At 38.7% G+C, this 1,153,433-nt stretch overlaps 1 protein-coding gene across 8 annotated transcripts; it reads right to left on the bottom strand.

Annotated features, from left to right (window-relative positions):
• NAV3 (neuron navigator 3) lies at positions 465,287-1,084,309 on the bottom strand. Of its 8 annotated transcripts, XM_013963652.2 has the most exons (40): positions 853,598-853,872; positions 739,326-739,443; positions 738,626-738,678; positions 722,112-722,184; positions 718,873-719,056; positions 688,022-688,090; positions 684,624-684,763; positions 672,401-673,430; positions 658,914-659,029; positions 637,694-637,802; positions 636,646-637,029; positions 624,118-624,237; positions 567,634-567,766; positions 566,707-566,977; positions 564,863-565,571; positions 562,363-562,851; positions 558,420-558,461; positions 556,790-556,950; positions 550,956-551,144; positions 548,457-548,509; positions 543,425-543,448; positions 540,629-540,706; positions 529,078-529,161; positions 517,524-517,635; positions 506,377-506,498; positions 505,317-505,337; positions 504,455-504,627; positions 504,119-504,184; positions 502,743-502,896; positions 501,161-501,335; positions 495,060-495,157; positions 492,573-492,668; positions 492,138-492,306; positions 490,532-490,767; positions 481,534-481,688; positions 479,962-480,033; positions 479,204-479,400; positions 477,918-478,036; positions 473,684-473,887; positions 465,287-467,918 (listed from the first exon to the last, which is right to left on the bottom strand). In XM_013963652.2, the coding sequence occupies exons 1-40, from the start codon at positions 853,838-853,840 to the stop codon at positions 467,799-467,801; spliced, it is 7,161 nt and encodes a 2,386-aa protein (XP_013819106.2). In that variant the 5' UTR covers positions 853,841-853,872; the 3' UTR covers positions 465,287-467,798. The 8 variants fall into 8 exon arrangements, with proteins under 8 accessions (XP_013819106.2, XP_013819107.2, XP_005679802.2 ...); XM_013963653.2 differs by lacking the exons at positions 504,119-504,184; positions 853,598-853,872 and adding an exon at positions 1,083,922-1,084,309; XM_005679745.3 differs by lacking the exon at positions 504,119-504,184.

The following is a 1,153,433-nucleotide window of genomic DNA, read 5'->3' as shown; positions in this document are numbered from 1 at the left end:
CATTCCAATCCCAAAGAAAGGCAATGCCAAAGAATGCTCAAACTACTACACAATTGCACTCATCTCACATGCTAGTAAAGTAATGCTCGAAATTCTCCAAGCCAAGCTTCAGCAATACGTGAACCATGAACTTCCTGATTCAAGCTGGTTTTAGAAAAGGCAGAGGAACCATAGATCAAATTGCCAATATCTGCTGGATAAATGGAAAAAGCAAGTGAGTTCCAGAAAAACATCTATTTCTGCTTTATTGACTATACCAAAGCCTTTGACTGTGTGGATCACAATAAACTGTGGAAAATCCTGAAAGAGATGGGAATACCAGACCACCTGACCTGCCTCTTGAGAAATCTGTATGCAGGCCAGGAAGCAACAGTTAGAACTGGACATGGAAAAACAGACTGGTTCCAAACAGGAAAAGGTGTACATCAAGGCTGTGTATTGTCACCCTGCTTATTTAACTTCTATGCAGAGTATATCATGAGAAACGCTGGACTGGAAGAAACACAAGCTGGAATCCAGATTGCCGGGAGACATATCAATAACCTCAGATATGCAGATGACACCACCCTTATGGCAGAAAGTGAAGAGTAACTAAAAAGCCTCTTGATGAAAGTAAAAGAGGAGTGAAAAAGTTGGCTTAAAACTCAACATTCAGAAAACGAAGATCATGGCATCCAGTCCCATCACTCCAAGGGAAATAGATGGGGAAACAGTGTAAACAGTGTTAGACTTTATTTTTGGGGGCTCCAGAATCACTGAAGATGTTGATTGCAGCCATGAAATTAAAAGACGCTTACTCCTTGGAAAGTTATGACCAACCTAGATAGTATATTCAAAAGCAGAGACATTACTATGCCAACAAAGGTCCATCTAGTCAAGGCTATGGTTTTTCCAGTGGTCATGTATGGATGTGAGAATTGGACTGTGAAGAAGGCTGAGCGCCGAAAAATTGATGCTTTTGAACTGTGGTGTTGGAGAAGACCCTTGAGAGTCCCTTGAACTGCAGGGAGATCCAACCAGTCCATTCTGAAGGAGATCAACCCTGGGATTTCTTTGGAAGGAATGATGCTAAAGCTGAAACTCCAGTAATTTGGCCACCTCATGCGAAGAGTTGACTCATTGGAGAAGACTTTGATCTGGGAGGGATTGGGGGCAGGAGGAGAAGGGGACGACCGAGGATGAGATGGCTGGATGGCATCACTGACTCGATGGACACGATTCTGAGTGTACTCAGGGAGTTGGTGATGGACAGGGAGGCGTGGCGTGCTGCGATTCATGGGGTCGCAAAGAGTTGGACACGACTGAGTGACTGAACTGAACTGAACTGATGAATACTTATGTAAATCTCAAATAGTTTCAATAACTGTTTAGACTGAAATTCCAGTTTTTTTCTTTTCTCCTTTTTTATAGTAATGGCTAGAATGGGCTTCTCATTTCCTTCATTAAATATTTCATCCTTTATTCAGTATCTTTATAGTGGATTTTAATTTTGGGTACAAAATAGAGAAATCATAGTCTAAGTTTGCTAATCATAGAGGATGGTCTTCCTTTTAACACCATCCGTTCATTCCTGGTTCAAATTACAGATGCAGGAAAATCAGTTCTCTTCTCAGATATTAGGGACTTGAAGATTCCTTTTGATCAAAAAGATACAATTGAAATACACAAGCCAGACTAAAGAAAGCCAAGGAGGTCATCACTATCCCTTCTGCCAGCAGTAGACAACTGAATATAGCTGAGCAGAGGTATTTGACATTTCATTTCTACCTTAACTATGTGAAACACAGCATTCACATGAACAATGTGCTATCTTCAGTAATGGCTATTCATCTCTTAGTTTTTATGCAAATTTCTATGCTAACTAAAATGTTACCATCTATTTTGTTTCCCCGTAAATCCAGACTTATGTGAGCCTCAGGTCCCAAACAAAGACCAGCAACATCTCAGGCCTGTCAACAGTCACACAAGCCAAAGTAGGTCCACATAACAACACAAGAGAAACAGCTTGATTCGTGTAGAACATCAGGGAAATGGATCCTCAAATAATTCAATTCAGAGATGCCAAGCAAGTAGATTAAAAATAATAATAATAATAATAATAAGCAGGGGTTTCCATGACTAAACAGAGATAAATATCTCTCAACAGTAGGTGGTGCAATGCACAAAACATGCAAAATAAAATTGCTTCCAAAGTATATTTCTTGTACCTTGATGATCATGTTTTGGAATTTCTTAAGATCACTTTTAAAGAATGCAGAAAATGTATAAAGAATAATTCATGATACTTGCCTTAAGGGAAATCATAGTCCAAAACCTGAGTCAGATATGCAAACCTTAATCATTAATGTGATAATTGAGGTTTTGTAACAGAATTACATACAGGATTTACTGAAGGCTGTAGAGGGAGTTGATTACCTAAATGCTTCTAGGCAGGAAAGACTGCAGGGAGGGCTTCAGAGAAAAAGGAGATGTTAGTTGTTTGATGGATGAATAATGACTTTTCAAGTGATAAGGGGGAAAAGTATTTTAGACAGTAAAAGCAAGCTACACAAAGGTATAAGGGTTTATATACCTCAAGAAGCATCTGCTGAGTTCCAAGTAGGTTCATGGGCTAAGCTGTGAAGTGAGCCAACAGAGGAGAGAACATGAACTTTGATGCAAGACAAGCTCACAGCACTGACCCACCACTCAGTAGCTGGTTGTTTCAGAACATATTAAAGAACTTAGCTGAGTTTTATTTGTTAGAAGAAAGGAATAGTAATTTCTGTGTGATCTTCTGGGGAAGATGAAACAAAAGAGCCATCTAAACTATTTTCACAGGAGGTAAATTAGATGTTCCATCTGGGATAGTTGTCACTATCATCTTCAGCACTGTCGTCACCTTCAGACTGGGGAAGTAGGCTCTTGGAAGGCCTGTGTCTACATTGACTATATATGTAGGACACATTTAAGGACTTATAACTGAGAAAAACAAACACATAATTGCTTTAGGAAAATCAGTTTGACGGCATCCCAGAAAATGGGAAGGACTAGGTCTGGAATCAGGAGAAACAGGGTGAACACAGGAGCAGTAACCCTGTAAACATGAGCACAAAACTGAGGCGCTAAGTACAGAACTGAGAGGCTAGGTGTTGAGATGAGGAGAGGAGGTGTTACCATGCTTGCTTTTTCCCTTCTCTCTTCCCCCTTGCAGGGCTTTAGTGGTTTATGAAAGGCTTCTGACACAAAGTCACCATGGAAGTTGCTGTGGTTACAGTGAGAAAGAAGAAAACACGGTGGATCTTTTCTTCCTGTGCCATTCTGAAAACAGTAATTTTATCACACTATATTTCAGAATGTTGTGTTAGAGCTAATCTTCCGCCAGGAAAGTTTTCTGTTCCGGCTTTCCAAGAAAATAGAAGGAATAACAGGAAGCCTGTCACTCAATCTTTACCTCTTGCACTCATCCAAGATATTGAAGTCAGTACATAGTGTGTGAAAAGAGCTTCAACTGATGCAACAGTGAATAAGAAACAGTCAACAATATATGAACATGTTTGCGGGCACCGCCATTGTCACTCAGAGCAATACAACTATAAAAATTCTGTCATAACCAGCACGGTTTCCTTATCAAAAAGGTTTAGTATTCAGAAAACAGCAATATAACACAGACTCTTAGAAGGTCACCTATTTCTCCCTCTAAGCCTGCTCTAAGTTTTAGCTGATTATACTTTGTTTAAATTCACAGCATTTCTAGTTATTATATTTGACTCATACTGTTCATATGGTTCCTGGGGTTCTGAAGGCAAGAATACTGAAGCAGTTTATCATTCCCTTCTCCAGTGGACCACGTTTTGTCAGAACTCTCCACCATGACCTGTCCATCTTGGGTGGCCCTACACGACATGGCTCATAGTTTCACTGAGTTAATCAAGGCTGTGGTCCATGTGATCAGATTGGTTAGTTTTCTGTGATTGTGGTTTTCAGTCTGTCTGCGCTTTGATGGAGAAGGATAAGAGGTTTATGGAAGCTCCCTGATGGAAGAGATTGAATGAGAGGGAACTGGGTCTTGTTCTGATGGGAAGGGCCACGCTCAGTAAATCTTTAATCCAATTTTCTCTTCAAGGGTGGAGCTGTGTTCCCTCCCCGTTATTTACCTGGGCCAAACTATGGTGGCCAAAGTACTGTAGTTTTAGCTTCAGCATCATTCCCTCCAAAGAAATCCCAGGGTTGATTTCCTTCAGAATGGACTGGTTGGATCTCCTTGCAGTCCAAGGGACTCTCAAGAGTCTTCTCCAACACCACAGTTCAAAAGTCAATTCTTCAGCGCTCAACTTTCTTCACAGTGCAACTCTCACACCATACATGACCACTGGACAAACCATAGCCTTGACTAGACGGACTTTTGTTGGCAAAGTAATGTCTCTGCTTTTGAATATGCTATCTAGGTTGGTCATAACTTTTCTTCCCAGGAGTAAGCGTCTTTTAATTTCATGGCTACAATCACCATCTGCAGTGATTTTGGAGCCCCCCCTGCCCCCCGCCAAATAAAGTCTGACACTGTTTCTGCTGTTTCCCCATCTATTTCCCAAGAAGTGATGGGACTGGATGCCATAATCTTCGTTTTCTGAATGTTGAGTTTTAAGCCAACTTTTTCACTCTCCTCTTTCAGTTTCATCAAGAGGCTTTTTAGTTCCTCTTCACTTTCTACCTTAAGGGTGGTGTCATCTGTATATCTGAGGCGAGGGATTGGGCGCAGGAGGAGAAGGGGATGACAGAGGATGAGATGGCTGGATGGCATCACTGACTTGATGGACGTGAGTCTGAATGAACTCCAAGAGTTGGTGATGGACAGGGAGGCCTGGCGTGCTGCGATTCATGGGGTCGCAAAGAGTCGGACACGACTGAACTGAACTGAACTGAACTGAAACTGTGGTGGAGGTAATGAAGATAATGGTGACCTCCTTCAATAGGTCCCATGCAAGTACTGCTACACTCAGTGCCCCCACCCCTGCAGGAGCTCACTGCCGACCCACACCTCTGCTAGAGACTCCTGAACATCCCTGGGCAAGTCTGGGTCAGTCTCTTATGGCACCACTGCTCCTTTCTCCTGGGTCCTGGTGCACAAGGTTCTGTTTGCACCCTCCAAAGTCTGTTTCCCAGTCCTGCGTAAGTTCAGGCAGCTCTATGGTGGGGTTAATGGCGAGCTCCTCCAAGAGGGCTTATGCCATACCCAGGTCTGCTGCACCCAGAGCCCCAGCCCCTGTGGCAGTCCACTGCTGACCCGTACCTCCTCAGGAGACACCCAAGCACAGTTCTGTCTCAGTCTCTGGGGTCTCTGGGTCCTGGTGCACACAAGGTTTGTCTGAGCACACTGAGCATCTCTGGTGGGAATGGGGTTTGATTCTAAACGTGAACTTGCCCCTGCTACAGTCTTGTTCAGGCTTCTCCTTTGCCCTTGGATGTGGGGTATCTCCTCACAGCCACTCCAGTGCCAGGTAGCCGTGCATGAACTCTGCAGGTTGGTAGGTGCCCAATATACTATGGGAGATCAGTGGAGAAATAACCTCAGAAAGAATAAAGAGGCAGAACCAAAGCAAAAACAACACCCAGTTGTGGATGTGACTGGTGATAGAAGCAAACTCTGATGCCTTAAAGGGCAATATTGCATAGGAATCTGGAATTTTAGGTCCATTCAGTTCAGTTCAGTCGCTCAGTCGTGTCTGACTCTCTGCGACCCCATGGACCACAGCACGCAGGGCCTCCCTGCCCATCACCAACTCCCAGAGTTTACCCAAACTCATCTCCATTGAGTTGGTTATGCCATCCAACCATCTCATCCTCTGTCGTACCCTCCTCCTCTTGCCTTCAATCTTTCCCAACATCAGGGTTTCTTCAAATGAGTCAGCTCTTCATTAAGGTGGCCAAAGTATTGGAGTTTCAGCTTCAACATCGGTCCTTCCAATGAACACTCAAGATTTATCTGCTTTACGATGGACTGGTTGGATCTCCCTGCAGTCCAAGGGACTCTCAAGGGTCTTCTCCAACACCACAGTTCAAAAGCATCAATTCTTTGGCGCTCAGCTTTCTTTATAGTCCAGCTCTCACATCCATACATGACCCCTGGAAAAACCATAGCCTTGGTGAGACAACAGGAGATGACAAGAGTGACCATTGACATTTTAGGAATCAGCGAACTAAAATGGACTAGAAAGGGTGGATTTAACTCAGACGACCATTACATCTACTACTGTGGGTAAGAATCCCTTAGAAGAAATGGAGTAGCCCACATAGTCAACAAAAGAGTCTGAAATGCAGTACTTGGATGCAATCTCAAAAACGACAGAATGATCTCTGTTTCCAAGGCAAACCATTCAATGTCACTGTAATCCAAGTCTATGCTCCGACCAGTACCTCTGAAGAAGCTGAAGTTGAATGGTTCTATGAAGAACTACAAGACCTTCTAGAACTAACACCCAAGAAAGATGTCCTTTTCATTACAGGGCACTGAAATGCAAAAGTAGAAAGTCAAGAAACAACTAGAGTAAGAGGCAAATTTGGCCTTGGAGTATGGAATGAAGCAGGGCAAAGGCTAATAGAGTTTTGCCAAGAGAACGCACTGGTTATAGCAAACACCCTCTTCCAACAAACACAAGAGAAGACTCTACATAAGAACATCATCAAATAGTCAATACTGAAATCAGACTGCTTATATTCTTTAAAGACAAAGATGAAGAAGCTCTATACAGTCAGCAAAAACAAGACCAGTAGCTGACTGTGGCTCAGATTATGAACTCCTTATTTCCAAATTCAGACTTAAATTGAAGAAAGTAGGGAAAACCCCTAGACCATTCAGGTCTGATCAAAATCAAATCCCTTACAATCACACAGTGGAAGTGAGAAATACATTCAAGGGATTAGATCTGATAGACAGAGTGCCTGAAGAACTATAGACAGAGGTTTGTTACATTGTACAGGAGACAGGGATCAAGACAATACCCAAGAAAAAGAAAGGCAAAAAAAAAAAAAAAAAAAAGGCTGTCTGAGGAAGCCTACAAACAGCTGTGAAAAAGAAAAGAAGTGAAAAGCAATGGAGAAAAGGAAAGATATACCCATTTGAATGCAGAGTTTCAAAGAATAGCAAGGAGAGATAAGAAAGCCTTCCTCAGTGATCAATGCAAAGAAATAGAGGAATAAAACAGAATGGGAAAGACTAGAGATCTCTTCAAGAAAATTAGAGATACCAAGAGAACATTTCATGCAGAAATGGGCTCAATAAAAGACAGAAATAGTATGGACCTAACAGAAGCAGAAGATATTAAGAAGAGGTAGCAAGAATACACAGAAGAACAGTACAAAAAAGATCTTCATGACCCAGATAATCACGATGGTGTGATCACTCACCTAGAGCCCGACATCCTGGAATGCGAAGTCAAGTGGGCCTTGGGAAGCGTCACTATGAACAAAGCTAGACAATGTATATTGTCACCATGCTTATTTAACTTATATGCAGAGTACATCATGAGAAATGCTGGGCTGGATGAAGTCATCACACAAGGTGAAATCAAGATTGCCAGGAGAAATATCAATAATCTCAGATATATATACAGTTGACACCACCCTTACAGCAGAAAGTGAACAAGAACTAAAGCGCCTCTTGACGCAAGTGAAAGAGGAAAGTGAAAAAGTTGGCTTAAAACTCAACATTCAGAAAACTAAATTCATGGCATCTGGTCCCATAATTCATGGCAAATAGATAGGGAAACAGTGGAAATAGTGTCAGATTTTATTTTGAGGGGCTCCAAAATCACTGCAGATGGTAACTGCAGCCATGAAATTAAAAGATGCTTACTCCTTGGAAGGAAAGTTGTGACCAACCTAGACAACATATTAAAAAGCAGAGACATTACTTTGCCAACAAAAGTCCACCTAGTCAAATCTATGGTTTTTCTAGTAGTCTTGTATGGATGTGAGAGTTGGACTGTGAAGAAAGCTGAGCACTGAAGAACTGATGCTCTTGAACTGTGGTGTTGGAGAAGACTCTTCAGAGTCCCTTGGACTGCAAGGAGATACAACCAGTCCATTCTAAATGAGATCAGTCCTGAATATTCATTGCAAAGACTGATGTTGAAGTTGAAACTCCAATACTTTGGCCACCTGATGTGAAGAACTAACTCATATGAATAGACCATAATGCTGGGAAAAATTGAAGGCAGGAGGAGAAGGGGATGACAGAGGATGAGATGGTTGGATGGCATCACCGATTCAGTGGACATGAGTCTGAGTAAACTTGGGGAGTTGGTGATAGACAGGGAGGCCTGGCGTGCTGCAGTCCATGGGGTTGAAAAGAGTCAGACACAACTGAGCAAGTGAACTGACTGACTGACTGATATTTCTACTCAATGGGACACAGTTGCCATAAGCAGTAAACATTTTTTTTGGAAAAAAGCTATGACAAACCTAGACAGTGTATTAAAAAGCAGAGACATCACTTTGTCACCAAAGGTCCTTACAGTCAAAGCTATGGTTTTTCCAGTAGTCATGTTATGGATGTGAGAGTTGGACCAATAAGAACACTGAGGGCTAAAAAACTGATGCTTTCAAACTGTGGTGCTGGAAAAGATTCTTGGGAGTCCCTTTGACAGCAAGGAGATCAAACCAGTCAATCCTAAAGGAAATCAACCCTGAATATTCATTGGAAGGACTTATGTTGAAGTTGATGCTCCAATACTTTGGATACCTGTCGAGAAGAGCCAGTTCATTGGAAAAGACCTGATGCTAGGAAAAGTTGAGGGCAGGAGGAGAAATGGATGACAGAGGATCAGATGTTTGGATCTCATACCGACTCATGCGTATGAGTTTGAGCAAATTCCAGGAGACAGTGAAGGACAAGGAAGCCTGGGATGCTGTAGTCCATGGGGTCAAAAGAGCTGGACATGACTGAGTGACTGCAAAGTAGCAACAATACATTATCACTTAAGACTGACTTTGCCTATTTTATTTTTACTGTCTTTGCTCTCAAAATGCTTATAATCTAATAGCAGGGCAGACTGTCAGTAACTAAGTGCAAATATTGGAGAAAATATATATATATTGCATATATATTATATTGTATAAATATAGAATATAGTTTGTATTTTTTCATTCTCCCTATAGATATTTGAAGTTTATTTGTTCCTCTCTAATTTAAACATTTTGTTACTGTATTTATCCAAAACTAATTAATTCAGCTTTTTTCCACCACCATCATTGAATTAGGCAATCCTGCTGATGGGGAGTGTAACATACCATAAGAAAATAATTTTAAAATGGTTTAAATTCATACTTGTGAAAATTAATGACTGTGTAAGGAGAAAAACATGCTTCCAGTAAAGAAGCAAACACAGAGATAATTAGAGAGCTTTCAATAATATAAAACTAATATTTTATGACTTACATTCATATTCTTCCATTTGATGATTGTTTCAAAGCTTAGTAAAGGATATGTTACCAATCAGTTGCTTTCTAAATTACATTCAACTGAAAAAGAAACTGTCAAACAACTGAAAAAATTGTAGGTGATATAGAATATTTTCATGTAATAAGAGGTATTCCTTATGACATAAGTAAGAATTCTCTTGGATTCAAAAATCTTATTATACCAAAATATCACCAGTCTCAAATTTATTTCCCCTAGGTATGAAAAAAATGCTTAGAAAAAATAATTATGTCCAGCTGCTCTTTGGACTCTATGAATGAGGTTGGTATGGATACAAAAATTTATTTAAATTTCTTGACTTAAGCAATACATATGAAATTATATAAAGGCAAAGGTAAATATCATCTGACACGCTGCTGCTACTGCTGCTAAGTCACTTCAGTCGTCTCCGACTCTGTGCAACCCCATAGACGGCAGCCCACCAGGCTCCCCCGTCACTGGGATTCTCCAGGCAAGAAGGTCTCCTTTAGTATGGACTAGTTGGATCTCCTTGCAGTCCAAGGGACTCTCAAGAGTCTTCCCCAACATCACAGCTCAAAAGTGTTAATTCTTCAGTGCTCAGCTTTCTTTAGAGTCCAACTCTCACACCATACATGACCACTGGAAAAACCATAGCCTTGACTAGACGGACCTTTGTTGGCAAAGTAATGTCTCTGCCTTTTAATATGTTGTCTAGGTTGGTCATAACTTTCCTTCCAAGGAGTAAACGTCTTTTAATTTCATGGCTGCAATCACCGTCTGCAGTGACTTTGGAGCCCCCCAAAATAAAGTCTGACACTGTTTCCACTGTTTCCCCTTCTATTTCCTATTAAGTGTTGGGACCAGATACCATGATCTTCATTTTCTGAGCGTTAAGATTTAAGCCAAAAATATTTTCACTCTGCTCTTTCACTTTCATCAAGAGGCTTCTTAGTTCCTCTTCACTTTCTGCCATAAGGATGGTGTCATCTGCATATCTGAGGTTATTGATATTTCTCCAGGCAATCTGGATTCCAGCTTGTGCTTCTTCCAGCCCAGCATTTCTCATGATGTACTCTGCATAGAAGTTAAATAAGCAGGGTGACAATATACAGCCTTGACGTACTCCTTTTCCTATTTGGAACCAGTCTGTTGTTCCATGTCCAGTTCTAACTGATGCTTCCTGACCTGCACACAGACTTCCCAAGGGGAAGGTCAGGTGGTCTGGTATTCCCATCTCTCTCAGAATTTTCCACAGTTTATTGTGATCCACACAGTAAAAGTCTTTGGCATAGTCAATAAAGGAGAAATAGATGTTTTTCTGGAGCTCTCTTGCTTTTTACATGATTCAACAGATGTTGGCAGCTTGATCTCTGGTTCCTCTGACTGGTCTAAACCCAGCTTGAACATCTGGAAGTTCATCATTCACGTATTGCTGAAGCTTGGCTTGGAGAATTTTGAGCATTACTTTACTAGCATGTGAGATGAGTGCAATTGTGCAGCAGTTTGAGCATTCTTTGGCATGCCTTTCTTTGGGATTGGAATGAAAACTGACCTTTTCCAGTCCTGTGGCCACTGCTGAGTTTTCCAAGTTTGCTGGCATAGTGAGTGCAGCACTTTCACAGCATCATCTTTCAGGATTTGAAATAGTTCTACTGGAATTCCATCACCTCCACTAGCTTTGTTCATAGTGATGCTTTCTAAGGCCCACTTGACTTCACATTCTAGGATGTCTGGCTCTAGGTGAGTGTTCACACCATCATGATTAACTGGGTTGTGAAGTTCTTTTTTGTACAGTTCTTCTGTGTATTCTTGCCACCTCTTCTTAATATCTTTGCTTCTATTAGGTCCATACCATTTCTGTCCTTTATTGAGCCCATCTTTGCATGAAATGTTCCCTTGGTATATCTAATTTTCTTGCAGTGATCTCTAATTTTTCCCATTCTGTTGTTTTCCTCTATTTCTTTGCACTGATTGCTGAGTAAGGCTTTCTTATCTCTCCTTGCTATTCTTTGGAACTCTGCGTTCAAATGGGAATATCTTTCTTTTTCTCCATGCTTTTTGCTTCTCTTCTTTTCACAGCTGTTTGTAAAGCCTCCTCAGACAGCCATTTTGCTTTTTTGCATTTCTTTTCCATGGGGATGGTCTTCATCCCTTCTCCTGTACAATGTCATGAACCTCCATCCATCATTCATCAGGTACTCTGTCTATCAGATCTAGTCCCTTAAATCTATTTCTCACTTCCACTGTATAATCATAAGGGATTTGATTTAAGTCATACCTGAATGGTCTAGTGGTTTTCCATACTTTCTTCAATTTAAGTCTGAATTTGGTAATAAGGAGTTCATGATCTGAGCCACAGTCAGCTCCTGGTCTTGTTTTTGTTGACTGCATAGAGCTTCTCCATCTTTGGCTGCAAAGAATACAATCAATCTGATTTTGGTGTTGACCATCTGGTGATGCCCATGTGTAGAGTCTTCTCTTGTGTTGTTGGAAGAAGGTGTTTGCTACGACTAGTGAATTTTCTTGGCAAAACTCTTTGCCCTGCTTCATTCCATATTCCAAGGCCAAATTTGCCTGTTTCTCCAGGTGTTTCTTGACTTTCCACTTTTGCATTCCAGTCCCCTATAACGAAAAGGACATCTTTTCTGGGTGTTAGTTCTAAAAGGTCTTGTAGGTCTTCATAGAACCATTCAACTTCAGCTTCTTCAGCATTACTGGTTGGGGCATAGGCTTGGATTACCATGATATTCAATGGTTTGCCTTGGAAATGAACAGAGATCATTCTGTTGCTTTTGAGATTGCATCCAAGTACTGCATTGCAGACTCTTTTGTTGACGATGATGGCTACTCCATCTTCTAAGGGATTCCTGCCCACAGTAGTAGATATAATAGTCATCTCAGTTAAATTCACCCATTCCCATCCAGTTTAGTTTGCTTATTCCTAGAATGTCGACATTTACCCTTGCCATCTCTTGTTTGACCACTTCTAATTTGCCTTGATTCATGGACCTGACATTCCAGATTCCTATGCAATATTGCTCTTTCAGCATTGAACCTTGCTTCTATCACCAGTCACATCCACAACTGGCTATTGTTCTTGCTTTGGCTCCATCCCTTCATTCTTTTGGAGTTATTTCTCCTCTGATCTCCTGTAGCATTTTGGGCCCGTACCAACCTGGGGAGTTCCTCTTTCAGTATCCTATCATTTTGCCTCCTCATACTGTTCATGGGGTTCTCAAGGCAAGAATACTGAAGTGGTTTGCCATTCCTTCTCCAGTGGACCACGTTCTGTTAGACCTCTCCACCATGACCTGCCTGTCCTTCGTGGCCCCACACGGGATGGCTTAGATTCATTGACTTAGACAGGACTGTGGTCCATGTGAGCAGATTGGCTAGTTTTCTGTGATTGTGGTTTCAGTGTGTCTGCCCTCTGATGCCCTCTCACAACACCTCCCGTCTTACTTTGGTTTCTCTTACCTTGGACGTGGAGTATCTCTTCACGGCTGCTCCAGCAAAGTGCAGCTGCTGCTTCTTACCTTGGACGAGGTCTCCCCTCCTGACCTTGAATGTGCAGTAGCTTCTCTCGGGCCTCCTGCGCCTGTTCAGCCGCCGCTCCTTGGTTGTGGGGTTGCTCTCTGGGCCGCTGCCCCTGACCTCTGGCGTGGGGTAGCTCCTCTCAGCCATGCTTCTGCGTGGACACTACTAAATGAAACACACATAAAATTTTATATAAATTGTGATCATTTACACAATGTTTATGCTATTTTATTTTATATAGTTGCCTCATATTCTTTATTGCTTCTGTTTCCTCCCTCTATATCTCACCTTCACCACAGTCCTAACCAAAGTTCTAGGTAATGTGTTGAAATCATCCAAGTACAAAAAATCTCTATTTTCCATGCTGTTAGAGACATATCCTCGTAGGTAAACTTGCATGGGATATTTTACATTATTTAGAAGGGTATATTCAGAGTAACTGTCACGCCTCTCTGTGCACCTTTTTCACTCATCAATAACTTCTGAAAACTGCAAATCACTCCAGGTTGTCTGAGTTAAATGGCTCCTTAACATTCTGTTATAAATGTACTTTTATCTATTTCACCCAAATTGCATGATTCTAACTTTATGAAATCATAATAGCATTTTAACTTTTAAAAGATTTTGAGATATTGATTTAGTAAAGCATTTGCTCAGGTTCTCATGTTTCAACTCTTCTTTCCCTTGTACTGATCTCTAAGAAAACCCTTTTGTAACCAGGCCTGGACTCAGCCTGGGAGTGAAACTAAAGGGAAAGTACACAACTTTAAAAGTAAATAAAACATTCACAGATAAGCTTGAGTTGACTGCAGTCAAATTTCATATCAAAAACTTTATTGTGAAATGAAAAAATAAAGGTTATGTACTTAGCATACATTTCAAAAAGTTCTGGGAGCAATTTAAATGTTTGAAGTCTGGCATCAAAAGGTGCCGGGAAGTCCTTTCTGAAATTCCTCTCCTCTTCATGTTAGATTCTTGGCTCATTTACATTTAACTTTAAACTCACCATAACATTAATGGAGGAAGTTGAGTTAATAGGATTCTAATTGTTTTATTAATTGCTAAAGTCACAATTTTGATGTAAAATTATATATCCATGATTTACTAAAATTTCAAAAGAAATTGTTCATGGTGTACAGAATTAAAAGTACGCATGTCAGGCATTACAAAGGAGTTACCTGGTTCTATAATTCTGTCTCTGCCACTGACTATTTGAATAAATTTAAGCAGGGTATCTGTCCTCCATCTATAAGCTGAATCAACTCTCAGTTGTGAGAGTAAAATGAAGTAAGGTATATGAGTCTGCTTCACATATCTACAAATAGTAAATAGAGAATAACATTTGCATGAAGTAATCATTGCAGAATAGACATAAGAATACTATTAACCTTCCACTCATTCATTTAACAAATATATTCTGAATATTTCTAGATACCATAAGTGGAGCTAGAACTAAAAAGAGAGTGGGCCAAACAATAGTGAATAAAGAAAAGTATTTCCCTTCAAGAAGAACTTCTGTATCATATGTGTATATACAATGTTATAAAAATTTAAATCCCTTTAAGGGATTATAAGGAGCTACCCCCAAAGAGATGTGTGTTTATGCAAAATAGAGAAGCAAAGTTTCATTCAGTCAGATGGAATAAAATCAAAGCTCGAAACACTGACAAGGATAATTTACTTAAGCTCTTTTGAACCTTTCTTCAAATGTAAAAATAGGGAAATTAACACCTTTCTTACGGTATTATTTTAATAACAAAATTAAAAGATAATATCTACCCATCCATGCATCTACTTATCTATTCATCCATCTATCCATGCCATATACTGGAAAATAAATGGATCATTCTTCCTTTCTATATATATATTTTTTAATTCTTAGATTAACATTTCTCAAATGTGATTATTTCAAAAGTGTCAAAATTCTTTCTTGTGTATGGAGATGAAAAAGACCTTAGATGGATTTCCTGACACACATTTTTTTATTTGTTCACAAACCTTTATTGATAACTTTGCTGGTTCTGTGGGAGGGAATCAATTAACAAAAATAAAGGGACATCATTGTCAACAAGTGGAACAAATGGACACACACATGCACACACACACATATATAAATCATTCAGTGCACAATTATATTTTAACACAGCTATCTCTCAAAGGAACCCAACTGCAACCTCAAAGTCAATGTTACTTCCACCTTACTTTCAGCTGTGTTAAGTTGCCATATCAAATTTTATATTTTGCTCACTTATTTGTTTATTTATTTATGACCACTCTATTCATGTTAAGATGTTAGCAGTGGCTTGTGGGGCCTCACATAGTATGTGATCACACTTTAAGTATGTTGCAATGTCCTTTCTATGTTACGCAGCTTCTGCCATGTTTTCCTCTATTTTTGTTCCTGGTCTGACACACATTTTCATGATTTGGTAGCACTGAGCACAATGAATGTGTTAGTTGCTCAGTAGTGTCTGATTCTTTGTGACCCGATGGACCGTTAGCCTGCCAGGCTCCTCTATCCATGGGATTTTCCAGGCAAGAATACAGGAGTGAGTTGCCATGCCTTTATCCAAAGGATTTTCCTGACCCAGGAATCAAACCCAGGTCTCCTGAATTGTAGGCAGATTCTTTACCATGTAAGCTACCAGGGTCACAGTAGTTTCAGTGTAGGTTTTCTAAGTGACTTAATTGCGTCCTACGTAAAGACTTTTCTTTTATGTTACAGAAAAAAAAGTTATTTTAATTGCTAGGTAGATATATCAATGGAAATATTTTACAAGCTTAAATTTTGTCAAAAGCTTTGATGTCTATGTTGAACCACTGTCCCTCTAAAGTTCATCTAAGAGGGATAAAAAAGGCTCCACAGCTGCATGAAGGGATCTTGGATATAAGTAGAAAGAATCGGAGATACCGAGGGAGAAGTCAGTAAGCCTTTAATGTTTTGGGGAAAGGGGATGAACATGATCAGATTTCCTCTAAAGTTCAGCTAAGAGGGATAAAAAAGGCTCCACAGATGCATAAAGGGATCTTGGATATAAGTAGAAAGAATTGGAGATACCGAGGGAGATACCAATAAGTCTTTAATGTTTTGGGGAAAGGGGATGAACATGATCAGATTTCTGAAAAGATAGGGTCTGTGGTCCATTTGCCTTTGATTCTGCAGTATCTAAGTACAGTCCTGCAAAACCAGTTGCTTACTGTTTTCATTTTTAGACAGCTTTTATCAATGGATAAGATGAAGTGAATGGGGAAAAAAAACAGGTATCCAGAAAAATTATTTAAAGGAGTTGTAAGAGACTGATGGTGAACATAAATGGGCCTTGACTAGGGCAGTGATGTTGGCAATGGGAAGACACTATGACTAGTATTTCAAAGGTAGTACTGATAGGATTTGAAAACTACTTGGCTATTAGATAAAAGAAGAGAAAAAAGAGAATTCCTAGTTTTGAACCTGGGCTTCAAAAAATATTTTAGATTGAGTGAATTAGAACACAAATATCAATATGCATTTAATTCAGCTAAGATAGCACCTACAAAAAACTTATATAAGCATTTATATCAGAAAATAGGAAAGGTCTAAGATTTCTAACTTCTCATATTTACAATCTAGAAAAAGAAAAGCAAATTAAATTCAAAGCAAGAAGAAGTAATAAAACAAAACATAAAAAAATAATCCAGAACATGTTTCTTTGAAAGAGCTATAAAATTAATATATCTCTAGCCACACTAATTTTTAAAAAGGAAAAGTTATAAACTACAATACTAGAAATGAAAGGGGGGGCTATCCTTACAAATCTTACAGTCATTAGAAGCTTATAATAGGAAAATACTTTCATCAACTCTATACCAATAACTTTGACAATTTAAGGTGGAAAGGACAGACAAGCACCAAGAGCCCTGACGTTGGCCTCTGTCAGCTCCCAGAGGGAATCCTATTTCTTCCACTTGCTTGCAGTTTGTCCTTGGATGAGCTACTTAATTTTCCTAAGCCTCATCTAAAACTTAAGGAGTCAAACCACAGGTCTCACAGGTTTATTCTGAGAATTAAATGAGATCTTGAGATCATTCAAATAAAGTACAGAGGAAGGTATATAGTAAATGCTAAATGAATGATATCAATATATGATTATTATTTGACTGTTTTTACTGCTACTAAAATAGGAAATAGCAACCCACTCCAGTATGCTTACCTGGGAAATCCCATGGACAGAGGAGCCTGGTGGGCTACAATCCATGGGGTCGCAAAGAGTCAGACACGACTGAGCACAAAGCACAATAGAAAACACCCAAATCCCAATAGGCTGTCAAGATACAATAACATCCATATCCAGGTTTGCCCATGCATGCGTGTGTGCGTGCATGCTAAGTCACTTCAGTCATATCCAACTCTTTGCAACTCTATGGACTGTAGCCCGCCAAGCTCCTCTGTCCATGGGATTCTCCAGGCAAGAAATACAGGAGTGGGTTGCCATGCCCTTCTCCCGGGGATCTTCCTGACTCAGGGATTGAACTCATCTCTTATATCTACTGCATTGGCAAGCAAGTTCTTTATCACTAGGGCCACCTTGGAAGCCCCTGTCTATTCTATTCTTACCTCCAGCTTGAGGAGAAGCACCCTGCTATCACCAGTGCTCACCAAGTAAACCCTAACAAGACCCAGTGGTATTTATGCACAAATTTCAAAAAGGGACTACCTCTTGGATGACGAACCCTAAGAGAGCATTCATGTTGACCAAGCAAATCACACACCAGAATTCTTCATATGTTCACCTAATGGCCAAGTGTCTTTGAATAAGGCAAGAATTTCAGAAACATACAGATGTTCAGAAGATGTCATGTGTCTTTCGTGGCACCATGAGACAAAGTGGGCCACAGCAAAACCTTTGCGTTAGTCACTGCCTCTCCAGTTATATGCCCATGTGCAAACAAAAGGATTGCTATTCTTTGTCATTTGAGCCCAGGACTTTGGGCCAAAGGAGGACAAGTTGCTCATGGGGGAAGGTGTTTGGGGAAGTGCAAACTGGCCCAGAAAATACTACATTCTCTAACATCAGAAGGCGGGAGGAGACTAGGGGTTCTCGAAGAAGCACAAGTCCCTCAAGCTCATTCTGGTACAAGGAGCAGGGCTGGGTGAGGGAGGTGAGGAAGGAAGTGAAGGACAAGAGGGAATAGCCATGGGGGCAGGATTCTGAAAGGGAGCAGAGTGGTAAGATCTCCATTTGGATGACAATTTGTGGAATCTGAAGAGCAAAAGAAAAACATACTATGTGACATTTATTGATGCTAATCCAGATTGCAGTTTATATTTTACATTAGATGGTATTACACATATGTATAGTAGTCGTAACATAAAATCAATCCTAGATTTTTCACATTTTGTTGTTTCTTAAAGTTGAGTGTACAACGTACTAAAAGTAAAATATTTTTTCTCAAAAAAGGTATTACTTTGATGTATCTTTCATCCACTGGTGTCCTAAAATTTCAGAGCATAACTACTTTAGAAAAAAAATTAAAGATACACAAACATATATATATAAAATTCATCCATGAAACCATTTCATCTGTATTAAATCCAAAGGCACAGTGAACCTGAGACCCAGCAGTTCAGCCCTGTCTTTCCCTCCCCTCTGTGCAGTGGCTCTGCAGTGGCCCATTCCTAGTAATTTGATGTACGAGTCTCTCACCCAAACCTGGCCCTCAACCGACTACTCTGGACTTGTTTCAGTTGTGTTATGATCTGTCCCAACCAACCTCACTCTTCTCTCCCCTTTTCTCTTTCTTCCATATTAGAAGGAAAATAAAACTCTCTCTTGCTACTCTGATCCTATCTGATACCACTACATGGTATTTTGCTTTCCATTAGAATCTACATTTATTATACTTCTTGCTACCATGGCAACCATCCACTTATAGTAAAATCCTAGATACCACGTTTCTCATTTTCAACAGATAATCTGCATTGTGCACTTTTCCTCCCTCTGCATTTTAGGCCCAAAAACCTCAGAATAATCTAACCTGTACTTCTCTAACAGAATCTCTCTCTCCCTCTCTCTCTCACTTTTTTTTTTTTTACCTTTTTTGAGCAACAGTAAATTTATTTATAAAATAGCATCGTTGTTTTTTTTTTTCAGTTTTTTATTTTTTTAATTTTAAAATCTTTAATTCTTACATGTGTTCCCAAACATGAACCCCCCTCCCACCTCCCTCCCCATAACATCTCTGTGGGTCATCCCCATGCACCAGCCCCAAGCATGCTGTATCCTGCATCAGACATAGACTGGCGATTCAATTCTTACATGATAGTATACATGTTAGCATCAAGTTTTTAAGCAAACAGGAGAAAAGATATTCCTAAACACTTTCACTTTTTGATTCCAGGAAAGGCAGTGCAGGAGTCCCTTTGATTACTAGAAACAAATAACTTATGACTTCGGGAAATTATACAACTGTCTTTATATTACAATAACATGAGGACTTTTAAAACTAGCACTGTGACTTATTTTTGGGTTTTAGTTTGATAAATAACCTTATGCAATCTGCCATGGTGACATAAGCACAGGCCACTTAGAGATAGAATTTAATTTGTTTCGTATAAGACAACTTATACAACTTTCTCCAAAATTTTACTGAAATTCAACCAGCTTATTTTGTAGCATTTTATTTCATTTATTCCGATAATACATATCCTATCTAGTCAGCTATGACGAAATGACTTTTCCCATTGCAGAGTCTTTGTGTCCTACTATTTGACTTATAGCTAGGATTTCAGTAGTTTTGTTTTCCAAGAAGTACAACAGTTTATCTTTACCCACAAAGGAGAGACAAGCAGAATTCTTCAAGAATGATGTGAGCTCTCAGAGCAAATAGCCTCTTCTAAGGAAATGGTTTATATGGACAAGAGAGATGATTGGATTTTTACAAAGAACTATGAAGCCATTTACCATAAAAGAGAAAAAAATAGGAGCACAAGGAAACTGTAATTTAGGCTTATATAATAAAATATAAAGGACAGTGAAGTAATAAACTAAACTTATATACAAAACCATGCCAAGAGTATGCCTAGTATAACTAGACTATGTAGCTTTATGGTTTGAGTGTTTTCTAAACTTTCAAACACCTTTTTAAAGAAGGAAATGTATTGTGAATTTATAAATATCTATGTCATCAGAAAAACACAATTTCTGTCAACTTTGAGTAGATATTTATACTGCATACTATCTAAATAACTAGCTTTTATTCAAATCAATATTCTTGATGTTTTTAGGCACAATGCCAAGCAATCTGAAGTTTCTAATTATCTTCAGGTACAAAGTATCTGTGTGTGGAAATTTCCTACCTTTTAAGGTCAGGGGTCACGACAGAAATCAGTGTAGTTTGGCACATTTAGTGTTTATTTTTGTCTAGTCTAAGACATGACCTTCCTTACCTGTCAAATCCTCAAATATTAATCAGCAAGGATGTTGGAGAAATCAATGCATTTTCATACCTTCTTTCATTCTACTGTATAATGAAAAATCCTTGCAATAATTACCTTACCCTCTTCCTAATAAAATTTTCATTTCAACTATAGGTTATTTTTATTTTGGAGATTTTTGTATATACTTATGTCAAACCAAGATTTTCTATAGCAATACCAGAGATGGTTGTGCTGGTAGAAGGATAAGTGGGTTTGAAGGCATAATGCACAAAGACAGACACGGTTTAGCACAACTCATTTTCCACTTGCCTATCAAGTGCAAAAGTGCGAAGATGGCAGAGGAATAAGACAGGGAGACCACTTTCTCACCCACAAATTCATCAAAAGAACATTTAAACGCTGAGTAAATTCCACAAAACAACTTCTGAATGCCGGCAGAGGACATCGGGCTCCCAGAAAAGCAGCCCATTGTCTTTGCAAGGAGGTAGGAAAAATTTTAAAAGACAAAAAAAGAGACAAAAGAGGTAGGGACAGAGCTCCAACCCGGGAAGGGAGTCTTAAAAAGAGAGAAGTTTCCAAACACCAGGAAACACTCTCACTGCTGAGTCTATGGCAAGCCTTGGAAGTACAGAGGGCAACATAACAGGGAGGAAAAGTAAATAAATAATCAAAACCCACAGATTACGAGCCCAACAGTAACTTCCCGAGTGGAGAAGCAGCGCAAGGTCCTGCACCTGCCACTAGCAAGCAGGGGCTGGGCAGGGAGGCGTGGGCTGTATTTCTTACAGTAAGGATCTGGCCTGAATGCCCCGAGCCCAATCTGAGCGAACTAACGGGTTAGCAAACCAGACTGTGGGATAACTACCACGCGAAAAGCCAGCCCTAACCTAAGACACCGCCAGGCCTGCACCCAGAACAAAGGACTGAATGGAGATAGCTGGCTGCAGACCATCCCCCTCCAGTGACAGGCAGCCAGAGCCGGAAGGGGGCAATCACAGCCCTAGAGAGACATTATCTACAAAGCTGTAAGCAGGCTTCTTTGTTAACTAAGACTTCTCAGGGTCCTGGACGGTCAACATCTGCCTGAGAAGGTGCACCGGTTTTACACCCAGAAAACCAAGTGGCAGGGACAGGGGAGGCGATAAGTAGCAGCGATCGCACTGGCCAAACACCCCATCACCTGTGCTGCTCGGACCTGGGAAGGGCACAAAACGCAGGCCCAACCGAGTCTGCACCTCTGAGGACTACCCAAGTGCCTGAACCTGAGTGGCTTAGACCTGGGAGGTGCATGCAGCCCAGGGCCAGCCTCAGATGGTTCCCGGAGGAGCAACCTAGAGCCTGAGCAGTGTGGGCAGGGAGGGTACACGCGCCATGAGCAGGGACAGGCCCAGTGTGGCTGAGGCACTGCGAGCACACGCCAGTGCTATTTGTTTGCAGCGTCCCTCCTCCCCCACAGCACGACTGAATAAGTGAGCCTAAAAAAAGTGTCCACCACCACCCCCTTTGTGTCAGGGAAGAAATCAGACACTGAAGAGACTAGCAAACAGAAGATAAAACAGAGGGAACCGCCTTGGAAGTGACAGGTGCAATAGATTAAAGCCCTGTCATTAGTACCAACTATATAGGAAGGGGCCTATAGATCTTGAGAAATATAAGCTGGACCAAGGAACTATCTGAAAATGAACTGACCCCACAATACCCAAAACACCAGAGAAAATCCAAGATATATTTTTTACTATTTTTATGATCATTCTTTTTTTAAATTTTTTTAATTTTTAAGTCCTCTATTACTCCTTTAATTTTCACTTTTATAACCAACTATTACTTTGCAAAAAAAAAGACCCTATTTTTTAAAAGCAAACTTCATATATATATATATTTATAATTTTATGACTCTTTTTTTCTCTCTTTTTTCTGCTTTTCTTTAATATTGTATTTTTGAAATTCCAAACTCTAAATTTTTAATCTTTGCTTTTTGGTATTTGTTATCAATTTTGTACCTTTAAGAACCCAATTTTCAGTACCCATTTTTACTTGGGAGTGAGATTACTGGCTTGACTGCTCTCTCCCCCTTTTGACTCTCCTTTTCCTCCACCAGATCACCTGTGTCTCCTCACTAACCCCTCTCTTCACTACTCAACTCTGAATTTCTGTGTGTTCCAGATGGTGGAGAACACTTAGGGAACTGATTACTGGCTGGATCTGTCTCTCTCCTTTTCATTCCCCCCTTTTATCCTCCTGGCCACCTCTGTCTCCTTCTTCCCTCTTCTCTTATCTGTATAACTCCATGAACATCTCTGAGTGGTCCAGTTGTGGAGCGCACATAAGGAAGTGATTACTGGCTAGCTTACTCTCTCCTCTATTGATTCCACCTCATCTCATTCGGGTCACCTCTAGCTCCCTCCTCCCTCTTCTCTTCTCCATGTAACTCTGTGAACCTCTCTGGGTGTCCCTCACTGAGGAGAAACTTTTCATCTTTAACCTAGATGTTTTATCAACAGTGCTGTATAGAAGGAGAAGTTTTGGGACTACTGTAAAAATAAGACTGAAAACCAGAAGCAGGAGGCTTAAGTTCAAAACCTGAGAACACCAGAGAGCTCCTGACTCCAGGGTACATTAATTGACAGGAGTTCATCAAACGCCTCCATACCTACACTGAAACCAAGCACCACCCAAGGGCCAACAAGTTCCAGAGCAAGACATACCACACAAATTCTCCAGCAACACAGGAACACAGCCCTGAGCTCCAATATACAGGCTGCTCAAAGTTACCCCCAAACCATAGACATCTCATAACTCATTACTGGACACTTCATTGCACTTCAGAGAGAAGAAATCCAGCTCCACCCACCAGAACACTGACACAAGCTTCCCTAACCAAGAAACCTTGACAAGCCACTGATACAACCCCACCCACAGTGAGGAAACACCACAATAAAGAGAACTCCACAAACTGCCAGAATACAGAAAGGATACCCCAAATGCAGCAATATAAACAGGATGAAGAGACAGAGGAATACTCAACAGGTAAAGGAACAGGAGAAATGCCCACCAAACCAAACAAAAGAGGAAGAGATTGGGAATCTACCTGAGAAAGAATTCCAAATAATGATAGTGAAAATGATCCAAAATCTTGAAAACAAAATGGAATCACAGACAAATAGCCTGGAGACAAGGATTGAGAAGATGCAAGAAATGTTTAACAAGGACCTAGAAGGAATAACAAAGAGTCAATATATAATGAATAATGCAATAAATGAGGCCAGAAACACTCCGGAGGCAACAAATAGTAGAATAACAGAGGCAGAAGACAGGATTAGTGGATTAGAAGATAGCATGGTAGAAATAAATGAGTCAAAGAGGAAAAAAGAAAAACAAATTAAAAGAAATGAGGACAGTCTCAGAGACCTCCAGGACAGTGTTAAATGCCCCAACATTCAAATCATAGGAGTACCAGAAGAAGAAGACAATAAGAAAGACCATGAGAAAATACTTGAGGAGATAATAGTTGAAAACTTCCCTAAAATGGGGAAGGAAATAATCACCCAAGTCCAAGAAACCCAGAGAGTCCCAAATGGGATAAACTCAAGGCAAAACACCCGAAGACGCACATTAATCAAATTAACAAAGATCAAACACAAAGAACAAATATTAAAAGCAGCAAGGGAAAAATAACAAATAACACACAAGGGGATTCCCATTAGGATAACAGCTGATCTTTCAATAGAAACTCTTCAGGCCAGGAGGGAAAGGCAAGACATACTTAAAGTGATGAAAGGAAATAACCTACAGCCCAGATTACTGTACCCAGCAAGGATCTCATTCAAATATGAAGGAGAAATCAAAAGCTTTACAGATAAGCAAAAGCTTAGAGAATTCAGCACCACCAAACCAGCTCTCCAACAAATGCTAAAGGATATTCTCTAGACAGGAAACACAAAAAGGGTGTATAAACTCAAATCCAAAACAATCAAGTAAATGGCAACAGAATCATACTTATCAATAATTACCTTAAACAAAAATGGGTTGAATGCCCCAACCAAAAGATAAAGCCTGCCTGAATGGATACAAAAACAAGACCCCTATATATGTTGTCTATAAGAAACCCACCTCAAAACAGGGGACACATACAGACTGAAAGTGAAGGGCTGGAAAAAGATATTCCATGCAAACAGAAACTAAAAGAAAGCAGGAGTAGCAATACTCATATCAGATAAAAGAGACTTTGAAATAAAGGCTGTGAAAAGAGACAAAGAAGGACACTACATAATGATCAAAGGATCAATCCAAGAAGTAGATATAACAATTATAAATATATATGCGCCCAACATAGGAGCACCACAATATGTAAGACAAATACTAACAAGTATGAAAGGGGAAATTAACACAATAATAGCAGGAGACTTTAACACTCCACTCACATCTATGGATAGATCAACTAAACAGAAAATTAACAAGGAAATGCAAACTTTAAATGATACAATAGACCAGTTAGACCTAATTGATATCTATAGGACATTTCACCCCAAAACAATGAATTTCACCTTTTTCTCAAGTGAACACAGAACCTTCTCCAGGATAGATCACATCCTGGGCCATAAATCTAGCCTTGGAAAATTAAAAAAAAAAAATTGAAATCATTCCAAGCATCTTTTCAGACCACAATGCAGTAAAATTAGATTTCAATTACAGGAGAAAAACTATTAAAAATTCCAACATATGGAGGCTGAACAACACGCTTCTGAATGACCAACAAATCACAGAGAAAATCAAAAAAGAAATCAAAATATGCATAGAAATGAATGAAAATGAAAACAAAACAACCCAAACCTGTGGGACACAATAAAAGCAGTGCTAAGGGGAAAGTTCATAGCAATACACACATACCTCAAGAAATAAGAAAAAGTCAAATAAATAACCTAACTCTACACCTAAAGCAACTAGAAAAGGAAGAAATGAAGAACCCCAGGGTGAGCAGAAGGAAAGAAATCTTAAAAATTAGGGCAGAAATAAATGCAAAAGAAACAAAAGAGACCATAGCAAAACTCAACAAAGCCAAAAGCTGGTTCTTTGAAAGGATAAATAAAATTGACACACCATTAGCCAGACTCATCAAGAAACAAAGGGAGAAAAATCAAATCAATAAAATTAGAATGAAAATGGAGAGATCACAACAGACAACACAGAAATACAAAGGATCATAAGAGACTACTATCAGCAATTATGTGCCAATAAAATGGGCAACATGGAAGAATTGGACAAATTCTTAGAAAAATACAACTTTCCAAAACTGAACCAGAAAGAACTAGAAAATCTTAACAGACCCATCGCAAGCATGGAAATTGAAACTGTAATCAGAAATCTTCCAGCAAACAAAAGCCCAGGTCCGGACGGCTTCACAGCTGAATTCTACCAAAAATTTAGAGAGGAGCTAACACCTATCCTACTCAAATTCTTCCAGAAAATTGCAGAGGAAGGTAAAGTTCCAGACTCATTCTATGGGGCCACCATCACCCTAATACCAAAACCTGACAAAGATGCCACAAAAAAGAAAACTACAGGCCAATATCACTGATGAACATAGGTGCAAAAATCCTCAACAAAATTCTAGCAGTCAGAATCCAACAACACATTAAAAAGATCATACACCATGACCAAGTGGGCTTTATCCCAGGGATGCAAGGATTCTTCAATATCCACAAATCAATCAATGTAATTCACCGCATTAACAAATTGAAAAATAAAAGCCATATAATTATCTCAATAGATTCAGAGAAGGCCTTTGACAAAATTCAACATCCATTTATGATAAAAACTCTCCAGAAAGCAGGAATAGAAGGAACATACCTCAACATAATAAAAGCTATATATAATAAACCCACAGCAAACATTATCCTCAATGGTGAAAAACTGAAAGCTTTTCCCCTAAAGTCAGGAACAAGACAAAGGTGCCCACTTTCACCATTACTATTCAACATAGTTTTGGAAGTTTTTGACACAGCAATCAGAGCAGAAAAAGAAATAAAAGGAATCCAAATTGGAAAAGAAGAAGTAAAATTCTCACTGTTTGCAGATGACATGATCCTCTACATAGAAAACTCTAAAGACTCCACCAGAAAATTACTTGAGCTAATGTATGAATCTAGTAAAATTGCAGGATATAAAATCAACACACAGAAATCCCTTGCATTCCTATACACTAATAATGAAAAAATAGAAAGAGAAATTAAGGAAACAATTCCACTCACCATTGCAATGAAAAGAATAAAATACTTAGGAATATATCTACCTAAAGAAACTGAAGACTTATATATAGAAAACTATAAAACACTGGTGAAAGAAATCAAAGAGGACACTAATAGATGGAGAAATACACCATGTTCATGGATCGGAAGAATCAATATAGTGAAAATGAGTATAGTATCCAAAGCAATTTATAGATTCAATGAAATTCCTATCAGGCTACCAATGGTATTTTTCACAGAGCTAGAAAAAATAATTTCACAATTTGTATGGAAATACAAAAAAACCTCGAATAACCAAAACAATCTTGAGAAAGAAGAATGGAACTGGAGGAATCAACCTGCCTGACTTCAGGCTCTACTACAAAGCCACAGTCATCAAGACAGTATGATACTAGCACAAAGATAGAAATATAGATCAATGGAACAAAATACAAAGCCCAGAGATAAATCCATGCAGCTATGGACACCTTATCTTTGACAAAGGAGGCAACAATATACAATGGATTAAATACAATCTCTTTAACAAGTGGTGCTGGGAAAACTGGTCAACCACTTGTAAAAGAATGAAACTAGAACACTTTCTAATACCATACACAAAAATAAACTCAAAATTAATTAAAGATCTAAATGTAGGACCAGAAACTATAACACTCCTAGAAGAGAACATAGGCAAAACACTCTCCGACATACATCATAGCAGGATCCTTTATGACCCACCACCCAGAATATTGGAAATAAAAGCAAAAATACAAAAATGGGATCTAGTTAAAATTAAAAGCTTCTGCACAACAAAGGAAACTATAAGCAAGGTGAAAAGACAGCCTTCAGAATGGGAGAAAATAATAGCAAATGAAGCAACTGACAAACAACTAATCTCAAAAATATGCAAGCAACCCCTGCAGATCAATTCCAGAAAATTAAACGACCCAATCAAAATGTGGGCCAAAGAACTAAACAGACATTTCTCCAAAGTAGACATACAGATGGCTAAAAAACACATGAAAAGATGCTTAACATCACTCATTATCAGAGAAATGCAAATCAAAGTCACAATGAGGTACCATTTCACATCAGTCAGAATGGCTGTGATCCAAAAGTCTGCAAGCAATAAATGCTGGAGAGGGTGTGGAGAAAAGGGAACCCTCTTACACTGTTGGTGGGAATGCAAACTAGTACAGCCACTATGCAGAACAGTGTGCAGATTCCTTAAAACACTGCAAATAGAACTGCCTTATGACCCAGCAATCCCACTTCTGGGCATACACACTGAGGAAACCAAAATTGAAAGAGACACCTGTACACTCCAATGTTCATCGCAGCACTGTTTATAATAGCCAGAACATGGAAGCAGCCTAGATGTCCATCAGCAGGTGAATGGATAAGAAAGCTGTGGTACATATATACAATGGAGTATTACTCAGCCATTAAAAAGAATACATTTAAATCTGTTCTAATAGGTGGATGATACTGGAGACTATTATACAGAGTGAAGTAATCCAAAAGAAAAACACCCATACAGTATACTAATGCATATATATGGTATTTAGAAAGATAGTAACGATAACCCTGTATGTGAGACAGCAAAAGAGACACAGATGTTATAACAGTCTTTTGGACTCTGTGGGAAAGGGTGACATCTGAATGCAGAGTTCGAAAGAATAGCAAGAAGAGATAAGAAAGTCTTCTACAGTGATCAATGCAAAGAAATAGAGGAAAACAACAGAATGGGAAAGACTAGAGATCTCTTCAAGAAAATTAGAGATACTGAGGGAACATTTCATGCAAAGATGGGCTCGATAAAGGACAGAAATTGTATGGACTTAACAGAAGCAGAAGATATTAAGAGGTAGCAAGAATACACAGAAGAATTATACAAAAAAGATCTTCATGACCCAGATAATCACGATGGTGTGGTCACTCATCTAGAGCCAGACATCCTGGAATGTGAAGTCAAGTGGGCCTTAGGAAGCATCACTATGAACAAAGCTAGCGGAGGTGATGGAATTCCAGCTGAGCTATCTCAAATCCTGAAAGAGGATGCTGTGAAAGTGCTGCACTCAATATGCCAGCACATTTGGAAAACTCAGCAGTGGCCACAGGACTGGAAAAGGTCAGTTTTCATTCCAATCCCAAAGAAAGGCAATGCCAAAGAATGCTCACACTACCACACAATTGCACTCATCTCACATGCTAGTAAAGTAATGCTCAAAATTCTCCAAGCCAGGCTTCAGCAATACATGAACCGTGAACTTCCTGATGTTAAAGCTGGTTTTAGAAAAGGCAGAGGAACCAGAGATCAAATTGCCAACATCTGCTGGATCATCGAAAAAGCAAGGGAGTTCCAGAAAAACATCTATTTCTGCTTTATTGACTATGCCAAAGCCTTTGACTGTGTGGGTCACAATAAACTGTGGAAAATTCTGAGAGAGATGGGAATACCAGACCACCTGACCTGCCTCTTGAGAAACCTATATGCAGGTCAGGAAGCATCAGTTAGAACTGGACATGGAACAACAGACTGGTTCCAAATAGGAAAAGGAGTACATCAAGGCTGTATATTGTCACTCTGCTTATTTAACTTCTATGCAGAGTACATCATGAGAAATGCTGGGCTGGAAGAAGCACAAGCTGGAATCCAGATTGCCTGGAGAAATATCAGTAACCTCAGATATGCAGATGACACCACCCTTATTGCAGAAAGGGAATAGGAACTAAAAAGCCTCTTGATGAAAATGAAAGAGTAGAGTGAAAAAGTTGGCTTAAAGCTCAACATTCAGAAAAGGAAGCTCATGGCCTCTGGTTCCATCACTTCATGGGAAATAGGTGGGGAAACAGTGGGAACTGTCAGACTTTATTTTTTGGGGCTCCAGAATCACTGCAGATGTTGATTGCAGGCATGAAATTAAAAGACACTTACTCCTTGGAGAAAAGTTTTGACCAACCTAGATAACATATTCCAAAGCAGAGACATTACTTTGCCGACTAAGGTCCGTCTAGTCAAGGCTATGGTTTTTCCTGTGGTCATGTATGGATGTGAGAGTTGGACTGTGAAGAAAGCTGAGTGCCAAAGAGTTGATGCTTTTAAACTGTGGTGTTGGTGAAAATTCTTGAGAGTCCCTTGGACTGCAAGGAGATCCAACCAGTCCATTCTGAAGGAGATCAGCCCTGGGATTTCTTTGGAAGTAATGATGCTAAAGCTGAAACTCCAGTACTTTGGGCACCTCATGCGAAGAGTTGACTCATTGGAAAAGACTCTGATGCTGGGAGGGATTGGGGGCAGGAGAAGGGGATGACAGAGGATGAGATGGCTGGATGGCATCACCAACTCGATGGACATGAGTTTGAGTGAACTCCGGGAGTTGGTGATGGACAGAGGCCTGGCGTGCTGTGATTCATGGGGTCGCAAAGAGTCGGACACGACTGAGTGACTGAACTGAACTGAACTGAAGGAACACAGTTAAAAAAGTTTGTCCTTTCCCCTTGCTTGAGAATTCCAGACCCCTATCTCCTCCTTGAGAGCCCCAGACCCCTTTCTCCTCCTCTGGAACCCTGGACTTCTTATCATCCTGCCGAGGAATTGACTTTCTCACTAGAAGAAATGCTTTTAGCTTTTCTCTACTGAATACAGTGTAAGTTATGGGCTTTCCATATATAGCCTTTATTCAGTAGAGATATGTTCTTTCTATACCAACTTTTTGAGAGTTATTTATTTATTTATTTTAATCATAAGTGGATGTTGAATTTTGTTCAAAGCTTTTTCTGCATCTGCTGAAATGATCCTGTGATTTTATTCTTCAGTTTGTTAATGTGATATATCACATTGTTTGAGTTTTGGATAATAAACCATCCTGGCACTCCTGACATGAATCCCATTTGATCATGGCATATGATTCCTTTTAATGCATTATTGAATTCGGTTTGCTAATATTTTTTTGAGAATTTTTGCCTCTATGTTTATCAGTGATATTGACCTGTAACCCTCTTATCACTTCCTTTTTTCACAGGTAGTCTTAAACTATTTATTGAACCCCTACTACATTCTAGAACTTTTATTATAGTGGTTCTCAACAAGCTTACTATTTAGAATGGGAAAAAGATCATATTTATATATAAGTAAATAAGTACATGATTATAAATAGTGCTAATGAAGCGAGAAAAAAGAAAAAAAAGAGTAGAAGCTGAGAAGGGAGCTTGCTTAGATAAGATGTCAGAGTAAACCACACTGTGGCTTCAGCATTTACACCAAGCCTGAAGGCTGAGAGGAGAAAGCCATGTAGACAGCATGACAAGAGTAGCCCAGGGAGGGAGAGGAGCCTAGATAAGAGTCTGAGTGAAGAAAAGTCTTGAAATGATCAAGAACCTAAAAAACCCAAGCAATTGGAGCAAAGCAATGAGTAAGAAAAGTATTGGAAGTGATTTGTGAGATAAAGACCATGTTAACCAGTGCACTAAGCAGGGCCGAGAGGAGCTACCCACGTCCGAGGTCAGGGGCAGAAGCCGGGAGGACCCCATGCCCATAGGGCGGCAGCCAAGAGGAGTTCCCCCACATCTGAGGTCAGGGGCAGCAGCGAGAGTGCCAGGCTGTGATGGCGCAGAAACAGCCAAGAGGAGCTACCCTACGTCTGAGGTCAGGGGCAGCGGCCAGGAGGAGCCACCCAGCGTCCGAGGCCAGGGGCGGTGCCGAGGCCAGGAGTGGTGCCCAAGGCCAGGGGTGGTGGCCGGGAGGAACAACCCCATGCCCAAGGAGTGGTGACTGCATGGGCGCAGGAGGACCTAGAGGAGCTATCCCATGCTGAAGGTCAGGAAGGGTGGTGGTGAGGAGATACCCCTCATCCAAGGTAAGGAACAGTGTCTGTGCTTTGCTAGAGCAGCCGTGACGAGATACTCCATGTCCAAGGTAAGAAAAACCCAAGTAAGGTGGTAGGTGTTGCAAGAGGGCATCAAAGGGCAGATACACTGAAACCATACTCACAGAAATCTAGTCATTCTAATCACACTAGGACCACAGCCTTGTCTATGTTAATGAAACTAAGCCATGCCCGCATGGCAACCCAAGATGGGCGGGTCATGGTGGAGAGTTCTGACAGAATGTGGTCCACTGGAGAAGGGAATGGCAAACCACTTCACTATTCTTGCCTTGAGAATCCCATGAACAGTACAAAAAGGCAAAATGATAGGATACTGGAAGGGGAACTCCCAGGTCAGTAGGTGCCCAATATGCTACTGGATATCAGTGGAGAAATAACTCTAGAAAGAATGAAGGGATGGAGCCAAAGCAAAAACAATACCCAGCTGTGGATGTGACTGATGATAGAAGCAAGGTTCAATGCTGTAAAGAGCAATATCGCATAGGAACCTGGAATGTCAGGTCCATGAATCAAGGCAAACTGGAAGTGGTCAAACAAGAGATGGCAAGAGTGAACGTCAACATTCTAGGAATCAGCGAACTAAAATGGACGGTAAGGGGTGAATTTAACTCAGATGACCATTATATCTATTACTGTGGGAAAGAATCCCTCAGAAGAAATGGAGTAGCCATCATGGTCAACAAAAGAGTCTGCAGTGCAGTACTTGGATGCAATCTCAAAAATGACAGAATGATCTGTTCGTCTCCAAGGTAAACCATTCAATATCACCGTAATCCAAGTCTATGCCCCAAACAGAAACGCTGAAGAAGCTAAAGTCGAACAGTTCTATGAAGACCTACAAGACCTTTTAGAACTAACACCCAGAAAAGATGTCCTTTTCATTATAGGGGACTGGAATGCAAAAGTAGGAACTCAAGAAACACCTTGAGTAACAGGCAAATTTGGCCTTGGAATACGGAATGAAGCAGTACAAAGACTAATGGAGTTTTGCCAAGAAAATTCACTAGTCATAGCAAACACCTTCTCCCAACAACACAAGAGAAGACTCTACACATGGACATCACCAGATGGTCAGCATAAAAATCAGACTGACTATATTCTTTGCAGCCAAACATGGAGAAGCTCTACACAGTCAACAAAAACAAGACCAGGAGCTGACTGTGGCTCAGATCATGAACTCCTTATTACCAAATTCAGACTTAAATTGAAGAAAGTAAGGAAAACCGCTAGACCATTCAGGTATGACCTCAATCAAATCCCTTATAATTATACAGTGGAAGTGAGAAATAGATTTAAGGGCCTAGATCTGATAGACAGAGTGCCTGATGAACTATGGAATGAGGTTTGTGACATTGTACAGGAGATAGGGATCAGGACCATCCCCATGGAAAGAAAGGCAAAAAAGCAAAATGGCTGTCTGGGGAGGCCTTACAAATAGCTGTGAAAAGAAGAGAGGTGAAAAGTGAAGGAGAAAAAGAAAGATGTAAGCATCTGAATGCAGAGTGCCAAAGAATAGCAAGAAGAGATAAGAAAGCCTTCCTCAGCGATCAATGCAAAGAAATAGAGTAAAACAACAGAATGGGAAAGACTAGAGATCTCTTCAAGAAAATCAGAGATACCAAGGGAATATTTCATGCAAAGATGGGCTCGATAAAGGACAGAAATGGTATGGACTTAATAGAAGCAAAGATATTAAGAAGAGGTGGCAAGAATACACAGAAGAACTGTACAAAAAAGATCTTCATGACCAAAATAATTACAATGCTGTGATCACTCATCTAGAGCCAGACATCCTGGAATGTGAAGTCAAGTGGGCCTTAGGAAGCATCACTACGAACAAAGCTAGTGGAGGTGAAGGAATTCCAGTTGAGCTATTTCAAATCCTGAAAGATGATGCTGTGAAAGTGTTGCACTCAATATGCTAGCAAATTTGGAAAACTCAGCAGTGGCCACAGGACTGGAAAAGGTCAGTTTTCATTCCAATCCCAAAGAAAGGCATGCCAAAGAATGCTCAAATTATCGCACAATTGCACTCATCTCACATGCTAGTAAAGTAATGCTCAAAATTCTCCAAGCCAGGCTTCAGCAGTACGTGAACCATGAAATTTCAGATGTTCAAGCTGGTTTTAGAAAAGGCTTAGGAACCAGAGATCAGATTGCCAACATCCGCTGGATCATGGAAAAAGTAAGAGAGTTCCATGCTTTATTGACTATGCCAAAGCCTTTGACTGTGTGTATCACAATAAACTCTGGAAAATTCTGAGAGATGGGAATACCAGACCACCTGACCTGCCTCTTGAGAAATCTGTATGCAGGTCAGGAAGTAACAGTTAGAACTGGACATGGAACAACAGACTGGTTCCAAATAGGAAAAGGAGTACATCAAGCCTGTATATTGTCACCCTGCTTATTTAACTTATATGTAGAGTACATCATGAGAAACGCTGGGCTGGAAGAAGCACAAGCTGGAATCCAGATTGCCGGGAGAAATATCAATAACCTCAGATATGCAGATGACACCATCCTTATGGCAGAAAGTGAAGAGGAACTAAAAAGCCTCTTGATGAAAGTGAAAGAAGAGAGTGAAAAAGTTGGCTTAAAGGTCAGCATTCAGAAAAGGAAGATCATGGCATTTGGTCCCATCACTTCATGGGAAATAGATGTGGAAACAGTGGAAACAGTGTCAGACTTTATTTTTCTGGGCTCCAAAATCACTGCAGATGATGATAGCAGCCATGAAAAGACACTTACTCCTTGGAAGAAAAGTTATGGCCAACCTAGATAGCATATTCAAAAGCAGAGACATTAGTTTGCCGACTAAGGTCCGGCTAGTGAAGGCTATGGTTTTTCCAGTAGTCATGCATGGATGTGAGAGTTGGACTGTGAAGAAGGCTGAGCTCTGAAGAGTTGATGCTTTTGAACTGTGGTGTTGGAGAAGACTCTTGAGAGTCCCTTGGACTACAATGAGATCCAACCAGTCCATTCTGAAGGAGATCAGCCCTGGGATTTCTTTGGAATTAATGATGCTACAGCTGAAACTCCAGTACTTTGGGCACCTCATGCGAAGAGTTGACTCATTGGAAAAGACTCTGATGCTGGGAGGGATTGGGGGCAGGAGGAGAAGGGGACGACCGAGGATGAGATGGCTGGATGGCATCACTGACTCAATGGACGTGAGTCCGAGTGAACTCCGGGAGTTGTTGATGAACAGGGAGGCCTGGCGTGCTGCGATTCATGGGGTCGCAAAGAGTCCAACACAACTGAGCGACTGAACTGAACTGAATGAATTTCAGCTTTGTTAAATGCAACAGAAAGCCCTTCAACATTTTTGAGTGAGTTCTAATATCTCTGGCCACATTGTTTACTTACTTTAGTACAAATAACATAGTTTTATAACTTCCAGAACATATCCATCCCACTTTCCTTAAGTGGGATGAACTTCTTTAAGCTGTCTTAGGTGACTAACAGAGATTGAATGAACCAAAAGAAAAAGTACTGTTATCTCTACCATTCCCTGGTCTATTATGGAGAAAAACTAGTCTTCAGTAGAGAATTTAGCAGACTTCATTTTCTGCCCCATTATACTCTTTCAGTGTATAACACAGAGATATCAATATATTTAGGTATGATATGTGCTGTGGAAGTATTTAAAGTATTGACCATATTTTTATCTCCCAGATATGTGGTCCTAAGATACATATACATACTAGTCTCTCTCCATAACCCCACTCCTAGCTCAAGGCACTTTAGTAATTTCCAAAATGCTAACCAGGGCCACACATCATATTCTAAGCCTGATTACCACATTTTCCTGAGGAGCACAAATTAGAATAATACTTATTAAATAGCAGTTATCACAGTTATCACTGTTCAATTCAATTCCTCCTAACAGTAATTGCAATGAAAGAGACATTTTAAACTTTTAAGCAAGACATATTTTCTGGGAAATTTTGTGTTTATCCAAATCTTCAATCAAACCACAAATTTCCCATAATTTTTCCCTAGACTGAAAACTAGAAAAGACATCTAAATAGTTTACTTGAAATGTCAGAAGAAATTCTCCTAGGAAAGGACAGATGGAACATGTATCAGCAGGTTATAGACTGTACCTAATTTTGAATATGTAATAATAAGTGCTAAATATAATTAAAAGCTAAAGTGAGACAAGAAAAATAAGATCTTGGAGTGAGGATCAGGAATCCCATTTTCTATTGCTGCTATGTGATCACATTTCCTATAGAGCATGAAAACATGAAATTCTTAAACATCTCACTGTAACATTAATAAATGATGCTCCAAACCTTGTCCCTGGAGAGGTCATTCAATCTAACACTGAATAGTTTGGCTTTTGTCAAATGAAAACAGATCATTAGATGATTAAATGCAAGCGTGTGCATGCACCCAAGTGGGCGGTTTATTTGTATTTTGTTTCCAACCTTCCCCGGATCCTTTTACATAATAGAGGCAGAATAAAACACATTGTAGTCCCACTGGACCACCCATAACACTCAATATACTACACTTTTCTAAGAAATCAGGATACTATGAGACTGATTTGAACTGCTGTATTTGACCCCTTTGCAGAACACATCCCCTCTGTCTTCTCTTCATGTAACCTGTACTTGGCTTGTATTTAGCATTTAGCTAGGGCAAGCTGGCTGAGAACATTGCTTTTTAGAGCTCTTTGGCTGAAGACTGCCTTAAGAATCTCCATTCAGCTTTGACATTCAGACCTTGGAAAAAGAGTAAATTCTACATCTTTAGTCTTATCATTCGATATGTATCCCTTTGGAGCTGGTCCTTAAGAAGCCCTGAATGAAAGTCAAAGACAGATGCTTCCCTCACATCTCACTTGACTGTTAAAAAAAGAGAATTATTTCACACAAGAAGTTGTTCAGTTGAAAGAGATCGATAAAATAGAAGCATAAAATCTATCTTCCTGTTCAACCAAATGGCTAACAATAATTAACATGGGGGACATAAGAATACTTTAGATGCCTACAGTTTTGGTTTAGAGGTCAAAAGAGAAGTTGTAAAAGATTTGATATTTCAGGGTCAAGGACAGACTTGTTTTGTGGTCAGTTGACACATAATTCATCAAAGTTAGCTGGCAAAAGTTTCCACGTGAAGCTCTGCAGAACAACTTTCTGCCCCTAGATTGAAAATATATAAGCGAAGGGAATAAGATCTGCTGGCAAATGAGGACAATGGAAAATTCAACAAGTTCAACGGTAATTTCAATAGGACAGTTCACCAGCTGTACGAAAGTGTTGGTTAGGAGATTAGAATTGGAAAAAGCCAGAGTTAGAGGGGTCATTCAAACAAAAGGGAACTGCATCTCTATATTACATATTTATTGGCTATTTCCTGTGAGATTTGACTGGATTTTCCCACAAAAGAGGCACTGTATTTTGGCCTGTGCATAAAGAAGTAACAAATAAATGGAACTTGAAATCTAAATGTATTTTTCCTTGTTAGTAAGTATAGAGGTTTATTGAGTTGCCTTAAGTCTGATTTCTAGCAACCAGAAATTGGTGGGGGCCTCAGTTAACAGCTGTAACTCCCAGAGAACTTGATTTATTTTTGCTGGTATTTGAAGTTACTATTACTACCCCAAGGCAGGACAATTAAATAACTCTCTTTCTTAACTATATAGAATACATTTTGGTCATAATCTTCTCAAAAACATAAGACCTACATATGAGGATAGTAGAAGAGGAAGATATTGATATATTTATATTTTTACTTAAAAATTGCTCAGTGAATGCTTGATACAAAGTAGGTACAATGCCAGGCACCTCAGATTCAAAGATGTGGTCTTGTATAAGAGATCACACTAATGGAGAATTCTAATTGGTCTCATTTAGTATCTAGGATCAGTGATTCAGAAAATTCACTCAACTAAATTTAAGAAGAAACACATGTATTGTAAGGATATATTTATTGTTATATGCTAATCATATATGACATATATCCTTATTATTCATCCTCTCTCTATAAATATATGCACTATACATATGCAATTTGATACTTTCTAATAGTGTACACACACATACACACACATCATGCACAAAGGGATGCAAACACAGCTGTAGCCTGCCCAGTTCCTCAGTCTATGGGATTTTCCAGGTAAGAATACTGGAGTGGGTTACCATTACCTTTATACACATGTACATAAAGCTATATATTAATATATGCAAACCAGGCATTGAAGAGGCAGCCTACAGCTCATCTCTACTTGGCTGTTTCCCTCTCCCCTTCCTTCCTTCTCTCCTCCCTTTCCTTCTCTCTGTCTACTCTCTAAACATATACTCTTCCATTCTTCCTTGGTCTACTGAAGTCTTTATCTTCTGTGCTTCTTCCATATCCTTTCAAATTTTTAGCTTCTATGAAGCTTTGAATCCATTAACCCACACAATAGACATTTCCTAAACACATAATATGTGCAGGCACAGTGCATGAAACATTGAAAATAAATTACAGGACTACAAAACAGAAATTGCACTGGATTCATTAAAAAAATGACAAGACAAGTATTGTTTGAGCTGCTGAAGTAGGGGAAGGAATTCAGCACAGAACTGAATTCAACTCCATTACCAAAAGGCAGGAGAGTTTTTAAGCACTGGGGTGAGCTAGTTGAAAATACTAGATGAAGTTAAGGGGAAGTTGGTCAGCGTGATTAGGCTGTCTGTGTTTGCTTGTTGAAAGAAGTTAGGCTCCTAGCCTCCCACAGAAGAAGAGATAACAGTTCTAGTTTTCTTGGTGACTACATTTCAAAGGGGTGGCTCCCAGGTCCTTGAGAAAATTACCCCTCCATCGTAAAACTGCTAAATAGACTGAGAGAAAATTTACATCTCAAAGAATTTACAGTTTCAAGTTTTCTAAAGTAAAAGTTCTAAGAGAAAAAGGGAGGTTAGTGTCCTATAGTCAGGAGTAAGTTCAGTTCAGTCGCTCAGTCGTGTCCGACTCTTTGCAACCCCATGAATCACAGCACGCCAGGCCTCCCTGTCCATCACCATCTCCCGGAGTTCACTCGGACTCACGTCCATCAAGTCCGTGATGCCATCCAGCCATCTCATCCTCTGTCATCCCCTTCTCCTCCTGCCCCCAATCCCTCCCAGCATCAGAGTCTTTTCCAATGAGTCAACTCTTCGCATGAGGTGGCCAAAGTACTGGAGCTTCAGCTTTAGCATCATTCCTTCCAAAGAAATCCCAGGGCTGATCTCCTTCAGAATGGACTGGTTGGATCTCCTTGCAGTCCAAGGGACTCTCAAGAGTCTTCTTGAACTGTGGTGTTGGAGAAGACTCTTGAGTCAGGAATAAGTTTGCCTAAAATTTAGCCTCACTGAGAGGAACATTTAAGACTGTATTAGTCAGAGATACAGCAGGCAAAAACATTAGGCAAAATTCCAGCCCTTGTGAAGCTTAAATTTTAGGAGCCTATAATAACAACAAATAAATAAAGTTTAAGTAAATCAATAAAAATGTACGTGTCATTATGTTCTATGATTCTAAAGCAGGGAGAAAGGCATGGATCACACTGGGTAAGGGGTAGTTCCATCTCAAGTAGGGATTCACAGACTTTGTCACTAATAAAGGAACGTTCATTTTGAGCAAAGTTCTGAAGGGAATATGATTAACCTAGGAAATATTTAATGGAAGAGAATTCCAGGCAGAGGTGAGAACAAGCATAAAAATCCCTGAGTCAGAAGCATACCTGATGGGAGTCCTGAGACTCAGGAGGAAGGTAGAAGAGATGAAATCTGGCAGATGAAAGACAGGAAAAACAACTGACCCTGGAAGGACCTTGAGATCCCAGCAGGGACTTTAATTTTCATTTTGTGTGAGAGGGCTACAAAGGAAGGGTAATAATAGCCTTGGACTGACTTTATAAAATGACTGCTCTGGCTACTGCATTAACAAAAGCTTCGTTGTGACAGAGAAATGCAGAGGCTGGGAGACATTCTGTTAAATTTATCGAGGAGACATTTGGAATTTGGAGTTGAGGCCAGTGGTATGAATCAGAGATGAAAATGTGTGCCTCGTCGGTGTATAGATGTATTCTAGGATCACCTGAGTGGATGAGTATACTAACAGAGCCAGTATAGACAAAGGAAAGAATTGCCTGATGGATGATAATGAGGAGAAAACAGAAGCTCCCAAGGAGGATGAGAGAGGTAGAGGGCAACCTGGTGACTGCGATTTTCTAAAGGACAGGGGAAGAAAGTATTTGGAGGTAGAATATTTGACCACCTTTATACTCAGAGGTATAACACCTCTGAATTGTCAAGAAAAAAGGTAACAACAATTTGACTTCTACAGTGGTGGAGTAAAAGCTTGATTACAGCAGTTCAGGAAAGTAGAGAACTCTATGAAAGTAGAGTCTCTGTCTGTTAGAGACTATTTTATTCTGGAGATTTTTTCCATAAATGGAAGATGAGAAATAGGACAACAGCTAAAAGGCGATGTAGATTCAGATATATATTTGTATGTTCAAGAAAATGATTTATCAAAAGGGGAAAAAGATAATGTAGGAGAAAAAGGAGAGAACTGCTAGACTAGTGTTCTTGAATAAATGAGAGGCTGGGATTGAGTGTACCAGTGAAGGGCGGGCCTTCAGTAAGGACGGTCAGTTAGCACACCTGTGGTAAAGGTAGGGAGGCAGGGTTTATGGGCACAGATGGAAGCGGATGAGTAGACAGGGAGATAGGGACTTTTTGTAAAATACTCCCAGAAATCCTTTCAACTTCAGGGTATGATTCAGGTCTTTCCAATTCAGTTTGGCCAGAGAATCTCATCAGCCTCGCTCAAATGTTCCTACTTGGTTATGCTGCTCGTCCTAAGCCATAGATCACAGAGTATATTTTGGATCAGCTGCCTCCCTGTCAGCTGAACATTCTTGGTCTGAAGACCTAGCCAGAAGAACAGAATTAGTGGTCCAAGTCACAGATTTTTAGACAGCAGGGATTCAGGGGGAATAGTTTCTCTTGGAAGAATATATGACTGGCAGGTTCTGTGACTATATCTTACCTTGTGAAAAAAGGACATATAAACACAAAGAGAGGTATCAAAGTGCTGTGTGGGCTATGACACAGGATACAGAGCCTAAATAACCTTAGGAGAAGAGCAAGTCATAGCAGGATAACATCACAGAAGAGAGCTGAGTCTGGAAGGATTATTGGTAACTTTCAAAAAGATGGCCCAGAAATAGGAAAAATGGAGCCATTAAATATAGATATATTATATTCTAGGAACTAACTGCAAGCTGCTCAACACAGCAGGTGCATAATGGGTGGGGTGAGGCTGAGAGAATGAATGAGAAGTCAATTTAGCAAGTAATAAAGAGGTGAGGGCATAAAGAGCCTTAATATCCACTCCAAAGACTTAGGACTTCATATTGCGTGTCACACACAGCAAGTCATATTAGCATCTAATGAAGAATTTGCACCCTTCTGAATCAGAATGGAGGTTAACCTGTAGGTGAGAGAGACCGGAGACTATCTGGAAAAACCCAGAAGAGAAAGGATAAGGATTGACCCTGAAATGGTAACAGAAAGGGTGAGAGCTGAGGAATAACGTGAGAGATTGCTTGGTCAGGGACAGGACAGGGTCTGCAGTGATTGCATCCGTGTGAGCCTGAACCACAAATATGTGCTTAAAACATGGAGCTTCACAGAATAAACACAGTGACCAAAGCATCTTACCTGAAAATGTCTGCTTACCTAAAATAATTCACAGTAGATAAAAAATTACCCAAATATATTATTGTTTAGAATTTACGCTCTAAATAAAAAAATACAAGAAACTCTTATAAACTCAGACAATGTTGTAGACTCAATTTTATCTAATTATTCTGATATTAAAATAGAAAATATCAGTGGGGTAACCTCGTAAGACTATTTAGTAATAATGATCATATTTAATAGTAATTTGAGATGGCATCTGCATTTTCTTTCAATCCTCACAATATTTCTCTGGAGCAAGTAATGGTACTCCATTTTACAGATGAGAAATCAGACCCAGAGTGGTTAAAAAAAAAAAAAAACTTGTTCAAGCTAATAATTGGTATATATAGTAATTTTGTTCTGATATAGATACTAATAAGCCTGAGTCCCAGTGTTTGAGTAACTAACTTTCTAAAAGGAAGAGATTAGTATATAAATAAATGAAATTATGTTAGGTCAATGCTAAAAGTAAGTACAAAGCAGACATGGTAAAATCTCAAGGAGGAAGGGATTATCTTAATAATATTTTAATAATAAAAAATAAAAATATAGAATAAAATCAGGGAACATTCCACAAATCTTGGCCAAACAATGAGCAAAGCTGATGCAAGTTATGGTAAGGTCAGAGCAGATTGGAGGCATGGTAGGGTAGGAAGGTAGGCTGCAACTCATAAGGGGCTTTATTAAAAGTCAAGACAGCAGTTCTCAAAGTATGGTCTATGGACCTCTGGAGTCCCCAAGACTTTTCCAGGGTGTTTCATAATGTCAAAACAAGTTTTGTTTGGAAGATATTTTCTTGAAAATGAACAAAGTGAATCTGTCATTGTGAGGTAACAACTACTAGTATTTGTTGCCAACGACAAAATTCAAATTTTAGAGAAAATTAAGATTTTAGGAAACTTGTATCTGCCAGCTTCCTAGTATATAACATTTTAAAGTGAGATTCAGGATGGTATCAATGAGTGTGATTTCTTGATATTCTACAGGGAACTGCATCAGCCTTTGGAATAACTATACTTAGTGAACCAATATTTTTCATATAACCAAAACATGGTACTATCAGATCACACTTGGGTAAAAGTTCCTTTTAAAGTGCTGAGACACCAGGGAAGCCCTTTTAAAGTGCAAGTTAGACCAACAGACTATAATTTAAGAGTCAAAAAAAGAGTCATGGATATCATCTAAGATGACACATTTCAAATACTCATAAGAAACTACCATTTGTTGAGATCTGATATAATATCAAAGAAGAATATTCACAGTTTTCCGAAAGAGACTACTGAAATAATCCTTTATTTCCAACTACATATTTCTGTGAGGTATAATTTTTCTCACATATTTCAACCAAAACAACACATCACAATAGGCTGAATGCAGAAGCAGACAGTTGACTTTTACTAAGCTAAACATTAAACACTGATTTACAAAAATACACAGTGCCACTCTGCTCACCATTTCCTTTTTGTCTGAGAAAATGTATCATTTTTTCATAAAAATGCATTGCTTGTGTTAACATATAATAGATATATAGTATTTTAAATGAATTAATAAATAATTGCCTCAGTTTCCGTTTCTATCACAGTACATACACATAGGTTTGACCTACACAGACAAAAGCTTTCGGAGTTCATCAATAAATCGTGAGGGCATAAAGAGGTCAGGAGATCAAAAAGTTTGGAAGCAGTGTACTAAGTAAGCTGGGAAGTTTTATTTACGGCAATGAGTAGAAAAATAGATTTGTATTTAGGGCATGACTCAGTAAGCAGGCTGGAAATAAACTAGGAGACTACTGCCTTGGTGAAAGTTTGTGAGGTTTATCTTCTAAGTAAAATTTGGAAGAGGTTATTTTCTGATTTCAATTACTAAACAGATTTAAATCCGGCACAAAATGTTCTATCTGATACCAATTCTCACTCTAGCGTAAATGGTTTTGAAGGTTTTAATATATTCATTACACTTAAGAAAAAAATAGTTAAGTAACAATAAAATTCACTGCAGATGCACAACAGTGAAAAAATGAAGAAGGTGGAAACTGTTCCGCTCTCTTAAGGGTGTTCATGTGGAAGAAGAATTAAAGTTATCTGCTCCAGTGAGCATAATGAGTTCCAGTGGTCGGAATTTGCAGGGAGGCAGATTTCAGAACTTTGTGACAATTAGAACTGTTGAAAAACAGAATGAACTGTCTAATTTGGCTGTTAACTCCTTGAAAATTACTACTGTTCATGATGCTGAATTCATATAAGCCACTTTGTAAGGTACTTGATGTGGTATCAGTCCGTTTAATTCTTATAGTAACCCTAAGTGGTAGGTATTATTACATCCCTGGGCCCTGTTTTAGAAATTAGGAAACAATTGTTTCACTCTTCACTGACTTTCCCAAGGTTACTCAGCAAGCAAAAGACAAAGCCAGGGTTCAAATTCAGGACCTCTGATTCTCCCCATCAGGACTCTTGCCACCAGCCTTTCCATGAAATGTGTGACAGCATCTATGAAGGATATTGTGAAAGAATGGATTAAAAGCTCTATAAGATTCATTTTAAACACTAAGATTTTTTAACAACTTGGGGAAGGGACTTTGCTATTTGTATTCTCAAAACTTTTCACAACGCCTGGAGCATAGTTTATTTTTAATAAGTATGTATTAAATTAATAAATGAAAACTTCATGATTGTAAAATTAAAAGCACTATTTAGAAAAGTTATGTTATTTTTAATCATCCCAATGATTAAGAGTTGTAATTGGTGCATTTCAATATTACTTGGTCTAAGTTAAAAACAACTGAAAACGAATAGCAGTGTTGAAAAACCTTCAGTTCCTCAATTCCACATAGATATGACCTTGGCCCCGGGGAAAATAAGTCTTTTGGTGTTTTATTATATTGTTTTTGCATGTGGGACTGGTTTTATGGAGTTTGCATGCTGGAAAATCCAGAGCACATCTTTTCCTAACATATTTTTCTCAGAAATGGAGTTGTATGATTAACAAAGTATTGGCTATTTTCTGTATCCACAAACATCTCTCAGGTAGTTTTTATGGAGTCAGAAAAGGAGAAGTTTCCTAAGTACTTGTAAAATGAATATGGATTGTTTCCAAATTCTTTGCTTTATTGTATTTATGGTTTACCATATTAAGACACCATGATAGAAAAGTGTCAGTCACTCAGTCATGTCCAACTCTTTGCGACCCCCTGGACTGTAGCCCACAAGGCTCCTCTGTCCATGGAACTCTCCAGGCAAGAATACTGGAGTGGGTGGTCAGTCCCTTCTACAGGGGATCTTTCTGAGCCAGAGATCAGAAACAGTTCTCCTACACTGCAGGCTTTTTTTTTTTTTTTTTAACCATCTGAGCCCCCGGAGAATAGAAGTATCAAAACAGTAAAACTCAGAAAGATCTGTCCAATTATAGCTCTACCATTAGTTAGTGTTGAACTGTGTCTCCCAGATTAATTAAAATATAAAATAAATTGCTAGCTTCATGTACTTGTGGAAAAGGAGACAAACAGAATAGCAGAGACCTTTTCTGTCCATTTGTGCTTCTGTGTATTATCTGAAGCTTGGTCTCTTGTTAATTATTAAGATATGCTCACTTTTACCTGACTCTTCCCAAGTATCATGACACAACCAATTGTAAATTTCAGATGTCCAACATGACCACTGAGATCAAACATAAAGGCTTATTAAATTCATAAAGGGAGAACTTCTTTAATTTATATGCAAATTTATATATCAGCATGCAGATTTTATGGTCTCTAGCTACTCTGACAATATCTGTAGCCTTATTGACCACTGTTGCTGTGGGGTTTCACTGAAAAGATCTCAACAATAAAATCTGTAGTCAACATGTTGGCTGCCTGTCTGAAGTAATACTAGGATATCTAGCCATTTAGTGACTGGTTTCTGAAGTTAGATCTGTCTCCATGATGCATAAAAAGAATTAATTAAATTATTTTAGGGGATGTGTTTTGGTGAAAGATAATTTGGCAAATATATATGTATATTTTTAATTTCTAAGAAAGGAAAAATATTTGAAAGAGCTCAGCTGTACAGAGAAAGACATTATCTGCAATTTAGAAAAAATTGAATACAAACAAGCAAAAAGTCAGTAAAGACATGCGTTGTTCTTAAAATCCAATTTGGCAGATATTTTTAACTTTGGTGATAAGGCTTTCTGAAAAGTCCCAAGAGACAGTTATGCAGAGAACAATGGAAGTTGGAAGTATAAACTAAAGAAAGGGGGTTCAGGGAAATTTCTTTCCCTCTGTTGAAAGCTTTAGTGGCAACTATTTTAATTTCTATTAAAAATTACGCATGCTGAGTGGTGTCTCACAGCTTACTGAACAGTGCTATCAGACTGAAAACACTTTAGACCTGTGTGTATCAACAGAAGTCATTCATAGGAAATTCCATGTTGCTTAGTGGAAAATGATGATAACAGTTGCGTGAGAATTCAGAGGCTGGATCCCGCTGGTTACAGATCACTTGAGTTAGAAAAGGTCCCTGGATAGTTCTTCCTAAGTTACTCCGCCAGTCCCTGATTTCCTTCTCATGTGGCAACAAATCTCAGGGACTCACTATGAGAAACAAACTCGACCCCCTTTGACGCTCTTCACCTTCAAGGCCACCTTGGTTATTCCCCTGCTGCTACGACGTCTACTTGCTTTCCAGGCGATACGTGCTCTCAGGGAGGTCTCTGATGCCTCCCAGCCACGTGCGCACTACAAGTCAGATGAGCACTGACCAAGAGACAATATGGTAGCAAGGCCTGAATGGTTACAACACAGATGTGTAGTGTGAATTTTTTTTCTCTTTCATCCCTTTTACCCTTTTACCTTTTACTGAAGTTAATTCATAATGCTGTATTAGTTTCAAATGTATAGGAATTCACACAATACATATATACATACATATATATGAGTGTGTGCCTCTGTAGATGCATGCGTGCGTGTATGCTCAGTTGCTTAGCTGTGTCCAACTATTTGCAACCCGAAGACTGTAGCCTGAGAGGCTCCTCTGTCCATGGGAATTCTCCAGGGGATCTCCCCAACCCAGGGGTCATAACTGCATCTCCTGTGCCTCCTGCATTGGAGGTAGATTCTTTACCACTGAGCCACCTGGGGAACACACACACACACACACGTATTGTGTGAATTTTAAGTTCAGCTTATATTATTTCCTTTTTGCAAGTACAGAATTTCATTTTTCCAACTTTTATTGCTCTAGGGCAAATCTTCTTTCAAACCAGGAATTCAATTTATGTCCAAAATCTCACTGCCTAGCCACACATAGCCTAATGACATTTTATGTCATTTAGGGAATCAAGAATTCTACGGGGATGTCCATGAACTCACTTTGATCCCTTTATTGTCCTCTTTCTTTCCCTCATATATCTCCAATGCATTGATGTTCCAATCTATATAACTTTCATTTTTAAAAAGTCTGACAGCTTGAATACATCTAGAAGCTGATACCCTGTGGTTGGCCTGAATTCAAGTACTGAAAAAGAACTGAAATCTAGACATTTCCCCATCTTGTCACTAAAACTCCCATGGAACTGATAGGCTTATTTCAGCATCTGTTGAAATAAAACTTGATATAATATAAAAGTGTCAAAAATGAATTTTTAAATACGTAGTTAATGATGCTGGAGATTTGGTTACTCCAACTGAGTAGGTTTATGATGCAAACATATTTAAAAGTGGCAGAGACGTTTTTATATTTTTAGGATATTTTCCTATCCTAGTTACCAACAACATTCGCATTTACATTTATCTTGAACTATCAAATCAGGAGGCATTAGAAAGACAAGAGGCAGCAGGATTAGAAAATTGTCCTACATTAAGGTTAACGCTGAAGAAGCTGAAGTCAAAAGGTTCTATGAAGACCTACAAGATCTTTTAGAACTAGCACCCAAAAAAGATGTCCTTTTCATTATAGGGGACTAGAATGCAGAAGTGGGAAGTCAAGAAACACCTGGAGTAACAGGCAAATTTGGCCTTGGAATATGGAATGAAGCAGGGCAAAGACTAATAGAGTTTTGCCAAGAAAATGCACTGGTCATAGCAAACACCCTCTTCCAACAACATGAGAGAAGACTCTGCACATGGACATCACCAGATGGGTCAACACCAAAATCAGATTGACGATATTCTTTGCAGCCAAACATGGAGAAGCTCTATACAGTCAACAAAAACAAGACCGGGAGCTGACTGTGGCTCAGATCATGAACACCTTATTGCCAAATTCAGACTTAAATTGAAGAAATAGGGGAAACCACTAGACCATTTAGGCATGACCTAAATCAAATCCCTTATGATTATACAGTGGAAGTGAGAAATAGATTTAAGGGCCTAGATCTGATAGATAGAGTGCCTGATGAACTATGGAATGAGGTTTATGACATTGTACAGGAGACAGGGATCAAGACCATCCCCATGGAAAAGAAATGCAAAAAAGCAAAATGGCTGTCTGAGGAAGCCTTACAAATACCTGAGAAAAGAAGAGAAGCAAAAAGCAAACGAGAAAAGGAAAGATACAAGCATCTGAATGCAGAGTTCCAAAGAATAGCATGGAGCAATAAGAAAGTCGTCTTCAGCGATCAATACAAAGAAATAGAGGAAAAGAACAGAATGGGAAAGACTAGAGATCTCTTCAAAAAAATTAGAGATACCAAGGGAACATTTCATGCAAAGATGGACTCGATAAAGGACAGAAATGGTATGGACCTAACAGAAGCAGAAGATATTAAGAAGAGGTAGCAAGAATAAACAGAAGAACTGTACAAAAAAGATCTTCATGACCAAGATAATGTGATGTGATGGTATGATCACTCACCTAGAGCCAGACATCCTGGAATGTGAAGTCAAGTGGGCCTTAGGAAACATCACTATGAACAAAGCTAGTGGAGGTGATGGAATTCCAGTAGAGCTATTTCAAATCCTGAAAGATGATGCTGTGAAAGTGCTGCACTCAATATGCCAGCAAATTTGGAAAACTCAGCAGTGGCCACAGGACTGGAAAAGGTCAGTTTTCATTCCAATCCCAAAGAAAGGCAATGCCAAAGAATGCTCAAACTACCACACAATTGCACTCATCTCACACGCTAGCAAAGTAGTGCTTAAAATTCTCAAAGCCAGGCTTCAACAGTACGTGAACCGTGAACTTCCAGATGTTCAAGCTGGTTTTAGAAAAGGCTGAGGAACTGGAGATCAAATTGCCAACATCTGCTGGATCATCGAAAAAGCAAGAGAGTTCCAGAAAAACATCTATTTCTGCTTTGTTGACTATGCCAAAGTCTTTGACTGTGTGGATCACAATAAACCACGGGAAATTCTGAAAGAGATGGGAATACCAGACCACCCGACCTGCCTCTTGAGAAACCTATATGCAGGTCAGGAAGCAACAGTCAGAACTGGTCATGGAACAACAGACTGGTTCTAAATAGGAAAAGGAGTACGTCGAGACTGTATATTGTCACCCTGCTTATTTATCTTCTATGCAGAGTTCATCATGAGAAACACTGGGCTGGTAGAAACAGAAGATGGAATCAAGATTGCTGGGAGAAATATCAATAACCTCAGATAAGCAGATGACACCACCCTTAAGGCAGAAAGTGAAGAGGAACTAAAAAGCCTCTTGATGAAAGTGAAAGTGGACAGTAAAAAAGTTGGCTTAAAGCTCAACATTCAGAAAACAAAGATCATGGCATCTGGTCCCATCACTTCATGGCAAATAGATGGGGAAACAGTGGAAACAGTGTCAGACTTTATTTTGGGGGGCTCCAAAATCACTGCAGGTGGTGACTTCAGTCATGAAATTAAAAGACATTTACTCCTTGGAAGAAAAGTTATGACCAACCTAGAGAGCATATTCAAAAGCAGAGACATGACTTTGCCGACTAAGGTCCATCTAGTCAAGGCTATGGTTTTTCCTGTGGTCATGTATGGATGTGAGAGTTGGACTGTGAAGAAGGCTGAACGCCAAAGAATTGATGCTGTTGAACTGTGGTGTTGGAGAAAACTCTTGAGAGTCCCTTGGACTGCAAGGCGATCCAACCAGTCCATTCTGAAGGAGATCAGCCCTGGGTTTTCTTTGGAAGGAATGATGCTGAAGCTGAAACTCCAGTACTTTGGCCACCTCATGCGAAGAGTTGACTCACTGGAAAAGACTGTGATGCTGGGAGGGATTGGGGGCAGGAGGAGAAGGGGACGACAGAGGATGAGATGGCTGGATGGCATCACTGACTTGATGGACGCGAGTCTAAGTGAACTCTGGGTGATGGTGATGGACAGGTAGGCCTGGTGTGCTGCGATTCATGGGGTCACAAGGAGTCAGACAGGACTGAGCGACTGAACTGAACTGAACTGAACTGAAGGCTTAACAATGTAGAAATTAAAATTTCTTCTTAAGTTCAGGATATTTTCATCACAGTACAAATGTCAATAGAATCTACCTGTTGCAGGAGACCTGGGTCAATCCGTGGGTTGGGAAGATCCCCTGGAGGAGGGCATGACAACCCACTCTGGTATTCTTGCCTGGAGAATCCCCATGGACAGAGGAGCCTGGCAGGCTACAGTCTATAGGGTTGCAAAGAATCAGACACAACTGAGCAACTAAGCACAAGAATGTGAATGGAGTTAAAAATTACCATTTCCTTTTAGAAGACCTGGCTTGTGAAGCTGGGCAAAACTGACAGCAGACAATTTGATTCCAGCATCTCATGTTAGATCTTTCGCTCATTCCCTCCTCCTCTCATCTTCTCCCAAACTGTCTCTCTAAAAGCCCATGCTTTGGTGAGTGTGCTTGGTTGGCACTAAAGGCTCTCGTCGTCATCCTGGTACATGTTCTGCCATTCCTGCCACCCAGGTATACCTCTTAAAACTTCTAGTTGATACCTTGAGGAAAATCCCAAATAAGATGACATCTGGTAAGTTCCAAGTCCATACTGCAACATGCCTTTACCTGAAATCTGTTCAGTTTCAACAGTGACTATTTCAGTCTTCTCAGTTCTTTGAAATAGAATACATTCTCACTAGAACCCCATCTGAATGTGTATGTTCTTAAAATGTGTGTACTTAATTCCCAGATGCTAAAACATATTAAAGATATCTTACCACTTCCTGTTTCCACCTAAACTAAAAGACTTAACATGGTATAATATGAATGTATATATTTTTTTTAAGACCAGTGTTCAAAATGCCCTTAGTAATTTCAAACGTAGAAAATGAGTTTATCTCAAAGTGTTTTCAGATGTGAAAAATGAGATTTATCTCAAAACTGCTAGCAGATTCATGGAGTGATTTGGCACCTGACTTCCTTTCATTCACAAATAGTACTTTTGTCATCATAAAAGAAATACTGACTTATTTTCAGTAAATGATCCTGTTGTGTATGAATAGGCTTCCTTAGCCCTTTACAAGGAGTGCAATGTGCTTTACATTGAGCCAAAAAGACTATTCAGAAATGATTAATGGTGACCAAATCATATGAGCGTTTACAGTCTTCCAGAATAATGTTTGTTCCAGAAAATATTTATTTCTGGCATTTATTTATTTATTCTTTCCTCATATTCTTTTTGAGCACCTAGCAGGCACAATGACTTGCCAAATGAATCTACTAACTATGAAATAATAATCACCACTATTTACTGAAAATTCTAAAAAATCTGCCTCATTCAATCTCAACTTCAATCAAGCAAGGTAGGTTTATCAGTCAGGGTTCTCCCAAGAGAAAGAACCAATATAGGTGTGTATGTATGTATATAAGCACAGTCATATGGAGAGAGGATATATATGAATTAGACAGAGAGAATGAGAATATATGAGATTTTAAAGAACTGGTAAGTCTAAAATCTTTAAAGCAGACCATCAGGCTGGAAACCCTGGCAGGGTTTCTATGCTACAGTCTTGAGGGAAAAGTGTTTCTCCTTTTGGAAACCTCAGTTATTCCTCTTAAGACCTTTGACTGATTGAATGAGGCCCATCCACATCATGGAAAGTAATCTGTTTTACTCAAAGTCTCCTTGTTTAAGAATTAACCACATCTAAAACATGTGTTCGCAGCAGCATCTTGACTAGTATTTGACCAAATAACTAGACACTAGGCCCTGGGAAAGTTGACATAAAATTAATCATCATGGTGATATTATTATATTTTATGCATAAGGTGCTGAGGTTCAGAGAAATACTTACAGGGTTTTACTCAGAAAATAATTGAGAAATTGGAAAACTGAGTCCGTTTTGGCCTAAAACCAGCATGCTTTTGTCAGCATCACAATAAACAGTGAGTGGTATGTTATAAAACCAGACATACTGTCCTTGTATTTTAAGCACTTAGAACTACTTTTGGTGGGGAACTGGCAGGTGGATCTTTACCACTGATCCTCCTGGGGAGCCATGGTGGGGGATGTCAGGTTACAATTCATTCATTCATTCAACCAGTACACAATAATTGCGTCTCCTATATAAAGGGTCCTGTACCAGAAGCTGGGGCTGGAACAGAGAACGAAACAAGACAATGGCTCTGCCTGTCCTGAGGAGAAATGACAATAGATCAGTGTCAGATCTCCCAATATCAAATGCTGCAGAGAAAAATGAAACCGAGTAGGGATGATGGGGTGACTCTCAGTGGTGCTGATATTTGAGGAGAGACCTGAATGAAGTAAGACAATAAACAATGCATATGTCAGGACAGAAACACTATCTTCAGTTAAAGGGAAAAGCAAGTGTAATGGCCATTCGATGGGATGAACACTTGGTATGTTTCAGGGATAGCAAGAGACTAATATGACCAGAGCAGAAAGATTTTTAAAGGCTTACGGGATAAGAGATTCAGCATAGCAAAAACAGAGCAAAATTGTTCTAAAGGCAGAGGGAAAACAAGAAGTGTTAAGTTCAGGAGCACTCAGCAAGGGAAATAGTCTTTTTTCTACATTTGTAAAGCATTTTAAAATAATTTTTAATTGGGTGGTAATTGCTTTACAATGTTGTATAGGTTTCAGCCATATGACAACATGAATCAGCTATAAGTATACAAACATTCCCTCCCTCTTGAACCGCCCTACCACCATACCCCCCATCCTATCCCTCTAGATTGTTGCACAGCACTGGTTTGAGCTCCCTGTGTTATAAGCAACAGTTCTATGTAGAGTGCTTGAAATTAGCAAAAAGTAAACAATGGAAAAGCAGGAATGACTTGGATAAACGCATTGAATCTGGAAGTAGAACAGATAAAAATGAAGAAACCTGAATAAGTACAATGGCTTGACTAAGACAGAGAACCCATACTGTAGAGAAATTCTGTTGGTGACTGGAAGTCTAGGGATGATGGCCAAGAGGAATCAGTGGGTGTGTATGCAAGCTGAAGTCCTGTGTCTAGGCAGATGTCAAAGAATTTGTTGAGAATTGATTAAAAGGAAGTTAATGAAAAACAAAAACAGAGGCTACAGTTTTACTTATGTTGAAGAAGTGATCATCATTAGTATTCAAAATGGGTGGTTGATGCTGAAAGAAATATTTGAAGATAATTAAGAACAGATTGCTGGGAGAAATACCAACCACCTCAGATATGAAGATGACACCACCCTAATGGCAGAAAGAAAAGTGAAACTGAAGTCACTCAGTTGTGTTCAACTCTTTCAAACCTGTGGACTGCAGCCCCCTAGGCTCCTCTATCCATGGGATTTTTCAGGCAAGAATACTGGAGTGGGTTGCCATTTCCTTCTCCAGTGGAGCTTCCTGACCCAAGGATCAAACTCAGGTCTCCCACAATACAGGCAGACTCTACCATCTGAGCCACCAGGGAATCCCAATGGCAGAAAGTGAAGAGGAACTAAAGAGCCTCTGGATGAGGGTGAAAGAGGCTTAAAACTCAGCATTCAAAAAACTAACATCACGGCAAATAGATGGGGAAAAAGTGGAAATAATGACACATTTTATTTTTTTGGTTTCCAAGATAACTGCTGACAGTGACTGCAGCCACAAAATTAAAAGATGCTCACTCCTTGGAAGGAAATCTGTGACAAACTTAGCATATTAAAAAGTAGAGACATCACTCTGCCAATAAAGGTACATATAGTCAAACCTGCAGTTTTTCCAGTAGTCAGGTACAGATGTGAGAATTTGACCATAGAGAAGGCTGAGTACCGAAGAACTGATGCTTTCAAATTGTGGTGTTGGAGAAGACTCTTGAGAGACCCTTGGACGGCAAGGAGATCCAACCAGTCCATTCTAAAGGAAATCAGTCCTGGGTGTTCATTGGAAGGACTGTTGCTGAAGCTGAAACTCCAATACTTTGGCCACCTGATGCAAAGAGTTGACTCATTGGAAAAGACCCTGATGCTGGGAGGGATTGGGGGCAGGAGGAGAAGGGGAGAGCAGAGGATGATATGGTTGGATGACATCACTGACCCAATGGACATGAAATTTGAGCAAACTCTGGGAGATACTGAAGGACAGGGAAGCTTGGCATGCTGCAGTTCATGTGGTTGCAAAGAGTTGACATGAACAACAACTTAGAAACTGAACAACAACAGGGAAGTTAACAATTATGAGTGCTTTCTGCATAGTAGGTGTGTTTATATGCACCATCTCCTCTGTTTCTTATGATAATCATTATGACATGTGGTATTATTATTACCTATCCTTGTTAGAGACAGGGAAGCTGAAAAGAAGAAATATTAACTAACTTATCTGTAGTTACATAGCTAATAAATTGTTGAGCTGGTACTTTAACCCAAACAATCTGGCTCCAAAGCCCAAATTTAACTAATAATGTTTTCCAAGGTATCTATCAGTGCAATTTATGATATGGGCTAGCAACCTTTATGGCACATAGTAGGTTCAAAATCATCTTGCTAAAGTGAAAGAAAATTCAGTTATATTAAATGGGATACAAAAAAATGGCAAAGAAACTTGGATATAAAATACAGTAGTATTTCTGGTTTGCAATGATGATCTGAACCAATAAGAAATATAGCCATGGACACAGAGAAGGGGGGGGAAGCCTAATTAATAGAACACAGTGATGAATTTGATTTAGAAGATACAAGAGTGAAAATTAAATATGATTTCATTGTTGTAAGTTTACAATGATTAGGAGATTAGCAATTATCAATGAGAAGAATACAATTGGTTATCATTTACTATATCAAACAGAAAGATTAAATTTCATGTAATCCTCCTAACCCTGTGAGGTTTCTAATGAATGATTATTTCCATTTTATAAATAGCATAGGTCAAATATCAGACAAGGTGATGGCACCCCACTCCAGTACTCTTGCCTGGAAAATCCCATGGATGGAGGAGCCTGGTAGGCTGCCGTCCATGGGGTTGCGAAGAGTCAGACACGACTGAGCGACTTCACTTTCACTTTTCACTTTCATGCACTGGAGAAGGAAATGGCACCCCACTCCAGTGTTCTTGCCTGGGGAATCCCAGGGATGGGGGAGCCTGGTGGGCTGCTGTCTATGGGGTCGCACAGAGCCAGACACGACTGAAGCGACTTAGCAGCAGCAGCAGCAGCAGCAGCAGCAGGTCAAATACACGCTCGAAAGCTACAGTGATAGCAAGTGGCACAGCCAGGTTCAAACCTGGTCTGTCTAAATCCAAGAGCCATCCTCTTTTCACTCTTCATGCTACTTCCACTGTTTGACAGGTCGGTTCTCAGCATTTAGAGGGTTCTCCAACTAGTGCTACAAGATTGCCCAAATATTTAAGCCAGAAAAGCACTGAGATTCAGGGCTGCAAAAGCATATTCAGGAATTATCAACAAATCATATAAGTCAAGATGCTTAACAGAAAGAAAAAGGTTCAGAAAATAAAGGCAGAGTTGTAGTCCAGAAATGATGCTGGGGAGTAGATGGTCTGGAGGAATTAAGGAGAAAGGTGGACACCAGCTGCTGATGGGGAAAGATGAAGACCAAGAAGCTGCTACTCTTTGACATACAGATTTTTCAGAGCAACAAAATCCAAAATCTTAGCAGTGATTCCACCACACAGTTTCAGCTATGCCCCCTGCATAAGCGAGCACCATCTGCCACGGAGGCGGAACAGTGGTGAATTGGAATAGCAGTCCAGACTCATTTTTGAAAACTTGGCAATGACTTTGCATGGCAATATGACTGAAGTTTGCAAGGATGTAAGTGCTTCCTTGTACTAGCCAACTTATTGTACATTCTCAAACAGAAAACAAACAAACAGAAATTCTGCCTAATTCACTAACGATTTTCTGTGGCTTTATCCCAAGCAACAGACCTTCAGAATAATAGCCTAGGCTCCAAACAACATATCCTTAATACTGACTTGGTGTGACTCCATCACGCATTACTCAACAGGCTGCATGGGTGTAGGGATGATGGGGCATTTGGAGGGGAAGGCCTGACTCAGAATGCTGGTAGCCACAATCTGTTATACAGTACATCCATATCTTTTAAACGGGATAATTTATTCTTTAGCATTTAATTCTAGCTTTGGACTATTCTACAACAGAATAAACCAAAATAAGTCAGGCACTGAAAATGTGAGTGGAATTTCATGAAAACTGTTTGATTTCACTTCTCAAACCCCAAAGGAGCCTAAGTCGTTGATTTACAACAGCCACACAGTTGTAAAAGAGTGAATATTTATTTTCCTGCTTTTTCCGCTTTTTAGCAGGACAGCCAGGATGTATATGGGAGACCAAAATGCAGGCTTGAGTAAGGCACACACCCCAGGCAGCCAACATGGGCTGGCTTAAACCCCTAAAGTTCCATTTGAACAGATGGAAAATTCTACTCACCTTAGGAAACTACTCATCCATCCCTGGGGCTTAATTGTCCCAGGTGTTGTGGCCATCTGCCAGACTTATTTACAACAAATGCTTGCTAAAAAAATGGGAGACTGAAATCTCGCAGCTTCTTTAGAACACAGTCAAAGAGCATACGGAATTGGAAATTAAAGCTCAAACCTTATATCTACCACTTCTACCATGGCAGTTTCTGCAGTGAAAGAGACAAGAGAGACTGATTAGGCAGGGTGAGCTGTTGACATAAATCAAAAGTGAGAGAATGTTCCAAGGGTAGAGGGTGAAGAATGCAGGGATACACTGGAATTTGAAGGCTTAGGAAGCAATGACAATTTTCAGAGAGAACTATTTATTCAATACTTTTGGTGAGAACAAGTGGACATTTAGGTTTACACGAGCAAAGATTCCAGAGAAGCAAGCAAAGGAAGAGGAGGGGATGGATAGTTAATAAAAAACAACCACCACAACATATTTTTATACTAGCTTAAGTCCTTATAATATGCAACTTTCAGTAGAACATTCTTGAAGCTTCTCATATGAGCAATCTGTGTTATGGGGCCCTGCCCACAGAAGTAGAGTAAATGCCTACAACACAATTAACCAAAGCTGTCATTTGAGCAAAGAAAGCAATTTCTGGTTGTTCATGAATGAACAACTTAATAATCCATTTTCAATCTTATTTTAACAGAGCTAAGAAAACAAATACAAGCCCAACTATTTCTGTTTTCTTTAAAAAGAAAATTTTGGTGGCTTTGAAAATTAAAGAGAGCTTGAAATTAAAATGAAGGAAAATCAGAAATAAGTACAATTAAAATGCAAAGAGTGAAACCCACAGAGTACTCTACTTCCATTAAGGAACTAGGTGGCTAACTGTAAAGACAAAACTTGAAGAACTTCACTAGCAACTATTTCTAAGAGAGCTACATTTCTGTTTTTTCTTTACTCCAAATATTTTCCTCGAGCTCCCTCTTCTTCTCCCTCGGAAACCAAAGACCTGGTCATATTCCAGTCTCAATGCCACTTGATCGTTTCCAGCGTTTCTATTTCTTCCTCTGCATCAACACTTAAAATAGCCTCAGCTTTCTACTTGAAGATGCTTAAGACATAAGTAATACATGTTCTCTCCTCCCCCTGAGCACAATTTTCATTTAAAATGTGACTTTTTTCATGTGAGTGGAATTTGTGCTGTCACCTCCATCTTGCTGCAGCCTTCACGGCATGAAAATCTCTAACCTGATGCAGCACTGTCCTTGTAATAATAGCTCCTAACTTCCGCCAGCTGAGTTTACATCAGCAGCTCCTCTGTCCTGTTCATCCGGCACATACTTTCTCAGCTCATCAACTTCTATTGGTCACTGGTCTTCGATTTAACAGTAATTCAATTTGGTGGTAGCCCAGTTTACTACCGGTCTTACCCTCCTCAGCTATAGCAAACTGACCTTATAAGGTAGCTTTTTGCTTTTTCACTGCAATAATTTTAGAGCATCTTCTAAGAGCTCCCTCTCCATGATAAACTCAAAGTAGCAGCTATAAGTAGCATAGCTGTCTTGGGAAAATGACTGTTGCTTATGTGGGTTGCCTAGGAAAGCAGCCTGTGTGGAACTATAATGTATGACCCAAACTGCCCACGTTTCTCTCTGTCTCTCCTTTTTTTTTTTTTTTTTTTTTTTTGGTACTTTTCCCTTATATTCATATGAATTCTTAAATGCCCTAAAGATTTTGACAATAAAAATCATAAAATGACAAACATTGCCCTAGACTATATGGAGGATATAAGTTTCCATGAGATATGGTCCATACCCTTAAAGGAGCTTAAAATCAGTTGTGAAGGCAGATATGCACACAGTTAATAGAAGTAAAGGAAATCAGTCCTGAATATTCATTGGGAAGACTGATGCAAAAGCTGAAACTCCAATACTTTGGCCACCTGATGTGAAGAACTGACTCATTTGAAAAGACCCTGATACTGGGAAAAATTGAAGGTGGGAGAAGAAGGGGATGACAGAGAATGAGATGGTTGAATGGCATCACCAACTGGATGGACATGAGTTTGAGTAAGCTCCAGGAGTTGGTGATAGACAGGGAAGCCTGGTGTGCTGAAGTCCATGAGGTCACAAAGAGTCGGACACGACTGAGCAACTGAACTGAACTGAATAGGAATAAGTAAAGGATGTAAAGAAGACATTGTGGGATGTTGAATTAATCTCGGTTGGCCTATTGAAACATTATGAGGGGAGAATATTTTTAACATAATACATAAAACCTTGTTGTCGCAAACATTAGAAATCTTTACTGCGAAGGAAACAGAGTAGATGGAAGGGATGCTCTTACAGTAGAAGAAAGCCTGAAAAGCCAAGATGGACCTGGGGGTCACAGTACACCTATCATTCTGTGAGCAAATTTCAAACTTGAATCCACAGAGAATTTAGAATCCAGACAGCAGAAGCAGAAAAGCATGCACATTGTGACCTTTAAAAAGGGGCAGTATTATTTAGTACAATTTAAACAACACGCTGGAAGTTGCAGACCTAGATAGATAACAAGGCACTTCAAAGTAGCAATCTTACAAATCTAAAGACTGATTTCAACTCAAATAATTCTGTTTGAATTCTATCATCATAGCTATCTTTCAAAGTTATCCCTACATTCTAAAGCATGTTATTTTAAACTGTTACAAGGCCTGTTTTCCTCCCCTCTGTGTGTCCCTGTCTGCACCAGCTTTGTCTACCTACAGGTGATAATAATGGAATCTGTTCTTAGTCTGTGAATATCGAGGACCCAAACTAATAGTGTAAGAAGAGCTCCATCCCATTCCCCTCTAAGGACCGGAACCATGTTCTTGCCAATACTTTCACTGCTTCCAGCTCCTCTGGCATCACGGCAGGTAGACCTCCAGAGGGGTTCCAGTTCTGCAGATGGAATTTGAGACAGTCTGCCATACAGAAGTCCTGCTCCTGTGCATCCCACTGACTTATATTAGACTACTTGAAAATTAACAATGATTCTGATCTGCCTGAGTTAAGTTTGACTTATCTGGCCTTCATACTTTGGAGTTTAGTTTAGTTTGGTTTTTTTTTTTTTTTTTTTTGAGTATAGCCAATTAACAACGTTGTGATAGTTTCAGGTGGATGGCAAAGGAACTCAGTCATACATATACATGTATCCGTTCCTCCCCCCCGCAGACTCTCCTTCTATCTAGGTTATCACACAACATTGAGCAGCATTCCCTGTGCCATTCAGTAGGCCCTTGATGGTTATCCATTTTTAAATACAGCAGAGTGTACATGTTGATGTCAAACTCCCTAACTATCTCTTTGCCTCATCCTTCCCAGCTCTGGCAACCATAAGCTCATTGTCTAAGTCTGTGAGTCTGTTTCTGTAGGGCAGGGACACAAGGGTCTTTTGTATTATACATTTAGACCATATTAGACATGGCACTTTGGGAGTATGATAGATTTGGTTAAATCAATGAAAAGTATTTGGGCAAATTTTACAAATAACATATGTGACATCTTGGTAATACCGTTTAGGGTCCCAAATATATTGCTATAAAATAAAACCTGCAATCCATGCGTGGGTCTGATTCTGAAGGCATTCTCAAAAAGGAATTCACCAAATGTCTGTAATTCCCAAAATGATTACTTTAAAGATCATTTTCAATTTAGAAATATATTTTCTTCACTCCCCAAAGCATATAATTTTATTGGCATATGTATCCCAAAGTAAATAAGTATGCTAAACTACATTGACAATGCCATCTTAGGTTTATATCCATTATCATCACTTTTTAAAAAATGTTTATGGATCATAGGGTGTTCCAAGCCATACTTAAAACATTTTTTCCTAAATTCATTTAGGAAATTCACCCTTAATAGTATAAGGATAACAGAGATACGAAACTAGTTTTATTCTCTTTTCTGAAGCTCAAAGAGATTTGCAGAACTAATGCGAGTATTAATTAATATACATATTAATAATTTATTTCTCTAATTTTACCCTCAATAGCTAATTTTTATTTTAAGAAACTATCAAGGAGATGCAAAGCATTATAGAAACTTCATTTTCCCTTCAAAAAGCAAGGTAAAGCTTCTAAATTCTTCCCCAAAATATGCCTGCCCTAATTATGTCCTACCTCTTACAGTAGGAGGACAATTTGGTCTTCCCAGCTATTAATTATCAGACTTATTTGTAGAGACTGTTGGTGAGAATGCAATCAGGACTTCTTTGAGTAAAAGTGGAATGATTGCATATGATGGTTTTACAACTGAGAAACTTAAAAGTGTGAGACAAATGTGCCATGAAAAAGCAATCTAATGTCTTTCTACATTTTAATCAATACTCTGACTAGTATGTGTAACCTGTACAAACTCAAAAATTCTCTTTAGCTTGGAAAAATTCAACTGTTAAAAAACCTTCTTTAAGAAATTCATCTCTGGCTCTATAGACTGAGGCAGACTTCTTGGGAAATATGGTTCCAATGAGCATAAATATAGCCACCATCAACTTTGAGTGTGATCTATTTCACATGGGCAAATGATTTAGTTAATCCTTTAGCAGGTGTTTGGAAAGTAAATTAAATTTACAACATTAGGAACCAAATAAGTTCTTCCTCAGGCCCCATGGTATGCCCACAATAATTGAAGTCCTGTAAATAATTCAGGCTCTATGTGCCATGATGGCAGCCAGGACCCAATTTAGTAATATTCCAGGAAGCTAAGAGGAGTTGATGCTCCCTGACAGCAATGTGGGAACAAAGCCCTTTGCTGGCATCAAAATATGACTTAATTCTCATCCAATGGGCACGCCTGATAGATACCAAGGCAAAGATTATTGCTCTTCAGAGAGTTTTTGTTAGCAACTCATTGCCTGGAGTCTCCTGACATGCTGTTAGCCCTTCGATACGGACTTTATTCATCTCTGAATCAGTTTCTCCAGTTGCAGACACAGAGCATTTGGTGATGAGTTTGTTTTGAACATGGCCCCAGTCCTCCTTCAGGTTCAATGCAACAGTGAAGAATAAAACCTAACATGAAATAACAATGTTTTAGGACTCTCATAAAAAGAAACGTATATACAGCATGTAAATAGGTGCTTAAAACAATCCAGGGTAGCAGTGGGTCATCACTGATTCTCCCTTTAGCTTATTATCCCCCAATCTAGCACCAAGTCATAAAAGTCACTGCTTCTTCTACATGTAAATCCCTTTATTTCCCTCTAATCCCACTGTCCTCATCTTAATCCAGGCCACTACTATCATTTTTAACTTAGATCACAGCAAGCAACTCCTTAACAGATATGCATTCTGACCCTCTATGTCTTCTTTATGTTCTTCAATGTAATAGAAGCTTGGGAAATGATTATTATCATTTAGACATACAGAAGTAAGCTATTTTGATTGTGACTGAAGAACTACCCTAAGACATTTCTGTCATCTGACTGAAGAACAGTTGCGTGTACCCCAAATGGCCAGCTGTTGACAGAAAGCTTGAGAAAGCAACTGTCACGCATGTTCACAAATCACAGCACAACCTTCTTGGCTGCACAAGCAAAAAGGAAAAAACACTTAGCTGGCAGGAAGACAACTTCACATACCCACAGTGTTGTCACCTCTCTGAGTTTAATTAAAAACTTAAGTCCAGAATAGTATGAAACAAATTAGACTTTTGCATCTAAAGATGTCACAGTTGTCTTGTATTTTAATAACAGCAGCACAGAAGTTCATTGCGAGATGGATCCAGATAGAGGGAACATCTACAGCTTGATATATAAAGCAATGCATGGAAGGAGCAGCTTCTCCTGCCTGTACTCAAAATGCTTCCATTAAAGCCAAGGTCACTCTTGAATGTTGCTGGTGGTACCCAGCAACTCAGAAGCCACGTAGGCAGTAGGGTGCCTTAAGGAGGATCACCAGTTTGCATGTGGGACTTACCCTTGCCTGCTCAATGCACATCACGAAAGAATTCACCATGCCGCACCTGGTGTTGATAGATGAAGGGGTGTCTCAAGGAAGCAGCTCTGATATTAATGATTAGAAATAATAAGCACTACTAAAAACAAAGTGGCTGGAGGTGACGGAATTCCAACTGAGCTATTTCAGCTCCTAGAAGATGATGCTGTTAAAGTGCGGCACTCATTATGTCAGCAAATTTGGAAAACCCAGCAGTGGCCACAGGACTGGAAAAGGTGAGTTTTCATTCCAGTCCTAAAGAAGGGCAATGTCAAAGAATGCTCAAATTACCAAACAACTGTGCTCATTTCAGATGCTGGTAAGGTAATGCTCAAAAATCCTTCAAGCTAGGCTTCAACAGCATGTGAACTGAGCACTTACAGATGTACAAGCTGGGTTTAGAAAAGACAGAGGAACTAGGTATCAAATTGCCAACATCTGTTGAATGATAGAGAAAGCAAGGGAATTCCAGAGAAACATCTATTTCTCCTTTATTGACTTCTCTAAAGCCATTGACCATGGGGATCACAACAAACAAAAATTCTTAAAGGGATGGGAGTACCAGATCACCTAACCTGTCTCCTGAAAACACTTGTATGTGAGTCAAGGAACAACAATGAGAACCAGCCATGGAACAACAGACTGGTTCAAGATTGGGAAAGGAGTACAACAAAACTGTATATTGTCACTCTGTTTATTCATCTTCTATGCAGAGTACTTATTTAAGATAAATAAGGGCTTCCCTAGTGGCTCAGAGGTTAAAGCATGTGCCTGTAATGCAGGAGACCCGGGTTCAATCTCTGGGTTGGGAAGATCCCCTGAGAAGGAAATGACAACCCACTCCAGTTTTCTTGCCTGGAGAATCCCATGGACAGAGGAGCCTGGTGGGCTACAGTCCATGGGGTCACAAAGAGTCGGGCATGACTGAGCGACTTCACATTCACTTTTCATGCAGAGTACATCATGCAAAATGCTGGACTGGATGAATCACAAGCTGGAATCAAGATTGCCAGGAGAAATATCAACAACCTCAGATAGGCACATGACACCACTCTAATGCAGAAATTGATGAGGAGTTAAAAAGGCTCTTGATGGGGGTAAAAGAGGAGAGTGAAAAAGCTGGCTTGAAATTCAACATTCAAAATACTATGATCATGGCATCCAGTCCCATTGCTTCATGCAATTAGAAGGGGAAAAAATGGAAGCAGTGACAGATTTTATTTTATTGGACTCCAAAATCACAGTGGACAGTGACTGCAGCCATAAAATTAAAAGACATTTGCTCCCTAGAAGGAAAGCTATGACAAACCTAGAATCATATTAGAAAGCAGGGATGCCAATTTGCCAACAAAGGTGCATACAGTCAAAACTATGGTTTTTCCAATATCCACGTAAAGATGTCAGAGTTGTACCAAAAAGAAGGCTGAGCACCAAAGAACTGATGCTTCAAACTGGGGTGCTGGAGAAGACTCTTGTGAGTCCTTTGGACTATGAAATCATATGAGTCATCCTAAAGGAAATCAACCCTGAATATTCTTTGGAAGAGCTGATGCTGAAGTTGAAGTTCCAATACTTTGGCCATGTGATGTGAAGAGCCAACTCACTGGAAAAGACCCTGATGCTGGGAAAGACTGAAGGCAGGAGGAGAAAGGGATGGCAGAGGATGAGATGGTTCATATCACCAACTCAATGGACATGAATCTGAGCAAACTTCAGGAGATAGTGGAGGGTAGAGGAGCCTGGCGTGCTACAGTCCATAGGTTCACAAAGAGTCAGAGATGACTTAGGGACTGAATATCGACAATAACAAAAGCTTTCCTGTTTTCTTTCCCACCTCAACCATAAAATCACTTATCAATTCTCCACATATTTGGCTGTTTAGATGTCCATGTCCTTTCCTTTCCATTCATATGGCCTTTCTTGTGTTTTAAACTTTCTTTCTTCTCCCCCTGAATGATTGTGATGCCTTCCTTGGGTCTGAGCCTCCAACTAATCCTTGTCCTGTCTCCAAATAATCATGTATTGTGCTGAATAATCTTCTCAAAATATTGATCTGGTCATGTCACACTTCTGTGGGGTCCCCACTCGATAAACAGAATCCTGATTTCCTTTCAGTCTGTCAACCTCTTTAAAAGCTAACATCTGCCTGCCTCCTCACTCATTGCCTACCGCTCCTTTATTTCAATCTCTCTGCAGTACGTCTCTTTCCCCACATGTATTCTATCTCTTCCTACCTCTGTACACACATACACTTAGCCCTCACTGCATAGAGGCAATCTGCTCAAACTTTTTCAAATTAGCACTGGTTGTTTTTCAAAATTCAGCTTAAGGATCAACTCCAGGAAATTTCCTTTTCATTTCAATTCCAAATATTATTGTGTATCATCCCTTCTGGGTCTTTTATATATATAAAGAGTTCTATAATAACAGTGGAAATGTACCTGTCTTCAGTGTTAAACTATTTCCTGACATCCAGTTTAATCAATTTGATTTTGAGTCTTGCAAAAGAACAAAGTAGGATGCTCTTCAAAGGAGAATGTCATCTGAAGTCAGAACACCTATTTTCAAACCCATGTTCTTCCCTTTAATGGCTATGACCTCAATCATCATTTAATCTTTTGTTTCATTTCCTCACCTGTTATAAAGTAAATGATCACGATAAGAAATCAGTTGAAGGAAAAAAGTGAAATTAGACTTAATAAAAGAAAGTATTTTTTATCTACAAAATATGAAAACATATTATTATCCTATGACCTTGAGAGCTCCTTGGAAGCAGAGACGATGTTTTGACATCTCTGTATCATTCTTCCCCCTTCACAGTCAGGCTTAGCTTAACACTGATCTGGTACAAAATTCGGGTTTCATAAAAATATATTGCTATTTAACTAGTAGTGAGAAAAGTAAGCTTTTTACTTTAAAATTTGTAAAGACTTTTTCTTGCAAAATTTCACCCAAAAGGGAAAAAGCACTGTAAGAAGCATGAATACTTAAAACTTGAACTTTACACATTAATTAGACTCCTGGAGAGTAAAAAGAATAAAAGAGACAAAAATAATAAAATTCAATAACATCTACTATAATGTGTTCTTGACTTTTTTGGGAAAGAGTATAATTTAAGGAATAGCAATTTAAATTTGAGAACCTTCTTCTCAGAGCTTTCCCTGGGCAGTTGAGGAGCATACATTTTGTTTTGTAATTTTGTCTAAAAGTTTGCAGCTATTTCCAACACCTGAAAACCCTTCCTCTCACGTAGAGGTTATCGGAGTCTTGCTTCCAGATGTCTTCCTAGAGTTGACATTCCTAGATATTTGTCATTACATCCTCAGCTATGATTCTGTTTCTATGATATTTTTGGCAAGTTATGATACAGAAACTATTATAGCCATCAACTCAAGCAAAAACATCTGTTAGAAACACAGTACTTGTATATTGGAGGGGAAATCCAACATAGGTAAGACACTATCCTTGTTTTGGGGTATAATTCAATATTGTTTTAAATATTGCAGACAAATCATGATATATGGACTGCTAAATACCTTACAGGACAGCAAAGTGTTGTGAGAATTGCACAGAAAGGACAGCTCACAACACTGGGGGATTTAAGGAGGCACCATAGAGGAATTAAATTTTCTTAACTGAAATCTAACTGACTTACAATATTACATTACCTTAAGATACACAACACAGTCATTTAATATTTTATAGTTTATACTCCATTTTAAGTTGCTACAAAATAATGGCTATATTTTCCTCTGCTGTATAATATATCCTTGTTGTTTATTCATTTTACACATACTAGTTAGTATCTCTTAATTTCCTATGCCTAACACATCTCTCCCCCCTTCCCTCTTCCCACTGGTAACCACTAGTTGGTTCTCTACATCTATTAGTCTGTTTCTGCCTTGTTACAATTATTTGTTCAGTTTTTTTAGATTCCACATATATGTTTAAATGGTAACATACAGTATTTGTATTTCTCTACCTGACTTATTCCACTAAGCAAGAATACAGTCTAGGTCAATCTACATTGCTCCAAATGGCAGAATTTCATCGTTGATGGCTGAGTAATATTCCACTGAAGCTTATTCCTTGGAAGGAAAGTTATGACCAACCTAGACGGCATATTAAAAAGAAGAGACATTACTCTGCCAACAAAGGTCGATCTAGTCAAGGCTATGGTTTTTCCAGTGGTCATGTATGGATGTGAGACTTGGACTTTGAAGAAAGCTGAGCTCCAAAGAATTGATGCTTTTGAACTGTGGTGTTGGAGAAGACTCTTGAGAATCCTTGGACTGCAAGGAGTTTCAACCAGTCCATTCTGAAGGAGACCAGTCCTGGATGTTCAGTGGAAGGAATGAGGCTAAAGCTGAAACTCCAATATTTGGCAAGCTCATGTGAAGAGCTGACTCATTGGAAAAGACCTTGATGCTGGGAGGGATTGGGGGCAGGAGGAGAAGGGGATGACAGAGGATGAGATGGCTGGATACTACCACCGACTCGATGGACATGAGTTTGAGTAAATTCTGGAGTTGATGATGGACAGGGAGGCCTGGCATGCTGCAATTCATGGGGTTGCAAAGAGTCGGACACGACTGAGAAACTGAACTGAACTGAATATTCCACTGTATGTATATACAACTTTTTCTTTGTCCAATCAACTGCTGATGGACACTTAAGTTGCTTCTATATCTTGTCTATTGCAAACAAAGCCACTATAAACATCAGGGCACGTGTTTCTTTTTGAATTAGTGTTGTTACTTCCTTGGGATATATATTTAGGAGTGGAAATGTTCAGTCATATGGAAGTCTCAGTTTTAGTTTTCTGAGAAACCTCCATAGTGTTTTCCACGGTGGCTACATTTTCTACCAATAGCTTAGGAAAGAAGCCACCAGGACTTCTCTGGTGGCTCAAAGAGTAAAGAATATACCTGAAATGCAGGAGACATAGGTTCAATCCCTGGATCGGGAAGATACCCTGGAAAAGAAGGGAAATCCACTCCACTACTCTTGCCTGGAAAATTCCATGGACAGAGGTGCCTGATAGACTACAGCCCATGGGGTCGCAAAGAGTCGGACACGACTGAGCAACTTCACTTTCACTTTCTTTCAACAGGCTAAGAGGGTTCCCTTCTCTCTAAATCCTTGCCAAAATTTGTCATTTGAGAATTTTAGATCATAGCCATTTTGACAGGAATGCAAGGTCAAGTGGGCCTTTGGAAGCATCATTACAAACGAAGCTAGTGGAAGTGATGGAATTCCAGTTGAGCTATTTCAAATCCTAAAAGATGTGGCTGTGAAAGTGCTGCACTCAGTATGCCAGCAAATTTGGAAACTCAACAGTGGCCACAGGACTGGAAAAGGTTAGTTTTCATTTCAATCCCAAAGAAAGGCAATGTCAAAGAATGCTCAAACTACTGCACAATTGCACTCATCTCACACAATAGCAGTGATGTACAAAATTCTCTAAGCCAGGCTTCAACATTACGTGAACCATGAACTTTCAGATATTCAAGCAGGATTTAGAAAATGCAGAGGAACCAGAGATCAAATTGCCAACATCCGCTGAATCATCAAAAAAGCAAGAGAGTTCCAGAAAAACATCTATTTCTGCTCTATTGACTCTGTGGATCACAACAAACTGGAAAATTCTTCAAAAGATGGGAATACCAGACCACCTGACCTGCCTCTTGAGAGCTGTATGAAGGTCAAGAAGCAACAGTTAGAACTGGACATGGAACAACAGACTGGTTCCAAATTGGGAAAGGAGTACATCAAGGTTGTATATTGTCAGCCTGATTGTTTAACTTATATGCAGAGTACATCATGACAAATGTTGGAATGGGTTAAGCACAAGCTGGAATCAAGATTGCCGGGAGAAATATCAATAACCTCAGATATGCAGATGACACCACCCTTATGGCAGAAAGTAAAGAAGAACTAAAGAGCCTCTTGATGAAAGTGAAAGAGTAGAGTCAAAAAGTTGTCTTAAAACTCAACATTCAGAAAACTAAGATCATGGCATCTGGACCCATAATTCTAATTTATGACAAATAGATGGGGAAACAGTGGAAACAGTGGCAGACTTTATTTTGGGGGAGCTCCAAAATCACTGCATATTGTGAAAGAAACTTTCTCCTTGGAAGGAAAGTTATGACCAAATTAGACAGCATATTAAAAACCAGAGATATTCTTTTGCCAACAAAATTTCATCTAGTCAGCTCACTTTAGTTCATATCAGTTGCTCACTTGTGTCTAACTCTTTGGAACCCCATGGGCTGCACTACGCCAGGCTTCCCTGTCCATCACCAACTCCCAGAGCTTACTCAAACTCATGTCCATTAAGTTGATGATGCCTTTAAACCATCTCATCCTCTGTCATTCCCTTCTCCTCCTACCTTCAACGTTTCCCAGCATCAGGGTATTTCCAAATGAGTCAGTTCTTTGTATTAGGTGGCCAAAGTATAGGAGTTTCAACATTAGTCCTTGCAATGGATATTCAGGGCTTATTTCCTTTAGGATGGACTGCTTGGATCTCCTTGCTGTCCAAGGGATTCTCAAGAGTCTTCTCCAACACCACAGTTCAAAGGCATCAATTCTTTGGTGTTTAGCTTTCTTTATAGTCCAACACTCGCATATATATGACTACTGGAAAAACCAAATTTTGACTAGACAGGCATTTGTTGGCAAAGTAATGTATCTGCTTTGTAATATGCTATCAAGGTTGGTCATAACTTTTATTCCAATGAGTAAGCATCTTTTAATTTCCTGGCTGCAGTCACCATCTGGAGTGATTTTGGAGCCCCCCCAAATAAAGTCTCTCACTGTTTCCATTGTTTCCCCATCTATTTGCCATAATTTATGGGACCAGATGCCATGATCTTCGTTTTCTGAATGTTGACTTTTAAGCCAATTTTTTCACTCTCCTATTTCACTTTCACCAAGGGGCACTTTAGTTCTTCTTCACTTTCTGCCATATGGGTGGTGTCATCTGTGTATCAGAGGTTATTGATATTTCTCCCGGCAATCTTGATTCCAGCTTGTGCTTAATCCAGTCCAGAATTTCAAAGGATGTACTCTACATAGAAGATAAATAAGCAGGGTGACAATATACATCCTTGACGATCTCCTTTCCCAATTTGGAACCAATCTGTTGTTCCAAGTGCAGTTCTAACGGTTGCTTCTTGACCTGCATACAGATGTCTCAGGAGGCAGGTCAGGTGGTCTGGAATTCTCATCTCTTTTAGAATTTTCCACAGTTTGTTGTGATCTACACAGTCAAAGGCTTTGGCATAGTCAGCAAAGAAGAAGTAGATGTTTTTCTGGAACTCTTTCACTTTTTTGATGATCCACGGATGTTGGCAATTTGATTTCTGGTTCCTCTGCCTTTTCTAAAACCAGCCTGGACATCAGGGAGTTCACGGTTGAAGCCTGGCTTGGAGAATTTTGAGCATTACTTTACTAGTGTGTGAGATGAGTTCAATTGTGTGGTAGTTTGAGCATTCTTTGGCATGGCCTTTCCTTGGGATGGAAATGAAAAGTGAAATTTTCCAGTCCTGTGGCCACTGTTGAGTTTTCCAAATTTGCTGGCATACTGAATGTAGCACTTTCACAGCATCATCTTTCAGAATTTGAAATAGCTAAACTGGAATTCCATTACCTCCACTAGCTTTGTTCATAAGGATGTTTCCTAAGGCCCACTTGACTTCGTATTCCAGGATTTCTGGCTCTAGGTGAGTTATCACACCATTGTGATTATCTGGGTCATGAAGATCTTTTTGTATAGTTCTTCTGTATATGCTTGCCATGTCTTCTTAATATCTTCTATTTCTGTTAGGGCCATACCATTTCTGTCCTTTATTGTGCCCAACTTTGCATGAAATATTCCCTTGGTATCTCTAAGTTCCTTCTAGAAAGACTCTAGTCTTTCCCATTCTATTGTGTTCCTCTATTTCTTTGCACAGATCACTGACAGAGGCTTTCTTACCGCTCCTTGCTATCCTTTGGAACTCTGCACTTAAATGGGTATAGCTTTCCTTTTTCTTTGCCTTTCTCTTCTTTTCTTTTCTCAGCTATTTGTAAGGCTTCCTCAGACAGCCATTTTGCCTTTCTGCATTCCTTTTTCCTGGGAATGGTCTTGATTACTGCCTCCTGTACAATGTCATAAACCTCTGTCCATAATTCTTCAGGCACTCTGTCTATCAGATCTAGTCCCTTAAATCTATTTCTCACTTCCACTGTATAATCACAAGGGATTTGATTTAGATCATACCTTAATTATCTAGCGGTTTTCCATACTTTCTCAATTTAAGTCTGAATTTGGAAATAAGTAGATCATGATCTGAACCAAAGTCAGCTCCCTGTCTTGTTTTTGCTGACTGTACAGAACTTCTCCATCTTTGGCTGCAAAGAATATAATCAATCTGATTTCGGTATTGACCATCCGGTGATATCGATGTGTAGAGTCTTCTCTCATGCTTTTGGAAGAGGGTGTTTGCTATGACCAGTGCGTTCTAATGGCAAAACTCAATTAGCCTTTGTCCTGCTTCATTCTGTACTCCAAGGCCAAATTCATCTCTTAATACAGGTCTTTCCTGACTTCCTACTTTTGCATTCCAGTCCCCTATAATGAAAAGGACATCTTTCTGAGGTGTTAGTTCTAGAATGTCTTGTAGGTCTTCATAACCATTCAACTTCAGCTTCCTCAGCATTACTGGTCAGAGAAAAGACTTGGATTACCATGATATTGAATGGTTTGCCTTGGAAATGAACAGAGATCATTCTGTCATTTTTGGGACTGCATACAAGTACTGCACTGCTGTGAACGTGCTGCACTCAACACACAAGCAAATTTGGAAAACTCAGCACTGGCCACAGGACTGGAAAAGGTCAGTTTTCATTCCAATCCCAAAGAAAGGCAATGCCAAAGAATGCTCAAACTACCACACAATTGCACTCGTCTCATATGCTAGTAGAGTAATGTTCAAAATTCTCCAAGCCAGGCTTCAGCAATACGTGAACCGTGAACTTCCAGATGTTCAAGCTGGTTTTAGAAAAGGCTGAGGAACTGGAGATCAAATTGCCAACATTCGCTGGATCATGGAAAAAGCAAGAGAGTTCCAGAAAAACATCTACTTCTGCTTTTATTGACTATGCCAAAGCCTTTGACTGTGTGGATCACAATAAACTGTGGAAAATTCTGAGAGAGATGGGAATACCAGACCACCTGACCTGCCTCTTGAGAAACCTGTATGCAGGTCAGGAGGCAACAGTTAGAGCTGGACATGGAACAACAGACTGGTTTCAAATAGGAAAAGGAGTACATCAAGGCTGTATACTGTCACCCTGCTTATTTAACTTATATGCAGTGTACATCATGAGAAATGCTGGGCTGGAAGAAGCACAAGCTGGAATCAAGATTGCCGGGAGAAATATCAATAACCTCAGATATGCAGATGACACCACCCTTATGGCAGAAAGAGGAACTAAAAAGCCTCTTGATGAAGGTGAAAGAGGAGAGTGAAGAAGTTGGTGTAAAGCTCAACATTCAGAAAATGAAGATCATGGCATACATATTTGAGAAAGGGTTGGAAAATTAATGTGTTTTAAATGATTCTCAACCTGACCAAGGATGTTTCTAGTGGTAGAGTATTAGGCTACTTAAGAACGTACAAAGGGGAAGTCTGGATTATGTGTATATGGAATTGTCGGCAAGCATTTAACAAGAGGCCTCCTGTGTGCTGTTTTGGATCTAGAGAAGAGGCAAGCCTCTCCCAGGGGCTGAGGAATCCAGGCGTTTCCTTCATTAGTTTTTCTATACGGTGATAAGTATCCTTTTCCTTTTTATGAACCATATGGTAAAAGTGATTATTTACAACTCTCTCTCTCTTTAATATGGATCATCTATGTTTTGTAAGTCTGGAATTGTAATCTTTATCTTTGCTGAGAATAACTACAGTATATATGCCCACACCATGTTGATTAAAACACCTTTGCTCCATCAGAGCTTTGGTTCCCGTGTCTTGCTTTCTTTCTCTCTCTCTCTTTCTCTCTATCTCTCAGGATATTTCTTTGGAGTGCAGAGGTCCTCTGTGTTCACTTTCCTGCCGAGGCTTCTAAGACCCTCTCAAGAAGGCGCTCTGTGCCTTCACCCCATCGAGAGGGCGCCTGAGGCCTTCATGAACAGAGCAAGCCCTGTGCAGGGGCGTTATTGGCTTTCTGCATAAACCAAAGAATATTAGCCTCTTTCTCTCTCCTTTACTTTCTTATTGGTTGACTCAGGACCACCAGGTTCCAGTCGATTAAAGGACACCAACAGTGTATATGGAATGTTTTTGGTCTAGGGAAACCTACAGCAGGGATAACTGCTTAAACCTGTCCCCTTGGTTCTTTTTCCTCAACCATGCCTCCAAGTCTAGGCTGGAACATTATCATCAGGGTCCATTTTACATTATTACTGGTTAACCTCATGTCTGTCTCTTCTATGGGTAAAATCTCTTCCACCCTGTCCTCTCTACTGTGCCTAGTACAAGTTTATAAACATACATCAAACTGAAAACATATGTATTTCACTTAATTAAACTCCAAGGAACAATAATAAATATATGCTTTGCATTTCACATAGCACTTGTTCTTTATCCTTATTAATCTGTTCAATACCCAATAAAGTGGGCAATACCATCATCCTCATTTGAACAGTTGAGTAAACTGAGAAACAAACAAAAAAATCTTCCTCTTGTTCCTTAGAAAATAATCATCTTAAAAAACTATTTCTGTCATTTTTAACCTACATTTCTATGCTAATTTATTTGAAAATAAGGATGCTCTTCCTGAAAAATATAAAACCACTTTGCATTTGTGATTTGCATTATCTTTTACAATAAAAGTTATCTTTAGTAGTCACATTATACAAAATGGTTCCTCCAAATGAGAAATGCAAAATTTTTGAAATAATGATCATGCATTACAAATTCCTCTGTGTTTCTTAGGACCTGTAAACCATCTGTACCTTGTAAGTAGATTAAGTTGCATCTGCAGACACAGCCAAAAAGAAGGTACCAAAACATGTCATTTGCTGTGATCCTCTTACAAAGATTCTTGTAGTCAGGGATATAGGAATTTCATGACTGAGCCTCTCCTGAGGATCATGTTAAAAGCCACAGACTCTTGCCTCTTCTGTGATGCACATTTCTAAGGCATTCTCTTTGCTTTAAAGGACATGTATCAGTGTATTACAATTCCATCAATGTTAACCACCTACTTAAAGTTTTTCAGTATATAGGGTTCAGACTAATGTTTTGGTTATCACATTACAAAGATTAATAGCATATTAATATGTTACAGTCTCATCAATATTTTTCAGACTATGAGGGATATCAAAATTTTTAATCTTAACTGCAGTATCTATATTAAATATAATACCTATACTAATTATAATTTACACTCGTCTTTTTGTTGAATCAACTTATTTTATAGAAGAAATGTACTTTTTCTCCTATAAGACTACATATTATTAAAATTTTCATTGCCTCAAATTTTTATTTAAGCTATCTTATAATTCAGAATTGAAGTTTTTCCTCAGTTAGCTAAGTAGATAAAACATAATTCTTTTTTAAATGAAACTTAAGTATGGTTTTATGGATTTTCATCATTATTCTCCTTAAAGTCAGGTAACATCTATCTCCTCTTTCAGTACTGACACAAAGCCCCTGTTGGGACTATCTGTTGGGTAAATCCAGTTAATTATTTTATTTAACTTCTAAAACTACCCATGGAAACTTCTAAATAGGCATGGACGAGTAAGGATAGACATTAAACTTGATTAGAATTTATGCAAATTTAACCATTCAAATAGAATTAATTAAACAATTGATTTGTTCTGTGGTATAGAAGCTAACCAAAAGTTAACCTAAATACTCCTATCCTCTAAGCCCTACACTGTGAAATACATATATTCATGACTAGATTAAAGACACATGGAATCTTAAAAGCTGAAATGGAACTTGGAGTTCTCCAGTATAAGACAAGGAAGAGTCTTTATGAAAATCTTTCATTTGTTAAAAGCTAGAGCTCTTATTTAATTATCTTCTTTAACTACAGTCAGCAATCGGAACTCATTGCTTCCTGAAGTGGTCAATTATATTTGAAAAGCTCTAGTTGTCGGAGAGATTTTCTTTAAAATACAGCTAATCCAATTTAATTGTAATTTTAAAGTTAAGTTATTTTGTTGCTTTCATGGCTCAGCCATGAAATTCCTATATACCCGAGTCCAAGAAACTTAGTAAATTAAGTTATTGGAAGGGGACAACAGAGGATGAAATGGTTGGACAGCATCACCAACTCAATGGACATGAGTTGAGTCAACTCCGGGAGTTGGTGATGGACAGGGAGGTCTGGCGTGCTGCAGTCCGTGGGGTCGCAAAGAGTTGGACAGAAGTGAGTGACTGAACTGAACTGAACTGATCCCTTTTTCATTTGGCAGTGGTTAATGAATGAGAAAACCTATCCTTCAGCACAAATGTACATAGTTGATAATCTAGAAATCTGTCTATTGTGAATTTGTAAATTAATTAAGACTCCCTTCCTATCTCAAACTACAATGTAACTATTATAAGGGTAATCCAGAGATTATAAACATGCTATCCTGCACTGAAGAAAAAGAAATCACATTTAAAATCTTATTACAGCTAATAACTGAATAAACATAAAAGTGAAAGTGAAGTTGCTCAGTCGTGTCTGACTCTTTGTGACCCATGGACTGTAGCCCACTAAGTTCCTCCATCCATGGGATTCTCCAGGCAAGAATACTGGAGTGGGTTGCCATTTCCTTCTCCAGGATAAACATAAAAGGAGCATCCCAAACAATGGAGAGATAATTATTTAATAAATGGATTGAAAGTTAGCATTCTAAAGAAGATTTAGTTTGATTTTCTATACAGTATCATATACCAAAAAAAAAAAAAAAAACCAAATAGCTAAATGTAAACTATAAACTTAACCCAGACAAGAAATACATTGTCCATATCTTTGAGGTTTCCTGACTGTTCAGTGGTAAGGAATCCACCTGCCATTGCAGGAGACACGGGTATTATCCCTGGGTCAGGAAGATCTCCTGGAGGAGGGCATGGCAACCCATACCAGTATTCTTGCCAGGAAAATCCCATGCACAGAGAAGCCTGATGGGCTACAGTCCATAGGGTCAAAAAACGGTTGGACACGACTTAACAATCATACAACAAAAATTAAATATCTTTAAATAAAAAATTTCTAATCTGGAATCAAGAGGAGAAATTCCAAAGGAAAGTGTGTATGAATTCAAATATATTCAAAGTATAGTTGTAGATTAAAGTATAAAAAAGAAAAACTAGAATTAAAAGCCAAAACAACATAGGAAACATAGTGGCAACAAATACAGCAGACCAAAGCTTAATCTCTTCATCATCTAAAAAAGCTTATAAAATAAATAAGAAGAAAAACTTAAAGACAAAGAGACAAATAGATACTTTTCAAAAGTAGAAAAATAACTAACAAATATTTGGGAAATTTTTCGTTCATATAAGTAATCAAATACAAATTAAAATAATAATAAAAAATTGACTGTTAGTAATAATTAAACAATATAAAACTTAAGCTTGGCAAAGCTCTTATTGCACATTAGTGCAATCTTTTTGAATTTGTATTTGGTATTATGTACAATAACTATAAGGAGAAGGCATATGCATGGAGCAGCAAAATAACTCTCTTGTGAGATTTTCCCAAGGAAATAATTTAAATATGAATAAAAGTGATATCCAACGATGCACATCAGACTATTACTTACATTAAACCAGTTTAAAATAATCCTGAATAAATAAGCAAAATATAGTTATATGATGTGATACTACATAAAGAAACCCCTAAAGATGCCACACGGAGAAGGCGATGGCACCCCACTCCAGTACTCTTGCCTGGAAAATCCCAGGGATGGGGGAGCCTGGTGGACTGCCGTCTCTGGGGTCGCACAGAGTCGGACACAACTGAAGCGACCTAGCAGCAGCAGCAGCAGCAGCAAAGATGCCACACGAAAACTGTTAGAACTGACAAATAAATTTAACAAGGTAGCAGAATACAACATGAACTTACAGAAAGTTGTTACATTTCTGTACATTGACAATGAAATATGAGGAAAGGAATTTTAAAACCAATCCCTTTTAAAATTGAATCAAAAGCATAAAATACTTAGGAATAAACCTGACCAAGGAGGTAAAAAATTTATATGTGAAAAGCATAAAACCTTAATAAGGGAAGCTGAAGATGATTCATAGAAATGGAAAGATATACTATGCACGTAGATTGAAAGAATTAATATTGTTAAAATGGCCATAATACCCAAAGCAATCTACAAATTTAATATGATCCCTATCAACTTACCCATGACATTTTTCAAGGAACTAGTACAAGTAATTCTAAAATTTATATGGAACCATAAAAGACATTAATAAAACTGAAATCTTGGCATCTGGTCCCATCACTTTATGGCAAATAAAAGGGGAAAAAGTGGAAGCAGTGATAGATTTTCTTTTCTTGGGCTCCACAATCACTGTGGATTGTTACTGTATCTATGCAATTAAAAGACACTTGCTCTTTGGAAGGAAAACTATGACAATCCTAGACATCATATTAAAAAACAGAGACATCACTTTGCCAACAAAGATCTGTATAATCAAAGTGATCACTTTTCCAGTAGTCATGTACAGATGTGAGAAATGGGCCATAAAGAAGGCTGAGTGCTGAGGAACTGATGCTTTTATATTGTGGTGTTGGAGAAGACTCTTGAGAGTCCCTTGGACTGCAAGCGTATTAAACACGTCAATCCTAAAAGAAATCAACCCTGGATATTCATTGGAAGGACTGATGCTGAAGGTGAAGCTCCAATACTTTGGCCACCTGATGGGAAGAGCTGACTCATTGGAAAGACTCTGATTTTGGGAAAAACTGAGGGCCAGAGGAGGAGGGGGCAGCAGAGGATGAGATGGTTAGGTAGCATCACCAAATCAGTGGATATTAATTTGAGCAAATCCAGGAGACAGTGAGGACTGAGGAGTCTGGCTTGCTACAGAGCATGGGGTTGTAAAGAGGTGGACATGACTTAGTAACAGAACAACGAAACACAGTATAAGAGATCTAGAATTGCCAAAACAATCCTGAGGGAAAAGAACAAAGCTAGAGGCATAACCCTCCTAGACTTCAGATAATACTACAAAGCCACAGTAATCAAGATGGCATGATACTGGCACAGACATATGGATCAGTGGAAGATAATAGAGAGCCTAGGAATAAACCTACACACCTACTGTCAATCTTCAAGAAAGGAGGCAAAAATATACTGGGGAGAAAAGACAATTTCTTCAGCAAGTGGTATTGGGAAAGTACAATACCTGTATGTAAATCAATGAAGTTAGAGCACACCCTTACAAAGCACAAAAATAAATTCAAAATGGCTTAAAGACTTACATATAAGACATGCTTATATATAAAGCTCCTAGAGGGGAATCAAAATGCTCTTTGAAATAAACCATACTAATGTTTTCTTAGGTCAGTATTCCAAGGCAATACAAATCAAAACAAAAATAAATGGGACCTAATCAAACATATACTCAGAGTACATCATGAGAAACGCTGGGCTGGAAGAAGCACAAGCTGGAATCAAGACTGCCGAGAGAAATATCAATAACCTCAAATTGACACCACCCTTATGGCAGAAAGTGAAGAGGAGCTAAAAAGCCTCTTGATGAAAGTGAAAGAGGAGAGAGAAAAAGTTGGCTTAAAGCTCAACATTCAGAAAATGAATATCATGGCATCTGGTTCCATTACTTCATGGGAAATAGATGAGGAAACAGTGAAAACAGTGTCAGACTTTACTTTTTTGGGCTCCAAAATCACTGCAGATGGTGACTGCAGCCATGAAATTAAAAGACGCTTACTCCTTGGAAAGTTATGACCAACCTAGATAGTATATTCAAAAGCAGAGACATTACTTTGCCAACAAAGGTCCATCTAGTCAAGGCTATGGTTTTTCCAGTGGTCATGTATGGATGTGAGAGTTGGACTGTGAAGAAGGCTGAGTGCCAAAGAATTGATGCTTTTGAACTGTGGTGTTGGAGAAGACTTCTGAGGGTCCCTTGGACTGCAAGGAGATCCAACCAGTCCATCCTAAAGGAGATCAGCCCTGGGTGTTCATTGGAAGGACTGATGCTGTAGCTGAAACTCCAAAACTTTGGCCACCTCATGCGAAGAGTTGACTCATTGGAAAAGACTCTGATGCTGGGAGGGATTGGTGGCAGGAGGAGAAGGGGACGACAGAGGATGAGATGGATGGATGGCATCACTGACTCAATGGACATGAGTTTGAGTGAACTCTGGGAGTTGGTGATGGACAGGGAGGCCTGGCGTGCTGTGATTCATGGGGTCGCAAAGAGTCAGACACAACTGAGCAACTGAAGTGAACTGAGTCAAACATATAAGCTTTTTACAGCAAAGAAAGCATAAACAAAAAGGTAACTCAAAGACAGGGAGAAAATGTTTGCAAATGATGTAACCAACAAGGGCTTAATTTCCAAAATGGACAAATAGCACATACAGCCCACTAAAAAAATAACAATAAACAACCCAATTTAAAAATGGGCAGAGTATCAAAATAGACATTTCTCCCAAGAAGACATACAGGTGACCAACAGATACAGGAAGATGCTCAACATCACTATATATTAGAGAAATGCAAATCAAAACTATGAGGAGCACTGCCCCACACTGGTCAGAATGGCCATCATTTAAAGATCTATGAATAACAATGCTGGAGTGGGTGTGGAGAAATGGGAACCTTCTCTACTATTGGTGGGAATATAAACTGGAGCACTCACTATAGAAAACAGTGTAGAGAGTCCTCAAAAAATTAAAAAGAAGCATTGCCATATGATCCAGCAATTCCATTCCTAGGCATATATTCAGACAAAACTATAACTTAAAAAGATCACATGCATCCCTATATTCATAACAGCACTATTTGCAATAGGCAAGATATGGAGACAACCTAAATGTCCATCAACAGATGAATGAATAAAGAAGTGGTATATAAACACAGTGGAATACTACTCAGCCATCAAAAGAGTGAAATAATGCCATTTGCAGCAACATGGATGGGCCTAGTAATTATCATACTAGGTGAAATAAGTCAAAAAAGAAGGACAAATACATGATATCACATATAAGTAACTCTAAAATATGACATAAATGAATCCATCTACGAAACAGAAACAGACTCATAGACATAGAACAGACTTTGGTTGCCAAATGTGGAGGAGAGGAAGGGATAGATGGGGAGTTTGAGACTAATAGATGCAAACTCTCATAAACAGAATGGATAAACAACAAGGTCCTACTGTATACCAAAGGGAACTATAGTCAGCATCTTGTGACAAACCATAATGCAAAAGAATTTGGCAAATAATGTATATTTTGGTCTAACTAAATCACTTTCCTGAACAGCAGAAATTAACACAACACTGTAAATCAATAAAGCCTCAGTAAAATAAAAAGATAATTAAATATAGCTATTAAAATATATGATTACACAAGTAAACATTACTAAGGTGATACTGTGTGACAAAAATATTGTTCCTAGGTATGTAAATGTCTCACTCATCCCACTTAATTCCTTCACAGAAACTCTGGAAGCATAACTAAATTTGAGAAGAGAAAACTGAGAAACAGGATTTAAATGGTTTCCTCTAGATCACAGTAAAAGTGGAAAAGTAAAAACAAATAATCTGATTCCAGGCTTTGAGTTCTTAATTGATACTATAAAACAAAAACTATTTATTCAGGCTGCCACAAGATTTGCTACCTCTGATAAGATATTAAATGATTAAAATAATGCAAAATCATACATAAAGCTCAACAACCATATTTTAACCTATGAAATAAAATTACATAACATGAATCAAAATGCCAGTACAATTTAGTATGGTACATTGTTAGGTGATTCGTCTAAATCTTTTATAATATTTTTATGCTATTTTTATAAAATGGTTAAAAACAAGTATGTAAATCCTATTTCCAATAACATGATAAGCTAAGCTATCTGGACTACCCCTTCTGCTGAAAATAATTAGAGCTTTCAACACTGTTTTGAAAATCATTTTTAAAGTTTCAAATATGTGACAAGATAGTAAATCAAAGAGAAGGCAAGCATATCAGTGAAACTGCACATGCTTTGAGAGCATTCACTGAACTAGCAAAATTGAGTTTTCCTTATGATGGCCAGCTGGAGAATGAGAACCAAAATCAAACACAATACTGGCCAAGCCTGGAAGTTCATTGGAACTTTAAATGTCTACGTTAGTAGACATGTCTTACACAGGACTGGGAAATAAGACTCTTGGAGGGCGCAAACAGAACCTTGTGTACACCAGGATCCAGGAGAAAGGAGCAGTGACCCCATAAGAGACTGACCCAGACTTGCCTGTGAGTGTCCAGGAGACTCCAGTGGAGGTGTGGGTCGGCGGTGGCCTTCTGCAGGGTTGGGGGCACTGAGTGTAGCACTACATGCATAGAACCTTCTGAAAGAGGTCACCATTATCTTCATTATCTCCACCATAGTTTGGCCCCAAGTAAATAGCAGGGAGAGAACATACCCCCACCTATCAACAGAAAATTTGATTAAAGATTTACTGAGCATGGCCTCACCCATCAGAACAAGACCCAATTTTCCCCTCCATCAGTCTCTCCCATCAGGAAGCTTCCATAAGTCTTTTATCATTCTCCATCAGGGGGCAGACAGACTGGAAACCACAATCACAGAAATCTAAGCAATCTGATCACATGGACCACAGCCTTGACTAACTCAAGTGAAACTATGAGCCATGCCCTGTGGGGCCACCCAAGATGGACAGGTTATGGTGGAGAGTTCTGACAAAATGTGGTCCACTGGAGAAGGGAAAGGTAAACCACTTCAGTATTCCTGCCTTGAGAACCCCATGAACAGTATGAAAAGGCAAAAAAACAGGACATGGAAAGATGAACTCCCCAGATAGGTAGGTGCCCAATATGCTACAGGAGATCAACGGAGAAATAATTCCAGAAATAATGAAGAGATGGAATCAAAGCAGAAACAACATCCAGTTGTGGATGTGACGGGTGATGGAAATAAGTCTGATGCTGTAAGGAGCAATATTGCCTAGGAACCTGGAATGTTATCTCCATGAATCAAGGCAAATTGAAGGTGGTCAAAAAAGAGATGGCCAGAGTGAACATGGACATTTTAGGAATCAGCAAACTAAAATGGCCTGGAATGGGTGAATTTAACCCGCATGACCATTGTATCTACTCCTGAGGGCAAGAATCTCTTAGAAGAAATGGAGTAGCCCAGATAGTCAACAAAATGGAGTAGCCCACATTTCAGCCCAAGTACTGAAATGCAGTACTTGGATGCAGTCTCAAGAATGACAGAATGATCTCTGTTCATTTCCAAGGCAAACCATTCAATATCATGGTAATCCAAGTCTACGCTCCAACCAGTAATGCTGAGGAAGCTGAAGTTGAATGGTTCTATGAAGACCTACAAGGCCTTCTAGAACAAACATCAAAGAAAGATGTCCTTTTCATTATATGGGACTGGAATACAAAACTAGGAAGTCAAGACACACCTGGAGTAAGAGGCAAATTTGGCCTTGGAGTACAGAATGAAGCAGGGCAAAGGCTAATTGAGTTTTGCCAAGAGAATGCACTGGTCATAGCAAATACCCTCTTCCAATAGCACAAGAGAAGATTCTACACTTCGATATCACTAGATGGTCAATACCGAAATCAGATTGATTATATTCTTTGCAGCCAAAGATGGAGGAGTTCTATGTAGTCAGCCAAAACAAGACCAGGAGCTGACTGTGGCTCAGATCATGAACTCCTTATTGCCAAATTCAGACTTAAATTGAAGAAAGTGGCGGAAAACCACTAGACTATTCAGGTATGACCTAAATCAAATCCCTGATGATTATACAGTGGGAGTGAGAAATAGATTTAAAGGACTAGATCTGATAGAGTGCCTGAAGAATTACGGACAAGGGTTTGTGACATTGTACAGGAGGCAGTGAGAGTTGGACTGTGAAGAAGGCTGAGCACTGAAGAATTGACGCTTTTGAACTGTGGTGTTGGAGAAGACTCTTGAGAGTCCCTTGGACTGCAAGGAGATCCAACCAGTCCATTCTGAAGGAGATCAGCCCTGGGTGTTCTTTGGAAGGAATGATGCTAACGCTGAAACTCCAGTACTTTGGCCACCTCATGCAAAGAGTTGACTCATTGGAAAAGACTCTGATGCTGGGAGGGATTGGGGGCAGGAGGAGAATGGGACGACAGAGGATGAGATGGCTGGATGGCATCACTGACTTGATGGACATGAGTCTGAGTGAACTCCGGGAATTGGTGATGGACAGGGAGGCCTGGCATGCTGCAATTCATGGGGTCACAAAGAGTCAGACACGATTGAGTGACTGAACTGAACTGAACTGAACAGGACCCAGTAATCAAGACCATCCCCAGGAAAAAGGAATGCAAAACGGCAAAATGGCTGTCTGAGGAAGCCTTACAAATAGCTGAGAAAAGAGGAGAAGAGGAAGGCAAAGGAGAAAAGGAAAGTTATACCCATTTGAATGCAGAGTTCCAAAGGATAGCAAGGAGCGATAAGAAAGCCTTCCTCAGTGATCAGTGCAAAGAAATAGAGGAACACAATAGAATGGGAAAGACCAGAGTCTTTCTAAAAGGAAATTAGGGATACCAAGGGAATATTTCATGCAAAGATGGGCACAATAAAGGACAGAAATGGTATGGCTCCAACAGAAACAGAAGATATTAAGAAGACATGGCAAGAATATACAGAGGAACCATACAAAAAGATCTTCATGACCCAGATAATCACAATGGTGTGATCACTCACCTAGAGCCAGACATCCTGGAATACGAAGTCAAGTGGGCCTTAGGAAACATCCTTATGAACAAAGCTGGTGGAGGTGATGGAATTCCAGTTGAGCTATTTCAAATCCTGAAAGATGATGCTGTGAAAGTGCTGCACCCAGTATGCCAGCACATTTGGAATACTCAGCAGTGGCCACAGGACTGGAAATGGTCAGTTTTCATTCAATCCCAAATAAAGACAATACCAAAGAATGCTCAAACTACTGCACAATTTCACTCATCTCACACACTAGTAAAATAATGCTGAAAATTATTCAAGCTAGGCTTCAACAATACATGAACTGTGAAATTCCAAATGTTCAAGCTGGATTTAGAAAAGGCAGAGGAACCAGAGATCAAATTGCCAACATCCGCTAGATCATGGAAATACCAAGAGCATTCCAGAAAAACATCTACCTCTGCTTTATCGACTATGCCAAAACCTTGAACTGTGTGGATCACAACAAACTGGAATATTCTTAAAGAGATTGGAATACCAGACCGTGTGACCTGTCTCTTGAGAAATTTGTATGCAGGTCAAGAAACCACAGTTAGAACTGAACATGGAATAGCAGACTGGTTTCAAATAGGAAAAGGATTGTGTCAAGGCTGTATATTGTCATCCTGCTTATTTAACTCATATGCAAAGTACATCATGAGAAATGATGGGCTGGATGAAGCACAAGCTGGAATCAAGATTGCCAGGAGAAATACCAATAATCTCATGGCAGAAAGTGAAGAAGACTCTTGATGGAAGTAAAAGAGGGGAATGAAAAAGTTGGCTTAAAGCTCAACATTCAGAAGACGAAGATCATGGCATCTGGTCCCATCACTTCATGGCAAATAGATGGGGAAATAGTGTAAACAGTGACAGACTTTATTTTTTTAGGCTCCAAAATCACTGTAGATGGTAACTGCAGCCATGAAATTAAAAGATGCTTACTCCTTGGAAAGGTTATGAGCATATTAAAAAGCAAAGACATTGCTTTGCCAAAAAAGGTCCATCTAGTCAAGGCTATGGTTTTACCAGTGGTCATGTATGGTTGTGAGAGCTGGACTATAAAGAAAATTGAGTGCCAAATTATTGTTGCTTTTGAACTGTGGTGTTGGAGAAGACTCTTGAGAATCCCTTGGACTACAAGGAGATCCAACCAGTCAATCCTAAAGGAAATCTTTCCTGAATATTGATTGGAAGGACTGGATTTTGAAGCTGAAACTCCAATATTTGGCCACCTAATGCGAAGAACTGACTCATTTGAAAAGACCCTGATGCTGGGAAAGATTGAAGGCAGGAGAAGAAGGAGATGACAGAGGATGAGATGGTTGGATGGCATCACTGATTCAATCGACATGAATTATTTGAGAAAACTACGGGAGTGGTGATGGACAGGGAGGTGTGGAGTACTGCAGTCCATCGGGTTGCAAAGAGTCAGACATGACTGAGCGACTCAATCGAACTGAACACATTAGCAAAAGAAACAATCCATAAATAAATGTTCCTCAATCTCTACCCCCAACAGGCTGCATGAAAAACCACCTTGGCTTCACGTAAAACAGGAAAAAATAAAATCCTCCTATAGTGCTCCATGAATCTTTATGATAAAATTAGACCGCCTATGTACTCAAACAAACAACAGCAACGAAAACCTTAACATTATGCACTGAGTTTAATGAAGTCTAGAGAAACAGAGTTCTTGTTAGAAGAAACAGCAAATACACTTTGGGGTAACTCCCAGTCAAAAAGCACACAAAAATGCCACTTCCTTCGAGAACCAATGGAAACAAAAGAGCCAAAAGTCTGAAAAATATTTCAGATACTGGGATTATCCTACATAGATTGAAATATAAACACTTACTAGATTTAAAGAAGTAAAACACACTGTGAGAGTATGTGCAGGGAATACACAACTATACAAAATGATTTTCATATTTTTAAAGCAGAATTTCAGAAATCTTTGAAAATACAATAAGTAGTTAATTCATTTTACGATAGTACATCCTAGGCATTCGTCTATGCTCAATGCTTTGAAAACATAGCATTGGGTAAAACAGATGAGAAGGCTTACCCTTGTGAAGACTCCATTCAAGTTTGTAGAGGAAGGTAAAAAATATGCCACATTTATGATATGATACATGTTGATAAGTGCTAAGGGAAAAAATAAGGGGAGAGGGTATGAATGGACCACATGTATAATTTTAAGTTATAGTGATTAGAAAAGTCATCAAAGAACATGTAACATGTGAATTCAAACTTCAAGGAAAATGGGGACATCAGCCATGAAAATAGATTAAAGAGCCCTCTGAGTAGTAGACCAACGAGTGCAAAGTGCTGACAAAACAAAAACCCCGGAATACCTGTGGAATCCATCGTGCTGGAGGCTAGAGAACTAGGGAAGAGGACAGAGAGTGAACTATGAGGGATCATACATGGGGCAGGGGTGAGAGAGATCTGAAGAGCACCGACAGTCCTAGCTAGGACGCTGGCTCTTACCCCGAGTGAGCAGAACGGCAATTGGAAGGCTTTGAGTCAAAGTCATGTGGTCTGATTCATTCATCTATTAAACGTTTTACCCTGACTGCACAGGGATAGAGGCAAAGAGTATAGTTAGGATAGAGACTTTTAAAATAACCAGATGGTAGATGATAATGGTTTCAACAGAGGTAGTCACTCAACAGAGGTAGAGATGATAAGTAGTCAAATTCTGGACATTTGAAGGTAGAGACCAACAGATTGTAGAAATCAGAGAAAAAGCAGGGAGGATGATACAAAGATGTGTGTGTGTGTATGTGTGTGTGTGTGTGTAATTATGAACCAAAAATCTGTTAACAAATGTTTATAATCATGACTTTTAAAATAATGCTCTTAGCGAACTTGAAGGAAAAGGGCATCCCTTAACCTGTTAAAAAGCATCTCCATTATAATTAGAGCAAATATTATAATTAACAGTGAAATATTGAGAGCTTTCCCTTCATATGTGGACTAGAAATTAATTCCACCAGCAACATTTTTATTCAGCATTTACCTGAGAGGTCCTCACTACTTTGTAGGGCAGAAAGGATAAACAAATAAACTCAAGGTTGGAAAGGAAAAAACAAAATTCTCATTGTTTAGTGATGGTATCTGTATTTTGTGATTGCAATCTATATTACCAAAAGAATTTATAAATTGTTAGAATTAATAAAAATTAGCTTGATAGCAAGAAAGTAACAATATAAATACATATTGCTTTTCTATAAACCATCCAGTAGTTAAAATATGAAACTTTTCAAGATACCACTTGTAATCAGAAATGCAAAATATCTGTGAATATATATATACATACAGCTGTATATCAGAGAAGGCAATGGCAACCCACTCCAGTACTCTTGCCTGGAAAATCCCATGGACAGAGGAGCCTGGCAGGCTGCAGTCCATGGGGTCACAAAGAGTCGGACACGACTGAGCGACTTCACTTTCACTTTTCACTTTCACGCATTGGAGAAGGAAATGGCAACCCACTCCAGTATTCTTGCCTGGAGAATCCCAGGGACAGGGGAGCCTGGTGGGCTGCCGACTATGGGGTCACACAAAGTCGAACACGACTGAAGCGACTTAGCAGCAGCAGCAGCACAGATGTATATAATACATTGGTAAATAAAATTATAAAATTTAATTGAGAGATATTAACAAAAGACCTAGATACCATATTCATGACAGGAATACCCAATGCTAAACAAAAAAATGTCACTTCTCTCATGTTATTTTATGGATTAAATGTCTTACCAAACAAATGACATTTTTGTATGGATTTTTCTCAAGGAACTTGTGATTTGTAAGGATTATTCTTTACTATATAAAATAATGAAATAGATTTAAATAGCCAAGGCATTCACAAAGGAGAACCAATTGAGATGAACTGCACTAACAGATATCAAGACTTATTATAAATATATAATATTTAGAACAGTGTGTTGATAATCCTATGCTAGACAAATAGACAAAAGGAATGTGATGGGAAGTCAAGAAACTGACCCACACATACAGAGACACACTATAAGAAGAAATGGTGTTGATCATGCAAAAAGGCAGATTTTTCTATAAATGTCCTAGGAAATTATGCATACATATGGAGGAATGAAATTAAATATTTATTTCACACATTACAGAAAAACCAGTTCCTTGTGAATTAAGACCTAAATATGAATAGCCCATGAGAATTGCAACAGTCTTTGAGTGGTGCCCATACATAAAGAAATCAGTCAACAGACTGTCTATCACCCATCAAGAGCTCTATAAACTGTTCAGATCAAAAGAGAGAGAACTAAACAGGTTAGTTACGAGAACAATTGAACGTTGTCCTTATAAGGTTTTGAAAACCTGACCCAAGGCAACTTGTGCCCAAGGGAATCCTGAAGAGCCTTTCAGAATCTGAGGACAGGCTTATTTCGCTTATACCCATATTCTCCCTACGGGCTTCCCTGGTGGCTCAGATGGAAAAGAATCCACCTGCAATGTGGGAGAACTGGGTTCAGTCCCTGGCTTGGGAAGATCCCCTGAAGAGAAGAACAACTACCCACAGATTCTTGCTTGGAGAATTCCATGGGCAAAGGCTGGCAGGCTATATAGTCTATGGAGCAGCAAAGCATCAGACACAACTGAGCGACTTTCACTCATGTTTTCCCTATAGTATGTTTCTTACAGATTTACAATCTAAACTGGAAAGGACAGACAAACAGTAGTGTTTACAGTTACAAAATAAGTTTCTACCAAAAGAAAGAGATTTCATATCTGATCAGGAAATTAAAAGCCTCCCCTCAAAGATCCTCCTTTCTGAGATGCAAAATAAACCTAACATTTGAAGCTCAAAGAAAAGAAGTGAATGCTAAAATACTCTGAGATTAATTCCACAGATTTCTGAGTGGGAGGCTCAAAGTTCCTCTGAGGAGCACACTATTTCTGAGTCAAGCCTCTTGGACCAAGGCAAGGAAGAAATCTTGAACTGATCTCAACGGGACTCCCCTAAAGTTCCCGAAATTTGCTGATCTCCCTAAACAGCATCAGACAACCTGTTCATAAAGAAAAGCTAAATTTACCAGAGCTACTAAAGTAAAGGAAAACATTATCTCAGCAATGGTTTAGCAGTGATTCAGAAGGTGGAAGTCAGAAAGGGATATTTATAGGATCTGGTGGTCTTGGCACAAGTAGTTTAAAGTGAGACTCTCCTGGCAGGAAACTGACTGGATTTTGCAAAATCTGTGACATCAAACTTCCAGACTTGGTAGTAAACATAGCAAAGTGATCATCTTGAGTCGTCTTGAAGCAGTTGTCTCATATTCTTATACACATTTTCTTTAGCAAGTAGTGGTGGTATTCACTGGTTCATAATTTTATCTTCCCTGAGCAAAGATTTCTTGGAACAAATAACTGAGTCAGGTTGACAACACTTAGTTCTTAGCCCTAATGGTTATGTTTGATGCAGTTGGTTGCAGTTCCCAATCCAAAATACTAAAAAGAGTATGACACTGTTTATATAATGTTCAGAAGTAAGCAAGATAACTACATAGTTTAAGGGTTCATGTGTAGGTCACAGAATTACTTAGAAGAACAAAGAATTAGTTAGAACTGTCAAGAACCAGGGTGATGGTTACCTCTGAGATGAGTAGCAAGGTGTTGACCTGGAACTGAGCATTTGAAAACTTCCTAGAATTCTGACAACATTCAGTTTCATGCCTTTTGTAGTGGCTATATTAATATCCATTTTATAACCATTCTTTAAATTGTACTTATATTCAACACTCTGCTGAATGTATGCTATCCTAACAATTGTAAATTAAAATGCATGTTCTAAGTTTAAAGTTATAACCCTTTTACTTTTTGAATTTCAGTTGTAACTCCTATCTCTTCTTGAGTCCTTTGCACCTAAAACACCTTGACAATGTTACTTGCTTTTTTCACCTTCATTTTCCATTAAAAAGTGTCAATGATTACTGTACATTTTTGTGAAGATTAAATAAAGTATATAACTTAAATGGCATTTGTTTGGTCATTTTCACTGTCAATAATAATGATGATGTTGATATTTCATCATGCTTCTAACTATTCCTCTCTATATTCTGAATATTGATACACAGAGCTCTGAAAAGATTTCTTTCCATCTTTATTTTCTACTTATATATTGACACATAGAATTCTGAAAACATTATTTTCACTTTTAAATTACTGGAGGTTTCTTCTGTATGTGACTGGGAGTAATTTATCACTGAGACTATTACTTGGATTCCTTGTTCTTCTGTCTTACTAACAGCTCCTCTCCTAGGTTTCTTTGCTGGTTCCTGCTCATTTCCCCAACCTGGTGACACTGAAGCCCCACAGAACTCAGAATTTGAGTTCTTCCTTTTTATATCACGATTATTTTTATCTAGTCTCCTGGCTTTAAACTCTGTCTCTGTAAGCTAATGACCTCTGACTTTGTATCTCCATCCTGGCCTTCCATTTTGTAAGTCTCCAAATCTTAACTCCTTGCATTTTTTTCATGTCCTACATCAGATCCATCACAAATATTTCCATTTCTTCCTTCAAAATATATCCAAAATCCACCTGCTTCTCAGTATCTCCTCTGCTATCCCCTTAGTTTAACTCACAGTTTCCTCTTACCTAAATTTTTAAAAATAGTCTGCTCTCTATTTCTACAATCATTCCATTTCAATTTATTCATAACACAATGATCAAATTGATTCTGTGATAATATGAGGTCATGTCTTTCCTCTGCTCAAAACCCTTCCAGTTATCCCCACTGTACTCAAATTTAAAGCCAAAACATCTTAAATCCCATAGGGTCACCACCTGATTTATAACTGCACCGTCATAGACACACATGCATAAAGCACTTCCCATACCCCCTCTCTGATTGTCTTTCCTGCAGGATCTGCTGCCCACTGTCTAACCTCTCTGACCTCATCTCCCCTTCTTTTAGATCACTGTGCCACAGCCACACTGCCCTTACTGCTACACTACAGGCACGTTCACTCATCATAAACCTGCACAGTTTCCCGTCCCTGGACAGCTGGTCTTGGATTGACGTGTGTCTCACTGCCTCGCCTTCTTCAGTGACACCTTCTCAACCAGACCTTCTCCGACTCCTCCATTTATAAGCACAACTCTCCCCAGCCCACATTCCCAGCACTCCTCATCCTCCTTTTCTGATTATATTTTCTTAATAAATTACATTCTCTGTATATAATCACTATATATATATCCACTGTATATATATTCACTATAATACACTACAACTTACTTATTTTTATAAATTTCTAGTTATACACACAAACACAGAATGCAAGGATTTTCACTTTTATTTACTGCTATTCCCTCAGGATATAGAATACCGCTTGATAACCAGTAGGTAGTCAATAAACATTTGTTGAATGAATAGACGGATGCATGAATGGATGTATATAACTAATCTAACATCTCCCATGATATATGACATTTCAGTTTTATCTGGAAACAGTTTCATCGCCCATCATATCCAGAATATGTAATCATGCTATCTGCACCATGTGTGTTATTTGGTGCCCATGCTTTATTTCCCATGCCCTTTTCCTACTAGAGTTCATAATTTAACCGGAAGAAAATGAGGAAACAATCTTTGTGCATTCTTGCCATTCAAGCTGAGTTTACAGTTTTTAAACCCCTAAAATATCTCCTAGATTTGTTCTAATGGTATCAGTCATCTTGTGTCACAGATAGAAGGGGACTATCTGACTATTGTCAACTTAATTGATACTTGAAACATGTTTTCCTCCTTAATGAATATACAACCTCCTGGAAATAGGTCAATTCAGTGACTGGTAAAGATTAACTCAAAGGCCATCAGAGCTTTAATAGTAGCTAGTGTCTGTTTGGCCTGTTATAACAACACCATCAACTTCGTGACTTTTTATACACAAGAAATTGGTTCCTCACAGTTTTAGAGGCTAGGAAGTTCAAGAGCAGAATTGCCTACATGGCCAAGCTCTGTTGAGATCCTGCTTCTGGTTGCAAATCCCAGCCTCTCACATGGCAGAAGGGGTCAGGGATTCACCAGTGGTCTCTTTTGTAAGGGCACTAATTCTGTTCATGAAAACTCTGCCTTCATGACCTAACCACCTACCCAAGGTCTAATCTCCTTTGACCATCACATAACTGGTTAGGATTTAAGCATATGAATTTTGGGAGAGTAAACACATCTGTTGAAATAGGTTGTTAATTTTCTGGACAAGGGAACGTTTCAGGGGGAGTTAAGTGTGAGAAAGAGTGAGTTCATGGTGGTCATGATAATTAAAAGCTATACTTCAGTCATGTCTCAAATGAGCTCATAGGTTTGAACACAATTAATTCAGGCGAGAATGGATAAATGTATATGTATGACTGAGTCCCTTTACTGTTCACCTGAAACTATCACAACATTGTTAACTGGCTATACCCCAATACAAAATGCTTTTGGTGCTAAAAAATATTAATTAAAAAAAAAGATTCCATTGTTCATTGCTCAGGCAAGTCTTCATTTAATTCAAGTAAAATCTGGTATCTCAGAGTCTCTCAAAATTCACTGCCCTTTATCAGATCCAGGTGATCTGAGCCTGTAATGATAAAACACAACATTCAGTTTGGACAGCCCTAGACAAATGCTTGGAGAAGGCGATGGCACCCCACTCCAGTACTCTTGCCTGGAAAATCCCATGGATGGAGGAGCCTGATAGGCTGCAGTCCATGGGGTCGCTAAGAGTCGGACACGACTAAGCGACTTCACTTTCACTTTTCACTTTCATGCATTGGAAAAGGAAATGGCAACCCACTCCAATGTTCTTGCCTGGAGAATCCCAGGGACAGGGGAGCATGGTGGGCTGCTGACTATGGGGTTGCACAGGGTCGGACATGACTGAAGCAACTTAGCAGCAGCAGCAGCAGACAAATGTTACTGTAAATGAAAGTTTCCCTTTTAAGCTACCTGTGGCTGTATAATTTCTAATTTTCAGCAAAGATACAGATATGACACCACATACATTATTTCCAGAGTCAAAATTTTTTGCTTTTTCTACTGTAGGAAAAAAAAAAGTGTTTCTTCCCTAAAAACTTGCATTCAATTTAGGGGCAGAGGGAAAACTTTTAACTGTTTTTTTCATTCATTCACTCTTTAATACATTCCATGTATGACTGGTGCTAGATATAATGCTTTTATCTATTTTTCTAATTAGCTGGAATTTTTTTTAATTGCCTCATTCTGTATGTTACCTTTTCCCATTTGATTACTTCTTATTACTAGTTGAGCTATTCTATCTTCAGTTTGATGAATTCTTCTTGACATTTCTAATATGTTTGGTTAGTAAGAGTCTTTCAACAAGCACACAGAGGAAAATACACCTACCAGGAAGATTAACCTATTGAAACCTATGTAAGACACCGGTTATCAACATCTCTTAAAAATTAGAGATTCTTTCATTCTTCTACTCATTCAACATTTGCTGATAAATAAATAAGTGGCACACATTCTGTTATATGCCAGGAATGTTTTTAGAGCCACATTTCTCTGAGGCTCTGCAATAAGACAACTATGAAATAAATTATTATGCCAAATTTCTTACTTGCTCCATTCATTCTCTGGAATTTAAGAGCAAGGCTCCTCAGGCTAGATTCCCAGGACTGCTGGCTTTTCCCAGTAGAATTTCACTCAGTTGTGTCCGACTCTTTGTGACTCCATGAATCACAGCATGCCAGGCCTCCCTGTCCATCACCGACTCCCGGAGTTCACTCAAACTCACATCCATCGAGTCAATGATGCCATCCAGCCATCTCATCCTCTGTCATCCCCTTTTGCTCCTGCCCCCAATCCCTCCCAGCATCAGGGTTTTTTCCAATGAGTCAACTCTTCACATGAGGTGGCCAAAGTACTGGAGTTTCAGCGTTAGCATCATTCCTTCTAAAGAACACCCAGGGCTGACCTCCTTCACAATGGACTGGTTGGATCTCCTTGCAATCAAAGGGACTCTCAAGAGTCTTCTCCAACACCACAGTTCAAAAGCATCAATTCTTTGGCACTCAGCTTTCTTCATAGTTCAACTCTTGCATCCATACATGACCACTGGAAAAACCATAGCCTTGTCTAAATGGACCTTTATTAGCAAAGTAATGTCTCTGCTTTTCAATATGTTGTCTAGGTTGGTCATAACTTTTCTTCCAAGGAGTAAGCGTCTTTTAATTTCATGGCTGCAGTCAAGAGTTAAGGTTGAGCAATTAGGGGTGGTTACTAGTGAACACAGAGATATCTAACAACATTTATATTTTAAACAATACATTAGACATCATTCTGCTAATCAGAAAATGAGAGACCTAAATTTGTAGATCTGTCTTAGCCTGTGGCTAACCTTTATTCTTGCAGACCACTGATACAATTTCTTGTCACTTCTATTTTGATCCATAGATCTGCAACATGAACATTACCTGGGAATATATTAGAAATGTAGACTCCAAGGTGATTCCCAGACCTATTGAACCATCATGTACATTTTTACAAAATCCCCAGGTGATTTGTATGTACATGAAAATTTGAGAAGCTGCCGTAAATCACTTTGACTTTTTGAGCCCTTCCTTGTAAATGATTAAAGTTCTTTCCTCCACTTGGTTGTATTACTCATTTCAGCAAAAATTGAAACAGAGGGAAAAGAAAGGAGTGAAATTTTGACTCCACAGAGGCCAGTAGCAGGCTTTATTAGATATTGTAGATCAATCTAGGGCTCTAATGGAATGGTGGCAAAGATAAGTGGCAAAATCCTTTAAAAGTTTTGCCACCTGTTGACATTATTGAAAATGCCTATAAAGCAATCTGAAATCCTCATATAAGAATAATGTAACCTGCCAGTCAGAAACCTTTTGAACACTTGTAACTAATTGATGTTCACCCCTCCAGGCATTAAATGCAATTACTGTGCTACTTGGTTGTACAATTTAACTTGCAGTTGACATACTGAAGGCAGAGAAGCACAAACAGTAAAGGTATAAGGAAGTCCACTTAGAGGGACAGCATCTTTCATTTCATTTCTGGATCTCACAGGACCCTGGTACACATGTGAACCCTCACTCGTACTGCTGATCTACTGTGAAGACGAAACAAACAAAGATGAAATTCTATAATACCATGCTTAAGTATATACGATGTGTGGAGAAGTACCTTACAATAAAATTAACGCTGAGGTCATGTTCAGAGAAGGCAATGGCACCCCACTCCAGTACTCTTGCCTGGAAAATCGCACGGATGAAGGAGCCTGGTAGGCTGCAGTCCATGGGGTCGCTAAGAGTCGGACACGACTGAGCGATTTCACTTTCACTTTTCACTTTCATGCATTGGAGAAGGAAATGGCAACCCACTCCAATATTCTTGCTTAGAGAATCCCAGGGATGGGGGAGCCTGGTGGGCTGCCATCTATGGGGTCGCACAGAGTCGGACACAACTGAAGTGACTTAGCAGCAGCAGCAGAGGTCATGTTAAAAAAATTTTGTTTTTAAATCTAAAGTGGCATTTGTCACTATTTAATCCGAAGAAAAATAATTTGGGGCCTGTGTTTCATCATCTGCAAACTTGGACGCTGATTCATCCAACCACAGTTTATTAATTGCCCTGGGCTGAGGTTTAGCAATTATGAGGCATTTAATTGGCAGTGGTGCTTCCCCAGTGACTCAGTGGTAAAGAATTCACCTGCAATCCAAGAGATGCAGATTCTATCCATGGGATGGGAATATGCCCTGGAGAAGGAAACGGCAACCCACACCAGTATTCTTGCCTGGAAAATCCCATGGTCAGAGAAGCCTGGCACACTCATGTGCTCTCTCACTCCTCCTCTCACTTGTCCAGTCTGGCTAGCTGTTCATCAAACCCATTTCCTCCACCACATAGCTACTGGACCACCTCCCTAAGTTCAGCTTGCACTCCAAAGGGCTGTTGCTTCACTCTCCATACCCCATTAATGACACCTGTCTTAATTATAGTAATATTTCCATGAAAAAATTCAAGTTCAACAGCTTTTAACCCTTTTGGGTCTGTTTCTCCACTCTTCCTTTGAGACGATTGTTTCTTCTACACCTCTCAATATAATGAAATAGTGACTCAAACAATGACTGAGAACCTACTGATTTCTGAAGCTGTACTTGGCATTGAGGATTAGGGGAATAAGGCACATCTACCTTGCATGAAGCAGCTTCCCTGGTGGCTCAGATGGTAAAGAATTTGCTGGCAATGCAGGAGACCTGGGTTCAACCCTTGAATCAGGAAGATCCCTGAAGAAGGGATTGGCTACCCACTCCAGTATTCTTGCTTAGAGAATTCCATGGACAGTAGAGCCTGGTGGGCTATAGTCCATAGGGTTCAAAGAGCTGGACACAACTGAGGGACCAAGCCTTCATTTTTTCACTCATCTGCCTAACACTCTTGGTATTCTATAATCAGCCAGATATGAAAACTAACCCCCTGCAATACAACATGCTGAATTCCATAACGGAGATTCACACATAGGTCTATGGAAACTCAGATGAAGAGAAAAAGTTATTCTGACAGAAGAATCAAAGAAAACTAGAAGAGGTGATATTTGTGCTAAATGGGTAAGGAATCATAAAGCTGAGAAGGGAGTGAGAGTATGCCTTAGGGATATGGAAGAGCATCAGAAAAGGAATCGAGACAAGAGACCCAAGTTACACTCTCTTCAATCAAGAGTAATACTGATAGGCAGGGAGAGGATTTGAGTCTGCTGAGAAAACAGCTTGTGGCAAGTGTGTTCAGAGGCTACATGCTAAAGCTATTATGTCTTTAATTCTTCTGCAGAGCAAGGTAGATGATGAGAGACAGAGTAACAGGGTCAATTAGGAGCTGACTTCAACAATCCATAGAGTGGTGGTGACAGCACAGTCCATAAGAGCAGCAGCAATGGGGTCAGTGAGGAGTGCACAGAGAGTATTTATGATATAGGGTGGACAGAATATGTCAATATAAAAGAGTCAGAGATAGCTACGTACTTTCTATAAAACATAGAAAATTAGGGAGTCACTGTCAAAGAGTGGATGAAGCCATGGGAATTGATCTACTTTCTCTGAGTGCTATGCAAAGTGAAGAGGTCAACCAGATGTTCGCCAGCTTGTTTGGCATGATATGCACAAAACTATCAGTATTCAGTGTCACTGAACTTAAGTGAAAAAAAAAAGTCTATAAAAAAAGGGAAAGGATAACCAGCATTATTACAAATAATGTCAAAACAGTATAATCTATGATAAATTTTACATTTGCACACATGATACAGATAGGCATCTATATTATGACCAAAGGAAAGTGAATTATTAACATATTTTGAAGGGATTAGGTTTCCTTTATAAATAGGTATGTTTTATGGTTAATTTCCAGATAAAATTTCCACATTTCTTTTCTAATGCAGAAAAATACTTATACCATAAAACTACATGTAGAGTAGGAGGAACCTGGTATACTAAAGATTTAAAAGATTTATTTATGCCTAAGATCAGATGTAAACAAAAAGAACATTCTCAAAATAATACTTCAGTTTTTCCTAAGTAATCTTTAATTTCTGCCTTCAGATGATTGAGATTACAAAGAAGTTAAAAGAAATGTTCTCTGTTCTGTCATTAATATCTTCACTAAATTTCTGAAACATCAGCTTATTTCAAACAGACATCAAGGTAAAGCCAAGTTGAAGTATACTATAAATACAATGAAACAGAGAAATATTTAAATCTTTGAAATGTGTCAAGGAATAATGGGAAATTCCTGGCCATACTTCTCAGTAAATTCAAATTTAAGAGTAAAATATAAATATGAAGCTGATTAATGCAAAAATGGGTATAGAATCATAGAAAGTAATGAAAAGATTTGAATAAAAGGTGGAATTTAACAATAGAAAATTTCTCTAAAAATAAGTGTAAACAGTCTTAAATTACAACAGATGAGATTCCGATTATACGAGTTATAATGGTCACTTCCTGACCATTCCAATTTTAAGCATGAATTGAAATTCTCTCCCAAGAAATATTTATGAGAGTAGATGTCTCTGACATAGGAATAGAAAACACACACTGTAAACATCTCTAAAGTATTTTCAAATGGAATCTATCAGCTAGCTAATAATTTCACAACTATTCTGTTCCTTCTCTTTCCTAAAAACATTGGCTTATGTTGAACTGCAACTGCAGGCTTATCTAAAAATAAGTTTTTAAACTAAACAGAATATTCTTCTTTCTTCCCCAAAGAAATTTATAGTCCAGACTATATTTCCAAATTTCCTTAGATTTTTTTTTTTACACTTGGATATCCTACTTAAGCCTCAGATTCAGTATATACCAAGCTCAATTCCCTTTCCCCAGTTCTGTTTATCTGGCTTTCTTAATGCTGATATTGATTCTAGAATTCAGCCACCTCTGACTCCTTTCTCTCTTTACCTTCAGTTTATAATTAGTGACCAAGTCCTACTTGATCTGATTCTGAGACTCATTTCCTTCTCATACCTTGCACTTATTTAGATTCTCTTTACCATTCCCCCAAAATGCTCTCCTGGTTTCCCAACTTGCTTCATTTGGAATCTCCCCATTCCAATCTATGCTAGATTTTATTGTCAGTGTAATATCACTGAAGCTCAATTCTGACCATATGTCTTTCATTCAAAATTTCCAGCAGCTCTCTGTTGAATACTAAACAAACCTAAATGCATTTGCTTGGTATTCAACGTCTCCCAAATTATGTTTTTCCAATTTTATTCCCATTACTTCCTTTTATGCACCTCAGTTCTCAGTTACAGCAAAATATTGCTCCTGATCCTTTGATGTATTGCTTCTATGATCTGTTTCTGTCTTGCGCTAGTAATGGCTTTCCTGAAGATCTACCATTATTAATTCAAAACCCATGGAACCAGCTGAAACACTATCTCCTTCTGAGAAGGCTTTCCTACTCTCCATCACATTGCTCCCTTTTAGAAGTCAGCAATCTCTTCTCTGTATTCCAATAACACTTTTTAAAATTTCTAAATTATACTCATTAGCATTACTTTATCAATATACAAAAATTAATTTTACCATTATTTTGTGCACCTATCTCACCTACAGTAATGATAACTCCTTTATGAGAGGGGAATCATTTCATCCTTACACAGTGGACTCTTAATATTTCTTTATTAAATATAAATTTTACATGCAGGTAAAATTAATTTTCTTCCCCTCCTTCCTATTTAAATTGGGACTTCATATCACCTCAAGCCGCAAAAGTATAGTCATGAAGCAAGAAGATGTCCATATTAGCTCTTTTAGGATCTTAGTAGCATCAAGATATATGAAAAAAAGAAGTATAATTGACATCCCACTTTTGAGGGGAGAGATTCTTGAGAAATGAAATAATACCTCATACTGTCAGAGAATGAGTCTTGGAAAACACTGGTAGGTCAGGAATAATCTGTGTTCACGTGTGAGTTGTTTGACTTTAAATCCTTTCCACTTTACCTACAATGAAATTATCTATTTCTGTCTACAAGAGAAAATAAATACTGATTTGCGGAGGCTCAAAACAGAGGTAAACAAATAAAGGCCAGAAGCTTTATAATAGTTTGATAAACTGAAATTAGTGAATGGAATCATCTTTCAATACTTGAGCAGCACGAGTGAAACAAGAACCTTGAAGATGGTGTCAAGAACAGAGAAGAGGGAAGAAGCAGAAACAGAAGAGGGTACCAAGAGCTTCCAAGGGGGTTTTAGGAGTTAAAGGATAAGAATTGGAGTTAGGCACAAAGGTGCAAATTGCAGTTGAAGAGAAACTTTGAAAACTAAAGAATACAGATTAAATTCATAGCTTTACCACTTACTGGCTTTGGCTGAAACCAAATGAGATAAGTACCTACTGTACTTAAATGGGAGGAATGATTCCTATTCCAAAGGTCATTCTGAAGATCAGATTAGATAATTATCATAATTACACTGTATTGTTTACTCCTTCAGTCATGTTCAACTCTTTTGCGACCCCATGGACTGTGGCTCGCCAGGATCTTCTGTCCATCGGCTTTCTCCCAGGCAAGGATACTGGAGTTGGTTGATCCAGGCAGATTCTTCACTGCTGAGTCACTAGGGAAGTCCCTAACAATTATATCAGTTCAGGTCAGTCGCTCAGTTGTGTCCAACTCTTTGCGACCCCATGAATCACAGCACCTGTCCATCACCATCTCCCAGAGTTCACTCAGACTCGCGTCCATCGAGTCCGTGATGCCATCCAGCCATCTCATCCTCTGTCGTCCCCTTCTCCTCCTGCCCTCAATCCCTCCCAGCATCAGAGTCTTTTCCAATGACTCAACTCTTCGCATGAGATGGCCAAAGTACTGGAGTTTCAGCTTTAGCATCATTAATTCCAAAGAAATCCCAGGGCCGATCTTCTTCAGAATGGACTGGTTGGATCTCCTTGCAGTCCAAGGGACTCTCAAGAGTCTTCTCCAACACCACACTTCAAAAGCATCAATTCTTCAGCGCCAGCCTTCTTCACAGTCCAACTCTCACATCCATACATGACCACAGGAAAAACCATAGCCATGACTAGACGGACCTTAGTTGGCAAAGTAATGTCTCTACTTTTGAATATACTGTCTAGGTTGGTCATAACTTTTCTTCCAAGGAGTAAGCGTCTTTTAATTTCATGGCTGCAGTCACCATCTGCAGTGATTTTGGAGCCCCCCAAAATAAAGTCTGACACTGTTTCCACTGTTTCCCCATCTATTTCCCATGAAATGATGGGACCGGATGCCATGATCTTCATTTTCTGAATGTTGAGCTTTAAGCCAATTTTTTCACTCTCCGCTTTCACTTTCATCAAGAGGCTTTTTAGTTCCTCTTCACTTTCTGCCATAATGGTGGTGTCATCTGCATATCTGACGTTATTGATAATTCTCCTGGAAATCTTGATTCTAGCTTGTGTTTCCTCCAGCCCAGCATTTCTCATGATGTACTCTGCATATAAGTTAAAGAAGCAGGGTGACAATATACAGCCTTGACGTACTACTTTTCCTATTTGAAACCGGTCTGTTGTTCCATGTCCAGTTCTAACTGTTGCTTCCTGACCTGCATACAGATTACACATGGACATCACCAGATGGTCAACACCAAAATCAGATTGACTATATTCTTTGCAGCCAAAGATGGAGAAGCTCTATACAGTCAACAAAAACAAGACCAGGAGCTGACTGTGGTTCAGATCATGACCTAAATCAAATCCCTTATGATTATACAGTGGAAGTGAGAAATAGATTTAAGGGCCTAGATCTGATAGATAGAGTGCCTGATGAACTATGGAATGAGGTTCGTGACACTGCAGAGGAGACAGGGATCAAGACCATCCTCGTGGAAAAGAAATGCAAAAAAGCAAAATGGCTGTCTGGGGAGGCCTTACAAATAGCTGTGAGAGGAAGAGAGGTAAAAAGCAAAGGAGAAATGGAAAGATATAAGCATCTGAATGCAGAGTTCCAAAGAATAGCAAGAAGAGATAAGAGAGTCTTCTTCAGCAATCAATGCAAAGACATAGAGTAAAACAACAGAATGGGAAGGACTAGAGATCTCTTCAAGAAAATTAGAGATACCAAGGGAACATTTCATGCAAAGATAGGCTCGATAAAGGACAGAAATGGTATGGACCTAACAGAAGCAGAAGATATTAAGAAGAGGTGGCAAGAATACACAGAAGAACTGTACAAAAAAGATCTTCATGACCCAGATAATCATGATGGTGTGATCACTCATCTAGAGCCAGACATCCTGGAATGTGAAGTCAAGTGGGCCTTAGAAAGCATCACTACAAACAAAGCTAGTGGAGGTGATGGAATTCCAGTGGAGCTGTTTCAAATCCTGAAAGATGATGCTGTGAAAGTGCTGCATTGAATATACCAGCAAATTTGGAAAACTCAGCAGTGGCCACAGGACTGGAAAAGGTCAGTTTTCATTCCAATCCCAAAGAAAGGCAATGCCATAGAATGCTCAAACTACCGCACAATTGCACTCATCTCACATGCTAGTAAAGTAATGCTCAAAATTCTCCAAGCCAGGCTTCAGCAATACGTGAACCATGAACTTCCTGATTCAAGCTGGTTTTAGAAAAGGCAGAGGAACCAGAGATCAAATTGCCAACTCTGCTGGATCATGGAAAAAGCAAGTGAGTTCCAGAAAAACATCTGTTTCTGCTTTATTCACTATGCCAAAGCCTTTGACTGTGTGGATCACAAGAAACTGTGGAAAATTCTTCAAGAGATGGGAATACCAGACCACCTGACCTACCTCTTGAGAAATCTGTATGCAGGTCAGGAAGCAACAGTTAGAACTGGACATGGAACAACAATTATATAGTCAGTGCTTAATTCATGAGAAGCTTTATTGTAGGCATCATTATAACATTAATATGGATGTAGAGCTGGATTGAGATCTTAGTTCTGCACTCACTGACTTGTGATTTTAGAGATACATTCAAACCTCACTTTCATTATCTGTACAAGACTCACTTTCATTATCTATACAAGGCCTTAAAAAGATTAAGCAAAAGTTACTCATAAACTTATCAATTGCCCATTGAAAGTTAGATAAAATTTTCTAGAGTCCCCAAGCTAGGTACTATGAACAATACAAGACCTTCATCAATACTTGTAGCAAATTTGGGGGAAAGGAAGAAGGAAAAGGGATATGAGAGTAATAGTTAATGTCACTAGAGAAGATAGTTATTGAAGTCATGTTTTTTATTATCTAATATTCCCCTAAAAAGGGTGAAGCAAGTTTAACCCAAAGCATGTAAAATTTTTTTGCAGGTGACTTTTCCCCCTTTAGAATAAGTAAATGGCATGTTAATATGCTTTACTATTTGTAGCAAATATTTTATAAATTAACTAAATTATACTTATGATCAGATACATATTTTACTGTGTACAATATATTTAAACTGGACATATTTTATTTCAGTAAGTTTATTCCCTTATGTAAAAAGTAAAAAAATGTTGAATTAATAGGTGTCAGGCCGCCTCTCCTCTGTGTGAACCAAGGAGAATATAAACCGATGGGAGAAAGTCATCTTTTGTTTTCACAGAAACAGCCTAAGAGAAACTCATTTTCTTCTGATGGAAGGAGGGAGAGGAGGTTTGCAGTTGAAGGTGGGAAGGGGAATCAATGAAAATTCTGTGAACAATCAGACAGGAGTACCTTGGGTTGACCATATACTCATTCCACTCTTACGATCCACGAGGGTCTACTGCCTCCCGAGGAGAAAGAACGGAAACATCCAAGGCTGAGCCATGATCTAGAAGCTTCATCCATTGCTGGGAGAAGCATATCAGATTCATGAGAGTCTTCTACCCTTAGATGAAAGATGGAGGAATAGAGTCTGGGTGTATAATGCCACTCATCTCTCATCCAATAAAAAAAACTTTTTAACAGTTTCTGATAACGATACCACAGGATGTTAGTGGCTAACATTGAAATTAACTTTGACTATATCAGAGTTAGGCTACAGATGATATTCTACGGCATTTTTCTCTGGCCCCTATTTCTGACTACCATTTATGTTCCTTTAACCTCTGCTCTGGCACTGTCCTCCACTCCATTCTTTGACTTTAAAAAATGACTGCAACCATAAAATAAAAATCAAAGGCAAACACTGAAACAATGAAAGGTTATTTACTAAGGTGTCTATAGAACTGTAAGTCTGGAGGAGATGACTAAGGTTTCTACATCAGAAGGACAAAAACATCCTTAAATTTATTATTACTGCTTGTCCTTGGGTCACTATGAGATTTAGTGATTCCATGTAACCCATTCCTTTTATCTCTTTCAAGACAAGAGCAAAAACATACAGTCATAAACCCATAAATAATGACACTAAGTTCTATTTTCTAATGCACAGCAATTGAGCTCTCCATTGCCCCTGCTGTCAATGCAGGTCAGGGCTTCCCTTTACATGTCCAAAAATTCAGCAGAGGCTTTGAAATGACTGCTCTGAAGAGCCTGGTTAACTTCTTAAGCCTTACAAAATGGTTCATCTTTTTTTTTATCTCTAAGCATCTGAAATAATGGGTGATTGAAGGCAAAGAAGAGATTTTACTTTGTACTTTGTACTGACACTGTAAGTATATTAACTAGTTTAATCCCACAATTCTATAAGATTAGCATTAGCATTATCTCCTTTCTGCAGACAAGGATACTGATATATAGAAAAATAAAAGGACTTTCCCATTGTTACCTGGCAAGAGAGAGGCAGAATTGTGAAGAAGCCATTTTTTTTTTTAAGTCTGGATAGGCTAGATTTTGTTACAGTAAATTAATCAATAAATAAATCAATTCTGAATTTCAGCAACTTGATTCAATAGTTCTTGGCACCAACTTGTGCCCTATGCATAGAGATTAAATTGAAATAATTTGGAAAAAGCAAATCATATTGAAATGTAAGTCTGTGTGAGTGACCTTGATTTTAAGAAACACATTATATGGAGCCACAGTTCCCAACGATCTGTCTACTTACCCTTTGAAATTACTCTTGAAATTAATCCTCCTATGTAAAAATAGAATGATCCTTTGCTTTCTCATCCACAGAGTCACTAGAGTATGGCACAGGATTACCATACTGAAGCTAATCTGGTAGAAAATAAAGACTGTACACAGGATTAAAAAACAAACAAAAAACCTGCTGGGTTCAAATCTGAGCTCCACCCTGACTGGGGATACAGCTTTATGTTAGTTATTGAACCCTTCTGTTTCCATTTTAGGGCTTCCCTCAAGGCTCAGACAGTAAAGAATCTGCCTGCAACGCAGGAGACCCGGGTCAATCCTGGGTCTCCTGTGGGTCAGGAAGATCCCCTAGAGAAGGGCATGGCAACCCATTCCAGTATTCTAGCCTCTAGAATCCCATGGACAGAGGAGCCTGGCGGGCTACAGTTCATGGGGTCACAAAAAGTCGGACACAATTGAGTGACTCTCTCTCACACACACACACACTCACACACACACACACACACAGAGGTTCCAAATATATCTACAAAATGAGGATAATGACACTGCCTCAACAAGATTTTTGCCAAGAATAAACGAATAATATGTCTAAGTGGGCAGGAAATTCCCTGGGGGTGTACAGTTGTCCTAGGTTCAAATTCTAGCTCGGACATCTAATGTGTATATGGCATGAGGGCAGTTACTAATTTCCTAATATTTGAAAATGGTAATAATAACACCAACATGAATCTCATAGAGTTATGGGAAGTTTGGAGACAAAATATTGAAAGGTTATTGCTGAACAACAGACATATAGCAGGAACTTAATATGTGGTTGATCTGAATGTTTAATATTATCATTTCTTGTATCTATAGGAGACAAAATCATGATATTTCTAAATCTTTTCTTGAGGTATTATTAGTCACCCCAACTTCAATCAGCTTAAACCACACATGAAATGATTACACATTATTCATCACTTTTAAATCCCTTCCCTGACTCACCACTGCATTCTGCATATCATTTTAATTTCTATCCCTAACATTTTCATGTATCTGCACAGCAAGCTTACCAAGCAGCTCTTATTCCTTCCTATCTAGGTTTCTGGGCACAAGAAGACTCAGATCATTAAAGCATAGACTGTGCTATATGCCGTATAGAAAATCAAGAAAACCAGTTCCTGCAATCCGACATCTCAAAATGACTTTGTTATATAATATAGAATTGATTGTTCAGTTCCCCCATTAGTGGTTTTTTTTTTTTTTTTCTTGCTCAGACACTCAAATGCCCTACTTCCATTTTTCTCTCCTTTCACATCTTTCCACAGCTGTCTTAACTGGAAGAGCTCTTGAGCTTAATTAAAACAAGTGTCCAGTTTATACAATTTGTCCAGGTGAATAATATAACCTTGCAGTGATTATTTATTGATGCAAGCATTAAACTAGGGCACTCTCAACTGCAGAGAGCTAAACAACATTTTCCCTTTCGAATACCTTGATAACCTTGTTGAAGGATTTAATTGATAGAAGGAGACAGAACAAAGCAACAAACCTCAGGGTCTTAACTGTTACAACCTAATGAGAAGGAAGAGAGAAACAAAATACTGTCTGCATAAATCTGTAAGGAATCTTCAGAATATTAGACCTTTTTATTAAAGCATAGAGCTATACTGAATATTGAGAAAAAAACTGATTTAAGAAAAACATGACATACTTACATCTTATTTGTGTTGGCCATTATGATTAGCTGTGTGATTAATGACAGATCATTTTTGCAATGAATACTTTAGGAATTAAGTAGTTACAGGGTTAACAGAAGAGGCTCTGAGAGAGGACTGAAAGATGAGAAGGAATTTTCACGGAAGGTAGAAGAACTTTTCAACCTGAAGGAATATTATTGCCAAAGACTCTAAGGCTGGAATGAGACTGGAACAGCAAAGAGTCATTTGATCCCCTGAAACCTCTTGTTCCACATTTAAGAATCTTAGGTTTTATCGTAAATGAAATGACACTCAAAGTCATCGGCAGAATGGGATTTAAAGGACTGGAAATCTCATAGTCTACAATAAACTATGGCTATGGGGCTTCCCTGGTGGCTTAACGGTAAAGAATTTGCTTGTACTGCAGGAGATGCAGGTTCAGTCTCTAGATCGAGAAGATCCCATGAAGAAGGGGACGGAAACGCATTCTGGTATGCTTGCTTGGGAAGTCCTATGGACAGAGGAGCCTAGCAGGCTACAGTCCATGGGGTTGAAAGAATCGGACAAGACTTCGCGACTAAACAACAACGTGGTTATGAAAGCAAAGAGAGCTCGGTGTGTAAAAAGAACACAAAAACTCACCTGATCTCAACCTGGTGCATCAGGAAAGGATCATCTGAGACTGTGATGTCAATCCCAAGACCAAAAGGCTGAAGAAGCTAGGAGAAGAGGTTTGAGAGACATTTCTTATAGAAGGGAAATACATCACGGACTGGCAAAGGGGGAGTGGGATATGTCATGTCTGTGGTTACAAGGTGGGCAGTATGTGGGGTAAAGAGTGAAAGCCTGGAGAGAGGCAAGAGATGAAGTGGGTTAGGTGAGCAAGGTGGGAACCAAGATGGCCATTCACCGCCAGACGTACTGTTAAGTTTATTACAGCATTGATGAGAGCAATGAAGAGAACATCTTCTCTCCTGTCCTCACAGTTTTCTTCCTTTCGCGGCCAACACAGGTAAGAAAGACCACTAAAAGCACACTGGATTTGCTTCTTCAACATAGATTCCTTATTAAGCACCTGCTTCATACCAGGCAGCGTATCACATGAGAAAACAAGCAATACTCTCATCCGTGTATTCTATCTGTCCAATTACTTTTTTTTTAAGTTTATTGGTTTCCTGACTGATATTGAAGCTAAAAGTCCAATACTTTGGCCACCTGATGCGAAGAGCTGATTCATTTGAAAAGACCCTGATGCTGGGAAAGATTGAGGGCAGGAGGAGAACGGGACGACAGAGGATGAGATGGTTGGATGGCATCATCAACTCATTGGACATGAGTTTGGGTAAACTCTGAGAGTTGGTGATGGACAGGGAGGTCTTGCGTGCTACAGTTCACGGGGTCACAAAGAGTTCAATTACTTTTTATTAAGGGTCTATCAAGTGATGTGGGCCAGGGATACACAATGCAGAAAATGAAGATACAGCCTCTGCTCATAAGGAGTTTTGATGAAGCTGTGGGTCTCTCTAGAGAGAGGCTTCCAGTGCAGGAACAGAGAGCAGGGGCGCCTGAGGGGACTTCTGTCTCTGCACGGTCTGTGAGGGCTTCCCTGGTACTTAGCGGTGAAGAACCCACCCACAGTGCAGGAGATGAAGGCACGATCCCCGGGTCAGGAAGATCCCCTGGAGGAGGGCATGGCAACCCACTCCAGTATTCTTGCCAGGAGAATCCAGTGGACAGAGGAGCCTGGTGGGCTGCTGTCCGTGGGGTCACAAAGAGTCAGACACAATGGAAGTGACTGAGCACCTACACAGGTACTATCTATGGCAGGGGGCAGTGGAGAGAAAGTATCGTCAAGGGATTTTTCCAATGATGGACAGGAGAACGAGAGAAGCTTTATAAGGACAAAAAGAAAGAAAAAACATCTGGGAGTGTTCAGGAAATGCCACAAAAGACATCAACTCTACAATCAACTCTAAGACAAACCTGTGAACAAGGGAGAAGAAGCTTCTTGTTCAAAAGTTTCCCCCCTGCTTCACAGAAAGAATCAGATTTATTCCTTTGTTAAATATGAAAGTTACATTTTTTAATTTAAAAAATTATTGAATTGCAGTTAGTATGCAATGTTTTAGTGTTTGTTTCTTGTGTATAGCAAAGTGATTCATATATATACATCCATATAATTTTTCAGATTATTTTTCATTATAAATTATTGCAAGATATTGAGTATATCAAACCAGCCACATTAATTGACATTAGATTTAACTTGACAGGATCGAGGGACTGGAATAAGAGGCATTACTATTTTCATCTTAAATAGCTCTATTTCTATACCACTAATAGAGAGTAAATCAAAGGCTTATGAGAATTCTGCAGCTGGTACCGGGAAGCGTGAGGCAGATAACTATTTTTATTTAAATCAGTGTGTTGTATTCATAGAGAATAGGGCAGGATGCTGCAGCTGCAAGAGGGAATTTAAAATTAGAGCTGCTTCAATAGTGTTGTTCACAATTTCACCCAGATTCCCGAGCCTTGCTCTACTGTAAGCATTTTTTTTTTCACTTGTGATGCATGTGCACATATTTGCTACATCGTGGGAAATTGAGACTAAACTGCTCCAGAGTCTGAAAATAAAATTATTCTCTGTTGGATAATAATCTCTCTCTCCTTAGGTCCATAGCTTCACAGTCATGTCAAAACTGCTACCTCATAGCTGCTGCTTCTACAAATAAGCAGCATCATTCAATTTCCAGTCCCTGAACAGGTACTGTTTATTTCACAAATAATAGAATTACAAAAACTTTTCTCCATTGTTATCTGACCAAAAATAATTGCTGCATTTCAAAGAGTTGCTTACATAACCTACATGTCCTAGATTTCTCCAGATTTCAAAGGTCATCTTTTCCTTTAAAGCCCAAATAAGAATAGTCCAAATCCTCGCCCTGTTTAACTGGAGAGGTCTGGGTTTTGACTGGGTTTCTTTCTTCATACATATCTGGGTATCTTCATGGATGCAAGTCAGATACATGGTTTGCAGCTTGCTTAAAAGCTTTGCTTAACTTCAACGATAATATCATTTCCTTGTATCTACAGACCATTTACAAAGCACTGGCTCACTCATCTCATTTATCCTTATATTTCCTTGGACACAATGCCACTCAGATGCTAACACACAGGTTTAATGGTAGCATGACTCCACATTTTGTGATTCCCAATCCTGGGCCCAGCCACATTGTTTCAAGTCAAGTCATGTGAGGTTGTTACAGTTCAATGAGAAAGCTACTGAATAGGATAAAGTATGTTCCGAAGAGACTGTGGTTGTTTTACTTTGTTGTTGTGTTTGACATAGTTAAAGGTGTGCCAGACCAGGCTCTCCCTTCTGTTCTCTTCTCTGGATAACAATCAGATTAATTGCTCTGTATGATGCATCTGCTATACTGCCAAGCATACAAAGATATTTTATGCTGACAATTTCTTTGCTTATATTCCAGGGCATTGCATCATGATAGTGTCTGAGGTTTTTTAGCAGAAAGGAGAACTCATGCAGCTCGACAGCTCTGGTTGTTGTGCATATTTCTGCGGATTGCCCAGCCTCCTTGGCCAGGCTCTCAGAATTTCTGAGGGTAGTAGGCCAGCTATTGGGAAACAGCAAAATAGCACAGCCACTGATTGATTTGGGAAGTGGCAAATGTATCATGATTCCTCTGAGGAAAGCTGTGGAAAGCTGGCTTGTTCAAACATCCTCAGCAACTGTTACAAAGTCTTTTCAATTGTGGCTAAATTGTAGTCTGGTTGACTAACTCAAGAGGAACTCATGCGTGGCCCAATCTTCTGCCAGCCCTACACAGAAACACCACGTAGCAAGCCCATGGAAGCAAGCACCCTTTGCTTTACAGTCTCACAGAGACCACGATTTCCAGTCCCTCTCCCATCAGAGTCAGATGAGTGGACTGAATCATCCCAAGAGTAAACGGGTGCCTCTATGGGAATATTAGCAGCATCTAGATGGCTTGGGTCTGGAAATGATTCAAAGGAAGAATTCATCTCCAATACATACACACTAAATCCTTCAGTGTATTTGCTTTATACCAATTCGTTTTTCTTTGCTGACCTTCCTCCCTCCATTACAATTTACCTATAGTTCTTCAACACGTTCACACAAAGCACTCTTCTAATTCTAACGTATGATTTTGGCCTCAATGTCTGCCTTTCATTGATGATGACCTAAATGATGAAAACTGTCTTCTGAAAATCTTTCTTCAGGAAAGATATTTCATGACAGTTTTTAGTTTACCTCCATTTTACTTAAATGAGGCTAAAAAATAAATATGAAACAACCCATTATTTATGTGCACTTGACTTCTTTATAAATATATGTAAAGTATTTAAATGAATAATGTATGTATTTAAGAGCTCTTGGTAAATACTTTATAGAGGAGAGTTATTAAGATTAAAGTTAATGAAAGGAGGGAAAATGGCTAGGAAGAAAAATATTATCACCCATAAATGAAAATACATAGTTCATAAATCTTAAATAAAGTGCCTACATTGATGTTCATAGTACATAATTCTGCCACTGTGATTTTCCACAATAGTTGTATATACTTTAAAGATAGTGTTTCACTCTATCATTCTCTAACCTTACCTGGTGTGAAGGAGAGGGGGAATATATTTTTTGATGTTTCTAGGAAAGAATAAGTATAGTAAGAGACAGTGCTAAATTAGAGTACTTACTTCCCATAGCGTATCAAAATCTAGAGCTTTGTATTTAAATGTACAACTGGCTTGTAATCTTTAAGGAAAATTTTCCCACTTTTTACTAAATATTTGAATATAATCACCATGAAAAGTATTATCATTATCAGAATCAACCAATTTACTGTCTTTATGCTATGTGAAAGGAAATCACTTGAAATACTAAAATGTTCCAAAACCCTGCTAACTGGAAGACACAGAGCTACCCTCTCATGACTCCATTTAGGAGAAAAAAATCAATAATTAAAAATTTAAAAATAAAAAATAATCTTAAAATCATCATCCATGGGTCTTCCTCTCACAATATTTGAATCCTCTCTTACCTGTCCTTTTTTTGAAGGAGGAAACAGACAGAACAGTCTCCCTCTTGAAATCAGGACTCTATCTTGGGCTGGACTGTGGACTTTGAGCTATATGCCTAGTATGAATGGAAACAACATAACAGTGGAAAACCAGACCCCCGGAGGGAAGAGCCCCAGGGCTCGTACCTAGACTCTCCCATCGCCTAAAAGAATACCCTAATTGTCTGTGTAACAGAATAGAATCATAAATTCCATTATGCTTCTTGGGGTATGACCACAGGCCTATTGATAATTGTCCATTTTAACTACCTAGGCTTAAGGCATATGAATCACGGGTTAACTTTGTCTCTTTCTTTTCCTTTGTTTAGACTAGTTTCAGGGAATTTGGGAAGTAAGTTTGGGCATGTACACTTAAGGCACATAAGGTTTTCACAAAAACTGGTCGAGATCCTTGGCTAAGAGGAGACTCTGCCTTGGGCCCGCCGGTGTAATAAACTGCACTCCACCATCTGCACTGCCCTTCTGAGTGAGTTTGTTTCCCAGAAGGCGTGACTACAACACTTTCTTCCTCAAAGTACTGTAAGCATCTTAAAGCACTTTAAGCAAAGTATATATTTATTATGTTTAATACGTTTCACTTGTCTAATCAAATCTTCCTCTAAAATCTAAGTTCCATACAGTCTCGGGGGTTGTAGTCTGTTTGGGATATTGATATATCGCAAAAGAGTCATGGTGGGCACTCAGTAAATGGAGGGGACTTAGTAAATGCTTTTGAATGAATGAATTAACAGAATACATTTGTCTCTGTGCTTCTAGAGATTCTATGAAGACTGGTCCTAATTGCATTTTAAATAAAAGTATGCTGGTTTCCTCATTTTTTTTTCCAGATTCCTTGACCTTCAGGTGAGCCCAGGAAATTAGATCAAGTGAATCTTAAGTATAAACGAAGACAATTCCCCTCCCTTCCATTAATTTGCCCTAATCAGAGGAAAATTCTCATCATTAACCTGATTTTCCTCTAACGAAATACTTTGCTATTATTATACAGATGCTCCCCTGAATGTCCCAATGCCTACCTACCAATGATCTATAGAAAAGGCACGGTAGTAAAGTATCCACCTGCCAATGTAGCTGACACAAGAGTTGCAAGTTCAATCCCTGGGTTGGGAAGATCCCCTGGAGAAATAAACGGCAATCCACTCCAGTATTCTTGCCTGGGAAATCCCATGGACAGAGGAGCCTGACAGGCTATAGTACATGGGGTTGCAAAGAGTAGATACAACTAAGCATGCACACAGCATTAAAACAGCATTATCAAACACTTACTGTTGCAAATAAGCACATTATTCAGACAAGTCCACTATTAGATCAAAATAAGTGGCAGGAAAGATTTTGAACTGAGTTCAAATTTAAAACAACTAGAAACTATTTACTCAATAAAACTGAAATGGAAAGCTATTAAGTATTCAGAAATAAAACAAGTGCATTTTAAAGGAAGTTTGTGAATTTATTCTCACCCATATGAACATGAAATAATTTTCCTTCAATACAGTTCACAACTGGATCAGGTTTCTTTTCTTTTTAATACAGAATGAGAAGTACTTTCCAAGGAGTTAGAGAAGACATCTACTAAGTTTTCTGCCAAGTATAGAGTATTGACAACTACTAATGTTGTCAATAAACACAATTTATTTTATTAGTTTGAGAGAGAAAGAGAAGGAAATAGAAAAAAGGAAGAATAGAAACATGTTTATTGATATCATTATGAGTCAGAAATTGTGCTGGGTACTTTATATATGTCATTTTTCATCTCCCTCAGAGCTTCAAGAGAAAAATATTAATATTGCTGATTGAGAAAAGTATTTGAGCATTCTCTAAGTCCATGCAGTTAGTAAATGGGATACTTACAAAAATCTGGCTTTTGTTGTTTGAATAGCACTGCACTGACAGGCAAAAGATAAAGCTAATAAAATATTGCCATTAGGTCCTCGTTTCCCTTTTATTGATGATAAGAGAAATAATTGCTTACATAGACTTGAAAGCTCACAAAGAACTTGAAGAAAACTACTGTCATGATAACTGCCATGGCACAAGAGAACTGTAATTTTAAAAAAGCAATGATGATTATTCAAATACTTAGCAAATAAGATGGAGCAAAAGTTTAAATTTAAAAACATGTTTTTGTCCCTGGAAATCTAATTTATTGTTGGATTGATCTTTTTAATAATATAAATAGAAAAATTAGATAACACAACAAAGAAGAAAAATTAAAGAATGAGAGAAAGTACACAACTTTGTTTATTTCATAAACATAAAGTAGCTCCTAAAATTTCATTTCTTGGTAAACAACTCCTTTTAGTTTGATGAAGCACCATTTATAGACAAAGTCTTTACTTGAATAATAAGTTCATCTTTATGAAATTTCACATGTAAGTTAAACTAATTTTCTCCCCAGAGAGACTTCCTGTCCCAGCACAACTTAGCCCAAAACACGTATTCTTGCGGTCCCAAAGAGACTAATCAAACTGCATCAGTTTGTGACACTCAAAATTTGACTTTCATGAGAAAAATTTATAAATTTGTATTTGCACATGCAATTTACATTATGGTTCATTTCCACTCATTAAGAAAGTTGTTATTGAAGATGTTATTTTAAAATATTCTTACATCATAACACATTTTCCATATCTATATATTCCAAGAAATAAATCAACAAGAGGAGAAATATACTCTACTATACAAATCTATGATTTTTAAGGATATTTTGTGTATCAGTTCAATACATTTTTATCTATAAAAAAAAGCAAACAAAAAGGTACTCAAAAATATTCAAGGGTCGCTGATTTTTCTTCCAACTAACTGAATGAGAGATCAAAATGTGTCACCTATATTTCAAGACCAAAGCATGACCTAGATATTGAGCTTATTACCAAAGCCTAATGAACTCAATCTAAGCTAATTTTTGACTCATTGTAACTGGGAAGAGTTAATTTTGAAATTACACTGGCTCTACTTCTGTGACTCATCTTGTCACGTTTGTTAGGCATGCATAATGGCCTGCCTCAGCGAGGTAACCTGACCCTGCCCAGCTACCAAGGACTGTGACATTCTCGAACTCTGTGTGCAGACGGTCCAGTGGCAGGGGCACTTCCTCTGTTGCTCAGCTCTCAGAAATTCACGTTTGGGGAGGCCAGGATCACAGACAGATATGACATCTTTGTTTGTTGATATGACAGGAAATGTTACATTATAAACCACCCAAGAAATGACTGTTCAGTTCAGTCCAGTTCAGCCGCTCAGTCGTGTCTGACTCTCTGCGACTCCATGAATCATAGAACGCCAGGCCTCCCTGTCCAACACCATCTCCCAGAGTTCACTCAAACTCAAGTCTATCGAGTCCGTGATGCCATCCAGCCATTTCATCCTCGGTCGTCCCCTTCTCCTCCTGCCCCCAATCCCTCCCAGCATCAGAGGCTTTTCCAATGAGTCAACTCTTTGCATGAGGTGGCCAAAGTACTGGAGCTTCAGCTTTAGCATCAGTCCTTCCAAAGAAATCCCAGGGCTGATCTCCTTCAGAATGGACTGGTTGGATCTCCTTGTAGTCCAAGGGTCTCTCAAGAGTCTTCTCCAACACCACAGTTCAAAAGCATCAATTCTTCGGTGCTCAGCCTTCTTCACAGTCCAACTCTCACATCCATACATGACCACAGGAAAAACCATAGCCTTGACTAGATGGACCTTAGTCGGCAAAGTTATGTCTCTGCTTTTGAATATGCTATCTAGGTTGGTCATAACTTTTCTTCCAAGGAGTATGTGTCTTTTAATTTCATGGCTGCAGTCACCATCTGCAGTGATTTTGGAGCCCCAAAAAATAAAGTCTGACACTGTTTCTACTGTTTCCCCATCTATTTGCCATGAACTGATGGGACCAGATGCCACGATCTTCGTTTTCTGAATGTTGAGCTTTAAGCCAACTTTTTCACTCTCCTCCTTCACTTTCATCAAGAGGCTTTTTAGTTCCTCTTCACTTTCTGCCATAAGGGTGGTGTCATCTGCATATCTGAGGTTATTGATATTTCTCCCGGCAATCTGGATTCCAGCTTGTGTTTCTTCTAGTCCAGAGTTTCTCATGATGTACTCTGTGTAGAAGTTAAATACACAGCCTTGACGTACTCCTTTTCCTATTTGGAAGCAGTCTGTTGCTCCATGTGCAGTTCTAACTGTTGCTTCCTGACCTGCATACAGATTTCTCAAGACGCAGGCTAGGTGGTCTGGTATACCCTTCTCTTTCAGAATTTTCCACAGTTTCTTGTGATCCACACAGTCAAAGGCTTTGGCATAGTCAATAAAGCAGAAATAGATGTTTTTCTGGAACTCTCTTGCCTTTTCCATGATCCAGCAGATGTTGGCAATTTGATCTCTGGTTCCTCTGCCTTTTCTAAAACCAGCTTGAACATCAGGAAGTTCACGGTTCATGTATTGCTGAAGCCTGGCTTGGAGAATTTTGAGCATTACTTTACTAGCATGTGAGATGAGTGCAATTGTGTGGTAGTTTGAGCATTCTTTGGCATGGCCTTTCTTTGAGATTGGAATGAAAACTGACCTTTTCCAGTCCTGTGGCCACTGCTGAGTTTTCCAAATGTGCTGGCATAGTGAGTGCAGCACTTTCACAGCATCATCTTTCAGGATTTGAAACAGCTCAACTGGAATTCCATCACCTCCACTAGCTTTGTTCATAGTGATGCTTTCTAAGGCCCACTTGACTTCACATTCCAAGATGTCTGGCTCTAGATTAGTGATCACATCATCATGATTATCTGGGTCGTGAAGATCTTTTTTGTACAGTTCTTCTGTGTATTCTTGCCACCTCTTAATATCTTCTGCTTCTGTTAGGTCCATACCATTTCTGTCCTTTATCAAGCCCATTTTTGCATGAAATATTCCCTTGATATCTCTAATTTTCTTGAAGAGATCTCTAGTCTTGCCCATTCTGTTGTTTTCCTCTATTTCTTTGCGTTGATCGCTGAGGAAGGATTTCTTATCTCTTCTTGCTATTCTTTGGAACTCTGTATTCAGATGCTTATATATTTTCTTTTCTCCTTGGCTTTTCTCCTCTCTTCTTTTCACAGCTATTTCTAAGGCCTCCCCAGACAGCCATTTTGCTTTTTTTGCATTTCTTTTCCATGAGGATGGTCTTGATCCCTATCTCCTGTACAATGTCACGAACCTCATTCCATAGTTCATCAGGCACTCTATCTATCAGATCTAGGCCCTTAAATCTATTTCTCACTTCCACTGTATAATCATAAGGGATTTGATTTAGGTCATACCTGAATGGTCTAGTGGTTTTCCCTACTTTCTTCCATTTGAGTCTGAATTTTGGTAATAAGAAATGACTGTAAGGAAGTGAAAATAACACATCCCCCCACTACCTGATGCTTGCCATTCTAGGAGATATTTGTAGTAATTGAATGGTCTTTTGTAATCTCCCCCCATACCTGACCCATAAAAGAATCTGACATCCAGGCCCCAATAAGATGGTTATTATGAGGCGCTAGCCTGGCATCTTCTCAATCAGCTAGCTCCCAAATAAAGTCCCTTCCTGATCCAAATAATCAGATTAATTGACTTAACATGTGGCAAGCAGAGCAAGCTTGGACTCAGTAACAAAATCATGCACAAAAAAATAAAAATATTAATTATCTCACAAATTAGCAATATATTTTTTCTGTCATTAAAAATCAGCTATAAAACAGATGAACAACTATTTGAGTCTTTTTTACCTTAACTTGAAAGAAATAAAATTAAACTCATAAGAAACAAGATATCAGTTTTCCTGAAGCTGGAGGAGACTCATGAGAGTCCCTTGAATAGCAAGGAGATCAAACCAGTCATTCCTAAAGGAAATCAACCCTGCATTTTCATTGGAAGGACTGATGGTGAAGGTGAAGGCCCAATACTTTGGCTACCTGATGTGAAGAAAAGACTCTCGAAAAGACTCTGATGCTGGGAAAGATGAGGGCAGGAGGAGAGGGGGCGACAGAAGATGAGGTGGTTGGACAGCATCATGGACTCAGTGGACACGAGTTTAAGCAAGCTCCGGGAGGAGTGAGGGACAGGAAAGCTCAGCATGCTGCAGTCCATAGGGTTGCAAAGACTAGGACACAACTGAGCCACCGAACAACAATTTTATAATGCTTCATACCATCCTCAGTCCCAACCATCTCTGTGAACTATAAATATCTTTTGCCACCACCCAGTTCATTCTAGTGAAACTGCTTTTAACACATAATAAATAAATGAGTTTCAAAAATCTACTTGAATAAATAGTTTGAACATTTGGGAGCTATTCATGTATAAATATGTTAGCATCACTGGAAACACGGAATGGCTCTGCATCTGCTCAGATACTCCTATACTCTGTCAAAATCAAGTTCCTTAAAGTGATTTTTTTTTAAATTCCTTCTTAACTCCTCGACATTCAATACATTTTGTGGAATAGTAGTATCTTCATTATCAAAGAGCTTGTTAGAAACACAGGCTCTTCAGCACATCCCCAAACTATTGAACCCAAATCTATAGTTTAACAAAAGCCCCAGGTTACCAATTTACACATGAAAGAACAAAGAGTGTAGATTGCTGTGTAAAGTGAAAATGGCTCAGTCAAGACTGACTCTTTGTGACCACATGGACAACACAGTCCATGAGAACCCCATGAAGAGCTGAGTTCAGTTCAGTCGCAAAATAATGTCTGACTCTTTATGACCCCATGGACTGCAGCACGCCAGGCTTCCCAGCCATCACGAACTCCCGAAGCTTGCTCAAACATGTCCATTGAATAAGTGATGCCATCCAACCATCTCATCCTCTGTCATCCTCTTCTCTTCCTGCCTTCATTCTTTCCCAGCATCAGGGTCTTTTCTCAATGAGTCAGTTCTTTGCATCAGGTGGCCAAAGTATTGGAGTTTCAGCTTCAGCATCAGTCCATCCAATGAATATTCAGGACTGATTGCCTTTAGAATTGACAGGTTTGATCTCCTTGCAGTCCAAGGGATTCTCAAGTGTCTTCTCCAACACCACAGCACAAAAGCATCAATTCTTCGGTGCTCAGATTTCTTTATAGTCCAACTATATAATCTTTCTTTATATCAGCTTTCTTTATAATCCAACTGTACATAAGTCCATGAACAGTATGAAAAGGCAAAAAGATAAGACACTGAAGCATGAACTCCCAAGGTTGTAGGTGTCCCATATGCTAGAGGAGAAAAAACTCCAGAAAGAATGAAGAGATGGAGCCAAAGTGAAAACAACACCCAGTTGTGGAAGTGACTAGTGATGGACATGAAATCCGATGCTGTAAAGAACAACATTGCATCGGAACCTGGAATCAAGATAAATTGGAAGTGGTCAAACAAGGAGATGGCAAACATGAGCATCGACATTTTAGGAACCAGTGAACTAAAATGGACTGGAATGGGCTAATTTAATTCATATGACCATTATATCTACTACTGTGGGCAAGAATCTCTTAGGAGAAATGGAGTAGCCCTCATAATTAACAAAAGAGTCTGAAATGCAGTACTTGGATGCACTCTCAAAAGTGACAGAATAATCTCTGTTTGTTCCAAGGCAAATCATTAAATATCACAGTAATCCAAGTCTACACCCAGACAAGTAATGCTGGAGAAGCTGAAGTTGAACGGTTCTCTGAAGACCTACAAGACCTTCTAGAACTAACACCCCTAAGTTGTCCTTTTCATTATAGAGGACTGGAATGCAAAATTAGGAAGTTAAGAGATGCCTAGAATAACAGGCAAATTTGGCCTTGGAGTACAGAATGAAGCAGGGCAAAGGCTAATACAGTTTTGCCAAGATAACGCACTGGTCATAGCAAATACCCTCTTCCAACAACACAAGAGAGGACTCTACACATGGACATCACCAGATGGTCAATATCAAAATCAGACAGATTATATTCTTTACAGCCAAAGACAGAGAAGCTCTATACATTCAGCAAAAATGACTGGAAGCTGACTGTGGCACAGATCATAAACTCTTTAATGCCAAATAAGACTTAAATTGAAGAAAGTAGTGAAAACCACTAGACAATTCAGGTATGACCTGAACCAAATCCCTTATGACTATACAGTGGAAGTGACAAATAGACCAGGGATTACGTCTGATAGACAGAATGCCAGAAGAACTATGGACAGAGGTTTGTGACATTGTACAGGAGGCAGTGATCAAGACCATCCGCAAGAAAAAGAAATGCAAAAAGGCAAAATGGTTGTCTGAGGAGGCCTTACAAATAGCTGTGAAAAGAAGAGAAGCTAAAGGCAAAGGAGAAAAGGAAAGATATACCCATTTGAAAGCATAGTTCCAAAGAATACCAAGGAGAGATAGGAAAGCCTTCCTCACTGATCAATGCAAAAAATAAAGGAAAACAATAGAATGAAAAAGACTAGATATCTTTTCAAGAAAATTAGACATACTAAGGGAACGCTTCATGGAAAAATGGGCACAATAAAGGACAGAAATTGTATGGACTCATTGGAAAAAAACCCTGATGCTAGAAATGATTGAAGGTGGGAGGAGAAGGGGATGGCAGAGTATGAGATGGTTGGATGGCATCACTGACTCAATGGACATGAGTTTGCATAAGCTCTGGGAGTTGGTAATGAACAGGAAAGCCTAGCATGCTGCAGTCCATGGAGTTGCAAAGATTCAGACACAACTGAGTGGCTGAACTGAATTGAACTGAATAGAAGCAGATATATTTAAAAAAAAAAGTGGCAAGAATACACAGAAGAACTATACAAAATTATCTTCATGGCCCAGATAACCATGATGGTGTGATCACTCAATTACAGCCAGACTTCCTGGAGTATGAAGTCAGTGGCCCTTAGGAAGCATCACTATGAACAAAGCTAATGGAGGTGATGAAATTCCACTTGAGCTATTTCAAATCCTAAAAGGTGATGCTGTGAAAGTGTTGTGCTCAATATGCCAGCACATTTGGAAAACTCAACAGTGGCCACAGGACAGGAAAAAGTCAGTTTCCATTCCAATTTCAAAGAAAGGCGATGCTAAAGAATGTTCACTACTGCACAGTTCCACTCATCTCACAAGCTAGCAAAGTAATGCTCAAAATTCTCCAAGCCAGGTTTCAACAGTATATGAACCAGAGATCAAATTGCCAACATCCACTGGATCATCAAAAAGGCAAGAGAGTTCCAGAAAAATATCTATTTCTGCTTTATTGATTATGCCAAAGCCTTTCCACAACAAACTGTGGAAATTCTTCAAGAGAGGGGAATACCAGACCACCTGAGGTCCCCTCAGGGGACCACCTGTCCCCTGAGAAATCTGTATGCAGCTCAAGAAACAACAGTTTGAACTGGATATGGAACAACAGACTGGTTCCAAATCGAGAGAGGAGTATGTCAAGGCTGTATATTGCCACCCTGCTTATTTAACTTACATGCAGAGTATATCTTGCAAAATTCCAGGCTGGATGAACCACAAGCTGGAATCAAGATTGCTGGGAGAAATATCAATAACCTCAGATACGCAGATGACACCACCCTTATGGCAGAAAGTGAAGAGGAACTAAAGAGCCTTTTGATGGAAGTGAAAGAGGAGAGTGAAAATGTTGGCTTAAAAGTCAACATTCAGAAAACTAAGATCATGGCATCTGGTCCCATCACTTTATGGCAAATAGATGGGGAAACAATGAAACAGTTTGAGACTTTATTTTGGAGGGCTGCAAAATCACTGCAGATGGTGACTGCAGCCATGAAATTAAAAGAAGCTTGCTCATTGGAAGAAAAGCTATGACAAACCTAGATATCATATTAAAAAGTAGAGACATTACTTTGCCAACAAAGGTCTGTCTAGTCAAAGCCTTGGTTTTTCCAGTAGTCATGTATGGGTGTAAGAGTTGGACCATAAAGAAAGCTGAGCACAGAAGACTTGATGGTTCTGAACTGTGGTGTTAGAGAGGACTCTTGAGAGTCCCTTGGATTGCCTGGAGATCCAACCAGTCCATCCTAAAGGAAATCAGTCATGAATATTCATTGGAAAGACTGATGCTGAAACTGAAACTCCAATACTTTGGCCATCTGATGTGAAGAACTGACACATTTGAAAAGCCCCTGATGCTGGGAAAGATTGAAGGTAAAAGGAGAAAGGGATGACATAGGATGAGATAGTTAAATGGCATCACTGACTTGATGGACATGAGTTTGAGCAAGCTCCAGTAGTTGGAAATGGACAGGGAACCCTGGCGTGCTGCAGTCCAGCGGGTTGCAAAGAGTCAGACACAGGTGAGCAACTGAACTGATGACTATACGGTCCATGGAATTCTCCAGACCAGAAAACTGGAGTAGGTAGCCTTTCCCTTCTTCAGGGGATCTTCCCAACCCAGGGATTGAACCCAGGTCTCCTGCATTGCAGGTAGATTCTTTACCAGCTGAACCACAAGGGAACTAGCCTCAAATGTTTTTGTTATTCCTTTCTGACAGGAAACTCTGAACCAGTGAAAAAGTGTGTAGCATCAGATGGTGGTGGTAATGTGGGGAGTTGAAATTTGGAAAACAAAGTGTCCCTAGACTTTTCATATTCCCTTTTTCTTTATACCCATACTAGTTTAGTGTTCTGCTACACTGTGTGATAGTCTGATCTAATAATTTAGGAATTTTTACACCTTGATTGTTGCATTTTATACCATCAGAGTTCAAAACTTAAACATTTGGAAGTCAATGTGGCAAAATGGAAAGGGATTCTATTTAGAGTCAGAGTAAAGAATTTTGAATTCTGAATCAGTGTTTTTAATAGTTCCATGCCAATTAAATTTTTTGGAGTTTCAGTTTCTCTATTTGAAAGGTAGAAAGAAGCTAATAGTCTCTGCTCCTATAGACCAATCTCCAGTTCTTGTCTTATAGTCCTCTCCAACTCAGCAAAGGAGAATCTGCCTCAGATCATATCCCTCATACACCCATGAATATTCTTGTCTTCCTCATCTTCCACCAGAGAAAACTCTCTGCTTTTAAGGAGCTCATGTGATCAGGTTAGTCCCAATGGATAATTTCTCCATTTTCAAGTCAACTGTATCATAACAATAGGAGCAAAGCACAACAAATTTACAGATCCAAGGATTCTGCAGGGTGTAGACCCGAGGGATGCAAAAGCTTGGGGGACACCTTAAAATCCTATCACACCAGAGAGAATATATAAAATTCTGCACAAAATATTTCAGATTTCAGATATAAAATCTAAAACTATGAACTTCCTGAAGAAAACATAGTGGAAAACCCTCCTGATGTCAGAGTAAGTAAAGACTGCTAAGGCAGGACACTAATCAATTTTAAATTAAAAAAATTAAAAAGTTAAATTTCAAAAACATATTAAAATTCTTCTTTTTAAGAGACATTTAGAAAATTGAAAAGGTAAGTTACAGGTTAGAAAATAATATTAAATATTATGGCTGACAATGTTCTTATATTTGGACTATTTAAAGAATTCATGAGCTAATAATAAAAGAACAATAAATGTCTAATAGGTATGTGAAAAGATACTCAGAATAATGGCGTATAGTAATGGTTTCATGATTATCCTACCACACAACCCAGAAAAAGTCTAAAATTAAAAAAACACATGGACAATACACCATATTGTCAAAGATGTGGGACAATTGGAACTCTCCCACATTCCGGCTGGGGATATAAAATAGTTCAACCCCTTTTGAAAACAGTTGGCAGTTTTTTTACTAAAAATTTGCATACATGATTACATAAAGCAAAGACATTGAGATGGACTATTGTCCCGGATTATCCAGATGGGTCCAGTGTAATTACCAGAGTCCTTAAAAATCAGAGAAGCTATAATGATGAAAGCAAGTGTCAGAGTGATGCCATGCAGATTTGAAGATGTTACTTTGAAATGACTGGCTCTAAAAATGAAGAAGGGGCCACGAGCCAAAGAATGCAGAAAAATTCAAGCAGTGGAGAAGATAAGGAAATAAATCCTCTCCTAGAATCTCCAGAAAGAACCCAGTGGTCCAATATCTTGATTTCAGTCTGGCAAAACTAACACTTCTAGACTAGTAAAGTAATAAATCTGTGTTTTTTTAAGCCACTATGTGGTAATTTGTTACAGCAGCAATAGAAAACTAACACAGACCTTTACAGACAATGCAATGCTCCCTTTTACATTTGTGGTACACATGTTTCCATTATATATATTTATTATATATCTTAATATCTGGCAACATAAGCTCTACAGCCATATTTTCCTTTGAAATATTTTCTTAGCCATTTTTCTTCCTAATTTTCACTCATGAGCTTTATATTCTTCAAGGTTAAAATTAACATTGCTATTCTTAAATAGCATCAATTAATTAAGGGGAGAAAGTCTATTTTCATTACTGAATCTTCAATGCAAAGTCATAGTATGTCTCAATGTATTTGTCTTCTTTTACATTAATCTGTGAAGTTTTATAAGATTGTTTACTTGCTTTTTTCCTCATTAATTTCTAATGCTGATTTATGAATAGCATGTCCCCAGAAATAGGCTTTATTAATATAATTAAGCCATTTTTTCTGTGTATTAAAATACTGAAGTTGTCATAGAAAGCTCATAGTACTGTTTGCTGAGTTTCTTCTTTAAGATAATTTAAGCATTTTTATGACCTGCTTTTCACAATTGCACTCATCTCACACACTAGTAAAGTAATGCTCAAAATTCTCCAAGCCAGGCTTCAGCAATATGTGAACGCTGAACTTCCAGATGTTCAAGCTGGTTTTAGAAAAGGCAGAGGAACCAGAGATCAAATTGCCAACATCCGATGGAGCATCGAAGAGAGAGTTCCAGAAAAACATCTATTTTTGCTTTATTGACTATAACAAAGCCTCTGACTGTGTGGATCACAATAAACTGTGGAAAATTCTGAAACAGATGGGAATACCAGACCACCTGACCTGCCTCTTGAGAAACCTATATGCAGGTCAGGAAGCAACAGTTAGAACTGGACATGGAACAACAGACTGGTTCCAAATAGGAAAAGGAGTATGTCAAGGCTGTATATTGTCACCCTGCTTATTTAACTTCTATGCAGAGTACAACATGAGAAACGCTGGGCTGGAAGAAGCACAAGCTGGAATCCAGATTGCCTGGAGAAATATCAATAACCTCAGATATGCAGATGACACCACCCTTATGGCAGAAAGTGAAGAGGAGCTAAAAAGCCTCTTGATGAAAGTGAAAGAGGAGAGTGAAAAAGTTGGCTTAAAGCTCAACATTCAGAAAAGGAAGGTAATAATGACATCTGGTCCCATCACTTCATGAGAAATAGATGGGGAAACAGTTGAAACAGTGTCAGACTTTATTTTGGGGGGCTCCAAAATCACTGCAGATGGTGATTGCAGCTATGAAATTAAAAGACGCTTACTGCTTGGAAGAAAAGTTATGACCAACTTAGATAGCATATTGAAAAGCAGATATTACTTTGCCAACTAAGGTCTGTCTAGTCAAGGCTATGGTTTTTCCTGTGGTCATGTATGGATGTGAGAGTTGGACTGTGAAGAAACCTGAGCACTGAAGAATTGATGCTTTTGAACTGTGGTGTTGGAGAAGACTCTTGAGAGTCCCTTGGACTGCAAGGAGATCCAACCAGTCCATTCTGAAGGAGATCAGCCCTGGGATTTCTTTGGAAGGAATGATGCTGAAGCTGAAACTCCAGTACTTTGGCCACCTCATGTGAAGAGTTGACTCACTGGAAAAGACTCTGATGCTGGGAGGGATTGGGGGCAGGAGAAGGGGATGACAGAGAATGAGATGGCTGGATGGCATCACTGACTCAATGGACGTGAGTTTGAGTGAACTCCGGGAATTGGTGATGGACAGGGAGGCCTAGGATGCTGCAATTCATGGGGTCAAAAAGAGTTGGACACGACTGAGTGACTGAACTGAACTGAACAGAACTTTCCTAAAGTATATTTTATATATATATATATAAAATACTTTTTCCTTTATTCTTTTTTTAAACCCTGCACAGTATCATGGTTGTACCATTTTATATTTTGTCACTTGACAATTAAGCCATTTTCACTCTTTTAGTTTGTAAAGTTATGAGTATCTTTGCACTTTTTATTTTTTTTTACTGAGTGAATATTTCCTTTAGATATTAAGATTTTGTGTTATTTTAAATTTATATAGAAACTTCAAATGTTGCTTCTAAATTACTATTTTACTTTGAGTAATCATTCATTTTAAATCTTTTGTCGGTCTGATGGATTTTTGCCTTGAGTTTTTCTTATTACCAGTTGAAGTCAAGTAACTTTTCATATTTTTATTAGATACTCATATGATCTTTTCTAACAGGTGATTTTTCATATTCTTAGTGGATTATCCATCATTTTACTAGCTATTAATTTATTTAACAAACCTACATATTAGTACTATCTGCAAGATAATATTCTCATAACTTTACAAATATGAATTTAGTAAATTGTTATACCAGGTCTATGGGGTGGGTACTATTTTTATTTCCATTTTATAAAATGAGGAGACTGAGCCTAGAAAGGTTGCAGGACTTTTCCAAAGTCACACAGCTGGTAAGTAGTTGAACTGGGTGGCTCCAGAGTTTGTGCCCTCACCTGCTCTATTGTATGCAAAGTTCTTCACATGTTCAGAATACCAATACTTTGTGATGTATACTACAAAAATTTTCTCCTAGTATGTTTGTGTCTGAACATCATTTGATTTATTTAATCATATATATCAATCTACTTAATTTTACAAATGTGTGTCTAATTTAGTCATATAGTCTGAAATGAACATATATATATAATTAGATTGAAACATATGATTAAAATATATGATCAAATAGAAACATATAAAGGTTCAAAGAAAAATATTAATAGCTTCATTTCAAGATTTATCTACTAAAACTCATAAAGATTTTTTTCTCCAGTGGTGTCACCTAATTTTTTTAGCTTCGCTATTTATATTTAAGTCTTTAATCATGTTCCCTTGAATAGTATGATATATATTGATCTTTCTATGTATACTTTGTAACAAGCCAGCTTGGGGACTGATTTACAATTTCTAAAAGATTTTCAGTTAATTATTTTTGGTTTTCTAAGAGACAATTGCTTTATCTGCAGATATAAGGGGAGGAGGTCTTTTTTTAATGGCATTTTATAGAACTTCCAGAATAGTATTGAATAATTTTAATGATAGCAGTTATTCTTGTCTTATTGATGAATATAGTGAAGAATGTTTTTTAGTGTTTCACTATCCAGTATGATGATGTTTGTTATTCATTAACAATTTTAGCACAGTGGCTCAATTAGTTGAGCAAAAAATCAAATATAATGCATCTTTTTAAAACATAACTCTTGAATTCCTCTCTATATAACTCTTGAAGTACACAGTACAGAATACTATGGAAGAGTTAATTTTGCTAAATAAAGGCAACTTACGAGCTTGATGTGGATCATGGTTAGGGGAGAAATCTGGCCCAAATGCTGGCATCTGCATTTCCTAGTTTCCATTAAAGCACACACCATCTCTTTTGGTCAATATCATTATGAGACACCTCCTATCATTATTGTGCTGTTTCAACATGGCCTAGTCACAATGTCCCTTTGTCTTGATCTGGAACAATCTGCTGTATAATTTTAAAGACCACACCGCGGTGAAATCGAGAGTATGTTACTTTTCCATCAGCAGGGATAGCCCTACTTTCAGGCCTAAGTCTGTCTAGTGTTTCCTTCAATGTGTGTTGTCTTTTGGGCTACTCCCTTGGAGCACCGTAAAGTCTGTTTTATTCTGTGAACTCCCTACACATCGCTGGGATTTCTAGCACTTTGACTTGGGGTCTCAACAAGGAGAAGAGGAAGGATGCTGGATAATTTTACAGAAAATTTTATGTTGAAAATCTAATTTTACCTTCTCCCAATTTCCTTTCCTTTCTGATAACTGATGAAATTCAACTTTCTTTTCCACCCTCCATCCCTCCCCTCTTCTTTTTCTTTTTTTCTTTCTTCCTTGAATGAGAAAAATGGCTTTTACTTTAATACATATTCTTCCCTCCTATACGGTTGTATGATTTTTCAGCATACTATGCATATTCGGTTTTCTGTGGTTTCCCAGTGCCTAGCACAAGGTTGGGGGTTGATATTAAGTAACTATTTCTTGAATGAATTGAGAAAAGGACAATTACTTTTAATAATAAATCCTGTTATTTTTGTCCTGGTTCTACTATGTATTCCCAGCATGACTTTGGAAACGTTCAGTTCAGTTCACTTCAGTTCAGTTCAGTCACTCAGTCGTGTCCAACTCTTTGTAACCCCATGAATCGCAGCACGCCAGGCCTCCCTGTCTATGACCAAATCCTGGAGTTCACTCAGACTCACATCCATTGAGCTGGTGATGGCATCCAGCCACCTCATCCTCTGTCATCCTCTTTTCCTCCTGCCCCCAATCCCTCTCAGCATCAGAGTCTTTTCCAATGAGTCAACTCTTCGCATGAGGTGGCCAAAGTACTGTAGTTTCAGCTTCAGCATCATTCCTTCCAAAACACACCCAGGGCTGATCTCCTTTAGAATGGACTGGTTGTATCTCCCTGCAGTCCAAGGGGCTCCCAGAAGTCTTTTCCAACACCACAGTTCAAAAACATCAATTCTTTGGTGCTCAGGTTTCTTCACAGTCCAACTCTCACATCCATACCTGACCACTGGAAAAACCATAGCCTTGACTAGATGGACCTTTGTTGGCAAAGCAATGTCTCTGCTTTTCAATATGCTATCTTTCCTTCCAAGAAGTAAGCGTCTTTTAATTTCATAGCTGCGATCACCATCTGCAGTGATTTTGGAGCCCTAAAAAATAAAGTCTGACACTGTTTCTACTGTTTCACCATCTATTTCCCATGAAGTGATGGGACCAGATGTCATGATCTTCGTTTTCTGAATGTTGAGCTTTAAGCCAACTTCTTCACTCTCCTCTTTCACTTGCATCAAGAGGCTCTTTAGTTCTTTGCATTCTGCCATAAGGGTGGTGTCATCTGCATATCTGAGGTTATTGATATTTCTCCTGGCAATCTTGATTCTAGCTTGTGCTTCTTCCAGCCCAGCGTTTCTCATGATGTACTCTGCATAGAAGTTAAATAAGCAGGGTGACAATATATAGCCTTGACGTACTCCTTTCCCTATTTGGAACCAGTCTGTTGTTCCATGTCCAGTTCTAACTGTTGCTTCCTGACCTATATATAGGTTTCTCAAGAGGCAGGTCAAGTAGTCTAGTATTCCCATGTGTTTCAGAATTTTCCACAGTTTATTGTGATCCACACAGTCAAAGGCTTTGCTATAGTCAATAAAGCAGAAATAGATGTTTTTCTGGAACTCTCTCTTCGATGCTCCATCAGATGTTGGCAATTTGATCTCTGGTTCCTCTGCTTTTTCTAGAACCAGCTTGAACATCTGGAAGTTCATGGTTCACGTATTGCTGAAGCCTGGCTTGGAGAATTTTGAGCATTACTTTACTAGCATGTGAGACGAGAGGAGCTACCCCACATCTGAGGTCAGGCAATGGCTGAGAGGAGCTACCCTACTTCCTTGGAGACATTATTTACCCCTTATCTCTTGCCTCATCTACAAAGTTAAAATAATGAGCCAGAACTGTTGAATTAAATAATTTGAAAAAGAGAAAGCACATTTTGTAAACTGGAAAACTACACAAATCCAAGTCTACCATTATTATTATTACATGTTCTTCCCAACACTATTGCATGTTAAAGGAGTTTACTCAATAACCCAAAGAATTGGACCTCTGAAGACAGAACTATAGCAGGAGGATTCTGAGTCAGAGGAGCTTTTCTAGCTGTCCTTCTTGTTTGTATGTACTGTGGAGCATTTGATTTGTGCTTACCTTGATCACAAGGGTAAGCAAGTCCTGGACAGCAGGTGGCGTAAGGTCGAGTGGGGAAGACAAATAATGATCAGCTCCAGGAATCACGTTTGACTTTGATGAGTGTTTTTAATTCTAGATGTTCTTGTGCACTTTACAAAAAAAGCCCCCTCCTCCTTGTGCCCCCACTCTACTCTGGATGGAGTCAGCCTTTCACACAAATATGAAATGGATTAATTGAATTAAGATGAGATTTAGCAGTCACATCTTAACTGTAGGAACATATCATGTACTGACTACCATGTCAAAAGTGAAAGTGAAATTCACTCAGTCCCATCCAGTTCTTTGCAACCTCATGCATATACAGTCCATGGAATTCTCCAGGTCAGAATACTGGAGTGGGTAGCTTTTCCCTTCTCCAGGGGCTCTTCCCAATCCAGGTCTTCCACATGGCAGGTGGATTCTTTACCAGCTGAGCCACAAGGGAAGCCCAAGAATACTGGAGTGGGTAGCCTATCCCTTCTCCCGTGGATCTTCTTGACCCAGGAATCAAACCGGGTCTCCTGCATTGCAGGCGGATTCTTTACCAACTGAGCCCTCAGGGAGGCCAACTACAGTGCCCTGTTCGCTCTCACCTTGTATAAGAGTCATGTTCTTAATACTACTCCACAATCTCTCTTTCCCTAAAACCTTATTGACATATCCTGATTATTATAAATGTCTAATTTTCCCTAGAAAACGTACTCCTTAATTTTATTCCTTAGTTTTCTCCTACTTATGTACTCTCTGACTTAGACCATCAACAGTGATTTCAAGTAGGAAATGTCACACTTTCCTAGAAAATGGGTAGATACCTCTACTTCGCTTTCTTCAAATATTTGAATTGTTCTGTACAGCTTAAATAATGCATCCTTCCACATCTATTGCGTATTTTCTGCCATTCCAAGATTGATTTCAAGTAGCCTTGTTCACATGTGCTCAATATTTTTTTATTGAAGTATAGTGATTTACAATGCTGTATTAGTTTTAAGTGTACAGCAAGTTGATTATATATATATGTATGTTCTTTTTCAGATTTTCTCTAAGTTACTATAAAATATTGTGCATAGTTCCCTGTGCTACACAGTAGCTCCTTATAGATTATCTATTTGATATATAGCAGTGTGCATATATTAATCTCAAACTCCTAATTTATCCTCCCCCCGCATCCCCTTTGTTAACCATAAATTTCTATGTCCATGGGTCTATTTCTGCTGTGTAAAATAATTTCATTAGTGTCATATTTCAGATGCCACATGTAAGTGATATCATATGATATCTGTCTCTATCAGGCTTACTTCACATAATATGACAACCTCTAGATTCACCCACATTGCTGCAAATGGCATTATTTCATTTTTAATTGCTGAGTAATAGTCCATCATAAATATGTATATGTATGTTTGTATGTATGTATGTGCCACATGTGGCAATATTTTCTTTCTCACAACAACCTTGGGTGTCTGATTTCACTTTATCCATTACAGAGATTGAGCATGCATTTGTGCTAAGTTGCTTCAGTCATGTCCAACTCTTTGAGACCCCATGGACTATAGCCCACCAGGCCCCTCTGCCCAAGGGATTCTACTGGCAAGAATACTGCAATGGGTTGCCATGCCATGCCCTTCTCCAGGGGATCTTCCCAACCAAGGATCAAACCCACAACTCCTGTGTCTCCAGAACTGCAGGCAGATTCTTTATGGCTGAGCCACTGGGGAAGCCTCATTATTAATTGGTAATTAGATAATTAGAAAAAAAAAATCACTCAGCTGCTCTGTTATCCAGTCAAGATTTTAACCTTTGAATCTCTCACCCTTGAAATCCATCCATTAGTGGGCATTCAATAAACATTTGTTAATAAGTAAGTAAGTAAGTGAAGTCGCTCAGTCGTGTCTGACTCTTTGCGACCCCGTGGACTGTAGCCTGCCAGGCTCCTCCGTCCATGGGATTCTCCAGGCAAGAATACTGGAGTGGGTTGCCATTTCCTTCTGTATAAATGTCACTACCCTCTAGAACATTTGAGAAAGCAACAGAATTATGAAAAAGGAGATCAAACCAGTCAATCCTAAAGGAAATCAACCCTGAATATTCATTGGAAGGACTGATGCTGAAGCTGAAACTCCAACACTTCAGCCATCTGATGTGAAGAACTGACTCACTGGAAAAGACCCTGATGCTGGGAAAGATTGAGGGCAGGAAGAGAAGAGGGTGACAGAGAATGAGATGGTTGGATGGCATCGCCGACTCAATGGAAACGAGTTTGAGCAAACTCTGGGAGATAGTGAAGGACAAGGAAGTCTGGTGTGCTGCAGTCCATGGTGTTGCAAAGAGGGACACAACTTAGCAATTGAACAACAACAAGGAGTGATGGGAGGAAAGGGGATAACAAAGAGAAATTTCACACTTGAATGAGACTGTGAATGAGGTGGAAAAAGTAAAAAGAAAGGCAAAAACTCAGGTGCTTCTGAAGTCACTTACGAGTTTCAGTACTGTGCCACCACACTGATCTCTTTCAGAGGCCCCAGACCTTTTTCATTGATTTTGCTCTAAATACACAAATTGATAAGACCGTCACTGCTTTACAATATTGTCAGTAATATATGATACTATACAATAGTTACAATACTGCAAGTGTTTGACATTTGTATTTCTAGATGTTAAATGTTAAACTACCAACATATCAGTTTTAAAAATCTATTCCATCAACTGACAGTACCTTCCCTTTAAATTAAAATACTCTCAGGAAGTTCATTACTGCTATTTAGCTTCAAGAGGATAAAACAAATCTTACTTTGAAACCACTGTGAAATAAACATCTAGGGTTTATATTTGTGAGAGCTCCTACACATTGTACTCTTAGGAGGCCTATTACATTGATAGGAACCATCACCAGAACATTGTTATATACTCTTCAATAATTAGCATTTATCCATTTAATGAACCAAATTTACCATTTTTACCGCTAATTAAAGGACATACAGTATATTTCATCTTAAGAAATTATACTGCTGCTACTGCTAAGTCACTTCAGTCGTGTCCAACTCTGTACAACCCCGTAGATGGCAGCCTACCAGGCTCCCCCATCCCTGGGATTCTCCAGGCAAGAACACCGGAGTGGGTAAGAAATTATAAGGAGCCTCAAATTCTTTCATTCCATAAGACTTCGTAATATGTATGTAAAGTATAAACAATTTTGAAACTATCTTTCAAAATACATGACACTGGCTAATTTGTACATTTCTAAATGGTTCATTTAACATGTGTTAACTAGCTGCTATATTTTACATATTGGACTATGTACCTTGAGCACAAAAATGAATACCAAATTCTATCCTGTATCTGTATCCACTCCAGTACACTTGCCTGGAAAATCCCATGGACAGAGGAGCCTGGTAGGCTACAGTCCATGGGGTCGCTAAGAGTCGGACATGACTGAGCGACTTCACTTCACTAAGCCTAATATATAATTATATAAATACAATAACATAAGTAAATTAAACATATAATAAGTGCTTTGTGTCAGGCACCATTAACTAAGTTAATTAGTTAATAAGTTATCTAATTTAATCCTGATGATTCTGAAAGTTAGGAAATACTGTACACGCGTGTGTGTGCATGCTCAGTCATGCCCAACTCTTTGCGAATCCATGGATGGTAGCCCGCCAGGCTCCTCTGTCCGTGGGATTCTCCAGGCAAGAATACCGGAGTAGGTTGCCATGCCCTCTACAGGGGATTTTCCTGACCCAGGGATCGAACCCGAGTCTCTTGTGTCTCCTGCATTGGCAGGCAGTTCTTACCACTAGCACCAGTTGGAAAGCCCAGGAAATACTGTACACATATCACCAATAACAGAAATGAGACAGGTGAAGTTTATGTAGATTGTACAGTAACAATGAAGGGTTTAAGCATTTGGCCTCCGAAGCCAGAGTGCCCAGGATCAAACTCCTGCTCCACAATCAGTTTATGCCTCAGGCTCTCCATCTGTACATGGCACCCCACTCCAGTCCTCTTGCCTGGAAAATCCCATGGACGGAGGAGCCTGGTGGGCTGCAGTCCATGGGGTCACTAAGAGTTGGACACGACTGAACGACTTCACTTTCACTTTTCACTATCATGCATTGGCGAAGGAAATGGCAACCCACTCCAGTGTTCTTGCCTGGAGAATCCCAGGGACAGAGGAGCCTGGTGGACTGCCATCTATGGAGTTGCACAGAGTCAGACACGACTGAAGCGACTTAGCAGCAGCAGCAGCTTCATCTGTAAAATGGATGACAAAAGAACACGGCCCTTATAGGGTTAAGCACGAGGAACAAGGCAACTACCTGTGTAAGGTACTTGAAGCAGGGCCTCACATGTAATTAGGAGCTGAACAAGTGCTAGCAGATATTATCTCTCTAACAAAAGCAGTGGAAGTAATTGGGGTAGGTGAATGATGCAAGAATGAAAATTACTGCATAGAACAAAAGAACCGAGAAAAGCTTAGCTGTTTTTCCTTTTCCTTAATAAACTCTCAGGTAGTTAGGAGTAGTGATACATAGACAGGGACAAAGAAGATGAGGGAGGCACTGATTATACAGAAAATTCACTGAGCAGGGTACCATGGTTAAAGTTCAGCATGTGATTTCTCTGTGATTTTTCTGTTCACATCTTCCTCTATTCAGATAACAACGGAATTAGAAGTAAGAAAATGGATAGAAGAGTCATAAAGAGAAGAGGACCCATTCGATTTTGTTTACTTTTTTATTTTCTACCAGACCCTTGCTTTTACTTTTTATTATCAGAAAAACTGCCTGTAGTTTATTTTCTCTGCTAACTACAAACAGGGATGATGAGCATCACAGGGGTGATTGCTTCTGATAAATAAATAAGACTCTAATCAGTTGCTGTGGGCTTTTTTTCCCCCATTGAAACAATTTAGAAGTAACTATTTTATGGTCCACAACTAGATTATTTCAAACAGATTAATGAAATTCTAATCTCATAGCTATTGAACCTTATGATGGTAGTTTTTTTTTTTTTTTTTTCCTGAGCAAAAAGCTGGCCAGGGAAGTGAACAAGGGTTTTGGAGCCAGACAGATCTGGGTTCAAGTCCAGCCTCTGACAGATACCTGCAAAGTACTCTTGGGTAAACTGACTAACTTCTTTGATTTTTTTATATTCTTATCTGTATGACAGAGATAATTTTTTTCTTACTGCAGCTGATTAGAAGATTAAATGAATGTGTGCATGTGAGATACCAGATCAGTGATTATCAAGTAATTTCTACTTCACACATATTCATTTCCTTACACCTTTTTCCAATAATTGCATGCTTAGTTGCCTCAGTCATGTCTGATTCTTTCCAACCCTATGGACTATAGCCCATGAGGCTCCTCTGTCTATGGGATTCTCCAGGTCAGAATACTGGAGTGGGTTGCCAGGACCTCCTTCAGGAGATTCTCCTCTGTTTCCTGCATTGGCAGGCAGGTTCTTTACCCAAAGCCACCTGGGAAGCCCCGTCCAATAATTAGAGTGGGATTTTTTTGTTCTATTATTCAGGGCAAAAATTATAGTATCATAGAAAAATAAAAGAAACACAGTGAAAGTGACTGATTTTCTTTTATATTTAGTCAAGTTTAATTGATTGCTATATATGTGTATGCATATGCATTTGTGTGTGGAGAGAGAAATAAACAGAGAGAGACAAATAGGAGAGGATGGCAAGCAGTAAGAAAAAGAGAAGGTAAAGAAGTTGGTTTGACGTATTTTAAGTGATCAGAAAAGGAACTCAAATTTTAGAACAGTATCAAAGTATAGTCATCATGAAATACACCAATATATCCTTAACATAACTTTTGAAGAAATGCAAAATCATCATAATCTTCTTACATTTGATTCTATGCTTTGCTGCAACAGGAATGTATAAACAACCCAGGTAATCCACCGTGCCTAAACTTTGGTTTTCCAAGATGCATACTCCTAATTCATTTCACTGATGATTCCTCATGTTCACTAATCAACAATATGTACTTTTTATGTAAATAGTTCTACAAAGGAGCTAGATTCTTCTCGAACTCTATTTCCTCAAACATTTCATCCCCCAACCTGAAATGTCTTCTGATCCTTCCTCTGTCCACCAAAATCCAATTTGCTTGAGAAATCCAGCTCACTGTGTCTAGAGAGTCTTACTGAACTACTTCCAATACCAGCTTCTCAAACACTGATTCATGATAAAGTTTTCACAACACAGGACAAATGACAAAAACATCTTTTATGATGGCCTACGAATATAAAACCTGAATAGTCAGGTTCTGATTTTCATTATTCTTTGTTATATTTGAACATCCATAGTATGTTTATATATCAGGTTTTTAGGGAAAAAACTAATTGCAAATATCTGCTATCCCCATAAGTCATTAAAATATTCTGAAAATTCCATTATTGAGCACTTACACTACCTTTCTCAGACAGTTTCTACCACCCAATAACAAACCAAAAATAATTTATCGGTATGTGGGCCCTGATTTTGATTTTGTAACATATGGTCATACATTTATATCCTATTAATACAGTACTTAAAAATAGAACTTGCATAATGTGAATAGACTATCTTACATTTTTGCCAACTGCTTCAGGATCTTTTTTATTGTCTCCCCTATATATTAAAATGGTATTATTTGGGATTCATACCTAGAGTTCATCTGGTGTAGAAAAGACATGTAGTACTTGCTTGCTGATTAGCTGCAATGATGGCTCATCTAAGGGAATAGAAAAACAAAGTGACATTTCTATTAGAGGACAGCTTCTTAAGGGCAATGATTTGATGAATAGAGAGTTAATAACATGAGCCATTCTGAAAATATCCAACTCAAGTAACATAATAGAAGACAAAAACATCCATTTCTGATTCAAATATCGCCTGAAGATTCATGAATTATTGATGATCTCTATAAGTGTTGAAAACAGTGTTTATTCGTGCAGACTTAGAACTTTCTCCCCTCTGCACGAAGAAGTGACCACTTCAGTTTCCCCAAGCCTTATAGCAAATTGATAATACAGTATGCTTGTGGCAAGAAAAACGATTCTCCTGCTTTCAGAGCTACAACAGAAATCTTTCTTTTCCATTTCAGAAACAATAAAACATAGCCTAGGAAACTGCTATAGAGGTGAAAGAGCAAGACCTTTGTTTATGAGGGAAAAAGTCCATGTGGATAATTCTCTTGCCTTGCCTTGGGCCAAACACATTTACGTGTTGAAAAAGGAGGAATCCTCTCTTTCTTCTTACATAAAATGTAAACTCTGTACATGTGCCATATTTTAATCTCCCTTTCACTTAGAGCTGCCAGTATACAATTCGACTGTTTTCATTCAACTGACTCTCATTATTTGTATCTTTTTAAAAGCAAAACTAGTTTGTGCATAATGATAAGGTCCAAACCAACATTCATTTTCTATATATCAAGTCACTTATATTTTCCTCTACACAATTAGTATATTTATCTTAATAACGATTCCTCAAATGTCCTAGAAATCCTTGGCTTTATTTCAAAATAAGTATGTTGGTTTGACTTAAGGCTAGTATGAGAAAGACACTTCTGTGGGAAATATTTAAGGGAACAATTTAGAAAGTTTTATATCAGGGATGATCTGTAAAGACTTTTATTCTTTAAGATCTATAGAAGTGCTTGTCATTTATTTACATTAAGAAAATGATTACTTGAATACAGCAAAGCTGAAATCTTGTTCATTAAGTTCATGTCTCATATAAATATTAAAATTTATATGGTTCCCTTGTGGAGTTTAATAAGAGCTTTATGATTAATACAACAAGGATAGAAGTTAACTTGTAAACAATATTAATCAATTAAATTGAACCAACTTGTTATGAACATTTTAATGACCTCTTTCTTTCCTGTTGGAGGAAGAAAACACTTTGTGTAGTTCTGGACTAAGAAAAACAATTTGTTCAGTGTGAAGTATAATTGACCCCTGAACAACACAAGGGTTAGGGGGTCCCAATTCCCTTGCAAAAATAGTCCTATACCTTGACACTAAAAAAAAAAAGTGTCTCCTTTGAAATTAAGAAACTATGAGATAAACCAAGAGAGTAACATAGACATATATATACACTGTCGTGTGTAAAATAGCTGGCAGGAAGCTGATGTATACCTCAGGGAGCTCAGCTCAGTGCTCTGTGATGCCCTAGAGGGGCAAAATGGGGTGGGTGGGAAGGAGACAAAACAGGGAGGGAATATATGTATACATACGGCTGATTCACTGGGTTGTATGCCAGAAACTAACAACATTGGAAAGCAGTTTTATTCCAATTTAAAAAAAAGAAATCATGAATAGTTAGGTAGTCCCAAATTTAACCAGGAAGCAAGTAATGATGAAATGTAGGTTTTGCTTCTACTGGCCTCAACCATTTATCTGATGGTAAGGAAGTCAAAGTGGTGAGCTTCAAGATGTTGTCCCAAGACTCACAGGAGATAAATTCCTTCAGGAAGCAAAAGAAGAAAATTTCAAATTTTCTTCTCAAAAGAATTTAAGAGTAAATAGAGAATATAATAAAGTTCAACTCTCTCAAAAATCAAATACCTATTTACTTAATATCTATAATATGTACATAATATCTAAAACAAATCTAAGCAAAATAGTTAGTTGAAAAACAGAAAAACGTTTTATTAGTATTTTGGATCCTTTTATTTTCACCCTAAAATTGAGGAGGTTGAGTTTTGATTAGATTTCCCCAAACAGATAATAATTGGAGTAAGGTGTTTCAAAGTGTTATAGGAGGTAACATGGAAGCCAGAAGCCTCATTTCCCCTTTTCTTTTGCCTTTTGTAACTTATGGGGACTTACAGGGCTTTAGGATTTACCCAAAGGTTCTCATTGCCCCCAACTAATTAACAATTGACAGTGAAATAAAGATATAAAAGTATTGTGAAATAAATGTATTGTCAATATGTTTTTTACTAGTGTGAGATTGACAGTCTCATTGATACAGACATTTTCCAGCTACTTGAGTAATAAAATATTTATGTTTTTGTATTGGATTTGAGTAATTCTGCAATAAACAAATGTATTACTAATATAGCAGAGTACATAACTGTATTTTAAAATATTGGAATTGGAATCCTCTCATAAAGCTTTAAATGTATGGAAGTAGGATTATAAAGAAATCTCCAACAAATGATACACAAACATAATGAAAATCAACAATGAACTTAAATTAAAAATGTATCTTTGAAGGAAGAAAAACAACATTTTATGACCATCTTTTTATTGCTTTCCCTATATAGCAGACCATGTTTCATTTTATCATCAGACACATGCAAAGTATTTCTATGCATTCTTTTGGGATGCAAGGGACATCTCCTAATGACTCCTACTAAAAACAAGTTCAGGCAAAAACATATTCCAATATATTCTTTGTGCTACTTTTCCACAAAGTCACTGAATATTTTTCAGAACACTTCAGGAACAGGAATTCAAACAAAAGCTGTGGGATGCCAAGAAAGATCATGAGTCATTCATACAATTGATAGGTAGGTTTGTTACATGCAAAAAATTAAATAAAAGTAGTGATATACAAAATTCCCAACCATTTGCCTTATTTCATAACTGCAAAGAGTTAAAAGTAGCCAAATTTATGAACTCTATATTTTGATTTGTCTGATTCTTAGAACCCAGATTTGTACATGCAGATTAAGTCATTCCATGATGTAACTTGTGAGATTGTATTCAAAGTTGATCAACAAATTTTATTTTCCCTATATACCTGAGTAGATAATATCCTTAATAAAGATATATAAATGTATCAAATATTTTGTATGCATACTTTAACCTGTCAAATGTTGACAATAAAAATAATTTTAAGAATAAATAAATCATATTCCTGTTACACTACCTACACATAGGAAAATGTTGTAGATACTTTGTATTCTCAGAAAAGGACCTCAAGATAACTATTAGAGTAAAATAAAAGGCAATGGAATTTAGTACGTTTCAAATGATAAAAATCTCAAACCGCACATGGTCCTTAGCACCAGGCCCACCCACTCACGGACTTCTCCAGTTGGCCTGCGCAAAGTCTTAGGCTGGGCTAACTGATGAAGAAATTTACCTTCCGAACTCAGTGGTAAGATCAAAAGCGATGAATACTTCCTCAAATGTACAAACGACAGTGCAAGCTGCAAAGATCATGAAAAGGGAGAGAAACGTGCCACCACCAAAGAAACAAAATAAAACTCTAGTGACTGAACTTAAAGCAAAAAAGAACAAATTATATGATAAAAATTCAACTAGTCATCTTAATGAAGCTTAGTGAACACAAAAATACCCAAACAAACAGCAAATGAAACCATAAAATCAATATATTAAAAAATGAGTACTTCAAAAGGTAGCAGACATACAAAAAAGAAACAAAGATTCTGAATCTGAAGAATACAGTGACTGCACTGAAATATTCAATAGGGATCATTAGAGCAAAGTCTATCAACCAGAAGAAAGAAATAGCAAACTCAAAGACAAGTTGTTTTAAATTGTCTAGTTAGGGAGACATAAAGAGAAAGAGAGAAAAATAATAAAGCCCACAGAACATATAGAATACCATCAGACAGAATCACATCATGGGAGTTCCAGAAGGAGAAAAGAAAGATAAAGGGATAAGAAACTTATTTAAAGAAAAAAATGGCAAAAAATTTCCCAAATCTAAGGAGGAAAAAATGGACATCCAGATACATGAAATCCCAAAATTTCCCAAAATATTGGATCTAAAGAGTTCTACACCAAAACAAAATATGATTAAATTGTCAAAATTTATTTACCAACTAATCCATGTGATACACATCACATGAACAGAATGAAGAATAAAAATCACTTGCCATATCAATAAATGTGGAAAACTCAACTAACGAAATTCAACACACTTTCATGATAAAAACTCTCGATTATGTATAGAAGGAACTTACTTCAACACAATAGTCTATATATGAAAACCCCACAGTTGTTGTAATACCCAGTAGTCAAAAACAAAGGCTTTCCTCTGTGATCTGTAACAGGCAAAATGCCCATTCTTGCCATTTCTTTTGACAGAATAATATTGGAAGCCCTATCTAGAGCAATTAGGCAAGAAAAAGCAATAAGCCCCCAAATCAGAAAGGACGAAGTGAACTTATATCTGTTTTAAGATGAAATAACTTTACATGTAGAAAAAGTCAAATACTCCAACAAAAAACTACTAGAACTAATAAATATTCAGAAAAGTTGCAGGATATAAAATCAGCACACAAAAATAAGCTATATTTTTATACACTAACAATGAACTATCCAGAAAAGAAGATTATCTAAAAAATTCCATTTAAAATAGGATCAAAAGATAGACTCCTGGGGCATAAGTTTAAATAACGAGGTGAAAGATTTGTACATTGAAAACTGTAAAACACATATGAAAGCAGGCACAAATAAACAGACATTCCATGTTCGTGGGTTAGGAGAAACATTGTTAAAATGTTGACACTACACAAAGAAATCTACAGATTCAATACAATCTATATTAGGATCCCATGGCACATTTTTAGAGAAACAGATAAAAGAATCCTAAAATTTACATGGAACCACAAATAGCGTAAAGAGCCAAAGTAACTTTGAGTAAGAAGAAGACAGTTGGAGGCATCATTTTTCCCCACTTCAAACTACACTAACAAGTTAAAGTAATCAAAACAGTATGGCACTGGCCATTTACAGAAAGACATAGACTGATGGAACAGATAAGAGCCCAGAAACAAGCCCATGCATATATGATCAACTGAATTCAGAGAAGGGTATCAAGAACACACACAATGGGCAAAATAGAGCTTCCCCAATAAATGGTGTTGAACAAACTGGATATCTACATCCAAAAAATTAAACCAAACCCTTATATTATAGCATACATAAAAATCAATTCAAAATGGGTTGAAGACTTAAATGTATGATCTGAAACTGTAAGACTCCTAAAAGAAAATATAGAATAAAATCTCTTGACAATGATCTAGGCAATGATTTCTTAAATATGACACTAAAACCACAGACCATCTTCTCACCTCTCTGTATGACTCCACAGAAGATACAGAAAACAACTTATAGTTTGTAGGGAAAAAAATTCAAACAGATCACTAGTAATTATAAGCCTTTATTCAGAAGGCCACAGATTATCTTTGAGGGAAAAAAAAGGTAGACTTTTACAGCTTTTTAGCAATGGAGTCATCTGAAGTTCAGCTAGTTTCAGGAATAGTGGGTTAAAATTTGTTTTAAAGAGGGAGAAATTGTTCCTGTACTTTAACAGTCATGCTTTTGGCAATTTAATTTATCAAGTAGCTGAAAGAAACAATTAGTAAGCTCAAGTTCAGTAGGGGATTGAAAGAAACAGCTGCAGGTAACAAGAGCTTGCAAGGGACTCAGTGGAAAATTTTTAAGCCTCTCAGGTTCTTTTGCAATTTATGTATTACAACTCTGCTATGTACCAATATTCCTTCTTTTCATTAGATTTGCTTTCAGTTATTTGTATTTATAATTGTTTATTATGATAATAGACCTACAATTTAGGCAGAAATTTTTATTTCTTATTGGATGTTATTTTACAATATGTTGTAATTAAGTTAATCAAGTAATAATCTTATTCTCAACACATTTTTAAAATTCCTTGACACTGTCATTTTTTTCTAAAACTAAATTCTTATAAAATTTATACACAATGGAGTATTACTCAGCTATTAAAAAGAATATATTTGAATCAGTTCTAATGAGGTGGATGAAACTGGAGTCGATTATACAGAGTGAAGTAAGCCAGAAAGAAAAACACCAATACAGTATACTAACACATATATATGGAATTTAGAAAGATGGTAACAATAACCCTGTATGCGAGACAGCAAAAGAGACACAGATGTATAGAACAGACTTTTGGACTCTGTGGGAGAGGGAGAGGAAGAGGGTGGGATGATTTGGGAGAATGGCATTGAAACATGTATAATATCATGTAAGAAATGAATCGCCAGTCTAGGTTCGATACGGGATACAGGACGTTTGGGGCTGATGCACTGGGATGACCCAGAGAGATGATATGGGGAGGGAGGTGGGAGGGGCGTTCAGGATTGGGAACTCATGTACACCCGTGGTGGATTCATGTTGATGTATGGCAAAACCAATACAGTATTGTTAAGTAAAATAAAGTAAAATTTTGAAAAATAAATTTAAAAAAAGAACATAGCTCAGCTTTTCAAAAGCAAAAAAAAAAAAAAAATTTAGAAGCACCTTATATATGTACTGCTGCTGCTGCTGCTAAGTCTCTTCAGTCGTGTCCAACTCTGTGACCCCATAGATGGAAGCTCACCAGGCTCCCAGGTCCCTGGGATTCTCCAGGCAAGAACACTGGAGTGGGTTGCCATTTCCTTCTCCAATGCATGAAAGTAAAAAGTGAAAGGGCAGTCACTCAGTCACGTCTGACTCTTAGCGACCCCATGGACTGCAACCTACCAGGCTCCTCCATCCATGGGATTTTCCAGGCAAGAGTACTTGAGTGGGGTGCCATTGTCTTCTCTGTATATATGTATTAAGCACTGGAAAATTATGATAGTAGTTAGTTACCTGGTTAAAAAAATTTTTAAGTAACGTGTGTAAAAGTTGGATTATAAGGGCTCAATTAAAATGCAGGTAGTGAGGAAGTAGGGGCAGTTAAGTGAAGATATTTACACTAGAACATCTGATGAAGAAGGGAAGGGGTAAGGTAGAGCAGCAACTTAAGAGATCAGATGGGAACATCTTATTTATATATTTACTTACTTCCAGTCTTATTGAGAGATACCTGACACATAGCATTGTATAAGTTACTGTATATTGTTACAGGTACACAGCATAACAATCTGATTTACAGATGTAGTGATTGTCACAGTCAATTAGTGAATAGCCATCATCTCATACAGGTACAAAATTAAAGGAACTGAAAAGTAAGTAATATTTTTTTTTTCTTGTGATGAGAACTCTCAAGAGCTTCCCTGGTAGCTCAGTAGTAAAGAATTTGCTTGTGATGCAGGAAAAGAGGTTTAATTCCTGGATCAGGAAGATCCTCTGGAGAAGGAAATGGCAACCCACTCCAGTATTCTTGCCTGGGAAATCCCATGGCAGAGGAGCCTGGAAGGTTGCAGTCCATGGGGTCACAAGTTTCACATGAGACTCAGTGACTAAACCACCACCAGAATTCAGGATTTACTCTCTTGACATTCATAGGTAACATACAGCAGTGCTAATTATATTTCTCATGTTACACATTATATCCCTAGTACTTACTTATCTTACAACTGGAAGTTTGTATCTTTTGACTGCCTTCATTCAATCACCCAGTTTCTCCTCCCTTGATAGCCCCTCCACCCCATCCCTGCTTCTGGTATCACAGACCTGATCTCTTTTTCCAGGAGTTTGCTTGAAGTATAGTTGACCTACAATACTACATTAGTTCCTACTAGACAACATAGTGATTTGATATTTCTATACATTTTAAATTGATCACCACAGTAAGTCAAGATATGTCACCATTAGGGAGTATCTTTTATAACAGGTAAAATCTTTTCATGTTATTCAACAAAAGGGAAAAAGAGAGTAAGTTTAGAATATTTGATGGCATGAAGTCTCAGCAGATACAGGAAGTAATGAGAGAGAGAACACAGACTAAATATGGTGCAATCATGCTAGGTAAGTTTCATCTCCTCAGGGAAGCTGTGAATAAAATCATTTGCTAAGAAAGAGTGGGGGAAGGGGACTGAATCTTTGGGAAACTGAGGGAATGGAGATTAGCAACAGATGTCCTTGAAAGTCCTTTCAGGAGTCTCACTAGCTCAAGCTGCATGTAGATTGCCAGCTCCTGTTAAACAGAGATCTGACTAAAGGAGATAGTAGGAACATTTTCATAGTCTAGGAAACTAATGTGCCAAGCAAATTATAACAATAGAACTCTAGGGAAATGGCAACTCTCTGCAGTATTCTTGCCTGGAGAATCCCAAGGACAGATCAGTCCATAGGGTCACAAAGAGTTGGACATGACTAAAGCAACTTAGTACACACACAGAGTCATGAAAACTTCAAACTTCTATAACTGTCCTCAAATACACATTGTAATAGATGATTATATTCATTTCAGTTGATTCTCATGTTTTAAAACCTATGCAGAATCTGCAAGATCCTAAGAGATGTGGGTACCCCCTAAAGACAAACACACACACACACACACACACACACACACACACACACAATGATTTTTATTATGTCTTGGCTTTAGTTTGATAAGTTTAAATGGTACCACCTGTTGAGTTATAGCTCTAGTATATGTATATCTGTTCAGAACAATAAGTAATATTCTAAAAGCTGAATCAATGATAGTATCTATGAGTCTTGTAGATATCGGAATAAATAGTACCTTACTAAAATCAAGAATAGCAACATATTCAGGATTAAATCCCAGGGACGGGGGAGCCTGGTGGGCTGCCGTCTATGGGGTCACACAGAGTCGGACACGACTGATGGACTTAGCAGCAGCAGCAGGATTAAACATATTACCAACAGAATGCAGACATATGATTCAAAGTAATCACAGGTAATTCTGGAAGAGATCACGAACAAGTAACTATGATAAAAGATTAGGACACAAATACAGTGAAGAAAATGGGTTTCAGAGGAGTCAGAGTAAATATGAAATTAATACTGTACCTCTTATAAGGTCTGAAACACAGAGTTCTTTTTGACACACTGGAAAGTGATGAAGAGTATGTAACTCCCACCATAGTATCAGCCTAACTCATTGTGATCCTTTAATTCAACTCCTAAAATCAGGAAAGGGAAGCAACTAGAGAATCCTGTTTATGTTCTAAAACTTTAGCTCTGTGTTCAAGTTTTGTTAAACTCTAATTATGTATTTGACCCAAACCTCTCTCTCTGAGTTTCTGTCTCCTGAGATTACAGATGTGAAAACTAAGTTCATGCGAATTAGCAGATGTAAACCAACTGTCATCCACAAACAATAGAAGCCAAGAACTTACAACAGGTATTCATAAATAAACTACAGGATTTCTAAAGGTCAGCCAGTGAACTGTAATTCTTTTCAAAGCTTGACCACTTTCCTACCTTCAGGTTCATAAAAAATCTCTATCCTAACTTTCTTATCATAACTTTCTTCTATTCTTAATCTTTTTGAAGTTGATCTCCCATAATTGTCATCAAAAATTCTGAACAATGTAGAAAGAGTTGAAAATCTAGAATAGTAGAACATTTATCCAATTATAGATATACTTTTCTGATATGCAGCTTGGGTTTCATTCCTAACTCAACCACTTACTAGCTATGTGTCCTTTTAAAAAAATGGTAAATTTAAAAAACTTGAAATCATTTTAAGCATCTTTTCTGATCATGATGCAGTAAGATTAGATGTCAACTACAGGCAAAAAAATATTAAAAATACAAACGTATGGAGGCTAAACAACATGCTTCTGAATAAGCAACAACTCACAGAAGAAATCAAAAAAGAAATTAAAATATGCATAGAAACAAATGAAAATGAAAACACAACAACCCAAAACCTATGGGATTCAGTAAAAGCAGTGATAAGGGGAAGATTCATAGCAATACAAGCTTACCTCAAGAAATAGGAGAAAAATCAAATAAATAACATAGCTTTACACCTAAAGCAACTAGAAAAAGAAGAAATGAAGAACCCCAGGGTTAGTAGAAGGAAAGAAATATTTTAAAATTAGACAAAAATAAATGAAAAAGAAACAAAGGAGACTATAGCAAAAATCAACAAAACTAAAAGCTGGTTTTTTGAGAAGATAAATAAAATAGACAAACCATTAGCTAGACTCATCAAGAAAAAAAAGGGAGAAGAATCAAATCAACAAAATTAGAAATGAAAATGGGGAAATCACAACAGACAATACAGAAATACAAAGGATCATAAAAGACTACTATCAGCAACTATATGCCAATAAAATGGACAACTTGGAAGAAATGGACAAATTCGTAGAAAAGCATAACTTTCCAAAACTGAACCAGGAAGAAATAGCAAATCTTAACAGACCCATCACAATCACAGAAATCAAAACTGTAATCAAAAATCTTCCAACAAGCAAAAGCCCAGGACCAGATGGCTTCACACGTGAATTCTACCAAAAGTTTAGAGAAGAACTAACACCTAACCTACTCAAACTATTTCAGAAAATTGCAGAGGAAGGTAAACTGCCAAACTCATTCTATGAGGCCACCATCACCTTAATATAAAAACTAAAGACGCCACAAAAAAAGAAAACTACAGGCTAATATCACTGATGAACACAGATGCAAAAATCCTCAATAAAATTCTAGCAATCAGAATGCAGGAACATATTAAAAAGATCATACATCATGACCAAGTGGGCTTTATCCCAGGGATGCAAGGATTCTTCAATATTTGCAAATCAATCAATGTGATACACCACATTAACAAATTGAACGATAAAAAGAATATGATTATCTCAATAGATGTAGAGAAAGCCTTTGACAAAATTCAACATCCATTTATGATAAAAACCCTCCAGAAAGCAGGCACAGAAGGAACATATCTCAACATAATAAAAGCCATATATAATAAACCCACAGCAAACATTATCCTCAATGGTGAAAAATTGAAAGCATTTTCCCAAAGTCAGGAACAAAACAAGGGTGCCCACTCACACCACTACTATTCAACATAGTTTTGGAAGTTTTAGCCACAGCAATCAGAGAAGAAAAAGAAATAAAAGGAATCCAGATTGGAAAAGAAGAAGTGAAACTCTCATTGTTTGCAGATGTCATGATCCTCTACATAGAAAACCCTAAAGACTCCACCAGAAAATTACTAGAGCTAATCAATGAATATAGTAAAGTTGCAGGATATAAAATCAACACACAGAAATCCCTTGCATTCCTATACACTAATAATGAGAAAACAAAAAAAGAAATTGAGGAAACAATTCCATCCACCATTGCAATGAAAAGAATATAATACTTAGGAATAAATCTACCTGAAGAAACAAAAGACCTATATATAGAAAACTATAAAACACTGATAAAAGAAATCAAAGAGGACACTAATAGATGGAGAAATACACCATGGTCATGGATCAGAAGAATCAATATAGTGAAAATGAGTATACTATCAAAAGCAATCTATAGATTCAACGCAATCCCTATCAAGTTACCAATGGTATTTTCCACAGAACTAGAACAAATAATTTCACCATTTGTATAGAAATACAAAAAATCTCGACTAGCCAAAGCAATCTTGAGAAAGAAGAATGGAACTGGCGCAATCAACCTGCGTGACTTCAGACTATACTACAAAGAAACAGTCATCAAGACGGTATAGTACTGGCACAAGAACAGAACTATAGATCAATGGAACAAAATAGAAAGCCCAGAGATAAATCCACGCACCTATGGACACCTTATCTTTGACAAAGGAGGCAAGAATACACAATGGAGAAAAGACAATCTCTTAAACAAGTGGTGCTGGGAAAACTGGTCAACGACTTGTAAAAGAATGAAACTCGAACACTGTCTAACACCATACACAAAAATACTTGAAAAAAAAAAGAATAAAATAATGCCATTCACAGCAACATGGGTGAACCTGGAGAATATCCTAAGTGAACCAAGTCAGACAGAGAAAGACAAAAATCGTATCATATCACTTACATGTGGGATCTAAAAGAATGATACAAATGAACTCATGTACAAAACAGAAATAGAACCACAGACATAGAAAGCAAGCTTATGGTTACCAAAGGGGAAAGTGGGGAAGGGATAAATTAGGAGTTGGGGATTAACAGACACACACTATTGTATATAAAATAGAAAACCAGCAAGGACCTACTGTGTAGCACAGGAACTATAGTCAATATCTTGTAATAACTTATAGTGGAAAAAATCTGAAAAAGCATACATATATTCTATTTCTCTCTATTATCTATTTATAGGAATCACTTTGCTGTACACCAGAAACTATCACAACATTGTAAACAAACTATACTTCAATAAAAAGATTAATAGAGTGAAAAAAATGGAATTAAAGATCTAAATATAAGACCAGAAACCATAAAACTTCTAGAGAATAACATAGGCAAATCACACTCTGATATAAATCATAGCAGGATCCTCTATGACCCACCTCCCAGAGTAATGGAAATAAAAGCAAAAATAAACAAATGGGACCTAATTAAACTTAAAAGCTTTTGCACAACAAAGGAAACTATAAGCAAAGTGAAAGACATTCTTCAGAATGGGAGAAAATAATAGCAAAAGAAGCAACTGACAAAGAATTAGTCTCAAAAATATATAAGCAGCTCCTACAGCTCAATACTAGAAAAATGACACAACAAAAAAATAGGCCAAAGAACTAAACAGACATTTCTCCAAAGAAGATATACAAATGGCTAACAAACACATGAGAAGATCCTCAACATCACTCATTATCAGAGACATGTAAATCAAACCCACAATGAGGTACCATTTCACACCAGTCAGAATGGCTGCCATCAAAGAGTCTACAAACAATAAATGCTGGAGAGGGAACTCTCTTACACTGTTGATGGGAATGCAAACTAGTACAGCCGCTATGGAGAATAGTGTGGAGATTCCTTAAAAAACTGGTAATAGAACTGCCATACAACTCAGTAATCCTACTTGCTGGGCATACAAACCAAGGAAAGCAGAATTGAAAGAGACTTGTGTACCCCAATGTTCATCACAGCACTGTTTACACTAGCTAAGACATGGAAGCAACCTAGATGTCCATCGGCAGATGATTAGATAAGAAAGCTGTGGTACATACACACAATGAAATATTACTCAGCTATTAAAAAGAATGCATTTGAATCAGTTCTAATGAGGTGGATGAAACTGGAGCCTATTATACAGAGTGAAGTAAATCAGAAAGAAAAATACCAATACTGTATATTAATGCATATATATATATAATTTACAAAGATGGTAACAATGACCCTATATGTGAGACAGCAAAAGAAACACAGAAATAAAGAACAGACTTTTGGACTCTGTGGGAGAAGGAGAGGGTGGGATGATTCGAGAGAACAGCATTGAAACATGTATATTACCATATGTGAAACAGATCCCCAGTCCAGGTTCAATGCATGAGACAGGGTGCTCAGGGCTGGTACACTGGAATGACCCTGAGGGATTGGATGGGGAGGGAGGTGGGTGGGGGGTTCAGGATGGGGGACACATGTATACCCATGGCTGATTCATGTCAATATATGGCAAAAATCACTACAGTATTGTAAAGTAACTAGTCTCCAATTAAAATAAATTAATTAATTTTAAAAAATTGAAGTAGAGTTGATTTGTAATGTTTTGTTGGCTTCAGGTGCTCAGCAAAGAGATTCTGATGCAAACAGCCAATTTATTGGAAAAGACCCTGATGCTGGGAAAGACTGGGAGCAGGAGGAGAAGGTGATGACAGAGATGAGAGGGTTGGATGCCATCACTGACTCAATAGACATGAGTTTGAGCAAACTCCAGGAGACAGTGAAGGACAGGGAGGCCTGGCATGCTGCAGTCCATGGGGTCGCAAAGAGCTGGACACAACTTAGTGACTGAGAACAACATGTTTGCAGATTATACTCCACTGTGGGTTATTAAAAGTTGGTATCTATGGTTCAGTGTGCTAATCACTATATCCTCACTGCCTATCTATTTTACACATCTAGCGATGTGTTTTTGGGGAGAAGAAACTTGCAACCCACTCCAGTCTTCCTGCCTAAAGAATCCTGTGAAGAGGAGCCTGGTTGGCTGCTGTCCATAGGGTCGCACAGAGTCAGACACAACTGAAGCAACTTAGCATGCATGCATGCATTGGAGAGGGAAATGGCAACCCACTGCAGTGTTCTTGCCTGGAGAATCCCAGGGACGGCGGAGCGTGGTGGGCTGCTGTCTATGCAGTCGCACAGAGTTGGACATGACTGAAGCAACTTAGCAGCAGCAGCAGCATGTGTCTTTGGGTAAATGGCTTTACCTTTCTGTGCCAAAATTTTCTCCTCTGTAGGACAGCAATTTGTATTTAAATCACGCACCTGTGACAGGAATTAATTAAATGAGCTAGCATACCTAAAGCACCTAGAAGACTGCCTAGTATTTAGCAAGTGTCTTTTTTATCCTAGTTTGTAAATACACATACATACTTTAATGGATACAGATGAAGATACATAAAAGACTAAGTAGCAAGTTCAACAAATAAGTTGTATAATAATATATTCTCAAAAAAAATAATATATTCTAACAAATAAAAAGCTTTCAAAAAAAGAGATATGTCCTTCAGGTAAGTCTCTCCATATTCATGTGCAACCAAATAAGGCAAAGTACTGCACATGTTGGATGAGGTAGGACATAGATAAAATGCATTATGTTACTTGACTAAATAGTAAGGCTAGTACAATTCTACAAACACTTGGCTACTCCATGAGATGATTGCACTTCAGACCACTAAAAGATTCAAACTTGGCATTCTAAAAAGTGAAAGTGTTGGTCGCTCAGTCGTGTCCTACTCTTTGCAATCCCATGGACTGTAGCCTACCAGGCTCCTCTGTCCATGGAATTCACCAGGCAAGAATGCTAGAATGGGTTTCCACTCCCTTCTCCAGGGGATTTTTCCAACCCAGGGATCGAACTTGGGGTCTCGGCATCCTAAATATACATGCATATATACACACACATGGAAAAACATATACACACAACCATTCTAAGTATATAAATCTCCTCACAGGAATAAGAAAGGAATGGGTCACTGAAATGTCTTGAGGAACGGATCTGATTTCTTGATGATATGATCATCATTTATTGCTTCCACTGAATGTCAAATTGTAGAGACATGGGCTCAGCATGTTTAAACACCAAAATAGGCTTCAGATGAATTTTTTGACATCTTTCTCCTTGGAGACCATTAGGAGGACTGACAAGTACTTACTTTCAGAAGAAGTGCTCAAATCTTATGAATAATCATGGAAGAGGATACAGCAGAGTTGAGAAAATAGAAAAATGTTATAAAATAATTTTTCCACAGCTTCTTCAAGTTTATGGGAACTTTCATCCATAAGGTTACAACTAGCATTAATGTACTATAAAACTTTGGAAAAGTTTAAAATAACAATTTGGCCATTGCTTGTATGATAATCTTTTGTGGGATAATAATACTAAATAAAAATAATAAGTAGCACTTACTGAGGACTCAATATACGGATGCCAGGCACTGGGTTTTCATTTTGCTTAATTTTGATAATGATTTATTTACTTCTCATTATCTATATAATAAACAATTACCCTATGACAGACAAATGTGGGAAATAAGATTCAGATTAGGTCACCTGCCCACACTTAACTAGTAAATGACAGAGATGGGATGAGAAGCTCACACTCTTCTAACCCCTCTGCTGCTCTGCCATCATTCACCCTCAGAGCTTTGAACAATCAGTATACAGTTTCACAAAAACACATACCACTTTTGCCTCTATGTACATCAAAGTCCTACAAACTTCTGCAACTTCAGTGTAACTTAATGGAGTGGAACAAATCAGTTTATCCGTGTTGCGTTCTATTCAGGCTTCACGGCATTCACATTTGATGTGTTATCTCTGCTTACTCCCTGCTTTTCTTACTGAAACTGACTCTCATCTTCAGACAGTTTTCAGTAGCAGTAAAATTAATCTTTCACAGGGAATTCTATGAAGAAATGGTTAGACGTTAAGACACAAAAAGATGTAATTAAGTCACATGCCATTTTCCAATCTCTTCTGCCTTTAAAGATAAAACCCAGCAAACAGGGATCTTCACCAATTGAAAAAAAATGCATTCTGACATAGTGCATACCAAAAGAAATAGTATTCCAAAATACTCATTTTCCTCTTTTAAAATGTAACTTTGAAATGTCAGCCCATAATTTCCAGGCAGCATAAACTACTGTAAAAATCAAAGGGAAGTTATTGGTTTTTGTCTGAACAACACGTTCAATGCGCAACTTTAGTGCTTCAGTTTGGGATGTAGGGGGTTGGATACTCTGCATATTTCTTCCCTGTAATTCAACATGGCATGTCTAATAGCACAAATCATCTTCTTTGGATGTAGAGACACAATGAGGGGGTAGGTGACAATGGTTCCAGTAACAGAGACTACCTGCGTGCAATTAAGAACACAGTGCTTAATTCAGGCAATTCCGTTTTTGCTTTGCAAATGTGCCACAAAATTTCAATTGGGCGCTCAACAGGGAAGAAATGCCTCAAGAAGTATTTTAAAATCCTCAAGAATTCTATTTCAAATCTCTTGTCTACACTTACTTTATTTATTGACACATGTTCTATAAAGTGCTACCATTTAATCAACTGCTTTAATTGACCTTGACACTGATTTTGTGTCAGGCCTAAATTCCATTCCTTCTTCTTGATGTTCATGATAAAATTCTCAAGCATTTGCCCTACTCAGAGAACTGGCAGGTCATTTTTCAGTACTATTTCATGCAGCTTAGTGTTAAAGAAACCTTTTTCTCTGAGAATGGTTCTGTTTATTTAAACCACTGATGAAAACTTAAAGACTCAAATGTCTCAGATGAAAATAATACAAATGGCAAACATCATGGAAACAAAAAAAAATGATTTTGATTATAGAAATTATTGAGTAATCCCCTTCTTTCTCCTCCCCAAACAACTCAGTAAACAAACAAAGGCAAGCAATTAAAACATATGAGGTGATGGAAAAATCTGACTGCAAAGGTGAAAATCATAGGTCGTCTGGGGAAGAAAAAGGAACTGCTCAATGCATGATAAAATCTAGTCTGGGTAATAGGAAGAAAATGACTGCTTAGTTTAGATGAAGGCTTCGGTTAAAGAGAAGTAACACAAAGGGCTTCCCAGGTGGTGCCAGTGGAAGGAAGAACCTGCCTGCCAAAGCAGGAGATGTGAGATGCAGGTTCAGTCCCTGGCTTGGGAAGATCCCCTGGAGGAGGAAATGGCAACTCCAGTACTCTTGCCTGAAGAATCCCATGGACTGAGGAGCCTGGTGGGCTACAGCGTATGGGTTTGCAAAGAGTCAGATACAACTGAAGCCACTTAGCATGGACACACGCGCGTGTGTGCGCGCGCGCACACACACACACACACACACACACACACACACACAAACACATATACATGCAACATATAGGGAACCCAGGAAACAGATGGACGCTTCACCAAGAAATGTAAAGCTAGTGTCTTTGGTGCAGTGAGGGGAGGAAGAAAGATATGTAAGACACTGTGATTGGCCAGCAATGAGGGATGCTGAAGAAATGTCTTGCTAGGACAGTGTGACTGATGATCAGAACTACCACTTACATGAGAGAAAATGAGGTTAATGGTAGCAGTAGGAAGCAGATTATTACTAAACAACATAAGTGAAGTGAAAGTGAAGTCACTCAGTCATGTCCGACTCTTTGCGACCCCTTGGACTGTAGCCTACCAGGCTCCTCTGTCCATGGGATATTCCAGGCAATAGTACTGGAGTGGATTGCCATTTCCTTCTCCAGGGGATCTTCCCAAACCAGGGATTGAACCCAGGTCTCCGCATTGTAGACAGACACTTTACTGTCTGAGCCACCAGGGAAGTCCTGAACAACATAAAGGTTAGAGACTCCCTGCTAGCTAGCTCCCCTTGCAAGGAGGAGAGGCTTCCCTGGGAAGAAAGTGTTACTCTAGACCTACCTGTAGTTGCAGTGGTAATAACAACACCGACTATTTCAGGTACTAAGTAAATTCCTTGGAAATGAAACGAACTTTGTGAATAGCATGCGAGTTATTGAGAAAACAATCTAAGCATCAATGTAACCCCTTTAGAATTAGAGAAGATCAAGGACAGACAGAAACAAGAAGTTATGAGATGCCCCAAGTCATCTCCAGGTATGCCTCCCCTTTAGACATGCTGTTTTAAGGACAATGGGAGGAATTCTGAGGGGTCTAGGTACAAAATAATTTTGCCATTAATTTGGGTGTATATGCTTTTACCCACTTTGGAAGTCATGAGAAATTGCACCATTACTGTGTTCTCTGATACTGAATGTAACACGCCCTAATGATTCAAAAAACAAATGCCTAAGTTGTTGATATACTGCACACAGAGAAGTCAAATCAACTCCCTTTTATGATTCTCAAATCTCACTATTACATATCTGGTTCTTTCAAATGGCTCCAGCCTGATTTTAGTCTAGGTTGGCCCTGTGTTGATGCAGTTGGTGAACCACACTCTAAATAAAAAAGATGGACTATTTTCCAGGCTCCTCCTAGTAGCAAAAGGTCACTGCACTTTTGTGCCTAATTGACAAATTTTCAGAGGGATGCCCACCCCAAATATAATGGCCAATGGAGAGACTACACCTGAACAGTGCTGAGCTTTCTGATCTAAATATTTCAGCTCTCTCACTGTTAATGAAGGGTGGTGCTGGTGGCAATATGTAAAGCTGAAAGTGTAAAGCTGAAGGCCTACTAATAAAACTCTCCAGTACTCTTGGGGTTAATTCACTTTTAAATCCACGCAAATGCGGTAACAGTGACTTCTCTATTACAGAGAATTGGGCATGAGTTGCAGCTTCTTGAGTACAGGATGCCCAAGGGACCTGATGGTTAATTTTCTCTGTCAATCTCTAGATAAATCAAAGAAACAAGTAGACTGAAGCAACATGAAGTGCTACATGGCTCTGAATGAAAATAACTGTTAAACTAGAATTCGGTACGAATGTATACCTTCACCTGAAAATGAAATAAAAACATTTCAGAAAAGCAAAACCTGGGCATTAAACATCAACAGACCTTCAATAAAGGAAATTCTAGAAAGGAAACAAACAAAAATAAAAAGTGATAAGCAAGAAGTAATAGTGATCAAAGAAAATCATAAATGTGTGAGTGAATCTAACTAAATGATAACCACACAATGTGACAGCATTAATAATAATTTGGAAGACAAAAATAAAAATTCCTCTTGTGAAATCAGAACACTGGAAAACAGTTCTATGGAAATTGAAAGAAAGTAATGGAAGTCAAAGCATGCTATATTATTCAGAAGGAGCACAAGGATACTGATTAACTTTGTTTTGTTAAACATGAATGTTAAATGTTTAAGGGTGGTGATTAAAGAATTAAAGTATAACTTCCAAATCAGTATGCTGCTGCTGCTGCTGCTGCTAAGTTCCTTCAGTCTTGTCCGAATCTGTGCGACCCCATAGATGGCAGCCCACCAGGCTCCCCTGTCCCTGGGATTCTCCAGGCAAGAACACTGGAGCAGGTTGCCATTTCCTTCTCCATTGTGAAACTTAGGTATAGCTATATTATTATCAAACAAACAAAGTTAAAAAAAAACACACATTGCTAAAGATAAAATGGGACAATGCGATGTAACCTTTAAACAGTTTTAGTCAGGAAGACATAATTTAGTAATTCTAAATCACTTAGTACTTAATAATACAAACTAAAAAGAACATGAAGCAAAAAGTGAAATAGTTACAAAAAGACATTAACAAAGCTAAGTCAAAATGAGAAAATTGTATTGCACTGGAGGCAGAAAAAAAATAAATATATTTCTTAGGAGCTAACAGATCAGCAGACAAAATAAGAGCATGAGCTTATGGAAGACTGGACCAATAGGAGGAAAACATGCGCATGTATTAGACACACAGAGAAGTATTCAAAAATCAGAGGACAGACAGATTTCAGGAACAAATGGAACATTTATGATAATCACATATTAAGCTACAAATTAAGCCTTAATCGGTACAAAGACTCCCACATCAGGAAGATACTAGTTTGCTACTCACCCCAAATATTTTTTTATCATGTAGCCTTGCAAACATTAAGACAGAACTGATAAGCACATGACTGAGGAAAGAAATGGGAGTACAGATGGACACATGCAGAGTCATATCATTCACAAAAAAATACTAACAGTAAAAATATAAAAACCTGTATGTGAAGTTTTGAAATTCAAGTCATCACCTCTTAAAGGTAGTAGATGAGGAGTAGGAGGGGACTAGGAAACTCAGTGTTATTGTATATTTTTTTTTCTTAAAGCTAGTATTTATGCAGGTACTCATATCATTTTTATGCCTTTTTATATGCCTGGGAATTTTATTATCAAAAATAAGCTAACTACTGCTCTGCATATTTCTTACTGTGAGAAAATACAATTTGCAATAACTTATCTTTTTTGTGAAAAGATATATTGGTTCAGTAACTCAAAAATAACAAGAAAGTGGAGGAGGATCAAGATGGCGGAGTAGGAGGATGTGGAGTTCACATTCCAGACAAATACATCAAAAATACATCTACATGCAGAGAAATTCACATAGAAAGCTGGCAGAAGACCTCTTACACAACCAAAGCTGCAAAAAAGATCTCCATATAACTGGATAGGATGGCAGAGAGGAGGCATCAGGACAGGACTGACGCCCCTGGGAGGCATCTGAAGGAGAGAGGGTCCACTCAGGCAGGCCTTCTCCTTGGGGAGCCCCCTTGCCTGCTGGAAGGTCTGCTGGGACAGAGAGAGGGGTGGAGGAGTCTGGACTCTGCCCCTCAGGGTGCGTACATGCTGCCTTCCTAGCAATAAACACAGAACCTGTTAACCATCAGGCCTTTACTCTTTAAACTATTTACTGAACATCAGCTATTCTTCATTCAAAAGGTTTGTGATTCATTTCTGTTTCTCACTGATTGCGAAAGCAAGACAGAAAACAAACTAAATACAAAGACAAAAAGAAAAAAAATAAAAATATCTGAAATAGAGATATAACCACGATTATGGTCATAGAGATATGATAGACCTGTTTATATATATTTTTTCTTAGTTACATACGTGTATTTTTTTCTTAATGTACTTTTCTAAAGGACTTTTCTCAACGGAAGTGCTCTCTCCCTCTTTATTCTTTTGCTCTCTCTTTTCTCTCAGTCTCTCCTTCTCAAATAACTTTATTTCTATCCCCAAAATAATTTATAATATTCTCTGAAGGCCCGTGTTTTCATGATTTAACATACACCATCCTATATCCAATCAATAAATTCATCATGTGGACCAAACAGACTTGGTATCAAAGACAGAGTCCAAGGAAAATACCTTTAGTTAGGCTTTCAGCACCAGGGTTAAATTTCCCTTTACCAAAAAAGCAGTTTAAGAGCTCTATTGATCAACACTCTAGCCCTTTCACTGACTGTCATAAAAGGGCAACCACTGATATTTCCATCATATTGTGCAGCCTTCATTCATTCATGCATTTATGCACTCATTTATTCATCCATTTAACTAGAAACACCCACCCCTTTAACTAGAAAATAAGGGTTTATATTCCCTCTTCAAACTAAACTGCGCTATACAGGCCTGGGTACAGCATGGTAAATATATAGGAAAAACAGAAAACTCACTATTTCAATTTTGCACTGACTCCCAAGTAAAACTTACAACAACTAGATCCAAACACTATTTCAGTAATACTATATTTAGGCTGAAGCCTTTGCAAGTAGCTGAGGAAAGCATAGAAGAAAAAGACAAGGGGAAAAAGGAAAGATACACCCAAATAAATGCAGAATTTGAGAGGATAGGAAGTAAGGATAAGAAGGCCTTTCTTAAATGAACAGTGTAAAGATACAGAGGAAAACAATAAAACGGGAAAGACCAGAGATCTCTTCAAAAAAAATTGGAGATACCAAGGGAACATGTTTCATCAAGAATGGGCACAATAAAGGACAGAAATGGTAAGGACCTAACAGAAGCAGAAGATATTAAGAAGAGGTGGCAAGAATACATGGAAGAGCTATACAAAAAAGGTCTTAATGATCCAGATAACAACAATGGTGTGGTCACTCACCTAGAGCAAGACATCTTGGAGTGCAAAGTCAAGTGGGCCTTAGGAAGCATCACTATGAACGAAGCTAGCGGAGGTGACAGAATTCCAGCGGAACTATTTAAAATCCTGGAAAATGATGTTGTTAAAGTGCAGCATTCAACACGTCAACAAATTTGGAAAATCCAGCAGTGGCCACAGGATTGGAAATGGCCAGCTTTCATTTCAAATCCCAAAGAAAGGCAATGCTAAAGAATATTCAAACTACCATATAACTACGCTCATTTCACATACTAGCAAGGTCATGCTCAAAATCCTTCAAACTAGGCTTCAGCAGTACATGAACTGAAAACTTAGACCTACAAGCTGGGTTTTGAAGAGGTAGAGGAGTCAGAGATCAGATTTTCAACATTTGTTGGATGATGGAGAAAGCAAGGGAAATTCCAGAGAAACATCTACTTCTGCTTAAAAGCCTTTGACTGTGTGGATCACAGCAAACTGGAAAATTCTTAAAGAGATGGGAGTATCAGACCAACTTACCTGTCTCCTGAGAAACCCGTATGCAGGTCAAGAACCAACAGTTACAGCTGGACATGGAACAACAGACTGGTTCAAAATTGGGAAAGCAGTACAACAAGGCTGTATGTTGTCATCCTACTTATTTAACTTCTATTCAGAGTACATCATGCAAAATGCCAGCTGGATGAATCAACAAGCTGGAATCAAGATTGCTGGGAGAAATATAAATAACCTCAAATATGCAGATGATACCACTCTAACGGCAGGAAGTGAAGAGCAACTAAAGAGCCTCTTGATGAGGGTGAAAGAGGAGAGTGGAAAAAAAATAAAATAAAACTGGCTTGACACTCAACATTAAAAACTAGTATCATAGCATCCAGTCCCATCACTTCATAGCAAGGGGAAGGGGAAAAAATGGAAGCAGTGGCAGATTTTATTTTCTTGGGCTCCAAAATCACTGTGGACAGTCACAGCAGCTGTGAAATTAAAAGACACTTGCTCCGTGGAAGGAAAGCTATGACAAACCTAGACTTCATATTCAAAAGCAGAGACATCACTTTGGCAACAAAGGTGCATATATGCAAAGCTAGTTACCCTAGTAACTTTCATAGGAAAGCAGAACATGATAAATTGTTGTTGGTGTTCAGTTGCTAAGTCTTGTCTAACTATTTGGGACCCCATGGCCTGCAGGCTCCTCTGTCTTCCACTCTCTCCTGAAGTTTACTCAAATTCATGTCCATTAAGTCAGTGATGCTGTCTAACCATCTCATCCTCTGCTGCCCTCTTCTTTTGCCTTCGATCTTTCCCAGCATCAGTGTCTTTAACAATGAGTCAGCTCTTCGAATCAAGTGGCCAAAGGATTGAAGCTACACGTTTAGCATCAGTTCTTGATAGCTTATGGTGAAGGATGTCAGATTCACGATCTCCAAAGAAGATTTAGCTTCCATACCAGGGACCAGGCTTGATCACTCAAGAGCTTTTGTGTAGCAGAGTTTTATTAAAGTATAAAAGGAGACAGAGAAAGCTTCTGACACAGACATCAGAAGGGGGACAGAGAGTGCCCCACTTGCTAGTCTCAGCAAGGGAGTTACATACTTTTTCAGTTGGTTATTACAGTTAATCAAAAGAATGTCTCAAGGTTGTAAAGGTCTTAACAGACCTACTCCTACAATTTACATTTTAAGATAACAGGATTAATCAGAAGGCTCTTAAAAAGAAGAAACCTGTCCTCAAGCAGGATACATTGTTGTTATAAAACCATTGGTATAGAATTTAAGGGAAAACGTATCCTTGAGCAGGATGAGTTGTTCTGTTGTGCAGTTATCAGCTCTGTGCTTAAAGAACAAAAACATTTGTCGTTTTCTCCTCCTTGAGAGCTCCAGACCCCTCTCTCCTCCTTGGGGACCCTGGACTTATCAACCTACCTAGGAATTGACTTTGTCATTCTTCCAGTGAATATTCATGGTTGATTTCCTTAGGACTGACTGGTTGGAACTCCTTCTTTCCAAGGGACTCTCAAGAGTCTTCTCCAGCACCACAACTCAAAACCATCAGTTCTTCGGTGCTCAGCCTTCTTTACAGTCCAACTCTAACATGACTACTGGAAAAACCATAGATTTTATAATACGGACCTTTGTTGGCAAAGTGATGCCTCTGCTTTTTAATACACTTTCTAGCTTTGTCATAGTTTTCCTTCCAAGAGGCAAGCATCTTTAATTTCATGGCTGCAGCCACCATCTACAGTGGTTTTGGAGCCCAATAAAATAACATCTGTCACTGCTTCCCCTTGCGATGGCCATGAAGTTATGGGACTGGATGCCATGGTATTAGTCTTTTATGTAAAGTTTCAAACCAGCTTTTTCACTCTCTTCTTTCACTATTTTTAGCAACTGGGCATTATTTCTTAATCATCTGCAGAACTAATGAGATTAAAAATTAATCCCTTAGTTTTTCCCAAATGTTAGGACATTTAACCTTATTCACAAAATATTCTCAGGTCTGAAGCTATCAACAGAATATCAGGGAAACTTGGTGACTTTTCTTCTTCCTATTCTGACAGCATTGCTATAACCTCCAGGGTCTTTTACAGTACAGAGATTTCAGTTTACAGATGCAATAAAAAAGAAAAAAAAAAAGACAAATTAAAAACTAACCTCAAGTGTTCCAAATCAGCTTAGTTTATAATATATATGATGTAATGGTAAGCGAGTTAAGTAAAATTATAAGTGGCTTCTCTAAACTCAACCACAGATTAGTGATTTTATATTTCAAAAATACATGAAAAGGACTATTTTTTTGCAAAATCGAAAATGATTTAAGGGGGGGGGCAATGAGAAGTAAACGTCTTTGACACCAGTTCCATCTGGTTTTTCTCTTCCTGCCCCTCATTATTGTTCATTTTCCTCTAAGCGCCAAGTGCCGGCTCCCTGCAACCCTCCCCTACTCCAAGACAATTTACCTCTCAAGATTTTCTTGATCCTCTGACTCCATCAACTAAGGTTCTCGATGTAAAGTGCCATTTCCTAAATGTGTCAGTGGGATATGTCATCAACATGTCTGAGAATCAGAATCATCTAGGTATTTTTTAAAGTATGCATAGATCTGCCCCACTCTAGATGTGCTGAATCCCAATGTCTGGCAGTAAGTAAGGCCCCGTGTTTGAATCAGCTTCCCTGGTGATTCTGACACAATAAATTTGGGGAAGACTAGGGCTCAATCAGCTAAAAAATAAATCCAAAAGGCTATGAACTGCTAAATGGACATTCTTCAAAATCTCACTTGCATTTTAACAAAGCATTCGATGGCAAAATACCAAAGGTAAGATGGTAATTTTGAGCATTTTGGACATTTTTGGCAAACTTATTCAGCCACCTTTAGAGCACCAGACTGAGCTGTCCCAGTTACTATACTAGACAGCAGAGACACGAAAATAGACAAGGTGTTACTTTTGCAATGACGGGGCTATAAGTAGAAGAGAATAACAAGAAACAGACAAATTTTCAGCACAATAAAAGAAATTTGATCCCAAGCTTTGAGAATCAAAAAAGAGAGTAATTTCTCCTTGGGGAGTTTGGGGAAATACTGTTGGAAAAGGTGATATTTGAGCTGATCAGAAGATGAAGAGTTTACCAAGTATACAAAGACACATATTAACAAATTAAAAACTGATAGGTTTAGCCTTCCTGGGAATAAACTGTGTATCTGTTGGGCACAGAAAGATGATATTGAAAGAATGATTAACGTCTCATTGTGAAGGGACTTGAATGTCCTACTAAATGGTTTATTCTTAGTTTAAAGAGGGAACAGTTATGGAATATTTGGTTGCAAGGGATAGAAATCGCAAAGAAAACTGTTCTCAAGGGAGTAGCTTCCATTAGCTGCTTGAACCGGGAGGTGATAATGTGCCCCCAAGACTGTTCTCCGGTCTCTGCTTTCCTCCCTGCTGCTTTTATCTCAGGCGCCACCTGGTGGCGAGAAAACGGCCCGCGAGTTGGAGTGATGCTCTTTGCCGGTACTCATCCCAAAGGAAACCCTGTCCATTTCCCCCAGCTCTCTTCTAAATCTCAAGGTTCCTTCAAGTGGCGAGACCACTACCAACTGCTCCGGAGTCTCATCCTCCTCCTGCTTCTCCGGAGCAGAATGGGTGCATTTCTTCTGTAGCTTATACGTGTTCCAGGGGTCAATGTGATTATACTGCCCCAGCTAACAGCCGAACAAATTAGTGTGCTGGGACTTGAGAGGGAACAGCAGACAGGGGATGACTGATCCGGACTGGCCAAAATGCCCATCAAAACAATTCAGTGGTTAGAAGAACTTGCTGCCCTCGTCGCAAAGACCAAAATAAATGAATAAATAAATAGGGGAATCGAATGCCTAGTATCGAAGACAAACAAAACATGCCCCCCAAAAGTAACTCTGGTAGTAGACCAAAGTGAGGAGAGACATAATAGAGTCAAAAGATAATCACCACGTTGATGTATGGCAGAAACCGACATAATATTGTAATTGTCCTTCAATTAACTATAAATAAACTTAAAAAGAAGATAGCTTGAATTAAACTGACAGAGTTCATGAAAAAAAGAACACGCAAAATCATGTATTTAGTAGAAATCTCCTGGGCATCTAAATGATTGAGTGTGCAAGGGGAGAAAGACAGAGGGTTTGATGCTGGAATTCCTACTTTCCACTGCCCCTAAGATTAGCATTTATATGCATAACTGGGCCTGATGTTAGAGATATATTCAGGCTATAACTCACACTTTCTTCAGATAGACTCCAGGCTCATTAGATCCAAATGAGTAGATGTTAAATCTCTCTGAAATAATTAAAACTATGAAAATACTGAGAAACCTGCACTAATACCCCCTCACATAAGCACACAGACATACATTTTCTTGGATTTTAATCTATAAAAATGTATTGCTAATTAATGTAATCTTAATTAGAATTGTGAGTTTATGACACTGTTATTACCATTACAGTTCATCTTCTAGCAGAAACTTTTAAAAAAGTTATTCCTATGAGTCCTTGAAGAGACTATTTATCTAAAGGATTTTTGTTATTTGATTTTAATTGTTAAAAAATGTCCTTAATTACAGCTTGAAAGAAGTTTCAACAAAAGGCACTTTAAACAAGTTGGAGTTTTTAGTATGAAACTAATTCAAAACTCTGCTTGACTAAATATAAAATGTAAATTTTAGATGAAGCTTATCAAAGGATTCTTTGGAAATGGTTTTTTTCAGCCCTACCTACTCCATTAAGTCTTTCAACTTACTGCTCATTATTAAAGAAGATAGAATGTTTTATACACAATATGCAAGCAATTTAAATTACCTAAATGAATCCCTTTAAGTAGCTGTCATATGTGTCTGAACATTTGTTGTCAGAGTAATTCCAGACCCCATTTAACTATGCTACTCAGTATTTTTCAGGCACATCACTTCCATGATTGTCTACACGCTAGGCTTCACTCAAAGAGCACAGAGAGCAAGCGTCTGCTTTGCAGTTACTTTTGTTTCATAAGATTTATTCTGTTTTGTAAGAAACTGTGCTTAAAATGGGTTTTGTGTTGGTGTCAGGGCAACCACAAGGAGGCAGAATAGAGCAGAGCAAAGGAAGTGAGTTTTAGTTACTTTCTTTAGATTCAGTGACTTGATAAAGTAAGAAGGTGAACCAACCAGGATGAAGGCAGACTCCAAAAGTCAACGCAGACATAAGCAACTCCACGTTATTTCATGAGAATTTCCAGCTAGAAACAACCACTAGGTACATCTTCATCCAGGAGGCAAGCGGGACAGAGACCACCGTCCACGTAGACAGAGTTCTGGACCCTCAGAACCTGGTTTCTTCCTTGCCATGGAGGATGGAAGACAAAGGGAGCTGGAACCTCCAGGAAAGAAGCTGAGGGAAGCTTTCAATTGGATAAATGTCCAGCAGATTCTCGCATCTTGGCTGAAATACAAAAATTCTAAATACTGTGACCTTGGACTTACAGTCCCTGAGCCTCAATTTTCTCTTTCCTGAAATCTGACTGACAATGCCTACCTTCAAGGATAATAGTCAAAAAAGTTAGTAATTAGTGAAGTTCAAGTACCAATCAATCATCTCAGGAGTGTGGCTGACGATAACAGACACCAATGGTAAATGTTTTTTTTTTTAATATCTGCCCTCCTTCCCCCTACAGTGTTGATATGGTGATTAAATGATTTGCTGCGAAAGCTAAAACAGCACAATATCAGCAGGAACTCCACGTGTGCATCTTGTTCTGCTTCTTCCTATTCTTTGCGCTTCATTCATGGCACAAGACTGACTCCAAAACTCTGTTCTATACATCTGTGTCTCTTCTGCTGTCTCGCATACAGGGTTATTGTTACCATCTTTCTAAATTCCATATATATGCGTTAGTATACTGTACCAGTGTTTTTCTTTCTGGCTCACTTCACTCTGTATAATCAGCTCTAGTTTCATCCACCTCATTAGAACTGATTCAACTGTATTCTTTTTAATGGCTGAGTAATACTCTGTTGTATATATGTACCACAGCTTTCTTATCCATTCATCTACTGATAGACATCTAGGTTGCTTCCATGTCCTGGCTATTATAAACAGTGCTGCAATGAGGGGGAGTGGGGTGGGAGGGGGTTCAGGATTGGGAACACATGTACACCAGTGGTGGATTCATATTGATGTATGGCAAAACCAATACAATATTATAAAGTAAAAAATAATAATAATAATTAAAAAAATAATAAACTGAAAAAAAAAGCTGACGCAGCCAAATAAATAAATAAATTTTTTTAAAAAAGACCGACTCCAAGCACATTTTCTTACTCTCAATGGCACCGTTTCCAGAAAGTCCTACATTTGGATGAAGGCCTAAATGGTGTCTACCCAACTCTAGGGACTACAGAGATATCATCTGTTGCCTATAAGTAAACATAGCTTAGTTTAAAAGATTGTCATTCACTTTTATAATTTCTGTCTGTTCTCATTCTTTTTAAAATTCCATGAATTACCACCTAAGTACTGACGATCCCCAAATCTATGTCTCCAACCCAAATCTCTCCAACTCTATCTTTAACAGTTCCATTATGCCATTCATTCATCCACTGGACAAATATTTATGTAGCAACTGCTAAGTGCCAGGTCTCTGCTAAGCACTGGTAATTGAGTAGGGAACAAAACAAATACCCCAACCAGACCGTGTCCAAAAGAAAGCCTCATCTTTCACCAGAATCCATTCATTTTCCTGTCTTGCCTCATTCAGTGAATGGCATCACCCATTAACCAGCTGCCCAAGTCACAGTCTTGCCTGACATATTTAATTTCTCCTCCTGACTCTTCAATGCTCCACATGAAATCCACCTCATCAGTCATGGCCAAGCCCAAATGAGTATGGCTAGGATCATAGTACTCGATGAGACAAGAGATATTTGTATTTCTATACCCTTTTTAGGAATTTTTGTTAAAAAGTGTTTTTGCAACTGTGTATGTGGTGCTTTATATTTCACGATAAACTTTAAAAAAAATAAAAGCACATTTATGGGGCAGACAGAAAGCTTTTCCTCTCTTACTTTCCTCTCTTTTCCTCTCTTTCAGAATCCTGAACATTATTGCTCTGGCCCTCTGCGCTCTCCATGGTACCTTTAATGATCATTTTGATATTGAGTCCACCTTGAAATGTGTTCCACAGCAAATGTGACCTCTGGCTTCCCGTTTTCGCATTGAAATGTGTATGTTTCACTCCTGCTAAGAAGTAACCCATATGTCTTTTGTCTTTTGAAGGTGAAGTCTCAGCCTAAAGTTTTCTTGGCTGTTTTACACTTTATATTTTATCAGCAAGAGGCAAGGTTCAGGAAGACAACACTGTTCTTTTGGTGGTAGTATATTCTATCCAAGTTTGCACAACATCTGAAATTGAAGGCTGAAACACTGGGTGGAATACATAGTAGTAGCTGCTGGGCTTTGAAAAGCCGTTTTTCACTTCACTAAAACGTTCTGCAAGGCCCATGCCGTCCGATCGCAGTCACATTCTTTCTTTGAAGAGTTATATTCATTATTTCTTAGAATAAGTTATATTCAAACTTTTATGTTATAGCTCTGAGAACTTCACACATCAGAGGAGGTTTAGGCAGGTCAAAAGAAGTCCCCGAATATCTAATCCCTCAGATTGTTACCACAAGGTAAAGAACAATATAAAAACCAGCATATGCCCTATGATAACAGCTGTATTTATTTTAACCTGTTATATCATTACAGCTTTTATACTTTTCAGAGTTTTAAATCAGTACATAATCCTATCAGGGTGTATTTATTCATTCAACTTATGTTTACTAAGAATATCCTGGGAGACTTGAACCAAGCCCTCTTTTAGGAAAGGGGAATAGGAAATGAAGAAGTCAAGCTTATGGTGCTAAACAATTAATATGCATAAGTGAAAGTGAAGTCGCTCAGTCGTGTCTGACTCTTTGTGACGCCATGGCCTGTAGCCTACCAGCCTTCTCGGTCCATGGGATTTTCCAGGCAAGAATACTGGAGTGGGTTACCATTTCCTTCTCCATAAAGGACTTACTAAATTTGTTTCTATAAACACTATCATTCACAATCACCGAATTAAAATTTACTCTTTGTTTTCTTCTGGTTAGGGCCTTGACTCTCACAGCAGAATACTGGAAAGGGAGTCACACACGGTCTTCTGCCATAAACAAAGACAACCCCAGAGAAAGGCAGAGTCAGGACGCTCCATGAAACCTAAGTGAGCTTGCCAAAGTCTTTTATTTTCTCACTAGTTCATTCAATGAACACTGCGTAAGTGCTCAAAATATATCAGGCACTATGTTGCAAGGGGGGGTTATAGTTGTGGTTGAAGCAAAAAAGTCTGTCCTGAGACAAGTTCATTTATGATGGATGATGCAGAAATAATCAAGTAATATCACAAATATCCAATTATTAAATGGGCAGACACTCATGAAGAGATAAAGACCTAATCAGAAGCCCTATAATCTGTGTTGTGCTCTACGTCTTTTTTTTTTTTTTTTTGGTCTTCACTAATTATTGCTCTCTTCTTAAGAGTAAAGCACCATTAAGAAGCTGGAAGTACTGACTTCAGTCAAGGCAAATATGCATAGGAAAACTCCAAGAATAACCCATCTTTACTCCATGGGCCCCTGCACAGGTTAATGTGTGTGTGAAGTCACTCAGTCGCTTCCGACTCTTTGTGACCCCGTGGACTGAAGCCCTCCAGGCTCCTCTGTCCATGGGATTCTCCAGGCAAGAATACTGGAGTGGGTTGCCATTTCCTTCTCTAGGGGATCTTCCCAACCCAGGGATTGAACCCATGTCTCCTGCCCTGGCAGGCGGATTCTTCACCATCAGCACCACCATAGTCCCACGAGAATGGGTGTCTCCAAACTTTGTAACTTGTTTGTTCATTTTGATTGTCGCTTTTCACTTTACCCTCAGCTATCTACCATAACTGCTTATTCCTTCACTGTTGAGAAGGCAATCAGGGGTCATGACAGCAGCAAAGGATGACAAATCCACCACTTGTTAATCATAACCTCCCTGCCGCCTAGTTTCCCTGTCTGTAACAGGAGGATACTACTTTCTCTTATAGGGTTATTACGGGGATTAAATAATACAATTTAAGTAAAAGTCCGTTCTGGTACCTAAGAGACTTAAAATACCTTATCTCCCTGCTGTGTGAGTGCATGTCTGTCTGTGGGTGTTCCTTTCCCATAACATTCTCTAACTGAATTCCCCTGCCTATAGCTTCATCTCCAGTGCAAATCACATACAACTGCCCAGGTGACATCTCTCCTGGGCTGTCTAAAACGCGCTGCAAACTTAATTTCCCATGACCCCATTGCCACCAAGTTGCCCATACTCCACGACTCCATCCACTTTCCTTTCAACCTGGACATTCACCTAACAGCTCAAAGCTTTGATGCTATATTCACCTTCTCTTTTTCTTGTAGATTCCACACTTAATCATTAATAAATACTGTCAGGTTTATTTTCAACGTATATTTATAATCTTACTATTTATCAACAATGTTCTGTGATGAAAATCTTGATAACAAACCATTATTGTCTCTAACCATCTCACCAACTTCTCTGCTACGACCTTTGAGTCTATGTGGAACAGTCAAACTGGTTCTTCTTAAATAGAAAACAGATAACGCCATTCAACCATTCAAAATACTCCAATGGTTTCCCATTGCAATTAGAACAAAAATCAAAGTCCCAACCACAACATACAAGCTCTTCTGTGATCTGGTTCCTCTGGACTCCCTACGTGATTTTTATATTTTACAAATTTTTATATTTTATTTTTACAGATCTCCCCTTTGATCACTCCATTTCAGCCACTTTACCTATGCTGTGGTTTCCTAGCTGTACTTATCGCTCCCTCTGTTTGAAATGCTATTCCCCAAATATCCACTTGGCTCACTTAAAACTCACTCAGCTCTATAACTGTACTCTCTCTCTCTGCCTTTCTGCTAACATAATCACTTAATTCAACTATTAAAACCCCTCTGCTAACTCCTTCCCTGATTTCAGAATACAAGTAAATATTTCAGTAACACTATATAAGAGGCTATACAGTCTATCACCACAGCTCTTCAGACTCATCTTCCGTCATCCATCCCTCTCCACCTTTCACCCCATTTTGTTTCACTTTGCTTCTTTCTTCCTAGGATACTTTTCTCATGGGTAGTAAATACAGTGTCTGAATTCAGGACAACTTGATGATGCCTGTGGTTCTACCTCTCCATCCATTGTTGGATACTTTGATCGAAGAAAAGAGAAGAAAACAAAGAAAGAACTGTTCTTGTTCTGATGGTGCGTATTGACCTACTGTGCACCCTGCTATTCTAGGCCATCACGTTTCACAGCTCTCTCTTGACTAAAGTTATCTCCAGGAGGCCCTCAGGACATTTTTTAATTTAAAAAAATTGTTCCCTTCTTGCGTATTAATAACTTCCTGGGTGTCTTGCTGTTATCTGCCCTTTGCCCTCATCAGGTTCAGTGGTATTCAAGGGCAGCAGGACCAGCTTCACGGCTGAGAAGCCCTGCCATCCAGGATTCTGCCACTGCTGTTCCAAGTCTGCCATCTGATGACTGGGAGGTAACTGAAGGAGCTTCTCAGAATCCTGTTTGAAGTCTCAGGCATTGAACTAAGATGTAGATGAAAGATAACTGATAAAATCATCATGGATAAATACATTTTTTTTTACCTTAGGTTTATCCTTCCCACTTAAGCCCATGATGATTAGGTTTTATTCAGCTACATTTATGACTCCTGTTTATTTCATCCATTTGGTCTCCTACAAAATATTCATTTATAATTGACTTCTGTTCATACACTGCTGTGCCAGGGGATAAAAAAAATATCAATGAAGCCCAGTGGCTAGTATGTAGTAGGCACTCAACAGCCTTTTGAATGAATAAATAAATTGACAACTGCAAAACACAGTATTTATCCACAGGGACACTATATTTAGCAGGAATAATAAAAAGTCAAACACAACAGAAGGACATGGTCACTCAGAAAGCTATAAAATGCAAGCAGAACAGCACTTGGCACATAGTAGGTACCACAAATTCATAGAATGAATGAATATGAATGAGTAAGAAAGTACTGGTTATTGTGAGTTCAGAAAATGAAACATGTAATTTTGCCAAATAGTGAAAAAAATTACTGAGGCAATATCATCTGGGATAGATCTTAAGTTTGCCTGTTTGTCAGGTAGGGTAGGGGAGGCTGGCTTGCTGACTATATGAATATTATGTGTTAAGCAAAGCTTTGTAATTTGTGGGACCTGGTGATAAATGAAAATATGGCATTGGGCCCTTTATTCACAAAGCAGGGAGGAAAATGTTGTTACAGTTACTAAAATAGAAAGCTTTTCCTTTCTTTCACAGTCTTTCTCTCACTGTCTTTCCCATCATGTTTATTATTTACTATTTAATGTCATTCTAAGCAAAATTAAAATTTTATAATACAAACATTAGTTGTGCCATTCATCTTTATTTTTTGCAATATAAGTTTTAATTGAAAATGTAAGAACATTTAACTCCTGTGCTGAGTCACTGAATTACGCAATTTGTATTTTGCAGCTTGTTACGTGCATACATATTTTGTTCTTACAGTGCAGGTGCTGCAAAAACCTAACTCAACCATTTTTATTTCATTCTTTGATATGCACACAGTCTACCAACGCCCTCTACTTTCAGACTTACCGAAGGAAAGAGGATTGAAAGAAAAAGGAACTATGGCTTGCCCCATCTTTCTCTTTCTTTGGATGTAATCATTTTCAGAATAAATAGTTGGCTAATACAGGGAAGAAATCCAAGTAACAAAGGACATGCTAGGATCCACTGGTATTTTGAGTTTCTCACGACGCCACTGTCTTCCTTTTGTGTTTAAAGCAAATTCTGATTACAGTAGCACACCAGGTTCCTCTGTCCACGGGATCTCCCAGGCAAGAATACTGGAGTGGGTTGCCATGCCCTTCTCCAGGCAACCTTCTTAACCCAAAGATTGAACCCACGTCTCTTATGTCCCCTGCATTGGCAGGCAATTCTTTACCACTAGTGCCACCTGCAAAGTCCCTCAAAGGGCAGGAGATCTTCCCAATTCAGGGCTTTGGAGACAAAGAACAGAGGACCCAGCTCTTTGGAGTCTACTGGGTCAGGGTGCCAGTCTCATTTACTAGTTGGGAGAACTTGGGAAAGCTATTTACATTTTCTGTTCCTCAGTTTCCTCATCTACTAGGAGCAGGAAAGAAGAGTTGCAAAAGCATTTAGGACAGTCCTGGACTTTTAATAAGCACAGAATACATGCCAGCTGTTATTACATATCCTCTGGTATCACTCATCCCCACACTTCCTGATGACCTGTTATGCACCAGGCACTTAGCCAGTAGATGCTGTAAGACCAGGCCTTAATGAAGAACCTATAACTGTGGCAATAAAGGGCTGTCAAAACAACTTTAACTGCGGCCAGCGAAGGATCTTGAGAGAATGCACGAAAGTGACACTATTCAGAGCAAAAGATATTACTGGAAATGGGGCATTAATTAGAGCTGGCCAACTGAAATGTTTGGTTTATCAAGAAGGGAACTGGCAGACTTGCAAGTAACACAGACAAGAGCACCACACTCATAAAGACAGGAATTTCATAGCAGGTAGTTTCATATTCTCGTTGGCCCAAACTAAGCATTTTGTCCAAATAAGACGTTTTGACTAGAATCTTGGTATTTGGCTTCCGTAAGCATCTTAGTGAGGTTTCAGTTAGGATAGATGTAGGCCCGTCTTCTTATAAATATTAATACCCCATGTGTAATTGGTACATTTTCCAATAGGCAAATTTATTCACAAATTGGCCAATTCTCTTTACCCCCAAATTCAAGAAAATATTTCATTTGGTTCAGAAACATAAAAATTACTGCATTACTTCAGATAGTTGTCACAAAGTATTCCCATCCATAGTGTGAATTAATAGTCATTTACAGTTGACTTCTGCATTTACTTAACTACATTTCATTTTTCCATTCAATAGAAAAGTTAATAAATTATAAATCAGATACCACATGACTGCATGAAACCCTTCAATAATTTCCTAGTGCAATTAAAATAAAGTCAAAAGCAACTATCCTTCAATAAAAAATAAACTTTAAAAACTCTTCAAAAAAAAATCTAAACATAACATTAAAGATTAACATCACCTTCTAGCTTAGTTCATTACCATCTCCCTTGCTTGTAAAAAGCATATTCAACTAAGCAGGCCTTCTTCTGATTCTGAAAGATACCACCAAGCTCCTTCCCTATATTTGACAAAACTTTGGCCCAGGTTTCCTATACTTGAGTTCTTAAGTCCACTGACATCCCTGCTGAAGTATCATTTCTCAGAACAGCCTTTTCGGGTTATCCTATCAGAAGTGCTCCTCTCCTTCTAGTTCACTGTCTTATTACCATAGCTTATTTATTTTTAAATTTTCAGAGCTTTCTATTCTTTAAATCTTATTTCATGTCTTATGGGCGGTTATTTAGCTTATGCTAGAATGTAAAGCAGAGAAGGCGATGGCACCCCACTCCAGTACTCTTGCCTGGAAAATCCCATGGATGGAGGAGCCTGGTAGGCTGCAGCCCATGGGGTCACAAAGAGTCAGACACGACCGAGCGACTTCACTTTCACTTTCCACTTTCATGCCTTGGAGAAGGAAATGGCAACCCACTCCAGAGTTCTTGCCTGGAGAATCCCAGGGACGGGGGAGCCTGGTGGGCTGCCGTCTATGGGGTCGCCCAGAGTCGGACACTTCTGACGCGACTCAGCAGCAGCAGCAGTAGCAGCGTGTAAAGTCATATAATCAGGGAATTTTTATTTTACCACTACATCTCCATCTCCCAAAATTGTCATGAGCAGTTAATAAGAACTTATGATAAGTATTTGGCTGAATAAAAGATCGAATGGATGAAAAAAATACCACTGGACTTTACTGTTAGCCTTCTTCTTCTTTCCACTAGTTTAGGGTGCTTTTCAGAAGTATAAGTACTCATTTGATGTTCTAACTGATAACAGCATCCGCCTGCTATCCAGGACACGCAGGTTCCATCTCTGGGTCAGGAAGATCCCCTGAAGGAGGAGATGGCGACACATTTCAGTATTCTTGCTGGGAAATTTCCATGGACAGAGGAGTCTGGCGGGGTTCAGTCCATAGGGTCACAAAGAGTTGGACACAACTGAGCAACTGAATAGAGAGACCACAGAAAGAGAATTAATAATTGACCTGGTTTGGAAAGCTTTTGGTATTTTATCTTATTTGGATAGAAAAAAATTAGCTTCTTCTCTAAAATCCACACCTAGAAAACAATTCTTACAGAAGAATGGGAACAAATATTACAGTTCCAAGTGCTGCCTTAACTATGGTAAGCAGAAACTATAGCTAGAAACAAATCAAGTCTAGTGGGCAGAAACCATTCATTCATGTTCCATTCTTACAAGATTGTGCTCACTTATGAACTCCGTGAAGCATCCCCACAACCCTCCATTCTTCTCAGCTAATCACTCACGAATCTACGTTTCTATGTCTACTTTCTATGCCTACATTTGCTGGAGCAGAAAACTATACTTCTTAATCTCCTGGCTTAGAATGATCAGTCCTTTGGGACAGGGATCACATTCATTTATCTGATCAGCCCTAGTGTCGATTACATAGTAAAATCAAAATTTTAAATTGATATATTAATCATTTTTAAATGAAATATGTCTTTAGATTGTCACAATCTAAGGAACTTAAGGGTCCTTAGACAGCTATAGAGATGCTAATATTGTGCTGATATCTGTAGGGAAAAAACATCATAAATTGGGTTTTGGAAGTAGAAAGTCATATTTTATAATCCAGAGCCACGCTGTGCTAGCACTGTGGTTTGAGCACTTTATGCAACCCATATAAGACTCAGTTTCATCACTTCTAGAGCAAGAATTACAAACGTTCAGAAAGTGTTGGGAGGATTAAATATGACATCTCTGAAGTTTTTACTATGGTGCCTAGCACATAGTAATCACTAAATAATAATAAAAACTGCTGCTATAGAGGTGGAGAAAGAGATTATATTTGAAACAAGGGGTATGAATACAGGACACTATATGACTCTGTTTACCTCCTATAAGAGGGATGTGTAACTAAAATTTCCAAGAACTACTCCTCTTTATATTAAAAGGTGAATTCATGGTCATTGGGGCTTAAAGTAATCCACAAAAGGCAAGACTTCTGTTTACTAATATTTTTGGACCACTGAAATTTTTAACTTTTGCCAGATTGACTAGCAGTAACATAGAGTGCCCATCCTGAACTTGATTTTTTAGGAAAACTCAACCTATGTTCAGTTGGATTTAAAAATGTACCAATATTGATTGTTGCCTCAGAACAGGGGTCAGCAACCCAGGGTTCAGCTGCTGGTCTAAATCTTGGGTTTTACACAACCAGGGAGCTAAGAATAGTTGGTATATTTTTGAATGGCTGAAAAAAATTCAGAGGGAGGATATTATGAGATTTGAAGAATTACAAGTTTCAATGTCCATAAACAATGTTCGACTGGAACTCAGCCTCTGTCGTATAGTTTGATAGAGTGGAATAAATGTGAGAGACCCTATGGCCAGCAAAGCCTAAAATATTTCCTATCTGGCCCTCTATGGAAAAGATTCACCCATCCTTCCTTAAAAACAAAGGATCATCTTTATTTTCATGCACAATGGGAAAGGATCGCTCTCTTCAAAACTTCTCCACCTGCTCCACCCCCCACTCCCACCTCCCAAGGGTGGGGTCACTTTGTATGGCACATCCAGGCATCACACAGGAAGATGTTAGCTCAGCCCATCAGTGTGATGCTCCAAAATAATGCCATGTCTCCAAGGCCAGATCCAGCACTCTCCTAATTTACCACACTTCTAAAAATGCTTCAGAATCACTACAATTGACTTTAAAACTGCAGACATCCTCCTTATTGTGATTTAACTAATTTAAACTGACTTTTCAAGAAAATAAGCTATGTTGAGAAATAGCCTGAAAGAGCATCTACTGCTTGAGCCTCACAGTGTACTGTTCCTCCAGTTGATATGCATCTTGAAATAAAGTCAATTTTCTTTTTAGCGTGGCTAAAAAAAAAAAATGAGAGAGGAGAGAGATTTGTTCTCAGGCTTCATGAAACACTGGAATGAGTAAGTTGCCCTTATCATTTATTTGATGGTAAACTTCAGGGAGACAAAAATGTAATACTCAGAGAGAAAATCAGCATATCATTTACTGGACAAGATAGTCCTCCTGAGACATACCTATTGTTTGTGCTTGTGGGTGTGTGTGTGTGTGTGTGTGATCTTTGACTTCCACCTCCATTTTCAGTGACCAACACATATCTGAAAAAGTGCAAGTGCTTATCCACAAACACACCTTTCCATTTCTCATTTTCCAAGTAAATCAACAAATTTGAACAGATGACAGGACCAGTGAATTGCTACACAACACCACTGCCCTCAATTAACATCTCCTCTGGGCAATCCAGCTGAAATAAGCTCCCTTATTCCCCTTTGTCTCCGGGCGACATCTTAAGGAAAAGAAGCTGTAAATTGATGAAAGGGAAAGGAATCCTTTGGATGGGGCTTGTTAGGATGACATCGAAGTGGCTGTCTTTTTTCTCCTATGTATCTCTTAAAAGAAGAGTCCTTTAAAATTTTCCCATTTGTTTTAAGTAATCACTGTTTAGGCTGATTGGAAGAGCTTCTGTGGTAGTGAGGTTGCATTCTGCATGAGAAGTGAAGCTCACCTCTCTAAAGAGATGGCACTCTTATAGGACGAAAATTATTAAAATGCTCTTCCAGGCACTGAAACAAATACTAGAGTTCTAAATGACAAATTCACCAAATACGCACACACACGCACAAAGACAAAGACAGTTACACATACAGGTCTAACTGGAGAAGGCTGGCTCTTTGCAAACTAGTCTCATGAATTTAGACAATGCTTTGAGTTAGTGAAAAGTGTTAAAAGTAGAATGCAGCAAGTCTCTCCATAGTTTACTCCATCTTAAGGGAAATAGCATTTAGACACTGTTTTCTTCAAACTTAGAATCAGGGGAAAAGAAGCATTTTACAATTTCCAAGCAGAAAAGAGCTACAGTAGAGATATGTCAGCCGATAAAAGTAATGCTGACCAGGAAGCTTTTAAATTATTTTCCAAATCTTTTATCAAGCTATATTCTATTATAGAATATGGCGCCTTTTTAAATTGGATTTCCCTCAAGCTGCAAAAGTAAGCCTGTTGTCCCTCCACTATCTTCTCTGAGAGAGCCTCCGGGTAATTAACCATGTACCTTAGGAAACACAGGCTGTATCCCAAAAATGCATTCTAAAGGGAGCTGGTATCTGCAAACCCACAGATAACCTGGCAGAGAATACGTTTATTAATTCAGTCTACATTTACTGAGCCGTACTAGGTGCTGTGGATCTGGTGGGCTCCCATGATAAAGAATCTGTCTACAGTTCAGCAGACCCAGGTTCGATCTCTGGGTTGGGAAGATCCCCTTAAGAAGGGAATGGCAACCCACTCCAGTACTCTTGCCTGGAGAATTCCATGGACAGAGGAGCCTGGCAAGCTACAGTCCATGGGGTTGCAAACAGTTGTACAAGACTGAGCAAGTAACACACACAAACACACACACACAACAGGTGCTGTGGATACATCAGCAACCAAACAAACAAAAAAGCCCAACCACAGAGGAGTTTAACTTCTGGTTGAGGGAAATAGATCACAGACAATAAATCCATCAAATAAGTAAATAACACAGTATATTCAAGATGATCAGTGCAATGGAAAAAATAAAGCAAGGTGAGAACTGAAGTGAGGGAAGGGATGGTAATTTTAAAAGAAGTGAACAACAATGTAGGACTCATTAAGAAGGAAACATTTACTTATCTGAGAGGTTTATATCCCAGAGAAGAATGATTCAGGCAGAGGGAACAGTGAGTACAATAGCCCTGAGGTTGAAATGTGCCCTGTATGTTTGAAAACTATCAAAGTGGAGAGAGGTATGCATACACAGACGGAGGGTAAAAGTAGTAGGCAGTGTACAAATCCAGGGAGGATGGAGCAGATCATGTAAGGGTTTAGCAAAATAATCTGAAAAATATTAGGACCCACTGACAGATTTTAAGTAGAGGCACACTTGTGATGGAACTGTAGAACATCTTAGGTTGATAAGTCACGAGTGTTTCATACGCTGAAATTTACTCTCATACATGAAGCATGATTTGTCTCATATGAGACGGGGCACTAGAAGATATTACAGTTCAAACTCCTTTTTCAAACACAGGAGAACTGACTAGCTCCAGGTTTGCGGTGTAATGAGTGAGTCATTTAATTTCTCTATGCCTCCAAGTGATTGGAAAGAATAATGCTACCTGCCTTGTACCGCTCTGAAGAATGGTTTGTGAAACTCAGGAGATAATGGAAGAAAGGAAAAGCGTCAGATCGATACGGGGTGTCTTATAGCTAAAGAGTTGATGAGGATCTTGTGTGCCTTCTGGTTGTCACGAAAATTACAGTCTTTCCTATCAGGAACCAGAGTGTCTACGCAGAGGCTGGAAAGTCAAATTTTCAGATCATTATATTTGTGAGAACGATAGGATAGAATGTATGTATAAGAGCTTTACAGGGATAATGTACTGGAGGTGCTGACAGGAGGCCACTATGATAGATGTCAGATCGGTCTGTGAGATGCAGAACTTGGAAGTGGTATGTAAAATGTGGAAGAGCCTCAATCCTAAATCAAGCATGTCACCAATCAAACAGTGACATCAGCTCTTGGGAAAGCCAAGAAAGAGAACAAGAACTGCCATGTGAAAATGTCTGATATGTCTCTTTCCATCCCCTACCCAGGCAGGAAAACGGATTTCTGTTAGCTGAAAAATTAAATGGAATCAGGCTTGTTTAATGTCAAAAATAAGAGTGAAAAGTTTTCTAAGATGAAAGCTACATGGAAAAAAACAGATCAATATGTATAAATAAAAGTGGTAGAATAATGTAGATGGCCTACAATCAGCCTCTCTTATATAATAAGACTTTCTTTCATAGCCAAAGTTCTACAGGTCATATTTTATAGAAGACAATTATGGAAGAAAAAACGGTTCCATTACAATATTTTCTCTGGGAAGTCTATGATTTTAAAAAAGAAAATAAGTTAACTGCATGTAAAAATACTACCCAACCTCCCATATTGGAATAGAATGAATATATTTATAAGATATATTCTCCTGGTGGGATAGTTTCATAAAACAGAAATGTTCTGAAGAGAAAGGCTGAGGAAGTGTTTCCCAAAGTGGCTTGGTGATGACTTTTGGTTAAAGGAGTAAAGAGGTCTGCAGTCAAGTATTATTCGGGACATATCATGCTTCAAAAACAAAGGTCAACTAGATAATAGGATACAATGGCGGGACATTTAAAGGAGGGATGTAAGAATAGCAAAAAATGAATTGTTCAAGACAAGAGAATATAGCCAACACTTTGTAACAAGTGGAATACAACCTTTAAAAACTGTGAATTTCTATGTTGTACATCTGAAACTTATATAATATTGTATACCAACTAAACCCAACAAAAGAGAAAAGAAAAAAGTTCAGTAAAAGCACCAATTCAAAGAGGTGCAATGAGAAGGGATATGGAACCCCAAAGAGAACTTTTCTTACTTTTTGATTTTACTGAAATACACCTGGTGTAGCTTATGGAAAACAACAACAACAAAAAAAAAAAACTTCTGTGTTCATACTATTTTTAAAGCACGTCAATTCAGTTCAGTTGCTCAAGCATGTCTGACTCTTTGTGACTCCATGAACCACAGCACGCCAGGCCTCCCTGTCCACCACCAACTCCCGGAGTTCACTCAAACTTATGTTCATCGAGTCGGGGATGCTATCCAATCAACTCATCCTGTGTTGTCCCCTTCTCCTCCTGCCCTCAATCTTTCCCAGCATCAGGGTCTTCTCCAATGAGTCAGCTCTTCGCATCAGGTGGCCAAAGTATTGGAGTTTCAGCTTCAACATCAGTCCTTCCAATGAATATTCAGGACTGATTTCCTTTACGATTGACTGGTTGAATTTCCTTGCAGTCCAAGGAACTCTCAAGAGTCTTCTCCAATACCACAGTTGAAAAGCATCAATTCTTCAGTGCTCAGCCTTCTTCACAGTCCAACTCTCACATCCATACATGACTACTGGAAAAACCATAGCCTTGACTAAATGGACCTTTGTTGGCAAAGTAATGTCTCTGCTCTTGAATATGCTGTCCAGGTTGGTCATAACTTTCCTTCCAAGGAGTATGTGTCTTTTAATTTCATGGCTGCAGTCACCATCTGCAGTGATTTTGGAGCCCAAAAAAATAAAGTCAGCCACTGTTTCCACTGTTTCCCCATCCATTTGCCATGAATAGATGGGACCGGATGCCATGATCTTCGTTTTCTGAATGTTGAGCTTTAGGCCAACTTTTTCACTCTCCTCTTTCATTTTCATCAAGAGGCTCTTCGGTTCTTCTTCACTTTCTGCCATAAGGGTGATGTCATCTGCACACCTGAGGTTATTGATATTTCTCCCAGCAATCTTGATTCCACCTTGTGCTTCATCCAGGACAGCACTTCTCATAATGTACTCTGCATATAAGTTAAATAAGCAGGGTGACAATATACAGCCTTGACATACTCCTTTCCCGATTTGGAACCAGTCTGTTGTTCCATGTCCAGGTCTAACTGTTGCTTCCTGACCTGCATACAGATTTCTCAAGAGGCAGGTCAGGTGGTCTGGTTATTCCCATTTCTTTCAGAATTTTCCACAGTTTATTGTGATCTACACAGTCAAAGGCTTTGAAGCAGGTTCCTCCTTTACAGCTGCTTAAGCTGAGACTCTAAGAAGTTAAATGAGTTACCTCAGGCCACAGAGCCAAAACTGGGTCTTAAATTCAAGTGTTCAATCAAAGTAATATTCCTTGAATTGTAAACTTTTAAATAACCTGAAAATAATAAAAGATTCTTACAATAAACTTAATATTCTCCTCTCCATTTTCGCAAATTATTTCTAATAGCTCTATCATGGGCATTGAATTTTTTCTATGAAAGATAATCTCCTAGTTTCTAAGCAAATTTTTTTTGTACCTCCTAAGTGTTCCATATATATGGGAGGGTTGAATATATGATCTATGGTTTACATTTTCATTTTCTCTTATCATTTTGTCATCAACAAACTTTTATCAGCATTTACAGATCTGAGACAATTATACAGATGTTAGCAAGATATTATTTTCTGGAAGCAAGAGAGTTCCAGAAAAACATCTATTTCTGCTTTATTGGCTATGTCAAAGCTTTTAACTGTGTGGATCACAAGAAACTGTGGAAAATTCTGAAAGAGATGGGAATACCAAACCACCTGACCTGCCTCTTGAGAAATCTGTATGCAGGTCAGGAAGCAACAGTTACAACTGGACATGGAACAACAGACTGATTCCAAATAGGAAAAGGAGTACGTCAAGGCTGTATATTGTTACCCTGCTTATTTAACTTATATGCAGAGTCAGTTCAGTTCAGTCGCTCAGTCGTGTCCGACTCTTTGTGACCCAGTGAATCACAGCACGCCAGGCCTCCCTGTCCATCACCAACTCCCGGAGTTCACTCAGACTCACATCCATCGAGTCCGTGATGCCATCCAGCCATCTCATCCTCGGTCATCCCCTTCTCCTCCTGCCCCTAATCCCTCCCAGCATCAGAGTCTTTTCCAATGAGTTAACTCTTCTCATGAGGTGGCCAAAGTACTGGAGCTTCAGCTTTAGCATCATTCCTTCCAAAGAAATCCCAGGGTTGATCTCCTTCAGAATGGACTATTTGGATCTCCTTGCAGTCCAAGGGACTCTCAAGAGACCTCCAACACCACAGTTCAAAAGCATCAATTCTTCGGTGCTCAGCTTTCTTCACAGTCCAACTCTCACATCCATACATGACCACAGGAAAAACCACAGCCTTGACTAGACGGACCTTAGTCGGCAAAGTAATGTCTCTGCTTTTGAATATACTTTCGAGGTTGGTCATAACTTTTCTTCCAAGGAGTAAGCGTCTTTTAATTTCATGACTGCAGTCAATACATTATGTGAAATGTCAGGCTGGATGAAGTACAAGCTGGAATCAAAATTGCTGGGAGAAATATCAATAACCTCAGATACACAGATGATATATGTGTGGCAGAAAGTGAAGACAAACTGAAAGCCTCCTGATGAAAGCGAAAGAGGAGAGTGAAAAAGTTGGCTTAAAACTCAACATTCAGAAAACTAAGATCGTGGCATCCGGTCCCATCACTTCATGGCAAATAGATGGTGAAACAATGGAAACAGTGAAAGACTTTATGTTTTGGGGCTCCAAAAGCACTGCAGATAGTGACTGCAGCCATGAAGCTAAAAAATGTTTCCTTCTTGGAAGAAATGGTATGACCAACCTAGAGAGCATATTAAAAAGCAGAGACATTACTTTGCCAATAAAGGTCTGTCTAGTCGAGGCTATGGTTTTTCCAGTGGTCACGTATGGATGTGAGAGTTGGACTGTGAAGAAAGCTGAGCACCAAAGAACTGATGTTTTTGAACTGTGGTGTTGGAGAAGACTCTTGAGAGTCCGTCGGACTGCAAGGAGATTCAACCAGTCAATCCTAAAGGAAATCAGTCCTGAATATTCATTGGAAGGACTGATGTTGAAACTGAAACTCCAGTATTTTAAAACTGAAACACCATCTGATGGGAAGAACTATCTCGTTTGAAAAGACCCTGATGCTGGGAAAGATTGAAGGCCGGAGAAGGGGATGACGGAGGATAGGATGGTTAGATGGCATTACCAACTTGATGGACATAGATTTGAGCAAGCTCCAGGAGTTGGTGCTGGAGAGCAAGGCCTGGTGTGCTGCAATCCATGGGGTCCCAAAGAGTCAGACACGACTGAGCATCTGAACTGACTGAAGATATTATGACAATATAGAGCAAAAGGTGTAACTGGGTGATAAATTTGGATCTGATAAGAGAAATGAAGTAGGAGACAATAATTCCAAGTCAACAACCTCAGCAATGACGGACAAAAAAATGTGATACACAGATAGATACATATACAGACATACGGATGACTGCAAGTAAAACCTACGACAATCAAGAAAGCTCTGCACTCTGGCTAATAGTACTACTGACATAAATTTCCTGGTTTTGTGCTGCAGTTACCTATGATCTCACCACTGAAGGAAAGAAGGATGAAGAATTAACAGACTGTATTATTTTTGCAACTTCCTGTGTGTCTACAATTGTTTTCAATAAAAAGGAAAAATAGAAAAGCATAATTTAGAGAAGGGATCCATAGGCCTCCTCAGACTGAAAAGGGGTACCTGGTACAAAAAGCATTAAGAACCTCAGGCCCAATCCTTCTTGTTAAACCTAAGAAGAGCACAGGCCCAAGGACTTGACTGAGCATCCTCCCTGGAGCTCCTCTGAGTTGACAAGATTCAAACAGATCCCTTCTCAGAACTCTAATCTTTGGGCTTCCCTGGTGGCTCAGCTGGTAAAGAATCCACCTGCAGTGTGGGAGACCTGGGTTCGATCCCTGGGTTGGGAAGATAGATCCCCTGGAGAAGAGAAAGGCTACCCACTCCCGTATTCTGGCCTGGAGAATTCCATGGAATGTATAGTCCATGGGATCGCAAAGAGTCAGACACAACTGAAAGACTTTCATAATAGTCTTTGAGAACCTTTCTATATCTGTACAATGATTCATTCACAAAACCCCCTCTGATCCAGAAAAACAGCCGGGAACTTTGGTAGTATTTTTGCTGAACGTCTACACAAACCTCTCCCACCTTGCTCCTTCCTAATTTCGTACAGAGCTAAAAATAAATGAAACTGGGTCAGCAAGGGCTGTTTACACAAGTTAAAAAGAAAACAAATCCAATAAATGTGATTAGTAAAACAGCTGATCCCATTTTACTTTTCCCACCTAATTAATTAATTTTTTTCCAAGAGTAAAGACAGAATCAGGAGCATGGCTTATTACAGAAGGTGTAGAAGGCATTAGAAAAATGAAGAAACCTTCACCTTATGATAAAATATACCTACTATATTAAGAAATGTAAACAGGTCACATATTTTATTAACATGTATTATTTCAAAAATTAAGTTAACTCTAACAAATAACATTTAATAATTAAGTCTATTAGTAAGGTAATGCGATCTGAAAAACGTGATTTTAAGAATTATTTTGCAAATAACACTGAGAACATAAAATAGTGTCTGGAATATCTATGAATACCGTAAATGAAACAATGGGCTGTTTACTTTAGAAGGGGTTGTAAAAGGAACCTAAATTTCTTCAAATTATTTCAAACATGAAATGTGCTTTTTGAATTACACATGATTCTTGAAAGAAAGAACAAATTTCAGAATCTCCAAGGTGAAATCGGGGCTTCACAGGTGGTATAGTGGTAAAGAATCCTCCTGCCAATGCAGGAGACACGAGATGTGTTCTATCCCTGGGTCACGAAGATCTCCAGGAGGAGGAAATGCAATCCTCTCCACTATTCTTGCCTGGAGAATCCATGGACAGGCGGGCTACAGTCCACGGGGTCGCAAAGAGTCAGACGCCACAGAGTGACTGAGCATACACAGTGAAATCATTCTACCCAAAGAGATGCGTATCCTTTGGTGTAAAATGTAATGTACTTTGAAAAGCATCTTGGAGTCTGTTTTTTCCTCTAATTAACTTTGAGAGACTTCCCTGGTGATCCAGTGGTTAAGAATCAGCTTCCAGTGCAGGGGACACAGGTTCAGTCTCTGGCTGGGGAACTAAAATCCCCATGCCACAGGGCAACTAAGCCTGCGTGCTGCAACTACTGAGCCCACGTGCCTCAAATAGAGAGCCCATGTGCTGCATTCTGCATGCCCCAACTAAGGATCCCCTCCCCTGATGCAGCCAAAAACAAATAAAAAATAAATTTTAAAAATAAATGAAATTAACTTTGAATCCAGAGTACATCCCTTGAGCTCTGAAATAGTCCAGGATGGTTACTCTAACAATAACAGCATGGAAATTGCATTAGTTTGCTAGAGCTGCTGTGGAGCAAATCATCGCAAACTGGGTGGCTTAAAACAGCAGAAAGTTACTCTCTCACGATGCTGGAAGCCTGAAGTTTGAGATCAAGGTGTCTGCAGAGTAGGTTCCTTCTGAGGCTCTGAGGGAAAATTCATCCCTTGCCTCTCTTCTAGCTTCTGGTGGCTGTCAGGAACACTTGGCCCTTCTCAGTTTAGGGTGATGTAACTCCACTCTCTGCCTCCGTATTTCACTTTCTCATAGCCACTTTGTGGCTATGTGTCTGCTGCTGCTGCTGTTGCTAAGTTGCTTCAGTCGTGTTCGACTATGTGCGACCCCACAGATGGCAGCCCACCAGGCTCCCCCGTCCCTGAGATTCTCCCCAGGCAGGAACACTGGAGTGGGTTGCCATTTTCTAGCTTTCTCTTAAGAGGACACTTGTCGTTGTACAGCCTAACCCAAATCCAGGATGGCGTCACCTTAAGACCCTTAATTACATCTATAAAGATGCTTTTCCATAGAAGGCCTCATTCACAATTCAAGGATTGTGATTTGGATGCATACTGTCTTGGTGATCCTGGTCAGCTCACTACAGCGATGACTGAGAGTAAACAGGTGGAAAACACACAATCGCATGTAACATAGATTTAACGCTTGGCATATGGTGGTGCCAGTAATCCCCTACACACATGAGGTCTTTGTAATGGTTTAAAAGGGTTTCATATTCACTCTCGTTTCAACATTTATAGCCACTATTAAAGACAATTTTATCCTTATCCTCATTTTGCAGAAGGCAAAGCTGATGATAAGAACAACAAATGATTTATCAAAGTGAAACCAAAGGAGGGTGGTAGGACACGTCAGAATTTAACTCAGCCTTGGAATTCAGGTTGTCTAATTCTAAGATAAATGCTCTAACCTATGAGAACTTGTCTACTTGGCATCTGATACAGTGACAGGACATAAAAGCTGGTGTCTTAATAAATCCAATAAGGTCAGGTAAGTATTGCCAGTAATAGAGTTCAGGCAAAATACAGATGAAAATCATTCAGACCATTTCTTTCAATAACTGGATTGTATTATGAAAAAAAAACACACACCACTGTGATTCATATCAACAAAATTGCTGATAAAAAGGCTCATTTTGTTCCTTTCTTGTTTTTTCCTGTTATATTTTCTTTTCATTGTTACTGTATACATAATAGAGAAAATAACAAATGTCTGGATAATTTAGCTGAAGAAGGCTGAATGATACTTTGCTGGGAAAAGCAGTTCTGTTCACCTCTATATTTCTGCCTCTTCTTATGCTTTGCTGCAGGATTCCTTCCTTATCTTCTGGACAAAGCTGATGCTATATTTATCATGTGAGATTCTGAAAAGAACCACAGTTAACATGTTTTTGACACCTTACAAGACTGTGTGAGATGTCGGGAGGATAAGCTTTCAGTGCTTTGATGTTTTCGGAATCCTACATTTTCCATTCCGACTGAAATAATGGCCCAGGTCTCTTGCTTTATGTAAGAAATTTTAACGGTCAGAGACCTAGAACACCTGATTTCATGAAGTACGCCTCTTATCTCTCTAGAAATGGTGCCTTGCCATCTCTGAAAGTCATAGGAACCTGAATTGTTCAAATCTTAAATTTGGACCTCGTTGGGGCAGAACATCCCAAGTGATAGAATGAACCTATGATAGAATGAACCTAGCTAAACCTGCGTTCATTCTGTACACAGCAGAATGACTGGGTGAAAACACTGAAAGTATCTATTAAGCGCTGGTCTAGAAGCATTCTACGAGCAAGTAAGTTCACTGGAGCTGATTTCCTCAGCCAGCTGCATTAATCACTAGGTTCTTGGCTGGTTTGCTCTGCATGCTTGCTGCCTGATATGTAAAAAAGTCGAGGGAAATCTCACCAGTTGCTTGACAAGCGGCTATAGTTTTTCATTCTTTATTACAGACTAAAAATCCCACTGAGCAATGGATTTTTTTTTTTTTGATCACTCAATGTCAAGCAAGTCAGAAATATTATTTCTTAATGCACCTTTCCCTGCTTAACCATTAAGAGTGGTGGGGTGCACAGCAATATGGAACATAGTGTATGCAAAGGGCAAAATGAGAAACTTACAAGCAGAAGTGAGGACCTTGCCTTCTTCTCTCCTTTCTTCCTCGATGGAGGAGGAAAAATCGTTTTCCCTCTACCCTTCTAGATTTTGGCTGAGCTCCCTCGTAATAAACCATCATATCAATAGGAGAAAAATGAATAGAGATTTAATTACATGTACACCTCTTGTTTATAAGAGAGTGACAAAGTACAGCTGACTAACTCCTAAAATGGCCCAAGCCACAATGTTAAATACCATCTGTAGCTAATGACAAAAGATATATAGGAGGTGGGGGGGGTGGTTATGAGATGGGAGAAGGTCTGTTAATGGGAAATTATCAGGCAAAGCACAAGAGTCTGATTGCTGTGTAAACTGAAGCCCAAGACTTCTCTGCAGAAGAGGTTTCATAGAGCTTTGGTTGCCCTTCTCTCCCTGGTACTGAGAGGGTCATACCCTTGCAAAAGGAGATCTCCCTTATAAATATAACTGTCTGATATAAAAAGGTAACTTGTACTTGCTTTCCAGAGTGTCTCTCAAGCCAACTGTCTTTAAAAAACACCCAGCTTAAAATAATCCTTATGCCAAAGAGGCGTATTTTGAGGTGGCAAAGTCTGCTTCCCTTCACCTCCCTCCAGCTGTCACTGTTTCTCTCCCTTCCATCCCTCTCCCTTCTCCTTCCTTCCCTCCTTTCCTTCTTTTTCTCTTCTTTCCTTCCTGTTCCTTACGTATTTTTTCTTTCATTCATTCTTTTTTATATTCTTTCAAAGCTACATAAAATGTCATAATTTACTCTAAAAGTCTGCCTTTAGCCATAAGACATATGGAAATAAACTTGGATGATTCACATTCAATTGGAGGATCCTTTCTGGTCATAAAGAATGTTATGATAATGTGACACTATTTTCATTCTTTTGTGTATTCATTCAACAATGTCTAGGATTACTTAACTATGTGTCAAACAGCAAATTAGATACTAAGGAGTCAACAATGAACAAGATACTTAGGAAGCTTGGGCCTTAGAGGGAAATCAGAAATTTAATACAGTAACACACACTTTTTTTAAAGTGAGATCCCATTCTGATTTGAGACCTGAAAGAACCATTTGCTATTCTAAAGAATATAGGATAGTCAAATCTACAAAAAAATGCAATTTTATGCTATTTGGCATAAGAAAATGAGGCCAGGATAATCAGATATTCTAGTTGATGAAAAATTCTCTGAATGCCAAACAACATCAGCATCCTTCACCTAAACCAATATAAAGCCATAGTCTGACAAATGCAGGCTGAGCATTATTTATACACAAAGTACTGACTATTCACTACACATGATACAAAGCTGAGTAAGCCCTAGACTCTTTCATCTGTGCACTTGTCATTTAAAAGAGGAAACATACACAAATAACCACATTGCAAAAAATCAGCTCTGGTAAATGCAGTATGACCAGTATAGAAGGCTACAGAGGATGAAAGGAATAATTCTCTTAGGTCGTGAGCCAGAGAGTATGTCCCTCCCCTGCTTAGCTCTTTTTTGCCTCTCTCAATAGAAACATCAGAGTCCTTGCAATGAGCTTCAAGGTTCTGCACATTTTGACTGCTAGTACATCTTTGACCTCGTCTCCTCCCCCTCCTCCTCCTCCTAGCTCACACTAGCTCACCCTGTTCAGCTTGTCGGGGTTCAGAGTAAGCCTTCCCAAAAGGTGTCACTTTTGCATGAGGATTATTTTGAGCTAAAGCCAACTGAGACCATTTGGGTTCAAGAAGAATTATTGCCTTACTCATTAACTACATAGAATAATTTAAATCGGGGATTTTTCCCAGGAAAGAGTTACTACCTGAGAAAAACTGTACCTAAATGGCAGGGAAAACTTCTCATTACAAACATCTGCTCTTCTTGTTCTCTTGTGAACGTTGCCCCTTGGAAGCCCTAGACCCCTATCCTATTCCTTAGCTCAGGATGGCATGTATAGCTCATTTTACCTCTCTGTCTCTTATGCATGGAATCCCCATACATACAACATTTTATTTTCTCTTGTTGCTCTGTCTCATGTCAACTCAATTCTTGGACTGGACAAAAGAATCTAGAGGAATAAGGTTTTCTTCCTCTCCAACAAGCCACCTGAGACTGCTTGCTGTTTCAGATAACCAAATGCAATCCCACACTGAGGCTCCAGAACTCTCTTTCCTCCAAATGCCATCATGGTTAACTCTCTCATCTTCTTCAAGACTTGACTTAAATCTCATCTTCAAAAGAAGGCCTACTGACGCAAATGAAACAACTGACAAACAACTAATCTCAAAAATATACAAGCAACTTCTGCAGCTCAATTCCAGAAAAATAAACGACCCAATCAAAAAATGGGCCAAAGAACTAAATAGACATTTCTCCAAAGAAGACATACGGATGGCTAACAAACACATGAAAAGATGCTCAACATCACTCATTATTAGAGAAATGCAAATCAAAACCACAATGAGGTACCACTTCACACCAGTCAGAATGGCTGCGATCCAAAAATCTGCAAGCAATAAATGCTGGAGAGGGTGTGGAGAAAAGGGAACCCTCCTACACTGTTGGTGGGAATGCAAACTAGTACAGCCACTATGGAGAACAGTGTGGAGATTCCTTAAAAAATTGCAAATAGAACTACCTTATGACCCAGCAATCCCACTTCTGGGCATACACACGGAGGAAACCAGAATTGAAAGAGACACATGTACCCCAATGTTCATCGCAGCACTGTTTATAATAGCCAGGACATGGAAACAACCTAGATGTCCATCAGCAGATGAATGGATAAGAAAGCTGTGGTACATATACACAATGGAGTATTACTCAGCCGTTAAAAAGAATTCATTTGAATCAGTTCTGATGAGATGGATGAAACTGGAGCCAATTATACAGAGTGAAGCAAGCCAGAAAGAAAAACACCAATACAGTATACTAACACATATATATGGAATTTAGAAAGATGGCAATGACGACCCTGTATGCAAGACAGGAAAAAAGACACAGATGTGTATAACGGACTTTTGGACTCAGAGGGAGAGGGAGAGGGTGGGACGATTTGGGAGAATGGGAATTCTAACATGTATACTGTCATGTAAGAATTGAATCGCCAGTCCATGTCTGACGTAGGGTGCAGCTTGCTTGGGGCAGGTGCATGGGGATGACCCAGAGAGATGTTGTGGGGAGGGAGGTGGGAGGGGGGTTCATGTTTGGGAACGCATGTAAGAATTTAAGATTTTAAAATTTAAAAAAAATAAATAAATAAATAAAATAAATAAATAAAGTGAAAATTCTATCTCCAATCCATCCTTTCCAAATGACTCTGCCTTACTCACATCGCTTTGCTCAATGTTTTCTTTATTCTATCGCATTTATCATCTTCTGGTATACTGCAGAAGTTATAGGGCATCATGGGTCTTATTTCTCATCCGTTTCTATCAACTAGAATGTAAACCTCCTATGGATGGAGATTTTTATGTTTCATTCTTTGATGCATGCCAAGCATCAGATCAATATCAGAAACATTGTATGCACCTAATTAATATCTACTGATCACTGAGTTAATGAGTGATCAACTTTGGACAGTAAAAGCAGTGGAAGAAAATCAGTAGTGACGTAACATCTGAGGTGGTATCTTGATGATACAGAGGACTTAGACAGGAAAAGATGATCTTCCTGAGTCATCTTTCCCACTTCAGATTATTATTCTTTCAGCCTGTGGCGAATAGTTCTCAAATACAGGCAAGTTCTTAAAACTTCTTTATGTAACCAGTACACTGGATAAGGATGACTCATAAGATGTGATCATGAAACAATTTTAGCCTCCCATTGTTCAGGGAATGTATTTAGTTGTTTCTTTTCTACTGAATGAAAACTCAGACAATCTTATGATTCTTTTGGTCATTCAAAGGAGATAATCATCTTGAATCAAAATTACTATCTCAGTTTTATACGTAAAATATCATGTCCAACTTGATGTAATTCTGGCATGGATCCTTTCCTCCCATGAAAAGATGCACTGTGGGGTGGTGAGGCAGGGAGGAAGTGGAAACTGACAGTATGTTAGTTTCTTTTTTAAAAATATAAATTTATTTATTTTAATTGGAGGTTAATTACTTTACAATATTGTATTGGTTTTGCCATACATCAACATGAATCCACCACAGGTGTACACGTGTTCCCCATCCTGAACCCCCCTCCCTCCTCCCTCCCCGTACCATCCCTCTGGGTCATCTCAGTGCACCAGACCCAAGCATCCAGTATCGTGCATCGAACCTGGACTGGCGATTCGTTTCATATATGATATTATACATGTTTCAATGCCATTCTCCCAAATCATCCCACCCTTTCCCTCTCCCACAGAGTCCAAAAGACTGTTCTATACATCTGTGTCTCTTTTGCTGTCTTGCCTACAGGGTTATCGTTACCATCTTTCTAAATTCCATATATATGAGTTAGTATAAGGTATTGGTGCTTTTCTTTCTGGCTTACTTCACTCTGTATAATAGGCTCTAGTTTCTGATCACAGCAGAGTTAAACCCAGGAAGGATGGAGCAGAAGGGAAGAGAAGACAGGCCTTACTGTCCTGAGCTGCACCCACTGGGTTTGGCAAGTGTCTACAGCAGACCCTTTTTCTCACTAGAGTGTTCATGGGCTTTCAGGAATTTGCTCAATCCTGACAATCTCTCACCTGTGGTTCCCTAAACCCGTTCAAAAGAATCTCTATTCTGGGTCCTTAGTGACTCTCTCTACAACCCACACCATCCAGATTGCAGAAACTGACAGCTGCAGGCAGCACTTCACACAAGATGACCCCCAAAGACTGCCTTTAGCGCCTAACCTACCTGTGGTTCCTGGACATTCAAGCATTCATCCTCCTTGCCACAACCAAAACAGGTTCCTTGCCCTAGCTATTAGATTTGTTATCAAGTCATTTCTCCCCCCCCCCCCCCGCTTTTAAAATTCTGAAAGAAGGAGTCAACTATCTGCCCACTCTGTCTGCCCCCCAAAACCACCCACAGAAGATGCCCATTCAAACTTCGGGGTGGTCTCGGGGCTCCTCCTTCCCCAACTTTACTTTAGGTGAAGAAAAAACATCCCCAGCGTCCCCCATGAGAGGCGGAGCTGAGATTCACATCACAGCGTTCCTCTCTGCTCTCTCTCACCCTCCACTTAGTGAGCCTTGTGTACTCCTGATAATTTTTTGACCAGCTTAGGAGCTGAAAACCTGGCTTACGGCCAGTCCTGTTTGCTCTGCAGGGTGGTCTGTCTCACTGCTTGTTTCAGTTCCTGAAAGTTTCCGAAGAACGTATTATTAGAGTTGAGCATTAAGAACAACCTTCTAAGACCAAGGGGATATTAAAATATTAAACATGTAACATGACATGGAGTGGCCCACATGTAAGGAAACGGCACATGGGGCCCTGTGGAACGGAGAATGCTGCCTTTTAAAAAGGGTAAAAAGTAGAGTGAAAGATACTCTGATTAATCTTGGATGACTGGCAGGATGATAACATAATTGCTATGGGACTTCGGAAGAAGATGATAACACTTAGTCTAGTTTGGACATGTTAATTTAATGTGAAAAGTGAGACAGTCTATTAAGATTTTTAGGAGGAAGATTGAGGGCAACTTGAGGGGATCCTGTATGATAGATTTGAATGGAGAATTCTGACGATTTGTGACAAAACCCAGAGCAACATATAATTGTAATACTGTAATTTACAATGATTGCAAAACTATATGAAATGTACATTTATTTTTTTAAAGATAACTTCACACACAAAAAAACAGTAAGAGACATATGAGAAAGCATTTCACTACAAGAGCAGAGTCTGACTCGGTAAGTTCATATTATCCCTAAAAAAAACGGAAGAAAGAAAAACAAATTGGTGAAACATTGCCCCTATGAAATAGAAACAGATGATAAAGATGAGGAAAAACTGTTGATAAATAGCACATTTATTGAATTTAAAAAATAAACACTTTAGTCTGAGTCAATAATTAGCAGACCTGACATTGCAGAAAATTGAGTTAGTGATGCACAGGGCAGGACTGAGAATAAACTGAGGAACTGAGCATGAAAGGGCAGAGAGGGTGCACAGAGAGAAAATGAGAAAGATGGCAGGGCAAATGCAAACGCAGGCTCTGTGAGGAAGATTTCCAAAGAGAAAGCAGAGTACGTAGACTAAACAATAACCAAAAACAAATTCCAAAACAATCATCCAGGCTCTACAAATCTGTGTTTTGAGACTGAAAGCCTAGTCATGTTCCAACCAAATGAATAACAAAAACAACACACACATATACAATAATCTGATGATGCTGGCAAACTCTAAGCATAAAGAATGCTTCAATAAAAGCAAACAACAAGATGGCCCAGTGCTCCTTTCAAAAACCAAATACCAAATCATGCTGCTGCTGCTGCTGAGTCGCTTCAGTCGTGTCCAACTCCGTGCGACCCCATAGACGGCAGCCCACCAGCCTCCCCCATCCCTGGGATTCTGCAGGCAATAACACTGGAGTGGGTTGCCATTTCCTTCTCCAATGCATGAAAACGAAAAGTGAAAGTGAAGTCGCTCAGTCGTGTCCGACTCTTAGCGACCCCATGGACTGCAGCCCACCAGGCTCCTCCGTCCATGGGATTTTCCAGGCAAGAGCACTGGAGTGGGGTGCCATATGAGGAGACAATATTCCTAGAGGTTGAAGGGAAAGACTAAGACCCATGATTTCCACATTCTGTCTAGCTGCTCTTCAAATGTGAAGATAATACCTGTATAGAATGTCATAAAATAGACAACAATTTTTAAAAAGTTTCTCTTAAAAGATTCATAGGTGATTGATGAATGTAACAAGTTCAAGGATGGCAAACTGGAAGAAAAGTCTGGTGATGGATACTGGACAGAATTAAACATGCAGAAAAAATGTAGAAATAGTTAAAAATGTGGCAAATGTGTTTGTAAAATATTAGGCATGCACAGTTTGTATTTAAAGAGATTTTTAACATTTTTAAAGATGAATATGTCACCTAAAACCAGGCACAGTTTGATGATAACAGAAGTTGAAATATTTAAATATTCCAAGACACTAAAGGGTCTTCATTCAACATGGAAAATAAGACGGGGGGGGCAAATTATTTTAAAATTTTGATTAAAAATAAGATACCAATTTCAAAAATAGGTACATAATATAAAAAAACAATGGAGTCTTCACCAAACAAAAATATATATTTTTGAAGCAAAAGTACAAAATGTAAAACATGGAGCGCATACAAATTTTAAATAACAACTATAACAGACAGAGTATTTTATTACATGCTCTGCTTTCTGTTTGTGTGGCTTATCTCATTTAGCCCTTAAGATTACCATATGAAATACACACTACTGTTACTTCATCATAACAGGTGGAAAAGTAAAGTTTGAGGAAGTGAGGCAACGTGCCTGAGGTCAAGCAGCTAGTAGACGGTGAGGCCAGGATTAGAAGCAGATGGTCCTTGTCAGAGTTTACCCTTAACCTTCAAACTATGCTGCCTGCAACCTACACACTTGCACATATGTAAACAAAATGGGTACATTTATACCAAACACATTCATACACAATCATGCATACATTTATGAACACACACATTCATAAATATACATGTTCACACAGATACATGTACTCATATGCATTTAAGCACATACATATATATGTGTACATGCATATCAAAATTAAATTAATTAAACATCATAGGTTTAAAACAGTGAAATATATTTAAATTTCTCTATAAAAAGGCAGAATTCTAAGATAAAACAGAAGAGTAAAACTTAATCCTAAACTTCGCCCAATCCAGAAACCTATATATAACTTAATCATTCTTCCTTGCCTCCAGTTTCAACAGAAAAGGTGTTACAACTTTTGTCTGAAGACAATGCTCACATGCCTTTTCTTCTTTTGCAATGACTTGTTTTCTAGATCATACTTTATTTCCCTCTCCTGAATCCTTTTCACTAGTTACACATTTTCTAGTTTTCCATTTTAAGAACAAACCTCCCTGATTCAATCCTGCTTCCCCTTTTAATTTGCTCAATACCACTCTCCTCTCTTCACAGCCAACCTTTGCCTTCAAATATTTAATCTCCTATCAACCATTCAATCCTAGACCTTTTACTCCAAACTCCTCTGGCCAAGGTCGCTATGCTGCTGCTGCTGCTGCTGCTAAGTCACTTCAGTCGTGTCCGCCTCTGTGCGACCCCATAGATGGCAGCCCACCAGGCTCCCCCGTCCCTGGGATTCTCCAGGCAAGAACATTGGAGTGGGTTGCCATTTCCCTCTCCAGTGCATGAAAGTGAAAAGTGAAAGTGAAGTCGCTCAGTCGTGTCCGACTCTTCGCGACCCCATGGACTGCAACCTACCAGGCCCCTCCATCCATGGGATTTTCCAGGCAAGAGTACCGGAGTGGGGTGCCATTGCCTTCTCCGTCAGTGAATGTTTATGACTCTCAAATTTTGGTCTCTTGCTTAGGTCTCTTGCTTAAGCTCCAGACACATATATTCAACCACTAATAAAACCTTCATTTAGATAAAAATTCTCCCTCCTAAATATCCCTCAAATGTTTCAATTTTCTCCACTCCCAAAGCTACTACCTAGCTAAGGGCTTAATTACTTCTAGGTAATCTGAATAACCTCTTACAGTTTTCCTAGCATCTGAACTTGTATTTCCCCAAGCCTTCTCCACCATGTAACCAGAATTATCTTTTCTAAAGTGTCCCTTTCATCTTTTCATTCCGTTGAATAAAGACTTTGATTCATGGGTTTTTTTCTCTTTGTCCTTAGAATAAAACTCAACTTTCTTCACACAATTGAGAGGGTAATCAAGAATTGTGTGGTATTTACTTTTCTATTCCTTACCTGTTGTTCTGAGTTCTTCCTCTTGTCCCCATGCTAGAAAGTTTTTCCTACTCTTCCAATGCTAATTCAGAGACACAGTATATATGTTCAAAATACACATAATTTCCCCATTACTATGCTTATCAATTGTACTATAATCATCTTATTTATGTCATCCACTAGACTATAAAACCCTCTGAAGGCACGCACTGGGCCTATCTTATACACCAGTATATCATTAGTGTAATATACAACATTGACACAGAAAATATTACTTGAGGGAATTAATGAATGAGTGGATGAAAGGAAATAATAGAAAATGGTATGCAAACAATTAAAATTGCGGGCAAATCTATATCAGCAAATGGAATTTTAAAACAACAGGAGTACCAGTATTAATAATAGACAATGCAAAATTTAAGATTCAAATGCACAAAGTCACATTTTATAAATGAAGGCAATAATATAAATGAAGGCCATAGGGATGAATATTTTTCCCATAATAAATGGCAACAAGGCATAAAATAGCATCTGTAGTAATTCAAGGGTAACTGATGGATACAGCACACCACTGGCAGATTTAATATACATTATTATTTATAATATTAAATAAAAATGAGCAAAGTGTCAACACGTACTTGGTAGAATTGAGCTTATATATTTTTATCCTTAAGAAACAGTAAAAATATTTATAACCATGGAAACATCTTTTAAAATAGATCAGATGAGAGATTACAAAGAAAACCAAAACAATTTGCAATAACCTTATCTGGTTATATTTTTACATTATGTATCACATTAATGACTTTATGTATATTGCAAATTTTTTATAGAAAGTAGATACTATCTCTATCAACAAAGAAATTAAATTTTAAAAAATTTGGACAAAAAGGCTAAAAGAAAGAAGCGTGCAGAATGGCTAAGTCAGATAATGACATAAAGCTGATTAGGAGATCACTGTGAATTTTGAGACAGAACGCTAGGCAAGACGTCAGATCACATGGTACTCTGGCATGGTGAGAGGAAAAGGAAGCTCCAAGCCAAAGTTCTTCTTACAACAAGTTTGGTAACTAAAGAAAGGACCGGAAAGCTGTCTGAAAGCAGCTGAGGTTGAGGGACGAATCTTACTGAGGGTGACGAGACACGAATTTGTTACTACAGGCAAAGAGAAGGTGGTCATTATAGAAGGAATGCCTGGGGATGGAGAAATGGATAGCAGTTGCTGAAAGTTTTAAGGACGTGGCCTAAGACATATCATGTGTATGGTTGCAGACTGCAGCACAAACAAGGGAGGGAGGCTTCTTCGAAGCAAGGAAACAACACTGAGATTAAACATATGAGAAATAAAATATTGCCGGCCATACCAGGAAACAAAAGATGCCCCAGTCATCAGCGATCCCAGTCTCCTGATGGTGAGCCCTAAGGGAACTCAAGAAGGAAACAAAAGATACCTGCCATCTAGCAGTCATTAGACTGCAGCCAGACCCAAGGGAGCAGCCTGAGAAAACTCAGGATGTGAAATGCAGGATACACAGACCCCAAGTAGCTGAAGTGCATATCAAAGGAATTATTTCATTGAGCCCCCGACTCTTCCATCTTCCCATACAAAGAAAAGCATGAAATTCCTTAACTTGAGATATCTAGCTTTCTTCAATTAACAATAACCTATACCTTCCAACCACCTGTCCTTTATTGCAAAACTATATCCTAGCTCCCCCCTCACCTCCTTGGAGCAGTTTTCTGTGGCTTACTGGAGATGCTGCCTTCCAGACTTGACGTTGTAAGAATGTCCACCAAATAAACCATAACTCTGAACTCTTACATAGTGCATGTTTTCCAGTCCACTCGTACATGGAGACTGTTTTGAACTGAAGGAAGGAAGTAGAATCTGATCAGTCACACCATTTCAATCTTCTGAATAACCTGGGAGACAAGGCATAGGGTAAAAATAAGTGCTGGGGGAAGAAAAAGTGGAGTTAAAGAGTAAGTCTCTTTTTAAAATGTGATACAGAGTAAGATTAATTAAATTTTGCTTGCTTTTCCCTTATATTTATAGAATTCTAGAATTAATAACATCATCTGTGTCTACTTATTTCTCAAAGTAATCCAACTGCTTAACTCACCACATTTCTGAACTTTCTACATCCAGTTACAACCTTTGTCTGATAGGTTTCATTTTATCTGACTTCTCAGCAGCATGTGATATTGGTAAATACCTTCCCCTCTTTTTTCAAACAGATGCTTAGTTTTTCTGTGTTGACTATTCTGTCTCTTGATACTCCTAAACAGGCATCCAGGCAGATAAAGGAGACCAGAAGTCTAGAATTATGGTGCTAAGAAGAGAGTTAAAGTATGTAACAATTAAGGACCATAAGTCACAACTCAAGAGGGGATTTTGAAATTACGCTTCTTGGTATACAGATGTTATTAAAATATATGGGCATGGCTGAGGTGGAAAAAAGATATGGTCATCTTTGAATAGAAGGAAGATATTCTCAAGGATTTTAGAAGTGTTTATCAAGATGCTTTGTCAGTTAAGTTGGTGCTGGCTAAGCTATTTTTACAACAACCCCCCCGCCCAATTCAAATATGTATTCTGCTTCCTAAAGTTACAGGTGAGTATTGGTGGGAACTTAACCCTACAAAATAATACAGAAATTCAGATTCTCTCTATTTTATTCCTCTACCATCCCTGAGGCTGTTTTCCTTTTCCAAGTAGTCCAAGCTCTCTCTCCATCGGGTTCATGAATCAGTTTGCAAGAAGCAAAAGAGAAGCTTACAGCAGCTGATCTGAACTGGTGCAGCTCCTATTCTCACAGCCTGCTGCCCAGATGCAAGAACGGTTGAAATATATCTCTCTGGCTGGCTGACTCTGTTCCAGTAAACCTAATGGGGCTCTTTATTAAAACAAAGAAATAAAGACTGCATATTGGGAGTCTGCATAATGGGGAGACAATTAGCAGTCTCATACAAAGTCAGAAACAGGATAGAATAAAGGACTGTGAAACAAACGTTGAAATTAGTGTGGAAAGAAGAATTAAAACGTTCTCTGGGAAGTAGGTAAGTAACTTCAAAGTAGCAAAGAAAGTGATATATAGAGAGAGGGCATAAATTTTAGGTTCTCCCCTGAGAATATTGAACTATTTTATTGAAAATGTGAGGTTTAGTGATTCTGAGAAGAGAGAAACTTGAGCCAGTAATATCTGCAGAGAGTAATGACACGTAATTACACATGCATGGAAGAATGTGGACCCCAAGTTGGGAAGGAAGGAGTTAGCACAGAGGAAATCAGATGTCAACAGGAAAAACCAAGTACAAAGAAATGCTAGTTCCGGAGATAAAAAATTGAGAAAATGAGAAGAAAAACATATCGACTTGTAGCACTTTTGTTAATATCCAGCGTCAAGTATAAATTGGCACTTGGCGTCTACCTCTACAAGGATTAAACCTTGTGCTGCCGCAACTGCTGACTCTTCCAACACCCTCTGAAAAGGTATCAGGGTGGAGAGCAAAAATGAGGCACTCTGTGCTCTGGGAAAGCTGGCAGAACAGGTCTTCAGGTAGTTAGGCATTTTTAGGAGCCGATTTTATGAACCTAATTCTTGTATTTCCTCATATATAGAAAAGCACTAAAATCCATCCTGGTGATGACTACTCCGTGTGACTAGCAGAAACTTTCTGAAAAAAAAAATATATATATATACATATAGATATATATGTTTTTGATTGCATGTACTGTCCCTCCACTAAAGTCATGTGTATACTGACCATCCCCCCTACCTCTTTGGGGCAGTCTCTCAGAGCTGATTGAGATGATGTCTCCTGACTTATAGTCCTCCTTTTGCCATAAATAAAATGTAACTCGCAACTTTCACCTTGTGCACATTTTTTTAAGCCCACACCAAGACAGGAGAAACGTGGAGAGATCAGAGTATGTTAACAGAAAGGTAACTGAAGAAATATCTTCTGTCTTATACATGGTTTCTCATCTTTCTTTTTATCGCCTTTTTAACAGTTCTTTGTAAAGTATTATAGTAAGGAAACAACTCCTATTGAATTAAAGTATAACTTATATTTCAATTATATGAGATATAAAAATAACAAACTGAGCAAAATATTATTTATGGGCAGAATCTGCTTAATCTGGACTCTTGGTATTCAAAATGCACCTTTGAGACTGTCATCTCCCAATTGCTATTTCACTTTGATGGTTGCAGCACCCCTTCTGTGTTCAGGGTCCAGTATGGAGGCCAGCTGGGGTACATACACTGACTGCTGGTCCAAGTAATTTGCCCCAGTCATGTCATTGCTTCTGGCGTTGGCTTTTATCCTGCTGGTAACAATGATGATCAGAGAAGGCAATGGCAACCCACTCCAGTACTCTTGCCTGGAAAATCCCACGGATGGAGGAGCCTGGTGGGCTGCAGTCCATGGGGTTGTGAAGAATCCGACACGACTGAGTGACTTCACTTTCACTTTTCACTTTCATGCATTGGAGAAGGAAATGGCAACCCACTCCACTGTTCTTGCCTGGAGAATCCCAGGGACGGCGGAGCCTGGTGGGCTGCCGTCTATGGGGTCGCACAGAGTCAGACACGACTGAGGTGACTTAGTAGTAGCAGCAGCAACAATGATGATGGAAAGATTTGAAGCAACTGGTGACACGATTTCGTTCGGGTTTTAAAGAGTTTATCACGATGGCAGAGTGAAAAACTGACGGAAAGGGAGTCAAACTGAAAAACAGGGATGACACTTCAGAAATTAACAGTATTAAATCAAATGAAAGAAGATACAAAAGGCATTATTCCGTCTTGTGGGCTGGTAAAGCATCATTCTGAACACAGCTTATACGTGTACAAAATACAACTTAGCTGACAGATAATAAAGTATATACTTTGTTCCATAATGGATTTGGAAGAAGCCCCAGAATCATCAAAGATTATGGCCAATGCCACGAAAATATTTCCTAGTTGGTAATATTTTTTATAAGTTCCCAGATTTTTTTAAGTATCTGCAAGTTTGGTTAACTTTTACTACAACTCAAAGGAAGCATGGCGACAGCAACATACTTATGAGATGTATTCTGTTAGTCTTATTTCTGTTAGAAGAGCTTCAGTGCTGTGCTTTTACAAATGCAGTACTTTGGTATGTCTCAACAAATTTTGCCTCAGAACTCTTGAAAAATCTTATTTCTGCTATTCAGGACCTCTTGGCTATATACTAATAGATTTTCAGTCCACTGAGAAGCAAACCCTTACAGACACTTTTCAGACTTTCAAAGGTCTGATTAAATGTGCCTTTACATCAAAAATCAATCTTTTTTAAGGCAAGCAAGGGATTTGCTCTGCAGAGCACAGACTTAACATGTTAGACAGGCTCTCCTAGACTTTTAAAATATCCATCCTTTGCCCTTGTAGGAAGTCACTCTTCTGTGGCTATTTATAAAGGCAGACTTTCAAAGGTCCCAAACCTCAATTCATATCACATTGGCTTAATCATACACTCTCATTTATAAAGGCTATTTGTGAATTACACAAAAGTTACATGCTAGAAATGTCACAATCGGTAATTAGTAGATGTACCTTTTTGATACATTGGTTGGTTAGCTAAACAATGCATAATCTTTCCTCTTTACAAACTTCTGAGCAACATATAGGAAATATATTTTCAAGGAGTTATACCATTTCCATAGAGTAAATAATATTTTGCTCTCTAGAATTGTCATAATAATAAAACAAAATGCTAGAGCTGAATTTAGCTAGCATTTATTGAATTACTTATATATGAAACATAGATAATTGATTTCATTTGGTCTTTTAAAATAACTTTCATGGTTTCTTATACTTGTTAATCTAGCATCTCCTAAGAGATGTATGTAAGCTCCTTGGGGATAGAGATCCCATATTATATTTTCCTTACCTTCCCCATCACATTCAGACATTAATAGATAATCCTCAATAAATATAAACAAGCCTTTAATACTAGAACAAGTCCAATAGCAATTTATTTTTACTTTGTGAGGTGTACCATTCAGCTCAATAAACAGAACAGTGGACTGAGATTAACAGCTTCCATTGTCATTTATTTGACATTATTATGTCATTCACAGATCTTTGTTATGGCTGAAGCAAAATATTGAAGCAGTCAAGAAAGCCTTTTCACCAATTGTCTCAAATGTTATATTGACCTCTTACAGGTCTTGTCATGTCGTTGTCTATTTTACTGGCTTCAGCTGTATCAGTTTGTTGTTTCTTAAGCTTTCACGGTACCACTACTTCTTTATTAAATATCAAGTCTCTATGTGGTTTCCCACTATGCCTTTCTGATGTTCCAAAGTTCAATTATTTTGTTAATTTGCAAGCAAGTCACACAAAAGGGAACTTAAAGTAATGAAAGATGTCTCTGCACGTGATCACAGATTTCTTGCAGAGGCTGGGACAACACATGCCAAAGGAAGACTTATCATTTACCAACTTGCCAGAACTAGGTCCTAAAAACTCAACAGGATACTCAACAGGAGCACTGAGTAAAAATCCAGGAGAAAATGATAGTGATTCACATTTCTAGCATCATGAACCAGAGCAACTCAAACTCAACCAAAACCAAGCATGACATCTTATCTCAAATCTATATTCTCCAGATTGGTGATCATACTTACATCTTGTTGTCAATGCCATCAACATAATTTATTTTGCATTCTCACAGTCCACATTTAGTCAGCAGGTACTACTGATTCTGTCTTGATATCATTCAAATCTCTACATCTTTCTACCCCCAGGGCCAGCACCATACGTTGTAACTGCTGTTATCCTTTTCCTAGGGCACCAAAAGACCTCTTGATTCATTTCCCTATCTCTAGACTTGCAACATCAGAGAAGGCGATGGCACCCCACTCCAGTACTCTTGCCTGGAAAATCTCAAGGATGGAGGAGCCTGGTAGGCTTGGAGAAAGAAATGGCAACCTGCTCCAGTGTTCTTGCCTGGAGAGTCCCAGGGACGGGGGAGCCTGGTGGGCTGCCGTCTATGGGGTCGCAGAGTCGGACACGACTGAAGCGACTCAGCAGCAGCAGCAGACTTGCACCATAATCCCATTCACTGCCCTGCCTCCACCATTCACTTTCCAAACTGAACTATGATCAAGTTCATAGTTGAATTTTTTGAATAAATGTTCCCCTAAATACCCCATAACCTCTAAGATAAAATCCAAATTCCCTAGAAGGATATTCACACCCCTTTCAATCTAGGGGTTATGATCCTATCCGATCTCATCTCTCACTTCCTGTACTATTTACATTGTCTGTTCCAGTAATCTTCCAATTTCAGCATCTGCTTTTTCAACCATGTTGCTGCACGTGGCTGCCTTCACTATACTCCCACTCCATGTCCTTTACCTAGAAAGTGTCCACCTAAAAAAAACTCCCAGTTTTTGTGTTTCATTGTGTTTCACCTCCTCCAGGCTTCATGCTATCTAAAGAACATTTTGTTGCTATACTTTATCTTTGACTGAAATAGATTATGGAAGCCTAAATTCCAAAGATGACTAGTTGTTGTCTTTAAATGATAAACAAAATGGATGTTGAAATTTGTACCTCTCAAGAAGAAACAAAAATATAAGTTCTGCTACTTGGAAGTGTCAAGGGGAAGGAAAACTTAAAAGGTGTCAATGTCCTGTGTCAACTGATGCATCAATCAAGCATAATTTTCAAACTGGGAACAGTGGAATAGGATAATAAAAAGTTAAACCAGATGTGTTAGTTTCCTATCGCTGTTGTAACAAATTACCACAAATTTAATAGCTTAAAGCAATACAAATGAATTGTCTTATATTTCTGGAAATCAGAAGTGCAAAAGTGTGTCATACAGGGCTAAGTAAAGGTGTTGGCAGGGTGATCTTCCTTTCTGGGGGCTTTAGAAAGATTCTGTTTTCTCACCTTTTCCACTTTCTTGAGGCCATCTGTACTCCTTGGCTCAAGTCCTCCTCCCACCTGCAAAGCCAATAATGGCCAGTCAAGTCTTGTTTACACGGAAACATCTTGACGCTGACTCTTCTCTCTCCCTCTGCCACATTTAGAAGACCCTTGTAATGACACTGGCCCATGGAATAATCGAGGATCATCTCCCTATTTTTAGGTCAGTTAATTAGCGACTGCAACTCTGTCTATGATCTTAATTTCCCTTTGTCATGTGATCTAACTCACTTATAGGTTCCTGGAATTAGGAGGTAGATACCTGGGTGAGGGGGTGGGGACATTATTCTAGCTATCACAACAGATAATATCATAAGAGTGCACATCTTTCTTCAAAAGAATTTTCTCTATCTTTGTATATTAATATGTGATTAATGGGAGATTCTGTAGCTAGAAATACCCGATTCTCCCATTTAGCTGGAAAGTTTTCAAATTCTATATATGGGGTCTCCCTACTTTTGAAATCTTGGGATATTAGAGCTTTCATCTGGTAGATTTGTGGGGATATACATGATATTAAAAACACAGCCTCCCATCCTAGTACTAACCAGGCCCGACCCTGCTTAGCTTCCCAGATGGTAATGATAACCCTGTATGCGAGACAGCAAAAGAGACACAGATGTATAGAACAGTCTTTTGGACTCTGTGGGAGAGGGAGAGGGTGGGATGATTTGGGAGAATGGCACTGAAACATGTTTAATATCATGTATGAAATGCATCGCCAGTCCAGGTTCGATGCAGGATACAGGATGCTCAGTGCTGGTGCACTGGGATGACCCAGAGGGATGGTACGGGGAGGGAGGTGGGAGAGGGGTTCAGGATGGGGAACACGTGTACACCCGTGACAGATTCATGTTGATGTATGGCAAAACCAATACAATATTGTAAAGTAATTAGCCTCCAATTAAAATAAATAAATTTAAATTTAAAATTAAATAAATAAATAAAAATTAAAAAAAATAAAAGCACAGCCTCTTCTCACAATCACTATTTTGTAAAATGGAATAATAATGGAGTTATTTTGAGAAGTAAATGATTCAAACTATGTAAATTGTAAAATACATACGATGGCCAAGGTTCACAGCATGATGGAAAAGCTCAATAAATTATGAGTATTTTATGTCTTAGTGAATGGTAATGGTTATTATTATGAAACTAAATGAAAAGTTGTTCTTTTTAAACCTACCAAGAGTTTGAGTTAGATGCCTTGGGAAGATACCAGAATTATTTCTAATCAGCAAACTACTCTTACTCAGCTAGCTAGCCAGTTTCTTTCAGAATTATGAAAGCCAAGGCATTATGCATGTGACGTAGGAGGACAGTAGAGTGCTCTGCAGAATAAAAGAACACATCTGGAAGTTTCCTCCAGGCAGCTGGAACAGGAGATGCAGAGGTCAGCGTGGAGGCTGAGCATCACACAAAGAGCAGAGGTCACATAAGAATATTGGCCAAAGATACATTCTTCAACTCAGAGAAAGCTAAAAAAAAAAGAAAGAAAAGAAAACTTTTAACAACCCGTACTGTCACAATCATAAGTTGTTCTTTCTTCAGTAATGTGCAATAAATGGCCTTATTACTTCCCAAATTTTAGCGGAGGGCAGTTCCCATCAGCAGTCTTGGTTAGTGGTGCCATGAGGGTTGATACAAAAGGGGCCCGTTTCCAGTCTGCAGCAAAGCAGCCTGAGCCTCAGCGTGCACCAGACAACACAGGGAAGCAAGGGCCATATGGGGAATGACTCATCGGGGATATAAGAGAAACCTCTTTCTTTCCAAATATGCCAGAGGGAGGAGAACATTTTTTATCCTCTTTTTTGAGGAGAGGGAAAGCAGAGAGAGTTCATTTCTGATTGGACATATTTGTTGTTGTTGTTGTTGCAGAGATTAGAGCTACCCTGGTATCAGGTATTTCTGAATTAGTCATGTGACAGTGATGATGATAGTTTTGTCATCATTATGATTTCCAGATGATCTACATTATTTTGGCATTAAGAAATATTGGCAAGTTATTTTCAGAAGTACCATAAGGAATATTTAAGAAACCTTGGAGGCACGAAAGAAATACAAGAAGAATGAAAGTGTCATACCGTAATTTCCTAAAAAGAAAATACTTTAATATTTCTAATAAATATTCTAGTATATAAAGAGGTCAGCAATGTAAATTTTTGCAAAAAAAAAAAAAATCCAAAGTGTGCTTCTTAAATGATGATTTGTACTTTGAGTATACATCCTAGGTCACTGGGAACTTGAATGGATTCACTGTACAAAAGATGTCACATGGAGTATTTTTTTTTTTCTATTTTAAAAGTATTTCTAAGGTTTTCAAGGCAACTCAGAAGCTGCCAGAAAAGACAATTTTTGCCTCAAAGATGTAGATAAAGTTTCTTCCAGAACGTAAATAATGATGTTGTCTTTGGTGATATTACATTACCTTCTTTAGGGTACTAAGTTACAAACACAGCAATATAACACATTCTCTAGAAGTTAAAAAGATTTAACATATAATTTAAAAATGTCTAATGTAAATAAGATGTCATATTTCCCAGCCTGTGTGAATATGTCTCAATTGTTATGGTAAAAATGTTTCAGCCTCTGTAAGGTCCATTTCTACTATAAATGTAGAATGTAACGGATAACATTTTAAATCATATTATACAGCTGCCAAATATTTAAGAAGGTAGTTTGCACACTCCTAGTTAAACCAAAACAGTGATTGTGGAAGGAATGTGTGCCCGCAGATGTTCAGGAGAGACTCAGAGCCCAATCACTCCTGCTTTCCGGTCCCCATGACCACCTGCAGCTCCTCCCCCTGAGTGTGATGGGCTTGTCCAATAGCGTATGGTAATGGGATGAGATGTCACTGCCATGATGACTGTATCACTATATAAGAGTATGATATTTGTTCAGCTAAGCGTCTCTCTCCTCTGCTGGTTTTGATGTTGCCAATGGCCATGTTGGGGAAATGCACGTCAGGTTACTAATGGTAGTCTCAAAGTGACAGCCAGCAAAGACGGAAGCCATTAGTCTAACAATTCCCCAAAAGCAGATGCTGCCAATAACACCTGAGTTTGAAGCAGATGTGTGCCAAGCCAAGCTTTTAGATGAGAGCCCAGTTTTGCCTGACGTTTTGACTGCAGCCCCACAGAGGACCAAGTCAACTATGGCTGGACCTCTAACCCACAGAAAATGTGAGCTAAGACATAGAAGCTGCCTAAATGTCCACTATGTGGAGGAATGCATAAGGGAGATGCGGGAAATATTTACAATGGACTGTTAGTCAGCCATTAAAAAGGATGGGATAATGCCATTTGTAGCAACTTGAATGGACCTAGAGATTGTCATACTGAGTGAAGTCAGACAGAGAAGGAGAAAAAGTATATGATATCCCTTATAAGGGGAATCTAAAAAGAAACAATACAAATAAACTTACTTACAAAATAGGAACAAACTCACAGACTTAGAAAATGAACTTATGCTTTCCCAGGGGGAAGGATGAGGGGGAAGGACAGAGTTTGGAATGGACATGTGCATACTGCTATATATAAAAAGGATAACCAACAAGATCCTAACGCATAGCACATGGAACTCAATGTTACGTAGTAGCCTAGATAGGAGGGGAGTCTGGGCAAGAATGAATACATGTATATGTGTGGCTGAGTCCCTTTGCTCTTCACCTGAAACCATCACAACATTTTTAATCAGCTTTACCCCAATATAAAATAAAAAAGTTTATAAAAGAAGAAAAAATAAGTGAGCTAATAAATGTGAATATTTAAACTTGTTATGTTGAGATGGAAGAAAAGTTATGACCAACCTAGATAGTATATTCAAAAGCAGAGACATTACTTTGCCGACTAAGGTCCGTGTAATCAGGGCTATGGTTTCTCCAGTGGTCATGTATGGATGTGAGAGTTGGACTGTGAAGAAGGCTGAGAGCCGAAGAATTGATGCTTTTCAACTGTGGTGTTGGAGAAGACTCTTGAGAGTCCCTTGGACTGCAAGGAGATCCAACCAGTCCATTCTGAAGGAGATCAACCCTGGGATTTCTTTGGAAGGAATGATGCTGAAGCTGAAACTCCGGTACTTTGGCCACTTCATGCGAAGAGTTGACTCACTGGAAAAGACTCTGATGCTGGGAGGGATTAGGGGCAGGAGGAGAAGGGGATGACCGAGGATGAGATGGCTGGATGGCATCACGGACTCGATGGATGTGAGTCTGAGTGAACTCCGGGAGATGGTGATGGACAGGGAGGCCTGGCGTGCTGTGATTCATGGGGTCACAAAGAGTCGGACATGACTGAGCGACTGAACTGAACTGAACTGAAGTATAGTTTCCCTTATAGTTGTATGAAGTTCTGTTGAGAGATACTCTGTATTCTTTGCCCAGCAGTTCCTGGAAACATTTCTGCAAAGCTCTACTATAGTATCTCAATCAGAAAATTGAAATGGCATAGTAAAGGTACCCAAACTGTCCATAACCAGAGAAACCTCATGCTTCCCTATTGTAGCCATAGTCATTTCCCTTTCACTTGCACTCCCTACTATACTCTTGACAACCATTCATATGTTTTCCATTTGTATAATTTTATCATTTAAAAATATTATATAACTGGAATCACACATTATGTAAACATTTAGGACTGTATTTTTACACTCAGCATAATTCCTGACAGCTTCACTCAGGTTGTGTTATGTCTTGACTTCATGGCATGAAAGTACCACAATTTGCTTAACCACTCTTCCTTTTTTTTTGTTTTTTTAACCACCCTTCTTGAAGGACATCTAGATTTTTTCCAGTTTGGGGCTGTAAGTATTCTGCACATCCTTCACTGGACATAAGTTTTCATTTTTCTGGGATAGATGCCCAGAAGTGCAATCGCTAGATTATATCATAGTTGCATATTTAGTGTTTTCTTTAAAAATTAAACATACCAAATATTTTCCAGGGTTAGTAAACTATTTTACACTCCCACCAGCAATGTATACGCAGTCCAGTTTTTCTGCATCCCTACCGGCATTTAAGTCTGAATGCAGCGGTATTCCTTTTGCTTTTATTTCCCTAATGTCTAATTACGTTGAACATTCTGTAATGTGCTTTCTTGTCATTTGTGTTACCCACTTAAGTGAAATGTCTCTTTATTTCCATTTAACAACTGAAAGTGAAGTGTTAATCACTCAGTCATGTTGACCTTTTGTGACCTCAGGAGCTATAGCTCTCCAGGCTCCTCTGTCCATGAGATTTCCCAGGCAAGAAGAGTGGAGTGGGTTGCCATTCCCTTCTCCAGGGGATCTGAATCCCAAACCAGGGATCAAACCTCCATCTCCCACATTGCAGGCAGATTCTTTACCACATGAGCCACCAGGAAAGCCCATTTAACAATTGCCCATTGTCAATTATCTATGGATTGCTTGCTTGTTCGAATGCTGATTGTTCTTAAATATTTCAGATGCTAATCCTTTGTCAGATACATGGTTTCCTAATATTTCCTCCCAGTTTGGATTGTCATCCTCTTAACAGTGTTATTCAGGGTAATACCTTTAATTTTGAGGAAGCACAAATTATTTATTTTTCATTTTATAGATTGTGCTTGCGGTGCCTAGTCGAAAAACTATCTGCCTAACCCTATATTATGAAGATCCCTTCCTACATTTTTTTCTCAAAGTGTTATAGTTTTATATTTAAACCCATGATCCACTTTTAGTTAATCTTTTATATCGTGTAAGAATAGGTCAAGGTTCATTTCTGTTAACACTCTTTTAGAACAGTTTGAGATTCACAGAAAAACCGAGGGAAAGATACAGAGATTTCCCATATCATTCCCGTCCCCACACATGCACAACCTCGACCCCTGTCAACATTCCCCACCAGCTGTTACAATTGCTGAACTTACGATGATATGCTATAATCACTCAAAATTCATAGTTTACAGTACTGTTCATTCTTGGTGTTGAGCATTCTATGAAAAAAAAATTTAGAAAGTGAGAGTCGCTCAGTCGTGTTTAACTCTTTGCGACCCATGGACTGACTATACAGTCCATGGAATTCTCTAGGCCAGAATACTAAAGCGGGTAACCTTTCCCTTCTCCAGGGGATCTTCCCAACCCAGGGATCAAACCCAGGTCTCCTGCACTGCAGGCAGATTCTTTACCAGCTGAGCTACAAGGGAAGCCCCAAAATACTGGAGTGGGTAGCCTATCCCTTTCCCAGTGGATCTTCCTGACTCAGGAATTGAACTGGGGTCTCCAGCATTGCAGGTGGATTCTTTGCCAACTGAGCTATCATGTGTCTCAACAAATGTCTAATAACATGCTTCTATCAATATGGTATAGTATAAAGTATTTTCACTGCCCTAAAAATTTTTACTGTCCTACCTGCTAACTCACCCCATCCTCCACAACTCTTGGCAACTACTGACTTTTTTTTTTACTGTCTATCATCATCATGTTGCTGTTCAGTCGCTCAGTCGTGAGACCCCAGGGACTGCAGCACAGCAGGCCTCCCTGTCCTTCACTGTCTCCCAGAGCTTGCTCAAACTCATGTCCAGTGAGTCAGTGTTGCCATCCAACCATCTCATCCTCTGTCGTCCCCTTCTCCTCCTGCCTTCAGTCTTTCCCAGCATCAGGATCTTTTCCAAAGAGTTGACTCTTCGCATCAGGTGGCCAAAGTACTGGAGCTCTAGCTTCACCATCACTCCTTCCAATGTATATTCAGGGTTGATTTCCTTTAGGGTTGATTGGCTGGATCTCCTTGATGTTCAAGGGACTCTTAAGAGTCTTCTCAAGCACCACAATTTGAAGGCATCGATTATTCCACACTCAGTCTTTTTAATTGTCCAGCTCTCACATCCGTACAAGACTACTGGAAAAACCATAGCTTTAATTATACGGACCTTTGTAGGCAAAGTAATGTGTCTGCTTTTTAATACGCTGTCTAGGTTTGTCATTGCTTTTCTTCCAAGGAGCAAGCGTCTTTTAATTTCACTGCTACAGTCATTGTCCACAGTGATTTTTGGAGCCCAAGAAAATAAAAGTCTGTCACTGTTTCCATTGTTTCCCCATCTATCTGTCATGAATTTCCCCATCTATTTGGCTATCATCATAGTTTTCCAGAATGTCATATCATTGGAGTTAGACTGTATACAACCTTTTCATAATGGCTTTTTGCACTTAGTAATATGCATTTAAGGTTCCTTCATGTCTCGTTAAGGCTTGATAGCTCATTTCTTTTTAGTGCTCAATATTCCATTGTCTGGATGTACCAAATTTATCCATTCACCTTCTCAGGGACATCTTGGTTGCTTTCACATTTTGGCAATTGTAAAAAATTGTAAAGAAAGTTGCTATAAACATCTATATACAGGTTTTTGTGTGGTCTTAAATTTTCAGCTTCTTTAGATACATGCCAAGGAACACAATTGCTAGATCATATGGTAAGCTATGGTTTTTCCAGTAGAAAAACTGTATATGGTTTTTCTATGTACAGATATGAGAATTGGCCCATGAAGAAGGTTGAGCACTAAAGAACGGAAGCTTTTAAACTGTGGTGCTGGAGAAGACTCTTGAGAGTCCCTTGGACAGCAAGGAGATCAAAGCAGTCAATCCTAAAGGAAATCAACTTTGAATATTCATTGGAAGGATTTATGCTGAAGTTCCAATACTTTGGCCACTTGATGCAAAGAACCAGCTCACTGGAAAAGAACTCTGATGCTAGGAAAGATTGAGGGCAGGAGAAGGGGACGATAGAGGATGAGATGGCTGGATGGCTTCACTGACTCAATGGACATGAGTTTGAGCAAGCTCTGGGAGTTGCTGATGGACAGGGAAGCCTGGCGAGCTGCAGTCCATGGTGTTGCAAAGAGTTGGACATGACTGAGTGACTGAATAAGAAGAATAATATGTTTAAATTTATAAGAAACTGTCAAACTATCTTTCAAAATGTCTGTAACATGTTGCTTTCCCACCAGCATTGAACAAGGATTCATGCTGCTTTACATCCTTGCTATGACTAGCATTTGGTATTACCAGTGTTCTGAATTTTGGCCATTCTAATAGGTGTATGGTCAAGCGTTCACAGTGGCTCAGCAGTGAAGAATCCGCCTGCGGTGCAGGAGATGCAGCAGAATCGGGTTCAATCCCTGGGTCAGGAAGATCCTCTGCAGGAAATGTCAACCCACTTCTTTATTCATGCTGGGAAAATACCTTAAACAGAGGAACCTGGCAGGCTACAGCACATGGGGCCCCAAAGAGTCAGAACAACCGAGCACGCATGCGTGCACAATAGGTACATGGTAGTATCTCAGTAACACTTTTGTTCATATTTCCATGATAACAACTGATCTTGGGCGTCTTTTTATGTGCTTATTTGCAATCTGTATATCTTCTTTGATAAGCTGTCTCAAGGTCTTTGGCTCATTTTTAATTGGACTGTTGGTTTTCTTATTGCTGAGTTTTAAGAGTTCTTTGCATAATTGGGTAACAGATCTTTATTGGATGAGTCCTGTGCAAATCGTGGACTCTCCCACTGTGTGGCTTGTCTTCTGACTCACTTGATATTGACTTTCACAGAGCAGAAGTCTATAATTTTAATGAGCTTGCATTATCAGTTATTTCTTTCATGGATCATGCCTTCAGTGTTGTATCTAAAAAGTCGTCACCATATCCAAGGTCATGTAGGTTTTCTTCTACAGAACTTTGTTGTCTTCTGTCAAACCTCAACATGAATCAAGCATAGGTATTTTGTATTTTACCAAAGTTCATTTTTGCCTATGGATCCTCAACCGCTCTAGTACGATTTGTCAGAAAAGCTATTTTTTCCTCCAATGAAGTGCTTTTTCATCTTTGTGAAATATTTGGCTATTTGTGTGAGCCTATTTCGGGGCCTCTATTCTTTTTAATCCATTGATATATATCTACCAATACTATATAATCTTTATTACTCTAGCTATATGATATCTTAAATATCTGCTAGGCTGATTCCTCCTCTTTACCTTTTACAAAATTCTTCCACCTGTTTGAGATCCTATTCCTTTTTTTATATATAAATTTTAGAACATCCTATTTCTACAAAATGTCTGTATTATTTCCTTTTATTCTCACACTGGCTAAAATTTCTAGTACTATGCTAAATAAGAGTGGTAAGAACAGACATCCTTGCTTTGTGCTTAAAATGAAGAAGGAAGCATTCTGTCTTTCTTTATTAAGCCTAATTCTAGCTGTAGGATTTCTGTAGAGACTCTAAATCAAGGTGAGGAACTTCCCCTATATAACTAGTTTTCTGAAAGATCTTATCACTGGTGAGTCCTGGATTTTCTCAAATTCTTTGTCTGAACTGGATTATGTCATCATGTGGCTTTTCCTTTAGGTGGTTTATATTGATTTATTTTCAAATACTGAAACAGCCTTGCATCTTGGAATAATGCTTATTTGATCATATAATTATTTGTGACTAAATTCTAAAACTCATTTTCTTAAGGAATTATATATATTTTCTATGAAAGACATCAGTCTACAGTTTCCTTCTTTTGTACTGTCTTTTTCTAGTTTTTGCTATAGAGGCAATACCAGCTAAAAAATGAATTAGAAGTGATCGTTCTTTTTCTATTCTCTGGAAGAGACTATTTCAATTGGAATTAATTCTTTCAAAGTTTGGTATAATTCTCCAGTGAAACTATCTGGGACTAGATTTGCTTTTTTAAGAAATTTAAATTATTAATTCAATTATCTTACTATTTATAAGTCTATTCTAGTTATCTATTTTATATCTAATATGTTGTGGTTGTTTGTATATTAAAGGAATTCATCTTTTTGTCAAGTTTTATGTGTGGAGTTGTTTACACTATTTTCTCATTTGTCTTTTTAAGGTCTTTGGGATCTGTAGTCATATACTCTATTCATTTCTCATATCAGTAATTTGTGTCCTTTTTGGTTTTTTTGGTCAGTTTTGCTGGATATTTAACAAATTTATTGATCTTTTTAAAGTGCTAGCTCTATATGTCATTGATTTCTATTACTTTTCTGTTTTCAATAAATTTCACTGATTTTTGTTCTCATCTCTATTTCCTTCCTTACATTTACTTTGGGGTTTATTTTGTTCTTATACTAGGTTCCTTGGTGTGGAGGGGTTAGATTACAAATTTGAGACTTTTAATCTTTTCTAACACATATATTTAGTACTACAAATTTCTGTCTCCTCACTGATTTGGCTGTATTGCACAAATCAGTATGTAATACTTTCATTTCTTTCAGCTCAAAGTATATTTCAAAATTTCTCTTAAAATGATCTCCTTTAGACAAAAGACCTGTATATGGAAAACTGCAAGACAATGATGAAAGAAATCAAAGGTGACATAAACAGATGGAGAGATATTCCATGCTCCTGGGTAGGAAGAATCAATATTGTGAAAATAACTATACTACCAAATGCAGTCTACAGATTCAATGCGATCCCTATCAAATTATTAATGATGTTTTTCACAGAACTAGAACAAAAAATTTCACAATTCATATGGAAACACTAAAGACCCCATATAGCCAAAGCAGTCTTAAGAAAGAAGAATGGAGATGGAGGAATCAACCTTCCTGACTTCAAACAATACTACAAACCTATAATTATCAAGACAGTATGGTACAAAAGCAGAAATATAGACCACTGGAACAAGATAGAGACCCTAGAGATAACCCCACACACTGATGGGTACCTTGTTTTTGACAAATGAGGCAAGAATATACAATGGGGCAAAGACAGCCTCTTCAATAAGTGGTGCTGGGAAAATTGGACAGCTATGTGCAAAAGGATGAAATTACAACACTACCTAATGCCATACACAAAGATAAACTCAAAATGGATTAAAGGCCTAAATTTAAGGCCAGTAACTATAAAACTCATAGAGGAGAACACAGGTAGAACACTCAATTACATAAATCAAAGCAAGATCTTCTATGACCTACCTCCTAGAGTAATGGAAATAAAAACAAAAATAAACAAGTGGGACCTAATTAAACTTAAAAGATTTTGCACAACAAAGGAAATTACAAACACAGAGAAAAGACAACCCTCAGAATGGGAGAAAATAATAGCAAAGGAAAAATTAATTTCCAAAATATACAAGCAGCTCATATAACTCAATACTAGAAAAGCAGACAACCCAATCAAAAAGTGGGAAAGGGACCTGAAGAGACATTTCTTCAAAGAGGACATACAGGTGGCTGACAAGCACATGAAAAGATGCTCAGCATCGCTCATTATTAGAGAAATGCAAATCAAAACCACAATGAAATACCACCTCACACCAGTCAGAATGGCCATCATCATAAAAGTCTACAAACAATAAATGATGTAGAGGGTGTGGAGAAAAGGGAACACTTTTGCATTGCTGGTGGGAACATAAACTGATAACAGTCACTATGGAAGACTGTATGAAGATTCCCTAGAAAGCTGTGAATAAAACCACCATATGAGCCAACAATCCCACTCCTAGGCATGTACCCTGAGGAAACCAAAACTGAAAAAGACACATGTTCCCCACTGTTCACTGCAGCACTATTTGCAATATCTAGAACATGGAAGCACCCTAGATGTCCATCAACAGATGAATGGATAAAGAAGGTGCACATAAATACAATAGAATATTACTCAGCCATAAAAAGGAACACTTTTCAGTTCGTTCCAATGGGATGGAAGAACCTAGAGCTTATTATACAGAGTGAAGTAAGTCAGAAAGAGAAATACAAATATCGTATATTGACACATACTTATGGCATCTAAAAAGATGGCACTGACAAATTTATTTTCAGGGTGGCAATGGAGAAACAGACATGGAGAATAAACCTATCACCATGAGGAAGGAAGGGAGGGAAAAGGGGAGATTTATGGAGAAAGTGACGTAGAAGTTTACAGTACCATATGTTAAATAGATAACCAATGGGAACTTGCTGTGTGGCTTAGGGAACTCAAACAGGAGCTCTGTGACAGGCTGAAGGGTGAGGTGGGGAGGGAGACAGGAGGGAGGCGGGGAGGGAGGTGACATGGGTATACCTATGGCTGATTCTTGTTGATATACAACAGAAAACCACAACATTATGTAAAGCAATTATCCTTAAATTATAAAACTTAAAAAAGATGTTCTCCTTTATCTATAAATTACTTAGAAATACACTGTTAGCTTTTCAAGTATTTGGAAAGTTTCTTATTTCTATGTTATCAATTTCTATTATGATGCCAAACTATATATCTCATAAGATATTGTCAGTATTCAAAATACATGAAGGACCCAACAACAAAAGACACCTAAGCCAACTTAAAAATGGGAAAAAGACTTGGGTAAACAGTTTTCCAAAGATATTAAAATGGCTATATACAGTCAACAAAAACAAGACCAGGAGCTGACTGTGGCTCAGATCATGAACTCCTTATTACCAAATTCAGACTTAAATTGAAGAAAGTAGGGAAAACCGCTAGACCATGCAGGTATGGCCTAAATCAAATCCCTTGTGATTACACAGTGGAAGTGAGACATAGATTTAAGGGCCTAGATCTGATAGACAGAGTGCCTGATGAACTATGGAATGAGGTTCGTGACATTGTACGGGAGACAGGGATCAAGACCATCCCCATGGAAAAGAAATGCAAAAAAGCAAAATGGCTGTCTGCGGAGGCCTTACAAATAGCTGTGAAGAGAAGAGAGGTGAAAAGCAAAGGAGAAAAGGAAAGATATAAGCATCTGAATACAGAGTTCCAAAGAATAGCAAGAAGAGATAAGAAAGCCTTCTTCAGTGATCAATGCAAAGAAATAGAGGAAAACAACAGAATGGGAAAGACTAGAGATCTCTTCAAGAAAATTAGAGATACCAAGGGAAAATTTCATGCAAAGATGGGCTCGATAAAGGACAGAAATGGTATGGACCTAAGAGAGGCAGAAGACATTAAGAAGAGATGGCAAGAATACATGGAAGAACTGTACAAAAAAGGTCTTCACGACCCAGATAATCATGATGATGTGATCACTAATCTACAGCCAGACATCTTGGAAAGTGAAGTCAAATGGGCCTTAGAAAGCATCACTACAAAGCTAGTGGAGGTGATGGAATTCCAGTGGAGCTATTTCAAATCCTGAAAGATGATGCTGTGAAAGTGTTGCACTCAATATGCCAGCAAATTTGGAAAACTCAGCAGTGGCCACAGGACTGGAAAAGGTCAGTTTTCATTCCAATCCCAAAGAAAGTCAATGCCAAAGAATGCTCAAACTACTGCACGATTGCACTCATCTCACACGTTAGTAAAGTAATGTTCAAAATTCTCCAATCCAGGCTTCAGCAATATGTGAACCGTGAACTTCCTGATGTTCAAGCTGGTTTTAGAAAAGGCAGAGGAACCAGAGGTCAAATTTCCAATATCTGCTGGATCATGGAAAAAGCAAGAGAGTTCCAGAAAAACATCTATTTCTGCTTTATTGACTAGGCCAAAGCCTTTGACTGTGTAGATCAAAATAAAGTGTGGAAAATTCTCAAAGAGGTGGGAATACTAGACCACCTGACCTGCCTCTTGAGAAACTTATATGCAGGTCAGAAAGCAACAGTTAGAACTGGACATGGAACAACAGACTGGTTCCAAATAGGAAAAGGAGTACGTCAAGGCTGTATATTGTCACCCTGCTTATTTAACTTCTATGCAGAGTACATCATGAGAAACGCTGGACTGGAAGAAACACAAGCTGGAATCAAGATTGCCGGGAGAAATATCAGTAACCTCAGATATGCAGATGACACCACCCTTATGGCAGAAAGTGAAGAGGAACTAAAAAGCCTCTTGATGAAAGTGAAAGAGGAGAGTGAAAAAGTTGACTTAAAGCTCAACATTCAGAAAACGAAGACCATGGCATCCGGTCCCATCACTTCATGGGAAATAGATGGGGAAACAGTGGAAACAGTGTAAGACTTTATTTTTTGGGGCTCCAAAATCACTGAAGATGGTGACTGCAGCCATGAAATTAAAAGAAGCTTACTCCTTGGGAGAAAAGTTATGACCAACCTAGATAGCATATTAAAAAGCAGAGACATTACATTGCCAACTAAGGTCCGTCTAGTCAAGGCTATGGTTTTTTCCAGTGGTCATGTATGGATGTGAGAGTTGGACTGTGCAGAAGGCTGACCGCCGAAGAATTGATCTTTTAAACTGTGGTGTTGGAGAAGACTCTTGAGAATCCCTTGGACTGCAAGGAGATCCAACCAGTCCATTCTGAAGGAGATCAACCGTGGGATTTCTTTCGAAGGACTGATGCTAAAGCTGAAACTCCAGTACTTTGGCCACCTCGTGCAAAGAGTTGACTCATTGGAAAAGACTCTGATGCTGGGAGGGATTGGGGGCAGGAGGAGAAGGGGAAGACTGAGGATGAGATGGCTGGATGGCATCACAGACTCGATGGACGTGAGTCTGAGTGAATTCCAGGAGTTGGTGATGGACAGGGAGGCCTGGCGTGCTGCAATTCATGGGGTCGCAAAGAGTTGGACGTGACTGAGCGACTGAACTGAACTGAACAAAGCACGTGAAACAATGCTCAACATCGTTAATCATAAGAGAGCTAATCAAAACCACAATGAGATACCACTTCACACTAACTAGGATAGCAGCAGGACCAGTAGTGGCAGTGGTGGTGGAAGAAATAGTAGGAGGAGCAGACAAAACAAGTGTTGGTGAGCACACGGGAAAATAGAAGTGTTACATATTGCTTGTAAGAATGTCAAGTGGTGTGGTTGACATGGAAAGCATTTGGTTGTTCCTCAAAGAATTAAAAATAAAATTACCAGATGACCCAGCCATTCCAATCCTAAGTATACACGCTCTTAAGAATTAAAATCAGAATTGTGTTCAAACAACAACTTGCACATGAATTTTCCTAGCAGCATTGTTCACACAAACTAAACATTAATCAAGAAATGAATGGATAAACAAAATGTTATATACAAAGGTAAAAAAATAAAAAACTAAAAAAAAAAGGCAAAAAAAAAAACCACAAAGGTATACATTTCAACCATTTTTTAAGAAGAGAGAAGTACTGACACCTGCCACACTATGAATGAACCTTGACAATATTAGGCTAAGTGATAGAAGCCAGTCACGAAAAAACTATTAATATATTATTTCATTTATATGAACTATCCAGAACAGGCAAATCTATGGAGAAGGGACGTAAAATAGTGGCTTTCTAGGGTTCAGGGAATAATGAAACAAGGAAGAATAGCTAAATGATACGGGGTTTCTCTTGGCAGCAATGAAAGCATTCTAAAATTGACTGCAGAAATAGTTGCACATATCTGTGAGTATACTATAAACTAGTGAATTGCACATTTTAAGCTGGTGAATTGTATGGCAAATGAATTATATCTTCATATATCTGTTTTTTTAAGTGCATATGATTAAACTATAAAATATCATGTTGAGAAATAAATAATGATCTTTAAAAAGTACACAAAGAAACAGAAGGAAACCTAGAAAACACACAACCATGTCATTCTTTAGGACCTGCGTTCTCAAGCTGGTCTGTCTTCTCTCCACCTTTTAGTCTGGATGCTTGCTTCATATATAAATGTCCAGGTATTTTACTTTTACTTGGCAGAAGGAATAGGAAAAGAACTACTCTATCTTCCTGAAAGTAGTAAGCTCCCATGTGTGCTATTTTAAGCTGATAATAAGTTTGCAGTAAAAATATTGTGCAACAACAAATAATACAACACATATGCTGCTGCTAAGTCGCTTCAGTCGTGTCCAACTCTGTGCGACCCCATAGACGGCAGCCCACCAGGCTCCCCCATCCCTGGGATTCTCCAGGCAAGAACACTGGAGTGGGGTGCCATTTCCTTCTCCAATGCATGAAAGTGAAAAGTGAAAGTGAAGTCGCTCAGTCGTGTCTGACTTTTAGTGACCCCATACAACACATATGTGTGACCATTAAGCACCAGGAGATAAATATTTACCATCGAGCATTCAGTTCAGTTAAGTTGTGTCCGATTCTGCGACTCCATGAACCTCAGCACGCCAGGCCTCCCTGTCCATCACCAACAACTCCTGGAGTTTACCCAAACTCATGTCCAATGAGTCGGTGATGCCATCCAACCATCTCATCCTCTGTCGTCCCCTTCTCCTGCCTTCAATCTTTCCCAGCATCAGGGTCTTTTCAAATGAGTCACTTCTTCGCATCAGGTGGCCAAAGTATTGGAATTTCAGCTTCAACATCAGTCCTTCCATTGAACACCCAGGACAGATCTCATTTAGGATGGACTGGTTGGATCTCCTTGCAGTCCAAGGGACTCTCAGGAGTCTTCTCCAACACCACAGTTCAAAAGCACCAATTCTTTGGCGGTCAGCTTTCTTTATAGTCCAATTCTCACATCCATACATGACCAATGGAAAAGCCATAGGCTTGACTAGATGGACCTTTGTTGACAAAGTAACGTCTCTGCTTTTTAATATGCTGTCTAGGTTGAGCATTACTGTAAGCATTATAAATTAGATAGTGTCAATACACTGATGGCAACATACAAAACTAACCTAGGTACCAGCTTCGCATAGTGGTAGAAAATAGATGTGAGTTCAAGTCCCTGCTCTTCCAATTATTTAAAGTGTCTACTGATCAGTATTTTTGAACTCTAACTGTAGGTTAAAGTTACCTGAAGAGTTATACAAAAGGAAAAATCCTGAACTTTAGTAAAGATTGATTATAATAAAATAGGCATAGATTCCTTGAATCAAGATTTTTAAAAACTTTCTATGTGATTCTCATGGTCAGTGAAGTTTTTTTAAAATTATTTTTTATTGAAGGAAAATTGCTTTACAAAATTTTGCCGTTTTCTCTCAAACCTCAATATGAATCAGCCATAGGTATACATATATCCCTTCCCTTTTGAAACGCCCTCCCATCACCCTCTCCATCCCAACCCTCTAGGTCAGTGAGTTTTGAGAAGCACTCCTTTAAACCTATGACATAAATAACTTAATCTAAACCAAGTTCTGAGCATACCATAGCATTCTGAGGAAGGAAGAGTACCCATTTTCTGACCTGGGCCATGATTAGCTGCACTGTTTTTTAAGTCTGTCAGTAGTCAATTCACATGATTCTGAGCCTCGTATTCCTCATGTCTAACCTGGAGGAAACTGTTCCTAATGCAGGGAGTTAATTAATCTAATGATGAAATTAGGTAACATATGTAAAAGCACATCAGGTATTATAGGGGCATTGGTTCCCATACTTTGTTCCTTAAATGTCTCCACAAAATGTAAGTAAAATATCCTTATTATCACAACCCAATGTTTAAGAGAGTTCCAGAAAAACATCTATTTCTGCTTTATTGCTATGCCAAAGCCTTTGACTGTGTGCATAACAATAAATTGTGGAAAATTCTGAAAGAGATGGGTGTACCAGACCACCTGACCTGCCTCTTGAAAAACCTGTATACAGGTCAGGAAGCAACAGTTAGAACCGGACATGGAACAACAGACTGGTTCCAAATAGGAAAAGGAGTACGTCAAGGCTGTATATTGTCACCCTGCTTATTTAACTTATATGCAAAGTACATCATGAAAAATGCTGGACTGGAAGAAACACAAGCTGGAATCAAGATTTGCCAGGAGAAATAGCAATAACCTCAGATATGCAGATGATACCACCCTTATGGCAGAGAGTGAAGAACTAAAGAGCCTCTTGATGAAAGTGAAAGAGGAGAGTGAAAAGCTGGTTTAAAGCTCAACATTCAAAAAACTAAGATCATGGCATCTGGTCCTATCACTTCATGGGAAATAGATGGGGAAACAGTGGAAACAGTGTCAGACTTTATTTTTGGGGGCTCCAAAATCACTGCAGATGGTGACTGCAGCCATGAAATAAAAGGACACTTATTCCTTGGAAGAAAAGTTATGACCAACCTAGACAGCATGTTAAAAAGCAGAGACATTACCTTGTCAACAATGGTCTGTCTAGTCAAGGCTATGGTTTTTCCTGTGGTCATGTATGGATGTGAGAGTTGGACTATTAAGAAAGCTGAGTGCTGAAGAATTGATGCTTTTGAACTGTGGTGTTGGAGAAGACTCTCGAGAGTCCCTTGGTCTACAAGGAGATCCAACCAGTCCATCCTAAAGGAGATCAGTCCTGGGTGTTCACTGGAAAGACTGATGTTGAAGCTGAAACTCCAATACTTTGGCCACCTGATGTGAAGAACGGACTAACTGGAAAAGACCCTGATGCTGGGAAAGGTTGAAGGCGGGAGGAGAAGGGGATGACAGAGGATGAGATGGATGGATGGCATTGCCTACTCAATGGACATGTTTTTGAGTGAACTCCGGGAGTTGGTGATAGACAGGGAGGCCTGGTGTGCTGCCGTCCATGGGGTCGCAAAGAGTCAGACACACTGAACTGAACTAAACTGCAAGTTTTATATAGTGATTTAAATGCTAGGAAGGAAAAAGATATACTAGTCCAACCATCTGAATGCTACGTATAGTTTTTTGGCTCTTCTAGGGCCAGCTATTGGTATAGTTGGGTTTTAACATAAATACTGCAGAAGTTTGCCTCTTAAGTAAAAAAGTAGCCTTATTTTTTCCATCATCAATTACTGGACTTTGCTTAATACTTCTACACTCTCCATCTCCCTTTCCCTAGATTGCTGCATTAATACCCTTGTCCCAGGAGTTACTGAATTCAAAGGACCAACATGTTATTCCCAAGATGTCTCTTCTTACAATCTAGAATCATTTTGTATTTTAAAGAGATCTTACTGTATCTGTGAGATTGAGAATGTTTTTCCCCCAAGACAGCAGCCTTTTAACGTTTGTGGATCCCCAGTGAAGGCATCCTGAGAGATATCGCTGCATTGTCTATCCTTTTTTCAACCTCCTGAAATTTTTTTCAAATCCATTCAAGTGGGTTACACTATAGAACACGTGGGACAGATCTGAATGACGTAATGCAAACCCCTAAACTTCCCTGTTCCATATAGATACTTCAATACTCACAGATTCGACATTTTGACTTAGTAAACACAATGGTTACTAACATTCCCACTGATTTGATGGTTTGGTTGATTGCAGAAAAGCCATCATTTCAGAATTTTAGAAAGTATTCTCCTCCTAGTGTAGTTAAACTATAAAATACCACTTGACATGTCACATGAATTCATATCACATGAACTGTCTCATCTTGAGACAATTAGACCAGTTGAAGCATGACTAGATTCTAAAGTGTAACATTTGGGATTACACTGTACATTAAATCAGAAGTTGAAGTAATTCGTTAAACCCATTACAGGAGCTTCAAAGACAAAACCCTGCAGTCTGCAATAAACAGACATAATATAAAATGACAAAAGAAAATATCATGCCTGAAGGAAAACAATTACATTTTCTATTTATAAGAACCATTAGAATAACTAAGTCATATTGTGAAAGTAAGATAGCAAAATGGTTTAACATGCTACTGCCATGGTATTTTAGGAAAAGAATATTTTGCAACAGCAGAGATGAATCATCCTTAAACGCAGATTATATTTTCTAAACAGATACTTTTGGTTAGGGTCTGGGCTTAATGTTTGGCCAGCTTTTAAATGCTTTCTTACAGAACTATTTTTAACTGAGTCCTGATATTCCTTTAATTCTCAGAAGTAGTTTTGTGTGATTCGGGGTTTGGGGAGGCTGAAAATAGATGAATCAGACAGTAACAAAGGCATGGGGCAGGAGAACAAAGCCATGTGCATTTAGAGCAGTGATTTAGGGTTTCTGTTGATTTCTTTACCTGAAAAGTCTAAGCCTTTTCATTTTCTTGAATCTAAACAGAAGCCAAATGGACTCTCAACTATGCCAATCTAAACTAACTTCCTATTTTCCTCCTAGAAAGTACTATTAACTTTCCCCGAGAAAGATAGGTTACAGAAGAGCCAAATAAATAAGACTCCATTTAGAGGACCCTAAGAGTACACACAGCGAGCCCAAAAATCAATGTGAGCCCCTTTGACAGCTGAAATTAGATGTCTCATAATGTTTTGCCAGCTTCATAGAGCATTGTATATTTGCAAAGTACCCTGTCTGCTTTTGTGCTCCTTTATCTTGCTTAGCCTTTCTCGTTAAAAATACAATTCTGCCCTTTTGCTAACATTTCCTAGGCTTAGGTGCTTTCTTTTAACACCCAGCCACAAAAACTTTAGTTGGTAGCACCAGCATTGCTGAAAGCAAATTAACCTGGATGAATATGTACCTTGGGATTATTCGATAGCATAGTATCACTGATAATTTTTATTTTGATGTTTGGCTTTCTTTTCATGTCCCATGGCATCTAGACAGACTACAGAAAGTTGCCTGGAAGGGAAAAGAAATGCCCTGTTTTATTTTGCAGTATCTGATATTCTCATGCCTAAGGATGGAGAATTGAACTGTGAGGCACAGGTTTAAAGTTTGGAGAGAGAGAGAGAAACAGGAAACTAGCTGCTAGAACAAATCATGTTTCCCAGACAGGGACAAAGGAAAACTACAGTAGTAAAGTATCATCATTTATTAAACACATAACAAATTTGCTACAGAAACAAATAGCTGAAATGCTAAATGTGTTTTGCTAAACTTTTCATACTTGATCCTGAAAACTGGTTTTATTTTTAAGAAAGAAGAATTAAGAAGAAAATGGTTCATTTTAGGCATTATTTATTCTATTATTACAATGGTCTGGCCTACAATTGCCTTTGAGGCCCTATCTGACCACTCATTTAAAATTCAACTCTGAATGCCCAGTTCATTAACTTGCTCAGTGCCCAATTAATGCCCAATTTACTTTAACTTGCTCTACTCTTTCCTTGTTGTCATCTAACATAACGATATCAATTATGTATTTATGATTATTATTAGTTGTAGATTTCCTTGTATTTAAGTATAAGATCTACGAGGACAGAAGTCTTTGTTCTATTCATTGGTGTATCCTATATCCCAAGAGTGCAGAATAACGCCTCACAAAACATATTTGGTGAATGGATGAATGAATAGTGCTATGACACGTTAATCAGGATCTTTGACCTGCTAGTTAGAAATCAGCCCATGGGAAGCTGAGTTAGCTTTTAGCATTGGCTCTAACATTTAATCTCTTCATTAGCTATTGACTATAATTTACTCTACTTGCCTCCATTTTATAAACATAAACTCTACCGTTTGAAAAATACTGCATTTTTTCCCAGTCTCACAGGAATGTGCAATAAAACCTGGAAGAGACTCAGGACATAGAGCATTAAATGTATACTTTCTGTGGCAACACAGTGAATAAATACTTCCAGTATTTTTTCTCCACAAACCTCAATTCTTTAAACAAACAACAGATAAGAAAAAGGAGAAAAAAATGGCAAGCTGCATCATTTGCCTTGGCTTAATGGACCAGCAGAATCAAATATTAAAATGCTAAGAAAAATGCTGAAATGAAATAATAACCCCGCAGAACTCGAGAGAGCTTGTGCTTCATTGCTGAAGTTCTGAACTTCAATACAGAGGAATACTAGACTCTTATTTAGAAAACGATTCTTCGTGACATTTCAGTGAGTTGTTAAATCTATAACCTCTGGTTTTGATTGTGCCAGAGGATGGTGCCTTTCCTGGGAGGTGGGTTACACCTCTGCGAGTGGTTAAAAAGGAAGGGCGAGCTTTCTGCACACGGCACCACTATTCACTGAAGAAGGTTATTTTCATGCTAAATCATCTGCACAAAACCATATGGTTAGAAGAAAATAGATTGCTAGCCAATATAGAGCATCTCCAGAGGGCACTAGCTTGGCATTAGATGCCTGCTGATTTGTTTGCTATTTGAATAGATGCCTTCTTTTCTCTTGGCTCATGGAAAGAAATTGTGATTTGGGGCAATAATTCCACTTGAAAAGATAGAACAGAATGTCTCAAGTTAGAAATATTTCCCAGTATTTCACATGTATTTCTGTATAGACCTGAATCTTGACCTTAAGGAACCTGCACCTCAGCAGAGGATAGCACATTCACATACAAAACCACAGTATAATTATAAAGCAACAAACGCCATAGAAAAATTTCAATGTTTTGGTAAAAATTTAAAAAAAAATAGTGAAAGCATATATTTTAGATTTACAGCCTTCAGAACTGAAGAAGATAAAACTGGTTTTTTTAAGCCCTATAGTCTGTGGCACTGTTATGACATACCTAAAAATGTGATAAAATACATTAGAACCCAAAACACTTTCTCTTCTGGAATCAGTTAATAAAGATAAAGCAGACTGATGGACAGGTGATTTTCCCTCCTGTAAAGATAGTAGTCAGAGGGCATTACCTCTATGGGAGAAAGCCTTCATTTTGGTACAAAGAAAAAGATTAAATGTACAAGAATTTCAGGACAGAAACAAGTATAAATACAAAACAACTAATGTTTGTGATTTACTTTAACCAACATCCTTGTGTTTAATGTTATGAACCCTGTGACGCAGATTTGGAACAACAGACTTCGGTCTGTAGGTTGGCATGCCCAGCGCACACAGCTGGGATTTGAACCCAGGCCCCCCAGCTTGAAATCCTATTCTCCCACAAGGTCACCTCTATGTGCCAGTTCCATTTGGGCTGAATTTCTCTTGTGTTAATAGCCTTTAGTCAAGGAAACTCAGTTTCTTTTAACCTTGGTAAAGACCTTGTTCCTTGTAAACAATGGAAATACTAGCAATCTGTGGTGTGACAGGTAAATTCTTTTTTATTTCTAATAATTTTAAATTAATAAGGTTGTTCTTATAATGACAGTTCAGTTCCTCAATATATTTAAGATCACTCAGCCTTGTGGGTTATTATGTGTGTCTTAAAATCAAATGGCAAGCATATTATTCATTATTTTAGAATGCTTGACATATAATACAGAAATAACTCCATTATCTAAGCAAAACCCAGGTACTCTCAGCATGATTATTGCTACATTTATTGCTATGAGGGTACAATGGACTACATTCAATTATTTCTATTTTCTATATTATTGTATAATAAGAATTGATATTTATGGTGAGAGGATTGCAGACTTTCTAACTTCAAATACCCATTAGATATTGCAAGCTTTATTTACACATCTAAAAAGATAGAGATATGAGCTTTCCTTAAATTTTTGACCAAAAACATTGAAATTAACAGCACTTTGTATTGTTTTATGTCATTTATCACTCTCTAATTTCACTATAGCTTTATATATACATGTTTCACTCTCCACTGATTTGTAAGTTCTTAGATCGGGATTCACGTCTAATTCACCACTGCCATCTCACTTTGTCGTCTTTGTCGGTTTTCAGTAAATATTTCATTCATGAATGAACTCATTACAAGCAAAATTGTTTCTTTGTATCACTCAGTTATTAAAAATGTGAATCAAAATGATCCACTAGATGAACTTAGAACCTATTACTCAGCGTGAAGTGAGTCAGAAAGAGAAAGATAAATATCGTATTCTAACACATATATACAGAATCTAGAAGGATGGTACTGAAGAACTTATTTACAGGGCAGGAATAGAGAAACAGACATAGAGAAGAGACTTATGGACGTGGGGAGAGGGGAGGAGAGGGTGAGATGTATGGAGAGAGTAACATGGAAACTTACATTACCATATGTAAAATAGACAGCCAATGGGAATTTGCTGTATGGCTCAGGAAACTCAAACAGGGGCTCTGTATCAACCTAGAGGGGTGGGATGGGGAGGGACATGGGAGGGAGGTTCAAAAGGGAGGGGATATATGTATACCTATGGCTGATTCATGTTGAGGTTTGACAGAAAACAACAAAATTCTATAAAGCAATTATCCTTCACTAAAAAAATAAATTTAAAAAAATGATCCACTAAGTAATGATTTTATATCAAAGAAAATACATACATCAAAATAAGAGTATTTATACCTCAGACAGATTCTAAACAAATGAAGTACTATCATATAGAAGAGTCCTTTCATCTGTGTTAAACAGATTTTATATATTAATTTATAAATGGTGTTGATCAAATTTTAATGGCACAAAAAAGTTTTCTTTCTTAAAATTTCTACATTTGGTCTGTGGCTTAAGGAATCAAAGTCCATTAGTCTAGCTTATTTATACCATCACCTTGGCACATGGAACTCCCCTGGGATATCTGGAAAATAATCATTCTCTCCTGCTGTTTCAATTAGCACTCTAGAACACTCATGATCTTTACTAGAAACTATCTTTGAAACCGTAACACTCATCAGCTTGAAGTATATTTTTTGACAGTTCTGAGGCAAAGGGTTAGGATTTTTTATTAAGGGACTCACATGGGGATGAAAATTACAAGTTGAGGAAGACGTGGGCCAAGATGCCCAGAGAAAGTGATCACCAGTCCCTCCTGCTGTTTTAGCAAAATAACAGAGTCTATACATCAGGGCAGAGCTGACCTTAAAATGCTAGGAATGCACATGGCCAGCTCTCCAAATGGGAGAGACTTTGATTCCTAAGCCTCATCAGCTAGGGTTACAGGACCTACTTTCTCACGCTGCCTCCCCTTGAGTTGAGACAGCATGAGTATTTCTTTAATCTTTCCCCACTTGATTATGGGACTTCAGTCCCCTGTTAACAAGGTGTATTGAGCCTCTTCTCTATGGAGAGCCTGTGCTGTTGTGCTGTGTGTCGGCACAAAGGAAAGGGGGGAATTATCTCTGCCTTTGAAGATCTCCAAGTATGGAGAGGCTGGGTAAGAAGTTAATGCCTACATCATTCATTCTTTCCTTGGACCATAAGAAGAAAGATAGAAATTAATAGGAATAGGTGCTGCCAAAGCCATTTCTTCTGATTTGGGCATACTGTAATGAGAAAGACACAAGGGATAAAATCAGAATCCGCAGCTCACATAAACTGGCCCAATTTTTAGGCAAGAACCCCACATGAATTTGAAAATACAAGCCATTTACTGAAAGGTGACCTTATTAAGAAAATTAGCAACTACATGCTGTAAAGGCATGAAATGTGTGATAAAACGGTTCTAAAAATAACTTAGCACAGCCTTCACATTCTCAGGCAGAGGCAACTTGATTAACGAAGGTGAAATCAAGCTTTATTAAGGTCTATTAAAATCTCATTTCTTTTAAATACACCATTGTCTTAAAGTAAAGATTTAGAGGAAGTCTCATCAAAAGATTTTATTTCCCACGAAAAGGTTGTTGGGAATTGTGTATATGTGTTGTGTGTGTGTGTGTTTGCTTTTTCTGTTTCCTGTGGTTTCACCTATTGTTGCAAGTATAGTGTTTTGATAAACAGATAAAAACAATGTATGACAACTCACTGAGAGAAGGAAGCCAATTCCTAGTCCTTTTGTGATAACTTTAACCTCTCCTCATATCTTTTCCCTTGCAATGCTCTTTATGATCGATAAGTAAGTTTCTCAGGGTTCCTGAGATTGATTGTTTTCATCACAGGCAAGAAATTTATTCCACCGAAGTTCATTGAGTGCTATCCTAACACAATTTTGCCCTATCTCTGTCTCTCTCTCTTCCTCAGGAAGCATTTTAGGTAAAAGGAGAAAAAAACTACACTAAAGGTAATTAGGAACAGTGATAGGTAATACTTTGCCAAATATTGACCTCTGGAAAGTAGGCATGTACTTAAATTTGAGTTTCCAGCTACATGGAGCAAAGACCCTTTATATAAGTGAAAGGTCAACACTTGCATTGCTGCATCTATAGAGTATCCAATCATTAACCAATGCATGCTGTTAACACTGATTATTAACAGGCTATACTTTCACAGACCTCTGTATTACTGAGGAAAAAGAAATCTTGAACTTTATTTCTTTCTCTGTGGAATAATGAGAGGGTAGAAGAGCAAAGACTCCCACTGACAAGATATTTCTTAATCTTCTACAATAGTGCTCCCTGGACACTTTATTCTGAAATATTCAGCTACTACAAACAGAGTTGAGAATCAAAGAGGATCAGGGAGCTGTACTTTGTGAGGAAGGGAATGGGTGGTAATTGGATTAGGCAGTCTGGACAACCAGTTCTGAAACAGAAGTAATTTCAGAAAAGAATCACCAAAAGTAAAAAAGAGGAAAACATTATAGGTTCTACAGTTGATATAAATGAAAGTTTCATTACTTTGAAGCCAAAGTTAACTACGTTTATGAAACATAATATAATTACTTTTAAGAAAAGTACACACAAATTCATTTTAAGACACTTTATGCATGTGTTGGGGGATTCATATAATCAAAACTATGACTTTTCCAGGAGTCAGGTACAGATGTGAGAGCTGGACCATAAAGAAGGTTGAGCACTGAAGAACTAGTGTTTTCAAATTGTGGTGATGGAGAAGACTCTTGAAAGTCCCCTGGACAACAAGGAGATCAAACCAGACAGTCCTAAGGAAATCAACCTTGAATATTCATTGGAAGGACTGAAGCTGAAACTCCAATACTTTGGCCACCAGATGAGAGGAGTCAACTCATTGATAGAGATCGAAAGATTGAAAGCAGGAGGAGAAGGGGACCACAGAGGATGAGATGGCTAGATGGCATCACTGACTGAATGGACATGATTTTGTCTATTCACAAAATCTGGGAGATAGTGAAAGACAGGGAAGTCTGGCATGCTGCAGTCAATGGGATCGCAAAGAGTTGGACATGACGTAGCGACTGAGTGACATATAAATGGTGGCTCAGATGGTAAACAATCTGCCTGCAATGGGGGAGACCTGGGTTTGACCCTGCGTTGGGATGATCCCTTGGAAAAGGGAAAGGCTACCCACTCTAGTATTCTTGCCTGGAGAATGCCATGGACAGAGGAGACTGGTGGGCTAGTCCATGGGGTAGCAAAGAGTTGGACACGATTGATCGACTAACACTTTTTAATGCATACATAGGCTCAGATACTGACAGAGGTGCTATACAAGGTACATTGGATATTCTTCTGAAAGGAAGGAATATATTTTATTTCTTGAATTTGAATATCCATATCATTCATGCAAGCTAGCTTATTGTAAGTTCGTATTCTGGGTTTTAGGCGCATAGAGACTTGAGGAAAATGTGGTCTTTGATCCAAGGAGTATATAGGGCAAGAGCGAAGTTACAGGGTATACACATATCCCTTTTTGTTAAATAAAATATATTAAAATCATTAGAGGTTACAAAGTGCTATTAATTGAGAGGGGTGTCTTTAAAAGCTCTTTCTAGAGAGAATAGAAAAGGTTCCATTGAGCCAGTAGCTCTTGAAATGTGTCTTGCTGTTGTCTAGTTGCTAAGTCATGTCCCCCCGTATCGCTAAGTCTTGTGACCCCATGGACTGTAGCACACTGGGCTCCTCTGCTTATGGGGTTTCCCAGGCTAGAATACTAGTTGGTTGCCATTGCCTCCTCCAGAAATGAGCCTTGGCGATTGGGCAAAATTTAGAAGAGATGAATTGGCAGGAAGGGCTTTGGACAGAGTGAACAGCATTAACAAGAACCCAGAGGAGTGAGAATGTGGGTATCCTGTGAGAGTGAATAACACAGTCTGGCTGGAGAACAGAATATGGGGAAAAAAGATGGAAAAGGCAGCTTGATAAAATTCATCCACATTGTTAAATGCCAAACTGAAAATCTGGACTTTAATCTTCAAGCAATAGATGAGGATGAGAACTATACTATATATTGCAAGAATTTTTATAGCTTCCAAAACCTGTTCTTCTGCTGTATCATTAAATTCCCCATCAGCCCCATAAGGTAAGCAATTTATATACAGGAGTCTATAAATGGGATTCAAATTAATTCTTGTTCCACAGCTCTTTCCTCTACATGGTCATGAACAACTTTGAAAATTTCATCAAAGCTATAAAATTCTTCCCAGAAAAATGCATATGCAAAATTTACATATATAAAATTTTTCCTAAACTTTCAGGGTCTTCACTGATTCTCATTTCTCTGTTAGAAACTCTTGCACTGTCCAAAGACATCACCCAGCATAAGAATGCATTTTCTTCTGTGATCCAATAATATTTCACATTGAGAAGCAATCAGAGAATTCTAAGGAAGTTACTGAAAAGATCATTATTTTTTTATAACAGAAATATGAAGGGAGTATGTATATTACATGATTAACTAAAACAATATAATAATTCTACCCAAAAGTTTGAAATGTTCTTTTTATAAAATAAAAACAATATCTTGATCTAAATCCATACCAAACCACAATCATTTCAGACCCTTGAATATTTTACTTAAATTTTGTTTATTTGTCTTCATATTTTATCTAAAGCTCTACTGTGTCACATTTTCCTATATCTTTCAATTTAAATATCAACATTTGCATCAATGAGAATTCTCATGTTTCAGCTACTTAGAGGACAAAGCTTTAGGGACAAAAATACGTAAATCTTGAGTTTCAAATCTATACTTACTAACTGTCTGAAACAGGACAAACCACACCTCCAATAAGTCCATAAAAATATCTAAGTTTCCTCTTTAAAATGGGAATAATAATTACCCTCTACCTTAAAAAGTTACTATATCTAGAAAATTTCTAAATGATAGAAACAGTATCTACTACATGATTCAATAACCATTTTAAAAAACCTAATTGTCTTAAGAGCACTAAATTTAGGAAGCAGAGAAATTATTTTAAGAAGGAAAGAGTCAAAAATAAGAAGAAGCTCCATGTATTGTGAAAGAGAAAGACAAACAGTACAAGTCATTTAATAAAGACACATAAACTGCTATATATTTAAAACAAGGTATAAAGACACATAAACAGTACAAGTTATATAATAAAGACATGTATAAAATACTAGAAGAACACAGACACTGATGCAGAATTGACAACGGAGAGGCCTGAAGTGGTCCAGTGAAGAGGTAATGTTTGAGTGGAATCTCTGGGAGTTTTCTATTACTAGCTAATAATAGCAAGGCTTACCATTAAAGTGATTCTTAATATAAAACAGAAACATCCCATTCTCATATAACATATTAGCCCATGGCACAGTGCTTAAGCTTCAGAATCAAAATCTTAGGTAAGCAAAATAGAAATACTGTATTTTATATGCTATTAATACTTACGAGTCCATACATATGGTTGTACATATACAATACCTTTTCAGTTAAATGGAGAAAACTTGCACTTGTTTGAAATTCAGGTGTCAGAAAAAATAGACCATATAAGTGATGCTTAAAAACAACAAATGTGAATTTTCAAGAGTTTAAAATTCCATTATTCCTAATACAAGAGAATAGTCAACAGCTCTTGGCAGTCATTAACTCATATTAATTTCTTTTCACTAAAAACAATTATTTCAGATTTTTTATTATTTTGGCAATATGTTTCTATTTTATTTATCATGAAGTGATTGTACTATTTTAGCACGCTAAATAAAATATGTATATACTCTATTAGTGATATAAAAGTAAATACATGTATTCTCATATCTTGTTATTTCTATAGAGTAGAAAGCACTTGAATCCTCATAAGCTAACACCTTTGCTATATTTTCCTGAATCAAAATATTTGTCAGTTTCTGCAGATAAGGTATGTTGGCAGCTATCACACTGGTGGGAGGTGAGACTACAGATGGAGTGACTGGAGGCAGACCCAGGTGTGAGCTGGGGCTTCTCCTGTGCCAGTGGCTGTCACTGTTCTATCAGCGGCAGGGTCAGGTGCCAAGATGCTGGAGCTGAAGCCCTGAGGGTCAGGCTTTAGGCCAGGCTGACCAAGAAAAAAAGAGAGAGAACCTAAATAAACAAAAGAAGAAAGAGGAGAAAATACAACCAATATCACAGAGACACAAAAACACCATAATAGAATACTATAGTTCTATGCCAAAAAATTGCACAACCTAGTAGAAACAGATAAATGTCTAGAAACACACAATTTCCTAAGACTGAATCAGGAAGAAAGAGACAATCGGAACAGATTGATCACTAGCAGTGAAATTGAATTAGTAATCAAAAATCTCCCAGCAAACAGAAGTCCAGGATGGGACAGCTTCAGAGGAGGAATTCTACCAAACATGTATAAAAAAGAACTAGTACCTATCCCTTCCAAACTATTCCAAAAAACTGATGAGGACGGTAGACTCTCAAATTTATTCTGAGACCACCATTACTGTGATACCAAAACCTAACAAAGACACTACAAAAAAATAAAATTATAGACCAGTATCTTTGATGAAGATAGATGCAAAAAACCCTCAATAAAATATTAGTAAACCAAATTCAACATTATATTAAAAGGATTATACATCTTGATCAAGTGGGATTTATTCCAGGGATGCAAGGATGGTTAAATATCCACAAACCAATCAATATTATATATCACATTAACAAAACAAAGATAAAAATCACATGATCATCTCAAAAGATGTAGAGAAAGTATCCAACAAAATGTAACATCTGTTCATAATAAAAACTCACATCAAAGCTGGTATATAGGCAGTAAATCTCAACACAGTTCAGTTCAGCTCATTTTGGTCATTCAGTTGTGTCTGAGTCTTTGAAACTCCATGGACTGCAGCATGCCAGACTTTCTTGTCCATCACCAACTCCTGGAGCTTGCTCAATCTCATGTCCAGGGAATTGGTGATGCCATCCAACCATTTCATCCTCTGTCGTCCCCTTCTCCTCTTGCCTTCAATCTTTCCCAGAATCAGGGTCTTTCCCAATGAGTCAGTTCTTTGCATCAGGTGGCCAAAGTATTGGAGCTTCAGTGAATATTCAGGACTGATTTCCTTTAGGACTGACTGGTTTGATCTCCTTGCAGTCCAAAGGACTCTCCTCCAGCACCACAGTTCAAAAGCATCAATTCTTCAGTACTCAATGTTCTTTATGGTCCAACACATTTGTACGTGATTACTGGAAAAACCATAGTTTTAACTAGACAGACCTCTGTCAGCAAAGTAAAGTCTCTGCTTTTTTTTTTTTTAATTTTTATTTTTACTTTATTTTACTTTACAATACTGTATTGGTTTTGCCATACATTGACATGAATCCACCACGGGTGTACATGCGTTCCCAAACATGAACCCTCCTCCCACCTCCCTCCCCATAACATCCCTCTGGGTCATCTCCGTGCACCAGCCCCAAGCATGCTGTATCCTGCATCGGACATAGACTGGCGATTCGATTCTTACATGATAGTATACATGTTTCAATGCCATTCTCCCAAATCATCCCACCCTCTCCCTCTCCCTCCAAGTCCAAAAGTCCGCTTTTTAATATGCTGTCTAGGTTGGTCATAGCTTTCTTCCAAGGAGCAAGCTTCTTTTAATTTCATGGCTGCAGTAAAGGCCACTTATGACAAGCCCACAGCTTACATCACACTCAGTGATGAAAAGCTGAAAAATTATCCTCTAAAACCAGGAACAAGCCAAGGATGCCCATTCTCACAACTTCTATTTAGCACCATAATGGACAGCCTAGCCACAGTAATCAGACAAGAAAAAAAAAAAAATAAAAGAATCAACATTGGAAGGAAAGAAGTAAAACTGTTACTGTTTACAGATGACATGATACTAAATACAGAAAACTCAAAAGTTTTCATCAAAAAACTACCAGAACTAAGAAATAAATTCAAAAAAGTTTGTAGATACAAGGCTAATATGCAAAAATATATTGACTATCTAATAATAAATCATCAGAAAAAAGCAAGAAAATAATCCCATTTAAAATCAAATCAAAAAGAATAAAATATCTAGGAATAAATTTAACCAAGGAGTTGCAAGACCTAAACTGTGTTACCTATACTGTAAAACACTGATGAAGTAAATTAAAGATGATAGGAAGAAATGGAAAGATACTTCATGTTCATGGATTGGAACCCATATTTTTTTACTGGCCAGGCTTCCCTGGCTCAGATGGTAAAGAATCTGCCTGCAATGCTGGAGACCTGGGTTCAACCCCTGGGTTGGTAAGATCCCCTGGAGAAAGGAATGGGTACCCACTCCAGTATTCTTGCCAGAGAATTTCATGGACAGAGGAGCCTGGTGGGCAACAGTCCATGGGTTTGCAAGGGATTGGACACAACTGAGTGACTAACACCTTTACCCAAAGAAACCTACAGATTTAATGCAACTCTCATCAAAATAACCATGATCTTTTTCACAAAATTAGAACAACTAATCCTAAAATTTACAGAGAACCACAAAAACCCTGAATTCCAAAAGCAAGGCTGGAGGCATATCCCTCCCAGACTTCAGGCCATTTCACAAAGCTATATTAATCAAGACAGTATGGTACTGATACAAAAAGAGACACACAGATCAATGGAACAGAAGAGAGAACCCAAAATTAAACTCATAACAAATCTTCAAATAATAAATATCTGAACACTTATTTTTAATAACAATTTATTATAAAATGAAATTTATCCCTGGAAACCATAAAACTCCTAGAAGAAAACATAGGCAGAACATACTTGATGTAAACTCTAGCAATATTTTCTTAGATATGTCTCCCAAGGCAAAGGAAACAAAAGCTAAAATAAACAAATAGGAATATTTAAACTTAAAACTTTTTCATAGCAAAGGCAACTGTGGATAAAATGAAAATACAGCCTACTGAGTGGGAGAAATGTTTGCAGGTGATACGACTGATAAGGGGTTAATATCCAACATATACATACAGCTCATACAACTCAATATCAAAAAAACAAACAACCCAATTAAAAAATGAGCAGGACAACTGAATAAACGTTTTTCCAAAGGAGACATACAGGTGGCTAACAGGTATATGAAAAGATGCTCAACGCCACTAATCATTAGAGAAATGCAACTCAAAACTACAACAGAATATCTAAACCCACGTGTGTCAGAATGGCTATCATCAAAAAGACCACAAATAACTGATGTTGTGGAGGATGTCGAGGAAAAGGGAACTCTTGTACACTGTTGGTGAGAATGTAAGTGGGGGCAGCCACTGCGGAAAGCAGTATGAAGGTGCTGCAAAAAAGAACTAAAATCAGAACTATTATATGATCCCGTGATTCTACTCCTGGGTACCTATCTGAAGAAAATCAAAACCCTTATTGGAAAAGATATATGCATCCTAAAGTTCACAGCACAATTCTTTACAATAGCCAAGATATGAAGTAAACTGAATTTCCTTTAACAGATGATTGGATAAAGAAGAAACATGGTCTATAAATACACAACAGATTACTACTCAGCTATTAAAAAAATGAAATTTTACTATTTGCAACAACATGGATGGACCTGGAGGATGTCATCCTTAGAGAAGTTAGTCAAAGACAAATAGTATAGGTGGCATCTAAAAATGAAACAAATCAATTAATATAAAAAACAGAAACAGAATCACAGATACAGAAAGCAAATTAGTGGTTGCCACTGAGGAGAGGGAAGAAGGGAGAAGCAAGACAGGTGAACAGGATTGAGAGCTGTAGATTATGCTGTATAAAGTAAATAAGGATATATCATACAGCACCGGGAAACAGTCAATGTAGTAACTTTAAATGAAGTATTATCTATAAAAATGTGCAGATCACTATGCCTACTCCTTAACTATACAGTATCATAAACTGCACTTAAAAAAATTATACAGGGTCCACACCACATTATGCTTCTCATTCTTACTCAGTGATATTTACTTTAATTTCCTGAATGTGATATTAAATTTTGGTTTCAAACAGATAAGCAACATAGTAATATCCATGAGATAGTAAGTCTCTCTTGTATTGTTCTTCAGCCACTAAGTGGTGTCCGACTCTTTGAGACCTCATGGACTGCAGCACACCAGGCTTCCCTGTCCTTCATTTTATTTAGAGTTTGCTCAGATTCATGTCCATGGAGTCAGTGATGCTATCTAACCATCTCATCCTCTGCCACCCCCTTCCCCTTTTGCCTTCAGTCTTTGCCAGCATCAGGGGTTTTCTCATTAGTCGACTCTTGTCTATTTAGAGCAATAGCCACAATACTTGTGGACTCTGTAACCTGAAATCCACATCATTCTCCACTGTGAAGTCTCCCTCTTCAAATAACCTATTTTGATTATTTAAATCTAAACGTCAACTGTGATATCTCATCTGATTTTATGTTTGTAAATAAATAACATAATTTGAACCAAAACATTTAAGATTATAAAACATTCACTCATTACATGAAAGACAGATTAGCCACTGCAGATCATATGCTGCGAACTGGTCTCATGGTTTAAAAATTAGTTTTAGCTCATGCAAGCTAAGAATTAACTGTCTAATGAGAGTCAACTTCTAACTCTAAAATTAAGGATAGTAAGACAAGGCCCTGTTTTGATGACCTTGGACATTGTAGAGAAAGGAAATAGTTACGTGTTTCCACAACCATACAGTTAAGATAAGCCAGAAATAGAGCATGACAGTGAATATTTTGCACAGAGATGATTTAATAGAGATTTGAAAAATTAAATGTAAATAGAAAGAGGCACACTTTCCCTCATACTGCATAGTTTATTTGCAGGTCTGTTCTTTTTATTTATTTATTTTTAGTTTCTGAGGTCTTGAGAGTAGAGATTCATGTTTCGTATGTTGTTATAAATCATCAACCAGCTTGGCCATGCTCCATAAATATAAGAGGAACACAAACATCCAAGCAATAAAATGAAGTCTGCAATGATTCAACTTCTCAATTCCCAATTACTCTTCAATTTCTTTTGGCTATGATTCAAATTCTTAAGGCCTCTGAGATTTTCCCCAATAGCGAGCTCTTTCCATGTACCTAAGGACTGACTGACTTTCAAGTCCAGTACTTACAAACACTAATTTTTACCAGGCACTATATTATAAAATAGCAGCCATTGGTAGTATTGAATTTTTGAAATACTACAAAGCTCCCTACTCCATCGAATGGCTTTATATATATATATATACACATATATATATACACATATAGCTCTAATTATATATATATATATATATGCTGCTAACTCACTTCAGTCGTGTCCGACTCTGTGTGACCCTATAGACGGCAGCCCACCAGGCTCCCCCGTCCCTGGGATTCTCCAGGCAAGAACACTGGAGTGGGTTGCCATTTCCTTCTCCAGTGCATGAAAGTGAAAATTGAAAGGGAAGTCGCTCAGTCGTGTCCGTCTCTTTGCGACCCCATGGACTGCAGCCTACCAGGCTCCTCCATCCATGGGACTTTCCAGGCAAGAGTATTGGAGTGGGTTGCCATTGCCTTCTCCAATATATAATTAGAGCTAAATTTATCAACTTTAACATTATGCCCAATCCCATGAAGTTAAGGAAGACTCATGAATCCAGAACTGGATAGACAGTTTTCCCAGAAAGCAGTCACAGAGATAACTTGGGACTAGAATATTAATGCCAAATTACATGATGTGATTTCCAGATGAAGAAACAGAAAAGTATGAGAATATGTTCCTCCAAATGTGAATAAATTTCTCCCAAATATTCCAAATGTTAAGCACAGCTGAACAAAATTGCATTGGTGATTAAGAAATGTCTATAAAAGTGTGTATGTAAATTCTTCATAGCCCCTTTCATATTTACTATACCAAATATTTATGGCAAAGTAACAGAAATTTATGTGAAATTGTTTCCATACTTAAACTTATCTTCAAAATAAATGTTATTAAATAAACAATCTATTTTAACCCCAAAATATACTGGACTATAGTGAAAGTGAAAGTGAAGTAGCTCAGTCGGGTCTGACTCTTTGCGACCCCATGGACTGTAGCCTATCAGGCTCCTCCGTCCATGGGATTTTCCAGGCAAGAATGCTGGAGTGGATTGCCATTTCCTTCTCCAGGGGATCTTCCTGACCCAGGGATCGAACCCTGGTCTCCCGCATTGCGGGCAGCCGCTTTACCATGGGAGCCACCAGGGAAGTAAATTCTGTTATAATAAATAATTGTGCCTGGCTGATCAGAGAAGGCAATGGCACCCCACTCCAGCACTCTTGCCTGGAAAATCCCATGGATGGAGGAGCCTGGTAGGCTGCAGTCTATGGGGTCGCGAAGAGTTGGACACGACTGAGCGACTTCACTTTCACTTTTCACTTTCATGCATTGGAGAAAGGAATGGCAACCCACTCCAGTGTTCTTGCCTGGAAAATCCCAGGGACGGGGGAGCCTGGTGGGCTGCCGTCTATGGGGTCGCACAGAGTCGGACACGACTGAAGCGACTTAGCAGCAGCAGCAGCAGCTGATCTGGAACAGAAATGGGCCAAGATTTTATTTGGTATATCGGCCAATAACAACTTGATCCTAATTTTAATCTTAATAGAGGGACACCCTCCACACTTCAACTTGCCTTTTTCCTTACTCTAAACATTTGGATATAATTTTATTCTGGTTTAGGTTTTAGTAACATGCATATGCTGATTTCCTTCCGTTATATGTATAGCTGAGGCAATTAGGTATCTAAGGTAAAACATAGGAAAAGAAATTGGTTTGGAAAACTATAAAGGCATTAACTCTTTTTTAGTTCTGATCTCACATGAGCAAGATGTGTAATCTCTAAAAAGATTTTATTATTGTTCACACATATATGGTGCCTCCTTTCAGAGCTCTTCCTTATGGAAGGATGCTATATCTCTAATGAATTTGACCATGTGACTTGCTTGGACCAACGAAATATTGTGGGGTGACAGGTACCACTTTTGAACAATGAGTGCATGATTTGCCTTTTCTTCATTGCCTTTGTCAATTTAATTAATTGGCTGTGTTCCAGAAAATGGCTACTTGCTCAGAGAACCTAGAATAAAGATTTGTTATTGGTGGTCAGTCTCTAAGTCATGTCTGACTGTGTGATCCCATGAACTGCAGCATGCCAGGCTTCCCTGTCCTTCACTACTTTCTGAATTTTGCTCAATCTCATGTGCAGAGTCGGTGATGCTATCTAACCATCTCATCTTCTGTAGTCCCCTTCTCCTTTGGCCTTCAGTCTTTCTCAGCATCAGGGTCTTTTCTAGTGAGTCAGCTCTTTGCATCAGGTGGCTACGTTATTGGGGTTTCAGCTTCAGCATCAGTCCTTCCAATGAATATTCAGGGTAAATTTCCTTTACTATTGACTGGTTTGATCTTGCAGACCAAGGGACTCTCAAGAGTCTTCTGCAGCACCACAGTCCAAAAGCAGCAATTCTTCAACCTTCATTCTTATTTATGATCCAACACATCTGTACCTGACTACTGGAGAAACCATAGCTTTGACTATACAGACCTTTGTCGGCAAAGTGATATCTCTGCATTTTACTATTGTGCCTAGATTTGTCATAAGATAAAGTGAAGTAAAATCACAGCTGCCTTGAAATGGACATGTAGCATAAAAAAAGAAATGAATCTTTTTTTCTCAGTAAGCCACTATAATTTTATAGTTGTTGCCACAGAATTACCTAGTCTATTCTATCTGATATACCTTCTTCAATATGCTTTGAAAATAGATGATGGTTTATTTTGATGGAGTCACTCATTATTCACATATCAGAACCTTTTAAAAAATCTACTCAATAGGATAATTTGTCATAAAGAGTTAATTTAAGATGAACAAATCACCAGTACTGGGTAACAGGACATAGAAATAGTATTGCTGTAAAAATTCCCTTTGACAACTTGATTTTATTCAACTCTGTTAAACAAAATTATTCACACACAAGTTTAATCCATGACTTTATAATGTGAGCTTTTTCCTTTTAGAAAGTTTTCACATAGAAAAGCAAAAGTGAGGAATATAATTAGCGAAACCACATATAATTATCTCCCTTTCTGTAAGAAGCATGTACTTTTTTTTTCCTAACAACAACAAAAAAGCACTGCTTCCTGGTCCAATGAGAAAAACCAAACACAGGGAAAATGTTCTTTGGTTCAAAGCCCAAATTTCCCACTTCACTTCTCATTTTGTTCCTGAAATGCTGGCACTAACAGTGATTTTACAGTGTAAACAGCTCAGTATTCGCTTCATTTCTGGTAGCTGCTAATGGCCTTTTATCATAACTTATGAGAATTCTTTGTTCTATTCACTGCCGTATAACATGTCTGATAGATCACATCAAAACTAAATGGAGGTGACAAGGTGTATGGCATCAGTGGTGTTAAAATTACATGCTTTCATGCACCCAATCAAGCAGTGTGGACAAGAAGTGATATTAGCATCAGAAACCTTGACAAAGAGAGAGGAAGGGAGGGGCAAAAGAGAGGGAGAGGGGAAGAGAGGAAAGGAGAGAGCACAGCCATACCAGTAAGCTTCTCCGTAGCCTTAGAAGGAATTGACAGGCTTTATTTTATCACATTTCCTGGTAAAGATATTCCTAAGAACTTCAGAATACACTTTCTGAGAATGGTTTGCAACTAGAGAAGTCTTTTTTATCACTAAAATATGGACAGATTTTTCCCAGCTCAATAGGTTTTACAAAAGGCCAGGCAACAGAAGAGCAATGGGGTAAGAAAATGAAACACTGAGATACCTTCTCTAACTGTGCCGCACAGTCACACGATAATTGAACAGTGGGGCTGGGCTTCTGCCACTGTGATCTTCAAGAAGATCTTCAAGGCCTTCATGGTATGCTACGTTTAAAAAGGTGGTTTGTGGTCTGGGCCACCTGTAATCCTCACATCCCATCTTTAGAAGGCAGACGATCAGTCTTCAAGCAGACAGTGGTAGATGCCCCCTACGCCGGGCAACTACTCGGTGGCAATGGATATGCTTTGTTTTCATATCTGTATCAACACAATATCTTTATTTGCAAGGCCTGTAATTCTGAGTTCCCTGTGAGAAATGATTCCCCCTTGAAGAGATAGTCTGTTCTCACCTCCCTTGGACGCAAGTCCTCAGCCAGCACAGCAAACAAAGGAAAGTCATAATGCCAGGAAAACACAAACAGCTTTTCCTGGAAAGTCATAACACTAGGGAAAAAACAAATATCTGGTCCTGGAAAAAGATATTTTCAGTGATTATTATTCTAAGAAATGGGAGAAAAAGGAATTTGAAAACACTCTCAGTTCAATGAATCACTTCTACCTTTTTTCTTCCAAAATATTTTAAATATACATAAATGAAAAATATAAAAGCATTCACTTAGAGTAATGTTTTACTCTAGAGTGATAAGCCTTTAGAAGCTCTTCAAAAGCAGTAAGGGTGAAGGATATTTCTTGATCTTCAAGGAAATTAGTTGAAATTGCAATGATTAGAAACAAGAAAATTGTTTGCAGAAAAGCAGCTAGGTTTCTCTCAAAATCCAGACAAAAGAGAACTTTGAATGATGCTGATTAGATATGGTTCAGGGTGGCCACAAAAAGTTAAAGTCCCAGTTTTTGTAAACATGGAAAAAATACCAGAGAAAACAAAAAAAGTCATCTCAACCCTCAAAAACATAGTATACTATTCTGAGCTAAAGGGGACAAGCTCCCCATTTGGATGATCAAATATAAGACGTCTACAGTAAAGATGTTTTCCTAAGGCAAACTACTGCGTAGCCAAGGAAGTATTTTCATATGACAATAATATCTGAATTAGTAAGCACAGCCATTTGGCAAGCATACCTGATCTCAGCTTGGGTATCAATCTCACTTGTTCAGGAAAGATACAGCCCACATAAAACCATCTAAGTGCATTTTCCTCTGTACTATCTTTCTGGAAATTATGACCTGCTGATCTTAAATCCCTAGCCACGAATACGGCATTGGGGAGAAGCTGGCATATGCAACCTTGAACTGGCAGTTTCAACCTCTGAGATGGGCTTGATTGCCCTGGCCTTTAAATGTCAGGGGCTGTGCAAGAAAGGTCGAGACACTGCTCTTAAAGATCTAGTGGCACCAAGATCCTTCCTGCGGATGGAGAAAAAGCAAACAGCTCAATTCTTTCAAAATCCAGAAAATATATGTTTCTCAAATGACACCAAGTTGGCAAACATCTATTACTTTTGTTCTTCAACTAAGAAAGAACTATTGTTAGTAACTTTCTTAAAGGTAGTCTTTAATAGTTAAAAGATGCATCTTAAGCAGTTTCTTAAAAAGAGGAAAGTGAAATTGAAGATAAATGCCTTTACCTCGAGTTGCAGAGCAGACACTAATAAAGACTAACTATGAAGTGCTTACAGTCCTAAGGGAAGTGATATTTTGACCCCTGTTCATCTAGAACATATATTCCCTCTTATAAAAACTGCTTTCAAGTTTAAAATAGGAAAAACAATAAATTATAGAAAGGAGAACAAATATAAACTCATTAATATTTCTACTGAATATTTATGGTCATTTTTATAGGTGTTCATAGAAGCAGGATTTTGAACACAACTTATTTCCCTAGGATAGCACTGTCCACAAGAAATACAATGAGAATCACATATGCAACTGTAAATTTTCTAGTAGCCATGTTGAAGCAAAAACAAACAAGATAAATGAACTTTGTGTATGTGTTTTCTTACAGATATTTATATGTTTGTGTACATTTTAAAAATTTTCTATCACAGTATACTTGATTTACAATGTTGTGTTAGTTTTCGGTATACAGCAAAGTGATTCGGTTATACATATACATATATTCATTCTTGTTCAGATTCTTTATCCATATAGGTTATTACAGAATATTGAGTAGAGATCCCTGTGCTATACAAGACATTAAGTCCTTTTGGTTATCTATTTTATAAATATATACACATACACATATATGTGTATATATATATAAAAAAAATATAAAGTGTATTTATTTTAATCCCAAGTTCCTAATGTAACCCTCCTTCTCCAGGGAAGTGAATTTCAATATGGCATTTGAACTAATTTTATTTCAGCAACTAATCAATATCAAATTTGTACTGCTTTTGTTTGAAATTTGAATTTAAATGAATTAATTATATTTAAAAGTAAGTCTCAGTTGCCAAAGTTACACTGCAAGAGCTCAATAGCCACCCATGACTAGTGGCTCCCATACTGGACTATTCAGCCTTAAACTCATCATGTTCAACGAATATTCACATAAAAATTTAGGAAAGAAAAGCCCAGATGAGACTAATAAACTTCTCAAGGCTTCCTAGCTATAGAGCAATGCAATGTCAACTAGAAGCTTTTTTCTAGGCTTCCAACATTGCTGCTCTCTTTAGTTTTGTTGAACTCACATGAGGTACGTTTACATTCTACTTACTGAAGTAGAAAACTTAGAGGGATATCCTTTGTTCAGTTCAGTTACTCAGACGTGTCCAACTCTTTGTGACCCCATGGACTGCAGCATGCCAAGCTTCCCTGTCCATCACCAACTCCTGGAGCCTACTCAAACTCATGTCAATTGCATCGGTGATGCCATTCAAACATCTCATCCTCTGTCATCCCCTTCTCCTCCCACCTTCAATCTTTCCCAGCATCAGGGCCTTTTCAAATGAGTTGGTTTTTCGCATCAGGTGGCCAGTATTGGAGTTTCAGCTTCAGTACCAGTCCTTCCAATGAATATTCAGGACTGATTTTCTTTAGGATGGACTGGTTGGATCTCCTTGCTGTCCAAGGGACTCTCAAGAGTCTTCTCCAACACCACAGTTCAAAAGCAGCAATTCATCAGCACTCATCTTTCTTTACAGTCCAACTCTCACACCCATACATGACTAGTGGAAAAATCAAAGCTATGACTAGATGGACCTTTGTTGATAAAGTAATGTCTCTGCTTTTTAATATGCTGTATACGTTGGTCATAGCTTTTCTTCAAAGAAGCAAACATCTTTTAACTTTATGGCTGCAGTCACCATCTGCAGTAATTTTAGAGCCCAAAAAATGGTCTTTCAACATTTCCATTTTTTCCCCATCTATTTGCCATGAAGTGATGGGACCAAATCCAATGATCTTAGTTTTCTGAATGTTGATTTTTAAGCAAGTTTTCCCCTCTCCTCTTTCACTTTCTTCAAGAGGCTCTTTAGCTCTTCTTTGCATTCTGCCATAAGGGTGGTATCATCTGCATAGCTGAGGTTATTGATATTTCTCCCAGCAATCTTGATTCCAGCTTGTGCTTCATCCAGCCTGGCATTTCTCACGATGTACTCTGCATATAAATTAAATAAGCAGGGTGACACAGCCTTGATATATTCCTTTCCCAATTTGGAACCAGTCTGTGCTGTCATGTCCGGTTCTAAATGTTGCTTCTTGAGTTGCATACAGACTTCTCAGGAGGCAGATCAGGTGGTCTGGTATTCCCATCTCTTTCAGAATTTTTCACAGTTTATTGTGATCCACAGAGATATAGGCTTTGGTGTAGTCAATAAAGCAGAAGTAGATGTTATTCTGGAACTCTCTTGCTTTTTTGATGATCCAGCGGATGTTGGCAATTTGATCTCTGGTTCCTCTGCCTTTTCTAAAACCAGCTTGAACATCAGGAAGTTCATTGTCCACGTACTACTGAAGCCTGGCTTGGAGAATTTTGAGTATTTCTTTGCTAGTGTGTGAGATGAGTGCCATTGTATGGCACTTTGAACATTCTTTGGCATTGCCTTTCTTTAGGATTGGAATGAAAACTGACCTTTTCCAGTCCTGTGGCCACTGCTGAGTTTTCCAGATTTGCTGGCATATTGAGTGCAGCACTTTCATAGCATCATCTTTTAGGATGTGAAATAGCTCAACTGGAATTCCATCACCTCCACTAGCTTTGTTCATGATGCTTCTTAAAGCCCACTTGACTTCACATTCCAGGATGTCTGGCTCTAGATTAGTGATCACACCATCATGGTTATCTGGGTCATGAAAATCTTTTTTGTTTAGGTCTTCTGTGTATTCTTGCCACCTCTTCTTAATGTCTTCTGCTTCTGTTAGGTCCATACCATTTCTGTCCTTTATAGTGCCCATCTTTGCATGAAAAGTTCCCTTGGTATCTCTAATTTTCTTGAAGAGATCTCTAGTCTTTCCCATTCTATTGTTTTTCTCTATATCTTTGCACTTATCACTGAGGAAGGCTTTCTTATCCCTCCTTGATATTCTTTGGAACTCTGCATTAACATGGGTATATCTTTCTTTTTCTCCTTTGCCTTTCATGTCTTTTCTCTTCTCAACTATTTGTAAGGCCTCCTTGGACAACCATTTTGTCTTTTTTGTATTTATTTTTCTTGGGGATGGTGTTGATCACTGACTCCTGTATAAGGTCAGGAACCTCTGTCCATAGTTCTTTAGGCACTCTATCAGATTTAATCCACTGAATCTATTTCTCAATTCCACTCTATAATTGTAAGGGATTTGATTTAGGTCATACCCGAATGGTCTAGTGGTTTCCCCTACTTTCTCAATTTGAGTCTGAATTTGGCAATAAGGAGTTCATGATCTGAGCCACAGTCAGCCCCTGGTCTTGTTTTCGCTGACTGTATAGAGCTTCTCCATCTTTGGCTGCGAAGAATATAATCAATCTGATTTCGGTGTTGACCATCTGGTGATGTCCATGTGTACAGTCTTCTCTTGTGTTGTTGGAAGAGGGTGTTTGCTATGATCAGTGCGTTCTCTTGGCAAAACTCTGTTAGCCTTTGACCTACTTCGTTTTGTACTCCAAGGCCAAGTTTGCCTGTTACTCCAGGTAGCTCTTGAATTCCTACTTTTGCATTCCAATCCCCTATACTGAAGAAGACATCTTTTTGGGGTGTTGGTTCTAGAAGGTCTTTTGGGTCTTCATATAACCATTCAACTTCAGCTTCTTCAGCATTACTGGTCTGATTGTAGACTTGGATTACTGTGATATTGAATGGTTTGCTTTGGAAACGAACAGAGATCATTCTGTCATTTTTGAGATGGCATCCAAGTACTTCATTTCAGACTCTTTTGTTGACTATGATGGCTACCCCATTTCTTCTAAGGGATTCTTGTCCACAGTAGTAAATATAATGGTTATCTGAGTTATCTAATAACTCAGATCTATGAAAAAAAAAATCATTGGTCTCTTGGACAGCAAGGAGGTCAAATCAGTCAGTCCTAAAGGAAATCAACCCTGAATATTCATTGGAAGGACTGATGCTGAAGCTGAAACTCCAATACTTTGGCCTGATCCTGGGAAAGGACCCTGATCCTGGGAAAGATTGAGGGTAGGAGGAGAAGTGGGTGACAGAGGATGAGATGGTTGGATGGCATCACTGACTCAATGGACATGAGTTTGAGCAAACTTGGAGATGGTGAAGGACAGGGAGGCCTGGCGTGCTGCAGTTGATGGGGAAGCAAAGAGTCAGACACAACTTAGCAACTGAACCACAACCATGCTATAATCTCAGAAATTTCCAAATGGGGCTTTTATGGCACATTCAGCGGCTCTGCAGCCTGGTTAGATGAAATGAGCACTCTTTAAATTCACATTTTACTCTTTCCTTGAAGTGAGTCAAAGGTCCAAACTGACACAGGTCACCTTCTCATAATTTTGCTTCTCATTTTAGTTGACCACTTGGTTAGTTGTTTTTACTAAGGCTCTTATGGCAGGGTCAGCCACAGTCCAGAAATAATGCGCCTGTCCTGCCACATCCAGATTCTTTTTTACAGGGTACTTTCAGGCAACCGGCCACAGGCAGAGTCATTTCAACTAACTCAACTGGAACTGATGATGAAGCTCCCTCACTGTGGGTGCTCCATCCATCATAAAGCACACCCTGCCGTCTGTAGAGATGATACATCATTACAGGGCTCAGGGCCCTAAGAGCGAAGAATCACAAAGAATGACACACAAAGGGATGTGTTTTGTCAGCACAGGATAGGGCCACACTGAACAAACACTAAAACTTAGAGCCCTCTTCAGGTGTGAGTGATTTTCCTCAGGAAAATCCTCTCGTTTGAGGCTCACTGTTGACTGCTGCAAACATGCTTTGTTGCTTCATAAAATTAGGAGTCCTCCTTTGCCTTCTCAGACCATATATCCTTCTCATTGAATTACCCTCTAATGCCCTGCACTGAACTGGGAAGTGTCCCAGCACGCTGTCAAATCCTTTTATTTTTGTTATGAAGCAGGTTCTACCTGAAGGAGATGCCCATTTGTTGCCAAACTTAATTAAGGAAACTTGGATCTTTTAAAGCAGGAGAAGCATATGAGTTGCTAAATAGCAAAGGGCATTTTCTGGCTTTTCTACAGCATTAAAACAACACTGTGTTCTCTCCGTCTAAGCAAACAGACAAAACGGAACACTTTCAACTCCAGGTCACATCATACCCATTCTTCAGTCATCATTATCCCCATTTAACAGCTGGGGAAATTGAGAGAGTGGAAGATAATTAGAGCTACCTAGTGCTTGGAAATAAGAGCCAGAGCTAGAAGTCATTAACTCTGTCAATTTCCACAGCACAGCTGAGGCACTGTGATTTGAAAAAGAACAGATGGTAAGTGAAGGCAAGGACGAAGATGGAGGTCTTCCTTTAGTAACTTGGAAGGCTGTCAGGTGCTATTCTGCATGTTAAGTATGAAAGAAATTCCAAACTTTGAAAGCCAGTCATACTGCCTTACATGAGGTTGTAAAAATAGTTCTCTTTGGAAAGGGTGGCCCATATTAAAAATATCCTCAGTGACCTGTTATCAAGGAGTCCAACTCAAACAAGTTATTTTTAATAATGGGTGGTCGTCCCAGTGGTCTGTTTAAAATGGATTATCCTGAGTAATTAGAGACAATTGTGCTTTTTGTTAGATGAAGTTCCCCTGGGTCTTTTTTTTTTTCCCTGTCATTCATTGCTATAGAACTTTCAGAAAAATTGAATCCACAAATTAAGTCCATCCTTTTCCCTTGACAAAATTCCATTCTATCAAGGTTCTGCTGCCCTCTCCAGAAACCTAAGAAAAAAAGGCTTTTCTGCAATGCAAACTTGAGGACCAAGAAGTTTAGGCACTTGGCTGTTCATGGTGCTACTTCCCATGTGCCCACGATTCTTTGCCTCTTTGATACATCAGAAAGGGGGTGCTTTATGAGGAATAATTTCCTTCTGCCTTATACTTATCATGGATATTATTGAATTTTAGTAATAAATTTATATGCATACTTACCATTAAGATAAATTATTCAGCTCTTAGCTGCATCCTCTACCAGAGTGGTAACCCTAGCCATTCGTGCCGATGAGCACTTGAAATGCAGCAGTTTTGAATGGAGGTGTGCTGTAAAGGCAAACTGTGCGATGGACTCTGAAGCTCATACCAAATATTGATAATTTTTAAGACTTTTTAAGTATTGAAATAATTATTTGGATATATTAGGCTCAATAAAATCTTTTCAAAATTAATTTCACCTAGCCCTTTTTGTTCTTTTACTTTTTTTTTTTTATTGTGGCTGTCATAAAATTTAAAACTACACATGAGCTTATATCTCTACTGAACTATGTTAAGTAGGGTAGGAGTTGGCAAACTTTACTTTAGAGGGTCCAGAGAATAAATATGCTAGATTCTGCGGCCATATGGTTTCTGTTTCAACTTCTCAACACTGCCACTATAGCATGAAATCAGGCAGCGACAAGAGCCGATGAATGGTCGCGGTTCTATTCCAATAAAACTTTACTTAAGAATGTTGAAGTCTGAATTTTATATCATGTTCACGTGTCATGAAACATTTTTCTCTTGATTTTTTTTCAACCATCTAAAACATAAAAAAAATCTTTCTTCATGAGTCAGTCAAAAATAGATGGGAGATCATCAGCCAGATTTGGGGCATGAGACAGAGTTTGCTAACTCCTGCTACATATGGGCCACAGAAGGTGCCGTGTAGAGCCAGTCCCATCATTCACTGAAGCCAACTGTCCATGCTGGGCTTCCCAGGGGGCTCAGTGGTGAAGAGTCTACTTGACAGTGCAGGAGACTCAGGAGACATGGGTTGGACCCTAGATTGGGAAGATCCCCCTGGAGAAGGAAATGGCAACACACTCCAGGATTCTTGCCTGGTGAATCCCATGGGCCGAGGAGCCTGGTGGACCACATTCCACGGGGTCACTACACTCCATGGGGGTCCCAGGACTGAGCGACTGAGCACTCACATATTGTCCATGTTAAAGAGGACTAGATTATGTTATAAAACTAGAATAGAAAGGAAAATCTTCAGTGAGGACTGCAGGGATAAAGGTAGAGGCAGGGTTATCACAAACCACAGGGATTTTTTTTTTTTTTTTTTTTTTTTTTGCGCCACAGGAATGAGTGCCAACAAATTTTATTACAAATATCCTTATGCTAGTAAATTTTTTTACGGGGGTTTTTAAAAATGTGAGAGATGATGACGCTGAGACAGAAGGTGGAAGAGAATTCACAGATGTTAGCTAATTCCCCTGCAGAGGTTTCCATTGCCCAGGCTGCTGAGCCGTAGGTGAATCAGCTCTGGAGACTGAAAAGAGAATGTTTCTGACTGTGCCTTGGCAGAGCTGAGTAACAGATGAGGTTTGTTACTGACATTTTCTCATCTCTTCCATCTTTGCCCACTAATCCTTGACCTCAAACAGCTTTCAACTTCATGGGCAAACAGGTTTTAAGCAAGTAAACAGACAGAGAAGTCATTTGAAAACATGAAAATACTCCAAAATAAAAGACAGGTGCACTAGAAAAGTGTGTCTCAAACTTAAACATGCATAAGATTAACCTGAGGAGCTGGTTCAAAGGCCAAAGGTGAGTCAGTAGGTCTGGATGACACATTCCATATTTCTCACAAACTTTTAGGTGATGCTGGAATTCTCGGTCCTTGGACCACACTTCACTACCATGCAAGGCAAGGTTCATACCAGCAGGTATTTTTCTGTTTCTGTCTTTTGGGTTCACTAAAATATCTAAGGGCTTCCTTGGTGGCTCAGACGGTAAAGCGTCTGCCTACAATGAGGGACACCTGGCCTCGATCCCTGGGTCGGAAAGATCCCCTGGAGAAGGAAATGGCAACCCACTCCAGTAGTCATGCCTGAAAAATCCCATGGACCAAGGAGCCTGGTGGGCTACAGTCCATGGGGTCACAAAGGGTCGGACACAACTGAGCGACTTCACTTCTTCAATGTATCTAAAGCACCTAGAACAGTGCTTAGTACATAGTAAGCACTCGATAAATATATTCCAAATGAAGAATATGGGAAAGAATCACATGAAGGGATATATCATTTAGACTGAGGTATCAGAAAGCAGTCTCTGATGGAAAGCTATGTTAGCTGAAGTACTCTCATGTTCTAAATGCTACTATTCTCTCCATATCTCCTCCATCACTTACTCTCAATTCTAAAACTAGATTCTCATAAAATACATCAAATAAAGATAATGATCATTAGGGGCTTCCCTGGTGTCTCAGATGGTAAAGAACCTGCCTATGATGCAGGAGACCTGCATTCGATCCCTAGGTTGGGAAGATCCCCTGGAGAAGGGAGTTGCTGCCCACTCCAGGATTCTTGCCTGGAGACTTCCAAGGACACAGGAGCCTGGTGGGCTACAGTCTATGGGGTCGCAAAGAGTCAGACACGGCTGAGCAACTAACACTTTAGACACTAGGTTCTCATAAAAGACATCAAATAAACATGGTGATTATTGCTACCTGTCAAGTATGTTGCCTCTCCTGTGACATCTGCATTCCTAATATTGGTGCCTGGAAAAGGAACATCTTCCAGTGAATGACCCTCTAACAGTGGAGTGTAAGGAGCAGTTACAAGAGAAGAGGCAAATATTTGGTGTCAGCATCCTTTCGCTCATACCAAATAATTGAGCAACTAACTACCAGGGTCTACATAAAACTAGTGATACAATCATTAACAATTATGTGACATTTTTAAAAATTAAGGTTAGCATTTATGATTAAAATAAGGCTAACTTATAATTAACACCGGTTCCCCTTACAGAGGAACTGATTAAACAATGGGTTTTTAGAGTTGCAAAGGATGTAAGAACTCATCTACTTCAACCACTTCATTAAGTTAAGAAGGTTTATAGTCCATGGGCTGCTGTTAAATGGCCATACACTCCGCAATCCCTCACAAAACAATCAGTTTCATTTTTTAGCATCTGATAAATGATACTAAATTGTTTAATAATTTCTCTCTTTCCCTAAAATTTTTATATATTATTTCTGGTTCACTTTTTCAGCAGATTCTTCAATGCCAACAGTGTGCTAAGATATGGTAGTATAGTTGTCTGCGGGCCCTGCTTGTATCATCCTGCCCTCTGGAACCCACTGGAGTAAGTCTGATCCATCTCCCCTGTGACAGGGCATCATAATTTTGGAAGACAGTTCTTCTTAAAGATGTGGAAAATGGCCCATTCATCTTCATGAGAAGTTAGTTCATTTGGCCACTCTTTCACAATTGCCATGTGCCAGCTGCTGTGCTAAGCACAGGGCTACTGTTTTGCCCAATAAAGACACAGTCTTTGTCTTAATGGAAATTAAGGTTTATTTGGAAACACATTCATCGAAGAAGTTAATATAACATTGAGTATGATGACAAGGCAAGAAATGATATGATGAGATCTAGGGGGTCAGAGGACAGGGTCCTAACAACAGCACAGGTTTGGGAAGGGCAAGTGTTAAGAGCTGAACTTAGGGAGGTAGTCAGGAACCAGTTTGGGAATGTATTTTGAAGCTTTTGCTCTTCAGCCAAAAGTCAAGAAGAAATTACAGAGTTTCAGAGTGACATGACCAGATTTGAATTCTATAATGATTACTCTGGTTTCAGTGTTCAGAGTGGAATGGGGGTGAACAAAACTGGAGGCAGGGAGATACATCAGTGTTTCTCAAAACCATCAGGGATCTTCTAGAGCTTATTTCTAGGTGTGAGTGGGGCCTGAGATTCCATATTTCTAACAAGCTCCCAAGTGATGCTAAAGCTGATGAACTGAGGTCCTCCCTCTGAGTAGCAAATTGTAGGATCTGGGGTCAGAAACGATGGAGACTGGAGGAGGCAGCAGCAGTGAGACTGAAGGGAAGCAGGTGGATCCAGGTGTAGGAAACAGACTCGGAAGTAGGTCTTTATAACCATATCAGGCGTGGGCGATGAGGAAAGAATGCCTCTCAAATTTCTGGCATAGCTAGTGGGATGGGGGAGGTGGTAGTGTCTTTAAACGTTATTTACGATTCAAAACAAAACACTCTATTATTTTCAGCTTCTCATATATATAAGAAATTTTCTCCAGTCAGTTGCCTCTGGTCCATGAAATCCAACGTATTTATTCTCAAATGTTTTAAATGGTTTAGAAAATGCATACGTTTAAGCATATTGCCTTGACATGGTATTTGGGTTCTTTCCAAACAAACAATCTAGGGATTAGCTTCCTGGCTACATAGTGATGTGCGCATTCAGAATCTTCAGTCTTGCAAGCATGCAGACCTGCACTCCTACAATGCACTGTGGAACTTCAATGGCAAGCATACCAAAGGGGATTTTTTTTTTTTTACTTTAGCAGCAGAAGTGGGTAACTTCTGCTCATTTCCCAAAAAGGCTCATTTCCCCAATTTTTAATATGGGCAGATGATGATAGTAGAAATTGCATTTCTGTGATGGGCTGACATGGTTTTTAACAGCTAGGATTCCTTCCACACTACCACAGCACATCCCCTGGCAGATTTCTGTTAAACAGAGGAGGTAATTTTAAGGTTTGATTAGTATAGATTTCTGGAAGTTCAGCACACAGAGCGATTGCAGTCAGCCTTGCTAGGATAGTTGGAGTGAGGGAGGCTGGGAATTTGATGTACTGAAACAATGAAACCTCATTTTGAGAGACAGCTCTGTTCTCTTCTGTCTGAAATATCACATCCACTTTGTATTTTATGAACAAAGTGTTTATTTGTTGAACTATTCAGAAAGAGAATTGATGAGCAGGTCCTAGGCTCACCAGCTGACTTGGAGAGCTGACATCTTCCTGGTCGTAAAGCTTAAAAAAGATTGTTGTTTATAGTATATATTCCATAGTTTTCCATCTACTTAAATTGAAGCTGACAGAAATTCAAAGTCAATGCCTTCCTTATGAAGTGATTCTTTGTGATGTAATTACAGAATGAAATCTCTTGGCTGAAATAGGATTTTCTCCCCTGGAGATGACATTAAAAAGAAATAGAGATTACCAATAAACAGCCTGAGAACCTAGATGAGTAGTACTGAAAAGGAGTAAAGTCTTTGCTTTAATTCTCTTGAACGCTGTCAGAAAATAACATCACCCCATAGAAACAAGTAATTCAAACTAGGCTTCAGGATCTGAGCCAGCCGACCAGGCCTTGCTGGAGCCCCAGGGAAAGCCACATGGCTGTCTCCTAATAGACGATAGCTTAGGTGTACTTGCCCAGTGCCCAACACTATTCTTCAAAAACTCCTCTGCTGACCAACAAGGATGGTCCCTGAGGCACAGATATTAATAATTCCATTTCCTTCACTCCTGAGTTCATGGGTAGAATTCCCTGGTCCCCCTTGCATGCAGATGAGTCCAGTGACTGAGCCCTGACATGGAAAATGGGAGGAAGTGAGGAATGCCTCTTCAGGACTGGCCTGAAACTCCTTCCACGGGTTCCTCCTATTGCTATCTCTCTTCACCTTCTAGCTTCCCTCTGCAGAAGATCCAGAAGAGAACTCTGACAAGATGGGAGAACCAAAGTCTGGAAACCCACTGATTTTTTTTTTTTTAATTACAGCAGCATCACACGATAACCAATACAGTCCCCATGAGCCAAGTCTTGTGGCTCCAGAGGCCGAGTTAATTGGACCAAGATTGAGTAGCTCAGTCTTGCTGGGCCAGCTTCTTGCTCTCTGCACGGACCTCTGGAACTGAGGACATGTGAATTTAGGAACTGGGAGCACCCTCCTTTGGTCCTATGGAGGTAAAAGTAAATAAAACCGAAGTGCTGAAGTGAGTAACCAAGGCATGGTACCCGGGAGAGAGACCATGAGACCCCAGAGATGTAATACGAGATGTGATGGAACGGCTTGGCTTCCTGAAAGTTTTGATTTCCTGGTTTTCTTTTCTCACTAATTAAAACTTCTAAGCCTTTCTTTCAGTTGTCTTCTTCTGATCGCAGCTGAGAGTTGGGAAAGTTCCTACAGCAAACCTCATATCAAGGCCATTTACTGTGCTTCCTCCAGAGACTAATCATTGAACTTGTTCTCTAGTGAAGACTCGAAAGTTCAGATCTCACTGTTCCAATTTAGTAATTCAGGTACTTCTTCCCCACCAGCAGCAGGGAGCAAGAATCACTATCCCATCTGGACCAGCCTGTTGCTTTATTTCAGATCACATTGTTTGTTTAGAAGAGCAAGGCCCATTAGCTAAATGAAGATCCTCTGGCTTCAGTGGTGGGGAGAAAGAAGGAAAGCGCTAAAACATTTTAATTACATTTGGGAAGCAGGGAAAACAGAAGTGGATGGTGTCTCCATGCATCTGTAAGGAACGTATCAGAGGCAGATAGAAAGGGAAAATTAGGCAGACAAAAAGAAATAAGAGGAAGAGAAAATGAGGAAGGCAAACCCTGTAATCTCTCCATTTAAAAGGTTTCTTGCTGGCAGGTCAAGTTTCTCACTGATGGGACTTCAAAAAGGAACTAAGTGGCCAAAAAATAAGATTGTTCTTAGCAGCCGTGACCAGTTCAATCTTCTTCAAAACAAACTTCGGTTTGAAGCAAAGATGAGGTTAATTTTGTATTTGGGTTTGGAGTGTTCAGGGAGCAGGGGAGAAGGCCTGTGGATAAATGTAGTTATTTGTGAGCAGAATTTTTAAACTCTGCATCTAAAATGCTACGTGTATGGGAAAAGGAATAGAATTCTGCATCCTGATAGGAAAGGAGAGAAAAAATGTGTAGACTCCTGAAAAGGCCTTTAGGTAGCTAACGCAATTTTTAAATCAGTGGCAATCAAACCAGTCACGATTCTTAAGCCAGGACAGTGGCCGCTCTATCTTCCTGCATGATGTTGCCTTTCTCATCTCTGATATCCCCATCTCTAGTTCATCCTAGGGTCAATTTCCCACAGTGCTACCAGAATGATATGGATACAGCATCAATCTGACTATCCATTTCTTGTGTAAAAGATCTTCAGTGCTATCCCTTATTTTGTCAGTAAGAAGTATCTCCAGATTGTGTGTGCACGCTCAGTTGCTCAGTCATGTCCGACTCTTGAGAACCCAGGGACTGTAACCCACCAGGTTCCTCAGTCCATGGAATTTTTCAGGCAAGAATATTGGAGGAGGTTGCCACGTCCCACACCAGGGGATCTTCCCAACCCAGGGATCTCGCCTAGTGCAATCACCCTTTACCTGTAGGTTTGAGCCCACATTTCCCTTCTTCCTACTCCACATGCTGTCAGGCCAAGCTCCTGTCTCTTCCTCTAACATTTGGAACATTGTTGTCTTAGGCCACAGTGCCCTTTCCATTCCCCACACTTTAACAAATCACTGACAGCCCTGAAAGCGTATTTTTAAAGTCTAATTTCCACTGTTAGTTCTTTACTGGTCTTTCCCTCCTCTTAACCCGATGGAACTTTTTTTTCTAAACTGTTAATGAATTTGTCAGGTGCCAAAGAGATATACTTGACATATTTCATTTGTTTCAGGTGCATAACATTCTGATTTAATATTTATATATTACAAAATAATCACCATACTAAGTCAATCACCATAATTTTTTTTTCCTTGCCATGGGAACTAGATCTACTCTTGCAGCAGCTTTCAAGGGTGCAATACAGTATTATTAACTACAGTCACCATGCTGTACATTATATCTTCATGCCTTATTTTATAACTGGAAGTTTTTACCTTTTGACCACCTTCACCTGTTTTGCCCACCTTCTGCCCCACTCATAGCCCCTGGTAACCATCAATCTTAGTACCTTTGAGTTCCTTTTGCTTGAGTTCCTTCTTTTTTTTTTTTTTTTTTAGATTTAACATTAAAGTGAGATTATATGGTATTTTTCTTTTTCTGTCTGACTTATTTCACTTAACATAATGCCCTCGAGGTCCATCCACATTATCACACGTGGTAAGATTTCCTTAAGTCTGAATGATACTCCCCTGTATATGTGTGTGTGTGTCTCTGTAACCTTTTCTTTATCTGTTCATCCATCATCAGTGGATCTTGGATATTGTAAATAATGCTGCATGAGCATGAGGGTGCAGATATCTTTTTGAGCTGGTGTTTTCATTTCCTTCAGATAAATATCCAATCATCTTCTTTATCAGGAATCAGAAAAATAATCTTTCCAAAGCTACAGAGACATCAGGAGGAAGAGCCAAGATTTTAATCCAAGCACGCTGGCTCCAGAGCCTGCTATTCCTACCACTTACCTCTTTTACAATTTCTGCTCTGTTCATTGTTATTTGAAATTTGCGTATCATTCTACTAGAGTACAAGCTCACCGAAGGCAGAGATATATTTTTCTCTGCATTCCCATCAGTGATTAGAATATTACAGTGCATATATGAATTTTTCCTCAATTGAACTGAATAAAGTAGTTTGGAAAACTACATATGGAAGTATATAAGAGTTTATACTGTGATTGATTATTCCTTTGGGATGCTTTTGGTAAAGTTAGACAGTCAATTCATAAGCAGTAAATCCAATAAAATAACCCAACTCTGTGGATAAAAAAATAACTTATTTTTATCACTCATAATCTCTATGGCATTTTCTTACTAGGAAATATAAAACCAGAGAGAAGACTTCACTGAATTTAAAGGTAAAGGAATCTCAAGAAAAAAATGTGACCACATTCCACAGCCTTGAAAATAAAATATTTTCAAGATGATCTTTCATAGCCTTTTTACTTTCCTATCTTACACCACTTTCATGGAATTACCAATGAATACTGCCTTAGTACTATAAATCTAGAAAATTTAATTTCTCCAATGAACAGTAGAAACTTAAAGGATTCACTCTAATCTCTTTGACCATCATACAAATGACCAGATACAGTTTTGATCCAAATGGTTCTGTGGGATTTTTACTATAAAACTGAAATGTATCTCTTTTCCTTCCCTGATTTCTTTTCATGCTTTCCATGTGATGCTATTTTGCTTATTTTTATAGGTCTCGTTAGCAGGTCTCAGCAACCACAGTAGAACAAAAAGCGTATGGTCCTTTGAATGATGGTTACAGTGGATGCTACCACTTCATTTGTAGCTTTTAAAAGGAACTGCTGATAAAAGTTACTTAATCCTATTACATTTAGTAAATGTTTCCTAATTCTGATAAAAAATATGTAAAATAAAAATTTAAATATAGGGGATTTCTTTGACTTACACATTTTAAACTCCTAGCATTTCATTATACTGTTTGGTGGGACTGTTTCACTTCCTATTTACTTGACATGGGGCTACACAAGCATCGGAGTAGATGGCTGCTGTGCTCACTTTGAAATGATTGATTACTCAAGTCTTGCTGCATCAGAATTACGGCATGTGCAGGTGAGCTAAGGCACTTCAGTCGTGTCTGACTCTGTGTGACCCCACGGACTGAAGCCTGCCAGGCTCCTCTGTCCACGGGGATTCTCCAGGCAGGAGTACTGGAATGGCTTGCCATGCCTTCCTCCAGGGATCACATCTGAGTCTCTAATGCTTCCTGTATTGGCAGGTGGGTTCTTTACCACTAGCTCCCCCTGGGAAGCCCGAATTATAGCGCATTTCCTCCAGAAGGAAGAAACATGGCACGTCAATGTGCCAGGGACAGTTTGCATTGCCTTTTTCCAGAGCGCTGGACCAGACCATTCTAAACTTGGAATACTGCACTGCCATCTGGGGGTATAATTTTAACAGTCATTTGCTGTTGAGCTGAGAGGAAGAGGTGAGATTCCGTAACAATCTGAAAAAATTGAGAGCGATGAGAGTGCTTCTCAGATAAGTGTGGAGTTCTGTTCCTACCCTTTTTTTCCCCCTAAAGCAAAATACATACACATCTAAATACATCCGTTTCTTTCAAAATAGGATTCAGTCCTTATGCTGTATCACTTTTTTTTTTTTTTTTACTTTATTTTACTGCCTGTAAGTCAAAATTTGAATCCAAAGGAGTTTGGGGGCTCACCTAGCATAAGCCCCTCCTTGCAAGGATGAGAACATGGGGGTCCAATATTGCTACAAGTTGCCCTGCCTTATAACTTACTAATGGCAGATCCAAAAGACACAAGTCTCCTGTCTCCAAATTAAATGTCCTCACTTCTGCAAGATCTTGTTCCTAGTAATACCAGGCCATAGAAGCTTCCCAATCTTGTAAAGAATCACTTGGCCAGTCTCCAAGCAGAAAAACACATGTTACAAACGAGTCAACAAAAGTGTTGATGTTAAGGTACATACAGACCTTTGGTAGAAGACAAGATATTAAGGTGGAAGAGTGAGGGGCAATGATTGATTTGTGTGCTTATTTTATAGACTGGCCTACTTATCCTTTATGAGCCTTTGATATTTATTTCCCATAAGGTTCAGAGCTGTTGCTGCATTTTAAAAGGAAAAAGAAAAAAGCTTTGGTCCTTGCATAGTGAATATTATAATAAAAAAAAACAAAATTAAACCACATTAGTTTGATCTCTGCTTAGTAAGACAGCCAATCAATGGGTTATATAGAAAGTATAAATAAATCATAAATTAGCAGGAAGTAGAGCTTCACATAGTCAAGTATTTTTTTCTGTTAATTTTTTTTAACTTATTTGCTATATATATTTAAGCATCACTCAGTTCAGTTCAGTTGCTCAGTCATGTCCGACTCTTTGTGACCCCATGAATCGCAGCACGCCAGGCCTCCCTGTCCATCACCAAATCCCGGAGTTCACTCACACTCACGTCTATTGAGTCCGTGATGCAATCCAGCCATCTCATCCTCGGTCGTCCCCTTCTCCTCCTGCCCCCAATCCCTCCCAGCATCAGAGTCTTTTCCAATGAGTCAACTCTTCGTATGAGGTGGCCAAAGTACTGGAGTTTCAGTTTAGCATCATTCCTTCCAAAAAAATCCCAGGGTTGATCTCCTTCAGAATGTACTGGTTGGATCTCCTTGCAGTCCAAAGGACTCTCAAGAATCTTCTCTAACACCACAGTTCAAAAGATCAATTCTTTGGCGCTCAACTTTCTTCACAGTCCAACTCTCACATCCATACATGACCACTGGAAAAACCATAGCCTTGACTAGATGGACCTTAGTCGGCAAAGTAATGTCTCTGCTTTTGAATGTGCTATCTAGGTTGGTCATAACTTTTCTTCCGAGGAGTAAGCGTCTTTTAACAACTCATTTATTAATTTATTCATCAATATTTACTTATTCCTATTCAAAAGGGCTGGGTAATTTATTGATATAAGCTAAGATTAAGTCAACTTTATTTGCATTAGAATTCAGAAGTCCTAAATTTTACTCACCAATGAATGGGATTTCCAAAAGTCTTACCCTTACATACAGGGAACATCTGGGGAGATTCCTCTGAATATCCCCATAGCTTACTATACTTGCCCAATCCTTTAGACATAATAGATAGAAACCTTTCTCCATAGCCAAGCCTTTGGAATAACTGTTGAAGGGAAGCAGGGTTTGCCACCCCTAAATATGCCCCTGGGTATAAGGTTTTTATCCTGGGCTATTTTTAATAAATGGCAGATAAGAGAGAAGCTTTGAAAACCAAGCTAAAGTTACCTTTTTCTTGCATAAGGGAAAATCTCCATTTACAAAGATCTCTCCCTCTCTGTACCAAGAAGAAGAGGATGATCAAACCCTGAGAAACTCTTATCAATGAAGAAGGCACATACCTAAACCTGCACAATCACCACATCCTGACTTCCTATGCTTTCCCTGGTAACCTCCCATAACTGCCTTCCCTCAACATCCAACATCCTTTGTCTTTAGCTGGAGGTGATAGTATTGAAGGTGGTGATTTGGGCCACCACAATTTCACCTTCAAGGAGTTACTCAGTTTTCTTAGGTAGGTCCCAAGTATACAGAAGGTATATATGTTATTAAAGTCCTGGTGGTTTTTCTCTTGTTAATGTCTTTTATTACAGGGGGAGAGGTCTCAGCAAAGAATTTAGAAGGGCAAAGGGAAGATTATCTTTCCTTCCATACATTTACTAAAGATCATTTTTAGGGGAGGAGGAGCATAATTGCCATGGAGACAGAATTCATGAGTCATTGATCTACTGACGTGGCATAACGAAGCGAATGCTCAGGAGGAATGAATGGACATCAGAGTAAAAGGATATTAACAGAATTAATACAATGCAATGGCCTCTTCAAACATTTTAAAACTATAACCCAAAGCACATATACATTGTATTGTCAATCATACATATGTACATGCATTAGAAAAGCTATCTGTTCATATGCTATAACAGACACATGTTATATAATGATGGTTTAAACAAGAAAGTTCATTTCTATCATGTAAAATTCCAAATAAGAGGTCCAGGCCTGAAATGTTGACCTAGGATCCTTCTATCTTGATGTCCCTCCTTCCTAATCAGACCACTTTTTGTCTAAGATGGGTGCTTTACTTCCTATCATCATCCCCACACTCAGTGTGAAAAAAGGCAAGAGAAAGACACACCTACGTTCTTAAAAGGGCTTCCCTGGTGGCTCAGAGGTTACAGCATTTGCCTCCAATGCAGGAGACCCAGGTTTGATCCCTGGGTCAGGAAGATCCCCTGGAGAAGGAAATGGCAATCCACTCCAGTATTCTTGCCTGGAGAATCCCATGGACAGAGAAGCCTAGTAGGTTACAGTCCATGGGGTCACAAACAGTCGGACACGACTGAGCGACTTCACCTTATGTTCTTAAAAGGCATGCCACAGAAGTTACAGTTATACACATTTATCACTTCATACCCCACAGGCAGGACTTGGCCAAGTGCCACAGCTTGATGCAAAAGGGACTGGAAAAAGCAGGCCTCAGTTGGGTAGACACGTGCCAAAATAATATTCTATTGTATGTAAAAAGGTGTGCTAGGTAGGGTAACACTAGCTTCTGTTTTAAAAAGAGGGAGAGAAAGAGATGCCCCTCCAAATGCAAAATAGGTCAAAGACAATAAAAATGCACTTCCCATTTATGTTTGGCCCATATTTAGAAACTAGTTGAAAGATGGCTCTGCCATCTTCAATATATAGATTTTACTGCTGGGGGTACAGGAAGGATTCTATCTCCTTTCCAGCCATGGGATAGTGAGGAAAGAGGATGAAAAAGGTATTTGTGTTTCTTGGCCAAGAAATGACAGACTCCATGTGTCACAGAGGCTTGCATTCATTAGGAAGTCATTAAATGATCTCATTTAGGTACAAGAGGACTAGAAAGTGTAGCCCCTGGATAAGCATCCTCTTCCCAAGATCAACACTCTACTATACATGGGAGCATGGATTTCAGTGGAAAGGGAGTTTTCTTCATAACAGAAAGTAGATGTCTTTGTCCTCATGACCCATTCAGGTCACAGTTTCCCTTACTTTCATAGTTAGACTAGGTTCCTGTCCTCCCACTCTGCACGAGAGACAACCCTAAAGTCCCATCTGGGTCATGCATCCTGTTCCAAGTCTAGCATCTCTGGGTAACGTGCAAGTCTATCAAAACTGGCAGTGGTTTTTCATGACGTCTCGAAGCCAAAATGGAGTTATCTGTCCCCATCTCCAACCTAATATAAAGTGCTGATAAGAAAAGAACATATTAAAAAAAAAAAGAAAAAACTCAGCTCTGAAAAGAGAGGAACAAGAATAGCTCATAGTAACTGGGCTTAGCACCATGGAATAATTTCCTATGTTAATATGCTACCCGGCAGCTCTTGACTCCACTCTTTGGGCCATACCTCCTTGGTCACTGTCCTGCCAGTGTCTGATTTTGTCTTCAGACAGGTTTTTATATGGCCACATACCAAGTAGGCATTGGAGAATGTTCCCAGCTTAGGGACTGCAGAATGTTGGTACTCTGATTCCTGCTGGCAAGACAGACAGGTTTTGGAAGACAAAGTTTGTTTTAAGGGGTGAAAAGTAAAAGAAGTCTCTAAGTCTGGCTCATGATTTCTTTGGTAACATATTGTAGAGAAAAATTTAGAGGGTCCCTGGACTCTTATTTCCATTAATTCTAACTGCAAACGAATAAAGACAAAATTATCATCTGTATGTTAGCTCTCTAGCCAAAATTCTGGCCTTTTGTTTACTTGCCTCTGCACCCTGTCATTCACTCTCTTGCTCAATTTAATAGTGGCCACCTTGAGGCCAAATAAAACAATTGGCTTCAGTAGGAAGCAAAGGTCCTTAATCTAATGTTCCCCCTGGGCTGGCTCCTATTGTCTGGTAGTCCTAATCGTTTGTCCAGTCTTATCTCCTGCTAAGACTGTTTCTGGAGTTGAGACTCATTTGATCACTGCCTCAGTTTGGGCACAAACACCTTTGTTTCTTGTCAGGACTGATTCATAAAACCCTGTATTTTAAGACTCTCAGTCCATTTAATTTGCAGGCCAAAGAAACAGAAAGCCTACCTTCCCAGAGCCTCACTCTTTTTTTTTTTTTTTTACTCCTTGCTTGTTCTAAGTTCAAGTCACCTCTCTGATAAGCCTTGTCAATGGCAAACTTATATATATATATATATATATATGAAAAAAATAGCCAATAGGCAACAAGAATATGTATCAAAGGCTTGACTGGCACATGGTTTTATATATAAGATTTGTCCACATGAAATGTGGTCGATGTTTCACCGCAACACACGTATTATCAAGAGCTTTCCAGTCCGATATTTGTGTCTTCATTCCATTCCATCCAATAACGAAGCCGTGTGCTATCTTTAGGCGCTGCTCCGATAGTCCCATTCCTGCCTACCATGTGTGTGTGTTGGTTACTCAGCTGTGCTTGACTCTGCAACCTCATGGACTGTGGCCCATCAGCCTCCTCTGTCCATGGATTTTCCAGACAAGACTACTAGGGTGGGTAGCCATTTCCCTCCCCAGGGGATCTTCCCAACCCAGGGATCGAACTGGCATCTCCTGCACTCCAGACAGATCCTCTACCATCTGAGCCAGCAGTTGGAATACCAATTCGATCACGGTCAGAAAGAATCTGAAATAATAAAAGTTGAAGCAGGAGATGTGCTTATTTATCTCCTCTTAATCAGGAGACAATGAGGAAGTCCAGGGCTGATATGAAAGTCCTGTAACCATTAGGGGTGCAGGCTCATTTAACTTCCTCGTCTGCTGCTGCTGCTGCTGCTAAGTCGCTTCAGTCGTGTCCAGCTCTGTGCGACCCCGTAGACGGCAGCCCACCGGGCTCCCCCGTCCCTGGAACTCTGCAGGCAAGACCACTGGAGTGGGTTGCCATTTCCTTCTCCAATGCATGAGAGTGAAAAGTGAAAGGGAAGTCGCTCAGTCGTGTCTGACTCTCAGCGACCCCATGGACTGCAGCCCCCCGGGCTCCCCCGTCCCTGGGACTCTGCAGGCAAGAACACTGGAGTGGGTGCCATTGCCCTCTCTGAGCTTCCTTGTCTAGTCTTTCGCAACATGTGATTTCTGTTTAGTGCTCTGGCTGCTCCAGCTGTCACCAGTGTTTGTTTTCTAGCTAAGGGAGGAGTCAGAGGAAGGAAGACGTCCCAATTCATTCCCTCAAAGACTCAATCCCAAAGCAGGGCACTGCACTTATCCCTTTAGCCAGAATCAGATTGTAAAACAGGAAAAGAAATCTTATCCTCAACTTACCTTAGGTTCACCTACTGGGACCATGTAAATTACACTGACTAAAGACAAATTACCAAGAGAAGAAAACAACAACCCAGGAGTTTACTAATGTGTGTGTTGTGCATATACATGTAGGATTTCCCATTGAGGCACAGCCCCAGACGACTGGTTAGGCCCTGGCATATACACCATCTTAGGCTAAAAAAGCGGAAGTCGCTCAGTCATGTCCAACTCCTTGCAACCCCATAGACTATACAGTCCACGGAATTCTCCAGGCCAGAATACTGGAGTGGGTAGCCTTTCCCTTCTCCAGGGGATCTTCCCAACCCAGGAATGGAACCCAGGTCTCCTGCAATGCAGGTGGATTCTTTACCAGCTGAAACAGAAGAGAAGCCCAAAGGCTAAACAAAGGGAAAGGAGCTTCTGCTTTGAGTTAGGGCAGGTGGATTAAGAGACGGTGACCAGACAAGTAGAGAAACGGGGTTGTTTTTAAGCCCTGTTGTGCAGATGTAAGTGGGTGCCTCCGCACTGGATGGGTTGTTAAGAGTTCTCTTCTTCCTTATATGTGAGAGGGAGGCATCTTTCACAAATGGAAATTTCCTTTACAAAGGGAAAAGCAGGCACCCTGTCTTTAGAGCTTTTACTGCCTCTCCTGGTTTTCAGTGGCCTTCAGCTCAGAATAAAACTGGCATATTTTGTGGAGGCATATTCTGTTACCCTTCAAAGTTATATGACCACGTTGCTAGAGGATAACTGTGAAAAATAGTTAAAATGCAGTTGCTTATCATTTGAGAAAAGAATAGGTATCTGGAGAAAATGCAGTAGTCTTTTCCATTCATTTGTATGTATAACTGAAAGAAAAATATAACAAGAAACCTACTCTGTAATACCTTGTGATATTTTCTATTAGTCTATTCCAATAAAAGTGATATTCAAGCCCACAAATTAATTTCTCCATTCATTAACGCATCAAAACCAGTTTTAAGTCCCTGGGTCTAGAAGGCAAATTTAAGTTCTACATCCATCAGTCTACTTCTGCATCCTAGATTTCTAAAGGAGGGTTATATTTGATGATAATCTTAGGGATAGGATACTGTCAGGAACAAAAAAACAAACCAACTCCTAGATATACGACAAAATAACAAGGACAAAGGAGAAGAAAGGGGAAATTAAACTCCCAACAGCCTTTAACTGGAGACTTCAGTCTTTCACAATCAGAGATAAAAAGCTCAGAGATCCAAGCACCTGCAGGTTTTAACAGATGACTCTGAATACTTTCAGCGGGATTCATACCCTGCAGGGTTAACTACAGTCTACTACTTTGCTATTCAAAATAAATAATAATAGCCCATTACCATACCTCAAATTCTAAGGATCTCTCTGAGCTCACAGATCACACCCTTTTCAGACTGCATTTATCCCCAGCACATGACTAGGTTAGGAAAAAGCAGCTGCCTTTTTCTTAGCACAGGTCTGAGGGTGTACTCCATATGGCTTCGCAGTAGGAAAAAAATAAATGTACAGCTTTAAAAAATGAATTACTTTCCTTTTATAAAGTTGGGTTTGTTTTTTTTCCTAAATTTCCATTTTGGAATTACATGAAATCTGGAGGAAAATAAACACTGATTCTCAGTGGATAAAAATTTTAACAGTGAACAAGGTTTTGCAAGTGTTCAAACAAAAATGAATCTGAGACAAAGCTTTACTTTAAAAATGTGGTTTGAGGCAATACACTGACTCTTCAGAGAAGGTGGTAGTGCTAAACTTTGATGCCTCCGGGTTTTTCATTAATTATTATTATTTAAATAAAATTGCTTGTAAAATAGCAATATGCCATTAAGAGTTTTCATTACAGAAATAACAAACCCAACCTCCCATTAGTATTTCCAAAGCAAATATAAAATAGTGAATTCATTTCAGAGTAATCAGGAGTTATTCAGCCTAATGCTACAACCTAACAAAGATTCCATGTTCCTCCTCCAACTACATCAAACCCTGTAATGAGGACTATACCACATCTGCCACGTTCTACTTTCTGCTCAATCACATTCCATAATTGATTACCACTAATCTGGTATCTCCAGTATTTTGGCATAAAACAGTATAATATCTGAAACAAATTTACCAGTGTTGTCATTACAAGATGGTATCTCATAAAGTGCACGCTAAGTTGCTCAACCCCATAGACTGTATGTAGTCTGCCAGGCTCCTCTGTTCATGAGATTCTCCAGGCAAGAACACTGAAGTGGGTTGTCATACCCTCCTCCAGGGGATCTTGCCGATCCAGGGATCAAACCCTTGTCTTCTATGGCTCTCGCACTGCAGGCAAATTCTCTACTGCTGAGCTACCGAGAGAATTCTACTAACATTTACTGAAAGGCAAAGTGAAGAAGAGAAGTGAAGTGAAGTGAAGTTGCTCGGTTGTGTCCAACTCGTTGTGACCCCATGGACGGTAGCCCACCAGGCTCCTCCGTCCATGGGATTTTCCAGGCAAGGGTACTGGAGTGGGTTGCCATTTCCTTCTCCAGGGATCTTCCCGACCCAGGGATCGAACCCGGGTCTCCCGGATTGCAGACAGACGCTTTACCATCTGAGCCACCAGGGAAGCCGAAAGGCGGGTTATTTCAAACAGATGGCATTTAAATGATCATATTTTAGACGCACGCTTCTCTTTTATGTTCACCTTCTCCTTTAAACCTGCCTTTGCCTCCCTTTGGTGTTCCAGGTGGCTCAGTTGTACAGAATTCTCCTGTCAATGGAGAAGGAACAGGAGACACGAGTTCGATCTCTGTGTTGGGAAGATCTCCTGGAGAAGGAAATGGCAACCCCCTCCAGTGTTCTTGCCTGGGAAATCCCATGGACAGAGGAGCCTGCTGGGTTATAGTCCAGGGGAGTCACAAAGAGTCAGACATACCTGAGCTACTGAGCACACACGCACACATATATGATGCTTCCCTCTGATCACCACAGAGAGGAGTTGGGCTGACTTAGCTGTGTGATTTGGCTCATATGATCTGCACAGTAATCCACACGAGTTCAAACTACGCAAGTTGGTGTGGGGTTTGAAGCTATGTCCAAATCCCTTTCCTCTTTTCGTTGTACTTGAACTTTGAGTGATGCTCAATCAACCTAAACATGAGAGCTTAGCCCAAATTTGGTCATGGTATCTGCTTTATCTGGAATCAGTTTCCCTTCTAGTAATCCCACTGCTACCTCACTCCTGCGTGGTTCCTGAAATCTCATGCTCACCTAGAGTTTGTCCTTAATGCAGGCACTGTAATCGTTTGCATTCATAGCTGGCCTTTCAGATCATGAGTACCTTAAGAATATTACCTCTCCCAAGTTCATCCTAATTATATCAGCATCAGAACAGTGCCATACATAACACCACCACAATAAAAGCTTCCTAAATGAACTCATAAACTCAAGAACATGAAGGTGCTCATAACAGCCAGAGTGCATGGTGCCGCGGGAGTGTGAACTGAAGCAGGGGGCGGGGGTGTGGGTCAGGAGAAGAACGAAGGGGGACTTCAGCAAACACAGCGCTGTCGGAAAGTCACCGCTAAACTTTCACCTCCTATGTTCTGGCTCACTGGCCTTTTCCATGCTTCCAGTTGACTTGGATGCAGTTACAAGCATGCTTATAAAATACAGAAATACTGAATTGGGTAAACATTTTCATTCGATCAATTTGTAAAGATTGTGATTGTGCTCAAGCCGAGCAACAGGCTCTTTAAGTATCCGATTCTGATGCTAAACCAGGTTCTATTTCCTAATTTTTTATGGGCTGGGAGCTAGAGCATCTCTAATCACTCACAGTGAAGACTTCCTGGTGATGGGCGTCTATTTTCCAAGCCATCCAAAAACGTTTCATAAGAGCCCAGAATTGATCATTATAAAGCAGTGTGGAGAAGTCACAGCATGGCCCTTTGAGTTCTGACAAAACTGTAACAAAATAATATTTGGTTGAGCACTGAGTTTATTAGTAAGATATAATATATAATAGAAGAAAGCAATAAATAAATTACTTTTTTGCCCCTCAAACTCTTTCAACTGAAAAAAAATTTTTTCTGATTCCTAAAGCCTCTTCAGTTACAGCTATCATTTATGTCCTTTTGTCTCTAAGATAGGATTTAATTCATAAGAACTAAGACTTTTAGCATTTGCACTGAAATGACATGAGCCATAGCACATAGCAAAAGGCACTCAGACAGTTATATATTATATACAAGAAAAAAAGGAAAAACAATGGAAAGGCATACTTTGGTCTCATTTTCTCTGGAGGCTTAAAGGCAATTATAACTGTTTTCTTCTTGGGAAGATTTGCCTGGAAGCTTTTTCTAAGTTAGACTTGAAAGAAGTGACATTCTTCACTTTTGCTCTTTGTAATATATCTGATATTTTTTTTTCTTAATATCATACAGAGAGTATTTGGGGAAAAAAATAAACCACAATAACTCGAGAGAGAAATCTTAAACTTATTCCACAGGAGTCCACAAGAACCAACCCAGCTACAAAGTCATTGCCGATTCTATATAGCACAAGAAACCCTAAGGAATTCAACTCCACTTATAACCAGTTGCTTTTGCCCAATCTTGCACTACCCTATACCATCCTACAAGGTGGACTCAAATCAAGAGAAAAGGAACAGTCTGGAACATACTACCTTAGAATTAACCAGGCAGCAAGATAGACTTCAATGGCTGATTTATTCACTTGCTCAAATAATATTTACTGAGTGGCGTATGACACAAGGTCTAAGCCCCTGCAACTCCAGTCAGTGGAGACAGGTTGCTTGTATCCACTAGGGGGAGACAAACACGTAAGGCAATACACATGATCCATTTTTTAACACTCAGCAGTCCCTCAGCGTGGGTTCCAAAATCACTGCAGATGGTAACTGCAGCCATGAAATTAAAACATGTTTGTTCCTTGGAAGAAAAGCTATGACAAACCTAGACAGCATATTAGAAATCAGATACATACTTTGACAAAGGTCCATCTAGTCAAAGCTATGGTTTTTCCAGTAGTCATGTACAGATGTGAGAGTTGGACCATAAAGAAAGCTGAGTACCAAGAATGAATGCTTTTGGACTGTGGTGTTGGAGAAGACTCTTGAGAGTCCTTGGACTTCAAGGAGATCAAACCAGTTCAACCTAAAGGAAATCAATCCTGAATATTCATTGGAAGGACTGATGTTGAAGCTGAAACTCCAATACTTTGGCCACCTGATGCAAAGAGCTGACTCATTAGAAAAGACCCTCATGCTGGGAAAGATTGAAGGCAGGAGGAGATGGTTGGATGGCATCACCGGCTCAATGGACATTGAGTAAGCTCCAGGAGTTGGTGATGGACAGCAAAGCCTGGCCTGCTGTAGTCCATGGGGTCGCAAAGAGCTGGACACAACTGAGCGACTGAACTGAATTGAGTCCCTCAGCATATAATGGGGGCACAAGGATTTCTATCAGCTTGTCAAGAAAACGCTTCATAGAACAAATGAAATATAGAGAACTGTAAAAGCAGCAGAGAAAAGAAAGAGTTGGCCTTAGGAAAGAGAAACTTGAGGAAATACAATTTTGTTGATATGGTTGGAAGATGTAACGGAGGGATGATATGGAGTTAGGGTAGGAAAGCTGGTTAAGGCTGATATCACACATGCCTTTAGAAATCACATTAGTTTTAAATCTCATCTTTAAGTCAATAAAGAGCATGAACATAAATTAAAAATAGATATAACAGGAAAACCCATTCCAATCGTCCAGGAGAAAGATAATAAATACTTGAATGAATCAGTAACAGTAAGACGGATAGGAAGTGGTTAAACTAAGAGACTTTACTGAGAAAATACATATAAGCACTAGCTTGGTGCCTGGTAAAGAGAGATGCTTAGATCTGTGCTGTGCTCAGTCACTCATTCATGTCTCTTTGCAAATCCCATGGACTCCTGTCAGGCTCCTCTGTCCATAGAATATTCCAGCCGAGAATACTGGAGTAGGTTGCCATTCCCTACTCCAGGGGATCTTTCCAACCCAGGGATCGAACCTGCATCTCTCGCATCTCCTGCACTGGCAGGTGGGTTCTTTACCACTAGTGCCCCCTGGGAAGCACACGATTCGATACATGTCTGCTAAAGTACACGATTCGATACATGTCTGCTAAAGCACACGATTCGATACATGTCTGCTGTACTCATTGGTGTAGTTTTTCATCCACAAGCAGATTACTTTGAGTAGAATCGGAGGCTAAGGAAAAGTCAGTGATTGTCAGAGCAATAATGACCACAGATCTAAGCACTAGAGGCTTATGTCCAAGTCCTGCACTTTGGCAGCAGGAAATGATCCTGTTCTGGCCAAGCCCATCTTCAAAGTGTAAGCAGGACGGATTAAAGGAGACCTACCCAGCCAGAGTCTCAGCCTTCCTTTTCTACATCATGCTCCCAGTAAATAGGAAACCAAATTCCATGCCCATGTAAGCTTCACTTATCTTGTGTCTCTTTGTTGGGTTGATTCTCCTAAGAACAGACTGACCCGCTGGCACGCACACCCCCAGGCTGGAGGGGTGACTAAGGGAGAGCTGTTTAAATGGAGCATGGATCTGTGGATGTTACGTCTACATGCAAGTGGGGGAACTCCCTAAGAGGGGGACGCAATGGTGAATGGAGAAGGGGAGTAGGCAGCAGGCTACCGAACAGGGACCCTGGGGCTAGGAGATGGCTTTCTCTGTACCACCACATTCTCGCAAAGATATATGATGAGTCCCAAAAGTCTAAATTCAAACTTGGCTTTTCACATCATTATAAAAGTTTACTTGTCAAGACTGGATGGCAACGTTTTGTTTAATGGCTTAACTTATGATATTTAAATATGTACATATATGACATATAGACCTCTATTTTATACTTGTCCTGAGCCCTGGAAAGATTAGAAATGAAACTTGAATTTTCTTTAAAAACCTTATCAAACAAAATTCCTACTTCGGATATAATTCAAACACTTACAAATACAGAAATGCTTTCACAAGAAGGTTAGGAATATTTCCAGAGTCATTGTAGAACAGAGATAGGAAATATAAAGGAAAGATAAAAAGATATGAGAGACATAATGAGAAATGTCTTCCAGTTCAAACAGGAGAAATGAAAAGAGAACCAAAATTTTCAAAGAAATAATGTCTGAAAACTTCTAGAATTTATAGAGATGCATTTCTTTAGGTTCAGGGAGCTTAACAAATCCAAAGCTAGATACATAAAAATCAAAACAAATGTTTTACAGTAAAAATGCATAAAGGGGGGGATTTCAAAGCAATTACAGGCAAAAGATGTAATATGCACATAGAAATAAAAATGGCATCAACATGAATCTTCTCAAAGCAACAGAGGAAGCCAAGACTTCTGAAAAAGGTAACTGTCATCCCAGAATCAGGCACACAGATAAATTATCATTCAACACCCAAGGCTAAATAAAGACATTCCCAGATAAAAGTATGTAGTTTATTACAAATAAAGCCTCCTTAAAATAACTTATTTTGAGGAAGTAAGGAGTCATATTGAAAAATATTTCAGAATCTAACATTTCATTTTAGAACAAAGAAAATTATAAACATGGATAAAGTCAATCTTGACAGTAAAAAGTTAATAATCATGATAATATGTCAAATTTGAGTAGTGTTATGGGTTGAATTGTATCTCTGTTCTGGCCAAGCCCATCTTCAAAGTGTAAGCAGGACGGATTAAAGGAGACCTACCCAGCCAGAGTCTCAGCCTTCCTTTTCTACATCATGCTCCCAGTAAATAGGAAACCAAATTCCATGCCCATGTAAGCTTCACTTATCTTGTGTCTCTTTGTTGGGTTGATTCTCCTAAGAACAGACTGACCCGCTGGCACGCACACCCCCAGGCTGCCACTACTTGGCATTTATATATTGAAGTCCTTAACCCCTAGTAGCTCAGAATGTGACCATATTTTGGGATGGGTCTTTACAGAGATTATCAAGTTAAAATGAGGTGGGCCCTAATCAATTTAAAAAATTGGGGTGGGCTCTAATCTAACAGGACTGGAGTCTTTATGAAAAGGGGAAAATTGGACACAGAGACATGCAAAGAGGGAAGAAGATGCAAAGAACACAGGGAGAAGATGAGTATCTGCAAAACAAGGAGAGTGGCCTGACACAGACTCTTGTCTCCCAGCCAGCAGACAGAACCAACCCTGCTGACACCTTGACTCTGGACAGCTACAGCTGCCGCTAAGTCGCTCCCGTCGTGTCCGACTCTGCGCGACCCCATGGGCTGCAGCCCATCAGGCTCCCCCGTCCCTGGGACTCTCCAGGCAAGAGAATTGGAGTGGGGTGCCATTTCCTGGACACCAAGACACAAAACTGTGAGGCAATGAACTACTGTTATTTAAGCCAGCCAGGCTTTGGTAAAAAAATTTCAGAATCACAGTTTTGTAATGAATTACATAAGACTGATGTGGATGGTTTTAAAACTTTCCAAGGTTTAAGAATATTACAGAGACAGTAACATCAGATTTTACGTACGCATGTGAAAACTCTGATGAACAAATAATGGGTATTGAGAGTGTGCTTCCAAAATTAATTGAAGGGAGAAAACAGACAGTAAAAACTCAATTTTTAAAAAAGGCAATAAATAACGAGGAAATACCTAAAGGAAGCTAAAACATAATAAGTACAAGTGAGATGGCAGAAGTAATTGCAAATATTAATATACCATTTATTTTTAAAAAATCAAATGAACTAAAGTCAACTGTTGAGTGGAAAAGATAGATGAGATTAAATAACTAAAATCTAGCAATAACTTTTACAAAATATATACCTACAAGTACAGCTGAAAAGTAGTTTGGAAAAAGAATTGCAAGAAAATTAAGAGTAAAATATTTTTAGGCATATCTTTAAAATGCCACAGCATATTTTTATAAATCATTTTTAGAATCAGCTTAAGTAATAGCATTTCCCATGTGGCATGCATTATTTATATAATAATAGGTAATCAGGGAGAAAACATTCATTCTTTTCCTTTTGTTTTAATATCTAAAAAACATATTTGGTTTTAAATAAAACAACGAGGCTCCACAAAGACAAGATACAGCTTTACTAGTACATTTTCTATATTATGTATAAATATTATACTCATTACAATAATAACTTTGCTAGCAACTTCGATATTCATTAAGTTATTCACTTCACTTCAGTTGCTCAGTCGTGTCCGACTCTTTGCGACCCCATGAATCACAGCACACCAGACCTCCCTGTCCATCACCAACTCCCGGAGTTCACTCAGACTCACATCCATCGAGTCCGTGATGCCATCCAGCCATCTCATCCTCTGTTGTCCCCTTCTCCTCCTGCCCCCAATCCCTCCCAGCATCAGAGTCTTTTCCAACGAGTCAACTCTTCACATGAGGTGGCCAAAGTACTGGAGCTTCAGCTTTAGCATCATTCCTTCCAAAGAAATCCCAGGGCTGATCTCCTTCATTAAGTTATTAGTATAGTGTTTATCTAGAGACTGCAAAATCTAATAAAATTTCAACTAGGAACATCTAAAATCCATATTTTTACTTTTTTGATAAATTATGTTCTAGGTCACCTGAAAATTAATACAGAAATTAACCATAGATATATACAAATTACAGATATGACAGATACCAACATTACCATATATAGGTCATTGAGCTAGCAGAAAATTAGTGACTTCAAATGAGTGAAAAGATAAAATTTTAAAGATAGAAAATAACATTTTTTGATTTGCTAGAAAGAAACCTTAAATGATCAATTTTTTCAGATTATTTTTGTATCTGTTTACCAAATTAAATAAAAGACAAAAAAATTTTTCTGTATTTTCAGGTATGAAGTACATATGGAAATAGTGCTAAATTGTGATTAAATAGTACTAAATTAAGAGTGCTAAAATAAAAAAGGAATTCTAAGAGTATCTGACTGTCCCACGTGTGAAGTGATGGTTTCATTACAAAGGTTTGAATAAATTAGGGTAATCCCCAGCTGTATACAGGAGGAAGGTGGGAGCCTGTTCTGTGCATCACAGGATGCCCTGGTTCCTCTCATCCCCTCCTCAAAGTCACGACAATAATCAAAACTGTCTACAGACATGGCAATATGTCTCTCATGAGGCAAGATTATTCCTGGTTGAGAATTGCCGGGAGCCAGTGTGAGGAATCCCGCCCGTGACAAGGTCATGAGGAAGGAAGCTGACATACGCAAGGCGTGCTCAGACTTCAGGGACCCCTCTGGAAATTCCTAAGCATGTACCCCAACAAAAATCTGCCGGCTTTTGTCCTCTGCTTTTCCACTCTTCTGACATTTTCTGGTAAAAGTCAATTCAGGGCTTTAGTCTTCTGCATTTGAAAGAGTGTTTCGATCCAAAAACCCCTCTGATGGCTTTCTAGCCTGCCTGCAGGACTCGTACAGCTGCCCGTGTGATTGTTTGAGGCCTCCTGACCGCAGGAGGCACAGGAAGCTTAAAACATCCTAGGAATGTAGGGGCTTCCGAAGAGTCAAAATCTTTAGAATAGGACTGATTAAAAGTTTCATTTGTTGGGTCAATGCTTGCTGCCAAATTTTCATATCCTTTATTTTTAGATATAGTTGGTATATAGAAAAACAAGCAGTAGACCTGGTATTAGCAACATTAGATCTTTGAGTTAAGTACCTTCTTTGTTATATCCCACTGCACCTTTGTTCTATAGAGATGTAACTTTAATGCTTTAAGGAGATGCAGATTAAAGAAAAACACTTCAGGGGAAACAAAATTAACATTCATTAAGGAAGAGAGCCAAAAAGTGTTAACATGCCTCTTGGCCAGAAGATAATGTAAATCACCTGAGACCTTTTGTATACAAAATGATGTATAGAAAGAGTCTGGGCTGCGAACGCTACATAATTTTGTGTTACCCATTGATCTCCGTGTTTTATCAAAAGTATAAAAGGCCTTCTGAACAATAAAGGAGGGGGCCAGTTTCTCGGGCCAGCTTCTCGGACCAGTTTCTCGAACTAGTCTCTCGGCCTGGTTTCTTGGGACTCTGGCTCCCCCCATGTCTTTTTCTCTCTTTCTTCTTCTCTCCCTTTCCTTCTCTCTGCTCTTTACTTTAACTTCAGGCTGAATCTCCACCTGGGGCGCGGAGGCTCGCCAGGTCTACTTACTTGCCCTGGCTGTTAAGACTCGCACGAAAGGGAGCTTAAGGCGAGGCACCCTTAGATATTCAAGCGGGCGCCGGTGGCCCAACGTAGATGGTGCAAATTCCTTGTCTGGAATTTTATTGGCCTTCCGCGTAAACCAAGCTATTCAGCCCTCTTCCTCCACTTAATCTTCTTACTACACTATAGTTTCTTAATCTAATCTTACATTAATAAATAAACAAGTCTTTCCACGCCAACGCCGTCCACCCTTCGAATTCCCTGGATCCACCGGGGCTGGACCCCGGCAGAGAATCACTGATTTGAGTATTTCAATGGCACCCCACTCCAGTGCTCTTGCCTGGAAAATCCCATGGACGGAGGAGCCTGGTAGGCTGCAGTCCATGGGGTCGCTAAGAGTCGGACACGACTGAGCGACTTCACTTTCACTTTTCACTTTTATGCATTGGAGAAGGAAATGGCAACCCATTCCAGTGTTATTGCTTGGAGAATCCCAGGGATCGGGGAGCCTGGTGGGCTGGGGTCTATGGGGTCACACAGAGTTGGACACGACTGAAGCCACTTAGCAGCAGCAGCAGCTTATTTTTATTATTATATTTTCTTAGTGTTACTTCAATAGTTCCAATTGTATTTCATTTTACTAAAGGTTATAAATATGCTCAGTATACAGGCCAGGAAACTTTAGCTGAGAAAATGACTGACACTTGAATGGAAGCAGTGATATCTATATAAAGCACTTCTTTTCAGGGTATTTTTAAAGTAGCCTGAAATATTTTTAGTTCTCTAATATGATCACTAAGGAGGCTCATTAGCATTCTTTTTGGCTGGTTTGATGTATTAGGGATCTCAGTTGCAAATAGAATCTTAGTACAAATTTAATTTAAAGAAAGACAAATCTGAGGATATCTCGAGTAACCGGATGGCAGCATAGCAGCTGGTCTGTCTTCTGTAAGCTGGGGTAACGCACAGCCCAGAAATAATCTCACTCCTCTTCTTTCTCTTCATGTGTCTACTGTATGCTTTTATCTTAAACTTTTTACTATGAACATTTTCAATTATACACAAAATTAAAGGAAAGGATATAGATAGCTAACAGCAGTTCACCTACAACTCAGCTTCATCAATTAAAATATTCTGTCCTTCCCATTTCATCTCTTACTTTCTTCTTTCACTCCACATTATTAGAACATATTAAGGCAAATTCTGGACTTGTTATAACATTTCTGTAGCTAATATTTCTGTACACACCACTAAAAGATACATTCTTTTTAGTAATATAATCATAAAACCATTATCACATGTAAATTTAAAGTAAATTTATTAGTGTCATCAAATATGCTGTCAGTGTTTAACTGTCCTTTGATTGTGTCATAAATGCCTTTTAATAGTTGATTTGTTTAAACTGGAGTCCAAACAAGTTCAACATTTAGCACTTGGTTGATCTGTCACTCAAATATGTTTCAATCTATAATAATTCCCAAATCCTCTTTCTTTCCATAATCTCTTCAATCGGTCAAAGAAACTGAGTTACTAATCGTATAGAAATTTCTAAATTACATAGTTTTGCTAACTATGTCACCTTACCATAAAATGTCTCTCTCCTGTCTATATCATTTAATTTCGTATTTAGATGCTCATAAGACTTAGATTCACATTTTTTGGCAAAAACAGTTCACAAGTGGTACTGTATACTTAATTCTTAGTTCTTCTGATTCTATCAAACCAGAAGCAAAAAATGTTGACTAGTCTCTCCTATGTGAAGTTCCCCACCTCTTCCACTTCTTTATTAAATATCTAATAGTCCAAAATTATGTATTTTCTTAGCATTATATAGTTTTAGTGTGTGCGATTATGCCACATGAACTACTAGTCTTCTTTAAAATCAAAGTGAGCCCATAATCAATGAGTCTGTTTTTGAATGGATTCTAAATCATGTCTGAGCACTACAGCCACACCATTGTGATAAGTGGATAACTTCCCGAATGTTATTTGAAGAGGCTAAAACTCATTCAGAGGTATAACTCATAGTAAATTTGCTTAAAACAAAAGTGTCACGGCCTTATAATCTCACTATAAAGCTGGTGACAAAGCTCATAATAGTGATCTGCTAGATGTGACTACTGTGTTAGACCTTACTAAGCAGTTTCACATCCTCAAGTTCATTCAGCCCCCTCGACAGATGAGAGCAATGCTGGCAAGCTGGCTGGTGCCCGGGGATGGATGTGCTCCTACCTGACAGCCATCTGTTCTTCTCCTGTAGAAGGGGACTGATGGTGGTGATGTGACTGTCCCTCTAATAAATGCAGTCCTGCTACCAGAGACAGCCCACTCAATTTTAATAATCAGCTTTAAAGTATGAAAATCAGGGTGGAAAAGTTGGACTGGGTTTTGATGAACAACACTATATAAGCAGGATACACAGGTAATGTAGGAAATCGTTTTAATGATGGTAGGGACCATCCACATCATATTACAAAAGAGGAAACTGAGACCAAACCCAGGAAACTTAAAGATGAAGCCATCACCCATGAGGATTGTGTTTCTATTTATTCATACGTCACTAATTACTAAGATACTTATGATCTGTGCACTGGTGGTGGTGGTTTGGTCGATAAGTCATGTCTGATCTCGCAACCCCGTGGACTGTAGCCCACCAGGCTCCTCTGTCCATGAGATTCTCCAGGCAAGAATACTGGAGTGGGTTGCCATTTCCTTCTCCAGGGGATCTTCCCAAACCAGGAATTGAACCTGGGTCTCCTGCATTGCAGGCAGATTCTTTCCCAACTGAGCTGTCAGGGAAGCCTGGATCTGTGCATTAAGATTAAGTATTACTCAGTGCAACAGTAGGCTGAGACCTTAAACATTCAAAATTGGATCTCTGTGAGAAAATCCTGACAGAAGGCCTGTCAGGGAGATGTATGTACTTATTCCTAGCCAGGCTGTTCCAAGACAGGAAAAAATTAAAAAAAATAAACTCAAACATATGGAAAATCACGAACAAAGGGAAGATAATTTAACTTCATTATATTACATATAACTAGCCTTCCCTGATAGCTCAATTGGTAAAGAATCCGCCTGCAATGTAGGAGACCCCAGTTCGATTCCTGGGTCAGGAAGATCCACTGGAGAAGGGATAGGCTAACCACTCCAGTATTCCTGGGCTTCCCTTGTGGTTCAGCTGGTAAAGAATCCACCCACAATGTGGGAGATCTGGGTTCGATCCCTGGGTTGGGAAAGATTCCCTGGAGAAGGGAAAGGCTACCCACTCCAGTATTTTGGCCTGGAGAATTTCATGGACAGTCCAAGGGGTGGCAAAGAGTCGGACACGACTAAGCAACTTCACTGTATGTAAGTCAAGGTGAAATGTGATAAACCATTGACACAAACATTTAAGATAATGAATGTTATAAATGCTATTAAAATGTTCTATGCAAAAACTCTAGCAAGCTAGTTCCAATCAGAGGTAGTTAGAAAGACTTACTTCATCCTTCATTTTAAAAGATGAAAAGGATTCAGGCCTTCTAAGCAAAGAAAACAGCTTGAGCAAAACAAAGAGTTTAAAAAAAGAAAAACCTCACGTCCTCTAGAGGGGACAATGAATATCACGGTTTAAGGAAAACATCTATTTCTGCCTTATTGACTATGCCAAAGCCTTTGACTGTGTGGATCACAATAAACTGTGGAAAATTCTGAAGGAGATGGGAATACCAGACCACCTGACCTGCCTCTTGAGAAAACTGTATGCAGGTCAGGAAGCAACAGTTAGAACTGGACATGGAACAACAAACTGGTACCAAATAGGAAAAGGAGTACATCAAGGCTGTATATTGTCAGCCTGCTTATTTAACTTATATGCAGAGTACATCATGAGAAACGCTGGGCTGGAGGAAGCACAAGCTGGAATCAAGATTGCCAGGAGAAATACCAATAACCTCAGATATGCAGATGACACCACCCTTATGGCAGAAAGTGAAGATGAACTAAAAAGCCTCTTGATAAAAGTGAAAGAGGAGAGTGAAAACGTTGGCTTAAAGCTCAACATTCAGAAAACAAAGATCATGGCATCTGGTCCCATCACTTCATGGGAAATAGATGGGGAAACAGTGGAGACAGTGGCTGACTTTATTTTGGGGGGCTTGAAAGCCACTGCAGATGGTGATTATACCTATGAAATTAAAAGATGCTTACTCCTTAGAAGGAAAGGTATGACCAACCTGACAGCATATTCAACAGCAGAGACATTACTTTGCCAACAAACATCCGGCTAGTCAAGGCTATGGTTTTTCTAGTAGTTATGTATGGATGTAAATGTTGGACTATAAAGAAAGCTGAGCGCTGAAGAATTGATGCTTTTGAACTGTGGTGTTGGAGAAGACTCTTGAGAGTCCCTTGGACTGCAAGGAAATCCAACCAGTCCATCCTAAAGGAGATCAGTCCTGGGTGTTCTTTGGAGGGACTGATGTTGAGGCTGAAACTCCAATACTTTGGCCACCTCATGCGAAGAGCTGACTCATTTGAAAAGACCCTGATGCTGGGAAAGATTGAGGGCAGGAGGAGAAGGGGACGAGAGAGGATGAGATGGTTGGATGGCATCACCAAATCGAGGGACATGGGTTTGGGTGGACTCTGGGAGTTGGTGATGGACAGGGAGGCCTGGCATGCTGCAGTTAGGGGGCCACAAAGAGTCGGACACGACTGAGCGACTGAACTGAACTGAACTGAACAGAGAGGAAGGATAAAGTCAAGGGATCAAAATTTAGTTGGACGGGGCTTCCCTGGTCGTCCAGCAGTTAAGAATCCACCTGTTAATGCAGGGGACACAGGTTCGATCCCTGATCTGGGAATGTCCCACATGCTGCAGCTCACCTAAGCCTGTGTACTTCAACTACTAAAGCCCACGTGTCTAGAATCCCCACAAGAGAAGCCACCACGATGAGAAACCCGTACACTGCAAATAGAGTAGCGCTCGTTCACTGCAACTAGAGAAAGTCCATGTCCAGCAATGAGGATCCAGCACAGCCAAAATAAAATAAATCTTAGGAAAAAACATTCAGTGGGATGAAGTTGGGGCTTTGAATTCTGTGCTCGGAAATGGGGCTCCATTTGATTGACAATAGTATATCTTTAAAGGGTTTTTAGAAGGGACTTACATACTAATACACTAATGCAGAGAGATCCTTCTATAGCTGTAGAAAAGGTTAAAATTGAAAGGGAAAAAGAGTGGGCATGGGAAGAAAAGCAACCAACCTCTGAAGAGGGAAATTAAAGTATGGAGGGCACAATGAACAAGAGAGGTGAAGAAAGAAACAAACTAAGCCATGACTACATACTGCTTAAAACCACCTCCCACATCAGTTTGATGTTTCCACCTTTCAGTCAATCAGTATTTTGCGCTTCAACTTCTGTGTGAGTTTCTGTGTTATGTAATTTGAAACCACCAAAAATACATCCACTGGATAACAGCACAGATGAACACTGACTGTTTCACTCTTGCTGCCATAAAATAGTATGTAACATTGCTTGGCACAACACAATCATTCAGTGGGTTTTTCTTAAAGGTCAAGTGTGGAAAAAATTGTAGGCTGCAAACACTGTGTTAACTAACAAGAAATGGGATTTACTTGTCTTAGTTTGAGGTTTTTGTGACCCTGCTGGGGAACACTGAAGACCACAGCCACGAAAAGACCTAACTCCATAGGCATTTACAGAATCATTCAGGGCTCACATATAAAATACATAGGTAGAAATAATAGGTGTAAATGTGTATCTTTGGGGTCAACATAAGTTCTTAAAAGCTGAAAAGGTTTGCTTGTTTGTTTTGCACATAAACATTCAGGAAAATTAATCCAAAAATTATATTTTATATATGGGTGAATAACTGAAGAAATCATATGATAACCAACATGCTACCATCTAGAAAGCAGCAGCAGAAAGAGTAAAGAGTACCTTGCATGCAAATCAGGGTATAAATATTTGAAAGAAAGTATCATAGCAGTTCATATTTCTCTTTGTCAGAGAGTCCAGCATCTCTGACACATCCCTGATGAGAGGAAGACCTCCACAAACTGGGTAGAGTCAAGACTTCCATTAGACTTCTGTTTTCATCACATGTAATCATTCTGAACACAGGTCAATTCAATATCCTGTTGTAAGACACTGGGACAGATAAAATTCAAGTCACCCTCTAGTGTCTTCATGTCACCTGGGCCCCATGGGGCTCACTGGATGCTTCTGCTCCTGCATCAGACAGCTCAGAGCAGCCCCACACGGACTGCTGGTCTCCCTTTCCAGGTTCTGCTTTGTTGCTTTTAGTTATTTGTTCGTAATGGGAACAACACATCTTCCTGTGGTCATGGACCAGCCAATCCCCTCTCCAGTTAGACTGCAGCACGTATGTATCTATGGCGACTGGGGCAAGGTGGGGTCATTATGACAGAAAGACAAGCAGAGAAGTGTTAAAATTTAATTTCTGATGTCCCTGTCCACAGCCTCATGGACTAACCTGGGGGTGGCCATATCCATTCACTCCTTCATTCCTCCAAGCAATAAATATTTCCTGAATGGCTACTTGACTCCAAATACTGTCCTAGGCCCTGCACATTGTGAACACACTTCTTTTCTTCATGGAGATTATATCCTAGTTATGTTTCTAGAAAAACAAATAGGTCATATTTTCAGCGATGATTCATTCTCTGGCAAAACAAAATAAAAACGATTAAGGGGAACAGTGTCCATTTAGGGTGAGGGAAGGTGAGAGGTAAACACAATCTTTGAAAAGGACTCAGCGAAGGCCTTGCTGATAAGATGACTTCTTTGAGCGAGTCCTGAAGCAAAGGAAGTATCGAACCCCGCGAACAACTGTGGGATGAGAACTGCAGGCAAATGGCAGAGCAAAGCAAAATCCCTGAGGCTGGGGCACGCTTGGTTCATGGGAGGAACATTAAGGGGACTTACCAGTGAGGGTGGAAGGGAATAAACGAGGGGAACCGTGTGATATGTGTCCAGGTCTGGCTTCAGAAGGATAACTGAGTGACAAGGGTTGGCTAATGTCACTGAAAGAAGAATTTACTGCTGACAGTTCCAGAGGAAAGACAACCTGCCACATCACACAGAGCCCCAGAGGCAGGCACTGCGTTTGGCCAGGAGGCAGAGCCTGAGTGAAGGGGAAGCACAGCATGCAGCCGTTACCGGGGTTTCTGGGGAAAGACGAAGGAAGCAGGGTCCACAGCTTAGGATCGGCTGAGAAATCCCAGTGGACTTTGGAACACTAGGGTTGAATCTAGTTATCTCGTATCTGGCCCTGGTCTGGGCAGGAGAAATCCTGAAGTGGTGTGTGAGAATTAGATAAAACAGGTGGTTGGAAGCATCGACTCAGTATAGATTAGACGGTTAGTAATACAGTTTTTAAGTGCCTACAAAAACTGGATCACAGGGAGATATAAGCAAGTTTGATCATTAGACTGGCCCTGTGATTAATGGATGCGAAATGGACAAAGAGAAAATTTATGAAAACACAGTTCAAATACCGTGGTAGGAGACAAGGCCAGAAAAGGAAAAGGTGCAGATGATTGAAACAGGTGCCTATAAGCCCTTGTAAGTATTTTGCATGTTATTCTCCGTGAGATAAGTGGTGAAAGCATTGAACAGGGGAGTGACATGACCTGACTCACATGTTAAAGGGGCCTCTGTGGCCGCTAGGCGGCTGTGGTGAAAACATGCTGGGGAAAGGGAAAAGAGCATTAGTGGTCTGGTCTTGGACTTACTAAGTTTGAGGTAGTCTGTTAGACCCCCAGGTACACCTGTCCAAAGACTGGCCCGTTACATAAATCTGCTTCTATATATCTGGAAATCTTTGGGGTCTTTCAGATGATTTTTTAAGGCCACGAGACTCCATGAGCTCCCTCCAGTGAGTGGGCATGGACAGCAAGGTGCAATGACCGAGCTCTGTAGTGCAGCAACATCGGGAGGTGAGGGTAATGAGACGGAACTAATAAAACAGGCTCAGAAGGAACCATGAGTCAGAGAGGAGAACCCTAATGCTTTGGAAGTTGTTTGAAAATTTTCCTCTGAGAAGCAAAAGGGAATCGAGTGCTGGATTCTCTTCAAGGTTTTTATACGATGAGGTTGACTGGATTTAGCAATTTGGAGGTCTTTGGTAACATTGATAAAATGCGTTTTAGTGGAGTACTGTGGGTAAAAGAGTAGTTGGATAGAATTCAAGAGAAAATGGGAGGACAGAAATGTCAGACAGAGTATAGTGTGTATGGGACGGTTGGATGGCATCACTGACTCGATGGGCATGAGTTTGAGGAAAATTAGGGAGATAATGATGAACAGAGAAGCTTGGTCTGCTGCAGTTCATGGGGTCAGAAAGAGTTGGACACAACTTAGCCACTGAACAACAGCAAAAACATAGTGTATAGGTGGCTCAGATAGTAAAGAATCTGTCAGCAATGCCAGAGACCCAGGTTCAATCCCCAGGTCAGGAAGAACCCCTGGCCAAGGGAATGGCTACCCACTCAAGAATTCTTGCCTAGAGAATTCCATGACATAGGAGTGTGATGGGCTACAGTCCATGGGGTCACATGACTTTTGCAAAGAGTTGTATAAATGAGCAGAGAATTGGGCGGACAGCTGGAGACAGATACTGGGTCAAGGGAGTTGCCATTTTATTTTTAACATGGTTAGTATCACAGTATGTGTTCATGTTTGTGGGATTAAACCAATCAGGAAAAATAAAGATACTGGGTAGAGTGAGGGAAGTAAGTGTGGAAATGTTCTTCAGTAAGAGTGAGTGAGATCAAGTGAGCAAACAGGAGAAATTAGTCTTAGGAGCAGGAGCATGTTATCCACAGTAACAGCAGGAAACGTATATCCCAGGGATACAGGAATAGGTATGTCATGGTAGATGCGGTGGACTTTATTTCCTGATTGCTTTCTATTTTCTCCAGGGTAATAAGAAGCCAAGACTGCAGAATGGGGATTAGGTACTGAATCTTTTCCACTTCAGAGTCCTAAAGTTTACACCATCTTCGCACCATTGACAAACAATAATTCTCTACAGTATTTGCATCCACTGGACCATATCTCTGGAGAAGGGTATGCCAGAATACGCAACAACCAAAGATCGTCCCCCACCATGTAGTTCAGAGGTGCCTCTTCAGAGAAACGATGCCTTACCCCAACTCCATTGGGAATCCATTATTTAGAATGAGTTTTTCTCTAAGGATACTCTCTGCCCCATGAAAGTAAGTTCCTACCAGATCCGTCTTCACTGCTTGCTGGACATGTCTAGGCTTTTATGATATCCGGAAATAGGCTCATTGTTGGTTGTGAGACAGATAATACACAAATGCATAGTTACCAATACTGATAAGTGCTGTGAAAAAAGGAGGCAAATTTGAGCTGAAGTCTGAGGAAGAAGGGTGATAGGCAAAACAGAAGAAAGAGTGTGCACAATGACCTTGATGCAGTTGCTGGAGAAAGCAAAAAGAGGCCAGTGGAGCAGAAGACAGAAGGGGAAGGAGAAAAGGGTGATGGAGCCGGGCAGTGAGTTAGGTCATGCGGAATTTTGTAGGTCATTTTCTGTATTTTGCTCTTTATCAGAGGACCAATGGAAAGTCAGTGAAGTCATTTATGCAAAGATGTAACAGATTTGCATTGTGAAAGCACTTCAGAACTCAGGCAGGCAGAGGTGAGAGATAGCTTTCCCTTTTTATGCAATGAGCTCCAAGAATAGGGAGGGGAGTTTAAAGCAGCCAGGACATCAGCTACACAGGAGCAAAGTGCAACAGGTGCTTGAAGACAAACGGATGAACACATGAAGTGCAGGTGGGAAGCAAGATTGACTTAGTCCATCATTTGAGTCTTCCACTTCTCAATTTTATATCCCACAGACAGCATTTGTCATAACAAGTAAGGTCACTTTCTGAATCGCCTATTATTTTTCTTTACCAAATCCGCTACTGGTCTCTCCCACTTTCTCACTGAATCTTAACAACTCTCATCCCTTCAGCTTCCACAAAGATTTCAAAGGCTCAGAACGTCAAGCCCTCTCCTACAGCACACTCCTCCCTCCCCTGGAGTTTCTGGTCCTCCATCTCTATCACAGCTGCTGCGTTCAGATGGCTGTACTTTCTCACTTTCAGTGAGCCAGTCACAGCCTCTTGACTAGAGCTGTCTGACCCTCTAGTTCTCTGTCAGAAACCCTCAATCTTAGCGCAGCATCCAGGGATTAATTAAAAGTGTTGCCTCAATGCTAAGCAATCATTTGCTTGAAAGCAACCAGGTAGGATTTGGTTGATAACTTGATCAAAATGAGAAATTTATTTTTTAAAAAGGTGTGCTAAAGAATCCCTATTATGCTATATATTGATTTGCAGGTATATCTCATTGGTAACCTTATACAGCTGAGAGCCCCAACTACAGAGAAGAGAAAGTCACAGAGTTTCTCTTTTACTATGAGCAAAATTACTGCTGAGTATAATGAACCTTAATTTAGTTGCCAGGGGTACTGTAACACTAATGAAGAATAAAAATGATTAAAATATTTTAACATGGTAACTGAACAAATATTTTATATGACCTACTTAAAAAGTATGAATCGTTATCTACAGCACAACAGTGTTATAAATTTTACAATATTTTCAGGTTATTGTGTTCAATGATGACAAAGCTACCTAGAGTTTATTTTTCACATAATGTGTGTAAGCTTACATACATTATATCAGCATGATTTTTAAATTATAGACCTTTTCACAGTGGTGAATACTAATAGGGACAATATAATACCCAATTCTAAAAATCCGCCCCCCCTGCCACCTTTTGGACTTGCTTTTTATCTGTTCTTAGAAATCCATTCAATTTAAGGATCTCCTGAGTTAAATCCAAACGTGAGTCCTTGGGTGTAGCCCTCCATGTTTCCAGTCAGTTGCAGTTTTAAATAAAATTTCATCTAAGTTCAGTACAGCAAATTAGCCCTGGGCTTGGAAACCTTGTGCAAAATTATAGAAAAGACACTAGTTTTGCTCTTTATATTTTTTGCTAGAAATGCAATGTATAGGGTAGGAGGAGGACCCTTTCAGTCGCTTATACAACAGTCATTCTTTCCTCTCTCCTATTCTTCGCTAGTATATTCTACTTTCTGCTGTAGACACAGAAAATGCCACATAGTCGCTCAATCCTTTTCAGGCAGAGCGTGAACACGTGACCAAACCTTCATCAGTGGGACACAAGCTTAAGTTTGCTGATAGGTTCCTGGGAAACATTTTTGCTTTTCATAAAAAGAGGATGTCCTGCCTGGAGCTGGGGCAGCCTTCTGCTGACAATGAGGAAACGAACTTATGGATAGATGTCAACACTGAAATTGCGGATCAGAAAAAAAGAACTTGGGTCCCCAGTGTTATAAGAAAGTATCTAAACTGAGCCTGGAGTCACTCTACGTTTATACTTTATATTACATGGTCTATTACGTTTTTTCCTTGCATAATTTATCTGTACTTGGGAATAATGAGCTGATTAAATCTCTAAGTAAACATGTTCATTAAACATTTTACTACATTTTAGTAGTAGTTACAAGCACAAAGGTAATGGAGAATTCTTATCTCATGTTTTTAACAGATTCTATCTTGATTGTGCAGATTGTTAACGGTAAACAAACCTGGAATTTATCATTTATGAGACTTGGCCAAATACAAAATGCCATCTCAGTTATACAATTAACAGTATAAAATGAAGAGTTTTATAACCATCACATCTCCCTTTGTGTAAGCAAGGCCCCATATATATCACTTAAAGACTTTATATATTAAATCTGGGCTAGGGTAAATATCAATGCTATAAGAAAAGATATACTAATAGAATACTGTGTTATTAGTCCCAGAGTTTACCATATTTCACCTCTATTTCCTCTAAACTATTGGAAAAATTTGACATAGGGTCAGCTCTCCAGATTTTGTAAATGTGATTTGACAACTGAACTCTTCAGTGTCTCACTGCCGCTGCTTATAACTTTCACTCTCTAATGAGAAACATCAAAGGCACCTCAAGCAGGACAATACTATTTTCAGAAGTCTGAGCAGCAACACTTGATGTGTTCTCCCTTCTAATTAACTCTGTATGGGTTCTTGCTAACAATAAGCCAGACCCTGAAACTGGCCACAGATAAAATCTTTATTTTAAACTGTGGCTTGAGATCTAAAGAGAAGGTGTAGAGCTTTTAGAAAGCCTTGATTTTGAGCTGAGTTCAGTACGTAGATCTCTTATTTGAGGAGGAGGCTGGGGACAGCCTACTTAAGGAGGAGGGAGAAGTACCTGTGTGTTTGTATGACTTACTGCACAGATTAACATTTCCCTCTCGAAACCACTTTTTCCTTCTTACATAGTAATAGGATTTTTGTTTAATCACAAAGCCGCCAATGTTCCCCAACTTCCCTCACAGCGAGGCAGGATCTTGTGACTGAGTTCTGGCCAATGAAATATGAATGGTGCTACCATGGACAATTTGTAAATCACATCCATAAAGGAAGAAAATGTAGCCTCTGTTTTCCATTTTTATTCTCCCTTCTTCTGACTAGCAAATACAATGAGATGGAAGTTGTTTGTTAAAGATGAAAGGGCAACAAAACATATTGCATATTTATAGAATTACCATGCTAGCCTGGACCAATTTCCTAAGCATTCACATGAAAGAGAAAAAATTTCATTTTGATCAAAACACTGTTACCTTTGCTCTCTACTACTGAGATGAACCAATATTCAAACTAATGTATTCACTCATCCTCATAAAGAATCAGCATTTGCCCCCTCCTCTCTCTCTCTCTCTCTACACACACACACACACACACACACACACACACACACACACACACACACACACACATATAGTATTTGGTCCTTTAAATAAATAAAACTTTAATGTGATTTTTTGTTCTCTCTTGAAAGATTAATACAGTCATCTAAAAGCGTTATCACCAGGCAAAAAAGGAAGGCTAGATATTGGGGAACAATTAGCAGTTTCCGTCATACTAGATTATTTTGGTAAATGAACAAAATACAATTTCAGTGGCACATCAGCCTAAAATATAATTTAACAAGTTTAGTTCTCAATTATCACCATCCACAGATTTTCCTCACCTGTTATTTTAAGAAAGTGTTAGCATTTGCCCAAAGTTCTCAATATAAACTTTTCTTTGCATCATGAGTCTTCCCAAAATAATCAGGTAGCTTAAAACTTGTTCCTAGAAAATCATTTTGGTTGGAAGGATATCAATACAGATGCTCCTACATTTCTAAATTTTTTAATTAAGAAGGTTTGTGCATGTACAAAAGCTCCTTCTAGGGCAAAGCACCTTAATTCTGGTTTTATAGGCATTTGGAAGGAGGGTGGTATAAGGTCATATTATTTTCTTCATTCTATTTTTGGTTTTTGCATTTTTTCCCTGTTTAGGGTTGGTGTTATATATTTTGTGAACTTAAGTTCACCAGCACTTCAAAAACACAAAAGCAGTGAGAATGTGAAAAGTTCCAAGTAAAGAAGACTTCTGATTTAGAATGAAAATAGTAATAGTAAATTGAGTAATTTGTGAAAAAATAATGCGTGTACATAAAGAATGGCAGGGAGCATTACTTTAAAGTAAAACAGCCCATGTAACGTGTGGAAAGAGCTGTGTACCTTTGCAATACGACACAATCACCAGTGAAAAGAAAAATGAGTTACAAAAGGGAAACCCAGATCTGTGTCACTGGATCCACAGTCACAGACTTTGCCAGATGCTGGACTCACTGAGAGGCCATTAAAAATCCTGATGTCTGCTTGCCCCTCCCCAGAGGTTTTAATGTAATTGGTCTGTGATGTAGCATGTGGCCTGGAGATCTCGATTTTTTTCAATCTCTCCAAGTGTGCAGCTAAGACTGAGGATCACTGAATTAAGGTAACAGCATCCTTGCCAGATGCCAGCTGTATATGTTAATGCAGGAAGTCGGGAATTCATTCAAAACCTTAAATTTAAGATATGAGAAGGATCTGATTATAAAAACATCTCAAGCCATAGAGGGTCAGAGTCTATTACTCCATCTATAATGGAGTAGATCCTAAGATTCTATAACACTGGCCATGGTACCTGTAATATTCTACATCTGTGGTGAATAAAATAACCACTTGCCACATGTGACTGGAGAGAATTAGAAATGGAGCCAGTACGACTAAGGTCATTTCTGATTATAATAAATTTCTAATATTACTTAGCTAATAAATAACATTTTAAAATCAATATTATCCTTAAATGTTAATAAATTAAATAGCTATAAGTGGTAACTAGCTATCTTCCTCGGAGAAGGCAATGGCACCCCACTCCAGTACTCTTGCCTGGAAAATCCATGGACGGAGGAGCCTGGTGGGCTGCAGTCCATGGGGTCGCTAAGAGTCAGACACGACTGAGCGACTTCACTTTGACTTTTCTCTTTCATGTATTGGAGAAGGAAATGGCAACCCACTCCAGTGTTCTTGCCTGGAGAATCCCAGGGATGGAGGAGCCTGGTGGGCTGCCATCTATGGGGTTGCACCGAGTTGGAAACGACTGAAGCGACTTAGGAGCAGCAGCAGCTATCCCTGGATAGCACTGACTTAAGATAAAGTGAAAGAACGTCATGTTGGTACATTACCTGATTCCACAGATTTTCAATGTTGATAAAGTGGGTAGCCTATTTTAGATAAAGTCGCCATGTAAAACGTGTATTTGCAAGAAAGACCATGAATTATTTTTAAAGCTACAGAGAATACAGTCACATTCATACTTGCAGAAAGAACTATAACCTTTAATCATCCTTTGTAAATCTTGAATCCCTGAACAAACAGACTTAAAAGGAGACTTTCAGAACCAAAAACTGGCTGTAAATATGAATTTATATGTGGTTTTAATTTTGACAATGGTTATTCAATCAACCACCTAATCTATAAGTAAAAGTATGTCAATAAGCTTCATGTCTGAAATAAACCCACGTGAAGGCACACAGAGGTATAAGGTAAGAATCTGTGCCCATAATATAAGCAAGCATTCTTTTTTATCTCTTTACACAAATAACTAGAATTGTATGCTTGCTATAGACAAGACCCTGTGCTTACAGCTTTAGATGCATATTCTCATTTTATTCTCACAATGATCTAAGGAGACAGGTACTGTTAGCCACATTGAACACATGGAGGCTCACAACAGTTATTTTCTTTTTTTCAAATTCACTCAGTTCATGAATGTTAAAGCTGAATGCTGTGTTGTCTTTATTAATAGTAATAATTGGCAAACCTTCTTATAATTACACAGCGGCTTTAAGAGTATTTTCTTATTGCTATTCAACATTTCAGTACCATGCTGAAGTAAATGCTTGATCAACAGAGGATCACTGTCTGCACAAGGTGTAATCTGTGTCTATGCACTTTTGCTCTGTTACTGTACCCTTTCTATTTCTATAGCTCGAGCTCTCCAACAGTAGCTTGAACAAAGCCAAATTCTAGAAGCCACAGTAACAAACATCCATTACTATTCATGCATTAGAATAACTGATTGCTTCCAATTGTCTTCTGTAGTTTTGCCAAGGCAGCAAGAACAAAAGTAAGATAATGAGTATCACCCAAGCCTTTTGTTTTGGAACTATTCATTAAATAAAGATAATTTATCCAAAATACACTTCAAAAAGTCTTGCTGATTTACACATTTCTTACAAATGCATTCAGCAAGTGACAATGGCACTTAGAATCTAAATTTACGGTAAAGAGATGTCATAGGATTTTCAAGTAGTGAGGGCATTTCTAACTGCTGACATTTAAGAATGAAGAGACAAAATAATGAGACTTTGGGAACATGTCTAGAAACGTGACACCAACATACTGAACATCCATCTTGAGTTGCCTCCAGGAAGCTTGATGCACAATGCCACCATACCAGAGCCTCTTTCAAAATTTACCACCTGGTTTTGTATATTTTACTCAAGATTCCACTAGAAAGATGCGGAACCAACTGAACTGTCACCAGCAAGTGAGTTCTTGCCAGGATAGTCTCCAGATACCTTGGAAATATCCCCAAGGCCTCATCCAATAGACCAGTGCTGCCACTTTCAATCAGGAAATGAGACAGTCCAAAGATGCATGTTCCCATATTTTCCAATGCTGCCTCTACTTTTGGCTAACATAAATGTGTATATTCATACTAATATTTCAACATCTTTTTAAAAAATATGGAGTCATCTAAAATAAAATCTAATTTCAAAATCCAATGAATGCTTATTATATGTATGTGTATATATATATACACACACACAGTATATATGTTCCAGGCACTGTGCTTATTTCATCTCATTTAATCCTCTCAGTGCTAGGAAAAAGACATTATTTTCTATAGCTCACCTCTGAGAAACTGAAGCTGAGGGGTAAATGGCTTTCCCAAAGTAACATAACCAGTAGGGAGGCCTGCCTGGTGTGCCCTACTCTCAACCATTCTCTTTATGCCTAGCTAGGAATATACGTGGAGGTGGTTAAAAGTGTTCTAGTCTTTTCTTGTCTGAAAATAGACTCCATTTTCTTTCACAGAAAACAGCTATTTTGAAAAGAACAGTGTGTGTAGTTTTATAATAGACTTCAAAGATACACTTACTTTTCTACTAGTTATCCAGAAATAATCAACAAGAAATAATTTCTTTCATTTTTTACAGCATGTTGGAGCCTTTTCTTACTTTTCCAATGTTAAATGGATTTAAAGCATATTTATTAACTGAAGTCCATTTTATGTTTGTTTTTTTTAACACTATGAATTGACTTCTTTCTTAATAAGAACCCAAATTGACTCAGAGTATAAATTGCCACAATGTTACAGAGCAATGGAACAGATGGTAACCTAAGTCTAGAAGGAAAAACAAGACCATGTAAATACCAGAAGAAAACATGAGCATAGTTCTCTAAACTCTTGAAGCAGAGAAAGCTTCCAAATTAGATAAGTACAACACTGCACACTGATTGTACCCCTGGAGCTCTAAAAACTTTCCAAATTATGACCTTAGTTCCACGAGCCATTGAAAGTTCTGTAAATTCAACTTCTGCAAGATTAAAATCACTCTATGAAAAGCAAATTACAAACAAACCTAATAAACATCACAGAAAGAATATACAAGAAACTCTAAAAATTAAGTAAAAAAAAACAAGATTCAATAGAAAAATGGACAAATAATATGAACCAAGTGTTTATAGGTTAAAAGAAATAAAAGTATCTTAGACATATGAAAGCATAATCAATCTCTGTCAGAATAAAAGAACAGCAAACTATACAATGATATAATTTTAACCTATTTAGATATGGCAAAAATCTAAAATTATAAAAAGCACTGTTAGATTATTTGAAAGAAAATAATTCCTCTTGTACACTACTAGTAGAATAAAAAATTATGCAATGTCTATGGGGCCACTGGACAATGAGTATTAAAATGAAAATGCATTTACTGTGTAATGCATCTATCTCTAGTTCCAATAATTTGTTTTGCAAATTAACAAGCGAATGTATAATATGACAAATCTATAGGGCTAATCATTGCAATCATTGCAAGATAATCCCAATGGTGTGATCACTCACCTAGAGCCAGATATCTTGGAATGTGAAGTCAAGTGGGCCTTAGAAAGCATCACTATGAAATAAGCTAGTGGAGGTGATGGAATTCCAGTGGAGCTGTTTCAAATCCTGAAACATGATGCTGTGAAAGTGCTGTACTCAAATATGCCAGCAAATTTGGAAGACTCAGCAGTGGCCACAGGACTGGAAAAGGTCAGTTTTCATTCCAATCCCAAAGAAAGGCAATGCCAAAGAATGCTCAAACTACCACACAATTGCACTCATCTCACACGCTAGTAAAGTAATGCTCAAAATTCTCCAAGCCACGCTTCAGCAATACATCAACTGTGAACTTCCAGATGTTCAAGCTGGTTTTAGACAAGGCAAAGGAACCAGAGATTAAATTACCAACATCCTCTGGATCATGGAAAAAGCAAGAGAGTTCCAGAAAAACATCTATTTTTGCTTTATTGACTATACCAAAGCCTTTGACTGTGTGGATCACAATAAACTGTGGAAAATTCTTCAAGAGATGGGAATACCAGACCACCTGACCTGCCTCTTGAGAAACTTATATGCAGGTCAGGAAGCAACAGTTAGAACTGGACATGGAACAACAGACTGGTAACAAATAGGAAAAGGAGTACATCAATGCTGTATATTGTCACCCTGCTTATTTAACTAATATGCAGTGTACATCATGAGAAACGCTGGACTGGAAGAAGCACAAGCTGGAATCAAGATTGCCGGGAGAAATATCAATAACCTCAGATATGCAGATGACACCACCCTTATAGCAGAAAGTAAAAAGGGACTAAAAAGTCTCTTGATGAAAGTGAAAGAGGAGAGTGAAAAAGTTGGCTTAAAGCTCAACATTCAGAAAACGAAGATCATGGCATCTGGTCCCATCACTTCATGGCAAATAGATGGGGAAACAGTGGAAACAGTGTCAGACTAATTTGGGGGGCTCCAAAACCACTGCAGATGGTGATTACAGCTATGAAATCAAAAGACACTTCCTCCTTGGAAGGAAAGTTATGAGCAACCTAGACAGCATATTAAAAAGCAGAGACATTACTTTGCCAACAATGGTCCATCTAGTCAAGGCTATGGTTTTTCCAGTGGTCATGTGAGAGTTGGACTGTGAAGAAAGCTGAGTGCCAAAGAATTGATGCTTTTGAACTGTGGTGTTGGAGAAGACTCTTGAGAGTTCCTTGGACTGCAAGGAGATCCAACCAGTCCATTCTAAAGAAAATCAGTCCTGGGTGTTCATTGGAAGGACTGATGCTAAAACTGAAAATCCAATCCTTTGGCCACCTCATGGGAAGAGTTGACTCATTGGAAAAGACCCTGATGCTGGGAGGGATTGGGGGCAGGAGGAGAAGGGGATGACAGAGGATGAGATGGCTGGATGGCATCACCGACTCGATGGACGTGAGTTTGAGTGAACTCCAGGAATTGGTGATGGACAGGGAGGCCTGGGCGTGCTGCAATCATGGGGTCGCAGAGAGTCGGGCACGACTGAGCGACTGAACTGAACGGAATCACTGCAATATTTTTCTGTAATTGCAAAAAGCTGAGAAAGTAAAACAACAGAAAACATCTGTCAGTTGGGGGAATTCGTTGTTAATTCAGTCTCTCAGTCATGGCTCACTCTTTGCGACCCCCTGGGCTGCAGCATGCCTGGCTTCCATGTCCTTCACTATCTCCTAGAGTTCACTCAAACTCATATCCATTGAGTTAATGATGCCATCCAACCATCTCATCCTCTGTCACCCCCTTCTTCTCCTGCCCTCAATCTTCACAGCAAGCGGCCAAAGTACTAGAGCGTCAGCCTCAGCATCAGTCCTTCCAAAGAATATTTAGTGCTCATATTTCAGGGAATACAGTAATACATATAATTGACTTAAACACAACCCTACAGTTGCAATGTTTGTGTGGTTTTTTTTCCCCTGTTTTCACCTTTTTTCCCTGTAATTTTACATGTCCCAAGCCTGTCCTAGAAAAGAATTAACACAGACTGGGCTGTAATCACATGGAATTCTTGGAGCATATGAGACCTGGATTGAACATGAGAACAGAACTCACATGATCCCCCTGCTCCAGAGAGAATCCAGCATAGCATAGTCGCCAAGCCAGAGGGAGGGAAAAAAACGTGAGCCACATCCAGGCAGTAATTAGTAAAGAAGAGGACTGAGATCATGGCATTAGGAGAGGAAAGAGATGAAAGAATCATTTGAACCGTATCCAGGTCCTCAGATGATAAGGAAGAAGAGAGAAAAGGTTACATCAGATAATTTTGCTGAAAAGTTTACTTCAGTAAAAGACTGGGAGTATTTTCAGAGACCTGGGGAGATAAGAAATATCCCATGCAAAAGGTGGTAAAAAAGTAAACAAGCAAATACAACCTTCATTTTTATCCTCAACCATGCCAAAACAGATTCACTGGTTGCTGCCAGACTGGACTGCCAGGCCTCACGGTTCTCTCCAGACATCTTTATAGTTGGTCTCAACACTGTATAGGGACATATTTCAATTATCTACAATACCATAAATGCAAGAAACTAGTTAGTGACAATATTTACTCTCAGCAGTGAACCCCAGCATGAAACACTTACTCTTATTCCAATCACTTTGGCATTAATCTAGGCAATAGTCAAAAAATCAAAAAGACGGGGAAACAATTGGGCAGCAATCATATTCTGGATATTGTAGTGACAGATCTGAATTATTAAGAATTTTGTTGCAGTTGTTTTAAAAATTACCAAACAAATTTGAAAAGAACCACTTCAACTGTGCATAAAAGGCAGGTTGAATTTTCCAGTGTGTGTACTTCCAGCTATACCCAGAACGTGAAGTCTTTGTCTCCTCTGTGGTTATTTAAAATAGTCTCGCAAGGGCTAAGGCTATAATTTCTGAATATATAAAGTTTCAGGGGACCATATTTTAGCCACAGAAATCTGATTGACTAAGTCACTTGGTAATACATAATTTGAATCTCAATTCCTTAAGACTTTATGTACATAGATGTATACTTCATATACATCTAGTGACTGCACTAGATGGGAATTAGTAAAATTGGAACTTCAAGATATAAAGGCTTTATCTGTACACACCATAAATATGAAATCTTGACTCAGATGACTAATCAATTAGCCAATCTGTACAGAAAAAAAATCAAACTAATTTTGTTTGTGTTTACTAGAACCTTTGTTTTAGAAAAATGATTAAATTAATACTTCATTCAAGACTATTATGTGAATACAATAGTTAAAAAAAATCATTGTGTTTTAGAAATACTCAACTGAGATTTAATAATTTAATCTAATGTTAAGCATTTATTTAATCTGATAATTAGTGTTTTCTTTGAAAGAATTCCTATTTCCAATTATTATTGTAAGATGGAGTCACAGGGTATACATGTCATTCTGCAAAAAAAAATACAACACATGATGATGCAGAATGTGATTTATTCTGTTTGAAATAATATCTTCTTAAGGATAAATTACAAGTAATTTTATTAGAAGGGTTTTTGAAAGCCTGATTTTTAGACTGATTATTTTAAAAGTCTTGCCATGTTTTATAAAGTTGTTTGTTACAATGCTTATGGAATTTGAACTGTAAGAAGTGAACTAAATAAATCTGAGATTGACAATGTTATTAGATCATATGAGACCTTCCCAATGTACTACATATGATGTCAGGATTATTAGATAGGATTTTATAGAAAATAACCATTTAAACTTCTCCTTAAATTTAAGAAAAAGTTAAATACACACAAGATAAAGAGGATCCACTGTAGGGAGACTTCAATAAAGCTCTGTGCCTGAGCTTTACTAGATGTTAAGAGAACATGATGACCCAAATGCTTCGCCAACATAAACAGGCGAGCAGAACATAACTGGATTTTAATATTCTACGATGGTTAGGGGAAGAGTTTCCCCAGGATGAGAAACCTCATAGCAAGAAGACAAACACAGAAACTCAAGACCAAATTCCCTCTTTGATCCTATTTTTCACTTACAGAATTTAAGGACTTTTAGGTATTCTCTCAACTACTATAGAGAGCAATCCTCAGAGACCCAAAAGACTAAAAACCAAGTTGTCAAAATGACTAAAAATAATTCCAACTCTGTAACACATTTTATAGACAAAGTCAACTCACCCTTTGGACTTTAGGCAAAGTATAACTTAACTTCCCAGCAGCATTGCAGGCTACTTGCTACATAATTCTTTAGACTGGAAATACTGGTATGCTAATATTTCTTATCTGTGGAAAACTACTAGCTGTTTCCTAACATCTTTCTCTCCTTCCTCCATAATAATACGCCTGCAACTGACTATACATCTGCCCAGCTAGACAGAATATTTCTCACTCACCTGGCAACTAGATAGGTGATTAAATTCATAATAAGGGCAGTGAACTTAACAGCAAACTTCTCCTCACTTTCCTAATAAACTAATACCCTCCATTTGGGGTTATCATCTTCCATGGGTGGGTGATGACTCAGCTTCAATCACATAGATAAACGTACTACCTCTGAGGGCAGGAGACATGGGGGAAGGACCATTTCCCTGACAACCCTTGAAGCAGGTCAGCTACAGCAGCTGTGTCTGGATAATTGCTTTCTATAGTATTTGAATAACTGTATTTGAGGACCTTATTGATAGGGCAACTTAGCCTTTACCCTAAGACGTACAAGGATCCTCATCCTGTACAATGACATTCTCAAAGAACAATGACTTATTTACTTAGTCCAGGGGCTGACTCATACTGACATTCAAGAAATGTATACTGAATAGATGCTGAAGAATTCCAAGAGTGACTACTGTTTTTTTAGTCTACCACAGCGTCAAACCAAAAAAACTTCATCTGTTTGAGCGCAGTAATCAACTTACTCCCCTCCGGGCTAAATGCCAGTTCTTTTAACCTTTCTTTGAAAGACTTACTTTTCAGCTCTTCTGTCACTCTCTTCTGGATTCCGTTCAGTTTCTCCGAATGGCTTTAAAATATAATGATTACATATGCACATAAGCGGTACAGTGAAGGAGTCTGGAGCATGTCATCGCAGACTATCCCACATGGGCAGACTGACAATTTTGAGTTAAAGACACTTGAAAAATAGCAACTACAAGAACAATACTTGGATCTTCTTTCCAGATGATATTTCAACATGAAAAATACTGTCTTTTTACCAGAACATTAGTATTATTAAGGATGAGGGGTTGAGACTTAGAGAATTCTGTACAGACTTGGCTAAAATCATTCTCATATTTCTTTAGGCTCCCCATATAGTTTATCACTTTTCCACAATTTCCTCTCTTTGTTCAAGCTGAGATAAAAGTTAGGTTCCACAATGTCTTCGGGTCTTCAATCCTTATGAAGTTTTCCATGTCATGTACAACAATATAAATCTGTGTGCTGTTTGCCTGCTCATTTGTTTTACATCAGGCCCAGTTGAAAAACCCTAAGAGGGCTGAAGTAGTCCAGGAAGAGTCTGAGAAATGCAGATTAGAATAGAAAGAGTATCTTCCAATCCCTCCCTGTGACATTCAGACATATGTTAGTATATTAGTAAGAAGTAGGAAGTACTTAGTAAGTAGATTAGTTGTTCACCTCAGAATCATAACAACAATTTATATTTACTTCATGATGCAAAAAAAAAAAAAAAGCTCTACTGTTTCTCTAAGCTATGTATTTGCTACTAAAAATCACTGTCCTTACTATTAGTACCTACTTGATATGTCTTTTCTTTTTGAATTCTACTATGTTTTTATGGAATTACATCATTTTTATTATCCACATATACCATAGATTTTTATTTATTTTACCAGGTTCTCATAAAACCATCAAATAAGTTCAGAAAAAGCTCTGTGAATTACCGTCTTAAATGTTACTGTGGTTGATCCAGAGCCACTGGTAATTATCAATATTGTGATTTTGCTGGATAGCAAGTGAATTACTTAAGGGACTGCATTCAACTCCAAATAATACAATTTGCTTTAATCAGATAGGTTTATTTCTCTCACCTAAAAATAAGCCTAGGAAGGGAATAAGGGAATCAATTGATTGGCATAGCTATTCCACATACCAGACTTCTATTCATTTTTGTTTGGTTTTGTTTTGCTTTGCCTTGCCATTCTTTGAGTGGGTCCATTACCCTAATTATTGAAAGAAAGCTGCCACACACACAGAACAGGACAAGGGGACATACGAGTGTGTCTACCCCCTTTTACTCAGGATAACAAGGTTTTCCCATGAGCCCCATCCAGTAGATGCCTGCCAGAACTTCATCATATAGCTACCCATAGCTAAATGGAAACTGCCGGAGGCAAAGATCTGAACTGAGCATATTGTTTCCTGGAACAAATTTGGGACATATTAATAAAGAAAAGGGAGAAATTAGCTATGGGTGGTGAACTTGCCACATCTGCCATATCTGCGGAGAAGGCAATGGCACCCCACTCCAGTACTCCTGCCTGGAAAATCCCATGGATGGAGGAGCCCGGTAGGCTGTAGTCCATGGGGTCACTAAGAGTTGGACACGACTGAGCAACTTCCCTTTCACTTTTCACTTTCATGCATTGAAGAAGGAAATGGCAACCCACTCCAGTGTTCTTGCCTGGAGAATCCCAGGGACAGGAGAGCCTGGTGGGCTTCCATCTATGGGGTCTCATAGAGTTGGACACAACTGAAGCAATTTGGCAGCAGCAGCAGCAGCAGCCACATCTTATTCTGTGAGAGTCCAGATTATAATTTCTAGGTTATGAATGAGATTTTATCATTGGGCAGATCAATAATTATCCCTTCTTTCCCATTAATAAGCATAACACTGTCCTCAGTAACCATATTCTATATAGCACATTTTAGAGCAAAATTAATGTTTGATTAATTACTTTGATATTTATGCAAGGCTGTAATTTCTGAAATTTCTGGTTTTAATTCTTAAAAACTTCAATCATCCCCTTTAAACAGCCTTTCAGCAATACAAGGCCCATGTGGTCAAGGAACATTGAGAAAAAATTAAAATCAAAGTTTTAAATTGTTTAGGACCTCACTTCTGAAGTCCCCGCTCTGAATGTCCTCCTCCTTCCCCAATGTAGGGAAGTCATGTGAAGATGACTGAGATGGATTGATGTGTCTCCACAGGTGTGTCTACTTAATGGACTAAGACTGCTTCTTTGGATACAGGACACATTCAGTACGCAAGAATCTTCAGAGACAGGTTCCTTTTATTTGCTTTTCTGCAGGTGGTTTACACAGTCATCATTCAAGCCAGGAAGATAAGTTCTCATGGTGAATATCTTCTATGTTTTGGTGTGGCTGTTTACTGTTCCCAAATCTAGTGAATTAGAGGTGAATTTTAACACTTGCTGCATATTTTCCATTCAGGAAAGAAAGAAAAGTGAAGTGGCTCAGTCGTGTCTGACTCTTTGCGACCCCACGGACTGTAGCCCACCAGGCTTCTCTGTCTATGGAATTTTCCAGGCAAGAGTACTGGAGTGGGGTGTCATTTCCTTCTTCAGAGGATCTTCCTGACCCAGGGATCAAACCTAGGTCTCCTGCATTGCAGGCAGATGCTTTACCATCTGAGCCGCCAGGGAAGCACCAGGAAAGCACTCACTTCAGGGGTTCCTTGGACAATTTGATACCCTCCTAAGTACCATCAAAAAGCAGAGAGATCACTTTGCTGACAAAGACCCATATAGTCAAACCTATGGTTTTTCCAGTAGTCATGCACAGATGTGAGAGTTGGACCACAAGGAAGGCTGAGCACTGAAGAACTGATGCTTTCAAATTGTGGTGCTGGAGAAGACTCTTGAGAGTCCCTCGGACAACAAGGAGATCAAACCAGTCAGTCCTAAAGGAAATCAACCCTGAAGAGTCACTGGAAGGACTGATGCTGAAGCTCCAATACTTTGGCCACCTGAGGCGAAGAGATGACTCATTGGAAAAGACCCTGATGCTGGAAAAGGGTGAAGGGAACAGGAGAAAGGGACAACAGAGGATGAGATGGTTGAATGGCATCACCAACTCAATGGACATTGGTTTGAGCAAACTCTGGGAGATGGAGAAGGATAGGGAAGCCTGGCATGCTGCAGTCAATGGGGTCACAAAGAGTCAGACACTACTTAGTGACTGAACAAACACAATAATTAACATCAGAACTTTCTGGCCATATGGCAGATAAGAGTAGGAAAATGCCCTGACTTTTAGATAAGATATGCTTGAGACTGAATTCTCTCTTTCCTATCATTGGGTGGTCCTCATCAAGTCATTTGAACTCTCAGACCCTGTATCCTTAGCTAGGAATTGGGTTCATGACATCTCCTTGCAAGAGAGGAATTCAAATGGTCTCTTTTTGTTATTGTCAAACTGCCTGCTCTACACAATGACTCACCAGAAGTAGGATTTCACAGCAATTATTTCCAACTTTAGCAAAACTTTACTTCAAGGAACCTAGGAAAAGACATCTTTACCATGCATTGAATCTTTGAAAGCTGACAACCTTTAGGAATGGTACCCAAGGGCTATTATTTTTCATCCTGCTAGAATTATAGATCTATACGGAAAGAGCGGCTTTTGTCATTTTGAAATTTGTATTGAATGTTTTGCTAAAAATAACGCGCTAAAAGTCAAAACACTGACAGCTAAAAAGATACAAGCACAGCACCTACTCATCATCATTCCGAGTGGATCTCTGCCTCAGTGGTGCGATGCTATTTCGCCTCTTGTTTAGCACATACCTCAGATTCTTACTGTCTCTGCATTTATTACATAAGCTGGTACACTTTGGGTGTTTACTAAGTTGAACCATTTAGAGAAAGGATTCTTTTAAAATTGTGTAAGGCTTCTATTATAAAGATGGTTGACTTCATTTGCATTACCTTGGGGCTATTTTTTTAAAGTTTTTAATTCACTTTGTACTACAAAAAGTGTGATGCAATTATTAAAAATGAAACTCTTTCTCAGGTAGTATAGATTATATGCAATTGAAAGTTATCCCAGGATGCACATTAGATAGTTATTTGTTAATGAAAAACATTTTAAATAATTCAGTTCAGTATAGTTCAGTCACTCAGTCATGTTCAACTCTTTGCAACCCCATGGACTGCAGCACGCCAGGCCTCCCTGTCCATCACCAAGTCCCGGAGTTTACTCAAATTCATGTCCACTGAGTCGGTGATGCCATCCAACCATCTCATCCTCAGTCATCCCCTTTTCCTCCCACCTTCAATCTTTTCTAGCATCAGGGTCTTTTCCAGTGAGTCAGCTCCTCGCATCAGTTGGCCAAAGTACTGAAATTTCAGCTTCAACATCAGTCCTTCCAATGAATATTCAGGACTGATTTCCTTTAGGTTGGACTGGTTGGATCTCCTTGCAGTCCAAGGGACTCTCAAGAGTCTTTACAAACACTATAGTTCAAAAGCATCAATTATACGAAGCTCAGCTTTCTCTATAGTCCAATTCTAACATCCATATGACTACTGGAAAAACCATAGCCTTGACTAGACGGACCTTTGTTGGCAAAGTAATGTCTGCTTTTTAATATGCTGTATAGGTTGTTCATAACTTTTCTCCCAAGGAATAAGTGTCTTTTAATTTCATGGCTGTAGTCAGCGTCTGCAGTGATTTTGGAGCCCCAAAAAATAAGGTCTGCCACTGTTTGCACTGTTTGCCATGAAGAAGTGGGACTGGATGCCAGGATCTTTGTTTTCTGAATGTTGAGCTTTAAGCCAACTTTTTCACTTTCATCAAGAATCTCTTTGGTTCTTCTTCACTTTCTGCCATAATGATGGTATCATCTGCATATCTGAGGTTATTGATATTTCTCCCGGCAATCTTGATTCCAGCTTGTGCTTCCTCCAGCCCAGCGTTTCTCATGATGTACTCTGCATATAAGTTAAATAAGCAGGGTGACAATATACAACATTGATGTACTCCTTTTCCTATTTGGAACCAGTCTGTTGTTCCATGTCCATTTCTAACTGTTGCTTCCTGACCTGCATATAGATTTCTCAAGAGGCAGGTCAGGTGGTCTGGTATTCCCATCTCTTGAAGAATTTTCCACAGTTTCTTGTGATCCACACAGTCAAAGGCTTTGGCATAGTCAAGAAAGCAGAAACAGATGTTTTTCTGGAACTCCCTTCCTTTTTCGATGATCCAGGAGATGTTGGCAATTTGAGCTCTGGTTCCTCTGCCTTTTCAAAATCCAGCTTGAATATCCGGAAGTTCACGGTTCATGTATTGCTGAAGCTTGGCTTGGAGAATTTTGAGCATTACTTTACTAGCATGTTAGATGAATGCAATTGTGCGGTAGTTTGAGCATTCTTTGGCATTGCCTTTCTTTGGGATTAGAATGAAAACTGACCTTTTCCAGTCCTATGGCCATTGCTGAGTTTTCCAAATTTGCTGGCATATTCAATGCAGCACTTTCACAGCATTATCTTTTAGGATTTGAAATAGCTCAACTGGAATTCCATCACCCCCACTAGTTTTGTTTGTAGTGATGCTTCCTAAGGCCCACTGGACTTCACATTCCAGGACATCTGGGTCTAGGCGAGTGATCACACCGTCCTGTTTGTCGAGGTCATGAAGATCTTTTTTGTATAGTTCTATATATTCTGCCACCTCTTCTTAACATCTTCTGCTTCTGTTAGTTCCATACCATTTCTGTCCTTTATTGAGGCCATTTTTGTATGAAATGTTCCCTTGGTATCTCCAATTCTCTTGAAGAGATCTCTAGTCTTTTTTTGTTTTCCTCTATTTCATTGCACTGATCACTGAGGAAGGTTTTCTTATCTCTCTTCGCTATCTTTGGAACTCTGCATTCACATGGGTATATCTTTCCTTTTCTCCTTTGCTTTTTGCTTCTCTTCTTTTCACAGCTATCTGCAAGGCCTCCCAGGACAGCCATCTTGCTTTCTTGCATTTCTTTTTCTTGGGGATGTTCTTACTCCCTGTCTCCTGTACAATGTCATGGCCCTCCATCATTGGGCACTCTGTCTATCAGATCATGTTCCTTAAATCTATTTCTCACTTCCACTGTATAATCTTTAGGGATTTGATTTAGGTCATACTTGAATGGTCTAGTTTTTTCCCTACTTTCTTCAATTTAAGTCTGAATTTGTCAATAAGGAGTTCATGATCTGAGCCACATTCAGTTCCTGGTCTTGTTTTTGTTGACTGTATAGAGCTTCTCCATCTTTGGCTGCAAAGAATATAATCAATCTGATTTTGGTGTTGACCATGTGGTGATGTCCATGTGTAGAGTCTTCTCTCATGTTGTTGGGAGAGGGTGTTTGCTATGACCAGTGTGTTCTTTGGCAAAACTCTATTAGCCTTTGCCCTGCTTCATTCTGTATTCCAAGGCCAAATTTGCCTCTTACTCCAGGTGTTTCTTGACTCCCTACTTTTGCATTCCAGTCCCCTATAATGAAAAGGACATCTTTTGGGGGTGTTAGTTCTAAAAGGTCTTGTAGGTTCTCATAGAGACCTTCAACGTCAGCTTCTTCAGCATTACTAGTGGGGCATAGACTTGGAATACTGTGATATTACATGTTTTACCTTGGAAACAAACAGAGATCATTCTGTCGTTTTTGAGATTGCATCCGAGTTCTGCATTTCAGACTCTTTTGTTGACCATGATGGCTACTCCATTTCTTCTAAGGGATTCCTGTCCACAGTAGTAGATATAATGGCCATCTGAGTTAAATTCACCTGTTCCATTCCATTTTAATTTGCTGATTCCTGAAATGATGTCACTCTTGCCATCTCCTGTTTGACCACTTCCAATTTGCCTGTTTCCTGGACCTAACATTCCAGGTTCCTGTGCAATATTGCTCTTTACAGCATCAGACCTTGATTCCATCACCAGTCACATCCATAACCGGGATTTGTTTTTGCTTTGATTCCATCCCTTCACTCTTTCTGGAGTTATTTCTCCACTGTTCTCCAGTAGCATATTGGGCACCTACCGACCTGGGGAGTTCATCTTTCAGTGTCCTATCATTTTGCCTTTTCATGCTCTTCATGGGGTTCTCTCAAAGGCAAGAATACTGAAGTGATTTGCCATTCCATTCTCCAGTGGACCACAGTCTGTCAGAACTGTCCACCATGACTTAAATTTCCCTCTTAACTCACGTGCAATAATAGAGCAGCAAAACGGGAAACCTATGATCTTGTCGGTGACATAAGAGTTCCTTTAGTCTCTGTTTTCAGGATAGAGGCTGCATCGTGGATATCTCCTGCCACATGGAGGAGCCACTGTGGTTCACAGTCAGTGCCTCACATGGCCTTTCCTCTATGCATTGGCATCCTTGGCGTCTCTTTCTCCTTGTGTAAGGACACCAGTCATGTTGGATTAGGGTCCCACCCTTATGACAATGTTTAACCTTAATTATCTCTTTAAAAGACTCACCTTCAATAACAGTCACATTGAGGGTTAGCACTTTAGCATATGAATATGAGAGTTAGGGGGAGTGAGGCAGACACACAATTTAGTCCCTAACATCTGTGCTGGCTGCAGTGCAGGAAGCTCTGTCTCCTTTGCAGTTTCCAACCTGTTTTTTTTTTTTTTTTTTTCCCCTGCACTGGGTCTTCCTTGCTTCATGTGGGCTTTCTCTAATAGTTGCAGCAAGCTGGAGCTACTCTTGGTTGTAGTGCATGGGATTCTTATTGCAGGGGCTTCTCTTGTTGTGCACCATAGGTTCTAGGCACGTGGGCTTTGGTAGTTGCAATGCACAGGCTTAGCTGCTCTGCAGCATGTGGGATTTTCCTGAGCAGGAATTGAACCCATGTCGCCTGCATTGGCAGACTCACTCTTATCCACTGAACCACCAAGGAAATGCCCAACAAAGATCTATTGGTGGCAGAACAAGAAAATTTTAGACCTGGGGTAACTATTGATGCATGTTACCCATGGGGAAGGGAAATGAGGGTATCATTTGCACTTTTGCACATTCTATAGGAGACAAACCCTTTATAATTAGGGTTTCAGCAGATGCTTTCATTTGGGGGAATTGTAAACACTGCTTATTTTCCATAGTAAGGAAGATTGATCACAGGACACAGACATGCAGACCACAAATGCATGCTATGTGCTAGCTCTGCTGGACACAGCTCTAATTAAAGCTAATTTTTCTATCACTGTTTCACTTTCTTCCTTAGAATTCTCTGCAATCCCATCTGGAAATCTTCCTCATTCTCCGTCCCTTTATTTAAGCTTCATTTGCAGCTTTAGGGCTAGTGAAGTTGTTGCTCAATCATGTCCAACTCTTTGCAACCCCATGGACTGTAGCCTACCAAGCTCCTCTGTCCATGGGATTTTTCAGGCGATAGTACTGGAGTGGATTGCCATTTCCTTCTCCAGGGGATCTTCTCGACCCAGGGATCGAACCTGGGTCTCCCGCATTGTAGACAGACGCTTTACCGCCTGAGCCACCAGGGAAGTCCAGTGGTTCACAAACATTAATGAATCACCTGGAAAGTTTGTTAATGTACAGAATGCTGGGCCCCACCCCCAGAGATTTTTGATTCTAGAGACATGCCCATGGATCTGCATGTCTAACAAGTTCCCAAGAGATTCTGATGCTGCTGTTCTGGGGATCACAGTTTAAGGATTCCATGGCTTATATCAAGAACCAAGTCTAAAATTATCTTCTCACTTATAAGTATATTTTTAATGACTACATGTTTTATGGCCTCTAAAATATGGCAACTTTTACTAAGAGCATAAATTTCAGAAGCTTGGAATTTCCTGCTTCCAGTGAAAACTAGACCTGTTAGCTTACGTGCCTAAGTTATCCAAAGTAACAGGATATCTGAACTGACATCAGAGATGAGCCTTAATGAGGTAATATGCCATCCATATTGAATTGTTTCCCTAGGAATTTTAATCCAAGGGAGAGAAAACAGCTCCTCTGCAACCTCTTTCTCTCCTTGTAGAGTAGATTTTCTGTTTTCTCCCCCATGACACCATCCAGAACGCAAATAAATGCACTAAGACAACTAAACTCAAGGATCCAAAGGAGAGAAAAAAACAGTTTTACCAGATTTCTTATTGATTGATTATTATAAATTCAAGCTTAAACTCCAATAAAGTGGTCAGCACTTTTTTTAACCACTTATAGTCTGAAATACTGGACAAGTTTTTTTAACTTCTCTGAGCTTCCATTACTTTGATGGGGTCTAGGCAGGCTGCTTCAGATTGTGCCACTTTGGAATATGGATTTCTTTGAGCTAAGGATACTCAAGGATCTACAGACTCAAAGAGCTTTTTACCTCCCCCTTAACTGCCCACAGAACGCATCACTGTTTACAACAGCTTAGACATGGAAGTAACCTAAATGCCCATCAGCCGGAATGGATAAAGAAGATGTACGTATATACAATGGAATATTACTCACCCATTTGAAAGAATGGAGTAATGCCATCTGCAGCAACATGGACAGATCTAGAGACTGACATACTGAGTGAAGCAAGTCAGACAGAGAAGAAGTAATATCATATGACACTCCTTATATGTGAAATCTAAAAAGAAATGATACAAATGAACTTAGAAGACAGAGGCAGACTCACAAGCACAGAGCATGAACTTATGGTTGCTGAGGGGAAGAGACAGTTAAGGAGTCTGGGATAGACATGTGTGCGTCGAGTGCTCAGCCGCCCAGTTGAGTCCAATTCTTCATGCCCCTGTGGACTGTAGCTTGCCAGGCTCCTCTGTTCATTGGATTTCCTAGGCAAGAATACTGGAGTGGGTTGCCATTTACTCCTCCAGGGGATCTCCCCAGTACAGGAATCGAACCTATGCTTTTTGCCTGTCCTGCAAACATTCTCATTTCCCATCGTCCTGTGAATTATCTTCCTTTCCTTTGAGGCCCTGATTCCTACCTTCTTAGCTCAGGAGGGCATATAAGCCTCATTTGCCAGACCATCTGGGAGATTCTCAGGTATACGGGGCTCCTGTATATATGAAATTAAATTTGTTTTCTCCTATAAACCAGTCTTGTGTGCTTAATCACTTAGTACTGTCTGACAGACTCTTTGCGACCCCATGGACTGCAGCCTGCCAGGCTCCTCCGTCCATGGGATTTTATAGTCAAGAATACTGGACTAGATTGCCATTTCCTTCTCCAGTGGATCTTCCTGACCCAGGGATCAAACCCAGACCTCCTGCACTGCAGGCAGACTCTATAGTCTGAGCCTCCAAGGAAGCCCAAATCAGTCTTATGTGAATTTAGTTAGATCAGCCAAATGAACTCAGAAGAGTTAAGGAAAAATTTTCCTCCCCTACACCTTCACTTATAAATTGAGAATAATGGCACTCATCTCTGGTATTTTTAGAACTAAATCACTAGTGTTTCCCATCACCAAGCCACAAAATATTGCTAATGGCTCTTAATCCTCCCTTCTATCTCTGATTAATACTTCATAAAAACAATTTATGGGGAAGCATTGTTTTGCTTTATCACATAGCACCACTGACTCAACGGACATGAATTTGAGCAAACTCTGGAGTATAGTGAAGGACAGAGAAACCTGGCAAGCTGCAGTCCATGAGGTCACAAGGAGTCAAACATGACTAAGTGACTGAACAACAACTTTTATCCTGGAGAACAGTATAATTGTAAATTCAGGACCTCTGTTGATGAAAATTCTTTAATGTTATTAGCTTTCTAAGTTGACTTTTATTTGGTCCTTATTTTTATTGATTAGATTTTAAATTAAAATTGTCACTTCATGTAAAAATCCACTCTTCCTTTGCATCTTAATCAATTCCTTTTTTCCAGATTTCATTGCTTCCCTAGATTACTGTCAAGACCTTGAGAGCAGGGCAGGAAATGCTTAACTCATACCAACTTACTACATGTTCCTCTTCATCTTCTCTGGGTTTATACTAAAAAATATAATAAAGATTTCCAAGGTTTGATACAGAGAAGTAGCAATAAAACACATACTGTGAGCACTTAGTACATGATATCCACTGTTTTAAGTGTTTGCTATGCATGGCCTCCTTTAATTTTCATAACTCTTTCAGGTAGCTATTATAACTATTCCAATAATAATGTGGAAAATGAGATGTGGATAAATTAAGCCTGATAACACACAAGTCTGGGAATATGTTTCAGAGCCAGAATTTTAAGCTGTCTATCTAATTCCAAAAATCACAAGTTTAATTATTAGGCAGAGTCCTGTTGAAATGTGTAATAGTGCTGGATTAGTAAAATAATTTTCAACTATTATGTAAGACAGCAGTTCCACAATTACCACATCATTGCTAAATGGGATTTTTACCCAGTGCCACCAAAGAAAACATCACATTTTTCATCAAAATTTTGTCCATTGTTAGCCATTAGGCTCTACGCTCTACACACACACAATCAAAACATGTCTTAGAAAAAAGTCAACTGTATCAGCCACCACATATTAAAGTCTAACCTGTGCCATTAGACTTCTACTTATTAGATGGTGGCATAGGATAACATCATGAGAGTTTCTAGCCTTGTCCATCCTTCAAAGCATTGCCATTAGAGTAATATCTCTGTCTCCCAGACATGAAAAGAAATGTGAGTAAACAATCCACCTCCTCTAAGTCAATTATTTCATGTAATGTTTGAGAAATTATATTTGTTGCTATTATGACAAGCTAAGATCTCTTATTATTCTATGATCAGAATCTCTCAACAGCTTTGACCTAAAATTGCTAGAAAGGAAAAAACTCACTAGTTACTGTTCATCCAGACTGCTATGATTTTTAGGAGGATGGCAGGGCCTAGCCATAAAGGATACTGATAATTACAAGGGGAAAAAAACCACATGGATCACTAAAATCAGAAGCAAAAGAAGAGACTGCCTTTGGCAGCCAGCCCTTTTCTGTGTATTCCATTTGGTTGATACTCCTCTGTGATCAGTTCTTAGTTAAACCCAGAATATTTGTTTTTAGAGAAAAAGCCAGAAGTTGCAAAAGCTGTGATTCGGGAAACAACCTCAACGATTTTAAGACACACAAACAATATTCTATTGGAAGAAACTATGATTTATTGACATAAAACCTAGGATATTGAGGTTAAAGAAGGGAAGGCAGAAGGGAGAATATAAATTAGAAGCAAAAACCAAAGATGCTGAAGTTGGTGCTTTAGAGCTGATGATGCGTAAGAGCCAAAGAAGAATGTTTGCAGAAGGAAACAGGCATAACTCAGAGCCAAAGCCAAAATTATGGCTTCCTCAGTTTCTAGCTGGCTGCTCCTCTCTAGGACTCTGCACTGCCTGAGACAGTGAGGTAGAGAGGAAGGCTGCTGCCAGAGCAGCGACCATCACAGGTGAGTCAGGCCCCATAGTCCTCTGTGCATTAGTTTCCTGTGGCTGCTGTAACAAATTGCCATAAACGTGTCATCATCAAACCAGACAGACAGCTATTCTTTCACAGCTCATGGAGGCTGGAAGTCTAAAATCAAGGGATCAGCAGGATCAGCTTCGCTCCAGAGGCTCTAGGGAAGACGCAGCTCCTTGCCTCTTCCAGCTCCTGGTGGCATCCGGCATTCCTACACTTGAGACTGCACCACTCCAGTCTCCACTGATGATGCTCACATCGTCTTTTCTGCTGCCTGTCTCAAACCTCCCTCTGTCTTTCTCCAATACAGAGCCTTGTCAGTGGATTTAGGGTTCCCCCAATAATTGAGGATGATCTCATCTCCAGATTCTTAATCACATCTGCCAAAATCATTTTCTTCAAATAAGGTAACATCAAATGGTTCCAAGCATTTAATGTGGAGGCTTATCTTTTGTGGGGAAGGGGAGAGGTACATGACTACCAACTATACCTTGAACGAATATTCTTCACAAACAGAGTCACTGAAGAGCTGAAACAGTCTGTTTTCCTACTGATAATTGTCTCTCCTTCAGATGACGGTGAGCCCAGGCTTCTTTTCGTACGAGCAGAGGGCAAGGGTAGAGAACGGAATAGAGAGGTACACTTTGCCCAGACGGGCCTTTTCTCCAGCTGACTTTGCTCACAGCCAGTCCCGGCTCTGTGAAAAAAATTCTAAGGATGCATACCTAATATTATTAAGATATTCCCAACAGAAAAAAATATTTTTCAAAAAACTTTTCCATTACCAACAGCAATCTTCTTAGGACAAGTTGAAGTTTACACCAAGGCTCTACACTTTCACGCCACCAGAGATCAACTGAGGGTCTCTGATAGTCATAAATAATCCTAGGCTTGAGCAAACAAAAAGAAAAATGTCCAACACACAGCTAGAGTAAATCATGCCCTTGAACATCTGGCTTGATGGGATTTGTCTATCTTTCTGCAATAGGCATATTTTATAATCACCAGGGATGTTAGAAACTCAATTTCCCAACAATAGAAATGAAGGACTAATTTTTGCTGACCAAACAAAGGATTGCTTTTTTATTCAATACTCCTCATTTTCTTTCTTAAAGCATATGACCCAGGGCTCCAGAAGGAGTTATGAATACTAAAGAATTACAATTAGACCCACAAATTGAGTTTTCTAAAATCAAATTATAAATAATTGAACTGACTTTATAAAAGTCATCATGTTTCTTGGCAAACTGAAAGTAGATACACAGGCATAAAAACTGCAAGATTTTCACTCTTGTAATCTTTGCAACCTCCAGGAAGAAGTAAAAAAAAGAAAAAAATCAAACAACAAAAATAGGAACAAAACGAACATCTGAGGTCCACTTGAAAAGCCTACAGAATGTCTTTCATCTCGTCTTTTTAATCACCCAAACATGAAGACACTGAGACAAATAATTGGCAACAGGAAAAAAATACCAAACCAGAACCCACTTGAGTTTAGTTCCTAGTTTGTTTGTTTTTTTTTTTCTTCTGCAGATGCTTTTCCTCTCAATTCGGTATTAGCACCATCACAGAATGCCTTTTCTGTTTCACATTCACTTCATAACCTTCATCTGTATGCCTCTTTAAAAATAAAGCTAACTTACAAAAACAATTTGCTTCACTGGAGGCAATAATACAGGGGAATACATGCTGATGTGGGGAATTTCCATCTCTAACTCTAAGGGGTTAACAGGTACAAAGACAGTAACAACAACAGCTCTCTCTCTGTCCCTCTTGCTGTTTGTCTCTCTCCCTTCCCTCCGCCCTCCTGTGCTGTCTCCTTCTCACCCTTTGTGATTCCTGCTCCCCTGATTCTCTGTTCCCGGCTTCCAAATGAGAACCCAGCTGTCAGCCTTGTGCTGCAATGCGAGGGGTGTCAAGGGCATTCTGCTAAGCAATGAACAGGACCATTGATCATTGCTTTTCTTCAGTGTTTACGGAGACTCTGGGCAAGAGACATGCCTTTGCCGTGCAGAAAGCAGTGAGAGCGTTGAAAGATTTGGCTTTTTGGAGCAACACAATAAGCTTATTAAGTTTGGAATATTTAGGAGGTTAAAATAGCTGTCTGTTTTATCATTATTGCCTCAGTGAAAGCATATACATGTTTACATCCAAAAGCCTAAATCCAGAGTCTCTGTATGGCAAAGATACAGAAGAAAATCTACCCGCACATTTCTATATTGAATCCGCACAAGTGACAAAACAGAAGACTCAGGCATAACCATTTTAGTCTGATAACTGCACACTTTAGAGACAAAGAGAACAAAAGTAAAGAACACTCAAATTACCATTTGCAAAATAGCCATGAATTTTTAGCATAAGCATGAACCATGGAAGCAATACAAGTTGTTCTTTAAAAGCTTTGGATAAGCTTTTAAAGTTATGGATCTGCAACACAAACAAATTTAAACCTAAGACGACATCCCGTTGCCATGACAATATGATACACCAGCTCCCTGTCTTGATGGATCGTGGGCTTCAGGAACATGATCACACCATAGTACTATCAGGTTTCTCTGATAACAATATGCCGCTTTTAAATCTTATTAATGTACTACTCAGGCATTTGGTTTTGGTCTTAAACATAGATATAATGTCACAAATAACCTAGCATTAATTAAAAAAAATACTATGTATATTTCTTTCAGAGTATCTTTTTATCTGATATTTGTAGTAACTGTGAATTTGCTCACAAGATCTTTAAATTAGAGGGAGAAAGGAAATCTATTGTTCAAAAATGAGAAGCAGTGTTTGTCAGAATCACTAGCTTTTAATGTTTGCATGAAAAAAAACTATTTACTAATCTGAAGCCTCAGAAAAACTTAGAAAAACTTATTTTATTCATTACACAATGGTGTCTACAAATATACTTTAAAGAAAAAACAGAGGAACAGAGGACAGGCTGTAACTTGTCACAAACAACATGAGTCATAAAGAATCTCTTTTGAAGCACACAGCAAACAGCAAAAGAGGTTTCTTCCTGTCAAGGCTGATGGCAGCTTATCACCAGGCCTTGCCTTCTTCCCTTTTCCTGAGTTTCTTTGCCTTCTCCTTGCCTTTTTTCCTGAGTTTCCTTGCCTTCTCCTTGCCTTATTATTTTGGAAGTGATAAGAAATGAACACCAAATCAGCATTACCATTCATTCATTCTCTCATAAACATTTTCAACAAGCATTTTTATTAGGAAAAACAGACCAGAAGTTCAGCCTACTGAGGAACACAAATCTGAAAAACAAATAATAATTTTAAAGGAATCTTCTTAAAGGCTGTAATCCTGACTATGAAGGAGTTCATAAAATCACAAAGGAATGTAGTGATTTTGCACAGGAAAATTCAAGAGAGAAAGTTATGTTTGAGATGAACATTTTCCCAGGCAATGAGGGATGAAAATGAGAAGGGCCATTTCAAGGAAAGGATGTGTACAAAGGCACAGAATTTTGAAATTCATATTCTATTCCAGAATGTTGGAATTTTGGGAAATCCTATCAGATCTGTTTACCTGGAGTAAGGTGCATATGGGAACACGGTATGAAAAATGTTTGCCATAATATGGAGTTTGTAATTTGTCCTGACACGGAACCTATTAAAAACCATGTGTAATTACAAACCATGTGAAAACAAGGTCCACGAAGTACTCGAGAAAACTCATCCAAACAGAGTGATGGAGTATTCGTCTGGGTTGAGACTGAAGACAGAAAAACTAACTGGCTCTTTAAACAATCCAAATGAGAGAGACTTGAACAAAGATAGCATCTATAGAGAGATCTGGGAAACATATGAGTGGTGAATTTAACAAACCTTGGTAATCTGCTGAATATAGAAGTTAAAGATGAAATATATCTGGGATCAGTGATTGGATGAGTGCTATTACAGTTTCCCACAATGAGAAATATGATTCAGGAGACAGCCATGCCCTAGATGGATTAGTGAATTACAGAAAAATTCCAACCAGTGGACTATAAGGAGTGAAGAGGGCAGATCAAACACCAAAGGATACTAACATCTACACCGGAAGAGACACACCGAAGAGGAAGAGACAATAGAAAGAAACCAAAAAGATAGAAATTGGTAGCCTTTCTTTAACAAAGGCATTTCAAGAAGAAAAGAGCCTGCAACACTGAAATGTATTTAAATGATGTTTTAGTGTGATGAAGATATTTGCTAGTATTAAAAAGTATGTAATATTTTATGCTTTATAGTACATCCTTACATAATATATAAGCATCATTTGATTTCAACCCCAAATATGTACAACTAGATATTATCATTTATGTCAGTATTTCATGGAAGAGAAACTGAGGGTTAGAGAGATTAACTCCCTCAAGGTTACACAGCTGGTAACCCAAGGCTGCTGAGTCCATTTTCTCCATGTAGTTCATTAAATAATCTAGCTATATCTGAACCACATGGAGAGGTTTTTTTTCATTAAAATATTTAGAAAACTATGTCATTAGCTAAAACCAATCCACATATTCTCAATTATAGAAATTATTTAAATAACTAAACAGATAATATTTGAAGATAACTGCCTTCAGTACAAATATAAACTCATTTTTTTGGTGGAACTTAGATATGACAGTTACAGAATTTTTTTAAAAAAGTCTAGAACAAAGTGTCATGAACATTTTCAGTAGAAAGTATTTTTACTCAAGTCAGAGAATCAATGTAATTTTTACTTTCAAGTGAACACTACCAGCCTCAAAATGACAATAATTACCCATTACCTGTTTCAGATATACAAACAGGATATTCAATTTTAGACTCACTAAGTAATGCGGCAACCTATTAACTGAGCCAAAAAAATAATAATAATCAATAGAAAGAATAAACCTATTCCAAATAGTTCCTTTAAAAACATTCAAAAATAGCACACATAAATCTCTTGCATAGATGCATAGAAGCTAAATTGTAAACTGCTTGGGAAACTTGGCCCTCAAGAAGTGACATAAAAAATAATGATCGTGCTAGAAGAAGAACTGAAACTAAAGGCATATGTGCACAAACATCTTTCAGAACTGTGAAAGATTGTGCAAGAGCCATAGAGAAGTTAGCAAGTGCCCTAAGATCCATCCCCAGCTCACTGTGGTCATTAAGAATGTCCCACTCCTATCAATCCTTTGCAATACAGGAAATTATTACCTTTGAAGCTTAACTAGCATTTTATGTAATTTTATATATTTTTTAAAACATTATTTGTTGATAGGAGAGTGGATACTGCTTTCCCAGTCATTACTGAAGATGAAGAATCACTGGCTGAAGGAGGTTGATATTGGCCGAGTTTTATTAAAAGGAGAAGGAAGCAAGCCAGAATGTGAATTCCTATGTTCTGACTCAAATCATCAGGTCACCACTCTCTGCTCCCTTTAATAAATTTCTAGTTTAACACTCCCATGATAAAGCCCATGATCTTTCACTAGACAGGAGAAAGTCAAACCATACTGAGATGTCAGCTGTTTTATTACGAGGTTACTTATCTTGTCCATAGATGGCTAATTCCTTTTTCTTCTCTAAACAAAAAGTATGGTCACAAATAACCAAGTGTGTGTGTCCTAGGTTGTATTCAGCCACTAGTGTGTTACCACAGGACTCAGACACTTTGCATTTTAATTACACGCACTGATTTCATAACTCAGTCCCATGGCAAATCACTATAATAAACACTTCAAAAGAAGTCTCATTTCTTTATGCATAATGCGAGCATCAAATACAATGACCTTTCCCATATTTGCACATTAGTCATTTTATTTTACTAAGGGTAATGAATTCCTTTGCTTCTTGATTTGATCCTTGTTTTTGTAAAAAATATGAATCATCTGTTATTCAGAAGTCTTTCTTTATAAGTCAAATTTTAAAGTCTCTCTGCTATAATCAAAGATATAAACATGAAATTCACAGATAATAACCGTGGATTCGCTAAGCTTCATAACAGTATTTCAAGTAGGCCAGTAAAAACATGCCTGCAAACAGAAAAAAAAAAAAAAAGTCAACTAAGGCTTTATTCCTAGGACATTTTTAGGGAGTAAAGCAGTTCTGAAAAGGATCACTGGGCTTCTTTAGAAAGTCACATAGATTAATGCATAGCATCATAGCCTATGCATAAGCTCATAAGCATCCAGAGTGAAGCAAATATTTAATTTATTGATTAAATCAGATTTTGGCTGTGTTTTTGCAGTGTGTGTTTCCGTACGTAAGTCTCCCAGAATCAATGAGACCTGAACTGAAACACTGTCAAAGGGCATATTGTCCAAAAAAGGAGTACAGGTTCACACACCATAATTATTACTATAATTATACTTATACTTCATGGGAAATAGATGGGGAAACAGTGGAAACAGTGTCAGACTTTATTTTGGGGGGCTCAAAAATCACTGCAGATGGTGATTGCAGCCATGAAATTCAAAGACACTTACTCCTTGGAAGGAAAGTTATGATCAACCTAGATAGCATATTAAAAAATAGAGACATTACTTTGCCAACAAAGGTCTGTCTAGTCAAGGCTATGGTTTTTCCAGTGGTCATGTATGGATGTGAGAGTTAGACTGTGAAGGAAGCTGAGCACCAAAGAATTGATGATTTTGAACTGTGGTGTTGGAGAAGACTCTTGAGGTCCCTTGGACTGCAAGGAGATCCATTCTAAAGGAGATCAGTCCTGAGTGTTCATTGGAAGGACTGATGCTAAAGCTGAAACTCCAATACTCTGGCCACCTCATGCGAAAAGTTGACTCATTGGAAAAGACTTTGATGCTGGGAGGGACTGGGGGCAGGAGGAGAAGGTGATGGCAGAGGATGAGATGGCTAGATGGCATCATTGACTCGATGGACATGAGTTTAAGTGAATTCCAGGAGTTGGTGATGGACAGGGACGCCTGGCATTCTGCGGTTCCTGGGGTCGCAAAGAGTTGGACACGACTGAGCGACTGAACTGAACTGAACAACTAGTTATTGTTAATTATGTCCCTATTCTTTCAATAATTTTAAGCACCTACTATGTGCAGTCTGCTAGGCACTGGAAACACAAGGACAAGAGCTGGAGCCCACTCTCAGGAAGTGACATCATAAAATATATCTACTAGCAAAATATGTCATTGTCATTATGAAACATATCTTTACATAAACATAATTTTGAGAAAATTGACTCCACAGTGAAAAACAATTTCCCCACAAGTAGATTAAAATTTTCATCCTGAATTCTCATGATTTTGAATGCAGGAGAGTGTTCCTACATATTTTCATCTTAGCCTGTTAAATACAGTATTGTTCAATTAACATTCTGGTGGGAGAGGTCAATCCCTAGGACCTATATGAGAAAAACAACTCTCAGGCAGGCTCCTAAGTGCAATATTATAGCCAATTCTTAACAGCCTGGTAGGTAAATGACATAGAAAAACATAAAGGAAAATTGCTGGACCATTTGAAGAAGTATGGAGCAAGATATGAGAGGGACGTGGTAAGGAGGATCACAGAGTATATGAAGAAAAGTAAGAGATAACAAAAGTTATTTGAAAGTAGAGAGACAGTCAAGGGATATTCCCATCAGTGTTACCATAGTCTGTCCCATAGCTAGTCACTGGTAAGATGCCACTTGTGATGTCTCAGTGCTGTTTACACCACATTATTTATATTCAAATAAAACCTTTGTACATCTATTATTCCAAATATAGTTACCTCTAACTCATTTCATGAAAATTTTAATAAGAATAATAATTAGCATTTGTTGGGGATTCCCTGGTGGCTCAGAGGATAAAGCAACTGCCTGTAACCAGGAGACCTGGGTTTGATCCCTGAGTTGGATAGATCATCTGGAGAAGGGGATGGCTACCCACTCCAGTATTCTTGTCTGGGAAATCCCATGGACAGAAGAGCATTTATTGCTTTTTGTAGGTGTACTCAACATGTTAAATGCTTTAGGTGCATTACTTATTCTTAATACGCAAAACTCTATGACATACATACCACTATTATGCCAGTTTGGAGATAAAACGTACAACACAGGGCTTACTTTATCATACTCCTTTCCATTTGTCCCTACTCTGTCCCCCAAAACCTGACATATGTGCCAGAGTCTCAGGTAAAACTCAAACAATTAACTGTGTAATTCTAGATAAGTTTTATACCTCTCTAAGGTTTAATTTGGGCATTACTTTACTAGTGTGTGAGATGAGTGCAATTGTGCAGTAGTTTGAACATTCTTTGGCATTGCCTTTCTTTGGGATTGGAATGAAAACTGACCTTTTCCAGTCCTGTGGCCACTGCTGAGTTTTCCAAATTTGCTGGCATATTGAGTGCAGCACTTTCACAGCATCATCTTTCAGGATTTGAGATAGCTCAACTGGAATTCCATCACCTCCACTAGCTTTGTTCATAGTGATGCTTTCTAAGGCCCACTTGACTTCGCATTCTAGGATGTCTGGCTCTAGGTGAGTGATCACACCATCGTGATTATCTTGGTCGTGAAGATCTTTTTTGTATAGTTCTGTGTATTCTTGCCACCTCTTCTTAATATCTTCTCCTTCTGTTAGGTCCATACCATTTCTGTCCTTTATCGAGCCCATCTTTGCATGAAATGTTCCCTTGGTGTCTCTAATTTTCTTGAAGAGATCTCTAGTCTTTCCCATTCTGTTGTTTTCTTCTATTTCTTTGGCCACCTCATGTGAAGAGTTGACTCATTCGAAAAGACTCTGATGCTGGGAGGGATTGAAGGCAGGAGGAGAAGGGAACGACAGAGGGTGAGATGGCTGGATGGCATCACTGACTTGATGGACGTGAGTCTGAGTGAACTCCAGGAGTTGGTTATGGACAGGGAGGCCTGGCATGCTGCAATTCAGGGGGTCGCAAAGAGTCGGACATGACTGAGCGGCTGAACTGAACTGAAGGTTTAACTTTTCATTTACAAAAGGGATATATTAAAATCAAGTATATCATATTATAGGGCTTCCCAGGTGGTGCAGTGGTAAAGAATCTGCCTGCTAATTCAAGAGACACAGGTTTGATCCCTCGGTCAGGAGGATTCTGTAGAGAAGGGAATGACAACCCACTCTAGTATTTTTGCCTGGGAAATTCCATGGACAAAGGAGCCTGGAGAGCTACAGGCCACAAGTTCACAAAGAGTTGGACACAACTAAGCATGCATGTCATGTTATACTTGTGGAGGACTGAGTAAGATAATTCATATTAAAAATCTCATTTATAACTGCAACAAAATAAACACTCAATAAGTAAAAGAATTATCAATTACTACCATTATCTATTTTAGATAGGTGATTAGACAGCAACATAGGGCATCAAAATCTTAGAGTTCTGCTCCTATTTAACTGGCAAGTCTATTATAATATACCAGAGTGGATATTGATTTTAAAGTGAAATGCTAGATTTCCATATCAGATTATAGTTTTCTGAAAAACATTTTTATTTTTTTCTCTTTTTATTTTATTTTTTATTTTTTTTAATTTTTATTTTTACTTTATTTTGCTTTACTGTCTAGAATATCAGCCCCAAACAAATAGCATGCGTTCAATGTAATTAGATGAAAATACCTAAATACTGTTAATGTTTGCCATTATTGTAAATCCTGAGGGTCTCCCTGCATTTCTGCACATGCTACTCATGCCCATGGGATCCGAAAAGTGGTATAACCAACATAAGTGTGTTATGATTCCTGTTGCAGCACAGGTGCTAAGTCAAGTCAATTGTCTCTGATTCTCTACGATGCCATGAACTGTAGCCGCCAGGCTCCTCTGTCCACGGGATTCTCCAGGCGAGAATCCTGGAGTGGGGTGCCATGGCCTCCCCCAGGGATCTTCCCAATCCAGGGATAGAGCCAGTGTCTCTGTGTCTCCTACACTGGCAGACAGGCTCTTTACCACTGCCACACCAGGGTCAGCATATAGTTACATCTCTAACGTCTATCATGCGTGTCATAAGGGGTAGAATATTTTGAAACAGTAAATGTTCCCCCTTGTGAGTCCCCTCTGTTGCCCCCTGCTTGGCCCTGTTTCTGTCCTCATGCACTGCCGCCCCTTCTATGAACAGTGACTGGGCCGTTCAGTGTTCACTGCGGATGTGGAGAGCAAGGTAAAAAAGGAACCAATTAGTGTTGACTTATGAACACTTAGCAGTCATGTTAGGGGGGAAAAAATTAAACATAAGCAAAACACTTAAGAAAGACGGTTTGAAGAGGTTCCAGAATTTGAAGTAACAAGCAGAAAATGGAGGAAGGCAGAACCACACTCGAAATGGCCAAGTAGATGTGAACAAGGCATGTTTTATCAGAGATGGGAGGGGACCAGACAGGATGAAGGTCACCTCAATGACTGCCTGCACACTCAGGCAACATGCAAAACCATGTATCCTCCTTCACAGGGCCTGTCTCAGTACCTCAGGCTGCTGTAGCAAGAACAGCATAAACTGGGTGACCAGTAAGCGGAGAAAAAAAAAACGAAAGGAAAGAAAAGATTTCCTCACATTTCCAAAGGCCAAGAAGTCCATCTAAGAACAAGGAATGAGGAGATTCAGCGTCTGGAGAGAGCAGGTTCCTGGTTCAACAACTGGCCGTCTTCTCAGTGTGTCCTCACATGATAGAAGGTACACGGGAGCTCTCAGAATCTTTCTCTCTCGCTTTTTAAAAGACATATGGACCCTGGCAGCCGAGTGTGGCTTACAGAGCCCACCTCACTCTCTTGCCGGTGGCGGGTCCTCTTCCTACACCACTGGGAATCTGGACGGACCCCGAGGGCCGGAACGCTGTCAGCCGCAGCACATGCGCAGTCTGCACCCGACAAGGGCCTTAGGACCACAGGCCCAGCTGGCCTGATGGAGAGAGAGGGCGTGCTCTACCCTCTGCGCTTTTAAGGACATTTGAATCTTTATTGGCCACAGGACTGCAAAAGGTCAGTTTTCATTCCAATCCCAAAGAAAGGCAATGCCAAAGAATGCTCAGACTACCACACAATTGAACTCATCTCACACGCTAGTAAAGTAATGCTCAAAATTCTCCAAGCCACGCTTCAGCAATACATGAACCGTGAACTTCCAGATGTTCAAGCTGGTTTTAGAAAAGGCAGAGGAACCAGAGATCAAATTGCCAACATCTGTTGGATCATTGAAAAACCAAGAGAGTTCCAGAAAAACATCTATTTCTGCTTTATTGACTATGCCAAAGCCTTTGACTGTGTGGATCACAAGAAACTGTGGAAAATCCTGAAAGAGATGGAAATACCAGAACACCTGACCTGCCTCTTGAGAAACCTCTATGGTCAGGAAGCAAGAGTTAGAACTGGACATGGAACAACAGATTGGCTCCAAATAGGGAAAGGAGTACATCAAGGCTGTATATTGTCACCCTGCTTATTTAACTTATATGCAGAGTACATCATAAGAAATCTTGGCTGGAGGAAGCACAAGCTGGAATCAAGACTGCTGGGAGAAATATCAATAGCCTCAGATATGCAGATGACACCACCCTTATGGCAGAAAGTGAAGAAGAACTAAAGAGTTTCTTCATGCAAGTGAAAGAGGAGAGTGAAAAAGTTGACTTAAAGCTCAACATTCAGAAAACGAAGATCATGGCATCTGGTCCTATCGCTTCATGGCAAATAGATGGGGAAACAGTGGAAACAATGGCTGACTTTATTTTTCTGGGCTCCAAAATCACTGCAGATGGTGATTACAGCCATGAAATTAAAAGACGCTTACTCCTTGGTAGGAAAGTTATGACCAACCTAGACAGCATATTAAAAAGCAGAGACATTACTTTGCCCACTAAGGTCCATCTAGTCAGGCTACTGTTTTTCCTGTGGTTATGTATGGATGTGAGAGTTGGACTATAATGAAAGCTGAGAGCCAAAGAATTGATGCTTTTGAACCGTGGTGTTGGGGAAGACTCTTGAGAGTCCCTTGGTCTGCAAAGAGATCCAACCAGTCCATCCTAAAGGAGATCAGTCCTGTATGTTCATTGGAAGGACTGATGTTGAAGCTGAAACTCCAATACTTTCGCCACCTGATGCGAAGTGCTGACTCATTTGAAAAGACCCTGATGCTGGGAAATATTGAGGACAGGAGCAGAAGGGGACAACAGAGGATGAGATGGTTGGATGGCATCACCAACTCAATGGACATAGGTTTGGGTGAATTCCAGGAGTTGGTAATGGACAGGGAGGCCTGGCATGCTGCGGTTCATGGGGTTGCAAAGAGTCAGACTGAGTGACTGAACTGAACAGAACTGAATGTTTGTTATCCTCAGATCCTTCATGGCCCAGGTGTCCTTAAGGGTCTTAGTACCAGTTTGGAAATCATGATTCACAGGTGCTTCCCCTGAGTCCCATTTATAAAAGCACTAATTCTACTCATGAGAGCTCCATCCTCATGTCTTAATCACATCCCAGTGATGCCACGTCCAAACATCACACTGGGATTCAAATTTCAATACAGAAATTCTGGGGAGACACATAGAGTCAATGGCAGAGATGAACATTAACTTCCAGGATTTATCCAGGGTTGCCTAGTGAGGACGGATCTGATCCAAACACACTACATCTCTACCATGTGAGTAGTATAAAGGCTCAGATTGGAAACTGAATTTTTCTATAAAATAGAATGTTATTTTTTGCATACCAGAATCAATGGACTTGTGTTTATACCCACTCTACATATCCTATGGCAGAAAGTGAAGAAGAAGTAAAGAGCCTCTTGATGAAAGTGAAAGAGGAGAGTGAAAAAGTTGGCTTAAAGCTCAACATTCAGAAAACTAAGATCATAGCATCCGGTCCCATCACTTGATGGCAAATAGATGGGGAAACAGTGGAAACAGTGGCAGACTTTATTTTGGGGGCCTCCAAAATCACTGCAGATGGTGACTGCAGCCGTGAAATTAAAAGACGCCTGCTCCTTGGAAGAAAAGCTATGACCAAACTAGACAGCTTATTGAAAAGCAGACATTACTTTGCCAACAAAGGTCCATCTAGTCAAAGCTACGGTTTTCCCAGTAGTCATGTATGGATGTGAGAGTCAGATTATAAAGAAAGCTGAACACTGAAGAATTTATGCTTTTGAACTGTGGTGTTGGAGAAGACTCTTGAGAGTCCCTTGGACTGCAGGGAGATCCGACCAGTCCTAAAGGAAATCAACCCTAAAGGAAATCAGTCCTGAATACGCATTGGAAGAACTGATGTTGAAGCTGAAACTCCAATATGTTGGACACCTGATGCAAAGAACTGACTCATTTGAAAAGGCCCTGATGATGGGAAAGATTGAAGGTGAGAGGAGAAGGGGACGACAGAGGATGAGATGGTTGGATGGCATCACCGACTCAATGGACATGAGTTTGAGTGAACTCCAGGAGTTGGTGATGGACAGGGAGGCCTGGCGTGCTGCAGTCCATGCGGTCACAAAGAGTCAGACATGACTGAGTGACTGAACTGGCTGAACTGACATATCCGAAACCTATCTGTGTGATTCTACAACACATGTGTGTTTAAATATGTATATTGAGATGTCAATAGGGCTATAAATTTATGCACTTAATTTCTGGTAAATTCCACTTAGTAAATAATATATATAATTTTTCCCTAGAAATCTATAAATATGTATAGGCAAGAATGCTGTTTTATTCATCTTTGTATTAGCAGGGCTCTGCCCAATTCCTGAACTTAGTAAATACTTATATCTTTTAAACCATTAAGTAGTCATTGAATTTAATTAAATTACTACATGAATAAAATGACTACTGTTTAGTAGTCATTTTAATTTCACATATATGAAATTGACATGATCAGAAAATGTGTTTTGAACAACATTAATTTGGCAGCCACGAGTAAGACAGCATGCACAGTTCAGCCAGAAGGCTACTGAAACTCCAAGGAAAAAGACTGTAAAGACCTGAATTAGGCTGGTCCACTGAAACAGAAAGAAAGACGCAAATGTAATCACCAAGAGGGAATCGGTCCAACTTGGCAGCAGTTTCCTAAACCAGAACTTGTGTGAAGTTAAGCCTAGAATGGTTTCTACCCTTGGTTAAGTGCTTGGGGATACAAAGTAACTATTAGCTGTCAGAGATTAAAAAGGTACTAGCAGAAAGAGCTTTAGAAGGAATATAGTTTTAGAAAGGAAAGTATTCAAACAGCTCATCCATTTAAATTGTCTGCATTTAATTGTTCTGTCTAGCTAAAACATGAAACACATCCATCAAGATTTTGAAAAATACCCTTATGTTCAATATGAGGTTGTTAATAGGGCTTTAAGCGCTCAACTTTAACAATAACAGTGAAAGCAATTATCATCAACTTTCAGTTAACAATCACAAGTAAATTCATACGTGAAACACTTGCTGGATTTGATATGTGTATATAAATATGTGTATGTATATTCATCTCAAACTAGAATTGGAACTGCTACCAATTCCACACTTACAGGTTAGTAAGTACTGCAGCGCCTGGGGTCTTTATTATCTTTGAGCAGTGGTGAAATGGAATATAAAGAGAAACAAAAAGAAGAGAATCATGTCTCCATCGTAATATCATTATAAGGCATAATTTACAAGTATACCTTTTTTACATTACAAAAATATGAAACTATATTCTTAGCATTAGAATTTTACCTATGAAAAATAATAAAAAGTTATGCAAAGTACCTTGAATATCTACAGAATATTTTTTTGTATCTCTCTCTTACTTATTTTTACTTAGTATTTTTTTAAGATACATGTCTATCGAATGTTAGAATATCTCATTTGTCTTTAAATTTTATGCACTATTTTACAAAGTATAATTTAGAAAGTTTTGGCAGGAAACTACAGCTTTTGACTTTTGGTGAGTTTTTTCAGTTTCAGATTTGACATAAATTCTGTGAGAAACCAATCTCTATTACAAGGAACTTCTTTTGAAGGCATGTTTGTACAACACAGTTTAATCTAATACCAATATTTATTGTATATAATAGTGGATGAAAATTATTTGCATGGTTTTTAATTAAAACATTAAGAAAAATTCTCTCAGTGCACACCAAACAGTATTAGTCACATATGCAAACAGGGGCAATCAAACTCTTATTCAAAGAAGGACATAAAATTCTAAAATTGCAATTACAAAAAAGTAATATACTAATTATTGAAATTAAATGATAGAAATAAACCACAGTGCTCTGTTTAGAGTCTTTAACAATTTGTAGGGAAACTATCTCAGAGGTAAGGGAGACCACTGATAAACTGCTAGTGCCAAAAAAAGAATGTGAATGAAAGGAAAGCAATTTGACTATAGGAAAAAGAAGTCCCAATAAAGAAGAAAGGCGAAAACCACTTGCCTCTCACTGGGTACCTCTTCCCAGCGATACTAGCCTCACTAGTCAAGAGGGTCCTGAGGCTGTTAACTTTTATTTCCATGGTGTACGTGGTCATTTTGCCGACAAAGATCCGTCTAGTCAAAGCTATGGCTTTTCCAGTAGTCATGTATAGATGGACTATAGTCTCTCAAGTGGACTGAATGAAAGCTGAGCGCTGAAGAATGGATGCTTTTGAACTGAGGTGTTGGAGAAGACTCTTGAGAGTCCCTTGGACTGCAAGGAGACCCAACCAGTCCATCCTAAAGGAAATCAGTCCTGAATATTCATTGGAAGGACTGATGCTGAAGCTGAAACTCCAATACTTTGGCCACCTGCTTTGAAGAACTGACTCATTTGAAAAGACCTTGATGCTGGGAAAGATTGAAGGTGGGAGGAGAAGGGGATGACAGAGGATGAGATGGTTTGATGGCATCACCGACTCAATGGACATGAGTTTGAGTAAGCTCCAGGAGGTGGTGATGGACAGGGAAGCCTGGCATGCTGCAGCCCATGGAGTCGCAAAGAGTCAGACACGACTGAGTGACTGAACTGAACTGAACTGAAGCTTGTTTGTACATGTACCACAAAATCCTGTTGTAAGCACAGTTTGGTCCTTATTCTTAGCAAACTTTTAAACATTTCATTATTGCATTCTTGAATTATTTCTAGTCTAGGAAGAAATGGAAGAAGAAAGAAAGAAAAAAGAACCCAAGTGCCAGCTATGTGCACAGGCCATCTTGAGGAAAATATACATGTCTTCTGCCTGGGACAGTGGCATCCAGGACCATGGACAGTTGTGCCCTCCCCTTACACCAAAGTTGACTGCACCTAACAGGCTCCTTCATTTTCTGATGCAATGAGCATCTTTAAGTATTCTCTGAGGGACAGGCATCAATCTGGGATTTCTTCAGCTGAATTATACTGAATGGCTAGTGCTCACTGTCCAGTGTTCCACAAGCATGTTGTCTATGCCCCTTGACTTTACCAAAGTATAGGACGGTCACCAGTCTCCTGCGACAAAAAGCCCTGCCCAGTGGGCATTCCTTGAGCCAGATGGTGAATTTCCAAATGAACCAGATTCTCCTGTAACTCTAAGGCATGCAGAGAGACTCAGATAATGGTTGCAAAAACCTTGAGAAAGCAGATGCTATGAAAAAAGGCTAGTGTGATGAATTGGAGAAGGCAATGGCACCCCACTCTAGTACTCTTGCCTGGCAGATCCCATGGATGGAGGAGCCTGGTAGGCTGCAGTCCATGGGGTCGCTAGGAGTCAGACACGACTGAGTGACTTCACTTTCACTTTTCATTTTCATGCATTGGAGAAGGAAATGGCAACCCATTCCAGTGTTCTTGCCTGGAGAATCCAAGGGACAGGGGAGTCTGGTGAGCTGCTATCTCTGGGGTCGCACAGAGTCGGACATGACTGAAGCAACTTGGCAGCAGTTAGCAGCAGTGTGATGAATAGTGAAAAAGTAATCATAGACCCCAAAATATTAGAGGCAGAGAGATAGAACAGAAGAAAGTCACTAAAATAATAGAGCACTAGTATACTTTGGAAAAAAAAAAAAAAACCCTGTTTCTGAGGAACCAATGAGTTCCTCTGAACAATCTTCCAGCTTCCAAATGTCAAACCAGTCTCTGTAAGGCCTGCTTTAAAGGCAATTGCTGCCTTTCACAAGTTCTAGCTGCTATTTCCTCCTGCATATTCATATAATAAACCTCCTTTATGTATCCCTGTTCTTTGTAAACTAAAAGAATCAAACAAAAAGGGACAAAAAGGGCACCCACGTTTCTGAGTGAGAGAGGAAACTCAACACATTATGTAAAACTTGAACGTCTATATTTCTTTCCCAGCTGCCACATACAAGCCAAATCCTGCTGCCTGACTGCTGGGCTGGAGAGCTGACTCAGCCCCATGCCATTCTGATGGTGACTGCTTGCACCTCCAAGGGTTTCTGTGTCCTTGGGGATGTAGAAGGGTTGTGGGTGTGCCCTGCTTTCTTTCTATTCAGCTCAATTTTACCTTCAGGGTGATAACTACATGATGCCATTTAAATAACCAAGGACCTACTTGAACTATTAATAAAGGACAAAGTATTATTTAAGTATTCCTGTTTTTTTTTTTTCCTTCTGAGAGGAAATTGTCTGAGAAGTTATTTTCTGACTCACAAAGTGTCCCTAAGCATCCTTGGAGGATGAGCAGTCAAACTTGCAACACCTTAAATTGCATCATCTTGAACAGAGGCAAGTCATGAGCAACCAGCAGCCTGTGATGTCCATTACGTAAACAGTTTTTAGTGGGCAAGTTTATCACTTCAAGGGTCATTGCTACCTGACTGAACACACACAGGACTCCAATGAAGGTTTATGCTTTTTTTTAACTCAAAGACATAAGCAATTTACCTAAGCTGTAGAGGTTTAGCAAGAGGAGGGGTGTAGGATGTTACTCCATACCCCAAGCTAGACCCCACTGCCTCCCTCCCTCCTTTATCCTGGAGTGTAATTTGGGGGTGTTGCTTATTCTGTCTCTGCCCTTTACTTTCAAAAGATCTCTCTAACCCTCATCTTCTCCTGAGACGTTATGATACATTTCTATAGAAAATTAATCAGGCCCTACTTGCTATTGCCTTAAATTTTTCAATTTCAAGTGTTAGGTAAATATCCACATGTAATTTCTGCCATCTCTTATTGACTACTTACTGACCAGAGATGTATGAATATATCTTTTGTTACCCAAATAATATTGACCAGAGATGTTTCAGTATTCACTTACATAACAAATCACCAGCAACAGGCCTCAGCTTCTGCAAAAATCCCCCAGCAAATTATATGTGAAGATGGAAACGGGCATTCGTTTCTCAGTCTTGCTTTGTTCTGTAAGAGAAAGAGAGAAAGCAGTGAATGAATTCCGGCCTAGATTTTAGGGATGAGAATTGTTGACTTTAGTCCTAGCTTTCATTGGATTTTCTCATTTTATTGTGAAGAACTCTGTTATATCCCCATGAGGAAGATATATTCCTATTAATATGATTTTAAAATAAATTTTAATTTTAGGGTAGTTTTGGATGACAGAAAAATCGCAAAGATGGTACAAAGCATTTCCATATACCTCACCCTCAGTTTCCCCACTAGGAACATTAGTATGATACATTTCTTATAATTAATGAATAAATAATGATAGGTTCTTAATAGCTAAAGTCTCCTTTTTATTCAGATTTCCTTAGTTGTTCCAAAATGGCTTCTTGTAGCTTCAGAGTTCCATCCAGGACGCACATCACATGTAGTTAAGATGTCTCCTTAACCTCTTCTTGATTGTCACAGTTTCTCGGACTTCCCTTATTTTTGATGGCCTTGGTAATTTTGAAGAGTACTGCCAGGCTTTTTCATAAAATGTGCCTTCATTGAGATTTGTCTGACCTTGGCTATGGGTTTTGGGGAGAAAGAGAAGAGAGGTAATATTGTTTTAAAAGACCATTGTCGTCAGAGTTCATCAAGGGTATATACTATCAAGACATCACTGTTGTTAGTCTTGACCACCTGACTGAGGTATAGTTTGTCATTGTCTTTAAGGTGAAATGACTCTTTTCCCCTCTTTCCACACTAACTCTTTAGGGTGAAGCCCTTGTGTACAGCTCACATTTAGGGAATGGGGAGCTATACTCCACTTCCTTCAGGACAAGATAACTACATAGATTATTCAGGTTTTCCTATGTGAGAGATTTGTCTATTCCCCATTTACTTATTCATTCATTTATTTACATAAGTATGAACTCATATATATTAATTAATTATTTGGATGAAAATCCAGAACAGGCTGATCAAATAGCTCCAGCTCTGGCTATTGAGAGCTCTTTAGCTGGCTCCTGTATCATTGCATTTGTACTGCTTCTGAAATTAAAGATGCTCCAGGCTCATCTTGTATGTTTACTGACCAAGTTCTAGATTTGACCATTTCTTCAAGAATCCTTGGTAACCAACATCTAGAACCAGTGTGCTCATTATTGTGAAAGTGAAAGTGTTAGTCACCCAGTCTTGTCTGACTCTTTGCAACCCCATGGACTGTAGCCCACCAGGCTCCTCTGTCCATGGGATTTTCCAGGCAAGAACACTGGAGTGGGTTGCCATTTCCTCCTCCAGGGCATCTTTCCAACCCAAGCACTGAACCCAGGTCTCCTGCATTGCAGGCAGATTCTTTACCATCTAAGCCACCAGGTTTACTGAGATGATATTAATGTAACTTTGACCGCAAGCCTCAAGGAGTAACATAGCTGGTCTAATGGTAAAAGACCATTTGCCACCCTTGCTATGTCAGTAAAACCCACTATATCACTAAACTTTTAATCCATTAGAACTAGATTATCCACTAGAATTTATCTATTAGGACTTAACTCAGTTTATTCACTTTCAACTAGATACAATGTATAGCAAAGTACTTGACTCAGAGTAAAACCTCGGAAAATGCCCTCATAACAACATTTTGAGGAAAGACAAGCACAATCCCCATTTACCAGCGAAGAAATAGTAATACAGAGAATTATAATAACTTGTGCAAGTCAGACAGATTAAAAGTACCTAGGGTAGAGTCTTCTCTTACCACAGCAAATTGCCTCTTGTTTTCTTCCTAAAATAAAAATTCTCACTAGTATCTTCATTCCTAAGGATTTCTCTTATACACCAGCCAGAGAAGCCTGGTTGGTGTAACTTTCCAGAAACTAGAGTGCCAGTTGGCAACTTCAACAGAGGGCAAATGTGGGCTATTTTTGCAGATGGCAGATACCACTGATGGAGTTTAGCATTCTGCCAATGAGCTTGTGCTAGACCTCAGTGTCTTCCTCTTCATAGCTCCGGTAGCCAATAAAATGTTAGTAATGTCATTCTAATACGATAATTACATGGCTCTGCTCAAAGCAAAGAATGATTGCTGGTTCCCGTCTAAAGCACGCATAATGAATGGAGAAGTCAGCCACAAAACACAGACCTTTGGGACCAAGTCAAAACTGCAAAGTGTGTGTCACTCCCTGGATGAGGAGTCGGCAATTCAGATCACACATTTATTTCCCCTCAATGTATCGTGACTCTTCAACACAGAGAGTAAACAGTTCACTGTCCAGAGTCCTGAGGGTGGGAGTCTGAAGTTATGACTTCTCTAATTTTATTTACACCTCCCCCCCTTTCCCAGTCCCTGGCATAGATATAGCAGATAATCTTTGGTGATGTATTGTACCATGTCAGTAAGAGAATATGTTCATTTATATAAAGAATGATGCAGGCTTCACCTTTCACAATCTAGACACAATACACAAGAATTTACAGAAGCCTCTCCTGAATAGAAGTTTGGAACTACTTTTCCAAACCCAAAGGCTCCCAAAGGGGGAATAAAATATTCAGGAAATCTTTTTTAATATAAATTTATTTTAATTGGAGGTTAATTACTTTACAATATTGTATTGGTTTTGCCATACATCAACATGAATCCACCACAGGTATACATGTGTTCCCCATCCTGAACCCCCCTCCCTCCCTTCTCCCTGTACCATCCCTCTGGGTTGTCCCAGTGCACCAGCCCCAAGCATTCAGTATCATGCATCAAACCTGGACTGGTGATTCATTTCATATATGATATTATACATGTTTCAATGCCATTCTCCCAAATCATCCCACCCCCTCTCTCTCCCACAGAGTCCAAAAGACTGTTCTATACATCTGTGTCTCTTTTGCTGTCTTGCATACAGGGTTATCGTTACCATCTTTCTAAATTCCATTCAAATGTATTCTTTTTAATGGCTGAGTAATACTCCATTGTGTATATGTTCCACAGCTTTCTTATCCATTTGAATCAGTTCTAATGAGGTGGATGAAACGAGCCTATTATACAGAGTGAAGTAAGCCAGAAAGAAAAACACCAGTACAGTATACTAACACATATATATGGAATTTAGAAAGATGGTAATGATAATAGCCAGGAAATCTGAATCATATAAATCAAAGTATTAAATAAACAGGTTATATTTTTTTCTGCATTCATCTCAGGTAAGACAAAACTGGCATTTTTTATTGTGTAAGTTAAGATCAGGTTTTAGAAACTGTAAGAAACTTAGATGGTTTTAAGGAAGAATAACTGCTTGCCTATGGGAAAATTCTATCTGAAAAGAAATATAAACTAAACACTCAATCAACATTCTTCACATGGGTTTTTCCATGGTTCTGAGAGTGGTTGACAAAGAAGCTGTACTTTTTATTGCTTTCAGCAAATTTTCATAGCAAGAAACTGACCATAAGAAGAGACTGTTTTGAAGTTGAAGGAATTACCAAGTTTTTGTTTCTCTGATTTTGAGTTATATGTTATGTGTATGTTTTAAATATTTTCTTATTAGATACATCATTTGCAAATATCTTCTCCCATTCAGCAGGCGAACTTTTTGTTTTGTTGATAGTTCCCTTCACTATGAAAAAGTTTTTTAAATTTGATGTAGTCCCATTTGTTTATTTTTGCTTTTATTTCCCTTGCCTGAGGAGACAAAGCCAAAAAATCTTACTGAGAGCAATGTCAAAGAGCATATTGCCTAGATTTTCTCCAGGAGTTCTTCCCTGGTGGCTCAGCAGTGGAGAATCTGCCTGCAATGTGGGAGACCCAGGTTCCATCTCTGGGTCGGGAAGATTCCTTGGAGCAGGAAATGGCAGCCCACTCCAGTACTGCCTGGAGAGTCCCATGAACAGAGGAGCCTGGTGGGCTACAATCCGTGGAGTCTCAAAGGGCTGGATATTTAACTTTCACTTTTCTGTGGTTTCAGGTCTTCCGTTTAAGTCCTTAATTCAGTTTGGGTTTGTCTTTGCATATGGCATAAGGAACTAGCCCAGTGTGATTCTTTTGCTTTTAGCTATCCAGTTTTCCCAGCGCTAACTGCCAGTATTCATTGTATCTTAGAGAAAGCAAGCAAATTCCAGAAAAGCATCTACTTCTGCTTCATTGACTACACTAAACATTTGACGGTGTAGGTCACAAAAAGCTGTAGAACGGTTTAAAGGGACCGTCTGACCTGTCTCCTGAGAACCCATATGCAGGTCAAGAAGCAGCAGTTAGAACCGGACATGGAACAACAGACTGGTTCCAAATTGGGAAAGGGGTATGACAAGGCTGTATATTGTCACCCTGCTTATTTAACTTATACTCAGAGTACATCATGCAAAATGCTGGGCTGGACAAATCACAGGCTGAAATCAACATTGCTGGGAGAAATATCAACAACCTCAGATACGCAGATGATACCACTCTAATGGCAGAAAATGAAGAGGAACTGAAGAGCCTCTTGATGCGGGTGAAAGAGGAGAATGAAAAAGCTGACTTTAAACTCAACATTCAAAAAACTGATTAGGGGGTCCAGTCCCATCACTGCATGGCAAATAGAAGGGGGAAAGCTTGAAACAGTGACAAACTTTATTTTCTTGGGTTCCAAAATCACTGTAGACCATGACTTCAGCCATTAAATTAAGATACATTTGCTCTTTGGAAGTAAAGTTATGACAAACTGGGAAAGCTGTGACTTCCCTGGTGGCTCAGACAGTGAAGAATTCACCTGCAGTGCAGGAGACCCAGGTCTGGAAGATCAGGAAGATCTCCTGGAGAAGTAAATGGCATCCCACTCCAGTATTATTGCCTGGAACATTCTAGGGACAGAGGAGCCTGGGAGGCTACAGTCCATGGATTGCAAAGAGTCTGATATGACCGAGTGACTGCCAAACCTAGACAGAGTTTAAAAAGCAGAGACATTACTTTGCTGACAAAGCTCCATATAGTCAAAGCTATGGTTTTTCCAGTAGTCAAGTACGTACTAGAGAGAAGGACCATAGAGAAGGCTGAGCACCAAAGAACTGATGCTTTTGAACTCGTGCTGGAGAAGACTTTTGAGAGTCCCTTGGTCTGTAAGGCAAGGTTAAACCAGTCAATCCTAAAGGAAATTAGCCCTAAATATTCATTGGAATTACTGATGGTGAAGCTGAAGCTCCAGTACTTTGGTCACTTGTGAAAAGCTGGTCCTTTGAAAAAGACCCTGATGCTGGGAAAGACTGAGGCCAGGAGGAGAAGGGGATGACAGAGGACGAGATTGCTGGATAGCATCTCTGATTCAATGGACATGAGTTTGAGCAAACTTTTAGAAACTGGTGTGTTCATATTATATATTTCTTTCTGATGCAGTCATGGGAGACTGTGCATTTCCAGGAATTTATCCATTGAATTATATATTGAATCCATCTTGGCCATACTTCAAAATATATATTCTTTTGTAAAGTGGCAAAAATCTTGGCTGAATTATTTTCTGCTGTTGAGTAGAAAGTGGAACTTTAGACAATACGCTTGGATAATTAGCTGAGGAGATTTCCTAGCAAAATGTTGAAGATGTAACCTGGTTTCTCATTGCTGCTTATAGCAAATGTGAGAGAAATAGATAAATTTTAAAAGGAACTGTTAAGCAAAAAGGAACTTCATAATTTGGAAAAATTTCAGTCTGTTCAGATAGTATGAGCTGAGATAGGGCCAAGGTCTGACTGAACAAGTTTTTGCTGGAGAGATTAGACATGCAACCCATGGATCCAATCAGTCACTTAAGCAGAAATGCTGCCAACTTGGACAGAAAGGAGCAGAAATGAGATGGAATAAAGGTGATTGTTGGAATTCTGAAACTCTCTATGCAGGACACAGGCTAATAGATCCATGTATATATATAATCCTTCACAAAAAAATAAAATAACTCTAAATGTCACTCAGAGGACTCACCCACAATTATGACTATCCTCCCATTTGTGGGTTGCCTACTTGAGAGTGTAGGTCTTGACTATATCACATCCCTGCCCCTCCTGCCTATCTAATTATAGTTCCTTCTTTACATTTCTAGTTATGGAAAATCTTTTCTTCTAGTCCTTAGATCATTATCATACAGCTGTTCTGTAAATAGTTGTAATTATGGTGTGCTCATGGGAGGAAGTGAGTTCAGATTCCTCCTATACCAACACCTTGGCCACACAATAAATTCTTAAAAGTAGAATTGCTGTGTCAAATATTATTTATTTTAAATTTGAATGTACAATGTCAAATTACTTAACAGGAAAACTGGATATAAGTGGTAAAAAAAAAAAAAAAAACCACTTCACCATAATTTGTTACTCTGTGCGTATGTGAGTGGAAGTTGCTCAGTCACGTCCGACTCTTTGCGATCCTGTGGACCATAGCGCCCCTAGCTCCTCTGTCCATTTAATCCTCCAGGCAAGGATACTGGCATGGGTTGCCATTCTCTACCTCAGGGAATCTTCCCAACCCAGAGATCGAACCCAGGTCTCCTGCATTGCAGTCAGATTTTTTACTGTCTGAGCCACCAGGGAAATGTAAATTTCTCAAACTCAGGGACTGCTATTGTCTTGGATTTTACCCTATTCTCAGCATCGTAACTACATCTAGCATGCAGTCAGCACACAGTAAATATTACTTGACTAAATTAATAAAAATTATGTGGGATTTATTTTTTTTTTAATTTTTTATTTTTTTTATTATTATTTATTTTTTTTTTTTTAAATTTTAAAATCTTAAATTCTTACATGCTTTCCCAAACATGAACCCCCCTCCCACCTCCCTCCCCTCAACATCTCTCTGGGATTTAAAGAACTTAATTTGCATCTAATTACTTTTATATTTGAAACTGAACCCGTTCTCTTCAGTATACTCACAGGGAACATTTTGGCTATGAAGTAAGAACAAATTCTCTCTCTTGACACTCTACATGAATTATGTACCCATTGTGCTTTACCATTTACCAGTTTGCATGACCTTAGGCTAATTGTTTAATATCTTAGAATTTCCAATTTTCCATCTGTGAGATGAGTATAATAAAACCTCACTCTGTCTACCTGTCAGAACTGTTGTGAGATTTAAAGGATATAATGTGAGGTAAAGGTAGTTTGTACAAAATAAAATGGTCTACAAATAAAAGAGATTAACAATTAAAAACAGGTTTAATGTTCTGGAATGCATTACACTTGACTCATATTAACCTGAAAAGATTCCTGCAAACATCCTAAAGCTCCAGGCTCAAAAGCTACCTTTTCTGATGCTTACCTGAGGATGCCTCGTGATGGTGATTTCTTTTAAGATTGGGAAACGGCATTTTTTTTTCTCCACGTTTATCTGTCATACTTAGCCGAACAATGCCTCTTATTGATCTGTGGCATCAAAGTAACTTCCCTTCTCCAAGCATGACCACTGCTATTTTCTCTTTGAAAGCACAGAAATCTAAAAGCAACATAAATAAATAAATAAATAAATAAATAAAACCCCTGCAGCTTAAGTATTGATTAAAAACAAGCTTGGTTCATTAAAAACACTGCTGGGATTTGAAGCACTTAGAGGTAATTTTATTTTCCTTAGCATTAAAAAATATAGTGATTTATAGATCTTAGTGGCTCTGAGAAGGAGTTAGTTGTTATTTAAATGTTTCGGATTTAAAAAAAAAAAAGATTGTAAGGTAGAGTCCAAATAGCCCCTTATTCCATTTGGTACCTACATATGGGGAAGATAATTTTCTCCTCAAAATAATATTATGCCTCAGCAATATCTGTATAGCACTTTTCTACATAAGGGTCTTTCATATAGTGTATCTATCTCTTTGTCTCATCCCAGAATTTCTTGGTCCTCCTCCAACAAAGACAAGGTCAGGAATGTGATGGAGGTGAGCTGAGTAGCCACTAGCTACTGTCTTTAGGGATTCTCCCAGAAAGGGAAAAAAATCTGTGCTCCTGTCAAAAGGAAATATGTGTTCCTATCTCAACCGACCGCATCATGCTCCTTCTTCCACTCAGGTGTCGTCTCGGTTGGAAGGAAGAATGGTGAGTCACAGGTGACCCAGACCCTTTGTCCTCCTGGCAGGACATTCAGCTAACACCACGCTCCAGACAAAGGGAAATAAAAGCCATTGTGAATTGACATCATTTTTAGACTTGCTTAAAACTCTTTGATAATAAACTCTGTCATGGATTTATATGCTTAGATTTTTTCTAAATATTTTAACACTGTTTTTCCTGAACATCTGTAATCTTCAGTATTGACACACATCCATCAGAGTGTTTGCCATATCCATGTATCAATTATATTATTACTGTCTTAATTACTTTGTTTAAAATAGATTTTTACTTAACTTTTATTTTAAAGGAAATTTCAAACTCATCATTCTTTAAAACTATAAATTTAAAATGATTATAAATAAAAATGGAACAAAACCAAAACAGTTATAAAAATTCCACTTTATTATTATTGCGTGCCCCAAAGCTAGTTTTCTATCTTTTTAAAAGGGACAGTGGTAGAAAGATGTTATAATAAATAGAGTGTCAACAATTCTTGATCTGAGTTGATCAAAGGATTGAGAGAGAATTGAAAGTGGAGTTATGTTCCTCAATCATTGTTGTGTAACATCATGTCCATGAACCACCTAAAAAGATCTGTCTGACATCCAGCGATATTTAACATATCCTTTGGGAAGTACAATAGTGCTACATTTTTTTCATGATGTATCTTTTGAGCCTGTTTTACCTCCAAATCTGGTGCTCCTACTTAAGCAGATAAGGCAGATATGACAGCCATTTTTACTGTGCAGTCAAATATCCAAAGTGAGTTTTCCAATTTTCATCTGGATTCCTTGATATTTATTACTTAGTTGTAATCTCTGGCTATGACTGAAAAACTGGAACAAAGTCCATAAGAATAAAAGGCTTTTTAGGCCTATTATTCCAGAATGATCTTCAAAAAGAGCTTGGGGTGCAGAAGCAGTGAGCCGTGTCTCTCAGACTTTCATGTTCATGTACATTGTCTGCAGATGTCTTTAAAATGCAAGTCTAGGCAGGGCCTGAAATTTTATATTTCCCACAACTTTCAAAAATGTCAGTGAATGTGTCAGAAGTGATACAGCTAGTGAACTTCCATGGAGTAGCAAGTGTCCAGGCTTGGGAATTCAAGCTTTGGAGTTATAATGTCTACTGAATGCCAGATTCAACATTTTCAAATTATGTGAATATGGACAACTTATATAATTTCCTGCGGCCTGTCCTCATCTGTTAAGTGGGATAAGAAAGAATGGGGGCTACCCCACGGGATTGTTATGGCAAACAGATGAGTTTATACGTGTAAAACACTTTGAACTATGCCTGGCACTTATGAAGCCCTTAATTGATGCTAGCTCTTATAACAAAGCCAAAGATGATAAGAGGTCACAGTTTCAGAAGTATTCTCCCTTGAATAGAAGACTGCTGCCACATGGGCCAAATTCTACTATCAGCACATCTTGGAAAACACCTGCCATATCCCAGCATATATGTGGTCACCTCTTGCTACTCTTCAACAGACTCACTAAGCCTATGCGGTAAATTCTCAATCCCTTGTCTTAAAACTGAAGCTGGCTTGTGATAATCCCTCTAATGCTAACTTCTAGTTCTCACTCTCAGACATTCTAATCTTTTAGCCAGATCAAACAATTTCATACTGAATAGGCAATGCTTTCTCATATCTCTTTGCCGTCAAGAGATTAGAACTCTGGAAATCTAACATGTTTGCCCAGTGAATTTTACCTCCCAGTGGAGAACTAGAGTATCTTCTATGGAATTATACCTTTACCATCTTGGTTTGTTTGTTTATTTTTCTTTTTTGCTGTAATACTCTTTAATATATGATTTTCTAAACAGATATTAACACCTTGATTGTTCCATGTGTTACATACTTGGGAGCAAAAACTATACCACCAGCACAAGATAATAAAGTGAGAATTGTTATTTCAGCATTCGTTATATTGGTTGGTGCACTGGTACTAAACATGTGCTGAATTAATGAAAATTAAAAACTAAAATTATGTATATATATATATAGTGTGTGTGTGTATATATATATATGTTTATAGTATCCTCACTCATTCAGACAAATTTTCATTCATTGGGGGATATAATAATGTTTGACTAGCCACCGCTTGATACATATTAAAGGATCATAATTTTGGGAGAATGAGATTCTAACATGTATACTATCATGTAAGAATTGAATCGCCAGTCTATGTCTGATGCAGGATACAGCATGCTTGGAGCTGGTGCATGGGGATGACCCAGAGAGATGTTATGGGGAGGGAGGTGGGAGGGGGGTTCATGTTTGGGAACGCATGTAAGAATTAAAGATTTTAAAATTTAAAAAATAAATAAATAAAAAAAAAATAAATAAATAAATAAAAAAGAATTTCTAAAAAGATTCAAAGTTGATCCATTACACATAATCAGTATTTCTCATATCCTTCACAAAAGAACTTTCAGTATGTAGTATTTAAAAAATCTTGGCCCCTATTCCATAATATATGTTTGTGTATATATTTTAAAACACAAAGATTTTACATTAATTATCATTAAATAATTTTTTAAAAGTTCATGTCTATTTCATTAGCTAATAATGCTTTTTAGTTTATCATCGACTGTAAAAAATGTGACTGAATTAATAAAAACCTACACTATGTATCAGATTTTTATGACAGGCAATTTTTTTTCTTTGTTTTCCAATATTTTGATATCCCAAGTTTAATTAAAAAAAAACATTTTCCTATTTTATGAAATTAAATGTAGTTTTATATTTCCTATAGTTTCATATTATTAACATATTGGCATTTTTTAAATCAGGAGGCATTTTCATACCTTTGATACAATAATTATAACTCATAGTATTTTTTCAGAAAATTATGATATATAAAATTTTATTCTTTAAAATTGATGTTATTTTAAACACAATAAAATTCAGTATGTGAGGGGAAATGTGGCTAGAGATTTATATGATCACATAGAAGGGATGCCTAGAGTGCGACTGAAAGCATGATATACTGACAACACAGATCACCAATAGTTGACATTTTGATGCACATCTTCTTGGAAGGAGATGTTACATATTATTGCTATGAGTATCCAGGAACCATTGATTAGTCATGGAGACTGTCTCACATAAATATTCCTTGAAATCTGAAATGAAGAGCTAAAAGCACCACTTTTAATTCTGGCTATAATGAACTAGTTTGCATCAGAACAATCCTCTCACCAGTAGCAATAGGAAAAGATGGATAATACACATTAAAAACACCTTTTTGAAAAAATGAGAGAGCGAATAGAGCACCCTAGTTTATACTTAAGATGCTGATGAGAAGTGCAGAGGGGCAGTCTGGCACTTAACACATTTTCATCAGTGATGGATGAGCCACTAGGTAGGTTGAGCAGTTTCAAAAGCCTGGAAAGAAAAGAAAAACTAGAGTCTATCAATGAGGAGGGAACCTGGTGAAATTCTCAAATTTTCAGCTGGGTTCTTAAATGGCTACACCAAAGAATTAATGGAGAATCAGATACAATCTTCACAAGGACAGAAAGGCAATTTAACCTATGATAGACTTCAATGATTTTTCCAAATCTAACTCCTGCTACAGGCCAGAGGAAATCCTCAATGAAGAAACATAAGATCTTCAAAAGATTCAAATTGTATCTATAATTTTTCATATATAATTTTCAGCATGCTATCACAAATAATTTGATACAGCAATAGACTGCACTACATTTGACACATGAATTATTACAGTCAAGACTTTTAAAAGTCGAGATTCTGAGCTTAAAGATATCAGACTTTGACTTTGAGATAGCTAAAATTAAAATATTTAATAAAATTGGGGTGGTGGTGGTGATAATATGGTTAATGTCATCACATAACCAGGATCTATGAAGAATTACTATGGAAACCATGGAAAACCAAGAGCTAAAATGCCAGGGTCCAGCCCCGGTGGATCCAGGGTAATTCGAAGCGGGGATGGAGTCGGCAAGGAAACACTTATTTATTAGAAACATAAAGAAAGATTAGGAAAGAATAGTGTAGTAGGAAAATTAGTGGAGAAAGAGGCTGAATAGAAAAGAGGCTAAACTTGGTTTACATGGAGAACCAATAAAACTCTGAGACAAGGAGTTTGCACCGTCTACGTAGGCCACCGGCGCCCACTTGAATAGCGGAAGGTGCCCTGCCTTGGGCTCCCTCTCGCGTGGGTCTTAGAAATCAGGGCAAATAAGTAGACACGGTGAGCCTCCACACTCCAGATGGGAATTCAGCCAGAAAAGGGAGAAAAGAATGACATGGGGGAGCCAAGCATCGGTGCCAGACCCACAACTTTATTTTCAAAAGCAGCTTATATAACCCAAGTTGTCCATAAAGAAATAATGGAATATGCAGAGTTATGCAGGGGCAGCAGTCCTGACCCTTATTGAGACCAGGCTTTCCTTTTGCATACCTTCCCGTATACAAAAGGTCTTAGGTGGTTTTACATCATCTTCTGGCCAGGGGGCCTGTTAACATTTTTATGGCTCTTTCCCCAGATAAATGTCTATCAACCAGAAAACTCTTTTTCCCTTGAAGTGTTTTTCCTTTAATCTGCATCACCCTCAAAGTATAAATAAAGTTACATTCCTGTAGAACAAAGGTGCAGTGGGTTATAACAAAGAAAGTACTTAACTCAAAGATTTAATGTTGCTAATGCCAGGGCTACTACCTGTTTTTTCTACATACCAACTATATCAACAAATAAAAGCTATGAAAACATGGCAGCAAGTATTGGCTCAACAAATGAAACCCTTAATCAGTCCTATTCTAATGATTTTGACTCCTCAGAAGCCCCTACATTCCTAGGATGTTTTAAGCTTCCTGTGCCTCTCACAGTTGGGAGGCCACAAACAATCACATGCACAGCTGTACGAGTCCTGCAGGCAGGCTAGAAAGCCATCAGAGGGGTTTTTGGATTGAAACACCCTTATTATGCCCAGGAGACTTATTATCTAAAAGGTCTAAATTAACTTTTTCCAGAAAAAGGTGGTGGGGGGACAGCCCCCTGTTAACGTCAGAAGAGTAGGTGGAAAGCATAACACAGTAAAGCAGGCAGACTCTGGTTTTGGGGGTAGATGCACGAGCAGATCCAGTGAGGCTCCCTAAAGGCCTGACTCGCCTTTGCCTATTGGGCCCCTTAACCTCATGACCTTTGCAAAGGGCGGGACTCCTCGTGCTGGCTCCAGGCACAAAAGAACACAATAAATATCAAAAATAACTTAGTAGGTACAATTAACAGCAGATTAGACAAACTAAATAGAAGACTAGTTGGAGATAGACAAGTTAATAGAATATAATAAGATTAAGTAAGGAGAGTAAAAGAAAGAAAATACAGAAAACCAGTTCATACACAAAACTGCAAAATATTATTGAGAGATACTATAGAATGCAAAAAGAGTTGGAGGGATTTTCATAGATTGGAAAAATCAATAATGCAAAAATGTCAATTTCCTTCAAATTTATATATAATTTCAATGAAATCTCAATTAAAATTCTAGACTTTTTTTGTGACATATGACAAATTGATTTTTAAAACAAAGAGAAGATGCAGAGAGACAGGAATAGTCAGACAATTTTGAAGAAGAAAAGTAAAGAAGATACACAATGATCTTATCTATATGCAGGTCAGGAAGCAACAGTTAGAAATGGACATGGAACAACAGACTGGTTCCAAATAGGAAAAGGTGTACCTCAAGGCTGTATATTGTCACCCTGCTTATTTAACTTCTATGCAGAGTACATCATGAGGAACGCTGATCTAGATGAAGCACAAACTTGAATCAAGACTGCCGGGAGAAATATCAATAACCTCAGATATGCAGATGACACCACCCTTATGGCAGAAAGTAAAGAGGAACTCAAAAGCCTCTTGATGAAAGTGAAAGAGGAGAGTGAAAAAGTTGGCTTAAAGCTCAACATTCAGTAAACGAAGATCATGACATCTGGTCCCATCACTTCATGGAAAATAGATGGAGAAACAGTGGAAACAGTGGCAGACTTTATTTTTAGGGGCTCCAAAATCACTGTAGATGGTGACTGCAGCCATGAAATTAAAAGACGCTTACTCCTTAGAAGAAAAGTTATGACCAAACTAGACAGCATATTAAAAAGCAAAGACGTTACTTTGCACACAAAGGTCCATGTAGCCAAGGCTATGGTTTTTCCAGTAGTCATGTATAGATGTGAGAACTGGACTATAAAGAAAGCTGAGCACTGAAGAATTGATGCTTTTGAACTGTGGTGTTGGAAAAAACTCTTGAGAGTCCTTGATATGCAAGGAGATCCAACCAGTCCATCCTAAAGGAAATCAGTCCTGAATATTCACTGAAAGGATTGATGCTGAAGCTGAAACTCTAATACTTTGGCCACCTAATGCAAAGAGCTAACTCATTTGAAAAGGCCCTGATACTGGGAAAGAGTGATGGCAGGAGGAGAAGGGGATGACAGAGGATGAGATGGTTGGATGGCCTCACCAACTCAATGGACATGAGTTTGAGCAAGCTCAGGGAGCTGATGATGGACAGGGAGGCCTGGCGTGCTGCAGTCCATGGGGTCACAAAGAGAAAGACAGGACTGAGTGCCTGAACTGAACTGAACTGAATGACCTTAATGTTAGTTACCATTCCAATCTTTTTATGAAAATTCGGTCTTTTTTTTCAGTAAATAAATTTTTTAAAGAATCAATGTCATCTTTACATGACCTATCTTTTTTCATCACATAATTTATCATCCATCATTCTTTAAATTTTCATGTTTTCACATATATCATTATAGAAATATAAATATATGAAATGGATAAGTAATTTATATTAATAGTGCAACCCAACTGTAAATAAAGATTCAGAATCACATTTGTAACTATGTTTTTTACTACATTTAAATTGTAATTAGATAGCATTGTTTAACAAGCACTCGATATTTTTAGTTTTGCGGCTTCTTTTTGACCCAAATATTTTTGTCCATTTCTTTAAAGGGTTAATGATAATTACAGTAATCACTACCTGCAAAGGTAATCTCATAGACTAGTCTAGAACTTAACCTTCTTGTGCTGTGCTTAGTTGTGAAGTCCCGTCCGACTCTGTGACCCCATGGACTGTAGATCGCCAGGCTTTTCTGTCCATGAATTCTCCAGGCAACCTGGAATGGGTTGCCATGCCCTTCTCCAGGGGATCTTCCCAACCCAGGGATCACATCCAGGTATCCCTGCATTGCAGGTGGATTCTTTACTGTCTGAGCCACCAGGGAAGCTCTAACCTCTTCTTAGGTAGTTCTAAAACTGACCCTGAAATAAGATTCAAACAAGTTTTATTTGTTGGTTTGATCAAGTTATTATTTTATTGTATCTTACACACACAGCACTTTTCTCATTTACTTTGTAAAATCTTTTAGTGATATTCATTTCAATTCATGATCATGTACAAACTATAAAAAAGAGGTGAATTTACACAATTTTTGCTCAGGGGGATAACATTTCATTTTTTTGTGTTCATTGTTTAAATAAGTATTAAATATATCCTACTACTTCTTGCCTATTTATCACCACCTACCATCAAGTCACATGTTACAATTAGAATGATGACAGTAACTTCTTTGCTGTTATCTTAATAATTTAATGTTCCTTTGAATCTTTTGATAAATTAGTTTTAGAAAATCTATTCTCATACTTCTAACATTGTTTAGTTTCCTCATTCCTTAATTACCATTGCAAATTAACACATATTTTCAAAATAAGGTATAGTAAAATGGTAAACTATGGGTGCAACTAAATCACAACCTTGGACTAATTGGTATTCTCACTGAGAAAGTGGAACTAAGCAATACAACAGTAAACAAATGATCTGATCTAAAGTAATTGCAACAAAAAGATGAGTAGATACTTGAGAATCAAGTTTTTCTGTAAGTAATTGAAAAAAAAATAAAAATTAGACTGGTTTAAAAGGTGATAAAATATTAAAATAGTCTTGCAATATGATAGCTTCAATAAGCAGTTATTATAGCTATTCCATCCCATTTGTTGTTGTTGTTCAGTTGCTCAGTCGTGTCCTACCCTTTGTGACCCCGTGGACTGCAGCATGCCAGGCTTCCCTGTCCATCACCAACTCCCAGAGTTTGCTCAAACTCATGTCCATGGAGTCAGTGATGCCATCCAACCATCTTATCCTCTGTCACCACCTTCTCCTCCTGCCTACAGTCCATCCCAGCATCAGGGTCTCTCCCAGTGAGTTGGCTCTTTGCATCAGGTGGCCTAAGTATTGGAGCTTCAGCTCCAGCATCAGTCCTTCCAATTAATATTCGGGTTGATTTATTTAAGGATTGACTAGTTTGATCTCCATGCAGTGCAAGGGACTCTTTAAGAGTCTTCTCCAGCATCACAATCCAAAAGCATCAATTCAGCATCAATTCAATTCAAATAATGCCATAATTATTATGTGTTGCTTATTCTAAAACAGTACACTCTATTCACACTGATACAACTGTCCCATGGAATTCCTAGTATTATAAAAGAACCCACTGTCAAATCATATCTATGAAATTGGCTGACATAGTAAAGTGGGATTCTACTGACTTTGCATATTGGTTGGCATCACTGACTCGATGGACGTGAGTCTGAGTGAACTCCGGGAGTTGGTGATGGACAGGGAGGCCTGGCGTGCTGCGATTCATGGGGTCACAAAGAATCGGACACGACTGAGCGACTGAACTGAACTTGCATGCATTAAAATACCTTTCAAAAGTGTACATACTCAAAACTATTTGCCTCTTAATATTCAGGAAAAGTTGGCAATGAACTGAAATGTGCTTTGGTTGTCCTACAGCTGTGAAAACTCATCGACATGCTTATATGATTTGTCATCTGGAAGTACTCTAGTTTGAAATGCAAGATTGCAGGTACTCTGAAGTCTGTTTTTAGATGAATCCAGGTTACTGCAGCTGCATGGAATATGTTCCCTTGTTCTGTTTGGTCTCTACTCAAGCTGAGTTTTGTTTTCTTTCTGTGTGTGTGTTTAAGACTTTTATTTGATGTGAACCATTTCAAAATTCTTTTGAATTTGTTACAATATTGCTTCTTCTTCTTTTCTTTAATGTTTTTTGTTCACAAGGCATATGGAATCTTAGCTCCCTGACCAGGGATCAAACCGACACCCTCTGCATTGGAAAGCAAATTCTTAACCAGTGGACTGTGAGGAAATCCCTCAGACTGAGCTTTGGTATGATGCTTTCCCTGAATGAACAGGGAGGGTTTGAGTATACTTTGTGGATGTGTTCTAGCTACTACTTTTTGTTGTCAGTTAGTACTCTTGCCTGGAGAATCCCAGGGATGGCAGAGCCTGGTGGGCTGCCGTCTGTGGGGTTGCACAGAGTTGGACACGACTGAAGCGACTTAGCGGCAGTAGCAGCAGTAGTCACTAAGTAACGTTCAACTCTTTCGCAATCCCATGGACTGCAGCCCACCCAGGCTCTTCTGTCTGTGGGATTTCCCAGGCAAGAATACTGGAGTGGGTTGTCATTCCTTCTCCAGGGGATCTTCCTGACCCAGGGGATCTTCTCAACTTAGGGATCTCCAATGCAGGCAGATTCTTTACCACTGAGCTACTGTGATATAAAACTTATACTGCTTTATAAAAGTTTGTTGCAAGATATGCTGCTGGAACCTACCAGGCTCCTCCGTCCATGAGATTTTCCAGGCAAGAGTACTGGAGTGGGGGTGCCATTGCCTTCTCTGGTTGGAATATATACCTGGAGCAATAAGAGAGATGAAATACCAGGGAATCCAAGAATAGTAACTGGGAAGTTTTGATGACCAAGAGTGACTTCATTTCTCTATCATTACTCTGTAATCTACCTTACTCTAACCTTAGGCATACAATAAGAAATTAGTAGCTCAGATATACATAAAATTAATTCAAAATGTTTAACTTTATAGTTCAGTATAATGACTTTAAAAGCTGGGACTCTAAGGCACAGGTATATCAATAAAAAATATTTAAAATTCAGTAAGATACTGTTTGGGCTTCCTTGGCGGCTCAGACAGTAAAGAATCCGCCTGCAGTGTGGGAGACCTGGGTTCCATCCCTGGGCTGGGCAGATCCACTGGAGAAGGGAATGGCTACCCACTCCAGTATTCCTGCCTGGAGAATTGCATAGACAGAGGAGCCTGGTGAGCTGCAATCCATGGGGTCTCAAAGAGCTGGACAGGATTGAGCGACTAAGCACACACACAAGGTACTGTTTACTTCCTTGATGGCTCAGCAGTGAAGAGTCCTCCTGCAGTGCAAGAGACAAAAGAGACACGGGTTCAGTCCCCGGGTGGGGAAGATCCTCTGGAGAAGGGAATGGCAACCCACTCCAGTGTTCCTCCCTGGGGAATCCCACGGACAGAGGAGCCTGGCGGGCTATAGTCCAGAGGATCGCAAAAGAGTTGAATGTGACTGAGACACTGAGCACATAAGATACTGTTTTATTATCTTGGGAAAGATTCTAACAGATAAAAAAGAAAATAAAGCATTCAGAGCTGAATACTTTAGAAAATTCACTAGTTATATGAAACCAGTGGCATTTTGGCAACAATAAGGCACAAACGTTCCTTTTTGTGCTACCTAACTAGTATTCTCTGTAAATTTCGAAGTCTGTGGGCTGTAAGAAGGGTTTCATTAGAGCTGTCAAAAGGATATTACAAACAAATAAACAAACAAGCCCCTCTGGTTCTGAACATCTTCAAGTTGTCTTCCTGGTTTAAATCTCTGGTCAATAAGTAATATTCATTATCTAAGAAAGTTACCCTATAAAAATGGTCCATGTGGAGACTCTCTTAAATTAATTGTAATCGACTAGAAGACTTATCTATAGGGAACTAAAGTACATAAACAAGAAACTTAATATTATACAAGTTTATAATTATAATTTTTATAATAATTTTTAATTTTTCAAGTTTAGGAAGGAGACTACGTATTAATAACAAATCTTACAAGTGATTGCTCACATTTGCTAGACTTCAAACAGAATAGAAATAGCTGTAAAGTAAGCTTAAATTTTTAAGATTTAGCTTCTTTAAGATGAAATATATATTTTAAAAATTAAATATGACCTCTGAATAATCTTTTGTGTCTGCAAAAGTCATTTTGAATCCATCAAAAATTCACTCTACCAATAAGAAACTTCAAAGTTGATAAAATATTTTTTCATTATTATAAGCTGCATCTTAGGTAATTTATGATAGCTATTGTCCATCACAGTGTGGGTTTTATTGTGCCTCTGTAGAGAAACAAGTTTTCATACTCAGTTGATCAATCAGACATCTTCACTGGATATGGTATGACCTATGAAAACTCATAATGCTAATGAAAAAGGAAACACTTTCATTAGTATGAAGTAAAGTTACCCAATTTGCCTTATAATTAGATGTCAAGTATTTTCAATGGCATCTTTGTTACCATAATTAAATTTGAAATTTTATATAATACAAACTCAAATTTTTTATTTTACTCTTTGTTGAGTTTTATACATGAACATACTGGTTAGGATCAAATGTTTGTGAACTGCACAAGCCCAGGAAATATTTTTCACATTGCAGTTTATACAAGCTGTGGCACCTCAGATTTTCAGCTTGATCCATAGTCAACGGTAACTTTTTAAAATGGCATATTCTTCAAGAAAAACTTAATAAAGTTACTGATTTAAAAGTTATTTGCCTCATCTAGTTCATCTGAAATGTTAATTTGCCCATCTAGCACATTTTACTTACAAGCACAATATTTTTGATCTCCACATAGCATGCTGTTGTAACTAGATAAATTTTTCTCAGCAAAGTGAATTTAGGATTATCTAATATTGCTTGGTAATGTTGTGAAAGGCATTACAGGCATTGAAATAATTCACATTACTCCCAAATCTTTCACCTCACTGTGCAGTCAGCCAAATTATATATTTATTAATTTTGTTAAGCTGGCCTCGTGAGTCAATAGAGTCCCTGTTAATTAAGTTTGCTGATGAAATGACTAGAAGCTTGGAGAATAGCTTTGGAATTAAAAATGAGTTTAACCAGCTGGAGGGGATTTATGCATTGGATGAGGATTGTACCAGATGACCTCTGTGGTCTTTTTCAACTCTGAGATTCTATTAAAAAAAAACTGAGAAATCAATATAACAAAATATATATGAGATGAATTCAATTTAACAAAGGTTAGATGGTATCAATTCATTATATATATGTATATATATATATACACACACATATACACATATATATACACAGTATCAAAATCAGAAATAAATGGTAAGCCCAGACATGGCTTTGGATTTTATTAGAGAGACAGTCAAGATAAGCTGATTTAATAATGATACCGAGATGCCTTGCTTGCTAAAACCTTTCTATAGATCACTTTTTAGTATGAGAGACTACCTAGGTGTTCAAATCTGTGGTCTCTATCTAATCAACAAAATTATAACATCTTACAGTTAATGGAACTCCTGTAGCCAAATTAAATTTTGACCAATACAATACATGGAGAAGTAACATCAGTTCCAGGTCTTCCCAATAAATGCATCTTCATGCAATCCTACTTTCTCTCTCTCTCTCTTTTTTCATCTTTAATTAACTGTCATGGAATGACTTCCAGGGCATTAGTAACCAAGAAAGTGCAAGTTGGAACTTCAATGAGATATCTTTATACACTGCCAGAATGGCTATGATTTTAAAATAACGGGTAAAACCAATAGTGGTGCGATTGTAGAAGAACAGAAATTCTTATACACCGATAATTATGGTATAAATTGAAAAAGAGTTTGATGCTACTGAAGCTAATCATGTGTGTGTGATTATATATATATACTGTGATCTAACAATCCCTCTCCTATGTATTTCCCCAAAAGAAATGCACACATAGCTTGAGCAAACAATTACATAAGGATGCTCAAAATAACTTTGTTCATAATAAAATGGAAAAAAATTTATCTACAGTAGAATGGCTAAATTATACTATTTTCATACAATGGAATATGATAGAACCAAAAATTTCTTTAGTCAAAATGGAATTATGTAATATTGAAAAAAAACACCCCAAAACAAAGACCAATATATGTAATTAAGTTTGTATTAAGTTCAACCATAGGAAAACAAATTAATATGTATATAAATAAGGTATATAATGGTATGTATATAAATAATTATAAAAACTAATAGGTATATAAAGACACATTTAGTGTATTTGTGGGGTGGTGGGGAAATACGGAATTGTAAGGGATTGATAAAAGCCTCTGTAATGCAGATAATGTGGTATTTTATTTGATTTCGGTTGTAATCCCACTGGTGCATTTATCTGTAAAAATTCATGGAGCTTTAAACCTAAACCTTGTTCAATGTAACTTTTTTTAATGTTTACAAAAAAGTTTTAGTCTAATGATTTTAGGTTCTGTGTGTCAGTGGCTCAGTCATGTCAGACTCTGCGATCCTAATGTCTGCAGCCCGCAAGAAGACTGGAGAGGGTTGCCACACCTTTCTCCAGGGGAATCTTCCCAACCCAGGAATCAAACCCCGGTCTCCTGGATTGTAGGTGGATTCTTTACTGTCTGGGCCACCAGGTAAGCCCAAGAATACTGAATTGGGCAGCCTATTCTTTCCCCCAGGGAACTTCCTGACCCAGGAATCAAACTGGGGTTTCCTGCATTGCAGGCAGATGCTTTACCATCTGAGCTACTAGGGAAGCCCGATTTTAGGTTAATTAAGCCAAATATACATCTGAAATATACAGTTTACTTTCTCAAAGGAGATTCAGTGGTTTAAACACAATCACACCCAGAGGCAAGCTGGGAGATTAAATGACCTTTCTAGGTCCCTGTCAGCCCTAGGATCTTAAGATATTTCATGCAATGCGTTGCGTTGTGTGTGTATGTGTTTAAACCTTTGGTCTGTTTCTCTAATACGGAGTTGTCCAGGGCTGAATTTAAAACCCGAGGGGGTTTCTCACGAGGGCAGCATAAGGAGAAAGTCTGTCACCTCCCTAATAGATAACATGATGGGAGTTGTGTCCAGTGGGAAAACTCAATGGCATTCTGTGCAGTCCTGCGTCAGTTGGATGGATAATGCAAGGTCACATACAATTTTCTCTCTGCTCTCACCTCTGGATATTTTAACATTATTTCTTCACAAGTTTTCCTTCTTGTTGTATGCTTTGCACTAGATTTATTTTTCCGCTCAGAGGTACTAAATTGACTTTCCTTTTGTCAACTTTGGAACAGTTTTTCTGAACATTCTAAGTCTGTGAATACCATATGGGATGGAGACTACTAGTGATTTCAGAAATTCTGTGGAAAAAAAAACAATCAGTGGAATATTTTATCATTATGTAAACAAGGAGACTAATTGATCAAATAATTTATTTTGCTTTTAAACACATATTAGTGTCATGAGGATGCAATAATCAAAGAGAGAAAGCCTTAAAAAGAGATGGGAGAAAAAAACTTATGCAAAATCCACTTATCATGACTACACAGATTTGATGTTTCACTTATTAAATTTCCTCTTATGGTAATTATAACATTTCCTATCAATGCTACTTGTAAAACCCTTGAATGACTCAACTTCAAATATTTTAAAATTAATTTACACTAAAGAACATGGCAAAGTGAATAAAATATTCATGTTAAAATACTGAAACTTGCAAATAAAGTTTAATACTAATTTCCTTCTAGTTTATGAAATGCAGTACATATATTTTGCTTTGGCATTGTTGAATATCCACCCCCCCCAAAAAAAAAAAAACAATGAAGAATTAGTTAACTTCCTCTCAACATAGACATTTTAGGAATATTTTTAGTTGGAGAATTCAGTGGGTACTAGAAGCCTAGTATTTCTGCACGTTTCCCAAGTAAAACATTTACTCTAGAGAGTAAAATCCCAGATTTGAAGACAGCTACACTAATTGACACTACACCATTTGTTCCCAGGCTTTTAAGGCTCTCCAAAGGCTGTAACTTCAGGACACTCATTCAAACTTTATGTCACTGAATAGTTTGGAGCAACTACAGAAACACAGCATTCCATTGGTACTGTGCATCTGTGGACATAGCAGTCTCTAAATGCAGCTAATGGAATCTCAGCAGGAAACCAGAAAAGACTTTTCCAAACTCATTACATGTGCAGGTTACTCAAGTTGAAAAATTGATTTCGCACTGGAAAGTAAAACCCTAACTTCACAATGTCATCAATCATTGGGAAAACACAACTGAGGCCTGAATGTAAAACTTATCTATTCACAATTCATAGAAAATCATTATGTCATTCAAATATAACTAAAATGTCAATATAATTTGAAAGAAAACTTATAGAAATGCGTACAGAAAATTAGTATTAAAAATACAGTGTCAATTGCTAGATATTCTAGTCCGTGGAAAATTTGTAAGTGGGTATATAGTAATGAGGATTAGTTTTCAATCAAGGAGAATCTCCTTCTTCCTAGGACTAATATCAGAGCAAAGACTCCTAAATTATACCATCATATCAGCATGTCTAACAGACAAATAAGTAAGTTTCACTTATTCCTTCATTCAGTGATTCATTTAACTTTTTTTTTTTAGATTTAGCTGTATAAATTTTTCCATAAAAATATAATAGATTTAATAAACCTCATGTTTGTAAAAGTCGAGAACCCTGAAAATTGTTGTAAACACCCAAGGATTTTGGGTCACTGATTGAAAAACACTGGTCTGGTTGATTTAAGATAAATAATGATATCCTCTTAAAGAGCTTTGAGAATGTAGACTCTATAACATGTCCAGAATCCTATTGTCACTTGCCAATCACACTGCTACCGTTTACGTCAGAGAAGAATTTTTCATTAATGCTTACTGCCCGTACTTACAGACCTGGTGTCTTGGACACCTTAGACTTTAAAGTTATACCTCACCTAAGATGGGGCCAACATCCTGCTTCCTGATATTCCTGCACTCTAACCCTTGTGCGTGGGTTAGACTTAGTTACTTACTTCTACCTAGTAAGATACAGCAAGACTAACAAGAATTTCATTTCTGAGATTAGGCTGTAAAAGGCCTATGGCCTCCACCTTGGGTAACTCTTCTTTTTTGTTCTTTCCCTCATTTGTCCACAATGTGTTACACTCTGACAAGCTATACTATGGCAAGAACCATGAGGCAAGGGAACAAAGAAGTTCTCTGGCTGGCAAATGTTAAGGAATTAAATTCTGCCACCTGAAATGAGAAAAGTTTCCTGCTAACAAGCCATCAAACAATTGACTTCTGATCAATTGACAACTTGATCCTATCAACAACCACACTACTGAGTTAAACAAAAAACAAAAAACCTTTGCCCACTTGAGCCTTCAGATGAGACCACAAATGACAGCTTGACTGAAATATCAGAGAACTTAACGTACAGGCACCCAACAAAGCTGAGCTCAGATAATAAATCCAGAGGCACTGTAAGATTGTAAATGTTTGTTGTTTTATGCCACAAAGGCTTGAGGCAATTCTTCACACAGCAGTATATAGTGAAATTCTGTTATATCCATAGCAAAGTGCAATTAATGTGTTTTATTACATCCTATAATTAGCTTCTGAATTTTAATATGCCTAGAAAACATTCATTATTAAATTTGGGGGATGAGTATACTGGGGTTTATGACATGCTTTACCTTTGGATATTAAAAAAAAACCACAAAAGTTCTTAAAATGCTGTACATCATTAGAGAGAGAATCTGCATTACTCCTTCCCCCTTTTTCCTCAGATGAAACATTATTTCCTTTTACATTTTCTCAAAGGAATTGTTCCTCATCTTCTTAGTTATTTTTTTTCCATATGTTTTAGAGCAGGGGTCCCAAACCCCTGGGATCTAATGCCTGATATGAGGTGGAACTATATAGAATAATAATGGAAATAGGGTATGCAATAAATGTTATATGCTTGAACTATCCCAAAACCAACCACCCCTATGGTCCCTAGAAAAATTGTCTTCCATGAAACGGATTCTTGGTGCCAGAAAAGTTGGGTACCACTGGTTTAAAGCATATTGAAATAATTAGATACATTGGCCCAAGAGCAACATAGCATCAAACAACAGCAAAAGCCTGAATAGATTTTTATTAAATGTAGGATTTGTAGGGGTGATTTCTAGATCAGAGATCTATGTAGTAAGTATGAACTTTAAAATTAATCAAGTGTTAGTGTTAGTCACTCAGTCATGTCCAACTCTTTGCAACCCAATAGACTGTAGCCCACCAGGTTTCTCTGTCCATGGAATTTTCCAGGCAAGAATACTGGCATGGGTAGCCATTCCCTTCTCCAGGGAATCTTCCCTACCAAGCGATCAAACATGGGTCTCCTGCACTTCAGGTAGATTCTTTACTATATGAACCACCAGGAAAGACAATAATTAAGCAAACCTGAATTTGAAACCACATAAGTGAAAGTGAAGTCGCTCAGTCGTGTCCGACTCTTTGCGACCACACGGACTGTAACTTATCAGGTTCATCTGTCCATGGGATTTTCCAGGCAATAGTACTGGAGTGGATTGCACTGGTAATATTACTTATCCTCTTTTTTTTTAGTCATTAAAACTGATTTAACAAAACTTGTCCCACTGGCCTATGATAAAGGGTATTCATGTAATACTAGCTAACATTTGGTGAGTACTTATTATGTATTAGACTATTTTTTCTAGTATTTTTAAAATCTCATATAAACCATAAGAAAACCAATGAGACAGAGACTGTTGTTGTTTTTTTTTTTTTCCTATATATCAAACAGGGAATCTGGGCAGCATGATATTAAGTAACTGCCAAGGACAAACAGGTAGTAAGTGATAAATCCTGGAATTGAACTTTTTAAGATTGTAATCACTGAGCTGTACTATAAATGAGATAATATGTGTTATATACCTAAAGTAGCATCTAGCACAGCTTAATTTATACCAGCTTAATTTCTTTCTCTTCATCATCCTCATGCAAAGATAGACTTGAGAGAGAGTGAGTTAACTATCTGTGTTTGTCAGATTTCTTCTGACATATGCTTTATTAGTACAATCAAATCTCCATGGCTTAAAGCAACAATTTATTTCATGCTTACAGCTCTACAGATGAGCTGGAAAGCACTACTTCAAATTTAAGATTAGGGTTGGGACCATGTATTTCTTCATTCTAGTCTACCAAATACCCAGAGTCAGTGCTTATCATTTATGGGTAGAAGAATCTCCAAGAAGGATGAGAGAAACTAATTAATGTTCCTTGTGGCTTCACCTCAGAGTCCACACATTTTCACGGAACCATCATTTCACTGCCAAAGCAAGTCATATGGCCAACCCAAAATCAATGGGCAAGCAAGAACATTAAGATTACCAAGAATCACAACAGGGGTGGGGAAGAGACAAAAAATAATAAGGCATTTATGGAAATGTTATCAAGTAAACACTGAATAAGTAGTTGGAATATTTATACTCTAAAATTTTATCATAATTTATAACATTGCCTAAATTTGTCATACCTTAAATTTATAATTTAAAAATTGCTTGCTAGTTCATTAGTCATCCACTGCTTAATGTGTCTATTGACACAAGCCATCTTTTTATTATTTTTTTAAACCCATCTTTTTCAAAATAAGGAAACCATGGATCTTTAGTCATTCTCTGGAAACTCTTTATTCCATAATTCCTCATTGTAATGCCTAACAATTCTAAATTACAGAAATTACTTTCGAAAATAAGTCTTTCATCACTGTACATTGAAATGTATAATGTTCTTCAGGTACTCTGAGTGAACGCGTTCACAATTTTAGTCTGATTTACATGGGTAGAATATGACTGATACTTGTTTTAACCGACTCCCTATATCTGACTTCTTTAGAATCAGAACTTCAGGAGCGTGAAAAGTCTTGGTGTTCCAATTAAACCCTGTGGTTTGTTATCCCTCCTTCACTATCAAGGACACAGAATGGCCACTTTCGTCTCTACCCAGGGATATCCCTCTTAGTGTTTCTATCTTACTCATTGTTTTGTTTGTTTCACAGTGAATGGTTTAAATGTCTGTACCCCTCAGTTACATTGTAAATTCCTTCAGAGAAGGGAATGAATCTTATTTATCTTGGTATCATTTGCACTTGTTGCAGCGCTTAAAACATAGTAGGTACACAAAGGTTGGTTGGCTGGTTAGTCATTAAGTCATGTACTACTCTTTATGACCCCATGGACTGTAGCTCACCAGGCTCCTCAGTCCAAGGGATTTCCCAGGCAAGAATCATGGAGTGGGTTGCCATTTCCTTCTCCATGGTATCTTTCTGACTCAGGGATCAAACCCAATACATACATATTAAATAAAGATTGACTGAATAAAAATAAATGATATAACTTTTAAATAGCCTCCCCCTCAAAGTTATAGTTGAAAGTTCCACTTTGAAAATAATAGTTGAGTAAGAATTATCTCAATTAGTTACTTTCTATAGAAAATATATAGCTTGAATTATTAGCAAGTAAGATGAAAAAAGGCCAGCATTTATGAAACCAGCAGGCGATGCACGTTGCACTCCCAATGATAAAATTAAGGAAATTCATACATAATTAGCATGAGCCTCCACCAGCTCTAAGCTCAGAGAACAAAGGCTGTTACACTATGCAGAGTATCACATGCACCAGCTATGCCCTAGGGCTCACAGCAGCATTTCTGCTTAGATGGAAAATAAAATCCTAAGAGCATTACTGAGAGGAAATTATTATTGTAGAAAAAGACCATCAAAGTTGTCGAAGCTCCTGCTCCATCAGGTCAGTTCAGTTCAGTCGCTCAGTTCTGGCTGACTCTTTGCGACCCCATGAATCACAGCACGCCAGGCCTCCCTGTCCATCACCAACTCCCGGAGTTCACTCAGACTCATGTCCATTGAGTTGGTGATGCCGTCCAGCCATCTCATCCTTTGTCATCCCCTTCTCCTCCTGCTCCCAATCCCTCCCAGCATCAGAGTCTTTTCCAATGAGTCAACTCTTCACATGAGGTGGCCAAAGGATTGGAGTTTCAGCTTCAGCATCAGTCCTTCCAATGAACACCCAGGACTGATCTCCTCTAGGATGGACTGGTTGGATCTCCTTGCAGTCCAAGGGACTCTCAAGAGTCTTCTCCAACACCACAGTTCAAAAGCACCAATTCTTTGGCACTCAGCTTTCTTCACAGTCCAACTCTCACATCCCTACATGACTACTGGAAAAACCATAGCCTTGGCTAGATGGACCTTTGTTGGCAAAGTAATGTCTCTGCTTTAATATGCTGTCTAGGTTGGTCATAACTTTCCTTCCAAGGAATAAGCGTCTTTTAATTTCATGGCTGCAATCACCATCTGCAGTGATTTTGGAGCCCCCAAAATGAAGTCTGACAATGTTTCCACTGTTTCCCCATCTATTTCCCATGAAGTGATGGGACCGGATACCATGATCTTTGTTTTCTTAATGTTGAGCTTTAAGCCAACTTTTTCACTCTCCTCTTTCACTTTCATCAAGAGACTTTTTAGTTCGTCTTCACTTTCTGCCAAAAGGGTGGTGTCATCTGCATATCTGAGGTTATTGATATTTCTCCCAGCAATCTTGATTCCAGCTTGTGCTTCATCCAGCCAAGCATTTCTCATGATGTACTCAGTATTTAAGTCAAATAAGCAGGGTGACAATATACAGCCTTGATATACTCCCTTTCCTATTTGTTACCAGTCTGTTGTTCCATGTCCAGTTCTAACTGTTACTTCCTGACCTGTATACAGGTTGCTCAAGAGGCAGGTCAGGTGTTCTGGTATTCCCATCTCTTTCAGAATTTTCCAAAGTTTATTGTGATCCACATAGTCAAAGGCTTTACAAAGTCATTTTAGTGAATACCAAAATATTTCCTAGAAATTCCATTGAATGTTTACATCAATGTTTATTTATTCAATACATGCTTACTGAGTGTCTATTTGTGTCATGTATCATCTTATGTGAAAGGCAAAAATAGAGGACAGTATAAAGTCAAGGCAAGGGGGATGTAGAATGATATCTAACATAAGAAGAGGACATTTTAGTACATTCAATTCTATGAGAACATTGAAGAACATTCAACCTGAGCGTGAGAAATAGGGATAGATTCCACTGGAGGAAGCAACTTCTAACTTGAGAACAGTAGAATGAATGGCAACCAGGAAATGGAGAACTTTCTAGAAGAAATAAAACCTGGGCTCCATTTACTTTCTTTTACAAGCTATGTTGTGGAGCTTGGACTGGAGAACTTGAGAACCACTGCTATGTGAACTTCCTTCCTTTTGGTAAAGAGCTCCCCAAAGAAGGTATACAGAGGGCTTCTCTCGTGGTTCAGTGGTAAAGAATCTACCTGCCAGTGCAGGAGACCTGGGCTTGATCTCTGATCCAGGAAGAACCCACATGCTGAGGAACAACTAAGCTCATGTTCCACAGCCTTTGAGCCTCTGCTCTAGAGCCCAGGAGCCCCAGCCACTGACCCCAGGAGCCACAGTTACTAAAGATGGAGAAGGCGATGGTACCCCACTCCAGTACTCTTGCCTGGAGAATCCCATGGACGGAGGAGCCTGGTAGGCTGCAGTCCATGGGGTCGCGCGGAGTCGGACACCACTGAGCGACTTCCCTTTCACTTTTTACTTTCATGCATTGGAGAAGGAAATGGCAACCCACTCCAGTGTTCTTGCCTGGAGAATCCCAGGGACTGGGGAGCCTGGTGGGCTGCTGTCTATGTGGTCACACAGAGTCGGACATGACTGAAGCAACTTAGCAGCACGCACCCTTGAGCCCGTGTCCCAGGGCAAGAGAAGCCGCCACAATCAGAAACCCATGCACCTCAACTAGAGAGTAGCCCTCGCTCTCTGCAACTAGAGAAAAGCCTGCACAGCGGTGAAGACCCAGTACAACTACAAATTAATTAGCTAATTTAAAAAATACAGCTCCAATGATGCTCTAGAAAAGAATTTTTTTTTTAAAGGAACACAGATATTTCCTCTCTAAAACTCTCAGGATTTAAGACTCTACAAGGGATCAAAACTTAGCCAACCAGAGCAGACTGTGCCTGTGACATAATCCTGGCTGTATTTTGCCTTTCTTTTGTTCTGTTTTCTGAGCATGGATTGTGTAAAGTCTCCAATATCCTCACAAAATTCCATTTCTGTGTAAGGTAGCCTAAGTTGGTTTCTTTTGTTTACAGTCAAATTCCCTGATAATTTAATGAACTCATTATCACCAAATTCAGACTTAAATTGAAGAAAGTAGCAAAACCCACTAGACCACTCAGGTACGACCTAAATCAAATCCCTTATGATTATACAGTGGAAGTGAGAAATAGATTTAAGGGACTAGATCTGATAGATAGAGTGCCTGATGAATTATGGATGGAGGTTTGTGACATTATACAGGAGACAGGGGTCAAGATCATCCCCATGGAAAAGAAATGCAAAAAAAGCAAAATGGCTCTCTGGGGAGGCCTTACAAATAGCTGTGAAAAGAAGAGAAGTGAAAAGCAAAGGAGAAAAGGAAATATATAAGCATCTGAATGCAGAATTCCAAAGACTAGCAAGGAGAGATAAGAAAGCCTTCCTCAGCGATCAATGCAAAGAAATAGAGGCAAACAACAGAATGGGAAAGACTAGAGATCTTCTCAAGAAAATTAGAGATACCAAGGGAATATTTCATCCAGAGATGGGCTTGATAAAGGAAAGAAATGGTATGGACCAAGCAGAAGCAGTAGATATTAAAAGAGGTAGCAAGAATACACAGAACTGTACAAAAAAGATCTTCATGACCCGGATAATCGCAATGGTATGATCACTCATCTAGAGCCAGACATCCTGGAATGTGAAGTCAAGTGGGCCTTAGAAAGCATCACTACAAACAAAGGTAGTGGAGGTGATGGAATTTCAGTTGAGCTCTTTCAAATCCTGAAAGATGATACTGTGAAAGTGCTGCACTCAATACGCCAGCAAATTTGAAAAACTCAGCAGTGGCCACAGGATTGGAAAAGGTTAGTTTTCATTCCAATCCCAAAGAAACGCAAAGACAAAGAATGCTCAAACTACCGCACAATTGCACTCATCCCACATGCTAATAAAGTAATCCTCAAAATTCTCCAAGCCAGGCTTCAGCAATACGTGAACCATGAACTTCCTGATGTTCAAGCTGGTTTTAGAAAAGGCAGAGGAACCAAAGATCAAACTGCCAAAATCTGCTGGATCATGGAAAAAGCAAGAGAGTTCCAGAAAAACATCTATTTCTGCTTTATTGACTATGCTAAAGGCTTTGTCTGTGTGGATCACAATAAAGTGTGGAAAATTCTGAAAGAGATGGGAATCAGACCACCTGGCCTGCCTCTTGAGAAACCTATATGCAGGTCAGGAAGCAACAGTTAGAACTGGACATGGAACAAAAGACTGGTTTCAAACAGAAAAAGGAGTACGGCAAGGCTGTATATTGTCACCCTGCTTATTTAACTTATATGAAGAGTACATCATGAGAAACGCTGGGCTGGAAGAAGCACACACAGAATCAAGATTGCTGGGAGAAATATCAATAACCTCAGATATGCAGATGACACCACCCTTATGGCAGAAAGCAAAGAACTAAAGAGCCTCTTGATGAAAGTGAAAGAGGAGAGTGAAAAAGTTGGCTTAAAGCTCAACATTAAGAAAATTAAGATCATGGCATCTGGTCCCATCACTCTACGGGAAATAGATGAGGAAACAGTGCAAACAGTGTCAGACTTTATTTTGGGGGGCTCCAAAATCATCGCAGATGGTGACTGCAGCCATGAAATTAAAAGACGCTTACTACTTGGGAGGAAAGTTATGACCAACCTAGATAGCATATTCAAAAGTAGAGACATTACTTTGCCAACAAAGGTCTGTCTAGTCAAGGCTATGGTTTTTCCAGTGGTCATGTATGGATGTGAGAGTTGGACTGTGAAGAAGGCTTAGTGCCAAAGAATTGATGCTTTTGAACTGTGGTGTTGGAGAAGACTCTTGAGAGTCCCTTGGACTGCAAGGAGATCCAACCAGTCCATTCTAAAGGAGATCAGCCCTGGGATTTCTTTGGAAGGAATGATGCTGAAGCTGAAACTCCAGTACTTTGGCCACCTCATGTGAAGAGTTGACTCATTGGAAAAGACTCTGATGCTGGGAGGGATTGGGGGCAGGAGGAGAAGGGGACGACAGAGGATGAAATGGCTGGATGGCATCACTGACTCAATGGACATGAGTCTGCGTGAACTCTGGGAGTTGGTGATGGACAGGGAGGCCTGGCATGCTGCAATTCATGGGGTTGCAGAGAGTCGGACACGACTGAGCAACTGAACTGAACAGAATCTTAGGCAGAAAATTGATAAACAGAGATTTACACTTCAAGACAATGTCTAGCAACACAGTGGATAACAGGAAGAAGGGTGGTTTTGCTGGATCTGAGGTTGCAAGCAGCCAACCTAAAGATTCTGATGGCCATTTATAGTAGTGGTGTTGGGCAAACAGAATAGAGATAATGGCTGAGAACTTATAAATATGTAGGGTTAAGGGGAAGGAGAAATGATGGCCTTCTCCATTCTCATGAGAAACATTTACTGACCAGCTTCTGAATACACATTTATGGTATAGGCAACTATGTGGAAACTCTGTCAAAGAAGACTAAGAAACAAAAGGAGGGTAAACCTAATGGATGTATCAAAAGGAATCTAGCAGCAGTGGAACAGTGAGAATTTGAATGAGTAAAAGCCTACCTCTTTACCAACCGAGCCACGAGGGAAGCCCAAAACCCTACTTAAAGTGGCTTCAACTCTACAGGACTTTTGCTGGCGTTCAGAGGTAGATTGCTGATTTAATCCAGTAGCTAAGATTAACTCTCCCTGAATCATGCCCGACCTTTCATCCTATTTGGGTGCCTTTTCTTATGAGGATAATATGAATGAGGTAGAGCAGTTTGGGGCAACACATCTGTGCTCGAAAGTGCTCAGAAGGAAGAAGCGACTTCTTTTTGTAACTGTTTCTTGAAGGAAAGAACACATTTTCCAAAAGCTCCAGAAAACTCGTCCCCCTTTATCATGGGTTGTATATCAGGGCTGTGTCTCTAAGGGGAGCAAAATTTGCCACCTCAAAATATCTCTCCAGAATGGTGACTATTTCCAGATGGAAGGAATCAAGCCCCAAAAGACTGAGGGGGTAACTCTGACCATCTCTCTAACTGCCTAAAGTGTATAGAGGCCTTAGTCCGTGAAGGACGCTATCACCATAGAATCACTGTCATATGAGTGAGGTGCGTAAACACAGAGGAACCCAGCATAGTCTGCCATTGAAAATTCTTCACTGTGTCCCATTGTCTCTGCTTGCTCCAGTAAACATTTGCCTACCAAACACTGTGCTTTTCCATTGCCTTCTTCCACTCTGAGTTCCTAAACCACTACCCTCAACATTCCCTTTTATCCTTAGCTGAAGATGGTATTTCAGAGAAGGCAATGGCACCCCAGTCCAGTACCCTTGCCTGGAAAATCCTATGGACAGAGGAGCCTGGTAGGCTGCAGTTCATGGAGTTGCTAAGAGTCAGATACGACTGAGTGACTTCGCTTTCACTTTTCACTTTCATGCACTGGAGAAGGAAATGGCAACCCACTCCAGTGTTCTTGACTGGAGAATCCCAGGGAAGGGGGAGCCTGGTGGGCTGCCGTCTATGGGGTCGCACAGAGTCGAACACGACTGAAGCGACTTAGCAGCAGCAGCAAAAGATGGTATTTAAGGGAGGAATTCAATCATCTTGATGAGTTACTCAGCTTTTCTGAATCTCTCCCATACGTACATGTTATTAAACTTTTGTGTGGCTTTCTATTAATCTGTCTCACATCAGTTTAACGCTTAGGCCAGCCAGAAGAACCTAGAAGCTCGAAAATTTCTCCCTCCACAATGTGTCCATTCCTGAAATAATTATTGTGGCTGGGTGAGTTACATGTGTCACAGGCTTAGACGTGAGTTCTTCTAGCAAGACTGATAAAGTATGTAATAGTAAAAAGAAAGCAAGAGCAGGATACAAATAAACAGGATTTCTCACAGGAGCAATATGGTGATAGTACATTAGAGAATGATTTTTGGTAAGAGAGTATTATAAACCACTTTATGCCAATATATCTAAAAATATAGATGAGCAATCGTGTGTAAAGAATACATTACAGGCCTTCCCTGGTGGCTCAGTGGGAAGGATCCAGCCACCAGTTCAGGAGACTTAGGTTTAATCCCTGATTCAAGCGGATTCCACGTACTGAGGAGCAACTAAGCCGGTGTGCGACAACTACTAACCCTGTGCTGCAGAGCCTGGGAGCCCCAACTTCTGAGCCCTCATGCTGCAGCTGCTGAAGCCCACAAGCCCTGGAGACCACGTTCTGCAGTGAGAGAAGCCACTGCAATGAGAAGCCCACTCACTTAAACCAGAGAGTAGCCCCCGCTGACTGCAGCTAGATAAACCCCCACACCACAGGGAAGGCCCAGCACAGCCCAGAGTACATTTAAAAATATATCAACAGATAAAAGAATGCATTACAAAACTTGATTTAATAAGTAGAAAAGCTGAATAAATCACTAGACATTAAAATTTAATCATGTGAAAAAAAAACTTTGTCTAAAATTGTCATTCAATCCAGATCATTGCAGTTGTTTTACCAGACCTTAAGTATAAGTAATTTCTATATTACTAAAATATTTTAGACTTTAAAATATATATACAAGACAATCTTAATCATTTTGTGTATCTAATATAACATATATGGAAATTAGGCAATGGCATAAAAATTAAAGTTCATTTTTAAAGATACATTAAGAAATGAAAAGAAAACATGGAAATCAAATTCAACCTAATAGAGTATTTAAAAATACCAAGAAATGTTTTTATTCTGGAATGCAAGATTGATACATTTAAAAAATTAGCATTTCAAAATAAAACATCTATTAAACTGAGGAAAAAACAGGCACAGAAAAAATAGCATTTGAAAAATATTTAGTATTTAAGAATCAAATGGAGCATTTTTATCTAATAAAGTTTTGACAAAAATCTATAGGAATATTAAAAGTAAAATGTAAGGTTCACTCCTACTAACATCAAAAATTTAAAAGTAGGGTTTTATTATCACTCAATTATTGAATGTTGTACTAAATGATCTGGCCAATATTATAATTTAAAAAATAAATAAATATTGAAAAATGCAAAAAAAATTCACAAAATAGTTGTTATTTACACAGAAAATCAAGACAATCCTAGACATCACTCAGTCTAACAAAGAGTTTAGTAAATCTATCAAATATGAAAAAAATACTAAAATCATTAGAATTTTTAGAAACAAGCAATAGCAAATTAGAAAATTCTTATGTAAAGTGTAGACATTCACAAAGCAAAGAAAATTATCTTAGTACCCATTAGGAGTAAGCCTAATAAAAATTGTGTGAGGCCTGCAAAGAAAAAATTACAAAATATTAAAGAACACAAAAGATGAATAAGTGAGGAAATACATTATATTCCTATTTAGACAGAAAGCAAAACTTTTAACATGTCAGTATTGGCCAATTTTGTATGGTAGGCACTTGGTATCTGTTACGTTACTTAGCGTATTTTGCCTTTTTATTCATTTATTTATTTACTTTTCAAAACAAAGACAAATCAGTAAAAGAAACTTTATATCTCCACAAAGAAAAATATATTTTACTTCATAAAAAAATGGCAGCAATTTCCTACTAAAGCTACTTTAGAATTAAAATTTGACAGAATTATCATATTCCTAGAACCAAGACAAATATATTTCATGTGGGATGTCTGCCTAAAAATATTTGCTGATTGAGATCACAAAATATTAAAGTCTATTTAAAAGTATGTAAAGAGAATTGAACAGTAGAATTAAAACCTTAGACAAAAACTTCCAAAATGATTTTCTGCTCCCTTTTTTAAAATGATTATGTCAATGTATACTATTAAGATGAGCATATGATAAAATTGTGATAATTTTTCACTTCTTCAGAAAAAAACAAATAAGCTAATGTGATTAAAAAGTGTTTGTGAAGCTAAAGGGACGTGAGTTTTCAGGAAAATAATGTTTCCAAGTTTTATCAATGTATTTCTCTTAACAGCCTCTGTCTTACAGGGTTTCTGCTAGTACACTGAATTACATATATTTTCCGTCTGAAAGCTGTAACATCTTTCAGAGTACCCATAAAACAGGATTGTTTTTTCCATGAGAATTAGTGAAGGACTTTTTTTTACATCTTATTTTCAAACATTATTAGATATTTGACACTTTGGATGATTTAAATTACTTTTGATGAGCTAGAGATATAGTTTTATCACATTTTTTGATCAAATCAAGAGAAAACAAAATTGCAAACTGGTTTTATTTTCTCACCAAGACTAGATTAAACTAAAATGGGAATAATAGAGTAGATTTTCTCATTTTTTTTTAAACCAAAGACTGTATCTCCGGGGGTAAAATATCAACATGTGTAGGAATCTTGAATTTAGTTGTTCTTCTCACCAAAGTTGGGAGTTGAGAAGTCACCAGTGGCTAGATACCAGATATCAGATAGCCATAAGACAAAGAACTGCAAATCCTGAGCACATCCTGCCTAAATGTGTCCTGCTATGGTCTCAATGATCAAAATTCTACACGTGATTAAACTTTAATTTTCAACTTTATTGTCTCTAAATGTTTTCCCAAAATAAGACATGAATTCTGCCTGAAAGCTGATCTCAGGATTTGTGAGAACCATGGTTAGAATCCCACTCTGCTAGATTTGAAGAGAACATTCAGATCATATAGCCAAAGGTTCTTCCTGATGTATAAATGATCTCCTGACATAACAATATCAGCAAATAGGTCAGCTTCTGCTTAAGCACTGCCAAGTGCTTATAAACTTTCACAGATACCCCATATGACCTGATCAGTTCAGTTCAGTCGCTCAGTCAAGTCTGACTCTGCAACCCCATGGACTGTAGCATGCCAGGGTTCCCTGTCCATCACCATCTCCTGGAGTTTACTCAAATCCATGCCCACTGAATCGATGATGCCATCCAACCATCTCATCCTCTGTTGTCCCCTTCTCCTTCTGCCCTCAATCTTTCCCAGAATCAGGATCTTTTCAAATGAGTCAGTTCTTCACATCAGGTGGCCAAAGTGTTGGAGCTTCAGCTTCAGCATCAGTCCTTCCAATGAAAAATCAGGACTGATTTCTTTTAGGACTGACTGGTTTGATCTCCTTGCAGTTCAAGGGACTCTCAAGAGTCTTCTCCAGCACCACAGTTCAAAAGCATCAATTCTTCGGTGCTCAGCTTTCTTTATGGTCCAACTCTCACATCTATACATGACTACTAGAAAAACTATAGCTCTGACTAGACGGAACTTTGTTGGCAACGTAATGTCTCTGCTTTTTAATACGCTGTCTAGGTGGATGATAACTTTTTTTCCAATGAGCAAGCTTGTTTTAATTTCATAGCTGTAGTCACCATCTTCAGCAATTTTGGAGCCCCCCCCAAAAAATAAAGTCTCTCACTGTTTCCATTGTTTCCCCATCTATTTGCCCTGAAGTGATGGGACCAGATGCCATGATCTTAGTTTTCTGAATGTTGAGCTAATACGCAATACCAATATTGACCTTTCTCCTTATTCCCTCAAATCAGGCAGTGAAGGGTCAAATAGAAACAAATCTGGACTAGGATAAGAATAGACGTTATTTAAAAGAAAGACTATTGCAATAGGGAGAGCTCTTCAATCTTAGAAATCAAAATTTTTAAATCAAATTTTTTAAAAAATAGGTTTGCTTTTATAAGGAGTGGGTAAGCAATAAGTATGCAGAGTTCCAGAGAAAAACAAGAAGAGATAACAGACCTTCTGAAGTGAGCAATGCAAAGAAATAGAGGAAAACAATAGAATAGTAAAGACTACAGATCTTTTCAAGAAAACTGGAGATATCAAGGGAATATTTCATGTGAGGATGGGGATGGTAAAAGGCAGAAATGGTAAGAATCTAACAGGAGCAAAAGAGATTAAGAAGAGATGGCAAGATAGTAAAGATTAATAAAATTAAAAGCCAGTTCTTTGAGAAGATACACAAAATTGACAAGCCTTTAGCCAGACTCATCAAGAAAAAAAGAGACAAATAAAATCAACAAAATTAGAAATGAAAAAGGAGAGGTTACAACAGACAATGCAGAAATAAGGATTGTAAGCGACTATTATGAACAACTATGTGGCAATAAACTGGACAACCTGGAAGAAATGGACAGATTATTAGAAAAGTTCAGTCTTCCAAGACTGTACCAGGAAGAAATAGAAATTATGAACAACCCAGTTACAAGCCCTGAAATTGAAGCTGTGATCAAAAATCTCCCCCAAAAAACAAAAGCCCAGGACCAGATGTCTCCACAGAAAAATTCTATCAAACATTTAGAGACTAGCTAATGCCTATCTTTCTAAAACTCTTTCAAAAAATTGCAGAGGAAGGAATATTTCCAAACTCATTCTATGAGGCCACCATCACCCTGATACCAAAACCAGACAAAAACAACACACAAAAAAAGAAAACTGCAGGCCAAAATCACTGATGAACATAGATACAAAAATCCTTAACAAAATTTCAGTAGATTTCAGCAACACATCAAAAATCTCATATGCCATGATGAAGTTGGATTTATTCCAGGAATGCAAAGATTCTTCAATATATGCAAATCAATCAATGTAATATACCATATTAACAAATTGAAAGATTAAACCCATATGATCATCTCATTCGATGCAGAAAAAGCCTTTGACAAAATTAAGCAGCCATTTACAATTAAAACTCTTCAAAAGATGGGCATAGAAGGAACCTACCTCAACATAGTAAAGGCCGTATATGATGAGCCTACAGCAAACATTATTCTCAATGGAGAAAAACTGAAAGCATTCCCCCTAATATCAGGAACAAGACAAGGGTGTCCACTTTCACCACTATTATTCAACATAGTTCTGGAAGTCCTAGCTACAGCAATCAGAGAAGGAAAGGAAATAAAAAGAATCCAGATCAGAAAAGAAGAAGTTAAGTTCTCACTGTTTGCAGATGGCATGATACTGTACATAGAAAACCATAAAGATAGTACCAGAAAATTACTAGAACACATCAGTGAATTTAGCAAAGTTTCAGGATACAAAATCAATACACAGAAAGCACTTCCATTTATACATACTAACTATGAAAAATCAGAAAGAGAAATTAAGGAATCAATCCCATTCACCATTGTAACAAAAATAATTAAATATCTAGGAATAAACTTACCTAAGGAGACAAAAGAACTGTACACAGAAAATTATAAGACACTGGTGAAAGAAATCAAAGATGGCATAAATAGATGGAGAGATATTTCATGTTCCTGGGTAGGTAGAATTAATATTGTGAAAATGACTATACTACCAAATGCAATCTACAGAGTCAATGCAATCTCTATCAAATCACCAATGGAGTTTTTCACAGAACTAGAACAAAAAATTTCACAATTCATATGGAAACACAAAAGACCCTGACTAGACAAAGCAGTCTTGAGAAAGAAGAATGGAGCTGGAGGAATCAACCTTCCTGACCTCAGATTATACTACAAAGTTACAGTCATCAAGACAGTATGGTACTGGCACAAAAACAGAGATACAGACCAGTGGAACAAGATATAAAGCCCAGAAATAAACCCTTTCACCTATGGGTACCTGATTGTTGACAAAGGGGGCAAGAATATGCAATGTGGCAAAGACAGCCTCTTCAATAAATGGTGCTGGGAAAACTGGACAGCTACATGTAAGAGAATGAAATTAGAACACTTCCTAACACCGTGCACAAAGATAAACTCAAAATGGATTAAAGACCTAAATGTAAGACCAGAAGCTATAAAACTCTTAGAGGAAAACACAGGCAGAACACTCAGTGACACTCATCACAGCAAGATCCTCTATGGCCCACCTCCCAGAGTAATGGAGATAAAAGCAAAAGTGAACAAGGGGGACCTGATTAAACTTAAAGCCTTTCGCACAGTAAAGGAAACTATAAGCAAGGTGAAAAGACAACCCTCAGAATGGGAGAAAATAATAGCAAATGAAACAACTGACAAAGGATTCATTCCCAAAATATACAAGCAGCTCACACAACTCAATACCAGAAAAACAAACAACCCAATCAAAGAGTGGGAAAGAGACTTAAACAGACATTTCTCCAAAGGAGACATACAGATGGCTAACACACATGAAAAGATACTCAACATGGCTCATTATTAGAGAAAGTAAGTAAAGTCGCTCAGTCGTGTCTGACTATTTGTGACCCCAGGGACTCTAACCAGGCTCCTCTGTCCATAGGATTTTCCAGGCAAGAGTACTGGAGTGGATTGCCATTTCCTTCTCCAGGGGATCTTCCTGTCCCAGGGATAGAACCCGGGTCTCCAGCATTGCACACAGACGCTTTACCATCTGAGCCACCAGGGAAACCTTACTATTAGAGAAATGCAAATCAAAACTACAATGAGATATCACCTCACACTGGTCAGAATGGCCATCATCAAAAAGTCTACAAACAATAAATGCTGGAGAGGGTATGGAGAAAAAGGAACTCTCTTGCACTGTTGGTGGGAATGTAAATTGATACAGCCACTATGGAAGATGGTATGGAGATTCCTTTAAAAACTTGGAATAAAACCACCATATGACCCAGCAATCCCACTCCTTGGCATATATACCCAGAGGAAACCAAAATTGAAAAAGACAAACGTATCCCATTGTTCATTGTAGCACTATTTACAATAGCTAGAACATGGAAGCAACCTAGATGTCCATGGACAGATGAATGGATAAAGAAGTTGTGGTACATATACACAATGAAATATTACTCAGCTATAAAAAGGAGCACATATGAGTCAGTTCTGATGAGGTGGATGAACCTAGAACCTATTATACAGAGTGAAGTGAGTCAGAAAGAGAAAGATAAATATCATATTCTAATGCATATATTCAGAATCTAGAAAAATGGTACTGAAGAATTTATTTAAAGAGCAGCAATGGAGAACCTAGATAGTATGTTGAAAAGCAGAGACATTACTTTGCCAACAAAGGTCCATCTAGTCAAGGCTATGGTTTTTCCAGTGGTCATATACAGATGTGAGAGTTGGACTGTGAAGAAGGCTGAGCGCCGAAGAATTGATGCCTTTGAACTGTGGTGTTGAAGAAGACTCTCAAGAGTCCCTTGGACTGCAAGGAGATCCAACCAGTCCATTCTAAAGGATATTAGTCCTAGGTGTTCTTTGGAAGGAATGATGCTAAAGCTGAAATTCCAGTACTTTGGCCATCTCATGGGAAGAGTTGACTCATTGGAAAAGACTCTGATGCTGGGAGGGATTGGGAGGCAGGAGGAGACGGGGATGACAGAGGATGAGATGGCTGGTTGGCATCACTGACTCGATGGACGTGAGTCTGAGTGAACTCCGGGAGTTGGTGATGGACAGGGAGGCCTGGCGTGCTGCAATTCATGGGGTCGCAAAGAGTCGGACACGACTGAGCGGCTGAACTGAACTGAAAGGAGAAACAGACATAGAGAATTGACTTATGGACACTGAGAGAGGGGAGGAGAGGGTGCGATACGTGGAAAGAGTAACATGGAAACTTACATCATTATATGTAAAATAGACAGCCAACAGGAATTTGCTGTATGGCTCAGGAAACTCAAACAGCGGCTGTGCATCAGTCTACAGGGGTGGGATGGGGCGGGAGAAGGGAAGGAGGTTCAAAAGGGAGGGGATATATACACACACACACACACATATATACACCTATGGTTGATTCATGTTGAGGTTTGACAGAAAACAACAAAATTCTGTAAAGCAATCATCCTTCAATTAAAAAAATAAATTAAGAAGAAAAAAAAAAGAAGAGGCAAGAATATACAGAATTACTATACAAAGGTCTTAATGAGCCAGATAACCAAGATGGTGGGGGCAGTCACCTAGAGTTGAACATTCTGGAGTGTGAGACCGAGGGGTACTACAAACAAGCTAGTGGAGGTGATAGAATTCCAGCTATTTAAAATCCTAAAAGATGATGCTCTTAAAGGGCTACATTCAATATGTCAGTAAACTTGGAAAACTCACCAGTGGCCACAGGACTGAAAAGGGTCAGTTTATATTCAATCACAAAAAAGAACAATGCCAAAGAATGCTCAAGCTGCTGCACAACTGTTCTCATTTCACATGCTAGCAACATTATGCTCAAAATCCTTCAAGTTAGGCCTTAGCAGTACATGAACTGAGAACTTAAAGATGTAGAGACTGGATTTAGAAAAAGTAGAGGAACCAGAGATCAAATTGTCAACATTTGTTGGATCATGAAGAAAGCAAGGGAGTTCCAGAGAAACGTCTACTTCTGTTTCATTAACTACTCTAAAGCCTTTGACTGTGTGGATCATAACAAACTGTGGAAAATTCTTAAAGAGATGGGAATACCAGACCGCCTGACCTGCCTCCTGAGAAATATGTATGTGGATAAAGAAGCAACACAACCAAACATGGGACAAGTGACCGGTTCCAAATCGGGAAAGGAGTATATCACCCAGCTTAATTAACTTCTAGGTAGAGTACATCATGTGAAATGCCAGATAGACAAATCACAAGCTGGAATCAAGATTGCCAGGAGCCATATTAACAACTTCAGACATGCAGATGATTTCACTCTAATGGCAGAAAGCAAAAAAGAACTAAAGAACCTCTTGATGAGGGTGAAAGAGGAGAGTGTAAAAGCTGGCTTGAAATTCAACATTAATATGACTAAGACTATGGCATCCAGTCCCATCACTTCATGGCAAAGAGATGGGGGGAAAGTGGAAACAGTGACAGATTTTCCTTTTGTGGGCTTCAAAAGCACTGCAGACAGTGACTGCAGCCATAAAATTAAAAGACACTTGCTCCTTGGAAGGAAAGCTATGACAAACCTAGATAGCCTATTAAAAAGAAGGACATCATTTTGCTGACCAAGGTCTATATATATAGTCAAAGCTGTATTTTCTTCAGTAGTCATGAATGGATGTGAGAGTTGGACCATAAAGAAGGCTGAGTGCCAAAGAATTGATGCTGTTAAACTGTGGTGCTGTAAAAGACTCTTAAGAGTCCCTTGGACTGCAAGGAGTTCAAACAAGTCAATCCTAAAGGAAATCAACCCTGAATATTCATTGGAAGGACTGACGCTGAATCTGAAGCTCCAATAATTTGGCCACTGATGGGAAGAGCCAACTCACTGGAAAAGGCCCTGATGCTGGGAAAGACTGAAGGCAAAAGGAGAAGAGGGCAGGAGAGGATGAGATGGTTAGAGAGCATCACAAGGTCAACAGATATGAATTTGAACATCTCCAGGAGATAGTGGAGGACAGAGGAGCCTGGCATGCTACAGTCCATGGAGTCATAAAGAATCGGACATGACTTGGTGACTGAACAACGACAAAGCAGTAAGAGGAAGTCAGCAACAAAGAGGTAGTAAGCCCTCTATGTTCTGCGACGGTGGACAGGGCTGTCTTGCGGTCAGCCGCTTCTCAGCATATGCCCATAGGTGGGTGTGTTCTGCATTCTAGTGGTAGTTTGTGCTTGGAGGCAAACTGATGTTCTTGGCCTTAAGGAAATGATATGAGCCAGATAAAGCTTGGTCAAGACAGGCAGAAGTTTAAAGTTGGGAAATTATGAGCACTTGGTGATGGGCAATGATGTGTACTTGGAGGGTGGCTATGTGGTGTAGTCTGGATAATAAGATGCAAGCGGAAGTTGACCTCTACTTTGTCCTCCTGCTAAAAAGGGAGGGACCCATTTAGCTAGCAAATATCTTTTATAGACATGTATCTAGAAATAGACCAACAATGTAAGGAGTATGAGGAAGAAAGATACAAATGCAGGATGAGAAAAGGATTCAGGTCACTATTGGTATCACTGAATCATCATAAATGTCAGGATGACTTTCTCTTGCAAAAAAAAAATTAAATGCTGTTACAGTATGTGAACCGTGAACTTCAGATATTCAAGCTGGATTTAGAAAAGCCAGAGGAACCAGGGATCAAGTGGCCAGCATCCACTGGGTCATCAAAAAAGCAAAAGAGTTTGAGAAAAACATCTATTTTTACTTTATTGACTATGCCAAACCCTTTGATTGTGTGGATCACAACAAACTGTAGAAAATTCTTGAAGAGATGGGAATACCAGATCACCTGACCTGCCTCCTGAGAAATCTGTATGCAGGTCAAGAAGCAACAGTTAGAACCAGACATGAAAAAACAGACTGGTTCCAAATCAGGAAAGGAGTAGCTCAAGGCTGTATACTGTCACCCTGCTTATTTAACTTATATGCAGAGTACATCATGAGAAATGCCAGGCTGGATTAAGCACAAGCTGGAATCAATATTGATTGGAGAAATAATATTGATATGTATCAATAACCTCAGATACACAGACGACACCACCCTTATGGCAGAAAGTGAAGAACTAAAGAGTCTCTTGATGAAAGTGAAAGAGGAGAGTGAAAAAGTTGGCCTAAAGCTCAACATTCAGAAAACTAAGATCATGGCATCTTGTCCCATCACTTCATGGCAAATAGATGGGGAAACAGTGGAAACAGTGACAAACTTTATTTTTGGGGGCTCTAAAATCACTGCAGATGGCGATTGCAGCCATGAAATTAAAAGATGCTTGCTCCTTGGAAGAAAAGTTATGAGCAATCTAGATAGCTTATTAAAAAGCAGAGACATTAGTTTGCCAACAAAGGTCCGTCTAGTCAAGGCTATGGTTTTTCCAATAGTCATGCATGTATGGATATGAAAGTTGGACCATAAAGAAAGCTGACCACCAAAGAATCAGTACTTTTGAGCTGTGGTGTTAGAGAAGACTCTTGAGAGTCCCTTGTATTGCAAGGATCCAACCAGTCCATCCTAAAGGAAATCAGTCCTGAATATTCATTGGAAGGACTGATGTTGAAGCTGAAACTCCAATACTTTGGCCACATGATGTGAAGAGTTGACTCACTGGAAAAGACCCTGATGCTGGGAAAGATTGAAGGCAGGAGGAGAAGGGGACGACAGAGGATGAGGTGGTTGGATGGCATTACTGACTCAATGGACATGAGTTTGAGTAAACTCCGGGAGCTGGTGCTGGACAGGGAGGCCTGGTGTGCTGCAGTCCATGCGGCTGCAAAAAGTCAGACAAGCCTGGGTGACTGAACTGAACTGAACATTAAGTAACAGCAGTCAGAGTTCTGTTAAGCAGCTAAACACAATATTAACTGACATAACTTTTTTTAATAATCTATTCTAGAAATTTTGCAGAAATCAACATTAACATCACATTTTTAAGACTCCTAAAATCTCCATTTGTTTATTCGCTAAATCATGTCTGACTCTTTGTGATCCCATAAACTACAGCATATCAGGCTTCCCGGTCCTTCACCATCTCGCAGAGTTTGCTCAAACTTATGTCCATTCTACTGCACTATCGTTGTTAGTTTTCACCCATATGTATCACCAATGCTGTGGATTTTCAGTTATTTTTCATTGTTATTTTCAAAGATAAATAATTATTACCTTCATTTTCTTATTCCTATGGATGCATTTCTTTTATTTTCCTTATATTTTGCCTTTCACTTTAATTACTGACACATAAATTTAAATATATATTTATTTACTAATGTTAATAAATATATAGGAAGCCAAATGTTCACTTACGGTTAGTATATATTTTTTGCTCTGCATTCTGTCACTGCCTTTCACTTGTTAGATAGTCCATAAATGCTTCTGAATAATTTCATGATATTTCTAATTCTGAGAAATTATGAACATTGAAGGGACTTGGAAAGCGCTCATTTGGTTGTAATGTTATTTCAAAACATCGCCACTGTGCTAATAGCTACATGACAAGAATTAACCAAAACTAAACATGGATATCTTTCTGAAAGTCCTTTTTAAGTTAATTGAATTATTTCAATCGCCTTAGAGAAGTCCAATATTTAAATAAATCCTGAGGTGAAACCTTTTAGAAATGTAATAAGTCTCCCCTCGTTCAACCCATAATTTATCTGCTGGGTTTTCCTATTGCCCTAGGCAGAATTTGGAAGACAAAAGCACTTGCTGTAATCAGTTGTGTAAGTCTTAACCAGGATGTCAGCAAACAATTTGAATAGTTGTCAGGGAGACGAAGGAGAGACAAAGCGGGGGCTCCGATAAGGAGCCGGAGCTCTTCCAATCAAGAATTCAAGTAAATAAGATGATTTTACCTGGAAGCAGCTTGATTCTACAGGCCAGCTTTGCCTAAGGTCAGTCTACCTATGTATCACTTCATGGTAGATGTCATGCTCATCCCCTATGTAAATCTGCGTCTCTCCTGACTTATTTAATAAAGATTATCCTTGCATCTATGTGGTTTTGAGTTGTTAAGATTCGTTTTTATCAGACTTTTCTTCCATGCGCATCTTGGGGTGATCACTGTGGTAGACGGAAGATCTGAATCAAGGCTTGACAGTGTCCGAGATGCAACGCTGTAGGAACTGTGTCCTATTACATAAAGATGATTAGAAAGCAAAATCCAGGCAACACGCCCTATCGCTACCGCAGTTAAACCAATTCCCTTAGGGAAGATGCACGTCAAAATAAGTTTGAAATGTGTCTATAAATGGACCTGTTTATTGTTTCCCTGATAGCTCAGTTGGTAAGAATCCTCCTGCAATGCAGGAAATCCCAGTTGGATTCCTGGCTCAGGAAGATCTGCTGGAGAAGGGACAGGCTATCCACTCTGGTATTCTTGGGCTTCCCTTGTGGCTCAGCTGGTATAGAATTTGCTTGCAAAGCGGGAGACCTGGGTTTGATCCCTGGGTTGGGATGATCCCCTGGAGAAGAGAAAGGCTACCCACTCCAGTATTCTGGCCTGGAGAATTCCATTGACTGTATAGTCCACGGGGTTGCAAAGAGTCGGACACAACTGAACAATTTTCACTTTCGATGAAGAGAACGATTAATCCAAAGAAAGAAAACATTAGAATTTTTTCATAAATCAAAAAGTCATATATTTCAAGCAAAGTGAATGACCGTAAAAGGCTAGCATTTTTTCTTATAGGTATATAGGATATATAGAAAAATGGTTTATAATTAGGAATTCAATTATTTATAAGTAAATGAATGCTTCCAAATTTCATATGTCTAAAAACAGCATTCATTATTACATTCTAATTCTTTTAAAACATTTTCTTGGCAATTAACTGTGCATAATTCATTTTGTTTAGTGAAGTTTCTAATCATGAAATGCAAAATCAAGCTTCATGTTAGGTGCCGTATGAAAGGCAATATATTCTAAATGAATAAAATTTCCACTTAAATACATATAATACTGAGTTTTCTATTAATATATTATACTGCTCTTTATGTAAAGTGCTTCCCTGATAGCTCAGTTGGCTTCCCTGATAGCTCAGTTGGTAAAGAATCCTCCTGCAATGCAGGAGACCCCGGTTCAAACCTGGGTCAGGAAGATTCCCTGGAGAAGGTATAGGCTGCTGCTGCTGCTAAGTCACTTCAGTCATGTCAGACTCTGTGCAACCCCACAGATGGCAGCCCACCAGGCTCCCCCATCCCTGGGATTCTCCAGGCAAGAACGCTGGAGTGGGTTACCATTTCCTTCTCCAATGCATGAAAGTGAAAAGTGAGAGTGAAAGTGAAAGTGAAAGTCACTCAGAGTCTGACTCTTAGCGACCCCATAGACTGCAGCCCACCAGGCTCCTCCGTCCATGGGATTTTCCAGGCAAGAGTACTGGAGTGGGGTGCCATTGCCTTCTCTGAAGGTATAGGCTACCCACTCCAGTATTCTGGCCTGGAGAATTCCATGGACTCTATTGTCCATGGGGTCACAAAGAGTTGGACACGACTGAGCAAGTTTCACTTTCACTTTTTTACATTAAGACACAAAACAACTATTGATGAGTAAAATTTTAAAACATAAAAAGTATCACCAAATCCTTTAAATAAACATTAAAATGTCTGGTTATCATTTGAAAGGCATTCAATTCTAGGTACTTATAAATAATTTGCCTCTGAAAGAAGGCATGTTTATTACAAGACTCTTACAAAGAAAGTGCTAGTTGTTTTTAAATTGTTTTTATAGGCAACATTCAACTGTTATATTGATTAAGTTACAGTACAATTTGTTATGCATTTATAGTCAGGATTTGTGACTATAAGAACTCTGCAAATCAAGTCGATATAATGTTTATTGCCAAGGTCTACAGACTGAATTTAGGGAAGAATAAAAGAAAAAGAATTGGAAGGCAACTAAAAAAAAAAAAAAAAAGCCCGTGGTAAAACAATTGTAATAGTATGTTTAATACTGAACAAGAGAGAATTATTTTGCCAAACCTGAAATGTTTTTGTAGATCAACTGGCAATTATTTAGGGAGAAGAAACATTCTTGTACATTTTGATTCAGTCATTATCTCTTCAATCCATCTCAGCTTTTATTACTTTGAAAAATCTAGAAAAATAGGCTATTTGCATTACATAATTACATCAGTGGACTTGCAAGTTTCAGCATTGCTTTCTTTGAAATCAGAGGGCATGTCAAGACCAATTGGTTATGGTGACTAATCATCACGGTCCCTGTGCCTGGGCTGGCCGCCCTCAGCTGAAGACCTCTGCCACCTGTCATTATTATGGGCTGTCTACAGGCTGGCTGACCCCAGCTTCCCCCAGCTCCTCCGCAGCCCTTTAACGCTCAGTGATTAATGAACTGTAAAATAACAACCAGCCTTTGAGCAAGTCAAGATTCCCTCCCATGAATACTGAAAGAAAATGCAAAGTTTCTTCCCTGCTGTTGTCAAGATTTTATGGGCAGACTTTCCTTTTTCGTTTCTTTTTTTACCCTCTAGCTTTAGTGAATATTTTGTTGCCAAAGAATGAAAAAGTCAAATCGCATATTCAAGACCATTTCTTGTTTTCTATAGTAACCCTAAGGTGCTGCTTATAAGTTTTTATCATTTTATTCCAAACTGTACCCACTACTATGATTCATGGTTTGTTCTTTCAGAACTTCCATCTTAGGGCTGTACTTTGGCACAAGGGACTTTGGGAAAGAGAGATAATTCAGTGAAGCAAATACAATCTGAGAGCTGAGAGCAGACCAAAATCCCCAAGCTTACATAACCAAATGAGGGATGTTTAATGCATATAGCAATGTTTTTTTCTGATAATAATATTGTTTCCTCATAGAACATGCCAATACAGTACAATGAGATCACAAGCTAAAGGGGGAAAACCACAAGTTCAGGAAAAGAGAAAATAAAACAGAAACCTAAAGAAAGAGAGATGAGAACTGGTTTAATGCTAAGACATTTATTTCTAGACATCTCATCCAAATTGCATTTCCCAGCAAACCTCTGTTGCTTAAGAATTCAATTCCAATTGATTTAAAAGATTATCGTGGATCTAGAGTACAAAAAAGTAAAAGCTGACTTCAGATTTCAGTAAACTCAGATTTAGCAAATACATTGTAATTAAGTTCTTCTGTAAACGAAATAAATTTCTTCTCTTTTGCAACCATGCTTCTCATCTTTCTTTTTATTAGAGAAAACTAGCAAATATGAAATAACATATAATATCCAATTATAAACCCTTTTAATTTTATCATTGATTTATAAAATTGCACTGGTCAAAAACACATTTCTCATTTTTTTCTTCTGCATTATATTTTATGGCTTTTGAAACATTTAAAATTCTATGTTCTATTCTTGCTGCTTATATTTCAAGAATAAATATTTTGGTATTCTCTGAACTGGAAATCAAATTCAAACTCTTCAAACATCTTATGAAAATTTCTTTCTCTTCCTTCCAACACTGACTAACATACCCAGGTTTGAAATGCATGGATCCACTTACCAGTGGATTTTTTTGTGGATAATAAATACTACAGAATTTCATGAGGGCTTCTATGGTGGCTCACATGGTCAATAATTGGCCTACAGGACAGGAGACCCAGGCTTGATCCCTGGGTCAGGAAGATCCCCTGGCGAAAAGAATGGCAACTCACTCTAATATTCTTGCCTGGAGAGTTCTATGGACAGAGGAGCCTGGTGGGCTACAGTCCATGGGGTCGCAGAGAGTCAGGCATGACTGAGCAACTAACACTCACTTCACTTCACAGTACTTCATGACCTGAGGTTGCTTGAAACTTCCATGGATATGGAACTTCAAATAGGGAGAAACCACATATTTATGTATTGTTGTTGTCTAGTCACTAAGTCGTGTCCAAGTCTTTTGCAAGCCCATGGACTGCAGTCCACCAGCTCCCTCTGTCTATGGAATTTCCCAGTCAAGCATAATGAAGTGGGTTGCCAGTTCCTTCTCCTGCACATCCTCCTGACCCAGGGATACAACCTGTGTCTCCTGCACTGGCAGGTGGGTTCTTTACCACTGAGCCATCAGGGAAGCCCTATATTTATGTATGGCTGACTATAAATTATTCAAAGGTTTTCTACTATGTGAAGGGTCACGGCACTACCTCTGCATTTCTCAAGGGTCCAATGTAATAGATTATGTTATTGTAAAGAGAATAATTTTTCTGAGATGTGAATTCACATCACGACATATCAAGATAGCTCAACATTTTGAGAGAGTATAAACATTATTTGTGAGAATTTAGAATAAGCATTATTAGTTACCCAATAGATTTTAGTTAATTGTCTTCAGATAGTGACCAAAAATATATATATATATAACTACTTCATGCATCAGAAAATATCTTTAAATTACTATTATTAATAATTACTACTATTTAATTACTACTACATAATTCCTACTATTTATGTTTCCTAAAAAACAAGTTTTGTTAAAACAGGAAAAAAAAAACTCCCATTTTGTATTCTGATGAAAATATAGCTTCAAAAAGCTTCTATAGCTTTAGAATCACAATTTTTGTCTCTAATCCCTCAGTACAATGGAAGCAGCAACATGAAAAACCAATAGTGACTGTGAATTAACCCATTCAGGATCAGTGCAGGTGTTTGGATGCTTTAAAATGAATATTTATTGTAAAATTAGGTTAAAATGCTAGGTTATTCAAATTTTTCAAATTAATGTTTTCCTCAAATGAATCTGGCCCTATTGTTGTAGAAGTTGAGGTGATCAAAGATATGTAATGCAGGCTTAAAAACTCTATTTAAAATTACCAGGTTTTTCACAATTGTTTCAAGAAATGAATCACTAGAACAAAATTTTTGAAAGCTCAGACAAGTTTTTTGTTTGTTTGTTCTTGTTTTTCCTATATTTTTATTCATTCTCTGATAGCTCTCTCAGAGGACAACACTCTACAGCCACGGAATAAGATAGCAGGAGTACCCTAGTGAATCAAGGGAATGAGGTCCCTACAGGAGCCATTCTCCTTATGGGATATGTGGCATCAGGTTAAGCAAGCAACTCATGGGTTGGCCAGGTACCCCCTGATGGCCACTGACCCACCCAGCTAGAGCAGTTCAGTTCAGTTCAGTCGCTCAGTCGTATTCAACTCTTTGCGACCCCATGGCATGCCAGGCCTCCCTGTCCATCACCAACTCCCAGAGTTTACTCAAACTCATGTCCATTGAGTCGGTGATGCCATCCAATCATCTCATCCTCTGTTGTCCCCTTCTCCTCCTGCCCCCAATCCCTCTCAGCATCAGGGATTCAAATGAGTCAGTTCTTCACATCAGGTAGCCAAAGTATTGGAGTTTCAGCATCAGTCCTTCCAATGAATATTCAGGACTGATTGTATAAGGATCCTTATTTTCTTAAAGATATATTAAAGATTGATTAATTGGCACCAAAATTGTCCAAGGTTTATGATTTACACCTCTCTGTTCTTCAAAGCGATGGCCTATTTATATATTCATTGATTCTTGACTCATCCAAGAGCTATTGATACATGTTGATTGATATGCATTCTTCTGTTTGCTGAGAATGAAATATTGTACAGAGTCAGAAATATTGCCCAACACCAAAGAACTTCCATTTAGTGGAAGAAAACAGAAAATATGTAAGTTGACAAAAAAAAGAGAGAGATAATTTTGTAAGTGCTCTGAATGAAATAAAAGATGCCGCTGCAATACCATGCCTTAAGTAGGAGAGAAACTAATTTTCTGATTAGTTTAGAATAACTACTCTAGAGCGATGGGTTCCTCTGTCCATGGGGTTTTCAGGCAAGCATACTAGAGTAGGTAGCCATTCCCTTTTCCAGGGGACCTTCCCAACCCAGGGATCAAACCCGGGTCTCCTGCATTGCAGGCAGATTCTTTACCATCTGAGACACTAGGGAAGCCCAGAGTGGTATACTAGAAAGGATTTTCTAAGAAAGTGTCATTTGAGTTGTGACATGAATGGTGAGTAGGAGCTAGTCATGCAAAATTCGAAGCAGTCCATGCAAAAAGGGCCAGGGAGGAAGAAATTTTCCTCTACCCTTCTATTAATAGGTTCCCCTGGCTGGCCTAAGAATTCAACAACAACAACAAAAAGGATCTTAGGAGTAGTGGTTTGGGACTTCAAAGGGGAGGAAGGCAATTGACATGGAGATGGAAAAGCAAATGTTTGGTAACGGAATGTTTGCAGGGCCAAGCAGAGACAATGGGACAGAGAGGAGTTTTAAGTAATAGACCTGCTGGGTTCCTCCTGTTTATACAGCTAGTTCATACTGTAATTATCTGTGGTGATGGCTCCCTTCCTGGGACAGGTCTTCTATCCACATTGCTTTAGGCAGCTAGGGGGAAGGTTAACACTTCTTCCTGAGTCTTTTGGGTCTTAAACATAGTCAGCGTAAATTAATTCTCACGCCAAAGAGGCACATTTTGCGGTGACAAATTTTGTTTACCTAAAAGGCAAGGGGTTGAGGTTGAAACAGAATTGAATAATTCAAAAACTAAAGAATGTTTAATATGGTATCTTTTCTTTCTTATATGCAACAATTTAAATTTTTGCAAAGGGAATGAAACTCAGAATGTTCAGAGATTTTGAGGGAACAAGATCCTCACTTTCTTCTTTGAGGAGAGTAGACTATTTTGACATTCGAAACTGGTTTATCAAAAATGTTTGGGAATTCATCCAATCACTTATTTATCAACCATTATTTTAGAAGTGAGCTTTGGGCTTGGTCTTAAGTGATCTGAGCCCAAGTTTACAGGCCACAGAATTGCTATTTATTTTAAGTGGTGGTACATGTATAAGCACATGTGAAACTCATAATAAGCCTACAAAGTAGAATTAATTCCATTCAAATTTTGTCACAAAATGTTAGGAGTAGTTCTTAAATACTTGAATCAACAATACTAAATCCAGAAATATTAAGCTTCTTAAGACCCATATTTCTTGGAGTATATTCTTATTTTCTCTGTGTTCTCTATTGAATACCTGACTACTTTATTTTTCCTTCAGATGCCTTGCATCCATCTTTTTTCTTCCAACTATTATTCTGATTTTTAATCACCTTATGTTCATTCTTATTTTTTAATGCCTTTTCATCCTTCTCTTTCTGACAAAATCCTACTTATCTTCCAAAGCCTAGCTTCAAGCTCTCCCTACCTTGATGTTCCTCCAATATCTGAGCCAGAAGGAAGAAGGGTTTATGTCTCTTTGACACTTGGCACTTTAGGTTTCAGTTTCCCATCTCCATGAGATCGTTTGAGGGCCAAGGAAGCTGAATTTTTTAGCTGTGAAATCTCTCAGCTCTTAGCAAACTGCCTGCCCAGAATGAACGCTAATGGAGAGGGCAGACACAGGGGTGCTGGATTCCATTCCATGTCTCACACTTTTTCTGCAAAGGGAGGAGAATGCACAACCTGGAGAGAAAAGAGGGGAGGGTTGTGGAGAGGTGACGCAAGGAGAGGTGACTTATCCTAAATGGTGGTTAAACAGAGGAAGAACCAGAGCCTGTAAATCCCTGCTCCTGTATTTCTTGCCAACAGTCTTGCTTCAAGACGCAGGCTTTCTTCTCTTTTGGAAAGCAGGTGCTGCATCTGTCAAGGGGAGATGACTATATTTCTGCGTGTATGGATTTTATTCTGAAGGAAGAATATTAGGAAGCCTGATTGGAGTTACAAATCTGAAATACATTTTCCAATTCAATTTGTTAATAATAAAGTTGTAGCAGTATTTTGATCTCTGACCCTTCTTCTATCTTAAAAAGATAAAAAAAACTTAGTAGGGTCTTGATGAAAGAAGGAGGGAATATACACCAAGTAGATGTTGAAAACCTATCCAACTATCTCAATTTTCCTTCGGAATTTATTAAGCCAGTACTCTTGTAAGATCCACAAAATAAGACAAGTCTAAATTAGTATTTTCTGTGTAAGAATCGTGTCGCCTGACAGCCTAGATTGCACTGCAGTGTGGCACCATTACATTTTTATTATTATTACTTTATTTTCCAAATAAAAGACCCTCTCAACTTTAAAAAATAGAGGACTGTGTGCTAAGTATCTTCTCAAAAAACAATAATGAAAAGTTATATCAAATAAATACTTTATATACCAAAAGAGGCAAGTTTTGTGTATTACTGTTTAGCCAGCTGTCCCCATTTATTTCAATAGACCTTTGGGTGTTAAAGACTGACATTTTTAGAAGGTAGGAACTTTAAATTCTGAAGAAAGTGAAATAATAGTAAGTATTCCATGATTAAATAATTGTCAACAGGAAATTAATATCTAATATCCTTCCACATAAACCAGAAATGACACATAACAAATACTTCCCCAGACTCTCATTAGGTTTATGGAAAAGCCCCTTCTGTACCATACTTTAACTCATTATGGAACACTCATTGGATTTGGAGGAAAAAAAGAAACATTTAACATCATCAAAATTAATTATTGAGGAAAGCTCACATAATAATTCTCAACATCAATGCAGCTGTTAAAAACAGCTCTGCCAAGAAAGTTCCCTGTATCTCATCTATGTCTAAACAGCACGTTTCTAAAATAAACCATGAGTCACCCCAAAAAACTAGAAATGTAAATTCAGCCGCAAGGCAAAATCCAAGTGAAAATCACATTGTTTTCTTTTTTTTTAAGAAGTGACTTTTAAAACTTTTCTTCTAATTCCCCTAAAGCTTTGATGTTTTCTAATAATGTTTCTTTTCTAGGGCAACTATGTTTCCCTCAGTAATAAGAACCAGACAATTTCTAGGGAAGCAATATCATTGTTAGAATATAGCAATTACCTAACAATTTCATTCTCTCTGAAAAAAATAAAATAGAAAATTCACTACATACAACACAATATTCTCTTATTTCTCGCAGGACTTTAATTTAGGTTTTAATTCATGTATTCCACCCTTTAGAACTTTTCAACTTCATCTTTCCATGAATTTGACATTTCTATCTGGATCCACTGAAAGAGAAATAAAGCTTAAGCTATTACAGCAGGGAGAAATTTATAGTATTAACTACCAGTACACAGGCTCATCTATTAACAATTTCCCACAATGTCTAAGATGGAAACACCACATCACAGAGGCTGTTCTATTGGAGCCAGGCGGCCTTTAGCTGAGATCTCACCATCTAAACACATTTTTCACAAGTTATACCAAAAAAAAGAAAAAGAAAAAAAGGCAGCACTTGTTAGGTAAATGAAGCACCAAGCTTTTCTAATTCTAAAAATAGCATCATCAAAGAAGAGGAAATTTGTCGGTGAGTTGTTAGCCACTTACCATTGCATGAATACCACACCATACTGAAATATTACCTCTCAACCAAGAATCAATGATTCTCCCATACATTTCTACACCATCACGTGTTCCTAGTGCAAATCACTACCCACATCTGTTAGCACCCAGCCCCTGGTGAAGCCTTGGCTTTGGAGGAAAAGGATATTTTGGCAACTTTGGGTAAGACAGTGTTGCTCTAAGATTAGTCACATTTAAATGAATTTCCTAAGGAGGAAAATTCAGAACCAAGACTCTCTCGCAAACTCATGCACCTGTACTTTACTCCACAGGATCTAGGTTTAAGTTCTCCCCTGATCCAATCATGAAGGAGCTCAGCAGAACTCACGAATGCACTCTGACCTGCCTCGGCCACCCTGACCCTGCTCACTCTGCCATTAATGACAGTCATAAGGCTATTATGTTTTGATGGTGGTTTTTGTAATCTGTCCGAAGTCTACTTAACACTATCATCACTCTTTCTTTTTTCTATTCTAAACAGTGATCTACTTTTCCACAAATTGCCTTATCTATAGAAATCATCGATAAGCAAAGTATAATAGGAATATAAAAGAGTTTTCTTTGAACCAAATAGGATGCTATCCCAGAAGACAAAGTCTCAAGTAACTCAGAAGAAGTACTCAGGGCAAGTAAGGTTTTCAGTACAGTTTTATACCTTGTTAGAACAAATAACATCAAACAAGTCAGGGACATATCATTTCAAGGTTTTAAAAAACAGATCAGCATGTCCACCAGTCAGAGTGGCCTTGATGCCTGGGAAGGGAGTCTTCTTATTTAAAGAATACTAGCCTTCACATTGGAGAAGGCAATGGAACCCCACTCCAGTGCTCTTGCCTGGAGAATCCCAGGGACAGGGGAGCCTGGTGAGCTGCCATCTATGGGGTCACACAGAGGCGGACACGACGGAAGCAACTTAGCAGCAGCAGCAGCATCCAGATCCCAAGAAGGGAGGCATTCACTCTTCATTTTTAACATGAATATTTTTACTTCTGGTCTATGTCCTCCTTTACCATGAAAACATATGCACAATATATATTTGACAAGCTAAAAATAGACTGTGTCAGCATCAGATTTGAGTCAGAGCATGTCTAAGCCAGAACGTTGTTGGTGTTCAGGTGCTCAGTCGTGTCCAACTCGTTGCAACCCCATGCACTGCAGCACGCCAGGCTTCCTTGTCCTCCACCATCTCCTGGAGCTTGCTCAAACTCTTGTCCATTGAGTTAGTAATACTATATTTTCTGGCAATTACTCATGTCAAGAAAATAAGATAAGAGTATTTGGGGGAAAAAAGCATAAGACTAACACAGTAAATAAATGTGTTTTATTTGTGGGTGGCTACTTTTTCACTCTCTTGGTGTTTCTTTTCATATGGAAGAGACTCCAGTAACGTAACATTCCTTGTCTCTGTCTCCTTACTCGTTTTCCCCAAGTATAAATGGTGACTTAAAATGATTGGTGATTTTGCAACGAAAAACTGGAGACCCCTTTTCTTCCTCTTTGGAGCCAGTGTGGTTTTAGGAAAAGACATTCTGCTTTGCTTTTATGTGCTCTGACCCAGAGCCAGGCTTGCCTGTGGGTGGGTGTAGATAATTCTGTGGCTCTATATTAGACATCCCACCTTCCTGCAGACATAAGCCACCATCCGCATTATCCGAATTACCAATACCAATACTGTTGCTTTATTCTTTTGCCTCATATGTCAGTTCAAATCTCCAAGTAGGAAATTGATAGTACCACTTCTTAGGCTTCCCAAACCCCACAAGTTTGAAGAAAATATATTTTACTTAATTTATCACTAAATAGAATAAAAAATGTAAAGATCATTACTATATGTCTATATGTTTGGAACAATCAAGGGACCTGAAAGAAAACCATTCTTTTCTCATGCTTTCTTACTGACCAGCCAGTCTGTCATATAAGTATTTTAGCATAAAAAAGCAATTATCTGAATAACCTATTCAAAGATACAATAAGACATTCAGTTCAGTTCAGTCGCTCAGTCGTGTCCGACTCTTTGCGACCCCATGAATTGCAGCACGCCAGGCCTCCCTGTTCATCACCATCTCCCGGAGTTCACTCAGACTCACGTCCATCGAGTAAGTGATGCCATCCAGCCATCTCATCCTCTGTCGTCCCTTTCTCCTACTGCCCCCAATCCCTCCCAGCATCAGAGTCTTTTCCAATGAGTCAACTCTTCACATGAGGTGGCCAAAGTACTGGAGTTTCAGCTTTAGCATCAGTCCTTCCAAAGAAATCCCAGGGCTGATCTCCTTCAGAATGGACTGGTTGGATCTCCTTTCAGTGCAAGGGACTCTCAAGAGTCTTTTCCAACACCACAGTTCAAAAGCATCAATTCTTCGGCGCTCAGCCTTCTTCACAGTCCAACTCTCACATCCATACATGACCACAGGAAAAACCATAACCTTGACTAGAAGGACCTTAGTTGGCAAAATAATGTCCCTGCTTTTGAATATGCTATCTAGGTTGGTCATAACTTTTCTTCCAAGGAGTAAGCGTCTTTTAATTTCATGGCTGCAGTCACCATCTGCGATGATTTTGGAGCCCCCAAAAATAAAGTCTGACACTGTTTCCACTGTTTCCCCATCTATTTCCCATGAAGTGATGGGACCGAATGCCATGATCTTCATTTTCTGAATGTTGAGTTTTAAGCCAACTTTTTCACTCTCCTCTTTCACTTTCATCAAGAGGCTTTTTAGCTCCTCTTCAATATCTGCCATAAGGGTGGTGTCATCTGCATATCTGAGGTTATTGATATTTCTCCCGGCAATCTTGATTCCAGCTTGTGTTTCTTCCAGTCCAGTGTTTCTCATGATGTACTCTGCATAGAAGTTAAATAAGCAGGGTGACAATATACAGCCTTGACGTACACCTTTTCCTATTTGGAACCAGTCTGTTGTTCCATGTCCAGTTCTAACTGTTGCTTCCTGACCTGCATACAGATTTCTCAAGAGGCAGGTTAGATGGTCTGGTATTCCCATCTCTTTCAGAATTTTCCACAGTTTGTTGGGATCCACACAGTCAAAGGCTTTGGCATAGTCAATAAAGCAGAAATAGATGTTTTTCTGGAACTCTCTTGCTTTTTCCATGATCCAGCAGATGTTGGCAATTTCATCTCTGGTTCCTCTGCCTTTTCTAAAACCAGCTTGAACATCAGGAAGTTCACAGTTCACGTATTGCTGAAGCCTGGCTTGGAGAATTTTGAGCATTACTTTACTAGCATGTGAGATGAGTGCAATTGTGCGGTAGTTTGAGCATTCTTTGGCATTGCCTTTCTTTGGGATTGGAATGAAAACTGACCTTTTCCAGTCCTGTGGCCACTGCTGAGTTTTCAAAATTTGTTGGCATATTGAGTGCAGCACTTTCACAGCATCATCTTTCAGGATTTGAAATAGCTCAACTGGAATTCCATCACGTCCACTAGCTTTGTTCGTAGTGATGCTTTCTAAGGCCCACTTGACTTCACATTCCAGGATGTCTGGCTCTAGATGAGTGATCATATCATCATGATTATCTGGGTCGTGAAGCTCTTTTTTGTACAGTTCTTCTGTGTATTCTTGCCACCTCTTCTTAATATCTTCTGCTTCTGTTAGGTCCATACCATTTCTGTCCTTTATCGAGCCCATCTTTGCATGAAATATTCCCTTGGTGTCTCTAATTTTCTTGAAGAGATCTCTAGTCTTTCCCATTTTGTTGTTTGCCTCTATTTCTTTGCATTGATCACTGAAGAACAATAAGTCATTAGTATTTGCAAAATTTCATTTTATTAATTCCAGATCAATAATTTAATGTGAGGTAATAGCAGTCAAATGATAATTAATAGCTAAAATCCTTGGGCACTAATAATGATGATAATTCTATGGAAAACATATTGTCTACTTAATCTTCAAAACAGCCTGAAGTGAGGTACTGTTATTATCTCCACCTAAAAGTTAAAATTCAAGCTTAGAAAATGTGCTTGAGGACATAGAAGAACTCTTTCCCAGTTGAAAACCAAGCCTATTTAACCAAAATTTTAAAAATCATATTATGTATTTAAATATCTCAAAATCTGCTGGGGGCCAGCGTGAGGAACTCCGCCCATGGCAAAGGTCATGAGGAAGGAGGCTTGGCATACGCAAAGGCGTGATCAAGCCTCAGGAAACCCCCTGTTCCCGAGCATCTAACCCCCAAACCAGAGTCTGTTTTATGCTCTCACCTACACCTCTGACTTTACGGGGGGCTCTCCCCCATAACCGTTTCTCTCGGAGAAGGAGTAAAAGTGCAGCTCCAAGGCAATAAAAATTCCTGGGCGTGACAAGAGTGTTTCAGCTTATGGACTGCTCTGAAGGTTATCTAGCCCGCCTGTATAGGTTCTTCCGGCCACATGTGATTGTTTACAGCCTCCCGACCTGAGAAGCACCAGATGTTTTAGACTTACTAAAGGCAAATTCTTTTGGGGAGTTAGAAATTATTAGTATAGTGGGTTGGTTAGGAATTATATTGGTGAAGGGTTCCTTCATTTGTTGTGTCAATAATTGCTGCTAATTCCCTTCTCTGGGTGAGACAAGGATGTCTCAGGTCAAACCTCTCTGCTGACAGACTAGCTTGTGTGACAGGATTATCCATACTCCAGCCACATGATTGTTTACTACCTCTTAACCATAAACAGCACAGAGAGTTTTGGACTATTTTGAGAGTCTTGATCAGCATAGAGTCTTTTCTTCTTGTTGAGTCAATGATTGCCACCAGGCCTCCATATCCTTAGGCACCTGGGAATATGTTAATCAATGTATTTGGAATATAGCAAAGGAAATGTAGTAGTTTTTAAGGTTAGCAATACTAGACTTTTTGAGTTAATGAATTTTCTCTTTTGTAATAGATCACTGTACTTTGTTATAAATCACTGTGTCCTTGTTATGTAAAAATGTAACTTTATCACTATCTTAAGACTAAATAGATCTTAAGGGGAGCATTGGTGAAAGGATTTTCATTTGTTGGGCTGATGTTTGCTGCTAAATCTCCATGCTCTCTGCCCTTATAATGAATATAACTAACATATAGGAGAAATAAGTATTAACATTTAAGCATATAGGAGAAATAAGTATTAACCTTGAAGATTAATCATGTTAACCTTGGGTTAAATAAATTCCTTTCTTGACTGTAAATCACTACACCCTCATCCTATAGGAATGTAACTTCATTTGGAGGGTGGTGCCTGGTTTAAGAAAAAACACCCTTGGAAGAAATAAGTTTTTTGGTTATCAGAAAGAAAGGATCATAAAATGTCAGCAGGTCTCACTCATGGCCAGAAGATGATGTAATATCCCTAAGACCTTTCTTTTATACATTTATGTGAAGCACCTGATTTTGATAAAGGTCAGGACTGCTGACCCCTGCGTGACTCTGTATTCATCCCTATGTGTAACAAAAGGTATATAAGCAAACCCAAAAATAAAGAAATCGGATCAGTTTCGGAAAGACTGATTCCCCCATATCGCTTCCTTCTTACTCCCGTTTCTCTGGCTGAATTCCCATCTGGATTCAGCCTCCTTTCCTCCACTACACTACCTCCTACTACACTATCCCCTACTACACTATCCGTTTCTAATCTCTCTGTATATCTGTAATTAAATATGTATTTTTCCAAAGATGCCGACTCCGTCCCCCCACCTTCGAATCATCCTGGATCCACTGGGGCTGGACCCCAGCAAAAATCATATTTTTTAGCATGCTCTTGTTAAACTACAGAAATTATTTGGAAAATGAATTCAACTTATTTCAACCTTTGCTTGTTGCTTGAATCTCAACAAAATGCAAATACATATTTGCATAGATACATATTAATCAAGGATACAGCACTGAAAAGTTCACAGATTTTTATTAGGAACCTGTTGTCTTTAAACAAAAGACTCGCCTGGAAAAGGATATGTAAGACTAGGATTCTTAAAGGTTTGAAAGAACAGAGATACCAAGAGATTGTTTCAGTGAGTAGATGTCTGTCCTAAGGAACGCCATAGGAAACTAAGAAGTAACGCGTGCCACAGAGTCAAATTCCATAGAGAAGCGAGATGCCGATTTTACAAACAGCTCCAGTGTCACCTCAATTAGCTCAACTATCTTCTGCCCTGACATTATGATAACTCCATGTGTTTTCTCTCTCTCCACATGCTCCCTTTATTCCTGTTACACTCCTGGCTGCCTCATAACGTCTGCTTTCCCTAGACATCAGTTGCCTCGTGGCTTTTGTAACAGATAAGCCCATCTTCCATCACTGGCTTTCTGACTTGTTCAGAGTCAACCTGTCACAGGTTGATGGATTGTTGTCTTCATGCTTTTGGCTTCATGCTACTCTAATGCATACATACCAAGCGAATTTTGTTTGTTTCTGAAACAGACTTTCTCTGGCTCATCCTGAAGCCTTTCCTTTGATGTTTCATCATGCTTGATCCTAATTATTTCAAAGGAAGACAATGCCTTTGATGATACCCTTACTTGCTTTAGAGGCACATAGATTTGCTATAAGACACAGTATGGAGTTGCTTAATTTAGTTTTTTTTTTTTTTAACTTCAGTGTCAGCCCATCCGTTTTTTATTTGGTTATGGTTTTAATCATCACTGAGAAGGTTGCCAGTCAACTAGTGTAACATGCATTAGGATTAACATCAGCATAATTATACAGGTGTATGTCCCTTTTATTCATTGCTGTATCATAAAATTGGGAGGTGCAATCTAAGCCACCTTAATCAAAACTGTTTCTTTTCTCTGTAGACATATTTCCCTCCATCACTTCTAGTAATATATTCTACCTTCCTGATGCTGAGAAAGGGGACATTTCTCCCTCTTGAGTTATTGTGGCTGGACTAACAATAAAATTGACACCAGACAAATTAATAAGAGAAAAAGAAACAAATTTTAATTAATGTGCATGAAGTCCCTCAGTATCAGATCCTAAAAAGTTGCCAAAGTAGGCAGTTTTTGTGCTTTTAGAAAGAAACAATAAATTTGTGAGGAATTACTAGAACAAAGAAATTTAGGTTTTGGATGCCCAATTAGTGAAGAATCTAAACAGTGTAGGTTTCAGGTAGTAAGTTAAAGAAGTAACAAGGTTTATTTACATAGACCTCTTGGCCCCAGATTCTGTCTGTGGCAATAAGGTTTCCTTCCAGCTCCAGATTCAGGGAGTCCACCCTTCACATGAGATATCTATTTCCTATTCGCAGGAAGACGGGAAGGAGAGTCAGTGTTTCTCATGAGATGGTCGTTCTTTAGTCACTTTAATTCAAAATAATCAATACGCCACTGAGGCATATTCATGGTGACCTACGCTGGTCTCCAACACTGTCCACAGATACGGATCTTAACCAGAGTGTCCTTCACCCATGAGCACACTGAGCAATCCAGGAATGGGTATATGACCCAAACCAAAAGAATCGGAGTCCTTTCCCAGATTTTATGGAACTAGCAACTCTTCTTTAGAAAAATCCTCTCATGATGTAATTCCAAAGCTGTTCAGCAATTATTATTTTTACCACAAGGGAAAAGCTTGTCTACCCAAGAAGAAAATAGGACCAAAGGGAGATAAACATGCAGAGACAGAGTGACAAGAGGTCATGGCTGAGCCTCAGCCTTATTCCTCAGGCCCCTAGAACTGTCCAAGTCCTGAAACTGTAACCACAGAACCAGCCCAATCTGGCCCTATCCTGTTTCTAGCAAGAACACTGGAGTGGGTTGTCGTGCCCTTCTCCAGGGGATCTTTCCAACCCAGGGATCAAACCCACGTCTATGTCTAATCTGCATTGGCAGCTGGATTCTTTACCACGAGCGCCCTTCTTTTCAGAGACAGTAGAGCACAACTCCAAGTCATACAGCTGAAGCATGGGCAGAAGAGAGCATTTTGACCTCAAATAACACTCAGAATCAAGGTTTCTCCCTTCATGCAATCAAAAGGCCAGGGTACCACTGGAACTGAATGTCAGAGCCTTTCTGAAGCGAAGGGTCTAATGTCCAAGAAGATGCAGTCCAGAAGTCTCTTAACCATACCTTACCATAAAGGGCCACGTTCCCGAGCCCTCCAATCAAAACCTGCCCACCAGCTCTTCAGCACAGTAATCCTCTTTCCCTGACTCATAAAAGTTTGACCGGCGCCAGGTAGGGGAAACAGATTTGCGCCATGCCTCCTGCACTCCAGTATTCTGGCCTAGAGAATTCCACGGACTGTATAGGCCATGGGGTCACGAAGAGTCGGACACGGCTGAGTGACTTACACTTCACTGTCACACTTCCCTGTCTCCCGACAGTTGACCTTGCATTAAAGCCCTTTCTTTTTTCAAAAGCCAGTGCCCCTGCCTTCGCTTCTAGGTGGTCAGGCAGTGAGTCCTTGCTCCGGAGCAAAGCCTCTCCTTCATTGTGTGAGCTACCCTAGGCGACTTCCAATAAATCTTGGTTGCTTAAACGAGTTCAAGTTGGGTTACTATCACTTAAACAACGGAAAGTCATGATACAGCATTCCTCTTAAACTATCCCACATTTGTGCCCCTTATTAAGGAAGATGCTGAGTGTATCTTTCAAACTCCATTAAGAATGTCTGTGCGTGTTAGTCACTCTGTCCTGTCTGACTCTCTGTGACCCCATGGACTGCAGCCTGCCAGGCTCCTCTGTCCATGGAATTTTCCAGACAAACATACTGGAGTGGGTTGCCGTTTCCTTCTCCACTATCAAGTATAAAGCATCATTTAACAGACTCTTCATCCAAAACTACTTGAAAGTGCCTCTAGTTCCCTATAGGTAACAAAAAGGCATTCTGTATTCTGCAACTACTTTCCCAAGGTGACTTCCTATGCGTATCAGCCTTACTGTTTTTCTCAAAGAAGCGAAAAAAACCTTACCAAAGTCTCTTCTTTCATATTCGTCTCACTTCATTCTCACCCATTTTCCAGGATCTCTCGTATTTCTCACTTCCTATTTTCTCTAGAACTGTAGTCCAGATTGTCATGCAAATCTATGTATCTGATGTCTATTTCCCATGTTCTTCATCATGTCATTTCCACAGTAATCTTTTTAAAGATTAAAAATCTTTTAAAACCTTTTAAAAAAATGTCATTTTGAGTACCACTGCTCAACAACTTCAGATGAAATTTAAAAATCTATGGGATAAACTAAACTTTTCAAATTGAAATTCAAGGCTACTTTTGTACCCTATTCTAAACATTTTTACCCAAACTTTTATTGCTTTCTTTCAGAAATCCTACAATTTCCCATCTAATATTCCCTAGTCACATATTATATTTCTACCTCATCACCATTCATCTTCTATAGCATGCCTTCCTTATTTCCATCTTATTCTCTAAGCGTTGTCAAGCTCAAGCAGTTTTCTCTTTGGAGAATGTGTTTGCCTTGAGGCTAGATAAACTAATCAAGAGAAACCGAAACTTAATGTGTGAGGGAGGAGAAAAACATGGAGATAAGTATGTAAATCAATTTACTATGGAAAACGGTAGCTATAACACTGAAAGAAGGAAAACACCGTGGGTGGTACCAGGGAGCCATGAGAAAACAACTGAACCTGGCACCAGTCAGCATAACTCCAAATGCACTGAGAACCTCAAATGCAAATATGTATTGCTGAGCAGGGTCCAAGTACTGTACACTTGGTAGACTTTTGTACAAGAGGAATACAGTGTTAGAAAGGCAAATAGATCTACTAGGAAATGGAAAAGGAGTGGCATAATTTTATGTCCATCTAGAAAACTGAGATTCTAAGAGGTAAAGCTTCTTAAGATCTAAAAGGTAACTTTTTTTTTTTTTTTTTTAGAGAACAATAATTAACCCATGAGATTTTGCTATGGGGTTACAGAATGGACCATCATCAGGAGATTCAGCTGAGGGGTAAAATTAGGATTAGGGCCACCAAATGGGAAAAAAGAAGCTTCCTCAGAAGCAAGATTTAGTAGTATATTGAGAGAATCCTTTGACTCAAAACAGAGTGACAAGTTCTGTCTTAGCGTTGCTGAGAAGTAAAAATCCCAGAGAGAAGAGGAGTCAACTAAGGGAAATCATTTAGAACCTAATTTTGACCAATGAGGAGGACTGGATAGTAAAATTAATCAAATGCAAAACTTGAAAAAGGATATTAAAATACCATGAAAGTGTTAACCCAAAGAGAGCTAGCACGGCTAAGCACAATATGCTTTAAGGTAAAAAGCACAATTAGAAGAAAAAAAAAAAAGTTCTCTGCATAATAATTAAAGTAATACTTAATAGAAAAATACCAAAATTTAAAATCATCTTGTACCCAAGAACACATCTCAGAATACAACTGAGACAATTATTTGGAGAAATTAAAAAATACACTAGCAAAGTGGGACATTTTAAAGAATCTCCACATTTTCTCCAGTAATTGGAATATTTGGCAAATAGCCTATAAGAACACAGGTGATTTGAACATATCAATTAACAAATCTGGCATGAAGACACATGTATAGAACAGTGCATGCCAAGATTAAAGAGTACACAATGTTTCAAATTCACAAGATGGATTTACATAAACATTATCAAGCATCAAATAATAAAATGAGTCTGAAATAAATACCAAAGGATAGGTAATATGTAGAGCACATTCTTAATGATAAAGCAGTGCACTTACAATTTTTAAAATAAAGACACACCTAAAAAGTTTAGAAAGCATTTCTAAATAACTAGTAAATCAAAAAATAATAGAAGTTAGAATAAGTTTCAAATATTCAAATATGAAAATGCCACATGTTAAAACTTTGTGAAATAAGCTAAAGCTTTACAAGTTTTACCTCACTACACAACTTTTCTTGATATGAATATTCAACATGATGAACCACAAATTTTTGCTCAAATTCATTATCCGAGTCAAAACTCTCTATTAAAAATCTACATTTATACACTGGGGGAAAAAATGTTGAATTTGTATACCACCCATGGTCATAGAAAGCAATGTGTCTCCAAAGGATGGTATTTTAATCTCCTATTATTTTCAATGTAAAAAATAAATAAATAATAAAGTTTTCTAAAAAGAAAAAAAAAAAAGATTCTTCCTAACCATTACATGTTCCCACATATTCCCTGGGCATTATAGTTTTCTTATGCTAAGCAATTGGGTTCGGTTAAAATTAACCTATTATTTCACTATTTTAATATGCTAGAACATATTCTTTGTAATGTACACTTTACAAGTACCGTTTGTATCTGATTAAGAGTCATCACTGAACAGTGAAAATAGCGGAATAAATGGTTTCAGATGCTTTCTATCATAGAATAGAATAGCTTAGAATCAAGAAAGCTTTAGTGGGACGTCCCTGGTGGTCGAGTGGTTAAGAATCCACCTGCCAGTACAGGGTACATGGGTGCAATTCCTGTCCAGGAAGATCCCATAAGCTGTGGGCAGCGTAGCCCAGGTACCACAGCTGCTGAGCGCACACACCCTAGAGCCCACGCTCTGCGACGAGAGAAGCCTGCGCACCGCAGCTGGAAAGGAGACGCCACTCACTGCAACCAGAGAAAGCCTGCACACAGCGACGAAGACCCAACACAGCCAAAAACACATTTATAGATAAGATTTTGAAAAAAAAAGTAAGTTTTAGTGATGTGTGAAGTAACTTGAGTGAGAGCTTAGGATGATCCGAGAATTCATTTGTACCATTCAAAAATGGAATATAACACACACATAACATGCAAATATGTTCTGTCCAACATATTTCCAGGTATGTATTAGATATTAATAACAAAGGATGTCTGTATTTGCAATAATTATGAGGACAATAAAATCTTAACACAAGAGTAGATATGGAAAAACTGATAAAACTAATGCAAAAGTTATATTCACAGGCATACACATAATAATCCTAAATAAAATATTGGCAAAGACAATGTAGCAATGTACATAAAACTTGGTATATCTTAGACATGAAAACATTATTTAACATTTGAAAATGTAACTAGCCATGCTAAAAGACGAAAGAAAAAAGAAGTATCATTACAATAGATATGGGGAAAAAATTTTTTTAAATTAAAGTTTTTGTAAACTATGGTCTATTGGAAACTGTCTTAACTTGTTAGATGCTACCTGACAAGCATTACAGAAAACACTATGCTTAAAAGGAAAATGCTAGCTGGAGAAGGAAACGGCAACCCACTCCAGTGTTCTGGCTTGGGAAATTCCATGGACAGAGGAGCTTGGTGGGCTACAGTCCAAAGAGTCACAAAGAGTCAGACACAACTGAGTGACTAAACCACCACTCCCACGTACGCTGGGGGTGGGCGTCTGGCACCGCAGTTCCACCTGTGGTTATTCCCACTTTGAAGATGTTTCCAACAGCTCCTTGTTTTGTGCATTTCTGTCCTTTAAACCTAAGTGGGATTAATACTGAAGGTGTAAACACTGTAAGTATTCAGTAAACCTGTGTGTGTGTGTGTGTGTTTAACAAACCCCCATCTTTTAATGGTTGATACCTCAAGAGAGTTTTGAAGACAAAGTTGTTATATTCATCATCATTATATTTAAAATACTCAGAAGTAAACTAAAGTATTGTGATTGCCTCTAAAAAGAGAGAGAGAAAAAAGATAAAACATTAGAAGTATTTTCTTCAAAGTCAATAAGAGGATCTCACCATTACTATAGCTCAGGTTTCTTTACATTACATTTCAGGGATCTCAAGAGGGTAAAAGAAGAAACCACAGTGTTTCATAAAGTTTGGGCTTTTGAACTAAGACACCATCATATCTATAATACTCTAACACTTTAAACCATGCCAACGGCTAGGCCAGATACAGTGCAGGAGGAGATGACACAGGAGTATGAGCACAGAGAAGTGGGCTTCATCGGGGGTAATTTGGGGACAGTATATCACAGATATTTCAAGTTTGTTTATACATCATATTAATACAAAAGTGAGGAGGAGAATGACATTGATGATGATAATGGTGACATGAATGATTGGAGGGAACCTCATTTAGGAATTATATGGCAATGGAATAGCATATAGCTGTAAAAATTAATAAATTAGAGCTATGATTATAAACACAAATCTCCCAAATATAATGTTTAGAGTGAAAAAATAAAAGTCACTTGAGAACTGTATAAGTGGATACTAATTATATAATTTTAAGTATTCAAATCAAGCAAAACAACACATATATCACTTATATGTGTATACACATTTACTGTAACTATTTTTTAATGAATAAAATTAAAACTTTTAGCACAGAGTTAGTTCTGTTTTAACTATTTTTGTTTTTAAAAAGAAAATGGATAGAGATTTTTCATTCATTTTTTAATAAATGTTATGCTTCCATTACATCTAAAGACTGTACTAGGTGATGGAGAAATAACCATGGAAAGAAAGGCTTGGTCACTCTTTCATGACACTTAAAAGGAGGACTATATCATCTATGGACAGTTTTAATTTATGTTGTTCTAAATCAAAAAAATGTATAACGAATGTTTAAAGTGGTAGCTTTTGACAAAATAGAACAAGTCTTATGAGATTAACTATATCTATTTAAGGCCAACTTCTTTTAGGTCTTTTAAGGGTTTCTGTTGTTGTTTTAAAGGCCAAGAGAAATATGCTTGATGTAGTAAATCTAGGAGTTAGCAATTCTGTGACAGCATATGGATTAACTGATATTTACCTAAAGTGGTCACTTGAGGGAATATTGTACAGCTCGCTTCTCCGTGCTAGATCCTACTTTGATCTTTTAAGAATTTTTTGTTGTTTTGTTTGTTTCTTTCTTAATGGTTTTGGCAAAGCTATCGATGATAGGTTTATGTTTATTTTTCCAAATTAAACTTGAATAAATAGAGCCTATCAATGTACTAGTTAATATTGATATGCTAGGTGTTAATATACTATGAAAGTGAAAAAGCTGGCTTACATAATATACAAAAAACTGAGATCATGGCATAGGGCACCATCACTTCATGGCAAATAGATGGGGAAACAATGGAAAGTGTTCGATTTTATTTTCTTGGGCTCCAAAATCACTGCGGGCATTGATTGCAGCCACAAAATTTAAAGATGTTCACTCCTTAGAAGACAAGCTATGACAAACCTAGACAGCACGCTAAAATGCAGGGACTTCACTTTGCCAACAAAGGTCTGTATAGACAAAGCTATGGCTTTTCTAATAGTCATGCACAGGTATGAGAGTTGGACTTTAAAGAAGGCCAAGTGCCAAGTAATTGGTGCTTTCAAATTGTGATGCTGGAGAACACTCTTAAGAGTCCCCTGGACAGGAAGGAGATCAAACCAGTCCATCCTAAAGGAAATCAACCCTAAATATTCATTGGAAGGACTGATGCTGAAGCTGAAGTTCCAATACTTTGACCACCTGATGCAAAGAGCTGACTCATTGGAAAAGATTCCTATTCTGGGAAAGATTGAAGGCAGGAGAAGGGGATGACTGAGGTTGAGATGGTTGGATGGTATTACTGACTCAATGGACATGAGTCTGAGCAATCTCCGAGAGATAGTAAAGGACAGGGAGACCTGGCATGCTGCAGTCCGTGGGGTCACAAAGAGCTGGACATGATTTAGCGACTGAAAAACAACATACATCTTAATATATATATCCCTTCTCTAATCTTGATGGCTATCAATTACACTGGCTTACATGGATTATCTCAACTAGTCATGAGTTAAGTTGAAACTTATATGCCTACAAAAATATAGGTCCCAAGTCTTAAAATGGTTTTCTAAAGAACAAAGGGAATAGACATAGTAAGTCTCTTGAGAGAATAAACTGGTGAGTGTTACTTCAGAATATATATTGCTGCCACCTTTCATTTTACTTGGCTTTTGGTTATAGCTTCTTGAAAAACTTTCTTCTCACAAAAGAGAAAATTCACCTTTTTAGTTACCAAAATTTAATAAAATGAAAGGATACATGGCAGAACATTTTGACAATCTACAAAACTTTAGGACACAATGGAACACTTCCAGATCAACAAAAAGTATAACACAAGTTGGGTTTATTCCATGCCAAGTAAAACCTGTCACTTGCCATCTGCCCCTCTAAGGATTAGCTCACTGACCACTGCAGTCACTGACCTTCAACAGCCCCAGAAAGGAGTTCAGGGTGGATGTCAGGTATGAGGCACTCTTTGCTTGGGGAAAAACTGGCAGAATGGGCCTTCAGATAGTTAAATATCTGGAGAAGATTTCATGAGTCCAAATTCCTGAATCTACTCCTATCTAGAAAAGCACTAAAATCATTAATGGAGACATGACTCGCAGCAAGCCTCTGCCAAAAGGGCTGCTTGACTACATGTAAGCCCGTTCACTAAAATCAGATATAATACTGACCTTTCCCTTACCTCTTCTGAGCAGTTCCTCAAAGCGATCTTCTCATTTTGCCTCAAATAAATCTTAACTCTCAACTCTCACATTGTGCATTTCACTTTTCAGTTGACTCCCAGAAATACAAGGTTAGTTTAGCATTGGAGAATCAATTAATGTTATTTACCATATTTACAGAATAGAAGGGAAAAAACTATGACCATCTCAATCAGTGTAGAAAAAACACTTGAAAACTGAATACTAATTCATGATTAAAATTTCCCACTAAGAGCAGAAGACAATCCCTTTAAATTGATAGAGTATTTAAAAAAATAGACCTAGCATCTTGCTTAATAAGGAAAAACAAAAAATATTTTGCCCCAAAGTGGGAACACCAGAAGACAAGAACAGCCACTTACTACTGCATTAATCTTTGTATTGAAAGTCCTAGCGAGTACAGTAAACCAAGGAAAAAATAGGTACTAGAAAGAAAAAAGTAAATTATCTTTTCGTAGAGGACATTTTTGTACTTATAGAACATCCTTAGGAATCTACAAAAAGCTACTAGAACTAATAAATGATTTCAGTAGGTTGCAGGTAAAAAATGGGCTTTGTTTTTGTATAAATCAGCAATATTTGGAAAATGAAATTTTAAAATTACCATTGACATATATACAAGCAGCCCATGCAGCTCAACACCGGAAAAATAAACGACCCAATCAAAAATTGGGCCAAAGAACTAAACAGACAGTTCTCCAAAGAAGACATACAGATGCCTAACAAACACACGGAAAGATGCTCAACATCACTCATTATCAGAGAAATGCAAATCAAAACCACAATGAGGTACCATTTCATGCCAGTCAGAATGGCTGCTATCCAAAAGTCTACAAACAATAAATGTTGGAGAGGGTGTGGAGAAAAGGGAACCCTCTTACGCTGTTGGTGGGAATGCAAACTAGTACAGCCACTATGGAGAACAGTGTGGAGATTCCTTAAAAAACTGGAAATAGAACTGCCATACAACCCAGCAATCCCACTGCTGGGCATACACACTGAGGAAACCAGAATTGAAAGAGACATGTGTACCCCAATGTTCATCACAGCACTGTTTACAATAGCCAGGACATGGAAGCAACCTAGATGTCCATCAGCAGATGAATGGATAAGAAATTTGTGGTATATATACACAATGGAATATTACTCAGCTATTAAAAAGAATGCATTTGAATCAGTTGTAATGAAGTGAATGAAACTGGAGCCTATTATACAGAGTGAAGTAAGCTAGAAAGAAAAATACCAATACAGTATATTGACGCATGTATATGGAATTTAGAAAGATGGTAATGATGACCCTACTTGCAAGACAACAAACGAGACACAGATATAAAAAACAAACTTTTGGACTCTGTGGGAGAAGGTGAAGGTGGGATGATTTCAGAGAATAGCACTGAAACATGTATATTACCATATGTGAAACAGATCACCAGTCCAAGTTCAATGCATGAAACAGGGCGCTCAAAGCTGGTGCACTGGGACAACCCAGAGGGATGGGATGGGGAGGGGGCTTTGGGATGGGGGACACATGTACACCGGTGGCTGATTCATGTCAATGTATGGCAAAAACCACCACAATATTGTAAAGTAATTAGCCTCCATTTAAAATAAATTAATTAATTTTAAAAACTTACAGTAAAAAAAAAAAATTTACCAATGACAAAGCACCCAAAATATTAAATACCAAGGGGAACATTTAACAAATTATGCGAGAGGGATACACATTAATAAATGCAAAGCATCAGCAACAGAACTAGAGAAGACCTAAGTAAACAGAGCGAGGGACTTCCCTGGAGACTCAGTGATAAGGAATCTGCCTACTAAGCAAGAGACATGGGTTCAATCCCTGGGTCAGGAAGATCCCCTGGAAAAGGAAGTGGCAACCCTTCCAGTATCCTTACCTAGAAAATCCCATAGACAGAGGAGCCTGGACTGTCGTCTACAGAACTGCGAAGAGTTGAACACAACTGAAGTGACTTAGCAGATAAATAGCCCAAAACAGAGACACAGATGTATAGAACAGTCTTTTGGACTCTGTGGGAGAGGGTGAGGGTGGGATGATTTGGGAGAATGGCATTGAAACATGTATAATATCATATATGAAATGAGTCGCCAGTCCAGGTTTGACGCATGATACTGGATGCTTGGGGCTGGTGCACTGGGATGACCCAGGGGGATGGTACGGGGAGGGAGGAGGGAGGGGGGTTCAGGATGGGGAACACGTGTACACCTGTGGCGGATTCATGTCGATGTATGGCAAAACCAATACAATATTGTAAAGTAATTAGCCTCCAATTAAAATAACTAAACTTATATTTAAAAAAGAAGGTAAATAGCCCAAAACATGTTAAAGTCTGGCCAGAATTACAAGACTTATATTACTAATTTTCAAAACTTACTATAGAGTTAAGGTACTCAAGACTGAGTGGTGTTCACGTAAAGAAGATGTGTGATGACCAACAAAGAGGCCAGGAATAGAAAGGCACAAATACTCTACTGAGGATGCAAAGTAATTCAGTGAGTCTTCTTTCAACACGTTATGAAAGAAGAGCTATATATTCGTAAGGAAAAAAATGGCCATTAACCATAACTTCAACTTGTACAGAAAAATTAACTGAAATGGCTTATAGATTAAAAAAAAACTATAACTATAAAATTATCAGAAGAAAACATAGAAAATCTTTGCAACCTACAAGATAAATAAATATTTCTAAGGATACCAAAGCACTTCCTACAAAGAGAACAAAGGAAAAAAAAATAGTCTCATGAATAAAAAATTGTTAGAACTTGTACTCAAACTTACTCTGACTCCCAAAATTACGTCTGCAATATTATACACATTTTCTCTGGTTTTTCTCTTTTTTTTTTCTTTTTTTCTGATTCATATGAATTTCAGGACATGCAGAAGACAGGCTATTCCTCATTAGAATAAATAATGACAAAACATTTTTCACTTCTCAGAAAGCCTTCTGATTTCTTTGGATTTCTAGTAAAGGTTTATTTTTATTTGAGTTTCCCAAAAATGCTGAATACAAAATTGTTGCCAAATATTTGTGTAAAATAAAATCAGCTTCTCATAATGAGAACTACTTACGAGGACTTACTGTCTACATACCAAGTGCAATTCCATATGTTCTCTGGGTATTAACTCACTTAAATCCATGAGTTTAGATGTTTTTAACACCTCATTTTTACAGAAGAGAAAACATGGAGTACAGAGTGGTAACTTACCCAAGCAGGTTTACAATTTAATGAGACTCCCAAACAAAATTTGAATTCAGGCATTCTAAAACCCACAGTCAGACACTCAACCATCCACAGTGCACAGCTGATGTTTTACAGCTCAGCGTTCCCCACACTTAACAAAACAATGACTAGGATGTCTTGTTAAAACACCCCTTCTGGCCCACCACCAGAGACATCTTAGGTCAGAGAATTTGCATTTCTCCAAAAAAAATAAATAAATAAGTTTTAGGTGGAGCTGATCCTTCTAATCTTCATGCCAAACAATAAACCATGCTTGAGGGCAGGAGTGCAGTTAAAATCATTTCACTAAAGATCTTTGCATTTCCCTGGTGGCTCAGATGGTAAAGAATCTGCCTGCAAATGCAGGAGACCTGGGTTTGATCCCAGCGTTGGGAACATCACTGGGTGAGCATCAGTCCGGTGCAGTACCGTCAGTTCATTTGCTCGGTCATGTCTGACTCTTTGTGACCCCATGGACTGCAGCACACCAGGCTTCCCTGTCCATCACCAACTCCTGGAGATTACTCAAACTCATATCCATCAAGTTGCTGATGACATTCAACCATCTCATCCTCTGCCATCCCATTCTCCACCTGCCTTCAATCTTTCCCAACATCGGGGTCTTTTCCAATAAGTCAGTTCTTCATATACGGTGGCCAAAGTATTGGAGTTTCAGCTTCAACATCACCCCTTCCAATGAATATTCAGGACTGATTTCCTTTAGGATGGTCTGGTTGGATCTCCTTGCAGTTCAAGGGACTCTGAAGAGTCTTCTCCAACACCACAGTTCAAAAGCATCAATTCTTCACCGCTCAGCTTTCTTTATGGTCCAACTCTCACATCCATACACGACTACTGAAAAAACCATAGCTTTGACAGGACAGACCATTGTTGGCAAAGTAATGTCTCTGCTTTTTAATATGCTGTCTATATTGATTATAACTTTTCTTCCAAGGAGTAAGCGTCTTTTAATTTCCTGGCTGCAGTCATCATCTGTAGTGATTTTGGAGCCCAGAAAAATAAAGTCTGTCACTGTTTCCACTGTTTCTGCATCTATTTGCCATGAAGTGATGGGACTGGATGCCGTGATCTTCGTTTTCTGAATGTTGAGCTTTAAGCCAACTTTTTCACTCTCCTCTTCCACGTTCATCAAGAGGCTCTTTAGTTCTTCATCACTTTCTGCCATAAGGGTGGTGTCATCTGCATATCCGAGGTTATTGATATTTCTCTGAACAATCTTGATTCCAGCTTGTGCTTTGTCCAGCCCAGCATTTGTCATGATGTACTCTGCATATAAGTACATTAAATAAGCAGGGAAACAATGTATAGCCTTGACGTACCCCTTTTCCTATTTGGAACCAGTCTGTTCCATGTCCAGTTCTAACTGTTGTTTCCTGACCTGCATACAGATTTCTCCAGAGGCAGGTCAGGTGGCCTGGTATCCCCATCTCTTGAAGAATTTTCTACAGTTAATTGTTATCCACATACCCAAAGGCTTTGGCATAGTCAATAAAGCAGAAACAAATGTTTTTCTGGAACTCTCTTGCTTTTTTGATGATCCAGCAGATGTTGGCAATTTGATCTCTGGTTCCTCTGCCTTTCTAAAACCAGCTTGAACATCTGGAAGTTCATGGTTCACTTATTGGTGAAACCTGGCTTGGAGAATGTTGGGCATTACTTACTAGAGTGTGAGATGAGTGCAATTGTGTGGTAGTTTGAGCATTCTTTGGCATTGCCTTTCTTTGAGATTGGAATGAAAACTGACTTTTTCCAGTCCTGTGACTGCTCCTGAGTTTTCCAAATTTGCTGACATATTGAGTGCAGCACTTTCACAGCATCAACTTTTAGGGTTTGAAGTAGCTCAATTGGAATTCCATCACCTCCACTAGCTTTGTTCAAATGGGTGTATCTTTCCTTTTCTCCTTAGCCTTTAGCCTCTCTTCTTTTCTCAGCTATTTGTAAGGCCTCCTCAGCCAACCACTTTGTCTTTTTGCATTTCTTTTTCTTGGTGATATTCTTGATCACTGCCTCCTGTACAATGTCATGAACCTCCGTGCATAGTTCTTCAGGCATTCTGTCTTAAATCTAACCCTTTGAATCTATTTGTCACTCCCACTGTATAATCATAAGGGATTTGATTTAGGTCATACCTGAATGGTCTAGTGAGTGGTGTAAGATGGCGGGGTACAAGGATGTGCGCTCATTTTCTCCTGCGAGAACTCCAAAACTGCAAGCCACTGCTGAACTACCATCGACTGGAGAATGTTGGATCCCACGAACAAAAGATACCCCATGTTCATGGGCAAAGGAGAAACCCTAGCAAGATGGAAGAAGGGGTGAAATAGCATTTTGAATCAAACCCCATACCTGCCAGAGATGCTCAAACAAACCTTGTGTGCACCAGGACCCAGAGACCCCACAGAGACTGAGCCAGAACTCTGTCTGAGTGTCTCCTGCGGCGGTACGAATCAGCAGTGGACTGCTGCAGGGGCAGGGGCTGTGAGTGCAGTAGACGTGGGTATGGCATAAGCCCTCTTGGAGGAGGTCACCATTAACCCCACCATAGAGCCTCCAGAACTTACACAGGACTGGGAAACAGACTCTTGGAGGGCGCAAACAGAACCTTATGCACCAGGACCCAGGAGAAAGGAGCAGTGACCCCACAAGAGCCTGACCCAGACTTGCCCATGAGTGTCCAGGAGTCTCCAGCAGAGGTATGGGCCAACAGTGGCCTCCTGCATGGTTGGGGGCACTGAGTCCGGCAGTGTGAGCATGGAGCTTTTGAAGGAGGTCTCTTTTATCCTCATTACCTCCACCATAGTTTGGACTCAGATCAAACAACAGAGAGGAAACACAGCCCCATCTATCAACAGAAAATTGGATTAATGATTTACTGAGCATTTCCTAGCCCATTAGAACAAGACCAGTTTCCCTTCAGTCAGTCTCTTCCATCAGGAAGCTTCTGTAAGCCTTTTATACTTCTCCAGCAGAGGTCAGACAGAATGAAAACCACAGTCAGAGAAAACTAACTAATCTGACCACAGCCTTGTCTAACTCAAAGAAACATGAGCCATGCCATGTAGGGCCACCCAAGATGGATGGGTCATGGTGGAGAGTTCTGATAAAATGTGGCCCACTGGAGAAGGGAATGGCAAACCACTTCAGTATTCTTGCCTTGAGAGAACCCCATGAACAGCATGAAAAGGCAAAAAGATAGGACACTGAAAGATGGATTCCCCAAGTCAGTAGGTGCCCAATATGCTACTGGAGATCATTGAAGAAATAACTCCAGAAAGAATGAAGAGACGGAGCCAAAGCAAAAACAATACCCAGTTGTGGGTGTGACTGGTGATGGAACCAAGGTCTGATGCTATAAAGAGCAATATTGCATAGGAACCTGGAATGTTAGGTCCACGAATCAAGGTAAATTGGAAGTGGTCAAACAAGAGATGGCAAGAGTGAACGTCGACATTCTAGGAATCAGCGAACTAAAATGGAATGGAATGGGTGAATTTAACTCCGATGACCGTTATATCTACTAATGTGGCAAGAATCCCTTGGAAAAAATGGAGCAGCCATCATAGTCAACAAAAGAGTCCGAAATGCAGTATTTGGATACAATCTCAAAAACGACAGAATGCTCTGTTTGTTTCCAAGGCAAACCATTCAACATCACAGTAATCCAAGTCTGTGCAGTAGATGCTGACGAAGCTGAACAGTTCTATGAAGACCTACGAGACCTTCTAGAACTAACACCCCAAAAAAGATGTCCTTTTCATTATAGGGGACTGGAATGCAAAAGTAGGAAGTCAAGAAACACCTGGAGTAACATGCAAATTAGGCCTTGAAATACACAAGTAAGCAGGTCAAAGGCTAACAGAGTTTTGCCCGAGCATGTACTGGTCACAGCAAACACCCTCTTCCAACAACACAAGAGGAGACTCTATACATGTACATCACCAGATGGTCAATACTGAAATCAGATTGATTATATTCTTTGCAGCCCAAGATGGAGAAGCTCTATACAGTCAGCAAAAACAAGACCAGGAGCTGACTGTTGCTCAGATCACAAACTCCTCATTGCAAAATTCAGTCCAGTGCAGTGAACTGCCATCTCACTTCAAGACAGTAAGATGGAATAAACCCCTTTAAATTTTATGGTTTGATGAAAATCTTTCCCCAATCAACATGGTTTAACACTTAGAGACAACCAAAATATGTTTTATGTAATAACTTAAAAAGCATTCTTTGCCTCTCAAAATGCAGAGAACACCAAGGCATAATAGGATGACGTTGCTCATGACCATTCCACAGTGAAAAGGAAGGTAAGGAAACAGTAAGCATCCATGCTTCTGAAATCTGTTGGGCTTAAGGGCTAAATTCTGTCCCCCATTAGCTTAAGATATAAACTCATGAACTAATATTTCAGCCAGAGCTGAATTCAGTTCAGGAAACAAGAAGAACATTTTATCTCTGAAGCTTCTCATGCATACTTTTGTTTCTAAAAGGGGAAGTTAATTTGGGAGAAGCATGCAAATCTTAGCTCCCAGGACAGAGTGGGAGAGACTGCTCAGAACAAAAGCCTGAGCATTCCATCAAGTGAGGTTCTCAGACCCAGGCTATCTGTGCAAAGGCAGCTGCTTGAATTTAAGCACCAGTTAAAGATGTTACAGGCTTTAGTCATTTTTCTTTCCCAAGAACATTCTACTTGTATATTTTAAAAGTAGATCAACTGAATATTCTATATAAGGGGGGAGGGAGAAGGTATATGCTTTGGGTCCTTTAACTTAAAAAGCAAATATTGGGGGAAATAATTTTCAGATAACCTCTTTACCAAGTCTCAGCCGCATTTGTCCTAAAATGGCCAACTGTCAGACTCCCTGCTGTAAACTATACTTGAGAACTTAAAGGGTCATGCCTTAAAGATATAATTTTCTGGTTTCTTTTGTCTTTTTCTTACTGCCATGTCTTGGCACATAGTAATTTCTTAGAAGTTTAAATGTTTGTTCATTGCCATTCCATCTTGGGGTAGAACTTCACTTGAGACCCATATTTCCCATATTTGCAGGTACAGTGAAAAATATTTCTTGATGTTTCTCTGGTTAAAATTTTTTAAAAAAATGGGGGGCTGGGAAAAGAACATACAAGCATTAATCCATGCCAGTCATACTATATTTCTAGTATGAATTATTAAAACATTGTTATTATTAAACCTGAGGAATAGGCTTTTGCTTTGGAAAACACAATGTAGGCATATACCAAATGCTCATAAGTTATATTAATGAATATTCATTAATACAAGTACATATCTTATAAGAAGCCTATGGAAAAGTTCATGATAATGGTCAAAGGAACTTAGTGCAGCTATGGACCTAGAGACTGTCTGCCAACGGTCTTCTTCCACCTGATAGCTTAGACAATTCCCAATGTTCCCAGGTGAGTCCTTCCACAATCCACTGCCAAGTCCAGGAGGTGCTGTAACACCTAGGTTAAATCTGTTTTATTTGGCTCCTGTTACCGAGCATGGAAGCACTAATTGCAGAGGAGAATAAGCCTACTTAAAATTATTTGTGCTTACCACTATGTCTTAATCGTCCTCACACTGCTATACTAGAAGATACATTTTGCATCTTCACCTCTAGGACTCCAGCAAATATTTGTTTTGAGGACTCCTGCAAAATTTAGCACAAACTCTTATGGGGAATTCACTGAAGAGCTTTATATCCAAGTGGGAAAGGTTTTAATATGGATTTTGGAGGCCTCCCTGCTTTAAATCATGGTTAAAAACATAAATAAATAAAAGAGTCACATTCATCTATCCAGTGGGTTTCCCTGGTGGCTCAGGGGTAAAGAATCTGCCGGCAATGCAGAAGACACAGGTTCCATCCCTGAGTCAGGAAGATCCCCTGCAGAAGGAAATGGCAACACCTTCCAGAATCGTTGCCTGGGAAATCCCATGGACAGAGGAGCCTGGGGTCTATAGTCCCTGGTATCACAAAGACACAGACATGACTTATCAACTAAACAACAACAACAATCCATCCAATAAATTTCAAAAACGCCTTAAATGAGTACTTCTTAAATGAGAAAATCATAAGAAGTATCTAAAGGTGTTGAAGCACATCTTACCTGTTAAAGACAGAAGGTTTTTCTCAGGAATCAACTATTAATCTCAGTCTTCCTAAATTACTATGGATGAGCTAAGGGGGAGACAGGTGGAAAAGATAAAGCAGTGGTAATCCAGCCATAGCGGCTGGATTATGATCCAGTCTTTGGTTGTAAAGATCAGGGAGAAAGATGCAGTATAAAGAGTTTGAGAAATGGACTAAAAGTCCGTGACTAATGTGGAAAAAGCAAAGGAAAAGAAAAGCATGACAGGAGGCTGGTAGACACTGGAGGAGCCAGAGTTTGTCAGAGATACTGAGGATTTCAGATGATCTAAATACAGGGGATCATTGGGAGTTTTAAGCAAGGCAATGCTATTACATCATCTACCTCTTAAGAAAATCTCCCTCCATGCTGTGTGGAGAACTGGTTGGAGGGCCAGGGAGGAAGCAGAGACCAGGAAATAGACTCTTCCTTATCCAGGGAGAAGATGATGGAACTCTGCACCAATTTAGTGGGAGTGGAAATGTACAAAAACATTTATTTATAGAGAAAAACTAGATGGAATTGGAGAACAAGGAAGAATGAGATTTCAAGGATAATTCCTGTATTTCTGGCTTAAGAAGCAGTGAATAAGAGAAGTAATAACCTGGACCAAGCCTGGGGTTTATGCATTTATTCAACAAATACATATTGAATACTTGCTATATGCCAAGCACCATTCTAGGTGATTGGATCTGAAATAGAGACATTTATCTGGAATAATAATGCCTGATATTTATGACTCTTGAAATGCAAAATGGCTGTCTGAGGAGGCCTTACAAATAGCTGTGAAAAGAAGAGAAGTGAAAAGCAAAGGAGAAAAGGAAAGATATAAGCATTTGAATGCAGAGTTCCAAAGAATAGCAAGAAGAGATAAGAAAGCCTTCCTCAGTGATCAATGCAAAGAAATAGAGGCAAACAACAGAATGGGAAAGACTAGAGATCTCTTCAAGAAAATTAGAGATACCAAGGGAATATTTCATGCAAAGATGGGCTCAATAAAGCACAGAAATGGTCTGGACCTAACAGAAGCAGAAGATATTAAGAAGAGCTGGCAAGGATACACAGAAGTACTGTACAAAAATAAGAGCTTCACGACCCAGATAATCACAATGGTGTCATCACTCACCTATAGCCAGACATCCTGGAATATGAAGTCAAATGGGCCTTAGGAAGCATCACTATGAACAAAGCTAGTGGAGTTGATGGAAATCTAATTTAGCTATTTCAAATCCTAAAAGATGTTGCTGTGAAAGTGTGACAATCAATATGCTAACAAATTTGAAAAACTCAGCAGTGGCCACAGGACTGGAAAAGGTCAGTTTTCATTCCAATCCCAAAGAAAGGCAATGCCAAAGAATGCTCAAACTACCACACAATTGCACTCATCCCACACACTAATAAAGTAATGCTCAAAATTCTCCAAGCCAGGCTTCAGCAATACATGAACCGTGAACTTCCAGATGTTCAAGCTGGTTTTAGAAAAGGCAGGGGAACCAGAGATCAAATTGCCAACATCTGCTGGATCATCAAAAAGCAAGAGTTCCAGAAAAACATCTGTTTCAGCTTTATTGCCTACGCCAAAGCCTTTGACTGTGTGGATCACAATAAACTGAAGAAAATTCTGAAAGAGATGGGAATCAGACCACCTGACCTGCCTCTTGAGAAACCTATATGCAGGTCATGAAGCAACAGTTAAAACTGGACATGGAACAACAGACTGGTTCCAAATAGGAAAAGGAGTATGTCAAAGCTGTGTATTGTCACCCTGTTTATTTAACTTATATGCAGAGTACATCATGAGAAACACTGGGCTGGAAGAAGCACAAGCTGGAATCATGATTGCAGGGAGAAATACCAATAACCTCAGACATGCAGATGACACCACCCTTAAGTCAGAAAGTAAAGAAAAACTAAAGAGCCTCTTGATGAAAGTGAAAGAGGAGAGTGACAAAGTTGGCTTAAAGCTCAACATTCAGAAAACTAAGATCATGGCATTCGGTCCCATCACTTCATGGCAAATAGATGGGGAACAGTGGTAACAGTGGCTGAATTTATTTTTTGAGGCTCCCAAATCACTGCAGATGGTGATTGCAGCCATGAAATTAAAAGATGCTTACTCCTTGGAAGGAAAGTTATGACCAACCTAGACAGCATATTAAAAAGTAGAGACATTACTTTGTCAACAGAGGTCCATCAGGTCAAGGCTATGGTTTTTCCAGTGGTCATGTATGGATGTGAGAGTTGGACTGTGAAGAAAGCTGAGGACAGAAGAATTGATGCTTTTGAACTGTGGTGTTAGAGAAGACTCTTGAGAGTCTCTTGGACTACAAGGAGATCCAACCAGTCCATCCTAAGGGAGATCAGTCCTGAGTATTCATTGGAAGGACTGGTGTTGAAGCTAAAACTCCAATACTTTGGCCACCTGATGTGAAGAGCTGACTCATTTGAAAATACCCTGATGCTGGGAAAGATTGAGGGCAGGAGGAGAAGGGGACGACAGAGGATGAGATGGTTGGATGGCTTCACCGACTCAATGGACATGAATTTGAATGAACTCCGGGAGTTGGTGATGGACAGGGAGGCCTGGTGTGCTGAGTTTCATGGGGTCATAAAGAGTTGGGCATGACTGAGCGACTGAACTGAACTGAATCACTGTAATAATTGATAATGTGTGTGTGTGCACGTGTGTGTGTATGCACGCATGCGCAGTTGCTCAGTTTTGTCCAACTCTTTTTGATCCCATGGACTGCGGCCCACCAGGCTCCTCTGTCCATGGGATTCTCCAGGCAGGAATACTGGAGTGGGTTGCCATTTTCTCCTCCAGGCTGTCTTCCCAACCCAGGGACTGAACCCCTGTCTCCTGCATTATCAGGTGGGTTCTTTACCACTGAGCCATCAGGGAAGCCTATATATATTTACAAACACACACACACACACACACACACACACACACGACTATAAATTCACTTAACCCTTAATAAGTGTTATATAACAGGAAGTATTATCTCCATTATTCATATGAGAAAAATGAGACATAAACAATTTAAGAAACACATAATAGTAAAATCAGAACTCTACCTAAGCACTCTGGCTCCAGTGTACACACTTTAAACACTGCACTACACCACAGAACAGAACGTACCACCACGCACATATGTTTTGAGCCACTAGGAGTGGCAAACACTGTTCTGTACTCTCCAAGTCTAGGTCAAGTGGGAACAGTTAGTAAGTGTCACCGTTGACATGCCTATGGAGACACGCTTGCACAACCTCTCAACAATAATGGAATTTCATTAGACAAATATTTAACTTCTGTAATTTCACTATATATGATTGACACTAAAAGAGAGGGAGGAAAAACAATACCAAATTCAATCGTGTGGAAGATTTTGGCTGCTGTTCCAATCACTAGAGATTATCCCTGGGGATAGAATGAAGCGAGAATGATGCATCTCCTGGAAACCCAGTCTCGGTTCCCAACTGCCTTCCCCAAATGTGTACCTCTCCCAGAAGACAGTGTGATTCTTGTGTTAAAACCCATGTCCCCTCTCCTCAAACACAACTGCCTCATCAATTGCACATATAGAGGGACTGAGGCTGCTTACATGACCTCTATACTAAGTAATCATATGTATATTAGCACTGTGATACCTCCTTAAGTGACTAGTTGCCAGATTATATTGTTGCTGCTATTTGTATGGCAGATTTTAATCTTTGTCTTGTTATTTTCTACACTTGGAATGGTAGCATTATATGCACCCCCCACCCCCACCCCCACCGCCACATTGCATGTAACTTTCTTTCCTGCTGGAAGACATATAAATATCTTCTACTGGCGTCAACTTAATGTTTGGCCATGTGACTTGCTTGAGCCAGTGGAATGTGAGCAGGGGGGACAATTTCCTTAACTGAACAGAAACTTCAACAGCCATTGATCTGTTTTCCCTTTGCATCTCACTATCTACAGCAAAATGACCTACCTCAATGGCTTAGACACAGGAGATATAGGTTCAATTCCTGGGTCTGGAAGATCCCCTGGAGGAGTAAATGGCAACCCACTCCAGTATTCTTGCCTGAAAAATCCCCAGGACAGAGGAGCCTGGTGGGCAACCGTCCATGGGGTCACAAAAAGTGGGACAGTACTGAGTGACTAAGCACCGTCTACAGCAAGAATGGGATGTCCTGAGAGCAGAACCCATGCAGGCTGGACGGCAGAATGAAGAGGGCATGTGCAGCCAAGCTGCAAGCAAATCTAGCCAATGAACTCTAGAAAGAAGCAAATCTTGAGTTTAAGCTGCTAAAACTCAGGGACTGCCTATTACTGCAGGGCAACATAGTCCAGGTTGAGTAATACTAAAATCCATGACTGCTATTGCCTGAATTGGAATATGTGAGAATTTCCCTTGAAATTCTACCTTTAGAACCGAATCTACACAAAATACAACTCCAGGTACTCGTCAGAGTTTCTATTACCTCTCTTAACTACAGACGGTTTCAGATCTCCTGAGATGATTAATGGGAGACCTATCATTTGATTACCAGCTCCAGTCATCTGTACTTCCTCCCCTCTTCCAGATCGTCTGCCTAGAGAGCCAGCAGCTTTTTAAGTTTTACTGTGAAATGTCTTCTGAGGGAGAGGAATGAGCCGCAATCACACACACGCACACACACATATACACAGTTCTTGCCCATTTGTTCCCCCTGATCTTGATTTCATGAACATCCTGTTTTCACTTTTGTAGACAAGCGCCTGGCTGCTTACCAGACTTCTTAGATTGGAAATCTGATTTATGCTTGTATTTTTCCAGAGGTATGGATGTTTGCTTCAAGAATCCTGTGCTAATACACCACAGACACCTTCATAAACTCAAGGTTCTTACAGAAACTGCTGGGATTTGCTAACTTTTAGTCTTCGTGTTAGTCACTCAGTCGTGTCTGACTCTTTGAGACCCAGTGGACTGTAGCCTACCAGGACCCTCTGTCCATGGGATTCTCCAGGCAAGATACTGGAGTGGGTTGCCATTCCCTTTTCCAGGGGGTCTTCCCAACCCAGGGATTGAACCTGGGTCTCCTGTATTGCAGGCGGACTCTTTCTGGTCTGAGCCACCAGGGAAGCACAACTTTTAGCTTTAACACTGACTAACTTCAGCCTTTGTCACTAACTAAATCTCTCTCTCTCACACACACACACACACATACACACACAAAGCAAGCCCACAGGCCACCTAACATTCAATATTTCTAAATGTTCTCCTTTGTATGTGATGTCTGGTGGTCAACTCCAGTGGAGCATGGGTGGAAGAATTCAGGCCTCAGCACTTGACAGAAGGTGCTGACGGCACGCTTGGCAGGCGTGCAGTCAGGGCGGCCCCCAGGGAGCCCTGGTCCACACCCAGTCGGCGTGAACAGCCTGAGGCGTGAGAAGAGGACCGCAGAGTGGAGAGACCGCGGGACTGTTTCCCTGATGACTTATAACGTACTGTAACAAGATGGTGAGTTGACGGGGCTGGGCTCGAATAGTCTCCTCAGCCCTCAATTTTTCCACCACACATCAAGTCACATGAAGAAATAGCCCAGTAGGTTTACCTAAGGAAGGAGGGAATATATCCCTAACAGTACTTATGATTTGAAACTAAACAACCAGTCCTAGGAAAATAATCCCAAATGAAATTTTATCATTTGACTTGAGCTCTGACAAACAAATTTTTGTTCATCACTTTTCTGGATATTGAAGGGAAAGAAAAGTGACTCTTTTCCTTAGCACTTTTCTCTGTATTTGTATGCCAATCTTGCTCATGAGCCGTGTTGTTTTTTTTTTCCCTTAAAATTTAAGCAGTCTTTTCCTCCTACCCGGCAGATAGAATGCCAAGTGCTATTCTCCGATCAGCTATTGATGTGGTGCCATCTGTTACCTATGAAGTACGATTTCAAGGAAAGCAATGGTGTGGCATTTCTTAGCTTAAATTGTTCCAGGCAACCCTTTCTTCCAAAGTGCTAGACACAAACCTGTTTGTTCCCTGTCTGCCACCAGAACTTGTTTATGATTTTGTATTATTTATAATTTACATGTAAATGAATTCATAAAATATAATGGAAATTTGCATTTGAGTTGATAGGTTGCACAGAAGGTTTTTAAACCATTATTTTCCTCAATAAGGAGGTTCTCCTGGACATGCCACTTAACCAAATGAGCTTTCTATAAAACATCACTCCCCATAAGTTTTCTCTTCTTGTTTAAGCAATGTTAACCCCTTATAGCGAAGAGTTGACTCATTGGAAAAGACCCTGATGCTGGGAGGGATTGGGGGCAGAAGGAGAAGGGGACGACAGAGGATGAGATGGCTGGATGGCATCACCAACTCGATGGACATGAGTTTGAGTGGACTCTGGGAGTTGGTGATGGACAGGGAGGCCTGGCGTGCTGCAATTCATGGGGTCGCAAAGAGTCGGACACGACTGAGCGACTGAACTGAACTGAACTGAACCCCTTATACCCTCTTTGGGTTAAAAAAAAAAAGATGTCAGTGAAGAAAATCTATATAATTCTTCTATTTGAACTTTGCCATTCATTAAACTGCTGGTCAAAATAGAAGTTTGATGTAATGGTGTCACAAGAATCATAATTACACTCCTTTTAAACATACAGTAGTAAATTAATTTCTCACACGAGGCAATGTTTACATTTCTGCCTTCCTACATCTGTGGCTTTTTCCTTCTCTGTTCACATAACCGTGTGTTATATACACATTCCCTAACTATATGGTCTTTTGTTTTCAAGAAATAAATGCGTATGAAGCTAAATAAAGAAAATATGGAGATATTTTTATCATCATGAGCATTGTAGTTTATTAGTCACTCGGAAATAAAAATCAGTATCCCACTGTATATAATTAGGACCAGGACAAGAAAGTCAAGGATTAAGATGACTCTTGCTCTCGGGTCATAGTGTCTACCACACATATGTATTGAGTAACCTCTATGAGCCAGGCACTGTCTAGACTGCAGAAATGAGAAATTGTCTCTGCCCTCTTTACACAGTTTCATGGAGGTCACGGACATTAATTAATTATTTAAAATATTTTTAAAATAGTAATATTGTACAAAGAAGAAATATTAGATGCAGAAACCAGCTGATTTTGAGAGGAAAGCAAAAACTTCTTACAAGGGAAGTTGAAGTTGAAATTTTAAGAAAAAACAGAAAGCAACCAAGTAAGTGATGCTATGAAGTTTCAGTTAGTATAATTGTGTATTATCTAAACCCATTCTCTTTATACGTCTGCTTTATCCTTCTGTCTATGCAATTTATTTTGCCTATGTATAAGTTTTGCAGAGACCAAAAATATAGATGATTTCAAATCCAGAAATTACATAACCCTTAGGCTGTTACAGATAGCCTATGGTCTCTGTTGTTAAACTGGGGAATCGGATTGACTTAGCCTCATCCATGGAGGGTTTGGCTAACATTCGGTGCTCCCACTGGTGGAGTCAGCCTCTGGAGGGGAATAAAGCAAACAGTGCCAGGTCTTGAAATAAATGGCTGTGGTTGTGGTCAGAAAGGATATGCAAGAAAGAAAGTAGATTGTTGCTGGTAAACTAATTGCTAGGTCTAGAATACAAACGTTTTTGTGCACATACATATGCCCTGCCTCATGGATGTGCTCTTTGCTGTTTCTCATTGCTGGTAAACAGTTGTACACACCCTAATCCAGCTTCCTGTATGACTGTATAGCAGGGGGCAGGAGCTGAGGAGTAGCCAGAGTCAGTAACAAATTGTTGAAATGAATCTGACCTTCTTGGGACAGGAATTCATGACCTTGACTTGCTGTGGTCTTTTCTCTTCTATGAATTACTATTGCTGCTTTGAAAAACTGTTGAATTCTATATGACTTGGATATTCACAGTAAAAATTTCTCTATCAATAGTAAATTGTTGAGTTCTAGAATCAGGCCCCAATTTGAATCCAATTACTAAAAAAGTTACATAATGTGGTTAAACCATAGGATTCTTCATTCATAAAATTGAGATAATACCTGTGTACCAACTAAGAATTTTGGGGAATAGTATTAAATAGACTACCCAAAATACAGTGACTTAAACACATTTGGGGAGAAGGTAATGGCACCCCACTCCAGTACTCTTGCCTGGAAAATCCCATGGGCAGAGGAGCCTGGTAGGCTGCAGTCCATGGGGTTGCTAAGAGTTGGACATGACTGAGTGACTTCACTTTCACTTTTCACTTTCATGCATTGGAGAAGGAAATGGCAACCCACTCCAGAGTTCTTGCCTGGAGAATCCCAGGGATGGGGGAGCCTGGTGGGCTGCCATCTGTGGGGTCGCACAGAGTCAGACACGACTGAAGCAACTTAGCAGCAGCAGCAGCAAACACATATGAATTAATCTATCTCATTAAAAAGGTACAGTTGCAAGAATTACAAAGCTTATGGTAGGGGGACTTCAGGAAGTCATCCGGAGTTTAAGATCTTTCTGGCTTTCTGCTCCCCCTTGCTCAGCACAGGCTTCCTTCCTCAAGCTCCCATAGTCCTTGCTGGCTGCTGAGTCATTAGGCATCACACCTGTGTTCCAGAAAGTAAAAAAGGCAAGGTGAAGGTAGAGGGTGGGCTCAGAAGGAAGCTCCTGACAGCCTAAAAGCCACACAGCAGTTTTGTGCGCCTCTTGCTGGACAGAACTCAGTCCCAGGGCCTTGTGAAGCTACCACGTGGGCTTGGAAATGGAATCTTTTAGCGGACACTTTATCACTTCAGCTAAAGCTTGGGTAGAAGAGAGGAAAAGAAAAATTAGACTGGTAAGCAACCAGCAGTCTGTGCCACGATGTCCCACACAGGATTATAAGACAAATTTCATGAGTTAACCCATGTTAACTTCTTAGCACAGAGTCTGATCCACTGTCAGCACCCAGAAGCTACCATTATCACTATTAGTCAATTACTAGGGACATTGGATTCTACTATTTAAAATTCATTAAAAAGGAAATTACCTATAATTGTGGAGTATGTAGGTTTCTTTATTCTATTTGGTACTGATAGAATTTTAAAGGAAATGAGTTTTAAAAGTCAAAAACAAAATGTATAGAAAAAGCAGTTCAAGCCAGTAGTTAAAAATTATACCTTGAAAAATTTACGTGTCCACACAAATGTATTAAATTGAAGATCCCAACCTGAGACGCTGAAGAAAGCTAAACACATGGGGGAGGAGAATGCTTTCCTTGAATTCAAGAATAATCTTCATTAAAAACGGAAACAGAAATGACAGTGGACTCCGGGCTCTTTCTCGTACTTCACAGATTTCCACACAGTTCAGCACAAGAGCTTGTGTGGGTGGAGAACGAGGGGAAGCAGCCATGTGCCTGCTCTTCTCAGATGTCTCTAGCCTCTGCTAGCTGCCTTTGTTTCCCCTGTTTCCCCCAGCTTTTCCTTCTTTCTCTCACTATATCTCCATTTCTTTTCTCCAGCTCTCTGCATTTTCCTCTAGGAATCTTCTATCATGCAACTTGGCAATGTGTTTGAGGTTTGATGCAAATCGTAACCCATGTTCTTGATTCCTTTGTAGAGGCTGCATCATCCTGAATCACTGGTTCCAGGCAAAAGATATTGCCAGGTTGTCCCAATGCTAATTTTCTCTTTTCAGTGCTCTCTCATAACTGAAATGGAAACATTCTGCAAGGAGCACAGTAGCAAAATGGCTTTCAATCTCACATAGGCCAAGGGGTGTGCCACCTTATGGGAAGTGGGTTAACTGCGATCAGCCTCAATTTCCCTACAGCTGGCATGATAATAGTATATGTTACAGAGGGACTTTTGTTAAGGATTAAACATAGTAATGCATGTAACTTCATAGCCCAGTAAGAAACGTGGAGCAAAGGATAGCTCTGATAATGACAATAATGAAACGATACAGAAAAGCGACAGCCAAGGTTCTAGCATCTATAAAATATTGTTGTTAAATAATTATCTTACTATCTTATTTTTCCATTGAGCTATTTCAAATCCTAAAAGATAATGCTATTAAAGAGCTGTACTCAGTATGCCAACAAATTTGGAAAACTCAGCAGTGGCCACAGGACTGGAAAAGGTCAGTTTCCATTCCAATTCCAAAGAAAGGCAACGCCAAAGAATGCTCAAACTACCACACGATTGCACTCATCTCACATTCTAGCAAAGTAGTGCTCAAAATTCTCCAAGCCAGGCTTCAACAGTACATGAACAGTGAACTTCCAGATGTTCAAGCTGGATTTAGAAAAGGTAGAGGAACCAGAGATCAAATTGCCAACATCCGCTGGATCATCAAAAAAGCAAGAGAGTTCCAGAAAAACATCTACTTCTGTTTTATTGACTATGCCAAAGACTTTGACTGTGTGGATGACAACAAACCATGGAAAATTCTTAAAGAAATGCAAATAGCAGACCTCTTACCTGCCTCCTGAGAAATCTATATGCAGGTCAAGGGGCACTGGACATGGAACAACTGACTGGTTCCAAACTGGGAAAGAAGTATGTCAAGGCTGTATATTGTCACCTTGCTAATTTAACTTATATGGAGAGGACATCATGCAAAATGCCAGGCTGGATGAAGCACAAGCTGGAATCAAGATTGTTGGGAGAAATATCAATAACCTCAGATACACAAATGACACCACCCTTAAGTCACAAAGCGAAAAAGAACTAAAGAGGCTCTTGATGAAAGTGAAAGAGGAGAGTGAAAAAGTTAGCTTAAAGCTCAACATTCAGAAAACTAAGATCATGGCATCTGGTCCCATCACTTCATGGAAAATAGACAGGGAAACAGTGGAAACGGTGAGAGATTATTTTGGGAGCTCCAAAAGCACTGCAGATGGTGACTGCAGCCATGAGATTAAAAGATGCTTGCTCCTTGGAAGAAAAGTTATAACCAACCTAGACAGCATATTAAAAAGCAGAGACATTACTTTGCTGACAAATGTCCCTCTAGTCAAAGCTATGGTTTTTCCAGTGGTCATGTATGGATATGAGAGTTGGACTGTGAAGAAAACTGAGCGCCAAAGAATATATACTTTTGAACTGTGGTGTTGGAGAAGACTCTTGAGAGTCCCTTGCACTGAAAGGAGATCCAACCAGTCCATTCTAAAGGAGATCAGTCCTGGGTGTTCATTGCAAGGACTGATGTTGAAGCTGAGACTCCAATACTTTGGCCACCTGATTCTAAGAACTGACTCACTGGAAAAGACTCGATGCTGGGAAAGATTGAGGGCAGGAGGAGAAGGGGATGACAGAGGATAAGATGGTTGGATGGCATCACTGACTCAATGGACATGGGTTTGGGTGAACTCCTGGAGTTGGTGATGGACAGGGAGGCCTGGCGTGCTGCAGTCCATGGGGTTATAAAGAGTCAGACACAGCTAACTGACTGAACTGATCTTATTTTTATCTTCTAATTATCTCACTATCTTACTATAAGCTCTGTCCACATGGAGCAAAATAAATAAAGAAAACATCAGAAACAAATATGTCATCTTTGATTCACCTATTGGGTACCTATTATTGCCTGAAGGAATACTGCAAATTGGCCAAAGTCTGTCCTTGTGCCAATAGCCAATACTGTTACACATTTTCTGTATATGAATTACAATGTCTTAGTCTCAGCCTTCTACCATTTGGTAACTCAGAAATATATCATCTCTAAATTTTTTCTTGTATCTTAAAATTATTTAATATTCATCATTCTCCAGACAGAATAATCCAGACTTTATAAAGTACTATGCACAGTATCAGTCCTCACAGATATACCTTTAGTCTAATTAGAGTGGATATGTTTATTCTTTGCCTGACTCTATGAAATAAATGCTCCCACTCATGCACTTCCTTCAGAAGAACATATTGTTTTTCTGTCTAATAGTCCTTTTCTCAAGGTACTGACATATCTTGACAGACTTTCCCTATCTCTATCAAAAGCATAAGTTTTTAAACTGTTTGGACGGATGGGTGCTCGTGAAAATCTGAAGGAAAGGATGGATGTTTTACCAGAAAAAATGCGCACCTGTTCCTATGGATCGACTGCGTCCTCTCCTAACTTCATATCTTAAAATCTTAACCCCCATGGTGATGGTATTAGGAAGCAGGGATTTGGGAGGTGATTAGGTCATGAGGGGGGAGCCCTCTTACATGAATTAGTGCCCTCATAAAAGAGGCCTAAGAGAGCTCCCTAGAGTCTCCCACTACATAAGGATAAAACAAGAAAAGGGCCTGGAAGCAGGCCTTCACCAACCATGCTGGAACCCTGATCTCAAGACTTCCAGCCTTCCGAATGGTGAAAAGTAATATTTTTTGCTTATAATTCACAGTTTATGGTCTTTTATTATAGCAGCCCAAACAAACTAATTGCCAACTAGCTCTTCTCCCCTCCTTTTGGACTTTTTTTTTCTCTCCAGAAGGTATGCCTTTCAAAAACTGCCTCCTCAAATCCTGCATACTTTCAAATTCCTTTCTTTCATCTATGTTCTGATCTACTGGGCACATTTAGCATTTCCAGCCTTTTTAAAGGCTTAGTCTTTCTGGTGGCAGGTTTGAGTTAACTCTAAGCCAGTTCTAGCTTGCACCTTCTCTCTCCCAGAATGGTTCCACCCCCTCTTTGCTTACTGCAAGGTCTTGCTTTAGGGGGTGCTAGATGAGAGACCTCAGGCTGGATTTTGCTCTTTCAGAATTCTGTCTTAGAATTTGTATGAATTTTATTATTCGTTGTCTCTAAATTAGGCTGAAAGTATTGATTTTTCCTCCTTGTTGATCCATATCGTTTGCGGAAGAAATACTAAGAAATATGGACATAGGCAGCCACCACTGTCCTCAACTATCTGGGATTCCTCAGAGATAATTCTGCTAGCAGTGTGAAGGATGGATTAGAAGAAAGGCTAAAAGATGGAAAGACTCATTAGGAAGCTATTTTAATAATGTAAACAAAATATGAGGGCCATAATTAACTCTGCAGATGAAGACGATATGGTGGGTTCAGTTGATATTGGGAATTTGGTAAGTGTCAATCAGTGGAAGGAGGGAAGGGTGACTCCTATGTTTTCAGCTTAGCCATTGAATATCATTGCCTGGAAAATTCCATGGATGGAGGAGCCTGGTGGACTGCAGTCCATGGGGTCGCTACAATTAGGACGACTGAGCGACTTCACTTTCACTTTTCACTTTCATGCATTGGAGAAGGAAATGGCAACACACTCCAGTGTTCTTGCCTGGAGAATCCCTGGGACGGGGGAGCCTGGTGGGCTGCCGTCTATGGGGTCGCACAGAGTCGGACACAACTGAAGCAACTTAGCAGCAGCAGTAGCAGGACCATTCCGAAATAAAGAAAATAGGATGAGGGCTGATTTGGGCGATAGAAAATGTATGTAGAAAGAATTTAATGAATTCAATTTCAGAACTAGGAATTTGGGATATCTGAGTAACATCCAGTTGGATTTTCTCACTAGGGATTTAGAAATAGCACAAAAAATATTGTAACTAAAGATAGCAATCTGGGAGTCCACAACACAAAGCTGATGGGAAAAGCTCTGTTCACATGTGGGACTTTTCAAGGAAAAGGGAGTAGAAAAGAGACGAGGAAAGGATGTCAAGACAAAAGCATCATTTTCATTGATGGTGTAGGTAAAGGAAGAGACTTGGAAAAGAGAAACCGGTGACACAGGGGGAAAATGGAAGAGGCCCATTTTGGAAGCTGATGGTGAAATCAACTTCTTAATGGAAGAGTTTATCCACCTTCTCAATATGGAACAGAAAATAAAGATGGAACTAAAGGTATGAACATCAAGTTGCTTGAGGACTTAAGATCTTCTGAAGTTTTTAACTTTAAGAGGTCACTGATAATGTGTTGCAAAGCATAGTTCTTAGAAGTTGCTGAGGATGAATGCCAGATGACAGTGGGTTGAGGGATGAGTGAGAGGTAAGGAATTGCAGACATAAAGTATAAATCTCTTAAATCTATAGTGTCTCATCCATTTCAATAACAAAAACACAATAATAGCAGTAGTGAAAATATACCTAATAATATTCTCATAACATTTAGCACTCCTTATCTGTGGCACTTCTGACTATGTATATCTTCCTTCTTTCTCATTTTCAATGGAAAGTTCCTTTATGTAAAGAAACATATCTAAGTCGTGTTTGTATTCTGCAGTGGTGAGCAAGTATGATGAATTAGTAAGCATCTGTCAGCCCAGTGAATGAGCCAATGAAAGACTTAAAGAGCCAAGGCTTACCTTCCAAATCCTTGGCGTGATACTCAGTCCCTGTTTCCAGGTGCCACTTCCTATTAGAATATTTAGCCTCCAATTTGAAACAATGAAGAGATTCTCTTATTTTATGAGATGTGAATGTCAGTCCCTGGCAACCACAGCAGAGGAGCCATTTGGGTGCATGGAAGATGCTGACAACCAGCTGGGGTCTGTAAAGGGCCATTCTCACAGGCTTCCTCTAAAGTGGGTTTCAGGTCCTAATATACTTCACCATTTATCTGTCCTTGTATAAGTAAAGAAATATTTTTCATATGTAACTACCCACAGGGGCTTTTTAATTACTGCTCTCTAGAGTGCTGCCCAAACAAATATTCTTTGAGCTTATTTTGATTACTAACACAGTTGGTATTTTTTGATTTCCAAGTCCACCTCAAAGGGAGACTCCAGCAGGGACCTCCAGATCTTCTCCACACTGGCTCCGTTTTGAAAGGCTTTGGTTGATATAGGTTTCAGAGAACGCACCACTGAGCATGAATATGAAAGCCACAGCATGTACACAGAGAAAGGAAGAGAAAACAACGCAGAGCAAATGTGCCAGAGCTTAGTTTTTAAGGAAAAAGAGCCAAAGGACAAACGTGGATCAAAATATCCAATGCATGATTTCATACGCTTTTGACTGCAACCCCAGGTATGCTTTCCAACATAGGCCGACAAATTTTTTTGAAAGCTAAATGAAGACGTACATCAGAAAAGTTTTCTGTTACAGTGTAATCCAAATATCTGAACATATTTAATTTCTCCAGCTGGCTGTGGTGACTATATGAATATTTGCATGAAATTGGCTTGAGCTCCTTAAATTCCCCTATTATTTGGGTAGAGATGTGGGAGGCAAGCCCATGTTTCTCTGTGTCGTTTCAGCTTAATTCTTACTCTCTGTCACAAGTGATATCTCCTACATGTTTGTTCTACACCCCATTGGCCCATTGAATCAAACATAGATGCCTTTATTCTCTCAAAAGCCTCCAATCCAAGGTGATGTGTATTTCAGATCTAACTTAAGAGTTTAGAGATAACAATGAAAGGGGTAGGATTACTTAGCTGCACAGCAAGACAAATGACTTAACACTGACAATTAGACACCTCTCTTTTCGAACTGACCCAGGGAATTTGTGGTGGCCATTTTTCCTAGAAGAATTCTAACCTTGCATGATGTCGCTGTCCATCTTTCTCCTCAAACCAAGCTCACTTATCTATAGCTGCCACCAAGGTTAAGATCATTCCTGTTGCAGAAGTGTTTAGCTAACTCTTTGTTCTAACACAAACCATTTGCTCTTGCCTAAAGAGCCTGATCCTCATATTTAAGACTGAACACGGCTCTTCTCTCCCTAGGAGGAGTTCTGTGCCAGACCTCAAAATGATATAATCTTTTTCTTCCTCTACGATTTCACACTAAAGCTTGCCTGGTTGGGCTCTCTGTGACAGAAATTGTGTACGTACATCATCACAGTCTCATAAAAAATAAAGATACAGAGGATATATTTTACTTCCTTTGCCCTTTCCCCAAAATTACTCATCCCGATTCTCCCCATCTTGAGCTTTTCTCTCTTTCAGGAGATCCAGTAAAACAATTAAAGAAGGAAAAATAATTGTGAGAGCCTTTTCTTGTAGTACCCATCCCCCAACTTGGTTCACTATATCCAGAGTGTTTATTATGCCCCTAGGATGGGTAATTTTACGTATCAACTTGCCAAGGCCATTGATATGTGGTCAAACATAATTCTGGATGTGTCTGTGAGGGTGTCTTTGAATGACATTAACATTTGAATCAGTAGATTTAGTAAACTGCAGTACATGGAACGACTAGTTCAATTACACCAGCCACCAGAACAACCTCATGACAGTGCTATAATTCTTTTTAAACTTTTCTCTTTACTCCTAACTAAATCATACATACACATTCAAAAAAGTTTCCAGTCTATATTTTCATAATTTAAAGAGCTGGCCTCCCCAGAATGTCTGTTTTCACCTAAAAGCGGTAAAAATTCCTGCAATACAGTTGGGCCCCTGGAGAAGGCAAAGACTAACCACTGCAGTATTCTGGCCCAGAGAATCCCCTATACAGTCCATGGGGTCACAAAGAGTCAGACACAACTGAGTGCCTTTCACTTTCACTTTTCACAGTTGAGAATTTCTCCACTGCTTCATTCTCCCCAAGTAATGCACCACGGACGTTCTCTTTAAGCGTGATCAACTCTGGGTTTCATGGCCAACTGCATTCTGTTTTTGAGCATTTGACTTACAAAGATCCTAGGGACTGAAAAAAGGACTGGGAGAGGGAAGCAAAGGGGAGGGGAGTGGGGCCTATGTGAGCCTATTTAAATAAATGTCAGCAAAGTCTCTGAGCACAGGTGGGCATCACCTGGGTAAGTTCAGGCAGCAGTTTTTGATGAAAACTCCCTTGGCATTGACAAGAACTGCTAATGAGGCTCCCCAGAAGCAGGAACACAATGAGCTTGCTCAAGTGGTACCAAGGCCCACACGCGTTGGCTCGTCTCCCTCTCTGCTTCCTGGCACGGAGGCTGAGAGCTTTCAGCAGCCTCCTGGTGCTGACTCTGATTTCTGCTGCTCACTGCCCGTCTGGAAGACAAACACTGAACCTTGTCTCTCTTCTTTTGCACTCCTGCCTCAATGTCTTATTCTCCAGGCAATGTGCGTGCTCTGACCGATTAAGGAAGTTCACATTCAATATTTCACTGTACTACCTCACTGAATGAAACACCTACACTTCCTACCGCATATATTCCCCAGTAGCTGGGAGCAAGTAAATGACCAAATAAGTGAAACAAAGCAATATAAAAGCAGGAGAGTGGCCACATAGGTCTGTGTAATTAAGGGGATCTTTAAAAATGGAGAGGGGAGTAGAAATCTGTAAAATTTATGCTCCTCAATTATTTGGCTATGTCTACCTCCTCCTCCCCAAACATGTCTCTGTTCTCTATAGACAAATCCACAGATAATCTTCGATGGCTTTTGCTACAGAGTCTAACCCCCAGGATCTTTTTAGGAGAGTTTGCACTTTGTCCAGTAAATAGTCACAATAAATCTTGTGTGAGTAAACTTACAAACCACTTATCTAGCCAGTGCTTTTAGTCTTACCCTCAAGTTTCCCACAGAGCTTTGGTTACCATTTGGCAGGGAGACATGTGCCTGCTAGGGCAGATGGGATAAAGCTGCAGGGAAGTAGGAAAACAGCAAAAGCTGGATGCTGGGAGAGTAAGGAGGCTTGTAAGTGGTTTGCTGGTCAATACAGATATCACCATCACAAGAACTGCTGGCCTACAATCTGTGGTTTGGTGTCCTGAAGATTGGGTATTTTGCAGTTTCAATGTGGATATGACTCATTCAATAATAATGCAGCAACATTTTTCAGTATCTACTATGGGCCCAGCCTCTGTTCCAGATGCTGGAGCTCACATTTTAGCGTTTGCAGACCCATGTACAGTGACTCTAGCGCCGGGATCCTTCTGTTCTGCACTAATGTGGATGAGGCCATCTTGTTATGCAAACACTGTCCCTAGGACTCAGCGATCCTGGATTCTACTTCATGAACTTCCATTCCAACAGGTCTATAGTTTCTTCAGGGCATAAACTGTCAGATTTCTCATGTGTAAAATGTGGGTATTAGTTTGGCACCTTAACACTTAAGCCCTTGTAAAGAGTAAATACAAAAATGCTTTAAAATGCTCAAGGGAAAATAGACTCAAATGAAAATTCATACGTACAATCAAGAAATACAGGAAAATAATCAAGAGAATGAAAATGACATAAAGAAAGAAATTAAAAGGAATCAGAAGGAGAGCAGTGGAATGGAGACAGGCAAAAAAAGAATAACAAAAGTATGATCAGAGTCACTGGGGGAAAAAAAAAACAGTGGACCAGAGATAATATTCAACACTCTAATCTCAGAAAACTCTCCCGAAATATAAAATGAGACCCAGTTGTACACACTGAAAGAAATTACAAAATTACCTGGACAAGTTAAGCCACATCAACCAATTCTGAGACATGTCCTAGATAAAACTATTGGATTTCAAAGAGGAAGATCTTCAAGACATGCAGGCAAAATGCCATATAAAGAAGTCTGACTCTACAAAACATAAAAAGCAAGGCAACGGCAGGACTTCCATTTTTTAAAAATTCAGTGAAAGAATATATGAACCAAAGATTTTGTAACCAATCTGCCTTTCAAACACCAAGGTTGCAAAAAAAGCCAATGAAAATTTTTCAATACACAGTTCAGTTCCATTGCTCTGTTGTGTCCGACTCTTTATGACCCCCTGGACTGCAGCACAACAGGCTTCCCTGTCCATCACCAACTCAAATTCAAGGCTATTGAGTTGGTGATGCCATCCAAATGTCTCATCCTCTGTTGTCCACTTCTCCTCCCACCATCAGTCTTTCCCAGCATCAGGATCTTTTCTAATGAGTCAATTCTTCTTATCAGGTGGCCAAAGTCCTGGAGTTTCAGCTGCAGCATCAGTCCTTCCAATGACTATTCAGGACTGATTTCCATTAGGATGGACTGGTTGGATCTCCTTGGAGTCCAAGAGACTCTTAAGAGTCTTCTCCAACACCACAGTTCAAAAGCATCAGTTCTTTGGCGCTCAGCTTTCTTTATGGTCCAACTCTCACATCCATACATGACTACTGGAAAAACAATAGCTGTGACTAGACAGACCTTTGTTGGCAAAGTACTGTCTCTGCTTTTTAATATGCTGTCTAGGTTGGTTATAACTTTCCTTCCAAGGAGTAAGTGTCTTTTAATTTCATGGCTGCAGTCATCATCTGCAGTGATTTTGGAGCCCCTCAAAATAAAGTCTAATACTCTCTCCATTGTTTCACCATCTATATACCATGACATGATGGGACCAGATGCCATGATCCTAGTTTTCTGAATGTTGAGTTTTAAGCCAACTTCTCCACTCTCCTCTTTCACTTTCATCAAGGCCTTCTTTAATTTTTTGTCGCTTTCTGCCATAAGGATGGTGTCGTCTGAATATCTGAGGTTATTGATTTTCTTCCGGCAATCTTGATTCCAGCTTGTGCTTCATCCAGCCGGCATTTTTCATGATGTACTCTGCATATAAATTAAATAAGCAGGGTGACAATATACAGCCTTGATGTACTCCTTTCCCAATTTGAAATCCGTCTGTAGTTTCATGTCCGGTTGTAATTCTTACTTCTTGACCTGCATACAGATTTCTCAGGAGGCAACTCAGCTGGTCTGATATTCCCATCTCTTTAAGAATTTTCCAGTTTGCTGTGACCCACACAGTCAAAGGCTTCAGTGTAATCAATAAAGCAGAATTAGATGTTTTGCTGGAACTCTCTTGCTTTAATGATGATCCAGCAGATGCTGGCAATTTGATCTCTGGTTCCTCTGCATTTTCTAAATCCAGCTTGAACATCTGGAAGTTCACAGTTCACATACTGTTGGAGCCTGGCTTGGAGAATTTTGAGCATTACTTTACTAGCATGTGAGATGACTGCAATTGTGTGGTAGTCTGAGCATTTTTGGTATTACTTTTCCTTGGGATTGGAATGAAAGCTGACTTTTTCCAGTCCTGTGGCCACTGCTGAGTTTTCAAAATTTGCTGGCATAATGAGTGTAGCACTCCTCACACCATCATCTTTTAGAATGTGAAATAGCTCAACTGGAATTCCATCACCTCCATGAGCTTTGTTTATATTGATGCTTCCTAAGCACCACTTGGCTTCTCATACCAGGATGTCTGGCTCTAGGTGAGTGATCACACCATCCTGGTTACCTGGGACATGAAGATTTTTTTGTATAGTTATTCTGTGTATTCTTGCTGCCTCTTAATATCTTCAGCTTCTGTTAGGTCTATACCATTTCTGTCCTTTATCGAGCCCATCTTTGCATGAAATGCTCCCTTGGTATCTCTAATTTTCTTGAAGAGATCTCATCTTTCCCATTCTATTGTTTTCCTTTATTTCTTTGCATTGATCACCGAGGAAGGCTTTCTTATCCCTCCTTGCTATTCTTTGAACTCTGCACTCAAATGAGTGTATTTTTCCTTTTCTCCTTTGCCTTTTGCATCTTTTCTTCTTTCAGCTATTTGTAAGGCCTCCTCTGACAATGATGTTGCCTTTTTGCATTTCTTTTTCTTGGGGATGGTCTTGACCACTGCTTCCTGTAAAATGTTATGAACATCCATCCATAGTTCTAATCCCATGAATCTCTTTGTCACTTCCACTGTATAATTGTAATGGATTTGATTTAGGTCATACCTGAATGGTATAGTGGCTTTCCCTACTTTCTTCAGCTTAAGTCTGAATTTGGCAATATGGAATTCATGGTCTGAGCCACAGTCAGCTCCTGGTCTTGTTTTTGTTGACTGTATAGAGCTTCTCCATCTTTGGCTGCAAAGAATATAATCAATCTGATTTCAATATTGACCATCTGGTGATGTCCATGTGTAGAGACTTCTCTTGTGTTGTTGGAAGAGGGTGTTTGCTATGACCAGTACATTCTCTTGGCAAAACTCTGTTAGCCTTTGACGTGTTTCGTTTTATACTCCAAGGCCAAAATTTGTCTGTTACTCCAAACATCTCTTGACTTTTGCTTTCCAGTCCCCTATAATGAAAAGGACATCTTTTTTTGGGTGTTAGTTCTAGAAGGTCTCATAGGTCTTCATAGAACTGTTCAACTTCAGCTTCTTCAGCTTTACTGCTTGGGGCATAGACTTGGATTACCATAATATTGAATGGTTTGCCGTGGAAAGGAACGAGATCCTTCTGTCATTTTTGAAATTGCATCCAAGTACTGCATTTCAGACTCTTTTGTCAACTATGATGGCTGATCCATTTCTTCCAAGGGATTCTTGCCCACCTTAGTAGATGTAATGGTCATTTGAGTTAAATTCACCCATTCCAGGCCATTTTAGTTCACTGATTCCTAAAATGCTGATGTTCACTCTTGCCATCTCCTGTTTGACCTTTTCCAATTTACCTCAATTTATGGACCTAACATTCCAGGTTCCTATGCAATACTGCTCTTTACAGCATCAGACCTTGGTTCCATCACCAGTCACACCCACAACTGGGTATTGTTTTTGCTTCGGCTCTGTCTCTTCATTCTTTCTGGAGTCATTTCTTCAATGATCTCCAGTAGCATGTTGGGCACCTACTGACCGGGGGAATCCATCTTTCAGTGTCCTATCTTTTTGCCTTTTCATGCTGTTCATGGGGTTCTCAAGGCAAGAATACTGAAGTGGTTTGCCATTCCCTTCTCCAGTGGACCACATTTTGTCAGGACTCTCCACCATGGGTGGCCCTACAAGGCATGGTTCATAGTTTCTTTTAGTTAGACGAGGCTGTGGTCCATGTGGTCAGATTGGTTAGTTTTCTGTGATTGTGGTTTTCATTCTGTCTGCCCTCTGCTGGAGAAGGATAAAAGGCTTACAGAAGCTTCCTGATGAGAGAGCCTGACTGAGGGGGAAACTGGGTCTTGCTCTGATGGGCAGGGCCATGCTCAGTAAATCATTAATCCAATTTTCTGTTGATGGGTGGGGCTGTGTTCCCTCTCTGTTGTTTGATCTGAGGCCAAGCTATGGTGGAGCTAATGAAGGCCTCCTTCAAAAGGCCCCATGGATGCACTGTTACACTCAGTGCCCCCAGCCCTGCAGCAGGCCACCCCTGACCCACACCTCCGCCGGAGACTCCTGGACACTCACCGGCAAGTCTGGGTCAGGCTCTCGTGGGGTCGCTGCTCCTTTCTCCTGGGTCCTGGTGCACACAAGGTTCTGTTTGTGCCCTCCAAGAGTCTGTTTCCCAGTCCTGTGTAAGTTCTGGAGGCTCTATGGTGGGGTTAATGGCGACCTCCTCCAAGGGGGCTTATGCCATACCCAGGCCTGCTGCACCCAGAGCCCCTGTCCTGCCGCAGTCCACTGCTGACCCAGACCTTCACAAGAGACACTCACAGTTCTGGCTCAGTCTCTGTGGGGTCTCTGGGTCCTGGTGTGTACAAGGCTTGTTTGAGCCCTCCAAGTGTCTCTGGTGGGTATGAGGTTTGACTCTAAATGTGATTTCGCCCCTCCTACCATCTTGCTGGGGCTTCTCCTTTGCCCTTGGACGTGGGTTATCTTTTTGATGGGATCCAACATTTTCCTGTCGATGGCTCTTCAGTCGTGATTTATAATTTTGGAGTTCTCACAGGAGAAAATGGGGCTTCCCTGATAGCTCAGTTGGTAAAGAATCCACCTGCAATGCAGGAGACTCTGGTCTGATTCCTGGGTTGGGACTATCTGCTGGAGAATGAAATAAGCTACCTACTCCAGAATTTTGGCCTGGAGAACTCCACAGACTGTATAGTCCATGGGGTTGCACAGTCGGATAGGACTGAGCGACTTTCACTTTCAATATACAAGAACTTAAGAGATTCTGTATATATCCGTCCTTTTTGAGAAATATCCCAATGCACTATTTAGCAAACTATGGTCCAAGGGCCTGTTTGGTTGGTAAGTTACGGTCACTCACTCATAGTGCCTATGGCTACTTTCATACTATGATAGAGTTGTGACAGAAACAGTTTGTGGTTCACTGCTCTACAGAGCCCCAAGATTTTACTATGTGGCTCTCTACAGAAAATGCTTGCTGACCTCTGCCCAGCAAAGCGTGAGCTCTATCCAACCAAGTAATGATGAGGAAAACTTTGGCATAAGGACTGGATGTAAGCACTTTAAAATATAGGAATATACGTATAAGACTAAAGCAATGTCAGAGATGAGAGTGGAATGCTAATACCCAATTGCTATATATTGTGAAAAATTAGAAACACTGCAGTTGAACATGGGAAGAGAGGAGGGGAAAAGAGGGAAATATAAATAGCTCCTTGTTGCATAGGCGAAATGTGGGTGCTAAATAAAATGAAAGTTGGTAAGCTAGGTGGTAAAGGGTTAAATAAAGAACATTCGAAAGAGTAGCATTAGACAAAACAACAGACCTTCCTATATAGTCCCCCATTTTTTAAATAAAAGAGCAAACTATACATGCAACTTAAAAAGAAAGAATCTCATAAGGCAACATATGTAATGAGTAAATAATATATGCCACATAGAATTGAGACCAAACATACCAGTCACATCAATAACTGTGAGTGGGCTTAATTCACTGTATTAGTCAGCAAGGCTGCCGTAACAAAATACCACAGACTAGGTGACTTAGACAGCAGAAATTTACTTTCTCATTGTCCTGGAGGTTAGAAATCCAAGATGAAGGTTCAGGAGGTTTGGTTTATTTTGACCTTTGCTTGCAGGTGGCTGCTTTCTCTCTATATTTTCACATAGTTTTTCCTCTACACATGCATCCCTGGTATTTTTCTTTGTGTCCTAATCTTTTCTTAGGAAGATACTGTCAGATTCGCTGAGGACCCACTCATGCAGGTACATTTTAACTTAATCTTTCCTTAAAGGCTTTATATTTATATTCATCCCCCTTCTATATAATGTAGTTTAGGGCTTCAATACGAATTTTGTGTGTGTGCTAAGTCACTTCAGTTGTGTCTGACTCTTTGCAACCCCATGGACTGTGGCCTGCTAGGCGCCTCTGTCTATGAGATTCATCAGGCAAAGATACTGGAGTGGGTTGCCATTACCTCCTCCAAGGCATCTTCCTGACCGAGGGATTGAACAGGGCATCTCTTATGTTTCCTGTAAAGGCAGGCAGGTTTTTTACCACTAGCACCACCTGGGGAACCCTAATATGAATTTTGGAGGAACATAGTTTATCCTAAAATATTCATCTAGTAAAGAAAAAAGATTTTCTGTTTGGCTCAAAAAAATAAAACCCCTTTATTGACCTCATTCAAGTATGAAAGTTGAACCAGACACATTTTTAGAAGAAATAGAAACAATGCTTAAAACAAACTAATTAAAAAAACCCCATACCTGGAGGTTTTTACAGAGGAATTTTACCAAATTTCCAAAGACCATATAGTCTTAGTACTCTAAAGTTATTACAGAGCACTGAAAAGGAAGAAAAGCTTCCTAATTTCCCTTATGAAACAAGATATTAATCTAACTTAAACTAGAAAGAGTACAAAGGAAGAACATTAAAGACTAATTGCACCCATAAATACTGGTGAAAAAATTTTAAACGAAATATTAGTAAGCAAAATACAGCACCATATTAAGAAATAATGTGCCATGACCAAGTAGGATTTGTTCCCAAAATGTAAGATTAGTTTAACACTAGGAGACCTATTAATATCACACACCATGCTATTAAATCTAAGGGGAATATTATGATTATTTTCAAAGGTGCTGAAAATACCTTGGACAAAACTTTAACATCCACTATTGCTAAAAAAATAAAAAATAAAAACTCAAGAAAATAAGAATTGAGACATAGAGATTTTAACATATGTGTGTATGTGTATACCCTACTCTTTAAAAAGTTATCTTATTTAAAGGGGCGATACTTCATGCATTTCCACTATCCCTTTTACTTGTTGATATTTTACTAGGATATTAGTCAAATTAGACAGGAGAAATAAACAAGAGAATAAAAGCAGATATAGGAGCAATATTATATTCATTTGTAAATGGTGTGAGAGTATACTAGAAAATCACCAGGGCATCAATGATAAATTAACTCAAATAATCAAATAACTCAGCGAAATAACAAACTATAACATTAACATATGAAAATCAAAAGTCTTCATATAAACATGTAATAAATGGTTAAAGGTCATAAAGGTAGAGAAAACCCCATTTAACATCTTATTTTAAAAAAAGATAGCATACTTGGGAATAGATTTGACCCAAAATGTATAAAATCTCTAAGAGGAAAATGGTAAAACAATTTAAAAGTCACAAAAATAGACTTGAAATAGACATTCTTTTTCTTGGATAGAAAATCTCAACATAAAGATGTCAGGTCTCCCTCAGTTAATATATAAAATCAATATAACTCCAATAAAAATGCAAACAAGCTTTTTGGTAGTTAGACAAATCACTATTAAAGTTCATATGGGAAAACATACAAGAATAGCATGAAAAAATGGCCAAAGAAAAATTATGAGGTAAGAACTAGCCCTGCTGCTGCTGCTGCTAAGTCGCGTCAGTCGTGTCCGACTCTGTGCGACCCCATGGATCACAGCACGCCAGGCCTCCCTGTCCATCACCAGCTCCCGGAGCTCACTCAGACTCAAGTCCATCGAGGCGGTGATGCCGTCCAGCCATCTCATCCTCTGTTGTCCCCTCTTCCTCCTGCCCCCAATCCCTCCCAGCATCAGGGTCTTTAAGTGAGTTCAAAAACTGTTTATATGTATACTAGATCAGAACCAAATTGGTAAATGTATGATAAACAGTGAGAGTCTAGTTTCTCACTGTTGGAGTAAGATGCTCAAAAGAAGAAAAGGAAGAAAGCTAAAAATGAACATTTGTTATCAAACTGGAATTCAATATTGCAGTGAAATTTCATGGTTCTAATACAAATATATGGAGTGTGTGCATTCTCAGACAAGTCTGACTCTTTGCAACTCCAGGGACTGTAGCTCACCCAGCTCCTCTGTCCATAGCATTTTCCAGGCAAGAATACTGGAGTAGGGTGCCGTTTCCTCTACCAGGGAATCTTCCTGCCTCGGGTATCATATCAGTCTCCCTTGTGTCTCTTGAAATGGCAGGCAGATTCTTTACCACTGGTACCCCCTACGAAGCCCCACTCTTTCCAGTACTTTTGTGGTGTTTTCAAGATAAGGCCTATGCTGCATATATATTCCCCTGTGCCACCTACGCTGAGAATTTTTGATTACACATAAATATTTGTAGACAAGCAACAAATCTTATTTGGTGAACTCATTTTGGTTTGGTGAGTCTAGTCAAGCAAAGATATTGGATGGTTCCTATGTTTAATTTCCTGTTTTCTCTGATAACACATCTTTCTGTGGTGAAAGCAGAAGAAAAGGATATTTATTTATCTATTTCTACTGGGCATAATTTCTACCAAGCATAGTTCACATTGCTCTCAACATGCAGTCTAGAGTTGCCTAAAATCCTTTCTTTGGATCGTAACAGTACCTTGAAACCTATAATTTTCTAAGTCCTGGTTTTGCATTCATGGATATTTAGCCAAATTAAAGTTTTATCTATTAAACATGATCATAGTTGATTAACTTTTGTAATAACAAATTGGTGAGAGTCCTCCTTAGATTATAATTGAGATAAAAGTTAATTATTGTAGGGGAGAAAAATTTGCCACCCCAAAATGCATCTCTCTTTGGCACATTATTTTAAGCTGATTATTTTTGAAGAGATAGAAGATATGAGAAGACTTCTGAAAACCAAGTAAGAGTTACCTTTTTGCAAGAAATATCTACACGTAAGGGCAAACCCATGTGTAAGGGTGTCTCCCCTGCTTTATTCAGAAAGAAGAAGATGACCACATGTCTAGAAATTCTTATGAATGGAGAAGTGAAGTGAAAGTCACTCAGTCGTGTTTAACTCTTTGCAACCCCATGGACTACAGAGTCCATGGAATTCTCCAGGCCAGAATACTAGAGTGAGTAGCCTTTCCCTTCTCCAAGGGATCTTCCCAACCCAGGGATCGAACACAGGTCTCCTGCATTGCAGGCTAATTCTTTACCAGCTGAGCCACAGGGAAGCCCATGAAGAGAGAAGGTAAGGACTTAAATCTGCACAACAACCTTATTCTTGTTTACTGCGTTTCCCCCACCATCACATCCTCTCTTATCTTTAGCTGAGGATAATATTTAAAGTTAGGGTTGTGGCCATTTGAGTGATTTTTTTTGTTTGTTTTGTTTTCCTGGGTTTCTTCCATGTATCCACGTTACTAAACTTTGTTTGATTTTCTCCTGTTAATATGCATCATATCAATTTAATTCTTAGACCAGCCAGAAGAATCTAGAATGGTAGAGGAAAATTTCTTCTTCCTCGACACTCTGCTCTGATTTCTCTATAAATCATTAGTCAACTAATCCCTTTTTTTTTTCTTTTTTCTTAGTGACTGCAGCCATGATATTAAAAGAGGCATGTTTCTTGGAAGAAAAGCTATGACAAACCTAGATGGTGTATTAAAAAGCAAAGACATCACTTAGCTGACAAAGGTCTGTATGGTCAAAGCTATGCCTTTTCTAGTAGTCATGTAAGGATGTGAGAGTTGGACCATACAGAAAACTGAGCATCAGGGAATTGGTGCTTTTGAACAGTGGTGCTGGAGAAGACTTGAGAGTCCCTTGGACTGCAAGGAGACCAAACCAGTCCATCCTAAAGGAGATCAGTCCTGAATATCCATTGGAAGGACTGATGCTGAAGCTGAAGCTCCAGTATTTTGGCTACCTGATGCGAAGAGTCAACTCATTGGAAAAGACCCTGATGCTGGGAAAGACTGAGGGCAGGAGGAGAGGCAGGCGGCAGAGAATGAGATGGTTGGATGGCATCACTGACTCGATGGATATGAGTTTGAGCAAGCTACAGGAATTGGTGAAAGACAGGGAAGCCTGGTGTGCTGTAGTCCATGGGGTCACAAAGAGCCAGACATGACTGAGTGACTGAACAAGACAAGACAAACCCCTTGTTTCTAGTCAGTATACATGCTAGACCCCATCTGTTTTACAGTCATTATTGCTATTCACCAAATAAAAGAGAAATAAACTTTTGTGCTAATACTCTAAAAATTTGCAGTACTGTTGTCTAAAATGATCCACAATGTGCAAGTTGCGAGTTAAGCTTTACTGAGGGCAAAATGAGGATGGCAGCCCGGGAGACAGCACCTCATATAGCTCTGAGAGACTGCTCCAAAGAGACAGTGGGAGAAGCTCAATATATAAGATGTTGGTGGAGGGGGAATTCTGTGCAATCAAGCACTTACTTTACAAAAGTGTTTCTGCTAGTCATGAGGAGCTACTGTAACCATGAAGCGATTTCGTGATTTTCTAAATATGAAGAGATGCAAGGATTGGGATCATGAAATCAGTTCCTGAAAATATCTAACTACCTAAAGACCTGTCCCACCAGTTTCCCTGGAACACAGAGTGCCTCACTCTCCACCCTGAATTCCCCTCAGGGTGCTGAAGGTGGGCAGCTGCAGCAGGGGAGGGTTCAATCTCTGCAGAGGCAGATGGCAAATGCCCATGTAGTTGTTGGTCAGTTGCTGGTAAAGGTTCTTGGCAAGTGCCAAGCTGAAGTTGACAGTATTTATTACTGGAGCAAACCTTAGCCTATCTTAATTGGTACACTACTGGACCAACACAATTAAGTATGGTGAACACAATGATTTTCCACCCAGGATCTGAAGGTCTGATGGCAGAAAAGAAGACTAAAGAAACAACTACATCCTGGATAAAAGATGTAATCAATCATTATTCACTCAGCAAATATTTGAGTACCTACTAGGTACCACTCAGAATAGTGGAGGGCATAAAGGAAGTTGTGGCCCTGTGTTTACTGAGCCTATGTAAAGTGTTATAAAGAAACCTACGATAGTGCTAAGGTGTGAAGTGGTTATGGCACTAAGAAAACAGGGAAATTTGAACTGGCTGGGGAACTCAAGAAAGGCTACTGGAGAAGGCAGACTTAAGCTGAGATACGAGTAGTGAAAATGAATTAACAAGATAGGAGGATGTGAGAAGCATTCTGAACACAAAGTCAGCCCTTGGGAAAGCCTAGGATAGAAAAGAAGTTAAGGAGCAGGAGGAATTTAAGGTCAGCATGATTGAAATGAGTAGGACCTATGGGGCCCTCCTGGGTACAAAGCCTTTCTTGTCCCAGATTTCTTCTTGGCAGAATAAAGGCCGTAGCCTCCTAGACCTTCCTAAACACCAAAGAGAAGATTCAAACAGTTGTTGATGAGAAAAGGAAGGGCATGCAGAAACGAAGGAGGAGCAATCAAGAAATAAGCAGGCGGTGGTGGCGGCAGTCGGCACGCTAAGCGTGGCCCAGAGCTACGCCACGTCAGAGGTCAGGGGCAACGGCCCAGAGTGCCAGGCTGCGATGGCGCAGGAATGGCTGAGAGGAGCTATCTCGAGTCTGAGGTCAGGGGCGGCGGCTGAGAGGAGCTACCCTGTGTTGGAGGCCAGGGGCAACGGCTGAGGCCAGGGGCGGCGGCCAGGAGGAGCAACCCCACGCGCAAGACCAGGGCCGGTGGCCAGAAGGAACAACCTGACCTCCAAAGAGTGGTGGCTGTGCGGGCACAGGAGGGCCTAGAGGAGCCATCCCACGATGAAGGTCAGGAAGGGTGTGGGAGGAGATACCCCTCATCCAAGGTAAGGAGCAGCGTGCTTTGCTGGAGCAGCCGTGAAGAGATACCCCAGGCCCAAGGTAAGAGAAACCCAAGTAAGATGGTAGGTGTTGCAAGAGGGCATCAGAGGGCAGACACACTGAAACCATACTCACAGAAAACTAGTCAATCTAATCACACTAGGACCACAGCCTTGTCTAACTCAGTGAAACTAAGCCATGCCCGCGGGGCAACCCAAGACGGGCGGGTCATGGTGGAGAGGTCTGACAGAATGTGGTCCACTGGAGAAGGGAATGGCAAACCACTTCACTATTCTTGCCTCGAGAACCCCATGAACAGTATGAAAAGGCAAAATGATAGGATACTGAAAGAGGAACTCCCCAGGTCATTAGGTGCCCAATATGCTACTGGAGATCAGTGGAGAAATAACTCCAGAAAGAATGAAGGGATGGAGCCAAAGCAAAAACAATACCCAGTTGTGGGTGTGACTGGTGATAGAAGCAAGATCCGATGCTGTAAAGAGCAATATTGCATAGGAACCTGGAATGTCAGGTCCATGAATCAAGGCAAATTGGAAGTGGTCAAACAGGAGATGGCAAGAGTGAACGTCGACATTCTAGGAATCAGCGAACTAAAATGGACTGGAATGGGTGAATTTAACTCAGATGACCATTATATCTTCTACTGTGGGCAGGAATCCCTCAGAAGAAATGGAGTAGCCATCATGGTCAACAAAAGAGTCTGAAATGCAGTACTTGGATGCAATCTCAAAAATGACAGAATGATCTCTGTTTGTTTCCAAGGCAAACCATTCAATATCACAGTAATCCAAGTCTATGCCCCAACCAGTAACGCTGAAGAAGCTGAAGTTGAACGGGTCTATGAAGACCTACAAGACCTTTTGAAGTAGCACCCAATAAAGATATCCTTTGGAATGCAAAAGTAGGAACTCAAGAAACACCTGGAGTAACAGGCAAATTTGGCCTTGGAATGTGGAATGAAGCAGGGCAAAGACTAATAGAGTTTTGCCAAGAAAATGCACTGGTCATGGCAAACACCCTCTTCCAACAACACAAGAGAAGACTCTACACATGGACATCACTAGATGGTCAACACCGAAATCAGATTGATTATATTCTCTGCAGCCAAAGATGGAGAAGCTCTATATAGTCAACAAAAACAAGACCAGGAGCTGACTGTGGCTCAGATCATGAACTCCTTATTACCAAATTCAGACTGAAACTGAAGAAAGCATGGAAAACCGCTAGACCATTCAGGTATGACCTAAATCAAATCCCTTATGATTATACAGTGGAATGAGAAATAGATTTAAGGGCCTAGATCTGATAGAGTGCCTGATGAACTATGGAATGATGTTCATGACATTGTACAGGAGACAGGGATCAAGACCATCCCCATGGGAAAGAAATGCAAAAAAGCAAAATGGCTGTCTGGGGAGGCCTTACAAATAGCTGTGAAAAGAAGAGAAGCAAAAAGCAAAGGAGAAAAGGAAAGATATAAGCATCTGAATGCAGAGTTCCAAAGAATAACAGGAAGAGATAAGAAAGCCTTCAGCGATCAATGCAAAGAAATAGAGGCAAACAACAGAATGGGAAAGACTAGAGATCTCTTCAAGAAAATGAGAGATACCAAGGGAACATTTCATGCAAAAGTGGGCTCGATAAAGGACAGAAATGGTATGGACGTAACAGAAGCAGAAGATATTAAGAAGAGATGGCGAGAATACACAGAAGAACTGTACAAAAGAGATCTTTATGACCAGGATAATCACGATGGTGTGATCACTCATCTAGAGCCAGACATCCTGGAATGTGAAGTCAAGTGGGCCTTAGAAAGCATCACTATGAACAAAGCTAGAGGAGGTGATGGAATTCCAGTTGAGCTGTTTCAAATCCTGAAAGATGATGCTGTGAAAGTGCTGCACTCAATATGCCAGCAAATTTGGAAAACTCAGCAGTGGCCACAGGACTGGAAAAGGTCAGTTTTCATTCCAATCCCAAAGAAAGGCAATGCCAAAGAATGTTCAAACTACCGCACAATTGCACTCATTCACATGCTAGTAAAGTCATGCTCAAAATTCTCCAAGCCAGGCTTCAGCAATACATGAACCGTGAACTTCCTGATGTTCAAGCTAGTTTTAGAAAAGGCAGAGGAACTAGAGATCAAGTTGCCAACACCCGCTGGATCTTGGAAAAAAGCAAGAGAGTTCCAGAAAAACATCTATTTCTGCTTTACTGGCTATGCCAAAGCCTTTGACTGTGTGGATCACAATAAACTGTGGAAAATTCTGAAAGAGATGGGAATACCAGACCACATAACCTGCCTCTTGAGAAATCTGTATGCAGGTCAGGAAGCAACAGTTAGAACTGGACATGGGACAACAGACTGATTCCAAATAGGAAAAGGAGTATGTCAAGGCTGTATATTGTCACCCTGCTATTTAACTTATATGCAGAGTACATCATGAGAAACGCTGGACTGGAAGAAACACAAACTGGAATCAAGATTGCCGGGAGAAATATCAATAACCTCAGATATACAGATGACACCACCCTTATGGCAGAAAGTGAAGAGGAGCTAAAAAGCTTCTTGATGAAAGTAAAAGAGGAGAGAGAAAAAGTTGGCTTAAAGCTCAACATTCAGAAAACGAAGATCATGGCATCCGGTCCCATCACTTCATGGGAAATAGATGGGGAAACAGTGGAAACAGTGTCAGACTTTATTTTGGGCAGCTCCAAAATCACTGCAGATGGTGACTGCAGCCATGAAATTAAAAGACGCTTACTCCTTGGAAGAAAAGTTATGAGCAACCTAGATAGTATATTCAAAAGCAGAGACATTACTTTGCAGACTAAGGTCCATCTAGTCAAGGCTATGGTTTTTCCTGTGGTCATGTATGGATGTGAGAGTTGGACTGTGAAGAAGGCTGAGCGCCAAAGAATAGATGCTTTTGAACTGTGGTGTAGGAGAAAACTCTTGAGAGTCCCTTGGACTGCAATGAGATCCAACCAGTCCATTCTGAAGGAGATCAACCCTGGGTGTTCTTTGGAAGAAATGATGCTAAAGCTGAAACTCCAGTACTTTGGACACCTCATGCGAAGAGTTGACTTATTGGAAGAGACTCTGATGCTGGGAGGGATTGGGGGCAGGAGAAGAAGGGGACAACAGAGGATGAGATGGCTGGATAGCATCACGGACTCGATGGACGTGAGTCTGAGTGAACTCTGGGAGATGGTGATGAACAGGGAGGCCTGGCGTGCTGCGATTCATGGGGTCGCAAAGAGTCGGACACGACTGAGCAACTGAACTGAACTGAAAGCAGCATCCTGGTTCCTCCTCAGGGGATACACACAACAGTATTTTTGAATTCTTCTGCAAGAACAAAGACCCTCGCCATCCTGGTGGAGGGTGGTCACTTCAGGCTGAGCACAAGCTTCCTAGAGCACTGCCGAGTTACTTCATCACCAACCAATCAGAAGAAAGTCACCTACCCTGCAGCCTTCACCCCAAATCTTGCCTATAAAATCTCCCAGAAAACCATCAAGGAATTCAGGGATTTTAGCATGAGCCGCCCACTCACCTTGCTTGGCCCTGCAATGAAACTCTGCTCCAAACTCTGCAATTTTGGTTTATTTGGCCTCACAACACACACCAGGTACATGAACCTATGTTTGGTAACAGATAGACAACATATTTAAGGGCACACAAGAGTTCATTCAGGGCTACCCAGGTGGCACAGTGGTAAAGAATCTGCCTGTCAATGCAGGAGACACAGGAGACGAGTGTTTGTTTGATCCCTGGGTTGGGGAGATCCTCTGGAGTAAGAAATGTCAACACACTTCCGTATTCTTGCCTGGAAAATTCCATGGACAGGAGCCTGGTGGGCTACAGTCCATGAAGTTGCAAACAGCTGGACATGCCTGGACATGGGCACAAGTTGTCATTGGACTGATAAGCCAAGTCCAAGGTGGGGACAAACAGTTTAGGGTGATTAGCCGTTAATTATCAGGAGTTATAAGTTGTCTTATGATAATCTTATGCTGGGTAATTCTGGGCCATTGGAAGGTTTTTAAGAAGGGAGTGACAAGAGCTTATGTTTATTCTAAAAAAATCAAATAAAATCACAGAGTGACATTTAGATAATGTATTAGAGAGGGGTTAGGGAGAGGAGTGGTTATTTCTAAACCATCTTGTCTACAAGCAGATAGCTCAGTGCTATTGTGTCTTCTTAAGGAGAGAGAGATAAAAGGTCAATTACATGAGAAACGGGAATTCATTCTTACAATAAACACAAACAAAACTTATGAGGAAAAAAATGATGTGATTATAGGCTTCGAAGTCTGTGTTGCATTAAAATATAAAGTCATTTTGTTATAATAAATAAATATAATTATAACAATGATTTGGGCTCATATGGGAGCTGAGGAACTAATTATTTTCACCTTCTAAAGTGCCTATTGCTGTTTATCAAGTTTGCAAGATAAATGCTTTAATTCCTTATAGTTACAAAAATCCCCTTGCAGTACCTTCTTTATAACTGTACTTACAAAATGAATTGATTTTCTAACACTTTCTAACTTTTTTCAATTAGCACATACTCACATTTGCACTTTATTAAATTCAGCTTTCCTTCAGGTAAAGTATATTATCAACTTATCAGCCCCCAAAAGTGTGGATTCCAGAATCAATCAAAATTTGAAAATCTAATTTCCTCCCTTATGAATAGAGTCCGTCTCTTCTCACCTTCTGTACAAGGCTCACTGCTTTTATTAAACCAGACTAGTAACTCTGCCCTCAGAAGGTTTAGCTGGATTTTAAGAACTGAAAAATTAAATTGCAGGTTGGTACAAAAGCTCAGAATATCATGAAGATGATTGGAGAAAAATTTTTTTTCAAAAAGATTAAACTCTCCAGGTATGAATTTTCCTTAGTGTGAATTTGTGTCCTCTTCTTCAGAACACACATTTTAGTAAGTTAATTTGTAATACTATATGCCAATCAAGAAATAAATTTCCAGGAACTTTGCTGGTGGTCCAGTGGTCAAGAATCTGCCTTTCAATGCAGGGGACAAATATTTGATCCCTGGTTGGGGAATCAAAATCCTACATGCTCTGGAGCAACTAAGCCTGGGCGGCACAACTAGAGAGTCTGCACGTTGCCACAAAGACACAGCAGAGCCAAAGAGAAGTGCATAAATGAAAACAAAAAAGAAACAAAACTCTGCCCTTTATAAGGCTCCGAATATCAAGTATCCATATATATTTCCGTTCTTATTACCTTATTTAAGCACCTCCTATTTAAGCACCTCCTAGAAGAGGATGACGGAGAAGGCAATGGCACCCCACTCCAGTACTCTTGCCTGGAAAATCCCATGGACGGAGGAGCCTGGTGGGCTGCAGTCCATGGGGTCGCGAAGAGTCGGACACGACTGAGCGACTTCCCTTTCACTTTTCACTTTCATGCATTGGAGAAGGAAATGGCAACTCACTCCAGTGTTCTTGCCTGCAGAATCCCAGGGATGGGGGAGCCTGGTGGGCTGCCGTCTATGGGGTCGCACAGAGTAGGACACGACTAAAGCGACTTAGCAGCAGCAGCAGAAGAGGATGAAGTGGCATTTAAGATATGGGAGGAAGAAGCAGAGGAGGTAACGGGAATTTTTACTGCATTAGAGATTAGAATAGATCTAAGGTGCTCTATTATACAAATAGCTCTTAGACACCCCTAAATTTTAGCCTGGACAAAGAATAGCTGTCTCTTCCTAATATTTTCTCTTTGGGTACAGAGTAACTGAGATTTGATTTAGGGGGTGACTGTTTTTAACCACTTCTGAGGTTTCTCAGTGACAAAGCTGTCACTACCCATATGAGGTCTAACCCCTCAGCTTAAGCAAATTTTAAATAGCTTTCTTCTTAACTATTGGCTTATTATATTGCCTTTCTTAGGGCATTTACTTTATCCTTTCTCTGGCACTTGGAGATGTAAGTCTTCTACAAACCAGATTGTTTTTTATCCCCCCTCAGGTATCTATAGAGACTCATTCCTTTAAAATTGAATAATCAAGAAAGATGGAGCCTCACATGAAAAGATGTTCAACATCATTATTACAGAAATGCAAATCACCTCATACCAGTCAGAATGGCCATCATTAAAAAGTCTGCAAATAACAGGAGAGGGTGTGGAGAAAAGGGAATTCTCTTACACTGTTGGCGGAAATCTAAACTGGTGCAGCCACTATGGAAAGCAGTATGGAGGCTAACAGGATCCACAGGTTCTACTCCTGGACATATATCTGGACAAAACTATAATTTGAAAAGCTACATTTGCCCCTATTTTCATAGCAGCACTATTTACAGTAGCTAAGACAGAGAAATAACCTAAATGTCCATCAACAGATGGATAAAGAAGACACGGTATATAGACACAGTGGAATACTACTGAGCCATAAAAAATAAGAAGACAATGCCATCTACAGCAGCATGGATGGATTAACTTAATATAATCATTATATTAAAGTATGAAGTGACATAAGTGAAGTCAGAAAGACGAATATCTTATTACTCACAGGTGGAATCTGAAATGTGACAGATATGAACTCATCCACAGAACTGAAACAGACTTACAGATACAGAAAGCAGATTTTTGGTTGCCAAGGTGGAGTGGGGGAGAGGGCTGGGAGTGGGAGGTTGGGGTTAGCAGATGCAGACTACTACAAACAGACTGGACAGATAGCACGTCCTGCTGTACAGCACAGGGGCTTTATTCAGTGCCCTGTGATAAGCCATAATGGAAAAGAAGAGGAAAAAGAATGTATACATGCATATATATATATGGAAGCTGCTCAGTCGTGTCCGACTCTTTTTTTCCTGACCACATGAACTATACAGTCCATGGAACTCTGCAGGCCAGGATATTGGAGCGGGTAGCCATTCCCTTCTCCAGAGGATCTTCCCAACCCAGGGATCAAACCCAGGTCTCCCACATTGCGGTGGATTCTTTACCAGCTGAGCCACAAGGGAAACCCATTTATATGTGTGTGTGTGTGTGTGTGTGTGTGTGTGTGTAAGTATATATGTGTAACTGAATCACTTTGCTATACAGCACAACGTACCACAAAATTGCAAGTCAACTCTACTTTAACAACTTTCTTTAAAGAAAGGCGGAGCCTCAATCTCCCAGTCTCTGTGACAGCATCAGAGCCTGCCTTCATGATCAGCACCAATTAGCAACCTCAGATGGCTTAATCTCATAAACGAACCCCAACAAAATCCTCCTGTACTTACCCCGGGCTCCTCGCAGTTTTATCACTCTTTGTATCAGTGAAATTTAGTTCATTCTCTCTCTTCCTGTAGCAGTCTTGATTCCTACTGTTATGGGCTTGAATAAAGTTGTCCTTTCCTGTGACATTAGGTACAGTTTAACTTGGACAAGTCACATGCTGATGGCCTCTTCTGATGCAGAGATTCAGGGCACTGTTTGAGCATAGTTGTAATGGTTAAGCCTGAGGAGTAACGGAATTTCAAGACTGGAGGTTTTGAGTGTGTGTGTGTACGTCAGCTGGGTAACTGAGGGCACATCTTTCTCTTGATCTCACCATCTCATCTCAGTGCTCCCGTAGATGACTCCCTATTCCAATCCCTCCCCCATGGGAGAAGAGTGAATTATTTACTCATCAACTTTGGAATTTAAAACATCTGCTTGACTATGGGGCAGAGCAGTTTGAGAGAAAGTAAGCACTATATGGTTATGAAATTAATCAACTGAAAAATAAATAAATAGGTTTCAAACTAGGGCAAGGAGCATTTTGGCAAAAAAAAAAAGAATCTGCCAGCAATGCAGGAGACCTGGGTTCGATCCCTGGATCCAGAAGATCCCCTGGAAAAGGGCATGCTAACCCACTCCCGTATTCTTGCCTGGAGAAGTCCATGGACAGAGGAGACTGGTGGGCTAAAGTCCATAGGGTAACAAAGAGTCGGACACGACTGAGCCACTGACACTTTCACTTCAAGATTTTGTCAGTTCAGTGCTTAAAACCTGAAGATATTAAAATTATAAATTCTGTTTAAAATATTTAAGGGGATTTAATTAACGCTGTTGCTCAAGGAACTGATTATCTGAGAGCTTCAACCATTAGACTTGAGCAAATCAAATTTAATTAAAGAATAAGTAAGGGAGTAAAGGTGACTGTTGGTCCTCAAGTAGAATTTATTAGATGTATAAATGACAAGATAAATTTTGTGAAAAATAGCTTAAAGACCTAAGGAAAACATGATTTTTTAATTTGGAACTCTAATAAACTGATTGTCAATTTAACTACAAAATGTAGAAGTATATTCATTGCCAAAAGGCGTTCTAAGAACTCACGTTAACTATTAAAATACTTTACTGATATACCTAGCCTTTCAGATATTGTTTTGAAAAGCATGACCACAGATGTGTATGCCACTAAAAGGTTAATAAAAGGACTCTGAACATTAACTATGGTGACCTTATCTGTACAAACTCTTTTGGATCGTTTATTAAAAAGCAATCAACATTCTAAAAGATACGGCCCTTTAAAATAAATCTTCTGTCACCTAAAATATCAATAAAGATACTACTTGGTGATTTTAATTGATGTTTATTTTTGCAAGCATACTGTCCAAAAGAAAGACAACAGGCGAAAAATGGAGTTGCTTATGCTAAGGCTAATGTCACCAAACTGCCAAACTGAGACTTGAATTAATGAGAGTTTCTGTTCTGTCAGAAATGGAATGTTAAACCAGTCAATTGGGAATCACCTGATCAGCAGTAGTTAGGTAAGCGGTTGGATAGACCCCCTGCTATTCTGTAAAGCAGGGTTCTCCAGCCACCCCTCCTCCCGTGGTTCGGAACCAAGCCACACAGCAGGAGATGAGCATCAGGCGCAACCAAAACCACCCCCTCCCCACCACACACCCTATCCTGTCGAAAAATTATCTTCCATGAAATTGGTCCCTGGTGCCAAAATGGTTGGAGACCTCTGCCCTAAAGGTACAGGACCTTGCAATAACCGACCTGATTTTTCTTTTGGTATAACTTTCTTATTCCTGCGTCCTTCTGCCTGTAAAAGTTTTTCATTTTGAATGGCTCCTCAGAGCTCCTTTCTATCAGATTGCATGCTGCCCAATTCACAAATCATTGAACAAAGCCAAGTAGGTCCTTAAATTGTCTCAGTTGAATTTTTTTTAAAAAAACAATATCAAATTTCAGTAGATCCTTCATGCCCAGTGACTCAATTCTACACATGGGTAGAATTTTATTTACTGTTGTTGAACTAGTCACTTAAGTCTGGGACAAAATGGAGTTGGCAAGGCAGGTGCCTTAAAGAGAAGGAAACATAACTTCACCTAAGTTGTCCAAGGCCGGTGCCTTAAAGAAAATGAAACTTAAGCTTACCTGACATAAGTTTCAGGAATTTACAGAACTTCTCAGAAGTCCACAGAGGATGCAAGCCGGTCCCCAAATGCCAAGTCTGTGTACCTTATCTCTGGATTTCCTTACTGCCCTGACTCAGCTATCTGCATCCCGATGAGGACGGAGAACTTGAGGCAACCAGTGAGCTAAAAAAGTTCCACGTGTATCCCATAAAAACTCCTCATTCTGTGAGCAACTCAGAGCTGTTCCTGTAGCCTTGAATTTCTCAGCTTGCAGGCTGAAGCTTTTGCAAAAAACTCATCTTTCTGCTTTTTCACTCCATGTGCAGTTTGGCTGTTGACAACATTTTATGGTATATGAGACATCTTTGTACAAGCGTGATTCAATTGTTTCTATTTAGAGCATTTCCTCATAACTTTACCACTTTAAATTATTATGGAGGTAGAAGGCATTAGGCTAAGTACCTGAACCTAACCCACTGTTGCTATTCTAGTTATGAGTCTTGAGACACACATCCAAAATCATATTATTTTAAAAAATGAAATCAGAGTGCTAATACCTTATAAGTCACAATCCTGGTGGCTCAGTTGGTAAAGAGTCCACCTGCAATGTGGGAGACCTGGGTTTGGTCCCTGGTTGGGAAGATCCCTTGGAGGAGGGCATGGCAACCCACTCCAGTATTCTGGCCTGGGGAATCCCCATGGACAGACTAGCCTGGTGGGCTGTAGTCCATGGGGTTGCAAAGCGTTGGACACAACTGAGTGACTAAGTACACACAATATTTTATTTCACTTCATTCCTTACTGGGGCCAGGGGTCCCTAAAGAATCAGGTATATTTGCTCTAAGTCTTATAGAATTGCTAAGAACTTGAATGTGATGCACACGTGTTCTATATAACTAAATGTCCATTATCACTGACGTGAATTCTCCAGTCATAAAATTGTTCTTATGGGAAATATGACACATTTCAAGGAGCCCTGATTTATTCTCTGAATTTCAAGAGATAATTTTGTGAGAAAATGGGAACTTCCTGCTTTCAGACCTATGAAAGCAGGCCCTGTTCCCTCTTCAAATAAACACACCACAAAGATAATATTACTATCTGAATGGATGTCACCAATGGGAAGTCAGAAACACTTAATAAAAAAGCTAATTGCAAAACCTTTGAGAGGAAAAGCCTGGTGAGACTTCTCAGAAGGCCAAATCAAAAATAGATGTCGGTTTAAGTGTAATTAAAGAAAGAGAAATAAACTAAGCAAGGATGGAGAATATAGGAACCTGGGGCGGTGAAAAGGCAGAGCAGAAGGAGACGATGGAAGACTTTTTCAAGTGGATTTTGGGGAGGAGAGGAGGCAAAGAGGAAGCAAGAGCGGTGACATTGACATTGGTATTTACTAAAGGCAGCTTCGGAGAAGTCGATGGCAAAAAAAAAATCCCATGGATGGAGGAGCCTGGTGGGCTGCAGTCCATGGGGTCGCTACAATTAGGACACGACTGAGCGACTTCACTTTCACTTTTCACTTTCATGCACTGTAGAAGGAAATGGCAACCCACTCCAGTGTTCTTGCCTGGAGAATCCCAGGGACAGGGGAGCCTGGTGGGCTGCCGTCTATAGGGTCGCACAGAGTCAGACATGACTGAAGTGACTTAGCAGCAGTGGCAAAGCAAGTTTGGTTTCCCCATCAATAACAGAAAGCATTTCTCAAGGCCACTGTCCAGCCCAGGAAAAAAGGACTAGAGAAAACAGCATGCCCCAAGGCCAGCCTGTTTTACCCAGCAAGGACTGACCTAGTTCTGTGAACTGTTGGAAAGAACTGCATGGACAAAGCTGAGGGAGAAATTCAGCACTTTTCATTTTTCACCCAGTTCGAATAAAAACCAGGACACAATCAACATAACAAAAGGTATGCCGATACCCTAATATAATTCTATTGCATTCATCAAAAGCCTTTCTCTCTTTAGAAGCCTATTCTCTGCAAGCAGTTAGATGTCTCACAGAGCTAATGAAATGCATCATCAAAGAAGCACTTGTATTCATGGGCATTTGCAAAAGTATAGGCATGGCCACCTACTGGATATGCTGTGAAGTGCAAGGAGAGGTTCCCTGTTTAAAAATACCTTCCTCCTGGGCTTGGTACTGTGCACAAAAAGATACCCCCAGCTGGGTAATTCAGACTAAGGAATTCTTTTCTGTGAAGTCAGGTGAAAAGGTAAGTCTGTTAACTGAAAGGAAAACTAGACTTCTTTTTCAGGCATGATTCTCATCTCTAATAGCACTGTAGATGGTAACTCGGGTTATCTCCCCAGCTTTTCCTCTTTGTAAAGTACTCCAATTAAAATGAGTTGGCCTGAGAGAAATATTTATCTGGGGAGATCCTGTCAATCTAATCATAGCTTGCTGGACAACCAAGGATACATGATTCAAGCCGGGCCAGTCAGAATCTTTTGCTCAGGAATTTAAACTTGGATACACAGAAATTAGGAGTTGCAAATTGAGATGAATGAACTCTCTCTTAGGATTTTTGCTTCTCAAATCTCAGTCACGCAGGTAGATTTTTAAAGGAGGAAAATATCATGGAATCTTGGTAATATCACAATAATTTTTATATGACAATCATGGATAAGCATAAATGTATTTGCATGTATAGCCACTATCTCTTTACAAGGTCAAAGGTAATTATAAATACAAACAAAATTATAATAATCAATAACAGTTAAATGAAGAAGATAAATTTCATATGTAGAGAATGCTGTTTTGCTTAAAATATATCACTGACTGCTCAATGTGTTATGTTGAAAAACCAATTTTCCCATGACTAGACTTTCAGTCAGTATGTTTGATACTATGAGCTGATACAACATTCATCTCAAGTGCCCACTGCTTACACAGAGACTTTGTTCTTTAATCAACAGCCTTCAGTCTTTTAAAGTAGCACTGCTTGGTTGGAACTCCACTATAAATATCCAAATTCAAGGTCTTAAATCATAAACAGAAATCAGTTAGCAATATTTGGTTTTAAGATAGTTTTCCAAATGATCCAGAATGTGGGTGTGTTTTTTTTAAAATAATTATCATGCCAAATATATCAAATATTTAAATCCAAATAAATATCACAAAATGTATCCCTATTTTCCTAAGTCTTTGCAGGTTCCAGTTTGAGCCTCATTGCTCTAGAGAAACACTAATTGAACTTTCTGCAATAATTAAAATGTTCTATATCTGCTCTATCAAATACAATAGTCCCAAGTGGCTATAGGGTTACTTGAAATGTAGCTAATGTGATTGGTCAGTTGAATATTAAATTGTATTTAATTTTAACTAATTCAAATTTAAATAGTCACATCTGGCTAGCAGCTACTGTAATGTCCAAGAGAACAGTACTTTTTTTGAACCTCTGTCAAATGCTGGCTTTCCAAATATTACCAAAACAACTTCTTATATAACAAAAATTACCCACAGAATTTGGGGTCTTCCCAGGTGGCAGTAATGGTAGAGAACTCACTTGCCAATGCAGGAGACTTAAGAGACGCAGGTTTGATCCCTGGGTCAGGACGATTCCCCTGGAGGAGAGCACAGCAACACACTCCAGTATTCTTGCCTGGAGAATCCCATGGACAGAGGAGCCTGGAGGGCTACAGTCCACAGGGGCGCGTGGAGTCAGACATGACTGAAGTGACTTGGCACGTACCCACAGAATTTAGTAACTTAAAACAACAAGCACTCTTTCTTTTCACAGTTTCCATGGACCAGGAATTGGGGGGCAGCTTAGCTGGGTGGTTCTGGTTCAAGGCCTTGTGGAGCTGTAGTTATGTTTGTGGGGGCTGCAGGCATCTGGAAGCTCAGCTGAGCTGAAGGATTAACTCTAAAATGGCTCACTCACAGGTTGTTGGCAGAAAGCCTTGTTTCACAGCCAGTGGGCCTCTTCCCAGGGCTGCTTGCTGTATTCTTACTCATGACAGCTGGGTTTCTCTAGAGTATGCAGTCCAACAGAGCAGGCTGAAGTGCTTTCTGTGACCTACTCTGCTGCTGCTGCTGCTGCTAAGTCGCTTCAGTCGCGTCCGACTCCGTGTAACCCCATAGACGGCAGCCCACCAGGCTCCCCCATCCCTGGGATTCTCTAGGCAAGAATACTGGAGTGGGTTGCCATTTCCTTCTCCAATGCATGAAAGAGAAAAGTCAAACTGAAGTCGCTCAGTCGTGTCTGACTCTTCGCAACCCCATGGACTGCAGCCTACCAGGCTCCTCCGTCCATGGGATTTCCCAGGCAAGAGTACTAGAGTGGGGTGCCATTGCCTTCTCCAGTGACCTACTCTCTAAATCCAAATTCCTCACTTTCTCTTTAATCTATTTGTTAGAAGCAAACCACCACATTCAGCAGAAGCTCAACTAGAAGAGAAGTGGGCTCCAACTCTTGAAGGAAAAAGTATCAAAGAATCTGTATGCATAATTTAAATCCACTATAGACAACTTATTTAAAGCAATGGAACTAATAAGTGGAAAAGCCTGCATTTGAATTTGTTTTGAGAAATGGAAATGTTTCCTGCCATATCAGTAAACAAGGATGTCACAGTGATCAGCAGCTGCAGCCTTTTAGCCCTGAGGAAGCTGAGGAAAGAAAAGAATAATTGTCCTCTAGCAGCCCTCAGACTGCAGCCCCTCCCTGCTCTGAGCCTGAGGAAACTCGGAACGTGCGAATACAAAAGAGCTGAGGTGCACATCAGAGGGATGATTTCAGGAAGTCCAGACTCTGGCAGCTTCCCATTTGTAAAAAAAGTGCCAAATTCCTCAAATTGGAGTATCTGGTTTTCTTTAAATAACAGTAATCTTTTGGTGTTCTGGACTATTCCCTTCGTTGCAAAATCCCTATATATCCTAGCTCCCCTCTTGCCTCCTCTGAGCACTCTTGCAGAGCTGAGATGGTGTCTCACAGGCTGCAGTCCTCATCTTGCCTCAGATAAAGCACTCACGTTGTGTGTTTTTTCCTGACAGTTTCAATCTTTGCCTGGACCAGATGTTTTAATCACAGCTCTCTACTGCCTAGAGCAACCATACATTTGAACACATGATCTCTTGGGAGTACATTTAGAAACCAAATGCAAGTATCTAGCTCAATTTTTGTTGATTTCAAAGGTATTTTAAAAACTTGTTAGTTCCTAAATGCTATATTATAGCTTGGTATTTTTTTAAAGAAGTCCTATTTATAAGTCATATAGACTTATATTATGTCTATAACTTTATGTCTATATTTATAAGTCAAATAGTTAGACTTATGTTTACAAAGAAGGTACTAGAATCAATGTGGCATTTGGAATCCCAGAATCCACTGTTGTATTGAATAACCAATTAAACTGCCCTTCCAGGGGTCTCAGAGTGATCCCAACCTCCTCTTTGCTGGTCCTGTGTATACTTATTTCAACTGTGTCCCACATGGTTAGGCTAGGGAATTTCAGCATCAAAGAAGCACAGTTCAAGTGATGTTTCCATCTTTTGCCTAATCTCTCAAAGAACAAAAAAGAGGATCCATGTACATAGTCAACAAGAATTCTTACTAAAATCCCCAGTCTTTTTCTATTCTCTAATATCACAGAACAGTCCCAAGCCGCTCATTCTGACAGTATTTTTCCATCCTCTATGCCCTTCTGTGCCTTGCTTTCTCCCCTTCTCCCACTCCACCTACAATATGTTGCTTTCACAAGAGCCTTTCTTTGAGTCAGTATCCCCTGAGTATATTAGCTATTCTTTCCTCATTCTTGTTGAAAAGTTTGGCAGTAAAGTGGTCGTTGCTTCTGTCTTTTCTCTCACAGACTCAACACCACAACCCAAAGCACTGAAGACCTTGAAAGCAGAAGAGACAGGAAAACAATATATTTATCTGCAACCTACCTTGGAGTAGGCGTAGTAACCCACCACACAGTAGGCGAGACACAAGTTTGTAAACGTTTTCTCTGCCAGGCTAGGCACAGCTGAGACAGCCACACTTAATGGTGATTGGAAAAACCACGCACGCCCTTTCTTTTAAATTTAAATATGAAACACTTAGCAGGAAGATAAGTTAGTAGAGAGAACAGACGCAAAGAGATGAAGAGCTATATGGCAGCAAGCCTTGCATAAACATTAGACCTGAGGCAGAAAGCAGCAAAATGGCTTTAAAATAAAGTCTAATTAACTGAGGCAATTCAAGTGCGCCTCTCCCTGGCAACCCAGAGGAAGCTAATATACATATTTAAAGGGATAAAAATCGTGTTTGTTTTCTTCCCACAAGTTTTACTTGGGGTTTCTTCTTTTTTTAACCTCAATGTTAGTCTCAACATGAACTGTTAGAGTAAGAGCGATGGCTAACATATCCTGCACTGTTACTATGTATCAGGAACTGTGCTGAATATATTAATACATCGCCATTATTATCTCCATTTTTACATCAAAATTTTAGGACAGGGCACCTCCCAGGTGGCTCAGTCATAAAGAATCCACCTACCAGTGCAGGAGACACAAGAGAGATGGGTTTGATCCCTGGGTTGGGAAGATCCCCTTGAGGAGAACATGGCAACTGACTTCAGTATTCTTGCTAGAAAATTCCCTGGACAGAAGAGCCTGGCAGGCCACAGTCCATGGAGGTTACAAACAGCTGGACATGACTGAGTGACTGAGGATGCAGATACCTAAAAATAATTAACCCCCCAAGTCATACAGCTAGGAAGTGGCAGAAGTGGGATTTGAATCTAGAGAGTCTGGCTCAAAGGCTGACTTCTAGTCACCGTACTCTGTTGTAATCCTAAATGAGATTCCCTGGATGCCAAAGGGTAATTTCTAAATGTCTTATCCTGACAAGTAGCACCTTCACAATTTAGCCAACAACCTTTAGCTAACTCCATCACTTCAACCCTATCACCTCCAGACTCTCCTCCCACAGTCACCCAAAGCATGCGCCAGCAGGCTCTGCACCAACTTCCTGCACGTCTGTGCTTTCTGAAACCAGAAAGCCTAACGGAAAGAGGGGAAGATCACAGAGAAACCAGCACACGAGAAGCAGCGGGTCTCCCAGCTGCCACGGTTTCAGACCTCTGAATTCTGAGGCTGTAGAATCCAACTTTGATGAACAATGCGATCTTTCAGACTATATTATACGTGTTTATTTAGACTCTCAGCTGAAGAACAAGGAAAATGAAATTTAGTCCCGAGCTGTGTGAACATGGTCTGACTCTTGGATGATTTATTTTTTATGACAGATTCCATTTTATGCTGCTGGCATGATTACACGGGAATACATTTGTCCACTGAGAGTACATTTGTGTCTTTTGCATGGGTTAACTCAGTGGTAGCATTTAATTTGTGCACTATTATTCACTTACCAGACCAAAACATGGTGCATGCTCAGAATCACTAAGTTTATTCAAATGTTATTACAGGAATCAGTCTTGAGAGGCAAAGAGACATCAGTGCCAGCTTGAGATTATCTTGTTATCTTCAAAGTGCAGACATCATTGAGATGAGTTTCCTGGATAAATCTAAGTTTGAAGATGTATCAATATATACTCTGTTAGGAAGGCTGTATCGCAGTATTGTTTGCTCTGTAATGCAGTTGTTGAAAGCAGATATGTAGAGTGAAAGTGGGTGGATGTACATGAACAGGGACTAGGGAATGCTCTTCTGAAAGAGGCTGTCGTTTGTCAAGGCTAGTCAATGATGGAATGAGGTCCAAAGTTGCTGGACATTCTCATTTTGAGAGAAACCATATTTCTGGATGTCTATATGAAATACCCTGATGTTTAAATGTTGGCAAGTAGGTAGTAGTAATAGTTGTAAGTAGTAGTAGGTAAGTAGTAAGTGGTAGGCATAATTCTAAGTATGACCTCCCATGTCTCATCCTATCCCTTTTGAATGTAAATGGGATCTGTTAATATAACGAGGTCTTTGTTCCATGACTTTCATGTTATGGGGCAAAAGGTTGATTATCTAAATTGATCTAATCAATGACATAGCATCAGAGGGGGAAAGCAGGAGAAAGGTAGATATGATAGGCATTTGCTGGCTTTGGTGCTATAATATAGAAGGCCATGACCAAGATCCAGTAAGCCTGCAGAAGCTGAGAGTGGTCCCAGCAGAGAAAAGGAACTAATTCAGTCCCACAACCACAAGGAACTGAATCCAGCCAGTAACCGGAATGGGCTTAGATGCAAATTCTTCCTCAGATCTTTCCAGGAAGAGCTCATCTTAGTCAACACTTTCATCTTGGTCTTGTGAGACCCTGAGCAGAGAATGCAACTGAGCCCAGTCTGACTTCTGACTCACGGACTCTGAGACAATACACAGGTGTTGAAGGAGGAAACAGACAGAGCCGGACTCCATCTTAGGCCAGGCTGCAACACTGGGCTACACGTATGGTCCCCCTCCCGATGGACTCTGAACTTTGCGCCTGATGTCTACAGAAATGGCATACCAACGGAAAACCAGACTCCCAGATAAAAGAGCCTCAGGACTTGTACTTGGACTCTCCGTTGCCTAAAAGAATATGCTAATTATCTCTGTAACAGAACAAAGTGGTAAATTGCATTATGTTTCCTGGGGTATGACCACAGGCCTATTGATAAATATCCACTGTTTATCTAGTCTTGTGACGCATGAATCATGGGTTAACTTTGATCGTATCTCTCTTTCACCTTGTCCAGACTAGTTTCAAGGAATTCGGGGAGACGGGTTTGAGCAAGTACACTTAGGGTATATAAGGTTTTCACAAAAACTGGTCGGGGTCCTTGGCTAAGAGGAGACTCTGCCTTGGGGCTGTTGGTGTAATAAACTGCATCTGAGTGAGTTTGTTTCCGGGAACGTGTGGCTACAACAGTGTGACTTTAGGTCACTAACTATGTGGTTATTTGTTACCCAGCAACAGAAAACTTAATACAGTAAGCAATTAAAAATTTTTTAAGTTGTTGGTAGGTCACTTAGCACAAACCAGTCGAGGAAGTATTAGTTTGCAGCTTGGCTTTAACCAGGGCTTCCCAGGTGACACTGGTAATAAAGAGCCTCCCTGCCAATGCAGGAGACATGAGAGGCACAGGTTTGACCCCTGGGTCGGAAGATGCCCTTGAGGAGGGCACGGCAACCTCCTTCAGCATTCTCGCCTGGAGAATTCCATGAACAGAGGACCTGGCGGGCTACACTCCATAGGGTCACGAAGAGTTGGACACAACTAAGGCAACTTGGCACGCATGCATGTTACAGATGAGGTGAATGAATTCAGATGGAAGCATTTTTCCATCTTCCAAGGTAACACACTACTCAATGTACTTCTTATGGTCCTCACTTAAAAACACCCTTAAAAAATGTTTTGACTTGAAATGCAAATAAAAATTATCCACATTTTGGATGATGGGTGAAAGCATAAGGCTGATGAAGTACATAAGTGCGTTGATTTATCAGCTTTGTGGATGTTTTCAGCATTTGTTACTTTGCGATCATTGAGGTAAATCAAGAAGAAGGGAAACTTCTGTTACTTCTTTCCTAAACACAAACTGGGAATGATTATTTTCTTAAAACTCTTACTGAATGCACCACAGATGTGCTTCATTTATTCTTGACTTTGGGCATGTCTTTAAGACAAGTGGTAACAAAATTTGCATTCCCAAACGGTCTCTAGCTTGAATAGCGAACAGCACATGCAGGTAAGTTCAGAAATTCCATGTGAGGTCGTTTCTTTTGCGGAAACAAATTTTGGAAGATTATTCCAAGTGGCCCTGGAAATATATTTATGCTCACTGCATTTCCAATTAGTGTCCCAGACATATTAAATAGGACATCCATTAAACTCTCCCCTTTGAACAGTTCAGGTCCCTTGTTCTATATGAAGAGAAACACAAAGTTACTTAATACGTATTTTCTTATACCTTCTAAAAATTTGTTACCGATACCCCCTAGACAGATCTCTATGATACTGTTAACATAATAATAGAAGTTACAATTGTTTGGCCACAAAATCTTGGGTTTTTTTTTTTTTTCTCTTCAAATTAACATGATGACAATTTTAAATTATTTACAATAAATGGTAATGGTTTAAAATTGTTTACAGTATTTTCCTATGACATGTTCAAACTCTTATTCCATTTTTGCCTTAGTAATGTTGAGACTTGATTTGCAACTTGACCTTTCTTTGAAATTAATAGTCACAGAGTAACTGGCTTCCGGCGGTCTCAATATTTGCCTGGCTGGCAAAATGTTTTCCTCTGTTTGCACACGATCTACTTTCTAGTTCTCTGGAGGTCCTGGGTATTTTCTGCAAATCATTCTGTGAAAAGGAAATTTCCAGAGCATACTGCAAATCCATGATGTCCCGCAAGGAGTCATGCAGGAACCGCTCTCATGTAGTCCATACGCCAGCTGGCTCCCTGGAAAACCTTCCTCTACTTCTGCTTTTTTGCTAATGGCATATAGACATTTTCTTTCCAAGTTTGCAATTTAGATAACATTAGTATCAAGCATAATTTTATTTGATAACCCATTCATTTTACTTAAACCCTAAAGTGTATTTGGGGTATTAATCATTTCCAGTTTCTGAGTGTGCCCAATTATAAGACATCCTTTTCTCAAGCTAGCTAATAAAGCTCTTGGTTGGTACTGAAAAAGCAAACAGCTAAAGGGCATACTATTTTTAAAAAAGGCTAATTACTTACTGTGTTATATTAACAAGGGGATGTCTTACAGTGTGCTCTCTATGGTCAGCCCTGTGGCTTCTGCAGATGGACTTAATTTCTAGTAGCAAATCTTTAAAAAAATGTATAGTCTAGGAAATATGAAGTTTCAGATCTTGGAAAGAAATAGTCACTGAATTTTAATATATAACAGAGAGAAGGAAAAAAAAAATTAGAGAAATACCTTTATAGGTTTGGAGGTTTCTGGAAAGGCAGACAATTAGAATGTTTGGTAAACAGTGAACATTGGCAAAAACAGTAGGTGTCTAGCCGCCAGGGATATTTTATACAGATCAGGAAATGCACTGCTTTGACCTGTTTTTTATCTCTCTTAGTTAGTACGTTTCTCCACTTCTAGTGTGTCTGTTATTCTACTACCTCCAATCTTAAAAATATTCTTTTTATATTTATATATGTTAATATTATTTTCAGGTTTGAATTGAAGTTCAGATCTAACTCTGGGAGTCCTTTTGCTATTTAAAATGTCTTTACCTGCTCATTCTTCTTTTTTAATCTAGAGAAGAGAATTTTTTCCTGTGGAAAAAGAACTTTTGTCTCTCTTTGAGGAGAGGTCCTTTTTTATCCAAGTGTAGGATGAGTAGACAATTTTTGTCCTGGGATTTAGAAAACATATGTGAATATATGGAGATACGTAAAGATATAAATATATGTAAGTATATACATATAATTATTGTATAATTGCTATATGTATACACACATATGCACATACATGTGTACATATGTGTATATATTATATGAGATGAGATGTCCAAACAAGAAATGAACACACTGCGATCTGAGGAAGCTGGTTGCTGGCTGAGGCTAAGGTTGGGCCGTCTTATTCAAGAGTGGCCACTGTCCACTTGTGTCTGCTTGCAGGCTGTATAGCAATTCAGGAGCTCACTTTTTAACTTTAATGTTAATCGTTTGAAATTTAACTTTAAAACTGGTACTCAGTTTATGTTAACTATGTTTGGAACAGCTTACCTAAGTGGATCTTCTTAACTAAGTTTTTGAAATCTGAGTGCAGATGATGATCTTCTGATGGATATTTAGTCTCCAAATTGAGATGTGCCCTGAGTGCACAACACAGGGCAGATTTCAGACAGTGCAGAAGAAGAGAGAAAATGCAAACTGGTAAAGATCTTACTAAAACAGATTTCAGCTTCTTTTATGTTGAAACAATATTTTGATATGTTGAGATAAGAAAGCATGTACGTTATTATAATTAATCTTACCTGTTTCTTTTTACTTTTAGTAATAATGCTACTAGACAGTTTAAACTGGTATGTGAGGCTCCTGTCATATTTCTAGTTGGAGGGCTGTAATTGTCTAAAGAGTATGAAGTCTCATGAGTAAGCAGAGTCCAGGTCAGTTTCCTTCCCCTGAGAAACCACTGCTATTGGCAAAGACTCTCTGAAGTGGCCAAATTGGAAGATTTCACTCCAGCCACCATGAGCCTGACTTCAGCTGCTCATTGGGTTCACTCTTGGCCTCAGAAGTTCAACTTGTACCAGGTTTCTGGGCAGCGCTGCCCAACACTGTCTAAGTCTCTAGCCTCTCAACTGGCCAAAAAGCCTGCCCCGTCTCTGCATGGCCCCCGTACCCTGGGTAAGGGCCGGCCTGGGGATGGCAAGCTTACCAGGAGAGCCATTTGCCTGGGACCAGACAGCACGCCCTTAAAGAGACTGATGTTAGGCACACCATCATTCTCCCACGTTCAGAGGGTCTATAGGGAATTTGGTCCAGCTTTTCCACCTTGAATATCATCCTCTAAAACCAGCTTATACTCAGCTGCCTCCATTCAGAACACCAAGTCAGAACCAAACCAGACTCAACACAATTACCAATAAGCGCTCAGGCATTCTTAAGTAGGCTATGACTGGACTTCTAGACTTTCCACTATGTCTTGTGAATATGGTTCTCTAGGAACTGACAGATACGCATGATTTGTATCATAAATGATGTACAGAGTGACTCCATTTACTGTGGCTGCACTTCATTATCCGATGCCATCTATGGGGTATAAAATCTAGGTTAACACTGTATTTAATTTTTCCTAGGAAAAAAAAATCACAAAATGAGATTAGGATATAGATTTTCTGACTTGGAATTCAATGGTTTTACATTATACTCCTCCTTTATAAGTGTCCCATTAAACAGGCTTAAATATGTTAGTTGAAAACTAAAGCCAATGAACTATAAAGATGTTCACCGCAGTGCTTCCTCTCTCTTCTGCTTTCTCTATTTGGTCAAGATCTTTCTTGTGGGAGAACTATCCCAAGGTGAGATTCATAGTGTTTTGATCTTTTCAGGCTCCACCTGTCTGCTAGGCTCTAGCATCAGATTGCCAACTGCTTGGTATATTTTATCTCTTCCTCTAAAAAAATCCATGTATTTAAATTGCACTATATAATTAAACCGTCTTCAAAGGACTTGCAAAGCAGAAAGAAAAAAGAAGATTTGGTCGAAAGTACGTAGTACATTACATCTAAAGGGGGAAAAGATTCCAAGCGTGAGGACGCAAACCCTCAGGTATCTGTCCTCCTCCTGCGGCCACTAAGCGGCACGCTCATTATTCATCTGTCTTCTCGGGGAGCTCCACCTGTGAAAGTGGCTCTTCTCAAATTAAGTATTTTTATTTAACATAAGCTTACATTCAGCTGCTATCTCCATGTTCAGAAATATTTCTATTTAGTAAATATTTATTGAGCTTGCACTATATTCTAGGCCCTAAAATGGAACATAAGTGAGATCACTCTATATGTGTGTGTGTGTGTGTGTGTGTGTGTGTGTGTGTGTAATTTGATTTTCTATATAAAAGCAAATAATTCAGAGTCTTGTCTGACCTTGTCTGAGGGATCTGAAAGGCTTGTCTAAGGCGTTTGAGAATACTTAAGGCCCTTGGGGTAAGAGAACCCACTCCAGTATTTTTGCCTGGAGAATTCCATGGACAGGGGAGACTGGTGGGCCATGGTCCGTGGGATTGCAGAGTTGGACACAACGAGCACACAGCACTGGGGTAAGAGGAAGTAAATTACAGTAAAAGAAATGCTGTTCTAAACGTGGTCTCAGACAAAGTATTATATCTTTATGAACTCCATAATCTTTGAATAAATTACAATGGTGATAAATGTTTAGTAGTGTTCAACATTTGCTTAGTTATGAGATTCACATTTGATTTGGGAAACCCTCCACTTACCCATCCACCTGACAGTTAAGAAGCTGGGAATCTTTAAGTATTTTGTAATCTAACCTACATTTTTATTAAATGTCTCTCTACTAGAAGAGCAACCTTTAAATTGGCCTATCACAGGGTTGGTTTTTTTTTTCAAGATTATACTAAAGTGTTGACACATGCCCATAGCTAAATTGTCTGGAAAGTTGTTGTTAACTTGTTGATGTTTCAACAATTACTTCTTGATTCTACAACTAAGGTAATGTAGAGAACAGAATCAAAATGGAGGCAGTGAACATGGTAATAAAGGAAATCAAGGGATAAGTGGGAAATCCAGATTGAGCAAAGAACTGTCATTTGATATTTGAACCTTATTCCTAAAAACAAAATGCAGAAGAGATGAGGGAGGTGGGTGATCAAATTTCATAAAGATCAATCTTTCTATAGTAGTGTTAGCCAATAGGAATAGAAATATCAAGTGAGTCACAAATACGAGCAGTATATTTAATTGTAAAATTTGTAGTGGCCACATGAAAAAAAAAGAAAAATGATCAAGAGAATTTTAATACTACAGTTAATAAAATCCAATATACTGAAAATATTTTCATCTCAACATGTACAAAAATTACAAAAATTACTACAAAAATCACTTCAAAAATTACTCAGTTGTATACCACATTCAACTCTATCATGCTGTTATAGAATACTGGCAAACTTTAAAATTTCCAATCATAAATAAAAGGTTCATGAATGTCTTTACAATTTTATGGAAAGGAACTTGAGAACTTTTTATTTTCCTTTAATAAGATTCTACTTCAGAGTGTGCTATATTTAATTTCTGTAAATATGTTTACTAGCAGAAGAACTCCTGGGTAACTAACAGATTATGTATACTTGACGTGGAGAAGAGAGACTTCAATGATTATGTTTCCAGATCATCTCCTCTGAACTATAAAGTAGTATTAATTCAGTAATGCAATATTGGACATGAGTTTGAGCAAGGTCTGGGAGTTGGTGATGGACAGGGAAGCGTGGCGTGCTGCAGTCCATGGGGTTGTAAAGTCGGACACGACTGAATGACTGATCTGATCTGAATGCAATATTTTAGTTATTAGTTTGTCCTCCCCTCAAAGCAAAACACAACTGAAACTTTTTAAACGTCTTGACTGATCAAAGACACAGATTTAGACATAGATTTATTTCTTATAAAAGTGCTTTTTCTTTTAACATGAACGTCCAAAAGTCTGAAATAAAGGTACGTGAATTTCTCCAAATTTAAAACATAACCCACTGCTATTGTTGGCTCTATCAGTGTCAGAATCTCCTTTGGCTACTATTCACTGGGCTTCTCATTGGTCATTCTCTTAGAGAACTTAGGTACCCATGAAAATAAGAAGCAGAGACCCAACAGTTCTAACTGTAAGTTCCTTAAGTTTGTGGCCTGAGTCTCAATGATGCCTAAGAAAGTTGCCTGACACATATTAGGCATGTAATAAATATTTGTTGAATAATATTAATAATAATAGCTAACATATAGCATTTAAGGTGTGACAAACTTTTCCAAGTGCTTCATGATTTTAAAATATTCCATCTTCCTAAAATGCACATGAGAACATGCACAAATTCACTAATTATCAGAGACTTGTGTAACAGAAGTACAATGAGATATCATCTCACACCAGTCAGAATGGCTATCATCCAAAAGACTACACATAACTAGAAGATGCCCCATACCCCAACTAAAGATTCCATGTGCTACAACTAAGACTTGGCACAGCCAAAGAAATAAATAAGACATTTTAAAAAGTCTACACATAACAAATGCTGGCGAAGGTGTGGAGAAACTCTCCTACAATGTTGGTGGGAATATACATTGGTACAACCACTATGAAGAACCGTGTAAGCGTGTTAGTCGCTCAGTCGTGTCCGACTCTTTGCAACCCCATGGACTGCAGCCCACCAGGCTCCTCTGTCCATGATATTTTCCAGGCAAGGATACTGGAGTGGGTTGCCATTTCCTTATCCAGGAATCGAACCCGGGTCTCCTGCACTGCAGGCAGATCCTTTACCGACTGAGCTACAAGGGAAGGAGATTCCTTAAAAAACTATTAAATCAACATAGTGCTATCATATGATCCAGAAAACCACTACTACGTAGTTGGGCTTAGCATACATACACTACTGTATAAAAAACAGATAACCAACAAGGACCTACTTGTATTGCACCGGGAGCTCTGCTCAATATTCTGTAATAATCTATACGGGTAAAGAATCTGAAAAAAAGATGAATATATGTATATACATATAACAGACTCACTTTGTACACATGAAACTAACACAACATTGAAAATAAATTATACTTAACAAATTGAAATTAAAATTAAAAAAAGGAAATAATCAGGTCAGGAAGCAACAGAACTGGACATGGAACAACAGACTGGTTCCAAATAGGAAAAGGAGTACGTCAGGGCTGTATATTGTCACCCTGCTTATTTAACTTATATGCAGAGTACATCATGAGAAACAATGGGCTGGAAGAAGCACAAGCTGGAATCAAGACTGCTGGGAGAAATATCAATAACCTCAGATATGTAGATGACACCACCCTTATGGCAGACACCGAAGAGGAACTAAAAAGCCTCTTGATGAAACTGAAAGAGGAAAGTGAAAAAGTTGGCTTAAAGCTCAATATTCAGAAAACTAAGATCATGGCATCTGGTCCCATCACTTCATGGCAAATAGATGGAAAAACAGTGGAAACAGTGACAGACTTTTGCAGGGCGGCGGGGGGTGGGGGGGTGGGGGGGGGCTCCAAAGTGACTGCAGATAGTGACTGCAGCCATGAAATTAAAAGATGCTTACCCCTTGGAAGGAAACTTATGACAAACCTAGACAACATATTAAAAAGAAGAGACATTACTTTGCCAACAACGGTCCATCTAGTCAAGGCTATGCTTTCTCCAATAGTCATGTATGGATGTGAGAGTTGGACTGTGAGGAAAGCTGAGCGCCGAAGAATTTATGCTTTTGAACTGTGGTGTTGGAGAAGACTCTTGAGAGTCCCTTGGACTGCAAGGAGATCCAACCAGTCCATCCTAAAGGAGACCAGTCCTGGGTGTTCATTGGAAGGACTGATGTTGAAGCTGAAACTCCAATACTTTGGCTACCTGATGTGAAGAGCTGACTCATTTGAAAAGACCCTGATGCTGGGAAAGATTGGGAGCAGGAGGAGAAGGGGACGACAGAGGATGAGATGGTTGGATGGCATCACCAACTCAATGTTCATGGGTTTGGGTGGACTCGGGGAGTTGGTGATGGACAGGGAAGCTTGGCGTGCTGCGGTTCATGGGGTCACAAAGAGTTGGACACGACTGAGTGACTGAACTGAAACTGAAATAAACAAATAAAATATTCCATCTTCAAAACAATCTTATGAGTAGAAACTAAAACTATCCCATTTTACAGATTGGCAAACTGGATAAAAGACATACATTTCATAAGACTTTAATATTACCATGAATACATTTACAAATTCAATAATGAGAGTATTTGTTACACTACTGATGTTATAAATATATTATAATGGCTGTGCTAATATAGTAGCTGGCATTCATTCAGTTTCCTGAGTGCCAGGCATCAGTTGAAGTACTTTACAGATATAAATTCAATACTCCCAACAGCCCTATGAGATAGGTACTATTACCCCATGTTATAAATGAGAACATTAAGTTTTAGAAGATGCAGTCTTAAAAAAAAATACTGTTGACCTTTGAAAACACAGTAATTGTAAGAGGTGGATATTATTCCTATCATCCACTTGGTAGGTGAGGGAACTAGGCATAAAGAGTGTGAGTAATTGGCCAAGGTTACACAGAGAATGATACTATTGGGACCCACACTCACACAGCCTGATACCAAAGGTGTGAGAATAATGTTCAAGTTTTATATCAATTCAGTGTTAACCTGGATAAGATGGATTGTGGAAATTTCCCAATCTCTGAAAGTGTGAATAAAGGAAACATTTATCCATTTTTATCTATCACTGTTGTTCAACTCATTTTAACTAATATATATAATATAAATATATATAAAATATATTTTTTTTTCTCAACAAGTGTTCTAATTTTCCTGCTTTTAGAATGAAAACCCTACTCAGAGTACCCAAATAAGCATTCTAGTTACTGGTATGAAAGACCAAGGTGCTTTGAAAAAAAATTTCTCATATTAAAGAGGGTTCCTTTTCTTTTTATAATCTCTTAAAAATAAACAACCATCAGAAGAATTCTTCCATGTTAAAAGCATCTTTAGAGGTAAAAGGTCAAAAAAAAGTTAATGGAATAAAAACAAAGAAACGTTTAATAAGTTGATATAATTAAGTGAATATTAACATTTTATTTTATATTAATGCTTATTTTATAATCATTTAGGTAGACTAATAATGAGTTTTCTAAAAATATTCACTGAATAAATAACTTTCATTTAAAAAGATATACCTAGTGCCTTCAATATATTTACTCATTTAAAAGCTATGAGTTTCTTTCTATGAGGAATATAAAATAAAAAGATCACATACATCCTACTCATGGCTTATTAATAGTGCAAGCAACATTTTAAAGTTTGATACTTTTGGTGCATAATTATTCAATTCTCTCCACATATAGACACCACACCTTGTTGTCAATAAATAATTCCACTTTAATGTCAAAGTAATAATTTAGACAGATACAGGGTGCACATTTGCAAAAAAATATATGCAAGCTGGTTTACAAGCTAGAGGAACAACCAACCAATAGAAAATACATCACCCAGTTAAGTCCACTGACACCAAGTAGTTGCTGTCGGGGCTTTACAAAGACTACAAAACTTTTCAGATGATTTATTTCACTGTTTCTATTTACATGGTATGTTACATCAAAAATGTACAAAATATAAAATGTATACAGACAAATGTTTCACAAACTAGTTTCAGCTGTAAACTAGGCGGACCTACTGGGATGTATTGCAGGAATTTCTGTTTAATGATCATGTTTGGACTGTGGTTCTCAAAATGGCAGGGAAAGATTAGCAATTTTCTTAGATCACATATTGTACAAGGGCCACTAGTCACTCATCCAGCTACGTACATCGACGTTTCACCACAGACGTGATCCACGTTTGAGGCTGCAAAGTCAGGGTGCCCTTTCTACGTGCGCAAATCCAGTTCCAACTTCCCTTAGGGCAATAGCACCGTGGAGGGCCTACAGATCGAGTGACACTCTGACCGCTGCACCGATGTCTCGGGTGGCTATTGTTCTACAGCAACTGACCCGTGGGTGGTCACAGAGGGTAGCACCAATTGAACGTCCTGAAGTAGCACATTTTCACACGCACGGAACAAGTCTACACCGTGGCCTAGCCCTTGGGGTGATGAATTTCAAACCTGTCCTCTGCGTGTGGTGGGAACTTCTCCAGTCACTCCCGTCAGCTCTCATGTCCTCTCTTGAAAGCCTGCCACGACAGATGCACTTTCAGACATTTTTACTTTTCCAACAATGCACTGGCTTCATGGAGAATTTTGAAGCATGCTCACTCTAGCACTGATAGCTCCTGCGTGGCCACCACAACTGTAAATACAGGACAAACACACCAGGTAACAAGAGCACTGAGGGTCTGCATTCTGCATTTGTTTGCAACGTACAGGAAATCTCAGCAAGTGAAACATCTCTTAACACCCACAGGATAAAATACAATTTGTGTGTGTGTTTGTTTTGAGTTGTGCAAGTTTTTTTTAATGGTTATTTACAATACCTACCCAGTAGACTGTGCAAATCTAACCTTCTTTTACAGTATAAATGCTTTCTCATCCACAGTGACTTCACTGCTTCAGTGTTCTCGGATGCTGAATTTCTCATGTACAATAATACCCATCAAAACAACATGCTCAAAACTCATAATAATTAAAAAAAAAAAAAGAATAGGAGAGAAAAGCCGAATAGTTGTGCTCATGCTGCATCTAGTGCTTCCAGCTCTGCTGGATAAGAATTCACCCTCTCCCGCCTTCGGAAACTCTTTCCCCTAGAACTGGATGGAAGATAGCCACATGGCTTAGCTTTTAAATGACACTCAAAGAGGGTTTCTGGGTTACTTGAGTCTTTTGGAGGATAGGCAAAGCAATCTGTTCTCAAGGTAAAAATACTGATCTTTCTCCTATCCATTTCTTCAAAACAAACACAAAAATAGAGATGAGGCTACTGTGTTAACTGGTGTTATAAGTGAAGACGGTGGAAATTACCAATGGTTCAGGATTTAAACCAACTGTTAAACTGTTGTAGAAATCGGTTTAAGGCAGTGAGACAGCACCATAGGAAATGTTCCTTCTTTTCACTGACAAGGCTCAAACAAATAAAGCCCTAAAAAAGCCTGTTGTCAGTGTTGACTAATAATTGGTATAAAACTTTTTTTTTTTTTAAGGGAATGGGCAGGTGGTTTAAAAAGACCACAGTGGGAAAAACCACCTTATCAAACCTGTGACTCAGACACTAAAGCGTGGGTGAAGCACATCCTGTGATCACGGCAGTTGAGAATGATACTGGCACTTCTCTGGCTGGCCACAGCAGTGTTTCCCTGGGGTCGCACAATTCCATTTGTGCTTGTAGAGGCCTGGCCTCTTCATTTTGGAATGGGGTGAGCGCACAACACAAACGCTACTGGGGCTCCGCGACCAGCACCATGTGGCACAAAAGAGGCTGGATGGATCAGAAGAGTGGACCCTGCCTGGGGAGAACAACCCCTCAGAGGAAACCAAGAGAAGGAACTGCGATAACAAAAATAAAGAAAAAAGAAAGAAAAGGTCTGCATTGTAAACTTTTAAAGAGAAAAAACAGAAAGTCCAGTTTGGCTATCCCATGCACAATCTTCAGTTGCCCTGTCATTAGGGTCCTTTCCAGTTGAGTATTGGAGCCTTACATCACTCCACAGAGATTAAAAAAAAAAAAAATGCCTAGAAAGAAAAGCAAGTTACGCTTCCGTGTCAACTGAGTATCTTGGTGGTTCAGACTTGGTTCTGCTGTCTCCTTAGAGACCACAACTCTGGGTCAGGGCCCTGACAGGATGCTTTCATACTGGCAGTGGTTTAATGAAAATACCTTACTTTTCAAACATTTTTTTTTTTAAAGCATAGTCTTTTCCCCTAACTTTTTTTCACCCTCTAGAGGGTAGATTCAAGAGACGAATCCAAAATGTCTTCATGATGGCTGGTGCTATCACTGTCGCAGCTTTGTGTGCCCGAGTAATTGGCTGCTTCTTGGAGTTTCATTAGCATATTCATCTGAAGAAAGAAAAAGAGACATCGATGGAGGCGATGATGCATGGAAAAAGCCAGGCCCAGAAAACACACGGCCCCGAGCCACACGGAGGACCCATCTCATCCCCTCCAAGGGAAACGGAAAACAATTTTAGACTTTGACCGGTTGCCCTGGCTCCTAGACTGTTTCTCCCACACATGACTACACCGGCAAACCATAAGGACAAAATAGGGCCTCTGGATAAGTCTTTTATTCGTGATTGTAAATGAATATAGCGCCAGCAGGGAGCGCCGACAGGAAACTGTATCACAGCCGGACATCTGGGCTCGTGGCTGCAGAGGACGCCAAGCTGCCCAGCTTTTTGGCTGCGAGAAGCAGAAAGCGCTGAATGGCAACTGCAAGTCCTGAACGTTCCTACACGCCGACGGGCACACAGGCTTCCGCTCAGGGTCCCTGGAGAGGAGGCGGGGCTGGAGTAGAATGGAACCAGCTGCTTCATACAAGCCCCCCATCTGCTGCTTAAGCGTTGACCTCGAGGGGAGGCAACCGAATGAAGCCGACCATGAGCATTTGAAGAGGGCAAAGGGAAGAATCACCGTCAAGCTTCTGTGGCTGTTGAGCGCCTGGCTAAAATATGATGGATATCTCACTGAAAAGAAAAACCACCTTCTGGAACAAGAGCAGCTGTCTCAAGTTTCCCAGCCTTCTAGGACAATGGCAACGTTTGTTCTCATAAAAGGGACATGGGCAGGAAAGCAGCTGGGGAGAAAGGCAGCTAGTGTTTCCGGGTATTAGAAAATAAAAGGAGGCCACTTTGCTTGGATTTTGAGAGATCTGCAGATTCAGTGGTAGAGATGGATAAAGAAATCTTGTTCAAAAGCAAATCGTGAATAAATGATTTGACAGTTTTAGAAAGCACAGAAAAATTGGCACCTCTTCGGGAGGGTATGGACTTGTTTTCTTATCAAGAGTTTCTGTAAATGGTAATCATCTTTGTATTGTTTAATGCATGCTAACTTTACTATTTATTATGTAATCAAAGATGTTCTTTTTTTCCCCCAACTTAAAATTTCGGGAAACTGCTCCAATAGAAAGGCTAAATCCAAAAGGATTCTGTAGTCGTATGTTAAGCTCTGCTTGCTGAGACAGTGTAAAATGTGTGTTCAATTAAAAAATGTTTGTGAAATAAAATGACACACTGGTAATTACCAATTCCATCAAGAATGCCTTTCTGACAAAGAAGCTATAGTTATAGCATATTTTAAAGTCATTCTTTAGGACAATATTTTTCAACATAATGTTCTGTCTAATTCCCTGAATTTATTAAACAAGCTACATAAACATACGGAAGTAGTTGGTGATAACCTCTTAAACCCAGTGAGTCAAAAAGCTAAACTTCTCCATCAACATAGTTTTTCTCTCTCTCCCCCCTTCTCTGTCTCTCTTTTGAATACACACACACATTCCCACCTTCATGAACATTCATATTCCCTTTTTCCTTTGTTTTGTTACTCTAAGTAGCTGGCTGTATGTTCAAGCATCTGGGTGAAGACAATTTGTAAAAAAAAACCAAAAACCAAAAAAGAAAAAACACTGTGTTTTGAGCACCTTTCAAGAATAGAAATGCTTTCAAGGTTATGCCTTGATCTCAGTTACAAATATCTGAAATCACCTGAAAGCTGGCTGTTATAAAAGTTTTATGGTATAATAATAGTATTTTAAAGTCTTATGTTTTGAAAATGGTGCTATATAGTAAATATGTTCCATTAAAATAAGTTCCAAGTCTCAGATTCATGGTAAATACATACAAAGGATTTACCATGCCTTCTCAGAGGGTTGCTTTGTACATTAGAGTCAAAGGAGGTAGGTAAGGTTCACATCAGTCAGTAGTCTGACTGGGTATAATCAGGGTGGATCATTATTCTCTACACAAGTATTTCCTTGCGCTCTTTTCCCCGGCTTCTTTCCCAGACCCATAGTCATAAACACAATGCCTATCATTTATAACACCCTGGTCAGGTCCTTATCATCCCTGGTATTTACACATCTGCCCATCTTCCAGCCTCTATCCTCTTTCCTTTAAGCTGCCCTCTATTCTATTACCAAGGTGATTATTATAAACTGCAAATCTAATAAGTCCCTTGCTCAAAAATCTTTGGTGGCTCCCCACTGTATGGTAAACATTTAACTTCCTTCAAGATAAACAAGGCTTCAGATGGCTTATCAATTGTAGACTTCTGTAGCTTTAATTCTTTCTGTCCCTTTTATTCTAATTCCACAAATTTGTATACAGCTCCCTAAACTCATTATTTTTATTGTACTGTTTCATCATGTTTCACTTGCTGTTTTTTTAAATTTTGGATTGTCTCTATCCAACCTCATTATGAACTTTTACTCATCCTTCCAAACCTAGCTCAAGCATCTCCTCCTCTGAGGAGCTTTATCCTAACCACTTCCTCAACAGACTCAAAACTTTACCTAGAACATACCTCTATCATTACTGCACTGTAATTTATATATGTAGATATCTTTCTCCATGGCTGGACTAGGAGCTTCTTAATGTCAGAAATGATATGGATTTTATGATCACCAGGATTTATCCCTGAGTACATACTTATTATTTACTAATATTTACTGAATGAATGAGTCTGTTGATGATAAATACACATTACATTTTTAAATACTGTAAGATGTGCCAAAAACTTACATCCTTGTTCAGAGTCAAAAATATATTACTGACACTGAGGCTTTCTCTGACTACTTCTGATTTAGATTGGACTGCAAAAATGTTGTTACCTTATGTCAGTCATTATAAAAATATAGAGCAATAAATGCAGAGAGATACTTGCCAATCAGAATGTACCTGATTCACAGATATTTAGATGAGAAGGTTTTGTCACTTAATATGTCAGACATCATAACCCCTTGTTCTTTAAGATGTTGAGTGAAGCAGAAGGTTAGGAATCAGAGATTTTTTTTTTTTTTAACCCATTCTCATTCAGAATGTAGAGATTCTGATCCCTTTTCCAAAGCAGAAGATAAAAACATCTGGAGTCAGGGAAAAGAGGGATTAGTGGGTTTAGCTCACCAGGACTGTGTGAACTGGGAAAATTTAGGACATCCCCTAAATGTCCCATACTCTATAGAGTAGCCCTGAAAACAAACTTAACATCTTACCTTTATCAGGAACTGAATGAGAAACTGCAAAGGGCGAACTGGAAATTATAAACAACTCAGATGAAATAACCCCTATTTGTACTGTAAGGCTTACTTTTTCTCTATTACATATGGATGTGAGAGTTGGACTATAAAGAAAGCTGAGAGTCAAAGAATTGATGCTTTTGAACTGTGGTGTTGGAGAAGACTCTTGAGAGTCCCTTGGACTGCAAGGAGATCCAAACAGTCCATCCTAATGGAAATCAGCCCAGGATATTCATTGGAAGGACTGATGCTGAAGCTGAAACTCCAATACTTTAGCCGCCTGATGCAAAGAACTGACTCATTTGAAAAGCCCCTGATGCTAGGAAAGATTGTAGGTGGGAGGAAAAGGGGACGACAGAGGATGAGATGGTTAGATGGCATCACTGACTAAATGAACATGAGTTTGAGTGAATTCTGGGAGTTGGTGATGGACAGGGAGGCCTGGTGTGTTGCAGTCCTTGGGGTCGCAAAGAGTTGGACACGACAGTAACTGAACTGAACTGATCAGGAATTACTTAGTGTACAGTCACAGTTTTGTGGACTTCAAACCAATTTCACCATCACTGTTGTTTAGTTATTTAGCTATGTATGAGCTAAAGGGCCAGACACTTGTTATAAAAATATGAATTCAGGTCCTCAAGAAGTTTATGAAAGTGAAAGACGCTTAGTCATGTCTAACTCTTTGCAAGCCCAAGAGTTGCAAGCCCCAACTCTTTCCAAGCCCTAGTCCATGGAGTTCTCCAGGCCAGAATACTGGAGTGGGTAGACTATCCATTCTCGAGTGGATTTTCCTGATCCAGGAATTGAAGTGGGGTTTCCTGCATTGCAGGGGGATTCTTTACCAGCTGAGCTACAAGGGAAGCCCCAAGAAGTTTATAGTTTAGAGCAAATGTTCTAAATAAGAGATCCCTGGGGTCTAAGTAGATCAATGTATATTTCTTATGACTTTATGGAACTTTTTGAAATAGTATGGAAAATCTTCTGTGTGCATGCATTTTTTCAGGAAAAAATAATGAATCTTTATCAGATGGTTCACATGTAAATTCCAAGATGTTCAAAATGGTCAACTGAAATGACGAGATGTGCATGTGTTACGGTTATTAGTGTAAGGATATTCTACAAAGTATCAACTCATAATTTTATGTCTTTAGGTATGGTTACAGACTATGATTTAATCATTTCCTTAGATTCCCTGGTGGCTCAGATGGTAAAGCATTTATCTGCCTGCACTGTGGAAGACTGGGGTTCAATCCTCAGGTCAGGAAGATCCCCTGGAGAAGGAAATGGCAACCCACTCCAGTACTCTTGCCTAGAATATTCCATGCAGGAGGAGCCTGGTGGGCTATAGTCCATGGGGTCGCAAAGAGTCAGACATGACTGAGCGACTTCACTTTTTCTGTTTAAGTAACATAAGGACCTTTATCTCAGCATGTCTTCTTACTGTATTGGTTATTCAGTGAATTCTTTAGCCAGAATAGTAACCTAAAAACCACATTACATTTGAGACAAATTTATGGAAAGTCATCTCTAAAAATTAAAAAATACATATGAAAATAAAGTTATATTATTAGGAACAGATGTGCTTAGTATTTCCAGAGTATTCGTGCTTCAGGGATTTATTGACTTATAGTATGACTTCCAAGAATGCAATCTGAGCAAGACAGGGAATAATGGCCCTTTATAAAGAATGCTGAGCACCAAAGAATTGATGCTTATAAACTGTGGTGTTGGAGAAGACTCTTGAGAGTCCCTTGGACTGCAAGGAGATCCAACCAGTCCATCCTAAAGGAGATCAGTCCTGGGTGTTCATTGGAAGGACTGATGCTGAAGCTGAAACTCCAATACTTTGGCCACCTAATGCGAAGAGCTGACTCATTTGAAAAGACCCTGATGCTGGGAAAGATTGAGGACAAGAGGAGAAGGGGACGGCAGAGGATAAGCTGGTTGGATGGCATCACTGACTCAATGGACAATGGGTCTGGGTGGAGTCCGGGAGTTGGTGACAGGGAGACCTGGCATGCTGCGGTTCACGGGGTCACAAAAGGCTGGACACGACTGAGCGACTGGACTGAACTGAACTGAATTCCAAAGTCAGTTCATTCTTCTCTACTGTTGGCAATGGAGTACTAATCCTAAATTTAGTTAGACAAAATTTTACATGTAAAATATAAAATTGATACATGTAAAATATTCTTTAGTTTTTCAAGTATAGATTATATTCTTTTTTGTCATTTTAGAACAAAATTCAGCTTTTTCTTACATACCTAATGAATTGAGTCCTGCAATGTTTGAAGTTTATTTATTTATATAATTTTCTGCTTAATAAAAGAAAAATTATGGTCTCAGAGCTCAGCCTGGTTTAAGTGTTTTTAATTATTTTGAAGTATACAAGTTTGGCCTTTTTAAAGAGTTTCACCCAATGAATGTAGGCCAAAGGTAAAGATTTGAAAACTGAGTACCAGCATCAGGACAATCTCAAATATTACCCAGGAAAGCGAATTAATATCTCTGATGCAAATGACTAAATCCTAGTGACTGCACACTGTAGTCGAGATTAGACAGGAAGAATCAAACATCAGCTTCTTACCAGGGGATCCCCCTCTGTGTCAGTTTGCGGAATGTGCTTTGAGGTTGTAGCTTCCTTCGTGGATACACAGCCCTCATACCCAACATCTTCTGGTCGCAACTGAAGTAATGCTGGGCCTTCCTGAGGCAGAGATGCTGAGCTCCATGGGTATGTATCAAGCACCCACTTGGAGGGATCTTCCCAAGGTGCTCGTTTCCCATACATCTAAAAAGAGATCACATATTTAGCACATATGAAATGAATTCCTTGTGGTTTTTTTTTTTTTTTTTTGCCATGCAGCTTGCAGGATCTTAGTTCCCAGAACAGGGATTGAACCCAGGCCCTCAGCAGTGAAAGCCTGGAGTCCTAACCACTGGACAACCAGGGAATTCCCTACATCTCTGCTCGGTATGGAGGTGACTACTAATTTGCACACTGAGTCCCTATGGGACTGTCAGGGGAATGAAGTGTCCATATGCTATTTCCCAGACTTTAAACTATCTGTATAGTTCACTTTAAACTTGAAGGCTAGACAAAATAAATGGTCAGCATTTGGGGGAGAGCATGAGGGAGGTTTATTTTAAATACGTGAAGAAATGACTACCCTCATTTATCTTTGTTAGTAATTTTACAAACTAAATGAAAGCTCAACATTGAGAAAGGAATGTTCCAGTAATAGAAAAATAAAAAGATTCATGCTAGACACTAAATACCTTTATTTACTAAAGTGTACTTTGGAAAGATGATGAATACAAGAGATTTCTTTTCTCTACTTCATTCTGCTCAGATTTTCCTTGAACATAAGCATTCTTTCCCTGACAATCATTTCCATCAGAGTAATTTCCTCTGTAATCTCATTGCTTCCTATTAAAACTTCTTTGAGATATTTGTTTGTAAGACCACTAGTACAGAGGAAAATTATGGGAAATGAAAACTTTGTCAGAACTCTTCTGGAAGAAGAAAGCTGATAAGAAAGAGATTATAAAGCCTGGTTAAAATACGGGTAGTGGAGTAGATGGCAGATGAACACAAGTGATGTTAAAAAATTTTAAACTGGAAGCAAAGCCAAAACCAAACTAGAAACAGCACACTGAGGAGACAGAGGTTGGTGGGCTTGGGGAAAAAAAAAGTACAAACCACAAAGGCATAGAAAGAAAGGTGAAAATTAAGAGTAGAGGGCAGTAACATAGGTACACTAATTCTCTGAAGGACTTTCCTACTCTACTGAGGGCAATCCTGGTTACTAGGTGTATATTTGGCCCCAGACGGCACCAAACAGCAGTGTGAAGCGTTTCATGTGGCTCGATGTGCCTCAGTGAGACAAAAACAAAATGGCGGATGCTGAGTCCATGAAAGGCCCACAGTCTGCTTGGAACTGTCTTTTGAGCTTCTCCTGGAGAAGTTGCATGGGGTTGTGGCAGGCTTGCCTTAAGGAAAAAAAAAAGTTCAGGTCTTGATATCTGCACATCTAGGGGATAACAGTCAGAGAAAGCAATGGCACCCCACTCCAGTCCTCTTGCCTAGAAAATCCCATGGACGGAGGAGCCTGGTAGGCCACAGTCCATGAGGTCGCTCAGAGTCAGACACAACTGAAGGGATTTAGCAGCAGCAGGGGATAACAGTAGGGGTCGTAATCAGCCTTTTTTTGTAATAGTTCTGTTATTTTGGAGCAGAATCAGTTAAAAACCTACTTAGATTGCTATACAACTTAAACTAACTGAAGGAAAGTATATAAATCATGGAACGGAAATGTTACGAAAAGAATACGAAAATCTAGCAGAATCAACTGATGATGTCCAGAATCATCATGGACAGCAAAATTGGGGTGACCAATAGAAAGGTACACAGGCTCAATTTTGTATTTCAGAGTAAAGTAGATGTTATAGAACAAGAAATGAAAGAAGAGACATTTAAATATTCAGAAGGAGGTGATCTGATTGCTGACATTTCAAGAAAGACAGAATCATCAGGATAAAAATCAGAATCCAGTGCATCACAGTGTTTTTTCGAACTAGAACATCTGGCAAAGAGTGTTTGCCATACAGTTCCCCACCAAAGCATCAGCCTTCACTTGAGGAGAAATTATTCTATTCCTCTCAACTCAGATTTTCATCTTTGCAACCATGCTTTATTTTTCCACCTTTTGTTCCAGTTCATGGTTCTTTCTTGCCAGTATATCCAAGAAAGTAGTTCATGACATATGTGATTTCTCTCCTTCCTGTTCCTCCAGAAGTCACATATGGACCATCCCAAGAACATCATCTGCCAACAGACTTCCAGTCCAGTATATCCTTCAGTAGCGATGATAACTCTACTCACCAAAGGGTTTTCCTTTTTTTCTCAAAGTGCTGTATCTGCCTCCTGCCACCTCCATCCCCCCCAAGCCTCAGCTATTCCCTATGTTGTGATTGATCCAGCTTTCACTCTAACCTACTAACAAAAATCTAGAACTATAGCAGAAAACTTAAGATATTTTTATTCCTCCCCCAAAAAAATTTTTTGGAGTATCTCTCAGCTTGGGGAACTGGTGTTATTTTAGTGATTATGACTTTATCTAAAGGGAATTTTTATAGAATGATAATTCTTAGGATGGTGCTTTATAAATAATGATTTGAACATTAAAAATGCTACATACTTCTACAAAATGAGATTTAAGGATTTTTAGGTATTACTGTTTTTGAGTTTTTAAAACCCTTCTAATTCTTCTGATGTATTAGCAAATGAATAAGAAATAAGGAAAATTTAATATATAAAGATTTGGATAAGAGTTTACTAATGCTGAAATAGTATCTAGAGGAACACATAATTAATTTAAGTATTAATTTAAAAATCATGACTCCATGAATATTTTAAATAAATTTTCATACAAATATATGATGTTTTTGGAACAAATAATTGAAACCAAGAGACCCAACTCACTTCTGAGATAGCATAATAGTTTTAGGAGGATCTTGACATGTGCTATGTTATACTTGAAAATAAAACCTTTTGGCACAGTCTTTAACTTTGTTGGAGATGTTTTCTCAGGCTGGTTTGGCTCATACCATTAAAAATATGAAACTGAGTTATTTAAATCTGAGGTAGAACCAGTTGATAGCATTCTCTAGGATCATTACCTCTGTACGTTCAGAACATCCTCATAATATTCATCACATTCACCATCCTGTTAGTTCTAAATCACTGCCATGCCCTTCTACAAGGTGAGGAAAGCATAAGGAAGTGAAAGGAAGTGAAATAAAGGAAAATAGACAACCAATTTTTTTAGACAGTGATATAAAGACTTAACACAGAACTGCAGATGACAAAATGTGAAAAGCATGAAGTATATCTTAATTCTAGCAGCACTTGTGATAACCAGAAATAGAGATGCCTAAAACTGAGAAATAGAGAAAAGCAAAAACTGCCTAAACCTTGGCTGAGTTATTATAAGGGTGACTGGATTTTTCTGACACAAGTTTGGTGATTATACATTGCGAATCTTAAAAAAATTCACACAAGGAAGAAAAAATCAAGACTTACAGAAAAGGGATGATATTTTTTGTTGAAAAGGGGTTTTCTTATTAGGGATGTATTTTGATTTCTTAGTTAAGAGTAAATAGAAGGGGTGCTTGCAGGGCCTCGTGATGTAAGGTAGAGGAGGAAGGAGCAGAGACACTGCTAAACCAACCTGTCACAGTTTAAAAAATTCAAATGCCTTAGATTCAGAGCATTTTTAAAAACAGAAAGGGATTTTGCAAGGGATGTTGAAGGGTTTCAAGCAATGAGACATCCTAAAGCAGGGAATCTATTAATGTAAGCACAAACTGCCTGCTACAGATAGTATAAGAAGAGAGTAAATGGGGCTTCCTAGAGATCCAGTGCCCCCACTGCAGGGGCATGGGATCACCCCTAGTCAGGGAAGATCCCATACGCTGTGCGACATAGTCAAGAAAAGAAGAAGAGAAGAAACGGCAACGGCCCACACCAACACGCCTGCTTCATAAGATGCAGAACTGTGCAATTAACTAGCTGTCTAAAAAGAACCCTTTGTAAACACCGATGGCAATACATTTGGCCTTCAATGTGTTCTTGTTGGAATTCTTTCTCCTACACATTTATCCTCAGAAAAAATGTATTAGAAACTATTTGTTCTTTCAAGCTACCTTTATTTTTCTGCACAAATCAGAGAAATGATTTTTTTTTTTTTTTGCTTTTAAAGGATGATTTCTTTTTCTATTTGGTTTTTTAAAACAGTTAAGAAAATTGAGTACTATACCTGCAGACCTTCTCTTACTGCCTCCAGAATATAAGGTACCAAAGAATAGTTCCAGAGATCCATGAACCATACTCTAGAACCTTCTACATCCATGGGACAAGGAAGGAAAAGTCGAGGGCCTGAGAAGAAAGAAATAACAAACCATTTATGAGAATTCCTGTATTTAGCCATCTAAACACATATTTAGACACTGTTTTGGGGGTATTAATATGCTTCTTACAGGAGTCTTAGAAAATTATAATCTTGGTCAGCTTAATTATTATCAGTGTTTTACTGAAGATCCATCTTCAGGACCCTCCTTTATTTTTACACTAAAATCTTAGTCTAACACATCACATGTTAGTATTTGGAGAAACCTTAAAGGTTATAACGCAGTCAATCTGCTCCACTTTACAAATGACAAAACTATGATGGAATGAATTTTCAAATATAAAATATGTCATTATTTCCTGGAAGTGGGCCTCTGCTGTGATTTTCTGATCCCAATTGTAGAATTGTCCTAATTCTTTCTACACTGTGCCTTTAGTGAGTATATCTTTCTGATCCACAGCAAGGAAAAGGGGACTTTTTTTGTGTGCAACTTAAGAAGGAATACAAAAATAAACATCTTTATGCCAACTCAAGACAAACAACTCAAACAATTTTATCTTCATGAAAATATAAAATGCCTAAATTATCTTAAAATCTCTCACAACTATAATTGATATATGCTAAAATTTGTTTTTAGCATAAAAATGATACTCTGAAAAGACTTTATTTGCTAATAAAGTCTAATTTATTTCACTTGGCTACCTGACTTTTAGTTGTCGATATTATACTAATATAGTTGTTGACATTAGTTGATGTTAGCAAAGTTTCATGCTTGTATGCGCGCTAAGTCTTCTCAGTCATGTCTAACTCTTTGCAACCCTAAGAACCGTAGTCTTCCAGGCTCCTCTGTCCATGGGATTTTCCAGGCAAGAATACTGGAGTGGGTTGCCATGCCCTCCTCCAGGGGATCTTCCCATCCCAGGGATGGAACCCACATCTCTTGTGTCTCCTGCATTGGTAGGCAGGTTCTTTACCAGTAGCGCCACCTGGGAAGCCTTACTAAACTGTAATAGTCGGATGAAAAGACACAAAGCTTGAAGGCAAACTTTCAGAAGGAGAAAAAAAAAATGAAAACTTAAATTTTTGGAAGCTTCAAAAACATTAGCTTCAGTTGTTATTTTCTACTTCCAATCTGGCTATCTTTACCAAGTACTCTTAGTTCCTGGAAAATGGCATATTGCAATTTTAGAACTCACCAATTGTAACATCAGAAGAACTGTGTGTTTCTAAAAAACTGTTGAGATGATGCCACGTCTTAGGAATCCAATCTATAATTTTGACTAGGTCATTATTGCGAATGTTCCTTTCAATTTCCATCTCTATCAGTTTTCTTCGAAGATATCTGCCTAAAAAGCCTTTCACTGGCTCTGTGTGGTTTGCACATAGTACCCACCTATAAAAAGAAAAAGAAAATCAAAACCAAAACCCAGAAATCCTTATATAAATTAAACTTTAAGTCCACAGTGATTCTCTCTCCAATATAAAGTAATAATGTTCCTAATTCAGTTGGAGGCCATATGTTAATGATCAAAGAGATGACACAGTCTATTATCATTAGAGCTAAACTGCATGTAACTTTTCTTTCTGAGCTAAAGAGAAGCTCATGTGCGTCACAGCAGTGAGTGGGAGTGTGCATGCTGAGCACTCTTCTGTAGGAGAATCACAAATCCTGAAATAGGAACTCTCTTCACATTTCTCACATTTAGAAGAAAAGTGTTCTACTTTAGCTGCGACATAGTGAGCAGGAAAAACATTTCTTTTTTCTTCTTTTTTAAAGAAACACTTCTGATTATAGGTCAGGGATCACAAAATGTCTGCTTGAGAAAGAGTGTCAGAAGAAGTGAGAATTATTTCCACACCCCAGGTTACCGATTCGTCAGTGTACAAATGGAAAAAACCACCACCAAAAGCAAACAGAAAAGAGACAATACAAACAATTGCAACTTATTTTTACCTGAAATTGTGATGTAGCTCTAGATTTGGTGATGAAGAAACCCCCTGATTCATTGTTCCAATAATATATGGACTGGAGACAAAAAGAAAAGAAAATGTAAATGCATTAAAGGTAAAAGATATTAATACGTTAAAATTGTCTCAGGAAACAATTTGGATAAACTTGTGTTCTTCCATTTTAACATTATGCCGTAAAGGGGTAATTTTATAACGTTAGGCTGGAAAATGACAAAGACCACTGAAGTAGAAATTAAGATTTGGGGTTCAAATGGCAGCTCTGGCATCCCAGGCAAATCATTGTAATCATTTTCCCTCTCTAATCCCATGTTTACTCATATATAAAAAAAGAGATTAGATAGAAAAATCATAGGGGTCTCATCCCACTCTAATATGATTCTTTTGCTTATAATTCAATTCATTAATTTTTCCTCTATTATTTCATATTTCTAGCAGAGATAACTGGGATACTTGCACCATTGAAACGAACATTTACGCAGTTGTTCCTCTATGTTCTTTTTTAGAGATCACACTACAGTGAATCTCAAAAATCTTCTCAGATTTTTTATACCCTATTTAACCTTTTCTCTCATGTAAATAGTTAAACATTAGAATCACTAAGGACAAAGGTATATCTGAATGTAATAAATTTACTTCTATAGGAAGGTTGAATTTAAATGTTACTATGGACTAAAAATGAAACAGTTCTATAGCCTTGTTCTAGTTCTTAATTTCCCTGATTCAAACATTCTGTTATTGATAATAGTCAATAATAGGGCTTCCCTTGTGGCTCGGCTGCTAAAGAATCCACCTGTAATGTGGGAGACCTGGGTTCAATCCCTGGGTTGGGAAGATATCCTGGAGAAGGGAAAGGCTACCCACTCCAGTATTCTGGCCTGGAGAAATCCATGGACTATATAGTCCATGGTGTCACAAAGAGTTGGGACACAATTGAGCAACTTTCATATCCCATCACATAGCCTCATTCTAGTTCTTAATATTCCTGATTTAAACATTCTCTTATTGACAATAGTCTTCCAGACTTTCAGCATACATGTAGAAGTTAATATCATCAAGTAAATACTGTTGCTATAAAAGCACTTGGGACACAGTTGTTGAATGAATAAATAGACGTTATAAGGGATACACAGAGATTCTTTGTAAACATGGTATAATGGTAATGAAGCCTTTTCAAATTAATGGCATCCATTGCTGCTGCTGCTGCTGCTAAGTTGCTCCAGTCGTGTCCGACTCTGTGCAACCCCATAGACAGCAGCGCACCAGGCTCCCCCGTCCCTGGGATTCTCCAGGCAAGAACACTGGAGTGGGTTGCCATTTCCTTCTCCAATGAGTGAAAGTGAAGTTGCTCAGTCGTGTCTGACTCTTTGCGACCCCATGGACTGCTGTCCACCAGGCTCCTCCGTCCATGGGATTTTCCAGGCAAGAGTACTGGAGTGGGTTGCCATTGCCTTCTCTGAATGGCATCCACTATAGGTCTTAAAAGGAATAAAAGCACAAGAATGGAAATTTGACCACCATTTTTCATGTTTCATCATTCAAAATATTTCAAGCATACCATTTGTTGTATTTACAGTTGAGAAAACCATTGAAGATATCACTCAAAGAGCCCACATGATGAAGATTATCAAGAATTATTACAACTGGAAGCTCTGCACCATTATTATCAGCACTGCATTGTTCAGCCAGGTTAGCTAGATACTGTTGCAATTCCTTTAAAAAATAAAGAAAACAAATACATCAATGATAAATTCATACTAATGGTAAGCAATTCATAATTTAGGAATAATGCATTTTGTCTTCCATCTGAGTTCTGTGATTAAAACTCATAGATCATTCCATTGATATAAAATCTTATTCTACAAAGCAAAAAACATATAATGTTGAAAGTGTAGATTTTTAAAGGAAAGAGAAAATCCAGTACAGAATATCTGAAGCAAATATAAAACTGTAAACACAAGGACATATTTCTCAGTTGTTCTCTCCCTGGAAGAAAGGCCAAAAAAAGAGAATTCTTGATATGAGCTCTTATGGTAAACCATAAATATTGAGACTCCATTCTTACTTTTGATATAATTATAAAAATGGATTTTAGCAAGCCTTATAATTTGAGGTATTGACTAAATCCAAAATGTTACCCCTAAATTTCCGATTAGACTCTAAACGTCTTAATCATTTTGATGAGGGGCATCTGAAAATACAACCCTGGGACTCAAATAAAACTGTGGTTGGTTGGTTGTTTGATTGACTTATTTATTACCTGCATGCAACTGTTGTAGTTTAAAACAAAGACAAAAGTTGTTATATTTCATTGGGTCACTTGACATTAGCATTTAGCATTTACTAGGTTTCTTGGTTATTTACAGGTATTTTTCCTTTCTAATAGCTTTTAATCTAAATATGATAACCAGTTCACTGATTGCTGTCACAGATGGGTAGGCCAGAAACATAATTAGGTTTCTTAGAATTATCCTAATCAGTAAGAGCATTTCCATAATATTTGCATACTTACAATGACATTTTCAATTTGTAAAACTTGAGCAGGGTTAAAATCAATTTCATGATGGATCTTGAAAATAATGAATAGAATTCCAAATGATAAGTATGTAGATTTTTACTCTTTCAACACAGATTTAGCAAGTGCCTACTCTGTGCCAGGTACTCTGGCATCAAGGATTTAGAGCTTACTTCTACATTCCAGGTGTTAGAGTTGACAAACAAAAGGGCAGGCCAACAAGTAAATCACAATGCAGTGTGATAAGTGAAATACACAAAGCACTATAGAAAAACTAGAGAGAGATATCTAATTCAGATTTAAGGTTCAGAGAAATAGGCTATGGGGGTGGGAGGTATAATTGAAGAATAAGAGTAAAGCATAAGAGCCGGAAGATATGAGTGTGTGATGTGTTTGGAGAAATACTAGTGTTCTGCTTTTAAAGAAAATGGTACATGGTAGTAGTGATCTCAACGAGACAAAAAAAGAAAAGACTGAATCCATGCAGAGAAATTTGGATTTTACTATATAAACACAAACACCATTCATATGCTGTTGTTGTTTTGACAAGGGTAGGGAATTCATCAAAGAAAACATACATATGATTTGTCATTGTTCAGTAGCTCAGTCATGTCTGACTCTTTGCAACCCCATGGACTGTAGCACACCAGGCTTCTCTGTTCTTCACCAACTCTCAGAACTTGCTCGAACTTATGTCCATTGAATTGGTGATGCCATCCAATCATCTTATCCTCTGCTGTCCCCGTCTCTTCCTGCCTTCAATCTTTCCCATCACCAGGATCTTTTCTAATGAGTCAGCTCTTAGCATCAGGTGGCCAAAGTACTGGAGCTGCAGTTTCAGCATCAATTTTTCCAATTAATATTCAGTGCTGATTTCCTTTAGGATTGACTGATTTGATCTCCTTGCAGTCAAAGGGACGCTCAAGAGTCTTCTCCAACACCACAGTTCAAAAGCATCAATTCTTCAGTGCTCAGCCTTCTTTATGGTACAACTCTCACATCCATACATGACTACTGGAAAAACCATAGCTTTGACTATATGGACCTTTGTTAGCAAAGTGATGTCTCTGCTTTTCAATATGCTGTGTAGGTATCATAGCTTCACTTGCAAGCAGCAAGTATCTTTTAATGTAGATGCTTGAAGGACAGGATGACCAATTAGAAATGGAAAAACCAATCAAGATGCTTACTGCCTTGAGTAGGTTAGGCATATTTGCAGATAACTACAATTCATAGTGGAAAATAATACATTACCTCGAAAGAGTATACAACAAAGATTTTGTTCACTGCATATAAAGATTACTTGTGGCTTCTGGGAAAGACTTTCTGGTGGCAGTATTATTCGCTATTAACTTTTTATTCTAAAGGTTAGGTAATATTTAGATGCTTAAAAATGGAAGAATAGCTTTCCACATAGAGAAAAACAAACGCAAAACACAAAAATATGAGCTCCATGTAGGAAAGAATTGGTAGTATACGATTTGTGAAAGAGTTGTAAGTAAATTGGAAAGAAAAGTTTGCAACTTTGAATGATTGTTAAGACTACTGGACTTTTCCTACTGACAGTGAAGAAACATTGACTGTTTTGGAGATCTGAGTAATGTAGCCAGAATCATGATTTTGAAGTGAGGTAAATATATTGTTTAACTCTATACTCTGAGCACATCATGAGAAATGCCGGGCTGGATGAGTTACAAACTGGAATCAACATAGGCTGGAATCAACACAACCTCAGACATGCGGATGATACCACCCTAATGGCAGAAAGCAAAAAGGAACTAAAGAGCCTCTTTTTTTATTATTATTATTTTACTTTATTTAAACTAAAGAGCCTCTTGATGAGGGTGAAGGAAGAGAATGAAAGAGCCAGCTTAAAACTGAGTACTAAGAAAAAAACTAAGATCATGGCATCCAGCCCCTTATTTCATGGCAAATAGAGGAGGAAAAAGTGCAAGTAGTGTCATATTTCCTCTTCTGCAGCTCTAAAATCACTTCAAATCGTGACTTCAGCCATGAAATCAGAAGATGTTTGCTTCTCGGCAGGAAAGTTATGACTAATCTAGACAGTGTGTTGAAAATCAGAGACATTACTCTGTCGACAAAGGTCCGTATGGTCAAGGCAATGGTCTTCCCAGTGGTCATGTACAGCTGTGAGAGTTGGACCGTCAAGAAGGTGGGGCAGTGAAGAATTGATGCCTCTGAACTGTGGTGCTGGAGAAGACTCCTGAGAGTCCCCTGGACAGCAAGGAGATCAAACCATCAACCTTAAGGGGAATCAGCCCTGAATATTCGTTGGAAGGACTGATGCTCAACTGAAATTCCAGTATTTCGGTTTTCCAATGTGAACAGCTGACTTGTTGGAAAAGTCCCTGATGCTGGGAAAGATGGAGGACAGGAGAAGAGGGCATCAGAGGATGAGATGGTTGGATGGCGCCACCGATACAAGTGACATGAACTTGGGCAAACTTCAGGAGATGGTGAGGGACAGAGAGGCCTGGCCTGCTGCAGTCCATGGGGTTGCAAAGAGTCAGACACAACTGGGCAACTGAACAACCACAAGTCTATTGTAAAGGAAGAAGAGAAATCAGTCAAGAGAGTACTGAAATTGCTGAAGCCAAGGCACACTGGGACTCAAGAGGAATAATAGGGATACGGGAAGATTTTTGACCTAGAGCAGCCAGCAATGGGGAGTCACTGCTGGATTTTAAAGTGGTCAGCTTTTAATTAGGAAAAGACATTCCATTTCCATGAAGTCAAAGCAAAAAGAGACATACTGAGAGAATTGGAATTTAATGGAAATTGTAAATCAAGCAGTTAGTAAGCAACTGCAGTAGCCCAGGTAAGTGATAGAGTGTTCATTTGGTTGGGAGGGTGGTGGTAGCAGAGATGGATAGAAGAAGATGCATTTGTGATACATTTTCAGAGTTGAACTTGGCATTTCTAAATGTGTATATTTACTGTACTCATGGAAACATATCTGTAAGCTAACAGAAATGTCTACCATATGGAAGACGGGCATGGCTAATAGTGTCCAACTGGAACCAACACAAGTTCAAACAAGGGAGTTATCCGGATGAGAACAGATGTGGAGGAGCTCAGAATGCTGAGGAATATTTACATTCACTGGAAGGTGAAGGAGAAACAGTCAGTGAATGACACTAAGAAGGAGCTTACTAGAAGGTAGGAAGGAAAGAAGGAGAGAATTCCATACTCATGAAAATGAGAACAATTTCTAGAAAGGGGGATCAATCATAGTAATCTGGTATACATTAATCAAAAGAGAGAAAGCAGGAGGGAGGCGAGGGGAGAGGAGGACCAGGAGGAGCTGAAGCAGGGAGGCCGTGGGGGCGGGGTGCGAACAGGGAGTTGGAGAAGCTTGACTTGGATTTGGTAAATAAGAAGTCACTGGGTGATTTCTGAAAAACTAGGGCTAGAAGATTCTATTACGGTTCTCTTTTGTCTTGAGACTGGTAGCAGATTCCTTTGGGAATCTAATAAAGGGTATGGGCCAGTCAGAAATAGAAATAGGCAAATACAAATAATTCAGTCATATAACTTGAGTTTTTTTTTAATTTTTTTAAAACCCCATTTGAAATCACTTCATGATCTTCACCTGAGCTTAACTGGGGTAAAATCTTAGACTGATGTATTGATGCATTAGCATTAGAAGTTTCAGTCCAAGATCTAATAAGGCAGAAAAATAAACAGGTATATCTACCAGATGGATATTGATAATGAGATGAATCCCATACTTTGAAAATATACACAGAACACAGTGGTTGCATAAAAGCTATTGATCACTGTTTTCCTTCATTGTGACTCTAGACACACTCAAAATGAATCTGCCAAGTCCAGCTTTCTGATCTTTTCCCACCTAACATCCCAAATGGCTTCAGCTGGCCACATATTCTTTACCAAATCCATCTCCAGCCTTCTGGGCCCACTATATCAAATGTCACAAAGTGTAATTGTTTATGTGTCCTGCTTTCAATCAAAATATTCCAGCTGGCACCTCAAGAGAGGGCGTGAAGAATGGGAAGAGGGACAGAATGTAAAATGCAGAGACACCAAAAACATGAACAGATTTGTTTTCATTTGATGGTTTATTGCTGGACGTTTTTGGAATCAGTGAGTACTTTGTGCCTTTGCCCCTTCAGGGTGATCAGAGGCACAGCGTAAAGCGTGTCAGCAATTACACAGCTCTGGTTCTCAGGGGAGTCATTTATCTCACACCTTATTCACCCTTTAGTCTCATAAACCGACACCTGGCTGTCCCTCCCACAATGCTAACCTGCCATCCCCATTTCTCTATGCCACTCTCACATACCATCAACTCCCTGAAAATAGTCGCAAATCCTCTAACAATGTGGCAAGAACTGGCCAAATTCTCTGGCCAGGTCTTGGTATCCAACATTACCGACAGGTCACTCATGTCTTACAACCATAAAGAAATAATAAACGTTTGTTAGTTGCATTTTGTGCTTTCTTGGTGATGAATGCTATGTGACTTGTCCATGGATTTCTTCCTATAACTGTTCTCTAGCATTGTTCATTCTGTTCACTTTTGTCATGCTTTATTTATTACTTTATAATAACAAAGATTAAACTCACCTCATAATGGCACAAGTGATTTTATTCAGAAAAAGTAGAAAATAAGAGTGCTGCCTGTATTTGATCAAATTTTAAAGGCTATATAAATTGTTATTGCTTAAAAACATCCCCAAGCACTAAACATTTTTTAACTGAAATAAAAATAACTTAGATATGACAGTGTCTTATGGAGTGAGGCAAATTTTAGAACTAATATAAGTTACCCTACTTTATTTTAGCATGTCAAATTATATCCTGCGGAAGGCCGGTCAACTTGACTCAAAATTTGACTTTAAGTGATTCTCCAACTTTATCAAAGTCCCATTTCCTCGAATAAATCTATTCTTTTCTATTTTCCAACCAGTTTTTTTTTTCAGAAAGGAAGTAACTTCTAAAAAGTTATTTCACATTAACATCAAGGAAAAATCAAAGAGAACACAGGGTAATCAAGATATGTCAATTATTTTATCATTTTGGCTGAAAAGAAACATAATATGTTAAAGCTTTTAAATAAAGCTATGAGGAGACCCAGAATTCATTGAGGGCATTAGACATGTAGGCTGAAGCAAGCAAACAGCTGTGTCTTTTGCTTTTACTTAGAGAAGAGTTTAATATTCTGTCTCAGGTGCCATGTCTCTCTCTACTTGAAATGAGAATGTTTGGTTCGTCAACAATCTGAACAGTGCTGAATTCCAAGGACGTAGTCAGAATTCATGCGCTCTATTGAGTCAACATGAGGAGATACCATCATGCCTTATACACGTCTATTCTCCTTGAAAAACACATATAAGACAATTTGAACAAAGGTCTGTGTGTGTCACAGGGGTGGGTGGTCTGTATGGGTCTGAGTGTATTTGCATAAGAAATCCTCATTGGAGCCAAGAGCTATAATTAGTAACTGTGGGCAAGCCTTAGACAGTGCTTGCTATGTGTACTATTCTCTCTCTTTCCCTGCATCTATTTCTCTCTCTCTCTCTCTCTCTCTCTCTCTCTCTCTCTCTCACACACACACACACACACACACACACACACACAGAGTCACTCCTTTAGTCCTTAACACAGCTTCACTATTTTCCCCATTTTATAGCTGGGAAAACTGAGGCACACAGAAATTCAAGACTCAGCCCCAGGTTCCACAGTTGGTCAGTGACATGAACTTGATGAACTATTCCTTTAAGGCATTTTTGTTCACTAAATTAAACGTCTTTCAAGAATTTAGTGGTTTGGGGCTGCTTTGGGGAGTCGTGTTTATTTTCTAAATATTTGTAGGAGGGAGGTTACTGTGAGACTGGGTCAGTTTAGATCATTTAACCAGGTCATTTTTGAAAAAAATCCCAGTGACCCAGTGTCATCTGGGTAACTTCGAGGTATTGCTAATAACAGATGTAGTTTCCTAAGAGAACCTCAGGCTGCACTGGCTGAGAATGTAATTAGTAACTATCAGTAAAAGTAGCCCAGTGTTAGAGATATGTCAGGCATCAACTATTTTCTTTTTAAAATTGTTGACATTGCTTGGAGTATATGAAAGTACTGGCTGCATTTTATATCCCCTCATGACTATTTAACAGCTGAGAGTGTTCAGGATGGTAATTCTGGTATACTAGACCTTAGTAGAGACTCATCTCACACACTAGCAGAGTAATGCTCAAAATTCTCCAAGCCAGGCTTCAACAATACGTGAACCATGAACCTCCGGATGTTCAAGCTGGATTTTAAAAAGGCAGAAGAACAAGAGATCAAATTCCCAGCATTGGTTGGATCATCAAAAACACAAGAGAGTTCCAGAAAAACATCTACTTCTGTTCTATTGACTAAGCCAAAGCCTTTAACTGTGTGGATCACAACAAACTGTGAAAAATTCTTCAAGAGATGGGAATATTAGACCACCTGACCTGCCTCCTGAGAAATCTGTATGCAGGTCAAGAAGCAACAGTTAGAAATGGACATGGAACAACAGACTGGTTCCAAATAGGAAAAGGAGTATGTCAAGGCTGTATACTGTCATCCTGCTTATTTAACTTATATGCAGAGTACATCATGTAAAATGCCAGGCTGGATGAATGAAGCACAAGCTGGAATCAAGATTGCTGGGAGAAATATCAATAACCTCAGATATGCAGATGACACCACCCTTATGGCAGAAAGGGAAGAAGAACTAAAGAGCCTCTTGATGAAAGTGAAAGAGGAGAATGAAAAAGTTGGCTTAAAAGTCAACATTCAGAAACCTAAGATCATGGCATCCAGTTCCATCACTTCATGGCAAATAGATTGGGAAACAGAGGAAACAGTGACAGACTTTATATTTTGGGGCTCTAAAATCACTGCAGATGGTGACTGCAGCCAGAAAATTAAAAGATGCTTGCTCCTTGGAAGAAAAGTTATAACCAACATAGACAGCATATTAAAAAGCAGAGACATTACTTTGCCAGCAAAGATCTGTCTAGTCAAAGCTATGGTTTTTCCAGTAGTTATGTATGGATGTGAGTTGGACCATAAAGAAAGCTGAACGCTGAGGAATTGATGCTTTTGAACTATGGTGTTGAAGAAGACTCTTGAGAGTCTGTTGGACAGCAAGGAGATCCAACCAGTCCATTCTAAAGAAAATCAGTCCTGAATATTCATTGGAAGGACTGATGCTAAAGCTGAAACTCCAATACTTTGGCTACCTAATGCAAATAACTGACTCACTGGAAAAGACCTTGATGCTGGGAAAGATTGAAGGCAGGAGGAGAAGGGGATGACAGATGATGAGATAGTTGGATGGCATCACTGACTCAATGGACATGGATTTGAGTAAACTCTGGGAGTTGGTGATGGATAGGGAGGCCTGGTGTGCTGCAGTCCATGGGGTTGCAAAGAGTCGGACACAACTGAGCAATGAACTGAACTAAAGTGACTGAGACCTTAGGTGATGGTGAAATGGAACACTATTCAATTTCCTATGTTTCCTACACAGAAATCCTATAGAAATATCATGTAAACAATTTTCTGCTCCCAGAATTTCTGCTTAGAATATATTAATCATACCCAAATCTCCATTGTAATATTCCAGTTAATTCCTTGTTTATTATGACCCAGACCAGACATCGACTTTTGAAAGCTCTGATTCCTCCAGTAAGAGTTCTAGCCTCTTGCTTCCATAGTATTTACTTGGATCTCTTTTTGCTCTAACACTTCCTAGATGGATGTCTCAGAGAAATCAGACAATAGAGACCTTGTTCTTTTCTTCTGTCAATTCCCAATGCTTGTGAAGTAGTAGATAACTGGATGCCCCTGAGCAGTCTTATTCAAATTCACAAAATAGGGTTTATTCATTCTCCAGATTCTAGCCTTGGCCAATGAGATAGATATGTTTCCACGCACAATATGGAAGTTTCATGATCTTAACGCTTAGCTGAGTAATACACTTACGGATAAATGGCAGCGGTTGTCTTAGGAGTCTGTAACTTACCTTACTAGACTTGTGGTCCACATTAAAAGTGGCGATTGCATCCTCTGTTTTTTTCCTCCCAGATTTGGTTATTACATATTCAGCAAGTTTGTGTGCTAAATAGGTCTTTCCAGTACCACTAGGTCCTGAGAGTATAATTCTGTGATGCTCCATCAACAAGTTAAAGTATCTTTGGGTAATTGGTTTAGGAATCAGAGTATCAAAAACAAAACTGTCCAGACTGTTTTCTTCCACCCCTGAAGGGAGAAACAAAGGGAAGAGAATGGCTTATGGTTCCACATAAGCTAGAATTTAGAACACAGTGTCAACTGGTAACCGGGCTATGTTAGCATAGGAATAACACCCCTTGCAAGAGACTTTCCTTGACATTTGTCTCACCAACATGTGTTGCTATTTTAACACAGAATACATGAGTAACAAGGCAGAGTGAACATGTGAATGAAAGCAAGCCAGTTGCTGTTCCCGAGACTCTGTCCCCTGTCTACTTCATGCTTCCCACTCACGTTTCCACAGAGAAGTGGAAGCATTACTATGAATTCTATCAAGAATCATTCTTCTCTTTGAAGGTGGTAATTTTGTTAAGCATAAATATAAAAATTAAAATAAAATACCTAAATTTGCGTTCCTCTCTTTGTCCTCCTCTTTTCTCCTCCTATTTACTTCCTTCTAGCTCTCATTATACATCCCTGCTATACCGTCACTTAAGCTTTTGAAGAATATATATTGTGATATTTGGCAAGGAATTAAGGAGAGCAACAGTATCTTCTTTCACTAACTCAACTATCTTAATCATAAAATAAAATATTGACAAATCCCTCTATTAACCCATAGTTACATAGATGTGTTCTGAACTCATTAACATATGTGAACAAGAAATTATGGAGACAAGGATACTTGAGATATTCCATTTACCTAGAAATAATCACATTATTCAAAGCAAAATAATTTCTCACCCCTGATTCTTAACTTCCATTCTCTCTCCCCAGTGGGTATTCATTGACTATGTGCTTAGTTTCTCCGCTGCGTCCAACTCTTTGTGACCCCACGGATTGTAGCCTGCCAGGCTCCTCTGTCCATGGGATTCTCCAGGTAAGATCACTTGACTGGGTAGCTATTTCCTTCTCCAAGGGATCTTCCCAAGCCAGGGATCAAACTTGAGCCTCCTGCATTGCAGGCAGATTTCTTACCATCTAAGCTACCAGGGAAGCCCTTGTTGAGCATACATATATTAAAATTGAAGGTATAGGGATGAATATATTACCTTAGAATATGCAATAAACTTTTAGAAATCTCCCCTAAATCAAAGAGGACAATGCAGAAAACCTAGAAATTTGAAAATTGACGTGTCACTTCCTCTGTGAGTCCTCGAGAATCTTCAAAATTGCATCTCAAAACTCAAAGACTTTAATTTACTTGATTTTTTGTTTTTAGTTGGATTTTTGTGTTTTTAATATAAATATGGTTCATCTCATACCCAAACTATTAAAGTAGTTAGCCCACTTTTCAAATATGAAAATTTGAAGTGAAACTGCAAAAAAAAAAAAGGAAAATAAACATTGGTAAAAATGCAATTGTGGGTTTTTTTTTCCCCCATTTTTATTTTTACCTTTCAGGTTCACAGTGATGACGTTATTATCACCAACAAGGTATCCACAAGGCAGCAGCTCAGGCACTTCTAGGCCATGGGATCTTGTTAAGTCTCCTATACAGTAGCTGGCAATGCAGTCGGAGTTCAGGCCAAGGCTAGTGGAGGAATCAATTCTGAACACATATTCCTACAATTGTGCACACAAAGACACAAAGTCAAAACAGAGGTACCACTCCAGTGTAAAATTCATGGGCATATGAAACTAGCTGTCATGAATTTTAGAACTGGGTACTACAATAACTATTCATATCACACAGCATAAAGAGGAAACTTTCTTTAATATTTAAAATACAGGAGAGGAAAAGCAGATATGTCCCTGCCATTAAAGCTAAGGGAAGCATCCAAAAGGAAACACGTTTGAAAATTAGTATCAGGATATCTTGTACCACGTACCTTAAAGAGACGTCTAATTACACCATCTAAGACATCCCACTTGGTTTTTCCGCTAACACCAATGGATCCTATCAAATATGCCTGAGACTTCTGATCCTAAGTAAGATCAAAATAAAATAAGATAAAACCTAACTGTATCTTGTTTGAGTATGTCTACTAAAAATGTTAATATTGGTGGTGATTAACAGTAAAATATATATCAAACTTATGGTTTATATAATAGTAGACATATACAGTGGATTATACAAAATACCCCAGCAAACAAAGCAACCGAAGTAACTAATTAACTGACAAGCAAAGTGACAGGAATAGCAACAAAACAAGAGAGAAAGAGGTTAGATGAAGTGGTATGGCCAAGACAAACTGATTCATGACCTGTTCAGTAGAAAGGAAAGGTCCGGGAGAGAACAGTCTTCCATTTTAGCGAGCAGGTACCTTTCTGCAGAGAAGCAGCTTGGTGGGAAGGAGATGGTGATAGAGACGCAACAGAACTATTTCTTGAGTCCTAAAATCTCATCTTAACGTTTTTGCAATCTAAATGTTAAGTCCAAAACTCAGTTTATTATTTTTTATTTAGATTATCTCTAAAATCGAATCCAAATTGAAAAATAACTTATCCATGGCAGTATGGCATTCATAGATTCACAACTCAAGCTCCACTTTGAATGTCTCAGAAAATTCAGTATTTAGAATACTTGCCAGGAAATCCTACAGGATTACAAGGAATTCTTGAAGATTCTTGGAGAATCTTCAAAATTAAATTTCAAAACTCAAAGACTTTCATTGACTTGATTTTTTTTTGTCTTTTGGTAGGGTTTTGGTGTTTTAAATATAAACATGGTTCATTTCATAGCAAAACTATTAAAGTGGTTAGTTTACTTTTCATACATGAAAGTCTAAAGTGAAACTACATCTACCATGTAATTAAGAAAAGTGATGTTAGGTCAAGTCACTTAGCTGGCTCAGACCTCCATTTCTTCACCTGTAGCATTTAACTCTATAAGGGTAAATGATTATCACCACTACTTAGGTATAACCTGAAACCAATATTTGTTAAAAAAATAAAAAAGAAATTCATAGCAAAACCACTGTTATTTTTATACCACTGTTATACACTGAATGTTCTTTTTCCACTCAAATTCATATATCAAACCACAAGTCCCAATTGGTTATGTTTGGAAATGGAGTCAGCAGGAGGTAATAAGAGTTAAATTTGGCCATGACAGTGGGTCTGACATCATAGGATCAGTAGCCTTCAAAGTAGGGGAAGTAAGACAGAGATCTCTCTCTCCCCAAGTACACACATTGAGGAAAGGCCTGTGAGGACATAGCCAAGAAGGTGCCATTTTGCAACCCAAAGAGAGAGCCCTTTTCAGGAACCAAACCAGACAGCACCTTGACCTTGGACTTAATATCCATGAGAAAACATTGTTTAAGCCATCCAATCTGCAGTATTTTGTTATGGTAACTCAAGAAGACCAAGAGAACTTCTTTTTAACATTCAGAAATATTGTCTTTCAGAATTATGTTGAAAAAGAAAACATGTTCTGGTGTTAATGTAACTGAGTCAAAATGGACATGCTTACAGTGCTTTTAAGCAGCTGCTTTTAAATCAGAGATCTTTCAAGCTTCACTGAGACTATTATAGCCTTTTACAAAAAGACTTACATGGGAAGTTCAGGCACAGATCTGCAGTTCAAGCAGAAAGCTTATGGCATTAGAATTCTTAGAATATATGCTCAATGTAAAAATTCACAATTGCTAGCTCACTTTTCAAACTTAAATACTTCAATTATCTTAAAATTCTAAAGTTCTTTCCTCTTCTGTTTGATATAAAAAAATTTGGATACCTACTAATTTTGTATCTTTGGCCACTGAAATACCATTTCAACTTGGAAAAATATTTTTTGTTTCAAGAAGAGTCTAGGATCAGGATGACACTGCCAATTTGAAGGTAGTATTTGATTCCAGAAAAATTAAATATTTGCCTTTTCAGCTAAGGCCTTGCTTAAAAACGATACACATAAGTAGCATTAATGGACATTGTTATAATGAGTCTAATAAAATACATCTATCTTTCCAGTGTCTAGAATAGCCATATAGCTTGTAGTCTCCTTTTTGTAGAAAGACCATCTTGACAGTTCTAGCAACATGGTACCATACATCATAAACATCACCTGTATTTAGCTAGATAAGATGTTTATGTCAAAGAAAGCCATGTGTTTCTTTTTAGGTTTTAGGAATGAGGGTGGCTGTAACAACCACTACTGCTTTCAGTGAATAAACATGAAGTACGGAGACATATTTCTATCTATAGGATGAGGCCATTTCTTTTGAGTCCCTAACTTTCATGCTTTTAGAAACATATTAAGCCAATGCCAAGACAAACTCTGCTGGTAGTATACTTATTAGGACAAATACTCATATTTCAGTATATTTGACTCATGTTCATTCATGGTAATAAAGAGCTTAAAATTAAAGAAATACCTTTGCTCGGCCGTAGCCCTTGCTTATGGAGACTATAATTTTCACACTGCGGCCATCCTTATGTCCAGTTGCATCACCAGGATCATCCAGCAAAATATCTACCAAATTTCCAAAGAAACACACACACACATAACAGAGGCACGTTAGCTCGGATTTCTCTACTGTCATCTCTTTCTCCCCCACAGTTTTACGTTTTTCAAGGGGAATATTTACCTTTTCTGCCATTCACTCTACCTTAACACATGTGAAAAACCTCACTTTCAAGAAGATAGGTGGCTGTGCTTGGGTTAAAGTTTTCATCTAAGACTTTATTTCTGCTTTCAAAGATCTTCACCCAAGTGTTGGGCCATCGCATTAGATGAGGAAATAAGGGGTTTCTTTTCCTATTATGCACAGGTCTGAGTAATACCTGAGTAATATTTAGTTACCATTATAACTGCCGCAAATTGAAAAGCAATCCGATTTTCTATCTAGCTGAAGATATCCAAGCTCAAAACCCATGAAATTATGAATGCAAAGGTGCTGAGATTGACTGTCGACTGAAATTATTTTCAAGCATTTGGTACAAACACAGCTATATGACTACTTTTCCTTATATCTGTAATTTTAGGTAATGTTTTGAATTTCAACGATGGCATTATACTTCCCTGCATAAATATATTAATTATTGCTCTTCTGTCCTCTTTCTGCTCACAGTTTCAAAACAAAAATGATATTTCTAGTAATCAGCTAAGAGTTACAGAAGCATGATAAAGCTAGTTAACCTTTAAACTACCAACTTTAAATGTGATTAAAGATTAATTTTTTAAATATAGTATATGAGATTAATGTTCAATTTGGAGAATGAGTAAGGCAAACTATCCCACATATGTTTTCCTTTGAAAATGATGATATTATAGAGGCATATTTAATATGAAGATAGTGCTCTGTGGACAAAGGAAACTTAGCTACATGTTGAAGATCACATGTGCCTGGTGACAAGAGGACTCAGTTGCTCAAATTGTAAATTCAGAGAGACAAGGACTTTGACTGTATCATTATATTAAAGAAACAATTTCATCAAATGGGTTCTGAAAATAAAATGGTTCTATTACTTTAATAATTGGAATACACAATTTTGCAAAGAAAGGAGTTTTAAAAATGCCACAATACCATAACAATGAAAAAAAATTTAGAGTTTAAGGAATATGGAGATTTTTTTGCTAGAAACTTTTAAATTGTCAAAGACAATCTCCCTTACTGGAATTTTTGTTTTTTTTTTTACTAGATGAACATCCTCCTGGTCTCATCTTTGCTTATCCTGCTCAAAACTCTTCCTTAAGTGTCATTTTAATTCTCGTCCCATTTCTCAAAATTTTTGAGTGGCTAATTATTCACATCTAAATATCTCATAATTCATGACCAAACCACATCTTTAGTACATTGTTCGGTTATTCACAACTATTCATAAATATTCAAAAATATTTATTTAAAATAATAATTTATTAAGCATCAAAGAAAGCAGGTACTGTCATGGGCATTGGAAATGAATGCCATGATGACAAAGCAGATGAATTCCCTGCTCTATCACTTACTGAACTAATTATAGTAATCACTTCCCCAAGTCTTGGCCTTTTCATCTGTAAAATGGGTTATAAAACCTTCAGCTTGGCAGAGTTATCGAGAGCATAACGGACAATGCTTTTAAAGCACTTTATCCTCAGTATCTGGTAAGTTCATCTGTTCTAACCATTGCTTTTTTCTCCGTGTGTCTATCCTAACTTCTTGTATTAACAGTTGGAGGAGAACACTGCGGCTCACTCTGGGTCTCCCCATCAGCACACCAATGGGATGATCACTGAGGGAAACAACTCCGAGGGAAAACAAGTAACAGCCAATTTGAGATAGGGTTCTTTGTGTTTTGTTTTTGGTTTATTTACCTGGAAAATAAGTTATGGTTCTCTGTCAACATATCGAAAAAAAGAATAAAAAGATTTGCCATTCTGGTTCCAATCAAGTGAAATGCCGACAAGAAAACATCAAGGTTTTTCACATGTCTGTCTTCACTGGATGCATGGAGTGTGCACTATATTTCAGGACCTGGACCCCTGTCAACTGCCCTCTGTCTAGTTCTTTTTTTTTTAATTAATCATGTACTCTACAAAGCTTTTCTGTTAAAAAGCCCCAGCACAAAAGCACTTTTGATTGTCAAGTTTGAGCCCACTAACAATGCAGAGTTCCAAAGACTAGCAAGGAGAGATAAGAAAGCCTTCCTCAGAGATCAATGCAAAGAAATAGAGGAAAACAATAGAATGGGAAAGACTAGAGATGTCTTCAAGAAAACCAGAGATACCAAGGGAACATTTCATGCAAAGACGGGCACAATAAAGGACAGAAATGGTATGGACCTAACAGAAACAGGAGATGTTAAGAAGAGGTGGCAGGAATACACAGAAACTGTACAGAAAAGATATTCACGACCAAGATAATCACAATGGTGTGATCACTCACACTCACCTAGAGCCAGACATCCTGGAATGTGAAGTCAAATGGGACTTAGGAAGCATCACTATGAAAAAAGCTACTGGAGGTGATGGAATTCCAGTTGAGCTATTTCAGATCTTAAAAGATGATGCTGTGAAAGTGCCACACTCAATATGTCAGCAAACTGGAAAACTCAGCAGTGGCCACAGGACTGGAAAAGGTCAGTTTTCATTCCAATCCCAAAGAAAGGCAATGCCAAAGAATGCTCAAACTACTGCATAATTGCACTCATCTCACATGCTAGTAAAGTAATGCTCAAAATTCTCCAAGCCAGGCTTAAACAGTACGTGAATTGTGAATTTCCAGATGTTCAAGCTGGTTTTAGAAAAGGCAGAGGAACCAGAGATTAAACTGCCAAAATCTGCTGGATCATGGAAAAAGCAAGAGAGTTCCAGAAAAACATCTATTTCTGCTTCATTGATTATGCCAAAGCCTTTGATGGTGTGGATCACAATAAACTCTGGAAAATTCTGAAGGAGATGGGAATACCAGAACACCTAACCTACCTCCTGAGAAACCTGCATACAGGTCAGGAAGCAACAGTTAGAACTGGACATGGAACAACAGACTGGTTCCAAATAGGAAAAGGAGTAAGTCAAGGCTGTATATTGTCACCCTGCTTATTTAACTTATATGCAGAATACTTCATGAGAAATGCTGGGCTGGAGGAAGCACAAGTTGGAATCAAGATTGCCGGGAGAAATATCAATAACCTCAGATATGCAAATGACACCACCCTTATGGCAGAAAGTGATAAAGAACTAAAGACCCTCTTGATGAAAGTGAAAGAGGAGAGTGAAAAAGTTGGCTTAAAGCTCAACAATCAGAAAATGAAGATCATGGCATCTGGTCCCATCACTTCATGGGAAATAGATGGGGAAACAGTGGGAACAGTGGCAGACTTTATATTGTTGGGCTCCAAAATCACTGCAGATGGTGACGCAGCCATGAACTTAAAAGACGCTTACTCCTCGGAAGGAAAGTTATGAACAACCTTTACAGCATATTAAAAAGCAGAGACATTACTTTGCCAATGAAGGTCCATCTAGTCAAGGCTATGGTTTTTCCAGTGGTCATGTATGGATGTGAGAGTTGGACTATAAAGAAAGCTGAGTGCCGAAGAATAGATGCTTTTGAACTGTGGTGTTGGAGAAGACTCTTGAGAGTTCCTTAGACTGCAAGGAGATCCAACCAGTCCATCCTAAAGGAGATCAGTCTTGGGTGTTCAATGGAAGGACTGATGTTGAAGCTAAGACTCCAATACTCTGGCCACGTGATGTGAAGAACTGACTCATTGGAAAAGACCCTGACACTGGGAAAGACTGAAGGCAGGAGGAGAAGGGGACGACAGAGGATGGGATGGTTGGATGGCATCACCAACTCAATGGACATGAGTTTGGATAGACTCTGGGAGTTGGTGACGGACAGGGAGGCCTGGCATGCTGTGGTTCATGGGGTCACAAAGAGTCGGACACGACTGAGCAACTGAACTGAACTGAAACAATCGTGAAGGGAATAAAAGCTCTCCTAGTCAAGTGATGTCAAGTGATTTAAATTTTTGCCTGTTCAGACACAAGAACCACACTTAAAAAATAACTGAGGGAAGAAAACTATGCAATACTAAAACAAATAATGAAATGGGTAATTATAAAGCGCATTAAAAAAGAAAAAAATCCTCCCCCCACCAAATTGTCTCAAATTCTGAATCATGGCCATCACATGGACACAGAAATTGTAAATTTAATTTCTCTGATTTTATATTCATCTTTATGAGTCCTAGCCTCCCTAGACATTAGTCGTAGTATAATTTTTATATCGCTGTTCTTTCTAAACTACTTTCAGTACTAAAGTTGCCTCCTTCAAACCTGATCATATTTCCTTGGACTAAAACAAAATCATGTAACAGGCCATAAAATCCCACCCTAAGCCTTCCTGTAAGGTACTAACCCTTATGAAGTGAAGCCCCAGGAAGTAGGACAGCACTGTCTGCCATTAGGTGTGGGTCCTACTGCACTTCTCTCGGATTCTTCACTGAGAAGCCAGCACATAGGACGTGGCTCAGGACTCTCAGATTTAAAGCTTTTGTTCTTTTTCTTCCCCTATCTTTTGAAGAATGTGTATGATAACACCACATAGACAATGTATACATTCAAGTTACTACCATATTTCTTTGGCTTCATTTTACCTAATGACTGATAACTTCAGTTAATTATAACCTCTGCTTTTTCTTGTGCTGTGCTCAGTCGCTCAGTCCTGTTTGACTCTTTGTGACCCCACGGACTGTAGCCTTCCAGGCGGCTGCTCTGTCTATAGGGACTCCCCAGGCCAGAATACCGGAGTGGGTAGGCATTCCCTTCTCCAGGGGGTCCTCCCAATCTAGGGATTGAATCAGGGTCTCTTGCACTGCAGGTTGATTCTTTTACCAGCTGAGCTATGGGTACTAATATTTCTTTTGCTTGATGTGTTTTTTCAGAATTCATTTTCCTTCCCCAATCCCTGCCAAATGGTAGAAAACAATGTTTTCATGAACTTAAGGGAATTCCTACTTACCTTTTGATTTCCAGCTACCTTTTATAAGAAAGCAAGTATGCATTTGGGCCATTCATTTTACCCATGAAGGGAAGATATAATTAGTAGAATTTTACAAATTCTGATCTTTTAGAAGCAAGAGATATGATTTATTAAAATATCATCAATATCAGCTTTCTGTATATTTCTTTGTGTTTTTCGTTTTCATCTTATCTTTGTTTTCTATATTTTAGTGTACTTTAAGGCAAGTCATGAAGTTTCTCAGTTCTACCATGGGATCTAAAATTGCCCAGGAACATGTATATTATTGGTTTTCGAGCGTCATCTAGTGGCTGTGCTTTGTAATCACCACAGATCCTCCTGTAAATCTTTTCTCAACCAAGTCTTTCATGTATACAAAAATGGTTAAATGCAGTGTGCACGCTCAATTAAGGGAGCAGTTATCCTTTATAACGGAATAGTTCATCAGATATTAAGACAACTTTAGGTTATATGATTCTATTTGCAACTGACTAAAGCTCTACCCTTACTCTGAACACACTACTGGAACCCAGTGTTTGCTTTTTGTCTGTTTGGTGACAGTTTAATAGAGCTGTAGCCTGGAGACAGAGGAGCACGGTATTCTCCCTGGGCTGTAAAACGCAGGAGCACCTAGTCAAATTTAGGAGTAGGTCCTGAAACACCGGTAAATGGGCAAAACGCTATCACGTTGCACGGGGTTCTGATCATATTGCGATGAGCATGGAAGATCATCACTGAGAATATTACTCCGTCCTATCTGTATCAAGCACAAATAATAGTTTTAAAAAATGATACGAAAACCGTATCTCTAAGTCGTTTCACTCTTTTACACAGAATGTTCTTTTAAGATGATCATGACAGAGAATGAACTTGTAAGGAAAAAGGGCTATCTCTGAGAATTAGGGTGTTAACGCTTTGAAGAGGGGATCGGCGAGGGTGGCGGTGGGCAAGGGTCTCCAGATTCGAGGTGTCCTCGCTTGTGAAGTCCTAGGCATGCTGTGATCCAGGCACCGTGCGCACAAAATCACCTGAGGTAACAGACTCCGTGATGTTCAAATTGTTCAGCGAGAGTCCTAAGGACTGCCGCGAGGAGGACGAGGAGGTGCTACTCGCGGACTCGGACGGCGGCCGAGCCGGCTTCGCCACGTTCCCCGTCTCCGCCTTCAGCCGGTCATTTTCAGCCTTCAGTATTTCAATCTCATTCTGTGGTGAAATCGAAAAACATGGTGCTAACTTGTGTTAATCAGAGTTTTGTTTTTTTTTAATGTGGTGAGATATTAAATAAACAAATATAAATTATGAAATCAAGATTTCTTTCCAAAGAAGGAAAAGTAAATCTCTTTCTCTGTCTCCCATATATACATATTCAGATATTCACAAATACAGATAGACTGACCAGTAGAATTTTTTTATACTTAAAAAAATATATATCATATATTTGAGGAGTTTTCCAGGATGTGGTCTCACCTGAATTAAGAATAACATAATTGAAGAGGTCATTCCATTTCTCATTTTAGAATTAAACACTACAATATATATAAAAACAGATAAAAAACAGAGAAACCTACTATATACTCAATATTTTGTAAAAACCTATAAGGGAAAAGAATTTTAAAAAGAATGTATCTATATCTATCTATCTATATCTCTCTCTCTCTATGTGTATATATATACACACAACTGAATCACTGAGCTGTACATCTGAAACTTTGTAACGCAACATTATAAATCAACCAAGCTTTAATAAAATCAAATTTAAAATTTTAATGCAATACTATTAATATCTCATAGAAGAAAATGCCCTTCGTACTATTCTGAATTCAGGGAGAGTTGAAAACCACAGTAAAACAAAAGTAATATAAATGAAGTGATTTAAAATTATCACTTCAGAATCTAGCTAACGTCTGAAAAAGTTTTTGTTCCTTCAAAACAGGGCACTGAGCTCATAAAAACAACACATGCCTTTTGATGAATATATATCAGTGGTATACGAATCTGCCTGGCAACGAGCTTTTCCTGTTTCAGTCATCTGCGGTACCAAGTGATTACTGGTTGACAATAATAAAGTGAAAGTCTGAGCACAGACTGATTCTGAATTTAGCCTTCGGATCCTTCCAAGACATATAAAAGCTTTACTTTTACAGATGGCGTTCTACATCACTTTTACTTTCCTATTTAGAAAGCTTGTGTTATATTTCTGTCCTTTCCTCATTTCATTTGTTTTTCAATAAAAAATAGGTAAAGGTGTTTGAAAGTCAGATTTCAAAATTATAGGGAAAAGATACCAAAAGGTAAATCACGGGAAAGGGAAGAAGCAAGGGCTGTAGTAGTTTCTCCGAAAACTTAGCTGTCAGCCAGTTCAATCACTAGTAGAAGTGCCTTCAATGGTCCTTGAGTGCAACCAGCCAGTTTGCACTCCCATTTCCAAACCTGGATTTTACAAAATTCTCCAACCGATATTAGGCAAGGAGTTGTGGAGATTAAATAAAAAGAGTGCATTTTAAAAAGGGATTTAAATGTGAGATTTGCTTTTACAATAACTGAGAGAAGAGAATAGGCAGCATTTCAAATCTCTCCTGTTCATTCCTTGAAGGTGCTTACACGACCAACCTGCATCCGGTTCATGGCTTCCCGGATCTGATCGAGATGATGTGCAGAGCTGAGGGCCTCCAGCCGAATATCTGTTAATTTTAGTTCCTTTTCTCTGAGCTCACTCTTCAACTGCAGAATTATCTCTGCCTCAGCCTCTGTGCATTCACAGATCCTGAAGAAAGAAACAAGCACAAAATCAGCAGCTGGGGAAGCCAGAGGATTAGGAAAGGCAATGATTCTTTTAAAAGCTGAACTGCAATATTATCCAGCAGGTACAGAGATTATTTGCTGCTGGCAAAACCTAGAGAAAATGAAAAAGAGTTTTACAAACAGAAATACATTCATAGGTTCAAAACTGAAAAGAGTAGGCCTTTGTCTCTCTCTTTTTTTAATCTCTATTTTTTGAAGTTTAAAAACAACCTATCTTTACTGTATAGAAACTGATACTCAAAATTCTCTTGTTGCTAATATTTGTGGGGCTGAAAGTCAGAGTATTACTACATCTCATTCAACCATTTTTTCAAGGGACTTAACCTATTTGCAACATATTAAATTTGTTTAAAACAAAGTTATTATGTATTAAAATGCTGATTTCTAGTTTTACAAAATTCTGCAAAGAATAATCTTGTTTGCCATAATACTCTCTCCAGGTTACCACAAAACTTCAAAATAAATATTGTAGACAATACATCAGGGAGATTAGTTTTGGACATTTAAATAATGGATGAGTGTTATATAATCCTTCTGGTAGGCTTGGCTGATTTAGGAGGTCAGCTAATGAAACTGAAGCAAGGTTTCAACCCAAACAAGCAGGCTAGTTGGGGCTGCTTGAAGGTCACATACACGACATCCTTACTGTTGTTGTGTTGTTTTGTAGACAGCTTGGGAGGAAATATGTCAAAAAGAATTTCTGTTGTATTAATGAATAGCTTTTCTATTTAATGTGAGGATTAAGTTGCTGGTCACAAAATGATAGTGCTATGCTCTTCTAAGTAAGGGAATTAAATAGGGGTACAAGGTTCTATTTGTGGCCTTGCTGTATATGACAGCTCTGGGGAGCTGCCGTCATGGGCACACACGGACTCTGAACTAAACAGTATACAGAACAAAGAGAATGATCAGAGCACATGTTTTATGTTCTAAATGTTTTATTCTTTCTTATAACATTCCAGTGGGATACTATAAAAAATGCTAGGCTAGGTTATCTAACCCAATTGAAGAAAAAAGGATTGCAGTTCGGCTTAAGGTAACAAAGTTTTACTTCCACAACAGGAGGGCAGAGGAGGTGGTCATTGTTGAAACACACGTGAGTGATTTTAGAGAAAGCAGGAGGGAACACTGCTTAGGTTAGAACTGGGATCTTAGCAGTTTTCATGCATCACACTCCATTTTACCGGGATCTATGCTTGTAGATCACAGGGCCATTTTGCCGTTTCTTTGGTGGCCAGACAAGGGGTGACCTGCATTTAATGCACAGTTAGATAGATACAAGGACAAATGCCAGTGAAATAAGTGAAAATAATAACTTAGAAAAGGGGAGAATGAGATCAAGAAACATTCACATTCTAATGTATGGAAAACAGAAGAGAAATGAATACTGTCTGCTATTCTAAGGAAGATCTGGAAATAATGGCCACAGAGACAGTGTTGCGGTTCAGAACACACACGTGGGCCTGGCCTGAAGTCGCCTTCAATAGATTCTTCCTCGTGCTGCAGAGGGGGTGACTTACGCAGAGGCAGACTGCGAGGGCTTCATGGAGGCTGACCCACAGTCACTCCCGTTGTGGGGCAACTTGGGGGATGCTGGAAGGGACGAATCTGTAAGCTCTTCAATGTCCGAATGTGAGGAAGGAGGCTTGGTGGACTTTTTCTTCCCAAAGGCTTGTTTGAACGAGCTTCTCAGCTGCAAGAAGGACAGAAATTACCTTCCTTGTCTGTTTGCACTGGGGGCATCTCGCTTTGGGCCGTTAGTTTGCAGGTGCCATCCTAGCCACTGCCTGGGGTCAGTATGTATAAGCAAGGGATTAACAGCTGCAGCACGGTATCTCTGATTAAAAAAAAAAAAAAAAGATACCGTGCTTTGTGTTTCTGTTTTATTCTTGTATTAATCCAGCACAGCGCAAACATGGAAGGCTTTTAAACAGTGCAGGGACAAGGGCATGGCCATCAGAGCACTCATTTAAAACGAAGTACCTTGAAGGGATCTCCTTTCAGAAGACTCCTCTCTTCAAGGCAATTTGTTTTAAATGGCCACTTTAGCACGACTGTCAAGTCAGGGCCTGCTGACAGTATGAACTTAAAAAGCAAAATGAAATCAAATTCACCTAACACTTCATTAATCGTGAGTTTCTATTCAAATTTTCAGTTCCCAGACTATGCAAAACCAGAATTGGTATGCCCTACAGCGCTATTCGGAAAGTAGTTTTACTTCTCTTTAAAACTGAAGATTAAAATGAAAAGACACAAAGAAAAGACAAACAAGGTAATCTGTTTTTAAAAGGTATAAAAGCTTCCTGCCAAAATGAATAGCATTCATGCCAAGGGTGGGTGTTTTTATAGATGCATGCCAAACTGTCCACGGTTTATATTCACCTCACTTCCTCTAGAGTTCACCTTGCAGAAACATGAAAGAGTGCGGAATTACAAATCAAGGGAAGGAAGGCTGATCAGTATTTTAAAATATTACCTGCATCAACATTTTTTTAAAACAAAAAAGATATTTCTCTCATTATTTACAGAAAGCACTCTAGTAAAATCCTTTCCTGATTTCATTTTGGATGTCATCAAGAGTTCTACTTATTTAAAATTTACTTTTCTTTCATGGCAGTCAAAGAAATCCTTTACTTCATTATTTTTTAAACATTTTGTAGTGGTAGCATCTTCCCCTCAGTTTTTCAGCAATTACTTTATATCATAAATTATGTCTCTAGCTAACAGGGGATAGTTCTGTTGAAGTACATTTCTATATTTCTCCTATGTTCTTTTGGTGAAAATATAGAGAGTTCATTTCTAATACAGTGATACTTTCACACTATAAGCTCTGTTGATGCAAGGGGTGGAGAAGCTTGCAAGGACTCTTCTTTCTCTTTTACCAATTCTATTTTTTCTCCTCTTTTTCCATCAGCATCTTTACCACCATCACCACCATCGCCACTACTAACACCACCACCACCATCACCATCATCCTTTTCTTCTTCTTCATCTCCACCTTCACAATAAGGCCCTGCTTGGAGCCATTTATTTATAGATGTTACTCTGTTTTTCTTTACAATATCCCTGCCAAGTCAGTATAACTATCCAGTTTTTACAAAAGAGGAACTTTAGGCTCACCAAAAGGTAAAGTACCTTGCCTAAGAGCCAGAAAGTAAGCATTAGAGTTGGGATTCCTATCTAAGTTCAGTTAGTCCCAACTCCAAGGTGTCTGCTCTTCAGCGCCAGGCTGCCCTGAACTTGTTGATCAGTGTAGAATTTGAGGGGTCAGTCACTTGAAAGAGATACTGTAAACTGCTGTCAATCTCTAAAACCCAAAAGGAAAAATCCTGCCTCACTGTGCTAATACGCTTCTGAATTAGACAAATGCTAAACCCAAAAGGAAAAATCCTGCCTCACTGTGCTAATAAGCTTCTGAATTAGACAAATGCTAATAGCTTACCCAATTTTTCTTTTTCTTCTTCTTGGAGTCAGCATCGTTACCACTGCCAATGCTGGAATGGCTTGTGGCACTGTTAATACTAGAAACGCTTTCAGAGGAATGCTGTCTTCTGATGCGGAGATCTAGCCACAGACAGAGAGAGTCACATTTACTCATAAAGACTTTCAATCGGAGCAAATAAGACTTTTAGGGTTTCTGAGAAGAAGTTCTCTAATTATAGTCAACACAGCTTTGTATAGATCATTTCAATGCAGTTTTAGTTTTATAAGCTTAACAAAGTATCACCCTATTTGCTTTAATTAATTAGGTTACCTGTATTAAGAGTCAACAGGAATCGCAGGTAAGTCTGTAGCACTGGCACTTAAATGAATTCTGAGTTTTGTCCCCAAATAAAATGTTATGCTAGTGATTTTTACTGAATACCTAGATCAAGCAGCACTTAGAAAATAATTTATCCCAATGATATATTCCATGGAATAAATGGAAACTCATAGTGGCATGAAAATTAATTGTGTCTTTTTAATATTTGTCCTTTGAATAAAGCTACTGAAGCCAAATTACCGACTTTTCATTTCATGGACGCATACCTTGTTAGAGCCAAACAAAGCTGCCAAGTCATCTAAGCGCTTTATCTCAGAGATGAGACAACTGAAATGCAAGAAGTACCTTGACCACGGTCAAAGAGCTAATGGAGTGAAGGTCGTCAAGAGGGAATCTAGGTAGACTTCATTTGTGAATTATATAGAAATCGTAGTTCAGTTCAGTTCAGTCACACAGTCGTGTCTGACTCTTTGTGACACCATGAATTGCAGCAAGCCAGGCCTTCCTGTCCATCACCAACATGCGGAGTTCACACAGACTCATGTGCATTGAGTCCGTGATGCCATCCAGCCATCTCATCCTCTGTCGTCCCCTTCTGCTCCTGCCCACAATCTTTCCGAGCATCAGGGTCTTTTCCAATGAGTCAACTCTTCGCGTGAGGTGGCCAAAGTATTGCAGTTTCAGCTTTAGCATCAGTCCTCCCAAAGAACATCCAGGACTGATCTCCTTTAGGATAGGCTGGTTGAACCTCCTTGCAGTCCAAGGGACTATTTCCAACACTACAGTTCAAAAGCATCAATTCTTCGGCGCTCAGGTTTCTTCACAGTCCAACTTTCACATCCACACATGACCACTGGAAAAACCATAGCCTTGAATCGACAGACCTTTGTTGGCAAGTAATGTCTCTGCTTTTAAATATGCTATCTAGGTTGGTCATAACCTTCCTTCCAAGGAGTAAGCATCTTTTAATTTCAGGGCTGCAATCAACATCTGTAGTGATTCTGGAGCCCCCCAAAATAAAGTCTGACACTGTTTCCACTGTTTCCCCATCTATTTCCCATGAAGTGATGAGACCAGATGCCATAATCTTCGTTTTCTGAACGTTGAGCTTTAAGCCAACTTTTTTGCTCTCCACTTTCACTTTCATCAAGAGGGTCTTTAGTTCTTCTTCACTTTCTGCCATAAGGGTGGTGTCATCTGCATATTTGAGGTTATTGATATTTCTACTGGCAATCTTGATTCCAGCTTGTGCTTCTTCCAGCCCAGAGTTTTTCATAATGTACTCTGCATATGAGTTAAATAAGCAGGGTGACAATATACGGCCTTGACATACTCCTTTTCCTATTTGGAATCAGTCTGTTGTTCCATGTCCAGTTCTAACTGTTGCCCTCTGACCTGCATATAGGTTTCTCAAGAGGCAGGTGAGGTGTTCTGGTATTCCCATCTCTTTCAGAATTTTCCACAGTTTATTGTGATCCATACAGTCAAAGGCTTTGGCATAGTCAATAAAGCAGAAATAGATGTTTTTCTGGAACTCTCTTGCTTTTTCCATGATCCAGCAGATGTTGGCAATTTCATCTCTGGTTCCTCTGCCTTTACTAAAACCAGTTGAACATCTGGAAGTTCACGGTTCACATATTGTTGAAGCCTGTCTTGGAGAATTTTGAGCATTACTTTATTAGCGTGTGAGATGAGTGCAATTGTGAGGTAGTTTGAGCATTCTTTGGCATTGCCTTTCTTTGGGATTGGAATGAAAACTGACCTTTTCCTGTCCTGTGGCCACTGCTGAGTTTTCCAAATTTGCTGGCATATTGAGTGCAGCACTTTCACAGCATTATCTTTCTTTGAGCTATTTGAAATAGCTCAACTGGAATTCCATCACCTCCACTAGCTTTGTTCGTAGTGATGCTTCCTAAGGCCCACTTGACTTCACATTCCAGGATGTCTGGTTATAGGTGAGTGATCACACCATCATAATTATCTTGGTTGTGAAGCTCTTTTTTTGTACAGTTCTCCTGTGTATTCTTGCCACCTCTTCTTAATATCTTCTGCTTCTGTTAGGTCCATACCATTTCTGTCCTTGAATTTAACTCAGATGACAATTATATCTACTACTGTGGGCAGGAATCCCTTAGAAGAAATGGAGTAGCCATCATGGTCAACAAAAGAGTCCAAATGCAGTACTTGGATGCAGTCTCAAAAATGACAGAATGATCTCTGGACGTTTCCAAGGCAAACCATTCAATATCATGGTAATCCTAGCCTATGCCCCAACCAGTAATGCTGAAGAAGCTGAAGTTGAATGGTTCTCTGAAGACCTTCAAGACCTTTTAGAACCAGCACCCAAAAAGATGTCCTTTTCATTATAGAGGTCTTGAATCCAAAAGTAGGAAGTCAAGAAACACCTGGAAAAACAGGCAAATTTGCCCTTGGAATACAGAATGAAGCAGGGCAAAGGCTAATAGAGTTTTTTCAAGAGAATGCAATGGTCATAGCAAACACCCTCTTCCAACAACTCAAGAGAAGACTCTACACATGGACATCACCAGATGGTCAACACTAATATCAGATTGATTATATTCTTTGCAGCCAAAGATGGAGAAGCTCTATACAGTCATCAAAAGAAGCATGGGAGATGACTATGGTTCAGATCATGAACTTCTTATTGCCAAATGCAGACTTAAATGGAAGAAAGTAGGGGAAACCACTAGACCATTCAGGTATGACCTAAATCAAATTCCTTATGATTATACAGTGGAAGTGAGAAATAGATTTAAGGGACTAGATCTGATAGACAGAGTGCCTGATGAACTGTGGACGGAGCTTTGTGACATTGTACAGGAATCAGGGATCAAGACCATCCCCGTGGAAAAGAAATGCAAAAAAGCAAAATGGCTTTCTGGGGAGGCCTTACAAATAGCTGTGAAAGGAAAAGAAGTGAAAAGCAAAGGAGAAAAGGAAAGATATAAGCATCTGAATGCAGAGTTCCAAAGAATAGCAAGAAGAGATAAGAAAGCCTTCCTTAGGGATCATTGCAAAGAAATAGAAGAAAACAACAGAATGGGAAAGACTAGAGATCTCTTCAAGAAAATTAGAGATACCAAGGGAACATTTCATGCAAAGATGGGCTCGATAAAGGACAGAAATCATATTTAAGACAGTGTAATTCTCCCATTACACCTAATCCCAGCCCATGACTTCGAAGAATAATAGCAGTAGCAATAATAACAGGTAATAATAAAGCTAGCTTTTACTAGATGCTTACTTTGCTCTGGGAGCATCTAATTTTACTCTTAAAGCAAACCACTGAAATGAGCATAATCACTAAAGTTTCCTTGCAGTAACACAGCAGAAAAAGAGTCTTAGATGGATCCTACTGTCTATTGTACTAACTGCCAGGTAATATGACCTCTATATACTCCTAAAAAGCAAGAACTTCCCTCTAGCTAATAAGATATTTTGAAAAGGACACTATTTGATACTAAATCACTTTTTGAAGATAGCCACTCCACACAACAAGCTTATAAGATTTATTTACAATTATTAAAATTGAAATTATTTCTACTCATAGTGAACTGACCGTAGGAGTTAGTGAAGACACAAGTAATTTATAAAATTATTTTTAAGGTCAAATGTGCTTTTAGGCCATCTCTTACTGTTATATTTAATTGGAATCAATGCAGATTAGCCAAGCAAAAGAAATCTCAGTGGAACTTATCAGAGGTCAGAAATTATAATATATCTTTCAAGAAGTTCCCATAGAAATAATAGTATATAATCAAAACTTTTCAGCAAAGTACTTTGACAGTAAAATGACCAATGGAAATGGAACCTTAACTGGTTACTTTCAAATTGTACAATAATTATATGTGTGGGTGGGTAATATACATATACATATCTCCATCTTTAATCTCATATTCATACCTATCCATAAGTACTTTCATTTTTCCATTAAGAGAATAACTGTGCTGAAAAATTTTATAGGAGGGGAAAACTATAATAGCTGTTTTTAAGAATCCCTAGAATTTGTTCTAAAAGTGTATATTTTTAATGATGAAAACTATTTTTGCATGTGAAAAGCATTACCAGTGTCAAAATCTAAATCATGGTATTTATGTGTGTTATTTTGCATCAACAATAAAGGAGCTCAGTATCCCTTAATCAACTAGTGTGGAAATTATGTGAATAATCAATAAAAGAATATGTGTAGGTATTTATGTTTTAAATATCTGCTACATTTGGCTACAAGCTTTTCTGAATAAGATTAGCATTTGCTAGTTTTCTCATCATAACTGACTTTTACAAATAAAGCAGATGTATTAAGAGTTAAAGTATTTAAGAGTTTTTATTATATCCAGAATTAATAAATTATATTTGACTTCAAATAATCCCAAAATGTTTACATTTGAATCAGTTCTAATGAGATGGATGAAACTGGAGCCGATTATATAGAGTGAAGTAAGCCAGAAAGAAAAACACCAATACAGTATACTAACACATATATATGGAATTTAGAAAGATGGTAATGGTGACCCTGTATGCAAGACAGCAAAAGAGACACGGATATGTAGAGCGGACTTTTGGACTCTGAGGGAGAGGGAGAGGGTGGGATGATTTGGGAGAATGGCATTGAAACATGTATGCTATCATGTAAGAAACGAATCGCCAGTCTATGTTCGATGCAGGATGCAGGATGCTTGGGGCTGGTGCACGGGGATGATCTGGAGGGATGATGCGGGGTGGGAGGTGGGAGGGGGTTTCATGTTTGGGAGCTCATGTAAACCCGTGGCAGATTCATGTCAATGTATGCCAAAACCAATACAGTATTGTAAAGCAAAATAAAGTAAAAATAAAAAAAGAAAAGGAAAGAAAAAGTAGTCCTTGGAAGTATTAGCTATGTTCAACTATGACCGCATTTCCAATAAAGACTGGCAAGGGCATAATCTCAATAACATTACAGGATGAAGGGAATGCATTTAACTTTTCTCTGACAATTCTTTTCTGGAGTTAAGTATTTGAGTACATGCAGCATCACAGAGTTCAGTAAAATGGCTGATCAAATGAATACCAACAATCTGAATGAATGGAGAAGCTTATTTGAAACAATATATATTTCAGTTACATGTTTATTCATTCTTCACATTCCACTTCCCATCCTTTGCTCTGTCACTGTTCTAGTTGGAGCCATCACCATCACTTACTCACTCTAACAAAGAACAGCCAGCCAAGTCATTTTCAAATCTTTTTAAAGAAAAAATCTTTCGTGCAATCCCTATCAAGCTACCAATGGTATTTTTCAGAGAACTAGAACAAACAATTTCATAATTTGTATGGAAACCTTGAATAGCCAAAGCAATCTTGAGAAAGAAGAATGGAACTGGAGGAAGCAACCTGCCTGACTTCAGGCTCTACTACAAAGCCACAGTCATCAAGACAGTATGGTACTGGCACAAAGACAGAAATATAGATCAATGGAAAAAAATAGAAAGCCCAGAGATAAATCCACGCACCTATGGACACCTTATCTTTGACAAAGGAGGCAAGAATATCCAATGGAGAAAAGACAATCTCTTTAACAAGTGGTGCTGGGAAAACTGGTCAACCACTTGTAAAAGAATGAAACTAGAACACTTTCTAACACCATACACAAAATAAAGTCAAAATGGATTAAAGATCTAAAAGTAAGACCAGCAACTATAAAACTGCTAGAAGAAAACATAGGCAAAACACTCTTTGACATAAACCACAGCAGGATCCTCTATGACCCACCTCTGAGAATATTGGAAATAAAAGCAAAAATAAACAAATGGGACCTAATTAAACTTAAAAGCTTCTGCACAACAAAGGAAACTATAAGCAAGGTGAAAAGACAGCCTTCAGAATGGGAGAAAATAATAGCAAACAAAGCAAAAGACAAATAATTAATCTCAAAAATATACAAGCAACCCCTGCAGCTCAATTCCAGAAAAATAAACAACCCAATCAAAAAGTGGGCCAAAGAACTAAACAGACATTTCTCCAAAGTAGACATACAGATGGCTAACAAACATATGAAAAGATACTCAACATCACTCATTATCAGAGAAATATAAATCAAAACCACAATGAGGTACCATTTCACGCCAGTCAGAATGGCTGTGATCCAAAAGTCTACAAGCAATAAATGCTGGAGAGGGTGTGGAGAAAAGGGAACCCTCTTACACTGTTGGTGGGAATGCACACTAGTACAGCCACTATGGAGAACACTGTGGAGATTCCTTAAAAACCTGGAAATAGAACTGCCTTATGACCCAGCAATCCCACTGCTGGGCATACACACCGAGGAAACCAGAATTGAAAGAGACACGTGTACCCCAATGTTCATTGCAGCACTGTTTACAATAGCCAGGACATGGAAGCAGCCTAGATGTCCATCAGCAGATGAATGGATAAGAAAGCTGCGGTACATATACACAATGGAATATTACTCAGCCATTAAAAAGAATACATTTGAATCGGTTCTAATGAGGTGGATGAAACTGGAGCCTTATACAGAGTGAAGTAAGCCAGAAAGAAAAACACCAATAAATAATACAAATATATGGAATTTAGAAAGATGGTAACGATAACACTGTATGAGAGACAGCAAAAGAGACACAGATGTATAGAACAGTCTTTTGGACTCTGTGGGAGAGGGCGAGGGTGGGACGATTTGGGAGAATGGCATTGAAACATGTATATTATCATATGTGAAACAGATCGCCAGTCCAGGCTTGATGCATCATACAGGGTGCTCGGGGCTGGTGCACTGGGATGAGCCAGAGGGATGGTACGGGGAGGGAGGTGGGAGGGGGGTTCAGGATGGGGAACACACGTACACCCATGGCTGATTCATGTTAATGTATGGCAAAACCACTATAATATTGTGAAGTTAAAAATTAATAAATAAATTAAAAAAAAATAAAAATCTTACCATCACTCTCTTATCTAAGAATTCCCAGTAGATTCCCATTTCAGCAAGAATAGAAAACATTCCAGCTCTTAAACATGGCCTACAGACCCCTCCCTAAGTCATCTGGTCAGTACTCATCTCTCTTTTATTTCACCTTTGATCATTATATTCTTGGGGTCAGTTCCAGAAAGGCTTGGATCTCTTCTGTCTTAAGACCCTTATGGAACGCTTTTCTGTCAGTATTTAAAATCTGCCTTGACAATTAATTCTTGGGTTTCCCCTTATACATTACTCTCTGGTAAAGGACTTCCTTGACTGTGACCGGAGTAGGTTCCCTGGTACCCGTCCTCTCCAGGGCACATATTCTTGTCCATTTTATAACTTATAACTGTTTTATATGCACATTCAGCTACACTAATGATCACAACAATTCTTTATTTCTGCTTTCCTTTAAGATTAAAAGTTAAATGTTGAGAAAGACTGTTTAGTTGGCCTACCATTATATATTGAGGGCTTTATACAGAGTATATCATATGGTAGGCTATCAACAAGTAATTATTGAATAAATATATTCTTACAATTCATTCAGTGTAACACTGAGTTTTAATATTAATCTGAATATCCTATATACATTCAATCCTTTATAACTACTTGTTTTTATTAGTTTAAACTTTTATTTAATCTAAAAACTATTATTTAATCTTTCTTGACCAATTTGTATAGTAATCATTATCCTTTTGTTCATTTTAGTCAACCCTCTCACATATCTGAGCAAAGGAATTCCTATATTTCAATTCCAGTAGACATTAAGCTACCTGTTGCCTGAGATAAAATGAATCTTTTCAGAAAGTTTTACTTCAGTATCTTGCACCACAGTAAGGAAGGGATTAAGCCTTTTAAAATCCCTTCTGGACCTATTTACAACATGAAGATTTAGAACATAAGCTGCTTTATTATAGCTCTAAGATAAGCTTTAAATATGCAGTAATTTTCCATGCTGCATATAAATTAACTCCCCCACATGGAAAGTTGCTAAATTCTTAACAGAAGTAGCCCCTAGAGAATTAGTTTTTCTTTTAATTTCAGTATATCTCACTTTATATAATTATTTTGCCCAAACTTAAATTTTGTTTTTAAAAATTATATTTTCTATAAAATTTGAATAAGCCCCTTTCATGTACAAGCCATCAACATGGCCAGGATTTAGTATTAAGAAAACAAACCACCCTGCTATCAATCAGGAAAGGTAGACCATAAATAAATGAAGGCACCAAAGTGTAATGCAAATTTTGTAAGGGAACTACAGTTATTTTCAAAAACATATCACAAAGGGACTTCATATAGTTTGAGAGTCAAGGAGGTATGTGAAAGTGAAGTGAAAGTCGCCCAGTTGTTTCCAACTCTTTGCAACCCCATGGACTATACAGTCCGTGGAATTCTCCAGGCCAGAATACTAGAGAGGGTAGCCTTTCCCTTCTGCAGAGGATCTTCCCAACCCAGGGATCGGAACCAGGTCTCCTGCATTGCAGGTGGATTCTTCACCAGCTGAGTCACCAGGGAAGCCCAGAAATACTGGAGTGGGCCTATCCCTTTTCCAGTGGATCTTCCCAACCCAGGAATCAAACCAGGGTCTCCTACATTGCAGGCAGATTCTTTACCAACTGAGCTAACAGGGAAGCCCCAAGGTGGTATGTTTAAGCTAACCCTCGCAAGATCTCAGAAGGTTTTTATGCTGAACAAACACTGTAGAAAGTGCCAACCAGAATAAACAGAATATGTAAAGAGCTTCTGAAGAACTGAAAGAAGTTCAGGCCAGCTAAAGCCTGAAATGACAAAATGCAAGACATAAGGTCCAAAATATCTAGAACATAAATGATGATCATTAAATGCTTGTTGAATAAACAACACTGGCAAGGAGAGAGTATGTCATGTTACGGAGTCTGTATTTTATCTCAAGGCAACAGGATACCTGTTAGATGGATCCTGTAGACCACTGCTCTGGTCTCAGTGTGAAGAATGGTACAAAGAGGCGAAAGTCACAGAGCAGGAAGGCTATTGAGGAGCTTGTGGCCGCAGTTCAGGGGGGAGATGAGGAATGGCAATAGGATCAGAGAAATGGAAATGAGAGATCTTTAAGGGGTGGGGTCAACAGAACTTAGTGATTTGCTGAGTGAGCAGAGGAGGATTTCTGCTAATATGGAAGGATGGCGATGCTTTTGACCGAGAAAGCAGCATTGAAGGCATAAACAGGCCTGAGAAGGGAGAAGACAAGTTCAAATTTAGAGATGCCGAGTTTCAGGTGACAAACACACATCCAGAGATAACCAGATAGGGTTCCCTGTTTAGCAGCTGGACTTACAGACGTGTGACTCAAGAGATGAGCCTGCCCCGGAGAGATCTATTTGACGGTTATCAACACATTAACAATAATTATAGAGAGAGTATTAGATGGGCTTGTATAAAAATTTAGATAGGATGAAGAGAATCATAAAATGTATAAAATCATAATGGAAGAGAGCTTAGGACTGGGCTCTAAGAAACATCAATACTTAACAAATGCAACAAACAAGTGACTCTACAAGAGAAACTGTGAAGGAAACTTTCAAAAATCATAGAAAAATAAGAAGATGCATGTAATGAGCATCAGAAGTGAATGTTTCAAGCAGGATGGAGTGGATATCAGTATCAAATGCTACTTTTATGATAAATATAGTAAGAATTTTAAATGTACTGGATTTAGAGTTATGTAAGTCCTTATTGATGATGGAAAGAACAGTTTCGGTGGAGTAGTGGAAAGAAAAACCACACTCCAGTGTCTGAAGTATGACTGGCTGTTAAAGACACTGAACAATTCTATCAAACATTCCCAAAATTCATCTGGAAAAGGGAAGAGAGATGATAGAGCACTCAGGATTTAAGAAAGCATTTGTCAGCTGGTAAGAGCTGAGCATATTGAATGCTACTTAAAAAAGACTGAGAATAAGCAGAACTTACATAAAGAGAAAAATGGCATGACATTGTCACAGAGTATTTCTTCAATGGCAGTCAAAGGGGTGGAGGTGGTGGCAAAAAAGATTATGTTATCATTGTTTAAGATTGTTGAAGCATTGTTGCTGTTTAGTTACTAGGTTGGGTCTGACTCTTTTGTGACCCCATGGACTGTAGCCCACCAGGCTCCTCTGTCCATGGAATTTCCCAGGCAAGAATACTGGAGTGGGTTGCCATTTCCTTCTCCAAGGGATCTTCGCAACCCAGGCACTGAAGCTTTGTCTCCTGTACTGGCAGGTGGATTCTTTACCAATGAGCCACCTTGAAAGCCCTGCTGAAGCACAGTAATAATTAAAAACACACCAACTTTTAGTCCATTTTCTTACCATTTTTAAGTTTTCCACAAAAAATATTTTTCTTATTGCCCCCACACAGGAGTTTCGGTAAACTCTGGGAGCTGGTGATGGACAGGGAGGCCTGGAGTGCTGTGGTTCATGGGGTCACAAAGAGTCGGACACGACTGAGCGACTGAACTGAACCACACAGATCAAGTTGCTCCCAATACCCACTACTTCACCATATTGATTGCTATCTTTTTACATAAAGATCTAAATTTCCGTATTCCTTCCCTGGTTTGTTTTGCTCAATGGTAGATATGATTGCGTTACCTAATCTCTCTAGACCCAACTTCACCAAATCAAGAGGAGAGAAGAGTTCGAACGTAGGAGCCAGTTCCTAACGTCAGTTTGATACTGAAGGCTACTGTTCTTTAACTCTGAGATTCTGAATAACAGCAATTCACATATTATCAAATGCAGTGTGACTGAGTAAAAGCAGCTTTGCTCTAATTAAGAAAAATAGACGCCTATCAGATTGCATGAAAAAATGGCAAGATTTCTAAATATACCTTTGGGAGGGTGGTCAGGACCATTCAGTGCTCCCTGAATGGCTGCCTGGGCAGCAGAGTTCTGGGCCTTCAGCATTTCAATGGTTTCTCTTAGTTCTATCAGCTCAGACTCCTGTGAAACAAACAGAATTTAGAAGCTTTAATACTTTAGAGAGAAGAACAAACCACTTTTATTCACAGCTCACTATCTAATGAGCTTGGTTTTATGTAGCGCTGCTGTCCTGGGAGATCCAGATGCTTGGCTGACCTTCTAAGCTGTATCCTACAATCTTTTACTTGTAAATGTAAGAAGCTAAATCTAATAGAGAATTTAAAAATAATGTTTTGGTTATTCTCTTACAAATGTGATCTGAATAGTCTTTATCTGTCTAAAAGGGTACCCAAACTGAGGGCTTCCGGGTGGTAAAGAATCCACCTGCCAATGCAGAAGGCACAGGAGATGCGGGTTCGATCCTTGGGTCAGGAAGGCCCTTGGAGGAGGAAATGGTAACCTACTCTAGTATTCTTGCCTGAAGAATCCCATGGACAGAGGAGCCTGGCAGGCTACAGTCCATAGGGTCACAAAGAGTCAAACACGACTGAGTATGCATGCGCCCAAAGCTGACCAGTGTGACCTAAAACAAGACAGCACATTGCTCATCTAGATACCAAACTTTTACTACTACCGAAAAGCATATCACAGTGCATGTACTGTTAATTGGAAACCCCGAGGTTTTGTCAGATGAGTGATTTTAGGTTTTCCCATCTGTTTTGCATCTGGGAAACAGAGACTTTTATATTCAGTAACAAAACCTGGAATTCATTCCTAAGTCACTCCTATTGAATCCCATAGTATTAAAGCTGCTATCATATCAAGGTCATCTTAGATTTGGGCACTTTTCAGGCAAATAAAATTCCTAGTATAAAGACCTAGCTTCAGCAAGCCAAAGAAATACAGGAATTTTTAAAAACTGAATAGAAATATATGTAACATATAGTCCTTAAAATAGTTAAATTATTTAAAAAGCTTACAAATAAAAATGTTATGACATTTATTTCCTTATTGGGACTTCCCTCGTAGCTCAGCCAAGGAATCTGCCTGCAGTGTAGGAGATACAGAAGACAGGGGTTTGATCACTGGGTCAGGAAGATGCCCTGGAGAAGGAAATAGCAACCCATTCCAGTACTCTTGCCTGGAGAATCCCATGGACAGAGGAGTCTCTCAAGCTACAGTCCATGGGGTCGCAAGAGTCGGACACAACTTAGCAACTAAACCATCACCACCACCGTTTTTTAATTGAATTTAGGGTAACTTTAAGCTACGTCTCAATGAAAATTCTTGTCTAAATTTCATCATCCATGGTTATTTAAATGCATATCTTTACTAGAAATAAAGGACTCACTATAAGGAAGATAACAGAAGCAGCAACAACAACCAGGAACTGGAGTGTTGTTTCAGCGAAAGCAGTGTTTCCATCAGGAGCACAAAAACACGGAGCATCCCTGGCTGTGATAGCAATCCTAAAAATTAGAATCCTGTGGACCTCTTAGGAGGAGAATTCCTCCATAATATATTTGTCATTCATATTTCTTCCAGTATCTTTGGCAGAAAGCCAAAGAACTGCATTTGAGTCCTTCACTCAGTGGTAAGCAGTTTATCCCTACCTAACGTATGCATGAAAAACAGCAGGGTCATGATAAGTGCCACTGAAGAAAACTGCTTCATGCATGGGAATATCCAATGGCTATTCCAGCCTTCAACACTTTTTTAAAAAAAGATGGATGGTGCTAATTGAAATGATATCCAAGTTCAGAACAGATACTCAGCACCTCATATGTCTATTTTCCTTGAGTATCTGGCATATTCCTAGAAGACAGGCATTAAAAAAACACCCTCTTATAGACTTTTAATAGCTTATAAATCAAAGAATCTCCTAATAGAAAATCAGTAGTGACCTCCTGGATTCACACATGGATCCTCAAATATTTGACTGTAATTTCACTTGCGTTTATTTGTCATAAAGGAGAAAGAACATGTTTGTGAAAATTACCAATACTGTGACCAAAAATCTATTACAATTTGTCATATTTTTTCAGTCTCTCCAACTTCTATCTATATTTTGCCCATTGTCCAACTAGTAATAGATTATTTTACCAAAATTTAATACGCTTCCCATTTAAAATAAATCTCCCAAGTGATAAAATATTTATTGGAAATTTATTCTGCTTTTACCAGAAATATATTCACAAAAGAACACCTATAGTGCATATTTAATGAATCACATAATTTAAGTAATTTTATAACTAGCATGCATGTTAAATTTTAATTAAACTCAGATTTTCACTCTTGAATTTAAAATCAACAGTGCTAAAATGTTTGCCTTTAGGTTAAAAGAGGAAAAAATGAAAATTAAATCTTATATAAATGTTTAAAAATTTAGCTTAATTTTATGGGTTGGTTGACTTGTTTCATTTATTTCAAATTTTGTTCTTTTCTAGAGAAATCTCTTCTAGAAACTATTATTTTTTTTTTAATTAGAAGTAGAATGTTCAGGTAATACTGATTTTTTCAGAAAACTGTGTTTAATGAAATAGAATGATCACATTCTAAAATCTTAAGTATCTTTTTAAAAACAACAGCTATTGGCAGGGTAGTAATCACTCAGGGTGGCACAGTAAGCCCAAAGGAAGAATAACTATGTAAGAAATATTCCATTATATGTATGGGAAAATCACATCTATGAATAAATTAGTTTAGCCAAACTCAGTACTTCCTCAGGAGAACTTTGTAAGTATAAGCAAGTACCTATAAAATGTCACATTGACTTTAAATAAACAAAGTAGCTAAATTCTACACTGATAGTCTGTTCAAATTTGAACTAGTTAACTCTCCATATCTTCCCAAATCCCTTTTTTCTTACTTCTGTTAATGAGACCCACCCTCACCATAACTCAAATTAGCACATATTTTTCTCTGAGCCTTTCCATGTGATTTCTTCCTGTGCTTTGAATATCCTTCTTCACCCCTAAAGACTACGGTGAAGTATCTTTATACACAATGACACAAGTTTTCTTTTGAGGAAAAATGAAAAAGTTTCTTCTCTATATGTCCAGACCATTTAATGCATTGAGTGTAGTTAGCTATTGAAGAGTTTTTCTTTTCATCTGACTTACGATCTGATCTCAATAAGTGTTGGAATGATTTTGTTCAAATGTCTGGTCTATATTAAACAGATGTTTCTTCCCTTCAAAGAATGATGAAAAAATTCAACTGTACTGCATATTTAAACAAGAGGGTGTCTCATCAAATAGATGCCATATTCTAAAAACATCAAAACCTTATCATTCATTATAAAACAAAAGTCTCAATATAGCTAAATCAGCAGAATCATATCCTTTGGGTGGCAACAAAGTAAGTTTTTTCCTTCTCTCTTTTTAAAAATGTATAGAAATGAATATAAAGCATTTCAAAACTTCACTGAGACAGCAATCTTTTAAATAGCTTACTTCTAGTGTTCTTCTTTCCCCTTTTGATTATAGTTGATTTTTCACATTTCTTAAGCTACATATTTTCTAAGATGTCTATAATTCATGGAACTTGCAACACTGCCTCTAAGTACAACTATGGTATCTGTATTTATTTTGGCCATGGTAGGGAGAGAGTGAATGAGAAAAATAATTAGAAGTGAGTTCCAGCGATATCCAACTATAAAATTCTTTGATAATCTGAAATATATTAACATACTCTTTTTCATTTTAAAGGTGACTTAATAGAAGATATTTAAGTTTTGAGTATCCCTTTTAAGCCTTCAGAAAGAACCTAGAAAACGTATACACCATCAAGAGATGAATCTGAAGTCTATTTCTCCAATTCAGCAGTTTTGGGCCTAGAGTAACTCTGCAGAGGGTCTTGGGAATAAGATGATCAGATAGTATTTTGTTTATACGTCCCACTTATCAAAACTGATACTTTAAAATGTGAAAACTGAACTAAAATTTTATTTACCTACAATGAGCCTTTCAAGATAATGCCTCAAACACAAACTTGCCATGTAAGATTTCAATATTCTAGGACAGTTTCTTGTGTAAAAGAGGTTAGATGGAGTCAATATCTTTTCTAACTGTGTTGTATACATATCTGAGGCAAAACAAGTTATCATGGTCAGATTTTAAATGTTTCAAAATAAAATGATCAAATATTGTGTCAGAACACTAGCCTTGCTTGGTGTTTTTCCAACCTAATTTCCTAACTACATCTGACTTCTTTCCAAATTTCTCCTGGACAGGCCTTGTTGAGAATCCCACAGCTTGGCAACAAATCTTATCAACCAACCAGAACTTCTAGGCAAGGTTATTAAAATTTTTCCATTAAACCTGCCTTTTGCTTCCCCATATTGACACAATTAATTCCATATTATTGAGCTATTAGAGGACATATTAGCTATCAGACATGTTCTTTGAACATGTCCCACTTGCCATTCCCTTGTGTGTATGTCTTGAAATACCATGAGGTTTTCTACCAAATGAATCTGGCCATTCCTGGTTCTAAGTGAACTGAACTCATCAAACCCCAGTAGCAACTTGAATCTATAAGTAACTTGTGGATTCAAATTATGCTGCACCCTAAAAGGCTAATGAACGAATTTTCTGAGTCTAGTGATAAATTTTTTAAAAAACATTTCTAGATATAAATATTTTAACATGAGCTAGGAGGAATTAATGTAAAATACCCAATTCAACTAAAATTTTAGCTTTTATGTTAACCACTTCCAGAGAGTTGCTTTTGAATTTTCTATTTTAGCATTTAAGTGTATATTCATCTAGCTATCCAAAAAAGCAGTTTCACAGAAGTAAGAAGAAGCAAACCCTAGACATCATACTTGGCATAAAGATCAATATCTGAGCTCCAACACTCAGACAAAAATACATTTCTCTGTCGTGCTCTGACCTTGTAACAAGACTAACCGACCACACCTTAATATATGTTCTAACCAGCTCTGGCACTAGATATAAAGAAGTGATTCGTGAGTACACAGCCTTAGTAAATTTTCAAGGACAGCAAAACAGCAGTAGCTGTATAAAAATTTCATATAGATTTGCAGAATTCTTACCATTTTGATGACCTTTATTGTAGCATAAGAAAATAAAATCCTGAATAATAATTTGAGTGACATTTTTTTTTTTTCGATTCTGACAAGGCTGGTACGTTGTTAGTACCACTCTAGATGCAGTGAAAAGATAACTGCTTCATCACAAGGCTTCAGGGCATTAGATCTTAATTCTTTTAAACAATCTTGGTAGAAAAGGACTAGTCAAGGGACAAGGACCTGAAATCCAGGTAAAATTCTTGCTCAAACTATGTCACCATTCCAATTTGTTGAGCAGTAGGTATCAGGCAATACTGAGAAATAATATGCCGGGGGCCAGCGTGAGGAACTCCGCCCATGGCAAAGGTCATGAGGAAGGAGGCTTGGCATACGCTAAGGTGTGATCAAGCCTCAGGAAACCCCCTGTTCCCGAGCATCTAAACCCCAAAACCAGAGTCTGTTTTATGCTCTCACCTACACCTCTGACTTTACGGGGGGCTCTCCCCCATAACCGTTTCTCTCGGAGAAGGAGTAAACGTGCAGCTCCAAGGCAATAAAAATTCCTGGGCGTGACAAGAGTGTTTCAGCTTAGGGACTCCTCTGAAGGTTATCTAGCCCGCCTGTATAGGTTCATCCGGCCACACGTGATTGTTTACAGCCTCCCAATCCGAGAGGCATGAGATGTTTTAGACTTACTAAAGGCAAATTCTTTTGGGGAGTTGGAAATTATTAGTATAGTGGGTTGGTTGGGAATTATATTGGTGAAGGGTTTTTTCATTTGTTGTGTCAGTAATTGCTGCTAATTCCCTGCTCTGGGTGGGACAAGGATGTCTCAGGTCAAACCTCTCTGCTGACAGACTAGCTTGTGTGACAGGATTATCCATACTCCTGCCACATGATTGTTTACTACCTCTTAAGCATAAACAGCACAGAGAGTTTTGGAGTATTTTGAGAGACTTAATTAGCATAGGGCTTTTTCTTCTTGTTGAGTCAATGATTGCCGCCAGGCCTCCATATCCTTAGGCACCTGGGACTATATTAATCAATGTATTTGGAATATAGAAAAGGAAATATAGTAGTTTTTAAGGTTAGCAATACTAGACTTTTTGAGTTAATGGATTTTCTCTTTTGTAATAGATCACTGTGCTTTGTTATAAATCACTGTTCCTTGTTATGTAAAAATGTAACTTTATCACTATCTTAAGACTAAATAGATCTTAAGGGGAGCATTGGTGAAAGGATTTTCATTTGTTGGGCTGATGTTTGCTGCTAAATCTCCATGCTCCCTGCCCTTATAATGAATATAACTAACATATAGGAGAAATAAGCATTAACCTTTAAGCATATAGGAGAAATAAGTATTAACCTTTAAGATTAATCATGTTAACCTTGGGTTAAATAAATTCCTTTCTTGATTGTAACTCACTACACCCTCACCCTATAGGAATGTAACTTTATTTGGAGGGTGGTGCCTGGTTTAAGAAAAAACACCCTTGGAAGAAATAAGTTTTTTGGTTATCAGAAAGAAAGGATCATAAAATGTCAGCAGGTCTCACTCATGGCCAGAAGATGATGTACCTTTTTTATACATTTATGTGAAGCACCTGATTTTGATAAAGGTCAGGACTGCTGACTCCCACGTGACTCTATATTCATCCCTATGTGTAACAAAAGGTATATAAGCAAACCCCCAAATAAAGAAATCGGATCAGTTTCCGGAAAGACTGATTCCCCCATGTCGCTTCTTTCTTGCTCCTGTTTTGGCTTGCTCTGGCTGAATTCCCATCTGGAGCATGGATGCTATTCCACGTAGACCAAGTTATTCAGCCTCTTTTTCTCCACTAATCTTCCTACTACACTATCCGTTTCTAATCTCTCTATATCTGTGATTAAATATGTGTTTTTCCAAAAACGCCGACGCCGTCCCCACCGTCAAATTCCCTGGATCCACCGGGGCTGGACCCCGGCCATAATATTACTGTACAGGCAAACATTATTGACAATGATCTTAATTATTTCTACTTAGTAATTAAGCAGAATGCATGCATGCATGCATTCAAAGTCGCTTCAGTCGTGTCCAACTCTTTGTGACCCCAGGGACTACAGCCCACCAGGCTCTTCTGTCCATGGGATTCTCCAGGCACGAAGACTGGAGTGAGTTGCCATTCCCTTTTTCAGGGAATCTTCCCAACCCAGGGGTCGAACCCTCATTTCTTACGTCTCCTGCATTGGCAGGCAGGTTTTTTTTTACCACTAGCGCCACCTGGGACCTCCACTCCTATTTATAGACTTACTCTTCTGTAACATGTGAATCTTGTCTTGTGTTCAGTCATGTCTGACACTTTTGCAATCCTTTGGACTGCAACCTGCCAGGCTCCTGTGTCCATGGGATATTTCGGGCAAGAATGCTGGAGTGGGTGGCCATTTCCTCCTCAGGGGCTCTTCCCAACCCAGTGTTTGAACCTGCGTCTCCTCAATTGCAGGTGCATTCTTTACCCACTGAACGATCCAGGAAGCTTGATCTTTTGGCAACTACTGGAAATGCTGTGAAACTACCGGGAAAGGTAGTTAAGAGTTTTACCTGCATTAACTATCTTTTATCCTGTTAGTTTGGTGTCGAAAACCTTTGAATGGCTCCTTGTTTCCAAAGACCAAATTCCTTAGATATCTTTCAGGCCTTGGTTCCACACTTCCCTACACACTCCCTCCCTTTCCCCTTCATTTCCCTCCTTGCTCTTCTCACCCACGGTGCTCCTTCCTCTCTGACTTACATCCTTCATCTCACCTGATTTTTTTTTCATCCACCCAGAGCCTGACATGTGTCCTCTGTGTGCCACTTCATTTATAAAACTAGCGTGACTAGGTCGATAGACATGGAAAACATACTTATGGTTACTAAACGTGAAAGCGGTGGGGGAAAAAACAGGAGTTTGGGATTAACATACACACACTACCTATATAAAACAAATGATCAATTAGGGCCTATATATAGCACAGGGAACGATACTCAATATTTTGTAGTGACCTACAAGGGAAAAGAATTTAGAAAAGAAAAGATGTAACGTATTATATGACTATATATAACTGAATCACTTTGCTCTACACCTGAAAAAATCAGAGATTGTAAATCAACTACACTTCAATAAAAAAATAAAAATATAAGTAAATACATAATATTTACTTATAAACTAAACAAACTAGTATGAAATTGCAATGGTTCTCTGTGAAAACAGTCAGGGCATCATCCTGTTAGATTTCTAAGTGTACCTCATAATTTTCTGCCTCCCGAGTTATTCATACATGGGCTTTTCCTTTTTTTTAGCCAGGCTACACATATATAAAAGCAGTGTTTTGGCACATACATTTGGCAAGAGAATCAGTGTGACTTGGCATTTGGAAACAAGGAGGAAACTTAGAACACTATTCAAGGGAGCTATTTCTAATTAAAATTTTGATACAGTTTTCAGGATATTAATCCCATATGATTATTAAAAATCCTCCTGAAGCAGGAGTCTTGGATTTGAGTGTTAGTGTAGTCCATCCATTTGTTAACTAGGTAACAAAGCACAGGTGACCATCTTGGCTTTTAGCTCTTCATGTGTTAACATTCCACCTTGCTTCTCAGTACAGCATACTGATTCTCAGCTTTAAATTTTTTCAGTGGTGCTTATCTTCATCTGAAATCATGCATAATTTATCATAATCTATCATGTACTAGAATTTGAACTCTATTTTATATTATAACCACTTATTAACTAGGATGTAAGTGTGTGTGTGTGTATGTGTGTTTGTATTTCACTGCTGAAGTCTCAGTAGCTAAAACAGTATCTCATATACAATAGAAGTTCAACATAAATTTGGTGAATGACTAAATGGACAAAGGAACCTTGGAATTCTAGAAGAGAGTGTCAAAACTTCTGCTCTATATTATCTGTTCTTTTTTCCTCAGGATTGTTGGATCACCAGAGAGCTGCCCTTTTATCTCAGCTCCCTGAAGAAATGGCTTTACTGAAATATGACTAAATGTTATGCCCTCAGCTTTTAGAGAAATGCCTATTTGAACAGTAGTTTTTTCTTTTGTTATTTCATGACCTCAATTTAAGAAAATTTACAATAAATTTGTCCTTGAATTCAGTGTCTGTAAGTGTGTCTCTTCAATCTAAATTACGCTCTCCTGGTCAGAAAATGAAAACTACACATTCTAAGAAATCTCCCTTTGTGCCTTAGCTTCTTTGAGATCAATTCAATTCAGTAAATCACTACTTTGGGGCAGTATTACCTAGGCTCAAGCACCTTGTTACATACATTCCTCTGCTGGTTTTCAATAGATTCTGTCTCATTGAATTGTGCTATATCATAAGCCAATACATTTTATAAGATTCTTAAAATCACTTTGGAGAAAAAGCAAGTTATAAATCCCAGATTAATAACGTAAACATTGTTAACAAAGTATAACGCTAATGTTAAAAAACCCAATGTTAATAAAATGAACATTGCTTTGTGGGTATATAGCTTTCAATTAAAAGAGCCATCATTCCATTTTCAGTTAAAAAATGTCAAGGGCAATTGCAGACATTATGATCTATTCTAAGAAAGCTTTACAATTTTGGCAATATTACTTCAAGGATAATATGAACTACAATTCTTTGTAGTATAGAGATAGACTGCAAAATATTTAGAAATTTATCATAGGCATTATAAAGTAATATACATGTATATACTTCTGATTTCCATGAGAAATTTTGCCTATAAATATAACAGAGCTGAAGGAAATATGCAGAGGCAAAATATATCAATGTTGACTTCTTAAAGATACTGACACTTAAATATTCTCCATGATTTCTAGCAATATGCCTGGCACATAGCCAGCGATGCATTTGGTTTACCTTACATTGTTTTAATGGAAGAAAGAAGAAAAATATCAAGAAAGGTTACATTTGTTGATTATTCACTGCCTGTGATACATTATAATATCTCCCTTATTCCTCATATTGATTTAATGAGGTAGGTATTATAACACCCGCTTTCAAAATTATAAAGTTGAGAATTAGGAAAGGTTCTACAGCTCTTGGCAGACCTCACCGAGATTTAAACAAGGCTACTGGACTCTAATATTTATAATTGTTACCACTAAGCTGCCCTCAAAAAGGCCTTGTAATCCTGTTTGCTGAGTCCTTATATTATTTAGTGGAATGGCAAATATGTATCCTCCCAAAAGATTAAGATAAAATTTATATTTATGGTTGAAGCGGTTTGTTATCTTCTCTTTTTGGACAGACTTGACGGGGGTAGAGGATGTTCTCTTTCACGGGCAGGATAGATTATTGAATAGTAGAATGAAAGATAAGGGCAAGCAGAGTATAGTTTTATATTCACACCAGGCATCTATAGGCATATTTGATTTTCTCTTTCGGTTTAACTGAACTGTTCACCTTTTCTTAACTTTTAAAAAACGTGGTAAACTGACAAAACTCAGTAACACATGCTAGTTCTTTAAAGCCAAACCATACTTTCTAGAACTGAAGCCAAAACTAAAGCCATCCTCATGGAAAGATATAGGTACTGATTATGAAATTATCCCAAACTTAGGGTTATGGATTTCTTTGAAAATTAGAGGAAGACCATGGACATCTGCTCACATTTTACACATATGTGATTTTTAAAATTATTTCTACACAATTTTAGAGACTTTTTAGACATTCATCCAAGAATTCAGATTAGGGCCACCAAATTCATGACCAGAGGTAAGTTACTGGTGATCATATGGAAAGTGTCCAGATTGTGTCTATCTAATGTAGACCTTTTTGATATTTCTGCCTTTGTGAACCAACTTCTCTGTTTCTTTCTTTAAGTACTCCTTCTCCCAATCTGTAAAATCCTTAAGTTTATTTTAAAGCTTTTGCTGTAACTTAGCTTTATTTCAAAAACAGTATCCCCAGATGCCAACACATCCTTGTTATTCCCCAATTACACAGGACTGTGTCTTGTTGCATGGATACTGGAACCTAAGGCTCCTTACCTTGAAAAGGCCCTAAGCTCCATTTTAGGCCTTTTTCATGAGTATCTCAGACCACAATATGGTCTACAACATAGACCATGAATTTGGGAAAATAATTGTCAGCGTACAATTCCTGTCAACAGTGTTAACAATTATTCCTAGAATATTGTAACTCGTCTCTTGTTTCTTAACATTAGATATTCTTTCAATAGTTCCTGTCAGAAGGAAAATAATAGATTGCCTTGAAAGAATATGAGAGTGTGTGTGTGTTTGTGTGTGTGTGCACGCACACTCAAATATAGGTTAATCTGAATCATAAGTCTTTAAATTAAAATCTGAAAAGAAAAGGCATCCTCTTGTCATAGTCCCAATATACCTTAGGATGGATCCTTTCAGTATTATTTCTAAGGAGCTGCATCTCAGGTGTTATTTACACATCTATGCAACTTGCTGCCTTATTGCAAGTCCCAGTGGCAATTCCTGAGCATACCTTCTGTTCCGCTGTCATGGTTAGGCTTTGCAGTCGGCCAGTCATATTCCCTAAACTCTTTTCAAAAGCTGCTACGAGATGAGCCTGTGAACAAAATGAAAGGAACATATCTTAAATGTCAGAACCTTATGTGGATGGATGAAAACCCCTCACTTTACCAAAGTGCTTAATTTCAGGTACTCTTATTCTTTAAGTACTATGACTATCATAGCTGGCTTTCAGTGCTGACTTGCCTTTAACACAAATCTTCATCTATTATTTCCAAACTTCAGCTTAAAAATCAGCGTTTCAGTCCCGACATGTAATGTGAGTTGAAAGGGAATGATATTTTGCAAATAATAACACCTTCTAACTTGCATATCATAGAGGATTTGACACCTGCCAGAAAGTTCTGAGTTGCCAAGTTTTTAGACTCAAAGCCCAAGAGGAACTCACTGCAATAGTCAATGGAAGAATGTTCCTCACATTTTATACCTGCACGATGACCTCTGAAGATACTGTTAGCTCCTCTGTTGAAATGATGCTTCCTCCAAGTGTCAGACATCTGCTGACAGCTCTAACATTATCTTTCCTTTTTTCCTACTTACAAAGAATTCAATCGAAAAGAGTTGTCTTCTCCTTCCAAATTCTCTTCAATAAAAAGGGCTTTTATTTTTACTTTATTCCCTCCCACTAAGGAAGTGTAGGTAGGCCAGTGAGAGATAATACTCGGTCATATTTTATTTAAGTTTTTGTGGCTCTGGGGTTCTCTTTTAAATCTCAGAGAATTATACACAGTGCAGTGCATAACCATAACTCTTATGATTAAGAGATATTTGACAATCCTATTACAGCTCTAAAACAGGCGAGTTTCTACTGACACACCATTATGCAACGGCTTGAACCTCAGAATACTAAGCATGAAGACACGCTTCAGCCTCTCACTGTGGCTGGATGTAGAACCACAGATATGTTGTCTCAATGTGATCAAGTTTTATTGCACCCATAAGAGATTCAAGTATAGAATATTTTACAACTTCCACCTATAATAAACTATGAAATTTAGTAAATAAGAGGTAAAAGAGAGAGGAGTGAGAGGGTGCAATTAAAATAAATCACTTTGTAACCCTACCAGAACTGAAAGGCTGAGGTACCTATTTTCAAATGGGTCACAGGAGTTCTAAGAGTTAGGGCACCAGAAGTTTATTTCATTATGAGTAACAGCCAGAAATTTATTCCCTTATTGGTAACAGCTAGAATGTACAAGTTCTTTCCATTAACAGGATGATATTAATACAAAAGTATCTTTGTTCCTAGCTCTGAGTCTATCCTGGGATGCCTTTCTTTTTCAGACACTGTAATATATAGAAAAAAAATTTGTAGAAAACGCAATTAATCTTCAGTCCATGCATACAATTCTATTCTCTTTCCATATATCTACAAACCAGAAACAGACTCACAGAGATAGAGAACACACATGTTGCCAAGGTGAGGGGGTGGGAGGAGGGAAGAACTGGGAGTGAGGAATTAGCAGATGTAAATTATTATATATAGGTGGATAAACAATGAGGTCCTACTGCATAGAAGATGGAACACTATTCAATATCCTTTAATAAACCATAATGGAAAAATATATAAAAAAGAATGTCGCATATGTAAAACTGAGTCACTTTGCTGTACAGCAGAGATCAGCACAACACTGTAAATCAACTATACTTAATAAGACATTTGAAAAATAACCCCAAATCTCCCATCTATTCTTCTCCCACTCTCTTCTCCCTCTCTCCTCTTTTCTCTCTCTTTCAAACACACACATACACACAACCTTGAGAATGGTACTCCAAGGTTTGTTAGCGGGTTTATTTGGATACATGATCTTTTTTTTTTTTTTTTAAGAACAGTATCTTATACTTCAAAATGTTTCCAATGACAAGGAAAGTCATTACGTCAGACTCATTACCCTCAGAAATTGGCATAAGGTTGTGCTCCACTTTCTCTTGTACTTAACCTTCACACTATGCTAAAAGTGAAAAAAATGAACACATACAGCCCACGGGTTTATCACAGTGAACATTCGTGCACTTGGCAGCCAAGTCAAGAAACAGAACATTTGAAGATCTGGAAACCCTCCCTTGTCCCTGTTTCATCTCTGTCCTTTCTGCCTTCTGCAAAGATAACCACTACTGTGACTTGTGTGAAAATTATGTTCTTGCCTCTGTTTTATAGAGTTTGGCCACCTGAACCTGAATCCCTAAAGACTATGTTTTAGCTTGGCCTATTTTTAAACTTTCCAAGTGGAATCACATGGCATGATTTTTTTGGTGTCGGTTTTCTTTTGCTTAACATCGTGTTTTCAGATTCACACATGTGGTGTGTTAGCAGGTGTTAGAATGTACTGTAAAGCACTGCTATATCTGATTTAAAATTTATTTGTCTATGGTGACCATTAGAGCTGATTCCAGTTTAAACTGTTAAAAATAATTCTGCTATGAAGATACAGTGGGTTACTAAATCCTAATGATAAAATTGCTTGCTTTCCTTTAAAATAGAAAAGCTTTGTTAATATTCACCAAAAGAAATGCAAGATTCTATATAACATCTAAAAGTTTCAAGCCTCTCAAATAACTGTAAGGTTTAGCTGTTGGACTGTGAGTCCTTGAATGTGCCATTTTATAGAAAATTCGTTCATTTTACCATCTGAGCAATATATTGCTTATATGTAGTAGTTGTCAGTAAAGATAAAATGTTCACCATTAGAATGCCAATTTTTAATCTTTAGAACATTGCTCTTTATTATTTATATAATTAATATAAATTAATTTATAAGAACATAAAATTGGCTACAAAAGAGTATTTTCATTTGAGTCATATTGTTCTCAACGAAAAGTAGGTTAAAAGTATATTTATGAAGTGCTGCTGTAAGTTATGTCTCCTTGGCTTAATTTATCACAATAGCTTTGTTACTTTGAATATAATACAAGGTTAAATTTCTTACCAATTAGATTAACAGAAAGGCAGTACAATAAGTAAATAAAGGAAGGAATTTCTACCAGTGATAATCTTTGTCACCTTACTGGAGAGAAAAGAGAATATAAGATCAGATTAAACTATAGGAAAATATATCTTATCTGAAAAACTGTGGATTTTTAGGGGGACGGTTAATCATAGTTTACAGGTTCTAAGTTTTCCCTTAGAAGCTGCATAATTTTCAAGTCAGAGTAAAATTGCATTAGTGTATTAAGGGCACATAGATATGTGTCAGACTTTATTTTTTTGGGCTCCAAAATCACTGCAGATGGTGACTGCAGCCATGGAATTAAAAGACTCTTGTTCCTTGGAGGAAAAGCTATGACCAACTTAGGCAGTATAATAAAAAGCAGAGACATTACTTTGCCAACAAAGGTCTGTATAGTAAAAGCTATGGTTTCTCCAGTAGACATGTATGGATGGGAGAGTTGGACAATAAAGAAGGCTGACTGTCAAAGAATTGATGCTTTTGAACTGTGGTGCTGGAGTAGACTCTTGAGAGTCCCTTGGACTGTAAGGAGATCAAACCTTTCAATCGTAAACGAAATCAGTCCTGAATATTCATTGGAAGGACTGGTGCTGAAGCTGAAGCTCCAATATTTTGGCCACCTGATGCGAAAAACTGACTCATAGAAAAGACCCTGATGCTGGGAAAGACTGAAGACAGGAGAAGGGGATGACAGAGGATGAGATGGTTAGCTAGCATCATTGACGCCATGGACATGAGTTTAAGCAATCTCCAGGAGTTGGTGATGGACAGGGAAGCCTGGCGTGCTGCAGTCCATGGGGTTGCAAAGCGTTGGACACGACTGAGTGACTGAATTGAACTAACTGATTAATGAATATTCCCTGCTTGTGTTAGGTAAAGTCTGTCAAGGAAATAAAATAAACAAGACTGAATATTAGTTAAGGGATAAATTTTTAATACATACTGTCTTTAGTTTTAGAATCACATAATCTGAATACACATGTAAAGAATTGTGGAACTAAACAATAAGAAGGAATACCACAGTGAAAAATGCCTGCAATTGCATTTGTTCACTCAGAATTCAACAACATCCCATCAATAAAATAAAAAATACTCTTTACATATATGTATATGGGGATGGATAGATAGGTAGCTAGGTATTTTATATACATGAGTCTGAAACATCATAAAGATTTCATATATATAGATAAATATAAATATATATAATTATCCCTTCAGTGTTTGTCATTGTTAATTATGTGCAAAATATTTTTTCTTAAGCGAGATGCAGAAAAACAAAAATAACTGCCTGATTATTTAAAAATATTTAATAGAGCAAAGAAATAGGGCACAATCCTAAGCAAAAATAAAACCTGAGAAATTTGGTTAAATGACATGTGCTGAAAGACAAAACACTTCCTTTGGTTGCACATTCATTCAGCAATATCTTTGAAAGCTAGTAGTAATAACTAGCCTTCGTGCCCATTTCCAGATTATCTAAGGGCTGACATTTGTAAGAAAATACGTTAAGACACAAATAAGTGCATCCCACCTGGCTTGGCTTTAAGCAGCTGTGGGCGAGAGGTCAGGGGTAACTGGCTGGCTGTCTGAGATGACCATTCGTTCCCGGGGGCCGTGGACTGTGGGGCTGCTATTCAATGGTGGGTACTCATTCAAAGAAAGCCAGGCAACAGTGCTGGCCCACATTGCTCCTCTCCTTCCTACAGACAACCTAATGGACACACGTCCAAAGAGAGGCTTCCCAGGGCTTTCTCAGCTCTGCTCAGAGACCTGCACAAATTGCTGGGTAGGCTCAGTGTACCTTCCACTGAACATCGGTTATACTCTGTCAGATAAAGGAGATGAGATAGCCAAATATATTTCTGACTTACCAGTGCCTCTTTTAACAAAGGGGGAAAAGACATTTTAGTAGAGAAGCAGATGTTTCCAATTTAAATATTAAAACACAGATTGCTGTGCAGACTCCATATAAATATAATAATGCCAGTCCCAAACATCTGATACACCAATTAAAAAAAAATATCCCAAATTTAGGAAAAACATTTAAGTCCTGAAAGAATTATTCATATATTAAGTAAACTGAATAGATCTTAAAATGACTACTAAATAAATAATAACAGTTAATGATATTTTCTATAGAACCAAACATTGCAACTTATATTTATAAATCATGGCTATTAGACTTCTATACAAAAATGGCCATTATAGTGATCTCATTTAACCAAAAAGTAAAGTTTACTTGTGGTTTGAATAAAATAATAAAAGACGAAGATCATACACCATGACCAAGTGGGCTTTATCCCAGGGATGCAAGGATTCTTCAATATCCGCAAATCAATCAATGTAATTCACCACATTAACAAATTGAAAAATAAAAACCATATGATTATCTCAATAGATGCAGAGAAGGCTTTTGACAAAATTCAACATCCATTTATGATAAAAACTCTCCAGAAAGCAGGAATAGAAGGAACATACCTCAACATAATAAAAGCTATATATGACAAACCCACAGCAAACATTATCCTCAATGGTGAAAAATTGAAAGCATTTCCCCTAAAGTCAGGAACAAGACAAGGGTGTCCACTTTCACCGCTACTATTCAACATAGTTCTGGAAGTTTTGGCCACAGCAATCAGAGCAGAAAAAGAAATAAAAGGAATCCAAATTGGAAAAGAAGAAGTAAAACTCTCACTGTTTGTAGATGACATGATCCTCTACATGGAAAACCCTAAAGACTCCACCAGAAAATTACTAGAGCTAATCAATGAATATAGTAAAGTTGCAGGATATAAAATCAACACACAGAAATCCCTTGCATTCCTATACACGAATAATGAGAAAGTAGAAAAAGAAATTAAGGAAACAATTCCATTCACCATTGCAACGAAAAGAATAAAATACTTAGGAATATATCTACCTAAAGAAACTAAAGACCTATATATAGAAAACTATAAAACACTGATGAAAGAAATCAAAGAGGACACTAATAGATGGAGAAATATACCATGTTCATGGATCGGAAGAATCAATATAGTGAAAATGAGTATACTACCCAAAGCAATCTACAAATTCAATGCAATCCCTATCAAGCTACCAGCCACATTTTTCACAGAACTAGAACAAATAATTTCAAGATTTGTATGGAAATACAAAAAACCTCGAATAGCCAAAGCAATCTTGAGAAAGAAGAATGGAACTGGAGGAATCAACCTGCCTGACTTCAGGCTCTACTACAAAGCCACAGTCATCAAGACAGTATGGTACTGGCACAAAGACAGACATATAGATCAATGGAACAAAATAGAAAGCCCAGAGATAAATCCACACACATATGGACACCTTATCTTTGACAAAGGAGGCAAGAATATACAATGGAGTAAAGACAATCTCTTTAACAAGTGGTGCTGGGAAAACTGGTCAACCACTTGTAAAAGAATGAAACTAGATCACTTTCTAACACCATACACAAAAATAAACTCAAAATGGATTAAAGATCTAAATGTAAGGTCAGAAACTATAAAACTCCTAGAGGAGAACATAGGCAAAACACTCTCAGACATAAATCACAGCAGGATCCTCTATGATCCACCTCCCAGAATTCTGGAAATAAAAGCAAAAATAAACAAATGGGATCTAATCAAAATTAAAAGCTTCTGCACAATAAAGGAAAATATAAGCAAGGTGAAAAGACAGCCTTCTGAATGGGAGAAAATAATAGCAAATGAAGCAACTGACAAACAACTAATCTCAAAAATATACAAGCAACTTCTGAAGCTCAATTCCAGAAAAATAAACGACCCAATCAAAAAATGGGCCAAAGAACTAAATAGACATTTCTCCAAAGAAGACATACGGATGGCTAACAAACACATGAAAAGATGCTCAACATCACTCATTATTAGAGAAATGCAAATCAAAACCACAATGAGGTACCACTTCACACCAGTCAGAATGGCTGCGATCCAAAAATCTGCAAGCAATAAATGCTGGAGAGGGTGTGGAGAAAAGGGAACCCTCCTACACTGTTGGTGGGAATGCAAACTAGTACAGCCACTATGGAGAACAGTGTGGAGATTCCTTAAAAAATTGCAAATAGAACTACCTTATGACCCAGCAATCCCACTGCTGGGCATACACACCGAGGAAACCAGAATTGAAAGAGACACATGTACCCCAATGTTCATCGCAGCACTGTTTATAATAGCCAGGACATGGAAACAACCTAGATGTCCATCAGCAGATGAATGGATAAGAAAGCTGTGGTATATATACACAATGGAGTATTACTCAGCCGTTAAAAAGAATTCATTTGAATCAGTTCTGATGAGATGGATGAAACTGGAGCCAATTATACAGAGTGAAGTAAGCCAGAAAGAAAAACACCAATACAGTATACTAACACATATATATGGAATTTAGGAAGATGGCAATGATGACCCTGTATGCAAGACAGGAAAAAAGACACAGATGTGTATAATGGACTTTTGGACTCAGAGGGAGAGGGAGAGGGTGGGATGATTTGGGAGAATGGGAATTCTAACATGTATACTATCATGTAAGAATTGAATCACCAGTCCATGTCTGACGCAGGGTGCAGCATGCTTGGGGCTGGTGCATGGGGATGACCCAGAGAGATGTTGTGGGGAGGGAGGTGGGAGGGGGGTTCATGTTTGGGAACGCATGTAAGAATTAAAGATTTTAAAATTTAAAAAATAAAAAATAAAATTAAAAAAAAATAATAAAATAAAATAAAATAATAAAGGACAGATCTCTAACTCCAAATAGGAAATGTACAAGAGTAAACATTTTTCAACTTATATTGAAGCAATTCTACAGAAACTATTTTCAGTCTTATAATTAATTTTTATAAAAGTATATTAAAATGTATGCATATATATTATGTGCATCAACAGATGCTAACTCAGAGGTAATGAAGTAAAGAACACTCTGAATGAAATTCAAATGCAGCATTTCCTAGAACTGAGGAAAAACCAAGTGTTTTCTCAAGTAAATCCTTTGATGATTCATAATGGTGCACTGAATCTAAAGTGACATTTTAAACTAGATGCTAAAGATAATGAGTTCAGGACAGTTTGTACCTTATAAATAATTCAAATTTCTGAATGTGTAAAGGAGCCTATATCCTTAAAAATACAAAGGGACATAAATATACAAGACTCCACCCTTAGTAATTATGAAACTATTAAATGTTTAAAATAGGATTGGCATTAAAAGTATTTTATAAACATTGATGAACTCATCCACTTATACAAGATCTTCACTGCTGCAATAGAGTTAAAGTGAATTTTGATAAACTGTTTTGTAAGAGTAGAAGATAATGTGTATCTTCATTACCTGAATCTCCTGACTTTTATCTTCTGACAGTTTCAGCAATACCTTTATCTGATGGTGAAAAACTTTAACAATGCCTATCACCACCAAATAAAAAAGGCACTAAATAGTGAAATAAGATAGAAATGTGCAAGAAATTAAAACCTAGACATCTCTTTTAAAACTTGTGATAGATCTTTAGGTGTTTGATCTTTTAACTTGAAATAATTATAGATTCACAAGAAGTTTCAAGGAGAGTACAGAAAGGACTCCTGTACCCCTTTGTCCAGCTTGCCTCAATGGCTATGTTTTATATAATCATAGTGTAATGTCATTTCTGGTACACATATGCGCACACACACATGTAAAGAACCACCCTTCATCACCACCAAGCTCCCTCTAGTTTTATTCCCACCTCTCAGGAAAGAGGCGACCACCATTCCTAGACCCTGGCAATCTATACAATTTTGTCATTCGAGAATGTTGAATAAATGGAATTATGCAGCATGTGACTGTAAAACTCAGACTCTTTTCACTCAGCTTAATGCACTTGAGATCCACCCAAGTTGCTGTGTGTATTAAAAGCTACTGTCCATGGTATGTATGTATTTATCAGAAGTTGTTTATCCATCGACCTACTAAAACATTTCCGTTATTTCCAATTTTTTCACTATTAAACAAAATAAAGGTTCTATGTGTGGGGTTTTGTGTGGGTCTGAGGTGATTTGAGAATATTTCTAAAATGTATTATGACATAAAACTAGAATAACATACGAAATAGGATTAAGCTCCCACCCATGTGTAAAATATACTACTACTGATAACACAGACATGGACAGGAAAGGCTGGAGACGTTTGGATAATTTTTCAAAGACTGCTGCTACTGCTGCTAAGTCACAGCAGTCGTGTCCGACTCTGTGCGACCCCACAGACGGCAGCCCAACAGGCTCCTCTGTCCCTGGGATTCTCCAGGCAAGAATACGGGAGTGGGTTGCCATTTCCTTCTCCATTTCAAAGACTAGCCCTTTTTAAACAAATTTATGTATTTGGCACCACTTTCTCTAATTTTGTGTTTCTTACTTTTATTTTTCTTTATTGCCCCTTAGGGAGACAATATGGATTTTTTTTCCCTAATTGCCCCCTTCTTCCATGACCATTTTATTTTCACAGATATGCTGGATACCTGTTCATATCCTCTCTGTATATCTCTGCTTTAGGCATAAAAGAACACTTTTTTTTTTTTAACTGTAAGAAGCTATATTTATGCTGTGAAGGTCATATCAATTCCCAGCTGAGGACACATACTCCATAGTCATGAAAACAAATCAATGAACACAGTGCGGCACGCATGACTTGAGAGAAGTGGTAGGTAGCCAAAGTCTCACGTGTTTTTAAAATGTTTGTTACCTTTTGCAACAGTGGTGCTGAGCTGTTCTCCAGGACCGTCCTCCTATGTTAGAACTTGGTTCCTTCCGTCGGGGGTGTGTGTGTGTAAGCCTTTGCAAGTGTGTACTATATATATACACGTATTCATGAGTATATAGAAGAACAATGTTGAAAGGACACACAAGAAATCAATAACCACAAATGGAACTGGGAGCCTCAGAGGGAAAAACATATATATTTTGTTTTTATTAAATGCTTTTTAATTTTTTTATTAAAAAATTTTAATGCTTTAATTTAATGCTCTATTTAATTTTTTATTAAATGGTTTATACATGCTTATTTTATTTTTTGTTTTTCTTTTTTAATACAATATACATGGACATTTGTCACTTGGTACCCATGGGAGATTAGTTTCAGGACCAAAGTCCATGAATGCTCATGTATCATAGTTGGCCCTTTGCATTTGAATTACACATTCAAGAGGTCAGCCAGCCATGGACGGTGTATGGTTGAGCTCTGAACAACACGGATTTGAACTAGGTGGGTCCATTTATATACAGATAATTAATGTGTGAATCCACTTACGTGAGGAGTTTAAAATATTTATGCATAAGTGGACCTGCACAGTTCAAACCTGTGTTGTTCAAGGGTCAACTGTGTTACTTTTTAAATGGAGATGGTATATATATCACTCTGTAAAAGCCCAAATTCCATTATGTATAGCAGTAATTTATTAATCCAATAACAAAATATACAAGTCCATGCAAGAGACATTTACAAAAGAAAATAAAACTCTGAGTAATCATTCAAGACATTTGTATCTTTACTATCCAGGGCATAGGGTCAGTTACTGAGCCTTCCTCGTTGCAGACAAACTTCTCTCAAAGTTAAAAAAAGATAAAATCCATTCAAATACAGTGCTAAAGTGAACTCCTTGTGAGGGAACTAACTTATACACTGCGGAAGAAAAATCTCTCTTATTGAAATCATACACGATGGGCCCACACCTGCTCACTTTTGCTATGTCAAGCTTTGTTGAGATGGAAAAACTCAAGGCAGAGCAGAGCGTGGTAAGACAGTGAACAGGCCCAAAGCCACCCAGTGGGAGTGAGCAGATTGATGCTGAGCAAAGGTGTCAGGACACATGGCAAAACAGCAGGCGCTTCCTCACCCCTCCCTGCTGCTTGGAGACCCCGGTCCTCAGGACCAGGCACAATGCCGCATGCCCTCCTGGACGTCTGCATCTACTCTGAGTGCTCCCTGGCACACTGAAAGATCTTCAGTAAATGCTAATATCATTGGTAGTCTTTATCACCATCATTTTTGCTATCTTCGGCTCCTTAACCTATGAGAAGGCTACTAAGGTTTTTGAGAGAACTATAGCTCCTTTACAACATAGCTAAGATACCCAAATTCAGACCAATCTAATTTTTGAGAATTAATTGGATGTTTCATTAATGGTTCAATAAACTGTGCTGAAGGAGTCAGTGTGCATGAATCTTTTATCTTCCACGGTCAATCACTGTCAACCCCTCACTGTCTGTGGCTAAAGAAAGTCTTATGCATGGGTAATGATAAGAATAAGAAAAGAAATAACCTTTCTAGATGTTACCAATATTCCAACCTTACAAGAGACAAAAAGCCATTTTAACCACATTCTCATTCCTCATGAACTTGGATTTAAATGTTATGATTCAGTGTGCACAGTGCCTGATTTAGAGACTTAAGTCTGTATCATTTGGACATCTAATGTTTGTGAGCCTGTTACTAAAATTATCCCATTTACTATTTAAACATCTGTTTTAATATGTCAAAAAAAAATTAAAAGTGACTTACATTTGCTGAAAGTTGAGATGTGAGGGTGGCAACTTTTTCTTGTGATGCAACCAGCTCTCTCCGTAGTTTATGGATTTGCTGAATGTAATTTGAAAAATCAAATCAATAGGGTAATAGATTTAAAATAAATAAATTAAAAAGAAGGAATTTAGTCCAAAAAAGCAAACACTATAATTAGTTCATTCTAATAACACTGTATCAGCACCAATTTCCAAAACTTAAAGAAATGTGAAAGCTGGCTACTGAGTAACAATTAAATGCCCCTTATAAAAAGAAAGGCAAGCGCCTACGTTCACAACTGAAGTTCGAATCGGCACATTAAAGGATGCTTTTTTGTTCATTTGCCATTTGCTTCAATGCTTATTTGCCATTGCTATTTGAACCCAGAATCAGTTCACTCTGTCTATTGGTCCTTCTACCTCTGGAAATTTATGGTAATAAAAGCTTTTCTTTTTAAAAGTTAAATACACGTGTATATTTTCTGGGTCTTTTTCTTTTTCTATCCATTTTTGTATGTTTATTTCCTATATTTTGATAAGTACTAATAATAAGCTGTAGAATATTCCTATAGTCACTGAAAGTTGGCTACAATCCAACATTTAATGATTCCATACTTGAAAATAATTTTATTGGCTGAAGTTTTCATTACTAACACTTAGAGAAGCCTTCTCAAATATTTATTACAATGTCATTTATTCAGCGAGCTACTATGAGCTCCGAGCAGAATCGCTTTATAGATTATCCATAGTTTGGAAAAAAGGGGAAAAGTCAGTAAGACTGTGTAAATGGCTAGACAAACCAATAACAAAAATATGCTAAAATGTTTTCTTTTTTTGGTTTACTCCATACTCAGGCTGTAGTCTACCCATCCTTCTCCCCTCCCCGTCCCCCCACTTGCTCTGGTCATGGCCGTGCAGTGGTCCACAGCATGTGTCCCCTTAGCCGGGTCTGTGCTTCGTCTTCATGTCTCGTTAAATGGTGTTTTACCCCCATAGCAGTAAGCTGAATTGGTGTATCACTATGCAGCTACAGGAGAAGGCAATGGCAACCCACTCCAGTACTCTTGCCTGGAAAATCCCATGGACGGAGGAGCCTGGTAGGCTGCAGTCCATGGGGTCGCACAGAGTCGGACACGACTGAAGCGACTTGGCAACAGTAGCAGCATACTCAAATAAATTAAACCAAAAAAAGGTTAGAGTATTTTCAAGTTTCAGTACTTTCCAGGGTTTAATCTGCATGTCTCATGATGCCATGAAATATAAACAGTGATAAGCAAGGTTAAAATGTTTACAAGAATCTAAAATAAGTTTACAAGTGCACTTTTGGTCTCAAGGGATTTTAATTACTTAGATGCCAAACATTCTACTCTGATGATTCTCATTTCTTCAAAAACAAGTTGCTATTGTTGTAGTTGGACTTTCAAAACACTATCTTAGTTTGAAAGAGCATTCTTGATACAGTCCATTAAGTGCTTATTTTTTCCTACTCATTAGATTTTTGTAGAGAAGAAATGGTGGTCAATATTCAAAGATTCTAAAAAAGAATGAAATTTTAAACTGGGAATAGAGACAGGGGATATTAATATAATTTCAGCAGATGTGATTCCATTTGACTCCTGTACTTTAAAAAAAAGACACACCCAGATCCAAAGAGAATTTGGGTTCATTCAAATGATGATGACCACAAATAGCTCTAAGAGGCATCTATTTTCTTAAAACAGTACAAAGTCCAAAGAACACTTCTCAGATTAATATTCTCTATTACATGATTATATTTCCTTTGAAGTTAAGAATACAAGAAACCTGAAACTAATGTAAATCATTAAAGAAAATGACCCACTATGGGTATAAATAATTAAAGTGGAGGTGGATAACTACTAATATGGCAAATAGATGTGGTACTTTTATGCCTTAGCTAAATAAATTACGATCAATGTAGGAAGCTTTGCCATGTCCCCGTATATAAATAGTTTAGGTTTTTCAAAATTGTATTTACTCTTTGGTCTAGCAATTATACAGATAAAATTGGCATAATTTACACTTTCTCAATATTTTTATTGTAATATAGAGAGAGAGAATAAAAAAATTTACTGTAAATATTGTAAAGTAAAATAGTACAAACTTTAGAAAACAGATAAAATAAAACTTCAAAGGGAAGCGTTACTTTGCAAAGGCTATTGCCAATGCATTTTTCTTTGCTCAGGGTAAAACCAATCAAATAGTCATTAACACATTGTGAATAAAGGCCTCATTAAAGTCCCTCTGCTCTCCTTGGAAGGACAACTTTCAAACAAAGGGAAAGAAAAAGAATGTTCTCTCCAGGTTGCAACCTGATTTGCATGTGATTGTAAGGAAGTGTGTGATTAGAAGAACATAGTGCACCAGACATCAAGTGATCAGAAGCAGAAAAGTGCTGGGAGCAAACTGCATTCTGGAGGCCCAGTGCCTCAAATATAATACTTGCCACAACCCTACGTGCTTAGTCTCAGCAGTGGGGGAAGAGACCACATATTTATTCAGACATCAAAGATTTTTAAGTGATTACTACTAGAGACAACTTAATAGATGCTGAGTTAAGACCTCAAGCTAGAATGTGAGAAGAGAGTTTGCTTCTAAAAACTTCAGTTTCACTTTCTTTTAAGAGGAAATATCCAAGACTATTGATCATTGCTGGGTCACCTGGATCAGCAGTGTTGGAGCTATGGATTGTATCACAGAGCCCTCTGGTGGTAGAACTATTCATTTCATCCTAAATGTAATTGAAAATAGTCAACTAAAAATGCTGCTGGGTTGTTACCTCTGAATGAGCCTTTTCTTCAGCCTGTAAAAAATAAAAGGAAAAAGAACTTAACTATAAATAATGAGTATTAATTCATTTCACAAGTATAAAAGAATATAATAAATATACTGTGTAATTTAAAATGTTATTTTGGTCTAATGTAACAGTAATAAAATATAAGATATTAAATAAATTAATAGTAAAAGTAGGAACTGTAGGACTGCAAATGATATTTATTTATATATAGACCATATTGTATTTTGAAAACATAGGTTATTTGACTGATGGATATAGACTGTGTCTTAAAATCTTTAAAAGTATAGAATTAAAAGATGGTGCTACCTTAAGATCCAGACAACAAATAACACAAACAAAAGTTATAAAATTATATTTTTAAAAGGTGATTGAAGGAAAAAGTAACAGAGTAGATTTTTTTCTTATACAGATTTTAGGAAATTTGTACTCCATGAAATCATAGAGATTTTTAGCCAAGACCTAGGAGTTGGAATTTTATTCTGTGAATTATAAATCATAAAGAATGCCAAATATAACTACAGGAACAACATTTACCTATACTGACAACCACAGAAAATCAGCTTATTAGTTACTATTTGGTTGCCTTTTTCCTAATGATCACTAAATAAGTTTATTGGGCTGCAAGTTAGCAAAACAGTAAAACACCCAGTGGTGAAGTGGTGAAAAAAGTGGTTGGCAAATACAGGCTTTACAGATGCCAGAAACAAGCACTGCTGTAGGACCTCAAGGGGTGTTTTGGCCTCAGCTGTAGAAAACTCCTAGCTCTGTTTTTCTTCTTCTCACCGGGCTGCAAAAATGCCAGACAATGAGTTACATGTGCCATTATACTTGGGAAGCTCCCTCAATCTGAAAAAAGCTGGAGAATGCATAATATTGCTGAACATTACAAGTCTTCACTGCCTTGAGCAGCTCCAAGGATGAAAAACAATCTCTTACCTCCTATTTCTCTTTTTGTGACACTTTCTGATTAACTGATGCAGAACTATTCGGCCTACTTTTAAATTCTTTCATTTCTCCAGAAAACATAAAATGAAGCAAAGTAAAATAACTCTCAGGATATTTTTTATGCATAAGCACCTCTTTTAAACAGGGTTTTGTTCTTTTATATATTTTCTCTAGTCTTAAAAATATGAATAGTTAGTAAGACACTGGGATAGATAGGAACAAGACCAGGAGATGACTGTGGCTGAGATCATGAACTCCTTATCGCCAAATTCAGACTTACATTGAAGAAAATAGGGAAAACCACTAGACCATTCAGGTATAACTTAAATCAAATCCCTTACGATTATACAGTGGAAGTGACAAATAGATTCAAGGAATTAGATCTGATAGACAGAGTGCCTGAAGAACTATGGATGGAGGTTTGTGGCATTCTAGAGGAAGTAGAACAAGACCATCCTCTAGAAAAAGAAAGGCAAAAAGGCAAAATGGTTGTCTGAGAGAGTCTTACAAATAGCTATGAAAAGAAGAGAAGTGAAAGCAAAGGAGAAAAGGAAAGATAGACCCATTTGAATGCAGAGTTCCAGAGCATAGCAAGGAGAGATAAGAAAGAATTCCTCAGTGATCAATGCAGAGAAAGAGAGGAAAACAATAGAATGGGAAAGACTAGAGATCTCTTCAAGAAAATTAGAGATACCAAGGGAACATTTCATGCAAAGATGGGCACAATAAAGGACATAAATGGCATGGACCTAATAGAAGCAGAAGATATTAAGAAGAGGAGGCAAGAATACACAGAGGAACTATACAAAAAAGATCTTCATGATCCAGATAACCATGGCAGTGTGATCACTTACCTAGAGCCAGACCTCCTGGAATGAGAACTCAAGTATGCCTTAGGAAGCATCACTACAAACAAAACTAGTGAAGGTGATGGAATTCCAGTTGAGCTATTTCAAATCCTAAAAGATGATGCTGTGAAAGTGCTACACTCAATATGCCAGCAAATTTGGAAAACTCAGCAGTGGCCACAGGACAGGAAAAGTCAGTTTTCATTCCAGTCCCAAGAAAAGGCAATGCCAAAGAATGTTCAAACTGCCGCACAACGGCACTCATCTCACAGGCTAGTAAAGTAATGCTCAAAATTCTCCAAGCCAGGCTTCAATGGTACATAAACCATGAACTTCCAGATGTTCAAGCTGGATTTAGAAAAGGCAGAGGAACAAGAGATCAAATTGCCAACATCCGTTGGATCATTGAAAAAGGAAGACAGTTACGAGAAACATCTACTTCTGCTTTATTGACTATGCAAAGCCTTTAACTGTGTGGGTCACAACAAACTGTGGGAAGTTCTTCAAGAGATGGGAATACCAGACCACCTGACCTGCCTCCTGAGAAATCTGTATGTAGGTCAAGAAGCAATAGTTGCATCTGGACATGGAACAACAGGCTGGTTTCAAATCGGAAAAGGAGTATATAAAGGTTGTATGTTGTCACCCTGCTTATTTAACTTATATGCAGAGTACATCATGAGAAACGCTGGGCCAGATGAAGCACAACCTGGAATCAAGACTGCTGGGAGAAAATATCAATAACCTCAGATATGCAGATGACACCACCCTTATGGGAGAAAGCAAAGAGAAACAAAAAAACCTATTGATGAAAGTGAAAGAGGAGAGTGAAAAAGTTGGCTTAAAACTCAACATTTAGAAAACTAAGATCACGGCATCTGGTCTCATCACTTCATGGCAAATAGATGGGGAAACAATGGAAACAGTGACATACTATTTTGGGGGGCGCTCCAAAATCACTGAAGATGGTGACTGCAGCCATGAAATTAAAAGTCACTTGCTCCTTGGAAGAAAAGTTATGACCAACCTAGACAGCATATTAAAAAGCAGAGACATTACTTTGTCAACAAAGATCCATCTAGTCAAAGCTATGGTGTTTCCAGTAGTCATGTATGGATGTGAGAGTTGGACTATAAAGAGAGCTGAGTGCTAAAGAATTGATGCTTTTGAACTGTGTTGGGGAAGACTCTTGAAAGTCCCTTTGACTGCAAGGAGATCCAACCAGTCCATCCTAAAGGAAATTAGTCCTGAATATTCATTGGAGGAACTGATGCTGAAACTGAAACTTCTGAAACACCTGATGTGGTGAACTGACTCATTGGAAAAGACCCTGATGCTAAGAGAGATTGAAGGCGAAAGGAGAAGGGGACAACAGAGAATGAGACGGTTGGATGGCATCACTGACTCAATGGACATAAGTTTGAGTAAACTTCGGGAGTTCGTAAGGGACAGGGAGGCATGGCGTGCTGCAGTCCACGGGATCGCAAAGAGTAGGACACGACTGAGTGACTGCACTGAACTGAATACTTAGTAAGACAGTGGTTATATAAACAGTAGTTACCTAATAGAATCCCAATAGCCTTTATAGCAAAACTGTTTTAAAAATAAACACTGACATAAAGCTTTAATGTTTTACATCTCAAATTTATTTTAAAGTTAAGTGAATCTTTAAGTAAAGATTCAATATTTTAAAATTATAATAATTTCAAGGTTTCATATAGTTTGATTTTTGAATCAGACATATATTAGTATTTTAAGACAATTTCATGGACAGAAAGAAAGTTAGAAGTTGTTTGCCTTGACACATATGGTGTGATTAACCCTATTTGGTTTCCCTGGCATTTTGAATATTTCCTGCCAGTTTATTCTGTTCAAATCCTGCTTTAGGTTTGCTAGGATTATACAGACCTGAAGCTCAATAAGTAATCTGCATGTTTAAAAGAGCACTGTATGTTATTTACAAAAATTGTATAAAAAGAAATTCATCAATTTTTATTATTAATCAAAAACCCTGAATAAGTTACATACACTAACTACATGCATAACTATTGCATATTAATTATACATATGTATATGCGTACTGTATAGAATCATTTCCTTGCTGACTTTTCAGAACTTTTTCTTTAATCTTTGCTTTTTTTCATATGCTTTGGTTAGCAATACTTGGTAGCTATTACCATAAAGTGGAAGCAATGAGCCAGATTATTAATATTATATTTCTTTTGGTGGGTTAGGTATGGATTGATGATATATGATGAAATATAGTATTAAATAATGATTTTGAAGCTGGCTCAATGTCCTAAAGGATGGTAAACAGTATAAAACATCTTGCCTAAATAAAAATATATTAGATGTTTCTTTATTCTGCAAGCCTTTCTTGGTCATTCATTTATCCTTTCAAATTTATTAATTAAAAAATATTTGCTTTATTATTAGCTGCGTGTTAGGAAATATGCTGAAGGGATCCAGAAAGAACTAACTCAGCCCTCACTCTTATTAAATCAATACAGAGTAGATTAAAAGTACAAAACCAGTTCAATACAATTTTTAATGTACATGACTGAAGTGACTTAGCAGCAGCAGCAGCAGAATGTTCAAGCCTCAGTGAGATTCATAAACTAAAATATACCTAGGATGAAGGAAGTATTCTGTAAAACATAACTCCCTGTAGACTAATTTTTAGAAAAGGATGAAATTATAGTAACTGGGCAGAAAACTTACACTTGTGAAAACAAAATATATTTCACAGACTGGAAAAATAAGTTGATATACTGGCATTTCTCTCTTAAGAAATTAAGTTTTAAAAATCACCCTCTTTAAGAAGATTTAGTTTAAAACCCCTTTAATACAATTTTCTCAAAAAATGAACTTAAAAAATTAAAAAAAAAAGAAAATGAAGAACATACCACAGAACAACTACCAGTCAGAGAACCAAACAAAGAAATGTGGTCAGTATGATAAAGTCATGATGGAGAACAGTACGTGGTTTTAAGGGTTCTGAGTCATAAACCATCAGGTTTTATGAAGTTCAGTTTTTCGTCCACGCACTGATTACAAATACAAGTGTGTTATAGAAGAATTGGTAGAGTACCTGCCTCCTTACTAGATATGCAAGAGCTTAGAGTACACCTTTATGTCACTGTGGAACTTCTGTGTAAATGTCAACCTATTTAACAAAGGTTGGCAAAGGCAAAAGGCTTCTCATCACAGCCGACACTTACCGTGGAGTACAGAGAAGAAGCACTGGAGACCAATGACAATGAGGAGCCATGGACTGAAGGGAGCAAAAGGGACAAGAGGTGAGATAAGATGTCTGCTCAGAGCCACCAGGCCTTTGCTGAAGAATGAAGAAGAGGCGGTTAAGGAAGTAAAAATGACATCAGAATCTGAGGACAAGCCTGCTGTCAGTTTTCAGAGATCCAAATGTTCAGCCATGGAAAGGTCCCATACCTTTCCCCTAAAGTACTTCCTCTATCATCTACAGAGAAAAATTGACAAATGTAAGCCCTTCTAGTATGCTATGCACATATTTCAAAACAGAGTAAGCTCTCACGCAATAATTAACAGAAAATCAAGGACATCTTAAGTTACTGTGAAAGTGTAAGCTTATAAAAATATTTTATGTATTTCATTCTATTTCATCTTTTATACAACAAAGGTTGATTTTCAGTATTTTTCTCCATATGCGTTCAGGGAAATAAATTATTTCAACATTATCTGTGATGAGCTTGTTATACTCATTTAAATGAAGTATGGTTTTTTCGTAATTTTGGTAATAGAAAAGTATGTATTTCAAGGGGGTGTCTCTTAGAAATTAAGAGTGGAAATTTTATACTGTCTTTTGGGGAGGTGTAGAAAAATATCATCTCGATCAGTTAACAGAATGATTTATTACTTCTGCAAGTCCACAGTGTTAAGCTCAAAGGAGGATGCAATTGTGTTTAATTATACTTGTAGAAAAGTTCTTGCTCTTTTCATTGTGGGATAATATATAGTTATTTCTGCCTACTCATGCGTTAAAGAAACATCAGTTGAGTACACACAGTGTGACAGGCCCTTGCTAGATGCTGGGACTATAAAATTGAATGCCACAATTCTCAGAGCTCAAAAAAAAAAAAAAAAAAATACATGTAACTAAAAACAAAATCACAGTGGGGCCATATAAATAGTATTGAGAGCAATGTACTGGCTTCTAAGAAAGCACTGGGGGTGCTCACACCTGGTCTGAAGAAGTCTAGGAGAAGAGGTGGAATGATAATAAAGTGATGAATTTGAGAGCTATAAGGTCAGATTATGTATCCACATAAAGGAAGGTCAGGATTTCCAAGCATATAAACAGTATTCTCTCTGCCAGGGAAGCACCATAGAAAGCCATGAGCATGCTTAGCACATCATTTTTCCAGTATTTTTTTTTAATAAAAGGCCTATCTGTGAAGAGAGATAGACCATTTTAGAAATGCAATGACTTTACATTTCAGATTTGTTATATTTTGCCTACATCTGCAGCTATCAGGAGGCTCTCAGGGTAGAATTCACTATCTGTCACAGTGAATTCAGTGCTTTGGTTAATATACCAAAAGGCAGTGGCCACTGCGGTCAACTGATTTAGTAATCACCTGGTAAATAAACACACTACAACGATGACCTGAAGACCATCAATTTTCACAGCTGCCTCAATTGTAGTCAGAAGGTGTTTTAAATAAGGAGGTAGGAAGGGGAAAAATAAAGGAACAGAATTGCTCTTTACTGTGTTTTCATCCTTAGAAATTACAGACACAGAAATCGGACGTAACAAAGTTATGAAACTTTCTCAAGTTTATACCACAAATAGAGAGATGACCAGTATGTTTCAAGATCGAGTCTTCTCTGTTATAAAAACTGACCGAGGCCCAGGATAGTATAGCTGACTGCCTCTAATTTTATTCTAAGCAATTTGGACTTCTATGTTTGCCTTTGTTTTATTCCTAACGAAAAGTGCTTTATAGAATGTATGTCACAATTTTCCTTTGTGAGCATTTAAAAATCATTCGTTAAATCAAAGAGGAAAATCTCTCAAATATTATTATCAAATTTGACATTTGGGGTTATACACTTTAGAAAATTATATACATTCGAAAATCAAGCCTCCTGAGTTTTTCAAAGAGTATTTGTTATACAATGTTCACGTAGAATTTTACAACTATAAAGACATTTATTAGGTCAGGTGAGAATTTTAGTGTAATAGATAAAGGAAATATAACTTATAAAGCAAAATGTAGGTGCACTATGAATTCTTAAATGATATGATAATAAAAACGAACACCAGAGAGAGTTTCTGAGGATAAAAGTTGGCAGCATGTGGTTGTTTCATATGAGAATTTTTTCTGGTTTATGTATCTTTTATGGTTTTTAATCAATGTGTCAAATGAAACATTCACTTTTATATTTGGCAAACCAAAGCAAATAGTCTCTAAAATTGCCCAGGTTTGTGTAGGAGAACACCAGATTTATTCTGAACTGTTCTATAGCCAAGTATTAATCTAAACTATTCCTGTCATATTTCCAAATGCATAAAGAAACAGAAGGTAATACAGACTAAAACATCTTCAAGTTTCACGGCTCCCGAAATGGAACTACCCTACTTGATTTACTGTTGAAGGCATCTTTTTGACATGAGTGATAGATATGATAGCTTTCAGGTCTGAGTTAGCCAGCTTCATCCTTATTTCCCCCACGCCTACCTTCTTCCATGCTGTCCCTGAATGAGCCTGAATGACTGATGGCCCGTGGCCTCTCCTCCAGAGACGTGGCGCTCCCGCAAAGCTGGGAGTCGTCATAGAGATCGAAGGACGAGTCTTGGGCTGGGATGCTGTTTGAGCGCATCATGCTGGGCCCAGGAAGGTTAAACTGAGAAAGATTGGTTGGGCTCACTGAAAGACAAAGTGCACACAGCCCATTATTCCGGGGCTTGGAAGTTGCCTCTGAAATTTTCAATAGCAGTTACAGAGGAGTCCCTCTTTTCTCTAGCACTTTCACGGCAAGCAGTATGTCAATTTCTAAAGCAATATTAAACAAAACCATCAAGTCACCTCTACTGTTTTTTCCTAGAAATGATATGGTATTTCCTGCTGCCCATTATGAAGAAAAAAACTGTCTTCCTAGAGTCTGGACATTTATTTTTCGAGAAAAAGAAATCTAAATTTTCTAAGAAAACGTGTAGGAAGCTTCCAACCAAAGACTTTCAGTCAGTTTGAGTTCTAAAATTTTGTCAGTTCATAATCAGAACCATCACTATTATCAGAGTTAGGTCATAATAAAGAAAAATTAAAATGAAATATAATGTAAGGTACATGGTTATCCATAGCTCACTGTGACGTTAATCATTTAAAACTACTTTCCATTGTATCTAAGATGAGAATGTCACAGTGAGACTGTCAAAAGTCACAAACTTGTATTTCTCAAGCAATACCTTAAATCTGTAATTTGAAACATGAATTTATTTACCCAGTGCCTACTGCCAAATAGTCCTAATAACATTCAAGTTTTTAGGCCAACTGATTGTCATTAAAGAAATATGTGGTTGACTGAACAGGAAAACAATATTCTTGGAGAATCTATGTCTTTGGCTTAGAACTGGTCTGATGAAATTTCAGAACGTGCTATTTTTTTCCTTTGACATAGGCACTACATTTCTTAATGTAATTGCTGAATCTCAGAACAATGTAAAATATGGGGCATATATACTATGAGATAACTTTAGAAGACTGTCTCCTATTTGCCAGGTACTATGCTGGATATTTTACAGGTATTAAGGAATCTGATAGAGCTAGTTGTGAATTCAAGTAAAATAAGACCAAGAAAAGTATCTTAAGACTTAGAATTATATCTATGTGTGCATATGTGACATATAATAATGAAAGAAAGAAACTTTGGATTTGCAAAGTCCCCAACCCACTGGAAGAGGGGAAGAAAGGGTGGAAGAGGGTGGGGGAGAAAGAAAGAAGAGTGAGAGAGTAAAAGTTAAAGAAAGACCTTTCAGGCACATTCCTTCAGTCAGCAGTGACAAGTCAATGATTGCTAATAACAACCAACAGATACCCCAGAGGACATTCTAGAGTTGAATGCGTGTGTTTAAGGTGTCTGGACTGGAGTAAATCTTACTATCATGGGTTCACAGTATGAACTGACTTTTTGCTAAATGAATGAGGTACTGAATACATTTGCAAGTGCATCATTTTAATACATACATATATAGAGAGAGGTTAGAAACACACTTCATTCACTGACTTTATGCAAATTCTTACAAAATGGTTGCAGATATATCCAGGTAAAGTCTCCTTATATAATTTCAAAACATAACATTTAGCTCATTCAAAATGAAATAGTAATGAAGACTAGGACAGATTTTAAAAGGAATGGTTTAGAGTGAGGAGGATGGGATGAATTGAGAGAGTAGCACTACCATGTGTAAAACAGCTAGCCAGGGGAAAGCCACTGTAGAGGGGAAAGCTCAGCTCAGTGCTCCGAAGTGACCTGGAGGGGCGGGAAGGGGTGACTAGGAGGAAGGCTCAAGAGGGAGGGGTGCATGGACACATATCATCGACTCACTTTGCTGTACAGCAGAAACTAACACAGTGTTATAAAGCAATTACACTCTGATTTTTTTTAAAAAATGACATAAGGATAGTAGCTAGCTTTGGGGGAAGGTATGGATTGTGGCTGGGTTGCTAGATGGTGAAAGGGAATTTCTGTGTTCAGAATGCCCTGTCTTGACCAGAATGAGAGCTGCATGCATGTTCACTTGGAAATACTCATTAAACTGTGCTTTATATTTTAAAAATAAAAGGAACAGTGGGTATTTATAAGCATTTCTGATAGGTTCTCCATTGGAAATATATTCATTCTATTTAAGAATGTTCAATTAAGTTAAATCTATGGCAGGTTTGCTTTGTTGTTAATGTGGTTGAGTAGAAAGATCAGTAAAGCAAGATCTCTGGCTTCAAGACTGACCTCTAGAGGAGGTGACTGAAAGGTAGACAACATAAGAGAGTCAGAGGAAGGAGTCAAAATTATGACGGACAGAGAATTTCTGTAATGGGACACAAATCAGTACATGGCATCTAGTGGTAGCTTTGATTTCCACTTGCTTTAGGCAAATATTTCCATATCTACCCTTCAGTTTCTTTGTAAATTAAAAAAAAAAAGAATAAATGGCCTCTAAGATCCATTTAAAGCCACATGTAAACATTTCTAATAAGCAAGATGTAGGTGTGACAAGATATTATGGAAAAAGAGGGCTACTGGCTTTGGCTTAAATTGTATATCATACTAACGTCACTGTTTTTTATTAAATTACATGTAAATTTGTGTTGATCTGAGCAGAACAGGAACTGAAAAAAAGATGGAGTGTGTTTTTTATTTATTTATTTATTTTTATGTTTTTTCATTTGGAGGGGGTTTTTAAATACAGCAAATGACTCCAGATTTTGCTGCCGTAGACATATTAGCTAATGAGTTCATGATATTTTTCTAATAAAAGCTGTCATATGCAACTTTTATTTTGTAAAATTTGGGAGTATAAGTAGGAACTAGGTGGAGATTCATAAAATGTTTACTTGATCATTTAAAGAACTTTAAAAATGGACTATATCTAGATATAGGTAGTTTGTCAGTGGATTTAGAGAAGCTAGAGCTGTCACAGGAACTTGCATAACAGATCCACAATTGAATCAGAGGTAGGCTTCTTCTAACTGTGAGATTCTACTCTTCCTTGAGTATAGAAGAAAAAGCTCAATCCTGAATGGCTTAAGGGTGAATATGGAGAGGGACTAGAAGGGCATTCAAGGTGTAGGGACTCTAGGGAGTAAATGCAAAGAAACTTCCCATACAAAGGTGTTTAAACATCATTCTAGGCAAGAGTGAAAGTGAAAGTCACTCAATCCTTTCTGACTCTTTGCGACCCCATGGGCAGTAGCCTGCCAGGCTCCTCTGTCCATGGAATTCTCCAGGCCAGAATACTGGTGTGGGTAGCCATTCCCTTCTCCAGGGATTGAAGCCAGGTCTCTTGCATTGTAGATGGATTCTTTACCGTCTGAGCCCATCAAATATGTAGACTTTGAAATTGACACGTTGATAGTAATGCTTCTACATGGTAACCCTTGAGGCAAGGTGAAAAAGAATCTGAGCAACTGTCATCACCCATGGGACTATGACAATGTCTCAGTAGGTTATGGGATGCCTCACAAGGACTGTGACCGAGAGTAAATGAAATTGCATCCAATAATAATTTGTTTATGTCAGTTATATTCTGTAATGCTTTCTTGGAGAGGAATGATTTCTATTATAGCTATCATGTCAGAAACCATATACGAACCCGAGCTGACTTCAGCAGTAGCTCACAGTAGTCTACTAATAATGACATAATAGTAGTGACCTTACATTTCTAATGTCTATTTTTTATATGTGATTTTTACAGTAACATTTCCAAAAATTTTATATACAATATTAATATTTTTAGTGGGTAAGAATAAAAAGCATGGTTAATGCAACTCTTAAGTGTTTGTAATAATCACTTATCTTAGTGATTATTCAAAAAATGATCAAATTGAAAACAAGTGATTACTAAAGTAAAATGTAGAACAATGCTACCCATATTCAAGTTACAGTGTTACATTTGATATATTTTTAGAATTTAATAATACAGTGATTATTAAATCACTTATGATTGCATTTTAATAGTGTCTGCTCTCTTGCCTAATAAATGTAAGTTCCAGTGGTCTGGAAACACAACCAAAAGTCTTCAACAGCAATTTTCATGGTTTTGAAACTAGTTTTTTTTTCTCTTGTAAAATAATACAGCATATCTGATATGAACCCACATACCCACTTATAAAATACGGGGACGCACATAAAAGTGTGTGGATATGTATGGGCAGATCTTTCTTCATAAGTCCCAGTGGGTGAACACTTGGAGCGGTATGAAAGTAGAGATAGTAAGATCTATTTGAAACCTACTGCAGCTCTCTGCTAGTGTAAGACATCTCTTTCCAATAAACATGATGATGTAGCGGAGTCTACCAAGTCTGATTCTCTGTCTCTCGTCGCTTTGTACATGTTACTCATTCCTTACAATGTAACCTAGGAATTGGGAGCCTATTTAACAGGTGAGAAAACTGAAGTAAAATGACTGCTAACATCAGACACAGTAAATAGCAAGTTTTTTCCTTCTCAAAAAAAAAAAAAGGGATCAATTGAATCAGAACAATAACAATGGAAAAATAATGGAGTAAGGATTCATATACTCAGATTAATGTCAATTAATGAAAAGATTGACAGGAGGGAGCCATGAGATACCCAGCAAATTCAGCAAACTAGGTGACTATATTGTACAATATCAGATTTTGTTTCATATGTCTGTGACTCTACAAAAACATTTCCATTTCATTTTTTGAAATCAGAGTTTTAAGCTTCCTGTTGCGTTTTATAACTACAACTCAAAGTAAAAGTTTTACCATCCTTCGCCATTATGAGACAAAGAAATCTCATCACTGTGTAGGTTCATCAATAAAAACTTGGTGTTGGATGTATATTCACTAGTACATTTAGAACAATAACCTAATAACTGTTTTTCATTGTCATAATCTCTAGTCTCTATAGCAGAACAGTTATAATAGAAGAGAAAAAGCCTTGACTGTCCCAACAGGGGGGAAAGTTGAAAAGTCCAAATTATTAAAGAATTTGGACATTCTGTTGGTCTATTGCTACAAAAAAATCCTCAAGTGAAAAAAATAATGCGACTATTTTACACATGACTTTATAGAAGAGACATCTATTTTTAAAAGCAATGGATCTGTTCAATGATAACTGGCATATTTAGGCTTTCATTATTTTGTCGCTTTCCCTTGTGTTTGCTGTGATATTTGTGCAAATGATTCTATATTTTGTAAAAGTTATGCTAAACACAAAGTAATCCAGTGTTTCAAATAATCATTTCTTTTCATTGCCTTCATCCAAAAATGTTCACGGATTCCTTAATAGGAATTCTCATATGCATTTTAAGGAGAGTTTTAACTTTAAAATGAAGATGTGACTATGGAGTCATGGAATGATATTTTTTCTTCTTAATTATTTCTATTTTCTTTTTTTCTACAAAATTATAATTAATTTTCTTATAAGGATTAAAACATTTAAACAGAAAGGAAGGAGGGGTTTTACTGGTTTGTAAGAGGACTCTGAGAAAACTCCTAGGCTTAAGGTCAGGTGTTCTGGCATCAGTTACTACCTCTGCCCCTTAAGATTGGTGATTTTGTTTTTTTAAGTGAAAAAACTCTCTTTTTGCCTCTGGATCTTAGGATATAAAATAACAACAGTATTAACTATGTCATCTGGTTGTCATGAGAAATAAACTGCATAATGCTTGGGAATTATTTTGGGGATTGTGAACATACAAATAAAAGGTAATGTTAAGGTGTCTATCTCCTGTTTAAATGAGCAATCCTTGTGAACGTATGCCAGGGTTCCTGGAGAGTAGGTGGTAAAAGGAACAAGATGAAACTGATGGTTTAGAAGATTTTACCCAAGTTGGAAAAGTGATATTTTCCTGTTGCAGAAGATGACATGGCAGAAGGGGACACCAGGGGTGACTGGTTGCCGGTATCCTGCAGCCCTCCAGTAGAATGGGAGCGTAACCACTCTTTGCCTTCCTCTTGGTTGGCCTGCCGAGACGATGGGGTGTATCTGCAAAACAGCACAGCTAAGACACTTCAGCACATCTGCAAGGGCAAGGCAATATCAGGACGAGGAAACAATTGAGAGGAGCTTACTATTCAGACTGAACAACATTCTCAAACAGACTGAATTTAATTATAATTGCTTAGTTCTTCCAGATGATTTGACACCATCTGTTTGAATCTCACAGGAAAAAAAAAAAATAAAGGATTTTGAAAAGAAAATTACATTCCTGTGAGATATGTGGTTGAAAATCATAAGCAACGAGCAGACAGCCAGGTTAATTGAGAAGGGCACAAAAGCATGGTGTTTAGAAGGGTGTGAAGAGGGTGAAAACACAAAGTAAATATGGTAGACAGTAGCTGGCCAGAAGCCAAAGGAACGGATGGATGGGCACAATAAGACACAGGAAACAGAACACGAACTGCCAGATCTTTTTTAAAGGAAAGCGAAAACATTTATTTGGTTAAAAATGCCACTTGACACTATGTCTGGATTTTTTTAAAACATGGAAAGAGAAATAAGCTCCCTTTATTGGAATACATTTCTGGAACAAAATCTTAAAATGGAATATTTGCAAACTGTTTGCTCTTGTTAAGAAACTGGAGAGAAGGAGGATAACAGATAAAGATCTAATAGGCCAGTATTCACTTTCGCCAGAGTAAGTAAATTCTTAGTTCCAAATAGCAGTCAACCTATCATGTTCGTATAGTGTCATACCTCTAGTAATAGTTCATTCCATTATCTTCCCATTAGATAGAAGTGTACAGTAAAAGATGGCCATGCATTAAATTTTCATTTTATATTTTTTATGAACTTAAGAATCCCGGGAACGGGGGAGCCTGGTGGGCTGCCACCTATGGGGTCGCACAGAGTCAGAAACGACTGAAGTGACTTAGCAGCAGCAATTATTATTTTTATATTATTATGTAATACTAGACTAACTTTTGTCTGTTCTGCTTTGATAGATATCAGCACTTCTGAAAAACAGAAAAAAAAGCTCTTCTGAGTTTTTACCAAAAGGTTTTCTTAAAAATTATCCCTTAATTACACTATTTGTCCTCTGATGATGAAAATAACTGTTCTTGGATTCAAATTAGAGTATCCTTCAACCTTTCAACATTAATTGGCTACAGGTGCAGACTATAGGGGTCGAGGCATATGCCTCCAAGATACAAACACTAGGGAAACTGATTTTATTCTTCAGAAGTGAGTCCTGAATTCTATTAAAATTGCTGCCCCCCAAATAATGTCTTTTTCATCACATTTAAATTACTGAGTTTTGGCCTCTACCAACTTCTACCTGAGGGCCATCTCACCAACTCCTCAGGCCAGAGAAAACATCAGGATTAAGAGTGAGTTGATCCTTGATGTCAGGCGCTTCTTTGCAAAGAAAGAAAGAAAGAGGCAGAGAGACAGCACACAAAGCTTACGTAACAACAGAGAAAGGCAGCAATTGTGCTGAGAGAAATATATACCTTAGTCCCTTTTTGGGTAGTGTATTTCTGTCAAGCTGCATGCTGTTAAAACAAAGAAAACCCCTAAGGACATAATGTAAAAACCCCTCCAAATTATACATCCAACATAAATGACTCTATTTGAAATCTGTTACACAAAATAAGGTTTTCTTTTTTGTAAAAACATATTTAATGCTTAACTCATTGGAAAATGCCAACCAAAGGACACTGGATTTCACTGTTGCAACACATTCAATGATAACTTATTGACAGGTCTATTTGAAGATAGATTAAGTTCTATATTAACATACTTCTCCTCTAGATTCTATTTACCTACTGTTACGGTAGGTTTTCCTTCCCCATGCAAATGACTAGATTTCTGCTATGATTTCACACGTAAGAGAATCATAGAGGAGGAATGAGAAAGATCTCTGCCTAAGTTAAAGTGGCACGCTCCAACAGAGAGAGATGTAATAAATCCCCTTTCAATACTTATTTTTTGTATTTAGATGATCTTTAGTAAAAATAAAGGCAGATATATTCCTATTCACAGAAAAAGAAGAGAAATATATAACTGCTTGAAATGTAATCCTTCTAGCATCATTTATTTAAATATTTAAATACAATTAAACTATGCTATCTTTTCAAATTATAAATTGGATGTTTAAAAGGCTATGAGTTTTCAGTGTCTATTTTAAACAATTCTCAATTGGTCCTAAAAAGGGAAGAAAGAATGTGTCTGGAGAAAATGAGAAGTGGCCTCCCTAAAAATAGAGGAAAGGGTGTCAAGAATTAAGTGGGATGAGTCTAGGAATTTCTGTTATAATCTCTGGCATATGGATAACCAAATAATACAATTAATTTGGATTTTCAGGATGATATCTGTTTCATTAAACTTCAAATGGTCAAAATTGAATACACAGGATATGCACATGAGGATGATATAACATGGATGCCAACACAATGACTTGAAATTTAATCACTAAAAATCAAAGCTAAAATGTTTTCTTCTATGGGTTCTCCATTAATTAGCACTGCAATAGAAACCATCCAAAGACATCATCTTCTTTTACTTTATGTACTGGGAATGTCCAAATAGGGTAATCACACAATTATGTAGAAGCCAATTCTAGTATGTATCTTGCCTTTAGATGTATTCTTAGTACATCTGTATTTTTAGTACAACAGAAAGGAATCATTCTGAACAACTACAAGAGTACTCTAAACATATACTACAACACGCTGAAGCATCGACAGCGTCGTTAGCTATTTTAAAGATCATCTCTTTCATATGTATGAATTTACTAGACTTTAACATCACAGAGGACACTGAAAATAGGCATGGTTTTGCCCATGTTATTTACTGTGTAAACATTATATGTTTGTATTGTACAGAGAATTTAATGAAAGGAAAATCAGAGAATAAGTTTACCAATATAAGTTAAAATTTTAAGTAGAAATATCTGTTTGAATCTGGATATTAATGATTTTATAATATGGACACTTTTCACAAATGCTGAAAGGCTAAAAGCTCTTATGCCTCCAAGAGCCAAGAGGGCAATGGGGATAAATGAAGTAGAAATGTTAATTAACAGTCTGAAGAGGACAGGCACTGTGTGTCTGAAGCCAGTAAACGTGGTACAGGATTTTAAAGGCAGGGTAGCTAGATCTGACAGTAAAAAACAAGCCAGACGCTTTAAAGTTGGCTACAACTTAAAAATTTTTAAGGTTTGGTTTGGTCATAAAAAGCAAAATGTACAAAACAAATATGAACTAATAGCCAAAGGCTGCTCTGATCTAGAACAGTTAGAGGAAAAAACTGTTAAATTTTAAATAATTTATGATACTTTAATGAGGAGAAATTTAGACCAAAATTAAAATCTATAAGAAAGGCTATTTATTTAATAGTATTAGAATAATAAATATCAATAAAGTCTTTTGAAATTGTAAATCAACAGGAAAGTCATTAACTTACATACATCTCTATCATATCTTTCTAATTACTTTGTCTAAAATATTTACTTTGGCCCATTTTCTCTTCAGTCAGTTCAGTCGCTCAGTCATGTCCGACTCTTTGCGACCCGGTGAATTGCAGCACGCCAGGCCTCCCTGTCCATCACCAACTCCCGGAGTTCACCCAAACTCATGTCCATTGAGTCGGTGATGCCATCCAGCCATCTCATCCTCTGTTGTCCCCTTCTCCTCCTGCTAAACGCTTGGCTTCCTTAGTGTTCCCAATATTATGTGGACTATTGTAATTAAGTCAGGATCTCTGATAGGATCTAATTTTCTCTTCGAGGGATCACATAGTTCTTGGGTGTACTTTAAAGGATTAGGATGAATTTCTGTTGCTTGCAATTTTGTTCACAAGAAAAAAAAGCACAACTTCTTATATCAAAACTTATTTCAGTCAAGTAATTTATTGGAAGAAACTAGTTAATGTTTATATTGTATACCGTAACTATGAAGATAATTTGCTTTTTCATAGTTTAATAGTCATGAATATATCTTACTAAGAGTAAAAGGTAAAAATTTAATCTCTTCAAAATTAGTTTTAAGACTTAGTTTAGAAAAATTATTTATCTGTGTATACCAGAACACATCCATCTGTAAAACTGGTCTATTTGAATTCTGAAAACCAAGTTTAAAAAGAAGATTTGTTTAAAGAGAAAATTAACTGTATATTTGCCAGTGTATTTCCATAGCTAAAATTATATATATACTGACTTCTGCTAGAATACAGATCAAAGGGAAATATTAACACCACATTTATACTGCAGCTATAAAGCTCATCAGTATTATCAACTAGATTTATTTTAGAGTTACTTGGTTACAAATAATTACTTGACCACTTTCCTGTATTTTAATGTACGAATGCCAAAGAAATGAGTCGATGGCTAAATGGTCAACTTGTAGTCATATTCATGATAAAAGTAATCAGTATTTTGGAAGGTGAGTATTGTTAACAAATAATAACCTATTTGCAGTGTGCCATGTTTGAAGTGACATGTCATCATCAACAACAGACTGAATAAAAGTTTGTGAAAGTTATCAGGCATTTTCAGTGACCTGTGGCACTTTCACAAATAACACAATTAAGATATACAGCCAAGGGCATTTCTGAAAGCTTTAGGTGTGCCGAGAAACAAACAGCATTAAGTTCATCATGGAAAACCAGGCAGGTTTAAGATACATTCTTGGGGAAAAGAATCAGTACCAAAATACCTGAGAAAGGATTTTTTAGGGAGGAGAATCCAGAGCCTTCTTGGCCAACAGAGATGCTTTCTCTTAAGTATATTAGGTAAGGAATGCCTTAGTATGGTCATTTTAAGTTTAAAGGAAAACAGTAATTAATTAAATCAATGAGAAATATCTTATAATGTAGTTTAAAAAGGGCCTAATAAAAATGTCACTAGAGTTGTAATTTTGTCTAAGAATTCATATCTGACAACTGATCTTTTCTTTTCCAATTCAACTAGGATTCCTAGCTATCCATTTGCTATTTTTCCAAAGAAATGCTAATAAAGCCAACTGAACATTTTACTCTGAGCATAATTGTAGAATCCATTTAGATTTGATGTTTAAATATGCTTAAATCATCCTAGAGCTCAAGCTAAATCATTGTTGTGTCTTGAGAAAACATCATTCAATACATAAAAACATGCTTTGAATTTTATTTAAATTGGCTAGTGGGTGTATATGTATGCATCATACCAAAAAACTAACTACTCAATTTTTTTATGGATCCTTAATGGTTTTCACCTTCTGCAAATGTGGTAGTAACACCAAATAAAAGGCCCAGTATTAATAATCCGACATCCCTTTGCAAAGTGGCACTCTCACTGAAATTTAAAAAAACAAAAACAAAACCAAAAAAAAACCGAAACTGAATGCAGGGTATGGGTAGGTACAGTGTGGGGAGGAGGGAGGTGAAGACTTCAGCAAGGCCTCCAGGAGAGCTCACCTTTCTGAGAGAGTAGATCTCACACTACCAGTTCTCATGAGCAGGCTCTGCACCTCGTGAGTGCCTGTGGTCAGTCCAGACAGGGAGCCATGGTGGCTGAGGGGGAGGTCAATGGACTCAGAGCTCGTGTGGAGGCTAGTCATGGACTGGTAACTCGGAGTGTCCTTGCTGCCAGCAGAGGAACTGCTCAGATTGGCAGCCCACACGAGACCACCTGATGTGAAAGAGTGAACCGATGCAGGGCTGGATGCCAACGAGTGGCTTAAGCTTATAACGTCTGCAGTGAGGTCTGAGGGTTTATTGAAGAGAGGGCTGCTGCTGCCACTGAGCCCACCAGCACTGCCCAGGCTGCCCGTACCAGACGACGGCGACTCCAGACTGCCTTGCCGCGCTAGTGTGGTACTGGGACTGGGCATTACAGAGGAGGATTTCACACCCTCAGTATTAGGTGCGGAGGCAGGTTTGCCACCTGCCTTGGCACCAAACAACCTAAAAGAAAAACAAATAACAGCTTCAGTTGTTCCGAGAAACTGACATCCACATTTAATACTTAGGGTTATAGTACATAGAGCCAAGCGTGCTCTGGTGGACAGGTCACCGAGCACTTCCTGTTGATAAGCTTGATAAACTTGATAAGCTTGAACTTCCTAATCTCTCTCTCTTATTGCCATAGGGGTAAACTGGTACTGGGCTGCCATCCTGATGATGGGGGGACATGGGCCACACAGAAGGAAGGGTAAGCCAAACATCAAAGTCCCTGGTTTCCGCAGTTACGTAATCATGAGAGTTTTATTTTTGCAAAATTAAGTAGTTTGCACATACTTGCTACCTATTTATAGAACCATTATAATGAAACAACTTCTACGCATTCGGTATATAATATGAAATTCTTCTTCTTTTTTTTTCCTTCATGTTGTCGGCTTATTCAAACTCTAGAAGGAATGCTGAAGGCAAAGTTTAGGAGTCTGTGTTGTATGGCTGGGGTCCCAAGTGACTGTCAGAGAGGAGGTGGTTAGAAATATTGGATACTGTCGGCAACATGTCAGTATGTCTGTAGTGTCCCCAAGAAAGGCCAGAGGGTCAGATGTCAGTTGCCAGTGCTATTCCAATACATATTTATAATAGTGATTTGAAACATGGTTGGTGCTAAGTTAGATGTCGGAGTTTCTTCAGAAAACATTTTAGTTTTGTAAATGAAGCAGATGATATAATTGAATTCATGTAAATATGGAAATAAAGTGTGATATGAAAAATGACATAATGATCACTAATTAAGTTGCAATGAAATCGTTATTTCCCATAGCGAAATATTTTATGACGAATAAGAGAAATTGTTTCATAGGTAATGGGCCACTGGAGGGCACTATTGGCTTTACTTAAGCAACGGAAATATTTACTCTCACTACAAGTGATTACTCTTTGCAATGAGAATCAACATTTCAAAACACCACTTCTTCAGGATTAATGTTTCTACTGTGGAATATAAAACCTCTAGGTCTTTCAAACAATCATGTATCTGAGATTACTGAAATGTAAAAGTAAGTGTTTCAAGACACTATTTCCCAGATATCAAGGCTCCTGGTTTAGTCAGTATAATCAAAGCAAACATTAAAAATACTAAACATAACATGTAATGGATTATAAATGGACTATAAATCATATCCTGTCATTTCACAGACAAGGAAACAGACCCAGAATAATTTAACTGTCTGTACTAAATCTTTACCTGTATGTATTTTCCTGCCACTTAAAACACATCAGTATTTAAACACACTGATATTGAGAAGGAGAACTCGATATATTGAATATCAAAAACAATCCCCATGCAGAAACCAAGCCCTATAGGTTATTCAAGTCATATCAATGAAAGCTGATAATGAGTTAGAAAACCTAGCACATTTCTTAGTTATAATCCTATGCCAAGCATCTAAAGGTTTTCAAATTCTGTCAATCATATCATACCTTGACTTTCATTAAGATTTCAGGATATGGTGCTACATAAATCTGTCCTCTGTGATCCAGTACTGTATAAAGAACACAACTTCATCTATGTTCATGATTAACATCAGCTCATTAGGAGCCAACAAGATAATAAACACTAGAAATGGATACCAATAGTCATAAAGACCTATTTTATTTTATTAACTGTGTAAAGATGAAAATCTATTACAAGCTACTGTTTTATCACTCCCCCTAGGTACTACCATCTGCTTTTACTCATAAATGCTGTTTGTTTTGCTGTGACAATAGTGAAACTGCAAAGTTGGAGCATTTCTCAAAATGAGCAATATTTTTCCTCTAGCTATTTATAGCATTGGCTTCTGAAAACTCATTGTACTCAGAAGCTGACTTAGAATCTAAGTTATATATACCATACACTGAGGCTATATGCATATACATACACATGGAGGATATACATCTTTTATAGGACAGGCTACGGGACACACAAATATAGATAAAGCATTATATGTTGTCCCAGCTCCATTTTACGCTTTCTTACCTTCGAAATGTTGGTGAGGCAATGTCAGGGTACTTGGACCCCGGCTGCCTGAGCCCTTGTGTCCCACAGGCACTAGCAGACGTGGGGCTGGATTTGGGGGAACCTGACAAAGAAACGCTCTCTGAATCTGAGACTGCAACCTTTTCTTTCTCCTTGTCTGTCTGGTTGACGGTGACGGGACTCGAGCGCCCTGAGCCAATCTTTGCGGGTTCTCTCAGTTTCGAGGTGGCGGCACCAGCTGACTTGCTGCTGACATTGGAATCGATACTGCTGGTGCTGGATCTGTGGCCGCCTCGGCCGGGAATGCCACTGGTGCTGGATTTGGATGGGCGGGGCAAGCTTCGGTACTGCAGGGAGGTTTTGGTGCTAACATGCAGCCCAGCGTCGTCCTGATTCTGGGACCCATCCAAGCTGGTTTTCCTCCCTGCGTTTGACTTCCCACCAATGGCAGCAGATTTGGGGATTTTGCCCAGTGTGGCTGAGCCGCTTGTTATGGTGGCTCCGCTGCTAGTGATCATGGCAGAGGACCCGACTCCACTTGGCTTCTTAAATCCAAAAGAGCCAGTGGCCGTTGATCTTCCAATGCCCGAGGGGGGCTTTTTCCCCTCATCTCCACTGCTCTTTCCTGCATCTGATGGAGATCTCTGCAGAGATGATCCTTTCAGGGGACTTTTTCCTTTCTCAGAAGCTTTGGCATCATCAGTTTTCCCTAATGAGTGAGAAATATACACATTTATGTGCCTGCACATAATATTTCTTTAAACAGAGTGTAAAATGTGAATACATCTGTGTGTGTGCTTGGTTGCTCAGTTGTGTCTGACTCTGCGACCCCATGGACTGTGGCCCACCAGGCTCCTCTGTCCATGGGATTTTCCAGGCAAGAATACTACAGTGAGTTGCTAGTTCCTGCTTCAGGGGATCTTCCTGACCCAGGGATCAAATTCACATCTGTGTCTCCTGCATTGGCAGGCAGGTTTTTTACCACTGTACCACCTGGGAGGCCCAAATATATTTTTTTACTACTTAAATTCCTATTCATTATTTTAGCTCTAAATAGGCATGTACACAATATATTCAGAAGATTAAGTACAAAGCTATAAAAATATGGCTGTTAGAGGAAAATGACTAGAGAGCAAGGAGATAAAATGAAAATGCATATTTTTGCTATGTATTATTGCCTTATAGCTTGCAACTCTCTTCCTTTATAAAGATAGCACTTAATCTCATCAAACTAAGTGCTTGAAAAAGAGTTCATCAGATGATTGTGTTTGAAGGATCCTGGTACATTAGTACCTCAGGTGGCACTATTTATATGAGGCATCATTTTAAAAATAGGGAGAGCGTCTTAAAAAAAAGAAGGATGGTACAATTTACAGAAATCTTTTACTCAATATTTTATCAAGTCTAACTTGGAAATAATGTTTCAAATCTCCAGCCTTCCAACCCATTAGATTAGTGTGACTTTTCTTGCCTCTTAGAAGTGAAACATAGGGGGAGAGGTAACATAAATATTCCAAACTTTATAGGAAATCAGAATGAAAGCTATCTTATTTTTTTTAATAAGTGTGCTTATTTTATTTCCACATGATCAGAAATGACTGTGGCAAAATAAAACACTCACCAAACTGTGATGATACCCTCTAGAGGATGCCTGGAGTGTTGTATTCATGTGGATGCATATGGTAAGGCATGTGAAATTTAGACAGAAAAAGTATTTATATTGAGAATTACTATATCAATATAAATAATTATATTTTTGATATAATTATGAAAAGCTGCTATTAAAGACAAGAAAGATCAAATTGAAACAATTTAGCTTAACAGCTGCCAGAAGACCAGCCTACCAGGTGTCTTGAGTGCACTGGTCCCAGTTTTCTGCCTGGATGGTGCTCCTCCTTGGGCTGACATGCCTCTTCTCCAGGACCCTGTCTGAGAAACAGCCAGGGAGGCTTTCTGCCCCGTCTTCTCAGGGTCTTCAGGAAGACCAGAGGAAACGCCCTTCCACTTGCCACCCCCATCCCCATGGCTGTCAAAGTCCTCCTCGGGTTTTTTCAGCTCCTCGGTGCTCTCCCAAGGCTCATCTGTTGCAGATCGTTTCTCTGAATCTGTCTTCAGCTGTAAAGAAAATAGGACAGAAGAACTTTGTGCAGAAAAATCTATCAAGTGTAAATTGGGCCCTGGAATGTCCTTTCAGATAATTAGCTTAAAAAAAACCAGCAGCAGTGATTTGTATTTCAAAAGAACTCCAAAGATGCCTCTATTTTTATCTCTCTGTTCATTTAAGTTTCATTAATTTTAGTCCTATAATTCTCATTTGCACATATTAGAGAATATCAGAAGAAATCTGTGCAGAAAACTTCAATTAAACACTCCAGAGAGGAAGGCATTTTCTATGTCAAATCTAACAAGGAAAAGTAAGACAAGATAAAACTTAATTATCTAATATTCATTCTCAATTCACCATTCTCAAGAGATTCAGCGATGCATCTCAGAGATCAATATAAAATGAATCACGAACCATCCAAAATCAGACAATTAAAAAATCATTTTTGGATTCCTAAACAATTATATCAATATTATAAAGAAAGATATGCAACAGAAGGCTTCCTGGGTTAGATTGTAATCAATTGAAAGAATACATATACATAAGCTGCCTCAGTTTAATGTAATTATTTCGGACAAAGAGGCTGTGCTATACTTTAATGCAATGTAACATAACTTGGGGGGAAATCTGGCAGAAGCACTGGAGAAAGAATGGAGGCAATTCTTACCTGAGTGTTCTTTCGGGATGGAACAGTGATGTTGGAGTAAGAGCTGACAGAGGATGTGGTATTCAGGTCATCAGTGCTGATGTTATCCAGGGTGTCGCTGAGACCACTGCTCACCGAACTGCTGTCATCCCAGCTAAAGACAGGCAGTGGCAATGACTCAGCACAGGGTGCACAACGCAAATCACCCGAATTTCCACTTAACGTGTATCATGTATTGGGAAAATAATTCTTTTTTTTTTTTCAATCTTATGATGAAAAATACTCACTTTTCATTTTTGGAAAATCATGCTGTTAAGAACTGAGCACAAACCTGAGGATAATCTTATCAAAGGTTTGCTAAGAATCAGTGCCTAGAGCAGATACAGGGAGAATGTTGATAAAATGAGTAAAAATAATGTTGAGAGCCGAAGAATTGATGCCTTTGAACTGTGGTGCTGGAGAAGACTCTTGAGAGTCCCTTGGATAGCAAGGATGTCAAACCAGTCAATCATAAAGGAAATCAACCCCAAATGTTCATTGAAAGGACTGATGAAGCTGAAGCTTCAATACTTTGGCCCCCTGATTTGAAGAACTGACTCATTGGAAAAGACCCTGATGCTGAGAAAGACTGAAGGCAGAAGCAGAAGGGGACGACAGAGGATGAGATGGTTGGATGGCATCACTGACTCAATGGACATGAGTTTGAGCAAACTCCTGGAGATGGTGAAGGACAGGGAAGCCAGGCCTGCTGAAATCCATGAGGTTGCAACAAGTTTGACATGACTAAGCAACTGAACAACAACAAAAAATATTGCTATTAATACTTCAAAGCATCAGGGAAAAAAAAAACATTATACCCATAATCTTTGTTTTTCTCCCAGAGAAGGCAATCAGAAGTCATGTAGCATGTAAGAATCCATCCTTTGTGTTAAAAAGTAAGAAGAAACACAAGCACACAAAAACTGTGCTTTAGTCAAGAACCAGAAAATCATTCCTTAGTCTTTCTCCTACCAATAACTACTTCCAGTGATTTACCAACTCTTGAAGATTGAGACTTATTTTATCATAGCATTCCTCTTGCAATACTTCAAGATTTCTGACCTGGACAACATACAATATTCTTTCATCTGGCCTTCCCGCCTTCAGTCCTTCTCAATAAACTTCACCTGGTAAACTTGGGTCAACATTCAGAAGTTCACATCTAGCCATGTCACTCCCTAACTTAACACTCTTCAAAGACTTGTCTTTACCAAAGCTGTAGGTTCCACAGTCTAAAGCTCCTGCCCTTCAAGGTGCACAAAGTAATCATTTGGGGCATAAGGAAAGTATCTGAAATTTGGAATAAATCTGTTCTCAATTGAAAGAAGAATAAATAAAATAGGCTATATCAATATTCATATGCAGACTACCACGGGAACCCTCACTCAATCAACATGTCAGACGATGCAGACATCCTGCAGGCTGACCAGGGTCACCTGACGAGAATGGGAACTCCATGGGAAGGGGAACTCCAGAGAGTAAAGAGGTGAACCACGGCTCTCGCTTCCTGGCTGGTTTTCAGACTCCTGAGAAATAATGCTGCTCACCTGCACTCTATTAGTTGATTTGTGTAAACTGGATACATATGTCACATACAGACAAGAGTGAAGTCTCATAAAATAGACAAGTGGCTTTAGAACACCATCTGCAAGTAATCCACACAAAGAAGAGACTACGCATAACGAAAGGACAAGCTAACGGCAAAGGAAGGGCAAACTGGTGACCTTCCTACTCTGCCACGTGTGCTTTCTGAGTCACGCCATACATTAAAAATAATAGGGATGGCTTGAGATCACAGAGCAAGCTGACTCGAAATGTAATTATCAAGAAGAAAATTTGAAATTCGAATTTATAGAAAATATTGTTATTGACGAGATGCCCCTAGGTGAGCTACTGACAGCATAAAACATGACGACCAAACACATTTATAAATCATATTATTACCAGTAACAATTATATATTTGATCACAGCAAAAGGGTATTTTGTTCCACTGTAGGAAATACCTGCCGTTCGAAGCTCCTCTCATCCTTTGATTATCTTCCCCACATCTTATTTTGATAATTTCCCACGTTAGGAGCCTTAGTTTCTCAAGACAGAATGTAAGAAACTCACATTTCCAGATTTCCTTATAGACAGATATGACACGTAACACAGGGCCTCACATGCACCCGCAGTTACAGATGAGAAAAATAATCTTCTGGCAAACATAGTAGTAGTCATTCGAATTTTCTCTTATAAACACTGGCAGATACATGGTCTCTAGCCCCAGGGTTCAGAGGTTCCTGGTAGAGGAAGACATGATGCAGGATCAAAGCCTGCAAAGAGCCTCATTATCCAATCACCTCAATGATTCCAACAGCCTGTTTAGATCGCTTCATTCCTTAAATGAGATAGAGTCTGTAGTTTGAAACTAAGAACCTCTATCAATAACGCATAATTTTAAAAATAATATTTCTTCTTTCATATATCCTCTAATGTTTTTTAATGTTTATATACGCTATGAAATACATATACTGGGTTTCCCAGGTGGTGCCAGTGGTAAAGAACCTACCTGCCAATGCAGGAGACATAAGAGATGTGGGTTTGATCCCTGGGTCAGGAAGATCCCCTGAAGGAGGGCATGACAGCCCACTCCAGTATCTTTGCCTGGAGAATCCCATGGACAGAAGAGGCTAGTGGGCTATGGGCCATAGGGTCGCAAAGAGCTGGACATGACTGATGCAACTTAGCATAGCATAATACGTATATTCTCATAGGAATGTGTGCATATAATTATAAAATTTTAAATATACATACTTGAGCAACTACTTGTCTATTTAAGTAGTTACTTAATTAGATTAAGCAATTACTAATTGCTATCTAATTAAGCAACTACTTATCAGATTCCTTTAAAAAACATATGGCTTTCCAAATTATGTGGCCCTAGACTACTTCTTTGGAGAAGGCAATGGCATCCCACTCCAGCACTCTTGCCTGGAAAATCCCACGGACGGAGGAACCTGGTAGGCTACAGTCCATGGGGTCGCTACAAATCGGACACGACTGAGCAACTTCACTTTCACTTTCCACTTTCATGCATTGGTGAAGGAAATGGCAACCCACTCCACTGTTCTTGCCTGGAGAATCCCAGGGATGGGGGAGCCTGGTGGGCTGCCGTCTATGGGGTCGCACAGAGTCGGACACGACTGAAGCGACTTAGCAGCAGCAGCAGCAGACTACTTCTTCAGCTTAAACTCTCCATCCCCTGCCTGACTGGGTGCACTCGGACTAAGAGCTGCATTCAGTTCCCATCACCATCACATTGTTTGCAACGTCTGCCTTTGACCAAGCTACCCGTTGGCCTACCTGACTACCTCATACTTGCCTTACAAAGCAATTCGAGCAACTGTCTTCAGGATAAGCTAGGGAGCGTCCTCTCTGCATTGTCATAACACTCATGAACAGACTAACAGGACTGGGTGCAGCACACTGTTTTACACATCTACAAACATGTGTATAAGTGGATCATTAGACCGTGAGTTTTCTGAGCACAGAACTGTGTGATAGTTTTCTTTGAAATTCTTCTATTTGGCAATTTCTACTGTATGGCAATGACTGACGTAAATGTTGAATAAATTCTCATGTTTTATTCAGGTTAAAAGAAAGAAAATTACAGAGGTAATCTTTCATACTCATATGAAATGGAGTTTTAAGAAATACTTTTCAGAATATATTAAGTACTCAAAGAAAATTAAACAAAAAGGAAATTTTAGCTGTTTTAAAAATGAATCTTTTTAAGGTAATGATTTCTCTGGCAAGGAAGATAGAATCAATATTTCTAACTATAGCTTTCACCAATATAAATCCTAGCATTTGCAACTCAAAGTTAAATGCAACAACTCTTACGGAATTTTAAAAAATCACTTGTGTTTTAAAGCCACTTAAAATTTCAAATGATCATGGTGGCTTTGTTGTTAAAATAATATAAATGAGAGAATTCAAAATAAGATATAAATTTTCAATCTCACAACAGAAAAATTAAAAAATATATCAAATTTAGCAATATCATAGATATGAACAATCTGAATTTATCTTGGTGTAATGGAAAGAACAATGGATTCCTCATGGAAAGAACAATGGATTCCTCATGGAAAGAACAATGGATCCCTAAAATGAAAGTTTCTCACATGAGCCTTTATTAGAGGCACATAGCTAGTCTTGCTGTTCTGATCTCCCTATCTCACAGGGTAGCATGGGAAGAAAATGAATCATTTATATGAACCAGTTTATAATACTTTACACTTTTCCGTCATCTCCTCAAACTGCTTTACCACCAAGATCTCAAATGTTGCAGTCTCATTTTTTGATCACAATCTTCCATATTTCCAGCGTTCTAAAATCTACCGATTCCTAATTTTTAAGACTATTTGATAGCTACTTCCTGTTGTCTACTTTTAATGGCCTTCTCGTGTTTTTTATGCCACTGATCTCTTTACTGAATGAGGCAGGATCCAAAGATGCTGGAACAAACGGACTGCTAAAGTGAGAAGTACTGTATTCTAGCTCTTGCCACCATAGCAGTCTTCCATACCTGTCTTGACTTTGTTAATTAAACATGTTTTCCCTATTACTATTTTGAAAAATGACAACCAAGTCAATTAATGAGAATGAATAATATAAAATATTATTATATATTTTTATAAAATGTATTTTTCTGGGCTCCAGAATCACTGCAGATGGTGATTGCAGCCATGAAATTAAAAGACGCTTACTCCTTGGAAGTAAAGTTATGACCAACCTAGATAGCATATTCAAAAGCAGAGACATTACTTTGCCGACTAAGGTCCGTCTAGTCAAGGCTATGGTTTTTCCTGTGGTCATGTATGGATGTGAGAGTTGGACTGTGAAGAAGGCTGAGCGCCAAAGAATTGATGCTTTTGAACTGTGGTGTTGGAGAAGACTCTTGAGAGCTCCTTGGACTGCACAGAGATCCACCCAGTCCATCCTAAAGGAGATCAGTCCTGGGTGTTCAATGGAGGAACTGATGTTGAAGCTGAAACTCCAATATTTTGGCCACCTCATGCAAAGAGTTGACTCATTGGAAAAGATCTGGATGCTGGGAGGGATTGGGGGCAGGAGGAGAAGGGGACAACAGAGGATGAGATGGCTGGATGGCATCACTGACTTGATGGACGTGAGTCTGAGTGAACTCCGGGAGTTGGTGATGGACAGGGAGGCCTGGCGTGCTGCAATTCATGGGGTCGCAAAGAGTCAGACACGACTGAGTGACTGAACTGAACTGAACTGAATAATAACTGCGTATAGATTCAAGTTACCTAACCTCATGTGATTTCTCAGCTGAGGTTAGATCTCTCACTTAGAAATTCTGCTTAATCCAAAAGTGATTTTCTTCAGATTCCAATGATATAGTTTTGGTTCTTCTTTCTCTGAATCCCAAGATCTTACTCCTAGTACTTTAGTGAAACCACTTTCACAAAGGCCAATAAATCCATAGATTGAGTGCTTACTATGTGTCCTACTCTTCTAAATACTTAATGCTGCTGCTGCTGCTGCTGCTAAGTTGCTTCAGTTGTGTCCGACCCTGTGCGACCCCACAGACGGCAGCCCACCAGGCTCCTCTGTCCCTGGGATTCTCCAGTCAAGAACACTGGAGTGGGTTGCCATTTACTTCTCCAAAATACTTAATATATATTATCTAATCCCCAAATGAAGCCAAGAGACAGACATTATACAGATAAAGGGGTTCGGGAAGTTTGAATGATGGAGCTGGGATGTGAACCCAGGAATTTTGCCCTAAAACTTGGTCAGCACTTCTCTCTCTTGCCTCCCATCTTCTCACCCCTTGTATCTTAAAATACACCAATGATGAGCCTTTAGAGGCTCTTTGCAAAGTTCCCCAGTCCACAGAACCCTTTACTTTTCTCTTCTTTGTGATTCCTTCGAATTCCTCAAAATTCAGGACTTAATCTTAAATCAACTTAGAGATTCTTTCTTGGAAATATCTTAGTCTCTCACAAGTTCAATATCACCTCCATGATGACAATACTCAAGTTTACATCTCTAATTCAGACTTCTTTCTTGATTAACTGAGCAGCCTTTCCAGCCTTCCTCTGAACAGTTTCTCAAGGATGTCCTATTCAAATCTCAAATTCAGTCTACCTAGATCCCATCATTTCTCTTTAAAAATTTTTCTCCCTTTCAGTTACTGCCTATTTGTTTATCCTTCTTCAAAACATTACTGCTAGTATCTCTCTTCTCTCACCTTGATTCACTGTTGATCAAGTTGCTTCTTATCCTCTAAAGTCTGTCTCAGTTACAGGTGGCATGGCCCTCCTTGCGTTCTGCATTACCAGTCAGTATACTCCTTCCATAAGAGCTTTTAGTAAGAATCTGCTCTTATTCATTAAGTGATTAATAAATTATAGCTCCTATCCTTTGAAGAGCTCACTGTGTATTGTGGAGGGCAAACATAAACAGACCATTATAATACAAAATGGTAAGGGTTGTAATAGAGATGAATGGCAAATGTATGGCAGAACAGCAGCCCTTACCACTCATTAGAAGAGTTCAAGCATTTCTTCCAGATAGGGATACTATAGCATGATCAGAAGAAATAACTGTTAATCACTGTATCAGAGCATGTATGGCTTGTTATGCCATTATTTTGTTTTCCCATCTTCCTGGTCATAATCTGGATTACCTGACGTCAGAGACTGTGTGACATTTATCTTCATAATTCTAGCATTTAACATGGTGTCAACCATTGAACAGATGATTAGTTGATGGTTGTTAAATAAATGAAACAGTTTTACTTTTGAGAATACTGCTTCTATCCAATAATGTTAAGTTAGACTAAATGCAATAATAAATGTAGAATTTGAGGGAAAAAAAATGTGTTCAACATATTTCTTTGCTAAGTAATCTTAAAGGAACACCTTTTGATTGTTGACAACATGATTTTCCTCATCCTAAGGTTCTGTGTTTTGACTTTCATCTTTGGTTTTTTAGAACCAGAATTCTCCCTAGGTAGGATGCAATTAATCTTGTTTATTATGGCATATTTACTTAAGTGAAAAACTCCATAGAAAATAGCCTTTTTTAACTGACAAAAATGTTAATTTACTCAAATAATTAGCTCCAAGTAATATGTCTCAAACTCAATATATTTTCATCATTTCATTTTTAATTTCATTAAGATATTCTAAGAATTCCTGACTATATTTTTTTATAAAAGTGCAAGTCTTTATCTCCTTCAACTTACAGATATATTGCTCTGCTAAGCTTTTCTCAACAAACTAGGACAGTTAAAAAAAATTACATATCTGAGTATCTTATACACATAGTTTGCATTTACACACTGAGTTATTTCCAGTTTTAAAATACTATGAATAAAGCTGTCAAGAACATTCACATAAACTCCATTTATGTGCCATTCTAGAAAAGGCAAAACTACAGATATGTAGGACAAATCGGTGATGCCAGTGGATAGGAGTATGGGAAGACCTGTGGTGTCTGTTACATGACTTGACGCATATGTCAAAATTCTGAACTATATAAAAATATTATTGTATGTAAAGTTTTAAAAAAGTAGCTAATTAACCTGTTGGCAAATCACAATTTGAATATATACTAGATTACTAATCATTCTAAGAAGAAAGTGACTTTTTTGGCATGTCTTTAATATTATACTTTTAAAGATTAATTATTGACTATGCCAAAGCCTTTGACTGTGTTGATCACAACAAACTGTGGAACATTCTTAAAGAGACAGGGATACCAGACCACCTGATCTGCCTCTTGAGAAATCTGTATGCAGGTCAGGAAGCAACAGTTAGAACTGCACATGGAACAACAGACTGGTTCTAAAAGGGAAAGGAGTGCGTCAAGGCTGTATGTTGTCACCCTGCTTATTTAACTTATATGCAGAGTACCTCATGAGAAACGCTGGACTGGAGGAAGCACGAGCTGGAATCAAGATTGCCAGGAGAAATATCAAAAACCTCACATATGCAGATGACACCACCCTTATGGCAGAAAGTGAAGAGGAACTAAGAAGCCTCTTGAGGAAAGTGAAAGAGGAGAGTGAAAAAGTTGGCTTAAAGCTCAACATTCAGAAAATGAAGATCATGGCATCTGGTCCCATCACTTCATGGCAAATAGATGGGGAAACAGAGGAAACAGTGTCTGACTTTATTTTTGGGGCTCCAAAATCAGTGCAGATGGTGATTGCAGCCATGAAATTAAAAGACACTTGCCCCTTGGGAGAAAAGCTATGATCAACATAGGCAGCATATTAGAAAGCAGAGAGATTACTTTGCCAGCAAAGGTCCGTCTAGTCAAAGCTATGGTTTTTCCAGGGGTCATGTATGGATGTGAGAGCTGGACTATAAAGAAATCTGAGTGCTAAAGAATTGACGCTTTTGAACTGTGGTGTTGGAGAAGACTCTTGAGAGTCCCTTGGACTGCAAGGAGATCCAACCAGTCCATCCTAAAGGAAATCAGTCCTGAATATTCATTGGAAGGACTGATGGTGAAGCTGAAACTCCGATACTTTGCCTACCAGATGTGGTGAACTGACTCACTGGAAAAGACCCTGATGCTGGGGAAGATTGAAGGCGGGAGGAAAAGTGGACAACAGAGGATGAGATGGTTGGATGGCATCACTTACTCAATGGACGTGAGTTTGAGAAACTCCGGGAGCTGGTGATGACAGGGGGGCCTGGTGTGCTGCAGTCCATGGGGTTTCGAAGAGTTGGACACAACTGAGTGATTGAACTGCACTGAACTGAACTGAATAACTCAGTGAAGCTGGGGATCTATTTTATTTATTTGGCTATGCACAGGTGGCTCTGACACTCATGTTCACCCCTGGATTTACACTGTGAAGCAAATATGTGGTATATATTCATAATCTTTTTCATTTTTTTTATGTTGAAGAATTCTGAAATATTAAGTAAATAAATGTTAAAGTAATTTTACAGATATAAAACTAATTTCAGGGAAGAATGCTAGTGCTGTTGGTAAGTAATTTTTCAACACATACCTGGATGATAAGCAAATCCATCATTTTTATACATGATTTAAACAAAGTTCAGTTCAGTTCAGTGACTCAGTCGTGTCCGACTCTTTGCGACCCCATGAATGGCAGCACGCCAGGCCTCCCTGTCCATTGGCCATTGGTAAATAACATAGATAACATAATAAAGTGTTCACTCCAGTGCTTGAGTCTGGGAACATCTCACACATACAGTCCAATACACTAGTTGCATTTAGGCTCTGCAGACACATACGAGTGTGGAGATTCCCATTTATTCCATGAGTGTCTATTATAAAATGTAAAATGGGGATACATTAGTTATATGTGAGGTGGCAAAAACAGAAAAAACGTAGAGCCTAGAAGAAAAAGGACACATTCCATGGGTATGTCAGAGGTAATGTTAAAAATCTCATAAGATAATCATACTGAGGAAAATAGGCTGCTTTCTTCCAACCTAAATATAATCATGATAAAGTACAAATATCTGATATATGAAAATTAATAATATATGAAAAGTATATGTTCTAAGGATTTTACTATATATGTCTTAAGACAAGTAATTTTTTCATGAAAATACAAGAGGAGTCTCTGTAGTTATCTGTAAGACCATTGGGTGAAAACTGGATATGCTTTCTGTTTCTAAGGCAAAAGTAAATAACATTTGCCTAAGAAAATAAAGGTACCACTTAAAAGTCTATCACATTCCAGGATAGCTTTGTTTTCCATTTCTACTGTTTACACCAATTTCTATAATACACATAAAAAGATAACAGTTATCTCAAAAATATTTAGACATAATGATCTTTGCAATAATAATCTTAAAAATACTGACAATCAACTGTTGAGGCTTTGCAGGTTGGTACTAATATGTTGTCAATGATCTTTTCCTCAAAACTAAATGTGCATAAAAACACTTGGACCTATTCCATACATTTTTTTTTTTTTAATCAGCAAGCACAATACACTACCTGCCACATTTGAGCACTGCAACCACTGAAGCGTAAATTCTACATTACTTCAGGGTCATTGAAAGAAAGCAATGGCGTGTATCTCAACAATGATTCATTCAGCATTTCCCTCAAAAAACATTTTATCACCAAGAAAAAAAGAATGAGGCATTAAAAAAGATTTTATAACTGGAGAAACCTAAGTATATAATAACATCAATATACTAAACACAATTTTATGTTTAAAGTAGTCCTTTCAACCTATAAAATGAACATGGTCTTCAATGAGTTTTTTTAAAAAATGTCCTACTTTCAAAGGTACTCTGTCCTTCCACTGCTCATTAACTCCGCGGTGGAGTATAAGCAACTGGTTTATAATCCAGCTGAAATGTCGTTTCCTCAATGAACCCTTCTAGGATTTCCAAGGACACATTAACTCTTCCCTGTCTGTGTTTTCTACCAGTGCGCTTCTACTGCCCTGTAATTTATCTGCTTGCAGTGGAGGTACAGCCACAGGACTGTGGTTGAGGGCAGAGAGTGGCTTTTCTCATAGTCTCAGTGTTCAGGCTGGCATCTGGCCCCAGATAGGTTCTTAATGTTTGGGGGATAAATCAATTGTGAGTGAAAAACATGCTGCCTGCCCGTAGCAGTAAACAAAGACTGTTGCAATCATCCAGCCCCTACAGTGAGCCCTGAGGGAACTCCGAAGAGAAACAGCATGCCTTCCATCAAGCCATCAGCCACCTCAGTGACTCCCAGGCAGTGTACCCTGCCGAGGCTCCGGAGGGAACCGCAGGATATGGATCCCGAGTAGCTGAGGTACACAGTGAAGACTGGTTTCAAAGAGCCCAGCGTTTTCTTGTACACAGAAAAGCATTACATTGAGTCACTTGAGATGTCTGGTTTTCCTTTAGTACCGGTGATATTTTGATGCTCAGACCACCTGTGTTTGTTGCAGAAACTCGTGTATATCTTGGCTCCTCCCTTACTTTGGAATAGTCTCTCAAAGCTACCTGAGAGTCTGTATCCCAGACTGAAGTCCTCAGTTTTTCCCATGAAATAAAACATAATTATAGTGAACCAAGGATGAAAGAGCAGATAAAACCAAAGTGGGTCTTGGAATGCAGGAACAGAAAAACCAGACCCCTATCATCCTTCCCTCCCCCGTGCTGTAACTATTAATGGATTTCCGGTCTTCCTGAGCAGTATAGCCTGCCTCCCCTCCTACCTCACAGAGAGAAGGTATTTGCCTTACTCTTCCCACACTCAGTACATGCGCCTCATCAGCAAATGACCCGCAAGACCCCAATCCACTCCGTGTGCCGGGGGTATAAAAGTGGACTAAGGACCCCTGTTCAACGTCGGTTCTCCCTTGAGCTGGCCCGCTATTCTACCAGCTGCTCCCACTCCAATAAGCTTTATTTCCCTCTCATTCTGTCTCATGTCTGGAAATTCTTTTCCAACCCGTGCCCGGACCATGACAATAATTTCAACGCTTAGGTTGTGCATCTTTTTCAAGTGACACAATAAATCATCTAGTCTTACAGTCATATACTACAACCTTAATCTATGATTCATTTACTCATTCTAACACTTAAATATGCACATCATTAAGAACTGTGGTTAAAGAAATCAATGTGATTATACGAGAGATAAACCAATCAGAAGGACCTACTACATCAGGTGAATAAAGAACAGCCTCCTTGAGGAGGCAGCTGTAGACAGTCATTAAGTAGATGAGTGAAGGGTAAAGGAAAGCTGTCTGTGAAAGGGGTGGAGAAGATAACAATAGGGAGAGGAGATAGCGAGTGTAAAGACCCAGCAGCAGCAAAGGCCAAGGGCCAGCAGGACCGTGCAGCCCCAAGAAAGGGGCAAGTGTCAGTTCTGAGACTGGGAAGTAGGTAGGGCCAGCTCTTGAACGATCTTCTCGACAATGTTAAGACATTAGAGTTCCTTGGAAGTATGAAAGAAATTCATCAAATAGTTCCAAGCCATGAAGTCACATGAGCAGATCTAAGGTTTAAAAATAATACTTTAGTGTTATGAGTATATGAGAGGTAAGGAGGAATAGTATTGGGAAGCTCAGCAAAGAGGCTATTACAATATCTGTCAGTCTTTGATGGGGGGATTAGAAGTAAATTGAAAGAAGGCAGTTTGGGGGTTCCACGGTGCTCCAGTGGCTAAGGCTTTGTGCTTCCAATGCAGGGAACCTGTGTTTGATACCTGGTCAGGGAACTAGGACCCATATGCTGCAAACTAAGACTCAGAGTAAGTAAATAAGTAAAATTTTACAAAAGGAAGGCAGTTTCAAGATATATTTGGAGGTAGAAATGACAGGATTTGCTGTTGGCTGGTGTGACATAATAAGCAATATATATTTGGTTTCTATCCCCAGTTCCTTATACAGAGCTCCTAAGAGTTTTGTAATTTTTTTATGTGGTAGGTATGCCAGGACCACCTTTTGTTCTAACATTTGGTCTTGGACTCCTGTTTCTAAGTCAGAGCTCCTCACTTCCTCAGAATCTTCTGGGTGATAGGAGCAGCTTTTGTTCTAATAAGACAATGCTTGGTTGGCTTATTGGTCTTTTTCTTTTAAACAACAATTCAAAATTACTTGCACTTACATATTAGAATGAGTGAATGCATCACAGATTAAGGCCTTAGTTTGTGACGATGTGAGACTAGATCGCTTATTGATTTATCTCACACCTCCATTCTTTGGGAGAGGGGCTGAAGACTGAGTTAATGTATCATGCCTGCATAACAAAGCCTCCATAAAAATCCATAAATTATGAGGTTCAGAGGGCTTCCAGGTAGACATACAGAGGTGCTTACACAGTAGGTTGCCAAGAGAGAGCTTGGATGTTTCATGTCCCTGCTCTCTATCTTGCTGTATGAAACTCTTCAGTTGGTTGTCCATCTATATCCTTTGTCATATCCTTTATAATAAACCAGAAAATATAAGTAAATGTTTCCCTGAGTTCTGTGAGTCATTCTAGCAAATTATAGAACCTGAAGAGGGTCATAGGAACCTCCAACTTATAGCTGGTCAGTCAGAAATAGGAGGCCTGGGCTTGCAATTGGCATCTGAAGTGGGGGCAGTCTTACGGGACTGAGCCTTTAGCTTTGTGGCATCAGATGCAAATTCCAGGTAGACAGGGCCAGACCTGAGCTGAACTGAACACAGGATACAGAGCTGGTGTCAAAGAATTGGTTGCTGTGGAAAAAAAGAAAACACCAAACATCTGGTGTCGGAAGTATTTAGTGAGTGAGTTACATAGAAAACAGAAGTTTTCCTTTAGTTGGAATATGGTGAGAGAGAGAGAGAGAGAGAGAGAGAAAGACTAGATCTCTTGTAGAGTATCTACTGGCAATAGAGGCATGAATGGATTTTTAGAAAAGTAAAGATTCCATCAACAGACCATGAAGCATAATTTCTTCTTAAATTTTGTTTGCACTTAGTATCGTTATTTTTATATATCAAGGGAAACTTCTATGAGTTTAACATCATAGTTTAAGTGCATAACTCTTGGCAAAACTGGCAATTCACATAAACATGAAGTAAAAATTTCTCCATTTTCACTATTTTTAGTGTGTACAACATGCTATATATTTATCCATGAAATATTCATAGAGACTACCATTATTTTGTGGGGGTTTTGGATAGGAGAACATCAATAAACTCTATTTACTGGCCTTTTCTTTCCCCTTTCTTTTTTCTAGAAAACAAATAATGAACATTTACAGTTATTCTATTATGGCATCAGATAGGGTAAGATAAACAAAAAAGCTCTTGTTCTTTATAAAAGAAAGCCCTAGGTAGATTTGATTAAATATGATGAATGATGTTAGCTCAAAATGAATCTATGTAATCAGGCAGATTTTAAGAATTAATGGTATCTGAGGCAGATAAGAAACATCTATTTTGTTTTTATTATTATACAGGCTGATACCATAAGAGATAAAGTAATCTTATTAAACTTATTTTGCTGAAACACATCACTGGAACAGTGCTTATTATGGTTTTGCTAGTTTATTTCAAAGCCTTCTTTAATGATTCCGTTACATAGTTGAAAAGTGTAGAAGCTTGTTTAAAGGTTTCCTATTAGTGATAAGCTGAGAATATAACATATAACTCATATGAAAGCTAACTTGGGGTTAAGATCCACTTGGTATCTTTTTATATAGTACATGAATTAAAAAGCCAGTATGTACTCATTGTTGCAAACTCAGAAATCCAGAAATATATAAAAGAGACAAAGCTTTTAATTTATCTGTAATCCCACTAGAAGTACCCACCAACATTTTGTGATTTCTGTCAAGTCATTTTCTGGATGTATAATATATACATATGTAAACTGACCTCACTGAGACATTGCTGATTATACCCGATGGCATGTCTGATTGTAACTTCTTCATTTGTATTACTTTATGATGATTTTTAATATCTTTAAATTTTCTTTGATATAATTATATCAACTATTATATATTTTACCATTTCCATTTTAGGATATATGAAATACTTTATGATTTTTTTACTATTGTAAACAAAACTTTAATGAATATTTGCATGTTAAGTATTTAGGTTATATTTACAGTTATTTTCTTAGGATAAAGTCCTAGAGAGAGAATTAGTGATTCACAAAATACAAACATCTCAAGAACTGCAGATGCAGCATAATAAGTGAGAAAGACATCATTTTATGCTCCTGTAAGCCATGAATGCCAATCTTACAAAAAATGGATACTTTCAGGCACGTGGTTTCCTTCAGTGATTCAAAAGTTTTGAGATGTGAAATAGTTGCTTAATGTAGTCTTAATTAAATTGATCAAATTGTAAGTGGGATTACATTTTCTATAGGTTTATTAGCTAATTTTATATCCATAAATTGTCTATGTTTTTGTATATTTTTCCAACAGGGTTTAAATAACAATAAAAAATCTAATAATGTTTTTATATATTAAAAATATTTTCTCAATCTATTTCATGGTTTTTACTTTTATTTATTATATTTTAATGTACAGAGTTGAAAAAAATCCATCTCTGATCTTTTCTCCAATTTCTCCCAGGAAATTTTGCATGTACAATTTGGTTTCTCTGCCTCTTTCTTTTTATGTACTATTGTTATGGTAAAGTGAGAAACTATTTTTTTTTTTAAACAGCCAGTGAATTTCATAGACATCATTTATTAATAACTATTCCTTTCTATGTATCATCACAGTTCACTTACCAAGGCTTAATGCACCGTCTTTTTAAAAATGACTATCAGATATGCTCCAATGACTTACCTGTTGATTTCTGCAGCAATACATGCTATTCTAGTACAGTGAGTTGTAGTTTTTTTACAACTTCAAAATATTTATATATGTATCTAGATATATATATATATATAACTAAGAATCGAAGCCTTTAAAAAACCTTTCTCGAAATTACACTAATTAGCTATTCTTCTAAAAATTATTGTCATTTATAGCCACAAGGGCTTCCCTTGTGGCTCAGCTGGTAAAGAATCTGCCTCCAATGCGGGAGACCTTGGTTCAGTCCCTGGGTTGCGACGATCCCCTGGAGAAGGGAAAGGCTACCCACTCCAGTATTCTGGCCTAGAGAATTCCATAGACTGTATAGTCCATGGGGTGGCAAAGAGTCGGACACCACCGAGTGACTTTCACTTTCATAGCTTTATTCAGTTAGTGCATGACAAGTTAATTGAATGATATCATTATCGCAGATACTGATAATACAGAAATCAATACAATATTATAAAGATACAACTTTTGCTCTAATGTAGAAAATGTGCAATTTTCACTTTTTGAGAATTCAGACTTTTTTTTGATATCTGAACAGTTAGTTACAGGCACTTTACTTAATAAGTAGCAATTGCAGCCACTAATCCTCAGCTATGAGCTTCCCTGTAGCTCAGCTGGTAAAAAACTGCCTAAAATGCAGAAGACCCTGGTTGGATTCCTGGATGAATTCCTGGGTCCAGGAGATCCCCTGGAGAAGGGATAGGCTACCCACTCCAGTATTCTTGGGCTTCCCTAGTGGCTCAGACAGTAAAAAATCTGTGCAATGAGGGAGACTTGGGTTTGATCCCTGGGTTGGGAAAAAACCCCTGGAGGAGGGCATGGCAACCCACTCCAGTATTCTTGCCTGGAGAATCCTCATGGACAGAGGAGCCTGGCGGGCTCCAGTCCACGGGGTCGCCAAGAGTCGGACACGACTGAGAGACTAGGCACAGGACAGCAACCCTCAGCTAAACTGTCTGCTCTCTCAAAAGCCTCCTTTCCCACTCGAAATATTTTTGGCATCAGCTCTATCTTTCAGAAGAATAGAAGTCCTCAAATTACTATAAATTCAAGGCTGAGTGAAGAGAAACGTTATGTAGAAATAAATTAGATAAAACCCGACAACTGATCTACAGATCTATCCACAAAACAAGGTTGAAGATGGAAATCTGTTCTGTTATCTTACCTGAAATAGCATGCATTAAAGTAACAAGATCTCAATAAAGTATTTTTAAGAGAGAAATATTATTAACAGTGAAGAAATATTTTTTCTCTGAAATAATATAAAATAGGTCATATAAAAACGTTCCAGATTCTTCTATCTTAAAACAGTCTCAAAGCTGCCTTGGTAAAGAACATCCCCTCACAAGCTGCTCCAGAGAGTGAATATCTCCAGGAGGAAGTCAAAGATGGTTCAGAATTAGGGAGATGTCTGCCAGGAAATTCACATCCCAGCACTGAAGAACAACAGATGGCAGCAGTAACAATGAAAACTTGCAGCAGATTCTGGCTGGCACACTTTCAAAATGGCCATTTATATCTCCCACCACAAACAGTCAACTGCTGTTTCCTTGTATCGCATGTATGGACATAGAAGAGAGAAAAACAATGCAAGAATGACACTTGAATTGCCTTCACAGGGAAAGGACGAAACCTTAAAAGCAAAAATGAAGTGATGACATGAACCTGGCCAGGTGTCTGAGTCTCCTGAGACTTCCCAAGCACCAACTCACGGCTGATGCTGTGCCTGAACTATCTACATCTGAAATGTTGCCAGCTGCTTCCAAACTACTCTCTCACTTTCCACACCCCAGTCTCTGTGTCTCTGAGCACGGCTTAGAAAATTCTGCTTGATTTCTGTTTTCTCCCAGAGGAAGACTTCATCCATAGATGCCTATTGCTAAACCTGGATCATAATATCTGACCAGATTCATCTTGGGTCCCACTCAGCATGAACAGATGATTCAGAAAAGATGACACTTTCAAAGATGAGGCTGCTGCTGCTGCTGCCAAGTCGCTTCAGTCATGTCCGACTCTGTGCGACCCCATAGATGGCAGCCCATCAGGCTCCCCCGTCCCTGAGATTCTCCAGGCAAGAACAGTGGAGTGGGTTGCCATTTCCCTTCTCCAATGCGTGAAAGTGAAAAGTGAAAGTGAAGTCGCTGAGTCCTGTCTGACTCTTAGCGATCCCATGGACTGCAGCCTACCAGGCTCCTCCATCCATGGGATTTTCCAGGCAGGAGTACTAGAGTGGGGTGCCATTGCCTTCTCCGAAAGATGAGGCAGTGGTTGGTAAATAGACCATCTCTCACCTCAGACAGGCAAAGTGGAGTCAGGGCACACCCAAAAAGAAAGAGATAGGGCAGAACACAAACAGGCAAGAGAGAGGTCATTGAGTCCTTGCACAGTTGAGAGCTAGTGGATTTACAGGGGTTGAAAAGGCTCAGAACCTAAGCAGGAGAAAAAAAAATGCAATGCTCAGTAACAAAAAATATTTTGAGAAATGGGTCAGTCTCGCTTCAAACAGAGAGCATTTATATCACTCAAGCAGAAATCAATTTCTTAGGATTGGTGAGGGTAAACAGAAGGGTCTGACAGAATGATGTAAAGATCTGGAGAAAAGATGAGAAAGGCATCTCCTTTCCAGCTGGTTTGGGATGCAGGTTATAATGTCATTCTTTGGTCCTCTCAAGAGAGGAGCACTGGGTTTTATACTATAAGCTTGGAGGAAGTGAGATAATTGGTTGGGGTGTATCCTCTGTAGTGCTGAGTCATGGGATTGATTACGAGAAGCGTATTTCTGTTTTCCACACAGTGGATTTAATACTGTCTTGTCTTAGCTTCAGGCATACAACAGATATATGGAAGACTCCTCTCAGGCTGATGTGAGTTAAAATGCTAGAATCAGCAAATGAATTTTTTCAGTAGCGTTTAAACCAAATATACTGCATTTTTTTATATTTCATCTGGGCTGCTTCTAGGGCTATCAATAGCCTATATAGTAAGTATCTTTTACAGTTCCATGGGAACATGGCTTTGGAAGCAAAATGTCATCTGGAGTTCAGCTCCACAGTCATTCAGCTGTGCACTCCTGAATAGTATGCAACGTATATGATCATATATGGCCATCCTGAGTACTATCATGGAAGCACTCGCCCAAGACAAAAACCTAGATTTCTCTCTCTTGCACAACCTAAATCCAACTGGTCAACAAGCTCAATTTGCTCTATCTTTCCTCTATTTTCATCTCTTTGTCCCCATTACCACTGTCTTAAATGATCTCACTACTTTCCAGCAAACTAGTACTGCTATCACCTAACGGTCATCTCTTCCTCTGGTATGAGCCAATAGTGAAGTCGCTCAGTCATGTCCAAGTCTTTGTGACCCCATGGACTGTAGCCTAGCAGACTCCTCCGTCCATGGGATTTTCCAGGCCAGAGTGCTGGAGTGGGTTGCCATTTCCTTCTCCAGGAGATCTTCCCAAACTAGGGATCGAACCCAGGTCTCCCGCATTGCACGCAGACGCTTTACCATCTGAGCCACTAGGGAAGTCGGTCTGAGCCAATGGATCCTCCAAAAGGCCAGAACACATTACCAAGAACTCCGCAGAGTACAAAGACTCTTCCAAGTCTATTCTTGCCATTTTAACCTATGTTTTGATGGCTTCTCTATCTATAATCATGTGGTGCTATCTTGTCCTTTTTCAAGTGTTCTCTCAATTTCATAAGTTCATGCATTCCTTTCTGTATTTTTATATGTAAACATAAAATTTTAAATGTACTGTTATATAGCTCTTATATAGCTTCAGTTATATAGGCTGTTATATAGCTTCAGTTCCTTCTCAAAAAACTTGTCAAACACCTGAGGCTCTTAAATAACCCTGCTGTGTATACTGTGTGTATCCAATTCAAATATTTATACTCATTATAGCACTTCTCTCGTCAAATTTGATATTATTTATTCTACTTATCTATGTTTTTCATTGGCATGTGATCTGTTTAAACAGAGTTTCTGATTACATATACAATGAATTTTGTAACGTACAAATACTATAGGTTACATTAACAATAGGTTATATATGATTGGTAGATTTCATTCTCAGAAAGCTAAAATATTATAATCACCCAATCTCTGCTTGTCTTTTAGACAAAATCTCTGAAAAATAAAATGTAGTAAGTTGGTTAATGTTAACACATTAAAATTCAAATGTTAATACATAAAACACTGGGTTGAGTCCAGTAAGAACTCATGTAAGGTAAAACAGGCAGATTTTGACATTCCTAAGCCAGTGTTTCCACTGATCTTCCTTTCCTTATCACTAGTTCCTCCCTGCTGCTGCTGCTGCTAAGTCGCTTCAGTCGTGTCCGACTCTGTGCGACCCCAGAGACAGCAGCCCGCCAGGCTCCCCCGTCCCTGGGATTCTCTAGGCAAGAACACTGGAGTGGGTTGCCATTTCCTCCTCCAATGCATGAAAGTGAAAGTGAAGTCTCCCAGTCGTGTCCGACCCTCAGCGACCCCATGGACTGCAGCCCGCCAGGCTCCTCTGTCCATGGGGTTTTCCAGGCAAGAGTGCTGGAGTGGGGTGCCGTTGCCTTGGTCTCATTAAAACACGCTGCAATTTCTTCACTTTATCCCAAAATATATGAAAGAAACACGTCTCCAATGCTAGAGTCATTGTGTGTCTCACTCTCTAAAGGACAAGTGGAAAGGAGACTAGGGGGACCACAAACAGAACTCTCCCCATCTGCGCCCACTCTGGAGTCTGGGCTCTTCTAGTGGAGTGGTGAAATAAGAACTCCAGGAACACTTCCACTGTGTTTATAAACATATATGCTCATGTTCTTTCTCCCTTTTACCCTTACACTTTCCTTTTTTTAAATTGATTTATTTTTTATTGAAGGATAGTTGCTTTACAGAACTTTGCTGTTTTCTGTCAAACATGAATCATGCTTCATGTCAACATGAATCAGCCATAGGTATACATATATCCCCTCCCTTTTGAACCTCCCTCCCATCTCCCTCCCCATCCCACCCCTATAGGTTGATACAGAGCCCCTGTTTGAGTTTCCTGAGCCATACAGCAAATTCCCATTGGCTCTCTATTTTACATATGGTAATGTCCACTTTCTTTAGTAACATACACTTTCTTCAACCGTTGAGTTTGAGATGACTGAGGAAGTGTACAGAAGTCAGTTTTAGTCACTGGAATTCCTTCTTGTGGAGCCTACCTAACTTGCAAAGCCCTTTGGAACTTTTGTATGAATAAACACATAGTATGTGTGTGCATGCATGCATATGCTAAGTTGCTTCAGTTATGTCCGACTCCGTGAGACCCTATGGACTGTAGCCTGCGAGGCTCCTCTCTCCGAGGGATTCTCCAGGCAACAATACTGGAGTGGGTTGCCATGCCCTCCTCCAGGGGACCTTCCTGATCCAGGGATCAAACCAGTGTCTTCCACGTCTCCGGCATCGGCAGGCCGGTTCTTTACAACCAGCGCCACCTGGGAAGAATAGCAATTGTATCTATCATATAAAGAAATATTTTAAAATATCTTTCACATGTAAGACAATATATATAGAAGTTATATGCTTCTTATTTATAACCTGGTAATTAAGAAAACACTAATTTTATTATTCATTATATTCTTGACATTTTTTCCAATAATAACTATAATAGAACATATTTATAACTGTGTAGCTACAAAGTATTATAATTATGACCTTAAAAGATCAAACAATCTATGATGTTCATAATGATATGACAGGATTAATGTCATCCTCCAAGTTTAAATATGTATATAATCTGCAATCATTTCAGTTATTGTTAATAATTTATCACGTATAGCTTTTGATTTGGAGAATTATATTATTTTCATTAAAATGTTGTATCATTACTTCCACTGAATCATTTTCATTAAATAGAAACAAGCCAGGGCTTCCCTGGTGGCTCAGTGGTAAACAATCTGCCTATCAGTGCAGGAGACACAGGTTCTACCTGTGATGGGAAGATCCTACACGTCACAGAGCAACGAAGCCCAAATGCCACAACTACTGAGCCTGTGCCCTAGAGACCAGAGGCGCAACTACTGGGCCTACATTCTGCAACTACTGATGCCCCAGAATCTGTGCTTGGCAACAAGGGAAGACATCTCCACAAGATGTCCACACACCACAACTAGAGAACAGGCCCTGCTGTCCACAGAGACAAGCCTGTGCAGCAACAAAGACCCAGAACAGCAAAAATAAAAAATAAACAAAATCATTAAAAACAAATAAACGGCCCATAACTTAACAAACTGAACATAATACTATACCGCGGGCATTTGAAAGTTGTATTTTCTAGATTGCTCTCGGGATAAAGAACAAGTCGACTTCATAACTGCATGTTAGAAGGAAACTCCCACCTGGCTCCAGTCTACAAACAATCAGCTTCACAGTGTTTGTAGGTAAACTCAAATAAATGGACACAAAGTGAAAGTCTAATCCTCCAATTGTATTCAAATTGGTACTTTAAATCTAACTTTAAAAATATAAATAGTAATAAAGTTATGTTTTAAGACATGTTGGTAAACAATAACCATTTGAATATGCTCTGGAATAAATATATCTATATATCTTCTAATGTAAAAGGAAAGACAGTTTGGGGTAGGAAATAACGTTCTCTGGGAAATAAGAAGTTTGTCTGTTTTATGGTTTAATGTGCCACCGTATTCTGTTTCGTTTCTGTTAACCCCCAGAGTCCCTGCGCTTTGCCAAATGGACACAGAGAGCGTTTGGTGTCTTGTCCCTACAGCTCCTCCAGTGCTCTGCAGATCTTTATCCTTCAGTGATGCGTGCTTTATTTCTAAACAGTATTTAGATTTCTTGCATTTATTCCACCACAACTTCATAGACCAAGAGATTTAAGGACACTTTCAATTTCCGAATCAGAGCTTAAAATGCCTCCTCTGTTCTTCTATTCCATTCTTGATTTATTGAGCACCTTCTAAATTCCAGGCTCCACACTACTTGCTGTTATAAAATAATGAATGAAAATTAGATTGTGTCTTCAATAAGCAGAAAAATACAGAGGGGTAAATATCTGTAATTGAGGATATTTATTTCAGCTTGTTTTTAGTCAACGAAGAAAACTACAGAAGCATTATGTAAAATCTACCCCTGACTTTGTTGCCACAACAAGCAGTCACAGATTTGGCCACAGAAACTTGAAAATGTTACTCAGTGAATTATATTTATTGTTTAGTGAATAATTTTTATTTTCATTTATTCATTCAGTCTTCAAGGATTTACTAGTTGCTAACTCATGAAAACGAAGACGACAAAATCCAGCCTCCTAGGGCTTGACCAAATGGGAATTATTGTGGGAAGCAGACATGACTTGGCAGGTTTCTCTAGGTGATTTGATCAACCGAGTAACTTAATCACTGTATGAAAGCCGAATACCTGCCTTACTCTGCCCTTTGTAATAGAGAGATACAAATGTCTGTGTCTCCTTCGTATGGAATTAGCCTTAGAATTTTGGTTAAGGCCCAAGTGAATACTGATGAAACAGCTGGAAAAATAATAAATACTTTCAAATAAAATGAATCTTTTTCATGGCATTAGAAAAATAATACTATATCAAGTGTGAACACATCATTACGGATGTATTTATTTTATACATTATAATATTCTATCAATATAAGCCAAGTATTTCACATGGGGCTGACCTCTCCTTGTCTTCTCGACTCCCAATTTACACAGGTACTGATTTGAAATGTTACTTAAAATAATCTTGAACTTGAATGTGAACTTTCCACTAAATCAAGAAATTCTCCAAGAATCTAAGCTACATGGAATCTGTACCCTGCATTGCTGTATCCCCACTGTTTTGTATATATTACGTTTGGATATTTGCTAGAATAACAATAAATAAATGTTGTAGGCTGAATATATCAGAAAAATTAAATTACTATTTTCTCTCTTACTCTCATGACTGTTCTTTAACTTAGAGCGAGTGCTATTTTGAGATGGGCTGAGCATGAAGTAATTTTCTATATTTTGTCCGGGCTTTAAAATGAAACTCAAAAAGGAATAAAAGAAGGAACAGAAATAAATGTTGCCAGTGAATAGATGAATTACTTGCTGGTCCTTGATTAAAACACTGCTTTCACTTAACATTTATTTCGATAGAGTCTGTAAACAGTTGAACCTGCTGACTAAGGATCATTTCCTAAATTACTAATTTTCAACAATCTAAAAATTGCTAATATTAATCAAAGAACAATGCATTTTAGCAAAAAAGGGTCAATAATGCACCTCCAAAGAACTCATCAGAATCCTCTTCAGAAATCATCTTTGTTTACAAAACTAAGGTTCTTATTAAATGTTACATCTCCAAATGAACTTTTAAATGTCAAAACATCAGTAAGAATCAGTAGGTGTAATTTCTATGATCTCTAACATGTCAGGCACGTATCTTAAGGAGATCTCCTTAATTAGCTAGGTTATTAATCTGCAGTGTTTCAAAAAGGCATTTTAAATTGCCAGCTGCACATTTTCTCGATTTTACTGTTATTTTACAATACTCTAGTTACTTGAGTAAAAAGCTAAACCTGTGTGTCTTTGGATGTGTTCACACTGGCACGTACACACATGTCCACGTCCACAGAAAGCACAGAATCAGCTCTGACACTTTGCAAGATACCATTCACCTTTTGCTTTTATTGTTAGAGTTTGGAAGTGCAAGGATGGATCCTATGAAGAGGGATTTTCTCATCTTTTTAAGTTTTATTTTAGAAATCAATGGATTTTAGAAATATGAGAGCAACTATTGTAGAATCCTGTTTATCACTTTAAAGATAGATCATAAAGACTGTTGTATGTGGTGTCAACCACAGCAGTTTTTGTGAAAGTGAATTAGAGAGGACTTTAAAATACACGTCATGGTAAATTTAAGAACCTATAAAAGCACTGTCCACGGCTACTCGGTAATAAAGTTCACAGTATACCGACAACAAAGCTCTATTTAATGTCAATGGTGCCACGATCAGTGGGAAAATATTCCAAAAGGCTCAGTCATCATATACTTTCTATTACCTAACTGTTTAGAATCACTTAAGGCACAGTTCCTATGGTAAGATCTAACAGGCCTCTTCAGGCAATGTGGGTAATGTTAGTAGCAAAGGCTCTAAATTCAGACAAGCTGAAATTAGAATCTTGGATAAATTTCTTGACACTTTTGAATTTTCCATAGCTTATACATTTATTTGCAGTACTGGAATCAAAGAAGCACGGACGTAGGAATATCGGCAATTTAGTTCAACTTTCAAAAATATTTCTGGGTTCACCTGAATACAAAGTATGGTTGTCATCGTTTGATAAAAAGGATGATAGCGACATACAATATTAATTCTGCAAAAAGATGACAGAGTTGAATTCATAAAGTAAGCAAAGAAAATCATAAAAGTCAAACAGAGCAGAAGAAAGTTTAAGCTAGGGTCTGAGAGAGAGGTCATTTTGAATTAGAAGATGTAGAAGATGGAGCAAAGGCACGAAAGGACTGAAGGTACCAGCCAGGCAGGAAATCAAGGTCAACGCTGGAGAATGGAAGGTGGGGGTGCACAGACACACAGAAGCATCTGGGATCTGAAATTATCTTTTATTCGATGAGTTAGAGATAGCGGAAGAATAAGGAAAGGTTAGCAAGTAGGATAGATATATACTGGTGGCCACAAGTACCAACTTGCATATGGTAAGGAGGCATAAGGGAACCAACTTCCCATAAAACAGAGTCTCTCTCTCATCATAACCCCAAGTCCTAATTTCCACTCTTGATTCCATCACTAAGCAGTGCATTCAAACAGGATGAACATTTCAAAAGTCATTTATAATGTTAAACCTAAATGCCACTATCCAAGCTAATAAAACAACTGAAATGAAGTTTATCTCATCTTAAAAATGAGGGAGGGCTTCCCTGGTGGCTCAGATGGCAAAGAATCCGCCTGCAATGTGGGAGACCTGGGTTGGATCCCTGGGTTGGGAAGATCCCCTGGAGGAGGGCATGGCAACCTACTTCAGTATTCTTGCCTGGAGAATCTCCATGGAGCCTGGCAGGCTACAGTCCATGGGGTCAAAAAGAGTTGGACATGATGGAGCGACTAAGCACAGCAAAAAAAAAAAAGAGGGAAGGAAATGAGAAAAAGGAAACCTCTGGAAAACCAAATGTAGTTGTCTTTGAAAAGGAGATTTATAGCTTACTTTTTAACAAATCAGAAAAACCAGGGTATCTACCTAACCAAGGCAAATGCCTTGGTTCTTTTACTATGTGAAATAAAACGGAGTTTTTTAGGTATGTTAACATGTTTATCTCAATATTTTATTAACAGTTATGGCCTCCTCTCATGGTTTAGCATCTATCTTTCTCATTTGTTTCCCCTGCATTGGCTTAATCTCTCCACTTGAATTAAACCACAGAGAAAACAAATATAAGCTTATACACAGGTGAATTCCACAAGGTTTTTTGGGGGTGGGGAGGGGAGAGAAAGTGGCGGTGGGAGAAAGTAAGATGGTTGACTAAATCACAGATTTAAATGGCCAGACCTACCATGTTTTCAAAGAGAGTGCAATACACAATCATGTCTCTCATACTGATTTCAAAATATATGAAGAATAGAATCCTTAATACTCTCAAAATCCAAAACACCTAATTTAAATGCCAGTGAGGGATTTGAGAGGTTTGTGATGTAATTTCTTTTCTTTTTTTGGCTCCCATTTTTGTACTACAGCCTGCAGTCTCAAATTAATTCTGCAGTGACATGGAACATACAGCCATCTTGCTCATGCTCTTGATTCTGGGTGAGCGATCCCATCTTCAAAGTCTCTGGGGACCCCTGTAACAGCAAGCAGTTGCTGCCTAAGACAACAAGACCTACAGGATGGCAATACTGCAAGGGAAGTAGCATTTAAGCAGAGTTCTGGGTAACAGTATTTATTTTAGTTGCTTTTCTAAGTTTCTCTCTTGACAGGAGAACAAAAAGAGAAAGAAGCGGGATGAAGAACTTTTTATCTTCTCCTCTAGAGAGGACATCCTTAACACGTCTTGTAAATTGATGTGACTGCATTTCAACAAAGCAGTGAAAAGTAAAAGCTGCCAAGCTAATTTAATCATTGGGTCTCCTTTTGTTTGCCTAGGTTAGATAATATTGTTGCAGTGATAATCCATTTACAAATTCTGTCACAATAGTATTTTATGTTTTCTTGGAAAGGTATTCGGGAAGAAAACACGATGTTGAATGAATCTTATATTTTATCCTGTTATATTTTGCTTATAATATGCTACCTCTGGATTTATTTTTCTTCATATGCATTTCAGAACAACTATTTGATTTTAATATGTTTTATATATTACATGAATTACATAGCTGTGACAATAAAGATAAATTATAACTATGATCATAAGAAGGGCAAATGAATCAGTAGCATATAAAATTGAACGAAACATATATTATCATATAATATACAAATATGCATATGAAAGATTGGAAAAGAAAATGCAACACTAGTTGTGCTTAGACAAGAGGTAGGAAATTTTTTTTTCTATTTAGCAAAAGCTCTTCTATGATGTTATGTTGCTTTTGCAATAAAAAGATGATAGTTTATATTAATCATGTTCATTTATAAGTGAATATTCAAATTAATTTTCTATTAGGAGTTCATCTACAAAACTAGGGCAAGTAAATAAGTCCTCAATTCAATAGAAAGTCTCTGTAAGACTATAAAATTAAGTAGCTGGCCATTTTAATTAAAATTCTCTTTGAATAATATACAGGGAAAATAGTTAAAAGAGGCCAATTCATTTTAGAGGTTGCATTTTATAATCTATTATTTCTAGAAGCAGACAAGAAGGTGAGACCTTATACTTTATAAATCTACATGACAATTCTAGATTACATTACTACCCACTAATAGGGCTTCCTGGGAGGTAGCCTGGCAGAGAATCTGCCTGCAATGCAGAAGTTCAGTTCAGTTCAGTCTCTCAGTCGTGTCTTACTCTTTGTGACCCCACGAACTGCAGCACACCAGGCTTCCCTGTACATCACCAGTTCCTGGAGCTTGCTCAAACTCATGTCCATCGAGTCAGTGACGCCATCCAACCACCTCATCCTCTGTCGGCCCTTCCCCTCCTGCCTTCAATCTTTTCCAGTATCAGAGTCTTCTCCAATGAGTCAATTCTTCGCATCAGGTGGCCAAAGTATTGGAGCTTCAACTTCAGCATCAGTCCTTCCAATCAATATTCAGGACTTATTTCCTTTAGGATTGACTGGTTGGATCTCCTTGCAGTCCAAGGGACTCTCAAGAGTCTTCTGCAACACCACAGTTCAAAAGCATCAATTCTTTAGCGCTCAGCTTTCTTTACAGTACAACTCTCACATCCATACATGATTACTGGAAGATCCATACTTTGACCAGATGGACCTTTGTCAGCAAAGTAATGTCTTTGCTTTTTAGTACTGCTGCCTGCAACGCAGAAGACCTTAGTTTAATTCCTGGGCTAGGAAGTTCCCCTGGAGAAGGGATAGGCTACCACTCTAGTATTCTTGGACGTCCCTGGTGGCTCAGATGGTAAAGAACCCGCCTACAATGTGGGACCTGGGTTTGATCCCTGGGCTGGAAAGATATCTTGGAGGAGGGCATGGCAATCCACTCCAATATTCCTGCCTGGAGAATCCCCATTGACGGAGGATCCTGGTGGGCCACAGTGCTTGGGGTCACAAAGATTCAGACATGACTGAGTGACTGTGCACAGTACAATAAGGCTGTCAATTAAATTTTTTAAAAAATTTAAACAACATAACTGCATAAAACTGCAGGACAAATCACCTAGGTCACAACCCCATCTTCTAAACATCCATTTCTTGACTGTGCCTTGCAACTAGGCATGGGAGGGTGGGGAGGTTACAGTGATAATGTATGGATGCTTTTGGATTCCTTTTGAATGTAACAACTTCCAAACTCATCTGCCTAACACAGGATAAAACACACATATGGATACCAATATAACCTTTAATCTGCCCCGAGCCTGTTAATTTTCAGTTAAAAGTTTGACTTCTAGAATTAGATCATACATGCCAAGGTCTGTTACAAAATCAGCTCTCATAGAAAATGTATATATTTTGGCAGCTTAGCAAAGAAATCCTCGATTTCAGTGAGATCAACAGAAACATTTTTAGAAAATCACTGCCAGACCTGAAGCTCAGTTCAGTTCATTTTAGTCGCTCAGTTGTTTCCAACTCTGCAACCCCATGAATCGCGGCACGCCAGGCTTCCCTGTCCATTACCAACACCCAGAGTACACTCAGACTCATGTCCATCGAGTCAGTGATGCCATCCAGCCATCTCATCCTCTGTCGTCTCCTTCTTCTCCTGCCCCCAATCCCTCCCAGCATCAGAGTCTTTTCCAATGAGTCAACGCTTTGCATGAGGTGGCCAAAATACTGGAGTTTCAGCTTTAGCATCAGTCTTTCCAAAGAAATCCCAGGGCTGATCTCCTTTAGAATGGACTGGTTGGATCTCCTTGCAGTCCAAGGGACTCTCAAGAGTCTTCTCCAATACCACAGTTTAAAAGCATCAATTCTTTGGCACTCAGCTTTCTTCACAGTCCAACTCTCACATCCATACATGACCACTGGAAAAACCATACTTTGACTAGACGGACATTTGTTGGCAAAGTAATGTCTCCGATTTTCAATATGCTATCTAGGTTGGTCATAACTTTTCTTCCAAGGAGTAAGCGTCTTTTAATTTCATGGCTGCAGTCACCATCTGCAGTGATTTTGGAGCCCAAAAAAACAGTCAGCCCTTTCTTCTGTTTCCCCATCTATTTGCCATGAAGTGATGGGAACAGATGCCATGACCTTTGTTTTCTGAATGTTGACCTTTAAGCCAATTTTTTCACTCTCCTCTTTCACTTTCATCAACCAGCTCTTTAGTTCTTCACTTTCTGCCATAAGGGTGGTGTCATCTGCATATCCGAGGTTATTGATATTTCTCCCGACAATCTTGATACCAACTTGTGCTTCTTCCAGCCCAGTGTTTCTCATGATGTACTCTGCATATAAGCAGGGTGACAATATACAGCCTTGACGTACTCCTTTCCCGATCTGGAACCAGTCTGCTGTTCGATGTCCAGTTCTAACTGTTCCTTCCTGACCTGCATATAGATTTCTCAAGAGGCAGGTCAGGTGGTCTGGTATTCCCATCTCTTGAAGAATTTTCCACAGTTTATTGTGATCCACACAGTCGAAGGTTTTGGCATAGTCAATAAAGCAGAAAGTTTTTCTGGAACTCCCTTGCTTTTTTGATGATCCAGCGGATGTTGGCAATTTGATCTCTGGTTCCTCTGCCTTTTCTAAAACCTGGTTGAACATCTGGAAGTTCACAGATTACATATTGCTGAAGCCTGGCTTGGAGAACTTTGAGCATTACTTTACTAGCGTGTGAGATGAGAGCAATTGTGCGGTGGTTTGAGCATTCTTTGGCAATGCCTTTCTTTGGGATTGGAATGATAACCGACCTTTCCCAGCCCTGTGGCCACTGCTGAGTTTTCCAAATTTGCTGGCATATTGAGTGCAGCACTTTCACAGCATCACCTTTCAAGATTTGAAATAGCTCAATTGGAATTCCCACCTCCACTAGCTTTGCTCATAGTGATGCTTTCTAAGGCCCACTTGACTTCACATTCCAGGATGTCTGGCTCTAGGTGATCACACCATCGTGATTATCTGGGTTGTGAAGATCTTTTTTGTATAGTTCATCTGTGTATTCTTGCCACCTCTTCTTGATAGCTTCTGCTTCTGTTAGATCCATACCATTTCTGTCCTTTATCAAGCCCATCTTTGCATGAAATATTCCCTTGGTATCTCTAATTTTCTTGAAAGAGATCTCTAGTCTTTCCCATTGTGTTTTTTTCCTCTATTTCTTTGCATTGATCACTGAGGAAGGCTTTCTTATCTCTTCTTGCTATTCTTTGGAACTCTGCATTCAGATGCTTATATCTTTCCTTTTCTCCTTTTCTTTTTGCTTCTCTTCTTTTCACAGCTATTTGTAAGGCCTCCTCAGACATCCATTTTGATTTTTGCATTTGTTTTCCATGAGGATGGTCTTGATCCCTGTCTCCTGTACAATGTCATGAACCTCTGTCCATAGTTCATCAGAGACTGTATCTATCAGATCTAGGCCCTTAAATCTATTTCTCACTTCCACTGTATAATCATAAGGGATTTGATTTAGGTCATACCTGAATGGTCTAGTGGTTTTCCCTACTTTCTTCAATTTAAGTCTGAATTTGGCAATAAGGAGTTCATGATCTGAGCCACAGTCAGCTCCAGGTCTTGTTTTTGTTGACTGTATAGAGCTTCTCCATCTTTGGCTGCAAAGAATATAATCAATCTGATTTTGGTGTTGACCATGTGGTGATGTCCATGTGTAGAGTGTTCTCTTGTGTTGTTAGAAGAGGGTGTTTGCTATGACCAGTAGATTTTCTTGGCAAAACTCTATTAGTCTTTGCCCTGCTTCATTCCGTATTCCAAGGCAAATTTGCCTGTTACTCCAGTGTTTCCTGACTTCCTACTTTTGCATTCCAGTCCCCTATAATGAAAAGGACATCTTTGTTGGGTGTTAGTTCTAAAAGGTCTTGTAGGTCTTCATAGAACTGTTCAACTTCAGCTTCTTCAGCATTACTGGTTGGATTACTGTGATATTGAATTGTTTGCCTTGGAAACGAACAGAGATCATTCTGTCATTTTTGAGATTGCATCCAAGCTAATTTCCTTTAATTCTGCAACATCTGTAAGCCTCATATGGGAGTCTGGGTTTTAATTAGTGCTGCAGGCTAACAAATGGCTAGTGATGTTGAAAAAAATAAACACCAAAAACCATTTCACAGCAAAACCACAAGATAGTATAAATGAGCAATATGGTCTACAGGGTCTAGAATACATACTGTTTTACTGACAACAGTTAAGACTTCATAGGCAGTTAATTCAAAAAACAGGGAAAAAATGTTGGCATCATAAAGGGAATCTTCACCAAAGAGTACTGTTTTTTTTTACTAGAATAAAAGATGGACAGTGAAGCCACGATAACCCCAACACAGAGCTATACCTCAGTGGAAATGGTATCTCAGTGGAAAGAAGTGATAGTGCAGAATGGAACATAAAGAGAGCGTGGGCCACCAGTGGGCTATAGAAATTCTGACACTAAAATAGGTGTATCATTCCAAGTTTTTAACTCCAGCCGACTGTCAAGAGTTGCTTCATGTAATTCTTCAAGCTAAATGGAATAAATAGTCCTTCAGCAATGTTTCATTCCTTAAAATGTTTCTCATTACTATCTGACTTCTTATGAAGCATAAAAACTTAAGAAGCTGAAGGTAAGTGTATCAATACCATGCAAATAGCCTTTTATAATGTCAGTGTGATAAAAATATTGGTAGCAATAGATGTACATGTTACACAGCCATACTCTTGCAAGGGGCATGAGGTGAGCATTTGGGCACAATGAATCTATAAATTATAGTTATCAATCAAAGTGCTGCATACACATTACAATTGAATTTAATCTTATTTGCATTTTTCACATACTTGGCTAATAATACACATTCCAGGCATTTTTGTTAGTTGCCAAAAGAAATTTTAACAGAGAAAATTAAAAAAAAAAAAAAACCCTCATGTTTCAAGAACCAACTTCAAGAAAAGTAAAGGCAAATAAAACCAGAGTTAATGTTTCATTTTTGTTATTTAGTTAAAGCATTAAGTTAATGTTTAAAACAAGCCAGGAAATGTCTGAGCATTTTACAGAAATCACCTCATTTAAACTTCTCCACAATCCTATAAGGTAAGTGTTATTATTACTATTTTGCAGAAAAGGAAACAGGTTTAGGGAAGTGAAATAATTTGCACAAACTGAAAGTGTTACAAAATGGCTGAGTGGTAAGTTAAACACTTATCTTGGACTCCTGAGCTTATGTTTTAATTTCTATGCCATGCTGTCTCTCTGATAAATTCACAAAACTCAGAACCCACTTGCTGAGTAAGTCTAGGTGATTTAATAGTAGATCACCAATCCACACTTCTATCAGGATGCATTTTACTTTGAGCTGGATTTTTGTAATTTGGAAACTAGCTACTCTGTTTCTTAGAGTTAAATCCTTTATTGCTTTTTGCCAAAATGTAGGTGTTTCCAAATGATCTGTTCTTGGCTCTATTCAGAATCGCCAGCCCTGAACTTTCCCTAAGTGCAGTTTTCCATTTCAATCTGCCTTGTCTGACATCTGCTCCTGGATGTTCAGCCTACACAAAATATGTTTCTTACTGAATTCATCTTCTTCCTTCTCAAATTTATCCTTTCTACTCGATTTTCTATTTCTGCCTACCCTTTTCACAATCACTTAAGAGGACAGAAGCTAGTAGTTTGAATTATCCCTATAGAAAATGGTATTACTGTTCACAAACACCCTACTCTTCTCTCTTTTTGTGGCTTATCCATGTCTAACCCACTGACTTTGACTTTGCTCTGGTGACATTTTTTGGTGGAAGGGCTATCAGCAAATACGACACAGGCCACATTCTTTAAGGAGCACTGCAGTCTTCTGCTGACTTTCTGCTTCTTCCCCTCTTACAATACCCAAACAGGGGCTGCCCCTTCAGCCTGGGTCTAGGAATGAGAAAACAAAGGAAAGCCAAGCAACATCAGGCAAGTCACAACTGTGGCATGTTTTGTAAACAAGGAATAAATACTTGTTATTATAAACCATTGATATTAGCAGGTTACTTCTTGTAACTCCAAATATACATTTTTGTTTTACTCTCACTTGACATCAAATCCATTGCAATTCCTGTTAATTCTACATTTGTAATGCGTATTCCACCCTTTTACTTTTATACCACCACTATCCAAATTATGTTGATCGTTACCGTTTCTTTGGTAACCGCAATTCCTTATGCCTTTTTCTCTAGTTTCTATCAAGAGGACTCTTCCTCAAGTGAAATTTGAACATCTCACTTTGAGCATCTCACTATTCAAATACAAATGATTCACCAAGGGCAAGGAAACGTCTCACAGAAGACTAAGTAATCCATTTATCAAATAGTGCTGACAGGTCAAGTCAGGGAGGAATGAGAAATGACCACTAAATTTAGCAACACGTATTTGACATCAATGAAAGTCACTGCTAACCCTAATAAGAAAGTCATTCATTACCTCAGGAAGAAAAGATTTGGAAGTGTAGAGTCGAGAGACAATAGGAAGACAGGAAATGGAGACAGCAAGAGAATTTTCAAAAACTTTTCAAGGGTTTTGGTGCAAAGAAAAGCAGAGAAAGAGGGAAGCGGCTCAAGGGCAATATGGACTTTGCCAAGGGGGGTTTGTCGTATTTATTTACAGTGAGAGAGAAATGTCAACATGTGTGCGTGCTGATAGGAATAACCTAGTGGGAACAAACAGAAAAAACTGATGATGCGGGCAGCTTAGAAGTAATGAAGCTAAACATTCGATCAGGAGATAGTGGATGGGATCCAGTACTTACTGGAGTGTTCAGCCTTATATTAGCAGCTAGACAGTTCCAATAGAGTAATAGAGGATATAAAGGGAGTTCTGAGAAGAGATCTAGGGTGGTGAGAGTTCTCTTCAAGTTGCTTCCATTTCTCAGGGAAGTGGTAAGCATGCTAACTGGGAATGAGAACGGGAAGAGGAGATCAGAAGCACAGGAGAAAGAGGTGTGGATTATCTGTTACGAAAATGGAAGGATGAGTGAATAAGGGGATGTAGGATTTGGGGGCAAAGCAGGAGTCCACTCGAGATTAGTAGTCACAAATCAGTCTGCAGGATTTTTGAAATTTTCCGGCCACATTCAGCTGGACAGATTCAGCTGGGCAGTAGATGAAATGTTGGACTCAACTACAGATTAAAGCTTTGTTAGTCAAGTAAGCAAAGGGAAGACTGGGCAGTGGAATAGAGGGGATTTCTATAGCCAATAAAGGGGTTTTTTTTGGGGGGGGGGGATCATGGAATCTAACTTGCATGAAGGAGACTATGAGGCATTTTGGCAAGGTTGAAATTAAAGAATAAAAGGTCTTGGTAGAATTATGTGACTTCTCTGATGACTCAAGGGGTAAAGAATTTACCTGCAATGGAGGAGACATGGGTTTGATTCCTACGTTGGGCAGATCCCCTGGAGGATGAAATGAAAACCCACTCCAATATTTTTGCCTGGAAAATCCCATGGATAGAGGAGCCTGTCAGGCTATAGTTCACTGGGTTGCAAAAGCTCAGACAGGCTTAAGCAGGCATGCACACACAGCGGAATTATATTATTCTTGGAGCAGGGATAATAAAAGGAGTAAACTGAAAGAATTAGAATGATCATTATCATAATATTCAAAACTGTTCCAACGGGGAGGGCAGAAGCTCTTATTAACAACAAGTTCTAGGATGTGATGGTGGGAGCACACGGTTTTGGACAGACTAGAAGGCAGGATCATTGCAAGGGATGGTGTCAAGGTCCTGAGAAGGTAGGCTCTGGGGAAGTGTGTCTAAACACTGATACCATAATGGGTTATGACAGGAGTTACCTCAGAGGAAGTGACAAACGCTGAGTTACCATCTTGAGTAACTGAGGGAGAGGAGCCTACAGTTCTCAGAATGACACCACCAAGAACGGGTAGCAGGGAGTCTAGATTGATGCTAGGGAGGAGCTTCAAAACCGGATACTGTCGGAAGGGGCGGGGCAGTGGTTAGAGGCAGGACGACGGGTCAGCTGCATCTGGGCGCAGCTGCGGGAGGTCTGTGGGTGACGTGCCGGGAATCAGAAGCCTGTGGGTCAGAGGTGGTTGACTGGGAAAAGCAGATGAAGGGTGCGATTCAGGACGAGAATACTGTTAGAGGCAACTTAGCTGAAGATGGTTTTAACTTATAAGAAGTGTGGTGAAAAGGCTTCTAATATCTGAAGGTGTGGAAGATGGAATTGGGAAAAGGAGGATTTACCAAACTCTATAGCTTTGGGGGTATAGATATGAGAGAGCAACTTTTAATTATCACATTAAATGTATGTCTTGAAAAGTCTGATGCATGTAACAACACAGCTTGTAAATCAAACTTTTTCTGTATAAATGTTAACAGTAGGAGAACTGCGTCACACATGCTTTTGTTTAATAACAGATGAACAGAAACCACACAGAGAATGTCTAAAACAAAATACCAAAGTGTTCAACACATAACTTGTTACCCTCAAATTAAATTTTAGCAGAAAAAAGTTAATTAACCCAAAAGACCATGTTTTCCTTGAAACCTTTTGGAAAGATATTTTCAAAACATCATTAATTTGACAAAACGATGAAGGCAAGAATAATTCATCAGCTTGTATGTTTATATTGGAAAATGTGCCCATGCCAGGGAGTGAGACAAATTAAAGAACACCCAGGGAAACAGTGAGTTAACATTCTTGTCTTTAGGGACTTTTTGTATTTTAAAATGAAAAAGTATCTTTGTGGTGTGGTCAGCAGCTGAAACACACCACACAGGTTACAAAACCATGGAGCCCGTGAATGTAGAGGGTTCAACACTCAGGACGCCTGGCCTGTGAGGGCGATGGGCAGCCCTTCTCTGGGGACTGGAAGAAAGATGATTGTTTCCACTCTGAATGAACACAGTGGGTTTAGTTCCTCAGACAAGCCTCTCTCCCACTTCAGGATGGGCCCTATTAGAATTCCCAGGTGTATAAAAGGGTCTGTGCCAGGGTTTTAACAGAGACAGACGCAAGAGACAAGGAGAGGAAATGACTGTTGACAGTAAGCAAGAGCCTGTCAGCAAGACAGACAGCTGACGCAGATGAGAGGAGCAGCGAGGACAGAGAGCGCTTCCCCCGTGCAGCTCCTGCCATTCACAGCCTGCGAAGGCTGGCACTCGCCACCGTGGGGCCCTTGGCTGTGCTGAGCTCCAGGCTCTGTGTCTGCACCAGACCCACCACGAGCCTTGTGGAGCTGAACAAACAGGCTCATTGCTTGCACCTACACACAAGGGATAATAAAAGGCATGATAGTGTCTGCTGACTCGGACCAAGAGAGAGTCTTTCAAGAAAAGAACATTCCTGTAGTCTGAAAAATAAACCTCACTCTCTCTTAATGTGTTATAGTGTTAAATAGTTTATAAGACATTAGAGATCTTCCAGGCCCAGGACTGAACCTGAGTCTCTTGCGTCTCCTTCATTGGCAGGTGGATTCTTTAGCCCTAGCACCACCTGGGAAGTCTATGAGATGCTGCTGCCACTGCTAAGTCGCTTCAGTCGTGTCCGACTCTATGCGACCCCATAGACGGCAGCCCACCAGGCTACCCCGTCCCTGGGATTCTCTGGGTAAGAACACTGGAGTGGGTTGCCATTTCCTTCTCCAATGCAAGAAAGTGCAATTGAAGTCGCTCAGCTGTGTCCGACCCTCAGCGACTCCATGGACTGCAGCCTACCAGGCTCCTCTGTCCATGGGATTTTCCAGGCAAGAGTACTGGAGTGGGGAGCCCTTGGCTATGAGATGCTATAACAATGTGGATAAGTGAATATTTCAAATATCCTTTGAACAAAGAGAACTTCTAGAGCTTGATAGATTTTTCTCCTAAGGGAGGAAATCAAACTCTAACTTCTCTATCTTGTATCTTATTGCCTTTCCTCTTCATACCTGCTAGCTTGCCACACAGATACAATGTCTAAAATGCACCAGGCCACATTTACAATAACTAAATGGCCTGTGGTTGACAAAACTTTGAATTAGCCTTGTTTGTTATTATTGTGTGCATGTACTCAGCTAAATAAAATCATAAGACAAACAACTTTGAGATAATCAGATGGTGCTGATGGTACCTGGGGTGTGCACTTGACTTTCATAATTATTTCTGCATTGAAGACTACCCATACTATTGCATTCTGCAAAACAGAGCATCACAGTAAGGGAAAAACATTTAGAATCCCTAGTGACCATCAGTATCCATTTGAACACTATTTTCTTACCATGAGTCCAATATCTTGGAAAAACTCCAAGGCGACAGCCAATCAAGAATTAGGATCTATTTCAGATAGAAATTAAACCATAATAGGCAGAAGCAAAATCTAAAAGTCACAATCAATACTGACACCCACTGTGTTAATGAGCTGCTGTCATTACAATAACAATGGAATCAGAAGGTTAAGAAAAGCATCACTTCAAAGAGTGGTGATTAAGCGTTTAATTCAGAGAGAACATTTTTGTGGGTGAAAATTTATTTCAAAAGCATGTTGCAAGATAGAAAACATTTAAAAGTTAATTTGAGGCTCACTCCATATACCACACGGACAACTTAATTTTACAAAAGGGTTCCTATGGATTTTTAGAAAATGAGAGGAGGCCAGCTCTCCTTCTGTGCTTGCTGGCTAAGGGGGTGTGACACTCGTCTTTTCTGCTTCCTACTGGTTCTTTGTACTGTTATACTTTAACCCACACCACATGAGTGCCTACTAGGGAAGAGACACTTTAAGTTAGAAAAATCTTAACTATATCTAATCTCTAAACTGGAATATCAGTGAAGAAGGCCAAGGCATGTGGATAAAGTTTGAGATTTGGCAGTCAACAGAATGTGTGCATGTGTGTGAGAGAGGGGAAGGATTGTGTTCATACGGTACTGAAATATAAACAAAATGCATTTGGTATGGTAAATGTGCTCACTCTCCCTGCTTTGGTTGCCTTATTTGCAAAATGCAGAATACAGTGCTTCGGTTATGAATACAGGACACGTAGCATGGCATCTCGCCTATAATTTAACAGTGTTAAGCCCCCTTCCACTTCTCTACTGCCATATGCAGGGAAAAGGGAGCAAATATCAACTATGCTGCATAGATGTGATGGAAACTCCATTCAGTAGACAGCCCTAATCAGTTCTCCAGTGTTCTCTTTGAAGATGTTTCTGTATGCTTTTATTCTAGAGGTATGATCTATATACTGAATATTAGTCATGTTCTAGGTAAGTAAAGAAGTCTTATGTTTGTTTTCTTAGTTTTAAAGATGGGAAATTTTTTTAAATTAATTTTTTTCTGTGATGAGAAGGAAAGAGAATTGTGCTTGTCACTGTAAAAGATTACAACTGTCCTATTAAGGCAGACTTGGGATGATGGAGCAGGAATAAGAGCTGAATATCAAACCACACATACCAAAGTATATTGCCCCTTTTTGCTGATAAAAATGTCATTAGTCATGAGAATAATGCACAGATCCAATGGCAGCCTAATAAGACTTCAAAGAGACAAAATACCATGCTCTATTTTAAAGCACATTTCTTTCAAAATTGATGACTATGGACTAATTTTTCCAGTTTCAGGTATGTAAGCTACAAATCTAAGCTTTTATATCTAAGAACCTCACACAGTCTTTTCATTTAAGCCTTAAAAAAAACCTCTTTAGAATACCTGTGCTAACCCATCCTTGCCCCGGCTGTTTGACTCAATGGCATCTCAGCTCTGCATGCTGTGACAACTCCAGTTACAAAAAGGTATGATACTTCTTAAGGACAAGGCACATTCACAGCTGGGGACTTCAAATGACAGTTTTATTTTAGAGTCAATGCTGCCTGCTGTTAGACACAGATGGGTATGATTTGTGTATTATTCTTGATATTTTTAGGGAATCGCAGAGTTAAGGATGTTAGCCAGAAGAATATTTGTTAGAAATATGATGAAAATTAGTAATTTTGTTTATAATTTGATTTTTCTAAATATTGCTGCTTGTTTCTTAAAATGGTAACTAGATGATTGATATGATGCCTCATTTTCTTCCAGGTGTTTTGTAGGGTTGAAGTAGCGAGTCTTATAAGGTCACCTTTCCATTTTCTTGGTTTAGTTCTATTTTTCTATTATCACCCTGTAGAGTTACTAACAGAGAAGCTATGGCTTGATATTTAGAAGGACAGAAAGAATAAGATACAACTCTCATATCTGTTACTTTACCTCCTGGTAGTTATTGAGTTTGATGTCATCCAAAGAGAAGGAGAATGTTATAGTTGAACAGAATGCCACCATCCTTACCCAGCACAAAACCACATGGCAGAGTCCTAACCCAGAGCACGTCAGAACGGGACCTTTTTGAAGGTATCATCTTCCCAGAGGGGATTAAGTTAAAGTGAGGTCTTTAGGGTGGGCACTAATCCAATATGACTGTTTATGTGACTATAAGAAGGGGCCATTTGGATACATACACACAGAGCAAGACAATGTGAAGACATGAAGAGAAGACAGCGATCTACACAGGCAGAGAGGGACAAGAACAGGCCTTCCTCTCCCGGGCCTCGGCAGGAGCCACGCCTGCAGGCACCAGCGTTTCCTCCTCCCATCCTCCAGGAGCATGGCATCGCATTTCCATTGTGTAAGGTGCCCACTTTGTGGGAGTCTGTTACAGCAGCCCCAGAAAACTAATACAGAGAAAAATGTCAGGCCTTAAGGACAGACAGGCCTTAAGACAGACCAAATTATGATTACGAGCCAAATCCAAGTTGTAGACCCCATGAGCTAAGAATGCTCTTTACATTTTTACATAGTTGGAAACATCTGTGGCAATTATTTTTCTTTGTTATCTAAGCACATGCATAATTTCTTGATTTTGTTTCTTAATGTGCAAAGTCTATAATATTTACTAACTGACTCTTACCAGAAAAATTTTACTGATCCCTGGTCTTAGATAAGAATCAAGCTGAGTTCAGTTCCAATTGCGATATTTAATTATTGGGAGTACAGTTAAATTTATTGAGCTTTCCTATTTTTATTTGCAGAATAAGTCTTTATAATAATTTTCCAATTTCAAAGAATCAGTATCAAGGAGTAAATCAAAAGATGAAGAATGTGAAAAACGTAAGAAATGTTGAAAGGTCTATGAACATATAGTTATAGTTTTTCCCTAGAAATATTAATATAAATTACATAACCAGCAAATATTAAAGTATACGGCTTTATTCAATGAATTTTCTAAACTCAGAGATGAGTTCTGCATTGTTTTAGATGCAATCAAGACATACTTAAAGCAGAATTTCTGATGAAAATTGTCGTTAGATATCCTAGTAATTTACCTCACTATTTAAGTAAGATGTACAAACTATTAGGTATAAAATAAACTACAGGGATATAAATACAAAATGAGGAATATAGCCAATATATATAATAACTATAAATGGAATATAACCTTTAAAATGGATGTGACTCAAGTCCAAAAATAGAAATGACCCAATCAAAAAATGGGCCAAAGAACTAAATAGACATTTCTCCAAAGAAGACATACGGATGGCTAACAAACACATGAAAAGATGCTCAACATCACTCATTATCAGAGAAATGCAAATCAAAACCACAATGAGGCACCATTTCACACCAGTCAGAATGTCTGCAATCCAAAAGTCTACAAGCAATAAATGCTGGAGAGGGTATGGAGAAAAGGGAACCCTCTTACACTGTTGGTGGGAATGCAAACTAGTACAGCCACTATGGAGAACTGTGTGGAGATTCCTTAAAAAATTGCAAATAGAACTGCCTTATGAGCCAGCAATCCCACTGCTGGACATACACACTGAGGAAACCAGAATTGAAAGAGACACGTGTACCCCAATGTTCATCACAACACTGTTTCTAATAGCCAGGACATGGAAACAACCTAGATGTCCATCAGCAGATGAATGGATAAGAAAGCTGTGGTACATATACACAATGGAGTATTACTCAGCCATTTGAATCAGTTCTAGTGAGGTGGATGAAACTGGAGCCTATTATACAGAGTGAAGTAAGCCAGAAAGAAAAACACCAATACAGTATACTAACACGTATATATGGAATTTAGAAAGATGGTAATGATAACCCTGTATGCGAGACAGCAAAAGAGACACAGATGTATAGAACGGACTTTTAGACTCTGTGGGAGAGGGAGAGGGTGGGATGATTTGGGAGAATGGCATTGAAACATGTATACTATCCTATAAGATAAGAATCGCCAGTCTAGGTTCGATACAGGATACTGGATGCTTGGGGCTGGTACACGGGGATGATCCAGAGAGATGATATGGAGTGGGAGGTGGGAGGAGGGTTCAGGATTGGGAACTCATGTACACCCGTGGCTGATTCATGTCAATGCATGGCAAAACCAATACAGTATTGTAAAGCAAAATAAAGTAAAAATAAAAATTAAAAATAAAATAAAATAAAATGGATGTGAGAGTTGGACTGTGAAGAAAGCTGAGTGCTGAAGAATTGATGTTTTTCAACTGTGGTATTGGAGAAGACTCTTGAGAGTCCCTTGGACTGCAAGGAGATCCAACCAGTCCATTCTAAAGATCAGCCCTGGGTGTTCTTTGGAAGGAATGATGCTAAAGCCGAAACTCCAGTACTTTGGCCACCTCATGCGAAGAGTTAACTCATTGGAAAAGACTCTGATGCTGGGAGGGATTGGGGGTAGGAGGAGAAGGGGACGACAGAGGATGAGATGGCTGGATGGTATCACGGACTCGATGGACGTGAGTCTGAGTGAACTCTGGGAGATTGTGATGGACAGGGAGGCCTGGCGTGCTGCGATTCATGGGGTCGCAAAGAGTTGGACACGACTGAGCGACTGAACTGAACTGACCCTGTATACCTATAACTTATATAACATTGTACAAGAACTATACTTTAATTAAAAAATAAATTTGTGGTTTGAGTGTCTTGGCCAAAATATTTTTAAATCATCACCAGTTAGAGTTAAATCAATACATTTTACACCTTAAATTTACACAATGTTATATGTCAATCTTATCTCAATTTTTAAAAAAGAAGTGAATAGTAGTATTCTGGATAATAATGACTTTCAAAGACATTCACACATAATAAACTCTTCCATAATGTCTTCGATGTTAACATTATTATCTACATTTATCCCTTTCTACCTACAGTTTTCAAACAAAGTCTCCATTAAAAAAAAATTTCATTCATTCAAGAAAACACTAATTGAGTACTAACAGTATATCAGGCTCTGTGCTAGATGCTGAGAATATAAAGTCAGATAAGATATGGAAAAATATTTTTGATACCATGTGGAGAGTATTATATAAGGATATACTAGATGAAATGGGATTTCAGGAAAATAGATATACATGGACAATAACTGCACTTGAAACTCGGGATAAGGGAATGAATAGGGCACAGCCCCTGTCCTAAGATACCACACAGGCTTCTGGGAGAGACAGACACATAAAAAGAGCATTCAAAATAATGCGGTGAATTTTAAGACTGAAGTACACCCAGTACACCGAGGGGAAACACTGAGCCTAGTAAGGTTTTAAGGAAAGTTCACAGAATAAATAACACCTGAAGTGAGTCTCAGAGAACAAGTAAGAATTATGAAGGAGATAGAAGGGTTGAGTATGGAATTCCAGGTCTAAGCAAAGACATGGAACAGCTGATTCCAGCATGTGTATATGTATAAGTAAGAATTACTTACACAAACTCCTTGGATAAGATTTATCCCATGTGATAGAGGAGCATGCAAACATTAAAAGGCGTAGTTTAAAAAATATTTAATGCTATCGGGTAGGTTCCTTATGTACGTGGGTAAAGAAAGTATAATCTGTCATATGGACGCAATAGCACAAACTGTATAAGCAGAGTGATTAGCACGTTTAAGAGGAAATATATCAAAGCAGTATTTTTGGTTGTTTTGGGGGTGGGAAGATTATGAATTATTTTTAGATTCTTTTTTAAACTTTTATTTATTCTGTGAACTTCCCTCAATAATCACAGAAAAGCTTTACAATAACAAAAAAACTATTTAATTCAGAAAATAAGCACTCATTTGTAATGAAAGCACTTTCATTTGCAACTTATCTAAAAAAAAACATATGGAAGCTCTGTTGATGCTTAAAAAAAAATCCCAGCTCACTGCAAATAACTTTAACCATTTCAAAGACAAATTAAGTCAAGTAAAGAAAAGGAATATAGACAGAGCACATAGGACACTAATAAATATGTCCACACCACTCACTCAGTGCAACTGGAATGAGGATACAGAACTTATAATATCAGCTGCCAGCCGGGAACCCTCAGTTTAACGATCCAAAGTTGAATGTCCCACCCTATTAGTTAGCCTATAAAAAAAAAGAACTCATCCACAGCCCTTGAAGGGGAAATAAAAACAACTGTTTCACGTATAGATGCAACTCTTACAGTAAACAATTAAATTCAGTGATAATTCTCCTGTTTTATTGCTCTTTGTGGAAAAAAAATCATATAAAAGGCCCACATTGTTCTTCCCCTCATATAAGTACCGCTTTAGCTTTTCTCCTACGTATAAGATGAATCATATTTCTCCCCTTTCCATTTCTATTACCTCATGAGCCTGTTAGATATTTCAACAGACATTAGATTTCAAGATTATGATAGATTTACATGTATAAAAAGAAGCAAGACACTGCTGAATTGTTACCAATGTTAACAAACTATCAGCCTTTTAGAAGCTCTAATGATGTGAAAATATTGTTCTGTCAGGTGTGTGTGTGTGTTAGTTGCTTAGTCATGTCTGACTCTGCATCCCCACAGACTGCAGCCCACCAGGCCCCTCCGTCCATGGGATTCTTCAGGCAAGAACACTGGGGTGGGTTGCCATGTCCTTCTCCAAAAGGAACTATAGAAAGAAAAAAAGTGAAGTCGCTCAGTCGTGTCTGACTCTGCGATCCCATGGACTGCAGCCTACCAGCCTCTTCCAGCCATGGAACTTTCCAGGCAGAAGAAGTACTGGAGTGGGCTGCCATTTCCTTCTCCAAAAGGAACTATAGAAAGAAAAAAAGTGAAGTCGCTCAGTCGTGTCTGACTCTGCGATCCCATGGACTGCAGCCTACCAGCCTCTTCCAGCCATGGAACTTTCCAGGCAGAAGAAGTACTGGAGTGGGCTGCCATTTCCTTCTCCAAAAGGAACTATAGAAAGAAAAAAAGTGAAGTCGCTCAGTCGTGTCTGACTCTGCGATCCCATGGACTGCAGCCTACCAGCCTCTTCCAGCCATGGAACTTTCCAGGCAGAAGAAGTACTGGAGTGGGCTGCCATTTGCTTCTCCACTGTTAGTTGTGCTTTTACATTTATTGACAATGTTCAGTAGAAATAGAAAATGATTACATGTACTGAAGGAACGTACCATCACTTATAAAGTTGAAAACAAAGATCTGTTTGTATTTTACAGTATTAGACATACTAATGGCTAAAATAATTTAAAAAATCAGAAAATGTTATCCAGTCATGATAAAAACCTTATCTAAATTATTAATTTATGAATAACAGTAAGAATACGGGAACTGGATTCAAATCCAGCCACTATCATTTATTAGAAGAGAAGCGAAAGGCAAAGGAGAAAATGAAAGAGACACCCATCTGAATGCAAAGTTCCAAAGAAGAGCAAGGAGAGATAAGAAAGCCTTCCTCAGTGAAAAATGCAAGGGAATAGAGGAGACAATAGGATAGGAAAATAGAGATCTCTCCAAGAGAACTAGAGATACCAAGGGAATGTTTCATGCAAAGATGGGCACAATAAAGGACAGAAACGGTATGCACCTAACTGAAGCAGAAGATATTAAAATGATGTGGCAAGAATACACAGAAGAACTATACCAAAAAAAAAAAAAAAATCTTAATGACCCATATAACCACGATGTTGTGATCACTCACCTAGAGCCAGACATTTTGGAGTGTGAAGTCAAGTGGGCCTTAGAAAATATCACTATGAAAAAAGCTACTGGATGTGATGGAATTCCAGCTGAGCTATTTCAAATCCTAAAAGATGATGCTGTGAAAGTGCTGCATTCAATAAGCCAGCAAATTTGGAAAACTCAGTAGTGGCCATAGGACTGGAAAAGGTCAGTTTTCATTCCAATCCCAAAAGAAGGGTAAAGCCAAAGAATGCTCAAACATTATACAGTTGTACTCATTTCACATGCTAGCACAGTAATGCTCAAAATTCTCCAAACCAGGCTTTAACAGTATATGAACTGAGAACTTCTGGGTGTTCAAGCTGGATTTAGAAAAGCCAGAGGAACTGGAGATCAAATTTCCAGCATCCATTAGACCATACGGAAAGCAAGAGAATTCTAGAAAAACATCTGCTTCTGCTTCATTGACTATGCTAAAGCCTTTGACTGTGTGGATCACAAAAAACTGTGGAAAATTCTCCAAGAAATGGAAATACCAGACCACCTTTCCTGCATCCTGAGAAATCTGTATGCAAGCTAAGAAGCAACAGTTAGGGTGGGACATGGAACAAGGACTGGTTCCAAACTGGGAAAGAAGTACATGAAGGCTGTATACAGTCACCTTGCTTATTTAACTTATATGCATATTCAACTTATATGCAGAGCACATCATGAGAAATGCAAAGCACAAGATGGAATCAAGATTGCCAGGACAAATATCAATAACCTCAGATACGCAGATGACACCACCCTTGTGGCAAAAAACTAAGAGGAACTAAAGAGCCTCTTGATGAAAGTGAGAGGAGAATGAAAAAGCTGGCTTAAAACTCAACATTTATAAAACGAAGATCATGGCATGCAGTCCCATCATTTTATGGTAAATAGATGGGGAAACAATGGAGACAGTGATAGACTTTATTTTGGGGGCTCCAAAATCACTGAAGATGCTGACTGCAGCCATGAAATTAAAAGACACTTGCTCCTTGGAAGAAAAGCTGTGACAAACCTAGACAGCATATTAAAAAGCTGAGACATTACTTCACCGATAAAGGTCCATACAGTCAAATCTATGGTTTTTCCAATGAAGTGAAGAGAAAATCGCTTCTGACTCTTTGCAACCCCACAGAATTCTCCATGCCAAAATACTGGAGTGGGTAGCCTTTCCCTAAAAAGCTCTTTTAATGTAAGACCTTTGAGTACAGGGCCCCCCAGGATTGAGTACAGAGTTTGACAGAGAACAGGTTCTCAATGCATGTATACAGTGTGAATTAATTCTATGAGGGATATTACTTAAAAGTCTTGAAAGTTTATAAGATTACTCACAATGAGGTCAGGTAATGCTGAGAAACAGGACACAGGAGAGAAGTTAGCAGCAGTTTGTAAGCCTGCAAAGATGAGCAAGGTACCAAGGGAAAGTTGAGGGGGCAAATAAAATTTTTTCTACTTCTCCAGTGTTTTGCATTGGTCTCTCCCTACTTAAAGAAAGGAGGGAAAATGGCAGGCCATTCAATTATAAATGAAATAATTACATTTACTTTTATCTATTTCATCACAGCCTATTAATCTTTTTTGTGTTTGTTTTTAATTACTGTGGAAAACCAGTAAGTTAACGAAGGAAATACTTAGGATACGGCAATATACCAAATCTGTGATTATGTGGGGATGAATCAACAGAGGATAGAAGGAACTGTTGAAATATACATAAATTAGTGACAAGCAGCATGAGTCCAGACTCTGGAGACATTTGCTTGGTGGCTTAGGCGAAGTCGCTGTTGCTTTTGTGAATCTTGTTTGCAGAAGCCATAAAAATACAAAAGGCCTCTGCCCCTTTGAAATGACAGCCCCTTCTGATTTTATAAGAATCTTCCATGAGTCCTTTTGCAGAGCCAGTGCCGTTTTCTACACATTGATGAAAACTATGAAGGCATCCAAAATAGACCACTGTGAAGAGTCTCCCTCAAAGGAGGCAACTGTCATCAATCTCCTCCCGGGGAGCTCCACAGTCAGTCAGGACTGACTCCTATCACCGGAGACAGATAGCGCTGAATAAGAGAATGCCTAATTTTCCTAGTCCCCACTTCCCTATCAGAGGTCCCGTTTCCAATCCCCACTTCCCTATGCAGAGGTCCCGTTTCCAGTCGCCTCCCTGAGTCACATCCCTCTGTGCTCTCCTGCATATCTATGTGGGTAGGAATGAGGCTCCTGTTTTTCAGTCAGTGCAATCTGCAGGCCGCCACCACTAAACCTAAGAGGGTGGAAAAAAGATTTCTCCTTCTAGTAGGGGACTCAGTATTTGGCACTAGACCTCCCTAAATACAATAAGTTAGAATAACTGATAATCCGACAGGCATGTAATATCATGATAATCCTTAATGCATTCTGTAAACTTGTCCATCAGTTGTGATTTTAGTTTCTGAATTATAGTATCACAAATGAAATCAGGCTCTCTTTTAATACAATACAAAAATTATAATTTCTATGATAGATGATGCTTTTATATTTTTTATAAAAAGTCATGATTAAACAGGCAAAAATAAGGAAAAAGATGAATAAATTGTTTAGTTTATAATTGAAATAAACAATCACTGCTTTTAAGAATATAGTGTGTTAGTCAGTCGTGTCCGACTGTTTGTGACCCTATGGTCTGTAGCCCGCCAGGCTCCTTCATCCATGGGATTCTCCAGGCAAGAATACTGGAGTGGGTTGTCATTTCCTTCTCCAGGGGACATTCCTGACCCAGAGATTGAACCCAGGTCTCTCACACTGCAGGCAGACTCTTTACCATATGAGTCACCAGGGAGCCCCTGCTTTTAAGAGTACAGTTTAGATGAAATGTCTTTTCCTACTGTTCATGGGGTTCTGAATACTCGTTGGAAGGATTCCAAATCTTTGCCCACCTGATGCAAAGAGCAGACTCCTTGGAAAAAGATCCTGATGCTGGGAAAGACTGAGGACAGGAGGAGAAGGGGATGACAGAGGATGAGATGGTTAGATGGCATCACCGACTCTATGCACATGAGTCTGAGCAAGCTCCAGGAGTTGGTGATGGACAGGGAAGCCTGGCATGCTGCAGTCCATGGGGTCGCAAAGAGTCAGACACGACTGAACTGAACTTAGATGAAATGTAAGACAATCCAGAAAAGAGCTAGAAAAAGGAATCTTTGTTATTGAAATTTAAGGGATTTTGTTCATATTCAGTAAAGAGTGGCACCTGGAGCTTTGTCTTCCTCTCTTTTGAGACTCATTCTATCACCATAATGAGTTAATGGGCACCTGAATAAATCATCTACATAACTGAATTCTGACTTCTGTGATCATTCTACTTTAGTAACTTAGGTGATGACTTGTGTCTCAAATGTTAAACTTCGTATTATATTTTATTTAATTTTTTTCATAAACTTCTTGTCCTAACTTCAAATCTCCATGGAATTTGACATTGGTGTCTATTCCCCTTCTCTCTGTTGCAAAACCACCAGCTAACTCAATCTGTCCTCTGCTTTGTGTTAGAGTTGATTTGTCTGTCTCTTCAATTGCTACTCTTCCTTTATTCTCTTTTTAAGTATCAAGGGTACATTCTCAAGGCTTGTTTTTGCACTCTACATCACAGACCCAGATGTGCTCTTAGCTTGAACAATGTTGATCTGCAGAGTGTTTCAAACAAAATTAATTACAGTTACTTCCATAACAGGCCTCACAGTCTCACCTCAGTGATGCTATGACTGGGATACAGACTTTTTTTTTTGTTTCGGTCCTATCTTATATTAAAAACTTAAAAATGAACTCAGAGAGTTTTGCCACAATTCTTTGTACCTGCTGGGCAGGGTTCTCATGACTGGCAGCATTCTCACTCTGCCTCACAGGTATCACCACTAGTGAGTATCTTTAGGAAACTTAAATGGACCTAGGACGTTTACAAGACCATATAGGAGAATGGTCATGGTCTCCTGCTTTTTATGAGCTCCTCTGTGGTTTCCAAGATTACCTGACATTGAAAAAGTATGTGTATCTTTAACTACCTGTTGGCCTCACAGATCTGCTAAGATAGTTACCAATACTTAAAAACTGGGAGATTTCTCAAAAAAGTCCAGACACTTGATTTTTCTTCATGGTCTTCAAAAAAGGACATGTTGGGAGGGGCAAATTAGGAGTTTCAGATTAACATATATGCACCACTATATATTAAATAGATAAGCAACAGGAAGTACTGTACAGCACAGAGAACTCTCTTCAGCATGCTGTAATAACCAATATGAGAAAAGAATCTGAAAAAGACTACATATGTAATATATGTATAACTGAATCACTTAGCTTTGTACCTAAAACTAACACATTAAAAACCAACTATACTCTAATATAAACTATAAATGAAATAATAAATGAAATGGTTTGGCGATTCTCAGCCCTCCTTTCCACATTTGTGCATTTCTACAGGCAGCAAGCTGCAACAGCTGAGGACAGATGCCTACTTGGACTTGTCATGTTATCATGTCTCTTCTGCTTCACTAATTTCATGTGATGCTCCTCATCCCTGTACGATTTGGGCTTATGATGTGTGTAATACATATACTCACTATCTTACTCAAGCACCTATAGAATGTCTGAACCTATACCTCAAAGGATAAAACCCCCTGGGAGTTACATGGTTTTAGGGACTGAATTGTGTCCAGGTCATCACCTTCCACACCACGTTAGCATGGTGGAGTCCTCATTCTCCAATGTGTCTGCAGTGGGAATTGCACCTTTGTGTGTGTGTGTGAAGTCGCTCAGTCGTGTCCGACTCTTCGCGACCCGTGGACTGTAGCCCGCCAGGCTCCTCTGTCCATGGGATTCTCCAGGCAAGGACACTGGAGTGGGTTGTCATTTCCTTCTCCAGGGGATCTTCCCAACCCAGGGATCGAACCCGAGTCTCCTGCTTTGCAGGCAGACACTTTATCCTCTGAGCCACCAGGGATTGCACCTTTATGGAGATAATTAAGGTTAAATAAGGTCATAAGGGGGGGTGAGTATTCCAACTCAACTGGAGTCCCTATCAGAAGACGAACAGGCACTAAAGGTCTCTGTCACTGCAAGAGAGCTCAGAGCTAGGGCCGCGAGAGGACATGGTGAGAAGGCGCCTGTGTGAGAGCCAGAACACCCTCCCAAGAGAATGAATTTTCTGGCCCTGTAATCGGGACTTTAGCTTCCGGAACTGTGGGAACACAGCCATCTATTGTCTAAGCCGCCCAGTCGGTGATACTTGGTTAGGGCAGTCCACGCAGAGTACTATATACAGGCTAAATCCAAGTTTCTCTCCAAATGATGCCCCATTTCTGCTCTTCAGCAGTGCTCATCTTCCCTCACCTGGACTTTTACAGTTATGTCCTAAGCAGTCTACCTAAGTTTGAATCATCCTCTTTAATATTTGCTTTGCAAATGTTCTTTTTAAGAGATAATGATTATAACATGTGTTCTTGCTTTAAAAAAAAAAAAACTAAATAAAATAGGTAAAATAGCTTCTTATCACTTAGAGATCCAAATACTCCAGAACAGCCATCTGGATCCATTTTCTGCTATCCACTTTTGCCCACATCACCAAGACACTAGCAACATCGCATTACTAACGGCTCTGACAAATACTCTCCTTGAAAACACTTTATTCAGGGTCCTCTGAGGTCACTTCTTAACTCATCCCTGACCTTGGCCCCTTTCTGGGCTGCATAGTCCAGTTATTACAAATCTTGCTAGGTTCTCCATGTGGAAAGAATCCTCCATCCTTGACAGATAATCATCTTTAATATCTGGTCAACTTGTCCATCCTCCACCCTCAGTACCTAAATGCATGGCCTAGACATTAGCAAGCATCTCACTGAATGGATTTAACAAGAATCCCCCTACCCTCTATCTCCTTTCAGTAGGCTTCCTTCCCTAAGCCCCCTCATTCTGCTTGTTGGCTATGGCCCCATTTACTCTTGTTGTTTTCTGAACTGAGCCCAGTTCTGTACGGAGGTCTTCTTTCCCTTACTGCAATAGTTCCTAATGAAATCTGTTTTCACTCCTTTAGCTCCTGTCGGCTTCTGGATTTCTTTAACTCCTTAAACCAAACTCTACCATGCCTCTACACTCTCATTCCCCTATTCCCTTTGGTTACTCCCAGGCTGGGCTTCCCTTGTGGTTCAGCTGGTAATTCTTGTTCAGTCACCAAGTCATGTCCAATTCTGCGGCCCATGGACTGTAGCACTCCAGGCCCCCCTGTCCCTCACCAGCTCCTGGAGTTTGCCCAAGTTCATTTCCAGTGTTTTATTCATGGCCCCATTTAAATCATATTGCTTTTGGAAGTGTTTTCTTACCCTCCCAAGTTTAAATAATTATTTTCCTTTGGTGCTTCTAAGGCACTTTATATATACATCTATTAGCACTTGGTCAGTTTTACTATCATTTTATTTTTTGTTCACATTGTTCTTTCTGACCTATAAACTCAGGGTCTTTCACATTTATTATTTTGTTTTACTTTTACCCAAGGTGCTATTAAGATGTTAGGTACTTAGGAAAATTATATATTTATTAACCAAATATTATTAGTGCTAGTACAGAAGCCAGAGAGGACAGTAATAGGAATAAGTAAGTTTAAATAATAATCATCTCCCATCCGCTCCCCAAAATTAACTTTTAAAAGCTCAATGAAACCAATAAAGTATATGTGAATTAGGACTGACCTCATTATAACCAGAGCCAAACAGATAGAGTCTGCACATTCTATTACAAATTTATTTTTTGAAGCTCTCAGAGAGCCTCCAGCATGTCTACAAGGATTTGTCCCACTCTATAATATTCTCTTAGGTTACTGAGGAAATGGACAGATATAACTACAATCTTTGAGAAACTAAATACTTAAAACACAATAACACAATACAGGTGGCTGTTGGAAGCCCTCCTCTTTTCTTCAGGGCCATTTTAATCTGCCGAGAAGAGGAATTCAGCTGTTTCTATTGTTCACCACATTTTCTACAGAAGTTGATCAAAGGGGAGCCTCTAACCATCACTGCTGCTACTGCTAAGTTGCGTCAGTCGTGTCCGACTCTGTGCGACCCCATAGACAGCAGGCCACCAGGCTCCCCCGTCCCTGGGATTCTCCAGGCAAGAGCACCGGAGTGGGTTGCCATTTCCTTCTCCATCGCTACAGCAACACAAACAATTCAAATCCACCACCATCCTAGCAGCTGGGTACTTTGTCATACAAGTGCATTTTTCACTGATACACCTTCCAGAAGATACAAAAAAGTAATAAAACATTGCTGATTTTTTTTTGCTTTTAAACTTTCTTATCAGTGAGTTATTGCAAGTCCTAACATTTATCAATTTACTAAAATGAACTAATCACAAATTATATCATAATATTGTTTTTAAAACTTCAATAAAAAAAAAATTAAATTTAAAAAATCCAGGGGTGGGTGGGGGGAACTTGACTAAGGTAGCTGGGAAGGTACAAGTCAAGGAGTTAAAAGATTCAACTCCTTGCACTATTATATCCACTAAATGAGGGTATTAGTCTAAATGAGCATTTCTTAAAATATTATAGGAGCAAATTATTATAGAGAAAAAGGTGGGGGAATCAGTGATGAGAAAAAATTAAGGCACAGTGAATTAAATAAAGTTAAGCAGGTTTTATTTCAAACTGAAAGACTGTTCAGTACCTTTAGTCATTCTTGTCTCTCCTATTTGGAATGGATATCAGAATCGAGAAAATTTTATGAAACAACAGAAGTTAACACAAGGACTTTCACAACTTTAATATGTAAGATGATGCACTTTAAAACGATATGCCTCTTGAATCACTTTCTGAATATATGTTTTTAAAAGAGCTTGAGATTTATCTATAATAGCAGAGAAACTCCTATAGTAGGATTCTCACTATAACCACATTGCTGTTTAATATATAAAAGTGGACAGTTCTTTTGTATTCCTCATATAATTCTTTAAAAAAACTTTTACATAATTTTCAAGATCTGAATCCAATAGAGACAGACACAACACATCATTATCTAATTTAAAAAATGATGACTGCAGCCATGAAATTAAAATACGCTGGCTCCTTGGAAGAATATTTGCTCCAGCCTTCTCCGGACCTCCCTCCCAGCCACTGTAGCAGGGTCTGTGCCTCTACTCATGACCACACACTGACTGACACCCGTCGGCCAGCGATGGTTTACACGTTCACCAAGACCAGTAGTGAGACAACCAGGGCACCGGGCATGTCATCCAGCTCTGCTGAGTGGCTGCAGGGCACGTCCCTGCTAGTCAGAGCCTGACACTATGTGGTCCTTTGGAGAAGGGACTAGCAAACCATCTCAGTGTTCCTCCCTTGAAAACCTCATGAAAACCTTGGAAGAAATGTTATGACAAACCTAGACTGCATATTAAAAAGCAGAGACATCACTTTGCCGACAAAGGTCCATATAGTTAAAGCTATGGTTTTTCCAACAGTCATGTTCAGACTTGAGAGTTGGACCATAAAGAAGGCTAAGCACTAAAGAATCAATATTTGTGGACTGTGGTGTTGGAAAAGACTCTTGTGAGCCCCTTGAACAGCAAGGAGATCAAACCAGTCAATTCTAAAGGAAATCAACCCTGAATATTCATTGGAAGGACTGATGCTGAAGCTGAGGCTCCAGTACTTTGGCCACCTGATGCAAAGAGCCGATTCACTGGAAAAGACTCTGACACTGGGAAAGATTGAGGGCGAGAGGAGAAGGGGATGACAGAGGATCAGATGGCTGGATGGCATTACTGACTCAATGAACTTGAGCTTGGGCAACCTCCAGGAGATGGTGAAGGACAGGGAAGCCTGGCGTGCTGCAGTTTATGGGGTCGCAACGAGTTGAACACAACTTAGTGACTGAACAACAACAACAAGAGATTTGTGTCAAAAATACAATAAAGATTTGTGCCATTGTTATTTTAATAGTCTCTTCCACTTGACAAACCATAGCTAATAAAGTAAATATTTCCAAATGTCATTGTTTTATTTTTATATGTTTATGTTCAGTGTTTAGTTTTCATAGGCCTCGCCTCTACTTGCTAATTTTAATACAGTGGTTCACTAGTATTCGTGTATATCCGAATCACCCGATTAAAGCTTCGATTGCAGAACCCAAGTCAGCAAGTCTCCAATGGAGCTGATAATCCGCATTTCTGAAAAGTTCCTAAGTCATGCTGATGCTGCAGATCCAGGTACCACACTTCAAGAATACTGACTTTTGCTGGCCCTAATTGATTAGATGGAGCCCTGCATCTTTCTATTGGTCTGAGGTTTGTCAGCCAGGCCCCAATCTGAAGCCTTAAGGGAGCAAAGAGAGCTGGTTATCTCATATGTCTCCAAAATACTTTACCTTTGTAATAATTCCCGGGTTCTGCTATCATAAATCTCATTCCCAAAGACCAACAAATTTTTTTTTTCCCTTCCTTTAATGCTTTCCACTGTCAGCTAACGATATGTAGGTCATAGTTTCAAAATGGGGCCCTTTGGATTTCTTTCCCTCTAATCACTACATCCTATTTCCCAGCATAACTCACTGCCCCTCTGATATAATATCCTTACAGTACATTCCCACTCTTACGTAATGTCCTTGCGGTATCTTGTCTCTTCCCAGCCTTATTTGCTTCTTCCACTAACTGGACCCTATCGCCCGCCTGTATGAATGCATCGCTGTATTCACTCCTTTCTCCATTCACCCCAAAGGCGTTTATTAAAAGCTCAACATAGCCTAAATGCAACAAAAATGTTTTGCACTCCCATGCTTACACTGTTGTGAGGGAGATACAAAATAAATGTGGAAACAAATAATTAAGCTTGATGTGTACACTAAAGAAAATAATTTAAGATAGCGGGAAAGAAAGTGACTAGAAATGAAATGTACCTTAGCTACTCCAAAAACACTTTGTTAAGAAGGTAACATTTAAACCGAAAAGGGCATTCTAGGCAGAGGAAGCATCAGTTTGAAAGCAGAAAGAGGACCATTGTGTTTGAAGTTAGAGTCAGTGAGGGAAAACAGCGGAAGAATAGTTCAGGTGAGGGTCAGAGTGAATAAAATGTTTTATAAGCCTGTTACAAGCACATGATCCACACAGACACCTTGTATACAGCCTGGAGATGAGCACACACACAGGATGGTCTAGGCCAACAAGAGTTAAAGCATCAGCAGCATCTCAGTGAGCAGGAACCGAAGACTAAGATCAGGATGCACTGTCTAGCCTTAGGAGTTGGCTGTATTAAAATACACAACGAGTTATACACAGTTCTTATTTCAGAATGTGGACACATCAGGTCTTAACATTTTGTCTCCTTCATAAATAGTGAATTAAAGAACTACTCCAGGGATCGATACACAGTGGTTCTGCTGCTGCTGCTGCTGCTGAGTCGCTTCGGTCGTGTCCGACTCTGTGCAACCCCATAGACGGCAGCCCACCAGGCTCCGCTGTCCCCGGGAGTCTCCAGGCAAGAACACTGGAGTGTGTCGCCATCTCCTTCTCCAATGCATGAAAGTGAACAGTGAAAGTGAAGTCGCTCAGTCGTGTCCGACTCTTAGTGACCCCATGGACTGCAGCCCACCAGGCTCCTCTGTCCATGGGATTCTCCAGGCAAGAACACTGGAGTGTGTCGCCATCTCCTTCTCTAATGCATGAAAGTGAAAAGTGAAAGTGAAGTCGCTCAGTCCTGTCCGACTCTTAGTGACCCCATGGACTGCAGCCCACCAGGCTCCTCCGTCCATGGGATTCTCCAGGCAAGAGTGCTGGAGTGGGGTGCCTATAGTATTTCTAGAAATAGGCAATCTCTCCTTGCTTAAGAAATCAAACATTCTGAGTGAAGAGGGGGTAAAATCAGGTCTGAGTATGTCTTACAACAACATTTCACAAAGACAATATTTTTAAACAGCAGTGATTCTTGTAATATTGGCAAAACAATTCCCAGCAAAATAATAACTAGTATATGAAAACACACCAGCCTTTAAGCAATTTGAGATATGAAAGAGGTTAGCCTAAAGCAAAATTTAGTTGTATGCTTTGAAGAAACCCCTTAAGAAAAGCATCAAGCTCATCTTATAATATAATTAGAATTATGTTGTAATCTTTATATCATTAGCCCCCAGGTAGAACTGAGAGCATCTGAATTGAAAGGAATTTACCAGCCAGGGTTCTTTTCAGGGAAGGAGCAAAAGTCTACATTTATAATTTTGCTTTTGTAGATATTAAAATTTGCCACCATGTAACCTGAAATTTATTAAATATTCTCATCAGCAACACAATTCCTTTTAGTATATAAAATGAAAATTCTTATAAGCAAAAACCACCTTAGTTTTCAAAATGTTCCAAAATAATGATTATAGCACGATAAAAACTCATTTGGTTTATACTGTAAAAGTCCTAGGATCTCACTTACGAAACGGCTTTATGTACTCCTCACCATCGAGCATGCTGATGGCATTACCTGTCTGCATCCACGGCCACGTCGTGAAGCCCTCTCTGAATGACGTCCCTGGACGCTGCTGTGTCTGGGGCTCGGTGCAGACTCCTCGTGTACAGGTTGAGCCCTCCATCTGTCATGTAGCTGAAAGTAAGAGCCTAATTAATCAACAGAGAATTGAATGACTGCATCCGTATAACTTAATATTGTTCACAAATTTCAATATTGTAATTATGAAATATGCTCTATTATAGTTTTTCTATATAAATATCCTACTCACCAGGAAGTATTAGAAAATCTCTTGAAGTTTATTAGGAAATTAATCTTCCTTACTGCAACAAGCAACTAGCCTATTATAAAACTTTCCTTCTTTCTCTCCTTGTTATCAATATTTTGAACGGACTTAACAAAATAAAACCAAGATCATTTCATCTTATAAATACCATTTTGGAAGAACTGAAGGTCCCAGGAGTCATTTTAAAATTTGATTAATTTATTTGATAAATAAAATGTACACCACTATTATAAAATAACTAAGATGTATTAAACATTTAAGACATCACCAGGAACTGTTCTAAATGGTTTACTTGCAATAACGTTATTATCCCCATGTCAGGAGTGTTGAGAATAAATCTGGAAAGTCAGCTTCAAAAACCATCATCGTAACCACCATGCATAGCTGTCTGAACCGAAGGACCACACTGCCGCTTCCTGTCTATAAGAACTGCTTCTTTGCCATCACAGGCCCGCCGTCATCAATAGGGCTGGTAGGCTGTCATAGTCATGTTGCTTCCTTGGCAATTGGGGTTAGAACAGGTATTAATCTCCTACCCCAGGTGGGGCTAATCAAATGTTTCTTTCTTGAAAAATGGGACTAAGACAGCTCATCAGTCTTTCTATGTGAAAAGTTTACGATAATGAAAACCCGGGAGATGTGGATATTTATCTTCACCAAATGCAAAGAGGCACAGAGAAAACTGATCAGCAGAATGGAAAGAATGACCCGGGTGCACAAAAAGCACATGTTGGTCATGTGGTTTCAGCTTCACAACTTCTTGGGTTCTATGAGATATCCCTGCTTCCTCATAATCAGATCCTCAATTTGCTTAAACAAATTTGAGTTGATTCCACTATTTAGAACAAAAAATTAATCATGATCATATTAAAGATTGCTCAAAGAGTTAAAACTAGGATTATGAAATTTGCTAATTGCTCATATGATTAATAAATTCTGTCCATTTTAGTTGAAAGATCATAAATTTCTTAAATTATATCTCAATTTCTGCCTATGAAAATGGGAAGAATAAAATTTACTGAAGATAGATTTTATATAATTGAAGGAAAAATACGTAAAGCTCTTAAAATGAGAATCCTATAATAGCAACTTGTTATTCACAAAGTTTCTCCCACATGTGAAAAAGGAAATATATAAATTTTATATACAAACAAGTCATAGTGTATTATCCTTGTAAGGTACTCTACATGGTTAATTTTCTTGATAACCAAATAATTTAATCCCATCAAAATTAAAACAATGAAAAAGAGTATTCTGGTTCCAAAATGTGCTGAAAACTGACACTTTTAAACAGGGAATGTTTCAGACATGACAACTTTTTTTGACAACTAATTCATGATTATGAGCATTAATTTCCTGTATCATAACAATGATACTAAATTAGACAAAGAGTACAGGATATTTGTCCTTTGTGCTTTTAAATTTTTCAGTTGCCATATTGGGGCTGTCGATGTTTTATTGTTTATTCTTACTTCCACATCATTCTCAACCAATTCTATTGTTAATTGCTTTTTTTAAAGGTGAAATATATGGAATTTCGGATAAAGTAAAAGTGTTTAGAAATAAACAGCTTTCTCATTCACTCTCCCTTTGAAATTGTCTTAAATGTTTGAGAATGGTATAAAATTTCTCTAAGGACAACTGAGTTACTTATTAAAAAAAAAAAAAATCAACATCGTTGATCCTAAAGTTAACTTTAAGAGGAAGAAATAACAATGTCTATGTCTTAAGTTTTACAACTCATTGGTCTCTCTTATTCATTGGTAAATATCTAAAAGTGTTCAGCCAAGTGTTTTGTGTATAGTTTGGGGTCAATAAATACATATTGTTTGTTCAGCTGAATTTGAAAGGCTTCCATACTGTAGGGAGAAACCGTGGCAGCAGATCTCAGCCCTTTATCCACAATGACAATGCATGTAAACCAGAAATGAGATGGATGATCACTTCTATTAGAAACATAACCTTTCAATTATTCAATGTTTACGGAAGAGTAAGTTCTATAGACAAAGGTTAAATGCTTTGAAAATTCAATTTCAAAAGAAAAAAATGCTTGAAAATTTCAATGAATTAAGAAAAAAAAAAAAGCATTCTTTTAAAGAAGCATTTCAAAGGATACTCATTTTGCATCAACCCTTGGATTTTCCAGGTAATATTAAATAGGTTTACATCAGGTATTAATTGTACCAAAAAAGTCATTCATGTCTAATTCCTCTGTTTACAGACACTGTTACACTGGAATTGTAACAGGGCATTTTCATAGTCGAACCATGAACCATGAGTCTGCTATTTGAGAAATTATATATAGGGTACAGGTAAAGCAAATTTTTGATTAAAATTTTTTTCTTGAAAATTCTTCCTTTTTTTCAGTTTTTCTAAAGGATTAAAAAAAATTTTTTTTAATGAATTTCGTAGTTCCTCTAGAAAAATTTGCTACAATCTGGGAACCATAAATGTTAGGAAATCATTTTGAAAGAAAATGTAAAATTTTTAAAAAGATCTCTTTGTAATGTTATATGTAAACTTCTCAACCATAAGCTGAGTTTAACAGGTAATAGTCATAAGGGAGACTGGTATAAACAAGAAGTAGCAAAGGAAATTTGTGAAGGTTACTGACAAAAAGAAAAATCTCTAAAAATATTAAAGTCTTAAGACAACTTTAGCCATGTTGAAATTCTGTAAGCTCTAAGATGGTTCACATAAAAACCCAATGGTCTCCAAAAGCATTTCTAAGTCTTCCTCCATCCCACTGCTATCTCTTTTCTTCCTTCTGTTGAAAAAAAACTTTGCTTACTTTGGCATATTTTCCTTAGGTGTGTGTTTTCCTAATTAATATTTCCAGGCCATACTGCTCCACCCTGCACTAGAATGAGACATCAAACTGCTCCCTGTGCACAGATAACTTGTATTTCCCATTAGCACCTCACATCTAGCATAAACTGGCCATATATTACCTTCACCACAAAGATTAAGCTCTTTCTGTGTATGCTAATATAGTTACAGGAAAAACACTCCATTCACCTAGCCAACAATCTAGATAGATGATTTTTACTTGTCACTCAGCACCCTCAACTATTATAAGATAGTTTACTCAGACCTGTGAATCGGCATCACTATGTTTTAATTATGTCTAGAAATCACTAAAATAGGAAGAAGTATTCAAATCTTATTTTTGTATGTGATTCAATCTCATTTTCTCAGTCAATGTAAATATGTACAGTTTTATCTTCACAGCAAATCCATAATTTTTTAAGCATCATAGTTAAATATATCATATTTTTGCAAGAGTATAAAAGTACACATTAAATAATAAGTAAAAAATACTATCAATTTTCATGTACCCATAACCTGCATTCACAAAGAGAATATTTCCAGTCTTCAGTGACCATACAGGCTTTTTCTAACCCTACATTTCCAAACCTCGCTTCCAGGGATATCTACTGTCCTGTTTTGTATTAAGCACTCCTTTACTTGTCTTTATGATTTTACCACATGGACATATATTCCTAGACATACATTGCTTAGCATCTCATGAATTTGGACTTTATATAAATTAAACCATATTATATATATTCTTCTGTGACTTATTTCCTTCATTCAAAATTAAATTTTTGCAAATCATCTACCTTGATGTATATCATTGTGTTTTGCACATTAGAGTTGGGTAGCTTCACTTTACATAAGCACTATAGGGCTTCCCAGGTAGCGCAGTGATTAAGGAATCCACCTGCAGTGCAGGAGACTCGGGAGACATGGGTTCAATCCCTGGGTTGAGAAGATCCCCTGGGGTAGGAAATCACAGCTTACTCCAGTATTATGGCCTGAAAAATTCCACGGACAAAGGAACTCGGCAGGTGGCAGTCCATGGGGTCACAAAGAGCCGGACACAACGGAGCGCACACACTCGGCTTACTTATCGTTTTGACTACTGCAGACTTTGGAGCTGTTTTTAGGGTTTCTGATGGTACAAAAAACTCTACCATGAACATTTATATAAACATAATTCCTTGTGCTCACAAGCAAGTGTTTGTCTAAAGTCTATATCTAGAAAGGAAATCATTGGGTCATAATAGACCCATATACATATTCAAACCTTACTAGTCAGTGCCCAAGAGTTTTGAAAATATTTTCAGAATAAACTTCTTATGAATAAGAAGTTGCTTACAAAGTAAACTTGCTTATGAATAAGAATTTGTATGTTAGCTTTAATTTATAAATTCCAAATTATCAAGGAGGTTTATCATATTTTTACCTTGTTAAAGGCCATTTATGTTTTGCCTGTGAAATGTCTGTTCATGATTTTTGCTCATTTTTCTATTGGAGTCTATGGTTTTTTTCTCATTGATATTCATCCTTTATTAGCTGCACGTGTTGCATATGTTTGTGGTTTATGTGGGGTTTTTATTTTGACATTTTTGTCTTGCTTATTTTTATGTGAAATCAATTATTTGGAATAAAAAGAAACTTGATCTGATACCGTTCTAACTTCACACAGTAACTGCCCCTATTATTTTTGTGAAGTGTTTTAAAATGTGATAATTAGCTTTTTGAGATTTCTGGACTCTGTCCTCACCCCTCATTTTGATCTGGACCTTCTCCATCATCACTTTATTGCCACATCCCGTTCAGTTTGCTTCTCCTTCTGGAAGTTTCCCCTCAGAGTGGGGCTCTGTCTGGGAAGGAAGCTGTGGCTGGAGAGTTTAATGAACTCATGGGAACAAGAAAGCTCCCTTCCCTCCAGATGTGCCCTTTCCCTGACTCTCCCTGCCTGGTCATAACCCTCCCAGCTCCAGTTGATGCCTATAGATAGGGCCTGTGCGTATTCTTGTCGGCATCTCTTGGCTCTTCTGGGGTTCTTCTGTTCTCAGTGTGATCAGATGTCCCACTACTACCCTCTGTTTCTTTGTACATGGATGATGGTATCAGTGGTAAAGCATCTTGCCTGCCAGTACAGGAGACACAGGAGATGTGGGTTCAATCCCTGAGTCGGTAAGATCCCCTAGAGTAAGAAATGACTACGTGCTCCAGTGTTCTTGCCTGGAAGATTCCATGGACAGAGAAACCTGGTGGGCTACAGTCCCCAGGGCAGCAAAAAGTTGGACTCAACTGAGCACACACGGAAGCTAGTACCATTCTGATTCTTTGGCTCTTGACTAACTGTCCCTCATTAATTATACCTGGGGTTTGAAATGATACCTTGTATCAACTTTTTTAAGTAAACAATGATCATTTTTTTATGGCTTAGCTATCTACTTGTTTTGTCTGTTTCTTTTTGTGGAGATTTGGAAAGATTCAAAACCCATTCAAAACCAGTCTTCCTAGAACTGTTTTTACACTCAATATTTCATATCAGAAACTTAACATGACAATTAGATATTTTTTATGACATGAAAACACAGGGCATCTAAAATTTGTGTTCATGTCTAACTTCCAAGGAACTCTAGTTTAGCATCTAGAACAGAGATTGTGAGCACAGACAATTTTAAGGATCGTCTCCTTGATCAAAGGTGCTAGCTAAGGAAAACTATACTAACAATGAATGGTTGCTGTGAAGCTCTTTTATGTTTGTTTGTAAAAGAATAAACTTCTATGACAGAAATGTGGGCAAGGAGACATGTAGACAACAGGGTCAGTATGTCAAGATGATTAAGAGTGCAGACTGGAGGCAAATGGTTTTCAAGTTCAAATTCAGCAATGCATGCATCAAGTAAGTTTGTATTATTTTGGAATGTCAATGAGTTAACTTTCTGAGTTCTACCTAAAGCTACTTAATCTATCCATGCCTAAGAGGTTTCATCTGTAAAATGGAGGCAGTAATAATGTGCGTACCTCTTACTGTTATGGTGAGATATAAATTAGTTAATGAGTTAGGAAGCACTGCTGTTAATAAAGCTAGTGGATCTGATGGAATTCCAGTAGAACTACTCAAAACCCTTACGGATGATGCCATCAAGATGCTGCACTCAATACGTCAGCAAATCTGGAAGATCCAGCATTGGCCACAAGACTGGAAAAGGTGAAACCTCATCCCAATTCCCAAGCAGGGTAGTGGTAAAGAATGTGCTAACCATCAGACAAGTGCTCTCATCTCCCATGCTAGTAAGGTCATGTTTAAAATCTTGCATGCTAGGCCTCAGCATTATGTGAACCAAGAACTTCCAGATGTCCAAGCTGGGTTTAATAAAGGAAGAGGAAACAGAGATCAAATTGCCAACATCCGCTGGATCATAGAGAAAGGTAGGGAATTCCAGAAAAACATCAACCTCTGTTTCACAGACTATGTCAAAGCCTTTGACTGCGTGGACCATAATAAACTGTGAAAAAGCTCTTAAAGAGATGGACATATTGAATCATCTTACCTGTCTGATAAGAAATGTGTATGTGGGTCAAGAAGCAGCAGTTAGAACCCTGTATGGAACAACTGACTGGTTCAAGCTTGAGAAAGGAGTATGACAGGGCTGTCTGCAGTCACCCTGTTTATTTAGCCTATATGCTGAGCACATCATGAGAAATGCCGGGCTGGATAAGTTACAAGTTGGAATCAAGAAAGGTGGGAGAAACATCAACAACCTCAGATATGCAGGTGATACCACTCTAATGGAAGAAAGTTAAGAGGATTTAAAGAGTCTCTTGATGAGGGTGAAGGAGCAGAGTAAAAGATCAGGCTTAAAACTAAATATTAAACAAACTATATTGAGCCCCATTCAGTTCAGTTCAGTCATTCAGTTGTATCCAACTCTTTGCAACTCCTGAACCGCAGCATGCCAGGCCTCCCTGTCCATCACCAACACCTGGAGTTCACTCAAACCCATGTCCATCGAGTTGGTGATGCCATCTAGCCATCTCATCCTCTGTCATCCCTTTCTCCTCCTGCCTTCAATCTTTCCTAGCATCAGGGTCTTTTCAAATGAGTCAGCTCTTCGCATCAGGTGGCCAAAGTATTGGAGTCTCAGGTTCAACATCAGTCCTTCCAGTGAACACCCAGGACTGATCTTTAGGATGGACTGGTTGGATCTCCTTGCAGTGCAAGGGTCCCATTACTTCATGGCAAATAGAAGGGGAAAATGTGGAAGTAGTGACAGATTTCCTCTTGCGCTCTAAAATCACTGCGGAGGGTGGCTGCAGCCATGAAATCAGAATACAAATGCTTCTAGGAAGGAAAGCTATGACAAACCTAGACAGTGTCTTGAAAAGCAGAGATTCCTCTGCCGACAAAGGTCTATATAGTCAACGCTAGTCTTCCCAGTGGTCACGAATGGTTGTGAGAGCTGGACTGTAAAGAAGGCTGAGTGCAGCAGAACTGGCAGAACACCAAAGGACTGATGCCTTCGAACTGTGGTGCTGGAGAAGACTCCTGAAAGTCCCTTCAACAGCAAGGAGCTCAAACCAGTCAATGTTAAGGGAGATCAACCCTTAAAATTCACTGGAAGGACTGATGCTGAAGCTGAAACTCCAGTATTTTGGTCATCTGATGCGAACAGCTGACACATTGGAAAAGTCCCTGATGCTGGGAAAGACTGGGGGCAGAAGGAGAAGAGGGCGTCAGAGGATGAGATGGCTGATGGCATCACCGAAGCGATGCACATGAACTTGGGCAAACTTTGGGAGATGGTGAGGGACAGAGAGGCCTGGCATGCTGCAGTCCATGGGATCACAGAGTTGGACATGATCGGGTGACTGAACAATATCAAAATGAGTTAATATATGTAAAATGCATAGAGCATTACCTAGCACATTATAAATGCTATGTATATGCTGACTAGCATTACCACTATTTGTCCATTAGACTTTCTACATTCACTAAAAAGTAATAATTCTCATATCTTGAATATGAAGTGAAGTGTCACGATTAGGAATAAGTAGTTTACCATGCACATCCTTTTAACCCAACTCAGGTAACCCTATCTTTTCCAACGTTATGCAGGCTTCTGCTACTGCTGCTGCTAAGTCGCTTCAGTCGTGTCCGACTCTGTGCGACCCCATAAACGGCAGCCCACTAGGCTCCTCTGGGATTCTCCAGGCAAGAATACTGGAGTGGGGTGCCATTGCCTTCTCCAATGCATGAAAGTGAAAAGCGAAAATGAAGTCGCTCAGTCGTGCCAACTCTTAGCGATCCCATGGACTGCAGCCTACCAGGCTCCTCCATCCATGGGACTTTCCAGGCAAGAGAACTGGAGTGGGGTGCCATTGCCTTCTCCGATGCAGGCTTCAGTCACTCACAAAGTTTACTACAGGAGGAATGAGGGAGGGTCAAAGGAGGAAATGGCAACTCCTCCAGTGTTCTTGCCTGAGAAACCCTGTGGAGAGAGGAGCCTGGTGGGCTACAGCCCATAGGGTCACCAAGAGTCGGACACGACTGAGAACTCAGGCCTGCACGCAGGGGAAAAGCAGGATTAGAGTATCCACCTCTCTTTTAAAAATGTCATCCTCCAGAATTAAATTACTTTGTGTTTGGGCCATTTAAAGTAGAATTTTAGGTTATATTCTTGGCCCAACTATTTATCACTGTGACACCTAGAGATAACTCCAGTTTCCACCCAGTTAAAATATGCAATTTCCCCTCCAATTTTCTAGAGTATTCCTTTTTTTTTTTTTTTTTCCTACATGGAGACTTTTTCAAAGATATTCATTATAAGTAAGAGGCCTTCCTCTGACTAATTCCTAATTACTGGAAGATTCACATCCCCAAGTGTTTAAAGTAATTTTGAGAAGAGAAAAAAGAGATAAGCCTTTGCATGCTTCAAGAATGTTGAATTCTCAGAATGCCGATTACCTAATTTTCTCAGTTCTACCTGAAGTACGTAAAAAAAAAAGGAAAGTCCATTTCCATTAACTTCATGACATACCTTGCAGTTACATGAAGAAAAAATCCTAAGTTAAACATCTTCATTCACTGCTATGCCTTTTGAGCCTTTTTTTGTCCATTTAATCACTAAAGCATACTTCTAAAAATTGGGAGCAGACAGTTAACTTTGTGATTCAGTATTTTTTCATGAACTGTAGCACAGACATCTCTATGCCCTTTATCTTAAGGAAAATATCAGATTAATATTCCCCTGAGCTTGTCTTCCTATCTCTTAGTTTCAGGCTGACACACTGGACCGCATGCTTCCGACGTCGATGGGCACAGCACATTCAGAGCTGAGCGGAGAGGGCACACAGCACATCCTGGGCGTCCCCACAACCCCAGCCAGTGCTGAACCGGGGCCAGCGGCCCTGCCTCTGCCACGCTCGCCACCCTCCACTTGAGGTCAGGACTCTGAGCCACGCGCCACTTTCCCATGTCTGCACCCCACCACGGGAAAGAGAGCGTGCATCAGGCCAAGCACATCAACATCATCAGAGGGAGCTTTCAAACAAGCTTTGGGGTGTTTTTACTTAGTTTTGTTTTTTTTCCTTCATCTTTTACTTTAATCACTGAATATGGGTGACTTGGGTGGTCAACACAACACACGCAGACCACGAATACGTACTTATACAGACTCATTGTGGGACTGTTCAAGACCTCCTTTGAAAGACCAATAGTGAACAAAACCGGAGAACAGAAATGAGAAACAGGTTTCCAGTGAGTCAGGAAACAAGCAAGAAGGAAAAGGGATATAACGGTACTTTTAAAATTTCTCATTAGAGTTGTGCAGAGACTAGTCAGCTCTTATCCAACCAGCTTCCTCTTCCTTCTGGGCACACAGGTGAACAATGGTCCCTGGCTGCACTGACTATTAGATGCAGCCACCTCAGTTCTGCATGAGGGAATGCGCACAGAAGTCATACCCCCACTTCCAGGCCTCGTGCATATGAAATATTCTTACACCTCGGTTCTCTATCTGTCATCTGCTTAATGAAATCAACCCCCAGGGTGACACTGGCTGTCTGCCTGGGTAATAGCCATGTTATCTATCATCCTAGTCTCTGAAAGACTGTGTCTTATATACGCATTTCCCGACTGATGACTAGACATGCCAGGAAGGGTTTTATGTGAAGGAGAAATTAACTTCTTTGTGTTAAGTTGCTGAGATGTTGAAATTTCTCTGCTACAGAAGTTAGTTACCTAATATAGCTCCTGAATATGGGTATGCTGGTAAAATATATTACTAGAAGCAGAACTCAGTTTTTTAAAAAATATGCCTTCAAAACCCACTTATTTAAGAATGTATATACACACACATATACATGTACATATATTACTATTCATTTATTGAATAAATGAACACATAAAAATATAAAAAAACTAACATGTGAATAACACATGGGCTGGTACTGTGTCTGTATGTTTAACACTGAACACACAGTGCCGAGAATGTTGCTTTACACATAGGAAGAATTCAACAAATTTTTCTAATAGGTACATACATAATTCCTCTCATGATCTCTCTTCTCTATTATTTTCCCAGGATGCTTTCTTCATACCTCTTACAATTTCAACTATCTCCTATATGAGATCATGCCCTATGATTATTAGGTTATTAATCATCAGGTTAATAATTTTACTGATAAAAATCTAATTGTGATGACAATGATAATTTACTGAACACTTACATTGTGAAAGACTTTGTGATAAGGACAATTTGTGGGTTTTTCTTCATTCCTAACAGTTTAATGAAGATTCTGCAATTTTGTCTTTCTTACAGAGAGGAATTTGGATAAATTAAGCTCTCAAGGAGATCACAGACAGCACATGTTAGAAGGAGATTTAATTTAGACACTATGACTCGAGTGGCAACTCAACTGCCTCCCACCCTAATTAACAATAACCTGTCTCCCTAATTCTAGCTCCTTAGAAGCTCAAAGAAGGTGGCCACCAGGAGTGCACTGGTGGGTATCAGGATATCAAAGCAGAGCTATGAGTCTGATCAAAAGCTCTTTTGTACTTTTTAAGGTCTTGTCCCCATTCAAACAAGTTTTTCATGAATGAAGTCAGGAAAGGTTACTTGTATAAAGAATGTCTTCTGAGACTAGTTCTCTCAGAAGCAAAAGGACAAAGAATAGGTCAAAACCCAGACTCACATGAAAAATATAGATAAAGTTAATTGGAAAGTTTTTCCCTGTATTTCATAGCCTGGGTTTTGAAGTCAGATGTATCTGAGTCCCAATGCCATTTTAGTCTCTCCTTAGCTTTAATACAGTTGGGGCCAACTGTGATCAGTTTCCTTATCTGTAAAACAGGTTTAAAAATACACACCTCATAAGGGTTGTTAGTGGAGGGTTGGCTAAATGACAACGTCCTTAAAGAACTTAACAAGAGTGAAGTAGGTAATAAGTTTTCCAAGTGGCAACTACAGTCATTAATATAAATAGTTTTAATAGACTATTATATTTTTGCCACCAGGGATCACCCTAAGATTGAACCAAATATTCCAAATTGCCAAAATACTTTTTGAGAGTTTTATACCACAATATTTTTTTTTCAGAATGTAATAGGAAACAGAAGGAAAATGGGCTAAGATGCCAACAAAAAAGAGAATAAACAGATGGAAACTTTCAAATGTAAAAATTAGATCAGAGGTGTATAATTAAGAATGCTAGAAAATATGTGTTCTTCAGAGCAGTTACAGGCAGCTTTGACAAGCCCCCCAAAAATCAAGTAGTTCAGCAAAACTCCTCCTGTCTCCTTCCCATGTCCTTCACTACAAAATCTGTGATTTAAGAGGCATGTGAAAATCACTCTGAAAAACATTCAGCACATGTGTTTCTCTGAATTAACAATCAGTTCAGTTCAGCTGCTCAGTCGTGTCCGACTCTTTACGACCCCATGAAATGCAGCACACCAGGCCTCCCTGTCCATCACCAACTCCCAGAGTTCACCCAAACTCATGTAAAGTTAATGGATTATAATGAAAAGATTTTAGAGACAATTTGGATATCTTACTGTTCATGAGTGATCAGAAAAGAAGGCTGGAATACCCCCAAATAACCTTTGATTTCTCACATTTTCTAACAACTGTATTAACTGACCTTATACACTCCCTTCCTGGAGGCTTACCGGGTGGATCAGTGGCAGAGAATCTGCCTGCCAATGCAGCAGACAACAGTTTCAGTCCCTGGGTCAGAAAGATCCTCTGGAGAAGGGAATGGCAACCCACTCCAGTATTCTTGCCTGGGAAATCCCATGGACAGAGGAGCCTGGTGAGTTACGGTCCATGGAGTCGCAAGAGTCAGATAGGACTTAGCGACTATACAACAACAAATTCCCTCCCCACAGCTAATGCATCTCGGCAGACCACCCTCTTTACACAATTCTGCTGGAGCCCAGGGCCACTTACCCACTGTTGATGTCATCAGTTCTGAGACTTTTCCCGAGGATATCACCATCGCTCATATATCCACCAACGTCGACTTCAGCAGACATGTCCAGGTCACTGCTTGCTTTCTCACTCATGTCAATCTGTGACATGTTTCCCAGTCGAGAGACAGCAGCTCGACGGAGAGGCGTAGTGTACATGAACCTCGAGGGGTCTGTGTGGATGAGCCTCCCAGCACCGCTGCGAGGGTAGCCGGCACCCAGGGACGGAGCATCTCCAGCTTGAAGTCGAGGGCACGCCTGGCCCAACCTCCAGGTCATGGGGGTGGGTCGACCTGTCAAGTTGGGTATGGTCCTGCCGTTCACTTCCGTTGTTACAGTGCTGTCAAATGTTGTCTCCAGGGTGCTGTCAAATAAAATAGAGAAATCACTAGACACTGCCTCACCTGGGGCCACGGACCCAGAGCGCATGAGCACGGGAAGGCTTATAGTTGAGAGTCATTTCTTGGAGCGATGTCCACTTTCATGGAAGTCAAATTATACATTCATTTTGAGATTTCTAAACACCTCTGTAGGTATCAAAATGTAGGAAGGGACATTCACCACAGCTTTTTCTTTTGTGCTTTCCAAGAAAGGCCATCATTACATTTTAGGTAAAACAATATTTCATATTCTCAACTAACCCTTAATTTAACTCACTGTAGCCTTCCTGGAACATTTCTGGAAGTTAATGACAATTCGTTTGAAAGACTCTCTAACATCCCTCCTCAGATGCATTTTAATTACAACATCTGCCATTGTTATTTAAGGCAGGTCTGAAAATCCATTTAGCAGTGATGGTGGTAGTTCAGTAGCTAATTCAGTCTGAATGGGAAATTATATGAAGAAATGGTTAGGAGCAAAAAATATCACTGGGTAGGTGCTGAGAAGTCACCCGTTGATTGTCACATAAAATTTAAGTGAGAAAAGAGTAAAGGGAAACTAAATCCCTTCTTTATCATTATAAGAAGTTAAACGCTTGCTGTAATTTTTTCTTTATTGGCCCCCAAACAGGCAGAACTGAAGAAGACCTGTGGCTTATCTGGGTCCCACGAAGACTAGACATCGTCTCTTCTAAATTCTGCCTCAAATCTGCTATGTTTTTAACTGTTCTCATTCTTCTTGTTTCAGGGTCTTCACCTAGAAAAGTAACACAATAATTTGTTATTCATGTCATTTATTGTGTATATGTATATATGAGTTTCTTTCATCAAAACTAAAATAATAGGTAGAAAATTCCAAATAACTATATCATCTAAAATTATAATTTTTGTTCTACAAACAAAATGGGAATAGAAACAAATATAATGGGAAAAGTAATAATTTCAAGTGGTGATAATGTAATAATATTTCTTAGGTCTATGAGTTTAATTGTTGCAAAATGAGAGTCACCAGTTCCATGTTTCTGAGCTTAATTTAAAAATCTGCAGCTATTTGGATCCTAATCATTTCCATAATCGCCGGTTTCAATGTGCTCAGAGTAGCTGAGATAACCTTATGTAGCAAGTATACGTTTGGATTTAGGGAAATAAGATGAAGGCCTTTTCTCATCGAAGCAATATCTTTTCAAGTCTTTCAACAGACTAATGAACAAAGATTCAGGACTGGATTTGTAATTACTCCTCCACTTTCTACAGGGAACCAGGTCTGCACATGTGACACCAAGAGTTCAAACAAAGTCCTAGGCATCGAATCCAGGAACAAGTCTACACATAAAATAAACAGCTCAGCCAGGGTGACAAACGCTGGCCTTTTACAACCTCAACGTATCATTCGGGGGCAGAGGGGGCATTAAGCCAGTTTGTTTATGGCCATGCAATAAAGTCCAGGCCAGTGACCGTTTCAAGCTGGTGAATCTGGAAATAAGCAGAACATGAAAAGGGAGGAGAGAAATCATACTCTCCATTTTGTTCAATTTAGCTCAGGAGTATGTCCAATGATCAGGAATTTTAAATAAAAAGAAAGAAAGAATTTAAAATAAAAAAAGGTGAGAGGAAGGGGAATGAATGAATGACGGAGACAGGAGGTATGGGGCAGAGAGGGAGGAAGAAGACGACAAAGGAGGGGATGGCGGCAAGGACATGCAAAAGGGAAGGAGGGAAAGGAAAAAACAAGAAGGAAAAGTGAAGGTAGAAAACGGTATGTATTAAATTCCAGAATAAAGACTGTGACATAAACAAGCCAAACATCTACAATCTGCTTTAAGAATATAGGTAGTCAACCTGTTCGCTTTTCCTCCACAATATTTATGCCATATTTTTTTAAAATACAGAAAAATTGTACCCATTGAACAGCTATATAGCATTTAACATCTATAATAGAAACTTACTGTTGGTGGGGACTTCAGAGATTCTCTGGCCTTACCTCTCAGCCAGTGAAGAAACAAATCTCTGTCTCACTAGCCAGGTGGCCATATGTTTCTATCTGAAACCTCTAAGATTAGAAAGACTTCCTCTTCTACAGTAAGAGCTGATTCTTTCCAATATTAGACTAATTAGACCTAATTATAAAAAGAACTCTGAGGATGAGTAATAATTTGTCTCCATTTAACTTCCACCCAGGGATCCCAATAACTCTGAAACAACAGAACAACTTTACACTACTTTACCATGGTGCCCCTCAAAAAGCCAACTGATAATTCCCTGTCCAGCCAAACATTGCTACCTTGCTCTTTTTTCTTCATCCTGGGTGGTTGTCAAAGCAACCACTACTCTTCTGCCAGTCTGCAAATCTCTTTCTTTAATTTACCAACTATCTGAATTGCTGAAATATGATTAATAACTGTATTATTATTTTAAACTTAGAAAATATTGAAAAACCTCCCTAATTAACTATATGGAAGATGCATGCATGCGTACACACACACACACACACACACACACACACACACACACACAGGAATGTTAGTCATAAAAACAATGAAATAATGCCATTTGCAGCAACATGCGTGAACTTAGAAATTATCATACCATGTGAAGTAAATCATACAAAGACAAATATCATATGATACCACTTATATGTCGAATCTAAAAGAAATGATACAAATAACTTATTTACAGAACAGAAGCTGACAAGGAAAGAAAACTAATGGTTCAGTTCAGTTCAGTCGCTCAGTCATGTCCGACTCTCTGCGACCACATGAATCGCAGCACGCCAGGCCTCCCTGTCCATCACCAACTCCCGGAGTTCACTCAGACTCACGTCCATCCAGTCAGTGATGCCATCCAGCCATCTCATCCTCTGTCATCCCCTTCTCCTCCTGCCCCCAATCCCTCCCAGCATCAGAGTCTTTTCCAATGAGTCAACTCTTTGCATGAGGTGGCCAAAGTACTGGAGCTTCAGCTTTAGCATCATTCCTTCCAAAGAAATCCCAGGGCTGATCTCCTTTAGAATGGACTGGTTGGATCTCCTTGCAGTCCAAGGGACCCTCAAGAGTCTTCTCCAACACCACAGTTCAAAAGCATCAATTCTTTGGCGCTCAGCCTTCTTCACAGTCCAACTCTCACATCCATACATGACCACAGGAAAAACCATAGCCTTGACTAGACGGACCTTAGTCGGCAAAGTAATGTCTCTGCTTTTGAATACGCTATCTAGGTTGATCATAACTTTTCTTCCAAGGAGTAAGCGTCTTTTAATTTCATGGCTGCAGTTACCATCTGCAGTGATTTTGGAGCCCCCCAAAATAAAGTCTGACACTGTTTCCACTGTTTCCCCATCTATTTCCCATGAAGTGATGGGACAGGATGCCATGATTTTCATTTTCTGAATGTTGAGCTTTAAGCCAACTTTTTCACTCTCCTCTTTCACTTTCATCAAGAGGCTTTTTAGCTCCTCTTCACTTTCTGCCATAAGGGTGGTGTCATCTGCATATCTGAGGTTATTGATATTTCTCCCGGCAATCTTGATTCCAGCTTGTGTTTTTCCAGTCCAGCATTTCTCATACTCTGCATATAAGTTAAATAAGCAGGGTGACAATATACAGCCTTGACGTACTCCTTTTCCTATTTGGAACCAGTCTGTTCCATGTCTAGTTCTAACTGTTGCTTCCTGACCTGTATACAGATTTCTCAAGAGGCAGGTCAGTTGGTCTGGGATTTCCATCTCTCTCAGAATTTTCCAGTTTATTGTGATCCACATAGTCAAAGGCTTTGGCATAGTCAATAAAGCAGAAATAGATGTTTCTCTGGTGCTCTCTTGCTTTTTCCATGATCCAGCAGATGTTGGCAATTTGATCTCTGCTTCTCTGCCTTTTCTAAAACCAGCTTGAACATCAGGAAGTTCATGGTTCACGTATTGCTGAAGCCTGGCTTGGAGAATTTTGAGCATTACTTTACTAGCATGTGAGATGGTTACCAAATGGAAAAGGCTGGAGGGGATAAATTAGGAATTTGGGAGTAACATATACTCACTACTATATATATAAATTAAACAAGGACCTACTGTATAGCACAGGGAACTTCACTCAATATTTAGTAATAACCTATATGAGAAAAGAATCTGAAAAAACTATGTGAGCATGCATACATTATATATATATATATATATATATATATATATATATAAAACACTGAATCACTTTATTGTACACCTGAAAAGAACACATTGTAAATCAACTCTACTTCAATTAAAAAAGAAATAAAAAAGTCACCCATTGTATCCTCATGCACATGGCATAAACTTTTCCAATCCTAATCCATGTGGTTTCTAACCTAGGAAATTAATATATGTTTAAATATCAGAACTGTATTTAACTTAGCCCTTAAGAATCTAATTATACCTTCTCCAGAAATTCTTCCTATTCTTCTCTTCATAAATACAACACAGCATATTAGAGAAATGGTTATAAAGAAGTCTATGTCTTATTTCCAAATAATCTGGCAGAACCCTGAAGGAAAAGGAAGGCTTTGTAATAAAAATCTTAAAAGGTGACTACAGCCATGAAATTAAAAGACCCTTGCTCCTTGAAAGAAAAGTTATGACAAACCTAGACAGTGTATTAAAAAGCAGAGACATTACTTTTTGCCAAAAAAGGTCCATCTAGTCAAAGCTATGGTTTTTTCCAGTAATCATGTATGGATGTGAGAGTTGGACCATATAGAAGGCTGAGCACCGAAGAATTGATGCTTTAGAACTGTGTTTTAGAAGAGTGTTGGAGAAGACTCTTGAGAGTCCCTTGGACTGCAAGGAGATCAAACCAGTCAATCCTAAAGGAAATAATCCTGGCTATTCATCGGAAGGACTGATGCTAAAGTTCCAATACTTTGGCCACCTGATGAGAAGAGCCAACTCATTAGAAGAAACCCTGATGCTGGGAAAGACTGAAGGCAAAAGGAGAAGAGGGCATCAGGGGATGAGATGGTTAAATAGCATCATGACTTAATGTACATGAGTTTGAGCAAACTTCGGGAGATAGTGGAGGACAGGGAAGCCTGGTGAGCTGCAGACCATGGGGTCGCAAAGAGTAGGACACGACTGAGTGACTGAACAACAGAAAAAAAATATCACTACAATCAAAGGAAAGGCAGAGGTAAAGAAGGGGTTTACTGAAAGTGGCAGAAAAAAAGTAATAGTGAAGGATGAGACCAAATTGAAGACACACTAAAGTTAATACTGATGTGGTGGTGTATCCAACACGTCACACAGTAGAGAAGCCAGTGATTCTAAGTGATGGGGAGAGATGAAGAGTCTTAAAGAAGAAAGTGCTGAGATGACTTTTACTGGAGGGAGTAAAGAAAGAACAATATTGCCCTTGTACGAGTTTCCCAATATATACCTTTATACGTACCCTGTCACCAAGCCCTTTCTCTCAGGGAGAACTTTCACACTGCAATCAAACTGCATTTCAATCACCTACCTGCCAATTTCTTAATATTAATAATACTGATATTTGAATTAATTTCAACATTTTTTACATAAACTTTAAGAACACTGTATTTTCAGACATTCCATTTTCACACAGCATTTTTTTTAAAAACATTTTTATCACATTTTAAGTTTCCTTCTTCCAATCCAACAGGCATCTTAAGTGCTTGGATTCTTCCCAATGAATCCCCTGCTTGTTTACACAGCTTCCCTCATGTTTCAGAGCCATCACTTCTCTCCCTTCTCTGGTTTTTCCCCTCACGACATCCACTCACGACACTGCGCAGCTCATAACCATCAGACAAACGGACATTTCCCTCCTAGCACTTACTGAGCAGAGCATAATCACTGCCTCATTCATGTCGGGGAAGATACTAACCAAATCAAAATTTATTGCAGTAAATGTCCTCAATGACCCACAAATGGCAAGATGAAGTTAAATGTACTTGGAGAAGGCAATGGCACCCCACTCCAGTGTTCTTGCTTGGAGAATCCCAGGGACGGGGGAGCCTGGTGGGCTGCCGTCTATGGGGTTGCACAGAGTCGGACACGACTGAAGTGACTTAGCAGCAAGCCCCTTAAGGATGGCACAGGCTTGAAACAGCCTGTAAATTTGTATCCAAGTGATGTCTAGAGAAATGGTGGTAGGGAGAGAATGTCAACCTAAAAGGTCAAATATAAAAGTACAAATAATATGAAATATTTAGTAACAAAAGTTAGAAGAAAATGTATTTAGTGAGAAAGGTGTTTAGTCTCAAAAACGTATTCCGTTTCACTTTTATAACCTTAAATCTAGCCATTATTCCTGAAGGAAGCCTCCTAAGTGTCAGACAAAGTAGTAAAGGCTTATACACACATTTTCCAGAAGGCCATATTCTGAAATTCACTTTGAGTTTTCAACATTAGTGCGAACTGTTTTCTCTTGGCTTGTAACATCTCTTCTCTGAGCAGGACACAGAATAACAGGCTCAGTTTGGTGCTTCTGAATTTTTACTTAATGGCAGACAGACCATTTAAACTGTGGGGTCTTGCTCTTATTTTTCATGCTTTAATCACATGCATTATAATTAACACTGAGAGTCCTGTTATCTTTTAGGAGGAAAACAAATTAAATATGAATGAACCTTTAGTTCAGTTCAGTTCAGTCACTCAGACGTGTCCAACTCTTTGCGACCCCATGAACCACAGCATGCCAGGCCTCCCTGTCCATCACCAACTCCCAGAGTTCACCCAAACTCATGTGCATCGAGCCGGTGATGCCATCCACCCATCTCATCCTCTTCGCCCCCTTCTCCTTCTGCCCCCAATCCCTCCCAGCATCAGAGTCTTTTCCAATGAGTAAACTCTTAATAACCTTATTCACAGAGAATTATATCTTCTACAGTACCCATATTACAAACGTTATTTTTTAGAGTTTAGCTGTCTGATTTATTTGTAGAAATCACCGTAGTTTTGTGGATTACCCCCAACAGGGAGTTGGATACAAAATTTTTCAACTCATCAGGGTAAACCAGACACTTTGGGGGGCAAAAATAGCAAAATATAACTAGCAGTTTTACTAGTTACCTTTTCAATATTCTCCTATATAGTTATAACACAAACCTTAGTCCGTCTAATTTATTAGAATATATAAGAATAAAGAATTGAACTCAGGGAACTCTGCCTAAAAACTAACTTGGAAGAGGCCATTTTGAGTCAGAAGCAGAACCCACTTAAGCACCTGGCAGAAATCCTGAAATTCCTGTGTGCTATGGGCTCGGATATATTTACCAACTTAAAATGCATCATTATTTAGGGAATTGCTTTGCAATGCTTCATTATCCTGATATGATTATTCATATCAGAGCTGTTTGAATAAACTCTTCCTCTTACTTTCTCATCTGCATTTTTGAAAACTGGCATCTGTTGGGGGAGAAAAAAGCCTTACAGAGAACAATCCCATAAATACAATTAGCAGATACTCTGTTTAAAAACCATGGACTCCACAGACACTTATGGAGAGCTGACCCTCTGACAGTAATGCTCCAAGTTATTTATGCACAAAAAGGCATGTGTGATATACACACCCACCCACAGCCTGCTATAATTTAACAGAACAACCAACACACGCTGTCAGAAGACTTCACTCTGGTCGTATCTTTGAGAATACTTACATAAGAGGTACTCAGAACAAGATAAATGCTACCATTTTCAAGGCAAAAGACAAATGTGACTTGATGCTACCGTTTCAGAGGATCAAGAGAAGAAAAAGGAGTCTTAACGATTAAGACTCCCTCTCTCGCCTTTGTACTGCATGCGGATTTGTTTGTTTGTTTGTTTTTATGAGAAGCTTTCATCACAGAAATCACACAATGGTGAAGAAATAAATCTTCAGTGTCTGATCACCTAGGATATTCAGATTCAGAAATCACCATTCCTTCAACTGCAGAAACATTCTTCTTTTAAAGCTAAACTGACATGCAAAATGGAGCGATATTTGCCTCTGCTGTCTCTCTAAGCTGATTCACTGAGATTCCAGAAAATCTCATAAAACTTCTTGTAACAGGAAGGTCTACAAAGAGAATAAAAGCAAACCTATATCTGGCATCAGCTGAATGAATCAGAAACAAAGAGATCACTGGTCTGGTTTAATTCTTGTGATGATAAGGCCTTTGTGGAAATAAACACACTGATATAAAAGAGGATATGGTCAATGGTTAAATACTTAAGAGTTTTTGAAGAAGGCCCCCTATGATATAAATATGGTACAGGAGAGTACTGGATTTGAAGTATTTCACTTCACTTTCATATAGTTTACCTATTCAGGCAGGTGGCGAACTAAAGAGTTACTTCAGACTTATTCATACCTAGTTAATTAAAGATTATATCAGCAGTTACTCCTAACAATCATGTCATCAAAAAGGCCTAGTTTGTAAAGCATCAGAATAGTTCACACTCATCTACATAGTGATTTGAATAGTTACGATGTACACACTCAGAAATATTTTTGTCTAACACTTTTTAAAAAGAGAGTCAAGCTGTCAGAAGAGACCTCTGCATTTCTAGAAGTGTAACTAGAGTGCATGGTGCTCGTCACTGAGGCACAAAAAAAGCCATCTATTCAGACACCAGGGAGGCAGCAGGAGAAAGTTGACTACACACAAAAATTGACCCACGAGCTCCATCATTCTTCATTCCACATCTGTGGTGAGATCACCTTGAGAGAAGTTGAACAAATAGGCCCTACTGATGACTAAGTGAAAAGCACATTTGGAGTTTTAAATCGTGAACACTTAATTCTGGCTATCTAGATTCTGAGCCAATAATGCCCAGGGCAGGTGCTTGCTATTCACTTTCTCCATGTAGACTTTACAACTACTTCTCATAGCTCAGTTTGCCAAAGACAATCATTTCAAGACACAAGGAATTTAAAATTCTTTTGAGTCACGGTGGTTTTTTTAATTAAAAAAAAAAAAGTCAGTAGGAAGAACAGAAGCTCTGTGGCTCATGCAAAAGGCCAGCTCCTTAAAACTCCATCCTCCTTTCAGGAGCAGACCCAACTTACCTAACAAGTCAGTGTAAAGGGCCTCTTCCAGATCGCCCAGCATCGTCAGGATGACATCTTCATCCAGATGGGCTGTGCCTTCCCGCAGGCAGCTTTCTCCCTCCTCCTCAGCCCAGCTCCGGCTGAGACTGCCGGGCCTGGAGGACACATTTTCGTCTTCAGACCGGCTGTCTTCATCGCTCTCACCTTCTAAGCCTCTTCTGGAAGTCCACTCCTCTAAGCTCTCACTGCCTGAGTGGCTGGCGGGCAGGAGGCTCCAGGCCCCAGGGAGGCTTGTGTGGTACAGGGACTGCACAGAGCGGGAGGAGCACCTGGAGAGTGAGCGCCTCTCTGCATAGCTGGATTCCCTCTGGCTGGCCTTGGCGGCATTTCCAAACCAGTTGGAAATGCGCACAGCAGGGCGCCTCTCCCCCTCACTGGTGAGGGACAGACTGGTCAGAGATTTCTGCTTCTGAAGACAAGCTCTCTTTGGCCTTACTTCTTTGCTCCGAAACACAGAGAGTTCAGCTGGCCGCTGCATGGTTCTCTTTATTGGCTTCTTTTTCAATTAGACTTCATATTGTCTTTCTGCACAGAGATGCCAACTGGCCCTTTTGCTTATAATTAACACATGCACTTCAAGAAAAGCTCAGGCCAGGCTCAGACATTCACGTTAGATTCTAGAGCTGTAGCACAATCAATGAGTTGCCCACAATTCAGCTTGCCACGTCATTGCCCTCATCAGCAGTACTCACAAACATTTTGCTTGGACATATCGGAAGCAGAAGAGAGTTCACCAGACACTTCTCCAGCTGCAAAGTAGCACAGGAAGCCACCACGTTTTCCAATCTTCCTCCAATCACATGTCTCAGCAGGGAGATGGGTCCACTTTTCCCTCTATCGCTTCTGTATTCCCAAACGCGAGGAAGTGAAGCACAAGCTCCCCAGATGTCTCTGACTGCGCTTTTTTTTTTTTTTTCCTCTCCCCCTGTCTCTCACCAGCCCTTCACTGATCTGGGTCTGCAGCCCTTAACTCTAGAGGAACTGACATGGTGTAGCATGCACAGCCTCCTCATCAGAGCCCCGTAACAGCAGACTAAGCGCTGAAGCCAGCCCTGCACGAGCCTCTCGTGTTTCAGTATTCCACCTGCATTCGCAGATCTACGGCTCTTCCGTGCTGCTGCAGTGGATGCTGCTGGCTGCCATGGCAGCAAGCATCCTGCTAAATTGAAACGGAGGCACGGAAGCGGCTGTCCAGCCTAGCATGCCACAGGTTTCAAAGCCAAGCCTGAATGAGATGCTACACGATTAACCCTCTTCACGTTTAAATCACTCTAGGCTACCCCGCCTCAGATACAGAGGCACGCGCGCGCACTCACCACCGCCCCTCCACACACACACACACTTACTCACTCACGCTCACACATAACACACGCTCCACGACACTGAGAATGACGGACTAATTCTCCATAGCTGCAGGCAGCCGAAGCAGGCAGATCTGTCTTCTGAATGTTGGGATTCGTGCTACAAAAGCACAAATCAAATTCAAGAGGGTAAAGGACCTAAAAAACAGAGCGTGACACTCCCCCGGCAGGCAGATAACGGTTTAAAGGGAAAGACTTCACCTTCTCTTTTAAAGAGGAAAATCAAGGGCTTTTTATTTTGAGGATATTTAGGATTACACAATCCTACTGTACAATAAAAGTCAACATTTCTCCCTATAAAAGTAGAAAAAATAAAACCTTAAAAGTTTTTTTTAAATTTATTGTGAGAAGGGATATTTTTACTTAAAGTATATAATTGAGAGTTAATGGCTAAGTGTGTGGAAGACAGTGACACGCCAAAAACATAAAATGTGTATTATGTTTTCTTACATGGAACATTTTTCCTAGTCTATTCTATAAGCTTATCACTGTGTAATCTGTCTTTATTTTTACTCTTTTGATAAAAAGCAGACAACCTAAAGGGTAAGTTTCTTGTATTTACCTTACAATCACCATCCTGAAATTCTGATTTTAGGAAGACTTTGAAAATACTTATCAAGTGTAGTAGAGACCATGTTCTACTGAGAGCTAATGAGAAGAATATCAAGGAAAAGCTTATGAGATTGTTTCTGTCCATAAACATTCCTCTCCAAAAGGGGGAAGCATGGAGAAACAGATTAAAATATTTGTGTCATTCAAAGTGATATAATTCCCTAGCACATAATCTCCTGAGCAAATATGATCAAATTAATTCTGATTTTTCACATCATATTGCTAACTTCAACTACATGTTGTTGTTGTTATCTGCTCAGTCATGTCAGATTCTTTTGCAACCCCATGGACTGCAACCCCATAAGGCTCCTCTGTCCATTGGATTCACCAGGCAAGAATACTGGAGTGGATTGCCATTTCCTTCCCCAGGGGATCTTCCTGATCCAGGGATCAAACCCATGTCTCCTGCATTAGCAGCTGGATTCTTTACCACTGAGCCACCAGGGAAAGCCAAAGCTGGGGGTAGGGGGGTGCCCAATCTTCTAACTATATAAATTATCATTACAATGTACACTGCCTACACCTTTACATAGATAACAAGTTACTTTGCAAAATTAATTGTTTCTTATGCTCAAGCTCAAGAGGGACCATGAGTACACAGATACATAAAAGAGAATCAGATGGAAAGAACAGCAATTACTTGTGATAAAAAATTTTGCGATTAAATGAACCTGTGAATTTTAAGTACAGATTCTCAATTCTCCACTTGTCAAAAATAAATTATGTTTGTATAAAATGTGCTTAAGTCTCCCCTGGTGGCTCGGTGGTGAAGAATCCACCTGCTAATGCTAGAGCTTCAGGTTTCGTCTCTGATGCTGGTAGATGCCACCTGCTGCACGCAGATCAACTAAGCACCACAATTCTTGAATCTGTGCCCTAGGGCCTGGGAGTGGCATCTGCTGAAGCCTGCCCACTTCAGGAATCTGCTCTGCAACAGGAGGAGCCACCCAACTAGAAGCTCGCACCCTGAAACTAAGGGCAGCCCTGCCGGTGGCAACAAGAGAGAAGCCTGTGCTGCAACAAAGACCTAGCACAGCCAGAGATAAACAAATGTATAAAGATATCGTGTTTAAAGAAAACAAGGGCACAAAGGCTAAGTCACAGAAACTGAAAACTGGCCTTCTACATCATTCTACAAAGTGCTTTTTTAAAGATTAGAATGCTACTCCACTTTGGAGTTTTGTTTTGCTTTTTCTTTCTTCGTTTGGAGTTATCGTGATCCAGTGAATCACGAGATTACAAGACCAGAGTAAATTTGTTAAGGTTAGAAAACATTAATTTGTTTGATAGGTATTATGCTGAAGTACACATGTAGCATCTTATAAAGTCTTACAGATTCACCAAAAATGGAATTCTTATGCTTTAGGCATCAAGAGTTGAGCATATATAAGTAAAAGCAATAATGATGCCCTCTTTTTATACAAGGAAACTTGTGTAGCAGTCAGCTTAGACCAGCGGTTCTCAAACCTAAATGTTCAGAACCTCTCTGAGGGTTTATTACAACTTAGCCGGTGGTGCCCCATCCCCAGCCCTGTTCATTCAGACAGTTTGAAAGGAGGGCTTGAGACGCTGCATTTCTAACATATTCCCAGGTGATGTAGTAGATACTGCTGGCTCTGGAACCCCACTTTAATAACTTATAGGCTGAGACCAGTGGTTTTAACTGGGTCCTCCTGAGGGGACATTCAGCAGAATCAGGAGACAGTTTTGTTTGTCACAAATTGGTGTGTGGTGTTTCTGACACCTGGGAGGAAGAGGCCGATGATGCTGCTATGATGCCACAATGATAGGGAACCTCCTCCCACCCAACAAAGAATTATGCAGACTACATGTCAGTGGTTCCAAGGCTGAGAAATTCTGGCTTAGATTAAGTTATACTGTATTTATAAATGATTTAGAAATGTCAGTGGCTTCCAGTAACAAAGACGCACTGCTGCTCACATTAATGTCCATGCTATGTTGGCAGCGGTTCTGATCCAGGTACCCTTCATACTAAGAACCGCACTAAAAGAGCAACTTCCCACAGTCTGGGATATACTGATATGAAAGAGGGAAAAAAAGATGAGAAATACCAGATTCTGCTCAAGAATGGTTCATGTCATTTTTCCATTCATGACTATTGGTCAAACGAATGCACAGGGTCCATTCTGATTCAGTGGGGCAAAACATAATCTTCCTGTAGGAGTGAATTTAGGAAGAGGTGGCTAAGTTCACTGGATTCAGTAACAAGGGGCTGGTTATTTTGAAGACATAAACCTAATAGAGGAAAGCATCAAAAGGGCATTTGTGTTTGTTTCTTTGTTTAAAGACACTGTCAACTTGTAGTTACAGTAGTTCCTCCTCTGGAAACTATATCCTTAAGGCCTTAAGTTTACCCTGAACAACAGCTAGAAACCTAATTATTGCTTCTGTAAAGGCAGTTATCTCTGCTTGCTTGGGAGTACATTTAAACATGGGTGTATTCATATGTATTTATATTAAACTATTTAAATGTATGTTATATAGGTGGAAGAGAAAGCCTCAGGGCATAAGAGACAAACACCTCCAATCAATGCTGAAGATGTGACTCACTCTAATTCAGCCACTACCTCACGTAAAACATAGCCACTACAATGTTCTGAGAAGGAATGTTTTTGAGCTCTTTAGTAAGCATAATTATAAAGTAACTATTTAAGTAGAAGATCTAAACTGATTTAAAATGACCTGAGCTTTATCATCTTCGTCTTTATAAACGTCCAAGAAAGAGGCAAGATAAATGATCATTTACAAAGATCTTAAATATGAAGTATTTCCCATTATTCAATACAAAGACTGGAAAGTCGGAAAAAGACACATGTAACCATTAGTTTCTCTCTCTGTTTAATCTAAATTCTTACTTCCTGAGTCCATCCAATTATTTAATTACATTTTTACAAATGACATATTGGCTTTGCTGATTCTGTTTCAGTTTGGCATCTACCATCATTTTTCAGTTGAATATATAAATTCTATATGAAGGTGAAAAAGTGGATTAAATAAATGTGATACACATTGGTATATAGCCTTATGCAAAACAAGGGAAATGTGGGGATGTATGTACTAAAAAAAATCTAAAAACTTTCTAAATGATTCCAGTGAAATGGAAAGTACATCTGGCAGAATCTCTTGATACTTGATGAAAGGGATGGTTTCTGAGGCCAAATTCTTTTTGTCAATGAAACAGAGAATAAAACCCAAGCCAGGCAGTAAAATCTAAACTGCTATTTCAGCTGAACTTGTAATATTGTGAGCATGGCATGACTCCTAAATGATAGGCTGGAAGCAAGAGGCTTACTCACTCTGTGTCACAAATTTCATGAAACATATCACCTGACTGCAATACTTAATAGAAACATCATCATCAGATTGGGTGAGTATTACTAGTTTGCTCCCCAGGAACATGAGAAACAATAGGAAACTTGAGAGAAATACATAAAGACTTTGGAGGGATATAAGGTTTCTAAACTGTAAAAGTCTTGGGCTTTCTTTAGAAAATGCTATTTTATTGAGTGTCATTCATTTCTGATACTTATATTTATACCTCAATTTAACTAAAATTTTAACTTCTGGGAACATTTAATCATGAAGACACTGTTCTTATAAATTCACATGAGCTATACAACAAGCTGAGCTTCCTAGGTTACTTAGTGAATCCCTCTAACAATTATTCTTTTCAAAATGAACCATTCAGGTTTGCTCCTTAACAGTATCAGAGAACTTTACAGGTCATGCATCTCACAGGTCATGCAATAGAGGTGCTTTTAATGTTTGTTTAAGCGCAAACAGGGATTTTCTTGGGTAACACAACATAAAAGTGAAGGGAAGAAGGGAGAGAGAGTTTCTGACATGGCTTGTTCAAGAGCTCAGTAAAAGTGAAAGTGAAGTTGCTCAGTTGTGTCCGACTCTTTGTGACCCCGTGGACGGTAGCCCACCAGGCTCTTCAGTCCATGGGATTTTCCAGGCAAGATTACTGGAGTGGGTTGCCATTTCCTTCTCCAGTGGATCTTCCCAACCCAGGGATCGAACCCGGGTCTCCTGCACAGCAGGCAGACGCTTTACTGTCTGAGCCACCAGGGAGCTCAGACATTGAGCTAATTCTCTCCTACTTCAGGTTCTGTTTTCTCTACATTTGTTTCACAGGAGGGTGAAGGTAACTAACTGTCAGCACCTTCAAGCTTTCTTTTGATTAACTTCGGATCTAGTGGAAAAACACAGGTCTCTTTCCTAACAGTCAAGTAAAGTTCTAAGACTGATTCTCACTGGTTCCAATTCAACTGAATTGAGTCACATGTCCACCCCTGAAAGAGTCCCTGTGGTCAACAGAATGGGTTGTTCTGAAGGGATCTGCTTGGGTAAATTTCATCTTAACCACATGAACAAAGGTTGATGAGGCTGTGGTTGGTTCCCAAAAAGAAAATCAAGGCACTGTTTTTAGAAGACGTGGCAATGTGTTCAGGTAAGACTATACCAGGGCATCAAGGTATGTCCACTATGAAGCCAATGATATTTAAGATACAGAGCTTCTTACTTGATTGAGCCCCTTTCTAAACAACGCAATTTTGTATTTTTAAAATTATTTTCAGGATTTTCCAAATTGTATAGCCTCTAACAATTCACAAAATCAGATCTTATCCAGCCAAGACTAACTGCATCAGAGGAGTTCTATATTATTTACATGTATGAGGTCCCCACAGCAACATTTAGTGGTAAAGGTTCAACAATAGCATTGAAATTGTGGGTTAAGAAAATCCCAAATGTGCTCAGTTTTACAATAAGAAATAGAGGAAAATAGTAAGGTAAGTATTTTTTTTTTCAAAATTTTTTCATTGAAGTTTCTTTTTCCTGGAATATTATTTTCTGATTTCTTTATCCATTAGAATTCTACTAAACACATGTGACCTTCTTTTAAGCCCTAAATAAATCTTTGCAGCAAAGTTAGTTGTTTCCATAAATCTAGTAATTCAATTATTCATGGTGTTAAAGTTTGTCTCTTATTCCTCTATAGGAGAACTCATGTCTTAGTCATGTTTGTTTTCCTAGCCTTTGGCATGCTTGGCATTTATAAAGGACCGATGATGATTACTGAAAAGATGAATGGAATAAAATCCTATCTCACAACAATCCTCTGAATTTATTAAGCATCATTATAGTCACCTCATAAAACGAAGGGAACCAAGGAACAGTTCAAACAGCTAAATAATAGCAATGCAAGAGCCAGAATTATTTTTTTCTACTTCCTAGAACATTTACCTTCTCATATCTCACACTGTCTTTGAAGAAACATTCTATGGGCCAGTCTAAGGTATGGCTTAGCAATAAAATCAAGTGTTTGTGTACTTTGTGGTTTCTGCAGCAATAAGAGAAATCAGAAAGAGAAAGGAAGTGGTGGAAGGGATCGAGAAAAGTTGTTGTTTTTTATTATGATTGGAGAGAGAGCAGCATCCTGTGGGCTACAGAGTGATTTGGTATAGAGGGAGATATTAAAGAGGTAGAAAAGAAACTAATTCAAGTAAAAGTGGAGTAAACAGATATACAAGCTGACCATTGGAAAAGACCCTGATGCTGGGAAAGATTGAGGGCAGGAGGAGAAGGAGACGACAGAGGATGAGATAGTTGGATGGCATCGCCGACTCAATGGACGAGTTTGAGCAAGCTCTGGGAGATGGTGAAGGACAGGGGTGCCTGGCGTGCTGCAGTCCATGTGGTTACAAAGAGCTGAACACAACTTAGCAACTGAACAACAAATAAGTATAAATGCTGGGCATGGGTAGGTATGGTGGCAGGGGTTTGTGAAATTCTTTTTTCTCTGCTTAAGTGGTATTTTTCTCTGCTTAAGTGGAGATTTGAGAAGCAGAGAAAAGGTATAAAATTGTCATCCAAAATCTTGAGATTGTTCTTAGAAGAAAAAAAACAGTAAATGCACCAGAGAAATATAGAATGATTGCCAGGCAGCATTAATTACTCAGTTGAGGTTGGTGGTCATGAATGTAAAGCAAATCACGTCAACATGTCATGTGTTTTTCTCCAGGTTCATTCATTGCTGGTACAGACTAAGTGGAGATTTGAATGTCACTAGGTCTATGGTTTCATCCAATGAGTACAATGAAGTAAGAGAGGGGTAAGGAAGTAAAGAGTGCATGCAAAAGTAAAATCATATTCCGTCACTATCAGAATTCACCTGATTAAGGAAGGAAGAAAGGACATGTAGAGCTTGGTGGGGGTAAGTTATAGGTAGTGGGATCAACGATTTAGACATCTTAGACCAGTGGTGTTGGCAAAGAATGAAAGGGAGCACACTGAAAAAAAAGGAGGTTGTCATGAGCAAGAGTGGGCTGCATGCAAGCGGGATTATAGAAAAGGTGCAGATTCTGACGATGCCCAGATCTAGGGTATGAACAGGAGAGTAAGTAGCTCAAGGAGGGATAAGAAGACAAGATCATTAGAAGAAATGCCAGAGTTTGCCATCTCATTGGTCTACTTCCCTATGGCTACCATCCTTTCATCACTGCTGTACCAGTATTCTCTCACCTAGATTTAAGTAGGGAAAACCACTAGACCATTTGCGTATGACCTAAATCAAATCCCTTATGATTATACAGTGGAAGTGAGAAATAGATGTTAAGGGAACATCTGATAGATAGAATGCCTGATGGACTATGGATGGAGGTTCGTGACATTGTACAGGAGACAGGGAGCAAGATCATTCCCATGGAAAAGAAATGCAAAGAAGCAAAAGGCTGTCTGGGGAGACCTTACAAATAGCTGTGAAAAGAAGAGAAGTGAAAAGCAAAGAAGAAAAGGAGATATAAGCATCTGAATGCAGAGTTTCAAAGAATAGCAAGAAGAGATAAGAAAGCCTTCCTCAGTGATCAATGCAAAGAAATAGAGGAAAACAACAGAATGGGAAAGACTAGAGATCTCTTCAAGAAAATTAGAGATACCAAGGGAACATTTCATGCAAAGACGGGCTTGATAAAGGACAGAAATGGTATGGACCTAACAGAAGCAGAAGATATTAAGAAGAGGTGGCAAGAATACACAGAAGAACTGTACAAAAAAGATCATCACAACCAAGATAATAACGATGGTGTGACCACTCACCTAGAGCCAAACAACCTGGAATGTGAAGTCAAGTGGGCCTTAGAAAGCATCACTACGAACAAAGCTAGTGGAGGTGATGGAATTCCAATTGAGCTATTTCAAATCCTGAAAGATGATGCTGTGAAAGTGCTGCACTCAATATGCCAGCAAATTTGGAAAACTCAGCAGTGGCCACAGGACTGGAAAAAGTCAGTTTTAATTTCAATCCCAAAGAAAGGCAATGCCAAAGAACGCTCAAACTATAGCACAATTGCACTTATCTCACACGCTAGTAAAGTAATGCTAAAAATTCTCCAAGCCAGGCTTCAGCAATACATGAACCGTGAACTTCCCGATGTTCAAACTGGTTTTACAAAAGGCAGCGGAACCAGAGATCAAATTGCCAACATCTGCTGGATCATGGAAAAAGCAAGAGAGTTCCAGAAAAACATCTATTTCTGCTTTATTGACTATGCCAAAGCCTTTGACTGTGTGGATCACAATAAACTGTGGAAAATTCTGAAAGAGATGGGAATACCAGACCACCTGACCTGCCTCTTGAGAAACCTATAAGCAGGTCAGGAGGCAATAGTTAGAACCAGACATGGAACAACAGACTGGTTCCAAATCGGGAAAGGAGTATGTCAAGGCTGTATATCGTCACCCTGCTTATTTAACTTATATGCAAAGTACATCATGAGAAACTCTGGGCTGAAAGAAGCACAAGCTGGAATTAAGATTGCCAGGAGAAATATCAATAACCTCAGATATGCAGATGACACCACCCTTATGGCGGAAAGTGAAGAGGAACTAAAAAGCCTCTTGATGAAAGTGAAAGAGGAGAGGGAAAAAGTTGGCTTAAAGCTCAACATTCAGAAAACGAAGATCATGGCATCTGGTCCCATCACTTCATGGCAAATAGATGGGGAAGCAGTGGAAACAGTGTCAGACTTTATTTTTGGGGGCTCCCAAATCGCGGCAGATGGTGATTGCAGCCATGAAATTAAAAGATGCTTACTCCTTGGAAGGAAAGTTATGACCAACCTAGATAGCATATTCAAAAGCAGAGACATTAGTTTGCAAACAAAGGTCCGTCTAGTCAAGGCTATGGTTTTTCCAGTAGTCATATATGGATGTGAGAGTTGGACTGTGAAGAAAGCTGAGCACCAAAGAATTGATGCTTTTGAACTGTGGTGTTGGAGAAGACTCTTGAGAGTCCCTTGGACTGCAAGGAGATACAACCAATCCATTCTAAAGGAGATCAGTCCTGGGATTTCTTTGGAAGGAATGATGCTAAAGCTGAAACTAGTACTTTGGCCACCTCATGCGAAGAGCTGACTCATTGGAAAATACTCTGATGCTGGGAGGGATTGGGGGCAGGAGGAGAAGGGGACGACAGAGGATGAGATGGCTGGATGGTATCACCGACTCAATGGATGTGAGTTTGAGTGAACTCCGGGAGTTGGTGATGGACAGGGAGGCCTGGCATGCTGCAATTCATGGGGTCACAAAGGGTCGGACATGACTGAGCAACTCAACTGAACTGAATGATAGCTTACTGAATATAAGGAAATATCTTTCCTTCATGAAATCTCCAGTTTGCATTGACAGAAATTTTCAATATTGCAACCACAGACTCACTTTAAACACATAATCATAAGAATGATGAAATCAAATCAGCCTCATTTAGGCACTTATTTGCCATTTTCTTTCTTTTATTATATTCCTATCTACATTATCAATTCAAATCTATGATTCTACAACAATAATTATTGTAAAAACTAATATTATATCTTCTAGTAAATCCATAGGGCTATTGTAAAATGTTAAAGTCTAGTTTATATTTCACTTTCAAATATTTTATTAAAACCAGAACATTAAATGGAAAATTTAAAAAAATTCCAGTTTTATTGAGATAGAATTGGCAGATAGTACTGTATAAGTTTAAGGTATACAACATAGTGATTTGACTTTGTAGAAATATTAGCTGGAAGTATGAAAAAATGATCAAATGGTCAAAAGAATAAAAAAACTGAAGAAAGAATCAAACATGTTCAGAGATACTAAGTGATATACTAATTTCAGAAAAACAAGTTTCTTTGTAAAATTCACATCAAAATCTGAAGTCAAAGTGTAATAAACGCATTTTCTCCTACAGATTTGAGTTCTTATAATTTGTAGGCTTACTGATACTATTTGAAGGCATTCATGAATAAAGAAATGTGTAAAACATATACATCTCCATACCACACTATGTTTAAATAATATATAGTCACAATACAGATATATATCATCAATCACCGTGGGGTTATCTGGAACTATGGGAAACCAACACCTTCTCCTAGTGACTGAAAAAAATCTACAAATTGTTCAAGCAATTCCCCCCACAACATCCCCACACCTATGCCGTGGCATTACCATTTCAGCCCTTACCCTGCACTGACCCATTTTAATTCCCACATGAAAACTCTAAAGCCTAATAATACCATGGATGTTAATTCCAAAAGGAACCCTTGGGATGCTGCGCTGTCATCGTTGTCAATATCCACGGGTGGATACTGAAGTAACGGCTAATGCTTGCCAAAGCATTTAAAGTCTGATGAATGAGGACGTTTCTTAACTTCCAAATTTGTGACATGGTTAGGCTCATGAGCTTCAGAGCAGTATTTTGAGTCCTTGGAGTACTGCAGTAATTTTAAAAAAATTAAATATTCTATTAGTTTTTTCCTTAGAAATAGATAAGGGCTGAGCCAGAGATTTATTGAACTAACAAATATACCTCTATGTCTGTGCATTCTTAAACTTGGAAACAGATAAAATGTTCTTCAACCCTCTTCCCCCTTGTTGTTGTTCAGTCGCCCAGTCATGTCCAACTCTTTGCGACCCCATGGACTGCAGCATGCCAAGCTTCCCTGTACCTCACCATCTCCTGGAGTTTGACCAAGTTCATGTTCATCACGTCAGTGATGCCGTCCAGTGAGCTCATCCTCTAATTTCTGCCTTCTCCTTCTGCCTTTGATATTTCTCAGAATCAGGGACTTTTTCTCCTTAGGAGCATTTAACTGTGTTAAGAGCCTACTTCGCTCCTTGTGAATATTGACCTGTATATAATAAAATTATTCCAAAAGCCTTTGCTATGTGCCTAGGCTTATCCAGATCCTAGGAAAAACAATGCACTAATGCTGAGAATCTGACAAATTGGGTCTAGAATTTGTATATGGCATTTTTTTACATTATTTATATAAAATGAAAAAAATTTCCATAATTAGATTTTTCACAGAATACACATTTAGAGCCACTCTGCAGAAATATACAAAATAATACAGAATTGAAGATAAAGTAGGGTTGGATTGGCCATGAAATTTAACATTCTCACATGATCATTAATATTTTTAAAATCTGCAAATACATCCAAGGACTGCCTTATTAACAACAGAAGTTTCTCCAGATTGTCTCTGAGAGTATTCAACTTGACTGAGGGCAACAATTACTTAAAATCTCAGCCTCTGAGAGCACTACCCTTCTTTACAGAATTCTTTACAGAACAACAAAGAGATCATTCTAAGCAAAACAGTCAAATACCGAAACATCTCTGAAGCATGAAATGTACATAGTCCATATACGCCTAAGGGAAAACAGTATAGCACAAATATGACTTAATAAAAAAGACTTATGTAGAGAGATTACAAGAATTCTGAGTTTGGCCTATGCATCAATCAGGTCACTTACCAGATATCTCCTCTAGGCACTGCTTAGCCGTCTTATTGTATGATAAATCCATCTTAGTAGGGCTGGTGCAGGAGTCGGCAGATGGTAAAGAGGTCCCTTCATTTTCTGGATGAGCTCTGAAATGAACCAAGAGGACAGAAATGCAGATTGCTGTCATCAGTGACTCATCAAAGTTCTCTAACACAGCAAGAAATCAATGTATTAAAAGTTTTCTATTAAGGTGAATGAGCATTTCTTTATGTCTGAGAAATTTCTTTTTCACATAAAACTGAGATACAGTGGTTGTAGTGAGATATTAAATCAGATTTCCTTATTTTTCACATACAACCCAAGTTGTAATGAGATGTTAAATCAGATTTCCTAGACTTTTCTAAGTTTGAAAGCTTGTAATTACCAATGTATTGTTTTCGACAAAAGGTTTCAAAAGGTTCTTTTTTCTTTTAGCTGTTTTAGAGAAAGCCTGGCTAAATTGTGTTGTTCTGAGAATAATAAAAGCATTGAAAATAACCCAAATATTCTTTCCCTGCAAATTCTATAAAATCTATCCGAAAATACAAAGTATATATAAAATAAATACTGAGTCTACTATGGGCTATAAATGTCACTATGATGTTTTCGTTTCAGAAAAAAAGTCAATCAAAAAGAAATTCTCATTCTGAAAACCCCCTTTTTATATTGTTTTATATTTGTCTATATATGTACACGGATATGTATTTGTGTGTGATTAATGTGTAAAGATTGGGTCTAGTTAAATAAAAGGCTCTCCGCAGAAGGACCACACATGTTTTGACAGTACAGTCTTCATGCAATGCTTCTTCCTTTTATGCGCAGACAAACGTTTTAAGAGGCTCTCTCTCTCCTTATGCAGTTTCAAAATCTACATGTATTTGGTCAAGAATGCCACATATTTAGAAAGTCCGCACTATGAAGTACAAGAGAAAGAAGGAGACAAGACAACACAGCCTTGTACACTGGACTTTGTTCTTCATAGTTACCTCATTTATCTGGGGTCCCATTCCTACAGGGTTTGGACCGTGGAAAGTAATCACTAACTATTTCTTACTTAAAAAAAAATCTAAAAAGAATATTTATATGTGAAAGAAAAATTCAGTATATCTTTAATAAATTTTTACCTAATATCTTACTTTTATTTTAAATCCTGGTTTTGTTTAAGAGAAAATAAAGTGTAGTCACTGATGATGATAAAAATATTTTCTTTTTAATTTATTGGACATGTCTAGAAAGTCTGAAAAATTCATTAGGATCTTAATAAATCATGGAAAATTAAATGCTGTGTATATGTATATAGGAATTGATATAATAAAAGAAAGAGGCATGTAAGAGTTCATAGAAAGCTGTGCCTTGACCTCCAGTGATTTCTAGCAGACGTTCCTAATTTTCAGGCAAAGTCCAAAATTACAGATACTTATTTTTCTCCTTTTTTGACAGAACGTCATACTCTCACAATGTGACATTTGTGCAATTATTTGATAAATGTTCATCTCCAAAGTAGAGTCCATTCTCCGTATTTGAGCTCACCATTATACCCCAATGCCTAGCCCCACATCTAGCATATATATGAATGAGTAAATCTTATCAGTAGTGATTATAAAAATAGTCTCCTTGGTGGGTAAAATATATGGAAGGAAGCATGGGATCACAATGCATGCTTTGGGTCTGGTTAGAAACTTGGCTCTCTAAGCAGTTATTAACTCATGTGACCTTGCTAAGTTACTTAGTTCCTCTGAACCTCAATTTGCTTATGTGCAAAAGTAAAGAAAAATATGTTCTTCACAAAATAACTGTGAGCTCAAGTACTATAATTACTAAAGGTCTGGAAAAGCATTCTCTTGAGGCTTGTGGGACTCTGGCCAATGTTAAAATGTGGGGAGTATATCTGGCTCTCTGTGCCACTTTCTTTCTTCTGTGTCCCCCAGGATCTCCTAGTTGCCCTGTCTATTGCCCATGCCCACTCACTTCCAAAGCTCAGTTTCATCTACTCCTCCACTTGGGCTCTTTACTTGTGAGCCATTGCACCTCCTTGGCCTATTCTTTAGCCTGGTGTCTATGAATGAGGGGGGAAATACTCCTCTTGACATTTTCTAAGGATTGTTATTACTTGCAGAAGAAGTTTAAATTGCTAGTATATAGTGAAATAGGAGACCCCAAGAGAGTGTACTGGCTGCCTGCCAAGGAGTCTCTGAGAGGAATGGGCGGTTAGAACTGGCTGGGAGCCAGGGTAGTCTACAGTCACACAGGTCAGAATTCACAGCCTGGCCTTTCAGATGCTGAGTCACGGAGAGCAGTTCTCTAAGATGGCTGTCCAATGCCCAACGGCAACTGGGTCTTCCTAGAACAAAACCTGAGCTATCTCAGGAATCAGAATACTTGTAGCCTTAGTTATAAAGATGCAGAGCGTCTCTCTCTAGGAAAATCTCTACAGAGCAAAAGAATATGTAGAATGTATTTCGAGAGTAGAGTTTTTCTTTGCTGCAAATAAATACAACTTACAAAGTACTTCTCAGTGTATGGCTATCTTCCTCAGTATACGAAACCTGGTATTAATTCCATTGGCTAAGTCCCCACCCTTAGATAAAAATATTCATACTTCGGTCTTAGAAACCTTTGTTTTATTTTTTAACGTGACAGTGAACATTTCTGGCTGATTTGCTCTTTAACTTTTTTTTTTCCCCATTTGTTGTTTTTAATTTAGGTCACAAGAGATAATTTTATTTATGCCATATTCTCACATTCTTTGGTGTATGTATCTCTATATTCCCTGAGTTGCCTACCATAGCAATGACAGAGCAACAGATTGGTAAAGGGAAGGAACATAGACAAGTTAGACTTCAAATAACTATAAAAAGACCCCAAGAAATCATCTTTGGTTTGTATTCACATGTATATGGTTCCAGACCTCCTGCTCTACATATGTTACAAGCCATCCATTTCTCCACGATTTGCACCTCATTATTTGTTAAAGTGGAGTCAGATTTTAACTCTAGTCTCTAGAGGGACAATCAACACTAACTGGAAAAGATTTAACTTTTATATAAATGATCAAAGAAGTTCAGTTTAAACTCTGAATTCTCTCAGGATGTCCTCTATTTTTGCACATGCTTCATTCCAGTAAAATAAAAAGCTCCAGGGATGATTCATAAAATAACTAATGAAGACTTAAGAATCAATAGTGTTCTCTAATCAAAAGGTACAGTCACAGTGGCATCATTCACTGCTTCCATGTAGAATGATATTGAACTCTCCTCAGATTGACTGGGAAAAGGAAAGGAAATGAGTATCATGAGGTTCCTTCAAACTATTCAGAAGACATTACTTTGTGCAGACCATCTGACTGTGCATTTACAAGGTCAACATATAAAAAGTACTTACTGAAACTGTAAGATAGGGCATGGCAAAAACACCATTTAATTTATTTAGAGTTCTAATATTAATATGTTAGTGCTAGCATCTGTTACTAAGAGTCTTTGTAGGTAAAAGTAGATTTCACCAATGATTACCATAAAATTTATTTCCCCATTTAAATGCACTCACTATGTGCCAAGTGCTATGCCTAGTGTTTTATCTAGGGCATATCAAACTCCACAATACTGTCACTATTTTCTCAGTGTTTGGTTGCTTCCAAAATTCATGTGTTGAAACCAATGTGATGATACTAGGAGGCAGAGCCTTTGGGAGGTGATAGGATCATGAGGATGGAGCTGGGATTAGTGCCATTATAAAAGAGATCTTGGAGAGGCCTCTCACCCCTGCTACCCTGTGAGGACAGAATGAGAAGACGGTCATCAAAAACCAGGAACCATGCTCTCACCAGATGCAGAATCTGCTGGCACTCTGATCTCAAGACTTCTCAGCCTCCAGAACTATGAGAAATGAATGTTAGTTGTTTCAGCCACCTAGTCTATAGTATTCTTGTTAGAGAAGACACAACAGACCGAGACACTGGTAATGTAGCCGCTGTGGATAAATTAAGGGTTATAGAGGCATAACAGTTTGCCCTGTATAACAAGCTGGTAGATACTTAAGCTGTATTTAAACCTGGCATCTTATAAATATTGTTCTATGAACCACTACTCTACAATTTAACTCCATCCAAGTGTCTCTCGGAGAAGGCACTGGCACCCCACTCCAGTACTCTTGCCTGGAAAATCCCATGGACCGAGGAGCCTGGTGGGCTGCAGTCCATGGGGTCGCTAAGAGTCAGACATGACTGAGCGACTTCACTTTCACTTTTCACTTTCATGCATTGGAGAAGGAAATGGCAACCCACTCCAGTGTTCTTGCCTGGAGAATCCCAGGGACAGCGGAGCCTGATGGGCTGCTGTCTATGGGGTCGCAGAGAGTCAGACACGACTGAAGCGACTTAGCAGCAGCAGCAGCAGCAGCAAGTGTCTCTGGACACTGAGCATGTTAATGTATATGGTGTCTCCCCAGATACCAGATAGCTTAGCCACTAAGTTATTATCTAAGAGTTAATAATGTAACAGTACTCAATGGTCTAACCTTAATTTTACTCTTTACTACTTTAATTTTTTACTTTTGAGAAAAGGAAGCTATTATCCATGCCATCTAAAGGAATTCAGCAATACATCTAGGTACTATCAGTGTTCAGATTTTCAATTTCACAAATAGAGGTGTTGCACATTGGTTTATATTAAAAAAATCTATCTATATGAACTCATCTTTATATGGATATACCAGTTACAAATGTGGACACAAGCAAAACTGGTTTGAATCAGCAACATTAATGAATGGTCTTATAGTTCCTGCTTTATAAATTCAATAGAAAAGAAAGAAAAATCAAGTATCTTTCTAAAAGCCGTTATTTCCTTATTGGTGGGCGGCAGTTGGGTGACAGCCGGGTGAAGGCCAGCAATCTGTCAGAATGAAGAGCAGGCCAGGATGGATGGGACATTTGTTAGATCTGGGTGTTGCGGGAGGGTGCTGAGCAAATTAGAAGGTATACTGAGGACAGTGGGAGCCAGGCTTCTCAGGTGAGAAAAGAAGGCACAAGCATGGAAAGGAGAAAGCAAGACAAAACTTTGCATGTTGATTTGGAATTGGAGGCATTATGAATTCTCTAACAGACACCTCACCGATATTGAGACAAATGCGTATGTGTGTTATGTAAGCACCTATTTGTTTCACCATTTAGGAAACATAGGGGCAGTGAGATCAGGCTTCTAAATATTATTCTTCACAAAAGAACTCAAGGCACCATAGGTAAAAGCTCAAGTTAAGGCAGTGACAGTACATGATGAGCCTAGATCAGCTTGAGCCAAAAGGAAACAAAGTTATGAAAGAATAACGGAGTGAGCGGAAATGAGTGTGAAGTGGATCCCAGTAGCCTGACTTGAGAAAATTTAAACATCACAGTAAAGAGTCGTTATCAATAGATTATAATCCGTTGAAGACAAGAGGAGTCCATCAGTCCATAAAATTTAAAGCGAAGGAGAGGGATAGAGTATAGGAGAAGGAAAAGGAAGAGGGGAAAGAGGAGAAAAATAAGAAGGGACATTATTTTCTAAAAGTTGAATGGCAAGGCATGCATACAGATGGAATTAGAAATCACATGACATCAATTGGAGTAAATGACTAAGTTCAAGAAATCTCAATGCGTGCTAAAATCCTATGGGTGAAAGTGGATCAAGGAATAGAATTTTTATAGAGTCTCCAAACATCTTCCCATAAAAATATCTGTGAAATAGAAATGGGGCAAAATAACTATAGAGTAGAAAACTAGCAAACAATATCTCAAACAAGTGATCAAATTCAACATCACTAAAATGGTAAATATTAGTATTATTGATACTTGAAAGGAAGGAAACAGAAAAAAAATCCAGCATCATTTCTGTGCCATTCTAGACAAAAAGTATATTTGTGGGTCTAATCATGAGAAACTATCATCAACCCCACGCTAAGAAATAGTCTATAAAATGCTTGCTTTCAAGGATTTCCCTGGTAGTCCAGGGTTTGAGACTTCATGCTCCAAATGAAAGGGGCTCCAATTCAATACCTGGTGGGGGAAATAAGACCTTACATGCTGTGAAGTAAATATATATATATATATTTTCCAAGAAAAGATGAAATATAAGAAAAAGAAACAGTAGTGGTTTGGTTGGGCAATCTGGCACTGAAGCTTATAAGCTAAATATAGAAAGGGCAGTTTACCAAGCTTCTCTCTGAAGAAATGCCAACTCATGACCATCTTCAACACAACAGACCCTCTTCTAGCATTAGCTCTGTTTTCCTGCTTAAAATACTCCTGTGTGAGGGAAGCTAAACTGCTACCCTCTACCCTAGGCAGATATATATATCAAATTTAGCAGAGACAAGTTTGCAAGGCAAGCTTTCAATAAGCTTTAGTTTGGGCTGATGACCAATTATGCCCAGTTCACATAAAACCACAAGTGCAGCGTACGTAATCCATAATAATAGCTTCAGGGCTTACAGAAGTTTTATCTGCAAGATGGTTAAATGCTTCACATCAACCTTTGTAAACTCACAACCTCCTGCTCAATATACTGGTTCAACAAACAAGTTAAACTTAAAACCATATAAGTAAGCATTTTTAAAACTAAGGTTTTGCATTCTTTGCCTTTCAGAACATCGTATATTCAGGTGCCAATTTTCTGTGTCACTTTCTAGGCAAATCTGAGATCTCCAAAATCTTGTTAAAACCTAAATCTTTCCCCAAAACCCCTAATGTTGTTGTTCAAGACACATTATATCAAACAAAAGGAAACCTCTAAATTCAGACCTTCTTAACCTGATTTTATAAACCAAGGCTGTGTAGAAGGTTTCTGCTTATATTTAATAGTTAATCAAAGGGTTTAAGAAGCACACTGATTTTTCTCTCAGTTTAACAATATTTTGCCTTATCTAAAGATTGAGTTCAGTTTTTTTTCCTTTGTGAAATGTCCCCCCTCCCCCGCCCGATTCTCTCTCTTTGCCTTTAGATGTTTGCTCTATGTCCAAAACACTCTTTTCTTGACATTTATCACAAATGGTCAGAAAATAACAAAAAGCACATAGATCTCCTCAAACTCATAAGTTATGAATCTGGTTAATGGCTATTTTGAACTTTATTGGGTGCTGTTAAAAATACTGAGGTTTAGAGAAAATGTACAGGTCTTTCATGCCTCCTTGACTAACTTTACTATTCATGTATCTTTATAAGCACAAAAAGCATAGCTGTGAAGTAATGAAAGTAAAAGAAATAGAAGAAAAAAATGACTCATGGAAAGAGGGGAGGCAATTTTGAAGGTCCCAAGGAGCTAAGGTAACAATTTTTGAACTCCAGGCAAGGAAAACAAGTTTGAAGACTGTAACATAGAGGGTAGACGCCAAGAAAGAAGAGGAATATGGAAAAGCAAGCTTTTCTTCTTAAGTATGTTCTTACTCTTTATCTCTCTTTTCCTCCTATAATCAGTACCTCTAACTCAAGTTTAACAAAGCTGACTCTGAAAGTCAGTAAATGTCTCCTTCATCCAGCCACTGACCCTGGTATATCCTCCCTGACCTCTTCCACTAACAATTTACTTACATAAGAAGACAAAGTACATTTTCAGATTGTGCCGCACACTCATGCTCTCAAGCGCTAGACGACACACTCATACAGAGTCTAAAGTTTTTGACATTCAAGAGTTTCTACTACAATCAGGCTGCAATCAGTCTTTGTTTTCTAGGAATACAGATCTTGCCAACAACCTACATATCTAGTGTTGATCTTGTATATTTGGCTCCTTTAGTCTTACATTTCCTTTTCTGTCCCTCTCATCTCTAAATGTCCAACTCTCACTTCTCTTTCAGAACCCAGCTTAAGCGCTACTTTCTGATTCCAACAACTAGCAGTAATTTTCCATTTTTCGAAGTCTGAGTTGCCAAATCCGGTTCACTACTGTGTTGTTTTTTTTTTTTAAACATTTCCTGCTTCATTCTGTGGTTACATTTGAGTCAGTCTCTTTTCTACTACACTGTGGACCATAGAAAGAAAAGAAATAACATATGGGATGTGTGACATTTCACTCTGACCCTGATACCTTAATAAAGTAAAGCTATTTATCAGGGAGTCAGAAGTGGGGGGGAGGGGAGATACATGAATGAATGTCCTAAAGAGTAGATATGGTTTCATTTTGTAAACATTTTAAAGTTGTTTATATTTCAACTAAACTTTACCATTTATAGGAATAAAAGACTTCTGACTTTTTCTTATTCCATTGTATATTTTTGGCAGTGTTTCTATTCCTCTGTAGTGGGCGAGTCTAAGCCATGATGATGGTGTTTCACTCAATTTTTATTTGGTTCCTATTGCGGGAGGCTTGTCTTGAGCAATTATGCTATCAAATAAAAATAGACAAGACTCTTGTTTTTCAATGAGTTTATGTTATAGTTGGAGGTGGCTGAATTCACTCTTGTCAATAAGTAAACCAGCAACAAAAAAAACAGGGGATGGTGATAAACTATGAACAAAACACAAGAGGACAATATAGCATACAGTTCTGGCAGGAGGCATTGTGAGTGTTCCTTCAGATTAGATAGCTGAAGATAGACTGTGTTAATAAGCACCATGTAAGTAGAGCTCTGATGAAAAGGAGGCTGCTCTGATCCAGGAGAAACTCCTCACATGCAGAGAGAATATCTATGACAAAGTCCCCAAAGCAGGACAAGTGAGTCTGCTGAGAACAGAAGGAATGGAGGGATGCAGGGACTGTGGTTTAAGGGCTAGATAGAGGCGAGATGGTGGCCAGATTGTGTAGGAACTTGTAGGGCTTGGTAAGAAGCTTGGGTTTTACTACATGTAATGGAAAGCCAACAGATGGTATATGAATTTAAACGACATAAAATTTATTCTTTTAGAAGATTAGAGTCCCTGTTGTGTGAAGGATATTACTGGAAAGAGCCAACAGGAAATGCTAGAAGATTCACTGGAAACTAGGTGAAAATTGGTGGTACCATGACTTGCCCCAAGGGAAGTAGGGTGGGAATAGAAAGAAATGTACAACTAAGGGATGTTTTAGAGAAAGAGACAATAGGACTAGCTGAAAATAAGACATGTTGGGAAGGAATGATTGAAAGAGAAAAACGAAGTATGGATTCATTCTAAATTTTCTTCCTAGTTTCCCAATGAAGTAATCATGGGTTCTAATCTCTAGTTTCTAGCAGTTTTGGTTACTAGCATTTACATGTTACTTAGCAATTTGCCTGTTATTTTTTCCATCATGCTTTGATTGTAAAAATGTCAAGTTTGGATGACGCCATAACATTCTTCCTTCTACCTGACAAATTCTAACTCATCTTTTAAGTCTTATCTGTTCTTTCACCTTTTCTTTAAAGCATACATTGACTCCACCCTCACACAAGAGTCAGGACAACTCTTCTACATTATTTGTTGTACATATTTCCATGAGAACAATGATTTTTTTTAAGTTCTTGATCAAATTCTTATCATTATCACCAGTATACTGAACCCCCACAGAACAGAGACTTTTTTACTCTTTGTAACTCTTATAACACAGTATTTTCAGAATGAGTAATGAGTACATAAAAGAAAAAGAAAAACTTTGGTGATTTTCTTTTACTTAAACTATGGAAACTGGTCACTGTATCACTTAAGAATCTTCAGTAGTCACCTTAACACTTAAAAAGACAGCTTAATCCATTCGTACAGGTCTAAATACTGGAAACTTCTTACAGTGAATTCAAATCTTTTTCAATTTTTCATCTTGATTTTAGTGCTATCCACACATTAAATGGATAACGTATGCCAAATTCAGAACTACTTTTATCACACTGTAGTGATAAATGAGCTTCAGGAACTTAATATAGAATATCCTTGCACTATACAGGAGTACGTCTAATATAAAATTCATTAACTTCTAAAACTCAACATTATATTTATAGGACATTGAACATTCAATTTGCAGTAAAGAATATTATGAAGCAAATATAAAGTCCGCAAAGGAATAATTAATAATCAGCATGACCTAGAAGTAGACTGAGAACAAGGAAACGTATACATGACCCATCAATCTTCTCATTATATAAAGGCTATTTAATTTTCTTTAAATATCAAATATATGCATGTTTATACATATAGATATATATACACAAATAAATATGTGTTTTGAACTTATTCTACTTAAAAGCAGTAAAGTATTTCCCATTATAAATGAATTCTGATGGAGATATCTGCAAATCTGCTATTGACATTTTCCCAGCCAGAATTTCCCTAGTAACAATATCTCCTAGTTCTGCAGGTACAGAAAGAACTGCAAAGCAAAGGAGAGCACACTAGATTCAGGCGTATATGGGTTCAAAGGCAAACTCCTGCTAGCCCTGTGACTTTAAGGGATTATCATTATTCTGCCTTGAAATTGCTGCTTCTTCATCCCTGTGAAATGCTATTATATCCCTTTGTCATGGGTTTATGACACAGTTTAAATGAAAAAAAAGAATATAAATTTTGTAATAGAGACTTGCATTAAGTAAGCACTCAACAAACACCATCATAAAATAGTACATTATTACTATTATCTTATCAAATGATTAGCAACGCTAGGAAATTTTCCAGGAAAATTTGTAAATGGTGTTGGAGTAGTCAGAGTTGAAAAGACATTGGGGTCACAAAAGCCATATGATGTGACTCTACAGCTTTCACTGACCGTTATGAAGCTTGAATACTGTCTACTCTAAGATGATTTATATTATCATTAATAAAACTATTCTGAACTTATAAAACACTTCAAGCAACCTTTGCCTCATATGTAGACTATGATATGACATTTCTGATTCAATGGTTTTATTTGTTTTCAATTACTTTAAATTACTGAAAATAAAACACAGAATTAATGACATTTATAAGCAATTTATTCTGAATCTGGCTCCGTGCTTAAGTCTTTACACAAGATTGTCCTAATTTAATTTTTAAAACAACCAAATGAGGTAGATATTCGACCACACTTTACAGTTTCTACAGGTTAGAAACTGAAGTCTGGGGAAGGTCATTTACAATGTGGTAGGTACTGTTCTTAGCCCTGTATAAGGATCAACTCATTTAACCTTCAAACTGCCTTATGAGGAAGCTTCTATTATTACTACCTCTATTTTACAGATTATAAAAACTGAGGTCCAGAGTCTTTAAATGTATTACATGATCAATAAATGATGTCATCAAGATTTCAACCCAGGGAACCTGGCTCTTGGGGCCACTGTCTCAATAATACAAGGCGCTATTTCTGAACCTTGGTACAACACACAGACTTGACAGCCTGAAATCCTAGCTACTTGGCTATATTACCTCAGGTTTATAGCCTCCATTTTAAAGAGTGCAAACAGAAACTGAAAGAGGCTGGAGAATTTGGCAAAGTCACACAGCTGATTCACACTTTAACCTCTAAACTATGCTGCTTCCGCTTTTAAATAGCAAAGGCTATACTTTCAAATGGAAATCACTAAATCTGTACCCACTGGATATGTTATTGCAAACAACCCAAAACATCTGCTGCTACTTACAGAAAGAAGCTTGCTAAATTGGTGGGTATGTCCTTTCTGCTTAGATTTATACTTTCTTGTTGAAATTCATCTGTGGTGATTTGAAATGAGGGACATTTTTACGGAATATACTTGAGAGCCACAAGTGTGCTGAGTGTGGCATATTTCAAACGTTATAATTTCTTCTTATGTTGTTGAAATGTGGATTATGATTCTAACATCTTAATTTTTTTTTTTTTGGCCAGGTAGGGTCTCTGGAGTTAAAAGGATCTGCTGACTCCCGCTGTAATGAGGGTGAGGCAGGCATGACCTAGAGCGGTCCCACTCAGCCACTGGTCAGCAGCCCAGTGTGCCCCTCCCCCCGCCCCGTATAAAAAGAGTCTGAATTCCGACCGAGGGAAGATGGGTTTTGAGACACTAGTCTGCCATCTTCTTGGTCTGCGGCTGCTGCTGCTAAGTCACGTCAGTCGTGTCCGACTCTGTGTGACCCCATAGACGGCAGCCCACCAGGCTCCCGTCCCTGGGATCCTCCAGGCAAGAACACTGGAGTGGGTTGCCATTTCCTTCTCCAATGCATGAAAGCTAGCTTTCTGATTAAACTCATTATTCCTTGAGCCAGCGACCCGTCTCTGGATTTACTGCCCTGCCTTGCAGCCAGCAGAGTGAGCTTGGGCTCCATGACACCACGTGATTTGAATACAACAGTTTTAAATGGATCATTGTTATTAGTCAGAAGAGCAGACTTACATAAGGTAAGCTAAGATCTGAAATTCGGTAACTAAACATTTGTTTGGATGAGTACATAAATCTCTGGTGGGAGGTGGAGGGGGTGGGGATCACTTAAAGCACTTAGGTTTTTCAGGGAGAGAAAACAAAGCATTTATAATTATTTTCTTTACTTAAAAACTCATATATGCAATAAATTTAATAAAATTTGAAACAATATAGTCTTGATCATTTCCTATTTGTAGTAAATGCTACATCCTATTTTTCCTGTAGATAAACTATTCAACTGCCAAAATCATAGGCATTATTCCTCTCCAGTAACCTCTTCACTGAATAGACAGGGAATGAAAATGGTGACACAGCAACACTGAAATTTCTAACTCATTAAAACTTACCACAAAACAACAGGCAAAACGTATTCTTTTTAGAGCTGTATACTAGGATTTATATTTGAAAATATAGCATGTGCTATATATTTTAATACATGAAAACTAAAATATAAACAAAAAGTTAAGTATAAATATAATAATTGCATAGATCATTATTTGTACCTAGAAACACAGGCTTAGCTGTGGAAAGTTAATATACATTTTATGTTGGGAAAACAATGCCTTATAAACAACATATAACAAACGTGTACAAGGTGCTGGAATATATAATAAGCATCTTATATGCATTATGCCTGCTATTCTTCCCAACTCAGCCAGTTAGATACTATTCCTCTTTGACACTTGAAAATAATGAGATTAAGGATATTAAATTCATTGTCCAAAGGCATATAGCTGCTAAGTGGCAGACCTGGCTATCAAATCTACATATGCCTGATTCTAGAACCTGCACCCTTAACCATTTACTTTCTCCCATGGGTGAAATATCCCTAAACTCCATAAAAAAAGAATTATTTTAAATAACTAATAAAATTATTTTGAATGACTAATAGTAAGAGGACCAAGAAAAAAGTCACGGCACCTGGGTTCTCTTTTGCCTTGAACAACGAGTAGGTTCACTTTCAAAGGCCTCCATTTCTTGAGTAGAGAGGGGAAGGAAAGGGGGAGGGGGGAAGGACAAGAGGACTAGCAGACTGGATATGGGAGATTTTCTCTTAAAATGTGTCACTGTGGGCCTCTAACTTCAGGATGAACCATTGTTCCACAACGACTATGTGAAACAGGACTCTGCAACCTCCCTCAGGACACTGAGTACGCAGACATGTCATTGTTTAAAGCTGTGGAGAAGAGAGGCCACCTTACCTATAGATGAATGGAGCCACAGTGGCGGTATTTGGGTGGCTGTGTTGCTGCTGCTGAGGGAGTTGGACAGCACCATTTCCCATGCTCTGCCCACTGCCTTGCACCACTAAACCAACAGAGGAACCCGCCAGAGAAGCATGGCTGGTTTCCCTTCCTTCCAAGGGAGCAGGGCAACTGGATGTGCTTGCTTTCTCAGTGGTTATGGGCTTAGGGAAGGACTGGGAAGGGCTTCCCTTGGTAGTCCTGAATTTTTCAGACTCTTTGCTTGCTGAGTTGCCAGGTGAAACAGTCTGCTTTGCTGTTGGCACCTTTGAGCCTGGCTTTGGAATTCCACTGGAAGAGGGGATTAAGCTTTCCTTCTTGGCTGCTGTCGTCTTGCTACCCTTTGGAATTAAGCTTGCAATTTTAGAGGTCTTTTTTGGAGCCATATCCATCATCTGATCTTTCTCGTCCTTGGCCAGCTTTTCAGTACAAACTTTACTTTTGTCCCTGTTCTTTTCCTCTTTTTCCTTTGGCTGTAGCAAAGACTTTTTATTGCTGAGATTTTTGCTTCCAGCTTTTGGAGGGGTTAATTTCGGTGACACTTTGGGGCTGCTGTTTGTTGAGCCACCGCTATTGAGACCACTGTTCAAACCTTCCATTTCACCAGATTCAGAAAAGGCATCGTCTTCCTTCACACCATCACTGGGTCCTGAACTGGCCGACTGCGGGGGCCGTAAAGCAGTCCGGGCATTGACCAGCTTGAATTTCTCAAGCATGGATTTCTGTCCTGAGGGAGCTGTTTTGACCCCTTCTGAGGCAGGGGGCTTCAGTCTGTCTGCAGACGGTGTGGGAGAGGTGGCTGGGCTTGCCTGCTTCACGGTGAGCATGGTGGAGGTGGCACTGTGCTTGGCATTCATGGACTTGCTGCGCCATGGCTTGCTGGTGCTCGGGGAAGGGATGGCTGAGGCAGGGGGCTGCTGCCCTGCAGTTCCGGGAGGCTGCATGTTACCATTTACCCCTGAAGATGGTTGAGGTCCTTTGGAGGAATCTGGACATGGTTAAGAACAAACATTTTTAAAAGGCTGATTAGTTTTTGATCATTTATATCAAGCTACTTTTTGAGGGCTATAAGAAAATAAGGCCTATTGTCATATAAGTACTTACAGTACACTAGTGTTAACTTACTTTCCACTCAGCAATCTCATTATGATATGAATTTTTATATGACTATTACAACACTGATGAATGCTAGATTAAAAGTCTTAAAAAGCTAAACCAAAAAAAAAAGATTTTATAATATCATATAGAAGAAAAAAATGAGTTTGGAGTTAAGAGATCTCAGCATAAATTTGAGAACTATATAGCATTTAAGAACCATATAATTCTGGTCATGTTATTTACCTGAAGTTTCATCTACCATAAATACCTCCCTCTTCCATCCTCTTTTTCTGAGAAATGGAGTGATAAAAAATTAAATTATCTATTTATGTAAAAAAGGCAACAGTGATACTGTTAACATACTAGATATTATCAAATTAATGCAAAGTTGTCTTGATGAAATGTCCAAAGGAAATAGTTTACTAAAGAATCTTTTAATAATATTCCAGGATTGGAGTCATTAAACCAGTTAAATATTAATAAATATAAAACTACAATGCTTTCACTTTTCACTGTTTTCTTCAAGGGTATCAAAATGCATGATAAAAACATGTAATTAAGTCAACTGGTATAGAATACTTGTCCTACCTATTTTTCAGAAGAAAAATGTACATAAAAAGTTAATAAAGAAGTTAGAGACATGAAGAGAGGTTAAATTGCTTATCGAATTTTTGTATGAGTTAGGTTTTCTTTTTTAATGAATATGCCTAAAATAATATAGTAGATTTGTGACATTTCTATTAATAAAAACAACTGTATAGAGAAATGTGGGCTTCACTGGTGGCTCAGCAATAAAATATCCACTTGCAATACAGGAGATGCAGCAGCAACCGTAGGTTCAATCCCTGGGTTGGGAAGATCCCCTGGAGAAGGAATCAGCATTCCACTCCAGTATCCTTGCCTGGAAAAACCCACGGACGTAGGAGCCTGGCAGGCTATAGTCCGTGGGGTCACAAGAGTCAGATATGATTTAGTGACTAAAACAACAACAGCAAATAGACAACTATTTTATATTGAATTAGTACACCAACATTGACTCCTAATTCTCACTAAGTTTCCTACAATTCCACATTTCAACTATAAAAATTGGTGTAATTCTGTGTTTAAAAATGCTTCACTAAAATGTAGTAGTTCACTGATAACCCAAAACACTTACATGGTATATTTAAATTTGAAAGCATAGGACAATACATTGATTTTTTTTTTAACAGTATTTAAAGTCTGTTATTGTGTCCATTTCTAGAATATTTGTAAGGTTCCATTTGGTTTATAAACAAATAGTAAGATATTCTTAAACAGTAGAAGTATCTGACTAATTCCAGACAAACAAGATTCAAATGTCCGATGTCTCAGATACCTTCAGTCTCTGTGAATGGATTTCAGTTCTTTACTTGTATCTGTTTTAAGTATGAAGTGAAGTGAAGTGAAGTCGCTAAGTCGTGTCTGACTCTTTGCGACCCCATGGACTGTAGCCTACCAGGCTCCTCCCTCCATGGAATTCTCCAGGCAAGAGTACTGGAGTGGGGTGCCATTGCCTTCTCTGGTTTTAAGTATAGGTTATTCCAAATTTACCTCACTTACAGATTCCTTTCAGAAACTGTTAACATTTCATTGTAATCTGAGTCATTCTCAGTAGCAGACAGAGTACACTGATTACCTACAGTTAGAAATGCCTATCAAACATTTCTTCAGAACAGCTCCTACTTACTGGTCAGGTCTCACTTTCACCTCACTTCCTCTGCAAAAAAAAAACCAAAAACATCATTTCCACCCTCCCCTCTGCTCTCCCTAGCATCAAGTCTGGGTTAGGTGACCACTCTTGTGTGCTAACTCAATCTTATCCAACTCTTTGCCACCCCATGGACTGTAGCCCTCCAGTCTCCTTTATCCATGGAATTTTCCAGGCAAGAATGGAGTGGGTTGCCATTCCTACATGAGGGGATCTTCCCAACCCAGGTATCGAACCTGCACCTCTTGAGTCTCCTGCTTTGGCAGGTATTTTCTTTACCGCTACATCACCTGGAAAGCCCCTACCATAGTTTTTTATTTCTCTTAGTATAGCCATTATAACTTCACTGTAATTGTTTCTTCTATTACATCTATATATATGGTCCATGAAAGCAAAGACCATATATTATGGTCTATATTATGCATAGTTCTATACTATGTACACAGTACCTTCTATGTGTACGACACTAAGTATCTGACACTCATTAATTCAATCTTTCCAACAACTGCAAGAAATTTTCATCATTAACCTCATTTTGCATGTGAAGAAACTGAAGCACAACGAGGTTAAGTAACTTGGCCAACATTACAAAATTTGTAAGTGACAAGTTTGAGAACTGAATTTAGCTTGGGGTTCTAAGTTAATTCTGTCAACGACTATGTCATAATATTTTCCAATGTATATAGTGCTAAATACAATTTTACAGTTTCTGAAAGTGATAAGGAATAACACTGTTCCTGGACTCTGGAAACACAGAAGATAGTCAATGTCAAACTAATGCTTGAATAGAATTGCAAAATGAACTTTATTTCTTGATTACCTGGGTTCAACTGGAAACTAAGAACACACCCAAGCAAGATGGATTTTCTCAAGTTCAGTGACTTGTGTACATGTCTGTGAATTTCACAGAGTGAACTTACTATTTCAGTGATTTTTGTCAACATCTATGGCTCTATTTTGACTATCTACAGAAATGTTAATCAGTGCTATTTAGTTCCTACGATCTCTAGGACATGAATCTAGGCACAACAGCTGTTAAAGTTTACTGAGTAGCTATATTGTGCAAAGTCCTAGATGCCCCAAGACACAAACTGGTCAGAGGAAAGAAATTGGATTCACAAAAGATGAATGGCATATACTAAGCGTTAAATGAGCAGCAGGTGGGAAGGAAAATGGAAAAGTTCAGAAGTGCACCAAGGGCTATACAATATTAAATAAGATCAAGACAAATGAGCTAAGGGAGATACACAGACATTCATGGCAGGAGGAAGATAGGATTTTTCCAGAAAACTATGTGAAAACTCATTCTATGTATTTACTTTTAAATAATATACACATATTCATATTGGGATTCAGAGTTGGAGAGAAACAAAGTACCGCCAAAGTGAAAGCATAGTCTGCTGTATTATTGTTTATAGGAACATAATGGCCTCATATTGAATTTATCTTCACTTTCTTACATTGATCCCAAAAGTTATTTGCAATATTTGTTATTCTAGAATGAAAATATTATTAGTGATTATTACGAACATAATAATGCCTACTAGCTACTAACATTTTATTGAAGGTTCTTTATATTTTCTCACATTAGCATTCACAACAACCTGATGAGATGAGAAGGGTTCCTATCTGTTTTTTCGGGCTTTTTTTTTTTTATGTACAATTTTATAATTACTTTGCCTATCTTTTTTGGGGGAAGGGCTTCTATTTCTAATACACACTTGTATAAGCCAAGGGTTTGAGGGTCTAAACAACTCATTCAGTGGTACACAGCTAGTTAGTAATTATTGTGTGGCTAGAATTGATCCCACATGTGTGATTCTAGTTCCCAGGTAGTGCTCGTGGTAAAGAACCCACCTGCTAATGCAGGAGATATAAGAGACATGGGTTTGATTCCTGTGTTAGGAAGACCTCCCCAGGAGAAGAGAATGGCAACCCACTCCAGTATTCTTGCCTGGAGAATCCCATGGACAGAGGAGCCTGGCGGGCTACAGTCCATGGCATCACAAAGAGTTGGACAACACTGAAGCGACTTAGCGTGTGTGATTCTAGAGCCAAAGCTCTGTTGTTGCTATACGATGTGTGACATTCTAAGTGTGTGATGTAAGGGTCTCAGACTTCAGTGTGTGCTTCAGTCACTGGGGATCCTACTGAATGCCCATCACTTGTGCTTTAGCAGATCTGCAGGAGGCCCTGAGATCCTGCATTTCTAACAAGCTACCATGTGATGCCAACGCTGCTGGTACAGACAGTGCTTTGAGAAATAGAGTTTGAACAGATTGGGAAATCAGGGCAACTGCTGAAATTATCAGCTTTAAAAGAATTGTTTCTTATGATAGTGTCCAAATTAGCTAAATTCATTAAACTTTCCACACCTATGCAGCATTAATCTTGTTTACTCTGTGAACTTCTGGAAGCCTGGCAAGCTCAACCTTCCCCAGACGCTTGGCAGTTTGTGGTAAGGGACCACTAAAAGCAAAAGAAGCCTATCAGGTTTTCCTAATGTCTTTTATTTCATCATTTTAGCACATACTTAGTGTGTATCTTCTGTTTCTGCAATCAGGTTAAGAAGTCAGGGGATTCCTCTGCTGCCTACCTGGGATTTTTGGTGAAGATGAGAGGAGAGGGTTAAAAAAGGACCAGTCAGGATGCTCTTTAAGAGTGCTAATGTTAGCTAGATAGACTGCTATCACCGTTCAAGTAGAGGGGAAATTCAACATCATCACGGTTGAACATGAGACAGGAGGGACTCCAAATTATGACATCTATATCCAGCCCACAGTCTCAGTCATACAACAGCTGTACAATTGTCCTCAGGTGAGCACACACAGAGAAGACACTCCTCTGAGCTCCACTCTCAGTCTGCCCCCATCTCGACACAGTCGCAATGAGGTGCTTCAGGTTTCATGAAGAGCACAATTCTCAGGTCACTGTGCATCCAGGGAACATTAGCATAATGAGTGTCTCTGGGCTTCTCACAAGAAAGGCTGCAGAACAATAGCCACTGAAATGACAGCCTTTCAGCTCTGACAGAGTAGGGGCCACCACACATTCTGCTCTCTGCTCCATTTACATCTTCGGTAGTAAGCAGCCTGGTCTCACAGATGTGTTTCTGAGTGTTGTTAACTCAGCTTCTATGAATGGTTAGCTGGGTATGGGGAAAACCACAGCTATGTACAGCACAAATCTAAAGGCATTCCTGCAACAAACTTGTAGCCTGTGTTTGCAGGGGCTCCTCTCTGCCTAAACTGTTCCTTGTCTCTGATCTCCAAAGAGAAGGGTGCTTGTACTCCTGTTCTCTTCCTCCCCTTCTCCACCACCACCAATTCCATTACAACCAATAACCAATTATTTACTAACGGCTTACTTTCTCCAGATACTTTGATATATGGTATCACTCTGAGAGCGCTAACGACACGCCTCGTTTAAATTCATAATAACCTACGATATAATTATGATTTCTACTATTATATAATGAGAAAACTGAAGCTCAGAGAAAGCAACTTGCTCCAAATCATACGTACAGTAAAATTTAGAAGAGAGACTCAAAATTGGAAACGAGGCTTATGTGACTCCAAAATTTGGAAGATTTTGATACTCTCTTCTTTCCATATGTCCGTGGCCCACCCAGAAAATCTGCCAGTACGGTTCTCCAGAAAGTCATGCTTGTCACAACAGTGAAGGGAATCAGATAACTCCTTGAAGTGTGGGTTCCTTCTTCCTCAACAAATAGAGAATATACATGGGGAGGATATCATACAAGATACTATTCAGCTAGCCATATACTATCTCCTGGGACATCCTACTGACACCATCCCTCTGAGCTGATGTTACAGAAGATTTTAATTCTTGCTCAGAAAACAGCTAAATCCACAGTTAATTTTTAGTTAGTTCATACTGAAAAAAAAAAAAAACACTTTGATGACCTGGGAAAAATGCCAATCTGTTCTAAAATTACTACACGGAGATAAATGTGGCAGTCACCACAGGCATATGGGAAGTTTAGATAAAGACGAATCTCTGGGGAAATTTGGCGGGTCAGCTTCAGAGCTTAGAGGCGTGCTGCCAACAGCGCTGCTAGCCGAGAATCGGACCGGGGAGCACCCTCAGTTATCTCTCTCTTCTTCCTCACTCAGCACTACGCTGTTCAGATGCAAACAAACCAGTTTCAAGTTACAAAGTAAGGACAAAGAGCGTGTGTACTCACTCACTCAGTCATGTCCGACTCTTTGCGACCCCATGGACTGTAGCCCCCTCCTCTGCCCGTGGGATTTTTCAGGCAAGAATACTAAAGTGGGTTGCCATTTCCTCCTCCAGGAGATCTTCCCAACCCAGGGATCAAACCCACATACCCTGCATTGGCAGGTGGGTTCTTTACCACTGGGTCACCTTGGAAGCCCAATGACAAAGCACCTCCCTTTTTAAAGTAGTCACTGTCTAGCCAGCATTGCGGTCAGTGACATGTACGGTCCCTACTAAATATTCAGATCACTGTGGAAGGGAGGAAATGATTGATCAATGTAGTCATGGTAATTAGCTTGGTAAATAATTAGATTCTCATTTTGTAATAATATACCAAAAGACTTTGAACATCTTGAAAGTAAAAAAAAAAGGAGCATTCAGATTTAAATATCGCTTGTTATCAACTGGCCCTGGTTTACCTCACCACACTGTCTCCCATAAATGATAGTTGTCAAAATGCCTCAATCATCAGTTTTATGATGACTCAACAGGAGCATGGAATGCTGACACAGGGACTGTGGAGGCTCTGTCCGTCCTGCACGCGCAGGTGTTGTGCCATATTTAAGGGGAGAGTGCTGCTTTGTAGACTACTGCAAGATTTAGGGAAGCTTCAGTTCACCAGCCAGATTCTTGAAACATACCTGATTTATGTATAAGGATGTATAATATGTGTGCACCTCAATATGTGAGCATGTATACACAGAAGACAACATATTTGTCTATTTGATCGTATCACTTGATCTGTGTACTTAATTACATTACCTCATAAAAAATCCCCAAGATTAACCTGAAGTTGTCATGTCATTATAGGTTTATATAATAATTAAGGAAATAAAGCAAAAAGTCATGGCAGAATACATAAATCACCAGTAAAGGGACATAATAAGTAAAATATATTTGCATTGCATTGAAAAGAAAATGAAAGTTCATTTTTTGTCTTATAGCAATTTCAGAGTAATTTTTAAAAAATACTTAAGAACTAGATAACGGTGTTTAAAAAAACCATGAATAATACAACAATTACATTAAACCTATAGTTTAAAAAATATCAATTTTGCTAAATTCTCTGTATCAAGTCTACCAGATCTATATTGAATGTAAGTGAAAGAAAACACCTCCACACCAGAAGCTTCTTCATTAGAATCTAGGAAAACAGAAAACAGATCTCTTTTGGAGATGTGCAGGTACCATGTAAGAATCACATGGGAGAAATATAAAGAGACAGGAGCGTGCCCTATGCTGCTGTGGCGTGTTTCCTAGCAACACAGAAAAACATCTCTCTGCTAAGAAACTCTGTCAAATAATGTGTGTTCACGGATCATAATTCAGAAAGTGAATTCCAACAGAGCCAGGAATATTTACATTCATGATAACACTAAACTGTTAAGCTGCTTTCATATTTATCGTGTCAACTTTATAAAACAATTATTAAGGTAAACTACTTCAGTCATAAAAAATATGTCCCAATGAACCACGGCCTTTTTTTCCCACAGGATCCCTGATTTCCACTGAATAGGTATTTGATTTTTCTTTAAAGCATACATTTGTCTAGAGTAATTTTATAGGCTCCGCAAGCAAACTGCTAAATGCTAGTGTCAGAATATATTATTCATTGTCAGTTTCTGAATGGCAGGTCATCAAGGGAAGAAACTTGGACTCCCCAGAGAAATGCTTCTCTACAAACAATGCTGTCTTCATTTCACCGTTTGTTCTGTGAAATTTGTCCCTACTACATTCCATTTCAACAGAATGGTGGATGGCATTGCTTTCTATTTTAACAACATTTCTATTTAGCCTTCTCTGCAAGTGATAATTAATCTATGGCCATATTCACTGATATTTTAATCCATTTGGTGAAAGGAGCACACTATTTTTTGGTTTGTATTATATTAAGATGATATTAGATGTATCATTTGAAGTGTGGTTTGTGATTCTCTACTGATTTTCCTTTATTAGATAAGTCACAAAATTCCAAATAAGCTATTTTTACCATCCCAAACATGTGAGAAGCTACTATGCTTTCAAAATTATGTTTTTAAATAAGAAGTGAAATTGTTTTAATTGTGAATAAGTCTTTACTATGTATTACAAATTCTAGAGATTCCCCAATTGATTCATATAACTCATTATTTAAGACTTAAGGAAAGTAGAAAGTACATTTTTCATTCAGAAGCATTCAGGGAGCACATTACAGATAGTATGATTATTTTTTCTAGCAAAATATGTATTAAACATAAATGTTATACTATCTAATAACTAAAAAGAAAAGGCAATTAGAATACTCAAGTCAGTACTTTCTGAATTCTGTCATTGTAACACTGTAATCTCTGAAAAATCTTGTTTAACTTTCACCTTATTTGGACATGCCCAGGATATGTATGTAAACTAGTTGGTCACAGAGATCAACTTATTATCTGATAGAATATTTTTAGATGTTATCCTACCACATCTCCATGTCAAAAAGGTTAAATAATTCTTATCCAAAAAGATGTACCACAGGAACAGTCTAAAGGATAAATTATGAACTGTTTCATATGTGATGTTTATATTGGCTTTGTTTGCTCTATAGTTTGAGATAATATTTTGGCCATATGGCTTCCCAGGTAGCACTAGTGTTAAAGAACCTGCCTGCCAATGCAGGAGACCTAAGAGACACAGGTTCAGTCCCTGGATTAGGAAGATTCCTTGGAGGAAGACATGGCAACCCACTCCAGTACTCTTGCCTAGAGAATCCCATCTCATGCCTGACAAAACTCCTGGCGGGCTACAGTCCATAGGCTTGCACGGAGTTGGGCACAACTGAAATGACAGCACGCATGCACATTTGGCAATATAAAATAGCAATGATTAATTTAAAAATGATATTGGAATTACTGACATGAAGTTGCATTCTCCATGTTAATATAAAATGTCACATAACATATAAAACAAATTCTCCAGGCCAGAATACTGGAGTGGGTAGCCTTTCCCTTCTCCAGGGGATCTTCCCAACCTAGGGATCAAACCCAGGTCTCCCACATTGCAGGTGGATTCTTTACCAGCTGAGCCACAAGGGAAGCCCACGAATACTGGCGTGGGTAGCCTATCCTTTCTCCAGTGGATCTTTCTAACTCAGGATCGAACCAGGGTCTCCTGCATTGCAGGTGCATTCTCTACCGACTGAGCTGTGAAGAAAGCCCTGTATTATATAATGCAATTTAAGCTTTATTATTGACAGTTTCAGACCATTTAATGCCTACATTTAATATATTATAAATATTTGTGAGTGTGAGATCATCCACTTTAAAGGTTTTAGTATTTTACTTTGTTGGAATTAAAAGTAATGGCTATAATTCACCAGGAAAACTTTTGCTCTTGAGACTGATGTAAGGAAATCTGGTTATGGTCAAAAATCACATAATGTGTGTCATCTGTCTCCACCTTGCGGTTATTGTAAATACTGCTACTTTTTAGAGAGGCTGAATGGCTATGGAAAAATGGGAGTATTTAGCTATCTTTGGATTTTTACTTTTAGATACCAGAAATTTAAAAAGTATTTCACTTTTAAATGACAGTTTTCTGTCAAAGTGTTAGGTCATCTAAAGCATTTCTAGGTTTCTTTGCCAATGTTACTAGTCATTTCTTACAAAAATATTATGTAACTGTAGTATCATGTAGCTAAATTGGACGCCTGAGCATTCCACTCAGCATATGTGGTCTAAGCCTGTTTACTTTCCCTTAGAATTTCACAGCACATAAAGGCCATTGACACTTTCTAGAAAAGTCACAAAATGAGGGAGATATTTTTGTGATAAGAAATTGTTGTCCAGGAGAAGTATAAGTCTTCAGAAATACTTCTTAGATTCTCAAATCAAAGATTTTATTGTCTATTTTAAAGACAAAATCCTAACTTCCAAATACATATTTTCTTCTTCTTTTTCCATTTAACGCAAGAACTGGGGATATTACACTGCTCTGTTTATAGGGGTTTAGAGTCTCCTCCCCAGTTGTGTTTTAATGGGTAAGAAAATTTCAGTAAAGTGTATAGATCACCCCTATCAATTCACCTATGGATCACCCATAGATTACCCTTGTCAATTCTGAGTAAAAGAAGTCTCATCAAATCATCCATATGAAGCAATCGGAAATGTTCTAATCAGAGCCAAAAATCTTTTGACCTGGTTGAATTAGTCAAACTAAACCTGCCAGCTGTTCTACCGCTAAGCATATTTGTCACTATTGAATTTCCTGTTGCATGGAGAGTTAAATACTACAAAGAGAAGTTTAAAAAACACTACCTCAAAATCTTGCAATATGCCCTCGTCCCTCACAGGGCCACCCTGCTCCCAACAGCAGAGGTTCTTGGTTTTCTTATGGTTTAGATGTAAATTACACATTCTCCCACTTGGATGCATGCTCTGAAGGGATATGCATCAAGCCAGAGCCTCTTTAAATACACTCTGCTCACACTACAGAGAACTGTGTATCATATAGTTAATATATAATCTGCCTTTAACACACTTCCAACTGTATCCTGTCTTCCTTATCAGTATGTGGTTGGATATTTCTATCATATACCCTTTCAAGAAAGTAAAACAAACCTGATAATTTGTCTCTTAAAGGAAAAATTAAGGTCATAATATTTATCTATCCTGCTGTTTCCAAAGACTAAATATCCTTCATAATTATGTCTTAGATTCTGATTGCTTCAAACTCAACTTCCCCAAGCACTTCAGACACTTAACTAATTTAGTTAACTAAAACTAAGGATTCAGAGACATTTTATACAAGTTTATGACTTCAGAATAAACATTCACAAAACATGAGAAGACAAAAGAAAATGTTATTTACATGCATCCAGGAGGAAATCTTTGAGAAACAGATTTTAAACATGGGGATATTACTAACTGCTTTAATATAAATGACTACATTTCCTTAAAATATTCTCCAGATAAGAAAGGTCCTGAAGAAAGCTGGAATTCAAGAGGATGCACTTAGAAAACATAAGAAAGTCCGCTGATGACATTTCCACTCCGAATGGTGTAACATTGCTCACATGCTAGATTTAGCCTGTAATTTATGAGGCTCGTAGGTTACACTTGTGCCTTTATGATGTAAGGGGAGAACACCTACCTTTTTCATTTCCATTTGCATAATTTGGAGGCTTGTTTTTGTCAATGCTGTTAAAGCTCTGACTTCTCCTATTTAAATTGGAGGCTCCCTGGACCTTGCTGCTGTTGCCTGCAGCTGGCACCCTAGAGGGACCTGGAAGCCTGAAATAGTACAAGAAAAATTACATCATTATTGTACATTACCAAAAGACATAGAACAGGAGGTTCTGAGTTGGGAAGGGTTAATGGGAAAATAATAATTTATGGAGTTCAGCAAAAATTGTTGGTTTAAGTGACAAATTGCTAAATTTGAGAATCACCAGAAAAGGCTTGTTTTATATGACCTACTCTGCCTCCAAAGTATATTAATAATGCAAGACAATTAGAAATAAAGTAATTCTAACTAAAAAACTCACACTTATCACATGCCTGATGAATAAAACTTTGCTTAAAGGGGCTGTAACAATTTTATGAAAAGCAAGGGAAATAATATTTTATTATGTTCTCAGGATATTAAGCAGCTGCCTGCAATTATTGTTAAGTTTTTTCAATGTATGGGACATTTGTTTTTATCTTAGGTAGCTGTATCTTAAATGAACTTATATGTTAATAACAAGAAGAATAAACTTACAGAGTAAACTGCAAAGAGCAAACACTTACTGAATATCTGAGCTAGTTAACTATTCTAAAACATGGTGTGGAGACCAGGGTTATGAGTTTGTTCATACTGGACCCACCTGTCTCATATAAAAACTTTCACTCGCTTGCCAAAAGTGAAGACCTGGACTTTACCTGGTTACCCCACAAGTGTGGCTAATAATCATACAGGCCATGTGACAAAAAAGATGCAAGTCTCATAAGAAAAAGATATCTGTTAGTAGAATGATAATCTAAAATGCACATGCAGTGACAGTTGCTTCCGCTCTTTTCATATGAGGAACAAGACATGAGGAAATACGTGTGGACTATCTTAAAACTGGGGAAAGCTTGGCAAGCGTTAATGTACTTAAGTTGTTTTACTTCAACTATAACTAAACATCAGTTTGGATGATTTATTTCACTGTTTAAACAGTTCCCATATTAAAATTTCAAGTATTCAGTCATTTCAAGGATGGTGCCTAAAATAGGCAATTACAATATTTTGTTTACCGTATACTGCATATTTATAATAAACAATCCACATAAAGTAAAACTAGAAATTAAGAACTAGTATTGGTATTCTAGACATATTTAAAAACATGATATTAAGCACTGCCAGCATCTTTGCTAGGCCTAAAATATGCAATTACAATATTTTATTTAGTGTACACTGCATATTTATAATAAACAATCCACGAACAGTAAGACTGGAAATTAAGAACTAGTATTGGTATTCTAGACATATTTGAAGACATGACATTAAGCACCGCCAGCATCTTTACTAGCTTTTGCTGCCACCGTGTGAACATCACTGTGTACTGCTCTAATAAATTCTATTTTAAAAGAAAAGTAACAAAATAATCTAGAACTTATAAAGGTAGCAATTTATTTTTTTTTACTGACGTCCTTTAGAAAAAGTTTAAAAAAATGTTTATATCTGTTATACTGGACCCAATATATTACAATTTCACAATCATTTGCTACCATATTCAAAATTTAACTTGCCTTATTACACTACCTGACATACTATCTCCATAGATCCTTGGGAAATCAAACTCTTAAATGTGTACTATAAATATTTTACAGTAGTAACAGGTATAGCCAAAAGGAATGTACATCAGGAAAACACATACACCAGCCTGAAAGCAGAAATGTTGATATCTTGGAATAGTTCATAGCTTCAAAATGTTGACTGTATTTTGGAGTTTAAATATATATGACTGCTAATAGTTCCTTCAGCTATTTTGCTAATTAGAGGTTGTGTCATACCCAAGATTAGAATCTTTCCCAAATGACTCCAGCATTTAACTTTTGCTCAAATGGATCTACAGGGTTTGTAAGTCTAGCATAATAACCACAGACACCAGGAATTGTGGAGACCAGTGATTGCACTATGTAGAACTCAATTAATTAATTTGGCTAAATGTCCCAATCATAATAAAAATGAGAACTAGTCCTGCAGAGTCAGCCACAGACTTAGAAAGTTCAGTCCAAACTCACATTTATAAACAGATTCTGTTACAAAATTTGCCCTGATTGCAATGAAACTTGATGTGTTTCTAGAAAGCAATTAAATTGCATTTTAATCATGACTGTGACCCATGGAGCCAAGTGATCTTTAGTTCTCAGAAGAACAAATTAAAACAAATTTAAAAATCCATTTGCTCTTCTCATTACCCTAATTTGACAGTGAGCCAGAGCTCTAGATCATTCATCAAAGTAATAAAAAGAGAAATGAGACTGAAGCCAAAAAAAAAAAGAGATGTTCTATTAAATTGAAGAACTACTTAAAATACATTTTACATTCATAAGTCTCAGAAGTAGTAATAAAAAAATGCTCACTGAACATGGAAGGTCATTGTTCTTTCCACATCCTAATTAATCTCATTTCTTCTGGTTTTTCATTAAATACTCTCTCAATTTGCCTATCCAGAATCAGTTTAATTACTATGGAAATGAGCATAAGTTAGAAAACCAAGACAAGGGGAAAATATTTCAAGTCAAGGCACCATCAGCAGTCCTTGTGGTCAAACACTGCATAATATGATTCATTATTAAAGTAGTGACTAGTTAACCATCAGTTAGACACTCTCCCAGTGAGTAAGATGGCACAAATAACTGCATCATAATCAGAGGGGCAAAACACATTTGCTTTGGCCTCACTTAGCTGTACCATCATTAACATTAAAAAAGGATCAATTTTCACACATTTTATACACTATTGATTTTCCAAACAGTACATAATGCACTGTCATTTATTATACTACACTGACTTTAAAATACATATTTCATAAAGAAGAAAAAGTTTTAAATGTTAAAGATAAAAGAATGACCCAGATTGACCTGGTGCTAACTACCCCACAAAAATCTGCCAATGTGTCTCAGTGCTGCTTCAAAATGTGCAATAATCAATGCAAGGCCATTTCAAAAAGCAATTATAATCTTGTTTTACTTCCAGAATTTGTGACCTGGAAAGAAGAGGGTCTTCAAAGTAATTTTTTTCCTTGATTTTCTCTAAGCCTAGAACCTAGACTTTAGCCCAGTCATAGCACTATATGTAACAAAACTAAATTAGAGGAACTCAAGGTCCATTTCATAATTTAACACAACAAGCTCATCCTCAAGAAGCATGTGGAAATCTACTTGGAAAAATTCAGTACTCTAACCATTTCATCCAGAAGTATGTCATTAAAAAAAAAAAATCAGAATGATAGGACAAAATATCACTGGGCATTTACTTTATTATCACTAATAAGCAATAAATTAGAGATATTAACTGACCTAGTAGGCTTTTTTTGACTGGTTGCAATTCCACTGTGATTAGACTGAGTTGCATATCTGGCTGCCAGACTGTATGAGGAGAAACAGAGAGATTGAATTAAAGAGATTCCTTGAGCATGGAAAGAAAGCACAAACTTACAAGAAAACTATGAGTTAATGAAATGCAATTGGAACATGTATAAACATGCATAAAGAATAAATTAATTAGAAAATTATGATATGTAACATACACACCATGACCATTGATTATGAACATACTATGAAATAATGCTGCGTACCCCTTAATAAGTGTGTTGTCAATGACTGTAAAATAATGGCTGTGTGACAATATTAGTGCCTTCTTAAGTAGTAGTATTTCATCTTATAAAGAATTCAACCTTTGTAAACAACAGTGAAAACTTCAGGAAAGCTAAAATTTGACTTATACCATAGCAAGATCTCTTTCTCAAAAAAAGATTCAAATAAAAAAAAGTATGAAATGAGAGTCATTATTTTATGAACTCTAATTAGAAAATTTTAACCTAAATACTATTTTGAATACCAAAAGTTAAAATATCTGGTTTCTCTCTAATAAGTTATTGCTGATCTCCAGTCCTGGATACAACATTTTAAGGAAGTGGTTAATAAAAGATACCTTTCCAGAGAAAGAGCTATGCAAAAACTGAAATTAAAATGGAGTCAAATTCTTCAAAAACAGACTGAACAACTACTTAGGACAATTTCTAGGCATTCTTAAATTACAGTTCTTAACGATTTTTTAAATCACAATCTTTGGTCAAAAATACACCAAAGAGCATCATGGAAACTGAGCTTTGAAGAGCAGTGGACACTTCATAAACAAAATCAACATCTGTGCTTCAGTTTGAACTGGGTTCCGAGTTACCTAATGGCTCTGAAACTAGGGTTCTGAGGACACAGTAAGACCCAGTGGCCCCAAACATTTGCACAAGTGCTGTGATGGCACGGGCTGCTGTGTGAGTAGAGAATCACTGTGCTGGTGAATGACGCCTCTACATGAAGCCAGCTGTACATGCACAGTTTTCAAGGCCTCCAAGGAGTGGGAACAACATGGGGGTGTTGGAATCAGGGTGGAAGGGTTGTGTGGAGCCCTGCTGTTCAGCCAATTGCTTTGCTGCCAAGCAGAGGGTATGTAATCAAAATGGTGATTAATGGTGTCCTTAAAATGGTGACATGTTTCCTAAGTAAACTCTGACTCCACAGAGGCAGCCTGTGGTGGGAGCATATAGATCCTTAGAACTGCCTGGCTAGAGAGGAATAAATACATCTTCATATCGAGGTAGCTTTTCAGAGCACTTGTTTTCAAGAGGATACATGATATATTCTCATTTGCAGAGAGTGCGTTCTGTATTCCAACGGCACTGGACACTAAGACAGCTGGCCACAATGGCCAAACTACACCTCAACTACCACAACATCAGAGGACAGCTTGAAAAACAGAAACAACAGAGCGTCACAGTAGAATGGGACATTCACTCAAAATTTAAATGTAAAAGTACCTGCAGTGACAAAAGAATCTTCTGTGAATGTGTCAACTGAGAAAAAGAGAACTAAAGGTTTACCCTGATGTCTTCTATCCTGTACCTTCCAAATTGAAGACAAATATTAGCAGGAGAGATGCCCATAAAAAAAATGCACATTCCCTAAGGGAGCTGAGGCCACCTCATTGATACTTTCCTCCATGATTTATAAAGTATCGTAATTTCTACTATGGAAGTGGAAACCAACAGCAAAATCGAGAGAAGTTAATTGGCCAAAATCCATTTGATTTTATTGCCCATGTGTCTTTTCTAAGTATCAGAGAATATAGGATTTCGTAGGTGGCTTAAGAGTAAAGAATCCACCTGCGAAAGAAGGAAACACGGGAGACCCAGGTTTGGTCCATGGGTCAGGAAGATCCCATGGAGGAGGAAATTGCAACCCATTCCCATATAGTTGCCTGGGAAATCCCATGGATAGAGGAGCTGCCGGGCTACAGTCCATTGGGCCACAAACAGTCGGACATGACTGAGCACATGCACATCAGGGAATAGTCTACAAGTTGCCTTTATTTTTGTACCCTATTCCCATTCTTTAAAAGTGGGGTTCTGCTCTATTCTCTCCTTGCAATTGTGAAACTGTTATTTGAAGAACACGAGAGTTTGATTCAGTTCTTAACATATTCTAATGTCTTTGACCATATTGTTCCCTCTGCCTTTCTGACTCTCTTTCATAAACTGTCATACTAAATAAACTCAATTGATCAGCCCACCATCCTTCTTGATCAGTTTCTCTTTCCTTCACCTCTTCCATTATCCATGTCTTAAAGACATGCTTTTTCATAGGCTATCTTTCCTCAAGCACTTGTATGCATTCTTTCATTTAAGTCTTACATAAGATTTCAGGTAAAATCAGCTAGAAAGTGAAAGTGTTAGTTGCTCAGTCATGTCCGACTCTTTGTAACCCCATGGAATGTAGCTCTCCAGGCTCCCCAGTCCGTGGAATTCTCCAGGCAAGAATACTGGAGTGGGTAGTCATACTCTTGGGCTTTCCTGGTGGCTCAGCGGTAAAGACTCTGCCTGCAATGCAGGACACCCGGTTCTATCCCTGGGTCGGGAAGATCTCCTGGAGTAGGGCATGGCAATCCACTCTGGTACTCTTGCCTAGAGAATCCCATGGACAGAGGAGCCTGGCAGGCCATAGGGTCGCACAAAGTCAGACATGACTGAAGCAGCTAAGCAGCAGCACCCATACCCTTATTCAGGGGATCTTCACCACCCGGGGATTGAACCCTGGTTCCTGCTGGGGTTAATAATCGAAGGCTGGAGTTAATATCTGCATCATATTGTCAGTGATTAACATCAAATGAGTAAAAGACACCCATTTCCATGAACTTCAAAATCAACTACCACACCAAACTCACCATTTTCTTTTTTAACTCCACGTTCTATTATTAATAGGTCCTTTCTTTCATTTCATGATTTCTGTTCACAAGATCACCATTTTATTTAACCCTCTGGGCTTGAAACCTCAATAGTCAACTCTTCCCTTTTTCCTTCCTTTTAATTATTGTAGATGTGCAATCAATATCCTGACATGCTGATTCGACCTCTACATATTTATTTGCATCTACCTTCTCCCTCAATTTTCATGTTTCCCATGCTAACTCAAGCCTCAACACTTCCCACAGCGACTCTAGTTCCTTTCATTTTTCTTAATTCTTTTTAACCTGGCTCTGACTCCCTGTGCAGCAGAAACATATTTTTTCCCACAATGCTTGTAATACCATTTCTCTAGTTTCATATTTACAAACTGGCTAGTAACGAAGTAGGTGAGTGGATACAGTTAAAACAATTTATTAATGAAATAGACACAAGGGACATGTAGACACAGCTATGAGGCAAGTGGGGGTAGATAAAATGAGTTAGAGCATCAGTCAACTAAGGATTTGCAGACATCTGGATGGAAGATTGTATCTTCTTTTCCAGAAATGTTATCAAAGGAAACTTCTAGTTAATAATTTGGATGGCAAAATGTATCAGAAACAAAAGAACAACAACAAAAATGTGTCCTATACTAAAGAAGCATCTTTTCATCTATCTAATGAAGTAGAATATCAAGGGAATGCTTGTTATTTCCTCTAACATGGAAGGGAAGAGGAGGAGTTTCCAGATAGCCAATTAAGCAAAGGATGAAATTCATCCGGTATTCAAAACACAGAAGGATCCCAACTGCCAGAACTATCTAAAACAGCTTCAGCACAAATCTCCACGTGGAATTACAATATCCACTTATTTATAAAGAAAGAATGCTTCTCAAAGTAAACAGATCCTGAATTTTGATTACCTATTTTTATTAACCACCAGAATCTCACTACTCAAAGTGTTGTCCATAGATGAATAAAACTGGCATGACATGGACCTTCTTAGAGGCTTCCTTGGTGGCTCATTTGGTAAAGAATCTGCCTGCAATGTGAGAAACCTGGGTTCCATCCCTGGACTGGGAAGATCCCTTCAAGAAGGGAATGACCTACTCCAGTATTCTGGCCTGGAGAATTCCATGGACTGTATAGTCCATGGGGTCACAAAGAGTTGGATGGACCTTCTTAAAATACTGGTCTGTTTCCCAATCAGCTGACTCAGAATCTGCATTTTAACAGGATTCCTATACATAATTGGGCTTCCCAGGTGGCACTAGTGGTAAGGAACCTGCCTGAATGCAGGTTCATCAATGCAGAAGACATAGCCTGTAGCCTGCCTCAGTCCATGGGAGATGGGTTCCATCTCTGGGTCAGGAAGACCCCCTGGAGGAGGGCATGGTAACCTACTCCAGTATTCTTGCCTGGAGAATCCCCTGGTCAGAGGAGTCTGGTGGGCTACAGCCCATAAGGTCACAGAGAGCTGGAGATGGCTGCAGAAACTAAGCATGCATCATCTCCCTTAGCTTTCTCAACACAACGCTCTCTCTTGAGCTACTCCTCCTCTTCCTTCCCAGACTCAGGGTCACTCACCATACTCAGCTTCTAAATTTTATACTATGACCACGAATATTTTCAAAGTCATAATCCTAGGCATCAGCTAATCTATTCCTCCATTATATCAAATCTCTATTTCATAATCCAATCTCAATTCTAAACCCAGCCTCTTTTCTAAAATATCTCATTATCTCCTAGATAATCTACCTGAATCTATCAGCTGCTAATAGATTTCTCCCAGATATTCCCCAAACGTTCAAACCTCAACTCCTTCTTCTTCCAAATCATCCTCTTTCTCTTTGCTGTTGCTATTTAAATTTAGTGTCAAATATTTTTTTTTTCCATGGAACAAAGAACTTAATCTTGATCTTGACCCACTCCATTCTTCCCTCTGTGTCATCCTTCTCATGGATTCTAATAATGACTCAGGTGACTAGTCTCTTTGTTATCAGTCCTTTTTTTCACAGCTAGTCAAATTCATTCTTCTCAGAGTCCACAGAACTAACTTTCCCAAGAAAGAATAGATGTCAACATTTTTCTCTGAACTTGCTGTTGACTCCCCATTGTCTGCAGGACAAAGTCCAAACTCTGTGATCTGGTTTACAGAGTGCTTCTGTGTGTCTCCTCAGACTTTCCTACAGCTTCCTCTCCTCCACCGCCACCCCGTGTTCTCCACTGTCACCATACCTCAGCCGTGGCCTGGGGCCTCTTCTCCCAGCTCCCTGATTTCCTCATGAGGTTTCCTTCAACCATTACTTCTCTTCCTCACATTATGATATCTTACTTCTACTTTAAGATCCTACTCAAATGTCACCTCCTTGTTGAGGCATTTCTCAAGTACTGTAGAGTTAGTTTTGTCCTCCATGAGTCCCCAGGTCTTTACTCATCTCTAAGTGTTTGGTTAATATGGAAATTTATCAGGGTAAATGTCTGTCTCCTGAAAAGATGGCATTGTTCACCAGGAAAAGGATTATGGTATGTTCATTTATGCCTTCCCAGTTCCTATCATGGGTGTGAAGTGAAGTAAAGTGAGGTCACTCAGTCGTGGCCAGCTCTTTGCAACCCTGTGGACTAGAGCCTACCAGGCTCCTCCGTCCACGGGATTCTCCAGGCAAGACTATTGGAGTGGGTTGCCCTTTCCTTCTCCAGGGGATCTTCCCGACCCAGGGATCCCACATTGCAGGCAGATGCTTTACCTTCTGAGCCACCAGGGAAGCCCATCATGGGTTGGCATGTGTTTAATACAAAATAATTGATTGCTATTTACTGGCTGCTGCTGCTGCTGCCAAGTCGCTTCAGTCGTGTCCAACTCTGTGCAACCCCATAGACGGCGCCCTACCAGGCTCCCCTGTCCCTGGGGTTCTCCAGGTAAGAACACCAGAGTGGGTTGCCATTTCATTCTCCAATGCATGAAAGTGAAGTCGAATCAGTTGTGTCCTACTCTTAGCAACCCCATGGGCTGCACCCTACCAGGCTCCTCTGTCCATGGAATTTTCCAGGCAAGAGTACTGGAGCAGTATCATTCAACAATGGGTTTCCCAGGTGGCTCTAGTGGTAGAGAACATGCCTGCCAAATGTGGGAGAAGAAGAGACGTGTTCAATCCCTGGGTCAGGAATATCCCCTGGAGGAGGTCATGGCAACCCACTCCAGTATACAACAATGGTAATTACATCACCATTTTATAACCAAGTGAAATTGTTTTAAGAATGGAATTCTCAAAATTATGCTAAAGGAGGGAAAACAACATGTCCTTCCTTAATAAGTGATGTTAGCCTTTATCATTTATTATTCGCAATAGTCCTGCAAAGTTAATGCTCTATTCATCACTGAAAAATATGAAATTGATACCTTTAAACATTAACTCACTTGTACAAGTTATGCATATTATAAATGATAGTACTGAAGTTTAAATGTTTGTCTGTTGAATTCTATAAACTAGGCTGTGTTCTACTATGATATATTATTTACTTGCAAATTACAACTGGCAATATTTTAATGCTTATTTGTCTATGAATTCATTGCCCTTTGGATTTGTGAATAACTCCTTCAGGGTATCATCTTTTCCAGTGTCAAATACATCTACTTTCAATAGACACTCTTCAGCATTCAGAGAGAGAATATTAGATTGTTTCATTCAACAAGTTACTTTATGCAGAAATATTAAATAGGCAGTAAAAGAAACTTTAAATTGTAAGGTATTTTTAGTATCCAGGCAGCTCGCCTCAAAAATCCCCCAATTAAGCACTATATTTAAAATTTTTAAGCCACGTTTTAGTAAGAACCAGAATATGTCATACTATTTATAACTTGCCACTCTTATGTTCATTACACATATAATTAAGCAATCAATCACAGAACTTTTGAACTTTTTCTGCTGAGCACTATGGTAACCTCAAAATCTCTGGCCAGGATTCCAGGAACTCATATTAATTAAAAGGCTTGGAATGAGTGTAAAAACTTCCTTGATTCCTTCTTTTATGCTCTCATTAAAATATAAAGAAGATTTTGAGTGGTTCAGTGCAGGACTTTTTAGAAGATTCTATTTCTGTTGTAATTATTCTAACAGTGGACTTCCACACAGCAGTAAAAACTATATAATCTTATTAGTTAGCTTTCATCTTCAAAAATCAAAATGGACCCAGATATAAGCTTCTGAATATCTCATTTATTCAGTCACTCAGTCATGTCCGACTCTTTGTGACCCCATAAACTGCAGCATTCCAGGCTTCCTCATCCTTCACTATCTTCTGGGGTTTGGTCAAATTCATGTCCACTGAGTCGATGATGCCATCCAATCATCTTATCCTTTGTCATCCCGTCCTCCTCCCACCCTTTATCTTTCCCAGCATCAGGTTTTTTCCAAAGAGTCAGCTTTTCGCATCAGTTGGCCAAAGTACGGAAACTTCAGCTTCAGCATCAGTCTTTCCAATGAATATTCAGGGTTGATTTCCTTTAGGATGGACTGGTTTGATCTCCTTGCAGTCCAAGGGACTCCCAGGAGTCTTCTCCAGCACCACAATCTGAGAGCATCAATTCTTTGATGCTGAGCCCAACATTATGGCCCAACTTTCACATCCATACATGACTACTGGAAAAACCATATCTTTGACTATACAGACCTTTGTTGGCAAAGTAATGTCTCTGCTTTTTAATTTGTCTAGGTTTGTCTTAGCTTTTCTTCCAGGGAGAAAATATCTTTTAATTTCATGGCTTCAGTCACCATCCGCAGTGATTTTGGAGACAAAGAAAATAGTCTGTCACTCTTTCCATTTTTTCCCATCTATTTGCATTGAAATAATGTCATGATATTCCTTTTTTGAATGCTGAGTTTTAAGCCAGCTTTTTTCCCTCTCCTCTTTCACTTTCATTAAGAGACTCTTTTCCTCTTTCCTTTCTGCCATTAGGGTGGTGTCATCTGCATATCTGAGGTTATTGATATTTTTCCTGGCAATCTTAATTCCAGCTTGTAATTCATCCAGCCTGGCATTTCTCATGATGTACTCTGCATGGAAATTGAATAAGTAGGGTGACAATATATAGCCATGACATACACTTTTCTCAATCTGGAACAAGTCTGTTGTTCCATGTCTGATTCTACCTATTGCTTCTTGACACTCATACAGGTTTCTCAGGAGGTAGGTAAGGTGATCTGGTTTTCCCATCTCCTTAAGAACTTTCCAAGGTTGTTGTGATCCACACAGTCAAAGGCTTTAGCATAGTCAATGAAGCAGAAACAGATGTTTTTCTGGAATTCTGTTGCTTTTTCTATGATTGAACAGATATTGGCAATTTGATTTCTGGTTCCTCTGCCTTGTATAAATCTCATTTGAGACAGTTAATATTTGAATTGTCTTAATTGGTGCTTAATTAGTATGATAATTAAATACTCAGATAGGAACCTGGAGAGGCACATCAACTTACTAACAAATTGAGACTTTGTACTGAATATAGCATAGAATACCAAAAAGTTTAAATTGTAGAATAAATAATAAATTTCCACGTTAGTGAGATCCTATTCTTCAATATGTAATGAAAAAATTGGGGGACAAAAGAGGTTGGGATGTTTAGTAAGCTTGGAACCAGACTCATAAGAAATCACTGCTACTGCTCAGGAAGGATTTGATGCTACCCCTGGCCTAAATGGAGGCAGAGGCACAGGAAATAAGAAAAAAATGACTAATGAGATAAGTTATAATCATAAACGTAGGAACTGAAGGAAAAAACCGAAGACAGCTCCTGGACCTTGGCTTGAGCTGGTAGTACAGTTATATAAGAGCAGAGAAAAGAGATGTCACATCCTTGATACAGTGTAAAAAGAAGAAGAAGAAGAAAAAGACTCCACTTGTAACTAATGTCACTAGTCAAAGGATGAATAAATAATGGGAAATACTAGAAAGATGGATATTCACAGGTGGGTAAATCCACTTTCACAGCAGAGAGAAAGATCACTTCATGATCTTATTATAATAGCTCTCTTATAAAGCACACAAGACTTTTGGATACTGAGTGAATCAATAAATAAAGAAGACACTGACTTCATACCCCTAAGGTATTTAAAGTGGCAGATGCACATAGATATTGAGAAATTTGATTGAGTTTTGTGTTCCGCTTATTCTAATAAGCATATATTGATATTATCCACCAATTAATAAACTATTAAAAATACTATTATTGACCACTAACAAAGTATCAGCATTTTTCTGACCACAAAGTTTCAATATGGAAAATTAGGTTTAGACATGCAGGGATCACCACTTCACTCAGAGAAGTATAACCCTAAAGACCATGTATTTTAATTCAAACCCTTCCTAAAAACATGATATTTTACGGAAACTGAATTGACTTCAAGCTTGGAAGGAGAAGCTCAACAATATTAGGCAAGTGTGACAATATTAGGCAAAAAGTGACACATTCAAATATTTATTCTCTGTGAATTATTAAAATAAAATGCCAGTAGTAAAGATCTATCATAATATATTGGTTAATAGCACAGTCTCTAGAATGCTCTACCTGAATCCTAGCTCAGCTGTTCTCTGTGCCTGTGTCCTTGTGGGTTAAATAAGGATGACAATGTTACCTACCTCATGGTTTTCATAAGGATTAAATTGTAAATCACTTAGAAAGGTGGCCAGTAGAAATAAGTGTTGGAACAGTTGAAAAGACAACTCAGTGGAATTCAGATGAATGTTTGGAAGTCCCTGGATTCACCAAGCCCCCATGTGAGGTTCTATAAATAGTCTGGTGAATTCAGTACAACATAACTTCCTATGTTCTTATAATTACCCTGCCCGCCTGTGCTTGGTCTTAATCTCAACACCACATTCTTTGCTCCCACCTATCACTTTCAATGTTACTACATTCTTATTCTAAGACCAACAAGCATGGATTCCTCAGGGCAGTATGTGAGCTTTAACTCTGGCTGTCAGTCTCCTGGTTTATAATTACTTTGAGACCATGGGTTCTTGTAAGCAAATACAGTTGTCTTAATCCCCTTCAAACCTCCCTGGATACCACTCACTCTTTTTGTTTCCTAAACTCAGTAGCCAGCCCTATAGGTCATAATATTATAAAGAATCATCAGAAATTGTCCCAGTAGGGCACCCATGAACCACCATTCCCATCACAATAGGCAGAGGATAAGCCTTTCAGAATCTATAATTTGCAGCACTGTATATAATCCTCAAAGTATCTCAAATACATAAATTTCATGAATGTTTTATTTTGTGATATGTCATTAGATGAAAATACAGTTTTGATATGTTTAATCCTACATTTGCTTTAATATTCAACCACAGTTTTGTGTTAGATCTGTACTCAAAATTTCACAACTAATTAGAAAGACAAATATAACATGCCTCAGAAACAACAACAAAAATAATTTGCCTTTAAGAAGGTAGCTAATGGGCTTGCACAATTTAAATACTTTGCAAAACAAACAAAAGGAACAATCTCTTGTTTGCTTACTTGACCAGTAAACTTTTGCTGTCTCCAGAGTTTGTTTTGAGACCTCATTTTCTTTACCGAAATGGAAGAGCAAGATCTTCTCTTTCTGAGTAATCTCTTCCATTTCTCTTGTTTCAGCCAACAAACCATTGCTAAGATAATGTTCCCAGGCCTGTAGAGCTGGCCCTGACCTTTCCCCTGGGCTCCAGAGCCTCATATTTGATATCACCATCTACAAATCCCAGTGAAATATCAAATTCATAAAGGCCAAAGCTAAACTTCTTTCTCTGCATCTCCTTCTCATGTGTTTCTCCCACAGCATTACTTTTTCTTTTCCTTATTAAAAGACATCACCACCAATGAGCCAGCAAAATTAGAAACATGATGATTTTTTGGCCCTTATCTCCAAACAGCCCAAATCCATTTTCCTCATGCTACCCTCATGCCTACTAGCATTAAACTGTTCAAACTCCTCTCCTCAAAGAATATCTTTTCTCTACATTGTCATCAAGGTCAAGTTCCCAATTTATAAATAGAATCATCTTTCCTCTGTTATAAAATTCCCAAAGCAACTCCCTTTACCTTGAATAAAGAACAGTCAGCTCCTAGACAAAGCATCCAGAGACCCATAAATTGACCTCTGCCTCATTCTCTATCCTGTCATCAAACCCTGTGACAATTTAAACCCAGAGCTATAATTGCTTGGTACTCCTATCATTAAGAAGTGGGGTCTTGGGCTCCTCAGGATTCACCACGAGGGGGGGCAGCATCTGCTGGATTGCACTTTTGGGAGCCCTCATTCACGTTTGGAGGCCAGAAATCGCTGAGGTCTGTGTCATTTCTTGTTTGTTGATATGGCTGGAGATGGTTTCATTTCACACAGCAACCATACCTACCAACTATATTTACTGCAGGTAGCCTTAAAAGCCTTGTCTCTCCTGACCTCACTCTTCACCCAGGCTCTACTGTGAAATTTGGGGAGGTGAAATATCAGAAAATTAGAAAAGGCAAGCACTTTGGTCCTGCTACTGGCTGTTGGCCCCACTGCCCCGATAAAGTTTGATACATTGGTTGTCATCTAAACAACAAACAAAACAAAAATACAAGCCCAATTATCAGCAGACAGGATTACCATCTCACTCAGCCTTGCCCATCAGAGCAGGAAAAAAAAAGAAAAAATACTGAGCACAAATCTCACCCTATACAAAGCTTACACAAACCCTGGACCAACATTAGGAGGGCAGAAACCAAAAGGAAGAAAGAATTCAACCTTGAAGACTGGGAAAATGAGACCTCAAACACAAAAAGTTAAAAAAAAAAAAATGAACAGGCAGAGAAATGCTACACAAATGAAGGAACAAACTAAAAACACAGAAATCCAAATAAATGAAGAGGAAATAGGCAAACTACATGAAAAAGAATTCAGAATAATGATAGTAAAGATGATCAAAAACCTTGACAACAAAATGGAGAAAATGCAAGAATCAATTAACAAAATCTAGAAGAATTAAAGAATAAACATACAGAGACAACACAATTACTGAAATTAAAAACACTCTAGAAGGAATCAATAGCAGAATATCTGAAGCAGAAGAACGAATTGGTGAGCTGGAAGATAAAATGATAGAAATGACATCTGAAGAGCAGAATAAAGTAAAAAGAATGAAAAGAGCTGATGATAGTCTCAGAGACCTCTGGGACAATATCAAACATACCAAAATTTTAATTATAGGGGTCACAGAAAAAGAAGAGCAAAAGAAAGGGTATGAAAAAATTTTTGAAGAAATTATAGTTGAAAATTTCCCCAACATGGAAAAAAAAATAGTCAATCAAGTTCAAGAAGCATAAAGCATCCCATACAGGATAAACCGAAGGAGAAACATGCCAAGACACATACTAATCAAACTAACAAAGATTAAACACAAAGGATAAATATTAAAAGCAGCAAGAGAGAAGTAACAAGCAACATACAAGGGAAACCCTATAGACTAAACAGCTGATCTTTCAGCAGAAATTCTGTAGGCCAGCAGAGAATGGCAGGATATATTTAAAGTACTGAAAGGGGAAAATCTACAACCAAGATTACTGTACCAGGCAAGGATATACAAAATTGATGGAGAAATAAAAAGCTTTTCAGACAAGCAAAAGTTAAGAGAATTCAGTACCACCAACTAGCTATACAATAAGTGTTAAAGGGACTTATATAGTCAAGAAATACAAAAGATCTACAGAAGAAAAAATATCTACAAAATCACTCCCAAACGATTAAGAAAATGGCAAGAGAAACATATATATCAAGAATTACTTTAAATGTAAATGAATTAAATGCTCCAACCAAAAGACACAGACTGGCTGAATGGATATGAAAACAAAACCCATATATATGCTGTCTACAAGAAACCCACTTCAGTCCTAAAGACACATATAGATGGAAAGTAAGAGGATGGAAAAATATATTCCATGCAAATGGGAAGCAAAAGAAAGCTGGAGTAGCAATCCTCATATCAAACAAAATAAACCTTAACATAAAGAAGATTACAAGAGATAAGGAAAGACACTACATAATGATCATGGGATCAATCCAAGAGGAAGACATAACAATTGCGAATATCTATGAATTCAACATAGCACCTCAATGCAGAAGACAAACACTAACAGAAATAAAAGGAGAAATTGACAGTAACACAATAATAGAATAATAGTAGGAGACTTTAACAGCCCACTCACACCAATGGACAGATCATCAAAACCGAAAATTAATAAGGAAACACAAGTTTTAAATGTTACATTAGATGAGATGGATCTCATTGATATCTTCAGGACATTCCATCCAAATGCAGAAGAACACACCTTCTCAAATGCACATGGAACATTCTCCAGGATAGGCCACATCTTGGGACACAAATCAAACATCAGCAAATTTAAGAAAACCAAAATCATATCAAGAATCTTTTCTGACCACAATGCTTTGAGACAAGATATCAATTACTAGGAAAAAAAAAACTGTAAGAAACACAAACACATGGAGATTAAACAATACATTTTTAAATAACCAACAGGTTACTGAAGAAATCAAAAGTGAAATCAAAAAATTTCTAGAAACAAATGACAATGAAAACATGACAACTCAAAACCTAAGGGATGCAGCAAAAGCGGTTCTAAGAGGGACGTTTATAGCCACACAATCCCACCTCAAGAAACAAGAAAAACATTGAATAGACAACCTAACTTTACACCTAAAACAACTGAAAAAAGAACAACCCCCCTCCCCAAAATTAGTAAAAGGAAATTATAAGACACTGGTGAAAAAAATCAAAGAAGGCATAAACAGATGGAGAGATATTCCATGTTCCTGGGCAGGAAGAATCAATATTGTGAAAATTACTATACTACCAAATGTAATCTACAGATTCAGTGCAATCCCTATCAAATTACCAATGGCATTTTTCACAGAACTAGAACAAAAAATTTCCCAAATCATATGGAAAAACAAAAGACCCTGACTAGACAAAGCAGTCTTGAGAAAGAAGAGTGGAGCTGGAGGAATTAACCTTCCTGATTTCAGATTATACTGCATAGCTACAGTCATCAAGACAGTATGGTACTGGCACAAAAACAGAAATATAGACCAATGGAACAAGATAGAAAACCCAGAAAAAAACCCATGCACCTATGGGTACCTTATTTTTGACAAAGGAGGCAAGAATATACAACGGGGCAAAGACAGCCTCTTCAATAAACTGTGCTGGGAAAACTGGACAGCTACATGTAAAAGAAGGAAATTAGAATACTTCCTAACACCATACACAAAGATAAACTCAAAATGGATTAAAGATCTAAATGTAAGACCAGAAACTCTTAGAGGAACACATAGGCAGAACACTCGACATAAATCAAAGCAAGATCCTCTATGACCCACCTCCAAGAATAATGAAAATAAAAACAAAAGTAAACAAGTGGGACCTGATTAAACTTCAAAGCTTTTGCACAGCAAAGGAAACTATGAAGTGAAGTGAAGTGAAGTCGCTCAGTCATGTCCAACTCTTTGCGACCCCGTGGACTGTAGCCTGCCAGGCTCTTGTGTCCATGGGATTCTCCAGGCAAGAATACTGGAGTGGGTTGCCATTTCCTTCCCCAGAGATCTTCCCGACCCAGGGATTGAAACCGGGTCTCCCGCATTGGAGGCAGACACTTTAACCTCTGAGCCACCAGGGAAGCCCAAGTCAGGTGAAAAGAAAACTCTCAGGATGGGAGAAAATAATACCAGATGAAACAACTGACAAAGGATTAATTTCCAAAATATACAAGCAGCTCATACAACTCAATATCAGAAAGAAAAAAAAAAAGATTGAATCAAATACTGGGAAAAAGACCTAAACAGACAGTTCTCCAAAGACACATAGATGGCTAATCAAACATATGAAAAGTTGCTCAACATTGTTCATTATTAGAGAAATGCAAATCAAAACTACAATGAGATATCACCTCACACAGGTCAGAATGGCCATCATCAAAAAGTCTACAAACAATAAATGCTGGAGAGGGTATGGAGAAAAGGGAATCCTCTTGCACTTTCGGTGGGAATGTAAATTGATACAGCCACTATGGAAGGCGGTGTGGAGATTCCTTAAAAAACTTGGAATAAAACCACCATATGACCCAGTAATCCCACTCCTAGGCACATACCCCAAGGAAGCCAAAATCAAAAAAGACACATGTGTCTCATTGTTCATGGAAGCACTATTTACAATAGTTAGACCATGAAAGCAACCTAGATGTCCACTGACAGATGAATGGATAAAGAAGTTGTAGTACATATACACAATGGAATATTTTCAGCCATAAAAAGGAATGTCTTTGAGTCAGTTCTAATGAAATGGATGAACCTAGAGCCTATTATACAGAGTGAATTAAGTCAGAAAGAGAAAGATAAATACCATATTCTAACACATATACATGGAATCTAGGAAAATGGTACTGAAGAATTTATTTACAGGGCAGCAATGGAGAAATAGTCATAGAGGATATACTTATGGACATGAGGAGAGGGGAAGAGATGGTGAGATGTATGGAAAGAGTAACATGGAAACTTACATTACCATATGTAAAATAGATAGACAACTGGAATTTGCTGTATGGCTCAGGAAACACAAACAGGGGCTCTGTATCAACCTGGAGGGGTGGGATGGGAAGGAAGATGGGAGGGAGGGTCAAAAGAGAGGGGATATATGTATACCTATAGCTGATTCATGTTGAGTTTGACGAAAACAACAAAATTCTGTAAAGCAATTATCCTTCAATTAAAAAATAAATTAATTTTTGAATCTATAGGTTGCTTTGGGTAGTATATTCATTTTCACTATATTGATTCTTCCAATCCATGAACATGGTATATTTTTCCATCTATTAGTGTCCTCTTTGATTTCTTTCACCAGTGTTTTATAGTCTTCTATATATAGGTCTTTAGTTTCTTTAGGTAGACATATTCCTAAGTATTTTACTCTTTTCATTGCAATGGTGAATGGAAATGTTTCCTTAATTTCTTTTTCTATTTTCTCATTATTAATATACAGGCATGCAAGGGATTTCTGTGTGTTGATTTTATATCCTGCAAATTTACTATATTTATTAATTAGCTCTAGTAATTTTCTGGTGGAGTCTTTAGCGTTTTCTATGTAGAGGATCATGTCATCTGCAAACAGTGAGAGTTTAACTTCTTCTTTTCCAATTTGGATTCCTTTTATTTCTATTTCTGCTCTGATTGCTGTGGCCAAAACTTCCAGAACTATGTTGACTAGTAGTGGTGAAAGTGGGCACCCTTGTCTTCTTCCTGACTTTAGGGGAAATGCTTTCAAATTTTCACCATTGAGGATTAATGTTTGCTGTGGGTTTGTCATATATAGCTTTTATTATGTTGAGGTATGTTCCTTCTATTCCTGCTTTCTGGAGAGTTTTTATCATAAATGGATGTTCAATTTTGTCAAAGGCTTTCTCTGCATCTATTGAGATAATCATATCGCTTTTATTTTCAATTCGTTAATGTGGTGTATTACATAGATCAATGGAACCAAATAGAAAGCCCAGAGATAAATCCACCTACCTATGGACACCTTATCTTCGACAAAGGAGGCAAGAATATACAATGGAGTAAAGACAATCTCTTTAACAAGTGGTGCTGGGAAAACTGGCCAACCACTTGTAAAAGAATGAAACTAGATCACTTTCTAATACCGCACACGAAAATAAACTCAAAATGGATTAAAGATCTAAATGTAAGACCAGAAACTATAAAACTCCTAGAGGAGAACATAGGCAAAACACTCTCTGACATAAATCACAGCAGGATCCTCTATGACCCACCTCCCAGAATACTGGAAATAAAAGCAAAAATAAACAAATGGGACCTAATTAAAATTAAAAGCTTCTGCACAACAAAGGAAACTATAAGCAAGGTGAAAAGACAGCCTTCGGAATGGGAGAAAATAATAGCAAATGAAGCAACTGACAAACAACTAATCTCAAAAATATACAAGCAACTCCTGCAGCTCAATTCCAGAAACATAAATGACCCAATCAAAACATGGGCCAAAGAACTAAATAGACATTTCTCCAAAGAAGACATACAGAAGGCCAACAAACACATGAAAAGATGCTCAACACCACTCATTATCAGAGAAATGCAAATCAAAACCACAATGAGATACCATTTCATGCCAGTCAGAATGGCTGCGATCCAAAAGTCTACAAGCAATAAATGCTGGAGAGGGTATGGAGAAAAAGGAACCCTCCTTACACTGTTGGTAGGAATACAAACTAGTACAGCCACTATGGAGAACAGTGTGGAGATTCCTTAAAAACCTGGAAATAGAACTGCCTTATGACCCAGCAATCCCATTGCTGGGCATACACACGGAGGAAACCAGAATTGAAAGAGACACATGTACCCCAATTTTCATCGCAGCACTGTTTATAATAGCCAGGACGTGGAAGCAACCTAGATGTCCATCAGCAGATGAATGGATAAGAAAGCTGTGGTACATATACACAATGGAGTACTACTCAGCCATTAAAAAGAATACATTTGAATCAGTTCTAATGAGGTGGATGAAACTGGAGCTGATTATACAGAGTGAAGTAAGCCAGAAAGAAAAACACCAATATAGTATACTAATGTATATATATGGAATTTAGAAAGATGGTAACAATAACCCTGTATGCGAGACAGCAAAAGAGACACAGATGTATAGAACAGTCTTTTGGACTCTGTGGGAGAGGGAGAGGGTGGGATGATTTGGGAGAATGGCATTGAAACATGCATATTATCATACAAGAAACGAATCACCAGTCTAGGTTCGATGCAGGATACAGGATGCTTGGGGCTGGTGCACTGGGATGACCCAGAGGGATGGTACGGGGAGGGAGGTGGGAGGGGGGTTCAGGATTGGGAACACGTGTACACCTGTGGTGGATTCATGTTGATGTATGGCAAAACCAATATAATATTGTAAAGTAAAAAAAATAAATAAATTATAAAATAAAAAATAAATTAATATTTAAAAGTAAAATAAAATTAATGATTAAAAAAAGATGTGCGGTCTTTGTCCCACCCACTCTCCCTTTGAAGATGGGTGGTCTTGCCACTGCTTTCGATCAGTAGGTCATCATATTTGAAGTACAATGTCCCTGAGATGCCCATGCTGGTGAGGATATATGCTGTCACTATTGCAATTAAGCTGCTGGACAAGTGAGTGAAAAAGTCACCTTGGAAGTGATTCTCCAATCAAAGATGTTTTGCCTCCTACCAGTCTGTGACATGCCAGCCATTCCACCCTTTCCCGTGAAAGTTCCAGACACAGTGGAGTAGAGAGAAGATTTTCCTGCTGTGCCCTGTCTAACTCCTAAGCCTACATTATCCATGAGTCTAAGAAAATCATTATCACTCTGGGCCAAAATACTTTATATAGCAAGAGATACCTAGAACACATTTCTACTTTCACTTCCGCCTCGGCCAAAAAGTGGCAGCTTCCTGAGTGTGAAATGGCATCCTTCACCAGTGGCCTTTGTTCGGACTCCTGTACACTGTTGTAGTAGTCTGTACACTTCACCGAACCATCTGTTTAAACATCTAGTTTCTCTGTTAGTTGGTGGGTGATGTGAAAGATTAAAGCATCGACAGATCTCACCTGCACATCTAGCATAATTCTTGGTGCACAGAGGGGGCTGAATCTTTTATTTGCTGAAAGGTCACATATGAGCTTTCAAATCACCAATAAAAAAGAACATTGTGCTCTAAGGTAATATATGAAAGATCATTAGAACAATATTGTTTTTCATTAAGCCATATGGTATTCTTGGACTATGCCCAACTGTATAGTGACTAGCTCATCAAACATAAAAACAAGTCATAAAGACAGTAATTTTTAAAATAGATGTACTTAATAAATATAACTGGTTATATATATGTTAACCAGAGCAATTTTCATATTATGTAGGTTTTTACAACTCATCTATATTAAGAAACTTTATACAAAACTATCTTAGAATCAACTATCTTTCCTCCCTTTAGTCTACATAACTTTAGGTTTGGAGTCACACAGATATTTTAAGAGTGGAAATCCCTATACAAAATCCCTCTCAGACCTTTAGTACTCTATTCCCAAAGAAAGGGAAACGATGCTTAATCATAACATCACATTGTTCTCTTAACAACACTATTCCCAAGGAGCCAAAGAGGAATACAAAGAAACAAATTTTATAACAGGAGGTAAGACATTTCTTGAGCATAAATTTTGGTGTAATTTTTTACCTCCAAATTTTACCTTTCTTTTGTAAGTCAGTATCATGTGAAGAAGATAGGAATTATTTCCTTTCAAATTTACTAAATAAGGCTTGAGAGAAATCAGGAATAAATTCCCCAAGATGTACTATAATTAACACATTGCAAGAAAGTTTTAAACTAGGATGTTTATACAAAATAACAAACACTGAAGACAATAGGGCACATTCCCTAAAATTTTTTAAGACTGAGATAGATTGAAATATATTTCCTTATATATCCTATGACTGCCAAGGGTAGAAATGAAGCCAGATTTTCAGAATAAATATTATTTAAACCAAATTCTTCCTTTAGTAGATATAGTTTCCCTTCTGTAGGATCATTGGGCAATGTTATAAAATGATAACTGACAAGGTAATAGCTCTAAAAAAGAGGAAAGTGTTCAGACACTTCAAAATGGCTTTTTGTACCTTATTCAAAAATATTTAAGACATTTTGTAACAGCTACTCACTTCAGAGCATTTTTTAAAAATATATTGTCCCTACACATAAATTTTGCTGAGACGTCACTAAAAACAGTTATTGCCTAATCCATAAATGAGTCAGAAACTTAGCCTTCATCCACATGTGTTTCTTTTTAGCAGCTGGGTGGCTGAAATATCATCCTGATTACACATGAGACAGGTTACTGTGATAACTTATCCTATTAGTGAAATATGGTATGTAAATATCTTACAACCTCTGTCGAATCTTAAATTACAGCTGACAGTTAATCAGGCCACCTGCATGGTCTGCTTTTGTGGGACCTCAAAACAGTAACTACAGAGAGAGATGCCTGGATAAGATATTACTGCATCAAAGTCTCACGCTCTTTTAGGAATGCAGAACTTCAAGATAAAGGAGAACTCAGGAAACCAGGCTCATATTTCTCTCACAATGTTACCACAAATTAGGTTTTCCACACTGCTTCTACTTACATGTAGCTCAAAACACTATGCTGCTGCATGGATCTTTTCCATTTACAACTTTTAGTGTGGAGGAAAATTATATCCCAATGCATTCAGTGCTCCATTCCAAAGGTCCATTTTAATGCAACTACCTCAAAAAACAAAAAGTGGACTCTCAATACTGTTAGATAAAACTATTTTTAAAAAATTATTGATTTCTGTTGGAGTATAGTGGATTTCATGTTGTGCTAGCTTTAGGGGTACAGCAAAGTGATTCAGCTATAAGTTAACATGTATAAATGTGTGTTAGTCATTCAATCATGTCTGACTGTTTGTGACCCCATGGGCTGTCAGGCTCCTCTTTTCATGGAATTCTCCAGGCCAGAATAGTAGAGTGGGTAGCCATACCCTTCTCCAGGGGATCTTCCTGACCCAGGGATCGAACCTGGGTCTCCCACATTGCAGGCAGATTCTTTACTGTCTGAGTCATCAAGGAAGCCCATTTTATATATATAAAAGAATCTGAAAACTAATGTATATATATAGAAGAGAATCTGCAAAGTAATTTTCAGATTCTCTTCTATATATATTGGTTATTACTATTTTAAGCAAAAAAATAAATAAAATAACAAACGTTGGCAAAGACTACCCTGAGTGAAAAATCTGGATTATTTAATACTTCTGAACACTTAAAAAGAATTGTAGTAAGCACAAAATATGTTAACAAATCATTGCTTAGTATACACATTCATGAAAATGACATATAAAATAATTATATAAATGTTTGAAGGTCTATGAGAAAGTAGATTTCAAGGAGTCCTTGCAATTGAGCTCCTCTCGATTTACTGCAAAGCAAATGTAAGCATCAGTACAGGAAGTCTCACGTTGTTAAGGGGTGACTGAGGTCTCAGAACACTTCTGGTGGTGGACTCTGTTCCAGAGTCCTCCCCACAGGGTTGTGCTCATACATCTTTTGAGACTGAGAGGTCAACCAGAAAGATGTGGGTGCAGGCGGGTGGCGTGGTGTGGGCAATGGGGCGGCCAGAGGCAGAAGCACAGGGCATGGAATATGAAAAGGAAAACGCTGACAGTGCGCTTTGCAATCAAGAAAGACTCTTGACCCATGGCAAGACTATCTCCGCTGCAGAAACATGCAAGTGTCCCAAGTTCAGTTCTTTGCTTATTCTGTCATCCTCTGATTATAATTTGGCTTTCTCTGTATACCTTATGACAGGAAAGTATTCGATGTTTATACTGAAATGATTGTGACAGTTGCATTTTTCTACTGTAAGACAATAAGTTGAATCTCTGATACACAGATGGTAGTGCAAAACAGATTAATACATAATCATTGCATATGGTATGAAATTGCAGATATACTTATCAACTCGACATTTGTTCAGTCACTAACTCATATCTGACTCTTTGCAATCCTATGGACTGTAGCGCACCAGGCTCCTATATCCAGGGGACTATCCACACAAGAATACTGGAATGGGTTGTCATTTCTGTAAGGCCGGACCCGGGGGCCATGATGGGCCACCCCTCCTCTCCCTCCTGCCGGCGGGGGGAAGTCCCTAACGGAAGGAGCCTCCCAGATCCCGGGGACCAATGACAGCACACTTCACCAGCTAAAGCCGCCCCACCCCAGCCACGTAGAAGGACCTGTCAGACCGCGACGCCTCGGCCTGGCGACCTATCCGAACCCCCGTCCATCTAGCCTGACCATCCCTCCCAACAAACATATAAAAACCACCCCCAACACGGTCCGGGCGCAGACTTCCTCGACCTGCCTCGTTTGGGTCCGGGAAGCCCGCCCCGGGAGCGCTTCGCCATTAAAAAGCCTGTTAGACACTCTTCTGGTGTCCTGGTCTTTCACCTAACAATTTCCTTCTTCAACTCAACATTACCAGTGCCCTATTTGAGAAGACAGTGCTCCAGAAATAGCAAAGATTGAACAGAACGAAAATTTCTAGTGTTTGGGAGACAAAGTTCATACAATACATAAACAGGAAATCAAAATGTCCTGGAGTAAAATAGTCAAGAAATAAATCACAAGTTAATTGAGTCGTGGCTCTGTGATGATACATGAATATGTTTGGTAGTTATCAAATTATGAAACACTGGTTTATATTGTTTTTATCTAGACATGTATGTCACAAAGAGCACAAGTCTTAAAATCTCTAAATTAAGGGCTAAGTCTAATAATTTAAAAGATATATTCTCACAGTTCCCTTGGGAAGGTAGAGCTAATTGCGATGTTTTCATTTTCTCCCTGGATAAGTTCAGCTAATTGATTTTCATTTATTTAAAGAAAATAATAAAGTTACTAGAATGAAGAATGATTCTGTCCAAGAATGTGATGCCATAACATGTTGATAAAAAATAGTCAAGGTTTAAGCTCATAACATCAAAGGATATCATTACAGATCAAAGGGGCCATCAATGACCAGGAGGCTTCAACAGATTTTGGGCAACTGAAAATAAATGACGTATTTTTGATAGAGAACACACAGCAGGGGAAGCCTCATCGTACTATACACATGGAGAGGGGGTTCAGTCTCTAAGAGCGAGGGGGGCTGTCAGTCCATAAGAGAGAGGGAGGCTGGACTAGGAAACTGCAGATGAGATGAAGGAGGTACAAAAAGAGGGAGATTAATTCAATACTTATGTCAATTACTATTGCTGCTCACTCTATGACCAGACATAAACAAACCAACTAGTTGACCATCCAAACAAACAAGAAATAAGTTTAACTATAACAACTAAATAATTCTAGAGAAAAGATGCTGGCAAAGAGGGGTCCCTCAATTTATAATATCCCTCTAGAGCAACATTAAATGAGCCATGGCCTGTTCTTTTACTGAAATGTATTCAGTTCAGTTCAGTCGCTCAGTCGTGTCCGACTCTTTGGGACCCCATGAATCGCAGCACGCCAGGCCTCCCTGTCCATCACCAACTCCCGGAGTCCACTCAGACTCACATCCATCGAGTCAGTGATGCCATCCAGCCATCTCATTCTCTGTTGTCCTCTTCTCCTCCTGCCCCCAACCCCTCCTAGCATCAGAGTCTTTAAAATAACGCCATTTGCAGCAACATGGCATATTACAGTTTCCCATCTCTCCTGGAATAAAATCCACAGTTCTTATAATGGCAACGGGGTCATACTACGTGATCTTTCTCTGAAATATAGCCTACTCTTCTTCTATGTCCTTCTTTCTGATACAGCCAAATTGGGTTATTTCCTCTTCTTGAAAAAAAAGAAAAAGAAAAAGAACAGATAGACTCCTAACTCAAGGTCTTAGCTCTTGTTCTTCTGTCTGCCTGACACTCTCTTCTATAGGATAACTGCAGAGCTAGTTCTTTTCCCCCTTTGCTCAGTATCACCTGAGTGAGGACTTTCCCAGAAGCCTGTTGAAATGCAGAAAAACATCTTATTTCTCCTGTTCTGATTTATGCTTCTCTACCAACAGCTGCTCAATTACTAGTACATATTTTTTAATAGTTTGTTTATAACTAAATATAATCTCCAAAAGGGAAAGGATTCTTCAATTTATTTTATCCTCTGCTGTAACTCCAATGTTTAGAAGAGTGCCAGGAACACCTAAGTGCTTAATAAATATTTGTTGAATATAGTAATGGGGGATTGGTGAGATGGGAGAGTGCATACATCAGGGGTTGTAGATTTGATCCCTGGTCAAGGAACTAAGGGACCCCCTGGTGATTCAGATGGTAAAGAATCTGCCTGCAATGCTGGAGACCTGTGTTTGATCCCTGGGTTGGGAAGATCCCCTGGAGAAGAGAATGACTACCCACTCCAGTGAGCTTCTCTGATAGCTCAGTCAATAAAGAATCCACCTGCAATGCAAGAGACCCGGGTTCGGTTTCTGGTTCAGGAAGATCCTCTAGAAAAGGGATAGGCTACCCACTCTAGTATTCTTCAGCTTCCCTTGTGGCTCTGCTGGTAAAGAATCTGCAATGTGGGAGACCTGGGTTTGATCCCTGGGTTGGAAAGAGCCCCTGGAGAAGGGAACAGCTACCCACTCCAGTATTCTGCCCTGGAGAATTCCATGGACAGTATAGTCCATGAGGTTGCAAAGAGTGGGACAAGACTGGGCGACTTTCACTTTCACCTTCTCCAGTATTCTTGCCTGGAGAATGTATCTTGGAGTATATTTTGCCTGTCAAAGGCAGGAGAAGATGGTGACAGAGGATGAGATGGCTGGATGGCATCACAAATTTAATGGACATGAACTTGGGCAAACTCCAGGGCATGGTGAGGGACAGGGAGGGCTGGTGTACTGAAGCTCATGGGGTCGCAAAGAGTTGGCCATGACTTGGTGACTGAACACCACCACTGTGGAAGTAAGATTGCACGTGCCACATGGTGACTAAGCTCACGTGCCACAGCTGCAAGTCTGTGTGCTGCAAGGAAAGATGCAACTGGGACCTGAGGCAGCCAAATTAATAAATAATTTTTAAAATAATGATCCAATTAATGAATAAAAAATAGTGGCAGTAGCATTTGATTTATCTATAGGGAAATAATTACTAAAGGAAATAACCTAAAATAATGAATGGGGCTACCTCCATTTAGCTAGATCAGGCCTGGGAGGCTCTGAGCATTGGGTCATTATTTTTAAACTGTGAGGATATACTTTGAACTACTTTTATGTAATGCATAAAAGAAGTTAGAAGTGTAATGGACAGAACTGATCAGAGAAAGTGGGAAAGAAAGGGAGAGTGAAGAGGTTGACTTGAGGTATTAATTTTGATCTGTAATTTTATTATACATTGATATGACCTTAAAGTGAGAGGAGGGAAGATGAAAATGGTTGGTTTGAGTGTTTATTACACACTAAGAGTTGCGTTAAGGAGGCACTTTAAATAAAAATTATGTCCTGTGGTCTTCTCAATACCTTTTTGAAAAAGTTGTCACCATTCCAATATTAGAGGTAGGAACACTGTTATTTGAGCAGGTTAAAATAACTTGGCTCATGCCACATCACTGGGAATTGGTAGGCAGAAGTGAAAGCCATGTTTGCCAGATGCTAAAATAACCAATACTATAGAGATGATACGCCGTCATCACAGCAGAACTATGAATAGCTGTCAAGCTTTAAAAACACTGAATAAAAGCATAGAACATAAGCATTGTGTACATATACACTCTTACTATTACACCCTTTCTTGGTTTCCTCAATCAATCAATCAAAGAATAATTTCTTTCCCTTCAATTATTTCTCTCTGGGAATAAGAAAATCCTGATATTAAAAAGGAGATTCATAAACATCTTTGTTGTTTGTTTCATTTTCTTTAAAGTTTAATTGATTCACCGTCGTTTTTGAAGAGCACACTATAATCCACAACACAGAGCTGAATTAAGCAGCTAATTGAAGCCGGGTTCATGAGGGCTTAAATTACCAGAGCTTTGCTGTCATCTTAAATTAAACTTCCTCTACATTTCTCAAGATTTATAACCCCAGGCTGAAAAGCTGTAAACTGCCCCAGTTTCACAATGAATCTCCCAGAAGGAAAGGATGTTTCCTGGAAAAGGGGAAGGCAAATGTCTTTCATGGAAGAGGGTTCCAAAAGCAATGTGTGTGGTAGGGGTCACAAGAACCTTGGCAAGGGGCTGTAAAGGGAGCAGGCAAGTCACTCAAAAAGCATGTGCCCAGAGATTTTGCAATTTGACTTGTGAGTCCTGTAGGAAGGAGTAAGTTCATCTAAACAGCAACTGGACACATTCTTGACTTCCTCCTACAAAATGAAAAGCAGAAGGGACAAATGATCCTCTGTGGGGATCATAATCTCCCAAATTTCCCAAATAGCTCTTAGTTTAGTTCAGAAAGATCTGTTATCACTCCCTCTAATACTCTATCACCTATGTAATTTCTTAGCTATATTTTCACATGCATTTTCTTTCTTTCTCACATGTTTCATGAAAGACCAAAAAGGAATATATTCAGGGATCAGTGAGGATGAGGCGAATAATTTCATGCATCCAGATAAGGTCTGATGGTTCCACTACATACCACTCTGAAACTAACTATATCAGGACCACCTAAGAATCCAGAATACATTTACCTTTAATATAGTATTTTTATAAATATACACAATTTCCATTTTAAATGACCTACCATTGCAACTTTAAATGTTAGAGTCTTCCTTCTTAAAATTAGAAGCAGCTATAATAGATTCATTCATTTTTACCTTAAATCACTTCAGAAATCATTACTAAGCACCTCCTGTGTATAACGTTCTTGTTTAATCCCTCGAAAAGTATGAAAACATAAAAACACTACTCTCCTCTCAGGGCTTACGATCTGGAGCGGAGGAAGTAGCAATAACAAACAATGACGTAATAAATATGCTTTAGGCTAGAGAGTGATCAGGGCTATGGAAAGGAGGGGAAAGTACAGCACCAGGATGGATAGGCAGCCTGTAGTGTTAGCAGAATGGTCAAGGTCACCATTGGTGAGAAGGTGACACAGGAGCAGTGGACCTGAAGGAGTGAGACACTCAGCCAAGTGACTCTCGGAGGAAGAGCACTCTAGGCAAAGGAATCAGACACAGCGTGTTTCCTAAGTGGGGAGCAAGCTGAGGCTATTTGATGTCATCTCAAGGCTCTGAGCAGAAGAGTGACATCTGCCAGGTGTGTGCAGTGAGTTTTAGATTCTGACCCAGTGAATCCCCAGAACAACCTCATGATAATGGTGCCATTGCCCTTTTAGCAAATGGGAACCTGAAGTACACAGAGGTCAGGTAAGCTGCCCACAGTCACACAACCAGAAAGAGGTGGAATTGGGAGCCAGGCACAGGCAGTCCGATCCTAGAGGTGAGCTCTCAACAAGAAGATCTGTCCTTGAACAGGACACACACAGGCACCTGTGCCCAGCTCTATGCGCACAGCCACACAACCACAAACACACACTCAAGAGGAGAGAGGAAGCTGAGAAGTCGGAGGAGAGTTTGCCACCCCCACTCTATTTCTCTCGGTTCACATTTGATTTTCTCTCTTGTATATTTTACTTGTTAACCTATAGATCAAAATGTCTATTTGCATGAGAAATGTTCAAATGGAAACATTTAGTGTTATGCTCAAAAGAGCAAAACAAATAAGCAATTCTTAGTGTACAAAATAAATATTGTGGAAATCTAGGCAGTTATGCCAGTTTATTTAATAAAGTGAACAAAACAAAAACATTCTCATGAAACAAGGTGCACTAAAATCCTTTCAGGTCTACCAAGAAAAATATAAGAACATTTTCTGGCTAAATATCTAGAATAATATAGGAACCAGTCATTTAAACCGTTCGCTTGGAAAGAGCTTTGAAATCAACAGAAAATCTTCATAAATCATGATTTATGACTCACATGTCAAGCAAACAAAGAGAAATGTGTCACTGGGATTTTTTTTCACATATATCACCTTGGTTCTCTAGTATGGAGACTTAAACCTTTCCTATGTATACTGTCAACACAGATTTTGAAAATGCTTAAATATGTTATCACATTTCAGTTCACATAAATTATAATCATATACTATTTCACTATATCAACCTTTAGCAATATTTAAGTAATATTTTAGCAACCTTTAAGCAATATTTCTGTCTCTGCACAACATTGTAAACCCTAATTCCTTTGGCAAATTTTACTCATTAGTGAATGATTAATAAAGAAAAATTACAGTTTCACCAAAAAAAAACTGAATGTACTAAAAGGTCATGGAACGATAAGAGATATTTGTTTTTACTCAATATAGCAAATGTGCTTCTGTTCTTTAAGCTTGTCTTGGCATTTTGTGATGTTGTGTGAAACTGTGCAGGAATCAAAGTGAAAAATATGATCTATAGTGTAAGTTCTTTGAATTTCTTTAAGAATGGAGAAGGAGAAAAATAAAACATACACTTTATTATTAACTTTGGAGGGGGTAATTGATAGAAACAGATCTAGATTGCTTATCAAGCCTGCTGCTGCTGCTGCTAAGTCACTTCGGTAGTGTCTGACTCTGTGCGACCCCATAGACAGCAGCCACCAGGCTTCCCCGTCCCTGGGATTCTCTAGGCAAGAACACTGGAGTGGGTTACCATTTCCTTCTCCAATGCATGAAAGTGAAAAGTAAAAGTTAAGTCGCTCAGTTGTGTCCGACTCTTAGCAACCCCCATGGACTGCAGCCCACCAGGCTCCTCTGTCCATGGGATTTTCCAGGCAAGAGTACTGGAGTGGGGTGCCATTGCTTTCTCTGTTATCAAGCCTACACAGATGAAAATAAGTATTAATATCTGAAATAGAGCATTCTCTAAAACATATAATAAATTCTGTTGAAATGAAGACTTTGAGCTCCTCTTTATCATGACCCTAACTAAGCACTACATTTAGTACAGTAAGTACCCTGATTTGTTAAATTACCAATCCAAAAAGTAATTAAATCCAATTTATCAAAAGAAAAAAATTAAGTCTGGGTTCCCAGGTGGCGCTCATGGTAAAGAACTCCCCTGCTATCCCAGAATTAAAGGACACTAGTGAAAAGAATGGGCTTCCCAATGCTTTTTATAACATTTCGCTGAAAAAAATAAGATAGCTCTCTGCAAGATGCTGTAAAATGGCCATGCCTATTCTATACATGGTTCTATATTTTAAAATATTATACAGCTTTATAATATCCATGCATATCTAGCAAGAAGAGAAAAAAGATCTCCCCCAAAGGGTTATAACCACTGAGAAGGCTGGGCAAGAGACTCCAATGGCTCATACAGAAGAAGAGTGAGGAAAAGAAGTGACAAATGACAGCTCATCTCATTTCCAGAGTCAACATTCTTTGCACGATACCATTTAACTTCCTGTATTTTTCTAGCTACTATTCTTGCTTCTTGTCTATTCAAATGGCTTGAACCAAACTCTAAGAAATATTATTTCTGGCAGGTCTCAAAATCTAGCCCACCACCCCCAAAATTAATAAGTCGTATGTTTTATTTTTCTCCTCTATTCTTAAGGAAATCCAAAGAACTTATACTATAAATCTTTTTTTTTTCACTTTGATTCCTGAACAGTTTCACACAACATCACAAAATGCCAAGACAAGTTTAAAAAGCAGAAGCACATTTCCATTACTGAGTAAAAACAAATATTCCCTTATCACTCCACAGCCTTTGTAGTACATCCCAAATTTTTTGGTGAAACTATAATTTTTCTTTATTAATAACTTACTAATGAGTAAAATTTGCCAAAAGAAGTAGAGTTTACATGGTTGTACAGAGACAGAAATATTGCTTAATGTGAAGCAAGGAGGGGTTGACAGACGAAAGAGGAGATTTCTGAACTGCTATCTGTCAATAAGTGGGAAATGGTTTGTGAACGTATTTTGGAATTTTATATTAGTTTTCTCAGTCAGTACTAATTGCCAAAAACAAACTCAAGGCAAACTGTATTATTAGGTTTTAGGTTTGGCTTCTAAGATGGAAAAAGTTAAATATTTACATATATTTGATACATGTGTATATTTTAGAAGATGATAAAGAGTATTTTTGTATTGGACATTCTCTCTCCTTAAGAAAAACAACCGCAGCTTTGTATGCGATAGAACTAATGAGCTGATAACCCAAACACTGATCAGAAACAAATAAACGATTTCCATGAAACCTGTTAATCTTGTTCAGTGATCATTTTTTGACGTGCAAACTTAGCTAGGTTTGTTTAGTCCCACTCAGCACCAATCTGGGTCTTTCTGTGAAAGCATTTTGTGGATGTGGTCTAAAACCATAGCATTTGACTTTAAGTAAAGGAGATTATCCTAGATTATCGCTAGGATAGCAGGCCCAATTCACTCCTTGAAAGGTCTTAAAAGCAGGAGTGCAGCCTCCTGGAGGGATGAAATTCCACCTGTTTATAGCAGTTTTGGCTCAGGCTCACAGTGTCAACCTGTCCTCTCTGTTGGGCTGTGGTTTGGCTTCAGATTCGCCTTGCCAGCCACACAGTCACATGAATCAATTCTTTACAATGAATCTGTTAACACTATTTTTTACTGACTCTGCTTCTCTGGCTGAATCATGACTGATGTAATTCCAAACTGAAAAAAACAGTAATGAAAGAGTAAAAAGGGTGTTGTAATGGTTTGTCAGCACTCGATCCTAGCTGTGTCTACATGTACCCACAGACTCAAGTAAGACAAACATAACCTGTGTATATAAATACACACATACACACGTACGCAGATGCGCACACATACAATCTCACATCCAAACAGCATGGTCCCACATACTCAAACTCCTATGTTTAACAGGCCTAAACTTTTTGACAGATTTAATGATTTAACCAATCAGAAGCATCGACAAAAGAAAACTATACAACTGGAGACCAGGACTCCAAAAGTACATTCTAAATAAGAAGACAGTAACTGACACACAGCTTACAAGAAAGACACTTTACACATTTCAATACAAACCACCATCACCTGTAGAAAACAAACACAAATATTTCACCTAAAAAGTGACAAATGTTGGTTATCCAAGCAAAAGAGGTTTTAAATTCTATAACATTAGTCAAATAATCGCATCACATTGATATAGCTACATAAATATGGTGACCAAACTCACAAACAAAAACTTATAAAAACAAGTTGCCAGCATCCCACCCTGGCTGTGTCTACATGCTCCCACAGACTCGCAGTGATGTAAATTCATTTTAAACACATCCCCCACTTCCCTCCCTTACCTGGACTGCATATCTTGCTGGGTTTTGGCCTGGCTGGCTTCTGCTTGAGGGGAGGCGTGGGTGACGCGTTGTTGAAGCTCCACCAAGGATTGATAATACTGCTGCTGGTGGTGCTGCTGCTGCTTGTAGCGAGACAAACTGAAAAACAGCCCTAGAATGGCTTTTAAGTTTCCATTTCTTATTTCTGTATCAAGCGGAAAATATAAAAACAGTATCATATAAAATTATTTTTTTTAACAACAGAAATTCTAGAAGCAGTTTGCAAATTGCTTCCAATAGACCCTTAATAGACTAAATCTTTGAAGACGGAAATAAAACTTGGTTTTCTCAGTCACACATTTAAGTAAGTCTGATTTTCTAAAACATGCTAACATTTTTACATAGCTTCGAAATTTCAGAGAGAGAACAAAGCTTACTCAAGGGATGCTCTTTGCTGACCCTGAACTACAGTTTTTCTCGAGTTAGCTTCTTCATGCAAATGGACAGGCGCTCTGGTTTGTGTTCCTCATTTGATTTATCATTCTGTTTATCTCTCAAATGGGCTTCCCAGGTGGGTCAGCGGTAAAGAATCTGCCTGCCAATGTAAGAGATTCAGGAGGCACAGGTTCAATCCCTGGGTCAGGAAGATCTCCTGGAGCAGGAAGTGGCAATCCACTCCAGTATTCTTGCCTGGGACATCCCTTAAACAGAGGAGTCTGGCAGGCTACAGTATATTGGGGTCTCAAAAGAGTCTGACGTGACTGAGCATACGCACACACATACATATTTTCCCTCACAAATGCACACAGCTGTTGCCAGCGGAGGGATGCCCATGAGCTAGAGAAAGAAAGCCACTTATATGCTCAGTGGCCTGCATTATAAATACTGATGCTATATGCTGCTGCTGCTGCTGCTAAGTCACTTCAGTTGTGTCTGACCCTGTGTGACCACATAGACGGCAGCCCACCAGGCTCCTCCGTCCCTGGGATTCTCCAGGCAAGAACACTGGAGTGGGTTGCCATTTCCTTCTCCAATGCATGAGAGTGAAAAGTGAAAGTGAAGTCGCTCAATCGTGTCCGACCCTTAGTGAGCCCATGGACTCTAGCTTACCAGGCTCCTCTGTCCATGGGATTTTCCAGGCAAGAGTAGCTGGAGTGGGGTGCCATTTCCTTCTCCACTGATGCTATATGCGTATACCTCATAATAACTGTTAGCAGCATTCTAAATCACCCACCAACCGATTTATTAAAAAACTATGCATTTGTCCTCCAAAGAGCAGATGGCACCACAGTTATCCACTTTAATGTTCCAATTCTTTTATTTTTAATTCACATTACATATTAAGAAATAATTAATATCATTTTATGCATGGCTTTAGATGCATGCTTATTATGCATGCATAATAGTGTAAGTAGAATAAGCATAATAGAATAAGTAGAATTTCTAGTTCTAAACACATGAGGCTCCTGTGTAAGTTTTTCTAACATTGAAGAAAAAATTAAATGCACAAAGTAGGCCATAACATGAGCTAGTTTTTTTCTTCTGGAGTTATAATTTTAGAATTAGAAAAATAGAGGCCAGTAAAGCTAGATATAATGCTATGCAACCAATAATCACACTTTAAATGAAACTTGCCATTGGCAATAAAATATATCCTCTTATGAGGTCAAGGTTTTCTGCCTTCTTTTCAGAATTTAGAAACATTAATAAACTACTTAAATGTCTTGCCCTCTGATGGTTTATAATGTCACACACACACTATGCAGTGGAATTATTCATATAAAATAAGGCTGAGTTATTATAACCCCCAACCTTTCTCACAGGGGCCATAACTATAGGCTTGATCAATATGAAGCTACAGTGAGAAAGTATAAATTTTCTTGGGTGAACCTGCAAGTATTATTTTTCTCCTGTGAATCTTATTGAAAGATATTCTTTAAACTTCTTGTTTTATTACTATTCATGTTAAATAAATACAGAAAATCATTTTGACTATTCATATATTTTTAGGAGATAGATAAAAAGTAACAGGCTTATGTTAATAAAAAGATGTCATGTTAAAAGGAAGAGACAGAAGACCAACAAATAGTAACATTCCTCACCTACTTTCGACCTCTTAGAAAGTAAAGTATCATTCTGGAGAATTTTCTCAAATATTATTCTAAGTAACAGAACCATGAGTTAGGTTTAAACCTAAGTTTTGGCCATTAAGTATATAATTTAATATTAAACATCATGACATAAACATATAAAGGATAGAAGAAATTCAAAATAAAATTTAAACAGTACAGAAAAATTGAGAAAAGTAAATCATTCTAGTTCACGTTCATAATATTTCAGAAGTCACACAACTCCTATTTTTCCAATGGCAGTAGAACTTGGAAAACTTAGACCTATCTGATACTTATACTATCTGCGGGGGTCGGGAAGGCTTTGCAGAGTAAATTGACTGTAGTAGAAACATTAAGTAACAAAAATTGCCAAAAGGGATTAATGTAATATAATTAAAATTCTAATTTAAAAGATGTTTGTTGCTGATCTAGATCTCAAAGGAATTGATACGTCATAATGTTGGGACAATTGTTCTTGTTACTATTACTACTTGAAAATTTTGAAAAGATTTCCTAAAAATACACGTTGAAGAAAAAGAATGCAGGAAAAAAAGTGACAGATTTAGTTGTCTTTTTCCTGTTTTCTGTATTTCAATGTCAGTGATGATCTTTTAAACTTTTTAAAATGTTAAGGCCAAAAAAAAAAAATGTTAAGGCCTTTACAAAGAACAGTTAATAATACTAATTATTTAAGAATTCCTGAGGACTTCATTAAACTTAACCAAATATTTAGGCTTGGACTACCAACTTGATCAAATTATAGAATTGTTATTGATAAAATAATATTTAAGCATTAATTACACCATTTAAATGTATTTCTGTTCATCTATTACCCAGCAGTATCTATCCACCATCTACTTAATATTCTGAAAGTACTACTTATCCGTTATAACATAAAGATATTTTGTTAATATGCCCCCCTTCCATATACTCAGGAATGTAAAGAACAACTTTGACAAAATCTGGAACACAGCTACATAATGAAAGCATATACTAATAACCACAGAACTTATGTTTCTATTATTCTGGAAACTTGACTAATTTCCTTCTCTATATTAAGGGCCCAGGTACTCTCATTTGACATTTCTAGTGTTATAAAAAGTCTTTTCAAACACAGAGGCCATTTGTGACAATTGTGCTTTTTCTTACCTTCAGCAGATAGACCTTGAACATTTACTCCTCTGGCTGCGAGAAAACTAAGGCAGACATCAACATTTTCAATCTGCAACATGAAAAGCAGTGAAAAAGTAACTTAGAAGATTATTTGTAAGTACATAAATGAGCTAGAATGAAGCCAGAGAGAAAGATAAAGAAAGAATGAATATTTTACATTCATTTCATACTAGAGATCTTTAACTGGACTACAACTAGAATAATTTTGGCTAATTGCAGGACGAATATAAAGCCTGCATTGTCTGATTTGGTACTTACAAACAATTCATAGAGGCCTGATCAAGAATGGCATTCTTACAGATTAGCAACCCACCTACTTAACATAAAACCAGACTGGTTCTGTGCTTCATAAGTAAGTCTCTAAAGCATCCAAATAGGAGATGCTTGGAATACTAGGATGTGGGTAACTGAGACTCAGTAAGTATGCCAAAAGACAAACAAGATGGAAAGGGGGTTGATACACATGAAAGAAATGAAGTATATTTTCATTCTACATCATAGAATTCTTTTTAAAACTGTATTTACTATTGTTTAAAAAGAAAACAAAACAAGAAATTAATGTGTGATACAGTGTTATTAACTAAGTACTAAATCTTCTAAAGTACAGATTTGGTTCAAATTTACCAAAATTTTATGCTAGTGTGCATTCTTTGTTTTTATACATTATTCAAGATTCCACATTGTACTTAGTTGCAATAAGCCAGCTTCAGCTGCATGCAACAAATTCTGGTAAATTCTCTTTTCATTTGGATTTCATTACAAATATTTTCTTATTTTCCTTGTTATGCCTTCTTAGATACACCCATCATTTAAAAGTGGACATTTAATTTTCAAATACATGAGGTTTTTAAAGGATCTTTGGTATTAATTTCTCATTGTGACAGCAATTTCTTTTAAATGCTTTCCTCTCAGCAACCACCCTCTGTGTTTTTTCAGGCGTCTAACTGTACTGAGGCGTTCAATGGCTAAGTCAAAGATCTCTCTTGGTAAATGTCACATTGCACTTGAAAATATGTGGGTTATTTTCAATTATCTTTTGATACTGATTTTTAACATAATTCTACAACGATAAGAGAACAGACTCTGTATGATTTCAATACCTTTAGACTGTGAAATTTTTACACCTTGTTTTATGTCCCTGGTGTGTTCCAGTGTCTCCTCGTTTACAGTCTATGAGAACTTGAATATAACTTGCATCCTACTGTTGTGTGAAAACTGTATAAATCTTAATTATATTAAACTGGTTCATGGTGCTTTTCAGGTCTCCTATATCCTTCTACTTTTCTGTATATTCATTCTATTTATTTTTTGAGAGCTTGATATTGAAATTACAACAAAAATCTTACTTATCTACTTTAAAAATAATTGTATTATATAATGGCACTATATGACTTTGTTCTGTATTTTCTAAGTCTCCTGTAAATACGTTATCTTATTTTCATAATTTAAAAGTAAAAAGAGAAAACCTATACTTGTATTCCCATAGTTGAGTAATTCTCTGATTAAATACAGAAATCATCTTTGTAATTTAAAAAAGTAATGCCACTGCTTGTAAATAGTCCATTTCAACACAATAACCGGCAAGTGATTAACAATTTGGGGTGGGAAGAAAAAAGAAACAGATTAATTTATGTTAATTCATGGGTTGATTTCAGTATTAGTCATGGCAATATGTAGCAAAGTTAAATAACTAAGACTTTTTAAAAGAGTGTAGGAAACTAGTAAGTTCCAGTTCTTTGTGAGTCATCTCCATGGGTTTTTTGGTATTCCATAAATCTTGAAATTCTAAAGTAAATAAGGTTTAAAGTTAATACTTGGCAAGGTACTGTTCTCTGTCTTATTAAATTCTCATCAAAAGCTATGTATGAGGACATATGAAGTTCTGCCAATGTCTTCTCTAGCTGAGCTTCATAGGAAGGTCAAAATGTCTTTTAAAGAAAATAAAAAGAAAAAATACATTCCAGACTTTGTCTTTATAAAATGGACAACTGTTTACATTTCTTTTAAAATGTAATTTTATGCAAAATTAAGGCAATAATACCCAATGAGAGGGTTTTTTTTTTTTTTGCTTTAAAATGATTGTAGCCAAGGTATACACATTTGCTTTGAGAAAAAAAACCAGTTTTATATTAATTCATTTCAAAATAAGTTTTACTGAAAGAATTATAGAGTTGAAGACACTAAATATTAAATGACCAGGTGGACCTTCTTGTTCTACCTGTTTACATTGAAATATGCAAAAAACCTATAGTTCTGAAACGTACTTTGAATTTTTTCCTTTCTTCACATTTCGTTATTAGAAAATGAGATAACATAAAGAAGGAAAGAATATCTTTGCCTTTGTGGGCTTTGTGAGTTTGTAATACAGCTGAAGAGACGAAAAAAGATTCATAAACCAGCATAACATAAGGCATAATATTCCAAAAGAGAATTATAAAGAACAGTGTGTGGCAGGGAAGAGAACGGATTTATCAGCTTTCACGATGGAAGAAGCATCATTTGGACACACAGGATAAGTCTGATTTTGATGAGGTTGGACAAGCTTCAGAAGGAGGAGCAGGCATGCCCATCAGAGCCATCCAGAGCAATACAATTGCTCACAAGGACATGTGAAAACAGACCATGCCAGCCTTTCCTCTCTGCAGTCATGCTTACAGAGTAAATCTGGCCTGGAACTGAAAAGGCTCCAATACCGACTGGGATCCTAAAACCACTGCGATATACAAAGCTAAATAACTGTAAACCAGAATAATAATACTTCAAAGATTTGAGTTTTCTCTGCAGACACAATGCATCCTGGTTGGAGCATGTCTGTAGGTACTGCTGCTGCGACTCATACACAGAAAATGTGTAGAAGAATATAAACCAAATGTGACTTTTATTCTCTCTGGATGTAAATTCTTTTGTGACCCGTGCTATTTTAAATTAATGATTCTTCCCATTTTTCATGATAAACAAGTATTGCTAATATCACTGTATGCTGCTGCTGCTGCTACGTCGCTTCAGTCGTGTCCGACTCTGTGCAACCCCATACACGGCAGCCCATTAGGCTCCGCCGTCCCTGGGATTCTCCAGGCAAGAACACTGGAGTGGGTTGCCATTTCCTTCTCCAATGCAGGAAAGTGAAAAGTGAAAGTGAAGTCACTCAGTCGTGCCCGACTCTTAGCGACCCCATGGACTGCAGCCTACCAGGCTCCTTTGTCCATGGGATTCTCCAGGCTAGAGTACTGGAGTGGGTTGCCATATCATTGTATAAACTAACTAAATTTTATTTCAACCAAAAAAATAAATAAGATGGTTCGGTTTGAGCAAACTCCTATCATATTGCAAAATTCAAATGATTATATAGATTTTAGCCAAAGATTTTATTATAACTCTTTAAAATATAAACACTTAGAGAATTAAAGTAAAATGCAATAATGTTTTTGCATTGGTTAAAACTGTTAAGATGTTTGTTTTCATTCATTCACAGTATGATTATTTATTCACTGAGACATGTCCAAGACCTTAAATACATATAAAATCTCATAGGAGAGATGATTCCAATGTAACACAATGAATGTTATAGAGAAACACAGACTGCTAAACACTCTATTCATGACCAGAGGCAAAGAGACTAGGAAATTTATTAGCAACTAACATTATCTATCATGGTTACAAAGATCTCTTCTTCTAAAGTTACCATAATATTTTTTCCAGGGGTAAATGTTGATCAGCTAATTAAATTGAGATGCTCAAGGTTACACAGAGATAATATATCAAAACCAGAGTGTGTGTCATTAACTTGACACACACACACAAACACACTTACATATATATATATATATATATATATATATATATATATATATATATATATATATGCATGCTTCAAGGGAAGCCTGACCTAGTCCCTGAAAGGTTAGGAAGGGTTAACCAAATAACAGGATGTGGGGTGAAGTGAAGCCAAGGAAGGGACAATATGTGAACTGTTGAGGGCTGAGAAACACCTTAAGTTAAAGGACTTGCAAGGAATTCAGAATAGCTAGGAATATTAAGAGTTGAACGCTACTTAAAGCTTTTCCCACAACTTCTTTGTCATCAGTGTGAAAATAGGCCTCTCTGGTGGCCTTCAAAGGTTTGAAGAAACTGTGTCAGAGGAGCCTTCAGAAAGAAGGGACTTCAAGGGCAAGAATCCTGAGATCTGCCAAATCCAATGGCAGAAGATGAGTCCATAGAGATAAGCAGGCACTGGACGTGTAACATCGTCCATTTCTTGCTAGTGGCTGGCCTTGATCTTAAGGCTGAGGACGGTAATAATGTATTTGAAGCAAAAGAAATAAATTGTCAATGTTGCATGGAAGATATCTTTTTTTTTTATGATCACACAGTATATACATAGGTTTATAGATAGAAATTAATAAACGTTTCACAAATCAATTTGTACCCACACTATCTGCCATGTGCTTTAATTTTTAAAAGTATTTTCAGTTCAGTTCAGTTCAGTTCAGTCACTCAGTCATGTCCGACTCTCTGTGACCCCATGAATTGCAGCACATCAGGCCTCCCTGTTCATCACCAACTCCCGGAGTTCACTCAGACTCACGTCCATCGAGTCCGTGATGCGATCCAGCCATCTCATCCTCTGTCATCCCCTTCTCCTCCTGCCCCCAATCCCTCCCAGCATCAGAGTCTTTTCCAATGAGTCAACTCTTTGCATGAGGTGGCCAGAGTACTGGAGTTTCAGCTTCAGCATCATTCCTTCCAAAGAAATCCCAGGGTTAATCTTCAGAATGGACTGGTTGGATCTCCTTGCAGTCCAAGGGACTCTCAAGAGTCTTCTCCAACACCACAGTTCAAAAGCATCAATTCTTTGGCGCTCAGCCTTCTTCACAGTCCAACTCTCACATCCATACATGACCACTGGAAAAACCATAGGCTTGACTAGACGGACCTTAGTCAGCAAAGTAATGTCTCTGCTTTTGAATATGCTGTCTAGGTTGGTCATAACTTTTCTTCCAAGGAGTAAGCGTCCTTTAAGTTCATGGCTGCAGTCACCATCTGCAGTGATCTTGGAGCCCAGAAAAATAAAGTCTGCCACTGTTTCCACTGTTTCCCCATCTATTTCCCATGAAGTGATGGGACCGGCTGCCATGATCTTCGTTTTCTGAATGTTGAGCTTTAAGCCAACTTTTTCACTCTCCACTTTCACTTTCAACAGGCTTTTTTGTTCCTCTTCACTTTCTGCCTTAAGGGTGGTGTCATCTGCACATCTGAGGTTATTGATATTTCTCCCAGCAATCTTGATTTTAGTGGGTTTAATTTTAATATGTCATTTGTAAAATATTAACTTCACAATAGGCTGTACTGTGAGGAACCTCATACTACATGTCAAACACAGAAGCAGGGGACATGGTTTAAAAGCCACTTCTTTCTCTATCACTTAAAATCACAGCACAGGAAGGGAATTCATACACATTAAGCATGTATATTATTTACTCCAAATGCAAAATCCTTATCATTTTTACCATAGATGCTGAAAAATTTGATACTCTGATTATTCAATAAAGGCTTAGAAATGACATACTTTTTATAAGTTTACACAACTGAGTACACAGCAGAACCAGAATTCAAACTCATCCCCATCAGTCTTCAATGAAATATTATTGCCACACTATGCTTCCTACCACTGTAACTGAGGCATTCTGAGTTAAGTCAGTTCAAGCTTTTGACTCAGGCTCTCTACATGATTAACAGACAGCTAGGTAGGACACAGGTCTGGCACAAGATAGGTGCTGCAGAACAATGTGGTTGAATGTAAGGATGAAATTGTTCCGTGAGAGAGTATGGGCTTTCCTGGTGGCTCAGATTGTAAAGAATATGCCTGCAATGCAGGAGACCTAGGTTGATTCCTGGGTTGGGAAGATCCCCTGGAGAAGGAAATGACAACCCACTCCCACTCCAGTATTCTTGCCTGGAGAATCCCATGGACAGAGGAGCCTGGTGGGCTATGATCCACAGGGTCTCAAAGAATCAGACACGAATGAGTGACTAACAAACAAGGATATAAAGAGCATGTAAAATCTGTGTGTTCCATACAGAGTCTAAGTTTATAAGGTTTAAATGATTCCAAATTATTTCACAACTGTCTGATGCATTTTTATATTCTGGTAGATGAACATATAGAATGATTGACGTGGCCACAAGCCAAGGAATGCTGGCACTTACCAGCAGCTGGAACAAACAAGGAATAGATTCCCCCTACACTCCCTGGTGGCTCAGAGGTTAAAGCATCTGCCTGCAATGCGGGAGACCTGGGTTCAATCCCTGGGTTGGGAAGATCCCCTGGAGAAGGAAATGGCAACCCACTCCAGTATTCTTGCCTGGAAAATCCCATGAACAGAGGAGCCTGGTGGGCTACAGTCCATGGGGTCGCAAAGAGTCGGACATGACTGAGCAACTTCACTTACACTTTCACAGCCCCTGGAGGGAGCACAGGACTGCTGAAGGCTTGATTTTGGCCGTGGAATACTGATGTTATGTGAAACATAACAAACTGTGGAATATTCTTAAAGAGAGGGGAATACAAAACCACCTGACCTGCCTCCTGGGAAATCTGTAAGCAGGTCAAGAAGCAACAGTTAGAGCTGGACATGGAACATCAGATTGGTTCCAAATCAGGAAAGGAGTATGTCAAGGCTGTATATTGTAACCCTACTTATTTAATTTATATGCAGAGTACATCATGTGAAATGCTGGGCTAGATGAAGCACAAACTGGAATCAAGATTTCTAGGAGAAATATCAATAACTTCAGATATGCAGATAACACCACCCTTATGGCAGAAAGCGAAGAAGAACTAAAGAGCCTCTTGATGAAAGAGGAGAGTGAAAAAGTTGGCTTACAGCTCAACATTCAGAAAACTAAGATCATGGCATCCGGTTCCATCACTTCATGGCAAACAGATGGAGAAACAATGGAAACAGTGACAGACTTTATTTTGGGGAGTTCCAAAATCACTGCAGATAGTGACTGTAGCCATGAAATTAAAAGACGCTTGCTCCTTAGAAAAAAAGCTATGACCAAATTAGACAGCATATGAAAAAGCAGAGACATTACTTTACCAACAAAGATCCATCTAGTCAAAGCTCTGGTTTCTCCCGTAGTCATGTATGGATGTGAGAGTTGGACTATAAAGAAAGCTGAGCACTGAAGAATTGATGCTTTTGAACTGCGGTGTTGGAAAAGACTCTTGCGAGTCCCTTGGACTGAAAGGAGATCAAACCAGTCAGTCCTAAAGGAAATCAGTCCTGAATATTCATTGGAAGGACCGATGCTGAAGCTGAAACTCCAATACTTTGGCCACCTGATGCAAAGATCTGACTCACTGGAATAGACCCTGATGCAGGGAAAGATTGAAGGTGGGAGGGGAAGGAACAACAGAGGATGAGATGGTTGGATGGTATCACCAACTCGATGGACATGAGTTCGAGTAAGCTCTGGGGGTTGGTGATGAACAGAGAAGCCTAGTGTGCTACAGTCCATGGGGTCGCAAAGAGTCAGACATGGCTGAGTCACTGAACTGACTAAGTACTGATTTCAGATTTCTTGCATCCAGACAAGTGAGAGATTAAAGGTCTACTGTTTGAAGCCACGTTTGTGATCATTTGTTACAGCAAGCACAAGAAACTAACACAATTATCTACCTAGCAGAGCAGCGGGGCAAGGGTGAGTCTAGCACGTAAGGGTGGGTTGGGGTCTGTGAGCATGCAGATCTCTGGGCCTTCTTCTCTGAGGACTGATTTGTTAATCTGTGGGGAGTGGAGCTGAAAGATGCAGTTTAGCTAGGTACCTCCTGCCGCTGTGCACTCTACCCCATGCTTTGCTTTTCTATTTCAGGTTAGTTTGTGCTGTGGGATAGGGAGAGGCAGGAAATGGTACTTCTGTTTGGCTCTTCAGTTTGTTTTTGTGTTAATTTGGTCTGGGGCGAGACACATGATTAAGTACTACAGAATAATAGTTTAAAGTTTTGCACTCAAATCCGAGTTTGAATCCTAGCTATGACATTTACACCCTGTAAGAAATCAACAAAACAGATTGATAAAGTTTTTACTCTCCTGACGCCTCGGCTAACCTATCTGTGAAATGAGAATGAAAGCAGCTCCCACACAACATATTATGTGAGGAATACAGATGTTTATGAAGAGCTTAGCTCTATACTAGGCATATGTGTATCCATGTCTGTGTGTATACATGTGTATGTATATATTTTGATACTAGAAATGCCCATAAACACACATATTACAGAATGTGTGTATATGACCAATTAGATACATAAGGGTACTCGTATGGAAAATTTATTAGGACTTTATCAGATAAAAATTGTTTTCTGTTCAAAATTCTATATTCTGCTTTAATTGACTTGGTGTTAGATAATGATGAAGATCATTTAATATTAGTTGCCCATTAAAGATGATATTAAATCTTCATTATAGTCTATAATTGCCAATATAAAGTGTTATAAATATAAAATTATAAAATACTGCATCAGTACCTATTAACCTGAAAATATATTCTCTAGGTTTTTAGTAATTTCTTGCTTTTCCATTTGTTACAGAGAACAAAATAAAACATTTTCCACTTACTGAAAAGGGACACAGGCAGGCTCAGGGATACAAATTCTTTCGTAGGTTTGCTATGATGGTGCAACGGAAATGCAAGCAAAGCAGCTAGGACAGCAGTGGATAAAGATGGCTGGCATTGAATCTACACGTGAATCAATAAGTTATGCTGATACTGCCGCACTCTCAGGTCCATCTCTAAAGCCTGATGCTTCTATGGTGCAGTTTCGTAATGGGCTTCCCAGGTGGCGCTAGTGGTAAAGAACCACCTATAGTGCAGGACATATAAGGGACGCAGGTTTGATCCCTGGGTCAGGAAGATCCCCCGGAGGAAGACATGGGAACCCACTCCGGTATTCTTGCCTGGAGAATCCCTTGCACAGAGGAGCCTTGTGGGCTACAGTCCGTAGGGCCATAAAAAGTAGGACACGACTAAAGTGACTTAGGATGCATGCAGGTGATGCAATTTCATAATATTTTTTTTATGTCTGAAACATGATTCATACAAATTAAAGGGCAATACAATGTTTTAAAGTGTAACCTGATATGTCATGAATTTTTATCTATGGTTATCCACACAGGTCAGTTTAATTTAACTCATATTAAATCATTTAACAAAGGAGATTTGGTACATCTGCTGAAAATTACATTTTCAAGTAATTTATCTTATCAAATATATACTTCTCAACTGAACATACTGAGGTCAAATGAAAAAGTTTCTCCCATTTCATTTTGTTTTTTCTGTCCAATGGAAGTACTTTTACTTATAGGCTTTTAAGCTATGAATACCACAGGTCATAGCTAAAATGATCTCATATCTTAGTATATTGTTTTCCAAGCCAAGATTTTAAAATTTTCTTTTTTCGTATTTTTTTTTCATTACTGAGTATTGAAAGTGGTAATTTTCTATTAATTTTAAGAAGGGAATTGAAAAAGATGGAGCAGTAGGTTCTTTTTAAAAATTAGGCAATTTAAGGTAATAAAAGCTAAAGTTATGAAAGGATTGCTACAAAATATGTTTTCTAATATTAGGTATGATTGTATTTCATGTTAACTGGGATAGTGGCTTATCAGTGGGAAACACCTTACAGTATTTTAAGTCAAACTATTAGGGATAAGAATATTCTAAATTTTTAAGAAAGTAGTTGATATTCAAATATACAGCAGAAATACAAAGTGCATTTGCAATTCTTTTCTCCATACAGATATAAAGCTTAATAACGACCTGTAAAAACAGAAATAAGTTACATCCTATCTTCAAAAAGAAAGAAATAAATTGTATGTGGATATCTGGTATCAAATTCAAAATTAGCTACCTAACTTTAATTTCTATTTGTCCTACTAATGACACAAACCAATTATAATATTGACACTTACAAGAAAAACATTTACACTATTTACTCTATATTATAAAGTTAATGTAGAAAAGAATTCTTATATTTTCAGCATTTACTTAATTTCTGAATGGCAGACTAGATAATATTCATAAAAGTATTGTTTTTCATTGTAAATTAGACTTAATACATCTTAGAAAATATCTTTTTTACCTTAGTATGGATGCTGTTTTAAAAAGTTATAAAGATTGAAAACCCAAGTACATCTCTAAGCAGAAACACTGAACAGAAATCATGGTCTTTGCTATTTTGTTAAATCAGTATAGCACTTCAGCATTCCAACGGATTTCAGAGTTTATCAGTCTGATTTTTGGAGTTTCTCCTGAATCATCTAATCAGAATTAGAACTCCAGTGATCACTGTCCTTTAAACATGACACACTTACTCTCAAGTCCCCATTTTACTTCAATTTTTTCATTTAAACTTTACATATGAGTATACTGAACAACTTCTAGAGATAAACAGCTTTAAAAATCATCAGGGTGATTTATATTAATAATATAAATAAATTGTATCAGTAATTTAATATAAATTTCCTAACACTTGTAGTTTATGCTTATTCTCCTGAAGTGTGAGCCTAAATAAAAATAATGAAACCGTTAAGCAAACTACAAAGAAGATTTTTAGTTAGTGGTTCTTTAGAGATCAGAGCTCTATTTGTAGGAAAACATTTGTCTTCATTAAGCTATCTTTTTCTAGACATTCCAGAAGATGAACAGTTTCAAAATGGCAGGGGATCATGTGAATGGACTAACTTAGCAATATTCCACTCCTCTGAGTCATAGTGCTAGAATCCTGCAGTGTGCCATTTATAAGATTTTATTAAATCTTTAGAGCATTCCAATATTTTATCTTTCCCCTATTTGGTTAGAAACCTCATCTTATCTTACCTAAATAGATCCTTTAAAAGGGCAGCAATAACAAGCAGTGGCTGGAAGAATTAAAACTTGAAAGGGCAACATACAGATAAAACAACAGAATAATTTTTCTATCAAGAATAGCTTCCCTGTCTGGATTCCTGTAAACTATAGAAATGGAACAAAGATGCCTGTGAAATATAGGAATTATTGTGGCAGCCACAACTCTGTAGGACATGGATTCAGAGAATTAAGGGAAGACTAAAACATATTATTTCATCTAGGACCAGAAAAGGGTAAGACGCACAAGCGTTCCAAAACTCCTCCTATCAGCAAGTTTTAAGCAATATGACACGATAGGAAAGAAGGTAGAAGCTTGTGGCTGAGAAAACAGTTGAGCTACTAGAGTGAGGTGAAGGGATGAGCCAGCAAACAGGAAGGACAAGCTGGGAGCTGCATTTGCCAGATTCTCAGTTCTGCCCCATAATCTGATTTGTGGTTTGCAACTATTGCACATAATCAAATTTCCTAATCCCTCCATGCATTTACGAAGATTGTTAAATACCATGGTCTATCTTATTAGTGTTCTACTCTAACCAACGGAGCTAACTGGCCAAGTGCTCTAATGGGCTATTTTAAAATAAAGAAAATGTTGTTTTCCAAACAACTTTTCCCCTATGTGTCTTTCATTTTTGTCTAAGAACCTTGCACTTGTGCCTCTGCATTTCAAATACATGTTGGGCATTTTTTTCTGCTATTTTTAATCTGCTGGGCATTCTGGACATTCCTGGTATTTATAGTTGACTAATTTATTTCCTCGTGTAATCTCACCAAAGTTGTGGCATGCAGCATATATTTTGAATCCTGATACCACCCACCTAGAAATTACTTAACAGGTGCCATCCATATTAGTAACTTCATCTTTGGATGAGGTTAAATATAGTATTGAATAAGCTCCTACAAACTTAGCTCTGTTTCCTGCCCCCCAAGGATGAATTTAGTCTTAAGCTTATTAAAGAAAGATAGCAACAGATAACCGTTGAAACAATAAGTATGAATTGGAAACTCTCAATAATCATGCTAATAAACTGCTGTAAAGACAAGTTCCTATTGTCTTAAATATCTGCTCTTTAATCAATGATATTTGAAAGAATTATTGTTGAATTGTATGTTATAAAATACTATAATCAGTTGTTCTTTATATTATAAGGTAACAGAATGACATGGAAAAGAGCACATTAATATTATCTAATAATCTGAAATTATTATATTTATTTGAATTTAATTTCTATGTAATCCACTAACATATACCTCTTCATGCGATCATATTCCCTTATGACATGACATAAAGGAAAATGTATTCCCATTGTTTTCCAACATTAAATCTTCCACTCAGACTTCAAATTTCCTTCTCTGCCACTTCCTTGAGGATCTGGCATTTCCCCAGAATCTCCCTCCCCTCTCCTTACTGCTTCCTCCTTCTCTACTTCCCCCTTGCAAACACTCCCCTCACCCTGCCTTCCTCTCAAACCATGTTTTCCCTTCAACAGGAAAATCCTAGAAACATATTAAACATTCAGTGGCTATCTGCCCCTCTCAGCCACTCTTGAACACATGATCACTCTTACAGAAGATGTTTACTTGAAGGTCATTAGTACCTGTCCAATTACTAGAACTAATTTTTCACCTTTGGTATACCTACCTATTTTTTATGTAGCCCTGGACGGTATCCATCATATTTCCCTCATTTGCTCTTCCCTGTCCCACTAGGCTAAGCCAAGTATGCACTATAGCTTCAGCTACCATAGCTACCCCAAGGATTAACAATCCACATCTGTTTAGTGACCCTCTCAATGATGGGCTCACTTTCTGCCCACTCTTTTCACCCTTTTCTGACTCCTACACCTCTCCTCGTCACATACATGCTGGCATACCCCTAGGTGAGAACCTCAGCTTTCTTCCTATCTGACTTCACACAGATCTCCTAGAGATCTCACCCTTGTCCACCTCAATCAGTGCCTACAACTAGGTACATTCTCACCCATACCTTACTTCTGACCTTTTGGAAAGACATGCCTAATTGCCTCCAATCACCTCCACTTCACGTTCCAAAGGATGCATCAAATTATTTTAGTGAAAATCTGAATTTGTCATCTCCCCCCGTTCACCTTTTAACCTATTTTCTCCCTCCATAATAGCCATCTTATTTAATGGTAACTATTTACTCATTCAGGCCAAAAAATGGCACCCCACTCCAGCACTCTTGCCTGGAAAATCCCATGGATGGGGGAGCCTGGTAGGCTGCAGTCCATGGGGTCGCTAAGAGTCGGACAGGACTGAGCAACTTCCCTTTCACTTTTCACTTTCATGCATTGGAGAAGGCAATGGCAACCCACTCCAGTGTTCTTGCCTGGAGAATCCCAGGGACAGGGGAGCCTGGTGGGCTGCCGTCTATGGGGTCGCACAGAGTCAGACACGACAGAAGAGACTTAGCGGCAGCACAGTCCCTACATTTTTCATCTCCCACACCCAACTGAAAGTCAACACTTAAGGATTGTACGATTCTCAGAAAGCACCTGGGGTGATCTTTTTAAATATTTACCTCAGATCATAACACGGTCCAGCTTTAAAAGTCTTCCAAAGGCTCCTCAATCAACAGAGTAACACAGTGGACCTTCCTTTACTTCCACATAATTAGGCTTCCATCTTCCCCTCTGAACACCTCTCACTGTGCTCAAACCACATGGTCTTCTGTTTCTGGAACACACCAAGCTCACTCCCTCCACATTCCTTTTGTTCTTCCCTATGTAACACTGTCGTTATTACTCATCTGAATATTTGTTTCTGATTCTCAAGTGGCCCTATACCTGGACCTTATGAGCTCAGTTAATCTTACCCAAATATGAACATCTGGCTGTTCATCGATTTCCTGTAGATTCATACTACAAGAGAACGTCTATTCTTAAAGGCTTAAAATAATTCAGTAAAGGTTTCCCTTGTGGCTCATCTGGTAAAGAATCTGCCTGCAATCTAGGAGACCTGGATTAGATCCCTGGGTTGGGAAGATCCCCTGGAGAAGGGAAGGCCTACCCACTCCAGTACTCTGGCCTAGAGAATTCCATGTATGGTATAATCCACGGGGTTGCAAGGAGTCAGACATGAGTGAACGACTAACTGCTTAAAAAAAAAAAAGTTTATCAAGTTTAAAATTAAAAAAGAAAAAAAAAACACTTTGTAACTAGAAATAGTAGCAGACCTAGTTTTACTATGCCTTTTGTTATCAAACATCAATGCCAACCCAAAGGCCATGAACAATCCTTTATATATATATAAAGAATTGGACAAGTTGTTCTATGAGTAAGGACAGTGCTCACTGTTACTAATGCAGCATTGCTTGGCTGTTACACAAAAAAAGAAGCAGGCCACATCCTGTTTGGGATAGATATATGAACTTTATAAACCTAGTCACGCTGTCATAATTCTATTTCCTCTACTTTCTTATCTCGACTAAAATCTAGGATTTTTATTCGTTAATAACATGTTACCAGTGCCAATTTTTAAGAACAGAGGCAAAAATGATTCAACCAAAAAGTTACATTTGTGTCCCATGCATTCTTGTGAATCACCACAGGGAAGCCATTCCAACTTCAGGTTAAAAATTCAACCACACACACACACACACACACACACACACACACACAGAAATGAGGTTACAAGTCATTGTTACTCATAATTCAGTGTAATTCTGACTAAAACTTCTGGCTGGAAAAAAACACCTATTTTATAACATATGCATTTCTCAGGTTTTTATTTGTCTGTTTTTTTTTTCCATCAGAAGCAGAAATATCAACATAACATTGTATACTAGATGTTATATGACATTTGAGGGCTAAAGGAGCAGGAAGTAATAAAATTAAGAGAATCTTATGAGATATTTTCATATTTATAGAATCTTAGGCACAGATGTTTCAGATGAATATCCAAGGACTGCATCTCTGTCTATAGTTATGAGCTTTGGAGGTTTGTTTATTATCTATCATGAAACAATAGCTTGGCTATTCATTGAACTGTTATCAGAATCAAGTTGGAATGACAGCAGTGAAGATAAGAATTTTAGTATCCAGCGTCTCTTGATGATTGAAATATGGAAAGTAAAACCAATAGTGTTGGGTTTGAGAAACATAATGTGATATTCAGGGACTACAGTGCTTTCATAAGAAACGTTAAAGTTTTTAACAGGTATTAATTAATGAATGTGCCCTTTATAAAGTTTGTAGCAGTACTATTCTGCATTTCCAAATCAGTTTAGGTACTAAAGATTGTCCATAGTTATACGTTATTATCATATCATTATTAGGGTTCATTTTATAGATGAGAAAGCAGAGGGTCAGAGAAGTTACATGTCTTTGCCAACATCAAGGAGCTTTTGCTGCAGCAGGGCCCAAAGGTATTATAATTGCTTCCAGGAAAACTTCAGGAAACAACCATAATTAATTTTTATAGAGTCATCTTTGTGCCCAGAGTAATTAGATCAGGACCTTTCCCTAACACTAAAGTGTTTTACAGAGAATCTTTCTTTATAGTGATTTTTTTTCACAACAGCGACAGAGAGTTCAAGACACTGTAATAGGTCCTTAGAGTGCTTAAACACACACACACACACACACAGACACACACACACCAGACATGCTAATTAATCACTCTTTAAAACTAAATTTTTTTTTTATTATTTTGGATTTCAGTTTTCCGACATTACTGATATCAGGTCAGCAGGTCAAAAATTTTATCATTTCTTTTCATTCTTCGTATTCCTGTCACTTAAGTACTCATCATTTTTATTTTCAATGTCTATTCTATGCTAAAAAGGGTTTTGGAAAAACCTCATCTTCTGAATTTTGGTTGTCACTCCTAATTATATCTGCTGATGTAACTTCAGCTAAGGCATTTTGGCTTCAGGTTGTCCTATAAAATTAAGTTGTGGTTATTTAATTAGTAAAGGGGTGGGCTTCTAATCTCAGAAATTTATCAATCTATTGTTTTATTACAAAACTCTACCCTTTACCAACTAGTAAAGATAAGAGAGGGCTGGGGGAGATACAGACCTCTAGATCAGCTACTTTCTGGAAAAGGCTATGAATCATATCCCCTAGCTAGTCTGTGCTCAGCAAAACCAGCAGTCTGCCTTTATAGAGTCATTTCCAAAAGTGCTGAGGAGTTCATATGTTTATACTGGGCTTTGTTATGAGTAAAGAAAATACTATTTATATATTTTAAAAATGTACATGACAACTTTTGTTCTTCAAATCAATTGCTCAGACAAAAAAGCTCCCCTTAAAACTGGAAATGGGATTTCCTGCCACTAGTGAAATTATTCAGACAACAGAACACAAAAATATGTCAAGGATCTGATAAAACACCTGGAGACGGTTTTTTCAAAAGTCATACATATTCAAACATATTGATGCTATCACTTTTTCCTAAATTGCACCCAAAGAAATACACATACGTGATAGAACACAATCAAATGGTCTCTTGAATAAGCAGGAACATATGTAAAAGAAATTTCTAGTCCATTTATAAATGCAGTTAACTCTGGAAGTGAAGACAGGCATTATATTTAGAATAAACATGATTCTTACCATCTGAGATTGACTCCTAGGACATCCATTGATATCTTCAACTTTTTCATTTGCTAAAGCCAAGAAATAAAATAAAGGAGAGAAAAAAAGAACGACATGCTTGAGCCATGAAGTGAAACACACACACAAGAGACTAAGAAAAAAAAAAAAAGGGAAAAAACAAAACAAAACAAGCAAACGCTGCTGCTACATTCACTTTGTCTCCTAAGCTGCGTACAGGACACACTTGTAGCAGCCGCCAAGTCCACATGCAGAAATCAGGCAAATAAAGAAAACAAAAAAAGTGACTGAGAAGGAAGTTGCCGCTAATTCCTCAGCTTGTGCCAAATGACTGCTGACATGAAACCTTTCACAATTGTCCCTGCTGGATCAGGATACAGTTTCAAGGAATCTCAGAGTGTATGAGTTGCTCCAGCTAACGAAAAGCACACATGGGAGACATATGGTTTAATGAAGCGTTCATTTCTGACAATTCAGTGTACGTAAAGATACAGCTCTAGCCATTTACAAGTACGGCCAAACTGCCTTTTTCAAACATTCTCGCATAAACATTTTAATTAAATCACAGGGAGAGCTACATTAATCTCACAGACACATGGACCAAGTTTCTAAGCATTCGACTTAAATTGTATTTTACCCAAAGTAGGTGGGGACAGAGACTTTCAAGTTTTGTTTTGTTTTTCCAGAGGGGAGGTCTCACCAATGATCTGGATGATTTCTGCTAGCAGGACTCCATCTGCAATGTCTTGCTGCAAATCCTTGATCAGCCGTTTGTGGCCCGATTTTGCTAGGTAGTGGTTGGCCCAGTCTGTGTAAATCTGTTGAACAGAGGGAGGGAAGAAGTGAGATGAGATGAGGGAAAAGAGAGGCAATAAAAATGCTCAAGACAAATGCTGGATACAGAGGGATGTTATTCTGGATCACATTCCAGCTTAAGAAGTCATAGCTCAAAAGGAAATAGCTGTAAAATAACTTTTAAGTTCACTCTTTTTCAAAACCAGGGACCAGTCACTTGTGACAGAGCAAAACTCCCTTCCTGGATGACTACTGAGGAAGCTCCTGTTCGCATTAAGTTTCAGTTTTTACTCTCTTGCCTCTCGTTCCATCATACTGAAAAGAATCCTGTCTGTCCTTGTAAAAGGAAGCCACCTGGATTGACTTATATAGGAATCTCACTATAAAAATGTGTGTTTCTCTGAGCAGGCTTTATTAAACTGTCATGTGAGATACTACATGTGATAATATTTTGGCATCATTTTATGAAATAATTGCAGATGCCTAAGCTATTTTATTTGAATTGTCAAATCCCATTTCAGCTTCTTGTAATGTGTTTTTATAAGAGAACAGAGGAAGTTTAAATGCAGCTATTATGTAGAAATTGTAATTAATAGAGAACTGAGGTATAGTTTATGAACTCTAAGCTTGGCTATCCATATAAAGAAGAGGTGTCTCTCCAAAAACAGATTATGATAGAGGAAAAAATTGAAACTGTTCAAAAACTTCACAAAAATAATAAACTGTTACTAATCTTTCAAATGTTATAGGCACTTACTGATGTAATCTAATCTAATTATAGGGAGAAAACTTCAGTTTCATGAGAGGCTGACAGGGACATAGTAGTACACTTACAAGGCAGACTGTAACATGATGTGATAGAAGAATGAAAACCTGAAATAGGAAGAGAGGAGGACAAATAACTGAGAAATGTAAAAATGTGTTCTAGGAGAAGCACTGGAAGTAACTGGAAACACAGTCGAGCCTGAAGAGAGGCAGGGAAGGGAAGGGCTTTCCCCCAGAGGGTACAGCGTACAGAGAGGAAGAGGGACAAAGGAATCAAGCGCAGAGTTGAAAATCATGTAATTAAGGCAGGATGCCTGAAATTAGGACAGATCAGCCTGGAAATGTAAGTTGTGCCTTGTGGTCATGAGCACTGAGACCCAGGCAACTGCAAAAAAAGAAAAAAATTTGTCTAACAAAATTAATACACGTTTTTATAAAAATAAAGTAAAACAGAAGTGTAAAAACCGGACATATAAAAGTTTCCCATACTTGCAACCCCACTCACGTTTGAATAACTTGATATGAATAGTTCTAGAACTTTTTCTACACCCACACACTTCACCACATGACATTATATTACTCACCATATACACATACTCATGACAGAATGGGTAACCAAATCTAGCTCAGGTTTACCTATCACTCTGCATTTTCAGCTTTTCATGTAACAATATTTTAACAATACTTCTAAAACCATTTTACCAAAATTTGTCACTATTTGTGATGTTATATTATACATAGTATCAATCCCCCCTAACAAAAGATACTTATTTTGTTTAAAAATGTTTCCATTGCTTCTTTTTTTTTCAATTTATTTTTTTTTAATTTTTTTTTGAAACATTTTTTTTTTCAGTTTTTTATTTTTTAAATTTTAAAATCTTTAATTCTTACATGCGTTCCCAAACATGAACCCCCCTCCCACTTCCCTTCCCATAACATGTCTCTGGGTCATCCCCATGCACTAGCCCCAAGCATGCTATATCCTGCATCAGACATAGACTGGCGATTCAATTCTTACATGATAGTATACATGTTAGAATGCCATTCTCCCAAATTATCCCACCCTCTCCCTCTCCCTCTGAGTCCAAAAGTCCGTTATACACATCTGTGTCTTTTTTCCTGTCTTGCATACAGGGTCGTCATTGCCATCTTCCTAAATTCCATATATATGTGTTAGTATACTGTATTGGTGTTTTTCTTTCTGGCTTACTTCACTCTGTATAATCGGCTCCAGTTTCATCCATCTCATCAGAACTGATTCAAATGAATTCTTTTTAACGGCTGAGTAATACTCCATGTGTATATGTACCACAGCTTTCTTATCCATTCATCTGCTGATGGACATCTAGGTTGTTTCCATGTCCTGGCTATTATAAACAGTGCTGCGATGAACATTGGGGTACATGTGTCTCTTTCAATTCTGGTTTCCTCGGTGTGTATGCCCAGCAGTGGGATTGCTGGGTCATAAGGTAGTTCTATTTGCAACTCTCACTGTTTGCAGATGACATGATCCTCTACATGGAAAACCCTAAAGACTCCACCAGAAAATTACTAGAGCTCATCAATGAATATAGTAAAGTTGCAGGATATAAAATCAACACACAGAAATCCCTTGCATTCCTATACACGAATAATGAGAAAGTAGAAAAAGAAATTAAGGAAACAATTCCATTCACCATTGCAATGAAAAGAATAAAATACTTAGGAATATATCTACCTAAAGAAACTAAAGACCTATATATAGAAAACTATAAAACACTGATGAAAGAAATCAAAGAGGACACTAATAGATGGAGAAATATACCATGTTCATGGATCGGAAGAATCAATATAGTGAAGATGAGTATACTACCCAAAGCAATCTACAAATTCAATGCAATCCCTATCAAGCTACCAGCCACATTTTTCACAGAACTAGAACAAATAATTTCAAGATTTGTATGGAAATACAAAAAACCTCGAATAGCCAAAGCAATCTTGAGAAAGAAGAATGGAACTGGAGGAATCAACTTGCCTGACTTCAGACTCTACTACAAAGCCACAGTCATCAAGACAGTATGGTACTGGCACAAAGACAGACATATAGATCAATGGAACAAAACAGAAAGCCCAGAGATAAATCCACACACATATGGACACCTTATCTTTGACAAAGGAGGCAAGAATATACAATGGAGTAAAGACAATCTCTTTAACAAGTGGTGCTGGGAAAACTGGTCAACCACTTGTAAAAGAATGAAACTAGATCACTTTCTAACACCACACACAAAAATAAACTCAAAATGGATTAAAGATCTAAATGTAAGATCAGAAACTATAAAACTCCTAGAGGAGAACATAGGCAAAACACTCTCAGACATAAATCCATTGCTTCTAAATTTGTAAAGGACATCTTATATATGTGTCTTGCCACATACTTATACTAGTATTTTTTACAGGACCAGAATCTAAAAACGGGACTGCCAAGTGTTTTATAATGGACCCTAGGTACAAACATTTCAAAATATAACACAAAAGAAAATGAGTCTTTATTTTGGAAAATATAAAGTGGCATCTTAATGCATATGTACTGGTAGAATGTGTTCTGAAAGATATCAGTAATTTGAGGTATATCCTACTCCATAAGAAAAACATATATGATGGCAACACTACATCTTCTTTCTTCACGTTCATTATCTTCTTTATACTGAAGGTCATTAAAGTGTAAGAAAAATCACTTGCACAACTGTCTCCTTAATTAGAAAACAAGCACAATTTCTAGATTGACATTTTTATTTGTTGATTATCCTCCTCAATTAAGATTTTATTCTACTTGCATTATGGCAAAATTTTAATTGTATAAGATTTACACTGTTCATAATCTTAAAAAAATTGAGCGCTTTCCCTTCACCTACACATCAATCAAATGATAGCATTAATCATTTGGTGTCTAGTAGAAATTTCAGTGTGAGCCAGACTTTATTTGTGCCTATCCCTGAGGCAGCGAGTTATTTATAAGGACCAGTTAACTGACTCTAAAGGATCCACAATGATGAAGAATATGAGTTCTGAACTCAAGCAGACATTGCTTGGAGGCCCAGAAGACTCTTTGCTTCCCCCTGGAACCTTGAACAAATTACTTATATTTTCTAAACCTGATTCCTTATCTACAAAATAATGGTGATATAATACTTATAGTATTATGTCAAGACTAATAAGATTGAACTTATAAAGGACCTGTCACAGAGTTGATCCTGAAAAAAGGCCTATTATTATTATTTTATGGCATCTAAATGTTATTTGCTATGGTGGCTTTCCAACAAATATTTGTTGACATTATCATTGCTCAAAGGTTAAAAAATGTGGAAGTATTGGCAGTCGAAGACTGGAGAAACTGGATTCCTTGCTTTCTTACACTAGTCACATCTCTGACTGCTGTTATCTAATTCACCGAGGCCACAGATCTGTCCCCCATCCAAACTCTGAGGAATGTGTCCAGTTTTGAGGCTGCAGTGTTCTCATCCAGGCCTTCAGTGAATGCTTCCATCATTACACCACCTCCAACAAAGCTCATACTGCATGGATTTTTTTTTTAATGAAGGTATGAAATTACAGAAATTATGCTTATTTAACATTTATTTAAATATATACCAAATAGAATGCGTTAAAAGTAAAAACAATAATACTTCTATTCTCCGAATGCATGCTAACAGTGCCTTATCCTCTATCCAAAGCCCTCTGAAACTTAGGTGAGAAAACAGAAGGGAAGTTAGCTGGTTGGCTTCAAGACCTTGTTGAGAAAGCCTCTGACTGAGCTCAAGAAACATTTTTTCACTTGGTCCAGGATTTCTTCTAGAGGAATCCCAAGCCCAAGTGCTTTGACTTACCCAGCAACTCCAACAAGTGAAATTTTGCTCAGATAATAACTCTGACTTAGCAGCAATCAGAAAAATATATTCAGACTAAATAAATGAACTTAAAAATTAGTTCCTGTGTATTTTACTTAGTCCTTCTAATAGACATGTGTAGAAGATACTTGATTCAAATAAATCAGTGTTTTCCAAAGGGTTATAATATAGATGATGAAATATAAAACAATTACCTGGAAACTTCTATACATTCTAAATATTAAATATAAGCTTATAGTTTCATGTCTTTAATGAAAACTTAAATTTAAAAAAGTGGAAATAGGAAGTGTGTCTTTAAGAAGACAATCTTCAAGCAAAGGACATATGGTATATAAGTGTGTTTAAAAATCATCAATAAACTTACTGTAATAATATGATGAAAGAAGATACAAACAACCTTGTCAACCATCATTAAAATCTGTTGTTCAAATAAATACAGAATTTATTTGAACAGAATGGTGAAATCAGAATGGTGAAATCATGACCAGATTTTGGATCTGAGCTCCAAAGTTGCCCTTGGTTAATTTCCACTAAAATAATCACATTATTTAACATTTTAACCTCAGTTGAATGAGTAAAATGTGTGGTAACATAGTTTGTAGGATTATACTACAAATTAGAGGGTTATTTTGTGTGTGTGTGAAGAAACCAATATAATTGAAAATAACATCAAATTACTCATAAATCAATATTTTGTATTTTCTATAGCAGGATCACTGAGTATTTAAGTCATTAAGGTTCTGACCAAAACTTTAAATAGCATTTACCTTCAAGCATCTTAAGCCAACTTTCCTCAACTATTTTAACTGCAATGTTATGAATGTAAATGTCATCTCATGTAGTAATTACATTTAATTATAATTAATTATAATTCAGAAGAATTAACGAGATTACACTTACCAAAGTGCTCCTTAGAAACTCTAGCACATTTGTATGTCTAACTATTCATTCACAGTGAGTTAAAATAATAGAATTAAATGCACCATGGCATATTTTATACTTTGTATTTATCAGCATGTGTTTTAGGGCCTGTATGCAACAGCAGGTATTCTTTAAGGAACAATCTACAGGGCTGAAATTTCTGCTCTTCCATTTACTACCCATGTGGATACTGACTGAACATTTATTTTCTCTCAGTATCAGATTTTTCTCACCGATAAAATGGTAATAACAGTATTATCTACTAATGGAATTATTGTGAGGACTGAATAAATTTATACTCTTGGAACATGGCCTTTCACTTACTAAATATGTGTTAAATGTCAAACCGTGTTAGTAGTTCATGTTTCAATATAAAATACATTTATGTTAACTGTAATTAGTTTATTAACATAATTCATCAGTATCACTGTCAAATCCTTAAATACTAGCTGTCTACCCAAATGTAGATAACCTAACTAATGAAGGAAAATTGCTGCAAGTTATAATGATCTCTAAAGTATTGATCCTATAATTTTTCTTTTACAGTGCTCTCTTCAGCAGCACATACACTAAAATATTTCTTTTACAATGCTTGTTTTTAAATTACAAAACAACCGGGTCAGAGAGAAGGCAATATTCCTGATTTCAAGCCATACTAGAAAGCTACGGTCACCAAAACAATATGATACAAAAACCAATAAACAGACCAATGGAAGAAATCTGAAAACCTAAAAATAACCCAAGCATATACAGTCAAGTAACATTTGACAAAAGGGCTAAGAACGCTCAACAGAGAATAGGCAGTTAATTCAGTAAATGGTGCTGAGATAATTAGATACTCACACGTGAAAGAATGAAACCGCACCTATGTCTTATGCCACTTGACAAAAATTAACTCAAAATGGACTAACCTTGAAACCATGAAACTCCTCCCAGAAATAAACACAGGAATCAATTCTTTGACATGGGTCTTGGGAATGAATTTTTGAATATGACATGTAAAGCTCAAAAAATAAAATTAAGAACAAGTGGGACTATACCAAACTAAAAAGCTTTGACACAGCAAAAGAAACTATCAATAAAGTCAAAAGACTACCCAAAAAATGGGAAAAATATTTGCAAATGACTCGTGTAATGACAGAATTAATATCTAAAATACATTTTTAAAAACCATATAGTGCAAAAGGAAAAATACAAATAATCCAATTAAAAATAGGCAAAAGATCTGAATAGACATTTCTCTAAAGAAAATATACAGAAGGCCAACAGGTATGAGGGAAGATGTTCAGTATCACCAATCATTAGGGAAATGCAAATTAAAACCACAATGTGATATTACCTCACGCCTGTTAGAATGGCTGTTATCAAAATGATGAGATAATAAACGCTGGTGTGAATAAGGAGAAAAGACTTCCTCCTCCTTGCTTTGTTCTTTTTACTCTATGTGAGCAGATGGATGTTACTGAACCTACTGAAATTATTATAGTAATAATTTCACAGTATATGTAAACCAAAGGCTTCCCAGCTAGTGCTAGTGGTAAAGAACTCGCTTGCTAATGCAGGAGATGTAAGAGACATGGGTTCTATCCTTGGGTTGGGAAGATACCCTTGGCAGAGCAGGAGATGGCAACCCACACAGTATTCTTGTGTGGAGAATCCCATGGACAGAGGAGCCTGGAAGGCTAGTCCATAGAGTCACACAGAGTCGGACACGATGGTAGCTACTTAGCACACACACTGGCGTATATAACCAAACTATCAGGCTGTATATCAATTATTTCTCAGTAAAACTGCAAATGGATAAATAAATACGGCAAAACACACAAAACAAACAAAAACAGAAGACAATACATAGATACCACATTGCATTTGCTCTGTTACAGCAAAACATCATCACCAGTTCTACTTTGATTCTCCACGGAGTCTTAAACTTTTGCTCACGATGACTTCTTTTTAACTACTGACAACATAATGTACTGCTGTTGTGTATCAAAACAATCTATTCCTGAATTTTTTAACCATAATTTCAGAATTTGATGAGCGTATTTTAAGTAACCTGACAGTTAAATAAAATAATTATGACTTTTTATTATTGCATATACTGCACAGTTCAGTCCTCAGTCGTGTCCGACTCTTTGCGACCCCATGAATCGCAGCACGCCAGGCCTCCCTGTCCATCACCAACTCCCGGAGTTCACTCAGACTCACGCCCATCGAGTCTGTGACGCCATCCAGCCATCTCATCCTCTGTCATCCCCTTCTCCTCCTGCCCCCAATCCCTCCCAGCATCAGAGTCTTTTCCAATGAGTCAACTCTTTGCATGAGGTGGCCAAAGTACTGGAGTTTCAGCTTTAGCATCATTCCTTCCAAAGAAATCCTAGGGCTGATCTCCTTCAGAATGGACTGGCTGGATCTCCTTGCAGTCCAAGGGGCTTTCAAGAGTCTTCTCCAACACCACAGTTCAAAAGCATCAATTCTTCAGCGCTCAGCCTTCTTCGCAGTACAACTCTCAAATCCATACATGACCACTGGAAAAACCATAGCCTTGACTAGACGGACCTTAGTCGGCAAAGTAATGTCTCTGCTTTTGAATATACTATCTAGGTTGGTCGTAACTTTCCTTCCAAAGAGTAAGCGTCTTTTAATTTCATGGCTGCAGTCACCATCTGCAGTGATTTGGGAGCCCCAAAAAATAAAGTCTGACACTGTTTCCACTGTTTCCCCATCTATTTCCCATGAAGTGATGGGACCGGATGCCATGATCTTCATTTTCTGAATGTTGAGCTTTAAGCCAACTTTTTCACTCTCCTCTTTCACGTTCATCAAGAGGCTTTTTAGATCCTCTTCACTTTCTGCCATAAGCGTGGTGTCATCTGCATATCTGAGGCAATCTTGATTCCAGCTTGTGTTTCTTTCAGTCCAGCGTTTCTCATGATGTACTCTGCATATAAGTTAATAAGCAGGGTGACAATATACAGCCTTGACATACTCCTTTTCCTACTTGGAACCAGTCTTTTGTTCCATGTCCAGTTCTAATCATTGCTTCCCGACCTGCATACAGATTTCTCAAGAGGCAGGTCAGGTGGTCTGGTATTCCCATCACTTTCAGAATTTTCCACAGTTTATTGTGATGCACACAGTCAAAGGCTTTGGCATAGTCAATAAAGCAGAAATAGATGTTTTTCTGGAACTCTCTTGCTTTTTCCATGATCCAGCAGATGTTGGCAATTTGATCTCTGGTTCCTCTGCCTTTTCTAAAATAGCTTGAACATCAGGGAGTTCACGGTTCACGTATTGATGAAGCCTGGCTTGGAGAATTTTGAGCATTACTTTACTAGCATGTGAGATGACTGCAATTGTGTGGTAGTTGGAGCATTCTTTGGCATTGCCTATCTTTGGAATTGGAATGAAAACGGATCTTTTCCAGTCCTGTGGCCACTGCTCTGTTTTCCAAATTTGCTGGCACATTGACTGCAGCACTTTCACAGCATCATCTTTCAGGATTTGAAACAGCTCAATTGGAATTCCATCACCTCCACTAGCTTTGTTCATAGTAATGCTTTCTAAGGCCCACTTGACTTCACATTCCAAGATGTCTGGCTCTAGATTAGTGATCACATCATCATGATTATCTGGGTCGTGAAGATGTTTTTTGTACAGTTCTTCCATGTATTCTTGCCACCTCTTCTTAATGTCTTCTGCTTCTGTTAGGTCCATACCATTTCTGTCCTTTATCGAGCCCATCTTTGCATGAAATGTTCCCTTGGTATCTCTAATTTCCTTGAAGAGATCTCTAGTCTTTTCCATTCTGTTGTTTTCCTCTATTTGCATTGATCGCTGAAGAAGGCTTTCTTTATCTCTTCTTGCTATTCTTTGGAACTCTGCATTCAGATGCTTATATCTTTCCTTTTCTCCTTGCTTTTTGCCTCTCTTCTTTTCACAGCTATTTGTAAGGCCTCCCCAGACAGCCATTTTGCTTTTTTGCATTTCTTTTCCATGTGCTTTGCTGGAGCAGCCGTGAAGAGATTCCCCACATCCAAGGTAAGAGAAACCCAAGTAAGATGGTAGGTGTTGCAAGAGGGCATCAGAGGGCAGACACACTGAAACCATACTCACAGAAAACTAGTCAATCTAATCACGCTGGACCACAGCCTTGTCTAACTCAGTGAAACCAAGCCATGCCTGCAGGGCAACCCAAGACGGGCGGGTCATGGTGGAGAGGTCTGACATAATGTGGTCCACTGGAGAATGGAATGGCAAGGCACTTCACTATTCTTGCCTTGAGAACCCCATGAACAGTAGGAAAAGACAAAATGATAGGATACCAAAAAGGAACTACCCAGGTCATCAGGTGCCCAATACGCTACTGGAGCAGTGGAGAAATAACTCCAGAAAGAATGAAAGGATGGAGCCAAAGCAAAAACAATACCCAGTTGTGGATGGGACTGGTGATAGAAGCAAGATCCGAAGCTGTAAAGAGCAATATTGCATAGGAACTTCGAATGTCAGGTCCATGAATCAAGGCAAATTGGAAGTGGTAAGAGATGGCAAGGGTGAACGTCGACATTCTAGGAATCAGCGAATTAAAATGGACTGGAAAGGGTGAATTTAACTCAGATGACCATTATATCTACTATTGCGGGCAGGAATCCCTCAGAAGAAATGGAGTAGCCATCATGGTCAACAAAAGAGTCTGAAATGCAGTACTTGGATGCAATCTCAAAAACAACAGAATGCTCTCTGTTCGTCTCCAAGGCAAACCATTCAATATCACAGTTATCCAAGTCTATGCCCCAACCAGTAATGCTGAAGAAGCTGAAGTTGAATGGTTTTATGAAGACCTACAAGACCTTTTAGAACTAACACCCAAAAAAGATGTCCTTTTCATTACAGGGGACTGGAATGCAAAAGTAGGAAGTCAAGAAACACCTGGAGAAACAGGCAAATTTGGCCTTGGAATGCAGAATGAAGCAGGGCAAAGACTAATAGAGTTTTGCCAAGAAAATGCACTGGGCAGAGCAAACACCCTTTTCCAACAACACAAGAGAAGACTCTACACATGGACATCACCAGATGGTCAACACCGAAATCAGCTTGATTATGTTCTTGGCAGCCAAAGATGGAGAAGCTCTAGACAGTCAACAAAAACAAGACCAGGAGCTGACTGTGGCTCAGATCATGAACTCCTTATTGCCAAATTCAGACTTCAATTGAAGAAAGCAGGGAAAACCACTAGACCGTTCAGGTATGACCTAAATCATATCCCTTATGATTATACAGTGGAAGTGAGAAATAGATTTAAGGGCCTAGATCTCATAGATAGAGTGCCTGATGAACAATGGAATGAGGTTTGTGACATTGTACAGGAGACAGGGATCAAGACCATCCCCATGGAAAAGAAATGCAAAAAAGCAAAATGGCTGTCTGGGGAGGCCTTACAAATAGCTGTGAAAAGAAGAGAGGCGAAAAGCAAATATACTGCACAGAGGTACACAAATGTGTCAGAGACATTAATTTATTTACAATGAGTGCTAAATGATCAAAAGAATGTAGAGAAGTAGGTTGGGAAAGATGGACTCTTTAGTCAAGAATCTATATTAATAGAAATACACTAACCTATAACCTAAAGTCCTGAATATTCATTGGAAGGACTGATGCTGAAGCTGAAACTCCAATACTTTGGTCACCTGATGCAAAGAACTGACTCCCTGGAAAAGACACTGATGCTGGGAAAGATCAAAGGCAGGAGGAGAAGGGGACGATTGAGGATGAGATGGTTTGATGGCATCACCAACTCAATGGACATGAGTTTGAGTAAACTCCAGGAGTTGGTGATGGGCAGGGAAGCCTGGAATGCTGTAGTCCATGGGGTCACAAAGAGTCGGTCACGACTGAGGGACGGAACTGATAACTTAATAGAAAATATTGTAAGTGAAATCTGATAATTTTAAAATATCACTTGAGCCAGTTTCAACCCTGCATTTACTTATTCCATTAGTGTCTCCCCAGCATTCAAGGAGTAGTGACATTCCCATGAGCACTACTCTCCAGTTCATTCAATTCACTGCCTTTCAGAAGGCAAATAGGCTCTTCTAAACCCACAGCAGACAGAAATCATTTTGAAAGCCAAGAATTTCCATGGCAATAAGAGGCTTCTGCATTATTTAAATCAGCAAAGTACTAAGCACATAAAAGATGGGCCATAAATGGTGGACTAGGGAAGTACTTTTCCCAGAAAGAGAACTAGTACTGGCAAGATAACTGGAAGAAAGGAAAGGTGCTAAGGTGTACCCTAACAGGCCACTTGTCGGGGCAGAATTTCACAGTCACATGTGGATCCAAGAAGGACTCAAAAAGCATAACATGTACCAAAAGTTTGTGGGACGGCATCTATTTTTTGTTTTGTTTTTTTTCCAATTCCTGAAAACAATATGGAATTGTCTAAAGGAAAGCCACTTATCCTAGAGAGTATTTGAAATCAGGACAGGAAGAATGCTGAGAACTGATACACGAAAGGACAAAAAGAAAGAAAGATGTGATCACAGGTTATGATCAGTACAGTCTGACAGGCATCGTAAGTTTCGCCATCACCAGGCAGCAGCACTGAGGGGCACTGGTGGCCCAGAAGATGCAGCATCACAGAGCCATGAGAACAAGTAACCCTGGGCCCCAACCCTCCCCAGACCACCCTTCAGAAAGAAATGTGCACAGGGAAGGAGAAGACTTGGGAGTTGACTGGGGCTTTGGCTTCCCTGGTGGCTCAGAGGTTAAAGTGTCTGCCTCCAATGCGGGAAACCCAGGTTCGATCCAAGGGTTGGAAATGGCAACCCACTCCAGTATTCTTGCCTGGAGAATCCCATAGACAGAGGAGCTTGGTAGGCTACAGCCCACGGGGTCACAAAGAGTCGGACACGACTGAGTGACTTCACTTACACTTTCTGATAATACTGGGCTTTAAACTGGAAGTAACTTTGATTTGGGAAAAATCAATTTTCTCCTGCTGAATAGGAACAGAGACTTAAACGCTATGATTTTACACACCTCAGTATATGACTCAAAAATCCATGAACAACAGGCAAACTTAGACAAAAGGATTAGCAAAATTACTAAGGATTTAAGATTTAAAACATGCTATTTTTGGTCAGCTTGGAATTTGAACCCAGACTGGATCTTCAGGTGTTATCACAGAACTGATAAGACCAATGATCCATGGAGGTCAATGTCGTGGCTCTTGCAGACCTTCTAGAAATCTCAATACTGAGGGCTATGAGTGAGTGTATGTGCTCAGTCATGTCCGACTCTTTGCGACCCCAAGGACTCTAGCCCACCATGCTTCTCTGTCCACGGGATTTTCCAGCCAAGAATACTGGAGTGGGTTGCCATTTCCCTCTCCAAGAGATCTTCCTGACCCAGGGACTGAACCCACATTTCTTGCGTCCTACATTGCACCATCTTGGAAGTCCCAAAGAGGTATTATAAAATGAACACATTAAAAGCTTTTGATAATATCACTATCATCACAATGCATGTAATAGAGTCACCAAGTATATGATTAACTCAGTTAGTAGGAAAATACTGTTTATGAAGTTTTTTAAACAATCCACTGTTTGGAGGTTGATTAAAAGTGAACATTAATTTTGTTTATAGAATTGGCAAAGACTTAAACATGATAATATTCAGTGCTGGCAAGAGTGTGACAGGGCATTCTTATAAACTCACAGTTGGATGTAAATTGACCAACTTTTCTGAAAAGCTACCTCCCAGATTCAGAAGTAGTGCTTCTCAGCATTTCTGAGGGGGAATTTCATTGCCACTGTATTTCTTTGATGAGTTGTCTATTTGCCCATTTTTTCTTAGGCTGGTCACTTTTTTAATCACTGAAATGTAAGCCCAAGCTTATATGACTGATTATTTAATTAGTTTTCCCTACTAGACTGAATAATTTAGTTTTGTTGACCTTATATCCAAAGTGCCTACTGTATTCCCTGGTATACAGGGTAAAAACTTGAATAAATGAGTGAGCTGAATAGCAGTCACTTAATAAAAAATTGTTGAAGCAGTTAAAAAATGAATATTAATGAATAAACAACCCAGCAAATCAGAAGGTCTTTGAAAGCAGGTAAATTCTAAAGTAAGCATAAAATAAATTCCAATAATTTCCTTTTGCTGTTTTTTCTTTCTCACATCCAATCTCTAACCTAGTTCTGTTAACTTGATCTTCTTCATGCCTTCTGACCCTACAGCTCCATTGCTGATGTAATTGTTCTTGTTCAACTTCTCATCATCTCTCACACAAATTACTTTAAAAGTCCAGGGAATTGTTTCTAAGTTAGGCAGGCTAAGTTCTAAACTATTCTAAATACTATAGATAGGAACTGCTTTAAAGTGCAAAATTATTAAATTATTAATAATTTACCTTCCTCCCTAAAAAATTACAGGATAGCTCCCACTTGATTTGAGAAGAAAACTTTCCTTCTGAAGCCAATTTACTCCAGTTTTTATTTTTTTTATTTTTTTTATTTTTATTTATTTATTTTTTTTAAATTTTAAAATCTTTAATTCTTACATGCGTTCCCAAACATGAACCCCCCTCCCACCTCCCTCCCCACAACATCTCTCTGGGTCATCCCCATGCACCAGCCCCAAGCAAGCTGCACCCTACGTCAGACATGGACTGGCGATTCAATTCTTACATGACAGTATACATGTTAGAATTCCCATTCTCCCAAATCATCCCACCCTCTCCCTCTCCCTCTGAGTCCAAAAGTCTGGTATACACATCTGTGTCTTTTTTCCTGTCTTGCATACAGGGTCATCATTGCCATCTTAAAGCAACTTTGCTCAAAGAAAAATGGCAAAAAAGAAAAGATAAAAAAAGACGGCCACAACTATGAAGGTTCTAGAAGAATAATGGAAGATTGAGGAATGCCATCCAAAAGGATAAGCTTTGACAAGCAGAGAGAAGGGAAAAGCATATCCCATATATATGATGAAAGATGGTGCAACATAGTAAGAGGCAGGGGTGTATTTCACATCCTGAATTCTGAATCCATTTGTTCAGGATAATTCCATTTGTTCAGAGCGTGGGGAAGAGGCACATTGAAAAGCTAGAGAAAAAATAACAGGGATCGGATAAGGGTCCTGTGCAAAGAAGGCTATGTCAGTACTTGAGGTGAAAGCTGATTCTTACGTAGGAGACGTAACACTGACCGACATGACTGTATTTCTAAACTCTAGCTCCGGTGCAGCTACAGAGGATCATTTGGAACAGAGAAAAGTGATGAGGGGAGATTACGTAAGAGGATTTCACATGCTAGCAAGGTGATGCACAAAATCCTTCCAGCTAGGTTTCAACAGTATGTGAACTGAGAACTTCCAGATGTACAAACTGTATTTAGAAAAGGCAGAGGAACCAGAGATCAAACTGCCAACATCCATTTGATCACAGAAAAAGCAAGGGAAAAAAATTTTTTTCCAGAAAAAAATCATCTGCTTCATTGACTATGCTAAGTCTTTTCACTGTGGGGTCACAACAAACTGTAAATTACACAGAAAGGGGAATACACAGAAATGGGAATACCAGACCACCTTACCTACCTCCTGAGAAACATGTATGCAGGTCAAGAAGCAACAGAACTGAACATGGAACAATGGACTGGTTCCAAATTGGGAAAGGAGTATGTCAAGGCTGTATATTGTTACCATGCCTAATTAACTTATATGCAGAGCACGTTATGAGAAATGCTGGGCTGGATGAAGCACAAGCTGGAATCAAGATTGCTGGGAGAAATATCAACAACCTCAGATAGGCAGATGATACCACTCTAATGGCACAAAAGGAAGAGAAACTAAAGAGCCTCTTATTGAGAAAGAGGAGAGTGAAAAACCTGGCTTAAAACTCAACATTCATAAAACTAAAACCATAGCTTCCAGTCCCATCACTTCATGGCAAACAGATGGGAAACAATGGAAACAGTGAGAGACTTTATTTCCTTGGGCTCTAAAAGCACTGTGGACAGTGACTGCAGGCGTGAAATTAAAAGACGTTCACCCCTTGGAAGAAAAGCTATGACAAACCTAGACAGTATATTAAAAAGCAGAGACATCACTTGCTGACAAATGTCCATACAGTCAAAGCTATGCTTTTCCCAGTAGTCATGTACAGATGTAGAGTTGGACCATAAAGAAGGCTGAGCACCGAAGAACTGATGCTTTCAAACTGTAGGGCCGGAGAAGACTCTTGAGAGTCCCTTGGACAGCAAAGAGATCAGACCAGTCAATCCTAAAAGAAATCAACCTTGAATATTCATTGGAAGGACTGATGCTGAAGCTGAAACTCCAATACTCTGGGCACCTGATGTGAAGAACTGACTCCCTGGAAAAGACCCTGATGCTGGAAAGATTGAGTGCAAGACAAGAAGGAAGTGACAGAGGATGAGATGGTTGGATGGCATCACTGACTCAACACACATGAGTTTGTGCAAACTCAGAGAGACAGTGAAGGACAAGGGAAGCCTGGCATGTACAGTCTAATGGGTCACAAAGAGCTGGACACGACTTAGCAACTGAACAATCAGTTAAGATGTAAGACTTCTTTCTCATAGTGAAATAAATACTTCACCACCCTGGTATTTTCTAGAAACTCTCCCTTAAAAGAGCAAGAGCAGAAACCAAAAACTCTTAACTCCATGACTATAATACATGAACATAAAGAGGAGATGAAAGAGTGATGCATGACTTAGCAAAGAGAAGTAAAGAAACATCAAACCCACAGGATCTGCAGAGGGAGATTCCAAAGCAATGCAAGGAAGTTTTCCCATAGAACCCCAGAACAGCTCCGAAAGTGTGGGCAACAGACCAAATGGAAGCTGGGAGGAACCAGAGACAGCTGTAGAATTCCTTGTCTCCCACTCATACCATCCAAAGCCTGGAAATACAGACCAGGGAAATTCCAAACTGAGAGTTACCAGTCAGGCAGGAGGGTGGAAGCATAAGTATGAAAATGAGAGATAAATATTATGCATCATGAAATTAAGACTCCAGCAACTGTCTTCCTCTATTGGCGTTCTTTCTCCTTCAGAAATGCAGGAGTATATTTCCCCATCCTCATTCCAGCCTAATTCCAGAACTGGAAAGTCTTTCTCTGACAACAGTCGTTTTCTCTAAGACCAAAGACAGCAAAATTTAAGATACCCAGTGAATCAACCAGCTGGCCAGTAGGGGACCTATAATTAATCCCAGAAGACATTAAGAAATGTGTGGACGTGTGAACACAGCTTTATAGTCTCTCACACTTGGTGCACAGAGTTGAAGCTTACAATACATTTGATAAAACCCTCTAAAATAAAATACAGACACCAGGCAGGCAGATAAAAGAGTCAGAATAAAATGCTGTAAAAGGCAGGAGTAGACTAAAACTTCAAGGAAGTTATAATATTGGTGTCTACCACTTAGTAGACACCCAAAAAAGTCTGGCTTTCAGTCTTTTGAGCCATCTGTACACAATCCATATAGATGATATATACGTGAGGCTTTCATTTTTATATTTGAAGAAAACATAAATGTTTCTTAATTGTTTAAAATATCTGATTTTTGGCTGTAAAGAAGAAAATGCCTTAATGATGATTAGTACACTTCTGGTACATGTCACATATATTACTAATAATATATTCCATGTGAAGGGATTACCAGTCTTAAATAAACATGATTAAAATTCATATACATGCAAAACTATCACTTTCCATTATTACTGCACTTAGTGTTTCAAATTCTTTGAGAGTTATTTCCTTTATGAGACTACAATACACCTAGACCACCTACTATTTCGAGCACAAGCGGCATGAAGCAAATCATCATCAATATTCTCAAATCTCCCGCTTGCAACCCTATGGATCCCAGTGACATGTTTTTGGTATGAAGCTGCTGAAAAAAATTGTATTGTCATTTTCATTTACAACTGCATTCATCTGCTTACCTTTATACCACAAATTATTAGCTTGGCATCTAATGACCTCTCCCTCTAGGCATACCTCCGAGATATTGCGGGTTCCATTCTAGACTACCTCAGTAAAGCCTGTGTCTCAACAAAGCAGGTCAGAGGAATTTTGTTTTCCAGGGCATGTAACAGTTATGTTTACACTATGCTGTAGTTTATTAAGTGCAACAGCCATTAAGTGGAAAAATTTACATACTTTAAATTAAAAATACTTTATTGGTAAAAATTCTATCTGAGCCTTCAGCGAGTCACAATCTTTTTCAACAGTAACCGAAAAAAATCACTGATCACAGATTATCATAGCAAATGTAGTAATGATGAAAAAGGCTGAAATACTGCAAGAAATACCAAAATGTGACACAGAGACATGAAGTGAAAAAATACTGCTGGGAAAGCTTGATGCAGGGTTGTTATACACCTACCATTTATTTAAAAACCTATTATTGGTGAGGTACAATAAAGTGAAACAACAAAACAAGACCTGCCTCATTGATACTGGGAATAAGAAAGTCTCAGATGGGCAGGAACAGACAGAATGTGATGCAAAAGGAAAACCTGGTGACATTCTAACCACCCGGCTCCTCTGTCCCAATCATTTCCCACAATCTTGCGAAGGCTCCCTGGCATCCGTCTGCAGTCACGTGTCACTGATCCATTTCAGCACTGCAAATGCACAGACTGCTTCAGCTTTTGAGAAATATTATCTCCTTCACTTAAGGTTTTAAGTGTGATCATCATCCTGGGCAATTTCCTCATGAGTGAGTAATCCATTAATAACTGCCAGAAATTAAATATATTAGAAGTATCTACCAGGTACAGAAGAACTATATAAAAAAGATCTTCATGACCCAGATAACCATGATGGTGTGATCACTCACCTAGAGCCAGACATCCTGGAATGTGAAGTCAAGTGGGCCTTAGAAAGCATTACTATGAATAAAGCTAGTGGAGGTGACGGAATTCCAGTTGAGCTATTTCAAATCCTAAAAGATGATGCTGTGAAAGTGCTGAACTCAATATGCCAGCAAATTTGGAAAACTCAGCAGTGGCCACAAGATGGGAAAATGTCAGTTTTCATTCCAATCCCAAAGAAAGGCAATGCCAAAGAATGCTCAAACTACCGCACAGTTGCACTCATCGCACACACTAGCAAAGTAATGCTCAAAATTCTCCAAGCCAGGCTTCCACAGTACATGAACTGCAAACTTCCACATGTTCAAGTTGGATTTAGAAAAGGCAGGGGAACCAGAGGCCAAATTGCCAACATCCATTGGATCACTGAACATGCAGTAGAGTTCCAGAAAAACATCTACTTCTGCTTTATTGACTACACCAAAGCCTTTGACCATGTGGATCACAAAAACTGTGGAAAATTCTTCAAGAGATGAGAATACCAGACCACCTGATGCCTCCTGAGAAATCTATACACAGGTCAAGAAGCAAAAGCTACAACTGGACATGAAAAAAAGGACTGGTTCCAAATTGGGAAAGGAGTACGTCAAGGCTGTATATTATCACCCTATTTATTTAACTAATATGCAGAGTACATCAAGTGAAATGCCAGGCTGGATGAAGCACAAGCTGGAAGGAATCAAGATTGCTGGGAGAAATATCAATAACCTCAGATATGAAGATGACACTACCCTTATGGCAGAAAGTGAAGAAGAACTAAAAAGCCTCTTGATGAAAGTGAAATAGGAGAGTGAAAAAGTTGGCTTAAAGCTCAACGTTCAGAAAACTAAGATCATGGCATCTGGTCCCATCACTTCATGGCAAATAGAAGGGTAAACAATGGAAACAGTGACAGACTTTATTTTGGGGGCTCCAAAATCACTGCAGATCGTGACTACAGCCATGAAATTAAAAGACGTTTGCCCCTTGGGAGAAAACCTATGACCAACCTAGACAGCATATTAAAAAGCAGAGACATTACTCTCCTGACAAAGGTCCAACTAGTCAAAGCTATGGTTTCTTTCCAGTAGTCATGTGTGGATGTGAGAGTTGGACTTTAAAGAAAGCTGAGCACTGAAAAATTGATGCTTTTGAACTGTGGTGTTGGAGAAGACTTTTGAGAGTCCCTCGGACTGCACGGAGATCCAACCAGTCCATCCTAAAGGAAATCAGTCCTGCACACACATTGGAAGGACTGTTGCTGAAGCTGAAACTTCAATACTTTGGCCACCTGATGTGAAGAACTGACTGACTGGAAAAGTTCTTGATGCTGAGAAAGATTGAAGGCGGGAGGAGAAGGGAACGACAGAGGATGAGATGATTGGATGGCATCACTGACTCAATGGACATGAGTTTGAGCTCTGGGAGTTGGTGATGGACAGGGAGGCCTGGCATGCTGCAGTCCATGGGGTCGCAGAGTCGGATAAGACTGAGCAACTGAACTGAACTGACCCTGTTTTAAATTCCCAGTGCTTTTTTAAAAAATGATCTTTTCTTCCATAGAAAATATGACATCTTGTAAGTTTTATTTTAAAAAAAGGAGTTGGATAATATAATCATACAGTGCAATTCTGGTACTAATTTTTTTTCCACTTAACTTCAATTGTATTTCCACTGCTACCAGCAGCAAGACTGAAAAAACTTTATAGCATTCTTTCTCCAAGATTTAGTATCTACTAATAATATTGCTAAGAGTAAGGCACTGTTTGTACATGTTAAGTGGTTTCACTAATCAATCCTCAAAGCTCCCTAACAGGAAGATAATATTATTCCATTGCAGACATGAGGATCTTGAAATAGTGAGGTGAAGTATTTTCCCCAGGTCTCAGCAGTAAGGGTGCCAAATAATCCAGATATTCTGTCTCAGAATCTGTACTCTTAGCCCACACAAAAAGAAATATCTCAGTTACGAGCTTTCCTAATTCCGGCCTCCTATAGTTATTTCCATTGCATGTGACATGCATCTCAAAATATGAGGAAAAATCTCCTTTATTTGACTGCTACAACATCTGGCATTTATAGAATGGTCTATGGGGAATCCTAAAAGCTTGCAAAATTCTAATAACCCAGGTGGCAACATGAGCTATAATCTGCATATTAGAACCAGTTAAGAAAACTTTTAGTTCCCATAGTTTTCCAGGGGAAAAAAAAAAAAAGCATTATACTTGAAATTCTCTTACCTTCTTTTTTATGTCAGTCTAATAATTGATGCAATTTAAATTCAAGGTAAATATTAGCAACCAGCCTTCAAAGACCAAATAACATGGCAGAAAAATATGTGTAAGAAAATCATATTAATGAAACACAAAATTAAAAGAGCATAAATCTCTATTAGTCTTAGCAAGTCACAGTTTCCAGGATTCGGACCTGGATATTTCTCTTCATGTACCTATAATTATCAGTGAAGAATTGACTAACAGAAATATTAAACATAGCCCAGTAATTCTCAAAGTACTATGGTCCCTATGCCAACATTCTCAGGGTCATCTAGGAATTTGCTTGAAGTGAAAACTATCAGTTATCACTGGAGAGCCACTAACTCAGAACTCTGAAGGTAGAGCCTGTAATCTGTGTTTTAATAAACCCCTCAGGTGATTTTGATGTATGCTAACATTTGAGAACCACTGGCACAGAAAATGATGTACACACATAAAAATGGTTTTATTTCTAATACTTTAAACTGTGTTTTAATGTGAAGAGAATGTCATTTCTGAGTAAATTAAAAGTAACAAAAGACTTACGGCTTATATGGTACTTTCCCTTAGCTCCTAAACTACTTCTGCTACCAAAACGACAATAACAATCACAAAAACCTCACAATGAGCCCAGAAAATACTGACTGTAAATGCTCTTTGCAAACCATTCGATTCTATATTAAAATCTTTACATTTTTAGTAATAAAGGTAGGCATCTATTTCCAAGTTTTTTTTTCAAGTTTAAAAATAATTATTTAGAAGAAAGTGAACAAGGGGTGGTTTGTATTTAATTAGACTAGAAACATAAACTTGGAAGCTGAGAGAGAGACACTTCCTGCTGTGCTAAAAACCTGCAATGAAAAGTAAAGGAAATAAATGTGCATCATCCCAGGGTCCCCAGTATATCCTTTCAGTCACTGCTAGTCTGCAGGAGTGAATTCCTGGGGGAAAAAAGAGACTTTTGAAAATATTTTTGTTTTGTGCCATTTTGGTTTTTGTTATTATCACATTAATTCTTAGCCAGCACAACACTATTTGGAAGATTTGGGGGGCATATGCTATTTTCATAAATATGTGACAATTTTGAAACTATCATCAATTACAGTAGCAAACACATATAAGTGTGTATATACGTGACACATGGTGAGATCTCTCATGCAGTCTGCTGTTTGGAAAGGACACTGCAATGGATTCAGTTTATATTCCAATCAGACAGAATTACTTATGGGCTTCCTGCAGGTGGTTTCTCTCCGGTGACATGCTATAGCTCCAAATCACCACGGGGAGGGGCTAGAGCCACGTAAGTCCAAGACCATCAGCCTGCATACAGCCACTGTACAGCTTTGTCACACTGCAGAGTGACCTGCTCACAGACTGGGACAACCACACTAGTGGTCTGTTGACCCCTAAGAGAGCCTTAACAGTCACCACAAACATCTCCAAATTTCATTAAGAAATCTTTTCATGTTCCATGTACCCAACAGCTAGGTTGCTAAGGATTCAATTTAAATCCCTTAAAAATTATAGCAGTACATTAAGTAAAATGGAAAAAGAACAAAAAATAGGTATACTGCTCATTATATGAATTCACACTGTGTTTATATATGAATGCAAGGCAGCAAATAGTAAACCAAAGATTCTGATTTGGCCAATATTTCAAGTTCAAGCCTCCAAACCAAATTTTACAATCTATTTCCTTATGAACCCATTCCAGTGACTGAAGCTGTTCCCCGCGAGGTATGTGAAACATGGTCTAGGTCACTCACTCCACATGGGTGGACTCTGGAAGCAAAACTTCTCACTAAGCAGGGAAGCTGATCTCAGTTGATGTTGTTTTCTAACTCCCAACCCTTCTGTACCCTTCTGAGAAAAAAATAAAATAAAAGTTTTGAAGGGTTTCAGCAGTGGAGCCTGGAGTCAAAAATTCTGGGCTTGTTTCCCAGTCCCACCACTTACTACTGGATCTTGAGTTTCCTCCTCTTTAATGCGGGGATCATATCCTTATCTACCCTGCCTATCTCAGAGGATTATTGTGAGGATTAACTGTAATAGAAAACATTTGCAAAGGCAAAATATATTATCCAAAATAAGGCATCATTATTATAAGCCATGAAACATGTTACCCATGAATTACATTAAAAAACATATTCCCCCAAAACAAACATACAACTGTTTCAAAGAACTATTGTGCATGTCTATTGAGGTCAAATATGTTTTAGTTTTTAACTGCATTAATAAGACACAGAACCTAATTTATTTCCACAAAATACCCTTAACTCAAATTTTTTCTTTGTCCATATCTGATGCATTTCCTAATCTCTTCCAGAAAAGGTCACACATCAACTATGTCTGCTGACAATGGATGATTTTTATGTGGAGTTGACCCAAGCAAGGATGCCCTTCCAGCCGCTTCCTGATTAGAAGTGCCCCTACTCCCATCCCTTGTCAGGAAATCTATTACCCTTTAGCTACTGTTCACCAAAATTGGTTTTGCAGCTTCCATGGATAAGATCTCTTCTAGCAAGCAGCTTCTCACACAGAAACCCCACTTCCAGCTCTCCTCTCCTTGGATTTAGGTAGGAAAATGTCGACTAGTTCTTACCAATGGGATGTGAACTGAAGTAATACTCATCTCTTCCAAGCCTGGCCTATAAAAACATCCCATACCCTGTTCTGTATCCTTTTTTTTTTTTTTTTTTTGCCCTCAAGGCAGCTAGAAGCTCATATCGTGGTGGAACATGGAAGCCACATGATGAAAATGGCAGAGCTACCATTAGTATTAGTTCTTGAGAGTCCAAAACAGAATATCCTGACTCCACATCCAACAAGCAGAACACATCTCGGATAGCAGGAGTGAGAAAGAAATACATACCATGCTAAGCTACTGGAATTAGGTGTTTGTTAGAGACTGGTGTTAATTTAAATTAAATTTCCTTGCCGTGAAAGATTCATCACAGAAGCGTTCCCATGTATCCCAGAATTTGATGATGAGGACACCAGAGGGACACAGGAAATATTCCTTTTCTATTTTCTCTTCCAGAGACCATTGCCCTGTACCCACAGTCCTTATCAAGGACTTTCTCCTCTTGATAATCTTTTCATTAATTCATGTCATATGTATCATGTGAACACTTACCACTCCATCACTAGGAATACTTATCTCTTCCTTATGAAGCTCTGAGCTCAGACCCTCAGCAATTCCATTCAATTTGTTGCTACTGGTGGGAATGTGGGCAGAGATTGGTTAAACTTCCATACCTGATATCCTCAGAAGTTGGTATAACTGTTTTTTGTACATGTGTGCTTTTTTTTTTTTTTAATAAATGGGCTTCCCAGGTATTTCAATGATAAAGAAACCTCCTGCAAATGCAAGAGACTCAGGTTTAATCCCTGCTTCAGGAAAATCCCCTGGAGAAAGAAATGGTGAGCCACTCCAGTATTCTTGCTTGGGAAATCCCATGGACAGAGGAGCCTATTAGGCTATAGTCCACAGGGTCACAAGAGATGGACATGACTTAGTGACTCAACAACAACAACAAAAATTCAAAACTGAACTATTAAATACATGTAAAATCCTTATTTTGTTTACAATTTACAAATGGTTCATCTCATTTCTTCCTCACAATACTCTTTTGAGTTGCACAGAGTAGCTGTTATGGAATTCCCAGGTGGCACTAGTGGGAAAGAACCTGCCTGCCAAAGCAAGAGTCTTCCTTGGGTCGGGAAGATCCCCTGGAGAAAGGCATGGCAACCCACTCCAGTATTCTTGCCTGGAGAATCCCACAGACAGAGGAGCCTGGGGGGCTATGGTCTATAGGTTTGCAAAGAGTGGGACATAACTGAAGTGTCTTAGCAGCAGCATTTGCAGCAGTTATTATAATCATGGTACTACTTTACAGACCTATGGAAGGGGTAATACAGTTTTAGGAGGGCCGTTTGGAAAACTTACCCATCATTTATAACACTGTTTCTATGGCAATGGCGGTTCCAAATGTCAATGAAATGTGCTTTTAAAAATCTGGAAGATGATCAATTTCTAAATTCATCACTGCTTCCTATCTATTTTAGTATTGATATGTCTGTGCTTGGGACATTAAATTCAATGGCTTATAAACTCTGTTTAAAAAATAAGCATTGGTCTTTAAAATTCAGAATTCTTTACTATCATAATTAGGTGGCAGAATGTTGGAGTAGTAGAAAGTTGTGGTTTTTTTTTTTTTAATAACTCTCAAATTGGCTTTAGGTTTGCCACACCCCTGTAACATTCTGTATTCTTTTTTTAATATGCATGCGTGCCAAGAAAATGTCACATATACTATGAAAAGGGAGAAGAATCAAATCAACAGAATTAGAAATGAAAATGGAGAAATCACAACAAAAAACATAGTAATACAAAGGATCATAAGAGACTGCTATCAGCAACTATATGCCGATAAAATGGACAACTTGGAAGAAATGGACAAATTCTTAGAAAAGTATAACCTTCCAAAACTGAACCAGGAAGAAATAGAAAATCTGAACAGATCCATCACAAGCATGGAAATCAAAACTGAAATCAGAAATCTTCCAACAAATGAAAGTCCAGGACCAGATGGCTTCACAGGTGAATTCTACCAAAAATTTAGAGAAGAGCTAACACCTATCCTACTCAAACTCTTCCAGAAAATTGCAAAGGGAGGTAAACTGCCAAACTCATTCTATGAAGCCACCACCACCCTAATACCAAAACCAGGTAAAGATGTCACACAAAAAGGAAACTATAGGCTAATATCACTGATGAACATAGATGCAAAAATCCTCAACAAAATTCTAGCAAACAGAATCCAACAACATATTAAAAAGATCATACATCATGACCAAGTGGCCTTTACCCCAGGGATGCAAGGATTCTTCAACATTTGCAAACTAATCATTGTGATACACTGCATTAACAAATTGAAAGATAAACCCCATTGATTATCTTGATAGATGCAGAGAAAGTCTTCGACAAAATTCAACAAACCACTTATGAAAAAAACTCTCCAAAAGCAGGAATAGAAGGAACATACCTCAACATAATAAAAGCCATACACAGCAAACATTATCCTCAATGGTGAAAAACTGAAAGCATTTCCCCTAAAGTCAGGAACAAGACAAGGGTGCCCACTCTTACCACTACTATTCAACATAGTTTTAGAAATTTTAGCCATAGCAATCAGAAAAGGAAAAGGAATAAGAAGAATCCAGACTGGAAAAGAAGAAGTAAAATTTTCACTGTTTATAGATAACATTATCCTCTACACAGAAAACCCTAAAGACACCACCAGAAAATTACTAGAGCTAATCAATGAATATAGTAAAGTTGCAGGATATAAAATTAACAAGCAGAAATCCCTTGCATTCCTATACACTAACAATGAGAAAACAGAGAAATTAAGGAAACATTTCCATTCACCATTGCAATGAAAAGAATAAAACACTCAGGAATAAATCTACCTAAAGAAACAAAAGACCTATGTATAGAAAACTATGAAACACTGATGAAAGAAATCAAAGATGACACAAATAGATGCAGAAATATACCATGTCCATGGGTTGGAAGAATCAATATAGTGAAAATGAGTATACTTACTTACCCAAAGCAATCTATAGATTCAATGCAGTCCCTATCAAGCTACCAATGGTATTTTCCAGAGAACTAGAATGAATAATTTCACAATTTGTATGGAAATACAAAAAACCTCAAATAGCCAAAGCAATCTTGAGAAAGAAGAATGGAACTAGAGGAATCAACCTGCCTGACTTCAGACTATACTACAAAGCTACAGTCATCAAGACAGTATGGTACTGAAACAAAGACAAAAATAAAGATGAATGGAACAAAACAGAGAGCCCAGAGATAAATCCATGCAGCTATGGACACCTTATCTTTGACAAAGGGTGCAAGAATACACAATGGAGAAAAGAAAATCTCTTTAACAAGTGGTGCTGGGAAAACTGGTCAACCACTTGTAAAAGAATGAAACTTGAAAACTTTCTAACACCATATACAAAAATAAACTCAAAATGAATTAAAGATCTAAATGTAACACCAGAAACTATAAAAATTCTAGAGGAAAACATAGGCAAAACACTCTCCGACATACATCACAGCAGGATCCTCTATGACCCATCTCCCAGAGTAATGGAAATAAAAGCAAAAATAAACAAATGAGACCTAGTTAAACTTAAAAGCTCTTGCACAATGAAGAAACTATAAGCAAGATGAAAAGACAGCCTTCAGAATGGGAGAAAATAAAAGCAAATGAAACAACTGACATAGAATTAATCTCAAAAATATATAAGCAGCTCATGCAGCTCAATCCCAGAAACATAAATGACCAAATCGAAAAATGGGCCAAAGAACTAAACAGACATTTCTCCAAAGAAGACATACAGATGGCTAACAAACACATGTAAAGATGCTCAACATCACTCATTATCAGAGAAATGCAAATCAAAACCACACTGAGGTACCATCTGATGCCAGTCAGAATGGCTGCTATCAAAAAGTCTACAAACAAAAATGCTGGAGAGGGTGAGAAAAGGGAACTCCCTTACACTGCTGGTGGGAATGCAAACTAGTACAGCCACTATGGAGAACAGTGTGGAGATTCCTTAAAAAACTGGAAATAGAACTGCCATATGACTCAGAAATCCCACTGCTGGGCATACAGACCAAGAAAACCAGAATTGAAAGAGACACATGTACCCCAATGTTGATTATAGCACTGTTTATAATAGCAACTGTTATTAATAGCATAGGACATGGAAGCAACCTAGATGTCCATCAGCAGATGAATGGATAAGAAAGCTGTGGTACATATACACAATGGAATATTACTCAGCTATTAAAAAAGAATGCATCTGAATCAGTTCTAATGAGGTGGACGAAACTGGAGCCTATTATACAGAGTGAAGTAAGCCAGAAAGAGAAATGCCAATACAGTATACTAACACATATATATGGAATTTAGAAAGATGGTAATGATGACCCTATATGTGAGACAGCAAAAGAGACACAGATGCAAAGAACAGACTTTTGGACTCTGTGGGAGAGGGAGAGGGTGGGATGATTTGAGAGAACAGCATTGAATCATGTATATTACCATATGTGAAACAGACCGCCAGTCCAGGTTTGATGCATGATACAGGGCACTCAGGGCTGGTACACTGGGATGACCCTGAGGGATGGGATGGGGAGGGAGGTAGGAGGAGGGTTCAGGATGGGGGTCACATGTACACCCATGGCTGATTCATGTCAATGTATGGCAAAACCCACTACAATACTGTAAAGTAACTAGGCTCCAATTAAAATAAATAAAAATATTTTAAAAATATTTCTCAAATTGGCTTTAGTTTTGCCATACACTGTTGTAACACTCCGTACTCTTTTTTTAATATGCCTTGTGTGCCAAGAAAATGTCACATATATTATGAAACGGAGTATTTTAAAATAAGTATTAAAATGAATACCCAAGAGGTAAATTATTATTCCTAAATAAGATTCAATCATCCTAGTAAATATTAAGTAGCTATGGAAAATAGAAATTATGATGCTTGTGTACCAAAATATGAAAGCATAATGTAAAAGAGTAGAATATAAGGCAGTTTTTAGGTGTGCATGTAGAAAATACTGTGAGCAAATGCAAAGTATGACAGTAGTTGTAATGAGGGTGATCAGACAGATTTTTCTCTATATTTAACAAAACTCTATAATATTATATTTCTTATATAATTAAAACTGATTTCAAAGCATCACCTCACAGGTGCTATAAGGAGATTAGTAAGAGTTCTTTACGAGCACTGTTTGGTCTTTCGGAAAAACGATGCAGTGAGACTTTGAATTCAAAATAGTTATATGAACATACATTACAACTTATCGCTTCTATAGGGAGAACCAGAGGTAACCAGAGGGGGTTAGGACCACATACAGACCGAGGGACACAGGCCATACGGACAAGACAGAGGACAAATCCGGGCAAAGGCATGAGCAAAAGCTGGCATGTGGTCTGCGAGGGCACAGCACTTTGGGGGTGGTCCATTTACGTCTAGAAGGTAAGACCAACACTTGTGCAGGATGAAAACAGAAGGCAGGCACGGGGTAACTGGAAAAGTCAGAAGAACACTGATGAGGAAATCTTCCCAGAAGCAGCAGAGAGTAGAAAAGAGAAGATCTAACGCAGCAAGTGCTCAGACAGGAACCAGGATGTTCATACATAATATGAACAGTGCCTACTACTACTATTTATATAAGTTTTTATGACAAATATTGTTGTTAATATTTGGATTTATACTAGCAAATCAAGTAGAAAAAAGTCAAATATTTGGCTACATGAGTGAGGTGTTTAAGCATCGGTACATAAGAGTAAGTTCAAATATTTGTATTTGTCTTTCAGATAGTTCTAATTTTCACAATATATATTTCTTAAAACTTTTATTTTCCACAATACCAAACTAACTATGTTTTCAGGAAAATGCTAAGAAGGAGTTACCAGGAAAATGCTAAGAATGAGTTATTCGTCCTGTGAAATTTCTAAATAAAAAGTCATCTAAGACATTTCATTTTAAAGTTTGGAGGCTTTTTTATTGTGTTTTTTAAATTTATCTTTTCCATTTTATTTATGTAAAATGTTAGCTCATTCTCAAAACAAGTTCCATTTTTTGGAAGAAAACTGTTTGGGTTGGATAAAATAACTGAAAAATTACATATAACATGAAAGTGAAAGTAAAATTGCTCAGTTGTGTCCGACTCTCTGCGACCCCATGGACTGTAGCGTACAAGGCTTGTCTGTCCATGGGATTTTCAAGGCAAGAGTACTTGAGTGAGTTGCCATTGATAGAGCAAAGTATTTTCTATTCAAATCTGAACTATGAATTATAGACTGTATAGTAAGATGCATGAGTCTTTTACCATGCCCTATGCACTGTGCTTAGAGAAGGCAATGGCACCCCACTCCAGCACTCTTGCCTGGAAAATTCCATGGATGGAGGAGCCTGCAAGGCTGCAGTCCATGGGGTTGCTGAGGGTTGGACACGACTGAGCAACTTCACTTTCATTTTTCACTTTCATGCATTGGAGAAGGAAATGGCAACCCACGCCAGTGCTCTTGCCCGGAGAATCCCAGGGATGGGGGAGCCTGGTGGGCTGCGTCTATGAGGTTGCACAGAGTCGGACACGACTGAAGCGACTTAGTAGTAGTAGTAGTAGGCACTGCGCTATGCGCTACATAGGTATACTTAATGTGACTATCAAGACAATACATTAGAGAAATTATTATTACTATCATTTTACAGATGAGGAAACTAAGGTTTAGAGATGTTAAGCCATTTTCCAGAGTTTATACAGGTAGTAAGTGGTGGAGCAGACTCTTGGGCAAGCCAAAAAAACCTCTGAAACTTTTAACATTATATTTTGATGTTACATTTTAAATGCATTTGATAAATAGTGCCTAAAATGGTAGTAAATTCTAAACTTGCTGTATTTATAGTATCATTTCCAGAACTGAAATACAATGATTTTTCAGTCCCCTCTAGAAAAACATTGCTCATTCTCTTCAAATTCTAACCACATGGCCCCAACAATGACATAAGGTCACCAATCACGGCTCAATTAGGTTTCCATGAGGTTGAATAAACAGTGGCCCTTTGAGACTCAGAATTCTGTTGATCTGCTCAAACAGAAAGCAAACAACATATAAATGCCATTGAGAACACTGCCACAGGGTTAAGCTGAACCCCAGTAGCTGAATGAACTCTAAGCTGCCATGTGAACAAGCCTGGACTATTCTGCTGGATGAGGAAAAACACGTAGGGAGAGGTTCCAGTCATCCCAGTCTTATCAAATAAGGAGATTGTGGGCCAGCTTGAGAAGAGCTATCCGACTCTCAAAAACAATCATCTGTCTGGTAGCTGACCACAAACATGAGTGACCCGTGAAATAGAGTTAAACTGCCTGGATGAACCCAAGCCAAACTGTTGACCCACAAAGTTATGAACTAAACAGTTGTTGTCTTAAGATGCGGAGTTTGGGTGGATTTTGAAGCAAAAGCTACCAGGTACATTTTCTGATAACTCAAAATAGGTTTGGGTGTGTTAAAATAATCAGTAGCTAGCAACTCTGGACTAGTTGATGTAAAAGGTTCCCATAATATAGACCATAAACACTCTCAGTCAAACAGTTTCTATTTGTGGATCACTGTCTAACAGAACGCAGATGTCATATGCAAGATGGTAAGAGTTACTCAAAGAAAACATTCCTGACCATGAAAACTTGTCCAAAGGGAAGGTAACAAGATGGTGCTAACATATCTCATTTAAGAAGAGCTCTAATAATTAAAGCAAGAGAAATCCCTAGGATTGAGAGAAGAGAAAAAAATCTCACAATTAACCATTCCATACAGAAAGTCAGAATATTGTTCTTTAGGTATAAGTTCAAGTGCTAATGCTTAATTTTGATTACTTCAATTTGAACTTTACATAGTTTTTGGCCCTTGTGCTAGGAAAAAAATCGCTGCTGACAATGTACAGGTGAATGAAAGTTTTTCAAAATGCCATCACATGCTTTCCACGTTTAAGAAGAGATACTAGATTAACAGGATCCATTTGGTCACTGCCTTTGGATACAAAACTCACAGTGTGAGTCAGGATCTATTCATGAAAACAGTAATCACTCTAGAGAAATTGAAGCTTCTCTGGTAGCTCAGACTGTAAAAAATCTGCCTGCAATGCAGGAGATGTGGGTTCCATCCCTGGGTCAGGAAGATCCCTGGAGAAGGAAATGGCAACCCACTCCAGTATTCTTCCCTGAAAATCCCATGGAGAGAGGAGCTTGGTGGGCTATAGCCCTTGGGGTCACAAAGAGTCAGACACGACTGAGCATGCACACATGCACTGCAGTAGTGGAACTGAAGAACTGAATTTATGGCCACGGAATAGCCACAAAGACAGACAGTGAAGTTGCCCAGTCGTGTCCGACTCTTTGCAGCCCCATGGACTGTAGCCCACAGACTCCTCCATCCATGGGATTTTCCAGGCAAGGGTACTGGAGTGAGTTGCCATTTCCTTCTCTAGGAGATCTTCCCGACCCGGGATTGAACCCGGGTCTCCCGCATTGTAGGCAGAGGCTTTACTGTCTGAGCCACCAGGGAAATAAGGAATGCTTAATCCAGATCAGTCCTGGGTGTCCATTGGAAGGACTGCTGTTAAAGCTGAAACTCCAATACTTTGGCCACATGATGCGAAGAGCTGACTCATTGGAAAAGACCCTGATGCTGGGAAAGATTGAAGGCAGGAGGAGAAGGGTACGACAGAGGATGAGATGGTTGGATGGCATCACCGACTCAATGGACATGGGTTTGGGTGGACTCCAGGAGATGACAGGGTGACGGACAGGGAGGCCTGGCATGCTATGGTTCATGGGGTCGCAAAGAGTTGGACATGACTGAATGACTAAACTGAACTGAATCCTGATTTTAAAAGAGCAGGAAGTCATTATCACCTTTACAGCAGAGGGGAAATAGGGTGTGGTATTGCTGATCCTAGAACCTGACTTTGCTAATAAAAGCTATAATTGGAGAGAGATGAGACCACAGCAGAGAAGACACATTCAATGCAAAAAATGCCAACCTACTACCCATAGATGTTCAAAGATTAAAATACGTTGAATACAACAGACAGAAAGATATTAGGTAGATTCTGTATTTTAGACTTTTTTAAAAATGCTGATTCAAATCTATGGAAAAACTGTCTCCCTCCTATTTCAACAAATGCCTAATAGCCTTTCACTGTTACCAATACAATCTTTATACCTTCTGTCCCTCTCCTGCTATGATTAACCATTCCTTCCTCTTTGCTTTGGTACCTTTTAGTTAGTACCTTTGGTACCTTTTGGTACCTTTTAAAAGGAACTGGACTCCCACAAAGTACAACCAGAAAGGAGCCTTAGTGTTTGCCTTCGAAACATTTTTCTGGATTTATTCTTTCCTCTTCCTCGAACTAAATATTGGACCAGTAGTACATAATTTCCAATGATTCCCAAATAATAAATAGTCCTTTAGGTATGCAATTAAATAAAGTGAAAGTGTTAGTCGCTCGGTCATGTCCAGTTCTCTGCAAACCCATGTAGCTCACCAGGCTCTTTTGTCTATGGGATTTCCCAGGCAAGAATACTGGAGTGGGTAGCCATTCCCTTCTCTAGAGGATCTCTCTGACCTAAGGATCGAATCCGGGTCTCCTGCATTGCATGCAGATTCTTTACCACTGAGCCACCAGGGAAGCCGCATTGTTAAATAAAAAATTGGTGTAGGTTAAGTCTCCCATACATCCTATCCAGCTTCAGGACATTGTTTCCACTGCTCTTTTGCCTTTATACCAATTAATCATTCACCTAACCAGTCATGTGTTCCCTTAACCATTTCATTCATGTCTATGCTCAAATCGTCATCTCAGAGAGTTCTTAAATTTCTTGATAAAATACTCTCGCCAATGCAACTGTCACAGCCGAACTCCATATATTTTTTCCTCCAAGTACTTAACATCACCTGATACCCTATAGATTTGCCTCCCAATTACCTCCACGCTCTCAGTAGAATGTACGTTTCATGTCATTTAGCATGGCCTTGTTCACTGATCTATCTCCTGCGGCTTAGACCAGGTCTAGCCTACAGGAAGTCCTTGATAAATACTGATAGGGTAAAATGAATGAATGAGGAGTGAATGTGGCCACAGAGTATACACAGCAAACATCTCACCAATTTTACAACTTCTTTGTCTTTATAGCTCTACGGAGAAGATAATGATGCAGTCAGTTTAATTATTTCTCAGAGATAAAGTGATGATCCTCAAAGATCAGAGAAAATTTACCCTCCTGGTCTTGAGCAAATGTTATAGATATAAAATGGCAAAAAGGAAAAAAAAACATAAAAAGAAGACACTATTCAGTTGAATTACTTGATTCTGGCTGGAAGACCTTTTCTTCCTTTTAACATGAAGAGACCCAGTGGGAAATCCCTGGCTTGCAAATTTTGTAGATATAAAATAGCAAAAAAAAAAAAAAAAAAAAAAAAGGCATAAAAAGAAGACACTATTCAGTTGAATTACTTGATTCTGGCTGGAAGACCTTTTCTTCCTTTTAACATGAAGAGACCCAGTGGGAAATCCCTGGCTTGCGTGTCTGTTTTTGTCAAACATTCAACAGTAACTGATAATCTCTACATCTGTTATTTATTTGACAAATCTCCAGAGGGCCATACAAGTGGAAATTTCAGAAAAGCCCTAAACAAACTCCACGGCACTATGCAATGCCAGGAAGAATTCTCAGCCATTCTATAAACGTTAGGTTTAAATTAATGTACACACAGATGACTACTTACTTATGCATTCTTTTGCATAAAGCATATAATGTGAAATTCTGTGATGTGCCCACTATTGTATTTAAAAATAAAAGTTAATTACACATTGAAATTAAGCCTCTTGACTCAGGGAGGAGGCAAAAGTCAAAGAAAATTTGCAGCTGGTTGGGAAGTAAATCCAGGGTGGAGAAATTTTTGCAGAGCTCAGGAAGAGAGGAGGATTTTAAGGCATGAAGGATGATGTTTAGATTTTTTTTTATGGTGTTTTCGAGATTCTGACAGCTAGAATCAAAAAGATGCAAGATATCCCTTAAACATACATTGCATAACTAAACTAAATGATCTTCAGAAATTAATGAGCTGCATTTGGCTTGGGTTTTTAAAAGCCATTTAAATGACTTACATTGTAAAATAACATGCACGCTGCAACGCACAAACTAGGCATAAAATGGAAAAACACCAGATCCTGAAACAAAGACTAAGCACCTACACATTTCTTAACTTGGTAACAGGTTTAAGTTTATTGTTTTGAATTTTAAGTATCTGTTTTCTGAATAAGAACAGATATCTGAAAATTTCTTTTTAAAACTATTCAACATGCGTTTCAGTCTACAACAGACTAGGCAAGACTCCACAGATTGTCACTCCATATTTGTGCAAGAACAAGACAACAAAAGCAAGATATACAGGCTTTCCCACAGGGCGCGAGCCAGCCCTTTGAGGGAATTTAATCTGTGCCTGTGACCGTAATTTATTTTAATGGTATCCCCCAAATGAGAAGTTATTCTTCAAGTATGACTTTTAGATAAAAGCAAAATCATTTATTTTACAATTCCATGACACAGAAACATTTGTAACAAAACACTAGAGAGCACCCCTCACTAAGATATCAAAGTAGCTGCTAAACTCAGAGGCCAGCTCAAGTGCAGGCAGTAGAAATCATCTTGTACCTCCCCAAACATCTTACACCTTCCCACATGACTGAGGAGTGAGTCAAGGATCGAAGCTTCTAACAGTGAACCAAAGGCATGCTCTCTTCACATGCCAGTAAGACCAATAAGGATTCATCTGCAGAAGAGATCGTTACATGATTCTCTCCTGAAGCAGTTTACAAAGCTGGCATAGCTACAAAATGTGAAAATTATGTGACACATGAACCAGCTAAACATCTGTTGTAATTTTCATTCAATTAACAGCAGAACATCTTAAAATCTTGACTTGGCTTCCTTAAAATGTCATGGCTTGGAGGTAAAGAGCGACCTCTGCACTGGAAATGATTAAGGCCCACAAAGGATTAGGAGAAAAATTAACATTCAATAAATCTGTATTGAATTCTAGGCAAAGTGCTAAAGAAAAAAGCTGCCTGAGAAATACAAGATCCACATCAGACTTAAAAAGAGTATGTACAACAGACAAAAGAGGCACAGAACTAAGAAAATACTTGAAAAATCAGCTATAAAAATGGCTGAAGCCCAGCATAAGATGAGAGTTGTGCAAACATTTTAAGTAGTTATATTTAAAGATAGAACTTAAAGTGAGAGAAGATTAAAAAACATGCAAAATCCCAATTTGTTTTCATGAATTGAGGGTCTAATCTGCCAATAAACCACAACTTAAGTCAAATGATCATAACTAAAAAAAAAAAAACAGAGCTAATATTATAATATAAAATTCTTTGAATTAAGCCTAGAACGTGGGTAAATACTAGGTCAATGTTAGCTGTGATAATTCTCATAATCTTCCCTCTTATTCAAATATGTTAATCTTCTAGTGGTTTACTGGATGGGACATACAAGCTGCAGGGGCTGCTTAGAGTTTTCTACCCATAACCCAGTCACCACAGTGACTTGAGCTCCACCGGACACAGAGAGGCATGTGGACTTCCCTTCTGTCCCTTCCTTCAGTGTGGCTAAGTGGTTCCAAGTAAGAGTATATACATACATATGCTAAATAATTGGGCTTCTCTGGTGGTTTAGTCCGGAAAGAATCAGCCTGCAATGCGGGAGACCAGAGTTCAATCCCTAGGTTGGGAAGATCCCCTGCAGAAGGAAATGGCAACCCACTCCAGTATTCTTGCCAGGAAAATCCCATGGACAGAGGAGGGGCAGGCTACAGTCCATGGGGTCCCAAAGAGTCAGACACGACTTAGCGAATAAACCACCACCATCACATGCTAAATAATCTTGTATACCATGTATCAGGGCCAATCAAGTTATTTTAAGATTTTTTTATTCCACTAGGCACATATTTTCACATCATAATGGGCTTTGAAGTTACATTAAACAGAGTGATTAAAATATAACTGGTAATCTGGAAAAGGAAAACATGATTAAGGGTTACAGAAATAACTGAAGATAAAGGAAAATACAGTAAATAAAATTATCTAGGCACCTTAAATATACTAAAGTTTTCAAGTATAAACTATTTCCTTATGTTCTTGAAAAAAAATACATCTTTTAAGAACTATAGAGATAATAATGATAATCGTGATTGTCATGATCTTTTAAGAAAGAGACTGATCCAATTTTCAAAACTGGGGAAAATATGCCTTTGCAGATCACTTGATGCTGATTTATGAGAAAATTCTAGTGTCAATTTCTGAGCAATTGATAACTGAGCGTTTACATAGTAAAACATGTTTCCAGCAATCAGACTACTTACTAGGAACAAATCAATTCAAATTAACACCATATCATTTGTAATAAGGTTACCAGGCATCCTTTGGTTTGTAGGCCCATCACACTCCATAGTTACGTGGTGTTTCCCAGTGTGTCCAGATTGCCCCCTTCTCATAAGGACACCAGTGAGCGGAGTAAGGCCCACCCTAATCCAGTATGTGTTTACCTTAACTTGATTATATCAGTAAAGATCCCATTTCCAAATAAAGTCACATTCACAGGTACAGTAGGTTAAGAGTTTTGAATACATTTTGGGAGGACACAATTCAATCCCCAAGAGTACTTTATTCCAGGCAACATATAGTATGTTGCCTCAGTAAATGGTTACCATAAACTCAGTAGAGTAGGCAACATTCCCTTTTAACTGATGAAAAGAAAGCTCACTAAGGTTAATTTAGTTATAAGGAAGGACACAGCAAGCAAGAGGCAGAGTCTCAAACCCGGAACTGACTGATTACATAGCCTGTGTTTCTGAAACAGGGGTAAGAACATCCTAGAGACACAAAATGTGTGACTAGTGGAAAAGAATTTTTCCCATTAACATGGTCCACCTTCCATGGAAATCAAATTTATCTGATGATGAGTGACTTAAAACATTAATTTCATTTTAAAATCAACATATTTTACAATGGAATGTTATCACATAGGCTGTTATAAATACTTTTAGTTTCAAAACAAGTCAGGAGAATGGAGTTTTGGCAAACCCTTATAAGTAAACATTCACTACATCAGTCTGTAGATGCTTTATTTTTTGAGTTAAAAATAATTAATGAAGTATTGCCAGCATGATTTTTTTTTTTAATATATAAGATGGATCATCATTTGCCAGGGTGTTTCAGAAAGTCTTGGATAGGATTTGATTCTTTGACTCAAAATGGATAATAAACTAAAACATCCTTTAATCTGTTCTTAAAAATATTTTAACATAAACAAAGATACAGGTTGAGTGAAAAGTGTCAAACACTTCTGGAATGATAAGTCAAGGGTAAAACATTTTTTGGTAGTAAACTTACATGCTCTCACTACTCAGAAAATTGGTTAAGTTTTATGAAAATGCCAGATTCTAATTCCATTCCCTCAAGGAAATTCTGGAACATGCAAAGGTTAGGATAAACTCCATTTCCAATCTTAAATCTTGAGGCACTTGCTCAGTTTTCTCACCAAAATGCTCTTTGGTTTCTCCTCAGAAACTAAACTAAATAACAATGTTGTTAGTTATTCTATTAATTGCTACTTAGTTACTCTAGAGCTAAGGTTTGGTTGAAATGACACAATACTGTCCTAAGGTTATTCTCTCTCTTTCTCTCCCCTCAGCCTTTTCTTTCCTTCTGAATCTCTAAACACTGCTACAGGCTAATAGAAGTATAAAAAAGTGGCCATTCAATTCAATCCCAAATACAGAAGTTCGGGGAGTTTTCCCTTGGCTCTCCTGTTGTTCAGAGTGACTTTTTGGAACTGCAGTTTCTCAAATATGAAGTTTTAAATCTTATTGTGACTAAATGCTAGCAAATTGCTGAAATTCAGAGCAAACACACTTAGACAAAAGAGAATTTTTAGATTTCTATACCTTGCTAGAAGAATTGGAACAGCCCTCATAATCAACAAAAGAGTTCGAAAAAAAGTACTTGAATGCAGTCTTAAAAACAACAGAATGATCTCTGTTCATTTCCAAGGCAAACCATTCAATATCAGAGTACTCCAAGTTTATGTCCCAACCACTAACGCCAAAGAAGCTGAAGTTTAAAGCTTCCGTGAAGACTTACAACAGGACTGAAATGCCAAAGTAGGAAGTCAAGAGTTACCTGGAGTAACAGGCAAGTTTGGCCTTGGAATAAAAAATGAAGCAGGGCAAAGGCTAACAGAGTTTTGCCAAGAGCATGTACTGGTCATAGCAAACAACGTGACAGCAATACAACAGATGACTCTACACATGGGCATCACCAGATGGTCAACACCGAAGTCAGAGTGACCATAGTCTGTGCAGCCAAAGATGGAAAAACTCCACACAGTCAGGAAACACAAGACCAGGAATTTACTGTGGCTCAGACCATGAACTCCTTACGTCAAACTTCAGACTTAAAATTGAAGAAAGTAGGGAAAACCACTAGACCATTCAGGTATGATCTAAATCAAATCCCTTACGATTATACAGTGGAAGTGACCAACAGACTCAAGAGATTAGATTTGATAGACAGAGGGCCTGAATAACTACAGATAAAGGTTCATAACACTGTACAGGAGGCAGTGATCAAAACCATCCCCAAGAAAAAGAAATGCAAAAAGGCAAAATGGTTGTCTGAGGAGGCCTTACAAATGGCTCAGAAAACAAGAGAAGTGAAAGGCAAAGGAGAAAAGGAAAGATATACCCATTTGAATGCAGAGTTCCAAAGAATAGCAAGGAGAGATAAGAAAGCCCTCCTCAGTGATCAATACAAAGAAATAGAGGAAAACAATAGAATAGGAAACACAGAGATCTCTTCAAGAAAAACAGATGCCAAGGGAAATTTTCATGCAAAGATGGACACAATAAAGGACAGAAATGGTGTGAACCTAACAGAGGCAGAAGAGATTAAGAAGACATGGCAAGAATACACAGAAGCACTGTACAAAAAAGATGTTAATGACCCGCATAACCACAACAGTGTGATTACTCACCTAGAGCCAGACAACCTGGAATGTGAAGTCAACTGGGCCTTAGGAAGCTTTACTATGAACAAAGCCAGTGGAGGTGATGGAATTCCAGCTGAGCTATTTCAAATCCTAAAAGATGATGCTGTGATGTTCTGCACTCAATATGCAAGCAAATTTGGAAAACTTAGCAGTGGCCAGAGGACTGGAAAAGATCAATTTTCATTCCAATCCCAAAGAAAGGCAATGCCAAATAATATTCAAACTACCACAGAATTGCACTCATTTCACATGCTAGCAAGATAATGCTCAAAATCTTTCAAACAATGCTTCAACAGTACAAGAACTGAGAACCTTCAGATGTTCAGGCTGGATATAGAAAAGGCAGAGGACCAGAGATCAAATTGCCAACATTCGTTGGATCATAGACAAAGTAAGGGAATTCCAGAAAAACATCTACTTCTGCTTTATTGACTACACCAAAGCCTTTGACTACAAACTGTGGACAACAGTGGAAAACAAACTGGACAATTCCTAAAGAGATGGGACTATCAGACCATCTTTCCTGTCTCCTGAGAAATCTGCATGCAGGTCAAGAAGCAATGGGTAGAACCAGACATGGAACAACTGACTGGTTCCAAATTGGGAAAAGAGTACATCAGGGCTGTGTATTGTCACCATGCTTATTCAACTTATATGCAGAGAAAATCATGCGGAATGCCAGACTGGATGAAGCTCAAGTTGAAATCAAGATTGCCAGGAGAAATATCAATAACCTCAGATATGCAGATGACACCACCTTAATGGCTGAAAGTGAAGGGGAACTCAAGAACCTCTTGATGAAGGTGAAAGAGGAGAGTGAAAAAGCTGGCTTTAAACTCAACATTCCAAAAACAAAGGTCATGGCATCCAGTCCAATCGCTTCATGGCAAATAGATGGGGGGAAATGGAAAGAGTGACAGAATTTATTTTCTTCGGCTCCAATATCCCTGCAGATGGTGATTGCAGCCATGAAATTAAACAATACCTGCTCCTTGGCAGAAAAGCTATGACAAACCTAGATACCTTATTAAAAAGCAGAGACATCACTTTGCCGACAAAGGTTCCTATAGTCAAACCTACTGTTTTTCCAGTAGTCATTTATGGATGTGAGATTTGGACCATAAAGAAAGCTGAGTGCCAAAGAACTGATGCTTTTGTATTGTGGGGTGCTGGAGAAGACTCCTGAGAGTCCCTTGGATAGCAAGGAGATCAAACCAGTCAATCCTAAAGGAAATCAACCCTGAATATTAATTGGAAGGACTGATGCTGAAGCTGAAGCTCTAATACTTTTGCTACCTGATGTGGAGAGCTATGATATTGGATGCTTGGGGCTGGTGCACTGAGATGACCCAGAGGGATGGTACGGGGAGGAAGAAGGGAGGGGGGTTCAGGATGGGGAACACATGTATACCTGTGGCGGATTCATGTTGATGTATGGCAAAACCATTGTAAAGTAATTAACCTCCAATTAAAATAAATAAATTTATATTAAAAAAAAAAGAAAAAGACCCTGATACTGGGAAAGACTGAAGGCAGGAGGAGATGACAGAGGATGAGATGTTTGAACAGCATCACTGATCCAATAGACATGAATAGCAAACTCCAGGGGATAGTGAAGCATCGGGAAGCTGGGTGTGCTGCAGTCCATGGGGTCACCGAGTCAGATAAGGCTGAGTGACTTAATAGTAACATAAGAACAACCTTATTAGCAATGTATCAAAGTTAAGAATACTCTAATTCTATTTATTATAAGTATAACCAAACATCTTTTGTTATAAAACATATAACCATGTATGGTTATACTCATGCTAAATAGAATTGCAGTATTCTTAACTGTGATACATTGCTAATAAAGGGTTTTGTGGTAGTTCAGCTGATAAAGAATCTGCCTGCAATCCTGGAGACTCTGATTCAATCCCTGGGTCGGAAATTTCCCCTGGGTATGGTATCACTCCAGTATTCTTGGGTTCCCTAGCAGCTCAGATGGTAGAGAATGTGCCTGCACTGTGGGAGACCTGGGTTTGATTCCTGGGTTTGGAAGATCCCCTGGAGAGGGGCATGGCAACTCATTCCAGTATTCTTACCTGGAGAATCCCTATGGAAAGAGGAGCCTGGCAGCTACAGTCCATGACATTGCAAAGACTCAGACACTACTGAGTTACTAAGCACATAACCAAACATAAGACATCCTCTTGAATTGAAATCCCTAAGGGGTATAGTTTAAGAATGCCTTAATAATCAGTTAGTGTTATTCTGAAGAAAATTTTTAAATAAAAATAGTAGAAACACTGTACAGATGGCTCAAGAATGGAAATAGTGAAAATATTCAAATGATAGCTTCATTATAATGATTCGTCTTAGTTTCTAAAGGTATCCATACCACCACAGCAACTGTATACTATACGCATTTGTAGGTATTCAATTTTGTGTTTAAAGTAAATTGTGATACCTTTTAAAAATGTACCTTGTAACCATAATTCTGATGACAATTTAATAATTTTGATAGAATCTGATAGTTATAAAGATTGAAGAGATCATTCCACAATATATAAACATTTATGAAGATTATTTGTATGAGAAAACCATAAAATAAAGCTTCCATTTGCATTGAGTCATATTAGATAATGGGTGACAACTTTATGTTAGTAGCTGATTTTAAAAGGCAAAGGTATTTTGCTCCACTTATGTTCCACTGAAGAACTATTTCTATTTAAAAGAGAATGACCAAGTTGGTTTGCCTTTCCGTCTGTGACGATAAGCATTAGCATGTAGTACCACAATCTCTTCATAACATTTTTTCTCTTTTAACAGACTTTGAGTTGGCATCTCTTGTGTTCCTTCTTCTTATCGTTGAATTAGCTTAGATCCGAATGCAGTCTTTATCTGGCTGGAAATGGGCCTAATTTGCACCACTGTTTCAAGCAATATAGAGAAGAAAAATTCCTAAAAATTTCCTTAACATTTCTCAACTATATATCAGATACTCATTTGTATTTCCCATTTTAAAGTTTCTGTTATCTTTAAAGATCAGATAGTTGTAAAATCCTACACCTACAAACATAATTCTGATAATAACAGAAGCTACATTCTGTGTACCATCTACAGGCTAGGACCTATATTACAGGCTTTATATCCAGAATCTAGTCGAATCCTCACAACAAAACTGTAAAGCAAATAACATTAATCCTACTTTTCAGATAAGGAAATTCAGACTGAGGGAAATTAAGTAGCTTGAGCAGCATCAAACATCAAACAGAAGGGTCATGATCTGAATCCAGTCTGCATATGTTGACATCTGTGGTCTATGTTCTTTTCCCTGAACTATGTATGGTTTGTTTTGATTTCCAACTTCTTTAAATACAAACTATTCAATCTATTTTCACAGGAAAGGATAAACTGCTGCTATCACACAGAAGGAGCAATCTGATTTATAAATTACACAAAGAAGAAAAAATATCTGAGGGTGGTATGCCAAATGCTTCTCTGAAATATTGTAAATAGTAAAGCAGTGGGAAAATCCAACTATTACTCAAGGTATTTTAACTATATCTAAGCCACTTATTCTGCTTATTGGACCTTTACCAAAAAGGTCTGTCTAGTCAAAGCTTTGGTTTTTCCAGTAGTCATGTATGGATGTGAGAGTTGGACTATAAAGAAAGCTGAGCACTGAAGAATTGATGTTTTTGAACTGTGGTGTTGGAGAAGACTCTTGAGAGTCCCTTGGACTGCAAGGAGATCCACCCAGTCCATCCTAGAGGAAATCAGTCCTGAATATTCTTTGGAAGGACTGATGCTGAAGCTGAAACTCCAATACTTTGGCCACCTGATGTGAAGAACAGATTCATATGAAAAGACACTGATGCTGGGAATGACGGAAGGCGGGAGGAGAAGGGGACGACAAAGGATGAGATGGTTGGATGGCATCACTGATTCAATGGACATGAGTGTGAGTAAGCTCCGGGAGTTGGTGACAGACAGGGAAGCCTGGCGTGCTGCAGTTCAAGGCATCAGAGTCGGACACAACTGAGTGACTGAACTGAACTGAAGCCACTTAACCAAAGCAAAGTCTGTATTTTTTGATGAATATTATTTTCATAAAAGTTATTTTAAAAGTCTATATATTATTATCAAATAGAATTCATATGACCATCAAAAACTGTTTAGACATCAGAAGCTAGGGATTAACAAGGATATCTTCTTTTTAAGGCTTCCCAGGAGGCACTAGTGGTAAAGAATCTGTCTGTCTGCCAGTGCAGGAGATGTAAGAGACATGGGTCCGACCCCTGGGTCAGGAAGATGCCCTGGAGAAGGTGTGGCAACCTGCTCCAGTATTCTTGTCTGGAGAATCCCCATACAGAGGAGCCTGGTGGGCTACAGTCCATGGGGTCACAAGAGCCGGACACGACTGAAGCGACTTAGCACTCACATTCTTTTTAAATTGTATTTTCTCTCATTTAAAAATACTAGCATCATTGTTTCTTTTTCTTCTAACAAATATATTTTTGGACACTTTGCTAAATGATGACCACTTGGAAACTATTTTATAGTTCTAAAATAAAAGACATCCAAACTTTTCAGTGAAGTATAATATATTTAGCCCATATGAAGTGATAAACAATATGTCAGCTTCAATACTTTCTGGAAGCATATGTTGTTGATTTCATACTATATTTACACATGGTGATTTTAATATTTATATATATTTTCCAATATGTTATTAGTAGTCTACATTGGAATAAGCAATTCTGCATATCTATTTGGAATAGCCTACTGATAAATATATATATATATATATATATATATATATATAATTTGTGACTACTCCTTACAATCAAGATCTCATTATGTTTTAAAATGAGAATATAAGAAAACAAGCTAAAACCCACTGTTAACTCTAATTCTATAGTTTCTGTGTGAGAGTAGTTTGTTTCCAGTTTTCCAGAATATTATGGAAGCAAATGTGTGGTAATCACCATGGACAGTACACAGGCCAGTAACTTTATTCAGCCACTCACACAGTGAAAGAAAAGTTCCTAAACCTCCATACTTACTTACAAGTCTGTGGCACATATAGTGCTATTGAGATGTGGAATCTTGCTGTCAGTTATGTTTACTGAGCTGGTTCACTTGCCCAGCATCATGCCTGCATCCAATATATTGAACATATTAGCTCCCTTTTGGGTGTTTACAATTGTAGGTGCTGAAGTCTTAGCTATGTTAACTGAAGAATCAGGTATGATAACACCTACTGAATTGTGAGGACTCATATGTATATGACATGAATAAGATTAATGAATACCATTAAAAGTGTGTGGAATAAGTCAGAAAGACAAATATTCTATATTAACACATGCACATGGAATCTAAAACTGTGGTGCTCATGAAACTATTTGCAGGGCAGCAATGGAGACGCAGACATAGAGACAGACTTGGGTATACGGGCAACAAGAGGGTGGGGCAGACTGCGAAAACAGCACGGCCACATGTACATGACCATACGTAGATGAGAGCTTTTGGGAATTTGCTGTGTGACGTGGGGAACTCAACCCAGGGCTCTGTGACAACCTAGAGGAGTGGGATGGGGGGGAGGTGGGAGGGAGGTTCAAGAGGGAGGGGATATATGTGTACCTCTGGCTGATTCATGTTGATATACGGCAGAGACCAACACAATATTGTAAAGCGATTGCCCTCCAGTTTAAAAAAAAAGTGTATGGGAGTGATAATTGTTGACTTGCGTTACTATTCATCACAAAGGCAGAACCAGAAGAGGTCTGGAGCATGTGAGAAATGTCACAAAGAAGAGATGGGGATTGAGTAAAATCTCTCGAGATAAAAAGAATTACCAACAGCTCTCCACCGGTGGCTATTAGAAACCACCTCAACCAAAGCACAGCCTGCAAGGCTTTCCACAGTAACAAAATTCTCAAAGACTCAGACTGGGAAAAATTACGTGTTCCAAGATGAATGAGCTCTCATGGCTTCCGAATCAGGCTTTCACACATTCTGTTCCTTCTGACTTGAAGGCGCTCCCTCCTCTCTTTTTTGGGGGGGGCGGGGGGGGGAAGGAGGTGCTTTTCAGTTCATTCTTTAAGTCACATCCTGTCACGGAAGATTCTCATGTCGACTGAACGGCCTTCTCCACCCCTTCTCCCCTCTCCTCTCCCATCAATTATCTTGACTGTCACTCATTCTCCAAACAATCTAAAATCTGAATTCATATCTGAAGCTCTCTATCCAGCTTTTGGGATCTTTTGCAATCTGGTTTTCCATCCTCTTGTCTTATATCCTGGAGCTCTAGGGTGGTGGAGAAAGCATGGCCACTAGGGTTCCCTGGCATGTCTACAGACAAGCTGTCAAAGGGATGCTGGAAACAGGATGCCTAATTTGGGGGACTCCCCTCCATCCTCTCCTCTCCCCTTAATGTCTTTCATCCTTCTGAGGGTCAGCTGATTTTCTCTGTTCTACAGGTCTCTGGCAAAAGCAGATCTGATGTTTTTGAACTAATAGAGCCAGTGTCTAAAGCCACGTATAGTCTTGGTCCACAATTTCAAGGAAGAAGATACAGAATTGACATAGCATGGATTAAAATCCCACCCTTTATCTAATCAAAAGTGACCACAAGGAACAAGGTCCCCAGGCATGTTGCCTACTCAGTAGATTGTGTGAAAAGTACTCAGCAAAATGAAGGAAGCTGCAGGTCCCCATGGCCCGTGTACTCCATTATTAAACACCAATCCAAAACGTTTAGTTAGCTCAGCACGTTTACATACTTTTCATTACACAAAAGTTAATTACTGCGGCAATTTTTATTCTAATATTTTTATGGATCTGGCCACTCACTGTTAATATAGCATTGATTAAAATAAGTACTATTGTTATAGAAGATAAACATATACTGAGTTACATTGTTATTAATTAAAAAAGCTTGCAAGAATGAGAAATGCATTAAATTTGGAGATAAAATCCAGTGGGGTATAAATGTTTAATTGAAAACTGAAAACATAAATGTAAACCAAAAACATAAATCTAATATATTTGAAAGTAAATGTGAAAAAGGGGTCTTCCCTAGTGACTCAGTGGTTAAAGAATCCATCTGCCAATGCAGGAGACTCAGGTTCTATCCCTGAGTCAGGAAGATCCCCTGGAGAACTAAATGGCAATCCATTCCACTATTCTTGCCTGGGAAATGCCATGAGCCAAGGAGCCTGGCAGGCTGCAGTCCACAGAATCACAAAGAGTTGGACAGGACTTAGAGGCTAAACAACAGCAAGACAGAATGTGCGGCATGGCGAAGAATTTCCATTTCATAGCTTAGGCAGCTGCATAGCAAGAGGTTTGAGAAGAGATTAAAAAATAATGTAATATAAAATAAAGATGAATGTCATTAAAAAATGTGAAAAATGAAAAAGAATACAACTTCTATAACCTTGGACAAATCACTCAAGTTCTCTATGTCCTTGCCATCCTGTTATTTCACTTAGGCAATGTGTAGGTCTCCCTACTTTAAAAACGAATGACACTTTTTTTTTTCCACACATATAGTATTTTGGGTAATGATACAAAATCTAGAGAATTTCATTCAAACAAAATACTTCATGAGGACATAAAGAAACGCACGTCAAAGAAAATCCTTTTTCCCTACTTGCAGACAATCATTAATGAATGCAAGTAGATATATATTTTCCCCATAAAGTATTTTTTATAGCTTATAACATATTAATCCATTCTAAATCTGAATACTGAGGTTCCAGTTGATACTAAAAATCCCCAGCTCCCCAAAGACATAGGTTACATTTTGTTATGCTGAAAGGCGAGTTTTTAATGAAATAATTGCAGATACATTCAAAGGCATAGAGACCAGGGAGATGACGTATTGACTTTGCTACCACTGAGCAATAAGTATAAGGATAATTTATCATACCTTCATTTATGGGCTTCCCAGGTGGCACTGGTGTAAAGAACATGTTTGCCAGTGCATAAGACATAAGAGACGTGGTTCAATCCCTATGTCAGGAAGATCCCCTGGGGCAGAACATGGCAATCCACTCCAGCATTTTTACCTGGAGAATCCCATGGACAGAGGAGCCTGGTGGGCTACAGTCCATAGCGTCGCAAACAAACATGACTGAAGCAACTTAGCATGCATGCACATTCATGTATGCATTGGAACCAATCAGTCATACTTATTTCCAATTTTTTTCTTAGTAATTTTTTAAAAATAAAGTATCTGTATAAATGAAAGCAACTATATGGCATGACCAGCACAGCAGGAAAACAAAACGCCAACGCCTATGCAGATAACATATAGAAGAAAAATTAAAGTGGATAGAAGTATAATAAAATAGTCATGAAAACAACTTTTGGTTCTAAGCCGAAAATGTTAGAATTTAGAGAAGCTGGCAGTTGTTCTAAAGTAAATTTAACTAGTACTATTGTGCCTTTTAGTTCCATGTTGGCTTGGTTTTCATGACCACCTACCTTTTTGGATAATCTTTAGTGCATTTTTCACAGGCCTGGCATCATAGGGGCTGTCTACGCATGTAAAAACAACACAGTGGTTCATTCAATCAAATGGTTGCTTACCAGTCAGGCAAACTACAGGTTTAGTGGGATTGACCACTCACAGAGTGAGCATAATCTGTCCAGAAACCAATTTCAGGTACAGAAGTATACTAATTAAAGACAATTAAGTAAGGGAGGTAATTCAGGGACAATTCCACCATCAATAAAATATCTAGTCAAAGTGTCAGGAGATAATTTTGGAAAACAACATCTAACAACTAAAATGAAATGCCAGAAATAAAGAAAATAAGAATATATATCACTTGTTTCAGAGGAAGAAATAAGAGTGAAGGTAATTATAATGAAATCATTTACTGTAGGACCATCTCTTCTTCCACAAGCACCCTACACACATTCTTATGGTGGACAACTATTGCTAAATTCAGAAGGCCCCTTTATACACTACTGGATAAGTTTAGAGCTTCAGAGTCAACCAAACCCAGAGATCCCAAACAGAAAGGAGACAACCTTCCTCTTTAAGGAAGTAGGGTAGCTCAGCTGAGACTCAAAGAAAAGCAGCAACAGCTCAGCCTGAATATGAAGCAGAGAAGAGGGATAGAGCTGCAAGAAAAACGAATGTGTTGATTCAGAAAACCAGAGAAGGCAAGGTCTATGGCAAGAATAATCCAGATATGGGGAGCTGTACAGAGTGAACAATCTCCAGGTAAGCTTCACGTTCCACATGCAACTGGGGAAAGTGAAGTGAAAGTGAAAGTGCTCAGTCATGTCTGACTCTTTGTAACGCCGTGGACTATACAGTCCATGGGATTCTCCAGGCCAGAATACGGGAGTGGGTAGCCGTTCCCTTCTCTAGGAGATCTTCCCAACCCAGAGATTGAACCCAGGTCTCCCACATTGCAGGCAGATTCTTTACCAGCTGAGCCACCAGGGAAGCCCAAGAATACTGGAGTGGGTAGCCTATCCCTTCTCCAGCAGATCTTCCCAGCCCAGGAATGGAACCGGGATCTCCTGCATTGCAGGTGGATTCTTTACCAGCTGAGCTATCGGCAAAGCCCTTTCAACTGGGGAGGACTTTATTACCACTGACATTAACCTATGCTGAATTGCCTTGATGTTCAGAATCTGTGCCTTCTTTTGCCCTCAAGATGACTGCATTGTGAGAGCAGAGTTAAGGAGAGCATATTGAAAAAAAGATCAAAGAAATCAAAGAATAAAAAGGCCAAGTTGTCCCTCCATAAAGAAACAAAGAGGCAGACACCAGGCCCAACCTGCACAGAAACTTTAATGTGATTTTTAACACAGAAGAAAGTTGAAGAGAACAAAACTGCTCCTTCTGTTGAGAAGTCTATTTAACAAATTTGGAGGTGATAGGAGCAAAAGGTCACAATTTCAAGGAGGCAGCCAGAGAAAAGAAGGAAGTCAGTACACGGCAGAGAAAACATAACAAAAACAGAAGAAAAAGAAATACAAGGAACAGAAATTAAGCTGACTATACTACGGATCATTTTGTAGCTAGTGAATGAACAATTTATTTTGAAAAATATATAAAACTTAAAAAATTCGAACACATAAAATATGCCTCATTTTACGATCCAGATAGCATGGAAATTTAAAACTTTTTACCTTTCTCTGCTCTAACATTCACACCATATCTTCAGGTCTGACCAGTTTGTCTCCTCAAGAAGCCTTGGACAGACCACCCTGGACCCCCTAGCGTCTAGTCCAGAGAAACCTCTGTCCGTTGCATTTTATGATTCCACCTTGCATGCTCTCTCTACACTGGCTTTGTCAAGGTCAATAATGACTTCCAAGTGTTAAATTCATGGGCCCTTTTTTCATACTATCGTTATAACTTAGTATAAGTTATACTAACTTCCAATCCACTATCTCTACTTAGTGATCCAAAAAGCATCATGTGCTGGTTAACTGTATGTGCCAACCTTACATGGTCACAAGATGCCCAGATATCTGGTAAGACTTATTTCATTATCTCTGGGGTGTCTGTGAGAGTGTTACTGAAGAGATTAGCATTAAACTGATAGACTGAATAAACCAGGTGGCCCTCCCCAATATGGATGAGCATCCTCCAATCCACTGAGGTCCTGATGGAACCAAAAGGCAGAGGAAGGTTGAATTTCGTCCCTGCCTAACCGATTAAGCTCAGACATGGATCTTCCCCTCTTTGCACTCCTGGCTCTCAGGTCTTCAGACCTGGACCGGAATCTGCCCCATCAGCTCTCCGGCTCTTATGCTTTTGAACTACACCAGATTTCCTGGGTCTCCAGCTTTCAGAGATTATGTAGTTGGATTTTTTTCAGCCTTCATAATATTGTGAGCCAATACCTTAGAATAAATAGTAACTCTCTTCATATACTATATATCAGTTCAGTTCAGTCGCTCAGTCATGTCCGACTCTTTGCGATCCCATGAATCGCAGCATGCCAGGCCTCCCTGTCCATCACCATCTCCCGGAGTTCACTCAGACTCGCGTCCATCGAGTCCACGATGCAGTCCAGCCATCTCATCCTTGGTCGCCCCCTTCTTCTCCTGCCCCCAATCCCTCCCAGCATCAGAGTCTTTTCCAATGAGTCAACACTTCGCATGAGGTGGCCAAAGTACTGGAGTTTCAGCTTCAGCATCATTCCTTCCAAAGAAATCCCAGGACTGATCTCCTTCATAATGGACTGGTTGGATCTCCTTGCAGTCCGAGGGACTCTCAAGAGTCTTCTCTAACACCACAGTTCAAAAGCATCAATTCTTTGGTGCTCAGCCTTCTTCACAGTCCAAATCTCACATCCATACATGACCACTGGAAAAACCATAGCCTTGACTAGATGGACCTTAGTCGGCAAAGTAATATCTCTGCTTTTGAATATACTATCTAGGTTGGTCATAACTTTTCTTCCAAGGAGTAAGCGCCTTTTAATTTCATGGCTGCAGTCACCATCTGCAGTGATTTTGGAGCCCCAAAAAATAAAGTCTGACACTGTTTCCACTGTTTCCCCATCTATTTCCCATGAAGTGATGGGACTAGATGCCATGATCTTCGTTTTCTGAATGTTGAGCTTTAAGCCAACTTTTTCACCCTCCTCTTTCACTTTCATCAAGAGGCTTTTTAGCTCCTCTTAACTTTCTGCCATAAGGGTGGTGTCATCTGCATATCTGAGGTTATTGATATTTCTCCCGGCAATCTTGATTCCAGCTTGTGTTTCTACCAGTCCATATATATATATATATATGTATATATATATGTAAAATACTCTATTTCTCTGGAGAGCCCTGATACATATCTCAAACCTAATATTTACAAAATTTAGTCACTTATCCCAACCTCACCCAAACTGGCTCCTCTTGCATTCTTCCCCATTTCACATCCCAGCAATTTTATCTTTCCAACTGGTCATTCTAAAACTTTGGTGTCATCCTTGACTATCTTCTTTCTTTCATAGCCTGTGTATCATCTGTCAGCAAGTTCCAATAGCTTTATGCTAATATTTAACTATATATATATATAACAAGAAGAAAACATATTCATTCAGTTTGACTAGTTTGATGATAATTGAAATGAGATAAAATGCAAATGGACTATAAGGATATCATGCTTTCCAGAGAATATGGCATATAACACAATTCCAAAAAGGTACCAAAAGCCAGAGATTTGGTGTTGGTTCAAGTGTGTATGGCTTTAGTTAATTAGCTAATTTCCATAGTCATCATATAGGAGACACCTAACGTGTAACAGATACTATAAGAAACAAATAGAGTATAATTTTCAAAAGTAAAGGAAGGTCAAATAAAAATAGGTACTTATAATAGAAATTATCAATAAGATGTTTCTGTATTAGGTCAGCTAAACTGTTAAACACTTGGACACAGAGCTCTAAAGAAAAAAAGGGCTGTGAGATTGGACACTGAGCTCAGTGGGTATAGAATCCACAATAAAATATGTACAAAGACTTTCTCTTTTGAGATATTTTTAGAATTACACAGTTCCAAGACCATGTTTAATCTCATGAATAACAAAGAATACAGACACATCATACATACAGATACCACAACACACATGCCCGTCAGCAATTGGAACATACAGTATGCCAATACAAAAGGGAAACAAGATGAAATAGGAGCTGAGAATTGGCTAGCGGAGACTCCATGTGCCATTCATGATGAAAGAAAGCAGAAGAAAGAACCACAGAAGCCAGTATGAAGCCCAGGAGGACATACAGGCTTGCAATTCAAATTTAGAAATTGAAGTTCACAGAGGTGTAACCAAGGTGTAGCTAGGGAAAGACCGCATACTTTTGAGTAAAATAAATATGAGGAAGTAGATATAAGGCAAAATAGCAAGAAAGAGCAATAAAGATTGATGTCAGAGCTCCAGGATGACAGACAGAATGCCCGTAAATACTCAAATATCCCATTAAGTTAAAGCATGATGTGATGTGACGGTATGTACTAGTCATTTCCTGAAACACCCTGTAATCATTTCAGAAGATTTATTTCCATGCAAATTACAGTGAGCTGCTCTCTAGGAGAGACCAAGAATCAATGAAAATGGCCAGTGGGCATAGGAAAAGGAAGCCAAAGGAAAGGACCCTAAATTCAAAGTCATGACCGAGAGAAAAGTCAACTTTTCTTTCTGATGCCTTTCTAGGCCAGAACTGGTCAAATGCTTATGAATGTAAAAATCACATAAAAGTGTGGAAAGTGAAAGTGTTAGTCATTTAGTTGTGTCCAATTCTTTGTGGACCCATGGGCTGTAACACACCAGGCACCTCTGTCCATGGAATTCTCCAGTCATGAATACTGGAGAGGGTAGCCACTTCCTTCTCCAGGAGATCTTTCCGAGGCAAGGATAGAACCGAGGTCTCCTGCATTGTAGGCAGATTCTTCACCACCTGAGCATAGTCACTTGAGACTTACTTAAATACAGATTCCTTCTCAGGAGATCTGGAGCAGAGTCTGAGATTCTGCATTTTTAACAAGTTCACAGCCAACGCAGGTGATGAGTCCACCACTGCACTCTTCAATCAGTGAGGCACTGATACATAAGCAACTTGAGAGCCTGACACGGGCCTTCTGTGGCTGTTCACAAGCCTCCTGGAGGCCTCGATTCACAGCTTTGCTCTGTCTGGCCCACACCATTTTCAAGCCCACAGTGAAAAAGCAGGAGATTACATGCAAAGACTGAGTTTCTCGGTTCTCTTGAAATCCTAAGACAGCTGGCCTCACTGCACCTGTCAACCACCAGTTGACACTAGAGCAGATTGAAAGTTACCCCTCAGGAGAGGTATTTCCCCTCCAATCCTTAACAGCCTCATTCACTACCAAGTAGCTCCCTGACAGAGGCAGAGACCATTTTTCCATTCATCATGAAAATTTTACGTTGAATTTGTTTCAGAGAGAGAGACTTTTCTATCCCATGTCTGTTAAAACTGAAGGTTTAAACCAGACTGTATCACAATATATGCTTTATCTATATCAATCATTTATATTATATGCCAAGCCCCTTCACATTTTTAAGCTTGTAATACATGGTTTTATTCACCTATCTATTTCCAGAACCTAAGACAGAGCCTGGCAAAGAATGCTATGAAATGAACTGCTAATAGAAAACAGAGACTCAAAATCAAGAGCCTGCTTTTGAAATCCTATAGCAGTGCCTGTTTTGTTACATGAGTGTTTCCACTGGTTTCCATGTGCAGGCAGATCCATGAACTGTAATTGTCCCTAGCTACGGTCAACCCACAGGTTCATTCAATCTTTTAGATCAATTTTATGTTCTGACAAACTAGAAAATGGGACTACACTTATCCTGAAAAGGATCTTGCTGACTGGAATCAAGTCATACAATTTGATTAAACATACAACTTGAAATTAAACATACAACTTTATTATAAAGCACTCACTTCACTAATTGTCTGACATTAGCACCACTGTCTCACTTTTGTGACAGATTTCCATTGTCCTAAAAACGGCAGTAAAAGAACCTCTTGTTTTGTTTTTACTGGAAATTGAGATCAAAGACAAACTAAATGGCTGCAACAGTTCAGAATAAAATAAAATCTCCGTTTCAGTGGTTATAAATCATAATGTATACTTTTATATGAGCTCTTTGCAAAAGAGTGGGAAATATAACTCCTCTTATCAGATATATATATTTTGTTTAAAGGGAATATTTGCATAAATGTTTCCAGACAGAATTTTTTTCAAATGTGTGTGTATGTATGTATATATGTTGGTACAGGGTGGAGTGGCATGGAAAGCAGATGTGAAAAAGAATCATTATTCTTACTTAAAGTAGACACTTTAATTATTTAGGAAAACATAAACTTAATATATTTTATACAAAGCTCAGGAGTGCAATTTTGCACCTTGAAGAGTACTGCTGAGAACATTAACAACATAAAGTCAAACCCAAGTAATAGAAAGGCAGGTTCTAATCAAAATACTTGCCTTGTGTTTGGACAGCATATTAAAAAGCAGAGACATTACTTTGCCAACAAAGGTCTGTCTAGTCAAGGCTATGGTTTTTCCAGTGGTCATGTATGGATGTGAGAGTTGGACTATAAAGAAAGCTGAGCACCGAAAAACTGATGCTTTTGAACTGTGGTGTTGGAGAAGACTCTTGAGAGTCCCTTGGACTGCAAGGAGATCCAACCAGTCCATCCTAAAGGAAATCAGTCCTGGGTGTTCATTGGTAGCACTGACGTCGAAGCTGAAACTCCAATACTTTGGCCACCTGAGGTGATGATCTAACTCATTTGAAAAGACCCTGATGCTGGGAAAGAATTGAGGGCAGGAGGAGAAGGGGACGACAGAGGATGAGATGGCTGGATGGCATCACCGACTCAATGGACATGGGTTTGAGTAAACTCCGGGTGTTGGTGATGGACAGGGAGGCCTGGTGTGCTGCGGTTCATGGGGTCACAAAGAGTCAGATGTGACTGAACTGAACTGAACTGAATCAAAATATTTGCCTTGTATTTGGACAACATAATCTAAGTTTTATATTTATCAGCATGTCCAAGACTCAAAAAAGTTCCCTTTACCGTTTATCACTAAAGGTTTGACCAGTAAGGTCTGAACATTATACTATCCACATCCTACTATCCCCTTCTTTCCTCCTTTCCACAAAACACACACACACACACACACACATCCCTTCTTTTCAAAATATGTTTTTAAAATTATGTCAGTACCAGATGGACCAGCAAGTCTCTGTTGACTTTCTGTTCCTATTACACTGTTTGCTAGTATGTGACATCCTCAGCTCCCTTCATCCTATCCCAGCATGAGAGGCCCGGCCAAGCAAGGCGGCCATTGGAGGAATCTCAGAAAATAACATAGTTTTCAAGAAACATTGCTGTCCTTTTCTTATTCCTCTTTCTATGATAAGACCCTGTCATCTCATATCTCTTTCAAATATATCAAGAAAATAGAATACGTGAGGGAAGAAGTAGTCAGCCAACAGGATCAAGCTTCCAAAGATGATTTGTTTGGCAAACACAGTGGTTTAAAAAAGATTTTAGATTCCACATAGAAGCAATATCATAAATATCACTGTGTGCGGAATCTAAAGAAATGGTACAAATGGACTTATTTACAAAACAGAAATAGAGTCACAGATGTAGAAAAGAGACTGAAGACAACCAAGGGGAAAGCTGGGGAGAGGTGAGCTGGAATACTGGGATGGACATGTATGTACTTCTATATGTAAAGCACATAAGAACTCACTGTATAGCACAGGGAACTCTACTCAGAACTCTCTAATGGCCTCAGTTCAGTTCAATTCAGTCGCTCAGTCGTGTCCGACTCTCTGCGACCCCATGAATCGCAGCACGCCAGGCCTCCCTTTCCATCACCAACTCCTGGAGTTCACTCAGACTCACATCCATCAAGTGGGTGATGCCATCCAGCCATCTCATCCTCTGTCGTCCCCTTGTCCTCCTGCCCCCAATCCCTCCCAGCATCAGAGTCTTTTCCAATGAGTCAACACTTCGCACAAAGTGGCCAAAGTACAGGAGTTTCAGCTTCAGCATCATTCCTTCCAAAGAAAACCCAGGGTTGATCTCATTCAGAATGGACTGGTTGGATCTCCTTGCAGTCCAAGGGACTCTCATGAGTCTTCTCCAACACCACAGTTCAAAAGCATCAATTCTTCAGCGCTCAGCCTTCTTCACAGTCCGACTCTCACATCCATACATGACTACTGGAAAAACCATAGCCTTGACTAGACGGACTTTAGCCAGCAGAGTAATGTCTCTGCTTTTCAATATGCTATCTAGTGGCCTACATGGGGGAAAAAATGGAAAGAGTGTATAAGTGTACATGTGTAACTGATTCACTACGCTGTACAGCAGAAACTAACACAACATTGTAAATTAAGTATGTGTGTGTGTATGTTCAGTCATGTCTGACTCCTTTGACCCCACAGACTGTAGTCCCCCAGGCACCTCTGTCCACGAGATTTTCTAGGCAAGAATACTAGAGTGTCTTGCTATTTCCTACTCTAGGGGATCTCCCCAACTCAGGGATCGAACCTGAATTTTCAGTCTCCTGCATCAATAGGCATATTCTTTACCAAACTGAGCCACCTGGGAATACTTTAACAACAACAACAAAAAATAATAATAATTTTAAAAAGACTTTAGTTTTTTTTTTCTATTTTTATTAATTTTTATTTTTAAAAAATTTTTAATTTTACTTTATTTTACTCTACAATACTGTATTGGTTTTTGGCATACATTGACATGATGTTAGTTTTTAAAACTCAGACTCTCTGAGATTTCTGGCCTTTTCTGAGCAGTGGGGAGATCTGGCAGCACTAGGTCCACATTCTGGCGAGTCAGTAGTGAGCTCTCCCTTTAAAATGAGACCTCCACTTCTCAGTTCACCAGTCCTCTTCACCAGGACGTGCAGTTCTGTGTCATCAGCCCTTTCCACACATTTACTCTTCTTGCCTGGTCCCCAGAGACATTTCTTTACCTTTACAACTCCTGTACTAGACATCAGCTGCTGCAGACGGCAGCCCACCAGGCTGCCCCATCCCTGGGATTCTCCAGGCAAGAACACTGGAGTGGGTTGCCATTTCCTTCTCCAGTGCATGAAAGTGAAAAGTGAAAGTGAAGTCGCTCAGTCGTGTCCAACTCTTAGTGACCCCATGGACTGCAGCCCACCAGGCTCCTCTATCCATGGGATTTTCCAGGCAAGAATACTGGAGTGGGGTGCCATTGCCTTCTCTGAGACATCAGCTAGTCCTTTCTAATTCTTCTACCTACAGTTGGTAGAGTTGGATAAAAATAAAGCCATGCCAAGGATTTTTGTTTTTCTGATAATCAACCCTTTTACACTGTCAGTAGGTTATTGCTTTCCAAACCAAATTACTGAAATTTTTATATTAACATGAAATTGTTGGATGGCATCAGCAAATCAAGGGACATGAGTTTGAACAAATTCCAGGAGATGGTGAAGGACAGGCAAGCCTGGCATGCTGCAGTCCATGGGTTCACAAAAAGTCAGACACAACTAAGCAACTGAACAACAAGGATAACAATCGCTTAGAGCAAGATTTAAAGATCTATAACATGCAATTTCTCTAACTTATATGTTGGCTTAGAAACTAGTCTGAATCTTATTTTAAAAATAGAAATCTTCCTATGTTACATTCATAATTGTCATGCTGAGAGGACGGTGACAACACCATGATGTTAGTCAACTGGAAAAATATCTAGGAACATGCTGGGCAAAATTCAAGAATCAACAAAGCAAAGTAAACCTGGTATAGTTTCAGGAAGTCAGGAGGTGAGAGGGAAGCCAAAGTTCTAGGACCCAGGATATCAAATTATGCATTTGAAAGGGGAAACAGAAAACTGCCAAAAATTAGACAAAAGCAACAGCACTGATGGGCAAAAACCAGTTGTCTATGACATCCTGAGTGTTTTATGCAAAAAACAGCTAGCTGTTCGTCTACTTCTCAGAATGTATTACTATAACTAGATTGCAACTAGGAAGGCAATATCATAATCATGATTGGAGTTTTCATTTTAATATCAACAGCTAAAAGGAAGTTTATTTGCACACGTGTGCACACACACACACTGTGGAATATTACTCAGCCAGAAAAATGAATGAAATGATGCCATTTGCAACAACATGGCTGCACCTAGAGATGAGAATAAGTAGGCTAAATCAGGCAGAGAAGGAGAAATACCATATTGATATCACTTATATGTGCAATCTGAAAAAAATATACAAATGAACCTATTTAGAAATAGACCCACAGACACAGAAAGCAAATTTATGGTTACCAAGGGAAAGGGGAGTTAGGGGTAAATTAGGAGTTTAGTATCAACAGATACATATACTATGTATAAAATAGGAGATTCACTGATGGCTCAGTGGTAAAGAATTCACCTGTAATGCAGGAGACACAGGTTCAATCCCTGGATTGGGAAGATCCCCTGGAGAAGGAAATGGCAACCCACTGCAGTATTCTGGCCTGGGAAATCTCATGGACAGAGGAGGCCCAGTGGGCTACAGTCCACGGAGTTGCAGAAGAGTCAGACATGATTTGGTGACTAAATACACAAACACATATATAAAATAGATAACAGGATCTACTGTATAGAACAGAGAATTGTACTCAATATTTTGAAATCACCTATAAAGGAAGAAAAAATCTTAAAATTGAATCACTGCGCCATCCACCAGAAACTTGTAAATCAACTATTCCTCAATAAAAATATATATAAATAAATAACAATTTAAACAATACTAATTACTCTTCTGAGTTTTATGCTTGAGGGAAAACTTCATATTGAACAGCAGAGAAGTCTGACTTCACAGTAAACTCCTAAGAAAATGTTTTAATTTGGTAGAAGGTGACCTCTATAAACTATGACATTATAAGATTTGTAGCATGATGTAAGAAAAAAGAAAAATCTTCATGACCAAGATAATCACAATGGTGTGATCACTCATCTAGAGCCAGACATCCTGGAATGTAAAGTCAAGTGGGCCTTAGAAAGCATCACTACGAACAAAGCTAGTGGAGGTGATGGAATTCCTATTGAGCTATTTCAAATCCTAGAAGATGATGCTGTGAAAGTGCTGCACTCAATATGCCAGCAAATTTGGAAAACTCAGCAGTGGCCACGGGACTGAAAAAGGTCAGTTTTCACTCCAATCCCAAAGAAAGGCAATGCCAAAGAATGCTCAAACTACTGCAGCATTGCACTCGTCTCACATGCTAGTAAAGTAATACTCAAAATTCTCCAAGCCAGGCTTCAGCAATATGTGAAACGTGTACTTCCAGATGTTCAAGCTGGTTTTAGAAAAGGAAGAGGAACCAGAGATCAAATTGCCAACATCTGCTGGATCATGGGAAAAGCAAGAGAGTTCCAGAAAAACATCTATTTCTGCTTTATTGACTATGCCAAAGCCTTTGACTGTATGGATCACAATAAACTGTGGAAAATTCTGAAAGTGATGGGAATACCAGACCACCTGACCTGCCTCTTGAGAAACCTAGATGCAGGTCAGGAAGCAACAGTTACAACTGGACATGGAACAACAGACTGGGTCCAAGTAGGAAAAGGAGTATGTCAAGGCTGTATATTGTCACCCTGCTTATTTAACTTATATGCAGAGTACATCATGAGAAACGCTGGACTGGAAGAAGCACAAGCTGGAATCAAGATTGCCGGGAGAAATATCAATAACCTCAGATATGCAGATGACACCACCTTTATGGCAGAAAGTGAAGAGGAACTAAAAAGCTTCTTGATGAAAGGGAAAGAGGAGAGTGAAAGAGTTGGCTTAAAGCTCAACATTCAGAAAACGAAGATCATGGCATCCAGGCCCATCACTTCATGGTAAATAGATGGGGAAACAGTGGAAACAGTGTCAGACTTTATTTTCTGGGCTCCAAAATCACTGCACATGGAGACTGCAGCCATGAAATTAAAACATGATTACTCCTTGGAAGACAAGTTATGGCCAACCTAGATAGCATATTCAAAGGCAAAGACATTACTTTGCCAACAAAGGTCCATCTATTCAAGGCTATGGTTTTTCCAGTGGTCATGTATGGATGTGAAAGTTGGACTGTGAACAAAGCTGAGCACTGAAGAACTGATGCTTTTGAACTGTGGTGTTGGAGAAGACTCTTGAGAGTCCCCTGGACTGCAAGGAGATCCAGCCAGCCCATTCTGAAGATCAGTCCTGGGTGTCCTTTGGAAGGACTGATGCTAAAGTTGAAACTCCAGTACTTTGGCCACCTCATGCGAAGAGTTGACTCATTGGAAAAGACTGTGATGCTGGGAGGAATTGCGGGCAGGAGGAGAAGGGGACAACAGAGGATGAGATGGCTGGATGGCATCACTGACTTGACGGACAAGAGTTTGGGTGAACTCCGGGTGTTGGTGATGGACAGGGAGGCCTGGCATGCTGCGATTCATGGGGTCGCAAAGAGTCAGACACAACTGAGCGACTGAACTGATGTTGTACTTGGTTATTTAGCTCCTTCCTGAGGTTCTTAAAGATAACAAATTTCTTTCCTTACTTTATGTTTCTTTGAATCCTATTTTATATTGATAGAGATCTTTTATACACCATGTAAGGGAAAATGGTACAGTTAGACATAAATTTCTTATAATGTTAATGATACTATGTTAATTATAATGTTAAGTATAATGTTAATTATACTATTATACTATGTTAATATTTCTAAGCATTGTTCTTCAGATAACTAATATCCATTGAGATATTAATAGTTATTATTCAATGGCACTGAATGATTATAATGAAACTTATCACTAAGCTACCTACCAAATAATTATCAAAGTTAGATATCTACCAAATAATCATCACCCCTCCCTTCTTTCCTTTATAATAGCTAACATACATTTATTACTTTGTACCAATTGCTGCATTCCTATTTTCTCATTATTATTCTCATTTTGAAATAAAGAAAATTAGGCTTCTCAGGTTTAAATAATATTCTCAGAATCATGTAGTTGGCCAGTGATAAAGCTTAAACTAAATTTAGAGTGTCTGATTCCACAACTTGCCTTCTCTAAGAACTTAGGGGAAACTTCAGTGGCCATCTGATGAATAAAGAACTAATTTTCCCTGAGTAAGAACGAAATATTTTTGTGGTCAGTTCCTCTAAACAGCATGAGAGTGGCAGGATGAACAGACTCCCAGAGGCTTCTTCGAGACTAGTTCAATTCAGTTCAGTCTCTCAGTCGTGTCCTCCTCTTTGCAAACCCATGGACTGCAGCAAGCTAGGCTTCCCTGTCCATCACCAACTTCCAGAGTTTACTGAAACTCATGTCCATAGAGTCAGTGATGCCATACAACCATCTCATCCTCTGTCGTCCCCTTCTCCTCCCACCTTCAATCTTTCCCAGCATCAGGCTCTTTTCTACGTGAGTCAGTTCTTCGCATCAGGTGGCCAAAGTATTGGAGTTTCAGCTTCAACATCAGTCCTTCCAATGAACACCCAGGACTGATTTCCTTTAGGATAAACTGGTTGAATCTCCTTGCAGTCCAACGGACTCTCAAGAGTCTTCTCCAATGCCACAGTTCAAAAGCATCAATTCTTTGGCACCCAGCTTTCTTTATAGTCCAACTCTCACAACCATACATGATTACTGGAAAAACCATAGCTTTGGACAGACCTTTGTTGGCAAAATAATGTCTCTGCTTTTTAATATTCTGTCTAGGTTGATCACAGCTTTTCTTCCAAGGAGCAAGTGTCTTTTAATTTCATGGCTGCAGACTAGTAGATGGGGAATTAGACCTGCAAGGCTATTGGTCACAGAGACGAGAGAAACTGAAGGAATCAGTAACACAGTTCCTGTGAAAGAAAATAAACAGACACGGGAGCAGCAGCACCTAGAATGAATGGTTTGTCTCTGGAAGGCGGCATAGTGTTACAGAAGTATATTAGACTGAAATGCAGGAGTTCAGTGACATTTCTATAGCTACTGGCTTTTGCAGTTGTGCTTAAGTCCTACAACTCCAATTGTTTCAGTGAAAATGGGTTTGTTAAATTGCTAAATGTTTGTGATTGCATGATACAGTGCATCACATATTAAGTCACTGAACTTAGGTAGTTCCTATTTCAAACAATGTTATGAGCCACAAATAATACAACTGGAAATTTGTTAAAGAATTCTGGAAATAAATATAGGTATATAACAGTTTATTGTGCTTTTATGATGCTTCACAGATACTGTATTTTTAACCATATGAAGACTTGTGATGACCCTGTGTTAAGGAAACCTCTGGATGCCATTTCCCACTTGCATTTATTTGCTCATTTTGTGTCCACTTATGTCACATTTTCATAATTCTCACAAAATTTCAAACATCTTCACTATTATTGTATCTATTACAGTGATCTGTGATTGGTGATCTCTGATGTTACTACTTGGAGAAGGCAATGGCACCCCACTCCAGTACTCTTGCCTGGCCAATCTCATGGACGGAGGAGCCTGGTAGGCTGCAGTCCATGGGATCGCTAAGAGTCGGACAGGACTCAGCGACTTCACTTTCACTTTTCACTCTCACGCATTGGAGAAGGAGATGGCAACCCACTCCAGTGTTCTTGCCGGGAGAATCTCAGGGATGGGGGAGCCTGGTGGGCTGCAGTCCATGGGGTCGCTAAGAGTCAGAAATGACTTGAGCGACTTCACTTTCACTTTTCACTCTCACGCATTGGAGAAGGAAACGGCAACCCACTCCAGTGTTCTTGCTGGGAGAATCTCAGGGATGGGGGAGCCTGGTGGGCTGCCGTCTATGGGGTCGCACAGAGTTGGACATGACTGAAGCGACAGCAGTAGCAGCGAAAGACAACATATTTACATATTTCTGCCAAGAACATAAACAAAGAAGTGAGAACAAAATTGCTATTGGAATATTTTGAGTTCAACATACTATAAAACAATGCTTACCACATACGCATTTACTGAATTATCATGAAAATAATATTTGGTAGTACATTTATCTTGAATCAGAGCATAGATACAGAATGACCTATCTAAATCACTGGAGAAATACACTTGATTAAGTTATTTTGTTATTTCTTTTGTTTCACTTACCAATTTTTAAAGCAGAAATATCAAGAAAAAGTTCTACTATTTCATTAGGAACACGAAATTTACAAGGAGTCTTTGTTATAAAACAGGATAATCTTGCTTAAGAGAAGAAAGGGAGGAAAATATTTGGCTAACCACAGGCTGCTCTGGAGAACTATCTTGTGTCTAAATTATTAAATCATTTATCATATTAGAATACTGGGCATGATTCCCTCCTTTTGATCCATTTTCTGAAACATTATAGGCATTTCAGATGTTGATGTGTCTGACTTGAAGCTACTTTCAGAATAACTTGAAAAGTTTCCACAGAGTTGACAGATAGCTGTTTAAGACACTTTGGGATATATTCACATTGTAGAGTACCTACTTTGTGCATAAAGTCATCTTCATACTTTAAATTCTAATAATATAGTTGTTATATTGAGATTTAGGGATATTTTCCTAAGTCAAAATAGAGTAAGCTATTTACCCTGAGTTGTATTTTTTTTTTAATAAACATCAAAGCAAAACAGATGTTATCTAAATTAAAAAGGAGAGGTAAAAAATAGACATGTTTTTCTAATTCCCACCATGGATAACCACATAAGAATTAGATATGAGCTAGGGCTTAAAGTTATATTTATTGTATTTCTTTACTTTATAATTTCTTTAAAATTAAAGAAATCATAGTATGTTGTAAACAGCAAAGTTCTCAGGAAGGTTATTTATCAAAAATTTTACCAACAGCTAAATTTGACTATGGATTACAATTTACATAGAACAAGAATTTATAAAATGAAGGTTTATGAGACTAAGATAAAATTCACATATTAAGTTCACTAGAACATTAGCTCTTAGTTTTTTCCTCTTATTCTACTCACCCACTAACTTGGTTTCAGTTGTGACTATCTAGCTAGGTTTAACACAGCTACAGGATAAGAGTGGTAGCTACCACATTCTATAAACTGGAATTCAAATTTATAACAGCTATTCTTTGTGTATCTAGAGAAGTTTCAAAATGCAGATAAATGGTATAACTATAGGAGTTTTTCTGCATGCTTATGTGAGAACTAGAATGTGCTTCCACTCTAAAAACATGAATTGTATTTAGGAATGATATTAAGAAGAACCCAACTTTATTGGTTCATGTACATCTCTGACAACTGGGTCTCAACCATTCAACAGCCATTAACCCTAAATTGTAACTAATGGTGATAAACATGGACGATAAGGTCCTTTAAGTTTGATATAGACATGATTTGTTGAGTTTGGTATAACAATAATTATTACAGTGTAAAAGAGTATTTACTGAGTTATCACTGAAATAGTTTATGGTAGTTAAACAATAGCTGCATTTACCATGGATTGTCCAGCACTTAAATTTTAGCCCTAGATAAGTCCACCTGTATAAGTCAGGGGTCTCTAGGGAAACAGAAGGAATACATTTAATGAGATTTATTAAAAGGAAGTGGCTCATGTGACACCAAGACTGAGAATCTCAAGGTGTGCAGCTGGCAAGCTGGAGACTCACAAGAGGCCTGTGTAGTTCCAACCCAAATCCAAAGGCTGAGAAGTAGGGGAACCTAAAGGGTGAGCTCTAACCCAATGGCAGGAAAATACTGATTTCCTGGCTCAAGCCTTTTTGTTCTATTCAGGTCTTCAATCGATTGGACAAAGCACTTCCACATTAGGGAGGGTATCGTTACTCAGTCTACCAAATCAAATGTCATCTTATCCATAAACACCCATACAATCATGCCCATGGTAACATTTGTCCAAATGTCTGGGTGCTGTCTGACCCAATCAAGTTGACACAAAAAATTAATGATCATATGACCCAAAAGGTGAGTGTTCTTTTTAAACTTCATCAAACTTTTTTTTTAAACTTCATCAAACTTTTAAGATAAAATGGAGATGTTTTATTTCTACTAAAGTTTACTGTTTATTTTAAAAATAAATTAAATCATATGTTACTAGAACACCAAAGAAGATAATTTACAAGTTAGAGAAAATAAATTCATAATTAAAGATCATAAAAGCAGTTTAAATATCTGAATAGACCTATTGAAAAGGAAAATCACATTAACATACGGTAACTCCTTACAATATTTTGAGTTCCTGTTAAGTTTTGCTAAATGCTAATTAATCGCTTCCCAAGTGGCTCACTGGTAAATGATTCACCTACAATGCAAGGAACTCAGGAGACGGGAGATGTGGGTTCAGTCCCTGTGTCAAGGAGATCCCCTGGAAGAGGAAATGGCAACCCATTCTAGTATTTTTGTCTAGAAAATCCCATGGACAGAGGAGCCGGTGGGCTACAGTCCAAAGGGTCACCAAGAGTCCAACAGGACTAAGCCCTGATCACAAATGCTAATACTGCAAGTGTAATAACAAGGTAGATCTAGTCCCTGTTATCAGGGAACTTATAATCTAGTGGAGAAAAGAGGTGCCACATAACCACACAAATAAATGCAAGTTTTGATAAAACTTTACTCCATCCCTAAACACAGTGTGCCACAGTCTTTCCCTGAACACTGTTTCTGAAGTTACCATAGAAGACATTCTCACTTTCAAATACTGAAGTTTCCTCCAAAGTAGAGGATGGACAGTCTTAACTTTACTGATCAAATAGTCACGTAGAAACTGAAACCAAGAAGGGGTTCCAGTCCATCTCATGATGGGATGATGGACGAAATTTTCCATGGTATTTAATTTCTCTCATTACTCAGTCCCAATCACTCTCTCTCTCACCAACTCAGATGAATAAAATGTTCTAAATTAAATGCAGCTGTGATAGGACACCACTTAGGAGGCACGTCTGTTCCTTGAGAACAGGGTGTTCTTTAAGGCAACATCACATTTGTATTCTTAGCATCTAACGTTGTGGGCTTCCCTAGTGGTTCAGATGGTAAAGCGTCTGCCTGCAATGTGGGAGACCTGGGTTCGATCCCTGGGTCAGGAAGATCCCCTGGAGAAGGGAATGGCAACCCACTCCAGTATTCTTGCCTGGAGAATTTCACAGACTGAGGAGCCTGGCAGGCTATAGTCCATGCGGTCACAGAGAGTCAGACATTGTAGCTGGAACCTAATAATTGTTTATTTAATTAACATGGGAATCTTGTCAAAACTCCATAAGCCTAGAAGAGAACTCTTCTTTCTCAAAAAGCTTGGAATACGCAGTATCCTACATGAAGACAACTGAAAACTCTTAACACAAAGACATTTTAAATTGATTATGGTGTCTGAAATCAAAGGGTAGAGTTATATATAAATCATGTCAAAAGGCAACATCAGAATAGAACCACAATTATATAGCTCATTTCAGCCTAGTAATTATTTATAGAGAGCTGGCTTTGTGGTAGGCACTACTGTGGATATTTATTTAAGAAGAAAAGATTATTTTTAAAAGTATCTCCAGTTCCAGAAAGATGAAGGAAATAACATTAAATGTATCAAATTTAACAACGTTTATTCAGCAAGCTAAACAGTTAAAAACAAGAATATCAGAAAAAATTGTAGGATGTCAGGATATCTTTGAGAAAGAAGAACTCAGCAGTGAGTTGTCCAGGGGTAGAAGCAACAAAATGCTTAAACAATATCCAAGTCAGGTTTGAGATATATTCTAATAAAAAGAAATTATACCCATTGAAAAACAATATGAATAAAAAGAATGGTAACAATACTTGAGGGATTAATAATCCATGTTAGACTAAGAGAAAGATAATATAAATCAGTATAATATGTTAAGTCTAAGAGACACATACATTGTAGTGATGTAGAGGAAGATACAAAAGTTCAAAGGAGCTGGGGGGGAAACTAAGCCACTAAACAGCAGGCTGTGTGAGCAGAAGCCATTTAGTGTTATTAGAGCAAAGAGAAGAGGCTGGAAGTGAATGCAGGGAGCAGATCACGGCCGCTCCATGCAGTATGCTGTGCGGATGGGAATTCACCCTGTAGCAACAGGGATCGCTCATATGTACGTGGCATGGTGGAACTGACATTTCTCAGCCAACAGTTTAAAGACTTTTTGGGAGACAGAAGAACTGGATTGGGACCATCCACAAGGTGACTTTAGGAACTGCATATGAGAGATTGCAATGGTGGGAACAAGGGTAGTGATAAAAGTGATAAATGGGGACGGGAGGGTGTTGAAGAAATAGTTAAGACATAAAATGAGCAGGATCTGGTGACTGATTTGATACCAGAAATGAAAAACAGATATTTGGCTTAGACAAAGAGATGAATGATGCCACTTTTAACTGGGAGAAAGAACTGCCAAAAATAATGTATCATTTATTTAAACAGAAATATTCTTAAATGGAAAGATTGAGAAGACCAGTTTGATTTAACCTAATGCAGCTCCCATTGTCAAACATGGTGAGAAAGATCATGGAACTACAGCTATGTCTCACTTTGGACTAAAATTAATCTTAAGCAACAGGAGAGTTAAAGAATGACTCAAATTGCAAGTATGTTCTTTGCTTCCGCACTGTTTTTTCAGGAACATGACCACTCCAGGGTATTTAAGAGCATGTTAACGATGGTCAGCTACTCAACTGAGAAACTAAGGACAGGAGACGACCAGAGGCACGGATGTTTAGAATGAACGTCAGAATTCACTTCCAACTTAAGACCAGAGCATATTCTTGACACTTCTGATGCATAGAAATACTTCTCTGGGGCAGATACACTGGTAAGAAGCAGAGGAACCTTCATACATGAGCGACATCACTTGCATTTCTATGCAGACATTGATTATACAACAATCTAAAATGCATTTATTGAGCGCATGCTCTGTACAAGGCATTGTTGTGTATTGCTATCTTTTTTCTCCCCTAAAAATAAGAGGTACATTTACAGTTACAAATAAACAAACAATGGTGAAAGCTGTGACTAACTATGTAATCTCTTTAGATTGATCATTTATACAAGTAGGTCACTGAATTCTAAGGGCTGTTGAAAATCCGTGACTCTGACATAAATCGAGGAACTGAATCACATTTCACTGTAATAAAACGCTCACTCCTAGAAAAAGCTTAACATTTCAATTGCTTTTGCCCCACTGTATATAATGATAATCTCATGTTTTCAGGTATAACAATGAGTTAATAAAATGGTTAGACTTCTTTAAAGCAAATGATGCAGAATTTAACATGATATACTCTCCATGGTCGATTTATAGTCCATGGATATAGATCTTTTCCAATAATAAAGATGAGGTTCTAGAAATGCTTCATCCATCCATCATCATAATCCTCATTATTATACTCATGATAAAACACACTTGACATTTCTGAAAATAGAGTACATCTAAATAATAATTTGCCACTGTCAGTATTTGCTTCCTTTTTCTAAAGTTTTACTAAATTGATGGTGAACTGAGAACTGCAGAAATAAAGAATCAGAGCTACCGTCTGGAGCTGCTTCTAAGTACCAAACTCAAGGGCCACAGTTATAAAATGAACCAACTAGCTTTAAAAGCCAGCTCTGCCTTTTAGTTGAAAGAGCTATAAAGTTTTAAAGTTATGGTAGGTGCCGGGCCTCCCAGAGAGTTTACTTTTGGCTTTATTTCAAATGACAAGAAGATCACATGGAAAAAAAAAATATTTCAGGTGGCCAAATGTAATTTGTATCTTTTGTAAAATGTATCTTTAAAAAAATATATGGCTTGAATGTATAACCAATCTTTTCTAGGAAAGACTTCCAGATGGACCTGTGTTTTTTTTATTTCCCTGTGGTATACTGAAAGTTAAAAGAAAGAAATATCAAGTAACTATAGCAAAAACCTAATGCAACAGAGAGCATCTTTGAGGAAAAGAGAAAATATGTTTCTTCACCATGAAACACGCTCATCAGTGCATCCTCTCTCTTGTACTCTCTCTTAGCAAACATACTAGAAGAAAATAGCTTTTTAACAAAATATTATATCAGATGATTTTTCTGGGCAGCAGGAAGAGCTGTAAAAGACTAACTGCCATTTTCCGTGAAGGTTGATAGCTGATGAAATCTGATCCTGATATGCAATTTAAGGAAGATTCCAACGCAGCTACTACCCACTGGCAAGCACGGGAATGACTTGAGATTTGCCCTCACAGCACAGCAGAGCCAAGTGTTAGAATAGGGCAGGGGGGAGAGAGTCGTCTTAGAGCCAGTTTCTAAGGTCAAACACAGCATGACAAACATCCCTGTACAAAATGTTAGGCTGATGGAATAAGGTCTCATTTATGTGTGCTCACGCTTGAGGTCCACTAAGCTAGCCTGGAGGAAAGCACAGCTCTCGAGGCATTCTGCCTCAGAACAACTGCAAAATAGTGGATTACTGATCGGCAGGGGAATTAGCAGCAACACACTGCACGGCTCCAGAGCGTGCCAGTCACATGCCGTCTACGTAGATGGCATCTGGCAAAGTTGGAGTGACACAGCACTACAGCTCTTGATGGAGAAGTTACAAGAAATCCTACTTGGGACTCCCCTGATGGCCCAGTGGTTAGGAACCCACCTTGCAATGCAGGGGATGCAGGCTCGATCCCTGGTTGGGGAACTAGAATCCCACACGCCTCAGAGCAACTAAGCCCACTCGCCACAACTACAGAGCCTGTGCACCACAACTCAGACTCAGTGCAGCCAAATTAATAAATAAAATGTTCTTTAAAAGTACTACTTGCCTGCAGGATTTATCCTATTTCTAAATACGGAACCTCTATAAGGAAAAATTAACTGCATGCTAACAGAAGTGTCCATTTTTCCTGATAAGGAAGGGAAGCCACATTTTACACGAGGTGACTTCACTATGAGACAAGCCATTTGCCAAACAAAGAATCTGTCCCTCAGGCTTTCTTTTCCTAGAATGAGAAATACAATAAGAGGAACAGAATCAGGCTACTCACTGTCTTTATTACTTAGAAATGGAGGTTCAGGCATATTTTTATGAAGAGTCATTGGGAGGCTGGAAAGCCTTGGGGCTTCTACTCACTCTTTCTTACCTAATGTAGAATCAAAACAGGCAAATTCATAGAATAATAACTACTACCATTTATTAGACACTTAGGATACACACATTTTTACAAATAATATCACATCACCGGATACACACACTTTTACAAATAATATCACATCACCAAGATTGCTGTAAGGTAAAGATTATGGCCATTTATGTACTAATGAGGAAAATGAGAGTAAAGAACTTATATCTTTTATCCAGGGTCCTGATGGTAATTAAGAGGGCCAGCATTTGAACCCACATCTGCAGGACTTCATTATTACCTGCTTTGTACCACAAAAATGATGGAAAAGATGATTGACTTAATGAGAGAAAGTGCTTTCTAAAAAGCTATAGCCAACCAACAAGTGAAACAAATTGGCTTGTAAGGCAGTGAACTCTGATGATTACACATAACAATTTATGTATATCCATATGGAGTACTTTACACGGTAAAATGATTATCATATACATGAATTCATTTAGCTTGTATAGTCCTATGGGTCAAACGTTTTAATTCCCACTTAATAGGAATTCTGTGAACACGAATCTTGCATTACAAAGAGACGTGATTTAGACCGATACTAAAACACTGTTGTCTCAAAACCCTATGGCTCTCTGAAGGCATGCAAGGGAAATTTTTGAGCCTAGGGACTTTTCAGGGTTACTTGCTTAATATAGACCGTGTTGCAACTCTCCCTTACTCATTCGTAAATAGTTCCTCTCTATCCACTATATTTAGTGGCACAGAATGACCAACCTCCCAGTGCTGCCACATTCTACTGAGAGCTGCTTCCTCCCACAAGCGTCATTGAAAACTAACAAATGGTGGTCTGAGACACAGTGCGTGCAGACACAGTCACAGATATGCTCAGTGGGAAACTGAAGAGCTACAAACTCAGGTCTCTCTCCTATAAATAGGCTTCCCAGGTGGCTCACTGCATCAGGAGTCTGCCTTCAACACAAGAGACGCAGGAGACGCGGGTTCAGTCCCTGGGTGGGGAAGATCCCGCTGGAGGAGGGCATGGCGACCCACACCAGTATTCTTGCCTGGAGAATCCCATGGGCAGAGGGGCCTGGGGGGCTACAGTCCCTGGGGTCGCAAAGAGTCAGACACCACTGAAGCAACTGAAACACCTTATTGAACTTTATGTGACTGATGTGAGCATTCATTTTTCTCACCCATTCTCAGAAAGCAATTCAGGTCAGAGTTTGATGGCCAAAAGCTGCTTATAGAGCAAAGAGTATATTTACTGTGAGAACTCTAACAACCCTTATACAATTAAAATAAAACAAATGTAACCAGAATGTCTAAGCTCCCTTTGCCACAGACCTCTTCATCAGATCGCATTACAGTTTTGTTTTGTTTTTAATGGACAGACTTTTTTAGAATAGTTTTTTAGGCTTACAGAACATTGAGAAGACCATATCAAGAGTTCCCATATACCCAGCACCAAATTTCCTCTATTATTAACATCTTATATTACTGTGGTATATTTGTTGCAATCAATGAATCAATGTTAATACCTTGCTATTAACTAAACTCCATATTTCATTCTCATTTCCTTAGTTTTTAACTAAGGTCTTTTATGCCTGTTCCAGGATCCCATTCAGCATCTAATACTTTTAGTTGGCATGTCTTCTTAGGCTCCTCTTGGCTCTGCCAGTTTCTCAGACCATAGCTACAGAACAGTAATAGAACCATTAACCAACTTCATTTCCAAATATATTATTCCAAATATATATATATATAATTTACTTTAGAATTTTGATGGAAATAAGAACAATAATAGCACACATAGCCACTGTCACGCTACCCTATGCCTTGGAAGGAGACTAAGAACCTGAATTGCTACGTGCTCCTCCAATGCACTATATTTTTCTCAGAAGATACAAGGACAAAGAGGAAATTATAATGGATCCCTCTCAGTGTTGCCTTTTGATAGAGGAACATGCAAATGGAGACAAAGAGTATTATGCAATCTACATACAGCCTAAATACATATAGTCGATAAAATACATCACTCAAGTGAGCAGGGATATAATCACACTGTCAATTCAATCAAATTCCATAGTCCAATAAGAACGCTTTTTCTCATTATTGTTGGTGCTATCTAGTCACTCGGTCATCTCTGACTCTTCTACAGTCCCATGGACAGTACCCACCAGGCTCCTCTGTCCATGGTATTTTCCAGACAAGATTGCTAGAATAGGTTATCGTTTCCTCCTCCGGGGAGCTTCTCAGTCCAGGGATCGAACTCAAGTCTCCATGTCTCCTGCATCACTGGCAGATTCTTTCACCACTGAGCCACCAGGGAACCCTTTCTGATTATTTATTCAATTTACTCATTCATTTAATAAATACGTATTGTGGCTGCTCTATATGCTAGGTGACATTTCAGGAGGTGAGAACACAATAGTGGATACTCCCTATTCCCACAGATCTCACATTCCAATGGGAAGAGTAATTGAGAACTATAATGTATTGGTAAGTGCTATCACTTACCAAGCAGAAAAATCAAACAGGATAATAAGGAGCAACAAGGGTATTTTCTTGAGAAGTATAGTCAGAGAAGATCTTTTTGACAAGGTGCAATTGGAGCAGAAAGTTGTGTAAAATATAGAAGTGAGCTTTGGGTAACCTAAGGGTAACAACTATTACAGAGGCCCTGAGGCTCTCATGCATGGAGTGTTTAATAGCATAAATCAGTAATTTAAATGTTTATAGTCTGCTGGCAGCTTGAAGAAAAAGGGGTTTTCCCAAAAATACTTCTGGAGAAAATATACATTTAAAGTGTTTCTTCTGTATAAAAAGCAACAAATGACCAAAAAAATGTTTCTTTAACCTCTATCAGTTCAGTTCAGTCGCTCAGTCGTGTTCGACACTGCGACCCCATGAATTGCAGCACGCCAGGCCTCCCTGTCCATCACCAACTCCCAGAGTTCATTCAAACTCACGTCCATCGAGTCAGTGATGCCATCCAACCATCTCATCCTCTGTCGTCCCCTTCTCCTCCTGCCCCCAACCCCTCCCAGCATCAGTCTTTTCCAATGAGTCAACTCTTCGCATGAGGTGGCCAAAGTACTGGAGTTTCAGCTTTAGCATCATTCCTTCCAAAGAAATCACCTCTATCAGTGGCAGCTAAAGTCTTGCCATGAAAAACTTTACTCTTGCCAAACAGCTAGTTATTTATAAAGTTAAAATAAATATGCATTGTTCTTACAACAAAATATAAATTTCTTGTTAATTAACTTTGGTTACTTTATGCATTCATGATACTGTGTGCTGTGCTTAATTGCTCAGTTGTGTCTGACTCTTTATGACCCCATGAACTGCAGCCCTCCAGGCTACTCTGCCCATGGGGATTCTCCAAGCAAGAATACTGGAGTGGGTAGCCATTCCCTCCTCCAAGGGATCTTCCCAACCCAGCGACTGAACCCAGATCTTCCCCCATTGCAGGCGGATTCTCTAGCATCTGAGCCACCAGGGAAGCTCACATTCATTATGGAAACTGTTAATATAAAACTGAGTAGCCAAATTTATAAAGTAAGGAGAATGAAATAATCATTTATTGAGAGAGAAGCCCCTCTATGCATATTCACTCATTATAATAACATAGTAAGATAGGTATTACTAAATCCATTTTAGAGACCAAAAATCTAAAGTATCACAGGCTTTTGTAACTTGTTCCAGAAGGGCTCCTGACAGGTAATTATAGTAGATAAGCCCATTCTGAGAGATCTCAAAGCTTAAAGCTTACACACATGCAAGCATTCACCAGTAACTAATACAATTAATATAGGTTTAAATGTTTTTAAAAGCTACTCAACCTATTTGAAAAGATTAAAAATAATAACAACTAGTATTAACTAAGTTATAGAAAAATGGACAATCTTACAACATTATTATCAAAAGAACTAACTCACAGGGTATTTAGAAAGAGAAACTTCATATCATCTGATTTAACATTCTATAATGTGATTAAAAGAAAAGAAAAGGTCTCAATGACCCAATAACCATGATGGTGAGATCACTCACCTAGAGCCAGACATCCTAGAGTGTGAAGTCAAGTGGGCCTTAGAAAGCATCACTATGAACAAAGCCAGTGTGATGGAATTCCACCTGAGGTATTTCAAATTCTAAAATATAATGCTGTTAAAGTTCTGCACTCAATGTGCCAGCAAACTTGGAAAATTCAGCAGTGATCACAGGACTGGAAAATGTCAGTTTTCATTCCAATCCCAAAGAAAGGCAACACCAAAGAATGTTTAAACTACTGCACAATTGCACTCATTTCTAATGCTAGCAAGGTAATGCTCAAAATCCTCCAAGTTAGGTTTCAACAGTATATATCATGAGAACTTTTAGATGTACAAGCTGAATTCAGAAAAGGCAGAAGAACCAGAAATCAAATTGCCAACATCCATTGGATCATAGAAAAAGCAAAGGAATTCCAGAAAAACACCTACTTCTCCTTCATTGACTGTGCTAAAACCTTTGATTGTGTGGATCACAACAAACCGTGGAAAATTCTTAATGAGACAGGAATACCAGACCACCTTACCTGCCTCCTGAGAAACCTGTGTGCAGGTCAAGAAGCAACAGTTAGAACTGGAGATGGAACAAAAGACTGGTTCCAAATTGGGAAACGAGGATGTCAAGATTGTATATTGTCACCCTGCTTATTTAACTTACATGCAGAATATATTTTATGTTAAACACTAGAAATATATTGGTGCGCAAAAGAAATCACAGTTTTGCCTCCATAAAGTTTGTGGCCTACTGGGAGATATATTTAATAAATAATTATACTAATGTATGCATTATTAAAAATTGAGATAATGGCTTTGAATGGAAGGAACATGATATTAAGAGAGCATGAAGCAAAGGAAACTAATCTAAGTTTGGTTGGTGGAGGCAGGTGGTCATGGAACTAGCCCTGAAGAAGTTAAGTCTGAACTAAAACCTGATAATGAGTAAGAGTTAACCAGGTTAAGAGCAAAGAAGAAAGTTCCAAATAGAAACAATACTTTCAAAAATTCTGAGGAGGGAAGGTCATGCCATGTTCAAAATAGCTGACATGGTCAGGACCACATATATTAAAACAAATTTCCATTTTCTCAACAAATGATCATAGGCATAATATGTCAGTACCTTATGTGAGTTGCTTCATAAAAAATTATCATTACCATATTTTTCAATACAATATTGTTTCTGCTGCCGCTGACGCTAAGTTGCTTCAGTCGTGTCCGACTCTGTGCGACCCCATAGACAGCAGCCCACTAGGCTCCCAAGTCCCCGGGATTCTCCAGGCAAGAACACTGGAGTGGGTTACCATTCCCTTCTCCAATGCATGAAAGTGAAAAGTGAAAGTGAAGTCACACAGTCGTGTCGGACTCTGTGCGACCCCATAGACAGCAGCCCACAAGGCTCCCCCATCCCTGGGATTCTCCAGGCAAGAACACTGGAGTGGGTTGCCACTTCCTTCTCCAATGCATGAAAGTGACAAGTGAAAGTGAAGTCACTCAGTCGTGCCCGACTCTTAGCGACCCCATGGACTGCAGCCCACCAGGCTCCTCTGCCCATGGGATTTTCCAGGCAAGAATATTGAAGTGGGTTGCCATTGCCTTCTCCATAATATTGTTTCTACTTGACATTTACTTTCCCAAATAGTGTACTTATTATACGACAAGAAATTTATAATTTCATGGAATCCTGTACAGCTGGGAAACCGATGCTTAGAATAGTCAGCTGATTTGCCCAAGGTCACAAGGCTAATAAGGGGCAAACCTAAGAACTGAGTCAGCCCTACTCAAAGCCCAGCTTCTTTCCACTTGACCTCATTTCCACCATATTAATTAAAACTTGCATTCTCAGCTAGTAGAGCAGAGCATTCTCAGTCTTTTTAAATCATCATTTTAAACAGTTTGGACATATCTGTAAGGGTAGGTTTTTGCATAGTGATGTTTACAGCTCTCATACAATTATTTAAATTAACCAGACTTCATGCACGAGTTAAGTTTTTTAGGAGTACCTATTTTTATTCCATAGGAACATATGCCCTGGCTCTATTTCTCTCCACATTATAATCCAGATATCCCAGCATTCCGTTGATTCTTCTCAAGTTCTTTTGAATATTAATAGTTCTTTGAGTTACAGCCAATCACAAAGTTTGAAGATTAGAAGTAAATGACAAACTTTGGTTTATTACAGAGCCAGCAAATCTACAAAGCAGAGTCTGTGCCTTAAGTGAAGGACAGTATCTGGGGTGAGCAGGCTCCACTGTAGTCTCCCTCCATGCTTTACCTAAATGCATGCAAACTGGAGTGGCTTCAGCAGCTTAGGATCTCCTAGATCAGTGCAGCCCAGAAATGCAAGCTGGCTACATCTTATACTCTTTGGAGCCTGAAGAGGTGGGGTCACAACAGCACCCTAGGGTTTATTCTATTCTCATGATTTTTAAAAAATTTTGCTATACAACAGTTTGTTGTTGCTGTTTAGTCACTAAATTGTGTTTAACTCTTTGTGACCCCATGGACTGTAGGCCACCAGGCTTCTCTGCCCTTGCAATTTCCCAGGCAAGAATACTAGATCGGGTTTCCATTTCCGCCTCCAGGAGATCTTCTCCACCCAGGGATCGAACCAGCACCTCCTGCGCTGGCAGGCGTGTTCTTTATCACTGAACCATCACAGAAGCCCACACAACGATTACTGAAACTAATCAGTGTTTTGAGTGTGTTTGTCACTCAGTCGTGTCTGACTCTTTGCAACCCCATGGGCTGTAGCTCATCAGGCTCCTCTGTCCATGGAATTCTTCAGGCAAGAATACTAAAGTGAGCTGCCATTTCCTTCTGCAGACAAGTGTTTAAGCTTTTATTTGTATCTTTGGGTCTACTCAATGGTTACGTGTCACAGCTCTACGAATGGCCTGTCTGCTATGCTTGGGAATGTTCACATTTTATTCTCATACTCTAGAATTTTCTACACCTCTGATTCTGTTTGAAAGGACATCACGTGTTCCACTCCTTTCCTCACACCCATCTATTCACTGTTTTCTTCAAAGGGCATTTGATATTCATTTTCCTGTTACCATGATGCCTAGCTAAACTTTAATTTCACTTACTTTCAATAGCAACTTTCCGGATTTTATATACTAACCTATATGCTAATAACAATGCTTACATATTTTTCAGTGTACTTAAACTCTGTATATACTTTCATCTTAGAAATGCCAAATATTCTTTTAGAAACAAAGATCAGATAAAATCAATATGTGAAAAGAAATAACAACAGTCACGAGGAACAAAGAATAATTATGTATCTTGGACTTCATCCACTTTCAACTTGAATAATTGCATTTATCATGTCTACTGACTTCATTTTAAACTGCTAAATTTAATGCTTGTTTTGACTGTCACATTACTAAATTAAATCCTTGCCATGTGATGTGTATCTTCTAAAGAACAAATGTATATGTTAATAATTTTATTTGGCTACACTGAAGAGGAGGTTGAATATGAATGAGATCTCTATTCGGAATGTATGTTTGTTATTTTAGCTAAAGATCAAAGCTTGATTGGATATTACAAGGACTTCTTTACTTTTACAATTATTAAATGAACTATCCAAATTATTTGCTGAGTTATTCAAGAAGAATATAGATAAAATATGTACCTTCTATGCACAAAGTTAGATTTTAAATCTTAATCACACGTCTTATAGCTGCTGCTGCTGCTAAGTTGCTTCAGTCATGTCTGACTCTGTGCAACCCCATGGACTGCAGCCTACCAGGCTCCTCCATCCACGGGATTTTCCAGGCAAGAGTACTGGTGTGGGGTGCCACTGCCTTCTCCGCTTCCTATAGCTAGCCAACAGCAAATCTGTCTCTAGGCCTTTCTCAGAATCTTTCTGTGATTAAAATTAATCCGTCATTGGTCTTTATGTGGGATAAAGAAAATGTTTGCTTCCGCATCCTGTGGTTGCTGGATTTTCTGGCTTCTCTGAATCAAATCAAACTGCTTCTATAATCCCACAGACCAGGAGGCCTATACCATTTGCATGAGCCTGCAGTCACTTCGGCTAATTTGTTCCTGTTTTTAAAAAGCTCCCTTCCCTACAAACATCTACTTATAAAATAAATAAATCATGAGCATGTAATGTACACTATGGGAAATAAAACCAATAATCTTATATTATCTTGTGAGCGTGTGAAAGTCACTCTGTCATGTCCGACTCTTTTGGACCCCATGGACTGTAGCCCACCAGGCTCCTCTGTCCATGGAATTCTCCAGGCAAGAGTACTGAAGTGGATTGCCATGCCCTCCTCCAGGGGATCTTCCTGGCCCAGGGACTAAACTTAGTTCTCCCGTACTGCAAGCAGATTCTTTACAGTCCAAATCACCAGGGAAACCCTGTATTAACTTCGTATAGTGACAAATGGTTACTACTGTGGTGATCATTTCACAGTGTATACAAATGTCAAATCACTATGGTGTCCATATGAAATATAATGTATCAAATATACATCAATAAAAAATAATAGAAAAATAAAAAAAAAAAAAAAACAACCTCTATTCTGCTATCCAGTAGCACTACATAAACCCTCAAAGCCATTCTAACTGAACCTTAAGCCTTGGGACTTCCCATGTGGTTCAGTGGTTAAGAATCTGCTTGCCAGTACAGATGGCACAGGCCTGATCCCTGGTCTGGGAAGATCCCTCATGTCTTGGGGCAACTAAGCTTGTGCCCCACAACTACTGAAGCCTGCGTGCCCAGAGTCCATGCGCTGCAATGAAAGATGACACCTCAATGAGAAACCAACACATGCAACTACAGAGTGGCCCCTATTCATCTCAACTAGAGAAAGCCTGTGGGGAGCAACAAAGACCCACCATGGCCAAAAATGAACAAATAATTTTTTTTAAAAAAACCCTTAAGTCTTACACTTTATTTTATATTTAAGCCTTATATTTATTGTCAATTCTCCAGTAGAATGTAGAAGTATTCTAATATTCTTATAAGTCCTATATCAATATACATATTTTATCTAAGTTGACCAGTCATTCACAATCAATATAACTGTGTCAAAATCATGTTTTTTGTTTTACATTTAGATTTTACCTTATTTAGTGTTAAAATCTGGTTTCAAACTATAAGCTTAAAATTTAATTAATTACTCTTCATAAAATGTTTTTGTTAAAAAAAAATACTGGAAAAATGTTATCACACATTGTTTTGGTGGACTTCCCTGGTGGCTCAGACAGTAAAGCGTCTGTCTACAATGCAGGAGACCCTCGCACAGTCCTTCCGAAACATTTCCTGGAACATATGTGTTTTGAGTCAAATTCTTCATCTACATGGAACCCAATCCCTCCTTAACTCCCTGTCTCCCATTTTCATTTTCTTTTCATGTTTTCCACCTCCCATGAACAGCAAATTTTTCAAGCCATACTCCAGAGCTTAAAATACTGCAATGTACTTTACAGTATGAATGATGGATAACTTTTTGAAATTTATAAGCTATTGTGTTTTATTTCAGAGGCCACTACCGAAAGTAAAAATCACATTGTTTTGTGGCAAGCTGACACACTCCTATAGTGTGAAGGGGACGGGAGCATCCCTAAGAACAGTGGGTTGTCTCTTGATGCATTTTAAAGAAGTGTATACTGAGTATTACCTAGTAGGGGATCGCAAAGTGAGAGAAAAAGGGGGAAATGGGAAAGTGTGTTTTATAGTGGTCACTATGCATTGCCTGGAGAATCCCAGGGATGGGGGAGCCTGGTGGGCTGCCATCTATGGGGTCACACAGAGTTGGACACGACTGAAGCGACTTGGCAGCAGCAAGCAAGCATATTAGGCTGGCAAAAACATGCAAGCAGGATAAGAGAACACTGGGTTGTTTTATATTGTAGAAATAGTTGAGCTTTGGTCCATGCGTTTGTTATTAAACTCATTGTCTTAAAACTTATAAATGTGCCTAAATATTACTCATAATTTTCTTAAATCATAATACATACACTATTTAGCAAACTAATCTTTTTAAATGACTACTATCAAGAGAAGTGATTTAATACATGTTAAGGTATGAGACCGGAGAAGGCAATGGCACCCCACTCCAGTACTCTTGCCTGGAAAATCCCATGGACAGAGGAGCCTGGTGGGCTGCAGTCCATGGGGTCTCGAGGAGTCGGACTCGACTGAGTGACTTCACTTTCACTTTTCACTTTCATGCATTGGAGAAGGAAATGACAACCCACTCCAGTGTTCTTGCCTGGAGAATCCCAGGGACAGGGGAGCCTCATGGGCTGCCGTCTACGGGGTTGCACAGAGTCGGACACGACTGAAGCGGCTTAGCAGCAAGCTATGAGACATTAACTAATGAGTATTTTTCCTATATCTAAAAGATATTCATAGTTCCAAAGAACCTCAAAATATCTCTTGGAAAAAGTATTTCTGACAACAGAAGATTGGAAAACAAAAACAAGTTCTACAATGTTTGAAAAAGGATTTGAAATATTCAGTATCCTTATGGGCATTATGAAAGTAAAGGGAAGCCTTAATCCTTTCTTGTTCAAGAGAGACGTCTCATATCAGTTTTCCCTCCCATTTCAAAGTAAAATAAAATAGGAAAACATATAGACTCATCTACGTGAACTACAAAAGAGCTTTGAACTATAGAATATACTTCAGTTCAGCCATCAATTTTTTCAAAAGGAGCTAATGTAAATAAGCATATCTTACATTTCCTCACCAACTATTCATATTGCCTTTAAGTCATCATCTGTTGACAATATAAATGCCTTTCTCACAGATTTTATAATAATGCGTGCAACAGCCCTAAATCATCAAATGTGCCTGATGCCAACAAGCTAATCCTGGAGAAGAGTAAACATTTTGAACCTCTGAAGGGTTTCTTTCAGTTTAGATTGCTCATTTATTCCTTTATTTATTATTTGAATAGATATTTCCTGAGCATCAATTTTGTGTAAGACTGCTCAAGACACAGAGGGATCTGGGATTAAAAAAAAAAAAAAAATGACAGGCCAGAGCTCTCCCCTTATGGTACATAATTCTGAAACAAATAAAATAAAGAAAAGAGAATTACAGACCGAGATACATATCAAGAGAGAAATTTTAAAAAATGGTAACGTAACACCCAGTGGTTGCGTAGAGGGAATTTTAGATAGGAAAAAGGCTGCTTAGGAGGTGAGCAGACTCTATTAGAACATAGTTCTAAAGGACATCTACTTCTATTCAGATTAATCTTAAGAATACCTAAAACCTTTGCTGTCTCAACCATCTCAAAAATCATAAGCAACTGCATCAAAACGTTATAAATGCTTCCTACAGAGAGTAGCTTTTGTATAGCAAGCCCCCTACTTTGTCGTGTGTGCATTTTAGTCACTCAGCCATGCCCATGGACTGCAGCTCACCAAGTTCCTCCGTCCATGGGATTTTCCAGGCAAGAATACTGGAGTGGGTTGCCATTGCCTTCTCCAGGGGGTCTTCCTGACCCAGGGATCTAACCCGGGTGTCCAGCACAGCAGGCAGATTCTTTACCACTGAGATACAGGGAAGCCTCCATTCTATTGCACCAAGGTAATTCTTGCAGTGAACAGACACTAGTGATACTTTTAAAGGTAGTTAAAATAAAGATTACTTGCTACGAAAAGGACTCAAAGCCATTTCATAATGAGGTACGTCTAAACAAATTTCACCATTATTCATAGATACATTGGCAAACCATTGGGTCCTACCTCCGAAAACATGAGTGGTTAGATGAATCTTTCTGTTTTGGCATTTTCTAAGATGTATCAAAGATGTTCATCAGTCCTGCCCCCACTTCAATATCTGCCACAAGAGGCATTTTTTACAGAGAAAAATGAATTGAAATATATATGTTACAGAACTTGGAGATGTGTTACTATTAATTTCATTGCCTATATGACTGCTGTAAATGATTTTTGTTTTCTCTTCCTGTCTTCTGATTTAATAGTCCTATTATTTAAAACCAACAAATAAAAGAAGCAAAAGACACATAAGACTGAATTGTGAGAAAACTGTCCTTAGGTGAATTTTTAGTCTTAGCTCTCAATTTTCTGAATTTGAAAGTTTAATACTCATTGCAGCCTTAAAACCTGACTCCAGTTATAGAAGAATTTTTCTCCCTATGTAATCAATTCAAACTTTTCCATACAAAGGGAAGATTTAAGACTAGGAATGTTGCTAATTGGTTGACTCCCACACACATTTACTCCAATGCGAAATGCAAAGAATCATGATAAAAAGAAAATTGAAGAGTTACACATATAATGATATGAATCAATACATTTTTAAAATATCTTGCTAAGATGATCAGTAGAGTAACCTATGCTATTACTTACTTTAAAAAATAGATAAAATAATTATGAGGACTTCAAAAAGTCGTCTACCAAATAGTGACTATAAATAAGGAAATACAAAGTGATAAAATAAATATGAGTGATTTGCACAAGTTTAACCAAGAGTCAGAGTATCTTCTCAACATGTCTCCTGATATGTACTAAAGAGAATTGAGCTTTTATGACTTGAAGTATATATGATTCATTTTGACTCAGATAAAGAAGTTAAAAGTTAACTGTCAAACAAGTATGCATTCTGATCTACCTATCTTCAGCAGAGTTGTTATTTGTTTACACTTTGTTTCTCTAGTACTTGGACAGTTGGCACTCCCAGGCCTTACGTTTTAAATATAAACCTGTTGTATTTGTTATGAGCAGTTGCAGATAATTTAACAAAGACCTTCAGCATGTCAATTTCTTAAGAATATGCATACAGTTCATCTAGTCACTGGCAAAAGTTTTCATTAACAAAGAAGAAAGGAGATTCAGAATGGTAACATGCAGTGTTTAAAATATGATAGCAATAAAGAAAGCTGATACTGTAGTCCTGTTTTATTTTTTGTTTTTCGGGTTTTTTTCAGATGAGAGAAAAAAGGCCAAGGTTTCATGACCTTCTAAAATTGAGTGTGACAGTATCCTCCTTCATCCTGTCCCCATTCAAGTCCTAAAATAAATAGCTGCTTCATCCAAGAAACTTCTGCCTGATTAATACGGAAACATTAGATAAGCTATCATTTAAACAAATTAATGTTTTTTTAAACAATCACATATCACCACCAATGAAACAATACTTTCCCTTTGGGGTTTCATTTCTCCAACAAAAGGAGAATAATGATGCTGTCTTTTTAATAATTTTTTGTTATGATTTGCTTGGTACACTCATTGGACCTTGCTATGAAGGATTACAGGAAGGATTATGAATTTAATACATGTTTTCACTTTTGGTTCCATCTCAAAATAGAACATCAAGCCAAAGGAAACAATCTCAAATTATTCAACAGAGTCTACAGGCTGGCCACTGCAGAGTCAGCATCAGTTTCAGTTACCACTCAAATTTCTGTTCACCTACCCCCAAACTCCAGAACACAGGAAACAAGTTCATTTTATTGACAAGCAGAATTGACTCGAGGAAGGCAAGATACCACAGTATCTCTGTCATTAACCTTCAGGTAATTAAAATGTCACACCAAATCTTCAAAACGCCCTTCAGGGACAACTGATGAACTGCTCTTTTCTATATACATAACTTGAAAGCATTTAAAAGACATTATTTTAATGATAAACAAAATAAAATTAATAGACTGCTACTTTATTCAGTACTCCTACAAAGACCCATAAATAGAAAACATAATTCATTTTAATGTGCATCTCACACCTGCAAAAACTGCTGAAGAGCTGCACTTGCCTGTTATTTAAAAGAACAATCATAACAATATAATCCACTGGAAAAATTAGAAAACATGACAGAAATGAGACAGCAGAAAAGTATCTCTTTGTGTGTATGAAATTTGTTCTTGACCTTTCACTGTATATTTTAAAAGCAATTTTAGACAAACACTATTTATATCAATTAATAAAAATGACCAAAATCCTACCTAATGTTTATTCACATTGATATTAGCCTGGGGAGGGAGTGACTATTTTTTAATGGCTCAAAAAATGAATTTCACTTGTAGAATAATGGAGTTTAGACATAATATATAATAGAATCTAGACTAGTAAACATACTGCAGAAAAATTATTTAAGGTTTCAGGACATTTTATTGTGTGCTCTAAGATTTCAGGAGCTTTCTCCATAATTTACTCCCTCCCCAATCCCATCAATTTAAAGTCAAATTGGCTTCCATGACATCTGTCCAAAAGGTAACAGAAACTCTTAGACATCCTATTGCTTATATAGCGAGCAAGAAAGAAAGAAAGTGAAGTCACTCAGTCATGTCTGATTCTTTGCAACCCCATGGACTGTAGCCTACCAGGCTCCTCTGTCCTTGAAATTTTTCAGGCAAGAGTTCTGGAGTGGGTTGCCATTTCCTTCTCCAAGGGATCTTCCCAGGGTCTCCCACATGGCAGGCAGACACTTTACCATCTGAACCACCAGGGAAGCCCTGGTTTTGCTTATATCAGTTCAGTTCAGTTCAGTCGCTCAGTCGTGTCCGACTCTTTGCGACCCCATGAATCGCAGCACGCCAGGCCTCCCTATCCATCACCAACTCCCAGAGTTCACTCAGACTCATGTCCATCCAGTCAGTGATGCCATCCAGCCATCTCATCCTCTGTCGTCCCCTTCTCCTCCTGCCCCCAATCCCTCCCAGCATCAGAGTCTTTTCCAATGAGTCAACTCTTTGCATGAGGTGGCCAAAGTATTGGAGTTTGGCTTTAGCATCATTCCTTCCAAAGAAATCCCAGGGCTGATCTCCTTCAGATTGTGTTGGTTGGATCTCCTTGCAGTCCAAGGGACTCTCAAGAGTCTTCTCCAACACCACAGTGCAAAAGCATCAATTCTTCGGCACTCAGCCTTCTTCACAGTGCTTATATAGCAGGTTGCAAATGTCCAGGAGACCATATTTCATGTCATTTAATGTTATTTTGGGCTTCCCTGATATCTCATTTGGTAAAGAACCTGCCTGCAATGCAGGAGACCCTGGTTTGATTCCTGGGTCAGGAAGATCCACTGGAGAAGAGATAGGCTACCCACTCCAGTATTCTGGGGCTTCCCTTGTGGCTCAGCTGGTAAAGAATCCATCTGCAATGCAGGAGGCCTGGGTTTTATCCCTGGGTTGGGAAGATCATCTAGAGAAGGGAAAGGCTACACGCTCTAGTATTCTGGCCTGGAGAATTCCGTGACTGTGTAGTCCATGGGGTTGCAAAGAGTGGGACACGTTTCACATATCATAGTATTTCACATTATTTTATGAGGATATAGTATGAAACTGGTAGGGGAAACAACTGAAACTGCCCACCATGGCCAGACACCACAGTAACCATTTGCATGAGTTATTTTATGACAGGAAGTCCTGGTAAGGAACAAGAAAGTAATACGCTATAACCAACTGGAAGAGTTTGGTAAAGATCAAAAGGAGAAGCCACGTGTCCTCCCACCTCCCAGAATCCTCCTCTCTAGCTTCCATCTTGGCTGAGCAGTGTGTGCACCACCAGGAAGGACCCTGAGTCAGAATGATTGCCAGAGACACCTGGAAGCCAATCCATCACCATAAAGCCGAGACTGAGAGCCGCGCGGCAGAGCAGTTCCCCTGGGCCCCCTTACCCTGCTGCTCTCCACTGGGCCATCCCTCCCCAGTTAAGTCTCCTGCTTTGTCAGCACGTGTGTCCCTTCAATTTATTTCCAAGTGTTAGATGAGACCCCCCCTTTCAGGTCTTGCTAGGAGTTCTCCTTCCTGAAACAAAACTGTATTTGCAACATTCAAGCGTTTCTTAATGTGCTCTCCAGAGAGACATCCAAGCTGGTTTGAGGAGAAAATTATTCCAGGTTTCTTAGCATTGGATCAGAATGTAAATGCTGTTAATTTAACCCATTAAATATTGTCCTGATAATGACTGATGCTACACGATAAAGGCAAACTGGACAAAAAGTCATAAAACTTCTTGCTGGTCTTGGTTAATTAAGAGTGTTTCATGCAGATGACTGTATATAATCATCAACATAAAACAGGACAGAAAAAAGAAGAAAATGATGTCTTCTTTTTAAGCCAGAAAACATTTTAATCCAGTATGAGCCTGTATATGATGTTGCAGTCACTTGCTATTTCTACTACCCAGGAGATCACTTGCTATTTCTACTACCCAGGAGATAACCATGACTACGATATCAAGCTGAAGCACATGAATGGCCACAAGTGTCTCTATGATCAAGAAAGGAATTAATGGGATTTACCAACACTCTGCTTTTAAATGGGGGCTTCCCTGGTAGCTCATGACTCTTTGTCATTTCTTCACAAACACATAGCAAATGAATATTTTATTATACAGTTAAATAATTCAGACTAAAATGAATTATTTTTACCCATTCTGTAAAAACAGCTTTGATCCTCGAGTCCTTTATTTCCCTTTTTACAGTTCAATTAAAACTACCTGACTAAAAATTACTAAAATGCTAAGCTAATTGCCATTTCAAATGGTATGAGACACTGCTAGCATCTGTTTCCATTCAGTAAGAAACCTACATGGAAATCAGTTTAAACTTGTAAACCTGACTTTAGGCATTTACATTTGCACTAATATTTTGATGGCACAAACGAACTTTATTCTATTTAAATGTTAAATACAGACTTGGGATTATTGCATCTTATTCAAATAAAATAACACCAATTTATTCCAACCTGAAAGAAATAATGCTTCATTTAATACTGGCACTTTGTGCCCTCTACCCAGAAACATTTAACAAAAGAGAAATATTTTCTAGCAATTAGACAAAGAATTTTTTGTGTACTCATGATTGCTGTTTGGAAACGGCTATTTCTAATTCAAGTATAAAAAAGGATTTAACAATTATTTTTTAAACCTCAGCAACATTTTAATATTCCTGGATTTTAAATAATGTGTATAATAAAAGTTTAAATAATACAAAGTGTTTATATACATATATATGTATATGTTTACATGTATAACTTTTATATGTAATAAGTGTATGTATATATATTTGTATAAATGTGTGCTGTGTGTATATATGAATATAATTATGTGTATCCTTTTATATATATACTATATATATGACATATACATGTATATAACAGCATAATGGTATATTATATTATTATATATAACAGGAAAGTAAGACCGCCTCTACCCTTGATCACTAAACGTCTCAGTTTCTTTCCCCTCCCTGGAGGCAATCACTGTTACTATTTTCTTATGTAGTATTTTGGTTTCCCTGGTGGTTCACTGGTAAAGAACCCTCCTGCCAATGCATGAGACATGTTCGATCCCTGGGTTGGAAAGATCCCTGGGAGAAGGAAATGGCAACCAACTCCAGTATTCTTCCCTGGGAAATCACATGGACAGAGGAGCCTGGAAGACTGCAGTCCATGGGGTTGCAAAAGAGTCAGACATGACTTAGTGACTAAACAATAACAATGTGTTATTCCAGAGCTGGTATGTGCATACATAAATACATATGTACATATACATGCAAATATATTTTGTGTTTATTTGGAATCATCCTCAGTTCAGTTCAGTTCAGTCGCTCAGTCGTGTCCGACTCTTTGCGACCCCATGAATCACAGCATGCCAGGCCTCCCTGTCCATCACCAACTCCCAGAGCCCACCATGTTATGTACTCTACTTTTTCACTTACCATATCTTCAGTCTAGTTCATTATCAGTACATGTAGATCAACCACATTTTTTAAGGGACAGGAAAATATTTTAAATGTGCTTTACTTGTTAGCAGGAACTGATTCAACTCATGAGGAAATATAATTAAGCATAAAAATAATGAAAATAGTGACAGTGTGAGCAAGAGGGAAAAGAGAAATACAAGGATGATGAGGCATGTCACAGTTCAAATTCAAGGTAAAGTCATCATTTTAAATATTGTCTTGAATATGAGAAAGATACAGCAAAAAAGGCTATCAATTTAGTTTTTGCCATCACTCAAAAAATTGTTCTTTCAAAAGTCACATCCAATTTTCCTTAAGCCTGAAAAATTATTAGCTTTGTCACAGAACCTTGGCCTTGAGGGCCAAAAAACATATCTCAAGGGACTATATATTTCTCTTAGACAAAACTGAGAAATTTGAAGATTGGAGTTATATTTTAAATTGTTTCTGAGACACATTTGCAATAGTTTCCAGGGACTTATAATTTCTAAATGTTGCAATTTGGGACTATAACTGCATTCCAAGGAAAGTATAAATTATGATAAAATATGCTACAAGTTTCATGAACTGAAGATAAATCATAGCTCAACTGAAATTTTGTTCTCTTCTCTAAAAGAATGAAGAGGTATCTCAATGAGTTCTTTATAACTACTAGTTTTCATTCTTGGAGGGGATGACTGAAACTCTTTTATTACGAATAATACATCTTACTCATTTAAAAACAGAGGAAGGAGCCACACTTTTCACACTTGTAATGAAAATAAACTAGGAGAAATGCAAGCCAACCTGTAATGCCAGTCAATCAACACAAAAGGCTTATGATCTTAGGCTGGGGTAAAGAAGCTCACATCTCCCTCAGTAGGAACCCATAGCAGAATCATCCAGGGTAACTAACTCCTCTGGTAAGCACTGTACATGAGGTTGTATACTTAATAAGATTTTGTAAGATTTTATTTGGATTGGTTTGGGTTTGGGTAGAGCAGCTATTGTTATGTGGATAAGCATGCTTATATAGCAGGATTTTCCTTTTAAACATTTTCCTGGGGTTCAACAGGAACAACATTTTGATTTGTGAGCTTTTTGCTTTCCCTGAAGAAAAGTGGTCAGACTGAAAGGAGAGTAGAGAGGCTCCCCTAGTTCTGGAAGCAGAATTCCCACAGTGTGAAAAACCACAATGAGATAGTGGTAATAAAATACAACTGTGAGTTCCCAATCTGTCTTCAACAGAGCTGCTTTCTCACCATTTCTCCTGGTAAATCAATTGTGTGTGTAAACAGCTGGAGCCTTAGATATTAACTTTTAACATGGTGGCTCTATGCATTATACTTTCTGAGAACCTGAGGTATTGCTGAACCTTTAGAAATCTTAATTAACAACACAGTCCTTCCGAAACATTTCCTGGAACATATGTGTTTTGAGTCAAATTCTTCATCCACATGGAACCCAATCCCTCCTTAACTCCCTGTCTTCCATTTTCATTTCTTTTCATGTTTCCCACCTCCCATGAACAGCAAATTTTTCAATCCATACTCCAGAGCTTAAAATACTGCAATGTACTTTACAGTGTGAATGACGGATAACTTTTTGAAATATTATAAGCTATTGTGTTTTATTTCAGAAGCTACTGCCAAAAGTAAAAATCACGGGCCAGATTCCTAACTCCCTTGGAACTCTCCCACAGAAGTGACCCCTTGAAATTCTTAAAACCATGAAATAAATATGGATTTTATTTTGTCTCAAATGCAAAATGTCTTTTGGCAAAATGCACAGATAACATTTGGTACCTAATGTGAATTTTTTCACTCACATCCTTACAAAGATACTTTTAAAAAAAGCAAAGAAAACAACAATAACAAAATTCATCAACTTTGTGTCACAAAAACGTAACCAATTCCATGGCATTGTAAATACAAGTTTGTGGGGTGGAGCATTTTCCATCTAAATATTACATCTACATAATACAGATTTTTATTATCCCCAGTTCTAAGACATGGTTTTATATCTGACCATTTTTTTTTTGCAAGAACATTTAAATATGATTAATTCCTATGAGGAAAAGATTATCCAAGGCATTTTCCAAAATCTTATTTTTTTTCTTGCCCTTAAAAAATCCAAGAGATGTCATATTTAACTAAAGATAATGGTTCAAAATTTAGACAAAAGAAATTGTTGGAAACCAAACTGATGATATTTAAAATTCCCCATTACAAGCATTGCTGAATATTTAAAGATAACACAATCGGTTAATTTTTTTTTAGTTGCTGAATTAATGAGACTCGATATTTATTTTTTGAAATTTTTTGTTGCAGGCATCTTATTCCATGCAATCATCACATGAAGAATAAAACAGAAATCCCACAATTGTCATATGATTTCAAAGAAAATTGAAACCAAAATCTTAGAGTATACAACAAGTTATTATTTTTAAAGGCTCAATTTATTTTAGGCACGGATATATAACTCTTACGAAAATTTCATGAAGGTCATCTTATAATCTCCATTTTAAACAGAAAGAACATAGAACACAGAGAGGCTAAACGATATACCCAAGGTTACCCCCTTTATACGTGGAAGGGCTGGTATTTGTGTGTAAGATTGTCTTGTTCCAATCCTCATGCTTGAAATCCTCTCCAAGTTTATCAGAAATGTGTAGGTTCGAGTTTCCCTTAATCAGTATTTGATAATTGTCCAGATTTGATAATTTATCAAATGATTTGATAATTGTTCAGATTATCAACATGAACGCATTTGTTTAAAACAAAAGGTTAAGATGTAGTCTATGCAAAGCCAGAAAAAAAAAGAGCTTTAAATATTTGATAATGCTACATGAAGTCTAAACATTTAGACTTTAATCACTGTTAATCTTTCACTGTCCAAAGAAAGTGTAAAAATGTTAAATCACTTTAAGATTTGTAAAAATCTTACTTTCAGAAGCAATCATTTCTTATTTTCAACTCAATTCAAATTTTTAAATGTTTACTTTCACAATGTCTGAGGAAATTGTTTTTTAAAAGCCATTTCCTAATATTCAAATATTTAATGTTATTTTAGAAAAGAAAGTAGATATTAAACTTTATTTTCCTGTTTTCAATTTAACATTTTAATTTGCTGTATTTCCCTAAATTGTAAAAGAATATAACAGTAAGACTTTCACTTTTATTATTTTTTTATTATATCAATTCAACATTCTGTAATATTCTTTCTACTATAAAATTTTCAGAGAAAGGTTTTCATTTATTTCTAGAGTTATGAACTTTAAACACTGAGTTAAACCAATATAGTCTTAATTTAAAGAAGTCTAGATTTCCAATGAGTATCTTTATACTTTAGAATAAACACAACAAATGTGAGGTGAATGGTCTGTGTGAGAACATAGCCCTTGAGGCCCAGAGGGACCAAGAGACAAGTTTCAAATTTTATGAGCAATTTATCAGTATTTTCTCTCAGTTTCACCCTGCCATTATCGCTTTATAAACTGGTATTTATTTTGAGGGCTCCAAAATCACCGTGGAGAGTGAATGCAGCCATGAAATTAAAAGACACTTGTTTCCTGGAAGGAAAGCTATGACAAATCAAGACTTCATATTAAAAAGCAAAGGCGTCATTTTGCCGACAAAGGTCTATATGGACAAAGCTATGGTTTTTCCAGTAGTCATGTATGGATGTGAGAGTTGGACCAAAAAGAAGGCTGATCACCAAAGAACTGATGCTTTTGAATTGTAGTGCTGGAGAAGACTCTTGAGAGTCCCTTGGACAACAAGAAGATCAAATCAGTCAATCCTAAAGAAAATCAAACTTGAGTATTCACTGGAAGGTCTGACACGGAAGCCGAAGCTCCAATACTCTGGCCACCTGATGCTGAGAGCAGACTCATCGGAAAAAGACCCTGTTGCTGGAGAAAATTGAAGGCAAAAGAAGAGGACAGCAGAGGATGAGATGGTTAAACACTATCACCGACTCAATGGACATGAGTTTGAGCAAACTCTGGGAGACAGCGAAGGACAGGGAAGCTTGGCCTGCTGCAGTCCATGGGGTCACAAAGAGCTGGACATGACTAAGCAACTGAACAATAACAACAAAACTGGTATTTATATTCAGACTTAAACAGCTAAAGGTAACAAGAAAATACTAAGAATGATCTAGTAAACAGAAGCCCAAGATCTACAAGCCCAATGCTTTTCCTAAGAGAAGACACCAAAGGGACTTAAAAGATTTTAATGTACATCCATTGGTAAAAAGAATTATAAAGCATTCCCTTGCAATCCATGTGCCAGGACAAAATAAAATTCAGAAAAACTTCACTGATATGAATACCAGAATATTTCAAAATGTATAGAAAAAATAAATGTTAATAATAAACTTACATGGAAATAAACTTTGTAACATTAGTATACAAATGTACTACATATCAGTATCGGTTAGCATCTGCTATAAAATACATCACCAAAAATGTAGTAAAGCATTTGTTTAGCTCATGATACTCTGGGTTGACAATGTGGGCTGAGCGCAGCTGAGCAGTTTTCATTTGACCTTCGCTAGTCCCCCTCAAGTAACTACACTGCACTGGTATCAGTGACTGGTATCATAGGACATTTGAGTGTGTGCGGCAGTCAGTAGCTGTTGGTGAGGGACCTGAGTCATATGCCCTTCGTTATTCAGTCACCAACCCAGGCTTATTCACCTAGGGTTCCCAAGAGCAGCAAGGGGGAAAGCGACTAGGCTCAGAATTCTTACACTGTCTCTTCAGCTATATTCTATTGCTAGAAGCAAATTTCAAAGCCAACTTGGATTCAAAATGGGGATCGAGTCCTGCACTTCACTTTGATGAGAGGAGCCACAGTGTCATGTAGAATTTTAAAAATAGTGATAAATAACACAGTCATTAAACAAAGACTTTATGAGAAAGTAGAAACATATCTAGTGCCCTTTAACACACGTATTGTCATTTTAGCCATTCCTGATTCTTTGCCTGGGAACCGCCAGGCTGCTCTGTCCATGGGATTCTCCAGGCAAGAATATTGGAGTAGGTTGCCATTCTCTTCTCCAGAGGATCTTCCCAATCCAGGGATCAAACTTGGGTCTCTTCCCTCTCCTGGATTGGCAGGTGGGTTCTTTACAACTAGCGCCACCTGGGGAGCCCAGTGCCCTTTAGGGATAGCATGAATTCTCTAAGAGCAGACTCTATCAAACAACTTTCTTTCATTTTGTGGCAGCATTACTTAAGTTGTCAGCCAAGGGAATAACAAAGACATAGATATCTTAATTTGAGCAGATTTTTTAGATAATGACTTCATTAATGTTTTGCAAAAATATACTGACATTCAGGCTATACAACAGAATAGTTTGATAATTTCACATATATTTAGAAAAATACAGCTAAAGAATGATGATTAACAGAGCACAGTCTGCCTGAATGTTCCTAGGAACCATAGACAACGATGTATTAACCGGCATTTCTAAGTAATAGACACTTAGATTTAAAAGATTTAGATGGTATTCCTTTATATGTAAAGATTAAGAAAAGATATTAGGTATAGTTAGCATGATTGGTAAGAAAAATTAATGTAGCTGGATTTAAATTCACGTTATCATCCAAAGATACATATAATACACATATATACCCAGAGACACACAACTGGATTAAAATCATCACAAACAGTATATCCCAACCTTTTCACTTACCTTTGAAAGTGAAAGTGAGGTCGCTCAGTCACGTCCGACTCTTTGTGACCCCATGGACTGTAGCTACCAGGCTCCTCTGTCCATGGGATTTTCCAGGCAAGAGTACTGGAGTGGGGTGCCATTGCCTTCTCCAGGAGATCTTCCCGACCCAGGGGTTGAACCCGGGTCTCGTGCATTGCAAGCAGACGCTTTACCGTCTGAGCCACCAGGGAAGTCTCATTTACCTTTATGTAAAGCTAAATAAAGCTAAAACAAACAAACAACAACAAAAAAAAAAACACAAGCAACTGTGGTTTATTCATAAATTAAAATGTTGAGCAGGACACTTTTATTGACAACAATCATAAGAACAGATCAATGGGGTTTATTAAGATTTATTCAAATTCAAGTTCAGTATGTGCTTATAATATTAGCACTGACAAAAATTTACTAAAGATGTTTTACCCTCAAACAACAGACACATGCAACCTTCCATTGTAAGAGTTAAGGAAACCATAGGCTCTTTGTCAATAATGTTAGAGGAAGTACCCTGACTGAAACCGCCCACCCTGGCCAGGCACCATAGCAACCATTTGCATGAGTTGTTTTAGGACAGGAGGTCCTGGGAAGGAACACGGAACTAAGAAGCCACCACCAACCAGAAGAGTTCAGGAGAGGTCGAAAGGAGACACCGCATGTCCGACCTCCTCCCAGAATCCTTCTCTCTGGCTTCCATCTTGGCTGAACAAGGTGTGCACCACCAGGAAGGATTCTGAGTCAGAATGATTGGCTAAAGACAACCTGGAAACTAATCTCATCACCATAAAACCAAAGACTGTGAGCCATGTGGCAGAGCAGTTCTCCTGGGTTCCCTTACCCTACTGCTCTCCGCCTGGGCGCCCTGTCCCAATAAAGTCTCTTGCTTTGCCAGCACATGTGTCTCCTCGGACAATTCATTTCCGAGTGTTAGACAAGAGCCCAGTTTTGGGCCCTGGAAGGGGTCCCCCTTCCTGCAACAGTAATACACCATGGGACTATCACTTGCTATTAATTTTAAATGTAAAGATATCATAACTAACTGGGCCATGTATAAAGAATATTCATGATGTTAAAGAGTCTGGAATCCATATCATACGTGGAATAGGCCTCTGCTCAGAAAGGAAAACAACAAGAAGGATTTCTACATTAAAATGAGAGGTTTCACCATGTTACTTCAGAATGAAGTTGAATTCAGAAATAACGTGACACAAAACAAAATCGACACTACTTTTTAAGAATAGATAAGATTATCCGTCTTCTGCACAATGAGCAATTCTGCACATGTTAGTATATGTGTCTATGTATGTGTATTAAAAAGTAGCTATCAAACATATTATACATATTCAATTTTATAACAAATAATGTTTTCCATTAACAATTAATTATTATTGGTCTTTCATGACATATATAATAGACATTGAGCCCAGAATTACAAAATGTTCTAAACATCCTAGGAAACAAATACAGTAACTTGTGAATTTTATTATCATAATATATATTCATTATATTTATGTGGAAAGGCGTGTATTTTTGAGTGCATATGTTGGTCCTTATTTATCTCTATTTTAGTTGACATTTGGCTCCTGGTTCCTCCACCCACTGAAACAATGATATTTATAACTTCAAGAAGACAGAATTTAGCATATAACAAGGAACTCACAGCTCAACTGTATTTCAAATATTTTTTAAGTGACAAAGTAGTTTTGAATGTTAGGATTCTGAGAAAGCATTTTCAAGATGGCAAAATTTCCTTTTACCAAGCAAATTGAAAACCTGAGTGCAGAGTTCATAAGAAACACAATTCAGAGGATGCAGGAGGTATTTTCAGAGAGACCTATTGTCATGGTGAGAATTTTTAGAAGTTCAAATAGCAGGAAGGAAGCAAGGAGATTCAGAAGGGATATGTTTAAAATAAGACGCCAGAAGGATCCACATAGAAGCCCATGACTCCAGCCCCTGGAGAGCATTCTCAGGATTGACTGTTGGATAAGAACAGCTCCCAGGCAGGTTGTAGGTTAGAGTGAAAACTAAGAGAACTTGCATCCCACTTCCTATGTGGTAGCTGGAAAGTGGCACTAATGGTAAAGAATCCGCCCACCAATACATTGACGTAAGAGGCTTGGCGTTGATCCCTGTGTCCGGAAGATCCCCTGGAAGAGGCCATAACAACTCACTCCAGTATTCTTGCCTGGAGAAGCCCATAGAGAGAGGAGCCTGGAGGGTTATGGTTCATAGGGTTGCAAAGAGTTGGACACCACTGAAGCAACTTAGCACACACACACACAGGGCCAAAACGCAGGGTGCTTGTGCTCAGTGGCTAAACTGTGTTCAGCTCTTTGCGACCCCCTGACTCCTCTGTCCATGGGATCTCCCAGGCAAGAAAACTGGAATGGGTTGCCATTTCCTCCTTCAGGAGATCTACCAGACCCAGGATCAAACCTGTGTTTTCTGTGTCTCCTGCATTAGCAGGTGGATTCTTTACCACTGAGCCACTTGGGAAGCCCTAAACACAAGCGCCTCTTGCAAAAATCCATACTGAAAATACAGGGGAAATGGCAATAGGACGCAGGCAGACAGAGTTTGAAACAGCATTCCTGATGTGCACTGAATCCAGAATTTCTCCATCCAGCGAGGGTATGTGAAAGTGAGGAGAGGGCCATGTCCCCAAAGAGAGCTGGCATTAGGGGAAGGCAGATGCAGGGTCCAGCAACGGTCACTAGCAGTGGGTGTCCACATAGTAGGCAAAGCCCAAGTCTCAGCAGGAATTGGCACAGCAAGCCGAGAGCTGTGTGAGGTCACCAGAGCACAGAAGAGTAAGGATCCAGATGGTTGCCAGCAAACCTGAGAGCCTTTCCCATTTCCCCTGTTACAACTTAAAGACACACACAGTTTCCTAAATGTGCTGTGTTTACCTATCAGATGATGCCATTTCATAAATGAGAAAAGAGGAGAGAAACCTCACAGAGAAAGGAAAACAGCACTGATAAGAAGCTTGACCTTCCAATTAATAAATGACTAATGAGGCATTCCCAAACAAACAAACAAAAAAGCGGGGGGGGGGGGATCTAATTTAGGTTTCTCCCATCATCATCTATTTCCTTTTCTATCACTATCAGCAGGAATTGACGTTTTGAAAGCAAGGTGAGATGTGTTACAGAAAATGCAGAATTAGATTTTCTTACACATTGGAGAAAGTAATGTATCTTAAAGCCTTGTAAGTCCAACATATAAATTACAGTGCACTTGGCTGAATTTACTACACTACAATGGATCTCTGATTACTTACAGGAAGATCCAGATCATACATCATCCTAGACAAGGAAAACTGTGTTAACATCCATAAGCCTACCCTGGTGATAGAGCATGGGCATTGTTGCTAAATAGAGCGAGCTCATCAATTATGTTTTAACTGACAAGGAAATCAAAGAATGCCAAGATAATATGAGGTGTCAGAGTTTGCTTGGAACATCTCCCAACTCCCTACTGTTCCTCCAGCACAAAGCTATGGCTGGCTTCCTATGAAACAAGGAGTCTTGGATTTGATGTTAAAGTCATATTCATTTTTCTCAAGCAAGATTCTTAGGGCAACCTAAATAAACGTTAGCAACAACTGGGGCACTCAGGTCATAGATTTGTATATTCACTTTTTAAGAGGACATGGCTTTAAGATAGGCCATTTCAATTTGCTGGGTCTTGATTCTATCAATGTACAAAAAACAGATAACTTGTACTAGAAGGCCATCCACTATTCATATGATGTGTGTGTGTTAGTCACTCAGTCATGTCTGACTCTTTGCAACCTCATGGATTATAGCCCAGGAACCTCTGTCCATGAAATTCTACAGGAAAGAACACTAGAATGGAATGTCATTCCATCTCCAGCAGATTTTCCTGACTCAGGGATTAAACCCAGGTCTCCTGCACTGTAGGAAGATTCTTTACCATCTGAGCCATCAGGGAAGTCCTATTCATATGATACCTATGATGATATAGAGACCTATGAAACCACCACTGAACTGGGATAGAGTCACTCAAGATGAACTAGAACACTAAAGCCAGAATTAAGAAGATTTTGATCCTCAATCACTAAAATAGCAGAAATATACCCAAACAGTAGAGCCAATATTTATATCCAAGCAACCATGAATAGGAGAAGGCAATGGCACCCCACTCCAGTCCTCTTGCCTGGAAAATCCCATGGACGGAGGAGTCTGGTGGGCTGCAGTCCATGGGGTCACTAAGAGTCAGACACAACGAAGCGACTTCACTTTCACTTTTCACTTTGATGCACTGGAGAAGGAAATGGCAACCCACTCCAGTGTTCCTGCCTGGAGAATCTCAGGGACGGGGGAGCCTGGTGGGCTGCCATCTATGGGGTCGCGCAGAGTCGGACACAGCAGCAGCAGCAGCAGCAGCCATGAATACTCTACAGTAGCTCTTTTTGAAACAAAACCATCACAAGGCAAATGACAAAACCATTATTAATTTTTTAACTCAAAAACATGTTCTAAATCTTACTGCATGCAGGATGGTATATCAGGAGTCTCAGGGGATAGAAACATGAATCAATAAAAGACTCTCCTTAAAGTTAGAGTTTAAGTGAGAAATTTCATTTCAATCAGATAAGGGAGAACTTTGAATGAATGCCAAGATTCCCAGACGTGCTATGGAAGATTAATTGGTCAACAGCATCTAGGAAGGACTAGCGTCACTTTTATAGCCACAAAAATCACAGAAAATACTGCTATTGTACAGTCATTCCTGAGAGAGTCAAAACTTACGATCTATAAACCTCAGCAAACTGGCAAATAGAGCACAGTCTCTTTTTTGGAACATACATCTAATCGAATGGCATCACGCTGAGAAGACTGATGGTTCAGTCTTTATTAAAGAAATTTATCTCTATTTACCTGGGTTCTGCCCTCTAAAATAAAGAACAGCAATAAAGTTTAAATCATCTAGTGCTCCAGAAACATGGCAAAAGTAGCGCACATTTTGTTCAATAGATAAGATGATATGTGCCTTTTTATCCTTTATACGACTGCCAGGATAAACTCTTCCAAGTGTTTAGTAAATTATGTGCTGTATTAAAAATGGTGTGAGCTCATTATTTATTTTTCATACTGGAAGACAAAGTTCCAATATGTCTTCAACTTGACTATTTCTAGCAGAGAAAATTTTCATTTACCTGAACTAAAATACTTGGCATACAACGGAAGGAGGGTAAGGACTTCTCACTGACTTCTCCCATTAAGCATTCTTGGGCAAACCTGAGATATACTCCACAGAATGGATTTTATATTCATTCAGCAGCCCAGCTTTGCAGCTAATAGCAACATTCATAGGCTTTACTCAGAGCAGTCCTGTTATTTTAACATGGCTGTTTCTATTTATAAAGTTACACAATCCTTTTGGTTCTGTCTTCCTCCCTGTCTGAGACACAGTTTACAGAAAGAAACCACAGTTATTACATAATTGCATTGCCAGGAAATCCAAGTGTTGTTTTCTGGTAGAGAGAATAAGACCCGCACCTTGACTTACAGCTTACTCATCTTAAATTACATCTGTTTGGGGGACTTTCTCCTGGCTCAAGAATGTCCTCTGAAGTTTTACTGTATTTATTAGAATGCCATTTTTGCTGTTATGACTAATTCATGTGGTGGTTTTACAGATGTCCTGTAAATGAAAGCCCACTATACAACAGGAAGTACCAATAGCCAAGTCCTTTGGAGAGTAGCAACAAATTCACCAGAGGATCCAGGTGGTAAGACATGAACAAAAGTTTTACTTAGCCGCACTTGAAAAGAAGAAACAAGAGACAAGGCAGACATTGGGGCTCGCTCTAACTCTTTCAACTCATGGGCAGCTGCTCCAGCTGAATGTGTTCACACAAGTCACCATTGTGAGGGGGTGGATAGAGACAGGAACTAGCCTCTGGAAGGCAAAACAAGCTACGAACACGACAGAACAAACACAGGGATATGATGTCTGAGATCTTCTTGTAAACCCTGAAAATATTAAATTTAATTAAAAATTTCATGACTGTTGGATCAAGGATGCAGAAGAGAAAGGGATATATCAGTGCGTTGTGATACCCTTACTCCAAGCAGCATCTTCTCTCAAATTGCACCCAGAATGAGCTATAGATAGTTGTCGACACCTGGCCCACTCTCGGCCTAAAAGGATTTCTTTCTTGCTGAAACCTCTGCAGCCTTATCTTTCAGTTGTATTTTATCTTCTTGCGTTTTAAATTCTCTCAGCTTGCCTCACACACACCAGACATAAGAGCTAAACAAAATGTGTTTAGTGCCTGAGGGAATTAATTTTCTGCCTGGGATAACTAGACAAAGTGTGATGCAATTCCTCCCCTGAATTTAAAATGCTTTAAGGCAATCATCCTCATCCAATAAAAACAGAGGGAAAACGGGTGACCTTAAAAGACATTTTTCTGAAACCTAAGATTCTCACACACACACACAAATGCTTCTGATAATTCTGGGTGTAGACAGATGCTCTCTTCCTCTCTGTACTTCCCCAAGTTTTTGTCAATGGGCTATTGTTAAAAGTGTGGACTTTCTCCCAGACCACATCCTGTCTGTCTTATGGAGAAAGACACTGCTGAAGTATATTGAAAAGTCCTGTTTTTCCAAGTGTGGAGAGAAAACAAATTAACCTCAAGATGATAGTTCCAAATGCAACTCAGAACTGTGGAACTTAGGTTGGAAATCACCTGATGAACGCAGGGAACTATGTTTGTTTCAATGACAACCCTAAGTCTTTCACACAAAACAAAACCACAGGGCGCTCACTACTGCCTACGTTAGAGTCGGACACGACTGACGTGACTTAGCAACAGCAGCAGCACAAATGGCCAAGGTAAGAAGGAGCAGATGCAAACATCTGAACCTCAAAACAAGAGTCGTTCTTCGAACAACTAAAACCTCCACAGAAACTACCTCTAATCTGAATAACTGGCATTCAGGAAAGAACATGGTCTGTCAAACTGAGTCTGACAATGAACCCTTCATTAATAAGGTGATATTTTAAAATCAATCAATATAAAACACATTTCAACTACTACCAAATTAGAATTAATAATGAGATAAAAGTGAAATAAAAGCAAAGAGAGGAATAAGAACATCGGATTCAGAATTAGGGTGACCCATCATCCCAGTGTACCCTGGACTGAGAGATTCCTTGAACAAAAAATTTCAGAGCTGAAAATCAGGACAGTTCTGGGAAAACCAATACAGTTGCTCACCTATGTGAACTGAATTTTTTTCATCTTAATGGTTCCTTATAGAAGGTAAGAAGAAGGGGAGAAAACAATAAGTAAAATTTGGAATAAAAATGGTATCAAGAAAATTGTTGTTTAAATTATACAGTAAGATCTCCCTATGTCCCTACAAAATATTTCTTGCACACCAAAGAGCAGGCAAAGGTGTGAATCTCCTAAGGAAATATTAGCTCACGCTTTGGGCATTGATAAAAACATCATTTGCTTTAACCTTCATGTATCAGCAGCTCCAAAGCTCAGTTCTAAATGTGTAGATGACCTTTAGCAACTATACACAACATCACAGAATAAATTTTATACACCAGTCTTTCCTCTAGCTTTATCTTATTCTATTGTTCTTTCCTTCTTATGATCCTATTTTATTCACACATGTTTTGAAGTTATGTTGCATTTTTTTTAATTCTACTAAAGCTTTTTTTTTTTTTTTTTTTAAGAGAGACAGGATTTGAACTGGTGGCACTAAATGGAGAGCAATTTCTCCCGCTCCAAGGAGACAGACAATGTCTGGAGACATTTTTTGATTGTCCCAACTGAAGAGAATCAACCTGTTTGAAATTTAAAGAAAGAAAAAAAAAACATACTTCAAATGTATAATAAACACTATGATTATTGGAAACCTGAATTATCAATATAATTGTTTCTGATATTTCTAAGTAATACCAAAGAGGAATTTAATGTTGCCCTCAATAATAAACATAAATTCCTAAGGACTCATAGTTGTTGTTAGCATATTTCCCACAAAGCCCATCATGTTAAAATGAGCTTTCACACACACACACACACACACACACACACACACACACACACACACACACTTCCTTTTACATAATAAGCATAAATAGCTGACAATGGACTAATTAATAGATACAGGAAATAGGATCCATGACATAGACACAGAAGTAGAACTTGGAGTGATTTATTTGTGAAATAGCAACCTTGTTTTCGAATATAATAGATTTAGCTTGAATCAGAGGAAAAGAGCAAAGGGAACATATTGTTGGAGATGATAACCCTTGTGTTCAGTGGAAGAAGGCAACACACAAGTGTGGATATCAAAAAGCCAGCCAAAGGAAGGAAAAAACAGCTATAAAAAGCAGATGGTTTGAGGAGAAAGGAAATGTAAAACAGAATCCAAAAAAAGTATATGGGTCAAAATAATAACATAAATGATTCTGGCAAAAACAGTGCTCTATAGAAATGCAACAAATGGCTAAAAACAGAAAGGCACAGCGAGATTAAAAATGTAAGCATTCAGGGGCAATAAAGAGAAATACCTATTACCTGCATATTTTTCAGAGCCTAAAAGCTGAGCAATTTAAATTGATCCATGCTAAAGCTAAACAATAAACACTAACAAAGATTAGTAGAAACCCGAGTAGACGGTCCCAGATGTACAATTAAATCTAAAGACCAATTAAGTCATTTAGAAATTTATGTTGCATTTCAAAAGAGGTTGTTTCATACACTGTTCTTTGTATTTGCTCACCAAGGTCTGAAAGGATTGCAATATGAGTTGCTTCTCCCAATACTAGCGGTGGATTTGTCAATGATCCATTCATACACTGCCACCTGGTCCACTTTGGAGCCAATGTGTAATGTGCCTACAGAGCTAGGAGGTGTCTTCTGGCTGAGAAAGCAGATATTCCCTAACACAACTATGCAGCCATGCACTGGACATCTAGAAGCCACCGAACGCCTCCTTCCTGCTCCTGACTCCCTTCCTGACTCCAGCCCACCTCTACATTCCACTTCTAGAATTCAGATCCGATCCTCTTTCGGCCCTTCTGGCTCCCAGCTCGATGGAGAGTTTCCAAATCCAACAAGAGGAAAATGCTACAAACTGAGCAGCAAAGCAAACAGAAACAGGGGCACAGGGTCAAGAGAGAGCTGCCTTCAGGATGTGAGTTTGGATCAGCCGGATTGAACAGGAGAAACTCAAGATGGGTAGCAAAATCATCGAGCGGGAAGCAGCCTGCAGAGCGACGATGCCGCTGTTATTACTGGTATATGGTGCATTTGTGTACATGGGCCTGGTCTATTTTTTTAAAGCAGAATTAAATACACAGTATTTTCTTTCTGTACATTGAGTAATTTGAATATAAGTATGGTCCTCCACTCAATCAATGTTTTGCACTTAAAGACATGTCCTTATATCAAGAACTTTTGGACAATCTGGAAACCACTTCTGGGCACCCAGGAATATTTCTAATATGGCAAATTTTGGCTGATTTTGAGCATCTGACTAATTAGGCAGTCATAGGCTAACTAAATTCTGGCTAATAGTTCACCAAACCATTTCCAGATGTGTGGCTAGGCTACATTTCCTGGCCTTTCCAGCAATTAGGTATCATGTGATAGGGCTCTGGCCAACAGAACTGAGTGGAAGTGAGTTCTGTGGAATTTCTAAGCCTCTTACACAATCCTCTATTTTCTCTCTTTCAGTGATGGTTAGCTAAAGGTAGGATGGTACAACCACAAGCTAAAAAAAAAAAAAAAATCTGATTTCCTGAGTTACCATAAACCTATGTCAGCAAACTTTCTATAAAGGACCAGACAGTAGATATTTAAGGCCGTACTGTCTCTGTTGCAACTACTCCACTCGAGTCCCACTGCACAAAAGCAACCACTGATAGCACAGAAACAAATGTGATAGCTGCATCCCAATAAAACTCTGCTTACTAAAATTGGGTGCCAACCCAGATCTGACCTATGTACCACAGTTTGTCAAACCCCAATATTATAGAACAACCAAAAGATTGATAAATAACCTCCTACTGTGTTAAGCCACCGAGCCCTTGAGTTTATCTGTTAGAGAATTTAGCATTACCTTAACTAACCAAACAAAATTTTCTTTAACACATGTCATGACGGGAACCTGTGAACGTGACACCCCACAGGTTTTCAATTCTACGAGAGTCCTTTGAAACATCAAAATGCAGCAAAAAGAGATGGCCTGCTGTTTTTGTTTCTTTGGTTTTTCTCTGTGATGGCGACTGTATCATCTTATTTTATGGTGGAAACAGGTAAATTTTTGCCACCATCTTCCCATCTCCAGGCAGACTTGCAACACTTTTTAACAAATCATTCCATTTACCAGGAACAGTGGGGAAATCCTGACATGCATTCAATTAATGATCTCTCCCACAGATATTGAATTTCTCTACTGGTTCTAACGAGCGGGAATCCAAAGAAAAGCATTTCTCAGAGCAAAAATGGAGCAACAGTGGGAGGACAAAGAGTTCAAAGTGAAAACTGTCAAAACTTAATTCAGCCCTCCTGCAAGCATCCACAGTTTTCTATATTTTCCCATTATGTGACTGAAGCAACAAAGAGAAGAAATAATAACATTGATTTTGACTGTGGTTTATAAATGGTTATCAGAGAGAGACAGAGAGGGAGATTGAAAAGTAAGGACCTAAGGGTCATATAGACCTAGGTTGGCATTCCTGCTCTATCTTGACATCTCTCTGAGCTCAGTTTCTACATATATTTAATTGTAATAATAATAAATTGGGTATAGCATCCAGCATGTAGTAGGTACTCAGAAAGTATTAACAATTATCATTAGTTTTAACTGCTACTTGCTGCCAGATTCACAAATTATCATTTCCAAATAAACCGTAAATTTTTGTTTGAATTAAAATTCTTCAAAACACAGTGTGTTTTGTTGATGATTAGTACGTTAATTCAAAAAGTTATAGCTTATTTCACTAGACTTGTCCCTCTTCCATCACTCTTGAGAGGGTTAGACAAAAGTTTGCTCCATTACACATTCCTAAACTCCTGTATTTCTGAACTCTCTTTTTACTGGGTATTTCTATATTTTATTATTTTATCCTCATCTTTCTAACATATAGACTTAATCATGTCTCTTGATATCCTCCCGCTATCCTCTACAGAATAAGTACAAACTACTTATTGAGCATTTAATGTCACCCTCCCATTGCCTCATCTCAACTACATCTCTCTTATCTAAGTTTTAGGATTGCTGAATAATCTATAGTTTTCTAACCACAGCACAGTATTTCATACCTTGGTAGATGCTATTCTCCCTAAAATGTTCCTTATTCTGTATTTATTTGGCTAAACAAATCCAGTCTTCAAAACATGGTTGAAATGTTACTTTACTCATGCATGGAAATTAATCACTATTTCCTTTGTTCTACTAACAATACTTAATATTGCCGATCTTTATACTAAAGTATTACATATTTTAGAGTATTATAATAGGTGATACATTGACCACCAACTATGCATGGTGGCACACAGTTTATAGGCAATAAATATCTCATTTATTCTTCAGAGCAATTTTATGTGGTTAGTTTATATTATTGTCTCCATTTTATAGATGAAGAAGTTGAGGCTTAAGTATTAATTGACTTACCAGGGCCACTTCATTAATGAATATTGGAGTATTCTAAGTTGACAATTGTGGCCAGCAGATGTTAAATGGTACAAACAGGATGAAAATAAGAAGTAAATGTGAGCCAAGAAGAGATGTCTTTTTAAAAGCCATTAGTAACTTCTCAGAAAACAAAATTCAGAAATCAAGAAAAGTAAAGCAAACATAAAGCTTGGAATAGTGGCAATAAACACAAACTACTCTTTAAAGAAATGTATCTGCAAATAATAATAATTAAATATTAATGTTAAAATTAATGAATATATTCAGTGTTTAAACAATTAATAATAATATTGGTTGTTATTATTATATAGTAAAAACCTGAGCATTTTCAGAAGCTGATTCTAAAGCAGTGCTTCTTAACTGAGTTTGACTTCACCTTCCCCACGGGCACATTTCACAACATCTGGAGACACTTCTGGTTGTCACAAGTGGAGGATCCTACTAGCATGCAGTAGATAAAGGCCTAAATTACGCTAAATGTCCCATGATAGTACAATTGCTTCCCCACATCACAGAACCATCAGGTCCAAAATGTGATGAGTTTGAAACATACTGGTCCAAAAAAAATCCATTGAAGAGAAAGATTGAATAAAAAGAGAAATGTGATAACTGATAGGACAAAAATCACGAAGGAGAATAAAAGGGGTACATAACAAAACTATTACCCTTAGAAAAACTTTACCAAGAACTGCTGTCCTCGGTTCTCTTTTATTTTTTACAGATACAGAGATTGAAGTCGAGAGAATTTAAATAACTTATCCTTTCAAAATCTATCAAAAGTTTAATTCAAATCTTTGAGCTCCTAATTTGATGTTCTTTTAACTATGCCAGCTGGTATTTTACGTTCAAGATTGAGGATAATTCCTGGAGACATGATAGCATAAATAAATATCAACTATAGAGCAATTATTTTATTTACAAATTAACGACATACCTATTGATTGTATGTTTCCATAAACAATATATTAAGCACCTTCATTTTTATTACAGGAAAGAAAAATGTCTATAACACTGGAAAGGAAGAAGCTAAGAAGAATGCATTTAGCAAATTGTCATCAAATACTCACTCAACAGTGACACCCACAGAAGAACAATTTACAAGTGGTATGAGATTTTGAATTACATTTAATCACATATAATTTACATTAGAAATTCTGGTAATTTCACAGTTTAAAACATTACATATCATAAAGCACAAACTAAAATAATAAATTATTACACTGCCACATTTCTATAAATTGTTACTCAAGGGAAAGAAATGTATGCTACTGAAAATCTGAGTCTTCAGCAAGCAGAGAAAAAGTTAAAATTCAGAGATCATTACAATATTCTTTACACTATTGCTGTCACAAAGACAAAAACAATTAAAGCAACTGTTAATGGCTTCACTATAAAACTTGGAGCATGAGCTATAATGAGAAAAATAAATCACCATGTTTCTTTAAATACAAATAATTAAATGTGCAAGCACAGCAGAACTAGGCAAAGCAGGGGGAACCATCTAGAGAGCAGAGGGCTGACCTATGCAGCCATGGGCCTGGCCAGCACTGCAAGCGCTGCTGTGTGAGCGAGCCCACAGGAGTGTCCACAGTCCTCAGCAACCAGGCATCCTCGCCATGAAGGAAACAGCTGGAGGCCAGAGACCGCCCTCTACTCTACTGACAGCTGCTGCTCTGTATTTCTATCATGGGATTGCTTTTATATATCAATATTTTTGTTTTTCAAACAAGTTGATGGAGACCATGTGTCAACTTAATTGTCTCCTGATCATTCCCGGCACTTGGGCACACCAGTGTTTTATTTGCAACTCACTAGCAATGCTAATTAAATATTTAAACCTTATCAATACATATAGAAATCAAGTCAGCCAACAGCTTTTCTTCTCTTCCCCTGGCACCACAAGGAGTCCTCCTTGCTTGCAATGTTGTTTATTGGTAAGAACAGCATCTTCTGGAACCACAATCTGAATCCATATTCTACCACATTGAGATACTGGCAAGCAATTTAATTTCAGTTTCAGTTTATTCATCTGTAAAATGGGGATAGCAAGAGTACTTATATCATAAAGTATTGCAAGGACTGAATGGAATATTCCATGAAGTGCTCAGTCCAATAAATGGCATCTAGCAAACCTCTGTAAGCATTAGTTAATATTAGTCCCTTTCCACTCTGATTTCTCTGAAATGTCATTAACAGTGTAATTTCGTCTCATTTTTACATAAGAAGAGACTCCTTCATTGTCTACCAAATGCCTCCATCTACCTACATCTATAATCTGATCCCCTAAACTGTTTCTTTTCATTAATAGTCTGCTTAAATTATAATGGCTTTCCCACTTGGTATCCCTCTGTGAAATCCTCTCCACAAAAGAATGCATTAAATTCCAACTACTTGATGATGAAGTATTTTTTGAATGTTCCAGCCAAATAAGATTTCTATCCAATGCAAACTCTGACAAAATAACTTCCCTCATTAGCAATATTATCCATATATTTTCTTGTCTATGTCACAATTTCTGTTTTTTTTTTAATATTCAATTTAATGCTTCTCAGTATCTTCTGTTCTCAAAGCATTAGTTTTGGGACTATATGAACAAAATAGTAAGAAGTGATCTCTCCCTTGATTGTTCTTACAACTAATAGGGTAAGAATGTTAATCAAGCCTCCATTCTGCTATGTACAAGTATTTTCTTTATATCTCCCCAACTGAATGTAAACTTTCCTTCCTTTTAACCTGCAAAACACTTATTCTTTTCTTTGACTTTGGAAGTAAGTCTTTCAAAAAAGTGAAATTTGGAGAAAAAAGTATAAATAGAACATTGCAACTATATCATGAAGAGAGAATGTAACATAAAGGCAAAAAAAAAAAAAAAGGCATTGTAGAGACAAATCTAGATTCAAACTCTGGATTTTGACACTAGTACTTAACTGTTTGATCCTATGCTGGTTTCCCACTCTATCTAGGCCTCAGTTTAATCCTCTGTAAATGTGGATACAATGCCTTCTTTGAAACACTGTGAGACTAAAATGAGAAATTTCCTATAAAGTACAAGATCAGTTCAGTTCTGTTCAGTCACGTAGTCATGTCCTACTCTTTGCGATCCCATGGACTGCAGCACACCAGGCCTCCCTGTCCATCACCAGCTCCTGGAGTTTACTCAGACTCATGTCCATTGAGTCAGTGATGCCATCCAACATCTCATCCTCTGTCATCCCCTTCTCCTCCCACCTTCAATCTTTCCCAACATCAGTCTTTTCAAATGAGTCAGTTCTTCGCATCAGGTGGCCAAAGTACTGGAGTTTCAGTTTTAGCATCAGTCCTTCCAATGAATATTCAGGACTGATCTCTTTTTGGATGGACTGGTTGGATCTCCTTACTGTCCAAGGGACTCTCAAGAGTCTTCTCCAACACCGCAGTTCAAATGCATCAATTCTTTGGTGCTCAGCTTTCTTTAAAGGCCAACTCTCACGTACACACATGACTACTGGAAAAATGATAGCTTTGAATAGATGGACCTTTGTTGGCAAAGCAATGACTCTGTTTTTTAATATGCTGTCTAGGTTGGTCATAACTTTTTTTCCAAGGAGCAAGTGTCTTTTAATTTCATGGCTGCAGTCACCATCTGCAGTGATTTTGGAGCCCCAAAAAATAAAGTCTGACACTGTTTCCATTGTTTCCCCATCTATTTACCATGAAGTGATGGGACCAGATGCCATGATCTTAGTTTTCTGAATGTTGAGTTTTAAGCCAATTTTTCCCCCTCTCCTCTTTCATTTTCATGAAGAGCCTCTTTAGTTCTTCTTTGCTTTCTGCCGTAAGGGTGATGTCATCTGCATATCTGAGGTTACTGATATTTTCCTGGCAATCTTGATTCCAGCTTGTGCTTCTGCCAGCCCAGCGTTTCTCATGATGTACTCTGCATATAAGTTAAATAAGTAGGATGACAATATACAGCCTTGATGTACTCCTTTTCATACTTGGAACCAGTCTGTTGTTCCATGTCCAGTTCTAACTGTTGCTTCCTGACCTGCATACAGATTTCTCAAGAGGCAGGTCAGGTGGTCTGATATTCCCATCTCTTTCAGAATTTTCCACAGTTTGTTGTGATCCACACAGTCAAAGGCTTTGGCATAGTCAATAAAGCAGAAGTAGATGTTTTTCTGGAACTCTCTTGCTTTTTTTGATGATCCAATGGATGTTGGCAATTTGCCTTTTCAAAATCCAGCTTGAACATCTGGAAGTTCACAGTTCACATACTGTTGAAGCCTGGCTTGGAGACTTTTGAGCATTACTTTACTAGTGGGGGAGAGGAGTGTAATTGTGCAGTATTTTGAGCATTCTTTGGCATCACCTTTCTTTGGAACTGGAATGAAAAACTGACCTCTTCCAGTCCTGTGGCCACTGCTGAGTTTTCCAAATTTGCTGACATATTGAGTACAGCACTTTCACAGCACCATCTTTTAGGATTTGAAATAGCTCAACTGGAATTCCATCACCTCCCCTAGCTTTATTCATAGTGATGATTCCGAAGGCCCACTTGACTTCTCATTCCAGGATGTGCAGCTCTAGCTAAGTGGTCACACCATTGTGATTACAAAGTACAAGGCAGATGCTCAAAAATTTATTTTCTATAATAATATCAAAAAGGTAGTGCATAGGTAATCTAAGAAAGAAGGGGTGAACAAGCCATGTGTGAAAGAAATTAAAAACGAGAACAGAGGTAATATGTAGGTGACAGATCAAGCTGAAAGGAGGCTGGGCATTGAAAAGTGAAGACCAGTTTTCAGTGGTAGGTCGGCTAAGGAACTTTCACGCACAGGGATGTCTAATGCTTAATCACACGATATTTGCTGAACCATGACAATGTATAACACTCTCTCTTAACCTAAATCTCCAGATGTTTAAGTATGATCTCCTAACCAATGTGTCTCTCTTTCTCATTTGGGTGAACACCCAGGAAGAAAAGAAAAGCAGATCCATATGCGGAAAGACACTAGACAATTCAAGAAAAGTTGAAAGTCAGAACAAGAGGTAGACAGGAAAAAGTATAAATCCTTGAAATATCATGGTGGAATATGAAATCGGGACATGAAATCTGTAATTAAAGCTATTTATTTTTTAAGACCACAATGAGCTATCATCTCACACTTGTCAGAATGACAATCATCAAAATGAACACAAATAACAAATGCTGGCAAGGATATGAAGAAAAGGGAACCCTTTACTTTGTTGGTAGGAATGTAAATTGTGGAAATCAGTATTGAGGTTTCTAAAAAAACTAAAAACAAAATTACCATATGTTCCAGCAATTGCACTCTTGGAAAACCTCTCAAGCCCAAATTTATAAAGATACATGCACACCAATGTTCACAGAGCATTATTTACAATAGCCAAGATATGGAAGCAACCTAAGTGTCCATCAATAGATGAGTAGACCAAAAAAATGCAGTGTACCCACACACACACACTACTCAGCCATAAAAAGAATGGAATTTTGCCATCTGCAGCAACATGGATGTACTTGGAGGTCATTATGCTAAGGAAAATAAGTCAGACAAAGACAAATATCCTATGATATGACTTGTGTGTAGAATCTAAAAAACACATTGAACCAGTGAATATAACAAAACAGAAGCAGACACAGATATAGAGAACAAACTAGTGATTACCAGTGGGGTCCGGGAAAGGGAGAGAGTATTTAGTAGGTATGGTATAGGTATGTGCTTCCCAGGTGTTGCTAGTGAGAAAGAACCCACCTGTCAATGCAGGTTCTATCCCTGGGTTGGGAAGATCCCCTGGAGAAGGAAATGGCAACCCACTCCAGTATTCTTGCCTGGAGAATCCCATGGACCTAGGAGCCTAGCGGGCTACAGTCCATGGGGTTGCAAAGAGTTGGACATGACTGAAAGTGACTTGGTACTAAGCACACTTAGAACAGGTGTAATACAGTTAAGAAATACAAACTATTAGGTACAAGATAAGCTAAAAGGATGTATTGCACAACATGAGAAAAATAGTCAATATTTTATAATTATGAATGGAGTATAGTCTTTAAAAGTTATGAATCACTATATTGTACACCTGTAACATATAGTATTGTATAGCAACTATACTTCAGTTAAAAAAAGAAAAAAAAGAACAGGGAGTCTAATTTGACTGAAAAAGGTTGGGACAAGCAAGCATGAGAAAAAGAGTAGCCAGATGGAGCTAAGATAGAAGTGACACCAATTGGAGGACTGAACTATAAGACAGGAGAAGTAGCTAAAGTCTTTCTTTTTTTTAATCAGAATGATAAATATTTTGAATAGATGTGATAGAGAATCCCTGGGGCAGGGACCAATTTGGAATTATTACAATAACTGACAGAAAACTGAACAAGGGTCAAGCTTGTGCACAAAGGAATCAGTGAAGATGTGCATAAGGGGATAAACACAAGCTGCAGTACAGAAGCAAAATCTCCAATCTCTAGCAAATATGGAACATGGAATAGCAATGTTTATTATCAGAAGTTAGACTGGGAAATCTAGATTAGATGCCTGGAATGTTGGCATGTACACTAACCAAAAACAAGCACAAGAGAAGGGAGTACTGCATTGACGATCCATTTCTGACCCCGCCATATACAGGTTTGTTTTCTCTCACCAAACTGTGAGGCTGCTCAGTGCAAGGACTAGCCAAACACTCCACATAAATGTTTCTTAATGACAGTCATCTATTGTGGGTACTATCCATGGTCTCTTTTCCTTAGAAACAGAACCCATAATTTTTAGTTGGGCACATGGTTGCTTAGAATAAACTTTACATTTTCCAGTCTCCACTACAACTAGATAAGGCCTTGGAACTATAAAATAGGCCAAATGGATGTGGAAGAATCCTTAATGAAATAGGACATGTCTTTTTAATTGAGTGCAAGTCAGTTATCCACTCAAGCCTTAGAGATGGATGCTGAAATGATGATGGTGAACAAAAAAGTGGGAGCTTGGATCCCCGACAATCTCGTGAAGTCCCCCTGCCAGTCATGGAGCACTTACTTCCAGAGAGCCTTAAAACGAAAAGGCACGAAACCCCTATTTTAATTCTGCTATTGTTAGGTTGCATCTTTGTTTAAACAATTTGTAGCCACATCTAATTCTCTCTAATATAGCTACCTTGATCATGTTTGCTGTTGTCTTTAGGTCAATTTTTTCAAAGGTTTATGTAAGTCTTTATTCTTTTCTAACATTTAGAAATATTCTGGAATGCTGACCAGGCATTCTTTCCATTTGATTGAAACATTTTTAATCTGATAAGTGACATGGTAAAAACATCCTTATAAATACAGCATTACTTACCACAGAGTCTTATTGGAATATCAGATGTATGACTGATATGTTCACTAACCAGAGACCAACCAAAATTCTCTTGTGAACAGTACTTATGGTGGTCAAGTCTTAGGCCAAGGCCATTTATCAAAGTAGAAGCTGGACTAAACCTGCAGAGATTATAGCCACGGTCAGGAGAGAAAAGTGGTTTCTCTTCCATCTAGATCAGACAAACCATTGTTGGTACATGGAATTTTAGAAGAGAATGGCATCCATTTGCTTTTAATTATTTTCATAAAGTTATATATTTTTTAGTCTTTGGTAGTTTACACTTTCCTACTTTCACCTTGAAATGTTTATTTGGGGCTGAGAACCCTAAGCCTGAAATTAATTACTTTCTTTTAACTGATTTTTGTTGGGTAGAAGATGCTGTCCTAAAACATAAAAGCAATAACTGTAGGACTAGAAGCACTTTAAAAATCATTCATTCTAAGCCATATGTTTTACAGGCGGAATGGTCCAAAGAGACTCATGAACATAACTAAATCTTTCTCAGCATAACTGTCTTTTCATTCATTGATTCACTCACTCAGGTGTTAATCCATTCAATGACTATTTAATTGTTATGCATAAAGGATGAGGAGAGGAAACTGTAACAGAGAATAAGTTCCCAGGCTCTACATATTTTCAGTTTAGTGGGGATAGAAATAAATTATCCAGATAATTAAAACTCAGTATAAATCAAGACGCTGCAATCATTGCTACAGATGAACAACAGAAGACGGAGGGGCAGGAAAGGTAACTGGCAGAGACTTTATGAAGAAAGTTGCACTTTGCTGTGCCTGAGAAGATGCGAACAAGTGAGGACAGACTGGACATTTCAGACAAAAGGGTGACTTTCTTTTCAACTTGTACAGTTGATTTCTGTACAAAGACTTTTTCTTAAATTATTTTTAACATACATGTGGGTGGGAGAGTAAAATCAACTCATTCCAAAGGAGTCAGAGATGAGAATGGTGACTTTGTAAAGCTGGACACCCAAAGTTAAGGCTGCATTAAAACGTGATGCAAAGTATAAATGAATTCCTGCGAAGTTCACCAAAGAAAGGGTCATGCTACCTTTCAGCATCTGGAGAAAACGAGTGTAGTATGGTTTAAAACCCAAGAGCTACTGTTCACAAATGTCATAAATTAAATGACTGAAAAAGATGTCAGTAATGAGTAAACCCGAGGTTTCAATTTACAAGCGAAAACCCAGACAAATGTGCAGTATCAAGGAAAATCATATTTCATTTTCTTCTATATTGTAATGAATTAAGCAGGCTAGGATTCACATATCCGGTCAGAAAGTGTATAAAATGCAAATGATTTAGAGAAAAGTGATGGTGTCTGTATGACTTTTCACAAATAAATCTTATTTTTACTTTATAATGTATGTGAAAAGTAGCTCCCCTTTACCTCATACTTGTGATCAATTATGGTTTTCAGTAAGAGAGATATCTAGGATTTAACAAGGTACTTCATCAATAAGTAGTTCTGATAACACAGGCATATTCAGAGAAGTCTGTTCATAACTTTCACAACAACTGCACATAGGCTTATTGGCCATACAAACTGCTTAACTTTTTTACACCCATATGCCTCTACTGCTCTCCAATTCACAACTTGCTTTATATGCTACCTAACAGGAAATCTGCATTTCAGCTTTAAAGTCTGCAGGTAACCTTCAGTCACTAACCTTGCTGTCTTCTGTCTCCTTAGCTTTTCCTTGGAGGAGTTTCTTCTCTTCAAACTCACACTTTGATCTGAAGGTGAGCTGACAAGACAGCATGGAGCTCTCTAATTCAGCAAGTTCCAGAGGTCTCGAAGAAGAGCGCTGTGACCCCGTGGTGCCAAGACTTGGTATCAGAAGAGCAGTGTGAACAGGCTTTGACCCAACAGCTGGCTGCCTTAGTTTTGAGGCAACCCCAAGTACAGGCATGGCTTCTATAAAAGTATCTTCTTGCTGCCAAAGAAAATGCTTCTAACCTCAGTCTGGTAGACTCCAACTTTAGTATTTCCAGAACAAATACTTTAAACAAAACTAGCAGTCATCATGGTTTAAAAAAAAAAAAAAAACTAATAATATAACTTTCAGGAAGAGGCAAAACTTCCCTTCATCTTTAGTTAAGTTTGTTTCTTGCTGGCTTGAATTCTCATGTTTTCATTCTCTCAAGTATTCATTCTCTCTCCGCTGTTCAGTGCGTCACTGCCCATGCAATATTAAATACTCCTTTGGGGAGGAAACTTTTCTTGAAGGTAACTGCTACAGAGCTCTTTCTCTAGGATTAAAGAGCTCCTAGATTTGCTGTTTCTTCTCACTAGAACAGTCTGAGTCTGAGCATCGCGAGTGAAAAAGAACAAAAGGAAAACCCTTCAGTCCAACTGCCAAAGCAGCCAAGAGACCACAATAGTAGAAGGACAGGCATTCTTCCTGACTTCAGAAATGATCAGCCTATACTCTCTTTTTAAAGAAAATTGTATTTCCTCCAGCTTTAAAAAAAAAAAAAAAAAGAAAGAAAAAAAGAATGGACGCGATTAATGGCCAAAACAAACAGCTGTTGGAAGAACTTTTAGCCCGGAAACAATCTCAGCAATGAAGCTGTTTGTCTGATTTCCAGCTATTTTTCACTACTGACAGCCATGAACCATGGTGTTCATTCCGTTTCATCCCATGAAATCAGGTTAAATTCATGCAATAGCAGCTAAAACTGCTAAATCACTCAGCAGATCATGACTGCCTAGGTTATGAAAACAGTAAGTACAAAGAGCAAGACACCAGATATACAATAATCATTTTAAAATTTAATTATGGTGACAATAATAATATTTAGAGCTAATACATATGGGAAATGTATTACATAACAGTTACTAGGCAAGCACTTCACACATTATCACACTTAACCAATGGGATAACTCAAGAATAGGCACATGTATTTTCTCCACTTCAGAGAAAGGCTAACTCATATTCATTTAAGTAATTTGATGAAAATCATGCAGTTAAAAAGTGAAAGAGCCTATACTATTTAAAGAGTAACTTTAAAAACTAAGAAACAATTTAAAATAAAACTATTATTCAAGCCCATTAAATCTAACTTAAAATTCTAAACTTCTAAAAAGTGTCCATTGATGTATTCAGTGGCTAAGAACAATAATGCTTCTATCCATAAAATGATTTTAATTATCAGATCAAGTTTCATTTCTAGTAAAAGCTTACCAGGATCTATAATAAAAGCAAGGGGTATGTTTTTAAGAAAGCATCTGATGTAGCATACTGTCTTTAAAGCAGTTGCATTTAGATAATGGGTCCCCAGAGAAATTCCCCCACCATTTAGCAAAACCATACTTATATGATGGTCTTGAGATTTCAATAGAAAATTTATACCTAATAACAGAAATTTATTTGATTTTATATCCCTTACGTTGAAGAATTCTGTAAAACATTCACAGATTTCCTCGTTTTAAAACATTTATGTAAAAATTATCAACTATGTTAAGATTTAGTAATATTCTAAGTAAAGGCCCATAGAAAAATGAATGAACATTTAGTATTCTTTCAAGAACTGGTGGCAAATATGAAAATCATAATCACTATTGTAGAAAATATCTCTCTATAGTGAAGGAATGATTTTATTTGTCTACTCTTTCCCAGTCTAAAATTATTATGTACTTTTAATCCAATTTAAACTTGAATTTAATCCAAGAACTAAAGTACTTTTTTTTTGTTCTTTTGATATAAGTATAGAAGAAATTCAAATACAACTTAGAAATCTTGCAAACTTAAAAAGCATCTCAAGTGGGCTTTACACAATGGGATAATACGAAACAAACATAACACTAGTAGTCATAAAGAAATAGTTACTTTACTTTACATTTCTAGTGCAAGTCAGTTGCTGTACATTTATAGACCATTTAACACACTTTTGAGATACTGCAAACCAGATGTTCAAGTTCCTAAAACAGGTTTTAAATTCCGTGAGAAGATAATGCACCCTGCAGTCCTCGCATTGCAGACAAAATGGCATAGCTAAAATAATAGTACTGGGGGGGAAATCAGGTTCTGGGAAGGTCATTCAAAACATAAGCGACTTTGGGAGCAGATCACTAATAAAAAATAATACCGGTACTCCGGAAGATAATTAGGACCACCCAGGCAAGCAGTCAAGCTCAGAGTTAAAAACAAAACAAGCAAATAACATATTGAATAGAAGCACTGGAGATATTTTAATTAGAATTGGTAGGAAAAAATCTAGCTGAAAGGCAAACTTTTGAGTCCAAAGGTTTGCCACTGAAATGGGCATATGGGGCAGTACAATCAGCAAATATTTAAAAGTCACACAAGACCGGAGGCCCTGAATAAGGGACTTACTCTTTAAATTTTCTTAAAATTGAGCCAAAAGGGCACCTGTTGAGTGGATAGTATTAAAGCTGAGGATTTCTTTTCCTACCCAAGGCTATAATTTCTACCTTGTCTTATTCTGCCTCCTTGATCTAGAATATATGACATATAAAGCTACATTATATCAACATAATTCTATTTACCAACTGTGCATAAGCTAATTGGTATTTCAGAAATGTGCTGGAGGAGAACACACTGTATTTCCTGATACAATCAAATTGAAAACCAATGTTCACATGCAAAAGGATATCTTTCACTTTGAAATATCTTTTGCTTATTACACAATATCATTTCACTAGGACAGAAATATAGAATTGAAAATAGTCACTGCTGATAGCCTAGGAAATTACATCAACCACTAAGTACAATAAACACAAGCTAACCTATTATAGAGAATAAGTCTGGCACTGTGTGCCAGGCACCATCATCCATTTCATCCTAAAAAGAACACCACCTTTGAATAGGAGACAAAGGTGCTGAGAAGTAATGAACTTAAAGTCAACAGAAACTCCAGTTTGGAGTTTCTCAAACTGGATTCAACAAACTACCATCAGGAGTGCTCGCTAAAAATACAGATTCCAAATACAGATTCTCAAATTCGTCCCAAATCTACTAAATAAGAATCATGAGGGAGAAGTTTATGAATTGAATTTAATAAATTGGTTATCTTATTTTACATTTTATTTGATTTGTAGCTTGACAGTTCAGGGATGGACTTTAAAAGCCTTGGTTGCCTGTAGTCAAATTTGGCTTCTTCACTTACTAGCTGTACAAATCTGGCAGTTGCTATGCCTCAGTTTCATCTTCTGTAAAATGGGGGGAATATCTCTAGTTCTTCCACAAGTTACTTGTGAGAATTTAAAAAATGAGATAAATTAAGTCATTTTTCTCATCAAATCTGAGGGAAAGCAGCATATATTAAAATAGCACATTATTACGTTATTCTAAACTGTCAATTCCTTTTAAAGAAAAACAAAAATGAATAAAAACGCATTTTATGTTTATCCACATAATTTTATTTCCTGTGGTATGTATTCCTTTGTGTAGATGCAAATTTCCATCTGGTATCATTTTCCTTCTCCCTGAACAACCTCAATAACATTTATTTTACTACAGATTTGCTGGTGATTAACTGTCTCAGCTTGTTTGTCTGAAAAAGGATTTACTTCACATCCATTTTTCAAAGAAATTTTTTTCTGAGTACAGAATTCTGAGTTATGGATTTTCCTTCTTTGATACTTTAAAGATACCACTCTATAGCTTTTCATTTGCATAGTTCCTAAGGAGAAGTCCGTTGTAATTCTGATCTTTGTTCCTCCCTGTGTATTGCAGCTAGTTCATCCAGCTTTTCTTATGATTTGCTCATTTTACTCATTTTTAACAATTTGATTTTGTTATGTTTCTTCTGTGTTCTTTAGTATTTAGAGTTCTTCCAAAGATGGAAAGTTTAGAATAGTTATTTCTAACAATATTTGTTGCCTCCCTCTTTCCTGCTGGGGCTCCCGGTACACACATGTTGGACCATTTGTTTTGAACCACAGATTATTCATGTGCTCATTATTCTTTAGGTCTTTTTGTTGTTCAGTTGCTCAGTTATGCCCAGCTCTTTGCAACTCTATGGACTGCAGCACACCAGGCTTCCCTGTTCTTCAACAACTCCTGGAGCTTGCTCACTCATGTCCATTGAGTCGGTGATTCCACCCAACCATCTCATCTGTCACCCTCTTCTCCTGCCTTCAATCTTTCCCAGCATCAGGGTCTTATCCAGTGAGTCATCACTTTGCATCAGGTGGCCAAGGTATTGGAGCTTCAGCTTCAGCATCAGTTCTTCCAATGAATATTCAGGGTTGATTTCCCTTAGGATGGGCTGGTTTGATCTCCTTACAGTCCAAGGGACTCTCAAGTGTCTTCTCTAACACCACAGTTCAAAGGCATTAGCGCTTCTGTGCTCATCCTTTTATATCCAGCTTTCACACCCATACATGACTACTGGAAAAACCAGAGACTTGACTAGATGGAACTTTTTAGGCAAAGTAATGTGTCTGCTTTTTAATACACTGTCTAGGTTGGCCATAGCTTTTCTTCCAAGGAGCAAACGTTTTTTTAATTTCTTGGCTGCAGTCACCATCTGCAGTGATTTTGGAGCCCAAGAAGATAAAGTTTCTCACTATTTTCATTGTTTCCCCACCTATTTGCCATGAAGTGATGGGACCGTATGCCATGATCTTCGTTTTCTGAATGTTGAGTTTTAAGCCAGCTTTTGCATTCTCCTCTCTCACCTTAATCAAGATGGTCTTTAGCCCCTCTTCACTTTCTGCCATAAGGTCTTTTAACTCTGTGTTGTTTTCTTGTTCTGTTTTGTTTTTTTTTGTTTTTTTTTTACAGTCAGTAAACCTCTATTGCTACATTGTCAAGTTCGCCAACCCTTACTTCTATAATATTTAAATATTTTGTATCTAACATTTCTTTTCTCACCATATTTATGTTCTCTTCTACCTTGTGTTTATGAGGAATATTTACAATAGCTGTTTAATATTCTTATACATGATTTCATCCTTTCTGTCATTTTGGATTATGTCCTTCTTATAAATTTTTTTTTTCCCTTCCTAGGTATGACTCATTTATACTGCTTTTTACATGTCTGATAATTTTTTCCTGGATGGGAGATGTTTTGAATTATACATTATTGTCTGCTGGATTTCATGTAATGTATGAGTTTGTAATGGCACAATTAAGTTACTTTTGAGACTTTATCACAAGCTATTTTAAAAAAGGTATAGAGCAGCTTGTTGTCTAGAGTCAATTTAACACCACTTCTAAAGAAATACAAATACCTCATCTATTATGTGGCCTCTCCACTCTAGCTGGGGAGAATACCAAGAGTCCCTAGACTTACATGAGTTCTGCGGACTGTTTATCATACTACGTCATGGTGCTTCTTCTCTAGACCTTTGCTTTTTTCCTTCTCATACAAGTACAGTGTAGTCCTCTACCAAACACTTGAGAAAACACCTCTGTACGTTTCCAGTGTTCATTCTCATTTTCCCTCTCATTCATTTTTCCCTTCCTTTCTGGTATTCTTAAAAAATTTAGACCTCTAGGTTTTCTGAACTTTGATTTCAGTCTCTACGACTCAGCACACCTGCTGGACTCTGCTTGGGTTCTAGAGACTTTCTCTGGAATTTGGACATTGCCTCCAGGTAGTAAGGTGGCACAATGATAGAACCAGTTTTTAATTATCCTTCTCTTGGGTACCACAGATTTACGCTGCCTTTTGTTCAAAAACTGAACAATGTCATTTTTTTTTTTTATAACTTTGTCCCATTTCCAGTTTTTTAAGACAGGAGATTAAGTCAGATCCCTATTAATCTGTAATGGTCAGAAGCAGAAATAGAGTCAGATCTTAATTTTTTTTCCTCCAATCCATCCTGAAAACTGTTGACTGTTACTAGTTTTTCACAATACACCTCAAAACCTTTCTTGGTTTGTGAGCCTCTTTCATTTAGCTGAGTACTTCCCTTAAAGCACAGAGAAGAAATAATTTATACTGACAACTTGCAAACTGTTTGACTGATTGGGTTAGACTGTCTGCCAGATCTAATGAGAAAATTTAAATAATACAACTAACATCAGATACAATGAGCATGAAGTTACAACTAGTCTCCAAACTTGGCTTGAAACACTTAAAACACTGAGATCTGTTTTAGAATGTCTCTTTCCAAAATCCCCACTGGCACCATTTTTTTTTTTTTTCCTCCTGATATCTGGGAAATATCTGATGCAGAAAGACATATTAGCCATATAGTATATTTGAAGGGGCATAAAGCCAAAATATACCTTTATTGTGGCATTAGACAGGGAAAAAGAAAGTAAAGCAGCTGGCTCAAATATAAAGGCAGGTGATGAGTACGAAAGAGCCAATAATAAAATTTAATGAACATTGGGAAATGCACATGATACCCAGTAAAATGAGGAACAATTCAAGAGAGTTGAAACTAATTATATTTGCTCTATGGCATATATTTAGCGTCTTATAGGCTTCCTCACAGTATACTACTGATACAGTCAATTGAGCAAATAAAATTCACCAAATTCAGAAGCCTCTTAACCACAAGGTATAATGAGAAGCAAATGTAGTAAGCTCTGAAATGGCACTGCATGCTGATACTCTCCCTTTCAGAGTATCATCTTCCAGAGCGAAAAATATACACATCCGGGGAAAGCACAGTTGTTTTATTGAGACAAAAGTATCTTTGACAGCTTTGCCAGATAAATTTCAGGGCTCCAATAAGACAGCAGATCTTACTCAAAAAGGACATTAGTAACTTTAAAAATACACTTGAAAAGACTATTTCTATTGACATGTAAGTACATAAACACACTGTGTTATGAAGGTAAAGAAAGGGAACTAAAACCAAGTCCTGAGAGTTTGGTCCTGGAAAATGCAGCCGAACAATTTTGGGCATGCATGAGTACTAAGTCGCTTCAGTCACGTCCGTCTCTGCGATCCTATGGACTCCAACCCACCAGGCTCCTCTGATCATAGGATTCTCCAGGCAAGAATACTGGTGTGAGTTGCTATGCCCTCTTCCAGGGGATCTTTCTGACCCAGAGACTGAACCCACGTCTCTTACGTCTCCTGTACTGGCAGGTGGGTTCTTTACCACTAGAGCCACCTGGGAAGCCCAATTTTAGACATGACAATATATAAAGTCTATTTTTATAAAAGTATACAGTGGCTTGGAGAAGGAAATGGCAACCGACTCCAGTGTTCTTGCCTGGAGAATCCCAGGGACGGGGGAGCCTGGTGGGCTGCCGTCTATGGGGTCGCACAGAGTTGGACACGACTGAAGTGACTTAGCAGCATACAGTGGCTCAGACAGAAAAGAATCTGCCCACAATGTGGGAGACCTGGGTTTGAACCCTGAGTCAGGAAGACCCCCAGAGAAGGGAATAACTAATAGAGAATTTCATGGACAGAGGAGCCTGGCAGGCTATATATAGTCCATGGGGTAACAAAGGGTCAGACATGACTGAGTGCCTAACACACTTCTTTCACATAATATTGTTTTTAGTATTGTTGCCACTTTTCATTATTTTCAACTATATTCAATAAATAGGAGTTGTTTAAAATAAGAGATAAAGCAATAAAGCATAACTGTTTAAAAGTGATCAATAAAATTGTTGTTGGCAAAGGTTGTACTCACTTCTCATGAAGAATTTGTAGGAATATCACTTGAAATATTACACATTCCCACACACTGAGTACCCTATGGCATTATATATAACCACTGTTCTTATATCTTTCAGAATATTGTTAACTATCCCTTGCTTTATTTCAGATACCTTGAGGGTGCATCAGAATTCTTTGAGTAATTCAGACAACTTTTCTAAAGTTGTCTTCCTAACTTTATTTTTATATTTTAACCCAAAAAGTGAGTTAAATTAATTGTTGCCTGTGATCAGGAGGAGATATGTCTCTCAGTTTTAGCAAAGGGAATTTCAGACATAACCAACTTTCATCTCCATTATAGGAGACCACCCAGAAAACCCACCCAAATCAATAGCTTCGCAAAGGTGGTCTTTATCAGATCATGTAACATTTTACTAGGAACCCTGGGGATATTTCAAAACAGCTGTTAGGGGGTGGGGGGAGGAGAGGAGAAATACTGAGAGATTTAGCAAGATCGAATATTATTCATCATGAATAATATTCATGACATAATAGACATGAAAATAAGGAGTGAGGAATTAGGAAGAGTGAGGATGAAAACACGTGGTCTAAGGATTACTCTCCTACTATCCCAAGTATTTTATTCAGGTGCTTGAACAGCAACATAAAATTCCATATACATTAGGGGCATCTGTTTATCCCACTGAACACAAGTAATGACCCAGGGTTACCACTTTGTAGCTGTAGTGCCTTTCACACCTGGGTTGGTGCAGTGCACAATCTTCTCAGCTGTACGCAATGGCCCCATTCACAGCAGCCCGGGGATAAAATAAGACTAATAACTGGAAAACCATGGTTTTTGTATCAGGGATATCTAACCCACTGGATTCAAAAATACACAGAAAATATACCATAAAAGATGCAAGCTTCAAATATATTCTTTATAAACAAGTCTGAGGTAACACTTTAAAGTTTTCTTTTTCTTTTTTTATCTATTTTTCACCAAAATGGTTTTCTTTATGTATATCCTTTTACTGACATAATATTCTCCTGATCTTGATATCTGTTTCCTCTGCCAATCGGTTTTCTTACCAACATATGATATCCAAATATATATCCCCTTCACTTCCACATTATCCACATTTCAAGGATTCCTTTCTTGAAATTTCAAAATGGAAGAATGATTTCTGACAGCAATAGAAACTGTTGCCTAACTCTTTCTTACATATTTTTGGTTATTGCATTTATGAACAACACATATGTTACCCTGAAAAATCTTCCTCTTTCCTGTTTTAATTCGTTGGACTTTGAAGATGGCTGAATAGAAGAGCATAATGTCGACAAACTACAACAGATTTCTCTAAAGATGATTTTAATTAATTAATTTCAATTAATTTAACAGGAAGTTCTTTATCATCATCAATGTAAGATATATATCAGGAACATCTAATTCTCAAAGCAGAAAATTTAGGCTAAGGCTGAGATGTTTTGTTTGTTTTCTTCACTTTATTTCATGTACCTGTAGTCTCTTGCTAAATATTTTAGCAAAAACATTTTATTATCCTCCTGACAATGCATCCACAAAAACTTTATAAGCTTTATGTGTTAGGCAAGGACGAGAACATGGAAGGGAAAAAAAAAAGGAAAACTAAGTTTGGTATCTAAAATATGAGTCTATTTTTCATTTTTCAACAGCTATATTTTGAAGATTTACAATCCACAAACTTAGAAGAAATGAGATTTTTCAAAATTTGCTGATAGCTTGCTATTTAGTAGCTGGAGATACAGTAGAATTTCATCTAATAGAGCAAGTTTGACTCTTAGTAACCTCAGCTTAAAATCCTCTTAGTCAACTCTGGTACTCAGGATGAGTAGCATATTTATACCATGTTTAATATTCAGTTCAGACAAAAATTAAAAAGAAGGTGAGGGGATAGGGAACCCCCAAGATATTTATAAGATTCCCACTGGTCTCATAAAAAGTTCACAGAAACATCTACTGCTGCCATGAGTCTTGTCTCGGCCAAGATCTATAACAGTACCAAGCAGGTTTGGAATCAATCAATTCCACTATCACTGACAGATATCGCTGCAGTAACTGAAAATGTCTTCAGTGGACTTTAAGAATATAGAGAAAATTTGCACAGCCAAAATAAAATGGAATTAAGTACCATTAGACTTGCTGAAAATGGGATGGGCTGAAATCTATCACCAATTGGCACAATACATCCTATGTGGGGAACTTGGAATATAGAACCAGGGATATGAACAGTTTGCTAACTTTTAAAATAACCTCACTTTTCATTACTTAAACTCTGCTTATATTATATGAAAATGGACTCATTTTCATATTCTTTATCATAAGCAAAACAAAATCTCTCACATACATTTCTGGAATTAATACAAAAACTTTCTTCTCTTAGGTGCAGGCAGATGAGAGAGGAAATGTTAAAGATGAAAGGTAATACGTTGTCTCATCTCCTCTAAACCCCATCTGATGGAGACCATCAGATGCTAACCTGAATTCTCACAAATGTACTGATTTTCTCCAGACTTTCCTAACAGAAGTGTTAACTTTTACACGAGGTCACTGAAAACAAAGGGTTCACATACTCTTAGTCTTGGGGACAACACTGCCAACTTTCCACACTTTTCAACTTTCCACACTTTCTGACAAAAAACAGGCAAACAAAACAAGACCAAACACTTTGAACAAATGGAAAGTTTCATAATTCGAACTGGATGGGACAGAGATTTCTCCCATAAAGCCAATTTCCTTGTTTCTTATGAAACATTAAAATTACTCATTACAAATAGATCATTTTCATAGGATAGTTTTAGAAGACATGCCCCAAAGCAGATGCATTCTAGAAGTTGTATTTCTGTAATTCTTTCAGCAACAACGGTATATTTGCATTTTCTATTGTACACATCCCAGACTCTCATGTAACAAAATAGTTGGGATTTCTCTAAGAAAAGCATTATGATAAATCAGTTCCATTCAGTTGTATGGCTTACTTCAACTTAGTTCCATGATTAAAGTCTCATGTTTTTGAAGCTGTTTTTCCTCGTCTTCAGCAGAATAAAATCCTTACATGCTCCCTTCCCCAAACACAGAAAGCCTTGTTTCTACATATATTTATTTCACCACACCTCAGCTTCTAATTCATCTGCTTACTGTATCTTATCTAAAAAAGTGTTATCTCAACATCCCAAAGATATAAAATGATAAGAGCACGTTCCACAGTTGTAGGCATCTTCCATCTTGCTAGAGACAAACCATACAAAAATATTGTCCTGTTGCTGAAAGATGCTTAGAAACACATTTACCCAGTTGAATTCACTTTTGAGGGTTAAAAGAAAAATGAGAGACCAGTCGTGATTTTTTTTTTTTTTACCCACCAGCTTGCATCTCTCAGCTGGGTTTAAAAGCTATTTTACAAAATAAGCATATGGAGACCATAACTGCTGTAGTGTACAAAAGAGGGAAAATAATGACAATAACATGCCACGAAAACTATATTGAAGGTGAAGTGACCGTTTAATTGCACATCTGGCAATGCTAAGAACTGAAAAGGAAAAAATACTCAGGAGAGGTTACAGTTGTCTCTGCAGTAAAAAAAAAAAAAATGTACAGTGTGGTCTTAAGAGAATCACTGGAAGCCTTTTGCAAAGCCTTCTAATCAACAGGCATTGCCATCAAGGAAACTACTCTAAAGTAAAAAATAAATAAATAAACAAACACAAATTCAAACTTTTTTTTTGTTTGTCTAAGGTAAACTCAGCAGTTCTCCTCTTAAGAATCTGACTTTAACAAAGCATTTCTGGCAAAAAAAAAAAAAAAAACCAACAAAAACAAACAATAGGGCTTATTATCCCTACATAGATTATTTAATAAAGGCATAAAATTATTAGTAAATCTGAAAGTGGGTACAGCCATTCCAGGCCCACAATTTCAAAATAGTTAGCTCAATTTAGATAAGCATTAAAATTTAGTTACCCACTTTCTTTCTATCCACTTTACATTTTATTGATATATCTTCTTAGTATCAGAGGCCCTATAAGCATCCTCCCAAAATCTTATCACCAGTGTGTACATCGTAAATTGAGATTGCTGTTGTTCAGTTGCTAAGTCCTGTCTGACTCTTTTGCAACCCCATGGACTATAACCCGGCAGGCTCCTCTGTCCATGGGATTTTCCAGGCAAGGAATAGTGGAGTGGGTTGCCATTTTCATCTCCAGGGGAACTTCCAGGGATCGAACCCATGCCTTCTGCATTGGCAGGTGGATTCTCTACCACTGAGCCACCAGGGAGGCCCAAATTGGGATTAAAGGTCAATAAAAAGCCACCCAGAAGATGTAAAGAGTATAATAAATTGGAAAAGAGAATGGAAAAAAAAAAAAACTGAAATCAATAGGAGCAACTGCAGTTTGACAGAAGCATGTAAAATGCCAGCTGTACAGACACACGGCCACAAAATTCAGTTTGTCCATCAGCAAGAATTCACAGAGTTATTAACAAATTGATAGCACTTCATTATTATCTCTGAAATGCTAGCTTTAAAAGTTCACTGGAAAAGAGCAAACACTCCCTCCATAGGTCATTACAGATCATAAAGATGTTTACAAGTGAGCTGAAACATAAAGCCCTGCTGCTGCTAAGTCGCTTCAGTTGTGCCCGACTCTGTGCGACCCCAGAGACGGCAGCCCACCAGGCTCCCCCGTCCCTGGGATTCTCCAGGCAAGAACACTGGAGTGGGTTGCATTTCCTTCTCCAATGTGTGAAAGTGAAAAGTGAAAGTGAAGTCGCTCAGTCGTGTCTGATGTTTAGAAGTGAGCTGAAACATAAAGCCCTAAATCTACAATATTCATTTAAAATATGTGCTCACTGATATAACATTTATTTTTTCTCCAGTTTTGAATAGGGAGGTGGGGAGTGGCAAGTAATGAAATAAACATAAAGCTAGATAGAACAAGATATTGTGTCTATAAGTAATATTCAAAGCCAACTAGGCACAAGGCTTCCCTGGTGGCTCAGTGGGTAAAGAACCTGCCTGCAATGTGGGAGACCTGGGTTCAGTCCCTGGGTTGGGAAGATCCCCTGGAGAAGGGAAGGGCTACCCACTCCAGTATTCTGGCCTGGAGAATCCCATGGACTAGTCCATGGGGTCCCAAAGAGTCAGAGGACTGAGTGGCTTTCACTTTTACTTTCAGGCACAAGGAGTGTCGGGTCAACATTTGGGCATCATTTGAGAGGAAGGCAGATAAAAGTGCATGTCACATGCTACCTGGCGGCTTCACCTTCCATTTCTTCTAGTTGTTGGTGCTCACACTGGATAAGGAACTTCGAGGTAATCCTAGCTGATACACTCATAGGAAGGGAAGCAAAGGAAAACAAATGTCATTATCTTAGACTCAATTTGAAAATACTGACCCAGTACCAGTTCTAAACAGAAAGTGAAACGTGGTTTTCCAGCGTATTCACCTTTCAGAAGTCTGTTAAGTTCTGTCTTCCAGTAAAAATGCACCTTCTTTTCTGGCAGAGCTAAAATAATTTCTTTACATATTAATCACATTAGAGGTATTCACTAAGTCTGAAAATACAGATGAATACTTTAAACGATCCATGGATATTATACTCAAAACATCATAAAATGATACCTTCAGTTTCCAAATTTCCTGCTTCTAGTATTTCTTAAGTTTTCCTTCTTAACCCTTTCCAATGAATACTGTGTTCATTTCTCCCAAACATACCTTGTGATTATACACACATCTCCTTATTAATTCACTCTTAATAACTGCCCCATCAAGCTTCTTCCTGCCTTTGAAATTCCATCTTATACTTCCTCAATATCCCTGCTCTTATTCCCTGTCCTCTCAAATCATTCAATATATGAGGCTAGCTTGACACATAATATAATGTATTTCAATTCCCCACTGTGGTGTATGGTTACATATTAAGAAGTTTCAAAATACCACAAAATATCAATAGAAAATGATCCAGTTTTCTTAGACATCAGATTATTATTTTATTGGAATATCTAAAACTGTTAGGTACCACACCCAAGTTCTCATTTTGAGAGCTCATTCTTGGTAATCTAAAAATTACAGTGTATAGTTCAGAAAGGATGTGGAGATGAAATGCAGGCAAAAGTGATTTGATGAACTAGGACATCTCAGGAAGCCATGACCACACTTTATATGAGAACTAAGATGTTCTCATACACATGATTATTGAAAAATCCATTCATCAGGGGGTGTATCAGGATTTTTTAAATGAATTGTATTTAACCTATCTACTCATAGTAGAGATGTCCTCAGTCTACTGAAATATTTAAAATGAAAGGTCAATATTTACTATGTGCTCCTGAAAATACATATGCTGTAATTCTGATAATGAGAAAATAGTAGGTTTATAACATAGCAGCATCTTCACAGAACTAGATGTTTCAAATTTCACCACTTGAATTTTTAAAGTAATTGCATCCCTGTCTATTCTCGTATCCTCTGGATCAAGGCTGATCCTCATTTGCTTCCATATAAACAATATAAGTAACCGTCATACCATAAATAAAAATCTCACTGAGGAAGTTATGACTAAAACTGTCTACAAATTATTTGCTTTTTGTATTATCTATTTATTCAGCCTAAAATTTTACTTTGAAATAACAAAGAACGTCTGACTGGTAGTGAATACAGCCAGGACTAAAATTCAAGAAACATATACCCCACGCCCTTCAGTGATTGATGCTCACCACGTTGTCAATTACACTGCCATGCTATTAAGTCATATTTCTTCCCACCCCTGACAGTCTTCAAGGCTCCCTTCATTAATAGCGCCAACATAAATTCTAGTAAAATCAGCACATCTAGCAGCACATCTTTGGGAACGTGAACGAAAAATACGTATATCTCTTCCTCTCCCCAAACTGGGGATTCACATTCCAATCTAACTGATTAATAGCACCAGCAATAGCAACATTCTAATCAACAGTTTACAACCACGATCGAGCTGAAGACAGTCTTAACTTGTTTTAAACCTTGCACATCCAGTGGCTTACTGTGTTTTGCTGGGTTTTAATCACAGGTGAGTCCCTCTAATGGGCAATTCCTGTCGCAATTAGGAGGAAAGTAGGCCTGTGCTATTGAGGGCTCCCTTTTTCACTTTACAAACTGCTGCTCCACAGTTCCTTAGTCCTTTCCATAGGATCCGGTGCTTTCCCTATTGCTATAATTTCCTCTGCTTACCACACATCAGTTGTTTTTCTTGGCACCAACCCATTCATTCCCTTTGAACTCAATCTTCCCTCCTTACTGATGTTTTCCTGGTATAACATTTCAAATAAAGATCTCCGTTGCTTTGTGTTGCTTTATTTCTCTTTCGATTTGCATGGTGTAGAGTTTGGTGGAAGTAGAGTTCAGTGCCAGGCCATGGCAGAGAAGGCAGAATGTCTGATTTGGAGACCACACCTTCCCAAAGGTTTCTTGATAAACTTATCACAGGATAGAAATTGCCATTAAAAGCAATGAGTCTTCTTGGGCATGGACATACTACTTTCTCTGGGAGACTGGACCTGGGAGTGTCCACCAGTCTCTAGCATAATATTCGGTCAGTGGTCCCTTAATGCACAATAGATATGCAGATGGTATCACCGTAATGGCAGAAAGTGAAGAAGAACTAGAGTCTCCTGATGAAGGTGAAAGAGGAGAGTGAGAAACCTGGCTTAAAACACACCATTCAAAAAGCTAAGATCATGGTATCTTGTCTCATCATTTCATGGTAAATAGATGAGGGGGAAATGGAAACAGTGGCAGATTTTATTTTCCTGGGCTCCAAAATCACTTTGGACAGTAACCACAGCCATGAAATTAAAAGACGCTTGCTCCTTGGAAGGAAAGCTATGACAAACATAGACAGCATATTAAAAAGCAGAGAGATCACTTAGTCAACAAAAAGGCATATAGTCAAAGTTACGGTTTTTCCAGTAGTCACGTATGGATGTGAGAACTGGACCAGAAAGAAGGCTGAGGACTAAAGAATTGATGCTTTTGAACTGTGGTGTTAGAGAAGACTCTTGAGAGTCCCTTGGACTGCAAGGAGATCCAACCAGTCCATCCTAAAGGAGATCAGTCCTGGATATTCACTGGAAGAAGTGATGCTGAAACCAGAGCTCCAATACTTTGGTCACCTGATGCAAAGAGCCAACTAATTGGAACAGACTCTGATGCTAGGAAAGCTTGAGGGCAGGAGGAGAAGGGGGAGACAGAGGATGAGATGGTTGGATGGCATCACTGACTCAACGGCCATGAGTTTTAGCAAACTCTGGACGATACTGAAGAACAGGGAAGCCTGACGTGCTGCAATTCATGGTGTCACAAAGAGTTGGGCCCACCTAAGCAATTGAACAACATACACCATCTGAAAAAAATAAACTCAGAATGGCTTAAAAAAAAAAATTTAAGACCTGAACATCCTAAATAACTTCATATGGTGACAATACATAGGGTGTTTATTTCATAATGTATAGGAATATCAAAGCACTGTGCCGTGCATCTCGGCTTCCCATGTGGCTTAGTGGTGAAAGAATTTGCCTGTCAACGCAGGAGACACAGGAGACGTCTCTCTGATCCCTGAGTCAGGAAGATGCCTTTGAGGAGGAAATGGAAACCCACTCCAGCATTCATTCTTGCCTGGAAAATCCCATGGACAGAGGAGCATGGTAAGCTATAGTCCAAAGTGTCTGCAAAAAGTCAGATCTGACTGAACACACACACACGTACGCATGCTATACACCTAAAACACAATACACTAAGTCAATTTTACTTCAGTACAAATATTCAAAGCATCAAAAAGCAAACAAATTCTAAAACTTACACATGAATTCATGTTCACAGCAGCACTACTCATAACAGGCAAAAGGTGGAAACAGGCCAAAGGCCCCTCAATAGATGAATAGATAAACAAACTGTGGTATATACATACAATGAAAGACCTAGCCTTTAAGAGAAAAGTACTGATATGTGCTACAATGTGAAAGAACCTTGAAAACATTGTACTGAATGAAAGAAGCCAGATACAAAGATATCATACAACTCCAATTTCTATGACATATTCAGAATAGGTAAATATATAGAGGTAGAAAGCAAACTGGTCGTTTCCAGGGGCTGAGCAGAGGGGTAGACGTGTGGAGCGACCGCTTAATGAGTACAGGGTCTCCTTTCCAGGTGATGAAAGTTTTGGAAAACTAGATAGAGTTGGTGGTTGCACAACGGCAAGAGTGTTCTAAATGCCACCAAAGTGTTCACTTCAAAATGGTTAATTTTTTTACCTCATCTTATTTTATAGCACTCTCAGAGAATGTCTGTCTTCCTTCTTTCCACCTATCCATGTCTTTCTCAGCGGAGAAGGCAATGGCACCCCACTCCAGTACTCCTGCCTGGAAAATCCCATGGGCGGAGGAGCCTGGTGGGCTGCAGTCCATGGGGTCGCAAAGTCGGACACGACTGAAGCAACTCAGCAGCAGCAGCAGCAGTAGCAGCAGCAGCAGTCATATCAGGGGAATGTGATATACAGCTATTTGTTTTATGTTTATCATTCACTGCATAGTTTAACATGAGCAAGTAATTTTGAATTAAAATTAAAAAGCAATAAAACTGATTTAACACAAAACTTTTAAGTGTCAATTTTTTTTTTAAAGGCTTCATTTGAATATTGGACTTCCTTTATTCATAATGGCTTGGCAAAAATATTTTAAGCAGTGAAAAGAATTTAAAAATTTGTAAGAAACATATTTGTTGACATTATATATGAAATGTCTCGAAGGGAAGTGAAGTGAAGTGAAAGTCTCTCAGTCGTGTCCGACTCTTTGCAACCCCTTGGACTCTGTATAGTCCATGGAATTCTCTAGACCAGAACACTGGAGTGGGTAGCCTTGCCCTTTCTCCAGGGGATCTTCCCAACCCAGGGATCGAATCCAGGTCTCCCACATTGCAGGCGGATTCTTTGCCAGTTAAGCCACCAGGGAAGCCCATGAAATGTCTTAGTTCTATTTATTTTAATTAACTGCCCCCAAAGTATTTAATTATGGGAAGAAAAATTTGTTTAGCCTTGTTGGTCTGCAACGTTACTCTAAGTTTAAAAGTATTTTCTGATTTTAAAACAGTTACCAGTCTATAAATGGAATCACATAATATCACTTTAAAACAATTATTCACTAAGTAATAAACAATTATTGATCGATATGAAAACACATAATGGATCTTGTACCAAAAAATGTATAAAATGACTAAGAAGTTTAGAAAACTAACTAACAGAATTTGGAATCAAACTGAAAAAGAAAAGGTCCAGGCAAAACCTGGATCAATCCTGAGCAGAACAGTTTGTATAGTCCGGCATTTGAGGATCTGGTTTTAATAGATACTTGAGTTAGTATTTTTATAACAGCAAAGGTGACAAGCCAATAAAAATAGTTAGCAATTCAATTTTTGCTGCACTGGAGCAACCAGGAACCCAACCAAAGGCAGATCTGATACACAGACCAAGTATGTATCTGCCAAACATTAAAGCCAAAATGATTTGCAATTCACCGTGGAGAAAGCCACACAACAGTGGTTTTGCTATGAATTGGAAATTAGCAATTTAACCCAATTTAAAGGACAGAGATCAAATATAAAGAATAAACAACCCACATTAGCAAAGCATTTTTCTATTCTGAATTTTTTTCATCACTGAAAAAAAAAAAGGTTAGTAACTCATTCCTCAGTTCATTGGCTAAAATGTAATAGTACAGCAAGATAGAAAGCTAAACAATGTAACACTGTCATTAAAATATCATCAAATATAGGATGTTGTATAATAAATGTACACTTTAAATTATCAAAAGCAATTTTCAAAGCTAAACAAGAAGAATATAATTTTTAACGTTCCTTTGGGCTTCATTAACATAGTTTAATTGAAACTCATTTCCATTACTCTAGTATCCATTTACAGAAAACAATTATTTGAACTCTCAGAAAAAACTGTTTTCCTTTTGAATACCTGAGAATAATATGAAATCCATTTCTTTTATTTCCATCTTTCCTTCTTGAAAATCAGAGATAAGCTTGACTGAGCTAAAAATGTAAACCACAAAGTTAATATAATATGAAATTCATGACATACCTAACTTCTCAATCGCTTAAGCCTGGTTTTCCTAGAGTCACTTATCAGGCATTGTATTTGCTATAAAAAGTCAATGATGTATTTTTAGCTGATTTCTATCCAGTATTTCTTCGGTGGCTCAGATGGGAAAGAATCTGCCTGCCAAGCAGGAGTTGTGGGTTCTGTCCCTTGGTCGGGAAGATCCCCTGGAGAAGGGAATGGCAACCCAACCCAGTATTCTTGCCTGGGAAATCCCATGGACAGAGGAGCTTACAGGTTACAATAGGGCTGCGAAAGAGTTGAACACAATTTAGTGACTAAACAACAATAATCCCCTGAATATCTAGGTTAACTTGGGAAAGGAGAGAATGGGGGTGGAGGTGGCAGGTGGGAGGAGTGCTATTCTTAAAATATATACCAAGCATCAAAATATACACCAAACCTTCTGAACAAGAATCATTTCTCATATTGTTCAGTTCAGTTCAGTTCAGTCACTCAGTCACGTCCGATTCCTTGCAATCCCATGTATCTCAGCACGCCAGGCCTCCCTGTCCATCACCAACTCCCGGAGTTCACTCAAACTCATGTCCATCAAGTCAGTGATGCCATCCAACCATCTCATCCTCTGTCGTCCCCTTCTCCTCCTGCCCCCAATCCCTCCCAGCATCAGTCTTTTCCAATGAATCAACTCTTCGCATGAGGTGGGCAAAGTATTGGAGTTTCAGCTTCAACATCAGTCCTTCCAATGAACACAAAGAGTTGAAGGCCAAAGGTTTCTTTTAAAAGATGGATTATTTTAAACCATGGTTTACCCACTTTTATATTTATATGTACAATTCTAAGATGTTCAACTTGGAGCCCCTGAGAACTAAATGACCATTCATTCATTTATCAAATACTGAGTCAGCAGCAACTATGAGCAAAGATGCTAAAAGACTAGAGACCACCTGAAACTCTCATAACATTGTTAACTGGCTATACTGCAATACAAAAGAAAAAAGTCTAATAAAGAACAAAGAGAGGAGAGAGGCATTAGGCATGTCATCTCTCCCTCAGTAGTTTAACTGAAAAGGAAGCGAAGATAAGGATCTTTTCACTAGAAATCATTAAAGCGTTGAGATGAACATCAGGGCTGAGGAATGAGGAAGGTCAGACGTGAGGGGCAGCTCTTAGCTATTTCGCAAAAGAAACTGAAGTCTTTGGGAGCAAGTCACAACAAATATCCCAGGTTGTCTTATCATTAAGCACAAAACCCAAGAAAGAAAAATTTAAGCTTTATATACTAAGTTTCCCAACTTAGATGGAGCATACTACTTTTTTTAGAGTTTCAGCAAAATCAATTATCCCACGGACCATTTTTCATCAAAGAATGAAATAATGCAAATTAAAAATGTTAATGAATCAGTACTGTAAATACACAGTTTCAAAATAGAAATTCCGAAATCATGGGAAAAACAAATATCCATCTCTTCCTCTGGATGTACATTTGTGTTCAAGAGGTACATATAAATGCCGAGGATATAAATTTTAAAAATAGGAGAAGAAATTACAATCATGTGTTATAATTCATTTTTAAGATCCATTATATCTCTAAAATCACTTTTAGTTAATGTTTAGTTTTTGTTCACAATGATAGTATCTTTAATGTATGTTATATAATGATGTAAATTACATATACAGTATTACATATATATATATACACACACACACATACACATGCTCAGTCATTTCAGTCATGTCCAGCTCTTGCGATCCTATGGACTATGGCCCACTAGGCTCCTCTGTCCATGGAATTCTCCAGGCAAGAATACTGGAGTGGGTTGCCATTTCCTCCTCCAATACACACACACACACATATATATATATACCTACAGTACACTAGGGAATCATGTAAATGGGGCAAAGGAACCATCACTGAGTAACATCTATATGACAGCCACTCTGCCAGGTTACCTCACTGAATCCTGAGCATCACACTTTGAGCTAGGTTATCATATCAGCTTTCGTTGTGCAGAACTAAGACTCTATGTGTTTCAATATTGTACCCATGATCAATCTGGATGGATTAGAATCTGAATTCCAAAATAGATAATTTTTTTCAGACTCTAATGCTCAGTCAGGCAAAGCAAAGAAACACATCATCTTTGGTAAGAAAAGACTGTTGTCTTTTCTCCTAATTGCCTCTTAAACAAAATCACAGAATGCCCTGGAAATAATGAAAGAGTTTTCAGAAAACAACAAGGAGTATCCTGGGTGAATAAAAAGGTTTAAGAATAAAGAAAAGTCTAATGAATACTAACTTCTACCTTCCCTAAAAAGGAAATATGAATTTATTAGAAATAAATGAGGATTTCTCTATCATGTGTTTTATCTCACAAATCTGTGTCCATTAACAAGCAGATCTTAAAAACATTCCTCTGAATTAGTTCTTCACAGTTCATTCTGGTATAAAGTCAAATATGTAGGTCACTTATACTGATGCCAAAATATGTTGCTACTGTATTTTAAAAGCAAAGCTACATAATCATGTCTAAATAAAATTTTAGATTGTTTATAGACAAGAGTTTTGCCTACTGTACTTAAAAACAACAAAAAGAATGTTTATTTTGTTAGTAAAGTGAATATTAAAATACTAAGGATAATATCAAACTGATGACATTTAGGGTCAAATGCACTAGGTATTTAATGAGTAACCATCAAAATATCCACATTCCCTCAAGAAAAATATGAGACCCAAGAACATCAGACCATTGTACACATAATAAAACCCACTGAATTTATACCATGATAACAAACACTTTTCCTATAAAAATAGCCAGACTAAAGTTCATGTGACTTGTAAATGTGAATACCTCAGTTTATTAGCTATGGGAGTTGAGCTCCATGTTCCATTTCTGCTTTGGGAAGAGTTTCTTTTCTAAAGACCACCCATAAATACAAGCCAGTCCCTTCCTTCTTACCATCTTCCCTTTTGGCCTTTACCAATGCTTTGCTGGCCAAATTGAATCTTTGCAGTGGCTGCCAAGTTCAAGGCCTCAAAAGCCATCTCATGACACTCCTGCTGATGTTCCAGGAAAGTCCAGCTCTACTATTATTAAACTATTATTCATCCATGGTTTGACATGTCTTCACTGTTACGTGTCTCAGAAAGCAAGGGCATGTCATGGTGAGAATGATGCCTTTTAACACATTATTCTACTTGAGCGGTTGATTTTTTATATCACTGATTCTGAATATTTACTGAGATAACTGTTGAGATTCTGGAAGAATCAAATTATAATAGCATTATAACTAAGTACAGATAATACAAAACAGCATAACTACATATATTCATTTCATATTTAAAGTATATATTACAGGGACTTCTCTGGCAATCCAGTTCGCCTTCCAATGCAGAGGGTGTGAGTTCAATTCCTGATCTGGGGGCTAAGAGCCCACATGCCTGGTGGCCAAAAAACCAAAACATAAATCAGGAGCAATATTGAAATAAATTCAATAAAGCTTTAATATATACATATACATTATATATACACAAATAAAATCTGTGACACTGTAGAGTACAGTAACCAAAAGTCTGTGTTCTAACATCAGACCAACAAATGTCAATCACCTCTACCACTTACTAGTATGTAACTCTAGAGGAGTGCCCTAGCCTCCAAGTATTTTGCCTTCCTATCTGATTTTTTAATAAAAAAATAATTATCTATGACAAAGCTAAAATAGGAGAATATACATAAATAATTTAATAGCATGTGCAATGTACATTAAGATCTCAAAATTAACTTTTAGGTGTTATCACCAGTGTAAGCATCATCACTGGGGGAGGAATAAACCTTAGTATTTATCGCCAGCCATAGCAACTAAACTTTGGCTTGATCACATTCTGACTTTAAAATCATAATGAGACAATAATTCTTAATAAATTCTTAATAAAGGACCGTATTGACTAAGGTCTCTAAAATCATGTTCAATGGTTTACCTGCTTCATTAATTAAGCTAATCAAAGCATTTAATATAAATTAAAAGTCCAATAAAGCAAGGGAGGCTCAAAAGCTCTATTTGTAGTAGCCTGTTATAAGAAAGAGCTCCAGTGAATCATGTTCCAACCCCTGTATTATCTCTTCTCTCACTGACTCCTCCCACGTGTGCTCTGGCCAATGGGAAAAGAGCAAACACCATACCAACAGAGGCCTTAATGGAAACTGCACACTGGGGTGTGCCCTATCTCTTGCTCCACAGACTCAAGCTAGGCTGCTGAAGATGTGCGGTCCAGCGGAGAGCCAGTATCAACTGCCAGAAACGTGAGCAAGGCCACGAGGGAGCAGCCAACTCACCTCAGATGCTTGAATGCGGCCAAAACACTCGAAACAGGAAAAAGCCGTTCCAGCTCGGCAACACAATGATTTGTTAATAAATGGTGGTCTGGAGGTGTTTTGTTATGTGGCAAAAGCTAACTGACAAGAGTATTTCTCCTCCAATGAAGTAATTCTAAGTTATTCATCTGGGTGAAAATGTGGTTCATCTCATTAATTCATTTTCATCCATTTATACCTATATTTGGTACATACACACTGTAAAACAAAGTCAAATCATATGTGAATCTTGCTCCCCCTTGGATCACTTGTACAGACATGGATGGACCTAGAGACTGCCATGCCGAGTGTCACACAGGGAGGAAAACAAATGTCACACATTAATGTATAATGTGGAGTCCAGAAAAATGGTATAGACGATCTTATTTGCAAAGCACAGAGAACAAACGTGGGCACCAAGGAGGAAAGAGGTAGTGGGGGGAACAAGAAGGCTGCGGTTGACACATACACGCTACTGACACTATGCATAGACTGGATAACTGAGGAAAACATCCTGTGTAGCACGGGGACCTCCTCTATTTCATGCACTGTGGTGACCTGAATGAGAAGGAATTCCAAAAGGAAGCGGAAATACATATGCGTATGGCTCGTTCATTTCACTGTACGGCAGAAACACTGGAAAGCAGCTCTACGCCAATAAAATCAAACAAAAACCAAAAAAGAATCTCCTCACAGCAGCAACATCAAATCAAAGGAAAGGAATTCCCCTTCAACAGTAATCATAGTAAGTACGATATTTTATCATCATTCAAATATCATTAAAGATAAAGATAAAATAAAATTAATATTTATGTATTCAAGCACACTATCTCATTTAATCACCACACAACTGATAAAAGAGGTTTCACTTCTATTATAAGGGGAGAAAAGTGAAGTTCAAGATGTTAAATAATTTGTCCATTACACAGTTATTAGATGGACTATTTTTCCATAAATTTTATAGCTTTACAACTATATATTTACAAAAGTTATGCATTTCTCTATGCTTATAATTTTCTCCTTAGGGGAGAAAAGTGAAGTTCAAGATGTTAAATAAATTGTCCATTACACATTTATTAGATGGACAATTTTTCCATAATTTTTATAGCTTTACAACTATATACTTTAAAAAGTTATGCTTTTCTCTATGCTTATAATTTTCTCCTTAAGGGAGAAAAGTGAAGTTCAAGATGTTAAATAATTTGTCCATTACACAGTTATTAGATGGACTATTGTTCCATAATTTCTACAGCTTTACAACTATATACTTACAAAAGTTATGCATTTCTCTATGCTTATAATTTTAAAACAGTATTAAAACTAAATGTATTTATATATCACATAAACAATGAGTTTTAAAAGGGAACACAAAGAAGAACTAAAGAGCCTCTTGATGAAAGTGAAAGAGAAGAGGGAAAAAATTGGCTTAAAACTCAACATTCAGAAAACTAAGATCATGGCATCTGGTCCCATCACTTCATGGCAGATAGATGGGGAAACAATGCAAACACTGACAGACTTTATTTTTTTAGGCTCCAAAATCACTGCAGATGGTGACTGCACCCTTGAAATTCAAAGACACTTACTCCTTGGAAGAAAAGTTATGACCAACCTAGACAGCATATTAATAAGAAGAGACATTACTTTGCCAACAAAGGTCCATCTAGCCAAAGCTACCATTTTTCCAGTAGTCATGTATGGATGTGAGAGCTGGACTATAAAGAAAGCCGAGTGCTAAAGAATTGATGCTTTTGAACTGTGGTGTTGGAGAAGACTCTTGAGAGTCCCTTGGACTACAAGGGGATCCAACCAGTCAGTTCTGAAGGAAATCAGTCCTGAATATTCATCGGAAGCGCTGATGCTGAAGCTGAAACTCCAATACTTTGGCCACCTGATGTGAAGAACTGACTCATTGGAAAAGACCCTAATGCTGGGAAAGACTGAAGGAGGGAGGAAAAGGGGACGACAGAGGATGAGATGGCTGGATGGCATCACCAACTCAATGGACATGAATTTGAGTGGACTCCGGGAGTTGGTGATGGACAGGGAGGCCTGGCGTGCTGCAGTCCATAGGGTCACAGAGTCGGACACGACTGAGTGACTGAACTGAAAGCAAAGTTATTAAACATGCAGTGTGTGTTATCTACCCTGAACTTGGTTACTTCCTCATTTATCAAATGAAAGTATTTGAATACATGACCTTCAAACTACTTTCTACTTTGTACAATTTCTGTATAATCCTTTGACACAAAAAATTAATTCAGGACACATGTTACTGATTTACTTACTCTTAAGTACAAAATGAAGTGCAGTCACAATATAATTTTTGAATTAGTTTAACCTACACAAACACATATATATTGAAAACCCACAAATAGTGCTTTTAAAAGAAGGCCACATGTAAATAGTAGATTATAGAAAAAAACAAGTATGTCCCAAGACCTTGATTAATACTCTTATTAGCCCTGATACTGACAGTTAATATCTGGGCAAAGCTGTTCTCTATGCGCCTCGGTTTTCTAATTTGTAATTTGAGGAAAATAATGCATATTCTGTGAATATTTTGTAAATGAAATAAAAACAAGTGAAACTGTTCATGTGTGCTAGGCATTATACACACATAATCTCCATTCTGACATACAATAGGAAAAGCACTCTTATCTTCATTTTATAGTAAAAAGAAGTTGAAACCTGAACCAAGATCATACATCTTAGATGAAAACAAACCAGTACTCAAACCCAAGTTTCTCAGGACTTGCTGCAAGGTGCTCTGAAAAAGGTTGATGCTAAAAAATATATTTTTATTTAGATAGATAGCTGGCAAGATCAGTGATCTTAACCAATAGCTAGGTTGTAGACTGATTACAACTTGCGGACCATAAGAAGTGAAGTGATCTTTAAAACCATCTCATTTAAATAACAATAAGAAAATGGAGTACCTGAGTTTACTTACTTGCCCAAGATTTTACTTGATAGTTTGTAAGGAAGACTTGACTATAAACAGATTCCTGACTCGTCTTCATTTTAAGATGGGCGCTACAACTTAACTGCTATAACATCATAAACAGAAGGCATTAAGAAATAATTGTCACTTCTCTTTCAATCTTAGACAAAATACTACCTTCTCAGTGAAACCTTCCTGATTTCAATATAGCATTACCCAGTTCTCTTTATTATACCTCTATTATTTTTTCCTTTACAAGGTTAACCATCAGATATTATTTTACTTATGTGCTCACTCATTACATTATTGCCTGTGTTTTCTCAGTGAAATTAAGTTCATAGAGGGCAACCTCACTGGGTGTATGGATGGAGTCAGTTTGGCATCAGCAAAGCCTAAGAAAGTGTTCAGCTTCTTAGGGTGCCCAGCACAGAGGACCACAGGCAGCCTCTCTGAAGACTCGCGCTGGAGTATGGAACGCACCCGGTAGGAGTCAGCAGACTTGAAGGGGCACAATAATACGTCCACAAAGAGACATGCCTCCTGGTCGTAACTGCTGGAAAGTGATGATTTGATGTCCAAATCCCCTACCTGTTAGTAAGGGGTTTGTTTGTTTTTAATATTTTTGTTTAGTTTTGGCTACACGACATGACTTGTGGGATCTCGGTTCCCTGACTGCGGACATGGGCCACAGCAGTGACAGGGCCATATCCTAATCACCTGGCCACCAGAGAACTCCCAGGAAGGGAGTTCTTGGAAACAGACACTAAGACAGGATTAAATGTGCTAAGGTTTTCCTATAGGAAACAGCTATGCAAGAAAATAGACAGGGAGACCTAAAAGGTTGTGAGTGCCTTCATTCAGACTGTACCAGTCTGATCCCAGGGAAGGAAAAAGGGAAGGGCAGTTGAGAGCAAAATTGCCTCAAGGTGCTGAGCAATCAAAGGACGGTTGAGCAAGGCTGAGGGGAGTCCGTGAACCAGAGCTGACCATCCGAGGACTCCCATGCCTTTCAGCCATCAACCTACCGTCACATCTCTGTTCTGCTTAGCAGCTGGTGGAGAGCAGCGCCAGGAATCCTGTGTCAGGGGGCTGATGGATTTCAGGGCACATCAGCAGATGTCTTGGTTCAGCGGCGCTCCCTGGAGACAGTGGTCGTGACCACCATGACCCCCATCCAGTGCCTTAGCCCTGCAGGATATATGTGCACCATGGCAGGTGGGTATATGAGTGGGCCTTGAAAAAGGGTGAAGATTAATTTTTTTTGCCAGCCTGACAAGAGACAGGTTAAAGTAACAACTGAATTGAATTATGAAACAAAGACTATTTTATTGCTTGGCACCTGCATTGGTGAACTGAGCTTTTCATCTGCTGCATGTTGGAAGATAAAGAATTCTAAACAGAGAGGAAAGCAGATGGTCCAGAGATGAAAACAACAACAAAAAGACAATTTGGAGGAGCTGAAATAAAGCAAGTCTGGCAGTAAGAATGGCACTGCTGTTAGATGATGGTGATGAAAAAATGCAAGATGCTTGGTGCTTAGATAGATTCTGGAGGAATACTTACAGATGTGGGGTCCTACCGCATGCCTGTGGATGGCCATGGGCTACTGATAAATTTTTGTGAGTCTTACCTCCTCTTCTCAAAATAGCAATTATGACAGCAGAAGGGAGTTATGTGGACTCAATGAGACAATATCTTGAAAGCATACATAGTAAGTTTCTAAGAGCTAAGTCTGTTCCATCTCATCAGAGAGCCTGTCTCATATGCCAGGAAAATGCCCTCTTTTATCTTTAGTGCCCATCGTGATGACCATCTCATAGGATGAGCAGAAGCAAGAAATGACAAAATGAAAGGAAACCCTTCTTACTGTCCTACAGGTATTAAGAAAATGCCAAACTGAGGTCAAGGGTCTTGCCTTTTTCTCTTCCTCGTTTCTGCCTCCTTTGAAAGACGATACTAAATGGGTATATGGGGAGAAGGGAGTGGTGGAATGAAATGCCTTAAAAACATAAGGTACATGGAGGAAAGCAGCAAGATAAGAAGGACTTTGCTCTGCAGAAGGTACCTGAGTCAGGCAGGCAGACACAGAGTCTCTGGTTTTCACTCCTGAATGTTCTTACATCACTGGACAGTGAGCTGAGACTCACTCAAGCAGTAGTGAATCCTCTGAGTAGTGAATCCCATACCCTGGGATAAACATCCAGATCTCAAACCCTACAGAGGATAATGCAGAGCCTCAAAGGCTGGAAAGCCTCTAAAACAAGCAACATCTGGTCAGCTGGAGGCAAAGGTGGGCCCTGCCCAAGCCATAAAGCCAGACTGCAAGTTATACTAGTAGCTGCCCCCACCTGCCAAGACCAGCACCAGGGGGGCAAGGGCAATCAACCCAGGGGTCAGAGAAAACAGAAGCTCCAGAACCTAAGAATCTCAACTCTTTACCCACAAGATAATGAAAGTCACTTACTCCTCAATACCTTATATGCAGACCAGTCTAGGAAAGAAACCTAAAATGGGGCAGAGGCCTGAACCCAAGGTTGAGTGTTTTCTCCTAGGGATGCTAAGCATCACCTAAAGAGCCCACTGTATATATCTATTTTACAGTTGCCAGTTGTGGCATTACTTTTTTTTCTGGTGAGTCAGAAGATGTGGGCCTGTTTGAAGGACATCAACTCAGTGCAAGACATCATGTGTTCACTGTGCATCTCAGCTCTAGTGTGAAAAGCTTTCCTATAACTTTTCTTTTATGGGTGTTTATATTAAAAATGACAGTAGGGGTACCGGAAATAGGCTTGTTACACATGATGTGAGCTAGTAGGTAGTGAGGGAAGTTTCACAGAGGCAGACCCTGCAGGACAGATTTGCTCAATCTTGAAAGCATCAATACTTCCCTGGCAGACACAGGACAGATGAGAGAGAGAAAGGTGTAACAGAAAGCGGGAACAGGAGGATAAAGGCAGGTGGTGGGTACCAGAAAATAGACTAGGGAAAATAAAGCAGTTCAATAAGAGTTAGAGGGTGGAGGGGCAAGAAAAACAGGGACTGATGACTAATAAGCCAAGTAATCATGCGTGCATGAGGCAGCTGATGAAGAGCTGATAAGAAACTGGAAAAATTTACTATGGGAGGGATATGATAATCAGATACACATTTTTATTCCAGGAAATCCCACTTTGGTGGAGAAATGGAAAATTTACTGGAAGGATTTGCTATCAGAATTGAAGAAATAGGTGAGCTGGCATGATCCAAGTGAGAAACGATCAGAGCCTGGAACGAGGCAGTGGCAACCGCAATGGAGCCGAAGGACCAGGACATGAGTGAAGCGGAAGAGTCACGACGGGGTTACTGGGTTACCCTGGACGGGCTGTGCGTGTGCGTGCAAACTCAGCCGTGTCCGACTTTGACCCCAGGTCCGACTAGCCCGCCAGGCTTCTCTGTCCACGGAGTTTTCCGGGCAAGAATACTAGAGTGGGCTGTCCTTTCCTTGTCCCAGGGATCTTCCCTACCCAGTGATCGGAACAGTGCCTCTTGCGTCTCTTCCATTTGCAGGCGGGTCCTTTACCCCCTGAGCCCCCAGGGAAGCCCATGGCTGGGGTAGGAGATAAGGGCACGGTTAGACGGCTTCCAGTGCTCGGGCTGGGGAAGATGACGCAGAAAGGGATGCCCTGCACAGGGTGAGGAGATGCAGCGGAGGGACTGAGTTTGCGGAGCCAGGAAACAGAGAAGATGATGGGCTCAGTCACGAGGCAACATGAAGTTTTGTTGTTGTTGTTTTTATTGTTTTAATCTACTATAAGAGTTTAATCTCAAGAAATCTCAGTGACTGTGTCTTAGGAACAGACATCCTATTGCTTACCCATCCTGAGAGCGGTAGTTAGGCCTGGAATCTCTACAAATTCTACATAATAGAAGGGAGAAGAAGGAAAAGCGGGGTGGGAAGGAGGAAGAGGAAACACCTGAGAAAGTCAGTTTTTTTTTTTTTTTTAAAGGTTAAATGTGTTTAAGAACACGGCATGTGTGAAATTCATTAAGTCTGCATACGGAAAGATTCACAGACCTTCAGAGACGAGAGACATCTTAGAGATCATGTAACCCAAGCTAGCACTTTTCGAGATGAGGCAACAGGGGTAGGGAGGGGTTAAGAAATTCAGCCAAGATCACGCACAGGGGCCCATCTCGGGACTGCTCTTCTTGCCAGGCTGCTGCCTCGAGGGATCACATTCAGCACAGCCTAAATTGGAAGCACTACCACAGACTGAGAACTGAATGCCTGCTGCACTTCTTTCTAACATTTGGAAATTCTAATTTTACTAGAAATCTCTCAGCATCAATCTGAATAACTCTAATAACAGTAAGGAATTCATATATATGCATTTATTCTAATTTTACTAGAAATCTTTCTGCATCAATCTAAATAACTCTAATAACGGTAAGGAATTCACATATATGCACCTCCATAAAATCCACAGTAAAGACATTATTTGGGTCTATTGATATTCACTATAATCCCATGAGGATTAACTATACTTTATATTAATAAATGAAACACCAAGGTATAGCAGTGTCACAGGTCTGACTCTGGGTCAGAGGATTAATAATCTGTGGAGTTAGAACTGGAACACAAGTAATCTAGCTTCAGCTTTTTGACCTCCATAATATACTGTCTCTCAATCATCTCTTTTTTTGTTGTTCACAAACTAACAGAGCTAATGACACATTGATAATACCAAAATACTTTCAAACAGGTTGCCATTTAAATATAGATCTAATCACTATCAAGATAAGTCCATGAATAATTTTAAAATATGTATATCATCTGTAAAATTACCAGACTGCATCTGTACACTCCATAATAACTTAATGATGATCTACAAAACAGTCTCGACTCGGTAAACCATGCTTACATAAAATGAACAGTTTCCCAAAAAACCTGCTAAATAACAAAGAAGATTATTTTAAAAAAAACTGTTTAACTTAGTTCTAGGAATCAATGCTTTATGGAAATTCTTATCCGTTAAAATGGACAGTGACTACATCCTAAAGGAAACAATGCCAGTAAAATATGTTGGTCACATGAGTGTTTGTACCTAAGTTACCTTCTGGGTATCTAAGCAAGTGCTGCCGGCCTTAAAGGACAGATGGGGACAGGTAAGCCACACACATAAGAACTCTGTTTCTCCACAGTTGTCTCTGAGAGCCATCACCCTTCAACCTCAGGATGACACTGTCCAATCACATGAGAGGAGGAAGGAAGTACTCATCGATCAACTTAAAGTAATAAATAGTTCTTAAGCTTCAAAGGTCTTCTTTCTTGAGTGCTGAGCTATAATGGGGAACAAATGATCAGGAATAACAGAGCAGAGAAATGGCATAACAGAACTGAAAATAATACGTGTTGAGAGATGAAAGGCCAAGACATCTTTCAGAAGAATGATGTGATTCTAAGACTTCGATTCCATTGCTTGTAGGATTAGGAAAGAAAGACCCTGGGAAGTCAGAGATGGCAAAAGCTGGAGGTGTGAGGACAGCAAAAAGGCAAGAGGTAAAGATGCAGTGATTTCTCCTATACAGTTCTTGCAGCCGCAACCCCATGTCTCAATATCAGCTTTAACACAACCTTTTCCAAGGATCCACCTTATACACTACCTCCATCTGAACTGCTTCAAAATGTCCAAAGAAATTATGCTTATTATTTAAACTATATGGCTATTGATATGCTGCCCAAATGAACAAAAATATTTTATTTGGCCCATTTTACAAAAAAATAGAATGATGTTTCAAACCATTCTCTTTAAATTATCCTAGTGTTACAAAGACAAAAAAAGTCACTTCAGTTTTAACATATGAATAACATTAAAATGACATGTGAAGAATATTAAAATACATGGATAATAGTCACCATTTGGAAATGATAACAGGCAAATGGGTATATGATGAACAATCCAAAAATATAAAGCTTTAACTGAGGAAAAAACCTAAATAAAATAGTATCAGTGTTCTCATATTTCACCATAATCAGAATTATCTTATTCTCTATCATATTCTTGAAAAAAAAAATAGTACCATATAACATACATAACAAAACAGCCATTTTCAATTATTCCTGTGAAATGACTTAAATGGGGATTTTTTTTTAAGAAGCATTATTTGGCAAAAATCTAACTGCAATGATTTTTATTGGAAAGATTTTGTGGGCTCCCACAGCTTAGGTGCGAGAATTTGATCCCAAACTCCAAGCCAAAATTCTTATAAATCTACACTCATCAAAAAAGATCATTCAGCTCCTGCTAAGGCTTGACTATTTTAAGGTTTAACATGACAAACCTCTCCTCATCTCAATATACACAGGCTCTGTTACTGAGGGATTTGGAAGGATGGATGACTATGCATTTCTTGGGTTTCCAAAGTATATACTGAGAAAATTGTCCCCCTGATAAAAGTCATCTTAAAGCTACTATGAAAGAAAGTGAAAGTGAAGTCGCTTAGTCGTGTCCGACTCTTTGCGACCCCACGGACTGAGGGCTGTAGCCTACCAGGCTCCTCCCTCCATGGGATTCTCCAGGCAAGAGCACTGGAGTGGATTGCCATGTGGTGGCTCAGAGGTTAAAGCGTCTGCCTGCAATGCGGGAGACCTGGGTTCGATCCCTGGGTCAGGAAGTCCCCCTGGAGAAGGAAATGGCAACCCACTCCAGTATTCTTGCCTGGAGAATCCCAAGAACGGAGAAGCCTGGTAGGCTACAGTTCACGGGGTCGCAAAGAGTCGGACACGACTGAGCGACTTCACTTTTCTCCAGGGGATCTTCCCAACCCAGGGATCGAACCCCTGTCTCCTGCATTCCAGGCAGACGCTTTAACCTCTGAGCCACCAGGCCCACCATTATTCCTGATGGCATTCAGGGTAGGCTGCCCCAAAATGCCACTTTGAGATATTGACGATTTGGAATTAAAGCTACTTAAGAAACAGCCAGTACAAGAATACACAGGAGATGACTCTCCTGTGTCAAAGATGTTCTTCCTGCACCAGGAGGAAGAGAAAGACTTCTTAGCTATCTCCTCAGAGAGAGAATTCATAGAGTTGAGAAGACTGTATAAACAAACCTTGCTGTTTCTACCCCAAGTTACTTCTCTAAGCCCACACTTCTTTGCCTTGTCAATTCTTCACAAACGCATTCTGTCTTTGTCTAAAGCTGCCTCTTTTGGTCACTTCTCTGAGTCTCATATTTCTATGGGTTCCCCATAGCTTCAAAATTAAAATGTTTGTTGTTTTTTCTTGTTAATCTGTTTCATATCAATGTAATTACTAGAATAGCCAAAGGATCTACGAAGAAGGAGAACTTTCCTTTCTTCCATTCCTTTCATCAGTAAGACTATGGAGTGAACAGCTCACACTTATTCCAGGCCTCCCACTCCAGGAATATCAACCTGCTTACAAGCACGGCAGGAACGGCCACAAGGCTCTGCCCTTCTGTGCATACACACAGACCTGTTTTGTCATCTGGAATGTCTTTTGGCTTATTTCTCCTCAACCCTTCAAGGATCAGTTCTGTTTCCACCTTCCCCTTGAATCCATACTTAAAATACCGATGTGCCATCAGTACCGGGATGGTCTGCAGAAATTGCTCCGCCTCCTTTGTCCCTTCACCTTCCTTTGTCCCTTCACCTCTTCAGGGCCCTCCCCTCCCCTCCTGCTTCTCCACCTCAGGACCTCCTAGGAACATTTCTGTCTAACATGCTAACCCTTTTCCAATTAGCATCCATCTCTGTTTAGGGAATCTTCCCCATCGCCGCCACACCACATTGCACATTGTCTTAGGAAACAGTGCCTACTTCTCGCTAAGGAAGTCAAAGTAGCATATCATCATGACCCTGTCCAGGACAGACAGAAGCCAGGCACAGACAGATTTCAGGTCAATATGAGGCTCCCTGAGGTTTTCAGTGTTGAGTAAGCGATACCATAAATTAATATGGGGAGCACTAGAGGTCAGAGTGGAGGCATGAAGACCACATGGTCTTCACCCTATACTGTGCCTATAGCTTCTCTTCATTTTCCAAGTCTGAACCTCCTGCTTCTCACTGGATTCACTGAACTTGCATCATCCTAATTAATATGCATTTCACTCTCATGTGTTAGCTACTGTAGGTTGGTACTAAGATCTTTGATGGATACATCTCCCAATGTCAACTGTACCTAAACTGGTCCTCCCAACATATTGCTCCTCCAGCCAAACAAGAAATGGAAAATATACTAGTCAACTCACTGCTTCACTGACCAAACTCACCGACTCCTGCCACAGGTGAAGTTCTACTGTTGACTCTCACTGCACCTCTAACCTTGACTTGCCTTTGGCAGGTAACTTCCTACTTTTGATGGTGGAATATCAGTTACATCGTCCTTCCTTAGGGTGACACTGTCCTTGCTGCATGTTCCCTGAATGGCCCACCTTCTGACAGCGCTATGTGCTCCACTATCTACGTTTTCAGATCCTGACTTCAATCAGAATGTAGTCTGAACCCCCATTCATGATGTGTATCTTATGACAGTGACAATCAAATGTTCACAGAAAGGATAAAGAGCTATTATCCCCTTCTGTCTAGATGAGGGAAATACCATAACAGATTCCTCTTTGAACAACTCATAGTTGCAGGCTCCTAGAAGACTCCTGACAGTCCCTTGGGCTGCAAGGAGATCCAACCAGTCCATCCTAAAGGAGATCAGTCCTGGGTGTTCACTGGAAGGACTGATGCTGAAGCTGAAACTCCAATACTTTGGCTACCTGATGCGAAGAGGTGACTCATTGGGAAAGACCCTGATGCTGGGAAAGATTGAGGGCAGGAGGAGAAGGGGATAGCAGAGGATGAGATGCTTGGATGGCATCACCAACTCAATGGACATGGGTTTTGGTGAACTCTGGGAGTTGGTGATGGACAGGGAGGCAAGGCATGCTGCGATTCATGGGGTCAGAAAGAGTCGGACACGACTGAGCGACTAAACTGAACAAATCTCTCCCAGCCTTAAAACCTCAATGAATAAATTCCAGGCTTAATTTCACCAGCTTCCATCTCCTTTAGTTTCTTTTTGCTTTCTGCTACCTTATCCCTAGATTCTTCCTCTCTTCATTGACTGTTCGACTGCACATTGTTCTGTGTAACTTTGGTTTCAGGTTCTCTCCATGAGATCACTGGACTCCCACTCAGTCCAGCATTCTCATCCATTTGGTAAGAAGCTCAATGCAGCAGGAACAGCTTCAGTTTATGGGAGAGGGATTGTTATATCTCCACTCACAATCAAGAGAATAACTGTGTTGAAATGGGATTTTCATCCTTCTTTTTAGCATGATAATAACTACTGCTCACAGACTACTGTTACGGAGTGGCAGGTACCAGCCTAAGCACTTTACCTAATAATTGCCTTGAAGCAATTAGCATTATTGCTCCTCACTTATTGAGGGGAAAACTGAAGGTGAGAAGCATTATGTACTAAACAAGTTTACACAGTTTGTGGATGACAGAGTAAGGATGGAAACCCAAGTTGCTCTGATCCCAAAGTTTGTGGTTTGAACCACTACACTCTAACTCCAATCTGCCCGCAACACATTTGGCCACGAAAACACTCATCAAGTCTTCCTAACGGACTAAAGGCCTTATGATTTGCTTCTGTTTGCCTTTCCAAAATTCTCTCTCCTTTTGTCCCTCCTCCCTCTCTCAGCCACACGGAATCTGAACTCCAGGCAAATCAAAATGCATATATCTACAAATAAGCTCTATGCCGCAAGCCCCAGATGGCCATCCTTTTACTAATACAGTTTCCTATAATATAAAACATTCTTACCCTTATAATCTCCATTTTCCATCCTATTCGTTCCAGATGATCCAGATCAAACACGTCCTTTTCCATGAAGCCTTGCCCCATCATCCCTCCACTTAAAAAAAGTGCCCGTCATTTTAGTTCCCATAATACTTAATTTATTCTCTACATAACCCACACCACCTCAACAAGATGCTGAGTTCCTTGCAGGCTCACACTGTGATCTTCTCTTCTACCGCATGCTCTGTGCACCACTCTCTTCCCTGGTAAGCTCAACTGTTGGACTCACTTAAGTCTTCTTCTGCTTGATCCTATTCCCAGCCTATCTCGAAGGAATGCAATGATTGCCAGACACCGATGATCAGAGGCCACCACACCTGCCCTTGCTTATCTTCCTTCACAATTTCAGGCTCCATGTGCTCCTTCTGGGTGGGTTCTCCCATTAAGCCTGGAAAGGTCATGTGCTTACACTTTATAAGTACAAAGGAGAAGACTGGTTGCCATAGTCCTAATACGTAAAACATGAAGTGGGAGCTGGAATCCGTAGCCCAAACTGGTCTTTAATATAGCATCTTTTAAAATGACAACCTTAATACTATAAATTGAAAATAAATTATCAAAATAGAGTCAATGGTGTATGAATATGAAAAAAATATTTTCCAAGGATAACTTGAAATGGGCTGCTTTACAACATAATGAGAAAAACAATTGCTAAGGAGCTGATTCTTCCCATGCTCCTTCCACTTCCACCTCACCTCCAGAGAGTCTGTAAACACAGCCCAGGACATTGCATCAGCAGAGGCTCCATATTCACACTAAGATAGAAAAGAGAACTTTGCAAATAAAAAGTGGGGACAAATTAAAGTATGCTCTCAAATGTGGAAAGTGCAACTAAGTAATAAAAGTTTAGAATGAGAGCAACATGTGACTTCTTCCTTTTTTGTCTGGATACTACTTTCAGCTCCTCTAGGATTTTCTTATTGTCCTATTTCAAATGGGATAATTTCTTTGAGAAGGTACAGCTATGAAAGATGCAAGGAAATGCAGAGAAAAAAACAGTGTGAAACTGTGTGGAAAAGTTTGACTGAATTGTTTCTATGTGCCTCTGTGCAAAGTAAACCCCCAAATAACAGGCTCTTTGCACAATATAGGGAATCTTTAAAATCTCTCTAGGACAAGTCATATAACTATGATTGGTCAAATTCATAACACTAAGCATTAATTCATGAAGTTTCCATTTTAAATTTTATTTGAATCATGGCTTTTCCTGCTAGTGTGGTCAGACGTATTATCTGGTGCAGTGCATTTTTTATTATATTTTGAAGGAAAGAGAAGAATTTCATTAAAAAAAAAAACGAGAGAAGAAAAGGAAAAAAACAAATTTCACAAGAAACCTCAGCATGCTGTTCAGGGTAAAGGAGATTTAGAGAATCAGAGCTGTATGATATGAGGACATCACCTTCATCACCAAACTTCTCTAGCAGCAACTTGAGGACTCCTACAGATCTAAGGAAACTGTTATTAGTGAAACTGCTTTAATTGCACAAATTTTTCAAATGAAGGATATGGCACATAAGACTGTTAGGGAATCCTCCTGGGATTTACGTCTCTAAGTACAATTCTTCCATTGAGTGTGTGTGGAAAATGTGACTTGATTCTAACCAATAGAATGTTGGTTAGAATCATACAAGTGGAGGGAGTAGCTGCTTTCAAACTTGAGTGTCTACTAGAAAACGCCACCGTGGTCAACACACTGATTTCAACAGAGCCTAAGCAATCCCTGACCCACAGAAACTGTGAGATAAATAAAGGTGTGCTGTTTCAAGCCACTAGGTGTGTGGTAATTGTCATGCACTACAGAAAATGCATAAAGAACTGACATCTACAAATCATACAGAAACCAGATCCAAAGACAGAACCTAACTCCTTATGTTAAGAATTCTCTACGTTCGTTCTGCCTCCAAGGACAATGAGTGTAACCAAGATGCCCTTGAGAGCACCCTTGGCATCACTAAGATTCAGATAAGTTTCTTCCTGACTTTTGGCCCTTGCCTTCTCTTTTCTTAGATTTCCTTCTAAAAACTTGATTTTGTAAATTCTTTCTCTCTTTCAGATATAAATCATTTCCCAGCCTCTGACTCCTTCTATCACTAGAAAAGTCTTTCTCAAGGACCTGGGAAACATCTCTTTGAAATTTTATCATCAGTAAAGATTTAGCCTTAATTTTCCAGTCTCTGCGGAAGGTAGGAGCCTAAATTAGGTAAATTGCCATATTGCAAACACATTGACTGACCTCCCCACAGTTATTCCACAAACTTTTCCACTAGCTCATTACAAGTACTTAAAAATCCTACTGTTTTTTTGGTCCAGCATAATTAAAACAATCTCTTTCCTCTACTGTATAATTTTGAATAATCTCACTGCAATAGTCTTGACCCCTATTGCAACAGACATGAATAGTAAAGTCTTCTTGTCTGTTTAACTCCGTCCAGTATTTGCTCAGTTCTAGAAGGTACCTCTCATACTTATTCACACAGAACTTCATGAAGTTGTGCAACACAAGATGTACATATTAGTTCTTTCCAATGAGAAGTTTAAGACTGTTGTTAATTCTCTTTTTCAGCAGTCCTGGATGATCTGAGAATGTACAAGCTGCACAGAACTCAATTTCAGAATGCAGGCACCTCAGAGAGATTATGGATTCAGTTCCGAACCATCACAATAAAGTGAATATCACAGTATAATGGATTGCACAAATATTCTGGTTTTCCAGTCCATATAGAAGGCATGCTTATACCATACTGCAGTCATTAATTGTTCAATAGTATTATGTCTAAAATAACAATGTATACACTTCAATCAAAATATACTTATTGCTAAAAACTGCTATCATCTGAGCCTTCAGGTTGTTATAATCTTTTTGCTGTCATAGCAGCAAAAATCATGGATTATAGATCACCATAACAAAGAAAGTAATAATGAAAAAGTTTGAAATATTGTGAGAATTACCTAAATGTTATATGGAGACATGAATGAGGAAATGCTATTGAAAAAATTGTGTCATTAGACTTGTTCAACACAAGGTTACCATAAATTGCCAGTTTGTAAAAAAAAAAAAAAAAGGTAAAGTCTGCAAAGAGTGATAAACAAAGCACAATAAAACGAGGCTTTCCCTATATGTCCATCTTATTGGAATGGTCGGTTTTATGCCCACTGAGATATTATTTTAGTGCTGATTTCACTCAACTCATGGGTAGACACCAAAAATTTAATTCATACCCTCTGGGTGAGGTTTCTTTCAGTGTGGTGACAAAATTTCAATTCAAACCCACAAATCTCAGTGACTTCATAACATTTATCCAAAACTGACACTTGCAGAGGAAATAAGTAATGTGACCAACTGCCACAAAAGTGTCATTACAAAGCAATATGTAAGTACAGACTCCAATAATTTATTCTCACAAAGTGGCACTGGGTAGTATCAAAAAGACTGCTATTAAATCTACATTTTTAAAGCCTGTTAATGCTTGTTTTTATTAATAATTTGAGAACATTACAAATTTCAAGGCATCTTTTAACTTAGTCATGTGAGAGTCATATGAGATAGTCAATCTTAGTAATCACTAAATTGATTATTTCTTTGTCCCAAAGACAATAATTGATGTCATCAAATTATATACACATTTATTGATGAGGATGGAGAACTCTGTTTGACGACACGATTTTATGCTTCACCACTAGATACAATTTCCCTTCTCCGGCAAACTACTTTTTATAATTTTAAAAGGAACTTTTTCCCCATTTTATTTTTAAATACATGTTCATTAAAATAATACAGAAAATAAAACAGTGTAACAAAAAAGAAAATGATCTATAATTTTATCAGAGAGGATCACTAACACTTTTGGTACAGTATCTTCTAGTCTTTTTAAAATACATTTTAAGGGGAAAGTGTTGCAAATATACTGATGAAACACTTATGTAGTCTACTTTATCATAACAGTACATACCAAGCCTTTTTCCTATATGGATACTAATTCTTTTCAAACATTCTTTTAAATGACGATATAATAGTTCAAGAATATGCTTAACCATCAAATGAAATCTGAACAATTTGATTACGTGGATAAGGAAATCTTCACATTCATTTCTATTAATCACAGTTTGAATAGCAAAAAACTTTCAGCTCCTGTTTATACTCGTTCAGAGACTATATTATCAGTCATGCAATCCCAGAACATGACCTTGATGAACTTAAGGATTGATGATTTTGAGACACAGGGTCAGAGAAGTGCAGTACCTTCATAAGGAGGTTATCATCATCCTACTGAACAAATGACTGGCAATGAATGAGCTCTCCATAACCAATAGCTGGAATTCATTTCCAAGTATCTGATAACTTCTAGAAATGGGATTTTAAAAAATATGCCTATTTTTTTGTGTATTTTTCTGTAGAGGGACCAGAGCTTTCATCAATTTCTCAAGAGGTTTATGACCTATCAAAAAGGGCTTCCCTGGTGGCTCAGACGTTAAAGAGTCTGCCTGCAAGGCAGGAGACCTGGGTTTGATCCCTGGGTCAGGAAGATCCCCTGGAGGACAGAATGGCAACCCACTCTAGTATGCTTACCTGGAGAATCTCCATGGACAGGGTCTGGCAGGCTACAGCCCCCTCAGCGACTTTCACTTCACTTTACTTCTGTGCTTTTGTGCATTTTTCCATAGAAGAACTTTAGCTTTCATCAGAGTCTCAAAAAGTACTTAGCTTTTAAATGCAGGAAAAGTTCAATACATATTAAAAATATTATTAATCTTTTGTATGACACATATCTACCTATTGTCACGTCTTTTCCTGTGATATTAGAACTGCCTGTTTTTGTTCACATGTTTATAAAATGTCACCAACCTAGAATTTACCCCATCAGCTCCCAATCTAGTTTTCCTTGGTTAGACACATGTGACTGATGAATTTCACATGTAACACACTAGTAAGGTTTCTTGAATGCTCCAGTAGGTTGCATCTTCCCCTATAATAATTCCTGGTCTCAGAGAGATGGGGACTACAAACCTTTCCACATCCTGAGGACAAAAGTGTGTGTCCCGACCTTGGGTTGTATCATCTGAGAGGACAGAATGTCCTGTTTTTAAATCACAGAAAGTTAGCAAATGAGCTAATGGCAGTAATGTATACACACAAGTACAAACACCTGTTGACATGCCACTTCCAGCATTAGATGTAAACTTACCTCTCTTATCAAACTTCAGAAAGTGAATAATGGTCTTATTTAAAATTGCATTATAAGGACCATCTAGTAATCATCAGTTCATGTCAAATGTAAATATTTTGGTATTATTATTTAATTATGCTTGGTAACAGTCACGTCAGACTCTTAGTGATCCCACGGACTATATCTCACCAGGCTCCTCTGTTCATTGTGTTCTCTAGGCAAGGATACTGGAGTGGGTAGCCTTTCCTCATTCCTTTCTTCAAGGGATTTTCCAAACCCAGGTTTTGAACCCAGGTCTCCTACATTGCAGGCAGATTCTTTACCATCTGATCCACCAAGGAAACCCCAACAAAGGTAGGGACATTAGTGTTTGACCTCATAATATACTGGTATGCAATGCTATTGTGGTAAGAAAAATGTCAACCAGTACAGATTCTGTAAACTGGTTATTCATTTATTTTCAATCTCACATTTTCCAAAAGTTCTAAGGTGCTCTATATAGTCATATGAACTAAAACAAAATACAAAATTTTAAGTAAATGGATGAGGAAATATATCAGAGGGAAAATAAGAATAAGAAAGATAAGATAAAGTCAGGAGTGAAGTTGATAGACAAGTATACCTTGCGAGATGAAATTCTCTGGTTAGAGCTTGGTCATGAATTTAAATTAACTTTGCAAGAGACAGCTCAAATTGACAAAGAGAGAGACTTTTTAAGGTGAAATATCCATGTCTAAGGTCAGGAGCTCCTGGTAGAGAATGAAACAAACTTACTTATTTTATTGATAAGGAAAATAACCCACTTGTTCAGAGTAGAAGCTCTGAGCTTCTAAGCTCAACTAATCCTGGTACTAAGGACAGACAGAAATTTCTCCCAAGGATCCTCATAGGATTAATCTGTGATATGTAAATAAATAGAAGTGCATGCTTCATAATCATTTTTTTAACTTCCTTCATGTAGACTGTTAGATTCACAATATATTAGAATTCAGAAAATTTTAACAGATTGGAAAAACGTGGTTTGGGTATCTTAATCAGATACCAGCCTATTTTAATTGAAGGATTAAATGCATGGTTTTAAAGTGGTCATCTGGTTCCAGAAATCAACCTTCAAAAAGTGTGCTTTATGGAATGAGGACTGTCTCTTAGATGTGCATGTGACCTCCAGGAGGCCACAGGTCACATACTTGCCTTCATTCAATTTTGTTACTTTCTTGGCTACTCTAGTCCTTTAAGTTTGCAATTATCAGTCTAGAAGGGTAGATGATCTGCACCTCCCTCAAGGAATCTTCCATAAAGACTCCTTTTTTCATTCTAGCTTTTGATAAATATTTGGGGCAGTGACGTCAAAATAATATTCTCCAAGAAATGCCTTGAATACACTATTGTACATTGCTGATTGAGCAGTGATTATTCAGAAAAGTAAGACTAGACCAGCATCAACTTATGAAAGCTAATAAAGTCCACTCTATGTCTTCATGGAAGTGGATCAAAGGAGGGCAATGACTGGATACCTGCAGACACTTCCTACTATGTCTTTCCAAGTGTGTGAGAATATAACCATTTGACCTTCTGAGTAGAAGATGACATGCTTATTCTTTCTAGTCTCTATAACTAGGCAGGCAACTATGCATGCTGTTCACCAGAGCATGAAAATCACACCTGGAAACTGCTATGTAATTCTCAAGAAAATTGTTTCATTCATATTAATTCACTAATATTAATGTAAAACTGTTGTGTGAACGCAAGCATTTTTAACCCATGATGAATTTCTGATCATGTGCTTAACAGCCAAGTTAAGTACAATAAAAACAGAGTTTTTGGCAACAAAGTATAATAGTGATTAATTGCAGAATAATCATATCTAATGCCTACAGCTCCTAAGAAAGAAGAGCAGCTTGTGTAATCTGCCAAATCCCACTTATTTTCTGTTCATTAACATAACAGCAGGGGTTAGCTGACATATATACAAAAATAGTGTATAGTATAATTACACAGTTAAGTAGATGAATATATCAAAGTTACACATTATGTACACTGGGGAAAACACCATATAAAGTTGTCAAAAAATACATTTGAGAGTTAATGTTTGATAACTAATTTATTAAATTGCACCTCCCCGTACTCCCCAACAGCATTCTCTGTCTTTCCCGCCTTGTACTTCTTCATAGCTCTTATCACCATCTAATATTATATAGTTTAGTTATGTATCTCATTTATTGTCTGACTCTCCAACTAGGTTTTAAACTCCATTGGGACAATCTATGTCTCCACTTCACGGAGCCAGAGATTATTTATTTCCAACATGTGTAAGGAAGTATTACTTACTAGCACTTTGTATTTGATAAATAGCTGTGAATTAATAGACAGAATGACTTAACAGTCAATTTTATTTAAAATTATTGAACATCTTGCAACAACCAAACTAATAGAGACATCAAATAGAATATTCCAATGGAAGATGCTATTGTTTATAGTGCTTTTCTTTTGAAATCTTGGTGGTAACAGTTACAGCCTTTTTGCTGTTGTCTACAAAAATTCCAATACTTTTTTTTAAAACACTGAGGATGATCACTGGAGAAAACAACAAAAAACTGATGATTTGAGCAAAAGGAGTTCTGATAAGGTGATACAGTAAATAATCAACACTTTGGGGGAAAACAATTTCTGATTATTTATTACTGAATTACATGGCAACCAGACATATATCTTCTATAACGATGTCATATCTATGACAGCAGATAGCTTTGTAGCCAATAGGAGAACTCATCTGTTTCTGCCGTTTCAGATGATTAAATACTGGAATGAAAGAATGTCAGAATGTAGCCTATTTTCTTCAGCATTACAAATTCTTCATGTAACATATCCGCTATTGAAATGTCCAAATTTATCTGTTGTTCATAAAGAGTCATAATGCAAACAACTATAGAAGGCTGGAACAGCTGGTAGGAAAGACCAGCAATCTGCTTAGTTCATTAAGCTAGGACTGGGTGCTATCGTGTAACACGTGTGTCCCACAAGCACATTTCAGCCATCAACAGTCATCCTAAACCTCAGTAAGAATTCAACACAGAGTCCAACTGCTTGAACCATCAAGGATTTTCCTTTTAAAACAGTTTCTCATGTGACTGTGAGTCTACCCATTGAAACAGAAACTCTCAAATCGAGAAGAACTGAAATTTAAAAGGATAGCCCTCCCCCACCCCCAACAAAAACCTCAGTTCAGGTTTCAATATGAAAATTGCTAGAATCTCCTTACTGATTTTGCTCAGTGAGGTCAACATCAGTGTTAACACAATTTATCATTAACCTGAGCAAGGATTTGATTCTGATATTTCCTTACAGAAAGACATATACTCATAAAAGGAGTGACAGGTACAGTCAAAATCAAAGATTCATGAATAAAAACACTTGGTTGGTGGATAGTGGCTGATTTTTCCTAATTAAAAGATTTCAAACAATTTCTTCAATTATTTTGAAATCATCTTTGTGTTTTTATCATCTGTTGCTCAGAGTACAAAACATTCAACGTTTTTGAAAAGCCTTCACAGAATCAGTATAACTTAAGAGATTAGACATACCCAAGTTGGAATACTAGTTTTGTCCCTTGTTGTTAGCAATGTCACCTGGAGCAAATGATACAACCTCTCCAAGTCCCAGAATTCTCATCTGTAAATAAAGCTTAATGATATCAAATTCAGGGTTGAGGTAAGGTCTAAAGGTGATCATCATGCAAAGCCCTTAGCACAGTGTCTGGAACAACAGAAAAGAATGATACATATTATTATTAATAGGTATTGTTAGTAGGTACCAATGTTGAATATATAGTGTTAATTTTTCATATTTTATCATATCCTGGGATAAACTTAAATCCAGTGCTTCATATATAAAAGCAAGGAAGAGTAGCTGACAGGCTCCAGAAGTGTGATTGCTAGGCTATCATTAACTACTTAGATCTGAAGCTCCTGGCAACTGTTGAGGCAAGCCCTCTCTAAGTCAAATTCAACTTTCTACATCTGTGTCTCAAGAGCTCTTGAGTAGTTCAGGGAAGTTCATTACAGTTCAGCCGCTCAGTCACATCCAGCTCTGCGATCCCATGGACTGCAGCATTCTAGGCTTCCCTGTCCATCACCAACTTCCAGAGCTTAATCAAACTCATGTCCATCAAGTGGGTGATGCCATCCAACCATCCCATCCTCTGTTGTCCCCTTCTCCTCCTGCCTTCAATCTTTCCCAGAATCAGGGTCTTTTCCAATCCAAAGTTCCTTCTAAATAACACTCTCTGGTTACTTGGGAGGACAGTTTATTGACTGGCCCACTTCTTTGACATGCTCAGTCAATTCCAGTGACATCCAAGTCCAAGGCTACTTCAGCAGAGACCTCACTTCATTCAGAATTGCTCCATCTCTAAGACTGCAAACTGACAATTTACTCTCCTCCTACAGGGATTTAACTTTCTCAATTATGATTTTCCCACTCCTATAAATGTTGTCCTCAACACCAATATTCTTTCTTATAAACTAGAGAAAGCCCATTGCTCCCAGGCTCATAATATTTTGATGGCAACAAAAATCTAGAAGTTTAGCATAAGCAACTTTCTTATGTCTTCTCTGTTCATATTCCTACTGGTATTTCTCAATAAAACATACCCAGATTCAAACTTATCAACTTCTTTAAAAAGACAATTTCTCCTTCTTATTCATTTCTTTAATTTCATTTTTTCAAAAGAAATTTACCTGAATACCCTAGTTATTGGTCAAACATTCATTTCACTAGATGTACTGATGAGAGGTTACTATCTTGAAACAGGAGCTGACAGTTTTTAAATTAATAATATTCACTACCAGGTTGTTTGGGAAAAATCAGTATAGGATATACTCAATGTCTTATAGTCATCATTTTAACTTTTAAAAATCACTTTCTTGTTGAGACATCTAAGTTTCTATAATGGCTGCTGCTGCTGAGTCACTTCAGTCGTGTCCGACTCTGTGCGACCCCACAGACGGCAGCTCACCAGCCCCCGTCCATGGGATTCTCCAGGCAAGATCACTGGAGTGGGTTGCCATTTCCTTCTCCAATGCATGAAAGTGAAAAGTGAAAGCGAAGTCGCTCAGTCGTCTCCAACTCTTAGCGACCCCATGGACTGCAGCCTAGCAGGCTCCTCCGTCCATAGGATTTTCCAGGCAGTATATTTCAAACTCTGGCATGAAGGACCTTAATTATAAAAATAAACCATTTCAGTTGAGATTATTACTAAATTATTCTAACGATTCAATGTTTTCCTTTACTAATTTATAAAAGTCTAGTAATTCGTGTTTATTAACCCATAATCAGAATTGTCTCTTCAAACACTCCTGTTACTTTTCTTTTATGAATATACTGTTTACTCTCAGTCCAGGAAATGTACAGAAAAAGTCTCAGATGTTGAAATAGTTATCTGGGTAACCATACAAAACAGGTCAACATTCCTCTTTTCAAATACAGCAACTACTGCACTATCAGAAAATGCTTCTGACAGATGGCATGACTGCTCTGAGACCTGCGTTATTCTGTTAGTTATTAATGACAAGCTGGGCGCTTTACATATGTCTGAAGTTGTATTAGAAATAATATTTGAAAGCTTGGAAGCCATTTACTGCTAAGCCTTATATCAAATTAAGTTTATATCAAAAACATATTTGAAAAGAATTACTTCATAAATAAGCAGCAACTATATGTAGAAGTTTAAAACACAGGTTCTGGAGTTGACTTGCCTGGATTTCAATCTGGGCTTAGTTCGTTACTATATGAGTGACCCTCGCAAATTATTTAACATCTCTATGCCTGTTTCCTCAACCATGAGATGGTAATGAAAATAATACCTACCTACCTCAAAGAGTTTTTTAAAGATTAGATATATTCATTTATGTAAAAGACTTAAAACAATGCATTGCTCACAAGAAATTTTCATTTAATGTCTGCTACTAGTATTTTCTTGGGGAAAAGTCATTGCCATTGAGCAAAATTAACTTGAGGAAGAAGATAATCACAGGTATTCATTAGGCACCCATCATGTGCCACATTTGTGCTGGCTTTTTTACCCAGATCATCACATGTGGCTCTCACAACAATCCTGTAGGAAACTTTGTGTACCCCCTATGAAGAGGTCGAAACTGAGACTGAGTTCAAGAAACTGAGGTAGGGACACAAAGCTACCACGTGAGAAGGCAAGATTGGAACCTATCCATGTAACCCCCAACTTTCCACCAAACTTCCTACTAGCCATTTCATCCCTTTTCATAAAATGATTAATTGCTTAATTTTAGCATCCTTAAATTTTCATCTGGAATACATCGTAGATAGAAGCTATACAAAGTTATCATTTTTAACCATAAGAGGAGGCATACCTTATGCCCATCACAAAATTAACTAAAAATGGACCACAGTCATAAATGTGAAACACAAAACTATAAAATTCCTAGAAGACAACATAGGAGAAAACCTAGATGACCTTGAGTATGGTGATGTATTTTTTAAGATACAACACCAAAGGCATGACTCATAAATCAATGATAAGCTGGACTTCATTAAAATCAAAGACTAGTCTGTGAAGAAAACAAGCCACAGCCAAGGGCTGGGGGGAGGAAGCACTGCAAAAGACACACTTGCTGAATGACTGCTACCCAAAATACACAAAGAACTCTTTAAACTCAATAATAAGAAAACTATGCAATTTTTAAAAGTAGATCAAAATACATAAAGTATCAGATTAGACTGAAAAATAAGAACCTACAATGTGCTGCCTGAAAGAGACTCACTTCAGGGTGAAAGACACAACTTCAAAGTGAGGGGACGGTAAAAGATATTTCATGCAAATAGAAACCACAAGAAAATGAGATTAGCTATACTCATATCAGATAAAATAGACTTTAAAACAAAAGTGATTAAAAAAAAGAGGGGGGGGAGACTTTAAGAGACACTTCACTAAAGAATATATGGATGACAAATAAGCATATGAGAAGATGTTCCACAAATATGTCATAAGGGCAATGCAAATTAAAACGAGATACTACCACATACCTGTTAGAATGTCCCAAATCTGAAACACTAACACCACCAAATGTTAGGATATGGAGTAACAGAAACTCTCATGGCCTACTGGTGCAAATACAAAATGGCACAGCCACTATGAAAGACAATTTGGCAGTTTGATAAAATGAAACAAACCAGGTGGGAGGGAGCCTCAAGAGGGAGGGGCTATATCTATATTTATGGCCGATTCACGTTGCTGTATGGCAGAAACCAACATAATATTGTATAGCAATTATCCTCCAATTAAATATAACTTTTAAATAAAATAAACATATTATTACCATGCAATCACCAATCACTCTCTTTGGTATTTACCCAAATTAGTTGAAAATTTATAACCACCCATAAACTTGCACATGGAATTTTTGCAAAAGCTTAATTCACAATTGACAAAAGTTGGAAGCAATCAAGATGTACTTCAGCAGATTAATGGATAAACAAACTGCGGTACATTTAGACAATGGAGTATTATTCAGCATTTTAAGAAAATTAGCTATCCTGTGGTGACCTAAATGGGAAGAAAAATATAAATAGTCTGGGATATATATATATGTGTGTGTGTGTGTACGTGTAACTTATTTACTTTGCTGTACAGAAGAATACAAGATTGTAAAGCAACTATATTTCAATTAAAAGGAAAAAAAAAAGAAAAGAAAATGAGCTATCAAGCCACGAAAGACATGAAGGAAACTTAATTAAATATTACTAAGTGAAAGAAGCCCATCTGAGAATGGTATATATTGTATATTTCAACAATAGGACAATCTGGAAAAAGAAAAACTAGATAGAAAGACAATAAAAAGATCAGTGGTTTCATGAATTAGAGGAAAGGGAGATGAACAGACAAAGCACAGAGGAATTTTAGGGCAATTAATATACACGATATGATAGTTTAGCGATGAATATATGTCATTATACACTTTTTCAGATCCATTGCACATATGACATCAAGTCACCCTTTCAGTAAATTAAGGGCTCTGGGTGATTATGATGTTCTAATGTGGCTTCATCTTTGGTAAAAAGTGTACCATTCTGGTGAGTGATGCTAATAATGAAGGAGACTATTGGTCAGGGGCATAGAGCCAAATTCTGTGCCTGTCCCAACTTTACTGTAAACCTGAAACTTTTCTAAAAATATATATTTTTTACATCTGTGTCTCTTTTGCTGTCTCGCATACAGGGTTATCATTACCATCTTTCTAAATTCCATATATATGTGTTAGTATACTGTATTGGAGATGTAGAGAACAGACTTTTGGACTCTGTGGGAGAGGGAGAGGGCGGGATGATTTGGGAGATTGGCATTGAAACATGTATACTATCATGTAAGAAACGAATCACTAGTCTAGGTTCGATACAGGATACAGGATGCTTGCGGCTGGGGCACTGGGATGCCCTAGAGAGATGATATGGGGAAGGAGGTGGGAGGGGGGTTCATGGTTGGGAGCTCATGTACACCTGTGGTGGATTCATGCCAATGTATGGCAAAACCAATACAGTATTGTAAAATAAAAAAATAAAAATATATATTTTTTAAAAAGCAGGAGGAGACTGAAACTTAGAGCGCTTAAGGCATTTGTTCTAAGGCCATGTGGCTATCCTGTTTTTTACTTTCTTCGGCTCTATCAATATGTTTTTTATACAAAAAACCATTCTCTTTGAATGTTAAAAACATTCTCTTGGCCATTATCCATTTTAGACAGTGAGTTGATGAATATGTATGAGGCCATGATAACTTGGGAATGAAAGAGCCAGTCACTAACAGAAATGCTGAGCCAGGTTCTGAGATGGAGATAAAAGGAATAGCTTTGTTGGTGGATTAGAGTTCTGCCAAAAGGGGAGTTAAGTTTCACTTGGAAAGGAAATGGAGAAAGAGAAAATGGTAGTGTCGATGTGTAAAAGGAATTGACAGATTTTCCACACCTCCTTTAAAAGTAATTACCATCTCTTCTATTTCCTGTCTCTTCACCATCTTCCCTTCCTCTAGCTCTTCTCCCTTGTGTGATAAAAGTGATCTAAGGTTTTCTATCTAGTAGCAAAGGGTAGCCTGTCTGTATAAGGCTTCAGTTTCCACCCCTTTACTCTCTGTTCTCCTTCAACAAATGCGACCACTCAGCGTCTCCTGTTCCTCACATCACTTACAGTCCTCAAACTGTGGCCATTTCTTCTCAACCAGTCAGCTAAAACAGATCCAGCTTGGACCCTCAGAACACACTGTACATCTCGCTGGGTTTCAGGTCCTTCCATCAAAGTTCATCCACGATTCTTTCGTCTTCCATTACATTTTTCTCTTATTTCTATGTTACGTTCTTCTCCCGGTTCTTCCTCTTCTCTCTTTCTTTGATCTTGGTATCTTCTTCCTGTCTAGTCAGTTTCATCAGATCTCACTGTTGGCCTTCCCTCTATTCTCAGCCTGTGCGCCCATCCTGAATTTCCCCTTCTTCCGCTGTAATCAGCTCTTCCTTTCTTCCTCTGTAGTCAGTTCTTACCAGCTCTCACAGGAACGCTCGGCTCCATCCATACTGTCCTTCCAATATCCTACGTTCTTTCAGAACTGCACGCCTTTGGTCATGTCACTCCTTTTTCAGCATGGCTCTTTTCCTCTTTGCTTCCTGACTTAGCTTAAAAACCATCTTAACTGAATGCCTGAATCACAGTCAGCTGCTGTTGCTTCTATATTTTTAAAAGTCTCTGCAGCACCTATCACCTTCTTTTGTAACTAGACTTCTCCTGCAGCAGAATGTGATCCTCAAAGGCACCACTTTGAAATACATTATTTATCTTCATAGCCCAAGTAATTGTCATGATACCTATACACTATAGACCCTTCCACAATTAGTTCTTAACAGTCTGATCACTGAACAATCTGGAGTCATGGGTAAAGCAGCTGACACTGACATTTAGAGGAGCACAGAGCTGAGGCTAAGGTGGCTGGAAAAGAGATTTGTGGCCGAGGGTCTCAGAAAGGTCAAAGAACCTTGGAGACTAAAGGATTCAGGTCTGGCAGCAAGACTGTTGTCAGAAGTCTTCCTTCAGCTCCGGGTATGAACCTGCTAGGCTCGTCCAACAAGATGTGAATAAAGAAGAACGTTTGAAATACTAGGATTTCTGGGGATTTCCACTTTCCAAACACCAGTCTGTTCAATTTAATAGCCTTCATAATGTTTTATGTTCATGAAAACTTTTAAGCAGGTTTCCTAACCTAGCATAATTGAGAACATACCATTAAGAGATTTTACAAGAGGGCATGGGAGGACTGGCTTGCCAATGCATACATATGCAGACACTTCCTGGATGCGGTATATGTTACAGGAACTGGGATAGCTTCCAAAACAATGACCCAGACTTGCTTTCACGAATGTCACTTATACACTGACATGAATACACAGAAATTTATGTATCTACTCATTCCATTTGTAAATAAGAGGTCCATTAGCTAATTCAGAGGTACAGACCTCTGAATTAAGATGATAAAATAGTTAAAAGCAGAATAAGATGCAATAATGCCATGTGGGAGACCAAAATTTGCCACCCCCAAATGTGTCTCTTTGCATGAGGATTATTTTGAGCTGAAAGTAATCAAGGCCCACAGACTCAGGAAGACCTTGTGGCCTTCCCCCTACCTGCCTAAAAGAACGTACATAAAGAACTTATTCCCAGAAAGGAACTGATGCCAGAGATAACTAGAGTATGAACTACGTGTGGTAGACCAGGAGGCTAGCAAAGTCTGCTTGTTAAAATTCCCCTCTGTGTCCAGTTGTCTCTGCGTGGACCAGCCAACATTTGTTTACCAAACATTTGTTTTCCCATCTCCATATGAACTGCCTTCCTCTTCAGTGAAGTCCCAAGCCACAACCCCCGACATTCTCTTCTGGCTTTAGTTGAAATGGCATTTAAGGTGAGGGCTTTGGCCATTTTGCCTAGTTAGTCTTCCTGGGTCTCTCCCATGTATACTCGTTATTAAACATTTGATGGATGTTCTCCCGTGATCTGTCTCATGTCAATTTAATTCCTAAGCCAGCCAGAAGAACCTAAAAGAGTAGAAGAAAATTTATTCCTTCCCAACAGCTAACAACACTATTTTATTAGGTTTTAAAACAGTGCAAAACCAATTTAATAAAAGTCTTTTTTTTTAATCCCATGAAATGAAGAAAATTAATCTCATTCAAATCAACTAAAGTGAAAGAAAGTGAAAGTGAAGTCGCTCAGTCGTGTCCGACTCATTGCAACCCCATGAACTGTAGCCTATCAATCAGGCTCCTCCATCCATGGGATGTTTTGCAACTTGATTAAAGGGATCTTAAAACACCTCAGGATTAAGTTTGTCTTTAAATCCCTAAACAGATATGAGTAGTTCATTTCTATCTTCCTTTCAAAATAACCAATGACTGGTCCCAGTAACAAAATGCCCAGGGTCCTCTGGGTGGGTCTTAAAACATATACCAAAATAACAATGATGGCCTGTGTGGTAATATTTGCATTTGATGAGGGACAATTGGGGTGATTTTATTGATTTTGAGCAGGCTGTATTACTTAGGGCATGAATGCCAAGCAAACGTATAAACAATGAAGATGCCAGTAAGTACAAGCTTATTAGGAAGGACAGGGCTGGTGTACAGATGGTCACACATAAAACAGCGGCATCCACAATGCTGTTATGCTTCAGGAGGCATTCATTCTCTTGTGGGAATATTTGAAGAGATTGCAAAGGACAAGAAAAGATGACTCAGAACTGGGAAGAAAACTGTTTACACGATTAAACAGCTCTAATGGGCAGTACCACATTTACAGGCACATGAGGCCCCCATCCTGGGCCCCAGAATTCAGGGGTTCCCACATCTGAAGTGCCTTGTCTGAAATTTTCCTCTGTTCTTAAAATAATTTTATTGAGGTATAATTGATATACAAAGAAACTATATATACCTAATATACATAGCTTCATGAGCCTGGACATATGAATAAAGCCAGAAAGCCATCACCACAAAGTAACAGACATACCCATCACTTCTGAAAGTTTCCTTCCTCGTGTGTGTGTGTGTGTGTGTGTGTGCATGCATGCATGCAAGTGTGTGTGGTAAGAACACTTAATGTGAGATCTGTCCTCTAGACAAATGTTAAGTGTGCAATATTATTGTACAATAATATTGTATTAAGTGTACAATATTAACTATAGGTTAATAATGTTGTATAGCAAATTTCTAGAACTTACTCCTCTTGCATAACTAAACACTGAAATTGTCTTAAAAAGTCCCTCTCTAGTGCCTGGAGCCAGCCAGGGTCTACAGTGCTAGGTAGGTGTGGTACCTCAAACTCAGACCAGAACCTCATGGGAACTATTCCTCTTTCCTCCATTTGAGGTCTTCTGCAATGCTTTATTGAGGGACCCACACCTATTCCAGGACTTAGTGACCTTGCCCTCATTCCAGGAGAGTAGCCTGGCAAGGAATCCCTCATACCGGTCAGTGCACTATTTCTTTCATAAGGTTGTGCAAGGTTAGGTCATAAGAGTTGTGCACACATAAGTGATTTTGAATAATGTTTACTCATGTTGGATAGACGGCAAATTCAGAATGTGGGCAACCAAAGGTCTAGGCTACTTTGAGCTCCATGGCTCATCCATCAGTTCACCCATGTTCCAACTCTGTGACACTGCTGGTCCATGGCACTCAAGGGTAGCAGGGGTGGCAGCATGCAGTCTTTACTCTGTGGGCTCCTTACCCCCTGCATCCAGGGCTGCCATCCATCCCCATTTGCAGGCCCCATGCTGAATGTTCTCTAGTGGTGCTCATATCCATCTTCTCCAAGGCCTTTTTCCCTAATGCTCATGAGTCACTGTGATCAATATCTTCTCTTACTGCCTACTGAACTGCTTCCCCAGTCCAGTCCTAAGCTGTATGGACAAAGGAGACGTATTCTTTGTATGAAGAGGCAACTTCTCTCTCTATCGAAGTTTTCATCATCCCCACCCTAGGGATGACCTTGTGGATAAGGCAAAGACACAGTCTACATTAAAAATAATCACAATCTAGGAACACACTGACTATGGGCTAAGGAGTTCATGAAAAGATATAACAAAGATGGATATGTTATTTTCAGTTCATACTCTAGAGAGTAAATTTAAATAGTAAATAGGAAACCAATTATGGTTCACATTTTCCTCCATATTCTGAGTAAGATGTCCTTTCACGGTTGTTAGTGTTTATAAGAACAACCTCGGAGGGAGCCTCCACAAGTCAGTATTCAGGGAAAGAACAATGGATAATGCAGTGTTGTGAATAATCCAATGAGCATTCAATAAACGGCATCATGGAAATGCAGAGGCAAGATGCATATTGTTTCAATATGAATAGTTTCTAAAGATGTGTGACACTAAAAGTAAAAGATGCGTGACAAAGATGACCACAGGGAGCAACAGTCAACTAGCCCAAAACTGTGCATTCAAGAATAAAGATCATGGCATCCGGCCCCATCACTTCATGGGAAATAGATGGGGAAACAGTGGAAACAGTGTCAGATTTTATTTTGGGAGGCTCCAAAATTACTGCAGATGGTGATTGCAGCCATGCAATTAAAACACACTTACTCCTTGGAAGGAAAGTTATGACTAACCTAGATAGTATATTGAAAAGCAGAGACATTGCTTTGCCAACAAAGGTCTGTCTAGACAAGGCTATGGTTTTTCCTGTGGTCATGTATGGATGTGAGAGTTGGACTGTGAAGAAAGCTGAGCGCTGAAGAACTGTGGTGCTGGAGAAGACTCGAGAGTCCCTTGGACTGCAAGAAGATTCAACCAGTCCATCCTAAAGGAGATCAGTCCTGGGTGTTCATTGGAAAGACTGATGCTGAAGCTGAAACTCCAATACGTTGGGCACCTCATGCGAAGAGTTGACTCTTTGGAAAAGACTCTGATGCTGGGAGGGATTGGGGGCAGGAGGAGAAGGGGACGGCAGAGGATGAGATGGCTGGATGGCATCACCGACTCGATGGACGTGAGTTTGAGTGAACTCCAGGAGTTGGTGATGGACAGGGAGGCCTGGCGTGCTGTGATTCACAGGATCGCAAAGAGTCAGACATGACTGAGTGACTGAACTGAACTGAATAATAAAGAATTTGAAGAAATGAGTGGGATTTCAAGGAGGAAGACTTCTGTCAATTAAGAACTTTGTAGCAGTTATTCCTGTTTATATGTGGATTAGTCATATTTTGAACATTTTCCATGATAAGAGGTCAAAGAACATGGATTAAATGTCAGAAAGGTTGGGAGTTGATAGTTGCAATGCAGTAGATAGAAACAGATAGATAGATCTTTAGGGTGTCGCTGAATTATCACTGTCTTCAATCACTCCTTCTTTGGTGAGAGACACTGGAATTCCCCAAGTGGTGTCAAAATAATTTTCTAAGTAATTTCAGGTTTCTGCAAGGTATAGCATAGGGTTTCTCAAAGTAAAGTAAGAAGTTGATATAACTGAGTTTAAAATGTTAATAGGTGTGTAAGCTGCCAATTTTGAAAAACATACCATTGAAACAGAATTTTTAAAATGTTCTAAGATTGTTGTTCTTCCCTTGTTCTGTTAATCTGACTAAGCCTCATGACTTTGTGCAATGACTGTGAGTGTTCCTACTAGAGTAAGGAGAAATCGTGCATTGAGGTTTCTAGAATCTGAGGTTTGTTCTATCTCCTTCACTCTTTTCTCCTTTGAATCATCCAGTTCTATCATTATCTTCATGTAATTCCACAATTCTGCAGGTAAAACTGTAAGCATTCTGGACAAAACATCATCAATCTAAGATAGTTTCAAATACTCCATTACTTCATTTGAAATATATATATATATATATATTTGATTTTGAAGCGGAATTATTAACAGTGTCACTGTATAATGTTCTCTCAACATACAACAACCTAGCAGAGATCAGTACAGTCAAAGGAAAAACAGTTGACTAGTGAGAGCGCTAGGCACTGAACTAACATAATTTCCTATCAGCTTTTTTATTTATTTATTTTTTAATTTTTATTTTTACTTTTACCTTAGAATACTGTATTGGTTTTGCCATACATTGATATGAATCCGCCACGGGTGTATTGTTTTGCTTATTCATATTGTTTTAAGGATCTACCTTAGGAGATGATCTATAGATATGCCCGGTATCTGCCTGCTAGATCTAGTACAGCATCAGTGTATTCTTTTTTTTTTAATTGAAGACAACAGAAAGAGTTTCTTCCTGCATTAATTTTATTTGTTCATGCCTTTATTTTTTGACTGTGCTGGGTCTTTGTTACTCCATGAGGGCTCTCCCTAACTGTGGTGCCGGTCTTCTTATTCTGCTGGTTTCTCTTGTTGCAGGGAAGGCTTGTCGCACTCCATAGGCTTAGTAGTTGTGGTGCATCGGTTTGGTTGCCCTGAGGCATGTGGGGTCTTCTCAGGTCAAACCCAGGTACTCTGCGTTGGCAGGAGAATTCCCAGCTACTAGACCACCAGGGAAGTCCTTAGAGTCAGTGTGTTCTTTGTGTCCATGGCAACCAATCACAGCAGGGGTCCCTGCACACACTGACTTTCAGCTTCTGTGCCTGGATCAACCTTGATTTAGATGATCAGTACCTCAGCAGGACTCTCCTACAGTCCTAGGGTCAACTTCCAAGAGGCAGTGCTCCTCATATCATTTAAGGTCCTGGCTCACCTGCTGCTTCCTTGCATCACCCAACATCCATGCACAGGGAGACATTCTTCCTGATACTCCTGCTGCTGCTGCTGCTGCTAAGTCACGCCAGTCGTGTCCGACTCTGTGCAACCCCATAGACGGCAGCCCACCAAGCTCCCCAATCCCTGGGATTCTCCAGGCAAGAACACTGGAGTGGGTTGCCATTTCCTTCTCCAATGCATGAAAGTGAAAAGTGAAAGTGAAGTTGCTCAATCGTGTCCTACTCTTTGCGACCCCATGGACTGTAGCCCACCAGGCTCCTCTGTCCATGGGATTTGCCAGGCAAGAGTACTGGAGTGAGGTGCCATTGCCTTCTCCATCCTGATACTCCTACTGCAGCTCAAAAAGACTTGGGCTATTGCTACATTTTCCCTAAAGTTTCCCTGATTCATGACCAGGCCTATGATTTTGAACTCTTCTGGGACAAGGACCCTACTATGAAATGCATTCAGTGTTGGACACTCAGAAATCCTCTAATATATGTGAAGAACTCTGGATTAGCACTTGGCTTTGAATGAATCCTCCATCCCTGCCCTATGCTGGTAAATACTGGCCACTTGCTGGATACCTATACATCCTGCTGATATATTCTTTCTGCTGACCTATACTTCAATGGGTGGTGGGGGAGGACTTCTTATAACTAGACATTCCTGGGGAAGCCTTTAGAATCTGTTGCAGGATACCTCTTCTGGAACTGTCTAGTATCTTCCATCTCTGCTAATGCTTAGCAACCGAACCTGAAACCTGCGGTAAGATTATGGCTTCAGTCAGAGACAGCAATAGGAGGCTGGGTTTTCTTTTACTCTTAAACTGGTCAGAGCTTAACATTACTTAACTGTGTTTCCTAGAAATCCACTTGCCTGGAAAAACATTATCACTCAGAGCTAACTCCTAGTATACTCAGGTTCTGGAATCACACTTAAGCTTGGTAAAAAATTGTACCCCCCCTAGTGACCCAACACTATGACCTTCTACCTTCCTTTCAGTCTCTCTAAGCTCCATGTTGCCCTAGGTTCATACTCCTATCCCATAAGTTGACACTGGAAAAGTTATATGATAATATTTCCCTTGCTTGGACCAAGAATTTCATCTAAAACAGAATTCATTTTTAATGGAACTTCTTCATAATGATAGCTTTGAAGTCCAACTTACTGACAGCTAGAGGAATATTAAAAACAAGGCTACAGATAGCTTTGCAAACTCTCCAACTGCTGCTAGCACAACTGTCACTAAACAACAGCCAAGATCAACAGTAAAGGCTTACAGATGCTAAGACAGGTTAACATTTCACTTTGAAATCTGCACGTATGGCAAGAACCCCAGAATCCAAAGTAAACTTGCATGCTGCTCTGTGGTTCCCCAGAAACCCATCTGCCCACTCTGATTCCATTCAGGACAGTGGGACCAAGGCCAAGAGACTTTCTCAGCGTAAAAAACGATCCCCACCTGAAAGTGTAACTAAAATCCTGACAAAAGGAAAATTATTTTGGAACAAGAATCCAAAAAAAATTTCTTTTTTACACGGCTACTCAATGACTCAAAAGATACTGCTTTCCTCATACACATGGGTATCTCCTGCCATATCTGGATTTAATGTTGTTCTAACAGAAATTCAGAACATTATACATATTCTACCCCAGAGATCTTCTGATATTCACAATGTTCAACAGTCTAGGGTGTTCAAATCACCACTAGAAAGGTTCAACCTCCCTTGGATTTATAACTGATCCCGGGAAAGAAGCACTTATGCATTAATTATATACAAAGAGGACACTTTCAATTCACTCTTTGGGCTTCTGTTGCAAACAGAAAACTGCTGCATACTAGGCATAATTTCAAGCAGAAGTCATGTGACAGTGCTTTAGAATCCAGAAAAACAGCAGTACTGGGAAGATGGACTACTTTACTAGAGAAAAAGTTGTTGATTCCTCTAGAATCAAACTGGAATATAAGCCCAAAATATTTTTTAAATGAGAAAGTCTTCATCAGTAAACAACCTTACTTTAACTCCTGCATATTCGTTCATAGAGTGGTGAATAGCCACAACAGGGTAAAATTAATATTTGTTCATTCGAACATAGTAGATAACCAAAATAATGGCATTTAATCCATTAAAAGCCCATTTCTCAACTTCAGCTATACTGGCCACCACGAATGATTTTATTTGACCAGTTACCTAAGAGTCAGAGGACCACATTTATAGCTTCATGCTTATTTCAATTAGCACAGTTTAATTCCCTATGAAATAAATGGCTCCCTGGAAATTGAAGACCACTGGTCCTACATAAATTCCTAGATCAGTCAAAAACTAAGATCTGAGATCACAGCTCGGCCATTTTAAACTACATGAGTTTTGGCCAATTTTGTAACCCTTCTGGGCCTCCTGTTCTTTTTAATCCATTTTCATTTCTTTGTGTAGAGCTGCTGCTGCTAGATAACATTTATAAAGCAGCTACTACAATCCTAGCATGGAGATGGCTCTCAATGACTATCAGTTATGGTAAACACTTCTGCTGATCAAAAATGGGAATTAAAAATGAAAGTGCTTAGGAATTATTAACTATGTGGAACATGTAATAGTTACTATTAAATACATGTCTGAAAAGTGAGTATATGATGTTTTCAAATTAGGGAGAGGAAGGGCCATTTCAACATGTAATGAGAGCACTACTGACGTAGCGGTAGACTATAATTTTGTCTAAACATTTTTGCTACTCTCCTCCCCCACAAACTAGGCCCACTGCTGCAGGGAGCCATACTTCCCATCACATTATCAAGCGTGGCCACGTGACTTATGGCTCATGAAACATGAGTGAGAGAGAGATGAGACACGGGCCCCTTGAAAGCAGAAGAAATAAGAGCCAGCACGTGGTCTTACAATCTCTTTTGTCCAATCTGCTACCATCTTGGCATGGCCTAGATAAGGGCTGCCCTTCAGCTTGAGTCCCACCAGGACAAAAACATGACGGGAGCCTCGGAAAACATTGAACATGAGCAAGGAATAAAGTTTTGACTTCATGAAAGTTTCTCTTACTGCAGTGTAAATTAGAAAAGGCTACCTAATGAGATGCAAAGGGTTTGTTGGATGGACTCTAGCCCACCAGATCCACTGTCCATGGGATTCTCCAGGCAAGAATACTGGAAAGGGTTGCCATTCCCTTCTCCAAAGGATCTTCCAAATACAGGGATCAAACCCATGTCTCCTGCATTACAGGCAGATTCTTTACCATCTGAGTCATCAGGGAGATCCCTTTCATCTTAAAGTAGTAACTCAAATATTAAGCTAAGAGTAAAGTTAGCAAGTTAAATGACAAAAGAATCTTTTCAGGCATGAGGTAAATTTACTATATATATATATATATATATATATATATATACACACACACACACATATTTTTTTAAATGCAGTTAATACAGTTAAATAGAGTAGCTGAAATGTACCCACTAAAGACAGATGGATAGGTTTGGTGGATACTGTGTATCTCAATCCAGAGAAGGCAACGGCACCCCACTCCAGTACTCTTGCCTGGTAAATCCCATGGACGGAGGAGCCTGGTGGGCTGCAGTCCATGGGGTCGCTAAGAGTCGGACACGACTGAGCGACTTTACTCTCACTTTTCACTTTCATGCATTGGAGAAGGAAATGGCAACCCACTCCAGTATTCTTGCCTGGAGAATCCCAGGGACAGGGGAGCCTGGTGGGCTGCCGTCTATGGGGTCGCACAGAATCGGACACGACTGAAGCGACTTAGCAGCAGCAGTATATCTCAAAGACTTACAACATACATCTACATTTTGGTTATTAGGAGCTCTTGGCTTTCAAATAAGAAAATAAGAACACCACAAAACAACAGCATGATAATTCAGGATATCACTTTTAAACCATTACTGAAGTACTCAGTCTCAAAAGAAAGTCAACCAAGAATCTTTATATAACCTCCAGCTATAAAACAGAAAGTTATGGTTATTTCTTTTTTATATGACACTCCAGACTCATAAACTGTACAGCTCCTGAAGGAGCCTGTCTTACTGATATCACAGGATGTAAGAAGAGAATGGCAAAGATAATTGAGACTTTTCCAAGAACGCCTTTATTCCCATGTCCAGAATAATAAATAGGACAACACACTGTGTGGAAAAATAAAAATACATGCTTCCTGGAGATAGGAGAGGAAATTGAAAGTTTAAAAATAAATCTGACAGATAAGTAAGCCTGGCATGCGTAAACTACAAAAGCCATATAAGCCAACATTCTGAAAGATTATTCTATCCTATAATTTTCTAATTTTTGTAAGTCTACTTAGTTTCCATAAAATCTTGTTTTTAATAACTTTGGTAATAAAAACAGAAGGCAGACATGCATGAAGAGCCTCCTGAGCGGCTGTGCAGGTTATACCACATAGTCCTCACACACCTCTGTAAGGTGATCCTTTTATTAGCTCTACCTTTCTAAAGAAAACAGAATGAGAATGCAAAAAGGCAAGTGTAATCTGTGCCTGCTAAGTAACAGTGCTAGGATTCCAAAGGTGATATATCTATTCCCAAGTCCATTCTAAGTTAGCATGGTAGGCTTTTTCCTGCGTTTTCCTATAATGTATGGAGGTCATTAAAGTAGTTTTAATCTTTCAGTATGTCTTAAAAGGACTTCTAATTTGTTGTTTCAACCCAACTTATTGTTTCAACTCGTTAATGTTATTATCCAATAGTTTCTCAAAAAGGAGGTTACAACTCCCACCAAATAAAGGCAGAGGGCTTTGCACCCCTCATATGCCCAGCCATAGCTGGTAGACATAGGTGAGCAAAGAGGTCAAAAATGTATGCAGCATATGTTAAATTAATATATATATTTATATATCACATATTAATATATTAAATTAACATATATGTTAATATGTGTATTTCATTTTATTTTAGAAGAGCCTTATAAGGAAAACATAAACTGGACATTATTAATTATGATATAAGATACCTAATTCAATTTCTGAAATCATCTTTTAAAAAAAATTTAAAAAAAGACTGAGTAAAACAAACTTCAGGAAAAAACAGGCTTAGAAATACCAAGATGAGGTGAGGTATGCATCCATATGAAAAGGCTTATCTGCAGTCCTACCTTCATGGCTAAGTAAAAGAAAAGGGAAAATTAAACTATTAGGTTTTTGTTTTCTTTTAATTCAGGAACGAAACTTGTAATTTAGAATATTATATTTAAATATTTTGATAAAGGATTCTATATATCCATGTCAACAATTTTCACCCAACACTACCTGATTATATCTTTGAATTTAGTGCAAAATCAGGAACAAAGTCACAATATTACAAGGAACATGATTCTGGCAACACTTCTTTCCAAGGTAGAGGGGAAAAAAAAAAAAAAAACTCATGAGCAATTCAGGCAAAATTTCACATAAACAACTCATTCACTGGAAGCACACCCAAAAGGAACATTAACATTTTTCTAGGATTTTCATAAAGTAGCACTAATACTAGTTAATAACTTTGCCTTCCTCCTCTCGTTGTAGCAGCAAGGAACACGAAACCGTGATTATAAAGCTTGTTTTCTGAAGCTGAGTTTTAGTACGTAAGAACTAGATGTTCGATTAACCTCACAGTCTGGGCTGTACAGACCATGAAAGAGAAAGACGAGGTAAGGTAGTTTTTTAAGAGCAATGAAGGCCACTGTAATAATCCAACATAGGGAACTGGTAATAGCCATAGCTTCCACTGGAAAGTGAAAGTGTTAGTAGATCAGTGGTGTCTGACTCTTTATGACCCCACGGACTGTAGTCCACCAGGCTCCTGTGTCCATTGAATTGTCCAGGCAAAATACTGGAGTGGGTAGCTGATTCTTTACCATCTGAGCCACCAGGGAAGCCGAGCTTGTACTGGAGTATAGTTACATATACTGGAGTATATGTAAAAGAACTTTCACATGTATTGTTATTCCCTTTCCATGTGAGCATAAGTGGGGAATTAAGCCAGCAGATAATTCAGTTAATGTGTTTGACTCTAGTTCCATGTGACTGAAAGCTCTGGTAATGCTAATCCTATGCCAAGACTCCAGCTGAGGAAGTGAAGGACATGAGAGTAAATGTCCAAACAGAAGCTCTAAATGGTAAAAGCTGAGAGAAGCAGGGTGCCATGAAACAATGAGATGCCTACAACATGCCTTTGTAAAAGCTCATTCAGAAATCCTTACAATTTCAGTGATAAACCTAAAATTATTAATTATTTCAGAAACAAACAACTGTACTAGCCTCAATTTTCCCCGTATATCAAGACTCAAAATAATGGTTAATTATGTGACACTGGAAAAAAACTGATGCTGGGAGGGGTTGGGGGCAGGAGGAGAAGGGGACGACAGAGGATGAGATGGCTGGATGGCATCACGGACTCGATGGACGTGAGTCTGAGTGAACTCCGGGAGCTGGTGATGGACAGGGAGGCCTGGCGTGCTGTGATTCATGGGGTCGCAAAGAGTCGGACACGACGGAGCGACTGAACTGAACTGAAAAGTGACACATAATTTAATGGCACTAAAAGTGGCTGTCTGACCAACGTGAAAAAACCTGAATCTCATATTAGTGAACAGCACATAGAAGGACAAAACATCCCTCATTTAATTCTCCTTTGGATATGATCTGGTGCATCATTACCTCAATCAGCACACAGTCTCTTCATCTGTAATAATGTCACTGTAGACAAAGAATTTTTTATACGGTGTTTACAACTTTCACACCGTTTCTTACAGAGCCATGAGTGCTGTGTTGCAGAACAACAGCAATGGACCACCTCCTCTTCTCTTCCTTTTCTACTGATTTGTGGCAAAGGATAAGAAGAATCCAACACTTCATTTTTAATGCTGTCATCATTCTCAATATGACCTAACTGGGAAAAACTGCAAAATCAGCAGTGGATGCAGACCTAGGGATTGTCTTTAAAAAGAGAGAGGAGAGAAGCACACGTGAGCTGCATCCAAGAAGCTGTCGTTAGACCTAGGGATGAAGTTCACTTTTGGCTACTATAAAGCTCAGCAATTGCTACTTCTCCACTCTGACTGGGTATATACTCTTAAAAGGAGAGATTGAGAGAATATATTAGAAGGAATCTTCACTATGAAAATCTTGGTCATAAACTTCAATTGAAAAAAAAAATTTTATTAGGTGCCTACAATGTGCAAGACAGGGAGCTCATGAGAATGATAAGTAGTTTTCTCCACGGCGAACATTCTAGACACTCAATAAATATGAATAAAAGGGTTGATTTGACAGGTAAAGTTTCATTGGAATTCTTTTATTACTTCTACATAGTTTCATTTTCTAGCCTCACATAGCTCTTACTGAAGATAGTTTGAAAACCTTCCAAAATAGAGATGAACTGAGCCAATGAGACCTAAATTACTCATAAAATACAATTGAATTTTATGGAGTGGTGGCTGCGTGGTGCTGCAGCAACTTTGAGGAGATACCCCACACCCAAGGGCAAAGGAGAAGCCTCAGCAAGTTGGTAGAAGGGGTGAAATCGCATTTGGAATCAAACCCCATACTGCCAGAGACGTTCGGAGGGCTCAAACAAACCTTGTGTGCATCAGCACCCAGAGACCCCACAGTGACCCCCAGAACTGTGTTTGAGTGTCTCCTATGGAGGTACGCATCAGCAGTGGACTGCCACGGGGCAGGGGCTCTGGGGTGCAGCAGGCCTGGGTATGGCATAAGCCCTCTCGGAAGAGGTCACCATTAACCCCACCATACAACCACCAGAACTTACACAGGACTGGGGAAACAGACTCTTGGAGGGCACAAACAGAATCTTGTGTGCACCAGGACGGACTGACCCAGACTTGCCCGTGAGTGTCCAGGTCTCTCCAGCAGAGGGGTGGGTCAGCAGTGGCCTGCTGCAGGGTTGGGGGCACTGAGTATAGCAGTGCCTGCATGGGACCTTCTGAAGGAGGTCAACGTTATTTTCATTATCTCCACCAAAGTTTGGCCTCAGGTCAAATAACAGGGAGGGAACACAGCCCCATCCATCAACAGAAATTGGATTAAAGATTTACTGACCATGGCCAAGCCCATCAGAACAAGACCAATTTCCTACTCAGTCAGTCTCTCCCATCAGGAAGCTTCCATAAACCTCTTATCCTTCTCCAGCAGAGTGCAGACAGATTGAAAATCACAATCACAGAAAAATAATCCATCTGATCACATGGACCACAGCCTTGTCTAACTCAATGAAAACTATGAGTCATGCCATGTAGGGCCACCCAAGACAGATGGGTCATGGTGGAGAGTTCTGACAAAATGTGTTCCACTGGAGAAGGGAGTGGCAAACCACTTCAGTATTCTTGCCTTGAGAACCCCATGAAAAGAATGAAAAGGCAAAAAGATAGGATACTGAAAGATTAACTCCCCAGGTTGGTAACTGCCCAATATGCTATGGGAGATCAGTGGAGAAGTAACTCCAGAAAGAATGAACAGATGGAGCCAAAGCAGAAACAATACCCAGTTGTGGATGTGACTGGTGACTGGAAGTAAAGTCCTATGCTGTAAAGGGCAATACTGCATAGGAACCTAGAATGTTAAGGCAAATTGGAAGGCATCAAACAGGAGATGGCAAGAGTAAACATCAACATTTTAGGAATAAGAGAACTAAAATGGACTGGAATGGGTGAATTTAACTCAGATGACCATTATATCTACTTCTGTGGGCAAGAATCCCTTAGAAGAAATGGAGTAGCCATCACAGTCAACAGAACAGTCTGAAATGCAGTACTTGGATGCAATCTCAAAAATGACAGAATAATCTCTGTTCATTTCCAAGGCAAACCATTCAATATCACAGTAATCCAAGTCTATGCCCCAACCAGTAACGCTGAAGAAGCTGAAGTTGAGTGGTTCTATGAAGATCTACAAGACCGTCTAGAACTAACACACACACAAAAATGTCCTTTTCATTATAGGGGACTGGAATGCAAAAGTAGGAAGTCAAGAAACACCTGGACTCCTGTGCTCCAAGGCAAATTTGACCTTGGAGCACAGAATGAAGCAGGGCAATGGCCAATAGAGTTTTGCCCAAGAATACACTGGTCATAGCAAACACCCTCTTCCAACAACACAAGAGAAGAGTCTACATATGCACATCACTAGAAGGTCGATACTGAAACCAGATTGATTATATTCTTTGCAGCCAAAGATGGAGAAGCTCTATACAGTCAACAAAAACAAGACCAGGAGCTGACTGTGGCTCAGATCATGAACTCCTTATTGCCAAATTCAGACTTCAATTGAAGAAAGTAGGGAAAACCACTAGACCATTCATGTATGACCTAAATGAAATCCCTTACGATTATACAGTGGAAGTGAGAAATAGATTCAAAGGATTAGATCTGATAGACAGAGTGCCTGAAGAACTATGGATGGAGGTTTGTGATGTTATACAGGAGGCAGTGATCAAGACAATTGCCAAGAAAAAGAAATGGAAAAAGGCAAGTGGTTGTCTAAGGAGGCCCTAAAAATAGCTGTGAAAAGAAGAGAAGTGGAAGGCAAAGGAGTAAAGGAAAGATATACCCATTTGAATTCAGAGTTCCAAAGAATAGCAAGGAGAGATAAGAAAGCCTTCCTCAGCGATCAATGCAAAGAAGTAGAGGAAAACAATAGAATGGGAAAGACTAGAGAGCTCTTCAAAAAATGAGAGATACCAAGGGAACATTTCATGCAAAGATGGGCACAATAAAGGACAGAAAAAGTATGGACCTAACAGAAGCAAAGAGATTAAGAAGAGGTGGCAAAAAAATACAGAAGAACTATACAAAAGGGATCTTAATGTCCCAGAAAACCACAATGGTGTAATCACTCACGTAGAGCCAGACATCCTGGAATGTGAAGTCAAGCGGGCCTTAGGAAGCATTACTACAAATAAAGCTGGTGGAGATGATGGAATTCCAGTTGAGCTATTCCAAATCCTAAGAGATGATGCTGTGAAAGTGCTGCACTCAATGTGCCAGCAAATTTGGAAAACTCAGCAGTGGCCACAGGACTGGAAAAGTTCAGTTTTCATTCCAATTTCAAAGAAAGGCAATGCCAAAGAATGTTCAAACTACTGCACAATTGTACTCACCTCACACACTAGTAATGCTCAAAATTCTCCAAGCCAGGCTTCAACAACACGTGAACCGTGAACTTCTAGATGTTCAAGCTGGTTTTAGAAAAGGCAGAGGAACCAGAGTTCAAATTGCCAACATCTGCTGGATCATCGAAAAAGCAAGAGAGTTCCAGAAAAACATCTACTTCTGCTTTATTGACTATGCTAAACCCTTTGACTGCATGGATCACAGCAAACTGTGGAAAATTCTTTAAAAGGTGGGAATAACAGACCACCTCACCTGCCTCCTGAGAATTCTGTGTGTAGGTCAAGAAGCAACAGTTAGAACTGGACATGGAACCACAGACTGGTTCCAAATCAGGAAAGGAGTACGTCAAGGCTGTATATTGTCACCCTACTTATTTAACTTATATGAAGAGCACATCATGAGTAATCCTGGACTGGATGAAGCACAAGCTGGAATCAAGCCTCCCAGGAGTAATACCAATAACCTCAGATATGCAGATGACATCACCCTTATGGCAAAAAGTGAAGAAGAACTAAAGAGACTCTTGGTGAAAGTGAAAGACAGTGAAAAAATTGGCTTAAAACTCAACATTCAGAAAAGTAAGCTCATGGCATCAGGTCCCATCACTTCATGGCAAAGAATGGAAACAGAGACTTTATTTCTGGGCTCCAAAATCACTGCAGATGGTGACTACAGCCATGAAATTAAAAGACGCTTACTCCTTGGAAGGAAAGTTATGACCAACCTAGACAGCATATTTAAAAGCAGAGACATTACTTTGCCAACAAAGGTCCATCTAGTCAAAGCTATCTTTTTTTTTTTCCAGTAGTCATGTATGGATGTGAGAGTTGGACTATAAAGAAAGCTGAGCACCAAAGAACTGATGTTTTTGAACTGTGGTGTTGGAGAAGACTCTTGAGAGTCCCTTGGACAGCAAGGAGATCCAAACAGTCTATCCTAAAGGAAATCAGTCCTTAATATTCATTGGAAGGACTGATGCTGAAGCTGAAACTCCAATACATTGGCCACCTAAAGTGAAGAACTGACTCATCTGAAAAGACTCTGATATTGGGAAAGATTGGTGGCAGGAGGAGAAGGGGACAACAGAGGATAAGATATTTGGATAGCGTCACCAACTCAATAGACAGGTGAGCTTGAGCAAGCTCCAGGAGTTGGTGATATACAGGGAAGTCTGGCGTGCTGCAGTCCATGGGGTCACAAAGAGTCAGACATGACTTAGCGACTGAACTGACCTTTACGATGGAATGGTTCACATCTTAGAGCTGCATTATCACCTTCAGGTCACTGCGTTACCATTCACTTCACTGGAGAAGAAGTAAAGACTATCTCATTGACTAGGTGAGTGAGACCAGGGTGACAGTGAAGCCGGAATGCCGCTAAGTCTTTCTAAAGACCTTAAACCTCATAGTCTTGCCAAAAGGAATTAACTTCTATATTCAGTTTTGAGAGATGAAGAGAAGGAGGAGGAGGTGTACTCTGTGTCAATCACTGTTCAACCTCCCTCAACTTAATCCTTCTAAGACCTCTATGAGGTTGAAACTTTTGATATCTCATTTTAGAGTTGAGAAAACAAAGACTCAGGGAGAGGAAATAACTCGTCTGGGCATATAGGTGATAGAGTCGGAATTCAAACTCAGGCCGTCAGATCTCAATCCTATACTGGGCTGTTTGAATAGATTGCTTTGCATTCCATTAAACTGAGATATTTTGGTGTGTCTTTATCTGCGTTTACCTATAAATTGAGAAAAATGGACTTGGCTAGACTTTTTTTTTTTTTTAATAGCAGTGCCAACCCTGAACTTGTGGGAACAGGCATATTCAGGTAGCACTTCTAATTAGGGCAACACAAACATCCTGTGTATATAGACCTTTGGACCAGATTCCAGGTCAAAATGGAGTTTGCTTCATATTTTACACCAAAGACAGGATCCGTGCCAAGTTTAAATTAAGAACAAAAGTCAAAATGATGGTGCATCAGTTGTGGGTTTGGCAAGGGCAAGAAAGATAGCCTCAAAGAAAACTCATGCCTTTTATGGAAACCAAATATTGACCACAACTGGCACACAGAAAACTGCACAGACAAACAAAACTGCTGGATAAACAAATCAAAATTACATAGGAAGCTGACACCCATTCTTTATAGGGGAAAACCAAAGATAAAAATGAGTCACAAATTTTATATTCTTGGAAAGGATAAATGTTCACTCATCTGGTAACATGTTTTTAAAAAATTTCCCTGAAGATGTCTAATAGTACCAATATTTTCTTTAATAAAAAACTAAGAATAACTACAATGTGTTAACATTACAGAACGAATGACTATAAACTCAGTTGAGAAAGATTAAAAAAAAAATTGAACGTTGTGTCATGTAATAATACAAAGTGTATTCTCAGACTCCTATTACAGTTTCAGATTATGAAATGAGTCTACGTATACGTGGGTCTGGGTACTGGATTTGAGGGAGACATAAAGAGTCCTTTCAAGACTCATTTTTGAAGTAGAGAGGCATTAAAGAGTGTAACATGTTAGTCATCCTTCTTTTCTCTCTTGTTACCCAGAATCCTTACATTTTCTTTCCCCTGACCCACACCAAACTAAACTTTCATACACTTAAAAGAGCCTAAAGAAATAAGAGGTTCAATCTGTTCAAGCTAAAATCTACTACATCTTTGTGAAACTCTAAAGAACACAACCCTTTAGCCCATCTCTCTGAAAATAAACAAGGAGAAAAAGAAAATTCTTACAATTAGCCATGAGATTGTAGGAACCACTGAGCATACTATAAAGGCAGTCATGTAGCCAAAGGCACCTTTATTTCCAATTCTAAGTGAAATAGTGTAAGTGAAATCGTGTAAAAAACTAAGGGAAATAACGTAAAAAACGATAATCCTATTAGTGCATGAAAACCTTCAAAGGAAACAGGCTCTCATTTTTTTTGTGAGTTTTGTGTTTTGCCTTTTTTTATTGTACTTCATTGCATTGCTTGATTTGGGAAAAAATCCACATAGAACTATTTCTGACTTTCCCTTTTTAATGCTAAGAGTTACAACGTGTGATATAATCTCTTACCACTCAACACTGTAGCACAATTAAGTCCACTTCAGTATTGAAACAGAGGCCCAAGGTCTAAACAATACGCTTTAATAGGCGCAGAAGCTAATCAAGGGTGAGATCCCCCAGTGAAACCCCATCTTAGCTCTTACCCAGGGTTGTCTTTCTTTTTGCTCTCTCAAATTTGTCATTTATATTAAATAATCATGGTATCTTTGACTTTTAAAATAGAGCAGAAGTTATTCCATTTAATCTCTACCAAACTAAAGATTCCTGTTTATTATATCTGTTTGGCAGTGGCCGCCTATGACTTTTACTTGACAGAAAATAATTCTAGCATCTTTTCTATTGGCAAGTTGAACATCTGAGGATAACTGGTCAGCCTCCAGCTTCATTTGGACCCCGTCTGACATATTAAGCACTCTCTTAAATCATGGCTCATAGAGGGAAGCCCAAGCCTCTGGATGTGGCCTGTACATCACAGGGTGCTATATGTCTAGGAATATTTTTAAATCTATTTCTTTTTTGAAGTATAATTGATTTACAATGTTGCATTAGTTTCTGATGTAGAGCAAAGTGATTGAGTTATACAATATGGATACGTAGATAGATACATTCTTTTTTATATTCTCTTCCATTATGGTTTATTTTTATAAGATATAAAATATAGCTCCTGTGCTATCCTTGTTTTTTATCTATTTTCTATATAGTAGTGTTTATCTGCTAACCCCAAACTTCTAATTTATTACCCCCCACCCCCTTTTCCCCTTTGGAGACCATAAGTTTGTTTTCTACATCTGAGAGCCTGTTTCATAAGTAAATTCATTTGTGTCATATTTCAGGTTGCACGTGTGAGTGGTACCAGGCGATACTGTGTTTCTCGGACTCACTCAGTGTGGTCATCTCTGGGTCCATCCATGCTGCGGCATCTGGCACAATTTCCCTCTTTCTAACGGCTTACTAGTATTCTGTTGTGTTTTATTTGCATCTCTTTACCCGTTCATCTATCAGTGGACACTTAAGTTGCTTCCATGCTTTGGCTATTGTTATATAGTGCTTCTATGAACACAGAAGTACATTTAACTTTTTGAATGAGAGTTTTATCCAGATATATGCCCAGGAGTGGGACTGCTGCATACATGGCAATTCTGATTTTAGTTTTCTGAGGAACCTCCCTACTGTCTTCCATAGGGGCTGCAGTTTACACCACCACCAACAGTGCAGGAATCAAAAGATTCTTTTGATCTTTACTACATTTCTCTCATGCCTAAGGTTTTCATTTTTAGCATCTGCTTCATACTACTGGCTTATATTATGGTCATATAAAAATACCCAGCTTAACCTTTTTAAAAAGCATCATTTGCTATCAAGCTGTGGTTCCATTATCTTAAAATTGTCCAAATTGATTTTTTACATAAATATGTACAGTCAAATTTAACCCATAATTTGATGATATCCATCAAGTGAAGCTATTAACTTTGTGCATTGATGTTCTCATCCATCATATTAATGCTCTCTCCTGTATTTTTATCTGCAAAAATTATATATCATTTATGACCTCATTCAAGTTTTAATATTTATAAATGCTTTTAAATGTTAAACCCAGTCTCAGGGATGAATCCTTCATAGTCAAATCTTTAGATATCCTTCAACATATAATTATTAGAAATGAAAAGCTTTCCCTTTTCCATTTACAATAATATTTCCTTCTCTGTTAATCTGATGCCCATCACCACAGTCTAATTAGAATCACTCTCTTTATAATTGCAGTTCATATCAAATTTTCCTTCATTATGCCTGTCATCATTAAAGAACATCTCTTTTCAATAGTTCAGGGTTGGGAGAATCTTTCACACTTTATGTCATTGAAAGTTTACTATCAACATTGTGTGATAGTTTAATATCACATATATCTTAAAAGGCCAACTTGAATCTTACTCACCATCTTGAAAGCTTACATACAAACTTTTTTAGTCAGCTAGAACAACAGAAATCTTGAATTTGACAATGAGAAAGGCAAAACACAAATGGAAGCTGAGTGATTATAGCAACCAAATTGCTCAGGAAACTTTATAGACACCACCATCATGACACTGAACAGCTGATAATACAATTTCCCATCTAGAATCACAGACTGTATTTTACTGTAAAATTACCAGTAGAAAGTGATAGCACTGGCCCTTTCAACATACTGTTCTATGATATTAAAAGGGAACAAATTTATAATCCTGTTTGGTTTTTTATTGACATGTTCCTTTCTGATTACTTTCAAAATATGGTGTAACAATTTTAAATGCCTATTTTAATGTGGCAAACACCAAATCAGATTTATCCACTGGTCTTTATTTTTCATAGGTATAACTTCCCAAAATAGAATCAACAGACTTAAGAACCTACCGCCACCTAAATTTAATTTATAGTTCAATAAAATATTTTAAAAGAAGAAAAGGGAGTTGATATCAAATATAATGGAGCACCACCTTCAAGGTATCAAATATTTTGGGAGACCATTATCATACTTGTCAAAATGTGACTGAGTTTGAAAAGTGCCCATTTAATTTTTAAATTTTTCTGACTTTTAATAACTATTCAGACTATATGATATTTAGCAGAACTAAGTGGTAGAAATAATAATCCTGGAAAAATGAGTCATTCTTTTGTCTTTCCAAAGCACAATAGGAGCTGAAATGCTATACATTGGAAAAGAGTTCCCTGTTGGCTACTGTCTCAAATCTCATGTCCAAAGGCAGAAAAATCTCCCTGCTTGGTGCACAGGCATTCTGCACTCAAAGTCATTAAGTAACCTTTTTAACAGTAACTCACTGTCCAACGATATGATATTTTATAATTATTTCTATTCTTCCAATCTTCCCTTTTCCATTTCCTTCTTCAAATAGATATTTATTTCTGGGAAGACAGACTAAATCTTTAATTTCTATATATTTCTCACAGAGACTATAACAGTATTGTGCATGTTAGTCGCTTAGTTGTGTCCAGCTCTTTGCAACCCCTGCAAAGTTTCTGCTTTCCATGAGATGCTCCAGGCAAGAATACTGGAGTGGGTTGCCATTTCCTTCTCCAGGAGATCTTCCTTACCCAGGAATCGAACCCAGGACTCCTGCATTGCAGGCAGAATTTTTACCACCTGAACTATCAGGGAAGTCATATGTCTCTTTATTATATTATATCCTAAAAATAATAACAGTATTAGGTATATAATATAATGAACATATACACACATGTATGTATGTGTGCATATGTGGGTATACACACACATACATACATACAGCTAGAGATACCTGTAGATAGATTTTAAAAAAGCTCTTTAACATCCAGGAGGCTAGACAGTTTATTTTTACAAGAATTGCAACACTGTTTATAATAATACTTCTTTATGTTGAATTTTAATGGGGATTTCACATGAATGTTTCTGGGCAACAACCTATAGTTTTCATGTAAAAGCATTTTCATATTGTATATGGCTGTTTGCTTGCTCGGATGGTAGATCTCAGTAGCTGTAATAGAGAATAGGGCCCACAAAGCCAAAAATATACTGTCTCGCCAGGTAAGAAAACTTCCGTCAACATCTCATACAAGCAAAATACATAACACAGAGTAGCCCTCAACTAACAGGAATAATGGTAGAAGATGGGCTAGCCTGATAGATTTTCTTTTGACCGCTGTTCTTATCAGCTTGCCAGTTGGGGAACAGGTTACCACTCTTTAGGGCTTGCCCGGTGGCTCAGATGGTATAGACTCTGGCTACAGTGCAAGAAACCCGGGCTCGATCCCTGGATTGGGAAGATCCCCTGGAGAAGGAAATGGCGATTTCTTGCCTGGAAAATCCCATGGACAGAGGAGCCTGAAAGGCTATAGTCCATGGGGTCGCAAAGAGTCGGACATGACTGAGTGACGAACACTTTAACTTTTCTTTACCACTCTTTACTAATGGTCCATGAGGTCGCGAAGAATCGGATACGACTGAGCGACTTCACTTTCACTAATTGTTCCTAGAATATGTTCCTATATTTTGACCTTAAGTATGACTGAGCAACTGAGCACACACACAGCACATTTACCTAACCTTGTATAGATTTCTTGTATAGAAATGTACGTATGTATAGATTTCCAGTGTAAGTTTTCAGAATCAGGGTTTCTAAAGCCCTGTCCATTTTCCCATAAAATTTCTTGGTATCCTATTCACTTGAGCAGTCACCGTCGTCCCGCTTATCCTAGAGTTTTACTTTCCTTTGTTTCTCTCTGTCAAGAACTACCAGAAAAGCCCATTGTAACTGACCAAGAATACACATATAACCACACCAAGACCTCACTAATGCTCAGTAAGCCTTTGATTCCTTCCTAAATGATTCCTTATTGCATTCTCCTCCACACTTGACCACAATTTACCATCAGAGCTTCTCAGTCTTTTCTTCCCCTCTCTCAGTGCCCTCAACTCATCCAATGAGTATTTACTGAGCAGGGGCTCTGCTTCTGAATTCACAAAGATGACAGTCGCTGGAGATGACATCTTGCAGCCTCCTTCCTCTCCACCAGAAGATGTGGCTGACCTCTGCTGCACGCGTCCTTTTCCACTGAGTCCCCCTTTCCAAGCCTCCTGGACTTATCCACAGTCTTCTCACAATTTGTTCCATTAAACACTTTTGGCTACTTTATCATTGCTTCTGTTTCTCTCACTCTTCTAACTGACTCAAATATTCCCAGCTTTCACAAGAACCAATGATTACTACCTGGCTAAGTAGTCTAAACTCTTACTAATACAAGGAAAAGAGATAGCCTCCGTTTCATGCAGAATGAATGATGTAATACTTTCTCACCACTAACAAAGTGTTGGTTTTAGATACTGTCTCATTTGACAAAGTTTAATGATACTAAAATCAGCAAAAATTGCTGCAACACTAGTTTTTAACCAAAAGACAACACTTCAGCCCAGATTGTCAATTTTTTTTAATAAAAAAGAGTTCCTCATTACATTTAACATAACACTGTCCAAATCAAGACAGAAATACAGTTATTGTTCACCCCTTGAAATGCAAATCTTCCATAGATAGATGGAGCTACTTAGCATCAAAGGATATTCTCATGATCTATTTTAGAAACATACTTTAAAGTTCATATCTATTAAAAAAAGTCGATTATGATTTTTATTTTACATAAAAAGAGATAAAATATTTAAATAAATAAAAATACTTAAATAGGTTAACTAATAACAGTAGTTTCCTGACATACCTTCTCCTGACATATTTTTATTAATATACCATGAAAAACACTGAAAAAAAAAAAAACACCAAAATCAAAAACTAAGTATAGTAAAGAGCCTGTCTAGAATCTTAGGAAGTGCCACACTCTATATAGACAGACGAAAAATAACGTATCCTATATATCCTTCCATGGGTTCACAAAGACCCAGACATGACTAAGCAGCTGAGCACACACACATATATTCTTCCACTTATTAAACAGAGAAGTTCTTTCACAACACATGAGACTTCTCACTTGCTCCTGCAGCGTGTTGTCTCAGCTCAAAATCAGAGTCTTATGTTTCTGATTCCTAGGATAAATACCTAGGAGCGAGTTGCTGTGTCAGATGAGAGGTATACGCTTAATTTTATAATGATGGTGTATCACTGAACATTGCCTCCAGCAAAAGCAATGTGCTGAGATAAATTATTTCAAACAGGATAGGATACATATATATACTAACACTGTACGAGCTGAATTAAGGGTACAGCTGATATGCTGGTTAAAACTGTAACACAGATGTCAAACTAGAAAAACTCATGAGCAAAAAAGTGCAACAAGTTCAATTTATATCAGAAGAAAATTTTTATAGAGATAGCAGAGCAGATCACTAATGAAACATTTTTAGGTATACTGGATGCAGAAACCAGAAAAATAAGCAATAAGAATCTCAATATATATTGAATAACGCGGTAATTATGAAAGAAAACTTAGTGACGCTATATATGAAGATCAAATGAGGTCACTAGATTCTTAACAGATTCAAATTAATTAATAACAGGCTTTTTACCCTCCTGCCTAAGAAGAATCATATATTTAATATTTTTGTGTATAAAGATAAACTGTCAAAAAAGCATGAAGTTAGGAAAATCAGTTATCAATGAAAAAGAAAGACATTAATTTGTTATCACACCCATCTGCAAAACTGAATTCCTATTAAAATATTGAGGACTGCCTATAATTTTAATGGCCAACCAGTACCTTTATATTTGGCCATATTTTTTTATTCATATATAAAGCAAGAGAAAGGTATCTCCAGTAACTCAAACTACCTAATTATGAAACAAACATTTTGAATGCATATTCTAGGTGTTTTAGTAATAAATCAAGTTTAAGAGATACTGAATAAAGAAGTGGTGGAACAGAATACCGGCAGGGATAACAAAAATCAGTTAAATAAAAGTTGTCTAACCGTAGCAAATATAGTAAAAACAAAACAAAAACAAAAACACCCTGAAAGCAATACAAAAATTAAAAGTGCATAAAGGACAGAAATATATAATGTAAAAGTTAATAGCTTCTAACAACAACATAATTCCTAAACCTCAGATTCCTATACATGCTAAGTCACTTCAATGTCTGACTCTTTGCAGTCCTATGGACTGTATGTAGCCCACCAGGCTGCTCTGTCCCTGAGATAGATGCTTCAGGCGAGAATACTGGGGTGGGCTGCCATACTAGGGGATCTTTCCTACCCGGAGATCGAATCCCCATCTCCTATAGCTCGTGCACTGCAGGTGGATTCTTTACCCCTGAGCCACGGGGAAGACCTAGATTATTATAATACAGTGGAAAATAATGGCTAAGTTAACATAGGGAAGTTTAAAAAAGTGCTAATTGTATCACATTTTATAAGGATTTTACGTTTTTCTGTCTCTCCTTTTTTATTCTCATTTTTACTATCTTTGCCAACTAAATTTTGCTGCGGTTATTTCTAGTATCAAATAATTCTTTACAACCAGTGACAAATGACATTTCAAGAAATACTTTCCCCATAAATTAATTTTTTTAATATTGGACTCTCCTACTCTGATAACATACAATCTACCTGGCAAACCTCTGTGCACTTCGGTTGGTCTAAAAGGCTACGGGTCAGAAGGTGGCTCAGAAGTTCTCAGGCCCTCTCTCCCAAGGAGGAATCCTCAGTTATCACATCCCTGACATGTGGTGACCCAGGTTCTGCTGAAGAAGTCACAGTAAATGACAGTTAACTTCCTTGCTAACTACCTTGCGTCGTGGTTGCAATAATACTAATGGAAAATGATGCTTCTCTTCCAGAAGCCATAATTTACCTCCCAGGATTATTCACCCATGTGTTCATCTTCTGCCTTCTTGAAGTCTACTGGCAAGCCTTCTCCTTTCCACAGAGAAGGAGTAATCACGACAGCCTGTCCTCACTGGAAACCATGAAAGACCTCTCACATTCCTACTCATCCTCTTAGAAAATGACCTTAGCAATGGACTCAGTACTCCAGATGTGGTCTTAACCACAGAATGGCATTCATCAGTCCAGAACCATAGGTGAAACACCCCCTTCACTGGAAATATGCCTTAACTAATATATGATGAGTCCTAACTTCACTGTTTTTCTTTTTTTCAAACTGAATTATTTATCATAGTGTTTTGAAATTAACTTATGAAAGAATAACTCTCCCCTCATATATCATAAATATCCCCTCTATTTTTTTTTTTTTTGCAAAATCAGGTTTCCTCCAACCAATAATATGTTTTATTGACTTCTGTAATGGCCCTTATTTTGTTACAGACCATTTTATCACTTTCTAGACGGTTATTTTCATAGTGTTTAAAGCATCCTGGTTCTGTGTACCAGCTTTCTACATATTAGAAACATCATATTAAAGGAGAAAATGTCCACACATTAAATGAACCATTTTAAGATTTAAATTGAGTGCTAAATTATTAGTTTTATTATGCCTACATGGGGATAATAATTACCTCGTTTTAATAAAACCTGTAAAATCCACCAAGCATAGGAAATGAAAAACAATTAATATGCAATAAGTGGTGATTATTGAAATTATCAGTTCCAACTCAAGAACTGGGAATCAAGAGGCATCTTTTATTTTCTTTACTATATGACTGAAAGAATAGATATTTTTATTAATTAATACGGTTACCATCAACCTAATTTAAAAATAAAGTCTGCAACTTTCTTTTAAGGCATTGATGACATTCTTTTAATTCACACAAATGATAGTTAAACAGATTTAGCACTTAATATTAAAATTTGATTTAAACAATTCAAATGCATAATGAGAAAGGTCACTGAGTGAATCATTATAAAACACTAGCACATTTGTCTTTTAGATTTAAATGTTTAATGTGCCAGAACCATAGCCACTCTCTACTTAGAAGAGACAATTATCCACGTGGATTTGAATTTTCCATCATCTGACATTATTCCAATTTTAATATTACTATAATTTTCTGGGATCTGTAAAGTTGAGTAGAATAGTTGAGGTTAAAATAAAATCTGTTTGCATCTCACAAACTTATATTCATACCATTTTAAAATTTGCTGTGAAATGAATAATTACGTTTTGGGTAGATTTGCTTTAAATCAGTCAGATACAATTTTCACTACCCGTCAGGAATACCCACTTTAATCAGTTTTTACAATAAAAAAATGTCTTATTTTGATCCAGTGTGACATTCTGGGTCAGTGTTCAATGCATGATCATTTTGCTATTAAATGTAGCATCATGCTAAATGCTAGACACACACAGAAATAACAAAAATGTTTATAAAACTGTATTCTCTGAAAAAAAGGACACTATTTAAGTAAATATATAGGATATACCAAGACATCCTTTGTCTAGAGTATGGCTAGAAGTAATGCCATTATTTTAAGAAAATACATTAGCAAATTAAAAAACAATAGCTAATTTTTATATGCTATTTAAGATGTTCCGAATACTATTTTAGATCACTTGCTTTAGTCCTCATAACATTTTGTCCTTTCATTCAGATCTAACTAATGAGAAAACAGAAGTATAGAGGCCCATCTCTTGCCTAAAATCACATAGACAGTATGTGCTGGAACCATGCTTTAAGCCAAATCCAGTTCCAGAAGCCACAATCTTAACTGCTCTACTACTCTGCTTCTAATTACACTTTTTTCCCTCAACTAATTCATTCAGGTATGATTTACATCTAGAAAATATATACATCTTAAGTATAGATCTCAGAAACTTTGACAAATGGTTACGTCTATGTAACCACCACCCAAATCAAATTATGCTTATGTGTGCCTGTGTGCATGTGTATGCACTTGTGCACTTTTGAGTCTGGCTTCCATTAATCATGGGCTTCCCTGGTGGCTCAGCTGGTAAAGAATCTGCCTGCAATGCAAGACAGAGCTGGGTTGGGAAGATCTCCTGGAGAACGGAATGGCTATCCACTCCAGTAGGCCTGGAGAATTCCATGGACTGCCTAGTCCATGGGGTTGCAAAGAGTCAGGACACGATTGAGCAACTTTCACTTTTTCACTTTCCATTAATTATACTTTGCTATAAATTTATTCAGAAAAGCTTATAAACCTTGTGGGAAAAGGAGGTGTCATTAGGAAGTAAAAACAAAAAGTAACATTTATTGAGTACCCACTAAGCGGCCACCTCTTTACCTGATATTTTATACTGAATGCTTGCTATAAGCCTTTGAACTGCCCCATGAGAAAAATACTGCAATTGTCTTCATTTTACAGATTAGAAATTGAAGTGCTAAAAAGAAGAAAGCAGTAAAACCTGGAATTTTCACTCTACTAACTGACCAGTTAAAAAGATAATAAGATAGATGGATGTTAGGAGATATTTTTAAATGCCAAGAAGAAAATTCCATAATTCACATTTACATTTGATTTGTCTTCAGAATCCAAGTAGATGTGGACTAGACTGCATATCTTAGGAGATTCACCATGGAACAACAGAAAGAAACTAAAGTTAAAGGAAACATCCAAGAACCTGAGAAGGAAGAATAAGTGGGATACAGGAAAACATCCTTCAAGGACGCTAAAATTAAGATGGATGTGGTGGGAAGAAAAGAGAGGTTCTGAAGCAAGGGATAAGCTAGTGACTAGAAAGACGCAGAAAAGCAAGTTTGAAAGTTTCTAGATTTCAAATTCAGTCACCAAATCAATGTGAAATACTGGAAACACTTGTATCTCTAGAAAAACAGTGACTGTTGAATTCTTACAAAACAGAAGGTACACGAGCTGTTGAAGAGCCCCATAAATGACAATGAGTCCTTCACAGAAAGTACATATATGAATGTATCTTTAAATCTGTGATAGTTACTAATATTCTGTAGTTACTATATCTGTATCTGTAGATAACACTACCATCTTTGGCCTGTTTGTTTGAGTGTTATTTATCCTAGATGAAATGTTGGCCCATCTTCCCTTTTCACTTTTCTTCAGGGTTTCTTAATCTTTGGTTTACATCAGAATCCCCTGAAGAACTTTTAAAACAGCAACTATGTCCACATCCCCTGGAAGTGTGTGTGTGTGTGTGTGTGTGTGTGTGTGTGTGTGTGCATGTGCGTGCGCACGCACCCACACACACACATGGGTTCCGGGGATGGTGTTTCAAAGAATACATGCTTGTGTGCTTGCTTCTCCACCCCGGTGATGCTGGGAGACAAGGCAGAAGATTAGAAGGCAAAGTTTGCAAATGACGTCTAGTGAATTCCACTATACCCTCCTCCTCTTTATGAAATACTATTCTATGCATTCTTTGAATGAGCTCAATCTCTCCTAAGGCTTCAAAAACCAGCTGTATGCCAATGACTCCTAAGCCTTCTTCCCCATTCTAGATCTCTCTCTGTTCCAAATTCACAAACCTCACAACCAGTACATATTTCTACCTGCATATCCAAAGAAACATCAACATCAACACATCTTATGTAGAGGTTTTGCTGTTGTTCAGTTGCTAAATCCTGTCTGACTCTTCTGTGACCCCATGGACTGGAGCCTGCTAGGCTTCTCTGTTTATGGATTTCCCAGGCAAGAATACTGGAGTGTGTTGCTATTTCCTTCCCCAGGGGATCCTCCCAAACCAGAGACTGAACCGGAGTCTCCTGCATCGGGCAGGTGGATTCTTAACCACTGAGCCACCAAGGAAACCTATGAAGTGGTACATGAACTCATTTATTGCACATGGCACTTCATTTTATGAAAGTCAGTGTTTGGAGTATAACAGCAGATTCAAATGGCAGATATTTCATGCACCATTACTTTAAAGTAAAATTCCATATAAATAAGTCATTTGTGTTTTCAGGATAAAAATATATTTTTCTATTATAATAATAAAATAATGTCTAACAGGGCAGAAAAAATTAAAGGAATATTGGAAATTTTAAAGAAAAACATTAATCACCCTGAAGAGTAAGGTCTTTAATCAAGCTAAGAAAAAGAATGAACCTCTGCCAGGGAGCATCTTCTGTTTACAGAAGGGTTTAACACATTTCCCCTCTTATCTTTACATCATTCAAATTCAGCTAACTATTATTGAACTCCTACTGTGAACAGTGATCTGAGCTTTCTTTTATGTAAATTCATTTATTATTAATATTTTTGTACATTCTCATTGGTACTGAAATTCAAAGCCTATGTAAGAAAAAATAAAGTGTTTATATTCAAAGATGAGTATCATTTTCTAGTGTTCCATTATTAATATTATAAACAATGTTCAGGATACTAATTTTCAATGTGTCTGTCTTATAAGACATTAAAAGACTAACAAAATTTGCATGATTTCACAATTTTTCTTTAAAATATTTTTTTGTCTTGTGTTAAAATGTTTGCAATTATATGAATAATATTATGTTCTTGATATCTGCGCAGAAAAAAGCCTATAATATCATTCAAGTGCACATACACAGTGTATTCACTGACATTTGTATATCAATTTACATATTATTAGCTTCTTCGGAGAGAAAATTGATTCAACTTCATCTTGTCCTTAGTAAAATGAGTTACATCTGACTGTTCATGTAAAACATCAAGGCTACCAGGGAATAAAACACACACCAGATTTTCAAAGGCAAATGAAGGAAGTAACTGTATAATTGTCTTCAATGATAATTCTGTTGTTTTCCCTTCTAAATGTTTCTTTTTACTTACAGGAACTGGTCAAGGTTGACACATTAGGCGGTCTTGCCTAGCAGAGAATATTTTTAATGGTGATTCGCTGGAGGCATGGCTTTGGGTTGTGCAGTCTCCCTAGAACCGACGGTTTAAAATCCCAGATAGGCTGACTCATCCCTTCTACTCTTAGAGGTTAAAAAGAAAAAGAAGGCACATCTTACAATTTACTGCAGGCAGATCTTTGAGGCCAGGTTGTAGATCATTGGCTCAGACTGCAAAATTATATCCAAATACGCAAATGAAAAAACCTCAAATTTAGTTGCTGTGACTGACTTCTAGAAAAGTCATTTAGCCAAAGCTTCAAAACTCAGTTGTTGCTTTTTTTTCTCTTTTGTTTGCTTGATGCTAGGTATTTTTCTCATGCATAGATATCAGTCAAATTTTCCTTAAATATTATCACACGGCTACCATACACAGTGAATCTGAGAGAATAAAGGACAAAGAGACATAGTCTGTGGTGCCAAGACAAAAAAGCACCATGATACTGCAATTTGTAAGAAGATATATTTGGCCATCTGGATGACCTGAGGATGAGTTTAATTGCCAGTGAAGCCAAGCGTATGATTAGAATGTTGGAATTTTGTGTCCCACTCCCTGACCTCTGGAGAGAGAAGACCTAGAGGTTGAATTAAACCACCAACAGCCAATGATTTAACCAATCATGTTTATATGATGAAGCCTCCAAAAGCCCCAAAGGATGAGGTTCAGCAAGCTTCTGGACTGGTGAACACTACTGAGATGGGGATAATGCCCACTTAGAAAAGCATGGGAGCTCTGGGCAGGCATTGCCCATACCCTGCCCTAGTCTCTCTCCCATATAGCTGCTACAGACTTCTACCCTTTAATAATAAAGTAGTATTCTAGTAAGTAAAATATTGCTCTAAGTTCTATCAGCTGCTCTATTAAATTAATCAAACCCAAGAAGGATGTTATGGGAACCTCTGATTTAGACCCAGTAGCTCACCCAGTAGCTCAGAAGGCGGAGAAGGCGATGGCACCCACTCCAGCACTCTTGCCTGGAAAGTCCCATGGACAGAGGAGCCTGGTGGGCTGCAGTCCATGGGGTCGCTAAGAGTCAGACACAACTGAGCAACTTCACTTTCACTTTTCACTTTCATGCATTGGAGAAGGAAATGGCAACCCATTCCAGTGTTCTTGCCTGGAGAATCCCAGGGACGGGGGAGCCTGGTGGGCTGCCATCTCTGGGGTCGCACAGAGTCTGACACGACTGAAGCGACTTAGCAGCAGCAGCTCAGAAGGAAACATAACAACCTGGGCACACAACTGGTATCTGAAGTAGGGGCGCAGTCTTGAAGGACTCCAACCTTACACCTGTGGAATCTGACGCTATCTCTGAGTAAACTGTGTCAGAACTGAGTTGAATTCATGGTCACCCTGCTGATATCTGGGAATGGCATGTTGGAATTGAGGGGAATCCCCTCCTATACACAATGGAAATCTAAGTATGCAATTAAGTTACTAAGCATCAGAACCAACTTAAGTATGCAAATGAAAAATACCACAAATACAACTGGAATTCAGAGAAGGAAAAAATGAGTGGTTCATGGTAGACAGGATAGGATACAAAAAAATAGAGTCTATCAAGTTGACAGACTGCTAGATTTTGTCAACCAAGTTCTCACTTTCATCCTTTATAGCATTAGTGAACAAAGATATCTCAATTGTTATCCAAGTCAAATGTCCCTTTTCTACTCTGGATGCCATCCTTCCCATGAATACATTCCTCCATGCATGCATGCTCAGTCACACAGTCCTGCTAGCTCTTTGCATACTATGGACTATAGCCCACCAGTCTCCTCTGTCCATTGAATTTCCAGGCAAGAATAATAGCATGGGTTGCCATTTCCTTCTCCAGGGTATCTTCCCAACCCAGGGATCAAACCCATGTCTCCCGCGTCTCCAGCATTGGCAGACTGGATTCTTCACCACTGCCCCACCTGGGAAGCTCAATATATTCCCCCAGGGTTCCTTTTTTGCTCAGAATCTTCCAATTCATCTTTATTTTCTGAGTTTTTCCCTTGAGTCTCTCTCATCTTAAAAAAATAAAAAAAAAAATCTTTTGACCCTATTTTTCCTGTTATCTCTTAGCTTTGGGAAATGTCTAGTCTAAAAATTACATTTACTTTCTCACTTCTCTTTATCTATAAACTGGAAACAAGTTCTTAACCTGACTTCCTCAATGAATCTAATCTAAACAAGTCATTAATAGCTTGCTGAGTGCCAAAGGTTCAGTGGACTCTCAGTAAAATTTGATTACCATTTCCTTGAAATTCTACTCACTATTCTCAAACTTTCATGAAAACACGATTTGTAGGTTTCCCTTTAACTTGGCTCCACTTCAATCTCCTCTGGGGTCTTTGTTTCTAGCTACCATCTAACTGTGATTTTCCCTCAAAATTATAACCACATTCCTCTTTACCACTTGTCCATCAAATGATCCCAGATGATGTTTAGGAACTTTTCTACACATTCCTGTGACAGTTACAACCATGGCCAATATGCACAGGTGACTTATACAGGTGAAACCCAGACTGAAATACCGGAGTCTCACACCCATCCATGCATTCATTCGTGTCTCCTCTTTCTCTCTCGCTCTCACATATATACACATGCATGGGCTCATACGTAAACACAGACACACTTTACAACAACCAACAATGAACATTTCCATGGAAAAGCTTGCCAGGTCACAGAGCTGATATGTCGGAAAACTGAACACACATATTGTCTCCCCAGTGCTCTTCTTCAGGGTTTTCTCAGATGGGTGAATGGTGCGTCCTGCACCAAGTCTCTCAAGGCAAAATCAAAGGAACTGAATCCATTACGCCCTCTCCCGTCTCTCACTGAGTCTCTCTCACTGTACCCTTCACCGCCTCTCCCCTCTCTCACTGAGTCTGTCTCACTGGACCCTGTACCCCTCTCCCGTCTCTCACTGAGTCTAACTGTACCCTTTACCCCTCTCCCGTCTCTCACTGAGTCTAACTGTACCCTTTACCCCCTCCCATCTCTCACTGAGTCTAACTGTACCCTTTACCCCTCTCCCGTCTCTCAGTCTCTCACTGAGTCTAACTATACCCTTTGCCCCTCTCCCATCTCTCACTGAATCTAACTGTACCCTTTGCCCCTCCCCCGTCTCTCACTGAGTCTAACTGTACCCTTCACCTCCTCTCCCGTCTCTCACTGAGTGTAACTGTACCCTTCACCTCCTCTCCCGTCTCTCACTGAGTGTAACTGTACCCTTCACCTCCTCTCCCGTCTCTCACTGAGTCTAACTGTACCCTTTGCCCCTCTCCCATCTCTCACTGAATCTAACTGTACCCTTTGCCCCTCTCCCATCTCTCACTGAATCTAACTGTACCCTTCACCTCCTCTCCCGTCTCTCACTGAGTGTAACTGTACCCTTCACCTCCTCTCCCGTCTCTCACTGAGTCTAACTGTACCCTTTGCCCCTCCCCCGTCTCTCACTGAGTCTAACTGTACCCTTCACCTCCTCTCCCGTCTCTCACTGAGTGTAACTGTACCCTTCACCTCCTCTCCCGTCTCTCACTGAGTCTAACTGTACCCTTTGCCCCTCTCCCGTCTCTCACTGAGTCGCTCTCACTGTACACTTTGCCCCTCTCCCATCTCTCACTGAGTCTGTCTCACTGTACCCTGTACCCCTCTCCCGTCTCTCACTGAGTCTAACTGTACCCTTCACCTCCTCTCCAGTCTCTCACTGAGTTTGTCTAACTGTACCCTTCACCTCCTCTCCCATCTCTCACTGAGTCTCTCTCACTGTACCCTTTGTCCCTCCCCCGTCTCTCACTGAGTCTAACTGTACCCTTTGCCCCTCTCCCGTCTCTCACTGAGTCGCTCTCACTGTACACTTTGCCCCTCTCCCATCTCTCACTGAGTCTGTCTCACTGTACCCTGTACCCCTCTCCCGTCTCTCACTGAGTCTAACTGTACCCTTCACCTCCTCTCCAGTCTCTCACTGAGTTTGTCTAACTGTACCCTTCACCTCCTCTCCCGTCTCTCACTGAGTCTCTCTCACTGTACCCTTTGCCCCTCTCCCGTCTCTCACTGAGTCTAACTGTACCCTTTGCCCCTCTCCCGTCTCTCACTGAGTCTAACTGTACCCTTTGCCCCTCCCCCGTCTCTCACTGAGTCTAACTGTACCCTTCATCCCCTCTCCCGTCTCTCACTGAGTCTAACTGTACCCTTTGCCCCTCTCCCGTCTCTCACTGAGTCTAACTGTACCCTTTGCCCCTCTCCCGTCTCTCACTGAGTCTAACTGTACCCTTCACCTCCTCTCCCGTCTCTCACTGAGTCTAACTGTACCCTTCATCCCCTCCCCCGTCTCTCACTGAGTCTAACTGTACCCTTTGTCCCTCTCCCGTCTCTCACTGAGTCTAACTGTACCCTTTACCCCCCTCCCATCTCTCACTGAGTCTAACTGTACCCTTTACCCTCTCCCATCTCTCACTGAGTCGCTCTCACTGTACACTTTGCCCCTCTCCCATCTCTCACTGAGTCTGTCTCACTGTACCCTGTACCCCTCTCCCGTCTCTCACTGAGTCTAACTGTACCCTTCACCTCCTCTCCCGTCTCTCACTGAGTCTGTCTAACTGTACCCTTCACCTCCTCTCCCGTCTCTCACTGAGTCTCTCTCACTGTACCCTTTGTCCCTCCCCCGTCTCTCACTAACTGTACCCTTCACCTCCTCTCCCGTCTCTCACTGAGTCTAACTGTACCCTTTGCCCCTCTCCCATCTCTCACTGAGTCTAACTGTACCCTTCATCCCCTCTCCCGTCTCTCACTGAGTCTAACTGTACCCTTCATCCCCTCTCCCATCTCTCACTGAGTCTAACTGTACCCTTTACCCCTCTCATGTCTCTCACTGAGTCTAACTGTACCTTTTGCCCCTCTCACGTCTCTCACTGAGTGTATCTGTACCCTTTACCCCTCTCCCATCTCTCACTGAGTCTAACTGTACCCTTTACCCCTCTCCCATCTTTCACTGAGTCTAACTGTACCCGTTGCCCCTCACCCATCTCTCACTGTGTCTAACTGTACTTCCATAGTGTCTGTCCTATTAGTCCTCTCCTCTCTGTGCCAACTTTTTAGCTCAATCAACGTCAGTTTCTTAAAGGCTTTCAATGCTATATCTCCGCTTCTGACTTTTCAAACAATCTTCTCTATAATGTCAGAGGGCTCTTTCTAATACAAAGTTATTTTCTTTCTTAAAGTTCATCAATGGCTCCTTTTAACTATCAGGCTAATGCCCAAGCAAAGGTCTTGAATATGACAAGAAGGCTCTTCATGAACTAGTTTCTCTGATGTCTACCCATTTATTTCTACTAGTTCCTCACAATCCCCCTTTATATGTGCATGATGTATTCTATGTTTCAGCTCTGCTTGTACCTTCCGATTGCCCAAATCACTCTTTTTCAACCTGTGCATTTGCTATTCCTGTCTACAACTTAGTTACAACTGACATAGGGGTAATAGCTAACCAGAAAGGAAAGGAGTTGGGCTACTCAGATTTCAATATCACCTCCTCCATTCACTTGCTTCATGACTCTTTGCCAATTAAATGCTGGGTCTCCTGTTTTTCTTTTTTGTAAAATAGGGTGAAAACAACTTTTACCTCATAGAGTTGTGGCAAGGATTAGGTGAGATAATCCATATGAAGCAATGAAAATAAGGCAGCAATAACCTCTCAGCAAGCGTTAGCAGTAATCACCAAACATATATGCAAGGAGTATCTACAGGAAGTCCTGAATTCTACCCAGTCTGAGAAATAACTCACGAAACTAATCAAGCGGATCAGATGCAGTGTTGAGGCCCTATAGTTTGGTTCCACTTACCCATGGAGGCACCTTCAAGAAACAATGAGAAGAGCCTCCCTTCTAATCTCCCTCTGTCAGCTTACGTTCTCTTTCAGTCAAATTCTTCTCCAGTTCAGTTAATGTTTAACTCCCTTCCTAAACTCTTTCTCATTGGTTCTTCATTTCAACACCATGACCTTTTTGGGGAATTGCTCATCAACTGATAAAAACCTACTTCACCACCCCTGCATATGGGCTGCAAAGTGGGCTATGGAATTTGGGATGGAAAAGCGGTAGGGATGCAGAATGAAGGAGAAGAATGTTAATCCTTTTCTGAGTTAACCCTAATCCTTTTCTGTGGCCTCCATGCAAACTTTACTATTTGAGGGTTTTAATTTGCGGGCTCTCATTTTTTGCCTTGTTTTCAAACTTTTTTTCTCTCCTGTTTCACTCTCTGTATTCTATAACATGATTCAAATCTCTCTCACACTAAAGCTGCTCAATGGAGCAACCGTTCCTCGAGTTTCTTCCTTCTGCCCTTCCTAGCTTAATTCTAACCACAGTTGTACTCCATTTGCAGACTCTTCTTCAAGCATTCCTCCTCCATTTCGGAATAATTTTATATCCAGAATGTTATGTGCAAATTTTAACTTAGAAAAAAAATCTTTTGGTTTTTTTTTTTTTTTTTTTTTTGGTAAAAAGATACTGGAAAGAATTTGGAAAAGAACAGATATGTGTATACATGTAACTGAATCACTTTGCTGTGCTCCTGAAACTAGCACAACATTGTAAGTCAACTATAGCCTAATATAATTTTTTTAAATTAAAGATTTTAATAAGAACAGCAGTCCCCTGTGTCAACATGGAGTTAAGTTTCTTGAAAAGCAATTATTTTAACTCTTTCAGTTAATTTTCCTAGAATTTATCTCAGAGGTACAAACAATATCTGTGTTATTTCCTATTATTTCAAAGTTCAAGAATCTCTTGAATTTCTACATGGAAGATGAAGATTTTCTTTCTCCTACGAGCTTACTTTCTGAAGAGCAATTTCCAATCACAATTTGAATAGAAGTCAATATGCAGCGTATTATTATTACAGTAACTACAGTAACTAAGTAACTTTGTTTACTGATGGGTCATGCATTGCAGCATAAAATCCTTATTATACTTTTTTTGTTTTTTGCTTTTCTTGGAATTAAATGCCTTTTTTAAAACATCTGCATTGTTTTCTATGTTCCTGTCACTAAATTATTCTATAAATCTCTATGGTGAAGCATGTAGGTTAATCCATCATTTTAACTTTTTCTTTGAAAGACCTTCCCCTGGACCCTTTCCTTCGAGTCCAATAGTCAGTACTGGTTGCCCTGTAGGTCTGGTATACAGACATCACCCTTGACTTCAACTTCATTTTTCTGGGACTCACCTTTGCCTCTCTTCTGGGTTGCTGCTGCTACTAAGTCACTTCAGTCGTGTCCGACTCTGTGGGACCCCATAGATGGCAGCCCACCAGGCTTCCCCATCCCTGGGATTCTTCTGGGTTAGGTCTCCTTATTCCTGAATCTAACGCTACCTTCATTTTTTATTTAAATCCATTTATCTGACGGACCATATGTGATGTAAGTGGTAAAATGTTCAATGCCATGTATTTTCTCAAATACCTTTGTTTTATTTTTAATCCTCACATTAATCAGAGATTAGCTGAATACCAAAATGTAGGTTGGCAACTGTTCTCCTTTGAGGACTGCAGGAATTTTCTTTTTTTCTAGCTTCTAGCACCCCTTTCAAGAATGGTTGTCTCCTTTTTTGGAAGTTACCTTCCTTTCTGAAAGCTTTTAAACAATTTTCTCTTTATTCTGACTATATAAAATCCCATCATAATGTGCCTTTTTAAAGAATTCATTATATATAATTCAATGGGCACTTCAGTTTGGAAGCTCAATAATTCAATATTATTTTTGTATTATTTCATTCCTAATTTTTTCACTAGTAACTTCTCAATGGAACATGAAATGGAACTTCTCAATGGATATGGAACAACAGACTGATTCCAAATAGGAAAAGGAGTACATCAAGGCTATATATTGTCACTCTGCTTATTTAACTTATATGCAGAGTACATCATGAGAAACGCTACGGTGGGATGAAGCACAAGCTGGAATCAAGATTGCCAGGAGAAATATCAATAACCTCAGATATGCAGATGACACCACCCTTATGGCAGAAAGTGAAGAGGAACTAAAGAGCCTCTTGATGAAAGTAAAAGAGGAGAGTGAAAAAGTTGGCTTAAAGCTCAACATTCAGAAAACTAAGATCATGGCATCCAGTCCCATCACTTCATGGGAAATAGATGGGGAAACTGGAAACAGTGTCAGACTTTATTTTACTGGACTTCCAAATCACTGAAGATGGTGACTGCAGCCATGAAATTAAAAGACGCTTACTCCTTGGAAGGGAAGTTATGACCAACCTAGATAGCATATTCAAAAGCAGAGACATTAGTTTGCCAACAGAGGTCCGTCCAGTCAAGGCTATGGTTTTTCCAGTAGTCATGTATGGATGCAAGAGTTGGACTATAAAGAAAGCTAAGTCCCGAAGAGTTGATGCTTTTGAACTCTGGTGATGGAGAAAACTCTTGAGAGTCCCTTGGACTGCAAGGAGATCCAGCCGGTCCCTCCTAAAGGAGATCAGTCCTGGGTGTTCATTGGAAGGACTGATGTTGAAGCTGAAACTCCAATATTTTGGCCACCTCATGCGAAGAGTTGACTAGTTGGAAAAGACTCTGATGCTGGGAAAGATTGAAGGCAGGAGGAGAAGGGGATGACAGAGGATGAGATGGTTGGATAGCATCATCGACTCGATGGACATGGGTTTGGGTGGACTCTGGGAGTTAGTTATGGACAGGGAGGCCTGGCGTGCTGCAGTTCATGGGGTTGCAAAGAGTCGGACACGACTGAGTGACTGAACTGAACTGAACTTCTCAATTCTGTCTTACTAGATCTCGTTATCATAGGATTTTATTTTATCCACTGCATGTTCCCTGCATCTAGAACAGATGACATAAAGTACTGCTAATAAAAATTGACTAAAATACTATAATTAGGATATTAGCCCTCTTGGTTTACTTTCCTCACTTTGCTTTCCTATTATCATTCTCTCATGCCTTTTTTAGCTGTTACTGTCTTCCTGATTTTAACTGTTAAATCTTATTATTTTTTAATTTCTTGGAATCATTCTTTCTAAAAATCTTATTTTTCATTAATTGTTCTTTTTAAAAATCTCATCCTATTCTTCTTTCTTCTATCTTCTATTTTTTTTTCTGTGAGCTTATCAATTATTGCTCTTTAACTTTTCTTTTGCTATGTATATATAAATGTTTTTATTTTGTTTGAGTTATTTTTCCTGATTTTTCCTAAGGTTCTTGTCTCACATTAAAGGAATTTCTCCAATGTCTTGTGATCCTTGGAAGTCTATATATTTAACATGAAGCAGATAAAGTAGATTAGAAGACCTTCGTGAATATTTAGAGTTTATGGGTTCATGGTTCTTATTGTGGAGTGAGTGGATAGAGTCTGCTTTCAACATAGAAGCTCTCAGATGTCACTATCTAGAAAGCCTTCTGTTTCCTACTCCCCTTTCTTGAGAAAGAAAGCTACCATTCTCTCATCAAAGGAGTTAAAAGCTTGGAGGCAGCATTCTGTTAATATAAAAGGAAGCATTTCATGGTCTGTCTATTTATATCTACATTGTCAAGTGTTTTTAGGCCTTCTATTGTATCTGAAATTATTGTATCAGATACAATACTGTGTCTAATACTATATCTGGTTCAATTTAACAGTGATTAAAACTTCCGCCTTATATCTGGATTGAGGAGGAACATGGCTCAGAGGGAATCTGGGAGACTAAGAGCGTATTTAAATTTCAGCGATCATTCATCTCCCTTTTCAGTGATTCTTGTCACCTCTGATTCCTTAGCCATTCCAGGATCTGAAGACAAAACTCTACTTCTCATTGGCTCTTTCTTCTAAAGATAATTACATTGCAGCTCTACTGTATTCTACTGACCATTTTTCCTTGGCACTTCACTCTTGAACAAGCCATACATCTTACTCTTTTCCTCTCCCATCACTTTTCCTGGAGTATTTTTTTTCCCTTTGCTAACATTTTAGTGAGATTTGAGAAGTAAAAATAAACACATGAACTCAATCTTCCGTGTTTCAATAGAAGACTTCCCTTTCCAATTATAAAATCAGGCTTCTAGCCTTTTTAATTGGGGTTATAATTACTTCGCAATGTTGCGTTCATTCCTGCTGTTACATCAGAGCGAGTCAGCTATATGTATACATATACTCCCTGCCTTTTCAATCCCCCTCCCACCTGCCCCCATCTCCCCATCTAGGCCATCACAGGGCACAGAGGTGGGTTCCCTGCGCTTTACAGTAGGATCCCTCTGGCTATCTACTTGCTGCTAACACTGTTTTAGCCAGGATCGATAATGACACTTTGCATTCTAAAATCAACATACTGATGATTTCCAAATCTATATATATGAGCCAAGGCCTCTTCTCCACATGTACAAGTGTGCTCCAGACATCATGTGCAAAATTGCACTCACTGTTTTCTCCACCCTGAAGCTATTACTGCATGAAACCATACCACTACTCAACTTACAATTCAAGCTAGAGACTTGGACATTTTCTCCCTCCTCCCCATCCTTCTCCATCTAATAATAATAATAATAAAAAATCAGCAAGCATGATTAAATTAATGTTTTATATAACTATGACCCCTCTCCTTGGTGCAAATGCTTTAACTCACTTTATAACAACATTTACTGGGGTTACAGAAAGTGTCCAGCTATATTCTTTCTGTCTCTATAGTCTTACACTTTCCATACCATTAAAAGGGAGAATTTTACCAGACACAAATCTACCCGTGCCATTGCCTACTGAAAAGTAATAAAACACTTTTGATCGTATGCCCTAATAAACAACTCAAATAACCTTAGTGATTTTTTGGTTCATATGACCAAACTGCTGAAAAGGGATGCTTGCCCCCATAGGACCGGAATGAATCGAGTATTTGAATACCTCCCAAAGACTCACTAGATCTCTCCTCTGCTTCTCTTGGTGTGCTAGGTTTATGAATTCCACTGACTATGCCCACAAGGCTGGAATCCCAGTCACCTGCAATCCACAGTGCACATTTTACTGGCTTTGCTACCAGAGAAGCAGGGATTTATACTCTCTTAATTCTGACTTTTAATCCTAAAGGAAGATTCTCATGAGGCCAGTCTGGGTTTGCTGTCTACTGTGATGGCCAATGGGAATGGAGATGATTGACAGATGAATAGCGGAGTATTTTCCCACAAAAGGAGGATTAAACAGAAGGATGCTGAGCAACAGCACTGCCCACTGTGTAACACAGAGTGTCTGGACGCAAATCCCGACACAACCTCCTAGCTGTATGACTAGGGAAGGTAACTCCTCAGCGTCCTTCCTGTCTAAAACATAAAATGAGAGTAACGACACTAATCATTTCATACACTTGTTGATTTAATAAGGATAAAATTCTTACAACAGTCTTAGCTCCATAGTCTGTAATAAACAAATATTCAGTTCAGTCGCTCAGTCGTGTCCGATTCTTTGTGACTCCATGAATCGCAGCACGCCAGGCCTCCCTGTCCATCACCATCTCCCGTAGTTCACTCAGACTCACGTCCATCGAGTCAGTGATGCCAGCCAGCCATCTCATCCTCTGTCGTCCCCTTCTCCTCCTGCCTTCAATCTTTCCCAGCATCAGAGTCTTTTCCAATGAGTCAACTCTTCGCATGAGGTGGCCAAAGTACTGGAGCTTCAGCTTTAGCATCATTCCTTCCAAAGAAATCCCAGGGCTGATCTCCTTCAGAATGGACTGGTTGGATGTCCTTGCAGTCCAAGGGACTCTCAAGAGTCTTCTCCAACACCACAGTTCAAACGCATCAATTCTTTGGTGCTCAGCCTTCTTCACAGTCCGATTCTCATATCCATACATGACCACAGGAAAAACCATAGCCTTGACTAGACGGACCTTAGTCGTCAAGGAAATGTCTCTGCTTTTGAATATGCTATCTAGGTTGGTCATAACTTTTCTTCCAAGAAGTAAGTGTCTTTTAATTTCATGGCTGCAGTCACCATCTGCTGTGATTAGTCATGTATAAATAAATCAAATTTTTCTTACTGTAACAAAGAAAACCCATTACAACCTGGCCCTTGCTTAATGTTTCAGCATAATTTCTTATCCTGTTCCTCATACTCACACTGGTAGACAAAAATCTCTCTCCATGCCTCTTGGCCATGCTGGCTCTATTCTCTGTCTCTGGAATGCCCTTCCCTAGTTTTGCCTGCCTTTGTGCCATCTAAATTTCATCTCAATATTAAAATATTATACTTCAACTTGGTAATGGTACTTCTAGATCATATAAAAAGTAGTCAAAGATTTATGCAATATTTTAATTGCTCCTCTTAAGAGCTGAAATAGGAAGGGGTTCCCTTTCTTCCCCCCTCTTTATTTCCATTCCATGCTCACTGTAGCTTTATATAGACTAAAGATGGCCAGAGATATAGATCCAACTCAGACTGAACTCTCAGACTTTGAATAAATTATTAAACTTTCCCCTTGAAGCGTCACATTGATGATGGAAAGGCATCTCAAACTCAACCTACCCAAGGCCAAACTCAATGTTCCCACTACAGCTGCTTTCTCTGACAGTACTTGTTCTTGTAAATGGAGATAACTGTCCAGTGGTTCCTGTCACCCTGACTATTCACTTCACTATCAACTTGTGCACACTTCTCAACACAACCCTCCTTTCCCAGTTTTATTCTGCTCCTTTCATTCAGGAATGTCTACAGCCAGATGGATCACTTTAAATGCAACTTCACTAAAGTGTGCAATAGCTTTCTTTTGTCTTTAACACAAAACCCAATATTCTCACCCTGGCATATGAAGTCTTGTAGGATCAAATTCAGCCCACCTCTCCTTCGTCATCTTAAGCCATTCTCCTGCTCACCACAGAGGAGATTTCTTTTACTTCTGTGTATGTGCTTAGTCGCTCAGTCCTGTCCGACTCTTTGCTATCCCATGGACTGCAGGCCGCCGGGCTCCTTTGTCCATGGGGATTACTGTCCAGGCAAGAATACTGGAGTGGGTTGACATGACCTCCTCCAGGGGACCTTTCCACGCCAGGGATCGAAGCCAGGTCTCCCACATTGCAGGTAGACTTTTTTACCATCTGAGCTACCAGAGAAGTCCAAGAATACTGGAGTACGTAGCCTATCCCTTTTCCAGGGGATCTTCCCGACCCAGGGATCGAACTGGAGTCTCCTGAATTACAGGTGGATTCTTTACCACCTGAGCTACCAGGGAAGCCTCTCTGACTTACACAGATTCCTCGAATTTTCTAAACAACTTCCTGACTGTGGTCTTTAATTATGCTCTTCTCTTTCCTCAAACACTCCTCCCCACTTCCTAAAAGTATATAAATCCATCCATCCTTCTAGTCAGTTTTAATGTCACTTAATCAGGGAAACTGGGCCTGACTAGGAATATTCTCTCTATTTTTACGGCACCCTTGTTTTCATTTTCACACACAAGTCAGAATTTTAATTAATTAATTCTTTGGTTAATCCCTTACTTTTCTTTCTTTTCCATTTCCTGTAAATTCCCCAAAGGCAGAAGCTTTATCTTACTTATGACTAAAGCCCCATTTCTTTGCAGAATACCTCCAAAATAATTGGAACAAAATAAATATTTTTTGAATAAGGGAAATGGCCAATATGAGGTAAGTATAGTAAATTATTTCAATGTAGTACAGGTGAAAAGACATATACTAAAAACTGCTGATATGAGAAAATGCTACATATAAGTTACACACATACTATTTCAATTCTGTAAAAAATACACAGAAGACAGATGCGGTAGGCAGAGAAATAACCCTGTCCCCAAAGATGTTCACATTCTAATCCTTGGAACCTTTGAATATGTTGTATTACATGGGAAGGCGTAATGGAAACTGTTAATCAACTGACCTTAAAATAAAGAGAGCTATGGATTATTTGGTCAGACCCAATGTAATCACAAGGGTCTCTTAAATGTGGAAGATGAGGCAGAGGAGCCAAGTAGGATGGAAGAGGAATGTGAACAGCTCCTAGAAGCTGAGAAAGGCCAGGAAAATTCTCTCCAGGGCCCCCAGAAAGAGCACAGCTTTGCATCCTCAACTTTATCCCAGTGAAACCCCATTGTGGAGCTCCTGACCTCTAGAACTTTAAGATAAAATATAATTCTCTCCAGGGCCCCCAGAAAGAGCACAGCTTTGCATCCTCAACTTTATCCCAGTGAAACCCCATTGTGGAGCTCCTGATCTCTAGAACTTTAAGATAAAATATTTTAGGGTTTTAATCCATCAGTTTGTGGTAATCTGTTAAAACAGAAATAGGAGACAAATACTATAAAAGGATATATGAGGATAGGAGAGTTGATGAGCTTCTGTTTTCAAAGTTTGCATGTTTTTCATATAAGCTCTCTGTAACTTCTCCTTTCTCTGCTTTTAGCCCAGTTTTATCACTGTCCTTATGACTGCCATATTTCCACTCAATCCATAGAGAAATTATCTGGTTCACACATGAGAGCATTTTTTGTCCCTAAAAGAACATTACATGAAAATGTAAATGGCAGAAATTCAAAGAAATATACAGAGAAATTCCATAGTTTTTCTCGCTAAAATTTTAAATGAATAAATTTTCATCAGTTACATTAACATCAGAAAAGGACTTTGGAAAATATGTATATAGCTTGATGACTTTTAACACTGAAAGACAGAAAGAGATCCCAGGATATTATTATTGTCCCTTTACTATTTTATCCTCTTTTTATACCTTTACAGTAGTAGTAAAGATAAGTACTGGATTTTGAAATCTGAGACGTATGCTGTAATTCCTGGATGGGAAAGAAAAGGGAAATCTTCGATGGGATTTTTTAATGTCAGCATCTTGAAATTAACTATCTCAATAAAATACACATGCATACCTGATATTATACCTAGGAAACCTGGAGGACAGCAGAGTCTTTACAGTTAATGAATTTACTAACAAGATTAGAAAGTGTGCTCAAGAAGTATGCATTCAACACTACCATTCTCAGTTCTATCTTATTTTGAAATGAGTGTAAACTGACTTTTGAAAGATTTGAAATTTAAATTAGGACAGATCATAAGGTTTCTTTGTATAGTTGACTTAAAAGATGATTTTTTACACAGAAGCATAAAATATTTATCTTCAATTACATGACTATTATGTTCTCAAATAAGTTGTACATTTCCTCCCCCCCCCCCCGCCCCCCACTCCACCACCACCCCCCACGCACCCACCCCCCCTCCCGAGCTTCCCCGGCCGCCCAAGGTCTCTTCTACTTATCTTGATGAATAAACAGATTAAAAATCTGCTTTTCTTTTTGCACATGGCCAAAACCCTGAAACTTTGTATATCTGATATTTAAACCATATGAAAACCTGCCACTGAACAGAGGAGATGATTTAGATGGAGAAAACACCACCAAGCAAATGGAAAAGAGCTAGTACAAAGCATTCATAGAGCTGGTTTCATTTCCCTCTAGCACCTTCTGGTGGCTAACTTGGTATATTGCTGATTTCTCTAGAATGAATAGGAAGAATTTACTGCAAACATCATTTAATGTTTGACGTATTTCTCAGTATCTTGATTATCCCTCAAAGCAGTCCAAATATTTTTTTTCTGTAATTATGGTGATATGTCCATAAAATGACCATATCAGAAAAGATAATTTTAAGATTTCTTCCAGACCTTTTAGTTAATTTATTTGCAGGTATGGTGAATTTTTTGAAGGTTTGAACTCAAAAATAAAATTGGATAAGGCAGAATCAAAAAGCAGGACTGTAGATAAATATACAAGTACCCACATATGTGGTTTCAGCTTGGATTACATATGAAAGAAGAAATTTTAACAGAAAAATACCTTTATTTTAATTTTTTAGATTTAGAATGTGATATTATTTAGTGTCAGTGATATTCAACATTTATTGAGATCTTACATGAATGTCCGGGATAACATTAAAGTATGTTATAAATAATTTCATTTGGTTAAACAATAAGCTAATGATGTATGCATGTGTATGCACGCTATTATCCACATTTAATGGATAAAGAAAAGTAATAATTCATTGACATATTTAAAAATAATGAATAGAAAAACACAACAAATACTCAAATGCCCTCTCACATTCAAAGAATAAATGTATATATAAATGTACTCATTACCTAACATCATGTACATATCAAAGACCAAAATTGGGAAATTTAACACGAAAAAGTGTTAGTGGCTCAGTCATGTCTGGTTCTTTGCGACCTCATGACTGTAGCCCACAAGGTTTTTCTGTCCATGGGATTTCCCAGGCAAAAATACTGGAGTGGGTTGCCTTTTCCTCCTCCAGGGGCATCTTCCGACCCAGGGACTGAATTTGTGTTTTGTCTCCTGCACTTCAGGCTGGTTCTTTACTGAGCCATAGGGGAAACCTTGTTATGTATATGATATGTATGTGTACATGATATAGTATGTACATGATATGTACATGATGTGAGATCATGCCCATATCAAAGACCAAAATTGGGAATTTAACATGTAAAAGGCTCATCACTACATTGAAAGCATTCACTGTGTAAGTTGCAAAAGTTATAAATGAAACAATATCATATGTACCAAATGGCAGAAGTGCCAACACAAGTCCCTAAATCTGTATGAAGACACAGAAAGGACAGATTTGGCTAGTGATCAGGATCTCCTGTTAATCCTCTATTTCCATGATCATTAAACATCCAAGGAATCAAAATTTGGCTCGCATCTAGATTTGCTGCAAGGAAAAGATACATAAGTCTGAAGAGCCAAACTTTTCAAAGTATTTATTGTAATTTAAGTTTTGAAATTTATTTACATTAAGCAGACAAAGATCATCCCTGTTTTGTTCATCACTGACCTCCCAACAGCCACCGTAGTGTTGGGCACAGAGTGAGACGTGCTCAACATCTGCTCAGTCGCTCCACATGGCCTCTCCATCTGCCTGTCTCCTTAATGAACATCTCATCACAACTCTTCACACAACACCATCCTATGAAGCCAAAAATTTTCAATACTTTCCAACAGCATTAAATGTAACAAGTGGTGCAATTCTGCAAAAGTGAAGTGTTAATGCATACAGTCTTCACTGTATTGATAGGCACTTCAGTAAATGGCAAGGTATGATAAAGGAAAAGGGACTGAGAAGAGATATTTTTGTAGATCACATAGTCTCCCATGAGGGCAGAGACCACACCACTGCCACTTCTGCATCCTAGTAACCTGCTCAGTGTTTGGCACACAGTAGACAGACAACCAAATATTTGTTGAAGAATGAAGAACAATCAATAAATGAGACAGCTTATATATTTCACAGAGTGAAAGTGAAAGTCGCTCAGTCGTGTCTGACTCTTTGCGACCCCATGGAATTTTCTAGGTCAGAATACCGCAGTGGATAGCCTTTCCCTTCTCTCCAGGGGATCTTCCCAACGCAGGGGTCGAACCCAGGTCTCCTGCCTCGCAAGCAGATTCTTTACCAGCTGAGCCACAAGGGAAGCCCAAGAATACTGGAGTGGGTAGCTTATCCCTTCTCCAGGGGTTCTTCCCCACCCAGAATCGAACTGGGGTCTCCTGCATTGTAGGCAGATTCTTTACCAGCTGAGCTATCAGAGAAGCACAGAGAGTTAATCACAAATCAGAAAAACACTAAGATTCTAAAAGGCAGAAAGATTATTTGAGATCACGAAGCCTGTCACCCAAAAGCTACAGCGGTACCCCTATGTAGACCCAGAAACAGAAAGAAAGTCTGCACGTACTCATTTGGACTTAGCCTCATTGAGGCTTATGCCAAATACGCATGGCAAAGAAGGAGAAAAAAGAAATCGTTTGAAAGCTGAACTTCACGAGTAAGGTCTTGGCTAGAAAACTGCTATCCTCGTAAACATTACATGATTTCCAAGGAACATGACAAAACTTCTATCAATAATGCCACAAGTTAAATATTTGGCCTAATTCAAGAATAGTTCAGATCATTCTTTTATTTAAACCATGTTCCCACATAAACAAAGCATAGAAACAGCCTGGACACTCTTCAAAAGACTCTAAAAGAACCCAATGATCCATATAATAACATTATTTAACAAAATTTCTCCCAGACTATAGAAGAATATTTTTCATTTTTTTCCATCAGTGCAATTTATGTGCAATTTTAATACTGCCCATTTAAAAAGAGTCTCATAGCCCTTCAGTAATCAAAACTTATTGTTAAGCAGCATTACTAGCATAATGCTTTGTAGAAACAAAGGTTTAAACCTCAAAAAGCTGAAAGCTATCACATACCGTATTAACAACATTTTTTTATACTACCTGGCACTTTAACATATAAATACACAACACGTACTTTTCTGGAAAGGACACAAGTATATTACTTACAGGAAGTCTTAAATCCTCTTTTTCATGAACAAAGGGTGCTTATAATTTCTATCAAATGAAGTGTCAGTCAAGCCCAGTACACAGTGTAAAAAATACTGCCAAACACAACTGAAATTGTTTCCATGTCTTTCATTTTCTAGAGACATCCCACTTACAATAAAACGAGAGAATAAACAAAAAATGTGCATCATGTTGAAAGGCTTGTTTGTGGGCTCCATCACTGCTGTTTTCAATGCAAACATTTGTCCAGCAGAAAATTGAGTTGAATTTCTGTTCCGTTTAAACACAAGGAGCACACGGTTTATGGCAACTGTTGGCACAGAGTAAAACTCACAATTCTTCCAAGGGTGCTATCCTTAATTTCTTGCCCTCAGAAAACCTAAGCAGTGCAGTGGTTTGCAGACTGGGTTAGGGTTGGCTCTCCGGAATCAGAAAAGCCTCTTTTCCTTCAATTAAAAGACTGAGATTTTACCCCCACCCCCAACAAATCAGATAAGTCTTGAACTGCTTTGTTCTTGAGTAAAAGTGCCTTGTAAATTGCTACATTCTTATACAACAATTTTCTAAAACGGTTGTTTATGTGCTAGTATGACTTTCAGCATTTCAGATTTTGAATGTAACATCTCAATTTCAATATAAAGGATGGTAATAGGATCACTGATTTTAAAAAGATAGATGACTAAAGCTTCTCTCTTTACTCTCCATTAAATGTTTCATATTTTTATACCCATGCTTCTTACTTATAACTAACACTAATTTAAGTATAAAATGCATACCTACATTACTGAATTATAGGATTTCATATACGAGAAATGGATATACATTCACATATGTGAGGGAATTAAAGTGAAAGTGAGTCGCTCAGTCATGTCCAACTCTTTGCAACCCCATGGACTATCCATGGAATTCTCCAGGCCAGAATACGGGAGTGGGTAGCCTTTCCCTTTTTCAGGGGATCTTCCCAACCCAGGGATTGAACCCAGATCTCCCACATTGCAGGCAGATTCTTTACCAGCTGAGCCACAAGGGAAGCCCAAGAACCCTGGAGTGGGTAGCCTATCCCTTCTCCAGGGGATCTTCCAGACCCAGGAATTGAACTGGGGTCTCCCACATTGCAGGCAGATTCTTTACCAACTGAGCTATCAGGGAAGCCTGTGGGGGAATTAAGACAAATATAAACAGGTAATTTTTAATATTTAATTACTCAGAATTTGCAGCAGACACAAATATCTTCATTATGCTAACACAGGGCCAAGGAGCTACTGTCAAAGTGAACCAATTTTGAGTAGCACATACACAAATAACTGTATTAAAAAGTGGGCAAAGAACTTGATAGATATTTCTTCAAAGAAGACATACAAACAACTAACATGTAAATGAAAAGATGCTCAACATCACTAATCATCAAGAACATACAAATCAAAATCACAGTGAGTGATCACCTCATACCTGTTAGGATGGCCACTAGGGGAAAGAAAAACAGAATATAATGTTGATAAGGATATGGAGAAACTGGAACTTTTGGGCACTGTCTATGATAATACAAAATGGTAAAATCAGTATGAAAATCAGCAGGCATTTTCTTCCAAAAATTAAAAATAGAACTACCATATGACCCAGTAATCTCACTTCTGTGTATTTATAAAAAAGAAAGAAAAAAAAAAAACCTGAAAGCAACCCTCAAAAAGACACTTGCATTCCCATGTTTATTATAGCATTACTCACAACAGCAGAGAAGTACAAAAGATCTAAACATTCACTGATGGATGAACGGATAAAGACAATTGCACACACATGGAATGGGATATTACGGGCCTCCGCGGTGGCTCAGCGGCAAGGAATCCGCCTGCCAGTGCAGGAGATGCGAGTTCGATCCCTAGGTAGGGAAGATCCCCCGGAAAGGAAGTGCAGCCCACTCCAGTATTCTTGTCTGGGAAATCCCATGGACAGAGGAGATCGATGGCTACAGTCCATGGAGTTGCAAGAACTGGACGAGTCTTAGCAACTAAACAACAACAACATCGGCATGTTATTCATCCTTCAGAAGGAAGGAAATCTCACATGCTATAATGCGTATGAACCTTTAGGACATTAATCTAAACAAAACAAGGCAGTCACAGAAGGACAAATACTGTGTGATTCCCCTATATAAGGTATCTAAACTAGTCAAATTCAAAGAAGCAGAAAATGGGATGGTGATTGACAGACTGGTGGTGGGGGGCAGGGAAATAAGAAGTCACTGTTCAGTGAGTATACAGTTTTGGTCATTCAAGATGAGAAACTTCTAGACATCTGCTATACAACAATGTGCATGTAGTTAATACTGTACTGTACACTGAAAAATTTGACAGTAGAGTCCATGTTATGTGTTTTTATTACAAGAAAAAAGGATAAAATCCAGAGGTATTCAATAATTCCCTATATACACACATATGTACCCACTCATGCACAGACATATGTTTAATTTTCAGCAAGCTACAACACAGTTTCTTTACTCTTATTATAGTGCTCCCTTAGAATAAACGTTACAAGCAGTTTCCTAAAAACCTTATTCCATAGGATTTCTGATTTCCTTCCTCATCCTATTTAATGGGGTTTGCCTCATCCCATTTAATATTATTCAAAATCTGGTGTGGGGGGAATTGTATCTCCCTTTTGACAGATAAGAAAGTTGAGGCTTACACATGGTAAGAGGGAATAAATAGCACAGTTTAGATTGAAATTAGATATGTGGAGCTCTAGTTCAGGATTCTAACAATTTTTGTCCAAGAGAAAAATTGAGAATTTAGATTTATTCACTAGTAATTTGATTTGTTACTATAGAACCTTGAATGATAAATGATTTTAGTTGCTTAGATAAAATGCTTATAAATTTCTATGTCATGACTGAAAAATGTACAGGAAAATTAAAGGGCATAATTTCTGCTATTCCTCTAATGTGGTTGCTCTTGAGGATATTAAAGATGTGTAAAGAAAGGAAAATTACATCATTTCCTTTTGATAAATGAAATCAGATTTCTTGAATTCCAAAACTTATTTTAAAAAAAACAGGTTGAATTTCAAAATTTATTTAAAAAAACAAGTATTACAATATTTAATTTAAACTCTTATTTAGGAAAAAACACTGATGTCCTCAAGACTTACATAGATTGGAAAGAAGCTTGAAAAATGAGACAAAATTTCTTTGTAAGAAATTGACGAACTCTACGAGGTTCAAAGTTATAATTACAGGTTTTGTATATTGTAAATATAACATAAATATATTGTACTTGTGAAGTACAATGATTTTTATTTTGGCTCTAAATCTTGATAATGGCCTCGGCTCTACAGACTCCTGAGAATTTGCAGTGCAGGTATGAAGTAGTTCATATAGATATACCTAAGTATAATTTTATAAAGACCTCAAGTTCTCAAGATGTAAATAAAGGGCCTCCTACAACAATGATTGAAGGCCACATAACTTTTTTTTTAATCATTCAGCAAAGTAGCACACTACACAGAGAAAATACACAAAAAGTAAAAAATGGCCAAGTCAGCAAAGCTTTGCTACTCAGCCCCTAAGTGCCTCCTCAATGAGGCACCCTGAATAGAGCAACAAAAGGCACTGGAAAAAGACAAAAGACTTACTTCAGAAATGACCAATGGTTAAAAATATCTAAAACTAGTGTTTTCAATAATGCACCCACGCTCAGTCGCTCAGTCATGACAGACTCTTTGGGTTAGGTTGTAGATCCCCTGGAGAACGGAGTGGCTACCCAATCCAGTATTCTTGCCTGGAGAACTCTATGGACAGAGGAGCCTGGCGGGCTACAGTCCGTGGGGTCGCAGAGAGTCAGACAAGACTGAGTGACTAACACTCTCACTTTCACAGCCTACTTAAAATGGCAAAGACTCCCAAATTGTAAGGGATACTTTCAAAAGGCATATCTTCGCAAATTTCCTTCCTAATAGCTTGAATATAATGAGGCTTGAATGTAAAATTTTTAGTACAGAATAAAAAATTGAATTCAACAAGTTGAATCACTTATTATAAATAAAACCATAGATGTTATTGAATCTAATATATTTTAAATTTTCAGGGTTAAATGGGTAGCTGTTTAAGGCAGATGCCAGTCACAGAAATCCCTAAAGAAACGAATGTTCTAAGGTGGACCTGTGTCACTTTCTTAGTCCTATCCGACTCTTTGCAACCCTATGTACTGTAACCCTCCAGGCTCCTCTGTCCGTGGAATTCTTCAGGCAAGAACACTGCTGCTGCTGTTGCTAAGTCACTTCTGTCGTGTCCGACTCTGTGCGACCCCATAGACAGCAGCCCACCAGGCTCCCCCGTCCCTGGGATTCTCCAGGCAAGAACACCGGAGTGGGTTGCCATTTCCTTCTCCAGTGCATGAAAAGTGAAAGGGAAGTCGCTCAGTCGTGTCCAACACTAGAGTGAGAGAAATAAAAAAGAATGGAATCTCACAGATAGGTGGCGCTGCACCTTCAATTCTAAAAAGATCTGATAGGCTGTAGGACACAAAGCTGAATGAAGTCAAGATCAGAAACTAGATCGATTAATGAGAGATTGTGCACAGGGCTCATTACAGTTCAGCATGTAGCTAGTAAACTGAAAACAATAATAAAATAACAGCCTCAGCTGATGAATTTCATAGGATAAATCTGAGTATAAGGTAGAGTTGCATTAGATCTTCTCTATCCATTAGTGCAGTATTATTTTGGATTTATCTTCTTAGCTTCATTTCCCAAATTTCTAAGTTATACAGATTTGACATCTTTATGCCTTATATCCTCAATCTAGATTTTGAGAAGCAGAGTCTGTAACAGAGTCTGTAGAAATTCCCTGGAATTTCTCCAAATGTCTGTCACAAGCCATGCATTATACATATAATAAATAATATTCCCAGAAGAAGACAGAAAATATGTATGTTTATGATCTCCATAAAATAGTATGATATTTTCTACCATGCAGAAGAAATATTTCCTCAATGTAATAATGTTATATTATACAAATATATAATAATAATACACTTTGCTATGCTAATAATGCGCTTCAGTCATGTCCAACTCTTTGCAACCCCATGGACTGTAGCCCGCCAGGCTCCTCTGTCCATGAAGTTTTCCAGGCAAGAATACTGGAGTGGGTTGCCATTTCCTTCTCCAGGGGATCCTCCCAACCTAGGGACTGAAACTGTGTCTCTTGGGTCTCCTGCATTGGCAGTTCTTTACCACTAGCTCCATCTGAGGAGTCTTATAATAATAATCATAACAAAAATAACAACGAAGGCTTATTGGGCACCTAATTTTGCTAGGAAATATTATTGGCCTTTTTTAGAAATGATGAGAACACATTTAGGGACTTCTCTGGCAATCCAGTGATTAAGACCTTGCCTTCCAGCACAGGGTATGAGTTCCATCCCTGGTCAGGAAGCTAAGATCCCACATTCTCTGTGGCCAAAAAACAAGAGCAATATTGTAACAAATTCAATAGAGACTTTAAAAAAAGGCCCACATTAAAAAGTCATTAAAAAACAAAATGAACAATGAATTAATAATGAAAATGAATAATATTAACAAACAATGAATTACTTAGCTGTCAGTATCCATTGAACTGGTAAATATTAGAGCTAGGATTCAGATCCAAACTTTCTGACCATAATGTCCATGCTGTCATCCACCACGAGATAGTATATACATTGTTGTATTTCCATTTCTGGCTTGTACATTTGCATTCTTAATCTTAGATTGGAAAGAGATAAAAAGCAAGGATGCAACAGAGGAAATAAAGACATCAAAAAGTCACACAATAAAGATCAGAAAGGAAGATTACTAAAGGTACCTTTAAAGCATGATAAAGAGTATAAAATGGAATAAGCAGGGGTGCTTCCACTCAGCATTTCATGAGCGTCATATACTCTATATGTTACCGAACACCATTTCTAATTTTTGGTTCACTGACTTTCACTCAAATGTGTAATTAAGAACAGATATATTACTAAAATCAAGCTTTGGAATACTATTTTACGATGCAAAAGTTACTCACTCTGTAAGTTTTAAACAGTATATAAAACTGAATATACATTATAAATCAAATTTTAAAACTACAGGAATAGATAGGCACAGATACATACCATAGATAATTTCTGAACACAACATATTTTTGTGAGTGAAGATATTTTTATAACTGGATAGAAAACCAAATGTTTGAAGAAATCAGAAACTAACGCATACACACATCTACCTCCCTCTTTCAGATGGCTGATTACTTGCTGTTTTCTTCTGTCTAAATGAATATGTGAACACACACAGCTGGCAATGCATAGGTATGCTGCTTAAGCCAACGGTAACCAATGGAAGGGCCATTTCTGGGCCTTCACACTGCCTCAGCGGAAGAACACTAGGCCTGAACTAGCTTCCACGGTGACGCAGCTCCAGAGTGGAAGGACAGGCAGTGTCTGACCCGAAGGCTTCTGGGCCCACAGCTGCCGTGCCCATGAGCATTGGCACCATCACAAAACAGTCCAATAGGACTCAGCCACATGCTCACTTTGTTGAGAAAACCAGATACAGCTCCAGAGCGTGATTTATGAAATTTAGCTGTATATAATTAGGTTAAGTGATCTCCATCACCTCGCTTGCCTGTTTTTTAATGAGTAATTTGCATGGATGAGTTTGCTTTATTTGTATGCAAACTCTGAAACAATGGTTGGGGTGTGTGTGTGTGTGTGTGTGTGTGTGTGTGTGTGTGTGTGTGTGTGTGCATGTGTGTTTAGTTGCTCAGCCGTGAACAACTTCGTGACCCCATGGGCTGTAGCCCTCCAGGCTCCTCTGTCCATGGAATTTTTCAGGCAAGCATAGTGGAGTAGGTTGCCATTTCCAGGGGATCTTTCCAACCCAAGGATGGAACCCACATCTCTTGTGTCTCCTGCAGGCGGATTCTTTACCACTGCACCATTACTTCACTATTATCAAAAGAAGTTAATTGTTTGGCATTTTATACAAATGAAGCCTTATTTGAAAAGAAATGTCCATAGTTGGGCACTTATAACTATCAGTTATTAAGAATCCAACAGGCAAAACTAAGATTGTAAGCACCTTTAGGTCACTGTAAACATATTCTTGCTAGGGCATCAGATTAATACTTATCGTACTGGAGTCTCAATTCTAATTATTGACAGAAGTGGCCTTTCATTGGAAACGCTTTTTGGACCTCAGCATTTATTGGTCCTGAACTTATACGAGGCCAGCATCTTCCTGCTTCCTGATATAAAGATAGGGCTTTCAATGTATTTCACTTTAGAGGGAGCCTGGGTACATTTAGAATGGTGCTTTCTAGAAACAATGAGTATTTACAAGTAGAACAAATTCACAAGGGAAAACATTATATGATAAACATACAATGGTATCTTCCATCCACTTAAATCTTCCCTTAGTCCAGCATTCTTTTTTTCTCTTGGCTTTCCTTTAGTCTCTGCTGCTTATTTTCACAAAAATCTCCTCTCTCTGAAAAGGAGACTGCAGCTTAAAGGGTGTACCAAAGCTAGACATGATAAAGTGCAATATTAGAAAATAATATAAGACATCTAAACCAGAATTTGCTTTTACCATGCTCAAATTACAGGTGGTTTAAATGACCTGGAGGTTGAAGAAGAGATGCACATAGTCTTAATTCAAAAGAACTAAAAGCTTTTTAATGGAGTTATGGGTTTTGAAAAAACAGAGGGAGGGGGAGGGAGAGAGAAAGCGGAGGCAGAATGAGCTCACTGTAAACAGCTTTACAAATAGTCCACCAGAGAAAGGATAAAACCAAATACAGGAGGCAATGAATCAGAAAACAAGAAGATCACACTTGAGGGTAAATAACCTTAGCTCTATTTGTTGGCACAGAGGCTGAGTAGTAGAAGACTAATCAGAAAGTTCCTGAGAGCTGACTTAGTGGTTGCTTAGTGGCCACTGGGGTAGCAGTTTTTATCTAAGACCGGAAATGAAGACAACTGTTCCCCAAACCTAAAGACTGAAAAGACTGGACCAGTGTTCAAGATGAGAGCCTAGAATTGATAAAAAGAGGACAGCCGCATCCCCAAGCAGACTGTCAAGCACTGCACGCCTGCATCTCACTGGATATAACCAAGTAACTACATCTGATGAATGACAAGCAATTATAGCTTCCACTCTACAATTCCCTCCCACTGTGAGAAGAAAGGTTCCAGGACTTACAGGACAGCTTCAGACCCCTGGGAGGGAAAGAGAGGGAGAAGTGACAGACAGGCACCTAGGGCTTAAAAGGATGGCTGCCTTCTTTGGCCCTCAGAGGATGGTAATAAAAAAATTATCACTCGATTCACAGCAATGGGGGTTCCAGCTAAAAGCTTCCAGTCTGTGGATACCTCCTTCCTCAGAGATCCCTTGTCCCACTGACATCCTGGCTAATCTTCTTTAGGCAGCTTAAGAAACAAGACTGACAGGACATCAGGAGTGTCTGCCCTTCAGCCTCCCTTGACACCACACTCCATGCCATAGATGGAGATAAGGTCCTGGATGGGATTCCTTCCAGTTTTAAGTTATAATTTCAAGATCAGTTCAAAGTTCTTGCCCCTTGCCCCAGATTTTAAAAGCAAAATGATGCGTTCATCATCATTTTGCTTTTAAAATCTGGGGCAAGGGGTAAGAATTAAAGATTTTAAAATTTAAATAATAAAAAAATAAATTAAAAAAAGAAAAAAATAATAAAGTAAAAAAAAAATAAAACTATATACTTTCATAAAAAAAAAAATAAAAGCAAAATGATGAGAAAAGAAAACTAGCCCAATATTCTTCCTACTTTCGCTGATTTCCTTAGAGTCAGGGAAAGATAACTTTAACATCGTTACATTAATAGTGAAGACTGGGAATTTCTCATGAGAGTAGTTATGTACAGACAACAAAAGGCAGGGCAGAGGCCATAGCCAAAATAAATAAATAAATAAAATATAAATTTAAAAAATAAGCAAAAAAACCCCCCAAAAAACCCAACCAATGAACTAACCAAAAACAATCTTCTACGTCAGTCCAGAGGCATGGGGTTAGGTCACACTAACAAGAGTGAAGGATACATGAGTCTCTGAGGTCCCGCTGATAATTCTAATGCAAAGTCACAGAGGGTCTGCAGATGACAGTGGGATCCTAAGTGGGTTTGATGTTTCTCAAAATGCAAAGCATTTTGAGCTTTGTTGCATACTGAGACAGTTCAATTAGCAATTATTTCCACAATGCACAATGTTTAGTGATTTCATTTCTTTGAGAAGTGCAAAGTAACACAGTATTTGACAAGGATTTTTATTCAGTTTGTTGTTTTATAAGGTCATTGGGTTGAAATGGAATCAAGAAATATCATGGTACAAAAGTTCTGATCAACAAAAATTGAATAACTTCAAAATTCTTAGAAATGACTTTTTAAACTATGTTTAAAGGTAGCTGCCAGAAAAAGAAAAGCTGACTCAAAGAAATTTTGCCAAGTATATTAGATTAGTTCATTTAATCCACTGCCAAGAGCTAGAACAAGGAAAACACTCAAATCATGTCTAGAAATACAAGTAATGCAAAGTACTATCTTTCTAATATGTTACAGAATTCCACGAAAATTCAAGAGAGCCTGAACAAAGAACACACGTTCTTGTCTTTGTGCATGTCAGAGACACTCTACCAGGACTTTGTTCTTGATAACTTTTCTATTAATTTGTTCATTAAACTATGGTTGTGTAATACTGATATATTTCTAAACACTTGTAAGTAATTTCTACTGGTACCTATGGTGGGGAGGGAAGCAAGATAAATCACATTAACATCCATTTACCAGATGTAAAAATTGGTACAAAGAAGACAAGTGAGTTTCAACATCACAAAGAACATTGGCAGATTCAAACTTGAACTTAGTCTTCTACTTCTGCTTCTAATCCTTAAGAGTCGGCAAGCTGTAGGGCATCCAAAATGTTATTTATTTGACAAGAGTCCCAAACAGGTAACAGCTGCTCAGAATCAAGTCCAGGGAAAAAAAAACAAGTTTTAGAATCACAAATTAAGTCTATGTTAGATGTAAAATTTTTGCTTCATAATCAAGAGAGTCTGTGCAAAAGCATTTTGTTTCTGAAGTGATTTTAAGTGTTCTGGAGAGAGCTGAATCTTTATTGACTTGAAGTATGTTATAGTTGAAATGCATTAGGATATTTAAAAGAAAAAAGTAAACACTCTAACAAGAGTAATCATCAGCTGATTTTTTTTTTGGTGGGGGGGTTAGAATCCATTTACTAACTATTGGCTTTCAAAATGCAGCTTTCTAAGACATATACTACTACCAAAAGTTATTATTTTAAAAAAGTACTGTTGAGGTGTATGTATCTGTTCAAATTATGGTTTTCTCCAGATACATGCCCAGGAAAGGGACTGCTGGGTCATATGGTAGTTCTATTTTAGTTTTTAAAGGAATTTGCATACTGTTGTCCATAGTGGCTATACCAATTTATATTCCCAACAACAGTGTGTGTGAGTGTGAGTGTGTGTGTGTGTGTGAAGTCACTCAGTCGTGTCCGACTCTTTGCGACCCTGTGGACTGTAGCCTACCAGGCTTCTCCGTCCATGGGACTCTCCAGGCAAGAATACTGCAGTGGGTTACCATTTCCTTCTCCAGGGGATCTTCCCAACCCAGGGATCGAATCCGGGTCTCCCGCATTGGAGGCAGACATTTAACCTCTGAGCCACCAGGGAAGCCCAAGGAGGGTTACTTGTAACACTGGACAAGGCATAGAAGCAACCTCAATGTTCGTCAACAGAGGAACGGGTAAAGAAGATGTGGTATATCCATACGATGGAATATTACTCAGCCATAAAAGGACAAAATAATGTCATTTGTAGCAACATGAATGAACCTAGTGATTTTCACACTGAGTGAAATAAGTCAGACACAGAAAGACAAATAACATAATACTGCTTGTATGTGGAATCTAAAAAAAAAAGAGGGGGTACAATGAACTTCTTCACAAAACAGAAGTCAAGTCATGGATGTAGATAACAGCCTCACAGCTACCAGAGGATAAGCAGGAGAAGCGATACACTGGGAGACTGGGATTGCCATAAACACACTACTGTATGAAAGCAGGCAACCAATGAGAATCCAATGTGTAGCACAGGACCTCGACTCAATATTCTGTAATGGCCTGAATGTAACAGGAAAATAACCTAAAAACAAGGGAACAGATATGTACACATGTAGAACTGATTCACTCTGCTGTATACTTGAAACTAACACATTATAACTAAATGTACTCCAATGTTTTTTTAAAGTAATGTGAGCTGAGGTTTGTCTCTGCTGATGCTCATATGAGGCCCACAGTAGCAGAGTTCAAGATTCCAGATGGTTCTTCTGGGTTCATGTTGTATAACTGGGCCTACTGAATTTGGCTCACTCTTTAACATTAACAAGTTGAACAGAGACAGATTAAAAGATCACTGGAAATTATATACGGAAGGAAAACACACACCTTTTAATTAAGCACACATTTATTGAGTGTTTACTCCATGTCGGGCACAATGCTAATTGCTAGAAACAGAAAATCAACATTGAGAAGGTTGCAATTTAACAGGAGGGCGTGAAACAAATGCAGTAGAAAGAGTGCTTCTATTCAAAAGTCCTTTGCCAGACTATAACAGTGGCAATACACAATATCTCAGTTTCTAAATGATCAGGCAGGGATATAACTAACCCATCATTTTGTTGTAATTAAGAAGAAACTGCATATAAAGAATATTTTATACTTTAAAACACTATGTTTGACATAATCCCTTGCTACGCCTATCAACTATGGTACCTAAAATACTTTACTGAATTTATACTTACATTGCTCCCATTCCACTCTATTGCACGGCTCTTTAAGGTACTGGATGTTTACAAACATGATGCCTTGCAGAGCAGACACGGAGTAGGCAACCAGTCATTATAAATTAAAATGTGCAAGAAAAGAAAGCTGAAACTACTTGGTAGTAAGAGGGAAAAGGTAGGATTCTAGCTAGTACCTTGAAAAGAGAATGGGAATTTAGTAGATAATTGAAAGCTGGCAAAACATTTACCTGCCTGCAAACGAGCAACATGCAAAACAAACAAACAAACAAAAAAAACACCTTTTTCCTCAGATGTTATCATCCTGGGTCTGTTTTCTTTTTTGATTTCCAGCGTGAGAAGAGTGATCAGGGCCAGGGAAGACAATTGTAATAACTTACCACTTGGCAGGTAATAGAGGGTGCACATTAAAAGGCAAGTGCCAAAGAGGTGTCAGTAATGGATGGAGGGCAGAGATCAACAGGTCGAGTTTGTCTCTAACTTGAGGAAAGTCTCCTTATGTGGAAATGAGAAAACGATCTCAAAGTCTTTGAACAGCTCTTGGGAAATATAGTATGCACTGCTAGAAGTTCAATTTACTCATTAAAGTTTTAATGTGATTTCTCACCATTCATAACGGGGATCTGTTAATGTTAATTGAGTTTTCCAAAATGATTAACCAGGCTTTCTGAAGTAGTTTGCATAGTGATAAGTCTACCTAAAATTTTATCAAGTTTTTATTAAATCGAATCTCTTAGCTACACAACAGGGTAATCTTCTTTGATATAAAGTATGCGTCATAAAAGTTAAAGGTTGTTCAATAATAACTTTCCTGTCTTTATAAAGGAATTGTAAAGTCTCAACTGCAGATCTCATACACTGTAAGAATATCCTCTATTCTAATAGTTTTGATGGGAAAACACAATCAAAATGGATAGACACATCAAAGGCTTATTCCAATTGAGGAAAGAAGTAAGCTGAAAACATGTAACTTAAAAAATAAGATGGCTATTATAAAATATCTGAAAACTCATTAAGACTAAGAAAATACAGAGACTAAAAATGTTCATTATTAATAACTGACAGCTCTACATCCTCAGACTGTGGCTAGGACATTAAGCTCCTTGACGGCATTAACTCGGACTGTTTGCAATCAGCATTTAAAACAGTACCTATGATTTCAGTGAATCATGCCTGAACTAAGGGCAAAAAACAACCTAGGTGAAACCAACTAAGTACCCTATCTGGTTGGAGCTGCCAATAGCCATATTATCTCCTTTTTCCCCACGAAACTTTGTCCAAGAATGGAACCACGTAGAGGAAAGCAATGCTAAGAAATGGACAGACAAGTCTGTGAGTCCCTTTCTGTTTTGTAAGTAAAGGCCATTTGTATCTTTTCTTTTTAGATTCCATATATAAGGGATGTCAACAGAGAATGAACTTACAGTTGCGGGGGCGGGGGAAGGATAAGGGAAGGGATAGTTAGGGAGTTTGGGATAGACATGTACACACTGCTATGTTTAAAATGGATAACCAACAAGGACTTACTATACAGTGCAAGGAACTCTGCTCAATGTTATGCAGCAGCCTTGATGGGAGAGGAGTTTGCGGGAGAATGGGTACCTGTATATGTATGGCCCTTCACTGTTCACCTGAAACTATCACAGCATTGTTAGCCAGCTATACTCCAATATGAAACAAAAAGTTGAAAATAAATTAATTTTAAAAGGAAAAGGAAAGATAACATTTTAAAATATAATTTGGGGGACTGGGTCTAAAGCCATTTTACAATTTTAAATTTCTGAGTTTTGTTAGCCAATAAATTCCCTTTGAATTTCAAGCCAGTTTGAGCTAGTTTACATCATTTACTTCACTATCAGGAGAGAAAGACTTCTGGTTAATACATATGCAAACATGATAAATATACTGTCTCCTTTAAGCTAATATAGAAATATAGTTAGTGTAATATTAGGGCAACAATAAGATGTTTCCATTATGCTTTTCACTGTCTCTGGAACCTTAAAAATGACTTACATTGTGCTATTAAGTTCCTAAAATGGTATCATAAGATCTTATAAATATAAAAAATATAAACTAGATTTAAAATGCAAATATCCTAGAAAGAAGTAGTGCTATTATAGAAACTTACAGATGAGTGGGAAATTTCTAGACACACTAAGGGTCTTTGAGCTGATGGTATAAGTCAGAGAACAGACAGAAGAAGGCTCTTTGCAACGTTGGAAATAAAAAAATCCCTTACACAATTTCTTTAGTTATTTAGACTTTTTTTGGAATACACTTTCAGCCAATCTAGTTACTAATGTCCAGTTTGTTACAATGCAGTCCAGCCCACTTTACTTTAGCAAATATTGAGAGCTGGCTTTTTATTACTGTTACCCTTAGCTATTAATGAGTATACAAAAATCCACTGACTCGTTAACAGGAGCATTTTCCTCTGAAAAAAAAAAGCTGGTAATTTTTGCTATTTATATGGCAGTTTTTATGGAATTACATGAATTCTTTTAAAGGATTTAAGAGCAACAATTGTTGGATTATCATGGGATTTCCAGAGAATGTGTACCCAATATTATTTAGGAAATCAAATAGGAATCAGAGCAGCTGGACCAAATAGCATTTGGGATATGGTAGCTTTCGTTTGTGCTTCAAAGTGTGTAAGCTTTGTTACCAATACCTTATAAACTCCAGATTGGCACTCCTGCTAGCAATCCAATCTATGTGAATCACTTCTCAATTATTCTTAAGTGCTACACAGATATATGCATGAATACACACACACACAAGCATGTCTCTAATCTTAAAGCTTTTAAATAGATTTAACTATTAATAAAACCAACAGCTCCAATACTTTGGCAATCTAATGTGAAGAGCTGACTCATTGGAAAATACCCTGATGCTGGCAAAGACTGAGGGCAGGAGGAGAAGGGGGCAACAGAAGATGAGATGGTTGGGTGGCATCACCAGCTCTATGGACATGAGTTGGAGCAAACTACAGGAGATAGCAAATTTCAGGGAAGCCTGGCTTGCTGCAGTTCATAGGGCTGCAAAGAACCCAACACGACTGTGACTAAACAAGAACAACACTAACAGAGAAGAAAGTTCTTTATCCAATGTAAACGCAACAATGAACCAGGGACATGAAAACAGAATAGAAAAGATCTCAGTAGAACATTATTTTAATGTGTTCATTTGATACGTGTTTAATTGATATTCTATGACTTAGATTAATTTCAAAATGGCAGGGATCTCACCAAGATCACCCATTCCATTCTTCTAGCACTACAAGCGAGAGGAATGACACATGGAGAAGTCACAGTTTGTGCCGGAGGTAATGCAAACGATTGTTGGCAAGATTAGCAGCATTAAAATAAAATAAAATAAAATCCAACCATCTTTTTAGTTTTGCAGCATTTTTAAGTGATTTATTCTGCAGAAAACATCCATTTCCTTCTGCTCACAAATCATTTTTCTATTGTCAGGATCATGCTTTATTTACAAAATTACTGCTGTTTCAATGATTTTTTTTATTTATTTTATTTTATTTCATTTTATTTTTTTTTAATTTTAAAATCTTTAATTCTTACATGCGTTCCCAAACATGAACCCCCCTCCCACCTCCCTCCCCATAACATCCCTCTGGGTCATCCCCATGCACCAGCCCCAAGCATGCTGTATCCTGCATCAGACATAGACTGGCGATTCAATTCTTACATGATAGTATACATGTTAGAATGTCATTCTCCCAAATCATCCCACCCTCTCCCTCCCTCTGAGTCCAAAAGTCCATTATACACATCTGTGTCTCTTTCCCTGTCTTGCATACAGGGTCGTCATTGCCATCTTCCTAAATTACATATATATGTGTTAGTATACTGTATTGGTGTTTTTCTTTCTGGCTTACTTCACTCTGTATAATCGGCTCCAGTTTCATCCATCTCATCAGAACTGATTCAAATGAATTCTTTTTTACGGCTGAGTAATACTCCATTGTGTATATGTACCACAGCTTTCTTATCCATTCATCTGCTGATGGACATCTAGGTTGTTTCCATGTCCTAGCTATTATAAACAGTGCTGCGATGAACATTGGGGTACATGTGTCTCTTTCAATTCTGGTTTCCTCGGTGTGTATGCCCAGAAGTGGGATTGCTGGGTCATAAGGTAGTTCTATTTGCAATTTTTTAAGGAATCTCCACACTGTTCTCCATAGTGGCTGTACTAGTTTGCATTCCCACCAAGAGTGTAGGAGGGTTCCCTTTTCTCCACACCCTCTCCAGCATTTATTGCTTGCAGATTTTTGGATCGCAGCCATTCTGACTGGTGTGAAGTGGTACCTCATTGTGGTTTTGATTTGCATTTCTCTAATAATGAGTGATGTTGAGCATCTTTTCATGTGTTTGTTAGCCATCCGTATGTCTTCTTTGGAGAAATGTCTATTTAGTTCTCTGGCCCATTTTTTGATTGGGTCGTTTATTTTTCTGGAATTGAGCTGCAGAAGTTGTTTGTATATTTTTGAGATTAGTTGTTTGTCAGTTGCTTCATTTGGGAGAAATATACCATGTTCATGGATCGGAAGAATCAATATAGAGAAAATGAGTATACTACCCAAAGCAATTTACAAATTCAATGCAATCCCTATCAAGCTACCAGCAACATTTTTCACAGAACTAGAACAAATAATTTCAAGATTTGTATGGAAATACAAAAAACCTCGAATAGCCAAAGCAATCTTGAGAAAGAAGAATGGAACTGGAGGAATCAACTTGCCTGACTTCAGGCTCTACTACAAAGCCACAGTCATCAAGACAGTAAGGTACTGGCACAAAGACAGGCATATAGATCAATGGAACAAAATAGAGAGCCCAGAGATAAATCCACACACATATGGACACCTTATCTTTGACAAAGGAGGCAAGAATATACAATGGAGTAAAGACAATCTCTTTAACAAGTGGTGCTGGGAAAACTGGTCAACCACTTGTAAAAGAATGAAACTAGATCACTTTCTAACACCCCACACAAAAATAAACTCAAAATGGATTAAAGATCTAAATGTAAGACCAGAAACTATAAAACTCCTAGAGGAGAACATAGGCAAAACACTCTCCGACATAAATCACAGCAGGATCCTCTATGATCCACCTCCCAGAATTCTGGAAATAAAAGCAAAAATTAACAAATGGGATCTAATTAAAATTAAAAGCTTCTGCACAACAAAGGAAAATATAAGCAAGGTGAAAAGACAGCCTTCTGAATGGGAGAAAATAATAGCAAATGAAGCAACTGTTTCAATGATTTTTTCACTTTTTAGAATTCTCAAAATAGGAATCTACCCTCTCCTGACCAAGGTGTGCATATATGTCTGAAACCAAGCCAACTGGACTTGTTCTCTCAGGAATTTGAACTCTCCTAAGTTTGCATGCAGAAAAGGAAAATGTTACAAATATTTCGCAAAATTCTGATGATTTCTTACATACCTTGCCATATGACTCAGTGAGCTCACTCTTAGATGTTTACCAAAAAAAAAAAAATGTAAATATACATCTACAAAACAATCTGTATGCAAATGTTCAAGACAGTTTTATTCAGAATATATAAATATCAAGGATGAATCCTATAACCACAACTGATGAATGGGTAAATGAATTGTGATAAATCCATAAAATGGAATACTCTTCCACAATAAAAGTAAATAAATTACTGATATATGCAATACGTGGATGAACTTCAAAAATATGTTAAGTAAAAGGAGACTCAATCTTAAATACTCCATAATTCCCCTTATAGGCTTCCCTGATGGCTCAGTGATAGAGAATCTGTCTGCAATGCAGGAGGTGCAGATTTGATCCCTGGGTTGGGAAGATCACCAGAGAAAAAAAATGGCAACTTAGTTCAGTATTCTTGCCTGGGAAATCCCATGAACAGAAGACCATGGATGCAGTCCGTGAGGTCGCAAAAGAGTCGGACATGATTTAGCAACTAAGCAACAATTCCACTTATATAACATTGTGGAATTAAAAAAAAAAAAAGAGAGACAGAAAACAGATCAATTGTTGCCAGGAGCTAGGAAAGGAGAAAGGGATCAAAGATGAGATGAGATGAGAAAACTGTATGAATAGGGAATGCTCTAGATTATAAGGAATATTTATATTGTTGTGGTGGATATGTGCCGTGTATCCTAAGTTGCTCAGTCATGTCCAACTCTTTGTGACCCCATGGACTGTAGCCCACCAGGTTCCTCTGTCAATGGGGATTCTCCAGGCAACAATACTGGAGTGGGTTGCCATGTGGTAGATATAAGACTATTTATGGCTGGATGGCATCACTGACTCAATAGATGTGAGTCTGAGTGAACTCTGGGAGTTGGTGATGGACAGGGAGGCCTGGCGTGCTGTGATTCATGGGGTCGCAAAAGTCGGACATGACTGAGCAACTGAACTGAACTGAACTGATATATATATTAATCAAAAAGAAAATTCTGTAACTGAACTCTAATCTCTCATGCTTTTTAACTTATAAATTCCTTCTCACTTTTCAAGGTCCAGTTCAACCATATACCACTTCTTTTGGAAAGCCCTTAATCCCTGACTTAGCATTTCCATCTCTTTCTTCTCAAGCTCCTGTCACATATTTTATTTCTTACCTTATGGCCCTATTATGATTTTATTCCTTTCATTCTAGTCTGTAAGTACTCTGAGGGCAGGAATAACCTCTCATTACTCCTTTTATCCATGACATGTGACATAAATTTTCCATATGCAGGCACTTAACTCAAATTTTATTTAATGCATGAGAGATTAAGGGAATGAGTCAAAGCGAAATATAAATCCATGAGTTCATACAATTCTGAAACTGTAAAAATATGAAATTAAAAGGATATCTCTGACAGCTTAATGTGGTAAATTGAACTTGGGGCCAAAAAATAATCATCATCTTCCTTTTACAGATGAATAGACTGAGATTAATCAACTTGGTTATGTATACAACTCACAAGGAATCCAGACCTACATCTAGGAGAGTCTGACTCCAATGTCCCTGATTTTAGTTACTCCGCTTTATTTCAGCCGTGTCAGCCTGCTCATCCCTGTCGGGAGACGCCCCAAGACAAGCATGAGGGCAGTTGTAGGGAGAAGGAAGAAAAGACGGATGACAACACAGGGATGATGCATCGAGAGGCACAGAGAGGGCTGGGAGAGTGATGGGCTCAAGGAAGCCAGGAGAAACAGAGAAGATCAGGGGAGGGTGGGAGTTAATCACAAACCAGACTCCTCCAGGCTAGGAGAAATTACAGGAGAAGGATACCAAGACGTGCTGTCTCCTCCGGGAGACAGAAACTGGGTCAGAATCAGAAATATGCAGCTCTGTACTGAGGGAGTCAGCTTCCAGAGGGAGGATCCCACAAGAACCTTTCAATTGTGTAACCAAAGATGAAGCCAACAAGCACAAATAATGAATTAAATGAATTAGCAGTAGTTGGAAATAACAGTGCATGCACACGAGTTAGTAATAAAGCACAATCGCTTCCATGATGCTTGTATTCAAGCAACATCAGACTATCAACCGGTGAACACACAGTGTAGGAAGCCTCACCCACACGTCACTCCATGTCATTACTCAGCCAGCAAATGTGTTTGCATCTATCATGTCTCAGGCACACAAGCAGTCACTAGGGATAACAGGAAGAAAGAAGAAGGGTCCCTGCACTCAACAAGCTCAGAGTCTTGCCACATGCCTCAAAGAAGAAAGAATAAGAGCGTCACATCATGCATCTCCTAGAGAACCGCAAGATTCTCATTCAGAAACAACACAGAAAAGCCGCTCTAGGTAGGTTTGGGAATTTTAAAAATATCTTCAGGGAAAGGTTCATGACTTACCAGAAATCCCTTCTTAGGACGGAGCTAGTGCCACTTGTTAGGAAGCCAGAAAAACTTTCTAAAAGCAGGAAGCACCCAGCTAAGGGGCTTTTTGTTGGTCACAGATCTTATGGAAAACCCAGAAAGTATGGATGGCGTACAAGTCCTCATGCACTCCAGTAGCTACTGGGCTCTCTGCTAGATGGCATCACGCCTTACTGCCAAGAGTGAGCGTGGAAACACCGGAAAATTCTCCTTAGTGCTTCTCATCCTGTGAACGGTAAGAGAGGCCCAGGAGCACCACCTCCTTTCTACGCTACACCTACAGTTCCAAACGCAGGATGTGGCTATGAGAGGCTAGCTGCCTAGAACAACACGCGCTGCAGCATGAGGAGGCTGTCTCAGCACTTGGTTCCGAGAACACCCAGCTACGGAGAGCAGTGCCTGAGGGAGACGCAGGTTCCAGGGGAAGATGGGGAAGGTCAGTGGGTACAGACAACACTGCTCTACTGACTTCCTCTTCCACTTTCTCCAAAGGCTAGCCGGATGTATGAATCACTCATTTCTGCTAAACAAATCACAAACTTAGTGGCTCCAAATAACATGCTTATTATTTCACAATTCCCACTGCCAGACAACCAGGCAGGCTAGACTCTGCTTCGGGATCCACCCCAAGGCTGTACTGCAGGCACTGTCCAGGGCTGGGGTCTCACCTGAAGGCTCAACTGGGGAGAAATCTGTTTCCAAACTCACACAGTTGTCAGCAAAGCTCAGTTCCTTCCAGGCTGTTGGACTGAGGACTCCATTTCTTACTGGCTGTTGACCAGAGGCCCCCCTTTCAAATCCAAGACGGCTCACCTTAATTTGACACAATACCAGTAATAGTGTTACATGGGCAGAGGGTGTCTTTTTGGGCTACAGGCCCAGATTATTTAAAGTGGGAGCAGATCTTTTTTGGGAAGTAGTAGCCATAGGTTTTCTTCCTTTTAATTTCTATACTGATGAAATGTGAGTTTTATATTCATTCAACAAATATGTATTTCTTTAAGAGTATTGTTTTAAGTTTAGGAAATACACTGGCATCAAAACAGACAAAGTTGTGTCTTTAAAAAACCTACATTCCAGTAGGGGACAAGCTCCTAGATGGTTTAGAGACTTGATCAAAGATTATATTTATTGTGTGTTTACTGGGTGCCAGACAATGGACTGCTTTACATGCATTTTACCATTAAATGTCTATTCTACTCAATACACATATAATTTGATTTCCTTCCATATTAGATAGAGCTTCCCAGATGGCTCTGGCGATAAAGAATCTGCCAGGCAATGCAGGAGATGCGAGAGTTGCAAGTCTCTCTCTGGGTCAGGAACATCCCCTGGAGGAGGAGATGGTAACTCACTCCAGTATTTTTGCCTGTGAAATTCTATGGACGGAGACACCTGGTGGGGCTACAGTCCATGGGGCCACGAAGAGCATACTCTAGCCTAGCTTAACTTTATATATTAGATACTATTCTACATCCTGTTTAGAGTAACCTCTCTGTGGTAGCCTAGTAAGCTGGGGGTATATATGTTTTGATCTCTGGTCGTTTATGATTCCAAAGCCTATAAATCACTAACTCTCACTATATGCCACATTTAGTTCAGAGAGCCATCAGTTTGGGAAACACATGAACAGAACCATGAAAAAGATTAAAGCATTAGAAATTGACAAAGACCCTAATCAAACCTTAAACAGGTTGCTCTAAGGCCTCTTGACCAGACCTTGTCCTTGGGCCCTGTCATCAGCCTGCTAAGCTCGGCTGTAGCATCAATTCTACTGGGTCCATTTAATGAGGATCCATCCACCCTTGATATCTGACCACTCCGCCTGACTTCAGCAAGAATCCTCCCCTTCCCTCGATGCCTCCTCTTCGTCTTTTGTATCCACTGACTATAATACCCCTCCTTGTCCTTGCTGCATTCAAAGTTGAGTCTATCTCTCCCCCTTATTGTGAAATCTTGACATCTATCACAGCAGTTCTGAATGAAGTCTTCCTTACCATCTTAACAAGTGTCTGAAAAACTTTTTGTTTAAAAAAAATTAAGTATATAAGTATCAAGGAGGGCTAGGCAAGCCAGAGGTGGCTCTAAGAGAGGCCATTCGTGTAAAGGAAGTCTGCCAGTTGGCTTTATTTGTAAACACGTGGTATGGACACTGAGATTGGTTGTTGTATACGACAGATTATAGACTCAGAGAAAGGAGGGGCTCTTTTTATGACCAGCCCTGGGGTGAAAAATATCAGCCATGACGACATTTGGTCACAGAATTCTATTGCAGGTACAAGGATTCTGGAAGAGAAAACTGAGATATCTAGGAACAGAGATCACAGACACTGTAAACCTTGATAATAAGGAGAGAGTGGGGGATTGCACTGCAGTAGAGAAGGAACTGGCACCCCACTCCAGTACTCTGGCCTGGAAAATCCCATGGACGGAGGAGCCTGGTGGGCTGCAGTCCATGGGGTCGCTGAGGGTTGGACACAACTGAGCGACTTCCCTTTCACTTTTCACTTTCATGCATTGGAGAAGGAAATGGCAACCCACTCCAGTGGTCTTGCCTGGAGAATCCCAGGGATGGGGGAGCCTAGTGGGCTGCCGTCTATGGGGTCGCACAGAGTCGGACACGACTGACGCGACTCAGCAGCAGCAGCAGCAAAACCTCAGGGACCTGCATGGTGTCCCAATTATTCTGCTGCTAAGAGACACAGTATCCTAAGTATTTCTCGTGTATCCTATTAGAACGTCGTGTCCCTCAGAATTAAAGATTGTAAGCGGAGGCAGATGCTCTTTCATTTGAAGGACATTAAAAAGGGTACCTAGAGAAATAAACTAAACTCTGCAATCCAGAAAGCCATAGGGCATAATGTCTTTTGGGGAGAAGAGTGCAAGTCTAAAGCAGGAGATAAAATGGATATTTTTTGTGAGCACAGCTACCAGGACAATAATACCACAAGCCTGGTATTTTCAAGGCTAATCAGGTATGAACGATGGTAACAGGTGTTGCCTAATAGCATAAGAATAAGTAAAGTATTCTGTTCAGCCACGTGACTCCAGCAAAACAGTTCAGTTCAGTCGCTCAGTTGTGTCCAACTCTTTGCGACTCCATGAACCGCAGCACACCAGGCCTCCCTGTCCATCACCAACTCCCGGAGTTTACTCAAACTCATGTCCGTTGAGTCGGCGATGCCATCCTACCATCTCATCCTCTGTCGTCCCCTTCTCCTCCTGCCCTCGATCTTTCCCAGCATCAGGGTCTTTTCAAATGAGTCAGCTTTTCGCATGAGGTGGCCAAAGTACTGGAGTTTCAGTTTCAACATCACTCCTTCCAATGAACACCCAGGACTATCTCCTTTAGGATGGACTGGGTGGATCTCCTTGCAGTGCAAGGGACTCTCAAGAGTCTTCTCCAACACCACAGTTCAAAAGCATCAATTCTTTGGTATTCAACTTATTTATAGTCCCGCTCTCACATCCATACATGACTACTGGAAAAACCATAGCCTTGACTAAGGGCTAATTCTAACAGGAGTTCTCAGAGTATTTAGTAAGTAACTAGAAGCCATAATAAATAACAGATTGTCAGTAAAGGAGCCTCCACTTGTAAGTGGGTCCATGGTGAGCATGAATGGCATAGTCACAAAGTAGCCATTCAGTTGATTCTAGGTAATGGTGCTAGTCCAAGTGATTCCTAGTTTACAGACTGGACTACCAGGTACAAGGTCTGTAGACGAAAGGATGACAAGCTGTTCTCGTGGCCTATTATTTGGGCTCCTAGTTTAAGGGCACAGTTACAGTTGTCCTTGTTCATGGGAAACACAGGTCTAGAAGTCAGCCCCCACCCCCTGCATGCTCCCTGAATTGCTTCTGGACAACCTCTCCCTAACCTCCCCCTCGCTCCCTGCACTCTGGACACTCTGGTCTTCACTGTCATTTGAAGGGTCTGTGCATATGCTGCCCCCTAATAAGAATGTCGACATTTTTTTCCCTATCACATCTGCTTGGTTAACTTCAATTCTTCAGATTTTTAACCCAGACATAACTTGCTCAGAGAAGCTGTCACTGACCTTCTGGATTAGGTTAGTTCTCCTTTTTTTATGATATTCTTAAGATTATGTGCTTCTCCTTTGCAGCCTTGTATATGTGTGTGTTAGTCGCTTAGTCCTGTCCAACTCTTTGCAACCCCTTGGACTTTACTCCACCAGGCTCCTCTGTCCAGGGAACTCTCCAGACAAGAATACTTGAATGAGTTGTCATTTCCTTCTCCAGGGGATCTTCCAGACTCAGGGATCGAACCCAGGTCTCCTGCACTGTAGGCTGATTCTTTACCATCTGAGCTACTGGGAATTTGGCATCCTTATCATAGTTATAATTCCTGTGATTCCTTGATTAGCATCTCTCTCTCTGAAGAGAACATAAGCTTTATATGGACATAAATATATTCTTGCCTTTTAAAATATACATGTTTGCACATTAGTATCTCTCTTATGCATAACAACACTTGAAAACAACCCAAGAATGAATGGCTGAATTAGCTAATAAAATACAATGACTATACCTTTATTTTTTAAATAAATTTACTTATTTTAATTGGAGGTTAATTACTTTATAATATTGTATTGGTTTTGCCATACATCAACATGTATCTGCCATAGGTATACACGTGTTCCCCATTCTGAATCCCCCTCTCTCCTCCCTCCCCGTACCATTCATTAAGACCTAAACATGCTTCTTTGTTTTAAGCACTCACTATAGCTCAGAACTATCACTAATAATGGTGATGGATGGCGATGGGAAGCATCTGTTGGACCCCCCATGAGTAGTACACAGTGCCAGATCCAAAGGATAGCGTATACCACACTCAATAAAGTGCTTCAACAAATTCATCTGATCCTTACCACCAATAAAGGTTGGTAATAATGCCATTTCCTCATTACAAATTTGACACACTACAGGCTGCAGGGACGATTATTTGCTAAATGCTATGGAGCTGTTAAATGGTGGAACAGTGCCTTTGACCCAAGTTCTTTGAGTCCTAGTCCATTTCTCAGAAACATCAGTGAGTTCTTATATTCTAAAACTATAAATGTAAAATATTTCATTATGGATATCTCATAAATAAAATCTTTAAGATATAATCATTGTACCCCTATATAATAGACTCATTACATAAAGATAAATTTCATACTTTAAGCCCTCCTATTCTTGTCTTTCATTCACATATTCCAATGTAATGTTTATTTCAGACACAATATTAGGCAAAGAAACGTCCCAACTAGGTTGTGTACTAGAATCCCTGGAGAGAGTTTGGCATCGTTGCTAATGGTGATACCATGATGCACAAGGTACAGTCCTGTATTAAATGAACTTAGAGTTTAATAAGTTAAATATATATGTGTATGTTTATTAAAATTTGATGTAATAAAGTAATATGGGTAAGACCTTAAGTACTTTGAATTCTGACAGATCTGAGTTCAAATCCCAGATTCTCCAGTCACAATGTGGGACAAGTTACTTTCTAAACCTCAATGATTTCATCTATAAATGACAATGTAATAACCAACCTCATAGGATTATATCTAATTTATATTAGCAATCACTCAAAAATGGAAACAATAGTAAGATACCGCTTAATACAGGTATTGCATTACATGAAAATTCAAAAAAGGAAAAGCTACATTTATCATTAAGGGTCATTATCATGAATGCCCAGCCGTTCTTATGAAGTTGTATTAACAAATTAAAATAAACAAAACATAGAAGTAACAAGACTTTTAATTAAAAGTATGAGACAAATTATTTATTTTTTCAAAGAATCAGCTTCAGAATAGTACCCAAAATATTCCATCTTACATGTTTTGTGGGGACTTTGCTCAGAAAACCACACTGTACTACTTTCTATAGAGGTGATGCCAGACCCCGCCGTCTAAGTTGCCACTGTGATAAGGAAACTATTAACGATTCAGATAAACCAAGCAGAAATAAAGAATGCCATTTACAGGGGAATGTCACACCATAATTGACTTCTAAAGCCATAATTCCTGACAATAACTGAGTTGTTAATGGCTCTAAAAGAACTTGCTCTAGGCTGGTCAAGTCCCTCCTGACCCACTTGCCACCTGCTGCCCCATCTTAGGATATTTAACCACTTGGTTTTCTCTGCTCCTGCTTTATTTTTACTTCAAAACTGTAACTGCATATTTTTAAGTGCTATTTTAAATGCTCTTAATTTTAAAACAAACACGAGAAGAAAGATGTTCACTCATGTGATTCTTATCAGAATAATATTACTTGCTCCCTTTTAGTAGATGCACAACAGTAGCCAGCTGTCCCCTCTATTAAACTGAGGTCCTCATTTAATCTCATTCATTTTTCATTCATCAAGGCTTGACCGATTATTCACTCCATGCACTCAGTAATGTTGCAGGTGTTAGGAAAACAAAGAGTAATGGATTGATTCCACTTTAGCTTCCTGAAATGCTATTTCTTCTTCTTAATATAATTGAGATTCAAAAATGATTTTCCAATATTATTTCATTTAGGATCTTTTTTAATAATCATATTATTAATGTAAAAATAGTATTAATTTGGCTCAGATCTGGAAGATTAATGTGAGGAAGATAGTGGATATAACTGACAAACTGCATGAAAGAAAACAAATTTAGAACATAATTTATTACTAAAATGTAGATACAGTTTAAGACTTTGGTTTTAATTTTAGCAATGTGAACTACTGAAACAAACTCAGAATATCATTCACACTGAATAAGTGTTCCTTTTTTAATGAGAAAGGGAGGAAAGGGGGGAAATTTATAAGTGAATATTACTGTAGCTATCACAAATATATTTTATTACTTCTTATTCAGAAGCATCCAGGATTGTAGCTAAGATAACCTCCACTTTAACAAAGGCGAATAGTAATGTTCTAGAAAAGCAGATAACTTGCCTAATATCCTTCTGTTACATGGCAGAGCTGAGAATGGCAGGCACAGCCGTCTGGCTGCACAGCCCAGGCTCTTTCCACTCCACCATATTGCCCATATGCAGCAGAAATGAGATAAGCATGCCTTAGACAACAGAAAGAAATTTTAAAATGTTAAGTTTCAGGAATTTGAAATGTATTCATATTGGAATGATACTTACAAAGTATAAAACAGCTTCCAAATATTTATTGGTTTTTAATTACCTTGTTAGAATAGAAATGGTAACTAAACATTATCCTTTACAAGAATGGATTTTCTTATCCTTTACAAGAATGGGTGTAGTTTTCTAGACATTTGAGTAGTACTTTTATTGTCCCCAGCCGCATATAATCCACACTGTTTATCTGCCTCCTTTGGAGGCTCTCATTTGTCAAAGTGACCCAAGACCTCTCTGGGGCATCACATTGAGACAGTTTGCTTCTCAAGTGGTGTCTGGGCACCATCTGCATCAGAATCACTTGTGAAACTGAAACAATTCAGCCCCACTGAATACTTGAGACAGGGACCTGAAAATCTGCATTTATCAAGTTCCATAAATTACTTTATACAGGAGGCTCCTGAAGAACCTGATAAAGCTGAATGTTAACATACCTTGAAGTTTGAGAACCACTTATCTAAGGCGGAGAAAATGGCTCAATGTTAGTGATTATTCAATTTCATTTCAGAATGGCAAATGGAAAAAAATAAAAAGGTCCATCTAGTCAAGGCTATGGTTTTTCCAGTGGTCATGTATGGATGTGAGAGTTGGACTGTGAAGAAGGCTGAGCACCGAAGAATTGATGCTTTTGAACTGTGGTGTTGGAGAAGACTCTTGAGAGTCCCTTGGGCTGCAAGGAGATCCAACCAGTCCATCCTAAGGGAGACCAGTCCTGGGTGTTCATTGGAAGGACTGATACTGAGGCTGAAACTCCAATACTTTGGCCACCTCATGCGAAGACTTGATTCATTAGAAAAAGACTCTGATGCTGGGAGGGATTGGGGGCAGGAGGAGAAGGGGACGACAGAGGATGAGATGGCTGGTTGGCATTACCGACTCGATGCACATGGGTTTGGGTGAACTCTGGGAGTTGATGACGGACAGGGAGGCCTGGCATGCTGCGATTCATGGGGTCAAAAAGAGTCAGACACAACTGAGTGACTGAACTGAACTGAAATCTAACAGCTGACATGGCAATAATTAGTCCTACTATGATTTCTGAAAATATTGAAATATTTCACTGCAACATACAATTTGTGTAGTAAAAAATAGGTGCATTACTTAAAATGTTGACTCTCCATTTTAATTATTACCTTAAATAAAAACAGCTAAAAATGAAGCTCTCCTTCAACTATAGTCATTTGGAAATGTTACCTTTATGATAAACCCTTACCTCAGTTTATGTTCTTACTCATTTTTTTACTGCATCTAAGCACTAGGATGGTGTTTCTACAATCAGCTCTCGGAGAAAAACATCTAAGTATAGTACACTGCTACAGTTGCTAAGGTAACCACCATCTGCTAGTCCCTTAAAAGTTTGAGTTCACAGACATCCTAACCCACCTTCCTGAAATATCCAGCATAAAAGCCACTGCCTAGAGAAATCTGGGTTCCCATGTATTGGTTATACATCTCAGACTAGAGAATCTATGATGTCAAAAGAGGTTGATATTTTTAGTCTACAGTCTTCAAACATCTGTAGAAGACTAGCTATGTTCTAAAATGGTTCTCAAATGAGCTCATCTTGATTCATTCAGTAATTTTAGCACTGCTTTGGCTTGAACACTGGTACATAATGTTGAGCTTTCTGAGATTTTTTTTTTTTTTCCTGGCAGCTGATGTTCAAGACATGAGAATAACATATTTTGCTTGGAAAAGCAGCAGCAGTTTCAGCAGGAAATGTTATCTTCTTTTAGACTTGTTAATACTTGGAAATAGGCTGCTCAATGTGTTGAGATCTTCCATATTTCTACTGATAAGGTCTTTAATAATGTTCTCAACCCTGTTTCCTCCTTAATCCTTCTGCTGTGCTATGCTAAGTCACTTCAGTCATTTCTGACTCTTTGTAGTCCTATGGACTGTAAGCACACCAGACTCCTCTGTTCATGAGGATGCTCCAGGCAAGAATACTGAGTGGGTTGCCATGCCCTCCTTCAGGGGATCTTCCCAATCCAGGGACTGAACTTTCATCTCTTATATCTCCTGCATTGGGATATTCTTTACCATCAGTGCCACCTGGGAAGCCCACTACTGTTCCAGTCTTAAATCCTGAACTTCCCCTCTTTTATACTTTTTATCTTGGTTTCACCCTAGGCCCTTCCAGAGAAAGTTACAGAACTATGGAACTTCAGCCCACTGATAATTCAGACTTTCTGATTTGAGTTGGCTTCTTATAATGTCTGAGAAGTCCTTTCATTCACCCCAAATTGCTTACAGAACACTGTTTAGAGTGGTCAGCCAAACTCTTCTTCTTTGCCCCCACCCCTATACATCCCAGTTTCACCAAATTTCTCTTTTCTTATACTGCTTCTCCTTTTTCATTTCCCATCAGTCCTTAAATTCTCTAGAATTTAACGTCCATTAACTTCCTTCTACTGAAAATTCATTCTCCAAAATCTTGCATTTGTAACAAACCATTTCTTGTAATAACTGTGCTTTATCTGAACACTGGTTTTTATAATACTTCACTCTTGTTCTCTGTCTCTCACTCTGTCCCCCTCAGTTACTGACTCTTCAGTGAAAATTCAACTGAATATTAATGATGAATCTATTATTATCCTGTCACCAGACTAGACCTTAGAGATGAAACAGCGAATGAGATAAGGTCCTTATCCCCAGGGAAAGAAATAATAAAAAGGTACTCACAGTATTAAGAAAGAAATAGCACAGACTACAGCGAGCACATACAGTAACCAAATCTCACGTATTCTGGGGGTCAGGAATGATCTTGAGGAAGAGCCTGAATGGTCCTTAATCAAACAGTATTTGCACCATCTCTTAAGCTAATTGATGAATGTTTCATGTAAAGTTTTATCACTTATAAAAACTTTAAGTACATTAATATTGTTTCCAACTTTGTGGACCAACAATAATTATGTGGGAGAAGTGAATGGAAAGAAAAATTTCAAGAAGAAAAAATAACTTAAAATTGAGCTTGCAACAAATATACTATTTAAATGGATATCAGTGTGTTTTCATTTGCCATGATACTTATATTTCACTGGATATAATTAAAAGTGTGGTATAGCAGTTTTATGTAAAGTCAATAATTATGATATATTGAAAACTTTATAGGATACAATGTAAAAGATGTGGGCTAGCATACATTTTTTATAAAAATAATTTTGAGGGAATACTCAGTCCAACGGGTTAAAAACACTCAATGACATGATGTTTTTACAAGTTGTTACTATGCAATAGGGTAATCGGTTCTGTCCTGATCCACAAGTAGCTTATAATCAAGAAAGGCGTTATCATCTCTTTAATAGAGTTCACGGAACCTACCTAATTCATATTACCATTCAGTGGTTGAGCCTATGAATCCTGTTTTTTTCATGATCATCCTAGCATTGTGCTAGAATGATTCCATATGCTGTTCTTTTTTTGTTCATACTTGGCCTGTGACTGGGCAAATAAATAGTCCATTTAAAGCTCTGGCAGATATAAGCTTGATTAATTAAGTCTCTTTCATTATCTCTAGGCATTTCCTGGGTCGATTCCCCATCTCTTGATTGTCCACAGATTCAGACATTTTAGGTGTTTTTAGATCTTGGATTCTCAGAAATGAGTTTGGGATGGCCCCAGAAGTGGAAGGATAAAGTGTACACTTTGGGACTGGTTGATAAATATGGGCTCCACAGAGCTTTCTTCCATATGTGCATACACACACACACACACATCCTTCCTCATATATGAGCATATAATGTGTCCAAATAATGAAGAACATCCCTAAAAAAGTCAAAAAGCAGACGTAAGATAATAAAATGCACCAGGCCACTTCTTTCAGCTTTTGTAACTGATCATCTGTCATAGTACAAAAAAAAAAAAAGAAAGAAAGAAAGAAAGAAAAAAACAAAAGGGAGAAAGAACATTGTGTATCAATTGCTCATGTTCTTCCAGCCTGGAGGTATAAAATTAGAAGACTGGGTTGACCGGAGATAAGACTCAGAAAATGAAAGAAAAACAAATGTTGGACACATATGAAGCCATATTGTATATATTAAACGTACACAATGTTATATGTCAATTATATCTCAATAAGGCTGGAAAAAATGAAAAGGAAATTTTTAACCAGACTTAAGTGTGCATATGCAGGAACTCATGGATGCAGTACAAGAAGTACACTGTCCAGTGGCTCGTGGGATAATGAAAAGGTTGTTATGGAAAAGAGACCCCACTAAGAGGCAGTATTGCATTTCAGACAAGTACACACTATTAATTTTGTTTCTTTCTTTTTAATTCTCCTATAACTCTGCTTGTGTATTACAACATAAACTCTAATATGAAGAGATCTGAGCTTTGAAAATTTCATCAGAGCCTTTATGAACCAACTCTTTTAAGAGAGTGTTTGAAATAGAGAAATAGGGAGTAAGGTATATTAAGAGCTTGTTGTGACGTCAGATGGACCTGGTTAAAATACTGGCTTCTCGCCACCATGCACTTATTATCTGGGATATGTTATCTCAGCCATCTAAGCACAGTGTCATCATCGATAAATGGGGATAACAATAGAATGAAATAATATATACAAAGTATTCAGCACTCATGGATGCTATGTGTGGACTCATCATTAATTCTGAGGCTTAAAATGGCCTTTGAAATAAAAATCCAGTCATTCAAATGTGTGTGCTTGTGTTAGGGGTGTGTTAGCGACTGAGTTAGAGTACCTGTCACTGAAGGCACTGAATGAACAAAGAAAGGGAGTTTATCACCTTCAATGCAATTGGAAACAGCAGATGGCACACTTGTCAGGAAACCTGTTTCACAAAAACTACAGAAGTGCTCAGTTACTTGACATTTTCATGGCATGTCACACATTGCATCTAGGAAGCACAGTGGAAAGATGCATGCATATTTACATATTGGGATTCTTCAATAACCCATTCACAAAATAGCCATTTTTCAGTTAAAGCAGAAGAAAAATAGAGGCTCTCAATAAGTCCAAAGTAATAATAATTAAGAATTCCAGCTTCAGAAATCTTGAAAAATAATAATCATGTTAGAGGATTAACATTAACTGATTTCAGGACTTACTTTAAAGCTAAAGTAATCATAATAGTCTGGAACTAACATAAAGACAAAAAGATCAATGGAATAGAGTCCATAAATGACCCAAATTACTTTTGACAAAGGTATCAGTGGAATTCAGTGGGGAAAGGAAATTTGCTTTTTTTTTTTTTTTGCTAGAGTATACATGTGTACATACCCACACACACACACACCAAGTTTAGATTACAGAAAATGCAAAAACCATAATATGAAATAAAAATCATACTACAAAGTTCACTGAAGGAAACATAGGCAATTATATTTGTGATAATTATCCCTGTAACCAATTAGGAAAAGATTTCTAAGTAGAACAAAAAAAGAGCAAACCATAAAAAATTATAATAAACTTGATTTCATTAGACTTAAAACTTCTGATCACTGAAAGACATCATTAAGAAAATGAGAAATCAAATCACAAAATGAGAAAATATTGGCATGTAAATCATATACTTGGATTCAGATTACCTAAACAATGCCTACAAATAAATACTAATATGATTATCAAACAAGTCAGTTAAAAAAGGGCAAAAGACTTGATACTTCAGAAACCCGAACACTGGAATCGTAACACATGAAAAATGTTCAGCATAACCATCAAGGGAAGAGAAATGAAGATATCACTTCATACTCACTAGAAGGGCTAAGTTTAAAGTGTGATAGCATTTAATGGGAAGAGAATGCAGAGCAATGGTACATGGAATCATGAGGCAGTTTCTTATAAAATTATAAATATGGCCACCTTATGATCCATTAATTCTGCTCCTATGGATTTACCCAAAATAAATAAAAACACATCTCCCAAAATACTTATACATGAATATTCATGGAAATCTTATTCACACTAACCTAAAACTGTAAACATCCAGTCATCCATCAATAGGAGAAAGAATCTAAAACTGTAACAACTGAACATATTCATACAATGGAGCATTATGCAGCAATAAACAGTAAACTTCTGATGCAGGGCAAAGGGATGAATCTCAAAAATGTTATTCTTAGGAGAATCCAGACGTAAAAACACACCTACTGTATAAGGGCTTCCCTTGTGGCGCAGCTGTTACAGAATCTGCCTGCAATGTGGGTTTGAGCCCTGGGTTGGGAAGATCTCCTGGAGAAGGGAAAGGCTACCCACTCCAGTATTCTGGTCTGGAGAATTCCATGGACTGTATAGTCCAAGGTGTCACAAAGAGTTGGACACGGCTGAGCGACTTTCACTCACTCATTGTATAACACAATACTGCAGTGTTCAAGAACAAACAAAAATCATTCTATGAAGCAAGAAATCAGAGGAGCCATTGCCTCTGGGAGAAAGGGGGATACACTGGAAAGATGATAATGCTGTGTATCCTGATTGAGGTTTTGGTCACATGAGTGCATACACTTATCCAAATTCTGCAAAATACACTTAAGATCTGTGACTGTGACTGTGACTGAAATTAATGCCAGCAAAAAAGGATAAAATATCCAACTGAACAGAATACCTTGCATCAGAACCTACTGACAAAAAAGTGATCATTTAACACGTTTAGCTGCTCTTACCTTTTCTCAACTGCAAACCCCACTCACATGGAGGTACTTCAACACAGGTGAGACTCTTTTTCGAGTTAAAATTTTAAAACAGACATTTCTGTAAGAAAATATGCCTTTATCCTACTGAAAATACCAACTGTCTCCTGTCCTAACGATTTGTGCTCTACTTCCTAGGACTCACAGTGTTGGGCGTGTGTGTAATTTCCTGGGTTCTGTCTCGCAGCAACAAAGATTTGAAATGGCGGATCAGTGCTACAGCTCAGAGTTTCATTCAGCAAAGTTTAGAGCTCAGAGTTTTATTCAGCAAACAAGAAACAGAACACCCATGAGGCATGAGGGCCTGTGACCTCAAAGAAGAGGCCTGAATCCATGCTGGCTTCCCACTGAGCCCGCCCAGTGCAATTTAGGGCTAGCCCCAAAGGGGGAGTGCTTGTTCCACAGGAAGTGCTCTCTCAGGCTGGCAGTTTTTCCTTTGTTCCCTTTTCCCCAGGCTTTTCCCTCTCCTTTAGCCACTACCATCTTAGACTCCTTTTTCCTATTCCTACCTAACAGTAGGAATGGCAAAGATTTCCTGGGCCAGAATGCCTACTTACTGAAGGTCTAAAGGTTTGATAGAATTGACATCACCAACATAAATTACTGTTACCTACCTGTCTTTCAACAAAAAGACATGCAAAGTGCGTTTTTATTATTTGGGTGCTATTTTAACTAGGCTTTGAATTTCATTGTTCTAAAGGGAGACAAAGTAAGTTGGGGTCTGCTTTGGACTGAAATATTTTCAAAATTAAAAGATAATTAGGATAAAGTACTTACCTGATAAGTTACCAAGCCATCTTGGAAATAATAGCAATAAAAAATACTATGTATATCTAGGTATGTAACAACAACTTCAAAAAAAAATGTTTTTAAGATAAAAACCAATTGCCAGAAATGTGACAAAAATTTTTATAATCTTAGCCAACCTTGATAAAAAACTAAAAAGAAAATCTATTTTAATAAATTCTTGTCTCCACTAGATGAAAAATGCCAGTCAGTACTTATCCTGCGTGTCCATATTCGATTCATCAGATTCTATTCTGTACCCTAACCTCTTCTCCTAGCATTTACTTATCTCCTATCTGAAGGCTAAAGGTCAAGGTGCTCTTAAATTTTTATTTGGATACATATGGAGATATTTCATCTTCTATTGTCAACCATTTCCCACTTATCTTAGAAGAAAAGTTTCCTGAAAATCAAGTAAGGGGCACCAAGAAGTAAATGTACCTCTTCCTTAGCTGAATTTGGAGTTAACTGAGAAATAAGACAAAAATCAATTAAGTCCAAAATATCATCTTTCTTATTGTTGAAGTAAACACTGGAGACAATGACTAAAGTGTAAGGGTTAAATAAAGCTTCTATATATTATCAAAAATCAAAACTAAGCAGTCTTTCAACCCAGTCATAACAATAATTAAAAAAAAAAAAAAGAGGAGAATTCACAACAGGAAGGAAAGAGAAAGAGTGGGCTATAAACACCCAGTGTGTCAAATTCACAAATTAAGTGAATTATGTCTCCCTCTTCGCCTAGGGGAGCAGTGTGTAGAAGGTGGAAAGAAGCAGTGTTACCCCAGTAAGCATTCTCTCCTCGTGGAGGGAAAACACCACTGGGTGGGAGAGTAGCACATCTCTGTCTTCCACTCCACCCCTCCTTCCCTCATGACATAAAAACATGTCCTCAAGTTTCATCCGGGTCAAACGCAGATACGGTAGCTCGAGCACCTTTCATTCTCTCCCTCTGCCAGTAAATCTCTGCTCTCCTTAAACCTCTTGATTTCCGTGCTCCTTCAGTGTAACAGCATGCAATCTCCACTGCTAAATCCTTTCCCTTCACCATGTGCCCTCGCGCATCTGTAACTTGCCTCCTGGCATCCTCAGTGCAGCTTCTGAGGAGCAGGCACGTGATGCTCGCCCTCCCACTGTCCGCTGCTTCCCCACCCGCTGTAACCTGGCCTCCTCCCATCCATCCGCTGACAGTTCGGTGCCTCACGTCAACAACTCTCTCTGAGTTACCAAAGCTACTGAGTGTGTCTCACTCCTGTTCCTACTGGACTTTCCACTGACACTGCTGCCACCCTTTCCCTCTTTGCTGTCTTTCAGACAGTGTCTCTTCCGGCTTCCTCCACACCTTCCAGGCTGCGGGTCTCTATTTTCCCAGAGGTTCCCCCTCTTCTTCCGCTGGCTGGTGCTCCTCCATGTCCCACCTCTGGCTTTCTCTTCTCACACTGCCTCCCTTTGTTCAGTGGCCTCTTTCACCACTGTGGAGTCAACTATTATTTAAAAATGGATAACTCTCAAATTTTGTTTAAATGTCCTTTGAGTCTCTCTTCTGATTCCCAGACTCAAATACTTATTTCCCATCTATAAACACGACAGGGTCTGAAAGAAATGTACCATCCTGTTCACCAACTTGTATGTGCTCCATCTTAGTGGATGCCATCAAACTCTACCCACGCATTTGCAAGTGCTCCTCAAGACTGAACCACGCATTCACCTCATTACCTTCATTCAGGACCTATCATGCCTCTTCCTAATATTATCCCATGCTTCATGGCATCCCCAGGATCTCCATTAGGACCCTGACATTAGCAGAGGCCTCTACCATCTCATACTTAGATGGTGTGGATATTCGAAAGCACCACCTCAGTCATACCTACATTGTGCTCAGGATCTAAATGAAAAAGAGCTAAACTCCTGAACTGGGATTAGAAAGAAAGAAAAAGAGCTAGAGCTGCTGCTGCTGCTGCTAAGTCGCTTCAGTCGTGTCCGACTCTGTGCGACCCCAGAGACGGCAGCCCACCAGGCTCCCCCGTCCCTGGGATTCTCCAGGCAAGAACACTGGAGTGGGTTGCCATTGCCTTCTCCAATGCATGAAAGGAAAAGTGAAAGTGAAGTCGCTCAGTCGTGTCCGACTCTTAGCGACCCCATGGACTGCAGCCTACCAGGCTCCTCTGTCCATGGGATTTTCCTGGCAAGAGTACTGGAGTGGGGTGCCATTGCCTTCTCAATTGAACCGCAAATTCAAATGAAGTTACCACTGAATAGTAACTGCTCAGAGGTCTCTATATAGACACAATCATATTTAAGATGCCTTTGGTCACAAGTAAGGGAATGTAAATGCAAACATTTTTTTTAAGTTTTGGAGTTACTTAAAAGATAATGGGAGAAGGCGATGGCACCCCACTCCAGTCCTCTTGCTGGAAAATCCCATGGACAGAGGAGCCTGGTGGGCTGCAGTCCATGGGGTTGCTACTAGTCGGACACGACTTCACTTTCACTTTCACTTTTCACTTTCATACATTGGAGAAGGAAATGGCAACCCACTCCAGTGTTCTTGCCTAGACAATCCCAGGGACGGGGGAGCCTGGTGGGCTGCCGTCTACGGGGTCGCACAGAGTCGGACACGACTGAAGCAACTTAGCAGCAGCAGCAGCAAAAGATAATGAAATACTTGAAGAATCTCAAAGGAAGCAGGGCCTCAGGAGGCTCTAGAAACAGGAGCCAGAAAGCCTTCAGGAAATCTGGGCACGCTCTCTTCAACCCTCATCTCTTGCCTCTCTAGCCTTCTGTTTCCTTCTGATTTCTCTGTGACTGGATTCCTCTCCTTGTTAGGGTACCATATGGCATAAGATGGCTGAGGTACTGCTCCTGCATTTTTACAGATCTCTTAATCGAACCACATAGAGGCTGAACAGAAACAAATTATTAAAACTTCCTGAGAAAGGGGGAAGTTGCTAGAACAGACATATCCATTAAAGGGTTATTTAGAAAACACGGCTTTTGGTAACAAATGAAACAAATACCAACCAGCATCATTCAGAAGGTTGGGGAGCTTCCTTGAAGAAATAAAGAATCCCTATGTCCTTTTATTATCTCCAAAGAGAAAACAGTTAAGGCATGATAGTCATATAGTGATGATCTTGAGTTACTAATAAAAACTGCTTAGTACACCCTATTTTCTGAATCAAATGCCTGCAATACTTAAGGTTCCCATAGAAATGATAATTTCCACTAAAACGTGTTAAATTTAAGTGCTTAAATGTCAGTTATAAGTAAAGTTCATTTACCCTTTCCCTTCGCATGCTGAATGGTTGAGGCATTCTGCTTCCAATCTTTTCTCAAATAAGGCTGATTATACATTTTTAAAATACAACATAGCTGTATAATGTCTATTGCTTCCTCCTAATCTTCCATTCCCATTTGCCCACCACCTTCATCCTTTTCTATTTATTAGAGTTTATGTGTACTTTATTTATAAATCCATATCAAATACTAAGTCCATTAAGAAGTTACACTGTCAAAATCCTAACAGCAAATCAGTGCTAATAAGGCATAATATCAGAGCCCACTACTCCTCCTTTAGAAAATTATGCAATTTAGCAATCTTGAAGTTACAAGAAACAAAATATTCCAAATTTGTATCTGTGAGAAAAAACAACAGTCTACTTGCTGTGCAGAAACTCGCCAATGATCAGAGAAGAGGCTGGCAATGTTAAGGGAATAAGACGAGAATTTTTTAAAAAATGATTTTATATCATTATTATTTTAGAATAGTGAAATTTATTGGCTACTTTAGTAGACTGTTCAGGCCTGGAAAACAGTTTGGTTCCAAAACACATTCATTTATGTATTAGTAACAGCAGCAGCAGCAGGTGCCAAGGTTTCCAGCGTGCTTGGTAACTGCTGAGCAAAGCACTAACTACTCCATTCATACACCTCACTTATCTACTCAGCAGGCCTATGCAGACACTGGTATAGCCCCATTTTACAGATAAGACACTGACGTTCGGAGTAGTTAAGTAACTTCCCTGAGAGCTAGTAAGTAAAATCATGATTAGAAGGCAAATACCATCTGTTCCTGTCTGGCTACACAAATTGTTAGGCCCAGGACAAAACGAAAACGTGAGCACCGTTGTTCAAAAATGATTAGGGATGTTAAGATGCCCACAGCAGCGCACTAAGCCGAGCATGGGCACTTCTAAGCACAGGAGTCTGTCCCGCCTCTGCTCCATCAGATCACAACGTCTACAGTTCTCTCTTTTTTTAACCCACCTAAACTATCCACTGAAGCGACTTAGCAGCAGCAGCAAACTATATTCTTCAAAGAATAAGTATCTGTAATGGTCAATTAGCCAATTATAAACTAAGACTCAGAATTCATACTATGGGCTGTACCTAGATACACTCAATAGTATTTGTTGAATAAATAAACCTATTTCTTGGCCTCAAACTGAACCCCTCTCTTCAATAACTCATGCTGAAAATGCCTCTGGTTAAACGCGGAGATAGGTTAAGAAAAGAAAAGTGGATCATTAGGAATCCATCCGCACCACTGGGGGAAACTGCATGCTCCATTTGTGCCGGTTTGGGAGTTTTTATGACTGTAAAGAAGCTATTTTAAAATCTAATTATCATTTCTATCTAGAGTTGACATTTAAATTCTGGGGCTCTAAGCAAAGCTTAGAGAATGCACTCCTCACTTTCCCACCCCCACCCCCAATACACACCACCCTCATCCCACCCCTTAACTTTCCCTAATAAACAGTTTACCAGCAGAAGCAAAAAAAAATATCCTTTCTCCTCAATCTGTGCTTACTGAAGGCCAACATACTTGATACTCAAACTCTGCTTTTCAAAAGACATTAAAGGGTCAGGTTTGTAACCCACAAAAGAAGAGTTCTGCAAAAATAAAAGAAAGTCCACCCCCTTTCTAGTCCTGGGGGATTGTTAGGAAGGAAAAAAATAAAAATTAAAAATTACTGTAATACATCCTTGGTGGCTCTGCTGGGAGAGCACTGGAATCAGGGTATCAGTTTTCTGAGAGAATCCATGGGAGAATGCCATCTTGTCAGCTCTTATTTGTGAGCCAGGGAGTTAAGACATAGAGGTTAGGTAGAGGATAACCTTAGCGCTAACATTTGGAAGCTGCTGTGGCTCAGCTGGTAGAGAATCCGCCTGCAATGCAGGAGACCTGGGTTCAATCCCTAGCTTGGGAAGATTCGCTGGAGAAGGGAAAGTCTACCCCCTCCAGTATTCTGGCCTGGAGAATTCAGTTTATATAGGACTATACAGTCTATGGGATCGCAAAGAGTCACACAACTGAGTGACTTTCACTTTCCCATGTCAAAGTTAATGACATGTTGAGAACCAGCGGGTTAACCCTTGAGCCCTCTTGGTGAGTGAGGGGCTATGAGAACTCCCAGGCCACAGAAGAAATGGATAAAAGAGAGGTTTGAATGTCTATAGGACTAGCCACTGAGGACGTGTCTAGAAACACCAGCCAGGACCAACGTACAGACAGAAGATCATGCACCAATCAAGTATATCAAGGACAGAAACCTGGAGGGTACAAATAGCAGTGAGTGTACACACACACACACACACACACACACACACACACACACACACAAGGGACAGCGTGGGAGAGAGCCCCACGTTCTTCCCACGACCCCAGGTCTCATGACGCACAACCTTTCCAGAATACTCACCCGCAGGCACCTGGATGCCATTGTAGAAAGGGAAGAAGGTTGAAAGGGGGGTAGTGCAAACAGCACATTTTTGTCTAAATGACAGGTCGACATTAACCTATAAAGACCACTTAAATGTTCACATTGGACAAAATTGAAATTGTATTGGTGTGACGGTCAGTTTTATGTGTCAACTTGACTAGGCTAGAGTTCCCACTTATTCAATCAAACACCAACCTGGGTGTTGCTGTGAAGGTACTTTGTGGATATGATTCATATGATTGTAATCCATAATCAGTAACCTTCAAGTAAGGAGGACTATCCAAGATATTCTGGGTGGGCCTTTCAGTTGATAGGTCTTCAAAGCAGAACTGAAGGAAATTCTGCCTCAGACAGCAGCTTCAGCTCCAGGCAAGAGTACTGGCCTGCCTTTAGGATGCCAATGGACTTGTCTAGCTTGTCCCCACAACTTTGTGAGCCAATCGCTTACAATAAGTCTCCATACATATTTCCTCCTACTTGTTTCTCTGGCTGAACTTGGATTGATATAATCAAATAAAGCCAAAATAATAATGAAATATGTAAATATTATATTTTTCTTCACTTCTTGGCTTGTGGCAAGAGTAATTTCATATATATAAATCAGACCAGCATACCTAAAGTATTTCACGCCTACTCCTCTCTTGGCCTGAAATGTGCTTATCCTAGTCTCTATCCTCCTTCTGAAGTGTTAGTCACTCAGTCATGTCTGACTCTTTGAAGCCCGCATGGACTGTAGCCCGTCAGGCTCCTCTGTCCATGGGATTTTCCAGGCAAGAATCCTGGAGTGGGTTGTCATCCCCTTCTCCAGGGGATCTTCCTGACTCAGAGACTGAACCCAGGCCTCCTGCATTGCAGGCCAATTCTTTAACATATGAGCCACTCTTTACCAGCTGAGCCACAAGGGAAGCCCAAGTATACTGGCGTGGGTAGCCTATCCCTTCTCCAGCAGATCTTCCTGACCCATGAATCGAACCGGGGTCTCTGCATTGCAGGTGGATTCTTTACCAGCTGAGCTATCAGGGAAGCCCATCCTCCTTCCAAAGCTTGATCTAAAAATCTACTTCCTTGAGGATTGCTTCCTTTGACCACCAGTCATATTCAGGTCTGCTGTTAAACATGTTCATGACACCTGTTCTTCTCTTGTAGCAAGCATTACAATTGAAACGAACGTCTCATTATTTGATATTCATTTGTCTTCCCCCTGAAGTTTAAGCCCTATGAAGACGGAGTCAGGTTTGACTTGGCGAGCAATACATCCTCACTATTGTGCACACTGTCAAGGACTTACAGCACACACTGAACAAGTGTTAACTGAGTGAATGCGTGCACATAAGTGTGTGTAAAAGCTAAAACACCCTGCATTTCACGTGTGAATATAATCTGAAAATATCTGCTTTTGGTAGTTGATCCTTAGCAATACCTTTCAAGGAACTCTAGTTTAGGATTCAGAATGTGGAATTTAGAAGTAAAAATAGCAGGAGTTACTAGCATTGCCTGTGTACACAGCCCACTGAATACCACAGTCAGTCAGTTTGGGCTGCTACCACAAAATCTTCCTAGGGTCTTCCTTTATAAGATTGCTAATAAAGATCCCTTAACCCTTCCTTCAAGTGAGGATCCAAGAAATCTTAAACCCAGAAGAGGATCCTTGCTTAACCACCAGGCACACTTTTCTCAGTCTTCAGCCTCTAGAACTATGAGAAATAAATTTCTATTGTTTATAAACTCCCCAGCCTGTGGTATTTTGTTGTAGCAGCCCAAAGTGACCAACAGTGGTATTCAGTGGGCTGTGTACACAGGCAATGCTAATTACTCCTGCCTTTCCTACCTCTAAATTCCACATTCTGAATCCCGAACAAGGGCTTCCTGATAGCTCAGTTGGTAAAGAATCTGCCTGCAATGTGGGAGACCTGGGTTTGATCCCTGGGTTGGGAAGAGCCTCTGGAGAAGGGAAGGCTACCTACTTCAGTATTCTGGACTACAGAATTCTATAGTCCCATGGACTATAGAGTCAATGGAGTCGCAAAGAGTCAGACATGACTGAGCGACTTCACTTTCGCTTCACAATCGTATTATGAGGACAGCACCTTCGTGACCTAATCACCTGCCAAGCCTCCTCTCTCAATAATATCACCTTGGAGGTTAAGTTTCAACATGAATTTGGGGGAGATACATTCAGACCACAGCATTCATGAAGTTCTTTTTAGTTAATATCATACAAATCACATGAGCTAAAAATGGCTCAAGCCAGAGCTGTGTGAAGAAGAGCTCATAAATTGGTTTGCCAATTTTACATTTATGCAGAAACAGAGATTTTATGGTTCTCCAAGACAGCTAAATGACATCACATTTTATGACATTCTTAATAATATTTGAATCCCTTGGAAATAATGATTCATCTCATGACTTGTGATATTAATTTGGAAGTTTAAATTGGATAATGAGAATTTAGGGAGTTGTAAATATTTTTAATAAAAACCTATGTTCATACTCTAAAGGCAAACCAAATTCTTGGAATTCTGACACGACCTAAACATTAGACATTGATCACATTAGCAGAAGAGTAGAAATGAAATAGAACCTCCTTATAATTCTACGTATTCTGCACTTTAGGAAATGAAATTTTTCATGTTGAAAATCCTTCCCGTGAGAAAAGGATCCTCAACTATCTACTCACTTATTTCTTTTTAAGTGGAGAAATTGTAGAAAAGGCTAAAATCAAACACTCAATACAAAAACGCAGGAACAACTATTTACTTTCAAATGAATTTGATGCCACTTGTGAATCAGAGTATTACTTGGATGCATGGTCAACAAATTAGTGCGTCTCTCATATTCACTAAGATAATTTCACTGGCTCAAGGAAGATCTCATGCTTGAAAGCACACATAGGAACTTTGAAATGTATGTTATGCTTTGGATATACTGCTAAAAGGGAATCTTTTTAACAGTTACATCTAGTATCTACTAGTGCTGCTCAATCAGTAAAGAATCTGCCTGCAATGCAGGAGACCTGGGTTCAATCACAGGGTCAGGAAGATCCCCTGGAGAAGGGAAATGGCAATCCAGCCAGTAGTCTTGCCTGGGAAACCTCATGGACAGAGCAGCATAGTAGGCTACAGTCCGTGGGGTTACAGGAGTATGACACAACTGAACAAGTAAACTACGTTTTCCCCAGTGGCTCAGTGGTAAAGAATCCGCCTGCAATGCAAGAGCTGCAGGAGAGGCAGGTTTGATCCCTGGGTCAGGAAGATCCCCTGCAGAAGGGCATGGCCACTCATTCCAGTATTCTCACCTGGAGAATCCCATGGACAGAGGAGCCTGGAGGGCTATACAGTCCATGTGGTCGCAAAGGGTCAGACAGGACTGAAGCGACTTGGCATGCATGCACCTACACCTTTCAATGAATCAAAAGAAATTACTATTATAGCTATTAAGCTCCATTTAATGATTCATACAGTACTCTGAGTATGAAGGTCTGGCGAGGAAATTTTATTATTAAAGACTAAAGTTTAAATTCAAATATGTATGAACAGTGAAAACAAAAATTATTGTCAATGGAGTTTTTAATCCAAATGAAGGACACATCATTCAACAACAACAAAATAATGATGAATTTAAAAAAACTGCTATTCCCATAAGTAAATATCCTTGATTTAATGAAAACTTTTGAATTTATATAGCAAACTATACTTGATTACTACCAAATATGAGCAAACACAATAACTATTAATTTCAATGAAGTATTAATGTGCAAATACGTGAGTTATTCAAAGTGGGGGAAAAAATAAAGAACAAAGGTCAAGCATCTTTTACTTGGAAGCCATTAGTTTTTTCTTTTTTATCCTCTTCTCTTATTACCCTTCAAAATAGTAAAAAAAATTAAATGCATTTTAACAGTGACTAAAACTAGCAAGTAGTTCCTTTCCCACAAAATTCCTTGCATTCTCCATCCACATTCTCTGTGATTGGGAATTTATTTTTTGGACTTTGACACGGGACTGACGAATTTAAAAAAAAAATAAAACCCTTTGGCTCTGAAAATTGGTTTTTAAGTTATTATTTCTGAATAATAATACAAACTGTTTTAGATCATATAATCTTTGCTTATTAAACGCTTCAATATAGGATAGCATGATTTTAAAATTTTTGGTTTAAGAAATTAAATATGCAATACCCCAAAATGGGTATTCTGCTTCTGAAAGAAATCTATCATTACCAGTCGTAATAAACAACATGTAGAAAATGTTCAACAGAAGTATAAGAAATCAAATCAGACTTACCAGAATTTCTTTCAAACAAATTTTATCCTCTTATCTGATGTGGGTATCAAAGTAAAGTTTTAAATCAAATAAAAATACTTAATCCAGATAGAATAAGCTTCAAAGAAGCACAATATACCTTTAAAGAATAGGGTTTAATTCCTCTTTCAATTTAATACTTTTAGTGGAATATTCAGACTTACTTAGCACAAGTCAATTGCTCTAAAATCTTTTAATTCATTCTCAGGATGTACTAAATTAAAACTATTATTTTCTTGTAGAGTATTTTTTTTCCTAATAGATATTCAGGAATTCAGCTTCTATTTTAACACATATCCAATTAAACAACTCTATCCCTTCTTTTAAGTAACCTAATTTTTTGTAGTCTAGACATTATAAAATTCGTTCATTCACACAATCATTCTACAGGTATTTGCTCTTTGCTATACATAATGTGCTTGGTTTAACAGGAATAGTTATTAAAATCACACACCAAGAACCACTGTTCTACCAGTAATTTGAAAAGAAATTGTCCATGGAAGATCTGAAAGATTCAAGAGAGGCCTCTGGATAACAAACAAAACATGCAGTTGATTGGAAACCCCTGGGGCTGGATTTGTCTACATGAAATATCTGAACAACTTTAATATGGAATTTTATAAAAACAGAGGAGATTAGGAAGAAAGTTGCACTTAAATTATGATCAATGGCCAATAGAGTAATTATTTCGTAACTGTATAGGCTCCTCAAGTTTTCTTATTTGTCAAGTAAGGATAGGTAATCCTAGAAGTGAAGTGAAGTTGCTCAGTCGTGTCCGACTCTTTGCGACCCCATGGACTGTAGCCTACCAGGCTCCTCCATCCATGGGATTTTCCAGGCAAAAGTACTGGAGTGGGGTGCCATTTCCTTCTCCAAGTTAATCCTAAGCACTAGGTAAATACTGAATAATTATAATGAAATGTGTAAAGAGTTTGAGAGGTCATATGATGTTTCTTCTCTAATGTGTGCAGGGTGTTACGTCACTTAAGTCGTGTCCAATTCTTTGCAACCCTATGGATTGCAGCCCACCAGGCTCCATGGGATTCTCTAGGGAAAAATACTGGAGCGGGCTGCCATTTTTTCTGAGAAACTATCAAATCAACACTTCCTTGGTAACTCTAGGCAAAGTATTTTCACTTTCAGTGGAATGGTTACAATTAGAGGCTGAAAGTCAGACAAAGTACCAGGGAATCCCCATCTGTCCTCCAGGAACCACTGACTGAGTGATCCTAAGAAGGTTCTTCGCACTCACAGCCACAGTCACTTCAAACGTAAAAGAGGAATGACCATGTACATCTTTTAACGTTTTAAACACTTAATGTTTAATGTGGTAATGATTTAATGCTTGTATGTCCCCCTGTCTCACCCATACACCCCCAGCCAATTAATATGCTGAAACCTAACCCCACGTTAGTGAGGCTGTGAAGGAGGAGTCTTCATGAATGGGATTAGTACCCTTATAAAAGAGACTTCAGAGAGGAGCCCTGTCCCCACTTCCATGCAGGACACATCAAGAAGATGGCTGTGTATGAACCAGGAAGCTTGTCTCCACCAAATACCGAAATCTGCCACTGCCTTGAACCTGGACTCCCCAGCTTCCAGAATGCGAGAAACCAATCTCTGTGCTTCAGTGGCCTGGTCTAGACACTTTTGAAGCACGCCTAGTCTGGACATTTTGTTAGAGCAGCCTACACAGACTGATACAACTTGTAGGTTTTTTATGAAGATGAATGAAATGACGTTACTAATGTGCCAAATACAAAGCCTGGACTGTCACAAATGTTTACCAGTCAGTATTTTTATACCTGAATTTCAGAAAATAAAATATTTTAAAGCTATTTCAGCTCTACATTGTTTTCTTCCTCCCCACATACTGAGCTGTTTGACCAATAATGGAGACTTCCTCACAACTTTCCAAGAGAAAAGAATATCGTCATGAGAAGAAAAACAGGATGGAGAGAAAATGTCCATTTTTTTCATAATAACTTTTAAAACATTTGTAATCTTTACAAAGGAACCATAATATGAAATAGTGCCACAAGGCCCATAATAATTTCGTGCTTAGAACTAAAAATAAAAAAACAAAAAGTCAGCAGGATTTCTGTGATGCTGACTAAATACAAGAAAGTATAGATTATTAATCGTTTCTGATTTACACAGGAATATGAGAGTATGCCAAAGCCTTTGACTGTGTGGATCACAATAAACTGTGGAAAATTCTGAAAGAGATGGGAATACCAGATCACCTGACCTGCCTCTTGAGAAACCTATATGCAGGTCAGGAAGCAACAGTCAGAACTGGACATGGAACAACAGACTGGTTCCAAACAGGAAAAGGAGTACATCAAGGCTGTATATTGTCACCCTGCTTATTTAACTTCTATGCAGAATACGTTATGAGAAACGCTGGGCTGGAAGAAGCACAAGCTGGAATCAAGATTGCCAGGAGAAATATCAATAACCTCAGATATGCAGATGACACCACCCTCACGGCAGAAAGTGAAGAGGAACTAAAAAGCCTCTTGATGAAAGTGAAAGAGGAGAGTGAAAAAGTTGGCTTAAAGCTCAACATTCAGAAAACCAAGATCATGGCATCCAGTACCATCGCTTCATGGGAAATAGATGGGGAAACATTGGAAACCGTAGCTGACTTTATTTTCTTGGGCTCCAAAATCACTGCCGATTGTGACTGCAGCCATGAAATTAAAAGATGCTTACTCCTTGGAAGGGAAATTATGACCAACCTAGATAGCATATTCAAAAGCAGAGACATTATTTGCCAATAAAGGTCCATCTAGTCAAGGCTATGGTTTTTCCAGTAGTCATGTATGGATGTGAGAGTTGGACTGTGAAGAAAGCTGAGTGCCGAAGAATTGATGCTTTTGAACTGTGGTGTTGGAGAAGACTCTTGAGAGTCCCTTGGACTTCAAGGAGATCCAACCAGTCCATTCTGAAGATCGGTCCTGGGTGTTCTTTGGAAGGAATGATGCTAAAGCTGAAACTCCAGTACTTTGGCCACCTCATGCAAAGAGTTGACTCATTGGAAAAGACTCTGATTCTGGGAAGGATTGGGGGCAGGAGGAGAAGGGAACAACAGAGGATGAGATGGCTGGATGGCAACAGCGTCTCGATGGACGTGAGTTCGAATGAACTCTAGGAGTTGGTGATGGACAGGGAGGCCTGGCGTGCTATGATTCATGGGGTCACAAAGAGTCGGACACGACTGAGCGACTGAACTGAACTGAACTGATAAGAGTTATGGGCTTCCCTCATAGTTCAGTCAGTAAAGAATCTGCCTGCCACGCAGGAGATCCAGGATCGATTCCTGGGTCAGGAAATTGCCCTGGAGAAGGAAATGGCAATCCACTCCAGTATCCTTGCCTAGGAAATCCTATGGACAGAGAAGCCAGGCAGGCTACAGTCCATGGGGTCGCAAGAGTCAGATACGACTTAGCAACTAAACCACCACCACCACCATAACAGTTGGGTTTCTTAAAGTACCAAGAGTTACACTATGAACATCTCCCTGATTTAGCTTTAAGGGATCCAGTGACCTAAAGGAACTGTATAGGAAACTGTATTTGCATAAGTGCCTAGATGCTTTTCTCAGAGGAAAAGTCTAGGGCTTTCACTGGTTCTTTATAGGTTCTCAGAACGATCTATAACTCAAACACAAAATGCTGCAAAAGTGCCAACATACATCACAACTCTTACGCACTGCAGAGCCCTGCAAACTTGTCTTCAGGAACTGTCACTAAATATTTATCTTTAGTTTACAAAAACAACAGGCTATCAGGAAAAAAAAAAAAAGGCTATCAGAGAAGACTCCACATAGACTAACAAGATTATAGCATGCTTTTTCTTCTCTTGTTTTTAATTTAAATAAAAATAAATAAGTGGAGAGGCAGTAAAGGTATCACATCTTAATGGATAAGAAATTCTGAAGAAAGATTTATAGAGTAATAAATATTTTACTCTTGAAGTTCAATGGAATTTGAGATTTAGGAATTATAATAGTACTTGGAGATTATCATCTCTGAATTTAGCGGACAGGTATTAAAATACTGTATTTTCCCTATATCATGTTTGTCATTAATAATGATACTGTCAGATTACATATTTAATATAATTACAAGTACACATTAAAAGTCTCAAAAAGGAAAAAGTATTTTAAAATATCCTCAAGCATTGTGAGGAAGCAATGGACATAGATCTACTGAATATCAAACCAACTCCTCTAGGGGAAAAAAAATAAGATCTGTTCAATAGAACTTAATTCTTTATTGAATATGACAGTTATTTGGTACAGGATGCAAAATTTTTCTGATATGTTTTAAGTAGGATGACCATGGATACTTAAATGTTCAGTTCTCATACTTCTGAAGTAATTTGGATCCAGAATCTAAAATAACTACTGAATATGTTATTAACTCTTTATATATGTACTTTAGCACTGGCACATACCACAACCTGAATTAATTCACAGTTAATCAATTTTTTTAATAATGACGTTATTTCTTATCAATGTTTACCTTCATCAAACTTTGTACCAAGCTAAAGGGTTAATACTAAAAATTGGAAATATGTATATATAGATAGATAACAGATAAGAATAGCACTTCCAACACAAAGACACATAACTACACACTTTTACGTGTGTTGGGTGAGTGTGTTCAGTCATTCATTCATGCCCAACTCTTTGTGACCCCACGGACTGTAGCCCTCCAGGCTCCTCTGTCCATGGGATTCTCCCTGGCAAGAACACTAGAGTGAGTTGCCATTCTCACAGAATTGCCCATGACTACATAGCTAATAAGTGACCTAGCCAAAAATGTGAACGTAGGTAATGCAGGCCAGAGTCCTGGCTCTTACCCTTTGCTTGCAGCCGCCTCCAGGAACAATGGTAACAAACAGGTTAGACAGGTAGTGAGGACAGGTGGATTGTTTCTGTATACTTTCCATGTAATATTAACACATACGTGCGACTGAGTGCGGTGGATATACACTCAGGCACACAGGGTGCAGGCTTGACGCCACACACTGGCAAGAAATGCTGCTTCACATGCAGGATACGCTTTACTTGCAGTGGGAAAAGCTAACTTTGCAGGTTGCATCTTTCTGTTTATGTTTGTTTACATTTTTCTTTGGGTCCTTAATTTCCAAACTCCATAAACCTGTCTTTGGCTTGAAAAGTTATGTTTTGACACAACTCACACAGTAGTCAGACTGATGTATGTTTGGCATTATATCAATTCATACGTGGGGAAAACAGGTGTTAAGTGTTTTATGCAATTAAAATTCCTCACTCAAAAATTAGTTAAGGAAAAAAAGATCTTCCCAGTAAAATGTGAGATGTTTAAAATGACACAGATTGCTGGTAAAAAAAAAAAAAAAAAGCTGAAGTGAATAAAAAAGATTTGTACTCTGTATACTTAATGAAATTTACAAAATTTAAATGAAAATTAAATAAATGCACTGTTGCTGTAAATTGCAAATTACAAAATAAACATGATAAGGCATAAGCATTTTTCTTTTATGAAATAAAAACCTGATTGCAAGGGATGCATTCTTAATGCATTTAGTATTGATCACATATTCACCTTGAACTTTGCATCCTTTTGGAAAAAAGAAAAAAGTGAATTTTTTCACCAAAATGCTCTTGGATAAAACAACTCTTATTTTATTGCAAACTTGGGTTTTGTTATCACATTGTCTGTATGACCTAGGAATGGAGTCTAAAGCACGAATATTTGCAATGTATTTGTAACAAAATGTAAATATATAATCAAACCTATTAAAGTTTCATTTTTATAAATTTAAAGTACTTGTAAACTAAAGTTAGAAAAAGCCTAATATATTGGAGAAATATATGCAAAAATCCATTCCATCATTCAATAAATATGTATCAAGTATTCATTATGTGCTAAGCACGGTTATCTACTCAGGTAGCACACAGACTATTTCTGGGAGACATCCAGAATGAGATACCCTTTAAAAATCCTAAAAACTTTTTATGAAAGAATGGTTCATGCACTAGAATTAATACATGTGTACATGATAAACATAGAATAGGATACAAGATACAAGATATATATAGGATAAGATATATATAGGATACAAGATAAATATAAATATTATTTGCATCTGATATGAACAAAATATCTGAAATACAGTTAAAACAAATTTTAACAGTAGCATTAAAAGAATAAAATATTTAGGAATGAATTTAACATAAATCTAAGACCTGCAGACTAAAAACTATAATACATTGCTGAGAAAAACTTCAAAAGACACAAAAAAGGTAAGATGTGCCATATTCATAGATTGGAAGAATATGATTAAGAAAGCAGTTCTTCAAGCTGATCTACAAATTCATCTATAAATTCAACAAAATCTCAATTCAAATTCCAAATCTCATTATTATAGAAATTGATAAGCTAACCTTAAATTTTATATAGAAAAGCAAAAGACCTAGAAAAGTTAAGCAATTTTGGAAAAGAAAGCCAAAGTTGAAGGATATATATATAGATATACTCTTTGATTTTAGAGGTTAATATAAAGCTACAGTAATAAAGACAGTCTGTTATTTCCATAGACATAAATACCAATGGAATGAAATAAAAACTCCAGAAACATACCTTCTAATTATGTCAACTGATTTTTCATAAATGTGCCAAGGCAACATGAAGAAGAAAGAAAACCTTTACACTAAATACCACTGAGATGATTGGATATTTATATGACAAATAAATTTAACATCTAGCCTCACACCATTTACAAAAATAAACACAAAATGAAACAAATATTCAAATGTACAAGTTAAAACTACAAACTATCCAGAAGAAACAGGAGACGACAATAGGAAAAATAGCAGCACACCCCTGACTTTGAAGGTCAGTAAAATTTCCTTGTGTTACTCCAATGCCATGATCCATTAACGAAACTTTTGAATTTAACTCCAGGAAAATCAGTAACCTTTCTCTTCAAAAAAACACCATTAAGTGAAAAAGATAAGCTCCAGACCATGAAAAAACACATGCAACTCACTAATAAAGGTTTTTCTCTCTACATTTATGAAATGCAAATTAAAACAACAATAAAATACCACTATTTACACTAGAATGATTAAAATCTTAAAGTCTGAAAAATCTGTTTGTTGAGGTCATGGCTAATTAGAACTTGCAATAATCTCTGGTGGGAATGTAAACTGTGTGCCCATACGGGGTTATATTTGGCCAGGGATGGGTAAAGAATGGACAGCAGGGGCCACAGAGGAATTTTTGGTGAAGACAGATGGTCTAAAATTGGACTGAGGCCGTGGTTACAAAATTACACATATTTCCTCAAATATATCAAACTGAAAACTTACAATGGTGAACTTGATTGTATATAAATTATACTTTAAAAAACGAAGTACAATTTACATATTACTTTAATTTTTTATTAAAAATAAAAGCAATACCTTTAGACAATTCATGTAGAAACCTTGTGGCATAGACATGAAAAAAATATCTAATCCCTTTGAAGGCACAGAATTGTCTCATAGAACTAAATCTTTCTGACTTCTCCCAAATTCCCAGCTTTAATAATTTAGCTTATGATTTCACAATATTTGACTTAAATTCTATGATAAAACAAATACCATTAAAGCAGGAAAATGGGACTAACACCTACTTGCTAAAATTATTCTACTTAATAAACAATATATTTAAACTGATGGTGGTAGCTGAATAAGAACTTCATTAGATCTTGCTCCATCTACCATAAGTCATTTCTGATGTATTTTTATACATACATATATATTACATACACATATATAATTACCATAAAGAAAAATAGCTATCTGGTCTTCCTCACTTCAGGGCTATCTGAATGTCTTTCTTAATTCAGAAAACTACAAATTTTCCCAATACCCTTCCCACAGAGATAAATAAAGACATATACACACATGTATATGTGAAACTAAAGACATATACATACATGTATATGTGAAAATAAAGACATATACACACATGTATACAGTGCTCACATGTATACTGGCTTCCCCAGTGGCTCAGCTGGTAAAGAATCTGCCTGCAATGCAGGAGACCTGGGTTTGAGCCCTGGGTAGGGAAGATCCCCTGGAGAAGGAAATGGCAACCCACTCCAGTATCTTGCCTGGAGAATTCCAAGGACAGAGGAGCCAGGCAGGCTACAGTCTGTCGGATCACAAAGAGTCGGACACGACTTGAGTGATTAACTTGTTTTTCAATACAGGGATGTAATACATTTATGTATAACGTGTGTGTGTGTGTGTGTGTGTGTGTGTGTAAGTTGCTCAGTTGTGTCCGACTCTTTGTGACCCCATGGACTATACAGAACATGGAATTCTCTAGGCCAGAATACTGGAGTGGGCAGCCTTTCCCTTCTCCAGGGGATCTTCCCAAACCAGGGATCGAGCCCAGGTCTCCCACATTGCAGGCGGATTCTTTACCAGCTGAGCCACAAGGGAAGCCCTGAGAAAGTTAAGCGCAGAAGAGAAGTCTGCCCTACTGATGGATCAAATTTCAGAGGTTTGTTTGTTTGTTTAAGTATTTTAAATCCCTGTGGCTCTTAAATAATCCACTCCAATCATCATTCATATAAGCAGCAAGAACTACTAAAAAAAAAAAAAAAAGCATAGGAAAGATGCTGGCAGTAACAGACTAAGTCACCAACAAAATGGAGAAAATGTGAGAATGGACAATTCAGTGTCCATTTGAAAAGACTGAGGCTCACAGAGGAAAAGCAGTTAAAAGTTTCCTTCAGTATTTTCAATGTCAGTGTAAATACGGTGGGGAATTCCCTTGAGCATAAATGACCAAAATTTTCTAAGGAATTGATTATGTTCACCAAGAGGTAATTATGACTACAGCTGGTCTGAAAAGTAGAAAAGTTGCGTGATTAATTTAAATCAAAGGGACCCTGTCCTCTAAGGCATTTTGTGTTAAAATGATATTAGCAGTGTAAAACGTATTTGTATTTTGATGAGTCTACAAGGCTGAAAAGCTAGTTTTAATAACAATCTGAGTCATTGGGATGAATTTACTCTAGATTTAAGAAAGTTGCTAAAAATTAATGAGAAATGGAAATTTCAATTCCCAGTACCCATCCAATAGTATCAAATCACTTGAAAACATGAAAGTTTGGAAACTGTTCCTATATCTATCTATACGTGTGTTCAGTCATGTCCGACACTTTGGACCTCTGTAGACGGTAGCCCACCAGGCTCCTCATATATCAGCAGCAGCACCTTTAGTCTGAGGCTCAATCTATTGCTGACCTAGTAACAGGTATTATAAAGACCATCTCTATGATCTATATTAGCCTGTTACTGAATAATACCAAAAGCGGGAAACGTAAGTCATTAACACTAACTAATGTTTTGGAGAAGCAACGGGCAACCCACTCCAGTACTTTTTGCCTGGGAAATCCCATGGATGAGGAGCCTGGCAGGCTACAGGCCACGGTCAAAGAGTTGGACATGACTTATGACTAACCAGCAAACAATGTTTTTCCAAGACTCCAAAAACATTCTCAGATTTATTGACCCTGTAAAACCCAGAGAGATGATATGGGGAGGGAGGTGGGAGCAGGGGTTCAGGATTGGGAACTCATGTACACCCGTGGCAGACTCATGCCAATGTATGAAAACCAATGCAGTATTGTAAAGTAAAATAAAAAAACAAAATAAGCAGTCTTTAAAAACAAAAGCACCCTTCTACAAATCAATTACAATTCGTATAATTTTTAAATTGAAATAATAAACCACACAAAATAAGTCAAAGAAATACAGAATTATGAAACGGTTCATTGTACATGGTAAAATATTCTTTTCATCAGATTTTGCACTTAGGACAAATTCTCTCTTTTCAAATCATGATTAGATTAATTTAGCATACCTAATAACAAGGCTTCCTTTCCAGCTGCATCTCCTTGAAACTCAGCATCAAGTGAAATATCTCCTGACAGCAGAGAAGTGGCGACTAGAACTGCTTCTCAAGTTCTTCCTTGTTCTCACCAACTGAGAAGCGCTCAAGGTTCATCGTCAATGTCAAGTTCAGGAAGACTTTCTTATTTCACCCCCTCCTCCATAGCTTAGGGGAAGTTCCCCAAATACACCTCTCAATATACCTCATACTTTTCCTTTCAGGACATTCAAAACACAGAATCATTTCACTGTGTGCCAGTAATTTGTTTAAGGAATATTTTTTGATTACTAGCTTGAAGACACATGTGATTAACGGCTTCATCAACTGCATCTTTAGAAGCCAGCACAGAGCCTGGCACCTGCTGCTGCTAAATCACTTCAGTCGTGTCCGACTCTGTGCGACCCCATAGACGGCAGCCCACCAGGCTCCCCATCCCTGGGATTCTCCAGGCAAGAACACTAGAGTGGGTTGCCATTTCCTTCTCCAATGCATGAAAGTGAAAAGTGAAAATGAAGTCGCTCAGTCGTGTCCGACCCTCAGCGACCCCATGGACTGCAGCCTACCAGGCTCCTCCGTCCATGGGATTTTCCAGGCAAGAGTACTGGAGTGGGGTGCCATTGCCTTCTCTGCCTGGCACCTAGGAACTATCTGAAAAAGAAGGGAGAAACAGGAGGCCAGCCAAAAGCCAAAAATGGAGAAGACAAGCTTAGGAAAGAGAAGACGGGATGGAGGGACATCAGGGCATCACCACTGAAATGTAACAACAGAGCTCAACATACCTGAAGAGAAAGATCTTTGTTTCAACGTATTCTGACTAAATGACTCATGAAAGGACCTAAACGAAAGTGCAAGAGGAACTCAACAGGACCTCGGTAAAGAAAATAAAACTATCGCAAAGAGAAGCAAGAGTGGAGACTGTCATTTGAAAAGAAAGAGCTAGTAAATTATTCCTTTCCAAAGGCACACATAAAAAAATCTTTTGTCATACAAAACATAGCAGAGAGCAAGTTTTAATGGCAAAATGAGTTTGTCTTTGTCATATTACAGAAGACTGCTCAAACCGAGTCTATTACAACAAAGTCATTTTTACAGAAGAGTAATCAATATAATGGTCACAATGATGTACAGATACAGTGCACATGAATTCTGCTTGTAATTTAAAATTCAAATTGAAAGTTTCTTTGTATTTCTGATTTACCATCCCTTGTCTGTATCTTGAATTCACTGTGTGAATCAAAGATAATCCAAGCCCTGAGCTGCATAATTTGATGCAAACAACATGACGTGCTAATTTATGCCTTTTAATTAAATAAGATAAATTAAAACTTGAAATAAGTGCCAACAGGACAAAAAATAATATAGCACATAGTGTATTTACTATCCAAGGGTTACATGGGATGTATTATCTCCATCTCTTGTCAATAATATTCATTGTACAACTTGAAATACACAAATATCATCAGACTTTGAAAAATCTAAGGTCACTAACAACCTGTGTTTTATTCACTAAGTTATCCTCAGTGCCTAGTAAACTGCCTTCCATATAAGAGGTGCTCAATAAATGTTGATTGAAAGATGGAATGAATTTTTCATTCCTGGTCTAGGTACATCTCTGTTGCAGTGGGCTCTCTGCAGAACCACTGGCTTGAATAAGGTCTAATCCGAATTATATTCTGAAATTTATTTAAGAAATTGAGAAAGGAACAACCCAGGAAATTCATCTACTGGGGATAATGTATGATTATAGCTTATCATCTGAGCCTGATTCTACCTAAACCACCTCCCTAGTCTACTTTACTAGTTCCCAAATAGCTTACTTTATGATGTGCTGAATCAGTCACATCAAAAACAATATGGGGGGTAAACAGAGGATTTCCAATTGACTCTGAAAGGGAAAATTAAAAAAGACTTATCTTCTCAGGAGACACTTTAACCAATAATATCTGCCAGCAAAAAAGTTCAGGAAAGTTCATAGAATAGAGTTGAAGCAAGCTCCGTCAGCTCTACACTTCATACACAAAGCAAAACTGACATAATTATTAGAGCAAACAGGTGCCAAAAATTTTATGACATATATGAGGGGACTTGCTGTTTGCAGTTTTCTTCACAGTTTTTCTCCACAGTTGGATGAACAATAACATTCAGAGGAGAGCTCTTCCACTGACTGCCAAGCTCATAATAAAGAAGCAGAAATACTTGAATAATCAGTTTGGCCCTGATCCAACTATTACTATTTAATAACCAGTCAGTAATATATTCTAAGACTCTGTAATTTGTGAGACATAAATACTGCTATTAAACTGATTATCTGCAATGTTCACCACCTTTGATGTTTTTGACTTAAAACACCATACATGACAAAGTCTCCAACCAAGAGCCCAATTAATTAAGTAAAATTAAGGGTGTCTGGCTATACACGTGTGCATGTGTACATGCTCCTGAAAAGATAATAAAGATTAGGTCTCTAACTATAGCTACATTATAGCACAATTCAGGATCAGACCTTGTTTGATGATAAATCTCAGCAGCTTCATGGTTTTTATACTCCTCCAAAGAAATTCCTTTGAAACCAGGACTTACTTTTACCAGACAATGCTGCAAGACTCAATTATACTTTGTATGTCTTTCCAAATAGGTATGATTTTTCAAATAGGGCAGAATCTCTGTTTGGGCAATGATAGAGGGTCCAGCAAGAGGGAAGTACCAGGATCTGTTTTCTTCTCTTTGTTATTTCATTATTTTTGAACAGCTGCCAGGTTTCTCCTTGGTCTTGAGGGCCCAAAATGTAATGTTATTGCATTTCTCCATCTGTTTTAGGAGAAGTTGAGATGCACACTGTAAATTAAGGTACAGAAACCGCATTTTTCTTTTATATGGTATAGGAATGGTAGAACTGTGCTTTTAAAGCAAGCAATTTCCTGACTGGCAGGCTTTATTCTTCAGCAGTAGCAAACACAATACAGTAGTAATATCACTAGAAAGAGAAGTGCATCTATATTACTTCATTCCAAGCCTTAGAGGGGGTTGGCACAGTAGAACAGCAGCGCTGGCTGTAAAATGTTAATAAACCACTTCATGTTCTATCAAAAAGAACAGGATCAGAAACAGCACTGAACAAGCACTGATAGATTCTGACCGTGTGCGCCTTTCCAAGTGTTTCTGGAAAGATGGAAGGAGGGTAAAATGGAGGCAAAAAAATCTCAAGTCCCAAACTTTCTCAGATTTCTGAGATTAAAGAAAAATGTCTACTCAGTTTCAGCAAAGAAAACTGCTACAAGGCTACAGCTGGCTGTGACACAGAGCTGTTTTAGAAGACTAATGACTTGAGCTTACTGTGATTTTAGCTGATGCATAAACAGAAGAAAGTGTAATTTGATGAACCAGTTAAGACACGTAAAGCCTTTCTGATATACGAGGGAGCTGCTCTCCCCTTACCAAGAGATGTCACCCCCAAGTCATTTTTAATTATAATGAAGTTAAATGCTTTGATTTTAACTCTTCATTGTATAAATATGCAACAATTTATTCATTCCTTTCTTGATGGCATTATTTAGTTCATTTCCAATTTTTGCTACTACAACTGTATTTCTTGCACACATAGACACATGTCTCTAAGAAATATATAGGTAGACCATCTGAAAATGCTGTTTTTGTAGGTCAAAAACAGGTAGGCATCAGCAATTTCAGACAGTTCAACTCAATAGGAGTGGAATTGCCAGGTCATGTCAGGATTACTAGGTTTTACCAAATTGCTCTCCAAAGTGGTTTTGCAATTTATATTTTCTTTATCAGGAGTATTTTAAAGAAAGTTTTGCTTTTCTGCAGTCTTTTCTGCAAAATGATGACTCATCTCCCACTGAGGAATTGCTTTTCCCAGGGTGCTGCAAGACAAATCTCTTTCTCTCTGCTCGGCATCTCTGTGATTAGTTTTCCAAATTCATCATCTCTTTTGTACAGTTTGCTCGGCAATTATAATCTTCTACTTCCCTGATACATTTTAATGCCATAAAACTTAGTCAAAGGAAAGAAACAGAAACATATCTAAAGAAGGGGAAAGGTATATGATACAAGGCTAATCAACCAGCCTTAATCTCTAAGAACTGAATCCAAGAATTAGATGATGGTCAGGAAGATTCTATATGAGAACCTTTGCCATGTGGCTTTCCAGGTGACTCAGTGGTAAAGAATTTGCCTGCCAAAGCAGGAGACATGTGTTCCATCCCTGGGTCAGAAAGATCCCCTGGAGAAGGAAATAGCAATCCACTCCAGTATTCTTGCCTGGGAAATCCCAGGCACAGATGAGCCTGGCAGGCTACAGTCCATGACGCTGCAAAAGAATCAGACATGACGTAGTGACTAAACCACCACCACCACCTCTGCCATGGGGCCACTTTTTAGCTTCTTTCCATTACAGTATACCCCCTCTGAAAGTTCAGGTCCGTTTTCCTCCTTGTCACATCTCTTTTAGGCCTGCAGTCAGATGTTCCTCTCTGCTGCCTGGATACCCTAGGAGCAACAGTGCACGCGTTACACCTCTGTGCAGGCCACTGTCTGGCTGTGGGGCGTATGCAGGTGAGGCGGGGACTAACACCAAGATCCTGGTCCTGAGTTTTAGGCTGCTGACTGCTCCGTGCAGTCAGACCTCATGCCTTTTAGGAGGCTACTGCTCACCTCTAAAGTCTGCACCTATTAGCCCTGCTCTGTGCTTCTCAAAGTACCCGATTGCTCGGTCTGTCGCTGCATGTTGCCAGCTCTCCGTGGACCGTCTGTTCCCAAACAGGCTTTCCTATTCCCTGCGATTCCTATTCATCTTTATACCTGGCAGTAAGCACCCTCTTACTTAGCAGATAAATAGGAAGTATGTGTTACTTACTTCTTCTCCTTCAACACCAACTTCACACTAGGAGCCAGCGCGTGTTCCAGCAGAGGAGTTCCAGCAATGGACAAAGTAGACAAACCCTTGCCTTCAGAGAATTTACATCCTGGTTGGCGGAGACCGCCAACAAATGTATAATGGGGCAAATCACAAAAAGTGCTACAGATAAAGTGTGCTGAATCAAGGAATGAACAAACCACTCAGTTTCTGCTTCAGCATTCCTCCATAGACTATACATTGCTCAAGAGCGGAGAGTGGGTCTATCCTGCTCATTTCTGAGCCGTTTCTACCTAGACAAGTGCCTAGCACCTAGATCAGATTGTTACTTGACTAAATTAAGTAGTGAAGGAATCTCAAATGTCCTTTATACACAGAAGATGAGGGTAAATAAAAACTTGCTTGCAGATCCTTGACCTGTCAGCAGTCTAGACCCAAAGGGAGATGATCTAGCTACCCCAAACTTTATTTCAATGGGCATTTTCCCCACACCTACCTCAGTGGTTCTACATCAGGATGCAATGTGCCTATCACCAATTATTTTTCAATGTTTAAAACTGTTGCTGAATATAGATACAGTCACTCCAATGTCCTTTAAATAGAATGTGGAATATATTGAAGGGAAAAAAAAAAAAGTGAAGCATCGGTCCAAATAGATATTCATCCTTCCTAGAGAACATTTAAACATTGTCACCTAAGCACATTAGAGAGCAGATTCAAGGTATCAGTCCTACTAAAATAGAGTGACAAGGTAAAGAGTAAACAACTCAGATGATATCTGTCATTTCACCACTGTGACACAGTGGTGATGGCACTATGAATATTATGGATTTTATTGTTGTTTGTAGAGTTTAATCTATTCAAATATGATGGATGAACTATTCATACATAAAAATGTCACATGTTCAAAAATAGTGTAAAAGTCCCCTCTTAAATTGCCCTATTCTCCAATCAGTACTTTCAGAATATCCAGACGATACTTAAGAGAACTACAGCTAACACAGTACGCCCTGTAGATTCCTGTGGAAGACTGTGCACAGTTACCTTCACACAAGAGACCGAGGCTTCTCAGAGAAAGCAGACACCCACACTGGATGTGGCAGAAAGGCAAAGGGGCAGAGCATAGAGAGAGCAGGAGGTGGAGTAAGGAGCTGACAAGAAGCACACAACACGGAATCCTAGTCTTTAAAGAGAACGAAGATGTACAAGAGCAAAGAGTTATCCTTTCTAAGGGCCTGGAGAGAGCCTTTTGGGTTTCCCTGGTGGCTCGGATGGTAAAAATTCCACCTGCAACGTGGGAGACCTGACTGTGGTCCCTGGGTTGGGAAGACCCCCTGGAGGAGGGCATGGCAATCCACTCCAGTACTCTTGCCTGGAGAATCCCATGGACGCAAGAGCCTGGTGGGCTACAGTCCATGGGATCGTGAAGAGTCAGACAGGACTAAGCAACTAAGCACAGCAGAAGATACATTAAGAGAAATTCCATGATCTTATCCTTTGTTTTCTAACAAAGCAGCAGAAAATATTCCCCATTATACTCAAGACAGCAGTATAAAGACATTTGGCCATTCATAAAAATCATTCAAAGATCCTATTTTTTTAATGAATGCATTTAATTGGGACGAGACATTAATTTCTCTCCTAAGACTTAGTTATGCCACGCTTTTCAATTAATGATCAACTGCAAAAGAAATCCCTATAGACAAGAAACATTATGTCCTCTGCTCTGCTGCAGAAAGAGATGACAAATGGCAGCAGAGCACACACAAAGGTTACTTCATGATCCATCAAATCGTGTCTGTTGAGAACCTTTGACTCATTAATTAAAATGTCAATTTTAAAAATTTCTATGACAGCAGTCAAATAAGGAAATGCTATTTAAAAACATGACTCTGCCCTATCATAGCACAATTTTGAAAATAAGGAAATTCTCTGAAATTACAGCTGCATGCATCAGCTACTCTGTAGAACACAGAACATGGTAATATAGGCAATACATTTAAAATAAAGCACTGAGCTGGTGCACGGGGATAACCCAGAGGGATGTTGTGGGGAGGGAGGTGGGAGGGGGTTTCATGTTTGGGAACGCATGTAAGAATTAAAGATTTTAAAATTTAAAAAATAAAAAAATAAAAAAAAATTTAAAAAAAGGGAAAAAAAAAGATTTCAATAGAAAAAAAAATAAAATAAAACATAAAATAAAATAAAGCACTGACTGACCTACTGAAGTATTTGGATGCTATGGAGGAAAGGCAGCCCTGAGCATAAACTCTGGAATTAGACAGCCTAGATGAAATCTGATGGCCACGTTTACTAGCTGTGGAAACATAAGCAGTGTGTATGCTTCATTTTCTTTACCCTACGATGGGAACAGTAATGTGCCTACCTCCTGTGAATATGAGGATTAAGTAAGTTAATATTTATAAAATGCTTAGGGCAATGTCTAGAACAAAGCAGTTATGATGTATCTGTAGGGTAAAAATTTTTTGTCAATATTGGAAATTGCTTCAACTCTTAACCTTAAGGACAAAAAAAAGGCTGCAATCTTCCTGACCATGATGCTATTTCCCCCCTAAAATTCTAACGAATACTTAACTTTACAATTCTAAGTGCCATAAGTAAATTTTCAATCTCAGTGATGGCTTAAATATTAAAAATTCTATGGCAAATTTTTTGTCACAAGCATCGGTAATCACCTTTAGTCCAACATTTATAGTGTTGATTTATCTTACATATTAAATCCATTATGCATCCCTAGATATTTATAAACTAGCTGAATATTTTTTAAAGTAAAATTATTTATTTCAATAAAATCATTATTTATGATGTAATGAGTAGTAGAATTAGAGGATAAGAGGATGACTTTGGAATTTAATTAAGATTTGAGTATTATATCAGCTTTACAGTAATTCTGTAACTTTGGGAAGTTTATTCAATTCTCAGAGCTTTAATTTCCCCCAGGAATAATTTCTACAGGGAATATTTTAAGGAAATTTCCAAAATAGAAAAAAAAAAAAAAAACCATGATGGCTACTTCAAAGTTTCACACTATGAATGTCACATTTTTCACATTAAAACACATATATTTTTGTGCTTGAGGATGCAAAAATATTGTCATCATCTATTAAAGATGACGATGTTGCAAGGAAAAGAGCATCTCTCTTTTCAACATGTTTAATAACTATCTTTAATTAATGAACACTAGTTGTCATCCCAAAGCTAGATCATCTTGCAGTTGGTCCCTGTAGTACTGTTTATGGTATGACAGTCTTTAGAACAAAGAAATTATGCTCATGCTGTTTCACAGAATGAAAAAAATTATCTCTAAATGCAACAAGCACGGGATGGCAGAAGCCCAATAAATGATCTGCTGGAGAAGGGAGAGGCTGCCCACTCCAGCATTCTTGGGCTTCTCTTGTGGCTCAGCTGGTAAAGAATCCGCCCACAATGCAGGGGACCTGGGTTCGATCCCTGGGTTGGGAAGATCCTCTGGAAAAGGGAAAAACTACCCATTCCAGTATCCTGGCCTAGAGAAACCCTTGGACTGTTTTGTCCATGGGGTCACAAAGAGTCTGACATGACAGAGCAACTTTCACTGATCACTGTTCAAAAGTAAAGTGAATCCACTGAACCACCAAAATAGCAGTGCATGCAATCCAAAGCTGAAGAGGATGTCCTAGAGAGACCACGAAGCCTGGAAGTGCATCCTTAGATAACGAGGACAGCCACTGTTTACCGAGGACTTGCTCTGTGTCCGGCATCATTTAAGCTTGAAAACAACACATCTCATTTCAATCCTCTCAAAACCTCAAAGGAGTCTTAGAAAACAACCTCAATTAAAGAGAAGATTTTTCAAGGCGGCTGGAAACAAAATTAAAATACACATAAAGAAGTGAGACTTCACTTTCATGCACTGGAGAAGGAAATGGCACCCCACTCCACTGTTCTTGCCTGGAGCATCCCAGGGACAGGAGCCTGGTGGGCTGCCGTTTATGCGGTCGCACAGAGGCGGACACGACTGAAGCGACTTAGCAGCAGCAGCAAAGAAGTGAGAAATAGAACCAGGAAAAAATACCCTGTTTACATTAAAAACAAAACTGTTAAACAGCTAGAGATGAATGTAACAAAACAGATCAGGATTATATAAAGAAAAGATCATGATATCTTTGAATGATATAGAATAAGATCTGAACAATTAAAAACTCATTTTACAGTCTGACATGGGAAAATTTATCATAAAGATGTTAGATGTCCCAAGATAAATATATACATTTGATGCAATTCCAAACAGCACTCCAATAATCATGTTTTTCAAACAGAGTAAAATGAGTATGCTTAATTTTACCCAAGTATATTCTTACCCAAAAGAAAGAAGAGGCAAATGGAAACAGTTATCTTGCAAACCCCTTCACTGAAACAATGGTGTATAATTTTCTGACTATGAACTTCACATTTATAAGACCTCCCAGCACTTTAAAAATAGTAGCCAAATTCTAACTTCACTACTAACATAAAATGTTACTTGGGAATGTAAATTGGTTTAGCTTCTCCTTTAAATTTTTTAAGTCAATTATTTAATACTTGGAAAGAGCTTTGACTCTTTTGGACTATTTTCTGGCCAATGCTAAGAATACCTAGTTTTCTTTGATAGACATCCTTATGAACTCATAAGAATTGTCAATTTTTGAAGAAAAATGACTATTATAAAAAACGCTTGGCTGTGCCGGGTCTCTGGTTGCAAGGAGCGGGGGCTGCTCACCAGCTGCAGTGCTCCAGCGCCGCGCGGCAGTGGCTTCCCTTGTCGAGGGGCATGCGCTCTGGAGTGGAGGCTCAGGCGCTGTGGTGCATGGACTTAGGCGCCCCTTGGCATATGGGGTCTTCTCTGACCAGGGATCAAACCTGTGCCCCCTGCATTGGCATGTGGGCTTTTAACCACTGCACCCCCAGAGAAGTCTGAAAGATGACTATTTTAATTCTCATTTTAATTTCTTCATTGTGAAAAATTTGTGATAAGGAATGGTGTAGAATAACCTCAGCAAAATAAATGTTCTCATATTAAGTATACATTGACTTTAACAATAAGTATTAAAAACAGTTTTTAAAAGTCTAAGGACTATAATGATGACTCATCTTAAGCACCCTTCCTTCTGCTTATGGAATTAAAATAATGAAACAGTTGCAGATCCATAAAAGTATTAAAGTGATGATGTATACTTAAGACACTAAGTGGACATAACAATGGAACATAACTCATAGGGATATAATGAGCATACAATGAAATAATAATCATATAACATTTAATATGCTGCTGAGCATATTTTTAAAAATCAATAAAATTCACTTTACAGTTGAATTTATTCTAACAGAAATGTTTTTCCACTTCTCTCTGAATATGAACCTCTTGGTCAAAACTGGAAATATCTATAATATAATTTTGTTTAAATTAGAATCACTATATAAAAAATAAAAAAAGCAGTTGAAATGACAGCTGACATTTCTGAGTACTTACTAGGCACAAGGCTTAACATTAGTAAAGATTTTAAATTACGGGATATGTATCTATATATTTTCTAAGATATTTTCAATATAAAGCTATCCAAAAATACCTATACATACTTTATTCAAAAATCAACATATATGTATGTATATCTTTTAATATATATAGAGAGAGTATCTATAGATATTTATAGGATAGGAAAAAAGGAAACCCCAAACTTGATATATTGCTTTTAAAAGACTCATCATTCCTCATAGCATATGCTATGGACTTTAGATTTATTTTCTTTAAAATGGCCAGCAAAGATAACAGAAGTGATATTAAATATTTGGCAGTGATATAAAAATGTATGGTAATATAAACCTATTAGCTTGTTGTTGTTATTGTTTACAAAGAACATCAAAAGACTGCAACCTCTTTGGAAAAAGTACATCAACATCATCATTCTCATTTTAGTTAGATAATAGAGGAGAAGGCAATGGCACCCCACTCCAGCACTCTTGCCTGGAAAATCCCATGGATGGAAGAGCCTGGTAGGCTGCAGTCCATGGGGTCGTTAAGAGTCAGACACGACTGGGAGACTTCACTTTCACTTTCATGCATTGGAGAAGGAAATGGCAACCCACTCCAGTGTTCTTGCCTGGAGAATCCCAGGGACGGGGGAGTCTGGTGGGCTGCCATCTATGGGGTCACACAAAGTGGGATACGACTGAAGCGACTTAGCAGCAGCAGCAGCAGCAGCAGCGGAATAATAGTTAAGTTCACCAGGTGTGCGTCTTAGTGGAATGAGTAGGACATAAAACTGTTTTCTTGATTCCCCACCTGAGCTCAACAGTCCAAATCATGCAGGGAAGCACCAGGCTGATGACAACACTATTCTGGCTGACATTCCACCCACTACCCACCAATCATTAGAAATGGAAAAGGTACTCAGGATTCCTGGATGCTTGCAATGCATCAGGCTACACAGGTTATTTAGCCAAACAACACATTTTAGTGCTTTAGGAAAATGTGAACTATACTTTCTTTGGTGTCAGAAATGGTTAACGCTAACAATATAATAAGGTTCCACCAAAGAAAAGAGGAAAACGAATCCAGCTTTACTCATGGTGCCTTGACATACTCACACAAGAAGGTGACATCGTAAGAGTAAGAACCAACTCAATATCGAGAGCGCTACCATCACTTTCATGGTGGGGCAAGCTGCTATTTCCAGCCTCAGCCTTAGCGTATTTTGGCTCCAGGATTTGCTCTCTGAATCCAGTTGTTGCTCTCTCCCTTGTGGCATGCTGCTGGCCATGGGGTCTGAGACTCTGCTGAAAATATCTAAGCTTTTCTCTTCAGAGAAACAAACATAACGTCAGTCCTGCTTTCCAGGGATATTTTATAAATTAAAGCAGCACTGACTTAATTGCTATGGAATGGCCTTTGTTTTTCTTTCTTTATCCCCATGATGGATTAGTCCCCTGGAGCAGCTACTTGCCAAATGGTACCCTAGTGTCCTGAAAGAGTTAAGGCAGCTTGTTTATGTGCATAATTTACAACCAGGGAGTAGCTGGGGACTGGGAGAATCTGGTTCAGTAGGCCATTTAGAAATTCATTAAAATTTATTCACTCTTTATGGTTTTTCTGGCTATGACCAGTACCTAAAAACATCAAAAATGTGTTTCTAAAAGTAAAGTGGAAAATAAGGTAAAACCAGTATTCTTACATCTGTAACTGTAAACTCTGAAATCACCCCATTGTTTGTTTTTTTTTCCTTAAATACAGAAACTTATTCATATATTCACATTAGGCAGTTAATTGAACAGAATAGAGGTTGCTATGGAAACAGTGTGGTATGCCCTAGTACTTAGCGAGGAAATGAACACTACTAATTATCACCAAATGTATGATATTTCTGCTTTTGTACTCTATAGTTTTTAATGTACAATCTGTTTAATGAGTAGCAAGTTGTTCACCCAGTGTGCAGAGGGTGAATGAAGTCTAAAAATAGATGATTAAATCTTCAGGTGTGAATCTGCCAATTTATTTAAATAAAGCAATAAATATAAAAGACTTGTCTTTCTCCCATATGCTTTAATAAGGATGGGGGGTCCTTATTGGAGCCTAAAATCTTCAATATAAGCAGTTAAGAGAATAGGAAGGTGCTGCCAAGAAAAAATAAATCTGATTCTTCCCTCACTTCATTAAGATATTTCACACACCCAACACACACAAAAAAGTATGCATTGAATTCTTAGCAGGTACCAGGGAGGAATGGAAACTGGTCTAAAGAAACATGGTTTTACTCTGTTACAAAGCCAACTCTATTAGGGTCCATTAGCGAGTTATAGAAAGCACTAAGAACCCAGAAGAAAAGCAGGTTAAATCCAGCCCAGGAGACTGATGGAAACATATTCTACCCAATATCCTGAAGGATGGTGAGACTTCGGGCCCGCTGAGTTGCTCATAGCTGCCAGAAGGAATAACTTGCCCACCTGCAGACATAACCTTGAATTCCACTAGGAAGATGGTACGGACACTGAATCGGGAGACCCTCTCATCACAACGGAGAGAAGTCTGCAGTTGATTGCCTGCTCGTCACACTCCTATGTCCTGGCTGTCTCCCTACACGACCACTGACTGGTGACCTCTTCTATTATTGGTGCTATTTATTTCCTGTAGGTCCTTGTTGGTTATCTATTTAAATACAGCAGTGTGTACAACCTGGGAAAGAAGTGACACTGTCACTGTTTGCAGATGACATGATACTATACACAGAAAATCCTAAAGATGCCACCAGAAAACTAGTGGAGCTTGCCAATGAACTCAGTATCGTTGCAGGATGCAAAGTTAATCCACAGACATCTGTGGCATTTCTATACACTAACAACAAAAGATCAGAAAGAGAAATAAAAGAAACAATCCCATTTACCATCACATAAAAATAATAAAACACTCAGGAAAAAACCTGTCTAAGGAGGCAAAAGATCTGTACTCTGAAAATTGTAAGATGCTCATGAAAGAAATCAAAGATGACACAAACAGATGGAAAAAATATACTAGGTTTTTGGATTGGGAGAATCAATACTGTTAAAATGACTAAACTACCCAAGACAAATCCGTACGTTCCAAAGTATATGAAAGAGAATCTGGCTGCAGCTTTTTCAACTTTGACCCTGGTTAATTGAATTCTGGAGTTTGCTATCCAATTTCTGACTGAAATGTTTCTCTCACCTTACTTCCATCATCTCTGGTGCTAAACCTATGGGACATTCTCCAAGACCTACTTCTGTAACCACTATTGCCATGAGCTGGCCCCAACATAGACTGCGGGATTACGCAGTTATGGATATTTTAAGACGACTAAAACCTGGCAAGGAATCATCTGTTATATAGGTAGCTCCTCCCATCTTCTCCCAAGCCTGCTGCTGCTGCTAAGTCGCTTCAGTCATGCCCGACTCTGTGCAACCTCATAGACAGCAGCCCACCAGGCTCCCCCGTCCCTGGGATTCTCCAGGCAAGAACACTGGAGTGGGTTGCATTTCCTTCTCCAGTGCATGAAAGTGAAAAGTGAAAGGGAAGTCAAGCCTACTTGGCTCCTATTTTCAGCATGCTAGGAATTCCCAGAACACCCAAGAAGCAGGTAATAAGCAGAATGTCATTTTAAAGAGAGGAGCGTTTTCAATGTACAAAAGTTAATATGGTTTACATATATTTAAGCAATAAAGCATATCAAGATAGCAAAATAGGATATTACTTCATAAACAGCTTGGAAAGATTTGTTGGTACCACCGTGAAAAGAATATTTAATGTTTTGGATTTTATTCTAGGGGAAAATTAAAGCTAATGGTATTGCAATAGTCCAAAGCAGGAGATAAAAGGAACCAGAAAAGAATCAAATTTATCCACAGCTTTGCAAATAAAATGCCCAAGCTCCAATCACAATGCACATTAAATAATGGGCACTGGATAAAGATTTGTGGATGATCCCATGCTGTCAGGTCAGCTTCAAAATGTCAAACTAAAGGCCACTTATCACAATTACACTTTAAAAGTCAAGTTATTTTGATTCATAGAGCAAACTCAGAATTTCTATTTCACTTCACTTAGCACATGAAATTTATAATTAAACATTGATCAAGCTGCAAATATTTATTGAATACTTACATCCAAGCCAGCTGGAATCCTATTACTAGGCTCTAAAAGAGAGACAGTATTTATGGGCTTGTAAATAAGTCAGCCCTCATTTTTTTTTTTACAACTTTATTATTCCTATGCTAGGATAAAATTGTTATTAAGTAGTATAGATATTGATCAACAGCTTATAAAACTGTGCCTTTAGGCAATTTTGAGAACTTCTTTCAATATGATAAAATTATTTTCAACTATATGAGCAATTAAGGTTTACTTACCGTGTACATTCAATTCAGTACCCTCAATGTGCTTGAGAATGCTATTAAAAAATTTTAAATTCTGGAAAATGCAGAAAACATGTAGAGTCTGGATTTCAAAAGCAACTTGCAAATGGAAAAAATACAGCAAATGTGTACCATAATTATACTTTAATGACACAAATAATAATTGAAAAATTGTTTCTCCTGCTGATATTTTGTTTCTTCTCTCAGGTTACAAATCTAAGCATCTTGTTAGGCAAGAATAGTTTGATGTAATTTTTAACTTCTTACACGTGAATTTACTGAGTTTCATTTCTTTCCATTAATTTTATGCAGAACTCGCTTTCAATTATTCATTTTGGCTTGCTCAGTTTATGGATTATTCAGGTCTTTTGTTTCTGAACCTGCCTCTTTTTAAATTCAAATCACTACATATCTGTTCTTACTAGCAATGGTATTGATGGACAATACAAATCAACGCTTATTAAGAACCTATTATGTGCAAGCATTGCTCGGAACATTTGACATACAGTAAACCACTAAATCATCTCAATAATCCTCTTAAGTAGGCAACATTAATATTTCTAATTTACAGATGAGGGAAAAGAGGGTAGCTAATTTCCCTGAAATTTCAAAGCTCATGAGTGGGGATGTCAGCATTTAAACCCAGGCAGTCTACTTTTAGGATTCACACTTTTAACAACTCCACTATTATTGATACTTCATTCCTCCAAAAGTATTTCTTACATATATTTTTAAACTTTATCCTCTAGAGTGACTGTTTACAAAACTACAGAAAATCAAAGCCAAAGGTTGGAAAAATCTCCAATCTGCAATAAGCCACTTAAATATCCCTGAGAATTAAGGAAGTGTGCTATTAATACTAATGCAATATTTGAAAGGACTTAAGGAGGTTAAATCTGATAGATAATGTTGATTTTAACTCTGCAGTAACATGTTAATTTCTCAGATGAACGTCCCACACATTGAGAGGAGTCATAAACTTTGCAGTCATTCTTGGTCCTTCTCTTTCTCTCCCAGCCTACACGCCATCCCTCAGCATATCCCGCCAACTCTGCCTTCAGCAGCCACTTCCCAATTCTGCCCTTTCACCGGGCTCAGGTCAACCTCTGTGTCCACTCTTGTCAGACTACTGAAGCAGACTCCTGAGTACACAGTGCCCCTCTGGAAACACTTGTCAGACTGCGTCTCTTTTACACGCAGGACCCTCCAGTGCCATTGAAGGTGTCTCGGAACGAAAGCCGCTCCACAGGCTAACATGGCGTTGCCATTCCTCTGGGCCACCTGGCTGCTGCTCCAACTTGGTTTCTACAACTTTCCTCTCGTTCTCTGGTCTCCTTACTGGTGCTCAACATGACCATCATTCTCAGAGCTTTCACTGGTATCTCTGCTTAATTTCTTACATCTCACATATTCACATGCTGACATCACCCTTTATTCAGTTTCTACTCAAAAGGCCACTTCTTTAAGACAATCTTTTCTTGGCCAGCCCCTTTAAAATAACCCTTTGTCATTTTCTATCTACTCACCCTGTCTTCCTAGCGCTTCCTGCACTGCCTGACATTACTGATATTTTGCCTTCATTATTATTGTGCAAATTTCCTTTAGACATTGCTGTAGGCTTAATTCCTACAGCAGTGTCTGACACACAGTGGATGCTAAAAAACATTTGCTGAAAGAATAGGCGATTTAGATACAATATTTCTTCTTAAAATCATTTCACTAGTACAACAGTAAACTGACTCTAGTCCTTCATCTTATTTTCCTTAAGGAGTATGAATCATAAGCTCTTGCCCTGAGTTTCTAACAGATATTTTTATCTATAATTTTCTCCTGTAAAATGCTGTTAATACTTTAAAGGTTGAAATACGTATCTTTATATTACTGATAAGAATTATCTTCCTGATTCTCTGCAAGATAAAACTCAAGGAAAATCCTGGCATTTGAGTATTCTTTAAGACAAGAACAAAAACACAAAGATACCTCCATCTCAGAGGACATGCTAGACCTTAATAATGGTGTGCAGAAGTAACACAGACTCCCCTGAAGTGTCTCATCCCTTATTATGCTGCCTCTTAGAGAAAGTGTCCCCACAAACTCCCAATGACTGTTAGATAATTCACTAAAGGGCTGTCCTATACTTGGGATCAGAAACTCTGCTGTGAAGGCGATCTCTCATAATGGAGGATCTTTCACTTTCCAGATTCCCACAAACTCAACACCACAGGCATCCCCAGGGACCGTAACAACTAAAAACGTTTCCAAACATTTCCCCACCTCCAGTGAAGAACCTGTGACAGGCTATAAGCCTTTCAGGTTTACTCTTTTTCCTCCAAGTCTGACTTAATTCCTTATTGGCTTTTAATCCAGCGAATATATTATCCTCAGATTAACTCCTACAGCCCAACTCTAATCAAGATGCCCCCCACAGCTCTCTGGTTGCCTAAGAGACGATGGGTAAAAAGGGCCTTTAATATCTTTAATTTTAATTAATATTTTATTTTTAGTCTTACAGTAAGAATCAAGCAATTTTACGTAACAAAAGAATACCATATTTTAATTGGAAAAGAACATACTTAGAGTAATACAAATGTGTTCTGGCCTCAAAGCCATCCTATACCAAGACATCTAAGCAGACACTTCGGTGAATCATTTCTTTTCCTGCCTTGATATTTGCCAAGGCACATTCCTGTCAACATAAATTGGTACCCATTACTTTCCAATGTGAGACTGTCCAACATAAAACTGTATTACAAATATCATTGACTGAAAATCACTATGTATATATAACATTCTCTGGGTACATACACATACGCACTTCGGTACCTTCCTGGATGACAGAAGAAATGGTACGTCTGCATCTAACTCTCAGTATATTTCAGATACCAAGTGCATTTTTTAAACTGTATAAATTATAGATACACATTATATATACACACACACATACATATTTCATTCAACTTTATGTTTCATAAATCTCCACATCAAAATTCATTTAGCAAATGGAACAAAATCACTGTGATTGATAGAACACAATGTGTTGAGGCCAGGAACTAAACCACAAGGACTTTATTGCCTTTCTAAACATTTTGGAACAAGTACAACCAGCCTATGCATCATGTTTTCTCGGTGCTTGCCTAATCACTTCTCCTCCAACTTCTGATGAAAAATTCATAAGGGTGAGCACCATGCAGAGCACAGTGGGCCTTGATCAATGTGGTACGGTGGAGAGACACCGAAGACTTGAAATTCAGCGCTGTGCGTCTCCTGCTTCCTCTGCTCATTTTCCTCATTTATGTAATTAAATAATAATAATGGCTCAGGCGTGCGTTATGCTAGAAAGATAAGGGAGCCAAAACATTCTTGTTGAAAGAATAAGATGTTAAATTTGAACATGTCCAATAATCCGCCCCCCACCCCAGCATCACTGAAACTTATACACTGTATTCACTCAAATATTATTTCCCAGGTTCTAAGACATGAGTGATGTATTAATGGGCAGGAAAATGTTACATGTGTGATTGGCAGTTGGGGTTGGGGGTTATCTTCTTTTGGTAAGACTTTCTGAGCTCAAAGGTGGCATGCAATGGAGCTTTGTGGTTCAAAGGGAGAGTTCAGTGATGGTTGTTATTAGCTTCTAATTACTTCCTTAGGATTTAAACAAAGTGATGGATTTTAAAATGTATTGATTTATTTGCGCAGGGCATGGGTACTGTACTGGGTCTCCCTTGCTGTGTGGGCTCTTCTCTAGCTGTAGTAAGCAGGAGCTGCTCTCTGGTTGTGGCGCAAGGCTTCTCTCTGCGGGGGCTTATCTTGTTGGTTCCCAGGCTCTATCTAGAGCACAGGCGCCATAGCTGTGGTACAGGGGCTTTGTCGCCCTTCGGCATGCGGAACCTTCCTGGACCAGGGATCGAACCCGAGTCTCCTGCACTAGCAGGAGGGCGCCTCACCACTGAGCCAGCAGGGAAGCCTCAAAGTGAGGATGTGTTTCAGAACCTACAGTGTTTCATTCCTCACGTGTCCCAGGTTGCTGGGCGCTTTGTTGGGCAGTGTGCCAATGTCTTTAGTTCCACTATTGAAAATAAGACCCAAGAGTTGTAGGAAGGCTTCCTAACTACCATCCCCTCCGGTTTCACAGTGATTGACCCATAAAGTGCAGGGAGAATAGTTTTATAAATGATAAACTGGTAAATGGCAAACGATCGTTGCTTATCGCTTTCAGTACATCTCACAGACGTTCAGAATGGACTCAGACACATCAAAAATCCAACCCTCCTTCAAGAATAACTTACTGAGAAATAGAAACTCAAGCCGCTTGTCTCACCCCTCTGTCGGTTTCTCCAGCTTTTCCAGCACTCATGCTGCCACACCAAGGCCGGTTTCTAGCTTTTGTCATGACGTCATCTAAGCTTATCAACTATTTAGGTATTTTATGACTTTCGATTTTTGTAAGTTTTAAGCTTTTAACTGTTCATTCAATTCATTCATATAAATGCCAAAATATTTTCTTTCTGCACTCTTTCAGCAGCCATTTGGCCTCTTTTTCATAAAATGAATGTTCAAAAGCAGACGTGATTCTGAAGATTGGGCACAATCACAGGGAAATGGTGTGTGAATGGATTCCATTAGGGTGCCTACATTTTTGTCTCAGCAACACCTGCCAACATCATCATGAGTAGCAGAACTGACATATTTACTAGGTGACTTCTATATGAAATAGCATGTTGTAAGAAGTTTCCAGCATCTATTATCTTTAAAAAACCCATTACCAAGATTAGACAGATGAGGTTCAGGCAGATAAGTTAGTTGCCTAGGATTTCACAGGTAGCAAAGTCAGGCACAGGAGGAGGGGAAGGCTGAATTTCAGGTATGAGACCAGCAACATCGCTAGTTTTTCTAGAAATGACACTTATTTTTATGATTTGGTCTAAAAGGTAGTCTCCAAATTAAAAGCATCCTTAATTTTACAATGAACAAAATTTGTTTCTATTTGGGCAGTGGAAATCAACTCAGAATCAACTGTCTTCCACATCATTTTAATAAACCCTTTACCCAAAAGGTGTAGAAACATTTGAAAATCTCCACATCTGGGATGGGTTTGCGTGTGTGCATCAGAGAGACAGAGAAAAAAAGAAACAGACAGACCTTCCAAATCTGCGATTTGTCTGTCTTAAAAATCCCTTCCACTCCAAAGTCATTCTGAGGATGGAGTGCCTCCCCATGTTTATTTTTTTAATACACATGAATAAAAATGGTGACTTAAAAAAGTGACTCACACATGACAACTCTACTGACTCATTTTTCTTTCTCGTAAGTTCCCTGTGATAACAAAAGCATTCATTCCTTCAGTAGTCCAGACACAATTAATACCGTACATCACGTGTGAGTCCAACTGACAGGACACACCGTCCACAGGGACCACGAAAGGCCTGCTTAGAAGGCCTGCAAGTACAGCGGCTGTGCACGCTCAAGACAAGAGAACGTGCTAAGATTCACAGCCACGCTCTTAATAAACGCTTTCCCTTACCTTACTAATAAAGAAAATTGTCAGAGTAAGAGGAAATCACGAAAGGCAATTGGCCGGGTCAGAACAAAGGACCAGCAGAAAAGACTTAACCCAGCCCGATTTCTGGATCTGTCTGATGTGGCTTATGGTCTTAATCACCAGAAGCTTATGAAATCTAAAAAATATTATTGTGGATACACATTCCTTTTAAACATTTCAGGAAGCTTTGTGGCTTTTGACAATATTCATAAACTTAAGTAGGGATAAAGAAACAGCTTTCTATTCTGTGGAAGCATGGAGAAGCGTGGCTGGCAGTGATTATTATGTTATGCCAACAGAATAAACCACTTCTTCAAAACATGGAGAAGGAAAATTCTTCGTGAAGGAAGTGTATTGTGCTAAAAGGAAAATAGGATACAATAAATACTAAATTGAATACTAAAAGCATTTGATACACTACTAACCTGACTTACGAAAATATATTTTCAATGATTATTACAAGATACCCATTTTTTGAGCAAATCTCCTGAGCCATCCTTTACAGTCTTAGATTTCAAAGCTACACCTTTTGGTTACACAACACAAAGCTTCTCCTGACAATGAAACTAAAAGAAACATAAGCTCCTTGGATACCAGGAGCAAACTCTACCAGGCTACTGGCAACCAATTTAGACTTGGCATGCTTTCAATTCTTGATTTGTAGATGAGGGAAAAAAAATATTTATTGCCTTATCATTCTTCCTCTCATCCTTACTTCAACTTCATTGAGGCATTATTAGATCAATGAATAAATCTTACAAATACTAAGATAAAAGTAATACTCAAGGATTACAACTATTTTTTTATTAAGGGGGAATCTCTTCAAGATCTTTTATTAATATTATGAGATATAAATAGGTTAAAACACATTATAACAATTATGAAGTCAATTCAGTTCAATAGTTTATCACTGCCTAACACTTCAGTTTTATGAATGTTTTCCATTTATTTCTTCCATCTTAAAAATACGAAATGACTATTGGTAAAACGAATTAAAAGAATCATTTTTCAATTATAATATTGAATGTAGATGAACAAATAAAAGGTGTATTCCATTTTGCAGGCTTCCTTCGTGGCTCAGAGAGTAAAGAACCTGCCTGCAATGTAGGAGACCCAGGTTCACTCTCTTGGTGGGGAAGACTCCCTAGGGAAGGGAACGGCTACCCACTCTAATACTTTCGCCTGGAGAATTTCATGGACAGAAGCAGGCTACAGTCCATGGGGTTGCAAAGAGTCAGACATGACTGAACAACTAACGCTTTCACTTTCCATTTTAATTACACACAAAAAAATGTTGAGCACTTCCACTTTAAAAGTGCCCAACTATCAAGAGGTTTAAAACCATTTCAGATAAAGACTATGTTTGTTAATTATTGCTCAGTATAACAGATTATCCCCAAACCTAGTGGCTGAAAACAATGAACATCCTTTTTTGGGTTACACAGGTCATGACTTTGGCGGCAGTTTGGTTGTGTGGCTCCAGTCCTTCTTTCATGATGTTGGGTCAACACAGTGGCCAGAGCTTGCAGGCATCTGAACGCTTGACTGTGGCTGGGGGACTCACTGCCTAGACGGCCTACTCACGCAGACTTGATGGGTCTCCTTAGTTCATCATGCATGTCTCCACAAAGCTGAGCCCAGACGGCTATGTCTTCAGGAGATGGCCGCTAGCTTGCCCAGGACAAGGAATCCAAAAGAGCAAGATGGGAGTTGCGACGGGTTTTATGATCGAGTCTCGGATCTCAGTCTCTGACAGCAGCACCCTTTTACACAAGTCAGCCCTACTCCAAGTGGGATGGAACCCAAGGACATGAATACAAGGGAGTAAGGATCACTGGGGAACGTTTGGAAGTTGGCTACTACAACCACCTATCTTGCAAAATGGTCAAAAATAAAGAACTGTGTGATCTACTCTAGAAAAGTCAAAAGTCATTCGTCCAAAACATTTCCAGTAGGTGTGATGCTCAATGAGAAAAACTGTGAAATGCATCCAAGATAAAGTCATAGATGTCCTCAGGAAACTCACAAGAATGGGCAAGATAAATGATTATTCAGAATCATGCAAATACTAAAATGGATTCTAATACATTCTTCTTGAATTATATAAAAAAAAATCACTAAACCAGTGAAGAGTTAAAATAATTAGTAATTTAAGTCCATTGGCAGAAGCTTAGAATCATAAAATGTAAAAAAATAAAAATAAAGAAGACATACTGAGCTTTTCTGCAGAACATCATCCTACCTTCACAGGTAATAAGAGGTCTCTGAAAAGGAGGTGTATGACAGCATAGAGTCTACTTTAATATATGTTTGTGTTTATATTAGAAATAACAGGCTTTGAAGTCAGGAGAACCTCATTTCCCTGCCTAGCTCTGATATTTACTGGGTCAATTTAGGCAAGCAACAATATTTCTGACAGCAGTTTCCCAATCTCTAAAATTGTCCTACCTGCCCCACTGGTTATTATGTGGGTCCCAGAGCCCTGCACATGTGTCAGAAACAGCACCAGGTCTTACATATGTTAGGAAGGGGTATGATTTAGTTTTCAATATTATATTTGTATCCCCAGGGCAGCTGAGCGTTTGTCAAGAATTGCCCAAGGATGATTAGATGCCTATTCTCACACAAAGAAGATAGCTAACATGGAAATGAAGGAGAGAAAAAGAGATGGTAAATAATACTTGCACTTTGACATTATTTGTAAAGAAGCAAAAAGAAATAGGAAATAGCCAGGCTTTCCTGAGTCTGTGATAAGAAGGAATTCTAAAATTAGGTAAGATTATCATATAGTAATGACATCATTTTCAAGGAAAAAGTTAGGTTTTCACTGAGAGTCAATACTTCATTAAAATGGATAAAAATAGTCCACGAAAATTCTAATAGCAAAATAAACTTTTATAAAGTATAGAGAGTTGTGACCTAAGAAATACCGGTTGAAAGTAAAGGTTACATATTAAAATATTTAAATAATGCATTTGTTTCTGTATCACAGATCATACATTTTTTAAAAGGTAAAACTTCTGCTGGAATGCCCTACCCTCTTCTTTACCACACGTCCTTTTGGGTGACCTAGTCCTACAGGGCTCAGCTATATAAGAAAGACTTTTGAGGTTACTACCACCCCTCCACTCAAGATGAAGTATTGCTCTCCTGACGAGAACAGCATCCTCCGTCATAGTGTTGATGCAGACAGTGGTAACATCCACCTCAACTAACATTCTTTAAGCACTTAAGTATGTACCAATCACTGCGTTAAGTGCTTTACACATGGTTTTGTTTAACCTTATGAACAAGTGTGTAAAAACAGGCAGTATTGTAAGTATTATTTTGATCTGGATTCACTCCTAAAGAAAATCGATCAACCCTGAATATTCATTGGAAGGATGAATGCTGAAGATGAAACTCCAGTTCTTGGCCACCCGATATGAAGAGCTGATTCACTGGAAAAGATACTGGTGCTGGGAAAGACTGAAGGCAAAAGGAGAAAGGGACAAAGGATGAAATGGTTAGATAGCATCACCAACTCAATGAACATGAATTTGAGCAAATTCTGGGAGATACTGGAGGCAGTCCATGGGGTCGCAAAGAGTCGGACTCGACAACACAACTATCATTTTACATATGATGAAACTGAGGTACTCACTGGTAAGATCACACAGCCAGAAATGCTGGAACCAGTCTTAGAACTCAGGCAGTCTGACCCTAGGACACAGCCTCTTAACTGCTGAGTGAATACCGCCTCACCTGATTTATTTTAAAATACTCATTATGTAGGACAGTGCCTGGTCCAAGTAGGTTGCTCAATTTCATTTTTCAAAATATAAATAAGTGATTTAAAAATATAATAGTGATAAATATTTTAAATATTAATTAAAAGTTTCTTCTCACTATTATGGTTAGACCGAGGACAAAAGGTTACTGGAAAATGCAGGATTCTTCCCAGGTGGCTGAGTGGGAAAGGATTATCCTGTCGATGCAGGGCACACCAGAGGTGTGGGTCCGATCGCTGGGTCAGGAAGATCCCCCGGAGCAGGAAATGGTAACCCACTTGCCCGAAAAATTATAAGGACAGCAGAGTCTGGTGGTCTACAGTGCATGGGGTCACAAAGAATTGGAAAGGACTGTGCAACTGAACACACAAACACACAGTGCCACAATAAAGGGTGACACTTGGCTTATAAAGGCTATATATTTAAGAGGCATCCTCGTGCAGACGCCCTTTCCCTGCAGATCACCAGTTCTCAATCAGGGGGGATCCTGCCCTCGGCAGTGGGCGGTGGCGGGGGCGGTGGCGGTGGCGGTGGGTGGGGGGAGGGAACCACTGGCTGAAGACAATTTCAGTTGTCACAACTGAGCGGGTAGTGCTACTGCCATCTAGTGGTTAGAAGCCAGCGATGCTGCAAAACAACCTACCCAGTGGAAAACCACGCCCCACAGCAAAGCCCGGCCTGGCTCAAAACGTCAGCAGCGCTATAGAGCTACTCTTGAATGTACATTCCCTTCCAAACTCTAATATGCTGATTAATATTTAAGGAATCTCCACTAACCTCCAAATCCCATAATACTTTATATCCTAAGTAGAGGTAACAAAAAATAATAAAAAAACAAACCCACAATTTCAAAGGACGAGAGAGAGAGGCCAATGCTTTGTAAAATAATGACTTCTGGGAAGATGAACACTGACCTCCAAGAATCCTAAAACATCAAAAGCAAAGGCTGACACAGTGGTTAAGGCCATGAGCTCCCACTGCAGGGGGCACAGGTTGATCCCTGGTCAGAGAACAGATTCTGCATGTCTCACAGCACGACAAAAATAAAAGTCTTCTAATAATAAATGCTAGAGAGGGTGTGGAGGAAAAGGAGCCCTGCTCCACGGCTGGTGGAAGTGCAAATCGGTAAAGCTTTACTGTGGAAAACAGTATGTTGGTTCCTTAAAAAACTAAAAACAGAGTGGTCCCACTCATGGGCATATATCCAGAGAAAAATCTAATTTGAAAAAATATAAGCACCTCAATGTTCATAGCAGCACCATTTACACCAGTCAGTACCTGGAAGCCACTCAAACACTCATCACAAATGAATGGATAAAAAAGGTATGGTCAGGGCTGCGGGCTGTGGAGTGCCAGGCAGGCTGCGTGTATGTGATACTCCTTGGGGGTGCCCAGCTGAGGTGCACAACCAAAGGACAATGCTGGGCTGGTCCCTGCCGACAATCAGACCCCGCAAAAGGAAGCGCTCAGCAGCAAGTTGAAAGAAAAAAAATTTGTTGTGGATAAACCTTCTAACCTGAAGAAGAGGAGGATATATTGGGTGAGCTGAGGAAAGAATAACAAGGAATAAAGAAACTCAGAGAAGAGTAAAATCAAGAAATAACCAACTTGATTTTATATAGTAATGTGTGTGGTATTTGCCGTGCAATGAATCAGTTGATCTTCTTAATGTGGCTTATATGACTAAAGAATAGATCATACCAGCTAGTTTTAACAAAAAGGGGAGAAAACAGAAAAATCATTATTAAATACCCTCTGAGGAATCCTCCAAAAATGTTATTGCTACGAACGGCTGCTGCTAACCCTGGTGAACAATTCAATGTACCAGATCGCCTCACAGGAAGAGCAGGGCTGAAGGAGCTGCAAGCTGCCAACCCTTCCTGCATTTGGAACTTTGTTGAAATTAATGTTTCTCTAGAATTGCAAAGATTAAGAAGAACTTGAATATCCCACGTAGTTCAGCCCTTGGATTCAGTACTGGCTGCTAGCACTGGCTGCGCGGCCTGATTTGCTTCCAGAGGAGTTGGCTGGTTAGTGATCCAAGATGAAGCAAACCCATGTCAGAGCCGTGTGAAGGCAGTTCTCACTGGAGTTGGGGCAGAGGAGCAGCTTGCAAGTTACTCTCATCATCATGTCCACTTCCAGACACACAGGTTGGAAAGACTGAATAAGGAAATTGAAATGGAACTGGGTCAAATTTCTTCTAGAAATCTTGGTCGTGATGATCAAGTTATTGGTGATCATGGAAAAGAAGCAAGATTTCCCTTCCTGAATGAAAATATTGTCTCCTTTCTAAATTTCCTACCAGTCTGGGAAAAGGCAAACTTGACTTTATCTCGTGTAATTGGTGAAAAATGAATTTTGCACCTTGCAGCACTGGAACTTGGTCTAACAAATCTCTGGTCTTCTACCAAAGAAGGCCATGCAATTTGAATCCAGAATTGCAAAAATAGAAAAGAATAATGATAAGCCATCCGATAAATGTGGAAGGCTCCAAGTCATCTCCTTAGAAAACCTTTCTAATGAAAATTAGATTAAAATGTAATATTTCACAGTGCAACAACATTTACTGAATGATGAATTGTTTTTAAAAAATAAAATATCCTGCTGCCTTATTGTAAAAAAAGGAAAGACATTGTATATATACATACAATGGAATATTAGCCATAAAAAAGAATGAAATAATGTCATTGGCAGCAACATGGATGTATCCAGAGATAATCATAGTAAGTAAAGTCAGTCAGAAAGAGAAATCACTTATATGTGCAATCTAAAAAAAAAAAGATACAAATAAACTTACTTGCAAAACAGGCCCACAGACAGAGAAAAATGGGGAAGGGATAAACTAGAAAGTTGGGGTTAACAAATACTCTGTACTAATACATAAAACAGAACAAACAAGAACCTACTGTATAATACAGGGAACTATACTCAATATCTTGTTTTGTGTGTGTGTGTGTGTGTGTAACTGAATTACTTTGCTGTACACTTGAAATTAACACATTTTAAATTAACTACATGTCAATAAAAGTTATACTAAATAAGAAATTTAACATAAGAACAATTTTTTAAAGGAATACATATATAAATAACAGGAAAGTAAAAGTAAAGGTTGGTGGCAAGGAAAATTATTTACTAAATACACCTACTTGGTTCAGGCCAAGGGCTAGGCATTGAGAAACATTCCAGCATCCTAGACATTTCATTCAAGAGGGGATTGTGTTCTAAAAAGACAAAGTAGCTTTGCTGGGGTCATAGGTTCAATGCAGCAGCAAGGCCCTGACACACAGGTACCTGGTCTAAAGGCCCATGCTCCCCTTTTCCATGATCATAAGCTTAACATCAGATAGGGGTGCCCAACCAGAAGGCCAGGCAGGCCCCCTGGTACCAAACCAACGAACAGCTGCCAGGCCAGCTTGGCTTGTAGTTATATAAATGGCTTCTTGGAGAAGAACCCTGAAATCTCTAATAGACAAAAAGACTTCTCCCCAGTGAAGTGACAAAAACTCAGGAAACTGTCATACAAAACACAGAAACAAACGCCAGCATCATACGTGGGTTTGCGCTGTGAAAAAGCCATTTATTCTCCACATGCGCCTTCCAGCCTCACCCACAACCACTGAGAACAAAGTCCTCTTCTAAGTCATGGCCACAAGTGTTGGAAGAACATGGGCTGCCTTGAATACCAAGAATTTCCCTCTGCTCCTCTCTACCAAGGGAGTACCAATTAAGGCTGAAGGCACACATGGTGGGAAATGAGGCTGCACACTTCACGGACAGAGGGCGCCTGAGTGCCTGGAGCAAGGCTGGGTACCAGTCCTGGAGGCTAAAGGTTGCTAACATCAGCTCCCAGACTTCTCCTTACGACCATGTTCCCAAATGCTCCAGTATAACCAATGTCCTTAGACAGAGAAAACACTGGTAAACAGAAATGAATGTTGTCGAGTTCCTCGGTAAACAAGAAACAAATTAAAACAATACAGGACTCATGCGTGCATGAAATCCACTCACTACCCTATTTAGAATTCTGAAAAAAAGTCAGCAAGTAGCTGGCCAATAAACAAATAAAATCTATCCTGCCTTCAGGGCAATATGATTCTAGAACTCAATGAGACTGCAACTGCTGCTGAAAGAGACTTCTTTCCAGTTGAAGGGGTGGCATTTTAAGTGAGAAGAAAGAATTTAGGTCATCAAAAATCTTTCTGAAAACTTTAATTATATAAAATAATAAAGCAACATTAAAGAAAAATATTTCCTTGCTCCAAAATCTGTGAAGGTGGCTTCCAAACCCACAAGAAGCAATGATAGGTTCAGATAAATGCATGGCTTCCCAGGTGGTACTAGTGGTAAAGAACCTGCCTGCCGATTCAGGAGACCTAAGAGACAGGGGTTCAACCCCTGGGTCGGGAAGATCCCCTGGAGGAGGGCATGGCAACCCATTCCAGTGTTCTTGCCTGGAGAATCCCATGGACGGAGGAGCCTGGTGGGCTACAGTCCGTGGGGTCGCAAAGAGTCGGACACGACTGAGCAACTTAGCACGCACGCATGCTACCACCACAGAGCATCTTTTCTGTCCTGCTGCTTCCCACCTGTGGCACGGGGAAATTATAGAAATCACGGAGTTATCCAACAGTGAAGCAGATATTTACGTTTTACGCTATAAAATCTCACAATTATGTATTTTCTTCAAGTGTAGATCACCACTTGAAGGTACTTTCTACATGAATGACTGAAGAATGACTCTTCTGCAGCCAAGGTCAAATAAAGGCTGTATTCTCACCAAGTTCACATATTTCAAATAATACTGTATTACAAAATATTTTTGCAGCAATTACAGTCCTACAGATCTGTTCACACTATTTACTATGGGATTATGAAGTCATAAGGTCTAGTCTTTTCTGGCAAATAATCTAAAATTTAGTTTTGCTAATAGTTTATTAAGAATTTAAACTAGAAATGTACAATAAAATCTTAACATTAATACCATCCAAAACGTCTGAGAGGATGTTTCTGGGGTCATTATCTCCTTAGCTCATTAACAGTACTTACAGAATGAAAAAAGGCAATGAGTAGAGGCAAACAGAAACGAAAACCAGCTTCCTGTATCAACAATTTAATAATGAAGAGATGCTTGTGTGCTTTTGAATAGAGTACTGTTAATCTGCTTCAGGTTATTTTTCTAAAAAAGGTACGCTTGCTAAGCTGTCCTCGATTATTTATTTCTTCTATTTTTATGACAGCAGTTTTGCTTCTCATTAAGTATGCACTTTTGAAACAAAAATCAAGGCTTTGTAAACTATAGAGAACATGATTCAATTTCTGGTGTGTGTGTGTGTTGTACAAACAGAAAGGATACACAAAAACCTGTTAATGGTGACTGCCTCGGGAAGCAGAACTGGTGAGTCACAGAAAATGTCCTAAAGAATTTTCATCTGGAGCTTTTCTGGTGGCTCAGTGGTAAAGAATCCGCTTGTCAATGCAGAAGACATGGGTTCAATTCCTGATCCTTCAAGATCCCGCATATCGTGGAGCAACTAAGCCCCAAGGCCACGACTACTGAGTCCTACCATGGAGACAATGCTCTGCAACGAGAAACCACTGCAATGAGACGGCCGCTTGCCCACCCAGAAAAGCGGCCCCTCGCGCACGAGAAAAAAGCTCTCTCCGCGACAAAGACCCAGCACAGCCACAAAGAAATAAATAAAGTGAGTTTTAAAGAAGAATTTTCCTTTTAACATAGTTTATGCAATTTTCTATGTGCACATAGTTCTTTTAAAATTGAGTTTCAACTTTTTCAAAGAGTGTAATATTTAATAGGAGAATAAACAGCTAGTATATATATTTAGCAGTTCATCCTTTTGCCCAGTCTTATCAAACTCAACCAAAATTATAATTCTTTTTTTCCCCAGAAAAGAGAGGCATACAAATCTAGGCATTGCCACTAATATCCTCCAACTCAAAGAAAAAGCTTTCTGACAGGAGGAAAAGATAACAAAAATGGAACATTAAAAGAAACAGAAAATTAGAAAACAAAATTGCCCTGTCAGGAGAGAGATTTCACTGGGAAGCACTGCCCTGCAGGGTGTCCTGGTTAAAGTCCTTTATTTTCACCCTCTAATGTGGGTTATTAGGTGCAAGACTAAACTCTTCTCATACTAACATTTAAAATGAAAAACTATTATTACAGTAGTCAAAATTAGCAAACATGAATATTCCTATTAAGCAGAGCTAGGGAATATTTTTTAAACAAGACTTTTCAGAATTACTTGAAAACTGGGCATCCTCCACTCTCAAGCATTTAGTTTTCACTTCCCTCTTATTCTCGTTTTTTGTCTATTTTACTTCTAAAAGTGTACAGATCACACATATCTTGGGTCAGATATGCTTCGGCTCCTAAAATAGCCCACTTTCCAAATAAGAAGGCAGAAGAGAGGCACTTGACGTCTGAGTCCATGGAGACCGCGTTCCCATCCTCAGGTCCTTCAGCAGAACTCGACTCTTGTAGTACTGTCTGCCCGTAGGAAGCCCTACAGTTCCAAGCACAAATGAGATATTCTTTGAAATTTTCTTCTGAATCTCAGTAAAAGAAGTCCGACTGATTCCAGAAAGACTTTTAGGATGAGATCTCAACTACAGAAGCTACTGAGGCATCACCAGTTCCATCCACGACCAGCACGACTCTTTCAATGTCCTTGACTGTCTCGGTCCACAGAGATTTCTCCCACGCCACACTGCACGCTACAGAAAATATAGCCAGAATTTTCAAGGAGAAGACTGATAAGACATGACAAATGCTTAGATAAGGAGAACGAAATGGAGAATTCCCAGTTCACTCTGGAATGTGACTGGGAAAATGCTACTACCAGCCTGGATAAATCAAGACAGAGACAGAGAAAATAGCTTTAGTAGAGACAAGAGGCTAAGACCCCGGCTGCACAGCATGCTGAGCCTCAGCCAGGCCAAAAGATTCTCCTAATCTTATTAGTATCTTGTTATGGCCCAACTCCACATCTAACATGAAGCAAATGTTTTGCATACAGGCTATAACAGTCTGCTTAAATTACATGGAAAGGATAATACTGTCTCGACTGACACTTGTGATTAATTCTAATAAAAACTTGCCTTAGAAAGTTTTTGGCAGAACGTTTGAAGCTGACAGTTCATGAAGACAAGGATTTCACTGCTTATGACAACAAATATGGAAACAATAATGATACTGTACCATCTCTCATTTTCCTGCATCTGTTTAAGAAGAATGTTTGAATAACACTAGAGCACGTCCATATCTTGACATTTTTATGAATTTTATGGAAGTAAGATAAATACAGTGACACACCCATAAAACTTCTTCCCTTATTATCTAGTTGTTTGAAAGTCATGAGAAACCTGGCATCAGAAAAGCAGGAAAAATAATTTCAAGTGGTTCTCTTCCCTTTGAGAGTCTTTTCGCAGTCTGCTTTCTTACTGGATCTTTTTCCTTGCATGGCAGTATTTAAATTTTCATCTGAGTTTCTCAAGGTAAAAAAGCGAGGCAAACGCTTTCACATCGCTGTAATCCCATTACCTGTGTCCAAATTACTATGAAATAGAACACTGGAGCCAATTCTCACAAGCATTTACTCAGCACCAATGAGTTACTATACAGCTCTCAAAATGCTGAGGTTCATTCCAGAAAAGGACAGGACAAAATGCTTGCTCTCAGGATGTTTACACTCTATTTAGGGAGACAATATATGTGCATGAAAACAGTGGAATGATATTTCAGAGCAGTAAGGGGAGTAAGAGCAGGACAGACTAGATAACAGGGTTTGTATGGGGCTGGAAGAGCAGAAAGGAGAACCGCCACGGAGGTGAGCACTTGATAAGCACACATCCCACAAGTTGATGCTCGAAGGTTTATATGCGCCACCAATCCCACAATGTTGGTTTGGCTTCCTGGCTCCCCTCCTGGCTGTTCCTCTCCCATCCTTTAGACACCTTATGCACTCGTGATGTATATTCTTTCAGAATGGAAATGCTCACACAAAATCAAGTGTTTAAGAAGTCGGAGATCACTGGGATGGTTCTAGGCAAAACTATGCATCTGCCAGGTTTGTTTCCCTCCCTTTTCCCTTTCCTATGTGTGTTTTCCTTACCCAGTCACTGAGTCATTTTCCTAGTGTCAAAAGGAAAATACATCCCTTGTTGAAGGCTAAAACTCCTCACAGAGTTAGGAGGGTAGGTTGGTGGAAATGGGGGCGGTAGAAGATCTTTCCTACATTGCATCAGGAATGTGAGTATACACTCTATCTTTTGCTAAACTGAGTCTGAGGTTTTAGTTAATTGTGTGCTGCCAGAATCATTATTAATAGATTCGATACACATGTTTACAAACGTGTGTGCCAGTGTTTTTGAACTATGATAGACTGAGATAATTCAGACTTAAAAAAAAAAAACTTAAATGTCCTCAGTTCACTACACTTTATTAAATAAAATGCCACAAAAGTTTTGGAATCCCATTCATTAGCTGGAGTAAATATTTTTTATAGCATCCTTGCATTCGTTTGTCTCCTGACTCCAGTCCTCTCTTGGCAGACTATAGTCCCAGCAAAGTCAGTCTGTAGATGCTATGCCTGACCACAGTCACAGGTTTACGAATGGCACGTGACCTACAAGAATCCAGTTTCTTGGAGTGAGCTCACGACTCCTTCCAGCAGTGTGGGACACAAATGCTATCCCCTGCCCTAAATCCATGAACATACACGTTGCAGCCTGAGGGAAGCAGGCATAAGGGTGATGCTCTGACCCGGAGATGGAAAGGGCCAAACCAACTGCAGAGAGATGTGATGCAAGTCTTGACTGAATTAGACCTAAATTATTAAGTCAGATTCCTTCATCGTTCAAGGCATTTTTAGCAGGTTTTCCCTTAACCTGCAACCAAACACATAATAACTCAAGAATTGAGCAAATATATATTGAGCACATGCCACACGCTAAGTTCTAGGAGTGCAGCAAAGAGACATAAATTCCTCCCTGAAGTCGTGAACATTCTAGCAGAAAAACTGAAAAAAATAAAGCAGCAACAACACAACTAAACTAATACAGTGTGATCATGAATTAAGAAGGTAAACAGAACAATACAGTTTGATAATAAATTAGGAAGGTAAACAGAACAAGAGAAAAGTTATGAAAAGCGGGACCTAATCCAGCACTGTTTAAAAAAATGACTTTAAAAATTAACATAAAGACTGAACGACATCATTATCTTATACACACTATAACAGTATCAACCAGTTCACAGCATGGCTACTCCCGATGCATTCAATATGAAATGCCCGCGGTTGAAATGCCAAATACTAATACTCTCACCCAAGACTGAGCCCCTTGAAATCACCAAGTCATTCCTGAAATAAATTGTCATTTACTGTCTGGCATGACAAAGACATTCCAGCGAACAAAATGCAAAGTATTAACCCCTAGGCCACTATCGGGTAACTTATGTTACCTGAAGGGTTTCTCAGAAGGAATCTCTGAAGACCTGAATTCAACAGATTCAGTGAGGCAGTTTCAAAAAACCACAGTGGTAAAACAGTAGCTAGATGTTAAAATATATTCCTCTACCAGTAAAATGCTTCCTGTGGAATCATATGCAATAAAAGATATGAAAGCAAGTTACAGACTATGAAGAACTGAAGGCAAATGCTGGTTATTGACACTCTTGAGAGTGAACACTGTTACTATGATCAGAGATGCAGGAAGTATGATTATTCCATGCAGCTACCTCTGATATCTTTAATCTCAGAGGAAAATCCGAACATGTCAAAGAAGGCCCAATACAAATCACTCTGTCGAAATAAAGAACTGATATCTTCACTCTTCTTACTGGGATCCGTACAAATAAACCCAGACAGCATGGCTTGGAGTTTTCTTTCCTTTACTTTTCGTCATTGAGGAAGGAATATAGTAAGAGTCAGCTGATTAACTGAATCTTCTAATGTGATAGGAAAGTGGGCAAGAAAACTAATGAAGTAGTGAAAGTGTTGGTCACTCAGTCGTGTCTGACTCTTTGCAACCCCTTGGATTGCAACCTGCAAGGCTCTCCCGTCTGTGGAATCCTCCAGGCAAGAACACCGGAGTGGGTGTGTGTGCTGTGTGTGCCAGGTCGCTTCAGTCGTGTCCAGCTCTGCGCAAACCTACAGACTATAACCCACCAGGCTCCTCTGTCCACGGGATTCTCCAGCCAAGAACACTGGAGTGGGCTGCCATGCCCTTTTCCAACCATTCCCTTTGAGGATCAGTTCAGTTCAGTTCAGTTCAGTCGCTCAGTCGTGTCTGACTCTTTGCGACCCCATGAATCGCAGCACGCCAGGCCTCCGTGTCCATCACCAACTCCCGGAGTTCACTCAGACTCAGGTCCATCGAGTCAGTGATGTCATCCAGCCATCTCATCCTCTGTCGTCCCCTTCTCCTCCTGCCCCCAATCCCTCCCAGCATCAGAGTCTTTTCCAATGAGGATAAATGCTATCAATTTTATTTCATAACAACCTTGTTTGCATGATTACTCCCATTTTACAGAAGAGGAAATTGAGACTCTCAAAGCTTAAATGACTGAATAAATGCTTGTAAGGCATTTTGTTAAACTTGATTCCAATTTATCTTATAATCATCATCTTTAGAGTTGCTGTAGCTAAAAGGCATTTCTATAGCACAGGAAATGGAACTGCTTTTGAAACGATCCATCATTAATGCAGCCCCTTCTCTCTTGTTCCCGAAGTATTGAGTCCTCAGTTCATCTTTCATAATATAAGCTATCAGTCGTCCATCAGTTCAGTCGCTCAGTCATGTCTGACTCTTTGTGACCCCCGGAATCGCAGCACGCCAGGCCTCCCTGTCCATCACCAACTCCCAGAGTTCACCCAAACCCACATCCATCGAGTCAGTGATGCCATCTAGCCATCTCATCCTTTGTCATCCCCTTCTCTTCCTGCCCCCAATCCCTCCCAGCATCAGGGTCTTTTCAATGAGTCAACTCTTCGCATCAGGTGGCCAAAGTACTGGAGTTTCAGCTTCAGCATCAGTCCTTCCAATGAACACCCAGGACTGGTCCCCTTTAGGATGGACTGGTTGGATCTCCTTGCAGTCCAAGGCAGAGTCTTCTCCAACACCACAGTTCAAAACCATCAATTCTTCGGCTTTATTAAAAAAACCAGGCTCTTAACAAATACTGAATAAAGAAGGGCAACATAAGATCAACCTGTAAAGCAAACAACCATTCTACAGTATCCCATTTCTTTTTTTTTTTTAAGTGCACCAACTAAAATAGTTAAGTCTTTATTTAGAGTTTAAAGGAACAAGGTTTATTTCTATACATAGTGAAGTGTTAATACAAGAGTCCAGTTTTGTGAGCAATAGTGAATAAATCCTCTTAATAAGCTATCTAAACATCCTCAAGATATTTGGAATTTTACCAACTATAAACAAAGTTTATACCTTATATACAAAGCTTAAACCCAACTAAATAAGGGCAAAAGAAACAGAAATGAACCACTGACTACATCAGCACAAACTATACAGCCTAGTAGACACTCAAAAGGAAGAAAATCTCATCAAAGAAAAAGCAACCCAGTCCAATCCTGACTTTGCATCTTAGCTACATTCTAACCAGCTATTTTTCCCAAAATGTGTCCCCACCTTCGACAGACACTTAGGAATAAATGTATGGTTCTTAGAGAATATTTATCTGGGGCTACTCTGTACCAGGCATTGTTGTAGATTCTTTACCAATGACTCTGTTTTATTAAGGTATCAGTATGTCTGGCTTAAGTGCTCATCTTTCTGAGAATGCTAATCCTCTTCTCATTCTTGATTCATTTTCTCTCTTATTCTTCTCTTGCACCCATCCTTTTGTACTAGATGAAAACCTATCCACTATGCACGATGAGTGGTTTCCGACTCCAACTGGGCAACTGGTGCTGTTCTACACTCATCACGGTTGCCCTCAGTGAGCTCCTTGTCATGTCTGCAACTGCAGACATCGTGAAAGTGAAGTCGCTCAGTTGTGTCCGGCTCTTTGCGACCCCACGGACTGCAGCCTACCAGGCTTCTCTGTCCATGGGGATTCTCCAGGCAAGAGTACTGGATTGGGTTGCCATTATACATAGTTGATAAACAAGCTTTTCTCCTTTTTTTAATATTTACTTATTTATTTAGTTGCAGCATGTGAGATCTAGTTCCTGACCAGGGATCAAAACATGCCCCCTGCCTTGGGAGCAGAGTCTTCATCACTAGACTACCGGGGAAGTCCTGAAAAACCAGCTTTCTGATTCATAGAGAAAATATCAAACAGGGACTCTACCAACGTGTCTCCTCAAATATAATCTCTAAAGTTATCCAATACAGAATATTTTCTTATGCCCTTTGCTCCTATCTTTCTTATGAAGGACTTCCTCCATACACTAGACTTCTCGCTCCCATGCTTCAGGCAAATTCCTTCATACTGGCTTCTTCTGAGATTATAAACACATTTACTTTCCCTTCATCATAATCATGTATCCAGTTTCTGCTCATCAGTAAGAAGTTTTTGAAAGCATCACAGTCTGCATTTTCTGTCTCTACTTGCTCAGTTTTTGTTAGTGCACAGTCTAATGGGCATCACTTAGCAAGTTAGGATCCTTCAGCTTCTACTAATACCAATGTACTAAAATGTCTTTTGGACTTCCCTTGTGGCTCAGTTGGTAAAGAACCCACCTGCAATGCAGGAGACCTGGGTTTGATCCCTGGGTTGGAAGATCCCCTGGAGAAGGGAAAGGCTACACACTCCAGTATTCTGGCCTGGAATTCTTTTGCTGAAATCACCTAAGAGTTCATTAATGTCAGTTAACATCATTCATGTTCATTCTCAGCTCACTTGATCTCTCTTCAGCACTTGCTATTTCTAAATACGCACTCTGTCGTGGTTTCCACATACCAATGAGCATGGATTGATACGCTTACAGGTGATCCTAAGGGCCACAAGCCTATGAATCGGTTCTAAAGTCTGTTGCCTTAATATCCAACACGGTTCAGCATCAGAAGGTCCAGGATGCCCATAGCTTTGTTTCTACTCTTTCTTTAAGGACAATAAGGTAGGAGATAAATGCAGAATTGTTGCAAGGAATTGAGAGAGAGAATATTATTCAATCGTCTGAACTGAGGGCTAAGCGTTTCAAAATTTCTTAGAGCTCCCTCTTGCACTGGTCTTTGCTTTGCGTGGTTAGAGGGAACAGTACACTGAGTGTGAAGAACAGCAGTCTTCAGACAAGACTGAGGCCTTGGTTGAAGGTCCTTGTGACTGCACGCAAGGAATTTGGACACTGTTTTCTGATAGGAGGCTGCAGAGTGGAATCACTTTTCAGGGCATGGTGATATACGCAAGGATGTTACCGACTGCTGCTTCAGGAGCAGTGGATTGGGGTGCACAACTTCAACAGAGAACCCTAATGTCAAACTGCCCCATCTCCCGCTCCACTCTATTAACATTTCTGCCTGCTTTCTGTTCTTCTCTCTAATCCATTCCCTCCAAGGTTGCTGTCCTTTAGATTCTGCTATTAATCTTCACTACTAATGCCCTCCTCAGTCCATCTGAAATAGCAGTAAACTTCTGATGACTCAAATCTATCTCTGTCATGACCAAAATCCTTATTCCAAACTACCTACTGGACAAAACTATCAGACAGTCTCACAGACACTTAAAAATTTTTAATATCCAAAACAGAACTCATTATCTCCCCAAGTCTTCCTAAATTTGTCCCACTTCCTTCATCTCAGATCTCTATTAACGTGGTCACAAAACATTCTAGAGCTGAACTGCTAATTATACCTCAAAATTCACTTTCTCTCCTTTCCTTTAACAACAGAACCTCCGAGTTTTAGCTGGATACAGGGGCATCCAGAATAAAGACTATAATCCCCAGCCTTCATGACTATTAGAAATGGCTATGTGACTAAGTGGTAGGCAGTAAAATGTGAGCAGACTTCCAGACTTCTTACTAGACTGGTAAAGAGATAGCTTCGAACATGTGAATGAGGGTGTCAGCCTAAGGGAAGGCAGAGCAATAAGAAAAAAATATATGCCTAAATTGGTGATACCACAGATCCCCATGTCATCACTAGACTGTTATACCTGGATCATTTCATTAAAAGAGAAATTAACTTCTGCTATTTTTTTTAATAACTGACAATGTTAAATTATACACGTTAGGTATATGACTTGATGATTGGATATATGTTTGTATTGTGAACTACTCACTAGAGTCAACCTAATTATCAGAGCCATCACCTCACAAGTACCTTTTTCTTCTTTTTTGAATGTAGTAACACTTAAGATCTATACTTTCCACAAATTTCAAGCATAAAATCTTGTTAACTATAGCTGCACTGCTGTCATAAATTCATCCTGCACAACTTAAGCTTTGTTTTCCTTGAGCAACATCCCCCATTATACCTGCTCACTGTATTTGTTTGACTATTCTAGACTCTGGATATACTCGAGATAATACAGTGTGTGTTTTTCTGCATCTGCCTTATTTCATTTAGCATCATGTCTCTGAGGTTCAAGCCATGTTGTCACAAATGGCAGGATTTCTTTCTTTCTTAAAGACTAATACCCCATGTGAATAAATATAAAAATATATAAATATCACATTTTCTTGATCCATTCACCTATCAACTTTTGCTTTATTTAAACAAGTGTTGTTAAACTGGATTTGGTACAGAGGATAACCAGGATTCTAAGCTATCCATATCTCAAGCTATAAACTTCATAGGCATGTCTCATCAATGTATCTCATCCCCTACCTTCACTCATTTAACAAATCTTATTTATTCTGATAAAAAAAAATCTCAAGTTCAAAATAGTATGGCACTGTCACAAAAACACATAGATCATTGGAACAGAAATAAACCCACACACTTATGGTCAATTAGTCTATGACAAAGGAGGCGGGAACATACAGTGGAGAAAAGACTATTCTCAATAAGTGGTGCTGAGAAAACTGAATAGCTACTTATACAACAATGAGATCAGAACATTCTCTAACAGCATATACAAAATTAAACTCAAAATGGATAAAAGACCTAAATTTAAGATCAGAAACCATAAAACTCCTAGAGGAAAAGAGAACATTCTTTGACTTAAATTGAAGCAATACTTCCTGGATCTATCTTCTAAAGCAAAGGAAATAATAGCAAAAATAAACAAATGGGATCTAATAAAGTGAAAAGCAATTGCAGAGCAAAGGAAATCACTGACAAAACCAAAAGACAACGTACTGAATGGGAGAAAATATTTGCAAATGTACTGACCAATATGGGCTTAATCTCCACCATATATAAACAGTGGATAAAACTCAATATCAAAAAAACCCAAAAAACACAATTTTAAATATGGGCAAAAGGACTGAATAGACATTTTCCAATGAGCAAATGGGCTTCCCTGATAGCTCAGTTGGTAAAGAATCTGCCTGCAATGCAGGAGACCCTGGTTCAATTCCTGGGTTGGGAAGATCCCCTGGAGAAGGGATAGCTTACCCAATCCAGTTTTGTTGGGCTCCCCTGGTGTCTCAGCTGGTAAAGAATCTGCCTGCAATGTGGGATGCCTAGGTTTGATTCCTGGGTTGGGAGGGTCCCCTGCAGAAGGGAAAGGCTACCCACTCCAGTATTCTGGCCTGGAGAATTCCATGGACTGTATAGAGTCCATGGAGTGACAAAGAGTCAGACATGACTGAGCAACTTTCACTTCAAAGAGCAAAGGCAGATGACCAACAGGCACATGAGAAGAAGCTCAAAATCATTACCATCAGGGAAATGCAAATCAAAGCCACAATGAAATATCACCTTACACCTTGGAGAAATGGCTATCAGCAAAATGAACACAAGCAAAAAGTGTTGCGTTGGTGAGGAAGTGGAAAAAAAGGAACCGTGGCACATGGCTGGTGGGAATGTACACTGGTATAGCCATTGTGGAAAACAATGCGGAGGTTTCTCAAAAAAGTAAAAATAGAACTACCAAATGGGCTCAGGGATTCCACCTGGAGGTATGGATCCAAAAGAACCAAAAACACTAACTGAAAAAAAATACATGTACCCCAAGGATCATAGCAGCATTATTTACAAATGCCAAGATATGGAACCAACCCAATTGTCCATCAACAGATGAGTGAATAAAGAGGGCACAGTATATATTCAATGGAATAATACTCAGCCATAAAGAGAATGGAATTTTTCCATTTTAAGCAACATGGATGGACTTGGAGAGTGTTATGAAATAAGTAAGACAAAAAAGACAAATACTACATAATATCATTTATAGGTGGAATCTAAAACTACAACCGGTGAATAGAACAAAAAAGAAACAGACTTACAGATGTAGAAAGTAAACTGGTAGTGACCAGCTAGGAGCAAGAAGGGGGAGGGGACAATATAAGGGTAGGAGAATAGGAGGCAAAATAAGCTACAAGGATGTATTGTACAATGTGGGGAATACAGCCAATATTTTATAATAACTAAAATGGAGTATAAACTTTAACAATTGTGCACTACATCGCACACCTGTAACATATAATTTTATACATCAAATATACTTAAATTTTAAAAATATAAAAGTTTTTAAAAATCTCCAATTTCTCTTCCCCAAGTGCAGGGACACCGTTTGAGCTCTAGCTGCCAATGCCTTTGGCTTAGAATTTTCTGTCTCATATTTGATGCTTCTTTCTATTCTTCAACAGCCTATAGCACAATCTTCCTATCAAATAAATCCTCTGCTATCAGTCTTCAACATCAAATCTTCTGAAGATTCCCAGTATCTACCAAATATAGTTCCAATTTCTTAGTTCTGTATACACAGATCTTTGAAATCTTTCTCACTTCCTATCACCCTCACTATGCAACACCTGCACCTGTCACACAGAAGTTCACTTTTTTTCTGAAATGACCTCAGCCTTCTTAAGACACTAGGCCTTTGTTTATGAAGTCTCTCTGATTAAAATATCCCCTTTCCTCTCCTTTGGTCATGAAAACACCTACATGAAAAAAACCCTGAAGTCCAAGTATAAATGTGATATCATCAATAAAGACTCTTAGAAATCCTCCCTTAGAAATCATTGTTCTGTTATCTGTGTCCTATTTATATGATTTTGCTCATATTTTTGTAACTACAGTTATAAATTGTACTTTAATGTATCTATTTGCACATCTGATCCACTCTAAGATTTCTGAAGGATGGAAATCATTTTATTATTTACCTTTGGATCTCTATCACCCCGGTATGTAAACGGTAGTAAATATTAAATATTTTTTGAATGACGACACAAATGCTCCAAAAGTTTAAGCAGATCTACAAAGACTGATTTAAGGAAAGTAAGGAAGCATCCTACCTGCATTAAGATATACAATGGTGGCCGTTCTCCCTTATATTCCGCCTAGTCTCCCCCCATCAAGTCTCTCTTTTTGGTTACAGAAAGAAAAGTATTCGTTGACACAGTAGCTTGGGAATTGTGAAGTCCATGAGACTTGAAGTCACAGTGGCTGGTTTCAAATCCTAACTCTGCCGCCTACCAGTTGTACAACCCTGGGCATGCTACTTACCCTCTGGGCTTCAGTTTTCTCATCTGAAATAAGGATTTATTCTCACCTAATTCAGTGTTTGTGAGGATATTATACGTAGAGTACATCATGAGAAATGCTGGACTGGATGAAGCACAAGCTGGAATCAAGATTGCCGAGTAAAATAGCAATAACTTCAGATATGCAAATGATACCACCCTTATGGCAGAAAGTGAAGAAGAACTAAAGAGCCTCTTGATGAAAGTGAAAGAGGAGAGTGAAAAAATTGGCTTAAAATTCAACATTCAGAAAACTAAGATCATGGCATCCAGTCCCATCACTTCATGGCAAATAGATAGGGAAACAATGGAAACAGTGGGAGACTTTATTTTTGGGGGGTTCCAAAATCACTGGAGAAGGAAATGGCAATGCACTCCAGTGTTCTTGCCTGGAGAATCCCAGGGACGGAGGAGCCTGGTAGGCTGCTGTCTATGGGGTCGCACAGAGTTGGACACGACTGAAGCGACTCAGCAGCAATAGCAGCAAAATCACTGCAGATGGTGACTACAGCCATGAAATTAAATGATGTTTGCCCCTTGGAAGAAAAGCTATGACCAACCTAGGCAGCATATTAAAAGGCAGAAACATTACTTTGCCAACAAAAGTCTGTTTAATCAAAGCTATGATTTTTCCGGTAGTCATGTATGGATGTGAGAGTTGGACTATAAAGAAAGCTGAGCACCAAAGAATTGATGCTTTTGAACTGTGGTGTTGGAAAAAATGCTTGAGAGTCCCTTGGACCACAAGGAGATCCAACCAGTCCATCCTAAAGGAAATCATTCCTGAATATTCATTGGAAGGACTGATGCTGAAGCTGAAACTCTGATACTTTGGCCACCTGATGCAAAGAACTGACTCATCTGAAAAGACCCTGAGGCTGGGAAAGATTGAAGGCGGGAGAAGGGGACGACTGAGGATGAGATGGCTGATGGCATCACTGACTCAATGGACATCAATTTGAGTAAACTCCAGGAACTGATGATGGACAGGGAAGCCTGGCGTGCTTCAGTCCATGGGGTCCCAAAGAGTCAGACACGACTGAGTGACTGAACTGAACTGAGGATGTTATAAGTTTGATTATGTAATGAGTTATAAAAATATAAAAAGTGTAAATGAATTGGATATGTAATGTTTCCATATACAACACTTAAAACAGCAACTGCCACACACTAAGCATTATAGAAAGGTTAGCTATTCTTATAGTTTCAAAATAAAGTGTTACAAGGAAGGCTAAGGAGAGTACTGGGAGATGTGAGTGAACAGTAGGGGTGACTCCTTGTTATCTTTTCTCATTATTATCAGGTAGGGATACATTTCTGAAACTGGCTAATTATTGTATAAATAATTAAAGTTCAAAGGTTACAGGATGCCTGGAAGAAGACTGCACTTTAAGGCCCAGCACATGGAAAGACACCTGCAGAGAAATCTGCAAAGACACTGGAAGCCAGAGCCCACTGTCTCCTGGACCGGCCCTACACTGGACCTTTATTCCTGTCTAATGGCCATCCATCACCACTTGACCTGGGGTGATCCCTACTGAAGCCTCAGAGACTGAGTACGAAGCCTGGACAAGACTTCATGGTGGAAAGAAGGGTCAGAGAGAATAGACCATCAGGAGGGCATAGGAACCCGTAAACATCAATATAAAAGACAGCTAAGATGTACTGGTCAGTGACAAATCAGACACAGACGCAGTATACAGGACACAGAAGAAAGGATGGGAGGATACGTGAATGCCAAAGGTATTACTGATGCTTTCCCAATTCTGCCCAGGTACTAAATATTTAAGCGCAAACATCAAAACTCCCGTTTTGCATTCCCTGGAGAAAGCTTACACTCAATGCTGCATTACTTTGACCACGTGTATTACACATTTGCTTAAGCATCAATGTTTCTAAATATATTCTGACAGCAAGTACAGCTACAAAGGAGAAGAAAATCTGTGATGTTGTGTAGCTTTTCAAAGAGCTGACAGTTTTCTTTAATAATTAAAAAGCTGCTGTACTGGCCTAATGGCAAAATATTTCTGCAAATTGACTTTCCGTTCACAGTGTGAGAGGACTGTACTAAAAGCTAAATAATCGTTAATGTGCCTTCCTCCCCTATATTTCTTGGGTTTGTGTTTAGATTCTTATGAACTAAAAACTAACCAGATTAAAAATTAACAGTCTCTCAAATGTAAACCACAGTATTTTATTAGAGGAGGAAACTTGATGTGAATCTTCCTTTAATAACACTATTATATTGAAAGAAATAAGAAAGCCTGAGGAAAATACTTGGAGTTTGCTAATTGTCAACGTGGACTATGACACTTGATGATAAAAAACAAATGTTTGAAAATTCTTGAATAAATATTCATCCCTAAAAAAGTTAAATATTTTAATAGTTCTTTAACAGCTAATCACTGCTTCCTCTGTGTTAACTCTCTACATTATTCAAGCTTCTCATTTCATTGATTAACCTATTAAGCTCTCTTTCATTCTTTGTCTCTAAGCTGCTGTAATTCACATTTTCTATTCTCAGCACTTAGGGCGCGTCTGTAAGTGACTGCTTTAAGACTAGACTGTTGAACAAATCTTTAATTTGAAAGTATAAAGATATGCTAAAATATTCTGACTTACTCTAACTAAAATCTAGGAAACTGGCTGAATATGTGATTAGTGGCATAAATTATTTTCTCAGACTTGTTTCAATTTTACTTGATAGCTAAGAAAACTGAACTGCCAATTATATACATTTAATTAGTACCACATTTAAATTTTAGTATTACATTTAAACACTAGTACTACTATACAGCCTGGAAGAGGGCATGGCAACCCATTTCAGTATTCTTGCCTGGAGGAGCCCATGGACAGAGGAGCCTGCTGGGTTACAGTCCACAGGGTCTCAAAGAGGCGGACGCTACTGAGTGACTAAGCATGCACAGCGTTACACTGGTAGTATTACATTTACATTTTTATTTTACTGGTATTAAAAGGGTAAAATATTTATGTTCCAATGTATTAATGAATAAATATTTAAATAGACTTGATAAAAGTCTAAATTTTTTCAGATTCTTTTACTGTAATAACCTATAACGTAAAAGAATCTGAAAAAGAACACACACATATATATATATATCTAAAACGGAATCACTTCACTGTACACCTGAAACATTGTAAATCAATTATATTCAATAAAACGGATACACACACACACGTATGCCATGTGTTTCGCGACCCCATGGACTGTAGCCCACCAGGCTCCACTGTCCATGGGATTTCCCAGGCAAGAATACTGGAGCAATACTGGACCCTCCTCCAGAGGATCTTCTTGACCCAGGCTCCACTGTCCATGGGATTTCCCAGGCAAGAATACTGGAGAATACTGGACCCTCCTCCAGAGGATCTTCTTGACCCAGGGATCAAACCTGCATCTCCTGTGTCTCCTGCACTGCAGATGAATTCTTAACCTGCTGGGCCACTGGGGAAGCCCCCAAAAAGGCTAAACGGTGATCAAATCCAGAGTCTGTACAAATAAAACCTGTTAAGTTGATATGCTCAAATAATCAAAAACTACCATCTTCTGAGTTCTTGTCACGTATCTTGCACCTGTAAAGGTTTTAGAATACACTGCAACCGTCCCAGAATACTATTAACATTTCCCTCGAGTACAAGAAATTCAGAGAGATCAACCCATTTGTCCAGGGTCAAACATCCTGGAAAGTGATGGACCTGGGATTGTCACTCAGAGCTGCCTGCCCCCCAACCTCTGAGTCACTACTTACATGACTAAACAATCACATGCTGCTCCCGACGGTTGAATGAAACCTGTGCATCCAGGAAATCTCCAATGTTCTTAAGGTAAGTTTCTTCCTACTTGAGATGAACAGTTTCACAGTTCAGTGCATCACTTTCTTGTTTATCATGTATCCGCCATGAAGCTAATTAGAAGAACGTGAATGTGACAAGTATTCAAGTCAAACATATACACAGCAAAGTAACACTTCACATTTGTATAGGATGGTTTATATCTTCCATAAACTTTTTTGACATGATAAAAGATGTGCTGAAAATAAATATAAATGATAGAGGGATTTTTTTCAATAAATATTTACTTAACAATCGACTAAAAGTCGGTAACCGAATACACAAACTGGTCTGATATAGTCTTACCCACACGGCAACCTCAGCCACTTGGCAAGTTTACCTCTATAGGTACAATGAATTAACTGTTGTGATTTGAGGAATACAAATAAGGAGGTCATGCCAACATATCCTACCATTCATGCTTAGTACAATTGACCATTTCCTTGGAAAACTTTTTTTTGTTAGTGTCCCAGAAGAAAATAAGCTACCACAAGATCTTTAGAATTAAATAGACAGCAAAAATATCCACAACATTTTACATCCTCAGGCACACTTTGTAGCTTATAGCCCACCTGGAGAAATACGGGTGAGAAAGAACCCATTGTGTACTTTTCATTGTTGTCAAAATCATGCATTTATGAGAAAAGCAATTAAGCCATTCAACATACAGATACACATGCTACACGTTATATATGAAATAAGCCCAGTGATTGTATTTATCATAACCACTGTTGCATTCTAATCTGTATGCTCTTACACCACAGATAAACTTCTGCAGGCATCACACCAATAATGAATTCTTTTTTTCTTCATAACTGGGTTTTCTTCACCTGGCATTTATTAAAGCAAAACTACATTTAAGGAAAATAACAGGTGACTACAAACCATATGAAGTAAAAACAATAATCCTATTGCATATTGCTTGGTTTCCATTCTGCACCCCAGGAAGGAGGGCCTGGGAAAAGGTCTTCTAACCTTCAGTCCATGTCTAGGTGTCTCTTCCTCCTTTTCTTTTACGATTCACTTGCCTATTGTCAGCTATGTGTCTTATGCCCAGGGAAGCCTGATCTGGCACCTCAGTGCCCTAAAACCCAACAGCAAACTTACTCTGCTTGGGCAACATTCCTTCCAAGTAAATATTCAGGCTCTTCTGCCAGACGTTCAACTATCAAAATAAATTTCTGCACAATATTCTGTCCAGTCTTGCCACCGGCAGACCATTATTATACACAAGGATCTTTGACAAGTCAGTGGAAACTAGTTAAAATAATTGGGTACTTTTATTTAAACACTGGAAGAAGGGCTAAGCCTTTGTTTTTTCTTTTTTTCTTAGCACAGATGTATGATTACAAAAGATGTTGGAATCCTGAGTGACTGTTTTCTTCTCCATGACAGTATTTTCAGGACAGCAGACTAGCTACTTCCTCCTATCACCACTTCCCCTGTGGGCAGTAGGAATGATTACATACAATGTAATTGTAAATGTGTGAGACAGTCCCCACAATTCCTCTGCTAAAAGACACAAGATATATTAGCAATCTTTTTTGCTGTTCCAACAGCAAAGGGCATTAGTAAGATTTTCCTTTTAGGGTATTGTTAGTCACTGGCATTAAGTAGATCTGCTGGCTAAAAAAAAAAAAAGAAGAGATAAAAATTATGTGAACTGTGTTGAAAAATTAGTAAGTGAATATTATGTGACAGAAGTTGCGCCAGTATACATGCAGTTTCATATACTCAAGACTGCAAAAAGGCAGCAGAGCCACGGAATGTTAAAGAGGGGACATACTGGGAAAAGAGCATGAAGACATCTGACAACGAAACTAGCTATAAACATCAGCTTTCACTTTCATCTACCCCAAATACTCATCCTCCCCCCCAAAAATAATCACCAAAAAATGTGACACTTTGGCTATTTAGGAGATAGCCAGGGAGAGGGAAAGGGGAAGACAAGAGGGGTGAGGGCAAAGCGGGGAGGCGGGAAGAAATTGAGAGGGAGAGAGAAGTTAAATATGTTAGAATAATATATAATTAGCTTTATATTATTTAAAATATAAAGGGTAAAAATACACACATGCACACACATACTCCAGAGAGTTAATGAGTGTTACTAGTGTTGGAGTAACAGTTACATTCCTTTTCAACAGATTCATTATTTTTCCACTATGATCATTTCTAGGCACCGAAGGGCGATTGGGGTTTCTCTTTTCTCTGGCAGGCCTGGTCTTTTCTGCAAGCTGGCTTCTATCCTTGCTCCAGGCTACAAAAAGCAGGGTTTTTTGCATGGCACAGCACCAAGCCCTTTAACTTGGAGACTCATACCATTTAGAAGCTCAGTTTTTACCACCTCCATCTGCTGCCTAAGAAGAATTAGATCCCAGTTGTCTAGGCCACAGAGAAAGGGTATTTGTAGAATTCCTCTGGCATTTCCTCAGGCTACTGGCCTTTCAATTCAAATGTCAGCATTTTCTTTTCATTCAGTAGACTTTGCTAAACAAAAATATGACTCTGTGTGAAACAGTTTGCTACAAGTAGGATGAATTCAGAATACCTAGTATATGGGCAACCTGGATAATCAACTGGCAGAGGAGATCATTCAACCAAAATATTTAGAGGAATTTAGAAGTTTTACAGCTTAGCATATATGAACAAGTACAACATGTGTAGCAGCACCAACCAACATATCAGACCAAAGTGTAGGAACTAAGCCACAGGACATAATCTGATATCTTCACTAAGGAGGGTCAGAAGATAACTCACCCCCTGAGGCTTTACTGAAAAAATTGGGTGGGCATGGTAAGACTCCTGTCAGAAACGGAAAGGACAAGTAGCTAAATTTAAGTTTCAGAATAACACCAAAGGCATCTTTATTAGAGGATAATAACTGTTGTTTAGTCGCTCAGTCATGTCCCACGCTTTGTGACCCCATGGACTGTAACCCTCCAGGCTCCTCTGTCCACGGAATTCTCCTCACAGCAATACTGGAGTGGGTTGCCATGCCTTTCTGCAGGGGATCTTCCTGACACGGGGATCAAACCCACGTCTCCTGAATCTGCAGGCAGATTCCTTACCACTGGGCCACCAGGGAAACATGAGCTCAAAGAATGACAAAAGACAGGCAACATACTTCTACGACAGAACACTCTGGAACTGACTTTTTACCTCTCTGCGGCTGCTTGTAGAGCAAGAGCATCACACAATGGGCCCCAAGCAGCATTAGCACAGGCTCTAAGTGACCCTTTAGTTGACTGTGGACAGTACCCCAATAGCCCTCAGCCAGCGCCCAACCTCATGCTGACTTTCAATACGCTTCCTGATGACAGGCAGCAGCTGGCCCTCAATTTCCTGATCAGGAAACCTGAGAGGAAAGCCCAGTGAGCCAGGCAGGATTCCAAGCTGGTTTTGGAGCCAGACACTGTGCAAAGCGTCTAGTCATTAAGAAGCCCAAGTTTCTAGTTTCTAACAACAGTGTACCAACCTACCATTGAAACCTACTTCAGAAGGCTTGGTTCAACAGAAAAGTGTATTTTACAATTCATAAATCATCATGGAAACTCATCTTTACCTTTTACTAAAAATCGCATAGACGTTCTGATCAATAATATAAATACGATATTGTACTTAGCCACACGTGTACAGATTTGGATATATTTATATCTATATACAAACACATATATAAACACATTTAACACATAGATATGTAAATCCAAGCTTATATAAATAAATATGTGCATATTAATTTTATATTTAAATATGATTGCCTCCTGGTACACTCATTTTTAGATAGGTTTATCTAGAATATTTGCTTAACATTTAAGTGGTTTTGAATCAAATGATACATCTAAGTAAGGCTGATCAAAGTATTATGTATAAAGTTTCCTGACCATTCAACTTTTCTCTATTGGCTGATTCAAGAAATTAGTAGCATGGGCTTCCTCAGCTTCTTCCATCTGTATAGAGTTGACATTAATGTCTGTATCTTTTCTAAATTTTCCAGAAATATCTCCAACTTCAAAGTTTGTACAAAATAATTAAATAGGTAACATCACCAGCATGTCCCCCATGCTATAAAATTTCTTACAGCAAATAATCCTAAAAACTTACAAAAGAAATCTGGTCAATAAGATCTATCCATTGTGTATATGTACCACAGCTTTCTTATCCATTCATCTGCTGATGGACATCTAGGTTGTTTCCATGTCCTGGCTATTATAAACAGTGCTGCGATGAACATTGGGGTACATGTGTCTCTTTCAATTCTGGTTTCCCTAGATCTATCCAATTAGCCATGAAAGTAAATGAAACAGACAAATATATTTCAATGTATTTGAAATGAATTTAAGTAACATAATTTTTAAATTAATTACAACTTTCTTTTTAATAAATAAGGTTTCAAAATGACAGATTAAGAAGATATTGGCTTTGGTGAGCAGTGAATTTAGAAACATAACTAACATATATGAGAAGAATGTACATATCTCATATACTTTCTGCCCCCACCCCCCTCAATTTTCCAGTTAAATGACTCTGAGCAATATTCAGGGAAACCGATTCGGTAAGTCACCACTGCTTATCTGATATCATTTCCTCCTCTTCCTCTTTCCCTTGAGCCATTCTTACAGAAAGAGCACTTACAATGGAACTTCCATGGCTTATCACCCTTATTATGACAACTACCTAATAAGGTGGATATTATTATGACTCCCATAATTCAGATAAATAAACTGAAGCTAAAGGAGCTATGATCTACGGATGGCTAACAAACACATGAAAAGATGCTCAACATCACTCATTATTAGAGAAATGCAAATCAAAACCACAATGAGGTACCACTTCACACCAGTCAGAATGGCTGCGATCCAAAAATCTGCAAGCAATAAATGCTGGAGAGGGTGTGGAGAAAAGGGAACCCTCTTACACTGTTGGTGGGAATGCAAACTAGTACAGCCACTATGGAGAACAGTGTGGAGATTCCTTAAAAAATTGCAAATAGAACTGCCTTATGACCCAGCAATCCCACTGCTGGGCATACACACCGAGGAAACCAGAATTGAAAGAGACACATGTACCCCAATGTTCATCGCAGCACTGTTTATAATAGCCAGGACATGGAAACAACCTAGATGTCCATCAGCAGATGAATGGATAAGAAAGCTGTGGTACATATACACAATGGAGTATTACTCAGCCGTTAAAAAGAATACATTTGAATCAGTTCTGATGAGATGGATGAAACTGGAGCCGATTATACAGAGTGAAGTAAGCCAGAAAGAAAAACACCAATACAGTATACTAACGCATATATATGGAATTTAGGAAGAGGGCAATGACGACCCTGTATGCAAGACAGGAAAAAAGACACAGATGTGTATAACGGACTTTTGGACTCAAGAGGGAGAGGGAGACGGTGGGATGATTTGGGAGAATAGCACTGAAACATGTATACTATCATGTAAGAATCGAATCGCCAGTCTATGTCTGACGCAGGATACAGCATGCTTGGGGCTGGTGCACGGGGGTGACCCAGGGAGATGTTATGGGGAGGGAGGTGGGAGGGGGGTTCATGTTTGGGAGCGCATGTACACCCGTGGTGGATTCAAGTCGATGTATGGCAAAACCAATACAGTATTGTAAAGTATAATAAAGTAAAAACAAAAATTAAAAAATAAAATAAAATAAAGGAGCTATGATCACAAAAAGACAAAGAGTAACCTTGGCACTCATACCCAGATCTGTAGGACTCTACAACCTTCTCTGCTAATCATTATAAAATTCTATGTCTATTCACAAATTCCACGAAAGCATCTATGTATATGCTCTTGATGACCCATCTCCACGAATGAGTACATTGATGTGAATAATTAAAACTACAAGATGGGATCTTAACTTCATTTCTCCTGCTGAAGAATATGCTATCGAGTCTTCTCATCTTAAATGTGGAGGGAAGGCTTAAGCAAAAGATAGGCCAGGAGCTTAACCCATCACTGATGAGACATTCACAACCCCATCCCCTAGTTCTCCATGTTCCCCCATCACCGACCTAAAGTGCCCAATGCAGATACAGGTACACCACCTCTTCCCGGAACTGTTACTCTGTACTTAAAGCTCTAGTATATCACCCATCTGAACAACCTCTTCAGCTCCTCCTAGGTTTTAGGTCCCTGTGCCTAGTCCTAACTTGGGCTTCCCTTGTGGCTCAAACAGTAAAGAATCCACCTGCATTGTGAGAGACCTGGGTTCAATCCCTGGTTTGGGAAGATCCCCTGGAGGAGGGTATGACAACTCACTCCAGTACTCTTGCCTGGAGAATCCCCATGGACACAGAAGCCTGGCAGGCTACAGTCCATGGGGTCACAAAGAGTTGGACATGACTGAAGGACTAAGCACCATCAAATCAGTTCAGTTCAGTTGCTCAGTCGTGTCCGACTCTTTGCGACCCCATGAACTGCAGCACTCCAGGCCTCCCTGTCCATCACCAACTCCCGGAGTTCACTCAGACTCCTGTCCATCGAGTCGGTGATGTCATCCAGCCATCTCATCTTCTGTCGTCCCCTTCTCCTCCTGCCCCCAATCCCTCCCAGCATCAGAGTCTTTTCCAATGAGTCAACTCTTCGCATGAGGTGGCCAAAGTATTGGAGTTTCAGCCTTAGCATCAGTCCTTCCAAATAACACCCAGGACTGTAGTCCTTACTTAAAACTGACTGCCTTCATCTCCTACTGATTAGTATTCATTAAGAACTACAGCACAAGTTGGGATCTGGACACCACTGTCTGAAATTGCCAAGAAGACAGTGAAAGATGCTCAAGTTAAGTCCTCTAGCGGGTTGTTCCTATCCTATCACTGGTCACATGTAACAGTAAACCTGTATTGGCTTATAACATTAAGACAAGCTTCTCAATATTAAATTTAGGAATGATTGGTGTATATAAACGTATGTTTAACAGACATGTGATGATTATAAGTTGTTAAACCATTGGAATGGATGGTCTAATTTTTTAAAAATCTCCGTGATGGAACTGTAGCTGTTAGTGCCTATGTGTCGTTGATTACATGTCCGACGCTATGACCTTGGTTATCGAGTTACACAGCCCCTCAATCTCAGATTTCTCACACTCCAAGTGAACTATGTAATCACTGAGATTTTTCTGTTTTTGGTTTTAAAATTCTGTAACTATTACATGAAACACATACTTCAGTCTACTAAGACTTAACATTCCTGGTAAATTTAGTATTCATGTATCTTATTTGTATTACTATATAAATTCCATGCAAATCTTTCATTTTTAATGAACATAATGGCTTCACCATGCTTTTCTGAGGTCTGTTCAGTTTTATATTTGTACCTAAAGTGGTCTGACATTACCTCACTGAAAATGGGCTTTCACAATACCTATTTTGGATCAATGCTGCCTAGAAAACAAATTTAACTAACAATGCCTTTGCTAACTAGCTAACATTTTACTTGTTTTAGCTTTAGTAAAACTTCTAACAAGAGCTTAGAAAACATACGCCTTTGTTGATCTTATTATTTGGCAGGAAGACAATACATATAAAACAGATGAGTTGAACTACAATATAAATGGGTATAATTATGATTTTAAATCACTTGCTAAAATGATGGAAAATATTATACAAGTATTTTTGTAAAAATTTTACTATTCTTTTTGACCTCAATATTTTTGCCCCAGTACTAATTTGTTGGCTGACTGTATTATGATGTAAGATTCGAAATCGTATTTAGTTCCCTGTGAGATCATGGAAAGCAATTCTGCTTTGCAAAGCCTTCACTTTAGTGCACTAGTGAAAATTTATGACCAAAGAATTTATTATGGATAATCATTTATCATAATTCAGCATTTTCCTTATATATAACACAAAGTTAATCATCTTATTCATTGTATGTTGCTTCTGAAGGTAAGGAGCTTGGGTTTTTCCATGTAAGCAGAAAATAAGAAATATAAATAGCTCAAATACTAATTTGGTAATTGGTCTAACTGATCTTTAAGATTCTTTCAAGCACTTTATTCACTAATTTATAGCAGAAAAAGAGGTAACTGTCCTCTTTATCATGGAACAATGATGGCCTCCCATTCCAATTTTGTGCACTTAAAAAATTACAAAATACCTTTCATGAATGCTCCTTTTCCTTCCTTTCGCTGGTCGAACTCTGACTCTGGCTCCCCAACATCCCATTATCCACTGCATTTTAACCTGGACAACATTTCAGAAACGATGTCCAACAGAGCTTTCTGCAGGGATAAAAATGTTGTAAATGTGTACTGTCCAATATGGCAGCCAGCAGCCACATGTGATGACTATGAATTTAAAATACCGATTTAATTTTAATTAACTTAATCATTTCACATTGACGAGGGAATACAGTATCAAGAGGCACGGATAAAGTACTCATATCTTTTCTAAGCTCTCATTTCTATTTTGCAAGAGTTGTTCTAGTCTTACTTTCTCTTGAAAATCATCCTAAATTTTGTCAGGTGCTCTCTAGGACTTTTAAAAAAACTAAATAACACTTCAGTTAATCAATATTCTATTAGCATCAAGTTCCTCTCTGCAAAAAGCCTATTTTTAATTATGTTTGTAAACAAGAGTATGATAAGTTCATTATCTCTGAGAAAAAATAAAACAGCAGTGTGCGCTAAAGGACCCCCAGTCTTTCTAAACATTGGAAAAGAATCTCGTCATATAAAACTAGTACATAGAGAGTTGACTACATTTTCTTTCCTAGGAAAGTGCTCTCCTAAGCACCAACAATAAAGTCTTTCTTCCAGGAAAGAATATTAATACTTTTGACCAATCGATATCCTAAGACTTTACAGAAGAAAATTGATGTAAAAGGAGCTGGCGGTCAATGTAAATGACAAAATAACATTACAGGAAGCTTCTGAGATGGACATGCATAATATTTCAGAGGTAAAGAAACCAACAAGCCTAATGTGGCATCATATATTTCATAAAGTAGTATGACTCCTTAGAGGAATGATTATTTTTTTCATTTTTATGTTTTCTCTTCCCCAGCAAGAGAGTTGCTGGAAATTATCTTAAAGTCATTGAAATTGATTTTTGTCTAAGGTTCAAGGGAGTTTTACTAGAAGCCCACTACCCGAAAAAAAGAGAGTATAACCAAGCACATTGTGTGTGACAGTAGGAAAAAAACGGTGGCTGATATCTAAGTGTAAATTCCTGTGGTGGCGAGACCCTGGAAACAGACGTGATCGAGTGTCCCTGATGTCAGCTGATCCTGGGAAGTGAATATATGTACAGACTCCAAAGTGAGGAACACGGAACACTGCAGCCTGGAGACCAGATTGGAAGAGAGAATGGAAGTCATATCACGCAAGGCCCCAGGGGCTGTGTGAAGGAGTTCAGATTGTACTCTGAATGCACTGAAAAGCCACTAAAAGGCTTTACAATGGCAAGGAATAAATCTGGAGGCACAACGTATTGGAAAAAAAAAAAACCCACTGTTAATACCCATGGATACTCTTAGTGTCATCTCTTAGGCTGAACCCACTAGTATAGTATTTGATAATGGCTATGAAAGACATTTGATAAGTGGCAAGTGCTATAGAAATATTAAGGCATAGTTTTTAACATAATTTTGTACATTTCTCTCAGAGCAATGTGGAAATCACTGCATCTGTTCATAATTATATAAAAAGATTTGACATCACGAAGAAGACTAAGACGTTAATTACAAAATTCACACTGTTTCTAAAGTTTAACCCTAAACCCTTTCCCACTGTTAGAGATTACATATATATAAAAGGTGTTGTTTATCTGTTATTTGCAAACATTACTATTTGCCAATACTAGCAACTGCTAAAAGCCAAAGGCCTTTCTTACCAAGATAGCATGAGCTGAGACTTCTACCTTGCATTTAACATGGATGTTTCCTCAGGGAGTTTTTAACGGTTTTGAAGGAGAACATCTAATTTTAATGAAAAATATAAAGTACAAAATTAACTATCAGCGGCAAAATGCAAGCAGGAAAATTCGTGTGGTTTCTATCACCTTCGTAAGAAGAGGTAGCCTTGAATGGGAACACTTAGATTAGTACCCTAAAGCTATTAGTGTTTATGAAAACACAGACATTAGGAAAATGTGATGCTTGTACCCAGAGCACCACTGTAAAATATTATTTAAAAAAAAACAATGAAAAGAAAAACCTCAGAAAACAAGAAAAATATTATCAGAGTGGAAAATCAAAAGGGCCATTTATCTGGAACAGTATGCTCATCTTCATTTTGCATCAGACAAATCAAACATATGGCAAATTAGGTCCAAAGACAGGCACAAATCCATTTTATTTTTTAATATTCCCTCAAAAATGACGTGGCTGTGCCTGGAAATGGTCAGCAGTATTACCTCTGGGACAGGCCCTGCTTCCCACTCATTTCCACCAGGGCGAGCATTCATTCTGAATGTGATCGTGGTCCAACAGAACATGCTGCCTCGTGACAGGAGGGCAAGGCGGCTCTCATACCTGCATGTACTCACATGTGTCACTGGCACAGCCAGCGGACCTGATAGCCAAGTGTGTGGGTTATCTGGTGGCTGACGAGCCTGGCAAAACTGAGAAGCTGAGATGGAGCGTGGCCCTACCTGTGTGGACTGATGATTTTTCTCCATGCAGCCCATCAAATTTAAACGTGACCTGTGTTCCTTACCATGTATTTTCCAACAACTAAACGAAGCTTCCTGATGTGATGTAATGAAATCTGTCACCTTTAATAAGCTAGAGAACCTTGAATCTGGGTCCCCAAATGTGACAAGTCTAATGTGACCAAACCAGGTTGAATGTCAACAAAGAACTGCACTTTCCCAAATCTGAATTCTCATTTTTTACACATTTTCAAACTCATTTAGGGAGCAGCTTTTGAAAAATATTTGCTCAAAGAACGTATATCACTCTCAGACTCATACGACGGAAAAGTTGAATAGAAAACTAGAAAGGCTTCTGTAGATGTATATCCTTCGAAGAGATTTTAATAAACCATGAATAAATTAAATGGTTTTAAGAAAAAAGAGAAATTATTTGATACATAATTTTCATGCACACAGAAAACATGCTAAACATAGGTAGATACGAATTTTGAATAAAATCACAGACCACTAAACAAAAAAGACAGATGCAGCCTCGTGAGTTCTCTGACCTTGGGCAAGTCCTTCATAAGAAGGGACATAAAGAATATCTGACCTTCAGCTCCACCGAGATGCAAAGGCAGATACAAATGTGAGGAAAAGTGCTCTGTAAACCGCAGGCTGCTGTCCAAATATTGCGTGGAAGCCTAACCCCGTTTGTTATTCAAAAGGAAGTGGTGGGATATAAATGGATGAACTCATTAGTAATGCAGTTAACACCATAAAGTGCATTACTGTTACCTACCACAGGGCACTAGAAGGCACTCTATAAATACACGAAAATACACTGAATTCAGCCAAAATACTGTGCCATTTAAATCTGTGTAAATCCACAAATTGATAATTTCCACCTTCAAACAAAATATTATGCTAATATATATATATACATATAATACAACTAAGAGCAGTACTACTAGCCTCAATCAACTAATTCTGTTTCTGAGACAATCACTTTTCAAAATCTAATTAGGTAATTGGAAGGTAGCAGGTAATATGCAGAGCCCTCTGAATATACTGTGGAAAATTCTTAGGCAAGAACTGCATCCACCGGGCACTAATGAACTGTTTTACCATTATGCAAAAATATGCATAAGAAATAGCTTCTAAAAAGGCAATTTAATATTGCACATTTTAATGTACTTTAACCACTACACTGTCCAGTACAGTACGTGTTAAGGAGCATTTATAAAAGAGCATATTCTACCAAATATGACAAACTGATCAAAGAACATGATTCCAAAAATGATTAATGGGGATTTTTTTTCTTTTATTGCATTAATCCTTAGAACTGACAACTCAGATTCAAACTGGAGCAAAAGAATCGTGCTCTTTTACAAAACATACAAATGATGAAATATATAAAACTTATTTTTAAGTCAAGGCAAAATCAATATATGTGATGGTGTCATAAAACAGATTTTTAAGAATGTCGTTAAAAATTGTGAGTGTATTTCCCATATATATCATGTAAAACACACTTATAGAGGATCCAAGGAGAATTGAAAAAAACTGCCTACTTCAGCTTAATAAAACTAGTAATAGCAGTCTCCTTTAACTCCTCCAAAATCCACTAAGCTCTCTAGATCCCCAAGTTACACTGGAGAGAAGGATCAAGCCTGGGAAAGTAAGGCAGAAAAACAGATTTTAAATACTGGATTGGCCAAAAAGTTTGTTCATTTAAGAAATACGTTGTTCAATAAAGTTCTACATGAAAATGAAATATGTGTCTTTTATTTTACTTAAAACCAAATGAACTTTTTGGCCAACCTGATACACTGAAAGCAAGCATCACATTTTGTTAACATATTCCCCCACGCTGTTTCATGCATATTTTCAGACATATAAAAAAGTTGAAGTAATTTTACAGTAAACACCTATACACCTAACACTAGAGTCTACAATTAACAATTTCCTATGTCTCCTTTATCACACGTCTTTGTAACACACAATTTTTACATTCTCAGCCTCACTTTGGAGGTGACAGAGATAATGAATTACTTGATGTACTGACAATTTTCCCTATATTTAACAATTTTTGCCTCTCTTTGAAATAAAATCCATACTCATGTTCAGAATTTAGAAAGTAAAATTTTATTTAAAATGTACCATGTATTAGAAGGCAATTGAGTATCTGTCAAACCACGCCATGGCCGGAAAGTATTTTGGTTTATCAAATTCGTTATCCTAAGGGAAATAAAGACTCTGAACTTACAGATGTTTCTTCTGACCCGCTCTAGGGTTGAGCTCTAGTCACACGTGGTTGACCTTGATCCATATTTTAAAACAGGAAATACCCTGAGCACCACCTACGCTGTCTCTTCAGGAAACAGGCAGACTGAGCCCAGCCTGTCTTAACCACTGGACCACCAGGGAAATTCCTAATAAATGATTTCTGCAGCTGCTGCTGCTAAGTCGCTTCAGTCATGTCCAACTCTGTGCGACCCCATAGACGGCAGCCCACCAGGCTCCCCCGTCCCTGGGATTCTCCAGGCAAGAACACTGGAGTGGGTTGCCATCTCCTTCTCCAATGCAGGAAAGTGAAAAGTGAAAGCGAAGTCGCTCAGTCCCGTCCGACTCTGTGCGACCCCATGGACTGCAGCCCACCAGGCTCCTCCATCCGTAGGATCTGCCAGGCAAGAGGACTGGATTGGGCTGCCATTGCCTTCTCTGAATAAATGACTTCTATTGGGTGATTTTTTAGTGAATGGGGTAAAGGCAGGAGATGGAAAGAGGTACTAGCAGAAACTTCAGGAACTGCTTGAAACATCCCAGTCGCAAGGGCCTCAACAATGGGGTGACAGCGGGAGGAGGCAAAAGCAGGGCTGTGAGTGGTCACCTGCCAGCTGGGAGCACACAAGTCAGGGCCAGCCACAGCATGCAGGTGCTGACTTATCGTATGTCTGAGCGTGGACTCGAGATGTCTATGTGTGCACTGGGTGTGCACTTGGGTTGTGTGTGTGTGTGTGCGTATGTGTGTTCAGCCAGGTCTGACTGTTTGCAACCTCATGGGCTATAGCCCGCCAGGCTCCTCTGTCCATGGGATGTCCCAGGCAAGAATACTGGAGTGGGTTGCCATTCCCTCCTCTAGGGGACCTTCCCGAACCAGGATCAAACCTCTATCCCTTGTGTCTCCTGCAGGGACAGGCGGATTCTTTACCACTGGCACCACCTGGGAAGCCACACACTTGGAACAGCCAAGAATAAAATACATCTGAATAAAAAAGATGATAGAAGAATTCGTGAGAAAAATTAAATTTCAAGCATTTGCATGAACTTAGAGCTGAACGCTAGCCCGGAACTCTGCTATAGAATGACCTAGTTTAAGTTTCCCCAGAACAGACCAGAAAGACTCAAAAGCAAGTTTTGGATTTGGCTGATGATTCCAGGAAATACTAGGAGGGAAGTCAGGATGGGAGATGAGAACCAGAAGACAGAAAATAAAAGGCGTCTTATCACAACAGTAGGTAACCAGAGCTCAATTCCACTGAGGGCCTCTCAGACATGGTTTCCAGGACAGGGCTTCTCCAATCCCCTCAGGCTCCAGCATATGCTGATTCTGAAGATTTAGCCTGATATCTGAGACTTTGCATTCCTTACATGCTTCCAGACTAGAAAGATGTTGCTGCCACTCTTCAGAACACTTTGAAGAACAAGGATGCTGATACTTCATTCTCATTCAAATTTTCAAAATTTGCATCCAAAATTGACAGAATTTCTCCTGCCCACTGCTTTCATCACCTATCATTAAATCTGCTTCATCGCATGCAACTCTTATCCCTGGCACTGCACTGTCAGCCTTTCCTAGCCCCTTTACAAACACAGCCTAAACCAGAAACTACCAATGATCTGACTGACCACTGAAGGCATGTCACAAAATATTGAGCATTTGCTTAAAAACGCAGGCATTTACTTATTGCTGTGGTAAGTCACTGTGGACCTATAAACTGTACCCCGCCAGGCTCCTCTATTCTTGGGATTCTCCAGGCAAGAATACTGGAGTGGATTGCCATGCCCTTCTCCAGGGGATCTCCACAACCCAGGGATGGAATGCAGTGTCATACGTCTAACCTGCATTGGCAGGCTGTCCTTTACCACTAGCACAACCCGGGACGCTCCAAAGGTATTTATATATACTAGGCATCAGTTCACTTCAGTTCAGTCGCTCAGTCGTGTCTGACTCTTTGCAACCCCGTGAATTACAGCACGCCAGGCCTCCCTGTCCATCACCAGCTCCCGGAGTTCACTCAAACTCACGTCCATCGAGTCGGTGATGCCATCCAACCATCTCATCCTGTGTCATTCCCTTCTCCTTCTGCCTTCAATCTTTCCCAGCATCAGGGTCTTCTCCAATGAGTCAGTTCTCTGCATCAGGTGGCCAAAGTATCAGAGTTTCAGCTTTAACATCAGTCCTTCCAATGAATATTCAGGACTGATTTCCTTTAGGATGGACTGGGTAGATATCCTTGCAGCCCAAGGGACTCTCAAGAGTCTTCTCCAACACCACAGTTCAAAAGCATCAATTCTTCCATGCTCAGCCTTCTTTATAATCCAACTCTCACATCCATACATGACTACTGGAAAAACCATAGTTTTGACTACATGGACCTTTATCAGGAAAGTAATGCCTCCGTTTTTCAATATGCTGTCTAGGTTGGTCATAGCTCTTCTTCAAAGGAACAAGTGTCTTTTAATTTCATGGATCAAGTCACCCTCTGCAGTGATTTTGGAGCCAAAAAAAAGCTGTTTTCATTTCCATCTATTTGCCATGAAGTGATGGAACCAGATGTCATGATCTTAGTTTTATCAATGTTGAGTTTTAAGCTAACTTTTGCCCTCTCCTCTTTTATTTACTTTCATCAAGAGGCTCTTTAGTTCTTCCTTGCTTTCTGCCCTAAGGGTGGTATCATCTGCATATCTGAGGTTATTGATATTTCTCCTGGCAATCTTGATACCAGCTTGAGCTTCATCCAGCCCAGCATTTCACATCCTGTACTCTGCATATGAATTAAATAAACAGGCTGACAATATACAGCCTTGATAGATTCTTTTCTGAATTTCGAACAAGTATATTGTTCAATGTGCAGTTCTAACTATGGCTTCTTGACCTGCACACAGATTTCTCAGGAGGCAGGTCAGGTGGTCTGGTATTCCCATCTCTCTCAGAATTTTCCATAGTGTGTTGTGATCCACACAGTCAAAGGCTTTGGCGTAGTCAATAAAGCAGAAGTAGAGGTTTTTCTGGAACTCGCTTGCTTTTTGGATGATCCAGTGGATGTTGGCAATTTGATCTCTGGTTCCTCTGCCTTTTCTAAAACCAGCTTAAACATCTGGAAGTTCAGAGTTCACATACTGCTGAAGCCTGGCTTAAAATAATTTTAAGTATTACTTTCCTAGTGTGTGAGATGAGTCCAATTGTGCTGTAGTTTGAACATTCTTTGGCATTGCCTTTCTTTGGGATTGGAATGAAAACTGACCTTTTCCAGTCCTGTGGCCACTGCTGAGTTTTCCAAGTTTGCTGACATATTGAGTGCAGTACATTCACAGCATCTTTTAGGATCTGAAATAGCTCAACTGGAATTGCATCACTTCCACTAGCTTTGTTCATACTGATGCTTCATAAGGCCCCCTTGACTTCGCATTCCAGGGTGTCTGGTGATCACACCATCATGGTTATCTGGGTCATGAAGATCTTTTTTGTATAGTTCTTTTGGGTATTCTTGCCACCACTTCTTAATTTATAGTTCAAGTACCACATATTTCAGACTGGCCTGTTTATCTATATGCAGATGATATGGTCATTATATTTTCTGATATTTTAAACCCAGCAATCAGGAAAAAGAATATGGTTTAGCTTAGAAAATAAGCAATAGTCCCAAGAAGCATGGTATACAGTGTTTACTTTGACCTATTTTCAGCTCTCTCCATTTTCCCAAGTCTATTTATAGGGCAAATGTATATTGCCAGAAGCAAAAAGGCCAATGGCCGTACAAGCTTTCAGAAGTCCACTTCAGGAACATGAATGTCATGATAAAGGAAGTTTTAAGGAAATTCTATGCAATTCAAATCCAAGTTCAGATTGAAAAGAGACATTTCTAGAATCCCTTCTGAGCAGAAAAAGAATTCACCTTATCTAATTCATCCTTAGAGAACTCCAGGTCAAATGGCTGAGAGACAGCTGTTTTTAGCAATGGCAAGCCACTCCAGTACTCTTGCCTGGAAAACCCCATGGATGGAGGAGCCTGGTAGGCTGCAGCCCATGGGGTCGCAAAGAGTTGGACACGACTTCACTTTCACACATTGGAGAAGGAAATGACAACCCACTCCAGTGTTCTTGCCTGGAGAATCCCAGGGATGGGGAAGCCTGGTGGGCTGCTGTCTATGGGGTCACACAGAGTCAGACACGACTGAAGCAACTTAGTAGCAGCAGCAGCATTAAAGACAGTGGGGCAGAAGAATAAATTAGGGGCAGTCCTAACTGGCATCATAATGTGTCACAATGCCAGTACTAGTTTTTTGTGAACTTGATATGCATATTTGTATCTACACATGTATTCCAGATTTATACAATCAGTTCAGTTCAGTCGCTCAGTCATGTCCAACTCTTTGCGACCCCATGAATCTCAGCACGCCAGGCCTCCCTGTCCATCACCAACTCCCGGAGTTCACTCAGACTCACGTCCATTGAGTCCGTGATGCCATCCAGCCATCTCATCCTCTGTCGTCCCCTTCTCCTCCTGCCCCCAGTCCCTCCCAGCATCAGAGTCTTTTCCAATGAGTCAACTCTTCGCATGACATGGCCAAAGTACTGGAGTTTCAGCTTTAGCATTGTTCCTTCCAAAGAAATCCCAGGGCTGATTCCTTCAGAATGGACTGGTTGGATCTCCTTGCAGTCCAAGGGACTCTCAAGAGTCTTCTCCAACACCGCAGTTCAAAAGCATCAATTCTTCAGCGCTCAGCCTTCTTCACAGTCCAACTCTCGCATCCATACATGACCACAGGAAAAACCATAGCCTTGACTAGATGGACCTTATTCGGCAAAGTAATGTCTCTGCTTTTGAATATACTATCTAGGTTGGTCATAACTTTTCTTCCAAGGAGCAAGCATCTTTTAATTTCATGACTGCAATCACCATCTGCAGTGATTTGGGAGCCCCAAAAAATAAAGTCTGACACTGTTTCCACTGTTTCCCCATCTATTTCCCATGAAGTGATGGGACCAGATCCCATGATCTTCATTTTCTGAATGTTGAGCTTTAAGCAAACTTTTTCACTCTCCTCTTTCACTTTCATCAAGAGGCTTTTTAGCTCCTCTTCACTTTCTGCCATAAGGGTGGTGTTATCTGCATATCTGAGGTTATTGATATTTCTCCCGGCAATCTTGATTCCAGCTTGTGTTTCTTCCAGTCCAGCGTTTCTCATGATGTTCTCTGCATAGAAGTTAAATAAGCAGGGTGACAATATACAGCCCTGACATACTCCTTTTCCTATTTGGAACCAGTCTGTTGTTCCATGTCCAGTTCTAACTGTTGCTTCCTGACCTGCATACAGATTTCTCATGAGGCAGGTTAGGTGGTCTGGTATTCCCATCTCTTTCAGAATTTTCCACAGTTTATTGTGACCCACACAGTCAAAGGATTTGGCATAGTCAATAAAGCAGATATAGATGTTTTTCTGGAACTGTCTTGCTTTTTCCATGATCCAGTGGATGTTGGCAATTTGATCTCTGGTTCCTCTGCCTTTTCTAAAACCAGCTTGAACATCAGGGAGTTCATGGTTCACGTATTGCTGAAGCCTGGCTTGGAGAATTTTGAGCATTACTTTACTAGCATGTGAGATGACTGCAATTGTGTGGTAGTTTGAGCATTCTTTGGCATTGCCTTTCTTTGGGATTGGAATGAAAATCGACCTTTTCCAGTCCTGTGGCCACTGCTCAGTTTTCCAAATTTGCTGGCATATTGAGTGCAGCACTTTCACAGCATCATCTTTCAGGATTTGAAATAGCTCCACTGGAATGCCATCACCTCCACTAGCTTTGTTCGTAGTGATGCTTTCTAAGGCCCACTTGACTTCACATTCCAAGATGTCTGGCTCTAGATGAGTGATCACACCATTGTGATTATCTGGGTCTTCAAGATCTTTTTGTACAGTTCTTCTGTGTATTCTTGCCACCTCTTCTTAATATTTTCTGCTTCTGTTAGGTCCATACCATTTCTGTCCTTTCTCGAGCCCATCTTTGCATGAAATGTTCCCTTGGTATCTCTAATTTTCTTGAAGAGATCTCTAGTCTTTCCCATTCTGTTCTTTTCCTCTATTTCTTTGCACTGATCGCTGAAGAAGGCTTTCTTATCTCTCCTCGCTATTCTTTGGAAATCTGCATTCAGATGCTTTTATCTTTCCTTTTCTCCTTTGCTTTTCACCTCTCTTCTCCTCACAGCTATTTGTAAGGCCTCCCCAGACAGCCATTTTGCTTTTTTGCATTTCTTTTCCATGGGGATGGTCTTGATCCCTGTCTCCAGCACAATGTCACAAACTTCATTCCATAGTTCATCAGGCACTCCATCTATCAGATCTAGGCCCTTAAATCTATTTCTCACTTCCACTGTATAGTCATAAGGCATTTGATTTAGGTCATACCTGAATGGTCTAGCGGTTTTCCCTACTTTCTTCAATTTGAGTCTGAATTTGGTAATAAGGAGTTCATGATCTGAGCCACAGTCAGCTCCTGGTCTTGTTTTTGTTGACTGTATAGAGCTTCTCCTTCTTTGGCTGCATAAAATATAATCAATCTGATTTTGCTTGATGTACAGTTGTCCCTTGAACAATACAAAGGTTAGGGGCATTAATCCTCTTGCAGTCAAAAATCCACCTATAATTTTCTACTTGTCCTTTTCAGCTGAGGTTCTGAGTCTCTGGATTCAACCAACCATGGCCTGTGTTCTGCAGTACATATTTTTTGGGAAAAAAAAAAAAAAAGAGTCTGCATGTAAGCAGACCCACAGAGTTCAAACCAAGTGTTAATAAAAGGCCAGCAATATTTCAAAAATTAAAAATTTGAGTAACCCATAACGGGATAACTGTTCATTTTTGTTGAAACCCTTGATAATGCATTCATATTAGCACTCATGCTTCAGAACTTGATGATTAACAAATGATGTGGTTTTGCTTCAGAAACCTCATCCTCCCGCACAGTCCTTTTAACATATATCACACACACTAAAAGAAGTCAGGCAGATTTAGAAAAATAAAGCACCATGAAATGAGTCTAACCTTGAAGAATATGAAAGAATAAAGAGCTGAATCTATCCTAAGCCTCTCTTCTATGGTGATTTATCTTCATATTTTATCTTAAGAAGACAGACTTTTAATCGGTTTCTAACATAAACAATTTCAAGTAGTCTTCAACCCCTGTGAGAGTAATCCCAGTATATTTCTGTTCTCCTGCACGATGGTGTTTTACATGGTGTTGCAAGAAAATGCAACAAAGGTAGTCTAAATTTAAAATCTCAGCACGCTAAATAAATAGTAAAGAGTATGCTAGTTTTAAACTGATAAAGCAGTTTTACTCTCTAAAGCAGTGGCAACCATAAGTGGGCAAGATTTTTCAATAAAATTATTAGAGCAGCCTAACACAGTCATATTCAGATACACACCTGGGTCACACCTCTGCATGATGTCAACAGGAAAGAAAAAAAAAAGAACACAACTAGCCCATGGGCAAAGACAATGACGAAGAGCTCAGTGTCATTTACAGATGATGCTTCCTCGAACCTGCTACTTAAACTTGATTTTAATTCCACAGCATTACAGGGGCTGCCCTTGAAATAAAAGGCTTGTTCCAGCCGACTCATTAGAAAAGACCCTGATGCTGGGAAAGACTGAAAGCAGGAGGAGAAGGAGACGACAAAGAATGAGATGGTTGGATGGCATCACCGACTCAATGGAGATGAGTCTGCGTCAACTCCAGGAGATGGTGAAGGACAGGGAAGCCTGGCGTGCTGTGGTCCACGTGGTCACAAAGAGCTGGACACGAGTGAGTGACTGAACAACAATCAGCCTATTCTTTTCTATTCATAAATACAATCATTTCTCTCATTTTCCATGATTTTCCACATCTCAAACTCATTCACTACTGAAATAACTGTCATCTCTTAGAAAGAAAGACACGATGTGTTGGGATTTATCTTGAGTTTTCTGGATCGCACTGTGAAAATAATGCCCAACGTGTAAAAGACATGATTTTAAAAGTGACAAACCGAGATGGCACCCATCTTGGACATGTCCATAAACGTAAGCACCTCCACGTAAATGCAATAATACTGCTCATTCCTTTCTGCTTTAGAGAATAGAGAAACAAAATAGTTCCAACAGGTCATTCTCTATTTATTGTATGTCACTGCCACAATGTCAAAATGTGTATCCTGCTACCTTTTTCAGCAGCACCTAGTAAATCACTGACTATGACAAAGAGTTTGGTTTAATACACAAGATATTTGTAGAGCAAAAATGCAGTGTCCCAGGGCTGTCTGGTCAGCAAACTGCTGCAGTGAGACTAACAGCAAGATCATCCGAGCTGTGCTTTTGAGTTCAAGGTCACAAGTAATTATATACAAGTGACATTTGTACCTATAGGGCTTACACTGCTCTGGGAGCTTTTACAGAAATAATTCTGCAAAGCAATACAATTAGTGGAAAGTAATATACCAGCTTCACAGGCATCAGTGAGCAAACACGGGTCAGAAGGTAAAGTTTCCCAAAAGAAACACCTCATTACAGGCATCCAGAAGTTTTGCAATGCCATCATAATTCTGCCACCTGGGACATTCCAGAAGCCGAATGCCAAGAGGAGGACTATGTGCCAATATTAACTGAAAGTTCTACTGATGATAATCATAGGAATCCAAAAAGACAATGGAATTCCACCTAGTCCTACACTAATCCAAGGTGATCTGAAATTCTTAGGTGTATTCTCAGTTCCTATAAGATCCACATTTCTGGCTTATCCATAATGAAGAGCACTTCAGTATAGGATTTGTAGACATAACTTTCTAACTTTCAAGTATGTTTTCCTCTGTTCAGAGTTAGTGAGATGATGAGGTACTATTTAAAAGAAGCCCAAGAATTCACACACACACACACACACACACACACACACACACACACACACACTTTTGAACTATTAGTTTTGAATAATAGTGTGTGTATGTATGTATTTGCTGCTGCTGCTGCTGCTAAGTCACTTCAGTCATGTCTAACTCTGTGCAACCCCATGGACTGCAGCCTACCAGGCTCCTCCGTCCATGGGATTTTCCAGGCAAGAGTACTGGAGTGGGTTGCCATTGCCTTCTCCGATGTATGTGTATATATAAGTGTGTATATATATACTTGAGAACTGAGCATTATGTTTATAGGACCAACTATCTTAAAGAGGTAAAAAACAGTTTTTATCTTTGCATGAAGGTACATTCTTAATAAATGATAAAGGACCAAGCATGTGCCAGGTAGACAGTAAAGTGAAAGTGAGAGTCACTCAGTCATGTCCGACTCTTTGTGAACCCATACACTACACACTCCATGGAATTCTCTAGCCCAGAATACTGGAGTGGGTAGCCCAGCCCTTCTCCAGAAGATCTTCCCAACCCAGGAATCGAACCAGGGTCTCCTGCATTATAGACAGATTCTTCAACAACTGAACTATCAGGGAAGTCCCAGGTATATAGTAAGTACTCCACAAATGATCTCTGATATTTACCTACTTATTGGGATAAAACAGACATACTCACAAACTCTGTTTCAGTACTCTAAAAGTTTCTACTGGGAAGCAGAGAATAAGTACAAATGCACACATTTTAAATTAAGAACAAAAGTTAGTGAGCTATCTAAGGTAAGAACAAAAGCTAGTGAGCTATTTATTCACTAAACAAGAAATTGGTTGTTCAGAGTTCAAAATAAAAACCTAGACTCAAGCCAGTTCAATGCATCCTGCTTTGAAGGTCTACCATGTGTCAAACTATGAAAAGCACACATTTTTCAGTAATGCCAAAAAAAAGTTTCACCACTGGATTTTCAAGTTGTAAGTTAGAATTAATGAATTTTATTCCACTTCTGTGAAACATTGCTCCTGTTTAATGAATTCACCTCAAAGGACTACAAACACTTAGAGTAATTACATGAATGATCTTATAATCTCTGCTGGCAATTGTGTGGCGTCAGAGCTATGTCCAGAGCTTAATCTATGAAGATTTATGATGCAACATTTCATTTGTCTCCTTAATACAAACTCACAAAACTGTTGTTAGAATGGTATTCCTGCTGACATGTAACAGATTTCCATCTTACGTACTGACCAATCAACACCTGAATTCCTGACTTATTCACTGCAAACGCCTGCCCCAATTGAGCAGTCTTAGAACCCTGTTTTCCATCTTGATACTGCTTAACGAAAATGTTCATCCCTCCCACATCTCCTGGCCAACTAGAAGGTAAGGCAATAAGGATTCTCTTACAACACAGCACCAAGCTGTTCTTTTATGTTGTTTTCCACAAAATCATGGATCCCCATAGTTTGTCCAAATTCTATTACTATTCTCTATGTGCTAAACAGTCCTCTGTGAATTGGCCCAGGCAACTAAGTATGACTACAGACCACTGTTTAAAGTTCCACTCAAGAAATTCTCAAATTACTTTTAAAATACATCCCACTGCAATTCCTTCCATTCTTTGGTCTGTACTCCCTTCCGTATTTGCAAAAATCTCTTTTATTCAGGAAATGAAAGAATAACACATGCAGCAGTACTTTGTTTGCCTGCGAGAAAAGCAGGGCTGCTATCAGAAATCAGAACCCTGTAGCACTAACTGCTTACCTAACCCACTTTCCATGTGTAGAGTCTTCTCTCGTGTTGTTGGAAGAGGGTGTTTGGTATGACCAGTGTGTTCTCTTGGCAAAACTCTATTAGCCTTTGACCTGCTCTGTTTTATACTCCAAGGCCAAATGTGCCTGTTATTGTAGCTCTTGACTTCCTACTTTTACTTTCCAGTCCCCTATAATGAAGAGGATATCTTTTTTGGGTGTTAGTTCTATGAGGTCTTGTAGGTCTTCATAGAACTATTCAATTTTAGCTTCTTCAGCATTACTGGTCGGGGCACAGGCTTGGATTACTGTCAATATCCAATAACCTGGAATATTGAATGGTTTGCCTTGGAAACGAACAGAGATCATTCTGTCATTTTTGAGACTGCAACCAAGTACTGCAGTTTGGACTCTTTGGTTGACTATGACGGCTACTCCATTTCTTCTAAGGGATTCTTGCCCACAGGAATAGATATAATGTGGAGGTAATGAAGATAATGGCGACGTCCTTCCAAAGCTTCCATGCGTGCACTACTGCACTCAGTACATCCGACCCTGCAGCAGGCCCCCGCCGACCCACGCCTCCGCCGGAGACTCCTGGACACTCATGGGCATGTCTGGGTCAGTCTCTTGTGGGGTCACTGCTCCTTTCTCCAGGGTCCTGGTGTGCACAAGCTTTTGTTTGCGCCCTCCAAGAGTCTGTTTCCCAGTCCTGTGTAGCTCTGGCAGCTCTATGGTGGGGTTAATGGTGACCTCCTCCGAGAGGGCTTATGCCATAGCCAGGCCTGCTGCACCCAGAGCCCCTGCAACAGGCCACTGCTGACCAATACAGCCACAGGGGACACTCAGACCCAGTTCTGGCTCAGTCTCTGTTAGTTGGGTGTGAATTTTGTGCCGTTCCCAGGTCTGAACAGCTCCGGTGACCAGGTGCTTGGTGAACGCAGTGTCCCAGGTGGACTGTGCATCTTAATCACCTTCCCAGTCCCAGCTGCCCAGTTTCCCAGTACCCCGAGAAAGCACTGTCTCAGGTGGGCCATCTGTCTTCTCTGGGGAGCTGATCTCAGGCCGTGACCCTCCTGGCAGATGTCAACCTTCCAGGCTCCCAGGAAGACTTGGTTACCAACTGGGAGCCTGCTCTCAGTTTGATGGAGGAGGCCATCTCTGGGGCTAGGATTGCAGTAGCCCCTTGCCTTCCAGCTCTGGCTGTCACAAGCCTGTCTCTCTGCCTCTGGGAGTTGACTGTGACTCAGATCATGAATTTCTTATTGCCAAATTCAGACTTAAATTGAAGAAAGTAAGGAAAACCACTAGACCATTCAGGTATGATCTAAATCAAATTCCTTACGATTATACAGTAGAAGTGAGAAATAGACTCAAGGGATTAGATCTGATAGAGTGTCTGAAGAACTATGGACCGAGGCTTATGACACTGTACAGGAGGCAGTGAGCAAGACCATCCCCAAGAAAATGAAAGGCAAAATGTTTGTCTGATGAGGCCTTACAAATAGATAAGAAAAGAAGAGAAGCAAAAGGCAAGAGAGAAAAGGAAAGGTATACCCATTTGAATGGAGAGTTCCAAAGAACAGCAAGGAGAGATAAGAAAGTCTTCCTCAGCAACCAATGGAAAGAAATAGAGGAAAACAATAGAAAAACTAGAGATCGCTTCAAGAAAATTAGAGATACCAAGCAAAGGAACATTTCATGCAAAGATGAGCACAATAAAGGACAGAAATGGTGTGGACCTAAAAAAAGCAGAAGGTATTAAGAAGAGGTGGCAAGAATGCACAGAAGACCTGTACAAAAAAGAGCTTCATGACCCAGATAAACATGACAGTGTGATCACTCACCTAGAGCCAGACATCCTGGAATGGGAAGTCAAGTGGGCCTTAGGAAGCATCACTAGGAACAAAGCTAGTGGAGGTGATGGAATTCCAGTTGAGCTATTTCAAATCCTAAAAGATGATGCTATGAAAGTGTTGCACTCAATATGTCAGCAAACTTGGAAAACTCAGCAGTGGCCACAGGACTGGAAAAGGTCAGTTTTCATTCCAGTCCCAAAGAAAGCTCAAACTATGCACAACTGCACTCATCTCACACGCTAGCAAAGTAATACTCAAAATTCTCCAAGCCAGGCTTCAGCTGTATGTGAACTGTGAACTTCCAGATGTTCAAGCTGGATTTAGAAAAGGCAGAGGAACCAGAGATCAAATTGCCAATATCCACTGGATCATCCAAAAAGCAAGCGAGTTCCAGAAAAACCTCTACTTTTGCTTTATTGACTATGCCAAAGCCTTTGACTGTGTGGATCACAACACACTATGGAAAATTCTGAGAGAGATGGGAATACCAGACCACCTGACCTGCCTCCTGAGAAATCTGTGTGCAGGTCAAGAAGCAACATTTTGAATTGCACATGGAACAACAGACTGGTTCCAAATTGGGAAAGGAGTACATCAAGGCTGTATACTGTCACCCTGCTTATTTAACTTATATGCAGAGTACATCATGCGAAATACCAGGCTGGATGAAGCACAAGCTGGAATCAAGATTTCTGGGAGAAATATCAATAACCACAGATACGCAGATGACACCACCCTCTGGCAGCAAGTGAAGAAGAACTAAAGAGCTTCTTGAGGAAACTGAAAGAGGAGAAGGAAAATGATGGCTTAATACTCAACATTCAGAAAACTAAGATAGATCATGGGATCTGGTCCCATCACTTCATGGCAAATAAATGGGGAAACAATGAAAACAGTGAGAGACTTTATTTTGGGGGGCTCCAAAATCACTGCAGATGGTGACTTCAGCTATGAAATTAAAAGACACTTGCTCCTTGGAAGAATAGCTATGATCAACCTAGACAGCATATTAAAAAGCAGAGACATTATTTTACCAACAAAAGTCCATCTAGTCAAAGCTATGGTTTTTCCAGTAGTCATGTATGGATGTGAAAGTTGGACTATAAAGAAAGCTGAGCACCAAAGAATTGATGCTTTTGAACTGTGGTGTTGGAGAAGACTCGAGAGTCCCTTGGACAGCAAGGAGATCCAACCAGTCCATCCTAAAGGAAATCAGTCCTGAATATTTATTGGAAAGACTGATGCTGAAGCTGAAACTCCAATCCTTTGGCCACCTCCTGCAAAGAACAGACTCACTGAAAAAGACCCTGATGGTGGAAAAGATTGAAGGTAGGAGGAGAAGGGGACGACAGAGGATGAGATGGTTGGATGGCATTACTGACATAATCGACATGAGTTTGAGCAAGCTCCAGGAGCTGGTGATGGACAGGGAAGCCTGGCATGCTGCAGTCCACGGGTCACAAAGAGTTGGACACGACTGAGTGACTGAACTGAACCAAATTCATTTTCCTTTAGTCAGATGAAAAATAATTCAAAACCTAAAACTTGAGACTTATGTTTTATTCGAGCAGACAAAACTGAAAACTTAAGCCCAGGACACACCCTCTCAGATAGCTCTAAGTGACTGTTTCAAAAATTGCAAATAGAACTACCTTATGACCCAGCAATCCCACTGCTGGGCATACACACCGAGGAAACCAGAATTGAAAGAGACACATGTACCCCAATGTTCATCGCAGCACTGTTTATAATAGCTAGGACATGGAAACAACCTAGATGTCCATCAGCAGATGAATGGATAAGAAAGCTGTGGTACATATACACAATGGAGTATTACTCAGCCGTTAAAAAGAATTCATTTGAATCAGTTCTGATGAGATGGATGAAACTGGAGCCGATTATACAGAGTGAAGTAAGCCAGAAAGAAAAACACCAATACAGTATACTAACACATATATGTGGAATTTAGGAAGATGGCAATGACGACCCTGTATGCAAGACAGGGAAAGAGACACAGATGTGTATAATGGACTTTTGGACTCAGAGGGAGAGGGAGAGGGTGGGATGATTTGGGAGAATGACATTCTAACATGTATACTATCATGTAAGAATTGAATCGCCAGTCTATGTCTGATGCAGGATACAGCATGCTTGGAGCTGGTGCATGGGGATGACCCAGAGAGATGTTATGGGGAGGGAGGTGGGAGAGGGGTTCATGTTTGGGAACGCATGTAAGAATTACAGATTTTAAAATTAAAAAAATAAATAAATTTAAAAAAAAAAAGAAAGAATATGACAAAAAAAAAAAAAGCTATGGGAGAAGTCAGGATATGAAGGAGCTTTTGCAACAAAGACCAGGTAGTCAGGATATCGGAAGATTATCATTAATTAAAGAAAACCAAATACTGAAGTTAAGGAATTTAGTGCTTTTCTCTATATATAGGAGGAGGCAAGAGTCTTGGCTCGCTGGGATCATTCCTTTGATATGCACCTCAGCTATCTGGGGCCAGCATCCTGGGCTTTTTCATCCTGAGTCTCCTCAGGGTACACACCATCAGGGCCAGCATCCTGGGCTTTTTCATCCTGAGGGTACACACATCTCCTCAGGGTACACACTGTACCTGAGTCTGCTCAGGTACACACCATCTGCTGTAGTGGCAGAGGGTTGACAGCTGCAACACCCTTGGTCTATTGACATGGCAGGCAGTAGTTGTCATTCACATTCCTCACTGGTCCGATACAGTCGGCAAAATTTTATCATCAGTGTGAAAGACATTTTTAGAAATGTGAACAGAGGAAACAGATTAAGTGGTTCCTTTGTAGTTAAGAATTTGAAGAGCATGCTTTAGACAGAAACTTACCTTGCCAACTTTTTCAGATTAACACCCTTACTGCTAAAGAGCAAGGGAAAAAAAAATGATGACCATTTAAAACACAAACAGCATTCTTGGTAACACACTTGTTTGTGCAGGAATTGATATCCACAATGAATTGAAAACAGATTCCAGCCATTTTGGACTTTACAATACTTAGTGTTTTCCAAGACTTACTTATACTGAAGGTAGTCTTCATGGAGGACCCAAACTGGGCATAAATAATCCATCCATTTCTGCCCAAACTGCTGCAAAAAGGATCCCTGTAGCCCCCATTGTAGTGGCAGTGGTCACAAAATCAGAACAAATTCATAAGCTATTGACTCTTCTTGGCTTCTTCTAAATTTCTTACCTCTAAAACTGTGAAAGAGCTCGTTGCATTCTGGGAGTACAAAGTGCGTAGTAAATAATTTCCGAGACAGATGTAAAAACAAACCTTAATCGTGTCCCTGAAATCCAGCTCTAACTAAACATCTTTCTGTTATCTCGCTATTCCTTGCTTTTGTGCCTTAGCCCCTGGGTTCCCACAAGCCTCTCTGTACTAATGGATTCAATGAAAGGCACCACAAAAGAGAACGCATTTCATTAAGAGTAGGCTTCCTCTCCCGGGGACCATCCCTGACCCTTCTGCTAAGTGCTCTCTAGATGGTTCCCACAACAGTACAACAGTTTAGCAGGTAAGAGTTTCTCAAAAGGTAGAAAAATGAGGTTGAAATGCAGCCCTCAGGATCAATTCCCAGCTTCCCTCTCAGAAGCTCTCTAAGCCCATTTTAAAAATATATATTAGCTCAGTCCTTTCTTGATATTTTCCGTTAGTTGCTTGGACATCACACATGAAGAGGCAAACCATAGCTCACAGTTGGCTCATGACTCTCTCTCTAGGCTAGGTGGGAAACTAAGAGGTTGATGTGCCCCGAGGACATGAAACCAGAGAATTTCAAATGCCAACTAAGCCTTCGAAGAGCAACAGCTTCAAGGCACTTGTTTTCCTGTAGAACTCTGTCTCGCTCCGTTACTCCAGAGATGCCCCACAACTCTCACTTCATCTGGATCTGAGAAAACTGTTCACATGCAGTCAGACCAGCAAGTTACTATGAACAGAATCAAGTCGGGGTGAGCAAACATAGTAGAATCCTTTACAAACCCATTGGATGGATGAATTCAGAAGACTTTAGAAACTAAACCACTAGCTGATAATGAAATCCAGGCCCAGAGCAACACTTGGCTACATGGCAGGATTAATTCTCATGAAATAGCATGCTATTTCTCAGAGCACATTCATTTTCAACTTACAGTCTTCTGTGTAAGCAAAAAAAAAAAAAAAAAAGTGACCAAGCAAAAGGAAATGTATCTGTATTACCTTTTTCTGATCTTCTAGCTTGTGACTCACTGGGTTCTTCCCATGTCTGCTCATCTCTGAAGATAAATCCATCACATTAGGTTCTTGCCCTTCACAATAGAATATCTTCAAAAAAGCAGCAAGCTAATCCAAGATGCAATCACTAGGAAAACACTTCCCATCACGCACCATCTCTGAATTTCATCAGCTCCAAGGAATGATGAAAAACTCCATTGATTGAATGGAAAAAGTGGATTTTGTAATTGACTCCTGGGACTTTCCAAATCAACATATCGTTTTTAAATGCACACTTCTCAAAAGCAAAATATTCATCCAGGAATTTTAACTGCAACTGCTATCTTTTTCTTTCTTCAGAGTTTTCCATTTTAATAAATAATTACAGTTCTTGTAAGCCTATAATAAAAAAAGAAGCACACAGTTAATTCTAGTAGCCCACCATTTATAGTACAATTAATGAGAAAAATTTATCTGAAATGTCCAATTTAGAAAAAAACCTGTAGGCATGGATTATACTTCACATAATAGGAATGGGAATAAATGACATTATTCTTTAACCCTAGGGCCTTTAAAACACCAATTATAATGCCCAAACCAAAATAGAATATTAAAACCAGGGATTGACAGGGATTGAAGCAAAAAAAAAAAAAAAATCAACCTAGAAAACACACACATTCACCAAATGTGTACAGGCTTTATGGTCCCACTCATTAATTTCAGCATTCACAGAGCTACAATTTAGAAAAGAGCCTGACAGACATTATACAAGACTGACACTTTTCATAAACAACTTTATTTAAACCTCCAAATGAATCTATAAAATGGATAATATTATTCCATTTTACAATGAGGAGGTTGAGAGGGTGAGTAAATTTTGTAAGTCTAGTTAGATAAGTGTAACAGGACTAGAATTTCAATTCAGATACCTTTGAATCCAAAACACACTCTTTGTCCCAGACACAGTTGTCTCAGCTCACAGTATGTATTTTACTGTCCACAAGGATACCACAAATGAGTTCATTAAGTGCCTTGTCAGATGATGAACACACAAGGCCCTCTCCTTATAATCCAGCGGTTTCCAAACCCAGCCAGAAAAGCGAATCAACTGGTAATAATCTTAATCACATAGATTCTTGGGGTCCACCCTACCCTGCCAGTTCAGGAGCTACAGGGTAGTGCTCACAAACACGCTGGCTTTTATTGTTTTTCCATCTTTTCTAAACCCTTCTGATGCAAGAAAACCACTGAAGAGTTGAAACCTCCCTCTAATGCAGCGCACTTTCCAAACTTTTTTTCTGCATTTTGGAATTATTTGGGAAGCTTCAGAAACAACTGATTCTTGTGTCTCATCCCCAGAGACTGTGATTTTACTAGTCTGAGATATGGCCTGAGTCTTGGAACCACTGCTCTAATATATAAATTCCATTTACACAATTGACCAGCCACTGCAAGAATACATCGAACAGGAGGAAACTTAGTGTCTCAGGAGGCAGCTCTTTCCAGATTGGGGTAGTTCCAGGCTTTAGATTGTTCTTCCTAATTTGGAAACGAAGTCTGCATTCCTGAATGTGTCTGTACATTGTAATTATTCATATCCTTGTAGTCCTCAATGTACACAATATCTTTTAAATTTCCCCTTTCATCTGACAGTTCTTCAAGTATCACTTTAGCAGGGTTAACTATGCCTTGTGCCTGCAACCGTTCCTCACCGCCCCGGTTATTTACTTAAAAGGCTTTACTTTTGACATGACCCATAAACTGTTCTATCTAGAAATGAGCGCAAGAGTCGAACATGGTATGTTCCCTTTAAGAACTCACCTCCAGGTACCACTAAACATGCCAAGCCAAGCATAAAATATATGATAAAGTAGACAGATAATGTTTGACAAATCAGCTCCTGGACTGTTTCCTGACTAGTCATTCTCTGGCCAACCCTTGCTCATTCTATGCCTCCTCTGCTCTGCAGCACAGGTATTTTCACTAAATACAATGTACAAAGTTTCTGTCCTGTGTGAACATTACCAGCAAAGGAAACTGCACAGGCAAGGACCTGTACATGGGAGAAAACATAGCCTATCTGAGGAATCCAAAGAAATTCAATGAGAAGCCACTAACATTTTTAAAGAAAGAATGTAACTAAAAAGAATATATATATTTTTTACTTTTAAAAGTCCATCTAACTAAAGTATGGAAAATAGGTGGGAAAGAACAAAACTTGTGGCACAGAAACTTTATAGGGATCATTAGAACAATCAAAGAAATAGCATTCTGAACAAGTGTAGGAGCTGACAGATGGGAAAAGATGACCCGACTGAGTGCTACGGTGTGCAGGTGGAGTCGACGGAACTGGTAACTGCTTGGACGGGAGAATGGATGTGTGAACATCCGTGAGCATCATCTGTGTGTGAACATCATCATGAGAACACATGATGATATCACTAAGAGAGCAAACCCCATAAGAGAAGCACTTTGGACACAGGTAAGATCACAGAATTTGTAAAGCAAACCAAAGATGCTTACTGAAGCCCGAATTACAATCTCATTGGTGGACACAGAAGCCAAAGTCCTAAAGGAACACGCGCGAGCTGAATCCAGTAAAGTATAAAATGAATCATACATCAATTTCAAGTTGGTATCACCCTGTGAATAAAAGACTGGTTTAAGATTTAAAAATCCATCAGTCTAATTCACCACATCAGCAAGGAAGAAAAATGATGTACTCATCTCTATTGGTACAGAAATATAATTTGACATAGTTAACATTGATTCATGATCAAAAAAAAAAAAAAATCTTGGCAAATGAGGACCAAAAAGGGATTTTCACAGTCATCCTTTATCTGATAGAGTGTATTCATAAAATGTCTATAGCAAACACATACTTTATGGATGAAAAGCTAAAGATTTTCCATTTGCTCAGGAATAGCACATAATGCCTGCTACTGTGATGTCTACTAAATATTGCACCTAAAGTCCTAGTCATGCATTGAGAAAAGAAAATACAAGACAGGGAGAGAGGCAGAGGGAAGGAGAGGGAGGAAGGAGACAGAGGCAGGTGAGTGGTATAAAGCACCAAAAAGAAGAAAATAGTCTTATTTTTTGCAAATGTCATGATGATGCATGCAGAAAACACTAAAAAAAATCAAGAGATAAATTACTAGAATTAATGTGTTTAGCAATTTTCCTGGATAAAAATATATAACATTCCTTTATATTCTTTATAACAGCAACAAATACTCAGAACTCTAAAAATATACTATTTATGGTGTCACAAAAATAACAAATATCTTGGAATGCATCTCATAAAAGATGATAAAAACTTTATGAGAGAGCAATAAAACACCATCAAAAATAAATATCTAAATGAAAGAGGCCTATGCCATATTAATAACTTAAGATTCAGTACTGTGGAAATGCCAGCTCTTGCCTAGATTCAGTGCATTACTAATCAAAACCCCATTTTCTTTTTATAACTTTAAAAGATGTTTGTAAAATATATATGGAAATGTAAAAGATCGTGAAAGTCCAAGACACTCATGAAGAACAAGTTGCAACTATCTGCTTTACCAGATGTGAAGGCCTATTATCCACCAACAGTAAATAAAACACGATTTCACTCGTACAAGGGTAGACAAGTTCACCAATGGAATGCAAAAATCCAAAGAAGGACTCATAACACATATGCAGTTCACAAAGGTGGAACTACAAGGCCCTGGGGAAAAAGCCTTTAATAAGAGTTCCGGGTCAACTGGATATTCATAAGGAAAAAAATAAAACTTGACCTCAGATTCACACCAGTAATCAATTTCAGGTGGACTGTACACAAAACAATAAGGCTTATGGGAAAACACCTTCATGATCTGAGGGAAGGGGAAGATTTCTTAAACAAGACAACAGTTGCTAAACATAAAGAAAAACTATAAATAAGATTATATTAAAATCAAGAACTTTATTTATTAGATTGTTGTTGCTGTTTTTCAGTCACCCAGTCATGTCCGACTCTTTGTGACCCAATGTCCCTCATCATCTCCCAGAGTATGCCCAAGTTCATGTTCATTGTATTAGTGATGCCATCTAGCCATCTCATGCTCTGACACCCTCTTCTCCTTCTGTCCTCAATCTTCCCCAGTATCAGGGACTTTTCCAATGAGTCCTCTGTGAGCATCAGATGACCAAAATCATCAGATTATACAAAGAAAATATAAACGCAACCCATAGCATAGGAAAATGTACTTGTTAAATGTAAAATTACATGTAAAAACATCCAAAAATCAAGCAAAGACAGGTTACAATAGAAAATATTTTAACAGCACTCCAAAAATAATCGTAGAGATGAAGAACAGACTAGTGGTTACTATGGGTTACAGATGGAGAGAGAAGGTCAGGTGCAAAAGCATGATACAAAGAAGTCTTGCAGTAAGGAACCAATGTTGAATCTTGAATGTAGGCATATATGAAACTATACATGTGAAAAACTGCATGAAACAACACATACACAAACACACATAAATGCATATACGTCTGGTGAAACATGAATCAATTCTGGTATCTCTGATGCCAATTTCAGGCTTTGACATTGTGCTACAGTTATGCAAGATGTTACCACTGGGGAAAAGAGGTGGTAACTGGTTCAACCACTTCCTGCAAAGCTGAAATTAATTTTTAAAAATTTTTAGAAAAAAAGAGGATATACAAATGGCCAATAACCAATCTGTACAGTTCTTCTGATGTCTACCATGCTTCATATGAGACTTTGACTACGTCATAATTTGACTACATCATATGTGACTATGCAAAAGCCTTTGACTGTGTGCCGCTACTGCAGCTAAGTCACTTCAGTTGTGTCCGACTCTGTGCGACCCCATAGACAGCAGCCCACCAGGCTCCCCTGTCCCTGGGATTCTCCAGGCAAGAACACTGGAGTGGGTTGCCATTTAACAAACTGGAAAATTCTGAAAGAGATGGGAATACCAGACCACCTGACCTGCCTCCTGAGAAATCTGTATGCAGGTCAGGAAGCAACAGTTAGAACTAGACAGGGAACAACAGACTGGTTCCAAATTAGGAAAGGAGTACATCAAGACTGTATATTGTCACCCTGCTTATTTAACTTATATGCAGAGTACATCATGAGAAACGCTGGGCTGGATGAAGCACAAGCTGGAATCAATACTGCCGGGAGAAATATCAATAACTTCAGATATGCAGATAACACCACCCTTATGGCAGAAAGCAAAGAAGAACTAAAGAGCCTCTTGATGAAAGTAAAAGAGAGTGAAGAAGTTGGCTTCAAAGAGCTGACTCATTGGAAATAAGACCCCGATGCTGGGAAAGACTGAAGGCAAAAGTAGAAGAAGGCAGCAGAGAATGAGATGGCTAGATAACATCACTGACTCCAAGGATATGAATCTGAGCAAACTCTGAGAGTCAGGAAAGCCTGGCATGCTGCAGTCTATGTGGTCACAAAGAGTCAGACACAACTTAGCAACTGAACAAATTTATAGGAGTATAAAATAGAATTTCCAAAGTATCATTAACGCTCTAAATTATTTAAATGTACCAATGTTATCTAATTTACCTTTCATTACAGTGTTAAAAGACATTTAAAACACACAGCACTGAGTGCTTAATATGTACTCAACACCATGTAGATATAAAGGAGTCAAATTTCAAATCTAGTCCTTGTCTTTACAGAGTTTACAGTCCAGTGGGGAGTCAGATTTAACTAAAACCAAGGAGCACCAGAAAACTCTTCAGTTTTGTCTAACATCAAAACCTTAGAATACCTATGAGAAGTTTACACCAGTGATAAAAGGGAATTTCACATGGATGGAATGAAATGAATATTAAATATACTCCCTGGTGATTCAGACAATAAAGAATCTGCCTGCAATGCGGGAGACCCAGACTCCATCCCTGGGTTGGGAATACTCCCTGGAGAAGCGAATGGAAACCCACTGGTTTTTCTTGCCTGGAGAATTCCATGGACAGAGGAGCCTAGCGGGCTAGAGTCTATGGGGTCACAAAGGGTTGGACACAACTAAGTAACTAACAGTTCATTTTAAATGCATAAAGAATCTAATACAACTTATGCTTACTTTCATGGAATAAAAACCATTTATAATAAAACTAACTGGCTCAAAAGGAATAGATTATGTATATTGAAAAAATTCGCAGAGGTTATTCTCTCGTTTGGAGGTCGCAAGTATGCCATATCAATTCTCTGCTTCTCTTACTCAATATAATTCAGTGGTCGGGTTTGGGAGTGAAATTCATTTACTTTATGCATAAGCATAAATAGCTTGATTTTTATATAGCTTAATAAGTTTATATCTTGCTCAAATTTATCTAAAAGCCCCTCACATAAATGCAGGATGAAAAAGATGAAGAATATGAGATTTATGAAAGGATTTTTGGGTGATCGGGATATGTGCTACTTCCTGACCTAGCCTTCTCTCAGGGATTTTAAGGGGATCATCAGAGAGCTTCCCTGCATTTGTAGGTCCCCTTGCACGTAAGAAAACCCAGAAGCTCAGTACCTAAGTGTGGTAAGGTGGCCTGTGGCAGCAGGAGAGGGCAAGGCATCTGAGGAGTGAATCATGGTCTTCTCTGATTGTAGATCAAAGATGTATCTGTCTTAGAACAAGAATAGGAATTTGTGGTAGGAATGTTTGCCTGAATCCATATAAAAGAGGAAAGGGATCCTGCTCAGAAAAGCAATTTGCCAGGATGGGTAAGGGACTCCTGCAGGAGGCAGCTATAGGGGCTGCAGAAAAGACAAGCCCAGGTGACCTGAAATGCTCAAGGAGAGATCATTTTCCAGATCAAGGGAGGTGAGATCAGAGGGACCCAACAAGGAAGTCCTCAAACATCTCACATAAATAACCAAGAGTTAGTTTTCAATCCCCCAGTGCTACAGAGAATTAGGCCATTAGGTCACTAAGCCAATACTGGCCATTAAGCCAGGAGCAACCAATAAGAAATTTTCTACCTCTATACCTCTTCTCTCTTCCTCAACTCCCTTACAAAGATCCTAGTGAATGGGTGAGGAGGTGAAAAAAGAAGGCTCTTTCCAAATGGCTGAAGTGTGGTAAGGAGGGAAACTGGTACCCAGTCTTGGTTTGGTGGAACAGGAAGAGCTTTGAGTAATGATGTGTTTATAAATGTATTGAAATAAATATTCTAAATTTTAAATTGAAACTTGCTTTGTGACCTAAAGTGATCATAAAGATTATATTATTTAAAGGCGAACAAACACATGAAATAAGACAAGTTTCTATCCAGGGGCAGAGAAATAACTCTACTCAGAGTGTGAAGAAAATGGAGACGTTTGGAATAGAGATTTGGATTTAAGAGTCATCAGTCTAAAGAGATAACTCATAAAAGTTACATAAATTGAGAAAAGCACCAAAGGCATACCTCCAGGGAAGATCAAAACTGTCTTAGGTTTTACTGCCAAAATTATCTCAAAAAATGCAAACATAATCATGACACTTAATTAAAATTCTTCGACAGTTCCCTAACCCCTAAAGCCAAAAGGAAAATCAAAATCAAAATTCCTTAGCATGTCATTCAACATTCTACCCTATTCATGATCCCTTCTCAACTTTGCAGCTTCATATAGTACCACTTCTGAGCTTATATTTTTATAAGAAATAGAGAGTTCCTGAGTATAATGCCTCATTCTACAGCTTGAGCATTAACATACCCCTAAGTGCCACACTTCCACTTGACAAACTCCTACTTATCGTTAAAATGTCTCCTCAAATCCATCTCCTCTCCAAAGTCTCTACTTTATGCCCCCAACCCTGCTCTAAACACACTGACCCCTTCTTTCCTAAGAGCCTACTGGCATTTATAGACTTCCACCATACCATGACACTTACCTAGTTATTCAGCACCCACTGGACTGTCAGCCCTATGTACTTTCTCAGATTCCCCCAAGGCCTGACACAACGCCTTCAGGCTGGCAGCCGCTCGTAAGCGGATTCATATGATTGTGAAGCAAGCATGTGAAATGGAGCATGCTTATACATGCACGCTCCAACCAATACAGTTGATCTCGACCAAAGGAGGTTTCTGGATCAGCAACCATCACACAGTTGAAAAGGCACTTTACAGTCAGCCTTCTGCATCCATGGATTCAACCATCCACAGATCATGTAAAAGCGGAGTAACTGTTGGAAAACATTGCATCTAAGTGGATGTGTGCAGTTCAAACCTTTGTTGTTCAAGAGTCAACTGTAATTTCCTACGAACCTAAAAAGGTTATATCTGAAAACATGTAGTTGAGCCCTTTCTGAATTTATTTCAGCCATTCTCTTTTTAATTAAGGCATCACACACAAAGTACAAAAATCTTAAAGGTATATAGCCCATGATTCACTTAGTTAACCACTACCCATATCAAAATACAAAATGTTTCCAAGACTCCTTGAGACGTACGGATTTCCCCTCTCCCACAGCAGTGAGAGTGCGTCTGTGAGTGCTCAGCTGTGTCCTACTCTGGGACTCCATGGACTGTAGCCCGCTAGGCTGCTCTGCCCATGGGGTTTTCCAGGCAAGAATACTGGAGTAGGTGGCCATTTCCTCCTCCAGGGCATCTTCCTGACCCAGGGATCAAACCCACGTCTCCTGTGTCTCTTGCACTGGCAGGTGGATTCTTTACCACTAAGCCACGTGGAAAGCCCAAAGTGAAGCTGTGTTCACTCGGATGGTAAGCACTCCTCTGCTTTGTCACCTCAGATTTGTTTTCTGTTCTTAAAACTTCGCGTTAAGTGGAATCACACAGTGTGTGGCCTCTGTGTGTTTTCCACAGCACTCATCTGCATCATTTTTTTGCAGCAGCAGTTCATTACTTTCTTTGCTCTGTGGAGTGGTGAACGCGCTTATACATCCCAATTCATGTACTTGCCCAAAGAAAGCCTAAATTCATCCAAGATTTTTAACCATCCAGAACTCAATATCCTAATACAGGCTTTCCAGATGCCTTGTGTTTACAAATGAAGAAAATAAAGAGGCTCAGTTTATTTCACATATTTTCCCCAGGCTCTATGACCTCTATTCAAGGCAAAGAGAATGCAAAAAGAATCAACATTCCCTGTGTCCATACCACTGATTGAGTAATAAAACCAGATCCAGAAATCATTAAGAAATGACGGGAAGTTTCTTTTGGAATTTAAACCATTAATCTGAGGTGAAACGGCCATTGTCTGTGCTTTGAATTCTGATAATGAATTGTTAAATACAGTTGCCCTTTGAACAAAGTGGGGGTTAAGGGAGCCCACGCCTCTGCACAGCAGAAAATCTGGGGATAGCTTCACAGGCTGCCCTCCATAGCCACGGTGCTGCAAGCAGACTCAACCAACCTTGGATACTATACTAACACTGCTGCGTGTTTAGTAAAATAAATCCATAGTACGTGGACATTCACAGTTCACACCCATGTTGCTCAAGGGCCAAATGTCATCTCTACGTAGCTCAGCCAGTATTTCTGAAGCACAAAGGAGCCAAGGCCGAAAGGGCTGAGAAGATGCTTCAGTAGAAAATGGCTTTGGAGCCAGAAGCGCCACTCCTCCTCCCGTCAGTGGGTCCCAGACCCGTGACTCCAATGTTCCCTGTAACAACGGACTCGACCACTGTACAACAACTATGAGGAAACTACTGGAAGAGCATGACTGCTGTAAAAAAAAAAAAAGTCCACAATTATTTTCAATAAATATGAATACCCATTCATGATTTAAATATAAAAAGAAAATTTAAATAACAGAAACAGGAATAGAAAGAAGTCAAAAGCTACAGTAGAGAAGACCATATTAATGGTGAACATACAGAGTATGATCCCAGCAGAAGGGGCTGACAGAGGGTGAAATGGTTTGATGGCCTTAATGACTCAATGGACGTGAGCTTGAGCAAACTCTGGGAGACAGCAAAGGACAGGGAAGCCTGGCGCGCTGCAGTCCATGGGGACTCAAAGAACTGGACATGGCTTAGTGACTGACCAACACATACAACTCAAAACAATGCAAGTCATTACTAAGCATCGTCTATAAATGTATATAAAGTTCAAAATCATGCATGAAATGATAAGTCTCTAAAGGCAGGAATAAGATAAAAATGTCTCTCACCCGTTCCATAAACCTTTATGCCACAGGCACTTATCACCATGGTGAGACAACACATTAAAACAAAGTAATAAGAATAGAAAGGGTAGGAAAAATATCAGCATATAATATTACCAATTATATGGAGAGTTTGTGAAAATTTATCTTGAAATGATTTCGAAGAAATAAAGCTATAATTTACAAAACACCAGCAAAATATATACCTTTGTATCAGGAACAACAATAAAAACAGTGAAAGAAAATACAATATTAAAACCAATTCCATTAGTAAGAGACACATAGAACACAATATCCTAGAGATACAACTAGAAGAAAATGTTTTTTTAATAGAATGGTCTCATTTTAAATTGAAACACATGAAGATTTTCTATATAAATAGAGAGATAACATGTTCATGAGTAGGAGGGGTGAATAGCATAGAGATGTTTTATTATTATTATTAATAAACTATTTGTTAATTAGAGTTTTATTCTAATTATTTTGTAAGTTCAATTCAGTGCCAATCAAAATTTCAATGTATAACTTTTATGTATTAATAACTTAAAAGGATTATTAAATTCATATATAAGAACAAAGGGATGGGCTTCCCTGGTGGCTCAGTGGTAAAGATCATTCCTGCCCATGCCAAGAAACACAGCTTCAATCCCTGATCTAGGAGGATCCCACATGCCACAAGGCCAACTATGCCCATGTGCCTTAATTACCGATCCTGTGCTCCGAGCCCAGGAGCTGCGACTCCGCAGCCTACACGCTGCAAGTACTGAAGCCCGCACACCCTCAACCCCGGGCTCCGCAACAAGAGAAACCACGGCAGTGAGAAGCCCTTCCGGCACAATCAGAGAGGAGCTCCTGCTCACCACAACTAGAGGAAAGCCCGTGCCGCAAGGAAGACCCGGGGTCGTCAAAGAAAATAAAGGAGTAAAGTATACGGCTAGCCAAGACAATTTTGAAAAACGCACACTTTCATAAACACAGGATTTATCTAAAACAAAGATATTTAGGTAATAGAGGTATTGGACAAAGGAAAAGATAAATATCAGAATAAAATATATGGCTCAGAAATAGAAATAACACATAAAGATTATTTAATATGCAATCCAATGTGGAAAAAAATGACAGTTTTTAAAGCTGATTCTTGGACAACTGGCTTTCCACCTAGAAAAAATAAGACTAATATAAAAATTTTTTTATACAATACAGGAAAACTGCTAACTCTAATAAAAAAGACTGATAAAAATTGGCCTCAGCCATTTGAGCATCTGCCTGCAGTGTGGGAGACCCAGTTTTGATCCCTGGGTTGGGAAGATCCCCTGGAGAAGGAAATGGCAACCCACTCCAGTACTCTTGGCTGGAAAATTCTGTGTACTAAGGAGCCTGGTAGGCTACAGTCAATGGTGTCGCAAAGAGTCGGACACGACTGGGCAACTTCACTTCGCTTCACTTCATTTGTACAACGAAAAGCATATAACATACAAAAGTCAGAGGCTGGGAAAATCTGTTTAAAGTATACATATATGTATGTATGTGTATACATACTAAAAACAGAAATCTGGCTTAAAAAATCTACAAAGACTAAAGACCCAGGAGAAAAAAGGAAAAAATCATATGAGCAAGGCCCACAAGAGGAACCATGGATACCTGATTACCATATGAAAAGTAGTAACTGGGAAAATACAAAGTGTTAAAAACAAACAATGACCCACACAAAGGATTGTTAACATTTTTTAATGTTGCCAATAGCAGCAGTTGCAAAAGATAACACTAAAATTTCAGGAACTTTCAGTGGGTCCTGCAATGCTTTGTTGGTACAGGCAAGCATATTGAGTAATCTTGCAAAACTTGGTATATTAAACGTCAGCAGATCCTCACACCTGTAAGCTGAATTTCTAGGGATAAATGCATACACTAAAAGATATGTATGAGAACATTCAATATAGCATTGGTATTGAGTTCTAAAAAATTAGATATATTCTAAATATACAAGTATCAGAAATATAGATAAATCAATTGTGGCATGTATTTGTATTACCTGGTGTATAGATTTTTAAAATGAATAATCTAAAGCGCCCATATCTCATAGACAAATCTTGATAACATATCATGCATCAAGTAAAGAAGATGCACAAGAATAGGCTGTAATATCATTTATAATAAGTTTTAAAATATGTAAATAAATACAAATACCACTAAGAAATATACAGAAATATGGTAAAATCATAAAAACACATAAGAAATTAAAAATCTGAAATCAAGGCAGCAGTTTTTTTCCTGGGGTAAGGATACAGAAGACAGACTGATGAGGACCACAAAGAAAGCTTTAATAACGATGCAGTGCCCCATGGCTGTGGAAAATTTAGAAAGCCACATGCTAAAATGAGGCAAGGCTAGATGCTGAGTACACGTAAGTGTTAATTCTGTATATTCGCTATGCTTATTCACTGTGCTTTTCTTAACACTTAAACTAGTTCACAATAAAAATAAGAAATGTTAAAATAAAAACAAAAGAATTTACAGAATGTAAAATTATTTCTAATAGATAAATCAACCAACCAACCAACTATGGGACTATAGCAAGTGATTTTCAGCAGGGATAGAACCTCTCTATAAGTGACATTTCACAACGTACCAGGAGGAATGGGCTCTTTTTGGTTGTCCCATGAACTGTAGACACTACTGGCATTTCCTGGGAGGGAATGGGAACATGATAAATATCTTGCAATGCAATTTGTACCGTTCAGCACAGAGAAAAATTGTCCCTACATCTTCACAGTCACTATACCAAGCAGCCTGGGACATGTCTGACTTGATCACAATATAAGTTCAAGATCCTCACCTTGAGAAGATGGCCTCTCCCTTGGGATTCTTTTATATATATATATATATATATATAATTTTTTTTCCTAGAGCCTCCCATGTGTCAGAGATTTTTCTAGGGCCAGGAAGAAAGAAGATGCTTAAGGCTCTGTCTTGCCCCTTCCCCGTAAGGTGAGTTCCCAGCTCATCCTCTCAGGCAAAGACCTGGGCTCCATCAAGTCAACCCCAGGACACCTTCCTGCTCCACTGAACTAGGCTGTACACAATAAAACAGAGCCTTGGTACTACTGGTTGCGCCATAAAGGCCCTTGCACACATAAATGTATACTGTTTTTTAGGTGCCACAGAGAACCTGGCAACCAGAAAGTCAACAAAGATATAATGCAAATTTTGTGGGTTTTCAGAAAATTGTGACCCAATTTTCAAAGACAAAACAAATCCTTCTCTTGTATACCACATATTCAGGAAAATTACTTTTAAAAAATACTGCCTTGCATCAGGCTTCATAAACTACATTCTTATACAATCCCATCTTTCCCACTGGTGATACACAGGAGAAATAAAAACAGCAGGGGAAAACATTATGCTCCTTGCAACAGACCTGCTCTGCTTCATTTCTGTATAAAATGGTATGTTATTTGCTTTATCAGATAAGTTGGCTCTGCAGTCCACACTTAAAGAACATACATGGGTTTCCAGCAGGAAGTTTGGACTTGATTAGTTCAAGATAAAAGAGGGTTGAATATGATTCTGAGCCAATAACCATATCTGTAATGGAGATGAAACAGTATCAAAGATTCATATTCTTAGGTACTAATGATAAGTCAAAAAAAAAAAAAAGCTTGCATCTTTTAGCTAAATTTGTTCATTGTCTAAAAACTCAATGTAGTAATTCAATGCCAAGTGACAGGAAGTTACAGTTTCCTGGCTGACATCAATTAGATCTTCAATAATAGTTCTGAAATGGAATTTCTAAGCTCTAAAGGGAGAAGAAAAACACATACATGCACGATATTTCCAATAATTCAGGTCACAACCCAGACGACAGAGCACACATTATGTAAAATACAATTATGATGTGTGCTTATAAACATGCAAGGCCTTATCATGTCATTTTAATCAAACTTTCCATTTGATCAAGTTCTCACATTTAATCTGTACATGAACTTGGTATTTACAAAATACAGGCTCCCATAAGGGAGATTTGAAACACATGGCTGTTTCTTGTTGCAAAAACAAGTAGACAATCATTTTATCGAGGTAATCATATAAGTTATACTGAAGGCTGATGAGCTAAGAAAAGTTCAAAAATCTCATTTTCTTGCTATGAAAAGACTGTTATCTATACAGTTTCTCCTAAGCAGAAGGGGGCTTTTTTCATCTTTTCTACTCATGCTCAGTCCCCCAAAATACACACACATACACTCATACCCATACTCATACATATATAATATATATAAGAGTTCAAACTTTTCTGAAGGTACAGACTGCTGATTGTCAATATCTGTTCTCTGTCGATCCTCAAGATTTTATTTACCTGAATACAGGGCCTCAAAATGAAAGGCTACATCCACTAGTTTAGCTGGTCACAAAGTCCTGCCACTTTACAATGCTATGGCCAATGGAATAAGAGCAGAAATCCCTTTCAAATAACTTCAAAAGGCCATAGCTTCTGTGGCAATCTTCTCTCTTCCCCCAATTCCCATGTGTTGGAATGGGACGTTGTGCTGGTCAGAAAACTTCAACCGTGTGACGAGGACACCCATCCTACGGGCAATGTCAGGGCATTGAGATGGAAAGAACCTGGGAACCTTGGGTACTACTGGCTCATGAAGGAAGAGGAAATACATGGAGAAAACCTAAATCCAACCCACAGCATTCTGGCAAACTCAGTCAAGCCCAGCTTTACCCGACAATGGGAAAACAAATGCTTGCTGTTCGTTTTTAAAAACATGTATGGATTTAGCCAGCTGGCTGTGCTGGGTCTTAGTTGTGGCGTGGGAGATCCTCTTGTTGCGTCCTGTGACCTCTGAGTTGCAGCGCGTGGGATCCAGTTCCCCGACCAGGGTGGGAACCCAGGCCCTCTGCATTGGGAGCACGGAGTATTACCCATTGGGCTACCAGGGAAGTGCCATAGCTGCTGTTCTGAGCTATTGTATTTGGGGGGAAGAGAATAGCGAGAGGTTAGGCAACATTATTAAACTAATATATAATACTGAAAAGAAAGAAGATGGGATGCTATGTTAAAGAAAACAATTTGTACTTCATGAACTTGGAACCGGAAGTTTTAAAAAATTTTACGTAGTTTCAACTCAATCACTTGATCTTCAAAAACAGAAGGGTTAAGTAGATATTCTAAGACTGTGGACGCTGGCTCCTAATTTCCACCACTTTCTTAGATAACGCCCTTTACTAGTTTGATCAGTGGACTGCAACCTGTAGATAATCTGAGTAGAGTAACATTCTTCTTGTTACGAGATGTTTGCGGCCCTCTGTGATTTCAGATCATCCTAAGAAGTGATTTGTTGACATTTTATAGCCAAATGAGTCTACAGTTTACTTTCTCTTAATATCCAACTTTTGGACATCAGTATGACACAAATAAAGGAGCAAATTATATTATAAAATATCATAAATTCTATGTGAATTAGAGAATCAGAATTCTGGCCAGCATATAAAACTGTGGAAACTTTCTACTAGAGAGACTAGTAATATATTTTGAAGAGCGATCAAAGAAACACCAGTCTTCAGTGGAGGGCATTCTTTTTTATAGTAAGATGTGTTAAAGGATGGAGATACGAGAAGCCCTTCAGGGAAAGGCTGTACTATTTTTGTGTCCAGTAAAAAAACCTGCTTTGGACATAATTCTTTTCTTTCTTCAGCAGTTTATTTTTACGTATTACTATCCACAGGTGAATAAGAAACCAGGCCGTGTGCTCACCACAGCGTTTTCTCCTCCTGTGCATAAGCAAGACCACAATTCTCAGCTACACGATTGGGTATATATATGTTGCTCAGTTCTCACCAACAGCCAAAGTGAGCTGTTACTTCTGGAACTAGATGGTTAAATACAATGACTGTGAAGTGTGAGTCTTTCCCAACTGTGTAGCTAAGAGGGAAACAGCTGGAATTCCTGAAAACTGTTGAGGAAGAGTCACCCAGGAGAGTGGCCCAACTCACATCAGGAAGTGATACAACTGAGAAATAAACCTGTGCCATATTAATGCACTGACATCTGAAATTTCTTAATACCAGTTTCCCTCACCCGTACAAGATCACTGGCTCCTATCCCCACATAGATTTGCATGGTTTTTCTTCTTCTCTACTGGAATATTGCTATCATGCACTGAAAACCGTTCTCCTTTGTTCATCAATGAAATTTGGATAAACCTATGAAGTAGAAATAAAGAAAAATGCCCCTAATTTTTTTAATGTTTCTATTTCTGCTGACATACACAAAACTCCACTGCACAAGAGTACTCAGGAGGAAGGACGGTATGTTTTATATAGTGGTTCAGTTTCCAAATGGACTAGAGTTTTACAGAATCTTAATTTCATTATGGAAAAGATTTTAATACTTAATGATTTAACCTGCTCATTCATGTTAGGCATTAAGAAATAAAAATGAAATGCAAAGACATACTCTTTTATGTCTAAACAATCACAATGACTATAAATATCCGAGAAATAGGAAATATAGTTAAATGAGATATAGCCACTCTCGTATCCTTCTAACACAATGTTACTTGAGGACAGTTAAGACTATCTTATTTTTATTCTTCAGGAGTAAGTTATCTTAGCACAGAGCTTAAGAAATGATTATGGAAATAAGAAAGGAAACAGAAAAGAAGAAAGGCAGGCAGGAAGGAAGAATACAGTAGCCAACCAAAGAAATTTACTACTCAACTATTTTGTAAAGGATTATTCTATATTTGACTTTCTGAAATGCTGGGTCTGTACATACTATAAAGATATGTATCAAAAAAGAACTGTTTAATAATGGGGAATGTAATCTTTTAAAATATTTCAATCACCAGTGACCCACCACACTAATAATTTATATTAAGAAGTTAAATTATATTGGACTTAATTTTTCTTTAATGTTAGCTTGAAAGGAGTTTCAGAGCAAATCAATAGTACAAATAGTACTTCAACAAGCACGAGCTGCTTCAAAGCACTTCAGCTCTATGTAATTTGTTTACAAGTGATCAATCAGTTAGTTACAAATGGCTCTTATTATTCATAAAAGCAATTCAGGTATTCCTTCGTTCAATTAATATGCATCAAGTACCTACTAAATGCCAAGCATGAACTCTACTTCGCTTTACAATAGCACAATAAAGTGGTATCTTCTCAAATATATTCCAAAAGACAGACTTTAGAAAATGGCGAACTAATCCTGATTCCAATTATCTATTTCAGTAAAATTTTGGTAAAACTGTTACATTTAAATTTTTGTAGCATGACTTCAAATGAAAAAGGATGATAGGGAGGTGTTCATTAAGAATGACAGATCCTCAGCTTCGTCTCGGGGAAAGAAAAGGAACTTTATCAGGGCTTATGACAGCCTACCTGACCAGAAATTTAGCACCATGGAGTGTATGTTAGGCATGGGGGTTATATGTGGCTTCAGAGAGGTTTGGGAATATTTTCTTGCTGTTGTTTAATTGTTATCATGCATTCTCAATTCCCAACATGTCTGGACACTTGCTATTATCTTAAAACTAGTCACTTCACACATTTATAATAATGACCTAATCCCTAAATATGATTACTCCAAGTACTTCATGTAAGTGGAATCACACGGCATTTGCCTTTTCGTGACTGGTTTATTTCACTTAGCATAATGTCCTCAAGGTTCATTCATGTTTTAGCGTATTGCAGATTTTCCTTTCTTTTAAAGGCTGAATAATATTCTGAATAACAATATTCTGTATATTCTGAATAATACACATCATATTTTGCATTTCCATTTATGTGTTAGTGGACACTTGGATTGGTTTCAGGTTTTACCAATTGTGAATAATGCTGCTTTTTTTTTTTTTTTTTTTTTTACTGTTGCCTAGTATTCCACTCAATGACTATACAATAGCTGATTCAACCGTTCCTTTGTATGTGGGTATTTGGGTGTTTCCACTAGTCTGTAATTCTCATTGAAGTTGCAATGCATAAATTTGTATAGGTATTTCCAGAGTACTGCATTTACAGGGGAGATTCCTAAAAGTGCAGCTGCTGGTCAAGGAAAGTAGCACATGTAACACAGCCAAGTATTGTCCAATTTTCATTCAGAAAGGTTGTAGTAGGTACATTCCTACCAGCGGTGTTTGAGAGTGCCTATTTCTTTCTGGCTTCATCAGTGGGATGTGTTATCACAGTATTTAATTTTCACTAATTTGATAGTTGAGAAATGGCATCTCAGTACTCTTTTTACTAGCATTTACCTAATTATGGGTGAACTTGAACTTCTTTTCCTCATGCTCGAGTCCCATTTTTATATCTTTACTTGCAGGTTTGAATTGATAGTTCATAGCTTTTCCCATTTATTTTTTTGATGTTTTAGTCTTTTGTTTCTCAGCCTTTCAGAAGTCTTTGTACATTAAGGATGTATTAAGCTTTTTGTTTGTGGCATACGTTGTGAATATTTACTACCAGTTCATAAGTTGTCTTTGATTTGCTAATGGTGTTTTATCCCATGAGCTCTGTGTGTGTGGTATCCAAATTATCATTTTTTTTTCTTTTATCGACTTTGGATTTTGAGTCATAAGTAGACATAGCTTTCCTTATACCAAGGTAAAGAGGAAATCACTTGTTTTCTTTCAGTGTGTGTATGACAACAATTTTTTAAAATATTTATTTATTTGGCTGTGCTGGGTCTTAGTTGTGGCGTGTGGGATCTTAGTTGCAGCATGCAGAACTCTTAGTTCCCTGCCCAGGGATCAAACCTAGGCCTCCTGCATGGAGTCTTAGCCACTGAATCACCAGGGAATTCTCAACTTTTTTTTTTTTTAACACAAACATATTTCTACAAATTAAATTAGTTAAGTGATATTAACTAAAAAACAACTGAAGAGGAAATTCTTAATTTCTTTAAATAGAAGAAATATTTTTGTGAAAAAAGAAAATCAAAAGTATCTATTTTAATTACTGCTTAATTTTTAATAGCTTCATCCTATATTTTCTATTCTGTCTGGAAGTCATCATTAAATGATTCGGGACTTGCAGAAACACCTGAGATGAAAGCACAGAAGAAATTTCAAGGAAGTTCCTCAGATCCTTTGCACATGACACAACCTAGGCTCCATATACAAAAGGAAAATTAACAGCATGCATAGATTTTTGTGTTCTGAATATACTAATGCTACTTGCTTTCATAGCTGACATGTGAGAAACAAATAGTTTGTTTTCTATAATTAAGTTCTTGTGTACAAAGAACTCAGAACTGAGTAAATAAGTTAAAATATAGACAAATATAAAGTAATAATTGGTAGCTATCAGAACAAAAGGATTATAACCCGCCAGGCTCCTCTGTCCATGGGATTTCTCAGGCAAGAATACTGGAGTGGGTTGCTATTTCCTTCTGCAGGGGATCTTCCTGATCTAGGTATCAAATCCAGGTCTCCTGCATGGCAGGCAGATTCTTTACTGCTGCACCACTGGGGGAGCCCCAAGAATAAAAGGATGTAGAGTGAACTGCAAGAAGCAAAGACAGTGATCAGAACTAGGTTGGGATCCCCACCCTCCTCTGACAACTTCGTGACGTCATCAATGAAAAGGAGAAAATAACAGCACCCTTCAAATCCAAAGGATTAAATGGTATAATATATATGAAGGCATCTACCCTGGGATATTAACAGAAATATGCAAAAACATCAAAATATATTATTCAAACGAATCAGATACAGACAAGACTTGCTATTCAGGTCAGAGAAAAAAAGCTATAAAAGATATGCCATAAATAGCATATCTGCAAAAATGCATAGTATTTGTACAAAATACATTATGGAATGTTTTCCTGCTCTGACTATAATTACAGCAAATTGAGTATGTTTAAACTTTCTCTATAAATTATCTTCCCTATTTATGTGCTTTTCATTGGAGCATGCCAGAACATTTATTTACACACAAGAACAAAATTAACTAAATAAATCCTTTAGTACATTTAAATCCTTTAGTACATTCAAATAAATCCTTTTGTACATTTAAAGGTACAAAAAATATATTTCTCAGTAAAGCAATTTAGCTTGTTCTTTGCTAAGAGGAAATATTTCCATCCACTGTAATATCAGACGACATCCAGTCACTTTCAGAACCGCAGTCCTTCGGCTCCTGCCAAGCATAGCAGGTGATAAATGATATTCCTCAGGCCCAGTGAGTATCGGGACCAGTAGCTTGGGCTCACCTACTGACTAAACCACAAGGCACTGGTGGATTAGCATACACAATACTTCTGGAAGAGATCACTGGCTTTGCATGAATATGCATCATCTCCTTCTTTTAATAGCAAAAATGCCAAATTAAAAACTTTGAATTAAATAGGTAAACAACAGCCTAGCTAGAGATATTCCAGCTTCTCTTGCATCTAATGTGATCATGACTAATACCCGGCTAATGGAACTTACAGAGAATTGAAGTGTGCTACTGTCTTAGAAGGAAGGGATATACGCTCAGCTGACCTTCCCTATTCTGATCACCTCAAGTATACATATGAGGGCGACACTCTTCTTGAACCATCACATGAAAACTGCCTATTGAGAAGAAAGTAAAAACAAGATTGAATGAGCCTCAGTCCCAGTGTGAAAAGTTACACACTAGACCTGGTCTACCTGTCGAGCACCATGTAAGAATAAAACACGCATGAACATATACATGCATCCACATTCCCCACATACACATGCACACACACGCCACACGCTCCAGACAGAGGATGCGATGGTTGGATGGCATCACCGACTCGACGGACGCGAGTCTGAGTGAACTCCGGGAATTGGTGATGGACAGGGAGGCCTGGCGTGCTGCGGTTCATGGGGTCGCAAAGAGTCAGACACGACTGAGCGACTGAACTGCACTGAGCTCCACAGGGTGACTGTTCTATTCAGTATTTGGGTCTGCTCTACTCCTACCGGGTTCCACTTCTAGACGGAACTACTAAATGATATTGCCACATAAACATAATTTATGATTCATAATTTTTCCATTAATGGCTACGTTTAAAAACCCATGTTGATTACAACTAAGGAGTACCTGGCACAACTAAGGAGGGATTTTTAGTTTTTAGTTTTAGTATCTTTATATTCTATCATATTTTACAATGACTTTTGCTGTAAGCTGGTATTTTTCTAATATCAGAAGATGCCTAAACATTTAGTAAAAGTATTAATATTTCCTCCAAATATCATTTCATGGTAGATGTTGTGTCTACTTGTATTTTAATTCTTCAACTCAAAGTCTAAGAAACTAGGAAAAATTTTATGTACTTTGAATTTTCAGTTGTTTTGTAATAAATTAATTTCTGTTGAAAATTTCCACTAATTCCTGGAACCATGTAAAAATAACAATAAGTTTTTGAAACATATTGCCAAACCAAAGCAAGATCGTCTTTAACCCAACACTTAAGGTCAACAGACCTAGGGCACTTTCAAAATGAAGTTGATAGGTTGCTTCAAGTAATGTTTGATCGAATTACTCCTTAGCAATAAAGGAATCCTGTTATTTCAGAGAGATTAATTTTTAATTAAAGTCAAGTTCAAAAACATCTTCTCTGGATACTTATTTATGTATTTGGCTGCCACTTAGCCATGACATCCAGTGATCTCTCATTTTAACCTAGTCACCATTTAAACTGCACATTCCAGGACAGGGGGGCTAGAAGGAGGCAGAGAGGGTACAGAAAGGGGGGCTTAAAGCAGGAGAGACAGAGGGAAGAGAAAGAAGAGAGGAAGGGAAATAAAGGGAGAAGAGAAAAGACAGCAAGGAAAGGAGAAAGGGTGATGAAACAGGAGAGGACAGAGAAGGGTTGAGATGAGAGCTCTCAGTTCAAGGCTCTCTGTAGCTTTGAGATCTAGAGAATAAACCTAACAAGAAGTGGAAGATGTCTTATGAGGATAGGTTAACAGTTAAATAAACGTGCACTTCTGCCATCATAGCCAGAAGAGGGATTAATTCAAACATCTCACAAATCCCTATGTTCCCAAAGAAACTCAAAGCAATTTTAAAAAGCAAGGGGTATATCTTCCACATCTTAGAAAAAACCATCTTCTAGTACCTCGTCTGAGCAAATTAAAAAGAAGTGACTCCAGGCAAATTCCTCAGTAAGTGACAGTGTCCAGTTTTCTATAAAAGCAATGTTTTGTTGATTCAATTATCAGAAAATAATAGTGTTCCCTTGCCAAGATGGAGGAATAAAGGGGTTTATGCCTATATCATTCTGGCTTGCAAACTAACCTGTAATATAGAAACAAATGCTTTTTCCCTTGTTCAAGGAAAATTCAATGTCCAATAAAATGGACAACCTGAAAGAAATGGAAAATTCATAGAAAAGTACAACCTTCCAAGACTGAACCTGGAAGAAACAGAAAATATGAACAGACCAATCACAAGCACAAAAAAACCTTCCAACAACAAAAGCTCAGAGCCAGATAGCTTCACAGGCAAATTCTGTTAAACATTTAGAGAAGAGCTAACACCTATCCCTTCTCAAACTCTTCCCAAAAACAGCAGGGGGAGGAACACTGCCAAACACATTCCATGAGATGACCATCACCCAGATATCCAAATCAGACAAACAGATCATCAAAAAAAAAAAAAAAAGAAAATTACAGGCCAATATCACTGATGAACATATATGCAAAAATCCTCAACAAAGTAATAGCAAACAGAAACCAACAACACATTAAAAGGATCATACACCATGAAAAAATGTTCAAGAATAACTAGTCATGCAAAGGTAGGCTAGTCCAAGAGACCTGTCCTGTATTAAGAAAAGTTTTTCACAGATCGGCAGCCATTTGCTTCATGAATCGAACTGAACTTTCCATAATCAATGAGATTATTTTCCATAACAGGGTCAACACTTTCCTGTAGTGTTCTGAAAATTAACGTGGATAAGGGTCAAGTGCACCAAGAATGCTTCTCACATGCTTTTAGGGTATAATGTCATTCACACAAAGTTGAAGTCATGTGAACTTCTGCTAAAAACCTAAGGTAAAAGATACCTTTAAAGTAAATAAAAGAACTATAATTAAATCTCTTTAAAGGATTATCTTTCTAGATAACTTACCTAGCCACCTGTACAACTCTTTGAGTCATGCTACCTAAGAATCTGTCCTGGAAATTCTATTTTCATGACCTTTTTTTATTGCTTGGGGTATGGAAAAAGAACTTGTACATATGAAATGGACACACACTTGGGCTTAAAGTAGATGACATAGAGGGGCTAGGACATGTAGGGGCAGATGGCAATCCAACTCTCATTCCTCACTCTCTGAAACAAACCCTTTGAGCTTCTGCTCTGTTTTCCCTCCATTTCTTCTTTCAGAGGAATAGAGAGTAACAATTCAAAAGGAGAGAGGAAAGAATGAGGTAGCTTCTCTGCTTTTCTATTTGTTTCCACATCTCAGCCTACAGAAAATATTTAAGCTACGTCTAAGGGCTTCTTGAGAGTCCTTTGGACAGCAAGGAGATCAAACCAGTCAATACTTAAGGAAGTCAACCTGGAATATTTATTGGAAGGACTGATGCTGAAGCTAAAGCTTCAATATTCTGACCATCTAATGGGAAGACCCAACTCATTGGAAAAGACCCTAATGCTGGGAAAGATTGAAGACGAGAGGAGGAGGGGACAACAGATGGTTGGATGGCATCACCAACTCAATGGACATGAGTTTGAGCAAACTCCAGGAGATAATGAAGGACAGGGAAGTCTGGTGTGCTGCGGTCCACGGGGTCACAGAATCGGACACAACTTAATGACTGAACACAAGGGCTCTCAGGTGGCTCAGTGGTTAAAAAAAAAAAAAAGAAAAAAATTGGCCTGCCAGATGCAGGTTCAGTTACTGGGTCAGGAAGAGCCCCTGCAGAAGGGCCTGGCAACCCACTCCAATATTCTTGCCTGGGAAATCCCACGGACAAAGGAGCCTGGCAGGCTACAGTCCATAGGGTCACAGAGTCGGACATAACTTAGCAACTAAACAACAACAAATACAGCAATTAACTGTGTTTTGGAACTGAAGCCCCCTAAATGAGTTCACACGTGGCTTTACTTACTCACCAAACCTGACCATCCAACAACAAGTCAACAAATTTCAAATGGTACCCATACACAGGAGGCTCCCAGGCATTGGAGAGAACAACCCGAGTCTACTAAACTCTTGAGTCTCTATATTAGGGTGGTACAATTTTGCTTAAATTAAAGAAATATATATATGAATGTGTGTTAAGTGTATTTCTGTGAATCTGTTTTTATAGAGGAGAAGAAATAATTTTCTCTGAGCAATGGGACTAGAGACCTTTATCATTTTAACTTCACAGAAATTATCAAAAGATACAAAAATAAAGTGAACAGCACAATGAACCACTACGTACACACAGCTTACCAGGGCCAATACAGTTTCATCTAGACCCTCACCTCTTTCCCTAACCAAAATTATTTTGAAGCAAATATCATCATGTCTCATTTAATCACAAATTCTTTTCATTAATTTCTACTGTACCTATTTTCTAAATATTTTAACGTGACTATTTCTTTTATACTAGAAAAAGACAATAAGTTTTCTCAATAAAAATATGGACTCCAAGGCAGGACCAAAAGACTATTAAGTGCTAGACACTGTAAACCAGTAGTAACAAAGAATAGGCATATAAGAAATGCAAAGGGTCATAATGTGTATTGACTTGGCATTGAAGACCTCTTATTACCATTTCCTGTTTCAATTATCTTTGACTTCTTAATGTTTTCACAATTTTGGAGGATGTACAGGCCTTTAAACTGTTGGTAAACAAAACATGAAATTAAGATGAATGCTCACAGCAAAGATACCGATTTCTTCCTCAATAACTCAGTGTGCACTTCCCTTCTGCCATCTTGGCTTTGTGTGATACTGCATGTTTAACATCTATTTTTCACATCCTCTGTATCATTCAAAACTATCCAAATGCTGAATGAGACAAAAACCTGAGATATTTACAATTTTAAAACCTAATGAGAATCAAGCACAAATCATTGTGTACCTTCAAAATAAATGTTTCATTCTAAAATGATATTTGGAAACTAGAACATATTAACGATATTATGTCATGGCCCTTTAAAAATCATGTTAAATTTGAGCTGTGAAGTTGGGAGTAAAATGAACTTTTATTTAAAACTACTACCTGACTCCAACATTGGCTACCTTGTTGGAAAATGAAAGGTGATTTGTATTAAGGTAGGCTCCCAGAGAGACGCTTCATTACAAAGACATCGTCAAAGAAATATGCATTCACTCCACTTAATCCTGTCCTTCCAGCCTGGGTCAAGGTGTGTCAGGAATATAGTAAACTGAGTTCTTAGAAGAGACAGGGAAGAACCAAGTGGGATACTAAAAATAAAAATGAACATTCTCTCTCCAAAATGTTGTTAGCTGACAGCAAAAATCTAACCTCTAGGTTGAGGTAGTTAATGTAACGTAAGCCACATAACCAATTCATGCTGCCTTTCTAACTGTGACACCTCCCACTGAGACTGATTTCTATCCATGCAGTTCCCCTAAAGAGCACAGCAGTTTCACAGAGGAATGAATGGCTGGAAACAACCAAAGAGGCTTTCTAGCCAAATCCAAACTTCAATTAAACACTCACAGAAATCCTTCTAGGTACCATTTTAAAAGTATATCCTCTGGATGAACCCACAGCCTATTATACAGAATGAAATAAGGCAGAAAGAAAAACAGATATTGGACGTCAACACGTATGTATGGAATCTAGAAAGATGGTACTGATGAGCCCATTTGCAGGGCAGCAATGGAGAGACGCAGACATGGAGAACAGACTGTGGACACGGTGGGGAAAGGAGACGGTGGGATGAATTGAGAGAGCAGCATTAAAACATGCACATCACCGTATGTAACATACAGAGCCAGTGGGAATGTGCTGTGTGATGCAGGGAGATCAAACCCGGTGCTCTGACAACCTAGAGGCAGGGGCTGGGGTGGGAGATGGGAGGGAGGGTCACGAGGGAGGGGGCATATGCATCCTTATGAATGATTCATGTTGATGCATGGCCGAAACCAGCACAATATTGTAAAGCAACTGTCCTCCAATTAAAAACAAATAAATTAAAAAAATAAAATTATACCCTTTGCCTTCTTTTTTTAGGGCCACTAAAACAATCTAAAAGTGACAACCCTAGTTCTCCTAGTAAAAACCAAAAGGAATCATTGATGAAATATACAAATAACCCTCTCTAGAGAGACCTGTCTGGTCATTTGTTTTCCTGACTATGGAAATGTAGTAGCTTGTGTCACAACCAAGCTCCCTGCTGAAGCAGACCATGAAATGAAACGAGGGTCTTACTTGCAATTCTGCTTCTGGTTGTTGCTGGCCTCATAAGCCCGGGTCCTGATCATTCCGAGGTGGATTCAATCGATCAGTCTCCAGGCACATACAGCAGTCAGGGGTCAACGGCCATCATTGCAATCAACCAGAGACAGTATGAAATGTACACATCCTTAAACATGTTGGGCAAGGGGCATTCGCCAGTGACCCCCAACCACCTTTGATATTACAACCCAAATTAACATCGCTCACATAAAGCAATTAAGAAGGCCAGTCCTGACAGCTGTCAGGCAAAACCGCTGAGAAGCCGGAACAGTAGGTTGTGGAAACACCTGGCTTATTTTGAGCCAAACAGATTCTTAGATGGCAGCGTGGAGAAAAGAGAATGTATTATTTATTGAACACACATACTACAAGAGAGCAAGAGGGCAGGATGATGTCTTAAATGAAATAATGAATCAATAAAAATTCATTCCTTTCTACCTCAAGTAAGAATCTCAGAGGAGTGCTCTCGGATTCTGTAATAAAGAAGGTATGTTGCTCTGCGCTAGTTGGCAATAATAGTTCATCTCGTATACATCTTCCTCTTTCAGGGGAAGGCAAGGGATTCTTAACATTTTAAAGTGAGCTGATTCACGTGGCTTCAGGTGGTCATACAAACAGTATACTCATATTTCAGTTCATACAGCTCCATATTTTAATATTCATGTACATTAGATCATATTACTTCTTTGTAGATTTCATAATTCTTCAAATATAATACTCAATGTAACAAAGCCTACTTTTAAAAAGCATTATAAGCGCATAAAATTTCCAACTTACCCTTACTAACAGACATAGAAGATTCAGAGAATGTATGATTGTCTGTACACATTATTTGTTTTTAATTGCTATCTTTGATTCAAAGACTTCACAACCAACAAGTTTGTTTTGGCTAAAGATGCAGACTTCTAAAGGCAAGCTTTACTATGAAAACAATGCTTTGAGGGCAGGGTTCAGTTAGCCTTTCCCCAATATGTATGGGTCCACTGACAGGAATTTTACTCTTTCCTTAGGACTATCAAATGTTTTAAGCTCAGATGTTCTCAGGTACATCTACAGTTCATCCACCCTAAAAACCAACACCCAAAGAATGATACTGTCTGCCTCCACTCACACATGGTGTCTCTCTCCTACTGGCAAATAACTGTATTTCTCTAACACAATATCCTTAAGAAGCTCGCACATGGCTACTGTATTCCAGTGTTACACTTTTAATCTACTTCAGTTAAATTTTAAAACTCCTACATATACAAAACCTTATACATACGAGACACTGTGATACGATCCTTACAAATACTAACTCAACTCATCTTCATAGAAACCCTGTAAGATAGATGTTATCATTATCCCCATTTTACAGATGAGGAAACTGAGACAGAGAGCCTAGATCTTCCCAAGGTCACATGGCTATAACGTGGCTCAGTGGAGATTAGAATCCAGGAAGCCGACTCCAAAAAAAATAATTCTAAGGCTTTCTACTAATCATGCATAATATTGATGGGATGAAACCCTTTTACTTTTTTTCCAGAAATCTTAAGAGGGATAAAATGAGTCTAAAATTCACTTGAAGATTAAATATATACAGATGATTTTTTAAAAATTTTAAGAAAAAAATGTAATGCTTTTCCCTACCAGCTGGTTAAAAGACATAAGCATTTAGTACACAAAGAGTCAATTCAAATCAGCAATGAAAAGAAATATCCAATAAGTGGGAGACAGGAGCAACTGGCTAGTATTCAACCTGAGAAAGCATTTTAAGATATCTGTAAGTATTTCATACAGTATAAATTGGTATACTAAAATACACTAACTACAAGCAAAACATGATATTCAGATGCTTTGCAGTCTAGATTCTGCCAAACCAAAGCAAGAGAACAGTCATACATCTGAGAAAGTTTTGCATCAAAAACACAACAGGTAGATAGCAACAGATTAGACAGCATCTGCTCTATACACGCAAAACAACTTTTAAAAATAACCAGGCTTCCCTGGTGTTCCATTGGTCAGGAATCTGCCTTGTAATGAAGGGGATATCAGTAAGATCCCTGGTCCCCGAAGATCCCACATGCCACGAAGCAGGTAAGCCTGTGTGCCACAAGCGCCAAGTCTGCGCTCTAAAGCACCGGAACCACGACTACTGGGCCCACTGGCTGCAACTACGAAGCTCGTGTGCCTAGCCTCCATGCTCTACAGCAAGACAAGCCACCACAACGACACACCTGGGTCCCACAACAAGGAATAGCCCCTGCTCTCTGCAGCCAGAGAAAGCCTGAGTGTAGCAACAAAGACCCATAATTGCAAGAAAAAAAAAAAAAGATAAATCTTAAAACGGTAACCACCGATTTCTAGCCCTCACTCATACATGGGTCTCTTTTTCCTCTAGGCACATGAAGTTTGGTGGGCAAAGAGAGGGGCTTAATGACTGCTCCTGGCCAGTAAGCCAGAAAAATCAAATCACATTGTGGTAACTGATAATGTGGCCTGTCCCAAGTGGTGCTGGTAAGAGTCAGGCTCCATCAGCTTTGATCACTGAGTGCCTATGTGGAATAGTGCACACCATCACCATAAGTTATGCAGCATGAGAAGAAATAGATTCGCATTTATTCTTGCAACATAGACTATTTCATACTATTTAGCACAAATGCTAAGAATAAAATATACTAAGGGGGTTGCATAAAGAATCATAGATCATTCCTAAAGCCATGGTAGGATTCAAAAGAACATTACATAATAATGTAAAAATCAAATCATGAATTATCATATTTGACAGACTTTCCAAAAACGGAAAGGAAGAATACAAAAGTTGACTCGGACAAAGAGAGTTAATAACGATATTAGATAACTGATTTTCAGCTCACGGATAGCAGGTATTTTTTGGAGGAAGAGACTAAGAGACAAATAGAACAAATATAATAACCCAACATATTAAAACATTAAAGCTAAATAATAACCTGATGATCGGCTGAGAACACTCAACACGTACAGTTTAAAATGAATAAAAGACAGAATAATAGGACTGAATTGGATTTAAAAAAACATTTTAAGAAGGACACATGCAAGAAAAAAGAAAGAAATCAGGCCACAGTTATTTGCTCTGAAATAACACAGTATGAAAGATAAATAAATAAAAAGAATACCAAGTATGACCCTGGAGCTCAAAATTTTAAAGTCAACCTATATACATAATGTAATTCTGTCTAAAAATGAATATATAAATAGGCCATGTAGAAAGGCAGAATTCAGTTTCTTTCCTCTTATTTATTTGTCAAAAATCTTTAAAGATCCTACAGTGGAATCCCAGGTACTTCGTAATGAACAACAACAAAAAGGAGATCCTTTAAGAAAAAAAAAATCAATTGCAAAATGTAAAACAGCATGAATGATTCTGAGTGTTTGAGCATTAAATCAGACATGTTTTGCATGTAAGAGCTTGTATATGTAAGACTGTCCGTTCGTCAACATTTATGCTCAGCTAAGAAAAACGTAAGAAATTATCATACATTTCATTTTCTTCATGTAGTTTTTTTGATGCTACAGTAACATACTTTTACAGCTGGCAAGGAACTTCAAGCTCACCATGAGCAGTAAGAAACACTTTGGTGAAACAATTCTGATTGGTTTGGATTTATTCATAGAGATCTGAGTATAGTTTATTTCAGAAAGCTTTATGTGTTGCAGTAATGAAAAAACAATTAGTGTGCAAAAACTCTTCACAACAAATATTTCTTTTTTTGCTATTTCATAATTCAAAACTGACATACCTGTGCCGTATTATAAGTTTAAATGCCAAATAAAAATTAGTCATTTTTAAATGACCAAAATCAGGAAGACTTCAAGTAAGAATTGAAAAGATATGTCTAAATATATTCTTTATGTTTACGGATATTAGTGGTATTGATATAAAACTTAAAATGTAAAACTTAAGAACAAAAGAGCTGATAACATCATATATATATCTCACTTTGTCAGGGACAAATGTATTCACCATGTTTATGTCCTGGAGATAGTACGGGCGTTGAAAAAGATGGAGAGGCATCATTCAATTTATGGCCATCACAGTGGCTGGCATTAAAAATCACAGTTTTCTAGGTTAGACACTCTGCATCAATCCCCAAAGTCCCCTCTTCCTAACCCACTGAAAAAGTCATAGTGTTAGTTACTCAGTCCCGTCTGACTCTTTGTGACCCCAAGACTGTAGCCCACCAGGCTTCTCTGTCCATGGAACACTCTAGGTAAGAGTACAGGAGTGGGCAGCCATTCCCTTCTCCAAGGGATCTAAATCCTAACCCACTGAGGTCCCTTAAACACAAAGCCCCGCTGATTCAACCTGTGAAGCACCTCTGCTAATTCAATCGGACTTCCAGCCTCCCTTACTTCGATCAACCAACACCTTTCAAATTGTTTAGCTTACCTTCTGAAATCCACTATTCACGGAGGAGAAAGTCACCCCTTGCAGGTATGGATTCAAGAATGGCAATTCCTTCTTCAAATGGCATTCACTGGCTCCCTATTTGCCTCCAAGATGAAGTCACAACTCTGGAGTATAACTTACAAAGGCCCTTAAGAATCTGGCGCCGGGAGTCTCTCCACCCACATCCCTGGGTATTCTGCACTGCACCCCACCAGCCAGCCCTGCTCCAAACACAATGACATGCTGAACGTAGGGTACACGCAACCAAACTGTCCTTCCTCGCCCTTCTTTTTCTGGAAACTCTGCTACCCCTTTCTACCGTATTACTGTTAAAGATCAAACTTAAATATTACTTCCTCCAGGTGCCTGACACAGCCCTCTCACTCTTGGTTAGATCCTCTCCTAACCCAGGCTTCCACGGCTCCTGGTGTGCCTCCCTGTCACCATACTCACCACACTATACTCCGTACAGACTAAACATTTGTGTCCCCTACACCCCGAATTCACGTTTTGAAGCCCTGATCACCAGCGTGGACGGAGGCGAGACATGCGGCAGATAATCAGGTTTACACGAGGTCGTGAAAGTCGAGCCCCCGTGGCGGGATTAATGCCCTTATGAAAAATTATAAGACTCAAGGGACTTCCTTGGTGGTCCAGTGGCAAAGACTCTGTGCTCCCAATGCAGGAGCCCCAGGTTCAATCCCCGATCAGAGAGCTAGATCCCACACGCCTCAGCTAACACCTGACAGTCAAATAAGTAAATGAAGTAGCATCTGGTCCCATCCCGTCACGGCAAATAGATGGGGAACTGGTGGAAACAGTGTCTGACTTTATTCTTTTGAGCTCCAAAATCACTGCAGATGGTGACTGCAGCCCTGAAACTAAAAGACGCTTGCTCCTTGGAAGAAAAGTTATGACCAACCTAGACAGCATATTAAAAAGCAAAGACACTACTTTGCCAATAAAAGTCCGTCTTGTCAAGGCTATGGTTTTTCCAGAGGCCATGTATGGATTTGAGAGTTGGACTATGAAGAAAGCTGAGCGCTGAAGAATTGATGCTTTTGAACTGTGGTGGTGGAGAAGACTCTTGAGAGTCCCTTGGACTGCAAGGAGATCCAACCAGTCCATTCTAAAGGAGATCAGTCCTGGGTGTTCATTGGAAGGACTGATGCTGAAGCTGAAACTCCAATACTTTGGCCACCTGATGCGAAGAACTGACTCATTGGAAAAGACCCTGATGCTGGGAAAGATCGAGGGCAGGAGGAGAAGGGGACGACAGAGGATGAGATGGCTGGATGGCATCACCAAATCAATGGACATGAGTTTGAGTAAGCTCTGGGAGTTGGTGATGGACAAGGAGGCCTGGCGTGCTGCAGTTCATGGGGTCCCAAAGAGTCGGACATGACTGAACTTATTTGAAAACAAATATTATTTGAAAACAAATATTTAAAACAAGTATTTCTTAAGAAACTGACAATTAGAAAAGAAACTAAGACTCAAAGATTTCTCTCCCCTCCCCTCTCGAAGCACCAAGGGAAGGCCGTGTGCCAACACAATCAACAGGAGGGTTTTCACCAAGAACCTGACCATGCTGGCAACCTGCTTACAGACTTGCAGGCACCAGAACAGGATTGTTTGTTGTCTAAGCCACTCAGTCCCTGATAAGTTACAGCACTCTGAACAGAGACAATATTGTATTCAGCTGCATACACGTCCACTGGCACAGAGTCTTACCCATCTGGATTCAACACCATATTCTCAGCACGGACGTGGTCTCTACATGGCAGGGTATAGTGAATAATGAGACTTACTGACAATAGCAAGCTGATGTGACACGAATGTGACTCGTTAATTATATTTCCGAGTAGAATCTCAATTAAATAATAATATAAAAACTTGCTCTTTGGTGCTTTCTTTCCCTGCGAGATCAGCTATTAAAGAATCAGCCTGCAATGCAGGAGACCCTGGTTCAATTCCTGCATGGGGAAGATCCACTGGAGAGGGGATAGGCTACCCACTCCAGTATTCTTGGGCTTCCCTGGTGGCTCAGCTGGTAAAGAATCCACCTGTAATGTGGGAGACCTGGGTTTGATCCCTGGGTTGAGAAGATCCCCTGGTGAAGGGAAAGACTACCACTCCAGTATTCTGGCCTGGAGAATTCCATGGACTGTATAGGCCAGGGGGTCGCAAAGAGTCAGACACGACTGAGCGACTTTAACTTTTACATATTAAAAACACTTAAAAGTTTGGAGATTACAGTGTTATCCTAAGAGAAGAAGACTGTTAAACATGTTAAGAAAAGAAAAATAACAGAAAGGCTTTATAGAGAAGCAATAACACTTTGCATAATTTCGATGAAAAACAACATTCAAGATAAATGTTTCCTTAAACAAGGCACTCTAGCTTTCAATTTCTACATTTATTTCACCTTTGCCCATTCAGTAATAGGCAAGGTAGATCATAAACTTGATTTCAGCTCCAAAAATGAGAAAGAATTAGTCTACATCAAGCACAGGGATTCTGTTTCCTCTGTCAAAAATTGTATTAGGGATGGAACTGTGATCCAATTCTGGCCAATAAGCTAGGAAGTTTCAGGGAATGACCGCCAAATAGAAGCAAGGAACATACCGTTCCCCTGGCCAGTGTGACCGTCCAGCAACCACAGGAGAAGTGAGCGCAGCGACATGTTGCTCAGGGGAAGGAAAGAGCGCAGTAACCAGGGAGAGACAGAGCTGCGTCCTAACTGAGCCAGACCTGAAACCCTTTGCCTCTCAATGTCCTCTGGAAGGAGCCAATAGTATTTCTTATTAACACAGTGTACAGCTGTGTTTTGTTAACTGCAGCCTTTCTGATAGTCACCTAATAAGTAAGTGTTTGAAGTAGACAAAGTCTTAAGTTGAAATTTTCTCAATGTGGTCCGATACTTGCATCAAAATCACCTGGGGGTACAGTTTAAAAATACAAGTTTAGCAGGCCTCCCATCAGACCAACTGAACCAGACTCTTCAGAGATGTGTACGAAGCCCACTGTAAAGCAATACTCCAGGCAGACAACAAATTTTGAGACTTCACTTGACCCATATTCAGATGTGCAAGCGCTTTTCACAGATCTAGGAGCTTCTGGCTTATGTAGCAAGAACATTTCTCTTAAAATGATTATGATGTATGAATATACATGCAAAAATAAATGATATTTTAAAGAAATGATAGACTGAACAACTCTGATGAAGCAACAGTCAAGCTCCCAAAAGGGCCTTGTAAAGTCACTATTACAAAGCTATCAAGATAAAGTGAGATTGGCACTCTCACCTTGGCTAACAGCTATGACAAGGGATCACTTTATCCCTGTCACTAGTTTAACTTGTCACTGTCAGGACTAACGCTAGCCTAGGGCTACTCTGGCAAACTTAAAATAGAAAGACTGACTACATCTAACTCATATGATTTTCTATTCTGTGCTTTTCACAACTCCATAAACATAACACAACGCTAATAGGAAAGATGAAAGTGTCTAATATGTACTAAAATTCTGCTAAGTGTGTCTGAAGCACAAGGTAATATAGAAAAGTAAATTGGTGGTGGCAGAATAGTGGAATTTCTTATTTCAACATGACTTGTTATTGCTACCATCATTTCAATATATATATACACACACATTTCAATATATATATATATACATACATATATATATATTTGAGAAATAAAATGCAAGACCTAAAAGTATTCAACTAAAGTCTAAACTAAGATTTACATTATCAACTAAAATAAACTATTTTTTTTTAATTTCACACCCCATGTAATTTTTTATTACATAGAATATATTCACAAGATACATTTCTATAATCCTGAAATTCCCAGGCTTCTGAATAAAAACAAGATTCCTTGGTCCTTCTGTTAAACATTTATCCATATTTCTTGAGAAACTTGCAGAGCACAGAATAAATAAGATTCCCTTCAAACATAATTTATTGGCACTCAACGTAAAGATATACAAACCAAGACTATCACTTGAATAACCCAGAAATTTCTTTAAGGAACACCTTTTAAACGATAATTTGGTCTCAAAAACTGTCCACTTCAATTGGTGTAGTAGATATTCAAAGCTAGAGATGGACTGATTCCAGTATCTTATAAAAGCTGTAGCAATTCTGTCTAATTTCAGTAGGTTGTTCATACCACTGCTGGGAGACTATGTTTCACGAATAGGTTCACATTTCTGCATACTCAGGACTTTCTGGGTAAAAATTACCAGCAACCTGGGTTAAAAGATGATTGAATGGAAGTTAGAGATAGAGAATTTTTCCAGAGAGATTTAAGGGCTTATCTGCCTCAGAGATATTTGCTTACATGTTTAGGGTAATAAAAATCTCTAGACCTTTCCCTCCCCTCCCCAGACAGAACTTATCTCTCCATGGGGAGAGAGGGGAAAACATGCTTTCTGCCTTATAGATACTCTGAGTTTCATAATCTAGGGGTTCCTCTCCCTCGGCGCAGTCTCTGCATGCACAGATGGGTCTAGTCCACAATGCATGGCCCCACGAGGAACTGGAACACAGGGGAATCACTGCTTCCAAGATGCTGTGTGAACAAATGGTCTAATCTCTGATCCAGAGGTCTCCTCCTTTGTAGTGTTTATACAGGCACACTACAATGGCAGGTGAGCTTTTGGCTTACAAGAAGCTTCTTCTCTTTTTTTAAAAAAAATTTAATTGAACTAAAGTTGATGTCCAATATTATATGTTGCAATTTATACTAAAGTAATTCACAATTCTTAAAGGTATGCTCCATTTACAATTATTGTAAGATGTTGGCAACGTGGCTTACCTGGTGGCTTAGCTGGTGAAGAACCTGCCTGCCAACGTAAGAGACTCAGACACACAGGTTTGATCCCTGGGTCAGGAAGATCCCCTGGAGAAGGAAACGGCAAGCTACTCCAGTATTTTTGCCTAGACAATCCAATGGACAGAGGAAGCTGGTGGACTACAGTCCATGGGGTCACCAAGAGTCAGACATGACTGAGGACGCACACGCAGTACGGGCTATATTCCCCGTGTTGTACACTAAATCCTTGTAAGTTACTCTATACATTTATCAGTCTGTGCCGCTTAATCCCCACCCCTTATGCCTCTCCCCTGCTCCTGTTTCTCCTGCTAACTACTAGCTTGATCTCTGTGAGTCTTTTTTGTTACATTCACTAGTGTGAGTGTGGTTTTTTTTTTAGTTTCTATATATAAGCAGTATCGTATAGCTTTGTCTTTCTCCGTCTGAATTATTCACTTATCATAGTTATCATCCATGCTATTGCAAATGGCAGGATTTCCTTCTTTCTTATGGCTGAGTGGCATGCTATTGAGGTGGCTCAGATGGTTAAGTGTCTGCCTGCAATGCTGGAGACCCTGGTTCGATCCCTGGGTTGGGAAGATCCCCTGGAGAAGGAAATGGCAACCGACTCCAGTATTTTTGCCTGGAAAATCCCATAGACAGAGGAGCCTGGTAGGCTACAGTCCATGGGGTCGCAAAGAGTTGGACGTGACTGAGCGACTTCACTTTCACTATGCCCTTGTGTTAATGTACATGTGTGTGTGTGTCTGTGCGTGTGTGCTTATCTTGCTTCCATCTCATGGCTACTATAAACAATGCTGTTATGAACACTGGGGTGCATATATCTTTTGAAATCAGTGTTTTCATTATCTTTGGATATATACTCAGGAATGGAATTGCTGGGTCATATGATAGTTCTGTTTTTAGCTTTTTGAGAAACTTCCTTACTGTTTTTCACAGTGGCTGCACCAATTTACATTCCCATCAATAGTGTACAAAGGTTCCCTTTTCTCCATATCCTTGTTACCTTTTGTTATTTGTGTTCTTTTTTATGACAGCCATTCTGGTTCCAAGGGGAGGCAGGGTGGGTTCTAGGAGTAAAGAGAGGAGTCACAGGCAGAGAGAAAGCTTCTTCAGTAACAGACTCAACAATTTCCCACCAACGTTTTTATTTGGACTCAGGATTTTTCCACCTGCACTACTGCTGTAGCCTACCTTTTCCTCCAGAGGCTTCCTCCACATTATTTCTACAAAATCATCCTTAAACAGATCTCGCATCAATCTCTATCTCCTCTCTTTAAAAACTGTTAACAGAAGCAGTGAAGTACTACATTAAGAGCAGAAGCTTTGGAATCTGAGCCTGTGTGGCTCCAAACGCAGCTACGCAGGTCACCGACTAGGTGACTCTGGTTAAGTTACTTAACCTCTCAGTTTCCTTATCTACCATTGAGAGCATTAAAACCTGGCTCCAAATGTTCTCACTTCTGCAACGCAAACTCCAGACCTGCTTCACTTCTCCTCATCCTCAAGGCATGTTCTTCTTCACAACTCCAGAGTTTTAATTGTGCTCCTTCTCATCCCTAAAGGCATTTATCCTCCTTTGCCATGGAAGTAACGGCTCATCCTGACCCAGGTCATCCTCTGCCTGCCTCTGGTTGGCAGTCACTCCATCCACTGGGCTCCAATTCCACCTCTCTATCTAAGCTCTCCAAGCACTGACTGCAATCATTATTATTTATTTAGACATTTGTTTCCCACACTAGAGGAGCTATAAGTGTGGTAATAGCCTTAATCAAGATGGAGTAGCCCATCTGCTAGGTTGGATTATGTAAAGTATGGAGTCATGGTAGCCGGAGGCCAAGGGGTGAGAGGGTGAAAATCTTGCTTGAAAAAGGAGGCAAATCAGTGTAGTTTGCACCAAAAGTACCCATAGTACCAGGACCACCATGGAGCTCCAAATGCAAAAATGAATCAGAAAAATGATAAAACAATCCCTATCAAAAATACCAGTGGCATTTTTCAAAGAACTAGAACAAAATTATTTTTTAATATGTAAGGAAACACAAAGACTCTAGATAGCTAAAACAATCTTTAAAAACAATAGAGCCTGAAATAGCATTTTCCCTGACTTTAGACTATACTACAGAGCGACAGTAATCAAAACACTAAGCGGCTGGCACAGAAACACATATAGATAAACGGAACCAAACAGAGCCCAGAAATAAACCCACACATAAATTAGTCTATTAAAAAAGATGCAAGAAGGCATAACAGAGAAAAGAGTCTTTTTCATAAGTGGTGCTGGGAAAACTAGAGAGCCACATGGTAAAAAATGAAATTGTTAGAACATTTTTAGTGCCATATAAAAAATAAACCAATAATGATGTAAAAAATCAACAAGCTACAAGGAGATACTGCACACAGGGAATATAGTCAATATTTCTAATAACTATAAATGGAGTATAACCTTTAAAAATAGTGTATCACTATGCTGTATACCTGAAACATGTAACACTATAAACTAACTATAATGAAAGAAAAAAGAATGCAAATTGAAAGATAAAGTTAAATTTTTAAAAAGATATCAAAACTTATAGTGTTATGTTCAATAAATACATATTAAACTCTGAAACATACTTCTTATCAACACTAATCTCTCTCCTCCTTTCTCTACTTCCCCCTCATCCTTTTTATTCTCCTTCACCTCCTTCTGTGTATCTGCTTCTCCTTCGTCTCACTCATAATGTATATACACTGATGTTGAAAATATCAAATATACTCTTGAGCCTAACTACCCACTATAAAAACATTTTGTGATATTTTATAGCCATGACCAGAATCCAAGAAATTATACAACACATGAATTTAAAACTACTTACAGTAACATCTGCATCCTTTTCAAAATGTTCGGATATATCAAACGCTCCTTGAACAGAATATCAAGCATGGAGACTCTATTATTGGCTAAACCCACCTTTCATGTATTATCATAAACCAGTGCTAAAACCGTGATGTTAAAAACAAAATTAAAAGTATACTTGATAAAGCTTTTGTCTATGTAAAAAAAATGTGGTAAGTGCCAAATCTAGAAGTGAGAATCTGTTATGTATGCATTTCATAACATTTGCTATAAGTTATGGAGTTGTGAACACTCAACATATATAACAAAATATCACACAGCATGAATAGTGTACTAACACCAAGGTCTTCCTTTTACCATTCTTACCAGATAACCTCTAAAGGATCTTATGCCTCATTATAAAGACGAAAACATAGCCATTTTCTAATATTAGTATAGGACATATCATTGGTATAGCCACGGAAAAAAAGGTAAATTTTGTATCTTTGAGTACATTTATATTTTTGGCCAATGAAATTACTAAGATAAAATAGATTTTAGTCATCTTAGATTGTTTGCAAATCTTTTTTTTTTTTTTGCCAACAGAATCAGACATGTGATTATATTAAGCAATGAAACTGACTGCTTATATACAACGTTAGCCATTATACTTAATAACTGTGTGTGTGTGTGAGTAAGTGTACGTGTGTTCAGTTACTAGGTCGTGTCCGACTCTTTGCAGTCCCGTGGTCTGCAGCCCGCCAGGCTAGTCTGTCCATGGGATTTTCCAGGCAAGAACACTGGAGTGGGTTGCCATTTCCTCTTCCAGGGGATGTTTCTGACCCAGGAATTCAAACCCTCATCTTCAGTGTTGGCAGGCAGATTCTTTACCACTAGCACCACCATACAAACAAAAAGTTGCTTGCACGATTATAATATTAAAGAGTATACTCTTTACCTTTACTAAAAACTTACTGAATAGTAGATACATAAAATTCAAAACGACCAAATCCCACTAGCAGAAATACTGATAGAAAGCAACTAAGTATATGAAAACATACCAGAGTGCCCTCAAACCTGTTCTACATTCATCCTAACTCGTTCTTCCTACTTTGTCACTAATTCATTTACATTGCTTACTTTAAACTCCCTTCCTAGACAATTGTATTTTATTTAATGAATACATGTGTCAAAATAATTTACTCATATCTCGTTCTTCATCTTTTTTCTGTGTTGAGAATAATGTGTGTATTTTTTCCAAAAAATAAAAATGGAAATAAGATAATAAAAAGCAAACACCTACATGAAGAAAATAGATTTTCTTTTAGCTGAATTAAATTACAAAGCATGATGACATTAATTACTCTTAAGTAAAACACAACAGAATGTTACAATTTTATTCCAAACATACCATTATCTTTGAACTATTTTAAACATACAGATTAAAAACAGATTTTAACCTTTAATATCATTTAATTTCCTAGAAATAATTTCTATTATTAACAAATAAACAATACAACACAAGAAATGGTCTTTACGATTTTCGTTGCACTACTGTAAACAGAAAACAAGCTACCAGTTACTGGAGCTTTAAAAAGCATAGCATTAAATCACCAAATTAAGTGAATAAATGTATTCTTAATATTGAAATTAATGACTGTGCTTTATACAGTTTATTATCTCTTTTGAGCATGTTTTCAAGGTTTATCTGTACTGTAGTATATATCACTACTTCATTCCTTTCCATTGCCACACTGCCTTCTAAGCAGAAATTATTACATATTATAATATTGATCAATATTAGGGTTGTTCTGATTTTTTGGCTACTGTAAATAATGCTGCTACAAACTTATGTATACAAGTCTTCATGGGACATAGGTTTTCGTTTCTCTTGGGTGGGGAATTCTTTAGGAGAAGAATTGCTTAACTAGGTCCTTAACATGTGAAGGAACTGCCAACCTGCTTGCTAAAGTGACTGCACCATTCTACAATTACAGCAACGTTTGAGATCCTACTGTCCCCATATCCAAACAACATCTGTTATTGTCTTTCTGATATTAGCCATTCTACTGGGTATGAAATGGTATCTCAATGTTGTGTTAACTTGCATTTCTCTGATGACTAATAATGTTTTCAGGGACTTAACATTTGCGATATCTTCTTTAGAAAAACATACTCATATATATTTCACCTATTTTTAGTTGAATTGTCTTAACCATTGAATTGTAAGAGTTCTTTACATAGTATGGACAGTAGTTTCTTATCAGACAAATGAGTTTCAAGTATTTTCTCCTATTCTATGGGTTATTGATTCCCTTTCTTGATGGTATCCCTTTAAGAACGGTTTTTAATATTAATAAAGTCTAATCTATTTTTCCTTTCATTGCTTATACTTTTGATGTCATACCGTTTCCTAATCCAAGATCATTAAAGTTTACTCCTACATTTTCTTTAAAAAAATTTTATAGTTGTAGCTCTTACATTTATCTCCGTAATTCATTCTGAGTTAACTTTTTATATGGTATGAAGTTTACCAAATTCATTCTTTCACATGTGGTTATCTGGGTCAGGAAGATCCCTCAGAGAAGGGAATGGCTACCCACTCCAGTATTCTTGCCTCTGTCCAATTGCACGGACAGAGGAGCCTGGCGGGCTACAGTCCATAAGGTTGCAAAGAGGCGGACTTAACTGAGCGACTAACACGTTCACATCCAACTAGTCCAGCACTATTTGTTGAAAAGACTCTTCTTTCCCTATTGAATTATCTTGGCAAGCTTGTTGAATGCTCTGTAGCTTCTTAAAGCCAAATATTTATCTTTTAGACAGTTACAAAATTTTCTAATTGCTCTCCCATTAGATTTAAGGTTGCAGTTCATGTTTATATGATTTTCTTGTGGTTCTAGCCTCAAATTCTGTTTAAACTGGTAGCAACCCAATTTTTTTTCATTCCAAAGACAGTACTTGTTTTAATATCTAAACTCTATTTTCTAGGTGTATTGTGCTAAGCATAGTATAGTATCACAGTGAGTCTTCGGGACAACATTGTGAAGAAAGTTCCAGAACACATATTTATTTAGTTTTAAGCTATAGTCATTCACTCTTTAAAAGAAGAACTGTGAGCAGAAGCAGGACTCATTATGCAAAGCCAAACTGCCCTTAAATTTCCTGAAACAGCCAGTGTAGAGGACAGCTCTTGCCTTCGAGCTGCCTGATAGACCCCTGCTTTGCTAACAATATCTAGCTTCATTTCAGGAAACAACTTTTCCTTCTCTGCAGGGTGTCTTGCTGGAGCAGTAAGTCAAGGTGCTACACGTTCCCACTACAGACCCTCCCAAGGAGCGCCTAAAGGTCTCATCATGGGTCTTTTTCTTTTTCCGTCCATATAAGGTTAAGCTGTGGGAACAACCTAAAATAAAAATTCAAGAAAGGTAACGCAAGGACAGAGCAAGCATGAGCTCACAAATCCCAGGGAGCTGCCAGAACAAGATGATTAGTGTCTCTACTCCCAAAAGCCATATTAATATACCCAGTGCTGGCCTATCTGAAGCTTGGTTTGTATTATTCCTTTCAGTAATGGACACTACAACATAAACTTCAAATAAACTCATTTATTGGTTTAAGCCAATCATAATTCATTGATTGAAAGAAAGAACCTTTACTTTATACAGTTAATTCCAAAGATATCACTAGAGATTGCAATCTTGTTTTCTAATATGACTTCTCCATGAATAAAAACTGGTAAGCTTTCTTAGAGAGTCTGTTTAATAGCTGGGTCAACACAAATTACGCAATTGCTTGATTTAATGAGCTTGTTTGAGCAGGTGGTTTCTGGAATCCTTAATGTCATAGCTTGTCTCCTTGTCTGGGAAACACCAACCCATTAACTTGCACACAGCTTTGTGCATGTATATATTCCTTAGATGGTGCTGACTTAAGTTAGCCATGCTGCTTTCCGAGTACTTTTCAAGGCAATGTTTATTAATGAAAGTGAATGTCGCTCAGTTGTGTCTGACTCTTTATGACCCCATGGACTATACAATCCATGGAATTTCCCAGGCCAGAATACTGGAGCGGGTAGCCCTTCCCTTCTCCAGGAAGAAGATTCCCTGAAGATCCAAGGGATCCTCCCAACCCAGGGATCGAATCCAGGTCTCCACAATGCAGGTGGATTCTTTACCAGCTGAGCCACAAGGGAAACCCAAGAATACTGGAGTGGGTAGCCTATCCCTTCTCCAGCGAATCTTTTCAGCCCAGGAATTGAACCGGGGTCTCCTGCATTGCAGGCAGATTCTTTACCAACTGAGCTATCAGAGAATGGAAGATACCAAAAACAGGAAAACAATTTTGGCACATATTTTTAATTTAAAGATAAAAAAAGTGGGGAGTTTTAAGACTCTTTTATTTCCTGCCAAAATATTATGGATAAAAGTTCAGTATGTGGCAACTCGGAAAAGTTGCGTTCTGTTTTGAAGAGGTTTTAGACTAAAGAAGCTTTTCCCACCCGGGAGTGTTGGCTGCGCATGTCAACGCAGGTGTGCACCGACAGACCCGGGACGTTTAACCGCAACGCGCCACTCTGCCTTATGAGTAACTTGTTTCTGTTTTGTTGCTGCTTCCTTACGAGTTAAATTAAGTTTTGCTGGGCTTCCCTCGCGGCTTAGCTGGCATATGACACTACTTCACATTACCGGGCTGCCCTACGACCGTTTTGTCTGTTACTTGGTCGTGGTTTTCTTTATTTTGGTTGTCTGTTTTCATTGTTTTGTCTTTCGCTTCTTTTGAGGGATGGTCAGGAGATAGGACCGTGTATTTGTTATCCTATGTGTAAGGCAAATTGAGTCCCAAGGGGCTCAGATGGTAAAGAATTCACCTCCAATGCAGAAGACCCAACTTTGATCCCTGGGTTAGGGAGATCCTCTGGAGAAGGAAATGGCAACCCACTGCAGTATTCTTGCCTGGAGGATCCCATGGACAGAGGAGCCCGGAGAGGAGCTGGAGTCCATGGGGGTGCAGAGTCAGACACGACTGAGCCAGTAAGCACAGCATGTGTGGGAACTACCACATTCACTACTGATGAGCTAAATTTCCATGATCTTGAGCTAGACAATGACCTCTCAACACCAAAGGTACTACTACAATACAGTGGCAATAGGAAAAGAAAAAAATCAATTGGACTTGATTAAAAGTAAAGAAATAGGAAGCCTTCAAAGGATTCCATTTTCTAGCCATTAAAATAGCCCCTGCATGTCTCATCTTTCTACTTAAGACATCCAACACAGTGGAGCAGAGAAAAACATATCCACATTTGCATTATGTCCTTTCCAAATTTCTGATCTATGTATTCAATGAGCATACAAATGATGACTGTTTTCTACCACTAAGCTTTGAGGGTTTTTAAAAAAAAATGGTAACAGGAACAGATTTTGATACCTGTAAACACAGTGCAACTGAAACCTAAAACAGGTAACAATAGATACACAGAACGACAGATATGGTCCCATTCCATGCCATCCCTTACAGGCTACTAGGACTTCCCTAGTGGTTCAAGCAGTCAAGAGTCTGCCTGCAATGCAGGAGATGCAGGTTCAATTCCTGGGTCGGGAAGATCCCCTGGAGTAGGAAATAGCAACCCACTCCAGTATTCTTGCCTGGAGAATTCCACAGACAGAGGAGCCTGCAGGGCTACAGTCCATGGGGTCACAAAGCGTCAGACACAACCGGGCAACTAACACTTTCATTTATAGTCTATTGGGAGGTATAGAGAAGGAAATAAGCAACAGCAATGAAGAACTAAAAAGCGCCAGGAAAAGATGGAATGCCTGCACTGGGATGTTAGCAAGAACACCTCTCCTCGTCTGTGGCTCGCAGGGAAGATTTCCTCCATGTAGCGCCACCTAAATTGAGGATAAGCAAGCAGGAAGGCAGCATCTGAAACCAAAGGCAGATCATGCATGAAGGCGGGGGGTGGGGGTGGGGGATGTAGCCATGCAAGATTTGAGACCACGCATTAAGCTTCAGAAAGTGAGGAAGTTAAGAAGTGAGTCTGACGCTGAACAAAGTGGGGGGGAGGGGTCAAGCCTTGGACACTTTTGCAACATTCTAAGCAGTTTTGTTCTTACCCTAAGGGCAAGACCACCGATGCTTTAAGCACAGAGGCTGCGTGACAGTACATCCTGCTGACTAACGTGGGAAGGACGCACTGAAAGTAGTGGCAGGGAGAATGCAGAAAGCCACCACGATCATCCAGGGCGATAGCCGGCTGAAGTAAGTGGTGGCTCTGGAGATGGGGAATCCTGACCAGATTCTAGAATTAGCTCAACCAAGAGAAAGAGGGACTTCCCTGGTGGTCCAGTGGCTAAGACTCTTCCCTCCCAATACAGGGAGCCCAACCTCGATCCCTGATTGGGGAACTAGATACCATGGGTTGCAACTTAGACCAGGTACAGCCAAAGAAATTAAATTTTTTTTTTAATTAGCTAAAATTAAAAACAAACAAACAAAAAGAGAAAAATACGAGTCAAGGATGAAGTCCAGGTTTTTGACTTATACAAGAGATTCAGTGGTAGAACCAAAGTCTGTGAAAGGGAACTGAAAAGAAGAACAGCTGGTAGGGGAATATGGTAAATCATAATGAATGTTTGGTTCCTTTTAAATATAAAATGGAAAAAATTATACACTTGAGAAATTGACAGATTTCTCACATATAGGTATATTCCTTCTGGGGTGTTTTTAAAATAGATGCTTAAGGAAAAAAATTTAATAAGCACCAAATATTTGTACATTAAATATTAAAACATTTAGGAAATGATTTTCACTATGTCAGAAAGGGATCAAGCCTCCCTCTCCAAAATCAATAGTTGCTATTTTCAGTTTTAATATTCAGTATATAAATATTCCCATCAGAAGAAAGAAACTATCCTTTAAGAAACTGCCTCTTTAAAAAGAAAAGATACCCAGATTCAGCAATCTTATCTTTCAGAAAATGGGAAATCAATGAGAATCTTCATGCCAGGGTGTTTGGAATTACTTAACAAGCCATCACGTGGTCATTGAGCCAAATTATCTCATATCATAGCCCAGCATCCCTACACTGAGAGGCAGATTAGCTATACTCATTGACTAAAAATAAACACTTCCTTCCCGACCACAATTTGCCTCTGAACTCAGCTGGGTAAAACAACACAGTATTCATTGTGACTGACAGAGTACTTTCAGATCTAATGATAATTTTCACCAGTTTTTGAACATGTTGTGTTTTCAGCATGAAGTCCAACACAATTGAATGATTCTCACATCAACATGAATTGAGGGATCTGGTGATAACAAACATCTGTGCTGCTGTGCATGCAGATGACACGCTGGTAGGATCAGACTTTGTTTATTTTGTAACAGAACAATGTGAATAAGGCCAAGTTCAAGAGCTCAGTCCTTTCGGGGGGAATTCAAAATTGCTTTCTTTCCTTCACCCCTAACATGGGCTAATGTGCTCATAAACGCACACAACTGATTTCAAGGGTATCCTCGTATTTAGGCTATATTATGAAAAACCCACTGACACTTCCAGAAAATCAAATTAATGATTATGCCTGGGTGACTGTGTATCAGGAGCTCCCAGACTGGCCCACATACTGTTCAGTCGGTACTACACAAAAACAATGTTCTAACACCTTGGCATTTTTCAGTCTTACTGTTAAAGCATTTACCTTAATATGTTTCCTGCCATACTTCACTATTTCCTACTCCTAAGGCTGTAGACTCGTCATGTTCTTATTACGCATCTTACTCATTTTTGCACTTGGAGCTCTACCCTGACCCTGGTTCCCGACAATGAGCGCTGCCTCTATAGCTACACCCCTCTGCTTCTAGTAGGATTCAGATCCTCTCACCTCTTGCCCTCCAGAAACCATCACTCCATATTTGGCATAATCCAGGCTAGCAGATGGGCCTCTCTATCTTTGTTTAGAACCCCACGGCATTTCCCCTTATAGCTCCTCAAGCAAAGCCAGCCAAGGTCCCCTTCTCAACTTTGGGGATGACTTGTCAATGGCCTTTGTAATACTGACACTTGAATGTCTTCCAGGCATCTTAAATGGAAAACCACATTTGTGCCCTGTCGCCCATCTTCCCACCCGTCTATCAGTTCCTCCTTGCTTACACCAGAAACGTTGGAGACATTCTTGGGACCCTCCTTTCCCTCACCACACACCAGGGCCTGTCTTGTTAATTCTATATCCAATACCCAGTAAAAGCACTCTTAACTATTCACTAGTTACCTGGTTATCAGAGTAACTGATATTTTTCACTTCTTCTATAAAAAGACTTGTGGCCATGAAACACTGCATGCTTACAGCCAACACAAGGTTTGCCTCGAGCATCACCCTACACTTTCCCTCCCTCCATTTAAACGACATCGGTGCCAGAAGTCAGTTGTATTTTTCTCCAAACTTGCCGATACCAGTACGCACTTATTACTGAAATGATATATTTCCATTAAACACTACATAAACTGGTTAATTTCGAATTTTAAAAAGTTTGGCTTCATAAAGACAAGGTAGAAAGTTTGGGCAAATCTCCAAGAAAATCTTCTATATGAATTGTTTTAAAATCCCGTCATGGGCAAAATTTGGGGGGGGGGGGGAAATAAACTAGAAAGTTTTGTGCTCTCATTCTCATCCCTAATTCATAAAGCCATTTACAGATGTCTTTAAAATTCTTGCTTCATATAAGGGAAACAAAACTGGAAATCATGGAAGATGCAACTATAGGTATGGTTCACACAAAAGTAAACCAGACAAAATCAGGTCAGAATTCCAGTTCACAAATTCACCCTCAACAAATGGTCCCAAGCTGTACCAAAAGACCGGCAGTGAGTGTTTCTATTCTTTAAGTTAAAATAAAATATAGGATCTGAGTACATATTATTTAATATTTCCCTTTAATCAACTTTTCAATTAACTAACCAACTAGCGTATTCTATTGGGTAATACAAATAACAACAGTAGGTAATATTTACTTACAGGAACTCTATACCAAACACGACTATTTCCATTTTTCAGATAATGAAACTGAAGGCTAGGTCTGTATATCCTGACTCTTTCCATCATTTTGACCACTCTCCTATTCTATCAATATCCTCTTAGCCAGTCTCTACACTACCCTCTTCAATCCTTCACCAAATTTCATTAATCAATGAATAGTAGAAAATATTTTTTTAACTCATCTGTAATTATGCCATCACCTACGTAAAACTTTTCAGTGTCATTCCACTTCTGAATAGATTCAAAATCCTTACAAAGCACTTCACGACCTGGCACTAACATATTTCTCCATCTTTACCTAACATATCCATCCTTGCTCATTGCACACCAGTTACCTCGGCCTTCCTTCACTTCTCAGGATATGCCGAGGTCTTTTCCATTTCTAAGAATGTTCCCATGCTGTGTACTCTGTTAAGAGTGTTCTTTTTTGAGTTTCTCTTCATCCTTCAGACCTCAACTTGAGCTCAGCTAGTCTTTGAATTCCAATTTAATTACCTCTTTTTCCTAACTCATAGCATTCAATTGTTTTCATTCATAAGACATGACAACTGAAAAATATGTATTTCTTTGAAATTATTTTACTCCTGTCTTTCCAATGATACCTTTAATTTAGAACATAAGCTCACAAATAAAGACTCAATGAATCAATCCAGCAATGTTTATATCCGAAGTAGAGAAGAGGCAACGCCAGAGAACTTTCAAACGGCCATAAAATACCTGCTACCAAAGAGCATCCCCAAAATGGGTGAGTCACTCTCCAGTGAGGCTGTGAAATATCTCCAGGGATGGAGACTTCTCCACCACTTGCATTAGATTCTGTTCCTATTCTAACCTCCGGGCTTCCCTTGTAGCTCAGTCAGTAAAGAGTCTGCCTGCAAGGCAGGAAACCCGGGTTTGATTCCTGGGTTGGGAAGATCCCCTGCAGAAGGAAACAGCAACCCACTCCAGTATTCTTGCCTGGAGAATGCCATGGACGGAGGAGCCTGACAGGCTACAGTCTATGGGGTCGCAAGAGTCAGACACAACTTAGCGACAAAACCACCACCTATTCTAACCATCATTATATTTGAGATGTCTAATTCATGAATTCGCAGTTCTATCGCTCCTTCTCACAGATTTAGTAAATCAGGCTTCCTTGGTGGCTCAGACAGTAAAGAATCCACCTGCAATGCAGTAGACCGGGGTTCAATCCCTGGATCTGGAAGATCCCCTGGAGAAGGGAATGGCTACCCACTCCAGTATTCTTGCCTAGAAAATTTCATGGACAGAGGAGCCTAGTGGGCTCCATGGGGTTGCAAATAGTAGGGCATAACTGAGCTAAATAATATCTATATAATGTTAGCATTTGTGCTCAAGTTCTCAAATTAGGCATATATTAAAAATATTAAACATATAGGTCATTTGATTGAATATAGGAAAACAGTGTTCCAGAAATCAAAGTAATTCCTAAGGCAGTCTTCAGCCCATCTACAAACACTAACATCTCCCTTATTCCATGAACTGCACTTGAGAAAATATCAAGTCTTCACACAAGCTCTGGTGTTATTTTAGACACAATCCCAGCAAGCATAGCTTGCAGTCAGAATTAGCAAATAAAGATAAGCTTTCTAAAAGTAGGCACATTGCCAGTGGTGAGAAATAACAGTAGACATGAGAATTCACAACAGGACAGCTGTCTGGATCCATTTAGCACATGGTCAAGCAGGCCTACATATTTTCATACATCTGAGGACAGTATTGTATCACTGAGCAGTGTAATAAAAAATGCCTAATGATGACCTCATATTATGAAGAAAGCTGATACTATTTTCACTGCGTACTGCATCAGAAGACAAGGAAGAGAGTACCACATCACAGGGAGAAATCACCTGAAAAAAAAAAGTGTATTTATCTAGAACATATCATTTCCTGACAACATGCCATGAAATCAAATTATTACCATATTGTACAGCTTTGCATCCCATGCCTTATTAAAATAAAAATAGGCTCTATAAAGTTTCAAACTTTCCTATTATTTCTCTAAAGAAGGGGCATAACGTAAATTACCAAATCTAAAAGATTTAATCATTCTCCTTCAGTGATTTTGTAACTGTGAAGTGCTCATCTTTTGAGAACAAAGCATAGCTTACTAAGGAGCGTAAGACAAGAGTGCAGCATGCAGTATTAACAGGAATTTTTCAAAGTACTAAAGCACTTTGTCTTAAAAACAGATGAACTAGGTAGAAATAGTCTATCATTTCCAAAATAATAATACAAAATGATTATATATGTACTTATATATTTAGATTCAATTGCCACTGTACATTATCTTTGGATTTTCTCAAAGAATATTCTTCACAAATTGCTAAAGGAGGAACCCACAGTAAATCCAGTAAATGGAACCCTGATTGATCAAGATTTAGGTAGACTAGATGACTAGAAATTTAATTATCAATCAAAATAAAATAGAGATGATAAAATCTCAAAGACAAAAACTATAATATAAGTTATGTTTCCTATGTGCCAGATCCTGTTCTAAGTAAGCATACTTAGAAGGATCTCATCTAATCCTTAGTACAAGGCTAGCAAGTAGGTACTATTATAACTCCCAGTTAAAGCTAGCAAACCTAAGGCACAAAGCAGTTTGTACATTGCTTTAAAATCTCACAGCAAGGGCTTCCCTGCTGGTTCAGGGGTAAAGAATCTTCCTGCCAATACTGGAGACATGGGTTCAGTCCCTGAGCTGCGAAGATCCCGCAGGCTGCAGAGCAGCTAAGCCCGTGCGCCACCACGGCTGAGCCTGTGCTCTGCAGTCTGGGGAATCCACAACAACCCAGCCCACGCGCCACAGCTGCTGACGTCCGAGGACACTGCCGAGTCTCTGCTCCACACGAGAGGAGCCACCGCAATGAGAAGCCTGCACACAGCAACCAGAGGGAGGGCCCGCTCGCCACACCCAGAGGAACGCTCACGGAAACGGAGACCCCGGCACAGCCAAACATCACGGCCTCTGAAAACCACGCAGCCAGCAAACGCTGAAGTTAGCATGTGACTCCTGCAAGCCCATCTGCAGCAGATACTTTTAACTGCACCAAAACACCATCAACGAAGCCTTCAATTATGCCCAGAAAAGAAATGGCTTTATTTCATGTTTAGATAGTTGTTAAGTTAAAGAGGAAGTTAAGTGGAAGAGACATAAAAGTGATGTAAAACAAAATTTTGAGGAATGCTTTTTTCCTCAAGTATTTGTTTTACGTGTGAAGAAAAGCACAAAGAGCCAATGATTTAATACAAAATAGGATGCATCCAACAGTCTTCAAAGTATTCTAATTCAACAACCTCAAAATACTTTACTGTTTTAAATAAAAGGTTATAGGAAGAATGCCAGTATGTTCTTCTTCAAACTGTCTCAAGTCCCAGAAGCCTGTAGTCTATAAACAGTGTACTACTGTATAAGTTAACAATATAACACAGTCATAACCAATGTTTTAGAATCAGCAGAGTCAAAAGCATACACTAGTGATACAAATGAGGATGAGAATTCATTTCTTTCAAAATGTCAGATAAATTTATGTAAAAGCACCATTGAATATAACAGGCATATTTTGCCTAGCAACTAAAATACTGTATTTCCAGCTGAATAACTACAGCCCTCTAATAAAGAGGCAGTAATATTTGATACACCTTGTTAGTGCTAGAATTCTCACTAGAAATTTGGAAAAGAGTCTGAAACAGCATGTGTTTTGCTAAATAGATCCTTCAAAAGTATTTTGGGAGTGTTGTTGGCTACTTCAATTTTCTTTCCATATTTGATGCTATTTAAATATCCAATAACTCAAAATTCTCTAGTGCAGATAAAAATTATTAAACTTTTAGATGATTTACAGCCTTTTATCATCTTCACTCCACTGTCTGGCCAATTCCCTTAGTGATTTCTAGTGAAAAGATACAAAAGGGAAATAAAAGGATCAAAATTTGAAGGTGCCCAAGTGTGATACTGAACCTGTTATTCACTGCAAAGAATGCCTTTCCTCTGCCCTTGCCCATTTCAGTCTTTTGCTCTGATCTGCCATATTAAAGACCCCTTCTATTCAAGACTCCTCCTATTCCAGCACCTTCCTGGAATTGCATTTAAATAGGCTGCTCTTCTCTGAAATTGACTGTTTTGATTTGTGAGCTCCCCAAGTTTTGACAGTAAATCAGGTTCTGGGCCAGACAAAGCACAGAACAGAATTACATAAATATAATGCATTTGGAAGCTGAGCTCACAAGGCCTAAAGAATGACACAGGCATTTGAATCATTCATTCACACAGACCCATGCTTGGAGACAAGAGTCTCGAGAACCTTTGGTGACAAGCTCTCATGACATAATGGAGAGGGAAGACTTGGAGACTGACAGCTATACAAGCAGGCTAGTCTCCACGGTGTGGATCCATCTAGAAACCTGATGCCATTGGCTTTTTCTGATCTCCACAGATGCTATGGAGATGGAGAACAGGGAGCAGTGTTCAAAGTCACCTTCTCCTGAGTAGCAAGTGCAATTCTATTATTTTAACCAAAGGAACAAACTCTCAGAAGCCATGTAGCCTAGGGATGGCTGCTGCTGCTGCTAAGTCGCTTCAGTCGTGTCCGACTCTGTGCGACCCCATAGATGGCAGCCCACCAGGCTTCCCCGTCCCTGGGAGTCTCCAGGCAAGAACACTGGAGTGGGTTGCCATTTCCTTCTCCAATGCATGAAAGTGAAAAGCGAAAGTGAAGTCGCTCAGTTGTGTCTGACTCTTAGCGACCCCATGGACTGCAGCCCACCAGGCTCCTCTGTCCATGGGGTTTTCCAGGCAAGAGTACTGGAGTGGGTTGCCACTGCCTTCTCCAGCCTACAGATGGCTGAGCAATAAATACAAGTAAACAGGGCAACAATTCATTCACTAAACTCATTCTTTTATCATGTCATCCATCCACTTAATAACCACATGGCAGAGTGGAAACATTTACAGCTTTGAAGCTGTATATACTTGAGCTCAATGATACTACTGATTACTAGTTAATGACCTTGTAAAAGTTACCTGTTCGTAAGCTTCAGTTTCTCCATCTACAGAAGAGAAGTAATAACAGATCTGCTCAGGATTGTTCTCAGGACGAGAATGATTCATTGAACATAGGCATACCTTATTTTCTCGTGCTTCATTTTACTGTGTTTTTTAATAAGTTGGTTTGTGGCAGTCCTGAATCAGGCAAGTCTGTTGGTGCTATTTCCAATAGAATTTTCTCACTTTGTGTCTCTGTATCCCATTTTGGTAATTCTCACAATACTTGAAACTTTTTCATTATATTGCTATGGTGATCCATGATCAGAGATCTTTGACATCACTATTGCAATTGTTTTGGGGTGTCACAAATTGTATCCACTGAAGATTGTGAACTTGACCAGTAAACACGTGTCCCGACTGCTCAGTTAACCTCCCTTCACCCATCTCTTTGTCATTGTGGGCTTTACACAACAATACTGACATTAGGCCAATTAATAATTCTGCACTGGCCTTTCAATGTTTCAGTGCAAAAGAAGAGCTGCAAGTCTCTCGCATTAAAAGAAAAGCTAGAAATGATTAAGCTTAGTGAGGAAGGAACGTCAAAAGCTGAGACAGGTGGACAGCTACGCCTCTTGTGCCAAATAGTTAGCCAAGTCGTAGATGCAAAGGAAAAATTCTTGAAAGAAGTTTAAAGTGCTGCTCCAGTGAACACATGAATGGTAAGTGTAACAGCCTTATTGCTGATAGGCGTTAAGTCTGGATAGAGGATCAAACCAGCCAGAACACTGCCCTAAGCCAAAGCCTCCCAGAGCAAGGTCCTAACTCTCTTCAGTAGCTAGCAGAGTTTGAGATGAGATTAACTTCACATTGTACTTTTTAAAACTGGATTAAATTTTAAAATGACTGATGAGATTTAAGAAAAGAAGTCACCTCTGTAACATAAAAGCACAAAGTGAAGCAGCAACTGCTGATGGAAAAGCTGCAGCGAGTCATTCAGAAGATCTAGCTAAATTCATTAGTGAAGGGGGTCACACTAAGAAGCAGCTTTTCAATGCTGACAAAACAGCTTTCCATTGGAAGAAGATGCCATCTAGAATTTGCAAAGCTAGAGAGGAGAAGTCATTGCCTGGGTTCAAAGCATCAAAGGACAGGCTGACGCTTTTGTTAGGGGCTAACGCAGCTGGCACCCTAAAGTTGAAGCCAAAGCTCACTTACCATTCCAAACATCCTAGGGCCTTAAGGATTATGCTCAATCTGCTCTGCCTGCGCTCTATACACAGAACAACAATGCCTGCATGACAAAACATCTGTTAACAACGTGGTTACTAAATATTTTAAGCTCAATGTTGAGATGCACTGCTTAGAGAAGAAGATTCCTTTCAGAATATCATCACTCATGAACAATGCACCTGGTTACCCAAGAGCTATAATGGAGATGCCCAATGACAGTGATGTTGTTTTCATACTACATACTACATCCATTATGCAGCCCGTGGCCATTACAACTTTCCAGTCTCATTATCTAAGAAATATGTTGGGGGGACTTCCCTGGCAGTCCTGCAGTTAAGACTCTGCACTTCCACTGTAGCAGGCATGCGTTCAAGCCCTGGTCAGCCCTGCAAAACCATATGGCACGACCAAATATTTCAAAGAAAAGAAAAGAAAAAAACAGACATTTAATATGCTATAGTTTAAAGGCTATAGTTGCCATAGATAGTGATTCCTCTGAAGAATGTGGGCATCCTTCTAGATGCCATTAAGGGCATTTGTGAGTCATGGGAAGAGGTCAAAATATCAACATTAACAAAAGTTTAAAAGAAGTTGATTTGAACCCTCATGGATGACTCTGAGGGGCTCAAGACTTCAGTGGAGGAAATAACTGCAATATGGTGAAAATAAAAATAAAATTAGAACTAGAGGTGGAAACTTAAGACTGAATTGCTGTAATCTCATGATAAAACCTAAATGGATAAGGAGCTGCTTCTTGTGGAGAAGCAAAGAGAGTGTTCTCTACAGATGAAATCTACCCTAAGTTGAAAGGATGACAAAGGACTTAAAATATTACATAAATCTAGCTGTTTTTCAACAGCAGGGTTTGAAAGAATTGACTTCAATTTTGAAAGAAGTTCTACTCTGCGTAAAATGTTATCAAACAGCATTGATGCTACAGATAAATCATTCTTGAACAGAAGAGTCTATTGATGCAGCAAACTTCACTGTTTTTTTATTTTAAAAAATTGCTAAAGCCACCCCACCTTCACCTGGGGTGAAGGGGACCACCACCCTGATGGATCAGTAGCCATCAAACTTAGGCAAAACCTGCCACCAGCAAAAAGATTACAACTTGCTGAAGGCTCAGAGACGGTCAGGATTTCTTTAATAACAAAGTATTTCTAAACTAAGTGTGAACATTTTCAGACAATGCTAACGCACATTTGATAGACTAATAAAACTAACATAAACTAAATATAAACATAAACTTATGTTTCCTTCACTGCATTGAGCTGGAAACCAAACCCTCAATGTCTTGAGGTGTGCGTGTAAACACTTATTATTAACTGCCTTCCACATCACAGTAACTCTGCCAAGAATGGGGACATAGCAGTGAATAAGAGAGACGTGGTTCCTGACGTCAGAATATTTGTAAAATGCCTGGATGCCTTTTGTAAGTACATGGCAGGTACTCAAATGGTAACTGATACTGTCACTGTTATTATATTCATTTGCATTATTCTCAACTCAGCAAAATGCTGACAATACTAGGATGAGAGCAAGGTACCTTCCCCTAGTGGGAACATCTATGCCATTACTCTCTACAGTGTGTCTTGAAATAAAGGAAGCTTAAATGAAGGTGTATTTATGAGAGAAGAAAGGGAGAAAACCTCTGAGCAGATCCACCAAGACCCGACAAACACAGATAAAACTCCGCTGTGAAAAGCAGCCTGGCCTTATATATGGATGCAGAAGCCTTCTCCTCTGGTTCTGTATTTGAGCCTGGGAAAATATTTCTCAAGGACTGATCAGTGAAACTCTCTCTAGCGTTGCTTTAAAACCCCTCTCCTCTGTGGCTGGGCACTCATCCTGCTTCTGTAACCAGAGGATAGGGCTCCTCCTTCGTTTTTAATAATTTGTGTCTTTAGTTCAGACAACCAGGTGATCCTTCTCAGGAGAGAGAACATGTAACCCATTCTGGGTGAGGAATGTTTCTCTTCATCCTATTTTCTCTTGTCCAGAACAAGTACAAGTTTTCCTTTGGGGATCCAAAGGGTAGAGTGTTTGGGTAAAAGAAGGTCATGGACTGGCCTGAAACCATTTACTAAAATTATAGAACTAAGTAAAAATGCACAATAATCATCCATATGAACATTGCAAAGGCTATGACATCGTCTCACTATACCAGCTATTACTGCTCCATTCAGATTCACAGATATGAACCATACATCCATGGAAGGGAAAAGGCATCAGTTATAATAAAGGAAGCAAACTGAAATTTCACAACACTGTGAAAGGTATTTTTATATATGCCAAAATTTCATTGAGTATTCAAAGTTCTTGCAACATTCAATAGACTGATATTTTGCTGGGAGCCAGCGTGGAGAATCCCATCCATGGCAAAGGTCATGAGGAAGAGGCCTGACGGGCAAAGGCGAGATCAGAACTCAAGGGACCCCTGAACTTGCTCGAGCATCTACCCCCGAACCAGAATCTGTCTTATTATTTTATGTCTTTCACCAGCTCTTCTGACATTAGCAGGGGTCTGTCCCTGACGAAAAGAGTTAACATTGGGCTTTAGTTTCTAAATCTCCTGGGCATGAAAGGAGTGTTTCAAACCCTCTGTTAGCATTCTAGCTTACATGGCAGCTTTATCCAGACTCTTGCAACATTGTTGAGCCTATGCAATGCCTGCTGCCAAGTTCTCACATCCCTTATCCATTGTGCTCCTGGGAGTGCATATAGTCAGGATGTAGATGAAGCAAGTAATAGCCTTAGCATTAGCAACATTAGACTTTGAGTTAATAAGTTCTTTCTTTGCTGTAACCTGCTGAATCTTTGCTCCATAAAAATGTAACTGTACTTCAAGGGTGATGCAGGCTAAGAATTTAAGAAGAAACACTTTAAGGGAAAATCATTGTTCTGGTGTTCTGGCTGACCAATCTTTTATCAAAAAGAGGTCATGGAATATGAACAGGCCTCTGGAATAGAAGATGATGTACAGAAAATAAGACTTTTGCAGGAAGAAACCTGATACTGATAAAAGTTATTACTGATGGAATATTGAGTTGACTCTGCATTTTTCACCTTGCTGCATGTATAACTCAGGGTATAAAAGCCCCGAGAAGAATAAAGTAAATGGGCCTCGCTCGAAGAAGCTGGGTCACCCCGTGTCTCTTTCTTTATCTCTTTATCTATCTTTCTTCATTCGCCGACATCGTCCATCCTGAGGCTATCCCTGGACTCTGCTGAGGCTGGACCTCGGCAATATTTATTCGATAAACACTGTGCCAGTAACTGTGAAACTCTAGTAGGAGAAAGTCCATTTAATTTGAAATTTAGAGACGATTGGTGACAAAGACAAAACAATGTCATTAAAGAGATATCGGTAGAAATCAGAAAGAAACTGGTGTAAAATTGGCAAATGAGGATGCTAAAGAGAAAATGCAATCTCTTCTTTTAAGAGATTTAGGGGAGGAATGACAGATTGAGAGACACAGACAGACAGACGAAGCTCTTAAGCCTCAAGATACTTTTCTGTGTTTGCCTCCAAGTGCTAGAATACGCATGCAGTGTGCACGTGTGTGTACATGCACACACACATATGGGGGCTTCATATATGCTCACTGTAAAGCTAAGCCAGTTTATTTCCAGCTCCAGTGAAGAAGCCCATATTAAAGGAGAGGCTGAAAATTAAATAAAAAAGAGGAACTAACTGAAGGAATCAATTCTTGGAGAGGAAAGGAGGTAACTAGACCAAGAGGAATTAGCCTTGGATAGGAAAACTCTTAAATCTTAGTCTTAGAGATAATTTTAATCTCGGGGGGGGGGCGGGGAATACAATTCTTGATGTAGAACTTGTAAAGTATGATGGAGTAAATAAAAAATACTATTTCCAAGGATAAAGAGAACTCCATAAATGGAAAGACAAACACAGGAAAAGTACATATACATATCTTCCCAGATACAACACAAAGTGCAGACTTCGAGTATTTTCCCCACACTCATGAAAGAGCTTTTTAATTAGATTGCCCTAAATATATGTTCCTTTGATATGAGAATTTTTCATCTTATGTTAACACTTTCACTGTCACCAGTAAAAAGCCACTGAACTTACAGTGGAATCTCTGGTGTGCTCTGAAAACCAATTTTCACTTAAGAATCAAAATGTGTATCACTTGAATGCTTCAATGAAAGATAAAAAAGAATCTTCCTACTGCACAGATTTACAAGGTGTATTTGTGTCTAGATAAAACAGAAAAATAAAAATGTAGCTCTTGTTTTATCATATAAAATTATGCTCTCACCTCCAAACAATAGAATACACATGGGGCAAATAGGAACTTTCCAGTCAAGAAATCTAGCAAACACTACCTAAGCCAAGTGATCAAAGTTATCCCAGGAGTAAGTGATGCTGATACTCTGTGCTCCTGATAGGAGCTGAGAAGGAGGGAATATGGTTTCTGTGATATTCTTTCCCAAGCCTCAAAACTCAAGTCTAATATTCAGTCAAAATTAAGTTGAGGAATTCTTTTCTTTTTTTCACATGTTAAAAATTTCTATTTTTTCCAGAATTTTTCCAATCGGGATATAATTGTTCGCAATGTTGTGTTAGTTTCTGTTGTACAATGATGTGAATCAGTCATATGCTTACATATATATACCCTCTCTCTTAGACCTCTCACTGACCAGTACCTCTTAAAAAGTGTCAAGGTCATATGAAAGAAGGCTAAGTACAACACCATCACAAGTCAGAGGAAACTAAGAAGGCATGATGATTCAGTACAATGTGATAACTTGGACTGAATCACAGAAAAAGGGACATTAGCAGAAAAACTTAAGAATTCCAAACAAACTCTGGAACTTTGTAAACATTAATGTGCTAATATAGGTCTCCTAGTTTTGACAAATACCATGGCTAATGTTAAGGGGAAATGAGTAGGAGGAAGAAAGAAACTCTCTACCATCTTCACAATTTTTCTACATTAAAAAATAACTTGCCAAATACAAAGTTTATTTTGAAATAAATTTATTTTCAAAAAAGAAATTAAATTAACATCCTGGTATCTCTTTCTCTGCGTATATTAGTCACTCAGTCATGTCCGACTCTTTGTGACACCATGGAATGAAGCCCACCAGGCTCCTCTGCTTATGGATTCTCCAGGCAAGAATATTGGAATGGGTTGCCATTCCCTTCTCCAGGGGATACTCCTGACCCAGGATTCAAACCTGGGTTGCCCCCGTGGCAGGCAGATTCTTTTACTGTATGAGCCACCAGGAAAGCCTGGTATCTACTTCTGAATTACTTCAAATTGCAATTAAACTGCTGCAAGAGAAGCAATCATGTCCCCAGTTAAAGCATGAGAACAGGATAAAAGGTTAATTCTGAAGTGTAGTTACAAAAATCTTGAATTAAGATTAGAAACATGAAATCTACTGCCTACATTGTAAAAATGATTCTGTTTATAGTTGCTTTCCTTCTGTTCTTAAACTATTTTGGCAGTTTTATCGGACTTAGTTTTAGATGTCTTTCTGAAAATACCTTTTCTATTAATCGGCTATATTCTTACGGCTGTGCAAGCTGCTATGCTAGTTGTGTGCTTCAACATGTGAAGGCACCCAGCGCTACGACCACAACGTGATAAGTACATATGTACACTATACTGCAAACATAAGGACTGCCACTTGGTTCATCAAAGTATTCTATTGTTGCCATTTAGACACTAAGCTGTGTTCAATTCTTTTGTGACACCGTGGACGGTAGCCCACCAGGCAGAATTTATTTAATACTCCCACATGATCCTTAAATATATATTTCCTTTTTTAAATAGCCTTGCTGCTGCTGCTAAGTTGCTTCAGTCGTGTCCGACTCGGGGCAAGTCCATAGACGGCAGCCCACCAGGCTCCGCCGTTCCTGGGATTCTCCAGGCAAGAACACTGGAGTGGGTTGAGATGTAATTCATACACTCTAAAATTCACCCACTTAAAGTGTACTTGAAAGTGGCTTTTATTATATTACTAGAGTTATACAACCATCAACATGATCTAACTTTAGAATGTTTTCATCATCTACAACAGAAACTCAAAACACATTAACAGCCCTGCCTCACTCCACACCCTACCCTTAGCCCAGACAGCCATTAATCTACTTTCTAGCTCTATAAGTCTGCCTGTTTCAGACATTTCACGTCAGTGAAATCATGCAATAGGTGGTCCTTTGTGACTGGTTCCAATTAGAATGACGCTCTCAGGATTCACTCATCTTATAATATATAACAGGACATCCCTCCTTTCTGTGGCCATATAATATTGCAGTGAGTGAGTACACTATGATCTGTTGATCCATTTATCAGCCGATAGATCTGGGGGTTATTGTGAATTTGGGGCTATTATGAATAGAGCTACCATGAATATTCATTCACATACAAGTTTTTGTGTGGACATGTATTTTCATTGCTGTCATATGCATACCCAGAAGCGGAACTGCTGTATCAAATGGTAACTTTATGTTCAACATTTTGAAGAAGAGTCAACTGCTTCCCAGAGTGGCTGCACTATTTTACCTTCCCTTCAGCAATACACGAGGTTTCCAATTTTTCCACGTTCTTACCCACACTTGTCATTGTCTGTCTTAAAACATGTATTTTCAATACTTATAATTTCTCTTGTTCCTTTTACTCCCTATTAAAGTCGTTTGTTGTCTTCTGATCTCCTTTCCAAGGAAACACCTATGTTGCCAAACAACTCTATGAAACAACCTTTTAAATGATACAAAATATACTAAAGCTATAATCCATCTTAATCCTATTATTTTCAAAGTGTTTTACTTCATTCCCCTCCGACCTCATCATTATCCTTCTTTCTTTCATTAATAATGACTTTAATATGACTTTTCAAAATAAAAATCCCCACTAAAGTAATTCTTAGCAAAGCAATTGTGACATGCATTTATATGGGTGTTAGGAGCAAAATTATTAATTTAGCCATGTTCATAGACTTCTCTTTTTCTCATCAAAGATAATTATGTGATTCAGTTTCTTATTGCTGCCCAGAACACATTAATGAATCATAAAATCATAACTGGAAGTTTTAAATAGAGGACAGAGGAGAATAGAGGGGTGGGGAAGGGTGGAGAGCAGAATGGAATGGAATAAAATAGAAATGTTAGAGTCCAATACATTATTTTCTGATACTTTTCACTTTTCACTTCACTTTATATGTTCAAGAAACTTTGAAAGCCACAAATTTGATTATCTCTTACCACTTAAACAGGAATAACCCTTTCCTAAATTAACTGAAAAAGATAGGAAGGGGAATATTATTTATAAAAGACAGATGGTGAAAAACGAATTTGAAGAATTAATCTGAAGGGGGAAGAGCTGTGAGTTAGAAAAGGGAATTTAAATAGCAAGCCACATATTTAGGTTATTTTTATGTCTGTTAAAGTTTAGAGCAAATAAAGAATATATTTTTAATAATTTTGGACTATAAACCTTGGCTTTTTCATCTCATTCTGCTGTGATGTTAAGAAATGAACTTCTAGGTTATTAAGAACTACATAATATATTCATACTTACAAATATATGTTAATTTATATAAACAGGTATTTATTATGATGGGAAAAGACTTAACAACTCTCTATGGAAAGGGAACTCATCTTTTTAACAGATGACAGTAGTTTACAGTAAAAAGCATAAACTCTGGAGTCAAGCAGATTTCAGCTAATCCAACTTTTACTTCCAGTTCTATATTTTCCCAGGAAGACTGGGAAAATGTCTCAACCTATATAAGACTCAGTTTTCTTTAGAAAATCCATAAGTTGCTTTGAAAATCAAATAATAAAAAGCATATTAAAACAAAGAGTACAATCTCTTAGAACCCAGCACATAGTATCGGTAAATGGAAGCTATTTTTATTTAAAATTATAATTCTTAAAAGTATTTTAAAGCAGATAATCCAAAGCTATAGTCCGTTTTAATCAAGAGAAAGTGAGCGGATGCATTAGAATACGTTGCTTCTATAAGCCATCAGATAAGAACCAGGATCATTCAACGATTCAGTCTTGATTACCAGTTCACGTGGGCTTCCCTGCTGGCTCAGACGATAAAGAATCCACCTGCAATGCAGCAGACCTGGATTTGACCCCTGGATTGGGAAGATCCCCTGGAGAAGGCAAAGGCTACCTACCCCCCGAATTCTGGCCTGGAGAATTCTAGGGATTTATAGTTCATGGGGTCACAAAGAGTCGAACACAAGTGAGCAACTTTCACTCACCAGTTCACATAACTACTATATTCATCATTTTTTAAATTGACATATGACAAGCAAAAAACCCAGACTGTTCTGGGTGTTCCAGTTTCCAATAATGAAAGGTAATTATAACTGAAATCAACTCTATAACAGTCCACTGACAGCACAGAAAATCAGTGTGCATCAACCAGGTAAAATTATAAGACATCAAGACATACACAGGAATAGGATATTGAAAACTCAGTTATAACTTAGGCTCTTTACATAACCTTGATTAAACTACAGTCGCTCAGTTGTGTCAGACTCTTTGCGACCCCATGGACTATACAGTCCGTGGAATCTTCCAGGCCAGAATACTGGAGTTAGTAGCCCTTCCCTTCTCCAGGGCATCTTCCCAACCCAGGGATCAAATCTAGGTCTCCCACATTGCAGGCAGAGTTTTTACCAGCTGAGCCACAAGGAAAGCCCAAGAATACTGGAATGGGTAGCCTATCCCTTCTCCAGCAGATCTTCCTGACCCAGGAATCAAATCGAGGTCTGCCGCATTGCAGGCAGATTCTTTACCAGCTCAGCTACCCCTTGATTAAACTACACCACAACTCTAAAAGGTAAGCAGGTTGGCATAAATGCCATTTGTTAAATGTGAAGCAATTAGGTAAAAATGGAGATAGAAAGAGCTGATCAAGAAAGTCTAGGAAATCAACTGCAAATTAAAATATTGCAGGAACTCCTTTAAATTCATGCTCCTGTTATAACGCAGCTGAAGTCCTTGCCAACCAGTTAGTTCACCTAGAAGGTGTCACTATCCAAGAACCTCTAACACTTGCTCACACAAGGGAACTGCACACACGTCAGAGAGGTTCCGCTGTGACCTGTAATCCTCCCGAGCCTGCTGCAAAGAAGAGGCTTGAGACAGCTCTAGATCATCTAGCAAACTGCATATTCCACTAGTATCTGGTTCTAATGATAAACAGTTCATAGATCTGATGACCAACAGTAAGTCTGCTATAAAACTTGTACCTAGTCTGATGTCTTGACACACAATAGGGCCTCAACAAGTAAGGCAAGACATCCAGAACAGTGAGATCTATTGCCCTAAGTAACAACCCCTATTTAATTCTCTAAGAGAACTTTTTTCCACATTCTAAAATAAAAATTGCTTCTTTGATTATTAGAAAAAACTATAAACATTCATTGTTTGTGGACAAAGGTTTGTATTAAATATTGGAAGACATCCATTTACGAGGTAACAGATAAAAAAGCCAAGCACTCATAATAACAGGGGGGAAGGAAGAGAAGGAAAAAAGGGAAAAACACAATTAAATTCATTGGATTCCACTAAAGCATGTTAAGGCACCGCTGTATTTCTCCAAAAATTAATGAATAAAGAGAAAAAATAAAATTTATGCTACTATTCCTGTTTAAGTTGTATTTCACAGTAAATATAAGGAAAGTTGATGGAGGGAAATCTTACCCAGTAAGTGCAAACAGAATGAAATGATCAGACTGCCACCATTTTCCAATATTTAATAAATAACTGATTTGTGCAATCAGTAGCCATTAATGAATAGTAAAACCAGTAAGTGCAAAGTTGATTGGGAAGTTCAGACTGTCACCTCTCAGCATCTGGACCCGATTTAAATATTGCTAAAACTGAAACCACCAGACACTGTTTGCAACTGATATGATGACACATGAAAATACACAGCAGCCCTTATGAATTGTTCTTGCAAAAATACATGTAAATCTAAGCACTTCTATCAACTTCCAGTCTGCAGGGAACATGCAGAATAGGGGAATGAGCTAAATACCTGCACAAAGGAGCCGTCAGAAAACTCTACACTCCAAAACGGGACTTTCTACAGGACAACTAACTGATTGCTTCTACAAAATCACTGAAGGGGAGCTAGAGAAGCTAGGAAGAGAGGATGACTGGGATGAAGGGAGAAAGGAAAGGTGGAGGAATGGAGAGAAAAGGAGGGAAGAAGGGGAGACGGAGGGGAAGATGGAAGAAGTTGGTTCTTAGAGCATCAAACCCAAGAGACTTCAAAGAGACTTAAAGAACACAACCACCAACAAGGTATGCATCTTTTCTAGAAACTGATTTGAAGAAACAACTGCTTAAAACACGCACTTATTTTTTAGACAAGTAAATGTGAATTTGCTATGAACTGAGAATAACCGTAAGTATTGCTCATTTGATTTGAAGTGATAATTAAGTTGCATTTAGTGGTCTACTAACGATGGAGTGACAGCTTCAAGTGCTAGACAGCTCTAAGCTAGCTACAGCAGATGAAGACAGGAACCTCCAAGGGAGGAACCACATTTATTTTACTCTCTGCTGTGCCTTCCAGGCCTAACACGGCGCTCACACAGCTCACTCAAGGTTTATTGAGTGACTGTAACTAGGATAGTCTAAGAGCACATCTCAGAATCTTGCCTGGGACCTTTAACAGGTAAACTACAGCAAATAACAGAATGCTTTTGAGGACATGCAAATTGTTTAAAGTGGCTGGAATTTTATGCACACTTGGAAGAAAAATGAAAGATGTAGGTAAAGTATCAAGGAAGAAGCAAATCATAACTATTCTCCATACGTGACAGCACGAACTTCGTCCTTTACCCTCTTGGTAGCGGGCAGTCACTGAAAAGGTTTGACTATACATAAATTAGAATGAGGTTTTCAGAAGGTCACTCTAGAAGAGTTTTTCTACACCTGCACTGTTGACATTGTGGCCAGGTAATTCTTCGTTGTCTTGCTCAATGCAGAATATTTAGCAGCATCTTTAGTCCCTTCCATATAGATGCCAGTACAACCCACATGTGACAACCAATTAATATCTCCAGACACTGACAAATTTCACCCAGAGGTGGAGAGTAAAATTCCCTCCGGGAAAGAATCACTGCACTGGAACTTTCGTGAATTAGAAGGTGAAACTCAAGACAGGGAGATAGATCAGAATGCTACTCTACAAAGAATAAGAGCATGAACTAAAGCAGTAGTGTGGAGAATGCAGGGAAAAAATAGATTTGGGTGCCACTGGAGAGGCAAACACAGCATCCAATTATGGGTAGTGAATGAGGCTTCAGTTCAGTTCAGTCGCTCAGTCGTGTCCGACTCAGCAATGGGCAAAGACAATGAATGCCCAGCTACCTTGACTGAGCAACTGGATGGTGGGGCTAGTCATTCAAAGAGGGACTAAAGATGAGTACCTGATCACTCTCCAGGGGGTGATATGATGAACAACAGCAAAAACAATACCCTTCTTCCCCTGAAACTGGTTTTCTAAGAGAGGGAGGCAAGTCAACAATACAGGAATAACCTAACTTCTGAGAGTGATAACTGCTCTACTAGGGGTGATGCTTGTTTAAGGAATGTTTAAGGAATCTGAAGCTGGATGTGGAAAGATTTATCAGTATCTTATAGTTGGTACCATCACACAGGCTTAGAATTGGGAGACCTGATCTTTGATGACAATTCTGCTATCATTTGGCTGTTACTTAGAAATGTTGATCAGCCAGTTGAAGTCTCAGTACCCCCTACTATGCCATGAGGATAATGAGTATTGAGTAGGCTGTTATGAGTTTTAAACAAGAAAGAATAGAATTTGTGTGTACATACCTGTCTGCCCATATATGTGTGTGAGTGTGTGTGTAATCTCAGTATGATGTCTGGCACGAATAAGCACTCAATAATAACCACTATCATACAATCATTCAGTTGTGTTGGGGGAAGGAGAGGGCTGGTGTTTAATAGCTTTTCTCAGAGCCACTCAGCACTTCAGCTTTTCACGCTTTATGCCTTCAGCCAACAAGTTTTCATCACATGCACACTCTGTGGTTGATACCATTCTAAGAGCCAGGGACCAAGCAGTGAGCCAGACAGACAAAGTTCCCAGCTCCAGCACCAAAGCCATTCCTGGCAGCCTCACCCTTCTCAGCAGCTGGATCTTTCCACCTCATAGCGTTGTCTGGGCACCTCCTCGACTGAAAATCAGCGAAATTCCCACCATGACTTTGTACCAGGCCATTTCAAGGGCAGTATGTAGCAGAGTCTCTTTGCTGAGACTGACATCCTGACCACCCGGGGTACTCAGGGTCCAGCTTGCCTGCCAATGGACCAGACCCAGCGGCCGCAACTGGGACCCTTTAGTCCCTGGTCTCCTCCTGACACGGACAACTGGCCAGAGTGCCCTGACCGGTAAGGAACAAGAGACTTTATTGACCTCTCTCGCCTTCCCTCTCTCTTTCCTCTCCTTAACCCTTCCTATCCTTCCCTGTTTTTCTAGTCCCCCCATTCTGGACGCAGGAATCTGGCTGAAGGGCCCTCAGCCTGAGCTGAGGATTGGAGACTGATCACCTCCTCTTGGCAGAGAACTTGAATTCTGGTTCTGGTCTGGTCTGATTTCTGGTAAGGCCGAGTTCCAGTCCTCCCTTCTCTGGAGGCCCAGGGAAAAGTCCCATAATGCCTGGGCATCTGCAGGTGGCAGGAGACATCTGTAAGGCCACCCCTGTCGCCCCCCTTCTCCCGCCTCCTCTCCCTTCTTCTTTCAACCTGGCTTCCTTTCCTCCCTTGAAATCTTTGATGTTAGTACTTGGGTCTGAAGTTCTGTGTCTTTATAGGAGGTTTTCTGAGAGACTGTATTCTTATATTTAAGGGCTTCCCTGGTGGTGCAGAGGTTAAAGTGTCTGCCTGCAATGTGGGATCCCCTGGAGAAGGAAATGGCACCCCACTCCAGTATTCTTGCTTGGAGAATCCCACGGACGGAGGAGCTTGGTGGGGTACAGTCCACGGGTCGCAAAGAGTCGGGCACGACTGAGCGACTTCACTTCACTGTCACTATGTAGCAGCTGAAAAGCTTCAGCAGGGTCGGAGGGTGTTTAGAAGATTAGGCATCTGTTTATCCCTTGCCAATCTATGATGACATTAAACTGAAAGTTGCTTGAAAGAATAATTGGCTTGGTTCTACAGAAAGCAATTCCAGTCAACAATGGCAGCCAAGCTGGAGCCTTGCTTAAACAGCATCCTGGGTCCAGTTGTGCTCTAAATGATGATGCTCCGATCTCCTATGTGGGAGCAATAGGAGGACGGCTGAGAATAGAGAACAATTAAAGCTGCAGCATTCTTGACTCAATGGGTTCCAGGAGCTGGGGGGGTTGTTGACGGCCATCCTACACTGACTTCTGAGAGAGTGCTAGGTAAGGATCTAAGTCAGTGGTTCTCAACCTTGGTCATACTGTAGGGTCACCTGGACAAATTCTAAAAGCAGGCAGGGCTTGGCCTTACCATCATTTAATTGGATTGGGTGGGGCCTGGGTGTTAGTGTTTTTAAAGTTCTCCAGGTGATTCTGGAGTTTGCCACCTCTTTTGAGATCCACCTGCAATGCGGGAGGCCCAGGGGTTCAATCCCTGGGTTGGGAAGATCCCCTGGAGAAGGGAGAGGCTACCCACTCCAGTATCCTGCAGTATCCTGAGTATCCTCCAGTATCCTGGCCTGGAGAATTCCATGGACTGTATAGTCCATGGGGTCGCAAAGAGTTGGACATGACTAAGCAACTTTCACTTTCACTTTGAGAACCATCAATCAGAGCAAATAATGTTCAGTGTGTGATTTCAACAGAAATGTTTGCAACAAGGAGAAGGTAGAAGAAATTTAAAGGAAAACTGTAAGTTATATTTTATCCACTCCTCTCTGGGTCATCCTCAAATTATCATTACTTCTTTTAATCCCAAGTCTCCAAAGAAGAACAGTGGTTATTATTGAACAATCAAGTTATCAATAATTCATATTAAACTAGTAATTATTTTTAAGAAGCTGCATTTTTTATATATAGTTTAAATAAACACAAAGAAAAATATGAATCCATTTTTTTAAATTGCTAAACCTAACTTTAGCCCTCAAAATTTATTTTCTTGATCTCTATCAAATTCCTTTCACACTTTGTTAAACTGAATGCCAGGCTCTAATTTAAAATAAAATAGGAGCTCTGTTTTGGAGGACAGTTGTACCCAAAAGCAGCCAGTTAAGAAGATACTGTAAAACTTATCATAAGTGTTTGAGAAATTTGGATTGATAGAATTCCTTGAAAACGGAAATTTTAAAAATCAGTTATATTTTAAGTGAAACAAAAAATATAATTTCAGAAGCACTATTTTTCTGACAAAATTGCATGAAAACATTACAAGACACTGTTCACTTCATTCCTAATTCACTCCAAAGAAGAGATAATTTTCCAGTGATTCACATCATTTGCATTATATTTCAGCAAGCAACTACCCACTGTGATATTTTTTGTCAGGTGTAGGATAAGACGGCTTCCTTAAGCGCAGGAGATGTTTGAATGGAGACTATTTTTTGAGGTAAATATCAATAAACAGTTTCATGTTAAAGCAATTACTTATCCTACTCAACGTTATAAATAGATAAAAAGGACTCTCTGTGATAAAATATCATAGAGTAGAATAAACTGACTAGTCACTAAGCCCACAGGTGACCAAATTAGTCAAATATTCAAATGATGACATAAAATGAGCTCTTACACACCAAATAGCCATCAGCCCTAACAACAACTGATATCAATGTCCAATATTATTTTGAAAGCAATTATTGATCTTAAAATAAAATAGAATATATGAGATACAAAGGCTTTTGTCTAAGCTAGAAACAATATTCTATCCCAAGTGCTGCCAAATAGTATTAAATAATTATAATCTGTTAATATAATGTGTTCCATAGTGTTTTACTGCCTATATAACATAAAGATATTATTATCCACTTTATAGATGAGGAAATTGAGGCTCAAAAGTGCTAGGTGACACACCCGAGGATGTCTGGTTAGAAAAGGTAGAGATGAAATACAGAGTCAAATCTTGGCTCCAAATGTAAAGATTTTGGTGTTCTAAATTGTACTTCTGTGACTTCTAAAGAGTATGTGTAAGTGTTTCAGCAAAAAGGCCAGAAAAGTACCTTTCTTTATTACTTCTATGGGATGGGAACATCATTCTTTCTAACTTATGGGGCCAGAAAAATAACTTCATTTTTATTTTCCAGGGTGGGGAAAGTGGGCACATATTTCATAAAAATGACTGAATTTGCTAAGAAACACTATTTTTAAGTAATTCCCATCGCTCTTCAGTCATGTCTGTCCATTCAAATCAATACCACAAGGAGCTAACTCTACCACAGCACTCAAAGGATCTTCTTCATCATCAAATCTATATTTCAGCTCCTTTCTAAAGTCTGCTTAGACTGAAGCTTACGATTACTAAAGTAACTCCCCAAACCCCAGAATACTCACCTAAGTAATGCCCATTATACATCATTCATGGAACAGTTTACATCAGTGGATGATAATTCCTACACATCATTCATACTAGGAAGTATCATCTACGGTTGCGAAGCACTCCAGGCCTGGCATGAAATAGGTACATCT

Source organism: Capra hircus, chromosome 5, assembly GCF_001704415.2.
Source record: "Capra hircus breed San Clemente chromosome 5, ASM170441v1, whole genome shotgun sequence".
NCBI classification, from domain to species: Eukaryota; Metazoa; Chordata; class Mammalia; order Artiodactyla; family Bovidae; genus Capra; species Capra hircus.
The sequence above is the reverse complement of the archived record's forward strand: the minus strand, read 5'-3'. Positions and strand labels throughout refer to the sequence as shown.

What these genes read in the sequence shown, in the direction of transcription:
- NAV3 (XM_013963652.2), bottom strand. Translation starts at nt 853,840, where the DNA reads ATGCCTGTACTTGGGGTTGCCTCAAAACTAAGGCAGCCAGCTGTTGGG. An exon ending in GTGGCTCCATTCATCTATAG is followed by an intron (nt 659,030 to 672,400) that starts GTAAGGTGGCCT and finishes GGTTCATTTCAG; the next exon opens with AGCTCATCCAGAAAATGAAG. An exon ending in CATCTCAACTTTCAGCAAAT is followed by an intron (nt 529,162 to 540,628) that starts GTAAGTCACTTT and finishes TTTTGTTCACAG; the next exon opens with GCTCATCTCGTAGCAGCTTT.